General features: G+C 36.5%; 6 protein-coding genes and 5 long non-coding RNA genes across 30 annotated transcripts; 7 read left to right on the top strand and 4 right to left on the bottom strand.

Annotated features, from left to right (window-relative positions):
* Nucleotides 1-873: 873 nt before the first annotated feature.
* Nucleotides 874-5822, bottom strand: LOC145935164 (fatty acyl-CoA reductase 1-like). Its single transcript, XM_083036276.1, has 9 exons — nt 5610-5822; nt 5022-5270; nt 4416-4561; nt 4161-4270; nt 3272-3476; nt 2591-2836; nt 2270-2446; nt 1044-1124; nt 874-943 (listed from the first exon to the last, which is right to left on the bottom strand). Exons 1-9 carry the CDS (start codon nt 5820-5822, stop codon nt 874-876), a joined length of 1497 nt encoding a protein of 498 aa, XP_082892402.1.
* Nucleotides 5823-10898: 5076 nt separating this feature from the next.
* LOC145935400 (E3 ubiquitin ligase Rnf121) lies at nt 10899-17172 on the top strand. 2 transcript variants are annotated; one of them, XM_083036722.1, is made up of 8 exons: nt 10899-11339; nt 11558-11592; nt 11708-11849; nt 11999-12153; nt 12230-12458; nt 12530-12765; nt 12850-12966; nt 14822-17172. In XM_083036722.1, the coding sequence occupies exons 1-8, from the start codon at nt 11304-11306 to the stop codon at nt 14868-14870; spliced, it is 999 nt and encodes a 332-aa protein (XP_082892848.1). In that variant the 5' UTR covers nt 10899-11303; the 3' UTR covers nt 14871-17172. The 2 variants fall into 2 exon arrangements, with proteins under 2 accessions (XP_082892848.1, XP_082892849.1); XM_083036723.1 differs by lacking the exon at nt 14822-17172 and having other exon boundaries at nt 12850-14197.
* On the bottom strand, nt 15095-872055 carry Ten-m (teneurin transmembrane protein Ten-m). 14 transcript variants are annotated; one of them, XM_083036706.1, is made up of 28 exons: nt 871824-872055; nt 871371-871468; nt 871154-871215; nt 870676-870762; nt 870371-870453; nt 870082-870168; nt 869839-869898; nt 868808-869074; nt 868441-868489; nt 633433-633629; nt 633263-633306; nt 419615-419696; nt 327264-327575; nt 48904-49086; nt 40618-40702; nt 38628-38791; nt 35702-38311; nt 34628-34917; nt 34219-34465; nt 33075-33449; nt 32084-32419; nt 31601-31808; nt 29981-30007; nt 28068-28284; nt 27054-27889; nt 24627-26935; nt 23712-24465; nt 15095-23487 (listed from the first exon to the last, which is right to left on the bottom strand). In XM_083036706.1, exons 12-28 carry the CDS (start codon nt 419628-419630, stop codon nt 21999-22001), a joined length of 10458 nt encoding a protein of 3485 aa, XP_082892832.1. In that variant the 5' UTR covers nt 419631-419696; nt 633263-633306; nt 633433-633629; nt 868441-868489; nt 868808-869074; nt 869839-869898; nt 870082-870168; nt 870371-870453; nt 870676-870762; nt 871154-871215; nt 871371-871468; nt 871824-872055; the 3' UTR covers nt 15095-21998. The 14 variants fall into 14 exon arrangements, with proteins under 14 accessions (XP_082892832.1, XP_082892836.1, XP_082892837.1 ...); XM_083036710.1 differs by lacking the exon at nt 29981-30007 and having other exon boundaries at nt 35702-38299; XM_083036711.1 differs by lacking the exons at nt 868441-868489; nt 868808-869074; nt 869839-869898; ... (4 more) ...; nt 871371-871468; nt 871824-872055 and having other exon boundaries at nt 35702-36022; nt 38141-38311; nt 633433-633607.
* LOC145935401 (uncharacterized) lies at nt 248687-270485 on the top strand. The gene is made up of 3 exons (XR_014425218.1): nt 248687-248810; nt 267670-267748; nt 270361-270485. It is a non-coding gene; the product is annotated as an uncharacterized LOC145935401 (long non-coding RNA).
* LOC145935403 (uncharacterized) lies at nt 270497-296943 on the top strand. Its single transcript, XR_014425220.1, has 3 exons — nt 270497-270692; nt 296617-296812; nt 296904-296943. It is a non-coding gene; the product is annotated as an uncharacterized LOC145935403 (long non-coding RNA).
* LOC145934964 (sialin-like) lies at nt 463489-470973 on the top strand. Of its 4 annotated transcripts, none has more exons than XM_083035902.1 (7): nt 463489-463986; nt 465322-465638; nt 467406-467685; nt 467899-468484; nt 468741-468873; nt 469548-469789; nt 470346-470973. In XM_083035902.1, the coding sequence occupies exons 2-7, from the start codon at nt 465635-465637 to the stop codon at nt 470538-470540; spliced, it is 1440 nt and encodes a 479-aa protein (XP_082892028.1). In that variant the 5' UTR covers nt 463489-463986; nt 465322-465634; the 3' UTR covers nt 470541-470973. The 4 variants fall into 4 exon arrangements, with proteins under 4 accessions (XP_082892028.1, XP_082892030.1, XP_082892026.1 ...); XM_083035904.1 differs by having other exon boundaries at nt 465305-465638; XM_083035900.1 differs by having other exon boundaries at nt 465263-465638.
* LOC145935163 (uncharacterized) lies at nt 603847-604679 on the top strand. The gene is made up of 3 exons (XR_014425174.1): nt 603847-603918; nt 604190-604333; nt 604583-604679. It is a non-coding gene; the product is annotated as an uncharacterized LOC145935163 (long non-coding RNA).
* Nucleotides 665552-709942, top strand: LOC145935402 (uncharacterized). The gene is made up of 4 exons (XR_014425219.1): nt 665552-665703; nt 666307-666348; nt 692805-692858; nt 709895-709942. It is a non-coding gene; the product is annotated as an uncharacterized LOC145935402 (long non-coding RNA).
* On the bottom strand, nt 721550-722139 carry LOC145935205 (uncharacterized). The gene is made up of 2 exons (XR_014425176.1): nt 722008-722139; nt 721550-721943 (listed from the first exon to the last, which is right to left on the bottom strand). It is a non-coding gene; the product is annotated as an uncharacterized LOC145935205 (long non-coding RNA).
* LOC145934778 (UDP-glycosyltransferase UGT5-like) lies at nt 837479-847409 on the top strand. Of its 3 annotated transcripts, none has more exons than XM_083035522.1 (6): nt 837479-837597; nt 843789-844188; nt 844261-844580; nt 845946-846165; nt 846354-846573; nt 846983-847409. In XM_083035522.1, the coding sequence occupies exons 1-6, from the start codon at nt 837502-837504 to the stop codon at nt 847305-847307; spliced, it is 1581 nt and encodes a 526-aa protein (XP_082891648.1). In that variant the 5' UTR covers nt 837479-837501; the 3' UTR covers nt 847308-847409. The 3 variants fall into 3 exon arrangements, with proteins under 3 accessions (XP_082891648.1, XP_082891649.1, XP_082891647.1); XM_083035523.1 differs by lacking the exon at nt 837479-837597 and adding an exon at nt 841707-841906 and having other exon boundaries at nt 845946-846015; XM_083035521.1 differs by lacking the exon at nt 837479-837597 and adding an exon at nt 841711-841906.
* A 5115-nt stretch (nt 872056-877170) lies between the features above and the next one.
* LOC145934866 (uncharacterized) lies at nt 877171-885249 on the bottom strand. The gene is made up of 13 exons (XM_083035684.1): nt 883495-885249; nt 882866-883054; nt 882377-882612; nt 881846-882057; nt 881691-881767; nt 881406-881602; nt 881169-881329; nt 880915-881083; nt 880655-880848; nt 880451-880580; nt 880196-880385; nt 879963-880105; nt 877171-879721 (listed from the first exon to the last, which is right to left on the bottom strand). Exons 1-13 carry the CDS (start codon nt 884828-884830, stop codon nt 877688-877690), a joined length of 5268 nt encoding a protein of 1755 aa, XP_082891810.1. The 5' UTR covers nt 884831-885249; the 3' UTR covers nt 877171-877687.
* Nucleotides 885250-908626: the final 23377 nt, after the last annotated feature.

Raw genomic sequence — 908626 nt, 5'->3', positions numbered from 1 at the left:
GATTATTTCGATGCAATATGTTTAATATTATTTAATGTAAAAGAATCCCATGCAAATTAAATACTATATGATAATAATTTAAGACAGTGAAAAACTAAAAATACACAATATTATAAAGTTTCGGCAAAATTGGAGAGGACGAAGCTCTCCTTCAGTATTACCATCTTTTTTTACTCTGACCTATAGGTATACATATTTTTATTACATGTCGTTATAAAAAGCCCGAACTAAAAAATCGAATTTTGATGAAAAACAGTTTTTTGAAAATTCATACTATTGCAGATTTAGATTGTATATTAACACAATTAATTTGTTTTAATCTCTTTCTTTAAAATCACTTCTTAAGAAGTGAGATTTTAAAGAAAGAGAGAAATAAATAAATATATGAATATTTTTTTGTTAGATTTTATTGAATTATATTTTTTCATATATTATATATTTATACACATTTACACATATTGCAATCTTTATGTTTCTTTATACAGAGATAAATACAGTAATATTGTACTTAACAAATTCTCTCTCTCTCCCTCTCTTAAACAATATATCCAATTTTATTATTACGTGTACAAATTTTATTTTATTTGTTTATTTCTAACTATATATGTAAATAGAATGTAATATCTAATATTACAAAATTTAAAACCAACAATTAAAACAGAAATTAAAATCGAATACAACAAAATTTTTTAAATAATGTTTAAAAATTTATTATTTTGTTCCGCAATTTACTTGAATTTAAATAATGTTTAAATTTAAATAATGTTTTAATTATAAAACATAATTATAAAACAAATTATAAAATAGAGTTATATTTATTTAATTGTAAGGTAATAATCTCTGAAATTAATTTAATTTTAATAAAGTACACATTTATAAATATATCATCCATAATATACCAATAGTGACGAAAATTTTAACTGTTCTGATGAGAAGAATGATCCTAAAAAATAAACAGAATAAACAATTAATACATATTGTATAATTATGTTACAAATAATTATCTAGATATACATTCCGTTTACAACATGTTTTACACTTGCCTTTTACGATGTGCCTTAGCTGCATCTAATCGATTTATATCTTCATTGAGAATATATTTTTTAGTACCTATTACTCCATCCCTTCAAATGATAAAATAAATATTTAATTGTTTAAATTATTATTATTTAATTGTAAAATTATTATTTATAATTGTAAAAATTATCTTTAATGTAAATATTAGAGGAAAGATAGCTAGTCTGTGCTAAATCGATATATCACTATCTTATTAACTATTATTCAGTTATAAAGGCTGAACTTTCATTATCACAGCTGATATGAATAAAATACACTTAATTAATTTACATATCAAAAACTTATTTGTTGCTTGTTTATATCCTAAAATTTGTATAAATTTATTAAAAATTCGAAAGTTTCTCTTTTGTAATATTTTTACTTAATTATATAACTGTATTAGCAATAAGTACTTTTCTCGATAATATATTATATATGTTTGTCGATCATAAAAATTTGTTTTATTCCTACTTTCTGCGTTGCTTTTTCGCAGTGAGATTAAGAGAATTAGAGATTAGGATGTTTTATAAACTAATATATCTTGTAATTTATATTTATTAGTATTATTTTTAGTATCAATAAAAAAAATATAATTAAATTGACTGATTTGTGTGAAGTTTTGTCTTACAGTTCTTGTATAAAAACTTTGCTCGTTAAAAGTTTGAAATTTAAAAGATAAAAAAAAGAATTGAAAAAAATATGCACGTGTTATAAGAAATGTTTAATTTTTTAAATATAATTAAGGGAAAATGTAATATATCTTATGTTAAACTAGATAAAGTAATTAGACATTTGTCTAATTGTAAGATATTTCCGAAGTTTGATGCAATTTTTTATTAAATCTTATATAAATAATGCATTGACTAATTTGTAATATTATTTACTAGTTTATTTACTATTTAGTTTTAATCCATGTTTTATTTTCATCATAAACTCTACTTTCCTTAATGGAAAAAAAAAACATAATTTCGAGAATTTTACAATAGAGCATCTAAGGAGTTATTCTTTGAAGAAGCAAAAGTTATTTGCTCTACAATTTCAAGACAATATTATTTAAATAATGATACAATTTGATAGAGAACTATATCTAGTAAATATTTAAGTTTTCGTATGGAATTTTTAATTAAAAATAAAAGCCCAAAAACCATGCTATCGTATTCTAGCATATCTTTCCTTTATTTAAAATCATGCAGTACTATATTTTTATGTTTACCTGAAAAATGTTTTTATATCGATATTAGAAAGATCGAGTGAGAACATTTCTCGATTTTCGAATGGTATTAGTGACATTAGAGCTTGACTATTTGTTTTTTCAAATTTCCATTCATTAAATAAAAAATGTTGCAAAATATGGTTAGCCACATATATTTTCTTCTGTATTTTTAATAGCCTATTATTGCATATTACATGTTTAGACAAGACATTCGTATTATATATATATATAAAGCGCAGCTTATAAATAATATTTAATAATTATTAAATATAGAAATGAATAACCTATGTATTTTAGTATATTAATTTGTTTAGTACTTACATAGGTTGACGTCCTGAAAGTTTTAAAACTAAATCTATTAATACAGCTGGTAAGATATGCAGCAATATTGTCAATACATATTTTATAGTGAAACTTTCGGTAACTATTGGGCCTGGAGTCCAGAAAATTCCTTCAAAGGGTATCTCATCCGATATTTTGCATAATTTAGTGAAAAATTCTCGATTTGATATGGTTTTTTCATCAGGAAAAGTAGCGTTTACGACAAAAGTGGAACCTGGACTGAAACTAATAGTAAATAAAATTACAAATTAATCGATGCATTATTTATATATAAGATTTAATAAAAACTGCATTAAACTTTAGATATATTTTAGATAAAAGTAAGATTGCAAGATAATCACGAGATATCATTACAGAATGTTAAACATTTAATTTCAACAAGTTATAACGAATATAATGAAATATAAATATGCATAAAAAAATGTTGTTAAATTATTTTGAAATCCTCAGGCTAATATCATCTGAGAGAAAATAATATTTGAATTCAATTGGGAATAAATATGTTATTTCTTAACTTTGCCAGTTTTGAATTTTGATATCAGAAATGATTGAATGAGACACGTGCAGATGATAGCACTAATGTAAATTTAATTTCAAATCAAAATAACTTTCTTTTGTAGTTTAATGCAGATATGCGTTGGTATTATATAAACTATATACGTTTGATTATACATTGTTAATCCAAGCTTCCAAGTTACGAGAATTATAGTATTGATAACAGTGTCTACTGGTACATCATTTCGTGATATATGTTTATTAGCATATAATACTTGTAGTAATCCTTTTCCACCAACAATTAATAGCCCCATTGGACCATTTAAACTATTTATATATCCTGGAATTGGATCGTTCAGCGAAGATATTACTAAAAAAAGAAGATGTATTTTTTAGAGACTATTACTGTTACAATAGATTATTAAATTGTATTCCGCATTAATAAAGATATTAATAAAGATATAAAGATAAAGATATCAATGAAGATATTTATTTATCTTCTCCTTATAATTCCAAATTCCATCATTTTGTGAACGAAAATAGAAACAAATACAAAAATTGTAAAAAAATTTTAAATCCTAACTTCAAATTGTTCTTAATTGAACAGAATTAAACAGACAACTTAATTAACAGTTCTTAACTTAATTAAATTCTAATTAAACAGTAAATTTAACTCAACATTTAGTCGTATTCTAAAATAATTGAATAAGTTTTAGTTAACAACACATTTAAATGACATTTATATAATTAGCTATATATATATTATATAAACATGACTAATATAAATCTGTTAACTACTTGTAAAATTTACAATTTGGATTATATATTTTTTAGCTATTTCTCTGTTTATATTTATGTATATGTATATGTACATATATACATTTTGTATTTCTTTATAATATACCAAATGCAAATAAACATTTCACTTTAAGACCCTCTGTACGAAACAAACAGAGAATGCAAATATTCAACTTGTCCAAAACGCAAAAGAAAGAAAGAAATTGAGATTTTTATTTTTAACTTTTAGAAAAAGAGTTACCCACGAAAGACATACCCACGGAAGGTCTCACAATTGCACAAGGTAAGGATGAAGAATATTCCTGTATTACATTTTCCGCTAAGTTCTTCGAGATTAAATACGTGTTGGGAATAATACCCAAACATCTGTACATAATTTCAAACAAATATAGACATTTAAAAGCGCGAGAATGATAGTAATTAATAAAGAAAAGAATGATTTCTTTTTGTAATTATCACATATTTATAATTTATATATATGTGTATGATATATTCGTTTGTTTACACTTACTTAGCTGTAAATATATTCAAGATATGCTCATCCAATGATTCGGCCACCATGATCATTTTCCGCCAATCAATTATTGGCGGATACATTTTTTCTTCTATGAATGGATTATTCAATTGTGTATATGCTGTACTAACATACACTAGAGCCTTTAATAAATAAAAATAATTAATATGAAATTATATAAAGTGTGCCTTTTTTCAAAATGCCATAATTAAAAAAGTTTGAAGCAGGAGATTAGTGCATATTCACAATTAATGAACATTAATTCTATATATATAAATTTTTCACACTCGGCACGCATCATGGATGCTCATCTATTCTGTTTTTGTTATGAATTTTTTAAATTATAATTAACATATGTACGTATGCATGTATGTATGTATATGTTTGTCATATGATGTGTGTGTGTATGTATGTTTGTTTGTATTTACATGTTTTAATTGTTCAGTTAAAGTACTACAAAGAAAGTGTAGAAATAAATATGTGATAAAAATGTTAATGTATCAGATAATGTCATATAAGATAATTCACACACAATGGGATATAATAAATTTTAATTGTAAGTATGGAAAGTAATGATGAAGTATCATTCTCGCGTTTACTTACTATTAGATTCTTCATACTTTTGGCTAAGTTGCAAATATCTCTCGTTGATCTGGTATTAATAAGAATAGCGTTTTTCAAACTGTCGTTAAATTTCACGTTTGCCGCCGAATGAATTATTATAGTCACTCTTTCAGTCAACATTTGTCTATCGACAGCTGACAAATCTAAATTTTCTTTAACGATATCACCGGAAATTGGAATTAATTTCTTGAAACTTAAAGGTTGCTCTTCTCGCAGTCTATCGTATAACTGAATAAACAAATATCACATATATAGAATATTTTCCTTAAAATATTTGTCAAAATTTTTAAAACATTTCTATAAAAAAAGTTGTAGAATGTTTTTTCATGACACTTTTTGTACAATTTATTATTTTTGACATTTCTCGATGTTTCATCCACTTTTATCAAATTTTAAAATAAATAAAATTTTAAAATAATAAGAATAATAAAAATTAAATTTGTTATTGAAATAATATTACAATAAAAATTATTTAGAAATCTTTCTTATCGAGATGTTAATAACAATTCTTATTTGTACAGTATATGTATGTGTTGTAAAAGATATCCATTTCTATAACTAACTTACCGGTGAGTTTAACATTTTTTCGAGTCTTTCATTAAGGCTCAATCCTTTTTTTGAACGCATCAATAGAAATATTTCTCGAACATCCGGACAAGATCGCAGTATCTTCTCAATGTATACACTACCTAGAAATCCTGTCGCGCCTGTCAAAAATATACTTTGTCCAGCGTAAAATAAGGGAACCGATTTAGCTGGCTCAATTATATTCCCGTCCATTATTATTAGTAAAATAAAGCGAACGTGAATAATATTAACAATAAAACAACAACAAAAAATATGTATAAGCGCAACAGTCTCTTTTACGGCAAAATTGTTACTAAACCGTAGATAGACTTCGATTAAATATAAATAGTAACATGTATAAGTACATGGGCGAGTGGGGCTGATAAAAACATGAAGTGATTTCATTTGCATAATGAGGCAATGAATGGTCAACATTTGGTCACAATTAATTAAATATTTTATATTAATTAAATAACTGCATAGGCATTACCGTGATAACAGATATATTTTCTAGAAATAATCGCGTTTTATTACTTGCTCATATATTAAATATTAATATATATAATATTTATAAATATTATATATATTAATAAAGAGTTATATAAATACTATAATAAAGAGTTCTTTAAATACTATTAGTTATTTAAATACATATAAAAGAATTCTAGCAAATATTTCTAGCAAAAGCGTTATTTGAATATAATAGATGGATGATAGATAAAAATTTCTTGCGCATTAAAAATTAATTCCAAGAAAAAAAGAAAGAAAAGAAGAAAGAGAGAGAGAGAGAGAGAGAGAGAGAGAGAGAGAGAGAGAGAGAGAGGAGGGAGAGAAGAAAGGAAAAAAGGGGAAGAGAATAAGGGGTTGAGTGTGAAAAAAGGCTTGAGTCGGAAAAGTTTAAATAATTTACGAAGAGTTTTAAATACGAAAGAACTTTTGTTTGTTTGAAAATGCAATAAATAATTTTACTGTAAAAAAAATTTTAGCTACATTAAATTTCAGGAAAATGTTCTATTTCCTTACTAATTTTACCACCATTAATAAAAAAAAGGATAAGTATTTTATATTTAACGATTTTACAGTTCTACATATTAACTTGATCAAGAAATGTGCTTTTCATAGATTCTATGTTTTCTTCCAAAATAATAGAAAACCTCATAGTATTGAAATAGTCGTGTCCCAATGTGTCTATTTCATTGTATTTATATATTTAAAATTGAGTTATTATAAATTAAATATTAAATAATACGAGTTTAGAATAATTGACCAAAACTAGCTTGAAAATGATTTATTAACAATTCACGACGTTTCGACCATGTGGTTGTGGTCCTTTTCGAGTGAATATAAAATAGACGACCACAACCACATGGTCGAAACGTCGTGAATTGTTAATAAATCATTTTCAACCTAGTTTTGGTCAATTATTCTAAACTCGTATTATTTATCTACTAGCGACTTGAATAACTAATCATTTAAATATTAAATATTTAAAAGTTTAAATGACCGTGAACTTTGAGTCCACGTGTAAACATTTCATGTGTAGTCAATTAAATGACTAAATTAACAATAAGAATGTATTGTTTTAATGAGATGATTTAAATTGAATAGAATTCATTTTATGTAGACTGCAAATTTTTTTTTGAAAAATTAAAATTCAAGCTCATTATGGATGCACACACATGGCACACATACGCGAGTACATCAAACAGGAAATATTTTTGAAATAAGGGGAAAATTTTATCATTAAATTTTTATGCATCATAGTGATAAAAAAATGGATGAATTTCTATATTAACGTCATCATAATTCCTTCGAATTGCTTCGAAATTTACATGAAGCTTCTTTTTGGTCTACAATTAAGATACATGATGTTAAGCCGGGCAAACGATATGTCGTCTTTGAGAAAAATTGTCAAGTGACATTTTTTCTTAAGGATGACATACCTATATTGTTTGAAAACATCATATATCTTAATTGTAGATCAAAAGGAAGCTTCATGTAAATTTTGAAGCAAATCGGAGGTGATGACGTTAATATAGAAAGGACTCCGCACTAATTCAATGGAAAATGCATTTCAAATTGGTTAAATTTTTGATATGTTGTAGTTTAAGGCATTCTGATCGAAAGATGTAATAGTCTCAAAGCTAAATAATGGACAGTTACTGAGTTACAACCAGTCAAACAACTAGAGTTTCTCCTATTTGACTGGCTGTAAATCAGTAACTACGTATTATTTAGCTTTGAATGTATTACATTTTTTGTTCGGCAGATCATAAGCTACAACATATGAGAAAACTATAGCTGATTTTACCAAGATTTAATTTCATCTATTATTTTATATAGGTTCGAAAACTCCGTACTAATACAGCATTGAGAGAATTTTCTCTTAGAATTTACCCTGAAAATCATGGTAATCGTGGGACAATATGGTATGGAAAGAATTTTATGAGAATTTCTCTAATTAATATTTATCACAATAAAAATAATATCACAATAAAATATGTTTGATTAATTTTACTAAACTGCATAGTAAAATTAATCAAACATATTTTATATTTTATTGTGACAGATATTATAATTTTTATTGTGATAAATATTAATTAGAGAAATTCTCATAAAATTCTATCCATATTGTCCCACGATTACCATGATTTTCAGGGTAAATTCTAAGAGAAAATTCTCTCTGTGTATATATAAAATTGAATCTTGATAAGATAAGCATTTACGATTCAAAAATTATGCTTTTCCCAGGGATCGCTGTCGTCCAAATCTATCAAACATACGTCGCAATAAAAACAACATATCTGATCAAAATTTCCTGTGGAATAAAATTCCGCCTCCGCTAATTGCTTCTTAGGATAATATTTCGTTCAAAACCATGATACAAAATTTTAAAAATGTACTTGATAAAAGCGATACTTGTAGAATGCTTACACGCAATGAATGAGTAACGTAAGAATATTAAGAACAATACTGAAGCCTTAAATGCTTTCATATTTCGTTTGTTTTTCATAATTTACAACATAAAAAAATTGCTAAATAATTTATTCATTTGTTCCACAGTATATCAATATCTGCAGAATAAGAATTATTGTTTTATTATCGCTATGTAAGAATGTTTAAAATTTTATGTTAAAAAGAAGTAAAATTTCCCACAAAACATCAATGTATACGCTGTAAGTCTACTGCATTATAGTAAATTTCTTCGTTTCTATTTGTGTGTGTGTTTTTCTTTTCAAAATATATAATTTCGAAATATATATGTATATCAAGAAGAATATCTGCAGGAGTTTTGTCACAGAGACAAAATGTTTGTGTTTTGTAATAGATAAATGGATAATCTCACAAATAACAAATGAAAGTTAAATAAATTATAAATTATATTTACCCTATCGTTGCTACGCCGTTGCCCGAAGCCTCCCCGGGCCTCCGACCTCTCTCTCGCTCTCTCTCTTTCTCGCGTCGTTCCTTTATGGTTATGGCATCCACTCCAAACACTTGAACTCGCGTAATTTTTTTCGTTCGCGACGAGCGGCGACGCCCGGATTTGAGATATCACATTTTCGACGAGTTTCGGTAAAACGCGAGAATCGCGAGAGCTTATTCGCGCGCGAATAAAACCGATGCTCTGTTTTCGCGTCGCCGCTATTTTCAAGGTTCACTTATCGGAAGGCCTCATCGAACGACGATGATGCGGCGACTACTTCACGACGCACTCATGAGTCGCCGATATTCCAAGAAATGGGCACTACATTTCACTATGTTTTATATATCACAATTCAACGACGTGGAAATCGGATCGACAACGCCGAAAAACTCCGGAAATTCGCGTCGAAAGTGCAACGGTAATTCGATCCGCCCGTGTACATAAGTAGACTCGCTCATGAAATGGCGTCGCGTCGCGTAACGGACTCGCCCATGCGATCGCGATCACGATGTCGGTGCACGATTTCGCGACGCGATCGAATTTGTACGATAATTAAGTACGTAAAAACACTAAACTCACACTCGTACTGTCGCGGACCGGCGATGAGTGCGCAAACCGCAAACGTTGGTCGCGAACCGAAAATGCAGCTAGCAACAGACAGATTTTTGTGCCAGTTACGAGACGCGCAGCACGCCAAGGCCAAGGTCGTAGTGGTAGAAGCAGTGTTGCCAATTTCAGGGGCGAGCCATGAGCCCCCCACCACCACCTCTGTGCAGCCGCCAAACCACGTGACGCGGTCACGTGACGAAACGGCGCGCGCACTCCCGAGCCCCCACCACGCCGCTCCCCCCACCACCCGCCGCGGCTCGCGGCTCACCCCTGAAATTGGCAACACTGCTCAGTAGTCCGGGCAACTCCGATTTGACGACCTTGACGTGTTGCGCGTTCCGTAACTGGCAGTGGCAGACAGGCACCAGGTACCAGTACTATTGTTGTGTACTTTTTCGGTATAACATATTATTATTTTAATTTTTATAACATATATTATTATTTAAAAAATTAATTAGCAAATTAACTGCTTAGTCAACTGATTTCTGATAATGTGATACACAACACGGTTCGCGAAAATACGATCACGTGCACGTATTAATCAGCAAAATAAAATAATCGCACGACAATTTGAATGGCACACCCGAAATAAATACGTTAATCGTATATGCGACTCTATACGGCACTTGCGATTTTAATTGCGCCGATGATACTTTGTGCAGAAGTCCCGACATTAATCGTACGTAACTTTACATTACTTCGGCACTTCCGCTTTTAATCGTACGCATATTTTATGCGCCTTTGTTAATTAATTAGATATATGACGCATATTTGAGAGAACAGCACACGACAATTATAATTATACGAAGCTACGATCCGCGACGCACGAAATTTAGGCGGTATGTCGTGTAGTGATGCCAACTGTCTAATTAGAAATGATCAGTCTTTCGCGATTAATCGATCATTGAAAAGATCTAACATAGATATGTAATCTGCTACAAAACAAAATAATGTGACATACCGGATGAGCATATATAAATGTGATGCAAATATATATAGAGAAACGTACGAGTTTTTTGAATTTAAATGCTAATTGAGAGAAGAGCTTTAATGCATCCAAAATATATTAAATTATTTATTTTTGTTAAGTAAAAATAGTCTATAAATTAAAATTATAAAAGAGAATATTTTTGCGAATACTTATTGATGACAGCGATCCTTGCGACTCAGTTACAAACTATTCCACTGGACAATTTAGTTACAAATATACATATTCCTCTCTTTATGTTCTATCTTCCTTGCTTCAAGAAATCAAACACATAACCTCTGAAAATCTATCGCATACACGCGTTGAAGCAATAATCTAGAATCTAGAATCTAGCGTCGACGTCAGCGATGTCGTAGTAATATTTTCGGCGCGAAATATCAAAACCATTTGTTTATACGGCAAAACTAGATTTTAAAAAATGCATGAAAAGGCGAATAAAAGCTCGGAATTATAATGGATTTCATATAACATGCTTCGAGCTTTTTTAATTATTTCTTGAAATATTTATTCAGTCACAATAGTGCTGAAAAAGATGCCGGTTATTCATTTTAAATATGTAATATCGCTAACGGTGTTTTAAGAAGTGTCATGTGTCTACAATGAATCGGTTGTCTCGTGTCAGTTAATTAACTTACATTTCTCTGTATGTTAATGGGATATAGTCTTCGTGATGGATATACACGAAATACATCAGATGCCAAATAAGGTAGGTGCCTAATTTTAAAGAGCAATAGCTAAATGATAATTAAATGACACATCCTCGGCAACATAACCTCTCATTAAAGTCCAATGATAATTTGACAAGCATTATTTTCGTTTTATAAATATTTGTCGTTAATAATATTACACATTGTCTAGAGATTTTTTGAATCACATGTGTTATTGTTTAGAGTTTTATAAGTGTGATTTTTTTCTTGTTTTTAGAGCAAGGCAGAATTAACTCCAGAGGAAAAATGGAGGTAAGTTACAAATTTGTAGTATTATAGCATAAATCTCTCTTTTTTATAGTTTTAAACTTGAAACATACCTGTGAAAAAATACATTAATGGAACATTTTTTTATTAAACTTTTTAGGGTGGAGCATATAAAGATGCACGAACAGCACATGGGTCACGAATCTATGCACGCAGAGATGCTGCTTATATTGTTGGTGACATTAACAATAGCACAGATTGCATTAGTTGAGTGGAAGAAGAGGCATTTTAAATCATATCAGGTAAAGAAAGAGAAAAAGATAAATTGTACTTATTTAATATAAATATTTGATATATATATATATATATATATATATATATATATTTGTATTTTTTATTATTTAATACAAATATTCCAGTTATATATACAAATAAAATATTCCTTTTGTAGCTTGTAACACTAGTAGCCATGTGGATTATTCCATTTGGAATAAGCTTAAAGAACCACTGGTGGAGATTTATATTTTTATGGCTTTTATCTTCATGTATAACAGGTCTAGTGGTAAGAAAAGCTATTCAAAGACCAATACTAGGTACAACACCTAGGTAATGTTGATTAGCTATTAATGCTACATAGATAGAATAATTATAAAATAATAATGAAGATATTGATATTTTTCAGACTAGTGTACAAATGGTTTTATTTCATTTATAAGCTCAGTTATGCACTGGGCATAATTGGCTACATTTTAGTGTTATTCACATTTGTTGGTCTAAATATTATATTAGATGTTAAGCCTCATGTTTGGATGGATTGCGGTATATTATTTCTATTTTATGGTCTTTATTTTGGAGTACTAGGAAGGGATATCGCTGAAATGTGTGCTGACACAATGGCATCACATATTGGAGTATGTATTATCTTGTGCTCAAACATTGTATTACGCATATAACTTTGTAATATTTAATATGCTTTACGCAGTATTACGCTCCAGGCAGTATGCCAACTAGAACTTTGGAACCAAATGTTTGCGCAGTATGTGCAAACAAGCTCCTAGTTTCCGAGCATGAGGAAGGTGTGATTGAAAATACATACAAACTTACTTGCGAACATGTTTTCCATGAATTTTGCATTAGGGGCTGGTGCATTGTAGGAAAGAAACAAACCTGTCCTTATTGCAAAGAAAAAGTCGATCTAAAGAAAATGTTTCGCAATCCGTATCCTTTTCCATAAAAAAATTTATTAATCACAGTAGTTTAATGTCAATCTTTATCTTGTATCTACCTTAATGAACGATGCAGATGGCAACGACCACATGTCTTATTCGGTCAGTTATTGGATTGGTTAAGATGGCTAGTTGCTTGGCAACCTTTAATTTTGTTCCTAGTGCAAGGTATAAATTGGGCTCTGGGCCTTGAGTAAGTAACATTGTTGGTGAAAACCAACTCACATGCACTATTATTGTGTTATTGCAATGTTAAAGAGAATGACTTATTCATTCAATCGATACTGTGTTTGTATTTTTGTACATGTTACAATTACTTTTGCATTACTTATAAAAAATATTAAATAGGAAAAATGCAATACCAGTAAGAAATTAATAATCCTATTCTTGTTTAAACATTAGGAATGATACTGCGTTTTTTCTATCATTAAATTAATTTTTATTCTTAATTTGTGATCTGTATTTGCAAATAACTTCTGCTAGTAACTTCCTACTAATGATAAATACATTCCATCATTCTTAAGCCCATGACGGGTGCTGCTTCCAGTATTTGCTTTATCCGATAATATACAATCGCAAAGAAATTAATGCGCATGTATATTATATGACTATTGCTCACAAGGTGTTCATGTTATAATCTATGATTTGTAAAGAGAATATTAGATCAAATCAAATTGTTGTGTGTGGCATAAAATGTATATATTTTTTTTTTAAGTTGCTTTTTAATAATTTCTCAATAATATTTTGTAATTATGAGATGCAAATTGGAAAAATATTAACAAAATGTAAATTACGATACTTACTTACTACTAATAGTATTTATCTATCACTTAAAGCACTTTTTGATTAGAAAATAGATATCGATAGTTTCAGCAAAAAGAAAAAAGTTGATTATATAAAAATACTTATCAGTAACATATTTTTTCATTAACTTATTTTTTTATAATAAAGTTTTTTTTTGTATGTAAAATAAACATTTTTATAGTAGAAACGCGTTATGCATGCAAATCTTGCTGCATTCAAATAAATAAAAATCAAATTATTTATATATCGCGCATATATAAATCAAGAAATATAATATATGTAGTTGAATTTAGCTTTGTTGTCAATCGTTCTAATTATGTGAGATATGAAATTTTTCAAATGCAATATTAGTTACTATTTATAACATTTCATTCATTCTTACGATTATTTCAAGGAACAAAAGTATCTGATATATGTTACATTTTCAGCAATCCAGTTGTAACATTTGATTTTATTTCTAGTCGGGCATATATATGCAAAATCCGCTGGCAGATTATATAGTTCGATAATAACAGATCTGATGGAAATGTAACATGTATTTCTTTTCTCTTGTCTTTAGACCGTAATCATCGTGTATTTGTAAAAAAACAAAATCACTGTCAAAACACTTGTTTTGTAATAAAAATGTATAAAATTATATTCTTAGCTGTGGTATTTAATTCCTCTGTATTGTGTTTTTGTTGATCCATATTAGTTTACGTCATAGGAACAAATAGTTTATTAAAATTTTCAACAAGATAAATCAATAATGATAATAATTTTAATTTAAGTAATATAAAGCATATTTCTTCCATTCTCTCTCTAATCACTATTTATTATTATATATTTCATATATTGTCATTATATATATTTATATATTGTCATTATTTATATATTTATATATATCATAATCACTATTTATATATTTATATATATTGAGTCTCTCTAGTTAAAATCAATTAATATGAAAGAGAAATCCAGTTATCTATTAATAGGAATACATTCAAACATACAATAAAAGATAAAAATAAATTTTCGGATAAGAAAAGAAGATATTTACAAATTGGGATATTAATTTTGATCAACATAAATATTTAAAAAACGAAAGTTTTAAAAGCCACGCTGATTAGTCACAATAGGATTGTGTTTTTGTTTTTTGTAGCATAGTAATATTTTTCTGAGCATAATCAATAAACTCTTATATTTAAGACCATTGATATATACAGCTGATTATCTTTTTTTTATATTCTCTATAATTTTTACAGAGTTACGAAGGAGGATCAGCGTGAAATGATCAATGAAACCCCCGTATAGTTTCTCTGCTAGAGCACCGACGACAGATAAGTTCCTATTTATGCATTCGCAGTCAGAGGTGAGCAGATAGTAAATCTAAAGGAAGAATGTGATGTTGTTGGATGTGCATTGAATCCAACATTGCTATATATATTTATGTATATATAGGTGTGTATTTGTGAAAAAGAGATAGAGAGAGAAAAAGAAAGAAAGAGTGAGAGAGTGAGCAATGATAACAACTTGCCAGTGATGTTACTAAAAGATTTTAATTATCTTTCTCGTTATTATCGATAGAAAAACAACTTTCATCACATCACGTATCCATAGGTACTTGTCAGATCATGTCGGACCCGTCGCGAGAATATCGTATATCTATATATATGTATTTATACTTATATACATATATTTATCTGTATACCTACAGTCTAAAGTCTTTCGCGAACATATTGTGAGGTGTGAAATTACGGCAAGATGCGCAAAGGTGAGGGATGAGGGTAGGAATAGTGCGCGAAATGAGGTAACAGAGGGTGAGAGGGAACACATTTAATGGTAGTCCCTTCAACGGGTCCGATAAACAGAGGTGTCGACGGTGTTATTCGAGATATAGTATTTTGTTTCTCTTTTTTTTTGGCTTTGATGGGATGGTTCACAGACGCCACGATACGACGGGATCATCAGGATGGGTTCAGGGGCAGACATTCACACAAACACGGGGAGATTTTATAGATATATTTATTGAGTACTTAGCGTGTAAGAGTATAGAATATATGTTACCTTACTGTTAAATATATCATTACATGGTAAATATATTTATATAATGTGTGTACATATATATATACACACATATATATATATATATATATATATATATATATACATACATATATACACATATATATAATGATGTATAATCTTTTTAAAATAAACCTTGCGCGCATGCGAGCACGTACGCGTACGTGTGTGTGTTCATTCAGAGTATTTACATAATGATCGCAATTAATATGTACAAGTTTACGAAAAACGAAAAGAAAAATATAGACGAACGGGCGAGCGTGTATATTTTCGGCCGTGTCGGTGATCGCCGGGTTCACCGAGGTGTCCTCTTACGTCTTGCGAGGATTTCGGCGATCAGGACACGAGCGTTCACCGATACGCCAAATGCCGAGAGTAAATGCCAGGAAGGAGTCTCAGTTTTTTTCTTTTTTTTTTTGTTTACTTTGCCACTTTCTCTCCGTCTGTTACAAATTTACCGCCGTCTCTTTATATGAAAGTATAAAGATCGCTACGGTGATACGATTCTCCTTTCCTCTTTTACGGGCACAGGTGTACGAAACTACCATCGCTACGGATAATTAGTAGGTACCCTAATTAACAACATCAATGTCGCGTATGATTTTGTGACTCTTTTTTTTTATTTCTTTTCTTCTCCATACGTGGCAGCTTTCTCTCTCTTTCTCTCTCTCTGTTCCATCCGCGAACGTAAACGAAATCCTCACACGTGTTTATCGGGTTTTTATAAAATTATTAAAGGAAATAATGTAATATCAGAGTCCAAAATCAAATTTCTCGTACGATCGCATCTGAGATAAGTATAGAGCTTTTTTCTGAACCTTTTATATAGCATGTCACATTGTGTATGATAAGAATTGTGCATGGCAATTCATAGTTACTTTCCACGGATCGTGGACGTCTGACGTTTATTCGGAATAAGTTGCAAGGATTCCGTGATATCGATCGCGGAGAGATCTCGAGAGGCGCTTCCTGGGTCGTCGCGTGACGATCAATATTATTTTCGGTCGTCTATTATATATGTACAAAAAGAAATGTCACGCGCGACCGCTGCTATTTCTCTGACTTACAAGAAAGAAGCGCGAGAGACGAACGGTGTCTCGGGGTTCGCCAGTATATATATATTTATATATATAAAAAAAAGCGCACGACTTCCTTTCTTTCCCCTCGCAGTAACTATTTGTTAACGCAACTCTCCGCATATATTTATATATATATTAATCTATATATATATAATGTCTCTTTCGCGCGCTTTTTAATTTCTCACACATCCTTCCTTTCACGCTCTCTTCACTTTTTGACATATTTATCATCGTCTCTCTCGTGTTCTATCCGAGAGGTCGGCCTTTTTTAACAGCATTCAGAGACATACACGATAGTTACGAAGTATTGCTTTTTCTTAATCGCGTATCGATCGCGCCTGCCGATCGCGATCCGGCATAACAATAATAAATTTTGCACCTTCCTGCGCCGAGAGCCGCGCCGAGAATTCCGTGTTCCTATTTTTTTTAGATTCTCTGACTCCAAAGTATCTTCAATTATAAAATTTTATTTAATAGATTTAAAATGTGAACAAGTATAGAGATGATTTATCGAAAACCCTTATAGATTTTTTACATTTATTTAGACATTGTAAACCGAAGAATACTTTTTCTGTATTTTTGATATAAAATTTAATTTGAAAATAATATTTTAATTTTGTATCTACAATTTTATTCTAAGACACTTAATGAGATACAATTAAAAATATCGAAGGAAAAAAATTAACAAGCGGAATTCATCCTCGCGGCTCTCTTGCGCTCGAAGGAAACATGCGCTAAGCGTAAAGTTAACTCGAATACAGGACTTCTTAACGTCGTATCATTTTTTCTTTTTCTCTCTCCCGTTTTTTTACGTATCATTTTGCGAGTAGACGAGTACACATAGAGAAAATCGCTTGCAACGGAAAATCGCTCGTCCGGCTACTCTTTGTTCGAGGCGTCGACGAAACGCTGCCGCACATGTCCAGCGTTTCTGCTACAATACAAACTATACAATAATGCGCGCGTGTCGGATATAACGACGTATTAATAGACAACTTAATAACAAGCGCTACGAAGGGGATTTTATCCCCTCGTGCTCCGAGGAGCCGAGGAGATCATTAAGAACGTAATATCGAGGGGATGCGGGTTACCCGAGGCGACATTCGGAAATATCACGAAGAGGCATTTTGCCTCGTTATTAAGTTTGATTGGTTTAAAGTTAATCACACACGTCCGTTTCATAAATTGACAAGAACGACGGATGAAGATTTTTCAATTTTCCAATTTTTTACAGTAAAATATATATTCTCGCACGCACGTGTGGAATCTTAGAAATAATATTAACATGTCATAGTCCAGTTCTCTGATTGTTTGCATATCGAATGGAATAACATTTAATCCTTCAGTTACTGAGTGAAATAATCTCGAGATTTTCCTATCACATTTTAATCTTGTATAGATAATTTTTATAGTTCTCTCAAATATTATTCCAATACGTTTCAATATGTAAAACTATAATGAAAATTATTCACTTGAGATTACAAAATGTGAAGAAACAATTTTACTAGGATGTCGAAGAAATAATGTAGACGAGCCCGTGTATTTAAAGCCGAGCCCGAGGCTTTGATGACTGAGCAATTTTCCGCGTTAAGTTAATTAAGTTTTCGATCTATTGCTTGTTCTATTTATACGAAGGAAAATAAAATTTAGCCGCTGCATCGCGGAATGAATCACAAGTCGAGATGCCTCGTCCAACCTCGGGCTTCCCTCCGAAAAAGGTGATTTAAAAAAAAATTTTTTTAGACGGAATACTTGACGAAGAGTATAAGAATTTTAGCGGCACGTTATTTTACAATTATTGAAAATTCGTTTTACGCGATATAAAATATATATACGAATTTACATATATAAATTTCTTTCTTTTTCAATTAGTTTTTGTTCTTTACAAAGGTAACTTTGATTCAAACAACGATGCGGAAGATTTTACAGATATGACAGTTGTGGAACTTGATTTGAATATTGCAAAATCAATGTCATCTCGCCGCTAAAATTCTCTGATTTCGCAGTGGAACATTTTTCTATACGAGGATGTGAAGACTACTTTCGCGAGACAGTAGGCTATACACAACAGATATGTACAGCGATGTTTACCTGTAAGAATCACTAGCACATTTCCTTAACCGTTCGCTAAACCCCACGTTAACTCGTCAACTAGTACGTACGTTTGCAATTATGATTATGTATCTTTTTTTTAATTATATATCGCCTACGTGGAACACAACGTGGTGGAGCTGCGTGGGCTCGCACGTTGGCTCACCGTATACCCCTATATATATTATGCGTTATATTCGTTTTTTTTTGCGTCTTTACTTTCTATTTAGTCGGTTACTTCATTCGACCCAAACCACAGACTTCGATCTACCTTTTTTTCTTATTTACCCAATATTGATAAACACCGACGAATTCAGCTATATCAGTTATAGAGAGGAGGGGTCAAGGTTGTACCTTGTAAAAAATAGACGAGTTAAAAGAATCCGGAGAGAGAAATTCATTTCGAATTGGAATTAAATATCTATATCTAATTTTCGAAATCGAAATTAAGTTTTTGTGGCTACAATTAAAATACTAATAATTAAATGCTGATGTCGAATTTAATTCTGTATAATTTATTTTTTAATTATTAAAAATTTCTTGATTATTATATTCCTCGATAAAAATAAAAATAAATTGATACAAATGAAAAAAGTTATAAAAGAGATAATCCACTGAATCGCTATATCAATGCTCTATTTTGAGAATTAGAAATTTAAAACTTGACGAAGTAGATCTCTGTATCGATTCTTGCTAAACTCTATTTTTTATAGGGTACTCTCTTCGGTGGAGCGCGGGGGTGAGGTTCTCTTCACAGGGCGATCCCACATACACACGGTTACATAGGACTCTTCTTCTCTCGACGACACAATTCAAAAAATAATTTTTTATTTTTAGTAGAAAGATAGGCGGGGCATTTCTCGTACACAATGGTAATATTATCGTATTCCATTATTATTATTATTATTATTATTATTATTATTATTATATTATTATTATTATTACTATATTCATTATTATTTTTATTACTTATCGCGTTATTATATTATCATTATTTTTATTATTATTATTTTTCTTCTGGACATTATTACTTCGACGCATCCCGTTAAGACTGTCGTTCGTCTCGTCTCGTTATGTTTTCGTTACGTGAGAATATCACGTAACAGTAGTAGTTTTTTTACTCGTTTACGTGATGCCTATTTATTTACAAGTGTCTACTTTGTCTACGACGAATCAGTGGATTCGTTTATACCTCAGGCACCCTCTTCTTTCATAATCGAAATTCGTCAAGTTTAAAATCTATAAAGTTTATGCTCAAGTGAGCTCAATTGAGCGGATAAATGGGACAAGTGCAACTTTGCAGCGATAAAATTAATAATTAGCTCATTCTTAATCATTTTCTCTAATAGTTATTACATATAGTTTAACACTCTATCGTTTATAATTCACATTGATTATTAATTTTATTCTTGAAAAATTAATGTATCGTTCCATTTATCTAACGTCTCGAAGATACCATTTGAACTTGCGTTTATTTTAAGTATGAAATTATATTTAAAGTCAAACTCTATGGCTCTTAGACTTGACTCGATTTCGATTTCGAGGTGCCGCATATTTATACTTGGCTCCAATTATGCGTTTGCCGCTCGTACGACTATGCCGATTTGAAGCGATATAATAATATGTCTACGAATGTGTATATGTATGTACGTATGTCAATTGTGTGCGTAGGCCTGGGTCGAGATTAACGTGAACCATCCGTTTGCCGCAAATATCGCGTTTTTCTCCTAACAAAATTTCCCTCCGTTTTCCATATCTTTACGAAAACGAACAAAAGAACAGAAAATCGCGACGCGTCCGATATAACTCTCTTCACGACTTTTCCCCATATTATTTCTCCCGCTCGCGCATATTTCGGGGACGTAAATTCCTATATATATATCTTTATGCATGTGTCGTCTCGTGTGTATTCTTCTTTGTATACATATAAAAAAGCGGTATCGACAGTTCCACTTGTGTTTTTATGACCGTTCTCGCGCGCATTTCTTTTACATATTACGATACTTTATCTACATTTACCATTAAGTTCGAGTGTAGCTATATTTACAATTGCTCGTTTCGCACCTAGTACACCAATTTGCGCCACATTGTTAAAAATATCTGCTGTATATATCTATTCTCCACGTTTGTCTCTTTCTCTTTCTCTCTATCTTTCTCCCTCTCAATCTCTCGCTCTCACTTGTTCTCTGGCATCTCGCGACGCGATACACTTCAAGGTGTCAAAACCTTGTCGAAACCTATTCATCCTCGGATGAATATGACTCGACTAGACGATGCGAGGTGAAAATATTTCAAACAGAAAGAAACAGATGTTTTCTCCTATCGCGAAAATCTCCGAATATCTTTCATATTGAAATTATTTATCTTTTTTTTTTTCACCTCGCATCTCTTCGACGCACTTTCCTCGAGATGTCTCGCTCCTGTCTCATGCGTGTGCGTGCGTATACGCGTGTCTTGTAGACCCTGTTGCGTGAATTAACACCAGCTCGAATTTAATGATGATCTGTGACGAAAGTCCAAGACACGTATATTTTTCTCCCACTCTCTTTTTCGCAAAAAAAAAAAAAACGCTATCGATTTCGTCACGGACGGCACCTTGAAAGTTTACGCACGCACTATCCTGTCTCGCATTTCTATATTGCGTTTATACTCGCCACCTCCTTTTCTCTTTCTCTCTCCCTCGTCTCTCCCTTTTTCGCTCTTTTTTTAAATCTATAAACTAATCACCATGTAACAAGCTTTATATTCTTCATTTTGTTAATAATGCGACTAGGTTTAATTTTGACACTTCGCGATCCGTTCTCACACCCGTTTGTCTTCGCACGCATCAATCGATTCAGAATTTAAAGAACGACCGCGATCACATATATGGCACATCGACGGATTGCAAATACCGGACATGAGACGGACCGTTCGTCGTCGCGCCTCGTGATAGATTTTCGCGTCCCTCTCAACGACGAGTGCGGGAGGGAAGAGAAGAGGCCGAGAGGAGGATCGAGGAGAGAAGGGAGCGACGACGCTGGCCGCAAATTGCGATTTACGCAAATCACACATTTGCGGCGACAAAACCACCCTACCGTTTCCTCCGAGAGACGCTCCTGGCTCTCTTTTTCTCTACCGTTCCTTCGCTTCACGCGCGAATCAAGTCCCAAGCGATATTTTGAACTCGCGTCGTGGCGTCCTCGAATCACGAGTCGTGTCTGTGAGTCCTGTTGCGCCTGTTGCCGCTCTTCCGCCTCTTCCTCTTGGTGTCGCGGGTGAACGCGACGTTACCAGGGTCGTCGGCGAGCTGGGGATACCTGTGCACGCTGTGGATATCGACGCCCTCGTAGCCGTCGACGGTGCCGCGACTGATGAGCTCGTCCTTCTCCTCCTTGGACCAGTCGCCCCGACCCTGGAAACCGGCCATCACCAATTGCTTCTCGATCTCCCAGGCCCGTTCGACGGCACGCTTGTGCGCGTGTTTCAAAATCCGGTGTCGCTCCTGCTCGGGATCGGCCCCGTACTTGATCACCACCGCCGCGTCCGGGTTGTGCAGTCTCAACTCTTTCCACGTGCCGGCACCATGCTCCGTTGTCTCGTGCGTGGACACATTGAACATGCCGCCGAGCCGATGAAGCTCCTCCATATCGTCACGGATCTTCAGCGCGTTATCCTTGACGAAATAGAAAACGTCCTGATCGTGTACACTGAAGTGCAGCGGCAGGAAGTATGAGTTGTTGAATACGGACGTGACCACGTCCTGCACCACACTGTTCACACCGTCCACTACGCTCACCAGAGCCCGACCGCCGACGCGCGACACCAGAATACCTTCGCCGAAGACCGCCCGACGATGGGCCACTCGCGGCAAAAGATTTCGCGTCTTCGGCTCCAGTTTCAGCAATGGCTTGGGCACGAAACCAAGGTCGGAGAACTTCTCCTGCACGCGATTTACGATGCATTGCAGACCGGACATCACGCCAAAGTCCGGAGTCAGTTGCGGGGACGTGACGGTGGCGCTCGGTTGATACACCATTTGCTTCGTATATTCGGAACCGAGCATTGTTGAGATGTCGTAACCGTAGAGTTTCAGCCAACTCGCCAGATCCGTCATATACTCGACGTTCTGCTTAAAGTTGATCGGATCGTTGTTGCGGAAGCGATAGATGAATATGTCGGTCGGCGTGGTGAGCTCATTGGCCATTTGCTCCCAAGCAGGTGTCATCCATTGACCGACGGTCGGATCGTAGAGCCTCTTGTTCAGATAGATCAACTTGGTATTGGGATCGAAGAGACCACCGTGGAAATCGATGGGCAAATAAAAGTCCGGATTGGTATCCTTGATGATCTTGCCAAACGGCGTACGTCGCATCTCTTTGATGAGATTGCCGTTGGTGTCGAAAAGAGCGAGAGGCGAACCGTTCTGATCCGTTGCGACGTAGAACCGTTGCTCGGATGTCTCTACGGTCATCAGGAAGTCGCGCGAATCGTAGAGGAATCGGAATGTTTTGGACAATTTCGGGAAGTGCACGTGCGTTATCAGATCTGGAGTTTTTGGATTCGCGTAGAAGAACTGAGTAATGTTTTCTCGATCGTCGTTCATCGATACCAATCGGCCGCGATCGTCGTAGAAGTACCAAATTTGGAATTTCTTGTGCTCCGACGCATGAATCAGCTGACCGCGTGAGTTATACCTAAAGAAAAGAAAATTAATATAACATATATTTTGGTATATATATTTATTACACACTATTTTTAGAACAGTGTTCTTCAACAAAAAAAAAAAAAAACTATAAAATTCGCTGCAAAAAAATAGATTTTTTCATATATAGAATTTTAATTATTTTAATAAAATTTAATTATACTTTACAGGTATATCTCTCCTTGTATAGTTTTGAAAAGAATAGAAAACACTTACCTGTATTTGTGCTCGCCTCGAATTACGACGAAGCCGCGTCCATCGTACGAGTTGAACTCGACGTCACCGTATTGGACCACTCGATCACCACTGTCGTAGCCCAAGACGATCTTCTCGTTGTGCTCGGTCACGCCGATTACGTTACCGTTCTCGTCATACGCGTATTGCCAATTGTTTTCAGTGTCCGCTACCTCAAGCACATGACCGTCCGCGTTGTACGTGATCTTTTCCATTCTGGACCATTCCTTTTTCTCCATCGACTCCTTTCCGATCGTGAGCTTCCTCATCTTGATACGATTGCGATTGTCGTACTCGAGCTCCATGCGGAATACATCGAACGATCGGATGTTCATCAGCACCGTCTTCACGCGACCGTGCTCGTCATAATCCGTGACCGTGAAGAACTGCTTGCTACTGTCCTGCATAACTGATCGGTTGAAGAGATTTCTGTATATCCTGAGATCACCGACGCCTTCCAGCACACCGAGATTCTGGTTGTATTTGAGACGAAGTTGAGGCAGCTGTTTACCGTTGATGTCGACTTCGATGCCGGATATGCGCGCGTTACCGTCGTACTGATAACGATAATGAGCGTTATCCATGCCGCTCTTGCTGCCGAATTTAATTTTCTCGTCCTTCACGATGCCGGCGTGATATTTGTACTCGATGCGCATCTCAAAGTTTGGTTCATTGATGTCGATGCTGCGTACTAGACTGGTCGTTTCTTGATAGGTGTAATGTATAGAGGACAATCCTGTACAAAATATTATAGTTTTTAATTAACAAATTGTGTCTCTAATAATTTCGTGACGTTTATAAATCAAAAATATTTTTTTTCCGAATCAGTTAATAAAATTAAATTTAAAAAAAAACATGAACACATATTATTGTAGCGAAATTATATGCACTACTTACCGGCAAGCGTGGTTTCGAGTTTTCCAGCGTGATCATAGACGTAAGCGACCTTTCCGCTTTGATGGGGATACACCTTAGCAAGAATCTGACCGTCGTCATTGTAAAGAATCTCATATGGATGTCTGTTCATCGGCGAGTAGTATTGATATTTGTAGAACCCGAAGGACGTTTGAAGAGAGAATGTATGGATGTGTCCCCTCGGTGTAGTCAGCGACTGCAATGCTCCCGCCTCGTCGTATTGAAGAAGATAATCGCTTCCACGCGGCGTAGTAACCTTCAGTGGCAAACTGCTGAACATGTCCTTGAAAGCGTATACCATCGATGTACCGTCGCTGTACTTGATCTCGTACAATCGACCCGCTCTGTCGAAGCCATACGTTTCACTGATGTCGCCCCATGTCCAACTAGTCAGTCTGCTGAATCGATCGTATTCCAGCTCGACGCCGGCGAAGATACCATTCCTCGGTCCCCATTTAACGGGCCTAGCAGTTCTGTCGTAAGTGACATTTAGCAGTTCCGCTCGATCGTCCATAAACACTGCCACGGTGTTTGTTTCCCTATCGTACTCGAGAGACAGCAGGATCTCGCCATTGACTCGGAGCTTTCTGCCGACCTGGGCGATCGCCTTGGAGTTTCCGCGATTCTTATTTCCTTGGATCTTTCGAAGGAAGTATCGCCATTCGAAGCGATTAGCCAAATCGCCAGCGATCTCTGTCCTCTGTTTAGCCGGCACGGGATAACTTTCGCCTAAGAGAGGCTCGAGCTCGGCCAGGATCGAGTACGGCATACTGTCGGTGCTGACGGTGTGAGCCCATGGTGTCACTCTTCCGACTGAGCCATCGGCGAGAACTGTTGTCCTTTGCTCGGCCTCTCCGACCTTCGTAACGACGGATGATCCTTTGATTAACATCGAGATGGGCTTCCTGTTGTTCTGTCCAACTTTGACTATGGCACCCTTTAAACTGAGATCGAACGTCAAGCTGATCACCTTGCCCGTGGGAGTCACTGCGCTGGTCAGCCTGCCAAACTCATCATAATTGTAAACATAACTGCGACCGGTACTATCGAGTTTCGTTTTCAGCAAGCCAGTAGGTCCGTGATAGTCGAAAGTAACGTTGTAATTGTCAGGCGTGCTCAACTCGTGCAGCATCTTCATCCTAGACATTCTCAGTCTGCATTTCTGTCCCTTCGTGTTCTCGATCGAGTTCACTTGGCTGCTGTAGTCTCTCAGCAAAAAGACCTTGTTGCCAGCCGCGTCCGTCACCGTGCTGAGCTTGCCGTTGCTGGTGTTGACGTTGTACGTGAAGAGATACACAGTCTCGCCGGTCAGAATGTTCTTCGTGGCGATGTGCTGGCCGAACCGATTAAACACGTAGATTTCTTGCGTATCGGGTGCGTAGATCTCGTATTCTCGTGCACCGCTCGCGTCAGGAATGCTCGCTGTCACCGAGCGAATGCGGTAGTTGGCCTGGTCACCGATGTGCACTACTCCGTCGGGTGAAACCGCCACGGCGGATATAGTATTAAACTTGGAGGTAGATGCCAGATAGTGATCGGCCTCGAAGCAGTCGCAACCGCGCTCCAGGCAATTGCACTTGGACTCAGCACCGGCGTATGGCGAGATCTTGCCATCGGTACCGATGACGCGAACGCGATTGATCCTCTGGGAATCGCTCTCGGCGATGTAGAGGTCACCCGATGGACCGAACGCGACGCTCTGCGGCATCACGAGAGTGGCGTGAGTCGCGAGCTCCGTATCAAACGAGGCTGACGGAGAGGCACAGTGAAGCGGACGACCGGCGACGACCTTGACACGACCGTCTGGCGCCAGTTGGAGAACCATATGGTCGTCGATCATGTGCAGCGAGTTGTCCAGAGGATTGATCGCCAATTCAGTCGGCCAGCGAAGGTGAACCTCCTCGACGTTCAACGTTCCTTCACAGGGTATGGGTTTCCAGTGCGACTTATGCATATGATTGCCGATCACGGTGGTGATGATACCATCTCTGTCGACCATCCGTATATTCGTGCCATCAGCGAAGTACAAGACGTTATCAGCGGAGACGGCAACGCCCTTGGGATAAGCGAGTTTAGCGTCTCGCGCGAGCGCACCATCGCCACAGTGAGCTTCATCGCCGGGAAGACAACGTTCCCCGGAACCGACTACTGTCTCCCAGTTGTGGTCGGGATCCGTGTAGTCGTTGGTGTCGCGTACGCGAATGATCTGATGAGATTCTGGATCCGATATGTAGAGAACGCCGTCCAGCGGACTTAGAGCGATGTGATAACGATATGATACCCTGGTTGCGCTGGAAGAATAAAAATATAAAGTTAAATAAAATTTTAGAGACAGAAAAAAAAATCTTAGAGGAGTCCAAAGACTTGTAAGAAACTGTCGTGTAAAATTAAACGATATCAATTACTTACTTTAGTCTGACTACAGTTCTGACTGTTCCATCGACGAGAATCTTCCTGACTAGATTAAAATCACCGACAAAAATGGAGCCGTCTGCTGCAGTGGCAAGAGCAACAGGCGCTAACAAACGCTGCTTGGAAGCTTGTCCATCGCAATCGTAGCAATCTAACGGTCTCTGATGACCGTCTCCCATCGTGGTGAGGATAACTCTCGGCTTATGCTTCAGATAAATGTTTGAGCCGTCTCCTTTCTGCAAAATACCCTCGTGGAAGTTGTACCTGTGATGAATGTCCAAGTTCCAGCCGCCGACTTCCGAGATGGACATGTCGTGACCGCTCAACTTGGTCGTTTGCACGTCCCAGATGATGTCCTTGCAATCGCTATACTCGTAGCCAACCTTCACCATAGCAGTCGTAACTCCGTAGACGCGTTGACGATAGACATTCAAGCGGTTCCACGCATAGGTGAACTTAATTACTGGATCGGCCTCGAAGGTCTTCTCGAAGAGTATCCCCTCGATCGTGATTCTCAAATGTATCAAGTTCAAGGTTGCCGGTATGACTTCCGGCGTCAGCTGCAGTTGTATGGTAGAGAGATAACCGGCCGCTCGCGAACTGTGATATACCAAATTCAAGCCCGTTCCGGGGATTTGCAAGCTCTCCTGTATAACTTGAGACTCCGCCAAAATAGCGCTCTTATCCGGGCAGGCTCCTTGGAACCCGTGCTTCCAGGTCGCCAGGACCACCGGCTTCATGAGATCGTAATCGTGAGCGGCGCATGCGTGTGGAACGTGCACAGGTGGCTTCTCCTCGGCAGTGCTCATAATGATCTTGTCGATTATGACGACCTGGAGCGAAACAAATATGCATTTTAGAAGTTGCTGGGACCATAACTTATAATCAAGCATATTCTAGGAAAGATGTTAAGTCATTCGCGAATTTGATTACGTAAGTTTTGCTAGTTTTGACTGATTCAACCTGTTTAGAATTTGAGTAGAACAGAGATTAATTGAAATTCACGCTTACCTCGTTCCAAGGCACAAAGACGATATGACTCTGCGGCTTGAAGGGCGATCTGCCGAACTGCAGAGTCACGGCGCCGCCACCGTTCACCAAGAGATCGAACCAGCCGTCATCTCTTGTGAGAGTGAAGCCTTCCAGAGGTGTGCTGGTGCTGACCCGGACTCCCATCAGTCCCGTGCCAAGATGAGTGACGACGCGGCCGCGTATGACGGCCGAACGGCTGTTAGACAACGATCTTGTTAATCGAAAGGTAAGTTCGCAAACAAATCATAATAAGATCTATAAGATCACTTCTTTGTATGCTTCGTCGTACACTACCAACAAAGCAACCGCTATTCTCTAGACTAATCTCAATCTACTACGTTTTACTGTTGACACTCTTTAAAAATCTTTTTTAGAGTGAACACCGACGAAAAGAGATACTGTCACTTGATAAAATTTAATAAAATGTTGAGACATTTTTATAATTCTTCATTAATGTTAAAGATAAAGACATTATGCCTGTAGTATTAATTTTTTAAAAGTTTTGTAAATAAAAAAACAGACAAAATTAATATTATAAGTGTAATATAATGTTAATAATATTTTTAATATATTGTGGATTATGCGGTGTAAAAATTATTATAAACTAACATGATAATAAAATAAAGAATACGGGAGACTTTGTATATTTTACTTTGGATCCAAGTGCTTCAAAAATAAATCTTGGAATTATCGACAAATCAATGTCCGTGATGAGGAGAATCGCTATAATTACACGCAAAGTGCCGTCTTCCCGGACGTTTAAAAAGACTGAAGCAATCGAGATAAATTTGCATCTAGGAGAAGGATAATGCGCGTCCATTTACATGTGATAGCATTCTTTCGCCGGTTAATAAGTATCTCGATACCGAGCATCGATCGCCAATCGCAATCGTATGCAAATACGCGATGAATATTCAACGCGACGTTTTTACTTTCGTAAATTCTGCTTCTCAGTGCTAAAGAGAGACCACTCGATTCTTTGATTGTTTGTCGCTGCACGAATAACAACGGCGAACGTAATCGTCGCATTATTTTTCATCGCGATGATTCAGATGATCTCTCTGATCACTATAGATCACTGTAGTTTGTCGTTTTTTTCTCGAACGAGCAACGGAATACAATAATCGAACCTTCATCGTGCCTCTTTGGCACTGGAGCGTTTTATGGTCGAGGACAAATCACTACTTATATACATACAGTTTATATATATATATATATATATATATATTTATATATATATATATATTTATATATATTTATGTGAATATACACGAATAACACAAAGTCGGAAGCTCAACGTAAAAGGCACGAAACACAACGTAGGAATCAAAAGGTAACTGAACCATGCAACACGAGAATGTGTTCAACAATAATGGAGAACAAGTGCGCCGATCGTGGAATGTGTTTCAACTGTCCACATAGAGACTCTTAGATCATGTATCGTATGAACCACGCATCTCATTTTTCCTTTTTACGGTTCGTTGCTCTCAAATGTCGATAAAAGGACATTTAGATCATCAGGTTTAGTGAGAGTGAGAAATGTTTCTTTCTCATGCTCATTAATCCACGATTTTATCTCTTCCATCATCTTTGGGAACACTGATGATTGATACAAATGCGAGGTGCAGAAATACATGATCAGAGGAGAGAGACCTGCCGAGATTCAATCAAATCGAATGAGGTCAAACTTCTCAAGCACAGTCGAACGCACACACGCACGTGGCTCGTGGTGATCAGGATGCAGGATGTATTTATGTACACATACGTGAGAGAGATACCAAATGCACGAAAATATTATCAAACAGCAGCAGGTTTCTTATTACCGCTACGACGGATCTTATTACGGATCCTCGTTCATTTAATCGAGCTTTATCGATGTCTGGTTTTCTTACCTTGTGTTGAAGTGATTCCAGAACATACTGACCGGGCAGCACGGATAAAACAGAGCCGAGTTAAAATGATGCGATTAAAGGCGAAAATAGAAGGAGGACGCAGGATCGAGGGCGAGAGGTCAAAGGGACGAAGGAGATTTAAAGAAAAAGAGAGAGAGAAACAGAAAAAAAGTAGCAAAGGATTTCCACAGGTGGGACTAAAAATATGGAGGAGTTTGAGGAAAACTTTTCCGCTTTTACGAAGAATTTCGATACGTCGCGTCTCGGGATTATTAGAATTTGCCGGTCCCTTCCGATAGACCTGACGCGTCGGGGAGAAAAAACTGTCCCCGGCTATTGTATGTAACCCCCTTCCCTCCCCCTCCCTCCCTTTAGTCGGCATGAAGAGCGAAAAGCTCGAGGCTTAAACATGGACTCACACATTCACGCAAGCTCCACTCGGACGGACGATGAGAAAGAGAAGAAAAAGAGAGAAGAATCGAAAGGGGTTGGATTGATATGTCGATAGAGATAGATTGTAAGGGACTGCGATAAAGATTCTGGGATAGATAGAGAAAGAATAAAGAAGAAAAAGAAAAAGAGAGATGGATACATGGATAATAAATGTAAAGGACGGAGGGTAGAAGGAAGGGGGAAGGGGAGGGGGGTTAGTGCAGGGCACACGCTCGCGCACACGTACGTACAAAACATATGTAGAAAACTGTTGGGATGTGATTTCACACGGGTCACAACAACGCAGATATAATATATTGAAATCTATGTATATGTGCATCCTCGTGTCTGTATTCTGTCTGTATTCTGTCTGTACGGTAAATACACGTGTACTGCGAGAGAAAGAAAGAAAGAGAGAGATATACAGGGGTATGCGTGTATCTTGTAATATATGCGCGTAAAGGCAGCTAAAGATTACCGAGATTCTTGCGAGAGAAGAGCTAGGACCCTTCTATGTGTGCGCGTTTCTTCCCGCTTTAGTTAAAAATAGAGATTGATCGGCTTTGTCCAACTACTAATCTTTCAATCGATTCGGTTCCCGGCTCAAAGGGACTGGCTATACTCATATTATTAATAACCTTTAGTTCCATCGAGCAACTTTCTCGACCTTTGCGATTCACGCTCTATACAGACTTTCACAAGTTCTCCATGCACTTCTTTTATCACATAGGGATTCTTTGCCTAATTTAGAATATAAATGTAATCTTAAATGTCGAGGCATCATATTAATTTCTGAATTGTAGTAGAGTATTAAATATCTCAGAAATTGGATTTTATCAACCAAATTTTTATATAAAATTCAATAAGAAATTACAGAAAAAAATAGAGTTTTAATAAAACTTTTGCCGAGAGAAAACTAATTCTATACTCTTCAAGAAATTCGTATGTAAAGGGATGGCTAATATATTCCTATTTTATGCTGCCATTTTCTCCTGATCGCGCATGTGTGTTGAATCTTCTATTTTACTTCTTTACTCAGAGACACGCAGACGGTAGACGCAACATCGACATCGGGACGGACAATTTTCGCTAACGATTCAACGCGGAGACGACGAGGATCATGACGACGTTGACATTGGTCGCAAGGACAAGAGGGGAAAGTCTCGCGACGCTTGACGACGAACTTACCTCTCGTTGAAAGTCTCCTGACGAGCGTAGTTCTGCAGACTGCCCTCGTCGATTAGGAACTTCATTCTCTCGAAAAAGGAAGCGGTAATGGCGGGCGGCTGTTTCCGTAGCAATATATCGATTGGCTTGGGCGCTGAGACGCACAGCTGGCTGCTGCGGCATATATGATTGGAGCAACATTCCGGATCGGCGCAATCAATGAGACCATCTGAAAGTTCCATTATTCTCCATTAAGGTCGCAAAAAAAGGAACACTTTCATTAATGAATGTTTTGATTAGCTGCTTAATTTTGAACAAATATTTCAAATATAAGTAGTGATGCAATTGTCTAAAATTCTAATTTATGTCCATTCTCTGGTATTTCAATGACTCGATCTTAAAATAAAATGAAGAGATTATATAGTAACAAGTATTATACATAGTAGACGAACATAATAATCAAATTTTTATATGAATTATTATATAAAAATTAATTTGATGTACCTTTATCGTTGTCTCGTCCATCGTTGCAGTTCTGCTCTAAAAGCACGCTACAGTCCTTGCCGTCCCAGCCGTCATAGCACTGACACTCCCATTGCGCGTCGTTCGACACCCTGCACTGTCCATGGCCGGAACAGGAATTCGGACAGCCCTCCATCGTGCAGTGTTTTCCGTTCCATCCGGTGACGCATAGACACGTGCCATTCTTGCATTGTCCATGCTCATTGCAGCGAGGGTCGCACTGCTTCAAATTGCAAAGCTCGCCGGACCAGCCTGGCAAGCAATCGCAGGCGTTGTCCACGCAGTGTCCATGAGGACCGCAATCGAGATCGCACAGTTCTGAAACAGCAGAACAGGAAGCTGTGAAAGCACCTGGTTCATTTCAGAGTACGCGAAATGTTAGTCTCGAAGCGACACTCAGAAGCCGGGAATAAAAGCGACGATCGTCCCACAAGTGAATAAAGCTACGAGAAAAAAGGATAGTTAATCGAGAGAATGTGAAAATTATATATTACTTCGTAAGTTCTGTCGCCATCTTTCTGAAACCTGGAAACACAGGAATCATCAATTTTACGAAGGTACAAAACGAGCATATCGATCTCGATATGTTTAACCCAATTTTACATCGCGGTTACCTAATTGACGATATCTCTGATTTCTAAATTAACATTATAGATCGATACGATTATATTTGTCTCGGTGGTTAGTTCCGAAACATATATATATTTCCTACAATTATTTTAAAAATATAGAAATATATAAGTTGAGAATAAATGTAGAATAATCGTTTTCAAAAATATTTGAAAAAAGAAAAATATAAAAAAAGATGAAATTTTGATCTAATCAAGTAAAATTGACAATAATTTTTTTGCCTTTTTATAAGATAAAAATTTTGAATATTTATTGATACGAGCATGTATTAATTTTTGTGCGAAAAACGCTCGATGTATTAATTTTCATCATAAAATATAATTACATTAATTTGTCCTCTCACCTTTCGAACAATCATCACCGGACCACATCGGCTCGCAGAGGCAGGTTTGGGTCTCGAGATCGAAGTTTCCGTGACCGCTGCAGTCCGGCAGGCACTGCAATGCCTCCTTGTCCATTTGACTGCAGTCGGCTCCCTTCCAACCCTTTTTACAGATGCACGTGCCCTCGGCGCAGAAACCGTGACCCGAGCAAGTCGGATGCGGACAGTCAACCTCCTCGCAATACTTCCCCTTGTAGCCGCGTACACAGTTGCATTTGCCGTTGGTGCAGTGGCCGTGGCCGTTGCAGTCGGGCACCTCGCACTCGTCGTGTCGCAGAGAGCACTCCTTGCCCTTCCAGCCGGGATTGCATTGACACTCGCCGTTTATGTACTCGCCTAAATCGGTACGACAAAATTATTTGACATGGAATTATTTACTCGCAAAGTTGTTCGAAAGAACGGAAACTTTTATTTAAATTCGATGGCGATGTAGCGAATTCATCGCCGAAGAAATTTTCTATATAGAATACTTGTGATTTGATTTATCAGATACCATTAGAAATCGTGAAATTGCATTGAGTTATTGTTACATTTTACTTTTGAATTCGATTCTACTTTATTTTATTTCGTAAATATAAACATATATTTTGATTATCAAGAGTACTCTGGGGGAAGAAAAAATTAGTACGTTAAGCTACAAGAAATTAGCATGCATCGCGATTATTTGCAAAAATGCAATATCGAGGCAAGTGAAACGTATAATCGGCTTTGATTTCTATTTAAAAGAAATCAATATACAGAGCTGTAACCAGGCTTGATTTTTTTAATCGGTTGAAAAACTTCCCAATCGTTATTTCTTTCTGTTTCAATAGGATTTTAATCAAACCCGTAACTAATAACCGATTTTTGAAGTTTATTAAAATTCCAATACAGATTTTTCAATTCAATATTATTTCAACCAAACGGCTGAATCCTATTATCGCGGATTTCTCAATATTTGTACAATAATATAATAGCACATATAATATGATACATAAATAAATATAAGAAATATAGAAAAAAAATATATAAAATGTTATTTTTACTATTCACGGATCAATTAAAGTAAATAAGAATCGATTATTTATTAATTTAGAGATATCTTTCGATAGTAAAATAAACTCACCTCTTTGGCTGCAGAGAACCGGACAGACACTCTCGCTGCAGTCTTCGCCACCGAAACCAGGATTACACTGACAATGACCTAAGAGACACTCGCCCTTTCCGCTACAACCATTCGGACAGTTATGCGTCATATCCTCGGCGATCACAGCGATAAACGAGACTTCGTGAGGATCCCCGTCGTCGTTGTAGAGCGAGAGGAACCAGTGTCCCGGCTCCATGTACTGAGTTACCTCTTTTTTAATCGAGGGCTGTGAAGAAAGCGATCGCGTGAATTTATCATCTGGTCAGATCATATGCGTATGAAAGTTGTGCTAAGGGGTAAGTAAAAAAAATGGAAAAAAATAGTCTACCACCGGAGACTATTGACATTATATGAGAGAGCGAAATAAAAATAGGGCAGTTGCACATACTATGACACTAACATGGGACGCCCTGGTGGTCCGAGCCTTGAAACCACTGAGAACCTCCAGGAGATCGTACTGCGTGTGCGTGGGCAGCGCGTTCCTTCTCGCGTACACGCCGATGCTGGCACCGCGCGGGATGTTGTAGTCGAAACGCACGTAGGCGGCCTCCGATTGATAGAACTGCATGTTCCAGTAGCCGTACGGCGGTATCTCCTTGCTGAGCTTCTGTCCTAAACCGACCTGAGCAAAGGTCGTCCCATCGGGTGGGAAAGACCGCGCCGGGAAGGTTCGCGCACCTGCGAAGTCCAGGCATCGCGATCAAAAAAACGGTGCACGATCGAAGTTGATTAAACTTTCTGTCGGGTAATGTAACTCCGGATTGTCGTTAGATTTTAATATAATTAATTGAGCTGTCTATCTACGGTCAATGAGTAATTTGTGTTGCCCAAATTGCGACATATTGTATCAAACAGCTGATTTCTTTTAAAAAAAGTTGGCATTAATTTATGTTAACGAGGCATCAAGATTACGTTACCCGATGGTAGTTAAAATGTTCTCGGATTTAATGGATGAATGCTTATGCGTGTTGACATTTTATGAGCATATTATGTTTTTTTCTCTCATTTTTAAATGTATTATTTGATTTATACTTTTAGTTAATTCTCTCGCAATACATTACGTTATTTCTCACAATATATTAGACCAACAACTATTAATTTTCTTCTAAAAATTATATTGATTACTGAGTACTCTTGTGGAACATTACGGTATAATAATCGCTATTTAATTGTGACATTTCGTGCAGAGGAATTGACTTAAAATTATGTCACTACTACAGCAAACCATGCTATTTAAATAATAACGCCATCCACTATCACAAAGCACATTACAATTACTACAACACTAAAATACAACTACTCACTACAATATAAGCGAGTCAATGTAAACTCGTATTTGACAAATCCACGAGTAAACACAAGCAAAGAAATGAGAAAGTATAGACGTGTTCGAAGGAAAGTAAGATACGGAAAGAGGAAAAAAGAAAGAAAGAAAGAGAGACAATCATAAACGTGGCCTCACCTTCGAGAATCAGTATAGTAGGCTCGGGGGGGAGGGCAGTGCTCCCCGAACAAGCCCACAGATCGGTGCTTACTTCCGGTTCGTGAGTCGAGGTAGAAATCCCGTCGATAGATTCGCTATTCTTCGCGATGTCGTCCATCGACGAGGGATAATAGTTTTCGGTGGTGGAAATCGTCGCATTGGTCTTGGCCGAATCTTTCGCTGCTGATTCCACATTTTGCTGCCTCCCGTCCGCCGATTCCTCCCTCGACTCTGGGAATTCGTCGACTGACAGAGTGGCATTAACGCTCTCGAGCTCTTGCTCCAAATTGTCGTCGATTGCTGAAAAATTGTCCCATTCGTCAGAGGACGAGCCCATGCACGGGCAGGAGCACTCGCACTCGCCACCGGCCCAGATGGGCGCCGGAGGCGAGGCAGGTGGCTGCGGCGGTGGCGGTAATCGCGAATCGATCGCGTTTATCGACTCGGCGTCCTTAGCAGGGATTTTTTTCATGCTCGCTGCAGGCGGCACCTGCGCTTGATCAATGTTAATCCCGGACAAGTGGCCCTCCTCCGTCGGCACCGACACCGAAAGAACGTACAGCGGCCTCGGTGAAGAAGCGGCAGATGGATCCTCGGTGGCGATCGTTACGTTTATGAGCACTCGATGCGGTGACGATGACGATGAAGACGCGGATGATGGGTCGGGATGAGCGTCGCGATACACTGGCACCTCTACAATCTGTATCCGTTGGGTGATCGGTGAGCTTGACAGATGGTCCGTATTAGAGGGGAACCTGGGTGACGCGTTACCCGATGAATCATGCACCGTTTCATGCAGAGTATTCGTGGGAGGTAAATTGTAATTAGTTCTAATCGACGAGGAATTTTCAACGGGCTCGTTAGCTTCGACAGTCGCTTCATGGAACTTCTTTTCAAACTTCCGAAGAAACTCGTCGACGTTTTCCTCTCTCGTGATAACTCGTAGATCATCTTTAGCTTTACTTCGTTCTTTTTGAGAAGCGACGCTTGTCTTTGCGTCGTTATCAAGAAATGATTTAGGAGAATCTTTTGTTTTTACAGTTGCAATTGATTGCTCCTTATGATGAAGATCGACAATCTCTACCTCGTCCTGTCCATAGCTGTAGATCGGTACGGGATAATCTTTCTGAAGTTCCTCGGACTGTTCGGGAGCGTTAACGATATTGAATGAGGCTTCGGACTCGGACGACGAAGATTCCTGAGAAAGCTCTCGAGTTTCTTTCACAATGTTCGACGTCTGAGATTCTATCGATTTCGTAGCCATATTTATTGTTTTCGAGATGCTTTCCGTAAAGGTGGCTGATCTATCATATTCGTCCGAGTTATTTTTTTCTTCAGATTTATCGTAATGATTTACTTCAACCTTGATTATATCTTCTTCAGACTCTTCAATTTTCTCGTCATTATTTAACAATGCATGAAAAGCTGTTTCATCATCTACGTTTATACTAGGCGAAATCGTGCTAGCGTCTACTTCGTTTTGCTCCACTTCTACAGAAACTAACTGTTCGCTCGTATCGGAATTACTTACGTTCAATCGTTGATCCTCCGTTAGTTCAATCGAGCGTATCTCTGTTACGACTTCTACAATGCTATCGGCAGCATCTATATTACCGTTATAATCGGCGGGGGAAACGTTGCTGTCATTTTCTATAGTTTCGCCAACTACTCGGTCGTAATCGCTGTTATCTGCGCCAAGTTTCGTGGACTCCGCGTCGGATGCAGACGTCGTAGTCTCGATACCGGCTCCGCTTTCGCCAATGTCCGAACTTTCGGACGTGCCGGCGTTATCGAAATCCGCGTAGTCATCGCGAACGAGTTTCGCGATCGGGGCTTTCGTGGCAACGTGTCCTTCTCGCGTCGTCGATTTCTCGGGCGCATCAACAGTGTCTTCGTCGACGACCGGAAAAAATTCGACGACAGACCACGAGGACGTCATGTCGGACACTTCATCGTAGGATGATTCGCGACTGGATTCGGAAGTTGACGCGAAAGAATGACCAGAGTCGATAGAGACAGAGGACGAAGAGGTGAGATGATCGACAGCGACAGTATGAGTCGTATGATCGTGCGAGTAGTTAGTAGAAGTGGCTGAGACATTCACGACAAGCGACTCTTCGGTAACCTCGACAGCTTCGATCGAACGGTAGACAGCTTCCTTCACCGGACCTGGACCTTCCGCATGCTCCTGATCATGCACAACCTTACCCGGGGACTTGTCATGCAACGGGACCGATCGCTGCTCGAACCCCGAGGTCTCGGTCCCAAGGACAGTTGGAGTCAAGGACGGCTCCTCGGGGTCACGAGGGGACGGTGGTGCGACACTTTGGTGCAATGCATGCTCGTTAAATGCGTTCCTACGCTTGCGACTGTATACGACATCATCTAACAACATGCTATCCGACGTGCTAATACTACCTCCTGACGATGACGGCTGTCGCGTTCTGCCACCCGATTGCGACGACGTTAAGGTGGACGACGTGGACGTCTTGTTCGCTTCGCTCGACGATGGCTTCGCGTCCGTGTTCTCGCCCACCAGGACCGTGCACGCCTTTGTGCCTTGGTACGACCAATTCACTACATTGGACGCTTAATGAGGAATCAATTAGGATTGCACCCGGTGTTAGTTTAGCGGAAATTGTCTTGTTAATATGTTCTATTTCGTAATGTTTCAAAATTATTTCACAGACAACAGAAGAATAAAAAAATAGACTAGATATAGATTTGAGATATTTTTATGACATCTATATTCTTGCTTAAATGTGACGTATGTTTTCGATAGAAGTTTCAAATCTGTTTTACAATTTTGTTTGAGTTTACAATTATATCTGATATAGCGTATAGAAGAGAGATGGTTGACGGAGCAAAGAAACCATCGCATGGAATGCAATATGCGAATAATTACCTGCGACGTAGGTTAATGCCGCGGTCAAGCAGAGCGAGAGCATAATTACTACTATGGCAATTAGTTTCCAGCTGCACCAATCGATTCCCTTGCGGAAATGACAGCGGATGCTTTGTCTCCTCATCGGGATCATCGACGGGGCGTGCCCGTAAGGTAAAGGTACCCTGAAAATCGATGAAGGTCGATTTATAGTGGCGGCCGCCCATTTAAATTTTCGACCCCCCTAGCTCCCCTACTATCTTCTGCTCCTCGGTAGCAGATTCGTTTAACACACGTCGTCATTAACGATTATCCGGCCGCTCGTTAGCGGTCGAAGATTAATCTTTATCCCGTTGCTTTATCCGAAAAGTTAGATAACAATCCGAGTCAAATCGTTACACGGTGTTACATAATTTCTCTAATGCGCCGCCGTTGTAATTAGAGAAACACCGTCGCGGAATTCGGCACTTCAGTATAGTTTTCAAGCACATTCGGTCGAACTCTCAGAGTTTCGCTATAGCAGAGAGTTGCAGATCTCTTTTTCTCTCTCTCTCATTCTCTTCCCCCTTCTCTCTCGTTGCGTTCGAGAAACTCGCAATGTATTCTCGCTCGTTACATACCCCCATAGAAAAGCAGCAGCCCTCGAGTGTGTTTGTAGTGAACGGTTGCCGCCATCGCCGCCGCTTCCAAGTAACTCACAAATGTCTAACCAAAATATTTAAACGCAACCGTCGGATTCTGAAGCGCGAGCGGGAAAACGCGTTTGCTTTCGTTGCACCGCGTGATAATGAAAAAAACGAGAACCTAGAACGAGCGTCTACCGTCCTCTCCAGGCTGCGTCCTCTCTTCCACTGTTGATTCTACGCGGATTGGACGCACATTTTTTTTTCTATCGCGCAAACAAAATAAAAGCGGACGATTTGGAGTTCTCCGAGTGAAACTTCCAGGTCTTTGAATTTTCTATTTTACAGCCCGATGTCAAAATGTTTAACCGAGTGTTTAACTTATTCGTTACAAAGTTTCAATATTGAAATATCCGACGTTTTTGAATGTTAACTCTTTGGTTTTGTCACATTTACATTTTCACTATACTTCGTTGGTTTAGTTTTTAATAAAGCTAAGTGAAACGTATTGATTTTTTTACACAAATTCAAAAAAATATTCGATCATATGTTATTTCTCTCTTTTCAGACTTATAAATATCAAGTAAAAAAAAAAGGTGATGAATTGTTTTATATAATATTTTTCTTTTATATTGAACTAACAATAAGTAGAAAAATATAAAAATATTGCGCAAAATTATTAAATGTCAGCTCGACTACTAATCAGCATTGTTCATTATCACATTATCTTTTCTATTATCTTTCTTTTCTATCTCGTATTAAATCAATATCGTTTTTCAATTCAATTTCCGGAAAACAATTCGTCCGACTTTCGGAGCGCGCGTTAATGTCATTTATGTAAATTTGCATAACGTCGCAAAAGTCTGGAGAGACTCGAATCCGTTCATTCCCGGGGATGCTACGTCGGATATCAAATTCCGTTGTGTCCACTTTCCGAAAGAAGTTCGTTTACGAGTTCCGTAAATACGCGGCGACCGTTTTGCGAGTCTCACAACGAGAGAGCATTCCTCTGGATTCTGGAGGATCTGTGGCGAATGTGTCGTAAGGGCTTGAAGGACCGGCGATTTTCCACGGCGAAACCAGTCACGCGCGGACCAGGGACAGACTCTCCCTCGAGGGATGACAACCCGCGCTCAAACATTAACTCATTGTGCGCGTCGGCTGAATAGATGATTCATGAGGATCTATCGAGTGGCGCGAAGAAAAAGACGGAGGAGTCGATCGCCATCATCCGTCTGTCCGAGGTTTTCGAAACACGCGTTTCTTCAGCTCGCACCTCGATTCCTTCAATTCATTCACGGACACAATTCGCCGTTCGATAGAGAGAGAGAAGAGAAAGAGAGAAGAAATATATTACGCGGTAAACGTACGGCACGTACGGCTCTTACCTGTCCATGTTGTTCTGCAGCTCCACCTTTATTGGACTGTTCCCCGTAGACTGATTCTTGTTGTTGTATTCATTCTTCGGTATCTCTGCAAGAAGGGAGAAGAAACGAAAGATGAGACGATGAAGATAGTTTGTTACATTCGCGTCTGACAGATCGGTGAAATTTCTCGTGGGAAACGGCGCTTCCCTCCTCTTCCTTCCCCCTGTCAAGTTTTTTTCATCGCCGAAATGTAAATGCAATTCAACGCGATGTAGTTTACATTTTTACGTAATGCATACGAAATCGCATTATAAGCGTTGTAACACGCGAAAGTTAGTATATATACTATTTTTCGCGCGAGAGTAGGTACGCGATTATTTCTCTTTAAAAGAGCTCTCCGCGTTCAGGATTAACTGTTCCATCGAGCTAACTGATTCACGGAGGTAAATGATGTCGTTAGAACCTACTAATAGACGGCACGCACTGACGCAGGTAGTGACGTGGATTCTCTATCTAGCAGTTGAATGCAGTTAAAAATGTTCGCCGTTGCGATTCGACGGGATAATGACACCCCTTCGCTTACATTTATCCTCGCACGCATTTCCGATTATTGCGGAACGTATAATTAGGCGCGGAGGTCGATGAGCGCGGGGCGTGGTCAGCCGTTAAATAAATTACGATACGTGTCGATTCTTTCATTTTCAGCGCGAGACTTTTCCCGGTGAACGACCAGACATTCTTTGTGATGCCAGACGCGAACGTCTTTCCGTCCGTTCCACGCCGCATGTGCGTGAAAGCAAAAGAAAAAGGCGAGACGCGGTGGTCTCGCGGCTCTCCTGTTGAATCGATAAGTGTATGATTCATCGCGGTTTCGGCTTGAATTTCAAGCAAGCGGAACAGTGAGTCGCGTGAAGGGAGAAACTTTTTTTTTTAGGTTTTAGAAAACTACCAGGGAGGGTCTTAAAGGGCGGGGAAAGAACATGTGTAAAAAGAAAGTTTTTATTTTTTCTCGAACGAAGCTAATTTGATCGACCAGAGTATTTTACGGAGCAAAATTCTTTTTCCTCTCCCTATTTTCTTAAATATTTCTTGAGCGATTTCATAAGTTGTGAGACGCAATATTCTGGTACAAGAGATATTGGGTACATTTCGGCAGATTGTCGCGACGACAGTACTGATGATTAGCGGTGGATGATGATGGTTTGAGAGATCACATTCGCATCAACATGCACGAGTGGTATTAACGCGTTGATCCTCAACCAAGAGAACCTCTCTAATACAAGTTTCCAACGTGGAATGGCGAAATTGCACAAATTCTATTACGTTGCTATATTCTCTCTCGCGTATGATATCCTACTGACAATGAAATATACATATACATATATATATTTTATGTCAGAGAACGATAATAGACATAAAGCTTTTCTTTTTTCCGGGCGCGGGTATATAAAATGCGCGTTTAAATTTATTTTTGGCCGCGCAAATTGACGTAACGTACAACATTTATGATTAGCTGAAATATCGCGAGAGGGAAAGAAAAAAAGTAAATCTGAATTGAATATTCAATGCCGGGCGTATAATGACTGATAAAATAGAAATAAACGCGACTGAAATGTATTTACATTTGTAACGAAGCCCCGAATTAATTTTAGAAGTTTAACCCGGCTATCCGTGCGGCGAGATATCGCGCGCGGTGGTACGATGCGCAATTTAAAACGCAGCGCTCCGCGGCAGCGTTTTGAATATTAATGAGCCACTTTGCACGTTTACGCGCACAGGCGGCATTCGAGTTCGAGCTTTGTTGTTCTTGACACTTAGCCCCTTTCGAGGCTGCTTCACGAAACCCATTTTCGAGATGCTCGATAAAGAGGAAGAGGCAGGGAGGCAGGAGAGAGAAAGCTTGTTACTTCAGCTTTTGTCTCTTCTTATATTGCGGAGAGAAACCCGCTCTTTCTCCGTACAAAGGTACAGACACATACCACGGCGATACCGGTAAAACGCGGGCGTGGGAAGAAAAGGGCCCGGCCGGAGCCGCTGACCCCCCGAAGCCATCGCTAATTGCAGGTGTTGCTGCTCCGGCCCCGCCGAAATCCGGTGATTATGCCATTTAGGCAGATATCCGTGATTACGGTGATTTCGAGGGTTACTCTCTCCGCTCTCTAGCCGGAGGGTGCTTTTCGCTTTCATTTTTTTTTCCTCCGGAGAGCTTAGGCGCACGAGACGAGACCCCCGTCGCCCGGAATCGAATTAGAGGGGAATATCTGCTAATCGGCGGTTCGCCGGCGAGAAATCTCTAATTGGCGACCTGCCACGTGATTTACCGTAGATGATGCGCTCGCGCGAGAGGCGTCTGCGCGAACAATACCTTAGCAAAGGGTTGAATGTCAATATCCATAGGATTAAGACTTTCGTTGGTCGCGTTAAATTATCTGAGCGACTAAATTTTCCGTAGCGCGATCATTTTCAACTAAATATGTATATACCTCAATTGAAAGCCGCGAAATAAATTTTCACAAATAACGTAAAATATATGCGACATATATACAATGTTACAGAGAGTGAAATATATTTTTTTGTGTGAGATTTAGCAAAATATATAAAAAACTAAAATGCTTTTCCCGCTATTATAAATTTAATTCTTTTAATGATTAAATTTTATTCTTTATAATTTAAAGAAAATATAAATGTAATAAAGAAACAGAAAAATAATAAATGATAATAAAACTATAATATATATATAGATAATAATAATTATGTATATTAAATAAAAGAATTTGTAGGCTCGTATCTGTAAGGTATAAAAATAAATTTTTTACTTTCATTTAATATATTATACATAATATAAGAATGCGCAGCACAGTGTCCGCAGAGACCCAGTTTACTTATATTATGTATATTAAATGAAAGAAATTGTACGCTGGTGTCTGCTTGGTACCAAAATATTCTGCTAACAATATACTATCGAAATATATAAGCGATGAATTTTTGGCTCGCCTTAAAACATTTTGTTGCCACGGACCCTATACTGCGCATTCATAAATTATGTATATCAAATAAAAAATTTGTAGACTCGTATCTGTATGGTATAAAAATAATCCTTTCACAATATACTATCGAAATATAAAAACGATAAATTTTTGGCTTCTTTAAATATAGTAATATACGTAATATGAAAATGCGCTTCATGGAGTCCGCAGGGACCTAATGTCGATATTTAATATTTTAAGACGAGCCAAAAATTTATCTCTTGTATATTTCGATAGTATATTGTTTGCAGAATATTTTCGTACCAAGCAGACACCAGCGTACAAATTCTTTTATTTAATATACATAATATAAGTATGCGCCACATAAGGGACTGCTGCGACATAGTGTCGACTTTTAATATTTAAAGACGACCCAAAAATTCATCTTTTGTCTATTTCGATAGTACATTGTTTACAGAACATTTTGGTAGTAAGCAGACACCAGCGTACAAATTCTTTTATTTGATATACACTAGAACAACCCAAGCGCGCTCTACGCGCGCGCCATTCTTCGGTTTTGTATTTAAAAATATGATATTTAACAAAAAAATAATATAAAGCTTATTTAAACTCGATTAATATTTTTTTACAGAAATTAGTTGATTAACGCGTTAATTTACTAATTAAATTTTAAAATAATAATGTTATAAAAATTAAAATAGCAATATGTTGTAAATAATATATTATAATACCTTATTTTCGATTAATATTTTTTGATAGAAATCAATTGATAACTGTCAAAAATATTAAGCGAGTTTAAAGTATTATAACATTATTTAAAACATATTATATTATTTTAATTTTTATTACATATTATTATTTTAAAAATTAATTAGCAAATTAACGCTTTAATCAGCTGCTTTTTATCAAAAAATATTAATAAAGCGAAAATTTGCTAATTAAATATTCTAGCTTACATATTTATATTTATATTGTGTATGTTATAATTTGCTAATTAAATTTTAAAATAATAATATGGTAAAAGTTATAAAATAGTAATGTGTTGTAAATAATATGTTATAATATACCTTATTCTCGATTAATATTTTTTCTTTCTAAAGCTATATCTTTTCGAACGAATCTCCTTCGAGTTTTAATTAATTATTAATATTATATAAGTCATGTATATAGTATCGCGCGCGCGCTATTAGCATGAAGTTGTCGATGTTTGTAGCTTTGGCGGCCATTACCGAAACGCCGCGACTATCAGGCAGTTGGAGCTGCGTCCCGCTGTGATTAATTAGTAAGCATAATCGTTAGAAACGATTTCTAACCTTTGTCTTGTAATATTTATCAATATTTCAATCATAATTTCAACGTTAATATGTAGTCGTAATTGTTGGAAACGCATATTTCGCGAAAAATTCGATGCAAAATTTCTTGCCAACATAACCCAATTTAATCTGTTTTCGCGCGCGCGAATGGGTTGCGATCCGTGGATATATCTAACGTTAATTCTAACTTACATATTTATATTGTGTATGTTATAATGCGAAATAATAAAATTATTCTAATATATATATGTATTTTATTTGTTACAGGTAGCAGTGCGATACACAGTGCGATTTGATTGCGTCGTGTCGGGAGTGCCGTGTAAAGTGTCGCGCGTCGGGAGTGCCGTGTAAAGTTTCACGTGTCGGGAATGCCATGTAAGTAAAGTATCGGACAATCGTAATTATTCGTGTTTTCGCGAGTGTCGTGAGTGCTACGAAGGAGCAATGACGGTCAACCAAGAGAGGAGGAGGAGGCCCGGGGAGGCATCGGGCGACATCGGGGCAACTGTGAGGTATGCAAATAAAAACTTTTTTTCTAAACTGCAGTGTTTATAAGATATTTGACACACATATATGTTTATACATAATTTGAATATTTTGTTTTCAGATCAATGTATGCTGCGCACTACAACTATTGCGTATCGGTGAGTGAGAAATTGTTTATATAAATATTTCTAGCGGTAATGGGGATGTATATAGTATGTTGAAAATATTAAAATAGTAATATATTTTAAATATGTTATAATATCTTATCCGTGATTAATATTTTTTGGCAAAAACTGCGGACCCTATACTGCGCATTCATAAATTATGTATATTAAATAAAAAAATTTGTAGGCTCGTATCTGTATGGTATAAAAATAATCCTTTTACAATATACTATCGAAATATAAAAACGATGAATTTTTGGCTTCTTTAAATATAGTAATATACGTAATATAAAAATCCGCTTCATGGAGTCCGCAGGGACTAATGTCGATATTTAATATTTTAAGACGAGCCAAAAATTTATCTCTTGTATATTTCGATAGTATATTGTTTGCAGAATTTTCGTACCAAGCAGACACCAGCGTACAAATTCTTTTATTTAATATACATAATATAAGTATGTGCCGCATAAGGGACTGCTGCGACATAGTGTTGACTTTTAATATTTAAAGACGAGCCAAAAATTCATCTTTTGTATATTTCGATAGTACATTGTTTACAGAACATTTTGGTACTAAGCGGACACCAGCGTACACATTCTTTTATTTGATATACATAATATAATTGTACTGGGTCGCCGCGGACCTTATGCGGCGCATTCTTATATTATGTATATTAAATGAAAGAATTTGTACGCTGGTGTCTACATAGTACCAAAATATTCTGCAAACAATGTACTGTCAAAATATACAAAAGATGAATTTTTGGCTCGCCTTAAAATATTATAAATCGATACTTTGTTGCCGCGGACCCTACACTGCACATATATAAATTTAATTAAATATTATACAAAATATATTAAAAAAATAAATATACAATTGTACACTTGTACACTACTCTCTTTCCTCTTCAATATTATAAATACTTGAGTGTAAAAGAATAAATGATTATCAATGCCACGTAAAAATATACAACATGCAGAGGGTTACAAAAATTTGTTACTTTATGTGAATACATAATTCATCGCAAAAGAACAAAAGTATAGACTAATGTACTTTAAGTAAGCTGTCCTTTTACGTTTGTAAAAATCCTTTTTCAATTATATACATTATGCAATTCACAACCGTAACAAGGATGGGTCCACGTTTCGTACAGAAACCGGACATGACCTCTGGAAAAGAGAAATCTCGACTGTAAAAGGAGTTAAACATTATGCAGACCGTCATAAACGTCAGGCGATGCCCTAACCGGGCAGTCAATATGTCGAAGGATCGTAAATCACCGGTCGAGCTATCTCATAGCTTTCAAGAGAACCTTTGAGAACGGTTTAGCGTTTGCTTTAGAAAAATGACGCAAGGGATATAACACACAGAGAGACGCGTCGGTGGAAAAGTCAACCCCCGGCGCCCGACCGTGGAATTTGAAAAATCTTTACGACGAACTAAACAAGAGGAAGGAGCGCGTCACCGAGGGTGCACGGACACTCTTGTGTGCCGGACACTCTTTCCGAGTGGATCCGGGGACACTTTATATATGGAAACGGTTAGGTTTCACTTCGTTGTTTCCTCTCCGTAGTCGATACCATGCGCCCTGGAGTACCTCGGAAAATGTCGCCACAAGGCGCCCCTTTTCTTTCCTCGAGTATGCTTCGTGGTACGACGACGAAGGACAAGTTGAAACCGTCAAGCGACTGTTTTTCGTTGTAATGTCGAGATAAATTCGAGTATCGCCGTTGAACATAAATATGAAAATCGCCTATTTATCTCTTTACTTTGCATTAACTTTGAATTTTCTAAAGAGAACGCATTTTCTATAAAAAAAAAAAAGAAAAAACCGAGTTAGTTTTGAAATGCAAAATTGCATGAATAATCGTATTCAATTCACAACTCGCGATGCTAACGTTTACGATTTTTATTGCCTTTTTTTCATTTCACGTCTTCTAGACATCGGATGAATAAAACATTTTTTTAATTCCATTGAAAAGTTGCCACTGGCATGCAATGTTATTCCTCCAATGTTACGATACTTTAAATTAAATTTGTAATTAATTTGCCTATGCTGGTGTAAGTTTGAAGAACACTCGTGAAAAGCTAAGTTAAGCGAGCCGAACCAGACTGATCCGCGGATGCAATCCGGCGACTAAATTTGAGAATCGTTCGAGGCTTGTTAGAGTCAAGTTAACTACTCCAACAAACCCTCTCTCCTCCCTCCTGCCCCCCTCTCTCCGAGCTTTTATTCCCAACTTTTATTTCACATGAAGAGAACCGCGTTTTCTCACGCGAAACACGCGAGCATTTCGCCGGGTGCGGCGCTACCACGTGCCTTGCTTTCTCAAGATAAAGCGAAAGAATACTGTCGGGATACCTTCGGCAAACATAGACGTACGAAAAGTTCGTAAAAAAAAAAGAAAAAGAACATTTCAGTATCTCAGCATGGCTTCTGCAGAGAGGCCTTTGAAAAACCTGGAAACGATAAGATACGACGAGCTTCCGCGCAAGAGAAGCTGGAAATGATTGAACCCCCCTTCCCTTTTTGGGCTGACCTCATTGGTTACCGCTGATTATGACATATACCCTCGTCAAGAGATGTCACCCGCCGCCGTCCCTTCCCTAAGCCTTCTTTCGACAAGCAAACATCGACATTATCGGAAGACACACCCTGCCAGGACACTCGCGCTCCTATTCTTCTCTTCGTCCGCAAAATATTGATGCGTGTTGATATTTCTCTATTGGGATACTTTGGCAATCACGCGGCGCATTATTAAAAACATCGGAGAGATATTTATGTTTATAAGAAGATAACAAATCGATCGGGAATACAAGATAATCAGGACAGCTACGAAAATAGTCTCTTTCATTTCGTGACAGAACTACCTGACCAGATAAGAAAGAAAAAAAAAACGGTTTTCTCAGGTCGATATTCTTCTTAATTAAGGTAATAGAGAACAGAGCTTTTGACAGAGATGAAAGGGAAAAATGTACGGGTGCAGTACCTGAAATATCGCCTACGTATTCTTTGACAACAGATTGTTTGCATTTGATTAATTTTCATAATGAAGAAATGTAGAGATCTCGACAGTTGTCGAGCTACGAGCATAATTATAAAAATAACGAAAATTTGGACAAAGTTTTACGTTTTAATATTCTTTCGATGTTTATAATTTTACTGTGATAATTTATAAATAAAATTGTGTAACTCGATTTTCCGTTTCATAAAAAAAAAAACGAATCAATTTCGGATTTGCGGAGGTATTCATAGACGAAGGGGAAAAGGGGAAAAGCGTTATTTCCCACGTATATATTCTGCTCACTCTTCGTTTCCACTAAATCAGACTTAACGATCCCTACTTGCGGACTTACTTGGTATATTGTAGAAGTTACCGGATGGGGTGCGTACGAGGCAGGATGGCTCGAGATCGGGATCGCGTTCGTGATCACTCGCTGCGTGACTTCCTGGCAGTCTTCCGTTGAGCCGGCTCATTGCGGGATTACGGGGTGGCACATCAGGCGGGCCCCGCGGTGCCGAACTGTCCAACAAACACCCTGCAACAACAATAGAAAAGCGAAATTTTAACTTGGGATTAACATGGTATCCTTTAATTGTTCGCTACGCTGGCAATAGAGTTATATATTTCGGCGTTTATATAAAGTGTGAACATGTTGATTTTTTTTTCAAAAGTTTCAAGAGAAGAGAATCGGTTAGCCTTGAAATTTTTTTTCCTTGAAAAGGCAAGTTTTTTTACTACGTTCTATAGTTTGTCTTTAGTTACCGATGTAATAAAATTTAAAACCCGACCACCCGTTAAACTATTATAAAAAGAACTCTTCAGGTATTCGTTTTTACGAAATTATTTTCGCTACTTAAGTGACAACTGTGAAAATACGGGGACTCTTTTATAAATGGATCATCTTAGAATAGAGAGTCGGTATACAGGCCGTTTGATAAGAAAAGCACCAAATCGCCGATGTCGATCGGCGCGAGGGTTCGCCCCAGAATCTAGGACGGTTGGCGGCCTCGAGGTTTATAATACTCGTAAGTAATCCAGGACAGGTGGCCTAGCTTTCCATTTGGCAAAGGGTTAAGCCGATCTCACGATTAGGCACGCGGTTCATAACGCATCGACCGTTATCGTCGGGGGTGGATAGATGTTGGATGGAAAAACCGCTACGCAACACCTTATCCGCGAGCGATCTGGGATTTTTTTTTTAACCAAATCCGACGAAAGTTTACTTTCGAGTGATAGCGCGAATATGCGAGGAAACGACGTGGATTTGCAGATGTGTCACGCGAATTGGAAAGATCGTCGGGAGATATTAAAAATAAAGAGTCGCCTAGAGAGACACGATTCGTGGAAGTTTGTAACGTATAAAAGGCTGTTACGCTATTTATTTCAGCGAGTATTCTCGGCGAGAGCGTTAGCAGATTATATTGTTAGACGTGAAATGCAATATTCGGCGAGAGCTTTAGGTATACTGGAGTAAACATGAGTGGTTGCGAAGTTAAATTTCGGTCAGAGAAAGATAGTTCAAGCAACACACACAGTTTGTATTTACGTGTCTGTGTTAGATAATACTTTACTTGCAATTTACTACTTATCTCAATATATCTCTTTGATATTTTAGTAAAATATTATTTTATTATCACTGTGCTCATGAAAATATTTCGATAACAATTTAATTTAGATAGATGTGAATAATATCAAAGAGATCGGCACATAAATATAAACTATTAAAAATAATCACATTTAAATAGTTCTGTTTAAATAAAATATTACTTGAACATTTATTATCTTTGAAGATAATAAATAAAAATATAAAAGAAGTATTTATATATTTCAATGCAATAATTAAAACTATCAATTAAATTAATTTTACAAGAAATATTAAAGAGATATTTTTATTTGACATAATACTTGAAATTTTTGAACTTGCATTGTTAAAATCTCACTAACGAAAATAATGCATATCTAAAATATTTATTTCTAGTTCATAAAATTAACTAAATATTTTTAGATATACATTATTTTCGTTAGTGAGATTCTAACAATGCTATTGTAACTAATCAATTAAAATGTTATTTATAATTACTTATAGTATATATATAATTTAATAAGAGAGGAAAAGCTTACGTAAATATGTTTATATATATATATATATTATATATATTCTATTTAAAATATTATTTTGCCCATCTCTGATAATAATTGATTAATTATACCAGTCAATTGCCGATATGCTTCGAATATTCGGACTTGAATATTGTATCGACGAGTTCGAAAAAAGTTCGAAGGGAGTCGACGAGAAATTTGAGCCATTTCTTCTGCATCGAATGCCAGCCAATGAGGCGGACTTGTTCATACTTTTTTTTCTGACGGTCGTAACGAACATCGCCTGATATCTCATTGGACGATAAAGGGCGCAACAGGAGGCGGTGTGAGCGAAAAAAGATAGAGAGAGAGAGAGAGAGAGAGACGGAGACAGAGCGATGAAGGAGTCGGGCAAGTGGAAGATGAAGAAGAAGAGGGAGACGGTAGAAAAAAAAAGTTTTATCCCATGCGACGACAAAGGACTTTCTCAATCTCGTCTAATCGCGTGCTCGTCTCCCCTTCGCCCTTCTTTCTACCCGTTTGCCGTAGCTACCAACTTCGATTCGTGCTTTGCTTACGCGACCTCCCCACCTCTAGTTCACCACCCTTTCCTTCCGTCGTCCCTTGATTTGGTTCACCCAAGAGCACTCGACCCTTTTACGACCGAACTTTCCCAGTTTCGACATTTCGTTCTCACCCGTTCTTCCTCTCCCCCCCCCTCCTCCCCACACCTTCCTCCTTTTCTGGAAAAAGTATCATTTGACATTATTACCAATATGCATCGGTTCATCGACAAAGATAGAAACGCGTAAACTGACATAACGCTTCAAGGGCATGGCTTTCAAAAGTTGAAAGATATTTTGAAAAGACATTTCTTTCTTTCTTTCTTTTCTTTTCTTTTCTTTCTTTCATTTGTCTAGAATACAGGCAAATAGAATGGACCATGAGCGTAAAAGCTGATTATTGTATTGTACAATTGACGAGCAAATTAATAGATTGTTGCAATTAGTAATAATCATATTCGTAATACCAAATGTAAAATTCTTTTATTATTCCTCCGATGTATTCGGCGATTAAATATGAAACCTTATATTAATATTTCCCGACAGTTGCTATTTAAATTTTAATTAATACAACAATGCTGCACAAAATCAGCGCGTAATATTAAATATACGATATGTACGTGGCTCTTTACATTTTCAGTCAAATCATGTAGTTGCGACATTTCCTTCATTTTGTCGCGAATCGCAAAATGTCAAGAGAGAGAGGGAACGGCGATAATTTTCGCCGATAGAGATTTCAATGAAGAGAAGACTGAAATCGATAGTATGTCTTGTCGACCATTTCTACCTGAACGCCGAAACTTGTTAACCCCAGAATCCGCTCGTTACGTATGAAGCGTTGGCGTAGACTTCTCTCTTTCTCTCTCTCTCCCTCTCGAGTCTCTCTTTGGTCTATTCATCCTTGCAGAGCCATCGAGGCAGAAGAGTCTGTGGCACGTCGTTATTCTTGCTAATAGATCGGCGGGAGTGGGTATTGTCCCGAACAGTTACTTGAAGGATCTCACCCCGTCGTCGTCGCTCCTTCTTCTCGCCCGTTTCAGAAGTTCGCGTGAGCGAAACGCAGCGAGCGATCTCGTCGTCGTTCACTCTCGAGGAGAATAAATAAAAACAGACCGAAAGTCCGGGAGAGAGAGAGAGAAAGAGAAAGTTCGAGCACTGACAAAAGGCAGGATCTTGCATGCCGCTATCCGGTATCCAGGATGAGCATCGTGCGACAAAGGACGCGAGCGCGCGGGTAGAAGAAGAAGTGAGGCATTCGTGAATCGAATTATGCTCGCCTGGTTTGCGCGGACTGGGTCCTCGTCGGTGAAGGGATCTCGAGATCAGTGGTAGGGCACCAAAGGACCGTCCCGGTTGCTTGAATGAGTTCTGACCTCGGAGGACCGGTGTCGCACACCGGGCCCGCGCGTAATGGATGCGCGCCCATTGAGAGCGCACGTCAAAACGCGTAACATAATATCGGGGCCCTTACGCGCAAGAGCCCATGCCTAATGGAATTTATTAGAGGAGGTACTTTTCTCCCCATCCCTATTTTTTTTCGGGATCCCAGGTACGAAACTCGAAAACGGAGCATTCGTCGTGGAATCAAGAGGCTCTCCATCCAGATCGTCAGATTGTCTTCGGATCATTTGACATGTTCTTTCGATACGGAAAGGCTAACTGGGACGATCGTATGAGGAAGGAAAGCTAAATCTCTCGATAGCAACTTGTCGCGCATTATACCGTGACGCAATCCGATCTCGTCAAGTGCCTCTTCATGATTTTAATCGTATCCCGAAAAGGAATCTTTAAGTAGATTTATCTAAATTAATTACCAATAATATTAATAAATTTGATTCTTGTCAAGTAATTTTTTTATTAATTTGATATCATGAATATAATGAAGATAGCACAGCAGATATTATTTTAATTAAATAATAGTCTGCGACCATTTTATACAATAATAATCGATACTAATTTCGATAATATTTTAATGTAAATATAAACTATTAAAAAAAAAAGAAAAAGAGCAAAAAGAAGTGATGTATTAAATGAAATCATTCGCTGTGCATTGTGGATTGCTTAAGTTTTGAATATCCGTTTCCGATAAAAGATATAAATTGTGCTCACGCCACTTTTTTTCGCTGAAAAAATATGACTCGTGTGAAAACGTTCCAGGATAAAATGCCGTATAAAAGCAACATCGTACTAATATCCACAGAGATTTAGGAGGGGAAAAGTGAACAAACGATTCGGGAGCCTGGTCACGTATCAAAGAGCAGAGTGGACGAATTTTGGGGTGCAGGCGAAGAAAATGAACAAGGGTTAGTCTCGTGTCTGGATTAACTTTCAGAGCGGAACGAATTAATACTATATCGCACGCCGGATAAAGCTCCGGATAAAGCTCCGCATATTTCCACGTGCCAGTAGTAGTCGTGTGAGAACCACAAGCTTATAGAGATGTAGAGCCGTGTAGTTTCATATAGAGATTAGAGATTGCAGTTTCATAAATCTAGTAATTAAAAAGAACTTGCTTATCTACAGTTCGCGCTTCTATACATCCATTTTTCATAATTATATTAAATGTATGTGACTATAGAGAATTTTCTGCAAAGATATAATGTATAAATTACAAGTATATGTAAATGAGTTTTTTTTAATTTTTCGTATAATAAAAAATTTATATATATATATGCATGTGTATCAAATGAGATTTTCTTATATATAGTATATGAGAAACATAAGAGAAATTTTCTTATATATAATTTTAAATATTTAAAAAGACGACTATTCTCGTCCCAAATATCGATATACGATTTCGCCGAAGACGCGAATAACTTATATGTATAAGTGTGTTACTTATAAATTTAACAAATCAAAGTGAGAGATTGTTTAAGTTTATAACGGGGTTACTGAATCTTTATAGAGTTAACAATAAAATTGTTACGTCTTGAATTATATTCACTTTTAAAGGATTCCTGAGAAGTGATTCCTGCTTGAATTACATCGAACTCAATCGAATAAAATAAGAGAGAGAGAGAGAGAGAGAGAGAGAGAGAGAGAGAGAGAGAGAGAGAGAGAGAGAGAGAGAGAGAAGAGACAATGTTATAAAAATATTATTAAACGGATATATATACATATCGATAACGTATATATTGAAAATATTTGTACATTTGATTGTTACACAGTTTGATTAGAAAAATATTCATAAAGATATATATTTGAGATATATTGCATAAATATATGTATAAGCTATTTTGGTTTTTCCTATTTAACAGCATCGCACACACACGTCTGATATGTTGGAGATCCTCCAGCTTTCCCGACGAATCCTAAAGCGGTTGAGTTTACGTATATATATATATATATATACATCGTCTACCCGTCTCCTTGTGCTCTCTTAAAACTTATGGAAGCCATGCTAGAATTTGTGGAACAACCACTTTACTTAAGAGAATCACTACGTAGCTCTAATATCGGATAGCGTTCGCAATTTATCGTAATATCCGGAAGTTTTCGCGAAAATTTTCCGCCATGCATTCACGATGCATCCATCTCTCAGGTATGCGCGCACCTGTATTAATTTACTATAATTTAATTAGGAAAATGCTTAACTACGCGCGCGATTAGTCTCATTAAAGATGTTGCGCAAAAGAAGGTATCGTATTTCCAACGTAACCGAAGATCTTTAATGGATTCGCTACTGCTTTTCTTGGGATCGCGGTCTATTACGCTTGTTCGTCTAGTTTTACGATGCATTCTATTTTATCGTTTTCACGTTTATTAATTTGATATATATGTATTCCCTCTATTTTCTGTATACATATATTCCTCTCTATATTCTCTTTCTATTCTTGCTATGTTTTTCATATTTTTCATATTTTATTGAAATCGTATTTTATTTAAATAAATAAATTTATTTATTTATCTTTCATATTTTATTTAAATTTTACTTTATTTTTATTTAAATAAATTATTTTCCTTTATAAAAACTGAATTTATTTCCAAAACAGAGTATATCTTTCTGTATCCAATTATGAAGATCGTACACTTTGTTATCTCAGTGATCGCGACTGGCTTCTGACACTGGCCTGTCAATAATCATCACTAATCTTCGCGTTTTCGTTCTTCAGGAGCGAATCAAGTCAAGCCTCTCGTTTTATCGACGGGTTCGGTGCACGCGACATCGTCGCATTACGTCTCGTTAGGAGATTTTCGTCGAGTGACCCGAGAGCGAAGGAAAAGCCCTCTCGAGACCCTCTTTCTCGCTTCCTTCTAGCATCAGAGGAAAATCTTGAAAAATGAAGGTACGGACCGGTCGCACCGGGGGAAAAGAGGGAAAAGGCATAGGGTAGGGCGAAACAGTTTTAATTGGAAGTCGGAGGAGACGCGGCGCAGAGGGAGAGAGATGTGGGGTGGACGGGCGGACGGTGGAGGGTTGGAAAAGGCGAAGGGGGATGGATGGAGGGCCGATAGCGGCGGTTCTTTACCCTCGTTCGTTCTACGCCCTATGTGTGAGAGCACCACGTCCCTTATTCTCGTGTTACATATATTTTCGCACGTACGTAGATATATACACGTCCGGATAGAGCCGGCTGGAGATTTTACGGGGACCTCGAATCTCGAATATTAGATCTTTTTAAATGTTTTTCAAGTTACATACAATGTGACAATTAAATGTACATATATTTTCGTATATACGTTATTATTGACACATTTATATTTCGCTATATTTGCAATCTGTTTATTCTTGTCTCTCATAATTACTTTTATATTCTTCTGATGTATTATTTCTTTTGATATAATAATATGATTTATATATGGCATTTATATACATATGCACACTATTACAACACATATACAGAAACTTTGAGGTTTCTTATTTTGCACATAATTCAGCAGCGGAATTATTTTTTTTACACCGACCCTGCACGTCCGTGTTATAAGTTTGAATGCATCAACATCTGTACCATGAAGTCGAGCATCGCATCTCTCTCGGCAGCCTTAAACCGCGCGGAATGGCACGGCAGCGGTGCCGCTCGTTTTTCCTACGAACAAAGTGGAAACTCTACTGAAAGGAGAGAGGACTGCCGAGGAAAGAGAGAAAGGGAGAAAGGGGGGAAAAAAAGGAGAGGAAAAAAAGACTTAATTCGTTTCCTATTAGAATTTACGTGGCTCGAAAATAAAGGCAGCAGAATAGACCGAAAACGAAGTCGGAGAGCAGCGAGAATTCGTGGAACGTTTTCCCGCCGCCAGCTCGACCATTGGATTTTTCACGGCACGCCGGTGTCCTGGAAAATCGAAATTAGCTTTTCCACGACGGCCAAGTCCGCGGAAGTTAACAGGGACGGAAGTCGAAATAAATGGTAGTTGATAAAAAAGAGAGAGAGAAAGAGATGATTGTGTCTCGCGTTCTCTTTTTGAAACGTAAAAACTCTGCACGCGCCCTAGCTGTTCCGAAAAAAAAAAAAAAAAAAAAAAAATTGCGATGAAAGCTCGCCTATAAACGAAATACGGCTCGCTACCGAGCGTACATACATACATGCGTGAACTAATAACGCGTTTGCCGCGCGTGCATATTTGCAGCTGCGAATTAGGAAAACTGAAATTAGGAAAGCTCGTTAGCAGCGCGGCAAAACTGTGGCGTTCCCTCTAATAGAATTATATATACATGTATCTATTTTAATCTCGTGTAAATTTAAATCGAGTTATAATACGTTCTCGCATCGGACCGTAATAACTGCGCCGACATATCCAGTGCTCGCGGCTGCTGCTGGTCTCTGAAACGTATAATTCACTACGACCAAAACGCACTATACGTATTTAAGCCGGAGTCTTGAATGATACATGGTCCGGAAAATTTCTACGTGTCTCGGCGAGCAACTATTACGCACGTACGTATATAATGTGTGCAGTTACATTAAGTACGATATATCTGGGAGCGGATCTCTTTTTCGCTCGGTGTGTGCCCGGAGTTACGCTGAAAACTTTTCACGTTCGGCGAGAATAAGAGGGGCTCGGGCGAGAAAATGGGGCGGCTTAATTCGTTTCCCATTAGAATTTATGTGCCGTGCACGCGCCGGTGGCGCAAAAGCGGTGCTGGAAAAGCCGCCGCGCGCGAGAATGGTTAGTCGTTCGTTCTTTCCTTCTCTTTACGACCCGGCGTGTCTGGTATGTTCGAGTGGACCTCCGCGAAGAGGAGCGCGCACCTCGATACGACACCCTCGGCGATTCTTTCCTTCGGAAAACCAATGGAAAGGTTGAGCCCAGAAGGGAAACGGAGATCGAAATCAAAGCGTCTGATCGTGTGAACTCGAGCGAGCGAGCGCACGATCCTTAACTCTCTTCCTCTCTTTCTCTCTTTCTCTTTATACCTTTCGCTTTCATGTAAAAGCTCGCAGGATATATCCCTGACATCCCGCATAAAAATTGTTATTAGTCAAATAGCGCGGTCTTCACTTTCATCTTTCTCTCGTTCAAGTCAAATAATATTCCATATTATATATTTGATATAATTTTTCTTTCGTTTGCGATAGAAAAGACAAAGAAAAATTCAGAACATAAATTTCGTGTGCAATAGTCTAAAGTTTGACAAGATTTTTGATCGAATCATTTTTTAATTTCTTTAATTATTCGCATTGCAAAGTAGAATCACGACAAATTGGTGTTACTTAACTTTTTTTCGGAATATGCTTTCATCAATAATGATTATATATATTATGAATAATACATATTAATTTTGTACTTATATAATTAAAAGAAAAATACACGTAGTAATTTATGTAATTTTTAATGATAATTTTTTTTATTTGCTCGTGCAAAAGGTCTCTTATTCTCGTGGGAGATTCTCGATCGAGAACATCGATCGAGTATGAAGTGTTCGCGAGCAAAGTACGGAATGTCAGAAATTGGGGCCGGTATAATTGGTACCCTGTTTTCGGCAGACTACATATTGGCGAACCAAAACACGCGGAAAACGTTGTATGCGTTCACGCGAGCAGATCCTGAATCGTACGACCGGTTTTACGTCCCTTCACTCAATTAAGGAGACACACGTACTGAAACTTTGAATTTTTCGAATGCCTGTTTCTCCAATGCACATTTCTCCTCGTTAACAAATACTTACAAAATAATTACAAACGCCTTTAAATTAGAGACGAAAATTCCTCCGCGATGTTCTTCCCATTGAAAATTGACATTATAATTATTTAGAGCAGTTTGAGACATTTTTTCCTACCGATTTTTCGTCGCGCTTCGACGATTTTAATCATTCTTAACAATGATAAATATTTCCGGCCGAGAATGGCAACACAACACAGTCTGCGCAATTTCAAAGTTCCAAACATCGAACGGGCAAGAGAGTCGCTTGTAAAATTGCTGTAATTTGGCGGTGAGCGAAAAGAAACGCATCGGAGCGAAACAACCGCTAACACCCCGAGTCGTGTAAGCCGTTCCCATCGGCAAACTTTTGCGGTCGAGAGTCGAGGCGGCGAGCTTGTACCTCGCCCACGTGTACCGCATCGCCCGGCCATTATCGCCGATCGATGATCGTAATATCGACGATCCCTCGTGGGCGATTCTCCCGTCGAGCGTAGAAGACGTCATAATACGTCGAGCGATTCGATAGCGAGCGACGATTCTCGCTTTACGCGCCAGGCCAGGTACATACATATATGTATATACGCGCCAGGTTACAGGGATACCGCGGATAAATTGCCCCGTCGGGGTCCAAAGGGCTTCGCCCTTTATCTAGCAAGCGTGGGTGGCTGGCTGGCTTACGGACCCGCAATCGTCGCGGATCGGTGCCCTTCGTCGTCGTGCGAGTCGCATTATTGTTTCACGAGATGAGTGGTCGGCTCGGAACGAACGGGGCTAAGTATCACCGATATACCGGCTCGATTTCCCCGGTCTCGAGAGAATTGCAGCATCAGCCGGTAATGCGAGGACTATATTACAGGTTCACCGGTTTGATCCGAGATACTCGCTTGCTTTTATTCGCAGACACGAGTAATAAGAATAAGTGAAATATAGGTTTATGCTTTTACTATGTCACAAATTTATATGTCGAATAATGTATCGTACTTGTGTGTGTGTGTGTGTGCTTGTACTCGTAAAATAAAGTTCGCCAACGTAAACGTATATGAATTGTGACAAGTGCAAGCTGATATAAAATGTAATGAAATAGCCATCAAAGATAATTGTCTCTCATTGCTGTTTTAACAAATGCCCATAGATCTTGTCTGAAGCAAATTTGTATATCTATATTGTTTCATACAAGATCTATGGTGATATTAAATATTGTTAGTGATAAATGATATAATCTCTCATTGATAATATTTGCATTTTATTGCTTTCTCAACATTATGGAAATAATAATTTCTCCTTTCGTTCATAATACGACTTAGCATCGTTGATCAGCTGATTTAATACATGCTTCTAGATAATCTTTGCGAAATTAATTAGTACAAACAACCGCGGGCGCAAATCCGGCGTATCTCGGCAGCAGCTTCCAGACATTTCACGCTATCGTTGAATCTGCAGGCCAGGAATAGTAGAGACACGCGATTCTTAATAGTTACGTCGAGAGAGTTTTGCGTAATCAGAAGTAACGTGTCCGGATCGGCTTTCGAAAGGAAATCGTTCGCGCGCACACCGGCTGCAACAGCTATTTATCAAACGGCCGTTTAATAGAGCTCCACTGTTTTATCGTTTATCGTAATAGCGTCGACCGTAAAGCGCTGCTAACGATTATCCATGTATCTCGCGTAGATCGACGCGAGTGTTTGTATCCACCGCGTTACGTTATCCCGGCTGTTTACGATCGACACACAGACGACACGGGCCATTGGAAATCTATACGATCTGTACACGGATTAGCTGGACCTTACCTATGTCTTACCGCGCGCGCGCGAGAGAGAGAGAAAAGGAGCGTGGAATTAATTAGTAGTAACGAAGAGGATGCGCGCGGGCGTTAACCGGCTTTTTGACATCGGTATCCGTTAATCCGTGCAATTAACAGTCGATAGAAATCGCCTTCTCGGCGATCGCGTTTCTCGTTCGATCGCTCTTGTCTTCGATGGCATGCGAGGCTATCTATATCGGCCCCTTACGATCTACGTCCTACGAACCTAATACGATCTATCTACAGCTATCTCGCGCGCGAGAGCGCGTTCTCTTCACGGTGATATAGGATCCGAGGAACGCGGTCCGACTATTAATTACAGGCTGCGGAGGAGGCAAAGTCGTTAGTACACCTACGTAAAGAAAGGAGTGATTTAGGACGCGCCGATTCCTCCCACCTCGACATCCCCTTCGCCTCCTCTCCCTTTTCCCTCGTTGAAAACTTTCGAACCCTCGGATTTCTCGCAGTACCTAATGAATAGGATCGCGCTCATATAGCTAGGCGCCGATAGGTCGATAGATCTCGCCGGAACTCGCCTGGTATATCTGCCAACGACGTCCGCAAATGCGATTATCCGTTATGTTCGCGGTACGACGTCGATTTACCTCTACGCCAAATTGCGTTCACGGAATCAGACGAGGTTTCTTCTCTGTTACACGGAATTAAGTAGGAGACGAAGGAAAAGAAATGTTTCCAACATTTCTGATTATTACTATATAAACCTAGAAACGTGAATTTAAATTTTCACGAAATTACGTCGCGAATCCTTTCGGCAACTGGAGGTTAACTCCGTTTTCTTACGAAGCAGCTGAAAGGGATCGTAAAATGTTTATCGATTCCCATCCCGGAATTTTACGCAGGAGAGGCTCGCGAGATCGGATCGTCGCGATAAGTATGTTGTGCGGACGCGGGAAATTTATCGCCAATGTACGTGCAACGTTTGTATGTACTATAGCCTTCTCCCTTATGATATTTTCGCAATCTCCCACGGCGCCGTTTCTTCCTACGTTCCTCTTCCGTAATCGCGCGAAAGGAAATGATTTCTTTAAAGAAATACGCTTGAAAATACCGTACACGGTTCCCTCTCTGTCTCTCGGATCGGTTAAGGCACGGGGTGCCGAAATAAATCCGCAAAGCCGTGGTTAAAATCGATGCCGCGCGGCCGTTTGGCGAGGATAGAGCGAGGAGAGGGTTGGAGAGAGGAAGAGGGAAGAAGGAAGGAAACGGGTCGGAGAGAGGATGTAAGAGGGGAGGTAAAACGGCGAGGGTAGATAGGGTAGAAAGGGTAAGGAGATCCGGGAGGACGGCGGCCGATGAGGGCGAGGGGAGGAAGGAGGAGAGGGAGAGGGACGGGGAGGATTCTGCGTTTGGCAGCTCGTGGATATTGGAAGGAGGCCCGCCGCGACGAGAGGAGGTCGTAGAAGACGATCCTGGGGATCGTACGTCCCCAGGACCAGTCGTCCTTATGCCACTGAGATTCCCCGCCCGAACTTTTGCTCGAGCAATCACATTTCCCGAAGCGACTCTCGCGAGCGAGCGAACGGATAACCGATACCCGTAGCCCTGCTATTAATAAGAGTCGAGATTTTGTTAAATCGGCAGGAACGCTTCTCTCTCTGTCCCTCTTTCGATGTACCGTGCAACCTGTCAAAGGAAGCTTTAGGGCGCTTCGCTAGACAGATATATATTTTTTATCTTTCAAATAATCGATTTTTTAACAACATTCTAGATTGAAATTTTATGTGCAACTTTTTGGTATATTTTTAATTTTTCTTTATTTTATGTAGAATCAAGATAAAAATATTACCTACTAAAATAAAAAATATATATAAATATATATGATCACTAATTTCCTTTAATGTTAAATAATAAATTCCTTTTTAAATATTAAAAGTAAATTTTCGTGTTTAGAATACGCGATTTGTGTGAAACACGAACACACAAGATAATTATGATAAACAACTATTTTAATAAGACTGTAAACAAGATTCTATCCAACGTGGACCAATGAGATACCAATTTCACGACCAAAAGTGTCGAGTTCGTCTCGTACTAAGGAAACCACTAAATTAGTTGCCCAGTGGTCGAGGCACTCTAGGAATACCAAAGTTCCAAGTTTGCGATGCAGGATAGCTTCATGGGGTGCAAGATTGCTCAATTTCGAGTGCGGCATCCGCCGAGGCGTATGTATTAAAGTTTGGCCGGGTACGGTACGATGCGTTTTACGGTTCGGTCGAAATGACTTCCTCCGCTATCCGAGGAAAATGGCAGTTTCGTCGATCTCGAGAAACAAGATGCGGAGTAAGCAAACAAACTCAGTAGGTTGCGCTAAGAAACATATATATATCGCGTACGTTATGTACATTACATTGTGTACGCGCGTTGCCTATATGTATATATGGCTTGTTACACAGGTATAATTTTACATATATATATATATATATTAAAGCAAAATTAATTTTGCAGATAATGGTTATCTCTATTATCGATGTATACTTTGTAAAATAATGCACGACCTGCGGAATGGAATGCTAAATTGTATTTTTTATTTTATTTTATTTTATTTTTTTTTCGAAATAGATAGGATGGCTCGTATGAATTCCGCGAAGTTTTTCATTTTCATAAATTGAGAAAATAGATATCAGCTCAGCTCGTATAAATTCCACGAAGTTTTCCATTTTCATAAATTGGGATTTTCCAGTGGTTCCCAGAATATTTCTAAGCGCGGAACAGAATAAGTTAACTTTTACTGATGATATGTAACGATGCGCTTCATAATCATCATTTCAGTCTGTTAGAGAGAAAAATTATCAGAAGTCTCTTTACACAAGAAATATTATTTTACGATACAATAGTATAATATTATACACTTTGTAATATATAGAATAAACAAAATAATTTTTTATTATTTAGCTTGTAGATTTTTCTCAGAAAAGACGAGCCAATATCTATTTTTTATTTTTAAATAATCTCGTGTTTATATACTATCACTTAATTAAAACGTTAAATCTCTGATTAAAATGTTTAACACATGCGATGCTAATGTTATGCTTCAACTATTCTTCTTAATCGTTTGATTGCATTTGGAAAAAGATGCATGAGCGCGGATTTCATCGATTCGCGACACGCTCACTCGAACACGTCGAATCCTTAGAAATCTAGTAAACGACATCAGAGCTCCGATTACGCTGAAGAGTTCAAGTTCGCGGTGTCGCGCGATAGGATGAGACCGCGAGATTACTCAATTTCGCATCCGCATCGCAGCATCAAAGTTTTGCGGTGGTCTTACTCGATGAAGTACCCGAGGAGAGAGCGAGAAAGAGAGGATCACGCATTTCCTCTTCGTCCATCTAACGATAATGACACCGGCGGCAGATCGACCCTATCGATCCGAGGACGGTAATTGCTTGTCGGCTCTCGTCCTTCTCTACCAAGGTCTTTGGATCTCGCCCCGCGCGAAGGAGGGGCGCTCCTTTATCCCGACGTGAACTTTACCAGCAATTAGACTGCGTAGCGGCGAACCGGACCGTCTTGTAGGGAGCGTGGTAGACGAGTAACCGATAACCACGCACGTGCCTCTAACGAGGAATCGAAGCTGCCGTGCCGTTGTCGAGAGAGAACTGCTGCTCGACCATGGATCGTCGCCTCGGATCGTTTCTTCCCTTCGGCCGTGGAAGAAGGGAGAAAGGGCAAGGAGGGAAAACCCCGTGTGCACCACCTTACACACCATCGCCAAGCCGCTCTCGCGCGCTTGTTATTACGAGACGTTAATCTCGACGAAGCAGCCTGCCGCGTAATTCAAGAAGGCCGGCCCCGTCATATAGGTATTTTAGCGCTCGAGGCGGTAATAGGCGCGCGCTCGCTCTCCGGGAAGGTTATTACAAAGGCTCCCTCTCTATCCATCTCTCTCTTTCTCTCCCTTGTACGTCGGTAATTCTGGACATCGTGTTCAACGACTTAATACACGTTGCAAGATCTCAGCGCGATTATAATATAATATTACGCTAGACGCGTGAAGAGAGTTCTGTCGTTAATGGGGAGTTTATTATATGTGCTTGCACAGAACGCAATGCGTGTGTGTGTGTGTGTTCGTTGTTAATTTATTTATATTCGAGTATATATCTATTTGTATAAATGCGTTAAAAATAAGAACGCTGCTGGATTTAAATTGCATGCTTTCAGAGAGACTCTGATGCTCTTCTTACCTTCCTATTTTAATAAAAATCCTTGAACATATTTTAAAACTGGATCGAGTCTATATGCAGACATTGATATTAGTAAAATTGCTCTGAGAAATCAGATTCTTTAAAAAAGGATGTGCACCGTTTTCTCTCGTTGAGAATTAAATTAAAATTTAATTTTCCCAGAATCACATATTGTATGTGTGCAATGCATTATTTGGTGTAATTTTTATTATTCAGAGAATTCTATTTATTTTACAAAAAACTCGTTTTTTTTATAAAATTTGATCTATAATCGATGATCGATAAAAATTAAAACAAATTTTAACATTTATAATTTTATGTGTCACGTATTCTATTATGTGTGCATTTATTTATTCAAATATTTTCTACCATATATAAAATTATATAAACGTATAAAATGCAGTTATATGAAGGCCAAGATTCTTGGGTTAATTTTAATTTAATTCCTAAAAAGTTCATGTGATGTTTTTGCTATTATCAATATCTGCATATAGATTCGATCCAGCTTTAGAATACCATTCAAGAATTTATTATAAAATCGTAAGAAGAGCATCAGTCTCTGAAAGAGCATATACATATATATGCAATTTAAATTCAATTACGTTTCTTCACTGCAAAATAACTATGTTATTTTCATAATACATACGATAATAATACGTCATTATCAAAACCGGAAAAATAATATAAAAGCAATAAATCATATAATTAAAAGTCTAGCTGTCTAGTTATGCTAAAGGACTTTACAGAGATTTGAAAAAGCATTCTCAACAAATAAAAAAAATATATTATATATTTCGCATCTTCTAGTATCGCCCGATTTGATTAAAATTCCGTTTAAATCGACGATCGTGAATTTAGGCTCGTCTTTGTCGGCGTAACAAAAGTTTGCGACAGCGGAAAACATCGCGAAATCCGCGCCAGTGCGCCGGAAACCGGAAGCGGGATAGGGGTTGGGAGAACGCGCCCCTGGTCGACGTTCCGAAGGATCGTTACGGTGCATTCAGGAATGCAGCGCGGACTGGTACACTTGGGGGCGGAGGGGAAACTCGGCAGTCGCGTCCCGAAACTTGAAAATAGTTAAAGTGAATAACTTTAATGTGCGTCGCGCGAACAGGGGTGCTGAGAGGGCGAATCGGTCACGTTGTAACGCGGATATGGCAACCGTCGTGGATTTAACAGAGATTCGAGGACCGCTTTCTCGAAATCAATTAATTCATTTGCTTCTCGTTGCGACATTCGCTCTCGAAAATCATCTCGCAAATTTTTGCTCGGCCCTGAGGTAAAATCGCTTCAACCGGTACCGCGGCACAGTTTTGCGCAGAAATTAGCATTTGGAATTAAAGCGGTGAAAAAAGCGTGCGGTCAATTACTTTAATGTCTTTAGCCACGAAGATACATCTTGATATGAATTCAGAGGTTCTCAAGAACTCGAGAAAGATTACTTTCTTCGTTATCGCGAATGTCTTATCTATCCAAACGCTCGTAAAGAAGATTAATTTTCCTCCGAACAAAAGATGTACGATAATCATGTCCTACTTTTACTTCTCACAAACTATCTACAAAATCTACTACTCTTCTACGGCTTCACTAATCTGACAGAAATCATAGAAAATTTCTTTTTAGAATTACACTATTTTTATCAAAGTTGCATATGATAACAGAGAGAATCCATTCCTCCACATTTCATCGAGAAGAGAATACATTATCAGAGATGAATTTGACCAAGTGTTCGATAAGTGAAGGTTAAAAATAGCGCGGAGGAAAAATCTCGACGACCTCGCATTTCAACGTCACATTTGCACCTGGCGGACTCGATCAGCCTCGAGAGATCAAACGAATTTACAACAAATGCGGAACGAAAGACGTTCGGGGTTCGACATTTTTGCTGATACCTATCTCGTTCTATCTATCCAGCTACCTAGCGAGGCGCTAACTAAACCCGTTTTATTCAATTATCAGCGAATCGTAGCAGCTGCGCCGCGAGTACCAGCGGCTTCGACAACGATTGTCGACGACGTCGACGACGACGACGACGATGACGACGACGCGCTGTTCGACCACCATGCAACGTCTTATTATGTAAATTTAATGATGTCGCCGATGCGATGCATGCGCTCTCGTGCCCTCTCACGGTCGCGCCGGCGGGTTCGTGCGAAGGTACCTTAAGATTTCCACCAAGGGAACACCTGATAAACCGCGCGACATTTGGAAATGTCAGAGTGATAAATACGGCTCCTGCGCGTGGTGGTAATGCAACCGCTCCCTCGCTCTCTCGCCCGACCCCTTTGCCTCGTATGTCTTTCGCGCGTTGTCGTTCTTCCGCGGCTTTCTTCCCTGAGTAACCCAACCCTCCACTTCCCTTCGCGCCTCGCCTTTGCCCCCTTTGCTCTCACGGTGAAAGTGTTGCGCCCGCGGGCGATCGATTCGCGCCGGGGATGAAGGTTTTATCGCGGCTCGAACGTTATCGCCAAGTCGAAACGAGTCTGTAGCGGATCCTCGCGAAATGGCAGCTTTCCATCGTGAAGAATAGAGATACTGAGAGTCTGGCCGATTCGCCCCCGTCAATCAATCACACTTTTACTTGCGCAGATGTGCGTTAAAAGTTAAATGATATCTATCTCTTTGGCACAATTATTCCTGCTCCGAAAAGCATTACTTTAAATTCTTATACTGCTTAAATTAATAAAAAAGAATGCTTCTTTTAATTTTGTTTTGCTTACATCTACTAATTATTATCTTTGAAGTTTCTCTGAAAAATCATCAATTATTTTTGCACGAAGCATTATATCGGTGAGATCGTAAGAGCAGAAAATTATGTATTGACAGGTAATTGTATAATAATTAATTAGTTCACGTTAATAATTTAAAAATGAATAAATTATGACTTGACACATATTGGCATTTATAGCAGCTACGGAAACATTATCAACAGTACTTTGAGAGAGACACTCTGATTAGAGAATTCAGAGGATTAATTATTTCGCGTGTGGAGAAATTCGACGTATCGAGTGACAGAAGGATAGCAAGAAGCAATGTCACGGTGCAACGCCATGTTTTTCAGCAACGATGCAGCAATTATGCTCGTTTTTTCGTTCACTTTGTCGGAAAACCTTAATGGAAATGTCGTGCTTGCGTAATAGAGTTTAAAACGGAATTTCGCTTGACGACTGCAGCGTGCCTCGGCAAAATGAAACAAGTTTCTGTTTTCGACAACGAATGTTATCTAGAATTTTCCCGCGTCGTAAGATATGTTAGAAAGATGTGAGAAGAAAGAAAGAGATATGTAACTACGAAGATTTGAATGAAGTAAAAGAATCACTTGCTTTCATATCAATAAAAATCATTTCTTATATAGACAGTTACTTAATTAGTTAATTGAGAGCACAAATATTTTAATAGACGAAAATAATATTTTTTCATATTAAACTACATTTTTTTCTCCGTTATAATTAACAAAAAATAATGATTACTTTAAATTCGTAATAAATGCGTTAACATTCAAAATGGTTAAAATTGAGAATTATTATTAATCTTTCGTCATCATCCATCGATCAAATTTTTTTACATCTTATCATAAATATGTAACGATGACAAACAATTCGTAGGTAGCTAACGATACTATGCTAACGATACTGGTGGTAACTAACGGTACTCTGTCTACTCGTTTTCTCATTTTTTTCTTCACTCAACTCGCGATTTTCATCGTCGAATAGTTAAAAAGTGCATATAATGGAAAATTTCATTTACATACACTATCAAGTAGTTTTACATGCGAAAAAGTTTCTCCGAGTCACGCCTTGGATACGTCGACTTGACAAATAGGGCCCGCGTGATAATGCAATCGCGTGACACCCCCTGCTCTACGGGGATGTTTTCGTCTTGCTGCTTTTTTCCATTCACCGCGGGGAAGCGTTGCCTCGGGACAATCGATTCGCGCCGAAAATAGAAGCTTCATCGCGAGTAGTTGATCGCGTGGATTCTTAATTATTATTCACCGGTAATTGAGGTATTATTCGGCATTAAAATACGATTTAACTTTCACAGAAAATCACTGCGAGTAACATTTTTTTTAAGAGAAATATTTATATCTTTATAGACACACACACGTACACGCACAACGTGTGATTACCTATCTCCTTCAAATCAGTATTCAACGAAACAAAGCTCGGTAATTTGAAATAGTGTGGAACGACGTCGCACAAATGAAAATAAATAAACGTCAATTTTAATAAAAACATTAGTCACTGTGTTTTTCTGTAGAGAAGCCGAGTTATCCGGAACAGCACTCTATCAACGCCACTCCATTTTGCATTGTTAAATATTTAACTACACTCCGATTCCCTTTGATTGATTGGCTATATTCTCTCTTATATTCATGGGAGAGCTGCCTTTCATTTTTAAATTTCGCACAGAACAGAAGCGATATCGTCGTTGCACGTTGTCAGGATCATTCGCGATTTCGCAAAGCTCAACACGAGAGGTAAACTACAGATTCGAAATTTATAAGCACTTGTAATGGCTGCAATATCCGAATATTAGATAATATTTCTCATCAAATATAGCACAATGCATTATTAAATTATTATCATCAAATCATAAATTCATCATAATTTCAAATAATTTCCTATATAATTTGCTAAATAATAGCCTGTCAAACATATAGCTAGATGGTATGAATTGAATGTATAGATGTCTGTAGAGTGTATACGAAATATAATGACAAATGTAATATCATCTAGATGTCAAAAATTGATTTAATGAAGATAATCGTGATATAATAATACAATTTAGACAATTAATCAAATTAATAAATTGTTAATTATTACTAATAGTATAAGTTGATCGATCAAGATTTTTTCCAACAATTTGCTCCGGATCTACGGATCTATTTATCAGTCGACGGGCCGATTCGAGAAGCTATATAAAGAATCCATCGGATCATACGGATCGAGACGCGAACGATAGAAAATCTCATTTGTTCCGCGGTCGAGCGCGAGCTTGAGTAGTTCCCGGTGGTCGGGGCACCCGGAGGGGGAAGGGAGGAACACCGGGGGTAAGAAATGCCACCCACCTCGACCACCGCCGTAGCAGTACGTGTACTCGTTATAATCCATGGACGGCCTCTTGAGTAATCCCTCGCCAGGCACTAGATCCAGCAACGCGGTAGGGTCGCACATCGAGGAGAGAACGTTCGCCTCCCTTTGTCATCGACAGCGACGAAGGAGACGACGAAGGAGAGACGTGGGAGACTCGGCGATTTCGTCGATCCACGCGCAGCGTGGACGAGGGTGTTCGGGATAAACGATCACACGTGTACGTCGTCGACGTTGTCGTCGTCGTCGTCGTCGTCGTCGTCTGGTCTCGAATCACCCGAGACGACGAGCGAGGCAAACACACGAGCGTATTCGTCGCTTCGTATAAACGATCCTTCCGGTTTGGACTTCAAAGGGGAAACCCGCGACGTCGATGGATGGCGCGCGACCGACCGCGTTACGACAAAGCGTGCGAAACCCCACGGTAACGTATCCCGAATTAAACTTCACCGCGGGCGCGTTGAAATATACGACGACGAGAAAAGAAGAAGCGTGGTGGCGGCGGGAAGAAACCCTCTGTCTCTCGTCGGCACCTGTCCCTCTGCTACTTTGCCAAGAGGGAACGGAGGAGAGGGTGGAAAAAAATACGCTTGTTGTTCTTGGAGTCGCGCGACTATCCCAGCCTATAAGGATACTTTGGGCATTCCTTGCTTTGCGATTCTCTCGCAGCCGGTATCCGTGTCTCCTTCATTCGTCACTGCACTTTGTGCGGCGCACGCAAAAATCTCACAGACACTATCGCACCTTTGACTTTCGAAGTCGACGTCGTTCAATCGTCGTATCACATGTATGTAAATCGAAGGCGTGAGAAAGGGGTGAGACGGATAGAGAGAAAGAGAAAGATAATAAATCGGAGTACACTCTATCAAAATTGCGCATCTAATGTGCAATACTTAAACTCATTAACTCGTTATTCCGTCATGCGAATCAACTGCGAGTAGCCGTGCGGGGCGGCACTTTCTCTTTCGTCACGACGATGATTAATAATAACCCGCTCGATCTCGTGACGGTCCGTGACCAATTGAATGCGGGGCACAGCGTGGGACTAGTCGGGTTGCTCCGAAAATTTCGGAGCGTGTATCTTCCGCGGATGACGAGGGTCGGCGATTCGCTTCGCCGTAGGAGTCACACGTTTCGATCGATCGATATAAGCGACCATCAACGGAAATTCCCTTTCCCATCCGACGATGTCCGGGGAAATAAGCTCGCTCGCGGAAATCGGAAGTACCGCGAGTCACGTCACTTCGCCGAAGGAGAGACCTGCAGCCGATCGACGTCCTGTCGTGCAGACGGTGTCACAGAGACGGAGAGGACGCGGATTACGAAAATGTATTCCGGGAAAATTTCAGCTGACCCCGCGGCGCTTGATACACGCGATCGGGGGTTCACGCGATCCTCGACAATTTCCTTGATGCTGATCTGTCACACTTGGCAACACACCCGACAACGAGTAATTCGGGCAATTTGCTCCAACATTTAAAAGAATCACACTTGTTTCACTTGATCTTACCGAGCGGGATTGTAATCGGCACCGATCTGCGTAGATCCATTCGCGACACGATCACCATGGGTCATCAATGAAAGCATGGGATCGTTCCCGTAGTTCACTTCGAGGTAGAACCGCACGCTTGCGCGGTCGGTCACAAACTGAGGACAGAATGCCAGCCGATGACTCCCGACAGCCCGACACCACGGAGGATGGTGGATGCGAACTGGTAGGGGAAGGTGAGCCAGTGGAGGGAGAAGGCAGGAAGATCCTCGGCGGGGAGGTTTGCGTAAGAGGCATTTTGGAGCAAGGGTGGAAGAGAGGTCTGGTTGAGACAAGGCCGATGTTGGGGCGAAGGGAAGCGGGATGGAGGGGACGGGAACAGCCGGTCCTCGACGATCATAGCACCCACTATTCCACTGATGCTGCAGCGGATCTCGTCGAGAAAGAAGACCCGCTCTCCCTTTCTCGCATCGCCGCCGCCGCCGCCGCTGGTCCAACTCTACTTCGGGTTCTCACACCTCTTCTTCCTGCCATCTCCGCCAGCCAGGGGCGGATCTGTGTCGGAAACTGAAGTTTCGTTACTTTCGAGAAAGCCAGCGCAATAACAATCGCTTAAGATTCTTCTTGATTGAACATTAGATAAAATAAACTCAAGTTTAAACGATTTCCGATTATATCTCTATAGTTTCCTTCCCAATAGTAGTTTCTTCTTTTCTATATAGTCTAGGAAGAAAGGAGTAATTAAACTCTCAGTTAACTTTAATTAATATATGTTTTCAGAAATAGAATTGTTGATTTTTTAAAAATAGTCTATTAGATATGTCGAAGAGAGAGAAGATATGGAATTCTTTTAAAGACATCATCCGTCCCTGACATCGTCCGATTTATCGGAGCGATCAGTTTCTGGCGGCTGATGAATGATTAAAGTGTATCGCGAATATTAAACGCAGGAAGAAAAGAGGGACTGGATGGGATAACGAGGTGTTGCGCCCATTTGTACTTTCGATCTTCGCCCACGATCTTCGATTATTATTGGACCGGTGTGGAAGCGGACGCGCCAGAGAGAAGTCGATTAGCGTGGGCATAGCTTTGCAAATTGGAATCGAAGGATTTCTCTGATGTATCACGTGTGCGAGCGATTGAAATGCAACGGAGGAGAAAAGATGATTACAAGAATCGTAATCACGACTATTGAGGCAATATGTCACTGCACATATATGTATATAATCGTATTCCCTTTGTAAGAATGTAAGTAGAGCGTAGTTCTGAAACATAATAACGGTATAGGTACGCAAAGTACAAAGATACTTTTTTTTTCTTTCGCTATCGTAACAAATCAGGAATTGCGATTACATCGGGAATAAATTAGAATATGTTGAATGCGTTAATCTAACTGTTATAGTAAATTGGCAATTAGGAGGTTACATTATACCATCGCGCTGTTGTTTATTATATAAGCACGCAACAAAAATTATTCGCGATACCCGCGCGTTTATTAACGATACAAAAATATCTGAAATTCGTGTTGCTGGGGACAGCGATAATAATTAATGTTGTTACCACCGTAACTTTAGAATAATATTTCTCTTGTGGGATAACTTTGCGATGTATGATATACAGGAGTTTTAATAACTCTCTTCCAACTAAAATTGTGGAAAAGCGAGGTAAAACACTGCGTTTTACAAAACATTATGATCGTAACTTTACTTTCTCCGTAGTGTAAAACGTAGAATATATAGCGTGTAATGTATAAGTATTGGCTTCGCGCGGTTTTTGACGTAACTTCAAGAAAAGCGTAAAAAAATATTTTTTTACATATTTTTGTTTCAAAGTATATTCATTCTTGCGCTGTAAAAGCTTTATCTCCATAAACTATTCCTATATATGTATAAACATATATAAACTTTGGCTATGCGCAATAGCGTTATCTGTTTATGCAATTATCTGAATTGCTTTCCAATCACCCTCGATTTGTGTCCATTCCGCATCCTAAACAATGTACGCAGATTACAATTACTGTTCTGGCATCGCGAGAGGACTGCAAAGGGATGCGTTGTACGCTGCATTTCTCGCTGTATGCTTACCAAAGAATAGAGAGTTAAATAAGTAAATGCTCAAAGATAATATAATATTACGAAACAATCTGTTATTATGCTACAAAGATTTAAATTCTCTAATTAATCGTAGATGGAAAGGAAGCTTGGCATCTGATATTTTCGCGAATTAAAACTTCAAACTCGAGGATGTACCTATATAATGTGTAGTGTATCGTGTGCGTGTCCCGAGAGATTCTCTTGTACGACAAACTTGCCGAGTGATAATGTTTATCGGGATAACAGGTTTCTCGCGCGTATCAGGGCGGATTAATTGCGATTGCGTTTCCGCAAAATAAGGGAAAAAATTGTTTAGCGTCAATATAGAGATCTCGCTGATAAAAAAGTGCATTTGCATGCAGCAGGAAAAATATTGTCGATAAAAATGCTGTATCGTTTTTGCCGAAAATTCGAATATCCGCGATCCTTCTTAGCTTACATCAATAATATACTCGGCTCGCGATTTTTTCTCGAGAGTGCGAGTTAACATGATCACGCGGTTAGCTTAACGAGACTTAAATCATCCGGAAGACATCGCGGATGCTGTCGTGACATCGCGGCAAACTATTGGCGCGACGCGAAACGTCAACGCGATATTGCGTCGGAAACAGGATGAGAAGGAGGGTAGGACATAGGGGTGGATGCGAGGACATCGTGCCATCTCGCGTTCAAATGTTTGCCGAGGGGTTTGAGAGATCGTCGACGACGTCGCGACGGCGACCGGTCGAAGGAGACCAGGCTTCGATTGTCACCGGCCGGATATCATCGGATTCGGGGCGCGATCCCCCTTTTCTATTATGCGAAGTTTACCTTTTCCGCAGCGCGTATACGTCCAGTTATTTTTATTTAAAAATTAGGTCCGGTGTTTTTTCCGGTTGGTTTTATTAAAAGTCTTCATTGGATAATGTTCGCGTTTCTTGTCAATTTTCCCGAGCATGTATATAACTTTATAAATTCGAAAAAGAGTAGGAAAAAAAATAGGTGGATAGAACGACGATAAAAGTAGAGAGAGAGAGAGAGTAAAGTTCGGATTAAGGGATCACAAGGATACAACTCGCAATTTACAATTCTTTATTCGCGTTCGTAACTTGTTCAGTGAGCGAGCTATTTCTTTGCATAAGGAAATGTATTATGTAATTTATAGAAGACTTGTGCATAATATGGCGGAAATATGAAGAAAGGGAGAAAAAGTATATATATATACATATATCCTCAATATACACAATGGAAATTTTGTTTGATATATTTATAAAATTATCCGCGCGCGAACCATGTTGAAAACTTAGACAATAGCCGTAGATTTTAACAGCAACTTTATACCGAGAGAGAAAGGGAGAGAGAGAGGGAGAGAGAAAGAGAGAATAAATTAAACTGCATTATCTAAATTCCCCCAGAGCATCCATTTAAATTCTCACAGTGCGGAATTGTTTTTCGCGGGAGATTTCATACAGCTGGGTTGTTATAAAAAATTCATTTAGCGGTCCGACGCAGAGAAGCCGCTCCTCTCTCGCTGCTTTCTCTCCCTCGCGTGACTGTTCTGAATAATGCGCGTGCCTCGGAGAGTTTCTGGGCTTTCGGATATCGTTTTACCGGGTTACCCGGATTCTCTCAGAGTTCGTTCGAAACAGCATGAGCGTGTCCTAATAGATAGACGCTTCCCTTGTTTTTCCGTGGGTCGAGCTCTCTCTCATCGCTGCTCCTGCTGCTGCCACTTCCGCTCTGCCGTCATCTCCGCTCGCGCTTTATCCGGTCAGATAGTTTTCGCGCTGCGGTCCGACGTGCGATTAAGTTGTATGTACCTATCGCGGAATGAGAACGGCTGTGAGACGAGCGCGGACAGAGATAAAAAGTCTTTCCGGCTCTCGCGTCCGTGCTTAAACGGACTCGAGATAATAAGAAGTCGAGTCGTGCGGTAAATTATGACGTTTCGAAGAAGACTACCTGGACTTGGGATCGTTAAAAGCAAAACGCTCGACGGAGACTATCCTAATTTGCGTACGACTCCCCTAATTAGCGATATAAAAGTTTGTAATTGTGTTATAATTGCGAGGACGAAACGGTACAAGAAAGTTTGTTTTTATATATAACAACGATATATATAACCATTATCTTTCTCTGTTAAGATTCTATCTTGCACAAGATATATACATTTTATCATAAGATACTTTTCTTCCGCATGTAAAATATATAATTTCTTGAGCATTAAAAAATGAATTGGTAGTTGCTGTTTATTAAAAGTATTAGCCACACAAGAGGGTTTTAAATTCAAAAATGGATGATAGTCAAAGTGTGTAAGATCGATTTCCGAGGCAAAGGGATCTATAGCTTGATATTCATTCGGGCAACTCAATTCCATCTTTTCTTCGTTACTTTTCTCCACTACGATATTGAAATCCCAGAAAAGCTTTCGACCGTAAATGATACTCGACATTCGCCGAAGATGGGGCTTTTCGTGATCCGAGTGTTGGGAGTGTTGCAGCGACCTTGTTTGCGGTTGAGAGAAACGAGAATAGTCCGTGATATTTTCTATAGGCGCGATCCGATTTCATATGTATTGAAGCATTATTGAGATATCTATCTTTAAAGAAGGTTTAAACTTGCTAAATGTATAAAACAATGCGAGTAATCACGTATTAGCACAAGCGCAATATTTTCTTTAAAAATAATAATAAATAATGAAGAACAACATAAATTATGTCAATGACAATTTAATTAAAAAATTCTGAAATTTATTTTTTTTTTTTAAATTGCTCTTATTCATGAAATATTTAATCATTTTTTTCCAGAATTTTTATTTTTCAATATCAAACAAGTTGTGAAAAAAAATCAGGTTCTAATTTTTATGATGCTTCCCAACTGCATTATTGCATCGCGGGAAAAATGACGCGAATAAATTGCTATTGATGTTTTAAAAGGCCGCGCATACCTTTAAATTCCGTCTCTTTGTCTCGGAAGAATCCGCTCGCTCGCAAAACTCAATGATGCGCGTTCGTGTAACCCGACACTCTTCGGCAACCCACGTCGTCGGTAAATTCTCAAGGTGGATGAGACCAAAGGCGAGATCGGTTCGCAAATGCATTTGGCGTAAATCGATTTTTTTTTTATACTAGAGTTTCACTCGTGGGACACTCGAAGCCGCCGTCGAGTCGAACGAACGTCGCCGCTCGTTAGAAGAAGGGTAATCCTCATATCTTACGGACTTTATGTCTCTATAGCAGGGGGCTATATCACCCGGTTTCCCATACGGACGACTGCGTTTAATCCCTTTAATCCACTATCAGTTGTAAAATAGTGAGGTAAGCCAATAAAAGCGCGAGCGCGCGGGAGGTCCGTATATGCGCGACGACGAAGTCTTTCCCCATCTTCCTTTTCTTGCCCCGAGTGAGCGGGGGATTAGAAGAAAGGATAGAGAGGAGATAGAGAAGGATAGGGCATCCCTCACGACCGCGGCATCTGCATACAAGGATGATGGCTTCGTAAATTACGGCGCTCATGGCGATGACTCTCTGCACTCCGACGCACGTCGCTCTCGGTCACGACTCGGGCGCGCTGGCTTGGTTGTGCCACGAAACTTCCTTCTCCTCCTTCTCGCGTGTATACCGCATCGCCGGCACCGCGGATAAACACGCATATACATACGCCGAGTTCCGTGTAAGGACAGGCACTTTACGGTCGGTCGCGCGGTGGGATAACGAGTATGTAACGCCATAACTCTGTACGGCGGTCTTTACACGTCAGGTGCTCGATGCGCGCCGCATTTTTCGTCTCGGTAATGCGGTCTTCGCAATCATTTGCATCGGAACGTGGACGTGACTCTCGTACGAGACGCCGAAAGCTGACAGCAAGTCAGAAATAACGTTGATAATGTTAGATGTACGTAAATTTTCTCTCAGCCTTGGTGACAGCTTCGCGCTTGAAAAAAATCTGCGATCAAAATATGTCGCGAGTATCGCGTTTGTGTTCTTCTGAATATATCTTCCTGAATGTAATATCTTTGAGAAATCGTGTGATAAATAGACTTCGCTGATTAAATGATGGAAAGTATTTTTCAAGTTAAAATTTCCGTATTAATGGCATTTTTCCAATCATACATTCGAGTATGGAAATATAGGTAGGTTCCATAATCCTTCGAAGTTACGCGCGCCCTTTATTTCTTTCAACTCTACGCATCGCCCACCACCATGATGCACTCACATATGGGCAACTAAGTCACGGCGAGAAGTTTCCCAAACGACTGTCGAAACTTTGCTCGCACGTCGCCGCCGTGCTTCATCGTTGTTAGTTTCGTTAAATATGCGTTTGTCGCGCGTTTTCTCGTACCGAAGAACGGAATAAGTTGCAGTTCCCGAGCGCGAAACTTGTACGGAGCGGCAGATTTTATGGACGGTAGCGCGAGAAGTCTCGTTTGGCATAAAACTAGTGTCAGAAACTCCAAATCGCGGAACCTTTACATTTACAACACAACGACTAAATTCGATTTATTTATTGATCATTTTTATTTATTTAATCAAAAAAGTTATTTTCAATTTTTATTAAATTTAATTAAATTTTAAAAAAAGCGTCAGATTTTAATATCAATAATACAAAAATTCTCCTCTTTAAATCATATTGTTGTATATATAAAGTATCGTGCAAAAAAAAATTATTTTAATTCCAAGTTGCTAATGTTCTTTTGGAAACTGTGCGACGTGGGTAATTTGGGTGGTGTTACAGTGTAAATGTATATTACATGAAACCGTCGGTTCGGTTCGGACATCTGGTTTGGGAGGATGAATCTAAAGATTACCTTGTCCATCAGACTGCTGGACCCTTCATGGTGTTACTTGCAAAGTCACGTTGGACCTGTTCAGTGAGAAATCTGTTTCCCCACGGGATATACATATAATAGAGCGAGAACGCGTTCGATGACACGTATAAAAATTATAAATTGATACGCGGGAGCTTTCACTGATCGAAAAGAGAAAATATGTGAAGCGTAAGGCAAAGTTGAACGATGTTTTTGAATATCATTAAGATTTCTGCATGATTAAGTCGAGTGAAAATGGCAAATCTTAAAGGTTCGGAATATGCTTGAAAGCGATTCTGTTTATAAACGGATTTAACACCCGGCATTTATCCCTGTTTAAGTATTGACGGAATATTAAATCCCACTTTTCTCTCTGGGCTGAGCCTTTTAAAGATGCATTAGCTTATTTCCATTACAATCCACTTTTAGAACTATATTATTAATTGGGAACGTTTCTCGAACTTTACCACACGAAACGACTCAATTCGCATAACGCGAAAGAGAAATGTTGCACGCGATCTGATCTTCTCTGTGGGAGAATACGCGTCTCACACGAAATTTTCGGCGAATTCCTTCTTGCCATTCCGCATAAAATAGGAGGCGCGTATATACCAAAGTGAAAGAGAAGACGGGGAAAAAGGCGAGCAGGAAGAAAGAAGACCGAAAAGAACTATTGACCGGACGGGATGAAAGGGTGTCGTTCCGTCCTTTTTTGAAATCCGAGCGATGCTGTTCGTGCTCCTATCGCATCCCATATCTCTCTCTCCAACGAGCAACAGTTCCTACACAACACTATCACCATCGTCCGTGGACCAATCACCAGACACGCACGCACGTAACATACGTTCACACGAAAAAGGAAGAGGAGGCGGAGGGCGAGGAGAAGGTGCAGCATGTCGTAAGGCGCACAAACGTAGTTGGCTTTGCCAGAGAGAGCCGCCTGCCATCTGTCCGCGATACGCAATCCGCCTTAAGTTTTTTTTTTTCGTAATCCCAGACATTTTCCAATCTCGGACGAGCGACTCGAAGCCTCATCCCGGGGACCCGGCGGGTCGGAGTTTCATTCAGCGAGCATCGCCGTGCCGAAAATCGAATTCGGGATTCCGGGATTTCGACCTTCACCCCCTTCGCGCGAATCTGCCCGGGGATGTGTCAACCCATACGGAGTGTTTCGATCCCGCGCGGAGTTTTGTATGATGGATTTGTCCGATTTCGGGCTTTCAATTCGAAAAATCTCTTTTTCCTATGTGAATTCGTAACGTTATATAGAGACCCGGATTCGATATTCGCGCGCGGATTCGGCTGAAATACTTTGCGAAATCTCTCTCTGTTTGATATTGAAGTAATTATTAAAATAGATGTACCGTGTACACAGAAAAGAATGTCATTTAGTAGTTAAAATATAATTTAATAGTAATAGTATAAATTAATTTATCAAATTATAATTTTTCTTTCTCTCTCTCGATCAATACTATTAGATATTTCTGAAATTTTAGCGATATATTTTTATAATAGAATGAGTTTATAATAGAAGAGTATTTAAATATTTATAACATCTCCTCTAATTATTAATCAAATTATACTATTTGCCTAATTAAATAATTAAGTATAAAATAATTAATACAAATTGGCTCCGATTTTGTTGACGACAAATATAAATCATTAACTTAAATTTCTCTTCTTTTAAATTTATTATGTCAATTATCTTTAAAATCTCTAAAACGCACTTTACGTCTTAACACACACAATGCGCTCAATTTCAAGATGTTAAAATACATTCAACTTCCTGTGGGAAATTTTCCGCAGATCGCAATCCACTTACAATATCTGCAATGCCAAGTACTGCTTGAACCGATCGTAATACTGTGTCGAGTTAGCAGTCACAGTGGGAATACTCGCTTCCTTAATGCACTTCCTGTTCTTACGACAGACTAAAGATCTTATCGAATAGGTTCGACCGTATCTCACGGCTGCTTCCCCTCGTACTTCGTAGCCCTTACTCGCGAGTACCTTCGGGCTAGTTCCGGCCATCCCTCCGTGTCCACGGGAGACCCGCGGGGGGTATCCTTGGGAGGTAGAGAAAGCTTGGGGGAGAAGTTCTTGTTAAGGTTTCCTGCGGGCACCTTCGACTAGCCGCGAGCGGGGTGCATATCCGATTGTTGAAATCGCGGCGATCGATGATAACGCGCTAACTTTCGTTCTCTCGCCCGAGTAAAATAGATCCACGTAAATTGGCCGATGGTTAAACACGGTTGTCCCGATGACGTTACACGACATTACACTTTGCTTAAATAAAACGAGCAAACTAAATTATAATTAGAGATAATATTTAAACAAATTTTTTTTCATTTTTTATTATCGTTTATTTTCTCTTGAAAATAGATTTATTCAATATATGATGTAATATTTTAAAATAGTAGATTCCATCGATTTATTAATCCGTGGCGGATGGAATGGAAATGTATGTATATGACATTGGGCTAACGATAATCGATAACACTTTTCTTTACCCTTTATAAATAAACATGTAAGTGCCGAATTGGAAGTTCCATTGTCGAATCCTACGTCACGCATTTATTTTAGAACACGGTAATATGTAAATGGTACTCTTTTTTGACTGGTTTTACGTCAAACTGTAACTAACATTATGCAGTGTTTTAGAATGACGTAAGAATATCTAGATCACATTACTAAATTAAGTTTCGATTAATCTATTCTGGGTATACAGCTACATATGTACTTCAGTTATAGTCATTTAATATCACGAACGTCATTATCAAATTCATCTAAATCTATCCGGAATAAAAGTTTACTGTGTCCACTTTTGGATCAAAGTGCAAAGGAAGAAGAAAGAAACATCTCCTTTGTTTCGGGCAATTGACGTAAATTTGATATCGAAATAACGTCGTTATAATGTCAGATGTAACGTACAATAAATATCTTTTGACGTAGATAATATTTTATTTATCTCTCGCGAACGACGTAAGATTTTATCCATATATAAAATCGTAGGGTAATTTTAAATAAAAATTAATAAAATTAAAATTGCTTTACTTGTTACGTTTAAATGACAAGAGAGTACTGAAAATAGCTAACATCCCTAGAAACGTTTCGCATCGAAAATCGTTACTTTATGTTGAAGAGCGAGCGCGCGGAGAACCCTCCCAAAGCAGCGGTCCTTGATATCCTCGATCTGACAAGTGCTTTGAGCACGCCGTACTAATGATAAGCAACGAGCGTCTCCGAACAAAGGATTGGAATAAATTTTCAATGGTCGACAGTGCGCGGGAGGAGCCGCTTATTTTCTGGCGTTTACGGTCGCCGATGCTAATCTCGGAGGCCCTACGGGAGACCTCCGAGTGCCGGTTTCTTCATAGGCTCGCCATCTGACACCGGGGCCTCTTCAGGAAGGAATTTGGTCTGCGCGTTTCGGCCCGAATTATGCTAATACTCCTTCATCCGAGATTCACGTCGCCCTCTTTGCTGCCATACGAATTGAAAGGGAGGCTAAAGTGGTCCCGTAGCGTCTCGCTAAAATCTACTTAGCGTCGACAATTCTTATTTTAAAAGCAAGTCACAATAAATGCGAATTAAGCATTAATTATTGTATATGTGTCAGAAAAATTATCGTAGTGCAACCAACTTTTAGCGTATTTGTTTAACAATAATGTCATAATAATTTTATAATAATTTTGTGTATTTTAAGTGATTCTCCGTGTTTTTTAATTCCGTTGGCTATAATTAAATTTTTTTTAAATTATACAAGTAATTAAAAATAAAGAACTGTTCGCTTAGGTACTGCTTTTAAAGACTGCTATTAAATAACTTTTTTCTTTCAATTTCAAAGTACAAGTGCGACAACTTATATAATTTCTAAAAATAATACGCGATTCTATACTCGATATAATTAGCAATATTATTTTTTATTTAATTGTGATAGCCATAGTTGTAAAATTAATCTGGTAATAATAATTTTGCCGTTTTCGCGTTATAATATATAAAACTGCTTCATTGAGCATAAGGAAATGTATTTCACGCATCATACAGTTCATTTTTCAATTTAGTTTCGTGAAACGTATAATATGTACAACCTTTAAAACGTTTGTGTGAGATACATTGTGTTATTGAAGAAAAGAGTATAGCGGGCAGCCGTTGAGTCTAACTGCAAACGGCGCGTTTCATTTTTGTGTATGACGTATCGGATGCGTAGGCACGCACGAAAAAGCACGAAACGTGCGACTCCGTCGAGACGGACAGTTTATTGATATCGGGGGACTCTCTCCTTCCTTTTCTCCCAATTCCGCACGTGAGCCATGTGTCTTTTTTTTAAATATTATGTCATCTGCAGGCGAGAAAAGCGAATGTGTGCAACGTGCACTCGCGTTCTTACAATACCCAGTGGCTCTCATAATCTGCCGTGGCAAAAAGAAGAAAGAAAAAATGCGACTGCCTATGATAGAATTTATATATATATTCAACTTTTTATAAGTAGTATTAAAAATTTTTATTTTTTTGCGTGATCTCAAAATGCGCGTCGCACGAATAATAAGTTGAAGGTTTGGAGGAGATATAAAAGAAACGCGAGATTAAAAAATTAAGTTACAGTTCACGAAAGTGCATTTTCGTTAGAGGCATGTTACGTTCCGAGAGTGTTCAACGTATCGCCGCTTCAACGAAGACGTTTTCCATTATTAAAAGTTCGTCCTTAGAGCGTTTTAATGCATGACTAAATTACTTATTATTCAAAGACGCAATTAAATTGCGGATTTACATATCTATTACGGCACGGGTCGTCGAGATTGCCCTACTTGCGTCTATACATAAATGCAGGAACATGATGGATGATACGAAATAAAGTGCGGAGTCGCCCCCTCAAGACAGGAGTAATTCAATTTTACTCGCGCACAGAGAGCAATATAATTTCTATATTAACTCGATTAAAATAGCGCGTTTGTCCTGAGATGTGAGAGAGAAAGAGAGACGTTCTTTTTTTCGCCAAGATCGTTAGATTAGAAAATTCTGCTTCAACCTTTCACATCGCAGTTACTCGTCGGACTTCATCTTCTTCTTCGAGGAAATCACGTTGTAACGCGCGCATAAAGCAGTAAGCAGCTTTTTCTATCGATCCCGCTTTCAATCTGCGGAGAATGCATCAATAAGGATGAAGTATGCCGCGAACAAAGATAACTTTGCGGAAGTTCGCATGCTGGCCCGTTCAATCTTCCCTCCGTACCGCGATATCGGCACTGATATTGCGCACGCACACGCAAACGCGCACACGTATACGTATACGTACGTACACTTGGCCGTGTAGCTGAGCTCTTTAAATATACAGAGAGGCAGAATTCAGCGTACAGAATCCTCACGTAATAAGAAGTTACCGGTCACAAAAGCCAAAGTACTTTTTTTCCGTGAGACGATAAAGCTCCGATATCGACGACTGCCGTTTATTGAAAGCAAAATTGTCAACCATCGAAGATTTTCATCAGTCACAAAAGATCAGCGGCCTGCGAGCAGTCTCCCCCGGGGGTCGGGGGAAAAAAAGGACCGCCTTATCCGCAATCCAATCTCCATTAGGCCGACTGTTACTACAATTCTCGCGAAGTTATAGCGGTCGATCGAGCGGCATGAAAGAACTGCATCTCGAGTGGGGATGTACAACACATTAATGTGCTGGTTGACATTGTGTTTACCCCGGCGTGTACTCGACCAAGCAAGGGAGAGAAGAGAGGGAGAAAGAACGAATGGTGGTACCGGCTTTGCAGAGATAATCGAAACTGGCAGTCGTTCAGGGCATCAAAAGTGGACAACATAAAATTTATTTTAAATTGCACTTTGATTTAAATATCACATTTGAAGAAACCGTGGTTCTCAATGTGAGATTTCTATCTTATAGCGATTATTTGTAATTATTAGTTTATGCATTTTAATCACAAATTAAATAAAGTAATGATTTATAATATTAGTATCTCTCTCTCTTCCAAAATGTGACTTCCATTTTATATATACGGTAATTTATAATTCATTATGTATAATTAATAACATTATTTTATACATATATTACGAAATTAAATAGCTTGTGATATTTTCTAAAGTGTGAAAAACATTACTCTTCTGATTACAACACATACAGCATAATAATATATGGAGTCTTTATGTGTGAATGACTGTGGAATGTATCGCGTCGACTATATATATCCCCACCAGCGTGTAAAATATTTTGGCTATGAATTATCAATAACAAAGTATTCGGCCTTGATATCTCCTAGCACGTTATTGTTGTGACATGCTGTGGCTCTATTTATCATTCGCGTGTCGACATTCGAAACAGGCTCCATCGACTTTTCGATGATTTAAATATGCATATGTAATTCGGATCGCGAGAACAATAAAATCAAATCAAAGGATCGAATGAATAAAGGTAAGGATACACATAAGCTGCATGACACATTAAATGTCTCTAAATAATTAATTTCTATACTCTATATATGTATAATTACATGTATAGAGAGAATTTTCTCTTAGAATTTACCCTGAAAATCATGGTAATCGTGGGACAATATGGTATGGAAAGAATTTTATGAGAATTTCTCTGATTAATATTTATCACAATAAAAATAATATCTATCACAATAAAATATAAAATATGTTTGATTAATTTTACTGTGGAATTTAGTATAAATATGATGAATATTAATCCGAGAAATTCTCATAAAATTCTTTCCATACCATATTGTCCCACGATTAGCATGATTTTCAGGGTAAATTCTAAGAGAAAATTCTCTCAGTGTATATATTATATAATTATATATACATATGTATATGTTGCTTGAAATGATGAGTCAAGATTCGCATTAAAACGATGTCGCAGAACGTAGCTGTAGGCGCAAACATAACTAAAGCTAATGTCGATGTGAAATAATCGAAGAGGGGAGAATGCAGGTCCCGGTCCGGTTCGGTCCGGTAAACGCGAGAAGGGGGCAATGTCCCTCTCCCACGGATGATGGATGTCGGGGGTCTTTCAAGTTCGCGGTGCACGGTCCCTTCCCGTCCCTGTCCTGTGATTACCTAATACGACGTCGAAAGGGGATCCGCCACGTTCGTCGTGTACGAGAGAGAGATGGAAGGTACAAACCATAAATGCAACTGTATCGAGTCGACTACCGGGTTTTCTCGGGGCTTCCCCGAGCTACATTCCGAAAACTCGTTCGTGGCCCCTCTTCGCGTAGTAGGCTCCTGTCGAACGACATACGGCTGTTACAGGGACTACATCGATCGCCCTGAATGGTGGGCCCGTAGCTAAAAAAAAAACAAAAAAAAACGCACACATGCACGTACGCACGCACACCGACGTACACCCTTTAATCTGTCACTGCGCGCTGCGACTCGCGCCGTCTCGTGCAAGGAGAGAAAGGATACGCCCGGGATCGCCTTTTCCGGTGGGGCTTCTACGGGCAACGAAATTACCGGGCTGCCACTCAAATTGGCCCGACGGCGAACAATCGGGCCTATTACGTGGCATTTGTCAGCATGGCGCTGCTGTCACCAATGCAGAGAAGGCCCTTCTCGCATTACGTTTTCCTTTCGCGAAAGGGGTTGGCGAGCGAGCGAGAGACGAGGGGACCCGCGGGGATTCCGCGGTGTGTTTAGGCAGGCAACAATGTGGCGTTCTTGCCATGCTTCGACGAAAAACAGGCACGATCGCCACCTGTCGCGACGCATGCATGACACCGCAGCGGTAGTCAGCCTTGTAGCACCTTGTTGAAGGTAGATCGAGAATGTTGCGTAAATTAAAGCAGGCGCACGTGTTGTAGATTGATTAATGATTGACGTGGGAATTGAGGGGTCGCGAGGGTAGAGAAGTAATAAATGAGTGCAGGCACAGATAGATGCACGCAAACATACTTCGCGCATTAAAATTCGACAAATTTTTAACGATTTAAGAGAAGTATAATATCGCATAATTTAAACACTTTATAAAATTTTCAATTTAACACAGAATAATTTTTTTGGAAAAGTTTTGATCACGCATAATAAATCATCTGTTTGTTTTAAGCACACATGTGTGTTACTTTTAAAATTTCGCTGATAAATTATAAATTATACCCTACACTTCGTTGTAAACGAATACTGTTGAGATTCTCCCGACTGATGATTCGTATAGAACATTCTCGAAATGTGTTTGGGTCCGTAGATCATTTGTCTTTGTCGTCTACCAAGTTACAGAGAAAATAGCGAAGGACAAACTTGCCTGTCTTGACCGATCCGCGCGATCGGATCGTTTCTAACAATAAGCGAGAAGGAGAGACGCAGACGTCGGTGCTGATCGTTTGACTTTGCAGGCGGCCAGCTGCGAACCCCTCTCCGCTTCAGTCCGCCTCGATATTGACGATAAATATGGCCGGTTTTGCTTGGCAGCGACAGGTTTAAGAGGCTTTTAAGAACGCTTCGCTGATCGTCCAAACGCTTCGCGATCTTCCTCCACCTATTTTTCGCCGCTCGCTCTTTCCGCGTCCCCGTGTTCTTTTTCTCGCTCGAGATCGCCATGAAGATTTGAATGAGGAGCACCGGTAACCTGCTCCTCCCGCTTGTGTATCCCGAGGAATAATATGTCCGCGGGAAGATACTCGGGACATGAAAAGTCGAGTCAAAGTGGATATCGAACGGCCGCTTCTAAAGAAGGTTCTCCGTTGTATGCGAAAGTCGTTTAAGCCAGATGAGATATATGGATCGATTTAATTGTTCGATGACAAGCAGTTCTCTTTCAGATGATATGTTCTTGAGGGAAAAAATGTGGATACGCATTTAAAAAGAGAGGGAGAGAAAGAGAGAAACAGACGATCGAGATACTAAACCGAAGAACTAAAAGTCAGTCATTGAAGTTACAAGAGTCCTTCTTTTAACGATTGTTGGATTTTCTTAACTTATATTGGATTACCGTTTCCAAGGTAGAGGAGACATTCTTTGTACAAATGTATTTGATTTGTAACTCTGTAAGACGCGATTGTGTGATTCGAAAGTTTTGCCTTTAATAAACGGAACTTGGAACGCGCCTGTGAAGTACGGAATTATATTTCCGCCTCTCTTATGTACGCTTTGTTATAAACTCGGTCCATATTTTTTATCAGTTCTGATAAGTACTTATCGTTAAACGACGCGGAACTTTGGAGGCGTGCCCGATAACTCCGAGGTATTACTCCGAAGTTTAAGCTCGCAAAAGCACGGAAGTCAGAATCACTTCGCGCCGTTCCAGGCGCGTTTGGGCAACTGCGAATCGTTTTCTCTAGCTCCGGGATATTTCATCGGGCGCAAAGAAAAGCCGTCGAAATAACGTTCGCCCGAAGCTAATCGAAGCGGACAGCCGCCGCGGAAACTTCGCGAGTCGAAGTTAGTTATTAAAAGCTATGTAGATCTGAACTAATTGACAATTGAGAATGAATCGAAGAGATACCCGTGCGACATACAGTTTGGATAAAAATTTAAATTTTTTTAAATAAAAAAAATATATATTTTTTATTAAAAAAAATATAAAAAATAAATATAATATTAAATATACACATACAAATATGTATATTCTTCAAATACTCGAGTTGTATAAAAAGCCGACTTATTTATTATTCATCTTTTTTCATGAAACTAAAATGCATTTAATGTATTCCGTCTCACAGGCGGTGCATTTCTTTAAAGACTTCAACAAAATATTATATATGTATATAGATAGTCAAATGTATACACAGTTGATATTAAAAATCCGTACGATGTCGTATCGAGGATGTCGTATATCTACATCGTTGAGCGTCAATAAACCTAGTGTTTAAAAAGTCAAGCATTATCCGCACTATAATATCCTTCTGTTTGCTCAATCTCGCGCTCGGATATTTTTCTCTCTTGTTAAAATTTTTCATCCTTGCCTTTTCCGATGGTTAACTGGGCGACGAAGGAATGGACTACGGCCGATTATTGGGATCCTTTTTGACTGCAGACTTTACCCTCTCGACGAAATATGCTCGTATCAGCACGCACGGGCTTCCCTTATTGACTATATCCGTCTTCGCGATGGTCCTGAGTGGACAGCTCGTAATACCTTTATATGGCAGCGTCTGACGACAGCACAATGAGAAAAGTCGAGTATTGATGTCGTCTAATCTTTTATCGGCCATTGCAGACGGCGCGTAGCCATTTTACTTATACGACGTGTATTCTTGGCAAATTCTATGTAAAGAATATTTATTTTTAAAAAATCTTCTTTTTTAATGATATAATTGTGAATTAAGCAAATATTATTTTCTAGATTAAAAAATATACTTAATATTATTCATAATATAAGATAAAGCTCAAATATTCTAAATATCGATCCATTTTTATGACAGAAAATACAATATCTTTGATACATGGAAGAAAAACGATCGCGCGAAATAAATTCGATTTATTCGGCAAGAAATAAGATCTACGATGAAGATGCAGTTATTTTGTAGAAAAAAAAAAATACGCTTGATGGATTACGCTGACATTCGCGTCTTGAAAGGATTCGATTAAGGATCTGATTGCTATCCGAAAAACCTCAAAGAGTTTCTTCGGCTCGATCGGCGTAATATCGTTCGGCGCGTTTGGAGCAGAGTGTTGCTGTCTCGGAAAGGGTTCGTCCATTTCTTTTATCGGGCTTGAGAGCAGTTAGATTACCACGACGGGCGATTCCGAGGAGCAATTCCAATCGAAAGATGGGGAAGAGAGAGGGGGAGTCGATGACTCCACGGTTAGGAATTTCGAAGGGTGTCTAATTGCTTCAAAACTTGTCACGCGCGGCTTCGATCCCGATGCTCAGCTGGAGTTCTGCGTGATTAATGGAACTCTAAAAAAAGGAGACGCACGGATACACATACACATTTATCTCGATCCCTTCTATGAACTAAAGAAGCTCCTGTGACCGTAATGCGTTTTCTCGGTGATCTGGATCGACCGTCTGTCATATGGTGACACGAGTGAGATGGCTGGAGTCATGTATACGACCTTTCAAACCAATCCTAAACCTGTCATTAGCTTCTGTCTGTCACACGGACCAAGCTCGTGTCTCTATGGTTATGGATAATTATAAAACGAATTCCTCCTCTCTATGTTGGCTCTAAGCGATAAGTATTGTCACGTTGATTAGACCATTAGCGATCAATCATTTTCGAGACATCTCAAGTTAAGCATAATCAATAGTTTTTAGTGCATATATTGTGTGTAATATAAATTCATTAATAAATTTAAAGCGTACATTTTTTTCTAAATTTAGTAAATTGTTATAGCATCTTTTAAATTTTCAAATAATTTTTTTTGACCAAGTCTTATGTGTAAATTAGATATTTATGTTTAAAGAATATTTTTATACATATCAGTTTTTATATGCAATATGTAGGAATCTTTGCAAGAGAGCTCGTTGGGTTTCTTTTATCTAATTAAATAAAGCAGCGTGTTATCTGCAATTCAATCGGTGGAGAAAGAAAAGTTTGATGTATTTCATAGCCCACCGCTGCCTCAGATTGTAATGTCAAGCAATAAATAACGCGAGAGAAAAAGATATAGAATTGACGTGTTTTAATAATTCATTTTGGAATATCGGGTATATAAAACTTTTGCATCGAGTTTAAGTCATGCTCGGTGATACGATCGATGGATTTCTGCCGAAAAACATGGTCATCTGACTATTCGCTTCGAGTGACCGCGGATCTCTTTTTTCTCACTTGCTAACAACCGAGGTAAAAGATCGTATCTTTTTGCTTCTCTTAATAAAACAGCAAGAAACTTCGATAAAAGCAACGTTACTTGATTAATTCTGTCAATCCGATACACACTAAATAACATCGACGTTTCATTCAATGATTTTCACAAATGTCTCACTTGAGGAAATTTATTTTTCTATTTTGAAAACATTCCATCCAGCAAGAAGTTCGATTTATGTATCAATCAACTTTTTTTTCTTTTATTATCTCGTATTTATTTATAACTGTTCTCATTTTCTGTTCATGTATCAATAAAATAAATTTTGTTCATTATCTCATATTTATTTATAATTATTGATTTTAGTCTAAATTGATGTTTTTTGCAAAAACACATGATGTAAAAAGAAAATTAGCAAGTTATCTATACTTAATCCAATTGTCTAATCAAGACAGGCACTAAAGAACTTGCACTGCTTCGAGGCATGATACGGACGGACATCTGCCACGCTCGAACTCCGCGTGAGCGACGCAAATGTGTTTGTCATATTTCTAGGCACTCGAGCATCGTCGCGGTGCTCGAAGGAATTAGGGGAGCGCTTATTCAAACACGCGCGGTTAAAAGTGTCCGCGGTCTCCCCTCTCGTACGTATTATCTCGGCATGTCTATTGGCAGCTTTGTACACGCCGCTGATGAGTTACACCATGCCATGCTGCTCTACTCTCGGAAGAGAGCGCCCGATCCCTTCTGAAGCCGAAGAAAGAAACACCATGGTGCTTATGGGAACGCAGTTGCGCGTGAAAAATCCATGTATCCCATGTCGATGTATCGGAGTCATCTCGTCGAACTATACAAGGGAGCTCCCATAGTATGACTGTTGCGCAAACACGCTCGTGACTTTGTAAGTAAAAAAAAATTTCAATCTTTCGAAGGAATTAATTTTTAATATAATTTTCTTATTAAATGTTGGTTTTTTATATTCTTCTAATTTTCAAATAAAAAATTATTAACTCAAGTTGTCGTCAAGATCGAAGAAAAATTAGATTATACATATAAATGTATTATATATAAAAAGATTAAAATAAATTTCACGATAAATAATAATATGAAGATTAAATACACCAAATATTCCGCGTCATGTATTATTCCGAATTTTGTTTATCGTCTTCCCGAGACGAGGTAGGTGTTGCATGCACGCGTAATTTCCGCTATTTAAATAGCCATGGAAGAGGATGCGCGTCTGTTCACGCGTGCGTGACGTGCGTGCACCAGTCGCGTTATCGGTGCACAAAAGGCGATGCATTAACCCATACACGCGCATCCGAGTGATATTGAGATGTGTTAAGGGAAGATGAAGGATCAGACGGAACGCGGTGTTCAACGTGGAACGAGAGGTTGTCAAACATCGAGATGCGCATCGACATTGAAATCGGAATGCCGGCGGCTTCCCCGAGCGAAAGCGCAATTTTCAAGATGCGTAAGATTGATATGCGAAATGCGCGGAGCATGCAAGAAGCGCATCCGTTTCTGCGCAATCAATTATTCCATGATATTTAATCGTATTAATTATTCATCATCATTATCGATGATTATCAATATGTTTGCTTCGATTATTATTTATACATAAGATATTAATATGTACATATATATATGTATAACGCTTGTGTTGGAGGAATTTCAAGAAAAATACAGTTAAGTACAGCCCGTTGGAGAGGGAAATATTTGGCTCTCTCGACGAACAGATCTTGCAACGAATAAACTTACCCCGAACTAACGCGCGAGAATGGCCGTTTAGGGCTGTAAGAGAAATTTCTGACACGTAGCCGAGAGTATACCGGATGGCATAGGAGTAACGGAGTAACGGGGGTCGTGATGTAGGGGATTAGCAATTTCTCCAAGTGCGTCTGTGTAATGTCTCTGGGGTATCGTATCGGTTCGCGATACCAATCGTCCGTACCATCGATCACCTTTCTCCCTGTACCTATCTATACGGAGCGGAAATCTCTCTTTCGATTTCTCGGCGATTCCGGGACAGCTCATATCTTCCGATATATACGGTAGTAACTGCAATTTATGACTCGCGTCTTATCCTGTGCGATTATAGCTTTTCCATCGCGTTAGTTAACTTTACAGATAGAAAACTGATTAGTTAGCTTTTTCTAATTCTAATATTTTAGAAAGAGAAAATTGAAATTTATTAAGGTAAAACTATAATTAATAAAATAATTGTATCTAGAACTAAAGACAGTAAAAGTAAATTAATATATGCGAGTAGAAATAAAAGATAAGAAGAAACACAAAAATAGTGAAAAGGGACCTATTAGACTTGAAATTATTTTTACCACCACATTATTTGGTCAAATAACTTTCCGGCAATAACGTCACTTAACGCGCGAGGTCATACGCATACATTTTCCGCTTCACGTGTGTTCAAAGTACATCTGGAACTGTTTGTGTTGGAAGTGTCGTATTTCGGGTGCTCCATCTGAGCGCTGCTGCTGGGTCGAGAATAAGTCCGTGAGACATGTAACTCATATGCAACTTGTGTACACATTATGACACGCGGTCATCCCGCGTTTTCCGTGTAATATCGCTTTTGTCGCCTTTCAACATATCAGTTTCGTTTTTACGAAAGCGATACGTAATTTCATAATGGAAGAAGAAACAACTCTGTCAGATATTCTGCAGATTTTGTTTGAAACAAACCCGGCAAAGTCTTAATTAATATCATGATTTTTTTCTGAGAGAAAACACAAAATGGAATTTTAACTTAATTAATTTTTAAATGGAGTAACACGCTTTCAATGTAAACGATACTTTTTATCGAACTTGTATTTTATACTTAGAAACTGCATAAGAAGATATTGAATAGGAAAGCTCACGGTTTTAGATACGACGACTTATTGATAGAATCCTTGTAAAAGTAGGACGATTTATTTTGCTAGAAACTTTTCAGCATCCTCAAGAGTTCGCGACGCGACCCTGTTCGTTTTCTTCCAGTCGAAACGTGCCGAGTGTCGCTAGATTTCATTTGAATTCGGATAGCATGCACTATCGATGCATCTGTTCCAAGATGTATGCGGCCGATTGTTCCCCGTCACGCAGCCGCTTTGAAAATTCGGCACTTCCGCGTCTGTTTTTCTTTTTTTATTTTTATATATTCAAAAATATCCAGCGTGTTACGCGCGCCACGAGTCGACCACGAGCGGACAATTGGAATTGTTTAGAATAGACAGATGAAAAATCGCAAAGCGATTTCTTTCGAGGCGGGACGTCTGTAACGCGTTGTATTTGCGAGCTACCTGTAAAGCGAGCGGATCGTTTCACTCTCGGTGCGCGCATTGTCCTCTTCGCGAGAGATTTGCATTTTGCAGAGCCAAACAATCCTGACAGAGGAAAGTTCGCGACGAGCACAAAGCCCGTCTCTGCGCGGGCCCCGGTGCCCAGCTTCCCGCTGGGTGACCGGTCTTTTTTTATCTTTCGTGGCAGGGATCTCTGGTCGGGACGACTGGTCGGTGAAAAGGGACACATCGGCGTCTCCTCGTCGGCGAGGATGTTTGGATTACGCCTCGACGAACCTAATTTCTTCTCCGTCGGGGACAATTAGTCCCTTTTAGCCTTTTAACATGACACTGTTAGTTCGGGAAATGGGTCTGGGGGATAGGGGATCACGGGGGAATATAGGTAGGTATTTACCTGCGTTATGGAAAATTGGAAAAACAAACAGTTGAGCGAAGATATATAGACCGGACTTATAAACGGAGAATTGAATCGTCAGGGACGAATGAATGAGCCGAGCATCGGCCACAGTGATTTCAGGTGCTTCAAGTGCCTACGAGGAAGCGCGAACGGTGAGTCGAGAAAGTATTCTTATACATATTGTCACTACACTCGTGCCTGTCTGCTTTAGAAACTCGTAAACTGTTTAAACCGGTCGAGAACCGGTTTAAACAGTTAATTGTTATTTAAATAGGATTTTAATTTGATATTTTTCGATTATGTCGCATGATAATCTCCGAATAAAAATACATTCATCTTTTCACTTATAAATAGATTTGATTAATGAATATCTCAGTTTGAATAAATATTTTTAAAAATACTTTACGGATTTTTGTATTTTTTCTTTTTATCTTGCGTTAAAGAAGTCGAGTCGTAAAATCCTTTCTATCTCCGTGAAAGATTTTTCTTTAGACCTTTATAGAATTTGTTCACGAAAAAGAGATCGATCATTAAAAAAAGCCATTGTTAATATCATTGAGGTTTGAGTTTTTAAAAAGTTTTCTGCTCTAGAAAGAACGACCATGCGACACCCGGCGAGGCCGGCGAGGCTCGGGGTCGACGGTTGGATAAATCTTACGAACGTCATTTGTCTCGGATGCCGGAAAATTGGTTCTATAAACACAGGGTGCCGTCTCCCGGTGTCTGCATCGCTCGTCTTTCACGATGATCTTTCAGTGGCTGCCGATGCGGAGCGGCTGCATAAACACTAGACTTTTTCCGCTCGACGTATCGACAAAGTGCGAATAGCCGAAAACGTTTAGAAAACCAGCGGGATATTTAAGCCAGTCTATGTAGTTATAAATTTAAAACAAATTTCACTTAAATCGGCATGAGAGTTAATAACGAAGACATTTATCTTCTTCCTATTCTCAATTTTTTTTTCAATGTTCCAAAAGGAAATCCGCCGTCCTAAATCCCTCCTCAATCGCGCAAAATAATAAAATTACAGAATTGATTGAGCAATTTTACATTCTCGCGTATTGAGAAATTACTACCCTACTCGCAATTCAATCGGTGAATCCTAGTCGCCCCGAGTTAAAGTTAAAGAGATGAATTGTATATTATTAATTATATTATTAATAGATAAAGAAAGAAAGAGAGGGAGAGAGAGAGAAGAAAAGAAAAAAAGATAAAGGAAATTGAAGAGGAAAAAAGGAGGAAGTTTTATTTGAAATTAAATAAGAAAAAGAGAATAAATAAAAGAGAGGGTGAAAGAGAGAAAAAGACTGAAATAGGAAAGAAGGAATATAATATTAAATAGTATTTTTTCAGAATTATAAAATATATTATTAAATATAATTAATAAGTTTTAAATATTATTTATATTATTTAATTTTTTAAGGTTCCTTGGCATTTGCTGCGGCCATGTTGGATTTTGACGTCGAAGGTGAGAAAATACACGCTAAAAATTATTGCGTGCTATTTTTAGATAAAAAAATATTTTGATGAAACATAACTTCAGATGGCTTTAGCATACTTTTAAAATAGTCCGAAAACTATTCTTTCCCTTCGAAAATCAATCAACAACCGTAAAATGATCGTGATGCAGATTTTGTCATACGAAATGCGCAGTAGAAATGAGTTTCGACATATATTACCGCGATATATGCATGCAGTCACGCATAACTCGTGATAATGTGCAGACAATGTACTGTTAAAATTTATATAAGATTAATTTTTTGCACGTTTTGAAATATCGAAAATTAAAATTTTTAAGCCGCAAATCCCATACGGCGCAGATTTATATAATGTATATTGGACCAAAAAGATAGTACGCTGGTATGCTTATGGTACAAAGATAATCTGCAAATAATACATTATTGAAATATATATACGATGAATTTTTGGCTCGCCTTAAAATATTAGAAATCGATAATTTTTTACAGTTGACCCTATGCGACGCAATCTTATTCTATGTATATCAAGTTAAAACAATTGTACGCTGGTGTCTGTTTGGTACCAAATGATTCTGTAATCAATGTACTATTAAAATGTATAATCGATGAAATTTTGGCTCGTCTTAAAATATTAGAAATTGATACATTTTTGCAGCTGACCCTATGCGACGCATACTTATTTTATGAATATCAAATTAAAAAATTTGTACGCTGGTGTCTGCATGGTACCAAAAGATTCTGCAATCAATGTACTATTAAAATGTATAATCGATGAATTTTTGGCTCGTCTTTAAATATTAGTAATCCATACTTTTTTGCGGCTGACCCTGTGCGACGCATCCTTATTTTATGTTTATCAAATTAAAAAATTTGTACGCTGGTGTGTGGTTGGTACCAAATAATTCTGTAATCAATGTACTATTAAAATGTATAATCGATGAATTTTTGGCTCGTCTTAAAATATTAGATATCGATACTTTTTTGACGCGGACCCTGTGCGACGCATACTTATTTTATGTTTATCGTATTAAAAAATTTGTACGCTGGTGTCTGTTTGGTACAAAATGATTCTGTAATCAATGTACTATTAAAATGTATAATCGATGAATTTTTGGCTCGTCTTTAAATATTAGAAATCGATACTTTTTTACCGCTGATCACATGCGACGCAATCTTATTTTATGTATATCAAGTTAAAAAATTTGTACGCTGTTGTCTGGTTGGTACCAAAAGATTCTGTAATCAATGTACTATTAAAATGTATAATCGATGAATTTTTGGCTCGTCTTAAAATATTGGAAATCGATACTTATTACCGCTGACCCTGTGCGACGCATTCTTATTTTATGTTTATCAAGTTAAAAAATTTGTACGCTGGTGTCTGTTTGGTACCAAATGATTCTGTAATCAATGTACTATTATAATGTATAATCGATGAATTTTTGGCTCGTCTTAAAATATTAGAAATTGATACTTTTTTGACGCGGACCCTGTGCGACGCATCCATATTTTATGTTTATTGTATTAAAAAATTTGTACGCTGGTGTCTGCATGGTACCAAAAGATTCTGCAATCAATGTACTATTAAAATGTATAATCGATGAATTTTTGGCTCGTCTTAAAATATTAGAAACTGATACTTTTTTGACGCGGACCCTGTGCGAAGCATCCTTATTTTATGTATAGCAAATGAAAAAGTTTGTACGCTGGTGTCTGTTTGGTACCAAATGATTCTGTAATCAATGTACTATTAAAATGTATAATCGATGAATTTTTGGCTCGTCTTAAAATATTAGAAATTGATACTTTTTTGACGCGGACCCTGTGCGACGCATCCTTAATTTATGTTTATCGTATTAAAAAATTTGTACGCTGGTGTCTGTTTGGTACCAAATGATTCTGTAATCAATGTACTATTAAAATGTATAATCGATGAATTTTTGGCTCGTCTTTAAATATTAGAAAACGATACTTTTTTACCGCTGACCCCATGCGACGCAACCTTAATTTATGTATATCAAGTTAAAAAATTTGTACGCTGGTGTCTGTTTGGTACCAAATGATTCTGTAATCAATGTACTATTAAAATGTATAATCGATGAATTTTTGGCTCGTCTTTAAATAGTAGAAATCGATAGTTTTTTACCGCTGATCCCATGCGACGCATCCTTAATTTATGTATAGCAAATGAAAAAGTTTGTACGCTGTTGTCTGCTTGGTACCAAATGATTCTGTAATAAATGTACTATTAAAATGTATAATCGATGAATTTTTGGCTCGTCTTAAAATATTAGAAATTGATACTTTTTTGACGCGGACCCTGTGCGACGCATCCTTAATTTATGTTTATCGTATTAAAAAATTTGTACGCTGGTGTCTGCATGGTACCAAAAGATTCTGTAATCAATGTACTATTAAAATGTATAATCGATGAATTTTTGGCTCGTCTTAAAATATTAGAAATTGATACTTTTTTGACGCGGACCCTGTGCGACGCATCCTTAATTTATGTTTATCGTATTAAAAAATTTGTACGCTGGTGTCTGTTTGGTACCAAATGATTCTGTAATCAATGTACTATTAAAATGTATAATCGATGAATTTTTGGCTCGTCATTAAATATTAGAAAACGATACTTTTTTACCGCTGACCCCATGCGAAGCAACCTTAATTTATGTATTTCAAGTTAAAAAATTTGTACGCTGTTGTCTGCCTGGTACCAAAAGATTCTGTAATGAATGTACTATTAAAATGTATAATCGATGAATTTTTGGCTCGTCTTAAAATATTAGAAATTCATACTTTTTTGACGCGGACCCTGTGCGACGCATCCTTATTTTATGTATAGCAAATGAAAAAGTTTGTACGCTGGTGTCTGTTTGGTACCAAATGATTCTGTAATCAATGTACTATTAAAATGTATAATCGATGAATTTTTGGCTCGTCTTAAAATATTAGAAATTGATACTTTTTTGACGCGGACCCTGTGCGACGCATCCTTAATTTATGTTTATCGTATTAAAAAATTTGTACGCTGGTGTCTGTTTGGTACCAAATGATTCTGTAATCAATGTATTATTAAAATGTATAATCGATGAATTTTTGGCTCGTCTTTAAATATTGGAAATCGATACTTTTTACCGCTGACCCTTTGCGACGCATACTTATTTTATGTTTATCGTATTAAAAAATTTGTACGCTGGTGTCTGCATGGTACCAAAAGATTCTGTAATCAATGTACTATTAAAATGTATAATCGATGAATTTTTGGCTCGTCTTAAAATATTAGAAATCGATACTTTTTTGACGCGGACCATGTGCGACGCATCCTTATTTTATGTTTATCGTATTAAAAAATTTGTACGCTGTTGTCTGCCTGGTACCAAAAGATTCTGTAATGAATGTACTATTAAAATGTATAATCGATGAATTTTTGGCTCGTCTTAAAATATTAGAAATTGATACTTTTTTGACGCGGACCCTGTGCGACGCATCCTTATTTTATGTATAGCAAATGAAAAAGTTTGTACGCTGGTGTCTGTTTGGTACCAAATGATTCTGTAATCAATGTACTATTAAAATGTATAATCGATGAATTTTTGGCTCGTCTTAAAATATTAGAAATTGATACTTTTTTGACGCGGACCCTGTGCGACGCATCCTTAATTTATGTTTATCGTATTAAAAAATTTGTACGCTGGTGTCTGTTTGGTACCAAATGATTCTGTAATCAATGTACTATTAAAATGTATAATCGATGAATTTTTGGCTCGTCTTTAAATATTAGAAAACGATACTTTTTTACCGCTGACCCCATGCGACGCAACCTTAATTTATGTATATCAAGTTAAAAAATTTGTACGCTGGTGTCTGTTTGGTACCAAATGATTCTGTAATCAATGTACTATTAAAATGTATAATCGATGAATTTTTGGCTCGTCTTTAAATAGTAGAAATCGATAGTTTTTTACCGCTGATCCCATGCGACGCATCCTTAATTTATGTATAGCAAATGAAAAAGTTTGTACGCTGTTGTCTGCTTGGTACCAAATGATTCTGTAATAAATGTACTATTAAAATGTATAATCGATGAATTTTTGGCTCGTCTTAAAATATTAGAAATTGATACTTTTTTGACGCGGACCCTGTGCGACGCATCCTTAATTTATGTTTATCGTATTAAAAAATTTGTACGCTGGTATCTGTTTGGTACCAAATGATTCTGTAATCAATGTACTATTAAAATGTATAATCGATGAATTTTTGGCTCGTCATTAAATATTAGAAAACGATACTTTTTTACCGCTGACCCCATGCGAAGCAACCTTAATTTATGTATATCAAGTTAAAAAATTTGTACGCTGGTGTCTGTTTGGTACCAAATGATTCTGTAATCAATGTACTATTAAAATATATAATCGATGAATTTTTGGCTCGTCTTAAAATATTGGAAATCGATACTTTTGACCGCTGACCCTGTGCGACGCATACTTATTTTATGTTTATCGTATTAAAAAATTTGTACGCTGGTGTCTGCATGGTACCAAAAGATTCTGTAATCAATGTACTATTAAAATGTATAATCGATGAATTTTTGGCTCGTCTTAAAATATTAGAAATTGATACTTTTTTGACGCGGACCCTGTGCGACGCATCCTTAATTTATGTTTATCGTATTAAAAAATTTGTACGCTGGTGTCTGTTTGGTACCAAATGATTCTGTAATCAATGTACTATTAAAATGTATAATCGATGAATTTTTGGCTCGTCATTAAATATTAGAAAACGATACTTTTTTACCGCTGACCCCATGCGAAGCAACCTTAATTTATGTATATCAAGTTAAAAAATTTGTACGCTGTTGTCTGCCTGGTACCAAAAGATTCTGTAATGAATGTACTATTAAAATGTATAATCGATGAATTTTTGGCTCGTCTTAAAATATTAGAAATTCATACTTTTTTGACGCGGACCCTGTGCGACGCATCCTTATTTTATGTATAGCAAATGAAAAAGTTTGTACGCTGGTGTCTGTTTGGTACCAAATGATTCTGTAATCAATGTACTATTAAAATGTATAATCGATGAATTTTTGGCTCGTCTTAAAATATTAGATATCGATACTTTTTTGACGCGGACCCTGTGCGACGCATACTTATTTTATGTTTATCGTATTAAAAAATTTGTACGCTGGTGTCTGTTTGGTACCAAATGATTCTGTAATCAATGTACTATTAAAATGTATAATCGATGAATTTTTGGCTCGTCATTAAATATTAGAAAACGATACTTTTTTACCGCTGACCCCATGCGAAGCAACCTTAATTTATGTATATCAAGTTAAAAAATTTGTACGCTGTTGTCTGCCTGGTACCAAAAGATTCTGTAATGAATGTACTATTAAAATGTATAATCGATGAATTTTTGGCTCGTCTTAAAATATTAGAAATTCATACTTTTTTGAAGCGGACCCTGTGCGACGCATCCTTATTTTATGTATAGCAAATGAAAAAGTTTGTACGCTGGTGTCTGTTTGGTACCAAATGATTCTGTAATCAATGTATTATTAAAATGTATAATCGATGAATTTTTGGCTCGTCTTAAAATATTAGAAATTCATACTTTTTTGACGCGGACCCTGTGCGACGCATCCTTAATTTATGTTTATCGTATTAAAAAATTTGTACGCTGGTGTCTGTTTGGTACCAAATGATTCTGTAATCAATGTACTATTAAAATATATAATCGATGAATTTTTGGCTCGTCTTTAAATATTAGAAAACGATACTTTTTTACCGCTGACCCCATGCGACGCAACCTTAATTTATGTATATCAAGTTAAAAAATTTGTACGCTGGTGTCTGTTTGGTACCAAGTGATTCTGTAATCAATGTACTATTAAAATGTATAATCGATGAATTTTTGGCTCGTCTTAAAATATTGGAAATCGATAATTTTTACCGCTGACCCTTTGCGACGCATACTTATTTTGTTTATCGTATTAAAAAATTTGTACGCTGGTGTCTGCATGGTACCAAAAGATTCTGTAATCAATGTACTATTAAAATGTATAATCGATGAATTTTTGGCTCGTCTTAAAATATTAGAAATCGATACTTTTTTGACGCGGACCCTCTGCGACGCATCCTTATTTTATGTTTATCGTATTAAAAAATTTGTACGCTGTTGTCTGCCTGGTACCAAAAGATTCTGTAATCAATGTACTATTAAAATGTATAATCGATGAATTTTTGGCTCGTCTTAAAATATTAAAAATTCATACTTTTTTGACGCGGACCCTGTGCGACGCATCCTTATTTTATGTATAGCAAATGAAAAAGTTTGTACGCTGGTGTCTGTTTGGTACCAAATGATTCTGTAATAAATGTACTATTAAAATGTATAATCGATGAATTTTTGGCTCGTCTTAAAATATTAGAAATCGATACTTTTTTGACGCGGACCCTGTGCGACGCATCCTTATTTTATGTTTATCGTATTAAAAAATTTGTACGCTGTTGTCTGCCTGGTACCAAAAGATTCTGTAATGAATGTACTATTAAAATGTATAATCGATGAATTTTTGGCTCGTCTTAAAATATTGGAAATCGATACTTTTTATCGCTGACTCTATGCGACGCAACCATATTTTATGTTTATCGTATTAAAAAATTTGTACGCTGGTGTCTGTTTGGTACCAAATGATTCTGTAATCAATGTACTATTAAAATGTATAATCGATGAATTTTTGGCTCGTCTTAAAATATTAGAAATTGATACTTTTTTGACGCGGACCCTGTGCGACGCATCCTTAATTTATGTTTATCGTATTAAAAAATTTGTACGCTGGTGTCTGTTTGGTACCAAATGATTCTGTAATCAATGTACTATTAAAATGTATAATCGATGAATTTTTGGCTCGTCATTAAATATTAGAAAACGATACTTTTTTACCGCTGACCCCATGCGAAGCAACCTTAATTTATGTATATCAAGTTAAAAAATTTGTACGCTGTTGTCTGCCTGGTACCAAAAGATTCTGTAATGAATGTACTATTAAAATGTATAATCGATGGGATCAGCGGTATTTTTGGCTCGTCTTAAAATATTAGAAATTCATACTTTTTTGACGCGGACCCTGTGCGACGCATCCTTATTTTATGTATAGCAAATGAAAAAGTTTGTACGCTGGTGTCTGTTTGGTACCAAATGATTCTGTAATCAATGTACTATTAAAATGTATAATCGATGAATTTTTGGCTCGTCTTAAAATATTAGAAATTGATACTTTTTTGACACGGACCCTGTGCGACGCATCCTTAATTTATGTTTATCGTATTAAAAAATTTGTACGCTGGTGTCTGTTTGGTACCAAATGATTCTGTAATCAATGTATTATTAAAATGTATAATCGATGAATTTTTGACTCGTCTTTAAATATTGGAAATCGATACTTTTTACCGCTGACCCTTTGCGACGCATACTTATTTTATGTTTATCGTATTAAAAAATTTGTACGCTGGTGTCTGCATGGTACCAAAAGATTCTGTAATCAATGTACTATTAAAATGTATAATCGATGAATTTTTGGCTCGTCTTAAAATATTAGAAATCGATACTTTTTTGACGCGGACCCTGTGCGACGCATCCTTATTTTATGTTTATCGTATTAAAAAATTTGTACGCTGTTGTCTGCCTGGTACCAAAAGATTCTGTAATGAATGTACTGTTAAAATGTATAATCGATGAATTTTTGGCTCGTCTTTAAATATTAGAAAACGATACTTTTTTACCGCTGACCCCATGCGACGCAACCTTAATTTATGTATATCAAGTTAAAAAATTTGTACGCTGGTGTCTGTTTGGTACCAAATGATTCTGTAATCAATGTACTATTAAAATGTATAATCGATGAATTTTTGGCTCGTCTTTAAATAGTAGAAATCGATAGTTTTTTACCGCTGATCCCATGCGACGCATCCTTAATTTATGTATAGCAAATGAAAAAGTTTGTACGCTGTTGTCTGCTTGGTACCAAATGATTCTGTAATAAATGTACTATTAAAATGTATAATCGATGAATTTTTGGCTCGTCTTAAAATATTAGAAATGGATACTTTTTTGACGCGGACCCTGTGCGACGCATCCTTAATTTATGTTTATCGTATTAAAAAATTTGTACGCTGGTGTCTGTTTGGTACCAAATGATTCTGTAATCAATGTACTATTAAAATGTATAATCGATGAATTTTTGGCTCGTCATTAAATATTAGAAAACGATACTTTTTTACCGCTGACCCCATGCGAAGCAACCTTAATTTATGTATATCAAGTTAAAAAATTTGTACGCTGGTGTCTGTTTGGTACCAAATGATTCTGTAATCAATGTACTATTAAAATATATAATCGATGAATTTTTGGCTCGTCTTAAAATATTGGAAATCGATACTTTTTACCGCTGACCCTTTGCGACGCATACTTATTTTATGTTTATCGTATTAAAAAATTTGTACGCTGGTGTCTGCATGGTACCAAAAGATTCTGTAATCAATGTACTATTAAAATGTATAATCGATGAATTTTTGGCTCGTCTTAAAATATTAGAAATCGATACTTTTTTGACGCGGACCCTGTGCGACGCATCCTTATTTTATGTTTATCGTATTAAAAAATTTGTACGCTGTTGTCTGCCTGGTACCAAAAGATTCTGTAATGAATGTACTATTAAAATGTATAATCGATGAATTTTTGGCTCGTCTTAAAATATTAGAAATTCATACTTTTTTGACGCGGACCCTGCGCGACGCATCCTTATTTTATGTATAGCAAATGAAAAAGTTTGTACGCTGGTGTCTGTTTGGTACCAAATGATTCTGTAATGAATGTACTATTAAAATGTATAATCGATGAATTTTTGGCTCGTCTTAAAATATTGGAAATCGATACTTTTTATCGCTGACTCTATGCGACGCAACCATATTTTATGTTTATCGTATTAAAAAATTTGTACGCTGGTGTCTGCATGGTACCAAAAGATTCTGTAATCAATGTACTATTAAAATGTATAATCGATGAATTTTTGGCTCGTCTTAAAATATTAGAAATTGATACTTTTTTGACGCGGACCCTGTGCGACGCATCCTTAATTTATGTTTATCGTATTAAAAAATTTGTACGCTGGTGTCTGTTTGGTACCAAATGATTCTGTAATCAATGTACTATTAAAATGTATAATCGATGAATTTTTGGCTCGTCTTTAAATATTAGAAAACGATACTTTTTTACCGCTGACCCCATGCGACGCAACCTTAATTTATGTATATCAAGTTAAAAAATTTGTACGCTGGTGTCTGTTTGGTACCAAGTGATTCTGTAATCAATGTACTATTAAAATGTATAATCGATGAATTTTTGGCTCGTCTTAAAATATTGGAAATCGATACTTTTTACCGCTGACCCTTTGCGACGCATACTTATTTTATGTTTATCGTATTAAAAAATTTGTACGCTGTTGTCTGCCTGGTACCAAAAGATTCTGTAATGAATGTACTATTAAAATGTATAATCGATGAATTTTTGGCTCGTCTTAAAATATTAAAAATTCATACTTTTTTGACGCGGACCCTGTGCGACGCATCCTTATTTTATGTATAGCAAATGAAAAAGTATGTACGCTGGTGTCTGTTTGGTACCAAATGATTCTGTAATAAATGTACTATTAAAATGTATAATCGATGAATTTTTGGCTCGTCTTAAAATATTAGAAATTGATACTTTTTTGACGCGGACCCTGTGCGACGCATCCTTAATTTATGTTTATCGTATTAAAAAATTTGTACGCTGGTGTCTGTTTGGTACCAAATGATTCTGTAATCAATGTACTATTAAAATGTATAATCGATGAATTTTTGGCTCGTCATTAAATATTAGAAAACGATACTTTTTTACCGCTGACCCCATGCGAAGCAACCTTAATTTATGTATATCAAGTTAAAAAATTTGTACGCTGGTGTCTGTTTGGTACCAAATGATTCTGTAATCAATGTACTATTAAAATATATAATCGATGAATTTTTGGCTCGTCTTAAAATATTGGAAATCGATACTTTTGACCGCTGACCCTGTGCGACGCATACTTATTTTATGTTTATCGTATTAAAAAATTTGTACGCTGGTGTCTGCATGGTACCAAAAGATTCTGTAATCAATGTACTATTAAAATGTATAATCGATGAATTTTTGGCTCGTCTTAAAATATTAGAAATTGATACTTTTTTGACGCGGACCCTGTGCGACGCATCCTTAATTTATGTTTATCGTATTAAAAAATTTGTACGCTGGTGTCTGTTTGGTACCAAATGATTCTGTAATCAATGTACTATTAAAATGTATAATCGATGAATTTTTGGCTCGTCATTAAATATTAGAAAACGATACTTTTTTACCGCTGACCCCATGCGAAGCAACCTTAATTTATGTATATCAAGTTAAAAAATTTGTACGCTGTTGTCTGCCTGGTACCAAAAGATTCTGTAATGAATGTACTATTAAAATGTATAATCGATGAATTTTTGGCTCGTCTTAAAATATTAGAAATTCATACTTTTTTGACGCGGACCCTGCGCGACGCATCCTTATTTTATGTATAGCAAATGAAAAAGTTTGTACGCTGGTGTCTGTTTGGTACCAAATGATTCTGTAATGAATGTACTATTAAAATGTATAATCGATGAATTTTTGGCTCGTCTTAAAATATTGGAAATCGATACTTTTTATCGCTGACTCTATGCGACGCAACCATATTTTATGTTTATCGTATTAAAAAATTTGTACGCTGGTGTCTGCATGGTACCAAAAGATTCTGTAATCAATGTACTATTAAAATGTATAATCGATGAATTTTTGGCTCGTCTTAAAATATTAGAAATTGATACTTTTTTGACGCGGACCCTGTGCGACGCATCCTTAATTTATGTTTATCGTATTAAAAAATTTGTACGCTGGTGTCTGTTTGGTACCAAATGATTCTGTAATCAATGAACTATTAAAATGTATAATCGATGAATTTTTGGCTCGTCTTTAAATATTAGAAAACGATACTTTTTTACCGCTGACCCCATGCGACGCAACCTTAATTTATGTATATCAAGTTAAAAAATTTGTACGCTGGTGTCTGTTTGGTACCAAGTGATTCTGTAATCAATGTACTATTAAAATGTATAATCGATGAATTTTTGGCTCGTCTTAAAATATTGGAAATCGATACTTTTTACCGCTGACCCTTTGCGACGCATACTTATTTTATGTTTATCGTATTAAAAAATTTGTACGCTGGTGTCTGCATGGTACCAAAAGATTCTGTAATCAATGTACTATTAAAATGTATAATCGATGAATTTTTGGCTCGTCTTAAAATATTAGAAATCGATACTTTTTTGACGCGGACCCTGTGCGACGCATCCTTATTTTATGTTTATCGTATTAAAAAATTTGTACGCTGGTGTCTGTTTGGTACCAAATGATTCTGTAATCAATGTACTATTAAAATGTATAATCGATGAATTTTTGGCTCGTCTTTAAATATTAGAAAACGATACTTTTTTACCGCTGACCCCATGCGACGCAACCTTAATTTATGTATATCAAGTTAAAAAATTTGTACGCTGGTGTCTGTTTGGTACCAAGTGATTCTGTAATCAATGTACTATTAAAATGTATAATCGATGAATTTTTGGCTCGTCTTAAAATATTGGAAATCGATACTTTTTACCGCTGACCCTTTGCGACGCATACTTATTTTATGTTTATCGTATTAAAAAATTTGTACGCTGGTGTCTGCATGGTACCAAAAGATTCTGTAATCAATGTACTATTAAAATGTATAATCGATGAATTTTTGGCTCGTCTTAAAATATTAGAAATCGATACTTTTTTGACGCGGACCCTGTGCGACGCATCCTTATTTTATGTTTATCGTATTAAAAAATTTGTACGCTGTTGTCTGCCTGGTACCAAAAGATTCTGTAATGAATGTACTATTAAAATGTATAATCGATGAATTTTTGGCTCGTCTTAAAATATTAGAAATTCATACTTTTTTGACGCGGACCCTGTGCGACGCATCCTTATTTTATGTATAGCAAATGAAAAAGTTTGTACGCTGGTGTCTGTTTGGTGCCAAATGATTCTGTAATAAATGTACTATTAAAATGTATAATCGATGAATTTTTGGCTCGTCTTTAAATAATAGAAAACGATACTTTTTTACCGCTGACCCCATGCGACGCAACCTTAATTTATGTATATCAAGTTAAAAAATTTGTACGCTGGTGTCTGTTTGGTACCAAGTGATTCTGTAATCAATGTACTATTAAAATGTATAATCGATGAATTTTTGGCTCGTCTTAAAATATTGGAAATCGATACTTTTTACCGCTGACCCTTTGCGACGCATACTTATTTTATGTTTATCGTATTAAAAAATTTGTACGCTGGTGTCTGCATGGTACCAAAAGATTCTGTAATCAATGTACTATTAAAATGTATAATCGATGAATTTTTGGCTCGTCTTAAAATATTAGAAATCGATACTTTTTTGACGCGGACCCTGTGCGACGCATCCTTATTTTATGTTTATCGTATTAAAAAATTTGTACGCTGTTGTCTGCCTGGTACCAAAAGATTCTGTAATGAATGTACTATTAAAATGTATAATCGATGAATTTTTGGCTCGTCTTAAAATATTAGAAATTCATACTTTTTTGACGCGGACCCTGTGCGACGCATCCTTATTTTATGTATAGCAAATGAAAAAGTTTGTACGCTGGTGTCTGTTTGGTGCCAAATGATTCTGTAATAAATGTACTATTAAAATGTATAATCGATGAATTTTTGGCTCGTCTTAAAATATTAGAAAACGATACTTTTTTACCGCTGACCCCATGCGAAGCAACCTTAATTTATGTATATCAAGTTAAAAAATTTGTACGCTGGTGTCTGTTTGGTACCAAATGATTCTGTAATCAATGTACTATTAAAATGTATAATCGATGAATTTTTGGCTCGTCTTAAAATATTAGAAATTCATACTTTTTTGACGCGGACCCTGTGCGACGCATCCTTATTTTATGTATAGCAAATGAAAAAGTTTGTACGCTGGTGTCTGTTTGGTACCAAATAATTCTGTAATCAATGTACTATTAAAATGTATAATCGATGAATTTTTGGCTCGTCTTAAAATATTAGAAATTGATACTTTTTTGACGCGGACCCTGTGCGACGCATCCTTAATTTATGTTTATCGTATTAAAAAATTTGTACGCTGGTGTCTGTTTGGTACCAAATGATTCTGTAATCAATGTACTATTAAAATGTATAATCGATGAATTTTTGGCTCGTCTTTAAATATTAGAAAACGATACTTTTTTACCGCTGACCCCATGCGACGCAACCTTAATTTATGTATATCAAGTTAAAAAATTTGTACGCTGGTGTCTGTTTGGTACCAAGTGATTCTGTAATCAATGTACTATTAAAATGTATAATCGATGAATTTTTGGCTCGTCTTAAAATATTGGAAATCGATACTTTTTACCGCTGACCCTTTGCGACGCATACTTATTTTATGTTTATCGTATTAAAAAATTTGTACGCTGGTGTCTGCATGGTACCAAAAGATTCTGTAATCAATGTACTATTAAAATGTATAATCGATGAATTTTTGGCTCGTCTTAAAATATTAGAAATCGATACTTTTTTGACGCGGACCCTGTGCGACGCATCCTTATTTTATGTTTATCGTATTAAAAAATTTGTACGCTGTTGTCTGCCTGGTACCAAAAGATTCTGTAATGAATGTACTATTAAAATGTATAATCGATGAATTTTTGGCTCGTCTTAAAATATTAGAAATCATACTTTTTTGACGCGGACCCTGTGCGACGCATCCTTATTTTATGTATAGCAAATGAAAAAGTTTGTACGCTGGTGTCTGTTTGGTACCAAATGATTCTGTAATCAATGTACTATTAAAATGTATAATCGATGAATTTTTGGCTCGTCTTTAAATATTAGAAATCGAAACTTTTTTACCGCTGATCCCATGCGACGCAATCTTATTTTATGTATATCAAGTTAAAAAATTTGTACGCTGTTGTCTGTTTGGTACCAAATGATTCTGTAATCAATGTACTATTAAAATGTATAATCGATGAATTTTTGGCTCGTCTTAAAATATTAGAAATCATACTTTTTTGACGCGGACCCTGTGCGACGCATCCTTATTTTATGTATAGCAAATGAAAAAGTTTGTACGCTGGTGTCTGTTTGGTACCAAATGATTCTGTAATCAATGTACTATTAAAATGTATAATCGATGAATTTTTGGCTCGTCTTTAAATATTAGAAATCGAAACTTTTTTACCGCTGATCCCATGCGACGCAATCTTATTTTATGTATATCAAGTTAAAAAATTTGTACGCTGTTGTCTGTTTGGTACCAAATGATTCTGTAATCAATGTACTATTAAAATGTATAATCGATGAATTTTTGGCTCGTCTTAAAATATTGGAAATCGATACTTTTTACCGCTGACCCTATGCGACGCAACCATATTTTATGTTTATCGTATTAAAAAATTTGTACGCTGGTGTCTGCATGGTACCAAAAGATTCTGTAATCAATGTACTATTAAAATGTATAATCGATGAATTTTTGGCTCGTCTTAAAATATTAGAAATTGATACTTTTTTGACGCGGACCCTGTGCGACGCATCCTTAATTTATGTTTATCGTATTAAAAAATTTGTACGCTGGTGTCTGTTTGGTACAAAATGATTCTGTAATCAATGTACTATTAAAATGTATAATCGATGAATTTTTGGCTCGTCTTTAAATATTAGAAATCGATACTTTTTTACCGCTGATCACATGCGACGCAATCTTATTTTATGTATATCAAGTTAAAAAATTTGTACGCTGTTGTCTGGTTGGTACCAAAAGATTCTATAATCAATGTACTATTAAAATGTATAATCGATGAATTTTTGGCTCGTCTTAAAATATTGGAAATCGATACTTATTACCGCTGACCCTGTGCGACGCATACTTATTTTATGTTTATCAAGTTAAAAAATTTGTACGCTGGTGTCTGTTTGGTACCAAATGATTCTGTAATCAATGTACTATTATAATGTATAATCGATGAATTTTTGGCTCGTCTTAAAATATTAGAAATCGATACTTTTTTGACGCGGACCCTGTGCGACGCATCCTTATTTTATGTTTATCGTATTAAAAAATTTGTACGCTGTTGTCTGCCTGGTACCAAAAGATTCTGTAATGAATGTACTATTAAAATGTATAATCGATGAATTTTTGGCTCGTCTTAAAATATTAGAAATTCATACTTTTTTGACGCGGACCCTGCGCGACGCATCCTTATTTTATGTATAGCAAATGAAAAAGTTTGTACGCTGGTGTCTGTTTGGTACCAAATGATTCTGTAATGAATGTACTATTAAAATGTATAATCGATGAATTTTTGGCTCGTCTTAAAATATTGGAAATCGATACTTTTTATCGCTGACTCTATGCGACGCAACCATATTTTATGTTTATCGTATTAAAAAATTTGTACGCTGGTGTCTGCATGGTACCAAAAGATTCTGTAATCAATGTACTATTAAAATGTATAATCGATGAATTTTTGGCTCGTCTTAAAATATTAGAAATTGATACTTTTTTGACGCGGACCCTGTGCGACGCATCCTTAATTTATGTTTATCGTATTAAAAAATTTGTACGCTGGTGTCTGTTTGGTACCAAATGATTCTGTAATCAATGTACTATTAAAATGTATAATCGATGAATTTTTGGCTCGTCTTTAAATATTAGAAAACGATACTTTTTTACCGCTGACCCCATGCGACGCAACCTTAATTTATGTATATCAAGTTAAAAAATTTGTACGCTGGTGTCTGTTTGGTACCAAGTGATTCTGTAATCAATGTACTATTAAAATGTATAATCGATGAATTTTTGGCTCGTCTTAAAATATTGGAAATCGATACTTTTTACCGCTGACCCTTTGCGACGCATACTTATTTTATGTTTATCGTATTAAAAAATTTGTACGCTGTTGTCTGCCTGGTACCAAAAGATTCTGTAATGAATGTACTATTAAAATGTATAATCGATGAATTTTTGGCTCGTCTTAAAATATTAAAAATTCATACTTTTTTGACGCGGACCCTGTGCGACGCATCCTTATTTTATGTATAGCAAATGAAAAAGTATGTACGCTGGTGTCTGTTTGGTACCAAATGATTCTGTAATAAATGTACTATTAAAATGTATAATCGATGAATTTTTGGCTCGTCTTAAAATATTAGAAATTGATACTTTTTTGACGCGGACCCTGTGCGACGCATCCTTAATTTATGTTTATCGTATTAAAAAATTTGTACGCTGGTGTCTGTTTGGTACAAAATGATTCTGTAATCAATGTACTATTAAAATGTATAATCGATGAATTTTTGGCTCGTCTTTAAATATTAGAAATCGATACTTTTTTACCGCTGATCACATGCGACGCAATCTTATTTTATGTATATCAAGTTAAAAAATTTGTACGCTGTTGTCTGGTTGGTACCAAAAGATTCTATAATCAATGTACTATTAAAATGTATAATCGATGAATTTTTGGCTCGTCTTAAAATATTGGAAATCGATACTTATTACCGCTGACCCTGTGCGACGCATCCTTATTTTATGTTTATCAAGTTAAAAAATTTGTACGCTGGTGTCTGTTTGGTACCAAATGATTCTGTAATCAATGTACTATTATAATGTATAATCGATGAATTTTTGGCTCGTCTTAAAATATTAGAAATCGATACTTTTTTGACGCGGACCCTGTGCGACGCATCCTTATTTTATGTTTATCGTATTAAAAAATTTGTACGCTGTTGTCTGCCTGGTACCAAAAGATTCTGTAATGAATGTACTATTAAAATGTATAATCGATGAATTTTTGGCTCGTCTTAAAATATTAGAAATCGATACTTTTTTGACGCGGACCCTGTGCGACACATCCTTATTTTATGTTTATCGTATTAAAAAATTTGTACGCTGTTGTCTGCTTGGTACCAAAAGATTCTGTAATCAATGTACTATTAAAATGTATAATCGATGAATTTTTGGCTCGTCTTAAAATATTGGAAATCGATACTTCTATGAAAAAATATTAATAAATACTTTCGTCTATAAAATCATATCTCGACGTTATGATTATCTCTATTCACAAAAGATTCTTATAGATAATTCTATTTTGTTCGCACTTCTGTTTTAATTTAAATACTGAATTTTTATGTATTGCATAATTAATTAATATATATTTTTCTATGCCTTGATTGCAATACATGCCTGAGAATATGTCAATTAATTATGCAATGCATAAATATTTATTATTTATATCTTTAACAGAGAATTAAAAAAAATAGAATTTTCTACAAGAATCTTTCGATCAAAATATCTGCATTTCTATTAGATTCGTTCGTCTGTACATACACACACATCCATCGCGCTGCACGTTTCGCGCGAAACTGACCGCAAGACTCTGTGCAGCGGTATCGCCAAACACAGCCCATACGTCTACCACGCTGCGCGCCTCGCGCGAGACTGACGATCAGTCTCGCAATCACAATGTCTCGAGAATCAGTCTCGCGCGAGATGCGCAGCGTGGAGGATGTGTAGGGTGTCGGGTGCGCTTGGCGATACCGCTGCTCAGAGTCTTGCGGTCAGTCTCGCGCGAGACTGCAGTGTGTTGGATGTGTGTGTACAGACGCATGAATCTGATAGAAGCATAGATATTTTGTTCGAAAGATTCTTGTATATAATTCTATTTTTTTGGTTTTCTGTTAAAGATTTAAGTAATGAATATTTATGCATTGCATAATTAATTCACATATTTTTATGCATGCATTGCAATCAATACATAAAGAAGTATATATTAATTAATTATGCAATGCATAAAAATTCAGTATTTAAATCTAAAACAAGTGCGAACAAAAAAAATAGAATTTTCTGTAAGACTGTTTTGATAATCGAGATAATCACAACGTCGAGACTAATTACGATTTTATGGACGAGAAGATTTATTAATATTTTTTTATAGAAATTAGCTACTTTAAACTCGGTTATTATTTTTGACAGTTATCAGCTGATTTCTGTCAAAAAGTATTAATCGAGGATAAAGTATTATCAACATTACTACTTTAATTTTTATAACGTATTATTACTCTGAAATTTAATTAGCAAATGAATGCTTTAGTAATATTTTTTGACAGAAATCAGCTGATTTAAGCGCCAATTTGTTAATTAAGTTTTTAAATAATATATTTTAAAAATTAAAATAATAATTTGTTTAAAATAATATGTTATGGTATTTTAAACTCGATTAATATTTTTTGACAGTTATCAGTTGATTCTGTCAAAAAAATATTATTATTTTAATAATTATTTTTTAAAATATGAAATCAAAGAATGGCGCGCGCGTAGCGCGCGCTTGTGTTGTTCTAGTATATTAAATTTTACAAAATATCGGAAACGATTGATCATTAATTACTTCATTATCGCATAATCGATTCGTCGGAACTAATAAATAAATAAAAGTTAATTAACATCCGCGACGCAGTGTTAAAAATTACATATCGCGATCCTCAACTATGAAGAGATGAACACGCGAGACGGCGAGACGAAGAGACGCATTCGGCTTTCATTAACATGCGATATCAATATATAAATGCTCTTTGCTCAAGTGAGAAGAAAGCTTCTAGCGCACAATGTGCGTGGGATGAATCGTGAGAAAGGATACCAGCCGCGTATATATATACATATATATATATATATATATATATATATATATATATATATGTAGAACCGGTTTCGCAATTATCCCTAGAGCTTTCTAACCGCTAAGTGATTTTTAATTCGGCAGATAGTTGCATTTGCGAGAGCGAGTGCACGCGCGCAAATGCAATAATTTTTCATAAAGCCGCGACGTTTCGCCAGATTGTTCTCGACATGTACTTTATCCGCGCGCCGGTAATGATACGTTTTCTCAACGATATAGCCGATTATCCGCATTATCCGCAGGATTTGCTGATTGCGCGTATACCTTCCGTCTCCTCCCGCCGATGAAGCCGTTCGTTCTTGCAAATGCATCTCGACGACTGCAAATCGAGATAAATAATACGTCGGTGCCATGGTTCGCGAAACTCCGTTATTTACGCGCGATTCTTTCGATAAAATCCGAGATACACAGTCCCAGATTGCAAATCGATAGCAATCATTCGAGGCATGCGTGTCGGCGCGAAATTATGAGAGGTATCTATATGTGCATTAATGCGTTAAAATCAGCGATAGCCATATTTCAAATGCCATACCATTGAAAGTAATCATTTAGTTTATCAAATCGTGGTTTCGCGTTTAAATGAAATATTATTGGTAAATCTATTTGTGCCGTGAGAATGGCAGGTAGAAATATATGGGGAATAATATTATAAAATATGATTAATTTGCTAAGATAATAATTTTAAAAGATTTGTCAGAAATCCCCATTTAAAATAATATTTGAAATTATTTCAAATATTATATAGTAAAAAGAATCATTAGAGAAGGGTGACAAACATATTTTTTATTATTTGACATTAGCCATTTATAAGCCTGGTATAAAAAAGTTTTTACGTAAATTTTTCTTTTTTTTACTTCAAATATCATTTTCGTCCAAATATCTGCTACATTTCATCTTTTCAACAAATACCATATGATTGTAGAAATTCTGACAGTTTCACGATTATCGGTTCGTTAATTAGAAATTACTGATTATTTTATGGCATAAATTAAGTCCGTGTATAAATATCTAAAGCAATAATCGAATGAAAAATGCCGTAAACTTTCTTATTTAATTTCATGATTTCATCACTCCTTTCGTTTTAATTGAAAAGTTGTTAATGAGACAGGAAGTTACGCTCGTTTTCTCTCAAAGAATATAATGCGGCGAAAAGATACGCCAAAGAAGAGGTTGGACCGTAACGATTATAATGATGAAATCCTTGGCTTTCGGAAGATCTGACCCGCGGTTAACCGTATGTCGTAAATATCAACAGCCGATTCTATTTGAGGTAGAGAGAAATCACCGTCTCTTATAAAGTCAATTTGTAAACAAGCAGAACGGGCGCTAGGATGCTGACGAAGTGGGCCGATGGAATCGTGGACAGATGTCCTAGGACAGGTTGTAAACCCGATAGGATTTTCATCCTTCGTGATGTTGCGCGCGAGCATCGCGGACGCTTTAACTCGTCGCTTTCCGTATGTCGCGACAGAGGACAGGTATAGAGTTAGGAGAGAGAAAAAAACCGGGATCCCCATCTGAGTGTTTACTATATTCGTATATATATATCGAGAACCCTTCTCCCTTCATCAGAGATTTTTTACGGTTGCCTTTTAATTTAAAACATCGTCGATTCCCTCGTTAAACATGAGATTAGTCACGTCGTCACTGGGCTCTCTCTACGGGTTTCCCGTTTCCTGTTTCTAAGCTGACGCGCATCGCATCGTAATGCTCGGTTAAGGTAATAACGACCATAGAAATAATTTTCTCACAATAAATATTTTTTTAATTATCCATAAGACAGAAGTAATAATAATTTAAAAAATAAATCATATTGATATTTGCTGTATCTTCTTTGCTAATAAATTTTACTTTTTAATCTGTTATATGTAGATATTATGCGTGTTCTTTTCTAGAGTTTAAATCTAAAATTATCGAATAATAAAAAATAAGCAATATAAAAAAAGCAGTATAAGATGTTAAGCATATTTGAATTGTATAGTATCAATATTTATATTTTAGCATAGAGAATAATATTTTCATGACTTTTCCCGACTTTAGTTTCTCTAAATATTTCTCGATAAAATAGTTCTTATGTTGTAGGTGGTAAATTATTCTTAGTGTTATTTTTAGTAAAGCGCGTTCCATAATAGAAAGCAGACATGAGGACAGTGCCGAAAAAAGACAACCTTGCGGGGGACTATTGTATAATCGAAAACAATTTCAAATGTGCTATATGTGGATCAATTTATATTCGTCCATCGTACGATTTGACTGCACATTTACACATTCATCAAATAAATGTAAACAACGAAGACAAAGAAAACTTATTGCAAGAATATTTCGAGAAATTGGAACAATATGGATTCGAATGCAAGATTTGTAATCAAAAATATTGCTCAGTCTCCATAAAGCAACACTTGAAAGATATTCATGGTATCAATGCAAATTAGGAAATCAACATAGAAAAGGCTAATAACGGTAAATCTGAATATTACATAGAATATTACTATTTTATCTTCTTTGAATTGCACATATATATTTTTGTATATAAAGCATATATTTAAAAAAATCATATATGTTTTATAAATATTATAAATATTCGAGTCACTTTCATTTATAGTTAACATCATGTCAATATTAAATTAATATAAATATTAAATAAAATTCAAATTATTCATTCAAGGAAGAATTTTCGAAATAATATTATTCTAAATAATATTCCGTTCTGAAATACTGTAACTTACGAATAACAAGAAACCTGACAACAGTTTCGATATACAAATAATTCTAATACCTAAAAAACTTTTTAAAGAAAAATTTTCTCATATTGATTAAATTTTTTACTTTTACAATCGTTCTGTATGTAAATACAGGTTGTCGAGCATTCAAGTTTAACGGACAAGGATTCTGCAAGCATCACAGATTTAAAAATAAATTCCGATAACGATAGTGTCAGTTAATTTTATTACTAGCAACTTAAGTCACCTTGAATAAGTAAGAAAACATTAACGCCTTTGATGAGTTATTATTGATTTTCTTTTTAACCACAAAATTTATTAATTATTTTACTAATCGCATTTAAAGCATCGAAAATATATTTTTTTATATCTGCATCTGTTTTATGTATTGTTTTATGTGTTTCTTTTGTATAATAACAATGTATTATGACAGAAAAATAATTTTTCAAATGTATTATACTAAAGATACGTAAATTCAAATATAAAATTTTTACTTATTTATATTTGTTAACACATGATGTATTTGACTGTAATAGAAATAAGTAAAATTCTCTCATTAATAATAAATAACATTTAAAAAAGTTAATGTAATTAATTTCAGATTTCCGCATTTTTTCATTACATTATTACTAATCAATTTAGCAGCATTAATCTTTTCTAATCAAAACAATAATTTTCATGGCTAAATATTTTTTTAATTCTCCACAAGTCATATTTTATTACGATGTATTTTATAAACTTATAATTAATATTATTACGATATATAATATAAATTATAAAAACGGTCAAAATATTTTATAGATTAGTCGTCTTTTTTTTCTTGTATGCATATGAGAAACTGATCTCTTAAATAATCCTCAACTCTCGGTCATTTTAGTACTAATTAATAAAGGGAATTAATTTCGTATATCTAATTAAATGCACTTACGGATTGTGTTATCGTTAATCGCTTGCTTTGTTTGTAGAGAAGTGTACATACCTGAAACAAAAAAGAAATATAAGTTAGCATAAATCAATAGCATATAAGTTAGCATAAATCATACATAGCTTAGTGAATAAATAAATTTCTATTAAAGAATTAAAAACATTGTTTAACAAGTATATAAAGGACAGTACGTTTTATACGTTTTATAAGATTATCTTTACGGTAAATATTTTGAGATGTTGAGATATTTGCAAACGGATTTATTATGTCGCGATGTCATGATAATTTAGTATTGGAAGATAATTAGAAGAGAATTTGTCCTCTCTAAATTTAATATAATGCGGTGTTCTACGTTCAATAATTTTGCTATTTCGCCATAATAAGCCGAACGCAATAAAGCCCAAACAACGATTAATTAAATACGAGATAATTCCATACCAGCCAATGCATACATGCATACAATAATATCAGGCTCGCGTTACAGTAGAACAGGCAGAGGAATAGAAACTGTTTAAAATAAATTATTGTTAAACGCATACAGCAATATATCGAGTTACATACTGATAATTAACTATATAAATATATTACACGTATAATTATAACTATATACATATATTATATTTTTATACGCGAGGAATTAAGGGACACATCGCGCGGTTTAGTTTGTTAACGATCCGGAACGTGACGGTGATTTTAATATTTTAATCGAGTGCTGTCCATCAAACTGCACGGACTTCAATTTCGCTTCTTTTAATTCACTTGGTAATTAAGCGCGCTCGCGCGCCATGTTTCCGCAGCACATTTAAAACTTTACGGCGACTGAAATGGCAAAGTTTGGAATAGCGCGCGCTTACACGCTACCCTTCTATCTTAGATATCATTAAATTTAAGGATATTTAAGGGCCGATGCATGTTCAGGCGGGAAACTTTAAACTTTCTTTTTCCTTACGCGGATGACTTACGCCAAGCCCTGGTGTGGTGTCACCATCAATCTTTAGGGCGGGCGGGAATGGGGTAGGGAGCGCGCGGGGTGCACAGAGTGCTATAGCTCGTCTCTCGCTTCACCCTCCGAATAGTTAGCTGAAGTACCCTTGGCTCGCAAGGTGACGTGTGTGTACGCACACTCTTACTACCGCGTCCACCCCGATATGCTTTAGATTAAAACACACCCCCGCTGTAATATCAACTCGACTCTCGGCCGTTATTGGTTATTACGTTCTGCGAGAGACATTCCGTCGACTAAATAAAAACGGTCCAAGCTGATGTGTGCTCTTAAGTATCAAGACGAAGGGAGAAACATCATCGATTGATTACTCACGCTGTAACGCGTGTGATAAAAATGATGATTCAGAATTACGGATTTACACTCATCGAATTATATTGCTTTCTATTCTCTTTGATTAAATATAGAATATTATTATAATCAAAATGTAAACGTCTTTACACAAACATTAATTTTGTCGGCAAATATTAATTTAATTTTAATCGCGACAAGAAGCGAATGTCTCTTTAATCGATCGCTTCGATCGAGCATAAATTTCGCACGGTCTACGACGCTTTCGGTCAGAGATAATCATGTCGATATTAATGATCGGTCCGGTATCGCAAATACTCGGTCCTTCCGCTGTCTCTCTGGCACGGAGAAGTTACAACTCCATGTAATTATCTGGCAGACAGGGTGAATGCTAATGGGAGGAAGAAGAGAGAGAGAGAGACGGGTTGGAAGACGCAAAGGCGCGCGGGTGAAGGCCGGAGCCGGATCATCCGTCGGCGAAATATCCACCATCTCCTTCTAGCCTGACCTGACCTCAGCCAGTCAAGAACCTCCTTTGCCTTCATCTCGCGCGCCGCGTCTCCTTCTCGAGAGAGCGGTTCTCTTAGCCTCCCACGCAAGCAAGCAAGCAAGCAAGCGATTCTAACTTCGGCGATTGCCGTGGTTACAATGCACCTGCACGTGCATAAAATGCACCAAAAGAGAGAGAGAGAGAGAGAGAGAGAGAGAGAGAGAGAGAGAGAGAGAGAGAGAGAGAGAGAAAGCATCTCTCGCGGGCGGCCGTGTAGCAGGTGACTGCCCCGGCACGTACATAAGTTATTCGCATTGAAATACCTCTTGGAAACGGTCTTGAAAGAATAATGAGCGCCATTGAGGCGGGGGGATTAAAGTGACCCAGCCAGGCTCTCGGTTATGTATCTGCATATACGGGAAAATTGAATTCGCCCGAGATACTAGCCGACCCCGGAGCGAGCAAATTACAAATTTTTCCGCGTACGTGTTAGAGAATTCCATTAGAATCTTCCAGGCGCGTCATGTTATGCATTTGAATTGCAATTTTTTTCGTTACTATAGACACCATATTTCATATGTCGTGGATGTTCTGTGTGACCTGTCTTTGTATTATTTTCTTTTTTTTTTCCTTTTTAAAAATAATTCGGTTCAATGAGATAACAATGCACTCTTTCACGTTGGACACGTTATAATTTATGTGAGACACTTTTCAAGGTCAGTTAGAGACATCTCCTTCGCATCAAGATTAATGGATCTGTACTGTGATGGATAGTTCGGAAGAGAAACGAAAATGGCGATAAACTATTCGTGGAAACTTAAATGATGTTTCGTCGTTCAGAAAGATCAAAGATGTCCATCATGATCCATGATCCATGATCGGAACTTGCTCAGGTACGTCACCGTCTTCCCTTCTCCTCGTGTACCTTCGTGGACCATTTAACGAAATTAAGCCTCCCACGAATTCCACGAGGCCTCCGGCGACTGTCATTACCGGCAGGTAGGACGAACCAGACCACGGCAAATTATCGTGATCGTTTGGCGGCCAGCACGATCGATTTGCGAGGCACATTCGACGTATATAAACGACGTATATTCCCAGACACAACGACGGTGCATCGAAGGAGGATGCCGCGAGAAGAAAATTGCCAAGAATGCTCACACGATCTTCTAGACTTCCGAGCATGACTCATTGCCGCCTAGCGATTACGAGACGCCATAGATGGTTTTCCGAGAAGATCGTCGTTGCGAATTGAGCAGAACGATCTTCCCGAACGTCGAGAGATCCTTCTTCCGAATTGTCGATGACGCGCTTGGGGTAATTGCACATCCCGTAAATACCGTTTCTCGCCCCCGCGGAAAATTCTGCAGAAGACGGCGATCATTTCTACGCCGACCGTTTAAAGTCTGGTTATAACAGGCGGTTGAATTAATGGAAATGCACATCCGGCGATAGACGTATGAGAAAGACCCTGAGGGCTCGGCCCTGGATTGATAAAGGCTGCTTTTAACCCTTAACTGGTATTCCTGGTACGTCTTAACGATGATATATGACGTGACAGGATCACGCCTGACCTTGATGGCCGAGCAACGAGGATAAATGGAGTCGTATACTGTTTGGCTGTGTGTCGATGTTCTTCTCGGTTTGAATAATAATCGAAAGGCGGAGTATCTTTTAAAGCCGATTGTTGAATTACAGGCGAAATACGAGCGAGATGGGTGATAATGCAAAGGAGAAACAGAATCTTCTTAATCAAATGATATAAAAGCTTAAAAATATATTTGCAAGATAGAAACCTCTTCAGACGCTTTCATGATGTTTCTGAAGACATTCATCTTCCGCGTAGCATACGATAAACAGGATGAGATAATTGTCGATCGAGGCAGAATAGAAAAATGTCTGTGTTCTATTCAACAGGTGTTGTAATAAGTATAAGTCACTTTTTTTTTATTCGCTCTTGCTCATCTCGTCACCCACTGGTATCATTTGCCTTCTGTAGCGAAGTGCATAACGGATGAGGAGGAAAGATTCCTAATTTGGCAAATATTTGCGCGATAAATCATGTCATCCCCGAGGGGCAACGCGGAATATTAATTGCGCTACACGCGACATTCATTTTCCATCGACGTGCCTGAAATTGGACACATGGACATGGGATGCGAGGAGTCGTCTTCGCAGTCCACAGAACCAGGACCACACACGAGGAGCCATTGTTTCAGCTCGAGCTTCGGAGTCGCTCGGTATATACGCGAGGCTTGTCAATAAGACCCGTTGAGACGCTTACGTACGACCTAAGGTCTGTCGTCGAATTAACGTCGATTAACATGCTCATTAGGCAAATGTTGAATTGCGACGACGAGACGCGACTGCGACTGACTGAAATTTGCATTCGGCGTCGCGAATTTTTTTAGACCTTGTGTCAATGAAAGAAACGAAAATTTTTCCTCTGTAATAAAATAATAAGTAATAAAAGTAAAAAAATAAAATAATAAAGTAAGTAATAAAATCAGAATAATAAAGTAATAAAATAAGTAATAAATCAGGTACTAAAAATATGTAAACTAAAAGTAAAAAATAAGAAATAAATAATATTTATCAAAATTCAATTCAAAAATAATATTTGTGAATCTATATATTGATATCTCTTAGATTCACAATCGCTGTTTGTTGAGCGAAGTAAATTGCGTCTTATCGAATCTGAGAAAAGAAATAATAATCCGTTGTATATGTTCTCTGATGCATCATTACGAGAATCCATACATAGTAGAGAGGCTGGATATGCGAACAATGAGGATAATTTCAAGGGGAAGAGAAAATCTATTTAGTTACGGTAGATGAGTGTGTCCCTCGCCTAGCGAGGAGGGACATCGCGTTTTATCCACGGATAGGCATTTGGAAGGATTTAACAGCCCCATTTCCATTCTTTCGGAGGTCTTTTTACCGCGCGATGTATACCGATCTACTCTCTCGTAATCGGTTTTGCGAGGCATTGCGTGGCATCTGTCTGTGAGATTAGTGCACGCGATCGAAGATTTCAGTCTTCTGAAAAATTTATGAGCTGTGCGGGACGCAAAACGCGAGAGAGATAGAGAGTGAGAGAGAACTGTATGATCAATAAGTATCGAAAATGCGTCAATTTATAATACTCCATCATGTGATCGGAATAATATTGCTTAAGCGTTTAACTTTAGAATGCAGTTAAATCGCAGATTTTATAAATCTTGCCATTTTTAAAAAAATCTTCAACAATATTTTCAATAAAATCTCGTATCGTCTGATTTTTCGTATTGCTGCTATATATTGATAGAATATAAAGTTTATAATATTGTAATAAATATAACATTGTAATAAATAAAAATATTAATCTCTTTTACTAAATTCAAAATTATTAATATTTTTTATAACAAAGCAGATTATATGCAGATAATAGATTATAATATTAGATTTTAATTTTGTTATATGGTTTATTTTCTTTTAAAAAAGTTTGTAGCTTTCTCCATTAGAGATGGTCTTTTAACATGTCAAAACATCGAGATCTATTCTTAAAAAAAAAAAAAAAAAAAACGCACATTTCTGGCGACGAAAGATCGCCTACGTCATATATTCGTCGACCGTTCGAGGGACCTGATGGAACGGATGTAAAAAGAACGACGAAGGAAGAGTAAAAATCGTTTCGGCCTCCCTCGCCATCAACGTTGCGTATGATTTTCCACGTAGCGAAGCACGCACGAACAGGCAGCGTCGTTCAGCCTGAAATAAAAGAGAGCACCATGTTGTTCTATCCTTCGGCAACCCTTTCGTTGCTGCCACCCCGTCGTCGTCGTTTCTTCGAGAGCAGAAAAAAAATAGCCATATCGACTTCTTTCTTTTCTTTGGCTAAACGAAAATCGTGAAGCAACTTTGGCTCCACGGCCCATTTGCCAAGCCATTTCCGTAAATAGCTAATGGCTGGAGCGCCGCTGCCTCTGACGTGGTATCGTGTTTCCCAAAAGGCGAGCTTGGACTAACGGACCTCTCCCTTTCTCAACATCTCTCTCCTTATACACGTATTTTTCCTTCCTGTTACTCGGTCTCGCGTCGACGTCGTGTAGCTCAACGACGACGATTAAATTCGGGAACATCGCGCACCGTTCCATAACTCAGCGTTTCTTCGAGAATCCTCTACTTTTCACTTTAAAGCGCGGATTTGGAACGAAGAAACGTGTAAGACATTAACTGCGTTCAAGTGCATTGCAGTGATTTAGGGAAAACGGTTACAAATTCTTATTTTCTAAGTGAAAAATATATTTTAGGGAAAAAATCTATCTCTGAAAAGTCTTCTCATACACAAAATTGTACATAATCGAAAATTAGTAGAACTTATGAAACTTTTAAAATGTGTAAAATATATTAATTAATTTTTTCAAGTGCTTTTTTCTAAAAAAAAAAAGGTACATAACAAGAAAATATAATGAAAAAAATGAAAGGCAATCGAAACGATAAAAGGGATAGAGGAACAATCGTTTCTTCATCATTGTTTCCTCGACGATTGTTCAATGATGTCCGTCTTTTGCGAATTCGAGCGTCTTGCAGAACCCGTCGTAAAGGGTATCGTCTTAAGGGTGCAGGGGTGAAGGGCTCGACGAAGTCATCCGAAACTGGCAGCTGTTCGGAGACAGCCAAGAACGGAGAAAGGAGGATGGGAGAGAGCAACAAGGCAACGTCAGAGAGCTCGCAGAGAATCATAAAGGAAGAGGAAGGAAGACAATGCACAAATCTCGCAATAAGATGCAACCGGAGATAAGTCTCGGCACCCCCGGTTAAGATGAACGAGTTATTATTACCGATGGCGCGGTGGAACCTTTTCAGTACCAGGTGGCTAGTACGTGGTGATCAAAGAGGATGGGCGTCGCTACGATTTCCGCAGGCTGAAACGTGTTGTATTCTTTTAACGCGTCCACGCTAATGGCATTTCGCGGAACGAACATTTATCCGGGACAGGCCGATCAACAAGCATTCTGACAGATCTAACGCGCCAATACGTGTGTCCTCCTTTGTTGCTCCAAAATTGGAACATCGTGTTCTCGTCGGAGACAGGCATCTATATCCACTCACGCTGACCCGTTCTCACCTCCAATGCATTTTATCGGCGCGCGTTAAAACAATCCCCGCGATATCGAGGGATGATGGACGGAAAGGGAACGATCGTGTTTGCATTCAAGCCATCGCGGAACTTAATCGATTATATTTTCCATGCGAGTTGAAAAGAAAGCGTTTTTTTACAACTGATCCTGATTAAATGATTCTTTTCAACGCGATTGTAAAATCTTTTTCATACTTATTTAATCATTATACATAATTAAAATTCGTGTTGCAAAAAGATTTGCGTAATTAATGCGTAGTTAATATCTCAACAATTTTTTCAGAATTTGCAGTTTGTTACATCACGTGTTATACGTCGTGATGCGAAAGTATTCCGATTATCAGTTAAAATCAAAAATTTTAATACAAATCTCTCTCTCTCAATAATTTAAATTATAAGCAATTGAAATTAACCATCTGAATTGCATGGATTTCGCACGTTTAAACTCGCAATTATACGGTTACATCCATAACGATCGTACATTTGTTATTAATTTTGAATTTTGCATTTTAAACTAATTTAAGTTTAAATCAGATTAACAATTTCAGTCTCATTTTTATTTATAACGGTTGCTTTAGCTCACGCAATATATAGAGATAATAAAGCTAAAAAACAAAATCGTCATATTGATATTTATTGCTTTGCTGACTTTATTTTTCAATCTGTTATATGCAGACACTATGCATGTTTTTCTAGTCTAAAATTACCATCAAATAATAAAAAATAAGTATAAAAAAGCAATATAAGATATTAAGCGTATTTAGATATATAATATTGATATTTATATATATGTATTTTATAGTAAAGAATATTTAATAATATTTTCTCATGACCTTTCCCGATTAATAATAATAAAATGAGGCAGATAATCAGCCATCATATCAGATAAAGCTTCGCTTGTGACACGCAGACAAAGTCCATTGTGCCTCTTCTCAATTGGCAATCCCTTTTAGTTTAAATCCGCCCTATTTTAAAAGAGAAGGAGATCTTTAACTGAGAGCCTGCTTATTTTCTCAAACCTCAGAAAAGCTGAGCCCAGCAGTTCAGATCTCGTCCTGGTATGTGACGGACACATATTTTCCGATTAATTTTTGCGACTATTTCTCGTTAAAACAGTTCTTATATTGTATGCAGTAAATTATACCTACTTATTGTTAATGCTGTTTTTAGTAAAGCACGTTCCGTAATAAAAAGCAAACATGACATCGATATACAAAAGGGAAAACATAACTAATGCATATTCGAAAACGGTTTAGAAAACTCTGTTTTATGTGATTTAATATTTGCCTCTATATTGCTATGTTTTAAAGTGACTCTTATTGTTATATATTAGAATTTTTATGTGTTCTCTGTGTATATGATATATGATATATTAGTCTGTCTAATAGGACCGTGACTGGGCAAACTTTTCTTTTTGAAAACCATTAGATCTAAAACTTTTGAATGAAGCAGGTAGAAGGGTTATTTTTTGACTCACCCTCGTACAATAAAAGTCTAATATAAGTTATTGTCAGAATTGTATCCTTCATAACAATCCAAAATATCGTTTTTGTTTAAAATGAAAGAAAGAAAATAACGTCAAAATATTTAGAAGGGGGCCATCACAGTCACCAAACGTAAATTCAACTGAAAATGTCTAAAAATTAATGAAGATAAAAAAGATACACAGCTGTGTGAAAAAAGTGAAACAATTATCTCAGATTCATTCGATATGATCTTTACCTCGAGAGCTGTAAAATTGATGGAAAGTATGCCTCAAAAATGTCAGACAATAATAATTGACAACGGCAATGATTGAATAATTTATTAATAAAAAAGCGTTATACTGATTTAGTAGTACATATGTAATTTTTTCGTTTTTTTAAAATAAATAGTTTAAAAGTTGTCACGTTTTTATTAGATAGATTATATGTATGTAAGAGCAATTCGAAGAAAATAAAATAAGAGTTTTCATATAACTATAAATAATTAATGAGAAACATAAACTTTATTCGAGGAAAATAAATTAGTGTAAAAAATCATAAAAGAAAACAAGCGTGTTTAAACTCGTATAAATTGACCATTTCAAAAAATCAATCTAATATACTACAAGTATTAATTTTTGTATAAAGTTTTGCAGTAATATAAGAGAAAAAATAAGAAACACGAAATTAGATTCGTTAATATGCGAGTTAAATAGAATATATAGTATGCAATATAGACGAATATATGGAGAAGAGAGACGTATAAAAATTAAGTTTAAAACTATTTTTTCGGGAAAATGGATAACAATTAAAAAAAATATATAAATAATTTAATATTGACATAAAAAAATATGTTTCTATTATTATATTAATTTCGTACACAATGGCACATCGCGAAATGGGGGCGGCTATTCATAGAATTATCTATAAATCTTGAATGACCGACTTTCTGATAATAGAAATTAATTAAAGTCGAATACATAACGGATATGTGATAATTAATCTCATTGTTTATGATCCGGATTGATTTCGCGGTCCTATTACGCGCTACTGACGGCTCTTGCGCCCTAATTGCGCGATATTCGTGGATCGAATGCGAATTGAATGGAGTCACTCTGCGCGAGTCTATTACACCGCGTAGAGAGATCAAACGTTCGCCCACACGATCATGGGTAGGGTTGCAGCTGCTGTGCCGCTGCGCCGAGGCTACAATTTCATCGAAAACTTCGCGACCTACATACATAAAACCACTTTGCGCGCCAATGGCACAAAGGACATGGCGCTCATTCATTTTGCAAGTCCGAGCGGCGGTATATCCTACTGTGTCGGTTCTCTGGCGCTGCTTTGCTCGGTGATACATTTAAAAGCTCGCGGGATTTTCGCGCCGGCTAAATTTTCGTGAAACGCAAGGGTGAAAAAAAAAATAGAAAAAACTCGAGACGGAAGTATGTATATGCGCGCGCGAAGTCTGAAATGATAATGGATAACTCGAAGGTATATGAACCCACGAGGAGAGCATCGTAAAAATAGTTGATTCGCGATATTTCACGGCAACAGCTCGTTTGGTAGAAAACGAAAAGAGAGACGAGAAACATATTATTAAAGAAAAGAGAATACAACGGAGAGAACAATATCGTCCGTATTGAGAGGGACAGAGAAAGAAAGGGAAAAAGACAGAACGAAGCTCTCCACTGGAGTTTAATATTGTATATCACGTTAAAAGATGAGACGCGCGCGAGAGAGATACACGCATATTTGCAACTGAATTGCATGTATATGCACGCACAGATACAGCTTGTCATATATACGTTGTTGTATATATACATACATATATACGTTCATACAGAGCGTGCGTGGATTAACGTGATGTTATTAATGACTTTTTAATGAAATAAAGCGCGCGACAGGAAATTAAGCGCTCCTCTTCTGACGCTTCTCTCTTCGCTTCTCGCTTCTACTTCTCTTACCGGTTTATCGCTCCTCTCTGCTTTGCAGTCTTCTCTTCTTTTCTTTAATTTATATTTCTATTTTTAGTATCTCTTTCTCTCTCTCTCTCTTTCTCTCTCAGCGACTACGTCGTCTTTCCTCTGTGTCATGCATTTATTTTTCATATAAAGTATGTCACATCCTGTCAATTTTACGTGCATCTCGCAACGATGTAAATATAAATAAATAAATAAATACATATATATATATATACATATATATGTCTCACGTTATGCATTTTAAATTATATTTTCTGGAAAAAAAAGTTTGAAAAATTACATTTTACTATCCCAATTTAAGTTTCCATCTTATGTTGTATTTTTGCGTGTTCTTTTGTCTTGAAGAACATATGAGATGTATCTTTACAAACCTCCCATTTAATGCATTTTAATGCCGCCATACTGATCTAAATCTATAATAGAAAAAAAGAAATAAGAAAAAATATTTATATATACGTGATTATTAATAATACAAAATCGTATTATTTTTGATTGACCACGCGAACATCATTTTCTCTTTTAATGAGAAAAGGATCAAAGTTTTACACTCCGGTAAGTACATCGCGGTCTTTGCTGGCCTAAATTAAATTTTAATTATATGGAAGTTAATTAAAATTCTGCGTGTTTAATAGACTCGCGTGCGCGGAATGCGAATTAAAAATTTATTTCAGACGAGTTGCCTATATATACATATACATATATATATATATATATATATATATATATATATATACATATATATATGCATGTGTTTATTATCACGAATATCACGAAACTAGCAGATTATCTTTTAAATAATGATACAAATAATGATATATAATAAGGAAACAACAATTAATTCATTATTGCAATAAAACTATGTTAATAGTAAGAAATATATATATATTAATTTTTTTATTTGTGCATGCATTCTTTATATACTTAAAAGGAGATAGAAACTATTTTTTAAGTAAATCCATCAATGCCCTATATGTGCATATTAATCCTTGTATTCACTCATATGGATATACAGATTCACTCTTGTTGTTTATTCCGCGAAACGTGATAAATTGTATGGCATCCTTTAATTATCGTAATGAACGTGCAAATTAAAAAGACAAGTCTGACGCGCGCGGAAAGTAAAGGGCAGCAAAGCATATTTGGAACAGCACATTGCACATGAAGACGGAAAAAAAAATAAAAAGAAAAAGAGAGGTCTTCATCAAGAGAGAAGAGTTGGGACGAAAGGAGCGCTTGCGATTGCGTGCTATTTAAAGATCTTAAAGCAACGATTCGACGCGCTCGTAAATACGTTCGGCGTAAATCTTCCGGCGCGGCGGCCCCTTACGAAAATCCGGAATCACCCGCATGCGGGAATGTGTGCGGCCATCATCTCTGTCAACAATGCCGGAAGTCACTGATTTTTCACGTCTTTTATCCATGGCGTTCGCCGTCGGCTATTTACGATCAACATCTTTTTTTATCGCCAAGATACTTTAGGTAATTTAAATTTTAAATAATTTAAAATTAATATCATTTATTGATATTATTATTATTATTATTATTATACCATTAATTTGAAGTAAAAAATTGAGTAATTATAAAAATAAATTATAAGTGAATATATATTGTACAATACATGATATATTTATTATAACGTGAAAATACGATATTATTTTTCAAGAGCGTTTCTCCGATTTTGCGCGGTTATATTTATCGGCTATTTTTTTATTTAATAAGATTTTGAAATGAAATTTCGAAATTGGATTCTTCGACGCAACGTGCACGATAGTTTTGCAGCAGCAATGAATTAATCATGTAGTCGCTGTCGAGCTCCGTCAAGTGCGCGGAGACGTTTCGACCCCCTCGAAGAGTTTTTCGCAGCTCCAGCACAGGATCGTTTCTCCGACAGTCTCCTCCTTTTGGAGGGTGACTAGAAAACCATGGTTCGGTGAAGTACGATGGATAAGAAAAATATTCGTCATCGTGCTCGCGAAGCCAGAGGGATAAGGGCGTTTCTTGCCGCGTTCCGGTGGCAGTTCCGGTCCGACGTGTTTCCGCAAGCGTGGCAAAAACGTTCGCGGGGAATCATGCGGGGTTCGTAAAACTTCACCGTCTCTCCGAGGTGACAGACGGATGACATTGTTAATTTCGTCAGATGTCAACGAAAGATAGACGAAGAAAGACGCGACGGAAATCATAAAGCTGGATAAAAGGATATACACATTCTGACACAGAACATCCCGGATATGTGTTGACATATTAATGTCTATCAGCCAAATTCAGCCTTGAGAGAGAGAAAGAGGGGAAAAGAGAAATATTTTCGGCGATTAAAAATTCAGTGATTAAAAAAAACATTTGTTTTCGAAATGTCTTTTGCAGCGTACATTATTGCACTATAATTCCAAGTTTCAAGAGTTTGATCTTATTTATTTACTCAGTTATTAAATCGAAATGTATATACAGATTTAATTAAATGTGCGAAGTAGAGTCCAGTTAATTAGTTAAAAGTCCCTTTGATGTCTCTCTCTTGAGTGCTACTGAAATATCAAAATAAGATCCACATCTTTTAATTAATCGCGGTAAAATTGCTTGGCATAAATTATAAGTGAGCGTGTAATAAGTTTATATATATAATATTTATCATATGTGTGCTTTCGTAAATGTCAGTAACAAATGGCCAGAATAATAAATGCGTGAAAGAAATAATCGAACAAGATTATATATTGTACATAATAAATTTTATGTTATGGATATGAGACACGATAGCCTCTCTTTGGATGCAAAATAATATCCGTCAATGATAAACTAGATAAATATATAAATGGAAATTCAATATTTAACCGCAAAATGCAACCTATCTTCCGTGCAAATAAATTTTAAATTGTATTACACATATATATAAGCGTGAAAATGATATGAACATGCAATATCTCTACAATCGTAGAGTTCGCCAAGCGGGAAAGTGCAAGAAAGTGCGGAAAGTCTTCGTTTTGCGCGTTCATAAAAGATTTTTTTCAGGGGGTTTACAATGCATAAGCGAGCACATCGGTTTCCAGATACGAATTCACAGATTTCGCTAGAAGATGAAAGAGGTGACTATTGCAGTCTTTCGCCCCCACCTCGTTCCCCATCTCGTTCTCCATCAATTTACTCTATCGGATACGCGCGTTGGCCGATGACGATGGTACTAGAAAGATCGGGGTTTGGGGGTGGATTTCCATTGGAGGCAGTCGTTGACAATACCCGGGGACAATGCGAGCTCCCGGTGGCGCCGTATGCCGACACACAAAGGCTGACAATAGATTGCTAAAAAGGAAACCAAGTAAATACGAGAGCCCCTCTCATCTCGTACACGGGAATTACATTAATGAAACTAACTAATGCTGGAACAATGGACCGGGAAACTTTGCCTTGGCTATCCGTCGCGTTGAATCGCCGGCTTCAATCCCTCCCCCACCCGCTACCTTTCCCCCCGCCTGCCCCCTTCGCATCCGTCAACCTGTGCCGGTTGTCCAGATTCGCGAGCGACGAGACGAGACGAGACGAGACGCGACGCGAAAACGGAAACGTGAAGCATGTCGCAGCACGGATGAAAAAAGCTGCGATATACTCGCATACTTCCTTGATAGGTGATTGACCTGTTGCCTGATGCCAACAGACTTTCGGATATCGACGCGCATGAAAACGAAAACGACGGAAGTTGCCATTTCGATTCTTGCATTTTTGATCGGTGATCAGCTATATAATTGATATGACAATATTTGTCAAATTATTTATATATTACAATGATTATTATAATTTATTATAATTTCCACACTTTAATTTATTCACGATTGATGATTAAAATTAATTTAATATTCTACATATATAAATATCTCATACATGTGTCATGATAATCAATTTTATCGGAATATCGAGTTGGAAAAGCGGCGAGATATCGTCAACGAGAAGACAACATCAGGAATAAAGAATTAAGTAGATCACCGGCAAAAGTTAAATATTCATTTGTTATGAATTTTTTTATCTATTAGATACAGATGTTTCTAGACAAATTTATTAATTTTAAATAATTTAAATTAATTTAAAATTAGTTCCTATATATATATTACTTTAAATAAAGTTAATTATATATATATATATATGTATATATATATATATATAAGTATTACATATTAAAATAATAATTCCTCATCACTTCAAATAAGAAATTAATAATAGGATTTATAATCTAAAGTTATATCACGAAGAAATGTAATGATATAAATATCAATGAAAGGAAAATGCAAATATTCCTAGAATTCATTTATTAAGATATATTTCATTACAATTCAGTAAGAAATTGTCTTTGAAAAATCCATGCGACATTAGTCGAGCGATAAATGCTTTGTTAATTATACTTGCTGGCCCATTTTATTAAAATTGGTCCAAGAGACATAATATAATCGGGTAGTCTCTCGTGATTTCCAGCCTTAATAGCGAGTCTGTAAGCGAGGATTTATTGCTGGCCGTATTCTTGAACTAGGAATTCATTGAATTTCATGAGTTGCGTTTTATGAGACCCGCACTCAATCTCTTTTTCAAAAGCAGATAAGCGTTCATCGAATTTAACGTCCCATAATCATATGAATAAAAGTGTTACAAATTATAACTAAATGTAAAAAAGAAATAAATTAGTTTATTTAGAGTTAATTACTTTTTATTATTTTTATTTTCATTTTTTACTTTTTTATTATTATATCTCCTTTTATGAATGCTGAATCCATTTATTAAAAATGGTGTGAGCAAAAATAAATTTATTTATACAATAATAATAGAGGGAAATAAAAATAAAATATAAATTGGATTTTAAAAAAAAATGACATTTGGAGAATGATTTTCCCATATTACAATTTTTTAGTAATTCAAAAACAATTTTATACTCATTTCTATCTCTCCCAAAGCTGTAATCTTTAACTTTAATTCAAATCGTTTTCCCGAGTCTCATTTATTCTTATTACATATGGTTTATTTAAAGATATATTTTTAAAACAAAGATATTATCTACATTATTTTGGCATCAGAAAATGTAAAAAGTAAATCAAAACTAGAATTATGTTTACAATTTTTAGTTAGATGAAATTTTATTTTATCGATTTTTATTCTACAAATACACTATTTCGTAGTATGAAAAATTTTAACTACAGATTGCTATCATAAATTGAAAAAACAATGTATCGGAACAACATTGCAATATTCGTAAACCGAGAATTCTGTAATAATTGATTATTCCGGCGAGTTATATAAAGTCAATCGAAAATTGAATCTCACGAGAGTTACTGTTTTAATTTAAAATACATATATTCAGAAATATATGTTTAAAGTTGGAATCATGTCGGTCGTATTGGACATTAATAAGAAGATTTGAAAGTATGATAAAAAAAACTCAGGCTCACGTTGTAATCTCCGAGAACTTTATATAAGAAAATCCAATATCTAATACACAGCGCTTGTGTGTTGTTTCATCGATAAACTGTTGCTATATATGTCTCAGACATAATAGAAAGCTTGCACAAAGTGATTGCTTTTAGAACAATAAGACAGGGAATCTTTATTTTTTTGAATGGAATTTATAACAAAGAGAAAATACAGGAGATAGAGAAAATCGTATAATCTAAATTTTTTATGTAACATGAGATCAATGTCCATTTAAGTTTGTAGATTTCAGTGAAAAAGAATAAAATAATTTGAATTTTCATAATTACTTTGCATTTGAATTTTCTTGTTACGCTATGTCTCTGAAAGGTAGATAATTTTTTGAAAAAACTAAAGATTGATCTCTTTCTTTATTATTTATTTCCTATATATTTTTATTTTTTTATTTCTTATAATTTTTAATTATTCATCAGTTTTTTAGATTCAATATTCTTGTATTGCTTCCTATATATTTATTTAGAAATAGAATTCTAACATAATTCGTATTATATTCGGTAGTTTTTTCAAGTGTCTCGCACAAAACTGCCGTTTGTTTTCATCAAGATTTCTTTTCCTCTCATCAAAAAAATTAGTTCTTGCGACACACTTCTCGTCCAGCTGATTATATAATCACGACGGGAAATTGTGCCGTATATCCGTTCTTAGTGGCGAGTGGTTAGAAATGGAAGCGCGTTATCCTCTTTTACGACGACATCAATTCCGCAGCCGGGGCAGGCATTCAGTCATAAACTCCTCGCGAATAATGTCCCGATCTCGCACTCGAAACGTCGCGATCTCCAACACACGATCCTTCCATTCAGACGGTCGACCCAATTCGATGTGCCGACAGACAACCGGCACGGCGGTTTTCGTCGTCGTCGAGTCGTCGCGCAATCGTGGAATGTATGTTGGTGAATCGCGAGGAGATGGAAAGATAGGTAAGAGGTGGTGGAAAATACAGCAACCACCGTCGCCCCGAGCATCCCTGGCCTACGCCACATTCTGAGAATACCACGGAAGCTCACCCTGGCGCACCCTTCATTGCCGGTCTGGCGGAAGGAAGAAGGCGGGCACGCCGGGAAAGGTGGGGAAGGAAGGGAGGACGATGTCTGTGTGGTGGCTGGGGAGGGCAGGAAATCTGATTGCCAATACATTCCATAGCCCCCGCGAATTTCAAACCAATTTCCTCGGTCTATTGCCAATCACAAAGAGCCCGAAATTCTTCGCTGTCGGTTCGGAACGAAATACTTCCCGTGGTTCCTTTCAGACGATCGCCGTGCCCCTTTGACCTCCATTGGCGGCGCCTCGGTAGTCTCACGAATACCTCGCGCACTCGCGTTGCTATACTTAAACGCCAACATTTCGTTTCAACGCCGGCCGAGAGATTTACGATGGCCCGGAAACCGACCGACGTTTCGATATCTTAGCGTCTCGACGAGATTTAAGTATTTCCGCTGCCAACGATATCAGAGCCGATTTGATCGAATCGGGTCAATTCGCAGACGCGTTTTATGTTTTTATATAGCGTTAATTTGGCGCAAGGTAGAACGATTGAGAGCTCATCATTCATTGTTACATTTCTTGATTCGTTACACCGGCCCGTAGAATTTCGGCTTTGTCCACTTATAGCGATCGCGTGAGTTGGTAACCGTATTAATAATCCATCGTTACGTTTATTGATTGGGGCTTTAGCGTTGGAAATAGATATCGTCGGTGTTCTATGATTTAATGCAATTTGATGGTTGGTTTTGATTGATGCTCGGATTAAATACGTTTGGATCCATTGTGCGCGAAACGAAATATCGTTTATAATCAAACCCTCGCGGCGGAAAATGCACCAATTTTCTCACGTTGCGAATCTTTCTCGCGATGCACACAATGCTGCTGGCGTACCAATAAACGTCCGACGTGCGTTCCGGATTTTGAGAAACACCCTCCATTATTCATAGGAACTTGGTATACGCCCGAATTACCCTTCCCTTTGAAAAAGCGTCAGTTTCGCCCTCAAGAACGAAAACCTGTCAGCGAGAGACCGGTATCGAGAAAATTGATTTTGAAATCGCTCATTTCGGGACAACTTCGGTGTAACTTCCATTTCTCATTCACCCCCGGCGAAAATCCATGAATCCTTGAACCGATCCTCCGCTTCTAGGCATTGAAATATTTTTGCACGGATCGCCGCGATCTCATTTGCGTTAAAATTTTTCGCTTGAGAAAAGTCTATCGCAATCATCTCGAAAATTTCAGATGCGGAAAGAGTTAGAAAAGGAAGCTATAAAATAAACTTCAAGCTTAAAAGAGAAGCTTTAAAATAAATTCGTATAGCGTCTAATAGAATTTGTGACACGCATATTTCGAGAATTACTAGAACGTTGGGATGACATATGTTGCCTCGAGAGAAAGAGAGGAGAGATATAGTTAATTAATAATAATGACAGAGTAACATTCGCAAGCAATTAGATGAAAATTGTTTTCTTGTTAAACAACTGTCCGCGGAACACGTGCACGAAACAGCACGCAAGTCTCTTTTATACTTACGCGGAACCCGAAATCGACCGATTCGCTCAAAGCGCAAAATGATATCCAATTATTTCCGTGAAACGAACAGGTTGCAAGCGCGCGCAAACCTCTTCTCGTTTCAATAATACCTCGATATCACCTCGCGTGTAACGTGTGCTCTCCTTGAAAAAAAGAAAGAAAAAAAAAGATTGCGAGACGGGGAGGCTTGAACGCGAGAAACTTTGGCAAAAACTACCCCCCCGGAGAGCCGCCTTGCGAGCGAAATGTATAAACCGAGTCGAGAGGAAGCCAATTTTCCCGGACGCGCGCACTGTTATGTCGTTTTCGATAATAATTGGCGGCATGAATGGGCGGCGCGGCTCGCATAGAAATGTGCGACAAAGTCGGCACACAGGGGTATATACGCATGCATACGCAGTTGCGTCGCCGCGGCGGGTCCTCCATCCCCCTTTCCTCTCGCGTCGTGTGGCTGCGCCAGAGCGCGGGGTCCGTCATCTGAATTTGATTCCTGGATGCGTCTGGTCATTAGCGAGTCCAGCTGCGTAACATACACATCGCGTCACATGCGTGTGCGCGGCCGCCGAAGTCCATTCACGCACGTGCTTCCACAGACGAATAGGGAGGGCGAGTGACGGCTCTCGTCATTTTCGACGCAGGGCGGGGAACGCAGGGGAGGTTCGGACTTGTCCACTGGCGACATTCTATAACGGGAGGTATGTGTATGTGTGTGTATGCGTGTGTACAACCCTGCACGTGGCATGCGGAAGTCGATTTTGCGACGCGAGGTAGGATACCGTGTAACGCCACCAAGGGTTCGCGTGTCTCTCCACTAGTTACTCTTTAAAAATGACGTTGGCTTTCTAGGTCGCGGGGGATCAAATGTCGGGGACACGTCGCATGCTTGTCCACGCATGAAATTTGTTTATCTTCTTTTGTCTCGCTTTCAAAGGGAGGGCGTGTAGCGGTATTTTATGGATAAAGGAACAGGAAAATAAGACGAGTGCTAATGTGAGAACAGCTGACACTGAGAAAATAACGCACGTGTATAGAACGATTTAGCGATACTCATGGAAATATGAAAGTACATTCTTTCTCAAGAGAAAATTTCAATTAGTAATAATCAAATAATATAGTGAAATATATCATGTTCGAATGACATCGCAAGCTTTTTCGTTTATTTACATGCAAAGTATTTTAATTTAAATATCTCAATTAAATAATATTTCAGTTGAGGGTTATTTCAAGTAACAATTTTTTCCTATCTTTAGAGATAATTATATAACAATTTGTCGTAGTATATTTCTAGTTAAGAAAACTTTTGTATATTCCGAATACACAATCAATCTCTTTTCTTTCTTTCCATTTATATCCGCGTTAGCTCTATACGAATGGTTGAGCTCCGATGGATCTTTTCGGATCGGTACATTTAAGCGCTCTCGAAAAAAAAAAGGTGATCTGTCTCTTTAGTATCTCTCTCTCTTTCTCTTTTAGATGGGTAGCATTCTGATCCCGAAATGCCGATTCTCCGAGCGGATTATCGGCGAGTATCGATCCTTCCACGGCGACCATCTCGTTACGGCCGTCTTTTCCTCGAGCAAGGGGACACTCGAGCGCCGTTTGTCCCCAATTTCCAACGTAGAGACATTTAATGCGCTTTGTGAGCGATTTTGCTAGGTATTCGTAGATCCTTAGCCGTTTTGTACCTTTCGGCGTAAATCCGAGTCGCCATTATTGAGTATAGAATGTTTTAAAAATGCTCGCAACAGAAGCTCGCGGGGTAGGATGGGAGGATAGGTAGATCTTCGGGGATGCGCATTACTTTTAACGGCTCCATTGTCGGCTGCTGAATGTTATTAGGGCATTACCGGGGCACAGACGGCGGATTAGCAGCGTGACGGCGCACTGTTACGTGTTTCAATGGACGAGCGGGAGGAACTCGCTCGTCAATGGGATCTTTGGATCCTTAAGCTTCCCCTTCCGCCCCTTTCTTCCGGTTTAGCGTCTCTCCTTAGGCCTCGCGTCGCGCTTCACTCGCATCGTTCGCGTTATCGTCCGCCTCGTACGACGAGCTAACTAACGACGGATCGTAAATGTATCTGAGTTAATCCTAGAGTTACATATCGTCCAACCAGAATCATAAACTCTATACTTGGTTTGTAATAAACTCCAGTGTGCCATCATCATGTGTATCTTATCATTTTTTAAATTAAAAGGTTGCAAACATTCTCGTAGCTATGTTATTTTGAAGAATTAGATCGATTATTTTTTATTCTTACGTTTCTATGTATTTTATAGATAATATCGTGCAATTGTATCTTTCTTATTTTAATATATGTATATTAACAAAGCAGTAGTATTATACATATGTTTTATTTAAATTGTATATTATTATTTAAATTGTTTAATATGGCTGAAAGGAGCAATGTACGTATCATAAAAACGATTCGATTGATTTATATGCGATATTTATATACGCAGTGCATCGTCCGAGAGAGCGATCAACCGTTCAATAATCCTTCAACAAGCAACTATTGAAATTAATCGCGATTCTAAGAAGTCGTTGACATCTAATTGAGCATGACGACAGCGATGATTGTTAGATCGCGAGGTCGATTCATTATACGACTCATCGAGGAAATTGAATCCGCACACATGCAGAACCGATATAATCTATTATATATGCACCGTCAACATTACGTGCATTGACTCGAATACAAAAATAAAACGTGAGACTTTTTTTCCCAGGTTGCGTCGCCAGTGGCCGTTTATTGCACGACTATCTTTTGCATTTAGTATTAAGTATTATTATTTGTCGATTTGAAACCCTTGTTGAGTCGGAACTCTCATGCAAATGTAATTCGATGACGAGATATTACTCATTTATGCGTTCAATAATAATTAATTTTGAGTGTAATGCTTATACAGCACAAATATCAGCTATTTGGGGGCATCAATAGATAATCGTGAAACAAAACGTAGCCATACATGGTAATTACTGTATCTCAATGTACAATTATACGATCGGCTCCCATTATTTTGTCATAAATAGAGTGCGATTTGTGGAGATATTGCTGCACGAGAATATGCCGCATGACGGTAATTTTATGGAAAATAAAGTAAATAATGAAAAATCTTGATGCAAAAAATTAATATAAAAATAAATATAAAAAATTAATTAAAATAATACTATATTGTGTTCCTAAAATTATCTTAGGTTTCACTTAGCTTTTAATTTTATATAAAAGTTAAATTATTTCTCTTTCGGAAAGTAATTCTTTGTTAAATAATGCCAAGATCGAGTTGAAAAGATAATTAAGATTGAATAACATAAAATTAGCAATTGACAATTTTATTTTTAATAAATCATGCTGTAAATACTGTTTCTGCTCTAATCGCGTATATATCTTATTGTGTTCTTACAGACAGCTAAATCTATGTATAAAATCGCAACTACAAATAACAATCTGATTAGAGAAGCGACAGCTCATTAGGTTGTTATTATGCGACGCACCTTTGAAAGCAAATCAAGAGTCACCGAGAGTTCTTTCTATAAAAAGCGGCGAATCATCGACTCGCTAACTTTTATGACGGGGTAAAGATAATTGCAAATCGGATAATTAGATGCCAACAGCGTCAAAATTTTCGAGCGCACCGACATATGCGTATATACCGGTGCATTCTCTCTGATAGACTGATGTATTGTCGGAGGTAACTATAATCTTGGTTAGCCAGAGCATAATAATTACGCAGATGCATTTACGATCGTGGGTTATAACTATGCCTCATCCTGCCCGTTTTCCTTTCGCGACGTTTATTACTTGCACTTTTTCAACCCTTCTCCATTAGTCTTTCATTGCCTTCGATCAGCGACCACCATATTTTGCTGCTACCGCCATATTTTCGGTTTCACAATCTTTTTTTTTGTTCAACAGTAATTCTCCAAATTTTCTCCATATACATAATATGTAGTACTATTTTTTGCGAATAATATTAAACTGAGTTAACTGAATAATAATTTCACACATACAAATAGAATTAAAAATTCAGAGTTTTCTGACATTTTCTTTTCAATTTTACAAGTTAATTTCTGTCACAATTATTTTTGACCGATAATTTGCGAATTTATATTAAGTAAAATAAAATTAATTAATTAATTAAATTTAATTCTTTATAAACTCTTTTTTCTATTTGCGGTAATATACGACAACCAAAGTTCTGCTCAGAAAAAAACACCTTTTAAAAATAAATGCTTCATCATCGTTTCTCTCTCTTAGTATCTAGTTTTCCAAAGTCTTTCTTCCTACGAAGGCTCGGCTGCACGAACATACGGCCAACTAAGAAACCTCTAACAATAAATACGCTTGCATACAACTTGCAATCACTTTTACATCCGATTTGCATCTCTGTCGATGTAAATCCGATCAGTTATTAGGTCGAACGTTTATTGCTACCGTTTGCGCGCGAGCTCGGCTATCCGAGGCCAGGATGGGTCGGTCAGTGTTAACAGGGCCGTGAACGCGCTTCTGCTCAACCCTTGCTCTCTCGTGGCTTCATTAATCATTAGCATCTCTCTCGACGATCGATGGCTTCCGTGCAATTAGCGACGGATGCAGCGTCGCGCGAGGACTCGAACTTGTTGGATAGGAATCGTATGCGTGATTTCCGTGCGTATATATTCCCCGTCTTAATATTATTTTTACATTTTGATATGCTGAATATTTTTATTCAATCCCTAGTAATTAAAGTTTTTGACAATAAAAATCTGAAAGAAATATTTAAAACATTCCTCGCGTTATTTATAATATATTGTTACAATTAGTGTTATTTTTAATTCATATTGTTTCTTTCAATTTCATTATATAAAATTGACTCTTTATAGATTATAAATTAGAAATGAAATCTCATATATTTTATTCCATTTTGCCGGAATTCCTATTTTAACTTAAGAACTTGGAGGAAAAGGAAAACATTATGATTTAATGAATTCTATATCACATTATACCGAGACAGAAATCGCTGTCGCGAAATTATATTTAAATTTACAAGCACGTTCATTTCAAACAGAACGTGACCAGACTGACATCCGATCGTCTCAATTGTACAATTCTCCACGGGTGACGTGTTCGGAAATCGTCAAGTTCGCACTCACTTAGCCGCGATATTTGGGGAAGAGACCGGCGTGTTTAGCAGCTCATTAACATTCGTTATCACGTTGGCTACCTAAACGAAAGCGGCACCGTAGACGCGGTTTATGATTATTCGCGATTCCTCCTGACTGCAAATGTTTTCGTCTAGCGCTTGTGTCGCCGGTGGCAAACTGCTCTTCCTCCTCGGCCTTTCCTCAGCTGCGTGGTCCGTTTTACTTTTACGACCCGGTCTTTATCGTTCATTCCTCGCCCCGTATACTACATCCGCGCGAGAAAAACTTTCCGTCTCGCGATTCGCGTACGTTTTTGCTGCCCCTGAGCTTCCACAGGACTGCCGTCGGGACTTCGCCTCGCTAATCGGCGATTACCTTTTACGACGAGTTCCTCATATTTTTACGAGCGCTATTCCGCGGCAGAAATATCCTCGCTCACTCCTCAGCCGAGCTTGGAGCCGGGAAAGAGGCGCGCTTTAGAGATTTTTCCAGGTCCGCGCGCGCATCCTCGATGATGAAATGATATATTGTATAAACCGGCACAGAGAAAATATCACGGGAAATAATATAAAACGGGATACCTCTATGGGATGCGATTATTTTACAACGATCGGCGGTTAATTCAACGACGCCGAATGAAAATTAATTTCCATTTAATCGTAGCGATATTTCTTAATCCGCCGCGCGTAAATTGCGTTGAATTCTGGTAAACAGCGTGCAGTTTACATCGTCGAAAAATTGCATCGAAATAATACACTCCGAATAATCGAAAGTATTTATTGCGTGAAAAGAGATTTTTGTTTTTTTTTGCATTTTTTTGAAAGAGAGAGAGAGAGATTTCTTTACATTATATATTCTTCATTTTCAATTCTGTAATTGGGCAAAAAACACGTCATGCCGTCACACACGTTGCACAATACCGAGGTCGACACATCGAAAGCAGATTATCGAAGGGTTTCGACGACAAAAGCAGACGAAAGCCTTTGCGGTTCTCCCGGTCTCCAGAGAGAAAGAAAATCTGAAGGCCGCAGCGCTCGCATCGTCGCTCCATTTCATTGCTGTCAATTTCGCATACGAGATATTTCATTAGGACGTGGTCAAATCGGACGGGGAGGAAAGAGGTCCTCGCGCTGTCCCTAGACGCTGATCATCGCGTGCAGGGAGGGTGAATCGAGAAAGGGAAGGGATTATACCTCGAGAGCTTTCACTTGTGGGAACAGACGATGACTCAAGGGGGGTCGTCGGCAGCCCTTTTCTCTTTTTTTTCCCCTCCTAGGATGTGCATTTTCATGTATTGGCATTCATCGAGCTTTGTGAGCCGGATCAATATTATATGAATATCATTACCGAATATATATTTTATGGTATTGCAGGCTGACGCCATGACGGATCGATCGACCACGCGCAGCGAGAGGCACGCGTAGCTTCATATAAAGTTCGCCGACGACGAGCAGGAGAAGCAGAGAGACAGAGAGAGATCTGCAATAGGTTTCCCCGCGCTTTCTCGATTAGTCCCGCAAATTTCTCGCGCACGTTGATCTCAGATATGTGCGAACGCGTCCGTCCGCCCGCCCATATACATATGCGCTCGAGTTCGACGCGTGAAATTAGATTGTATTGTTGGCCTAGGAATTTCACAGGGGCGAGGCTACGCTCAGGCATAATACCGCAAAGTTCCCATGATCTTATCGTTATATCTTATACGATTGTACAATTGTACAATTGTTCACAATTGGAATCCCGCAATTGGTATGCTTTGCTCGAAGAACCGAGTTGCTTGAGCTTAATCGTGTCCTAATTTACCACAAACTTTACTTAAAATTATTGTTTCTAAATAATAATCGAAAATAAAAATGCCGATTATGATTTAATTATGGAAGAATAAAAATAAACAATTAATAACAATCTAATTCCATCTTTCTTCTTTCAAGAAATAAAACTTTGAATTGTTTTCTATTACTATATTATTATATTTTTTTGAGACACAATAAGAAAACATTTTTAATGTGCTTTTTAAACTTGCTTCAGCGAATGTGTATATTTGCTTTCTCTAGATATTTGTTTTCGAATTTACCAGTTCTTCAACTTTCAATATTGGAAACGATATTGTAAATGGCGTTAAAATAGGCAAATGTGATATCTAGCTCAAGACAAGTTTCTTTTACACAAATTCTATATTTTTATGGAATTTTATTCTATCGACGATGCGCGAATTATTCGAATCTAAAGTATTCCCCGCCGCTGTTTTACGTCGACGAGGGGATGAAGCGAGAAGATGGTGTTTCCCGGGAGGTGCAACCATCGATAATCGAGAACAAACTCGATTACGGAGGAAATCCGTGCACGCGGAGGTGTGGATGCCGGGTATTCTTTTCGCCGGCGCGTCGTTGATCGATGAGCTACAAATGGCATAGGAGGGTTGCTCGATGGAACGAGCCATCGACCATCGACCCCTCCGTACTCGGAATGGATGCGTTTCGGGGGTGTGTAGTTCGCGCAATAAGAAGAAGTTAATGACGCTGCAGCGGAGAATTATCTCTCGGCTTCACCCGGGCTGGAGGGATGGCTTTCGAGGGAAGATACACCGCCTCATCCTTGAACGCGTAACGCGATATCGAGGAAACTGACGGCGGTAGAGGGAAAAACCGAGAATCCACGAAACTCTTTCGCAGCGCCAGACTTTAGCCATAACTGGTGCCTTGAGAGCGAAATCTCTCTTTTATCTAACCCGTGAAAAGTTTAGCGGAGAAGAAATAAAATACAAATAGGAGATGCCAATGTGAATGATTTAAAATAATAGATTTATGAATATATATAGTAATATATGTATAAATTTTTGTACATTTACATTACTCGGGATGTGATTCATAAAATCAGATATTTTTTTATAGATGAAATATATTACAGGCATCTCATACTCGTTTGTTTTCTCAATATTTATCACGCAAAGTTCGTTAAAATAGAAATTTGGAAGCAGTGATTGTTTGTTTAAAAATATTTAAATTAAAGTAGAATTGCAGAGTATTTTTACGCTTTTTTTCGACATTTTCAGTGACTGTTCGTCTCGATCCGCTTTAAAGACATTGTTACTTGGCATTAACAACGTTTCAAACGAGTGGCTCGTAGGTTTTCCTTCCGACGCGTAATCAGGAAACGATACCAGAACCCGACGAAGAAGTTCTGTAAGCTTGATTGGCTTCACGAGAGGCCGACGGCTGATCCTTACTCTCCCATAGGGTTCGAAGGTCCGGTCCGAAGGGTAAAGTCCTCGGGGTATTCACTGAAGCATACGCAAAGAGGCTCCCTTCCTCGAAATTCTCGAAAAGAAAACTTGGAATCTCGCTCGTTACGGTTAGGAAAAAACAAGCGTTTCGCAGCGGAAGCGGAAAAGCGTGTCCGAATCAATGAATCGAACCCTCCGTAATTGAGGAGTGTATAATAGATCGAATTGTTAGCCGAGTGCCACGTTATCGCGTTTGTTTTTTTCTCGAGAAATATATATCAAATTATATTATAAATTTCTCCACAAAAGTGTGCTATAATTTATAAAATACTTTTAATTCGAAATATATCTCTTTGTAATTTAGAATAATAATATTAATATCATGAGATTTTACCGTCTTTAATTCGTGCTACCGGGCTACGTCTCTGTCACCTGACCGCCCGAGGTCACAAGAATACGATACTATCGATACCGGTATCGACGTCCCGCGAGTATTCGCGCCGGGCGAGAAGTTCGCTCTCGCTCTTACACACGCCTGCGAATGTGCGAATGGCCGCACTTCCGGATTGCAGGAATATACACGCGCGTGTATATACACACACACACACACACACACACACACACACACATAAGGCGGATGCGGGGTTGGCAGCTGGCGGCAACGATAACAATACCCGTGGTGCTCGTATAGCAGTCGGAGCGCCCTGCGTTCTCAAATCTCGAGCTGCCCCCGGCCCTTCGTGCGCTCTCGCGTTGCTCGCATTAATCGCTCCCCCGCATCCCCCTTCACTCCGGCAACGCACCTCATCCGCGTTTTTGTAACGTTTTAAAAAGAAAGAGAAAAATATACGAAGGTATATGTATAGCTAAAATTTTATATATATATCTATATAAGTATATGTATGTATATATTTTATATGTATATATTTTATATAATTATATATATAATTATAAATTATATATATTGCATACACACTCATACACATCACGGTATATTCGTGTACGACTTTTTTTAACGAACGATTGCGTTATTTCGCGTATTTTTTTCGCGGTGTTATTATTCAGTTGTATCATTTTATTGACACTCTCCTTCTACCTTCCCATTCCCAACGATGGAGAGAGAGTGAGAAGAAACATATCTGTGATAACTATAGATCTGTGTATTGAGGTTGAAGTTGAATCAAACTACGATTAGTATTGTAAAATAGAAGCATGTATGATTCGTTTTCATGACATTATTTCAATCCTGTGAGCGATTTTACATACAACGATCTCCGTGCTATATAAAGCTTCTAATTCATCAAAGATACGTTATCTCTGTGATTCGATTTTTCGTTTCGCGATGAACAAATCACATTTCTCCGACGCGAATCATAAATCGTGTCAAATGTATTAGCATACAAAAACGGAACATTTATTTCTTATCAAGAAATGACTGTTTAATGTATAATCATCGAAAAACTTGTACATCAGTTACATCATGTAACAGAATTTTAAGATTAAAAAAGCTTTATAAATTTATTTAGGTCACAAGTAAGGTTGATATTTAATTTAATTTTTTATTTATTATTTTTATTAATTTTTATTTTAATTTATATTTTCAGATAAGTTCCTTGTGTTTCGTATATTCTTGTCGTATCTGAAGCAGTATTAATATCATGAAATGGTAATAATAGTATAGAATGTCTATCAAGATGTCAATTTATCAGTACGAATTATTTTTAACGACAAAATTCTTTGTGTGTAGATACATATGTGTACGATCATTGAGTCTTTGTCTAATCGAAATAGCCAGTGTATAAATAGTAAAACTATTGTTTAAAAAGAGAAATGCTACTAAAAAAATAAACTGCACTGTTCATTAGATCTTTGTGTAAAGTATTGAAAAAAAGAGAGAAATGTCTGATAACTTCATTCTACAATCGTAATATTTTTTTTCTAATGTAAATTAATATTACCTAATTAGCGCATTTATTAACAGTTTCATGATTATAATTACCACACAGACAGAATTCTCTCTTAGAATTTACCCTGAAAATCATGGTAATCGTGGGACAGTATGGTATGGAAAGAATTTTATGCGAATTTCTCTGATTAATATTTATCACAATAAAAAATAATAATATCGCAATAAAATATAAAATATGTTTGATTAAAATTTTACTAAAAGTATAGTAAAATTTACTAAAAGTATGGTAAAATTAATCAAACATATTTTTAAAATTCTTTCCATACTATATTATCCCACGATTACCATGATTTTCCGAGTAAATTCTAAGAGAAAATTCTCTCTATGCATGATTAATTAATTAAGCGCGTATGCAATGATTATATAAGCTGTGACGTAAAGTTGCGAAATCAATCTGAATATGCCAGGCACGAGTGATTCTCTTCGTTTCCTGTGTCATACGCTTATTTAGATCGCAAAGTTATTGCGCGTTACGAATGGAAACAATGAGGTCAGTTATTGGCACTTTGATGACGGTGCATTCGTGCGATGCAAACAGAGAACGAAGCAAATACTTTTTTTTTTATTTTTCCGAGGATATTACGTTGCAACGTTGCATTCCCGGTAGTCCGCGCTGTTACAGCATATACGTTTTCAATTCGGATCAGCACGGTTGTGCGGCCGTGCCAGATTTCTATAATCGGTTGCCCATTTAGGCCAACCGGTGGATGTATCGCCGAAACGATGTCGTCACACATAAAAGCGCACCGATGTTACTACTAGGGAAAATTGCTGGACAATCCGTTTATTTGTTAGATGATATCCATATCGAAATATAGTTGTTTTATGTCGATTTTAATAGGCGGACACACAAATATTCGTAATAAGTATTGTTTTTACCGATATCGACCGTCGTTGCAAAATGATATTTGCATTTTTTTTCTCTCTTTTTTTTAAACGATATTTGGCAATCGTTCAAATTTACAGAGCGGATTTGGACGTGACATTCGCTCTTTCATCTATGTACCGTGATATATGTATATGTATATGTATATACATATACAATATATTTGTGCTTTAAATTATAATTGTATATCTATGTAATGTATATTTTCGATAATTTATATTCATACAATTTTGATATTACGGATGGTTTTATGTTAGAATGAATTTTTGTGGAACTCAATATACATATCGATAAATATATATAAAATATATGTACGCATCGCGAAAGGAATCAGTGGTTAACGTTGTCGGGAAGTGCAATAATGCCTCCGGCGAACGTATCTTACATTATCGATATCGATGCAACGTCACTTTCGAAGCGATGATGAAACGGCCACGATCGACAAGATGTACGGCGGGAACTTTCCATCGCGCGAATCCGTACGTAAAATTCATTCGCGCGGTTTTCACAATCGCCTGGCATCTATCAATCATCGATACTCTCTTTCTCTCTCTCTTTTTTTTTCCTCGTTTCTTCCCGTTATCGGCGCCTTTTATTCCGACCTCCGTCAACCCTTCCCATTTTCCTCTTTTCCCCGAGTACACCACCGTCATCCCCATACAACCCTCGAAAATGCATCATACAAATAAAACGGCGCAGACTGCGCAGCGCATATCAATGTGTTGTTTTTATCGTATCGGCGCGCGACAAACGAGCGCACGGGCTCACCCTTCTTCCGCCCCTTTTTTCGAACCATTGTGTTTTATCCGAACAGGCACCACCCGTATCCATGTCGCCGGCAACGTAATTAGTGATTGTCGCGCGTCAGGTCGATAACGGGAGACGGATAAGATGAATCTTTACGCAGGCGACGATTGAAACTGATATGATGATGAAGTTGTCGGGATGTATTGTGAGCGGAAAAGAGAGACTATCTGACAAAATAGATAGGATATTCTAATAATATCTATTAACGCCGTAGTAACAAGAGTTTAAAAATTTTTAGTCAAAAAGTTTGAGAGAAACGATATCTCGGTTTGTGCTTTCGCACACATGTAGTCAAGAAATTTACGATCTTTTGGAGACGAATGTTCATATTTTATTTTGCTGACACCCGGAAAAGCCCTCTAGAGTTTATGGTACCTGTTACGCATAAATCTGATGGCCCCTGAAAAAAAGGTATGTACAGCACCCAGCGTTTCCACGTGACTTTCTATCTAATAAACTGTAGGTATGCATATTGCAGATAGCAGATGAGAGATCGATATATAAATTTTGTAGCAATCTGCTCGCGTTTAATTTAATTCTACTATCTCAAACTATCTCTTCAAACTCTATCAAACAATGCTGTATATACAAACTGTATATTTTTCTGTTTAATTAAAACATGATAGCATTCACGAAATCATGAAACACAGTAAATTAAGACCAAGACCTATAATGACCAAGATTGTAGATAAAATATATTTAATATAGAATCGTTTCTTTATCTCTCATTTCAATCGTTTGCCGATAGTAATATATTTAAGGTAAAATTTCAATGTCAACAATCCCCGATTTTTTAACGAGCCGTCTCATGTGAGTTCGTTACAAGATCGACGAGGAATAATCAAAAGTACCGATAATACGTGTTCCTACGCAGGGACGTTCGTCATAGATCAGATCGGGCTATATAACGCTTAGCCACGCTCGCAATACGGCGCCACGTATCTCTCCCAGATTTTCTAGCCGCTTCTTTTGTCCCGGGGTTTCAAAAAGTTTAAATTTTTTCTCCCTTCCCTCCCCTCATCCCCCTCGCAGGCGCGGATTTCGCATTGTAAGCAAATCCCATAGGAGGGAAGCGTGGAGGACAGTCGCGTCGGAGGTATCGTTGCTGGGATTCGGGAGGGAAAGGATATATAGAAGGGACGGAGGGCGGAAGGCGCCGGGGGGATGCGGCACGAGATCGGCTTCGAGGGTGGCGAGACGAGACGGAGGAGGGTGGCCGCGGTAAAACGGACGGTACACCACCGGGCACAAGAACGAAAACATTGCACTCTCTCGGCCAACAAGCCGGGGTTCGTTGTAATTAGTTCCTGCGGAGCGAGAGTTGAGCCAGCTCAGCACACCGACGTATACATGCACACATACACCCACGTGTGCGCCGTCGGCCATCGCGAGCGCGCTGAAACACATAGACACGAAAAAGAGAGAGATATAGAGGGAGAGAGGAAGCTCCGCGCGCTATTGCGGCAACGCTGATGGCGGAGGAGCAAATAGGACGCAATAAACACGGCACTACATCATCCGTGGGCAACCCTTTATGCGACGAGACCGGGCGCGGCGCAAAATCCCTACGGACGGAGTCCAGGCGGGCTGCATCATGATGGCGAGCGAGCGCGGGCTGACAAAAAGCTGCAAACGAGTCGAAAATCGGGAGCGAGGAGGTCGCGACATACCGCGAACGCGGAGACCGATGCGGGTAATGCGTATGTTCAGCGTGCAACTGTATTATTGAGATGACTTCCGGTACTTGGAAATGAGGATGCCCTCAGGAGGATGCGATTCTGAGACAGGTAACTGTGTATCCTTCCGTATAATAGAGAAAGGGAGAGAAGGGGTGCATTTCTATCTTCTCTATTTAGATTAGATATATAACTGTATAATAAAATGAGATACTTTGAAACTCCCGATGTAAATTGTGATTTTTTATATTCTGTATCTAAGAGATGCCATTAAAAATTGATATAAAAAACATTCCATTCTTTAAATATGCGTGTGAAAACATTTTCATCTTCCTATCTATCCTTCCTATCTATCTTCTATCGACATTCCCACATATAAAATCTCTTTCGCTTATAGAATCCGCGCAATGTACCAGACGATGGTCGATCTTCGACCTCATTTCTTCCGCGAATCTCGTGCTATATCTCGAGATGACGATGATGACAAGGCTGGCGACGACGCCGAGACAATGACGGCAGTTGATGTCGGGGCCACGATGGCGCTTATACCATGGCGAGTCGATGTTGAAGCGCGACGATGAGCCTTCATGAATGCGGCGATCTTGAGATAAACAATCGGCGCCATTGTGCGTAAAAGGGGAGATACGCGCTCGCACGGGCCAACGACGGCGTTTCTCGCGTGTACTCGTCCGCATCTTGGCTTTTTCCTTCTTTCTGCTTTCCGTTCGCACTCTCTCACGAGAATCATGTCGAGACCAAGCACAGTGCCGGGCTTGTGCCGGTCCAGCTGGTTGCGATTGAACGGTCTGCTGATTCTTCGCGTAGAAAGAAAAAGAAACGGAGAGAGAAAGAGAGGCCAACTACTACAGCTGACGCGAACAAATCGACGGCGACGATAAATTTACGAGAATGAGTAATTGTCAGAAACGCGCCTATATATTTAGATTTCGAGCTAAAAAATTTTGCCAGTCGGAAATATTTTATATGTTATTGAATTATATTCATTTTATTTCACAAAGAGCTAAATTAATATAGATAAGTTTATATTATACAATTTTCAATTAATTATACGCAATTAAATACGCGATTATATGCGTTTGCGAAAATTTTTAACATGAAAATTTCAATTTAATTCTTTAGCGCGATAAATCTGCTGGATATATTTTGGGAATGTATTTCTTTTGCACACACAATTATATTCGCCTATTGAGAAAATATCTTTCCTCGTGATTTATTGACACTCGTATATAACCTCTCTCGATAATCAACTCGCGCGAAAGTGCTTAAATACACCGAGTCATCATATTTAGCGGAATGGACATCTTTTAATAATCCCTTCAGATTAGACAAACGATACTGAGAAAGAAATGTGAAGGAGCGGATTGAATCCAGTTATGAGATCCCGTGGCTTATCTCCGCGCGGCAATTCGGCTTAATTAATCCTGCTGCTGGCAGACGTTGCAAACGGCCTCGCGCGTTGAAGTCATCTGTTAATTAGCCAACGACAATGCTCGCTTGATAGCCTTACGTGTCACAATTAACACGCCTGCGAGATGATTACCGCGAGGAGATTCCGCAAGTTCCCGCTCGAATGCAGGCACGCGAGGCGCCTGTTAATAAAATTCACAGATATTTCGCAAGATTCTAAAAGGCTTTTATAATGATAGCCTTTAATAAAGACACCTGCCGCCGGTTAATTACTCGGCAAAATCAGCGTAAAATATCCTTAGTTTAATCTGAATAGAGATAATTAACGCGACTCACGTAGATAACAGAAAAAATGATTTTATAAGTATTGTATATATATGTATATTTTTAACAGGTGATATACATATATATTTTTTAACGAGGCAACATTTGAAAAATTTATTATGTTGATATGATTATGCACAAGTGCAGATTATGATATGATTATGCACAGGTGCAAACTATTATTGCATCAATTTATCCTCTATACTCGTAATGAAAAATTAATGTCAAAATCGAGAGAGTAATTTTATGTCAAAACGAATTAAAGAAATGTCACTATTATTTTAGCCTCCTTTTTCAGCTATCACTAATAATTTATGCAACATATGATTTCAATTATTATTGTCGATATTAAATAATAACGTTAACATATGAAAAATAATGTTGATTTTAATTTATACAAAAAAAGATTGGACAAAAATGATACTATTGATAAATATCATCAAAAATATTCATATTTGTTGACTATTATATGTTATAATCAGTATTGTGTAATAATTACGTGTTAGTAATTGAATGATTACATTAACGTTTGACGTTAAATACTTTATATATACATATATACACATAGTTATAAATAATCATCCTCTCATCGCATCGTCCCTCTCGCGAAAGCCTTCCATTCTCTGCTCGCTTGTCTCATCGGATTACTATGATTTGAGCTTAGGAATGATTTATCTTCTAATTGCATGACAGGCCACCCTCCGGGCTGCCATAATCAAAACTCTGGCCGCTCATTAATCACCTAGGTCGCCACCATCCTTCGTGCCGAAGGTGCAAATGCCTCGATGAATTGTCGTTCGGAACAAGAAAGAAAGAAGCACAGGAATGAGGAGACAATGGCGCGGAATGTTATACAACACCGTTTTCCTCCCTGAGATTAATTTTTTAGTCGTCGAACGATTTATCATCCCGGAAGCTCCTTCGCGTGATCAATACTTAAGTCAAAGTTGAAAGCCGCATTGTCTCGGGGATAAGGGGTGTCACAGAAATCGATTTATCAAGAGCGGCGCGCACCCGCGAAAATCTGATCTAGCGAGATTATCGTTAATTATATATCGCAGGGTGTATCAAATCGATATATTTCAATAAGTATCAAGTATGTCGAAGAATTTAGAGACGCGCATAATATGCAAATTTACGCGACTGTGTATTTAGCGTGAATGAATGAATAGCGCGCAGTCTATTTAAATGATGGGTGTCGTTCTCTCTTGGTTTATTATATCCTTAGCGAAATATAGCCATTAGTCACGCCATAGTAAATGCTATCAATCAATCCAATCTGCCTATCCCGTCCATGTATTATTTCACTATCTTTTTATCTATCTGCCTATCGCATTGACTCCCTCGCGTGCACGCGATATAATGTTGATTCCACGTTCCTTGATCAAAATATAATGACTATAACGAACTTTCGAGTTAGTTATTTCATTGTCGGTACAGAATCATATCGACCTGCAAATAAGCACGTGTGTAACATGCTTAAGAATACTTGACATTTTTGCTCCTTTTGGGACACGCGATATAAAAGTACTTGTAATACTTGTAGAATTACTATTTGAATTTCCACTCTTGTTTTGAGTGAATATATATATATATATATATATATATATATATATATATATATATAAGATAATGTAGTAAAATTTTATGCTATTGTAATTACATGATAATTATGTTGTAACTGAAAAAAGATACTCTATAGAGAGAATATCTTTTTATGATATTTACTTATCACACACAATAATAAAATTTTTACAAACATATACTACCATAATTGTGCATCGTCAGAGATTAATATTGCGCATTGCGATTATATATTGTCTATTAAAATTAATAATAATAATGGTTGTAATAAATATATCGCGCATCGATTTTATTTGTCCAACTCGATTTTTTTCTACGAGAGCGAATCTATTAATCATGTGTACTCGTCTAGAGTTTCTCGTACTTTTTCGCAATAGCGACTAGCAATATAGTGGAAAACATGCGTCGACATATTTCGTGAAACATACACGAACAAATGCAACAACAATGGAAATCGGTGAACGCAGCTGCACTTAATGAGTGATGAATCGCGGTCTGCGTCAGCCGCGCAATTGCTCGCGCTTTCGCCAGATTTCACACCTGTTCGATGCTTTTAGTCAAACGCTTCTTAACTCTTTGTCTCGTTTAAACTAACCGCGAGCGTGAATTTTACGGATATTTTGGTTCGAATACATAGTGATATACAGTGTACACATATGCATTCACATTTATGAACATTAATTTCATATTAACATCTAATATTAAGATATCAACATTTGATTAAGATTTGACGTATGTATGTATTAGAAAATTTTTTAAATTTTTTAAATGCCTTGAGAACAATGTACTGTATAATGTGACATTAATTTAATTATCTTCGGCAAAATTTCAGTAAATAGTTTAATCATATATGTATGTATATATATATATTACATGGTGTAATTTTATATATATTTTTGTGTAAATAAAACGTATGATATAACGTCATTTGAAACATCATCAAACACGTTAAAACATGTTAATTTCAATGCCTAGAATTGAATCGAGCGTATGAAATGAAAAAGTGGATCAATCAATAAATTTATTAAAGGCTATTTATTTTTATCATTCGCCCCGGAATGTTCGCTGCGCGAATGCCATTATCCGCAAAGTGTTTATTACATTCGCGATTTCATTACTAAATTGCGATTTTATTGTCGCCGCGTTTACGTCACCCGGGCCCCCGGATATGGAAATAACATTTCTACCAGCCAGTGCGTGTATGCTCGCCTCGGGGCGTAGCAGAATTCGTACGGTCGAAAAGTTTCGTTAAAAGTCTCGTAAGCCCTGATGGGATCATCCCTCGGTAATCATAGCTATTACCTTGAACGCGCGCTTGTGCCGGTGCGCGTTGCACATGTACGAAACGATGCCCGGGGCAATCGATAATCCGAGGTGAATAAAGGTGAAAAGGGGTAGGTGCGAAACGAGTGGCGAGAGAGTGAGAGAGAGAGTGAAAGGTTTTCACGGAAATAATGGGGGGTGGTAGATTTTATTCGCTTGTGCGTCAAAGATGAGAGCCGGATCGAAGGAGAGCGTCGAGGACGTGTCGTTTGAGTTGATCTCTTACGATAACATTTTGTGTAATACGATAACTATTCCGCGCCTCCGGTCGTTCTTTTACGATAATGAGAGTTTAACATTTTATTAATGCAAGGATATCGAGGATTATACTTGTATTTGTAACATTAAGATTTGTAATATTAAGATTTCCAAACATTGTGCCATTTTCTTTTATTCTATAATTATTAATGTAAATGTTATAAATATTAAAAAATTGACATATGAGATTAATATTGATTAATATTTCTTCAAAATTATTTAACGCGACTAATAAATTAATGTAGCAGTGTAAAGTTAATTTTTGAAGTTGTTGAGCGCACTTTTGTATTCATTAATAAAAGATAAAAAGATAAATTTTTTGTAAAAAGATTGATTAATTCATATGCATATTTAAACATTCGTATTATTATTAAGCGCATAGAATTTTGGGGATGCAGTTTACGCTTATCAGCATATTAGGTTACTTGGTTATTTGGGTGTCGGATTATGCAAATTTGCAGGTATTAGTATCTGCGATCGATTAATTTACACGTATATTGTCACATTACGGCAGGTATATTCGGCTGGTAAATGAGTTCGCGACATAACAAAATATGCCACGTGATTGTGTAAACTTGATTCTTCATTAATATTGCAAAAATATTCAACAATGCTACATAAAATAATAGATGTGTGTATATGTACTTGTATTGAAAAGCTCGCTAAATGATATAAGGAAGAAAGTTTCTTTTCGAGCCGTTTCTTCTTCAACAACGAAATCAAATCGCCCGAGGAGTCCAGAGAAAAGGGCGCTATGTGGATAATGATATTCAGAGATAGTGCAAACTTTTCGCATAAATGAAGACTAAGAAATGAATAACCTCGGCGGAATTAATGAGGAATTATCGGGAAAATAAAGAGATAGAGTAGCGGAACACTTTAAATAAAAAACTTTGCAAAATCGATCGAATGGTATTAAATATGTGAACAAGAAAGTGTACCGAAGGTCGGATAGATTTGTTACTTCTTTTACAAATTAATAATTTTTTCAGTATAAAATTAAGCTAACAATAGACATAAGTTACAATGATTTTCAAGCGTCGTAGAACGTAATTTATTTCACATACCAATTTTATTAGTTTTCCTCAAAAAACTTTTTTTAATAAAACCTTTTCTCCCGAAGAGATTTTTATGATGTAATAGCGATTTAATAATAATTTATAAATGGATAAGCAAAGCGAAAGAAAGTAATCGGTTGTGATGAAATAAAATCTATCGCGCGATAGTAATATTGTGATGCAAACGATAATTATATAAATTTATAAAAAAATAAATTTATATATAACAATCAATTGTACATTGTACTTACACTAGCCAGAAGAATTATAGATAGTATACGATGAATTATAAATCCTTGACTATTTGCATTTCATGATTGCAGAAATAACTCACCTGTAACAAAGAAAAACACATTCTCGTTAGATATTTTGATATCTATATCTAATATCTTAATATATAAATTTTATATTTTATTACAATAATAATAATTTTCTGGAAATTTATGATGTAATGCCAGTAGACTTTTATAATTGTTATAAAATAGCCTTGCAAAATAATATTTTAATAAACACAAAAATTCCAACCATACATATATATGCATATAGTTCTAATACAAAAGCTCTAATCAAAATTACACAATACATTTGCACAAGATTTGTAGCTTCGATCATAACTTGAGGCTACAAGCTGCAAGTATTTTATTTTTGGTTATTAGAAGGTTGTGTTAATTTTCCTCGCTAAATCGACGATGGCGTTTAATGAAACTCTCACCGATGAGTATCTACGGGCGGCATAACGCGATTTTAATATCCTCCTTTAATTGGGAACGAAACTATATTAATTGCCACGAGGAGCAGGCAACTTCATCTTTGCGTTCGAGCGAAATAGAAGGGAGGGGAGAGTGAAGGGGACGACGGAATATCGTGGTCGAGAGGGGTTACATATTCTGGAGGTTGCGTCCCCGCAACCAACCCTTAGCTTCGAACCCCCGAGTCCTCTCTTCATTCTCTCTCTCTCGCTACTTCCCCTCATCCCTCTTCACCGATCACCACTTTCCTCGCCCGCTCCTCTCGGCCAATCTCCTATCTCGGTGCTCCACTTCGCGGGCGCATATTGAAATATAATTAGGGGTGGTTTAATAAGCGACGGTCTGCGGCTTTCGCTAAGTCTCAACAGCGTAAGCAGCGGCCTGTTAACCGATACGTCGTCGTCGGCCGTGTTCTCGTCTAACGAGCTACGAGCTATACGGGCTCCCCGTGCTTTGCTGCGGTTGCATCGCGCAGACTGACATGAAATGTGCAGCGCGAAACGCAGTGATTGCATATGCACGCGCCGCTGCATTCGACAGGCTTCCTGACGGATGTGTGCCGCCGATGATGCGTCATACTCGTCTGAAGGCGAAATTTTACATATTCCTTCGCGATGCCCCCTCCGCGAAAAGGTTATCTTTCGGAATTGCATCAGCGTATCGAATTGATTCGTGGAATTACGGACGCGACCGGAAATACTTCGTTTTATTAGCGAGATATAGTGTTGTAAATGAAATGTCTGTTAGATAAAGGCGAGTTGAATCGTTTATTCTGCGAAATAGATGTATATATATTATGGTTCCGAGAATAATTGTAATCTTAATTTTATCTATAACGCGAGATACATATATATATATATATTTCTGATTAATTAGTATTATTTATTTCAATCTTGCGTCAATTGTGTATTATCATCGTTAAAGAAATCCTAAGGTTGACCCGATTGTCTGGCAATTTCCGTGTTTTCAGGTGATCTCACGGAGAGAATTGCAGTGCCTTCGCGAAGTTTTACATCCCGTGACATGACGCGATAAATCGACACTCAAAATGATCGCAACGGAAAATCGTTGCGCTCGTCGACAAAGTCAGAGGCACTTGATTCTCGCGACACAAGTTCCCCTGGCTCCAAGCGTGCTCGCGCTCGAGCGAGGAAACTTCGCCGGCACGCTCGTCGATCGTAAGAGCCATGAGTGACGCGTAATTACTCGCATCCGAATAGCAGACAACTGGGATTGAAGGGTACCAAGGTTCGGAGTGACAGAGCGTGTCAAAGTTAAGCGCGTGGGTAGAAAAAGATCGTGACACTAATTGCTCGAAAATATAGGCTACGCCTGGCACCGTCGACTCGCGGAAAACTCTCGCGTTTTTAGCCGCGCGTGCTCATATGCATGACGAGATAGAAAAAAAATTCTCTTCTTTTTTTTTTTTTTTTTTGAAATAAAAATGGAATGACGCCCGGGCGTAGAGAACCGGTTAAACGAATGAAATTACGCCACTGCATAACGTCGCCGCCGGGCGACACATACATTAAATTCGTGTAAAATGATATTTATTCGCGACAATCGAGTCAGGGACTTTATTTCGCGTGTTGTTTAAAAACTGTATTTTTGTTGCAGCCATCGCACTGAGTGCGCGCGGCCGATATTTCAATTATTATATAAACAGATTGTGTTTCGATATCGCGGTGAGGATCTCGCGGATGACATATGTTGCGCTCGCCAGCATTTCGCGGCTGCGCGAAATTCTTCTCAGAAAACCGGCGGACGGGATTAATCGGGCCAGAACGGAAATCGTTTGGCGCTAGCGCCAGCAACGTGCAGCTGCAGCCGTCTGGTACGGTCTGCTTACCTCGACACGCCGGAAGGTTACGACCTACGGCAAAGGGTTGGGCATAAACGCCGCGTTGTAGGATGGAGAGAGCGAGAGAGTGAGAGATAAAGGGAGAGAGAAATGGAAACATAGAGAAGCTCTCCTTCCTCTCTCTCCTCCGTCATCAGGAGGCCTGGTTAAACAGCTACCGCCATCGTAGCTTCAGCTACGTTATCTCGCCAGCGTGCTGTGTTGTTTCCGCCCCCTCCAAAAATTCATAACTCCGTATAATAAGGGCATGGCGAGCGTAACAACTGACGCAATCTGCAACCATCGAACTATACCCGACTTGGTTATACGCGCTTAATTTACTGAATAAGCTTAATTGCTTTGCAAATGAATTTTCTTTTAGTTAAAGAGAAACATTGTGCTTTCTTTTACCTTCCTCCGCTGTATATTCTGCATATCGTAAATTATATTGAGAAATTTTCTGTTATAGATTTTAGAAATATTCTATTCTTCGTATACATCTCTCCCGTTCTATCTTTTCTCGTACATTATTCGTGTATTCTTAAATATCGAAAATTCGAGAACGAGAATGAACATCCAGAGGATCGATCGAACATTGCTGCAAGCAATTATTCCACGAATAGTTGCGTGTATAGTAATTCACGGCAGCACCGTGGAACATCATGCATATATCCATTTCGACTTGCTTTACGTGTTTAGTACCTATCGTCCTAAATCAATTTATTACGCATGTAGTCTGCGCAGGGTCATCAATCGTCGATTAATCAACCGGAAATGGTCGATTTAATGCGTTAACATTACGGCCGTGGATACGCGTTTCGCACGTATCAGTGTGGCGTTAATTAATGTAATATAGGCGTCTGTATTACCCCCGCGCTACGAGGATGCCATTTGGTGCCAGTTTTTCGACTAACTAAATCAATTTCGCGGGTAAAACGCTTTATCAGCGACAGTGAAATGCTCCCTTCGTGGGAAATGCCGCCGGTCGGACATTGTCGTGTCTGTTTTACACGAAAAATACTCTCTTTTTAGAAGACCGGGGGTAATCGCTTCGGATGTAATAAATCTACTCTGCAGCAGGTTCGTTTTTCCCATTACACGCTTCGTCCCGCCCTCGCTGTCAAATTTGTCCGATATAAAATGCAATTTGTTCGCTACTTTTGTACGTTAACGAAACAAGATAATCTTACATAATATAAAAAATTCCCCGAATATGATTAATTATTAAACACTAATATTTAAATTTCCATGTATAAAAATCATTTGTTCAATTAGACAAATTTGACAAATGTCGATTGTTTCTGAAACGAATTGCACGAAATCGCATATCGAGTATAGATGCAGCATCTTTATGTATACATTCGCGATACCGAATTCCGAGCGTGAAACATTTTTGACGATAATCGATTAAATTTTAAAGCGATTTCGTCAATCATGAGCAGCGATCGTCGCCAATTCCTCGATTCCTATATCTTTGCTGGTGGCTTCCGGATACCGAACACTTCGAGCGAGAGGAGCGATTCGGTTCTATCATTCCTCGGTGCGATGACGACGTCACTTCCCGGACAATCGATTTGCGCGCTTGCTCACGGGATGCAAATAATCTCGGCGGCCACGCGCGCTATCAACGGCCGCGAGTGGCGCGTCCGATAAGCAAGAAGCACTGGCCGGCCGCGCGGTGCATTTCATTTGCACGTTAATTAAAAATAAATTTGACCTAGACGGCCGCGCGAAGAGAGCGTGGAAGAGAAGTATATTGCACCCGATATCTCCCGGCCGGTTGTACGTACTCGTTGGGGAAGTTCCAAGCGCGCGTAAGTACAAAATAATAGATGCGACATGTTAAGCACTTCGGGTTTTTTTTATTGCGCGAAACATCCGAGCTTTTTTTCTCTTCATCCCATTTGACATTCTTTATTTCGATACGGTTACCAATTTACGACTCGATATTAAACGACGTTGTATTGTGTACCATATAACCATGGGGTGTGTGAAGTTGGCACCCCTATGTTATGCTCATAGTTCTGTTAAGAGTTCTGAGTTATTTAGAACCATAGTTCCGGTCATTACAATAACGAAAATCAGTTTCAAAAAATAGGGGTGCCAACTTCACATTTTTTTACACATCGAGTTTCAATAGCTTTGGGCAGAGTTTTAAGGTTCTTTTAAATAGTTATATAGTTTTTGATTATTTTTTGAAAAAGTTCTGCAATTTTTAGATAAAAAAAACGTACCTTCACGTATGTCATACACGTTGCCTTGACATACGTCGAAAAATTTCTACGTTCCGATGAATTAAACAAATCGATACCTCGGAAACTATAACAGGTAGAGCTATGCGGTTTTCACATTTTTTTCTTGTTTTATCGTGTACAAATCAAAACTCCAGCATTTTCGACCCGAACTCGTGACTTTCGAAATGTTTCGTAAAAGTGAATTAATTTTAAAAATTCGATATCTCGGAAACTACAATAGCTAGAGCCATGCGGTTTTCACGTTTTTTCTTGTCTTAACGAGTACGATTCAGAACTCTAACATCTTTCACCAGAACTTGATATTTTAAAAATATCTTCAATATTAAAAGTATGTTTTTTTATCTCTATAAAAATTGCAAAACTCTTTCAAAAAATAATCAGGAACTATGTAACTATTAAACAATTTAAATTTACTCACCTCACAGTTGCTCCCCTTTGTTGCCCGATGCCTTCCCGGGTCTCCTTCTCGTACAACTTTCGAAACACTTGCACTCGCGTTATTTTTTTTCGTTCGCGACGCGCGGCGACGCCCGGGTTTTAGCTATCACAATCTTCGACGCGTTTTGGTAAAACGCGAGACTCGCGAGAGCTTATTCGCGCGCGAATAAAACCGAAGCTCCATTTTCGCGTCGCCGCTTTTTCCAAAACCCACTTTTCGCAGGGGCTTATTGAACGAAGATGATGAAGAGAGCGACTTGGCCGCGACGCACTCAAGTCGCCGTGAAGGACGCAAGCGAGACGAATATTGAGCGAGATTCACGGCCGACGAGATCAATCTCGCGCGTGTAATCGCGATTACGATATTGATACGTGCGACGCGATCGGATTTATACGACAATTAACCGCCAAAGACGCTAATTAATACACTCGTCTTTTCGCGGACCGGCAAGAAGCGCGCGACCGATGATCACGAACAACCGAAGAACACTGGAGGTGGAGCTAGACTGGCACTGCCAGTTTCGGAACGCGCAGCGACACGCGCGCCACGTCGTAGTGGTGGGGGTATGTAGAGGTTGCGACGTGGGAGCTCGGCGAATCACGTCGCGACTACATACCCCCACCACTACGACTCGGCGCGACGTATCGTTGCGCGTTCCGAACCTGGCAGTGCCAGTCTAGCTCCACCTCCAGTTCTCTTATTCGATTGTTCGTGGTCAATGGTCGCGCGCTTCTTGCCGGTTCGCGAAAGGACGAGTGTATTAATTAGTCTTTGGCGGTTAATTATCGTATAAATCCGGTCGCGTCGCGCGTACCGTCATCGTAATCGCGATCGCACGCGTGAAATTGATCTCGTCGATCGTGAATCTCGCTCAATGTTCGTCTCGCTGCATCCTTGGGCGACTTGAGTGCGTCGCGGCCAAGTCGCTCTCTTCATCATCTTCGTTCGATAAGCCCCTGCGAAAAGTGGGTCTTGGAAAAACGGCCACGCGAAAATGGAGCTTCGGTTTTATTCGCGCGCGAATAAGCTCTCGCGAGTCTCGCGTTTTACCGAAACGCGTCGAAGATTGTGATAGCTAAAACCCGGGCGTCGTCGCGAACGAAAAAAAATAACGCGAGTGCAAGTGTTTCGAAAGTTGTACGAGAAGGAGACCCGGGAAGGCATCGGGCAACAAAGGGGAGCAACCGTGAGGTGAGTAAATTTAAATTGTTTAATAGTTACATAGTTCCTGATTATTTTTTGAAAGAGTTTTGCAATTTTTATAGAGATAAAAAAACATACTTTCAATAGTGAAGATATTTTTAAAATATTAAGTTCTGGGAAAAGACGTTAGAGTTCTGAATCGTACTCGATAAGACAAGAAAAAACGTGAAAACCGCATGGCTCTAATTATTATATAGTTTCCGAGATATGAGTTTCCTTGTGTATTAATTTAAAAAAATCAATCTCTTCGAAACTATAATAGACAGAGCCATGCGGTTTTCACGTTTTTTCTTGTCTTATCGAGTACCTACGATTCAGAACTCTAACGTTTTTCACGAGAACTTGATATTTTAGAAATATCTTCAATATTGAAGGTAGGTTTTTTTATCTAAAAATTGCAGAACTCTTTAAAAAAATAATCAGGAACTATATAACTATTTAAAAGAACCTTAAAACTCTGCTCAAAACTATTAGAACTCGATGTGTAAAATATGTGAAAAATTGACACCCCTATTTTTTGAAACTGATTTTCGTTATCGTAATGTGTGTGTGTGACCGGAACTATATTTCTAAAAATTATCAAGAACTCTTCCTATGGTCTAAATAACTCAGAACTCTTAATAAAATTATATGATAACATAGGGGTGCCAACTTCACACACCCATAATCATGAGGGCGGTTTATCATATTCTAAAAATATAATTTTTATATTTTATTGGCTGCAAAAATTATTAGAATGTGAGAAATCGTAACTTTCTTTAAATTTATAAATGACGGTAATATGTTTAAAGATAAGCAAATATTTCTCATCTCAGTTTCTTGAACTAACATAAGTCGTGACTAATATCTATGATCATATCCTATGTGTGTCATAATGCTAAAAATGCAAACTTACTCGCAGCATCTTATCAATGATGTGTTCTGACAATAACATCCTGCTCCATCGACTTTAAGAAACTTTCGATATATATATAAATATATATACATGCGAAACTTTTTCACTTTATAATAAATTGATTTATTCCTATATATCACATATACGCACACATGAAATAAAAAAGGATTGTTGCCGTAAGAAGATTAATTTAAAAGTTTATTTTTATCACAAGTTTATATAACGCAAAAGCGATTTAACCTTGTGATATTTTAATCTGCGATGTATGAGTGGTCTTCAACGCGAGAGAACTTTATCGAGTATCGCGAAATATTTAGAGACGATATGATATTTTTACACGGAATGATACTTGTTACATCGGATAAAAGTTGGCCGACGGAGGAAGAAGTAATCATAAAAGATAACGCGGTGATCGAGTAACTGACTAATTAACCAACCAACTCCCCGACAAACTATCCGATTAATACGTTGAAACTCGGATAAACTTTGTTACTGCGTGCAAGTTCCATAACAGCTGCGTTTATCAGCGAACTTGCAGACAGGCAGCGGTTTACATTCGTCTATTCCCTCAGCTAAGTATAAAACCGTAATTTATTCCGCTCAACGACGCGAGTTAAGTTTAGTTCGCACTAGCAGGACGTACATATATATCAGCAACAATAGCGGGCAATTCGAACATGTACTCGCAATGTTTCAGTCATTAATTATGTGTGCTGAATATAAATTACTCGATGCGTCTCCTGCGATCGAAAATATAGTCTTCGTTTTCGGAATTTAGAAGCAATTATTCAATCGATTCAATTAAAATTGGTTGGAGCTACTCAAGTTAGAATCTGAATCACAATTATATCTTTAACATAAAAAGTGACATACAAAAAAAATAAAGTAAAAAATAAAAATTAACAAAACTGATTTTCAAGTCGCGAAAAGGCACGAAGAAAAAAATTATTTCTATGAATATAAAAATAATTTCACCGATAAATGCAACTTAATCATCAAGATTGGAAACAAATCGTATTTGTTTCGCGCAAAAACGTAGATCTAAAAATATCTGACCATCTTTAGGAATCGTCTCATTGCAGTTTTATTGCATCCATGAATAGAAACGAAAGACGCGTGCCTCCGTCTTCGTGTTTCCGAACAATTTACGACGTTTTCGAGGTCGCGAGGAAACCGAATGGTGGACGGTGCAAGGGTTTTATCGTTTCTCGGCGAGTCTGAGATGAAAGGAAGCGCGTGTTGCCGAAGGAGAGGTAGCCGGGAAAATAAGATCATGACGTACGATGAAGCGCAGCAGCCGCGAGCCATTAATAGAGGCGCCAGTTTGCGATCCTGCTATCTCCTTCTCTCTTATTAGAGTCTTTTTCTTTAAAGTTGTGCGTTCCCCTTTATTTATTCCATACCGATATAAGTGTATTGATATATCCACATCACAATATAAAAAAAAATATATATATATCAATTTTACAGCTTTTACTTACAATTAATGGAACAAAAGTACCGACAGTTTTATATATATATATATAAACGATTCTTTAGATTTTATAATTATGAAGAAATTATTATTGCATTTAATTAAAAATTAATTTTTCTATAAAGAACGGGATATAAAAAGTGCATTATATGTAAAAAGAAAAGATGCTATCATCTCGATTCATTATCATATAATATACATATGTAATCGATACGCACGTTGATTATGTATAATAATGACAAGAGACTGTCGATACTTTCGAAGTATCAGGCGGAAAGTGTCGATGCTGAAGTATCGGACTATCGGGGCGAGACTATTGAGATTGCTTCAATAGTATTGAATATCGTTAGCGTCTCTATCCAACACTGGCCTCTTGATATCGTCATTTTTATACAAATGACGCGCTTCTCTCCCCTCCCCCCCCCCCCTCTCTGTCCTGGATTCGTCCAGTTGCTCTTATCAGTTAATTATCTTTCATCCGGATAGCGACTAATTATGGACCGGAAACTAGAACGCGCTCCGAGCCTGACCGGAAGTGTCGCGCTTATTGTCTGAAATTCGCCGCGACGTGGGCTTTTCAGGTACCTTTCGGGCGGAAAACGCAGATATGTAGAGAGAGAGAGAGAGAGAGAGAGGAAGAGAGGGACGTCCGATACAGCCTCCGGCTGTGAGCAGACGTGTAAACTGTAAACGCACCGGAGTATTCTCCCGCTTTGCTGGCTATCGGGTTTGATGCGGTCACGTACACATAGAGAAGTGGCGCAGATGTTGCGGAATTGTTCATCGATTGTTTTTACCCAGTTCCGCGTTTTACAGAGCGCCGATATTATTTATCGACCTGACGCGTCGTCCAAATTCTCTACGCGCTATATTTCTTTTCCCCTTTTTTTATTATCAATATTTCATAATGATCCGTGAACTCGCGCGCGGCAGATACATTCTATTTCATGGCCGTCCGATATATAACAATACGGAATAACAATCGCTACAAAGCCGAAAAAAAGTCTCTAAAAAAATGGAATATTGTTTATTCAGGTTTTTCTCGGCAAAATATTAGTGTGATATTGTATTGTTAGCTTCAATTAATTTCTTTGATTTTTAAAAGAAACAAAGTTTAACAATAAAATCAAAACGTAAGTCAGAGATAAAAAGACTTTAAATAAATTCGAGAAAAAAAAAAACAGCATTAAAGAATTTGTAATCTGTAAAACCTAATTAAAATGCAGCAAAAAATTTTAACGGTGCACGATTAATCAATTAATATAATATAAATAACATAATATAAAAACGTAATATAACGTAATATAAAAAAAAAATATAGTTTATCGATGATAATAATATACCAATTGATTTTCAATTACGCTTTCCAATTCACACGTATTTCTTTTTCTTCCGAAGTTAAATATTTTGATTTTTAGTTTTTATATCGATTGTATATAATATGAAACTTTTTAAAAAAGAATAAAATTTTATTAACACTTTCTCTTTCTCTCTCTCGTATAAAACCGATAGAAATATCATCGTATATCGATATATAGAATCTATCTAAGCGTTTTATAAAATGATTTTATTTCTAAAGAAAATAACTATTATTCAATCGAAATACTAATTGATATTTCTAAAGAAAATATAATAAAGTAAAAATAATTTTTCAATGTCCGTAGATATTTTATCACGCTATTAAGGACAAAGTTCTTAAAAAGACAAAAATGATATCTAAATGATATTAGATCGAAAACAATCACTTTTATGAAAAACTATGCACATTATTTAAAAACCCAATTTGCCGGTCAATGAGTAAAAGCGAGTATAGATAAACGCAAACAGTAAAGTAATTATTGTAATAGTTGATGTAAAATGACTGGTCGACATTGTCATTGCTTTTATTAATAACATAGAAGTTCTAGATGTTAGATAGATGTTTCGTCCGGCGATATACGAAATGATTAATGACAGATGTTGTGACGGAATTCGCATACGCGATGTAAACTCTCGGTGTAGTTGTTCTATTGCGTCCTGATTAAAAGACTATCGTTTCCTCCCGGTCTTCAACACGTAGATAAGACTTCCGATGACGGACTGCATGAATAATCAAGGGAATTTTTTTCGAGATACGTCTTTCATATACGCCTATTAAATGACGTCAGATCATCGTGCAGAAATTCCAATGTTTCATATTTCAGAAGTCGGTTTCTGTCAACATGTATATTAAATTTAATTATTAAATTTATACAAATAAAACATATGAATTATTTTCACGAATTTGTGATTAAATAGTCATATTTTGCGTATTTTATTTAAATTTTGCAACGTGATTCTGTATTTTCATGTGAAAAGCAAAGCGCTATTGATTTAATTTCATTCGTGAATTATACGTCGCGAATACTTTCTCGACGCGACTTCGCTCGTTCTTTTATTATCACTCGGATAAAAGTTTCGCTCGTGACTCTCGCAAGACGTTTCAAGCGTGCGCGAGGAAAATGCGGAGACGGAAAGGAAGAAGAATAGCGTGCGGGACAAGCGCGGTCCGCTTTTATTGACGCGAGTCTCCATAATTGAACCGACATAAGTATTCTTTTTATATCATCGTCGGGAAATGATGAAAGAGGATTATGTCGATCCCGAGGGAGAGGGAAGCCTAACGTCGCGTCGAGGCGGAGAAGAGACGAAGGACAAGAGCAACGTCACGATATACGAAAGAGACACTGATATCCGGATGACGAGGGAGAAAAGATGAAGAGAGAGAGAGAGAGAGAGAGAGAGAGAGAGAGAGAGAGAGAGAGAGAGAGAGAGAGAGAGAGACGGGAAGGTGGGCGAGACGAACTTCCAGGTTTCTCTCGTCGACTCGTCTCGGGACGAGCCGAGTCAGCAGGACGCTCTCTTCGCGCGCGTCGTCCTTCTCCGTAACTTTGGCACCAATATCTTTTCGTCTTCCTCCTCTCCCCCTGGCTCTCTGCCTGCCCGGCATCGTAACGCTTCCTGCCACAGGCACACGGCCGCTTATACAGCGGACAACGACGACGACGACGAATCGTGGAACGGCGGAAAAGTGGTTCTCATGTCGCCGCCCTCGCCGACGACTCGCCGTTGCTCCGAGACTTAAGTGGTCTTCCGGAATCCGGGCTACGAGAGGAGGCAAAGGCAAAAGTTTATTCGGCCGGCGGATCGTATATAAAAGCCGGGCAAAAAGTATTCGGGGATAACCGCCCTGGAATAGACGAATCGAGAGGCCGTGGCCGTTGTAAAAAATGGGGCCCGGTGTACGAAAAATTCGCCATTTGGTATATACACCACTCTCGAGCTATACCGTCCGTGTTCGTTTTTCAGAATGAAACTGAAGCACGTTCCTCTCGAGTGTATATCGAGAAAAACCGCATCTCCTCGCGGTATCTTAATTTATTCAATACAAGATGTTTCGTATTCAAGTGTGTATACCGACGTTTTCAACTCTATATCGATTTGTTTTTTCGAGTGAATTGCGCTAGCTAAAAATTGAATCGTGACAGTCACGAGAGTTAAAAAATATATCGTACAATGTGTAAGTGAAAATATTACACAGATGAAATTCACAAGATAAGTAAAGAAACTTCAATTAAATAGCTTTTTGAAGATATTGTCTCTCTACCTCTTCAACTAAAATTATTTTAAAATATCTTTCTCGTAGTTAAGCTCCTTTCTAATATTATCTAATATTTCTAAAATTAGTTCAATTAGAGATCGGGGAAAAAAGCTTTAAAAATCCTTTTCCATCGCCATAGTTTTAATTACGATCGTTGTTTCGCTGCGCGAGTAATTTCGGTAGGCAAAAAACTTTGTAAATAACCGTTGGCGAGAAGAATATGAGAACCTTCTGCTAAATCGAAACACGAGGGCAATGGAAGGCAGAAGGTAAAGTCGCGGTCTGCGCCGTGAAGCGCGTCGAGCTGTAGTAATATTTTGTTTGAGGCTGGCCGAGTGCGGAACCGAACCGGCGGCTCTCTCGGTTGTCTTTCTCACCGGAAATTAAAACCCTTTTTGTCGCAGGTCCCCGACGAATACACCGCGGAGATCCACCGCTTTTTTCGCGTATTTTTAGGAGACCTCCAGCACACTCGGTCTCGCCAATATAGTTGGCAGTCCGAAAGCTCCGGCGCATTCATTTCGAATCGAACGAGAGTAGGACTAATTAGTGGAACTGACGTTCCTTGTCATCTTTTGTTTTCTCTGATTTTTAAAATATTTATGATTCGCGACGCGATTCGTTACGGCAATCGACGCGACGAAAAAAGGCGAGGACCAAAATGTTACTTTTATATAACAAAAAATGTTTGTTTAATTAATAATAATTATATCGATCAGTTAAATATATTTTCTTGAACAATTATTCTTCCGCACACTTCGTACATGACAAGCATCTGGAAACTTGTTAGAGATATATGATCCTTCTCTCGATTGATCGGTCGACAGCCATTTTGACGAGTGTTAATATAATTTCGAACGTACGTCTTCGTTGAGAGACACACGATAAAACGAGAAAGCAAAAAATGACGGAAACGTTTGCCAACATCGATATACACTACTGTAACGTGTGTGTTTGGAAGGAAAAGATAGACCGCTGTATTTCATGACAGCAAGATACACATTTGAAATTCAATTAGCCGGACTAACGTGAAACTTCCATGTTTCAAACTTCACGTTTATTCTGATTTAATTCCCAATAATAGAAATGATACACGACGGATTTATGAACTCGTGTCGAAAATATTTTTATTTTTAATTCTTATTTATTTTTTATTTTATTGAAAATAGGATGATTTAAGATGTTTCGCGCGATTCTTGTCACTATGCGCATTTGCTGTTACAGTCGATTTCCAATTTCAAACAACGTATTTATATTTGAGAGATACGCTATATTCATGTAAATTATGAGACGTCCCAAAAGATAAAGAAATGTTTCAAGACATTTTCGTTTCGGTGTATTTTGGGACATGTGCTTTCTCGAAGGGTCTGTCCGATTGATCGTTTCGTTTGTATGTGACTGTCAGTCCGGATAATTAATAATTGGCATCATATGCACGTGTTGGTAATTACGTTGGATTTGGTTGCCTGACATCACAGGAATAGCATGCATTTGAACTTGGCAGGTTGATGTAAGACGTGGCACACGGAAAATCGGTCAATTTGAATATTTGATACATTGAAAACGCAATTAAACAGAAAATCATCTGTAAATTCATCTATAAATAATAAATCAGTTTTAATAAAATTATAAATAATAAATCAGTTTTAATAAAATTATAAATAATAAATCAGTTTTATAAGTAGAAAAATCCTGAAAGTGTTTTTATGTATAAATGTAAACTCACAAAGATTTCTAATTAATTTGTTCCAATAAGTTGAATAAATTAATGCAATTATAATGAAATTTATGTGTGTAATTCGCTCTCCTTTTGATTATATTTTTTGAATCTGTATATATATAAGCTTTAATTAATATTTCTACAAAAGCAACTCTTGGAGATTTTGATATGCAAAATATGTAGTCGATATAAGCCTATACAAAGCAATCAAATAATAAATTCGGACAGATGTATAGTCGGGGGTATAGAATACAATTCCCGAGTGGCCGTCTTGGATATCGGGCACCAGGTTATTAAGCTAACTAGGAACTATTGTCGCACAAAGTAACCGCGATCCAATTATTTATGTGCGAGAGATCGATCTCTATCATCGGTTGCCACAGTTACGCTCTCTCTTTCTCTCTCCCTCTCTAGCATTCTGTCTTCTTGTGCCTCTCATTTCATCGCACACACAACGTACGCGACCCTCAAGCATTAACCCGCGCCCCGACCTAATCCTGACCTGCTATCGGTTGCTTAGGAAACTAACGGCAATGGTTTCCATCGACGCAATGGCGCTTGATGGATTTCAGTCCCGTCAGCACCGCGGTGATAAACCGCCGGTTGACCTGCACGCAGCCAATGCGAGAAGATTAAAGGGTGATTATATTATAACTTAGTTATCTTAACTATAATCGATCGCCCCAGCAGTGGATTGCAATCGCGTTGTTGAAGAAATTTGCCCATTTGTCTATAGGAAATGGCCTAAGTACCATCAATGCTGTAACTTATAACATTTATTCTTAATCTCGAGTGAAAAATATAGAGTTTGCATTACATTAGAAAGAATATTTAGTTTTCTATTTTGCTGTGTATTTTCTACTTTTAAAAAGTAGTTGAGTTTCGATTTATTAATCAAATTCTTGAAAAGATAAATATTTTATGTACAGGTAAATGATAAAGAAATAAATATTTCATATTATATATTTTTTTAGGGACAGTTCTTCTAAATTAAACGAAGCTTTTAATGTTCTTCTCGAAAAAAATGTTTAGTCTTTTCAGACTGTTGCTGAACTTTTACTACATGCATGCGCCGTGTAAATAAAATTAATCTTATATATTTTAATATTACCGTTAAACATTTATGACTTTGTCGCAAAAGGCGTAATCTTTTTCGTATTTAACCCTCGCTACCACGCCTCTTTTTATCCATCCCTCATGATGCCAACAGTAATCAGCATTAGCTGGTCTTTTCCTGACTCTACGGTGCTATTGATTCCCCGTCGTTCTTTCTGCCTCGTATCGGAGTAACGAACGCATCACAGTGTCAGTGGTTAATCGTACAAATACGTAATGTAGAGTCCGATGAAGAGTCTCTTTGCGCAGAAAAGACTCATGTAATCAGACAACCTAACGGAAGATGGATGCACGATGCGTCCATATATCGACTGCGCCCTCTTAGCGTTATACAAAGCAAATGCAGATCAAAGAGGCCATTCATCGTCCGTCCGCAGTTACATCCGCGCACCACGTTGTATCACATGGCCACGTAGCAACCCCGGCATCAGCGTTATTACTTCATCCCCTAGCGTAAAGTAATTCGTTTTCGCGGGCTGAAACTTCCGTGCTACCGTCACATACGTGCGATACCGTAAAATCGGGTTAGATCGCATCGGCAGAGGCAACTTTGCGTCAGAGTAAAGGCAGGTTTTAAAACCACCCAGTGTGTCAAAGAAGCACGATCCTTTTTAATTAAAATTTCAGCCGAATCTTTTAAGTAAAATTAAGATTCACACACACATGTGACTTTAAAAAAAAAGAGAAAGAGAGATTAATATATATATATTATAATATAAACTGTAGCTATCAACAAATTATTTTATCTCGCGTATTAAACGACATTATTACAATATCTCTCCCCCTCTCGCTCTCTTCCTCTTTCTTCATCTATCTATCTCTCTCTCTCTCTCTCTCGTCGCGCAAAGTTACCCCTGAGGGTGCAATCTAATCCCATCTTACGATAATACATTCGCTTCATCGTGTATTGTAACCTCTGGCGATCGGTTACATTCTCGCAGGTTACGTGGATGCATGCGTAGCCGCGGGCTCCATAATGCGATTACGCGGGATTAATATCTGGCACACATAACGCGAATGATCGAACGGCGAGAGCGAATATAATGCCGTTATGGTATCGCCGTTGCACCCAAGGACGCAAGCGGATGGACGCGCGTTCTGTGGATGGGGAAATTGGATATTCTGCGGATACGCGCGGAAACTTTGCTTTTCACAAAACTGATATCCTAATGCTTCGTTAGCGAGCGGCAGTGCCGACGATTCGCAGCGGTGCACTCTCTCTCTGTTCTTCTCATGCGCGCGCGCGCGGCCAGCAGAAAATTATTACCTCGATAGATTAACTCGATATCTCTATAAAACGGTGCGAATATTACCGTGCGCGTTGCCAACGGGCGCGGGGACGCGGATATATCGTTCAGAGCTTAATACACAGAGTTTTGAGATTAACGTTATTACACTGGATTCTCTGCTTCATCCGCGTAGCGCGAGCGCTAGTTCGTTGCCGAGAGCGATTTTTGGAAATATCTGCGCGGCCGTGCTCGGCGTAAATGGATTTGAATCGTATTTGTGAAACGTGTGCAGAATTTGACTTATGTTTATTAAAATATTGCTACGAGTATAAATGGTGCAAAGTATTTTTTTAACGTAATCAGTTTCCAAGTAGACAAGTCTCGTGCAAGTCTTTCACGATAATCAGATATATACTTTTGAAAATTGTGTCATACCAGCTAATATTTTATCGTGTTTTATCTTTTTATATAAAAAAATATTGTTAAAGAGAAATAATTTTTTAATTAGATATAATTATTATCAGTCTAATTAGAGACTATCAAAATTACAAAGATATTTAACACTTTTTAAGTAAATATAGATATTGATTATCTTTCTTAAATTAAAGCTCCTATTTATTTATACTGTGTATTTTCTAAGTACGGGATTCGTATAAATAACATGTTATCAAATCAGCTAATCAGTATAATATGCAAATATAATTTTATCTATCTGCCGAAGAATATGTATAGCAGAGAGGGTGGCTAAATATATCTATTATTCCGTCACACTTATTGAGTTATGTAGAAAGATTTAAAACAGAATATGAATGCAGAAATATCTGCAATTTGATTACAGTTTCTTGAGAGAAAAATTTCATTTCAAAGATATCGGTGTCAGCTCGATATCTGAAATCGAAAATATATCGGTTTTTTTTGCAAACGCAGCGTCGCTTCGCTCCTTCTACCCCTAATTAATCCCGGAAATCGATTCGAGTCATTTAAAATCTAGCGTGATTACACCCCCGGAACGTAATAACGTGGAAGTACCGTGGTAGTACAAATCGCTTCTCGACAAGCTGATATCGCATGACTCGCCGCCGCCGGCGCCAAAGTAGGTCGTCGCGTTTCTGGCAGATAGGATCTTTTTGAGTGATAGACAGGCGCAAGGTGGAATATCGACCGACCACACATACCAACGTCGAAGAAAAGGAATTGGCGTTCGGAAGGGCAGAATTCTAGAGGGCGATTCGGAAGCAGCGGCCGGACAGATCGATCTTTCCTATATGAAATAAAACCCCTCGTCTCGAACGCGATCTTCGACCGTGTCTTTGAAAAGAGAGTTCTGCGTCACGTACATTTTATGAAAAGTATCATAAACATTTTCGTGAAATGCATCATCCATAATTATACATCTGGAAGGATGGTAAATTAAAATAGAGCCCGATATTTTGACTATGCAACTCAATAATAATAAATAAAACAACATATCTCAATAATAATAAATAAAATATATCTCAATAATAATAAATAAAATAACATATCTCAATAAGAGATTAATGAGAATGGATTTAAAACCTCTCTCCCGCATTTTTCAACGTTTATTTTTTTAACTAGTAACGGCAAACAGTTTCGCTAAAGCATCGTGATTTAGCGCAAACACTTCTGCTACGCAATGTACGAATTTCACATACGTGTGTCGGGATTTTCGCACACACTCGTGTTTTCATTGCGCAACCGAGGCCGCACGAGAGGTTTCAAAGTTAGCGACTTGGTGTGGTGGCTTTGCACCCGCTCTCGTGTCCCTCTGCCGATATTCGCTACCCTCGCGCACCTGCCGCGCTATCCGTTTTAATTTGAAGTCATTTAATCAATGCGTCCAGGCAGCATTGAATCAAAACGTCCGACCGAGCCCGGTATCCCGTGTGCGCCAAACATTTCCACCACCATCACCATCACCACCACCACCATCACTTTCTCCTCCCCCTTCTCTCTCCTCTATGCATCGGTACGCTGCTACTCTGCTATGTGTCGCCCATCTCTTGTACCCCTCACCTCTTTAGCACCCTACAATTGCACATCCCCGCACTTCGCGCAATGAATTAATCAGGCAGAGTGATGAGGGACGCGCTGCGCCGCGTTTGTGTATATGTGTACAGGATACATACAATGTCTGTGACGAAACGCGGCGTAATTCCGTCGCGTCGATTTACTGTAACAAAAGAGACGTAAAACAGGGAGGCCAAATGCGCGGAGATATATATCGCTGTATCGCTGAATTACGCGAATCTCGCGCGCATGGGGATCGAGTACGGTGTATCAAGTATCAATTATTAAAAGCGCCGGATGACTCGTCACGATTCGACTTGCTCGATTAAGATTAATGGGATAACGTGTTAAAGGTTAATGGGAAAAGATAAAACTTTTCTGAGAAAGAAATAGTAGTAGTTATTTTGTTGTAAAATATATTCACTTAAGAATACATAGAAAATATAACAAAATAATATAAGCTCTCTAAAATAAAAGATAAAAATTAATAAGACATGTCTAAAAAAAAATATATATATATATATATATAAGTATTTACTAAATGTAGAAAATGTAAAAAATAGCTGGAAATAAAAGAAAAAAGAAAAAAAAGCAAAAATAAAAGCAGAAAAATAATCTAAAAATAATATAATAAAAACATACACAAGGAAGAAAAGAGATACATGATATTGATAAATGTAATGAAAAATATAAGAGAACAGAATAACGCAAATGAAAGAGGAAACGTAGAGCAATATTAACTGATTACACAATTTAAATAATGCTTATATTACTACTGAGGAGAATTTAAAAAAAATATATGTTAAAAATTAAAAATACAAATGGATTAGATATAAATTTTCTTGTTATATAAAGTTACGTAGTGAAATACAATCCGGAAAAAGTTTCGTTTAAGATGTATGTACACACTTTGTATAACAAGACGAGACTGCACTACATCACCGAGAGTCAATTGTGCTTCATCGAGCATGGAATCCGAATTGATTGTGAGATCGGAGTGTCGAGAAGGAGCGAATCGAGATTATACTATGTAGTTCAACGTGCTCTATCGTAAACGATAAGATGATTTCCGCAGCTTTCTGATATGTTTATCTAAGTTTTATCCTGTCTGCGAGTGAGCTAGAAACAGAATCTAGTCCGCGATAGTTACATTTCTCGACAATTAATAATCTTAAAAAAAAAAGTAATATTATAAAAAATTATACTTTGATTCGCAAAGATATTGTAAAGCTATAAAGATTTGTTTGACATATCACAAAAATTCGTCAAATTATTTGCTCTTCTGCGAGACATACTTGCACTCAGCAAAATGGTACTTTGTGCAAAACTCAATAATTTTCAACGTTATTATTAAACAGTGACATTAAGTGGATTATTGCATCGGGTCATTATATAATGAAGTATCAAGTGGCGCGCTGTTTACGCGTCGAAATTTCATATTATAATTGACAATCACAATGGAGGGAGAAAGAGAGAGAAAGAGGGTGCGCATTATACGCAGATAAAGTGGGAGAGATAGCGCGGTGCGCGCAGGACTGACTATAGCATATCGTGTAAGTGGAATAACGTGTCGATAATTTAATCGAAAGCTCGAGACCGCTGCGCGTTCCCGGCCAACCGCATCTCGCAAACGTACTTTCGTACGCGCGTCTCGGGTCTGCGAGAAACCTATCTACTTCGCAAACTATGCCTATTAATATCTTCGGCATGGATCTCATTGACCGCACGGGTCAGAGGGAAGAGGTAAGGCGGGTAGACAGAGGAAGGGTTGGCGATCAAGCGTGAAGCGTCGATAGTCGGTGCGGAGTTGGCAAAGAGTAAGCCGTAAACGAGAGATAGGCAGGCAGGCAGGCAGGCAGGGCTCGGATGCGAGCAGGGAGATGGTAAGAGTAAATAATCCGAGTCAGGAAGAGAGAGAAACAGAAAGAGAAATGGAAAACGGAACCGAAAGATGCGTCGAAGGCGGAAAGAAACGTGTAATACAGCGACGGCACAAGACGAGAGTCCCGTCGAATCACCCCAGCCTTCGGTTCAGTCCCGTAATGAAGCCGGTGCGCACCGGGTTCGGCCCCAGCCATCCCCGGTGCCGCAGTAGCCCCCATAGTCACCGACCGCCTCCTCCTCCTGGGTCACGCCGTAATGCATCCCCGTTCGATCAATATTGCTTACGCGGCATCGATGCACGCGCTCCGCTCTATGTTATATCGTTCGACCTGCGAGACGGACGGGCGAGTTGGTCGGTCAGTTTCGTCCTCTCGACCTTCTGGAAACCACCATTTTCCTCCCTTCTATAGTTGCTCGTCGGAGAAATTTCGATACTTCGATACATAATGGGGGATCGGTTGATCGTTCGGTACATAAACGTTATCGTATATATAATCCCGCGCTCCTTCTCGTGACTTCAAATAGACATATTATTAATAAGTCATAACGAGTCATTTTTGAAACGACTCGCCTCCTCTCGATGTGCCATTTCTGAATAATCGGAGTCGAGATGGCACGATCTCTCAGAATAAGCTCGAGTCAACGGCGCATTAAAAATGATTACCATTTAATTGATTAACATATGTTAGAAAGCTATCATGTCGATTATCAACTCATTGGTAGTACAACAGTTATATTTATCCACGTTCATCGATTTATAAAGAGGAAGATGTATTAATAATTTATCATACTTATTATGCGAGTAACGTGCTCGAAAAGCGGACGCAATTCCAAGAGCGCGGCGAAAATCAGGAGATAAATCGATGGAGAGGGCGCCGGAGGAGACTCTCGCGTAGGACGGCTCTCTCGAGATGACTTTTTCTCGTTCCGACCTGGAAGGTTACTTAACCCCGTGTCCGGAGTAACTTACCTAACCCGGGGCAACGTAAACTCGCGCGAGGGATCGTGAGCGGCGTGTGCGAACCGGTTATGGTCAAGGAATTTGTTTCTGCTCCCACGCGTCCGTGGTCCCTCTCTCTGCTCTCTTCTCTCTTTCTCGCCCCCGTATCTCGTATCTTGAGATGCACGATGTGCATCCTCTCTCCTCATCCTCTCGCGTTCGCCATTCCTCTTCCCCCTTCGCCGCCCACACGCTCCGACGTGTCCCGGGATCAGAAATTACTGCTCCGTTCCACGGACGTGCATTGACCGGCGTGCGAGTGCAAGTAGGGATGTAGGGATGCGATCGAGCGTGACCCTTAACGCGAACTAGTCGTCCGTGACCCCCTCCGCCGTTAACGCGACGCTCGCGATAGAGATGAACGCATGATTTTGTGTGCGTGCACGCACGCACGGAACTATGTGAATCGGGGCGTTTCGTTTCGGTCATCCGTGTTCTGATTTCGGGAACGTCATTACGGATCGCGGCGTATTTGCACGAGAGCGATTTCGATCCTGGGAATTTGGGGAGAAACGAGCCGGCCCGGCGCCCCGATGACATTCGAATGTGCATTGCTAATTTTCCTGTCGCTTTTCCGCCGAAAAACTTTTCGCCACCGGGCGAGATCGCGTTAATGGACGAGTTTCGTCGCTGGGAGTCGAGTTATCGCTGGATTATCGCGTAATTTACGAATTTCCTTCATGCCAACATCGTTTCCCGGATTTATTCTGCGCCAAATAACGGTGCTTTCTATGTATTTGGGATACATTCGATTTGCGAGTCATTTAAACTAACTTACAGAGTTAATTTGCAATATATTCTTTATAATTCTGAGTGGATTTACATGCATGATAATTGCGCTATAAAACGCATATTTAAAAATTTAAGAAATTTTTAAGAAATATATCTATAATAAATACATATAAAATCTGATATTTATTTGATGTAATTAAAGCTGAAACTTGTCGAATAAAATTTAAAATATGAATATTTTAGTTTAAAATTACGTAATAGTAACAAAAAATCTCTTAAAAAATTCCTGAAAAACAGAGAACTCTATCTTTTTAATTTTCATTTTTTCCCTGTATACATTATTGTCTATATATACATACGTTGCAGTTGCACATATATACATTTAAGCGCATATATCAACAATGAAACGCTCTAGGTATAAAAAAAACATACGTCGATTTATCCGTTGCTTTCGTATTCTGAATGTCGTGCGAATCCATTGTTTGCAGCAGAGAGTGAGAAAGAGAGGGAAAGAGAGAGACAGAGAGGCCGAACATTTTTCCAGACCAGCGTGTATAGATACGTTTGCGCTTTTATCTATTGGGACTTAATTGCCGCGAGGATTGCGGTACGAAAAGAAATTGATTAGCCGTCCAACGTACATATAGTTCGTCGTTCGAGGTGTAATACGTGACTTGGCGAACGGTTCAAGTGGAGCAGCTGATGCCACTGGTGCGGCTTCTAGTTCGACGGCTCAGGAGATTGCGCCATTACGCTTCCCGGACAATCAGTGCGAGACAAATGAGAGGAATACTGATGCGAGAGGAAGAGAAGAAGAGAGAGAAGGGATGGGAACGAACGAACGTCCCAAAGGGACCGTGCCAGGAACGCGGACAGAGACCGGGTGCTGGAAAAAGTTGGAAATGGCGCGGCGAGGAGCCGCCATTTGCATTCGGACAAGGAGGAGAAAGAAATAAATTAGGCGAGCGCCCAAGTGACTTTCAATTGGGGTTGTACCAGGTTTTTCCTCACTCCCTCCTCCCCTCTCCTCTCTCTCTCTCTCTCTCTCTCTCTCTCTCTCTTCGCGACGGAACTCCGCTGACGCGGCACGGAAAAGAAGAGACATGTACCCGGCCTCAAAAGAGGACTTCTGCTAATTGCATCCTGTCTAACGTCGCTCGTTAGCCGGTATCCGCGGCGGCGGGACCAGAAAGTTCGTGGCTTCACTTCGCGGAAGAGGGAGACGGACAGATAGTCGGCCGGATAGTTAGCGACAGGGAAAGGAAAGGGAGGAAGGGAGGGAAGGAAAGCGTACGGCCAAGTATATAGGCAAGGCCCGACGACGGAGGCTGGGGAAAAGTTACTTGAAAGTGGTACTTATCGACGTTGGTGGTACTCGCGTAAAGAGACATACCTAATCAAAAACTCGACGGAGAAACCGTGGCTCCCCGGCGCTGCCTCTCTCAAACTTCTTCTTCCTCTCCAAATAACCACGTACGTAGGATGAACGTTATTTACGTTTCCCGCGATCGCGTCGACGGCGGCTGCAGCGAGTTATGAAACATTTACTATCTCTAATCCTGGAGAACCCGCGGAGAACGCGTACGCTTTATGATGGCGCGTCTTTATTAATGTATACATACGTATATCGCGCTCTATTTGAAGCACCGAGAGGCTTCGAATATTTGATTGAAATTACATTTCCGCTGCAATATTGCGTCCGCCTTTCTTGCGGTATATATCTATAAGCCGCTTGGCCGGCTTATATATGTTAATGGTGAAATGATATATGGATTCCAAGACTAATCTTTTTCTCCTCGCGCCGCGTTTTTCCATTAACAGTCTCATAATATATTGGAACACGTCGGTGCATTATCGATATGATGTTACCAGGGCACAAATTTCGCATCGTGTGATCGATCGTTTCTCGCTGCTCGAGCTCCCCCTCGCGTGCGATATATAAGATCGTGAAAGGTTTTCGAAAGGCCGAGGGGTTGATTCATTAATGGAGTTCTGATTCTCCTTTCACAGGTCGCCGCCGCCGCCACATCAGACGAAATCTCCACGTGCAACTTTTCCCGTCCACAATTAACGCTCTTTTGTGCCTCGGCGAACGAATGATCTCGTCCTTGATTTTGATCCTCTCGCACCGAAACGTCAGTCAGCTTCTCGGCTCGTTCGACTTTGATCGAATTTTAAATCGTGCGCGGCATTTCGAGGCTATTGACGTCTCCGTCGTGCTCTATCTTTCTCTCTCTCTCTCTCTCTCTTTCTTTGGTAAAGTTGGGTTCATATCCGGCGTGGTCTCTACGAGGCTCGGAATCACGCCAACCGGCTTCGTCGTGTGTCGGCTCGTTGCGCGCACGGCATCGCCGTCGTCATCGACCGATCCGAAAAAGGAACGTCGACGGAGCCGGCGCACGCCACGACGCGACGGACACGCGAGCCCGACCGACGAAAATTCGACCCTTCTCTTTTTTTCGACGATCTACGACGACGTCGCGGCTGATTTCTTGTCGTATGTGTGTACGTCGCGGAAACCACTGCCTATCGGCTGCGTGGCTCGGATTACTTTAGCCGCTTGACAAAATGCCTCGTCCTATCAAGAGAAATCTCGGACCCTACCCTATACCGCGACAGCATAGCGAGGGTCGCTGACCACGCCGCTGCTACTATATATGCCGTCCCTTCGTTACGTGCCCGGGTGCACCGCTTCCTGACCCCCTTCACCCTTTCCGACACATCGGCGCTTTCGGTTAAATTGTCAGGCATTGGAGACCCGACCCGATCGAAGGGTGACGCGTACTCATCGACGGATGATTTTGCTAATATGCGACGACTCGAGAGAGAGAGAAACTAGTGCTTGTATTTTTACAATTATTATTTCAATTTTTATTTATCTCAAAAATGGTCACCGTATAGGTAAATAAATTGTGAGAGAAGATAAAATATGTGTAAAAATGATTTTACCATCTTATCTATTTTTACACTTTTTAAAAAAGATGAGATAAAAGTTACTTTTACTATTTTAACAAAATGAAAGATGAGATCCGCGTTATTAGATATCTGAAGGACTCGATTCTAATTTTCTAAAAGATACACGAAGGGAGACCTATATATACTTAATTATCTTGCGACGATATAAATATAGCTGTTTTATTAAAAAACGTGGTATTAATAAAAATTATAAATTATTTTCAAACTTTTAGGACCCTTCATATAATACTTTGAAATAACACAGTACGTTTTATTACGTCGCAACTTATAAGCAACATTAACGAGCCCGAGGAAATTATAAAATAGCTAGAAACGCTGTTTTCACGAGGTTCCGGCGACTACTTGAAGAAGTAATTTCTTTTGCCGGGGACTTTGCTGATACCCTCGAGAGCAGTCCGGAGACTCGAGAGAGGTCTAAGAGGAGGTCTAAGAGGAGGTCTAAGAGGAGGTCTAATTCCAAATCAATTTCTGCGCGATGAATATTACAGCGGGGCCGAGGAAATAAATAAAGGATCAGTCGGACTACTGGAGGGCGCGGCGCTCCATCCTCGTTTCCCTCCCCGTCCGCCCTTACTCGCGCTCCGTGTTCCATGGAATGCCGGAACGTGCACTCGATAAATCGAAGCCCTTAATCACGGCTGAAGGGTCAACCGGCCCCACCGACGAGTCGTAACGTCGAGGTTTCACGTGGACTGGAAACAGCCCGCACGCGCCTCCTCTCTTTTACATTTAGTAGCAACGTCCAACGTGCTGTTAATTTATCCGACTATTGCAACCTGACTGTTCTATGCTACGACCTGCGATATAAATCCCCGGACGCATCGATATTTCATCGGAATCGCGCTATCCATTCTGCTTGTGGTTCATTTTCACTGCAATTCGCGATAAATGATGAGACTATAAACGGTTTCATACGCATCAAATATATATACTAAAAAAATAAGAGTTTTGAAAACTTTTAAAATACACATGGAATTGTGTGATCTAGCCGTGTTTTTTTATCGTAATATAAATATTTCATGTAAAATGATCTACTTTATGCATATGCTTACATTTTATATATTAAGAATATTTACGAAAAAATCATATATTTTTTCTATACATTCTTATATACATTCTATATATGTATATTAAAAATATTTGCGAAAAAATTATGTAATGCTTTCTTCCAGTATTACATAAAACATAAAATAAAATAAAATTTTACTCACGTGACTGTTCAAACATCCTATAATATTATATAAATCATATACATATTATAAAAAATAGATACTTTTTTTCACAAGTATCAAGCGAATTTTATTGAAGTATAGAGATATAATATATAATAATAAAATAAAAATTAAAGTTTTATATTTTGTAAAATATATAAAATACTAATTACAGTTTATTGAAAATTATTATTGTTCACGTATGTCAAGATGTGTTTTTAAATTATTTTAAATATAATTGCATTCTATACTATTATGCGTTCTCTATCTCTGTCAATGATGCTATCGTATAATGCAGCACAAAACAATTCCGAGAGTTCGCGATAATTAATCGTCGTCGACGGAGGAGGTGGAGGAAGAAGAGATATATAGAAAACGGGTACATAGAGGACGTAGAAGAATCGTCGCCATTCGGAGCGTATATGCAAATGAGTGGTAGATGCTTCGCGATGCTTTGGTATGTATAAAAACATAGCGTGCGCGTCTGTTGCTCTAAGATAGACGTTCGAACCGGCGAATTTGCATTTTTAGCGAATTTACAATTTGATTAGGCCTAAGTCCCGAAGGGGCCTTTAGAGAGCCCTTGAAAGTAACCGGGACTATTTATGCTTATCTTGGCGCGTGCTTTTGTTGCTCGTGTCGTCTGGATTAAAGGAAGACCGAGATTTCCGATAAGTTAGAAGATTTTTCTAGCGTGAAGCATCGAGCTGTCGGGTCGAGAGAATACAACGATAAACGCAGGTAGTCGGAAGCAGCTTTATTTTCGCTTCTTAGACAGCGTGATAAATGTCTCGGAGTTTTAATCCTTTTGTGGCCGAGGAGAGATTTTCATTCACCGATTATACTTCGTAATTTTAATCTCAGAGTTCTTCGTCAAATATAATCATATTGATACATCTCGTTCTTTCGCGACGGGGGGCAATTCTTTTACGTCTATCTTTATTACATCGGGAAACGTGTGACATGAGAAACATTTCGGTAAACTGTTAAACGTAAAAGAAGTATATCCGGAATATACACAGGTTAAAGAAAGTAATTGGAAACTCAATGATCCAGAAATGCATACAATCTCTTTTCAAGCTCAACTTGATATAAAGTTTCTTGTTTTTCCTACTTACTTGCGAGCGCGCGTCGGATAGTAGTTTGATCGTATTTCCAAGAACTACGGACGATTAAACCTGTTTCGGGATCGGTGAAACGTCAGTCTCGGCCGGTCTTAAAATCGCAACGGCACTTACAGAAGTCGCGCTTGGGTTCGCCGTGAATCTCTAGATAAATGTCTCAAGCACTGCTTCGGAACAAACGTCTGATTTCTCTCGACCTGTACCAATCCTAGATCCGGACAGGCGTTCGAGGTAGAAGTTCAGCGCTCTAGTTTCGTCTTATCTTCCTTCGTCTAGTTTCTTATCTCCTTCCCTCTGTTCGTTCGCGTAAAAAAGAGACGGCACGGCAAAGGATGATGCGAGAGAGAGAGGGAGGGAAATTTCTTGGGCGTCGAAACGAGAAAAGGCGAGAGAGAGAGAGAGAGAGAGAGAGTCGGCTTTTTTTCTTCCCAGTCCTACCCGACTCGGGAGTCAGGGAAAAGCGCCCTGGCGAAGGGAAAACGATGCAACAGACCCCGACAAGCGGGTCAAAGAGGATCGCTGAAAAGAGCCCGGCTTAATCTAGTAATGTGATCCCCCAAGAAAAGTTGGAAAAATCGCTACGCGAGAGACTAACTTTCCATTCTCCCTTCTTCGCGCGAGAAACGAAGAACTCACCGCCGCGATCCTCTCCACCCCCTTCTTTACCCGGGAAAAACAAAGTCTCGAGAAAGTGAGGCTCGTATTGTCGCGACCAGCGAGAGAAGAAAATTACGAAATTCCACTTTTCAAGAGAGGATAGATTTTCTTTAACGGCCGATATCGACGAGGCGTGTGTTGCATTTTTCTCGTTGCTTGTTCTTCTTTTCTTCGCGCATACACGCGAATCCTGATAAATAGCGGCTGTTACGTACGAAATTTGTACCGTGCGAGATAACGATCCTTCGTGACCGCGCACTACGCGAAGGGCACTAATTACTTTTTCATTATCCGATAAGCGGCCGAGCAACCCGCTCGCTCGTTTAGATCGCTCTTTAGAGCCGCGCGCGTTATGACACGACAATTGAATATATATTGAATGAACGCGATACGATAGCGACCTACATTAAAATTAGATCCAATTACAATCTTTAGCGCGGTAAAAGTCGCGAAAGCTCCGTTCATTAAATTACGTATAAAATATAAATGGGCGATTATAATACGTTCATACATTTATGCATCTTTTAATCAATCATATGACGATGCTCCTGATGATAATAGCTGCTACTTAATTACTTATAGATGTTCCATTCTGTACTGTAGAAATATTAATTTTCAATAATAGGACATTAAAATAGTTTTCTATTCTCGCATGTAGACACATCAATTCGATATATAGCGTCACGAATAGTATTATCTCTGTTAAACGGCGTTACAATTAGAACGTCATTTGTTTAACATATCAGAATATCGTATCAGAGAGAAAATACATTTTTGTCCGAATTTCCGGATAATATGACATCGTCGATTCAGCTTCGTTCTTGTGGAGATATTAAACGAGCGTTCCATTAAGGTGCATTTACTTCAAATTACACACACAAACACACACGCAAGCATACATACACAGAGAAGCGCTTTCTGACAGCAAGTGTGACCGGCAAGCTATTCCCGAGAGTTTTTCTTTTAGCTGTCTAGACAATGGCTTTATCTTGAAAGACGCTGTAGCCAAACGCTGTATGCGCTATTTCGCAATTCTCGAAGGGATAAGCAAGACTTCCTTAGAGACTGATAGGCTAATGCTTTCCGTAAAATGTTATTCTACCTCTGCTATCGGAAGCTACCTGAAAGCACTTAAGCATTGTTAACCTACTTTTGTAAGAAGCTTCCCCCCGAGGTCGATGATCATCTTCGTTGTAAACTTAGCAATAACATCACGCAAACATTTGCAAGAATTTTTAAGCAATACATTCTCCATGTACTGCTCAAGACGCAAGAATTTTTCTTTAATCTTCTTTTTATGTAAACTTCAAGCGACTGCACACCGTTCAAGTTAAATATCTCTAAACTTTCTTTATCTGTTTTAATTTGTGGTTGACCTTATTATAATAATTGGTCTCATATCAACGAGATCTACTTTAGTAAATCTTTCATCTCTTTTTAGAGCGGCGTCACAAATAATTATTTTTTAATTAATGCAAAAAATATATACAAATATAAAGAAAAAAATTGTGTAATGCTGAGAAATTATAATTGACAATTGACAATCGAGTTTACGCGGGGATTCAAAAAATAAAATCCGTCATAGTCACATACACATGGAGGAATCGGCGCGGGGATCTTTCTCGACAATGGGCGCGATTAAAATCGACCGCGGAGAGAAAGCAGAAAGCTTTGGCGGATCCTCGGAGCCTCGAAAGCTTTCTCGTATAGCGAATGGTGTGTGTGGTGAGTTACTTTTTCCCCCCGGTATCCGTCCGCGATGGATAAAGTCTCTTCTCATTTCGCGAGAAGCCCATTCGCCCATCCCCGAGCCGTCTTCTTTTCGTCTTCTCGGCTCTTCCCTTTACTCTTTATCTATCCGTCTTCCGACGAGCTTCGCTCCCGCCTCAAGTCACTCTTTCGCCTTCCTCCCCTACCCCAATCGCGGCCTGCCTCTCTGTCTCCTACCCCGTCTCACTCGTTCGTTTTTCTCCTTTTTCTCTGAATTTTCTTCGATGTTTTCCGCGCCGCACGAGAAACTAGCTCTGCCTGCCGAAACGAATTCCACGTTTCTACTGATTCCCTTATTGCGGACAGCCTAGACGGCCGGGTAAACAGACGGCAAAAGGTGTCCTCTCTTTCATCCTTTTTCTCTTTGCATCGAAAATCCTGATATAAAAAAGTCAGTTCTTCTAGTAGAGCGTATCTATCCTTCGGAAGATTCCAATAGATTATACTTTAAAAATATTTTTTTAAACACGCTCGTGACAATTAATTAAATACTCTGAGAATTAAGTTTATAAAAACAAATACAAACAAATAAACACAGAAAAAACAAATATAAATAAATAAAATAAACAAATACAAAAATTAATAGAAAATACAAAATATTGTTGATTTTACTTTAAGAGGAGTTTTTATAAAATTTTAAATTGAATAGTTAGAATTTAAAATACTATAAAAAAATATAGCGCAAATATTAATCCGTTTTATTAAAATGATATGTAATATCTATCTCTTGATATGTAAAACAAGACATATAAGTAAATTATTATATTGAATATAAGAAAGTACTATATATAATTTTGTTTTTTCTCGTAAACGAGTTCATCAATATGTAATATCTTATTGTTTATGTAATATTGATAAGTCTATCAATATATTGTAATAAATAATTATATAGAATTAATATCGTAATTTATATACGTGATAAGTATAGAAGTTTAGCGTGCATTATATATGGCAATCTTTCTAAACAATTTTATTTATTCTGGATGTTTACAGAATAATTCTCAGATAAGAGAGAGTTGTATATTTAGCATCTTTATTTATTAATGCCGAACCCCGGCGATTTGATATCTGATACAGTCATATTTGTAAGATAACAAATCAGTACGCGAAGACTATTTTTGAACAATCAGTTTTCAGTTTAACTAATTGACGAAATGGTACTGTGATGCTAAAATTTTCAAAATTATTTGATTGATTTGATTGATTTCGAGCATAACAATAACTAATGTAATTTGTAATACCAGGTTTATATTAATAAAATTCGCGCGATATCGCAATGCGGAAAATTTAATATTTTACGCTCGCTTCTCTCTCTCTCTCTCTCTCTCTCTCTCTCTCTCTCTCTCTCTCTCTTTCTCTCTCTCTCTAATTTTCCTTTTTTTATCTAATCCATAAAGAACCTTAGAAAGAATAGCGAATCCCCACTTTATCAATGAATTCAAAGAATGTCGATCTCAGGCGCAATTTTGTGTAATGAAAAGACTATTCTTGCCGACTATCATAACGCGGGTGATATCGCGGTATTACATTAGTTAGTGTGTCGCCGCTACCTAGAGACGCGAGTTTGGAGATCCTTATCACCCCTTGGCGTAAAAGGGTGTGCGTCCAAGCGAGTCCGGGGGCCTTATCGGTGGCGTTTGATCATCCCCCGTGAAAAAAATTGCAGGTTGTTAACGCGTGTCCGATACGTTTACATTACGAGATAGCGAGAAGGAGAAGAGGAAAGATGGAGGGGAAGAAATCGGTGGTTGATAGGCCGGCTTAAAAATCGAGCGAGGCGTTGGGGTTTTCGACACCCCCTCCCTCTTCGCATTAACTGTTCGCGGCGTGCAACCCGTTATTTTGCGGTTAGCCCTTTCCAACGATAAGTGCGTGTAGATGTTTGCTCGTTATCTTCCTCTCGTTCTTCTCCTCCCTTCTTTCCTTCCCCTGGTCTCACCTCCCAGCCCTTCACGGCGCCCTTTCTGCACTTGGTGCGAGAAATTTACGATCGTATGTCGTGGGACAGCGATAGCGCCTCTGAATCGCCCTGCGATAAAAAGCTTCCTGGGAATTGCGACAGAAATCGGGGTTGAGGTGCAGGAAGTGGCGGTCGCAGCACTACTTCTCGGTTACTTCGCTTAACGGAAGACGAGCAATCAGAATTATAAAACATTCTGTCAAGTCATTAGAATATGATTCGTCTGATGGATGCAACGGATAAGGTTTCTATATTGATATATAAAAAGATATACGGATATATCGCGATTCTAAATTTTGATAATAATGTTATTATATTACTATTTGTTACTGTCACTGTAAATAATACACTGATATTCGAGTAAATAGGAGGAAATAAATTATATAATTTTTTTATTATTATTTCGGAATTAATGTAAAAGATTTCAAAGTTATCTCTCTCTATCTTAATTCGTAATATTATACATTTGAGGCAATAATATGCTTGCGGCAAGCATATTTTAACATCTAACAGAAATAAGGATCTCGTATTAATTACGCTTGGCAATTAAATTGTCATAGGAACGTCGAATTAGAGATCTTTCTAATTAAAATGCTAATACGTATGAGGGTGAATTCACATAGGCATTATGGAAAATGCTGAAAGCGTCGAGGAGAGGCGGGGGCAACCTACCCCAACGTCGACGCGAATTAAACAATCCCCCAATTCCACTTAAAATTCCATGGTGGTCCGCCAAAAAGGCCAGCCAGGCAACACGTTTACGAGAGCGGAAGAGAGCCGAGCACTTAATTACCATCCCCCGAAGTTATAATCTGTCGTAAAATCCGAATATAACAGCGTCCAGTTTTTTAACTTTATCTAAATCCCTACGAAGCAAATTCTCATCTGCATGCGACTACGCAGGAGAAAGAGAAACGGAGAAAGAGGTATTGCCATTTTTTCTTGTTCAATTATAGATCGCACATCGTAAAAAAAAGAACCGCACGTCGAAAATGATAGTTACGTTCGAGCGCTTGTTTGCATTTCACATTTTATCGCACCGTGTTTTCCTATTAATATTAAATGTACGGACGCGCGCGTTTCGACGTAAATGCTCGTAAAATCCGAAAATAGAAATATTTCACGTTAATCGAATACTCGGTCTCTCTAAACGTAACATATTCGATTACACGTTACAGCGTGTATCTCATCGTAGGATCGCACGTGGCGTAATAACGTCGGGTCAATTCATCGACTCTCATACGCGGCACGCAATGTCGTATGTCGCGTATGCACGACAGCCGGACGGACACGAGTCGGACACGAGTATATATAACCGGGGCGATATTCACCGGCCGATGTCTGAACTGAATTCAGCGGACGCGTATATCGTCGTCGCGAGACGGGGAGGTCAAGGTGGTCGCCGGCTTATATCACGAGGAATGAATATTCGTAGCCGGATGTGCGCCCAGAGTCGGCGCGCGTGTCTACGTCACATTCGTCAGGAGCAAAAGGGAGAAGAGGGAGGGGATGCAGACGAATTCTAACGGGGCCCGCCGTCTAATATACTCATCCAACCCCCTCCGATCCACCGTCGGTCAGAAGTTCAGATAGGATCTCAGGTACACTAGTTATGCCACGCTTCGGAAGACAACGTGATAGCCGCGTGTGATAAATTTGCGACTCCACAGTCTCGTACGAGACTATTCCTTGGCACACGTTTCCTCCCTCAAACCTCCCATCCCCCCTTGCTAGGCTGTTCGCTTCTCGGTTTCCAGCTACGGATTCCGCGCGAGCAAACGTGATTTATGATACTTTTTTTACGTTATCGCGTGAAAAGATCCAGTCTGTGTGGATCGTGATCGTTAGATCGAGGGGTCAGTGTCATTCGATGAACGTATCATCAAATGAAATATAGAAAGGAGGGAGAGCGAGGGGGAGGAAAGGGGGACGCGGCTGGTCGCGTGTTCTCGGCGCATCCCCGATGTTGACATTTACATTGTTCTATGTCGTTAATAGCGGATTTACACGGCTTACGCGAATCCGGTACTAGCTTAATTGCGGCGGCTGTTTTGCGAGAGCTTTGGGGAATATTTAGCAGGAGCTGCCGTAATAACGTAACCGTGTTACGTTTAATTGATTTATTTAGCTTAGTCAACTCGAGCAGTTTAGCAGCAGGCAATTAGCGTAGTCTGCATCGTTTCACACAATATTCGCTTTAATTTCTGGCAGAATTATTTCAAAGAAATGTTTAAAAATATTATTGTATGTGACAATTTTTTTTTGGCGTGATCAAATAAATAAGGTTTTTATGACATAACTAATCCGCGAGAAAATGTCGCGACTCGATTGAAAAGAGATTTTATCCGCAACTTTTCTCACATTCCTTATATTACAAAGATATATAAATATCTTGTAAGAACAATTCAAAAAATTCCGATAAGTACAATTTCGCGAAAATATAATCCGATCTTTCACGTGTCATGTTAAATATTCCCGCACATAGGGACGAAATCATCGGCTTCGCGAAACCGTCTGCGAAGGTACAAATCCGGCGTGATCCATAAGCACGTACCTATATTCAACTCGCGCATCTAGGCACCTCCGGGTCCCAGAGTCCTTTCAATCCCGCAGCTTTCTCCCCGTTGGAACAGAGTATAAAGTAGGAGGCGAATCGCGGAGGCGAAGCGATCAATTGTGTTGCGGAACTGCGGAGAACTGCCATTGTCGGCGGAAAGTTCGGAATTATACATTGGAAACTTGGAATGGAAGGAACGAAGGAAGGAACGAAGGAAGGAAGGAAGGAAGGAAGGAAGCAAGGAAGGAAGGAAGCAAGGAAGGAAGGAAGGAAGGAAGGAAGCAACGGGCTCGCGAACGAAGGAGCACGAGGGGGGCAGGAAGAGAGGGAGGAAGGGAGGGAGCAGGGTCCAGATTCGGTTAGGTGCCTTAGGTACCCAGTCGGATGCAGCCGATGTAGGTGCTTGCGGATCTCCTCTCTCTCCCCGTTCTTTCATATACCTCTTCATCCCCTCCTCTCGCTCTCCTCCCATCTCACACGACCGCGTCTTAGCAATTCCCTCAACTACTGCCGAGTCTTCCTATCTTTCCTTTCTCGTTTGAAGTTTTCCCTGGCGCTGGAAACGGCGCTACGTGGAATAAGAGACGATTCCCGGCATGGCGAGGCATGGCATGGCTTCGATTTAATTCGATGTTGATTCTGATTTAATTAACTACCGGCGCCCGCTGATCGGTGGTAACGTCAGCCAGCGCCCGTAGGTCGGCGGCTCTCGAGGCTTGCGCCAATTCTTAATGGACGTCGGAGAACGTTTCGTCGATCCTGCCCTCCTTCGCGTGTAACCTTTCGTTATTCGTTTCTACCGGCAGTAATGTCTAAAGAGGGTTGTTTCGAGATAACGACATTTGTCTGATTGTATAATAATATATACTTGCGCGAAACGGAGACGATAAACGTAAACGTGTATGAGAGTATATGTTTGAGTTGTAATTCTCTCTCAAAGTCTCAGTCTGTGATTTCAGTATAGTTAGAACGGTTACATATTTGTTTACTTCACATCTTAAGAGCAACAAAATTGTTGTAAAATATATACGAAATAATAATATCAGATAGAGAGAGAAAGAAAATTAAATATATTCTTGATTTATTCTCTTGGTATCGATTAACTGGACGCTTTTATAACGCGGTAATTTTTCCTTAATTTAAAAAATTGAATTACCATATTTTATAAAGTTTAAAAAATTTGACAGTATTCTTTTATATACCTAAGAATACTGTCAGATTTTTAAAATTTCATAAAATATAAGGCACTGCAAAAATAAAAATTAAAAAAATATGCATCGTCGTCGTAGATTTGAAAAACAATGGAAACGACAAGCCCAGTTTTATTTCAAGAAAGCATAAAGTGAACAGATAATGCTCATATTCGTTAATTAAGGTTGTACTCTGAGAGTGCATATGCTAAGTGTTAGGAAGGCTTCGTTCCGACGAGTATTATACACTTCGCGTATATATGCACGTACAAATAGGCGCATTCGAAACGCTATAGATAACGAGGAAACGTAATAACCACTTTGTCCATTGGCGTTTCATGCTGTATCAACAGCGCTTATCCCTCGGCTTTTACCTCCCCCGCATCAATTTATACATCACAAACATCGCCGTGTATCATCGGCGTACGCATTATACACATGTACTACCTTACCACTACATATTCACTCGCAGATATCGGGTCATCTTAGTGTTCCATTTCGGTTACTCAATCCGCATTGGTTATAGATTTTATCAAGATAATTGCAATATGGAATGTATTTGGATATTTCTCGAAATAAAAAAGTTCCCTTATTTTGAAGCATTGATCGTTTTTTTTTTCTTTATCCAAATATATTTTAATCGTTTAATGATATAATGTTTAAGTCAAATACCAAGCATATTTTTTCGCTAAATATTTACATGATTTCATAATTATAATTGTAATATATATAGCTTAAAATAACAATCCGGGGGGAATGATAAGAAGAATCTTATTACTCAGCATCGATAGCTTTCAAGCTATTATAATTAATGGTTGATAGAGAGAGTTAAAGGTAACGAAACTATAACTATAACAAAACTTTATCACAGAAAACAAATAGTAATACCCAATTTTTACAGAAAATCATTTTTAAATAAAAAATTCAGACGTGTATTGTGTGATGGATATAGCTCTTTTTATTTTAAAAATTCTTTTAAACATTGTTGCATTTATGTACGTCATGATATTATAAAATCTCGAATCTTTTTCAGGGAAATGTCTAGATATTAGAGAAAGAAAGATAGAAATATATAGTATATACACTGGTAGATACTTCAAGCAATCATTTAGAAACTCTTTTATTCGTGAAATGTCACGTATTCGAGACAGAAGATAAGAACGTTGTAGTTTAATTGTACTCGAGATAGGAGACGACCCTCTATCTAAACAATCACCCGCAGTGCACTTTGCGCTCCAATTCGAATGTCGACTAAAGTACGAATCTGCTTGCGCCAGCGAGTTGAGACAATTAACGAAGGTTCCACGGGAAGATGGAGTTTACGGAATTAGGATCGTTACATTTGGCGAGAGGGAAGAAAAAGACCGTCGTGATTGTGCCTTTCACATTTCGAAGTTTTATGAGCTATTATACGTACATAATCGGATAAATTATTATTATTCGTGTAAGAAGATCACATGAATTAAAATATCGGTTGAATCAGTAATGAGTTCGTAATTGATTCCGATTCACAATCGGACAGTGTTTTTCACTTTCAATTATCAAAGCAATTTTAACTTTTAACGTTGTCTTGTATCGATCTCTTCTTTCTCTCCTTTTTTTTAGCAAATTTAAAGCAAATTAAGATTATTTCAACGATAAATTTGTTTTTTGCGAGGCAACAATCATTTTAGCAACACGTGGCGCATTATTAGTTCTACTAAAGTTCACCGTTTTTTGCACGTAACGTAAAAAGTATAATTATCCAATTAGCCCGGAGCGGTTCGAAGAATAAACTAATGCAACAATGCTCGCGTAAAACGGATGAGCAAGCGAGGCACAGGCCGAAGCCAACATTAGCGAGGGCATAAGCGGCACGTACCGGCCGCTTTTTTTTTATTAAAGTCACTTGACGATCCAGGTTAAGCAACACTAGATACAACGCGGGATAGTCAGGAGATAAAGGTCAGCCGAGCGGCGTCGTCGCTCGACCGGGAGAACGAATAAAACTAACGGCCATTAATCAGGCCTTAGTTGTCCCGGACGCAGAAATAAGAGCGTCGTGCGAAATAAAGATCTCTTTTTCAGACGCTTTAAATCATGAGTTTATTTTCCGGGGTTCCGGGGCGAAGAACTTTCTCTCTTTCTCTCTCTCCGCGCAAGGCGCGAGACCGGATTGTTCGGTACCGGATGGCCGGAGACGACAGCACGGCGACGACAGTGCAGAATGGAACGACGTCTAGCTAGCCAGCTAACGCAACACGATTCACAAAGTCTTGAAAGTAAATAGAGAACGACTGTGCAGAAAGAACAAACGAGCGGACGAACGAAGAGCGCAGAAGGCTGACGGGGTTGGGTCATCGCCTGCTACCATCGTTCGCAACAAAAGGCAGAGGCGAAAATCTATTAAAGGTGAACTCGAGAGAGGGGGGAGAAGGGGAAAAGGGGGTTGTGAGAGATTTCCCCAAATCCGTTCCTACGTCTTGTCTTGGCTAAAGTGGTTTTGCGTGGCGGCGGATCTCGAGTTTTTTCAACAATGAACAACGAAAACTGGGCTAAAGCGGACGAACGAAGTCGGTGCGCGATTATTAACATAATACTAACAAGGTTGAGATTTAATTTGGAGCGTCCCGAGCGACGCGCGTTGCCTTTCAAACGCCTGTAACTTTGAAGCGCCGATAGAATGCACGTGCAACCGCGCAGGCAGCGCGAAGCGTGCTTCCTTCACGGATCGATGCCATTTGTTCGTTAAGCGACGCTTTGCGCCGCGCACGCGGAAAGTCGTTTCGTCTCTTTATATATTTGCGAATTTTCGTTTTCTACTCTTTTTTTTTTTAATACGACGCTGAAATTTTAATTGCTGTAATTGCATCTCGACGACAGAGAAAGAGGGAGAGAGTAGCGTGAGAGCGGGTTTCATATTTAATCTTGCAGATTTTATAACTCTCTATAAATTAGCTTTTTTCGCTTTCATTTGAAAAAAAAAATTTAATTATTTATACATAAAAATATATCATATTTTTCCATAAACTTCTTCTCCACACGTTTATCACGTTATTTCGAAAAATAATAATTTTGCGTCAAGTCGGCGTTTTGTATCTGGACTTTGTGAGAAATTCATCTTTAGATTTTCATATTTCTCAAACTGCGCGAATAACAATTCTGCATACAAATGATCTCAATCATCTCTTGCTCTCGCGCACTTAGTCTAAAACTTTGTCAATTAGCATGAACGAGGATATATACTTCCGCAGTCGTAAAACACGTAATGACTTTTCGTGTACCGTGCTATGAAACCGAGCCTTCTCTCTCTCTCTCTCTCTCTCTCTCTCTCTCTCGTTGCTCTCGAGGAAAACGGAAGTTGACCCAATTCAAATTCGAGAGATTGACACCATCGCGCAAACGGATCCCAGGTGGCGATGTCATTTTGCTCGGGCAACTCACGATTGGCCCAAATTTTAGTTTAACCGACTTATTAGCGACCTCCATGCGTCTTGGCGGCCGGAAACGTTCACCGAAACGTGCGGTGACCCTCACTTGGGACACAATTAGTCACAATCTACCTTAGTTATGACTTATTCGCCGGGCGCGCAAATTACTTAACTTGGTCAGCTTATGCGGGAGAATTGCCGTCCCGCCTCTTCCTCTTCTACCCTTTTCGCGGTTCCCTCGTCACGGAACTTCGGGCTTGACTTTATCATCCGTCGTAGATTCTCATTAGCCGGTACGTCGTCTCCGTCGTTGTCAATGTCCGTTGTTGTCTTCTTAGCCGAGGTCTTTGTAAGGTCTTTGTAAGGTCTTTGTAAGTGGCAGGATCTATTGCGGTGCGTTAATTTACACGGATAATCATTGTAGACGGGGCAATATACATGAACTTTGTCTAAGAGAGCGGAGCTAATACATTCGAAGCGTGTTATTAATTAACGCGTCTCTTCAACGTTTTACATTCGGCGAAAGAGAGATCGCAGGCTCACCGAAACGAGACAGAGAATTCGTTAAGGTCCGAATGGACTACTATCCCCAGCGCGTCACGGAAAAGTGGATTATCGACTCGTCGTAGAACCCCTCCAGCCTCCCACCTGGTGGTGCAATGAACCACCGAGCGCTTGGACACTCCGCGACGTTTACTTCCTCCCGCAGTAACCCACATTCTCGCCGACGTAGAAACCAGTCTCTGACTTTTATCGATCGATCGTCGTGAGAAGGAACGTCGTGCACGTCGTCGATGTAAGCCACGGTGAAGCAGCGTTCGTGCGAGATAACGGAATCGCCGCTAGCGAGATCGGACTCGTAACGCGACGTTAAGTCGGACATGTTAGTGACGAGTTTAAAACAGGGCGATTCCTGGAAGCGACTGGCATTTAGATATAATTGCTGTCGGCTTCTCGTCACTCTTCTTCTCTCTCGTTTTTATAGATATGTATGTTTAGAAAGATGCCGAGGAGACTTTCTAGCTCGCGAGAGAGGCGGAGGACGCTTAAAATCGAGTTATTATCTTTTCGACACGCTTTCGTAATATCCACGCATGGATTTATGCGTAAGTTGAATTTATGTATTGCATGTACATACACTGGGAGGTGGGTACGCGTGCGCGCGCGCGTCAGGTAATTTCTCCTGCCTCGTGTTTGCCGAGTTCGTGATGCCTCCGGGGTAAGGTGTAGATTTATACTCGCTCTCCCAGCGCTAGCTTTTGTTCTCAAACTGATGCGTTTTCCTTGAACGGGCACGTTAACCTTTATGCTTTTTGCGTTAGATGTGTAAAGTGCAAGAAGAGAATGCACGCGCGAGATTCACTTATTTTCTCAAACTTGTATTTCATTCTCTCGAACAGATTTCACTCCTCTTTGATTCGTAATTTTATGAAATTTAATTTTAAATAAAAAGTTACACGTTGAAAAGGACAATATATCAATGTCATATATCATTCTGTATGATTAAAAGTTAATTTAAATATAATTCTTGAAAATTATAATATTATTTATACATAAAATTTTTTATTTAAATTAACTTTTAATCATACAGAACATTATAGATATGTTATACGTGTAAATATATATATATACATGCATATACATATTTATTTTATAAATATAATATTGAGTTACTTAACTCTTTTTACACATTCAAATTTTTATTTTGAAAATTTCGAGACAATATTTAAAATTGAAAAATCAACACCCACATTATAAGATTACGCTCAGTTATTTCCATATCGATCAAATACATTAACGGGCATTAGCTGCAAACTGGGATAATCCACCGTCATAAATGTTTCGCACAGCCCAGAGTTAAAAGTTTCATTTATGCTCTCATCATACTGAAGTTCGTTTAGAGTGCCGTTCAGTAGGTTCTATGTGCGCGCGATATGCATTTATAATAATACAGAAGATAACTACGGTACTTCAGAAGTTCTTGACCCCAAATAGAACCAAGACTTGGCGCGCGCGACGGTTAAGCCCTAAGTAAAGTTTAATGCGTATCCTTAACTTGCGGATACGGACCATGGGACAGACGCATCTTTCACGGTACGGCACTTCTCGAGGGAAGGAGAAAAGACGTCGGGAAAATCCCTCGCACGTGCGTAAACGCGTCGCTGCGAGCAAACCTTTTACAGCGCTATTCCCCGATTTTTACGATATCATCGAAGAAGGCATTCGTTCGTCCCGCTCGCGTTACTTACGTAGATGAGAGAGACGGGGGTATTTCGCAACGAAAAACCGCCGATAGCTAGACAAGTCAACGATCCGAAACGCGCGCGAGCGCGCATAAAGTGCATTTCTCACCCTTCGATATCTATTTTATGAGGTTGAATGTGTGGGCGACGTTTACTTCTCTCTTTCTCGCGCCGTTTCGCAGATCCTAAGACGGTAAATAACGCGAAATATTTCGCCAAGCTGAACATAATCAAGAACGAGTGTCATAAAGCAATCGCGAAGAAATATTTAGCGCAAGGAGAGGCGACTCGAACGAATTATGTTTATTGCGGAGTATAACAGCAAAGTTACATAGTTTCGGGCGGCGAAAAGACAGAGTTCGATCACTGAAAAGTGCGCTGCGAATTGCTTCTTCGCTACTGAGAGTCTTATACGTCTCGTTGCGGATCGAATAACGTCCGGCAACTTTTCCTCACCCGGCCCTTTTCGCTGTATCTGTTTGAGTAATGAATCATTCATAAGTCTCAAACCCCCTCAGCGTCGGAAACTTTATTTCGCGATATCCATGTTGCCGCGCACCGTCGCTTGTTGGTTTTATCGCGATAATAGCTCGGAGTAACTACACCGCCGTTAATTCGCGTTAATCCGAATTTCAAATCTCAGAGAAAATCACGGATTAATCTCTAACTTTTCCTTTCGGTACTTCGAAGCTCTTTCGGAAAAGTTTTGCATACATTTATCTCCGCTACTCTCCCTCTGCTCTCTCCCTTTCTCTCTCTATATATTTCTGACTTACAATTGTATGCTAATAAATTCTCACTGAAATATTACACACAAAAAAAAAACAGTCGATATTTCACAAAATGTATTCCATTAATTCAATTGTGCAATAGATATATATCCTGCAAAATTATTACGGAAGCGAATTTATGAATAATGCTTTCAAACGCGAAAAGAAAGATTGTATACTTTATGTTTTTATACGTGTCTCTCTTTTTTGGTCATGATTACGAAGTGAAAAGTGAAACTGTAATGATGCGTCTAAATAGCAAAATTTATATAGCTCTTTCAAACGTGTTTTCGTTGACGATCGTTTCTGTAGCACTGTGAAAAATCGAGTCAGGTCTGCTAACTTCGGGATCACCCCTATAAAGGCATTATTAATGCAAACCAATCCCAGTGCGGCGCAGAACGAATTGCCTCTATAAAATGTAATTTCGAAAGAGTTCCGATACTAAATTTTGGATAACAGCGCTTCGCGGATATTCTCATTCCCAAAATATAGCGGTTCTTCTGATGATACTCTCAGAAAAGCGGATTGTGAAATCATTTTCATGAAATTCGAACTGACATCGCCTGACATCAAATTTTCATTAATATGTTGCCTTTTGTTTTATTTAATTGAATTTTGTATTACTATAATATCTCTCAATGTTTTACGAAACTGAGGTTTATAAAAAAAAATATTTTCGTCTTAATTGATTTAATACGATTTAATATTGATTACATTTCTAAATTTATTAAAAGATTTTGATAATTGAAAAGAACTCGATACATAATATATGTAATGTGTAATATATGTGACATTTAATGTAATTGAAATTCTGAAATGTAAAATTTTAATTCGAGTTTAATTCAGTTTGATAATCTGATTTGACTGAATATTAAAGCAACTCTACATCTCATAGATCAATAGATAATAAATATAATATCTTACAACCGCGTTTTGTACCCCGGAAACGTCACGTAGCGTGGATGTCTCATGTATTTATTCGCGCAATGCGTTGTTCGTAAAAGCAGGACGTTATTTGAGCTACAGACGCGATAAAGTGAGATTTTCAGCTTCGATAGCGCAAGCAGCGGGATTATCAGCGATCCACCTTATCGCGGCTCCTGCACGAATGTTTGCCTTCCATATCTCCCACTCTCTGACTTCTCGAATTTTTCTTCCATTTCCGAGGTTGGCTCGCGCGCCCCCGCGAGCGATTTAACGAAAGAGAAAAAGGAAAAACTCGGTTAAATAAAAATATCTGGAAACGATTCTTATTCCGGTCGCGGCCGAGCGCGAGTTACCGAAATGCGCTCGCGCTCGAGAGATGGTAAGAAAATAAGAAACGATTGCGCAACGTACGCTCCCTACGATCGACTGTAGCATTTTCCGAGAGAAACACGACGCGGCGATAACTTTGCTCCACATAGCCAACTTGGAGATAGCGGTAGAGAGTTATATTTATACACGCTGTTGTAAAATTCTTATAAGCGCGCGGATAGAAGCCGATTGGATCTCACGATTCATCTGACGTCACGACGTATATATCCCATCTGTACTCACCTACCACTACGTGCTCCCCAGCGTGTATTCATATTTAACTTCCGACATTGTTAATTTCCTTTGCGGAACGATCCACATGCGTCGGTTCGCATGGATCATATAAGTATCTGAAGAGCTAGATGTAGAAATAACGCGCGCGAGTGTCACAATCTCATCTAAATAAATAAACTATTGATCTGAAAAGGTGTGAAATCTTGTCTCGCTGTGGCGAGCAAACAAATTTGACGATAATTCTACCCCGACGCGATCTCGAAAATTTTTCCTACCGATGCGACCGAGCGAAGCACTCTCATTTCTTCTCATCAAACACGCTCAAGTGAACCTTACCCCCTTCCTCCCTGTCATCGTTCTCCAAGCCATCTTTACACCGCTGCAGGGGCGACATTACGTCACGGGCTTTTTGAAACTAGGCGGAAAGGGCGCGATCGATGAATTTCGTAACGGCAAATTTCCGCGGCTAAAGCCCGGCGTCGCGAGTGTGGGGGTTTGCTCGGAGGGGGCATCGGGGAAAGGGGAAAGAGCCCGATGGGTGGCGGGCCAGGGGCGAAGGGAGTGGACCCGTGGGGGAGTAGGTGGCTCGTGAGTGAGGACGAAATCAATAGCGCCGTCGGGTTCATAGCGCCGCGCAGGAAGCGCGCCGTAGAGAAAAGGGACAAATGTAAATAAATTTAAATCAGAGCGGCGGCACACACATACAAACACACGCACACACGCATACATATATGTATATACATACACAGAGAAGCGTGGGGATAGGGAAACGGAGGTGGCCGGTACCCCGTCGACGTTGCCGCCGCTAAACCCACCAAGCGGATTACCCGGTAGCGAGAGCCATAGGAAATTCGCTTTAATCAGCAAAGAGTTGAAAATCTCGCCGTCCCCTGTCGTCGTTCCTTCCCCCTAGCTCCCGTTCTCTTCGCTCTCTCGCCGCTCTTTCCATCCTCCCGCGACGCTCCGTGAAATATCGCGACGACAACCAACGCGACGACGAGAGACAATCGCGAACCTCGGCGAAAATCGGCGCGTTCTGCCTCCGCCTCTCGTTAATGCGCGACGATCCGGATCCGTCGGATCCGATTTCTTTTGATCAATCTTCCTACTAGACTGGCGTATCCCGCGCACCCGGTACCACGTCGTACAGATTCAAAGTCCCGGCTTGTGTCTCCCCGATTATCGGGAGAGTCTGCGCGAGAGTCAGAAACTGTTCGTTCGTTGATGTCTATTTCGATCGTTAATGGGGTGCTTCGTGCTTTCATTAATTCTCGGTAATCTTTTAGGGTTTACCGTATTTTCCCAGAATCCTGTGTATATATTCGATAAAATTGCTTACTCTTATACATAAATTATTTCGAAAAAAAGAGAGAAATTAGAACTTTCGCAATAAAGTATCTTGTAATATTAATAGAGTAAAGTTAATCCAGAGCTATTGAAAGTTACAGTTTTAGAAAAATATACTCTATCGCGAAGGCATGGCGATTCTGAATAGAGCGCAATCTGCATTCAAGTAAATAAATATCCTCTCTCTCTCCTGCGTGAATGTTCCACAGTTAATTATATTTAACTTTAACGCTGCTGTATCGTATGCTGTAACGTTTAAATTTACACGTGAATCTCATGTCTCTTATTTCAATCGAAGTCGACGCTGTTGATCCTTGAACGAGTAAATATTACACGAATATAAATTCGAATAACACAGGAGGAGGGTAAAAATGCAGTCCGTGTCAAAGAACTGAGGATCGTACGTGCTAGATGAATTTTGTGTTTTAAACCCCAGTTTCACTCGATATTCCACATCCCCTATATACGGGTCCCGCTGTAACTTTATCGCGATATGTACTATTATTGTATTCTGTTGTCACCTTTTGCAGTTTCACCGAATAAATTAGTGAATCGCTTTTCATGGCTGTTTTCGGTTTTTGATCCTTGATCCGCGAGATAATCAAACAATGTCTGATAAATTGATAATTGATCTTTACGCGCGTATTTATAGTGTGCGCGCGAAATAAATATTTGATACAGATTCAGAATATAATGAAATAAGATTAGATTGCATCGGAGAAAGAGAGGCGGGAAATAAAGAATAGGGAGAGTAATTTTGCTCCAATATAAACATAAGTTTCGCAAACATTCAAACAATGAAGAAATATTAATCAGTACAAGTTAAACAGTACAAGAAAATTTTCTGTAAATAGAATCTACAGTTAATAAATTTCTTAGATACCGAATAATACACAGGAAAAGATAGAAATATTAAATCTTACATTTTACAAGTACAACGTAAATTTTACGATCTGAAATATTTAATAATTAAGTATAAGAGCATTTATTTATTTTTCATTTCTAATATAATTTTTTGTATCACCCATTTGTTCTACTTATCGCACGAATATTCAAAAGTGATAAATTTCTAATGAATTAAGTTATAGAGGACATGCTATTTCGCGATGGATAAATTCGCATATGCACACTTGCGTAAGCAGCGTTCCATTTAAATTTCCGGCCACGAATTAAGAGTTAAACAGATAAAACCGGATTGCGATGGAGATTTAGGAATGTTTTAATCCGCCGGAACTGCCTACGTAGGATATATGTGGAATTGAATATTTAAACGACATAGCAGCGCGTATACATACATATATATATACGTACGAAGGGTTAATCCGATTTCAAAAATATTTCACAGCAAGATATTTCGAACACCGAGAATCCTTACATTAAGCAACGCGTTTCGTATTTTTTAAGCGCATTCCTATTTCGAGAGCATTTCTTTCATAGTGCGTCTTCTTACTCTGCAAGCAAGATCAATCGTCTCGTATTTTTTTTTATGGAAGCGTCGGGATGGAAATCTCATATTCTTACTATCGAGTCTTGATCCGATAATAGTTATAATCACAATCAGTGTCGTTACGGAATGAAAGAGAGAATCGAAAGATGCCTTCGCGATGTAAATTTGCGAGAGATCGCACGGAAGATCGTAGGGGGGTCGAATGAAAATTTCGGTATGAATGCGCGAAAAATATCTGGATCGCGTTGCCGGTCGTCTTCTTCCGAAATTGACGGCTGAGAGACGTATAAAAATGGTGGTTGGCCCGTTATTCACGAGTCTGTATAAGAACGCTCTCGCTCTCTCATCTTTTTTTTTCCTTCACTCTTTTCAGCTCTCTCTCTATCTCTATCTCTCCCCCTCTTTCTCTTTCCTCGGTCTATGGCCTATGCCCGGCTTTCAATCCCCCTCGTGCCATTTTCCCGGCAACATAACGACTACTTGCTGACGTGATAATAAATTCCGCTCGTTCCTCTCGCGGCCTACCCTCTGACACTCTCTCCATATCCCCCTAACATTTTCCACTCCACACCCCCGAAGATCGTTTACCGCCGCTCTCGCAGGTGTCCTTTCCTTTATTTTCTATTTGCGCTCCGCTATTTTCCAATTAAATAATTTTCTAGTCGCTATAAATATACATATAACTCGCCCCGCGTGACAATTATTGTGTTCCCCATTTCCTCGAGACTGTAACTTACTGCTGCAAGCAGATTGTACTGTAATTCCCAACAATCCGCATCGCGATAGTCGAGATTGCCGTTACTTCATGACTCTATTCTAATTAAGGAGCTCGGTAAATCTCGCATTGATTAATCTAGATTAGTTCAAATTCCGATTTCTCTGTGTGCAGTCGCGTGGAAACGTAGCAATTAACGTACGATACAGTTTTTCGTATTTATAGCCTCGAAAATCGTACCAACCGAACCGGAATTCGGAATCCTTGTATGTACGTAACCATCGCGAATGAAATACGCGACTCTCCACTTTGCATTTATATACATGGCGTTTATAAATAACCTTCGGTGGAGGAACTTCGGTCTGTGTGCAAAAGTCTCGATGTACCGGGCGGGCACGAGCGATCGAGTTTTTCAACAGGGGGAAGGGGGGGTTTCCATTGCTCCGTCGAGGGACGATTTTTCATCTGGCAAATTGCCGCGCGGAGCGTGGAACCGTAGAATTTACGCGCGCGCGTTTCGTATCGGTAGGCGCGTGGGTGCGCGCACTCCTTTTAAAGGGCGAAGTACCAATATCGGATTTCCATTTTCCCGCGAGAGCCAGACCGCCTGGCGTGCCCTTCGGTTTTTATTCACGAATACACACGGCGCGGCGGTGGTAGATATGAAAAAAAAAGAAAAAAAGAAGCACACGAACGAGAGAGAGAGAGTACAGACGGGTTCGAGGAGCCAGCAACCAGCGGCGAGGTTACGCTACGAAAGGCGATAGGTAGATAGAGAGGATGAGGTTAAGGACGAAAGGGACGAGAGAAAGAGGGGAGTACGGGGGAGTGAAAGGCGAAAGCTCCGAGGCATTAGAATACCTTATCCTCCACCTAGGGTGGTCGAATGCAGAAGAGTGAAAGGAGTCGCTGCTAGGTAGAAGAGAGATTGTAAGAGAGGGAGGGAGAAAGGGGAGATGGCGCAGCCCCAGGGATTGCACTACCGTAGGCCCTCTCCACGGTTTCACAACCCTCTTTTCACTCCGCGCAGCGCCGCGACGTAGAGAGTCGTGAAAGAAAAAAAAAACACCAGGAAGAAAGGAGAAGATGAATAATCAAATACCCGTTTTGAGAGCGCACGACGGCGGGGCGAGTTTCATTCACCCACGGGGTTAATCAGACGTCTGGAGGAAACACATTATAAATAATTGTTTCCGACTTGACTCGAACCACGCAAAGTGTAAAGGCGCACGAGTATAAAAGGAGTTCGCCGGAAACATTTCGCGAAATCTCTCCCTGCCGGGCTAAAAGACGAAGAGGAAGAAATACACAATTAAACGTAATATCGAAGGGGATGATGCCGAATTTCATTCGATGTGTGTACACACGCCAAAATTTCCGCCCATTTTTATCGTTCTAATAGAGATCGATACGTATTTTTTAAAATGCATATATTTAAAAGTTCTTTATAAGCTATTTGGTTTTTTTTATCGAAATTTCTATTTAATATTTTCGATATTTTAATTTCTAAATCCAATTACAACGGCCTGGGGAAAATTTGATTCTACGCCTTTTGTTCATGTCTGTTAATTTGATCAATTTGGTTAACTTTTGACAAGAAAAATTTGATTAATAATTATGATCGATAATGCAATTATATAGTTCGTGACATGATTAGTATCCGCGCGCTCGTGTTAAACGTGCGGGAATCAATGCTAGAGCGTACATTTATCTTTCTCGATATATTCAGAGTAATCGAGTTAATCAAATCTTTGAGAAATGTCGTAACTATTAATATAATCGCCACGTATAATGAGAATAACGTGTAATTAAAATGTAATTAATTGTCATTCGTTCTCTGCTTGATAGTGCAAAAAAAATGTCGAGCTTAACCGTTAAATGCGAGCTGAATATTCATCTCGAGACACTAATACGGATAATCGAGTGAAGTGTAAGAGATGGATAGAGATGGTTCGTTTGAGACTCAGGTTCGAGAGTTCCTCCTCGTACAACCATATTTTCTCCGGTGAATCGTAAAAAAATCCTCAATACGATTTCGAGCGCGAAAATAAAATTCACCTGCTATCAATAAGATACGACGGAATTAAAAATCGGGCAAAGAAGACCATGAAGATCGCGAGCAAATGGTGATTTTTCAATGTCTATAAATTCGATAAATTTCGGAATACTATAGATGTAGATAAAGTAAAGTTGAGAGATCTAACTTTCTACTTCTACTTTAGCGTAATCTTAAAAGATTGACGAATATATCTTCGAAAATTATCATTCTCTTGTCATAAAGTCCATAATTTAATAAAAATTTAATATAACTTTTAATAGGACTTAACAAAAGTTTTATAAAACTAAAAAGCATAAATAAATTTACGCGTCATATATGTATATATTCTTGTACATTTATACACACATAAATATTTTATTAAAAAGAAATTGAATTTTTCTTTCTAGTATCTACGAATAACGGAGATGTATAGGCTTCATAAATTTAAAATAACCAGATTCTCTTGGCCAAGCTCTTTCAGGGGTTAAAGCTCGTTAGTTTCTATACATATAGATCCGTTCCTGATCGCGGTCCTGAATCTTTCGCGAGCAAACAAAAAAGGCAATGGGAACGAAAGAGCCTTAGTAAAGATTCAACAGCGGGGGTTTGTCGGACGTCTTCGTTGGATGTGAAAAAATGCATGATGCCGCGGAAGAAATAAATAACCACCGACTCCTCTTCTTCGAAACGTAATTTAGATAGTAGAAGACCGGGCAGACAACTACGTGGCGTTCATTTCGCTCTGGTATTCGCGAGAACTCATTTCTCGAAGGAAACGGTGGGAAAATAAGGGGCCATTATTTCCGAGATGGTTATTCAATGGCATTCAATTACCGCGTGGATCTTATGTTTTACGTGGATATCATGCTTTGATACCGATGCACTTAATGCCTCGACATTTCATGCTGGCGAACTTTGCACGCGTGTATGATTTATAAGACGATACAATTTAGGAGGAAAATTTTCTTTTCTCATTTTACAGATATAGCCATTATTACACAAATCGTATTTCTAACTGTACGTATACAATAGAATAAAGCAGTATTGTATTTTTTACTATTTGAATTTTGCACAGGTTTAGTGTATCCTTCCTTTTTTTTACATATTTTTATTTTGCCGAAAACAATTAATTTTTTATAACGAAACGCATGTGTAAAATATAAATATCATGTATCAAAAAGATCACAAGTTAATATTTGAAATTCAAATATATATTATTATTATACCATACAAGTTCCATTATTTCCGAGTTTTATTATTCCAAGAGCTATTATCCTTCTTTAAGTATCATAATTCTGTGTACCATTTCTATGAAATTACGATTATTAATGTCACTGAAACCCTTGCAAATTATCATTTTCGCAGATATAAAATAGCGCGGTATTGAATCGTTCGTAGGGTTTCTCGAAATGTTTTTTTTTGTTTCTTTTTTTTTTAGTCTGACCATTACGCAGATAACCGGCTCTGCTGTCGTGCAATTGAGAAATATTGCCCCTGAAGTTATCTGGCACGAGCCAGTCTATGATATAGGTTTTGTCGGCGCACGTAGATAATCGGACGCTATCGAAGCCTTTGCGTCTCGGTGGCGGTGGATGCCGGCTTTTTCTCATTTTTCGCGTTCGCGTCCCCATTCTTTCCCTTCTTCTTTATTATAACGATAACGGCCCGACGAAGAGATGCAGTTAATATGAAGTATCGGCAATAGAAAGTTGGGAAGGGGAGAAGGTAAAGAGCGAAATAAAAAGAGAAAAAAGAGAAAGAGAGAGAATTTACCAGCATAGGACGGAGTTTGGAAAATGAAGAGAAGCAGAACTGAATGAAGAGAATAGAGAGAGAGGAGGAAGAAAGAGAGAAAGAGGGAGAGTCTCGATCCCAGGGGAGAGACTGCTGCGAGGGTTTCGAAGGCCGAAGTCTCGAGTACCAAAGTCTACCCATCCCCTCCACCTTTAGATATGGCCTGCCGTCCAATCTTTACAATCCCTCGACTACCCACGATCCCCTTTAGATTTTCACTAATTAATTCCTCGAATTCGCGCGCGAGTTGTCTTGAATTTGTTGGGGGTGTCTGAGAGCGAATCCACCAATCAGTTTGCAAATCGAACCATCGTAAATGAATAAGATATTTGCTAATGACTCACTCAATCCTCTGTAATCCCTCAATCTTCAATCATTCATTTTTGAAAGCAGTCGATCGACCATTTGTGGACTTACCTGAAAAAAAAGAGAATTATAAATTAGAAATATAAAATATATATAATATCTTCAGTTTTCATAATACATAATTTACTAATATTATTTTTCAGAATTTTTATAATTGATAGAAACGAAAATTCTTTTCATTTATAATCTTAATAAATAATGAATAAATTATAAAGTTTCATTTATCTTTCGAATAAAATAATTCATTTAGATTTACAATACGACTTGTCATCCCTCGGGATACGGGAGTATTAATATGTCGATCTCATTGGTATGTGACTTGCGCGAGCGACATTCGTTCATAAATGCTGTTAATTCGGTAGATTATGGACGATACAACCTGTCCTATTATCTCCGATAAAACAACAACGTTTGGTATGTTTATGGCTTGCGCCAAATTCCGTTACATCATCGTAGTACGTAAACCGCCGGCGAACGCCGGAAATTACACGATGGCGCCGAACAAAGTACGCAATTAAAGTCATGGTCATTCGAGCCGATCGAAAGCCCATTTGCTCCTGGTAACGCGGAGCCATCGTCGAAAATCCCATTTTTCCCTCGCATTTTCACCATCGTTTTATGGCAATTCTCGCGATGTGCGCCATCCCCGCAGTACACTTCGCAGTTTTCATGTGTTAAAAAAAAAAGGCGAAAAATAAAACAACAAAAAAGGATGCGTCAGACTCGTCGGCCCGGCCGACCGCCGAGAGAGGGAGGGGAAAAGAGCGACCGCTGTGCAGAGTTCAAATTACGGAGCGGCGTGAACGGAATAATTGAAAGGCATCCTGTCACGAGGAGAGCAAAGGGCCGAGCCAAGTGCAAATTGAACCAGGAGGATGCTAGAGCCAGAGCGCGCCTATCTGTTTCCGGTGGCCGCGTGCCCGAAACGAAGATGAAAGCGGAATCATTAGATCGTCAAAGTGACATAGCTGACTTCGTGTGTTTGCGAAACGGAAAAAAAAGAAATTCATGCGGTTTTGGTAAATATCACGTATAAAAATATGAGATTTATTGCTCCCAGAAACTTCAATCTAAAGTAATTTGTTTTTCTTTCGGTTTTAGAAAAAAGGAGATCAGTAAAAGTAAAATCTCACGTGTATGTATATTGTTTTAAATATATTCATTTTCTGAGGCTTGTCGAGAGATCGCTATTACGTTCTCGCGGAAGATACTAACAAACGTGGTATCTACGTTAAGTATAATACGCGCTACTGATTATTACGCGAAGCAACAGCGGCGCCGACGGGGTTTCGTCGCCATCATAACGAAATGCAGGAAATTTTTTTCGCCCACGGCTCGCCCCTTCCCGTTAAGCGGATATTATTATCTCCACTCTCGTTTCTTCTTCTCGCGCTTTTCTCTCGTTATCGCTCGTTTTTCCCATTGCGACGGCCACCTCGGCATGCACGCTCTCGCGTTGATGCCGTTTTGTAGCGACTGAGATTCTAATTAAAAAATTAGCGTTAATTACGATGAACACGCGGCCGCGGTGCGCGTGCAGCGTGACACGTCGCGCGCGATGGCTGCCGGTGTACAGGAAAAGAGAGTGTCCAGACGAAAAACTCTCAAATGCATTTTAATCAACGCTTCGTCGGTCTTGCCTCGCTTGCCTGTAGAGATGGACGATGAAGGACGCTCGAAAGATAAGAGGATTCCTCTCATTGCTCTTTTGCCGCGAATTTTCGCGAACTCGACGAATTTCATTTTCTCTTCGTTTCCATCTCTTCACGGTAGATTATACTGATAAATTATACGCCTCTATATATCAAATAATAATAACATATACGTTAAATTAATATCCCATATAAAAGAATTTATTTTAGATAATTTTTTGGCAATTATTATAAATTGATATTAAAAACAATGCTCTGTTTGTATCTAAATCAATTTCTTATGATCATAATAGAATCACTTCTCTACTTCAGTTTTTTACCTTAAAGACACTTACACATATAAAAACACATTCTAATAATAAATTTCATGTCTTGCTATCGCAGTTCGTACATTATGGCGATATATTATAGAACTAATATTTTCATTGAGTATCTACGTTTATCCTTCCGAGTCGTTAATTACCGCAACGAGCTTACGCTAGGTAGGTATCGATCGACGAAGGAAAGCTCCGATAAGCTCGGTATGACCGACTTAGGGTGACGACGTTCCGGCAATCGCTCTAGATGTCTGAGAACGAGGGTAGAAGCGTTAAGGCTGGGCATGAAACAAAAAGATCCTTCTCCGCGTGATTCTAATTTAACGCGCGCCACAAACGCGTCGAACGTGAATTCTCATATCTCCTTCGTCATCGTATTCGATGAACGAGAAAAAAAAAATCGGTTTGATCACTCCGATAATTGGAAAGGACAGTTTAATGAAAACTGCGCGGAAACTAGCCGGCGAATTTTTCTCTATGTCCGCAACGCAGGTTATTACACCTGAATTAAAAAGGTTCGATCCGCGACGTCATGGCCGAACAATAACTCACCCTTCCAGTCGCGCCGTCGACGCAAATGCACTGGCGTTGTTCTATTGCTCGTCTCGGTCAGGAAAACGAACGTATACACGCCGTAGTATATATATATATATGCAGTTGCATTCGGTGTTCATTTCGAAAGCCATCGCATACGACTCGCGCGTCAATCACGACGAGTTGGTGTTTATTGTCGTTTCATGACGCAATTTAATTTTCTTCAATCACACGCGAGCGGCGATCTTTATGGCACGGCTTGTATTTTAGGATTAATTAAAAGTCAAAAAATAAAGATAATTTTTCAATATATATGTTGTAATGTAGTATTAAAAATGACATATAGCGTTTTGCAAAATGACGTTATATAATTACTCTACATTTTCTTGGCATAAATATCGTACAATTAATTTTTTCCACCATTAACTTTTCGATTAATTTTTAAATTATTGCAAAGATATATATGTTAATTATATTTTTCATTCTGTACAAAATCAATCAAAGAATCATCGAAAAAAATAATATTCTTGATCTCTTTAAAAAAATCGCGTAACAAGTGTATTTTTTCTAAAATTACTCTCTATTAAAATTAAGACATCAATATTATATTCCGCGTATATAATATTTATTTAACGATTAGACATATTAATAGTTTAATAATTGAGACACATCACGGCAAGAAACAAATCAGGAATGCTTGCTTGTCAAAGAAGATAGTTGTTGGCTACGTAAAATAGGAAACAGAGGGGATTTCTCGGCACTAGAGTGCCATCGGCATTTCAAGAGTACGCTCGACATCTTAACCCCCGTCTCTTGAACCTCGGCAACCTGATCTCGTGGTGTATCCACGAGAAATCGATCCGTCAGGTTAACAGTCTTAACTACCCTCGATCGCCACAGATACTCGTACGTTGCTGTATGTCTTTCTCTACAAGCTTGCTCGACGGAGAAAGAAAAGCTGTTGTCTCGAATTTTGCGTCCTCAACAGTTTCGCAGTTTCCCTTTCAAACACCGTGATTTAAATACATAACCGGTGCAGCCGGTTATGCAGAATAAATCTCGGAGATCTCAAGAGAGACGAACAGTCTCAGAGTTTAATTGAGTATTTCCCATCCTTTTCCTACTTTCGCTTTTCAATCTGTAGTTACCCTTTACTTTCGGCTTGATTAACTTAATTTATCTTTCAACCGCGTGAATAATTGCTATTATATGCGACAATCACTACTTCCTATATGAATTGAATCGGATTCTCTTATCTTGAATCTTATATACATATACAGATAAAAATTATTTATATGTATAGATGTATAAAAATTGTATAAAGATGGATCTTGTAGCAAAAATTGTGTTATCATTTTTTATTTAAAATTTTGAAAGATTAAATTAGTAAAAATTAAATACTTTTCCTAAAGATACGTAAGCACAACCGTTAGAATTATCTAGAGTACAACATTTGGGCTGTTTAAGAGTCGTCTGTAACCACCGAACCGGTATTCGAAATTGATATCAAAGGACCAGTTTATGAACGATAAATGAAACGAGGTTTCTACCATCATGCGTCTAGTATCAGCCGCGATGCACATCATACTGGCAATCAATGGGTGCACACCATCGAGGATCATAACCGCACCCAAAATCATTAGGGGATCGGAAACTGATTAAGGGGAGAGGAGTTAAGCCCGGATCAAGCGTATGAAAGAGTCACGGTGGTCCCTCATTGTCGAGCCGAGCTATTCATTTGGCGCATTATCTGCTTGGTTCATGTGCGGTTGATACTCATCTATAATTTCGCGCCTGCTAGCGTCTCCATTCTTGCGAAATCTCACTCGTTTGCATTAGTATCTCAAGCCTCTTGATTTTGTTTTCTCCAGTTAAAATTGAGAGATTTAAAAAAAATATAATTACGATAATAGCATGTCTTATAAAAAAAATTTATAGTTTGCTGATAAAATGGTGAAATTATTCCCTGACATCGCAATAATGTACAAAATAATTTATTTGCAAAATTATTATATATATAAATTAATACACATTAGATTAAAAAAATATTAAAAAAAAAAAATATTTAATATTTAAAAAAATAATATATATATATAGGGAATGTTATATCTTTAAGAATTTTTAGATAAAGGAAAAGACATAGTAATTAACGTTTGAATATTTTAAGATTATTTTTATACGCGATATTATTATAACGCAATATAGTTTAATTTAACAAGGGTCCGAATGATGCTGATTTATAATTAGACAGAACGTCATAATCTATGGGTGTATCAAGCGTACCCGCGCCCCGACAAAAACCGTTCCCAGCTATGGAATAACGCAGGGGTGAGATGAGTTTTGAAGCAGCCCCGATTTCCTGGGACATATGCGCTCTGGAGCGGTGTTGAGTAATTGTTGCGATTTATCAAAACGATATGTCGAGACCGTATTAAGGGCGGTCAGCTGGCGCATAATCTTCGTAGAAACGTCGAGGGATGATGGGGCGTTGACAAAAAAAACGGCAAGCTAACCCTCTCGAGGTTATATTTTTTAAAGTAGCTTAATTTTAATAGCGTAATTTTTCTTCAAGTATTAAATTGTGTCCTTTTTTAAACTCTCTTCTTGAAAGATAAATGTACCTATATATCTCAGTTTAATATGTATATAGAGTCAAATGAATCAATCGCGGCCTTGGAAGAGCGGGGGGAAGAAGAGGAGGTGGATAAATGAGATAATACAATTTTCAACAATAAAATTAATCATAATTATAATTTAATGTACAACTAATTATGACCAATGTAATTAATATATTATATTAATAATATTAATATAATATGATACCTAATAAATTGATATTCGTTAATTTTTAACGATCTTGTACATAATTATAACTATTGATCTTTCATTATTAGATTACGTTGTTTCACTCTAACATTTCCTTTTATCATTCTTTCTACGATTCTTCTTACACAAAAAAGTCACAAATAATTCATAATAATTTAACTGTTCGCAGATGTATTTTTTACTCCAGATTATTTAGTGCATTTTCAAGTTGACAATCTATTTGGTCATAATTTGGTCATATTGAATGGATAAAATGATAGAATAGAATGGATAAAATCTTATTTTGCCAAATAACTATGAAAATAAATAAATTTAAGAAATTAGTAGGTACACATGCAAAATATTTGCATTATTACGAATAGAGTAGGCAAACTAATCTCGCAAGAGAGTAACCAAATGGTAAATACACAACTTTATTCACGCATTTGCGAATGCACGCGATCGTCCCAGGAGTAAAAGCAAAACCTCAACATAGATATATTTACGAGCCTATTAAGTTCTAAGATTCAATAACCTTAAAATTACTGTCTCACTTTGAAAGAACATCGTAATACCTCGCATATCTATCTTTTCTTTATTATCAGGTATTAATCAGAATGTACTACTGCGCATCAGAAGCAGCGATTAATCCACCATTTAATTCCAAATGCTCGCCTCGCAGCTCCATACACAGGATCCGATTCGTTGGGAAAATTATCCAAGTTCAGTCTCTGAAAGGACGAATCGTCTCCGGTGTATAGAGACCAAAGGAAAGGCGGAATGGATAGGGCGCCTAGCCGAGGGGTGGGTTTGTCAAAGTGACCGATCGTGACTCGGCCGTGCTATCAGCTGGCTATCATCCCGGCTTGCATTCAGAAAGGAAAGCAGAATGTATTCGAGTGGCTCTATAGTCGCCTTGGGAATAGTCGTTTTCGAGGTTGCATGTACAGGGATGTTGTACAGCCTTCCTTTGGCTGTACGTGAAATCCTATGTGGGTTGCGTACGAACACACAGTCTCGCTCTAAGGGCTGCGACTCGGTCTCGCTCCCTCCTGATTGCACATACGTGATACGCGTGCGTTATGCGAACGACTCGGCTTTCGAGAGAGCCGCGTTAAAGGTGGGTTTCAAGGGTGCGATATCGCAAAATCGCCGTGGTATCGATACTATTTTTTGATTCTCCGATTTGTTTCAAGCATCGTATGTCGGGAATAAGTCGAATAAATTGCATGTATGTGAAACTGGATGGATTACTCAAATGTGTGTTATAACATCCGCGCATTTTTCGTGATAATAATATTTATACAACAAAATCAAAATTTATAAAAAAAATTCTCTTTCTTTATATATATTTTTATGCAAGAGTATTTTTATTACGATTATAATTAATGTCGGAAAATATCTTAGAAAAATTGATTTCGAGACTTTAGAAATATCGGCGCAAATCACTTTTGTTAATTCTTTTCCTTTAACGAGAATTTGCACAAAGGACGACATATTGGACTATCGCAATGAGAGATTACTTGCGCGTATGTGATGACGCGTAAATGGACGCATTTAATCGAGCGTGTAGCGTGAATACGCCTACGCGATATGCATACATTGCGCAGGAACCCACGATTCATGAAACGTATGTCAAAGGAAGATTTTCAGGGATACGCTGGATATATATATATATGTAATGTTATGATTACAAGTCCGCATGCAATAGTAACGATTTGAATAACGATGCTGTCACAAACGATAGCTCGTTGCTCTGCGCATGCGACAACTATCGTTGGCAACGCACATAACAATGCATCGATCAAATATTACACAGCGTACAAACTGAGTCTCGCGCGATCATTAACGTTTCAATTTATTTATTTAACGAAAAGTACTCATTATACAAATGGTTGATGCGCGCCCTATTGAAAGTGTCATGCTACGAAATGAATACGGATAAATCAAACCACGAATTCGAAATTGAATTATTTTTAAAATAATTCGAAATCCATGTATTTCTAAAGCGTGCAACTATTTACATGTGTAAGCGATATACCGTGTATATATCGATATACACATTTATATCCGCTGGATTTGTCGTATATTCGGCGGCGATACCGTAATCTCGATGGAAAAAAAAAAATCTGTCGCGTATGTATGTACGTTTTTCGCAGAAAGACCCCTCTTCATGATTAAAACCGACCCGCGCGCGCGTCTCGCGATTGAGCGGGCGAAATGAACGCGCCAGATATATATCGAGGCGCGCGTTGCAAGAACCAAACAGGATTTGTGCTATTTCATGCGATTTATTTTTCGTGAGCGTTTCAATGGACACCACTAATATCGTGAATTGAAATCATTTTGATTGCGTCGTTACGCATACTGTGCGTTTATACGCGCCCATGGAAAGCGCGCAGTGATGATAACTGGCGGTCACCGGCCTGAATATGCATGGCTAAAAAATCTGCACGTGCGAATCGATAATTGGATTTGCCATTCTTCGCGGCACCACAGCCGGAGAAGTGCAAAAAAGTGCAGCCGATTCATCGATTTTGCGCGCGATTTTTTTTTATTTTTGCGTATAATTTCACCACTTTTACTGATTCGTATTGTATTCCGTTTCCCTTTGAAGAACGCGTCCTTCATCATTGCTAGAAATATCGCTCGTGCGAAACTAATTCTATGATAATTTCGAAGTCGATTTTCCTTTACGAAAGCTTTGTGAGACGTCAGCTGCTTTTGTCGCAAGCTTTAAGTATCAATATAACGATGATTAAACCTCAAGCTAAATTTTTATAAAAGTAAGTTCAAACAGAGATATATTAAAGCCGCGAGATATTTCGCGCTTATATTATTCAAGCACAATTAGTTAAACTTTTTCAATAAATATCAAATATTATTTTTTTTTGTTTTCTATTTATGGATAAAAATTATACTACAATAGACATTTACCAATTTTAATTATTATCGCGAGTTAAAATTTTGGTTCTTCAAATGTACGAGTAAAAATAACCTCTCTACCCCCGGGCACTTTGTAGTTTATACGCAGTGAAGAGTTTAGGGTCGTTCGGAGGTAAGTTTTTCCTGGCGGGGCCATTTCCACGAGTTATATGAGCGCGTAGTCTTGAAAATCTCGCTTAAGGGATTCGTTCGGGTTAGAATCGTAAACGGAGGATCGTCCCTCGGCCGTATATAGAAACGAACCCTTAGAAATGTCCATAGGTAGATGGGAAGATAAGGGACAGAGGGGTGGCGCCGAGTCTCCATCTCATCCCGTCCCTGCCTGTCCTTCCTTGATTTATTTAATTTTGTTCGTCGATTTGTAGGAGATTGCGCGCATCGATACCATTTCGTCGATAAAAGTGCACCGATAAGTCGACTACCGCACGCGGAAACCCGATATATGTTACAGAATCAATCATACTTCTAAAATTACCGTTCGCCATGAAGTTTCACGTTGCGATGTGGAAAACAAATATCGCTATTCAATTTTGCACAGCCGATGTTATTGAACTATATGTATATGGAAAGCGTACGACTTCCATGAAAAATAGCTAGACAGTGGTTGACTGAGGATTGATTCCGTCTCTCTCTTTCTGTTTAATGTCGTCTGTCATAGTTTAAAAATTTACCGTCTGTCTCGTTGCCGCTGCAAGTGACGTCTCATTTAAACGTTAAAAATTCCGCCAAGTAAAACGAATAAATATAACGTTTCATTAAAACTATAATAATTTATATTTGCCTCGGAACTGTGATATTTACCTCTCATCGTATTTTTACTTTACCGTTCATTGATATCTGACTTTAACATAAATTAGAAGAAAGGTAGTTTTTAGTGCGACAGTAATTTGTAAACTTTCTGTCATCGGACAATGACATGCGGAAGCTTGTGTTTTCGACCAATCGGATTTTACCAAACGAGGACTGACAGAACGAGGTTCTCGATCCTCGTCCATAGTCGAGCGAAAAACAATGACGTGCTCCGATATGACATATAATTCAATGACCGAATGCAGGGCATAGTAAACGCGATTTTTGAACCTCGCATAATGATATACAGCGCGAGACTTGTCCGAATCAAGAGCGCGAGATTTAGCTCGTGCAATTAAATTCCGCCATCACCGTGCGCGACGAGAAACTCTCTCTTCCCCCGCTTCCACCCGCCTAAATATTTATACACGAAATAGTTCAATTACCTTTAATTACATTGGTGCTAACCGGAAAGAGGAACGGCCAGGGCTTCAACCGTGCTTATATTTCGTGCCATAAACGATTCATACGCGTCAATTCGCGATATCTCGCAAGCAAGATCTCGCGATAACGAGATTACCGCGATCGAACTGACAACCCGAAACGTGCCAAATTGATACGGCCCTACGAAGAGGATGTCCATCTCGTGCAATTTTAACATGCGATAATATCCGAAGCGAGCCAACCGTTCAATTACGCATCGTGTTGGCGCGGATCGATGGAAACTCACTCACCCTCTCTCTTCTCTCTCCTCTCTCTGTCTGTCTCGAGAAGTTTCTCGCGTTTTTCTGCGAACAATGGATCGTTGCGATCCGTTCTCATTCTAATCGGTCAGTTTTTAGCCGCGGACGATCTCCCCAAGCGGGAACAGCGAGGGAAAAAAAGCTCCGACGACGTAGACACCGACTAACTCGGATCATGCCGGCCAGAGTTTCACTTTTAATTAATTGAATTCCATAATCTAATCTGGCTTCCGCACGACCGTTCATAGCGTAGCGACTTTCCTTCCCTCCTCTTCTCCCCCCCTTTTCGGTCGAAACCCGCACGTCGCAAATGAACTACTCGAACTACGTGTACACATACGCTACGTGGGGAAGAGAGGGTGCAATGCATTCAAATGGCGTCCGTCAATAAGCCGAGCGAGTCGATTTTCCGTTCCGATAAGGTCGTGATAAAAGGCACCCTCGCGTCGTGCATACACACACACACACACACACACACACACACACACACACACACACACACACACACGATCGGCTGGGGATCTCTTTCGTCGATCATCCGTGTTTTATCAGGCCGGAATTATGCCACCCCTTTATATCCCCGATAGGTATTCTCGGACGACTTGGTCCAATCGAGAGAGCGCGGCCGAGGATCGCCATGCGCGAATGTAGATAGAAGGAGGAAAATCTATTCCGTAGGAATATATATCGAGGGCCGATCGGACCGTCGTCCCTCACACACCCATGTGTCCGACAACGACGACGACGACGACTATGACGATTCGTCCCTTGAAAGATCCGAAGAGCGATTCCGAAGGGCGCGAGCGACCGTCATACGATTCCGAGCACGTAAGCTTTTCCTATTTATTGCACCTTTTTCGGCCGACCGGCTTCGCTTAAATCATTGCGCATCCCTTTATTGAATGGGATGAGCGAGAGATGCATGGTTTACAGTCGTCCGCCATTTCCGGACGAAGAGTACCGGGGATATATGCGCTCTTCGTCCTTCTTCGCTGACAACCGTGAATAAAGTTTCCAATATCCCATTCGATCGGACGCCCATCGCACTCGCGGAAGGAGGCCGAGAGAGGAAAGTCCGGAAAGACTTTTTCTCCTTCCGGCGATGTTCTCCCGCGCGGCTCTAAAAGCTCTAACCTGCCGGAACGTCTCGCTCTTTTTGAAAGAAAAACGAGGAAGGAAGAAGCTCGAGCGGAAATCGCAATCAAGTAAAATAAAAGACATTTTTTACATTCGGAATAAAATTGATGATAAGTAAATGCTAATCAATCAATTAGTAATAAGAGAGAAAGAGAGACAATACACTATTGTATACATACAATATATATTGTTCATTCAGTTATTGTATAGCGCACTATCGCTCGATCGAGTTTCTCAATTAGAAATAAGGATAATTACGTCGGCAATTTCCGCGATATATGTATGCCTTCGTACATAGTTAGATGATAACGTACAGAGGGAAGACAATGGACCGCTTCGCGTCACTCGATATCAGGTCGATGCGATTGTATGGGTAATGCAACGTCGAAATAGTGCACTGGAGGCTATTTCAAGAGAGATAGATTCTTCGCAAGTAGAATCTAGCGCGTTTTAATATTAGATCTCTGCCCAGTTGGACACTATCCATACCTTCGACCGCACACAAACGAGGATATTTACCCGAGTAATCATCAAATTCATTCTCTTGGCACGTGAGATAGCATGAAGTTATCGAAGCGATTCTATTTCACGATTTCCCGTCATCCGATATTTATAAACGATTTTGGCAGTGTAATTTTAATTTGGTGTGCAACGGACGTATGCAATACGTTATATATAACAATGCAATATTCTTCTAATTTTCTTTTATTTCGGTTACTAAAGTCGGGATTATTCACATTTTTTCAACTTGAAATTCTAAATAAATTTGAATCATTTTTCTTTTCAAAATTGAATCATTTTTCTTTTCAAAATAAAGGGATCATGCTTGTAGCAACTTTTTATTTATTTTTTATTTATTTATTGTGAGAATTTTATTCTTAGATTAAAGAGTATTCACATATTCTTGTTAAATAATTAAAAATTAAGACAATTTAACAAAAATATTTAAAAATTTTTATAAAACTTTATAGATAGATAAAAAGTCTTATCGCGTGAAAATTCACTCAGAGATTTTTATATAAGATAATTTGAAATTTTTAAAGTTGCAAAAATTTTACATGGTAATAATCAAATTTTGATTAAAGAGAGAGATTGACTGGTAAATTATAAAAAAAACTGATAATTAATAAAAAAAAATGGAATTATCAAAAAAGTTAAATTAAAAAAAACAGTAATTTACATTTCTCATGTATAGTTAAATAAAAGTTAAAGGCTCTTTGATAATAATAGCAATAAATATTTTAATAATCGATCGAGGCATAGAAATAATAGTACAGAAACGTTTAAAACGCGCAATGCAATTGCGTTTTCTTATATATTTCATTTTTAAATAAGTCACAAAGTTGACTCAAAATACTTTTTTTCGGACTGATTGTGGCGCAACGGAAAGGTTAATTCGGCCACTTGACCGGTGACCTTACGCAGTCAAATATGCGTCTCGCATCGGGACGTCGGGAATCGTGAGGGCCGCCGACCCGTCGCGAGAGGTCGAACCTCGGGATTCGCCGGTCAACCGTGCGAAAGAGAGTAAAAGGGATCCTCCGTGCCCGGTCGGGCAGTCCTTTTTGCCCGACGAGGTACGAAAACCTAAAAGGGTTGCTATTTTTTCTCCCCTCCTTGGCCAAGGAAGCCGGTGGAAAATTCTTTGAAAGCGGCCGGTGCCGCGGATTACTTTGCGCTGCAGCCGCGGAGACCGAAAGGGGGGCTATGATCAAAGGATACGATCGAGGTAATATCCGGCGATCCAGGTGTTAATGAAGGGAGTTCAAAGGAGACATTCTCTCTCTTCCTCTCTCTCGTCAGTGGGCCGCGTGACAGGTTAAAAAAGGGCTATCGATGCACCTCTCGAAGGGACCGACGGTGATGGCGGGTTGAAGGAGCCGCAGGATTTTTCTCGACTATATAGTATATATATATATATATATATATATATATATATATATATATATCTTTCTGCTGGATAAAATGTAAATACGATACAACGGGTGTCTCGGGGACGGTCGAGAACATTTTCGACCTCCGTTCTCTCTCGGCGCGCCGCGGTCTCTTCTACCGTAACATAAATATCTTCACGAGTAATTTCTACAGTCTCCACGACGTGACGTAAACCGCGAGTTTATTTCCGCCCCTTTTGTTAGTTCGAGTGTTTTCAACTTGTAAACGTCTCTTCCCTTTCCCGTCTGCTCTCCCTATTACGGATCCTCTTTATTTCTCCTCTATCTCCATCGCTCTTTCTCTCTTTCTGACGGAAACACATGGTAATTCTGGAGAGAGCTTTGCACAATTAAACTTCACGTCATGATTCCGCCCTCGCGTGCTTATCGTAACCGGACAATGCGAAAGGTGGTAAACGGGACGTGCTTGGAAGAAGACGGTGGAACAATTAAGACTAATTGCAATGTAGTACAACGATCAGACATTTTTAGTAGCATGCTAGTTAAGGTATATTAATTCCACGTAAAAGTTCAAAGTTGTGTCAATTCCCATTTCACTCTTTACGATTCGAAAAAACTATGAAAAAGTCCTGTATTTTTGCTATGTTTTTAGTATTGAATAAAATCAAGTATTGAAAATTAGACAAACACATTTATCCATAAATGTGTCTGTGGAAATATGAGTTAGAATTTAAAAAATTGTTAATTTATTCAAAGTACATTCTTAGTTCATTAAGAACCGACTCAAGATATGTCATGCGTTCACTTTACGACGAGAATTGTGCTGAGTTTATTTTAAACGCGCTGTTTGTTTTAGGATCGTTCGCTCTTTATTCGAAGACATCGTATTATATGAGATTAAATTGTCTCGTAAGATTTTTGCTTCGTTATAAAGTGCCATACATGCCATCCATCCATGCGAGTTTATTTTTAATGAAACAATTGCCCCAATTAGAGAAGCTCTCTGCACGTTTGGGAGTGCTATGTGACCGTTTGGTCTCTGATACCAAATGTATAAAACACGCCTTGGATAGAACGTAACAAAATTGAAACAAATATTAATATAAAAAATATATAAATAAATAAATGTGTTAATGCAACGGTGTTTAAAATTTGTATTTAAAATTGTATAGATAAATCATCTCTAGTGAATAAGTCTTTCCTGATTATGTAAATTGTTTAATTGTTTATCTAACGAGAGAAATTGAATATTAAAAATGCATTAATGTATTGATTATAAAATTGTGCTATAATAACGTAAAATGTTCATATAATGTCCTATTAAATGTTACACGTAATATTGTATATTACACGTAGTATACAAGATTATTAATCGCAATACAAAGCTTAATTACTTACTGGCCAGAACTCACGGAACGAATTTTGTTTGTTCCGCGCTATAGCAAGTTCGTATCCCAGTTTCACGACGGTTCGTTTGTTAACCATAGCCTTAGGATGATTCACATGTGAAACAGGCTCTGTGGTATAAGGAACACGTGCAACGCATAACGCATGTCGTTACACCGGCACTCCTCGTCCGGTCGTCGAGAATGTAAAAGCACAAGCGACTTTTTAGTATCTAAATCCAGGCATGATTGGCTACGAGTTTACGACCGCGGCTGTTTCATCGTTAAAGCAGTTATAGTCATTAGCTGCTGTGTCATTGGCAACGTGGAATCAGAACTGCATGCACATCTTTGCGCCGTCGCGCGTATATGAATAATAACAAAACGGACTAACAATAACGTTGCGCGCATCCGCCTGATTGGAATTATAATTAACCGCAAATCACTTCTCTCACTCTCCGTAGAACATTCATATAACTTTCTTGGTGCGTAAAATTTAATCGGTTTACGTGTCTCTATAATTACGTTAAAAGTAATAATAATTTATTAAGCCCTGTCGGAGTTACGCAACGCGTCTGGATCGTTTCTGCTCTTCTCTCTACATCGAAATTTTGCAACGTTCCATTATACCGTAATTAAACACTTTGATGCATTAACGACGAAGTTTACGAACGAGGGAAAAATTATAATTCTAAGACGGTGATTTTTAGATGTTAGTTTTAAAAAGTATAACTCTTATTTTTATTAAAATTTATACTTATGTCAGAAGTTATGTTATTCGTCGCAAGATCGCTGCTGATTAATTAAGAAAATAGCAAGTTATGATTATAACGTGGACAGAAATTTAATCTATTAATATAATATCGAAGCAAAAGTGTAATGTGCAATAAAAAAATATTATCTGTTACTAGCAGAAGCGGGAGTCCCACTTCGTGGGAGTTCTTCAAAGAGAACATTTCTATGCAGATGGAGTCTGGCAGAGAGAGAGGCACGACGGTTGTCGAGACAATTAGGGCATTTTTCGGTAATTAACCAGGCACGTCTGCCACCGGCCGCCGTCCGTGCGTCAAATGAGGCGCTCTGTTTTTCTCTCATTCGAAACTCGTGCGCGACAAAGTCAGACAGATTTCGAGACCCGTTCATCATACGAAAATGATGAAGGTGGGTCCTATCTTAAATTTTCTAAGAGCGGCGTTTTCCAGATGGTGTGTCTCTCGGAAGACAAATAATTTCTTGCAGACTTTTTAATAACTTCTTAAGAATTTTTTAAAGATTTCATTCATATAAAGATAAAGATGTAAAAAAATAAAATTCTTTAAAATAAAATAATATATTTTATTATTATAATTTTTTATCATTGTAATTATTTTTATAATTAATTAATTTTGATGTATAAAGTCAAAAAGATGACATTCCGTCAAGTTTTAAAGGATTTCGTGATAAAATTAAAGTGAGAGATATATTCTACAACATATCAACGGGGCAAGAACAGGCACATTTGACGTTGTTTCATTGCTCTGTCGCGTTAGACAGCGACGTAGACAGCGACAAACGTTGACAATACGCGCGAGCAACACCTCGGTGGCACGTGCCGGAGTGAGAACCACTACGACTTCGTTAGTTCTGTCACATTGCTATTCGTCACAATTTTGTTTCTCGTGCTCTGTTATTCTCGTTCTTACTCTTTTCCCGAGACACAGAAAACAATTCAAGAGTCGTCACGGCTGATTTAGAGGCGCGCGTACAATATCACACTTAATCCGATGTAAGCGTGACGTTAATTTACGATTTTAGTCGAACTGACTACTTTCAAAACGATTTAGGCGTGTCTATAATTTATAAGATAAGGGAACCTTAATATTATACACATTGTTAATGTGCTGGCTTCACGAACGTTTAAAAAATGATGAGAAATAACTCAAAAATATAAAGAGAAATAATTCCTTGCTAAGGAAGAGCGGTTGGAACATCATCTCATTTTTCAAATAGAGATTTTGCAGATATATTTACTTCATCATAAATCAAATTGTAATCGGAAAAAGTTATAAAAATCATATGAGAAATATTATCATAAAGTGTCATAATTATTTGTGCTATTTTGTGCATTAAAAGTATTTTAACACACTTCCTTAATACTTCACTGACGTATAAAATTATATAAAATCAACGATTAAATTGTGTAAAAATGAAAATTACAAGATTAGTTTGACACGCATCCGAGCGTTATTTAAGAACGTTAGCGATTGTGCCTGCACTTTTTGAAATGCAGACGCATCTTTTGTGCAAACGCATCTGCGCGGCACGCGTCACCGCATGGTATGGTAACGGTTCAAGAATATCAGACATTGCTGAAACTGATGAGCGATAAGAGATTATAGGCACACGTGGCCCGCGAAGGTCTGCCGCTTCTGACAGAAGCACGTGGCTTATGTCATCGGATATAGAGGGAAATAGAAAAGATTATATAGGGCGAGAGATGAGAAGAGAGAGAGATCGTTGCGCTCTTATCGCTAACCGATGCTGTAGCAGGGATTGCATTGAATTTAATGAGGGTCTGGAAATGATTCGATTAAGATTTTCTTTTTTTTTGTGATGCTAGAAAAAGAGAGAACGCATGTGATGGAGAATGTCGTTGAGTAACTGTACTGTAACATTTTTCTATACAATTATGTAATAATCCTTATAAAAGTTCTAGGACAACGTGATAGTTCGATGAAGAAATTTTCTGATAAGATTATAAAGTAAAAATTTTAGAGATAAAAATATAAATTCAAAATCAATTCTAATCAATCGTTAATAACTTCAATCAAAAGTTATGAAAAGTATATAGCTTTTTTATCTTTTTGTTTTAATAAATCGACAATTAAATAGCACGCAAATGATAGATGCCGCAAAAACGATAAAGATAATGTAAAATGGGACGCAGAGATATAATTCCATAACAATAAATTCTAAACTTAAAACAACTCGCTACTTTCTCTGATTTCATGGCAGAACACGGCAGTTAACGAAAGATGTTATCCTTATAATTAGCGCGCACGACTCTATCACCACGGTGGGAAAGAGACGGTCTTGCGGTTAACGAGTGATCATTTGCGAGGTCACGTGCGATGTGCGCGACGGTGAAGAGCGGAGCGAAGCGAAACGGTAAAAAGACGGCTAGAGCGCCGGACAGATACGAGTGGCTGGCTTTCCTCTTTTCTCATCTTCTCCTGTTTCACCTGCTCTTCCTTCCCCACTCTCTCCCCCTTCTTCCGGATCCACGTAACACGGCGCTCCGTTGAAAAACGAGAGTGTTTATCAGGGCGCGTTTAGCGTAATGTCACCTCCCGAGGCACTCTCGCGTAATTAAGGTCGTCCCTCCGTGCTTTCTCCCTCTCTCTTTCTCTCTTTCTTTTCGTTCTTTCTTAAAACGCAATGTTCACCAACACACGTTCAGATACGGAAGTATAATACACCGTGTGTGATCGCCTGCGCACATTTTACTTCTAGTCTTGGTAATTTCTGTCTTTCGTTATACCTCCCTTTCGCATTCTCCCGCGCTTTCCCTGTCTTTACTTCGCTCCCTATTCGATTCAAACTCCAATTTAGATTGAGAAAGGAGATAGAACAAGGTCCAACGAGAAACTCTCTTCTTCTTCGAGCGCGAAGGATTCTATCTCCCGCAGAGATTGTCCTTTTCTCTTTTATGTTTCGACTATCTTTTAACTAGTGAGATAAATAAAGGAAGTCACATGCTGCATGTTTTTTTAAATGAAATGTACACATTTTTTTGGCTATATTTCTTTAATACATACATTTTTCGTATATATTTTGAATCGTTAAGCTTATATTTCCGTGAAAAAAAAAACAAGGGAAAAAATAGAAATATTTAACGAAAAATAAATTTTAATAAAAAAATACTATCAGTTTGTTTTCCTAGTTGTAAACTAGGTTTTTAGAAAATCTTTGTGACTTTAACGGAGGGTGTTTTTTCGTATTGTAAAGAAGAGAGGACCATCGTTAAGCTAACGAGTACGTTTGTTTCAACGCACTATTCTATTCCCCGGGGAATACCGGCGAGTTTGAAAATTATCAAACTGATAATGAGCACAGCACGGGTTATCGCGTGATTTACGGTAAAATACCAATTTCCTCTGTATAGAATTACCGCGGGTGGGTATAGAATTTCTAGGGCTCGGCTCAACTCCGGTGCGGCGGGCGGTGATGTTTGTTACGTTTCCATTGGGAAACGGGCATTGATCGATGCGCGCGACCTATATATTTTTTGTATCAGTTGCTTTTTAATTGTTCCGACTTCCTCCAATTGCAGTTTGATTAATACCGCTATACTTTTACGTACATGGTCGTTTATTTAGTCGTCCCATTTTTTTATCGCGCTGCTGCACTTCCGTCCGTTATTTTTTTATTTTTTTTTTTCGTATTCTTCCCCCGATCCGTACCGTGTAATCCAATCAACGAAGAGGTCGCAATTATGCAAAATTCTCATATACACGCTTGTGCAATTAATCCGAGTCGTTTGGGCGAATCGTGAGTTTTTGTTTTTCTGTTTGATACCGGCAACAAACGTCGCGATAGCAGCGTAACACAATGACAAGTATCGTTGCGATATTTCTCTGAGATAATTGATACGACTAATTAATATTATTTGAATAAGAAAGGTGTAAAATGATAATATTGTTGCTCAATTAATAATATAACATAAAAAAAAATATGTGACAATGTATAATATGTTGTACACATATTTGATATACGAGCTTTATAATTATAAATTTATTTACTGTTGAAAATTAAGAGAGCTTTGCTAAATTTAGTTTAAATGAGTAAATAATAAAATTGTTGTTTTTCGAACAACTTTAAATACATTTTTATGAAAGCTTTGTTTCCAAGTTATCAAAGAGTGATATATTAATCAGAGAAAATTAAACATTGGGTGTCTGCAATTTTTGCTTTTATTTTAGGGTTAGCGGATGCGCATGCTTTCAGTGACAACTTCTCTCCCAACTGCTGTGTATAGAAATGGGCATTTAATCCGAGGCGCGAACGAGGCTCCACGCGGTGCGCGTCTGCATTAAACATCGGAGGGATGTCCGAGTAGCGGCTCCTGTGCTGACGATACATCGAAAATGCGTTTTCCATTATCCGCTCGCGAGAGCAAATCGCGTCGGTCAGGCTCGCGAAAAACGACGCTCGTCCGAATACGATCGTCCTCGCACCGACACGCCGGGACGGAGGTCAATTTCCAATATCGTCATTTTTTTCCTTTTTTTTTTTAATGGATAATCCCGAACAAACCAATTCCACCGTACCCTACTATCGCGACGTATGTAGACGCACGTATCACACGCGATTTTCGAGCTTACGGTCGACTACATACCGTACCAGATGGATTTTCACGGATCGCCGCACCATTTTTGGACGCTCATTCGTTTATTGCCTAGGTAACTACTGCATGATGGACGGGCACGAATGCAGATGACAGAATTGAAAGTGATCGCCCGCTTGGGTGGGGTTTCCTCCCCCTTTCCTGATGCCCCTCCAAACGCGCTCAATAAGAATGATGTACAAGTTTAGATATATGTATAACTATCGCCGAGCATATCCGTCAATATGATTTCCCATGCTTCTAATTGCGAAAGCTGTGTTCTCCACGATTATAAATATTGCCGTTTATTAAACCGAATATTTTTGATATTTCGATAAGAGATGTAGAATTTTTTATGGATTCTAAAACCAAGAGTTAAACAACTAAAGCTTGCACAGTTTCCACTGCTGGTGATATCATTTAAAAATATTTATGCGCGGCATAAATAGCCAGTCTCAGACGAAAATGATTCGAGGGCACAGAATGAGATCGCGATTTTCGTTGATCGTTTCGTTTAACGATAAACTCGCATAGCCGGCGAGCCAATCAATAGATATTCAAACTCGGTCCGTATCGGGCAACTAACTCGCGAGCTAATCGGCGCTGAATGGATTGAATAGCAGAGTGCAGTTCTTTATCGACCTCTCGATAAAACTCGCGCGCGCATTCGAGGGATCGTAAAGCCAGATGATTACATGCGTAAAAGTGTCCATTCGCGCCTCGTGACTCGTCGCTCATCGAAGTGCGATGCACTTTTATTTATGCGCCGGTGATTTCGACGCGTCCGTTCATTTCGTTCGATTCATTCCCCATTCGCCTACGTACATACATGCTTCTAAATGTGGCGCCTATTTTCAAAACACCCCTCTGGATTAGCCGTTTCGCTTTGCCCCCCCGCACAAAGCAGAGATTTCCCCTAGCCTCTTTCCTTCCTCGGTAAATGCGGGGACGTGACAAGCCAGGTGATATGTCATCGCGATCACGGCGGTTCTGGTTTTTTGTCACGCTAATACGCATACCTGACGAGCCACAATGCCTCGCTTATTTCGTTACCAAACACATTTCCCGTTGCACGCAGCGACAACCCTCGAACGGTAACTGTATATCTGTACGATTGAGTGTTAGAGCGTCGAATTCGAGACTACCCTTATTCCCGCTTGGCTTATTCGAGGAGTAGAATGAGAGAGAGAAAAAAGGTTGAGGGAACGCGGCTAGTTTTAAGAGGATCGATTGACAAGCAATATAATAGTGCGTCGCGTAATAGTAGTATTCTTTCATAAATCATATCTGAGTTCGGGAAGAATAGAATAAGGTTGCTCCGCCTAGTGCAAAATAATAATTCGAAAGTAAAGCCGTTGCGTGTTATTGTATGGAATGCTCGACGTGTTTTTTTTTTCCCCCCCCATCAATCCGTAATATTTTTCGCATTGTATCGAGGGCGTGGTATGAAATATTGAAATTAAAGATTTTCTTTCACGCGGAGGTGACGTTATTGCATATCGAACGACGTGCAAGAGATTTTTCGCTGAAAAGTTATAAACTCGACGTAAGAGTCAATCAAAGCGACATTGAAAGATAGGTCGACAAAAACAAATCCAACAAATATTTGACCTGCTTCCAAGAAAAATGCGTTATTTGATCAACAAACCCTTATATAGGGTGTGGCACAACTGTCTCAATCTCGTTTTTCCCGTCTCACAATTTTCGTAAAACATCCACACGAGCCACGAGGGCCACCGTCGTAGAACGTTCAAGCCGGGTCATAATGCATTTCCCGAGAAAGAAATTTCGTGGGTGGGCCGCACGGGGTTGAATGCAGATAAGGGCGGGCGTGCCACTTAAAAATCCCATTAAAACGATCGACGCGCTCGAGTATAACCCAGCGTTCCCGACGAGAAAGAAGTCCGCTTGATGCCGACCAGGCGATCCGAGCTATATATACGTGTGTGTATATGCGTGTGTGCGTTCCATATCCCACAAGAATACTTTTCGTACATAAAACAGACCCTCCTGCCAAGCCTTTTCTTGTCTAACGATATTACCCATGGCGCGGCACTTCATCCGCCAAATTTATGAACACCTTCTCTTTGTCCGGTTTATTTAAAAAAAAAAAAAAAAAAAAAATTCATCCACATAGGAGCGGTCATCGTTCCGTCTCATTTTTCATACGCGTAACTCGAGGCTTTATGTTCAGAGTGGCAAGATGGAAAATATTTTTTAAGACGAGGGGAAGTACGCCCTAGAAACGGTCGTTTACACAAATAGTAAGGCTTCGCGAGAAGACACGAGTTCATTCGAGCTTGTAGCTAGCATAAGATGAAGATGAAATATGGCGTCCTATATGTACGTATATATACATATATATAGATATGCGCGTCGCACATATGCGCACAACGATGAGCAGTTGTATGTGCATGGGGATAATATAGAGGGGTTGCGAAATTTCCCCCTGTATTGTCACAAGCCCTATACCTCGGGGCCTAAACATATTTCAAGATTTGTTATCTTTTGCGTCGCGCGCGCGCGATCTAGAGGATCCCCTAGATTTTCTTCTACATGGACAATATAACGATGATAAGTATAGCCGCGGGCTCTTTTCTAAAATCTCAATCCGTTGTCATTGCGGCCCAAATTTCGTACGCGTACCTCTACTTGCTTGTTAGAAATATAAGGGCGACATTTTTCAACATCTTAAAAATAGCAGATGTTTAAAAAGATACTGTTGTTTTCTATATAAGGCGCTTAAAATACATCTGCGAAAATATGAGATTTTCTGCTGTTTAAGATTTTACTCGGTGAAATGATCGACGTTTTAATATGAAAATATCTTACAAAAGTAGAAGTTATATTCGATTTGACGAATAGAGTTTGGTTTATGAAAGCTACAGGTGAATAATAATATCGGAAAGCTAACTAAATATTCAAGTAGAAAATCAGAAATAGACTAGCGACCAACTGGCGAAAATTTTAAAATATTTATTTACTTAATATTCTTCTCTATATCTTCCAGATAATTTTCTTATATTTGAAATGAAGAAGTTTCCGCGACGTGCATAATTAATAGAGTGTCACGATTTAGAAATACGATATTTTTTCTTACTGTCTTAAAGAATATAACCGGAGTATAGCTCTTAAAAATAATGATACAGGGCACAATTAGGCGTCGCGACCATGCTTTGCAAAGTTCCATCGTCACGGATTTACCGTAATTCCACTAAATACCTAGCTTTCGGTAAGGAGAATCTTCCTTTCTCGCGACATTAATGTTCAAGTTTCATGATTCTGTATCATTTCAAAACTGATATAAGCTTCTTTTATGTGCCACATTCCTGACTTTAGCTTATCACAAAATAATAAATAGTCTACGTCTCAATAATAATATTTAATGTTCAATGTGGATTAATAAATAAATAATGCAAGTCGTTAAAGAGATGAATTAAAACAGCCTTCAAGGGGAAATGTGTAGCTCGCAATTACTCTCAGACGAGCACATGTAACACATTTCTGTATAAATATATCTATGTACGAGAAATCCGTCTGACTTCGCGCGAGATGATGTGCATATCTTCCGTAGCTGGTACGAAAGCGAGCGAGCGAGCGAGCGAGCTATCGATGCGCCTTCTCGAGATTCACGATCTTGATCGAACTGTCAGCCCGAGAATGCGTATGCAAGTTGTACACGGCAGATTTCCCGAGATGACGATACAGCACGTAGGTACACGTCGCGACGTCGTGTCGCGAATTTTCCTCGTCGGGGATTTAGCATAATTCCGTTGGCTGGGCGCCCCAAGCCGGGACGAGGGGACGGAGGCAGAAGTGTAGGTGGCGGCGGCGGTTGTTAGAACGGTGACGATGGTGGTGAATGTGTCCCCTTCTCGTTCTCTCTTTCGCTTTTCTCCTTCTCTCCCTCGTCCGCTCAAGGCAGGCATGCCGTGACAGCGTGTGGGTCCATTTGGTTCTCAGTGGTCGCTATGGTAACCTCGACCACCCTCTTCTTCCCTCTCGGCATTCGCCGCCCGGTTCTCCGCTACCCGGTCCTCTCAAACTCTCGTCCTGCTTCACTCTCTCTCTCTCTCTCTTTCGACACCCCTCTCCCCTTTCGCTCTTTTCGTCTCCTTCGAGCTCGCGCGCACTCTCTTTTTTCCTATACCCATCTCTTCCTAACCGACTCGTGTTTCGTACGATTTCTCTTCCTCTCTCTCTATATGACTGTGTAGGTGCTCCCCGTTCCCGGTGATGGCTGTCGTCGATCGGCTGCGCCAGTAGGCTAAAGGGTTAATGGCCCCTTGGACACTCCCGTGACTAAAAATTGCAGCTACCGTTGGTCAACGCTTCTATACACACAGCGATGGCTAGTATATATTATAAAAAGAGAGTCGAGCTCTTCTGTCATCTCGCCGCGAATGCGAGATTCCGATACGAGATTTCCCTGTTTTATATCACATGTGCCGATGTATAGAAACAAAGTGTATTTATTTATGGTCTTTGCGGTATAGTATACGTTGCGAAGAACTCTGGTTACGGCAATGAAAAAAGAACGAAACACTCGGAAAACCGTGTATCGCCTCGCCCGCCGCTGGCATCAACGATTCCTCGGTGAGAGAATCCGAACATTAAATAAATCGTTTTAAACCGGGGAAATATAAATCGTGAGAAGAACGATGGCGCCAGCAAATCTATATATGTTCTCGCGTAATGTTCAAAGGGTAGAAAAATGCGTGAGCTCTCGCAAAGTGGCAATCTTATTTTTTTCACGTATAAAAACAAGACGAAATAATAATTTGCTTAAATTGTTAATAAGATTGATTTATATTAGCATACACATATTTTTTAAAAGATATATTCTCAAATTTATATAATATATATTATTTGAGAATATAAATCAAAAAATATATTAATAATATAAAAATATATATATTTTTATTTATATTAAAATATATTATTAAATAAAATAGATTTTTTGAAAGAAGATATTTTATTTGAGAAATTTATATTTATATCATATAACGTAGTAATTTGCTTTTAAGCTTTAATTTGACCTTTATGATGCTTAATTTAATCGAAAAATAGATCAGTCTGAAGACTGTGCACAACAATAAAAGATTTGTTTTCATCCTTTCGCTATCATTTTATTATATAACTGTATGTTACACATACACACACATATATCAAAGTTGTGAGGTAATTTCCCTCAAACATGTGTGGTCTGTCGCAGGTTGTCTCTATTCGTCTCTAGCGATGCATGCGTGTGGTTGTCTAAGTGCAGACGTTCCCGCATTCGCAGACTAATCAAGTTTCGGTCTCATCTCCCCGTTGTGCACATTTCTGCTGGTCCATTTAGCGTCTGTTCGTATCTAATTCACGAGGGGTTACATCGGGATAGCGTTCGAAGTTTTCAAGAAAATCGAAAAGATGGAAACGCGAATAATGTAAAATTATCGTTTGGATTTTGAGCGAAACGTGAGCGGAAAATCAAATCACGTATTTTTCTAATATTTTAACGATGAATTTATTTTACGTAAACTCTAATAATAAGTATGTTTTATATTTTAATTAATTGGAGATTAATGTTTTTTTCAATTTTAAAATCAAAATGTTTGAATCAAGAACGTGATTTTACGTCATCGCGTGGCTAACAATATTTGAGCAAAACACAATTGACATAGATATGTAAATGTTTCGTCATAAAATTTTGTAACAAAACTAAATTGTAATGAAAATTATTACGCATTTCTCGCATTGCGTCGCGAAAAGCAATTTAATTTCTTTCTTCTAAGAAGATCGCACAATTCGCAGATTAATTCACAGCATTTAATCTGAAAACGCGAAAGCGATCGATATGATATCCCCGATATTGCGACACAGAGTTTGAGTTGGTTCGAGTCACGATCGACAGGGGCACGTCGGCGGACTCGTCGTCGTGCCAAGCACGACCGGTGCCACGATCCCGCCCCTTTTCACTTCCGGTACAAGGTGCGCTCTGGAGCACACACGCCGTAAGCTAGACGGTAGGCGGATCGATAAGGAGACGAGTACGAACGAAGGCTGCTCTACCCCGAGCGAGCGGAGAAGAAAGAGAGACGGGGAGTCGAAGGGGGTTAGATCGTGAGAGGGATGACGGAGACGCGGCGGGGAATGGAAACGCGGCCGACGACGAAGGATGGGAAGAAGAGGGTTGAAAGCGAGAAAGGGAGAAAAAGAGGGAGGGAGGGAGGGAGAGAGAGAGAGAGAGAGAGAGAGAGAGAGAGAGAGAGAGAGAGAGAGAGAGAGAGAGAGAGAGAGAGAGAGAGAGAGAGAGAGAGAGAGAGAGAGAGGAGTCCAGGTCTCGGCGGGAGACGTGCCGCGGAAGAAATGAATTCGAAAAGGGGTTATCCGCGCGCTATTCCGCTTGTATCTATAGCCGCGGCCTATCGATCTGACGGCATTATTGCTGCAGGAAGCAGCGACCTCAAATTCAGCCATCTGTGCCGCGAGAGCACCGCCGTTCATATTTCATCGCCGGGGTGCTTGCTCCGCGCCGTTACCGTCACCGACGCAAACAGTATATGCACTCTGTTCGTTCTATCTCGCGACGAGTGAGCGAGCACTTTCCTTCGTATTGTACGTTTCATAGTCATTATCTCGCTTCGAATAGCGCGCTCGCGTCGCTACGATATGTCGCAAGGGCGCCTATTTATAAAATAAATCCTAAATTAAAATGAGCGGAAATGTGACTAATCGTGACGCGCCTTCTTCTCGTCATCTATATTATTACGAATATTTCACGATACTGCATTTCGAATTCGCGGTAAATATTTAGATTTATTTTAGTGTGTGAACTGTGTCACGGCAATTTTCATCTTCTCTTTAGCGACTTGCATTTTATTTATTATTTATAAACGCAAACTTCAAAACGCATATTATTATGGCGTTTCTGTTTTTGTAATTTGTCGGTGACCCGTGAAAATGATCAGATACCTTTCGTGCGGTCGGCGAGTGATAACGAATTAATAGAGGCAGGGATATATAACGGAGGTTATAAGCAGGGAGGCTTCGTACTGCTCGATACGCGGCTGGCTCGGTCGCTTCCGCGAGTTGGTCTAGCATTTTCTCCCCCGACCGGAACCATTCACCCTATAATCTTGTCGTTACCTCGTCTCTTCTTTTGCAGCCCGCGAACGATGACATATCCCCCGGGAATATCGCGTTCTTCAGTAAGCGCGTCTCGTTCTTTAGATTCCTCGCATGAATTCCTTTCGAGACGCTTCGCGTAATATTTGCGACTCTTGAACGAGTGCGATTTTCACTTCTATTCCTTTAGCGTGTTTCTATGCGTAGTAAACGAGGTGAATGCAACGACTCTATTAAGATATTTTTCCATTTTGACGGAAGAAAGAGGTCGTAAAGAGAACGTATTTGAACAATGTAAGTATTACATCACCACATTTATATTTCTTTCTACAATATTGTAGCCGGAGAAGAGTGTGAATGCATTTTCTCTTCCGTTAAAGAATCGATATTACCCTGTCGAGCGAGATTATATCATCTGATATGTGTTTGAAAAATCCAATATATTAATTCAGAATCTCGCTGTGCGAAATGTATTATAATTCAACGAATAAAACATTGAGTTTAATAACGCGAAGGATAGCGATGGCAAAACAATATAAATTTTCAATACAGTATAGTTGCGAATCTTGGTGGAGTTATTTCCAGGATTGATTTATCGTTCATTAATTACGCTCAAATCACGTCAAATAGAATTTGTGAATTGTTCTAAAACTGACGCCGGATAAGAACGAATGAATAATAAACTATGATTGATTGATTCATGAGCGATGCTTTCATCGCAATATGTATATAGATCGATTTTTGCGGCGGCTTTAATAGTCTTTAATTCAGGATTCATTGATCGACGACCTATTTAGAAACGATTCTGCCTAGATAAAAATTTCAAAGCGAGAGGGCTAATTTAATGGATTATAAAGATTTCGCGCGACAGAGTGTCGAAGTTATCCAGCGCTAGGCGTCCATCGGAGAACGCAGATGGAGTTGTTGCTAGCGGGGGTTAACGCCTATATAGGGTCTGCATTATTTATGAACTTGCTGCGCTGTTGATGAGAGCAGCTCCATCTTACCCCTCCCTCGTTCCGACGATACGAGAGAACGCGCGTCGGATTGGTATAGGCGCTGGACGTTTTCGTCGTGGAGCGGAACAAATCGCGCGTGAGTAAATCGCCGCTCGCATCTGTCGATTCTCGTAAATAATTAAAATGTGCGTCATCCGCGCGACACACGGGAAACTTGTCGGGCATATTAAGCAGGAAATTTCATGTTCTCTCAATTTCAGGGAATAGCAAACTATTGGTTTTCTTGTAAATATTCCATATATAGAAAACTACTAGTTATTATGTAATAACGCAAAGCCGATAAAGTGAAATTTTTATGTTTCAATTAATTGTTAATGATGGTAGTTGTAAATACAAAAATATAACTGTAATAATATGTAAAATCTCGCTATAAATTTATACGAGATAATTCTTAAACAGGTATATTAAGCTATCTAAGCCAAATCATCAAAACACAATAAAATTATATATGGAATTAATTTGCTAATTTTTTGCTATTTTTTGCTGTAAAAAATAATTTTTTTGCTCAAACCATTAAAAAGTTACGAAGGGCTTAATATTAAGCTATCTAGCCATTATAAAAAATAGCATATGCATAAGTCAGAGAAAAAAATTAATAATACTAAAATTTTTTGCTATTTATTTGCTACTATTTACTGCCCAAAATATTTCTTTTGCTCCACAGCTTTTAAGAAAATACCAATAACAAAACGCGGCGCTCAAGAGTAAAGTGCATTAAAAAAATTAGTTGCTCGCATTATTATAGCATCAAAATATTCCCTGAATTATTTGCTCTCAAGATATGCAAGTCCTGAATTTTTTGCTCGCAAAATAAATTTGAAAATTTATGTTTTATTCATTATACAAGTAAAACATTAATTTTTTAAACTTATTTTGCCAGCAAAAAATTCGGAACCTAAATATCTTGAGAGCAAATAATTCAGGGAATATTTTGATCCTATAATAATGCGAGCAACTAATTTTTTTAATGCACTTTACTCTTGAGCGCCGCGTTTTGTTATTGGTATTTTCTTAAAAGCTGGAGCAAAAAAAATATTTTGGGCAGTAAATAGTAGCAAATAAATAGCAAAAAATTTTAGTATTATTAATTTTTTTTTCTGACTTATGCATATGCTATTTTTTATAATGGCTAAATAGCTTAATATTAAGCTATCTAGCCCTTCGTAACTTTTTAATGGTTTGAGCAAAAAGATTATTTTTTACAGCAAAAAATAGCAAAAAATTAGCAAATTAATTCTATATATAATTTATTGTGTTTTGATGATTTGGCTTAGATAGCTTAATATACCTTTCTTTAACATTCTTTGACACATTGATATAAAAATAATAATTCTGGATCAAATGATTTTAATATCTTAATGTTTCATAAAATAGAAAAAATATAGATAAAGCAGATATATAGATTTTTAATTTTTTATATATATTAGAAATTATAAAATATGTAAACACTTAAAAATAGAATTTGTTTGATACTATAAAAATAAATTGCTCGCTACATTAAGAAAGATTATATATGGACACTCAGAGAAGAAATTCGAATATTTTATGTAACGATAAAATAATATTTCTTTTTTAAAAATTACTCTTGCAATAAAATGAAAAATACTATCACATGAATAAATAAAGCTGCCTAAACACAATTTTCGCACAGAAAATCTAGTTCTCTGTATGTACAAAATTTGTCACACAATTTTTTCTCTCGTAAAACCACTTCTGACATATTCTACAATGTTGCATCAAATTTTGTTTATTCATATTGTCATAATAAAAACGCGTCACAATAGTTATCAGCGTTTTTGAAAGAGATTCCAACTTTCATATTAAATTATAAAAATGTCGAGATTTCTCACGTGTTGAAATTGTCCTTAAACTATTTTCTTATTGATTTAAAAAAAAAAGTTAAATAAAAACTTTCTCTCCCTCTCTCTCTTCTAATGATACGGATTATCGAATGATACTGTTGCGACGATCGATCTATTCCGGGCGTCCAAAAGGCCACACAAAGATCGCGAAGCTACGAGTTGGAAACCCTCTGCAGAGCGTACCTAATTCCACGCGGGATTTGCTAATCCGGGGTTGCAGAGTCGGTCATTATTTGGTGTCGCGTGATCTCGGGGGTAAAGCAGCGCACGGGGCGTATTTCGGTACCACGGAACGCGCTGTATTTATCCTCCGATATATCACTCGAACCCCTAAATGTTCCGGAAAAGCTCGTCCGACCGAAACTAGGCGCGTATAGAGCGTTGCGCAGTGTCACGCGCGATCGCATTTTAGCCATACCACGGCAGTATCGATTTTTAATTCGCTTAAAAATCGCTTTAAGCCGCGATAACGATTGAAATATCTTTTGCATTAGCAGCCGTTTGTCTAATTACGAGGAAGATTGAATCGAATTGCAGCGCGCTCCGCGCGCTCATCCGCCAATACATTCAATCTCTTTGATCGCGTCACATTATTAATAGCTCTTTTATCGGTACGTTATTTAGCACTCCGTCCTTAGTTCTCTATTCTATCTGATCACGTTTCTCTGTCAGTGGTAATTGTCTTTTGTTCACGCAGCTAAAAGTTCGCTATTGGATCTATCGCAAACGGCGAAACAGATATAATCGAATCAAACAATAAAATCTTATAACTTTATGATAGCTTGTGTGCCATTAACATATATATAAAATATTGCAAAATTATGGAAAATTGCAATTTATCTTTTGATGGAAATGTTATGGAAGATAATCATTTATTAAGATTTTCTATATTATATCTTTAGCAAGTATACATATATACATGTATATGTATATATATATTCTTGTCAGTTAGCAATACTTTAGCAAGTGTAAGACAAGATAAGATTTTGTCAAGATGGATTCCATTTGGAATTAAATAAAGGATAAGCTTTAGAGATATCTTCCCGGAAAGGAGAATCAAAGTTTATGTCGACGCATTTATCGCAAGTGAGATTACTAAGCTGCGACTACGAGTGCAAACGCGAGAGAATCGAGAGAGAGAAAGAGCGAGGAAGCGTGTGTCTACGTACAGGCCGATAGGTATCGATCCCCGTTGACTCTATTCAGTGTGCACGACTCTCGACGGGGTGAGTTATATACCGCGGGCCGGTGCCACGGTAGAGTAACCTCCCTTGTACACGCTTGGTAGCGTGTGTGCTTGTGAAAACACCGATATCGTTATTTATGCATCGCGCCGATGGTAGGCTGTATATCTCGTCCCCCGAATGTATCGCCTTCTCGCTCCCATCTTCCTTCATCTCCCTCTTTCTCTCTTTCTCTCTCTCTCTTTCGCTCGGCTGCACTTGCCGCGGTCCTTCGAAAACTGCGTCGCTGAAGTTATAGTTAGATTGTGGGTTCCTCGGGAATTCTCCGGATTTTTACGCGCATTCCCCCCATCTGTCGCGTCGCAGGATTCGTTTTCTCGTATCGATGTGTATTACGTCCGTCGTGTTTCGATCCCTCGGCGATACCGTCAAACGCCGTCGTGGTGCTCATCTCTTTCACTCTCTCTTTATATATATATGTGTGTGTATATGTGTAAAATTATATATAAAATGGGGATGGTAGAAAAAGAGCAGGGAGAAAGATATATATTATATATCCGTCCCTATTATACATATAATCGTCTTCATTTTCTCTTGCAAAATGCGTCGGGGTTTAACGCTTTGTGGTTCAGATGTTTTCCATGTTTCTCGCCATGCCACGCGAATTAATCTCGCGCCGATTTGTCGGTATGCACGGTCAATACGCGCACCGTTGCAGCGCGGAGGTAACATTGATATTTCGCAAATAGGCTAAACGCATTGTTGAACGATGCGGACACGCGGCAAACTCCATACCCGACAAATGCAATCATTGCGACGCAATATTATTATATCTCGGGAGCAAATGTTTTGCGATGTTAGGCAGTGACCGCTTCCGCGCGTGTTACATTGTAATCGAGCTTATCACGGGGCCTGTAATCGTGCGCCCGCGTACCGCGGTAACGCGAGAATGTAAACTATTCGCGAAAGCGATATGTAACAAATTTCATTTACTTCCGTATTATATATGTCCACGTTCTGGAAATAATAGCAAAAAGTAACGTATTAAATACGAAGGAAATATGTTTGTCAAAGATTATATTTTTCAAATAAATATTAAGCTATATTTTACTATCCGATTTTTACGTCCGGTTATATAAACTTGGTCGTGAATAGATTTATATAAGTATTCTTTTTCGCGCATTCGAGAAAAGTAAGAGCTTTATTCAGAGTTGATGAAACGGTGATCATTCGAGGGAAAATGAACTATTAACTATACTTCCTAGCTCGTTTCGTTCACTATCTCTCTCTTGCCCTAGGTTATTTTGCCCCATTTCCAATCTATTCATCGAGCACCGCCGATTCAATATCGCGTTCAGTGTCTCTCCGTTAACGATCGTCAAAGTGCGCCGGATGCCGTCAATAGTAGACGCGAAAGTGTTAACGGGCGAATTGCGAAAAAAAAGGTGAGAGAAAAAAAACAGGGCGAGAGGAGAGTACATTGCGATCATCGGTGTAAAATGAAAAAACGCGCGACGGTAGCGGGAGGAAGGGAACACACGGCCGAATCGTTTTTATCTCGACGGTACGTGGCTTTAATTTCGCAGTCATTACCGTTATTATTTCTCCGCGTTCGACCAAACAATTTACGCGATGAATACAGCCGAGTATACAATAACGCGCGGAATTAAAAAAGGGATCGACACGTACGCGCAAATATTTCCATACCAGCATTGCCGGGGTAATGTTGGCCGCGTGCGTCCGAGAGGCTAAACGAGAACATTGGCTAATTAAAACTATTTATCCCAAATGTGTATAAAGGTCCGTTTTAAAATCATGGAATAAACGTCGATTATTCGCCCCTATTACGTCATTCGCTTTGAATTTTCACATATTCCGTAATCGCGAATAAAGTTATACGCCGTTGCTGATGAAATGCCCTTGCTCGTTTCGATCGATCCACGAAGACGCGATTGCGAGGTCGCGGTACAAAATTTTATTTAAAAAAAAAAAAGAAAAAATGAAAAAATCCGTTAGCATCTCGCGATGAGTTTTCTTTATGTTCTATCGGCTCAATTTTCCTGCTTCCACGTTCCTCGGACCATCGCGAGTCGCGCGAGATCTTTTTCCCCGACGATCGTCGAACGGATGCTCTCCTCTTGTGGCTTTGTTCGCGGCAACGAAGGCCAGTGATTAGAGGTGATTCCATTTTTCCAGTTCACCTTTCGCGCACTACCGCCCGAGTTCTCATTATTATAAAGTCACTAACGAACCGAGGAAGCGCCCCCCGCAGACCCCATACAATTTCTCTCTTTCTCTTTCTTTCTCTCTTTTTTCTTGCATCTTTTCTTTTCTCTTTCTCTCTCTCTTTTCCCTCAACCCCTTTCTGTTTTACGTCGGTTCTTTCGATTTCTCTACCGGTCTATGGACCAAATCGATTCCCTTCACAACTCGCAATCGCAAACTAGAGATTGAGGCACTTAAGTTGCAAAAGTAGTAACGGCTTTGAAATACTCGCTTAAGTAATCGTAACACGTAATATTCTGAACTCTTGGCTTCCGTTTGTTTATACACCTGCCGCGAACTTTGCTTGAATACTTATAGCACATGAACGGTTAGTGTTTTGTTGGCACGGAAGCAAGTACTATAAATAGCTTCTGAAGTTATAGAATGTTTAGTAAGAAGTTTGTATATTTGTGGAGCAAATACTTTCCACAATACTTTAATACGCATTATGCAACAATGTTTTTCTTTTTTCCTAGGTACAGATTATTCGAATGCATTATAATTTATTATTTTCTCTTCTAATAATTAAATTGTTTATTCTGATAATGTCAATGTAATGCAGAATAATGTAACAAATATAATTAAAAAGGTGAAAGGATTATAATAAAAATATCTTTTCAAGTAAATTAAATTAAAATTTTTGAAAAGAAGAATCTGTGTTCCGGTACTGGAAGGAGTTTTCGATTGAATAAATTCGATAAAGTTATCATCGGTTCACATCCTTCACTCACTTTCAGACGACTTTAAATCATCGCTTGAAACGCTGTAGTTCGAGCCATTCATTAATGGAGGAAACTTTTAATACCCACTTTTATCAATAACATCGATTCGTCAGTTTATTATGAAAATGTATTTTAAGACACGAATTTTTTTAGTATATTTTCATACATTATGGTTTTAATTGTGAAAATAATTGGCAGATAATATGTTATGTTAAAGATTTTCTCGCATAGTAATATAACGAATATTGTTGAAAAAAATGTTTACATAGTTTCAGAGAAAGAGAGAAAAAAATCAAAAAATGCGAAACATGTTATAATGCATTATACATATACATATATAGGTTATTGCAGTATAGAAAGAAAAGATAACTTTCTGAGAGCTTTAGCTCTATTTGAACGATAATAAGGGCCGCGGGCGTGACAAACTTATTCACGTGGAAACAACAAAGTCTTGAATTCGAAGCCTTCGTAACAGCCAGGAATAATAAAGACCATCCAAGGTAAATGTTTTCACGACGGGTAAGTACGTGTACGCGCACCATGAATATGCAAATCCGCAACAAATTTCCCCTCCTCTCGTCCGTGCGCCCACGAAACACCTTTTTCTGGCCGCCTGATTAACACCTCGTGAAAGTAAAATCAGCGAGTTAGCGATCCCGACTTCCGCCATTACGCGCCCCCTTATATCAATTCAATACGTTCTCCGCTATAATTGATTATAGTTGCGCCACTTAAATCCTCGTCCGCGAAGCGGCGCACTCTTCCTTAATTTGCGACAAACGCCCGACGGCTGTGTTTTCTATAATAACTTCCGCAACGTTATGAAGAGATCTTTAGCCCGGTATCGAAGTAATTTTATCTCTCTCTTTCTCTCGTATCTTTTTAGGACCGACGTGTTTACTTTGAAACTTTTGAACCCCCGCGCTTTTACTTTGCCGCGAAGACACTTGTTTTTCGCGTAATCATTCGACGATTTTACGTCCGTTCCACTTGTCCCTCGTATTTTCTTGAGAAATAATAAACTATCCCCGAGCGCTCACTTCCTCGTTCCATCGTCTCTCTCTTTCTCTCGCAAGAGTATAAGCTCGACGCGAAGTTTTCAACAACGTCCAGAATAACCGGGTTAAAGTACCTCCGATGCGCGAGCGTCTCGCGTTTAACCTCGTTATATCAGATTTCAAATGAGCACGGAGATATTCTCAGACGTCTCTCCGCGGCAAAAATGTGCAGAGCGACTGATATCATCGGCGACTGATATTCCGGCATCCGGTTCGAAACGCGACGTAAAACCAGCTTTTCGCCGAGAAAGACCCCCCTCGGATAAGGCTTTGTGAAAACTTTCACCTCCCTCTTTCTCTCGCGTCGACGTTTCAGAGCGTGTTTTATCGTCGCTCGATGTTAAAATAAAGTGACCGCGACGCCGAGCTCTCGCCTGTGGCTCCTCTCTTTTAACCATCCTCCTTTTTCAACCTCGTCCTCGTCGTCGGTCCATCCTGCCGCGAACTCGCTCTAGCTCCGGGATATTGTTTTAGGGATGGCGTTCGAGCATCAACTGAAAATAGACCTGCCGTCGTGACACGCGCGCGTTTCATCCCTCTATCTCTTTCTCTGTATCCCGTCGCCTTCGCGCTCTGACCGGGTGGAGAGAGGGTTCTCTCCACGTCTCTTTCCCCTATCCCTTTTGGCTCATCGACGCGCAAGTGCACCCCCTCCCGATTCCTCTCCCTTTCGCGGCGAATTTTATGGCAATACTAAATTTCGCAATGAGTGCGTGAGGTGAAATGGTATCAGGGCGGTTGGCCTGAACGTATAATACCGACTGGCTATTGTGGGTATGGAGCTATATCAGTGAACCGCGCGTTTCGCGGAGTAAATCGAGGGAGATTATCCGTCTTGTTTTCTCGCCCGTCGACGTTTTTTTCATTTTATTGCCGACCGAAATTGCGCGACCGAGACTGAGCACTAACGTACGAGACACTAAAGCCGTTCTAATTGCTGCGTATGGGACATGAATTTGATTGTTCCGCGTTTACGACCTGTACGTATCGATAACACAACTACTATAATCGAGAATAATGTTGTACCGGAGATTTAAATTAGACTAGAATAGATTAATGTATGTTTTTTCACGGTTATTAATAACTGTTAATATTAATTTATAATGTTTCGATATATTTAAATGTCTCTTGCTTGCAGCTTAATATCGATTGCTTTAATAAAAATATGTGAGTGTATGTGTGTGTAAAAAAATTCCATTTTAATCACTAACTTCTTTGCTTATTTTAAAATAATTTTTATCGATACTGTGCAATATTACAATATCTTTTCAATAAATATATTGATTAGGCGAATTAAGTAATATTGTTGTAATAAATTATATATTATAAAATTTTCAATTAAATATAAAAAAATTGTTTTTAATAAATCGTGCAAGTTAAATTTATAATCGTTTTTCACCCTTTTAAACGTTATTATTAACGACATATTAAATAAAAAATTAAGAGAGAGATTTTAACAAATTTTTTATTATACACACACACACCCATCATTGGAGAGAGAGAGAGAAAGAGAAATTATTGCTCCGATTCCGCCGAAGGCTTCCCCTCGGAAAATTTGACCGCACAGGGACTCCAAGGGTGAGCCACGCCGGAAGTGACGCCTAACAACGAGGAAGGAACCTCCTCGTTTTCCCGCTCGTTGCAAAACACGACAGAGATTTATTAAACTCCCCCGAGAGACAGGAAAGGGCCGAATGAGGAGCGGCAAGCAAACAATAAATTTAGGTTTAAGAAAACAGGATACGATAGGTTGAAGAGCAATGACCGCAGCCTGTGTGTTATTCGAAAATGCTTGCTTTTTCCTCCTCATTCCGTATATTTAGATTGATTTGTGATCTAAAAACAATGATTTAAATTATTTGTTATTTTGTCGCAGCGTTTCTGGCGCACGGATCAAGGTGAAAATCTCATCGGATCTTATCGCCTTCAGGGTAATCCCAAAGTGAAACGAAAGTATCTTATGAAAAATTGAGAATTTCTATAAAAGATGCAAGAACGTCGACTTTATTGCTAACAGGGGATCAAGTCTTCAAATATTAACATGCCTAATATAAAAAGTTTAGAATCTTTCTTCTAGGTTTTTCTTTATATTTTTAAAATTTTAATTTAATTTAATGCTAATAATTAATCCTGCAGAGATAACTGTCATCATAAAATGTTCACAAATGATCTTTTTCAAGGTAAAATGCATACGTTTTTAAGTTTGAGCTTGAAATATGAAGAAATACCAAGATATTTTATCAAAGCTTACGACTGTCTCTTCTATTGATCTCGCATCGATAATTCAAATTTCAGGAGTAACTAGAAAAGATTTATATAATAGCGGGAAATGACACGATTTGTAATACATGTAAAAATCGGACATTTTTTGAACGAGAATGTGCGTTTGCGCGTTGCTACTTCCGTAGAAAATATCATATTTTGCAGCGTGCAGGAAGTGTGACAGAAAACGTATAACATCGATTGCAAACGGCGCAACTCGATGTAACGCGCTATCGCCTTTCGTTGTTGCTGCTGTACATTTCCATTATTGCGCACTTAAACGCGCCGAAACAGAAAATTCGAAAAATTCAATATTATCGTATTGGTGCATTTCGTGTGCCTATCGGAAATATGAAAAGCATATATCTACGCCGACGCGAATTTTATATTGTACTACCTGTCCTCTGTACGAGTAAAAATAGTTTGTCGCAAATCACTGCAGTGAAATGTACAGTGTATCGAATTCCAATTACTCAACATGCTGCACGCGAGTTTTTATCTCCCTCAATGCAAAACTTTACCTTTCACCATTGAAATTCGTATCGTGCTTTTTAAATTTAATTGCATCTTTATATCGAAACGAATATGTTATATTAAACCAAAGCGCGGAACACGCACGTTGAATAAAAAAATTGCAATTTGCCGATTTATATACATTTACAAAATAAATTTTCGAGTCTAATATGGGCTTAATATTTTTAAACTAATTCCCATTGGCTATTCTATTTTTTTTAAATTTAAATCCGCGATGCTATAAATCTTACGATATCTACGATATCACAAATATTTAAAAGTTTAATTTCAATTTTTCAATTTTTTACTATATACTTTAGATTTTAGATAATTAAAATTCTTAACAGGATGACATTTAATAAGATCACAATTTGATCTGATTTATCAACAATGCATAAGCGATATTATTAACAATGACAAACTGATTAATCTTTCGCAGCATCTTTACCACTCAATTTAGTTTCTTATTAGCGACCTAGATTTTTTTCTAGATACGACAACACTTATATAATCTGCTGAATAAACTCTATTCGGAGGATGTGGTATTACAACGTCCAAACGTTTTTCGCAAATGCTGACACATCGCCACATTCTCCTTTCCGTGAGCGTGATGCGGTTGCCCACTGACAATACCTGCACGTATGAGGCGCGTGCACGGAAATTCAAGCATGCCTCTCTCTATCTCTCTCTCTCTTTCTTCCTATCGCACACCTTTAAAGTACCGTCTGCAATCGAGGAAATGTCTCCGAGATGCATCGACTCCGATAAGGATCGTCGGAGGTTACTGGCGATGGTCCGCTCTAATTAATCAGCGATTCGTTAAAACCGTCTCTGCAGGTCGATAACGCTCTACCGGGTTTGCGCTCGCCATCAGAATCCAAAAGACCGGGAAAGGGACAGGAGAAATGGCGGGCAGGGGGAAGGAAAGGGGCGACAGAGGGTGGGTGGCAAATCAGAGAGGGTGGCTTGGGAGACAGCGGAGGGTGCTGGAAGAGAAGAGAGGGTTTGGCCGGAGGGCGTAGCACGGGTTGCGCCGGGCTATACATTACGAGCTTTAGTAGGGTTTAGCCGTCGCTATATACCGTGTCGCGGTCACCATTTCGTACCACCTACACGCACAAGTGCGGACATACGTACACACACATACACACGTGTAAATACACGCGCGCACGCCTATAATCCCGCGTGAATTCGGCGCAGATAGATAGATAGATAGATAGATAGATAGGTATAGGTAGGTACGTTCGCGTAGGTCAGCGCACGCGTGTATACGCTTCGACCTCTAAGTGCGTGTCAAAGTGTGCGTGAATCCACGGCACCGCTACCGTGTGCGTGCCGCATAGCGAGACATACACGACGTTCGTGTGTTCGGCTTCGGGATATACGAACGTGCACGTCACAAGGCCCGGTTTCGTCCGAGATCAATGTAGTGGTCTTCGTGACACTCGACCTCAATGCTCGCGATAATGTCTATCAGCTCTATCACGCACTTTGACGGCCGTCCGCGCTAAGATCCTACATATACTCTTGCCTCTCTTGTGTCGCGCAGCAAAAATTATTTGCTCTCTCGTCTTTTTTCAAAATTCGTAAAATTCTCAAAATATACGACAAATATTTCTGGAACACCGCATAATAATAATAATTCGTTTCGATATTTACGGCTCGATGAAATGCTCGCGTTTAGTGATTTTACGAGCCGCGGAATTTATAGATTGGTTTTCTCTCTTTCTCTCTCTGTGTGCACGATGTCTAATTACAATTATTGCGGCGCAGTTTTTTGCGGCACGAGTAAAAATAGTCGCATTGCGAATCGTGAACGAGGCGAACGAATGAAAACGTGAACGATACGCTGCAACGCGTGTTTAGAGACGGCACAAATACCGATTCAAGTCGCGCGATGGAAAGTTCCGGCCGTGTGGAAAGCAAAGTTAATGTTTCATGAGTTTCGCGGATAAAGAACTTTGCTCGCCGGCCGAGTTTAACTTCGCGACAATTCGTCGAGGAACGCGTCTGTACTCGTAATGGGGGGATAACTCGATAATTTCCGCGCACTGTATTTGCATCGCATATCCATGTTTTTTTTTCGTCTTCGCGGTCTTTCGCCATTGAACCGAGACGCGATAATAAAGTTACACGATACTACGCAATATTTTATGTATTTACGTGTAAGATATGTTTTTTATTTTTAGGCAATAAGATATCTTATTATAAATAATAGTCGAGTGTCGAGTTAATTTGATTTTGATATTTTCAAATATGAACTTTGCAAATTCGGAATATTTGTGCACGAGTGGAATATGTACTATATACGTATATATGGATCTAATAATGAATGATAATCAATATTTAATAAAGGAACTTGAAATATTGCGAAAAGCTTACATCACCGATCACTTCAATTTTTATATATATATGTATTATAATTAATACAATTCTCTCCGAATCACGTACACTTTGAATCACGTTACGGACTCTTCTGGTTTTTCTGAGACTTCGATTTATATCACTTTAAAATTTATTACTTTTTAAACTTAAAATAACATCTTATGTAATATGTAATATCTTATGTCAATAATATTATCGATTATCAGCTTTAATAATTTTGACTTCGACCCATATCATGTTCAAAAATATTAATATTTTCAGTGTTTTATGAGTTTGCAATACTTTATCCGAAATTAAAATTACACGTAAAGAAAAGTAAATTTTTAACTTATGTGTGTGTGTGTAAAACACGATGTATTTTATTGTCTTACTTTATTGGCAAAGTACATGCGTGGACTTTCCCTCTGCACTCACACCCCGAAAACATTCTAATCTAATTCAAACTAATTTCTGTTTCTTAAATTAAATTTGGATTATAAATTAAAATTTTTTCGAGATAGGGATGCAGCCTCTTCCTCGCTCGTGCATGATATTTTGCAGTAAAGCAAAACAATAAAATACAAGTTTCTTTTTCCATTTGAAAAGTATAGTCGCTTGTTTAAGAACTGGCAAAAATAGATGAACTCTATTGACAATAATGTAATAGTCATACTGAACATAAAAGAGGTAGCGTACATAAATAAATAAATGGCAACCAAAAGGCATGAGTAATGCACAATACGAAAAACTAAAATATAATCAAGAATAAAAATGCAATATTTTAAAGTGTCGTATCTCGAGAAACTCGAGAAGAATGCAACGTAATTCAAAGTGCACATATATAATTTCAGGATTCTATCCACTATAATACATATATATAAAAATCAAAATAATCGGTAAAATGTAATCTTATCGTAATATTTATTGAAATTCGATTTCAGTGATGTAATAATAAGTGATCCAAAAAATGCGAATATTACATGGCGAATACAGAACTTTATATTCGCACCATAAATAATTACAAATACTAATATACTTAGTCAATAACATTCCATAAATAGAAAAATTCTTATTATTGATCGCATTCTATTTATAGAAATTAATTCAATTTAAAGTACTTTTTTCTAATTAAGAATAATACATTCATTGATATTAGAAAGAACAGAGTATGTGAGACGCGAAATGCGTTCATTGCGTGACAATTACTATATTTGACAGTCGAATTTTATATCGTAGCAGAATAAAGAAAGAAAAAAAATATTTTCATACTTTTAAAATAGTGTTTTATATACTATATATACTATATTAGTGAATGAATATTATCCGCGGAAAAGTGATTTGTTATTGTCTCCCCACGCAAAATTTGGAATATATGCATTCAAGGAAGTCACGTTTGAAACTTACATATTTCAGAACAAGTGTTGCTTTTCGCGCTTTTAACAAATTAAAGTAGACGAACAAAGAGAGACATTTTCCGCGACTAAAAGAGCCATGAGGACGAAAGGTAAAGATATATATGGCCAAAGAGAAAGAAAGAGAGAAGAGAGAGAAACGTACAGAGAAACAGAGGTGGAGGCGAAGCGGATTGGCGAAAGACTAGACGAAAAGAAGAGAACGACAACGCATAAAGAGAAGCGTCGAGACGTCAGACGTTTCTCGCTTGCACGGCTTCGTAGAACCACCTTGCTATTATACTGATTACATTTTCAAATGCGCCTACCCGGGATGCGTTCTCTCCCGACCCTTCCGGCCCTTTCTTCGCCTCTCTTTCTCTCTTTCTTTCGTCTCACAGTGCTCCAGCAACATCTACGATCCGACATGTTCTATCTATTTTCTCGCGTCTCCACGGATTTTATGACACCTTCGTCGCTGTTTCTCTCACGGCGGCATATTTTACGAGATATATCCTCCGTTTCTTTATTTTCCTTCCGTGTAAGAACGATTTTCACGTAAGGAATCTCGCGCATGACGAAATCCCGGCGGCGAGGTTCCGTCCACTTCCATTTGAGCCTCGTGTGCATCGGCATGAGAGTATCTGAATTTCTAAAAGGCACGACGCGATGGTCTCGCGCGCCCGAGACTCGCTCACACAATGCGCCGGTAAATCACCTCGCAGCGCAAGACAAAAGGCGGAATTCAGCGAGAAAAAGTCGGTCACACTCTGCGACGACGTAGTATAGACACAAAGGCCTCGGGGGTTCGCACGATTGATCGATCTCGAATGAATATTTACAACGGCCCCGCGCGTCCGCCGTCTCTTTTTGACGGCGCCGATTAGTTCTAAGGAAAAGAGGCGCGAATAACAATAAGTTCGCGCGATAGACTCGCACATTTTGCATGCACGGACTTTATCCTTCCGCGCGTACTCGGATTTATGGAAATTATGCAAATCATTCGATCGACAATATCATCGCGAGTTATTTATAAATACACGTGAGTATAGACAAAGAAAGTAATGCGAAACTTAATACAATAGAGAGAGCGCACAGTTATCTTGTGTTACGCTTCGAGATATATTTGCGCATCCGGTCCGCGTGATAACGCGACATTAATCACGTCGCGATAACGAACGGCAGAAGGAATCTATTTAACGAAATATTATATATCCCGGAACAAAGCGTCGCAAACAAAGAATGCGTCAGCACATACATATGATATTTGCATGCAGATGGCATGTATCGACGACATTGGGTCACTGACCTGCGACGAGTTAAGTATTTTTAATAGTCGGCTCCCGACCAAAGAAGCGCTCTCGCATTCACTGAACCGTTCGTCAAGTGCAATTGATTGCCGCTATACTGAGCAGTTAATCATAGTCATTCGTCGTCTACGCGATAAAGAAATGGGTTTCAATCATTTTAAGATCATTGGACGCTCTCTCGCTGATTCGCATAACATTGAATATATCTAAAAATTTTGTACGAGGTTTATTTGAAGAAGCTGACAGAATTACGCTCGATGATTTTTCTTATAAAACTCGTCTCTACGTAACATCGATTAAATAATCAAGAAATTATATTATTTTTTGGTACACATTACATAATATCGCACTCTGTTATAATTCTTATAATAATGTTAAGAAATGGAAAGCTACAAACTATATATTTTGCGGAATCTTTTCGCTCGAGGAGAGAATCTTTCCAACAGTCCTTCCTAACGAGATGCGGGATCAGCGATGCAATTCTAAACGCGCAATGACTGCAACACCATCCGCAATTTCCTCGGTGCACTGTGCACTGTCCATTACGACTTTCGAGGGACAATGAGACTTTATGGACGATTCCCCCCACCCCTGTCTTATCCCCTTGCAGTTTCCTACGTGACACCGGTCCTAATGGTGTGCCTGGAGGCCGACATATCCTACCATACCATTAACCGTAGCCGTGGCGCGACTTTGCCTTTCTACTTTATGCAACGCGCACGTCGAGACATGTGTCATTATTTTCGCGCAACTATCTTTCTAGTTACACCAACGGCACGTGCAACGTGCCGCTACTCGAACGTGCCGCCGCCGCGGATAATACATGTTGCATTTGTTTTCGTTAAAACGCTGACAAAACGCTGCCTTCCAACATGGCGACCCTTTAATCTTCATTCGCGCCGTCTCGTTTGGGATAACCTCGTTTTCTCGCGACGGCGACCCCTCTCCCTTTTATTGCCACGTGTTGCTCTATCGCAAATGCCAAAGCTCTCTCTCGGTATTATTATCGTTATAACGTTATTCTTGTCCCCGAGTTCAAAGATGCGCTTGTGAGAGCGATACGCGGTGCTTGATAAAAAATGTATCTAAAATAAAACGCGAGAACTCTCTCTCTCTTTAGCTCCTGTCTCGCCCGACGCGTTAATATTTATAATTAATTAATTCATTAATATGTTAGAGCGGACCATCGTGCGATTGGTGTGTTTATACAAATACAAGTCTAGAAAACAAATGCGATAATATTCATTATCGTATGAATGGTAGAATTTTTCTCTATTATTTCGACGCGTAATAAATATTCATTCGTCTTTATTGTGTCCACGTATATTCGATGCCGTGTGCCCACGATATTATCATCGTTAATTATAATTTGATTTAATTTCCTCATTTATAATATCCTCGTTAATACGCATCATATTTTCACTTTTAATCCCGTATCGAGCACTGTCAACGTTCCCGCGCTGTTGATTCCATACCATCGATCGTCGTATAATAATCATATATAATTGATAAATTACTTGTTAAGCGACCAGAAAATTATGCCGATCCGATATGAAAATCGAGATCATAAATACTATAGCTCGTTACATATTATATACGCTTCAGGATTTTCCGGCTTTGACCACAGGTAAGGGATTAAGTGGCGTTGAAAATTACCATCCATCCACGATCAGATTTTGCAACTTAAACGAGTTAAATGACAAACTGAAATGTTAATATATATCATCGAGGACAAACATCAATAACAATTAAATTTCATGCAACATCAAGCCGCGCTTTGACACATAAATATATATAATAACGTTCTTTTAGAAAGAAATAATTTTATTGCCGTCCTATTATTATTCAATTTAAAAAGTAAAAGTTGACAGTGTCAAATTATTTGATCATACTTTCACGTTCTATCTCCAGAATACAACTTTACTTTTGAAAATTATCTTGAACTGTTTAAACACGTTGTGTGTGTGTGTGTGTGTGTGTGTGTGTGTGTGTGTGTGTGTGTGTGTGTGTGTGAGAGAGAGAGAGAGAGAGAGAGAGAGAGAGAGAGAGAGAGAGAGAGAGAGAGAGAGAGATCAAGCCATTATAATAATTTGAAGAAAATAACTAAATAAAAAAATACATCACATTTGTCCCATTTTCTCGTATCAACGTGTCTTTGCGGACTGAAAATATGTAATATGTTTGTATTATTAGCATCGCTGTGGCGTGTAATGAAAAATATGTTCAGCCGCAGGGGGACAATGTTTTCGAGGCAGATTGCACCCGTTTTGATTTCGCGTGTAATATTGCTATCCTGTTCTTCATACATGAATTTCAATATTTGCGCAAGATAGTTCATCCAAAAAAGCTCGCTCCAGTTATTTTAATTAATCAACTACTGCAATTTAAAAAAATATATTTTACGTTCCATCACACAGACGAAAAATTTAATTATTCGTTACATAAAAAGTGTTATCTCGCGATTTCGGGAGATATAAATGGCATTTTCTATATATATCTCAGAAAATTTTCTTTATCAACCGGCGACTTTAAGAGTCATAGTTCGCGCTTAATCCATAAAAAGATTCGCGTTTATTCCTAATAATGCGTGTAGCAAACGTGTGTAAGAAGTGCCCGTAGCGGATTTTTCGCTGAAAACCTTGGAATGGAAGAAAAACGGCGCCTTCGTTATCCTTAAGAGACGCCGTGATCAATCTCTATTCCAAAGCGAGGTTTAGAGCATTATCGTGTATGTCGCGTGTAGAGCTCACGCGAACGACGGAATTATGTCGACCGAGTAAGGAATTCATTCGTAGGAACTTACTTCACATTTACGAGCAAAACGGAAGTTTTTTGGGGGCAAACGATATATACGCTTCACGTCAGTTTAACTTTGAAATTAACAGCGTTATTCGCGAGATCGATATTTCTCTCGATGCATATATTTTAAGAAGCTAAATTATTTATAAATATATTTTGAGATTATTGTGATTTTAATGTTTCCTTGATATTCTCGCAATTATATCATATTTTTAGTAAAATATAACAATAAAAAGTAAATAAGTACCTTTTTCTGAAAAATACATTATTTTACCAATAATATATATGTTATTTGTTGAAAGAGCAAAAGAGGATTAAAAAATAGTAATATTATATTGCAACATTATACTTTGTTTGAAACATTTATAGGAATCTATTAGGATATTTTGTTCTTCATCATAATCCAAACTCGATATTTGATTTTAATTGCATCCTGAAATATCATATGTCGCCATGTCGCAAAAAATCTGAAGTGAACTTAAAAACTAAAAATTGCAATCTATCAGCTTTGATACTGTACCGAGACGCAATTCCGACATATCAATAGCGACAAGGGACGATGCGCTCCATTCCCCATTCGTTACACGTTATTCCGCGCGAAAGCGGAAATAAAACGATGATTTTTCGGCGCAGAGTGTAAACGCGTGTCCGACTCGGGCGCGTCGTCGCAGTTTCGAAACAAAATATCGTCCGCGTGAAAATGCGAAGCTGAGATATTTCTCGCTATAGATTTTTTTCTACTTAGCCGAATCGAATAGCCGCCCGGACAAATTCATCTTCTCGCGCGAGTATTGCATTTCGATGTGCAAATAAATTCAACCCCTTCCTCGTTCCCCCACCTAAGTATCCGTGTCGACGACCGAAACGATAGTGGCATACGATATCCACTCTCGGAGCGCCTTCTCGTTCGGTGCAGCGGGCGTTTACAAATGTTGGGCGTGGTGGGGAGACGAGCGGCGCGTCCTGAAAGGCACGCGACCGATGATTGCGGGGGCAGGTAAATACAGTGACAGAGAAAAGGAATATAGGAGACTTGCCAAAAGCACGATTATTAAGGGGAGCTTAGTTAGCATATCCCCCAGACACCCACCTGGCTGGTACATCTACGGTCCTCTATGCCTATCGCTCGTACGGTTGCCTCTATCATTGCACACGAGCACTGCACGACACTCTTAAATCACCATCATCTTCGCCACTGGGATACCCCCGCTGGGAACCGATCTCCTCTCCCGAGCCAGTCAGTAGGACGGACCAACCGGTGAACGGCGCGATATTCCGATCGGTCGGTCGGACGATCACACGGGAATATCGCAGTATCGGTGCCGCATTCGCGGATACAGGCGAGCTCGCCAGTAAACAGAGGACACTTGACGCTGTCCGTTAAAACAGCCGGATCCGCCGTCGATACCGGGCGCTTTACGTTCTTTTCCGGAAGCTCTCGTAACGGCGCAGGAGGACCCAGGGTGGAACGATCTAGCACGCGGTTCGGATAGCAGAACTCGGGCGGCAAGGGAGGACGGTGTAGAGTCAGTCGTGACCCGAGTCCACCCACCTCGGTGGACGCGCGCGAGGGCGCAGAGAGACACGGTGCGCGCTGCACGAAGATGAATCTACGCTGGTGACAACCAAGGACGCGGCGCGTGAGATCGACGTTCGCGGTTCCGGGGCTAGCAGTGCACTGACTCCGGCCTCCTCGTTCGACCCGACGGTCCGCGGCTCCGACTCCCACGCGGCGCATGCGTGGCTCAACATGGCGACGTTGCGCCGTCGTCGTCGTCGTGCCGCCGTCACCGACGTCGACGTTGTCGTCGTCGTCCTTGTCGTCGTCGTCGTCGTCGTCGTCGTCGTCATCGTCGTCATCGTCATCGGCATCGTCATCCTCGTCGTCCTCGTCGTCCTCGTCGTCCTCGTCGTCCTCGTCGTCCTCGTCCTTGTCACCCCTCCGGCTCGCTTTGTCGTTCTTCTCATTGTGATTTCCCCCCTGCGCGATCGTGCGTGTAGTATCGCGCACATATATTCGATGTACGCGCTCGTATATACATGCAAACGCGTTGTCGTGCTTTATGCTCCAAATCGGCACCCCCCCGAGAGAGAGAAAGAGAAAGGTAGACTTCTATATCTTGGCGCTAAGCGCTAACGACACCTCCGCTCGACAAAAGGGATGAATGGCACCCCGACAATTCTCGCGCTCTTTTTTTCTCTTGTAAGAATGAGACCAGAAACATATTTTGCAGATAATTCGCACGATGAGCGATCGCCCTTCGATATGCGATCCTCCTTCGACGCGCACGATTATCGAGCGTCGAATGAGTTCACATGATCGAGCACTTAATCATGGATTGTTCCTCGTAACGTACGAACGTAACGAACACGTGACTTCCACAGGTCATGAGTGAGATTAGGGTTAACTGCGCCGATTATGCAACGCACCGATGTAAATTTCTCATCGGCGCTGCTTCGACCGTTCTAAACGCTGTTTATATACTTGTGCACGAATTGAATTAATTGGAACAACGGCTGATGTTTAATCAGATTGTCTTCACTAGCAGCTCATCTTTAATTAAACGTTGCTTTCCAATGACAAAGATATATTTGATTCGGTCTAAATTAGAGAAAATTCATTCGCGAAATTAAGAAAAGCTTTTATTTATATTACTTTGCAATATTTATTAATACACAGAGAGAATTTTCTCTTAGAATTTACCCTGAAAATCATGGTAATCGTGGGACAATATGGTATGGAAAGAATTTTATGAGAATTTCTCTGATTAATATTTATCACAATAAAAATAATAATATCTATCACAATAAAATATAAAATATGTTTGATTAATTTTACCATGCAGTTTAGTAAAATTAATCAAACATGTTTTATATTTTAGTGTGTAGATATTATTTTTATTGTGATATATATAAATATTAATCAGAGAAATTCTCATTAAATTCTTTTCATACCATATTGTCCTACGATTACCATGATTTTCAGGGTAAATTCTAAGAGAAAATTATTTAAATTATTTAATTATTTAATTCTTTTCTTTAGCATTTATAATATGTATTAATACATATTATAAATGTTAAAAGAAGGAAATTAATTAAATAAAAATTACACGAGAAAAATGTAAATTGTTTTAAAAATTACGTTCTAATTTTCTATTTCTGTAAATTTCCCGACAAAGAAGATACTTGATATACTTAGTCCTTACTGTTAAAATTTAATAGTTGGCTACACATTGACAATGTCACGACATATCGAGCTAATTCTATTACATATATTATTAGAACTATTTCGTAACGTCATAGATAACGCAGAAAATAGTTTTGCAATATTTCCTATAGAAACGTGTGCTCTACTGAAATGGACATTCATAAATTGGATTCAAGCGGATCTTTATAGCTCGGCCGTATAATATATGCGTTTGCGAACGAAAAGTAATGGTTCGCGAATGATAACTGAGAATTTTCGCCATGATTGTCGCGGATACAGCACGTATATCGACACGAATAAGTTATACGCTTCTAAATGCAATGTATAGGATGCATCGTTTCTTGTTCTTCTTATCTTAGTAGTCGCTATTACTGCCGCTGCGCATGTCGCACAGCTGAATCGCGAGTCGTCTCGAAACGAATTTGGCATCAGCTCAGAAACATCCGGGTGGTCGTTCAGACCTCACGAAGAAAGGAAGGATTTTGTTGGGAGCATTCCAAGTACTTCGGACAAGCGTAACGGGACTTTTTCGATATTGCAAAATTGGAATTACGTAATGTCTCTGTCAAATGATTAAGACGCTCTATAGGAAAAAAAAAATTTTAATGAAATCTATCGATGTTAGAAGCGTGACGTGCAGTCTATGATCTCGTTAACGATAGAGGAAAGAGGTGGTAACGTATAACTCGGTGCGCGCTGTTGGAGATAAATTAGTAGATGGCTCAGATACGCGCGCGCGCAAGGTAGATTGGTTCTGGAACTACGAAGTGAGCGCATATATATAGCACTGCTAAATTAAAGCGCATTGTTAATCCCGCGCTATTCCGTTTTCGTCTTATCTAAAACTTCCGTGTAATAAAATTTAGAATGGCAAATGAAACTTTACGTTGCTCGCGCGGAGTAATCCGAAATAGATATACAAACGGAAATTTCGGTAAGGAAATATCTCCAAAGTTGTATATTGATGAGAAAATCGAACGTAATTTACAGAGTTACTTTTTAACCGCTTTTAAATATATTACAAGTTTCATCCGTGCAAATAAGAAATACAATAATTAATTACCATCAATTTTATTCCATTTCATTTGACAATGTTCCATTATCTGTCGTATGCCGAATGGCCGTTACGATAAGGAACGCTCGTGACCACTTTGAAAACAGGCGAGATAGAACATTTGACGGGAGATAGGACTTTTCGCTGGAGAAGAAATATTCCTGAAAGTTCGCAGTTTGCCGATCGATGCGCGTTATTCCCCAAAGTAAATTGACAAACGTGCTTCCCTTTTATCTACAGTCGCACTAATTTGATTGACCCGATAATGCATTATAGAGTAATAGCATTACATTCCTTCGTAAGTAAAATTCCATTTTAACATTCTGTGAACCAACTTAAGTAATACTTGCTTTAAACATTTCAGAGTCATTTTATCGCAAATAATATATATTTTAAAAATAATATAGCTATTATTAAAAACCTTCTTTTTCTTATCTGTTTTCCTCATTTCATATGAAGTTCTAAATAAAAAAAGGATATATTTTCAATTTTAAAAAAATCATTAATGGTTTTTAATAATTTTACACCTCGGTGCTCTTACTCCAAATTGTCTCTAATCCGAAAGAGCTCCTAGTTCAAAGTCCCGGAAAGAGACAGAATGTACTGCACGGAAAGTATATTTAGAAGTTCCAATTAAGTGCAAGAGCCAGCGAAGGTTAAGCAGGCGTGAAGGAACCTGATTTGCCACCCCTTCTCCCTTCCCTTCAACATCTTAGAAGTACCATTCTTTCGTCGCAAGTCCGGTACCGACGCTAAAGCAAGACCGGTACTGGCGAAGCGTCGCCTACTGTAATCCTTAATTGGTCCGTGTGATTCATTCGGTCCATTCATCGTAACTAAACTGCTCTTCGAAGGAGGGCCATCCTCGCCTTCGGCGACAGAACCAAGCGCATCGGATCTATCTCTCTTCCTTTGCCCTATGTCTCTTTCTTTCCTACTGACTATCACTGTTCCCCCCTCCCCCATTCACTCTCTCTGTGTTTCTCCCGTTCAATCTTAGTTACACGAGATATCGCCACGACGTTCTACGGTAGCCTGTCTCGCTATCTGTCGTTATAACATTAAATCAGATAAACAAACGCGGTCTTAACTAACGCGTTTGACATAATCAGCTGTTCAGATGAGAGAGAAGCCGCGAGAGAAAGAGAGAAAGTCAGTACGGGATAATGACAAGAGTAGCAAATAATCACGCAAAATATTTGCATAAATAATCAAGTTCTTTTTTTCTATATTCGATTTCAACAAATTCTATTTTCAATAGAAATTAATCACAATATATGAGGATTTTTTTCCAACACTTTTCTTTGCTTGATTTCTTTGCTCTTGAATTGTTATCTGAATCACCATTCCGCAGAGATGCGGAAACGTGATTGGTCTAGTTGCGTGAATCCACAAGAAAAGCCCGGTAAGGTCATTTCAAGATGATGTCCCAAAGAGAGAGAACGAGAGAGAGGGAGAGACTGAGAGGGACAATGATTGTCTGGCTCAGAAGAAGTATACGAGGAAAAGGGTGCGCCCTGCGGGTCCTGCCCGATCGGATATTATTACGAGACTCTGCGCGTTCCCCGTTCCGCCACGTACGTGCTACGACATTCACACGATGACGACAACGACGACGACGAAGATTACCCACTTTTCCACAGCCGCACGTCCCCTCGACCTCGTTATTTCAAGAATGCGAGTTACTTTGGAAGAGATCGTATAAAGAGATCGCTGTCTCGTTACCGATTACTCGAAAGGTCGCGCGGAATCTTACGCTTCTTATTCTGGAAAAGCCGCTACTTATTCGGGAAGAGCCAAATATTAAAAAGAAAGAAAAAAAAAAGAAAAAAACGGAGTGTGCAAAAAGTAATGAAAAATTCTAATTGAAAATTATGACGTATCGTGACACAACTTTGAATTATTCGCCGGCAAAAATACATTAATTCATGATTTGCAGCCGGAGTAAGCTTCAAATTTGAATTTATTGTGCATTAATGTTTATGAAATTTTCGATAGCAATTATTATAATTACTTTGACTGTACTTTGACTCTGTTTGCGGGGATGGTATTATTATAGAAAATAATTTACTTGATTAATATTTAGTTTACAGAGTTCATTTAGACTTCATTCTGGCAGGTGTAAAATATCATTTAAATATATTTATGATATTTAATATAAAATTCAATATTAAAAATTTTTTTGCTCTTTAGCAATTTAAACATTTAATATGATTAGTTTTATCAAGCAAAGTTAAACAAGAAATAAATATACCGTCATTTTATCGTAATTTTAATATATACGATTTAAAATTCGTACCCAAAATAATCAAATTTCAGTTATGGTTTGAATTTTCGATAGAACCATATCGTCAGCTACTGAATTCGAACCGTCAAAAAACTGTATCCAAATTTAATTTGACCATTTACAAGATTACGATCATACTATTCGATTCAATGCAGGGAGCTTATTGTTCCTCAATAGAATCATGGGGGAATAAAATTTAGCTTTCACCATTGCATCAAAATACAGAAAGTTTCGATCCCATTTGAAAGTACAGAGCAAAATTTCTTCCTCGCTCTTTCGTCTATCTCACATTCTCCATTTTCCCTCGACCATCGCGAGTGCCCCATCGTCGTTTCAACCACCCGAGTTCTCTTGTGAGAAGCAGAATCAACGTAGTTCCACATAACACCGCGAAAGTCGAAAGGCAGAAGAAAAAGAAGAATGATTTCCGGGCGCGCATCTAACCGGAAATACTCGACGACGAAAGATCTAAGATTCGCGATGGGATTCGCGGAAGGATGAATAATAACGTTTGAAATTCGAGACGCGGAATAAAACGATGTCGCGGACGAAAGGCGCGTCGTGAAAAAAGAGAGGCAGGCGTTTCTGGCAAATGCCGAGGGAAAGGGGGGCAGAAAATTGAGGAAGACTAGGATAGATAGGGAGGGACATATCGCGTGTATAGTCGACGGCAACGCAAAAGAATGCAAGTGGGAAGGAAGGAAGGAAAGCTCCTAGGCTCTGTTCAATAAAATGGAATATCTAATAAGGGACAAATGCAGTGAAGGAAAGAATGGAGGGCGCGGGCAAAGAAGGCGGATAGTTCGTTCGGTTGAGCGCGAGAAGAGAGACATGAGTTCGAGGCCTCCCCGTTTCGTTCCTTCCTCTTATCCCTCTCCTTGAGAAAGAAAGGCTGATCTTCACGAAGGAGTCAGATATGGTCCGACGTATAAAACGACGACCTTTGAATGAGAAAGGGAGAAGGCGGAATATGCAAATTCACAAAGTCGGAAATAAAGGCGCGAGATATCGGGGAGCGTGAAGAGCAGAGGAAGAGCGATTTTTCTCGGGAATCTATTTGTGGCATTTATATAACTTTTTTACACGAATTTTTTATCCCGCATTCCGATCAATCGTCTCTTATGTTACGAGCGCTACTCTCTTAATCGAGCTGATGAAACGATTGAAAATATTTTTCATCGACAGCCATAACACGTACCCTTTACGACCTCTATTCAATCGCAACCTTATTTTGATCAATGCATTGTATTTTCTATTGATAAATCATTATATATGTTATATAGCAACACAAGAGCGTAATCTTGTTTCGATCAACATAGTAAGGCGAGACCGGAGTCTCTCGATGTCAGCTTTATTTTAATTTACATATGCATCAGCGAGTATCATTATCCTATCATTCTTAAGAATCGGATTCAGATTTAAACGAGTGATTTACAAATATGTAAATACGAAACTTATCATAGAAGCGCGTCTCATAATCAACATTTCCATCTTCTGCATTCGTCATTCTTCCTGATTTAAAATTACAATAGACAGTTTCTTCACAAATAAATATTTATTTTAAAGAATTATATTAAAATTAATTAAAATAAATATTTATTTGTGAAGAAACTGTCTATTGTAATTTTAAATCAGGAAGAATGACGAATGTAGAAGATGAACCTACTTATATATATATTTTTGGATTCTTATGTTATTTTTTAAATCATTTAAAAGTAACAGATTTCGATATTTAATACTGGCATAAAAAACATGTATTTTGATACATGTTTCAATTTTCAACATTACGGTGACGAATCACTTGGCGAAAAGCTCGCAAAAAATATACATATATATTCTATAGGTATTCATGGAATATATTAAATTTTTATCAACAATTTAGGCCGATTGTTTTTCATTTTATTCGCGAAGTAAATCCATCCATTTGCGCGTTAAATTTCGCGTGAATCTAAAGCGCGCATAAAAGATAATTGCCTGGGATCGAAATGTAAATGAATTGCAAGATAATAATCGCGCACGAGCAAGTACGAACGCTTTGCCGGAAACGATCGATGAGCATCGAGGTGAACTCGCTTAAGGAAGGTGTCGAAGATTTAAGTTGTCTCGGATGATCTCGGGCGAAACGTAGAAGAAAATTTCGAATAGGGTGCGACATCCCTCGCTCACAATCAGTTGTAAGGCTGGCGTTATCGCGGGAGAAAGAGACGGGCCGGAGGGGTCGGGAACGGTACGGAATAAAACCTCTTCAGAGGCGCGTGTATAAGATGGATAGCTCGAGCTTCGGAAAAGGGTGCATCGGTGTGGACGCCCGACGTCTCTCGTTTCTCGTCGTGTTTCGTATGTGTTCGCCTTGCCGGATTCGAAGGATGTTAGAACGTTATCGATGATGTGAAGCGAGGCTCGTAGGGCGCCCTCGGAAACAGCGCGAGTTCTTGGAAATTACAGAGAAAGAAAGGAGAGAAAAGAAGATCTATACACGCATATTCTTTTCCGATTTTTTAAATTTATACTCTTCGTAATAAAATTATATTTTTATAAATTTTGGAAAAGTTTAAATTTAGAGATCTTTTTTTTTTTTTTTTTGATAAAAATTACTAGCGATAAAGTATTTTCATTTTTTACTCGTTAATTTATTTATTACGATTATCACGATCGATTCACACGATTCAGCGTGTAATGTAACGAAAGAGATACGACGAAAAAACTTCACGGGATATACATAACGTTGTCATGAAATATTGTACATCGCACGTGGCTCGCTTTTGTATCTTAACGAGCCGCCTGATGTATCTCTCCTTTCTTCCTCGATGTTATCCTTACGAAGAAGGATAGCGCTCGTGTTTATCGCGTGATTAGATCGTCAGGTTCGGATTCTCAATCGAGAAGAATTTATTTCTCGTGGATCTCATCCGCCGATAGCATCCTTTAAAATTTAAAACGAGTAAACGAGGAAGAGAGAGGCGCGATTACTTGGGCATAAGTTTTATGTGAAAGGATATTCTGCAGAGATTAATTATACACTCTACTTTTTTCTGCCTCTATTATATAATATTATATATATTTATGTAATAAAAATTCTTTCAATTTTTATTTAAATAAATATGCCATTTTTAATGTAAAAAAATTTTTTAAATCAGTGATATATATTTTTTAATAATTACACACGTAAAAAAGCTGACATAAATAATGTCAAAATAACACGAGCTAAATTAATAAACCATCTTTTATATGCAGGAAACCAAATATATTTCATTTCCATCGTATTTCCAATTGTCATTTTCAGTATTTATAAAAATAACATTTAATTTAAACTCTTCAATTCTAAATATATTTACCGGATGTTACTTCTACTGTTCCGGCTAGACCGAGTCACAACTACGAATAGAATGTTTGCGGGGTCAGGGTTGACAGGTCGAAATAAGAAAAAAAAGAGATAGCTCTCGGTTATTTTATTTGCCGGTCACGACCTTTTTCATGTACTATCGCAGTCAGTACCTCCGCTGTCGCGTGATGACACCCCGGATCCGCGAAATTGAAGTTCTTCAGAAAACCGGCCGCAGTTAACCGAGTTTCGAGAAAGGAAAAGTGAATGTCATTAATCGGATGCGACGAAATTTCTAGTCGAAGAGCGATGTGCATAATATAAAACTTATTAATTTAACGTAACGTAATTTTGCTAAATGTCAATGAATAATTGAGGCGTATTACAACAGTCTGTTCCTACAAGGCAAATTATATCGACGCGGAAAATCTTTCTTCTCGAACGATTGTTCTTCCCTCCCCAATTTCCACGATCTTCGAATAACTTTTTCATTGTCATTCCACGAATTAATAAACGCGTGTTCGCTTTGAATTCTGGATCAATTCGATGCGTTTTACATCTCTTTATGTAGAGAATATTACTAATAATATATGCATCTATATATGCATCTCTGAATAATATTTATATACTTATATGTATATTTCTGAAAGCACCTATTTAATGATACCCGAAATATTTGGTTAGATATATAAATAATATTTTGATAAGATAACAAGCAAAACACGGTGGTTATATTAAGAATTTATTTGCAATGAATATGGATAACTTGAATGGAAATATTGTTTGCAGCAAAATGCTGTGGCAACGCGCGCGCGAGGTTTGTTGGTGATCAATTGCCATTTATACACACCAAGCAATCGCGCAAACAAGAATGATATTTGATCCGGTCTTTCGAATAAAAAACTAACTAAATTTATTATATAAATTAATACATAATTTGTTATACAAAAAACAGTGGTCCACGCACAAAATGTGTTACAAGTTCTTTTCTTGAAAATTATTATATGTATATTTAATAGCGAAATAAAATTATTTTCGATATTTTAAGCCTCATCGCCTTTAATAAGACAAATAAAATATTTACTTTATGAAGGAAGGAAGGGGCAAATCATAATATGAATGTTATCTAACGTGTGTGGACCACTGTACAATATATAAATTCATACACTCACCGATAGATGAACCGCTCTTACTTGTCGAAGCCCGCTTTCTCGTCATTGACGTCACGTATCCGGTATTCCACATATGTACTCCAATGTGCACATGAAAAACACACACTTGCGCGAACATCAACCGGAATAAAAAAACGCGGCTAATTATGGATCCCGCACGATATCAATCGACACGATGCAACGTCCGCGTTGCGTAGAAAATACGGCACTCTCGACTTTCAGTACAGAGTCACGAAATAATACACTTAGAACGAGTAAATAACGCCTGCCGTTTGCCGATGATTATACGCGCGACGCGCATCAAAAAGTTTCTTAACATAGCGGCCACATCACGGATCACATCACGTTGATCACGCGTCGACGACATGATGTTGCAGTTGAGGCGACGTGAGCAGGCTAGTTCATGCGCGACGTAATATACGAAACTATTCGAGCAATCGGTTACACGCGATATCGGTCGTCAAACGTCCGAAAGACCGACTCGGCACTCGATGTTTAGCGCGGACACGAAACAACATGTCAGCAACGAGACTCGAGACGCACACACACACATAGACGCGACACAGCTCGTCTCCTGCGGCACCCCGGCGATCCGCGCGCCACCGTTTGTTGACGATAGCTACGGTCGACTAGACGCTACAAATGCTTCAAAACGTTTGATTGATCAATCATGGCTGCGGTCGAGAATACACTACGAATGCTTTGAAACATCATTCTATCTTTATTCTTCTGGAATGTAGAACAAAGATAGAATGATGTAGTGTATTCTCGACCGCAGCCCAAGATAAAGGAGTCTCGGCTCCTTTTATCTCGATTGGTCAATCGAACGCTTTCGAGCGTGTGTAGCTACTCTTGTCGATCGCTGTATGTAGGCGGTACATACTAACGAGTCTGTACACGATGCCTACTTCGTACCGTACGCGAGCGACCAGATTAATCCGCGAGATCTCCGCCGGAGATTGCGTATCTCCGAGCACTGAGGAGTATTCCCCGATTGTCCGATTACTCGTCCTCCGTCCGTGAAATCATCTCGGCACTCCCGATACTTGATACGCGAACGCGAAATACGATATTTAGGACGGATAAATGCTACGTAAGAAACACCGCGATCTGTCCATCCGCCATTTATCGACTGACTGACTGTTACGCGCGTAATGTGTGCCAACCTATGAATTATACATGCATCATCAGCGCTAGAAGAGTTCGATTGACCAATCAGCATTAAGATATCTTTACCGTGATTGGTCAATGCTTTTATTGATATTATTAAGCGATGCGTATACGAACTCACTGAGAAAACAAAGTTGTTAACTTAATTAAATCGTTCAACTAATTACTATTTTGTTAATTGAACATATACATATAAGTATTTAAGTCAAATACACATTATGTTAAATTTAATATGTTGTATTTAATTTAAATACTTCTACATGTTCAATTAACAAAATAATATTTAGTTGAACGAGATTTAATCAAGTTAATAATTTTCTCTCTCTCTCTCTCTCTCTCTCTCTCTCTCTCTCTCTCTCCCTCTCTCTCTCTCTCTCTCTCTCTTTCTCTCTTTATCTCAGTGCTGATATAAACTTTTTTTATTTTGCATTATTTTGCACGCGGCTATTATTTTAAAACTATTTAATACTCTAAAAATGCGAGTGGCGTTTGATTGACCAATCAGAGCGAAGATTCCTTTGTTGCGATATACATTTATGATGTGTAGTGACCGTCGTGTCATATGTACGAAATTTGTCGTGGATTAATATACATGTTTATGTGGATAATTATTATAAGTAACAACCCACGGCTTGTTATGTTTAACACGCTTTTTATTATTTTTATTATTTGCATTATTTCGCATCTGCTGAATATCGAGAGTGCAAAAGTAGTCTCTTTCGGATGTAGAACGATTAATAAACTATAATTAATTATTGCTCGTCAATGCTCGGGAATGCATATATGTTTCTTATTTTTGTCGCGAAACTAGTCTGGGCTGCGTTCGGAAACGTTACCCGAGTGCATTCCCTCTCTTTCTATATCACTGAGAGAGAAATGATATAGAAAGAGAGGGAATGCACTCGGGTGATGTTTCCGAATGCAGCCCTGTGTGCGCGTATAACGTGAAATAGAATTTTTGTTCAATTAATTTACATTGCGCTTGTAATTAATAAACACGTGAATAATTATGCATTTTACGAGTTATTTATTCGTTCTAAGTCGTTTGTAATAAATTTCGGAAGTGCTGTACGAAATGATAGACAATCGATATATCGTATTATTGTGCGAGATCATTTATACTCGATTGACCAATCAGAGCAAAGATTCCTTTGTTGCGATATACATTTATGATCGTAGCGCCGTGTCATGTGTATGAAATTTTTCATAGGTTGGTACACATATTTGCGTAGGTGTAATTATTGCAAATGGCAACCCGTGGCTTGTTGTGTTACGTACGCTTTCTACTATTTATATTATTTGTATTATTTCACGTCTGTGCTGAATATCGGGAGTTCAAAGATGTTCTCTTTCGGACGTAGAACGATTAACGAAGTAAGTAATTATTGCTCGTCGACGCTCGAGAACGTATATATTTCGTATTTTTGTCGCGAAACTAATCTCTCTCTCCCCCTCTCTCTCTCTCTCTCTCTCTCTCTCTCTCTCTCTCTCTCTCTCTCTCTCTCTCTCTCTCTTTCTCTCTGCGCGTCGTCCGCGTATAACGTCGAAATAGTCGCCTAGTGTTAAAATTTTTATTCGCTTGATTTACATCGCGCGTGTGATTAAATTAATAAACGACGCGGATCATTGTGCGTTTTATGCGTTATTTACTTGTTCTAAGTCGTCTGTAATAAATTTCGGAAGTGCCGTACGAAATGATAGACAATCAATATATATCGAATTATTGTGCGAGATCATTTATTCTCGATTAACCAATCAGAGCAAAGCTTTCTTTGTCGCGATATGCATTTATGATGCGTAGTGACCGTAGCGCCGTGTCATATGTACGAAATATTCATAGGTTGGTACACACATATTTGCGCAGGTGTAATTATTGCAAATGGCAACCCGCGGCTTGTTGTGTCTCGTGCGCTTTCTACTATTTATATTATTTGTATTATTTCACGTCTGTGCTGAATGCCGGGAGTGCAAAGATGATCTCTTTCGGACGTAGAACGACTAACGAAGTAAGTAATTATTGCTCGTCGACGCTCGAGAACGTATATATTTCGTATTTTTGTCGCGAAACTAATCTCTCTCTCCCCCCCCCTCTCTCTCTCTCTCTCTCTCTCTCTCTCTCTCTCTCTCTCTCTCTCTCTCTCTCTCTCTCTCTCTCTCTCTCTCTCTCTCTCTCTCTCTCTCTCTCTCTCTCTCTCTGCGCGTCGTCCGCGTATAACGTCGAAATAGTCGCCTAGTGTTAAAATTTTTGTTCGCTTGATTTACATCGCGCGTGTGATTAAATTAATAAACGACGGGGATCATTGTGCGTTTTATGCGTTATTTACTCGTTCTAAGTCGTCTGTAATAAATTTCGGAAGTGCCGTACGAAATGATAGACAATCAATATATATCGAATTATTGTGCGAGATCATTTATTCTCGATTAACCAATCAGAGCAAAGATTTCTTTGTCGCGATATGCATTTATGATGCGTAGTGACCGTAGCGCCGTGTCATATGTACGAAATATTCATAGGTTGGTACACACATATTTGCGCAGGTGTAATTATTGCAAATGGCAACCCGCGGCTTGTTGTGTCTCGTGCGCTTTCTACTATTTATATTATTTGTATTATTTCGCGTCTGTGCTGAATGCCGGGAGTGCAAAGATGATCTCTTTCAGACGTAGAACGATTAACGAAGTAAGTAATTATTGCTCGTCGACGCTCGAGAACGTATATATTTCGTATTTTTGTCGCGAAACTAATCTCTCTCTCCCCCTCTCTCTCTCTCTCTCTCTCTCTCTCTCTCTCTCTCTCTCTCTCTCTCTCTCTGCGCGTCGTCCGCGTATAACGTCGAAATAGTCGCCTAGTGTTAAAATTTTTGTTCGCTTGATTTACATCGCGCGTGTGATTAAATTAATAAACGACGCGGATCATTGTGCGTTTTATGCGTTATTTACTCGTTCTAAGTCGTCTGTAATAAATTTCGGAAGTGCCGTACGAAATGATAGACAATCAATATATATCGAATTATTGTGCGAGATCATTTATTCTCGATTAACCAATCAGAGCAAAGATTTCTTTGTCGCGATATGCATTTATGATGCATAGTGCCTGCCGTCATGTATGTATAAGTCCGTGCCTGTCGTGTAGTGTATAATCAAGTTTCATAGGTTGGTACACATATATATTTGCGTGAATATAATATTGCAAACGGTAACCCGCGGCTTGTTACTTGTTGTGTTTTGCGCGCTTTTTATTATTTCGCGTGCTGAATATTGGGAGTGCGGAGATAACCTCTTTCGGACATGGCACGATTAATGAAGTAAGTAATTATTGCTCGTCGATGCTCAGGAATGTATATATTTCGTATTTTTGTCGCGAAACTAGCCTGCGCGTCGTTCGCATATATAACGTGAAGTAGTCGTGCATTCGATTAATTTACACCGCGCGTGTAATTAACGGTGAATATGCGGATCGTTATGTGCTTTACGCGTTATTTATTCGCTCTAAGTCATATTTAATAAGTATCGGGAGTGTCGTACAAAACGATAGATGATCGATATAATGTATTCATGCGAGATCATTTTATATTCTAGTGACTTGCATCCAACGAGCTTGTGTGAGAGCAATAGAGTGTTCGGAGCCATCAAAGGAAAAGCGACAGATCAGCGATCGGTGAGTAAATTCTTCTATTATTGTATTTGTACGATTTGAATATTTTATCTATTTTGCTGGCATTGTCTGCAGATTAATTGTAAAGGAATATCATATGTTTATTTTAGCCGTTGCTCGGCTAGCAAATTAAAATTTCATATTCTATATGTATTCTTATGTGTATTTTTGATTGTAATACGCAAATATATATATATATATACATATATATATATATATATATATATATCTTGGCATTGCTTTTTATGAAAATTATATATCTTGTGTGTGTGCTTTGAGCAATAATACAGTGCACTGAAAAAAAAATGTGTTAACTGGACTAAATCGTTCAACTAAATATTATTTTATTAATTGAACATATAAAAATATTTAAATTAAATATAACATATTAAATCTAACAAAGCGTGTATTTGACTTAAATACTAATATATTTTCAATTAACAAAATAATAATTCAGTTGAACGGTTTAATCAAGTTAACAATTTTTTTTCAGTATATACAAATTCAATAGTGGAAGTGTCACTTCCTACATACGACTCACTCGAGTCTTTCTCTTTTATTTCCAAGTACGCGATCATCCATCACGTCAAAATGTCTTTCAGCATTTAATCCTGCAAATACATTCGTGCATTATGATTTCGCTTTTCGCGACTTTTTCACTTTGTGCAATCTCTTTTCGCGTTACATCGCGAGATGATTCTGTGTCAGCATCTAGTAATAACACGAGAAAAATCGGTAAAAGAATGAGGGATGGGTGAGGCGGAACAAGATGGAATGCGCGACGCGACTTCGGGAGGAAAACATTGCGCTCGCGACGCGACGTGGTGCGGTGACGGACGGATAGCAGAGGAGACGGTCGTGGATTTTGTCGGGACTCTCGACAAGTTTTCTGCAATTGGTTCGTTTGATGCGGATTCGTCGTCCGCGCCTCCATCCACCTGCGTCCAAATCGAAGGCTTTCGCGAAAGTTGTGACATTCCGCGGCGAAAGAAGACGCGGAAAAGACAGAGAAAATGTAAAACACGAAAGAATATGCAGACGGAAAGAGAGAGACTTCGGAGGAGATGGTTAGGTGAAAAAGGTAGAGGGAGGGAGGGATGAGGTAATACGCGAACGTCTTTCTGCAGTAAGTCGGAGAGAACGGGAAGATTGCTGTGTGGAGAAACTTGAGCGAATTCGAATGTTTACCACTACTCGTATTGAATCAAGAACCGTGCGTTTCTTTTCCCAGCATTAACGAACCAATTTGTTTGTTAACTTGTACAGGAATTAGCTTTCAACTTGCGTAAAAAAATACTAATTAAAAATTTGGCCCTTTTGTCTGTAGACAATTGTCTTATGTTATTATAGGTGCTTACATTCGTATATTACGAGAAAAATTAAAAATTCAAATGTTCTTGCTTCCGGATAGAACCAATAGATATATAATTTTTTTGTTTAACGTAAGAAATATATTTGAAAAATCGAAAAAATATATTTATATTTTAATATATTTAAAAAAAAAACTAAAACAACACAAGCGCGCGCTATGCGCGCGCCATTCTTCGATTTTATGTTAAAAAAATAATATTTAAAAAAAAATAATATAAAGTTTCTTTAAATTCGATTAATACTTGTTCACAGATATCAGCTGATTACAGCGTTAATTTGCTAATTAAATTTTAAAATAATATGGTAAAAAATTAAAATAGTAATATGCTGTAAACAATATGTTAGAATATCTTATTCTTGATTAATATTTTTTGACAAAAATCAGCTGATTAAAGAGTTAATTTGCTAATTAATTTTTAAAATAATAATATATTATAAAGATTAAAATAATAACATGTTTCAAATAATATGTCATAATTCTTTAAACTCGATTAATATTTTTGACAGTTATCAGCTGATTTCTGTCAAAAAATATTAATCGCAGAAAAGGTATTATAACATATAATTTACAACATAATACTACTTTATTTTTTACAACATATTATTATTTTTAAATTTAATTATTAAATTTTTTGACAGAAATCAGTTGATAACTGTCAAAAATATTAATCGAGTTTGAAGTTACTTATATCATATTATTTGAACATATAACTATTATAAAACACATTACTATTTTAATATTTTTAACATATATTATTTTAAAATTTAATTAGCAAATGACGCTTTATTAATAATTTTTGGCAAATATCAGCTGATTAAAAAAGCGTTAATTTGCTAATTAAATTTTAAAATAATAATATGTTTTAAAAATTAAAAGAGTAATATGTTTTAAATAATATGTATATTATAGTTCTTTTAACTCGATTTTTTTTTTTGACAGTTATCAGCTGATTTTTTAAAAGTATTATAATATATTATTTGCAACATTATTTTAATTTCTATAACATTTTTATTTTAAAATTTAATTAGTAAATTAACGCTTTAATCATCTGATTTCTGTTAAAAAATATTAATCAAGTTTAAATAAATTTACCATACGATACCATATTGTCCCACAATTACCATGATTTTCAGCGTAAATTTTAAAAGAAAATTCTCTCTGTGTGTACATGCAAAACACTTGCATGCACACACATTGTATGTTTCGCATAGTCTAATGTCTCGAATATTTTTTAACATTGCAGATGTCGAGTCGTGAGTGCAATCTGAAATAAGTGTCGCAGGTACCTTCGAACGTCGCGTGTGACGATTCGGGAGTGTCGAATCTAGCGACGAACGAACGTCTCGATCTACCTATTAGATTACGCGGTCGGGCATCTCGCGATTATTTAAAATCGGCGTTCGTCGCTTCGCGAGAGTTCAAATGTTTGTCGTGAGACGTTTCTCCAAACACGTATTTCGCGCAGTTTGTGATAAGTATCGCGGGTACCTGTCGCGTGTGATGAGCCGTTTGTGATAAGTTGCGGATATCTTTCAACATCGCGGAATGGATGGCGAGACGGCGATGCATCGACCGGTGAGTCTATTAATTATTTATTTTATTTATTTAATATTTATATATCTGAATATTGCGAAAAATTAAATAATTATATAGGTATATTTATATTTTCGTATATTTATATTTTCGACATATGCCGATGTTTAATTACGAAAAGGTGCAATCTTTTTATATTATATTCTATTCACATTTGCATTTTTTGCAATGCTCCACATTTCTTTCATATTAGCAATATTATATATATACGATATCCTTTCTAAAAAGAGCTCGTCGTGAATTCGTCGCGGTTTAGTCAGTCCCGGCGTTTCGTTTCAAGAGCGATCGCTAATATTTGCTTGTCTCCGAGACGAAAGCCGTGAAGAGCGGCTCTAGCGACCGGAAGATAGTTGGCATGCGTGCGCGATGAGCGGAAGAGAGTGGAAAGAGCTCGGGGTTACTTCGTCGGAATACCAAATACCCATTTTACCTCGCCTGACTATCCCCGAATCGGACCACTACTTGCGCGCGGAACTTCCTAAACTTTTGAGAAAAGCGAGATTTTCTCGAAAAAGCGTCATTCTTGATTTTATCCCTTCTACGTAACTGACCATACGGGAATTAACAGATCATTTTCCATCAAATATTTATCGAATACTTGCCGTGAAATGCGAGTAGGAGAATATTAAATTTTCACGATCCTTATTATTAAATATTCATATTGCATTGGTCAACAGTCGAAAAATAATAAACGATCTACAAAGTTGACGATAAATAGTTACTGACATGGCTGTCGAAGTACAAATCTTTCGGTTCATAGACGTTAAACCGATGTGCGTGCTTAGCACACGGATATACATAGAGACGTATGGGTGACCACTGCAGTATATTCTGGAGGTGGATGAAGGAAGGCGAGGATGCATCTTGCGTGAGTTAGGGTTGACCGAGCTGAATAATGCATTGAGTTGCCTCCGCCCTAGCTTCTATATTCCCGACGCCGTTGCACACGCGTTACTTGGTATATTGCCGCTATATATGCAGTCTTGTCTTTGCTGTTTAGTAATTTGGTATATGCGCTTGTTACTACACGCAAACTCATATGTGTCGCCGAATTTACGGGACAAGTTTGGCATCATTATTATATCTACGATATTATTACTACACAGCTTTTTTATAAATGATATATCTGATATTGCAAATTTTTATGTACGCCAGTACATAAAAATATAAACTTTTATTTTTGATTAATTTCATTAATTCAAGATGAATAGTTCAAAATAAATCCATTTTCAGGATGATTATATTGTAATGTCATATTTAACGTGATGTCGACTCACCGTGATATTTGTAGGAATAGTAAATGCACTCACCTGTAACAAAAGAAAAATAATTTTTATTAATACTTGTCATAAAATCGTACATAAATTTATAATATAATAAATTTGAGTACAATATAAAATTATTTATATGCTTGCTATTTATGAAAGTGTATTTGCATATATGGACGTATATAAAAAAAATATTATTAATTTAATATATTATTTAATTAAATTTTATATATTTTTTAAAGATATTTATAATTAACAAACTCTTGCAGTTTTGAAAATTTAACTATTATACAGAAAATTGCGTTTTTTTGCATTTTCTCAAACAAAATAGCTTAAAGCTTTTACAAACAATAAGGATCATTTCAGTAGGGTCGAAAGAAAAAATTTGCATGTAAACATTTCATATAGAATTCACTCTTGTTTAAAGCATCTCTCTTTTTATTCTCAGAAGCTTTTTCACGATATATGTGCGATGTTAGGCACTTTCGCTTTCGTTCTTCGCTAGCAACATTCTAAAAGGTAATTTTTTTATTCGTAGCGGTACGTTGTATGTACATGGCATCTTTATATTTCCTTAATTTCAAAAAAAAGCGCCATTGAAGAGTATTGCAAAAAAGTTACAGAGAAAGCTGTAAGAGAAACTAATATATTCCAAACTTTTCGGTGGAAACGCACGCGTAAGATTATTTCATCAGGCGTTATTGTATATTACTACTATAAAGCACTTTTTACTGCCGTGTACCGTGAAAAAAACTGCATTTTCACCAGTAAACGCGGCGGTCGTTTGAAAAAAGTTATGCTGAAGTCCGAGAGTGGGTATATAGGATAATCATATTTTTTATATCTCCGCATCAAGGGGGGAAATGGTGCACTTCTAAACAATACAGCTCCTGTTTCGCTTGCAAAATTTTATCTGATCGCGTAGTTGATCTACAAATAAATTGCAAAACACACACATACATATACTTACATACAGATATATATAAATTTTTAGAAAAAAATTTATACGTTTCGTATATATTTTAGAAATACATATAATAAAAGTAGGTCAGATGCACATGATTTATAAAATTTTTATATTAAATATATATACATATATTGGACTTTTTATAGAAATTATGAACTTCAATAGTTCGTTATTGACTCTTAAATTTTTCTTATTAATAAATTAAATTTTTTTTTCACGCACATAAAAAAATTTGTATTATAATATCAATTTATATGCACAGTTTTGTGTTTCGTGCGCAATATAAAATCAAAACTTGACGCAAAGACAACGGAGATGTAACTGTACCGTTTTATCGCGAGCCAACACAAATTTCCTCGGATAGCCAAATGGCTCACGTTGTGCCTGCGGATATCTAACTGGGTTCACAGTGGTTTCGCGGAGTATCCTCCTAACTACATTCGTTACTTTGCGCTTAAGATTCCCGTTAGAAACGCGTCCAGTCGAGATTAGAACCATTGCGGTTCAATTACGCCCAGCGCGAGCTTATCTCGGCAGGTGGATTTCGTCTCGCAGGCAGCTTGCGTAAAGTTCCGCGGATACGGCGACTATGTTCTTTCAGTACGCGTAGAAATCTCGCGAATTCTAAAATTTCTCTCGCCCGAACGTAATCTTTCAGCGCCGCATTAAACTGAATTATATTTCTCCTCCCCCTTCTCTCTCTTCCCCGCTTTGTTAAAGCAGAAACTCGATACGTATTCGACGGACGAGAGGCGACGGCCAGACGTTGAGAGTTGAAATTTCGTTATTATGATTGGTTCATCCGATCTCTTTTCAGGAGAAATATAATTCTGCGATACTGGAGAAGGCGACGGGGCCGCCTCGGAAAGGCGAGAATATATTCAGTTTAAGCTTCTCAGATTCGACTATTAGCCAACAAGAGGGATAATAAGTTGCATTTTCGCATAATGTCACGAGCAGAGATAAATGCCAATGCATATCACGAAAGTGTGTTTGCAACATATTTGATTAAATATTAATATATATATACATATATTTAAATAATTATATGTATATAATATAAATAATTTACAAAAATAATTATATACATATATAAATATACATATACTTATTGACTACTATAAATTTATTAGTGGATTTTGAAGAACGTGATACAAACGTTTGATGCGACATCAATTTTGATTTTTTAATGTTATTGCATAACTAATATTTCAGTAAATTGTGATTGTTCGATGCGTTAACACTTCAAGAGAAATAGATTTCATTAAAACTGCAAATTTGATATTTATAAGGTGGGAGGAGAAATATGGCAGGATGGAAAATACAGAATGGGGTGAAAATTTCAGCTTTTATGGAGACGATGTCAATGTCCTTGCGCCCTATGCGAGACCATCCCCTCTTTGCGAGTCAAACCAGGCGAGTAATTATTATTAGCGTGGGTGCTAACGAGGCGCCTGTGTTTTGGCGACCGCCAGACCGACCACCCTCGCCTCATCCACGATACAAACCGAGTATGGGAGGGAGAACGCGATGTAACGACGGGAAAATAAATTTCGCCGACTGTAAATAATCGTCGTAAATTGGGCTACCGCGGACAATAGACGGCCGGGGTAGAAAGCTCCTTTTCCGGGCTGGCTTTAGCGAAAGGAACTATCGCCTCGCTACAACGGGCGTATAGTCGGTGGGGGAAGAAAGAGGCTCACGGTTATCAAGGAAATCCCATTATTAATTGTCGTAAGCAGCGATAATTACCGACAACGGTATCTCGTTTATGTTATACGAGGTTACGCAACGCGGCCGGGCAGGCGTATTTCGTGTTAATTATTGGTAACGACTGTAATTACTCACGGAAAACTCCTTATAAGGTTCCCTCTCGCTGGTCGTTTCCGCGTGTCGTTTTACCCAACTCGCTCCGATTTCCCGCGATATAAACCGAGCGATATAAACTTCCTTATTTTGCGCCAATTTGACGCGATACTGCGTTCTGTGTAAACCACCGACAAAACTTTTATACGATCTGCGAAGCGTCTATTTACGGTGTGACAAATCTTCGCTCTGAACTAGGGCAAAGCCACACATTGGACGACGCTGAATCCTTAAATAAACATATTCTGTTGTTTTATTTCGTCTATATTGGTTCTTCTTGTGTTCATTAAATAATTCATAAGCATTGCGTAAAAGGACGATGATCTTTAATATTCGAGACCGAGTTCTATTTTATAATAAAAACATTTGAAAACTTGGAATACACAGACACTTATACATATGATATCAAAGTATAACAAATAGAATTTTATTTTGAATTTTGTCATGAATCATACATTATTTAAAATGGATCTAATAACGCATTGACATTACAAATTGCAAGGCACAATATTTTTAATATAGAATAAATGCAATTAAGTTTATTGTTCACCATAAATATATTTTATATTACAGTCACATAATTTTTTCGTTTGACGTTTTTTTTCGTTATTTTAAGACGGAATACTATACATTTGCAAAAATGTGTGTGTATACGGAATATGATTGTATATCTCTGAATATTTAGCTATTTCGCGCACGATTCAAAAATGTATTCTGCATGCATACAATTAAATCTATACGAGTGTTTTGAAACGAAACGTTTTTTGGTCCCGTAGATATATTGAAATCATCATTGTGTGTTTGTCATTTGGTCGACTGCGTCTACTTTAATTGCGCGAACGATACACAGGAATGCATACATTCGTCCGTATACGTGATTTTGCGCGACTATATATGAATTCTGCGCTTTGGCCCTGTGCACGTGTACATAAACTCCGGGCAGGTCGGGGCTCAGCCGTGTATATTTTAGCGTCTGTGAATAATCAGCAATCAGCAGTAGCTGCGGCAATGGCGGCGGTAACAAATTGCACGTGTACACACACAAACTAGACATGCAAATTCGAGAAGTGAGTCTCGACCTTACCCGAATCCTAGCCTACCCGGCCGTCCCTTTTGATCTAACGAGTCGTGAAATCGCTACGGGGAATCGAGCTATCGCTTTTCGGACGGATTGGATTATCTGTCACGAGTCTGAAATTTCTGTGGCACTATTTCCTCTGAATTAGAGAGACTTGTGTGAAATTCTGATTCAGTTAAAAAAGTATCATTAATATATCGTATATTTTATCCTCTTCAAAGTATCATGATTGCGAAAATGAGAAATCATAATTATATAATAAACAAATATAATATTATTTCATAGAATTTTAATGTGTTTAATATATTTACACGAAAGTATTATCTATTATATAAAAAACTCACTCTTGTGATTCAACTAGGGATTTCAATTTCATGTTTCGATTTTCTGTGACATCTATTATATATTTCTCTGGTAAAAACATGAGCTGATGCAAACGTCGTGAGCAAATACGCAGTGAGATGCTAATTCGCTTCGATAAATCGTCGCAGCGTATTTTCGGTAGAATCTGGTAGAGAGATACACACAGTGCGCGATACGGAGAGCAAAAGCCGACGACATAGTATACGGGGATATAACGAGGAACGCAAACGTTTGGTTCAGTAAGCCATTCTCGAACGACAGCTCAAATGACGATATCTAGATTGGCGTTGGAATACTTTGCCAAATGTCGCGTGAAGTTTATCAGCTCCACCGAGCTGCAAAGACATCCTGACTCTGATCGAGAGTTACTGATAATATCTTTAAAATTAGATTATTAATTTTGACCAAACTATTTAAAGTTACTTATTAATCAGAATTCTATTGCACATACAATTTTAAAAATAAAATAAATTCTAAAATCATATACATTTATTAATTATTATAATATATCTAAGACATAAATCATTGCAGGATAGGTTCATTAAAACGCGTAACACGTCTCACGATATATATTGATGACATTCCGAATTTTCTGACCTAAATAATCCGCGCGAAGTTATTGAAAAATGACCAAAATCGCTCGATTCTCTATTCAATGAAAATCGAAAGATTTATTGACTCGTGAAACATCTCGCGTCCTCCTCTATTCCTCTTTGCGTTCTTCTCGTGTTATCTCCAATTCCTTCCTTGAGTGAGCACGGCTCGAAAACTCGAAACGCAGATAAAAACTGAAGCAAAAAATTTTTCCTTCGACGACTTCAATTGTTTCAGTGCCGCACATCGCTAAATAAGATATAACATGATCGTCGAGTACATATACCAGCTGTCATCGTGAGTTTCTTATCGCGTATACCTACGTAATTTATGTCTCTATTTAGTTATATATATATATATATACTCACACAAACTTTTCTTTCATACATTTTAGTCACCTATATTCGCGATTGCATCGTCGGTGCAGTTTCGAGCATTCTCTACAAAAGTCAGTTCATTCAAGGCTTTAACAATAATTTCTGAAGTATCGCGATTTTTCTTGTACATACCATATACCATTCTTAAGTTTCAAAACGATGAAGGTTCGATATTATATTTACTGAAAGAATTAATTAATTACAATGATTGTTTTGAATAGTAATATTTTAAAATGCGTCTTATAGTATAATTTTCTATTAATCTTTAATAATTTTATATGTGCTTGTTTGATCATTAATTGAAATATATTACAGAATGTAAAATTAATGGTAAACATTAAACAGGCTATTGTAATTTAGTGGAAAAAATCAAGTATAATGCTTGTGTCATTGTTTCAACTTTATCTAATCTTACATACAAAATTATTAAGTTTTTTGAGATTAGATGTTGGGAATCACCAGTTAATAAAAATAATAATTAATAACTCCTTTTCTCTCGACCAAACTGGCAAATGTATTTATTAATTAATTACTATCACAACGTTTCGACCATTATTTTTTGGTCCTTATCAAGTGATAATTATAATTAAAGTTACAGGAGAAACTCCTTATGTCAAATTGATATGCGTCAGGCTCATTGGAACAGTATAACGTGACTATAACGTCAATGAGCCTGACGCATATCAATTTGACATAAGGAGTTTCTCCTGTAACTTTAATTATAATTATCACTTGATAAGGACCAAAAAATAATGGTTGAAACGTTGTGATAGTAATTAATTAATAAATACATTTGCCAGTTTGGTCGAGAGAAAAGGAGTTATTAATTATTAAAATTATTAAGATTTATTGATTGTTTATATATATACATATTCTATATAAAAAGAAATTAAGACACGTCATCGTAAACAAATACCGAACACAATAAGATCGAATCTTTAGATATTTTCTCGATTGCCGCTATTAGATTGACTGCGTAAATGTGTCTATCAGTGTTGCGTGTAACAACCTCTCGGCAGATTGACCGAGGATCTCGTTTCTCTTGATCAGAGGTTCACAACCCAGGTAGATAATTGACAGGCCCGTGCTCTCCGGGCCCATCGTCGAGAATAATTGGTGATCCTATCGGGAGACGTCTTGTATACGACTCGTGAACGGAGACGAAACGCAGTTTTTTTTCTCCTTGAAGAATGGACCGTAGGTCTCTTCTCGTAGGCGCTGATCGATCCGGTATCGATCTGATTGCGGTCAACCAACGAGCTTTGGGAACAGGGAACAGGTTAACGCACGCTACGCTGTTTTATATTCATGCTCTTCATATAGATAAGACGATCCGCTTTTCGAATCATTTGCATTTGTGATCATACAGGTGTGTCGACGATTCATGCCAATTTCGGTTGGCAAAAAGGTTCCTTTGTCTGGCTGTTTCATTATAAGTCGTGTATAAACTGATTAAATTTTGCGTTTCAATTAGACTTCAATTAAAATATTAGAATTTATTATTTAAATTTTAAAATAAAATTTTATGATTGCATTTTATAGTAGGTACAGAGTGCATTTTATTTTAGTTAATTTGAAGTTCGTATAATTCATGTAGGCACTTCGTTCGCAAACACGGAACATGAAATATAGCAGGAATATATAGTTTATGCACGTTTCCGAGATATAAAATACGGATTTATAGTCAGTAATTTTCGTATCGGGAGTATGGCGTGTGTATAATTGAATAAAAGTAGAATATAGAGCGCCGATTCGAAGAAAACACGACAACGCGCGGTTTCATGAACCCGCGAGTTGGAATTTGGGCCGTTGAACGCGCAAAATATATATATATATATATATATATATATATATATATATAATATTGCCTCGGACACAATGCTATAACTTTTGAGAAGGGGAGAATCGCGGAAAAGATATGACTTGTCGTCTTGCGTCGAGTACATTTGATATCGGCATCGATATCCACTCTTATCGCGCAATAAAAATCGCCTTCGATTTTTCCCGCTCCCGGGTTCCCGTTTCCGTTGAAAGAGGCTACGAGATTTCGAGAAAGGATTATTCCGGCAATCGAGGATATATCTTCGCGGGAGATACCTCCTCGGAATTGCTTCTAGATACACTTTGGACGATTTCCGCTGTCATCTACCGTTATGTAGTCAAGTACAGCTCTCGCTATCCGCAAGCGGAGAATTTCTACGGACGGTTTTTACGGTCTCGCAGAAATAAAGATGCGAATTCCGGCCGTAATGCGAACTTTCGATGTACTTCCTGTGCACGGCACCTGCAGCTGCACGAGGCTGCACAAGCTGCAACGGCGTCTGTAACGTTGTTCGGTCGAGTTATCGCTGCCGCGTCTTAAACACGCGGTTCGTTGGCCGCGGCAATTTTCCGCGGATAAATTGTATTTTGCTCTGATAGTTCATCTAAATAATTCATCTAAATACTGGAAAAGGAAACAGAGATAAAGAAGATGAGATGAGATGAGACACTTTTTCGCGCTTTTTTGTATTTCATGATTGTCGCGAATATTGTGATAAAAATATTTTGATGTGAGACTGATGGATAGTACAAAAATATTTTCTTAGAAAAGAATTATAGTTTTCTCAAAGTTATAAGTTATAATATTATTAAATTATTATCCAGCACATTGAGAGAATTTTCTCTTAGAATTTACCCTGAAAATTATGGTAATCGTGGGACAATATAGTATGGAAAGAATTTTATGAGAATTTTTCTGATTTTCATTACAATAAAAATAATAATATCTCACAATAAAATATAAAACATGTTCGATTAATTTTACTAAACTGCATAGTAAAGGTTTTCAGAGTAAATTCTAAGAGAAAATTCTTTCTGTGCATAAATATTTAATAAATATTTTTAAATTATTTAAAGTATCTGTTTATAAAAATCCAAATTCTGCAAGATTTTGATATTTATTTCGTGAAATGTTTTAATCAAATAACAGCCAACATAGCGTATATGTGTAGGAGAGAGAAATGTAGGATGTAATATAATTTATACATTAGATATTATTTATATATTCATTCTAGTGCTTCATTTACTTTAAAATATAAAATGAGTTCATTTTATACCATGCGGCTGAAATAATTCGTGTCCCAACAACGGTTTTCCCGTTTCGTGCTGCGCGCGAATGCAATTGCATGTCCGTAGCCAAGCGCGTGCGCTCGATTGTGTATGCTCCATTATTTCATCGCGGTTGCACGTTCGCGTTAAAACATATGTGTACAGAGTTTTACGATGCAAATCATGCGAGGCATGGCACGAAGTCCTGTTCATGCTGTTGTTGTGTGTGGCGGTGGTCGCGGTTTGGACGAATAACAAATTTCAAAATCGTGTTTTTAATCCTTTCCGTTCGTCCCAACACTCGTTGCCAGTTTAATCGAGAAACGTTATGATTTAAGTGGATAAAGTTGTACATTTCAAACATGCCTTATCCGCTTGTCGGTTTTCTACTTGCTCCACGTCACGCACATTCAAATCGCGACGCGATTCGAACTTTTGCGCGATGACACGAATTCGTTTCTCTCTCGCGAAAGAAATTTCGATCTTCTTGACAAATGTCATCGATCGCGTTCTCGTTTCTTCGACTCCGCCGCCGAGTCGAAATGAAAAAAGATTATTTCGCTTATTGTCAAGTCTTTTTCTTCCCTCTCGTCGGCTTCCTTACGAGATCGCTGGCAGGGCTGAAAAGTGGCGACGAAAAGGTCGGTTCTTTCACGCGCGCCTATCGGACCCTCGCGGCTGCACGCGCAGCTGTAGACGTTCTCAGGACGCGGAAGACGCGGAAGAGCGGAGCGGATGGGAGGAGGGACAATGAAATTGAAATGGCGAAAGCGGATCACAGAATAGGTTGGCTTAACAGGGGGTGGCGAAGCAGGTCGCGCAGGACGAGGACGAGGGGGCTAATCCGGGCGGCTACAGCACTGTCTGCGCGCGCGTCTCTTGCTCCACGAAATTAATTTTAAATCGTAATATCTCCGTCGAGTAATCAATATTAGTTCGTGGAAATTCTCTGTCCGTTACACGAACCCGGACGGTAATTACGCGTGTATCTGTCGGATGGGGGGAGGAAATTTCTCGATGGTATTAATAGCATCTGTTATTAATAATTAGGTTTTTTGCGTGATAAAACGAGCCACGCGTATCAGTAATATATATCGGTATATTTTCTATATCGAGACGACAATTTAGAGACTATGCGTGATCTCCCATCGCGAGCACGCGCGGAACAAATATCTTGGTTTCCGTATGTTGTTGGCCGCACGCCACGATTCGATTGAATTTATTAACAAGATTAATAATTGTAAATTTATTTTAACCCGTATTATACTCGCGGACTGAATTAAAGGCGCCCGCTCGTTAGGGCTCTTTAGAGATAGCGTGCAATCATACGTTACAAGCACACATCTTCGTTCGGGAAAGTAGAGAAACACAGACTTTCAACCTAAGCGAGGAAAAAAAAATACACAGACGAGGGAAAAGTGCGCGAAGGGACAGGAAGGAGAGGAATAGTCCGTCTTCAAACTTTTTTCCTCCCTTCGACATCGTTTTTCTTTATCTCGTTCGCCTTCCGTACTTCTATTTCAGCCCGTGCGCGCGGAGAACAGCCGGTTCTCGACATTTTCCTACGAAGAGTTCTCGCGAGGACTTCTTACTTATCGATGTGGAAACAGCCGAGAGATGAGAGAGGGCACGGAAGAACATAAAGGAAGGAAGGATAGAGAATGGTATGACACGGGCAGGGAAGGGGCGAAAAGGGAAAGAGATACGAAAGCAGGGAAGAAGAATGAGGAGTATAGGGAGAAACCGGAGGGCACCAGCTTGCTCGAACGACCAAAACACTTGAGAGTGGGACGAGTGGGTAGGGTTGAAGAGTAGAGAGAAAGGGGGGGAGGGAGGGAGAGAAACGTCGCGACTCTCTGGCAGGAGGAGCATGAAAACTGGAAAAAAGCATCTGACTTTGGTGAAACGCGACGCGGCAGGTTTCCCATGTTCCCCATCCCGCATCTCCGCTCACTATTTTGCTCTCTTCTGTCTCTATGTCTCGCTCCTTCTCTCTCGCGCTGTCTCTCATTAGGAGAAACTTTCATCGGAAGTTCTCTCGTACAGGCTGCGCCTGCAACACCGGCGGCGAGGCGGAAGCGCGAGTGCAGTGCAGTATTTATTTCAGCCCCTAATGAGTTTGCAGAGCGCTTCGCGCACGCACACGCTGGATCGCGGCGCGTTTCAGGGTTCGGCTTCCCTTCCGCGCGAAGTGGAGAGAACGAGAGCTTAAGTTCTCGCCTCTCGCGTTGCGGAAGGAAATCGGTATGTATGTACGCGCGAACTGGCTTTTCGGCATTTTCACCGCGCGCGCCGTATTTCTTTTTTCCGCGAGCCGTTTACGCCGCCGCGAGTTAAAGGGGTAAGCGGCTTTCCCTTTCGGCACATAGCCCCCTTTTTACCGAGCATTCCTCTATACATTTCCCGCGCGCCGTTCCCTTCGTACTCTTCTCTCTTTCTCGTTGGATTTCTCCGCGTTCTTTTTGCGTGGTACTTAAACGCAGAAAAGAAACGAGGCCGTTAAAATGTTCCGCCATGCACAATTTATCATGAAGCTGCGAATGGCAAACGCGCGCGCTCGGGCTCGTCTCAAAGTCCAGAGAAAAGAGACGCGGCTTAATAATGTTCCGCGTTGTAGAGAGAACGAGGAGCCCAGGCCCGGCTTGTGTTCGCCAAGAAAGAACCGCCGCCACTTTTCTCGCGCGCGTTCGTTAGAGACGGACGAGAACGCGATGAACTCCTTTTCTTTTATATCCGCCGGCATACGTTGCAGTCGCGGAGATAGGGGGGATGCGGGTGGAAATTTTCCAAAACGTTTGAATATACGCCTCTAAACTCTTGCGAAGATTCGCGCGGATAACTCGCAAAATAGATGCGCCGGCATTTCTCGAAGCGCATAAAGGAAAACAATAACGGGTGAAATACGCGAGCTTTGTACGTATATATGCGCATATCACCCCTAGACTGCGAGCGATACGTATCGATGATTTCCTCCCACCATTTGTGTGTGATATTTGGAATTGAAACTTAGAATGGAAAATATCGGATACGGGAAGATGATATCATATAGTGACGCATTAATTTTTGTATCTGCAAAAAGAGATCGCGCGTATCAAACGCGAGCATTACGCATCATATATTCGATCGTAAAATCATCGAGATAAATACGACGGTATGTGTCACATACCGACTATTGCTTCTCACTTATTCATGTTCAATCGACTTTGAAGGTCCGAAGGTCGCGTCAATGTTTAATCAGCTTACACTTAAATCCCTTTAAGGACTTAAGTCCTGCTTTCGTCGTATGGAGTTATCACGCAAGCTCAACTACTTGACCGAGGCTAGTAAACGTACTAAAGTGGCAGTGAAGTTCTCGCGGATTAATTGATGCCCTGTGTAGACGGTGGCGTCGCTTTTCGTACTAAGTTGAGGTCCACTCAACACTTTGTTGGTACTATGGGGCGAGTGACGGACTCAAGTCTCTTCAATCGACGACGTTTAGATAGCTATTCGCGAATAAAATGCACGCGCTATCAGTATCTATTTAACGTAGTAATATGTGATGTAGTAATATAAACTTGAAACGTTCAAATATTGAATATATATAAATGAAATATTGACGTATAAATAAAATATGTCTTTTGTTATTAAGTAGATAGAAAATATAAGCTCTCGTTTTTACATTCGAAAAATTACACTGATTATATTTACTCATTCACGGTAAGAAATTAACGGATAACAAGGACGCTGTTTACAAAAATAGCTTCGTTTTTAAATTATTTATGGTCGAAATGCAGTTTGGTGCGATTGTGCACATATTCGGTTACTTTCGATTGCGCGGAGCGCATATAGTATTTGTTTTAATTAATAAATAATTGAAACAAAACAAGGTATACCACGATTTAACACACTCGGCTGTTTTCATTGTTATCGATGCGAGCAACAAATAGTATATATCTTTGGTATGTTCGAAAATAACTATGACGGCTTGCATGTGTTCATTAAACTTGCAATTAATTTAGAAATGGAAATGTTTTCGAACGAGAGTTATATACTTACAAGTTCAATGTTGCGTCTAATTATATATTAAACATTCTATATAAATTAACAAAGGGATAAATGATATTTCAATCTTTGATTTAGTTTATCATTACATTATTAATTGAGTTCTTCCGTTCTCGCGTTTATAGTTTATAAATTTATTTCTCTCCAAATCCCCTTGTGCTGAAAGAAGCGAAGTGACAATAAGGCAAATATTTTTTAGCGAGTGAGTTTCGCACACAAATCTACGTGATTTTTCGTGACGTTCACCTTCCTTGTCATTGCATGGGGAAAGCTGAGGCGAGTTTGGCCGATCTCTTCGTGTCGTGTTTACTTTGGAGTGTTCGTTATCGCCCGCTAATTGAGCCCTTGACGCGGCAACATTTACACGATGTACACATCTGTACAGCCGCAGTGTTCATGCGTGTTGCAGATTGCTCTCTTTCTGATCTTCCTCCCTCCCTCTCTTTCTCTCTCTCTCTCTCTCTCTCTTTCTCTCATCATCGTTCGTTTCCTGCATTTCCATTTGACTGCATTCGCTGCCAATGCCGCTAGAAAATCGGCGGTAGCAACAACGACGCCGGTAAAGACAGCCAGTGCGGCAACGACATCGCTCATTTACTTTGGCTCGCTTCGCGGAGTCGGATTTAATTACTGAATTTGTCACGGCCCGCGTGGAAGAGTGTGACAGACACGGCACGGTCGGGACAGATGGTTTGCATTATATTATATAGTTACGTCGCAAGACGTAAACGACGAAATTTATCTTATTCGCGGTGCGCCCAGCTGTCTCTTGATGCGCGTAGATCGAAACGGTGCTTTGAATGCATAACGAAAGATTTATTCGGCCATTTGTTTCAAATTTATTTTACTTACAATGAGAAACAGCGGTCCCCTCAATGATATAGTCGTCATAATTACGATTTGGTATAAAAACAGATCTGATATAATTTTATTCGCAGCATCTCATCGCGTGTAGAATGAAAGAACAATAGGTATAACAGCGCATTTTGGTTTTATTAAAATTATTTAATTATTTTAACGGTTTGTTTTGCATCATGTTTTGTAGAGAAGTATATTATATCTCATCCCCAGATGCGCAACGGTTTGTGAAAGAGAATACGCATATTGCAGCGTATCATGCATGTTTTGTTTTAGAATGCAAAATGTAGTCGAAACACACGCTCTTATACCGGCATATGTGTATTTAGATTTTGTAAAGAACTTTTTCGCATTCCTAGTATCTCTCGGGACATTGACAATACGAGACGAAGCGAATAATAAACCTGAGATCCAGGAATGTCAAATGCGAAGTAATTTTTTCCATAATTTTTCTTAATAAATTGATTTATCACATTTATTTATGCATACAGTTATCAATCAGCATAGCTGTTGTCAATTTTCCAGATGTACGTTTGCTTTTAGTCTTTGTTTTCGCTATACGAACCGAGAACGTTCCACAGTAAGCAAGTAGATGTAGACGAGAGACAAAGGCGCGCGAGACAAAATACAGGAGAAAGAGTTAGGTAGCGAGACGACTTTTCTTCTTGTGTGGCGATTCCACGTATCCTCGAGAAAAGAGTCCGGCGTAGTGACCGGAAGTTGGTCGCAACGGGTTCCTCGAGGGGCCATTCCGATGATAGATCGCGACTTTTGCAAAAGTTCGGCCTCGGTCCGCGCGGATGAGAGACTCCAAGGAAGAAGTACTCTTTAAGGTATTACACGGCGCCGATTCGCTGCGGTTTCGAGAACTCCGAGTCACCAGCAGAGAAACAGTCTTTGTCATGCACTCTCTAAGGTCTCTATACACTATATAGCACGTCTCGAAACAGCGAACGAAAAGGAGAAAAAACTTTTTTACTATACGTCGCGTTTAGTGAAACTAGAATGTAACATATAAAAATCTCAATAGAAGAGTAAAATAAATTTAAAATAACATAAATACAGGAGAAAGTTATTCTCCTATATTTTATATAAAATACTAAAATAAAATTATAAAAAATCAATAGTTCATAAGATATTTTATAATTTATTTTGACACACGTTGCGACATATACAAAATATGAAATATCTCATAAAATATTTACTTTTCAATACGACTTTATTTTAATATTTTTATACACAAAATAATGGGATGATGTAAAAATTATTATTGAATTTAAAAAAATATACATATACATATAATTGCACATTGCAAGTGCGATGTTGCACTTGTATAAAAATAGTCAATCAATTGTATTTTATTCTGTGAAAAATTTTGCAAATATGTTAATGGAATGGTATGCATCTACTTGTATAAGATATTTTATATTTCACTTCATAATATAAATTAAAATAAATTATGAAATATCTTTCTACATATATATTTTATATGCAAAATGATATATTTAAGATATATAAATTCTATAAAAAAATAAGGGCGATTTAAAAATTACAATTTGGCGCTTTTCCGCTTAAAAAATCAAACTGTTTTTCTTCCTCAAAATTCTATAAAATATCATGAACGAAGAATCTAATTTAATTTAATTTCCGAAATATTTAAATTTATTGCTTTTATGTTGGATCTTGCACGACACATAAATTTCTTAAATTTTAGTTTGTAGGAGTTTTCGATTTTCGTTTATTCGTTCGAATCAAGCAATCGATGAGGAATTAATTGAACGGAGATGCAAACACGATCTCTTGATATATCGGAGCTCGAGTATGCTTTCTCGTTATCGTCGGGATAGACGTCAGGGGAGAACGGTTGCGTTTCCGCGAACGAGTCGCCGGAGGAGCTGCCGGTCGGTCGCGATAGGTCTGTATATACGCTTCGTATCAGAAAATGATGATGCAGCCACGCCGTGTGATGAAAAATGGCGGGTTCGAGTGAAGTCACCGGAATGAAATGCATGGATTGGTTTAGCCCGGGGCGCCTGCCACGGAACTGGCATAGACAGCAAGTGATGGATTACCGAGCGCGGCCGTACCGCGAGTTCCTCGACGTTTTCGCGCTCTGAAGACTCACCCCGTCTCCCTTTCCCTTATGCTTCGAACGTCACTCCGACGCGTTCTATCAATGTGTTGTTTCCGTCTCTCTTTCTCTCCCTTCACATATTCGTCAAAGTTTCTCCCGTTTGCGTCGTTAGTTAGATACGGGCGAGCAAATATTCGGAAAGAGAGGTTTCCTCGCGAGTTAGTTATCGCTACAGAAAAATTTACAACTTGTGGAGAACAAATGTGTCGAATATTTTAGTCGTGTTTGCAATATTATTTATTTTTCGTTGTAATATCCTCGATATAAATCGTCATTATCGTCGCTTCCTGGATTATAGACAATTAATTTATGAGATCGCTTCATCATCACACTTTATGGCCAATCATACGAAGACTTTATACAATGACAGAATCTATTTATAGCCTCATCTCTCCTTCTTTCCTCTTGGCATGATTATATCACGCGCGTTTCTTTATGGACCCTCTACCAAAAATTCCACCGACCTTTTAAGGCATTCTCGTGTGTCTTATGCACGTACACGCGCGCGGAGTAGATCGATTACGTCGCCCCATCCTTATTTAGTGCCCTCGTGAAATGATCCACGAGTCGCTCGTAAATTTGACAAACTCTGCTTGCAGATGTTCATTTTGACGCGCTCCACTAAACGTGATGTCGCGTCGACATCCTATTCCTTCCCCTCTTCTCTTCCGTCAGACACAATGAAATTCACGTGCTGCCAAAGTATGAAGTCGACCCTTCCTACTTCTTGAAGAAATTTCGGGGATCTCTTCTGCCTCGACGTTTCTTTACTCTCCAACTTGACATTCGCCTTTTCATCATGGATGTTCTCGATGCGCCGATTCGTTTTGATCATTCTTCCATTAAAACAGTTTTCCAGCCGTACTTGGATAGGCACGCCCTTCCTTCTTTGAAGCATGTCTGCGCTCTTAAACCCTCAAAGTAGCGTCGGACGATTACCATGCAGAAATAAATTTCGACAGTCACTGCGAACTTTTGTATCAATATCATCCTTCAGCTAACATATTAAAAATTTACATATCTATCGACGTCTCCATTTTATAAATAATGTATTTTCTTTCAAAATTTTAAATATGTATAAATACATATTTAAAATTTATATATAGTATGTATGTATATGTATGTGTGTGTATGTCATAGTTTTGTTATTTTTAATACCAAAAATATATCTAATATGCATCTAATATGCATACTAGCTTTTGTTTTTTAAAGATTAATATATTTGACGTATTCTCTCTCGTTTTATCATTTTCCAAAAATAAGTAAATATTAAATGCACATGCATAATTAATGTACGTATTTAAATATTAAAGAATCGATTAAGAAAACACATTTATCACACATTTTATAAGCGTGGTTTGATCATAATTTTCGTTGGAGAAAACTTTGTTCATTTCATAGTGGTCGCGTCTAGCTGTTCGCGAATACGTTTTATGAGACGGCGCGAAAGACGTATGGGTCATTTGCTCGCAAGTCGAATTTCGTCCCCTTTCGTATCACGAAAGTTAGAGCAAATTTCTCGCGCGAATCACAAAGACACGGTCGATGTTTCGTCTCGTGTCGGTCAAGCCTCCCAAGATTGCCGTTTATTTTCTCATTGACGTCGCTTCCGATCGTTTCGTGATCGCTCATCCTCAAAAAACAGTCGCTCTCTTTCTCTCTCGTGTGTATATATACACACACACATATATATACGGTGGCTATTTCAATCGTTTCTCTCTTGCGCATCCCTCGACCACTTTGACGTTATCTCGCTCGGGCGAGCTAGGGTTATCTCGTGAAAGCGGCTTTGAAGGCTCGCGCGTAAATAGGCACCTCGAATAAATGATGACGCTGGAACGGGAGGAACGAGAGAGGATGAGACGAGAAGGGGCGACCGCATTACAAAGATATCGCTTCTTCCTCCTTTGTACCGCGAAGTTGCGTCTAGGGGAAGACTCTCGTACGATCGACGAAAAAGATCGCTTATCGAGCATCCACCGCTACGAAAAACCAACGCAAATTTCATGCAGAAAAGAATAACGGAATGACGAGATTGATTCAAAAATAGATCAAATAATATTTTGTTGTAAAATATTCACAATCTCCATGCTTTCACGCAAATTATTATATTTTCTTTTGTTTTAAATTATTATTATCATTATCATCAGCAGAGTATCATATAATTAGACGAAAAATTGATGAGATTAATGGTTCTATGTCTGCATGTAATAGTCTGGATAAAATTAAATAAACGGTGAATCAAATAGAAGACTCAAACAGAAAACTCTTATCGCGTCGTCAATTGTGACGCCGGGGGGAATTCCGTTAATTATTAACTGACAAGTTTTCTTTCCATTAACGGACAAAGAGGGCGAAAGTGGATGAAAACTTTCATATCGGCCGTAATTACGATTTAAAAGTTTTGTTGATGATGATAAGTTTTCTCTCCTCTTCGATCTTTGCGATCCTTCTCTTTTTTTCATTCTTTGCAAACGATTCACTCCGTCCGTTCAACTCGTTCCGTTACTCCTGACTGCTTCCTTGATCGGAAAGTCAATCGTGTCATCCGATCACAAGGAAGCGCGTAGAATTTCCTTAAAAAATGCCAAGGGCATGCGCAATACTTGTCAGAGAAGAGCAATATGATCTGGTTTTAACCTTGATCGTAGGTAGAATGATTCTCGCGGAAAGATCGCATAACCACGAGTATAAGTGCAGATAGACATTTATCATGTGTGTTCGCGATAGCGATTGAGTTCAAAAGTGTTTACTTGTCATTGTGAGAATTATATACATATAACAACAGCGGCTACCGTTCGATACAATGTAACGTAACAATGTTGCATAGCATTAACTGTAGCAAGAAATTGTATGAGACCGTTTTGAAAGAACTCGACATTTATCCTGAAACGTGATACATATGAGCTATAGTATATACTTTACATTTTAACGTGCTGCGCAAAATCAAAGTGAAAATTAATTTTCGCGTTAACAATGAAATTTTAACACGTTGATTGTTGCATGTCGATATAAAGTGCGACATACAGTTTATCGTTTCCACAACACTCCGTGACACGGCGCGGCGGTTAAAAGCATTATGATCCGATAAAGATCGCTCCGAGCATAATTTTACAGTTATGCTCGACGATAAACTTCCGCCGACTTATCGTTCTCGTAAATATTGCCCCAATGAATTTTCGGGCGAATTCACTTGGCAGCCGACGTGTTAAGCATGCAGGTTCTACTCGTCAGAGAGTCGCTTTAATTCCTACCGCGGAAATTCGCGGAAATTCGTCCGAAATTATCTCCACTTGCGGCACTCGATGAACCGCAAAGTGCTGCGGACGCATAACTTTCGAAAGTGAAGTTTCGCGAATTTCCTGCCGCCATTGGCGCGGCGCGGCTCTTGTAACCGCCGGAAAACGAGGTGGTTGCGAAGGACGGGAAGGGATCGGAGGGAACGAGGGGGAAGGATGGGAAAGGGGAAGCTCGCGCGCGGAGTTTCCGGAGTGATACATCAAAGTAGATAAGTAGTCTAGCACGCGCGCGCAATGCACCAGGTGGGTTAATGCAAGCGCAAGATAACGCAGGGTACACACAACACTGTAGCGCTGTAAACGCGTGTGTAAAGTACACGCGGATAATGCAGATTGTTATGAGCTCTCGAACTAGCGCGCGAATCGAACGCATTACACGTTACGTTGCCGCGATGCGCTTTCGAACGTTTTATTAAAACTTAATAAGCGTGTTACAAAGCTTGCGGAAGCAGAATTTCGTTGAGGAAAGTTGATAAGAAAGATTCGCGGCTTTCAATTATTTTAATTCTTTAATTTCGAAATCTTACAGAGATATTCTGAAATTGCAATTTTCATATTTAAAAGAAGAGCAGTTTAATTTATAGATTCTTTAGCTGTATAATATTTTTCAACAAATATGCTCGTTTAAATTATGTATTTTAATTATATAATACTTTTAAATTATATATTTTATCCTTAGTCTATTAATATAAAGTTTCGATTAGAATATCGTGCGATTGCGCGGAAGGTATATTTGTCGGCCAAAATGAACCAATCTAATTTGACGACTATAACGATCATTAGGCTGCATTCTGCGAGTGTCATCATGCAGTAGCATCTAGGGACTCTCTGGCACTAACGCGACAAATTAGGTCGATCTTCGAGGCGGAAGTGCACGTCCTATCCGAGTCAATAATGCCGGTCGTGTACTGTCGAGATTGCCAAAGGCACATTCACCGGTGTCAGACGGTTAGCGTAAATGCCGATACGTATCGATAGGTATCGATATTCTCGGCAAATATATCGGGAGATAGTCGAAGGAGGAGGATACGCTAGGATCGCGACCCGGTATGACTGTTATATCGGCGAGAAAGGCCATTCTATTGATTATAAATGCATACGCACATATGCACACATATGTATATATGTATATGTATACATGTAAAGGAAAATTCCTTTTGAAATCACAAACACACGAACGAAAGTATAAAAAAAATAATCAATTTTGCAAATAAAAAGATTAGAGAAATATAATATTTACTAATATTAATCGAGCATATTTAATTAATCTTATTATTTTATTGATTTTGTCTCGCATTAAGAGTTGCTGGTTTTGTAGAAAAAAAGAGTCATATATATGAATTAAATATATTAAAAATATATTTAAAACAAAGAATATCCTTGATCGCGCAGCGTGAGAATATTTGCAGATGTAAATGTTATAATACGGCGAATGTGATTCCATTCAAGGTGGTCTTTGAAAGATTAACATACTTATTTAGACGTTTGCGGCCAGGTGCAGTTAACGTGCGGCAGGTGATGCGATCGCTTCGGGACTTTTCACGGTCTTCAGTCAGTGTATATACGGAGAAGCAAGGTACCTGAGCGCATACAGGTCGTCCTTGCTTAAAGGTCAAGTCGTAATAATAAGCCAGTACGATATTAATTTCGGAGATTATAATTTTGGTTGAATGCCTTTTTCTTAAAAGGAATTTTTCCAGATCTACAATCTGTTCAGTTAAATCTTGCATTATAGTTGCAAAATTAAAAAAAAATTTATGGAATATATAACTTTCCATTAATGTATAAATTAAATAAATGATATTATACGGGGCAAGCAAATGTACATTTATATATAAGAGAGAAAGAGAGAGATCTTTTTTTGATAAAAAAAAGTTATTAGCCAAATATTTCGGTATTATCAAATTAACACAATTTAATTTCGACGAATGAAGATAGTTTGCGCGGAATATGACTTTCTGGACGCACAGTTCAGAACTGACGTCCGAGAACATTCCGCCGACGTCATCACGAAGCAGTCTCTCTAACGCCGACCTTAAATCGTCAGATATATCCACCTCAACGGCACGATCGCGCGCGCGATAATCCCTCATCAGGAGACAACGTCGGGAATGTCACAGGCCGGAGAACCGGAGTCTGCAATAACTCCACTGACGTACGACCGAGGCGTTCATAAACGTAGATAATCGTATCTCTTGTACGACGCGAAATACACGTATTACGCGACGATGTGCTTCCCTTCCCGTTCGCGTCCATCAACTCCGGACGTTATATCGGTATTTGCCACTGCTGGGCATGCTTCAACGAGCTTGTCAAGCGCGCACCTTATTCCAAGGAACCTCGCAGTTTAACGAGTCAGATTTAAGCCACGCGAGCTGACATCACGATTTCTGATTCTCGCGGAATTCATCTCGAGATGCATTAGACGCGATATGATTATGGATAAGGGAACTATATGAGATTTCGCACACAAATTTATTTTACGCGATAATATCAATGAAGAACTATGTACGTGTATAAAGACGAATGTAAATAAAATAATGTTAAAGTGTAATATCAAATACCTAGGGCATTAAGTATAAATAATCAGCTCATTTTAGCGACGGGCTAAGGTGGGCAGTCGGTAATCCGGACTTGTTATACGACCACAAGCGATCGTAAAACCAGTAGCGAAGTAAACGGCATTGGATTACGTGACGTCTTATAAACTCAGCAACTCTGGCGCGTCCCGAGGACCGACGTAAATGTATTATTAAAACATTCCCGTTTTAGAGAAAGAGAGAAAGAGAGAGAAAGTGGCTGAAGGCAGAGGGAATCGGTGGTATAGCTTGACCGATGGAGATCGTACCATGTTCAACGCTTTTTCGTATAACGTACTGGCGGGAAATCTATAAATTATGGGATATCCAGTCGACTGCAGGCAAACGAGCTCGAAACCGTAAAACCTAGGAGAAAAAACTGAGACGTCCGTCGGCACTTATCGTCGTCATTTATGAGAACTTATCGAGGGGAAAAGGGTGACTGATACACGAACGTTTAAACTTACATCATTGAAATTTATGACGGATATTCGTCAACCGTAATTCGAAGCACGACTATCGAGAAGATGGGCGAGATTAGATGACATTTTCGCGTTCGAAGCAATTTGACGCACCGCACGTTATTTAGTCGAAGAGAGTTTCCTATTACAGCGTGTTAAGGAGCTCTCTTGATGCGAGATGTCTCGAGACGACGGAGAAACCTAAAAATATTTCGTCGACTTTGACGAAGTCATAGTCACGTGTAATAAGGGGCTCGCGAATACTCCCGTATAACTCCCAAAACGCGCTAACGATGAAACGTTGATTAATTCCTTTTTTTCATATTGACTTTTCTTTTTTTCTTGGCTTGCAGCTTCCGAGTGAATCATTACTCATGCACAGCTAATAAAAACTTTTTTTACTCGGCGCATCGTTATTATTTTCAGGCCATAATCGTGATATATCGTATGTAATTTTTTTTTATGTATATGCTTGATACTATCTCGGTAATAAGTAATAAGTCACAGAAAATAATTTGTTTCATTCATAGGGTAAGAACGAGAGAATAAAAAAAATTACACGAACAAAAACAATGCATTATCTATTATTTGAAAAAGTATGGACTTTTTTTAAATTAAATAAATTTAAAAAAAAATTCTTTTGTTGTATTTACAAATTCTAGATATTGCAATGTACATGTATATTTCGCATAAATTGTGTACAACCTTCTTGTTATCGTTGGTTATCAGGTTATCTTCGTGTTTCGGTGTCTGTATGATCAATTAGGAATGAACTGGGGCGATCGCAATCGTTTCCGTTTCGTCCTCGTAAGATCTTTGTTCCGGGAAAAATATTCACTACGTGACAAGTAAATCTTACTCAATCTGTTGTTCGTGAAAAGTTCTGGATTCTGCGAAAGATAAATCCGACTTTGAATGCATATATATGCGATGTGCTGGATTTAAATCGCTATCACAACTATACACATGTCATGATCAGGATACAATCTCGAAGTACTTTCGAGATTTTTTTGCTCCATTTCTCAAATGAGTCAATTATGTGTTTGGAATAAATGAAATAAACTTCATAAAAAAATTATCATAAAAATTCCACTATTTTTATAAATTTGATTATAAGTTTTTATAATAACTAGACAATACAAGCGCGCGCTGTGTGTGTGCCATTTCTCCTTTTCTAAAAAAGGTTATATCGATAGTCGAAAGGGTGTCTTTAGTCGTATTAAGAAATTGTTAATTCGTACTACTTAATCTATCTATATTCTTACTTTATGAATAATAAAATTATGATATATAAATTGCGTGTTATTTTTTATTATTTTTGACTCGTATTTATTATTTTATGCTCATGGCAGAGTAATAATAAAGATTAAAGATTAAAGATTTAAAGATTTAATTTAATTTAATTTAATTTTATTTTAAACAACTGTCAAAACTGTTAACCTTCGCGATGACAGCCGCTCGATGGTACGAATATAACGCACAATAGCATTCGAAAAAGCCAATCATGGAAAAGCGGCAACAATAATCACTTCGAGACTTTCGACTATCGATATAACACGCCTTTTTTGGAAAAGGACTAGAACAACACAAACGCGCGCTACGCGCGCGCCATTCTTCGGTTTTATGTTAAAAAAAATGATATTTAAAAAAAAATAATATAAAGTTTGTTTAAACTTGATTAATTTTTTTCACAGAAATTAGCTGATTAGAGCGTTAATGTGCTAATTAAATTTTAAAATAATAATATGTTAAAAAATTAAAATAGTAATATGTTGTAAATAATATGTTATAATATCTTATTCTCGATTAATATTTTTTGACAGAAATCAGCTGATAACTGTCAAAAATATTAATAGAGTTTAAAGTATTATATAACCTATTATTTAATACATATTATATTATTTTAATTTTTATAACATTATTTTAAAAATTAATTAGTAAATTAACGCTTTAATCAGCTGACGCTTTAATCATATATGTCATGTATAGCTTCAATTAATTTTTTTTTAGTAGTAATATAAGACATTAATCAGACGTTGTGATTGCTCGGTAGATACACTGGCAAATTATCCAAATTAATTATTATACAACAAATTAATTATATAACAAATTAATTATATAACAAATTAATTATTTTTTACAATAATCAAGCTTCAAATACACAAGACATCTCGTATACATTTTTATGAATACGAGAGAGAAAATATTATTGCGGAGAAAGAGACATTCTCTCTCTCAATGTCTCTTAATCAGCTGATTTTTCTGTCAAAAAATATTAATAAAATTTGCTAATTAGATATTCTAGCTTACATATTTATATTTATATTGTGTATGTTATAATTTGCTAATTAAATTTTAAAATAATAATATGGTAAAAGTTATAAAATAGTAATACGTTGTAATTAATATGTTATAATACCTTATTCTCGATTAATATTTTTTCTTTCTAAAGCTATATCTTTTCGAACGAATCTCCTTCGAGTTTTAATTAATTATTAATATTAAGTCATGTATATAGTATCGCGCGCGCGCTATTAGAGTGAAGTTGCCGATGTTTGTAGAATAGCGACCATTACCGAAACGCCGCGAGTATCAGGCAGTTGGAGCTGCGTCCCGCTGTGATTAATTAGTAAGCATAATCGTTAGAAACGATTTCTAACCTTTGAATTGTAATATTTATCAATCGCATATCATAATTTCAACGTTAATATATGTAGTCGTAATTGTTCGAAACGCATACTTCGCGAAAAATTCGATGCAAAATCTCTTGCCAACATAACCCAACTTAATCTGTTTTTGCGCTTGCGAATGTGTTGCGATCCGTGGATATATCTAATGTTAATTCTAGCTTACATATTTATATCGTGTATGTTATAATACGAAATAATAAGATTATTCTAATATATGTATGTATTTTATTTGTTACAGATAGCATTGCGATACACAGTGCGATTCACGCGTCGTGTCGGGAGTGCCGTGTAAAGTTTCGCGCGTCGGGAGTGCCGTGTAAAGTGTCGGGCAATCGTAATTATTCGTATTTTCGCGAGTGTCGTGAGTGCTACCATGGACCAGAGAGGAGGAGGAGGCCCAGGGAGGCATCGGGCGACATCGGGGCAACTGTGAGGTATGCAAAATAAATCATTTTTTCTAAACTGCATTGTTTATGAGATATTCGACACACACACATATACATGATTTGAATATTTTGTTTTCAGATCAATGTGCTGTGTACTACAACTCTGCTATTGCACGTATTGGTGAGTGAGAAATTGTTTATTTTATAATATTTCTATAGCGATAATGGGGGTATATATAATACGTTGAAAATATTAAAAAAGTAACATATGTTTTAAATAATATGTTATAATATCTTATCTGCGATTAATATTTTTTGACAAAAATCAGCTCTGATAATTGTGAAAAATATTAATCGAATTAAAAATATTATAACATCCTTTTCTAAAAAAGGCACGTTAAGTCGATTCTTGCAAGTATTGTTGCATCTTTTCCGATGCTGATTAACTGTTTCGATTCGCATTATGCGTTATATTCGTAGCATCGAGAGACTGTCATCGCGAGGGTTAGTAGTTTAACAGTTTGTTCAAAATAAAATAAAATAAAATAATATGTTTTAAATAATATGTTACAATATACTTTAAACTCAATTAATATTTTTGATAGTTATCAGCTGATAACTCAAAAATATTAATCGAGTTTAAAGTTTTATAAAATATTATTTAAAACATTATATTATTGTATTTAATTTTATTTTGAACAAACTGTCAAACTGCTAACCTTCGCGATGACAGTCTCTCGATGCTACGAATATAACGCACAACGCGAATCGAGGCAGCCAATCAACATCGCGGAGAAGAGGCAACAATACTTGTGAGAATTGACTTAACATGCCTTTTTTAGAAAGAGAAAGGACCAGTACTTATCGGAGAAAATTTTATTTTCGTACAATCTCTTATTAATAATGAAAATATAAATAAATCATAACAAAAATAAATGATTGAAGATGTAAAAATATTGAGCTTAATTAATGTTAAATTAAAACTAAATTGATGTTAACGATAGGTTTAGAATGATACGATTGCATGTTGCACTGCAGCATTAGATATTGACGTAATTTTTATCGCGATGTAATATGTCAAATTGTTGAGACTTGTTCGGATATACATTTGGATATAACCGAGGCAAATGCTAGGGAATATAAAGTTATAGGTGAAAAAACGTTTAATCGAGATTGCTTGACTTTTCATTTACGCCGGAAAATCTTTACCTGACCTCCCCGAGGACCGATTGACCTCTCGTGGCGGCACGAAAACTGCCGGATCTCGCGAGAGATAAACCTCCACATAGTCGGAGTGTATACTATATACACACAAAGTGCTGGGTTTATATCGACTTCGTGTATACGTATCGTCTTACGTAGAACGTTAAAGCCGCGCCAAGTAAACGCGGAATCTCGCTCTCCTTCGTCGAGTATCGCTTACACGCGACCGTATAAACGGGAAATGACGGGGTTCTACGAGGTGAACTTGGTACGCTAAAGCTTTTTCCTTTTCAAATTCCTGTTTCCACGTTCGTAGGGATATCTTTGTCTTTCTCTTTCTGTATCAAAACGTGACGAAATTTTTCAAGTTCGTATTTCTTTCGTTCACGTTCGTTCGTCAATCCTGCTTGTACAATTCTATTTTATGTATGTGTCACATTATTTTCTTCAGTTACGAAAAGTCGTATAAATAATAGCTTTATACATTATGCAATTTGTTACAAAAGTTTATTCGAATTATATTAAATAATGCATCATATACAGTTTTAGATTTAAATATTTCTGTGTAAGCTAAAATTATCCGCTTCTGCATTTTATCTTGCTCAATATTTAATGAGTATATTTTATTTAAATTAATTATATTTTTACTATTAAATATTTTAATTTCTTTTCTCTCATATTTCTTTTCTTTCAAGAACTTTTTCTATTTTGTCGACTAATTTGATATTTTGTGAAGCAATTTTTAAAAAGATCTGTTTTACGAGAGATATTTTCAAGAGAGACAAAACTTGTTCGGCAATTCAAGACAACTGAAATGTCTAGGAAAGGACATACGTCATGACATACGCAAGAAGACAAATTGCAGAGCAGATACGACACAGCACGTATATCACTGTCCGCCAATGTATTTCAGTGGCCACGTGTCAATTTAAAATTTAATACTTACTCGGCCGTATAGCGAAATGCGAGACGCACAGTAAAAATTATTTAAGCAGCAATAAAAATTGTAATTCGACTGCCGGCTAGCAGTTTTTCGAGCACGCACATAAAATTTGACATAAAGCTCTTTCGCCCCTATTTATCTGCAACCTCTGGTTGCTGAACTTTACGGCGGTTATAAAAAATGATTCCGATCCATTTACAGACAGGCAATAAATTTCTGGTCCCCGCCGAAGTACCCTCATCGTGAGATTGCTTCTAGGAATATCGCGGAGTCACGGGCTTTTTTTCTTTTTTGCGCGTTATATATTATAATATTTTCATCTTCTCCTGTGCAAAAGATGTCGGAATTGTAAGTTTCTTATCGAGCCTCTCGCGCTAATCGTACAGTCAAAATGATTCAGCTGGTTGACCCGGTGTTGCTTATTCGTGACGTTACGGCGTGACGTTTCACGAAGAAAATTACAAAGAGGGTCCCCTGCATAAAGGGTGACTTGCACCAGGTGTCGCGACAGTTACTTTTAAAGAGGTTACTTCGAGGGTTACTGCCATGAAGTACACCCTTTCTCTACGTGCACTTTGCCACCCTCTCGACTACTTCGCGCGAAATTATTATACGGAGCAATTTTACAAACGCCTCGTCTCCGAGTTTGCTCGAACGCCGCCTGATAATCGTGATATAGCGAAAAATGTAAGGGAGTAAGCAACGAGAAACGCGGGCGCGATATCAGTGTAATTTGCATTCGTGATGAACACATAGTATGCAGAGAGAAATAAGTTTTTTTTTTTTGTAAATTTACATTTTTTATATGCAATATACATCGAGAAATTAGATATAGATATTACTATATAATTTGTTTTTACTTTACTTCATAGAAATGCGCAACTGTAGACGGTATTTTTTTCGTATAGGAAAGAATTCATATTTAATGTTATAAGGATTTACATACGAGAATTCATGTTTTAACGTTGAAAGAACTGGGCCATCTATTCTAGCATCTTTGCTGGTCGGCCAACTTAAAGATAATGAAGAAAAAAAGGAAAAAAATGGAAATATGAAAACGGGTCAAAGATGTAAAAGGATACCCCGTCCTTTCAGACAACTGGAACCAACACTTCCGTCCGAAAGCGAAGCGTGTAGGAACGTGTGCATGCACTATGCATGCAAGATGTTTTTCTTTCAACAACTAACAGTACTGGCAACGCCTCTAGTTGCCACCGACTATCTGACTTTCGTGGCAGCTATAGAGATAGATATCCTCTATTCACCGCAACTACGTTGAAAAATTTAGTCGGACGTAACGAGTACTAGAGAGCCGAGTAGATGAAAGGTCGGGTAGTTACTTTTTTTCACGATAAGGCAACGCACATTATTCTCCACTCTTTCATTGAGGTTGCTCATCTCGGAAGTTTTTAAACGATTATTCTAAGAAATTATAATAAACTATTTAATTAGCGCGCAAGAGATGTTTATAATATATCCGCATTTTATATATTCCAAAAAGTTATAAAAAATGTGGAAAAATAAATAAGAGAGATTAGTGTACATATGTGTTACATTAATTCATTGAGTTTTTTATAACTCAATAAATTTATTTCGACGCTTATATTACTAAACGATATGTGATAAAAAAACGCATATTGGATGTAATATTATAAGAATGCACGAAGTAAAATTCCCAATTAAACATGAGCGAGATTTGAATACTCAGTGCATGCTACTGAATATGCACGAGGGCAAAACAATATGACGACACGATGTATGAATGCATCAGCGTAGCGCATCGACCTACTAGCAAGTCATCCGTATCATCGACGGTGCATCAGGATTTCTTTTTCGGACGAAACGCGCGAAATCGTATGTTCGTATGGGAACCAAGCTGTGCGCTAGAAATAGAACCGCTTTGAAGTTGAAGGAAACATCGTTGTAGGAAAAATCAAGCGTATCGAAGTAATACCCCTACGGCATCAAAATTCCGATGTACGACGCATAATCTCCACTTTCGCCATTTTCACGCTATTCGCATTTCGTTCGTAAAAATCTATGAATATTCTCGCATAGGTAAAAATTCGTTCGTTCATTTTATTTAAAGATAAATTTAGATTTAACGCGAATATATCTATAATTTACATGTTACTCTCTTCCGCAGAATGTTTTCGCGATTTTTTTCTCTCAGACAGCATAATTTTTTATTTAGTGCAATATCGTTAAAATTATTACAAAATTATAATCTCGTGATTTTTATTTACAGATTCTGTAACTTATTTAGACTCAACTTTTATATGCATATCTAAATATTAAATTTCCAAATTATGAATTGTACAATACACTGGTAACCACTGACGGCTTAGTTGAACGTATTTATAATTCAGCAGATTATTGCACGATTATATTGGACATTATGACGCGCACGTGGTCTTTCCATTCAAACTTACCAATGGCTTAAAGCCTTAAAGCTTAAGAGTGGCGAACTGTCACGCGTACATATTCCCCGACAGCTACGAAAGCGAAACTGATTGGCTGTTAATCCTCCCGGCTTTTCCATAGGATTCGCTTTTTTTCCACGACACGAGGCTGAATTCGTCGGTAATTGGGTATAAATCACAACTCGCCTTTCCAATGCAGGATTCCGTGATGCTTTTGTACGCGTTGCATCATTAGTGAACATTATATCTGGCGTGTTGGATGACAGTACTGACCTGAGTAGGTTTTGTCTGGCTTACACGGACATATTTATGCGTATGCGCGTGTCCGTGTGCACGTGTGTGGGTCAGCGAGCGAATATTAAATCAGCTTTGAATCTTTCTGTCAGGAAAATCATTTCTTTATGTAGACACGTTTGCATTATTTAAGATATGCAATGTAAATATGATTGTTCGATACGTTTCGTTAAATTTAAAGAAACCATAAAGCTTTATTATCGCATTTAGTTAATAAAATATTTTCAAAATTTATAGGCATTAAAGTAATATACATTATATTAAGAGAATGATTTATACATTTCGAAAAGTTAATCCTTCATAATTCATAATTATAAAAAAGATGAAATGTGTTGTAAGACTTAAAACACTCATCGAGAGAAAGAGAGAATATAAAAGACGATAATCGACTGTATTTTGATAGGCACAATATATCTGTCGCGTAAAAAGCGTGATTCATTGTTCGAGAGATGAGTCGTACACCGAGCAGGTGTACTTCCCATACGGGTATGTAAATCTCGCAGGCCTGAAGGCACGCGTCTGGTACTCTCGAACAAGGCACGACTTACCGCTTGTATTAATTTTTGTTACAAGACCCGACACCGGGAAACCACCATCGGCAGTGGAGGCGGGTTCGATCTTCAGCTATTAAGCGGGACGGCACATATTTTCGGCTCTCCTCGTGATACCCGAGGGGGATGACGGGTACGCGTGTTTTTCGGTTTGTTGTCATTCGTGTTGCACGTGGTGCCCCGGAGTGCACCACGGGGGGTCTCCGGACCCCACATCACGGTCAAAGGTACCGACTTCGGGCTCATGCTACAGCTGCTACGTAACAGGTATCTTTTTTTTATCCGTCTATTTCTCTCTCCTTGATTCCCTCTCGCACACGTCCATCGGATATTAAAGAGTTCTACTTTTTTACGCGGAGATTAGGCACCGGGAGTAGTTAAGAATTTTCTCTGTCGGTCTTCGGGCTTTAATCTTGATTGATCGATACTTGAATTCCCCTTCTCCCCATCGGAAACTGATGATCCGCATATTAAGTTCGTCGCGGGGGATAAAGATCCGTGGCTAAGAGATTCGTGGTAAATGATGGTGCGTACCGTTATTTCTTTATCTGCCTTATGATTCATATAATGAAACATGCGTGCGCGATTACGCACCGAACGATCGTACGAAGGACCATATCCGAGCGTTTGTCAGACTTATAATACTTAATATGTGAAGAGGAATTTCTTTATAAGTCGAAAGTAAAAAACGTAAAAATCGTAGAAGGAAAGGAGAAAAAATTTATTTTTTGCATAAATTAAAAATTAATTATGTCATTTATCATCGGCGATCGTTGATGGCTTCGGTAAACGGGTTGTTTCGAAGAAAGACGAAGGAGAATCAAGTCCATTGAAGACAGGATAGTCACTACCAGCTTGACGATTGTAAAACGTTCGCCCCGGAGAGAGTAAACAAAGGCTGTGAAAGCAGGGCGAGTCGGTGACCCTTCCTCTTCGCTGCTTTCTCCTTGCAATGTCGTGTGCGTTTCATCTTCCATCTTGCCTTCTCGTCTCGGGGGTTTCCCAGAGAGGCGCGCGAAGAGAATGAAATTCCACAGCGTGTATTTACTCTTCCCCGTATTTTCCTTCGATATTAACACGTCAGCAAACAGTCGTTATTAATTTTATTTCCGATTGTTTGCCGAAAGCCTTGGCGAACGTAACAGGGAACTTGACCGTCGAAATAATTGTTGACAACCCACGCTCTACCTTGTACTTTTTGTTACTGCACTTTCGCAATAGAAAAATAATTTGGTCGTAAATGGCCGAGATATTTTCCTGATATCTTAAATTATTATAACAATGTAAGTTATGCTGCATTCGTCGTCTTATTGTAATTTTTTAAAAATACAGTGGATATTTTACTAAACTTATGAAAAATATTTGTAAAAGTAAAATTGATTAAAACAAAACAGAAAATCATAATTAATTAATTTTACTATAGAATTTTATTGTTCTCGATTAGATGATGCGCTCAATGCTTATCGTATATTGTATCTTATATTATTTCGCGTTTAATTAATTTATAACACGATGTCATCGATAGAGAGTGGAAAATGTGTGCCACATCATATTTGATTGATTTGAGCGACAATTTCATTGGTGAATTATTAAACTATTCCAACACTCGCGACACTTAAACGAAAACGACATTTCCTGCTCGCAATGCTTTTTTTCCCCTTTGGATTCTAGTGAATCCATATATCTAACGCAAATGTCGCTCAGTTCCGTGATAATAAATATCGGGAGGATCGGATCAGCTATTGGAAGGAAAAAAGTTATTGAAAATGGAGCTCGCGATGGTCGGGCTGCAAAAATTTACCAAACGTGACTCTTTCCAGGGGAGCGCACGCCAATCAGGATTTTCGAATTTCACGTTCCACGGTAATTACGAGGTAGTGCGCGTTTCTCTTTTTCTATCCCGGTAATATCCGTCCGCTCTCTCTCTCTCTCTCCCTATCACCCCTCTGCCTCTCTCTTTTTCTTTTTCTCTCTTTCTCTCTCTTCCGACCGGGAACGTGTTCGGGCATTGCTCGTGACACAATTCGTTCGTTAACCGCGTGAAATAATAATTATTATCCCGCGGGTAGCCCTGGGCGATCGCACGAGCTATCGGACGGGGAGGAGCAAACGAGTGGATGATATTTTATACAGCGGAACAGTTCGGCCTGAAAATTGATAAATCGCTCGTCTCTCATACGTTGTTCCCGCGGACAGTCCGCAATCGATGATAAAGTCGGCAAAAGGTCATTGATCGACGAGATATTTCACGTCGAAAACCAAAAAGTGCGAATAGAAAAGACAAATAGTAGATCATACGAACAAACGATGGCGGCTATGAGGTTGAACTTCAGTTGTTGGCTTCAACTATAAACACGATTTTATTGCACTTGGAGTGAAAAATTCGATAGAAAATTTGTTCTTTTGTTTTATTTGATCAAAATAAGATTTACTAAAGATTAATTTCGAAATTATTTTTGAGAATTTCTATAGATAAATAGTAACAATATTTCGGTTGAGCGCGCAGTTGTTGGATCTTTCCGTCTAGATAGTGAAATCCTTTCGAATGTCAATTTTGTCTAGCCATTCTATTACCAGTGAAATAAATGCAACCTGTCTATAGATTTTACCGATGGCGAAACGATCGCGCTCGGCCGCAAGCACTCGTAACTTCGTTTCAGAATTTCATCGACGTCGATTAACCCAGATACGCCTCAGGGCCAAGTCGAACCGCAACTGGGGTTTAAACTTTAGTAGTTTATTTAGCAGTTACGTGCACTGAAACGTTCTAAATAGTAGAGTGCTTTTCCGCGTGCGGCACGTTATAACAAGCTCGTTTTGCCGGTTATGTACCGGAAGTGCATCTGCGTCGATGGTTCGAATAAATTATTTAAATTTTGCGAAAGATGATTGCGAAAAAACTGACTGATTTCACATTACGCAATCCCTTAGATCTTTTCCGCCATTTCTATATTTTTGCAATTTTTGTTATAAATTTTGTGTAGTATATCAAAGATATGTGAAGATATAATTATATTCTGCTCACGCATATTTAATAATAGATTTTATTTTTTACATCAAAGAAAGCCGTATGTTATAGTACGTAAAATATTTTGGCAATACTTAGAGTCAATTATATGTATTTTTCATCCGATTATTTAACATTAGACTTTTCGATGATCTAAATAATATTATAATTCGGATTGTAAGAATCGAGTAAATAAAATAATAATAAGCTTCGTGATACAAATTAATCGTCTAATAAATAATTAATCTCTATACTTAAAAATAATTGTATAATTGTATAATTTAATATTCTGCGTATATACATTCAATAATATTCGATTATAAGTGTAAATAAAATGAATAATCTGATTTCACTGCATTAATTTTAAACTTGAAAAACCAATATAATGTTACACACATATGTATATACATATATATATTATATATATGTGTGTGTATTACATTTATAAAGATAATACATTACGTTTTTAAAATATCTATTGCTATTTAATCAAGTGTAATGTGTTTAATGACGTTATGGTGAATAAATCTACTTGCGAAATATTGTTAATGAAATGTTGAATTATAACGATAATATCATATATAATATGCACAGTAAAGTGATACGTGCTTCTTCTCGACGGCGAATGCTTTTAATTCGGCCATTATGTCGGCTACTAGATTTAATGAAGTTTACGCAAATCGCTACGCGAGATCATTTCTCCTGCAAATATGTTCTACCACGGAGAACCCTCAAACGCGAAAGTTTCTCTCTTCCGTCTCAGTGATGCATTTTCATTTCTCTTTCCCTGCGTAATTTCTACGCGTTTACTCATATAATCGGGCCTCATAATTTTCCCAACTTGTTCGACAAGATTCTAATCGGTCGACCTCGTTTCCGTCCCGAATTTCCGGGACCCTCGCGAAATATGCATAGATGAAAACGTAACGTTGACTTCAGCCAACGACGAAAGGATGGAAGTTGGGCCGAAACGCCAAGAATTAACGGAATGTCTACTCTCGCGTACGCCTGTGCCTCTTCTATAAAACTTAGCACGCCGGAGCGGCGTTTTCGTAGTCATAAACGATTTCCAGACATACGCCGTTCTCGTTAATGCATTGACATAGCTCTGACGAATGGCGACGGTTAGCCGACTTTGCGAGATCCGTCGAGATGTACGAGATGCATAGCATTTCACTTGCGTCACGCCAGATATTCGTACGGAATTGAAATTGTTATATTTTCGTGAATTTAATTTTTGTAAAAAGAAAAGAACATGCATTCTTCCTTATTATAATTTTTAATAATTTTTTAAACCGTAAATAAAAATTAACGAGATAAGTAGAATAACGTTCTCTCTTACTTATTTTTTATTCTATTTTTATGCTTCTTGTTTTATTTGTTTATATAGTTGTCGCGTTTTTATTATTACGGACAAATCTAAAAATAATCATTTATGACATCTGAATCTTTTAAATTATACTATCGATTTCACCTTTATGCATTATTTTTTTCGTTGTCACAGTTTTGCGCGTAATAAAAATGTGGTTTTTATTATGATAAAGAAAACCATTATAAAATATCGGAGGCGCATCTCTCCCCGGTCGTTTGTTATGTTGTACATACAATATTATTGCCTTTAGGTACCTATGGTTCGTTTGATCATTTCGCTCGTTACTATGGATGCAATTGAAGCATTATGCACCGGACCGAATTGTCCGGGAGGAAAAGCTTGGCAATCGCCTTTCAGATGAAAGCCATACGATCTACTCTACATTGTGTGTACCAAATATAATGCGAATGTGCTCTTAACTACAATCTTTAACGAATCTAAATTTTTTCTTAGCAGGAAATTGATCAAATATTGTTACTACTTATCATTTTTTACTTCATATTTTGATTATTAAAAAATTCTCGAAGATTTAAAAAAACTCATTTCGTTCATTTTACTGAAACAAAATCTAATTTATAATAAATTTACAATTTATAGTGTGTATGATTTAATTTAATTTAATTTTATGTACAATTTACAAAGTTTATTTATTAATAATGTGGAAGCATATTTTTCCCCAATCCTTTTTAATATTAATAATAATAACTTGAATAATACACAAGTTCAAAAGAAATTTAAAATCTCTCTAGTATAATATATAAAAAATTATTATATATTTTAGACACTTTTAGAATATCTATCGATATTTTAATAAGAACTATAAATTTTTTAATTGTCAGTATTTGAAATTAAAGGAATTCATTAAATAAATAATTCATAATAGTTTTGATAGTTGAAACAGCCTGTAGTAATATGTTTATGGTTATAAATGACGATCTCTCTCTTCCAAAGTGCATTATTACCGATGTTGCGAAATATGTTGATGTTTCTTGGCAAGATTGCAACCACCGATTATCTAGACAGAATATGTTTCGCGAATGCGTAATTGCTTGTTCATAAATAGAGCGATTTATACGCCTCTAAATTGCATGTGTACACGATCAAGATTGATTTAGGGGCCGAATATTACCGTGAACAAAGTGCTTCGAGCATGCAAACTATGTTTCCGCTATGTGCAATTATTTGTATTTTGTAAACCTTCCTCCTGTTTGTACACGCGCGCGAGTACATGCATATAACACTTTTATTTATAACTTAATTTCCCAGAAATAAGTGCGTACGCATATACCATCTTGGGATTCGAGCATAGAGCATAGTAGTAAATAACATCTGATGGTTAAGAATTATGAACTTCGCTTTAATATGTTAATTTAAACACGAGATTCTTTTCTCCATTGTGTTTTTATTTCTTCGTAAAAAATTTAGCATAAATTTCTTTTTCCTCTCATTTAGATTTTATCTTTAAAAATTCGCATTATTTAATTTGAAATGTTTTACAGCAACGAATTACAGATTTAAATTAATATTACGGAAATATGTATCGAGACTAAGGCATTGTACGTACATTATAAAAATGCGCGATTAAAAGAACATATAAGTCTTATGATAAAAACAATATAGTTCCAGGCGTAGTTTTATGAGGCTTATTTGAATAAGTCGCGCTCACACTTCGAAAGCTCGTAATTTTCTAAACCTACACTCTTACACTATAGTGCGCTCGTTGTCGTTGTTGCATTACAAAGCTTTTCGCGTCACATGAACTCGTAAAGCTTGTGCTCGCGTAAGTCGTCCAGTTCCTAACGCGGTAGCATGTAATGGTATATCGTGACTGCAAAGCCGGCCAATCGATTGCGAAAATCTGAATTTAAAGTAGAAAGACTCGGCTTACGATGGAATATTACCAAGAAGAGCATAGTGGTAATACGTTTACTTTATCCTTATCAATCATGATTGATAATTTCAATGGCTATATTTACGAGTTTACTTTACATATCTGGCAGTAAAAAAAAATGTCGTTTAAAGATATGCTCAGAATTCGAGCTGAATATTAAATAACTTTGACATAACTTGAACATAATTACATACGTAATTTTATGAGAGAGAAATAAAAAATCTCTTGTTTATTGATTTAAATTATTAAACTATATATATGTATATATATATTTTTTTAATTAATCAAAAGCTTCTTGATTGTCAATTATGATTCATACTGTACAAAAGCATGTTCAATGGCAATAGAAGCTCTCTGGAGAAGCGTGCAGCGAGATCGTGTTGGTATTACATTCGACGCGGCCATTTCTGCAGATCATTCGGCTGCAGAGCGTGCAATAATGAGCGATTATTGTGCGCAACATGCTCAGGAAATTAACGGTTCGCGATGCTGGAAACCTGTCTATAACGTTTATTGGAGCATCGATGACTAGCAAATTGACGTTGATCGTTGAATTCTCGCCGTTAGCAATCAGCATTTTTTCGTGAGACGATTCTTCTCTAATGGCAATTCTTTCGCGTTGACTCGATTATGGATGATGACAGAAAATTCGCTCTCGCGCACGTGTTCTCATGTATACAGTGCGGTAGGACGGATGCGCCACGCGCCGACAGAAGGGTGTCGCATGTTGGTGACGACTGTCACTGCCAAGTGTCACCATTTGTTCTCTGTTCTGGAGGGTGGCACTTTCAAATTTGTTTGCGCTCATTTCCTTGTGAAAAATTATCAAATTACAAGTCACATTATAAATATTATAAATAGTTTTTATAAACAAGCTAAAAAAGATAAGAGCATTAAAAATCGCATTAGAATACTAATGCACAATTAATTTAGAAATGTTTAGCATGAACACACCGACTTTTATCATTGTGAAATCGAGAATACATTCGCTTTGTAACTTTCGCGGCAACGTCTTGGCAGGTATACGTTCGTGTTAATGAAAGAGGATTTTGGTGTTTCGAAGTGCAGTGCCTCGAACCCTAACACGCGATATTATCCGTCCTCCCTTTGGTGCGACTTGAATGGCGGGGCGCTCGGCTGAGTCACGGTCAAAGTCAGATACGTGCATGATACCCGCATGGGAGCAGAAAAACACGAGCGACGACAGAAACGTCCGGTTCCGGTGTCGTGGGGAAACGCGGCTTTCCCCCGAACCAGAGAAACTCTTCGTTAATTACCGCGCGTGAAAAAACACGCACCGAAATATATCGATGACATCGCTATTTCTCTTGTACGCATGTATAGGACTCGATGATTTATCGTACATTGTACATTGCAGATTTCTGTCTATAAAATTATTTTGTCATTGAGGGGTTGACGCTAATATACGCTAATATATATCGACATAACAACATCGAGTAGCTATCATTATCATTATTATTATGAAGTTTGAATTTTTTATCACATTATCACATAATAATTTTTTTATTAATAATTCTAAATTTATAGATACTGATGTTGATAGTCATGTGTAATCAATTAATATTATTTTATACTTTATGCTTTCTCAAAATATTATTTTATTCAATAATAATTCTCAAATTTTTTCGCAATATAAATATATACATAAATTAAGAAATATTTTTATCGGCTCTCAATATTAATAAATAAATATGATGTTTTTTAAAGTCGGCCAATAGAGACAAGCGCGAAAATTAATTTAAATTTTTCGGAACTGTATCTCTTGGTTTGAGATTACTGAGTTCCATTGATTAATTAGCCTCGAACTTACAACGGAAAAATGTATACATTAATTAAACACAAAATTACGCTTGTTAAAGTCATTTAATTCATCAGCAAACATTTTTACACGCTTTTATTCGATACTAACTGACGCTAATTCGATTCATCAAAATAACGCAATTGAATAGGAGATAAAGCGAATTCGCGATTCAGACTCACGATTCACTCGATCCTAACGATGATGCGAAGCGACGCTTAGTATAGAGTATTACGTTCGGCGTTATCGGCCAAATGTAGGACGTTCAACTTATTGCGAGACGCGAGATCCTAAACTCGATGGAAGAGCGCGGAACCATTTACGGTCAGTAACGTAGTTATATGACCGTTTCTCGTCTCTGCGATATTACGTTGCCATTCAAAGAGTCCCGCTGCCAAATGCACCTCGGGGAACTGGATAAACGAGCTCCTTGTACGAGCTCCATAATCAACGTAAAACGGACAAATGGAAGATTCGCCGCGTGATCGCACTTTTACGCAACTTCATCTCGCAAACGCGGCGTTCGTTATTCGTTATAAAACGCGCTCGAAAATAAATTGCGACGACCGAGGCTCTGACGGCGAAAGTAGAGGATCGTTATGATGATAACGTTGGCGATCGCGCGGAATCGCCGGTAAAACATTAAGAGCACACACACATAGTCTCACACACACACTTTTCGATGCTTCAAACAGCCCTTTGAAGGTCGACGGTTCAATATATGCCGTTCTCCCGACATCGGGAAGTCAGGAAGTTTCACTTTGATCGAGGGCCACGGGAATGATGCAAACGAGGGTTCATCGTGCTCGACCTAACGAGGATTCATTTATCTCTCGGCTGGTGTATAAACGTAAATTCCGCCGCGTTCTGTCTCTCTCTCTCTCTCTCTCTCTGTTTCTCTAACTTATATCCCCCGTATTCTCCACGAATGTCTTTTACCGAATCCGCGCGCTTTTAATTGTACAACGCGAGTATGGTAATTAGCCCTCCTTATTTATAAATGAAAAATCGATGTTCGCGAGACGGGGTGTGTAGCGCTTTATGTAAATGTCGTCTCGCGAAGGATTGCATCCCGCTGTACAATTTCTCACCGCGGCGTTCCTTAATGTCCACGGATTTGTCACGACTCATCCGTAATCACGTTATTTATTCTCGCTACGAAGCAGATCTTACAGTGGATTGTTTCTGTCACTGTATTACTATACTATCTTCAACTCTCATTGTCAGTTTTTACATCAAGTATTAAAGAATTTTTCTTCGATAATTTTTTTTTATAAACGATATATACTTGGTAAAATAAATTCGAATTACGAGAATTTGCTCGCATAACTTTGTATTTTTAGAAAAAGTTTTCTGTTTTATTTCTTCGTCTTTTATTTATCAGATATATTTATTTATTTGTTACAGAGGAGCAGCGCGGATTCTTCAGCATGGATAAGTCGACGATTCGCCATTCTTTGTGAACCACGACGGTCAATAAAAACGGTAATGTAACGCAGAATCTGTCCAATTAAGCACGTATTGAAAATACAAAATACTACACGGGGAATAATCGATGCGTTTAAATAGGAATTAAAATATTGCTCGTATTTGGGCCCCCCCGGCAGTCTCATGTCATCAAACGTGTTAATGACCGTACTAATGAATCACGCGCAGTAACCTCGGCACCGACGCTCGATTATATTACATGTGATTGACATTAATCAAGTGCGCTGAAATTTGATATAACGATTTAAATTACGTTTTTCATGCGTCGCGTATCGCCAATAGGGTGATATTTGGGTGATATTTTGCTGCTGTTGCATTCCGAATATTTCGCGCAACGGATAATATCGGTCGAGCAAATATTTAAAATGTTATTTATTCTGGTGACGTCATTAGTGCGTTATTGCGTCCGCATTGTAGGCTATTGGTTGCTATACGAGATTGCTGGCCATCGTATCGCCCGTCAGAATTATAGCGATGGCTCCGTCACATTTCGCGGTTTATTGAACGATCTTCATATTAAGCTTCATGACATGATAACGTGTTAATTCAGGCAATAGTCTATTATTGCAATTTTAATTATTAATGTATAAATTATAACTTTCTAAGATATAAATTATATATCTTTAAAAGATTAATTACATTACAAATTTTTGAAAAGTTTGCTTTAAATACAGTTTTAAATTAGATGATGTCACGAAAAAGGTTTATTCAATATTAAATGGATAAATGTAGAAAATAGCCAAAGATTAAAATAAACATTCTTTGCTCTATCAAATTTTTAACATTTGGTAAATTTACAAGCACATTTTAAAATATATAAATTAATTTAATATAAGTCAATTTAACGCATTTAAATTTTTAAGTCCACAATCTAACATTAAATTTCGCGTTTTTAAAATAGCTGTAAAATGAACATCTCAACGTTCTCAACTCTTTCGCAAGATACGATCATGCGAGAGCATGAAATAAGATCTATTTCACATTCGTTTCCACTTTGAACACCAGTACTAGGTATATTGGAAATTCTCAATAGTCCTTTAAATTCCTTCGAGTTTACGATTTCGTAGCTACGGGTAAGTACGAGAAAGTGCCAAATAAGAGAAAGAGAATCTTGGTGACGATTCCCAGTTGGTTATCCACGCTTTAGGGGAATGCGTGACGACGCGTGCGATTAGAGGTAGCCCATATACGAGAGAGATCGGAATACATGTGACATTATTCCCACGGGTAACGCGACAGGCGTTTTCGATCGTGGTGCAATATCTTGTGCGGAATCGAGACCGGTAATATTTCCATGAAAAGCGTTAACGACGCTGCCGAGATTCCGCACCGCCTTTGCACGACTCCACCTACCTCCCTGCGCGGCTGTAAATACATTTCTTTCGTCGAGAAACGCCATGCCTGTCTCGCGCGTCCCCGAGGAAATCGACTCCGAGCGGCGGACAGCCAAGTTTGGAATTTTCAACTTTTGCAACGGGAAAAAGTAGGATTATGGGGTGCAAAGAGAAAGTTATATCCGTTTCGACATCCTTTAAATCCAATGTTTTCATTATTCAACGCAACTTTCGCGTCTCGCTCTGCTACATTAACTGATGCAATTCTCGATTTTCAATAAGAAAAAATTCATATATTCTCGCATTATAAACGCATGAATTTGCGTATATTTAAAAAATTTACAAAGATGTTGAAAAATTATTATTTTAACATTTATTATAATATAATAAAAAAATTTTAATATTAATTTGTTATAATATAAAAAAAATTAATATTAGAATCTCTTTTTCAGGAAGCTATTATAAATCGATCCGATAATAATAAATTTTTTAATTTAATTTAATTTTTTAAAATGTTTTCCATAAATATGCGAGAATTCAAAATTGCTTTTTTTTATTAAAATTGTTTTCAAATTGTTATAAAAAATAATTACATGTTTGCAAAAAATTATTATACATTAGTTTGATAATTTTTTCTCACATATATCATCACATATAAAATCTCACATATATCATCACATATAAAATCTCTAAGAATGAATAACAAATAATAAACTTACATTTGTAAGAGTTGATCAAGGGGGAAGCAGAAGTACTGAAGCATATTCGCAGTTATTATGCAGAAAATTCGTTTTGGATCGTGAATATTGAGAATCCCTCGAATGCATATATCTGAATGGATGTAAGTGTAGACACTTTTACGTTTTCAAATCCTTCTTTATTCAATGCAATTACCTCCTTGTGCGCGGATATCCGATGTTCTACCCACTTTGTATTCAAATCCACGTATGCTATGTCGGAAGCACTCACGTGCGAACAAACCGCTTATTCCTTATTCCACGAACGAATATAAACTATTCACAAACGATACGGGCGGAATACAGAAAGTACCTATTTATTCGATCGACGGGCGTTCAGTCCTTACGCTGCTCATCAAACTGAGAGCACAGAGCGATTCGTACTTTCTCGTTCCGAGATATTTCTGTGGAATAAAATACTTCTTGAATAACTTTGCCGTTTCTTTAATCATAAATTTCGTTAATTCTTCGGTTTTTCTCTTTTTGAGCCTCTCTCCTTTGCTTTTTCTTCACTTATTGTTTCTTCCTCCTCGTGTCTCGCCTTTCTGCCTTTTCTTGTCACGCTTGTTGCGGATATAAGCGAGGCGTTGACTATAAAATAATGAAAATTTATGGCTCCCCATCCAAGGTTTCACGGTGAATGGAACGCAAGGGGTACGCAATTTGTAGAGCTTTCAGGGAGCTTTGCCCCTGGCCTGTGATGAAAATGGCGGAGCAACGGTGACAATTACCAGGAACCTTGTCACCCTTCTCGACTGCTTTCTCTTGTCTTCTCTTCCTTTCTCTCTCTTTCCTTCTTTGTTGCTAGCGCCTCCGTTACAGGTGTTCTCGCTTTACCGTTGTAACTAGATAGACACCTCGATCTCCTTGATCGTTTCTTCGTTATTTACAACGACGAGTCTCAGAAACGAAGTCCTCTACGTCGTTTACGCAAAATAGAATGATCTTCGACCTGCTAGTATTTACAACGCAAAATGCGCGAAAAACGTCAGTATATAAACTAAACTTTCTTGTAACCATCTACGCTGCACTTCCTAGATAACACTCTATTCTTGTTAAATAATTTTATTTTCTGAAAAACGTTCTCTAAAATTCCTATTTTATATTTATTTGATGAGTCGTTTATTAATAATTAAAAATATATATGACGCTTTTTATACGAGAAAAAGTTGTCAGTGATGAGTAAATCGCAGCCTAGCTAATAATCATTGAGATGCTGAAACGTAAATGCTAATAAGTGTACCGAGAGCATGTTGTAAAAGTGATATATATTTCTAAACTTTCTTTCTTTTTATTTTACTTCTTGGTATAGCTATTTTCGCGTGAATGTCGAGCGTAAGAGACGATAATCACTAATACTTTCACCGGCGCTTTTTGCCCTCACTCTGCTAGAATTCTCCCGACTTTAATTCCACGGCACAGCTTCCACCTTAATAAACCTTTGCCTTCGTATCGAGGGTGAGAGCGAGTTCGGCCTTCGTCAAGATTCCTTTGTCGCCGAGATCGCGTCGTGAAAGCGTCACGGTCTTGGCCACTACGCGGGAATAAGCGTGGAAAAGAGGGCCCTTGTTGATGATTTAGATCCTCGCCCGCAGTGCGAGTTGTTGAAGTTTCCAACAGGACGCCACGGTAGGTGGGTAGAGGAGTTACGCTTATTAATTGACGATTTATAATTGCCGGGAGCTAGTCCGGTTCGCTGTATGGGGGCGAGACCGAAGTTGCGTGCGCCCCCCCAAGGTGCTGCCACTGATAGGTCGGTATCCCGACGTTTAATTAGCCTGCCGCGAGATCTATGGATCCCTTCGCACGCGCTACGCTTCTTGCTGCCTTTCTCTAACTGCTTTCTATATTCCTTCCCACAAATATCTAAAGTTGCGTGCCGTAATTATCCGAATATTGTTTCGCCCCCTTGGCGAGGGCGCCTATTTTCTTGCGACCGAGCGTGTCTCTCTCTACACCTAGTATACACCTAGTATACGGAAGCACGTACACACGTATTCCTATTCCGACGTGGCTCTCGTGAAATTAAACCGAGAGTCCATCGTTTCCCTCTTTCGGTCGGGTCGTTGCTATAAACTTCGCCAGTTTATTGTTTCCCGCGCGCAGAGTAATTTAAAGGATCCATCTAGCGGGGCGAAACCAGGGTCGCAGCCAGACAGGGTCGACAATCATCCCTCGAACCTCCCTCATAATTGATTCTCCTACAAATATGACTTTTAGCGAAATTTGATATTATAAGATAAATGTTGTATCAAGTGCGCAAATTCTCATTTGCGATCGTTTGCTATCTGAATCTATTATAAACTAACAATAAGCTAGAAATTATTATTACAGCTATATATGTTGGTATAAAAATTTCGTTTAATAATAAAAATACAATTCGCTCTTTCTTGAGGAAGTTATATAATGTAATTTTATTGCAAAAATAATGGTATATGTCTTATTTAAAAAATCACAATCTTGTGAATTGTCTCTTTGAATATATTAATAAGTTCATATAAAATCCACTTCAAAGTTCACTTGAAACTAATTGCAGAATAAGATTTTATTATCTGCCCTGCCCATTTATCTTGCCTTATGTACTATATCCCGCTGGGTATACGTCCGATTACTTTAATTCAGGGCCTACGACGGCGATAATTCATTGCATACGGTATAGAGCAGCGATTTCGGCCTTAGGCCCGGTTATTTGTAACCGACGATCATCTTTCTTCGGCTCGTCGCCGACACCCCTTTTCCCTGTTTTATTCTCCTTGTCCACGAGGCCCACACGCATTCGGGCACCACCCTTCGAGATCGCTATCGCGTTTTTAAGGGCGATTCGGAAACACGCTCCTTATGTTTTGACTCATAAAGAAAGAAACGCTTTAATGACACCGAAAGGACGTAATAGATTAATATACGATGACGACCGACCTTCCACTTTCCATTGCCCGAGGAGAGGATTCGCATAGTTGGACAAAAAATGTATTATGAAATACGCGTAACTGGTTAGAAACAATGAGCTTTGTGCCTCGTTGTTGCCGCGGAACTTTGATCACCCTTGGGGATATCCTGCTAAGGAACTATAATAAATTAAAGCACATGGGTGGTCTTGTGATATCAGGCACAACGTTCGATTCTTTTTTGTACGATATTTTATATTAATCGATCCTTGCACCTTATTGTAAATTTTGGAGGTTGATGATATAAGGATAACTTTATTGCAAGTAAAAAGAGTATTTGAAAATCCAATTAATAAAAAGTCCAAATATAAATTTTCGACATTGTCTTAGCTTTTTTTAGCCTTTTCGTCGTCGTGTGCAAATTAATGCGAAATGATTAATTATTATTCAAACAGCAAATTGTCCGGTTTCTTTATCTTATTTGTCTTAAAATTTAATACGACTATGCTATAAGAAAGAGCAATCATTGATGGATGAAATAGTACTCGGATAATTAAAACTCGAAACTCAAGTTTCGTACATTAATGTTTCGTACATTAAATTAATAATTTGTTAAATATATCGACTAAATTATTCGGTTCATTTTGTTCCATGTTTTACATGTAAGAACATAATATTGTATAATATGATATGAGAGGGATTAAATTTTAGAATTAATTTAGCAAAAGCAGATACCATAGCGTTATTTAATATATACTTGAGTAGTTTGATTCGTTATAACAAACTATTGCACCGTCTCTCTTTCTCTCTCAGCAAGAGAATATTGAACTTCATTATTTATATACTTATTATCGTACACTCTTTTATCACACTCAATTTCTTATTTTAACAGCGCTTTAGACGCTGCGTGCCTCGGGGCTGTCGCAGGCAATAACGAAATTTGCCTTCCCGACTTTTACTCCTCTTTGCTACCGCTCTCCCCTTCCTCCCTCCAGCTTCCTCTATTACCAGTGCTTTTTCCCTCCCCATCCCAGTCGGCGTCTTGCAAATCGCATCCGCATCTTTTTTTCTTCGCGTCGCGTTTTCGCGCGGTATGCAAATGGAACTTTCAGCGCTGAACGGCGTAATAAACGCGCACTGCCATCGCGGCGTTTTACTTGACGACGATTTTTGTCGCGTCTCGAGGGAGAAAGAGAGAGAAAGAGGGAGAGGGGACGACGGGGGTGAGCATTGTAATCGGCCGCATTGATATCCTTTCCTCCTGGAATCGAACGCGCCCCCGAACTTTCGCTCCTCCATCGTGTTTCTCTTTGGCCTCTGTTAGTTTTCTGATCCGCTTTCTTTTTTTTTTTCCTTCACATTCGTCCCGTTCGTTTCGCGTTGCTTCTTCGACGTCGGGCTTTTCAGGTTCGACTGGATGTACCCGCTGCATATACCGCGCACGTGTCCGGAATTTTACAGCAGAGCGATTAGATTTCGGATTTACCCCGCATCTCTGCGTCGCACGATATCAGGTGTATTTTCCGAGCGCGCGCGAGCAAGTACTTTCATTCTCCAAGTATACACCTCGATTCTTCGGATACCCCGAGCTTTCAAAGGGATAGCGAAAGAGTCAAAGTATCTGCTCGAAAACGTGGTCCGAATTTTCTAGCTAATACAATCCATGGACAATTCTTAAACGTTGTTCTTGCGTGTGTTCGGAAAGGATATTATATATTATTACAGAATTATTTTTTATGATTTCAATTGTTGTGAATTAAAATAATCATCGTTAGGGGATTGTTTAACTTATAAAATTTTAATATATAAATTAAAAATAATTTTTTACAAATACCAGATGCAGAATTAGTAGCGAGAATTTACTTAGCGAGAATTAGTAAATAAATATTTGCTCACATGGTCATTGGAAATAGGTAGAGAGATAGAGAGATAAATAGATAGGGAGATAGATAGATAGATAGATAGATAGATAGATAGACAGATAAATAGAAAGAGATAAAGAGAGATAAAGAGACATTGAACCTCCATTATTTGCTTCAGCTTTGAAACACAATCAAATCGAACTGACGCCAGTGTCTCGATTCCTTCCGCTCACGGAGCTTCTGTATTTCCGTGACTTTCAAACAACAGAGACGAAAGAGAAAACGGTTGCACGTGCACATATATACACACAAGTACACGGCTCCCGCCACTTAAGACGCCGGGAAAAATTGAGGCAATGGCACAAGACGCGAACGCGATCGCGAGAGCGAGTGACGGAAAAAGAGAGTTCGGTTTCCCAAACGAATTGCGACTCCACGGACCAGAGGAATGCGTAGGTATCCTCATAAAACATCAAAGCGGTACGACGAGAATGATTGAAATTGTTTCCTCGACCACGGGCGCCGCGGAGAAAGCCTTCGTACTTCCGTCGAGGATCCCGTGTTTCCAGCCAGGATTCATTCTAGATCCGGTCGGACGGATACGCCTCCTCTTCCGTCTTGCGGGACCGGCCGATCCCTCACGATTGTCTTTCGCGGACAACAAATTACATTCCGTTGCGCTATGTCATCCGCCCGCTGATTCTCTCCGCGTGTACTTGGTCGTCTCATTCTTTCACGGTTTCTTCATAGTTCGGTCCGCAATGTCCTTACTTCTCTTCAATCCTTGTGATATTGCGTTTAGTTTCTACGTGTCTACAAAGTATATGAGTTTTTTATTGCAATGTCTATTGTCGTTTAAAAATATTGTACTTTTAGTTTCATCCTTTAGAGAGAAGCTTTCGTGGAGATATGTTATATATATTATTCATTTCGTAATATACCGTATTTAATTATTTTGTACATAATGATGTAACGTGGAAAATATATGTATATCGTTGAAACCTTAGCTCTTGCGGGCGCTAAAATTTTGTCATCTTTATCGCGTTTTTATATTTCCTGCTATTAAAAATCTTGGTCAAACGAGAGGAATCCTTATCGGAAAAATCGCAGAGGGAACGTTGGATATTATGCGTTGTCGAAGCGGAAAGAGACGTACTCGAAAAAAAGCTTCCATCGTCCGTTCGCGGCAAATTATACGAATGACGTTATCGCAGAAAAGTAATTTGGTTCCATGCTAATAGGTCGCTCTTTCTTCCCCTTTTTTTCCGCCCCCACTCCCAATTTTCACGTCCACTCTTTCTCTGAATAATGCATAGGTTGAACTTGGGTTTGATAACGGCGCCCAAGGAGCTTCTCTCGGACCATTTGGAGACGAGAGGAGAGGGACATCATTTCCCACTTACAATAAGAGAGAGTAGCTATTTTCCGCTTTTCGTTTATCCAAGAATTAGTCGTCGTAAAATTGAGAGACAACGTTAAATTATCGCGGCGCAGCGCGATAATATCATTCGATCGCGATTAACGGAATAAATCTCTCGGAGATAATTCACGGGGAAAGACGAAACGGTAAAAGGACATGCGCGACAGAGTCGGTCATTCGCAATAACGCGAAATCGTTCCCCTACATTACTCAAACATGATGGATGGCCCTTGCGGCGATGAGGTGTGAGGCCACACACGGGGTTTGTCGTAGACGGGGGTTATCGGCACGCCGGCTTGTCAGGGATGACGTATCGCTCCGAAGGTATACACACACCATATCTCGAGGCCCGTCTAGCTCATCCCGCGCGTACCACCTGGAAACCCGGCTGACTCCGTACTCAACGTGGTGGACACTTGTGCGTGAAAGGTATTTATCGCCTCAGTCGCGGCGTAAGACGAGTAAATCAATTCATCGCCACCGACTATATACATATATATATATATAGCTCGATCGAGAGAAAAGTGTCTCTCGTGCGTGAAAATCCATCCGCGAGAATAACGATAAACACGATCTCCCGAGCCGCGATGCTTAGATATTCGCAAACAGTAAATCGCAAGAATATATATACATATAGAAGTTCTCGCGCAAATGGATGATGGTCGCTATATAATGGAGATGTATATTCAGCATCGTCACACCGAAAGCGGTAAAGAGAGCGAGCGCACGTGACGTAGCATCGAATCTCCGGTGCGGACTCGTTTCCGGAAGGATGAGGTGCGCGGCCGGAGGGATGGTCTGAGCACCCTCTTTTTATTGGGGGCGCGAGCTCGATAATATACATCCCACATCGCAATTCTCGATACTCCATTAAGATTTCAGCTGAATCACAATGACTGCGATGACTCCGACGGTTCTGGCAAAATGAAAAGGAAAGCGATGGAGAGAAACTCGCGGATTTCAATCTCTGGCATGACGACGACTCCTCTAACCCAATCCCTCTTAACGTGACAACACGCCGGCGCCATCCATCATGCGTACGCTTCTATTCTTCCATGAGCAAATAATTTCTGGCTCTCTCTCTCCCCTTCCTCCTCGTCACCCGTGACATCCTGGACGCATAATGCTCGAGGTCAATCCGGCTCTCGGGCGCGCATAAACGCGCAATTATGGGCTACGCGGATTAGCATGACAGTGGAAATCATCGCGTCATCCGGAGGGAGAGATGGGAGGAGGGGTGGGAACGATGTATTAGACGATTACATTACCGTTGCATAGCGTGCCGCGAAGCGTCCCGGATTAATAGCGACGCCTTCGATCATACCAAGATGACATTTGGCGCTGAACCATCGGGGGTTGTCCCTTATTCCGGCAACACAAAGATTACTCCAGCATCTCTTTATGTATTACATCAATCGATCATGTTTATGGAAAATTGTTGTCGATGCAAGAGAGAGTTTATTATAAAACGCAAAATAATTATATTTCAAACATTTTAATTATATGATATACCGAAACAGAATAATTTGATAAAAAATATAGAAATACTTTGTGTGTAAAATTATTTTAAATTTTCACAAGGGAAGATAATTGCTTGTCAAAATGCTCGTCAAAATTTCGAAGAATTTTTTTATCAGAAGATATATAAATTTTGCGATATATCTACTCTATTAATATGTTACTATCACTTCATTAATATATCGCTAACATAACTAACATACATCACTAATACTTGTACACGCGTGGAATTAGATTAGATCGTTAATTGCATCGTAACTCTCTCGTGCGTATGAATGTGTGATTACCAGAGATTAGCATGTACTCTGGGATCGATCGCGTTACATTGCTCTGTGCGTAACACAACGTAGCGAATACTGTATCATCTTCCATCATCCTAATAGATCCTGCCTCCCCTACTTGCGGAAGAAAATTTAGCGCCGGCGTGGCGTAAAAGAGACGAGAGAAATAATAAATAAATCGTCACTTCTGCCGCGAAAGGGACGAAATAAATCGCGTTACATCATTCCCTGATTAACGGTCGGCAGAATCGTCGTTTTCATCGTCAGGCGCTGAATGAATTAGGATTCTCGCTGGTCGGCGGGCGTGACGAATTTCTCGATTCCGTCGCGCGCGCGGAATCGCGAACCATGTTAATGAGACGGAAGTAATTCCCCCTCTGGGGTTTTCATTCGTTCTAGTTGAAAGCCCTCCTCCTGTGGGTCGGTCATAGTTCCGGCGCAGGAATGGATTTCGCCACGAAATTCCGGTCGTGCACTCTAATCCACCGTCTCGTCATCTCCTTCCTACCTTCGATATTCACACGAAGGAAGAACTCTCGTTGCTTTATCACAAACGCGCACTCTCTCATTCATTCTCTCTATCTTTCTTTCTTTTTCTCTGTCTCTCTTTGTCTGGAGAATTCCTTTCCCCTTCGCGTATTATAAATTTCCCGGATAATTAATGCGTCTTGTCTTCCCGTTATAACTTCTTCTCGACAATGCGCGTGCTTAAGCAGATGATTGCGTATAATTATTTTTATTATAACGTATCTTTTGTTATTATTTTTTTATTATTATTATAGAGATACACTCTGGACATCATCGTTTCTGTTGCGATAATCTTAACAATATATTTGTCACGCGTATATGTTTTATATCATCGATGGTGTTGCGCGCGCGACGATTTATCAAATACCCTTTAGTAACGCGGGCTTTTGTCGCCGCTCGGATAATCACGGCTCGTTATATCGAAGAACGCGATGACCGGGCACTTCGACAGGTAAAAAAAAGAAAGGGAGAGAGAGGGAGAGAGAGAGAGAGAGAGAGAGAGAGAGAGAGAGAGAGAGAGAAGGATGTCCTTTGTCGCTCACGTAGAATATCGGATTTCGTCTGCGTCGCCTCGCATTAACGAGCGTCTATCATCGCGAATATCTCTTGTAACGATCGGTTCCGCTCTAGCGAGTTAGTCGCTCGTTAACGCTTTGTTTTATCCTACGACTGACGATACAGCTTCGCGCGATAAGCAAGCGACGCTCTGTACGCATCGCGACGCTGTCTTTCGATTTGATGGTAGTAGGCCCGCTGACTACATCTCCGCCAGCTAGACAGACGCATAAATAAAAAATCAATATATCCTTTCCCGTTCATGCATCCCTCCTTGTTTCTTCGCGCCCTTTTATCGCTCCCCGTCTTTCTCTCTCGCTCTCTCTCGTCACTTGAAAGTCTTTCGTCTCCGCATTCTCGAGACTCTCCTCTCTTCCTTCACGTTCTGTTTCGCGCCCAATTTGCGGCCCATCATCGCTACGGAAGAAGCAATTTCTAACTTAAATGAAACTCCCTCTTGCTCGCGTTCGCCTACCCCCTCGGTCGATCGACAAGAGACGCCGGTCTTGCGTTTCAGCGAGCAAGGGTAGCGCGAACAGAGCGCGGAGGGAGGGCGTGCTGAAAACTCTTCGTAGCGAACCCATCGTAGCGAACGGCTACCCCGTAGTTACCTCGGTCGCTCCGAGACCACTTATACACGCAACTACCAATATTCCCGACAAGATTATGACGCGAAGCACCCTGCAACTATACACGCAACTTGATACATCCTTATACTTCGAAATTATCCATGCGATCGAATATTATAAATGCCATCCCTTTCAAACTTGCTATAAAAATATGCTACAAATATCGATGATAATAAAATAATAAATACTTTGTAGAGTAGCAAAAGAATTGGAGCATTTTAATTAAGACGTAATACTATTGAAATAATGCTAAAGTATATCTTCTTTTTTATAAAAGTACACAGAGAGAATTTTCTCTTAGAATTTACCCTGAAAATCATGGTAATCGTGGGACAATATGGTATGGAAAGAATTTTATGAGAATTTTTCTGATTAATATTTATATAATAATATCTATCACAAGAAAATATAAAACATGTTTGATTAATTTTACTAAACTGCATAGTAAAATTAATCAAACATGTTTTATATTTTATTGTGATAGATATTATCATTTTTATTGTGATAAATATTAATCAGAGAAATTCTCATAAAATTCTTTCCATACCATATTGTCCCACGATTACCATGATTTTCAGGGTGAATTCTAAGAGAAAATTCTCTCAGCGTATATATATAATATAGTAGAGCATTTTAATTAATTAAGATCATTCAATAGGTTGATGCGATTGAAATAACGATAAAGTATATCTTTTTTTTTATAGAAGTATATATATACAATATAATTGTTGATTTTCGTAATGTCGCGATCCCTTATGTCGCATGTTATTATCAACACAGAGGGACACGTACACAGCTGATAGTATTAACACAATACATGGATTATCTAGTGTTCACTGAGGTACATTATCCCAAAGTATCACTAAACCGCTTACAGGCTAGAATATTACAATCCTGCCAAGATCATCGCGCAAACTTGCGGGAAACTGCAGCTGCAAGTACTCTATCCTCAGCGTCAAATCATTGCAGCGGGTGATCGTGCGGGACAAGCGTCGCATTCCGAACTTTTCTTTTCCCTAGCCGTGCCGCAGAGCTACTTGCTACGAGGAGCTAGTTAACAGTTTGTTACGTTCCTGTCACTATCACTATGCAAAACCGGAACTCCCGCTAACTAGCTTCTTGCGGCATTGCTATCGCGATTATCGTTTGTCGTCCATTCAGCGTATTATCTATTACATCGTCCGTAAGCAATTCGATGGAATTCATTTTACATGTTCCACACAACTTTTACGAGGCTAGAGATACGCAATTTTTTGTTATCTGTTTCTTATGTGCGATAATATAATATATACGAGAATTAATCCTACTATCTTCTTTTCGATCTTTCTGTATAGTTGAAGTGTCATCTCAACTACATGAAACTTTACGAAACAATCGAGAGATTACCTATTGAGAGCGATTTTAGCGCTTGTTCTTTGTGCTTGCATCCTCAAGTTTTTTACTCCGATACTGATGCTGATTACTATACCGGTTCGCACAGGAGACAGTATTAAAGCAGGCCTGACAAAGAAGGTTAGCGGTGTTATCGCGTGGCTGGAAGTTGGCGAGATTGCCTGGCTGCCTCTCGATATGGCCTATGAGAGTGGAAGCGCGGCGAACTTCGATAATCTTCTCTGCAGCGAGCGGCCCAGGGCCCAAGTTTGGCAATCAATGCGAAGTAACAGTTTAATTAAATACGGGGTAACCCTTCACCGACTCTCCGGGCATGCCGTTGCACGCCGAAGACAGACTAATCTCGGCCGCGTCGTCTCAACGGCTCCAGCTGGTTTCAACGAACGTGAGTGTTCGACGGACTCGCAAATCCGATCGTCGTCGTCGTCGTCGTCGTCGTCTTCGTCGTCGTTCGCGTCTCTTCACTGGCTCTTCCTTCATCCTTTGCTCTTTAGATCACGACACGTTCAACTTTGTGGTCGGTAAACATAGCAATCGAACGAATACGATTTCGGCCGAGATTAAGCTGAAATCAATTCGAAAGACCGCTTCTTTCTCCGAGTATCAAAAGTTGCGCTGAATTCGCAGATTTCTGTAGATCTAGGTTATCGATAAGATATAAACGCGATTTCCCTCCCCTTATCAACTTTAATATGTTTGATCGAATCGGAAGATAGTCGATTTATCGATTATGCGCGCTTTTTGTAAGGTACTTTGTATGAAATTTGCATAAGTGCAAAGAATTATTTTGATATATCGATTTTTATTCATGTCTTAAATAAAAGTATTATTAATCAGGTCCTTTTTCAATATATATATGATATTTTTCTCGTATAAAGTTTAATACTAAGTTTAATAAAATCGTAAATATATACGTTTGTCTGGTTACTAAGAATAATATAGTTTAATATAAAATGCATTTTTTTACGAATATCTATGAAATACATATATTAATTAAGCAAAGATTCGCGCGTAATAAGGAAAGCACATATTACACGCTCGTGTCGCAATATTTTATTGTGAATTATGATGATCGGTTTTTAACACGTGCGGGCATTCCGGGCTTTTGGGACCTTTTAATATGTTGAGCGGAGAAATTCTACATCGGTGACAAAGTATCCTTACGTGAGTCCATTATCGAAAGCGCCTCTCGGGCTGGAATGTTATTGATACGTAGACGTAAGAGTTGGCGCGTAGGGACGATCGAGGTTCCCTTCGAGAGTATTATGTCCGTGGTGAACGCGCGCTCCTCATCCATTTTCCATTCTCCTTTCCGTTTTTCTTCCCGTGACCTCCATGTTTATGTATGTCCGGCTGATTACCAAAAGCGGAGGGAGATACGCAACTGTTTGTCTCCTACACCCGGCGGCGGCAGTAGTCGAGTGTAGTCGAGGGTCACGCTCGAGAATACTCGTTTCTCTCTCGTATTTGAGAGGAAGGAGAATGTCCTTCCTCTTCTCTTCTTCGTCATTTTCTTATCCTCCCTTCTGCTTGCAACAATGCACCCTCCTACTCCCCCCCGATGCCGCGAGCAAGTTTTATACCCGGGAGACGTCTCCTTTCCACGCCTGATTTCGATTCTCGAAACTTTGCCTCTTCGCGGTCTTTCGTTCGATCGCGCCCTCATGAGTCCCCGGATCCCGCTATCCTACCCTACGCTGCTTCCGGAACTCCTTGAGTCCCTTCTTCGCTTGTTTACGAATTACCGACCTCATTTCCATCCCTCTGTCGTCTTTCGCTCTCACCCGGAATCTCGTTCGAGCATATCGGGAGAAAATCAACTTCTCCCGTATGTTCTGTGGTAAATGGATCGCCATGAGGCAGAAGATCCGCAAGGCATTCGGGCAATAAAGAGACTCTGTCGTCGGGTCTTTATAGTACTCTTTGCCTTAGTTCGCAAGGGAACCATTACCGCTATTACTTTAGTGAGTTCCTGACATTTTGCAGCCAATGCGTGTAGGTGCATTTATCGCGCACATCCACATTAGAAAATAAATAGCGTACAATATATATATATATATGTGTGTATATATTGTACGCTATTTGATGATGTAAGAATATAAAATATTATGAGAAACATAAAGAATTATTCTCTATTATCATTCGAAATATACATATAATTATACGAGGCGCTATATATTCCCCATAACTATAAATATTTTATTGTGTTAAAATAAATTCTGACGTTATTTTTATTAGTGAATCGGAGGATAATTTCTGTATTTTTTCCGTTATTAATAAACAACCGATAGTTGCGAATTAAATTTAGATTTCAATATTCAAGTAACATCGAGAAAAGATAAATTACGAAGAAGTGTATTTACTCACCGGTATGAACGAGCAACGCAGAATCACGAGCGGCAGTGATAAGGTCACTATCAGTAAGAGTTTCGTCAGATGCGTTACCGGAAGTCGGTGTGTCACTGAGGCCGGCACCACTGCCGGGCATATGATACAAGGGATGTTGCTGTTGTTGCTGTTGATAGACGCGTTGCTTGTGCTGACTGGTGTTGTAATGATTATGGTGCGATTGGTTAGTTTGATGATTATTTTGCGGATAGGCGCGGCTACGCAAACTGGAAGTATTATCTTCACCCTCGCTGCCACTTAGACTGTAGGCCGGATAAAGCCGTCCCTTCCCTGAAACAATCAAATTGAAATAGCTATGATCACTATACTCTTTTCGATTTAATTTCTAGTACAATCTGACAGTTTTTCAATATCAATAATAATAAGTTATAGTCTCGTCAATCTTTAGAAACTTGTGTCAAAACTTTAATCGGAAATGATATTGCCAACATGAATATTGTATACGTGAATATTGATTATTTTAATTAATAGGATTTCGATATAATATAGGATCATAATCCCTTGATTATTTTTCTGAACGAGTTTTGTATAATATTTTTATAACAAATATATTATATAAACATGTTGTAGAGAGAATTCTTCTGAAAATTGCTGTAAAAATATCATTAATTATTTTCTGAATAATCGGAGTTTTTTAAAAGGATTTTTTAAAGGGAAAATAACAGAGTTGAGTAATAAATAAGGCAGTGTCACTGTTAAATGAAAACTGCATTCTATTTAAGAAAGAGAGCGAAATAAAAACGAAAAAAGTATATAGAAGCGAAAAGTTCGATATTACATCTATATAATCGCAATCCTGCGTTGATCGCATCGTTAAATACGCCGAGATTTATGTAAATTTGAAAATCAACATGAGACCCAATAAAGCCCGATAATCTGGTTGATAAGTCCCACATGTCAGAGGGTGCCGATACAGATAAGCCACATAAACATAGGCCTTGCTCCATTAGGTTCGAAAGCCCTTTCCCATGAAGCCCTTTCCTGACCCTTCTTATCAGCGGATTAGCTTATCCGAATTTTTTTTAATGACCCCTCACTTTCTTTTGGGTTAATAGAAATTTTCAGGGTCCCGGTCGTATCGCTCGTCTCTCTCTAAATTGGTTCGTTACGGATTTCGTTAAATTACGATACTTATTCTGTCACGAGAGAAATCTTATCTTTCGACCCTTGATTTCGAAATGTATACGTTTGAACTTTTATCTCGTTATAGAAATTTATTAATTTTTACTATTGAAACATAAGCAAACAGCTGCATAATTGATGACATTATTCATTACGGAATGTGGCGTAATCCTTGCTTACAAGTAACGAATGATCTAGTTAATCTCTATTGTAAAAGAGAATAACTACACTGTGTAATACCGTAATAATAATTTTCTTAAAAGAGCAATAAGCGTAATTGTTCTTTCGCGGCATTCTATATAATGTTATCAGTTTGCGGGTATAAAGATGAATTTCGCGCGTTTTTTTTCGATATAGATGTAAGTATCCATCATAATTCGCGCATCACTATTGATTTTAGCATCGCGATCTAACTCGTACGTTTGTCACGCAAATCGGACGAGCTCGATCGAGATCTTACGACATTATAATTTCCATCGACGGCAACGTTAGTTCAGTGATTCGTAGATAATAGCGCCGCCCACAGATCGCTGTGCGAATGATTCATAACACTAATAACACGACGCGCGTTAATATTAATTGAGAATCGCGGCGCTCGGCCGATCGCATCAATTATGAGAACGACGCGAAAGTAATGCGCTGAACAATTCGATTCGCGGCCGTATAAATTCGTTTTGACCCTTGCATTATATACATGAGCGTGATAAATAACGCAGCGTGTAATTAACGTAGGACGGAATGAATGTTTATCTGTCTGCGCAGATGCCTTTATCACGCTTCTGGCATATGTATACACATCGTGCGTATGTATATGCGCGTGCATGTATAACGTCACATAAAAGCAACATTATGCGTTTCGCAAATTGCGTTACCAATAGTGCAGGAGCGTCCCGCTGTATAGCTTTTCCTACTCAAACTGCGCGTTCTCGGCGGGTTAATAAATTAATAATGCGACGCATCTCTGATGCATCGGAATCACATAAAAGAGTGAAAGCGTCCCGAAAAAGCTCGACATTAATTTCGTGATTAGAGATGAAAAGAGTGAGTAATTACAGATTATAACTAAGAAATGTAATTGTACTTTGTAGAAATTTTGATTGAAATTTCGAAAATCATAATTTCAGTCGGAATTCTCTGAGAGGAAGCAGAAAAGAATCACAAAAATTTATTAAATTATATCCGATTGTAGAATGTGTACAGAGCCGCAGCGTTTACTTATATCTGGATTTTTCGGTATTGTTCACGTGATGCAAACGGTTTACGCGGTTTTAGCTATCGAACTTGTTTTTTTAATCCAGCACTTGACGAACAACCGCAGGGGAATGAACGAGAGAGAGAAAGAGAGAAAGAGAGAAAAAGAGAAACAGAGAGAGAAGCTTGTGCTAAAAAAAACTGCGTAGTTTAAAACAAACGCGCCTGGTCTCGCACGCATTCACGAGCGACCCATCGATCACCTGGTACACGTACATAGGGAATAACGGCGATCGGCCAAAATTTTACGGTGTAACGCGAAAATCGTTTCGCAGTTTGTCAAGCGGTCGAGTCTTCCGGCAGTTCATTGTCTCACGTGTTCGCCCGGCATAAAATATGCATCGCTCGTAAGTAAAGAGTCATCGGGGCTATCTGGCCACCTGCACAGACTCTGCGCACAATTTACTTTTACATCTGCATCTATAAAATACTTAAATTTAATAATAAAGTAACGGGATATAATTTTGTCCAGTCAATATATCCAGTCAGTAAATCAAGCAGAAAAGATTGTTTAATAATATATAAATGAAGATCAATAAAATGCTATAAAATTATACCTAAGGTAATGAAATATAAATAGACAAGGTCTTTTTGCGGAATTGTAAATAAGATATTGCTGACGCATTTTATTCATACACGTGTATCAATTCTTACGAATCTAACAGAAAACATTAAAAATATGTACGATAAAAATATAATATCACTTTCGATATTGCCATTTTGTAAAGATAAATAGTATATCTTAGCATTTCCGGGGAAAAACGGTCAATGAACTTTTATTTGTCGCCTTAAAGTGTCAGGTCAGTTAATAAGTTACGATAACAAACCGTGCAACTGTGCGGCAATATCTATACGCTGCGATAACGTGGCGATAGTGACGACAATAATGATAGTAATAATCGTAACAACAACCTTTATGCTCGTAACACGCGTTGAAACCTTGTGTCAATACGCCGGACGTTAACTGGCGATGACAGGAAGAGCCACGATTACAATTAGAAGTATAGTAGCTATAAAAAGAACTTTAAACGACATTTCTGATATAAAAGAATTATCAATTTTCACGTTTTATTTTGTTTTACAATTAATACCAGCTAAGCGAATAAAGTTAATTGAAAAAATGTTTGCTGTTTTAATATATTTTTCTAAGATTATCTTGCAGAAAGGTCGGATGTGCTGAAATTATAATATTATTTATGTCTTACTCTGTAATCTTTCTCTCTCTTATAAAATTCTTATAACTATTTAATTTTTTCAATTAAAAAAACTTGTTTTTAAGTTATATATTTTTTTGAAAAAATAAATTGATAAATAATTTTAGATTCATAAATTTATCATGGCAAATATTGTAATAAATTGGTATTATCAATATTGTGTTCGATCGATACTAAATTAAAACATGCATTGTCACTTTTATAAAATAATAATAAAATAAAATTTCATTGCAGTTTATTGCTTGGTCGCATTATCAAATCTTTATACAAATGTTATTATGCCAATTATACCGTTCTTTATGAAAATCGTTCTCAGTATAAATACAAGTCGCGTACACGAACGCGCAGTTGGAAATGATCGATAAGTTTCCACTTATCTGTAAGGGCACGTTAATAGCACCTACCCACAATTACGTTGTTATAAATATAACTATGGCAGGTATGGATAACTCAGTTCATGCAAGTTGTTCATTCTATTTCACTTTCTTGCCATCGATAACAAGCGTTAACAAAAATTGTGCGACAACTATATCTTTATAAAGTACGAGTCGCTGTATTCTTGATGGCTAATATCTCAACAGCTAATAATAACTATTAAATGAATATTTTATAAATTATTAATTTAAGCAACTTGTGCGACAATTTTTGTAAATTTGAAATTGTAAACGCGATTCATAACGAAAATTTTTAAGAATTGGATACATTTATAGTAATATTTGGACGCACAATTCTTGATAAATTGCTCCTTTAATTTTATACATTTTTGCGCGAATAACGAATCTATTTAATAATCTCTGAGTTGTCAAAGTTTCTCCATGTTCGAGGGTGCAGCGGCCGCGATATCGCGATAATAACTTCAAGTGCGCCAAATTTTTACGGGTCTTCTCTCTCTCCTTAACTCTCTCCGGCCCGTTCAATTTATTATTCATGAAAAGCATGAAAACTCTTAGCGAGGACGTGAAGTTTAACCTGTCTCTCTGTCGTCGGGTGCTCTCGCAAGTACGTACCTACGTACTTCTCGGTCCGTTGACTTTAGATCGATACTCGAAGCACGCCTCGCGCGCAGAAATGAGACACGAACAGGCAAATAGCGAACGATCGATGCGCGCAAGAGCTCAATAATTTTCTCTAAACGTCTGAGATGACGGCCGGACATCAGACATCGCGCCGTCTCTGACGGATCCTTTCGAGCGGTGTTTTTTTTTTGTTCACAGGTTTCGAACGTTCCGAGACGACAGCTACTTTGTAATAACCGGCTCTTCAACATTATTTTTAACCGTTCACGCGGGTCTATGCTTCGCGAAACCAGTTTTAGTTAGTTTAGCTTCGCATTCGACTCGACGTGTCCGACTCTCTGCCCACTTTTCTCCTCCGGTAATCGATCAAATCTTGGGCGAAATTGCATTTCCCTGCGCCCGTCAATGGTGAAAGGTAACCGATGCGAGCTTCTCATTTGCATTCCCGCCTAATGGCGTTCCGAAAAAGGGCCTCGCAACGCTCTCGCTTTGCATAAGCTAATACGCGAACGAGTACACACGGGCGGCGATGCTTTACGAGAATAATTCCGAATTTGAATAAAAAGTGCCGACGAAATAAATGCGAATTTCTACCCTTACCTCTCTTTATCGGGGTCGCAAAAGTTTCGCGCGCGCGCCTATTCGGATTCCCGCGAGATACATAGAGTATAATGAAATACCACCGCCGCGCATTTTTCCATCGCGAACCGCCTTTAATGCTCGTGTCTCGCTGACATTCGACATTTCTTTTACAGCCCATTTTTTTACGGGAATGCGCCTAGCTAGCGTCGTCGTCTTTCGAGGACAAGGTTCCTATTTGTACGCGTCTCGCCTCTACGTCAGTCCAGTAACGATGCCTATATATCTCGCCCCTTCATTGCCACTTTCTTGCGAGATCTCTTACAGCAGTCTCATGCAAATTTCGCGCGGGGGTCTCTGCCCCGTTAAACCCGAACGGCGTAATCTCGAACTTTACGATCCACCAACTTTACCCTCTTTTTTTTTTCGCGCAAACATCTCGAAACGAGTCGCGTACCGTAATCCCGAGTTTTACGTCTTCTAGCAGGTACGGGAATTTCCTTCTCTTCCTCTCTCTCTCTCTCTCTCTCTCTCTCTCTCTCTCTCTCATATTTGTACGCTCTCGTCTTCTTCTCTACCTGAAAACTAGTTCCAGAGTGACGCGCATATTGGAACTGTTGACATCGGAATAATCAACTGCTGCAATAATACGAACATCTGATACCGATAATCTTGCCAATATTGGCAATGTCATACTAATATCGTGGCTAAGTAATCAACGGTTTCCTATAATCATGTGGACTAGAGTCCTTTAGTTGCCTGCACGCGCACGTACGCATATCACCCTTGAGTAGAGTTACAACACTTGAGCTGGACAATTAAATAAAACTTAATATAAGAAATGAAGTTTATCAAGTAGGTATGTATAATGATTCTTGGCTAATTAATTCTGCTTTGGTAAAAAATATTTTAAAAGAGCACAAAAACAGTTCTAAATATATGTTCTGTAAATTGTGAAATATTTCATGAATTTATTTCATATCATAATTCTCTTAATTATCTTGTCAGATATTATATTAATTATATTACAAATTCCACATATCTGTCTGCTGGGCGTAATTGATACGGAGAGTGAGACGCAAAGATTGAAGGCAAAACAACCTATTGTACAATCGTTTGGCATCCAATAATAACGTATCGTAATTCTGCCGGCTTGAAAAGCTCGCAAAAACGATAGATAACCGTTGTACGACCGCAAACGATGATATATTTCTCGATTTTTATCGGCAGCCATTCGCTTTTCATTAGAAGCGGTTAGCATCAAGATCGTTTCGCGTCCGTATTTCGTCTCCGTTGTCTCGCTCTATTCCTCGCACGGCTCCGTGCAAGTACGACATTAAGCGTAAATAATTGGTCCCGTGTCAGTATATCAGCAGACGATGCACCGAGGAAAGGTTGCGCGCGAACACGCGAGGTCTGCACAGCTCGTGTGTGTATCACTATTGCACGTCGTCCGATTTTCATATGGATTCAGTGATACCTTGTGCGATGAAGTTTTTAAACGACGGCGGAATCGTTTGGGATAAATCTATTATTTGTATTTTTTTCTTGCGCGCATCTTTTCTCTCTTATTTTTTCTCTCTTATTCGTTTATTTGGACAATTTAATAAAAATTAGAGAAAATATTTTTTTTATAAAAGCTTATACTTAAAAAATAAAATATTTTTTGGAGGAATTATATAATTATTTCATTTAATCTTTATCTGTTTATTATTATCATCGGATTTAATATTTAATATGTACAATAATAATTTTTTTAAATATTAATAACTTTGGACGTTGCTATAATTTGGATTTTATATTTGTATGTTACAGATCAGTGCAAAGGTGACTCCGCATCGATTGGTAAGTGATAGACATTTATTTTATGGTCAATATTATTATGTGCGTTTTTTAAGAATAATAGCTGTATATATTGTGAAGAGATGATAAAAGTAAGCATTATATTTTACGAAATATCCCCTTGCGCCGAAATATAATAGGTACTAGTTTTTATTGAAAGTCCTCGATCCGCGCACGAAGAAAACCGTAAGCCTCGATTCGAGCGATATCGACATAAGCTCTTTCCATTTAGCGGGCGAATAGAAATCGAGGAAGTGAAACGTACTTTCCGTCTCGTCTCGGGAATGCTATCACTGGCGCAAATCGATTAATCCAAAGACGATTCTGGCGTCCTGGACAGTGTGCCCGCTCGGCCGCCATTACCAGAAAGATCGTGAAACATCCGATCCAATCTCGCAATGGACGCCACTATCCTATCAATGGTGGTGCAATCTTTTTATCTGTGATGTAATCCAAGATAACGGGCTTTTACCGGAGAGCGGGTCAAATGACGAAGTAGAAGTCTTTCTATACGGTAATCCGATGAACGGCGGCCATTCATACAAGAACAATATCCCCATTGTGTTTATGATCCGTTTCGCGTAAAAAAAATGATAGATTAGATGATCCTAACGGTACCAATAGTATATTAGCATCAAACCGTCCATTATAATCGTGTTGTTACGTATCGTGATGGGAAATGATGATGAAAAATGTGTAGTATGCGCAGCATAAATTCTCATAATAGATTTAATAAATGAATTCACACACATACACAAAGCATATGTAGCACGAAGTCCAGATTTGCTAATAATATAGCGACGATATCTTTCAGTAATAAATTTTATACACGGATATCGTCTGTGCGTTTACGAAATAACCAGTTAACTGTGAGCTAATTAAATTATGTCATAAAATTACACGCGACTAATCTAGTAAGATAAATTGTCGTCCCAGTTTCCAGCAAGTACGTTACGATATCTGCATAGTTGTCTATTTATACTTTCGACTATAATTATTGTCCCACATAAATATTAATGTGCATTTGTACAGTACGGTAAGCGGTGGAAAAGGGCTAGTTACCTGACTCGTAACTAGCACGACAATGAAAGTTTACCCCACGCTTGTTACTGAAAAATATTTTATAAGTACGTTATCTGTGCGTGTCGGAACGCCGTATAACGTCATGTCACGATATTCCGTGTTGCATAATATCATCCACTTGCATGCGCAAATATATAAAACAAGCGATACGTGAAATTGAGCCTGTTACGAAGTCATGAGCCGCGCAGAGACACGCCAGTTTTATTATGCTCAAAATTTCATAATGCCGAAAAAAAAGATAGCATAAAAATCAACCATTTGAGAAATTTTGACCTATTATTCGCAAAATTATGCACAACACTACCGTTTCTTGTCGACGCGTACAATAATTTTCGTGCATCGCGAGAAATACATGCATTATATTTATGGAAGTATAGATTACCACATGGATGCACACATGACACACGTGCAGCGTCCGGTTGCGGTAACACGGGAATTATGATGATATTATAGGGGTTAACCTAATCCGCGTTGAAGGCTAGGAAGAAATTTACAAGCCTTCATATATACGGTATACGCGCGAATACTCGATATATACGAACGGAGTCTCCATGGTGGCCACAATGCTCCCCCATGGTAACCCGATAATGTATTATGGATACGTGAAATTCGAAGAGAATCTCGTTCGCCGCAACGCCGGAAAACAGAAAACGTTTGAGCGAGTATCCACGTATACGAGATGGTTTCGATTCACGTTTAGCTTTTTCTTCTCACGTTTTTTTATCGCGATATAATCGCGATATACAAGTCTTGATTCGTTTCTCTTCAATAGAGAAATATGAAATCAAATTCGTTCCAAAATAAAAATTGAAATAAAAGTAATTTCTTATGAGAATATATAAATTGGAAATGTAGAATAAAATTTTTTCGTACGAGATTTTGCTTTTAAAAAAATTAATTTGAAAATTGATAACATACTCTTACGCTTCTTTGTGCAAAAACATAAATGTGTTAATTTTACAAATAATTTTACAAATAATTTTTCTAAAAAAGAATTCTCGTATAAAATAATTTTATTCTACATTCTCGATTTATTTTTATATGAGAAATCACTTTATTTCCGATACATCTATATTCATATTAAAATTAATATAAAATTAATTATTTGCATGTAACTCACAGCAATATTTTAGGATAGCTTTTATCTTTTAAAATTAATGATTCTTTTCCACGTTCCGCGCGATGTTTAGTCTCTCTCTCCCTTTCTTTCTCATGTATGTCACACCATAAAATTGAAAACTTATTCGCCAAGTATTTTTCATGATGTAAAACTCAAAGTGTCGAAAGATACATTTCGATACTTGCAGCGTATGGGACACTAATCCGTGCAAGATTTATATAAGGGTTATTCGGACGCGCGGTTTAATGTTGCGCGTAATACGTAGACATCGTTTGCTGCCGAGAGCACGTGTTTACGTATAGTTTATTCGATAGGTAGTAAAAACTTATCGTGTAGATCTTATCATGGTGAGCAAAAGGAAGGATCGTCCGTTGGTAGCGTTGCAGGACGTTGTGTTACGTTGGGGTAAGAATTTTTACGATTTCCATTCGTGGCGGACTGCGGTAACCCAATTACAAAATCACTAAGCTTGTTAAGCGTTAAAACCCCGTAAGTTTGTTTAGTCTGGGGCCGTTCGGAGGATGGACGGACAAAAGTAAACAATGGGACGCGGAGAGGGTGGGAAAAGGAGGCAACGACGGAAACGGAGGTAGAAGAGGAAGCAGGAAAGAGACGGAGCGAGCGGGAGGATGTAATTCGGTTAGCGATCAGTCGCGTTGTTACGCGGCACAGGATATATATTGTGTCCATTAACGGTATGCACGCACAAACCTAATTATAATGGACCCCTGTAACCGCCGCGCCGCGTCGCGTGATTGGTAACGGCGCTTTTTTGCTTTTAACAATGCCGCCGAATAGAGAATCTCCTTTATGCGCGTCCATCCTGCGCGTCAGAAGATTATTTGTACACACACGAGGGTGGCGTAGATTGTGATGAGCTTCGCGATGCATTATGCCCGATATAGCGTAGACCATAATTGAATGTCGAATTACGTGCTACCGATAGATACCACTAATAACATTTGCATTTCGCTGTTACTTCATCCATCATGTAGAGAAGGTTCTTCAAAGCTATTTACATTGTCCTCAAAATCAAAGCTCATCGAGGAGGAATCGATGTAATTATAACATCAAGAATAAGCCGAGACAATATTTATAATTTAACGAAATATTCAACAAAATTAGAAAATAGAGACTTGTAACTGCACTTTATTAATGCATCTTTTGCTAATATTAGTAATTTTCATCATATATATATTTGTACTAAAGGGCTCTCTTTTTCTCATTTATATATAAATTAAATTAATAAATTACAAATTATTAAAGAAATACAATCCCGCGTTCATATCGGACGCGCACTTAAATAGAAGTTAATCGAATTGCAATTTCTGTCGGATCCACGAATTTCTCGATAATCGATTCTGTCGTCGGCGACACTGATACACGTCCACCCATAAACCATTTTGTCTCGGCGCGGAGGAAGAAGCCGCCAGGGTTATCGAGAAACACGATTTCTCATCCCTCGCTTCTCAACGAGATGCTAACGAACCTCCCGCATCTTTTTTCTACGGCGCGCGGAGGTAACTCTTGGCGACAGGTCGATCGATCGACCGGTGGCGCATCAAGGATGCCGATTCGGGGAAGAAAACCGACTTGGCGATATCGATGTCCGGATAAGTACGGCCTCGTCGATGCAAGACCTCGCGCGAGCCCAGCACAAGGGAAGTCAGAGGTCAAAGGCGGGAGGCATCAATCAAAGTTTTCGCGCGATTTATTCCGAAGGCCTCGGCCATAACGAGGCGGATCGTCGGGCCCCATCAGCTTTTTTCATAACGTATCCAGGATCTCCCGTCTCTCGTTTTGTCCGAAAACCGGTTCCCTTCTCGCTCGTCGTCACGCGACATCTGGCATCTCTCTGTGAGACATCCGCGACGACCTCGCGACATCGAGTCTCGGAAACGACGACAACTCCGGGCATACTCTTGGGACCGATTAGTCTCCTCCGTCGAAAGCCGACGCTTACGCGCTATTATTGACGCGGAAAAAAAAGATACGAAGACATCACACGCGAGCTTTGCGTCTCGCGGGATCACTTTTTTTTTCGTAAGGCAGCAGCGACGAGAAATCATAGAGGCCGGTCGCAGGGATTCAAAAGAAAGACGTCCACGTGCGTCGGATATCTCCCCTCGAACGGTCTGTGCCCGAGGATGCGGAAGTCTCTTCCGTTTCTTCACTATTTGTGCAAGTGCGCGTGACGCTAGGATTGTTTTCCCAGTTCCTCCTCTCTTTTCTTCCTTCCTCTCGTGAGAGATCCTCGGGATCTCCTAATGCGTTGCACGTTCTCGGCGTCGCGCCGATCTCTTTCCGATGTTGCGACAGCTTGCAGTGAGGTACTAACGGCGTTTTGTTTCCTTTTTTTGTGACAAACACAACTCTGTCGGATTTCGTGTCACGATAGAGTATAGACATCGAAATTCAACCTTGGCATATCTCGTGATTTTTATTTTGTTTTTTACGTGCAGTGATATACTTTAATTTCAATAATAACTGATTCTTCTGGGCAACTATGAAATCGGCCTTTGTATATTTATAGCATAAGTATATAGCGGATAAAAGGGAAAGAGATGGAATAAGGCAGCTTTATCTTTCTGAAATGACAGGCAGCAGATAGCGCGACTTGCTGCTTCTCTCGCAGAAGATACTTTCTAATCCTAAGACTCTCGTAACCCAGTTTCACTGCTGGTATTCGTTCATAATATAAACCATCGTCCCGTTGCGTTTAAACTCCGCTTACTGCAAGACACACTTTCTCATTCGTGTTTTTTTATTTTACCCCGGTTATATCACGATACCAAGTGCCTGCTTCGTCACGTGGGTAAATAAGGGATGGCCGGCTACCGTTCGCCCTCCGACGTTTTAATGCGCCGGGGCTACGATCCTTGTTTGAATAGCGTTACAAGCGCGTCCGTAACAGTTTTTTCTCTTTACCATCACGTGAACGAGACAGCGTAAGCGCTAGAATGACGGTCATCGGTGAAAACCGCGGCTCCTCTCGGATTTCGCGAGATCCTTTTAAATTCCCGTTCAAACTGGTAAATCGAGAAGTCGTTTCTACGTCTGTCGAACGGTATGTAGGTACATATTGTGAAAGGGTGTGCGCGCGATTGCGAATGGTTTACAATCAGGATTAGCTAAATATTTTTTGTATGTACGTTGCATTTTGTATGTTGCATATTTTTCGTTTTATCGGTACAATGCAGCTCGTATCTAATAATGAATGTCTGTTGCGCAGAGATGGGCAAAAATAATATTTAAAATAAATACAAAATATCTATCTAAACTATTTTTCTCTTGCCAGATTATCAATGGTTAACGAGAAATAATAATTTATATATATGTTAATTAAAATTCTATATTTGAAATATTTAATTTTATGAGAGAGAGAGAGAATAAAAAAAATGCTATAAATATTTCCTGCTTAAGGTTTCAAGTAATATCAATTTTAAAAAAATTGTAATTGATTTTCTCAATGTATTTGAAATTATTTGAAAATATTTTTACAAAAATTTGGTTTATTCTATTAATTTATCTCTTATGGCTTACATGTCTTAAATCCGCTTATACGTTCTTTTTATTTTATTAGCTTTTATTAGTTATTTCTGTAAACTTTATAGCATTAAATGATATGTATTAAATGAACAATATACGATTACTTTTGAAATAAATTTCTATTAGTTTTAGCGAATTATTTTTCTTATTATATAACATTTATAGAATAACACATTTAAAATAATGCAAAAAATAATATTTAGAATAATTAGTGAATAAAATTTTACTTTTAAATTATTTTATAAATAAGAATTTCTAATTTCTTTTCAAATTATATTATTAAAATTAATAATTTTAATTATATTATTTTAAACATCTCTTTGTGTATTGTTTCTTAAATACTTTCTAGAAACACAAGATTATCACTTTTTCTTCTTTTTGATTATACAAACACTTAAGTTCAATTAGCTTATAGTGCAATTCAACAAACTGGGCTCAATTTCGATTTACGAAACTGATGACGCGATCGATATAGGTCGATTAGGAATAACATTCCCCTTGAATCGCGTGTGCAATTTGCGAAAAGGGGGTGGAAATGACTTTCTTTTTCGTATTTACAAGAATTAGCTTAGGGATGAAGAAAAAGAAGAGATACCTGGCCGCCCCCGTCAGCTCTCGACGCGTATATAAGCGAAACACATACATATTCTCTACCAACACCCACGTCGGAATATAAGATTACGTACGTATGTAGGTAAGTACGCGGGTTCCGGTTCACAAAGCACGTCCCTCCTGTATCCTATTCGTCGGTTATCTGCACAGTCTAAGGCGCATGCTGTGGCGAGCCTTTGGATTTAGTAGATATCTCTTTCCCTCCCTCTAAATCCCTCTCTTTCGAAGCTGATCGTCTGTTAGTTACGTGGGCCCTGGGTATCCTCACATAAATTTCTGTATCAGACAATGGGTAATTGTACGCGATCCACCCCCGACGTGTGCGCGCGCGCGCCGGTGTACCCGACCTACCTGCCTGCCTGCACGAGCGAGCGAAGGAACGACTGTAACACGCGTACGCTTTCGCATTCACACGTGATATATGTATGTATGTATGTGTACATACGAGACAAGCACATACACACATAATCATACACAGAAACCGCGGCGCGCCCGCAGCGAAGTGTGAGTGGGCGTTGCTCTTCGAGATGCCAGATCCACCGTGCAGATAGTCCAAGTACAGTCTGAGTTACGTCCTCTTCTTCGCCCTCTCTGTATATCGGTCTCCCCTGTCCCTTCCTCTCCGACATTTCTCTCTACTAACTCCTCTCTTCTCTTTCTCACGCCTTGCTCCTCTTCCTCGTCCTCGATGCCAAAAGCCACTCCGGCGGCATCACATCGAATTATCTTGGCCTTCGCGTACTCTCGGCGGATTCTTGGGAGATAGGAAGGAAGAGATGGAAGAGAGCCGGAAATGTGAGAAATCGATTTAAATGACACTACATCCCGAGCCGCGTTATATTTAGATCGGATAAGACTCCGCAGATTCCGGAGATCTGTCCGATTGCCATCTCCATTTCGACGCATTATATTATAATATCATCCCTGCATTTTCTAGAATCCAGCTCGCGCTGTGTGAATTGTTTCATCAGAAATTCATTCGAGATACATACTTGCACGAAGATATTAAATTTATATTCTTCATTTTAATAAATATTATATAGAAGAATCTTGCACGGTGTTTAGATCTTGTAACGCTACGCAACGTTACACAGTTGCGGTGGAGAAAGTAATACGTGTCGTGAATGCGATCAAGGTACTAGCGCCGTGTAAAATGAGCGCGATACGATTTTAATACTTTGATGGAGTTTTCAGCGCTGTCCCATTTCCACGGTTCTCCAATATACTCCTGTTGGGCTTTAGTTGAAGAAGCAGAAGAGAGAGAGAGAGAGAGAAACGAATCTCGAAGTCCTGGAAAATCTGAAACTCCTGAGCTAGTCTGGGCGAAACCGGGCTTTACGTTACTGCGAGAAATTCGAAAATCTCGAGAATGGAAGTGCCATTAGCGTCGCCGTTTGCGCGAACCGACTCGCGCGCGGTGAAATTGAACGGAATAAACGTGCGTGGCTCTCGACGTTTCCTTTGTTCGGACGGATTTCACCCTGCTGCCCGATGTCCAGCTACGTCGCGTCGGACTTTCGTTATTTCCCTCCGTTATTTCACCTCCCTCCCCCTTTACCCCTTCCTTCTGCCGCCGAATATTACCATATTCCGCGCATTGCCGCTTTAATATCGCGCTTTACGCCGCTGCTTCGCCTATCTCGCGAAATTACTTTCGCCAGGCTATGCAGTAATCCTGGCTGTCGCCAGGGTTCTGTGGTTTTCCGATGTACCTCGGGTGGTCTTCCTCTGTTTCTTTGTTCCATTTCGTTGACAGATCATTGAATTAATTGTCGATAACGCCACGAGGCACGAGACCATGTCGTTAGAACGATAGTTTGCTTGCTTAAGGTAGTTTAATGATAATTCTATCGATGGTCGTCGCTCGGGAAAAGCCGAAACAATCTTAACCGATGTGATCATTTTCGTGTGCAGTTTTACATTTTACATTGATATTGTAATTGAAAAAAATGCAACGCATAAAGATTAATCTTTCTGATTATATTTTCAAATTGATATATTGAAATTTTATTGATATATCTGCATTCAATTTTCGATAATACTTTGTTTACACACGAGCCACGTAAAGCGTTCTCTTATCGTTGTATATAAAATTAAATGTTATCAATATTAATATTTAACCAAGGGTCTCACAAATATAATAGCATTCTCCCACTAATTATTTCATTTCAAGCGCGAAAGGATTATACTAATGTATAAACATCACATTTGTCAAAGGAATGTTTTTATCGTTTGCAATTTATCGTGCATTACGTATTTTTACGAAAAAAGGAGGCATTCGTAAGTAATAAAAACAGAATGCTAACTACGTTATTATGTGATGTTGAATTATATCTATCCAGCAAAAACATTGCATCAAGCTGTATGCATTTTACGAATATATAAAAGTTTTAATAACGATTTACTGAGTTCTGCCTGTCTCAGTCATATATATACAAAATTATTATGCAAATAAAACTTTTTATGAAATTTATTTGCTAAAGTGAAGTCCCATTTACACATTTTTTTCACATTTTATTCCCATTAAGCGTATTATGAGCATATGAATCAGTCATTAATTTGTCAGTATCCGTTATTTTTATTTGTATATTGTTTATCACTTTTTAATTAAATCTCTAATGTGCAAATGCACAGCAAAACCTTTTTTTAAAATTAATTTTGTCTAAAACTTTAAATATTGTTATATCGAGTGTATACAAGAAATCGTAATTGACGATCTCACGAAATCATTGATATATAAGAGGAAATTGATTCTAAATATTTTTTAAAAATTCTGTAGAGTTTGAAAAGATTCGGTGCGTATGTGATATTATAATACGAAAGATATACATATATTTCTTTTATATGCAACACAAATTTAGGGTTCTGCGCGCACACAATGGCGCAAGAGACCGGCCAACGAGAACTTCCTTAGCAAGTCAAGTCCATCCTTTACAATGTTAAGACCATTGTCTCGGACTCGGGGAGAGCAAGAAAATCGTGTTCATTGTGTCGGGCGTAGATGACATGCGGCATCGACCACATATAGTATTCGTACATGTATTATACGTACCGAAGAACTGAAACATTGTTGCTCATCGTGTTAGACAAATTAGTATCGTGTTCTTGTTGCACCGTTCTTGTCACTTGTCATTTCTGTCCCCTCTCGCTGCTATTATGCGTTTGCGTGCATGCGTTACATCCTATGAATAATGAATTTTATCGCAAACTTTTCTCATTAAACAGTAAGAAATACCAATTAAAACAATTTTGTCACATATTGATAATTATATTAATTGCACAACGTTATATCAATTATTATCCATTTCACGTTTTATCCAAAAGAACGATATATATTTATATTATTTGTAGTTTCATTTTTAGCTACTTTTATTAAATAGAGCGTGATAAAATTTTTAGATTAACAAAGATAAAAAATATTTTGGAAAATTAATATATTATTCTATTTCTTTTTCATCATAGATGAATTATTTTTTTACTATAAAGAATCAAGTCATTTCGCACACGCATTCGTATATTCTTATCAGTCTAATTTAGTGGAAACTCTCAAGCGATGTAAATTCTCGTCTGATGCTTCCACGGCCGAAAACTTTTTCCTCGGGGAGACGGCGAATATGTTCGAAGAAGAATGTGCGAAACTGAAGCGAGCTGTTAAAGGTCGAAGAAACCCTGCACGAGGATAGACGAACCGACCCGAATCGAGTGGAATAAGAGAGGGAATGCGGTCGTTACTTGCCACGATGAGTCTGAGAGTTGGTTTCCCGTGGGAGCCATCTTCAAGCTAACGGCTCCCCAGGAGTAGATATGTATCCCGGCTAACCGGGGTTGGTAGTAGTCCTCCTCTTCGTCCTGTGGGCCTTGGCACTTTCTCCCGCCTCGAGGGTTTATATCCTGATGAAAGTATTATTGGTACAGCGGCACACATATTTCGGAGAAATAATGCTAATCTTGCGTCTCTTTTATGCCATCTTTCTTTGTGCAAGATTGTGATGATCATCGAGATAGTTAACTATTTTATTCACATTCTTCTTTTTCTCTCTTCCTCTCTTTCTCTCTTGCAGTTTTATACAAGGCGATTACGAAACTTTTTCCTTGTTAGAGAATTTTTTTACCATCGAAATGTATTTGCGCTGATCTACGTCGCCGATTATAAGCGGAAAAATCCCCTATGCGGGCGTTTAATCAAACGTACAAACAGGAATTAGTGTTGAGCCGCGTACAAACAACGGCGGGAGCGGTTGATTGACTTTTCGCTTCTTGCAATAGCTTCCTCGTATCGTGTCGTACCTATAGTACGCCGCCTTCGCCGGAACCCCTCTTATTTACCCCCCGTGTTGCAGCAAGACCTACGGATCCCCATCGGTTAGTGCGGTAGGGCGTGATAATCCTGCCCTAGAATGAGATCGCGCGTCGGCCCGTCAGATGAGATTTTCCGAAAAGCACTAACTTCCATCGGCTTTCCTTATCGGATTACGCGACCGAATCCGGACGATTGAAACTTGGCGCGCTGCGACCGATCTGGGAGATCGATCCTCTCGTCGATAACAGCTGCGCCCGATGCGCAATGAGTACCGTACAATTTAGATCAGAAGGTTACGATAAAGCTAGGAGGATATACGATAATGATTCGACAGCTGGCGCGCTTTGTAGACGGTACAGGGAGTTCAGGGAAAATTAGATTATTTCGGAGGTCAAAGTACTAGAACGTTGCATAGTCATCAGTTAGGTTCAATATATATTCGCCAATATAACTTCTGACTCTAATATATATGTATATATATACATATATATAAAACAGAATTATGAAATATTATTTGCAGAAGGTAAGAGATAATGTGGGTAATATAATAATCTAGAGTACTATTTAATAATAAAGAACAGAATGGATAACATAATTTCCATACTTATGTATGAAAGTTTTACTCATATCAAGCCAGGATTATTTGATAAAGGGCGGAGTTATATTTAACGATCATTCATGTCTCGCGTTTCACATTGAATTACGTAACGATGAAATCATTTCTAGAAAGCTACCGTATTTCTTGAACATTGAAATATCATTATACTATATGCACATACATGTATGACCGGAAGTTCTACTAATTTCCTCGATATATGCCTTTACGGTCTGATAATTCACGCTGCGCGGAATTATGCTCGACATCATCAAGCGGCGCACGATGGCGACGATGTACCACCGCGAGGGGTTCACCCTATATGGGACATATTTATTCGCGGTTTAATGCACGAAAACGCGAACAGAAATGCGCTCGCGCGCGGTTACGCGTCGGCGTTTTGTCCATGGAAAAGCAATGATATAACCAAGTCATTTTGTCCGTGTTAGAGAGCGCGTGGCGTGTTACCACGAGAGAGCGACGGAATTCGTTCACGCACGTCGACACAATCGGACAATGGAGCGATTAACTTGCGTTGGCGGGCCCGTTGTTTATCGTACGGGTATTATTTGCCCGCCCGGCAATCACACGCTTAAATTATTCGTCGCGGTACAAGTACGCGCAGACTTTACACTGCTTTAATCGCTTGCCAATAATTTGACGACTGCCGATGCTGCAAACTACCGTTTCCACATTTTCGTTCGACGCGATTTGCCTCTTATACATCTGTGTCCATAATAAATATATCATTTTATTATGTACATCAGAATTACACGCTACCATTTTACAAATTTATACAATACGAGATTCGTTACTATATTAATAGGCTATTATATTCATACTTACAGAGGATCCGAAATCGTGTAAAAATTATTTTTAATTTTTCCAGTAAATTGTAATATTTTGACAGTCGGTATCGAAATGAATTTAAGCTTAAGAAAACCTAAATATTCAATCTCTTGAAAAAAACCTTGCCTGAAAAAATTTTAATTTATATTTTCGACTCTTTTTTGATAAGAAATTATTTCTTTGCCAGATGTATATTACGATTTCGCAGGGTTCTGTATATTTTTCGTCTTTTCTAAAAAATAATTTAATCCTATTCCAAACTTTACGATTTGTGCAATTGTATCCCCGTTATTTCTACAGCATGCAGTTGCAACGTGCGGAGCAACGTACAAGGTCGTCGCGTCGCTGAGAATTTAATTATCGTCCGAAATCGAATTACTTTATCAAAACAATCCGTCGTGACGTGCGCGTATCGACGCAGTCGATAAATAGAAAAATTTTTGCAACACACGGCTATACAGGTGATCGCGAATCTAAGTCACGTTTACTCTGACAGTGCATTTAACGCAGGGCACTGTGGCGATTCTACCCGAAACAAGAGAGAGAGCGCTTTAATAATTTTTTTTACAGTCAAGCCTACGCTTAAGGATTACGCCCCAGTAGCCAGGGCGAGCGTTTAATTATTCATGGCCGAGGCACACTAGACAGCGTGACGATCGGTAGCTTCTCATTAACTCGTGATGACGTGCTCGCGTGCGCGTCCGCCCTTTTCCTTTTTTTTTTTTCACGTGCCAATTTTTTACGGCGAGTTATGGCAGTCGGGCGAGCAGAAAATTGACGCGCGCTCCAGCATCAACGGCCGGCCAGCCCGGCGGCGGTGAGTGATTCTCCCGATTGCCTCTTTTCTCCACGTCGGGTTTTCGTCATACAAAAACGAAAGCGCGCGCGGCTTTCGTCAAAATATTCGTTTCCATCAAGTTTGCGCAATTATGTCGGTTATACAACGTGTGCGCCGCTTGCTCCTTCCACGTCAGGAAATCAGGAGATAATCGAATTAGTCCAATCGCGATTCGTACGTTTTACTTATCAATTTTGTTAAAATAATCGTGAATAATCGAAGAGTCAGTAGAGCAAAAGTGCGATTAATTGGAATTTTAATACGCGTCTTTCATCCCTTTCAAAGTACTCAATGATATGTCAAAAATTAACAGTCAGGTAAAATAGAAATTTTTATATAATTCTTCCGTCAGAGAGATTTCATTCCTAACTCAAATTTTTTGCCACTTGCGATTTAAAGCATTGGCGAAGCGAGAGTGTTAACGGAGATGCATCGTTTAAAAAGCAGAGGAAGAAATAAAGTAACGCGAGTTGCAGAAGAGAGAGGTCGCGAGAGAAGACGAGAAATAGCGAGGGTGCGAGAGAGGGAATTCAGTAATTCGTTGTAACGCCAATAATAAATTTGTAAAATAAACAGCTCCGGCTGGAAGAGCGTGGTTCGTTGCAGCACCGGCTGCATAATTGGAGTCGTTCGTTTAACTTTCGAACAGTCGGCACCACGCAGTTCGCGAAACTTTCTCGATGTTGTCTATGCGCTGTTCGCGTTAAAATGAAGGGGGAGAGAAACAGCGAAAAGGGGCTTGTGCTGCACTACATTAGCAATGTTATCAAAAAGAGAGAGAGAAAGGGTAGAAGGGAGAGAATATAAGTAACGTAATATACATTTGAAGTTAAAAGCTTGTTGGTGTTTGTTTCTTAAGTGAAAACGCGATTTGCAAATCGATAAAGTTAACAAATTATTTCTAGCAATTGTAATGATAAAAATAAATATCTTTTATTATGTAATGTTATTTGAAAAATTATTATCGAGAAATTTCTAGAAACAATTTTGATTATGACTTAATACTGTTATATTAATAATTTAATTGATTTCATTGAATTTAAATGATAAATATATGTCATTTAATTTTTCTCTCTCTTTCTCTTTAGGATATAATTTACAATTTTCTTTAAATTTTTTTAGTTTTCTCAGAGATATTCTTGTTCTAACCGGCAGCAATCATTCTTCAGTAATGCAAGATAAAGTGATTACGTACATAGCTTTCCACTCAACGGAAAGTGCAGTGGACAAATTTGCCCTCGAAGAGAGACGGCTACGTGAGGCTACATAGAATAAATGGTTTTTGACATAAAATCGATGGACTACATTTGCCGTAAAGTCATATTTTCGTGTTCTTAGAGCGATGTTCTTAGAACATTTCAGATCTGACATATCAAATCTTTTAGTGACACGTTGATATGTTTAATGCTCTTTGAACTAGTTTTATTTCCTTTTCAAAATGAAAACTGTCGCAGAGAGAGGAAGGAGTCAATAACATTTCTATCTAATGTGAATACTCTCTAGTCCGTTTCTATCTTAAGTATCCGTCCTTCGATTCCGACGACAATTCGCTCCGATTGTGTATGCGCATCTAGATCTCCCGGTCAAGCACACATCTCTGTGACATTCAGACTCCATCGCCATTTTCAGTTCGAATTGTAAGCGATCCCTTCGAACTCTCAAGCGGATCAGTCTTCCGTTCCCATCCAGGGGCTTCCCCTTTCCTCTCCACTCGATTCGATTCTCGAGTACCGGGCGTGATCCCCAGCACGAAGAGGACCCCCGGCGTCGTCCGACTTCGACGTATGTTAACGCGCGCAGGTGAATGCGAGCAGGTGAGGAACCCATTTATGTAGGTGTGCGCAAGCTTTACGGTGAAGTCCCGGACTCGTCCCGCGCGTGGGACGTCCGTAGGTTGATTTTACTTCAATGTGAGCGTGTGGTATGCGATATCTTGGCGGGGCATTACAATAACAAAGACTCCGCGGAGGGTATACGACCGGACTCTTCCCTTTCCCCTTGGCCGGTGTGCGTGCACGCGTACACGTCGGCGGAATATATATACCGGGTGACCCCTGCATTTGCATACCACCTCCGGTCACCCCGCGAAGCCCATGTACGCGTTTTCTTATCTCGCCCCTAACAAACCCTTTCTGCGCGTGGATAACGGCCGTGATGGATACGGTCTGGGCACACTCCGCGAACAAACCGTACTCTACGGGTCTTTCCCTCATTTCTCCCTCTCGTTCTTGTAAATTACTGCCTTTAATTGCGTCCGTCTCGGAGCGACTGTCTGGCACAATGACGGTAAATTCCGGTCATCCTACGTCGACAAAATGTACCCTATTCGAAATGTACTTTAAACAAATGCAGATGTATCTGATAACGTCCGTAATGCTTGCGGAAAAAGTGCCGCAATATGACGTGTTACTACAGGCGCTACTTTTAATGTAATGACAGACCGCAACGGTGGATACATATACGTTTGATATAACAATATTAAGGGAGAGTACGCGTTAACATAAATACGTGCATAATTGCTGTGCGACTAATTAGGTAATATTTTCGTTTAAATGAACGCTTTGAGATCGGCGCGTAGAATTTTCACCGACGCGAGTCGCAACAGGACGGAGAAAATTATGAAATGCGATTAAGCGACGTGGTTTCGCTGTTAGAATGAGTTCCGTCGGGCCTGCCATCACGCTGACGAGATTGGAGGCAGCTGCGGTGTTGATAGACGGATTACATTTGTGTATTTTCGTGTCTCTCTCTCTCTCTCTCTCTCTCGCTCTCTCTCTCTCTCTTCTCGTGACGAGAAACGTCGACGACTACCTCATGAAAAAGGATGATACCTTACGCTTTTCGAAAATATGTTTTTCTATTATTTATAGAAAAAAATTTCTCGATAATATTTTTCCCGAATAGCATTGTATGATCAAATTTATAAAAAGTATTTATATTTATATCGGACAAAAAAAAGTAGTCAGAAATAATTCATCAACTCTATCGATTCACAAATCTTTATACTTAAGAAACGACAATCAGCAATCATGCAATGTAAATCTCAAATACATATTACATTGCTTATTTATCTTTGTACTATGTATTGATGTACCATCGATCTTGCTATTAAACGGGACCGATGAACGCGCCGCAGCAGATTAATTAACGCCATTCCGTTCTTCTCGTTTTATTTTTCGCTTCTTCTGCGCCTCGATCGCCTCGCGAACGCGAACGCTCGGGGTTGTAAGAGGAGGGGTAGTTTTATCAGCGCGGTCAATCGTCGACTGGATAAGACCGGAAATCCGGCGCGTGTCTCGCGTTATCAGCGGCAGCTTCGCCCACGCTTTTCGCGCGCAGATGCCTCCTCTTTTCTCTCATCGTCGCGTCGGCTTTCCGATGTCACTGGGTATACGATATCTTTCGGTCTCGTGATCCAAAGTTCTCTTTGTCGCGAACGCGAAAAGAGAGAAGCGCTCGTTCTTTTCCTCTCCCGAGAGAGAGAAAATTTCTTCTCGCGGATTTGCAGTAAGATGCGGACGAGCGAGAAGCCATTTCTTTTATCTGCTTATCCTTATCTCCGCGGTTGCTTAAAACCGTATCCGTGCTTACCCTTCGGCTTCCTTCTCGCGGCTGGCTGATTCGCCGGCTCTTCCTTACGTCTTGTTCGTCCTCGTACCATTCCGCCTTCCTCACCGACTTACCGGTTCTCATTACGATGGATATACATGAGCGAACAACGAACGAACAGCGAATGCAAATATTTGGATGAATCGCATTTATGTTCCTCGTTTGCTCGGTTCTTTTCGCGTTTACCAAACATTAGCGTTGAGCCACATATGTATATTTTAGAGTTGAGCTTTATGTAATAAACAAATGCGAATAAAATTCCTTCGATGGGGAAAAAAATATAAAGTTTACTTTATGATATTAAAAGAATAATTTTTATACATTTGTTGTAAGTTATATAATCTTTAATCTTAACCGATCAAGGCAATTGAAAGTGTGTCGGAGATAAACGAGAAAGACGATAGGATGGCGACAATCTATACATTTATTTTGTCATAAAGGGACATATATACACGTGCTGAGAAGTGATAAAAAAAATATTTAGTACACGACGTTAACTAGATCGTTGAGAAAATGCCGGTACGGCAATGTAGTACGATAACGATAAGAGAGAAACGGGAGATCAATAGGTCCGTGGCTTAGGAAGAAGTAAAATAGACTAGACGCCAATTCGGTAAATTGGTTCCATTCATCAGAGTGCTTCCTGTCGCTACGCCGCTGCCCTTCTTCATTAACTACGGCTAATACCGAGAACGCTGGAACTCTAACTCTCGATCTTTTCTTGTTAATGCCGAAAGTTGCTCGATAACGATTCGTTGTCCGTGCCATTAAATGTTTATCGATTTTATCGATTATATAACGCAATTATGAAAATCGTTATTAATTGTTACAGCAAAATTATCTTAGATCGTATATCCACGTAGCATTAATTATTATTGAAATATTACAAAGACGATTCTAATTGACAAACGCGACAACGTGACAGAATACATTGGAGCCACATTCTTTGGTGGCAACAAATTTAATTAAATTAATTAAGATACAGAAATTTAATTAAATTAGCATATATACTCGATGTAATAAACAACGCACATATTGTGTAAAAATAAATCGCAGATGCGGCAAAAGTATGCGTAGAGCAAGTGCATGTGCGAATAGAAAGGAAAAAGAGCGCGGTTACCATGCGCTGCACTGAGATGAGATACAAAAGGCATCAAATTTTTAATCTAAAAATCTATCTATTCTATTCACATCCATGCCACGTCGCGAGCGTACATCGTACATCCATTAATCTCTTCAATGCCCAATCACAAGTACAGAAATTGTTTTCTTTTACAATCAATACAATCAATAATTTCGCGAGAGATAAGATAGGATTAATAGGATAGTAATGATTATAGTGTTAATATATATATTATTATTTCGAACAACTTGATTTCGTAATCTATAATGATCGATTTCAAGGACTATGATCGGTATTTCTGGAAGATCTAGTGAATTCAATGAGATATAATTAATCAAGATTAGTATAACGCGCAATCAACCTATTTAGGAATTAAATGAGCCGCACTCCCACGGGTGATGAGCTTCCCGAGGATCCGCGGGGGCAAAGGGAACACCCGCCCAGTGGAACCAGTCGCACGGAGATCTATCTCGCCCGCGGGATAATCCTCGAAACCCAATTATATTTTACTGCGACTCGACTCCGACTTCCATCCCGGCTCTCTCAACCGCAGAGGAACGAAGACGAACGAGCGCCGTTTAGGCGATGAAATACGGATTAGCCGTTATAACTGGAAATTGCCACCCTCTACTTTCTCTCTTTCTCCCCCTCTCTCTCTCTCTTTCGCATCTTCTCTATCCAGCGTTATCCTGAAAATCCCTTTCGCGAGAATCAGGAAAGCATCGTCGGCAGCAAATCCTTGAAGCATTACTACTGGCGTAAAATAATTGTCCGTATTCAAAATTTATGTCATAATTACGCTGATAGTTAAACGGAATAAAGTTCGCGGCATAGATAATGTATAAAGCATTATAGTTGTGTAAGTATTTGTGTATACGTATCGCGCTGTCAATTCTCATCTTAATTCGGATGAAATTTTCTTGGCTTGGAAATATAAGGGATTTTGCCATCTTTTTATTTCTTTTGTTAATTCAAATTATTTTTCTAGCATAAACGATGATTTTATCGCAAATTTATATTATGGATATTGCTCTCACGATTCACGACGCAGATTAGGATTTAAAAATATAATACAACAACGAAATAAAAGACATAATTATAATAAAGTCAAGAGAAAAAAACATAGGATTTCTGATAATCATCTCAATTGCTCAAGACAATACGGTAATATGAATTAGATGACTACTGAGTGAGAGTCATAACTGAGAGGAAAAAAGAATGAAAAAATTTTTCTCTTATTTCCTTAACGTTGTTTTTATTCTGTGATCTCAGAGGATATCTAAACTAATAATTAAGAAGGAGAGAATAATGAAAAAGGGGGAGAGAATTTTGTAAGAATTCTAGTAAAAGAATGAGAAGGATAATTGAAGAAAAACAACATTGAATCTAATAATTTACATATTACATCCAGTTTGCCTTCTTGATCCACTTTCTTGCTGATAATTTTATTTCAATTATTGAAATAATCTCTCGCATAAAAAGAAGTTAGTTATGAGACAGGTTCAATCAATTATATAAGACATTGTTTTTGTTACGGAATTTTGTTGCTTACGTCGAGAGACATTATAAAATAATTTATACATATTTTGCAGAGCGCATTGTGTGAAATAGTGCTGGCATTCGCAGTGAAAAGGATTGTAAAAAAGTATCATCATTAATTTCTCGCGTGCTCACACACCTACAGATGGATGGAGAGCTGGCTTTCGTGAAATTCGCAACTTTTCCCCTGGCTTTCCGCGATTTACCAACCTCCCCCTTTTCCTCTTCCTCATTTTGCACTTTACTCGTGAGAAACTTGTGCGCGAATAGCGCGTCGGTGCGAGCCATTTCGCGCCAATGGCGAAAACATAAATTCTCTCCAAAACTGAATTCGTCGAGCGTTAGCCATATCCGCGCCTCGAGGCAAATACTCGGCGAGCCACGAGCCAGCTCGAACTCGTTTGTCCTAATAGCTGACGTACGCAGTACGTATATCGGATAATTCATAACGCAGTCATGATGCATGTATTTGTCTATAAGCTATTTCACCGTTCGATGAAACTTTCTTTCTCCCTATGTTTCACAAAAAAAATTGTCCTTTGCTATTTCTTTTTTATAATAGATATGATCTTTCGTAGCTTAAAGGAATAAATGAAATTGTCCTCGAATTTACAGTCTATCTCTCAGAATAAGGTGCTAATATATTTACGCTTCCAAGTATATACTTACGTCTATTCGATCATTTGATATCATTCGATATTTTAATATTTTTGACGATTTTTTTTCAATTATTTTAGTTTTTATGCAACTTCATATTTCGAGTTTCGTGTATTAAAATTATCAGAACAGCTGATTTTATTTCGCCAGAATTTGATATATTGAAGGGTATGAATAACTCGCGCGATAGATAGCTATACACATACCTACTATTCATACTAATACGTATATACGCGCAGAAAGAGGCGTACCTTTTCTCTTTTCCTTACTCAAAGAGTTCTTCTGGGAAATTGCCAAAGGCGATAGAAGTAAGAGCTGCATGCACGGCGAAGAGCCGAGAAAGAAAGACACAGGGGTGGTCTAACGAAGCCTGAGCCGCATGCCTGATGCATTTCATCCCGTCGTCGCTATCCTTCCGACCTCTCCGCCGACCCTTTTCTTCGTCTCGCATCTAAATTTACCGATTTCGACGTAGAGGAGATTCCTCTTTTCGCACGTTCTCTTTCTCGTGATTCGACCGGTCCAGTCCGGATACAACCCCTTCCCCTTTTCTCTCTTCACTTTCTCTTCTCTCTCTCTCTTTCTCGTTTTATCGATTTTACATTCTCTTTTTTTCTTTGCGTATGTTTCATTTGCGCGTGTTTCTCTCGATATTTTCCATGTGCGTCAACATCCTGTCGAAGTAACCCGCGCGTTTCACTTCGTGAAAATCGCGTTCTCTTCCGGATCTTCATTGACCTTTTTACACTAGAATTTCCTCTCTCTCTCTCTCTCTCTATCTCTTCTCGCTGTCCTCTCCTTCATCCATCAGTAAGAAATTCCGACAGTATTCAAGGAATGTTTATCCGCATCGGTAAATGCGACTGAAATACCTTGGCGAGTATTACTCCGTGTTGCGCAAGAGCAATTTTTACATTCATTGGGTTTATCACATTATTGCTCCTCATTTAAAGATATAAATTATAAATGTATAGATATAAAGATTGTTCAGAAGACACGATCTTGTGCTCACTAGTTTAAATATTTTCCGCATAAACTTTCGAATATCTTGTATTTATTATTGTATTTGTATTTATTATATAATTATATATTGCTTTTATATATTTGCTTAATATTAAACAATTTTAAGTTAAAAATCCATAATTCTATCTTCGATTTTTTTCAAAAATAAAGTACCTATTGGCACTGGTTCTACAAATTTTTAAAAAGTGCAGCTTGAATTATTTCAAAGATCACCGATTGTTGTACATTTTTGTGTATAAAGTAAATATTTTATATAAAATCAAATATTTTTCACGAAATTTATTGAATGTATAAATTGCTTCTTTTGGTTTTACCAGGAAATGGTAATATTTTTTATCGGAAGTTCCAATTACTCCGCCGAACGAACAAAGCTTTATAAAACTTTTATTTGAATACTAGTTCCGAATTCAGTTTCTGCTTAGTCTGAATGATACTTGCTTTGATTTTGAGAATGTCTTTTGTAGTCCTCTTGATTCGAAATTGCAGATTATTATTTATAGATTGTTCCAATAGTGACTGGTATATGTAAAATGCGATAGTTATATATAGTGATTTAACGTATACTTTATTGTCATGAAATTATTTTTCTTATATTCTCGTTCACAGTAAAACACTTCGCTTTTTCCGCGCTCTGGTTATATTTGTTAAATTGCACAGTTTCGACGCGCGATTTTAAAAGATATATATAATGAGCGCTTTGCCGTGGAATGATCAAAGAACAGGCGTACTGTGCGACGTTAGTCCTGAAATTATAACGAAGGACGTCGAGCGTTTTTTAACGAAGGCCATCACGCACACATTATTTTTGTTTGACGGAACTAGAGCCAAAGCTACCGTTAATTAACATAAATTGTTTTCTCCTCCTTTTATGTCATAGTTCTTCCCGTTCTTTTACAGAGACCTTTATTTTTTCCTAGTTTTCATCAAACAACTGTATAATAATCATAATGTTGCCTCTACCAAGACATACGTAATGCAACATGATGCATACAAAAAGCAAAGCTTTATAGAATTCAAACTTTCATCATCAACGGATAAAATGATATTTTAAATGTGATTATATAGAAGTATATTATTAGAAGTTAAAGAGAAGATACACATTTTTTTAATTTGCATGTAGATAATTGACATCACGTTAAACAAATTCAATTCGATATGATTGCATTATTCTCTTCGAAACTTTATGAAAAGTTAAAGTTAGACTTTTACGAATTATTTTACATTATGTCTGTCGAGTAAACGTCTCAACGAAACATTTTATGTTCGCGCAAACGGGGATTAACCGGAAATTTCGGTGCAACACTTAGGTATAAGCTTGCCGACACTATGGGGCGTTAATTGCATCGTGTCTGATGCCGAGCTACCGATGCGATGGGGGTCGGCGCGCGCGATAAAGGAAGAAGACCTTGACTGGCTTCGCGCGCTTCAGCAAAGACCTTCGAATACGGAACTAATAACGCCTCGTATCCGGAACCGGGTTCTCAGCCCTCGCCGTCGAACCTCCTCGCCGCCACAGTCGGCGGCGGAACAGCCGGATGACGGGAAAGGGAGGATCGGGGGCAGGGGTGAGCCACCGTTTCTCGCTCGCCCAACAAACGTTATTACTTTCCTTTAAGCGATCTTCCTTCCAGAGCCATCTCGACTCACACCTACAAACGCCACCGCTGCTTTCAATAAACCACCCGCGACTTAATGGGCGGTTTATGCAAATTCTTATCCTCAGCACAGAGCGTCGACCCCTCCTCTCTCTTCCTCAGATCACCCGGTTTCCTCCCCGTGAATATCTCTTCCCTTCTCTTTATTTCTTTTCCCCGCTTTTTTACGTCACTTGCCTTTTCGACAAGTTCTTCCGGTTCCTTTCACCGCGGCCTTGGTTCTTTTCTCTTTGTTATTATATTATGCTTATGTCTTCTTAATAAAATTATGATGAAGTTAATAATATATATATATATATATATATATATATATATATATATATATTTAGCGAAGGCAATAAAAGATTTAATAATTTAATAATTTTAAAATTTAATATTCTAGTTTTGAGAAGCCTTTAATTATTTTTTTTTTTTAAATACGCATCTCACTTTTTTCTGAATATCAGAAAAATTCATCACAGATTCATAAGTCTGCAGCAATTCGTCGGATGCGCAGATTCAAAAATCTGGTCGAGTGAGAGGGAGCTATACAACGAGATTGCTATACAGCGAGGCTTTTGGTGAAAGGAGATGGTAGCGAAACGGTGATGGCGTGGTGAATAAAAGAGAGTGGGTTAGACGCGAGTTCTCATCCGCGAGGAAAGTGGACCCATTCCCTATTTTTCCACTTCCATTCCGCTTTTTTCCTCCCGTTTCCCCCCCCCTCTCTCTTGCGGATGGAAGGGGAAAAAAATTGCGAGCGAACGACGGCAGAAGGGCCCTCTCGACCCGAATTTTCCGTATTTCCCGCACGGAAGCACGGTACTTCCGTTGCCGGGCGCAATATTTTCGTAGATTATCCGCGAATCCGTTAATGGAGCCATCTGCAGGGCTACATCGGTCGGTATATCCTCGCTCTTTTGTCTTTTCCCTACCACTTGTCACTTGTTTCACCCTTTTTCCTGCCATGCGGAGTGAATAAACGGGCGACTTCGAAAAATTATGCCGGAATCGGTCTCTTTTGACATTTACATACATTTATAGTACCAACATTCTCTACAACCGATTTGTAAAGAGTATTTTGTAGGAATTATTTTCAATTAATTTAAATTTTAATCCTCAATCTCTCTCGGTTTTTATTAAAATATCCCATATATTATTTCTAAAATATTAAATATATAAAGTTATTAAAAATTAAAAAATTAAACTAAAAATATGGATTATTCCAGTATCGAGATATCAATAATTTAAGTAATCTCAAACGATTAAATATATTGATATATTATTTTAATAGAGGAAAAGAGTATTGAAGGAAAGGTTTCTTATAATTATAAGTTACTGTTTAACAGGTATGTCTGTGTGTTTTAAACAAAATGTCTAATTAGTATTACAAAAATATAAAATTATTATAAAAATATACAAAAGAATACAAGAATTTTTCTTTATAATTTTTTAATTAAAATTTATTTTTTTTGTGGTGGTAGAAAGTGGTTTTGTGGTGGTAGAAAGTTATACTTTTTTTCACTTTTTTACTTTTTTAAAACATACAATATTTTTTTGAGAAAAAACAAATCAACAGAAACTATAAGACATTATTTAAAATAGATTTAATACGTATCATATATTGTACGTATATTCAAAGATTTGAATATATTATACTAATTCGAATTATATATAATTTTTTTTATTAAGAAAGAGCTAAATCATTTAAATGAGCATACGCATATTATTCGCCTTCCTGACTCGCGTATTTCATACCTTATAGTGGGAATATTCATGGCTTTTACAGAAATCTTTTGTGCATTCTAAGGAATTTTCAAGAGAATAGAAAAATATTGGCGCAGAATCGCGAAGTGGGTCAGAGATTCCTTAGGCAGTGTCTTCGCGGCATACCAGTCTCCATTCTGCGATCGCCTCATCCCCGAGTTCTGTTATTAAAAAATTCCCTTCCACCTTCCTATGGCTCAATAACATGGAAATTATTTGTTCTTTTATTGAAACCCTGCATCTCAATATCAAAGACACGATTCCTTCGCAAACCATGCGAAAGACGATCACGCACGATATGTGCGTGTTTATCTTTCAGCCTATGGAATTCGTCTTTCTATTCTTCGCGAAAAAATATGCTAATAAAAATATTGAATTTCATCACACGTTATAGATGTTAGGCGCAAAATTTTCATTGCATTTCCAAACGTGAGGCTGAGATAGGGAAGGACATAGAGAGATTATCGTATTAGAGGGAAAGAAGGAAAATAATCGGCCGAATGCGGCTCTTGAGCTGCGCAATTACCTCGCTATCCTTTTGTTATCAGAACGACGCAAGTTGGCCAAGCAGACATGGAATGGCCACTATGTCTTTCCTATATCTGCGCTAACGAGTAAGTGCCTGCCGCGACGACGTTATCGATCTCCGACGTAATTACAATTCTTTTCAATCCGTTGGGAGAGCACCGCGATGCGATAGGCTCCTTTAAGTCTAGAATGACTTGATGGAACATTGAAAAATTCTCAAACTCACGTCCGTTCTGTACCGTAGGTATGCAAAAATGCCGGTGCTGATTTAAATTTCTGATTCGCGGCTGACTCGAGAATTGATCAGTCGTGTTACGACAATATCGTTCGCGATATTGGCTTTTTTTATGTCGTATTTAAATTGACGAGAGAGAGAGAGAGATGTATACGTATATATCTTGTACGTTTTTCTATGAAATTAAAATCATTTATAATTCAATTGTATATATCTGAAAAAAAATCTTTTTGTAGAAAAACTCAAATTAAAAAAAAATTTCTGTTAAATAAAATTCTTTCGTTGTGCCTTTCGCGCAATTAAATATATTGGAGATGATTTATGATTTATGTTGATTTATTCCAAGTTATAGTTGAGCTTCGATAACGGAAATTTTTTGCCGGTTATTAGAAGCGTTATAAGTGAGGGTTTATTGATTCTCTTGATACGCAAGAGATGAAATCCTTGAGAATATTCCGAGGTGGACGAGAAATTCCTAAAGGAAAGTCCGTTAAAAAGTTATACTACCGTTGCTCGCGGCGGGCAACGCGGTATTACAACCGGGGTTGCCGTATTGATCCTGAAGGGGCGCCGCGCGCAACGTTCAGTTCTCGGGCATCTCCGACGATCTTCGTGGAATAACCTCACCCACACCCTTAATGTCTGTATCCTCTGCCACCTTGTCGTGGTGGTTTCCTAACCCAGGGCAATTCGAATTGCATATCCGCCTTATGATATCTGTATTGAAGTGCAATAGCGATCAATAGGAGTTGTAGGATTGGAAAAATAATCATCACTTGCATCCTGGATAGCTAGCATGAACATCTGCCATTTATTTTTGATCTGACTGAGATTCAAGTTCCGTATAACAAAGTTTAACAAATTTTAAACAAGGCTTTTAACTGATTTAGTTATAGATGTTTATATTGGAAAGGATTGGAGAAATTGCGTTCTCAATCGAATCTTCGCTCGGAAAAAGTTGGATTTAAATTGGTCAAAGAATCCGCGGATAAAGGATGTGATGATGGTTTAGAAACATTGTACATTCTCTTTAGTCCTTTGTTTTAACTTCAATGTGGCGATAAGTCAATTCGCAATGAGTCGATTCTATACGAGGAGAGTTCTTTGAAAGAAATTTGATACCGATTTGAAGCGATTCGATAGGTGGATGTTCGATAAAATCAATTCAGGATAATAGTGTCCGACGAGCTCACGTCGTTTGCGATTAGTGGACCAATTTTTTTTAGCCTTATTGCTCGTTAAATACGAAGTTGCAAGAAGACGCGTCCTCGATTTCGACAGGTAATGACTTTTTCTATTTGTTGCGCCGCTAAGCTCGAGAGATTATTTAACTAGGGAAGAGGAGAGAAGGTAGATGTACGATATAATCCTTACGATTTCATGGACAGATACTTCACGAGTTCGATGAGAACTTAACGAGCTTCGACATCTTCTGAAGGATAACGAGTATCTTCGCTCTACAGAGGAATAAGAGATAGCGCACAAATTGGATTTTAATTTGAATTAATTTTCCTTTATTGACGACAGCGAGGAAAAGGAGCTTAAAGGCGAAGTTTATAGCAGTTACATCACGGAGAGATCGATCTTCGTGTTCATCCGTTTTCTTGAACTCGTGCTCGATATTCTTTGATCTCTGAAGAAATTTCTCAGTCTTATTAGTATCGCCATTTTGCTGTTAATAAATGGCAATCGCAATATCTATTATCAATCATTGATACGTAATCATAAATCTCAAAGAGGAATAATAATAATAAATCTTTATTCAAACCGTTTAGAAATATAAGTTTATTAATTGTATTATTTTAGTGTATACTTGAAAAGGACCACAACCATATGGTCGAAACGTCGTAACTTTTAATAAAGTGTAAAAATTTGTGCTAGTTTGGTCGATTATTTTTAATACTGATCCTTTGATTAATCTACTAGCGATATTAAAATAATTTATCGTTAATAATAATAAATTTAGTGATCAATGCTAAATTTAAAATATATAATCAGTTAAATTTATAACACACCCAAATAAAATCATATTTTCATATATTAAAATTGATGACATATAAAAAGCATAGGAAAATATTTTCCCATTTTGTAGAAATTTCACATTAATATTCATGTAAATTTTTGGAAATCGCATGAATCATGGAAATATTCATTATCGGTCAAATTTGCTGACCTAAATAACATTAAACGCTGTCCCTCACGAATAATTATGCAGCACTGTGAAAATCTAGTTCCCAAAGTTTTGCAATTCAGCGTTGCATTACTAATTGTAAACGAGAATCGGAAAGCTCGACATTTATATAAAAGCTCGGAATCTGTCGAATAGTCGGTCAGGGATCTATACATTACTCAAATTACAGAAAAGAGAGATTGTACGTACGTCGTTGAGTAAGTCGAAGTCAGCACACGATTGAAAAGGAATTCTGATCAAACGAGAAATTAGACTTTCCGCGCGAGCGATCAGACGATCCTCGGAAAACAAAAAGAGCCGGGGGGAGTCTCTTTGGAATACTTTTAACGATGTTCCGTCAGAGAGAGAGAGGGAGAGAGAGTCTATCCGGGTCCAGAGAGGGGACATTTTAAACGGAAATAATAATCTTGCTCCCGCGAGAAATTACGCGATGCCAATCGAGAAATGGTTTCTCGTCGGGAATCCTTTGAACAGCGATTACAATGCCGTTCGCCCCCTGTTTAGTATTCATTCGATCTGAATAATGTATCATTAAATTATTAGTCCCGATCCGCGCACAGGCGTTAAACGGTCGCCGGCCGTCAGTTCTCTGCTTCAAGGTATGCTCGTCTGTTAGTCCCGACGGGAATCCCGACACTGTCGATCCATCGATCGATCAATTTTTTTATGGCTAATAAGAGTCCTAGCCCTTAGTCTCGTTAATGCGTTCGTAGATCAGATCGATCCACTCCCAGTGTTGAGCTTGGCCGAAAGTAGAAAAATTAGAGGCCGGCCGGAATGGACGCGATAACAGGTAGCAATCCGTTCTCTCACACTTTGTTAATTTTCTTAAGACCCTCCTCTCGCGTTCGTAAATTGCACGCTATAAATTGATTTACTACAAATGGATAGAGAGATGACTTGCATGCTTCTTCCCTTTTTAATATGATGCATTTTCAGCGCAGCAAACTTTATTGATCCTAAAATTTGTCAGATTGTAAGTGTAAACTTCATGTGTGTATTTCTTAAAATTAAACCTGTACTGCATTTTTTTTCTATACACTCTCTTAGACGGAATCAGGGTATTGTCACTGATAAGCAATGATTTCAGTTATAAGTATAACACTGCAAATAATGAAATCTCACTGAGATTGTGAGAAGAATCAATTAATTGTAACAGCTGATTTTTTTTATCAACGATGTGCTGTTTCATGGAATATTTTCGACTGATCAAAAGTAAAATTATGCTAACGGGGAATAAATATAAATTCTATTCGTGATTCTCCACATAGAACGGTTGGTCTTCTTGAAATTTCGAAATCGTACTCTCGCGCGAGCTCTTTTTTATAGAGGGAAAGCCGATGGCTATCGGATTTTACGGCAAAACAAATGCGCCACTCCGGTAATCGTGAAATTGTCCTTCTGCCGACTCAATTTATTTTACAGTTTTATTTTTTTTTTTGCATTCGATTTTCTCCCTTTCTCTCCCCGTCGCTCCTTCGGGACCGGCAATCCTTCGTCTCCATTGGCTCGGACAAAAGTACGCGTATTTCCTTGATATGTCGTTGATGCGCATCCATTTATTCCTTTATTCAACATAGCGATTCTCTCTGGATTGTGTGTATATATTGTATATGTATGCGTATATGTTGTGTGTGTGTGTGTGTGTTGTATATGTGGCATCAGTTTTCCCGCTTATTTCCAATAACTGTATTACATATCTGCGATGTTGGAGAAATAGATCCGCAGCAATTTCTATGTTAGATTTCTTTCTTAAGAAAAGAAAAAGAGAGAAAAAGAGACTATCACGAGCTACCGAAAAGTTCTATCGCAAGATACGTGTAAGAATATTGCGATACGATAAAAAAAATATCGAAATTTATTTTTTCTACACTCTAGCTATATTCAATTATGCTTATAACTTAAGAGAGAATTTTGTTAATAAGTGTATAACTTTATCGGATGTGTGAATGAGCATTGCTGCCAATGATAATGGAGCTATGAGTCAATGTAAATTAATGCGAAACTGGAAGTTTAGGGAGTACTGCGAATATTTTGTGATGGTAGACATCAGATTCAACGTGATTTTTAAACGTTATTGATCGATCGTAATAATAGAAAATGGACTGACTTATATAATATCCTGTAGTGGAAGTCCCCCTTTGAGAGATTCTGCGTCTCCTGATTCGGCGACCTTGCGGGATATAGATCGCTCTCTTTCGTCAGGTATGTCTGTGAACGCCGTTGTTACGACAGTCGGATGAAAAATTCATCGACTGTTCAGGACAGAAATGCTCCTCGAAGAGGGCAATCGTACGCGTTGCTGAGCCAGGAAATGCAAATACGCATATGTATGCGTGAGGGGTCATGTGTACATGTATGTTTATATGTATGCACTAGTATCAGGGATATTAAAGATGGCATAAAGGCTCTCGATACTTGAATGAAGAAACCGGATATGAAATATAAATCACTCTTTTTATCTCTCTTTCTCTTATCGATTTACTGCATTTTGGGAAATATGCATGTAAGAATAATTTGGTTAAGATCACGCTTACAAACAGAGTTTTAATAAATATAATAAACTTTAATGGATGTGAAATATATATATATATATATATATATATATATATATATATGAACGTGGATTTTTGTTTAGGGAAATCTGTACCAATGCCAAAGGTCTTTTATTATGTCGTATCCTATATATAGCGGAAGGATAAACGAAAATATTAAAACTATTTCTCTGTTATTTATTTAAGCTTTACCGATGGCTATTTTAGGAGGAATCCTAAAAATGATTCACGATTATGATCACAATCCTAAAATAATGCGGAAAAAATGTAAGGTATATAATATGTGTATATATATCGTTAAAGATTTATTAATCAAACTCGTGGAATTTTCTCTCTCGTTATGCAGCAAAAGCAAAGATTTTAAAATAATACTCACTTAATTTTATCTGAAAAAACAATTATGTTTATGTGCGTTAATAAGATTTCCATACAAATTACATGGACAACATACAGATAATTAAAACTGTCATTACTTTGCTCATTTGCTCATCTCATTACTGAATTTATGTCGTCGATACGATCAATATTGTGACGGATTGTATAATGGTCGGTACATTTTTGATTCTCTCCCTTTTTGATTCGCCATTCGACGTTTTATCGTTGCCGTGATTGAAGAGCGATTCCTCTACGGTAAACATCGAGAAAATGGAAGTATTCAATTTTCGCGAAGTACCCTCGCGCGCTAACGTTCCCGAGCCTCTCAGGGCAGCAATGGTAGATCATTCCATGCCTCCGCGAGGGAGGAGAAAGGAGAAGAGGGCAGACAATGATGTTGCAGAGACGAATGATCGCGGATCGGTCGGGGTCTTTTGCGAAAAGCATGAAAACGTTTATCATTTGATGGGCGCGCCGGTCGATGAAATAAAATTTCGAGGATGCGCAAGGAGACAAGAGAGCGGAACGCGTCCGCCGAAAGTGGACGGCTTTGTTCGAGCAGCGTAACAAAAATATCCGCCGATCGTTTGGTTCCCCATCGTCGGTGAGCCGACGCGGTTTTCATTGATGAAAAATTCCATTCCGCGATACAGCTTCAGGTAACGCAGTCCGGAATTGGTTAGTCAGATTTTAGCAATTAATTCGGCAGATGTCTACGAGACTCCGCTCGCGTTTGGACAACCGGGAAACTCGCCACGTTATTCGTAAAACTTGTCAACCAATCACCAATTATTTCGAAAACCGCGAAACTCTCTTTCATTTGTGAGCACGTATCTTGAATCATTTTTGCAAGGCGAGCACTCGCTGTGCCGTTGAATAGCTGAATCTTGTTTTTGATCAGTTAGTCATAATAACATGAGTACATCCCAAAATGGTGATTACCTCTATACTCCATACATACACATACACACACATAACACATATATATATAACGATACAGCGGATATACGTTACGCTCATAAAAGCGGCTATATACATCATTCCGCTCCTGTGATACGCGCATCGAGCTCCGGCCGCTCCATTCGATGATCAAACCGAGAAGGGAGTACCTTTTCCATAGCGCTTTTCATACATATTACAGCCGGCAGAGAGAAAAACGTCGTGCGTGTTCCGCTCTTCGCGTTAATTAACGCACCGTCATTTGCATTAATCAAAAATCCCATGGGCGGGAAAGCGTAAAGGGGGGTGCGCGAGGAACATCGCATTTGCGCGCGTGTACAGAATGCCGCGATATGGCGAAATGTAATCCGTTAATGATCGGAGTGGATGAATCGACGGATCGATACCGAAACCGCAGTTTTCCACTACGGTCGCGCTACGGTCATTTGAATAAGGAAGGTTTGCTTTGCACTTGATGCTACCTGACCCGTCGACGCAACCACCGCCACTCGATCATTCGATCGTACGTCGCTGTATAGCTGAACCTCTCTCTCTCTCTCTCTCTCTCATTCTCTCTAACACACCATCTCTCTGTGTGTCTATATGTGGTACGAGCGCGCAGTCGACTCCCTCGTCAATAAACGAGCTCGCCTCTATTTACTCGTTACTTCATCATCCGAATCCCGACTTCCACGTCTGTACCGGCAATTCACCGAGTCACTGATTTACACGATTTCAACAAAAAAAAAAGGGAGAAAAAAAGAATGAACCGGGAGATGAATCCGGACTTCGTCCGGAATGGAGCGCGACTGACTGGTCGCCGCTGACGAACTTTCGCGACGTTATCGTTACAGGAGATGCGACGCGGCTTGATAATCTCCCGGCTCGCTCTGATCAAAGCCCCCGTTTCTCTATCGTAATTTTCATTTTCACGGTGACACGGTATACACGCGCATCGCTCCTATCCGTCTTTTACCTACCGCGTCAGTGCGGTGAAATCAGGCCGAGAGGTTTTTAATGAAATTGAACAGGATGACGGCCAAGATCGACGTGAAATTGATTATGACTGACTTTTACCTCACGTCTTCAATCATACGAGTCGTTTATTTCGAAAACGCGGTGGAGAAGCTTAAAAATCCCGCTAAAATAGGCGCGTCTCATAGAAACTCTTACAATGTTTCAAAAGAAGAAAAAAATTAGATTGATGTTATCGCAAGATAATAAATGTCTATAATAGACATGCATTTTGTTCCATTACTATAACTATACGAATATTGATAGCGTGAAAAAAATTCAATCACCAATTGATTAACTTTGACAATAGATTCGACGGATCACACATACATACATATACAAATATTCTCCATATCTTATGCATCTCGATAAAAAGAAGAGACAAAGTATATCAAATAATATCACATGTCTGTCGTTTTCTCGCGTATATATGTATATATTATATATGTCAGAAATTAATTTTTAATTTTCGAGGACACGCTCGTAAATGTTATTGCGAATTCTATGACGAGATATTATAAGTGCACGAGATCCGCTGACGCGCGCTCGGCTGACTACTCAAACGATACTCGACTTACCTCTGCACACAAGCAAATATCTGCGCCTTTCAATTCCGCGAGTCCGGCTGATTGCACTGAACCAAATTTCGTCGGCGAACACACTTCGGGTCGTGTGCACATAGATATATGCATACAACGACGCGTATTCGCGTGCTCGCTTTTCGGTCGTAAAGGATTTTATCGTTATGAATTTAATTTTCGTACAAACAGTCCCGGCCTCTCTCTCCCTCTCTCTCTCTCTCTCTCTCTCTCTTTCTCTCCACCTGTTTCAGCAACACTCGACGAACCGAGCGTTATGTGCCAATGCAGACGTGGTTTGCAGGGTACTTAGAGAGGAACAAGGGTGGCGAGCTCTTCAGCACACAACGCCATATCCCGGCTGGTTATCCGTAATCCAATAAAACCAGGAGACACAAGCGAAATTTAATATCCAACACCATCAAAAGTCGCTAGGATTGTTCCACAGCTAGTTATAACTCCGACCCATACATCCCACGATCGCTATTCACAGGTTGTATTGCCTCGCATTCGTGGCTTCGAGCGCCGCCATTGTGCCTTAGGGTTACGTGATCGTTATCTTGAAATTGCCATATTAATTTAACTGTAGGGGAAAGGAATAATCCGCTTTGTTGCAATTTTTCTCTTTTCATTTCAAAAGTAATTAGAGCTTACTGGTTGAGATTGCTGTTATATCTTTGAATATTTGTGCATTTCAAATATTTGAAAATATATTTAATATATTTAAAGTTGATATAATATTATATTCTTAAAGTTTTCTTTAGTTTTCGTATTTCATGAATCACTTTAAATTATTCTGTTTCACTTACATCGTTTCAATTTCCATTTCAAACATTTCCATTTCAATATCACAAATATTTTATAAAAAGAGATTCAAATATAAGATAAAAATAATACAATATTTGATAAAATTATCTGAAATTATAAAATATATTATTTAAGAAATTACTCGAAAAAATTACATTTTGATCGTTTACATCTCCATTTTGGACGTTAACGATATATAGACGAATAGACAGACTTTTTTGAAAGAACCATACGCAAACACTAACTCTGATATTTTAAAAGCAAAATTAATAACGATTTGCCATGCTTCGCAGAATAACTAGGCCAATAACTTTTTTAGATATTTTTTTACATATAGATCGTTAAATTATTTGATAGCTATATCGGTTTAATTATTTGATAGCTATAAAAAATACATAACATTCTTTTAATCTCGCTCGTTATACGTTTGATCACAAATCTAAATAAATCCATAAGTATTCCCTTTGCAGACATGTTCAAAAATGAATCCCGTTATTCATTTTCTTATTAAGAATATAATCAAATGTGATCCTTCACAAATGTTTTGCATAACATTGTTCTAATTAAAAAAAAATTTGCGATAAAAAATTTACATTTCTAATTTTTTAGTTTATTGAAATAATGATTTATTAATTTTTAGATACAGCGATAAAAATTAATTATATTTTATAATTTTAAATAATTTTATCTATATATATTGCACATTATTTTTCATTTAAATATTTTTATAAAGTATTTTTGATAGTTTTTATAAAATATACATTATTGGAGAATGGTGAAAGTATTTGCGAGGATAAATTGGATTAATATAATGGATCAAAAGTAAATCACTGTTTTGTAATAACGAGCTTTACAATTAATACTTTCATAAAAACTTAGGTTTCGTTTTCCTTTTTCTATATGCCGCGAATAAATCTACGTTGATAATATCGAGCCCAAGTTTCTGTGGCTTCTGTATGTCGATACCACGAAGTTGTCACTTCCACGATTCCACCTGTATTTATTTCTAGTAACAAAGCTGACGAAAAACTTTACGAGCGAATTTTTACGATTGCATGGTAGCGAATTTATGAGATTTTGCATTGTTGCTTTCGTCAGCAAGTTACACTGTATATCGAAAAGTCGAACAACTGAAATGGATTTTGCGAAAAAAAAGCAGAGAAAGGGAGAGAGAAAGAGAAAGAGGGAGAAAGATAAATTTACGCATACATATACATATACACATATATCTCCGCGTTATCGGCTCAACTCTAGGCCGGCGTGTTTGTCTCGTGGGAATCTGGTGAACCGCCGTTTTATCCTTTGCGGTGTAGACGCATTCGTACTTATCGTTATTAATTAGTGGAACGTGTCCACAGAGGTAGGACAGAGGTCGAATTACTACTCCGACAAATCCGCTTTTCGAAGTTCGACCCTTGTTATGAACACCCACGACAACCTCGTTTATCTGTTTATCTAGTTTGTACTTCATCGCTGAGTTTTGCAGTTACAGCTACAACGTGCGTAATTACTATCGAAATTTATTACGACGGTCGTTCGAAAATTACAACTTTGTAATGTCATATTTTCTGCTCTATCTGTTCTACTTCGGGGCTAGAGATTTGAGATCAATAGATTTTGCCAGTCTGGTTAGAATCTAATTGCACAGTAAAACTTTTTGAATTGCAGTAAAGAAACTTCATTAATATTTGGTTTCCTTGAATAGCGAATTATAAAGTACATAAATATATATATAGGATATTTCTAGGCAGTAGTTATATATGTAGGATATATACATATAATCAAATTTTTAGTGATTTAAAATTTGTATACATATTTTTTATTTAATTTTTGCTTAAATTACATTTTTGGTTATTGTCGATGATTTTGATGAATCAAAGACATGTATAAAGATTATAAAGCTTTACTTAAAATATCTCAGTAAAACGCTACACGAGAATATTTGGCTTTGCAAAATTAGAAAAACAGAGAAAACTAATCACCTGACGCGTCTACTCGACGTGATGTTATGTCTTATGTCGCGTTTCCGCTCTTCCGATTGCATTGTATATCCAAGTGTTCTGTGTCATTCTCTTGATACTCTTGTCTCACGGAAAAATATACAGTTGCCTACTTAGCAGAATAGCTTCCGAGCTTGTGTCAGAAACATCAAATCCTCCGAACTTAGAACAATCTTTTAATAAAACTTGGAATTTCTGGCTACGTTCAACTGTTCTGAGTCATACTGACTCACGTTTTCGATGGAATAGCTACAAATATCTCTGAATAAAATTAGTCATAATATAATAAAATTATTTAAGCTCGAAAAAGATGTCCAAGATGAATATTGCACATAATTATTAAGCGCGTATTTTTAATATTATTTTTTACAAATTATTAGAATTAATCCAAGCATATAAATATCTGAAAAACATGTAAAGATAGACATTTGTTTTTACTCTACTGGAACAAACAAATTAGCGAAAATTTGCTAATTAAATTTTAAAATAATAATACATATGTTATAAAAATTAAAATAGTAATATGTTGTAAATAATATGTTATAATTTATAATACCTTATCCTCGATTAATATTTTTTGACAGAAATCAGCTGATAACTGTCAAAAATATTAATCGTGTTTAAAGTATTATAACATATTATTTAAAACATTATTTTAATTTTTATAACATATTATTATTTTAAAAATTAATTAGCAAATTAACGCTTTAATCAGCTGATTTCTATCAAAAAATATTAATAAAGCGAAAATTTGCTAATTAGATATTCTAGCTTACATATTTATATTTATATTGTGTATGTTATAATTTGCTAATTAAATTTTAAAATAATAATATGGTAAAAGTTATAAAATAGTAATATGTTGTAAATAATATGTTATAATACCTTATTCTCGATTAATATTTTTTCTTTCTAAAGCTATATCTTTTCGAACGAATCTCCATCAAGTTTTAATTATTTATTAATATTAAGTCATGTATATTATCATGTATATTAAGTCATGTATATTATCATGTATATTAAGTCATGTATCGCGCGCGCGCTATTAGAGTGAAGTTGCCGATGTTCGTAGCGAATAGCGCGGCGGCCATTACCGAAACGCCGCGAGTACTAGGCAGTTGGAGCTGCGTCCTGCTGTGATTAATTAGTAAGCATAATCGTTAGAAACGATTTCTAACCTTTGTATTGTAATATTTATCAATCGTATATCATAATTTCAACGTTAATATGTAGGCGTAATTGTTCGAAACGCATATTTCGCGAAAAATTCGATGCAAAATTTCTTGCCAACATAACCCAACTGTTTTCGCGCGCGCGAATGTGTTGCGATCCGCGGATATATCTATCGTTAATTCTAGCTTACATATTTATATCATATATGTTATAATACGAAATAATAAGATTATTCTAATATATATATGTATTTTATTTGTTACAGGTAACATTGCGATACACAGTGCGATTCACGCGTCGTGTCGGGAGTGCCGTGAAGTTTCGCGTGTCGGGAGTGCCGTGTAAAGTTTCGCATGTCGGGAGTACCGTGTAAAGTATCGGATAATCGTAATTATTCGTATTTTCGCGAGTGTCGTGAGTGCTACCGCATGGACTAAGAGAGGAGGAGGAGGCCCGGGGAGGCATCGGGCGACGTCGAGGCAACTGTGAGGTATGCAAAATAAAACATTTTTTCGAAACTACATTGTTTATGAGATAATCGACACACACATATGAATATATATAATTTGAATATTTTGTTTTCAGATCAATGTGCTGTGTACTACAACTTCGCTACGTCTCGGTGAGTGAGAAATGATTTATTTTATAACATTTCTATCGATGCAAAAAGGAGTTGGGGATTGCCGCAACAAATTTAATTGGCTGGTTTTATCTTAATCTTTTTGTCTCATTATCGAATCGCAATCACGGCGCAGAACGTTTCGCATAAGGTGCGAAATATAACGCTTATATCTAAATTACAACCCTTCCTCGCGTACGTAGAGCGGCGTTTAGAATGTTGGTGCGCCGGTTTATTTCGCTTTGTCGGCAATAACAGTAGATCTGCCTAACGAGCCCCTAAATAAGGGAAAGTAATTTCATGTATTTATGCGTGAATTACGGTACGACCGAGGATATCTCCGGAGGCAATTAACGCCGACTTCGTAAAACCAGCATCCCTGCATGCCGCAGGAAACAGAAACAACCTAGTAGAAACGCATTCGCCCCTGTACACACATATGTATACATAAATATATATGTATATGTTAAGCGAATAGCAACCTTTTGCCATCTCCATGAAACAAGCTAATTGCTCGCGAGCAGAAATGAATACGACCGCGTGCAGCGGCCAGAATCGCAGCCTCTCGAAAATTATTAACGAAATTCAAAAGTTGCAAATTGCAAGATATATCTTGGGGAAAAATCGCTCGCACACACACCCACACAATTTTCCTGATAAATATCTGTTCGAAGAAAATTTTATTCAGCTGCTTTTGATTCCAATAACTCATATTTCACGCTTGGAAAATTTAGGCATCTGGTAAATCTCACACGAGACTGGAGAAGAGGATTAATCGTCATAATCGGCGGCCGCATTAACCCTTGAACCCTTGAACGCGTTACCAGAGACGCTCTCACGACCCTGATGAAGGAACAGCCTTCATAAGGGATATTCCCAGCTAAAGTCGTAAGCGGCCAATAACTGCCATCATAAAAGACGCGTCGTCGAGATTTAAGATCGCGCTGTCCGATGCTAATGATTATTAACTAAACGATTCCAGATGTTTGGTTTTATTTATGGTTTTATTCATGAGTTTTCGCAGGAGAGATGAATCGCCCACGAATGCGTGGTGCGAAAAAAAAAGAGAAAGACCAATACGCACAATGCGTTCACCTACTACGCACGATTTATAGGCTACCATAGTGATGATCGTAACCATCCCGCGCTACGCGAGGGCTTTTAATTACTACCAGTTGATACATTACACGGCTCCCTGCCGCGATTAGTTATTAGCCACTCGTCGGCTTCGCACGTTATTGCGCTCGGTAGCGCTTGATGATCGAGTAATGCCAAGTCCACGTGTACGTTGCTGCATTTAAAAGTGAAACATCTTCGATTGTCGCGGCCGATAAAAATCGAAGCTTTGATGAAATGGAAATTGCTTTCCGGCAAACAAAATTTGCACCCGGATCGATAAAATGTTAAAAGCTTTGCTACACAATCGTGAAAATCGATAAAAAATGATATTTTATATTTTATAAAATTCGGTCAACGATATTTATAACCCAGATTACCTCTATTAAAATCTGGCACGAAAAATTGTCATGAAAAATCAAATGGATACATGTCTTAATTTCGACTTTAGAATTATTAAAACATTAACTGCTTCTCTTAAGATATACTACTCCCGAATTTAACATTCGTGAAATAAATTTTTGAAGTTAATCTTGTGAACGAATTGGAATCAAGTTATTTCGATTCGTGAGACAGATTAAATGATTGATATCAAGCTGATATTGACTTGTTATATTTCTTGAAATATAATCGTTTGTACTCTGTAATTTTTTCCATATCGTTCTTGATTCTACTCATATTAAAAAGCGAATATTAGATCGACTGAAAGGATATCTATATGTATAATTCAGCCGATTTTTTTTAAAATATAAAATGCATCGTTTCTTATAACATTTTTTCAAGCAGATAAATCACAGATACGAGAATCGATGTTGGGGGGAACGTTACATTCGCAGGGTCGATAATTGATAAAAGCGAGAGACGCGGGCGAATAGTTGGCTGGCTTTCGCAAGGGACGCGCGATCGCATTCAACATCGAATTACGTAATAACCAGCGAGCTAACTAGGGGGTGGGCTAAGGGTAATTTGCTGGGCCAATCTACGCGCAACCGGGTGGAAGCCTCTTCGGGGGTTGACAGGGGTATGGCCAGCACGCCCCCATTTTAGGCAGACCGGCGGAAGATTTAAAACTGGCGCGACTCGCTAATGACTATTAACTAGTTGTCCTGGACTCCATCCACCCTATTCCTGGCGGCACACGTTTGTCGTGCCGTTTCTGGGTGCGTGCCGCGCTGTCATGCTCGTCCCCTTCCTCCCTCGGCATCGTCTCTCGGTTCCCTCTCCTCCTCTACCCTTCCCCAGCTCCACGTGCAACTCGAGGCACCGCCGGCAGCTAACCCCCGCGAGATTTATGCGCCGGATGTGACTCGGCTACCATGGTTTATGGGTTTCGAGTGTGTTGTGTCAACGTGCGCACGCACACGTGCACAGGGAAAGAGAGAACAAGAGGAGATATGCACACGAACGCGCGCTATTCGGTTTGTTTTCTTAATGCGAGCACGGGACAAAGTCGATGTTATTTTCGTTTCGGGCGATTCGCGTTCGTTTCAGAGTTAACGCATTAGCATACAAAGCCGTCGTTTCGAAAGAAAATTTTCTATAACATGTACGTGCAGCTAGAAAGAATATACATATATAAATGCGTAACGAATGTTTTATTTAAATCTGTGATTCGATGAATAATTTTAAAAATAGTTAAAATATATATGTGCTAAAAAAACTCTTAAATAAGAAAGGAAAGAGAGAGAGTTCAGAATTTTTAATCTAAATATCTATCGAAAATCTAAATAATTTTTAAAAATATGTTGATATTTATTCATCAGATTTATGTTTATAATTTATAAAAAAAAATATTTTAAAATATCATTAACAAGAAATCTTCAAAACTTGTAAAGACCCAGACTTAAGAGTTTCATTTTGGAAATGCATGCTCCTAATTATTTTTTAACGAAGTATTGCCGTTCCAAGTGACGCGTAAGTTTAGTGCATCGTGACAGCGAATATTGCATAATAAAATGCGACGCGGCTCTCTTCCAGTAATTACGCGATATATAGCGAGAATCTCGACGGGCGTTATGAGCATTAAACCAGGTTACCTTATTGAGAGAAAATCTCGATCAGCCGATATACATAACGCACGTGTTGGTACAGCTACACAGGCAGAAGAGAGAGAGAGAGGAGAGAGAGATGTGATCGTAGCAGCTTCGCGAGACGTTTCGAAAAATAAATGACGGGGAAAAATATTCCGGGCGATATAGGAACCGATCAAATTCCTCCAGGAAATTGCCTGTGATATTACGATGGTCGCACGCGGGCGCACGCTATCTCTCTTCCTTTTCCGCTCTTCCTCCTCTTCTATCCTCGTTGGTACTACGCTGGAGGTAGCCTTCTCGTTGAACGACGACCTCACCGTTCCCGGGAGAGATCTCGAGCGGCCTTAAGCTGGGAGGAGCTGGCTCGCCGACTCTGCCTGCGTTATTGTCATCGTCCTCGTCCTCGTGTCCTCGTAGTCCTTTGCAATCCACGACGTTGTCGTCGACGAGGAGTTTCATCTCAGGGCACTACAGGCACGCCCAGAGCTTCGGCTCGTCAACGCTTTGGGTTTGCACCGGAATCACGCGCGCGCATGCATACACATACATATATACACACAGACACACACAGAGTGCCTCTCTCCAATGCGCCGTGGCTCTGATTCTGCGGCAGGCGAAATATCGCCTCCGATATATACAGCACGGCTGCTGCGTTTGTGCGTGGCTCGCGACATTGAGCAAATATCCGTTCAGTTTACTCTCTCGCGACGCCAAGTCGAGGAAGTGGCGTCGACACCGCGTCTGTATGCGTTTGGATTTAACTAGGCTTTCTAGGCCTGCCTTTCATTGGCGCTTGTGCGACTCGTTCGATTTACCGAGCACGTATTTCGGGAATAATGTCATAAGGACATTCCTGTAATTCCTCCGATAAAAGGCCATCAGCCGAAATATCAAGCTGTGTGAATAATAATTCACGTTATGGCATTATAAATCAATTTTTCAGGTCAATTCATTTTGCTAATTTTAGAGGAATTCGCGAAAATATTCCGCGAAACGTATGCCTTTGACGTGTCGCATCGAAATTAAGAAAACCATAGAACACACACCGCACGAGTGACATCTTCGAATACGGTAGAAATATCCTCCGATATGTATGTGCGAGTGGATATATGGAGGATAAAAATAAAATCGCGCACGCGTGTGATGCAGTTATTTTTTGGGAAACGCGAGAGTACACGAGAATTTTACATCACGCAGTTTCGGCTCGTCTCTTTTTGTTTCTTTACGTATTTGTGTTTAGTCTGCCGCAGTCACGTACACGCACCGTAGGATTGCATATGCGTGTCACAGGAGGGATGTGTCGCTTTCTCCTTTTCTCTAAAATCTTTATTTTTCACACTGCAAGCTACTTCCATACATTGACAAGTCGAAATTTCCTTTTTTCGCTGTCCATATTCTTCCCTTTTATATAATTCTTTGATGGATTATTGACAAGATAATTACATCGATAATTCGCGGTAGGTTGCTACTGTAATATATAAGTAGACTCTATCTCTATGAATAAGTTATTACCTATTATAAATGCGTTTAATAATTTGGGAAAATCCGTGTTCTAAAGTTGGATAAATGTTAAAAGTAATTTATTCTTTTTATACACACACATACGTATATTATACTAGAAAATTAATATTTATATTAATTAGTCATTTAAGCGTTTAAGATTTTTTAAATTTCAAATATTATATAAATACCGGTAGAAATATCTACATTTTGCTCAAATAAATATCTTATAATACAGAGAAATTCATCGAGAATGCTGACCTACATTTAGCAATAATTTCCTACCGAAGTTCTGTTTGAAATTCTGTTTGAAATTGTGACAACTGTTACTCCTAGCAATATTTAAATAGTTTATTATAACGTTGAATAACGTAATTATATCTTTTGATTTATCCAGGTGGTAATTAGAGACAAATTCGATTCTACTTTTTAATTAGAAACAAATTCGATTCTGCTTTTGTTATCGTAAAACAACAATAATATGTAAGATCATTCTTATTTTTATACGAATCACGTACGAATATATAATAATAAATTTAAATAATATTAAATATATAATAATAAATTTAAATAATATTTGAATTTAAAAAAATATTAGATTGTGAAAAATACGTAACACATACACAGTTAAAAGAATTTTTTTGAGGAAAAAAATTATTTTATGAAAAAAAAGAGTTAACGTCGAAATCTAACAATGATGCTTGCAAATTCATTAGTTGATTTATTTAGCTGCAGAAGGCCAATGTGCAATTTGTAATGTTATATCGGTACAATGAAAAGTCAAACAAGTAAATGACATATGACTGCTGTTCTCATTACCAATTATAAGATTGCATTATTTCGAACTATTGGTTATTTCGAAATGAGAGAGTAGGATGGATTTCCCCTGATTTCAATATACAACATGACAATTCACAGGAAAGTAAAATCTTATGGAAATAGAAGATAAAAATATCTTTCCGAATAAAATTTTGAAAATTTTCCAAAATATTATTTAAATAAATTGAGATTTGTATCGCGTTATTACCAAAAATAACAGGTTCAAGGGTGATATAGCGATAATATAGTTAAATATTCCAAAATCTTTCCCCGTATGGTTGTCTAACGAAGAGCTTTCGATAAAACTGACCCAGTTGTCAAGAGAGGTATCATTTCCCTGCCGCGGAGATGCAGCAGCACTTGCAAGCCCGTCCGTCTCTAAGCTGTCGGTGTAGCGCGAGGAAGTTCCACTGGCTCGCCGTTCCACGAGTCGACCTCACGTATAAACGCGGATATATCAATGTTTGCGGCGGCGCTAACTAGGAGAGCATATTTACCGTGCGGATCTGCGTTATATTCAGTCCAGCTTGGGTGCACGAGAGGAGGCACTCGCTCCCTTCATCTCCAGGAGAAGTGTGTCCACGTTTACCAAACTGTTTGAATAGAGAACCGAGGATATGTATCGCGTGACGTCTAAGATATTTTCTCTCCCCCGCCTCTCGTGATATAATTGTGGGTGTATAATTCGGTACGGACTACTTCCGTATAATTCCGCCTACGTCATCGCGTTGCATACCGATATATCGCACGGGTGGTGAGAGCAGCATCTATGAGGATTTCGCGCTGCGGAAGTATCCGGTTACTCGCCGTGTTCACGGTTCACGAGACTCGTCAACGCGGGTCGGATATCGAGCGAGGAATTCTTCGAGTTCTTCGCGTGATTCGCGAATACCGTCGGCATATATTCAAACACCTCAATTCACAGCGGTAATATTTTGACGAGGCGGAATTTCGACTCGCGCGTAATCGCGCGCGCCGGCGACTACGACAGGTATGCCGAAATCGTTGAAATCGGGATAGCAATTACCGAGACTGCTCGTTAATTTTAACGCCGACGAGAAGTCAATCGGAAAATATGATTTAACGTCTCATTCGCGTCTTTCGCGAGATTTAATGATTCAATTATTTTATTGTGTGTTTTTTCTTTCTTCCGTCAATTTGCACTGTGTGCTTAATTATTATTTCGGATAAGATCACTATTAATCTCAGAAATTGAGAACACGAGGGAGATCATACTTGTTTCAAGTATATTTTATTACCCTAAATTAAGACGCGCGTTTATTACTAGAGTTATCCTCAGTCTTGGGCTAATTACTAGCTTCGTCTTCGCTAAACGCGACCACCATCTTTCGAGGCCATTAGACCGTACGTCGTTGCCGCAAGAACGTATACACGCTGTTAATAGCGCAAACGCTAAATGGAGGTCCTTAACTCTCGCAATAATGCTCCGGTAGGTAGATAGGTAGATACGGAATAGAGAGTAAAAGCCGCGCGACTCTCTAGACCTCGGAGAGAAGCTGGGAGGCGGATCGAAACGCGGACAGATACTTGAACGGGATAACTGATACCGGAGCGCCCATAAGCCTTTTGGAAACATACACACACACACGAATCTGCACGATCTTCCTCCCCTCTAACTCTCTCTCTCCCTCTTTTCGTATCTCTCTGCGTAAATAGCGGCACGTGCAAACCGCCGGTACAACCCCTTCCGAGTCGCTGCTGTCGAACCCTAAGGCCCTTTCGGGATCCAGCACTGTTTACCGGCACAATATTTACCCGCGACTTATAACCATCGACTGTTAAGCCGCGTGTAAAGCGTCTATACGATGCGTCGAATGAAGGTACACGGCACACGCGCGCGCGCGCACTCGCGTGTCTAGATTCGCCCCCGAGTTCTTTGTATTAGGGACGACGTGGCTTTGCGTCGCCTCCACGCGAAAATAAGTTGTCACCACCGGATTCCCTCGGCGCTAAGCGGATTTCTCATCTCGAGCCAAGCTACTTATTTCTTCATCATACAGAATGTCTCGCGGAAAATTAATCGTAATGAAAATTCTATTCCCTTCTTCGCGCATTTATCGTTACGATGTGTCTCGCTGAGAAAATGATTAAAGATCGATCCAGCTTTTTATTATAAATATCTCATTGATTATTCGGGTATTCGCGTTTTACATGAAATGATGAATTTTATTTTTATTCGATTGTGCTATCGATACATTTATGAAAGCTTGTTTAAAGTTTGCACAATATGTCAGATTGCAATCATGAATTCTGATTGACATCTTTCTTAATCACACGTGTATTCGACGTGAATTAGATAGAAGCGCGAGGATTTCGATATAAGCATTCATAACAGAATTTGCGCAAAATACCGATAACTGTTTGTGCACGCGCTAGGTACAAGTGCTAGAGGATATCAATGAAAACAACAAAATCATCGCTCTACGTTCCCTACCTGATGTTTGCGAATGAACGATTTGTGAGTATCCTCTTTCATTAAAACAATACGCACGCTTAATCAAATATCTCTTCAACGTCATTTTATTTCGACGCAATACGGTGTTGATTCGATTGCCATCGATATGCGCGGCGTGTTATGTGTACGTTTCGCTCTATTTGAATCAGTTAAATACAATTCTACGTATGCCGCGAGGAATCTCGGCGCTTTCCCCCGAAATCCATCATGATGATAACGTGTACTGAGAGAGAAAATCGCGATCGCGTTAAACACGTTCGATCATCTCAAACTGGTAATTAAATTCGCATTCGGGAACACAAACAAATATCTCTTCAAGCGAACCCCCTTTCTCGTTCGCCCCGTCGAAAGCGATCACGTTGTATTGCCTTTAATTGTACGCCGTATTTACCGATATGATTGCGGGGGTAAATAGTAAATGAAGAAAGAGAGAGAAAAAAAAATAAGAGGGACGGATATAGAAAAGGAGCCTTTTCGCAGCTGCCATGGGCTGCGAATCGCGGTCACGTGCCATCCTCAAATACGACTGTCCCCTAAACACGTTCGGCTCGGCTTACTGCTTTTCATTTACCCTGGCTCTCCCCTCGATCCCTTTACTCGCTTCGCGGTCACCTCCCCTTTCGTTCCTTGTACTTTGCTCTCCGTCGATCCTCCTCGCCCTCCTTTCTTCTCATGCTGCGTACGTTCCGCTCCGGAATCGACAGATGTCACAGAAGGACAAACACGCCCGGGTGGACCTGTCAGCGTGTTCTGATGTCGTCTGTAATCGTAATTAATACCTTAATCCGGACGGTCGCGAAGACGTCAAATGCATTTGTGGCAGCGTGCGCAATATTAAATATAATGCGCGTTACTCGATATTAGCTAGGGAACCATCGATCAATTATTAAAGTTTCGATAAAAATTTCAATTTTGATCACGTGTCGTAAAATCTTAGTATTATGAATTTTAATGCAATTTTGTTGCAATTCGTTTGTCATTATTCTAGCCATCTCTATAAGTGCAAAGCAATTAAGTATATTAAAATTATTGCTTTTTATAAATTATTTCAAACGATTGTTTAACGATTTTTTATTTATAAATGACTTCAAACGAAGAAGCAACATTATTTACAAAATTATTACTTTCACAGAAGAAAAGAGAGAACGAGAAGAATTTTAAAATATATTTGCTTACGAAACTATACATTATATACATATACTTGTTTGAATTAAAAATCTTTCTCTTAAGCTTCACAGTTATGGTAATTTCAATTTAATTTAATAATTCTGTAATTTCAATGATTGTAATTTCCGCCGTCGCCTCTATATTTCCATGCTTGAAAAATCAAGTCGCTCTCCAACGCTGGGAAAGAAACTCGCTCTCGGAGCCTATATCCGCAAAATAATTTCACCCTCAACTCGGTCGGGAGTAGATTCTCATTTCCGGCGCTATTTCACTTCGTGCTTCCTCGGCGGGTAAGTATATAAAATGAGATTTAAAAAAGTAGAAGAGACGAGGACGCGCGCGCTAGGCAAATCCGAGCACGAGGAGCAGCAATAGTGTCGATATTTCGCTACGTCTATATCCCTTGCGGGGACTTTTCGCTCGATCTCCTAGATCGTTCCCGACCAGCTGAACCGATCACCTTCTGGGAATTGGGGAATGACAAGTGACGAGAAGGAAGCCGAACCGCAAATTTTCGCGGATATTGGTTGTGCCTGGTTTCTTTTTTGCTGTTTTGTTGTTTTTTTTATAAAAATACATATTTTTAGATCTGTATTATATTTTTCTTTATATTTAAATTATTTTCTAAAGAGCTGTAGCTTCATACAAACAACGGAATAACAAGAATATTTTTTTTATTATTTATATTATATTTCAATTCTGACATTTTTATTACATTAAGTAATAAATGAGGGGTTATTATTATAATCAATATTATAATAATTTCAAATAAAATAAAATTAAAGATTTTATGATGTAGTCTTTGTAGTCATATATTCGCTTCAATGTTGGATTTGACATAAAATACATATTTAAGCTCTGCCTTTTGGAACTCACTGGCATTTTGTGATAACTAAAAATTATTTATAAATGTCATGAATGTGAGCGTTATCAATATATATATCGCAAAGCCGTTTCGTGAAAACTGTATTTCATAAGTAAAATGTTGTGCGAGTCAACGAATTTGTTTTTCACTTGATGGGAATATCGAGGATTTCATGAGTGTTTTACTGTGATAAATTGACGTCACCGATTAAAAGCATTACATTTTTATCAACCAAATCGAATGAACGCTATTTAATTAAAGCGATATTAATTCATGCGCCGGCTGCTAAATCGATAAAGCGGACATCATCTACAATTTCATTGAGCATTCGGTATATATGGAGCACGGGGAAAAAATCTAATATTAATATTTTTCATAAATAAAAATAGCGAGATAACATATACACGTGACAAACTTTTGGCTAGGATTCTTACCTATATCCAGCAGCATGAATAAATAGCAAAGAGTAAATAACAAAAATATACAATTATTCTTTTATTAGATTATCGTCTTATCGAGCGACTTGTGGCACATGTGATATCAAGCGGGGTTTTTTTTCGAAACTTCTTCGCTCATACGTTCTCTCTGTAAGGGTTTAGAATATTCTCTCCCCTGCATAGAGAAAGAAAATATTTTTCATTTTTATATCTTAGAGACTAAGAGAGTTTCCGCTGTGTTCTGTCATAACAATGTCGAATTTATCGCGAACGAATGGGCCCTTGCGAACAGCGGACCCCTCGGTACGAGCCGGGTGAGCAAAACGCGCGAGGGTCGAGCGGGATTGGCCTGTATTTCGCTGTTATTCCGGAAAGTTTCAGTACTTGCCCAAGTCGGGCCAAGTATGTAGTAGTGGCAGGGAATTTCGCGCGCGTAGACGAAGCGCGCCGCTCTCAACGAGAGCACTGGGCTATCGGGTTTGCGGTGTAACCGGACCCGGTAGCTATGCGAACTACTCTCTCCCTGACCCTGGCTCCTCTTATTTCGGAAGATTTCCCCCGATGCTCATTGCCTTCTCCCTCAACGTCGACTCGTTTCTAAGTTCCGAGAGCCCGGCTTATCTCCTTTCCTTCTTTCCGCCTTGCTCGTTTTCTTTTTTCCCCCATTCTATCGTGGTCACACACTTAAGACAGCATCGCCCTCGTGGAACATTGAGTTTCTTCCTGCTTCGTCTTCGAGCTCCCGCTCTTCTTTCCGTTCTTTTGCCCCACGCGGTTTGAATTCGCGCAAATTATAATGATCGCGGATAACTAGTGTTTAAATATGAATTTTTTGCTGCAAAGATGGAGAAAATAAATCTATCATTTTTTTTTAAATCTCAGTCATCTTCTATATTTTCAATTAAAGGATAATTCGGAAGTAAGTCATCATTTACGATTAATTTCTTTTTACAGTCAATTACAAACACATATACAAAAAAAAATCTAAAAATATTAAAATTTACATGAAATGTTCTCCATCTCTATTTTTTTATGGTAGAACTTTAAGCTATGGTGTAAATCCGGATAAGAACCGTATCGTGTTACGAAATAAACGAAAGGTCGCACGTGCGTTTACGGGCATTTAGACGTCGCAGCTTTGCGCTCATTATCCCGGCGTTAATATAAGTAAGTACTGGTCGTAATACTTAATGATCCGTAAGTAATTGTATAGCGTCATTAGTGTGTCGTTCTCGCTATGGACATGACGCCTGCCAATTTTGTCCGACCGGTAATTCGAAGCGATGGTCGAACTCATTTGAATTACACAAATTACAGCGGACTGGATTAACGGAAACGCGGCGCGACCCCTTCCAGTTGCACACCCTCCAGTTTTATATTTCACTGAATGCATTGGATGCTCTATGTACGAGTTTTTTACTTAGGGGTAATCAGAGTGTAATTAACGGAATTTTTATCCTTTTTCTGTTATTTAGGCGTTATATTGCGCATTATATATATATATATATATATATATATATTGAACTGAAATTACATATATTTTTGCAAACGATAAATGATGATTTATCATCTATGAATATTGTTGAAATAATTGAATTTTATAATTAAATATGCATATATTGAAAATAAGTGATAAAACCACAATAATGTCGTTAGACTCGATATGAAAATATTTGAATCACTTGAATACTGTTGAGAATAGTATTTTGTCAAATATTTTATATTTTATACGTATATGGCAGAGAGAGATAGAAGCAGGAATATGATATGATTTATAATTGTTTATTATAAAAAAGATATGTGAATATTCTAGTGTCTTGCGTGATTCATACAATTTGCAAATCAATTTTATCTTACAATTACTGAATTTTTGAATAAATTATTGAGGAAGATATGTGTTGTGTCTTGAAATGGAACAGAAGGAACTCGGCGCTTCTCTTACCGAAAGTGTCGTTAATCTCGAATAATTCGCGCAGTACAATGTTTCCTGAACATCTTCAACGACCCCTTCGCTCGACTCCGATAGCGTCTTGTATGCTGGAATTTTCACACGCTCGAGAAGCCAGAAACAAAGAGGGGCCTCCAAGATTTCGGTGGCTTCGGAAGACGCGTCTGCGAAGGGTATGCTAGGATAGAAGGGGAGGGAAAGAGGGATGAGTGGGGAGGGCGACAATGTCTTGCGATCCTCGCTCGCATTGTGCTGTCTCTCCTTTCTCTTCTGCCGACTTCCCTGCGCGCTTCTGCAGACAGTGCGAGAAGAGATCTTGGCGAGATCCTGGAGGGATTCCGTGAGTAGAGAGTATAGAGGTCTCGCCGAGGACTCTCTATCCCCTCGCATTCTCCTGTTTGCTGCGTCTCTCCCTTCGTCTCTCTCTTTCCTCTTCCTCGCCAGTCGTTCCTTTATCCCTCTCTTCCGTTTTCTCTCATTTAACTTAAGATTGGATTGCAGATTACATATCGTATTATTCTATGGCTTTTGTCGTTCTACTCTTAATTTCAGCTCAGTGCCTCGGTGCCTCTCTGTGTTTTCTTTTCTTCTTTTTTCTTCTTTTCAACTTCCATTCTTTTAGATTGAAATTCAGTGGGACTTGATCAATGACGTCACGCACTTTTCCGCGAATTGTTTGGTCAGCATGATTCGGCCAGAATCAGCATATAGGTTCTCTCTTTACAGTCGCATTTTGCGTTTTATTTGTTCCCTCGTTCTCCCGATGAATGCGTGGCGAGTAGCGCGTATCCCTTTCCTTCTTTTCCATAGCATTTTTTCCACCTCCAACCCCGGGTTGCTCCTTTCTCCCTTTCTACGGTTTTATGGTGGTTTGTTCTGGGATAATAAATATTAAGGGAGAGACTAATTTGCGTTTGTGCCTTTGCGTGGTATGCGTCGGTTCGTTTGATCGGTCACGCTTCGTAACGAGATCGAGATTTACTTTTCCACGTGGATTGCAAGCCAACCGATCCGTGCGACTTGGACGCGATATTCGATTTGGAGTTACAGCGACGGAACAATTCGCGGACGAGACGCGTCGCACGTATAGCGGAACGAGCCGTCGATGGACGAGATGTTGGATTGAACGGTAAATGAAACGCGAGCTATGTTAACGTGACCCACAAGGCGTGACTCGCGTCGCGTCAACGACGATCTATCGTGACAGAGTGATAGGAAACGAGGCGAGGCCTGACACGTGTCAGTTTTTTGAAAACTCTCCCGGTCACCTCATCTATTACGAGAAAAATGATTATCACGTTCATGTGCTCGAAATATTTCTTAATTGATAGCAAAAAATAATAGGGGGAGATAAGCTTCTAAAATAAAAATACGGTCTCTATAATCTTATTTTATACTACTTGTTCTTTCTTTCCTTTAATTAATCTGTGAGATATTAACGTGAAGTAGCAATGTATTCCATAAAATATCGAACGCAAACATTTATTTGTTCTTGTAACAATAAATTAGTAACATTGATTTGTCAGAGAGAGGGGGAGAGAAAGGGATGTATAATAAAATCAATCCCGCGCTTATGCGATAAAAATGTACAGCGGTCAAAAATGTACAGCATTACGAGCTATTGGTAGATATTCCTAACTTTCATCGTTATCCACTCCTCGGGGGAAACAGACTCTCTCCTCAACGTCGGGTTAACGCTAATTAATTAAACCCGCATATTGCGCCAGCTTGATCACGTCCAATCAACGTGCTAACGAGGAAACTGGAGCGCACGGCGATGGTAGACGGGTGTGTCAAGGACTTCGCGAAACTTTTCCGACCCTTGACACAATTGACCGGAATGGATGAGCCCTTTTCTCCACCGATTCCGTATAAATATTCGCGCCAAAGATATACGCACCATAAATTCCAGATGCACGCGCGATACGTTGAATAAAAATTCTAGACTTTTATCGATGCGTGCATCGTCTCGCATTAATAACAGGAGCCTCTTTGAATTTTATTCAAACGTACCGGAGATTTTTCTTTTTTTGAATTGTCATTCCACTTTCTTTCTCTAAGGAAATTGCGGTCGGTTATCAACAGAAAAATCTGAATGGTATAAGATGAATAAATAAATGAATGCTATAGAAGGCAAAACAGCATTTCATAAATATATTTTATTCTTTTGGGATGGGGGGGTATTCATTCAGAATCAAGAATATTGATCTTGCTTCAATCTTTTAACATACGATTGAGTAGACGTTAAGGTTATTAATTAAAAATTAATTTTCTAAAAAATATTATAAAAAGTTAAAAATCAAAAAGGACCTTTAACTTAATTTTAATCTTTAAAGCATAATAATTAATGTTATTATTAATATCTAACTTTTATTTATTAAAATTCTTTCTGATAATAATATTTAACATATCTGAGACAATAATATAAAAATAAAATAAAAATAATAATCAATATACAAAATAATTAAATTTAAAAAAAATAAAATTAAATTTCAGTGTATTTTAAGACTCAAGATCCGCGTTTCTGGACCATTCCACTGCGGGCGGAGATTCTACCGAATTCTTTCGCATTACTGCGAAACGCGTCGCGGGGGCAACGGTTATCAAACTGCATCAGACAGCAATAATTTATGCAATTAGCTCGGCGCGCCGTAAGGAATCGTTCACGGTGCATAAATTAAATTATCAGAGGCCTTTATTCTGGGTCCACACTTTGCTGTTGTCGTGTCGGGCACGAATCGTCGGGTATATAAATATATACCTGCCTGCACGCGCGTGCGATACATACGCAGATGCATGTACCGAACGTATGGGTGCGCGCGTTAAGCAAAACGACGTTAGATTCGCGCGGTATCGTCGTGCGCAAATCACGGTGCATACGCGGTATTTATGGTGTTTCGCTTTCGGTATGTGTGTATGTGAGACCATATCGTTTATACATATATCCGCGCACACGAGAAAGGTGGTCGCCGATCGCTAATTCCGAGCTCACGCGAACCTAGGCAACAGTAGCAGTTGAATCGATGCTCGGTTCATTGTCTTGATTTATACTTAACGCGTGTACGGAAAAGGAAGGGAGGTGGAGTTAATTATTGCCTCGTGCACCCCACGAGCAAATCTCGTCGGTTTATTCCGGTCGTCATGTCGGTCTGATCTATTTAACGCAATCACTCCTTATTCCCACATTTCAAATGCAGACTATTGTTCAAGATAATTATTTTAATAATTTTATTTAAATTAACTATTAGCTCTGGTTTTCCAGGTAATAAGAGATGATAGAAATAATTAGAAATAATTAATATAAGAAATATTTGAAATTTAATAATCGAAGAATTATTTAAAGTAACAATTCTAAAAGAATTATCAATTATATTATATATATATATATATATATATATATATATATATACACATATATATATATTTTTGTATATAATAAGAGACAATAACCAGAATAGTGACATGTTCATTAAAAAAAAAAAAATATATTGGTTAATAAAAAATGGTTTAGTTTTGTAATTTATACCTAGCATAATTTAAAATAAAATATGAATAGAAATAAATTTAAGAGACTGTAAAATATAAGAGGGAAATATAAATAGAATGCGTGAATATATATAAATTCATGTATGTGCGAAAATAGTTTCAAATATTTTACTATCTATACATAATGAGATGGATAATTACATCAATTATTTGAAACCTCTAACGAGAAATATACGTGTTCGGAATATATTAATTTTCGATTTATAAAATATCAGTTATATATTACGAATAGAATTTTAATTAACGTACAAATAAAGTATTATATTTTTATGATTTTACATTAGCCATTTATAATACTATTTTACGTTCCCAAAATAATATTTGAAAAATATTATCCGATTCTCCTGACGTCACCGTTCGTAACCAGTGTCATCGATTCTCCGGTCGTTGCACGGATACAAAGAGGATCCATCGTTTTCGCGATGGATCGAGAGGAATCTCGATCTCGCATACTCTGCACAATTTGCCCGTCACTCTCGGGAGTATTTTAGGATTTTCGGTTAAAGTTTCCAACGGGCAAGAATTATATCGCGTCATTAGCCCGGGAGGTCACTCCGCTGGATATATATTGGTATTACCGCGTCCGAATAAAGCACTTCAATCGCTAATAAAGACACATATCCGCGGGGAGAAACGAACCCCACTGTTACTTCCTCGCCGTATAGATCAGTAATGGTCCATATAATTCGGTGACCCCTGCCAGAGAGCGGCTGGGTCGTCTTCGAAGAAATCTTAATTGGAAGACGAGAAATTAAGATAGTTCGTGGGGAGAGCGATAACTCGATGAAATGAAGGCCATTTGTTTCTTCGTCGGGAGTGAGTCAGCGATGCTAGAATCGATACTTCGTGTCATGTGTTCTAAACGTGTGTCTCTCGGTGTATCTATTTGAGCCGAAATGGGATCGATCGCTCTTGTACGATCGCGCGATGTTCTGATGATGTTGCGTGCATTTATCCTCACGGCGATATAATGCATACACGTTCGCGAACACGTTTCAGGCCTCGTGGGACTCCGACAAACGGCAAGAGAGAGGACATTGGTCACGAACGTTCCGAGCGGCTCGTTAATCGAATCCGCTAAACCCCTTGTCACCCTTCGTCGAACTGTCAGGATTAAATGATCACAGACTGATATCTTTACGGCAACTTTTAGCGCTGTCATTAGCCATCGCATATAAACACAAAAGTGGATAAGTACGTGTTTAAGATCACGTACGTAAATATACATATAATATATTGCTCACATCTCCTATACTGAATTATTCGCAAATGATTGATTATTCGTGGATTATGGATTGTGTAAAATTGATTATAACTGCGACAATTTTTCCAAAAATCTGATCTACATATCAATGTTTCCTATATAATATATTTTTATCGAGAATTGAATTTCATAGAATTATATACTTATTTAATGGAAAATTATTGAAGATATTGAGTATCGTGTTATATTTGTTGGCAACCATCGACTGTTGAGGTTTTAATTCAACTACGTCACTTACATCGATGTTAATTAAAATATGTACATATATTACCATAAATTTCATTTTAATTAACATGAAAGCTAAATATATTTTTTGATATATGAAATGTCGCTATTGCAAGGTAGCATAAAACGTAACAGCGGGAATTAGATATATTTTCACAGAGCTTTGTGTAGAGCTTCGGAATCCCAAATATATCGTTTTTGTCTAGTCGAATTCGAACAAAGCTATACCACCGGGCTATCGCACACCGCAAATGACTTTACGTTCGAAAATATAAATCTGTATTATAGAACGAGGAGAGAAACTAATACGAGACAAATCTTTCCGGACGGCAAGTAATTTGGAACGAACCGCTAGATCGCCGGACCTAAGAACCAAGTTTGTACGATTTGCGATAACGGTCAGTGTTAACGATGATTACTATCCCGACTACCGCTTCGTGGTTGCTCGTTAATTCTAATACCCTCGATAATGCGCGCGCCGCTACAAAACAGGATCGAAAGAGAACGAGAGTATCGATATCTCTTGCGTTACCTGGACTGAAAATCGATTCCACCGAAATACTATTACTCAGATATTGTTGTGCATTTACAGTTATTTTATCTCTCACATATATTACTAATATACAGTGCGATTCTTGGATCTTTTTATAGGCTTCTTGATTATAGAAAGAAAATATCCCGTCAAAAATATTTTTGATCTTTTTAATAATGCTTTAAAAATTACTACTATATATAAAGAAGTATTATTTTTTTATTATGTAACGTGTTATATATTATTATAATATTGCACAATATATTAACGAGATATTATAATACGTTATATAATAAAAAATAATACTTTATAATGGCGTTTTTGATTAAAAAAAATATGCCCGAGAGAGACCATGCACATATCAATTTAAAATTTAATGATAATTAAACGTATACTATTACGCGAAATATGTAATGCCGTGCATTCGAGAAATAAAGAAACACATCTATTTGGCCGAAGCCCTGACAAGGGAGATTACCGTGGGATAAAAGGATCTCATAAAGTCAACGCAAACTCCAACTCTGTACCAAGTTCTAGCGTGGGTGGTTACGCGCGTGTGCTCGCGCAGATGGCACATATTTGTACACGTACGTTCAGGTGTATGTGCCATAACTGAGCTCTCTTTCTCTCTCTCTCTCTCTCTGAAACTCACCCGATGCTTAAACCTCTCGAGTCGCGTTTTCTTCCCCCGGCTCATTCTTTCCGTTTTATTGCTTGCTCGTTTTATCTCTCTTGCCTGTACGCGGTAAAGATTTACTCAGCAATCCTTCGGCGACATCACATCTCAATTCTTTCACCCCGCCTTGTCTTATTTTCGATATCAAGTGATACCATCACGATGGTGATATCAAAATAACAAAGAGATTATCTTCCTATAGTCGTTTCTCGATTTCCGGAAAAGGCATAGAATGTAAAATAATATTCTGAATATAATATATCTTTGTTTTATCCGTAAGATAATTTTTCGAGATACTTAACCAATAAGATTTCCTTAATCTCTTTCCTTTTTTTATATATAATCAGTAATGCGCTTATAATATTCCTAAGTCCATAAAATAATGTATATAGGTTTACGTGTGTGTGTTATAAAATTACTCTTTATTACATTATTTAAAAATGCACAAGTATTAAATGGAAAAAAATGCAAGCTGCTTCGCGACTATTTACATTCAATTATGGAACTATTGATGCGTCTCTCTAGCTTTATCGGTCGAATTCGAGGAACTACGATCCACGAGTCACACGTACGAGCTTAAGTTCCCCCTTTGTCGGCTTTCTCTGCAAAAACCTGAGACTACAATGAGAGAGAAAAGAAGCCGCGTCACTTGGGAGTCGGCGGTGGTACAGGTATATATCCCCCTATCCCTCCACATTCGCGAGTTTGGCTGTACCGTGAAGCTGAGCGAGAGTGAGAGGGAGAGAAAGAGCAGATAGGGAGAATGAGGGGTGCACATTTGCATGCTGAGCCGCAGTCTGACTGCGGTGCACACCGACAACTCGCACGTTTTGTTCCTTCGTTTCTCAACCGGCGGCATTGGGATTCAGCGTGGAAAGTGAAAACGGATTTCTCCCCCTGTTCTCTACCCCCTCGTGTCGCGCCAATGACGACGCGACGAATTTCTCGTCCACTTTTACCCCGTTTTCCTATCCCGCGCCTTAAGTTTCAGCCTTCTCTCCGACCATTGTTTCCTCTTCTCTTTCTTGTTGTGTGTCTCTCCTTCCTCTATATGTTATTTCTGTGCTCACCGAGATTTCCGCTCTTCATTACGCTCTTTTAAACTTCTCGATCGAACGGATTTGTTCGTGTCGTAAAGCGAACTTTTCTCGCAAAACGCGAGTAATCGCATGTCGCGCGCAGTAACCCCATTTTCGAGAGAGAACTAGAAAAGTTTATTAAAGTACTTTTATTTATAAAATTTACTTGAGATTTTATTTCAGCGATCTCATATATTTTATCGTGACTTTATTCTATTAACCCCGATGACCGTTCGTCATCATCTTCCTGTCTCGTCCAGTCGCGGGAGATAGAGTCGCGGGCGAAATTAAAATTTATTTTCGAGATCCGGAACGCGCGGGAATCCATGAATGGTTAAAAAGCATGTGCGGGAGAGGGTAATAGACAACTTTTCATTCGGGGGAAAACGCGCCGGCTTCTGAATCCGCGTGTATTGTCCGGCAGGACAATGTGTCTCCGTACTCGCCGTACTTGCGTGGCTGCGCTCGGATAACGAGGGGTTGCCAAAGCAAAAACGAGTGAATTGTAATAGAGTTGATAGCGCGAATGTCCGTCCTGTTGCCACAACGACTAGACGACTGCAACCCAAGGCTATATTTCCGGTTATTCTTGCTACGACGACGATTCTATCGCTAGGTTCGACAATCCTCATCTCGGGCGATTTATTGAATTGAAATATGTAGTACGTATTTTTCGTTCTGTCGAAGATAAAACGTAGGATGGCTTGAGTTTTGTATCTCTGCAAGAGCTGGGGATGAATATATTTTCGTAAATACATCGTTCGATAATTATTGCGGTGCAATATAAAAGAATATAAAAGTGTACGGAAATTGTTTGCGAAGCAAACAAAGCACCTTTTTATAAAACAATATGGCAGTGTCAAGTCAATTTTCGTCGTCAAACAGAGAAATCACGATCGTAGCGCTGAAATAGCCCCATATATTCGATTCAGATCAAAAACTTTGTAAAAATATTTTATTTTTAATTGCTCGCACACGCGTTTCTATGCAAAACGCGAATGGAACCAACAAGCGCTTTGTTTATTATTAGTCGCTTCAATATTGAACCCGATTTAAACGAGTGCGACGTTTAAAAGAAAAAAGAAAAAAATAGATGCGCATTTTTAGGAAATTTCCGCGAAAAACGTCGCGATGAGGGGGACGAAATCGGTTTCGGTTCGTTCGAAAAGAATCACGATCTCCCTCAGCGATTGTGTCGGGAATAATGAGAAAACTGGGATATGAGCGGCAGAAGCCAGGAAATTCAACACGTCGCAGCCGACGCGAGCAAATTTCAGCGGTCGAACCATTCGTCTCTCGATTCACTGACCCAGAAGGTGCGAAACGAATTAAACGCGTGCGGTGACGTTTTCTCTGTCCCTTTTTCTCTCTCTTTCTCTTCCTCTCTTCCTCCGCGCGTCACGTTCTCTCCTCTCTCTACGTGCAACTCCCTCCCCCTTATACCACCCTCGCTATCAACTCTCTTTTTCTCTTTCTGTCGCACTTACACCCGCTACGAACACACAATGAACATTGGACACTCGAGACAGAAAATATGGGCGACCGGAAGGGGTAAGAGGGGGTCGCCGCTCGTGGATCAGCAGATGATTACGGGGTCGTAAATCTTCCAGGTTCTAGCGCACCGTCGGCGGTCCTCTGCACTGCATCACGTTGACGTCGGTTGAAAAAACTACGTCCGCTGTTGCATACGCGTCTCGTTTCACACAGACTCCCTCTGTTCATGTTTATTAATTGAGAGATACGGTACAAATGCCTTGCGCTTAAGAGACACTCGAAAAGTTTGTTTTTCTCTCTCGCTTGTGTTCGCTCTCTGTCGAAAATATATTATTAAACTCGTGAATAAAAAATCGACAAGTTGCAAAACTGTAAAAAACCTTCTAAGAAAAAATCAGCATAATTTAATTATATTCTTTGAAGAGAGATATATAAAATATTTTTCACTATAATAATAAATACAAGTACGTGTGTTTCGTTAAAGTCTAGAATTTAACGCATCGCGGTGTTACAACGGCGCAAATTATCTGCGACATCGCCATATCCGGATCTCGAAATGGAGGCAGCGCGGAAACGTGTGGATCTCGAGATCCATAACGAGGAAGATAATCGGTATTGCGGGGCGAAATTACGCTCGTTGACGCTTCGATAGATGGATGCGTGATACCACGCGCCGGTCGCTTCGACGGGATATTCGATTTGACCATTGCCCGTGAATAAGGACATTAAAGGATGAGGATGAAAATCCCCGAAATTATTAGGCGATATCCAAGTGGAAAATGGAGCGTCGCGCCGATGGGAAACGCTGACTGGTCAGCGACCGGTGGCGAATCGTCCATCTGTCCCTCGGGATAGTCGGTTCCTGTGTCTATGCTAAAGGGTCGGACCGAGTGTGGGAGTGACTGGTATTGGCGGGTGGACGAAAGGGGGATGAAAAGCCGCATTGTGCGTATAATCACGTTAACCACCCGTAAAATGGATAACTTCGCATGCCATGTGATCGTCATCGTTCTTTCGCGATTAACGCGCATATATATACGTGTTATTATTGCCTTTATAGTGAAATATTAATTTAATTTTGAATATTGAAAATAAAATTGAGCTTCATAAATTTGGTAGATATTTGAGAGAGAGAGAGAGAGAGAGAGAGAGAGAAGGTACATCTAAAAATTGAGTATTAAAAATATAAAAGCGCGCACAGATTAGCTCGCGTCACTGTGCAATCCCCCGGGTCCTGACCTCGCGATTCGCGATATCCCTCTTGCCTCGTTCAATCAATCCCTTCTCTCTATCGTTCTTTGTTCCGCTCGCCAGCCATCATAATTGCCGGTAGGTCATTTTTCATTAGTTGTTTCGCGTAACACGGCGACGGCGCAACACGGTAGCGGGCGGAAGAAGGACGGCGGTGATTGATGACGTTGTTTTTTCGTTGTTTCATAAATCCGGATTCTCGTTATCGATGGATCCGTAACGATACATAAGCGCGCTTATAAAAATTGCCACGCAGCGCGGACGTTCCCCAGTGGACGTTATCAAGGAGATCACGATTAAAAAGGAGCTCCTCTCTCTTCTCCTCTTCTAATTACGAACAATAAGACACATCTCCCTCTCTCTTTTCTTCTCTCCCGTTCTATCGATCCGCCAAAAGAAGAACGAGCGAGGATCGCTCGGCTCGCGGAGGAATGGTTCCTGAAGTGTAATTTACGAGCGGAGAGTTCTTTATCCCTTTCGTCCCCCTCGTGTAACGAGTTCCCAAGGATATCGAAGTACTACATGGTCGTTTGGTCCCTAACTCGGCCCGTCGAATTTATCTACGGAACGCAATTCTTTCCTCTCTCCGTTTCTCGTCTGTTACCGGAAAACAGTGGACCGCCTCTTCGTAAACGGTTTAGCGACGTGACCGTGGATTAAAGAGACGCTCGATCATAGTGTTTATTTATCACTCACCGAAATGCGTCCGATTAACGTGTCGACTAACGTACCTGAAACAGACAGTAGAATGTATTGTTAGAGCGGCTGATCTACGTGAGTGAGTGAAAGTAGTTTTGACGATGTATTTATATATAATTCAATACGTGAAAGCAAACATGCGTGAAGGTGTCATGTTTCCCGATCTGTCTAGTGTTTAGCTTCAGCCCCGAATTGTTCGCTCGTTCTTCTTCAGGTTCGGCACATCTCGAGCTAAATGCGCTTCTTCTTCGGGGGTTACGACTTTCAGCACGTTACTTCCTCAACCAAGACTATCAAGACCCGAGCGACTTCGTGTTAGTCGGACTAGCGTCTTCCTTTTCGCGGTGCCACGATTGCAATTATGACGTTGTCGACGACACGGCGACCTTCTGCGACCCCCTCGGAAAGCTAGCGTGTCCGACCGAGGGTCAGCGTTACCTCGTGGTTTTACACCGTGTAATATACACGCGTTTAATATCACACGATTTAATATCAGGCGCCTTCGTAACGTTCGGGGTTATTGTCAAGTCGGCCCGGTCAGGTTAAACGCGATCGTTTTACTACCCGTCATTCTCGTCTCGCTAAGTATTAACCCTCCCCGTGCGCTATCTGGGGTCGACCAATTTGCATACTGGCCCGTCTATTACATCCTGACCTAACGCTGACGGACTTCTCGACGAAGCGGTAGACGGGAAGGGGGAGAGTCGGTTCACACGGCTGCCGAGGTTCACTTGCATAATGGACCTAACTATTCGATACTCTTGACTATCCTCCCTACGTGACTAATTGATCGGTAATCAGATTGACCCACTTGCGCGCCGTGCATACATTAAATTCCACCCTTACATTGTAAAAATATATTGTGTAAATGAATTGTATAACGCGAACAAAATTATAAATATTCTGTATCTTAAAAAATTTTTATTTTAATGTATTCCGTATCTCTTTACAACGCCAATGTGTATATCTCGATTAAAACTGCTGCGCGGTTCAGTCTTTATCTATATGTATCTCGCTAGTGTTTTATAAAAACTTTCGATAAGCAGGGCGTGTCAAATTCGTTTTAGTTTCCAAACGGGTCGTAAGCGATTTCACACTACGTCTAAACCGACACGTTTTTAACACGCTGAAAAAAGGCGAGAGAGCTGATATGCTTTTTAATGGTGTATTTTTAAATCTATATATGAAAGAAATGTAAAACACAACAACGGGTGTGGTCCGCAACCACTTTGTTGGCGGGTCGCGTGTTCGATTGTTCTCGGTTGATAAGCTCTTCTCGCATATAAAACGATAATGGAAGAGTGTCAGCTGTGTTAATACAGAATGGGAACTATAAGCGCTATTCTAGAAGATTGATTAATTATTACAACTCAGCATATAACTTGCATTTAATCTTGCATTTTTTGCGCCTAATCTTCTTTGCGAGGGATGTGATTTTCCTTATCTCGCGATCCATTCGCGCGATTCCCGATCAATTTCTAGATATTTGCGAAAAAATTTTTAAACGACACAAACACTTGCGCAAGTTAAAAATATTATCTTCGTAGCCTCCGGCACAACTTTATATTTCCATAGAGTAGGACAAGGCCGATCTTTTTCTTTATACAAATTATGCAATTTGTATTCCGCTTAAGAGTTGACCCGCATCCGCTACATGATTATGCTACGTATGCGGTTATCTAGCTTGCACAGTTTTTATTTAGGGCAGAGAAAATGTGTCAAAACAGAGACATAAATTTATATCTACAAAAATTTGCTGGATACTGCAGTCTCTTTCAGCTTATATCATATCAGATTTAATAATATTGTTTTAAACTTTGTGTCAAATAACCTTTTTTAAAAACGAACAAAAATTGAGATATGAAATATTGTTTTCTAAAACATCACTGAAAACATAGTAAAAATAAAGAAACATAATAAAAATCACACAAAGATAAAAAGATGAAAAGATAAAAAGATGAAAAGATAAAAAGATAAAAACAAATAAAACAAATTCAAAAAATATAAAAATTAACAAAAAATATAAAAAAATTTTTAAATATACAAACATATAGCACAAAGTAATATGAAAAATTGTTTATTATTACTGTGTTGTTTAAATTGTGTAATTCGTAAAAGAAAGTCATGGGCAAAAAATTTTAAATTTTGAAAACTCTTAATACAAGTTGATTTAGCATATAAACGAGCAATGAATGCACAAACTATCATTTCTTCGACGAGAAGCTCTAATAGATAGTTTACTTTGATAAGTAAACTAATTAACAAGACTGACAATGAGTTCATATCAATACTCTGATAGAATACAACATTTAATTATTAAGAAATAGGAGTATGTTGATTTTGTTAAATCTAAAATTTTAACAGTTTCTTCCATTTTTGCCATGAATGAGAATTATAAAATATAAATATTAAAATGATATAATTATTGAATGAGAGAGATTTTTCACTATTGTTTTTACACAAATTATAATTGCGTTTTAGTTTCGAATTAGTTTCGAATTAGTTATAGATTTTATATTGACACGAGAGAGAGGGGGCAATTTTCTAGTACTTATATTTTTAAAGCACGATGTATCTTCTTTTTAGCAGTATATCCGCATATTTCTTTTATACTATTTTTTGGCGCGCAGAAAAAAATGGGAACACGCCTTCTTCAAAGTCCCGAAAGCTTTACTACGGGCTCGCTTCCCTCGTGGTTCTGCGTCTCCTCTCGCTTCTCGACGAGTGGAAAATCGAGCGGGAAAGGAGAAGCAGCAGTGGCGCGCGCGCCAGCGAAGCAGATCAGCGACGCGAATAAAAGTTTCGCAAAAAGGGAAGGGGGCGTACAATGGCATCGAGGGGGTTGCGAGGATGAAAGTTACGGCTGAATCATTGGTGCGGCAGAGGACTGCTCCGCGAGAGATGTTACACCGCTCTGCCTCGCTCATAAAATAAATCTGATATTACCGGAACGGAGCGCGCAACTCTCTTTCTCTTTCTCTTTCTATTCCAGGATGCATACATTTCAACCCTTCCAACCCTTCCCTAACGCGTACACCGCGTTACCACGAAACACAACGGGGGCGGTCGTGAGAGAAGCGCTCGATTCAAGCGACGGCGGCGGCGCCGCGTTTTCGGTATCGGATCGCGCGGTGAATCGAGAGGCGGCCTGCGGGGCAGTATCGTAAAAACGGATAGTTTTTGCAGTGCAGCTTGCACGCGGGTCATGAACGTCGCCCCGGGCTATGCGCTTCCCGCGTTGTCGACACGCCAGGTCGGAAAATGATCGCCGTGTATACCTTCGTGTGTACCTCATCTCTCTCTCTACTTTCACCGCGCTTCACCACTGAGATCAATTGTCCGCTGTTTATCGACACGCGTTTTGTGGCGTCCAGAGATAGCTTGGTGTTTGTCGTACGGGATATTATGAATTGAGCGTAAACAAACAGGACTCTTTTAATCTATGTTTATTCTAGAATGTGTAGAAAGAGTTTACAAGGGTTTATCTATATATTTTTATTACACTTAATATAATATTTACTTTTTCTCTCTCATTTCTTTGGCATTTCTTTTTTGCAATGTTGATCTTTTTTCCTCTCTTTCTAGATATATATAAAAAAATTTTCTTAACAATTTATATATACAATAAATAAGTGTTTCAATGCCTTGTATATATTTGAGGATTTATTCTTATTTACAATTTCCATTATATTTTTGCAGTGAAAATTTTACATCATGGCTATCTGCAAAATTTGCCATCATCGCGAATAAAATTGTCATATCTCAATTTCCTCAAAAATCAAAATTGTATATTTTACGGGCATTATTCAAGTATTTAACAAGTTTGACGCGGAATCCATATTAGTTGCATATTACATATAACTCTCATTCTCATCTATTTTTTCGTAAGAAGTATTTCCAACACACTCATAAGAAAGTATTGATAATCTCTCATGATGAATCGCTTCGATGCGATCGCGTCAAGAAGGGTCGTTCGGTCGTCTTTATCTGGTTCGTAAAGTCGATTTTTGCATTGCATGATTGCTTTACAGACGTGACTCATACGAAGAAGCCCCGTTTTTACGAGTTCTCCACACTATTGCGGGTATAGTGACGAGCAACGCCGATCTATGCGGGGAGATCGGAACTAAAAGTGATCGTAAAAAGTGTCGCGTTTTAAGATAATCGCGCGGAATAGTTCTAGGAGATGATAAAAAATTCACAGAGACATATCCAAGGTAGTACATCGTTTCGGTCGTCATATCACTATACTTTTATGATGTGTCGGACCGAGATTACCTGACAATTTCAATCTTGATCCGTGTAACTGTCAACAGAATTAAAAGACATACTTAAATCTCAATTATTTATTGCAAAAACATATTTTTATAAATTTTGAAATCTAACATATTTATTGAACAAGGTGCACTTGATGTGCCATTTACGTTGCTCTTGATAATTTTGCGTAACCCTCTCTTTTCTTGTGTGAAAGAATTTGTTTATGTGTTTACTCTATAAAATATTTAATAATTTTCCAAAATTATTCTCGCATAATTGAAATTACTTTGACAATAAACATCATATTACTATTTGGCACACGAATATGATCTTTTTTCATTGGCTCTAGGGTTCTGCTTACGCATCATAAAAAGTTAATGAAGTGGCAGCATGCGAAAATACACTTTGCACAGTCATGAGAAACTAGAATCGGGAGATTGCCTGCGTCGGGTTTACAGTTATGGAAATTTCATATGCCATCCGGGAAGAAATAGGAAAGAGGCAAAGGGGGAGAAAATGACACGGTGATTTCTATCCCGAAATATTGAGAGTATATTAACTTTTACGGTTGCCAGCATTATATTACCGGCCAGGACAACTTTATACGTCGATCGTAAAGAAAGTGTCAAATATAAAGAACACTAATAAACTCTTCCAATGAGAAAGTTGTTACGTTTGTGCTGTCGGGCTTTATAACGCAAAAATATTTTACACTTTCATTCACTTTTATACTTTCCATTCCTGCAAACGAGATTTTCCGCGCAACGATATATTTTACATTATTATTATTTACAATTTAAATTATTATTATTAAATATATTATTAAATATTTTTTAATACACAATACAAAATTCTGTGAAAAAGAGGATAATCCAATACAAATTCTACTATTACTACTCATTTATTTGACGAAACTTACACCGAATTCTTTCAACTGCGGAACCGTTCATTTAAAACCTTTGCAGTTTTTATCGAAGAACATGTGAGAGGCAGTTTCCGTCGAGGTGCGTTATATAAAAAAATAAAACTACACTTGCCCGCGGCAGGTTTACGTAAAACGGGCACGCCTGAATGCGCTTATTATAAGCGTCATTTGTTATCTCTTTAAAAATAGCGATGCCAGCCCGGCCGGATGGCGATGCGGCAATGTCGAGCCGAGGGAGAGCCGGATGCTGCGAGCCGCGCGACGATTTATCAGCGAGTTCGGCGACAGGATCGTCCACGCAGATTTGCTCTCGCGATATTATGAGCGGCCAAGTTAAATCCTGTCTCATCTGGATGAAACCTTTGCGATCATACGCGATCATACATTCGCAGCGCGTTCCTTCTTGTACTTTTTAATTTTTCAAGTGGTTTTATACGATATATATGAAATTATAGATAGAATTCTATTCTGAAAGTTTAATAAATAATCTAATGTGGGATTAATTCGGCAATATATTTTTATCCAATTTTATTTCAATAATCTTGCGAAACCGATACGTATTTGAAACGATACGTGTCCAATCCTTATATAGACATTATCGAATTAAGAGAAGGGCATCTATTAATCAAAATTTCCAGATATGCAAAACTCATGATAGCCAATTAGTCTGATATCTTCTCCGACGTCGAATCGAATCAATTTGATCTCCATCGCGCTTCCGTGGAGAGGGTACATCGGTTGCGCCACGATAGGTGGATATGGCAAAATTTTAGGGGTAGCGAAAACCCATTACCACACTGAGAGCTAGTATAGGGTAGGTAAGGAGCATTACGAGATGAATTAGAACGCTGGTCCATTTCCTACCACTATCGTCCCTCCGCCTTCTCCTCCTCTTCTTCCTTCTACGATCGATCCTATCCGCTTAATAGATTCAGCAATATTATTGAATTAGCGTGGTTGAACGAAGCCAGGCTACTTAGACGCGTTAACGGGAAGATCGACGGGAAAGCTGGCCGCGGACGAGAGGGTTTACTATCCACGAATCGAAACGGCACTCCGCGATATTATCCTTCAGACCTGTCCCCGGAGGGCAAAACTCCTTGAATTTCCATCGCGAAACGCGAATGAGAAATGCAAGGAAAGAAGAAGTTTTTTATACAGCTATGGAAATAAAAAATCAAACTTGATTCTAATTTTCTATTCGCAATAAATAAATCTTCTGTTTTAACTCTTACTAGCTGTTATCGAAAAGTTAGCAAGGATTAATTAATGCGCGCATACGCTGTCGCCAAAACCACTGAAACTGCATGTTTTTAAATCAATTTTTTCATCTCTGAAATATTTTCGATTTTTTTCTAGAAACGATACTTTATTCAGCAAACGGGAATTTCATGTAAAATATCATAGATACAGAGTTCAACTAACATGAGACTAACGCACGCGGTAACCCGAGAAACTATTTTCCGCGCAAAAAGTAAGAAGCAGCCCTTGGGCGAGCAGATGAATCTACCTGTATGCGAGGCGCAGAGTGCCACTTCGTCATTGCCTTACGGTAACGGTTATGCTTTAGGAAAGTTTACCAGTTTGCTACTATCTATCTACCTCGTTTCTCGCTCGGCGGATCCTTTTACTCGTCTCAGCGTCATCTTCCGCCCGCCTCTCTCACTTTTTCCCTCGCGATCTACTTTCAACCCTCTCTGTAGCGCGTCGTCTCTCGCTAAGAGTCAAGTTGTGCGGGAAAGTACTAGTTTTCGCCTTCCGTCTCACGCATTGCTTCATTCCTATCCGCATCAAACATCGTTCCGCGGCAAAATGTAAGTCTAATTTTCAGATCGAATAGAAATTGACTCATAAAAAGAAGATAAATAATGGTAAAAAGCGTTTGACATATATAATGCATAAATTTTGTAATTTATATTTGTTAAGAAAATAGGTATAGGAAAATAGCTAATATTGAAAATAGCTAGAGTAAAATAATTTTGTGAATTGCCTTATCATTTCGCCCTGTGATAATTTGCCATGCGAGAAACTTACTTACAACATTAACTAGCACTTTTCAAAGATTGTGGATTTTCCTCTGTTACGAAAAAACTTATTTCAAAATATATAATTCTGTCAGAAAGTTTTTAAATGCACGAGATTTAAAGTCCAATTCATGAATTGCGGTAAGCGCGAAGTAAAGTGTGCTTTTATATTTACTAGATTTTTTATTTTCAAATATATTTCAGCATATTTTATATTACGACGCTTTGCACTTAATTGCGAATATACCGCAAATATCAAATTTTCACAAAAGGATATTCTGGCTATCGTCGCGACATTTACAGATCAGTACCGTCTAAGAGAATCTCACTCGCGTCAACCGGGATTTTCCGGCTGTCCCTTCGTTTCGAGAGGTCCCTTCGGCCCGTCACTTAATAATCTTTATTCCCTAATTCCACAAGATACGTAAAGTCAGATAGTTAAGTCCCCCGGATTAGATCATGATCGAGGAACACGAGAAAGACGAGGGTCCGCGTTTCCCAACATTCACATACGGTACATAGAGCAAAAGAAAGGAGTTCGTTCGTTGAACTTATGTAGAGCTCTAAGCTCTTCTCTTGTGGAGATTTCTTGAGATTAAAGTCAGCTCAAGAACAGTTTAATTACATATCTCTCGCATGCTTATGTAATAAATAACTTTAATTTTTACACAATCCATATTTTATAATAGACATCCAATATAATGCGATTTTAATAAATTATTCTCTTATTAAAAAATTTAATATTTTTATATATTTTTATATATTTATTATTTATTACAATATTTTCATACATTAAACAATTTTTCAAACGTATAATTATCTCATATTCTATAATTATTACGTTTATGTGGACTTTGTTATATCTCAGACATGACTGCTTACAAAAGCTGCGAAGATACTATCGGTTTTTATTCTCTTGAGATTAAGTGTAGAAAAAAATATCTACAATAAACCTGAAGATAAAGTTTCTCAATCGAGGCATAAGAGGGACATTAGATCATCTCCTCGAATTGAATCGATCGACCAATGTCGGATTGTCAATCTTCCAACTTGAAGCCCTCGCCGGAGTTGCTCTGGCGAAATAGTTAGCTCGATTTTGCCCACGGAGGGACCCTTTACGAGAGAATCCCTTTAGGCCTCGCGGGCGACATCTGGGCGTGTGAACTCATGCTACGACGACGGAGAATCGGCACCGCTAATAATTACCACCCTCGAAATTCTCTTGCTTCAAGACACCCCATGGACCATTTCTCGCGTGGCTAAGCACGCGATTTCGAAAGCCGGGCCGCCACACTGAAATATCTCGCCTCGAGGCAAAGAATGGCGCGTTGCCGGCGCCCTGGCGGCGGGTGTGACGTAGAATGAAATCGAGGGGATGAAATCGTTTGTCACGTCATTTCATTTGTTACTTTTGCTTTCGAGTCGTCTCGAGTCATCTAGATAGCATTCTTGCGTCGTAATTTATGGTGCGGGTAAAAAAAGACCTATTTTGCTTTGACTGCACGCATCGCGATTATCGCTTCCTCGTTCGCGAAAAGGTTTATCTTGATCAAACTCTTCGATAAAATGCTCTGTTGATTAGTTACTTTATACAGAATTTAATCCGCTTTTCTTCTCAATATCCCTGTAATTGCTAAATTTTTTTGCAAATTTCCGTTCTTTGTACGATAAAACGAGAGAAGATTATGATTTAATAACGCAGTTTGCGATAAATACAATTATTATACAAGTTTAAAAATTCGCAAGATAAGCATTAATTTGCAATATCTTTACATTTTAGAAATCGGATTAGAAACAAATATTCTTGAAGGCTTCGAGACGAAATAACTAACTTATGACGATGCGGAGAGAAATATGTAAGCTTCCCCTGTATTCTTGAATTAAACTGTATATCGTGCGTTCGTACCCTCGAATGTGTCGCGCTATAAGAGATCGCTTCAACGTCCCACAGATTGGCTATTAAAACCTTCCATACCAAGTGCCTCGAGAGCATACCCGCCTTCACGAAACCCCCTGCCGACGATATGAAGGGTTGTTTCCAATTTTCCTAAATTACGCGCGTCGCGATATAGTCGCAATGCGTATCGACGAGGAAATTCGTTTTCGACCCTTCCTTTTTGCTCGAATGTATTTTCAATTGGACTGTATCTTGAAACACGTCAGTGCATATATTTTACTCACGTTTGATACATCTCTGTTCGTATCAGAATAAAATTAATTATCTTTGTTTTGGATCTAATAATTAGTTTCATATATGTATAGTTGTAATAAATAGATTTAAATCTGAATTCTTAAATTTAAATTAATTCTTTTTGTTATAAGGTAAAGATACGTGACTTATATCTCTATGTTCTTCCTTCTTATTAACTTTGCACGCTGCAGATTTTCCTCTCTCGTGTATTTGTTTAAGCTTATTTTAAAACAATCGGACCAATTTCATGCTCGATTAATTGCGGAACCCTTGCATGTTTAATCAGCGTTAAAGTCTTCATGGCATAACTAATTACATTTTTGCTACGACGGAAGGAATAGGGATCTGATATTCTGTTGTTAGTTGCAACGCGCGAACAGAGTTTGCAGAGGGTCCTCATGAATACAATAATAGTACTAGAGTTTACTAGACTAATCCCTCGGGCAATGAACCACCATGAAGTAGATTTTATAAAGAGTATTGATTGCAAAGGAAAGGAGAATCTTTCGCGAAAAATTTAGGTTACACCTTTTTATAGATTTAACAAATATTGAATTGTTGTGTGTGTGAATAATTATATTTAACGTAAAAATACAAATTTTTCGTAAGCATTATGATTTTTTAATAGGTTTGTAAAATCTTATTTCTCATAAAAATTCATATATAGTCATATTGTATTTATAATAAATCAATAACAAACATATTCTTGAAATATTTCGGAAAAAATATAAGATTATAGAATAGAGAAAAAATTTTTATATACATATATCAGATATAGAAGAAAGAACTGTATCTTAATATAGAAATGATTCGATGATAACTCTATTTTGATGGTGATGATTTATATTTGATGCCGATGAACTGTCGAAGAAAGAATTCTTTTTAGCTGACAGAAAAGAAAATTGACTGAAAAATCCAATTAGCCTCATCCATCCTTTCTCCGCACATCTTTGATCCTGAATTGCACCTTCCCTCTTTTTCTAAAAGCAGTATAATTAAATTTATTGCGCCCGAGAAAGTTGTATCTAATTCTATCAGTATTTCACTTTCACCGGCTTTAGGACGAATTTTCGTAAACTTATTAGGAGTAAATCGTATTAGTTGAAAAAATAAGTAGCATTAATGTAGCATTAGCTTGAACTCTTCTTCAATATAGTTTATATATAATATAAAATCGTGTCTTTTTATTCATCTGTCATTCATATATATAGCATTTAAAGCTACGAAAATGTCATATACTGTATGTATATTTTATATTAACACATGATTCTGTTATATATTTACATTTTTCTTTCTAAAAACATTTTGCACCATAATTCTGGATTTTCCGATATATTGCGATAAAAACATGAAAGCTCAAAACGGAAACCAAAATGGGGGAGGAGGAGACTTCCTCGTAAAACCCGATGAATCCCGCGAATAGCCTATCAGAATCTGCCGTGCAGCTTAGCATTAAGTATTCGCTGTTTGCATATTAATTGTTCATTATGTCAGCCGGTCTCTGACATCGTTACACGTAAGCGAGCGAGCTTATTTGGTCGGAGCGAGAACCGTGCAACGATCCCCAACGATCGAGCAGTTCGTGATTGTTCATCTCTTGTTCTCCCCCTCCCTTTTTTTGGGAGATGCTCGCACGCACAGTTATCCCGGGAGCGATGTATGCAGATTTCTTAATCGTTCCTATTACTCGGCGAGCTTCCTAGCGTCGAGGGATCGATGTCGCGGAATACAGGGATAAAAATCGGTAGGCTCGATTGTAGGACGACTTGTGTCGCCCGGTTTCTCTCTACAGAAAATCTAAAAGGGGCTGTTGCGACACGACGAGAGTGTGAAGAGAAGAACACGAGCGGCGAGAAAGAGCAAGGGAGCTCGAGCCCATATAACATTCATTCGTGATCCATTGGGAGCGCTTGAGAGCCCGGCGTCATACTTTCCCTGCCATAATTCGTCGGGGGAGAATTTCCACCGTTCTGACTTCAGCGCGCCGATCGTTGTAATACTAATTTTCAAAGTCCTGTCCGCGTTAACATCAATCTCGACAAACTCACGGTCTCACATACGCGAGCATATCTGTCTATATAGCATAAAAGGCATTTTGTTATTAAAAACGTGATAGAAAATTTCTCTAAGTTAGTCTATTAGTCTGATAAATACGCGCATCACGAATAATACGAAAAAATGAAAATTAAAAAGTAGAGAGAACGAAAGTATATATCTGTATATTGAGAGAGTTTGTTTGGTAGAAACGCTCTCGTGCAAACGTAACATAGTTACAATGATGTAAAACAATTTTTTCTCGATAGTTTACTACCGTCAGTCGCTTTTATTTCTGTCCTCCATTGACGTCATCAAACGATATATAGGCCAGATAAAACTGTGAGTTAATTTCAGGATATTTTGGCGTGCTGAAATTTTATTTTCTTTACACGTCGAGTTTGAAATACACTGTATTAAATATTAAAATACGTTTGTAATCAAATATATATAATCAAATACATAATTATGATCAGGCAAAGCTTTTTAATCTTCATATATTATTTGATCGTTATTATTAGTATTATTATATAAGATATTTTTATAGACATTTTATCGCGATACACGAATATATTATACTAATGTATAAGTTGAATATGTGTTCGGTACTGGGAATATCACCGCTGACAAGATAGATCGCGTGACATATCTCAGCCGACATCTTTTTCAGACGACGCAAAGAAATCAGAGATGACTTAGCGGAATCTCATCCCCCTTCGTTATACCGTATAGCTCACCCTATACGCTCCCTCCTTCCTTCCTGCTTCCTTTTCCCGTGTCAGTTTCTTCTCGTTTTTAACTTCTTCTGTCGAGAGAAGATGGCGTGTTGCAGTCGACTCTCGATTCAAATGGGCTCGGTGTATCGCGATCGCACGGATCACCCTCTGTTTCCGTGACGTATACGACTCCGTTTCCCATGAATAACGTATATTTCCGGCAAAAATCGATATGCGGAATATCCTGGAATATACCGATATATAGTCTCTCTTTCTTTTTCCTGTTTCTTTTCCTAGTTACGCGACAACGACTCAGAATATACGGATTTGGGTCAGTGAAAACCTCACATCACTTTCGCTTTCCTCCTCTCGTGTTTTTATCGCGATCGCGATTCGTCGTTGACGCGCGCGGATTCGTCGCCTAAAAAGTGGAAACAAACGTCGAATTTAAGGAAGCGATGTAATCCGCAAGCGTGAAATTGAATTGTCTTGTATCGCCGGTAAACAGCGAACGATCTGACGCTCGCGATCGCTGAACGCATCGGATTTCTATCCAACGTCTATCGATTTTTCGTTTGCGATGATGCTGCGCGGCTATAAGGTACCCCGTAAGTCACTGCGGCAGTCTTCCTTTTTTTTTAGGGATTGAAAGGGAAATGTAGAGAAACATCATTGTGCGTATATCGACCATTTGCCGAATACGTATAGGGTAAGATAATGAATTTAGTCCGTTTTAAAGAGATTATTGACGGAATCCATTCCCGGTCCTAAACGCATGGCCGATCGAGCGTGAGAGCCAGAACCTCGTTCTCTCGATCTCTTCTCTTCCCTCCCTCTTAACGTAATTACGCATCTCTCCGTCCGGGTCAAGGAAAAAGATAGGACTAAATATTTCCACTCTCTCCGCGCTGCATTTTCTCTCGCTCACGCCTAGGAGCAATATTCATTCGGTCGTTTTGTGTTCGAATCGTTCGAACGTAATATCCGCCGTAAACCAATGTTAGTGTCAAAAGTTATCGCGTAACACGCGGCTCGGACGAGTAGCGTGTTCGCGCGGCTACCATTTCATCCAATTTGCAGTGGTACGGTAGAGTGCATTGAATGGGTTGCGTCGTAACGTTATCGATGTAAATTTACGGAGGAATTGCTGCGAGCGCGAGCCGAAGCAAAATTATTTATTCATTCATTGCGATAAACAGTCTCGGAGAAGAAAAAAAAGCTGTCCACTTCATTCGCGGGATGTAAAACGGAAGGAAATAGATGATGGAAATATTTTTGATAGAATTTTTTAAAATTATCTCGTCGTAAGTCAAATTATATACCAGAGAAAGTCTTTCCGCGATAAGTACCTCTCTTTTCCTAGCTACCTGAAGAATTGACGATAATCCACCTCCATCTTACGAATTAACTCTCTCGATGTGGCGTCTCGTGGGAGGAGACACAAGTCAGACTGCGAAGGAAAGAAATGCCGCCATAAAGGAGCCCTCTTTTCTCATCCGCCAACCATCCGGCTTATATATTGTAAATACCACGTAATCTGATGACCTCCCGGCGACGGTCCCTTCATTACTGGCGCGGGTGCCATTGTTCCGTAGGTATAATTGAATTCCCAAGGCAGCCCGCTCTGCCGCCAGCTAACCCTCATCCTCTCGACATCAGCGATCCGAGAGAGAACCGCCGATTCCACGTCGGAACTCTACGAGACCCTGATTTACCCCATTCAGTCGGGAATAATGCGATATCTCGTCCCCCGAAAGCCACGTCGAATTTCACTCGAAAGAGAGAGGGAGAGAGGGAGAGAGAGAAAGAGAGACAGAGAGAGGGAAGGGAAAAGGAGAGAGAGGAGGGGTCATTTCGACGTAGGAGCGGGTTAGTCTAAGCTCGACTCCGAATGTCCATCCGTTCATCGCCCACGAGTCTTCCGCACGTCTCCGCGAACGCGAATGTCGCTTCCACTTTGAGTGCATGAGCCAACAATGGATTCTATCGGTGCACTCGGGGAATCGTCGATAATTCGAAACTGAACACGGAACTCTACCACGTAATATTCAGCAGTAATTTTGACTTCGAAATGTGGATTGTCAGAATTGCTCTCTGAACCATGTGAATTTAATGTAAGCCCGCAAGGTTTATGCATTACGCTTGTTTAGATAAGTTGATAAACAATGTATTGTAATTTCATATTTTCGCATGCACGGAGAGTCTTTCGAATTCACGAAATATTTTTCTCTCTTATTTTTCTTATATAAATCTCTTAAATAATTTATAATACTTTTATTTTGCAAAAATTTGGAGTAGTATTGACGAAAGCCATTGAAAATAGCTTTCTTCGAATTGAGATGCAAATGTAAAAATAAACCCTGATGTTTTATTTAATTTCAAACCTCTTTCAGAGATTTTTTGCTCATAAAAATGTAATAATATTCTCAGTAATGTTCGTCATACTATATAATAAATTTTCATGAATGGCAGCTAGTGATCATTAAGTTCTTAATGGTCTTTTAAGTGTCGGAACGATCGTTTCACCAGTGAATTGCCCGATTCACTTTCAACACGCTAGAGCATTCTTTACTACTATTCTCTTTCTAAACCTGGCGACATTAATTCCACTCAAATTATCTTCCGTGTCTGAACTCTTACTATAATCCACTGTATATAATACATTAAATATGCACGCGTTGCAATACGTAATAAATATTTTACTTTAATATCAACATATTAAAATTATCATCAAGCTCAAAGTGTAACTTTTCAATCCAGAATTATGCATAATTCAGCTCAAAGTACAACTTTCCAATTCAGAATTCTGTATAAATCTCTCATGCGTAAAAGTAACATAAATTGGAAAGAGAGAGAGAGAAAGAGAGATATTCTTTTTAATATTTAAATTCTCTTCAAAAGAATATATTAAACTGAAAATTATTTTCCGTATTTTACGCCGATCACGTTCACAATTTTCAGGTAGCTTGAATGATTGATAAGCAGAAAAAAAATCGAGTCAATCTGATAGAAATTGAAGTGCCGTGATTGTTACGATGAATTCGAGTCCCTGCGGACTATATATATATATATACTCTATATACGGTCGATTATACTCACAAATTAAACGATCGACTCCGGTCGTCATTCGTCAGAGAAACGTCGACTGTCAGTGTCGGAGATGATAACAAAGCGTGCAACGTGTGTCTAAATAGCGAAACACGCGCCGCACAAATACTATTCACTAATCGTAAGTGTCGGAGCAACCAACGTCGCGGCATTCACAGAGACACAGAGGATCACCTACGGCGTTCTATCCCGGATGTTATGGTCTGCCGCGTTTGTCCTTCCAGGACGACCCCGTCGGTGATCATGAATAACAATGTCGATAATGCGTCGGCGTCGCCGCGTATATGCGTCGCCCGTAATTAATGCTCGTCAGACGTCCGGGGGTGGAAACGCGCTTTTTCTCCACGGCTTATCCCCGCGTGATTCAGAGACGCCGAGATGCCTTTACACTCATTTTACGACACTGACGAGAGCCGGCGTGTCCCTCGTACAGACCATTTCCGGTGCGGTTGACTAACCCCGCGCTGATAATGCGCTGGTCCTGCTCTCTCCGTCTCGTAGAGAAGCTCAATCTACATTAAAAGTAGTTGTGCGTCGAGAAAAGTAGGAATTATACATTATGCATTATATATTTAATGGATCAGTTATCGTGATCAATATATATGCTTTGTGAAAGCTACAAATTAAGACTCTTGTGTTTGAAACTCGAGCTTTAGACCATCGGTTCGCGACAAAATTCAAAAGAGAATTCCATTTATTATTTTATATGTATCGCATATTTTAATGAATCTATTTATCCTGATATATATTTTATACATACACGTGTGTGTCTTATATATCTTTAAATACGTTTTTAATCTGACACGATATATATAAAATTATATAAATGGAATTCTATCTCGAATTTTGTTGCAAATTATGGGTTATTTAAAGCGGGCTTTATATAGAACAGGAATACTTTGATGTGTATCTTCTTATAATCCTCGAAAAAATGAACATAAGGTAAAAAACAAAAATTTACAACTCTCGGAGAGAAACGCAAATTATATCATTTTTTCATCATTTTATTATATCAATAATTTCGCGGTACCGAGTTTTCATTGATACAGCATCTCTCTCTCTCTCTAAAATCGCACAATCTGTTTTTGTATACATGAAACACGCACGCACACACGCGCACGCATAAACACGCCGCCGTTCACGACGACGACGACGTCGTTCGGCCGCTGCAGGTGCCCTGTCACGGTCATGACTGATGACCGACATTACGATTTGTCAATAACAATTGTCCCGGGCATAACCGCCCCCGCGCAAACTGCAACTGATAGCTAACATCGATTGTCCACGTCGACGTAACTGTCCGCCACCCGGGGTGACCCATAACGCATCCGCACCAAAAATCTGCCGCGGACAGCCGGGCGCGAAAACGGATTCGCTGCGCCCGGCAACGGTTGTCTCGGTACGATCCACGCAACCATCGTCCATTGCGAGCACACGCGGCCGATCATTTCGCAGCATTGCCAATTTTTGTGTATTTTTTCTCGGTTCCTTTTTTCCCCATTTTTTTTCCCTTTTTTCCCTCTCTCTTTCTCCCTTTTTTTTTTTTTTTTTTTCAACATTCGAGGGTCAATCCGCGCGTCAATTCGCCCGCCGCCGTTCAACTGCATGGAAACGAAAGCTATTGTTCCGTTGGGAAATAACGGGGACTTTTTGTTTATCGCTAAAGTGTCTCTCCGATAGACTGACGTTTAACATAATTAAAATTTGTCCCGACGAGACGCGTTATTCATTATCGGCGCGTGAAAAGTTTTAGAGATATCGTAATATTTTTTAATATCAACGTTTCGGAATGCGCTACAATCTCGAGCGGTATATGCGAAAAGAAACTATTATCGATAATGTATAAATATTATGCAGAATTTCCTCCGTAATGTCGGCGTTAGTTTACGATCGTTTTCGTGCACGCATCTCGAACGCGAAATCCCGTGAGATTTTTTCCTCGGCCACTCGACCGCCCTGCTCTCAACGAGTAGAAGGAAGTGGATGTAGGAAATTCAATTTGATCGCCGACACGATATTCGATTGGCAGACAGCTCGAGAACAGCGTGTGTGTGTCTGCGAGTACGACCAAGGACAGAGAGAGAAAATGAACGGGACCGAGTCTGTAACGAGTCGCATTGTACGACTGAAGAGATCTTTCTCATCTCCCTCGATACTTCTCTCTCTCTCTCTCTCTCTCTCTCTCTCTCTCTCTCTCTCTCTCTCTCTCTCTCTCTCTCTCGCTTTCGTTTTATTTTCTATGGTGGATTTATCGTCTGTTCGTTCGCGGATATACGCAGTTTCGCAAGGCAAGCTGTGGAAGAAACGGCCAGTGTCCCTCCGAGTGCCATTTTTCTTTCTCCGCTTGATTCGTATGCGTCTCCAAGACTTATGCTTGAATCTTTTAGTTTCTATTATTACAGCATCATGGTGATTTATGAGACAATAAAAATACTAAGAGATAGCAAAAAAAAAAAGAAGAAAAAAATCTTTATGTACAAAATGTGATATTAAAGTAAATATTATCCTATTTTTAGAGATCGTGGACAAAAATCTATAAATATTAATATTTACAGAACTCGGGCGAAAAATTGCGCGAAATATTTACGCTCGAGCACACAACGCGATTGTATCTTGAATTCGTTTCAGAATCCCTTCGTTACTTGAATGCAAACGTTGTATAGAGGGCTGGGGCTGGTGAGGGAAGAAAAAAAAAATACATTCCAAGTAGAGACCGTTGTGGTTAAACGGGCACTTCTTCTTCCTCGGAGTCTGTCCCGATTCATGCCGCGTGAGACTTAAATGAACCTGCAAGGGCCGCGATTCGTACGTTCATCGGCCAAAGCGAAACGGACAGACGACGTAGGAGTGCTGTATCTGGTGGAGGTTAACGTTCACCAGACGCTGAAGAGGCCCCCCGAGTACCGGAGGCGTGCTCGAGAGCCTCTATTGAATTAACTCCATTCACCAAATTGCTCTCGTATTATGCTGGATCACGCCTGAGCTAACCTCCTGCGCCTCTGTATCGCACAATCTCCCTCACTATCTGTGTCTCTCACTCCCCCTCTCTCTGTCATAAACGGCATCACCGAAGACGAAGTCGTTGATGATTGAGATTCGCGTTCCGTTCCGCAGAAATATGCGTGCGCTTTCCTTTGTGGACTCGTCAAAGCTAGTTTCCTTCGTCGAGACTTCGTTTCGCCCGGCCACGTCGCGTCGTGCCATTCCTTTAAACGTCGCTCTCAAGATTCGGTTCAACCATCGTCCTGCTCGTTATCGATAAGAATATCGAAATATTGGAAAATTTAATTGTATCGAAGTATTGGATTTCTCCAGCAGAGGAAGGAAAAAAAAGACGCCGGCACTGATTGGTTAAGAGAAGTAAAATCAGGCGAGGCGCGCTTCGTTCTTTTTGTTGACTGCTAGTGGGCCCACTTAGAAAGTCTCCCAGACAAATAATAACGTAGACAACATCAAATTTTAATTAATTGCTTAAAATTACAGCGACGAGACTTAGCATTCGAACCGCGAGCAAGAATGTCCGAGGAAATCTTATTCTTTCGCAAATGACGTCGTTGCTCTTTCTTTCGCATCGTGGATGGCATCCAGGACGGTGTCGTTTTCGCGAAATACTGCCATGTTGGACAGAAGGATCCTTCGAGGGTTTTCTCGACGAAGGTTGACGAGAAGTTAGTGTTATTACCGTCATTGAGGGTGTCCCAACGAAGCGTCTTCTCTCTCTTACGTGCGATCTTTAACCCGAAAGGTCGTCCAGCAATTCTTCGCGAAATTTAGAACTTGTTGTCCTTAAAACTTACCGTCACACGTTTGGAGCATCTCGCAAATCTTTCCTTTTCCTTCGTTTTTTTTCTTCTCGTCGAGACGGTGTCATAACCGTAACGATCGTTCTTAAATAGTAGTATACGGAATACGGTGTCTCGCTATACGAGGTCGTTGTGTAATTTTGATACCGTCGACGGTCGTATAAATCTAAATGTAGTAGCTGGGAAAACGGATGCATTGAATCGCGCGTACTTTATTAGACAGCGAAACGTATATGGCGACGGGTCTTACATTTATCCGCCGGTTCGTAAATAGCGCGCAGTTAAGGTACGTAATGAAATCTAAATGGCGATTGTGTGCACCGCCCGGAGGCAACGGCGATTGCAATGGTGGCGGCGGCCGCACGGCAGGTAACGTTACGAGGGCTCTTATCGAGCGCATGCCCTGAGTGCAGGTGACTAATCCATCCTTTCTGCCCGCTCACTGGTGCAGCAACGCGCCCTGCGGACTTAAAGATTAATCTTCCATACCGAATGAAGTCAAGAACGGGCGTAATTAATGGAGGTAATTAGACGCATAATATGATATAATACAACTTCCTTGTGATGAGAAAGAAAAAAAGTGTACCCTATAAAACTGCAATTAAAAATGCTTGAGAAGATCGAGCAAATCGATTATGAAATATATCATCCGGTGTAATTTATATTTATGATGGATTAATAAAATTAATATTGCAATGTATATGTTTATATTATTATAATATATCATAAAATTATATAATAATAATATTATATAATAAAATAATGTGTTGTAATGTAATAATATATAAGTATTTGTATATTTTTACAGTACAGAGTTTTTAAAGATAAAAAATTTTTCTCGCTCTTCGCGCTCTTGATTTTTTTCTGTTTTCTTTTTCTTATTCGTGATTTTGTTACTTTTAAAATTTTGCGGATTTCACGCATTTTCTGTGGTTCTTACGCCAGTGCGGCTTTAGCACTCATTACACTCTGGCAACCGCTGCCTTAATTTCTCTTTGCCACGTACCCTTTCTCGCGGAAGCCGACCTTTCTGGCCGCTTGACCATTATTTACACCTACTACCGTTCTAATTTGACAGTACTTCTTTTGAAAATTCAACGATACACTCACTGAAAATGTTTACATTTTCCTTTCACCTTCCACAATTTTTTCTGGCCATTTTAATGCAAATGCAAGGATGATTATTTTCTTTAAATTCCACCAGTACGTCGTGAGACTTTTTAATTACGATTTTTAATTGCATTCCATGTACACGCCAGGTCAGATAGCTAGCTAATCGGCATATCCCGAGGGTGCAAGGAGACATATGCTGTCGTCCCGCGTCAACATGTTTTCTCCCTCTTTCGCGGCCTAATTGTCCTCATATTCGACATTATCTCGTTTATTTGCCCAATAGAGAGGCCACCCGGGGCGGAGGGAGGAAACACGCTCATAATCTAGAAACCTTCCTCGGTCGTTCACATGCAAATGTATGCCGAGACAGTCATTAGGTTCTCCATGGATTCAGGGCGATGTACAAGCGGACACTGATCCCTGATGCATCCTTTGTCCTTGCGACGCCTTCCCGGTACTTTCGTCTCGTTTGCTATTTTACGGAGGGATACCTCTCCGAATGAAGAAGAGAGCGGTACAAATTAGTCGGATCGTTAGTGAAATCCATATTAACGAGACACGCCGCGCCGGTTCTCCCTCAGTGGAGAAACGCACTCCGGTGAGATCCCATGTTAATTCCAATCCCCGAGTCTTCTCGGGCGATGCACAAAGAGGAGGAGGAGGAGAGAGTAGCGGCGACTGCGCGTCGTCCCGTGTTCTTTTGTCGCGGTAATACCCTTTGCCAAACACGAGTCTTGAATATTTTAAACATATTTCATAGAAACGCATAAATACCGTCCGAAAGAATATTTCTCTTTCGTCGCGCACGGACAGGAGAAAAATACGGTACCGCATGTTTGAAGCATCCGCATACATCTATAATACTCGACTCGATGTCGAATGTCGAGTCACAGTCAAAGGGATTGATTAGTCATCGTAATTGAAAGAATGCAGAAGAATAATCAAGTAAGATAAAACAATTGAGAGAGAATAGAGAGAGTACGGGGCACATATACACACAAACACAGGGCAAAAAAAAATCCGATATATCGCGACTTTACAATCTTTTCACGCATCAAAGGGCAACACCGACGCCTGATCGATAGCGCGCCTTGCATCGGGTATCTCATCGCCGCAACCCCCTCGTTCGGGAATTACACGCGCTGCACAAGTCCACGTCCGTGCTGCGTGTGCGCATCCGATGCACCGATATATATATATATATATATATATATATATATGTCTGTGTGTATATCTCGCAGCATCCTGCTTTTGTGCTCCTCCGCGATTAAAAGCTGCATAAACTGGCGCCGGCTCGTTTATTTCTGGCCGTTTGAAAAGCGATTGCGCCCGATATACGAGATAGTCATAACCAGTTCGTATATACTGATTCATCCACCAAATATCGCGAGAAATATTCGCGAAAAGATCGAGTATCATCAATGAAACTGTTAATAACGCGCCAATTTTCCAGATACGTCCCTGTTGATCCGCTCATTACGAATTGCACGAAATAAATTACACAATTTTCGACAATGCGAGTAATGCAACGGGGAAATGCGTGTAATAATGTATTTCTACACAAAATCGCGTTACACGAGCCTCAGAAATTCAGCGTTTTTACAGTGGAAGTTGTTTGATTTTTCCTGTGTATCGAATGTTTTCGATGTAGTGCCGAATAATTTCAGCGCACCTACGCATCTGCGAATATGATGTGAAATCCACCGTCGTCTCCATAATCCGTTCGTTCATGAATGGAAAGCGTGCACTTTTGCGTGAAATTTCCTATCGCTGATCAAGCTCGGATACAAATAGAACCCGCGAGTCTAATTGAACTTTTGGCGCGCGCAATGAGCTCTTTCCCTCTCTCTCTCTCTCTCTCTCTATCTCACCGTCCGTCCGTATAATTAAATCGCGCAGTTCGGGAGAGCGCCAGACATGTGAGTCAATTTACAACAAATCCGCGTGCATCTGCGGCGATAATAGATGGCTCGGCTAGCACGAATCAATTAATCGTAGTTGACGCAGCGAAACCAAAGTGTCATTATCGATGCAGACTAAAACGAAATGCTTTTGTAGATCGATTTGGAGCGGTTCATTTGCTGAAATCGTCCGAGTAAATAACGGACGAGAGATCAGTCTGATTTGTCTTTCGTAATTTGAGCTCTTGGCAAACAGTTGTTTGCAATCTGCGTCGATTCACTGTCTTTATTGTATTCAGTTCCGTTGGAAATTTAAATTGCCAAAACGAGAAACGGGAATTCTGTGTTGCTGCGCTGTGCGCAGCCAATCGGTTATCGAAACGTTAATCGGCTTTATGGATTCTGTGTCAGAGTATCGATCTAAATAAAATTTATAAAAAATTTTATTTTTTTTTTCTCGTATTGTGTAGAATGTACTCTCTTTCGAAACTGTACAAATAGATGCTTTTAATCGATAGACCAAAATAATCGTTGTTTTCACGCGAGAATTTTTCGCTTTCTTTCAAATATTAATATCGTTTATATTACATATAAGATCTCGCTCAAGAAAGAAAGACAGAACGCGCACTTTTTTATACATAATAAATGGAATGGAAAACGAAGGGAATTATCAGAAATTTAATTTTCATCTTTCCTAATTATTCAGATACTTAATATCGAAAATTAATAATATCGAGAATCCATGATAAAAATAATAATTTTTCGTGAAGCCTTCATATAGAATAGATTAATCGCGAATTTCATAAGCAAATCGTTTTTTTTTAAATCTTTATAACGCACAGTCACGGAAAAACTGTCTATAATGAAGAGCGAGAATAAATTTGCAATCGATTTCCTCTCGCATATATTTTATTTTATCTCAATTTGTAATAAGATTTATTATTTTATACTACTCCTTCCGAGGTCTTCCAAGTTTTAATTACATAGCCACGGTAATATTCCTCCTTTTTTATTATCGCGTTAACACCATGATAGAGCTCCCGCCTTGAATACGGCTACTAAATTCACGAAAGCCTGATAACGCTTTAAACGAGGTCTTTAGATACGCGGAAGGAGAACGAATGCCGGCAAATTCCTTTGGGTAATTAGCGTGTTCGTAAGTAGTAGAGAGCACGACGGAGGATAGAGCGAGGTATATAAGACTTCGTTTGCGTTTCCGCGATACGTACGCATGGATGGACTTTCTCCGTTTTACCATCATCATCGTGCAGGTGTTTAGCAGGCGCTCGTACAAACAGAGACACACACGCGTGTGCACAAAGCACGCTCCATCCGACCATCCGATGGCGAAACTGGGTCGGACTTCTTGCTCGGTGTAGCGTGATTTTGTGAGATGAACATTTAACACTCCTCATTGACCTCGCCGCCTAGTTGCTTCGATCGAATTATTCATGCGAACCCCTTTCGCCTTGGGGGCGAGATGCTAGATGCGCCCCGAAACGTATCCAGACGCGCGTCGCCCCGTCACGTTCGATTTTATTACGATGATTCAGACGGCGCGGCGTGGTGAGCATCTCGTCGTCAAATGCGCTTTGAATAGTTCCATCGACAGATTGTAAAAAATGCGAGTTACGAGTCCGTTTTACGTGCCGCTCCTACGTGGGACGTGTCTGTATGGAGATTTAATGGCCTAGACACACGCGTATCAAACGGAGAAGAGTGCTTCTTTATGCACATACACGCTTGATGTCTTTATTTAATATCTCCTTTTCGCGTTCTCCCTTTTTATTTTGCGCGAATCAATCTATCGTGAGGAAGATAAGCGTATGTTTCTACGCGATCATTCATTTGTCCTCAATTATGTATGAAAAAATTTTTATAATGCCGTTTTAATACTCGACTTCATAATTAGCTATAGCTTTTAATTAGCTCTGATTAATTCCGTATAAAAATAAATCAGTTTTATTAATTTTTTTGCCGCATTCTTATTTGTGTGTTCAATTGCTCATTTATTATTTCTGTAGACTTTTAATTTTGCGGTTAGATTCAATTAAAAATTATGAGGATATTTATTTGCTTAAGGAGTATAATCGAGTTTTGATGAAGTACAATAGTACACTAATTTGTCTTAATATATTTTTTTGTAGTTTTTGCTTTCAGTGTTCTAGGATACATTTCTTTAGAATTTATTCCGCGTGTTTAAAAATATTATAATTTTTTTTCTCCAATCTCTCACACATTTTAAAACATCCAAATTAAAAGACTTAACGCATCTATTACTTTTGTATCGATCAGACGACGACATAATGGACAAAGTCAAAACCTGCAATAGCGTAACTTTGACCGTCGATTAGGTGATCCGTACACGTCTGCATCGAGTCGTTTCCCCTCGTTAAGGAATGTAGGTGGATTGAGAGAGGGCGAAGATGGCGTGCGGATTGCGGAGGCAGTCGCGAGCGTTTTCGCGCTTCGCAGCCGCAACAGTTCGAAGTTACCATTCGGAGCACGTAGATTGCTAACCTAACTTGTTTAGCGGTTTTAGCGGTATTTGATTAGTTGAGTGAATTTCCGAACTGTTTCAGACCGCCTCCCGCTCACTTGGCCGGGCTGGAAATCGGACGGGGACAAACCTTGGGCGAATTCGATAGATATATCGGTGACGCGCCTCTTTCTCTTCCTCTATCGTAAAGCAAACTCCGTCTACACTCTCTTGGTTTCGGAAATATATCTCTACATTATATTTTAGAATGCAGAATATTTCAAGATTGGCTTACCTTGCGAGTAGTTCATGTCCTTCGTTCATGTACCTCGATGGTTACTCCTTGCCGGAGTCGCAGTTACGTAGGGATAAATCACCTGAAATAAGTCATAATTAAAATTAGAATGTATAGCTGACAAGAATAATTTATTAAAGTAAATTAAAGGTAAAAGGAAAAAATTTCTTCCCAAATTATATATACAATATTTTATGAAGGATTATTTAAAGAAAAATAATAAAGAATTTTTTATTTATAACGAAAAAGTTTTTATAGATTTTATTTATACAAAATAAATATTTAATTCGGCGATCATAACTATAGGATCAACCCAACACTAGTACGTTGATTCGATCGCAAGTAATTCGAGCGAGGAATTCTTGGTATTCAAACTATATTCAAACGTTGACGACGTTAGATCAAAGATAATATTGATTCGTAGTCAAGGAATGGATCGGGTGTTACATCCGATGTTCGAAGTTCACTTCTCGCAACCGCAGCGATTTCGAGGACGATAGCCGGAACGTTAAATAAAGAGGATATTTGACGACGCTGACCCCCACGAGTAAATTAGTTCCGGAAACTATTTTCAAGCCGGTTTAACAGCCGACGTATCACCAGCAATCCCTCGTACGTAAGCTCAGGAAGTCCTCCGACCATCGTGCTGCCCGAGCACGTTTTGAAAACACCACTAATAAGACTGCCCTTTTTTTGACGAAACGAAAAAAGAATGGGTAATTTTAGTAAAATATTGATCGCTACGTACGTATATATGACGATAATATTTCTTCGATGTTCGAAGACCGTCAAATCTGATTAGCAAAGATTATCTTGGAAGAAAAAATTGCATAGTTTTTACAATATATAAAAAGATTGATAAAAATATGGATTTTACACAGTGGTCCTATCGATTGAATGTTTCTTTCACATCCCCTTTCGTTTTCAACGATTGGAAATCGATATAAACGGGAATTGATTAAAATCCGCGTTAGCCACTTGTAATATACGAGGACTTATTAGCTAAGCCAATATTACTGCAAACGGTTTCTCCATTTGGTGCACTAATTAGCAACTTGTGCGATATGAAACTGTGCCGATCTTCTAATAATGATATTCGCCGATATTTTAGCCGATATATACGTTCGTACATGAAGCGTAGACGGAAGATAAAAGATAAACTTGATTTCAACATCTTCGTATAGCTGTAACCGAACTACAATGATTTTTTTATATTGGTTTTATTCAAAAAATTTGTTTTAAAAATATTTTCGTATTATATTGATCTTGAACTCTCAATTTGAAATTTCCTTATAATCAGTATGAAAGAAAATTCACCTTCAAGCTATCTTGATAAAAGTTTTATAAAGCATCGCAATTGCATTGTCGGTGAGTATTACTGAAATATAGATAGCTGATGATAAAAGAAATCTCTTTCTTTAGATGAGCGCTTTTTCTAAATGTATTCCTGCAAAGAAAGTTTAAGTTCAACACTGATAATAGTATCCAAGAAAAAAAATCCGTTTCCATAATAATTCTGTAGGCGGACTTTGTGCTATATAAACGAATATACTACATGTATGAGTGCAGGTGTTGAAATTCAGTTAAGCTCGATATGGTTATTGTTTGCTCCGGCTTTTCACGATATTGGTTGCCCAAAAAATATAACGCAAAAATAGTTTTATTTGTACCATGTTTGTATCAAAAATAGATTACGGTTATTCCCAAATGTGTTTCGGCTATATTTAAAAGACAATACAACATCAATCAATACTATCGCAATTCTGTATAATTCCTGATATTTTTTAGTAATTGGACAATTTATTTTTATATATTATAAGATATCTCGCAAATATATAAATATATAAAAAATATTTTAAAGGGTCAAAAATTACACACATTGTTTTCTACTAAATGAAATTTTATCAATTTTAAAATGCAAACCGAAAAGTCTGGCATAACACAAATCGGACAAACTGGACGAAATATATGTACCTATGTATTCGAGCAGCTGCTATGACTCCGATCCTATGCAAATCTAGAAAATTCCAGGCGCAATACTTGTCGAAACGTCGATTCTTGTGAATGGTTCTATTTAAAATCGATTTGACAAGCCTCTCTCGACTTCATCTTCACATCTTCAGGCAATCGAAAATTACAAAATAAATACTTAGAAACGACGTGCATCATAGAATCGTAATGCACGCTATTCAATGGAAATTAAAATATTTAATAATTAATAAAAAAAAATTGTTGAACAGTGAATGATAGCTGCGCAAATAATGGATAAAAAATTTATATATGTTTACACAAAAAGATAACGTGTTACAAAAAATATTTTTTATGGTATTTTTCTGCTATAAAATTAAATCGGTTTACAGTAAAAAAAATAAAGAGTTTTTTTTCAAAGTTATCTAGACACTTTTATGATTATATGACATTTGATCATAAAATTGTAAACGATTAATATTGGTTTGTTTTTTATATGAGTGCAAAGTTGATTGTGCACTGTCCGACGAAAATACATGAACAACGGACAGCGCGTCAAAGACATCCCGTCACGTCGGATATGAATTTTGAAACCGTACGCCGCAGACCGTTGGCAACGCTGAATTCGTCAACGAAGCTCGACAGAAATTCGCATTTGGTGTAGATGGGCGTGCGCGAAACGGTCAAATTTGCATTCTTGACCGCACAGAGAGAGAGAGAGAGAGAAAGAGAGAACGGCTCGGTAGAGCAAGGAGGTGAAGCTAAACTGGCACAAACGAGCTAATTTGCTCTCATTAGTGCGACTGCGTACATTGTCCTCGTTATGAGCGGCGGCGTGTTAATTACACTTACACGTTGTCCAAACAGGCAGATAATGCATCCGGTCACCCAAGGTACCCGTCGTATCTAGCGTATGTGTCTGCGGAGGAGAAACGGAAAGGGCGATCTTTCATGTCGAGCGGACCGTTTCCGTCACTTCCGCGAGTCCGAAGCGATTTCAACCCCCTAAACGGACATTCTGGTGAACCAATGAGCAGTAAATTTGATAATTTATCCCAAAGTGATAAATAAAGTTTGTCTCATATTCGTTGAAAAGGAGTTGTAATTATAATTGAGGCATTTTCAGTCTAATTACAATACTCGAATATAGAATCTCGATATTAGCAATTTTAAATGTCAGTTTATTACAATGAAGCGCATATATGCACATCTGTAAATGTCGGTTCTAATAATTCGTATGAAACTACGAAATTTAAGGAATCGCGCGAATAGGTGTAACTACCGTTTCCCTTTTCGTGTATTCCCGCGAGAAAGTTTTCCTCGCTGTTTCATCTGAAACGGGGGTGCACAGCCGTCGCGTCGCGGTAAGGCGCGATGGTCGCGGCGGCATTGCGCCGCATTCCGCATCAGCCTCTATCCGGGAATCCCACGGTCTGCGTGTAGCCAAGCCGCGACGGGGGATTTAGTTGTATTTTATTCAGCCACTTTATTCCAAGACTTGTCGCAGTTTTACATTTCCATCGGCTGCTGCTGCGGGCGCGGCATGTGGCGCACCGTCCGCTATTTCTACACACACAGACACACAGACACACAGACACACACACACACACAAAATGGCTACGCAACACGCTCTCACACGATGACGACAATATCAGCAGTATAGCAGTAGCAGCAGCAGCAGCAGAAGTATAGAGTATATAGCGGCAACAACTCTTCTTCCATTTCCCTTTCCACCCGGTTTCGCGGGCCACCAACACACCATCCACCCCTTGGTACACAACCGTCTCCTCGACGCTCCATCTTCCGTCTGCTCTTTCTTTCACTTTCCGACACTCTTCTCCTTTTTCTCTTGTCTTTCTCTCTTTCTTTCGTCGCCCATGACTCCAAGAATTTTACCAGCATCCCTCCTCTCTTCTCGACGTCCACCCTGCAGACTTCATTTCGCCTTATACCCTTCAACTACTCCTTATTCCTTTCCTGCCGTGCGCCTCGCAGTCACCCTCCCGGTTCTCGCGACACGCCTTCCTCGGTATCTTCATTACGCAGCTTTGTCACTACTCAGCGAGCTCACTTAATTCGCATAATTCGCGCAATTTCTGTCTTTTCGACACGCCCCCTCCGGCCCCTAGTCGTTTTTTTCATCCTCGTGCCTTCGCGAACGAGGGTTCTTTCGAAACAGCAGGAATCCGCAACGCCACTAAAATGAGATTTCGGAAGATAATATTTTTCTGAGGACGAAACGAGGGATGAGAAATGTGACGACGTTTCTTCCGTTATCAACGCGCGTATATATCATGCAAAAATCTTTATAAGCTTAAATTAAAAACAGTCTTTTGCATTTCATTGTTAAATTATTTTTTCGTTAAACAATAAATCTCCGTATAAATTGATATAAAAAAAAGATTGACTCAAAAATATATCTGTCGTTATTATTTCGGTGATATATTTTTAAACGTAGATCAAATACATTTCTTGCTGTTGAATGTAGACAAGAAAATATTTCCTCTAAAAGACGCGGCGTCTTTAGTGCTTTGCCTGCTGCAGTATTCTTAGTCATTAATGACAGGAGACGTGCATCTCGGGGTACCAGGAGAATTTCTTCTTAGGAACGGGAGATTTTCCTGCTTTTCTCTTCCTCTCCCTCATCTACCCCTCTCTCCGTCTCGCTTGCACCCCCGTGCCTATTTCTCTAGATCTCTTCTTCGAATCTCTTCTACTTGCTCTCTTGAATGGAGACGTTGCGGTCGCTAAATGGATTCGTGCGCATTACCGCGTCAGTCTGAATGTGGTTCAACCCTTGGAATAGTATACCCTTTTTACCCTCCCATTAGACTCGCGCCGCATCTTTCTCGATATACACGAGCGCGTGCTGCATATTATGCGTTATATAGCGAGAGAAAGAGAGAGAAGGAGAGACTTGTATTAACAAATTAAATTAAACTGGAATCCATAACGAACGCTCGAAAGTTCATTCCGTAAACTGAAGAGTTCTGCGTTATACGGTTTGTCCCAGTTTAATTCGTGTGCTTTCGCTATAATTCGTAATACACATCCACCAACCCGTTAACGCTCGCGCGTTTTTCCTCCGACAGCCATAAAATTACAGACAATTTTCAACGTTGAACCGGTCTCGACCACCTGCGCCGCAAAGTTCCGCGATCACATCACAGTAACTCTCGGTTATATTTATCGTCTCGGACGTTACACGCTTTTGTACGCGAATATATCCCGAAAATATTCGTTGTGAGAATACCGCCGGCGTGTGCATCACCATGATTGGTTCAATTCGCGGTATTGCTCGTGCATCGTCGCCGTTTCATAAACTCGCATAGAAAGTAAACATGTGTGTAGACGATAAAAACTTTTTTTTTACGATCCATTGTTGCCGTAAAAAGTGATAAGATAAACTTAAGAAATTTTATATCGGTTTTAAAGCTATGAATATGACACTTAAAACATATGGCTGAATATTCGTGTAAAAATATATATATATATATATATTTGCTATTGAATTTTTAAATTTGATCGTTTTGCGCTCCGTTTACAACAAAACGTGAATTTCTGTCGAGCTTCGTTGACGAATTCAGCGTTGCCGACATTCTGCGGCATACGATTTCAAAATTCATAGCCGATATCGACAGGATGTCTTTAACACGCTGTCCGCGTTTATGTACCTTCTAATAAAACGGCGGATGATACACGGTTAACTTTGTACCGACACGAGACAAATCAATATTAATTGTGTTAACAGTATAATCAACGATCGTATAATTACAAAAATGTCTAAATAATTTTCAAAAAATTTCTTCATCTTCTTTATTAAAGTATTTAAGTAAAGTAAAGTGTAAAGTAAAAATTTTATAGTGGAATCCTATCTGATTGTTTATAAAATATTATCTTATACTAGCTATATCCTATCTTATAGATATCAATGTTTGATATATAATATTCTTACTATATTCGCGCGACAATCATTCTATTAATTAAATTTTTTACTAATCATTAAATATTTTAATGTCAAATAAATATTATGCACGATTCTACAATGCGGTGATTATCCTATAAGTACCTTATTTTGCAGTCTCCGATTTTCTTGAAGTATGTGAAGATGAAGTCGAAAGGGATCGAATCGATTTTAAATAGAATCGTTCGTAAGAATGGACGTTTCGACGAGTATTGCGCTTGGTATTTTCTGGATTTGCATAAGATCGAAGCCATAGCAGCTTTTCAAATACATAGGTACATATATTTCCTCGAGTTCGTCCGATTTGTTATCCCACACTCTTCGCGACCTGAACAAGATGCATTGACTGGATGGACTATTGGAAGAAATAGTCTATGTTGACTGTAAATTACATTAGAGAAAATATTTTACTTCGTTTCTAATTTATTCTTCCATTTTCTATCGATAAATCCTTTAGACATGTATTAATAAGTATCACCTATTATGAAATTATTTGTAATACACATTTTATTCGTTACTCATAGACGAGACTTTGTTATTCATATTACATGCTTATCTTCTCCCTCTCGCTTAATTAATTTATTCGAGTTTTATATTTAAAATGAGACACGTGGTATAGAAAATTTTCTGGAATAAATCACTAGAAGACTCAAAAGACGGTGCAATATCTCAGATGTCGATTCCTTTGCTGGTTGATTTTAGCTCTCTATCGACATTCTTGAAAAGTCAAATCCACATCGTGCAGAGACTTGCCAAAGGAACTTCATAGCGGAAATGGAAACAAAAGCGTAGAACAAAAGAGAATAAATATTCAGAATATCCGCAAACAAGGCAGGTTTACGATTTTATTTATAAAAATTGTAGAGTTACCTCGATCGCCATGTTACGAATGCTCTCACGTTTCTTTGCTGCAAAATGCCCCAAGGGATAGAGGCGCGGAAACGTGTTATAGAACTCAAAAGAGAAGGTCTAAGGAAAAATGTACAGAGACGGTAGTGCAAGTATTCGACAGATCACAAAATATGAAAAATGGAGTGGAGTTTAGCAACGTTGTGATATTTATAAGTCTTCTTTTTTTATTTGTTCTTAAACATTAAAAATTTATTTTTTTTCCGCTTTTCAACGGCAAATAAATTTTTTTCTTATTTCTCGAAAGCAAGAATTTGCCATAATAAATTCGTGCCGTGGATAAACTTTTGCTTCCGTTCTCTTTAATATTCCATAAACTGATTTATTACTTCAAGTCTTTAATTTTCTTTGTTGTCACGATGCATGTATACTTTCATGTGCAAAGTATGCGAGATATACATATATGCATCTCGCCTTACTTGTCCTGTACACTCTTCTTCCTTTATCTTTATTTTCCGTACCGTTTTGTCGCTTTTTTCTCTTTTGTTCTGTCTGTAGTGCTGTAAAAAGGGTCCCAACGTCGCAAAGTTAAAGTGCATTTCACCTGAGAGAAACTTAACTGTAATGGCTTGCATCGTTTCGTCAAAAAAAAGGATTGATCCGGCAAGTAATTATCAAAAATGTAGAACTTATAATCATTCAAATAACTAGTACAATTTTCATGCAAATTGCAAAATGAGGGACCGAAAACTCGATTGACGATTTTCCTATTTTGTCGATATTTGTAAATTAATTTGAAAAGGCTATGGAAAAAGACATTAATTCATATTATATATAATGTATCGTTTAAAATTAGAAAATAATATTTATTCTCACAAAGAGATTAAATGTTCTTTGATCGTATACTTATATTACAGTTATATACTTTTCATGTTTCAATTCACTCTCCTTTTTTCGACGTCTCAGACAACATCGTCGTTGTCTGACGGTCGAGGTATTTTCCTCGAAAATTCCCTCGAAGGGATACTTGATGCTTGCATAATGACGTGGTCCGTGGAAGAGGATACCTTCGCGGGAGGCCTGTAGATTCCCCGGTCAGGTTTGCAGGCGGTCAAACCGCAGCGTCGGATTACCGTACTCTTGTAGAAGCAGTCGATGGTAAAGGAGCAATAAAGAGAGATGACGGAAAGACGACTAACAATAAGTAAGGGTCGAATACATTGTTTCCCCCTTCAAATTCGCACGCCGCTAACGAATGAACACCGCGTTGCGTCGTCTTTCTCTCACTCTTCGAGAGTGTTACCTTTCACGTCAATGAAGACGTTAATCCCTTCTACCTTTCTCTTCTTCGACGATCATGAATGGCTCGGTTGCCTCGACTCGCGAAGCGTAAAACAGGTAGAACAAGCGAACTCGATAATCGAGTCGGTTGTTCGCGCGGTTGCTTCATCGTGCTAATTGCACTCATTATCGACATTTACCCTGCGGAATACGGAAGAACACTCTTTCGCGCGCAACAATTTCCAGCATCTTTTCTTTTTTTCAAATAGCAGAAATGAATAGTGAAAGTCCTGCTTTTCTCCCCCTCCCTCTTTATTCTTTTCTTTCTCTCTTTTATGGAATGCTAATCGTACGGCTTCGGAATAATAAAAGCTAGGAAAGCGCGATCAAACGTCGAAACGTTCAACGTTGATATTACAACCGCAATTCGCCCTGTAATTTCGCGATCTGTGATTCTTGCCACTGCAAGGTTTTAATAGAGTCAGTGGCCATAATATATGCATTGTTTATTGCATCATTTTTTTTCAATAATTGCAAAATGGAAATATTCACTTTTATGTATAATTAAAAAGTTGATCAAAGCTTTAAATACAGAGCGAAGATTAATATTAACCTGTGATTCGCATGAAGATTAAATTCATTCGAGAATTCGTATAAATGAGATATATTAATGCTTGCTATAATATTTATTTTATCGTTATATAGTATTTACATTATATGGAGCAATCCAATCAATAAAAAAAGAAACATTATGTGTGTGTATACTCATTATATATATTTCGATTTTAATAATATGTATATTTATCTGTAATTTTTCTGCTAAATGTGCGAGATCAAATATTTGTACGTATTAAAAATCTCGTGCTTATTCTGACATAAAATTAAAGATAAGAAAGAACAACTTAATGCATTAAATATATATTTCTTTCTGATACCATATTTATAATATATTGTACATTTTAATATGAGCTATATATTTTCAATAAAATTATGTTCGTGAAAATTATTCTACTTCTAAATTGTTCATAGTTCGTTTCCTAAGATTTTCCAAGATTTTTGTTAATAGGTCTTTTCCAAACTTTTAAAAGAGAGAAAAGATCAGACATAAAAGCAAGAGTGGCAATCCTCAGAAATATAATTCCGACATCTTTTCCATTCTTATAAATTTCGGGCTTGGATCCGCCTTGTACTCCCTTCCGTAATATGTCCGTGATAGTCAATGTCGACGTATTATCCGATTACAGGCGGAAAAAGAGCGCGATGCTTCATTAATACCGCAATCTAATAACGGCAAAAGTATTTCGTTTCCTTGCAGTTACGGTACAATAGAGGAAGCACTTTAATTTCTAATCGCGAGTCACATTAAATTAAATTAATCTTATTATACGAATACTGCAAATACACACGAATATATATATTACGCGTATATCAATACACAATCTCTTTACGAAAGATTATATGTATAATTAAATTCTATATAATTCTATTTATTATTGTTATTATATATATCTTTATTTTTAAATAAAATTAATTCAGTCATCTGTCTAACTAAAGAATACTACAAGATGTTTGACAAATGACGTCGTTGTATTTGTTATCAATATGAAAGTCGAATGCTTTTATTTCTCTAACATCAGAGTTTATATTTGAATACACTTGTCAGATGTTTCCGAATATGGCAACTTTTGTATCAGCAATATACATACAATGGAAAAAATGCGGAACACTTTGGTGCATCTCATTTTGAAATCATTAATTGCTCTCTTTAAGCGGCGAGTTACGCAAGTGGCGAAATAGGTGCGTGCAATTATTCAGTGTCAATAACGCTTAACAAATACAGATCGTCATTCGACAGTGCGGTATAAATGTCGCGTTGTTGCACTGCGGTGCAAGTATTCGATACGCAAGATTACAACATGAGACCAATAGTGGTGTGTCTAATCGTGGCTATCCTGGTCTGCGCCATGACCCAGGAATCCAAGGTAATTTGAACTTGGTAATTCCTTGTGTCAGAATAATGATGCGTTACTTTGTCTGCACGGAGATGTACTGCAGGACAATGATTATACAATCATTCCCCGTCCCCCGAACAACTGGGATTCTTTTAATCAAGAAGATTTTGAAGACTGAAGTAAGCAAAATAAACGCAGATTTAAGCGTGGACCTCTCTTGGTCATGAGGTTCCCAGGGAGATTTGGATGGCCTGGATAAACGTGAAACATAATTATGACTCCCGCTTTTATCAACATTGGCAAAATACGCATGAAGAAAGGGTCAAGTCTGCAAACTGGTGAAGGGAAATAATGTCAAAATATATGCAGAAACTTTATTACAATATACTATATGATTATAATTTTGCTAAATTAATAAGGCAAACTAACATATTCTGCAATTGTAGCCTGTGAAAGAAATAGTCTTTGTAATAAAAATATACTATAATATATTGATATATAAATTTTCAAATTTTTAAAGAAAATTCCGCTCGAGCGACCTTTTCCCTTGCAGACAAATCTTACATCTTTTCGTCACATCTCGAAAACGTCGCAGATCCAGCATATTGAATAAAATAAATAATAAATCTAGATCATCAATTAATGATGAATTAATCCTAAGCAGCAACGAACAAACTTCAATCGGTACTCTCTCTTCTTGGAGACAAATCCGATTCGTCTTAAGCCCAATCGTGTCGCAGACATCTATCACACATGGGGGACGAGAATGCATTCTCATACATCACCGTCAAAGTATCATATCACTTTCGAATGTTATCGATAGTCGAAGCGAATAAATGCATTAATATTTGCAAGGTGGGGATATCTATTCTTTCTCCGTTTCAAACTTTGTCTATTTTTCTTTTTTCGAGTGCGAACGCGAAATTCGTGCCGGCGTCGCCGGAAGAAGAAACGATTCGGCGCCGCTCTCGCTCAATTATTTCGGGGCACTCGCGGGTACATGCGTACGTTACGGGAGTGATGGATGACGCGCTCGGAAACCCACCCCGTCTCACGCCCTCGCGGTTCGCCCCCCCTCTCACCTCCCGTACCCTTGCGTGACTCGCCCGCCACGAGGGATGCCGCTTGAATAATTACCCCCACGGCGCACTAAACCCGCGTCTGACTACGTGAAATCCGAGCAGTGAATTCGCCAGACCGTAGCTGCCGTACTTTAAGGCCTCGCCGGTACTTTAAGGGAGGTCTCTAATTAATACACGCCGACCTCGCCTCGCCACGCCGGCCGGCTGACCAGTTTCGCAAATTTCGCTGCGTTTCGCCGAGATGTAAATCGTTTCTTTGGTCGGCGAGGCTTCCGTTAATCAAAGGGGAAAGCCTGACTTGTAATCCCCGTGGCGAGTGCTTTTTGCAGCGCTGTTTAACAATGTCGAAATTTCCGACGTGAAGTATATTTCTAATTCGAAATATATGTAAACCTACTTTACTAGAACTTTTAGACTCTCTCTTGTTATAACCGTCAATCAATCGAATGGTATTAATATTATTCCGCTATTAAGATTACTTGTTAAAGCATCGTAATTATATAATTGCGTGATTAAAATGTCAGGATTACTCCGAATAAAATTCATTCGATAACGGTAATTTCCAACAGGTTTTAGGGCGGTCGCGAGAGATTTCATAACGGAGGGTCATATATGTGTAGCGATCAAAGCAATCGGTATCGCGGTGTCCCCGCTATATCGGGGGTGCTCGTAGCTAGAAATTTGATTTTGTGTGGGAGCCTTTTTTCAATCAGTGTTATCGGCCAGTTGGCAATTCCATCATCAAAGGATGAACAGCGAACAGGGGAATATGGGAAGGGGGCGAGCAAGAGAGAGAAAGAGAGAGAAAAAAAGAGAGAGGGAAAGAGAGAAAAAGATAAAGAGAAAGAGAGAGAGAGAGAGAGAGAGAGAGAGAGAGAGAGAGAGAGAGAGAGAGAGAGAGGTGTGTAGGAGGACAGGACCGTCGTGCGGGATAAAATACACGCAAGCTAACATGGAGCGATCTGCTCTTGCTTCTTCGTTCTCGGGAATTGAAAAAGGATGGAGCGACGGTTTAAGCGAAGAAGGACTGCAACCTTTCAGACTCGAAGTCTCGGCACGTCGCCGATGAATGGTCTGACGAGACTTTGTGAGACTTTGCGAGACAATCACTGGGGAAATCTGGGGCCCCGCTGATCTATCCTTCGTCTGCCCTTTCCTCTTTCTCTCGTTCTCTCTTTCTCTATTTGTCTAGCCTTCTCTAGCGCGCACGCATGACGCGTTCCATTGCTTCGTCTTGCACCCTTTCATTTCCCGAGACACCGTTGTCTCTGTCTCTCCATGTGCCGGTCTTGCGTGTATGGTACCGGTGACATTTAATCGTACGAACGAATCGCGATTAAATTTCTCGCTCTCGCGCTAGATGATCTCCAGAGTTACTGGCCCCAAAGGTGCAGGGGTGACCTTTCCGAAAAGAAAAAGAACTGCTACAACTGTACACTTTGACGAACGCCTTTATATATATAGGAGAGGAGTATTAAACTAAAAATATCGAAATGGGATCTACGCGACGGATTATTACGGACTTAAACGTGTTTCTGTTTGGAGATATGAATATAAAATTTTTATCCGCAAAGTCGGTCGGTTATCTATTTTACTTCTATCTATACTTCACATCCTCTATGAATAAAATATATACTCATATAAATACGGTATATATGTATTTCTATGTAAGCAGACATTTGGCAAAGGCGGTGTCATTCTCTCTGCTTCTCGTTTCCACTCTCCTGCGATCCTCTAACAACGTATTCCTTTTCGTCCGAGGGTAAAAGCCGGGGTGCTACCCTACTCTCTAATTCTCATTGATTCTCCTGCCGGCGAACCGCTGGGGCGGAAAATTAAAACTCTGGTTTCCTTGATCACGCCAACGCCGAGAATGAACTGAATTCGCGACGCGACTTGTAAATAGATACTTTTTCTTCTTTGTCAATAGAATATCTCTCCGCTTCCTTCCACTCGTGAATGTACTTTGATCGAGACTCGAGACGTTACTGAACATTCGCAATCGTCGAATTCACTTCTAAATAAGATCCTGAAAGCTCGAGAGTGATACAAGTGCCAACTAAAAAAATTATTCTTAGATTAAATGCGCCCTCAATAGTTGCAATATACCTGTAACGTAATATATTAGTGTTTATTTAGTGATGCAAACTAACAGTAATGCTGGGAAATAATATTAATTAAGAAAAATCTTCCCGTTGTAATAAGTCGAGGATTATTAATTTGATGGAACGTTGTAATCTCAATTCGAGATACCGTGCCGAAAAATTAGAAATTAATTTTCGGGCTTGGCTCTGTGGCCGATTTTAAGAATCACATTTTAGTTAATAATATTAATGTCGGTAGCCCGATATTCCAAACGGTAAATCTATGATAGAGAGATACTATCTACATATTGCGTAAAATACGAGCATGTACAAAATCAATTCGCATTTTTATATTTTTTTTCACAATATATCTTATTCTAAATTTTTCGAATTAATATATAATTGTTATTCTGCAAACATTAAAAAGTACGAAAGATTCCTTGAACTTTTCTTTAATTCAATAATGAAAATTAAGAGGGTCTCCTAATTAAGAATTGAAGCTGCATCTTGATATGTGAAGCACGCTTATTTAATTTGCTGAATTTAATTAGCTCTCGTTGACGTCGTTAACATTGAAATCTCGCTCGCCGCTGCTCTAGTCGTGATAAAGCGAAAAATATAACAATAAAAATGCTACATTCCGCGTATCCCGAAATAATTGAATATGCGTTGGAGTGAATTAGTGGCGGCGTTGAATTAAATATAAGACGCGGGTAAGCCGCGGGGATCTGAATCGTCGGCGGTGCTCGCTATTAATGTCACCAGCCCTAACCACGGGTCATGGACACCGTTGGAAGGGTGCATTCTTAATCAGGTGTGTCTTTCGGCACACCCGCACGCCTCTATTCCCTCATCTCTCCTCGTTGCAAACCGAATGAGATAATAAAGCTGCATCCGCGGGAAACCCTAATAACTTTACGAAATCTGTGGATCAACTAGTTAACGTGATAGATTCGATATATTAATCATGAAAGAGCAATATGCGTTCAATAAAATATCATAGTTTAATGATACAAATTCCTTTCGATATAATAATTATTATTGTACAATTCTAGTTCAGATATTTGCACATAATTATTATGTAATTGGCGATCGATTAGAATTCTCGCGTATATTATTTTAAGAGAATAGAATTTGATATCGTTGTTAAATATACTTTATACAAATCCTTTATTGCGGTTTAATATTTATTTTATTCTTTTATTCGCAGTCGAGATGTTATTTTAGCGACAACTTAATAAAGAATCATTATTTCTATCAGTTCTTCAAATCGATTTTCTGTTCAAACATTGTTCAAGATATCGTTATATATTTGCTTATATTTTCAATTCTTAAACGCTTATCACTTATAAATCTTTTTAAATAACCAGTATATTTCTTCGTGGACAAACATTCCTGATTATGAATTTGTAACTTAGCTTCAGTTAATTTTGGTGTTTAATTAATTAATTGTATTTGCTCGCTTGGACAAAATTATGTTATCGTTATTGCAATGTAAAATAAAATATATTTGTATGTCTTACAATTAGATCGAAATTCTTGAAGAAATCAGGCGTCATCGCTCAAGTAGGCGTATATATAAATTTTATTATATATATATATATATATATATATATATATATACCTACTATATGTATACATATATACTGTGACAAATTTACTTTCTCCCATTCGCGCAATCCGATGGGACAACCACGTCGCCGGCGCGAGCGACACAAAGGGTGAGCGATGATGAATTGGATGCAACTCGCATCCCCTTGGTGCTCCCTCGGAGGGTTCGTGACGTGTCCGATGTGCGGCACCTATATACACACACATACACATACGTATACAATATATATACAATATATATACGCGTATACGTACGTGACATTTGCTCGTACATGATTTTCGTGGGTGCGCGACTACTTAACGATTCGCTCGGTTTTTGCGGCCTGACAGTGTGACTCACGTCAGTGCACATGTGCCGCACACACGCGCTAAGTTCGCCAAGTCGGCGGATTTCAAAATGAAATTACGAATTATGAGCACATGGGTATTACATACGAGACGGCGAAAGGAGCGGTTTGCGAGACTTTACGATTTGCGGTTACTTCTTCAACGGAGAGAAACGAGGTTTCAAAATGACTCGCTTATGAGACGACCTTTAAAATCGTTATGGTTCTTTTTCTCACAGCGAATATTTAATTTTTCCATTACTGCGTCGCAATATTTTCACCATAATTCAAAAAGAACATATAAGTCAGATTTGATTATGAACGTCTGAAAATATTGTTAATTTTTCGATTGTTGAAAGGAAAGAGAAGAATTTTAATAAAACTTGAAATGTAATAAAAAATGTTGATATTTAAAAAATCGAAAATTTTTTTTCCACGCGCAAAGAAATTTAAATAATTATTTAGATAAATATCGATATTTCGTTTCGACATCTTCAATATACAAATACTCGACACGCGTTCTCGTATATTTATTTGCATAGTAACTTTGTGAGAATCGACAATGCGTTTCGTCAATACAGCCCTCAGTATGGCGGTCAATTTTAATGCCCGATACCGTCAGTCGTTAGATTGATGTAACAACATCAGTCGAGTATTAACCTGAAATGAGCGTATAATAGCGGTGTCGGGTATTTGATGCCTGTGCTCAGGATGCAACGTATGGCGTCCGCTTGCACATGCAAGTTCTACGATATTAGGCTTACATTATATACACCGTTCATGTGGTTAAAATTAAGCGATATATCGATATGCCATATACTACACATGTACTTGCACAAAATAAAGAAAGATAATATCAGAATATAATTCATACGAGAGAGAGAGAGAGAGAGAGAGAGAGAGAGAGAGAGAGAGAGAGAGAGAGAGAGAGAGAGAGAGAGAGAGAGAGAGAGAGAGAGAGAGAGAGAGAGTAAAAGAGAGAAAGAGAATTATATTTACATCAATCAAAGATACAGCACTATAATTCTTTATTCTTTCATTAAAAATGTATCAAATCTTTATATGAATCTTTATGGTTTAATTATTCTAATGAATATATGTTTTATATTACATGCAAACTAATTTTATTATCCAAGTTTAATAATCATAAGTGATTTAAATCAGAAATTGTCTAAAGTTTCAATTGAGTGAAAGAATAATGTATTCGTCATCTCAATCCGTCGAATTTTTCCAAATCGTGTTTGACACGTGTAAATTCAAAGTGAAAATCAGAATGAATCCAAAATATATCTACGACTAAATCCACTCAATTCTTCATGTACTTTGTACATCTTTATTCCGAGGGATGATTGTCTTACTCCGGCAGACAATTGACAATTGTGATAAAGTGATTCGAAGTGCAAACCGATTTCTCTCTCTCTCTCTTTTTCTTGTTCAAGTCTTCTCGTCGGTTCCCTAGCGGAGTGTAAATACGTATGGGATTTCGAGCATGTGTGTTTGTATATACGTCCACGTATCGGGAGAGGCCGGAGAAAAGTCTAGATTCTTAAAATTCCCGATGCAGGTTTCCCGCTCGCGGCGATATTGGAAAAGCTATCGGCGCTCTCATCTACTCGCTGGCATTCGATACGAACTGGACGAAATATTCGGACGCAATTTCTTTATGATAATTCAATTTATCCCTTGATCGCACGTCAGCGCGCCTGCTGCGAAGTGCATCGACATCGTATACCGATACGATCGAATACCTGACGTATCTACCTACTTACGTCCCCGATGGCCTCCCGGACCTTTTCTTCTGCAAATGGCCGGATCTTATATGCGTCCATATTGCTGGGAATAGCCGGTCCGATAAAGAATCCCACCCGTCTTTCGTGAATTCATTTCGCGAGAGAGCAACCGTCGTCTCACGAAGATTCATGAAAATCGATCGATCTGCGTGCCTCCGGCACCAAGTTTTGCGCATGAGATATTCCCTTATCGTTTTATTCACAATATACTTGCAATAAAGTTTTACTAATATCCAGGTTAATATCTCAGCTAAAAATTCATTACTTTCATGTATTCTCGCTTTCGCAAATAAATGAGCAGTTTTTAGCATTTGCTCTACAGCAGGAGATTAGTATTTATATTTGTATTTATATCTATTATTCAGTATACTTGTATTTATTTATATTATTTCTATTGTATTTTTTAGAAGATAAATTTAAAATAATATCATTTAATGTTATCAAGAAGCTGGTCAATTTATCAGATTGAGATTGTATGTCATTTGTGTGTCTAATTTTAATTCTTCTCATTATACGAAATTTTTATATCGATTATACTTTTGATTAAAATATCTTTCAAAGTAATGTCATGATAAAAAAGTCTAAAAACTTTTTTGTTATACAATACGAGCTTTCACAACTGCGCGTATTTCTTTTATTGACAATCTTTTTTTATTTTACAAGATTTTATTATACATGTTTTTGACAGTTTTCTTATTTCAGTTAGTTATTATATTTTTAAATGTGCATACATCTAGATATTATTGGAATACTGATATGTGAGAAATAGCATTTCTCAACTAAGTGTTCTTAAAGCTCTTTTATAATTATTAATTCAACCAGATAGAACCAGGGATCCGGACCGAAACAAAATTAGGGTTCGGTTTCGGTTACGGTTTAATAAAATATTTAATAATTGTTCCGGTTCCAGTTTCGGTTTTTTGATAAATAAAAAAACCGAAACTGTTTAAATTATGATTTTTTCGGTTACGGTTCCGGTTTTTAAAAATTTTTACTTTTCGTTTTTCTAATTAATTTTTAAATTATATTACTTTAAAAAATTATTATTAATTTTTATGACATATAAATAAACAACACTTTATATTATACATGAAAATATATTTAGATATAGGTATATATAATATAGATAGGTACATATATAAATATATTTACATATGTCATAAAAATTAATAATTTTTTAAAGTAATATAATTTATATATACTTTATATATGTATATATATATATATATATATATATATATATATATATAAAACGGAAAATATAATATCCTCACTGCTATCACTATTGCGATAATACATACACGTTTCAGAATATTTAGAAAATAATTATAATTGCACTTCGAGGAGACAGTTATCATGACATTTCCGTCATTTGCGCAAAAACAGAAAAAAATACCGAAAAGAACCGTAAACCGAAAATAATTTAACGGTCCGGTTATGGTTCCGGTGTTATAAATTTAATAGAATTTCAATACGGTTTACAGTTTCGGTTCTACTAAAAAAACGGTTATAGAACGGTTATCGGTTTTGGTTCCGGTTCGGTCCGGGTCTCTGGTCTATATATAAATAAAAAATATGCATTGATTTTATATACATTTTTTTCAATTTTCTTACCTGGGATACCTTAGAAATATCTTCAAGATACTTTTGATACAATATACATATATTTTCGAATATCGTATATTTAAAAAAATTTTAGAAATATTTTCAGGAGATTGTTCGCCAAAAAATGCATGTGTATGTGCTTCGTAGAATATAATTTTCCAAAAATTCTTTAAATTATCTGTAATAGTTCAGAGTTCTATCCAGGGACCGAAACCGTAAACCGTATTGAAATTTTATTAAATTTATAACACCGGAACCATAACGGATATTTAAATTATTTTCGGTTTACGGTTCTTTTCGATATTTTTTTCTAATCTTTTGCGCAAATGACGGAAATGTCATGATAACTGCCTCCTCGAATACAATTAAAAATAAATTATTTTTTAAATGTTCTTAAACGCATGTATTATCGCAATAACGATAGTTATGAGGATCGTATGTTTTCCGTTATTTCCATATACATGTATATAAAAATTGATATATAAAAATAACGGAAAACATACGATCCTCATAACTATCGTTATTGCGATAATACATGCGTTTAAGAACGTAATCGAACAAATTGTAAATTAAACGATTTTGGTTTCCTTTATTTATCAAAAAACCGAAACTGGAACCGGAACAGTTATTAAATATTTTATTAAACTGTAACCGAAACCGAACCCTAATTTTGTTTTGTCGGTCCGGATCCCTGATAGACACATACGCAAAGTGTCAGTTTGAATTTTTAACATCTTTATATTCAAACTTAAACATTCATGTAGCGTCATATTTGATTTCATCGCCTTCACAGATGAGAATTGCAGGCTGAGAAAACAGTCTCTACTGTCAGATATACGACGCATGATAAATATTACATTTGTCCGAGTTTGTAACGACGATTGTATTGACTCATTTACATTTCGGTCTCTCGCATTCAGACAACCACAACGACGAACGACGATGACGACGACGACGACGACGTCGAGTTCCCTCGATGCCGTAATACCGTAGCGAACCTCGTTAGCTCCGGTTTCCTGTGTGTGACGGTGGCGTGCCACCGCCGCTGCATTACACGTACCCGACATTACAGGCAATCGTCCGACGATCGAATCGACTGACTCCCGACTCCCAAATGTGTATTCCGCGCGCGTTGCACGTCAGCCCAATTTTGCCCGGAAATACGTGTCGCCGTGCGGTGCTACGCTATGCTGTAGCACGCGTCGCCCTGCGCCCCGAACGGGTTTCGTGCCGCGGGTTAATTAATAAATGGGGATTCGATTTGGCGGGAATAATTCAGGAATTAACATTGGCCTATCGGTATCCGCTTCGGATGCTGCATCGACGCGCATCGCTTGGCCAGCAAGGCGACACACGTACGCGCGTGAACGTGTCAATATTGGCAAAGAGCTGCGAACGTCAATAATTGATAAACGGTATTTCTTCGCTGTAGTCTGTAAATTACTCCATGCACTCGTTTACTATAGAGGTATTTGTACTAGATGATTTGCACGTTTGTACGTCAAAAGTAGATTAACCTTTCATTCTCCTAAATATATTTCGAATGCATTCAAGAGATGACGTCAGTCGACACACAATGGCATTTCTCATTTCATCCCTGATATCTCTTGGCAATTGGAAAAATTGTTTCCATTTGTTGTATTCTCTCGCAAATATATATTCTGAGATATTGAAAATATTCAAGAAGATTAATTGTTTTCTCTGTGCAATATATATATATATATATATAATATTTCTCTTATTAGAATGACATGTTTAATTTCAGTGATAATTTCAAATTTACTTATTTTTTTTATTGTGGAAAAACAAATATATTAGGAAGAAATTTATTCGAATTAGAAATCCGTGAAAACTGGTTCAACAACACGCGCAAGGTAATTTGTTTATAATCAGTTATAATGAACACGTTAAACAGCATTTAACAGCGACCACGGCGCTCTTTAGCGGACAATTTTCGTTCGCATGAGAATTGCCAGCTGTCCATTACGTCTTCTTGGTGTACACTTGTCCGCATGTACCGTCCGTGGTCGCGTATGCTTTGCGGTAACACCAGCACGTGGCCGGTTCGAGAGCCAGAAACCCACTCTCGTGCCTGCGGTTCCCTTTGTTTTCTCTGTTTTGTTTCGTATCACTCCATTATACCGCACGGAGAGAATCCTAAAAGAGAGCGGTATCTTGTGTAATCTAACACCTAGCATAATTGCATTACCCCGATTTATATTGACCGATAATAAGTCTCCTGTGTTACTCTTTACTGTATCGATTCGTAGGGGTGGAAAATATACAATGGCGAATCGATACGATGATTGATACGATTGTTGCTTCCATAATTGCGCATCAAACTGTGAATGCGTCCTATTAGCAAACATCTTGGCAATGTTCGCTGGCGAAGTGTCTAGAATACCTCTTGAATATCGCAGAATTAATTACGACATCTCATTAAAATTTATAGATATTGTAATAAATCATATTACTGTCGGGGATAATGGTTCGACTTCGAAACTGATTTGGAAAAATTTTTATAACCATGACATATGCGCGTATAGAGATATATAAAATGAAATTCGCGATAGCTCGAGTTCGACGTTTGATGATGGATTCAAAAGTTTTATGAACGGTTTACGCGCATGGGAGTACGATGCTCTTAGATTTTATTGAATTTTTTGAAAACTCGGGATTCGCTTTTCGATAGAAGATGAAAGTTTAAAAATGTATGTTAACGTGGAACAAAATATCGCGGATTCTTTGGAAACGGAGCGAATTCGTCCAGAGTATAGGTACGTCTATTTGGAGATATTTATTCACCGTGACGGATTTCGCTCTCTGCGCGAGAGCGGATGCGGCGGGAGACAGAAACAATTAGAGTGAAGTGGCCAAAGTTTTCTCAGCAAATATCACTTACGAAAATACAATCGAGACCCGTCGCAATCGAAGGATGCATTGTGGGACCGTGGAAAATGGCGGTCGGAAATAATCGGATAACGTTCGCGCTAGGGGGCCGGCAGGGGGGAGATCGAGACGAGATGAGGAAGTTGGGGAAACGGGAAAATAAGAGAAGGGAAAGACACACTCTCATAGATACGATTCGATACGCTTAAGATAAATTGATACGGGATGGATTATGAAGGAGATATATATACGTGTATGTGTGCGTATATAAAGACACACATGTTTGTCAATTTATCTCAAGTATATATATATATTTCATATTAATAACGTTATGTTAACCATTTTTGGCTTACTGTGATTATGAGGACTTATATTCATTTATTCAGGCTATTTTTCTAGAATTTTTAAACACGTTAATTGAAGTTACTTTTATGTCGGATCTTATATTTAATTCAATTTCATCTTTCGCGATACACATTTACTTGAGTGCACTAAGCCCTCATAACTTTTTAACGGCAAAGTGTCCAACGCTATCAGATAACTGACATCGCGTGTTTCGGCGGTTGCATTATCAGGGGAGTCTACGATGCCAGGCCAGAGCAAGAATTAACGCGTAAACGAATTATATTGTCCCGCCGCATCAGCTAATTATAATATTTATCAGACACATACTGTACGGTAGACCCTCCCCCGGAGCGTCGAGCACACACGCTGGAACCACCGAAACAGGTTAATATGCACGTGCATAGCGGTGCAACAAAATAGCAGGTACGTACATAGGCTGTACGTGTGTAATGCATGTACACGGGACAACACGTGCGTGCACGGATGCGTATACGACGCCCTGCACTCTCTCGTTTAATATTTCAGTACAACCGCCACATGCACTGCGCGAGTTTTGGGGACGTTTCGTCCTGTCCTCCGTGAATCGTCAATTCCCACGAGTTTATTGAAACAGCGCGTTGTTCGGAGTAATAGGTCGCCCTCCCTCTAAATTATACATCCTCCCGAAAATGACCTCGTATCTTCGAAAAACTGAGATTAAAATAACCATTTACTCTTATATTTTCCTTGGATTTATTCTAATGTAAGGAAGCGTGAGATCATGGCGCGATGATGATGTATCAGTATCATTGCTCAATCAATACTCATATATAGATCAAAGTTTTTATATTATAATGAGAAAGAAAGAAAAAGCACAATATATGAATATGAAAATAAATTTTTTTACAGTTTATATATTATCAGAAAAACGAGTATATTTCTAAATCAGATTATTTTATCGCAATTTCGAGAATCACTACTTCGTGATGCAATTTACAAAATTACAGATGATATCTTTTGCATCAGTCTATTTTTCGCCACAAATACGTGCAGAGATACAAAATAAACTAATTCTTCCTACTACATACCGTGTTCACATGCCGGACACAAGATGTTCACAAGCACGTCATTATCGAACGTCGTTCGCCGTGAAGAGCATCGCGATATCCTGACGTTAATCGAGCGTTTGAGAGGTCGCGGAACCACCCAAGTAGATAGAGAGAAGCAGGAATGGGCAACACGTGTTCTCTTGGAGACGCAGACTGTTTCGCACGTCACGATTAATCTTTATACATGTGTTTCTGCGAAACGCATCTTGCACGCAGCAAACGCGAATCGCGCGTGTTGATACTCCTGGGGAGTCGTCGATGACGAGTCATCGGTTTAAGAAGGTGATACGGACGAGATGAAGACCCGTTGTCGTGATGAAAGGTGGAGTGCGCGTTGGATGCTGCGGGAGATCAAGTCACAATGTTCCTTTATCGGTTGTATCTCTTCAGCGCGTAGATAGAATCTTTCCTTCGATCTCCCACCTTCTTGTTAACTTTCTGATTGCTCCTTCGACACGAGTCTCTGGATAAAAAAAAATCTTACGAAGAAGAGGATCTCTATAGAAGATATTTTTGTAAAGTCGCGCGTCATATAAAACAACGAATATCATACGTCATATCAATCTCACTGTAGGCCGAAGTATTTTACACTTTAGATATTGTTCCAAAATGATATCTGTATAAAAGGGGTTTGGGTATAAATACTATTGTGATGTGAGATTGTATGTATTTTTTTTCTTATATTCAGATTAAACCAATCTTCAAGTGACGATTAATCAAGGCTGCTTGGACGTCCAGCTCGCGATTCATGGTGACGTGTTTATCCCGCTCGTAATTAATTACGAATCACGCGGACTGTCTTCCAGGAACGTCTTTTGTTGTTTAATATGCCCGCGAGCCGCGTTGTGTACGCCCGAAAAGGTGGCCATTCAACAAAATGCGCGTCAGAAACGGGACAAAGGCAAAGCGTCATTGCCGCGGATACAGAGAGAGAGAATGGAGATTGCCGTGTCGTCCAATGGCGCGCGAGGCAGAGGCGAACAATTTGTCAAACGTTGACGCTAAGCCGCTAACTTTACCGTGTAGCGTCATAGCTCATCTTACGAAACCCCCGTTGTGAGGTTTCCACCTTCACGTCGTCGCCGTCGTCTGAAGGTTACCATCGTGGTTCGGATCCACCAGTTGTCTCACCAATGTTTGCAAGCTCTTTTGCTCTCTTTCTCTCCCTCTCAATGTAGCTAATTATACCAGATTGGATAAGATTAAAGAATTTTTTACATATCTTTCGAAATGGCATTAAATACGAGGGAGGATTAAGATTTTTAAATCCTTGTGAATTAAATTTAATTTTTGTTGTTCATTATTACTAGAAGAAAGATACAAAAACCGCGGTATACTCTTCATATTGGCTTTATCAAAGCTTATATGAAGTTTGTTTAATTAATTTATCGATCATTTAATGACTGCTTATTTAATCCTTTTAAGTGAAAAATATTTTTGATAATATTATACATATTTATATACTTTTAAATTTCATTTTTATGTTTATCTTTCTCTTTACTATAATTTTATGTTTAAATTAATAAAAGAAAATTTCTTCTAATTAAAAAAAATTTTTAATAAAATTAAAACTGGTGGTACAATTTATAATAAAGGAAAAGGTTTATAAAAAATTTTCACAAATATAAATTTAATTTTGACTTCCATTATAGAGTCTAAAAATAAAATGGCCGGTTTTCTGGTATTTTTTTTCTTTATTAATTACTCATAACCATAACTTGAATAAAATGATATTGTCATTCATGATATATGTGAGATGGAGAAAATTATTCGGATCACGCTACTGCCTCTTTACCATGTTTGGCAAAGCCGAATTGGCGATTCTGCGACATGCATTAGGGAATCTGAAAAATTGAGCTGTTCTATATATCCCGTTCCGAGCCAGCAAAGTAAATTCACGGACGGAGCGCCCTGGAAAACGACATGTGCGACAGTTGCCAACTGTCCTGCGGTTATTGGAAGCGTATACGGAGTCTAGTCGTTCGCTGGCACTCGTGACGTTTCGACTATCGGGAAGTTATTAGAGGATAGAAAGCGGTACGTGGTAGAGTGAATGGCTGGTTAAATGGCAGCTGTATACGTGCTAAGAGTTCGATGCGGCGCGCCGTAATGAATTTCGGAACTTGAGGTCGCTCTCATTCGTGTCTCGTGCCCGAATCAGCGAAATTCTGTAAAGCACATTAGATACGTTAATAGCGAGGGAGAGAAAGAGAGTTGCTAACTTTCGATACATTTAAGCGTGCATTTTCCAAACATTCCGACGAATTTCGAATCTGTTACAATAAAGAGCCGTAATAAAAAAGAAAAATAAAACGAAGAAAAAGATCGATCTTTTTATGTGCGGTTTTTTACATCTATTACCTATAATAATATACCTGATAAAAATCGCGCGTCCCGATTTTATTATTTATCTTGGAGAATAAATAAAATACACGATAATATATCAGCAATTCTCGGCGCGACGAGTATCTAGTGGCGAATCAATAAACCCGTATTTGCGCGCCTACATCTCAAACAGTCGCGCCTTGCTAATCGCTTTTGCCGACGATATATACTCAGAGGAATACAGCTACAAGTCGGATCCTATCGCGGAGTTGTGTGTATGTAGCTCTAACTACCCGATGAGTTACATGTGAACCGAAAACCATGAAACTGGGATGTGCGTAACGCCATACGTGTATAGAAATGGGGTTCACGTACGCGTGACGTGCCGCGGTGTGACATAATTGCCGAGAATTTCGCCTGAATAATTATTTGTCTTTATTCGATTTCATGCCACGGAATGCAACAATTAGATGCCTGCAGATATAGAGCTCGCGATATTTTGAAACGATACGGGCGCGTGACGCATAACGTTAATAAACAAGGAAGTATTTGACGTTATCGAGACATCATGACGCGGTCGAATATGCATACATATGCACGCAGTATACATGAATACAAATGAAGGAATAAGTACACGGTACAGGAAGATTGTTCGCGTAACGATGGTCAGGAAACTCGAGCATGAGCCCTTCGAAAAGCATTTATCATTCCATTTATCTCACAATTATCCGACATTAGATTACTACAAAGTGGAAACACCTCGTTTCCTTTTCGACGCGCTTAATTGCCCACGAGAACATCTTGAAGAAGAACATCGTCGTAACCGACGGGCGTTGCATGCGTTATAACGGATAATAACACGTTCGCCTCGTGCCCAGTGACTTAGGGAACGGGGTTAAGTGGCCGACAAATGTAGCAGCTGGCACTGGTTATAGGGTATTCTCTCGCTCGATCGCGAAATCGATTCGCGGCGAGAGCGCGGCTACGGAACGCCTTTGGCGACACGGACAATCTTGGGATTGGGAGTTGAGGAAAATCGTTGCGCGCACGGTGATTACAGTTAAACCGTCAACCGGTACCGGCTGGTTGGTTGGCTGGTTGGTTCCAAAGTCAGTGCCAAATTACCAACATCAGCGAGAACTGGAGGGACCGCTTTCCTGTCCAATCTAAACAAGCGGAGCATAAAGTTACCAACTTCGCCGACACCGCCTCGCCTTGTCACCGCTAGCAGCTTGGACGGTGTAGGGAGGTGTCCGGCCGATGCGACTAAATATATTAATCTGGCAATTTTCACGAAAATTTCCCTGATTCGGCGCGTTTTCTATTTCGATTCATTTTTACTTCGATCCATTTTCATTTTGCCGTGAATGTCCATAACGATGGCAAAAGGGAGACGCTGTTTTTAACGCGTGAAAAATATAATAAGAGAGAAATGCACTTTCCTCGATAATATTGAAATGTATGAAATTGAAAATTGTTGAATATTATTTTTAAACGAGAATGCTTTCTCTTAAATTGCAATAATTGCGCTATTATAATATTTTTTAAAGATATCTATCGAAACTATTGACATATAAAAATGTATCGCATTTTTTGTCCATTTCTTCGAAATTGATGTTTCTTCGGAAGATATTGTCGCTCGGATATTCAACGTTAGAATAAGTACAAAACAGCCAACACTCTTTTCGTCTCGGTGTACAGAATATCGATGTACCACTGGCCTACTAACGGACACTCTCTTCATTGGCGAATGGAAATATTACCTTGCAAGGCAGAGAAACGCTGTCCACTTCAATTTCTGGGATTATTTCCTTCCTTCGTCTATTTTCTCTCTCTTTTTTTTTTCTTTTTTGTCTTTGCCAGCCTCCCGCGTCTTTACGACCCTCGGGAGAGATCGATGTTTCCGCTTCGAGATACTCGCGTTACCCCATTTTCTCTAGGACGGCACTCGACCATAAAGGGAGATAAGAAGGGCGAAGTTTTCGCGTGGCTACAAACTTGTAATGCCGCCCGCCCGTTCGCGGGCATTTAAAATCCGTAAATTTTCATAACGCCCGTCCAAAGTTTCGCGCGATTCGCCATTAGTAAGCGGAGACCCGCCGTTTTCCGCTAAAGACGCCGATACGTTCAAACAAGTTCCGCGTCTTTTACAATGTTAACAGTGGTTCGCGTTCTACGTATGACTTTACCTTTAAAGTCGAGTTTGCCGCATGCATAAACACAGTCGCCCCGGTGCGCCGTGACGTAAATAGAAGTTACACGAGAGCCTGATATAGAGCCAATTTTCAAACTTTGCTCTTTGTTAAATTACAATTGTGTTACGCAAATATATACATTTAAATACTGGTAAGTTTCTATAAAAGTTAAACTCTATGTGAACGTTCTTGCATTTTGAAAAATTATACGTGGCAATCTTACTTATTGTGATATAGTTTTTACTTCGACGTGAATTCGTACGCGTAAAAAAAAACGTATAAATAATTATTTCAAGTTTTATTCTTTCAATTCTTGCCTAAAATCTGAGTATTGTGTTTTGTTAATTATGACCAACTTGGAATGTCTCATGCCGCAAGGCTTGTTGACTGTCGACGAGAGAGAGATATTATTAAAGGTTAGATTAGGATTCTCGGATGATGGTGCACGAGCTATTCTCCGTGGATATAATGGTAATTAGTCTTATCTGCAACCAGCAAGATTGCACGAGAGGGCTCGAGAAAGCGGGAGGAATGGCAAGAGAAGGAAGGGAGAGTTTCCAGACTGAATTCCTGCGCGTTTCTCTTTGCGTCTACCAGCGGTTGCCTAATATCCTATGTCCTGACAAAATCTAACGTCGGATCTCTCGACGTTCTCGGCCTCGGGGAGAATGCCAATTTCACTCGCCCGGAAACTAGTTTTGAATGAGTTCGATTATCTTCTCGGATATAGAATCCGACGGAAAAACTTCCACGACTACGTCTAATGAATGCAAAATGATGTCACGAATGCGATCTTGGCCGAGGAATCAATAAATTAATAAAACTTTAATTACTGACATTTTAGAACATTATTAAGAACTTCTTACTCTTCTTACGGAAATAAGTTTCCTTATCTTCTAAAAAAAAAAAAAAAAAATTAATCGAAATGCTTCAAATTTAAATCTTAAATTTGCTTTAATAATAATCTCTCTCTCTCTCTCTCTCTCTCTCTCTCTCTCTTTGTCTCTTCGGAATGATGTAATTGTTTTCGTAGTAGTAATATGGATCCACTTCACCGAAATATTTCGGCACATCCATGCGGTTGGCCGAAATTTATAATTAAAAGGCTCTAATTATTCTGTCTGATGGTTTTCACCGAGTTCGTTCATCGACATATGTGTGAGAGACACAAACTTGGTCTCGCGCGACGTCATTACTATACTATGTCATGCACTATCGTTCTTGTCGGTGTAGCTACGTCTGTCGCCGTCTGTTTATTCGTTGCGTATTCGTTGACGAGTGTCTCTGGAGAAGCGAGGGCGCGTACCTATCCAAACAGCTCGGGAAATTTGCGAAGTACTGGATTCGTCGGGGCTAAAGGGGTACAGCGGGGATGAAGGGAACCGCTCGGCACCCTCGTGAAACTTGGGAAAAGAATACCTGCATTTCACCGAGGACGGTTTTAGAGACAATCGAGCCGGAACGCTTGTTGCGTATAAAAAGTACGGTCGTACGCCACCGTACCGAACGTCTGAAACGACGCTACTATTCCGCGTGAAACATGTACATATATACACAGGTACATACACCTCTATATTCCCGAGCTGCATCCCGCGCTTTTGCTCAGGTACGCAGACGGGCGAACTTGAAGAGATTGTTGAGAGACAGAGTGAGAGAGAGAGTGAGAGAGAGAGAGAGAGAGAGAGAAAAAGAGAGGCAAATAGAAAAAGAGAAAAGGAAAAGGGACAAATTCGAGGAAGAAGGACCTCTCAACGATTCGACTGCGCAGTCGAGGCGCTCCACTCAAATTATTTACAAACGAGCATGGGGTTTCCTTTCTATAGCTTTATTTCGTTTTTAAAGCACAATTAATGAAACTGGCATACTAATTTTTGCAGACGAAATTGGGATTAAACATTTTTTTTCCATTATTTTTCCTAGTATTTCACAAACGAAGGAGAAAGAGAAGAGGTGGAACAAACTAATTCTTTCCTCTAGATTTATCGAAATGCAGAAAAGTCAAACTGCCCGTAAACTGAGATTTCGTCCTTTTTACGACTTCGCTCGGTTAAGAAATGTCGGAAGGTAGGATGTCGACATTCTTCCCGTGAAGTCTACGAGTCTTGGAAGAGTAGTTCACCTTAAATAATTTCGCGTCGCACGATTTTATCGAAAGCATAACCGCAATTTCTCTCTCTTCTCTTTCTCCGCCTCTTCCTCTTCCATCTTTGCTCATAAAATGATCGTAATTCAACGACATGAAAGGATGGCGTCAGAAGTTTCTTCTTGTTCGTCGCCACCCTCGCGCAGTTATCCATAAACATATTAAAGTTACTATGTACTGCAACAATGATACATAATTGTCGAGTAAAGCATACGTTTCGGCAAGTTTTAAAACACTGTTACCAAAAAATCGCAGCTAGGAAGAATGACACAAATAATTTTTTTATGTGTTTAGAGAGTTCGCAGGTGGAAATTACATTTACGAATCGATGTACATGAACGTGTGTGTGTCAATCGCTTAATGTTACGAAAAAATATTTTTTACACAACGAGCAGGCATATGTATATATGCAGATGGGCTTTACCGCTTTTGAAGACACGCTTTTGAAAGATGTGTTTAATATAGCACAGACATATGTACTTGTTTTCTTTCTTTCCCAAATACAAATCCCTCTGCAAATATTCTTCTTCGATTAAGGTTATGCCTGAAATACATGATATGTTATTCTTATTTCTTACTGACACGGTTGGTATTTTTTACTGAAACACTGCTATAATTTGACACTAACATCGTTAAAAAAATTATTATTATTATCTGCCATAACTTGTGTTTTTTTTCTGCTCTTAGAGAATTAATTATGTAAATCACCAACGTCGTGTTAAAAATTGTTTTTAAACGGACGAGAGATATAAGATACACATACACGATATCGTAAAATATAAAGATATCGTCAGAAAAAGTATCATATTCGTTGGTTCACATCTTCAAGCGAAGGCAGGCCGTTCTTTAACCGACTTCACGACTTGGATGATAGCGGTCTCTCGAGAGGCCGAAGGAAAAAGGGTTACGTCCGCTTTTACTCGGGCAGAGTTCAACGGGATAATATACCCGGAGGGCGTGAACACCTTTATCGCATTAAAAAAAAAAAAAAAAAAAGCGACAAGCTGCCGTCTCGATGCATAAGACTATATAACTCCCCTTTATTCTGCGCGTCTGGTCTCTCACGGATACACGTCGCAAGCTCGTCACGTTTCGGATCGAACCGTAAGAAACGTCTTACAGTATCTCGAACGCGAACGATATGATCCTCTTAATATGTCTCCGAGGCTTACGAGTATTATGATACCCCCCTCATCTCCATCCTCTCTCCCAATCGTCCGCCTACAGTCCACAGTCCAGGAGATCACCCTCCGTTTAAGCCGGACAACGAAGCCCCGGCGTACATCGGCTTACATGCATACTGATGCGCCTGTACACGTGGATACGTATTAATATGTTAATACATATACCACCAGTTATAAGACTGTTTGGTATTACAGCTGCTATTCGTTTGTGATCGCGCCTTTGTCAAATATTTTCGCTTTGTCATATGAGACCGATACATATATTTTTATAAAAATATTCAGTTGATCATGTAGAGTGTGAGAGATTGCGTTGCACTTGTTCACGCGATGCAATGCGTGATAAAAAAGCTGAATAAACGCTGGTTTAAGTTACACTATCATCTTACCTTTGTTCGTTTCGATGTTATTTTCTCTAATTAATTAAAAATGTTGAATTTGTACATATTTGAACGAGATATGAATGAAGTCTCTTATGTGTCAAGAATAACTTTAAAATAAGAAGCAGTTGAAAACTTTTTACAAATATATTTTTTTATTATTTCTTTCTATCTTTTATTTTTATCCGAATTTTCTCAATCTCTCGCGATCCGACGAGTCAGCTTCGCGAGTTCCGATCACGAAATTGCGTATATAGCTTCAAGAAATAATCAATGCCGTCTGTCCGCGTCGCCTTTCCGCTACGTTTTCTTAAGATTGTGTGTAAACCGTCGACTGCGAGAAAAGAAACTCGGCTGTCGCAAAACGACGCGCATGATTCCTGACGCCTCGTCTCGACAAGAATGCGGCGCCAGCTAAGCACATTCGTAAGCCCGCCACGTTATGACATTCCTGCGTCGCGAGAGGGTGGAGAGAACAGCGAGATGTGACAGCGTCTTGTTAACGGCACACGATGTCCTCATTATCGCGACTGACGATGATGACGATGCAGGTACCGCGCGATGCGAAGTGGATTCTTCGCTCTTCGAATGATGAAAGCGCAATGCTGGAGTGGCGCAGACGAGTAGGAGGAGAAGCCGTGGCCTTCTCATTAAGATGTTCTGGTATTCGTTAAGGATAAGAGACGTTTAAGACCCTAAAAGGGGAAAGGTGTCTGATGATCTTCGCTTCATCATTTTTTTCCCCCAAATGAGAAAATGTATATTCAGCATAAAAACATATCTTTTGATAAACAATATTAAAACAGCGAGATTACTTGTTGAAGTGAGAGTGCTTGTTGAAAAAAATAATTTACAAGTTGTATCATTTCGCGATATTTACTCAACGAGTTAAAAGCTGATTAAAGTTGATAAATGTCTGGTAGAAGTATACGATATTTCTTACGGGGGGATGAGGATCATATACTGAAGCCCGTAAAAATGTGTCGGGTATAAATATCGATCTACGCCGACTTTAGCTTAATGTCAACGTCATTTCACTCCCTTTCCAACATTTTTAAATCGCTAATAATTGCATAAGAAGAACGAATCACTATAAATGCTATTATATATGTATAACTGCTATTATTAATTCTACTATATATAACGTTTATTTGAACTTTTATCCTATGATAAATCGGCAATAACTCATGTAACTTTGGCTGACGGTACAATCTCGAATTTTCATCTTATAAGCCGCGCACGAGCGATGTCGTTATATATCGAAGCGAATGCACACACAAGACGAACAAAACGTCGGTTTTAATATTCCGTATCTCCTCTATCTGAAATCTTCGGCATCCCGCAGGGAGACACGGCTCTGTCTATCGTAAGCGAGGAATAAATTAAAATTTCTGCAGAGAGAAAGACTTTGTTTCCCGCGATAACATTCAGGAGTCAAAGGGCTCGTGATTTCTCCGATCGATAATAATGGTCGTTCTCCATAAGCATTGTATTCTTATTCGTCGGGTTTCGAAGGAATAAACAATTGAACAATCGCCCATTCGCCGATAACAATTTTGCAAATATTTTTTTTCGCGAACGAGAACGTTTGGACGAAAAGAATTTTGTTCGATGTACAAAAGATATCGAGAATGATTCGTCGAGAAAAATAACTGTTTGTCAGCCGAAGAAATACGAGGTTGTAACGAAGCTCTGGGCGCTATCGATCTTCGCCGCGGCTCGTTCCCGCGTCATTAATCCTAAATAAGGTTTATAAGATAAAGCGAAATGGGCTCGTGAAGGTCAATAAATCTGGGAGAAACGGTAAATTTGTTTCGTATATACTCCAGATTCATGGGTAGACGATACTTACTTACGTAACATGATTTTTTCAGTGATGTATGTCTCGCTCTGTGCGGTATTTTCCTTAAAATTTTACATTTTTCGTGTAAGAAACTGTTATTCATTGCAATGTGTTTATGTCTTGTATTTGTTTGAGATTTTATATTATTCTATATTTTTTTTCGAAAATATATTTTGACTGAAAATACATAAAGTCACTATTTATTAATGTAATTTTTTTGTGTTTGTATCTTTCGCAGTCATCAAAATGTATGATATTTATATGTAAAAAAATTTATATAAAATTATGATAATTTGACACCGCGTGCTTTTTAACAAAACAATTGGTTAACAACCCGGATTCTCATTACTCCAAGAGAAACGTAATATGCTTCGGCGCGACTTATTATGCTGCGCGCCCTGAAATTACAAGGCGAGCCTCGACGGGACCATTCAAGCAATTTCATAGGGAACTATCTCATCGGCAATATGAAATTTCACGGTATCTCGTACTATGTTCGTACCCTCCTCAAGTCATGATGTTAGCATAAATATTCAGACGCTGTTTCTGACCCGGACAGGAAACCGTACCGCTTTATGAGACCCTTGCAAAACTGACAATGAGATACAAGCGTAAACGATATCTTGACTTCTTTCGATTTCGCGTATCGGCGCGAACGATTTTTACCGATACTTTAATAATTTTTTCTTTCTGCATCGTTTTCGCAATTCAATTAACAACCATGGTTAAAATGATTAATTCATAACAGACTAAAGCATATAAATATTTCTCCCTTCCTAAAAGATCAACGATTGAATTTACGATTTGCGTTAATCGCGATCCGAGTAGTATTTTGCCGCATGTATTTAAATTTCTCATTCGGTGCAAGTCGTCTTTGGGAAAGGAACGGAAGAGCCACGCCCGGCTCGCGTTGCTCGTTATTCACGGTGCGGAGGAGCCCCATCTCTCTCCATCTTGGAGCGTGCGCGAGCGCGCTCAGAGATCTCGTCCATGAATCTTATCCGGGCCGCGCGCGGGTCTCCTCGTTAAATCTCGCCAATCAGATATATATCGGGGATGCGAGGCGGTTTCGTGGTCGGGCGGTCGCTGCCCGTTTACACCGGATAAAATACTGCGTCGGCAGATGCTCGCGAAGTTTAATCCTCTCTCAATTCTTCAGCGGTTGCGGCTGCTGCGGCGCATACGTTGTGTTTATGGTGTACGTTGTCCGCGCCTTGTACACTCCTGTTCTGTAGGTTCTACGATTTTGTATGGGGGTACCCAGCCCAGCCAGCGTCGGTGTGTTGTTGGAACAGCGACCGCGCTGCAACTTCCCGCCGCCGCGCTCTCGCTCTCGTGGTGGCTCCCTCGGGCCACCTTCTCATTATCCGTTGGTGATGGTGACTGTAGGATAGCGGTGGTGATAGTAATGACAACGACGGCGGCGGCGGTTTGCGTCGGTGATAGTGACGATGTTGGCGTTGCTGCCTGGTAGTAGTAATGGTTGCGTCCGTAGGTAATGGCAGTTCCGTCGCAACAAAGGAATCGTTATTAAGCGTCGACCCGCCCGGGGACGCGGTCCTTCCTGGACAGTCCCCGAGAGAGGAGACGGATACGCTCCATCCAACCCGTCGTCATCGTCGCGCGAACAAAAATTATCCTCCGCGGAGAATAATTTTTAAACAGGCCGCGATTTTTTCGCACCCTCCTATTCTCTCTTCTCTGTAATAATTATGAATATTTTTTCTCACTTGTGAAAAATGTCCTCCTCTGCGTGAACGCGTCTTCCTCTCGATCGTACGAGGGTGGCGGGCATCGAGGTGGATCAGATACGAGGCTAAGAAAAATGCGCCGGACTGATCTAGTAGACTCCTTTCTCTCGGTCGAGTATTCGGACGAAAACGATTTCGTCGAGGATTAAAGCGAGATGCCAGACGGGCGCAATTGCATCCTTGTATCTTCAAATCGCGTTGCCCCCGCGTGATATATTCTCGTCATTAAGCTTCTAGAAACGTAATCGTATAGCAAGGCGTATCGTTAACATCGTTATGTATATCCTACGTCTTCAATTTTTATCTAATTACTGATCGGAGGCTAAAGTTGGTTCATTTAAATGCTTAATAAATCACATATATGAGACAGTAGTTTGACAGTCCCTTTAAAATCGAGATTATGGAAGATACGAAGAGTCTGGCCCAGAATTCCTTCTCATGTAAATTTGTGAGCCACAAGACAGAGAAAGAAGGCGTAAGAAATAGTAGGCCCGACTTAGCTCCCCTATTATACTCTAATATCCGTGTAAAGGGGCCTTAACAAGGCCTGTTCTTCCCCAAAGTAGACAGCTGTTACAGTAGTTTCTTGTCCAAGGCGCACTTTGTCAGGTGAAACGATAGTAGGCTCTTAAAAATTACAGTCTGTTTCGTAAATTATATATTCTTCACGTGTTCGAAAGATGCTTTGGTTCTCACACATACTTGATCACGCTTCTTTATTTATAACTTATTACTTATGTATAACTTTATCTAGGTTTATGTACAGATAAAAGTAAATAATATGCGCAAAATATGTGTATATTAAAATCAAAATATTAGTTAAACGAACAGCACTTATTCAGATTAACCGACTTAGAGTTATTACTTGCCTCGCGTCGACCATATTTTGCCTTAATTTTTCTACTCCCGCTAGCCGCGCCAAACTTCGTTCTCTATGCCTTTCTGGAGGCACTCGGTTTAACCGGATTCCAGATAATTCACTTCCTTGCTCCTCGTCGCAACAGGACATTAACGAAATTAACGTGTGCGCTCGAGGTAAGATAAAATTTATATCATACGAGAGATAATATGTGTGAGCGATAATCTTCGGGTATTATGCGTTGAATGTAAAAAGAAAAACCTGACAGGATGCACGTTTGAAAATGACAAATTTTCTGTGCAGTTGTTTAGTGCAGAATATCCTCCTTTTTCAAAGAGATATCTATTTTCTCATTTTTTACGGGAATCTACGATTTTGTTTATCATAAATTAAGAAATACTGCAATGAATCCTTTTTGTTTGGGCACCACCTTTACAAGTCTCATTTCCCTCCCCTTTCATAAGCGGTTTTGTTTTAAATTGCATTATTAATGTTCTCGCTAGCAATTACTCACTGTCAAACGTGACGTAAGTTTAGACAAAAATTTTGAAAAGAAGATAGATAGCTCCCATTATACGCATATAATATACGAAAATGATAAATGATTTTGTAATAGATAAACATATATGAAAGAAATATATATTTATTATAAATTTTTCACACATGTGGATAAATATTAGTTCAATTAAACTCGTATAAATAATAACGAACATACACATACATCTATGCGATATTTCTGAAATATTAAAACGAGATATAAATACACCGGCATTTTGCCTTTCGTGAGTAAGGCTGTAAGGTAACATCTAATATTGCACAAACGTAACTTTGTGTGTGTGCGTAACCAGTCATTCGAGAGATTAGCAGTGCTGTTTACGAGCTGTCGACACCTGTCGAAAGCACCTTTTGAAAGTCAAGAAATTTTTTTTCCAAATGCCCCGCCCGAAAGATCAGAAGTCTTATTAGCCGAAGATTTGTGGCCGTTCCACCTCATTAGGGCACAGTGTTGGCAATTGTCTCCGGGCAAACCCTGTGTTTGGGCCCCGCCTAATCGGTGTAAAATTCCACAGTATTGGGAATGCCGAGTGGCACTTTAAGCAATACGTTCGCCCGTAATCAGCCCTCGAACCGTCGATCGCTCTCCTCTCGTTATGTACTTGTGAGGCACTTTTAAGCGCCTAAGGTTGCTCCGAAAATGCGGCCTTTTGGATACTACGATTACAGTGCGGAAAGATATCGGTGCTCGAAGCCCAAATTAAAACGGGTCAGCGATGTGTAATCGATATCTGGAAACGAGAATCGTTACTGCAAATTACCGCTTGAATGGTGAGAATATATCGCGTTTCACTGTCGATAAAATATCTCTTATCTCGTTGGTGAAGCTTGAACAGCGCTTCTCGTATTAATGCGCGCTCACGTGTCTATTTACAAAAACTCGTGTGTCAGTCTAGCGATTATGGAGTTAGCCATTTGAAAAAAAAGTTCTTTCATGGGATGACGAGTTATTATTAGTACCGGTAAATATGGCACAATCACGTTCAAATTCAGACAGATAAAATTCAGTAAACTGCAAAATCATATGTATTACTTAACAGTTTGTACAAAACGCGATAAGAATTGATAAGAAAATAAAAATAAAGACCGTTTAGCCTGATTACACGTAAAAATTTAAGTAGGTTGTTACGAGTGTCTCAAGAAAATAATAAATGTATTAGGGATGGTACATGATTACATGATAAATCTTGCACATCGAATAATATCTTGATACACGTAATTTCTGCATGAAACAATATCTCTGTGTAATTATTAATTTCGTTATTTGATTCCGGTTGGTCGAATCAAAGTGAACGAAACTTTTTCCCTTTTTACGTTGTATATATTATACGCATCGCGAACAAAAATTGATTGCTTCAACCAGTTTTGAGGTCCGCACGGTTTAAAAAGCACTTGGCACACGGGTGAAATCGTCGAAATACGATACGGCGATTAAACACGAAACAACGACCGGAAATTTGTTGTTCGCTTCGATAATACCCCGCTAGAGAAAGAGAGGGAGAGTGAGGGAGAGACAGAGTGTAGGGAAAAAGGGAAAGGAAATGGCAGAGGGGATGTTATGCTGGCGGAGAGCGGAACCGGATTAAAGCCGCATGAAAAGCGGGATGGATATATAATTACATTAGCCCGTACTATCGGGTGGAAATAATAGGTTTTAGACGCGGCCGAGAGAGACGCGGTAATTAGGTTGTATCGGGTTCGTAAGTCGCGTTGTCAGCGAACGAACGACGCGCGCAAGCGTGCCTAGCAAACACATTAGGATCTAATGACACGCTATTATATTTCGACGATCTCGCAAGAGGCGTTGCATTACAGATTTCCTCGCGTCGGTCTTCGAAAACAAAAAGAATGGACACTTCAATCGGTCAGATGCTTCCTCTTCAAGGAAAGAGACTTAACACGCTTACTTTCTATTTCCACCCTCCCCCACCCCTCTATTCTACATCTCGTTAAATGTCATCGTAGACGAATTTACGAGTCGATTGTTCGCTATTTTTGTCCTCGCTCTCATTAATATGTAACGTGCGTGAATTGATAAGTTACGTTGATAATTAATTTATCGCGTACAATCCAGATATACAAATATTAAATGCGACGGTTGCTTCTTTATTAACGCGCGTATATAAAACTCTATCAAAGTGAAATCGATATCGCTGCGACTCTTTGACATTTGCATCGCTCGTGAATATTCAATGAGGTATTATCCGATCATTAATTATCTAAATTGATGAATCACTTCTTTCATTTTACGCGAAATTCTTGGGGAATATATTCGCGCTTAAGAAATAGTAAGAAAGAGGACAGAAAAATTAATAATATATAAATATAATGTGTAATAAATAATAACTACTAAAATTTCTTCTCTTTTATATTTATATTGTAGTTTCAATTAATAATTTATTTTATGATTAATGCAGATATATTTAAATGTATATATATGTGTTAGATTGGACATTTTAGATTTAACAATAATATTTAATCATATATTAGGCAGTTTTTGATAGCGTCATTACATATGTACATACGTTGTATATTATTCATCTTGTGATATATATTATATATTCAGATATAAGCTCATGTATGTTTGTTCTCTCGCGTCGTATTGTACTTTATATCTGAAGACAAGTTGATATAATATACTGGAGTAACAAAGCGCTTTCTTCTGCCCATCATAGTCACGTTGGTTGTCATTGGAGCGGGTGTCGTAGTGGTAGTGGTTGTTGTGGTTGTTGTGGTTGTTGTGGTTGTTGGGCAGCAGCTTGTATTAGTGCTGCAGCAGCACTCGTTTTTTGGGAAAAGGTGACTTAGTAAGGGACAATGTTGAAAAAGATCCGCGAAAAATCCTGGTGTCGAATTCTGACGGAAGAGAATAAGATACATGACACTGTAATACGCGATGCGAATTGAAATATATCAAACTTTCTGGAATACGACTCTTTATTTCATAGAAGAAGTCTAACGGCAGAAAATAAAAAAATTATTTCCTATACTAATACTCACAGCCTCTTTGATCACGGCGCAAGCCATAGCGACGAGTAGATACACAAATACCGCACGCATTATTGAGATATTGTCTTATTTCCGATGTGTCTTACGTTCGATTAGACTTGTGTGACACTCTGGCGCGACGAGAGGATTTTTATACCAAGCCTATGAATATTGACCTATTTCCCGTCATTGATATCTTATAATACCTTTTTGTACCGCCACTTGTGTCGCAATTACGCTTTATGGCAATTAGGTACTGATAATTCCAACGAAACAACGAATAATTCTGCACTCTGTCAAATGTATGGTATGCATATTTGTAAGGATGTCAAGTGCGCATATACATTATAAAAAACGAGTCGCAATGAATAAAAAATACGTGCTCTTCACCTACAAAAATACAGACGTTCTTCTTTGTTTCAAATTTAAACAATTATCACAATTGACGCACGTGATGGCTCTTAACAATAATGTTTTAGCATTTTATATGTACATCTTGAATGTGAAAGAAAAGAATTTATATGAAAAATTCTCTTACAAAAAATTAATATTATTTAATACATTATACATTTCATAGATTATAAATTATACGAATTTTATATTATTAAAGATATTTAAAAAATTCTATCCAATATGGAAGAAATAAATGTCAACGCGATTTCCGCGACTTATGTATATGTATGTAGAATGAACGTATATATGAATAATAATCTCTTTCTGACACATAACGGATTTACGTCAAAGCTGTAATGTAAATCGCGTCTAATTGCAAGGTATTTTTTTTAAAACGCGCAACTTTTCGATAAGTCGGCTATAGCGTACAAATTACTGACGTTCCCCCTCTTTCTTCCTACAGATCAAACGGAAGAAAGAGATCCTCGCGCGGTCGTCCATCATCGTTAGCATTTCATTCAGTGACAGTCGGTCGACCGACGGCTGCCGTTCAACTATGAAAGCTGTGTAAACTCTCCGAACAAACAAACGTTTTATGGCCGTTCAATAGCGCCATCGTCTGCGTAATGTTGTGACGCATACATTTCCTAGCGCGTAAGATAAAGTGCACATATTTTACGAAGCAACGGCTGCATTTTTCATTCTTTAACGAAAAATCGATATCGACGGTCTTCATCAGACTAGCACTGCTTGCCCTCCCTCTCTGCCTCCGATATAATCCAATACTCTTCTACAAGAAAGGTTTTCCAGCAGCTCTGGTTATAGTATCTACATACATTCATATACTGATGCGTCAACACAACATCGTTACGAGAGAGATTCCAAGAATGTAATAACAAAATATTGCATAATCACAACCGATTAAATAAAAAAAAATAGGTATCCTAGCTATATATATAATTTAAAAAAAATACACGAGAAAATTTAAAACTAGAAAATAAACTGACAATTCAGTAAGAGGGGTAAATTTTTAATTTTCGCGTAATTGTTTAAAATATTTATATCTTATATCATTCATTAATTTTTCATCCGAATTTTTTCTTTATTTTTTTTTTCAGTAGCAAAAACTAGGCGAGTGACCGTAAATTTCTGTTTTACTGCTTCACGTATCGGCTCACTTATCAAAGTAGGTAAATGCTCGGCCAATATTTGCTATGACGCTTTGACTGTCGTTCGCTTGTGCCGGCGGCATTTTCGCGAATCGATTCGTCTCTCGATCGGAAAAAGGAGGAGGGAGGGGGTGAAGCTTCCGTATTCTACGGAGAATTTTACCGGAAGCGATGTACAATCGTCGCGACGACGTCGTGAGTCAGGGGAGAACGAAAACGCGGTAGACGTTCGCGGTGGCGACGACATGGAAGGTGAATTTGGGGATCACGAGAAAGAGAGAGAGTGAAAGAGAGCCGCGGTTGAGTGAAAAATGAAGGTACGAAAGCACGCGGGGGTGAATCGCACGGCGGCATGGCTTGACGCATTGCGGCGGGGAAATATGGGTCGTTCCGATTATGTCGGGAGAGAAGAGAGCACCGCGGCCGGAATCTGACAGTGGCAGAGTGACGCCACGCGAAACCTCGTACATCTCGTGTATAACTAATGTCCGCATATATCATCTCTTCGTCTCTCCCGCGTATGTGTATTTTCTATCTTTTTTTTTCACCCTTTCCCCTCTTCCCCTTTTTTTCATCTCGCGAAACAAAATGTATGCCGCGCGTGTATGCGTTCGAGCGGGATGGATACTACTCTGCCTCCTGTTTCATTTGAATACGATGCGGAAAACGCGCGCGGAGATTTTTCACGAAAGATAGGGCGCGTGCGAGATGATGCATTACCTTCGATCTGCCATGCTATTTCTTTCGAGCGCACGCGTTGCATCGTTTCCTCTGATTTGCAAATTAGTTCTCTCTATAGGCGATATTTATAGGCGACTCTGTTCGAAGAGATTTCTTTGGAAATTTATGTTGATTGCGAAGTATATTAAAAGTTAGCATATTAAAAATTCCTATCTATTTTTCTGAATTATTTTATACTATCTTCTTTTTTTTTATTATTTATCATGTAACGATGAGAAATAAAAATAGCCAGTTAAATATTAGCATCCCTGCTCAAGAAGAAATTTTATTGAAAATTTATTGTTTTACCTTAAAATATTTGATTGTTTAATGTGATAAATGTCTGTCCGAATTTATTGTCGTATAATTTCATAATTTATCTTGCAAATTGACAAATAAATTTCAGTGTCACACTTTAACTAAAACTGATGTAACAAATAATGAATGATGAGTGAATGGATCAACTAAAACGAATATAATACAGCGCTCAATTTGACGTCCGTTTGACATCTTTTCCTAGTAGGTGGTCCGAGTAACGGGGGAGAAAAATTAAAGAACGTTAGGAGTGTCTCGTTCGTTAGTCAACCTGCTTCAACCTGCTTCAACCTGCAGCAGCAATAGCTAATTGGTATTCGGTTGGAATACCAGGTCTCCGACGGGTCTGGAAGTAGCTGTACGGTTTGAGAGCTGTGCGTTTACACTGCGGACAGAGTCAGCAGGCCCCTCAAACGTCCTGAACAATACAAACCAGTTGAAGTGTCCCCGAATCCTTCTCGCGCCGAGTCCACAATCCCGCTCCGAGATTTTCACAAATAACTAACCAACCGCCTGCGCGATATCGACGCTATTATTCCGTCGCATCCCGAGAGTCCTTCGTGTCTCTTTAATCGACGCAAAATGTCGTTCTTTCCGGCCGACGTTTCTCTCTCTGGGTTTTGAGTGCACTTTCCTGTTTTTTTGTCTGATGCATTTCTCCTCTCTTTTTCTCTCTAGACTCTTCCTCTCTTTTTTTCTCTCCACTTGTCTGGGATGCCGCGACGTATCCATTTTTATCGGTATGCGCGAGAAGCTTTGCGTTTTCTCGAGTGGATTCGCCGGCACCCTTCTCTCTCGACCTGCCATATTCCTCTGACACAGGTACGCAGCGCGAACATTCACCCCGGGCACGAATGCAGATGTGCGCTGGGCCGAATAAGCCCAGAAGAGACGCAAGGATGATGGCAACTCGTGCGTCTCCAACCTTCACCGTCGTCGTCGTCCTCATCGTCCTGGTCCTCGTCGTCGTCGTGAGACTGCTGCGGCAACCACTTCCGTTCTGCACGCTTCTCGTTTCTACGAACGTTTCGTCACGCTTGTCACATGCTTACCGCACGAAAGAGAGACCGCGGTCTGGTAAAAATATTGTGATGATCCGTGCGGCGTTATATTGTCCACCGAACGTTTTGTGTGTTCGCCGATTGCCCATCGAACAGAATATGCAGAAACGTGTGCGGTTTTGCACCGCAAGAAAAAAATACAACATATCACGTGCGGTGATGTTATGTTAAAAATCTCTGTTGCTGATGCTGTGTGAATGAAACTATTATTATATAAAAATCGAATGCGCAAGATAAAGAGTCGAGGGGTCAAAGTGTGTTTTTTCTTGCTATGCTCATTGAATATATTATAGATTATTTTATAAATAAGCGTGTTACATAAAACTCAAGTTATCGCGACGTCATAGGTTGACCCACATAAACTCATTATCTCGAAATACCCGATTCAGATTTGAATGCGGACTGGTTCTATTTGTATCTTGAAATTTAAAAAGAGAAAGATGATTCTTTAAATATAAAAAATACTAATTTATCCAATTAAAAAAGATATATGTATATTGCAACATCGAATATTTATATAATGAATAATATGTATTTATATTTATATTATCTATATTAAATAAATCGATACATTTTCATTATATGTATATGTGCGATAATTATGCGCTGATGTGCGAATTTGACATATATAGAACACATAGCATAGCACTTCTATAATACTCTTAGGCTAAATATATCATTATTATTTCATAATTTGTCTCTACCTTTTTTTCTCTCTATTATATTTTATTATTGTATAAGACTATTTATTTTTCACGTGAATACATTATTATCGCCTACAATTATATAATAATAAGAGTGCAGCGAGTTATTATTTTTTTACATATTTGCAGTAAAAAGCATAAACATGTTTACAATATTCTTCAAATATTCAATAATAATTTTTATATGAGTTCTACATTTAAATTCGCTGTTGTAAAAAATAATTCAAACATAGCTCTCAAAATAAGGTAGATTTACGTCAGAAACTCATTTATTTCTCTTTAACGACGTGTGACGCACAATGCACAATGCACAATAAACGGAAAGATAATTGTGCTGCAATTATTATCGCAATCTACCTAGTTTATTTTGATTCGGTCGAAAAGGATGACGCGTGCGTGTTGAGTATAATTCGGTGGGCGTTTACGGATGTGTCTAGATATCCGTTAGTAGATTGTTGTCGTGATCGGCGGGAGGTCGTCCCAGGATGCGCTCCGGAACGTTTCTCATCCCGTCTGGACATGGGCTCACTGGGGAGACCCCATTATCCTCAGCCCGTAAACATTAAGCGCGGCGTCTCGCCGACGGATATCTCTTAAGAATGTACCGTATATCGTGTCGCAACGAGAGGAAGGGACTTGAGCCTCGAGGCCCGGCTACTCATCGTGATAGCGAGCGAAACATTCACGCTGGATATCACGCGAGTAAGACCTTGCCTTGCCGTCGAAACTGGTAGCGGAGAGACGAAACACCGTCGACGATTGTGTAATCAAAATAGAGGCACACTCGGCTTTAATTATCGCGCGAGTATAACCGCGTGTGAATATACAGACAGACCGTCTTTCAAACCGGTTTTATAGTGGTGACCGTGTTGTCTCGTCGGAATTCCATTTTCAAGGAACAAAAAAAATCGTGAGCGATCTCGCAGGATCACCTTGAAAATATACTAGTTAGGAATGTAAGTATATTAAACTGCTTATATTTTAATCAATTATTTATTATTTTATTTAAATTAGTTAGATGTTATTCTGTTTTTTTTTTCTGTTATTTTTATTTATAATTTTATTATTCAATCATATTTAGTATAATACCCACAGGTTCTTACTGAAATCTTTTTATAATTATGAAATCGCACTAAATAGTTTTGTAAAATGTGTTGCAACATAGGACATTTGAAATATGCAGCAACAGATATAAATAAAAGACGTCGCTCAAATTATTTCCATCATAATGACGTGGCAAATACAAAAGCAGTCTTGTTAGCATTATGGAACCACCACTCATGGTTCGAATTACTGAAAGTTAAAACGCGTTCGTCTCCATAATCTAGTTTAGTGGCTGCGTGACCGTCGGTCAATTCGTGTCGAACTGCCTTTTGTAGCACAGCTCACGCGTTCCGTTATATCTGTCTGGTATGTCTGGTGTACCATGCCTGCACGCGTCATCCAAATATTCTCGTTGTTTGCCTTTTATCATTTCTCTATCGCTGTGACGGCTTTATCTACTGTACATATTCTGTTTACGTCTCGCGAGATTATTTATATGGAGTGACTCGAAAAATTATGATTTATCCACTGAATTTTTCTAATTTAAAGAAGATTTTTATAGCCAAAAATATATTTAATCCATAGATTTCGATTGTTCGAAATTTTCATTACGCGAAAAAAAATTAGTTTTGTAATTTTAACGAGATGGCGATAATTTTGAGACACCGTGTAGATATAGAGCATAATGTTTCAAATATATACTTTGACATCACTAATAGACTTTGACATCAGTTTTATAAACTGCAATTTGAATATTGATAAGATTCAAGGTGTAAAAGAAATTTGTATTTTGCAGTATCATTGCATTTTAAAATTCTTAACAAATGCATCTTTCGTAGACAAGGTTATTGGATTATATTACAGAAAATTTAGATAAGAACGTTATCTCGTAAACAAATATATTTAAAGATATGTATATTTAAGAATAAAAATATCGTGTATTGCTTAAGCATGACAAACAAAATAAATTAAACTAATATATATATATATATATATATATATATATATATATATAGTTACGTAAAAAATATGAAAGGAATATTCACAGAAACATCTGTCTTTTATGCGAAAACGTCACTTGATGGTTGAAAAAAAATTTTTTTGTTCCGGCGTAGCAACATTGTAGCCTTAATATATGCACGTAACTGTTATCGTAGGCATGTATTTATCAGGGGAATTGTATGTAAGGTCGTAAAACATCGAACTATTGACTTTGCGAATGAGTGGCAGTCTTCTCATCGCTGCAGCTTGTAATCTCGCATCGATAGAAGTATAACTCGTCGGCTCGGCTTATACAAGTCTAAAAAAGATATTCGTGGAGGAGGAATCTGAGTTTCGTTATACATGGGTGCGCTCTCTTCGTCAGTGATATACTTCGATAGTCGTGATCGAGCTGTTGAATGTGCGAGCGAGCGAAGTCGCGTGAAATTCTGAACTGGTGAACGTGTCGATTCGAAAACAAACGACACGAAAACAGCGACACTGGCACAACGATTTGAAACGTGATGGTCATCAATGTCATCGACTCATTAACCGAGGTCACACTAAATATTCAGAACGATGGGTAAGAAAATATTTTCCATTTTATTAATATCTACTCTATGTTACTACGAAATATTGCAAGCAATAATTTTATTATCTCTTGAGTGTGCTCTCTCTATCTCGAATATGCGATATAAAAGAAATTTATTTATTTAACCTTTTTTTAATATTTACATTTTAACGATAAATCATTGCTTTTTATTATCATTTATCTTGAATGTGTTCGATGCTGCGTGTATTTTTGCGAAATACTAATAATATAAACGTATATAATAATTTCAAAATTTATACATATAAAAACTTAGTATATTTTATTATATTTTATTATATTTTATTTGATAATTTTTTGTATATTTTATAAGTATATATTATAAGAAATTATTCATTATGTGTGCGAGTCTATTCATATTTTGTGTTATATTATTTTCTCTTACATTTTTTTTGTAGTAGTTATTACAATAGAACATTGTAATTTGTTAGGTTAATACAGATTAAACAGATAAACTCGGTTCCATTTTTACACACGTTATTTTACATATTTGTAACTATAAGAGCTTCTAATAATTTAATTAAATATCTACTGGCGTATTGTGTAATTGTATTGCAATGAGTGGAATAATTTATATTATTATTCATAATATTATATTATAATATAATATTATAATTCCAAATGAATATACAGGGTGTTCCATTTTAACTTTGCCATCGAAATATCTCGTAAAGTCTGAAAGATACGAAAAAATGTTTCAAACAAAAGTTGTGTGGCTTCAAGGGGGACATAAGATAGTGGAAAAGATTTGACCTTGCATAGTTATTTGAAGGTCACGTGAAGGTCACCGTCAATTGCTTAAATGGAACCTACTACTTTTCTTTGCATATTCTTGTAGCTTATCTCGAGAGCTTTCCAAAACCCTATATATGAGTTGAATTTCGTTCAGAATTTCCTGAGTTATAAGGCTTGAAAATTACAATACCCATTACTCATGTACCACGCGGAGGTTGCCTAGTCGGGGATTTACACCATTCTTGACTGTTTACTGTAAGGATATTTAGTGATTAAGAAAAACTATTATTCTTAGTAAGGATTTTATAATATTTTATTATGAATAAACTGTCAAATCTGACAGCCTTTACTGGCTGGATCAACTACCGATTTTGTCTTCACTGGCTGGATCATTCTCCAATCTTTCTCTGAACACAAGAGAGGTGTAAATCCCCGACTAGGCAACCTCCGCGTGGTACATCTTGAGTAATGGGTATTGTAACTTTCAAGCCTTATAACTCAGGAAATTCTGAACGAAATTCAACTCATATATAGGATTTTGGAAAGCTCTCGAGATAAGCTACAAGAATATGCAAAGAAAAGTAGTAGGTTCCATTTAAGCAATTGACGGTGACCTTCACGTGACCTTCAAATGACTATGCAAGGTCAAATCTTTTCCACTATCTTATGTCCCCCTTGAAGCCACACAACTGTTGTTTGAAACATTTTTTCGTATCTTTTAGACTTTACGAGATATTTCGATGGCAAAGTTAAAATGGAACACCCTGTATATATTATTTTAAAGTAAGTAGCAAAATACTTTTTCAGGAAATTCCTGTCACTAATATTCTAAAAATAATTTTTGTCAAGGACGAGTGTATATTTAAAATCTTGAATAATCATAAGATTTTTATTAGACGTAACATACTATTGATTAAACATAAAATCATTAGATTATGTTAAAATATCTGCATGCCCAATATTAACTATTCACTATTCTTTTACAATTTATAATGATAATTTTAGAGATTCGCGTACGGTATTTGTTCGCTATAATGCTATGCATTGCGAACATGATTATTTACGGTCTAAAAGTGAATATCGCGACGGCTATTATCGGCATGGTGAAGAAAAAACCTGGCGTACCAGATTGGTCGGATGAGTGTCCCGAATTTGAAGTTCCCGGAGAAGTCACCGATATTGATGGTCCGTTCGACTGGACGCCAAGTGAGCAAGGTCTGGTTGTTAGCATATATTTTGCTGGATATCTTGTCGGTATGTTTCCGTCGGGATATTTGGCTGATAGGTAAGTGACTATGAAAAGATTCCAAAATTTTTTTTTTTTTTTTTTTTTATGTAAAAACAGATTTTGTTTCTTGTATAAACATAATAATTGCACAATATATATATATATATATATATATATATATATATGTCTACGATATATAATTTAATATATTATTTACATAAAAAGTATATATTTTTAGCTCTAATAACTGTATTATTTTTCGGTGCATAGATTCAACACCAAGATCGTCTTGCTATTCTGTGTATTCGCGAACGGGGTCTTAACGATATTGGTACCGGTTACCGCGAGCACACTGTACGTACTGTACACCGTGAGATTTTTAACCGGTCTCGTGAGCGCGGCGAATCTCCCTATAGTGAATGTTCTTCTGGGAACATGGGTTGTGTACGAGGAGAAGAGCACGTGGGTCGGCATCATATATGCCGGCACGTCGCTCGGCACCGTGATATCTATTCTTACCTCAGGATTGATATTAAATTACGTGGGCTGGGAAGCTATTTTTTACATCCACGGAACGTTGCCCTTGATTTGGTGCGTCGTCTTTTATATATTTTTCGCCGGTTGTCCAGAAGAGCAAAAGTATATAACAGAGCAAGAGAGATCATTAATTGTGGGCTCGTACGGTCATCGTACGCCCGGTTCCGCGAAGATGAAAATCCCTTGGAAGAGTATATTCACGTCGGTACCATTTTTAGCATTAATCGCCACTAATACTCTGGGCAACTTCTGCTGGTATTTCTTGCTCACCCAGTTGCCGCTTTACATGAACAAGATTTTGCGATATAATATCGCATCGGTAAATATATAATGAAAATAATAGTTAATTTTTTTATTTTATATTTTTATTACATATCAATTATTTAATAAAAATGTTAAATTCTCTTTCGTTATTATATAAATATAAAATTGTTATATATAGGTGGAAAATCATATTTTATAATATATATTTTGCATACAGTATTAATTTTATTCGGTAGAATTTTATACACGCATAATTTATAATTATAAAGTATAGATCAAATTGTGTAAATTATTTTCAATCTGTTTTATAGAATGCCGCTATTGTCTGTACACCATATCTCGTGAATGCTTTCACTAATCCACTAATCGGAAAAGTTTTAGATTGGGGACGAAAAAAGGGATATTGGTCACAGACAGTTGCTCGTAAAATTGCGGTATTTATAAGTACGTATTTCAAATGGACTTTATTATACACTTTTATTCAAAATTAAAAGCAAACGGATTATATTTTATAGGATGGAATTATAATAGAATTATAATAAAATTCCATCAAATATATATTCTCTCATCTCAAAATTATTATAACTTATACATATATTACAATGTCTATAAAAATAAAACGGTTAATCTTTTAATAAATATATATAAAATATTTTTTTATTGCTTTCTTTTAATTGATTATTTATGATAATTAAAGACACAATATTAAATAGACAATCTGTCTTTTTTATTTTTTGGCACCAGCAGTTATATTAGCGGATATGATAATGACACGATTTAAACTTGAACATATACATGTAATTTACATATTAATGAAATAAAGATGAGATATTGTTTGCAAATTTGCTGCATAATTCGCGCAATTGGCCGATGTAGCGCACGTGGTATTGTAATTTCTTTCATCGCTATTTCTAATAACAATGTTTAAAATCCAACTGTGTAATATTTACGTCAAATAACAGCACATCGTGTTGATTTCTACATTTGTATATTATATATTTTGAAAAAATATATTTTATGCTCAACGTAATTTATTATAGTTTTACATAAAGACGCTCGTTATATTTAATATCTACATCATACATTTAATACATCTGAAACATTTCTTTTTCTTCTAGGCACCATACCACCTAGCATTTTTCTAGTTATAATCGCATACATTGGCTGCGATCGCATAACATCGACCGTGTTGCTAACTTTGAGCATAGTAGTCTGTGGTGCTATATTCGTCGGTCACCTTTGTAATCAAAACGACCTGGCCCCGAATTATGCGGGAATTCTCATGGGCATTACAAATACCCCGGGCACCATCTCTGCCTTTATCCTACCACCGATAGTCGGTGCTCTCGTATCGGAAGGAGTGAGTGAATTATTATTAACGTCATTTGTAGAATAGTATTAACGCGATCAAGAAATGTCAGGCTAAGAACAACGTGACATAATCGCCGATTTCTCGAATCTTTAATAAAATATCCCCGCGTTATTCCACTTTTCTGAAGTTTTACAGAAAGTGGAACGACCGATAAGAAAGTTAAGTTGACACTTTCTTCGAGAGACCCTGAATCCTAATTGTACAATCAATTGCAAACTCAGCTTTATTGTAACATCAAAAAATAGAGAATGAGATTTATAACGTTATATTATTTGCTTCTTATCGTGAAAAGTAATTTCCAATGTAATTTCAGAATATTGCCAAGTAATTGTTAAAAAAAAAGTAATTTCTAGAAAAAAACCTGATAATTAAATTTTACAACACATACGCGTATTTAAAGTATATAAAAATAATGTTTAATATTTTATTTATTTAATTATTGTTTTTATTATTATTTTATTTATTTATTATATTATCGTTTATGATTATTTTATACAATACATTGTATATAATTATTTACGTTTTTTCTTATGTCCTCTTGTAGCATACTATGGCGGGTTGGAGAGTCGCGTTTTGGATTACCATTGTTGCCCAGGTTATGGCTTTCGTGATATTTGCGATTTTTGGATCAGCCAAAATCCAACAATGGAATTACCCGGTGCCAGATGTTGAAAATTGGGACACCGACGAAGGACAACAGCAACAACAACAGCAGCAACAACAAGAAACAAAGACTTAAATTGAGACTATTTTTACATATATAATCTCCTTATTAAATAATCCAAAAACATTTTTTTACAAGAGAGTTCATCTTGTTTATTGCATAAACAAAAAAAATTTTGCAATTTAGACACATGCAAATATGTTGTGAGGTAATTTGTTATAAAAAAATTACTTATGTTAAGAACTTCGCGATTTCGATACCTATATGATGACTTATATATATGTAAATCTTTTGATATCTCAATGTAACATTGCTAATCATTTTTGATAATTTTATTGAGATTAATTAACAGATTTATATGTAACTATTAATGTTTAAATGTTATAAATGTCTGTAATTATTTACATATTGATAATATCTTGTACACTATTTTTTTCATCAAATCATCTAGCTTTATTGAGAATGTAAGCTTTTTACAAGATATTATTAATGTCAAAGTTTTAGTTGTCTTATACGGGCAATATTTTTTATTATATCTTGTAATGTTCTTCTTGTAAAAAAAAATCATATACATATAACCACATTCCTTATTTGTACGATTATTTTCACTAATCAAAATGTTTAATTTATAAGGAAGTAAAATAAAATTTTTATATTCAAACAAAAAATAAAATGGCAAATGATGTTTGATATAAATAAATCGTCTTATTGCATGACAAATTCGACGATATTCCAAAGTTCACGAGAGACTTAAAAACGTCTCGACGTGTCAAGGTTTACGCAATGATAATTAGAGTCACGACACTAGTCTTAATGACGGGCGACCAATTAAGGGACCACTTGGCACAAAAATTCTTATTCCAATTAGATGTCGCAACTGCCAGTCGCGGCGCGAAACGAAACGGCAGGGAAAAAGGATGAAAGAGCACCAAAGGTTTACATCGCACCGGCAACGGGGGATATATTTACGACGCTTGAAATATTACGTTTGTAATCTATTTCCAGCCTATAGCCGTTCGCACTTCGACGATGGCCGTGACGAGAAGCGAGCGGTAACCATTTCGCTCTCGCCGCGCGCTAAAAGTCATTTCCTCCTTCCTTTTAAATATTACCGAGGAGCGTGATAGAAGGCTGGACGAGGGAATTGAGACTCTTTTATATCTTTAATAATTTTTAGAACGGAAAGATCGAAAGGGACGGGGTATGTACGAACGTATTGCACAATACTTGCGCGCGTTCGACGTTTTGTTTTTAATCTGGGAAACTATATTGATCATTATCCTTTGGAAAATTTAAGAATTTAACTTCTCACAATGATTATTTTTTCCTGAAATATTTTAGTATAATTTTTTTTGTAAATTTTTAACGAAAAAATGTATCACACTCAAGTATTTCTTGAGATCTTTAAAGAATATTCTTACGACGATATTATATGTAACAATTTTTAATTAATTAATTTTAAAATTAATTGGTGCATTTTCTGATGACGAGGCAGGCGTGAAAGACAAGGGAATCTCGTTTAGACTTAATATTCTAGTAAGCTTCCTTGTAGGGATGCGCCGATGCACGCGAGCCAGAGCTTCTCCTCATCGTGTTTACTAATTCATGAGATGAATAACTTAAGGATAAGCATTCACGCGGTATGAATAATGCTTATTCGTCTTCTTAACCCTTTGAGCAGGTGACCCGTTCCTTCCGTTTATGTATATGCGCGATCCAAACCCGGCCGGGCGATCCATCGTTCGATCACTATACTCTCGACGTGGGAAAACATCTGCCGCTGTCTATCATACCTTAATGCCGCATGTTGACCGATCAAGATTTGTTTGTCAGACTAACATTCCGTTTGAAACTTACGATTAATACCTGTCGATAAATATCCGATGGTATATAATCCGAGGCACGAGTATCTCTGCGATCGATTGTTTCCGATCAATTTTACAGTCGAATCTCTTCGTACTTGTTCCTACTTTATCTCAAGCTTGCGTGCTGCGGATGCTGGGTTTCGCATTATGAAGATCAACGAGGGAAGCAGCTAACCGAATTGATCGAATATCCTTGCATTTATTCGCGGAAACTCACGGAGAGATCCGCGCATGCATCGTTCTTGTATGCATGTGCATTCTTTCGTTGTGATGAATATTTTCTATTTTCCAGATTTTAACGTTAACTACCGGGTCCGTCCGATAGCTGTTCGAAAAGTCGGCAGACAGTCGACTAATTTACATAGTCCGATATTTTAAGAAGATTAATCGACGCATATACACAGTAGACCGTTCGTTGCACAACGACGACGAGGACGACGAGGACGTCGGTGAAAAATTCTCCGTTTCCGAGTTATCTGTCAAAATGGCAATTAATCAAGCGGTAATTATAAGTTCCGAGCATCTTTCGTCGAGCCGTCGTCTCGTTTGCTTAGAGAAGCACGTAGTAGTCCGTAGTTGCGGGTCGCTCGACAGGGGCGGTTAATCAATCCTGGAGCTCGTTACAGTCGAGCACTATGGTACTTGAAGTGGCGTTAACGCATCCGGAGCGCCACTAAAATGTCAGGAATTGTTAATCTACCCTGGCAAACGCGCGCTTAGCGCACGCTTGATAACACACTGCCGCGCCAACTACCCCTCGTCCTCCCCCAACCCTTCCCCAGAAATGAGGGGGTTACTACGAATAAACCCTTACTTTCCAGTTTCTGACCTCTTCCTCTTCGCGCGACGATCTTGCGAGCTTGCTCCACCGAGGGAAGCTTGGCGGGAGATATTCGCCGCCAAGCAGCACCAGACCGCACCATTATTACTAGCGATAAATCGCCACCTTTAATAAGAGCTCGCGTGCGACGTACGCCAGACGGAAGCCAGAAACGACAACGACGACGACGACGACGACGACGAAAGGATGGTGAATTTAAGGGGCGAATAGGACCGAGTACACTCTATTCAAACGATATCCTCTCGATTTTACCGAGTTCCCGGTGGCCGACACCGCGCTGTCTCTTTATTATGTGCACCTGATGGCGCCAACGATTTAATTTTGGATATCTCGCCACGCGCGCGCGCGCGATAAATATTTCGCATATAAAATACCTGCCGGCGTTACGAAAATTTATTACATTTACTGGAAGATAATATTGTAACGCGCCTATCTAACGCGCTATCAACGTATATACGGTATGGAGTTTTCGGTACATGATCCGTGGGATATGATACGCTGATGATTTATTGCCGTGCGTTTTGATTGACGTTGTAACAAGATAGTAAACGTATTTCACGTGGCGCCGCGTTTTAATCCTTTCTATCCCGATATCAACGTTATATGTATACGCCATTGTGCCGCGTCAAGCTTTTATCCTATATAATATCAACAAGCAATTAGTGACATGTGTGCAAATATTTCTTGAATACTTAAATATACAGATAATCTGTTTAACTGTCTACTGACACTGATGCAAACGTTTCTGCTTGTGTAGATCTAACTTAATTATAATATGTGTTAATTATTTATTTTTATTATGTTTTTATCATTTTTTATTATTATTTTATTATGTTAATTATTGTACAATTATTCTTATATCATACAATAAGATAACACAATGGATATAAATATATATATATATATATATATATATATATATATATATAATGACACAAACATTCTAATAAAGCGTGCAATAAATTGTCCTCACTCGAAGTTTGAAATTACATTTAGCTAATTATTAAAAATACATAGATTCATATTTGAAATAGAAGTGTATCTCATGGCAGTGACAAACATGCCTAAACCATCGTAGGTGCAGGCGTTGTGAAATGCCTCCCAGAAGACATACTCAACCAACAATTTTGCTTTAACCTTAAGAGCGGATTTATTGAAATCGGAAGAAATATTTTATCTTTATTTCAATTATATTTATTCAAAACTTATTCATAATATAATTAAACAATGCAACAAATTGAAAAAATTGTATGAAATCTCTGAGAAAAACAATATATAGATATATAGCTATTGTGCGTTAAGATTAACTACTCGTAAAAAAATTATATACATTAAAACTAAATATATATGTATCAAGTCTTTGAAGAGGTTAAACAGATGAATACGAGATAGAAGATAGGGGGGTTCAATTTTGGGACTGTTATGAATACGAGATAGAAGACAGAAGCTCATTCAGGGAGTCACGCATCATTCTTTGTAACCATAAGTGTAAGACTGTCGCACTGTGATTTGCATCATGATGCGAGTATATTTGGATTGATTAAAATAAAAAATATTTATATAAAAATAACAATTGTTGTTATAGTATCAGAATTATAAATTATTAATAATCGATTAAAGTTTATCACTGACATCATAGATTTTACATAAATTATAGTAAATGTTTTCACTTTCAAAATACACTTTTTTATCTAAATTATATATATATATATATATATATATATATAATTTATTTTAGAATATAAATATTTTAAAAATAAATCTAAAACAACGATTGTCGAATAATGAAAGTAATAAAGCAAGAGTTCAAAAGTAAATTTAAAATGTGTCAATATTTACATTTATATAAAAAATAATATATAATTCCGCGACTTTTTCTCTTTCTTCTACATATTCTTCGTATACTTTTCCTTAAAATAAATCTTCTTTTGTATTTAGTGGTACAATATATGTGATACGTAGCGAATATCATGTCACGATCACGGTCCACACCGTCTACCTGGCAGAAAGAATATTTTACACTACGAGACGATAAGTGTACGATGAGTAAATGCAATATTTGTACTGCAGAAATTGCTCTTCAATGTAATGCAAAGAACCATCTAATAACTCAACACAAGGGTGTTTATCACAATATTTCTTCATCAGAAAATTCAAGAGGAGATTGGCAGTCACAATTTGATATAATTGAAAACACTCATATGAAATGCAAAATTTGTAAAAAAAATTTCAAAATATTCGCGAATAATATCATGAGTCACCTAGGCAATATACACAATATAACAGAAAAAGAACACAACTTGATGACTAAATATTTTAAGAAAATAAATTAACAAATACGAGAGTGCACAATATGTAACAGAATTATTGAAAACAGTGATTTTTTTTTCTTTTTAGAACATTTAAACCAGCATTACTGCGATGAACCTTTAAACTTCAAAGAAACAAAATAAAAGAAAAAGCGGGACAATTTTTTGTTTGTTTTTTATCAATTAGTTATACATATGTCTTTACGTATAATTAGTAAAATTGAGTATAATGTATTAAACTATTCAAATATTTAGCGCATGTGTTTATCATAAATGTAATAAATATTTAAGTCAGATATGTAGAATTTGAACTTTATAAGTATTATAAGTATTAGAGTCAATTTTAGCTAATACTATATTAAAACATTTTCAATTCTTGATCATCTATTTATTAGTCTTATAGTCGGTAATTTGTCTCATTTATCATAATTCATATTTCTATAAATTATAAATAAATATGAGAACTAAATAATGCAACAAAAGTATTTTTATATTTACATAAAATTCAGATGTTGAATTTTTGAGAATATATTGAATTTTCAAATTTTCGGAGAGACTTGAGACTTGAATAATAAAAATATTTTATTAATAATAACATTATATGCACATTACACAAACATAAGTTTTGATCCTCAAATCTCAATAGTTATTTCCGAAGGATTTTGGCGTGCTGAAATCGAATCCGCGGTCCGAATTGCTCTATCACGTCAGGTTTCGGAGATATCTATATCTAAAAGTGTCAAAAGGCTATTTTTCGATTTTTTTAGGTTGAAATAACTATAAAACGATACATATTAGTTCCAGTTTATCGACGGCTTTAAATTCTGTAGAAAAAAATCCATAGAAACCGAATCCATAGAATACGTTATACCTTGAAGATTGGTAACAGAAATACTACCTTCAGAACGTAGTTAAGCGTAGCAGGGCAGCAACTCGCGCGGGGGTTGAAGCGTCCTGAAGATAGACGTAATATTTTTTTTATCAATTTTCAAGGTACAAATCTTAATGCAGAATGCAGCTTATTGCTACAGCAATCAGCTGCAGCAAAAAGCTGCAATAAACAAGATTTTGATCTTGATAACTTAAATAATTTCAAAAAAGAGAGAGACTCAAGCGTGCATCCCTGACGAATCATTAGTTTTTGCGATTTTGATGTGTAACCTCAAGCAGTTTTACTCAAAATTTTCTTTATTATTATAATCTGTAATATATAAATATTATTATATATTAAATTATTATTATTTGTATAATTATTAATTGTTATTAATAATTATTATGTACTGATTGTAATTAAAATGATAATAAAAATTTTATAAATAAAATATTTTATCAGAGTTATCAAAGTTAATAATAATATATATATATTTATTGTTACATTCCAACCTATAAATTTATTAGAACTTTTAATTAATTTATTTCGCATTTTTCTTCTTTCTCATTAACGTGATGATTTAAATTAATTTGTTTAACAGAATTAATTTTTGCTAATTCAAAAATTCTCTGCAAAGAATGCAATTACTAATATTATGCAATTGCTAATACGTTTATTGTAATATTTGCAATTGCGTAACTTTTTCTATAATCTTGCTCTAATATATAGATATAAATAACCAAACAGTTAACGTTAAAAGATATGTATTAAGGAGATTTAGATTCTATATCAATATTTACATTTAAACATTTAACATTAAACAAAGAATAATATGTATTTCCGCGCGACCTTCCTCTCTTTCTTCTATAATCTTCGTATCTTTTTACTTGAAATAATTCTTCTTTTGTATTTAGTCGTACACTATCTGTAATACGTAGCGAATATCATGTCAAAGTCACGGAATAACTGGCAGTGGGCATGGGAATACTTCACATATACAGACGATAATGAGCGTGTAAAATGCCATATTTGTGCTTCACATATTATTGCTTTTACTCCTAAAAAAAGTAATGCAAAGAGCCATCTAAAGACTAAACATGAAAAAGTTTATCGCAATATTACTTCTTCAGAAAATTCAACAGGAGATTGGGAGTCACAATTTGATACAACTGAAAACATTCATATGAAATGCAAAATTTGTAAAGAAACTACCCGTATATACAAGAGTCAAAATTTGACAGGACACTTATGCAAACTACACCAAATAACCGAGAAAGAACACAACTTGATAACTAAATATTTTATAAAAATAAATTGGCAAACACGAAAGTGCACAATATGTAAAATGATTGTAGAAAACAGTGATTTGTCTTTCTTCTTAAATCATTTAAAGAACGGGCATTACGAGACTGATGAACCTTTAGACCTCAGAGTAACAAAATGAAAGAAAAAGCGGTAAATTTTTTTGTTTATTTTTTATCAATTACTTATACATATGTCTTTACGTATAATGAGTAAAATTGAGTACAATGTATCAAACTATTCAAATATTTAGCATGTGTTTATCATAAATATAATAAATATTCAAGTCAGATATGTATAATTTGAACTTTATAAGTGTTATAAAAATATTTGAGTTAACTTTACTTAGCTAATACTATATTAAAATATGATTACTTAGCTAATACTAAATTAAAATTTGTCATTTATTAACCTTAGAGTATTTATTAATCTTAGAGTCGGTAATTTACGGTAATTTATGAAAATTTGTAATAATTCGTAATTTTTATAAATTATTAATAAGCATGAGGACTAAATAATGCTACAAGTATTTTTGTTTTTAAATAGTATTCGGGTGTCAAATTTTTGATAATATCGAATATATAAGTTTTTGAGGAGATTTGAATAATACAAGTGCTTTTATCATTAATATGAGATTTGAAATATGATTTTAAAATATTGATTAATCCAGTAATTGTTACTTTTTATTCTGTGCAGATCATTCAGTAATTAAAGCAGTTTAAGTTTTAAAAGAGACGTTGCAACACCAAGTAGCAATACCTACAGTAAAATAAATTTTGATTTTATGAGATGACGTAAATAATTTAATATAATAGAGAAAGTCAACACGCGCCTCTGATAAGTAATCATTTACTTTTGCCTTTTTGATGTGTAAAATGAAGCAGTTTTACAAAATTTATATTTATTCTAATAATTATTAAATTATAAATATTATTAATTGATTGTAATAAAGATAATTAAAAATGATGAAATCTCATAAATAAAAGAAAAAATAAAATGGTATGATTAAGTATATAAGTATAATAATACGTCTTTTTAATTTATATTCTAACACGCATACACATGAATAACATTTATTATAATGTTCGATTAATAAATTTCGTATCTTTTTTATCAAGTTATTTATATTAATTAGTTTGGGAACTAATTTTTGTTAATTCGAAGTTATTTTGAAGAGTTTGGCAATTTTTAATATTGACATTTATTATAATATTTAGGATTATGTAACTATTTCTGTATAAATTATATTTACGTAAAATAACAATGAAATAAAAAAAATTGTATGGCGTTTACAATCAGTCAAACTTTAGTTTTTTTAAACTTTTATCCTTTCTGTTGCAAAATAGCTAGCTGTTAAAATCTCGAAGTATCATATGCTTGCTTTACATAAATGTTTTATTCGCGCTCTGCTCACATATTTTAGATCGTTGAATTAATCTGTAGTTGCAATCTGTTTTAGTTAATATCTCTAATTGTAAGTACAAACATTTCTATACCAAATATATGTATAGTATTATATATACACATAGAGAAAATATTTACATTCTTATTCATCGCCGTTTGCAAACTGTAAACATTTCTAAGACGCAGGTTAAGACATAATTAAGCAGCAATCTCAATAAAGGAGCGACAAAAACATCGTTCTCAGGATATTATAAAAATAAAATCTCATTACCAACATGTGACTATCGGAAGACTTCATTGCGACTCTTCTTCTATTTAGAAATGTCGGTACATCTGACGGCTATTCTCAGTCACACGTCAGAATTATTTTACGTGAACTAGAGATGTAGTATTAGCGAAGAAACGATTGCAGTTCCATGACCCAGTAGTTAAGTATCGTGGTGATGATTTGTTGTGGAGCATCAAGTTCATCAGATCACGGTTTTCTCACAGATATTTAGCCGTGATTATTTCCTTACAGTTCATCGCACGTTGAGATACGAGATTGCATTCTGCCAAGGGGCGGAAGGTGGCAGGAGAAAAGGATTATGGTGGTTTCGCTAAAGAACTCGATACACCAAGTTTTTAAGGCAATGAAATAACATGGAGAACTGGCGGCTGGATGAAAGGCGGGACGGGGGAGAGGAAAGGGGAAAGAGAGCTCGAAACTCGGTCACCCCGTTTTCAATTGACCAGCTTCCTCTCTCGCGGCATAGCCCGCAGTCTGACTGCATTGTACAAACTTCCTGCAGATTTTAGCCCTCTCGTGCGTTTCATATTTTAAACGGATCCGCGGGGGAGAGGGAAAACCGACCGACCGTGTGTCGCTCCGGGACGATCGACGTGGACGCGGAAGCGGGACGCGAGCGAGCACTGTATAAATATGTATATGCCAAGTATACACACGAGGGAGATAGAAGAGAGAGAGATAGAGAGAGAGAGAGAGAAAGGTCGGCACAATCGCGGACCTATGTCAAAAACCGTTCGATCGGTCAACTGCGTCGCATCCGTCGCGGATTCGTGACGGAGAGCCGTTTCAGAAGGGGACCACCCCTTAATCGGCGGTCGTTGCTGCATCGGATTTTGATTAGCGCGACCATGTCACGTTTGTCCATTCGTTTGTCAACGGATAAAAAAATGCATCGCGTACGTCGCGGCGCCTTAATTTATAAACCAAATACACACATACATACATATATATATATATATATATATATATATATATATATGTATAGACATATTCTTCTTTGATTCATTCGTACGTGTAGATACGTTCCGCTCTTCTTGATGATTTTTTAATATCTGTTAATATTAAACGAATAATCGCGTGTCCACGTTTTCGATTAAGTATCGTCTTATTATGTCATACAATCGTTAATCGGATATTGTGTTATCTTGTTGTCACTTTTTGCTATTGTATTGTTCTATACCTACTGGATGATCTTTTTGTCAACAAATTCTGCGCATTCAGTTAAAATATTCGAGTACTCGATGCATAATATAGTTATATGATTTTTAAAGCAGGATTATATGTATATATATAGTGCCACATATAATATATATATATATATATATATATATATATATGTGCACATGTAAACTCAGAAAAAGCTCTCACGTTTTGACGTATAATTATATTCTCACATGAAACATTACTGCGTTCTCTCAATCTACGTACAAATTTCTGCCAAGTGTTTTAGACCGATACTCGTGTATTTAACAAACGCTTTTTAATAAAAAAGAAATTTAAAATTAAATAATTATTATATCATCGGCTGAGATAAAATTAAAAGTAAAATTTCTATACATATACCTTTTACACTTTATTAAATAGTTTGATAAAATAAAATTCAAGCATTCAAGAGTACATATGCTAATTAAAATGAACTGATCGGTCTAATCGTAAGATGGTTGATCGCACGGCAGAACATAAACTTGGCGGACGTGGCGAACAGCTTGTACCCCCGCCGTATAATTTAATCATATCTTCACGCCCCTCGAGCGACAGAGCTCGACGCAAGGGCCCCCTTCGTTTTCAGACCGAGGTATAGAGCTGGCAAAGAGCTCGGGGTTATTAGGCGCGTTCATTGTTGTGCGTTCGTACTTTATTGTTGTTTCAATTACGTTTGAGAGAAATGCTTCACCCTTTCGACTTTCGCACACACTCCTTTCTCTGTGTGTGTGATGCTGTTCTCTCTCTCTCTCTCTCTCTCTGTTCCTCTCACCCCCTCTCATCCGTTCTTTCGGCTACCCCCGCGAATCGCGTCCTTCTCCGCATCCAAACTCGCGTTTTCCTCTTCCGTCGCCATCCCCCACCCCTCCTCCTACCCCCTAAAACCCCGTCGAAAGCCGTCAGCATATTGCGCATGCATAATTTAACGTGTTCAAACAAATAACAAAGTTTTCGCATGCTGATGAGAACGCCACCGCGTCCGGATTTCGACTGCCACCGACTGGCAGTGACATATTTTCATTTGACACGCGGAGACGGGGCGGGCCCGACTAGCGGCCGAGGAATTCCGCAAATCTGCGCGGCATGATCGATCTCTCTCTTTCTCTTTCCCTCCCTCCCCTCTCTTTCTCTCACATTCAAACGCGCCGGGCCATGAATACTCGGAAATAACCCGTGAAAAAATAACAGGCCGAACAGCGTGAAACTTCGCGTCTCGAAAGCTCGAATCAGTGATAATTTGAATAAAACGCGCTTGCCTAATTTTCTACGGAGGAACTAGGAGGACGAGCTAGGAGGTTCGAGATTCGCGCTGGAAGATCCTTGAATATTACAAAGGGTAATAATTACGCAGACGGTCTGGGTTATTTTTTCCGGCCGTCAGAAACGTACCTTCCGGTCGAGTGATGCGATATAACCGTTTACAGGCCTTGCGTGATTGTCGACGTCTCTTTCCCTTTTTTCTCTCTTTCTCTCCCTGTTCCAACCATCAGTCGCAAGAACAGAAAGACATATTACGGAGCGTGTTGTAAAAAGGTGGCGCGACTTGGGCGAGTACTCTTTGGCTTGCGTGTTATGCGCGAAGGACAAAATATATAGTCAATAAAGTACACACCACCCTCTCGACATATCTCGGATATATTACCGGGGGAAGAGACATCAATATGGAAAAGAAACGCCGAGAGAGAGAGAAAGTCGCGGACTTTATGTTTCTTGCTTGTACGTACAATCATTCGAAAGGAAGGATAATTATGCCTCTGAACAGGAACAAATGACGGCCACGGCTAATCTTTCCTTTATTGTCTTTATAATCGTCGGGGTAGCGCGGCGGTTAAAGCGGTTCAATTCCCGCACGTAACCGGCAATTCGCTTTTATCGCGAGAGATGCTTTAAAGATAAACAAGTAAAATGCCGCTTTAAGTACCATTGTAAAAAGCCCGACGTTATAATTGGCGCGAGCTATCTCGCTCTCGCGCGAATACGTAATTCACTTTGCGGAATGTTGACACATTGCGGTGGAAAATCTTGCCGATCGCTCAACATCTCGTCCCGGGACATCGGAGAACTTTCTCACCCCCCCCCCGTTCATTTTCATCCCCCCCTTTCTTCTCTCCCGTTAAAGGTGAAGTTTACGGTAAACAGCGTCGTGATGGTAATTATTTACGTTATATTCCCGCGATATACGCTCTCGGCGACAGCGCGCGGCTTATAAACTCATCGCTCTCGTGACTCGAGAGCTCCCCTTTAATGGGAAAGCGTGTCTCACGTTCCACGTTCGGTTAACTATAGCGTTATTAACTTCCAAAGTAAACTCACTCTTTTCCCCGTGGCACACTTTGTCGCGATACACGCGGGCGGGATCGCGAAGCGTTACATAATGCTCTATGAGAAGCTAAGCCACCCTCCCTCCTCCCTCTACGTACGTATGCAAGTATATCGTCGGTATTCGTTCGGTCCGGCTGGCAATTTGCCTTTGCATACCGCAGTCTTACTCCAAGTATGAATAATAATGATCCTAGATATGTGAATTACGAGGCGATTATCTATGACAGAAGGGGAAAGGAAGGAAGGAAGGCGGACTTCGCCGTTGGTTATTGCACCCCGGTGCATAACCCTGAGAATCGATTCTGCGACTCGGCGTAAAATAACGGTGCCAGATATATTTTTTTAATTGCACGACGATTGCTGCGCCTTTCATATATCCGTACAGGTATAATAAATATTAATAAGTAAGTGGCAACAGCTGTTATTCAAAAATGCTTTTCTAATTATGCATTCTTGATGTATGTTTTCTCGCGATTAAAACTACGTCAATAAAATTTCTATGCGGGTAGTTTGGGTGCTAGTGTGTTAGTGCGCAATTAAAAAAAAAAATATAATTATTATATTATAATTAATTTATACTATACATATAGTATGATATATGTATAATAATTTATATTATATCTTATATTTATTTATATAATATTATTATAATTCTTAGTGAAATATATATCAAATTTTTCGTATTGATTTCAATTGTCGAAAAGATAATATTAAATTACGTGAAGTATATTCTTTTTTCTATCTTTAGGTCGAATACTCTATTAGAGTATTCAGCTTCAAAAGGGATGAAGTTTGATACGAAGCTTTTCCGCAAACGGCGCCACTTGACGGACTCCTTTGAAAGGGTGGAAAAAATTTATAAGTATATATCAGTAAAGATTTCTTGAAATTAGAGTAAATAAATTAGTTATATATTAATAATTTTGCTAAAATTAATAAGGGTAATTTCGAAAAATTTTGATTTATACGAAAGATATCTCGCCCATCGTTAGATCTGTATTTCATTTTGATTTATTTTTAAAATTTTTATATAATATCTTATTATTTCATAAAACACAATCTCGCAATAATAATCTGAATCTCTTGTTTCTGCAAACTTTGCATGCAAATTGACATAAAGCGCATATGTGGGAAATAATTTGCGTGCAGTGTGCGCGGATAAATAAGGATTAACTTTAATCCGAAAATAAGAATATTTTACACCAATAATCTGATTAAGCTATTTTGAGATTTTTATCGCGTACACACGCGCGATCGATTTATAATTCGACTTTATTCTGTTTCACGACAATATTACATTTAGAAGTTTAAAAATGTAATAACCGTTGTGTACCATCGCGCATTCCATTTTTTTCTGAAGCATATGTTTGAAATACACAAGAGCAGTCGGAGACACATTGTATCTTGTTTCGCTACGTATTTGTCGTCCACCGTCCGGCTTCCAATTGTTTAAGTTTCGCAAGAAGGATCCGGACAAAGGATCGGAGAGGTAGATATCCTCTTTCACTGTGTGTGATTTGTCAAAAACATTCCCTCGCCGAATTCGTGCCGCTTTACCGTGATGAGTACATGTATGTTGCGTGGTGTGTCTTCCCGCATTCGTTTAAACGAATGCCAGACGACGGGTAGTGCTCGGATTGAAAAGAATGGCTTGAAAGGCAAGAGCGTGGTTTGTGCAATATTAATTTGCCTCTATTAAGGTTTTATGAAACTTCAAACATTACGCCACACACTTTTTCTACGCGCGCGCGTTTATGAATATTATTTCATATTGAATCCTATGTCAAAGCGTAACCTACTTGTAGAGAATATATGTTATATATGTATAGTAATGTAATGTAATATATATTTTTTTATAGTTTATAATATTATATATACGTCGTATTTTTTACGAGTGTTTATATTGGGAAATTATCTCTCTTCCATTTTCAATCTCAACACTTTCCCCCATCGCCAGAGTATATTTTGTCGATTAAAAAAATTGAAAGTTGCACGCATGTAGATTCGAAATTTTGTTTCTTCTTCAATTAACGTTTTATCACAAGACTAATAAATATTCGCTTATAGGATGAGTAATATTACAATATTACATTTATACATATAGAATCGCGACCTTTTCCTCTTTCTTCTACTAACTTTTATATTCTTCGTAAACTTTTCCTTCAAATAATTCTTTCGCGTTTAATAGTATACGATCTGCGAGTATCATGTTACGGAATAGAAAATATAATAACTGGCAGCGGAAATATTTTTCACACCACAAGGCGACAGGCAAGCAGTATGCAATATGTGTGATGTACATTTCTTTCTTATCCCAAACAAATCAAATACAAAGTACACATAATAACTCAACATAAAGATGGTTATCGCAATATTTCTCCATCAAAAAACTCAAACGAAACTTGTCAATCACAATTTAATACAATTGGAGACATTCATATGAAATGCAAAATTTGTAAAAAAATCTAATATTATATCAAGGAGAAATTAATTGAATTAATTTATTTCGGCTCATTCTTTTTCTTATCAACATGATGACTTAAACTAATTAGTATATAGAAGTTATTTTTGCTAATTCAAAAATACTCTGCAAAGATTGCTGTTATTAATATTCATTATTATTGTTCTTATTTGCGGTTGTGTAACTTTTTCTATAATTTTTTTCTAATCGGCAATAGATAAGTAAGCTAACCATGAAAGTTAAGAAATGTTAGACAGGTTTAAACTGTGTATCAATATTTAAATTTATATAAACAATCATACGTCTTTCTGCGACCTCTCCCTTTTTCTTCTACTAACAATTCTATATTCTTTGTATACTTTTTTGAAATAATTTATTTCTATTTAGTACTACACGATCTGGGATACGTAGCGAATATCATGTCACGGTATTCCTGGCAGTATGAATATGTCACACAACATGGCGATAAGGCATTATGCAATATTTGTCAAGCAGAGTATAGTCTTAGAAAAGATTACTTTCATATGAAGCACCACCTAATAACTAAACATAAGGATGCTTATCAAAATTTTCTTTCATCAAAAGACTCAAAAGAAGATTGGAAGTCGCAATTTGACAAAATTGGAAATCAAAAGAAATGCAAATTTTGTAAAAAAATTTATAATATAACATTCACTATTTCGAATGAAATGACAGTGCACTTATGTAATAAACACAATATAAACAGAATTGAAGAAAAGGCAAAATACAAATTGATGATTAAATATTCTGAGAAATTATTTTCGCTTTATGACATGACGTTTCAGACACGAAAATGTACAATATGTAAAATGGTTATTCAAAACTGTAATTATTCTATCTTCATGCAACATTTGAGCCAGCTTCACGAGACTGTACTTCCAAATATCTAATTAACGAAATAAAAGAAAAAGTGGTAAGTAAATATTATCGTTTATGTTTTAAGAATTATTTATATATATCTTTACGTACAATAAAATAAAATTGTGTACAATGTATTAAATTATAAAATTCAAATACTGAGCATAAGTTTATCATAAATTTTAGAAACGTGCAAGTCAGATATGTAGCATTTGTATATTTTATAAGTAATTGTAAGTATTGGCATTAACTTTATTTAACAAATACTATATTAAAATAAGACAATTCAAATTTGTTCTCTATTTGTTTGTCTTATAGTCGATAATTTGTGATAATTTGTGACAATTCGTATTTCTATAAATTATAAATAAATAAAAACTAAGTAATGCAACAAGCACCTTTGTTGATAATATTCGAATGCCGAATTTTTGAGAATATCGTGAAAGTTGAAAGATGTTAAACAGATTTAGATTGTGTATCAATATTTACATATGTATTATTACGTATTTATATAAAATCATACGGCTTTCCGCGACCTTCCCTTTTATTGTCTCCAAACAAAACTATATTCTTCGTATACTTTTTCTTAAAATAATTCTTTTCTTGTATTTAATGGTTAGGTACACAATCTGTGATACGTAGCGGATATAATGTCATCGTCACGGCATAGCTGGCAGTGGGAATACTTCACACAACATGGCAATAAGGAATAAGGCATTATGCAATATTTGTCAAGCAGAGTATAGTCTTAGAAGAGAATACTCATATAAAGAACCACCTAATAATTGAACATAAGGATATTTATCGAAATATTCTTTCATCAGAAAAAGATTGGAAGACGCAATTTGACAAAATTGGAAGTAAAATGAAATGCAGACTTTATCAAAGAATATATTATAATATAGCAATGAGAGACTTTTTCGTATGATGTATCGAGACACTTAGTTAATAGACACAATCTTAATCAGTTAGAAGAAAAGAGAAAATACAAATTGATGATTATATATTCTAATAAATTATCTCGAATTGTTATACAAAATTTTTTATTATTATACTATTAAAAAATATTATTATTATAATTATTAATTGCTATTAATTATTATTATTTATTAATTGTGATAAATGTAATAAAGATTTATAACATTTTCTACATAAAATAATATTATTAAATAAATATAATAATATTATCTTTATTTATATTCCAACATACATACACGCAAATTTATTATAATGTTCAATAATTTATTCCGCATCTTTCTTTCTTATCAATTTGATGATTTAATTGATTTAACAGATTTTATCGGATTTTATATTGCACAAATATTTATTAATTAACACGAGTATAAATAATAGGAAAAAATATAAGACTCACTGTTCTTTAAAATTTTTTATGAACTGCTTTGTTTATATGTATATTAAACATATACTGTAATGTTTTGATAAAAATATATTTAAGCCAAACTCTCGCGTAAAATTATCTTCTTTTAAACTCACTCTATGTCTTATGTAGTCATATTCTATCATAATTATAGAGTTGTAGGAAATATAAAGTTCTCATTTATTCTACAACAGTCTATGTAGGTCGAGCTTGAGAGAATCGTCTTTTAATTAACTACTTTCGGAATTAACGCGACACAAAGTTGGAAAAACAATAGGGAAGACTCAAGAGAAAACCGTAAAGAAGAACAAAATGAGAAATGAGAATACGTAGAAAACTATTTGTTATTCTCAGTACATTGACTAATGAAAAGATACTACATTACATTTTTCGCTTATGTCTGCGCTTATGAGAAAAGAAAGTTTCCTCCCCAGTTAAAAAAACTAATATTACTAATATTAAGAGATTTAGTTTAAAATAATGAAGAGGTTAAGTTTAAAATAATTTGTAAAAAATAGATTAAAATTTTAATTACAGATAATTATTTTTTGATGTATATGATTGATTGATCTCTCTGTTGAAAAATATATTTTATTACAATTCTTTAATAAAGTATTTATTAGAGGATCTTTTGGAATTTCTAAGTATATAATAAATCATCTCCAAGCCTTATTTATTCCAATTTCTCTTTATTCCAATAGTTTAAACAACTGTTTTAATAACTGCTAAGTTATTGTCCTAAAACTCTTTGGATTGAATATGTGGATTGAATTGATATTTTTTGTCATCTTTTTATTTTTGTATTAAAATCATTTATAATCTACCATAATTTATTTATTTAAAAATGAATGACTTTAGAAATTTGAAAAATAATACTTAAAATAATACTAAAAAAAGATTTATTTTTTTGAAGATTCGTTTTTCTTTTCTTTCTGTCTTCAAATTAATCTAATTCTTCTATTTTTGAGGGATAGATAAATCACTTTAAAACTTTTTCCTAAACGTTGTTTTCGAGATGCATATATTAAATACGATTCAATTATTTTTTTACAGATTTTCTCGATTCTTCAGTGCACAATATCTAAGAAGTAATTGTGGAGCGCATTGTAGCTTATTGCGTGGGATGCAGCAAAGACTATCGCTTACGCTAGATTTAAAAATCAAGTTAATGGCCAGCCCGTTATTTCCGCGAGATGAGCTACACCGCCTTTCTCTCGTCGAGGGATGGGAACAGAGGGAGGAGGGAAAAGGGAGGAGGTTTCTCTCTACCCGTCTTGCTATGATTGTAGCAGAATCCTCGGCAAGAAGTAATCTCTTTCTTCCGATGCGCGGTATCTCGCGCCGAGGCGGGATATTTATTTATGGTGATTAATCACGCAAAGCCCGAAGACGCCGGATCCGAGAAGTGCCCGGAACTGAAGGAGGCACGAAAACGAGCAAACATTAGAAGCGGGACGATAAGACGGGCTCGCATAATGCCGCGGCAAAACGCTCTCCCCTTCTCTCTATCTTAAGAAGCGTCACTCTCTTTTCCACCCTTAACCTCATCCCTCTCCCTCCGCGCCATGGTATTTTCTCAGTCGAACAAATCGTGTTCGCTACACTTTCTCACGATTCATTCCCGAGAACACTATTGCATTCGTTGATCTTTCGAGTCCTTCGTCTCGTTCTTCCGGCAACCGTGAAAAGCATCACTTCCACGTTCACATTCTTCACTATGTTGTTCTTCAAAGTGGAGTTATTCGTTACTAAGATATTACAGCTGATCGCTAACATCAATTCCCGAACGCACGCATTAATCAAGAGAAAAATATGTTCAAAGAAAAGTATATCTCTTTAAATGTTAAATTTTCTTAATTTCTAACAATCTAATAATTATTAATTAAGACTCCAATTCCAATAATTATCTTGAAAAGACAAGAATAATACGTCTTCGATCTTTGTAAACTGTTACTTGATAGCAGTATCAATTAAATGTGTAACGCGGCTATTGATCTGTAATATAAGTATGTTTGTCTTGGTTAAACGAGTTAGTTTTTAAAAGAAATCGGCAAGTAGAGTGTGCTTTTCACATGGAGCGAAGAAAGTTTAGCGGAAAGTTTGTTTCAAATCCCGATCGAACAGTTTGTTAATTAATTGGGCCATGAATCGACGAATAAATCGTTGTCCGCGAGCGCGACCGGGTGGAAATAAACGTCGACTAGCAGCGCAGGATCGGAATGTCTGTGATCCGGACTAATGAGCAATTAGTAACAGAGCTGCTTGCTCTGTATGTACGTAGTACAGTCAGCGAATGTGGCCGCCACATGTCTCACGCTAAACACTGCCACCCAACTGCCTACTGTCAAAGATTTATCGTCCGGTTACATATGCATCCCCGTTTCGCCAAAGCAAGAATATGTCCTCGAGTATTTTTGTAAACTGTTGAGATCGTTTCTCTTTCTTTCATAACACATTCTTTAACTACGATTTGAATCGAATGTATGATATACAGTAACTTTTTGTTACACAGTTATTATTTAATTTAATGTGTAATGATAATTTAGAATTAATTATTTATAATTTAATTAAAAATTGATGTAGGTATTATTTACTAGATAAATAATATAATGTAAAATATATATATTTCCTCTCACTTTTCTTCCACAATATTTTTTTTCTTATTAAAAGTGTGTGATTTTATTTAATTTGTTATACTTGCAAACTTATGTAAAATGCTCGAGATGTTGATTTGATTTAATCAGCGCATCCTATTCGTGCGTTATCTTATACAGGCGTTTTCGTGTCTATAACGTAAATGTAGCTTGAATGAAATATTTATACAGTAATTGCGACTCGGACAATTAACATATAAATTTATTATCCCGGAGCTGTATGTACTTGTAAAGGTGAATATTTTTGCTGAACGCGAAAAAATTACACGAGCTTGCTGCCGATATTTTTCATCCTAAAAATCCGCGAATACCGTGTTTTATCTCGCGACTCGCTTCTGGTCTTTTTGGTCCTCTCAGAAAGATATTCGATGTTAAATATGTTTCGACAAATTTGTGCATGTACATTGAGCTGCGAGACAGTGACGCGTTACGCGAAATATCCGATTATTCGACGTCGAATTACAACGGCCAAGAATATTTTCACGAGAAATTCGAGCTTTGGATGTTACGAGCGCGGGGATCAAGGAATATGATCACCCGCGCGAAATAATCGTAGATCTCTCGCGCTCGATTTATCGTGAAATTCACAATTTATTTAACCCCCGGTTGGCAACGAAGCGATTCCGGAGAAATCAGAGAGAGAGAGAGAGAGAGAGATTGTGTAGCAAGGGTTAAGAAAATCGATCGTTCGGCAAACACGCGGACGTAGCTGCCGTAGCTGTTGGGTTATCGTGCGGAAGGAATGACGGTAATTGCCGGTTTTGTCTTCCGACGAGGCGACGATAGACGCCCTTTAGACGTTATGAAGCGGCCGCCGTCGCGCCGCCTTTCACATCGGGATTCGACTTCGTCTTCGTCTTCGTCGTTCGACGGCACTCGGTTCCGTAATATTAAGGCACAGCCTGGGAACGATGACAAGGACGTGCCACCTCGTGTTCACTGGCGCATGGCGCACAATTTTAACTCAGAGAACGTCAAGTAATTCTCCATTAAGTGCGAATTACGAATAATTCACGCCGCGGGACGAGCCGAGAGATAGATACATGTTAAAGGTTAAAATGAAAATTGCATTCCACCGAATATATTTAACCGACACTAAATGCATCCTGATGTAAATAATTATGCGAGCTTGATTTCATCGTTAATATAATACATGGTCGATTCTTACGGATTTTACGATTAACGATCGCTCTATTTCTTTCCTACATAAATAGAAGGAAAAAATAAATAAATAAATCGAGCGGGTTTTATAGTTAACGCTAACGCTAACGCTCGAGGACTGATGATTACCAGACTAGCATGGGCCACAGATGCTGATGAAAATGGCGGTATGATACGAACTCGGGCGGAACTGACGTTTGGACTTGGTTGATTAAACGTACAAAGGGGACGGGGGTCTTCTTGTCCTGCGGATCATTTACAGGACGCGGCGGACGAGGTACCCTGCACCTGACGTCGTGAGGGACGTCGGAGGGGGGTGGACCTAAAGGTGGTATACAGAGAAGCGTGAGGAAAGAGCCGAACAAGGAGAGAAAGGTCGGGCTAATTGGATGTCGGAGGCGCAATCTTGTGGTCTCCATTTGTCATTCGCTAGCGCGAGAAACGCGAAACCCCTCTCGCTTTCCCCTATATTTTCCGGCTCTATCTCCATTTTTCCTCGCGTTTCCATAAAGCCCCTTTCGTTTCAACACGCTCATACACTCACGTGGAATCTATCTTTGAATTCGGCGGTCGCACCGGGTCCGCACGGACGTTAGCCGGATATTACGAGAATTCTGGAGCCCCTTCGAACCTTCATGGAATTCGATCCACGTATCCCGGAGGTCGCGCCAAAAATCCCACGACTGCCGCCGTGCTGTGATCCCCTTCTTGTCGGCGCGCGTTCCCCGTTGTACCCGAGCTACCCTGATTGGGATTCGAGGGATCTCATCGATTAGCAATCGAGAGTCTGATAAGAAGTTGAACGCAGAGGGATAATTAAACTGTCATGTTAAGAAAATGTCGAATAATTTTATCTCTTGTTAAATATTATACTCTTTTGATTGAGAATTGTTATATCTATAATATGCTAGCTATAATTTAATTTCATTGATTGGGAATATAATCGCAATCGTGCGCATTGTAAATTACTCTAAACTTATAGTATAAATATAGATATGCTTTATTGAAGAGTGCATATATGTGCGACATTCCTTTTCGTACTTCACGTAACGACGGCTCGCTCGAGTGATCGCCGGATATTGCAAGAATCTAGACATTGCCTTTGCCATTCCCCGGTATTTAATGCACACATAACTCATCTCGCAACGAGGGTCTATGACTCTCACCGTTGTATGCCCCGCGAACTAATTATCGTTGAAATTTACATGAACGAGGAACGAAGCATTTAAGGTCGACACAAAGACCGCGTTATTGTGCGTCAACCTTCTCGATTATAGATAAACGAACGATAATGCGCTATGTATAATAAGAATGTCCCGCGAGATTTGACATTTGTGCGAGAAGTATGAAAAAAAATCGATAGACGTACGTAAACACATTAATTCATTAATTAGATTACATCGTGCGTAAAGACGACGTAATAATAGAGCCTGTCATCGCAATCGTAATGTTTCTTTAAAGAAGACGGAAAAGCCGACTAATGATAATAAGAGTTCGATAAGAACTCGGCTGGAAATATTTCGTTCCTACAAAGTCCCTTTAATTAACCTTTCCCATCGGTATTAATTGCGGCCAGTGTCGTAAGGAATACGAAACGCGCGCGATCGCTTTGAGCAACAATCAACGGTAGTATAGTTTCTCTTTCGCACAAAGTTAATCTTCAATATCGTTCAAATTACTTTACAGTAGGAAAAACGAGATGGAAACATAAACATTTACTCACACCATAGCTGAGCTAGTAGTTGATTCGTGCATCAATCAGTCGCTGAAACTTACCTAAAACAAAAAAAATGCATTTTGTTAAATATCTTATATCATACAAAATGCAAAACAAGATTTGATTATGAAATCGATAACACGTAATCATTTTGTTACAAATTTTTTCAAAAAGCTACAATTTTCTTGTAAATTCCTAATATTTTTATATATTTGCTTATTGATACTTATATTTTGATAACTATTTTAAAAATAAAAATAATAAATTTGTATATAATAATATATAAATATATTATTTATAATTTTTTAATAGCTTAATTTATAGTAACTAGAGTATAATAAAAGAAGTACGTAACAATTTAATAGAAAAAAGTTTAATTTATATTAAATGATCAAAGCTGTGTAATTTCCATGGTTTGATAATTATTATTTTATTTGGAAATGATGAAGGAAATTTGAACACATACAAATGAAATAGCGTGTTTAGGGGGTAGATAGAGAAAATGTCGGAAGTAGGATTCTTTGGTGAGCAATAGCAAGTGCTGATAGCACGAACAGCGTAATCAGTCTTCCATTATGCTCACGTGAACTAGCCTTTATTATCTAAGACTTTGCTATGAAAGGCGCAAATAGGGTCATTCTTCGATTGCTACTACTTCCAATATTTCCATGGCGATCCCGAAAGAAAAGTGATCTCGAAGACCATCCTTACAAATCAACCGCTTTGTTCGAAGGACGACTTATCAGTGACAATAGACACGGTAGCGAAAAACTATTTTTTTCCCTTCGATCTCTCTCGAAGGCCCGAAACGAAAAGCGCTCTGTAACAAATTACATCATTTGTCCCTATACGCGATTTATCAAAGAGGAAAAGCGAAAAATTATCCAATCTTCTTTTCTGGTCTTTTTTGTGTCGAATTTTACTTTTGTTTCTTTCATAATTATCACAAAATATATCCCTTTTTAAAAAGTGCATGCAAAGTCGATTCTCGCATGTATTGTTGCCGCTTTTCCGCGATGTTGATTGGTTGTCTCGATTCGCGTTGTGCGTTATATTCGTAGCATCGAGAGGCTGTCATCGCGAGGGTTAGTAGTTTAACAGTTTGTTCAAAATAAAATAAAATAAAATAATAATGTTTTAAATAATATGTGATAATACTTTAAGCTTAATTAATATTTTTGACATTCGCGTTGTGTGTTATATTCGTAGCATCGAAAGGCTGTCATCGCGAGGGTTAGCAGTTAGCAGTTTGACAGTTAGTCTAAAATAAAATTAAATAAAATAATAATATGTTTTAAATAATATGTGATAATACTTTAAGCTTGATTAATATTTTTGACATTCGCGTTGTGTGTTATATTCGTAGCATCGAAAGGCTGTCATCGCGAGGGTTAGCAATTAGCAGTTTGACAGTCCAAAAAGTAAAATAAAATAATGTTTTAAATAATATGTTATTATACTTTAAACTTGATTAATATTTTGGCGGAAAAAAGGCAAAAATACTTGCGAGAATCGACTTAATGTCTTTTTTAGAAAAAGATTAGAATAATAAAAGCGCGCGTTACGCCATTCCTCGATTTTAAATAAAAAATTAATATTTTTATATAAAGTTTGTTTAAACTTGGTTAATATTTTTTGATAGAAATCTAATTAAATTTTAACATAAAAATATGTTATAAAATTTAATATAATAATGTTATAAATAATATGTTATAATGCCTTATCTGTGCGATTAATATTTTTTGACAGAAATCAACTGATAGCTGTTATAAATATTAATCGAATTTAAGGAATTATAATACATTATTTAAAACATACTATTATTTTAAATGTTATAACATATTCTTATTTTAAGAATTAATTAGCAATTTTACGTTTTAATCAGCTGATTTCTGTAACAAAAATATTAATCGAGGATAAAATATTACAACATATTATTTACAATATATTGCTATTTTAATTTTTATAACATATTACTATTTTAAAATTTAATTACCTTACTATATTAATATTTTCTAATATATTTATTTAATTAAGAAGTAGTATATTTATTAAGTTAAGAATAAAAGTGAGACATGAATACAAATTTACAATTAAGGTTTCGTAGATATAATTTTTAAAACAAAAATTATTTTCTTAATTAGAGTCACAAATATATTTCGTCCGACACTTTTCGATAATCTTGATATAATTCGAATTCCGAATGCGCAGTAGAAATGAGTTTCGACATATATTACCGCGATATATGCATGCAGTCACGCATAATTCGTAATAATGTGCAGACAATGTACTGTTAAAAAGTATATAAGATTAATTTTTTGCACGTTTTGAAATATCGAAAATTAAAATTTTTAAGCCGCAAATCTCTAACGGCGCAGATTTATATAACGTATATTAGACCAAAAAGGTAGTACGCTGGTATGCTTATGGTACAAAGATAATCTGCAAACAATACACTATTGAAATATATATACGATGAATTTTTGGCTCGCCTTAAAATATTAGAAATCGATACTTTTTTACAGTTGACCCTATGCGACGCAACCTTATTCTATGTATATAAAGTTAAAACATTTGTACGCTGGTGTCTGTTTGGTACCAAATGATTCTGTAATAAATGTACTATTAAAATGTATAATCGATGAATTTTTGGCTCGTCTTAAAATATTAGAAATTGATACTTTTTTGACGCGGACCTTGTGGGACGTATCCTTATTTTATGTTTATCAAGTTAAAAAATTTGTACGCTGGTGTCTGTTTGATGCCAAATGTTTCTGTAATAAATGTACTATTAAAATGTATAATCGATGAATTTTTGGCTCGTCTTAAAATATTAGAAATTGATACTTTTTTGACGCGGACCCTGTGCGACGCAACCTTATTTTATGTTTATCGTATTAAAAAATTTGTACGCTGGTGTCTGCATAGTACCAAAAGATTCTGTAATCAATGTACTATTAAAATGTATAATCGATGAATTTTTGGCTCGTCTTAAAATATTAGAAATCGATACTTTTTTACCGCTGACCCTATGCGACGCATCCTTATTTTATGTATAACATATTAAAAAATTTGTACGCTGGTGTCTGCTTGGTACCAATAAATTCTATAATCAATGTACTATTAAAATGTATAATCGATGAATTTTTGGCTCTTCTTAAAATATTAGAAATTGATACTTTTTTGACGCGGACCCTGTGCGACGCATCCTTATTTTATGTTTATCGTATTAAAAAATTTGTACGCTGGTGTCTGCATGGTACCAAAAGATTCTGTAATCAATGTACTATTAAAATGTATAATCGATGAATTTTTGGCTCGTCTTAAAATATTAGAAATCGATACTTTTTTACCGCTGACCCTATGCGACGCATCCTTATTTTATGTATATCATATTAAAAAATTTGTACGCTGGTGTCTGCTTGGTACCAAATAATTCTGTAATCAATGTACTATTAAAATGTATAATCGATAAATTTTTGGCTCGTCTTAAAATATTAGAAATTGATACTTTTTTGACGCGGACCCTGTGCGACGCATCCTTATTTTATGTTTATCAAGTTAAAAAATTTGTACGCTGGTGTCTGTTTGGTACCAAATGTTTCTGTAATAAATGTACTATTAAAATGTATAATCGATGAATTTTTGGCTCGTCTTAAAATATTAGAAATAGATACTTTTTTGACGCGGACCCTGTGCGACGCATTCTTATTTTATGTTTATCAAGTTAAAAAATTTGTACGCTGGTGTCTGTTTGGTACCAAATGATTCTGTAATAAATGTACTATTAAAATGTATAATCGATGAATTTTTGGCTCGTCTTAAAATATTAGAAAAAGATACTTTTTTGACGCGGACCCTGTACGACGCATCTTTATTTTATGTTTATCGTATTAAAAAATTTGTACGCTGGTGTCTGCAAGGTACCAAAAGATTCTGTAATCAATGTACTATTAAAATGTATAATCGATGAATTTTTGGCTCGTCTTAAAATATTAGAAATTGATACTTTTTTGACGCGGACCTTGTGCGACGTATCCTTATTTTATGTTTATCAAGTTAAAAAATTTGTACGCTGGTGTCTGTTTGATGCCAAATGTTTCTGTAATAAATGTACTATTAAAATGTATAACCGATGAATTTTTGGCTCGTCTTAAAATATTAGAAATTGATACTTTTTTGACGCGGACCGTGTGCGACGCATTCTTATTTTATGTTTATCGTATTAAAAAATTTGTACGCTGGTGTCTGCATGGTACGAAAAGATTCTGTAATAAATGTACTATTAAATGTATAATCGATGAATTTTTGGCTCGTCTTAAAATATTAGAAATCGATACTTTTTTACCGCTGACCCTATGCGACGCATTTCATTTTATGTATATCATATTAAAAAATTTGTACGCTGGTGTCTGCTTGGTACCAAATAATTCTGTAATCAATGTACTATTAAAATGTATAATCGATAAATTTTTGGCTCGTCTTAAAATATTAGAAATTGATACTTTTTTGACGCGGACCCTGTGCGACGCATCCTTATTTTATGTTTATCAAGTTAAAAAATTTGTACGCTGGTGTCTGTTTGGTACCAAATGTTTCTGTAATAAATGTACTATTAAAATGTATAATCGATGAATTTTTGGCTCGTCTTAAAATATTAGAAATTGATACTTTTTTGACGCGGACCCTGTGCGACGCATCCTTATTTTATGTTTATCGTATTATAAAATTTGTACGCTGGTGTCTGCATGGTACGAAAAGATTCTGTAATCAATGTACTATTAAAATGTATAATCGATGAATTTTTGGCTCGTCTTAAAATATTAGAATTCGATACTTTTTTACCGCTGACCCTATGCGACGCATTTCATTTTATGTATATCATATTAAAAAATTTGTACGCTGGTGTCTGCTTGGTACCAAATAATTCTGTAATCAATGTACTATTAAAATGTATAATCGATGAATTTTTGGCTCGTCTTAAAATATTAGAAATTCATACTTTTTTGACGCGGACTCTGTGCGAATCATCCTTATTTTATGTTTATCGTATTAAAAAATTTGTACGCTGGTGTCTGCATGGTACGAAGAAATTCTGTAATCAATGTACTATTAAAATATATAATCGATGAATTTTTGGCTCGTCTTAAAATATTAGAAATTGATACATTTATGCCGCTGACTCTATGCGACGCATCCTTAATTTATGTATAGCAAATGAAAAAGTTTGTACGCTGGTGTCTGTTTGGTACCAAATGATTCTGTAATAAATGTACTATTAAAATGTATAATCGATGAATTTTTGGCTCGTCTTAAAATATTAGAAATTGATACGAATAATTTTTGGCGCGTTAATAATACTGAAAATTAACATTTTTTAAGTCGCGGATCCCATACGGCGCGAATTAATTTTACGTTTATTAGACCAAAAAGGTAGTACACTGGTATGCTTATGGTACCAAAATAATCTGCAAACAATACACTATTGAAACTTATATACGATTAATTTTTGGCTCGTTGTAAAATATAGAAAATTAAAATTTTTAAGCCGCGGATCGCATACGGCGCACAATTATATTACGTATATTACACCAAAAAATTTGTACGCTGGTGTCTGTTTGGTACCAAATGATTCTGTAATAAATGTACTATTAAAATGTATAATCGATGAATTTTTGGCTCGGCTTAAAATATTAGAAATCGATACTTTTTTACCGCTGACCCTATGCGAAGCATCTGTATTTTATGTATATCATATTAAAAAATTTGTACGCTGGTGTCTGCTTGGTACCAAATAATTCTGTAATCAATGTACTATTAAAATGTATAATCGATGAATTTTTGGCTCTTCTTAAAATATTAGAAATTGATACTTTTTTGACGCGGACCCTGTGCGACGCATAATTATTTTATGTATATCATATTAAAAAATTTGCACGCTGGTGTCTGCTTGGTACCAAATAATTCTGTAATCAATGTACTATTAAAATGTATAATCGATGAATTTTTGGCTCTTCTTAAAATATTAGAAATTGATACTTTTTTGACGCAGACCTTGTGCGACGTATCCTTATTTTATGTTTATCAAGTTAAAAAATTTGTACGCTGGTGTCTGTTTGATGCCAAATGTTTCTGTAATAAATGTACTATTAAAATGTATAATCGATGAATTTTTGGCTCGTCTTAAAATATTAGAAATTGATACTTTTTTGACGCGGACCGTGTGCGACGCATCCTTATTTTATGTTTATCGTATTAAAAAATTTGTACGCTGGTGTCTGCATGGTACGAAAAGATTCTGTAATAAATGTACTATTAAATGCATAATCGATGAATTTTTGGCTCGTCTTAAAATATTAGAAATCGATACTTTTTTACCGCTGACCCTATGCGACGCATTTCATTTTATGTATATCATATTAAAAAATTTGTACGCTGGTGTCAGCTTGGTACCAAATAATTCTGTAATCAATGTACTATTAAAATGTATAATCGATAAATTTTTGGCTCGTCTTAAAATATTAGAAATTGATACTTTTTTGACGCGGACCCTGTGCGACGCATCCTTATTTTATGTTTATCAAGTTAAAAAATTTGTACGCTGGTGTCTGTTTGGTACCAAATGTTTCTGTAATAAATGTACTATTAAAATGTATAATCGATGAATTTTTGGCTCGTCTTAAAATATTAGAAATCGATACTTTTTTACCGCTGACCCTATGCGAAGCATCTTTATTTTATGTATATCATATTAAAAAATTTGTACGCTGGTGTCTGCTTGGTACCAAATAATTCTGTAATCAATGTACTATTAAAATGTATAATCGATAAATTTTTGGCTCGTCTTAAAATATTAGAAATTGATACTTTTTTGACGCGGACCCTGTGCGACGCATCCTTATTTTATGTTTATCAAGTTAAAAAATTTGTACGCTGGTGTCTGCATGGTACCAAAAGATTCTGTAATCAATGTACTATTAAAATGTATAATCGATGAATTTTTGGCTCGTCTCAAAATATTAGAAATTGATACTTTTTTGACGCGGACCCTGTGCGACGCATCCTTATTTTATGTTTATCGTATTAAAAAATTTGTACGCTGGTGTCTGCATGGTACCAAAAGATTCTGTAATCAATGTACTATTAAAATGTATAATCGATGAATTTTTGGCTCGTCTTAAAATATTAGAAATCGATACTTTTTTACCGCTGACCCTATGCGACGCAACCTTCTTTTATGTATATCAAGTTAAAAAATTTGTACGCTGGTGTCTGTTTGGTACCAAAAGATTCTGTAATCAATGTACTATTAAAATGTATAATCGATGAATTTTTGGCTCGTCTTAAAATATTAGAAATTGATACGAATAATTTTTGGCGCGTTTTAAAATACTGAAAATTAACATTTTTTAAGTCGCGGATCCCATACGGCGCGAATTAATTTTACGTTTATTAGACCAAAAAGGTAGTACACTGGTATGCTTATGGTACCAAAATAATCTGCAAACAATACAATATTGAAACTTATATACGATTAATTTTTGGCTCGTTGTAAAATATAGAAAATTAAAATTTTTAAGCCGCGGATCGCATACGGCGCACAATTATATTACGTATATTACACCAAAAAATTTGTACGCTGGTGTCTGTTTGGTACCAAATGATTCTGTAATAAATGTACTATTAAAATGTATAATCGATGAATTTTTGGCTCGTCTTAAAATATTAGAAAAAGATACTTTTTTGACGCGGACCCTGTACGACGCATCTTTATTTTATGTTTATCGTATTAAAAAATTTGTACGCTGGTGTCTGCATGGTACCAAAAGATTCTGTAATCAATGTACTATTAAAATGTATAATCGATGAATTTTTGGCTCGTCTTAAAATATTAGAAATTGATACTTTTTTGACGCGGACCTTGTGCGACGTATCCTTATTTTATGTTTATCAAGTTAAAAAATTTGTACGCTGGTGTCTGTTTGATGCCAAATGTTTCTGTAATAAATGTACTATTAAAATGTATAATCGATGAATTTTTGGCTCGTCTTAAAATATTAGAAATTGATACTTTTTTGACGCGGACCGTGTGCGACGCATTCTTATTTTATGTTTATCGTATTAAAAAATTTGTACGCTGGTGTCTGCATGGTACGAAAAGATTCTGTAATAAATGTACTATTAAATGTATAATCGATGAATTTTTGGCTCGTCTTAAGATATTAGAAATCGATACTTTTTTACCGCTGACCCTATGCGACGCATTTCATTTTATGTATATCATATTAAAAAATTTGTACGCTGGTGTCTGCTTGGTACCAAATAATTCTGTAATCAATGTACTATTAAAATGTATAATCGATAAATTTTTGGCTCGTCTTAAAATATTAGAAATTGATACTTTTTTGACGCGGACCCTGTGCGACGCATCCTTATTTTATGTTTATCAAGTTAAAAAATTTGTACGCTGGTGTCTGTTTGGTACCAAATGTTTCTGTAATAAATGTACTATTAAAATGTATAATCGATGAATTTTTGGCTCGTCTTAAAATATTAGAAATTGATACTTTTTTGACGCGGACCCTGTGCGACGCATCCTTATTTTATGTTTATCAAGTTAAAAAATTTGTACGCTGGTGTCTGTTTGGTACCAAATGATTCTGTAATAAATGTACTATTAAAATGTATAATCGATGAATTTTTGGCTCGTCTTAAAATATTAGAAAAAGATACTTTTTTGACGCGGACCCTGTACGACGCATCTTTATTTTATGTTTATCGTATTAAAAAATTTGTACGCTGGTGTCTGCATGGTACCAAAAGATTCTGTAATCAATGTACTATTAAAATGTATAATCGATGAATTTTTGGCTCGTCTTAAAATATTAGAAATTGATACATTTATGCCGCTGACCCTATGCGACGCATCCTTAATTTATGTATAGCAAATGAAAAAGTTTGTACGCTGTTGTCTGCTTGGTACCAAAAGATTCTGTAATCAATGTACTATTAAAATGTATAATCGATGAATTTTTGGCTCGTCTTAAAATATTAGAAATTGATACTTTTTTGACGCGGACCCTGTGCGACGCATCCTTATTTTATGTTTATCAAGTTAAAAAATTTGTACGCTGGTGTCTATTTGGTACCAAATGTTTCTGTAATAAATGTACTATTAAAATGTATAATCGATGAATTTTTGGCTCGTCTTAAAATATTAGAAATTGATTTTTTTTGACGCGGACCCTGTGCGACGCATCCTTATTTTATGTTTATCAAATTAAAAAATTTGTACGCTGGTGTCTGGTTGGTACCAAATAATTCTTTAATCAATGTACTATTAAAATGTATAATCGATGAATTTTTGGCTCGTCTTAAAATATTAGAAATTGATACTTTTTTGACGCGGACCCTGTGCGACGCATCCTTATTTTATGTTTATCGTATTAAAAAATTTGTACGCTGGTGTCTGCATGGTACGAAAAGATTCTGTAATCAATGTACTATTAAAATGTATAATCGATGAATTTTTGGCTCGTCTTAAAATATTAGAAATCGATACTTTTTTACCGCTGACCCTATGCGACGCAACCTTCTTTTATGTATATCAAGTTAAAAAATTTGTACGCTGGTGTCTGTTTGGTACCAAAAGATTCTGTAATCAATGTACTATTAAAATGTATAATCGATGAATTTTTGGCTCGTCTTAAAATATTAGAAATTGATACTTTTTTGACGCGGACCTTGTGCGACGTATCATTATTTTATGTTTATCAAGTTAAAAAATTTGTACGCTGGTGTCTGGTTGGTACCAAATAATTCTTTAATCAATGTACTATTAAAATGTATAATCGATGAATTTTTGGCTCGTCTTAAAATATTAGAAATTGATACTTTTTTGACGCGGACCCTGTGCGACGCATCCTTATTTTATGTTTATCGTATTAAAAAATTTGTACGCTGGTGTCTGCATGGTACCAAAAGATTCTGTAATCAATGTACTATTAAATGTATAATCGATGAATTTTTGGCTCGTCTTAAAATATTAGAAATCGATACTTTTTTACCGCTGACCCTATGCGACGCATTTCATTTTATGTATATCATATTAAAAAATTTGTACGCTGGTGTCTGCTTGGTACCAAATAATTCTGTAATCAATGTACTATTAAAATGTATAATCGATAAATTTTTGGCTCGTCTTAAAATATTAGAAATTGATACTTTTTTGACGCGGACCCTGTGCGACGCATCCTTATTTTATGTTTATCAAGTTAAAAAATTTGTACGCTGGTGTCTGTTTGGTACCAAATGTTTCTGTAATAAATGTACTATTAAAATGTATAATCGATGAATTTTTGGCTCGTCTTAAAATATTAGAAATTGATACTTTTTTGACGCGGACCCTGTGCGACGCATCCTTATTTTATGTTTATCGTATTAAAAAATTTGTACGCTGGTGTCTGCATGGTACCAAAAGATTCTGTAATCAATGTACTATTAAAATGTATAATCGATGAATTTTTGGCTCGTCTTAAAATATTAGAAATTGATACATTTATGCCGCTGACCCTATGCGACGCATCCTTAATTTATGTATAGCAAATGAAAAAGTTTGTACGCTGTTGTCTGCTTGGTACCAAAAGATTCTGTAATCAATGTACTATTAAAATGTATAATCGATGAATTTTTGGCTCGTCTTAAAATATTAGAAATTGATACTTTTTTGACGCGGACCCTGTGCGACGCATCCTTATTTTATGTTTATCAAGTTAAAAAATTTGTACGCTGGTGTCTATTTGGTACCAAATGTTTCTGTAATAAATGTACTATTAAAATGTATAATCGATGAATTTTTGGCTCGTCTTAAAATATTAGAAATCGATACTTTTTTACCGCTGACCCTATGCGACGCATTTCATTTTATGTATATCATATTAAAAAATTTGTACGCTGGTGTCAGCTTGGTACCAAATAATTCTGTAATCAATGTACTATTAAAATGTATAATCGATGAATTTTTGGCTCGTCTTAAAATATTAGAAATTGATACTTTTTTGACGCGGACCCTGTGCGACGCATCCTTATTTTATGTTTATCGTATTAAAAAATTTGTACGCTGGTGTCTGCATGGTACCAAAAGATTCTGTAATCAATGTACTATTAAAATGTATAATCGATGAATTTTCGGCTCGTCTCAAAATATTAGAAATTGATACTTTTTTGACGCGGACCCTGTGCGACGCATCCTTATTTTATGTTTATCGTATTAAAAAATTTGAACGCTGGTGTCTGCATGGTACCAAAAGATTCTGTAATCAATGTACTATTAAAATGTATAATCGATGAATTTTTGGCTCGTCTTAAAATATTAGAAATCGATACTTTTTTGACGCGGACCCTGTGCGACGCATCCTTATTTTATGTTTATCAAGTTAAAAAATTTGTACGCTGGTGTCTGTTTGGTACCAAATGTTTCTGTAATAAATGTACTATTAAAATGTATAATCGATGAATTTTTGGCTCGTCTTAAAATATTAGAAATACATACTTTTTTGACGCGGACCCTGTGCGACGCATTCTTATTTTATGTTTATCAAGTTAAAAAATTTGTACGCTGGTGTCTGCATGGTACGAAAAGATTCTGTAATAAATGTACTATTAAATGTATAATCGATGAATTTTTGGCTCGTCTTAAAATATTAGAAATCGATACTTTTTTACCGCTGACCCTATGCGACGCATTTCATTTTATGTATATCATATTAAAAAATTTGTACGCTGGTGTCTGCTTGGTACCAAATAATTCTGTAATCAATGTACTATTAAAATGTATAATCGATAAATTTTTGGCTCGTCTTAAAATATTAGAAATTGATACTTTTTTGACGCGGACCCTGTGCGACGCATCCTTATTTTATGTTTATCAAGTTAAAAAATTTGTACGCTGGTGTCTGTTTGGTACCAAATGTTTCTGTAATAAATGTACTATTAAAATGTATAATCGATGAATTTTTGGCTCGTCTTAAAATATTAGAAATCGATACTTTTTTACCGCTGACCCTATGCGAAGCATCTTTATTTTATGTATATCATATTAAAAAATTTGTACGCTGGTGTCTGCTTGGTACCAAATAATTCAGTAATCAATGTACTATTAAAATGTATAATCGATGAATTTTTGGCTCTTCTTAAAATATTAGAAATTGATACTTTTTTGACGCGGACCCTGTGCGACGCATCCTTATTTTATGTTTATCGTATTATAAAATTTGTACGCTGGTGTCTGCATGGTACGAAAAGATTCTGTAATCAATGTACTATTAAAATGTATAATCGATGAATTTTTGGCTCGTCTTAAAATATTAGAATTCGATACTTTTTTACCGCTGACCCTATGCGACGCATTTCATTTTATGTATATCATATTAAAAAATTTGTACGCTGGTGTCTGCTTGGTACCAAATAATTCTGTAATCAATGTACTATTAAAATGTATAATCGATGAATTTTTGGCTCGTCTTAAAATATTAGAAATTGATACTTTTTGACGCGGACCCTGTGCGAATCATCCTTATTTTATGTTTATCGTATTAAAAAATTTGTACGCTGGTGTCTGCATGGTACGAAAAGATTCTGTAATCAATGTACTATTAAAATGTATAATCGATGAATTTTTGGCTCGTCTTAAAATATTAGAAATTGATACATTTATGCCGCTGACCCTATGCGACGCATCCTTAATTTATGTATAGCAAATGAAAAAGTTTGTACGCTGGTGTCTGTTTGGTACCAAATGATTCTGTAATAAATGTACTATTAAAATGTATAATCGATGAATTTTTGGCTCGTCTTAAAATATTAGAAACTGATACTTTTTTGACGCGGACCTTGTGCGACGCATCCTTATTTTATGTTTATCAAGTTAAAAAATTTGTACGCTGGTGTCTGTTTGATGCCAAATGTTTCTGTAATAAATGTACTATTAAAATGTATAATCGATGAATTTTTGGCTCGTCTTAAAATATTAGAAATCGATACTTTTTTGACGCGGACCGTGTGCGACGCATCCTTATTTTATGTTTATCGTATTAAAAAATTTGTACGCTGGTGTCTGCATGGTACCAAATAATTCTGTAATCAATGTACTATTAAAATGTATAATCGATGAATTTTTGGCTCTTCTTAAAATATTAGAAATTGATACTTTTTTGACGCGGACCCTGTGCGACGCATCCTTATTTTATGTTTATCGTATTATAAAATTTGTACGCTGGTGTCTGCATGGTACGAAAAGATTCTGTAATCAATGTACTATTAAAATGTATAATCGATGAATTTTTGGCTCGTCTTAAAATATTAGAATTCGATACTTTTTTACCGCTGACCCTATGCGACGCATTTCATTTTATGTATATCATATTAAAAAATTTGTACGCTGGTGTCTGCTTGGTACCAAATAATTCTGTAATCAATGTACTATTAAAATGTATAATCGATGAATTTTTGGCTCGTCTTAAAATATTAGAAATTCATACTTTTTTGACGCGGACTCTGTGCGAATCATCCTTATTTTATGTTTATCGTATTAAAAAATTTGTACGCTGGTGTCTGCATGGTACGAAGAAATTCTGTAATCAATGTACTATTAAAATATATAATCGATGAATTTTTGGCTCGTCTTAAAATATTAGAAATTGATACATTTATGCCGCTGACTCTATGCGACGCATCCTTAATTTATGTATAGCAAATGAAAAAGTTTGTACGCTGGTGTCTGTTTGGTACCAAATGATTCTGTAATAAATGTACTATTAAAATGTATAATCGATGAATTTTTGGCTCGTCTTAAAATATTAGAAATTGATACGAATAATTTTTGGCGCGTTAATAATACTGAAAATTAACATTTTTTAAGTCGCGGATCCCATACGGCGCGAATTAATTTTACGTTTATTAGACCAAAAAGGTAGTACACTGGTATGCTTATGGTACCAAAATAATCTGCAAACAATACACTATTGAAACTTATATACGATTAATTTTTGGCTCGTTGTAAAATATAGAAAATTAAAATTTTTAAGCCGCGGATCGCATACGGCGCACAATTATATTACGTATATTACACCAAAAAATTTGTACGCTGGTGTCTGTTTGGTACCAAATGATTCTGTAATAAATGTACTATTAAAATGTATAATCGATGAATTTTTGGCTCGTCTTAAAATATTAGAAATCGATACTTTTTTACCGCTGACCCTATGCGAAGCATCTGTATTTTATGTATATCATATTAAAAAATTTGTACGCTGGTGTCTGCTTGGTACCAAATAATTCTGTAATCAATGTACTATTAAAATGTATAATCGATGAATTTTTGGCTCTTCTTAAAATATTAGAAATTGATACTTTTTTGACGCGGACCCTGTGCGACGCATAATTATTTTATGTATATCATATTAAAAAATTTGCACGCTGGTGTCTGCTTGGTACCAAATAATTCTGTAATCAATGTACTATTAAAATGTATAATCGATGAATTTTTGGCTCTTCTTAAAATATTAGAAATTGATACTTTTTTGACGCAGACCTTGTGCGACGTATCCTTATTTTATGTTTATCAAGTTAAAAAATTTGTACGCTGGTGTCTGTTTGATGCCAAATGTTTCTGTAATAAATGTACTATTAAAATGTATAATCGATGAATTTTTGGCTCGTCTTAAAATATTAGAAATTGATACTTTTTTGACGCGGACCGTGTGCGACGCATCCTTATTTTATGTTTATCGTATTAAAAAATTTGTACGCTGGTGTCTGCATGGTACGAAAAGATTCTGTAATAAATGTACTATTAAATGCATAATCGATGAATTTTTGGCTCGTCTTAAAATATTAGAAATCGATACTTTTTTACCGCTGACCCTATGCGACGCATTTCATTTTATGTATATCATATTAAAAAATTTGTACGCTGGTGTCAGCTTGGTACCAAATAATTCTGTAATCAATGTACTATTAAAATGTATAATCGATAAATTTTTGGCTCGTCTTAAAATATTAGAAATTGATACTTTTTTGACGCGGACCCTGTGCGACGCATCCTTATTTTATGTTTATCAAGTTAAAAAATTTGTACGCTGGTGTCTGTTTGGTACCAAATGTTTCTGTAATAAATGTACTATTAAAATGTATAATCGATGAATTTTTGGCTCGTCTTAAAATATTAGAAATCGATACTTTTTTACCGCTGACCCTATGCGAAGCATCTTTATTTTATGTATATCATATTAAAAAATTTGTACGCTGGTGTCTGCTTGGTACCAAATAATTCTGTAATCAATGTACTATTAAAATGTATAATCGATAAATTTTTGGCTCGTCTTAAAATATTAGAAATTGATACTTTTTTGACGCGGACCCTGTGCGACGCATCCTTATTTTATGTTTATCAAGTTAAAAAATTTGTACGCTGGTGTCTGCATGGTACCAAAAGATTCTGTAATCAATGTACTATTAAAATGTATAATCGATGAATTTTTGGCTCGTCTCAAAATATTAGAAATTGATACTTTTTTGACGCGGACCCTGTGCGACGCATCCTTATTTTATGTTTATCGTATTAAAAAATTTGTACGCTGGTGTCTGCATGGTACCAAAAGATTCTGTAATCAATGTACTATTAAAATGTATAATCGATGAATTTTTGGCTCGTCTTAAAATATTAGAAATCGATACTTTTTTACCGCTGACCCTATGCGACGCAACCTTCTTTTATGTATATCAAGTTAAAAAATTTGTACGCTGGTGTCTGTTTGGTACCAAAAGATTCTGTAATCAATGTACTATTAAAATGTATAATCGATGAATTTTTGGCTCGTCTTAAAATATTAGAAATTGATACGAATAATTTTTGGCGCGTTTTAAAATACTGAAAATTAACATTTTTTAAGTCGCGGATCCCATACGGCGCGAATTAATTTTACGTTTATTAGACCAAAAAGGTAGTACACTGGTATGCTTATGGTACCAAAATAATCTGCAAACAATACAATATTGAAACTTATATACGATTAATTTTTGGCTCGTTGTAAAATATAGAAAATTAAAATTTTTAAGCCGCGGATCGCATACGGCGCACAATTATATTACGTATATTACACCAAAAAATTTGTACGCTGGTGTCTGTTTGGTACCAAATGATTCTGTAATAAATGTACTATTAAAATGTATAATCGATGAATTTTTGGCTCGTCTTAAAATATTAGAAAAAGATACTTTTTTGACGCGGACCCTGTACGACGCATCTTTATTTTATGTTTATCGTATTAAAAAATTTGTACGCTGGTGTCTGCATGGTACCAAAAGATTCTGTAATCAATGTACTATTAAAATGTATAATCGATGAATTTTTGGCTCGTCTTAAAATATTAGAAATTGATACTTTTTTGACGCGGACCTTGTGCGACGTATCCTTATTTTATGTTTATCAAGTTAAAAAATTTGTACGCTGGTGTCTGTTTGATGCCAAATGTTTCTGTAATAAATGTACTATTAAAATGTATAATCGATGAATTTTTGGCTCGTCTTAAAATATTAGAAATTGATACTTTTTTGACGCGGACCGTGTGCGACGCATTCTTATTTTATGTTTATCGTATTAAAAAATTTGTACGCTGGTGTCTGCATGGTACGAAAAGATTCTGTAATAAATGTACTATTAAATGTATAATCGATGAATTTTTGGCTCGTCTTAAGATATTAGAAATCGATACTTTTTTACCGCTGACCCTATGCGACGCATTTCATTTTATGTATATCATATTAAAAAATTTGTACGCTGGTGTCTGCTTGGTACCAAATAATTCTGTAATCAATGTACTATTAAAATGTATAATCGATAAATTTTTGGCTCGTCTTAAAATATTAGAAATTGATACTTTTTTGACGCGGACCCTGTGCGACGCATCCTTATTTTATGTTTATCAAGTTAAAAAATTTGTACGCTGGTGTCTGTTTGGTACCAAATGTTTCTGTAATAAATGTACTATTAAAATGTATAATCGATGAATTTTTGGCTCGTCTTAAAATATTAGAAATTGATACTTTTTTGACGCGGACCCTGTGCGACGCATCCTTATTTTATGTTTATCAAGTTAAAAAATTTGTACGCTGGTGTCTGTTTGGTACCAAATGATTCTGTAATAAATGTACTATTAAAATGTATAATCGATGAATTTTTGGCTCGTCTTAAAATATTAGAAAAACATACTTTTTTGACGCGGACCCTGTACGACGCATCTTTATTTTATGTTTATCGTATTAAAAAATTTGTACGCTGGTGTCTGCATGGTACCAAAAGATTCTGTAATCAATGTACTATTAAAATGTATAATCGATGAATTTTTGGCTCGTCTTAAAATATTAGAAATTGATACATTTATGCCGCTGACCCTATGCGACGCATCCTTAATTTATGTATAGCAAATGAAAAAGTTTGTACGCTGTTGTCTGCTTGGTACCAAAAGATTCTGTAATCAATGTACTATTAAAATGTATAATCGATGAATTTTTGGCTCGTCTTAAAATATTAGAAATTGATACTTTTTTGACGCGGACCCTGTGCGACGCATCCTTATTTTATGTTTATCAAGTTAAAAAATTTGTACGCTGGTGTCTATTTGGTACCAAATGTTTCTGTAATAAATGTACTATTAAAATGTATAATCGATGAATTTTTGGCTCGTCTTAAAATATTAGAAATTGATTTTTTTTGACGCGGACCCTGTGCGACGCATCCTTATTTTATGTTTATCAAATTAAAAAATTTGTACGCTGGTGTCTGGTTGGTACCAAATAATTCTTTAATCAATGTACTATTAAAATGTATAATCGATGAATTTTTGGCTCGTCTTAAAATATTAGAAATTGATACTTTTTTGACGCGGACCCTGTGCGACGCATCCTTATTTTATGTTTATCGTATTAAAAAATTTGTACGCTGGTGTCTGCATGGTACGAAAAGATTCTGTAATCAATGTACTATTAAAATGTATAATCGATGAATTTTTGGCTCGTCTTAAAATATTAGAAATCGATACTTTTTTACCGCTGACCCTATGCGACGCAACCTTCTTTTATGTATATCAAGTTAAAAAATTTGTACGCTGGTGTCTGTTTGGTACCAAAAGATTCTGTAATCAATGTACTATTAAAATGTATAATCGATGAATTTTTGGCTCGTCTTAAAATATTAGAAATTGATACTTTTTTGACGCGGACCTTGTGCGACGTATCATTATTTTATGTTTATCAAGTTAAAAAATTTGTACGCTGGTGTCTGGTTGGTACCAAATAATTCTTTAATCAATGTACTATTAAAATGTATAATCGATGAATTTTTGGCTCGTCTTAAAATATTAGAAATTGATACTTTTTTGACGCGGACCCTGTGCGACGCATCCTTATTTTATGTTTATCGTATTAAAAAATTTGTACGCTGGTGTCTGCATGGTACCAAAAGATTCTGTAATCAATGTACTATTAAATGTATAATCGATGAATTTTTGGCTCGTCTTAAAATATTAGAAATCGATACTTTTTTACCGCTGACCCTATGCGACGCATTTCATTTTATGTATATCATATTAAAAAATTTGTACGCTGGTGTCTGCTTGGTACCAAATAATTCTGTAATCAATGTACTATTAAAATGTATAATCGATAAATTTTTGGCTCGTCTTAAAATATTAGAAATTGATACTTTTTTGACGCGGACCCTGTGCGACGCATCCTTATTTTATGTTTATCAAGTTAAAAAATTTGTACGCTGGTGTCTGTTTGGTACCAAATGTTTCTGTAATAAATGTACTATTAAAATGTATAATCGATGAATTTTTGGCTCGTCTTAAAATATTAGAAATTGATACTTTTTTGACGCGGACCCTGTGCGACGCATCCTTATTTTATGTTTATCGTATTAAAAAATTTGTACGCTGGTGTCTGCATGGTACCAAAAGATTCTGTAATCAATGTACTATTAAAATGTATAATCGATGAATTTTTGGCTCGTCTTAAAATATTAGAAATTGATACATTTATGCCGCTGACCCTATGCGACGCATCCTTAATTTATGTATAGCAAATGAAAAAGTTTGTACGCTGTTGTCTGCTTGGTACCAAAAGATTCTGTAATCAATGTACTATTAAAATGTATAATCGATGAATTTTTGGCTCGTCTTAAAATATTAGAAATTGATACTTTTTTGACGCGGACCCTGTGCGACGCATCCTTATTTTATGTTTATCAAGTTAAAAAATTTGTACGCTGGTGTCTATTTGGTACCAAATGTTTCTGTAATAAATGTACTATTAAAATGTATAATCGATGAATTTTTGGCTCGTCTTAAAATATTAGAAATTGATTTTTTTTTTACGCGGACCCTGTGCGACGCATCCTTATTTTATGTTTATCAAATTAAAAAATTTGTACGCTGGTGTCTGGTTGGTACCAAATAATTCTTTAATCAATGTACTATTAAAATGTATAATCGATGAATTTTTGGCTCGTCTTAAAATATTAGAAATTGATACTTTTTTGACGCGGACCCTGTGCGACGCATCCTTATTTTATGTTTATCGTATTAAAAAATTTGTACGCTGGTGTCTGCATGGTACCAAAAGATTCTGTAATCAATGTACTATTAAAATGTATAATCGATGAATTTTTGGCTCGTCTTAAAATATTAGAAATCGATACTTTTTTACCGCTGACCCTATGCGACGCAACCTTCTTTTATGTATATCAAGTTAAAAAATTTGTACGCTGGTGTCTGTTTGGTACCAAAAGATTCTGTAATCAATGTACTATTAAAATGTATAATCGATGAATTTTTGGCTCGTCTTAAAATATTAGAAATTGATACGAATAATTTTTGGCGCGTTTTAAAATACTGAAAATTAACATTTTTTAAGTCGCGGATCCCATACGGCGCGAATTAATTTTACGTTTATTAGACCAAAAAGGTAGTACACTGGTATGCTTATGGTACCAAAATAATCTGCAAACAATGCACTATTGAAACTTATATACGATTAATTTTTGGCTCGTTGTAAAAGATAGAAAATTAAAATTTTTAAGCCGCGGATCGCATACGGCGCACAATTATATTACGTATATTACACCAAAAAGTTTGTAGGCTGGTATGGTGATGGTACCATCATAATGTGCAGGCAATGTATTGTTGAAATATGTAAACGAATAATTTTTGGCGCGTTTTAAAATACTGAAAATTAACATTTTTAAGCCGCGGATCCCATACGGCGCGGATTAATTTTACGTTTATTAGACCAAAAAGGTAGTACGCTGGTATGCTTATGATACCAAAATAATCTGCAAACAATACACTATTGAAACTTATATACGATTAATTTTTGGCTCGTTGTAAAATATAGAAAATTAAAATTTTTAAGCCGCGGATCGCATACGGCGCACAATTATATTACGTATATTACACCAAAAAGTTTGTAGGCTGGTATGGTGATGGTACCATCATAATGTGCAGGCAATGTACTGTTGAAATATGTAAACAAATAATTTTTGGCGCGTTTTAAAATACTGAAAATTGAAATTTTTAAGCCGCGGATCGCATACGGCGCGGATTTATTTTACGTTTATTAGATTAAAATAGTAGTACGCTAATATGCTTATGGTACCAAAATAATCTGCAAACAATACACTATTGAAATATATAAACGATTAATTTTTGACTCGCTTTAAACAATTGGAAATTAAAATTTTAAATCGCGGACCCCTTACGGCGCGGATTCATTTTACGTATATTAGATCAAAAAGTTTGTAGGCTGGTATGCTGATGGTACCATCAAAATGTGCAGACAATATACTGATAAAATATATGAATGATTAATTTTTGGCTCGTATTAAAATATTGAAAATTAATATTTTTAAACCGCGGACCCCATACGGCGCACAATTATCAGCTTATTTCTGTCAAAAAATATTAATCGAGTTTAATGTACTATAACATTTTATTTAAAACATATTATTTTATAATTTCTATTACATACTATTATTTTAAAATTTAATTAACAAATTAACGCTTTAATCAGCTGATTTCTATCAAAAAATATTAATCAAGTCGAAACAAACTTTATATAAAAATATAATTTTTTTTTTATATAAAATCGAAGAATAGTGCGCGCATTGCGCGCACTTGTGTGTTGTTCTAGTAATATAAAATTGAGAAAAAACACGTGACAGTAAAAAAACACGTAACGTTAATTATGGAGGAAGAAATTAATTAAATATAGGTTTCTTCAGTCATTTTCCGAAACAATTCGTGTATATTCGATCGCAATTTTATATAAGAAATATATTTTTGAACTTATCTTCAGAAATCTTACTTCTAAATTTTCAATTATCATCGCCTCTGTATCACATTTAGTCTTTATAAGAAATAGCCACGCGAGCGCGAAGAGCAGATGATAGATTTTGTAGAAAAAAAGTAGCGAAAAGTATTCAGATAGTAATTAAACGATGGAGATAGATGGAAGGAGATAATACGCGTCTAGTAACTATAAAAATAATATATTTGAAGAAAAAAATGTGATTAAGAGAATTCATTTCTAAATAAAATTCTCTAATTCTTAATATTACATAATCAACGTCATGAAAGAAAACTTTGCATATCTATTTATTGCTAAAATTATTTTACAAGAAATTTTCGTACAGTTTATAATAATGGAAAATATCTGAAATTTCATGAGAGTCATATAATTCGATTACAAGTCGTAAGGTTATGCATTAATTTCAGAATTGTAAGCGTTTTAATATAGTTTTAATATAGTTTATCATTGCCATCGGCTAGATTTTACACGCTCTTAGATTTGTAATTATGTATCTATATGCTCATACATTTTTATATAAATATTATAAATATTCAAATCGGATTTATGTACACACATAGCATTTGCGTTTTTCATAAGAATATTATAAATCTTTGAATTAACTTAATTTAGCTAAAATAATTCAAACTTGTCATCCATTTATTATAACTATTTTCTTATTTAGCTGTGAATACTTTTATTTATTACTAGCATAAATTTAAAATTGTAATTGTTGAAGAATAAAAAATAATAAAATGATCTGAGACTAAGCAGATTTAGACTGTGTAACAATATTTACGGTCATATAAGAGAATCACACGTCTTTCCGCGATCTTCCCTTTTTCCTTTTTAACAATTCTATATTGATGTTGAATTTTTTGATGATATCAAATATTAAAATCTTTGAAGAGATTTAAATAATAAAATTATTTTAGTAATAATAACAGTTGGAACTTAGTATTGTATATATACGCACATAATTTAAGCAAAATTTTATAATGTTGATTAATCTAATAATTTTTATCTTTTATTCTGTGTAGATTTTAGAATTTCAAGCAGTTTAAATTTTAAAAGAGATGCTGAAAACGTCGCTGCAGCAATCAGTTGCAGCAAAATGTTGTAATAAAAAGGACTTTGATTTTGATAACTTAAATTTCAAAGAAGAAAGAAAATCAACGCGCTTGCGTCCCTGATGACAAATCATTTACTTTTGCCATTTTGATGTAATTTTAAGTAGTTTTACTCGAAAGTTTTTATTATTATAATCATATTAAATTATTATTATTTATATAATTATTAATTGTCATTAATGATTATTATTTATTGTAATAAAGTTAATAAAATATCATAAAATCTTATAAATAAAACAATATTATTAATAAGTATAACAATGTACATCTTTATGTGTATTACAACACTAATTTATTATAATAAGTTCAAATAATATATTCAACCTCATTCTTTTTTCTTATAAACTTGATAATTGAAATTAATTAGTTTGTAGAACTTATTTTTGCTAATTCAATAAAGATGCTCTGTGAAGATTGAAGTTTCTAATATGTATTTACGCTTATTGTAATAATTGTGATTGTAAGATTCTTTTTGTATAATATCGTTCTCAAATCAATAGAATTATCGCGAACGAATCAGCAACCAATCATAAGAATTAAGAACCCCCCGTTAAATCGAACTCATTTTGAAATTTATGAGACGATAAGATTAGACGAGATGATTTACATAAAGGAGAGAATCGTTTGCATCTTCGTAGATGTGCAAAGTGTGGCCGCGCGCATGCTAGTCCGGTCGTCTACCTTAACAGAAGTCGTGCGAGAGATTAAGCTATCTTTGATAAGGAAGATCAGGTGGTAGAACCAAAAGGACTAGTGGCGGCCACAGAAAACGCAGTAGAAGAACTAGAAGAGAGAAGGGAAGAGGGAGTGAGAACCTTGCCTACGGGTTTGAAATCCGGAATAAGAAGTTCCGGACTGTTCGAGGCTGCGGGCTGTAAGTAGATGATAGCGAAGGGGAAGACGAAAGAAACGAAAGGAGTAGGAGGGAGAGAGAAAAAAAGGTCGAGAGAGAATGAGAGAAGAGACTAAGAGATAAATCGAGAACCCGGGGCGACCAGATAAAAGTCACTAACAAGTAACAAAGATTTCGTCGGTGGGTTGAGAAGCGAGGAAAAAGGGAGAGGAAGAGAGAGAGAGAGAGAGAGAGAGAGAGAGAGAGAGAGAGAGAGAGAGAGAGAGAAGGAAAAAAGGTGTGCTACATATTGGTTCCATCGCTTTCCCTCGTCCACTGGCCCTCCGAGACTTTTGTTCTCTTCCCTCGGACTCGGGGAAAGTCCCTCACAGTAGTCTTTCACAGAAACCGGCATCCGCCAATTTTGAAGTGCGGGTCTTCGGACCACAATTGTTTCCCGTCAGTAGCATCCTATCATTCTCCACTTACTCGAAAACTTTCAATCAAATTTGATTGATCATCGGTTACTCGCAATCTCTTTAACATTGATAGAAAAATATTGGTTTATACTTTTACTCATTTACATAAGTTGACGAAATATAAGTGTAAAAAACAAAACTCTGGTCATAAAATGTCGATAATCTTTTACGTAATAAAACATAACTGATTTGTGCCATTCAATTTTTCCATATCTTCATCGAGAAAGAAAAATATTCGATATAAATAAATATAATCATTGTGGTATATCTTGCGAAAAAGATAAAACAACTACTTTTAAATAAATAAATTTAAGAATATCACTTCATCCATAAACTTCTACAGTCATGAGTTTACAGTTAATAATTAAACAAAAATAAAAGAAGAAAGTGTGTGTGTGTGTGTGTGTGTGGAAGAGAGAGAAATGCAAGGAAAAGAATGAGAGAAAATCGTTTGTTATGCGTGACTGGCGGCCAACTGAACTAAAATTGTGATGGAAACAAGGGCCACCCAGCTGGCAGCATAAGAAAGGTGGAGAAAGTAAGTATAAACTTGGAAAGAAATTTCTCGCGCGGTCTTGCAAGGAATAAAAAGAACGGAGTTTTACTTATCGCGCCTCCGACGAAATCGCGAAACTTGTACCTGCAAACTCAGTGACAAAATGCCGCGCGGTTCTCCCTCCCGTATAATATCTTCCGCTTCCTTTTCTTGTTAGAGATACGTGTAGCCTCAAATATATAATTTACTTTAGTTTGAAACATTTCGCACGCGGAAGGCCGCACGTGCTATAACGGAGTTTACGAATTTGCAACATCCTTCCTCTCTCACTCTCTCTCCTTTTCTTCTCTTCGTTTGTCACTCGAATTTCACATATATACAAAAAACACTCCGTTATAACAACAGTTTCAATTAGTTTTCTATAAATATTATCAAATTTGAATAATATGTTATATTGTTGATAATAAATATTGATAAATGCAAATAACGAACTTCAAAATTTATAGATTTACCAAATATTTATCGTTTTTACAAAAAGAGCTATTTTTTTAAAGAATGAAAGAGAGAGAGAGGAAGAAATGTCAGAATAATATGGAATATTTAATCATGATATGTATATACCATATATATTCTCCCAAAATTAAAGATTTTTATATAAAAATAATGTAAAAAGCTAGATGCTTTTTATCATCATCTAAAGTCGTGAAGATATATATCTACAAGAAGAAGGGAAATTTTCTTGTCACGGTCAACATCGTAACTCTTCCTCTTTTGGTACCAAGGTTAAAAACGAGCTCTGAAAATGCGAGGTCGATGGAGCGACTGTGCGCTATATAAGGGTGATATCAACTTATCTATAACCTGAAGGTAAGGCGGCTGCCGACCTCCCATCGTCTTCGCAGCCGAGCTCACCTTCTTCTCATCTCGCCCGCGCCGATACCCGACCTTGATTGAAAAGCAGATGACGCGGAATAAGGAGTTTTCCGGAGGTCCAAGGAAAATGTCTTCTACCCCCGAGGCTCTCCAATTTCTCAGAAACGTGGAATTTATTTCATTCCCCAAGGTCTGATGTAGGACGAGGTGAAAAGGAAAAGGGAGATGGAACGGAAGAAACCAGAAAGGGTGAGAAAGAGAGAGAGAGAAAAGGAGAACTTAGATGATAACCCTCAGCAAAATGTTCCTCCCCCCCTTCCGGCGTATATTCATATATATATATTTTTGGATGTGACATAAAATAGGTCTGACGCGGATTCCGCCTCATTTTTTAGAAATACGTAGTCGAGACTGCGGTAAAATTGCGCAAAAATTCCGTTCTTTTAATATTTTATATATCGTTCTATCAAATATCAAAGAAATCTCTTAATAAAAAAATTAATAAAAATCTTTCTCATGTACGTTAATGTATATGTATATATATTTAATAATATTACCGAATTACGTTCTGTGATACGCACCGTTAATGTAACAGCTCTATTCAGAACGCTGTAAATAATACTTAAGATGTGTAAAGGGAGCAATCAATTCCGATAAATTTAACGATTCTCGCAGAAAGTACATGGCTCGCACGCTCGCGGAAGAATGAGAAGGCAAAAGTAGAACGTAACGTAAGATCTCTAGGGATTAAATCGATGCTTTACGGTTGCACTGGAGGCGCCAGAGAACGATGGAGCTGGTTAGTTGCAAATCAAGATTAACGTGTGGTTCGTGTTATGCGTATGTGAGGAAATTCTACGGTCCATGTTTCTCGGGGAAAAAAAGACTGCCCTAGTCACGTAGACTCTTTACGCGAGGAGCCACTCACTGCTGCTCTTTCGAATTACCACGGGGAGCGGAATCTCTCAACTTGCGCGCAGAAAAAAAAGAACGAGCATGGAATAATAGTGCTTTTCCTTCGACCGAAACGTGCTCGAAGATCAAACATCGAAGATCGTGTTGCGAATATAATACGAATCGTATCTTTTAGATTTCAATAAAATTAAATTGCGTGTGTTGAGTAGCATAGATTATTTTATATTTAAGAAAAGATAGATCTTTTTTATAATTGATCGTTTCAACATCATCATTTCGATAAATTGATATGCTACGTATATTCTCGATTTCTCTAAAATTAAAATAAAGAACAGATATTTTTATATCTGTGTAAGAATAGGCGCTGTTGCAGGGGTAGTATCCGTCCAAAGTAGCGTTAAATTCGAAATATAAGCTCAACTTTGCATGCTAAAAGCCGCAACATGTTCCATTTCGATGCTAAAATGAAAGAGAGAAAAAGAGAAAATGGAGTTGCTGTGCGTTTTCGGGTCCCTGTAGGAACGCGCGGCACGAAATAAGTCGCCGATGGTTGAAGACAATCCAGGTGTACGTCGACGGAATTATAGTGGCGGTTCGCGTTCACCTAAAGAACCGGCCTTCCGCAGGAATAAACTGGGTGTTGTAAAACCTCGGGGAGCGTCGTGAGCAGGTTAAGAATCCGCAACGAAAGGCGAGAGAGCACGGGGGTTACGACTGGCTCAACGTTGACGTAGACGATGAACGATGCGGTGGTGGAGGAACGTAATGCGGTTTGCGCGTTGGAAGTCGAGACACGCTGGTGAACAATCCAGTGTTGATAACCGCACATCGGTGACGGCATGTTAATGTTTCGCCGCGCAATCTCGCATTTGGTCGCTCACGCCTTTCGCCTTTCAGATCACTAGCAGCCAACTCTCTATCGGTCGACATCTCTAGAATATCAACCCATCTATCGGAACGTTGTGCGGCTGATCGTGGGCTAGCATGAAACGCATACATTGTATACGACCCATCATTCTTCAAAAATATTCTTAATAACCGTTTTACAAATATAATACGTACATGGTACCTTGTAAATATATATACATATATTTATTCCGAAATTTATAATAATATATCTATTTATTTTTATATTTCAACACACATATATAAATTTATTATAACTTTCAATTAATTTATTTCGCATTTTTCTTCTTTTTCATCAACTTGATGATTTTAATTAATTTGTTTAATAGAATTTATTTTTGCTCATTCAAAATGCTCTGCCAAGATTGCAATTACTAATATTTACGCTTATTTTAATATTTGCAATTGCGTACTTTTTTCTATAATCTTACTCTAATATGTAGATATAAATAACCAAACAGTTAAAGTTAAGAGATATTAAGAAAATTTAGACTCTACATTAATATTTACTTTTAAGGGGGGTTAGAGGGGATGTATGGAATAAAAATCTCAAGTATGAGATTATTCCATACAAGACTTGGCAGTATACCAAGTAGTAAAATTCGTGCCCTGTGCACAATTAATTTAATTCCAGCGAAAAATTAAATTTCGTTGGAATACGCATCAACATCCGCGTTCGGCTCTTAAGGCCTATCACTTATATTTGTATTTAATACGGAAGAGCCTTAATAGTAATTCTTATTGTTTATTTTTAAACATTTAACATTAAACAAAGAATAATATATTTCCGCGCGACCTTCCTCTCTTTCTTCTATAATCTTCGTATATTTTTACTTAAAATAATTCTTCTTTTGTATTCAGTCGTACACTATCTGTAATACGTAGCGAATATCATGTCACGGTCACAAAATAACTGGCAGTGGGCAAGAGAATACTTCACACAAACAGACGATACGAGTGCAGAATGCCATATTTGTGCTTCAATTATTACTGCTTTTTGTCCTAACAAAAGTAATGCAAAAAACCATCTAAAGATTAAACATGAAGAAGTTTATCGCAATATTACTTCATCAGAAAATTCAACAGGAGATTGGCAGTCACAATTTGATACAATTGAAAACACTCATATGAATTGCAAAATTTGTAAAACAACTATCAGTATACAGATGACTCAAAGATTAACACAACACTTAGCCACCTTACACAAAATAACAGAGGAAGAACACAACTTGATAACTAAATATTTGATAAAAATAAATTGGCAAACACGAAAGTGCACAATATGTAAAATGATTGTAGAAAACAGTAATTTGTCTTTCTTCTTAAATCATTTAAAGAACGGGCATTACGAGACTGATGAACCTTTAGACTTCAGAGTAACAAAATGAAAGAAAAAACGGTAAATTTTTTTGTTCATTTCTTATTAATTACTTTACATATGTCTTTACGTATAATGAATAAAATTGAGTATAATGTATTAAACTATTCAAATATTTAGCATGTGTTTATAATAAATATAATAAATGTTCAAATCAAATATGTATAATTTAAATTTTATAAGTATCATAAGTATCCAAAATTTACTAAACTAACACTATATTAAAATAAATATTTAAAATTGCTATCTATTTATTAGTTGTATAGTCGGTAATTTATGACAATTTGTGACAATTCGTAATTCTTGTAAATATTATAAATATATATGAAGACTAAATAATGCAACAAGTACCTTTGTATTTAGATAAAATTCGGATATTAAATTTTTGAGAATATATTGAATTTTCAAATTTTCGTAAAGCCTTGAATAATAAAAGTATTATTGATAATAAAATTGTATGTACATTATTAAATTAAAACTTTATTATTTATATTATTAATTCTGTAATTGTTATTTTTTATTCTGTGCAGATCATTCAAAAATGCTGATAACGTTGCTACAGCAATCAGTTGCAGTAAAAAACTGCAATACAAAAGATTTTAATCTTGATAATTTAAATAATTTCAAAGAAGAAAAAGACTCAAGCGCGGATTTCTGATGACAAATCATTTGTTTTTGCCATGTTTATGTGTACCCTTAAGCAGTTTTACTCGCAATTTTCTTTATTATTATAATCTATAATATATAAATATTATTATATATTAAATTATTATTATTTGTATAATTATTAATTGTTATTAATAATATTATGTACTGATTGTAATTAAAATGATAATAAAAATGTTTTAAATTTTATAAATAAAATAATATTATCAAAGTTAACTGTAATAATATATATATTTACTTTTACATTCCAACACACATATTTTATTATAACTTTCAATTAATTTATTTCGCATTTTCCTTCTTATCAACTTGATTATTTAAATTAATTTGTTTAACAGAATTAATTTTTCTAATTCAAAAATGCTCCGCAAAGATTGCAATTACTAATATTATGCAATTACTAATATGCAATTACTAATATTGTAATATTTGCAATTGCGTAACTTTTTTCTATAATCTTGCTCTAATATATAGATATAAATAACCAAACAGTTCACGTTAAAAAATATGTGTAAGGGGATTTAGACTCTATATCAATATTTACATTTAAACATTTAACATTAAACAAAGAATAATATGTATTTCCGCGCGACCTTCCTCTCTTTCTTCTATAATCTTCGTATATTTTTACTTAAAATAATTCTTCTTTTGTATTCAGTCGTACACTATCTGTAATACGTAGCGAATATCATGTCAGAGTCACGGAATAACTGGCAGTGGGCATGGGAATACTTCACAGATACAGACGATAATAAGCGTGTAAAATGCCATATTTGTGCTTCACATATTATTGCTTTTTGTCCTAACAAAAGTAATGCAAGGAACCATCTAAAGACTAAACATGAAGAAGTTTATCGCAATATTACTTCATCAGAAAATTCAACAGGAGATTGGCAGTCACAATTTGATACAATTGAAAACACTCATATGAATTGCAAACTTTGTAAAAAAACTTACAGTATAATCACGAATCAAAATTTGACAGTACACTTATTCAACGCACACAATATAACCGAGAAAGAACACAACTTGATAACTAAATATTTTATAAAAATAAATTGGCAAACACGAAAGTGCACAATATGTAAAATGATTGTAGAAAACAGTAATTTGTCTTTCTTCTTAAATCATTTAAAGAACGGGCATTACGAGACTGATGAACCTTTAGACCTCAGAGTAACAAAATGAAAGAAAAAACGGTAAATTTTTTTGTTCATTTCTTATTAATTACTTTACATATGTCTTTACGTATAATGAATAAAATTGAGTATAATGTATTAAACTATTCAAATATTTAGCATGTGTTTATAATAAATATAATAAATGTTCAAATCAAATATGTATAATTTAAATTTTATAAGTATCATAAGTATCCGAGTCAAATTTACTAAACTAACACTATATTAAAATAAATATTTAAAATTGCTATCTATTTATTAGTTGTATAGTCGGTAATTTATGACAATTTGTGACAATTCGTAATTCTTGTAAATATTATAAATATATATGAAGACTAAATAATGCAACAAGTACCTTTGTATTTAGATAAAATTCGGATATTAAATTTTTGAGAATATATTGAATTTTCAAATTTTCGTAAAGCCTTGAATAATAAAAGTATTATTGATAATAAAATTGTATGTACATTATTAAATTAAAACTTTATTATTGATTAATTCTGTAATTGTTATTTTTTATTCTGTGCAGATCATTCAGAAATGCTGATAACGTTGCTACAGCAATCAGTTGCAGTAAAAAACTGCAATACAAAAGATTTTAATCTTGATAATTTAAATAATTTCAAAGAAGAAAAAGACTCAAGCGCGGATTTCTGATGACAAATCATTTGTTTTTGCCATGTTTATGTGTACCCTTAAGCAGTTTTACTCGCAATTTTCTTTATTATTATAATCTATAATATATAAATATTATTATATATTAAATTATTATTATTTGTATAATTATTAATTGTTATTAATAATATTATGTACTGATTGTAATTAAAATGATAATAAAAATGTTTTAAATTTTATAAATAAAATAATATTATCAAAGTTAACTGTAATAATATATATATATTTACTTTTACATTCCAACACACATATTTTATTATAACTTTCAATTAATTTATTTCGCATTTTCCTTCTTATCAACTTGATTATTTAAATTAATTCGTTTAACAGGATTTTGTTAATTCAAAGGTGCTCTGCCAAGATTGCAGTTACTATTCACGCTTATTGTAATATTTGCGATTGTGTAATTCTTTCTATAATCTTTTTTTTAATCTGTTATAGATAAATAATCAAACCGTTAAAGTTAAGAGATGTTAAGCAGATGTATATCAATATTTACATTTAAATAAAGAATTATATGTATTTCCGCGACCTTTCCCTCTTTCTTTTATATTTTTCGTATATTTTATCTTGAAATAATTCTTCTATTGTATTTAGTTGTACACGATCTGTGATACGTAGCGAATATCATGTCACGATCACAGTCTACATGGTAATGGGAATACTTCAAATCACAAGGCAATGAGCGTGTAATATGCAAAATTTGTAATGTATATATTGCACTTTCTAGTAGGAACAAAAATAATGCAAAGGGACACCTGAGACTTTAACATGAAGATGTTTATCGAAATATTACTTCATCAGAAAACTCAATAGGAGATTGGCAGTCACAATTTGAGACAATTGAAGAAACTCATATAATATGCAAAATTTGTCAAAAAACTATCAATATATTCATGTCAATTCCGATCAATATCATTCGACGCTTAAATGTACACAATATAGCAAAGAAAGAACACAACTTTGGTGACTAATTATTTTAAGAAAATTAATTGGCAAACACGAAAGTGCATAATATGTAACAAGAGTGTACAAAACAGTGATTTTTCCTTTTTTTTTTTAAACATTTAAAGTTTAAAGTATCACGAGACTGATAAACCTTTAGACTTCAGAATAACAAAATAGAAAAAGCTATAAATATTATTTTTATCTTTTTGAATTAATTATAAATGCTTTTACATACAATGAGTAAAATTGTGTAAAATATATTAAACTATTCAAATATTTAGCATGTGTTTATCACAAATATTATAAATATTCAAATCAAATGTGTATATTTTGAATTTTATAAATATTATATATATACTACGCAAAATAATTAGGGGGAGCACTTTAAAACTAACAAAATTTGATGATTTTTAAGAAGCCATATCTCGGCTTAGAGAAGTCGTAGAACAATGTTTCTGGGCGCATTTTAACGGGTGAAGCCTCAACTTTAAAGTGGGTAATATAGCATTATTCGTCTCACATCGAACTGTTTTTCGTGTAAGGCTTGAAATTAGATGGCGAAAAAACTCTGAAAATTTCTTGACTTTGTAGTTGTCCATGGAAAAAGCAGGGATGGAACCATAAATGCCACCACATTGGCTTTGAAGTAGGAACCCTCCCCTTTAAAATGCCGCAAGAAACATTGCTCTATCATGTCTAGGAGCCGAGTTATCGCATTTCAAAGTTACCCCTGCATTTTGCAAGATTTTTAGCAATACCGCCGACATTCGCGTTATCCAATGTGCACCACGGGGAGGTTGCTCGGTTGGATTTTGCACATCATGTGTATGGTGTAAGTGTACGTCAAGTGTTAAGTGTGTGCGTGATGCGTGTGTGTGTGTGTGTGTGTGTCAGCAGAGATAAGGACCCCACGGTTTGTTACTCCCGCGGTAGTTAACGGCTCCAAACCCTCTGCTGTGTGTGTGTGTGTGGGTATGGGTGTGTGTGTGGGTGGAGGGTATGGGTGTGTGTGTGTGTGGGTGCATGGGGATGTGTATGTGGGGATGTGTGTGGAGTCGTTAACTACTGCGAGAGTGACGAACCGTGGGATCTTTATCTCTGCTGACACACCCACACCCACACATACCCCCCCCCCCATACACACGCATCACGCACACACTTAACATTGACGTACACATACACCATACACATGATGTGCAAAATCCAACCGAGCAACCTCCCCATGGTGCACATTGGATAACGCGAATGTCGGCGGTATTGCTAAAAATCTTGCAAAATGCGGGGGTAACTTTGAAATGCGATAACTCGGCTCCTAGACATGATAGAGCAATGTTTCTTGCGGCATTTTAAAGGGGAGGGAGGTTCCTACTTCAAAGCCAATGTGGTGGCATTTATGGTTCCATCCCTGCTTTTTCCATGGACAACTACAAAATCAAGAAATTTTCAGAGTTTTTTCGCCATCTGATTTTAAGCCTCACACGAAAAACAGTTCGATGAGACGAATAATGCTATATTACCCACTTTAAAGTTGAGGCTTCACCCGTTAAAATGCGCCCAGAAACATTGTTCTACGACTTCTCTAAGCCGAGATATGGCTTCTTAAAAATCATCAAATTTTGCTAGTTTTAAAGCGCTCCCCTAATTGTTTTGCGTAGTGTATATAAAAGTCAGAGTCAAATTTACTTACTTAGCTAATACTATATTAAAATATGAAAATTCAAATTTGCCATCACTTTATTAGTCTTAAAACGCTTAACGTGAGTCGATGAAAGAGCATTGCGATACTCGAATAATTAATTATTCCAAAAAGAAGTGTCGATAGTAATGACGAAAAACTATTTTAATGTACTTTACCATGTTACAGCTGTGACATGTGACGTATTGGAGAAGTTTAATTCCATTCATTCAGAAAATTAAACATATCGTTAGAATTTTCAGTCTTCTAAAAGAAGTTGCAGATTAAGATTGACAAGAATTTTATAAATGAAATATTGAATTAGACAACCTAAATAAATAGCCATTGAGAATCAGTAATATTTTTTAATTATTTTTTCAATCTTACTTATTTTTAATAATCCTAATTTCTATTTAATTTTAATTATTTTTAAAGCTTTTTTTAGATTGATAAAAATACAAATTAACGCCAAAACTGTATAAAAATTATATAAAAATTTTTAAGATTACTAAATTCGAAATTTATTTCAAAATTGGCACAACAACATGACGAATAAAATAAAGAGATCATAGAAAGTAGATAATTTAATACAATTTTTCTGTAGTATATAAGTATAATAAATCTAATAATTAATTATAAAAATTTTATTAATCTTGAGCTTGTAACAAATTCTATTTAGAGGCAAAAGGTTTAAGAATATATTTAATTTAAAGCGGAAAATAACACTTTTTTCTAATACCACTGTTTTTTAGCACAGTTATGACATTAAAATAACTTTTTTTATAACTTTAATCTATTTTTTTTAAATTATGACCTAATAATGAAAAATTTTTCTAAAATAAAAGAATTACAAAGAATAATTACTTTTTTCTTCTTCGTCGCGAACAGAGTATTATTATATTCTTTCGTCTTACATAAAAATGACAAATACATAGATACTTATAAGCAGATTGCATCGCGCCACGTTCCACTCTTTAAATCGCGCGTAACAGAATTTAGTTCTCACGGTTGCCTTTTTGAGTCCGCTGACCGGAAAAACTCACCGTCGCAGGGCATATAACATCGGCGGGGCTTTACGAGCCGCACCGCCCCTCGAGATTCTTCACGGAAAGACATCGTTCGGGGACGAGGTTCATCGTTTGGGCGCTCGTGCGAAGGACGTGCGTCGTTACTCTTCATCTGCGAAATGACCTTTAATAGCGATGATGGTGAAATATCACCGTGGAATTTCTTTGGCGCGATGGTGGTACACGAAGGGGTGGCCGCGCCAACCCTGTCGGCGCTATTATTTCGTCGGGCTTGACAAACGATTACGCGGGCACCACTTTCGCGAGAACTAAGAAAACACTCTCGCTAAATCATAAGGAGGCCATTACCGGAGGCGCGGACGCCGCATATAATACACGGGCATTTGGACGAGGGGTTTGCTGATCCTTTCGTTTTTCGCGGCGTCCTCTCTTTCCCCCTACCTCCCCGTTCCCGTCGCGATTTATCAAGTTCCAAAGAAGATTCCTTCGTGTTTATCTTCCGTCTAATGTCTCCTCTTCTTCCGCGCGGCGGAACACTTTCGGTTGATGAATTTTGAAGGGAAAGAAAAAAAAAAACAGTTTCGAGGCGATGCACTCGTAGTCTTCGTTCTCACCCAGTCAGACATAATCTGACATAAAAATTGTATAATAAAAACTGAACGCCGGACTAACGATTCTCGACGCAAGCAGGATTGCTCGATACTCTCGACGAAGATTTAAAATATCCCAAGAACACGATCTTGCAAGAAATATATCCTCGCATTAAAATATTTAATTGTCCAATATACATGAAATTCACATACGCGTCGAAAAGCTAAGATTTCCGAGCGGGAGGGGAAGGATCACGCCTCGAGTTACCGGGGTTTTCGGTGTGTGCCCAGGTTATACGGGGGTTTAACACGATCTACCGATAATGACGGGGTCGTGGCCTCGTATCCACTCGCTTAGCTCGATGCTCGCGCCGAGTCACGCAATGGCGTGTCACGCAAAAGTACGAGGATAGCGTGCCGGTCGCACGACACACAACACGGCCAACGCGCCAATTGTCACGGCACGTTGGCGGGGGATCCTTAATTATTGTCTTCTCGCAGGAGAAGAAGGAAGACCCGGCCCTTCTCGTTACGACGCTATTTCCCTCTCGCGTGTCGTGTGCGTCGTCCGAGAAATAAAACGAGAAAAACAGAAGAGAAAGAGCGAAAGAAAAAGAAAAAATCCACAGACCACGTCGTGCATTTCGATGCTGATCATTCGCGCAGATAATCGACCGGCCGCCCACATTTTCACCCATTCGGCCATGACCATTCTTTATATGCCACTCGGGATGTTATTATTACGGCACGCTCCAAGCTCTTTCGCGGCAGTTTCCTCAATCTCCCCTTGATAACGTTTTACGCGCGTACAGTTTACGTTATATACGTTATATATATATATACGTAATTCCCTATTCGTGAGTGTATTAGGAGTTGTTCAACCGTCAATGGTAATGCACGCAATTGCAGGATGATTGTCGGTAATCGTATGGACGTAGCGTGAGCGGATTAAATCCCGCGTTCCCTCATAAACTTCAGTTAACTTTAGCTTAATGAGTGCACGGTGCTTGTGGAAAAAAGTATCGCGCGTACAGAGATTAGTTATACATTTATTAATATTAAACATATCGGATTTGTCAATCGGGGACGATTTGTGGGAAATTTATTTGACGAAGTCGAATCTTTTGAAATCGGTCACTTATTCTTCGAACGATTGTAACACGTCGTGCATAACGTGCACTTTGCCGGTGCCTGTTCACCTGTTCACCGGATGACTGCATCGGATCTGACACTGACACTGACTGTTCCCATCGAAGGGGAGGCGAGCCCAATGCGAGGCCTTCTATAATCGGCCAGAATTGCTTTCCACTTAGCTCGGTGTATTGGCAAGGCAAATACAAACGAGACGTTTAACGCTCGAGTTAGTCTGCCGACGTGTGATTTAGCCTTCCGGTGAACCGAAGTATGCACGAGATAGCGACGTGTACAATGTGGGAAACCATGTGTAATTCTCGGGAATCTCCGATAGAAAATTACACCGATTATAGATTTAAAAAGATGAACCTGCAATACTCTCGCTGCAATAATTGATAAATCTGCAAATTTTGATTAAAATTCGATTATTGAAAATAATCGTTCGTTTCGCAAACGCGCGGTGGATAAAAAAAAATTTTAAAAAAGCTGTCTGTTCTCGAACGCTTCCTTCCTCTTCGGAAGAAAGCGAAAGTGAGGAAAGACACATCGCGACAGACAACAAACGTCGTGACAGTAGTAAGTTTCGGCGGTCGTCCGAATATAAAACAAAGATCACTTTGCGATCACTTTGGACATATATGCCTTAAACGAAATGAGCTATAAAAACGTCGTAAAAGCGACCGTGAAGTTAAACCGCAAGCTCGCCCTTTTGCCGATGCCGACTGCATATTTTTTTCTGATATTCCACATTTTTCTTTTGCCGCTTGCAACTAATGTGCAACGCGTGTAAATGCGCACCGGAAGTACTGGTTAAACGGAACACCAAAATTAGATTACTTGGAGAGACCGCAGAAAAATTTTATCTTTTTACATTATTTTCAGAAATAATGTATTTGACATTAAATAAAAAATATCAAAAAAAAAACTTTTATTATCTATTTACTTTTGAAATTTAATTTATTAAAGATGTTTCTAATTCTCAATATATAAGTATCAATAATTCTGAACTCCGTAATCAAATTTGACAGAAAATCTCTGACTGCTCGAAAACTTATAATTTTATCAATTTTAATATTTAATCGATAATCTCGTTTGTATCGCGATATACTCTTTCATTTTATAAGTGCGAGGGTGTCACGAACTTAAATCGTAATAACGAGAGATAAAAGAGATAGAAGAGATAAAAGTTTGAGAGGAGAGCGGGGAGTATTGCGAAATTTATGAGCCATCGCTCCGCAGGTCACTGCAGACGATATTTCGTATTCCCGGCATGCTTTTAACGAACTTCCTTCTCCTTATAAGCGCGTCGTTAATAGACCCAGCAGCTACTAAAAGCGGTCCATGAATACGAATCTTTGGATAGAGACGAAAGACCAGGATAGGACAACGTGTTTTACGAGCTAAAATATATTATGCGCGGGTATGATAGACGTAAAAGAGACACACTCTCTGGGGAGAAAAGTAAAAATATATGGTAAAATATATTTCATCCTGACTAAATCCAGAAGAATGGCGTATGTCGTTGTACGCGAAGATGTAAGAAGAAGAAGAAGAGGAAAAAAAGAAATCTTCGTCCAGCTAAAATGCCGCGCTCGTAAACCGCGGAGGAAAGCGCCATTACATATGACAACCGCAAACGTACATTTCCGTTTACATTGTAACAGAATAACTTTCGCATTTAAGGGGCCATACAGTCTGACGTAACTAAATTTAACGTCGAAATGATGCATATATAATGGTCTCTTTCAAATTCAAAATGTTATTAAAAAATTGAGCTCATTCTTTATTTTTATTCATCGACATCTTGTCTGAATAGTTTTAAAATTAGAAAAATTAAAGAGAATAAAAAATAATCATTGATCGAAATATATATCGCAGAAGGAAACAATTGCATATAAAATATCTTGAAACAAGATGTGTAGAATTATTAATTATATACGTATAGAATAAGATAATTAAATTGCGGCTTTGCTTTTTAAAATAAAAATTTACTTCCGAGTGGATTTTTTCTCATCAGCACAAAAATGATCGCTTCTACCGGATATTGCTCAAGAACGTATTTATGGTCGGGAACATGCTCGACTAACAGTCGGTCCGTAAAACCCTATTATCCTTTTACGATTATTTCATCGAACAATAAGAGTATTCTATTGTCGAGGCACATCGTTGTTCGCCAAATTGCGAGCGGATACGGGAACGATACAGTTTTGTCACCATTGAAGACATCGGGGACCACCCCTTGTGACATGTTCGAACATCCGTCGATATCCGCCATCCATTTCCAGTATTCTTTCATCGCGACACGCACACAATGCCGATGCCTTCCGGAAGAATATTCGCGAAAGAGACGTGCGAGGATATAATCTTCCTCTGTACAGGTGTTTTGATATATTTATTTCACACGTGAAAACATGTTGGAATTATATTTAGATTGAGGCAAATTATTTTTGCTTTAACTTAATAAACGATGCACAATTTTTTATTGACTCGCAAAAATTTTGTTAAGCACTGATATATGATATATGAAAAAAATCGATCAAAATATTCACGAGAACATTGCGAATCACGTGATAATGCGACTAAAATTGTCGAAGCATGAGCTCATCTGCGATTCTGCTTAGCTTACGGAATCGTCGGGTAAGACAGGATGTCACGAGCCAATTTAATGGCTCGTCACGTATCTTGACGGTTGCAAAGGGACGATTTAGCGACCAGAGCGCGTTTCGTATTTATAAACAGATACAATGTGTGTGTATATGTGTGTACTTTGTTACAAGCAAAATCGATCGTCGATTTATCTTGACCTAGAACGGCATAGTGATTGAAGATCACGAATCAATCTTCGTTTCACCATTCAAATTGACGGATCGATGAGTCACGTTTCACTCCTCGCTCTTCTCGAAAATTATATTTCACCGCAATTACCGGAAATTATATTACACACGTTGCTTACACATTCTCAATCTCTCCAAGTTGATTGCACGCGGAAAAATCAACCTTGCGCGAATATTCGTCAAATGAATAAAGCACTTATTTGTGAAAAATAATCGTCAAATCGTGAAACTTTTGAATCGACAGAAACGTCTGTTACGATAAATCTCACAGGGTTTGCGGCACTGGGAAGTCACTTGAAAAAGTCGGTCACGTATGATCAAACACTTCACACTCGTTCCTCGCTGTTTGTGTCAAAGATATCAAAAGAAAAGTACTGAGAATTCTAGAGACAAACAAGTACCAAGAGAGAGAGATCGAATCGGTGTACGTATGACCGCGCTTGCATAGCAGAATCGTTTGATTTAGTTCTTGCGTTGCTGAGAGAGAAAAAAAAGTTTGGCTTAATGGCGTCATCTTAACTCTCGAGCGACGATCGTGAAAAGTACTTGACACGGGAATATGAAACAAAGATATAGGGATAGTCGGGTCCATATACGTGCCAAAGGCGTAAGATAGAGGGTGGGACCACATATAGAGAGACAGAGAGAGAGAGAGAGAGAGATGGAAAAGGTCAAGAGCTACTTTAGACGCGCATGTTCAGTATAATGGGGTTCTTTTGACAAAAAACAGTCGATGGAACAGAGGCTGCATGTGTAAGGCTCTCGAGGGGTGTCGGATCTATACGTATGCTTTCTCGTGAGATGCCCTGCAGCGACGATAAAGCTTTATTATTAGTCGTTATCTCACGGTTGAACGGAGCTATGCAAGAATAGCCAAAGAGAGTGAGACATGATATACTGTTAGTGCGCGGCTTGCGATCTACATATTTTTCATTTACATCTTTAGGGTGCTCAATGAGTTCATTATGAGGATACTTGATTCATTTTAATTGATATCAGATATCGGATTTTTTCAATTTCCTGTATCTTAAACTGTTAAATCAATTTATCAATTTATTCATCTCGAAAATAAATCTACTTTCTCTGCTTTTTTATAAATAATTATTAATTTTAGGAAACTATTTTTCTTTTATATACTTATACAAACCGATTTGACATATAAACAAATAACAAAAGGACAAATTATAGATTTCTGATGAGAAAAATTAAATAGGCTACACTAACGTGGATATTAATTTCATATCAGGTCTGATAAAAAAGTGTGAAATAGGGATATATATAAGATTTATATAGGTATATAGAATTTATCAGAAGACCTTACATCGATTTTGATATTTCCTTCGTAATCTTGCATAATATTTTTAAGTAATCAATTGGCAAAACCTTACCACGATGCTTCTCTCCTCTTTTTTTCTGTCCTTTTTTTAACACGCAACATGCCTTTTCGGCGCGTAGTTGGTCGAATCTGCGTATAAATATACATACATTCATCCGCGGATTAATGAATATTGATGTGCTGGGTATGCGCGTTTCGCGGAAACTAAAAATAACCGCGTATACCGGAATGTGCTCTCTATCCGCCAAAGAATCGCCACGTGGCCGACACAGTGCGAGGCAGAAACGCGATCAGCGAGGGGGTACAACATCGCCGTGTATACATACACTTTTATCTCTCAGGGGTGGCGCTTCACGCTTTTTACGTCGTCGTTGCAACCTTTAAAATTGCACGTTGCGCGACACGGAAAGCGCAGATTTATTTTCCGCCACCGCACCGCCATCCTGCTTGGTGAACTCCTTCGTCGGTTATGCTATGTACTCGGCGACCACATGCAAACGCCGCATTTTCCCCGCGACTCGGCTATCAACTATTCTCTCTCTCTCCTTTCCTTTTCCCTTTTTTTCTCGATAAAAACTCGGCGATACTGGAAACAGATATTATTTCCCGGGCGAGGATCGCTTAAAACGCGGGCGAATATTATTTCTCGATTCAAGATTTACCGCTGTTAGCGCATCGATGTCGTGGAACATGTTTTTGTAATCACTCAACGACGATCTTAATATATGTAGAATTGTATGACAGAAGTATTTTAAATTCGCAGCGCAAACAAAGGATTATTTCTACTTTTAATTCTTCGAGTCTTTTATATTCGTATGATAAAATATATACAAGTTCCGGTCGAAGTTATTCAATGATCCTCTGCCGATTTTATTCAAATATTTCTTTTACCTTATCGAGTCGAGTCGCCGGAAAAGGTTACGAAATCGTCGCATCTGCGTCTATATATCTGCGTCTATTATTGAGTCTCATCGAAGGAAATTTCGATGCGTGCGGTCACTTTGAACGAAACACGTCGCCTGACACCGCGTGACATCCGGCGACAGAAAGGACGGACCTCACCCACCTCCTATTATCATGTACGTAACGTTTGAAAAGGAAAAAGGAAGGGGAGAAGGACGAGGAAAAGGAAACAGCTTTCTGCGTACAATCACTATCCCGACGCGTCTTATTCCACGGATCTTACCTACCTACCTACCCGTTGAATAAAGAGCCATTACGTCGCGCGGAGTCGTGGAAGAGTCCCCCTTTGCCATTTCTTTCACTTTATGGCCTTCGTCGGTCGCTGTCTCCTTTCCTTTCTCTTTTTCTCTTTCTCTCTTTCGACGTACTTTTCTCGCGGAGGTGGTTTTCGAGAGAACGATTGCGTTTTTTTTACGAAAGCGCATACACACGTTGCCTGCCCACACGCGGTCTGTCATCACTTCCCGTTGTCGTCTATTACGGGTGGCCACCACGATCGCTGAATATGAATTTCACTTGCTTTCGGAGTGCCCGGACTTGCAGGATGATTCATGAGAGACGCGTCGAAAAAATACCCCTTGAGTCACGAAATAGGTACGCGTGAATTACAGGTATTCGCAGAAGAATAAATGGTTCTTAAGATACGCGTCACGCATGACAATTTGCGTTGAATACTAAGGGGAAAGAATTGCGAGGAGAAGAATCGTTTCATGATTTCATGATGATTTTAAAGAGAACTGAGGTTAAAATATCATTACACGTTTTATCCATGTGATTTTTAATCGAAGGTTAATATTATAATCAGCGAGTTGACACAGAAAATCATAATAGCATGTAATTAAATTCTCTCTCTCTCTCTCTCTCTCTCTCTCTCTCTCTCTCTCTCTCTCTCTCTCTCTCGATTTCAATATCCATTAAAATCACGTGTATCACGCAGACGCTTCTCGTTGTATCAACATTTCGTTTACTTTCTGCGTGTCAACCCTATCCGGAGCGCGTGTATTTTCATAAAAGCGCTGTCCATCATCGTTAACAACGTGGCAGCCAATATCACGACGGCTATTGTAGTCTCGTTTAAGCAATTGTTTATTAACTTATTCTAACCATCACGCGCTATGATCCGGGTCACCCCTCTTTTCTACACATTCAATTCCGCGGGACGCTTCTCTTCCTTGGAAGGCGAGATTTTAATGAAACAGGGACGTTGAACCGGATCAACGTCAATTATCGGTACTTAGGACATTAAGTTTTCTACGAATTTATTACGAGAAAAATTTAAAGTGACTTGGTTGACGGAAACGGATCTAATTTAGAAAAGCCAATTTCCATCACGTTTATTAAAATTGAAGGTAGATCTCAATTATAAATACGGGATTACGGGGGTTATCACTGGACGTAAACTGATGTCTATATTTACGTTTAAATTAGATTTACGATTTACATAACTATCTGTGCAATTTTGCATCGATAAATATTTATAATACAACCTATGTCACGCATTCTTCAATCAAATTAATCAAATAATTTGTATTAATAATTATAAATTTTTCTCATTAATAACATAAAACGAATCGGCAAATAAAGTTGATAATTAGTTGATACTATTTCAATTATCAACTGTTGTTTTTAAATATCGTTAACGAAAGACGATGAAAAAAACACAGATGTGAAGTATTGCGGCACAATATGCAAAAAAACACAAAGTAAAAGATTGACGGTATAACTCTCTCTCCATACTTTCGAATTACACTCTCCATTGTCGTTTCATTTCATTCACGAGTGACGACTAGGTCGTTTTCCGCGTAATTGAAAAGTGATTAACGGCCAATTGTTTTTCTGACAAGTCGACGGGCATGTCACCCGCCGTTGTCGCTCTGTCAATCTGATTACAATGTAACTGTCGATCAACCGATTTCCCTCATTAATCGTATCCCAACGGTCTGTGCACGTGCGATGCGGGAGGTATGATAATCGAAGGACTGACCTGCCTCCATAATGGCATCGAACCGTAAACGTTTAACGGGAAAGGTTCCCAACCCATTGCCATAGGTATTGTCCGAGCGTGTTCCCAAAGCCGTTCAAATTATTGGATAGTGAATAATTATTTAAAAAAACCAGATCACACTGGACATTTCTGCATAAAACATTCACTCACACGCTTTCTTCATTTGTTAATCGTATGTTTAACATGCAATAAAATAATACTAAAAAAAATATTTACATATAACATATATGTATATAAATATATGTATATATGTATATGTGTATAAAATTGTTTCAAATTTTAATTTGTGCTTTTCCGATAGATCGAATAACTACTGTCTTCAGCAGAGAGTAAACTGAAAATGTATTGAAAGTTATATATATGTATATATATGTATACAGCTATACAGTATTGAATAATCAATGCAAACATATATCCGAAAAAAATAATAGAATACCCGCGCTCTGCATATTGAACTTATTTCAACAGTTTATTGATTCGTTGACGAGTAATCGAGCACGCTGTCTGCTCTCAATATGTGACAATGGGATGCATATAAATAATAGTAATATTGTAGAGAGAATATTTTGTCCCGCATACAAATGCCGAATACGCAAAATAAAAAAAAAAATATTTTCTTTGTTTCAATCACATATTTATATTACACACTATTATGATATTAAAATATTACCCTTAATATTTGGTGTGTCTCTCTTTTCTCTCTCTCTTTCTCAAAATATTTTTCACATTTTTAATTCTTTTGGATAACGTATTAATATATTAATATATAATATAAAATAAATAAATGAATATATATATTATATACATATATATTAATTTATATATGTCTATCCATTTAGATCTTTATTACTCACATATCTGTGCATCTCTATTGCTCGCAGAAGCTATTCAGTCACCGTCATGGCCGTTTCGAGTTCTAATCCCAGTTACTATAACGGGGGATGGGAGGAAGAGGAGGAAGTCAATCAACTGCTAATTAGTAGCTGGTGGACGGGCATAACCTTATCGGCCGCCGAAATGCTCGCGATGCGCTCTCGGCCCTTCATCCGGGATGCAGATAGAAGCCACGTGGCGCACGTGCCAGCAATTAATAATTGATTCAAACAGGAAGTTCCGCCGATTGGGCACGTCCGACCGTGACAGCTTCCTTCGCTCTTTATCGGATAATCTACGCTACCTACTTTGCGGAATTCCTCGCTTATGACGATCTTTATGTAAATTGAATCTGACAAGAGACTATCATCTGCTATATCGAATCATCCTTTTTCATTTTAATAATATAAGAGAACTATATTACGCAAAAGCGAATTAATTATACATTAGGAAAACATTTTTTTTATAATATAACATTTTAATAATCAATCATTAAAATTTTATATCTATATGCTGCAAGAATTTCAACAAGCTTGAACATTTTTTTGCCTTAGAATCATATTTAGCAAAACTGAATTTTATATATTAGCTATGTAAATATCGACGCGGAACAAATACATAGAGAATATATAGAATACATGCCACATATCATAAATGCACCATTTATGTAAATTTGTGATTCTCGTTGAATAATACATTATATATGTTATAACATCGAGAAATCTCCTCGACGAGAGGTGGACTTTGCGTCCGTCAATCGGTCGGTGATTTCTTGTTATTTTCAGTGAGCAATAATGGGTACGGAAAGACGCATTTCGACGCGGCGCAACTTTTGGAATGCATCCCCATAAAGTAACAATGATTTACGTCTCTCCGAGAAGACGAATTTCCCGCCCCCGTAGAAAATGAGCGGCCCGACAGAAATGTCCCGTAATAAACGTCCCGCGTTAAACGCGACCACGGTTCGCTTATATAACGTTCGCATGAATTATCCGTGTATCACCTTACCAAGGCGCAAGTCAGCTACCAGCGTGCACACGTCGACCATTACTGCGCCACCAGTAAAGCGTTGTTTACGAGCGGCGATCAAGTTCTGTTAACATCCGCCGTAATTGATCGTACGTAAAAACTAAAAACGACGAGGGTACACGCGGATCCTTCTTGTGCTCGCCGTCTAAATAGTTTATAGGCCCCGGTCGAGATATCAAAGAACCTTCTCCTTGCTTCAAGAAAGGGCTGGATTCATCCTCGTGCTGGACCAGAGGACAAAATTTTCGATCGATTCACCCGAGATAATTTTTAGCGACCTTAACAATCTTGCCACGTGTCTCGGGGATAAAAATCGCCCGATCTCGCCCGTCATGTCGCGGGGGTTTATTAGCGAGATTGGAGAGTCCTCGGGAAATTGCGGCATCATTAGAGCGCAGCCTCCAATCTGCTGGTAAACGGCAACGTCTCGTAGTGCAGCATACTGATCGAGGTTAAAGATCTCGGGAGAGCGATTATAACGGGAACGAAATAATAATGGCAATAATAATAGAGAGGCGAATCCGACGACTAGGAACGCGGCCGGAAGAAAGACGACGCTGACAAAGCATAATCGGGAGTTATATAGAATTTAATGAATCCCTTCGCGAAGACGTGCGCGACGTCTCCGCAAAATCCGCGGAACAAGTCTGCGACAATACTCGCATTGTTGAAGATCGATGCAATAAACCGATATTGGAGCTCTGCGATTGTCACTGAAGATATTCTTCACTTATGGAAACGCGTATATATATCGACGATTTGTCATATTTCTTTTCCCAATAGCGACAAGGATGCCGTTGTTGCCATTGTTCAGCCTTGAACCGGAGTATTTAATACTTCTCAAAAGAGTATAAATCTGAAATAAATTGTTATATAGAAGAAATATCATATATATATGTGTATATGATCTTCTTTCCTCGCAAAGCTGATGTAGCTTCGCACTCGAGCATAACGCGACGCCTCTGATTTATCGCTTTGGCACCTCGGGCAAACTACGTCTACGAACGATTATGGTAATTACGGTTGTTACCAGGTAATTCGATGATAGAGGGACCCGGAGCCAAACGTTCCTGCTATATCTGATGTTCAGCGAAAGTCTCTCTCTCGTTCGCGCATCGAGCGCTCGCTTCGCGCGATAACTCGTTCGTGGAGCACGAAAAACCGGATGTAGCGAATCGGCGCGCCGAAGAGAGAGAGGAGAGATTTATCGCCCGGTTCTTAAGATATGGAAGGCGGAGAAATTTATTTATGGAGTGTGTATGAGAACGAAATCAATATCGGGGAAATATAACCGGCGCGCCTGAGATAGCTCGTGTGTATGTAACGCTTCAAATTTTTCATCACCGACTCCGGAAAATGTCGAACAGTTGATAAAGGCGCTCGTGATTGGGATAATGTATACGTAACGCCGATTATTCATAAGAGCTCATTAGATGTGTCTGGTGACGCGATTTCTTGGAAAAATTATGTCGAATTTGATAATATATACTATATACGATGAAATTTATAACACTTATTCGTACAAAAGTTTAGATCGAATCCGATACAAATACGAATTGATATAAAAAATTTTGTAACAGCTTCTTCAATAAATTAGTTTAGAAATCTGTTAAACGCGTATTATTATATCCATTTCAAGTCATTTGTGTATGAATTAAAAAATAGAATAAATATATCAATTCCCAATAACGATTTCATGCTTCAAAAGATTAGCACTGTTATTGTACAAAAAGGATTATGGAGAGTGATTCACACATACATATTCGTACATGTTTGGAATAAAAATTGCATGCCTCAAAAAATTAGTTTGTTATGTAAAAAGGTTATTGAAAGTAACTCACGTGTATATGTATTACGAGATCCTATATTTGAATAGAGTTCATTGGAAAGCCGCCTTTAAAATGCTACGTATTTTGATATTATTGTTTATATAAAAAATAACGTTTAAATTATTATTGCGAATTTTTTATTAAAACTTATTTTTGATCAAAACTATATTTTTTTTACATGCGTGTGTAACGTGTGTGTATGTAAAAATTTTATACAGACCTCAGTTACCTATATCAGATCATATATATGTATATACACATCTTTAAAATTATATATACGATAATAAGAAAGAAGTGGCAATTCAACATTAATATGCTATTTGTCATCACTTCTTCTTTTCTTTCTCTCGTAATCTTATTCCATTATCAATTCGACGGTTTGTTGTGACAACGTAATGGTATCATCCCTCTCGCAGTAGTACGATAATTTTTTGCCCCGAATGTCCGTTCACCCTCTTTCAAATTCACGTCCCAGCAAGTTTGCAGCTTTGACCTCTCAAAGATTCTTACGACTTCTTTTGAGCTGTTCAATGCGCGAAAGGGTGAACTTCGGGGACGGAACTTGCGAAAGTCGAACTGATCGAGTACAGTGCCGTCTTTCCAACAAATTCTCGACGACCTTATCGAAAATTCTGTATGTTGGAAAAGGACGAGACGTATCGTAACAGAAGATTCGACTGCCACCCCCTCCCTCACAAACGACCCAGCAGTTTTGCAAGTCTTACATTGTGCCATTCTTGAAACATGGCATGCTCTAAAACTCTTCAGGCGTTTTTTTTTTTTTTTTCGCTGTTAAATTATATCGCGTCGAGAAAGTTTACGTAAATGAGTAATTATTAAAACTTTTGAATAATTAATTAAATCAATTGCACATTGCATGATTAAGTATCGAATTAAACATATATACTGTATTTTTCGACGAAATGTTATTGTTTATCGTCTTTAATATTAATAATCTTATATTATTATTTAATTTTAAATCACACACATGATTCTTTGGATAAAAAAATATTCTCATATAAATGTTTTTTTTATACAAAATTGTTTAATATTCCACGTAATTTAATTGATATTATATATAGCTGAGAATGAAATTAATTGATTGCTTAACGATCATTAGGCAAATATTACGATTACAATGGAGTATGACCAGTAACAGTATAATTTTCATCGATTTTATCGTGAAAAATATTCATTGTGTACGAGAGAGAGAGAGAGAGCAAATACTAGGCAACTGTCCCTCGACTGAAAGATTGGACAGCCACAATGAAATAGTCGATTATCGAGATGGGTCACCATAAACTAGGACGCGTGTTACCGAGTGCGAGCCAAAAGCCAGCGATAAAATAGCCGCATGAAGGCTCGTCGCTCTCTTTTCAGCTTCTCTCTCCGGCTCGATTTATCCGTCTACTTCTCTCCGTTCGGTTACCCTTCTGGATGCTGCGCGATCGACCAGTGACCAATATCGGTCGGTTAGGATGTAATAAACCCTCGGGCGTCGCAGATCATCCCTCTCCCGCAATCCCGTTATTGAGGCAATATTATGTGACACGACGTACACGCGTGCGTCCCGTAAAATAGCACGCAATGCGCGCGATGTGCAAGTCTGTACGCGAAAACGGCCGACGTAATTCACTGCATGACCAAAGAGTAGAAGCAACGTCATGGCCAGACTGCATAACGCTTCACGTACCGTGACCGATTTAATCGCGTAAAGCGAATTCCCGTTACGACTGCAACGACAACCAATGTAAAGCCCCTTTGGTTTATCCATAACATTGACGTCTTCATAAAAATAATTATTTATTTGCTGAGAAGACGATTGCATATGTTGTACCTATCATTTTGTTATGATATGATCTGCTTAATTTTTCACGAAGATGTATCATTTTATTCTAATTGATACGAAAGTTTTCAAGATTCTTAAATTTGTCATCAGTTTTTTTCTCATCTCATTTTGTATTTACATACTAGAATATTTTGCATTAAATATAGATGTTAAATAAATATGTTCATGACTTGAATAAATATTAGCACATATACATTGGAAATGCAATGGAAACTTTAATAAAGAACGGAGTAGTATAATGAAAACTGTCTGAGTTATATTGAAATATATATATATCAATTAAGTATGAATAATAATTCTTGTGATGCAAATTTAATGAAATGATATCTGGCATATTAGCATATTGCGTATAAAATTGATTTTTGATTTCAATTTAAATTCGGAGAAATATGAAAATAATTCAGCTACTTGATATATATCTTACCTTGAAATTCTCGTGTCGTTTTCAATTTCTGTTCAAAATTAGGGTTTGAGATGTCAAGAACTTATCATATGTAATTTATTTAAAATCAGAATATATAATTTGAATAAAAGTTTTTCAATAAACAAATGTTCGAGCGAGTTAATCAGGATGAAGAAACTCTCAGCACTATCACTTCTTCAGAATTTCAAAGGAATCTTCACTTCATTGTCATTTATTACAAGATTAAATCAAGTCGTGCAAGTCACTTTCTTTTAGACAACTCATTCGAGGCATATATATCCGTACAATTCAACTCCTGTGCAGTTTCGCAGAACTTTCGCACTTTAGCAGAACTTCAAATTGAGCGTCGCGCAATTCTTCAAGGCCATAGCTCGTGTCATGCGTTGACAGTTGTCGAAACACCGTTTTATTTTAACAGCAGGAATTATACTGTATTTTTTAATTATTTTTTAAACAGAAACTAGACAAAAAATTAATGAAAATTTCAATGATTCAAAATTATCATACATTAAACACATTTGAAGCTACAAAGTTTAATAGTTCAAGTGACACGAAATTGATAAAAAAATTGTTATAAACAGAATTGGTATCTCTAAACATTTCAAAACGGATTCTCCGTGCCAGACAACTTGGTTTCACCAGTACCTCCAAGTGGATCTTGCCGCGACTAAGGGATGCAGTAAAGGGTACAGTTCGGATCTGACGCTACGATGGGTTATTCTGGTTTGCTTATGCGAAACTCCCGAACCTGGAAGCCAGAGTGCTTCGATGGCATCTTCCGAAGTGCCGTGCGATGGAGTCGAGGAAGAGATCTCACGTGTTCGCCTGTCAATATAGCGTTGGAATGGTGCACTTTACGCGTACGCTGTTTACTCAATATCAGATTACCTTAAAAGATGCACATAGCTCTACGCGAGATGCCTCTTTCCATCTCTGCGTAAATCGTTTAAGTATCACAAATGTTCGATGCATCAAAATCGTCGGTGCACTGATGTTCGTGATGCTAAACTTTCCGTATTAATCGGATACACTGTTGACAAAATTGCTTGTTCCTGTGAAATTTATTTATTTTTTAAAAATAATTTCTGAACACGACTGTAATGTACTTTTATAAAAGAGTGTCGCGTACAACGATAGCAAAGTCGATCATCGTTTACACGTGGCAACTCCTCGAGAGGAATGATTCGAGGGGAACGATTTTGATCGCGCGAATCGTTGTGGAAAGGAGCGTACGTATAATAGATGAAAGATCGCGATCTCTCGAAAAGAACTCGACGAGGAAAACTCGCCAAGGCCGAAGTGCGAATCGCGGAGTCCAGGGACTCGACTGACGGCACGAGCGGGCCACGGCAGGGTCGTCGGGACGGAGGGTGCAAAAGGGGTGTCGTTGAGGAGGGAGGAGATAGGGGGGTGCAATGCCACCCCAAGATAGAGGGAGAGAAAGAGGGAAGCTGTGTGGAAACGAGGGCGAGGGTGGATGTCGGACGCGCCGCCGCCTTGACGCTGTTTCCGTAGATATCCACCTTCTCTACAAAATGCGAGAAAGTCGCGGGAAAACGAAAAGTATATATATCGGGTAGATGGAAGAAGAGGAAGAGTCACACCGCGGCGAACGGCGAGCGGTGAGGATGATAGGATGGCAACTATATCCTCTATCCGAAGTTTCCGAGGAAGTAAGTGGAAATCGTTGTAGGTTCTCGTTCGTCAAACACGGATCCGCGTTGCGCCCGCGCGACGCTATCTCGACATTCGAAATTTCTCCTCTTTGTCGGGAGAAAATCTTGCTTTTCGCCTTACATAAAATCGCAAATTCCGCAACACGAAAGTTCGATCCGTCAGCGGAACGTCGTCGCTCCAAATATCGCGAGAAACATGACGTCTACCGATATGTAATGTTAGAAATCAATATATGTTAGTCGCAAAGCGAGTAGAGATGCGATGATGCGATGATAACGAAAAGTAATTGAGCTAAAAAAGAGAAAACTTGAGCCACCATATGGTACTGCAAAAATCAAACGACCATATGATCAATCATCTCGATCGTCTTCGGAGTCTCCAACTGAGAATAAGAATTTATGATACGCGTCGTCCGCTCGAAGAAAAATGGCGGAACGAAGAAACGGAGGCGGACAAGATAATTAATTTTATCGGCATTGGAAGGAAGAATTGTGCAGTTTCGTCGAGGATTTAGTTCGGGGGTTCCCAGAGAAAAGGAATAGATACGGCCAACGACTCCCAGCACATCCACTCGTCGCGTGTCCCTCTTTTCTGTTCTTCCCCGCGCTGGTATCCCTCCCATTAGCGTGCGCTGCGACGAAAAGGGAGAAATTAAAGCGAAAATAAAGCGGGAAAGGCAGATAAAAATAAAAAGTCCTTTCCGCATTGTTGGGTTAGGTTGGACTGGTAGCGACGCGGCAGCTGCATATACGTATACGTACGTATGTGTACGTATCTGTGTGTGTGTGTGTGTGTGTGTGTGTGTGTGCACGGGACTCTGGAATAGTTTCATTTACCTACCCGTAATTTCATAGCCTCTCCAACCCCCTGTCCTCCCGTGTGCTGCCCATGCCGCGTGTGGTACAGACGAGGAGGCTGCGATCCCACCGCGCTCGCCTTCTCTCTCTCATTTCACCCCCATCCCTTCCTTCTATCTCTCTCGCTCCGGCCCGTCAAATGTCTTCGTTTTATTGTACCTCTCCGCGCCCGGAAGTGAAATTCGCATCCGTGGAGAGCGTCGACCGTCGCAGTCCCTCATAATTCGATTCCACCAGGCACCCGGTCGCCGGCATGGACGCGAATTCTCGCGATTTCGTTCGGAATTTAGTTAAAGAGCCTGCGCACATTACGCCGGATATACGGAAACAGCAATATTCAGCGGCGCAATATTTAGAGAGCGACGTGATTTTTATATATATAGGTATATGTAGAAAAAAAAAGTTAAACCCCCCTCGCCCACATTTTTTTTTCCTATTTAAGCATATATTTTTTTAAGGCACTTGTGTACTCTACTACTATAGAGAGCAAAATGTGTATTTTACCATATCCTGTGCTTTCTCGGCTTGTCACACAAAATGTAACATGTTATATTAATAAAGCGTTAAACACATCATCGGATGTTGATGGAATTAATATCCCGTCGCGCGCGATTTACATATACATATATTCTGGTGCATTTGTATATGCATAACCGAGTAGCTGCCATCAAAATCTTTTCTATATAATCACGCATACATAAACGGATATGAGACAGATTGAAAATGAACGAAAAACGAGCGGTCTATCTATCGATTAATAACGGACTACAGCGTTGTGCCTTCTGCGAGAGAAGGCAGAGAGAGAAGAGAGGTACAACTTGAGAAAACATTTTGATTTGCTTTTGTGAACGCGAGAGCGCAACTGTGCACGGGGAAAGATAAATAAAGGCAATGTGGTAGCGGCACGAGAAAAGGAGAGAGAACGTGCGCACACCGGGCTCGAATGCATCCAAGAGTCGTATTTCTCGGAAGTACTCATAGGTGGGTAGGCTATCCGCCTTACCTTACCCTGGAGTCGCGGAGGAAACCGGGCGAAGTAGGTGTGCTCCTGACAGCTGGGAAATAAATATTTGCACGTATTTCAACGATTAATCTGTTATAACCGACGCGGGACAACTGCCAATATGCGGCTCGGACGATTACTCAACACTGTCCTCTCCTTCGATTTTTCTCCATCTACCGTTTTATATTTATTAACAATCTCTTCAATGATATTTTTGATCGTAGAATTATCTAGTCTTTTTTAAATAATGGAAGTTTTTTTAAATATTTTTACACAACTCTCTTTATAGAAAAACTGCAAACATATTTAACATCTTACATATATATAAATATAATTTAATTTAGTTGAAAGAAGAGAAAGCAAAGGGAATATTCAATTTGAAGAGTTTATACGTAATCAATATACGCGCACGCGATATAATATCATTAATTATAAAATATATTATTAAAAAAGATTTGTATTCGTGTTATACGAGTGCAATCACGTCTTTGATAAATGACAGCGGGACACAATGCGAACATTCGTTCCGCTAGGTAATGCCCTTCGTCCGGCACAAATCGTCACGAACGAGCCCGCGCTTTGGAACCAGGACCGAATTGAATCTCCACGAAATCCCGGTAGGCGTTCCGCGTCATCGTTCCAGCACAACGTTGCTCCAGTTGACGTTTCAGATTTCCGGCATTAGCATGCGCCGCGCATCGCGCTTCGTCGATGCGTGTCACGTCGTCAGCCCGGCGTCGCATTCCTGTGGAAGCGCCCTTAAAGGGCGGCACGTTATGCCGTTTAACCAGCCTCTCTGTGGATCCCTTCCCGAAACGATCTCCGACCCGCCCTGTTTCGGAAAGGTCACTGATCGACACATTGCGAACCAACCGTTTCCACATCACAGAGGGCTGCTTCTGAAGGCACCAAGCAGCGGTCAAACGATGTGTTTCGCTCGGTGAAAAATTATGTCAAAGTCCGTCACGGAGATTTCATCTCTCTCTTAAAGCAATATTTTTTCTACGCTCCCTTGAGTGAAATTTTTTCCCCCTTCCTCATGATATCCCGTAAAAAAATCACACGTATATATACGAAAATAGAATCGAGAGTGACATAGGTGGTACCGAGTCACGTACAACAAATCCTTAACTGACGAACTTTCCGACCGAAGAGAGTATTTTAAAAGTCGCCCTTTTAGTTCTGCTTCGAGACGGCAGCTCGTACGTCTTGCTTATTCTTCCTTCCTATAAAGTAATTCTCGTCTTACGCGCGGCAAACTTATTCCACGTAGATCGCCGAGGACGAGAAGAAATGACGTTATCTACGAGAGGCGTAAGATCGGCTGAACAGGCGCTCAGGGAAGATAGCCGGGGAAGGTGGAATGTGGTTGCGAAAGATTTAAATCTATTGGAATTGATATCCCACTTCTGGGGAGATTATAGATCGCGGTACTCTATCTACGGAGTTACGTTGTAAAATGTAAGGTATGGGCGCGACGTCGAATAGAGGGTATAAAGCGAAGAGAGGCAACGCGACCAGAGAGGGGTTGAGGAATCTCATCGTCTGGCATTTTTTTCAAGATGGCGTGGCTTTTCGTTGGTTATAGGGGCGCGGCACGGAGGGTGCTAATGTGCACCCTCGTGAAAGACTAACAGCCCCGCCATTTTGCATCGAAGAAATACGATGAGGGACGGCGCATTATGAGATAAACATTATAAACCGCCCTGACTCGCTTTCCATGACGTCGTGGCATGCTCTCGAAAACTTTGCCACCGGAATGGCTGAGCGTATCCCGAGAAAAAAATGCACATATATTTGAATTTCTTCTACATTCAATAATTTGTGTAGTATATATATTTATGATGAGATGTAGGATATTTTATAATATGCAAACATCCACATTCGTATAGTCTCGCGGAAACGTTCTACGCGATAAAGAATCGCGAATCTTACAGTAGTCGCGCGGCTAAACACCGAGTACGAGATATTGCGAAAGACCTATATACCTACGGAAACGTCTTGTGCAGTTTCACGGCAGTCGAGAAGCGGTCTATAAGCGGCGGACGCTGTTGTACACATTGCCACGAAATAACCTCCAGCATTATTTATTTACGCATCTCTCTTTCTTCCCGAGTTGACCGTTGTGGGTAGACTATTGTCCAGGCGCAATGACATACGTATACTATATCAGCGAACCGTAACCGTTTGCCGATTTTTCTTACAATCCAAGCCGTATCCATACATCGACATTTCATTTTGTATCTGTGTAGAAAGTAGAGAATGTGTAGGAAAATGGAAGAATGGAGAAAAAAATGTCTCTCAATTCGGATGCACAATAAAATTTTCGAGATCAAATCGGCAAATAACACACGTTATATTCGCTGTGTGAATAATTATATGTAAGTATTAATATGCGAGAGGATATGATCTGTTTGTGCGTTAATGCGCGTCTGCGAAACGATAAGAGAGAGAGAGCGATTGTTGTAACTGTGTTACGTGTCGTGGTTTTATCTTTTTTTTTCTGTGTTTGCGTCCACTCGCTGCGAATTATCTATGACAGATCGCGATAATTCCGCTCGAATGTTTAATTATACCGCTAATGTAAACGCCCAACAAGTTAATAATGCTCGCGGCAAGGGAAGTGGCAATCTCATTGGTAATATGTCATGTACAAAGCGCGTCATTAATATCACTGACGTGATTATCCCGTGTACAGCTTGTGCCTTACTTAGGAACAAATTTATATATAAAATACAATAAACATAGGAAAACTATTATATAAATTTAAATAAAAATAGAAATTGGATATATTCAGTTCAGATAATTCAAGATATCTGTCCGAGAATGTAGAGTTCATGTTCAATTCGCAATAAAGGACTATATAACTAGATTAGAAATTTCTATATCTGGCCGCGCAACGTTGCGATAAATTGCATTAAGGGAATATTTACAGACCTATAAAGTAATGGACAAAGATCTAAATCAGAACAGCCAACGGTTGTTAGAATTTTTATTGATATTATTGATTCTACTACTTTCAGTTATTATAGGAAGAGAAGCTAAGTTTATATTTCTCTCTTTATATATCTGACTTTTATATACATATTGTTATATATGTGCATCTGGAGTTTAAAATACAGCAACCAATATACATTTAAAGCAAATAATAATATCCTTTTTATAAATTGAAATAATTTCGCTCTCTTCGATCTTGTCGCTTTAAGTCCTGAAATATATGTGCACACAACGTCGGCAATCATAGCGGAAGATATCTAAAGGCAATTAAATAAAATACGATAAAGAGAGGCATCGTCGCGCGCGTCAGGAGAAATTTGTAAACGAAGTAGCACCCGATAATCTCTCCCGGCTATGGTTTTCGCGTGCACGAAGACACTTCTTCCGTTTTCTCGACGAGAGAGACTAACGACGGTTCTCGCCCTCTTATCTGCTCGGTCACGTAGAGGGAAAGGAGGAACGTCGCGCCGTCGCGGGTGGTTCTTCAGAACGATGCGAAATGCGAGGAGAACGTCAGGGGTATAAGAGCGAAGGAGAGGGGAACGGATAAGGATCGCCGGCATTCCCGGTTAATTTAGCTTGCTAGGAAGTGCCGTAAATAGGAAATGTCACGGCGACGACGCCGCTCTCCTCCCTCGAGTTCCGGGGTCCGTAGATATGGCACGTCGTGAAAGTCGTCCTTTGGAAGAGGAGACCTTTGGCCGAGACCTGGCCAAAAACAGACAGTGACGTACGAAGATGGACCCATTTGAGCAATAAAACGTCTGCATTATAAATGTTTACGTGAACTTATGGAATATTCATTATAGTCTCTATTTTCTTCATGTCTCTTAACCTTTCAAAGATGATCTGCTCGTATAGTGTGCGACAATCGTGGCTCCTTTTGATGCTATTCAACTTATTGGCAAATGTTCGAAATGTGAAAGTTTACAGAGATGCATGTACGGAGTATCACCTATGAACAAACTTGGCCATTGCACGCTCGAACTTTATTATTTTTCATCATCGATTTATCGGCAAAAGCGAGCTAACTCGTTCATCACATGGATATATGTCACGTATATAAAGTATCATATTATTTAATTAATGTAAAGAAGTTTATAAAATCAATGGCATATACAAGAAAAGTGTATGGCCAACTAGATGTAGCAAGTTTATGTTTTGTTATTCATTAAAGCAATTCTTCCTCTCCTCTGCATTATATCGTATAAAATATAATAATAATATAATATATTAATAATATATTTTAATATAAAAATGTTTAGTGTTAACATGACATATGCTCTTTGCACTCTGCTCTTCCTCTCTCTCTCTCTCTCTCTCTCTCTCTCTATAACTTCGCTAGCAAACCAACTCGCAGCAGAACACATAATGCGTGGTAATCGGTTCCCATTTATTAGCTGCGCTTCCATCACGCTCGTAACTTGTGCCTTCCACCATACTGGGCCCAAAGCATTATTGAAGTATCCCGGCCGCGTGCACCGAGAGGAGATACTGTACACAAATCACAACAAAGCCGGTGCATTAGCGCGACATCATCCTGAACCTTGTATAACATGTCCAGTATTTGGAGCGACGTAAACTACCATGGTAAAGCCGCCCCGGTCTGTACGACCACGAGAGCGCATCGATCGTGTGGAGAGCGAAATTTACAAACGCCCTTTCAATTCCCTTATATAATGGCGGCGCAAAATAATCGGGCGCGATTCGTGATCGCGGGAGATCGAGAAGACGGAAATCGCGCGACCGGTGATTTTTTAATCGTCACATTTCCGCGCGTGTTAAAAACGAATCTCAACAGTTGCGCCGTCATCAATGCGGAAATAACGAAGCGTATCGTCATTCCCCGGTTATATCAACAGCGAAATTCTACCATCCAGTCCATTGGGAGGTAATACAAACACTGCAGTGTAGGAAACTTGGATTTTCATTTGCATACTCGGCTAGGAGACGGTGGAGTGCATACTAGGGAGTGTATTATACATGCTTTCGAATTAGCATACGCTTGGCATTTGCAGTGATACAATTAACCCAGGCCGACGTAAGCCGTAAAAAGTGTGATTTCTTTTAAGGTTCTTCGAGCGCTTGCGAATATTCGCGAAATTCGCCCTTTCGATACGCCCTTTCCTAACTTAAAAGCCAAATATATATATGCATATAAATATATGTACACGTGTATCGACTCTTTACGTCATTTTATGTGTCACGCGAATATCGAGAGAATCTGTTAATAACGTCGACAAGCGATATTAATGAAAGGTCTGCCTGCGAACGACATCATTTTATACTCGGTTCCTCTCTTTCCTTTTTTTCCTCCCCCGGTCTGATCACAGGACGCTAACCAAAGCTTTCAGATCGAGCTGAAAACTTTAGACATCCGATCGAACTCTGCGCATGAAGATGAATGGGCCGCGAATTGCGGACTAAGTAGGATGTCACGAGGCAGCTCTCCTGCCATTTTCCACTCCCAACCCTGCACAACACAGCAAATCTCTCTGTCTCTCTCTCTCTCTCTCTCTCCCCGTTTCTACCCCTCTGTTTATATCTCGTGTACCACAGCTCTCGCTCTCTCTTTCATCCCTTCACCCTTGTTGCTGTATATAACTCTCGTTCTCTCTCGGTATCTCGGTTATATCGGCGCTCTCGCTTCTGCCGATGGTGTAACAAACGCAAGCGCGCGCGGCCGCATCCATCATGCGAGCCACTTTGTCACAGCGGGATCAACAGCGCTTAAATTGTATTCGCGATTCGAGAACAGCCCATAAATTCTCATCGTCGCGACGGGTGGTGCTTCCTCCTTAACACGCGCCCGAACACCGTGATTCGACGGGGTTCTCTTCTTTCTCGCCGTGTATCCCTGTTTATATCTCCCGCTTTTATGGATTATTTTCCGTCGAATTTGTGCTACGTTACATATTTTGTACGCTGTCAAACGTATTTTATTATTCATTCAAGCAAAGTCCTTCGTTGATGAAATCGAAGAGACATCGCACGCGATATAAGCTTCAGAGTTGTCGAAAAATAAAGATTGCTGAGAAACGCTAATGCGTTTTTAATGAAAAATAGAAAAAAAATATTATATCCGACTTTTTAAAGTACCGTTTTAATTCTGCACGCCAGTACGGAATTACGACGACGTGCTAATAATACAACGCAGTACGGGCAATTTCTCTTGAAACATTTCTAATGGCATCGAGTCAGTTGGATAGTTAGCGCTCAAATACCTGTCGTTAACTAGAGCAATCTAGCCCGAAGCGTACGGCGAACGTATTCATAAGGGAACCGAATATATCATGCTCGCGCATCTCCCTCTTGGTGTGAATGTTCACCGAACAATGGTTAACGATGACATTTTCGAATCGTGTGCGGAGTACAGCGACCAGTTACACGAGTGCTTGTACAAGGGGAATGTACATAGTAATCTATTTGATTTGATCAACGGCTTGTGTGCTTAATGCTCGACAAAAAGTTATTTTAACCCTAGGATATATGACTTGCACCGCGAATACGATGGTGCAACACGCGCGCGAGCAATTTTATCTATTTGCAAATTTAATTATTATCCGTACTGATATGTGATACATCATTTTTGCTTCGTAATCGATCGCTGATGCATTAAAATGAAAATAATAAAAGCAAAAATATGGACTGCACACGTGTAAATATTTAAAAAAATTAATTTTTGTAATTTATTATGATAGCTAATTGAGAGTAAAATGTATTAATAAAGAAAATATTATTTTTAACATGTTATTAGAAATAATTTGTTTAAGAATATATTTAGTATGATAATATATTGTATTATTATCATACTTAGTGATACTGTCCGCTTTATGCTATGGTTTCTCTACTTAGCAGGAGCCTACAATGACTGTTTATCTCATTTTCTTACATATCATTAGATAAAAATTTAAAATTGCAGGGTCTTATTAAGTAGAGAAACCATAGCATAAAGTCGACAGTACCACAAAGTATGAGGTCTGGTATATGTTTAAATATTTATATATTCGTAATATTTATTATATATTTTTATGTAATGATAAGTAATAAAATGAGATAAATCATCATTGTAGCCTCCTGCTAAGTAGAGAAACCATAGCATAAAGCGGACAGTATCATTAAATATGAAATCAGGGGTATCAAATATGTTTATATATTTATATTCTCGTAATATTATATATTTTTAATAATAATATATAGTAATATATGTATTATTAATAATAATATATTGTATGTGTAAGAACATTTCTTGCAACAAATGTATCAAAATTTATATTTTTGCGCAAAATATCAAAGATAAGATTTACTTGGAACGATATGCTTTTGAAAAGATATTATCGCATCACTGATTTAATTTAGTACGATTACAGAAATTTGCGACAACGCAAACTTCTGCGTAAGGAAGGTTAATCGGAAAGCAATGAACATCCCAAACTAATGCAATCAAGATCGTAATTAGCGCGGTAAACTGTATTAATTCTATTCCTGATAGCGGGACGTTTCTGGCTGCAAGTCGACGAAAGAACTTTCTTCAATTCGTGCTCGTGAAACAGGGTCACACGGCGGCCGCACACATGCAGAGAAATACGGATCTCGAAGATACGACCGAGCCTGCGACCACGTGCGACTGCGGTTCGGTACTTATGCAATTACTGGAATAGCCTTTGCAAATTGAATCTCAACCGCGGGTCGAGGATATCGAGGGAAAAAAAAAATTAACATCCATGCTACTATTACTGCTCCGAGAGAGGATGGCTCGAAAGGGATAGAGGCAGGGGACACGGCGTGACCAGCCGTATTTCCAGGGCTCCTAACTGTTTCCGGATATTGGATATTACAGCTATCCGCAGAGACATGAGGATACGCGAGAGTTAGATACGTATATCGTCGAACATGATAGGCTAACGGATAGTGTATGGATTTTTATTTCATTTCTCGCTCGCATTTCATCTACAAAATTCTAGGAAACGTATAATTGATATTTTACTTTAGGCAGATAAATCGATTTTCTCGTAAGCTCCGAGGAATAGTAGAAAAAAAATTTACTCCGCAGAAAAATACGACTCTCTCTCTCTCTGCAGAGGAGTTTATCCTCCTGAATTTTCAATCGGAAAAAGAGATAATCTTTCTCTCTCTCTCTTTTTTAATATATATATTTTAATAAATATAATATATATATTTTAATAAAAGTAAAATATAATTTTATAAAATTTACATATTATTTTATTTCTATTTAATATTAGTTCTTTTTAGCAGAACATTACTGCTTTCTTTGCCCCTGACTTACTTTAATTTCGGCATTCCAATGCAGCAATATTTAATGTTGCATTTCGCATCTCAATTATGAAGCAGGAAGCTTGTAATTAACCATTTAGCAAGCTATCATCGTGCAGCGTAACCTGTGTTGCGTTATCTTTTCGCTTTCACTCGCCAGTCGCAATTCATAATTCTGCAGAACTGTTGCAGCTTCAACGCTCTGTATCCTCGCCTCCGAAAACTCAAACGCGAATCACACACGCGTTGCGTACGCGTTGGCGCGTATTATTCTAAACACGAAGCGTATCCTATTTGTACTATTAATGAGAACAATACGCGCGAGAAATACGTGCGTGTGTGATACACAATATCACGATATATACATCGCGCATTCTCGTCGTTCGCGTGGAAATATACCCTGTATTACTCGTTTCTCATCTTGCGAGAATCGCGATTTCCAAGGACGCGGGAGGCAATACGGAAACGCGGAGAGAAGCCATTAATTACGAAAAGAGCACTAGAGTTCGACGCGCGAAATGCGAACTTTCCCAGAGAATCCGCAGGCGCGGATGTCCCGCAACTGCGAGGTAAGTAGGGCGCGAACTCGTAACGACATTAATATCGAATCGCTCGTTCGCGCGTTCTCTCCTGCGTCTTCAGACTCCTCGACTGAAAGCTCCACGGAATAAATCCAAGCCGGTAATTCCGGAAAGAAGTTTCTGTCGAGGATTTGTTTCGATGCCGAGCATCCTTCGCGCTGCCTTCCTTTTATCCAGGGGATAATGACATGATGGCGATAATTCCACTTTTCATATCAATATTGAAACTCTCTCTTCGCAGACTATACTACCGAGATAGTGTGAAAACAATTGTTTTAAGTTACAACTTCGTCATTATTTGTATTTATATTTTATATTCATATATTCGTGGCAATCAGCTGATTGTCAAAAAATTCACGCGACGATTAAGAGTAAATCGATTCGAGTTCTTTTAGTGAGAGAGATTTAAAAAGGAATGTATCTCGGTGTAAAAAAGATCTGGATATAAAACGATACAATTTTGAGAACTAAAAATTTTCCAGCGTTATTATACGAGAGAAGAGTGAAGAAACGAAAGAAGGAGCGAAAGAAGGAGCGAAAGAAAAAGAAACGTGAATGAAGCTATTAAAAAAAAGGATTCGAAAAAACCTGTGTATCGTGGAACTTTTATGGATTTTACGTTTTACCAGTGCGAGGGCAACGATTCTGGAAAAAACTCGTTCGCGAAAATCTTTTCTCCGATTTCTTCCTCGCATACGAATGTCGAATGTTAACGCGCTTAACTAGCTTATCTCTCGCGTTTCTTCATCCGTAGAAGATTCTATGTATGTGGGTGTGTGTGTGCGTGTATATATATATATATATATATATATATGTATGCAAGCGTAAGCGCGAAAGTCGACAGAAACGTGTCTCTGTCCCATCGCGAAGAGCAACTCTCTTTTTCTGTTCTCGTAATTACTTAATACATTATTAATAGACGGCTGACTTTACATAAGCTCTCCAAGGGAAAGACGGAAAATTTCGAGACGAGAAGTTAAGCAGATTGCCAAGACTGGACATTTGCATACTAGCGCCGCTGTATCCCTTCATCCTTTTACCCGTACCGACAAAATCCTACCATCATTTCACCGCACGTAGTCATAGTAACACCTTTCCAAGCGAAATGCTATATTATTGGATGAATCTCCCGACTTTCAAAAAGTTTTCGATAATGAACTGCGCTTTAAGTAGAGATAAACGGATATAACGTAACAAAAAGTAAAAACGTAAGTGGAGAAAAAACTTAAATTAATTTGAATTGTCGCATTAATTTTTTTTACGAGAGTAACTCATTATACATCTACTCTTTTTCTTTTAAATAAACGATGTATATCTTCTGTAATTTCGCAAACGATGCATCGTCTGCTTGTAGAGTCCGAGTATAATAAAAGTGTTTTATTCTCCTTCTCGACGGTATGCTAAATAAACTTGGAAATATCCTTTCTCGAGGTAGCGATAAGACGGCTTTAAAGCGCAGATTTGCACGCTTTAACTATTAGTCGAGGAGCCGTTCGCAAGATACTACGCCATCAACAGTGGGTAGATATCCAAGCCCTCGGAAGGAGGACAGTGAAGCTCCAGTGTAACTTTAGTGGTAAATTGGAGGTAATTTGCGAGAGAGGCGGTCACCCGGGCAGTTAGCGAGCCAACAACCGCCGCCAGAACAACAGACCTGCTCGCCCAGTGTACTGCTGTTACCTGAACGTTGGCTTTACAAAGGGTTAGAAGGAGTCGTGAGCAAATGGTCCGCTCTTTTGTCTCTGCATCAATATTGCTTCTTTTGTCATTAATCGTATTTAATAAAAATACAGTAACGATCGAACAGCGACTTGGTCTACTTCTCTAAAAACTTGAAGAAATTAATCTTAAAGAAAAAAAATTAATCAAGTGTCAACTCTTTCGAAATTTTAGAATTGAATAATATTGTACTGAATTGTATTAAATTTTTCTCAATTGTATCTGTTTTTGTAAAGAACGATTCGAATGTATGGAACGTGAATATTTGCAAAAATAAAATGCTGCATTCACGCCATAAATATCGATATCTCGGCTACGTGTGTAACTTTTGTAAAAATTTACAAAGCATCCTAATGTAAAATGTATTCGTCATTATATCGCGAAGAAAGGATACAAAAGGCTCAATAACGAAAGGAAGAAAAAAAGCGCGATGCGATTTAAATTTTACATTATTTTTATTCACCCCGTTGGAATCGACCGGTTAATCATCTCTTTGTCCAGGAATCACAATCAATACTACTGCCGTTTGTACGATTAGAGAATAAGTAAAGCAAAACGCAGTAGTCTCTTTCTTTCTTTCTCTTTCATATTGATGCGCGAATCACGTACATTGGGCATGGTCCGATATACACTGCCAGTACTGAAAAGCTATAGTTTTACGTTACGTATATTATATAATTTCAGTACTAGCAGTAATATCGGAACATGGGGATTGAAACGATAAAGCGCTCAATATGGAGTACAATGAAAAGCAGCGCTCTCGCGCAAGAGGATGAAAAGAGCTTATGTTTCACCATCGGCGCACCGTTTGCAAATCATCGTCACCGATTTCAGACCGCGGGAATTTCACTTCGTTCTATCCCGCATACATACACACTTATACCCTATTTTTACACACTGGACGGTGACCAGGCGGCGGCGGCGACCGCGCAAAAAGGCAGTTTCCGCGAATGCGGCGTTTCGCTTTCTCACTTCCGCGGAATATGTGCGGTCGCGTAGACTTTTTTCTTCCTCTTTTTTTTTTTAATTTCACGGATATATTTTCTATGCCGACGCATTTGCATTTTAACGAAGGGACCACGAAAGAAAGTTATAAATAAGAAACACTTGGGCACGAACACTAGATTAAAAGCAGGGTCAAATGGAGGTCGGGTAAGTTGCAAGCGGCGAAATTATTCACGACGAGGAGACGGTAGTCATTTTTTTTCACAGTGTCTTTTGAGGGCCGCAGGTGCGTGCATAATAAATAGCGAAGCAATAAAGAAAACTTTGATTCTTAATGTTGATCTTACATCGTTGCTAATCGCGAAATGTTATCTGCCAAACGTATTGCAAAATCATTTAACCTCTGATGTTGAATTTAATTTTTTTAAAAAGATATTTTTTGACCAGATTATTTAATCTTGACAACAACATTGTTATGATTTTGCGATACAATCTTCCAAAAGTTCCTTACTCTTGGTTCGCGCGAGGGATTTGAGGTAAGTATGCGGCTTATTACATTTGCCGTGCAGCTTAAAACTATCTTAGAGACGAGGGTCCGAAGAAATGATCGCGCGATAGACGGAACGATGTACAAGAGTTCCCAATTATCCCGTGGTACGTGGTGAAAAATCACGTCAGCGTCGAAGACGGCAGGCTCGGAGCCGTAATACGAGCTTAGTTGAAAAGCTGAATCGCACTCCTGGGGCAACGCCTCGCTCGTTGGCTTGGAACCCTCCTGACTTACGAGCAGATTAAGAAACTCCCCGGGTCTCGATAACCAGCCTCCAAAGTGCCTCGGGTCACTGCTCGGCCGTGAAACAAATATCCCCGGCGGAACCCCTCGAAATTCGGCAAGATATTATTTTCCGACTTTCTTCGTTCGCGTGTTAATTACAGACCGGCTTTACGTTATTAACCATGGGTACCTTTCTCGAAATTCAACGTCCCCTTTTGGGTTTTACGATCCTGGCGAATCGACGCGATTGTTAGAGCGCTAATGTTGCGAAACGCTCGTAAATATGTATCTCTGTGAAATCCGAGATTCGCCGTAATGAGCGAATCGAGAAAGTCCGACGAGATGGAAGGATTGTATAACCAATAATCAAATTAATTAATATATTAATATTAGAATGAATTCTTTCCCTTTCTCAATGCAGATTTATTCTTAAAAAATAAACAGAGATTTATAAATTATAATTCTAATCACTATATTGTTTTAATGCATTTTTTAACTACATAGTTTTATATAAAATTTTATATACTTTTATATAAGAAAGAAAGATAGAGAAAGAGAGATAATTTAGTTAATACACGTACTTTGGCTGCAGTGTCTTGCATAAATCTCATCAAACACTTACGCCGCAGCTGCATTCATGAGATTTTTTCGCGACGGATGAAATCTCATGCGAAGATGAGCCGTGTATAAGCACTTAAGTCCGGAGAAGGGGCTCGGCGGCACCGGTTGAGAAATTTTCCATGACACGATGACGTTATGGAGTTTGTCCCATTTTTGTGCGCGGGGGAGATTAAGATTTTAATTGTGCAGCACGTGGTAATTACAGAGCAAACTTCCTCTCCGCAAGCTTTCTCGCACGTCTTCCCTCTTTCCCCTTCTACCCCAACTTCTTTTCGCCGTTCTAAAGTCTATGATGCAATTCTCTCTTTCATTCTCTTTCTCGGTCATACGTCTTTTCCTTTCTTTTTTTTTTTCTTCGGTGCTCCTTTCACGCGAATCCTACGCCGAGGTAGTAGAAGTTTGCACGGCCTCGGAGCTCTATGATTGGACGAGTTTTCAAGGTAGTGAAGGCAGTTTTGCCTGCTGGAACAGGAGAGAAAGATCTTTTTCCAGGATGGAGCTGGAATAATATTTGTAGATTACGAACCGCGGAACTTATTCGCCGCTTGAAAGAATAAGAGAGGGAGAAAACGTCGAATCAAGTTGAATGGAGTAAGTGAAGAACGGCAGAACAAGAAGAATATCTAGACGTACCGTGCACTCGATAGATCAACATTGGTATATTTCTCACCTTATTTTAGTCATGCATAAAGGATACACAGAATGATTAAACATTAAACGATCGTGCTTGAAAAAAAAAATATATATATAACAATTATCCATAGAAAGAAATAACCCCATTAGACTATCGATTTTACAATGTTCATTAAAGAATAAAATATTTCGCAAGCGTATAAAATCTTGCGAAAAAATCTAAAATCGATAGCTTCTACTTATTTTAATATAAAATATATTTCAATTTTCTTGTATTTTATAAATATTAGAGATTTATATTTCATTTATAAAACTTTAAAATATTATATATATATATATATATATATATATATATATATAAAGAGATATAAATTCTCTAATATTCACCAACGAAGAAATTGGAATATATTTTACATTAGAATAACCGAAAGTTCTCGATTTCATACTATTTTGCAAGATTTTTATTTTATTTAAGCTTATGGAATATTTCATTATTTAATAGTAGAAATATTATAAAATCAATTGTATAATAATGACTTCTTTTTATGGATATTTCTTTCAACAGATAGTAAGTACATATTCTATAAGAGCAATCCCTCAGTTATATTATAAATTAATAAACAATTTAGAAAATATAATATATTATTTAGAGACATCTGAAATAATTGATATAAAGATAATAATTCTGAATTAACTGTGGTCATAATACTTTAATGTTTCACAGACTAAAATAGATGCTTTAATATTCATTGTCTCCGTGTAAAAGAGTAAAAATAAAAACATTTAAAAATAAATTTGCTTGATACTTATGAAAGTAAATTGTTCTCCTTTTATTACATTAAAAAAGACCTGGACATTAGTGATGGAAATTTCGACATTTTGTGTAATGCCAAAACAATATCTTTAAAAAAAATGTAACTTTTGAAATAAAATAAAAAAATATTATCATATAAAAAATAAAATACAATTTTCATCAATCCAATTTTCCCGTATTGTTAATCTGTTATTGAATTATTATTTGCATACACAAATATTTTCATACAATTCTCACAGAATCAATTTTGATATTTTCCACAATATTACAGTACCGGCCAGAATTATATCACCTTTTGATTTTTTCAGCATAACTTGTTTTAAAGTGCACGGATCTCTACACGAATCATAACATATTTTGAAGGACGGTATAACATATATTGAATTATAATTCAATGTTATACCAACCTTCAAAACATGTTATGATTTGATAGAGATCCGTGCACTTTAAAACAAGTTATGCTGAAAAAATCAAAAGGTGATATAATTTTGGCCGGTACTGTATATCCAATTTTATTCATTCACATTGCGAGAATAGAAGAAAAAAATTTACTCCACAATAATAATCAGCGTTTTTGAGATCATCAGCTCTTACAATGTTGCTAAACTATAAAAGTGTCGATATTTTTCTCGCACGTTTTTACAAACTTATATTATTTTATATCCTAGTTATATAATGACTTAGTTAGTGGCGGGGAGTAATATAAACATATTGTTAATCCGATGGATTAATTAACGTGTCGCGCGACGCATCCTCCATTGCGTTAAGGACCAGGGAACGAGTCGGCTCCGCGGGTTTCTAGTACTTTCAGTGCGGCAAACTTGGTAAGCTCGGGAGTTATGCGTTCTCCGGGCAAACTTGCTCAGGCCAGCACGCACCGGCAGCTACCGTGTTAGATGGTTATACCACGTACACGGACTAACTTGAATAATAGACATTGTTGTACGAATTAGGCGGGTAGGGGTAGCCACGAAGAGAGCCGGTGGTGGTGCGACCGGACCTCCCTGCGAACGCGGACCTCCGACTTTAATTAACGATGTCTGAACATCCAGTTCGCCGGACGTGTTATTAACTCGTCCCTCGTCGAGCTGGCGTCCCGGAATCCGAGAATTCGTGCGGACGTTTCCTCGGACGGGAATCATTTAGAAACGTTTGTCGGTGTCGGAATAAGGCGGAAAGAATGTCCCGGATAGTTTACCGCGAGGATTTGTCGTCGTTCTTCAAGTTCGAACTCGCGATATATAGAAGACCTCATCCCAAACCCTCTCCCCGGTTTGACTTTCCAAATCTTCTTCGGTAGAATAGGACGATAAGAAAGTAACAGACGGATCGCGATGTCAATTTCCAGAAAGAGAGAGAGATCTAGAAACGCGATCCAGATGCGCGGACGAACACGGACCGAGAAAAACTTTTCCCCCGCGCTCACGGTATTACGATTCGGTCTGACCATAAATAAGAAACCGGCGGCGCGGCGTGGTATTCTCGATATAACTCACTGGATTTCCATACGATGATAAAACGGACGCTCGGACCCTCGGCACGATGATTTATAAGATTCCCGAACGCTGTTGCCAGTCGCGAAGTCTTCCCCGTTGCCTGATCCGTTCGAGGATGTTTGCGCGCGATAACGGGATCTGTCGTGTGTTTTATCTCGCTCGTCTCTTTGCCTCCTAATCGTACAAGGCGGACAAGAGTAAGATTTTTTTCCCTTTATTAAGGATACGCTCCCCCTAAACGCTCCCTCTCTCTTTGATGTGTGTATATCGATGGGTTACGAGAGCTACATCCATTCTCACATACAAGGGGTTCCTATCAATATGTTTGATGAAATATGGATTATTCCCGATGGACCCAGCGGGTCGGTTCAGGAATAACAAGAAATCATCCACGACGTCCGTATTCACATCTTGATGTACGATCTGTGTGGATGGTGCCGTTTTTCATATCAGTGCTTTCATTGAAGCAAATTTTGGCATAAGTGAATTAAACCGTATCTTTGCTATGTGATTAATTTAATTTTTATCTTCCTTCAAAATAAAATTCTCAATTCCTATTTTGTGATCAAATGCACACTAAAACTTGCTTACATAATAGACGATGAATCTTCTGTCTTATATTTATAAGCAATACGAGCATAAGGTTTAGCACTGATGAAAAGTCACCCTTGATGAACACGAATATTTTCAGTCGGCAATCGATGTTCGCAAAGTTGGCGCTTAATAAGGTCTGCGGTATCCGGTCGAGTCGGCGCAATAATAGCGTGTCGAGAGATTTAATATCGTCGAGTTGTGTGCCGCCCCGACGATCAATTAATGAGCGTCAGATTGTGTTTCGCGGAGTTTCTTCCTCCCGAATTCCGAAAAATGGAACGGCCATCGAACGAGAAAGAGAGAGGAGGTTGAGATCCGAAATTAAATTATCTTCTCGTTTCTATCTCACGCGCTTCATTCTTTATCACGTTGTTCGGACCGTGATATATTGCGTGATGCGACGGCGCCGGTCATTTGTCAAGCAGCTCGAAAATATCTATGAGAGACTAGGAACTCTCGCGTATTCACTCGCACGGATTGTGGATTTGTTGACAAAAAGTTTCGCCATAAGTCAGACAACGGAGAGAGAGAAAAAGAACGCTGCGCCTTTTTTTCGCGTCGCAGGCTCGAAAATTTCTCTCTCGTGGTTATTTTATAAATAAAATTGTTTGCTAAATCGAACAAAATTCAAATTTATGGCTACTCTGACCATATAAAACGAAGTAATAATGACATATGATATTTTACAAATAAACCCGTTTGTTAAATCGCATTAAAAAAAATTCATGGCTACTCTAACAATGTAAATGAAGTAATAAAGACGTATGATTACACTGGGTAATATTTACAAATTGAATGTTCATGATATATTTATGCGAGCTTTAAAAACTACGTACAAGAATAATATATAAAAACATATGTATAATTTTATTCGCGACAAAAAAAAATATTTTCGTATAAATCGATTAAATAATGAATATGTTTTAATGTATGGAACTACTTTTCGACATTTTTTAAAAATAGTACAATCAAAATAACATTACAATATAAGATGTATTCTATTTACGTAAGTGATTATTCGACATTTTCTCAATTCTATCTCTCCGATTTTAATCAACCACGCTGCCATGATGGAAGTAAAGTCAACGATTTGATGAAAACCGTTCGATTATCGGTGAATTCGATGTCAATGCTGTTAGAGACTCAAAAGTACGAGGATGTCGAGACAATCGAAGCTATATAATCGAAGCAATTAGCTGTCTGTAAATAAATTTCAAGAGCGAAAAGAGAAGTCGAATTAGCTGGAACTTTTCCTGCACTGAGAAAAAAATACTGTTGAATCAACAACATTTTTGTAGTTAAATTTTATTTTATTAATTCAATGATATTATTAATCTAATCAAATACGTCAGTATTTCAAATACTGACGTATTTCAAATACTGACGTATTTGATTAGATTAATAATATCATTGAATTAATAAAATAAAATTTAACTACAAAAATGTTGTTGATTCAACAGTATTTTTTTCTCAGTGTGTGTCCTCTCAAAAAGCGTTCAAAAGATCGAATGTATATATCGGATATTAAAAACTCGAGTAATGAAACATGGTTGCATAATTGATATATCTGAATGGAATTCATAAAATATTTTAATAATTTTGAAAAATTTTATTTTATCGTATATATGCAATATATGTTTAACCAAAGCATATTATTATATAATATTAGCCGACATTGTACATAATTCGTAAACAAATTAAATATCCTAATACATTGTAGTACTATACATCTATACAATATACATTATATTTTTAACATAATATTGAAAGGAAGTAAAGTTGCTTGTTCAAAAGAGAGAGTAAAGTTAAGAAAAAATATTTATTCCCAAGTAACTTTTATCCTGCGAAGCAAAGTAATACGCCGATCAACAATCTCATTTTCTGTACAAATTTTTAAGTTGTTCCCGATGAGTTTATAAGTTGTAGGTGCCGGGCTAACAATGCGTCCGCGAAAATTGAAGGAGTCATGGATGACAATTATCAGCAGAATGCTTTAATTATTCTCCTGGCTTCCCTGAGCCGGAAGCCCATCGAAGTTTTGGTAATCGAACGAGGGGAGGACAACGAAGAATTTGTAAGGGAAGGAATATTCTCCACGGCAACAGCGAACATTCTCGTCAATTTTTAATATGACAGGACAATAGTGCAAACGACAAGAAAGAGAGAGAGAGAAGGCGGCGAGGGAAAAAGAGGAGGGAGAGAGAGAGATTTCCGCTAATTAATATCGGAAGAAGTTTAGGTAAAGTCTCGTCGCACAACTTTTATATCTTCTTCGTTTTTTAATCTCTCGATTTACTGATTAGTATTGCAATCGAAAAGTATTCTCCTCTCATTATATCTATATCATAAAATAGAAATGTAAATATGCAGAAAAAAAATAATACAAGAAGAATAATTATACTACTGATAAATAGCTAAGTATGATAAAAATGTTTTTTTTTTCTTCATTATGTTTTGTGAATTTTATTTATCGTTACCATTTCATTTTTTACTCTCAAAATTATTATATATACATATTATTAAACCAAATTTTTTCAAAGATCGATTATATATTCCAATTTCTATCTGCATATTATTTTATGTATATACATTGCGTGTAGATTCGTGTACATAAATAATTGTTTATAAATGTGTACATAAATGTTTAAACTTTATTTTAATTTGCTCAGCAGTCAACGATTTTTATAAATGCGCTTTTTATGAGTTTGTATTGAAATTTCTATATTTTTCATTCACTTTTGCGCATTCTAAAATAGTGAAATAAATCTATATATGTATCCATTGAAGTATAACACAAATAAACAAACGCGAGCAGCAAAAAATAAAAAAACGCCTGATTTTAATTAATATCGGGAACAGGAAAAAAGCGGAGAACCATCAAAAACTTTTCATATTTTCCTCTTCTCGAACCACTGGCGAGTTCGCTAATCTTTTCGGTTCACGAATTAACATGGTTTCGTGATTACTTCGAAGTTCGTCGCATGATTATTAACTCGAGAGAAATAGACAAACTGAGGAGAGAGAACTACGAAGATCTCGATTAACATTTTGATGAACATAACAGCCAGATAGAGAGATGCCGGATTATTACAGAAATCGTCAGATTTAAGAGGAAACTCTACGGTCGCTAAGGATTTCAATTATTGCAATTTTAATGTTAAGCTGTCACCAATATTAATGTTCTCTTAGTTTTCAGATAGATGATATATTTAATATGTAACTCTTAGTAGTTTTGAAATAAAAAGATTGGAATGTATGAATTGTAATTTAGTTTGCAATATATATAAGATTTAGAGATTTATTATTTTTGGTATATCTATGTATAATAATATGCATATATGGATGATATAAAATAAGGGATGAGTTCTCCATTTAATAAGAGTATAACATTTATAAAAATAAAATTAAGAATTAACTTTTTTTTACTATTTGCAGCAGTCTCTCCTTTTCATTTCGTCCTTGCCTAATACAACGTCAAAAACTGAAACTCTTTGCTAAGTCATTTTTCTCACGCAAATGGATGATAAAGGATTTATATACGAAATGGTACGTATACGCGACTCATGTGCCGTACAAACAATAATGCACCACGAAGAAATCGCGTTTTGTGTCCATTACTTTGTTTTAATAAGATATTCTCACGATGGGTGGTCAGTACGGGGATACACGCCAACCCGTGTCCAAGGATTTTACGTGCCCGACCACAGTTTCCAGTTAATCCGCGAAGATAAGACCGGTGCAACTGTATATTTCTATGTTTATTATACTCCGCTAACAAGGCAGAAGAGAGAGAGAGAGAGAGAGCGAATCCAGATACGCGGTCCCCGAGACGTGGCCCGGTAACGAAGCATCGAGAGAATTTCACTTCGAAATACACGTATGTATGTACAATGACGATGTGGATGTGTATGTGTGTTTGTGTATGTGTGTTTGTGTATGTATACTGTCGCCACTCGTTTACCAACATGCTTGTCGAGACATGGAAACACAACGCGACATATTATGCACGAAACCATACGATTCTCTGTTTTTCTCCCTCCTTCTCTTTGTGTTTCTCTTAATCATTTTTTATACAAAAATTCTATAATATCCTTATAGGCAATAAGAATATCGAAATGTTCCGTAAATGCGTACATGCAACACGCTTCTCGTTGCACGTCTCGTGGCAGTTACTCGAAACGCGCTGACGTACAGCTGTATTATTCAATCCTCGTGATAGTTAACGAGTCAATCGGCCGCGGGGATCGCGACCGCACGCGATTGCGCTCATTTACATTTCTACGAGCCTTCTTACAATAGAGACGCGCGTTTTTATCACGGCAAACTCCCTTCTTGGCTCGATATAGACCACCCAGCGCAAATACTATGTTGGCGCGATATTGGATTACACATTCCTATAGATTGTCACGTAGGTGTATGTGTGCGTGGACATTTCGTTCACATAGTGCGCAGACACAGACACATGCAGACCGTACACATAATATACAAAGCTGGATAATGTACAAGGTGGATGGAACAGGTACGACATAACGTACGCGGACCCTCGACGCGAAACGAGGCTTTATATCAAATGCATAACAACGCTATTACTACACTCAATTGCTATAAGCCGTAGATTGCGGATTATCTGGTCGCGCTTTGCCTTGCAATACACAGCCTCTCTCTGGGCACGCGCTAACGTTAATATAATATTAATCGCCTAATGATTATGAATGCCAATTGATATTAGCAGTCGGTGATAGTGAGGCGCGCGATGCTCGCAGCTGGAATCGCGCTTAATGCAACTGCGAATGGCGACTCGTTATGTTACACGGGGCGGTCTGGTAACACGCTATTTTCACTAGCTGACGATATGTCAAACTTAATACAGGAGATTTGTATTTTTTCAAATAATAATCAACTGTACGCTACAATTGAAAACTATGTTAAAAATCTTTCCAATGTGTGGATTAAATAGAGATCTGTATATAAAATAATATATAATTCAACAAGAAGAGAGAGAAATTTAAGAAAAAGGATAATGACTTTTCGTAATTTTTTTTATAAAAATATATACTTTTGTTAAAATACAATAAGGCATAATAATGCTCATTATAATTTTAACCTTATAAATGTTCTGCCACATCACAGTTTTGAAAAAACTTAATGAAAAAAAGATTGTTTTTAAATAATTTACTATGTAACGTTATAGAGCATTTCGAAATTTAATATTTCAGAAGTTATTGTGTAACAAAAAAAGCTGTGCAAAAAATTATTCTTTTTATTGAGTTTAAAAAAAATTTGTTTCTCAATTATATTATCTACTGAAAATTATTAAATATGATGAAGTAGAGATATGAAGAGTTTTTTTTATAGATTGAAAAATAATATATTGTTTTTTCATATCCTATATCAAATTCTAGCACGTGTATTTAGGGGTCTACGAAAGTGACTCTGTGAGTTGACAGAGCATATTTAGCTCTCAGAAAAATAAGAAGCAGGAAAACCTTTTTTATGGCATTTATAAGCGTGAGAAGGTTGAAGCGTGTTCATGTTGATGTTTCAGGAAGCGTTTAATGGATATACGTGTCTTGACTCTTGGGAACCACGGAAGTGCGTGGCACGCACCTGTCGAAACGAACGAATGTCTTTCACAAAATCATGACATAGGACATCAGCTGTTATTTATACCGGAGCAATTTTCCTCCTCTCTTTGCCGCGGTAAGAGCTGGAAGTGAAATTTAACTGTCAATATTCTTCGCGATTCTATGAAACGCGATATCTCGAAAATATTTCTCGGAAACTTTACAACATAAATAGTTAATATGCATATAAACGTCATGTATCTTTCGCGAAACTGAATCACGTCACAAAACAATTAGAAGATTAATGAAGAGCATCCCCCAGCGTGTCATTTAAGACATTAATATTTTAATTTTATTGTTAACAGAAAATATCTCAACACCTTGCTTATAATTGATGTTTTATCCTGTGAAAACTTCCAATAATAATTTCCCAAAAGAAAACGCGCGAGATTAATCGGATATTAATGCTATTAGACTTTGTGCACCAGTATCAGACAAGCTATTTGTCAAACATTATTCGGAGAGCAAAAATGTTTAGATGAAACATCGCTTTATTCATAAACGTGCCAGTCGTAAAACCGCTCTGGTGCACATCTGGAAGCTCGCAACGAGTGACGAAGAGCCGGAAGAGGATGCACGGAGGGAAAAGGTTTTGGAAAGATAATCATCGACCGGTTGATTTATCACTTCTACGAATTGGAACCCATAGTCAAATATCTATGTTAATGCAAGTGAAACAATTTGTAGTTATAGATCGCAATATTTACTTTTCAAGCATTACTTTAATCACTTTGTCCATCTCTCTGCATCAATATATGCATATATACTTATATATATATTTTTTTTATTCAGAGCAACGTGCATATTTTTAATGCTTGATAATATGATCTTGTATGTACAAAATTATTTTTTTTTTAAATAAAGCAATAAATAATACAAGATGCTCAAAATATGTGTCATGTCCGTAAATTGTATGCGTAGAATAAATTATGTTTATATTTTGTTTATATGCTAAAAAGACACAAATTTTTGACAGTTTAAAGCAGCAGCAGCGAAACGTTCGTTGACATTTAATTCAGGAAACATATATTTTGTCTGAAGATCGTTGACACGTTCCTTATACCCCTCTGTTCGCGCGATCCTCCCGTAGCGAAATGTGACACTCTGGCCGGAATTGTCTCCGTGGTTCCGCGAAACAATGGCTTGAAAAATATTCAGCACCTCGTGTTTTCTCTATTTAACGCCAGAGTAGAAGAGAGGCCTTTTTTCCGTCCGTTGACGTGACAGAACTCCGCCGGAGAAATGGAGCGTGCGCGTGGCAAGAGAGCCTCGCGAAAAAAGTGAAAAAAAAGAAAAAAAAAGGGAAGAAGCGTATTCCCGCGGGGACGCGCCTCGGAGCAACTCGTGCGAAAAAAAAGAAGAATTTGTCGAGCGCTTCGCGTGCGTTTTCCATCGTCGCCTCCATTCCTCCTCCGTTGCCGGCGGAAAATAATGAAAATATTGACCCACGCGAGAACGACGACGCATTATCCCGACGTTTCCCAGGGCCCGGGGACCTGTACCGGTTACGTGGTCGTCGTCGTCGACAAGCATTGCGAGTGTTTCGGAGAGAGAGAGAGAGAAAGAGAGTCGCCTGCGCGGCTTTTAACGCCCGGTTTTTCGGGCGCCTCCTAAGTAAACAGACCTTCCACAGAATAGACGATATGCGGGGGGAAGTCCCGCGCTTTCTTTCGCCATCGCGTGCACAAGCACGCGTGTCCGTTTTGTTCGCCCCCGCGTGACCATATTACCGGAGTCCGGAGGAGAATGATATCCACATTTTTCAGCCTCGCGGCCATCGACAAATATCCCACTGGTACTAGGTACGTGCGTAAACAAGTCGCGGTTCGAATCGCATTCTTTGACATACACGCGCTTCGAAAACATTCACGATCAAACATAGCGACTTGTGCAGGGGGAGGAGAGAAAAAGAAACGGAGAGAGAGGTATTGAAAGGCTTCGATAGGCGAGATGAGTTACATGTGAAACAGATTTGACAGACGAGCGACTGAAAACGCATAAATTATATGGATTTTACATTTTCCTCCCCAACGTGATAATTTGTACATCATCAAAGGGAGGATGAAAATGTTGTTAAAAATTATACCGATGATAAATTTAATTATTCTATATTGGATTGTAAACAGAATTCTGGGGTCGACAGAAACGCGCGTATACGGAAATATTGGAGAGCTTGAAAGTTCGAAAATGAGATATAAATGCACGCTCGCGAAACTATCAGCCTGTCCGCATAAATGCGGATGCCGGGGGAGTGCATTCGAATAAAGTGCATGCAACGCGATGAATTGGCCACGATAGAAACTCACGATGGCGCAAAATCGCGAACGCTATTGAATAGCAAGCCACAATGTCACATTTACAATCTGTAAAATGTTGAACGCTTATATAAACGAATTAATATAACGTCATATATACACACGCACATACATACGAATACATATATATATTATAAAGGGCGTGAAACGTACAATATTGAAATTCACATTTAATCTGCCTTCTACAAGCTGCCATTCTTGTAGGATCGTTTCCATATATTGTTTGTTTAATTTGTATGGCTTTTACATCTATATTAAAAATATAAATCATATAAATGTTTTTTTCAAACTGTTTTAAAATTACATTACCTACATAGTGTCTGATGGATGTTGTTGAAATTAATCAATTGTTATTTTTAAACGCTTATAGAAAACAGAAAATAAAATATCTTCTAATAGAGGACATTTAGCACAGTCATAAGGATTAAAAATAAATCCAAGATTATATATCTTTTTCTAATATCTCTGATTGCTTTTAGTTCATATGAAAATAAAACTATACCACGTTATTTTTTTCGTTAAAGATTAGAAAAAAATGTTTTGGAATTTAAATCTTTTTAAATATCTTTTAATTGTGCAATGCAAATTATTTATATATAATTTTCTCTACAATCTAAATAAATTCTATTACACACATTTTCTCTCCCTCCCCCCGTCTCTCTTTCTCTTTCAATGAATCTGGATGCAGATAGTTCCTGGCTAGAGAGACACATTTATTATTACAGCAGTCGTAAAGTCATAATTAATAAAGATAACACGTGAACTCTCGCTAATATTTATTATTAATAACGTAGAAGAGAGAGCGGCTTTGCCCGCGTTACATCAGCGAAAATAGTAATGAATATCTCGCCACACAGCAGGATATCATTAGTATTAAGCTTTAAAATTCATCGTATAAAATCACCGAGAGATCCGGCGCTCTCCTTTTTCCATTTCTATGCCTGGGGAACGCGCTTCTGAGGACTTGTAAAAATGGTACGGCGCGTGACACTGTGTGTCGACACCATTCTACTGTATTTCTCATCCTAATTATATCCCCCCAATGCAAAACTCGTTACGCTCATCTCTTCACTATCGCGTCGCCTTGCATTAACCTGCAGAATGTTTTGCGCGCTTAATTACTATGGCAATTTCGCTAATTAGGTCAGGCACGTATGTCGCGGCTATTCTATGTGTATTTTAAAGTATTCGATTTATAGTTGTTCGTAACTCTCTTTTTCTTGATTAACGATGAATTTTTTTAGGAAAAAAAGAGTTGAAATCACTGATTTTAATAAATAATCGATTTTAATAGAGAACATTATTTTGAGTAAATACATGTATTCTTTGAAATGTCAATCAAGATTAACTGAACTTAAAATCAAAATTAATTGAAGATCAATCGATTTTATTTCAAGTGGAGAGATATTTCAAGGATCGCACTTTCTTATTCTTTGCTGCTTCTGACATACAGTTTGCTTTTCTGCTGAAAAGCAATAAAAGTGCGCTCGTTTTTTTTCTTTTGACGGAAACAGCAAAGATTGCGGGTTTAAAGCTATTCGGAAAATGACGGAAATAGAAAGCGACGTAATCAGGTCGACAGCGTTATACGCCGTTAATTCTGTTCTTATTCGAGAATAAATGGTACCGCTTCTAAACGAGGACGTTGAAGTGCTATTTCAATTATCAACTTTATTTGCGTAAATAAATGATCAGTAAGCGTAATACATTAATTTTTGATTCAATATATAACATTATCATATATATTACTACTCTAAATATCAATTAATAATATGCAAAAAAATATCTCACATTCTAAAATATTATATAAATTAAAATTCTATCGCTATTTTTAACGCAATAATATTTGATTTCATTAAAATCCGCGTTATTCATTTGTCAAATTAAAATTGCAAATAATACTCATTAAAATCTTTATAATAGCCTCCACAATTATGCAATCAATGATCAATAAACATGCATAATCTTCAATTTTATAATCAACCGCATGAGTGAAACTCTTAATGTGAAAATTCTCTTGGACAATTCGAATCTTTTGAACTCGTTATTGTTTGTGCTCAATTATTGTGCTTATTAATACTTGCAAATACTTAGATATGTACCGATGCGACACCACGTTGGGGAAAACGCAGCGTCACGCAGCCTACATTACAAATTAGATGTTATGCGATTACTTAGCGATTAAATTAGGTGTCGCAATGGCCGCGTTTGTAACGGTAACGCGTTACAGGTACCGCGTCTGTAAGCAACCGCACTCACAAAGCGCCCTTAACAATCCGAGCGTTTACTAAGCTCGCAAAATACTTTGTTCCACAACGAGCTGTGACTAATTACGAAATGTCGTTAAGAACATTCTCCGCGATTCTAAGCGCCCGCTGCATCTCGCTGCAGAAAGATAAATTGCATTTTACACTATCCATTTTACGTTGCATGAGCGCATATATGACCCAAAAGTGTGCTTTAATCTATTAATATACCGCTCTAATGTGTCAAAGAGTAAACTTTAAAATCCAGTTTCCGTAAAACAATTCAAATTCTCAGTGATATGCGCGCAATTGCATTACGCGTTATAAAGTTTTAGACAACGGAATTTTTTTTTTTTATAATACACACATATACATATAAGTTTTATATTAAAATTTTTTCTTATGTCTCTCTATATTTAAATACCTTATATATCTTATATATCTCTATATTTATATTATATCTCTCATATCTTATATCTCTATATTTTATATCTTATATTTCTATATTTTAATTCAATGCGAGATGCGAGACGTTAAAGTTCATCCGTTCGCGTTCTCGATTTTTTTTCAAACTCGGCGTTTTACGGCACGAAATGTAAAGCTAAAAGATCGGCAAAGAGTGTTCAAAGGACTGTCGTTCTCGCCTTCTTATTCTCCCGTTCACTCGTTGAGGCCATTAAGGCCAACCAGTTGGGTGGCCGATTTTCAGCGTTGATGTCGTGGTTGGTATGTCTTTGGTTCCGAAAATAGTCGCGCTAGTAATGCACATAACCCGATATTTCTGAAGTCTACAGTTCCCGCACTTGAAAATTCTCGGAGGTAACGATATTTCGGTCGTACATCCGCGCGGGTGGTCCCGTCTGTGGATATTTCGCTATCGACATCATAAAAAACGAAAGAATCGGCGCGAGAAAATTTTTATAATTATTGTCGACATAGTTTATTTTAACATGGCGCGAATAACATGCTACACGCGCATCAATAAATCGCTATTCCATTAGATTTCTGTCCGACAGAATTGCTATATTAAATCTGATGATCTCTATTACCGTGCTTACAATTAGAGAAATGACAGCGAAGTGCGTCGTAAATGTGGGAGAATAAAAATGCAATGTTCAGAATAAAAACAAGAGAAACTGCAAGAAAGAGAGAAAGAAAGGGAAGGGGGGAGAGAGATGTAAGCGCGAAATCGATTTAAGATACTACACATACCGCCGTGATGCGAACACATAGAGGAAAAACTCGACGCATCCGTCTTGGCGGTCGCTGACGGATCGTTTGATTGCTTCTCATACATATCGCGGGGAAAAGCATTTGCGAAAAAGATTACCCCTTGCTGAGATGCTCGCGAGGGATGACGTTCGAAGGGGAATACGCGATAACGTCCTGAAACGAGCCCTCGGAGGGGGAGGGAAGGGGTGCCTCGCCTGTTCCGTTATTTATGGTTGCATTACCGAAAGCGGCGTAAGGACAGTAAGTGCGTGGGAGATGCCGCGTGCGAGACTAAAGTATGTATAAAGTGGAGAAGCACATTTTTACGATGCCACGCTGAGCTTAATCCGCTTCCTCCGCGATCGGTTTCACCCCCGCGCAGTTTCCGCCTGCTTTTTCACGCGCGGGGGGTCTCGCGCGCCCCTATGTATGTTACGGTGAATCGCGCTGTTGTAACGGCGAACGGATATTTTCATAAACATTATATATATGTATATACATATACATATACATATACATATATATATATATATATATATATATATATATATAAAATGCTAGAGAAGTATTCTCGTAAACCAGAGAATTTCATTACTTACATTGTAGTAAAGTTGTAGTAAAAATGCGCGGATCAGTAAAATAGCAAAGAACGATCTTCTCTCACCCGAAAAATGGAGATTTATTACCGTTATAAATGTAATATTTTTTTTATGATATTTCCTTTCTTAACAGAATATATTGTAGGTACTTTATTTACTGACAACACCCACTGAAGAATCGTCAATTTGTGCTGTAAACTGTGTGTAAAAAGATAATATGTGATAATATATATATCCCCAGAATTTTTGATATTTTAATGAAATAGTTTTTCTCAAATAATATTCTTTAATAGAAATATTGATAATATTGACATAATTTTTACTAGATTTCAATAATTCTTATCGACTTTTACTAACTATTGTCACATCATATTCAAATTACATTTTTCATATAGAAACATATACAAAAACATTGCAAAAAAATGTTTTCTATTAGCTTCCAATGTGAATTATCAATATTTTTCGTATCATAAACAAATTTATTTGAGATTTATCAAAATATGTAAGCATCGGAGTATTTCAGAGTACCCTATATTTTGAGAGGATCGAAGATCGAATATCTTAATATCTCTTATTTTTTCACACCCGATTCAACACAATTTTCACATAAACGCATATTTATTCAATTATCCTGTAGTTTTGTAGTTTGTTGCTATGCACTCTATAATTTCTTCTATGATAAATCAGTATCTTATCATCCACGAATATATTGGAACCTATAGCTGAAAGCACCAGTGAAAAATAAGCAGGCAGCGGTTGACGCGACCAAAGAGAGCAGAGATACGCGATGGGACCTTAATTAAAAGAATCTTCGTTTACCCAGTCTGGAGTGCCAATCACCGCGTTTAATTACTTGCCACTTTTTTATCATTTAAACTTTTCATTGGGAGTTAAGGAAATTTACGTGCGGCCCTCATTAACGTTTATCAACGTCAACCTGAGAGTCGAAAGTACTAGGCTACTCAACGATTAGAAGCGAGCGAGCTTGTTTCGTTCACGATATGCTAATGAGACTTTTCGACGCTACGTACGTTCATGTTTGTAATGAACGATAGAAAGGCGCCGTCATCGCGAAGGCAATCTCGCTTTCGTCGTGTTATTATTGCAATGCATCGTAGTAATTTGTCACGTTCGTCAAGATCCCTCGACACGATTGTGATGTAACGCAATTCAAAGCGCCCTTTTTATTAACAAAATCGCAAGAATGTTTTAGGATCTTTCAAGTTAATGGAAAAGAGAAGCAATATTAAATATTAATATATATATGTATATAATGGTTGAATAATGGAAGTTTGGCAACCTAATATTTGCCTGTTAAACTTAAGCATTCAATTTTCATAACCAACAAAAAACAATAGTCAATATAAATAAATATTGTTTGTGTACTAAAAAAAAATATCGTAAAAATAACAAAACAGAGATATAAAGCTAGAAAAAATATAAAAAAATGTGTAATTATAAATTATATGTATACACGTGTGTGTGTGTAAAAAAAAGTTATTTTTTGAAAGATACTTTAATAAAGTACAGTGAAATTTGTAAGGATAGGTATCTGTAAATACAGAAGAACATCAAAAAGGAGGCGCTAAAATGTGAATTTCTTTAAAATAAAAAGATATTACCAGCACATGGCGTTGAGTGTTTTCGCACTTTTCTCGGCTCTTGAGAAGCGCGGAGCGCAAGCTATTGTCAGGGTTGCTGAAATAACAAACTCGATCGTCTCGACCCTTTCTGGGAATAGCCCAGGCATCGGGACTGTCGGGGAGCATTTCGAAATAGCAAGCTCCTTTCGATCATAACCCAGTCACGTTTGCGAAAGAAAGCTTCCTACAAACATTGCTCGATTTCGGCGATGGATATACTTCAAATGTCAACGACGTGACGAACGTATCCGCGGTGGTCTCTGCTGCTAGCGCGAGCTTGCCCGAGGTATATATTTGCGAAGGATCAAGATTGAAACATACAGAGTAATCTCTCGCATTGTATCATTTCGAGAAAGTATATCACGCAAATCCCGTATCTGCATTTTATGCATTTATCAAAAATAAACTGAACAGACTGTTTTTTAAAAATTATTTTCTTATCGAAAGAATCTTTCCGAGAGTTTCTGTGATAATCTTATGAAACGCGCTTTACGTCCGTCGAACAGAATGCACAAATCATCGAGGTCAAGTAGCAAGATCTGAATAATTTAATTGGAAAGAAGAGCAAAGAGATAAAACGAACGGAGTCTTAAAGATACTGTTCACTAATTTACGAAAGACCGTCGATGGCTGATTCTTCTACAGTTAAAGCGCGCATTATCGACGACATTTTAACATTGCTGGTCGGTGGAACGAACGACAATGTTATCGCACTTTTCTCGTCGTAGAACGATAGGCCTGCATATATAAATATCGATATGGCAATACGGTACTAATTTATTGCCGAGCCCCACAAAGATACGATTTCGCTCCCTTACCGTTCAACTTCTCCGTTTCCTGTTTATTTCCTCTCGAGTGCATGAATGCCACTATTATACATTACGATGTGTAATTTCGTCCGTAATGACGACCACAGATCGCTTGATAGTTTCACAAGTACTGTGAATTCAAGAATGCTCAAGAATGCTATTTTATCGCGCTATAAGTATAAAGTAAAATCATCAAGATTTTAATAAATTGATATTTGTGTGACGCGTAAAATTAAAGTTAATAATAATCTGTTGCATCAATCTTTACATAATTTAAATATTGATCCTATATATGCAAAATATAGCGTTGTATATTAACGCGAATTGTATATTAACGCGAATGTTTACAGCATATTAATTTTATGTGTTGAGGTAACAATAAATATTATGCCAAGCGAGCTAGCAGGATTCTACGCAGAAGGCGATTAATAATCCCGTTTTTATCGTACTACGTATTGTCAAATCGACAATTTTATTTATCGGAAAACCGACGAAGAGAAAGCGATTTATGAAATTCCAAACAGTCGCGATAGACTATCGGCAAAGCAAAGTCGCGGTAATACTCGCGATATAACGCACTTAATAATTCGTGTGAGTCTACGAGACACGATAACATCAAAGTGTGTATCGCGAGAAAATTGTGCTCCGCTGGAGGAGAATCCGTGGCTGAATCCGTTTCCGTGAGAAAGTATCGATGCGCGAATAACGAAGCACTTTGGGAATCGTAGATGCCGCGCGTCCGTGGAGACACGCGCATCTAAAGGTGACTCGATAAAAGGAGTATCGGCGGTTGTAAACACCGAAGCTACCGGTTTACACCTGTGCATGCTCGCGCATACAAAAGCGCGCGACTGCAATGGCAACTGCATTTACCATAAGCCCGGTGTTTTCCAGTGTTCGGAGTGCAACACGCTGCTGATGCTATATCGGCAAGTAAAGAGAGAATCAATCTTATTATCATAATACTCTACTTCTTTTTTCCTTCGAAATGGTTATATTAAAAATGTTTTAATGTCGCTTAACGTTCCTTTGAAAACAGGATGATGAAGCTTCCACGAGGCAGATATACATTTAGATAATCCAATATTTAGAGTATATATAAATGATTTATATATATATCGTACGCGTTTATCATTGTTTTTGTATATATACTGATCCCCGCTCCCTATCATGACGGTTCGCATCTTTTAGCATCTTTAGTCAGCCGAATCTTTAATGATTCCCAGAGGTTCTCGCCGCTAATGGAGTTGAATATCTCAATACCTATCTTAATATCATTCTCCCCCTTCTGATATCCCATCGTTTCTTCGACCGGCTTTACTTCCTTTTTGGCCGCCTCCCATCCACGTCTTTAGACTGGAACAACCGAGTGAGTCATTCCGCGAAATCGTTTCGCATAAACATGTCTCGCAGATACCTGGTACAGTCAGCATGAATTTCCAATATCAAAGATAACGCAGAAAAGTTTTTAAGAAATTTATTTTCGGATGGACATTAAGATAAAATGCGAGCGAAATCGCGGATAAAAAGGATCCTTTTCTTGCGATCAAGGGCAAAAACCTATTCGATAAATAACGCAAAAATAATGTTCCTCTTAAAATCAACTGAAAAATATAATGCGTTATTTTTCTTTTACAAGATAAATCGGCGAAAAGCATTTTCAAACCGGAGCATTTTATGGTCATTTTATCGATCCAAGTTGGACGAACGATAATAAATCGCGTCGACATTTTCAAACTTTTAGAGAGGCAGAGGCAAACATGAAAATTCAGTTTACGGGATGATTGCCGCCACGCGATCATTGGGATTGTCACGGCGTATGATCGGCGCCAGTGTATGTATGTTATCTCTTTTCAATGATTGAGGAGGGTTTTGTGGCAACGCAGGTGGAGTTGCAGGAGAGCAGGGGAGTGTATTTACATGTCGTACACAGAGACAGCAAACAGGCACAGCGCTGATTTAAATAATGTATCGCCAAACAGAGTCCGGGGCACACAGAGGTGTGATGTAGAATCACCCTTTTATTAGCGGTCCGAAATCTCGTCTATTCGAGATATCGATTTTTGGGCTAAAATACTGGCGCGCAAAATTCGACGTATTTTAAAAATAATAATGATGTTCGAATCTGTCTTTGCATCGTTCACTGGATATTTCGATATGCATTATCTCGAATTGCTATTTATTTTATTATTCGTATTCGATATTCTGAGCTTGGAGCTTAAAGCAGGTGCGACGTGATTACAATCGCGTGTAATAATTTCGCTTCGTGTCCCACATTGGCGAACCTGTCGGATTCGCGGTTGCGCGCACCCACGATATATCTGTCAAAGTATCCCACATACGATAGCGCATTAGAGAGAGCGTTTCTCCGGGATGTGTCCCTTTCGCGTCGAAAATAGAGTAGTCTGTACGAGTAGATGTATGGTACAAGATTGGGCGAGGAAACCGGAAGATGAAAACAAGCTCTCCAACAATGGGATCTCGGCAGGACGACGGCGATATGAGGGGAGAAGAGTCGCCGGAGTTGATGTTTCGCCGGACAGGAGAAAGGGGACAAGAGGGGTAAGAATCCATCGCACCGAGAAGGGAAATTAATACGAAGTAGTATCATTGTCTCTCATTTCGCATCGTCTCGATGCCGGGAACTCCGAGGAATTGTGGTCGGACTCGACAGCAGGAAAGTTCCCGGAGTCGGAGGCAAACCTGGATAATGACTTTTTGATTACAAGACTCGTCGTCAACGGGCGTCGTCGTAGACGACGACGACGACGACGACGACGACGACGACGACGACAACGACGACGACGACAACGACGACGACAACAAATGCAATGAGAAAAGAATGGAGAGAAAGATAGAGAGTCGGGAATGGTGAATCGGGCAGTCGGATCATCTTGGTTCCGACCGATAAAAGTTCCATGTGTACGTTCGCTGACTTTTGTGCCTTTTTTTTTGGCGCACTTTTTTATCCGACCGTCCATTAAAAGTCATGTCATCTGTGCACGTCGCTTTAGATGTAGGGTGACTTACATTTTTCTCCGTCATCGATCGAGGAATATTAAAAAAGAATTACGTCTTCCACTCACGAGCCGCTTCGTGTTATATGTTGACCCCTTCGCGAACTATTTATCTAACATGTGCAACCATGAATTTTCGAGTTTGTTTTTTGGCACTGATTCGTGAAAAATCAAGAAAAATCCGCAATTTTCCAATTATGCCAAAAATATCGAATTTATTCTTTAATGTCATTTCAACGAACATTTTATATTAATAGTTTGTTATCACGATTTTATTTTATTTTTTCTTTTTTTCATTATTTTATTCGCATAATCCTATCTTTAATTTTTAATTTCGGACGCTTTTGCAAAACTATATAATAATGTACTTACATATGCCGCTAATTTAGAATTTGGTACTGAATTCTGTCTTGTGTGACCTTTTATACGTACCTGTAAAAAAAGAAAAATAACATTATAAGCACAACATTTCATTATTTCGTGTTTGAATATAAATTTATTTTAATCTTTTTCTATATACAAATTTTCCACTCTTTAAAAACGAATGTTTAGTAAATGTCAATGTGAAAATAAAATGACAAAGAAAATTATCATTCGAACACTCTACTTAAATTAAAACGCAATATCAATATGGTATGATTGGCTATGAGAGCAATAGCGCGGTATGTTAGGCGCGGTATGTTTTAAAAAAAAAATTTTTTTTTAATTTTTATTCAGATTTCGATACATATGAGACGTACGTTTCGGCTCTTTTTTTGAGCCTTCTTCCGCGCAATACAAAATTAACAGCGCATGAAATAGCATTAAACAATAATATATGGATTGAATTCGGTAAATTTAAGAGACCGCATGTTGGGGTGCAGTGAATGTCAAAGTGGTGCTCCGTTTCTTGACAAATACCCATAAATTATATTCTATGTGGCTGTATCTGAGGTTAAGGAATATTATTACCAATAGGTAATTTATAATAATTGGGGTACAATGTGTAAGTACTAAAAATAACTCACAGAAATAAAAACTTGGTAGCCATATCCGCAAAGCACCATCAAAATTCGAATTAGACTTCGATTCGACCGCAAAGCGAGGTGGTAATGTACTAATCTATTATCTCGACCATACAGCGAATGATCTCGAGAGTGACAAATTTAATATGTAGATGTTTAGAGTTAACCCAAACGGTAGCAAACAGTACACTAAACATAATAAATATCTAAAAAAGGTCGACAATAAAAATAATATAAAAAGCGTGTGTTGACATAAATTGGCAAGCCATATAATCCTACTGTAAAATTAACAAGTAAATTAAAATAAAATTTCCTATGAAGTAAGATTTATACAACAATGAGAATAGCTTCAAAATGAACACAATTATCGCATTATAGTTACTTATAATTATGCAACTATGTCGACACTGTATTGTTTTGATTATATTTTAGTAAGTTTATTAATTGAAGTTAAATAGATATCTGGCAAAAGTTCTGTATCCGTTTGTAAATTTATGCTATTTTCTTGTCTCTTGATGAACAACATTTCAGAAATTAATCGCTTTGTTAATATGGGTTCTTTGTCTAATAATTGCACATCATCCCATTTAAAATCGTGGTCAAATTCTAGTCTGTGCTCGGTAATAACAGAGCGATTTCCAGAGTTCCACCTTATGTGATTGTGATGTTCTTTAATTCTCGTCTGTAATTGTCTACTCGTTTGGCCCACATAATTAAAAGAAACATACGTCTCATATGTATCGAAACATCTGAATAAAAATTTAAAAAAAAATTTTTTTAAAAAACACCGCGCTATTGCTCTCATAGCCAATCATACCATATTGATATTGCGTTTTAGTAAATGTCTTTATTAAAAGTGAACAATAATGTAAAGTGAATCACTATTGCACTTCCGGTTTTCATTTTTCGCAATTCCTCTCAACTGTATGCTCCTTCAATTGGAAATATCGGCGATTTACGTGCAAAGACGTGCGAGTCACGCGACCGACGACGAACAGCTGATAAGTTGAGTCACGTGAGTCTATTATATAGACTCACGTGACCGAGCAAATTAACTGTTCATCGTTGCATCGTGCGACTTGCGTGCACGCGCCTTCGTTCATAGATTCATATGGGTAAGCAAATTAGCTGTTCAAACGGGAAATTATTATTATTATTATTTTGTTCTAATATAAATTTATTTTAATCTCGTTTGATACGACATGTAAATTATTATAATATTAATTAACATTATTATAATATTAATTAAAGCATGTTTAGAGACATCCGAGCGCAGCATAGCATAATTATTTGAAATATATACTATACGCGGATAAATTCACGGAATATATATATATATATATATGTATATATATATGTATATATATATATATATACACACACACACACACATATATCGAAGCTATAACTTCCTTGGTGTCCATATACCAGCGAATCGAGGATCATACGGGATTTCATATCGATGTAGTGCGCTATCTGACCAGAGCTCCGAGCGGAAAGGACACAAGGGGGATCTGAATCATTGGGAGATTCCGCATATCTCGCACTCGTGCCCGTAGTATCGCAGACCCTTGGAATTGTATCGTATTCGCGACGATAAATAAGCGAGGACAATACGCACGGTATCATTCCCAACGCTGCGGTGGACACATACGTGGAACCCATAAAGCGAGATGATCTGCCTCCGTTCCTCGTCTCTTTAGTGAGAGCACGCTCCGTCTGACGTATGGGATCGGTAAAACCGTAGATAATCGGATGCGATTCTGTCACACCGGAGGTACACACGAATAATTGGTACTTGTCACGTATATACGACGAGCAGATTTTTCGGCAAACAATCTAGAGGAAAACTATGTATACACATAGTTTTCCTCTAGATTGTTTGCCGAAAAATCTGCTCGTCGTATATACGTGACAAGTACCATGTTCGGGAAAGTATTGTTTTTTTTTCAAAATATAATATATAAAGAAACGATAATTAAGAAAATTTCTAGAAGTTTACCCAAATCAAAATTTGCATTTCATACAATATAAAAAATTTAATTGTTTTTAGTCACATGAGTTTAAATAAATCACTATTAATTGCTAACATTATTTTACTGAAAAGATCAAAATTTGTTAAACGTGCAAATGTTAAAACCGCTCTAGTAAAATTAATTTTCGGACTGGTCAGTCTGCGTGTGTCATGCGGGCACCAAATTAAAAGTGATAAAAAATTTGATATCAGCAAACGAGAGAGTGGATGAGTGAATAAATGAATAAAATAACTGATGTCTAATATACGAAAAATTTACACATTTGAATTATGTCATAAAAAGAATATAATGTAATTAAAAATATATTTTTGTACTTGATTAAACGAAACAACGCATGTTGAATTTTTTCGGATGAATTGTGTTATATACGATTTACATGACGCAATTTACAGTCGTGATTTATGATTGTTACTATTATATGTGTGCGCAAATTAATTATATAGGCATATGTGTAATTTAATGTTATACTATATATTTTTCGTATATTTAAATAATTATTTTAAATTAAGTCATAAACAATCTGTTATACTATGTAATATATGTATAATTTGCAATATACATATCCTACAATAATTTTTATTCCTACAATAAGCAAATCGAATATATTAAAACACATAACATATCGACATTGATCATAATATTGTCCTATCAAGAATCTTACAGGATCTGCAACTAATTATAAAAATTAATAAAGAAGACATCTGGTAACGAAAATTTTGTACAAGTTAAAATAATATTTTGACTGCAAGCTTTGTAATTACATTCTTGCTTTAATAATAGAAGTTACGACTTATATTAGAAATTACTTAACAAATGTATATAAAGTTAACGAAAGTACAACAATACTGATTATTATAATTGTTACTGTATTTTAATCACTGTTTTGTCACTCCATTTGAATGTATAGGTTATCGAATAATTAAATTCAAGATTTTCAATTCAATAGTGCAAATTTCAAAATGATTATTTCAGTGCTACATCAAGCGGCCTGCTAGTAATAAATAGTAACGATATATATAACTTAACAAAACTCTAGCGCCTTTAACATGAAATTAGATGCCTTGCGATTTTAATCAATGTTATGAATCGGACATTTTGAGATTTTTATATAAATATATAATTATTGTTTAACTATTTTTAATCATTTACTATCAAACATTAAATTCACGTATATATGTATATGTATGTATATGTATTCAGCATTTTGATCCTTACGTATTTAATATAAATTATGTAATACTGTGACTTTGTTATTATAAATTTTGTAGTTTTTTGAATACTGTATATGGACAAAGTCTATTGGCTTTTACAATGTATAAAGTTTTATATTAATTATATGCTTTAATTATATATGTTTATACATGAATTGTATATACATTAATATACAATACATTATTATATATAATATAATATAATATATTGTATATCATATTAATTTATTGTTAATACATATAATTAATATATTTAATATTTAATATATTATTTTATTATATTATATTATTATTATTAATATTGCCATTTCTATCTTTCTTGTGAGATATTATTACGATAAACATAACATAAGAGCAGCTTTCATGTGCCTCGTCAAATGTGTATTCTTTTGAAGGAAATAAAATGCATCATAAATACTGTACATTTCCTTATCATCTCTTTTGATATAATTAAATATTAATACTTATACAACTAATAAATCTTTTCTACGTTGACATGATATTTACTTTGTATCATAGATTATATGTATATCACTAAATACAAAAAAATAATTATATCAACGAATAATATAGAATCTGGTAAAATAAAAGAGAAAATTCGCATAAAGATGTATAATTTTATATATAAATGTAATATATTAAACGACAAAAAAATTGTGTCATTATACATATTATATTATTATCAATAAATAAATATTTACATCACACATGCAATAATTGTGAAGAGCTCAATTAATTGTCAAGATCTAAAAAGCCCCGCACTTTTGTAAACGTCTTTTTACTAACCCCTTCAATTTACGTGTTTTCCATGGCGTGCATACTGGAGATTTGTAAATGATCACTTATTTATTCGATATATTTAAAACTGTACTTACGACCTTCAGTACTGTTTTGTATGTCGCTGAAATCAAAATATACAAGATATCCGAAATTTTCAAACTGCTGAAGATGATTCAATAAAATAACTGAAATGATGAATATAAATATAGAAGTATTTTAAAAATAAAATAGTTGCGCATATCTGTGCTTGGCTTTTATTATATCTTGACCTTTATTCATACCTGAATTTTGTAAATATATTAATATACAGTGTAAATCTCCGAGTGTAAATCTATTTAATATAGCGTAGTTTTATTTACAATTATAGTTGCAAATCCAGTGCCGAAAACTCTACCGATTAAAGAAACATCACGCAAAGAGTTATACAATCATAAATATTCCAATAGGCGAATATCAAAACCTGATAATTCCTGCAAGTATTTTTGAATTAGCTTAGAATAGTTCTATAAAATCGAAAATCATCAAAATGTGAAGAAAAGAAAAATAAGGCGAAATATATTAAAAGATTATAAAAAATTTTGAATATATTAAAATATTAAATTAAAGTAAACTAATATAATAATCTATCAAATTTATTTAAAAATGCTATTTTCCTTATGAAATTGAATATTTTATATCATTCTTATTATAACGAATATTAACATATTTAAAAACAAATACACAAATACTATATCTACTTAAATAAAGCATATTATATCTACTTAAAAAAAAATAAACTTTGTTAATACAATACTTTTGTAAAATTATTCTTGCAGAATCAATAATAAATTTATGTTATATAATATATAATGTCTTATCACATACGTAAAAAAATTATAAATATAAATAATTTAAAAAAGCAACTTGATAATTAACAAACTAAATGATTTAAAAAACCTGCCTAATATATGTAAATAATAATTAACAAACTATATGTTCGCAAAACACTCAATATAATTATAATTTTGTATTATTTCGCTTTATGTTACATTAAAAAAGCGTAAATAATTATTCATTAGATAGGAGGATTGAATAACTTTCTTCTCCATTACACTCCAAAAACTTCTACGCTTCTCAATTGGCGAAGAAATCGAAATCAAAATCCTCAGAATTAGCAAGGTCATTACTACAGGTTGACTGATAAAAGCTGCTTGATGTTGCAACAGATAATCTGTACAGAATTAAAAGTAAAAATTTCTGAATTAATCAATATCATAAAGTTTGGCTTGTGAAAATTATGTGTATAATGTATAATTATTAAGTTACTTGCACATTAAATATAAATAATTTTATAAAACACACACACACACATGTATATAAAAGCTGCCTGATAAGTAAATAATTAAGAAATTATAAATTCATAGTTAATATAATTATAATTTCATGTTATTTCTTTTTATATTACGTAAAAAGCAGTGTTACTCATTAGATGTAGGCATCTCTTCTCCTAAACTCTCCACTATGTTCTCAAGAATACAGGCTGACTGCTGATTGTTGTCTGATGTTGCAATATCTTTAGCATCTTTACCAGAAATTAAAGGGTTAAAGGACCTATTTGATAATCTGCACAGAATTAACAATAAAATTGAATTAATATCATAAAGTTTGGCTTGTAATTTATGTATAATTATGTATACAATGTATAATTATTAAATAGAAATAATAAATATAAATAATTTTATAACAATTATTAAAAAAAAGTTATATGTTTATGTCGTTGTATGATATGTATTAAATAATTAACTAACGATATGTTCGCAAAAAAGTCAATAAAATTATAATTTCGTGTTATTTCGCTTCACATTACATTCGAAAAAGCAGTATAAATAATTACTTATTAGGTGGGTACATTGAACAACTCCCTTCTTCAATATCAACATTAAAATTTTCAAAGTCAGTACTATAGATTGGCTGCTGATTGCTACTTGATGTTGGAATATTTTCAGCATTTTTATCAGGATAAAAAAGATTGCGTAAACGATCAGATAATCTGCACAAAATTAACAATACTTTCTCAATTAATTATTGTTATAAAGTCTTGCTTGAATTATGTGTACGATGTACAATTATTAAGTATAAACTATTATTATTAATAATACACTTTTATTATTCAAATATTTTTCATTAAAAATTTGAATTTCAATCTCTTTTCAATATTCTCCTATAAGTATTCGACATATAGAAATATTATTTAAACGCAAAAATTCCTGCTAGATTATTTAATTTTTATACTAATATATTCACAATTTATATTTAATTAATTTGTTATAAATTACCGATTAAAGGAAATACAACAGAGAGCAATTTTGTACTATCGTATTTTAATATATGTATATAATATTAGCTGAATTACGTTGACTCTAATATTCATATTCGTAATAAACACATTCTAAAAATCCGAATTTGATAATCTATTCATTATACACATTTCTGTTCATTTTTTGTACATAAAAGAACATATAAATGATAGGATGGGGGGGGACTAATAGTAATCAGTATATTGATCTTTCTTACCCAGCTGGTATAAATTCTGTAGGTATAGTGACACGATGATCTTTTAATAAGTGTATCATAAATATAAAAGATTGATATTCTTCAAATTGTTTGCAAGTCTCACATTCCTGAATTAATTTGTTTTTTACCCAGGTATGAAGTTTATTTGCTATATCTTTATTAAGATTATGTTTCGTGTTCATATGCTTTAGTGTATGATTATTTATAACAAAACAGCTTTTATATGTCTGAATGCAATAATTACATTTTATTATGTTTTTTCTTATAGAACATGTCCAATTTTTTGAAGCATGAAGTGCTAAATGTTCTCTTTTCATGTGTACTTTTATAGATTCCTTATGAAGACTGAGTTTGTAATTTGTATCACAAATATTGCATGTTACATAATTCTCGCCATATTTTGTATAATAATGCCATATCCATGTACGAGATCTACATAGAATAATGAATACAATATATTACATTGCTGAAATAATCAATATTTTAAGTCTTACTTATAATTCATGCGCACAATGTATAATTATTAAAAACAAATAATAGATATAAATAATTTGATAAAAAATATAAAAAGAAAGTTATATGTTTATGTCATTGTATGATATGTAACTAACGATATGTTCGCAAAAAAGTCAATAAAATTATAATTTCGTGTTATTTCGCTTTAATGTTACATTAGAAAGTGTAAATAATTACTCCTTAGATGGAAATATAGAACAACTCTCTTCTTCAATAGTCCCCATTGTATTATCAAAATTAAAATTTTTAAAGTCAGTACCTATGATTGGCTGCTGATTGCTACTTGATGTTGGAATATCAGGATAAAAAAGATTGCATAAACGATCAGATAATCTGCACAAAATTAACAATACTTTCTCAATTAATTATTGTTATAAAGTCTTGCTTGAATTATGTGTACGATGTACAATTATTAAGTATAAACTATTATTATTAATAAAACACTTTTATTATTCAAATATTTTTCATTAAAAATTTGAATTTCAATCTCTTTTCAATATTCTCCTATAAGTATTCGACATATAGAAATACTATTTAAACGCAAAAATTCCTGCTAGATTATTTAATTTTTATACTAATATATTCACAATTTATATTTAATTAATTTGTTATAAATTACCGATTAAAGGAAATACAATAGAGGGCAATTTTGTACTATCGTATTTTAATATATGTATATAATATTAGCTGAATTACGTTGACTCTAATATTCATATTCGTAATAAACACATTCTAAAAATCCGAATTTGATAATCTATTCATTATACACATTTCTGTTCATTTTTTGTACATAAAAGAACATATAAATGATAGGATGGGGGGGGGGGACTAATAGTAATCAGTGTATTGATCTTTCTTACCCAGCTGGTATAAATTCTGTAGGTATAGTGACACGATGATCTTTTAATAAGTGTATCATAAATATAAAAGATTGATATTCTTCAAATTGTGTGCAAATCTCACATTTCTGAATTAATTTGTTTTTTACCCAGGTTTGAAGTTTATTTGCTATATCTTCATTAATATTATGTTGTGTGTTCATATGCTTCAGCATATTATCATTTATAACAAAAAATACTTTATATGTCATAATACAATAATCACATTTTATTTCGTTTTTTGTTGTAGAATATGTCCAGTTTTTAGAGGCATAAATTGCAGAATGATTTCTTCTCATGTGTGATGATATAGATGACTTATTAACTCTGAGGTTTAATATCTTATCACAAATATTGCATTCTGATTTCTCGTCATATTTTGTAAAGTAATGCCATATCCATTCACGAGAATTTGACGATCTGCATAGAATAATGAATATAAATTATTATATTGTTGAAGTAATCAATATTTTAAGTCTTACTTATAATTCATGTGCACATGTATGTATAATTATTAAATACAAATAATAGATATAAATAATTTGATAAAAAATATAAAAAGAAAGTTATATGTTTATGTGATTGTATGATATATAACTAACGATATGTTCGCAAAAAAGTCAATAAAATTATAATTTTGTGTTATTTCGCTTTATATTATATTGAGAGAAAAAGCAGTTTAAATAATTACTTATTAGGTGGGTACATCGAACAACTCCATAGTTAATTAACATACTTGTGTTTATACTTCTAAAAATTGCTAAAATTTTATAAAAGTTCTATATAATAGATGACAAATTTATATAATATCATATTTTGCATGTACACAGAGTGATAAAAAAGATTCACATCTTGAGAGTAGATAATATTTATCAAATCAAGAAAAAAAGTATAATTAACATGGATCCGAAAATTAATATATTCAAAGATACAAGCTATCTTTTAATTTCAGCTCTTTGTCTTTGTTAACTAGTAAACAAAATATTATTTACTTTTGCTACAGTAGCATTGGGTTATAATAACATTAGATTTGTATATATCAGTAGGAGATTATATTAAGAAGAGAGCAATAGAGTTTTGTTCAAGTACTGTCTAATCAGTGAATATGTCACGTAATGGAAACCTGTTATTCCACATGAAAAATCGTAGATATGATCTGTTGTTACTTTTTTTATATTTTTTTGTTAATTGCATTAGTAAAGATGACACTTCCAATAAGAAAAAGACAAAAAGCTCAGATAAAAAGTCAGTATTTTCAAAGATGTTAATTGTAGGACTCAAGTTTATTAGACTTTCTAGTTTTGATCAATACTACCTGCTTTCAAAACATGTGATCTTTTTTTAACACTTTGTATATTTATACTTTGATATATTATCTAAGTTATGTGTAACTCAAATATTTATAATATTTGTAATAAACACATCTAAAATATTTGAATTTATAATTCTGTTCGTTATACACAATTTTACTCATTGCGCAAAAATCATTTCTAAATAATTGAAAAGGGGATAAATAATATAATAATATTCGTCGCGCGTTTTTCTTACCTTTTTGTTTGCATTTCCGATATTACAATGGGATCATGAGCTTCATTAAGTGTAAATATTTATTTGTAATATTTTTATTACATTTATTGCAACGATATTGTTTCGCATTTGTCTTTTCAAAATGGTATTATTTATGTAGGCATTCGTAGAATTTTCCCGGTTTATCTGTTTTATAGTTTTACATTTTTTTTTAAGTTCTCTCTTATAATTCACAATGTGTTTACAAAAAAGTTGTATTACAAAACTTGCATTTGATATCTTTTTTGCGATACAACTTATTTTGCACCAAAATGTTTTAATAAAATTGAGGCTTTAAATTGTTTTGAGCATTCTCATGAGACAATACTCTGAGAATCATGACTGTACATTTTTTGTGTATTTAATTATATATTTTTATATATATTAGATAGATTTGATAGAAATCATCACAAATAACATATGTATGTTGCCTTACTGTTTTATGATGTGATATTATCCCATAACCAGTCACTATCTTCGCTCGACGTTGCTATGATATCTGCTCTGTATCGTGCACTACTAAGTACAAAGGAAGAATTATTTCAACGAAAAATATACGAAGAATATATATAAAAGTTGATAACAGAAAAAGGAAAGGTCGCGGGAAGACATTCGTTGTTGGGATATAAATATACACAGCGTAAACTGTCTAATATATTTTAACTTTTACGATCAGTTCTTAATTTAATACCGATGAATCCACCGATTAGAAAATTATTAAAACAAAAATGTATAATCTCAATTATTACAATGAATGCAAATATTAAAAGCTTTCGAAATTCTGGAGGATATTTTTGATTTAGCAAAGATTACTTCTGTTAAAATAATTAGTGTTTATTACTAGGTTAATAAAAAAGTAAATAAAATAAAATAATAAAACAAATAAAAATAAATGTTAAATATATTAATAAAATATTATTTAATAGACTTATATGTGCATTGAATAAATTATAAATTTTTACTGTTACTCTCATTTAATAATGCTATTTATTTTATTAATAGAGATTGCATTAATGTTATATTATTTTTATCACAGTCAAAGCATCGGATGTGTCAACAAATTATAAAGGAAATTAAGTTATTATTATATGTATATATACATTAATTGTATGTGCATATGCGTGCGTTCGTGCGTGCGTGTGTGTCTTTACTATTTAAGATAATATAATTAGTCGATATAGTCTTATTAATAAAACCTCATTAATAAAGTTTTATTAATAAAGTCTTTATATTAATAAAATAGCATTGTAAATGTAATATTTAATCTATAATCTATAATATTGCCTTCTTGAATAATGCTTTTATTACTGTTTGTAAATTTTTCGAGATTGATGTATGTGAAAGGATTTGAAAATGTAGCAGTAAACGTATGTAACATAAAGAAATTTTTTATAAGAAAATATATATTATTCTTAAGAAATTTTTCTTTTTTTGTATAAAAGAATGTGGCAGTTAAAATTTGTGGCTAAGAAAGTAATAAGATAGAAGCAATAAAAGGTAATAAATCATTTTAAAAAATTAGAAACAAAATCACAAGAACCGTTCTTTGCATGAATAAAAAACAAAAAAAAATCGACTAGAAGAATGAACAACATATAATAAAAAAAAATGATAAATATGTATGTAAAAAAAACATCTATCAATTTTTATTATTATATAATAACATATTGGCATAAGAAAAACGAGACATCCAATCTATATATTTACTTACTAAGACAAATCGCACTTCTTATGCGATAGTCCTAATGTAAAGGTAATAATCGTTAATAACAAACTATACGCTCGTGTGTCTTACATATCTCTTCCGTCAGAAATTTTAACGCGCAGCGCGGGCGAATTTACGAGCGGAGCGACTCGAGGCACGTATAATCGTCCTGTAAAAGCCCTAATCGCGAGGCCTACATAAAATCCCCCTAACGTTACCGAGAGCTTGAAACACCTTGCCGCTAATCCCGTTCCCGTGCCAGGGGATTCCGCTGTTATTTTCTACGTGCTGTATTGCTGGCATCTAATCTCAGGGAAACTGTATCGTCATCGAAAACGCTTCCCATCGGATCGCTTAACTTTAGAAGCACTGTATTTCCTTGTACAATCGTTAAAGACGCGATGGAGACCGGATGGTTCTTCTACTTATTTTTTTCTTTTTTTTATTCTTTCTTCTTTTTCCTTTTTTTTTAGTAAGATAATGTAATATTTTAGAATTTTATGTGATACATATGTATATTAAAATATATATACATAATTTTAAAGTTTTAATATCGATATACTGAAATCAGAGAGAATTTTTAATCAATACTATGTAGAGAAAATTAATTATCTAAAGCAGAGACAAGATATATAGTCACGTGCATCTGCAATTGCAATGTAATGTAATTTGTCACCGATAAATATATAATATATATATAATCTGTATTATTAAATTGCCGATTATTTAATTAATATATGTAAACAAGCGATTAAAATCTGCGATACCCGTTCCTTCGAATGCCGCGGCCGTTTAATTTCTCCGCAAACTCCAACAAATTATTGCTTTCGCATATTGCGCCGTGCTGTGTTTCTTCTCCCGTATTCACCCTCGGCACGTAAACGCAAAACATAAATGCAACGCCGACGTGCGCTGTACCGCGATCGCATATAATAAGCTCAGACGTTATATCCGAACTTGGGTGTGCAGCTGCAGATGCGTTGGCGCATTTACAGAAGTACAATAGCCCGACATATCCGGCCCCGTGCGATCGTCGGCTATAAATATCGAGATTTATCTCGATTAAAGTGCGACCACGTATCCGCACGTGTGTACATACGTATACACGTACGCACGGAGAAATGACCCCACGTGTGTCTATGCTCTTTCCTCTTTTCGCGTACGCGCCTCGCATATCCGACAGTGGCAATAAGTATCCATTTAACTTATCGTAGCGATATAAATAGTTATCAACTCTTTCGGTATACTACACGTTTTTTTTATAACAAAGATTGATAAAATTAAACATAAAAAATGTTTTGCATTATAATTAATTTATTATCTCTATTTGTGCCATTTAAATAAACGATAATTTACTCAATTATTTAAAGGTAAAATTATTTTAAAGATTATTTTTATGTTAAAATGTATGAATTCTACGATTTATTTGAAAGTAATCCGCTGCGCAAAATAGACATATCAGAATCGAAGGAAATATTTCTGAACGATACAACTTCATCATCCTTGCTGTAAAGCACGTGTACATTTTCGAGTTTCGATGATGGTATCCTGATGGAATAATTTATACAGATTGCGAGCATTTATTTTGTTCATCGCGCGTATCGGCGAGTACAGCCCAGATAATCCAATAAAGTCAATTATTCTACAGGGAATATTCTATTGTGTGCGTAGGAATATCGACGAATCATCGACGCGCGGCAACGAGTGCCTCGCTTTGCGGGAGGAATTGTGAAAGAACGAAAAAAATCGAATTCAGTTGAAATTTCGGTGCAGATCGACGGTGGTGCGACGTGCTCGAATTGCCAACAAAGTTATTATAAAATCAACACGTATGCGTACTTTCCAATGCGAGTGCGTTTGATAATGTTCCGGAAGTAAAAACTATCGAGCTAAATATATTTTTATTTTAAATACACACGGATCGTATCAAAGAAAATGTCGAATTCAATCGTATTAAAAACATGAGACTAAGCAAAATAAAAGCAAACTTAAAAAAAAAATATCATGTAGATTAAATGATATAATTTAAAATTATTTTTATGATTATTGTGTCACACATTTTTGGTTTTTTTTAGCCTATTATTTTATAAAAATAGAATATATATGTATATATATACGAAGCTTTTTACTGTTTATTGCAATTTGAAATTTGAATGACTTAACTTCTGTCACTAATTAAAGGCTGATCGAGCACAAAGCGTATTCTAACGCACGTAACATGAGTTAATTGACATTTGATGCAAATGGCCTTTAATGAGATTCCGCAAATCGTTTTCGAATAATTATTCACATGGTACTCGACATCGAATCCCGAAAGTCGATTCCAATAATGATCGTAATTGTAAAATTTGTGTACGCAGTACGCAGTTTAGCATTAAGATATACATATCTGTTAAGAGTGTATACATTTCTCTCTCTCTCACTCTCTCTCTCTTTCTCTTTCAGAATCCCTACAAATCTTTTAATTCGATAATTATCCATACAACAGTCATGAGGTATAGTCCTATATTAGCAATTCTATAAGATTATCCAATGACATATGATAAAATGTCTATAGACTATTTCTGAGTTTTTTCATTGTCAAAAATTTGATTATTGAGATGCAATAAATCTCGAAAAATTTATTTATTCTGGCAAATATCGCCATCCACCATTAGAAGATTATATTTTGTTAATAAAATAAAAATTCATGAAAATTCATGAACGAATATTCAAGCTTCAAAAACTAGTATATCTTGTTTGATAAAATGGAAATAAATCATTATTTTCAATTTTATGTTCTTTTCTAAGGAATACAATTTTGTTATAATTAGTTTAATGTTTATGAAATTATATTTAATGGATATTATTTTTTATACCAAGCTTCTAATAAAATCAATTATAATTTTGTTCAACTATTAATAATTATATATATATTTTACTAATTTTTTTACTGCTCATATAAAATATATTCACATCTCTTTTTATCTTTTTATTTGTTACATGAAAGTAATTATATAATTTGCGAGTTAATCGTATTTGATCACAAATTTATTATGATTAAAAATAATACAAGCCACGCATATTTGTATAGCAGAGTCATATCTATATACAGACTCATGGTAATTACTGATTTTGTTCGACGTCATTAATAATGTACATACATCTTGCATTTATAATTGCAACTATTCAAATGTTCAACATATGTGAAAATTATAGCAATGTTATTTATATAACTTGTACAATTTGATTTTCTATATAACATTTCATACGCGAGAAAGGTTACTGGATATATTATATTCAACCCTCAATCGCGCAACACACGAAAGCAAACAAGTCATTTTTACCGTTCATGAAAATCAGTTTATGAAATAATGTATATTGTGATATCGAAAGACTAATCGAACTTAATTCCAGTAATAACGAATTCAGAGATTCTTGAAATTATTTGCCATTTCAGCACGATATTGTGATAAAATACTTCCAAAGAACTCATATAGTTTTACTTGCACGTTCTTTCTTAAGTCCATAACAATCGCTATTCTCCGTCCAACCGCCGAGCAGAGAGAAAAAGAGAGAGAGAAAGGGGCATGTGCGCGCATAAAGATTCGAGTGGTTTCTCTTCATCAAGATCGGGTCAACGGACGAATATGCTAACGACCCCGTGAGGTTAATTAGTCTTTTGAGCGAGGCTACTCTCTTGTCGCGCGGCTTTTCAAAGACTGGCCAATCGCGGAACTACGGCGGAAACTCGTGACTTGAAGAATCTGCGGAAGACCTACTTCGACAGACGTGAAAAGGAGATGTTGTTGCTCTCTGCATATTCGCTGCTGATAACGGCAGACTTAATTTTAATATAATACAAGATGACTATCTTTAGTATGCAATCAGAACGATAGAATATCAGAATACAAAATTGCAATTTTTACAATAAAGAAAAGAATAAATTCTAATATCTTTTTTATTATTGAAATAGTATTATGAGATGTTTTAAAAACCTGAAGAAAATAGATGTATTTTTAGAAATTAAAACGTCCAATCATCATAATTCTATAAATGTAAAATAAAACAATGAAACAATCAATAAAATATATGAATATTTATATATTTAGAAAATAAGAAACGGTTTTAACTCTTTTTTATTAAAATATTAATTATCTAAAATAGATATAAAAAATAGATATAAAAATAGATATAAAAAATCTATTACTTCTTCTCTACATTTCATTTTAACGACAAACTGCTTATAGCACATAATACTTATATTTAAGAGAATAAAAAGTTCCTATGGAAAGAATTATTTAACTACAAATTACAATAGATGCGAATATTAAAAATTGCTAATAAACATATATGTATAGGCTACATACATATTGAGAGATACATGATATCATCTATTAGATGAATCGTGTATAATTTGTAGATTTTATTTGTAGAGTTATTTTGAATGCAAATTTATTTAAAGTGAGCTCTTCACAAATTCGAGCTGCTTTAACTTTAAACATTTCAAATTTAAATAATTTTTTTCTATGATGAATATAATATAATTGCGCATGTAAGAATTCTCTGGATATATATACATGTACATTTAACGGAGCAGACTGGAAAGCGCAACTTGGAGAAGTAACCCATTAGCCAATTTTTGTCAGGATATAGCGTCAAGAGTAGCATCGCATTACGTATATAATTTACAAAATTTAAGCTCCTTTCGTAACCAATAAAAAAAGTCAACGGTGTAAAAAGCAGGTTTGCATCTCTCTTTCTCCCCCACCCCTCTCTGACTGCTCTTGATTTTACCACTTGATTTTATTCAACAAAAAAAATGCAATCTATATCTCGTCGGACAAATGTTCGATTTGTTATCGCGTGCTCATCCGACTCCGTTCATTGCCTCGACGCGGACGAGGAATCACGGCCACGGCCAGGAAGCCACGCGAATGCAAATTAATGTTCAAACGTTATACGCGCGATGGGAGAGCGTTATGGTGGTACGCAGCGCGTTTATGTCGGTTCGTCGTTCCTTTATCTTTATCGCCACGGGAACGGCCGAGGAGCCAGACTGTCAAGAACTCTGGGAGATTCCGAAAAGAGAGTCGGTTTTCGCGGTGGCTGCACCACCGGCGCTCCGCACTGAAACCGCCGCCCCTTTTCCGCATAATGAGCTCGTTTGTATCGCCTTTATTGGCGAATGGGGCAGGAATATATGTATCTCATGCAAAGAGAGAAAAAGAGAGAGAATTTTTTTTTTTTTTTTTTACTTCCTATGCACCGATACCGACTCTCGCATTTTCAAGCACTATATGCCATTAAAATCTTTAAAGGCCTTGTAAAAGATGTTTAAATGTAACACAGCCGCGGAGATGAGCGCTAGTTAGATAGTTGGAAATTGTATAACATATTTGTTAAATTATATCTGCGTACATAAATAGGTCACCGAGTAAAATTTTGCACAAAGTATGTCATATGAGGTTGGGCGGTTTTCGCAATTACGAAAGCGATACCATTGTTACATTTAGTAGCTCGACTTTTTCAGATGGGAACTCTACGTCTACGTATATATGTATATATGTATATATGTATATGCATATGTTATATTAATTAGAAATATTACTACAGCTATGAAAAACGTTTGCAATCATTGATTTCTTTCCTCGATCTTTCTCCTCTCATCTCTTGGAGGAAAAAAAAAAAGAAATAATACGGTCTAAATTTTCATTTTGTGGCGTACACAGTACACAGGCGACGGATCGATGAACTCGTGGGATATAACGTGGAAGATGGGTCACCGAATGCGAGGCATCTGATCTCATATTAATGCAACGGAGCATCTCGGAGGTGCAACCCAATTTCTACTAGGTCAGATATTTTCCCGTAGCGCCAGGCGCTAATGCTGCAAACTACGCGAAGTCAAGTCGCTGAATATCGCACGTGCTCGCGACGATATCTCGTAGAGCGCACGATAATTCACGCGAGAGCGGGCTATTAATAATCTTTCTTGACTTTCTCGAGCAGAAGCGCTCGCGAGGCAAGAATGGATGAAGAAGCCCCATGTGAGTGAGAAGACTGAAGGGGACAAAGAGAAGGAGAAAGAGGGAATGAGAGAGACGAGGGGGCACGGACGCTCATTACGTCGCCGTACCTCGTGGCACGAGATGAATAATTAATAACGCGAAGGGCATGCGAGAGAACCGCGCTTTTATACTACAAAATAGTCTTGTGTAAGTCAGCCAGGTAGCAGGACGCGCCTGATGAGAATCGATAAGCGAACTTATTAAGCTGTATGCATACGTGAGCGTTTTCCATGAGCGGGCTAGATCGTCGAAAATTGTCAATGTCTGTGAAATTTATGATCTTTTTTTCGCAAATGCGAAATATTGATAAAAAGCGATTGCCTAATTTGTAACATTATGCGGCCTGACAATTGGTCGCAAATTAGATCTCAAAATAAAGTTAGCGCTACACAATTGCGATTAATCGAAGAATAATATTTAATCAGCTATTTAGAAAAAAAACCTTGTTACATTTTCGACGTTAAATACTTTCATTATTGGAAAAATCAATTCAAAATGCATCAAAGAGATTACGGGGAAAAAAATGCGACAAATTTCTATATACTTTGTACTCTGTAAAAGTAATCAGCTAGCTGTCACATTCGATTTTTATATCGCAACTTTACTTGCTAGAAAAGTGGCGCATATGTTTTAAGCGGATAGATCATTGAAGTGATGATAATATAAAAGTATATGTATATATATTGTAACTCTCGTGTTTGCAGGATGGGCTATTGCAGCGAGCTACTGACGTCATAAACAACTCAGAAAACTTCGATTGTGAAACTTTTCTATGGATAAGATGGCAAGAGAGCAGAGAAAGAGAGAAAGAGAGAGAGAGAGAGAGAAAGTGTACAGAGATTCCCAATATGCGTTATACAGGCGCGTTCGTCCCAGTCCGGAAACAAATGTCACTGAGCTATTAAAACTTCTAAACTCGAAACCGTATCGAACGTAAATAATGCTCTTTCCTCTAACACTAACTTGATTTATCGACATTCCCAACTTGGTTCCGCTATCAATGGGATTGCTGCAAAGGAAGCTGTGGCGGTTGATATTTGTTTCAGGAATTACGGGACGATTACGTATTATAATATTTATCATTTATTTTGTTTTGTTTTATTATTTTATTTTATTTACTTTTTTATTAACCTAATAGTAATAAACGCTAATTATTTTAACAGAAGTAATCTTTGCTAAATCAAAAATATCCTCCAGAATTTCGAAAGCTTTTAATATTTGCATTCATTGTAATAATTGAGATTATACATTTTTGTTTTAATAATTTTCTAATCGGTGGATTCATCGGTATTAAATTAAGAACTGATCGTAAAAGTTAAAATATATTAGACAGTTTACGCTGTGTATATTTATATCCCAACAACGAATGTCTTCCCGCGACCTTTCCTTTTTCTGTTATCAACTTTTATATATATTCTTCGTATATTTTTCGTTGAAATAATTCTTCCTTTGTACTTAGTAGTGCACGATACAGAGCAGATATCACAGCAACGTCGAGCGAAGATAGTGATTGGTTATGGGATAATATCACATCATAAAACAGTAAGGCAACATACATATGTTATTTGTGATGATTTCTATCAAATCTATCTAATATATATAAAAATATATAATTAAATACACAGAAAATGTACAGTCATGATTCTCAGAGTATTGTCTCATGAGAATGCTCAAAACAATTTAAAGCCTCAATTTTATTAAAACATTTTGGTGCAAAATAAGTTGTATCGCAAAAAAGATATCAAATGCAAGTTTTGTAATACAACTTTTTTGTAACAAACACATTGTGAATTATAAGAGAGAACTTAAAAAAAAATGTAAAACTATAAAACAGATAAACCGGGAGAATTCTACGAATGCCTACATAAATAATACCATTTTGAAGAGACAAATGCGAAACAATATCGTTGCAATAAATGTAATAAAAATATTACAAATAAATATTTACACTTAATGAAGCTCATGATCCCGTTGTAATATCGGAAATGCAAACAAAAAAGTAAGAAAAACGACGAATATTATTTATCTCCTTTTCAATTATTTAGAAATGATTATTGCGCAATGAGTAAAATTGTGTATAACGAACAGAATTATAAATTCAAATATTTTAGATGTGTTTATTACAAATATTATAAATATTTGAGTTACACATAACTTAGATAATATATCAAAGTATAAATATACAAAGTGTTAAAAAAAGATCACATGTTTTGAAAGCAGGTAGTATTGATCAAAACTAGAAAGTCTAATAAACTTGAGTCCTACAATTAACATCTTTGAAAATACTGACTTTTTATCTGAGCTTTTTGTCTTTTTCTTATTGAAAGTGTCATCTTTACTAATGCAATTAACAAAAAAATATAAAAAAAGTAACAACAGATCATATCTACGATTTTTCGTGTGGAATAACAGGTTTCCATTACGTGACATATTCACTGATTAGACAGTACTTGAACAAAACTCTATTGCTCTCTTCTTAATATAATCTCCTACTGATATATACAAATCTAATGTTATTATAACCCAATGCTACTGTAGCAAAAATAAATAATATTTTGTTTACTAGTTAACAAAGAGAAAGAGCTGAAATTAAAAGATAGCTTGTATCTTTGAATATATTAATTTTCGGATCCATGTTAATTATACTTTTTTTCTTGATTTGATAAATATTATCTACTCTCAAGATGTGAATCTTTTTTATCACTCTGTGTACATGCAAAATATGATATTATATAAATTTGTCATCTATTATATAGAACTTTTATAAAATTTTAGCAATTTTTAGAAGTATAAACACAAGTATGTTAATTAACTATGGAGTTGTTCGATGTACCCACCTAATAAGTAATTATTTAAACTGCTTTTTCTCTCAATATAATATAAAGCGAAATAACACAAAATTATAATTTTATTGACTTTTTTGCGAACATATCGTTAGTTATATATCATACAATCACATAAACATATAACTTTCTTTTTATATTTTTTATCAAATTATTGATATCTATTATTTGTATTTAATAATTATACATACATGTGCACATGAATTATAAGTAAGACTTAAAATATTGATTACTTCAACAATATAATAATTTATATTCATTATTCTATGCAGATCGTCAAATTCTCGTGAATGGATATGGCATTACTTTACAAAATATGACGAGAAATCAGAATGCAATATTTGTGATAAGATATTAAACCTCAAAGTTAATAAGTCATCTATATCATCACACATGAGAAGAAATCATTCTGCAATTTATGCCTCTAAAAACTGGACATATTCTACAACAAAAAACGAAATAAAATGTGATTATTGTATTATGACATATAAAGTATTTTTTGTTATAAATGATAATATGCTGAAGCATATGAACACACAACATAATATTAATGAAGATATAGCAAATAAACTTCAAACCTGGGTAAAAAACAAATTAATTCAGAAATGTGAGATTTGCACACAATTTGAAGAATATCAATCTTTTATATTTATGATACACTTATTAAAAGATCATCGTGTCACTATACCTACAGAATTTATACCAGCTGGGTAAGAAAGATCAATATACTGATTACTATTAGTCCCCCCCCATCCTATCATTTATATGTCCTTTTATGTACAAAAAATGAACAGAAATGTGTATAATGAATAGATTATCAAATTGGGATTTTTAGAATGTGTTTATTACGAATATGAATATTAGAGTCAACGTAATTCAGCTAATATTATATACATATATTAAAATACGATAGTACAAAATTGCCCTCTATTGTATTTCCTTTAATCGGTAATTTGTAACAAATTAATTAAATATAAATTGTGAATATATTAGTATAAAAATTAAATAATCTAGCAGGAATTTTTGCGTTTAAATAGTATTTCTATATGTCGAATACTTATAGGAGAATATTGAAAAGAGATTGAAATTCAAATTTTTAATGAAAAATATTTGAATAATAAAAGTGTTTTATTAATAATAATAGTTTATACTTAATAATTGTACATCGTACACATAATTCAAGCAAGACTTTATAACAATAATTAATTGAGAAAGTATTGTTAATTTTGTGCAGATTATCTGATCGTTTATGCAATCTTTTTTATCCTGATATTCCAACATCAAGTAGCAATCAGCAGCCAATCATAGGTACTGACTTTAAAAATTTTAATTTTGATAATACAATGGGGACTATTGAAGAAGAGAGTTGTTCTATATTTCCACCTAAGAAGTAATTATTTACACTTTCTAATGTAACATTAAAGCGAAATAACACGAAATTATAATTTTATTGACTTTTTTGCGAACATATCGTTAGTTACATATCATACAATGACATAAACATATAACTTTCTTTTTATATTTTTTATCGAATTATTTATATCTATTATTTGTTTTTAATAATTATACATTGTGCGCATGAATTATAAGTAAGACTTAAAATATTGATTATTTCAGCAATGTAATATATTGTATTCATTATTCTATGTAGATCTCGTAAATGGATATGGCATTATTATACAAAATATGGCGAGAATCATGTAATATGCAATATTTGTGATATAAATTACAAACTCAGTCTTCATAAGGAAGCTATAAAAGTACACATGAAAAGAGAACATTTAGCACTTCATGCTTCAAAAAATTGGACATGTTCTACAAGAAAAAACATAATAAAATGTGATTATTGTAGTCACACACACAAAAGCTGTTTTATTATAAATAATCATATACTAAAGCATATGGACACGAAACATAATCTTAATAAAGATATAGCAAATAAACTTCATACCTGGGTAAAAAAGAAATTAATTCAGGAATGTGAGACTTGCAAACAATTTGAAAAATATCATTCTTTTACATTTATGATACACTTATTAAAAGATCATCGTGTCACTATACCTACAGAATTTATACCAGCTGGGTAAGAAGAACCGATATACTGATTACTATTTGCCCCCCCTCCCCATCCTATCATTAATGTCCTTTTATGTACAAAATGAACAGAAATGTGTATAATGAATAAATTATCAAATTCGGATTTTTAGAATGTGTTTATTACGAATATGAATATTAGAGTCAACGTAATTCAGCTAATATTATATATATTAAAATACGATAGTACAAAATTGCCCTCTATTGTATTTCCTTTAATCGGTAATTTGTAACAAATTAATTAAATATAAATTGTGAATATATTAGTATAAAAATTAAATAATCTAACAAGAATTTGTGCGTTTAAATAGTATTTTTATATGTCAAATACTATAAGAGAATATTGAAAAGAGATTGAAATTCAAATTTTTAATGAAACATATTTGAATAATAAAAGTATTTTATTAATAATAATAGTTTATACTTAATAATTGTACATCGTACACATAATTCAAGCAAGACTTTATAACAATAATTAATTCAGAAAGTATTGTTAATTTTGTGCAGATTATCTGATCGTTTATGCAATCTTTTTTATCCTGATAAAAATGCCGAAAATATTCCAACATCAAGTAGCAATCAGCAGCCAATCTATAGTACTGACTTTGAAAATTTTAATGTTGATATTGAAGAAGGGAGTTGTTCAATGTACCCACCTAATAAGTAATTATTTATACTGCTTTTTCGAATGTAATGTGAAGCGAAATAACACGAAATTATAATTTTATTGATTTTTTTGCGAACATATCGTTAGTTAATTATTTAATACATATCATACAACGACATAAACATATAACTTTTTTTTAATAATTGTTATAAAATTATTTATATTTATTATTTCTATTTAATAATTATACATTGTATACATAATTATACATAAATTACAAGCCAAACTTTATGATATTAATTCAATTTTATTGTTAATTCTGTGCAGATTATCAAATAGGTCCTTTAATCCTTTAATTTCTGGTAAAGATGCTAAAGATATTGCAACATCAGACAACAATCAGCAGTCAGCCTGTAGTATTCTTGAGAACATAGTGGAGAGTTTAGGAGAAGAGATGCCTACATCTAATGAGTAACACTGCTTTTTACGTAATATAAAAAGAAATAACATGAAATTATAATTATATTAACTATGAATTTATAATTTCTTAATTATTTACTTATCAGGCAGCTTTTATATACATGTGTGTGTGTGTTTTATAAAATTATTTATATTTAATGTGCAAGTAACTTAATAATTATACATTATACACATAATTTTCATAAGCCAAACTTTATGATATTGATTAATTCAGAAATTTTTACTTTTAATTCTGTACAGATTATCTGTTGCAACATCAAGCAGCTTTTATCAGTCAACCTGTAGTAATGACCTTGCTAATTCTGAGGATTTTGATTTCGATTTCTTCGCCAATTGAGAAGCGTAGAAGTTTTTGGAGTGTAATGGAGAAGAAAGTTATTCAATCCTCCTATCTAATGAATAATTATTTACGCTTTTTTAATGTAACATAAAGCGAAATAATACAAAATTATAATTATATTGAGTGTTTTGCGAACATATAGTTTGTTAATTATTATTTACATATATTAGGCAGGTTTTTTAAATCATTTAGTTTGTTAATTATCAAGTTGCTTTTTTAAATTATTTATATTTATAATTTTTTTACGTATGTGATAAGACATTATATATTATATAACATAAATTTATTATTGATTCTGCAAGAATAATTTTACAAAAGTATTGTATTAATAAAGTTAATTTTTTTTTAAGTAGATATAATATGCTTTATTTAAGTAGATATAGTATTTGTGTATTTGTTTTTAAATATGTTAATATTCGTTATAATAAGAATGATATAAAATATTCAATTTCATTAGGAAAATAGCATTTTTAAATAAATTTGATAGATTATTATATTAGTTTACTTTAATTTAATATTTTAATATATTCAAAATTTTTTATAATCTTTTAATATATTTCGCCTTATTTTTCTTTTCTTCACATTTTGATGATTTCGATTTTATAGAACTATTCTAAGCTAATTCAAAAATACTTGCAGGAATTATCAGGTTTTGATATTCGCCTATTGGAATATTTATGATTGTATAACTCTTTGCGTGATGTTTCTTTAATCGGTAGAGTTTTCGGCACTGGATTTGCAACTATAATTGTAAATAAAACTACGCTATATTAAATAGATTTACACTCGGAGATTTACACTGTATATTAATATATTTACAAAATTCAGGTATGAATAAAGGCCAAGATATAATAAAAGCCAAGCACAGATATGCGCAACTATTTTATTTTTAAAATACTTCTATATTTATATTCATCATTTCAGTTATTTTATTGAATCATCTTCAGCAGTTTGAAAATTTCGGGTATCTTGTATATTTTGATTTCAGCGACATACAAAACAGTACTGAAGGTCGTAAGTACAGTTTTAAATGTATAATAAATAAGTGATCATTTACAAATTCCCAGTATGCACGCCATGGAAAACACGTAAATTGGAGGGGTTAGTAAAAAGATGTCTACGAAAGTGCGGGGTCTTTTAGATCTTGACAATTAATTGAGCTCTTTCAACACGAACGAAAACATTTGATTAGCTCTCATATTGATGTTCCTTTTAAAATTAGGCTAACGGAATAAGATAAACTTTTAATAAATTATGTATATAAATATCATACTAATTTATTTCATTAATTCGCTTTTTGATATGTATGTACATTGTACATACACACGTCGAAGAAAGACAAGCGAAAACGCGGACATAGCGAGAATATCACTGTCACCTGTTCTCCAAGTCATAAAATCTAAGGTAACACAATATATGTCCTCACATCTTTTTTTTCGATACATTGCGGGAATAAATTGATAAGCTTATCTGATACCTAAGTCCATTTAAATCCTTTTAAAACTTTTCGGCGATCAAATGTATCAATTTTTGCTGACATAATTGTCGTTTAATTCAGCACCGGCAATGACAATCGATGATTTATAAAAGATGTAAAAGAAGAATTTGTAATATTTCGAAAGACAATGACGCCGGCTGTACTAACATTATCTAGCCATTATTAGCCAGAACAATTGTTGATCATAATTTCCGATGGCTGTTAAATATTCAACTTTTTAGAATATTTTATACGTTCGCGAGAATAAAGAATGGAAGAATATAGATAAATGTTGAAAGTATCGAGCGCGTGATAATAATTAATCATCTCCGCTCAATTATTAAAGGCACACATAATCCCGCTCGATCGTGTCGCCTTTGTAACGCACCCGTTCACTCATTTATGTATGACACTAATTACGCACAGATAATGCGATTCGCCGCCGCCTAGTCTGTCGATTGGAGCGAAAATTTACGCGCATTTTTTTATGACATTTATATTTAGAAAAAGCGAGGCAAAATGTTGTAATTCATCAGTTTCCTTGATTATCAAATCCATGACATCGTAATCGAATTTAACAATATAAGTATACTGAAATGAAGAAACGCTAGACGATGAATTTTTTCTTTCTTTCAAATATAAAATATTCCAATGAGCTCTGAAAGAGAAAAGGTAAGAAACTGTCAACTGTTCGAGCAACGTCCCGTACGTAACAACGTCAGTTCGGAGAAATGGCCGAGATAGACGGAAAAATGAAAGAACGCGAAATTTTCAACAGGCTCGTACGGCCAGTGTGGCAAGAATCTGCATAGACAAACGTCATCGTCCACAACCTTTCGAATCTTTGCGGCAACTGAAAAGAGAAAGGAAAAGGAGAATTGACATTATTTATCCTCTCTCTCTTTTCCTTCCTCCAACTTCCCTTTAAACGCCGCAACCGAGAATTTCAACCGGACAAGAGACGTCAGTGTCGCTTAACTGACGCATCCTCGTCGTTTTCTTTGCTTCCTCGTGCACACATTTTCTCCCTTTTTACGCGAATATATTCGAAAGAATTTGCTTGATCGTTCATCTTTTCCCGAGCAAAGGATATTTGGACAGTAAAAGAAAGTCGACAGATTTCTCTAGCGTGTTACATTGATTGTTACATCATCTATTTCAAACAATCCTAAGTCAAAAGAGACCAGTTTTTTTTTTCTATTCATCTTATTTGTAAAATATTTAGTAATACAAAAATATTGCGTGTGTTAAGAATACACTAAAACTAATATTTTACAAGAAAGAAAGAAACAAAATTATACTTAACATTATTCGCAATAAAAGGATGTTGAACGACGAGTTCGCTTTTAATAAGCAACGATATAATTTAACAGCATCAATTCCAATTAGCTACATTCGTAAAAAAAAAAAAAAGAAGGAACTCGGAGAAAAGAAACTCGAATGAAAGAAACGGCGGGTAGAAGTCCTGAATGGACCTCACCGGTCTTATCGTTGTAATAGAAAGAATAACGTCGAACTCTCGCGCGATAGAAGCAGCTGGGCTGCAATAAACGAATTTCAATCTACTGGCCTTTGTTTCACGAATCAAGGAAGTGCCGAGGCTTTTCGTACTTCTCAAAGATAAGAACCATGATTCAATGGTAGATGAGAAAAAGTGATAGGAGAGGGACGACCGGAATGTGAAAGGGAAACGGAAAGCAGCAAAAGTCAGAAGAAACAGTTCTCTCTCAATCCGCTTTTCATTGAGCACGCCGATTCTACCACGCTTCTAATTACATTACAAATACAAAGCCGGTCGACTTTATATCGAGTGAAAAAGTAAAATAAGTCGATAGCCTCTGTATTTCCTTCAAACTTGGGAGTAAGTTGAAAAAAAAAACTTGAAAATATATGTACGTATATTACACGATTAATTGAAAGGAAAATGAATCAATAATACAAAAAAAAAATTAGTATAAGAATAAATAAACATTTTCCAGATATACATATTTTATTATATTATATTTGAGAAATTTACCACTAATATATATCATATTTAAAATAGATTATCAGTGATGGCGAAAGAAACGTCAGGTGTAAGTGGTAAATGTGAGTTTGAAAAAAAAGCAAACAGTCCTGGACAAATATACGGAATCTGTGGTCAAGCTACTCGCCGAATTTTAAGTACCCTTGTGCCGGACTTGTCGCGCCGGGCTTTAAATGCGGTTGAACATTCCATAAAACATGGCACTCGTCATGGTTAGAGCACGCTCTAAAATCTCTATGCAGTCGGGCACTGCGTAGAGCCCGGTCTACTGTCAGAGTCACCAGATTATTTATGCGAAGCCTCTTCGCCTCGATGGTCATTCCCTCGCTATTTATTGGTCCTCCAAATGCGAGAATAACCGCAGACTAAGTTCAGAATCGGTCCCGACTGTGTCGAATAGCTCCTTAACACGACGTTAAGTTAAGCGAGTAGCTAGCAATAGATAATAATCTTCAGATGACATATATTTTTCTCTCCAAGGTGAATACCCGTTATCGAAACTTGCATTGACAAAAGATACTTAAAGATTCTTACTTAAGCATACCTATATCATATTTTACGTAATCATCAGTTTAAAAAAAGAAGAAGGTATAAAAAAATTGTTCTTGTCAAATTATTTATATTTTTCATTAGAAAGCCTAACTGATTTGCGTAACGAGGATGATGATTAAATCGGTGCCAGTTGCGGTACTTTAAAATGATTACGCGAGCCTTACGGAATGCAGGATCGCTTTCGATAGGTATGTCGCGCAGAGACCCATCTCCGGTATCAGCCGGTCGCTGCGCAGCCTCATACGATAAAAGTCTCGTTTCGAAATTCCCTGTGTGCGTATTTTTCGGCAAGTGCCGGCACGCATCGCGCTCGCGCATCAATATTTCAGAGACAGCAGCGCTACGCCCGTTATGTGCCCGCTCTCGGCGATTCTCACATCCGACACGTCGGTGAAACGAAAACCGGCGACGCTAATTAATTCAACCGCCAAATGAATTCAAATCGAAATGATGGGCACTCCCTGTTTGCGCTGACGATCCGTCCGGTGACAAGAATGTTTTAATTACGCGGCTCGCGTTGCGCCAACCAACGGCGGAGCATACACACATATACATACACAAGCACACACCGAGATCCATCGAGTCCAAGTTAATGCGGTAATTCACATGCACTTTGACTGTATTCGGCAAACATCGTGCCAAACCCGACAAGCCGGCTTCGATGTCACAGACCGCCCTTCCGTATACACCGTCCCCGTGTCCTTCCATGCACCGAGGGTAGTTTGTATATCGCGCGTTTCCCCGAGCTGAAATATTCGATATTCGGTACAGCGCGTTTAGCCAGCACAATTTCGACGGAAAAACGCAGCATCTCCGCGCTTTTCTCACAAGACGCAATATTGATGAAAATCGTGAAAGAAAAACTGTCGCGATGATTTTAGATTAGAGAACCGAATCTATTCATTTTTTTATATATGTATATCGTTTACTTATATACAAATATTAAAGATTCTTCATTGGGTAAACTGAATAGAAATGATTATATAAGATTCACTCTTCTCTGATATGACGACTAATAGTTGTAATTACAATCATTTATACGATATATTCCGGCTATTTGGATGTCAATGATAAATCATTTTACTCAATTATGTAAAACCGTTCGTAAAACTTCCTTCGCGCACGTGCGTTTTCCGCGTCGAGACCGGAAGGCTCTTTTCAGTTTTAGTCGTGTTTCATTACTCCTCATTAGTCTTTCCCGCGCGGTACTTGGTTCTCTTTCGCGCGGTTGCACCCCGGGAAAAGCTCGCCTTATGGCTTTGCCACGAGGGGCAAAACACGGGGAGGACGAGCACTTTAGCGGCACTTTAGCGGTGCGACTGAAGGCCCCGGCCTTTCACACTTTCGAAAATCAGTCCGGTAGACCGGGACGGTCGGCAAATAAACGCCTGCGAGTGGCGGGGACAAATTATGTTTGTCCAGCATTTAACGTTTTGCTAACACACGCGCGCGACGAGTCGACGAGCCCGGCTGTGCAGGTTCGATTTTGTCGACGTCTGACATTGTATAACGACCCTTTGTCCGCCAAATACATTGGAATGATTGTCGCTTGACAGTTCATTATTTCGATATTGTACAGTTTTTCTTTTTCCCCTCTCTCGCTTGTTAGCGATTAACTCGTTTAGATAATAGCACGCGTCGAAGATGTAAAACTGTGTTAATTGAATTTTTTTTGTAAATTGCATATATAGAGATAGCGTGATGTAATGGTAAAAAATTGTTTTTATTTTTTATTTTTTATTTTATTATTTTTTTTTACAAATGCGCTTGTCTTCGAACTTAACATTTTATTTTCGCTGTTATGCCATTTAGTATTATATAGCATATTAAATACGTCAAGCGAAGCTTTCGAATGTTACACCGATAATTGATTCTGGCTTCGGGGAGCATTATAATATATACTAAACGCGTATACACAAGTATTTATACCGCACTTTGTGGCATAAATGTAACTATATGTAGAGATTCGGGGATGTCGGGGAAAAACAAATAAAAAGTCGCGCGTAACAAGCCACCCTTGGGAAAAATATATGTTTGTTCCCATTGCAAACTGTTGCTGCCCGCTTTTGCTTGTACAAATGCAAATGTCACGTTCAGGCCACGGCTCATCTCAAACAGTATAACTGAGAGGACACTCCATTACGTTGGCAGAATTTTGCAAAGAGGCAGGATGTAGAAGGCTTTTATTGCCTTCAAGGAAGGCACTTGAAAGAGGGTGGTGGATAATCATTTCAATGCTTTTAAACGTACATATTCTGATAAAGAAACTGTTATTCGCAGAAGTTACTTGCGCGCGTTACATTATAGTACCCAAATGAATGTCTAATATTCATTACTTATTGTGTCATTATTGATTATATTGGAAGAGATCAGTATCGTAATTAAAAATTAAGAATCTAATTAGAATTCATATGTATATGTATAATTATTTTTGTTCACTTTTTGAGAAACATAATAACTTTTATGTTTTAACGGGGGATGCATCTCTGAGAAAATGCACCGGCATAGAATGCAATAGGATGCGACGTAAAAAGTATACAACGCGACATCGTCAGACGCAAGCAGCTTCTAGTTGTCTTGTTTACCAAGGAATTTAATGTGTTTGAACATACATCCTTGTCAGATACCGACGGAAGAGGAACCAAAAAAAAAGAAGTATAAATCTATAGAGATAGTTTTTGCATCGCACATTATGACACAAAATGCGCGTTTCGATTATTATTCGAGGAGAAAGAGTTGTTTGATTAGAAATATTTGCCAGTTTTCAATATTGCGAACGCCGAGCTTTCACGAAGAAACCGATTGTCGCAGGCAAAGCATTAACGATGCAATCGTCAAGCTCGCGATTGTGCGCCAGAATTGTCCGGGGCTTTGTAAGTGCACATTTTCGGTGTGCAAAATACATATACACAGAAAGGGCGAATATATAACGCGAAGGAAGGCTGATAAATACGTTGCTTGGATTCGCGCGACGCCGTCGTGAAGTCGAGTGTGTGCTGAAAGGTATTGTCGTATAAACAGGCCGCGCGTAAAAACCGCTTCTACTCGTTGAACAGACCCAGCGCATTTGCCTCCCTTCCTTCTCTCTCTTTCTTTGGCTTTCCGTCTATCGTTCGTTTAGCGAACCTCTCTTCTGTTCCGTTATATAGAGATCCGCGGTCTTTATAGACAGCTGCACTCACCTCGAGGCGCAGGACAGAGGTTAAGTAAACACTCTTTACAATCTCATCCCCCACGGCACACTCCAATCCCTTTTTCTACCCCCCACCGCTCGTCTCTTTTTACCCCTCTATTTCTCTCTCTCTCTCTCTCTCTCTCTCTCTCTCTCTCTCTTACGGAACGTTGACAGTTGACGCGACCCTCTCATTACCTACCATATTGGCTTTCGTTGTCAACGTTTTCTTGCGCTCGCGTCGACCTTCCCGCTCTTCGCGGCTTCGAACTTTAACTTGGCGTACGCCCGATAAATGGAAGAACGGGCCCGGTAGCCTGTTCTTCGTCAGCGCACCGGCGAAATGCTTCTCAATGAGTTTCCTCCTGAGTTTCCTCTATCGACGAGATTGATCGCGCCAGTCTCTCCTTCACCCTTCCGGGGTCTCTTCCGCCGCGCTGTATCCTCAAGATGCATGCACGCGGATCCGCCGGCATGCGAGCACTTGAACTTGGTATCTTGTTGGTGGCCTTTACCGCCATCGCGTCGTCAAAGCGCGGCTAAAACCTAAACCTACTCTAACGGTGGAGAACGCGAGCGTCAAGATATACAAGCTTCGAGGAAATTGCAAAAGTTACCTCTTCGCTTGTTGCGATCAAATTAAATATATTTGTGCTCAAACAAGAGTTTAGCATAAATCTTTCATACATGCGCTTCGTATCTTATAGGGTCTCTTGTAGGAAATAATAATATAATAGATTTATATATCTGTATTTTTCTTTTAGATTATTTAAAGTTTCATATTACTGAAATGCACAGGCAAAGTTAAGTTTTCTATCAAAATTATGTTAATTTTATTATATTGAAACGTTATAATATTGTTTTTTTCTTAAATCTCATTATAGTATTATTTTGTTGATAAATAAAAAAAATAGATAAAAAAATATTAGCTAATCAATACTTGCATATTCATATTAGTTCAATAAATCTATACGTTTTATAATTTTTATCAATGATGATGCATGTGACAATAATTGTGTGTATAGAAAAATTAAATTAAATTTTAAACGCACGTACTTGAAATACTTCACGCAAAGTAAATGCTAAGGCATCACTTTATGTAAAGCAAAGCTATATGAATATGCTAACAAGTAATGAAAGAAAAATAAAATAATATGAATTATTAAATGTGTAATTAACAATATATGTGATGTGCAAAATATAGAAATGACAGAAAGTATGCGATGACTTTTCGTGGAAAAAAAGTCCAATGGTTTTAGCAATCTTGCGTTATTATTCAACGCGATATGTCGAGAAACAAAGTTCTAAATTATTATGCCGAGCGATGTATGCAATCTTCCTTTTTAACGAAATTAAAAACGAGTATTTTATTCCAAAAATGCATAAAATTTTTTTCATCTTTCTTATGCGGAATAAATATAGTATAATACACTCACGCACATTGTAATACAATTTTTTTCCCACTGTCAATTCAATCTGTTAAATTATTAAAAATTATGAAGCGCGATAAGACTTAAAGCAAGATTGAAACGTAATACTCTTCTCGCGAGCATGAAACTTTTTAGACGATCGATCGATGGAATGAAAGAAAATCTCGGAAGGATGCAATTTCCCTATATCAAATGGCTCGTAAAGTTTTAACACCCTTGAGTCATGCAAGTTCTCACGGATGAAATAACATGACTGCATTTTTCATCTTCGACGACCTTGTCGACAAATTTGTTCGATTTTAATGAACAAGAAGTATGAAACTTCTTTACCTTTACAAGGAGAGAGAACTACTTACAATAACAATGTTTCATTTTAGCATTAAAAATATTTTTGTATCTCTATATCGTATATCGATATACAATAAATATCTCTCCAGCAAAGCCTCCCCGTAGTCGAGAAATTTATTATTATAAATACTAGTTGCAACTAGATATCTTGATGGAAACTGCGGTCGTACGATAAAACGGCCACCACGATTCAGTCGGTATATACACGAGTTAAAAATAGACACCGCGGCTTTCGTAGAACGAATGTCGGAATGCAAATCAAGCGGGTGAGCGGGCGTAGCTCGCTAGGAGATTGACAAAGCGACGCAATCACGATCCACGGCGGGTAATTAGTTAGCAACGCGCAGTGAGGCTTGATCGCTTTCGATTTTTCTCGCGCGCGCCGCTCGTTAATTACTAACCACGATCGATACCGCCACCGCGAGCGCGCGGCGAGATCACGGCAACGCGATACGACTAATTTCGCCGTTGCGTATTACTTGCGCACGCGCGCGGCTTATATTTCCATGGTTCTATAAAATATATATAAAAGGCCCCGTATAATTTTAAGGAACATCCCCTAGCCTCGGGTCTTAAACATAAAACGTGCGAATCGCGCTTGTCGCGATTACGTTCATCAGTTTTGCAGATAATCGCACCGCGAAACTGCATCGCAGAGCTAATCTGCAGAATTTTCATCCTTCCCTCTATTATTACATAGTGATATATTATATTATAAAATAGATTCCAGGAAAAATATAGTGAATTTTATTCCTAAAAATAATTATGTGTGTTAAAAATTTTATAAAATATATACTTAAAATATTAATCTATTTTTTATTTACTGATATAAATTTTTTAATAAGAGATAAAATATGAAAAACAAGAGATCCATTTAATTTCTTTTTTAGAATGAAATGTTTAATTAAATTACACAAATGATGTGTGAAATAAATACATCTATGAAACTAGAGACTAATTGTAATTAAAATATAGAATTAAACCAAATTTTAAAGAAAAAATAAAATTAAAATGAAAAATTAATTATTAAAAATCTTATTCTCACCTTTTATTTCTGTTAATTAATATAAAAGTTGTAATTTATATTTAAATTGTAATTATATTAATTAATCTAACTGTGTAAAGTAATAAAAAATGCTAAATATGTGAATAATAGCAAAAGTTTCATGTTAAAAATTCGAGCTCTAAATCAATTAATGGTTCATTTCTCCTGAAATTATCCGAAATGATGTATTGCATTACTTAATCTAATATATATGAATTACATGCTTTTGCCTTATGTATTACGCGTGATAATTTCATTAAAACAATATAATTTTATCAAAAAAAGAACGTATATAATTATAATTTATCACAATAATCGCAAATCGCACTGACAAGTAAGTTGGATTTAAAATTAAAATCTCATGTATAAAAACTTCTTTTCAATATAACTTCAATTTACTCTGATTAATTCATTTAATCGCTAGAAGAGAAATAGTTGCACCTTTTATGTTCAGTTATCGTGTACTATGCCTTTAATCTTAATACAACACAGTTGGAAAATTTGTGTTTTCTTGTTAAAAACGGTTTCCGTTAAAATTTTTGTGTTAAATATTTAACACATTCATGTGTTAAATTAACATATTGCTGTTGTGTTAATTGAACTCAAATGTTAAATTATTAAAATAACTGAAAAAAGTGTAAAAATAACACAATGTGTATTTACTTTTAATTTTACACAATAAATATGTTCGATATTATTAGTGACAAGATTTATCTGTTAAAATTTACAGAAAAAAATGTTAATTTTACTTTATAATACAAATGGGGATGATAAAATGTAAAATTAACAATTTTTTGTTAATTTTTACATTATTATAAAACTATATTAATTTAACACAAAATTTATTTTAAGTTTACTTGAAGTTTGCATTTATTTTATGTTAAAATATTAACACAATATTTATGTCATCATTTAACATATCCGTATTATGTTAAATTAACACAAAAATTTCTGTGGACCGTTTGGGACATGTGATATTAGTTAAATTTAACACAAATTTTTCAACTGTAAATAATCCGATCCATATCTTTAGTCTCATTGAACCGCTGCTATATTTTCTCATCGCAGATTGGGCTTCACTCAATCGCGAGAATATAGGCGATTGGAAAGCGCCGATAAAGTTTCACGGCATCAATTTTACGCTGCCGTATAATATGAACTTTATTTTTAGGTAGTGAAACCGGCGTACATCGCGCGTTGAAATAGTTTACTACCAATATTTTCTATATACGCAGATACAAACTTGCGTTCGCGCAACCTCTTCTCCAAGATTCTATTGAAATTTTCGGAAGTAGTTACAAACGTGCGAATACGTAATATAAACATATATTTCGCGATTTTTCGCGAGATAGAAATTTTACTCACTTCTGGGAAAATCCTCTGATATAATATATTTATACTAATAAGTAGTAAAAATAAATGTTTAACTAATTCCATTCGCGCGGGTTAAAATAGCATCTATATATTAATTCGATCTTGTCTCATTTAGATCAAAATACATAAAAAATGTAAACGTCGATTTAAGCAATAACGAAAAATGTGTTTATGATATTGCATTTAAAAAGACTGTATTGTTTATTAAATATTTTAAATAAAGATTTTTTAATGAAATTTTCTCTGTATAAATTAATAAATTTATTAGATAATATATTTACAAGCCTTTCCAGTCATAAAAATCTTTGCTATTAAATGAAATTCATTAAAATCACAAATGTTCATTCTTCTCTTTCCTTCATATCACTTTTACTATCATAAAACAGATAAGATTTTAATGAACAAATGCTAAATAGTTTTCCACGCATCATTGTGCGAGGATCGAACGAGGATCGTCATTCAATTAAATTTTTATCTATCGTATTATTAATCTGCCAGCTCACCCGCGATCGAGCACGACGTCTTGTTCAAACAAGCCAATCAAATATCTTTGCCACGAGCTATCCCACGGGATTCCACAACTCTTCGCTTCGATAAAACGTCATAAATCACGCTCTGACGTGCGCAAGATCGGGAGTATTTATTAATTTGACCGGCATGGCTCTCCGAAATCCATTATGGGTGGTTACGAGGCAGAATACGATTAGCCACAATACGCGTCCTTCACCGGGTAGTGATGTCGGCCGTCCATAAACTATCATCTACAAGATTCTCAGACGAGAGTTTCGCTGTCGAAGACGCGGGCAAGTCATGGACCCCCGCGTGTGCTCGATATATGAATTACCAACTGTGTTTGATGCACGATTAATAATCACCTGTCTTCTCGCTTCTTCATCTCACAAGGCGATCGTATTATTCAATTCTATTGGTAAGTCGCTCTTATTTGTGAACCCGTATCTCGAAATCAACAATTATAAAAGATGCAATCCTTTAGAAAAAAAGAAACAGCAAATATGTGTATAGCTATAATTAATGTCTCTCAAATATTATTATATACAAGATACCTTTAAATCGATAATGTATTCAAAAAGGATAATTCTTTATAAAAAATAAATAATCGAAAATAAAATAAGATAAATTTTTTTACATTTTTATTTTTTAGAGAGTCAATTTTGACAATTAAAAAATTGATAATAAATTAAAAGTCTTTTAAAAGTTGAGTGATTTCAATAAATAATCATATGTAGTCAAATGCAACATTAGTTATGCAACAACAGTTATTAATAAGAGAAAATACACTTTATGCAATAAAATAATATAAAATAATTTAAATAGCTGAAAAGGATTATATTTAATATATGTATAAATAGAATATCAATATCACTTTAATTTTTTTCAATAAAATGTTGCAGTTTTTTTTTTATTTTGATAGCGCAGTTGTAAAAATAAATTTAATGATACATAAATACTTCTTTGTTAAAGATCATTCAAATAAAAGAAAAACATGTTATTTTAATATTTTTATTTTGTAAATTATTTTCTGAGAAACATTAAGGCTTGTATTAAAAAACTTTTGATTTTACATATAATCTAACTTATTGTTTCATCAGTATTTATTCATTTATCGGTTGCATCACCAGTTTGTAGACTTTAAGAAACACTTTTCAGGATCAAGAAAAATTGATGCGCAGATAAAATTAATTAAGATCCGACCATGGAAGAGAAGTAAATCAACCGCGATACGAGGATTATGTTAAATGAGAGCTGGGAGAAACGAAAAGTGAGAAGGGCGAAAGAGAATGCGACAAAAAGGGTAAACGGGGAGGGAATACATTTTTTACCATTTCTACGCTAGCACCGATGCGGATTAACGGCGAAAGTGGATAAACCGGGCGTCAAGGGCTGGGTACCAGCAGCGCAAAGAGAGAGAGGGTGGGTGCGTACTGCCAATAAAACTAGGGAGGGCGAGGAGGGAAACGGGGGGGAAGGGTGTCAGTATATCACGTGGCTCTGGCCGGTCGTGTCCAACGATACAGTCCAATATATTATCCAGATAGCCATGCTAATTCAGCTATAGTCCCCGCCGGTTTGCGCCTGACCGAGCGGCCTTCGTGTTGTCACGGGGTTGCTGCCTGCGCGTGTCGTCGTTCTCACGCACACGCGAACGCATAGATACGTTTCGTCATCCCGACGGATCCAACGGGATCTCTCTCGGCGTAGTCGTCCCGGCATGGCAGGGATTTCAGGGGGGATGCATTGCATCCTCGTTACACGGTATTATACGATCGGACGCCGAGACAGGAGAAGATTACGTCGCGTCGCGTCGCGTCGCGCCGAGCCGCGTTTGACCGGAACGAAGATTCTCTCGCGCGCACCATTCTAGAATGGTCTATTAATAGGTTTATTCTCGAATGAATACCAATGGCGTGTCGTGGCTCTGATATTGGGGAATGCAGCGCACTGATAACGTAATAAGCCGATTTCGCGACCGGTAGAAGCACACGTGATTATATGACGCTTAATGCGCAGCCGAAAACGCGATTGAAAAGACAACGAATATGCATATAATATAAAATGATCAAGTGCCATAGCTGTCTCTCTAAAATTGCAAAAATTTTTCTTGTCTTTTCGCTTGGATTAAAAATTATTTTCCCTATTAAGAATTTACATCATAATTTTTATATAAAATAGATATTTTCTCTGTATTTTTACATATGTAAATACTTTTTAAATATTGACTCTTGCATGTGACTCTATTTTCTATAGAAAAATATTTATAATTAATTTTCAATTTTTTAAATCCAAATTATAATACGATAATTCTGCATCAGCGTATGAATTATCGTCGCACTTGCGCTGAAACTGCGCCATTACATCGGAAAACCTGTCGTTTCGTTCGCTTTGAACTCCTAATTGAAGGTGCTCGCACGTAACAAAGTCCGGAATACAATTGCCGATTTTGGTGTGTTGCGCACGAGAATGGACGTTATCCAATTTCGTCCCTCCAATGTTCGCCCCGTATCGCCTCGTATCGAGGGAACTCTTCTAGAAAATAATATTACACTACGTTTCGTAACCGCGAGAAATGTTTCGCAAATTCTCATTGTCCATATTTATGAAACGGGGTACAGAGTGTAACATTAAGTTATTACTCCAAATTCGCCAAATTTCGCTTTTTAACTCGCACAACATTTTGTATTCAATTTTTAAGTCGAGGACCAGAGAAAATAGCAATTTTTAGAGAAAATTAAAAAAAAAATCGTATATTTATATTTGAATATGGAATATATTAAATATTACATACAATTTTAATTACATAACATGATTTCAGTTTAAATATTTGCTAAAAAAGAAAAATATCGTTTCTAGCGTAAATAATCGTGTAAGTATTTAATTTAATTATCAACTTGACATTATATTAAGAGAGATAACTCTGGAAACACTAATAGATAAATTGTCTTTCTTTCCCCTCTCTCTTTTTCTCACTCTCTCTCCCTCTCTCTTTCCTTTGCTCTCTTTCTCCTCTGGGCTTTCTCTCTCATAACATTTCCTCAACCTCCGGCTTAAAGGAATTAGCGCTCGTAAAGCGACGAAACATCCTCGTGTTACACCTGTCGTCGTGCAGTAAACTGGTTCCGACGGAGATACAGGCGCGTTTGCAACGGTCTCAATTAGCCCGGCTTCGCAGTTCGTTAGACCCTTTAAAACCGGTTTGCAGCGCTAAATGTTTTCAGTGACGGGAGCGCACACATGTCCCCCGGAAGACGCACGCACGTAGGAAGGATGAAAAGCGAGCGGAATGAAGGAAGTGAACCAAGGTCGTTTCCAAGTGAACGAAATTGCGTAACGCGAAACATCGAGGGGCGGTAACTAGTTTAACCTGTGAAATTTAGTACGGTTTATCCCGACGGCGTGAAAACTTATATTCTCTTAGCCGCTATATTAACATCGCATTCGTGACCTCCGACAGTGGCAACAAGACGCACAACAGATACGACATGACGATATTTATACGTGTTCAATAATATTCATTTAATCCTGCCACATATGCGATATTTATATTGTTTTGAACAATTATATTCGAACACGTACACAAAAAATGGCTGCAAAACATGGAAAAAGATCTTTCTTTATGTGTTTGCATTATAGAATAGAAATGGCTCCTTGCTGTATAAATTTCTGCGTGTTCATTAATTTCATTTCGATATACATATAATTAAAAAGAAAATAAAAAGAAATGTGCCTCTGTGAAAAACGGTGACTAAATGGTCGCGCTATTATATCGGTATAAATAATGGAAAATTTTTGGCACGGGGGAGAGAAAGAGAAGAGAGAGAGGAGAGAATCGGAGAATTGACACGCAAAATGACCCATTAAACGAGGTGGAAATAACGTCTGCGGAAAGTTCGTCCGTTAGCAGCGGTCGAAGTAATTAAACTGAAAACGTGTCAAACGGACGTTCACCAACGTCAGCATTAACGAACGGCGTCTCTCTCTCTCTCGCCGCGGGCAATAAAACTTCATAAACTATTTCATAAACACAGATAGCGGCGAATCGTGCGCGCGGATCGTATCGATATAATTTATTTTTCCCGCTTATTTCCCCGGGGACTCCCTCGCCATCCCTCGTCCAGATATTGAGACTTATCCGAACGATAGTCACGCTTTCCTCGCTTTTCCGCACACGTTTTACTCCCTTTTTTCGAACTGAAATAAATTTATTTTTAAAGAAGATTGCATACAACACACGGTGAAAGCTCGAGTATCTGCGACTGGACTGCAGTTTATGGGTAAGTGATTTGTAGAAATCGTACGTATTTGTAGAAAAATACTTGTGAGTATATAAAAGTTTGTCGTTTTTCTCTTCTTTTTTTTATATCAAGATACCATAATTGCATTTTTTATAAATGCAAATAATAGACACGTGCAGTTATCCGATATAGATTTCTTTGTCATATGTACGATATAATAACAATTATCATACATAATATTGGATATAAATTATTTAACAAATATTTGTAAATATTTATTTTCTTGATAAACTACAAAACTGACAACCAAATAACAAATATTTAAATAAAAATCTTTATATTCTCATCAGCAAATATTTTAATTTAAATTGGCTAAGTTTAAATTTTGAATATTATTTATTATATTTATTATTGAACCGCTATTTAAATAAAATCTCTTCTAAGATATAATTGTTACTAATTGTGATAAATTACTTAAATGACAATACATTATTTATGTAGGACTTTGAAACATAATTTACTAACAAATTTCAATATAATGAAATAGGGAGGGAGAGGAAAATCCTGGTGGTGAGAGAAAAATTCGACAATTTTCAGACATTTGATTTAATGCGTTAAATCGAGGCGAGGCTAAAATTTTTATGCGACACACGCAGATTTAGTGTTCGCAATTAGCAAATGCAGACGCAGGTAGACGCGCAATTAAACCCGACGCTGATAAAAGCACGTAACGCGTAATTCGTCGGAACCATCGAAACACGAAAAATTCCACGCGAAAACGGCGCGCCTCCCTTATCCAAGGTCGACGATATTGCGCTCCCCCAGAGCACGCAGAATTCTTAATTAAGCACGCTACGATTTGCGAGGGCCTTTGATTTTCAACGATCGGCCCTCCCTCGGCAATAAAGCCGCGACTTAGCTCCAAGTTGAGAGGAACACGCGGGGAACCCGTCTTTCTTTCTCCCTCGCTCTCTTCCTCTTTCCAAACGCGCGAGCATTTTCGCGCAAAAGTTAAATTCGCGCGCGCCGCGTGCTCGAGGGCCACCTCGAGCGTACATTATTTCATTAACCGTGCTTTCCTCATCGTTCCCCTACGCCGTTCTCCGCCGACGTCGTCGCCGAGACCTCATCGTTACCACCACCTTCGCAAGACGCCTTGTTCCCGGCAACGGAGCCATGGACATGGCCGACGTCGCGTCGGTGTGGTAATAGCATCGTAAGAATGAGACTAAGGGGAGAGAGGAGAGAAAGAGAGAGCGACGCGAAGAATCGGGCCAGGGTGGTCGTTCTTCGCGCGCGCTGCCCCATTCTAACCGGCTTTCATATTAATTAATTTGCTCGAGAGTTTTAACGACTTATTGCACTTCAATTAACTCATTTTAAATTGCATAATCCGCGGAGAGTGCCCAGTACCCCGCTGTAACCGCGGTCACTCGCTTCTACACCCCTCATAAATCACGAGGATACTGAGATCGATTAACATGTGAACGTGTAAATAAAACGCGGACACGTAATCATGATTTTAACGAAAAATAATATTATGACCAATTTCGTCAACGTTAATTAAATTTCAAGTTTAATTCATTCTTCATCAGACATCGAGTTATTCCAATTATATCTATTAAAGTTAATCAGCTGGTAAAAATAAAAACAGCCATAAGATTTGTAATGATTAATCTCTCGAATCGTGATTGACTTGTGTTTCTCAAATGCGATAGAATTTCATAGAACAAATCTCGAAAACTTTCTCGAGATTGTATTGGGAGAAGAAGGTGTCAATTATTTACCTATAAATACGTTTCGAGCAAAATGCTTCTCTCTTGATCATCGTTACCTCAAGAAATGCGAAGCGCAAAATACAAATCAATAAGTTAAACTCGCGGGGAGAGAACGAATGGACGGACGGACAGACGGTTATTCAACAGATCATGCAATCGCACAATCCCCGGAAACGTTTCAAAAAGTTGGGGAATCGAGACGGCTCGCGCATAGAAAGTCAGAGCCGCTCGAGGGGGTGGATGGCGGACCGATCTGAAAGGAACGTGCTCAAGTTTGCCGGTGGGAATGGCACGGGAAACCCTCTCTCCCTTCGTACAGGGCGCTCGTTCCGCGAGCGAAGACCGATCCGGCCCGTAATTACAATCCGAACAAAGTTATGCCGGATCGGAGCGACCGCGGGGATGTGTCAAGTATTTAATCAGCGCCGGGTCGTCGAGTCTCCGTATGAGACAATGGACGGCGGCCAACTCCCTTTACGAGGCTTGTCCTCCTCCCTCAATCCCGTCGCGACCGCTTCTAGTACGGATTGGGAGGAAAAGGAGGGGGGTGGGATGGGGAGGGTGCAATTATGTCGACCTCATTTCGGGACAGCTTTACTTATCTTCTCTTCATTGTACTCCGTCCGTCTATATCTCTCTTCCTTCTCCTCCAACCAAATGCCCTTGCATGCCCTTCGTGTCTATCTCTCCCTCCTTTCGCGCAGTCTTATCTTTTTCATGCTCCACGCTTTCTGGTCTTTCGCAGAGAGAGATTATATACATATCTTTCTCTTTATATTCTCTATATTCGAAACTAGTTTCGTTTCTCCGCTCTTATAGTGTGTACTAGGGGGGAAAAGGGGTTTGCGTAAACTTTAAACTCTCTGCGCACATTACATAGATTGCAATCTATTTGTTATCTAGAGAAATTACGGAAGATACGCGTATACACACACGCGACCAATTCGAGTCCTACTTGCGGACGGCGTTTTTACGACGGAATTCCGAAAACAAAAGTAGCTCGGTGGTATTTCGTTTGTAATCTTCGGTATCTGATCGCACGGAAGGCATGCTCTACCTACCCCCTGCAATCCGGTACATCTACCCCTTGGTATTCGCCATCTCGATATACGGCAGTGACGTCTGTTCCTCGAATCACGCGCGATCCGTACAAATTCCCAAGCTACACGCAAGCTGTACGTCAGTGGCTTCCGGAAAGAAATCCGTAAATAACAACCGTAAATAATTATATAGTCCTTTTGGAGGGATAAGCGTTAATTTATCTTTGCGAAGTCTTGACGATAGCATTAGTCAATGTTTTATTAATGATAGAGTAATTCCAGAAAAGAGCAATTAATACATCTATCGTAAGAAAATCACGGAAGCTTAGGCACAAATCTATTTTCTCGAATTGTGAATCACTTCAATATCTTACATAAAACGCTTTATCATTTTTTAGATATCTCTATTAAAATTTATGTAATTTTGGATTTATTATTATTATTATCAGAACATCTCATAAATAAAATAATATTCTAAGGAAGCTCTGGATTTATTAAACAGCTTCTAGAAAATAAAGAATTCTCGATTGTAAGCAAGTTGTAAATTCCGAGCAATCTGTCTACAACACAATCATGAATCACACTTTATCATAAATTTTATACAGGCATAAAGATGACTCTTTAGAACTTTAGAATTTTTTATCAATAATTAATTGGATTATTTTAAATAAAGAGAATGTTTAATAAATTTAATTTTTCGATATACTATAATACTTATAAATATCCTGTTAGCTTTTCTCTTCCCTCTTTGCTATTTTTAACATTTTCTCTGAACTTCAACCACAATTATAGTATATGTACGAGCATAGCAATATTGAAAAAAGGCAATAATATGAATAATATCGATTGCTTCATATTTGATTCTTTATTTGTCTCAATTATTAATCTGTCCTAAAGATTCGCTCCATCTTCCTAAATTTTAATTACTTTTTCACATTAGTATATACATATAATTTAATTAATCGGTTATATACAATATAAAACCAATTAATTAGTATTATAAACATCAGAGCTAGCATCATAAATAAAATAATATTCTGAGGAAGCCTGGATTTATTAAACAGCTTTTAGAAAATAAAGAACTCTCGGTTGTAAGCAAGTTTGTCAATTCCGAGCAATCTGCTTACAATCATGGATCACACTTTATCATAAATTTTATAAAGCTATAATGTTTGATACAATCTCGATGCACAATGAGGCACTTTATATAAATCCGCTGGAAATGAGCACATTAATAATATTATAAAATATATTAATCCTCTTGCTCTACCCTCTCTCTCTCGTGCACGCGAAGCATTTTACAATTAAACGTATTTCTGATGAGAATATAACGTTCGTGGAATATATGGAGCGTAACGGCGCGTTGGTCTCCCCCGTGTATTGCTCGCGCGCGGTTATACAAATGTGGACCAACGCACTCTAAATTAAGGTTTAGAGTTGGTACAAATCAGTATCGAAGTTATGGGCATACATAGACGCACACCAACACACATAGATACATACATACGTGTGCCAAGCCGGTAAATCTAAATCCCTCGCGATTGTCTGTCAATTATTTATGATTGGCGGCAATTTGTCCAATCGAGAATAAGCCCTTTCCTACTCGATGGGGTTTACCGGCTGCCATTCAATGTTTCGGACTGTATTATCCGTTTCTCTCTTCCCTGTATTCCTCTCGTTTGCGGTACGCACAGACGCATGTTTGTCAAAAAGTTCGAAGAAAAATGATTAAACTCGTATTTCTCAGAATATATACATAAAAATATATATATTTGTAGATTGCGTCGGATAGAAACGTTATCAGAAACACGAACTATATGTTAGACGCATATAGTTTCGATAACAAATGTTACGTTATATTGAAAATTCAATCGGGGTCACGGGGAATTTCCATTTAAATTGCATTTTTGCGCGAGATATAAATGTGCGCTGCAAACCCAATTAATTAATTCCGACAATCAGTTCGCGATTCTCTCTACGAAGAAACGGATGTGGTACACAGGTATATTACGGCGACACAATTTCAATAGACGTTATACTGTACAAAGAAAAAAAGAAAAGATCCGGGTTGACAACAACGTTGCAAAGATGATATTGCTGCCATTTCCAGCCAGCCGCCAATTCAAAAAGTTAAAGCAAAACTCTTCTAGCCCGAAAAAGAAAAAGTATACTTTTTCCAACTTCATTCCAACGTGCGATAAGCAACCACACAGAAAAAAGTCTACTCGCGTGACATGTATAGTGAGCTTTTATCCAAGCTCTCCTTACTTTATAACGTAACGCGGCTCTTCGACTTATCTTTACTTTCTATTTACTTTTCAGTAGTAAGCTCGCGTAATTAATCGGACAGAGCGTAACTGAATTAATAAACATTTCCGATATCTCGGCGAAATAAAATCGTAAGATTATATATTTATATAACCGTGGAACTGATTGAAATAATCTCGTATATATCGAGTTTTCGACGAAAGCGCTGCAACTCGATATTAATTAAGCGAAACGAGGAAATTAATGATGACTAACTTTCGACGCATTGAATTACGCGAGGTCTTTCTCTCTCTCTCTCTCTTTCCCCGGGTTACACCCAGGCAACGCGTAATCATCGTGACGATCCTCAACCCTTTTTTTTGTATCCGTCAAAATTTATTTGCGTGATGTTTGCCTAACAAGCCGTCGCGTGACGCACAGCCTTTATAGGCCTGAATCGGAGGACGAGTTTTTATTCCCGTGTAACGCATTCATTTATGTGCGCGACCCTCTCTCTATCTCTCTATCTGTCTTTCTCTCTGGCTACTTAGTTAACTAAGTTTGCCCAAAAAACTAACGTCGCGTGCGGCTGCGGCGAATTTTCTGTCTACGTGACGCGGGAAAAAGTTTGCGCGCCGCAAAAGTAAATTAATTGTCTACCCCGCAAAAGATCTAATTAATTTTGTTGCAAATTATTTTTTGCTTCTTCTCATTCATCTCAAAGTACTGTAATGCGATTAACTAAACGTTAATTTAAAAGACGGAATTTTGCAAAATATAAATTCCGTTGGTGGCGACATGAATTTTACACGCGAAATAATGACTATTAGATTCGTACATTTTATTAAATTAATTTATTAAATTAATTAACTTAAAACTTATATCTAAAAATAAAGAAAAAACAGTTACAATTAAATATTAAATATTAATTTTTCTTTCGAGATACTCTGAAAATATATGCACATATTTCGTTATATTTTTCGTAAGCGAGAATTGCGAGGGAAATGCAAACTTTGGCGATTGATCGGCGCGTACATAAATCAACCGAGTTCGCGATTGAATAGTCAACATCTGAATTCATGATTCGGCGAAGTTAACGCATATTCGCGCAAACGCACCGTTTGAATTTGTAACCATCGAATTATATCGTCGCGCATATTAATCGAACCGGCGTCTGCTCCGAAGGGTCTCGCCGAAGAGAGAAAGAGGAAGAGAGAGGGAGGAAAGACTGCAACGAGATCTTTCTACTTTTTTCTACTATCCGGTCTCGCCACTTTGCTACGTCCTTCTGTCTGCCATACTTCTGCTTTGTCAACTATATATCTTTTCTATCCTTTTTCCGCTCTCTTATGGGCCACCCACGACTTCGGCCGGCCCTTCCACTCACGTCAGCTTAACGTCACTCATGTTCGTACGGCAGATCCTCTTTTTGTCGTACTCTACTCTCTTTCCGCTTCTCCTCTCCGTCTCTCCTCATTTTTCTCTCCGTTCTCATCACCATCCTTTACTCTGTGTACTATTTTAAAATGCGCGTTCGAACTAACGGTGTCCACGAGAGCTGGATATTCGCTAAACGTCTGCTGTATATTTAACCGTAATTATCATCGTCCAAGGCTTTTAAGCGCGACTAATTAGAACTATATAACTAAATTAGACGAGATAAATCACACTACCTTTTTTACAGCGGAATATAACAATTTTATATTATATTTACATATATGTGTATGTGCAAAGTTATTATTCGTATTATATTACTATTATTTTATAGATAAATGAAAAAATGAGAGATATATCTTGTAGTATAAATTGTTATATAAAATCTAAACTGTAAAATCTGACAAGAATCATTCCCGCAAATTACTTTGTAGTACGACAGTTACATGAATTAATACAAACGTTGAAAAGTTTCTCTTTCTTTTTATAGGGAAAAAAAATACGAGATGCCCGTCTGGCGATTAACTATTTGTAGTCCGATATTAAGAATAGATTGACATAATGCCAGCAACACTTGTTGCTCATTCGGAGATGATCGTAAACAATAAACGTAACCATTGCTACTTTATCGAAATGTGTCTCCCGTCCCCGATCAAACATTAAACATTTGCTTTATAACGTGAGTTTCTTATAGGTACGCTTCTAACAAAATGATGTTGAAACTAAAGACTCACCAGTCTCACGTGTCTGACGCGACAATTCCCACTTCGGAGGCTTAACCAGGGTCTTTCTCCCACAGTTTTCTTTCGCGTTCGTGTTCTTTCGGCCTCTATAACTCTCTCGTCACGTCACGTCCCAACTGCCTTCCCACCGTCCCCGGAGTCTACTTTACACAGATTGCACTGCACGTCACAGTCGTCCTTCCACTGCCGTCTTCCCCCTTTCCACGTACGAACTCTTTAACAGTCGGAAAATGTATCAAAGGGTCCGCACGACACAAAGCGCGGAATGACTTGGCATCTCTATTTTCGCACAATTAGTGTCCATTAATTAGAAATCGAGGAACAGGGTTGTCGGAGAACCTCTGGATGAGCTCTTATGGAAAGACTATAAGTTCTTCGTTCTAATTTCGTGACCGAACACGCCGAAGTCACGTGTTAAGAGAAGGAAACTGTCTGTCATGAGAGGCTTGGATTTCAAAACGCGAACATAGAAAAATCTCAGAATCTCGCCGGAAGAGAAGAAGTTCGTCGTGAGATTTCGCTCGTCCCGAAAAACGATGTCCAGGACTGTTATTGACGATTACTGGTCACGACAGTTCGAAATCTTTCACGGGAACAATTCACGACGTGTTGAAACGAGCGTCCTGAAATGGGATTCTACGAGGAGCATTCCTCAACCGGGATGCGTGTATCTTCGCTGTCCCGTCCGGTCACGTGGCGGCGAGCGCCACGTTCATTGATCGCGAGCCGACCTTGATGGTGCGAGCCGGCGACGTGTGAGCTGTCGACGAGATCAATGCATGCACTCAGGTTGTCGCGCGTCAACCCCCGAGGATATTCTTGCCGCGTCTCTTTGCGCCCCAGGATCGACGAGAAGAAAATGCCTACGAGAGAACAGGTGGTTCGTCCCGCGTGCAAATTCGTGGGGGTCCTCGCATTCGCGTTGGGGAACCCGAGACCACCCGCGTTTTGTCTTTCTTTTCTCTTTCTCTCTCTCTATCGCTCTGCTGTCGCTCGTGTTTACGCTCAGGATGAGTGCGTTCTCCAGAGCCCACGAGGAGGAGGAATAATACGTCCGTTCGCGAACTGTTCGCCAAACGTACTGAGGGAACCCGGCAGACGGTTCGCCGGTGACGTTGTGCCTCCGTGGGTTCGATTCCCGGATGGGCATGCGCCACGTTCTGCGCTTTCGGAGGGAGGTTGCCGCCGTCGTCGCCGCCGCTTCTACTGCTCGCGGAGATGCATCCACCACCGAGAGGTGATTGCCACCGGTGGGGTTGCTGAGGGTTACCTTCTTTCTCGGTCTTTGCGCTGTCGCGCTCCTCTCCTCGCCCTGTTAAACTTTGCTTCTCATCAATGTCTTCGTCGATTCGACTATCATCGTGTTAAATATGTATGAATGCATCAATACGCGCTGACTTTAATCACAAAGTGAAAAGATTTTTTTTTTTCAGAATTGTGTCACAGTAGGATATGTCACAATAATTATATTCCCTACGCCGTTCAATTTGTTCAGATTGATTGAGATTTTATCAATCGTCATATAGCGACAGAAATCGGTTGTTTATCAAATTGTCATGTTTATCTTGCTCTTTCACAATTGTGCACGTAAATCTCTGTGTATTTGTATTAATAATTTATTGCTATCGTTTCGTATAAAAATTTTCACACTTTTCTACGCTTTTACTAATTTGAAATTATATTTTGTAAAATAAACTTTATATGCGCGCGCGACGCATTAATATGTTTATGACAGCCAAGGTACGTTTAATGTTAATGTAACACGCATCTCTAAATAATGACATAAACAATTTAAAGATTTCATGCAACGCATCTCTTTTTAGAGCTATATTATTATAAATTTGACAATCTATTTGGTCGTTTTCATGAAATGTCTATTTGTTGCGAGGTAACAGTTCGTGAAGCGAAATGGAAGGTAATTACGACTGGCGCACTTGTTGCTCTTGCTGTTGTTGCCTTCCTGCTGCTATTGCTGAACATATCGTACGTTTGAATATCATATCACCTTCATCACCTTGAGAAGATATATTTGATAACTTTATTTATATACTTCTCTATTTACGTGTATTTAATATATTTAATTAATGTATAAAAGAAAGAGAGAGGGAGAGAGAGAGAGAGAGAGAGACAATATATATAAATAATTTACATATTAATTGTATTTTTAAGATAGCTAATCTATGCCTGAATAAAACTCGATAGCAATAAAACTCTTATCTTACTCGATGAAGTTTCCAATAATTAAATTTTCTGTAAATTTCTCGATAACCGCATCATTGTAACGCGGATAAACCGTATATATTCCCGATGTGTGTCCGACGGTTTGCGGAAATGTAGCGTGTTATTTATTTATATATCGCGTTTGTGTCTAAATATATCGTCTCGAGAGTAGAATACACAACACGTGTAGAGCACGGAATTGCATTGCATTCCTGCGCTTGTTCGCCCCGCGTAATTAACGTTACACGTACTGTAATGCATGTTTCATTATGCGGGCGTTGTATCGCTGTGCCATAATTAGTAAGCTTAAAGGTAGATATTATTCACGACACGTGATAGTCGTATACGCGCGATAGAATAGGCTTCAAAGAGTAAAGCGGCGCGCATAATTGATAATCTGTGTGAGAAAATTCTCTTTATTCCTTATATATCGGGCTCTTTCCAATTTCGTTATATCGTTTCAATCCTTCTGTCTTATACAATCCGTCCTTACTTATATGCTTTATTCTGCAAAGTCGCCTAATCAAAATATACTACAAATAAAATGAAACCCTTATGGACATGTGACTACCTATCCAAGCAAAGCAAATATTAAAATGCATCTATATTACATTAAAAAGAAATAGGTCAATTATTTTGCTTGATTATTTTGCCATACATTGTGCCAGAAAAAGTGCTTTTCTCTGGCACAATGTGCCATGATATATATAACTGAATAGACCATTACCATCTTTTCTAACAGACACATGTGGGTATATTTCTTTATCTCTGTTATTTTTTAAAATATCGTTATACATTGCACTCATGTGACTATGCTAGCATTAATATATGTCATGGCTATGTTTCTTCCAAGTCCATTTCGAACAAATGATTCCGCTGTTTCATTGCGTTATTTTTTTAAAACATAATTATACTGCAAAAGAGCTTTGATTATACTGATTCTGATTATATACCGACTAATGACATTCTATAAAATTCAACAGCTTTTGTAAACACACCGCTGAATTTTCATGTCGTGTAATTAACGAACGCTCATCAAATTTCCGTAATAACCTTATACCAAACAATGCGAGGCCTCAGCTGGCTTATAACTTTCTAACGTCTCTTAGTGAAATCTCGATTACTGAACGTAACTCGTAAAGTAACGTCAGCTTCCACGAAGGCATTCGTGCGGTCCAAACTTACGCCCATACATGAAGGCATATGTCGACGTTTTCATTGGTCGATCGAGCATGAATTTAGACGCGGTGCCCCGGAATAACCCCGTAGATTGAGACAATACGCGGCAGAGCCGTGTCGCGTTGCGGTCGTCGTTGCGGAAGGATATGCAGGTTCGCGCCACGGCCAAGAGAACGAGAAACCTAGTTAACTCGGCAGGTTGATTACGCGGCGGCAGGTGTCACGCGCGCGCCAAACTTTACCAAGTTTCGTCTAATAGTGCGAAATATTTTACAGATTACGAGTAACAACAGAGTTTCCGTTTTTAATACCCCCCGATATCACATCTAATTGCGCTTGCAAAAGAAATTTTCAATTATTTTTAAAATTATATTTTATATTTAATCAAATTATATTGTATATTTCGCGAAATATACAATACAAATTCGAGAATAAAATATATTTTAAAAACAATTTAAGAAATATTTTGATATCAAAAGCAATAGGGCAATTGATTGTCGTAATATATTAGACCCTAGTACAACAAATTAGAGAGAGAGCATCCCTATACTTTCCAACTCCATAAATCCTATCAAAAACTTGAAATAAAAAACTCCAAATATTTTTTTTTTAATTATTCGATAACTTTCTTATTAATATATAATATTATAATATTTTATTTCGCGCGATTATTGGGACATGGGTCTGTATATTTTTCAGAAAATTTAACTACTGCATTACAAATTTTAAAATTTGTGTATGCTGATATAATATTATCTCGAGAGAGATTAAGATATAAAAGGTGATTTAACACTTACCTACTATGATGCAAAATAGCGGAATTGTAGTTGTAAACAATCTTGTGATTTGTAAAATATCCACATTATGTATAAAAAAGCACATGGTCCAAAATAATTAATATTTAAAAAATAATTATTTAATTATTTAAATTATTGCACACAAATTAAATTTTTATTTGTTTTTTTAAACAAATAATTAATAGGATAAATTTTACAAATTTTCAAAAAAAATTCTTTTATATATAAACTTGTATTTATAATATATAAAAGAAATTTTATATATACATATATATGTACCTAAAGATTTATGAATCTTGAATAAAAAATGTTATTTACAATATTATACTTGAAAGATCTAATTTAATTTCAATTGTAATTTAATTTAATTTAATTTAAAATTAAAAATGTATTAAATATAAGAATTTTTCATTATATTTATGTTATATTTGTAGGGAAGAATTTATTTTGCTATCAAATATATTTAACGTGGTACAAACTAACGGGCATTTGAAGAATATAATTTTATGCCTTAAATTTTATATAAATATGTAATATAAATTAATATAAATATTCTTGAAAGTTTTCAAATTAACTATTAATATAACGTAGCAAATTTTCTTGTTATAATAAAATAACAAGTCATCAATCGTAAAAATTGATTAATCGCGCGGGATAGTAATTTCTGTAATTATTGGATAAATCTGTATCATAATACAAAATTAAATATATAATATTGTATTAAATATTGTTACGCCGCAAAGCTTGATAGTGCTATTGTTTTCATACGATGGTCTTCATGCTTTAAAATTCTTAATTTCTCTTAATATTTATTAATCGTGTGTGATAAATTCAGAATTTGTCCTTTTCTAAAAAAGGCATATTAAGTCGATTCTCGCAAGTATTGAGAATGGACTTAACATGTCTTTTTTAGAAAGGGATGTTATAACACTTTCAATTCAATCGAAATAAACAATTTCTCACTCACCGATCACGTGCAGCGAAGTTGTAGTACACAGCACACACCTTGATCTGAAAACAAAATATTCAAATAATGTATATACATGTGTGTATGTGTGTGTACGGGGTATTTTGAAAATCTGGAAACGGTGGAATATCTCTAGTTTAGAAAAAAATGTTTTTAGGTATTTTGCATACCTCACAGTTGCCCCGCTGTCGTCCGATGCCTCCCCGGGCCTCCTCCTCCTCTCTTGGTCCATGGTAGCACTCACGACACTCGCGAAAATACGAATAATTACGATCGCCCGACACTTTACACGGCACTCCCGACACGCGAAATTTTACACGGCACTCCCGACACGACGCGTGAATCGCAGTGTGTATCGCAATGCTACCTGTAACAAATAAAATACATACATATATTAGAATAATCTTATTATTTCGCATTATAACATACATAATATAAATATATAAACTAGAATTAACGATAGATATATCCACGGATCGTAATACATTCGCGCGCACGACAACAGATTAAGTTGGGTTATGTTGGCAAGAGATTTTGCATCAAATTTTTCGCGAAATATGCGTTTCGAACAATCACGCCTACATATTAACGTTGAAATTATGATATGCGATTGATAAATATTACAATACAAAAGTTAGAAATCGTTTCTATAACGATTGTGCTTACTAATTAATCACAGCGGGACGCAGCTCGAACTGCCTGATACTCGCGACGTTTCGGTAATGGCCGAAGCTATTCTACAAACATCGACAACTTCATTCTAATAGCGCGCGCGCTACTATATGTATACACGACTTAATATTAATAATTAATTATAACTCGAAGGAGATTCGTTCGAAAAGATATAGCTTTAGAAAGGAAAAATATTAATCGAGAATAAGGTATTATAAGCTATGTGAACTTAGCACCCGACTTTTTAAAAATTAATTTTTTTAAACGGAAAATGATAGCATTTCGTTTGTAGTTGTTTGTAGTAACAATAATTTCGTTTGTAATTTTATCAATTAATAAATAAGAAAAATTTTTTAAATGACTCGCACTTAACATTGAGATATCGCAAATCCGCTTGCGCAGTCTTCTTTAGAATCGTTTGTAGTTGTTTGTAGTGATTTTCCTTTCGTTTGTAGTTGAGCGATTCAAAAGTTATAAACAATTGTTTATTCGTCCAAGAAGTAAATTTGTTAATTTTTAAGATATCTCAAATCCGCTTGCGCAGTCTTCTTTAGAATCGTTTGTAGTTGTTTGTAGTGATTTTCCTTTCGTTTGTAGTTTAGCGGTTCAAAAGTTATAAACAATTGTTTACAAACGATTCTAAAGAAGACCGCGCAAGCGGATTTGAAAAATCTTTAAAATTGACAAATTTACCTGTAATTGTTTATAACTTTTGAACCGCTCAACTACAAACGAAAAGAAAATCACTACAAACAACTACAAACGATTCTAAAGAAGACTGCGCAAGCTGATTTGAAAAATCTTAAAAATTGACAAAGTTAGCTCTTGGACGAATAAACAATTGTTTATAACTTTTGAACCGCTCAAATACAAACTAAAAAAAAGTCACTACAAGCAACTACAAACGATTCTAAAGAAGACTGCGCAAGCGGATTCGCGATATCTCAATGTCGGGTGCGAGTCATTAAAAAAATTTTTTTTATTTATTAAATAATAAAACTACAAACGAAATTATTGTTACTTCAAACCACTACAAACAAAATGCTATCAATTTCCGTTTAAAAAAATTAATTTTTAAAAAGTCGGGTGCTAGGTTCACTTAGCTTAAAATGATTCTTTATTAATCTTGACAACCCTGCATCGCAAGCCTATAAGTAGTAAGCCCCGAGATTGATCAGCCTAATCATACCTACGTGGTCGAAAGTCGCGAATACATTGGAAGCGAGGCGGAGACGCGCCTGAAAATATTATTTAAAAAAACAAAACATATAAAATAATTTTTATTAATCCTGATAGCTCTGCATCGCGAGCCTAAGTAGTAAGCCCAGAGATTTGTCAGCCTAATCGTATCTATGTGGTCGAAAGTCGCGAATACATTGAAAGCGAGGTGGAAACGCGTGTGAAAATATTATTTAAAAAAACAAAACATATAAAATTATTTTTTATTAATCTTGACAGCTCTGCATCGCGAGCCTAAGTAGTAAGCCCAGAGATTTGTCAGCCTAATCGCATCTACGTGGTCGAAAGTCGTGAATACATTGAAAGCGAGGTGGAAACGCGTGTGAAAATATTATTTAAAAAAGCGAAATATATAAAATGATTCTTTATTAATCTTTACGGTCCAGTATCGTGAGCTTAAGTAGCAAGTCCAGAGACTGGTCAGCCTAATCGCATCTACGTGGTCGAAAGTCACGAATACGTTGAAAGCTAGGTGGAGACGCGCCTAAAAATATTATTTAAAAAAACAAAATATATAAAATGATAGCTATGTGAACCTAGCACCCGACAAAAATTAACTTTTTAAAACGGAAAATGATAGCATTTCGTTTGTAGTTGTTTGTAGTAACAATAATTTCGTTTGTAGTTTTATCAATTAATAAATAAAAACAATTTTTTTAATGACTCGGACCCGACATTGAGATATCGCAAATCCGCTTGCGCAGTCTTCTTTAGAATCGTTTGTAGTTGTTTGTAGTGATTTTCCTTTTGTTTGTAGTTGAGCGGTTCAAAAGTTATAAACAATTGTTTATTCGTCCAAGAGGTAAACTTGTTAATTTTTAAGATATCGCAAATCCGCTTGCGCAGTCTTCTTTAGAATCGTTTGTAGTTGTTTGTAGTAATTTTCCTTTTGTTTGTAGTTGAGCGGTTCAAAAGTTATAAATAATTGTTTATTCGTCTAAGAGCTAACTTTGTCAATTTTTAAGATTTTTCAAATCCGCTTGCGCAGTCTTCTTTAGAATCAACAAACAATTGTTTATAACTTTTGAACCACTCAACTACAAACGAAAGGAAAATCACTACAAACAACTACAAACGATTCTATAAAGAAGACTGCGCAAGCGGATTTGTGATATCTTTAAAATTAACAAATTTACCTCTTGGACGAATAAACAATTGTTTATAATTTTTGAACCGCTCAACTACAAACGAAAGGAAAATCACTACAAACAACTACAAACGATTCTAAAGAAGACTGCGCAAGCGGATTTGCGATATCTCAATGTCGGGTGCGAGTCATTAAAAAAATTTTTTTATTTATTAATTGGTAAAACTACAAACGAAATTATTATTACTACAAACAACTACAAACGAAATGTCTACAAACATTTTCCGTTTAAAAAAATTAATTTTTAAAAAATCGGGTGCTAGGTTCACATAGCTGGTATTATAACATATTATTTACAACATATATTACTATTTTATAACTTTTACCATATTATTTTAAAATTTAATTAGCAAATTATAACATACATAATATAAATATAAATATGTAAGCTAGAGTATTTAAATAGCAAATTTTCGCTTTATTAATATTTTTTGACAGAAATCAGCTGATTAAAGCGTTAATTTGCTAATTAATTTTTAAAATAATAATATATTTTAAATAAAATATGTTATAATACTTTAAACTCGATTAATATTTTTGACAGTTATCAGCTGATTTCTGTCAACAGATATTAATCGAGAATAAGATATGATAACATATTATTTACAACATATTACTATTTTAATTTTTTACCATATTAATATTTTAAAAATTAATTAGCAAATTAACGCTTTAATCAGCTGATTTCTTGAAAAAGTATTAATCGAATTTAAACAAACTTCATATTATTTTCTTAAAAATAATCTTTTTAACATAAATCTGAAGAATGGCGCGCGCTTATGTTGTTCTAGTATAAAATAAAGTGAGCATCGTAAGAACATGATTAACATCGTTTTAATCTCTTTTAAAAAGAATATAAAATAAATATAAAAGGAATATACAATAAATTAGTTTTGTAATTTATTTTCGCAAATCGTATATTATTAAAATAGATTTTAATTTATTTCATGACTAACAAATCGTCAGGTTTATTTGAAAACAAAGCATTAAGAAGACATTTTGGATGATTAAATCCAGACCGCTGATTTCGATTAAGTTTTTTTTTAATCGGGGTTGTTGCGCGATAAAAATTGATTAAAACTGCAAGAGGCGGGGATTAATAGCTCAGTCATTGAACACAGAAATAATCTCGCTTGCGGTTTTCCGGGTTATTAGGCCAACTCATTATCTCTCTCTTATTTCTTCCCTCCTTCCCCTTCGCCCCTCTCTCTCTCTCAGATCAAGGACTGAGCTGTAATAAAATGCCTCAGTTCCGCAAAATCGACCCCCGAGGGGAATTAATCTATTCCGACGCGATCATTCAATTTTCTCGGATTGCAGTTTTTTACATTCTCGGGCTCTCTCTCTCTCTCTCTCTCTCTCTCTCTCTCTCTCTCTCTCTCTCGCTCTCGCTCTTTGTATATGGCACGAATATACTCGGGTAAAACAAATCTGGTGAGCTCGACATTTGATTTCATCGAATGACCTACACCGCGAATGGCTTTTCATGAAATCTACATTCCCACATAGCGATCAATTGATTCAAAAATAGGGTAGGTCGTCAATTCGTCGCGGCTTCCAAATCGAAGCGCGCAACGATCAGCGGTCGATTGTAATCGCGATGAATTGGCGGGCAGTTACAGATGCTACATACGCAGTTACATTGGTGACGAGTGAAACTAATATCTCGAAGCAAATTTTTCGGAAATGGGCATTCTATATAGAGCGATTCATTACTGAAGGAATCAAAGGTAACATGTTCGGTTACTTCAATATGATATAAAAGAGATCTTGAAATGTAATCGATAATAAATATAAAAAGAAAAAAAAGAATAGCATACATTACATCAATGGAATAATAATATCAATAATAATTGTAATTTTATAATATTGAACCAATTGTCATTTATGAGATTTTTAACTTTGTATTGCAAAATATTTCTGAAAATGTATATGGATGAGAATTGTAATTCTGTAAATATTTTTGTTTTAAAGGTATAACAGAATTTAATACGGAATATCTTTCCATAAAATAGCTGTTGTTAAAAAGCTAATTTTTCAAATTGGTTTTGTATAATAATACGTAGGTACAATTACCATGTTCAATTACGAAACTCATACGTTGTGCAGAAGAGACGCGAAAAAAATACAAGATTATATAACGCAATATGAAGAAATGACGCAAAGCAAAAAAAAAGATATTCAAACGCGTGATGAGAAACGTAGAAGAAAGAAATTCCAAAATTCCGCGTCCGCATTTCCCCAGCCATCTTTGTTCTCACGTCTCGGTATTAATTTCGCGATTATTAATTGCGATGACATTATTAACTCGCGCCTCGACAGGTCGTCGAGGAGAGGAGACAACACGACAACGTCGGCGGGGGGTCGCTTTAAAATGCGCGAGGAATGCGCGCGCGAGGACGTAGAGGAAGGGAGCGACTACGTCGAGACTACGACGAAGGTCACGGAAGCGGCGATAATGAAAGGAGTTAATCACTCCAACCAGACAGTACTAGTGACAATGTGCCGCGCGTACAGGAGTAAGGGACTTTGTATTTAGGGACATGAACTATTCGCGGATGCGCAGTTGCCTGTGTGCAAATGTACTCTCTCGAAATTCCGCGAGTCCGCGAGAGAGGAACGTCTCCAACTGCAAAAATGCAACGGACATAAATGCGCATCTTCGAGATGTTTTATTGGAGGATATATTCCGTACTGCGTGTTTTCAACCCCGGTGTATTATTTTTCGGCAAATATTTCACGTTTAAAAATATTTACAAACTAGAAGGGTATTGTATGTAGAAGGCAGAATGAATTGTCATTGAAAATGTAGAGAAGACATAATGGTATTAAACGCGGCAATGCATCAAGCAACGCGCGTCTCGTAAATAATAAGAAAAGAAAAGAAGAAAGGAAAAAACGGAGGAGAGATTTTTTTCCTTTCCTCTCCATATAATTCGTCGTAAACGTTAGGACAGATCACGAGAGAGGAAGGAAGTATCGCCAGCTGTAGCGTCCCTCGCGGACCTTCGTAACGTTGAACCAAAGGAATAACTTATGCCTCCGCCTCTCCGCGGTGTCGAAAGAAAAATGCGTTTGCACCAAGCCAGCGATCGGAGGGAACAAAATGGATGATGGAGATACAATTCTAGGGTTGTCGACGGAATCTTAAATCACGATTCTTATGGTGAATTGTACGGAGCGTCGCGTTTCCCCGCGAAACTCACGCAGTTGCTTAAAAACATCGTAAAATTTCATTTTCCTTCTCGCACAAAAGCGACTACTCCAATTACCCAAGAAGCCTCATATTCTAACTGACAGATAATTGCATCGCTTAAGTAAACTTTAAAAAGCTATAATCTCCAAAATCGCAAGTCTAACTTTACTATTTCATAAACGATCGTACTATTAATTTTATAAAATTAAACATTTATAAATAATACACGAATTGTATATAATATACATATCTTTATATATTTAAGACTGTTATATTTGTTTTAAAAGAATTAAATTTATACTTTTATATCTCAAAATTGTGCACGACATTTTTTCTAATATTTTCAACTTTTTCTTTAAATTATGCGCGAAGAGAATCAGACATATTTCAATGTCAATGAAATCAACTCTGTCGGAAATAATCCGATACGCATTTGCGGGATCTAACTTTTTCCGTGTCAGTTCGGGGCGGGTTCCGGGTTTCTCGCTCTAACGCCGTCTCACCCTCGCGGAATCACAAACCCCTCGGCGGCGTCGCCGGAGAATCTAATGAATTTGAGCCGTCAATAATAACGTGCGGCACACGCTGGTGGGGAAATTTACCCCAGATGCATCATACACGCATACACAACACAATCGAAGGGAGACCAGTCTGCCGCTGGTTCTCGTCCACGTGCACGGACAAAAGAGTCCGATCGACGTGCATGAGAGGCGACGGATGCAGTCACTGTGAAATTAACAAATTTTTCACGATTGGACACATTAACCATTGCCGGCCGGGTCAGCAAAAGTGCTCCCGATGCTTTATGACAACAATGCGAGCGATACTCCGCGAAAGGATGAGCATGACGATAAACTGAATTTACTGTCGCGCAGTAGCGGGGATGAATTTATGGCGAACACAAGACTCGCAGGAAGACTTTTCCGCCAAAAACCAAATTTTTCTACGAATCTTATAACAAAGCAAAAAATAATCTTAAATTGGTATTGTAAATTGTCAAAATTGTGTCAGAGAAAAATATAATTTCGTGCTATACTAATTTCCGCATCGTCATTTATAAGAAACATTGTTGGCCCATTATCATTTTTGCATTACCAGTACGAAATACGAGTACGAGTAGTGTAACAGTTTACACGGTCCTCCTTTACTTATATTTCTGCACCACGGTTTCTTTGATTAAAAATGTCTCGACAATTTATACTATTGTTTCCAGGCGTTCTCCAAGCACGAATTTGTGGCGCGATATGCGTTGCATTGCGGTGATAATTACGAATTCCGTACCGTAAAGTTGTTCTTCGATTATTATTATTCGACGACACACATACAGTTGGGCGCGCGATTCTTTCGCAGAGCGATCCAATTAACTTTCGAAGGTGCATGCATATATATATCCCGTCTCCCTCTTCCTCCCGGTCGAAATTAACATCCGGTTGCGTTCCGAAGTCGAGACTCTCGAAAAAAATCCGCGCGCGAAGCGCCTCCATCGTTAAATTCCCATCTCTTGCTGCGCACCTACGACCGTTGCACGGGGGCTAATAGGATTCGCAAAATTAATTACCCGCATTTACATAAGCCCCCGTAAACGTTTTTCTTTTCTTCCCTGGGCCCGAGCCTCCGGCCTCGCTTACCTTCCGCCGTCGTCGCCGCCGACCGGTATGCAGAAGCGGACGAATAATTCTCGTAGAGAAATTCGTGATTACGTTAACGATATCTCTCCCCCGCTCTATGTCCTCCCCCGTATTTTCTCACCCTCGCGCGCTCCGATCCTCGCGTCCTCCCATTTCATTCCGACTGCAGCGAGCCGAGTCGCTGCGTTACGCCTTTCCGTTTTAGGTCGTCACGACATTGTCCCCCGTCGTCGTGCCGCGTCGTCGGCAACAGCAACCGCGACACGGGTAACGAGATTTGTCGTCCAAGATAATTAGATTATCCGCACTCTGGACGACGGCGTAGTAGTCAGTATGGGACGAAGAGGTAAAACGCGGGTCCTATCCACGCCGTAGAGGCGACAACATCGTCCAGGTAAACGTCTGTTTGCTAATTTTTTTGAAAAAAAGAACGCGAAAGGAAAGAAAAAATATGCTTACGCGATGACATATCGTATCTGACTATGTCATAAGAGATGATCGCGACGCTCCTCCTGATCAGCTCGAAACCGGCATTTTAAACTCGAATAAGATTATGAATAAGATCGAGATAAATTAAATTAAAGTCAAATTTTATCATTTAGATTGTTACTTAGATTGCAGTGACATTTTTCTTATCAATTAGGCAAAGGAGACTTTTGTTTTAAGATCTTTTAATTTTTAATATTAAATCGAGTATTAAATATTCTATAATTATTTTTGTTTCAAACCAATAATTTAAATTTCAAAAAAAATTAAAGGAAAAATTATATTAAAATAATAAGATTAGAAATAAGATCAAGATACATTAAAATTGAATCTCATTATGTGGATTGTTAGATTGCAGTGATATTTTTTTTTAAATTAGGCAAAGGAGACGACTTCTGTTTTAGATCTTTTAATTTTTAATATTACTATATAGAACAACACAAGCGTGCACTACACACACGCCATTCTTTGGTTTTATGTTAAAAAAATAATATTTAAAAAAATAATATAAAGTTTGTTTTAACTCAATTAATATTTTTTTACAGAAATCAGTTGATTAAAAAGCATTAATTTACTAATTAAATTTTTAAATAAAAATGTTATAAAAATTAAAATAGTAATATGTTATAGATAATATGTTATAATATTTTATTCTCGATTAATATTTTTTGACAGAAATCAGCTGATAACTGTTAAAAATATTAATCGAGTTTAAAGAATTATAACATATTATTCAAAACATTATTATTTTAATTTTTAACACATATTATTATTTTAAAAATTAATTAGCAAATTAACGCTTCAATCAGTTGATTTCTGTTAAAAAATATTAATAAAGTAAAAATAATATGTTATATGTTGTAAATAATATGTTATAATATCTTATTTTTGATTATTATTTTTTGACAGAAATCAGCTGATATCTGTCAGAAAGTATTATTCGAGTTTAAAGTATTATAACATATTATTTATAACATTATTATTTTAATTCTTATAACATATTTTTGTTCAAAAATTTAATTAGTAAATTAACGCTTTAGTCAGCTGACTTTCGTTAAAAATTATTAAAATAGCATTAAATTCCTAATTACATTTTAAAATAATGTCAAAAAAATTAAAAAATTAATTACTGAAAATGAATTCATATGATTTAGTTGTAGTAGATATAGTATTTTAATTAATATCTAACTCGTTTATGTATAGATCTGTAATGCACATTATTGCGTCAAAATAATGTGAATCTAAGTCTAAAATTTATTTAATTAACCTGATGTAAAGTACATACATATCTAAACACACACTTAAGCTAATAGAAAAAACTAGAATAAGTAAGATGTGCCAACACACAGCCATGACAATGATTGATAAATCTGATTATTGTAAGAAAAGGAAACTATTTGTAAAACTATTAAGATAAGTTTTATTTTCCTCTACAGATTTCCACTGCATATCAATATGATACACATAAATGAAAGAAATTGGTGCAATCAGATGAATATAAAAGAATTGGATAAAATATTTCCCTTATCTCCTTCCTGTAATTTCATGCACATTTGATAGTTTTGTTCATACTATGCATTATTGTGATGCGCAATGTAGCTTGCGGAGATCTGTATTTTCAATTTACATAGCAAATTAACTCTATATTTATGCACTAATTCTCTGAGAAATTTTTAATGTACATATTTTCGTGGGAAATAAGCAATTTGCTATTTTATGTCACAATTTTATTTATGTATGTTTTATAGTACTAACATGATTTTTTAATTATTCTCGATCCGTATATTCCTCATCGTAACTGCCACATATTAATAGTTTGAATGACTTCGAGTTAATAATATTTGTTGTATTATATGTATATGTATATATATATATATATATATATATATATATATATACAATATATATACACGTAACACACCGTAAACATGCAGACATTTTTTGTATCACCGTATGTGTTGTAACATTGTACATACATAAACATTATTAATGTACTTGTTATAAAATCTAATTTAATCATATATCTTCTTTTTTATGATATATAATTTTTTTTTTAGTAAAACAGTTAAGACCGAAGAATAGAAAATTATAATAAAAAAATATTTTTAATAAAAATTGTTTACTAAAAATGTCCGTATAAGAGTAGGTAAGTTTTCCTGTTTCGTAGAAAGACTAGAACTTTTTTGTTATTATTTTAGCTAATTGTTTTTTATTCTAATCACAATGTTATCGAAAGAGAGGAGAGGCGGAAATACTATACGGTAAATTCTCGTAAAACTAATTGCATTGCTTCAACTCCCGAAGTATCAGTATCCATCGATGTAGAACGAATTATTCGAATTAATTATTTATTTAAGATATAAATAAAATTCAAAACACTTTAATATATGTTATAATTAAAAAATAAATAAAATTCAAAACACTTTAATATATGTTATAATTAAAAAATAAATAAAATTCAAAACACTTTAATATATGTTAACTAAAAATAGCCTAATAAAGAGAATGAATTAATTGCAGTAATTTATTTAATATGGAAATTTATGATATTGAAATAATATTAAAATATCAAGATAACAGATTTCTCTCTCTCTCTCTCTCTCTCTCTCTCTCTCTCTCTCTCTCTCTCTCTCTCTCTCTCCCCCTCTCCCTCCCTCTCTCTTTCCATCTTTCATTAAATGTAATAATATATATGTATAATAAGAGAAGTAAAGTTCGAGATTACATTATTTCAATGGATATTCAAAATGGTTAAAATTGCAAATTACAGGAAATATACTTGTCTGGTCAGGACAAATATATACGGTCAGGAAATATATTACTCCAGTCAATACTATACATATTTTTCTATCGCTTTATCAATAAATAAATAAATAAATAATTCGACTCACATTTCGACTATTCTTCTTCTCCGATCTCGGCGTACTTTGGATTCCTCGCCGGTATCATTTTTCCTGTAGAAAACCTCTGCGTCGAGAACTGTCTTCGTAGAAAAATCTTGCTCGAAACACTTGCACTCGCGTTACTTCTTTTCGTTCGCGACGAGCGGCGATGCCTGGGTTTTAGCTATATTACATTTTCGACGCGTTTCAGTAAAACGCGATAATCGCGAGAGCTTATATACGCGCGCGAATAAAACCGACGCTCCGTTTTCGCGTCGCCGCTTTTTCCAAGGCCACTTACCGAAGGGCCTCATCGAACGACGAAGGCGACTTTTCTCGCGACGCACTCTGAAGTCGCCGATATTCGATCCCGAAATCACCAGACACTGTGCAGCAGCGCAGTTGTAACCTGCAAAATATAAATACATGGAAATTATATTAATTAAACTGAAATAAAGAAAAATAAATCAATAGTATAATAAAACAAATAATAAATAAATTATTTACCATCTTGTTCTTCCGCCGTTGCCCGATGCCACCCCGGGCCTCCTCCTCCTCCCAGAAGAAGCTTCGAAGCACTTGCACTCGCGTTACTTTTTTTCGTTCGCGACGAGCGGCGACGCCCGGATTTGAGATATCACATTTTCGATGCGTTTCGGTAAAACGCGAGAATCGCAAGAGCTTATTCGCGCGCGAATAGAACCGATGCTCTGTTTTCGCGTCGCCGCTTTTTTCGAGGTCCACTTGTCGGAGGTGAGCCTAACCTCATCGAACGACGATGATGCGGCGACTCCCCCGCGACGCACTCAGGTTAGGTCAGGAGTTCGCCGATATTCCAAGAAATGGATTTACATTTCACTGTTTTATATTTCACGATTCAACGACGTAGAAATCGCGGATCGACAACACCGAAAAACTCCGGAAATTCACGTCGAAAGCGCAACGATAATTCGATCCGTCCGTGTAGTAGACTCGTGTGTGGCCAACTTCGCGATGCGATCACGATGTCGGTTGTCGGTACACGATTTCGCGACGCGATCGGATTTATATGATAATTAAGCACGTAAAAACATTAAACTCACGCTCGTACTGTCGTGGACCGGCGATGAGCGCACAAACGATCATGAACAACCGAAAATGCAGCTATCAATAACAGTACTGCTGCCGGCTGCCAGAGTTGCACTGCCAGCTGCCAGTTCCGAGACGCGCAACACGTCACACGTCACGTGACGTTGACGTCACACGTAGCGACAAGATGGCCAGATGGCCCAGTCGTAGTGGTGGGGGTCGCAGCGTATGTACTAGAGAGAGAGAGAGCCTCATAGGAAGAGAGAGGCAAACGCGATCACGTGACCTTTCTTCTGATTGGATAGAGGCGTTAGAACACACCTGCCGGTGGTGGGAATGCCCGGGCTGCCGAGCCGAGCCGAGTCGAGCCGAACCAGTACGACTATGCGACCTTGGTGTGCTGCATGTCTCGTAACTGACATAAGCCTGTCCGTTGTTAGATGCATTTTCGTTGTCGTGATCAACGTTTGCGCGTTCATCGCCGGTCCGCGACAGTACGAGTGTGAGTTTAGTGTTTTTAATTAGCGTGCTTAATTATCGTACAAATCCGATCGCGTCGCGAAATCGTGTACCGACATCGTGATCGCGATCGCACGAGCGAGTCTATTATGCGGGCGACTTCATTACAGTCTACTGCGCTTTCGACGCGAATTTCCGGAAATTTTCGGCATTGTCGATTTCTACGTCGTTGAATTGTGATATACATATGTATAAAACATAGTGAAATGTAGTGCCCATTTCTTGAAATATCGGCGCACTCCTGACTTAACCTGATAGTGCGTCGCGGGGGAGTCGCCGCATCATCGTCGTTCGATGAGGTTAGGCCCACCTTCGATAAGTGAGTCTCGAAAAAAGCGGCGATGCGAAAACAGAGCATCAGTTCTATTCGCGCGCGAATAAGCTCTCGTGATTCTTGCGTTTTACGGAAACGCATCGAAAATGTGATATTTAAAATTAGGACGTCGCCGCGAGCGTCGCGAACGAAAAAAGGTAACGCGAGTGCAAGGGTTTCGAAGCTCTTCTACGAGGAGGAGGCCCGGGGTGGCATCGGGCAACGGCTGAACAACTATATGGTAAATAATTTATTTATTATTTATTTTATTATGCTATTTATTTATTATTCTTTATTTTAGTTTAATTAATATAATTTCCATGTATTTATATTTTACAGTTCACAACTCCGTTGCTGCGTAGTGTCTAGTGACCATATATAGCCATTCGGGATCGAATATCGGCGACTTCAGAGTGCATCGCCTTCGTCGTTCGATGAGGCCCTCCGATAAGTGGCTTTGAAAAAAGCGGCGACGCAAAAACAGAGCATCAATTTTATTCGCGCGCGAATAAGCTCTCGCGATTAAGTATCGCGTTTTACTGAAACGCGTCGAAAATGTAATATAGCTAAAACCCAGGCATCGCCGCTCGTCGCGAACGAAAAGAAGTAACGCGAGTGCAAGTGTTTCGAGCAAGATTTTTCTACGAGGACGCAGTTCTCGACGCAGAGGTTTTCTACAGGGAAAATGATACCGGCGAGGAATCCAAAGTACGCCGAGATCGGAGAAGAAGAATAGTCGAAATGTGAGTCGAATTATTTATTTATTTATTTATTGATAAAGCGATAGAAAAATATAGTATTGACTGGAGTAATATATTTTCTGACCGTATATATTTGTCCTGACCAGACAAGTATATTTCCTGTAATTTGCTATTTTAACTATTTTGAATATCCATTGAAATAATGTAATCTCGAACTTTACTTCTCTTATTATACATATATATTATTACATTTAATGAAATATGGAAAGAGAGAGGGGGAGAGAGAGAGAGAGAGAGAGAGAGAGAGAGAGAGAGAGAGAGAGAGAGAGAGAGAGAGAGAGAGAGAGAGAGAGAGAGAGAGAGAGAGAGAGAGAGAGAGAGAGAAATCTGTTATCTTGATATTTTAATATTATTTCAATATCATAAATTTCCATATTAAATAAATTACTGCAATTAATTCATTCTCTTTATATATATATATATATATATATATATATATATATATGTATATATTATGCTATTTTTAATTAACATATATTAAAGTGTTTTGAATTTTATTTATGTCTTAAATAAATAATTAATTCGATTAATTCGTCCTAAAGCGATGGATACTGATACTTATGGAATTGAAGCAATGCAATTAGTTTTATGAGAATTTACCGTACAGTATTTCCGCCTCTCCCCTCTTTCTCTCTCTTTCGATAACATTAAGATTGGAATAAAAAAACAATAAGCTAAAATAATAACAAAAAAGCTCTAGTTTTTCTACGAAACAGGAAAACCTACTCCTATACGGACTTTTTTAGTAAACAATTTTTATGAAAAATATTTTTCTATTATATTTTTCTATTCTTCGGTCTTAACTGTTTTACTCAAAAGAAATCATATATCATAGAAAAGAAGATATATGATTAAATTAGATTTTATAACAACTACATTAATAATGTTTATGTATGTACAATGTTTACAACACATACGGTGATACAAAAAATGTCCGCATGTTTACAGTGTGTATGTGTGTTACGTGTATATATGTATATATACATATATAATACAACAAATATTATTAACTCGAATATATATTATCGAAGCTCGAAGTCATTCTCAAACTATTAATATGTGGCAGTTACGATGAGGAATATACGAATCGAGAATAATTAAAAAATCATGTTAGTACTATAAAACATACATAAATAAAATTGTGACATAAAATAGCAAATTGCTTATTTCCCACGAAAATATGTACATTAAAAATTTCTCAGAGAATTAGTGCATAAATATAGAGTTAATTTGCTATGTAAATTGAAAATACAGATCTCCGCAAGCTACATTGCGCATCACAATAATGCATAGTATGAACAAAACTATCAAATGTGCAAGAAATTACAGGAAGGAGATAAGAGAAATATTTTATCCAATTCTTTTATATTCATCTGATTGCACCAATTTCTTTCATTTATGTGCATCATATTGATATGCAGTGGAAATCTGTAGAGAAAAATAAAACTTATCTTAATAGTTTTACAAATAGTTTCCTTTTCTTACAATAATCAGATTTATCAATCATTGTCATGGCTGTGTGTTGGCACATCTTACTCATTCTACTTTTTCCTGTTAGCTTAAGTGTGTGTTTAGATATATATGTACTTTACACCAGGTTAATTAAATAAATTTTAAACTATGATTCACATTATTTTGGCGCAATAACGTGTATTACAGATCTATATACATAAACGAGTTAGAGATACTAATTAAAATATTATATCTATTACAATTATATCATATGAATTGCCGAGTACATACAAATTTATAATATATAGAAAAGTAAAAATACAAAATAGAAACTGGCCGCCGGTAAAATAAAAATTAGATTTAGTAAGCTAAAGTATTAAATAAAGTATTAAATAAAACACGCATCGAAACATATACTACGCATGTTGTAAATTAAAATGAATATTATAATGAAATTAGAACAAAACAAACGTGCGCTATACGCGCGACATTCTCGGTTTTATATAAAAAAGAATGATATTTTTATATAAAGTTTGTTTAAAGTTGATGAATATTTTTTGACAGAAATTAGCATTAAAGTGTTAATTTGCTAATTTAATTTTAAAATAAAAATGTTATAAAAATTAAAATAATAATGTTATAAATAATATGTTATAATACTTTAAACTCGAATAATATTTTTTGACAGAAATCAGCTGATACCTAGTGGTCAAAAATATTAATCAAGTTTAAAGAATTATAACATATATTATTTAAAACATATTATTATTTTAAAATTTAATTAGCAAATTAACGCTTTAATCAGTTGATTTCTGTCAAGAAATATTAATAAGGTATTAATTTGTTAATTATATTTTTAAATAAAAATATGTTATAAAAATTAAAATAATAATATGTTTTAAATAATATGTTATAATACATTATCCACGATTAATATTTTTTGATAGAAATTAGCTGATAATTGTCAAAAATATTACTCGATTTAAAATAATTATAACATATTATTTAAAACATATTACTATTTTCATTTTTAAAACATATTATTTAGTTATAGGTATAAACCTAGCACCCGACTTTTTAAAAATTAATTTTTTAAAACGGAAATGGATAGCATTTCGTTTGTAGTTGTTTGTAGTAACAATAATTTCGTTTATAGTTTCATCAATTAATAAATAAAAGAAATTTTTTAAATGACTTGCACCCGACATTGAGATATCACAAATCCGCTTGCGCATTCTTCTTTAGAATCGTTTGTAGTTGCTTGTAGTAATTTTCCTTTCGTTTGCAGTTGAGCGATTCAAAAGTTATAAACAATTGTTTATTCGTCCAAGAGCTAACTTTGTCAATTTTTAAGATTTTTCAAATCCGCTTGCGCAGTCTTCTTTAGAATCGTTTGTAGTTGTTTGTAGTGATTTTCCTTTCGTTTGTAGTTGAGCGGTTCAAAAGTTGTAAACAATTGTTTATTCGTCCAAGAGCTAACTTTGTCAATTTTTAAGATTTTTCAAATCCGCTTGCGCAGTCTTCTTTAGAATCGTTTGTAGTTGTTTGTAGTGATTTTCTTTTTGTTTGTAGTTGAGCGGTTCAAAAGTTATAAACAATTGTTTATAACTTTTGAACCGCTCAACTACAAACGAAAGGAAAATCACTACAAACAACTACAAACGATTTTAAAGAAAACTGCGCAAGCGGATTTGCGATATCTTTAAAATTCACAAATTAATTTTTTGGACGAATAAACAATTGTTTATAACTTTTGAACCGCTCAACTACAAACGAAAGGAAAATCACTACAAACAACTACAAACGATTCTAAAGAAGACTGCGCAAGCGGATTTGCGATATCTCAATGTCGGATGCGAGTCATTTAAAAAATTTTGTTTACTTATTAATTGATAAAACTAGAAACGAAATTATCGTTACTACAAACAACTACAAACAAAATGCTATCATTTTTCGTTTTAAAAAATTAATTATTAAAAAGTCGGGGCTAGGTTTACATAGCTACGACGTCGTTTATAATTATCGACTGTTGAATCTCGATTCATACTACTTCAAAAAGTCTGACTAATTTTAAACTGTACTACTAAACATAAAAATAGATTTTAATTACTTAAAATCTGTTATTTTGCTCTTTAATAAATGTTTAGTCTAATATATTACACATAATTAATAGTTTCATAAAAAAAATAGCACTGTTTAATCTTGATTTATACTACTTGGAATAGGCCAACTAATTTTGAATTATACTACTAAAAACAAAAAATTTAAATATTTCTTAAAATCTTTTCTTTTTTTCTGTGTAATAAATTCATAAATTTGTATGTCACATAGTATCGTTTATAATTATACTGTTGAATCTCGATTCATACTACTGCAAAAGCTCTGACTAATATTAAACTGTACTACTGAACATAAAGTTAGATTTTTATTTCTTAAAATTTGCTATTTTGCTCTCTAGTAAATTCTTTGACTAATATATTACACATAATTAATAATTTTATTTAAAAATTAGCATTGTTTAATCTTGATTTACATTACTTGAAATAGGCCGACTAATTATGAATTATATCACTAAGATCAAAAAATTTTATTATTTTCTAAAATCTTTAATTTTTTTCCGTGTAATAAATTCATAAATTAGTATGTTACATAAAATATCGTTTAAAGTTATATACTGTTGAATCTCGATTCATACTACTTCAAAAAGTCTGACTATTTTTAAACTGTACTACTGAACATAAAGTTAGATTTTAATTTCTTAAAATCTGTTATTTTGCTTTTTAATACATTCTTAGACTAATATATTACACATAATTAATAGTTTCATTTAAAAATTAGCACTGTTTAATCTTGATAAATTTAAATGTTTTGAGTTATTAATTTCTTTAAATATTTTTATTAATAAAAATATATATTTATATTTATTTATTAATATTATATATATATATATATACATATATATATACATATATACGTACATATATACATATATACAGGGTGTCCCGAAACTACCGCGAGATATTTTAAAGGCAGATTCTCTGGCCAATTTAAAAACGATTTTTCCTCAGCGAAAATGTCGAGGGAGACCATCATTTTTTGCATGTTCCCAATTTTTGTCTTCATGTATCTTTGTAACTAAGCCTTAAATTAAAATTCTATTAAAAGAAACTTTACTTAAAATTAATTGAAGAATGTGGTTTTGTTAATATTATATTTCTAGAGGGCTTAGTTTACGAGAAACCCTTTATTTTTAATTGCTTATAACTCGAAAATTATTGGTGCCTCGACATTTTTGCTGAGGAAAAATCGTTTTTTAAATTGGCCAGAGAATCTGCCTTTAAAATATCTCGCGGTAGTTTCGGGACACCCTGTATATAATATTAATAAATATATATATATATATTTTAATTAATAAAAATATTTAAAGAAATTAATAGCTGAAAACATTTAAGTTTATCAAGATTAAACAGTGCTAAGTTTTAAATGGAACTATTAATTATGTGTAATATATTAGACTAAGAATGTATTAGAAAGCAAAATAACAGATTTTAATTTCTTAAAATCTAACTTTATGATCAGTAGTACAGTTTAAAATTAGTCAGACTTTTTGAAGTAGTATGAATCGAGATTCAACAGTATATAATTATAAACGATACTATGTAACATACTAATTTACGAATTTATTACACAGAAAAAGAGGTTATAAGAAATAATGAAATTATTCGTTCCTAGTGGTATAATTCCAAATTAGTCGGCCTATTTCAAGTAGTGTAAATCAAGATTAAACAGTGTTAATTTTTAAATGGAACTATTAATTATGTGTAATATATTAGTCTAAGAATCTATTAGAGAGCAAAATAACACATTTTAAGAAATAAAAATCAAACTTTATGTTTAGTAGTACAGTTTAAAATTAATTAGACTTTTTAAAGTAGTATGAATCGAGATTCAACAGTATATAATTATAAACGAAACTTTATGTAACATACTAATTTATGAATATATCACACAGAAAAAAAGAAAAGGTTTTAAAAAATATTTAAATTTTTCGTGTTTAGTAGTATAATTCAAAATTAGTTTGTCTATTCCAAGTAGTATAAATCAAGATTAAACAGTGCTAATTTTTTTATGAAACTATTAATTATGTGTAATATATTAGTCTAAGAATTTATTAAAGAGCAAAATAACAGATTTTAACAAATTAAAATCTATTTTAATGTTTAGTAGTACAGTTTAAAATTAGTCAGGCTTTTTGAAGTAGTATGAATCGAGATTCAACAGTCTATAATTATAAACGACACTTTAGCTATGTGAACCTATCACCCGACTTTAAAAAAACTAATTTTTTTAAATGGAAAATGATAGCATTTCGTTTGTAGTTGTTTGTAGTAACAATAATTTCATTTGTAGTTTTATCAATTAATAAATAAAAAAAATTTTTTAAATGACTCGCACATTGAGATATCGCAAATCCGCTTGCGCAGTCTTCTTTAGAATCGTTTGTAGTTGTTTGTAGTGATTTTCCTTTCGTTTGTAGTTGAGCGGTTCAAATATTATAAACAATTGTTTATTCGTCCAAGAGGTAAATTCGTTAATTTTAAAGATATCGCAAATCCGCTTGCGCAGTCTTCTTTAGAATTGTTTGTAGTTGTTTGTAGTGATTTTCCTTTTGTTTCTAGTTGAGCGGTTCAAAAGTTATAAACAATTGTTTATTCGTCCAAGAGCTAACTTTGTCAATTCTTAAGATTTTTTAAATCAGCTTGCGCGGTCTTCTTTAGAATCGTTTGTAGTTGTTTGTAGTGATTTTCCTTTTGTTTGTAGTTGAGCGGTTCAAATGTTATAAACAATTGTATATAACTTTTGAACCGCTCAACTACAAACGAAAGGAAAATCACTACAAACAACTACAAACGATTCTAAAGAAGACTGCGCAAGCGGATTTGAAAAATCTTAAAAATTGACAATGTTAGCTCTCTTGGACGAATAAACAATTGTTTATAACTTTTGAACCGCTCAACTACAAACGAAAGGAAAATTACTACAAACAACTACAAATGATTCTAAAGGATATTTTTAAAATTAACAAATTTACCTCTTGGACGAATAAACAATTGTTTATAACTGTTGAACCGCTCAACTACAAACGAAAGGAAAATAACTCCAAACAACTACAAACGATTCTAAAGAAAACTGCTCAAGCGGATTTGCGATATCTCAATGTCGGATGCGAGTCATTAAAAAATTTTTTTTTATTTATTAATTTATAAAACTACAAACGAAATTATTGTTACTACAAACAACTACAAACGAAATAATATCATTTTCCGTTTTAAAAAATTAATTTTTAAAAAGTTGGGTGCTAGGTTTACATAGCTATATTATTTTAAAATTTAATTAACAAATAAACGCTTTAATTAGCTGATTTCTGTCAAAAATGTTAATCGCCGATAAGGTAAATTATAACACATCATTTTCAATATTAATTTTTTAATTTTTTTGACATGTTATTTTAAAATGTAATTAGCAAATTAATGCTATTTTAATAATTATTGACAGAAGTCAGCTGACTAAGGGCCGGTTTCACCATCTCCAATTAACTCAGTCGGCCGATTAAACTATATATATCTTTGTCTCTTTTTAAGAAAATTGAGATAATCGGCCAATTGAGTTAATCGGAGATGGTGAAACCGGCCCTAAAGCGTTTATTTGCTAATTAAATTTTAAAATAAAAATATGTTAGAAGAATTAAAATAATATTTTATTATATTTTAAACTCGAATAATATTTTTTGACAGAAGTCAGCTGAAAACTCAAAAATATTAATCGTTTAAGGAATTATAACATATTACAACATTATTATATTTTAATTCTTTTAATATTTTAAGACGAGCCAAAAATTCATCTCTTGTATATTTCGACAGTACAATGTTTGCAGAATATTGTCGTACCAAGCAGACACCAGCGTACAAACGTAGGGTCCGCGGCGACAGTGATAATATTCTGCAAACAATGTACTGTCGAAATATACAAAAGATGAATTTTTGGCTCGTCTTAAAATATTAAAAGACGACTATGTCGCCGTGGACCCTATGTGGCGCATTTTTATACATACGCATAAACATACATTTACATACGCGGAATAAAGTCAACTATTCACGCGATACATATCGATTTCTAATGCACATTTCTCGGGTCTATATGACTTTTTTCATAAATGATAATTTATAATTTTTTTTTAAATCAATAGTTTAAATTTAAAAAATCTAAAGGAAATGTATTAAAAATTGACAAGAAATCATACTTTATATATTTACTTCATATGTTTTCTCAAATCTAGAAAAGATTTTATATTTGTTTACGAAATAATAATAATGTTTGAGATACTTCTATAAATGCAACGATATTAATTGTAATAGAGTTACATCTTAGAACACAATAACATGTCTGTGAATATGTTGTGTGTAAACGGGAGTTTAATTTAATTAAGATCTTTTAATTGTCTTACACAATGTCGTATAAAAAATCTGTAATCAGAAATTAAATTTTAAATAAAAAATTAAATTTTAAAATAAAGAAAAATTAAATTAAAAGTTGAAAAAAATTATTATAATTTTTTAAAAATATAATTATAAATTGAAGTTTAAAATAAAGGAAAGTCACATTAAAAGTTGAAAAAATGACGTCCTTACAAATAAATTTATATAAGGACATGATATATTTCTCTCGTCTAAGAGATATTAAGCTTGAGATACCTGTATAAATGCAACAACATTGTAATAAAATTGCATCGTAAGAGCAATGACGTATAAACGAGTATTGCAGAGTCACACTTACAGTTTTCGGTAATACAATTACGTATGCACGTCGTCTCGGTATCGTGAAAGCGAATAGGATAGAGGAGGCGCGAAGTAATTACTTGCAATCTATTCTCCGTATTCGCGTCGTTTGTGTGTGAGCTAAGTATATGTATTGCACCCGGTATAACGAGAAAGGCCACCTTATCAACCGACGTGGTACATGTCCAATCAATTTTCAACGCGACGGTGCACACACACCGCTTTTGTATTAATATCTATTATTCGGTATCCCGGAGCCGGAGGCTACATTCTACCCTCACGCATCGCACACGCGTGATCTCCCTGTGACAATGGCAGCAATGGGATACCACGGAATTCCCAACGCATTTCCGACCCCAGTTTTTACAGATCAAAAAGCGCTGAGCTTTCGCAACTTCTGATGTCTGATGACGAGTCGGATCTCCGTGAGACGCTTTGACGGTGTAATGCGCGCACCACGGTTTTTTTGAGATTTAATCTACCCGAACGAGACGGGTTACGAAAAACGGATAAAAGGTTCAAAGTTGCAAAATGCAGACAATCTTTAGTTGCGACATAATCAGATATCACTGGATGATATTTTATCTCATGATTGTATCACATAATTTTACTGAAATATGTATGCGCGCATGCTATTGCAATTATACATATATCATAAATTTAAATCTACATAAATAAATACAAAATACAAAATATATAATATATATAATATATATATATATATATATATATATATATTAATATTTTGAAGCGAACGTAAGCTCTTCAGAGATGCAAAATCGCAAAATCGTTTATTTTTTAACAGAGCGGCACAGATTGAATAATTAATTGCTCTCGTATGTCGTATAGTAGATCTGTGTAAACGTATATACACGTATACTCAAGCTGCATCAACAAAATCTCGATACATATAGAGAAAGGGGATACGTGCAATGTAGATGTTAAACAGTTTAGTATTTCTTTCTTTAATACTTAAAGTACATTTTATACAATTTTATACAATGATATTATATATAGTGCAATGTATTTAAAATCAAAGTAAAGTTTAAAAATTAAGCATTCTCGAATCTAATTGCTTTTGTTATAATTATCAATAAATTTTGATTGTACATATTATGTCAATAAAAATTATTATTACTTTTATTTTATTATAACAGATCGATAATATACACAGAGAGAATTTTCTTTTAGAATTTACCTTGAAGTCATGGTAATCGTGAAACAATATGGTATGGACAGAATTTTATGAGAATTTCTTTGATTAATATTTATCACAATAAAAATATCACAATAAACAATATAAAACATGTTTGATTAATGTTACTAAAGCATAGTAAATTTCCACTTATTGCACATGCAATTTTAAATATTGCAAATATGTTTATGCATATGTTTTCTTATCTTTTTTTAAATTTTAGAATTTAATTGAGCTAAAGGAAAGAGGCCAGGGAGAAATGTAAAGTATAATAAAATTGCATATGTAATAAGTGCATATCGAGATCGGATAAACAATCGATTGCGGTCGTAATAATCTGATTAAAATGTGATTACATACTTCTATAAATGATAGCTTAACAAATTATATTTATTAGCAAAGCTATCCCATATTTTTTGTACTCAAATAACAGAGCCATTAGAATGCTAATGTTCTACATAATGATTTGCAATCATAAAATCAAGCAAATTTTTACGATTACTCATTTTTAATAGTATTCTATGCAAATACAAAGAAATTTATAATCTATTGTATTTCGTTTAATTAAAAAAAAATTATTGCATTGTATTTGCGATAATGTATTTTATTGTAGCTTAAATATCTCTTTCTTTCTTTCTTCTTATTAAAAGACAAATAAACATACATGTATATTATACATAGATACTATCAAACAATAGATTAAGATAATAATAGGGCATTTTTACGCGCGTAGAAAAATGAATGACGAAGAACGAATTATTTACAAAATTCTGTACTTGCGATAAATATGTGAATACATCAAATGCTTATGTGCATTCTGCTTTTCCGGAATATATATTTTACATACGTTTAAAGATTATAAATAAATTAAATATATTTTGTGCAAGAAAGTTTAATAAAATATTGAAAATTAAAAGAATATATAATTAATTTACACATATACATATAAAATTGAATATTTTAATATTATTATTATTAGCAAAAAACATTTTTCATTGTACATAGCATAGAATGTTAACATAATTTAAATATAATTAATAAATAAATGTAGGAAATTAAAATAGACGATTTTAGAGTAGTAAAAGAAATCAAAGATAAATTAATTAATATTAAATGGAAATAACGGCGGCCGCAAACGACGAGCGTATTAAAAAAAACGAAAAAAAATTATGACAAAGAAAATGCAGGGCAAAAATTGCAGCCGCGAAGAATCCGGGTCGAATCGACAGATACGATATATTTAATATATATCTGGAAACACACACACACACACACACACACACACACACACACACATACACACAGGGGATGTAGCTACTAACCGACCTGTCTACCAGACAATTCTCGTACCCGAATACAACACCATCCAGAAATTGAAAGTCGATTGAATAGTTGCTGCCGCTCCGCGCAGCAATGGATACATCTCGATTGTGTCTGTGAACTTGGATCCCCGGAATACAATAGACTCAATGAAACGCATCATTATTGTCCGATTCCTCTCACCGCTGTTTCGGCCACCTCATTTCTGTGTTCTGTGTATACGTGTGTTTCCTTCTTCGATGCCCGTCTCTTTCCTTCTCTACATTCACACGTATCCCTGTGTATCCCCTTTCTCTCTGTATCGAGATTTTGTTGATGCAGCTTGAGTATACATGTATATACGTTTACACTGATCTACTACGTCTTACTACGACATACGAGAGCAATTAATTATTCAATCTGTGCCGCTCTGTTAAAAGATAAACGATTTTGCATCTCTGAGCTTACATTCGCTTAAAAATATAATGTCGAATAGTTGCAACAATGCGTGTGAAGTTGGCATATCATTTCGTGAATACTTATAAATAATCAAGAGCTCTGGCTTTAGTTTAAATAAATGGTTAAATAAAAAAAATGCCTCAGGATAAACTGACAAGAGATTCTTAGTTTACGTCTCACTTTATGTTACGATATTTTTTTTAACAGTAAAAGAATTCTGTTAGAATTTAAAAAATTTACAGTTTATGAGCTATTAAGCTCTTATTTGTTAAAGTTTATAAAAATATAATGTTTTAAACATACGATATATATACGAATAAAAAGAGAAAAATCGTATAAAGATAAATAATTTTATGTACAAAATGTAAATATATTAACAAAAAATAGTCTCAATACGGATATCTACACCACACACGCAACGATTGTGAAGTGCTAAATTAATTATGAAGATCTAAGAAATTCCGCGCACACATCGTGGACGTCTTTCCACTACTTCCTTCTCATTTGCGTGTTTTTTCAAGGCGTGCATATACTAAGGGTTGTAAATGGTCAATTATTTATTACCATTTATAATCGTACTTACGACTTTCAGTTCTGTTTTGTGTGTCACTGAGGTCAGGATATACATATAAGATACCTGAAGTTTTTATTTAGTCAATTTGCTGAAAATGATTCAATAAAAAGACCGAAAAAACGATGAATAAAATAAAAATATTTTAAATAAGTTGCCCCTAATATTTGTTCTTGGCTTTTATTATATCTTGGCTTTTATTTATACCTGAATTTTATAAATATATTAATTTACAATGTAAATCGGTTTAATGTGTATTTTAATTTTAATTATAATTAATTGCGAATTCTGTGCCGATAACCCTATCGATTAAAGACAGATCACGCGTTAAGAGCTATATACAATCATACATATTTCAATAAGAGCGAATATTAAAATTTGCTAACTCCCCCAAAATATTTTTGAATTAATTTAGAATGGTTTTCTCAAATAAGATACCTATCATGAAGAAAATAAATATAAGCGAAATTAATTAAGATCAAAGGTTATAAGAAATTATGAATATTTTTGTGTTAAAATTATTGTAAACTAAAATAATAATGTATCAAATTTATTTAATAATGCTATTTCTTTCGAAATCATTGAATAAATTTTATATTATTTTTATTACAATCAATAAGTATCAATATACTTGATAAAGTACAAAAATATTATAAAGGTTTAAACATCTTTGCTAATATAATATTTTTTAAAAATTATTCTTGCAAAATTAATAACAAATTTATGTTATATAATATATAATGTTTCAAAAACAAATGTAAAAAAATTATAAATATAAATAATTTAAAAAAGCTGCCTAATAAGTATAATAGAAAATTAACAAAATATATGTTCGCAAAACTGTCTATATAAATATAATTTCGTGTTATTTCGCTTTATATTACATCGAAAAAGTAAATAATTACTCATTAGATGGGAGCATTGAATAACTCTCTTCTCTATTACACTCCAAAAACTTGTCCGCTTCTCTATTAACAAAGGAATCGAGATCAAAATCCTCGGAATCAGCAAGATCAGTACTACAAGTTGACTGATGAAAGCTGCTTGATATTGCAGCATCTTTACAAGAATTTAAAAGATTGTCTGAATTATTTGATAATCTGTACAGAATTAAAAATAAAAATTTCTAAATTAATTATTATTAAAAATCTTGCTTGTAAATCATGTGTAAAATGTGTAATTATTAAGTACAAACAAATATAAATAATTTTATAAAAAATATAAAAAACTTTATATCTCTGTTGATGCTTAATATGTAAGTAATTAACAAACTATATATTCGCAAAACAGTCTATATAAATATAATTTCGTGTTATTTCGCTTTATATTGCATCGAAGAAGTAAATATACTCATTAGATGGGAGCATTGAATAACTCTCTTCTCCATTACACTCCAAAAACTTCTCCGCTTCTTTATTAACAAACGAATCGAGATCAAAATCCTCAGAATCAGTAAGGTCAGTACTACATGTTGACTGATGAAAGCTACTTGATGTTGCAGTATCTTTACACGAATTTAAAAGGTTGTTTAAACTATTTGATAATCTGTAAAGAATTAACAATACAAATTTCTGAATTAATCGATGTTATGAAGTCTTGCTTGAATCATATGCACAATATAATTATTAAATATAAACTATTATTATTAATAAAACAGTTTTATTATCCAAACATTTCTCGCTGGAAATTTGAATTTCAATTTTTTTAATATTCTCATAAAAATTCGACACATATACAAACATTATTCAAACACAACAATTCTTGCCTGATTATTTAATATTTATATTTATTCACAATTTATACTTAATTTAATTGTTAAAAATTACGGATTACAACAAGTACAACAGATGGCAAATTTGTAATCGTATTTTAATATAATATTAACTAAATTAATTTGACTTGAATATTTCTTTTTATGATAAATGTATTCTAAAAATCTGAATTTTATTATGTTATTCATTATACACAATTCTCTTCATTATACACAAAAGTACATATAAATAATATAAAAGAAAATTAAAAGAATAATAATCAATTTATTCTCTTACCCCGCTGGTATGAATTCTGGAGGTACTATGACATTATGAACTTCGAATAAATGTATCATTAATTTAAAAGAATTACTTTCTTTATTTTGTTTGCAATACTCGCATTTCTGAATGAATAAACTATGTTTGATCCATACCCATTCGTGAAATTTATTTGCTTTATATTCATTAAGATTATGTTTTTTAACTATGTGATTTATCATATTAAAACTTGGATAAAAATATATTTCATAAGTTTTGCTACAATTATCACATTTCATTTCTCCGTTTTCTGTCATAGAATAGGGCCACGTTTCTCCTGAATCATCATTATTATCATCATGTTCACTTGATATATGATATTTTATACTTGAGTTGTTAGTTTGGATGGAAAAATTTTTATCACAAATGCATTTTGCAGATTTTTCGTCATTTCTTGTATAATAATTCCATATCCAATTATAAAGATTCGATCTTCTGCATAAAATAAAGAGTACTAATTGCTGAATGAAACAATATTATAAAGTCTTGCTTATAAATCATGAGTACAATATATAATTATATATTAAGTAAGTATACAAATAATAATAAAAAAAATATAAAATAAATTTTATGTCAATGCTTAATAAGATGATAATTAACAAACTATATGTTTGCAAAACAATTGATATAATTATAATTTGGTGTTATTTTATTTTATGTTACATCATAAAAAGCAGTATAAATAATTACGCAGTAGGTGGAAGCACTGAATAACTCTTTCCTTTAAGAACCTTCGATGTTGTTGGAATATCTCCATTATATTTATCAAAAAGATAGCGTAAACTTTTCGATAATCTGCACAGAATTAACAATAAAAATTTTTTAATTAATCAATGTTATAAATTTTTGCTTGAATCATGTGAACAATATAAAATTATTAAGTACACACTGTTATTATTAAAATTAAAATACTTTTAATATCCTACCGTACCTCTCTCTTTCTCACTGAAAATTTAAATTCGATATTTTTATAAACTCAAAATACAAATATTATTCGAAAAATTCTTGCCCGATTATTTCAGTTTTATACTTATTCACAATTTATATTTAATTAAAATGTTATAAAATTACTGATTACAACCGATGCAAATACAACAGATGATAAATTTGTATTTTATATGATTGTTTATATGATAGTTTATATGATTTTAATATTTTATTATAGCTAAATTAAGTTGACTCAAATATTTATATTTGTAGTAAATATATTTTAAAAATCTGAATTTTATTTTGTTATTCACTATACACAATTCTTGTTCATCGTACACAAAAGTACATATAAATCATTAAAAGAAAATATAAAATAACAATAATCTAATATTATCAATATTTCTCTTACCTTGCTGGTATGAGTTTACAAGGTACCGTGACATTATGAACTTCAAATAAATGTATCATTAATTTAAAAGAATCAAATCCTTTAAATTGTTTGCAAGTCTCGCATTTCTCAATTAATCGAAGTTGGTATATTACCCAGATTTTAAGTACATCTGTTATATATTTATTAAGCTTATGTTCATTGATTAAGTGTTTTGTACAAGAGCTAAAATCTTTATTACAAATATTGCATTTTGAAGAGTACTGGGCACAGTTTTTTGTAAAATAATTCCATTTCCAATGAAAATACGATGATCTGCATAAAATAAAAAAAAAAATTGCTGGAATAATTTATATTTTAAAGTATTGCTTGAAACATGCGCACAATGTGTAATTATGTATAATTACTAATAACAAATCAATAACAAATCTTAATACTAATATTATTAATAAGCTTTTAATATCTCTTTAAACTTTTCCTTTACCTAAAACTTGAATTTTCAATATATATTCTTAAAAATTCAATATTAGAAAATTATCCAAATACAAAAATCTTTGCCCTATTATTTAATTCACATATTTATTTATACTTATAAAAATTGCTACAACTTATTGATTATAAAAATCGTATATAATAGATAACAAATTTATATTATATCATATTTTATATGTACACACAGTGTTAAAAAAAAGGTTCACATATCTTGAGTATATAATCAGTGAATATATGTAATGGAAACCTGTTATTCCATACGGGAAATGATAGATATGATCTGCTGTTACTCTTTTTTTATACTTTTTTGTTAATTACATTAACAAAGATGCCAATAAGAAAAAGACAAAAAACTTAAATAAAAATGTTAGTATTTTTAAAGATTAATTGTGGGACTTAAGTTAATAAAACTTTCTAGTTTTGATCAAAACTATCTGCTCTCAAAATATATGTAACCTTTCTTTAATACTTTGCATATTTATACTTTGATATGATATTATCTAGGTTAAGATTAACTTAAATATTTATAATATTTGTCATATAAACACATCCTAAATACATATTTGAATTTTCCTGAATATTTTAATTTTATTCATTATACATAATTTTGCACAGGTACAAAAATCATTTATAAATGATTGAAAAGATGAAAAATAATAATATTAAATTCGTTATTGTTTCTCTTACCTTTTTGCTGCCATTGCCGAAAATACGAGATCATGAGCTTTATTAAATGTAAATATTTATATACAATATTTTTATTGCATTTGTTGCAATATTGTTTTGCATCAATTTCTTCAAAATAGTATTATTTATGTAGTCATTCGTAGAATTCTCCTGTTTTATATGTTTTAGTTCTATATCTTTCTAAGTTTTCTCTTATAATTCACGAATTTGTATTCGAAAGATTTGATAGAAATTATCACAAATAACACATGTTGTCTTACTGTCTTTTGATGTGATATAATTCCATAACCAGTTACTACTTGCGCTCGACTGTTATGGTATCTGCTCCGTATCGTAGATCGCGCACTACTAGGTACAAAGGAAGAATTATTTAACGAGAAATATACGAAGAATATAACAATTGATAATAGAAAAAGGGAAGGTCGCGGGAAGACGCGTTGTAGGAATGTAAATATTGATACACAGTCTAAATCTGCCTATAACGTGTCTTAACTTTTACGCGTGGAAAGAGCTTAGTTTATATAAAAATTTTCTTTTTTACTGTATGATACTTATAGCATTTGGTAATGCATGGCGTATGACACATGTTTAATACTATGTTATTTTTTTCATCTGGCACGTAAGATTAATAAAACATTTTTTTTATACAAACATTTTTCGTCGAAAATTTGAATTCGATATTCTTATAAATTCGATATGCACTAGTCAAATACAAAAATTTTTGCCCGATTTTATGCTTTAATCACAATCTATATTTATTCAAATTATCACAAATTATCGTAGATCACAAGTATTAAATGCAGTAAATTGCAAATTTGTAGTATCGTATTTTGATAAGATATTAGCTAATTTAATCTCGACCAAAAATATTTATAATATTTATGTTACACGTATACTTCATATCTTAATTCTATTATGCTTTTTATTATACTAAAACAACACAAGCGCGCGCTACACGCGCGCCATTCTTCGATTTTATGATAAAAAGAATGATATTAAAAAAAAATAATATAAAGTTTGTTTAAACTTGATTAATATTTTTTTACAGAAATCAGCTGATTAAAGCGTTAATTTGCTAATTAACTTTTAAAATAATAATATGGTAAAAAATTAAAATAGTAATATGTTGTAAATAATATGTTATCATATCTTATTCTCGATTAATATTTTTTGACAGAAATCAGCTGATAACTGTCAAAAATATTAATCGAGTTTAAAGTATTATAACATATTTTATTTAAAACATATTATTTTAAAAATTAATTAGCAAATTAACGCTTTAATCAGCTGATTTCTATCAAAAAATATTAATAAAGCGAAAATTTGCTATTTAAATACTCTAGCTTACATATTTATATTTATATTGTGTATGTTATAATTTGCTAATTAAATTTTAAAATAATAATATGGTAAAAGTTATAAAATAGTAATATGTTGTAAATAATATGTTATAATACCTTATTCTCGATTAATATTTTTTCTTTCTAAAGCTATATCTTTTCGAACGAATCTCCATCGAGTTTTAATTAATTATTAATATTAAGTCATGTATATAGTATCGCGCGCGCGCTATTAGAGTGAAGTTGCCGATGTTTGTAGAATAGCGGCCATTACCGAAACGCCGCGACTATCAGGCAGTTCGAGCTGCGTCCCGCTGTGATTAATTAGTAAGCATAGTCGTCAGAAACGATTTCTAACCTTTGTATTGTAATATTTATCAATCGCATATCATAATTTCAACGTTAATATGTAGTCGTAATTGTTCGAAACGCATATTTCGCGAAAAATTCGATGCAAAATTTCTTGCCAACATAACCCAACTGTTTTCGTGCGCGTGAATATGTTGCGATCCGTGGATATATCTATCGTTAATTCTAGCTTACATATTTATATTGTGTATGTTATAATGCGAAATAATAAGATTATTCTAATATGTATGTATTTTATTTGTTACAGGTAGCATTGCGATACACACTGCGATTCACGCGTCGTGTCGGGAGTGCCGTGTAAAGTGTCGTGCGTCGGGAGTGCCGTGTAAGTTTCGGGCAATCGTAATTATTCGTGTTTTCGCGAGTGTCGTGAGTGCTACCATGGACCAAGAGAGGAGGAGGAGGCCCGGGGAGGCATCGGGCGACAGCGGGACAACTGTGAGGTATGCAAAATACCTAAAAACATTTTTTTCTAAACTGCATTTAGATATTTAACCGTTTCCAGACTTTCAAAACACGCTGTACACACACACACACACACACACATTTTACATGGAAATTACTTGTTCAAAACCGGAAAAATTACCTGATTATCACTGTAATTTTTTTCCATACTTTTTAAAGTAAAAATACATATTAATGTAAAATATCGGTAAAATTACTATTTTTATGCAAAAATCATTTGTAATTTTAAATTTAGTATTTTCACTTTAGAACTTTCTTTTATAAGCATTTATCCATTTTATTTATAACATTCTTTTATAGCATTTATACTTTTATAGCATTTATACTTTTATAGCATTTATACTTTTATAGCATTACTAGCATTTCGTATGTGTAATTCTATGTTCAGTGGAATATTTTCAATTCTGAAAATATATATTTTATATATAAAATTACATATAATCTGTAATTTTCCATATAAAAGCAATACTTATTGCATGATTATGCTGGATCGAAAAAAACCCAGCATAATCATGTAATTTCACACAAATATTTTTTTCAGTATACTTGTAATATACATAATTTGAATATTTTGTTTTCAGATCAATGTGCTGTGTACTACAACTCCGCTATTGCACGTATCGGTGAGTGAAAAATTGTTTATAATATTTCTATAGCGGTAATGGGAATGTCATTTTAAATGTACTTTTATGTATTTTTTTTACACTACAAGAACCAAATAGTTCAAACACAGTTTGATCTTTCCTCCTCTAAAAATTCCGACAACAATCCCATGTAATCTCGTAAGTTATTTTATCGAGAAACACCATAATATGAATTTTCATAAATTAGCTATACTTGTTTAATCGTGTGAAAATGGTTCACTTTATACCTCTTAAAAATGAAAGAATTGAGTAAATTTTAATAGGAATCTGCATAGTTATGAACTAGTTCTAAAAGAGATCTCTTCTTTCAAATCATTTATATTTAAATAGAGCAGATTGTTAACTAAACTTTACTTAAACTTACTTTTGCATTTGTGCACAGTTAAAAACGACGTCAACAAATATCAACGGAAGAATATTTAGATATATATATATATATATATATATATATATATATATATGGTTTCTTTAGAGAAAAACAACTAAAAAGTTCGCGTTATTAACGATAAAATGTTCGTATAAATTTTAATGAACATAACGAATAACACATAATTAAAAATGACGTTTATATGTATATACGTATATGCGAAAGATAAATTTAATGTTATTCACAGATATATTTGCAAAAAGCAATGTACGCGTTTATAAGAAATAGTAGCTGCCAACTTTTCGATGCGTAAGCCTTTCGATAGGATTGCGTTCTCTTTTTATACACACGAAGATACATCCGATTCGATACCGCGTTTCTCTATCGGGCATAATCCACCGTGCGCGCACGGTCAAAAGCATTAATTTTCTACCTTACTCCGGTATCATCGCAATGAAAGCCATTATACCATCCCGTTAATATCGATACGTGCCGCGTTACGCAACGTAAAAGGGGAAAATCGGACAGGGGATACATACGTGCCGGGTTGATTCTTTTCACCGCATCGCGGGACTTGATCAGAATGATTAATAGCGCGAGCGGGGTTAAATCATTAAGTGACTTATGTATGGGTATGAGGACCGCAGGAAATGGCTGACGAGAGAGAGAGAGAGAGATGAGAAAGGAGAGGAAAGATAAAAAGAAACGACCGCACAGAGACAGAGGGGAGCGAAGCGGAATGAGGGATAAGGACCTAGACACGCGGAGGTACTTTCGATGAGGAATCCTACTGTGGCGGACAAAGAGAAAGAGTGAAAGAGGGTGGTTAGAGGAGGGGGAGGAAGGGGAGAGCATGGCTATTGAATGCCGCTGCTGTACCGGAGCCTCTCCATAGCTGGGCACCGCGCAGAGAGAGCAATTCCCTTTAGTTTATTTTTCCATGGATAATGAATCCCCACGCATCTCCCTCTCTCTCACCCTCTCTCTGCGTACGATATGTTGCGTCGACAAGACCGGCCGATAGGCTAGTCGCTATTTCGCGTTTCCGTAGTGCTTCACGTTCGACCGCATCTCCCTGCTTTCACCCTCGCCCCTTGCTCATTTTATAAGCCAACGCGCTTCAATGCTTCGCGAACGCATCGTGATATCTGAACGCGCACGAGTGACTATATGCTCCAAGAAGCTGAACGAAAAATTACATACATCGTCGGTCTTCCACTCCTTAATCTCCCTTTTGTCTTTCACTCGAGAATGAAATAATAATCTTCGGATAAAAAATATAATTTTTGTCGAGTATCTTAAAATTTTTATTAGCGAAATTATTATTGATAGAACGTATACGAAATGTGAATTGGGTTTTAGAGATATATAATGTTGCGAATCCCCTATTCGAGATAAAAAAAATAATTTCTGAAGGTAGTCCAGCGACAAAAATTGTTTTTCCTTCATAAGGCAATGTCTCGCGCATTTACACGACGTCACAGCCGAATGTCCGGTACTTTTTCCCCCGACTAAGCGTATCCTGCGAAAGGAGTCTGACGGCGAATTCCTAGGGGTATTCTCCGGGAACCGCGCCGAGAAACTCAGCTTTATCGCGCGCAACCAACGTCACCGGATTAAGCCACGTTGCGGCGGGTAAGCGATGGTGCCTCGGGCCATCGCGTAATCTACAATTTTATACGCCGTATCCCATGTGGCGGAGGGAAAGAGAAAGAGAAAAGTAGAAAAGAAAGTAGAGATTCGGGCAGCAGAGCTCTCGCGTAATTGCTTCGCGAATATGGACCAATAACAATGCGCTCGCGTTAAAAACTGACGTGCACGGGGACTTAAACAGTTTCATTTCCAGTCCGAATTCTCGGCTTACGACCCGCAAAAATGTTTGTATGTATATATTTAATACGCGCCGCGATGCAAAATTATAATATGCTCAATTCGGTTTTTATTCTTTCCGAAACTCTTATATCTGCGAGATAAGAATATGCGAGACTCTCTATTATTTTATTTATTTCGCGGACGATATTCTCGCGGTTAACTGACAGAGAAGTGACTATTGGATTTTTATTCTAAATTCTGGAAAAACGCGAGAAAATTATACGTAAAATAATGCAACAAAGTAAAACTTTTTTTTCTTAAATGAAAAGTTTTTCATGAAAATTAGACGGATATTTCGAACATCGAGTATCACCTAAACGTTACAATTATTTTAAATTATAATGACAAAGAAAAAAAATAAAAAAAATTTTGTAAATACAGAAAACTGTTTAGAAATAGTGGGAAACGCATCGTGGGATATTGTTGCGCTCCGTATGCGATAAGTGTGCTCGACAAGTCGAAACAGAGTCTTTCGAAATAGGTATACATTCGCGTATCGAACTCCGCATTATCGATAAACACAGTCGACACAGAGAATGCGCTAAATTGTCGGGGATAGTCGGTGTTATTCGGACTCTCGGCTGTGCAACGGTGTGTCTACATAAATGCAGCGTGCATGCCCGACAGGCAAACGAAGGGAGGAAGAGGGAACGCAGCACAGGGGGAGGATAAAGGTTGAAACGCGCGGGCGGCAGAGAAACCGGGGTAAAAGGGGGCACAAAAGGAACAAGAATACCTTAGTCGTCCATATAATCTGCGGATCTGACCGCGAGTACTCCAGGCCCACGAATCCCGTGGGTGGTAACATCGCCTCGGGCACCAGATTTACAGGTGTAACCTGCAATAACGGTTTCGTGGCGCGATCTATCGAATCCGAGAACTCTTAGGGTCGCGCTCGAACCTCAGTCTTCGAGTACCGAGATTCTCTCTTCTCCGCGAGAGCGGGCATATTTTTGCACATCGCGAAAGAGAGACTCGCATCTCTTCTCTCTCACGGTTTTGATAGAAAGATCAACTCCGTTATATCGAATACAAGTAACGGCGAAAAGAAAATTGCGACGACGACTCGCGCCTCTAGGAACAATTCTGCGTTCTATTATGGATGGATTCGTGCGGCGGAATGCGCGGAATTTTTTTTTTCTTCTTCCTTTGCATAAATTTGCCTGGCAGCTTGCGTGCATTATCTCAAAGTCACGAGCGACAAGGTGCACGATTTCGTCCAAATTTTACAAAATTGTGAGGTACATCTATTTCATAGATAATTCAGAAACACTATAATAGTTTTAATGTTAAAAATAAATTGATAAATATAATTGACGGATGAAGCTTTGACTTACGCTGAAATCATAAAGTACTAAAAACTCTTCGAGAAAGATTGATAATTTTGAATTTACGCGTTTTATATTTTTTTATAAAATTTATTTATATTTTTGCGTTGCATAACTTGCTGGTAAGCTGCATCTGTTTTACTTTTTCATCAACGCTCGTAATTTGCATGTTGATTCGGTACAATACAAAATGTTTCAAATACGTTTCTAAACTTGCGAAACGTTTATCATGCATTTATTCTTGCTGAAACCGCACAACGCGCTGTAAAACTGGACACGTAATTAACAGGAATAATTGGCAATCGCGAACGAGCATGCGTTAACGCAGCCGAAAGAGCTCGATTCGCACAACTTTTGACATTAATTCTAACGAAGCAGAAACCCTCAGAATTTCTGATGTTTAAACGGAACATCGTAATTACTCGTGTGACGCGAAACCAGAGAAATCCGATTGACATGTAAAAATCTTTCTCTCGAGACATTCTCGATGGATTATATTGTGATTTCACGTAATACGATCATGCTGTTATGCAAGATCGAAGATGTGATAGATCGATATATATCATTCAGTCATTCCGAAAAGCTGCAGGATGCGCGATGGATAGAAAAATTTATAATTAATTTACCTCACTTGTGATTATTGCACGACGCATATAACAACTATTATCTGCCACGCGCAATTTTGGGGAAATTTCTTTGCACACGAAATGTTATTTATCTCTTCGTAATATTTAAAAAATATAATTAATTAACGTCAGTATTTAGCGAAGAATTTCAATGATATTATTCTCTTTAAAAAAAGAGAGATGGTTTACCGTCTCTGACGTTTTTTATCGTAGTGTTCGTCCGCTTTTCATTGCATTCTGCACACTTTGCAGAAAATTATTCCTGGAGAAGAATTTCTCCGCATAAAATTGATACTGATATATGTATACGCGCGAATATCATTTGCGACATCATTAAATACCATTGAAATTACACGCGATGAGAAGAAGGTGTCTGATTACAAAGGAAGGAGAGACGACTCCGCTTCATCACTGCGCGAGATATTGGAAGAGATACTTTGCGTCAATAGGGTCATCGTGGATGCACCTCGATTGCACACACAGCGACGTTGTAACCCAGTTTCAACAGGCCGTCAATTACAAAAGCAGAGACAAGAGCTGTTCGGTTCGGAGGCAAAGCCTCAAAAGAACGCGACGTTGACCCATTTCGCATTGATTTCGTTGAAAAGTTTGCAGTTTTTTGAAAGAAAGGAGAATACGCCTTCTCGCCTTAGCTATGCAATTACAACCAGGAGAATCAAGCGGGCGACGAGCTTGAAAGAAACATTTTGTTAACGACATCGACCTGTTTGTTGCATCGAGAAAAACGTCGCTTATATTTTTTTTTTTTTTTTTCTTTCCAACCAGTAGTATTATCATTACGCTGTTACGCGCGAGCGCGTGGAGGAATTTGAATAACTACCGCCAACAACTCGGCACGCTTTTCATAATTCCATGGCTAATGAGCTCCTTTTGTCGGGCGTACAAGTGTACGGTGCGCTCGACAAAAGTTTTTAATTTGACCAGCAGATTCTTGCCAATGTAAAATTAACAAGTACAATAAAAGTATATTGAACTATTTCACAAGCCATTTGAAAATAGCCGCATAAAACGACTGGGAATATTAATTAGTTTTGTATATTTATGAGAATGAACATCATTAAAAAGGAAATAATAAAAGAGTGGATAAAACAAGGAAAAAAAAAAAAAAAAGAAATCCTTCGACAAAAAGATACGACGATTCAATATTCTCTCTTTATATAAGAATAAAGTATTACAAACTATCTTATATATATTCTATATTTAAATTAGACATATACATATAATATTTTTTATATAATTTTTTTAAATATATGTATATAATATAATAATTTAATACACACTTTTGAAACATTTATAATTATTTATTTTTGTACATACGTCTATAAATAACTCATAAAAAATATAAAAAATATCGAGTACCTTTTCTTCCACAACGCGTGATAAACACATTTCCGTGGGGGGCTCGCGCAACATATGCCTGGCGAGCGCGACGGTCCCGTCTTAACCCACCTCTCTCGTAATCGTCGCTGAACGTCGGAATAGCTCCTTCTGTCGGGATTGCCGACACCTGCGAACCACCTGGTCATCGATAGCTCTTGCACGCGAAACAAGAGCGGACGAAGGGAAAGGGAGAGGGGCCACACCGCTCGCGTATCGGACGGTGCATTCGCGGCGGTGCATTCAGGTGCCTTGAGAGGACCCCTCGGGTACAGATATACGAAACACGGGTAGCGTGCCCCGCGGTGATGGGATCTTTCGGGACGATCTGTGCCCCGCGCGATCGGAGAAACGCGGAGCAGGTGCGCGCACTTGAGAAATCACTGCATCTCCTCCTGCACCTCTCCTCCCGACTCTTATCCACTCTCTCCTCTCTTGTACATCGCGTACGCGAAAAAAAAAAAATTCGAAAGGCGTAAATTTCACCTCGAGCTGATCAGAGGTTCGCGAGAACCGACTTGGATTCTTCCACCACTGATGTAAGATCCAGATTTTCGCTACTCGCGTAATTTCGCCTAATTATATGTCTGAAGGATTTAATCATGACCGAAGGTATGTAAAATGCGGCGCGTGATTTCGCAAGTGAAATCCTGGTTTCTCTCTCTGGAATAATTTTGGGGAAATATTTTCTGAGAATTGTGAAAGTGTATTTAAAATTTCAATTTTTTATCTTTAACGTAATGCTTCTGTTTACATGTAATGTGTAATTTGTCACAAATATGTAATTTATTACAAATTGTCTCTTTACATGTTGTCTCTTTATTTTTATTTCTTTATTTTAATTTATTTTTAATTTCGCGGGATTGTCGTTAATTTCATTGATATCTCAATCGCGCTTAATCGAACGCCATTTGCAATACGATTAACATTATTATCAATTACAGTTGTTAAATTCAACACGACGCTCCATTTAGATGAAATTCAGCGAAACGCACAAGCGTTGCGGCACGCGCTCAAAATTAAAATTTGCGATTTAAAAAGTGCGATATTGTTTAGCGGCAGAGAGAGAAAAAGAGTGAATGTATATATATATTTTTTTTTCATAAATAGGACGCGCAATTTTTTTTATTGCCCAAATGTGCCCAAATGGTTGTCGTGCGTGCAAGTACACCACCAGATGCTGCGCGCGCGCGAGGCTACGATATTATTTTCATACTGCACGTATATGTGCACACAAACACAAACACACACACACACGTATGTTCATAAATACCTCTCTTCCTACGGCAGCGCGAAACATTTTCCTCCCTTGCTCCATTGTCTCTCATGTTACATCATCTGCATAGATCCTCATTTTTTTCTAATCCCGTTTTACATAACAACTCTTAAACTCAGTCAGATGGCAAATTTTTATCGGGCGATTCATGTTTTAATCATTCTAAACAAATGAAGAATAATGCGCGTCTATATACATATGCATACACACACACACACACACACACACATCTGTATGTATAAATATATACATATATGTAGCTATAACAAAGTTTGTTTGCAGTTAAAATGACAGCTGCGAAAGAAATTCTTCGTAGCGAGAAAGGAGATACCAAATGTTTTTTTAAATATAAATATATATATCTCTTCCAAAGGAAAAAAACCAATTTTAAAAAATGCATAAAAATACAGAGAAAAAAACATAAAAAGCAAGAAATATACACACTTATAACTAATAAAAGTTTAAATAAAAGTCAAAAAATAAAAAACAACATTAAATACACACTGTTAGAATATTAATTGCGAAAAGATTAAAAGATTAGTGCAACCAATTAAGAATAGTTACTTATACATTAATCATTTATAATCGATACTAACTGACTTTGAATTTTCGAAGAATTCTTTTATATAAATTTGAACTTGTTTTCAGCTCTGTTTAATTGTTGATGTTCAATAAAATTCAATTTTGTTGCATTTGCTGTAATAAAAATAAAATCTCAATATAATTTCAATAATAAAATTATATTCTTATATTAATGTGGTGATATATTTATTTAATTAAAATTAATTTAAAAAGAATTAAAAAAAGAAAAGGTATATGTTATAATGTTTAAATTTTTATTTCACATCTCTCCTTTTCATTATCGACCTGATTATCTATCAATTACTTTGGCAAAAACAATCTTTTCCGATTCAAAAATATTTTATAGGTTAGCAATTTTTAATAGAAATTCTTGCTATTAGAATCTATTTTGTAATTAAATAATTGTTTCTATTAAGATTACATTAAGATAATTTTTAAAGAAAATAAATCATATCTTTTTTTATAAATTATAGGAAATAGAAATAAACATATGTCGAATTGTCAACTATTTTAATATGATTTAATATAACATATTCTTTATTTATGTCTTGATATATATATGAAGCTGGCTAGTTATATCTGTTTTAGAGCAGTTAATATTTTCACAGTATCTAAAAGATTTTTTATTTTTTAGACTTTAATTTTTTAACAAGCTTTATTTTTTATGTAAGATTAAATATTTTGTTACGTATTTGTGGCATATTTCGCGCGCGCGCAATTCCCTTTTTAGAGAATATCTTTTTTACAATAATTTCTACTTTTTTATAGTTTGTTTTTATGTATAAATGTTTCTGTAAATTTAAAATTAAGATAATCGAATAACGAAATGTTAGTTTAAACTATATATATTAATATTTACATACAACAGAGAATCATACGTGTCTTCCATAAACACATACAAACATATACACATATATCGACCTTTTCTTCTTTTACCTGAATATATTTCTACGAAAATATCTTCATGAAATAATTCTTCTCTTTAGTAACACACAATCTGCGATACGAAGCAATCATGTCCGTGCAAAGACCTAACTGGATATGGGATTATTATGTATCAGAAAACGCTAAAGTAACATGCACTATTTGTAATATAAGTTTTCAAGCTTTGAAATTTACGAGATCTATAAAATATCACATAATTGGAGCGCATAAAGAAGAGTATAAAAATACTATCAAAAAATGTAACTGGGTATGGCAGTTTTATAAAATTAAAGACAATAATTTTAACTGCAAACTTTGTAATAAATATTATAGAATAACAACAACTAATACTGTCAAAATGATAAAACACTTAACCGATCAACATAAAGTTAATGAAAATAAAGCGAAATATCGTGAAGATCTTTGCAATTGGATTACAAGAAATTTATATCGTTTTCAAGAATTCATCGGAAACAAAAGACAATGCAAAATATGTGGTTACACTTATAAAGAAAGCAATTCTCTCATATTAATCGAACATTTGAACAAATATCATAATGACGTATTGTACCAACGTAATAACAGAAATGTCGGAAATAACAGAAAAGTAAGTTTTATGGATGTTATTATTTTATCTTTTTTGAATCACTTGCGTGTATTTTTGTGTACAAAAAACACACAAAATTTAGATGATTAACATTTATTTATTATATAAATATCACAAAGATATTCGAATCAAATACATGACAAATTCTTGTTTTGTGTTATAAATATTTGAGTCAGTTTTAGTCAGTGAAAATTTATATATATTTAAATTGAACAAGAATCTTTGAATCTATATACATATTTGTACCCTCATACTTTATTTCTCAAAGGAAAAGGATTCTAATGATAATTTTTACCTGACAATAATAAAATAACGCATATGATTGAAAAACTTTATAAAATTGATTACTTTCCTATTATTTTTATTTACTTTACTCGTGTCATTCTATATACATATATGCAGGTTATCGAATAGTTTAATTTCAAGACTCGAATTCAAAGGTATTGATATGAATTCCAAAAGAGATATTGAGGACAGTGCTAACATTAGGCCGCCCTGTCACCAGCAATTTTAACTCTAACGATTTAAATAATCATAAATAAGAATTGATATTTTTGACAAGCAATTTGCTTTGCGGTTATATGTAATATACAACAATCTTACGAATCAAACATCGACTTTCTTGTAAATATAACTAGCAAACTTTGTACTGACCCAGCGTCTTCAAACATTCAAAGTATTTATTTATTTTCTGTGTTTATTATTTTATGTATCTTATATGTACGTACATATATCTATTTAGTACGTACATACATACATCGTATATTTTAAAATAATATTTTAAATATACTATATTATTAAAAATATGTAAACTTAAAAATATGTAATAAACTTTGATTTATTTATTCAAGTTTATAAACATGCGATGCATTGACAGTAATAAAAGTAATATGGTAATGACATGCATCAATAAAATGACGATTTTAGATAAACATAGTGATACATTTATTCAGTTTATAATCAATTCCTGAAGTTTATTTAATTTATTTCACATATATTTCCTTCTTCTCTCGATCATTTGACTCGATCATTTGACTCGATCATTTGACTCGATCATTTATTTGTCATCGCGATCACTAATTAATTTGACAAAATTGTTTCTAACTGAAAGATATTCTGTAAAGTAGTAATTTTTAATATTAAAATATTTATTGCAACAGTTAAGTAATTGTCTGTTATTTAATATTTAGGGAAACATGACATAAACGACTTCTTTTAAGAAAATAATTGAAATTGATAACAAACGTATTGCGCAAATCAAAGACTACTTCAATATCTATCTTTTTAAAAGAAAACAATAAAACATATATATATATATATATATATATGTATACACCAAGTACATAAATAAATATTAAAGTCTAAATTGTTAGCTATTAAAAAGACATACAATCATATACACAAGGTTGCGCGATGAACCGGTTCCAGGCGCACGATCCGGACCACTCGTTACGAAATTGTTGGTCAACTACGCTCGGCTCAGCAACGATATGCACAATACACTGGACCTTGTCGATTGGGACGAAAAAAAATGACAAACTGACATTCTGCATTTCGCACTTTGTCCGCTGGAACGACATATGGGACGCGCGTCAAAGCGCACAATTATTCGCTTCTGCCGAATAAAGATCGGTCGGTCCAACTCTTGCCGCCAAATTTCTTTTTCAAATCGGCCAATAAACTTTAGAGAAAATTGTCTTCCTTTGAAAATGACACGCGACGGTCACGAGTCAAAAGTTTCGTCAAAAAGATACCGGGTGTATTTAATGGTCGAACCAGAAAAATATTTTTAAAGTAAAGATTGCTCTATTCTTTTCAAACTCGCGAACACGAATATCGCATTTGAACCGGCAAGTAAGTGAAATAAAACAAAATCTTTTAAATAATTATCCGACTGATGAACGCACGGCAAATATCAGCTTTCGAGGAGAATCGATCGAAAATTCGGTATTAAGACTAAATTGCAATACCGGCATTAATTTATTAAAATATCGCAATATTAAAAGGAGAAGATCATGAAATTAATAAATTAAAATTATAATTAATTTAAAGGATTTTGATCAGGATTTTGATTAAGAGATTAATTAAGGGATTAATTAAATGCACTTGGAAATCATATATTTCACTAAGATATTATATTAATAACATATTATCTCCATATTATTTTAATAACCAATCTTTTTTGCAATTATTTAAATAATTATTGCTTTACTATTGTTAATGTAAGAGATATTCAATGTGTGATGACTGTTTGATACGAAACTCGCGAAAAACTATACAATTCATGTCTTCTGCTCTTCGATGTGCGGACTTTGTGCGTAATGCAATCGTACATTCTCGATATACATATGTTATGTCGAGTGGCAATAATTGAGTTGGTTGGAATATGAGCGAAAGCGTTAACGAAGATATTATGCAACCGATCGTCGCTAATCGGCAAATGGTCCGAGACACCAGATGTTACTACACGTGCGTGACTGCCTTTGATTTCGATATTCGTGCGGTAACAGATTTGCAGTTCTTTCCGACGTCATGTGAACCGACAGGGTGGCTTATTGTTACTGACCCCACAAATTCGGCCATTTGTTCTCTCGCGAATACATCGCATTTAAGTTGCTATTAACATTGACAATACATTTCTTTGAATTTATATATACGTACAAGAATAAGTAATTTCGATAAGAGACATCAAACTTTTGAACAAAATCTCACATTACAGATATATACATTTTTCTATTTCAATGTATATCCATCTATATTTATTATTCAAAGTAACAGCTCGCTAAATACTTGAAAACATCAGCATATAAAATTGAAATCAAATACTGAAATTAAATACAGAAAGAGATTTTATATTTCCTAAATGTTTTATGAATGCCTTTGCAATATCAGCATGCGAAATGACGGATCATAAAATATAAGTCGGTCAAAGGTTATATAAAATATATTTTATTACAAATTACGGTGGATTAGCGCTCGTAATATATGAAAAGCGTGAATGTAAAACAGGTAAATCATATACATCAAATGCCATTATCAAGTGAAAAAAAAAATGTAAATAAATGTGATGCGAGATACACGTCGAAGAGCGGATTACTACCGCGGAAAACTGCGAAATGTGCCGTGACGCAATGCAGTATCGAAAATTGCACGTCTCCTCCTCTTCTTCCCTCCTCCCTCCCCGCCCCCTCTCTTTTCCATTTTTGATGCTATAGGTAATTATATGAGGTTAATGATATACATACGCAGTAACGATATTGGTAGATTGCAGTTGGTACAACGAATTATTAGAGCGATAATCAGTATCGCGAACCGAGAGAAGCCGATATCCCATATCCACAATTTGTAATTAAGAATTTTATTAGCGAAGATATTATGCGGCTAATCGTCGGTAATTGGTAAATGGCCCGAAAGCCATGTGCAGTAACCATCTCCCCGGATCGATTTTACTACCCAGGGGTCGTGTGTGTGTTCCCGCCGCGAAATTTATTTGCATTTTTACATTGTTAATCCGACGGTGATATATATTTTTGCGAGATATACTAGATTCACACACACCGCGCTCGCGATTGCAAAATCTTTTTAGCGACGATAAATAAGCGAATTATTTCAAATTTTAGGAATTGTCTCACTATTCTATATATGTATATATACTCGTCGCGTTAACCCACATAAGTTCAAACAGTTGCTAATTTACAAATTAACTTTTTTTTGCGCGATAAATTCTGCGATAATCAGAGATATCGATTACCGTATAAATATATAATCGAGCTTACATGAGTCATCAATTTCGAATAAACGCGTCACGGAAATACGGAGCGCGAATTATCATATATCTCATGGAGTTTGGCGTCCCGCCGCTCGATGACTATTAAAATTTCATAATAACGAGAAGGGACGTATTGCACGAGCAATTTATTCAAATCCCGGACAAAGACGAAGCCTGATAGGCAACATTGTGCCTCGGTGTCGCGATACGATGGGTGTATAGGGTGAGCTAAACAAAAGTCATTAGGGGTAGGAAATCACTGTGCGTAACCAGTCTCCCAATACCCGAGATTGCAGCCACCCCCTTTTTCCCCTTTCCCCTCGTTCCATTCCGGAAACATCGCGCGTGTATTTGCCATAAAGATATACATAAACTAAAACACGCGTGTGTCACTTGCCGAACAAATTGAGACGTACAAAAGCGGGGGACCGACCGCGTCTCTTGATTGTTACAGCTCTCCTCGATATCCCCTAAGGGGAGATGCGAAAGGAAGATGGGGGAAAGAGGGACGCGTCATGGTAAACTCTATCTAATTATGGTGTCGCGAGACGACAACAACGCTCTCGTAATTTTGTCGTTGATAAGCTTTTAAAACGATCATTAATATCGCAGTTGATTCCCCTTCTCTCCTTCTCTCTCGCAGTTTCCTTACATTCCAACCGTGAAATTGGCCGACGGGAAAAAAAGAGGCCACCCACACACTTCGCCGGTTTTTCGAGCCCTCTCGGGGCTATCCCTTCCCGTCCTTCCTCCCTTTGCGAGAAGGACCGCACCTCGAATGCGCGCACGATTCCACCGTCGTTGCACCATGCATATGGATCGCCGGTGCATTCACCGTGTACACACGTCGTGGATAAATATGTATGAGAACGAGAGAGCGCATCGAGATTATCCTACTACTACCTCGTTTTCTTCTACGGATACGAGAGAGGACGCCGACGCTCGCGCGATTTTCCCTTCGTTTGCCGCTTCTCATGCTAAACTCTACGCATTTCAATGGTCCGCATATATTGTTGAAATAATACCAATAATACGTATTACGCACTGTCTCTGACGTGCATTAATGCTTCCCTATATTAACGAATTTCTATATTTAGAAAAGAGAAAAGCTAGGAAGAGAGAGAGAGAGAGAGAGAGAGAGAGAGAGAGAGAGAGAGAGAGAGAGAGAGAGAGAGAGAAAATATCAACATAATATGTGTAACAAATGCAAAAATAATATACAATAATTATATTGAATAACGCTATTGCATTAGCGGTAAATTGTAAAGATAAAACATTTTTTTTTAATTTTTATTAATATACATATATATATAAATAATAAAATATTATAGACAATTGCCACATAGATCACAACAATTAACTATTATTTCCTGCAATTAATTAACTCTAACTGAGGATTCGTGTTTGTGTACCGAGGCAACAGCTATGTATATTTATCGAAACAATTATTTCGTGTAATTTCTTTTTTTTTAATCAAAATCAAAAGAAATGATATAATTATAGAATACCATTTTATTATGGTATATATTTTACGGACAAAAATTATTTTTTTAACAATTTATATATACATTTCTTATACATTTTATACAATATACCTATATCTCACATTGAGTAAAATATTTGTTACGAGTAATATTTCGATTATGAATTTTATAAAACAGGTTTAAGATACGGATCATGAGTGAATCTGAGTGTACAGTAGAGAGTAAAAATAAATGGGGTAGAATATTATAGTCTGGATATATGTGATCGTTTATCTTTCGCGATATGAATGACATGCACGTCTAGTAAACGATCGTAATGTTTTACGATCGTAAACAAGTGTAAAATCTTTACACTCTGTCAGCGATGATAATCAGCTGGCAATAGAGCTGGCAATAGTTTTCTCCTTTTTCGAATTGTGACTCGAAAAAATTTAGCCAGAATGAATGTGGCCAGGAACCATGAAAGATAAATTTAATACTGACCAGAAGAATGGACATGAATGACATAAATGTACATAAATTTACAATTTTGTATATTTGAATGCATTGTCAGATACACGCATAATTCTTTAATTTTTATATCATGATATTATTTGCAGATGTTATTTATTATTGCGTATCCATCATTTGTTTTTAATATTCGCGTTCATTCTGAAAAACGATATATCACTTATATTTCTATTTGAGCTTTGTTTTTCATTCGGGGATATTTTTAAAAAAAATTTTCTCTTTCTCTCTCAGTCTATTTATATTAATCTATTCATTTTGGCCACAGATTATTTATTTGTTTATTTAATTACATCTATATATGATACTATGTTATATGTTATATGAATGCATTTGCCGTATATATAGAAATCAGATACGGGCTTAATTTCTTTACAACGCGATATCTTTATTAATACTTCACGAATTTATCTGTTGCAAGCAATCACTAATTTTTTTAAAATGCTAGCAATTTTTTTTGTCTCATTCCGTTTATTTACGTCAGAGGTGGCTATTATGTAAAGTTCGGTAAAACAAGTTGAGGGAGACAAAACGTTGGTCGTGGAAGGATTAATGAGGCCGTGCCGGTAATTAACATGTCGAACACAAATGGCACTGCGTAAAGCAGTGGCGGTGCCAGTGCGCTTGTTTTATTTTTATTGATCCTTGTCGTGGGATTTCCGCTATTTCCTTCCCTTCGCGTACGCTCTTCAGTTACCGTTGATGGAATCGTTAATTAACAATTTATTACCAAGCTGAATCACCAAGGACCGATACCGATGAGTATCTGCAACACAACACGGCAAACATCAATTGTTACTCTGACTTCCAATGAAGCTTGCATGACATATGCATTTTCAATTTGGCTGACGTAGTATATCTACAACTATCGCTCGGGAGGTACATGCAGCTATTAATACAATTCTAGATCAAGATATTGATAAATCGAATTTTTTAAATGCTTATTAAGGATCCTGTCGTAATGTATATTATCGTATCTTAATAAACTCAAGCAATTAACGTTTCATTATGGGCAAATATCTCGATTTTTTGCAGACACGATTATATTCTCATAATTAATATATTTGCAAAATATCGCCTAGTGACGTAAGAAGATAGAAAGCGTTTATTAAATGTCCTCTTGGCTCATCCCGCCGCAGAAAAGTGCAAGAAAAAGAGTTTAGCAAGAGAATTCTTGACGCCGGGCGTATAAGAAGATATCAAAAGAGATACTCTTTCAATCTAATCGACTCTTATTTCACACAGCACAGACTCATATTTCAGTCTCGGGATATAAAGCCAATTCAATCTCTGTAAAATTACCTACGTGGCGTTCCATAGGCGAGAGGAGACTTTGTAAACGAATTTCCAAGGCGATAATCCCGCGTGATTCATTTCCGAACAATATTTACGATATATTACGGCTTTCATTTCGTGTGGCTTACATTATCATACGATAAAGCCGAATTCATCAATGTCGTAATGGAATATATCTCGGATAAGAATACCAGGAATTGTTCGTTTTAAATCCGTAATTTTAATAATTTATAATGTACATTTACCAGTGTAACCCATTAAACCAAAAATTCCACATCGTGACGTAATTGATTTAATTTTATCTTATATCTTTAATCCCTTTCATATATCCGTATATATATTCTCAGAATAATTTTCTATCTTCCTTAATCAAAATCTTTATATAGAAATGCGTATTTTTAAAGGCGGAAATACGTATATACATCTTCTTTAAAATCCTATATATCGAATAGCGTATAATATAATAAAATTTCTGAAAATAAGAAATAGATTAAACAATGTGATTAAATCGAGGATGTTCAATTTAGTCACAGGAAACGCAAAATTGTACCTCGTTTCTCGCGGACAGGCAAGTTTAAAGGTCATCTACTAAAAGACACAAAACGCAACTGCGACAAAAGCGCGATCTCCGCACGCGGCGTTTCTTTTTCTCTTTCCCTCTCTCCTTTTTTCCATGCACTTTGCTACCGGGGATTATAGAGCGAAAACGAACAAATTCCCCATCATAATTTATGATCCTATCCGGCCACGGTTCGCTGGATAATCCACCGTGCCGGTCGCTTGTCAGCGTAACCCCTCGATCCCCCTTTTCTAAAAGCTTATACGCGAGCTGAGCATGCGTCGAGAACCATGAAAACTCGCGCTTCGCACATGTATAGTTAATAAAAAAATTCCATTCTTACGCGTGTTTATGGAGATTATTTCACATAATTTTCCAGAATGTCTATTTCAATTTCTCTCTCGTTGAATATCAGCATTTCTCTCTGTCCGCTCCGTGTATATTGATTAAATCATGGAAATAAAACTTTTTTTTAGAAGAAGAGAAAACCTGTTTTCTATATCGTATGTATATTATTGTAAATGTAAACATATTTCGATGATGAAAATTAGATATTTAGTTAAATGTTTGAATTTTCATACACACGCGCGTGCCTTATATTATTAATAAATATTCAAAATTTCGACTTCTCTTTTTGGCGTGCAAATTTTTCACGAGAAATTTTGAGGCCATTATTCGAAATGCCCGGGGCAAATTATGCTATTATGCGAAACTACAGCCGAGCCGAGAGTGTGCGCGAAATGTATTCGCATTTTTCGAGTTTAAAAACATTCGAGGCGGGTATATATATATATATATATATATATATATATTATATACATATATTCCAAATCAACGAATAGGAGAGAAAGATCTTTTTTTTCTCAAAATTTCGCTACGACGGTAAAGAGCGCGATTATAAATTTCGTCAGGAAGCTTTCGAGAAATGCTCGATGCAAGAGAACCGCCCAAGTCTTGATAAAATATTCGAGAGAGAGAAAGCGCGGCGCGCATACCCCGACTTTTCTTTTGACGATTACACTCTTCGCACAACGTCGGCACTCGGCACGGCCGCGTGCTTACGTATTTATCTTAATGCGATATCCCGCGGGGTTCTGAACCTTCCGCCCCTTGTGACGCCTGCGGGGCGAGAAATCGCGAATTCCTTGATGGTACGTCGCATGAATCGCTTCAGCCGCAGCCTCGGCGCCCAACTTTTCGCTGTGCCGTAACTCGCGTTAGCTTTTGCCTTCGGAATGGAACGAGCTTCCCAGCAATTTCTCTCCTCTATCCCTTCTCTCTCTCTCTCTCCCTCACTTTTGCTCCCTTTCATCCCTCTCTCGCGGCCTCTTCCGCCTCCGTGGCTACCTGATTCCCACCACCTCTTTCGCTCTTGCCGAGCCCGAGCTTCGAAGCGAATGAATTTATTCGCGCGAACGATAGCGGCCGGTGAATCATTTACGCGAATATCGGCCGCTCTGCCTCTGTTGGATATTATACACGTTTCGCCGCTTTCCGTTTTTCCCCTCTATACTCCGCTGCCTGTTGATGTTTGACTTGCCTCGGCCCCAAAGATAGATCCTGAATCGAGCCCAATTCCGTTCAGCGTATGGAATATGTGGGCATATATGTATATATGACGTTTTTAATATAATTTAATAAGATCTGTCATCCGAAAATGATGTCGAGAAATATATTCTCTCTTTATAGATATAATTTGGTTGTCGCCTTTCATGCGATCCAATGTCTCCTTTTAGATATGCTCTTATTCGAGATTGAAATAGTCTGAATTAATGATTACAGGTAAAATAAATTACTGACATCGCGAATAAATTTCTCGATCGATATTAAGTTAAATTATATAACTTTATTGAATTTTAATAAATGTTCGTGTCACGTACGCGCGATAATTCGTCAAAAGAAACAAAGGAACAAAGCGGATAATTTTAGTCCCGTCGATGCACGATATAAGAATTAGAAGTAAGTATAGATAAAAAAAAAGTCAGAGCGCGAATATAACGCATATTGAACATAAAAAAAAAATGTGTACAAGATATGAGGGATTCGGGATTCATATTTTCGTATCGATGCGATCCCGCGGCAACACTTCGGTAAATCTGATAAACCCTAATTTGAATAGTCGGCCGCATTATTATCAAAACGCGATATCGGCCGCGCGTGAACGCATATCGTATCGGAACACGCTTTTAATGCATATAGATTAGATCAATTTATAAGCCGATTTTACAACATCCTCTCTCTTAGCGTCCAGTGAAGTGGAGCCGCCCGCGAACGCGAACGAGTCGCTAAATTTCTATTTATATTTCGCGTTTATTGCTATAATGCCGCGGTATTATCGATATTTATTGGTCGCGCGGGTTGAACACACGTGCTTACAATATTCACGCGAGGATATCAATAATTTCGCGGAGAGAGAACGCGCGCGCCTATTCGATCGCTGATAAAATGTTTATAAAAGCATCCTTTCCGCGGTGTAATAAAATATGGAAACGTTATGTAGAATGTGGCGCGGGGACTTATCGAAAAAAATATTTAAAGAATAAATGGATTCTTTGTGACGGTATCAAAGTCGATATTTCCAGAGTAAAATTCTATCTAGTAAAATTCTGAGGGAAACTTTGATTCTCTCGATTGATTTTTGATATTTGTCTCGATAAAAGTTTTATTCGCGAGTACTTACATATTTGTTAAGAAATTAAATAATAATTTAATTTTAGGAAATTATAAAAATTTGCCACAAACATGATATCTTCTCAGATTTTATCAAAAATTACAGCAATAGATATGTGCGTTCTCTATATCTAAATTCCAACGTTTCAATTCAATGATGTCATAAAAGATGTCGAAAAGACAAATTCTCTTACCAGACTCAGACGAGAGAGTACAAAAGTTTTTAATTACATCTTGTAAAATTCTTTCTCCCATTCGCTTCTCTGTTGCTTATATCTTCTGTACCGTATCACGTGACAGTCTCATCTCCTTGGCCCCGCTGCGTTTTATCTCTTTATCCCTCTCGCAATATAGAATCAGCGCGATGCTCCTGGAGAGAGTTCGCGGTATTCCAATTTCCAGGGATAATGCATCTTCCCAGTTGGCTCCGGCCTCTCACGGACAAGAACCGGGGCTTGCCAACTGGAAGTTCATTAACGAAGTGAATTACCGTATCCGTTACTTTTATCGTGCCACTGCGAACGTATAATATAACCCTCCGACCCACACACGAAATCGTTCCTGGCGATATTTGGCTCCGTACACTTGGTTTCCGCGACTAACGGTGACAAACAGAATTCGGGAACGTATACCTCTCTCTGTAGACCGAGCGAAATGTCGGAGAGAAGCAAGCACGAATGTGACTTTTCCAAATGAAGATACTTTGGAGTATCTTGGGCGGATATTATTTTACATCTATTAATCTCTAGCACAGAGATATTTTTTGTCACTTTTTAATGTCGCAATTTTGCATTGAAATATGATTATTGGAAAGAAAATAAAAGAGATTAAGATAAATTTTGTGTGATGTGAGAATTATCAGTGATCGGAATAATTTGTGTAAAATATGTAGAGAAATATCAACCTTATAAGAATTGCCGTAATTTAACTATTATTGTTTCGCGATAAAAGATTGATGGCTACGCTAACGTTACAATTACAAGAGTCATCGATGTGTTTTTTTTTTTAGAGGCTGATTTGCCGCCCGTTGCAAGAATTTACGCTATTAATGCCCTTCGCGGGCTTTAAATCCGCACGTATAATTGTGATAATAGAGCCGCCGACCATACGTTACGTACACGCACGTCACATATGGTAGGTGGATACGCAACTTAAACTGTTATTTTTTAATTTATGCCCTCAATTTACTAGCTCAACGAAGCTCGGCGCGGACGCCGGAATAATTAATGCTAACCCGGTATGCCGGTTCCATGAAATTATCTACCCGATAATTTTTGTTAAAACCCACCATTAAACTATGCGTACACGTCGGTGTATAATCGCCGTTGCTCACGCACGTGCGCTCTCTCATTTTCCACCCCTCTATCGCGCGGCGTAATGATGCCCATTTTCACACATCTTGTCTATTATCCCGCGCTACTACTACTAATTTCCCTCTTTCATCGATATAAATTTCCTCGCACCGTCATTACACACAATTATTTCATTCGCGGCTAATTAACCTATGCGTTTAACGTATTTTTTCTACAACATTGCATGCGCAGTCGATCTTATTCAGGCATATAGGTACCTTATATCAGTCTCGCACGGCTTTTCTTTTTTCGAGAGTTACAAAATACTCACCAAGATTTTTTTAAGCCAATGGTAACGCGGTAATTGATAGTATTATTTATAACGAGCCGTCAGACCGCGTTCGGGGTTGAAAAAGAGAGAGATCTCGAGGCTCTTTAAAATATATTCTACGTGTACCCGCGCGAGGATTTCGGCTGACCGGCTGGGCGGACGTCTATATAGCGGGCGATAAATTACGGTGAACCTCATTGTTCTCGTAAACCGCATCTCTCAGCGTGCTCCACGATCGCGGCCGGCACGAGAGAGCAGGTGTTTCTCTTCCTCAAGATCGACATACGGGGGTAAAAAGAAGAAGAAAAAAGAAGAAAAAGGGAGAAAGAGCATCATCCGCGGGACTCCGAGTAACTATCCCGGGGTACAGATATGTAAGTGTCTGTACCCTTTCTCGTTCTCCTCGGGGGCATTCGTCGCCACCCGAAACAATGGGCCTATATATCGTGCGGCACATGCGTGCGAAATCGTATTAATTTATCGCGAGGCAATTACAAGAAGCCATATATTAAGCGGCCGGAATACGAACCCATGGGTCTGGCAGAGTCGCGAACTATAGAGAAGAGAGAGAGAGAGAGAGAGAGAGAGAGAGAGAGAGAGAAAAGGCAGAGGCAACGGAAAGAAGAGGAGATCAGAGTGGGATAAGAGAGACAGAAATGGAGCGAGTGGAAAGGATCGTGGAGGATGAGAAAACGCGAGGCGAGGGAGGCGAGCGATCCCTAAATTTATTTCGATTCGCGGGGATGCCTGCAGCGACAACCCCGCATCTGTCGCTGCTCTCCCTTTTCTCGTTTTCGAGATCTTCGACTCGGCTCGCGACCGTCCCTTGCGACAATTACACAATCGCACCAGAATAAAATTCTTTTCAATTAATTCGGTTGTTTAAGAAAAAACCAATTACACTTTTATTCCGTCTCGAGTGTACAAACTTTCTCACTCAGTGACAATATACATATGCGAGCGTGTTTTCCCGATAGGCCATAGTGATTTTTGTTTTCTCGTTCGCGTTTTACGTGCCATCGATGTCCGCCGTGAATCCCTTTCGCTCTCTCTCCCTTTTAGTCGGGCTTTAGTTGGATTAAAAAAAACCAACGGCGGGACTATTCGTTAAAGTCTATTTGAATGATAGAGATGCGCGCACGTCCCCCGACTTCAGTTTTTAATAAAAGCAAACTCGTAGGCGCATATGTGCATACCCGTGACGAGGCCCCCCCCTGGAATATGACTGCGAAAAACTCGGCGCGCGTTCCTCTTGCCGCGCGTTCTATATAAAAACGAAATTCACGCCCTACAAGCAAAATATTTGCTCTCCATCCCACTAGCCATTTTTGGCTACATACTGCAAGCACTGGAAATTGCCAAATATGTATTCATTTTTTTCCGGGTATCGTAGCATATGGGCGATACACCGCGATGATGAAGCGTGAGAGAATTTACACTGCTTGTCCACGTTACCTGTTACAGGGTATATACACCTATCGGCAACAATATGCCGGGACTGCCGCAACCTGTGTGCGCTTTGCTATTAAAAAAGATTGCGTGGAAACCCAGCACTGCTACAACGGGGTGAATATTACCCAATTCCTCATAAAATAAACTCCCGCAAAATCGCGTGACACGTATTCGCGAAATCGCGAAATGTTTTTCATACACACAGATTTTCTTTTCGTACACAACAGCGAGTGCTATTCAAGAGATGCTTTAAAAAAGCAGCACTAATATATAAACTCTTAAAAAAAATCCGCACAAGAACATTGTACTCTGAAAGAGACGAGAGAAATAAAAATTCTCCCTATATTTATAGAGAAGTAAGCAAATTTACAACCAAAGGGGGGAGCAGCTTTTTGACTTGAGATTGATTGATTTCCCATATTAATAAAAAAAAAGAAGAACATAGTTTGCGTCGTTCGAGAAATTCCAAAGTGACGTCAGACGATCGGTCAATCACGAAGACTCGTATCGAGGTCGGCACGTAAGACCCCGGGCATCTGAATACAAGACGTAGATACAGTTTTGTAGCTCTCAGGGGAATCTCTCGTAACAGGATAGAATTGGACTTGGGACGCGATCTTGTTTTGTACGAAAAAGGGGATAACGGGGAACGTAGGGCGGTTACGATCGCGGAAGAAATGCAAAGCCGTTCGCGACGCTGTAAATTGGTGCGCATTGTCGTTACAATTGAAAGTTTACATTGTGTCTCCGCATTTTGTAGCCGATGCGGAACAGAAACTTTCTCGAACATCTTCGTAAAAGGCCGGGACTTTCTCTCGAGAATATTTCGCTTACGAACAATTTGCATTAATCCAACTTATCGACGAATTCGTAATGGATGTTTGCGTGACGGAGAACATTTTATATCTCCGAAATGAGATGATACTGGATGCTGCAGCATTTTCTTCTCGTGTAATACTCGTGACGCCATCTCTTGAAATGCATCTGCACCATTTTATCGGCGTTGCTTTATCTCTTATATATATTTCGTTTTCGTTGTTCTTGCTTTTTATTATTATTATTATTATTGCGCGAAATACAACATGTTTGTTCATTACGGCAGCAACTAAAAATCGTATTGTCTTCGACATTGATCTATCGCGTTGATTTATCCGGGGGTTTGTCGATGCGCGCGCGGGACGGCAAAGAATAAAAATCAGAAAGGGAAATCATTAAATTTGTTTCGTGATTTGATTGATGCGAATGTTCAATCAGAGCTGCCGCGCGTTTCGCTAATTGCTTTGATCACTCAATGTAATTCAATGCAACGAAATATGTGTAATCTATAGACTTTGGCAACGAAGCCGAGAATACAGGGTGGAACTATAACGTATATACAATAGTGTATTATCGGGAAAATCGCATAAAGCATTATATACTTTGTTCGATACGCTAATGCATTACTTTCGCGATGAGCTATGAATCGAAAGAATGACATAAAGATTTTATCGCAAACAAAACAAACATATTTAATATACGTAAATGAATAAAAATATATATAAAACAATATACAGATATAAATAAAATATAAATAAAATGCAAATTTTTATAGAAATTTATTAAATTTTATTATTTTGTGAGCAAATAGCGAAAAAGTAAATAAGAAGAGACTCGAAATTTTGCGGAAAATTGATTCGCGATGGGATTTATATATTGTATGCACTCGAATACAAAAGATCCTCCAAGTACCTTACATTGTAACGTATGGCGACGCGTTTATTTATTTATCGAGTAAAGTATCGGGTATCGCAAACGTACCGGAAGATGAACTAAGCGGCTTTACGCGCCGTAGTCCGCAGCAGACTCGGGGAAAAAGAACTGAGAACGATTGAAAGTACCAAGTTCATTTATATCTATCGCTAGACTAGACGGGGCAACTTTGGCTAAAGTACGTGTTCAGAGGAAAGTACGTGGAGAAGGGAGGATTTAAGGGGGACAACGAGAGGGAGAGAATGGTCGCGGATGTGTGGACCAAGTCCACATACAGTTACAACTTTGATTCTTTCCTCGTTCTCTCCCCGTTGCCGAGTACAGGTTGCCGAGGACGGACGCTTATACGTAGAACGGGCCGGAGACAAAAGTGATCGTATTAGAGAAAGAATGGAACGGAAGGAGAAAAAAAAGAGAGAAAAGGAGAAGAGAGTAGAACAAGAAGAGAAGAAAGAGACATCTAGCTGGGAGGACGGATGTGAGCGTATACGGGCGTGCTTCGTTCCTACATCCATTTGTCTCGTTATAGTTTACCGATACAACGGATGAAATGAGCCGAGTGGACGACGCCAGTCGTCCACTCTCAAGAGAGTGCGCGATGACACTTTAAAACCACTTTAAAACTTGGAGACCGGATTCGCACGTGCACGTGAAACAGAGGGAACGAGGGGTAGCCGCTTGCACGCCGGAAAGGCGAATGCGAGACACCGTCCTCTTTCAGTGTTGGAAATTTATTGGGAAATAATGGAGCGCGTTTGCTCCCTCCGTAGGTCGCAGGCATCGCTTATTCTCTCTCTTTTTCTCTCTCTCTAAGACGGAATTTGCTTCGGGATGACCATACCTCCCCTTTTATATATCCTTTACACCGGACAACCCTTTGAAGTCTAAATTGACCGTTCCTCGGTCGGCAACCATTACCAAGATTTTCTTCTGCCCTCTTATTTTTCTTCTTGCCGGAACTTTCTCCTGTCTCCAAAGCGTTGCTTGGTCTCGCTCCTCTTAACGACTGTCAAAGGATCGTCGTTGAAAATTGTCGATGCTGCTTTGTAGTTTATGTAGGAATAAATTGTACAAGAAGTTCATGTTTCTCTCTTAAAATTTACTGATTGTGAGCTTCTAATAATCAGAAAGTGTATTATAAATATATTTTTGTTAAAACATTAGTACCGAAGGGATATTCTGTTAACGTTAAAACATAAACGTTGTTGTAAAATGATATATAATTGTACGTATTTTAAAATAACAAACATCTTTTTTATCTTGTATAAAGATAAATCTTCTTTTTTTTAATAAAACTACTTAATCTTGGTTGTGTTTTTGGTCGTATCAAAAACCAATTATTGTATATTTCTGATACATATATATGATAGTGCAACAAAGTTTAGAACGGTTGCAAGAAAGTCGCAGCGCCGTAATTGCATCCAAAATGGCAATTGACAATATACGGCTGCGGTTAATTAGAGAAATACAAACAAGCTTTATTGCTTGATCTTCAACGGTAGAGAGACACAACAATTTCAAAGTAATTACGAGTTGCATTAATTCATCTCAATGGACACTTTACAATGGTTATAACCGCTATTTTCGTCTACTTTGTGTTTAGAGTTAGAAAATGCAATTGCGATAGAAAAGAATTTGATTGTGATAGAATAATAGAAAATATATACATATATAAAGAAAATACATATGTGTATTTTTTTAGAAATGCAAAAAATAAAAAATTCTTATATAGATATATTCAGTTATTAGCACAGTTCGATAAAAAATCTAACAAAAGAAATCATAAGATTTTAAGTACACTCCTTTTTTCTACTGGTTTCAGAAATGTTCTATTACGTCAAAATTTTATAAAACTAGAACACAAGCGTGCACTACGCGCGCGCCATTCTTCGGTTTTATGTTAAAATAAATGATATTTTTTAAAAATAATATAAAGTTTGTTTAAACTCGATTAATATTTTTTCATAGAAATTAGCTGATTAAAGCATTGATTTGTGCTAATTAAATTTTAAAATAATAATATGTTAAAAAATTAAATTAGTCATATGTTGTAAATAATATGTTATAAAATCTTATTCTCGATTAATATTTTTTGACAGAAATCAGCTGATAACTGTCAAAAATATTAATCGAGTTTAAAGTATTATAACATATTATTATTTTAAAAATTAATTAGCACACACACAAATTAACGTTTTAATCAGCTGATTTCTGTCAAAAAATATTAATAAAGCGAAAATTTGCTAATTAAATATTCTAGTTTATATATTTATATTTATATTGTATATGTTATTATGCGAAATAATAAGATTATTCTAATATATGTATGTATTTTATTTGTTACAGGTAGCATTGCGATACACAGTGCGATTCACGCGTCGTCGTCTATTGCACGTATCGGTGAGTGAGAAATTGTTTATTTTATAACATTTCTATAGCGATAATGGAAGTGTATATAATATGTTGAAAATATTAAAATAATAATATGTTTTAAATAATATGTTATTTTTTGACAAAAATCAACTGATAATTGTCAAAAATATTAATCGAATTTAAAATATAACATCCCTTTCTAAAAAAGGTATGTTAATTGTAAGTCGATTCTCGCAAGTATTATTGCATCTTTTCCGCGATGCTGATTGACTGTTTCGATTCGCATTGTGCGTTATATTCGTAGCATCGAGAGGCTGTCATCGCGAGGATTAGTAGTTTAACAGTTTGTTCAAAATAAAATAAAATAAAATTATATGTTTTGAATAATATGTTATAATACTAATATTATTTTATTTAATTTTATTTTGAACAATCTGTCAAATTGTTAACTCTCGCGATGACAGTCTTTCGATGCTACGAATATAACGCACAACGCGAATCTTGACAGCCAATGAGTATCGAGGAAAAGCGACAACAATAAACTTCAATGTATGCGAATATCGACTTATTTACATATCTTTTTTAGAAAAGGATTATTAATAATCTAAATCTGCCTAATATCTTAAATTTTTCTCATTTATAATTTGCTATTCGCAATATTTAATGCACAACTATGATTTATAAAAAAATGTGACATTTTTTTTAATTAGTCTAGCTCTAATATTAGAATTTTCTAATCTTTAAAATATCTTTAGAAATCTTAGGAAAAGATTCTGAAAAAGTAATTGATGTAGATAAAATTAATATTTCTATCAATAAGTAATTGAGATATAGATAATCATATCAATAACAAAAAGAACAGAATCATAAATTAATTGAACATATAATAATAGAGCTCTCATCTTTTTTAAATTGATTATTGTTAATTCCTGAGATATTGTGATCGAAAGTATACGATACATAAGAAATGAAGAGAAACGGCAACGCATTACGATAGTCATTATTTTTATATACCTACGTTGAGACACGCATTTTATTTCCTTGACGAGACACTGATTCATTTCGACGTTCTCTTCGTGCTTCATCGCGGATCCCAATTTACCTTAGATGCTCGGAACACGTACGCTCACTGAGGGGGCTGTTATTTCTAATAGGAGATTTTCAAAAGTTGCCCCGCGACCTCTTCTAGTTAGGGGTGGAAAGAGGGAGGGGGTCAGTAATTGCACGGTAACAACGTGCTAAGATGCTGTCCGCTAGATTCTGACCGGACGAGATGATGTTGAAGGAAAGGGGGAGAAGGAAGGGGATGAAGAGGAGTGCGCCAAGTTAACGGATGAATGGTGACGCGGAGAGAAGGAAAAGAGGAAGTGAAGATGGGGCGGAACGTTATCACTGGAGATCACGCTAATCTAACGCCTTCATCCCTTGCACGATCGTGCAACCCTCGGCCTGATCCGACTTAACTTTTTGTAACGACTTCTTCTTCCACCTCCTATACCTAGATCTCCCTCTTCACCTCTCTACCATCCACCGCTCCGTGCGTCTTCATCCTCCGTCCGAAGCCCGTTCCGACGGTAACCCGGCAGCTTTCATTCCAATCCACACAGCTAGAAGAACCCAACCCCGTAATTATCCGATAAGCGAAAGGGAACGCCCGGTTATCCGGCGGGCTGTGTTGATACATAGGACAATCCCCGAGTCTGTTTCCAATTACGTCGCGGGACAAGAGAAAATGACTGAATTCGTTCGCCTTGGCTTTACTTCCGCGTGGTTTACACGTATTTCTGTGCACATTATTCCTTTCCTTCCTCTTTTTTTTCTCTCAGTTCTCCGAGTTGTTAGCGCGCCAATAAATGAGTTCCTCTGACGATCTATCTCGCGAAACTCTTTCTATTGAGTATACTTTTATATTGTATTATTCCACTTTGTTTTTTATTCCAAATAAATTTTTTTTATTACATTTTTTTTATTTAATTTAATTATGATAATTTTTAATCTTGCAAAATATATATGCTCCACATTATTGTCCGCATATATCTTTCTTGTTTCACTGCATTATATATAAAAACATTATATATAATATATTAATATTAACATTTAGAATTTGTATTAAAATTTCCAAGGCATAAATGTAAAATACTTTATAAATTAGAGTTAAATATATTAAATTATGAGCCTCGCAATAAAATGTCAATTTTACAAGCGTGCCATTAGAATCGATCGCGACAGTAATAAATTGTTTGCTCGAAGAATCGCCGGTCAATAAATAATCGTTTTTGTAAAAAATACTCGTATTACTCGGCCACGCGGGACCTTTTGCCCCAAATGAACACAATCCGCATTCGAAACCCGATAGATACCGTCGCGATGTTATCGCGATAATCGACATTTGATAATATCCGCCAATAAATTTGCCCTGATAATAAAGAGGATTTATATTATTGTAGTATCGCTAATTCTCTATAAACGCCAGCGTTTACGAGACGAGTTCTACGAGGCCAATTCGTTCCGCTTTGACTGTGATTGATCTAACAAGCGCGACGATAACGTCGCGAATTCCCTTTGTCTCTCCCATGTGCTTCTCGATTCCCATCTCCCATTGTTAGAAATCAAATTTCATCGTGTAACAATAACTGATTATCTCGTGGACTGATTATAACGTGCTGGAATGCTTGTTTAAAATAATCTTAGAAAATTAATCGCAATAATAAATAATTATCGTCAAGTTGAGTACAAGATGTATTGTTTCTTTCGGAAATAGAAATAATATATGCGACGGATAATACATACAAAAAACGTAAAACGTTAAACCTTGCACGATTCTCATCTCAACGGGATAAAATGCGACAGAATAATAGTTTTTCCAGTTGTAAAAGGCGTCGATGTGGTCTCCTTGCGGACATTCTGGTCACACGATGTCACGAAAGGTCTACGTGCGATAGTTTAGCGACTACACATCCGCGCGTATAAACTTTATGAACTGTCTTTATGATCGCATAAAGGTTTCATGAACACCTTTCGGAGTTTTTACGGCCTGCTCGTTTCGTGCCTGACTCGTCGCCGATTTTCTGCGGGTTTGAAAATTCCTTAGGATTAAGAAACATTTATTATGGCAGAACACCGATCATACACGATAATTATATTGTTAAAAACTGAAAGCTGAAAGATCAATTTAGAGCAATAAATATTTTCGCGTGAGAATAAACGTAATAATTATTGACACATTTTAATCAGATATCTTTTCTTACATAAAATTCATTCATCAATGACAACCCGCCGCTAATCGATTAATGTGCCAACTGCGGAAATTCCGTTTGACAAACTCTCTGTCATCTCTTAAAATATTGTCATCATTGAGTTTAATCGCGTAATAAAATGTTTTTGTACTCTTTGTTTGTCCAGGCGCTTTCCACAGCTTTCCTTGGCTGAAAGTTTGCACGGGGAAAAATAAATAAATCGCTATGGCGCATCGCCAGATCTTACTTCCTGCCTTTCCTAGCATTTTTCTTTTCGCCTCCTTCCTCTTTCCGACTACAATTTACCGACGAAAGGCCAAGGATGATGTTCAGTAACTTTCGTTTTCCCTTTCAGATACAGCGACTCGCTCAACTAATATCGGTCTCATCGAACAGTAAATTTAACAGCGTAAAAAAGAAAGAAATTGTTTTATTTACACACGGGATCTCCAAATTTATAAATAAAGAAATGACAATAATATAATTGACGAACGCTATTCTTGGTACGAAACAGATTTTACTCACGCAAAATTTATTTCGATCTTGCGAAGAAAGTTGGCCAAAGCTTTTCCTGAATTTCCGCGGCAAAGACTAAAAATTAAGATTGACATTAAGAACGCAAAACTAGATGAAAGATTGCCACACGTAGCAAACTTGTGATAAACTTAATCATGAGAGGAGCGAGCTTAATCATGAGGGAAGCGAGAGAATGGGTATAAAATATGATGATGCGTATCCCATTCAAAACCACCAGGTGGAAAAGCGCTTTTAAGAGGCGCACTTACTGTTTTAACTTTTACGCGTTCATTAAACCAATGGCCAAACTCAAACCAGGCCGACAGCATCGTTCTGGGATGTGTTGTATCTCTATCTTTTGCCTTACGCGTTTAGTTACCGCTTGTTACGACGAGAAATATTCTCATTTACATGGCACGGTGTTGCGAGAGATACAAAATGGCACCGGTCTTACAGAGGCGTCTACGAGCGCAAGCTGGAGGAAATAAAATCGTAGCCTTTGCACACCGAAAGTACCAGCGCGCCAAGTGATTTTTGCCGGGATTTCGAGACGGTATGGAGACGAGGAGAACAAGAGAGAAAGAGTGAGAGAAAGAGAGAGAGAGAGAGAGAGAGAGAGAGAGAGAGAGAGAGAGAGAGCCTCTCATTTGCGTTTCAAATTCTAATGATGCTATCGACCTAACTTGAGAACACTTCGCACAGAACGTTATCGTTACTTTCCTCTCCCTTCCCGACAGGATTAATAAAGAGAGGCTTCCCATTTTGTACCGCGATTTAACGAAAAATCTCCTTGTGCACGGAGTTCGTTATTAGCTTCTGCGACGTAATTAGCATTTGATGCAGTTAAAATATCAAGGAAAGAATAATAAAGTTCTATCTTTTTTTAGAATAATAAAATTCTCCTTTTTTATATTATGTGATTTTATCGAAAAAATTTAAATTTGTATTCACTAGAATTGCCACTTCTTCGATTTTGGTCCTGAATCTCTGGATTTAAAGAAGGAAAAAAGAAAGTCTTGTTCAGAAAGAGAATTTTGGAATTGCGTTTGGCACGAATTTTGTTTTATTTTTCTCTCTTACGTCCTTAAAAAAGTAATATAATACACACAAAGAATACATTAAATAGTAAGATATAAATATAAGAAAGAACACAATTTTTGTGTAATCTTTATGTGCTGTAATTATTATGTTATTAGTTATTATATAGTTATATTTTTTATTTTGTATAATAACTTAATCGTTAATACAATATTTCCTATAAAAGATATTATGTTTATATAATTAAAAAAAATAAATATAAATATCTGCTTTCCTTTTCCTTTTTATTAATTTTTTTTTTAAGACAGTCTTCGAGTAAATAAAGGTGGCAATTTTATTTACGACACAAAATGTGAAATATTATCTATCTCTGTATGTGTGTTACTTAAAATTGTCTATTAATATTTTTAATACTATTAACTTGACAATAATTTGCATGTTATTGTATATGGCACATTATTAAAAATTAATCATTCTGAAATTCGATCATAAAATAAAAAAAGGGAATATTTTTTAATATGTATATATGCATACATATATATAGGTCAAATTAATTCGGCGGCAGCGAATCAAAGCGCTTTCAGCTTAGAGATAAGCTAAAAAAAATCAATTGTAATCAGTCTCTTTCGACGATATCCGAAGCTATCGCAGTGCGGCAACCGAGCGCGAATCGATGCGTAAACGTGGGGCTTCAAAGTCGAATCAGTTTAGCCGCCGGTCCCCATCGAACGAATCCGAATCGATATTGCGCGGCCAGATCCCGTCGAGTATTGCCGATCGGTTGGTTGAAAAGAGTCACGGACGCGGAAAAACAGTTGCAATTTATTCAATGCCAGAATCGCGGCGAGAGACCGGGTCCGATCCGATCCCATCGTTCCTCCCCTCCTCTCTTCCCTCCTCACCCCTCCCTCTCGACGCCGTTAGAATTGGACTCTATCGGGCCATAACAATTATTAGCGTTGCGACGCGGCGTGGAAGTGGCACAATAATATGCATAGAACATAGAGGGGCTTACAGCATTTCCATTACATTAACCCTCGCACGAGTGCGCGAGCGCGCCAAACGATCTGGAAATAAAGCGGAATTGCATATCGGAAACTTGGTTGCCTGGCCCATCGCCAGCCAAGTGCCTCCTAATTCTGTCCTTTCGGAAAAATCGACACTTTATTTCCGTCGCGCCTCCGTAAGTTTGTCAGCGGCCGATCGACGACGCGAGCCACCTGAGGAAGAATAAGGGGAAAAAGACGCGAGCGTCTCAAGATTGCGTTCGATCAGAGAGCGCTTGTTCTTAATAAAAAAAATCTTCTGAGATACAAATATTTAATTTTATATTTACAGACAAATATATATTATGCATATGTAGAGAATATTAATATAATTTTCACGATTTATAATCGCGCGAGCACTAGATCGCAACAAGAAGTTGTTAGCGCCCTTAATCAATCGCAGTTACGCCTGCGGGATTACAAGCTGACAACGAACGTTGATGCATGCAATTAGAAGGGAACCCGCGACAAATCGCCTGTACCGTACCATTGGTTCGTCGTAAACTGGTAATTAGCCGCGTGCATTCGGTGAAAGCACTAACAACACGCTCCGTCACCGATTTAATTAGTCTATAACTCTTGGGCCAGAATCAGGATTCGGGTGGCCCCGCGATAACAATAAATTATCGTCCAACCGACGCGCGTTATTCTGGCTCATCTGGCGTCCAGGAGGCGATACGTTTTACATTTTACCAGCGAATGATCTGGCGTGTCGATTCGAGAAACCCATCGGATTTTAATTGAGCTCCCGCCTCCCCTCAATCGCGTCGCGCGTTAACGAACGGTTATTATTAAAATTGATTCGTGATTGCTCCATCGAGAAGTGGATCCGATTTTCTCTCGCGATTTCTCTGCGAAATTTCTGCGAATTCCTGCAAAATCGCGGCCAATCCACTCGATGTGAAAGAAAATCGCGCGATTTCAGCGAAGTTTCAGCAGACATGGATATTTCTTTCGAATCGGCGATGAAACGAAGTAAATGAAATTGTACGAAGCTATAACGATTAATAGAATGTTTCGCGAGAAAGTCGAGATACGAACCGTCAATATTAATTAATTACAATTAATTAATGAAAAATTTTATAATATTAATTACAATTAATTAATTAATGTAAAATTTTATAATATTATAGCTCGAAATGATTTTATTTAATCATCGGATGCTAATCGATCGCGCAATCTTAAATTACTATCGGAATATTTTGTTGGACCATCTTTGCATTTTCTCGACAGCTAATTGGATCGGTTTAATATCGTTGACCTCAAGATCGGAAATTGGCGAAAGTTATGAAAATGCTCTTAAAATATCGACGGTTTCCCGGCTTCGGTCTCCGCTATACCTTTCAATGAAAATCCATTTGCCGCAGGATCAGCTTCTGGGTTGCGTCCAGATTATTCTAATAGCATTCGTGGCTATCTGCGCAATTGCCGCGGCTGCTATTGGCAGAATCCGATTATATCATCGACATACATACCTATATATATATATCGCAACAAGAAAGACACTCGCCAATGGGCGATACACCTTTAGGACACTCGTATATTCACGAGTTATCTGATGTGCACGTAGCTTATACATTGGTAAAAGCCGGTAAACAGTATGAGCCGACAGTATGCTAATAATCAGATTAGCAACAAACTAATATTACGTTTACTTCCCAAACGGCTTAAAGCGCATTTACAAACGCCCCCCGATTAATCTTTACAAATTTACTATATAGTACATATATACAGATACGAACGTGTTCGGAAATTTTCAATGCGCGTAAAGTAATATGTGATGTACACGTTGCAAAGATTTAAAAAAAAAATAGATGTGTAAATAAAAAAAAAAAATTATCACCGCGAACGCGAATATATTGATCCGGGGTATTTACATTTAACGACGAATGTTTGAATATTTTCGAACCTTCAGACGTGCAAACGAGAAGGAAGTACTTACGCTTTATTTGGCGCACAGTTTTCAAACGCGACGTATCCCAAAGCGGACACGGCGCAATCCCGATGATTCTCTCGCATCGGGGAAGAGAGTTCGTCAGACGAAAACTCGTGCAAAGTACCTGTACTCGTCGACGCTGGTACAATCGGATCGAGAAGCGTAATCAAACGCAGCACACTGACTTTACCCGGCGTTTCTCCTCTCTCATCGCGAGTCTCACTATCAGGAATTAGAGGTAACGGAGAGAGATAGAGATAGAGAATCCTGCAAAGCGCGACGATGTTTCCTGAAGGAAGGCAACGTGAAGGGGCCCAATGGGACACAGCATGCGCGCTCTCGAGCCACAATTCCGTGCGAATAGTTCGACTAATCCCTTTCTCGTTCTGCATAGTCAACGCACTTACGTTTTACTCTCTCTTTCTCTCTCTCTCTCTCTCTCTCTCTCTTCTCCTTCTATCTATCTATCTATCTATCTATCTATCTATCTGACTATCTGGCTATCTATCTATCTATCTCTCTCGACACACCTAAGTCCCTAATAGAATATTCGCGTATTCTGAAGCGAAGGCGGTTTCATGCGCGCGAGTCCAAACGCACGGACGTGGACCTGGGATGCATGCACACGTGCACGAGCGACTCGACTCGAGCTTCAACAAACTTTGCCCGTAGAATCCGTACGAATGCGCAACGCCCGGCCGTTGTCCTTTGTCATCTCGCGTGTGAGAGGAACAGTGGAAACTTCCTGCCTTCGACACACGGTAAATTTCGCCACGACCAGAGCCGCACGAGAGAGGCTATATAACGACGCCCGCCCGCCTCCCTCGTCGCTAATTCAGCCGCGCGAATTAGACTTTTGTCCGGACGAGCGAGTTCTCTACTACGTCGGAGAGTAGCAGTTATCACGTTTTCGCGTTATTCCGAACGTTTGGCCGCGAAGAGACGCGACACGTTGTGTTAGTTCCTCCCTATTTCACCCCCCTTCAACGAGCCTCCTTTCAAGCTGCTTATATTTATGTCTCCTGTATATGGTATATTATAGTAATAAATCAATATAAATGGAAACAAGCACATCTATCTTGTTTCTATTTATATTGATTTATTATAACTTTTATTTATCTTCCGAAACATCAAATGTATCGAAAGGCTGCAAAAGATAAAGCTGCACACACTTTGCCAAAAATAAAATTAATGCATCAGCAATATTAGATATTCGAAACGTTAAATGTATTCACAAAGCGTGCTGTTTAATTAGGAATAGATTAGTGTGATTATTTGTGATTTATAATTTTATCTTCTTAATTACGTAAAATTCTTTACTTTACGAGATCAATGAAGAACGTCTTTTAAACGAGAGAAAAGAGAGATGCTGCAGAAATAAGAAGAGGAAAAGGTAGAGAATAAAGTAGAGGGTTAGTAATCCAAACATGCGGGCGACTGATTGCTCAGACAACTCAGAATCCTTCTGGCCTCATTGTGATAAGTCCTTTATCAAACAGAAAAAGTTCTTCCCTCGTGCAATCTATCATTTAATTGTAATAATGTCATAATCTTTAGAGTAATTCACCGCTTATTAAACGCAATTTGCGGTTTAAGTTTAAACAAAGTGTTAAAATTTTTCTCGAAGCGAAAAAAGGAAATTAAAAGAACATATATGCCCCTTTTGCGACTACAACATATTATAATAAATAAAATAATGAGATCTAAATTTTTACCTTTTAATTAAAAATCTATCTATGTAAAATATTGAAGTCTCTTTAAAGATAGCACTCCTTTTATATCCTGCAATTATTTTGTATATCAAATTGCAACTGTTTTAATGAGTTTAATACAATTGTGTCGGCTACGTAGATTGAAAACAAATGCATGTTATTATTTGCACGTTATTATTACATCAATGCTGATACGATGTACTCTGGATATCAAACAATTTTTTGCACCCTCTTATAAAATAGAAAAAAGCGTGAGGTTAGGAGGAGGGGTGACCGGTTGCAGGGTGGAAAGAGGACGGAGATTTCCACATCGGTGCCCAGGGTGCATCGTCCGATCAGCCGGAAAACGTCCAAACTCACAATCGATCCCATGAAATATTTCATTCACAGTAAAAATTTTTCTCGCATTTTTTTCTACTACTTTCTCCATTTTTGCTGAACCTTCTCTTTCTCTCTTCCACTGTATCGCGGTCCGAAATTGCAAATCAACTTCCGTATGTAGGTTGATATAAATGGAGGGAAAGTAGAGAAAGAGAGAAATGCACGCCATATATAAGAGAAGATCACAGGGGGAAAGACCAAGAGAGAATCATTAACCTACGCGCCCTTTTGGATCAACGCACTCGCCCGGAAAATTCGAAAACATGTACGACCATCAGTCCTTTGCCCTCACGCTCGTTATCGCGCACCCATATGACCGTTTCCGTATGTACATTTTGCACCGATAAACACGGGAATCAAACGGCACTGTCGGTTTTGCCGAAATTTACTTCGCTCGATAGAAGAGCAGAGGTAAAGTCAGCCAAATTAGTTGGAGAAGAACGTGATCGGTAATCGTTAAAATTCTCCGTTACCTTTCGTTTTATTTTTAATTAACGCGTATATACAACATGATCTCTTTTTGTGTCTACTATTTAATCAAACGTTGAATTTTTATATATTTAATTTATAAAATGGCGTAAATGATTTATAAAACATTTTTTTTATATTTAAATAGTACTTTTTTTATAATACTTATTTATATTTTATTTACTTTTTACTTAAATAATACTTTTTTATATTACGTTTTTGTATATATTATATATAAAATATTATATATACATGTCAGAATTTAATAATTAGAATAAGTTGATAGTAAATTGATTCGCGTGTGAATGTGTATGAAACTGTGATTATTTGACAAATAACAATCGCCTGCAAATATATGTCGCCTTTATTCCATATTCACGCAGGCCGATCCGAGCGTATTTATTACGGAGTGGAAACCAATCGGGGTGGAAATTCTGTCGCGGGCAACGTCGAAATTTCCTCCTGAAGCGTAAAATCCGAAAAAATCACAGCCCGGGAATGAGATCCATTTTTTCTCTCCGTGGGGACTTTCCTTATTTTATCGCCATATTAGGCGAAAAAAAGAGGGATAAGGTCAGACGGTCCGACGCGACGCGTTCGGACGCGGCTTATCTTCGCAAAGCCTTGCTTTATCCCGTGTATGTAAACTACGTAAACTGCGCTCGAGGGGCTGTCCTGAAAGACCGGCCAATCGCCGTCGAACGGTCGTTTGGCGCTGGACCTTCTCCGATGAATCTCGTTATTCGAATACACTCACTATGTCCGAACTACAAATATCACTTTCGCCTCAGTGATTACGATTGATGTTTGTATTGTTTATTTAAATAACGTTTGTCCGACATATGGGTTCCTTTCCTACGACGACCGTGTGATGTTCGTCCAACTGGACTCTCGCATTCGACGACAATAAGTACACTACGTAATTTCATCCCTCGAAATTATCTAAGTAAGGAACGAATTGGCATTACCAATCTTGCCCTAGGGACGTGTCCAATATTTTGTTACATTACTTATACATGTATGAAATAAGTTTTGTCTACACGTAAAACAGAATGCGATATTTGCGTGTTCTTGACTAAACTATATAATATAATCAACATACAATATAATAAAAATTTTTCGCTCGCGAGAGAATCACTAAGGCACACTGTCACTGAGAAAACCAGTGACAGGATAACGACACGTAGAGACGTTAAAAGAAATGTATCTTGATCTAAGAATTGCAAATAACGTGCTTTTCTCGTAATTCCTCAGACGAGACAGTACGAGGAGTAAGCGTGCGCGTAGTGTCGCGAAGGAGGTCACGTCGAGTTACCCTCGCAATCGTCATCTCAGATCAATCACGGAATACGGGTAACGTAATCGGAAAGTCCTTTATATCCGACGAAACTAAGTTCCAAGGCAATTTGTGTCTCTCTTTGTAAGGAGTAGGTGAAGACGACGAGGGAAAATCGAGGGACGTGGGGTAAAGGGGGAAAGAGTAGAGGGAGATGGGGCAGCTACGACAGAAGTAGCGACTTAGCATTGCTCGAAGCTCAGTTCAGACTGCTTTGCCCTAACGTGAGGAGGGGACATTTTCCTTTTTCTCTTCGTCGTCCTCATCTTGATCCTCTCTCCTAACACGTGGCCGAACCATCCTTTCTTTCCTTCTTCCTCCCTCATCGTTTCTTTCTTCCCTTACCTGCCTACACGATGAGGGCTGCCCTCGCGTCCGCAATTCCCTCCAATTCTTTTCTCGAAACAAGTTTGTAAAACGCAATTTTCTCGTAGGTTGACAAGTCATCTAATCGCGCGTTGGAGTACTATATATCTCTCTCCTCCTTTCTTTTTCTCTCCGTCATTCTATCCACAATCGTGGTCTTCATCTTATTTTTCTCTCTCTGAAACGTGCGTATCAATTTTTGCTCTCTCACATAATTAACAATTTCGCTTTTTTTTATTTTATTATTTATTATATTTATACAAATTTATATTTATATTAGTATCCTTACAAACTATAGCAATTATTAAAAATAAATATAGAAAATGTATAAAGTGTAATTCAAGTTATATTAATATTTAAAGTTATAATCAATATCTTACTTTATATACTCGCTTATAAATCTGAAATTGTTTTATACTTCTATCAACATTGGAGATTCTAATTTAGTCAAAATATACTCGCAGCCACACATACGATGTTTCAAGCTCTGAGAAAATATTGAAATGGTAATTGTGTTTGTATCTGAGAGAATAATGTGCAATTCTCTCTCACGTTTCCCGTACGAAGAAATACATCGCATTTATATTTTTTAAGAAATTTACTGCGAATCGTGAAACATATGCAATTCATATATAATTCTTGCTGTAGAGATTATCAGAAATTTAATTTTATATACATTGGAACTTTGATTATCATAACTTTAATCGAGAGAAATAATTCTCCGATTGCCTTACTTTAGTTTTACTAAAAGTTACTTTAGTTTTACTAAAGAAGTTTCTTTTATATCTTAAGGCAAAATCATCAAGTTTAGCTTAGTGAAAAGCCATAAATATAGTAAGAAATAAATTGAGCGCAAATTTTGGAGTGTTAAAAAAATATGTAGAAAGTGAGAACATGTAAGAACTAGTAAGAATTACCAAAAATTATTCTATAGTAAAAAAACTATTACAAGCACATTATAGCAGTATCTTTACATATACTTATAATAGTTAACACGTAATCTATATAAATGGATCAAGTCGTCTACTTGCGCGATAATCCGAATCGATTTCACATATTGCCGATACGAATGATTAATTGATGTTCCTTGAGGTATTCGCGATCTAAATTCCATGTCCCTTACTATCCGTTCCTTTCGGAGGCTTCGGGACGATCATATCGATGGGAATCGATTCCCTCGGATCCGGCTGTAATACCATTTTGGCCCGCATTCGCACTATCGACGGCGTCTGCACGTCACTCGACGTTGAATTATACGATTAATCTCTTACCGAAAATTAGGTTAGCGGAGTGAGATCACGGCGGATGCTCGGATAGTTCCATCAGTGCAAAGAGGAGAGGAAGCGCAGTTTAACGCAAGCGAATTGGAGATTGGAGAGTCGAAGTTTCTGACTGTTCCGAGACCATAATTTTCCTCCAATTAATAGTCTCACATTGCTATATATTTCTCCATTGATCTCATAATTAATATACGCTATCAATCTAGTCAGCGTATAAGGATTAAAAAATTTATTTGCAAACTGATGTGCTGACAAATACATAAATAATATATTTTTAATATTTATAATAATGCATTTTTTTGCTGCTCTCCTAATTTCAAATTTTATCGTCCTAAGATACGTGGAATAATCTCTCATAATTTACAATTTCTTACTGCGAAATCGCGATATCAAACTTGCCCTTCTTGTGAATATTCTTGCAAATTATATCGATTCACGTCTGTTCGTTACAAGCCCCTTCGAAGATCTTATCAAGCCCTATGGCCGATCCCTTTGGAATTCAAGACGAGCCAATTGCAAGCACAGGTGTACGAAACAATGAGAGTCCCATATCGGTTAAAGAAGAAGAGTAAGTGTAGCATGAAGGTGGTGGGACAGTGAAGAGAGAGCGAGAAAAGGGAGGAAAGTGGAGGTACATTTCACCGATTACAGAGCGAATCTACGAGATCCCTTTCATGCTCTCGTTCCGCGAACGAAGTCAAGTAACAATTCCGGGATTACGGCGCTCCCGAAATGAAATTTCATTCGCGAGTCCCCGAGGAGCGCGTTTCAAGACGAGCGCGAAGCAGATCTCTTCTCGCTCGGCGCCTCCTGGCTCTTCTAGCCACCCCGCTGCGCCGGTTGGAGAACCGCCTTCCTCCAGGAGTCCGCCACCTCCAGTCTCTTCCAATTTTCTCTTCGTTTCGAGAAAAGCGGCGGGAGGTGCGCCACCAGGGAGTTTACCGAAAGGATCTTGTCGTGGGACGATATTATTCCTCGCCGCCCATTCCGCGCTGTTTCTCATCCCTCTCGCGGAGAGGGTAAACCCTTTGTGCAGGACTTTCGCGTGACATCGTCTTTAAGGCTCGCGACTTTATTTCTTTCCCCCGTTTTCGCTCTTAAATGATTGACGCGTAATCAGCGCGAACGCGCTAGGAGATAACTCGCGAAACGAGATTGCGAGAAGCGTCGACGACGAACAGTAGCAGAACGAGTGTCTCTAGCTCTTCGCGAATCCATCGAAGTAAGTTACGAAGAGGAGAGAAAATTTGGCGATCGCTCGAACGTACGAAGATTGATTTTTGCGGGGTCCGAGATGAGTTACAGCGCGAGCAAAGAAGTGCATTAATTGCCGGATGAAATTATTTCCCGCTGATGGATGAAGTATTCCCGGTGTGTGTGATCCATTTGAAAGAGTGAATTTATACACGTCGGCTTCTCTCGCTATCGATGTTGGCGCTTTAGGGGCCAACTATGGAGGAAGCAGAAACGAATGGGCGCCGCCGACAGGCGTGTACATACACTGCATGAAATAGAAACGAGGCGGAAGTTAATCGCCGCCCGCAACGATTTGTTCCGGGATTATTTGGACAAATCGAGATAACTGCCGGAACCCCAGCGCGCTTGTCCTATATACAGGCGTAGGCGTAGTATAGCTCGTTGATTAGCATCCCACAGCAGCGAGATAAGCGGCCTAGCCGCGACGATATAGTCATCTAACCGATCCATGGATTCTCCTATAGAACGCTTCACACGTGATAATCCGTTCATTGGCGCAGCCCCGATCTTGCATAATATGTGCCCGACATTGCGCTCAAACTATAACATTCTCAGTGTCACGCTGTGCGATTGAAAAAAACAAAATAATTAATATGCGATCTGCAAGAAACTTATTTCTAAGTTGATGAATAAAAGAATGATTAATCTACTAATGTGCACCATCTAAAAAGCATGTCATATCATACTTATTTAAAAAAAAGAATAGAAAGCTCCTTATAAAATTATTCATGTAAATTTATACTTTATATGAAAGGCAAGTATTTTTGATAAATAATAAAATATATAGAAACTTTTTATCTTACTTTATATATTTCAAACTAATAATAATTCCATTTTTTTTGCTCTAGTTATGAAAAAATTATATTGTAAATAATTCTTTGAATAAATATAGAAGCGACTTATTTTTTTGAAATATGGTTAATTTAAAAAAAATTAGAAACAATTAGATTTTCTTCCCAGGAAGTTTTTTATCGGTAGATAGCGTGATATCTTTATCCTTTGAACCTAAAGATGACTTACTTGCTGATAACAGTGGAAAGTACACGCGTAAACGCAGTTTAGAATGCGCTTGTTGTAGGTCGGCTGATGCTCTAGCCCAGCGTGATGTAGATAGGAGGCGAACAATAATTGATCGAAGCCCTTAAGCTCCAGCTATAAGCTCATGATCCTGTTATTGCAGATACGCATGGGCGCTGTTATCAATAAACTCATCTACGTTCCGCGAAATACGTATATTTTAATTAAGATTCGCGCTGAGCCTTCTGAAGAAAAATCAACAATTTTATTAGACGCATGTCAAATAAATATATTTCGCGACATCATTAACTTTAATACAACAATAGTAAGATTTTTAGTTTTCGTTATTATTATAATATTATGTAACAATCCATTGTTACATAACATTAGCACACAATGCGTATATATATGTATATATGCTATTTATGTCTTATTATTACTTCATTAATATAAAGAGTTATATATGTTATTATATTATTTACATTTTATATATACAATATAAAAGATTTATATTTTTATATAAATAAAAAAATGTTTTAATAATTTTTATTTAAACAAATGTATAAAAATTTTTTAAGATTATTTCTCATTAATATTTTTCTTACTTTTCAAATCTTTACCAAGTTTTTGTGTAGAAATCTCTTGTAAATTTTATTTTATTTTTAATTGTTTTCAATTGTAATACCAATTTATTCAATGGCATTTTAATCGTTTAAACAAGCTATTTTTAATATTTTTGTTTAAGTATTTATGTTTAATATCTCATTTATGACAAAAGCAACACGTCGCATGCGAATTTGGCCGTCGCGTTGCGAGCTCGAGATTTATAAAAGTTATTAAAATACACAATCTCTGCGTATCTCTGTATAATGAGCTTTTTAATATACTAGAACAACATAAGCGCGCGCTACGCGCGCGTCGTTTTTCGATTTTATGTTAAAAAAAAATAATATTAAAAAAAAATAATATAAAGTTTGTTTAAACTCGATTGATATTTTTTTTACAGAAATTAGCTGATTAAAGCGTTAATTTGCTAATTAAATTTTAAAATAATATGTTAAAAAATATGTTAAAAAATTAAAATAGTATGTTGTAAATAATATGTTATAATATATTGTAAATAATATGTTATAATATGTTGTAAATAATATGTTATAACATCTTATTCTCGATTGATATTTTTTGACAGAAATCAGCTGATAACTGACAAAAATATTAATCGAGTTTAAAGTATTATAACATATTATTTAAAACATTATTATTTTAATTTTTATAACATATTATTATTTCAAAATTTAATTAGCAAATTAACGCTTTAATCAGCTGATTTTCTAAACTGCATTGTTTATGAGATATTCGACACACACATATGTAAATACATAATTTTTTATCAGCTGATTTTTTAAACTGCATTGTTTATGAGATATTCGACACACACATATGTAAATACATAATTTAAATATTTTGTTTTCAGATCAATGTGCTGTGTGCTACAACTCTGCTGCTATTGTACGTATCGGTGAGTGTAAAATTGTTTATTTTATAACATTTTTATAGCGGTAATGGAGGTGTATATAATATGTTGAAAATATTATAATATTTTAAATAATATGTTATAATATCTTATTCGCGATTAATATTTTTTTGACTAAAATCAGCTGATACTTGTCAAAAATATTAATCGAATTTAAAATATTATAACATCCCTTTCTAAAAAAAAGGCATGTTAAATCGATTCTCGCAAGTATAGTTGCATATTTTTCACGATGATAATTGACTGTTTCGATTCGCACTTGCGTTATATTCGTAGCATCGAGAGGCTGTCATCGCGAGGGTTAGTAGTTTAACAGTTTGTTCAAAATAAAATTAAATAAAATAATATGTTGTAAATAATATGATACAATATTTTATCCACGATTAATATTTTTTGACAGAAATCAGCTGATAACTGTCAAAAATATTAATCGAGTTTATAATATTATAACATATTATTTAAAACATATTATTATTTTATTTAATTTTATTTTGAACAAACTGTCAAATTGCTAACCCTCGAGATGACCGCCTCTCGATGCTACGAATATAACGTACAACGCGAATCGAGACAGCCAATCAGCATCGCAAAAAAGAGGCAAAAATAGTTGCGAGAATCGACTTAACATGCCTTTTTTTAGAAAGGGATTATTACAAACAAGAAGGATATACTACAATCTTTTTTGTTTTTCAAAAACAATGGTATTAAGTTTGCATTCATTAAATGAATGAAATTACTTTCACACATTAATTCTTTTATTATTTGAGCTGTCAAATCACACAAGTTTTTTCTTAATTTAATGACAGATTCAAATGGACTCTAGCATGTGATTTTATATGTATGAACATATTATGTACATTGAATACCCATATATGCGAAATGTTAAATTACACAAGTATTTTAAAGCATATATTAATTATTTATTAATGTATCACTTGACTTATCCTTATTTTATTTACTCCGATCCAATTGTTTTACTGTTGACGCGCTATTGTTAACATGCCTTAGTTTTGTTATTATTCGTACGTCGACACTCGAACAGGTAAGATAGTGATGCGAAACGCTCCGTCGACTTTTCTATGGTTTAAATATACATAATAATTCAAATAAAAAACGCATAGTGAAATAATCTGATCGCATCGAATAAATAAAGTTAAGCTCCGTGATACATAAATACTTAACAGAGGTAAGTTTTGAAGCATCAAAAATATTCACGATTTATTTTTTATACGTCGTAAGCTATTTTTAGCATACACGTGACAAATCGTATAGTAATCGTATTGAATGAACACTTGATTCAATGGGTACAGGAGAGTGATTTAAAGCGCTAACGGGAAACTTTCCCGCATGTGCAATCCTACGAGCGTGGATATATAAAATATAAATCCGCGCAATCTTTTATTTCTGTTCCCAATTATGATCAATAATTTAAAATTTTTTGAATACTTGTTATGTAGACACAATATACAAAAAGTTAAAATTTATTCAATTAAATTAGGAAGGAAGCATATTTGCTAGTAGATTTGAGAATGTAAGAGTTAATTAACAAATAGTGCGAATTTTTTAAATGCGATTATTAAATAAATACTATAATCAATCAGCTCGTGAATATTTTTAAAGCTTCAAAACTTACCTCTGGTAAGTTAGCATCTCCACTATAAAAGATCGAAATAACATATGTATAATGTATAATATATATATTGCGAAATATATTTCTTTAAGTAACATAACACATAATAAATATTTATCGATTTATCCATTTGGATTAATCGTGACTCTATACGTGAATTCCATACGAATTATTAAGCTGTCAAAATTCGTCGCTGCATTTATATATGCATGAAAATGCGCATATACACGTGAATGCAATCTTTTTTAGGCTTTCAGAATATCGCGTAGCGTTGTTACTTCTGTCACAACTTTTATGATATTTTATCCACAATTATTGTTCATAACGTATCGAAAACTACCGATCATTGCACGGCAATGCGCTTTTACGCGGCGATAACTCGTCGCTATTTTTTTCTCCTTTTCAAAACAAGCACGGGTGGAAAAAAAATGGTTACGCGAGGCGCGGAGAAATGTGGAAAACTGGGTCTTGCGATAAATCAACGATAACGCGTCGAGCGAAATATAAATTCTATCCGACCGCGATGGCATCGCACGTGTATCCGTTCATGTGCGTGCGCGGGTTAGAGGGAAAAAAAATTATAAACGCCATCCTCTACTTTGGACCATCGGCCATGGTCACCACATGGTACCGGCATTTTAGGTAGTCGGCGCGGTAGGTTTGCGCGCGCGGAAAAATAGATGAAAAAGGGGCGAATCGATGCGATGAGCGACGCGGTACAAAAGCGTCGAAATCGTTGACGATTCGCTCGACCGTGACTCGAAATAGCCATTGTTATTCATTTGATCGTGGTCGTTCGTTTCATCTTCGCCCTCATGCGATTACGCCGCGCGATAGTAATAATAATAACGTTACATCTCGTTATAGCAGCGCGAGAAATTCGATTTGAATAATTTATGAAATAAAAGATCGCGGTTTTCTTTCCTGCGCCAGATAATTAATCTCGAGACGTGTTTGTTACGATAGAAATATAACAATAGCACATATACGATAGAGACGCGCGACATCAATGAAACACTTGTTCATGAAGACTGTGCGCTAAGTTTCTAGGATTTACAAATCATCGATTTACAGTTGGCAAACAAGATGATGAGCAAATGTCTACGGGCGTAATAGGCCCATAGCCATAAGCGACGCTGACAAGATTTGCATGACAGTACCCCGTCATTACGCACGGCTCGCCCAATCAAATGTCGAGCGCATACCGTTTGCTCATCGAGTGTTTATTGCCCACATGTCCTATGTATATACACACGCGTAGATTTGCTTCTACGGGGACGCACGTACACATTGCTTGGTTGCACTAATAATCCGTCACTCCGTCTAGACCAGAGACACGAATTAGCATTACTTAAGGCGTGTCAAACGTGCATTTCTCGATGCATATAAAACAGATACCGCAATAAAAAAAAATAATAATTAAAAATCTAATGATAAACGTGTAATGTATTAATAACTACACAAAATTATACACATTATACAATTCGTAATAATTTTATTATAATATACCACGAGTTAGGCCCCAAGGAAAAATACTTTAAAATGAATATATCTTTCTTTAACAGTATTTTGTTTATACATGATATTAATGTGAAGAATCTTATCGAATCTCTTATCTAGTTCTATGTATCTTTTACTTTTGATGACACATGCGTATGTAATGATCATTCAAAGGGACTACTTATAAAGCAGATCGAAACTATAAGACATTAGCTCGAGAAATTCGATACAAAGCGCCTCTTTACAGATGAAAAGAATATTAAGCGAAGGAATTAAGATTATCTTTCAAATTGATTTCACGAGCATTGGAACATGAAATTCAATCTGCGATTCACAACGGCGATAGATAAATGTATAAATTCCTTTGGCCCTTGAACTGGATACTTTTCTGTTCTGCAATTTGTTTAGATAAAGATCATCTGTTATAAAAAAAATGCATCATACAGTTAACCAAGGTTCTAATTGTTCAAGCAAATATTTTATTCTAATAAAAAAATCTAAATATAATCAAATAATATTCTTCAGAAAATTTATTCAAAACTGAAATCCATGCGATATTTAATTCGTTAAAATCGAGACGCAAAAAATACGTTTGATACATCAATAAAACATAATTCTGAAAATTTATAAATTAATGCATAATATGTAATTGCAACTTATCTGTAACTGCGTCTTTAATAGAAACATTTCGCCATATATATGCCATCAAAAAAATTGCCAGACCAAGAGAAATGATATTTGTCGGCGTAAAAATAAGTAATACTACTTGCCGGAGTAGAATTGTCGAACTCTTTATTCCTTCTCGTCCAGAGCGAGACCGCGTCGGCGCCATTGAGGAACAATAAATGATTATTGTCGGGACTATTACCGCCGGAGTGGTGACCAGGCCCCATTGGAACTGTTTGGCGGTCAGTTTCCCTCGGCGAATGTGGCCTCGTGTGTACAAGCGGCCGGCGTGCGTATACGTGCTGCCATTATTTCTCGTATCTCGCGAGCCCATGCACAGTGCAACCCCTACCGGGTTCACCATCCGGCGCCATCGGCTGGCCTTTCCTCCCCGACCCCTCTCCCCTCCCTCCCTCGTTTATTCCACCCCTGAAATAGTCGACGACACGAGCAAACAAACTGCATTCACTTAATTCGACGCGAGAGCCCGCGCCGAGGAAGATAAAGCGATTTTTGTGACAAGTCGCGAGATTTATAGCCAAAGAGAGTATGAAAAGAGTTTCTTACATTTCGATGTATAACGCATAACCAATGACGATAAAATATAATAAATTGCTGCGTGTTTATGAATATACAGGGTGTCCGGTAATAGTCACGCCAACCGTCGTGTGCAGATTCCTGGGATCATTTGGAGACGATTTTTCCTCAGCGAAAATGTCGAGGGAGGTCATTATTTTTTGCATGTTTTCAATTTTTGCCATCATGTATCTTTGTAACTAAGCCTTAAATTAAAATTCTATTAAAGTAAACTCTACCTAAAATTAACTGAAGAATGTGAATTTATTATTATTTTATTTCCACAAGGCTTAGTTTGCGAAAAACCCTTTATTTTCAATCGCTTATAACTCGAAAATTATTGGTGTCTCGACATTTTTGCTGAGGAAAAATCGTCTCCAAATGATCCCAGGAATCTGCACACGACGGTTGGCGTGACTATTACCGGACACCCTGTATATATCTGCATTCTTCGAAAATACTTTAAAATGATGATGTATTTTTCTTTTCTCTTTTAAAACTAGTTTACTTATTTAAAATTGGTTCAACGCTCCGATTTCCAGTACAAATAAATCTGTGGAAAATTTTTTATCAAGTGCAGTTAATCAAATAATTTGTAATTTAAAATATTTAATAGACAAATAATCAGTTTAATGATTTAATATAATTTTACGTTAAAACAATAATACATAATACTTACGAATGCTCTTTTAATTCTTTTTTTTTTCCAAAATTAGCAAATAAACACTTATTTTCGACCACTAATGTCTGAAAAGATCGCAAGATCTTTATAATGATAAAGTTGGTTTATATATGGAGAGATAAATATATAAAACGAGAATTTAAGCACATTGCAGAGATTTAAGCGTTTCTTCTGTCACGAGACATACAAAGCATCGAATAATCATGCCATGTTCAAGATTGTTATCGGTCAAATAAAATATTCTGTTTCACGCACAGTAAGAGCTGTCAAGCCTGAAAGGCAGATCATTCTCTTTTTCTTCTTATAGACAATAAAACAAGAAGCTGTGATATGTATTTCTTTCTCTTCATTATTGTCTTCTTATTCGAGAAGTAATGTCTTTGGGGACTTTATTTAATGCAAAACCGACACGATATAGTGATGCGATATTACAAAGGTATGGAATATTACAAGGATACACGCGACCCCTTATATACCATTTGCATTTCTATGGAACGCGATCGTAACAACAGAGATATCCCAAGTATGAGAAAGAGGCGCGTAAATTAATTGAAATGCTAAATCTTCAATCTCTAAGAATACTTTCTCGCGCGCATGACTGAATTAGCGAAGTAAATGACAATATATTAGCACGTTCACATTTTTTCATTTATTCCTGTACTAAAGTTACTTATCTACATCTTCGTGCATATAATATTCTCTTATCGCAAACCTATTAATCTTTACTATATATGTTAATGAATCCATATACGCAAAAAAGTTATAAAATAAACATTTCATCTTATGTATTATGTAAATATCAAAAAATAAAAAAAAATTGTTAGAGTCGTAAGAAGTTAACAAATTTTGAAATAAAATGACAAGACAACTTTTTATTACAATTTGTTACTGAGCGAGATTATATAGAAGTATGAGAAAATAATTAATTTGTATGTATTAACAACGAAACAGTTTATACACTGTACTCTAAATAAGAACGTCAAAGACGCGTTAGCATGAGGCGGCATGAGTAAATTAGCATGACACGAGTGGACCCGTTTAAATTCAATTCGGCCAAGGGGGCACCGTATCTGCATGAGAAAAGAGGATCCAATTTACTTAAACGGTGCTTCAAAAAGGACGTCCAAGCTAAATCGTCCTGGAAATATTACGCATGAATTCATCTCTTCCGTGCCATTGAACGTGGCACAGATGTGTTATACGTTGCGTATGTAACAGCTTTGCAAAATGTTGTAACTATAGAGAGAATCCACATTTTATACAATATTCTGCTGCGCAAATTTGCGTGAGCATTCGTAAATGAACCCCTTTAAACGAAGATACTTCAGCTCCCTAGATCCATTATAGATAATATAACTTTTAGATTATACTCTGCAACACTTTCGAAATGAAAGTCGTTTAAATCAGCAGACTGCTTTGTGTCTAGCCGCGCTTTAAATATGTGTAATGAAATTTTCTTTAATACTGTTACAAAATTACTTTCACGCAAATTCGTGCCAACGCCAAGGATTTTATATGCTCTAAAATCATTAAACAGAGAAGAAATACATATCTCGCTGGATTATTATTCGCTATAATAAGAACTCGCAAGTTTCTTCCACGTCGAACGGAAATGGATGTTTGAAAGAAGCGGAAGAGGGTGAGGATGTAAACGCTACAAGCGCAATAATTACGTAAGACTCTCTCTCTTTCTCTATTACGATTTATAAGTTCTCGTCGTAGCTCCTCGAGAAGCTAATCGCCGGTCGGATCTTTCCGGTCGATAGCAGTTTCCTCAGACTCCCCGTCGTGTTTCTCGACGATACAGGTAGCTGTATCAAACCTCGGCAGGTGATTACTTTTCACAGTTACATCGCGCCGTTTCTCTCGCAATGGACGATGCATTTTCTTCCTTCCGCAATTACTTATCCTGCCATTAACACCGTTAGGTACTGTCATTGATGCGCGTTAGAGTCACTCGAAGATGAAAGAGGGAGAGAAAGAGGCGTAGAATTGACGAAAAAAAGAGAGATGGCCAGATCGTAAATGCGGAAACGGGATACAAGAGCGGTGGAAGAGCTAGTACGATGTCGAGAGCTACTGGTATCTGAAGGATGAAAAGACGCGGCTCCGTCGAAAGAAACGGAGAAAGAAAGACAGCTGGGCGGAAAGGACGAGGAGAGACGGGCCGAAAGGGATGATATTAGGGTGGGAGGAAGAGAGGGGAAAGAGAGGGTAAACGAGGTACGGAGCGGCGGCTTCAAGGCTCGATTATGTGATATAAAGTTGCCAGAGTGAGGGGTTGACGAAGGAGGTCGGAGAGGGATGCACCCTCGTTGATTGAGCCGCCACCTCCAATGTGCCGTGAACACATGTGCTGGTGGCAACGCTCTGATTGGAAGCCAGATGGGCTCTTCAGCCTCTTACCTCCGAACACAAACTCTCACCTCCACTTCCATCTTCTCCTTCTCTCTCATCTTCAGCGTCTCCTTCTTCGATATCCGAAACTCACAGCCGCCCCGCGTAGAAATACCGCAGGGGATGACTATCCTGCGTCGGTTGTTGCCAGTGTTTCATCTGGATAGATGTCTGCGATTGCCACACGATTGGGCTTAAGACGAATCGGATTTATCTCGAAGAAGAGAGAGTACCGATTGAAGTTTGTTCGTTGCTGCTTAGAATTAATTCATCACACCGCTAAATGACCGACGTTTGCGTTTTTAAAAATAAATCTAGATTTATTATTTATTTTATTCAATATTTTATTTATTATATTTGAATTATATATTTGAAATTTTTAAATTCAAATATTAATATAAATCATAAGATAAAGTGCGCTGTGCTAATAAATTATGAATGCTTTTTCTATATAAAAAGCAATAATTTTTTTTTCGAAAAAGCAAGCAATTTTCAAAAGTATTTAAAAAACTTTAAAATATAATTCTTATTTGATGCTTGATTATAAAGATATACACATAATGCAAAAAATTGAATAATTATAAAAAAATTTTAATAAATAATAATCCCCCTTATATTTCGTCTAAGGTCTAAGGAACAATCGAGTCCAAATTTGTTTAAAGAATCTTTCTATTATTTGAAAAATCTGGTGTGATTTTGAAACATCCTATATAATTGACCTTATATAATGGAATATCCCCGAGTTTGGATATTCGGATCGTACAATCGTAGAAAGTTTTCTAATGTGGTCGTCGTGAGAAGTTTGCAGTAGGGGTTTCCGTGAAATGGTGCTATGCTTTATTCAAGCGCTCACTTCCTTTCCTATTGCGCGCCAAAGACGCGCGGCTACGACAATCGTTCTAACGTGCCAAGAACTATTCAAAAAATCATTGGTGGAAGCCTACCGTTTTGCATTAATGGTGCAGTTTAAAGTTTGCGATCCCGCCTGATACGTCGCGATAGAATACATTTTAACGAAACGAGAAAAACTTGACGTGTGCCATGCAAAAGTGAGAAGTTGGAAAAAAACTAAAAGAAATATTTTCGAATTTATAAATAAATATTTCTATGGAGAGAAATTTTTTTTTATTTAAATGTACTTTTATACATTTAATATATTTCCCTAAACTATATTTTTAAATATACTTCCTAGCGCACATACTAATGAGACAAAAAATCGAGACAGAAATTCATGGCGTTGGTGTGACAGTGATAAATGAGAATAAGAGACTTTCTCCAACAAAGACTTGTGTTCGCAGCAATTAACTGTTTCGTGAAATAATTGCTCGAGTCTATTTAGCTTCTACTATCTGACAATACCATTCGTGCTCGATGCGCGAAGCCTATTATGCGAATTCCCTTTTATTTCACCTCCGTGAAAAGTCTTGGTTAGAGCGCGGGTCGTATTCTTCGGGATCAGCGGGTGGCATCGCTTTCTGTCTAACGCAGTGACAACGCTGTGACAACGTCATTATGGCATGCGGCTCGTTACATCTTTGTCGTAACAAAAAGTCACGGTGATTTCACCCCCTGCGTGACAATCGTTGCCGACAACAATTGTAACAAAAATCGCAGTCTATTAAGAGAGAACGTCGTACATTTGTAATTAAAATCTGAGACGTCAGACTTCTTCAGCCCCAATAGATTTTCACATCCGTCGTTGTATCCTTTATCGAGTCGCGTCGCCGAAGAAAACGCGACGTTTCTTCCGCTCACCGTGGCGGTTTACGAATGGACATAAGCAGGCTTGTTAGGACGAGCGAGTGGGTGGATGGCATACAAAGATTTTCACCGTAAGGGTTGGTGCAGTCGAGATACACACACACACACACACACACACACACACACACACACACACACATACAGGGGACAGTTCACACAGCGTGTAGCCACCGGCGGTCCCCAGAGGTGGCGATCCTGTTGCAAGCCGAACCTGGCCTGCGGTCGCCGGCTTGTTAGATCCAGTTTGGGGTCGCGGCATCCGAACGAGGGCAGGGGGAACGGCGGCACGGTGGAGGGCACCACTCTTCAGTAGACCGCAATCGGGTATGCAATTTACGTGGTGTCCGACCTCTCTGCGATCCTTCCCTCGTCGAATCGGTGCTTCCCCCGTTCCCGCATCCTCCCTCGTCCTTTCCATCCCACGCATTTCGAGGATTCGCACTCGTGGACCAAAACGAAGGGGTTGGCTGCCGGTTCTCTGCATTCGATACGCAACAGTGAAAACGTCGCACACGAATGGTAAATCCTGACTACGACACTAGTTGACGAGAAAGAAAGAGAAAGATAGAAAGGGGAGATGAGAGAGAGCGAGAGGGGTGGTAGAGGGGGAGACTCGGGAACACGGTCTGAATGAAGCGGAAGAACGAAAAGCTGTAGCTGTCGCGAGCAGAAGTTCCTACAACCGTGGGGGTCGGTTTCTTTTCTCATGGAGGTAGCCATGATTTCACCTGGCCGGGATCTCTATAGCCCGAGGAAAAACGCGCAGGAAATTGGTAACAGGACGGCTGCTTGAACACGTGAACTAACAATCTGTCGACGTCGAAGAATGTTTCCGTCGCCATTTCCATCACTCTCTCAAAAGATTTTGCACGTAACATATCGAAGCGGATAAAGAGAAACCGCAGCGTGAAACATTTCGCAATAAATAAATATTTTATTTTATTTGTTTTTTATAAAACGGTTCATTCAAATAACGTTCTTTATCTCTCTGCAAAAGTACGCATATGAACAATTTTGACTCGAAAATGAAGAGATCATTCTATTGTATTTACTTCGCACTAGGGGTGAATGTAATTATTGCGAGCAGTTTACGCGCTTTACACGACTATCCGTTTAAGGCCCACGTGCTAAAATCTCAGGCCGTTCGATGCGTACCAATGCAAATGTCAGGTCGAACGGCATTATCCGGCGTAACGTGCATGTTAATCAGACGAGGCTACGTCGGGTGCCAGCACCGGTGGCATAATTCGCTCAATTTACAAGCATTATCGCGCTCGTTGCATTTAATCGCTGAAAATTAGGTTACGCCACCGAGCTGACGTGACCACGCTGCTACTGCTGCTGCTGGCTTTTGCCGTATTAAAATCTTTTTTTTTTTTGCGCTTTTACACCGCGCCACGCTTTTACGAAAGAAAATAGAATCGATGATTAAAAAAGCGATATAAAGGTGTTTTTAATTTAAAAGGGGCGACTGCGTGATAAACTTTGATAACTGTGCGACGTTTCTGTTTCAAAAGTACAACAACATAAAAATAGATTTTCATGTGTCTGACGTCTCTATTTTTATCCGAAGTTGTAATGTAAGTAGAGTAATCGAAGTAGAGTCTTCCCCAAAAAACGCGTCGTCATACGATCGTCGGCAACACGCAAACCAAAGGCATCTACTTTCACCTCTATGAAATTTATGTATGGAAATATGTGAATACGGCATGCGGAATATCGTAGGTACCCGGCTGCGACGATACGCACATACACACATGCACGCACATCTCATAGGGAAAATAAATTCTAGCCTAGCGAAGCCGCGCAGGATAGAAATGTGCGCTTGAACGACTTTTTTCTTTACCGGCATATCTTACCGCTTTTCGCCACATCTCTCGAAGACATCATCATCGCAAATCCAGCATGTTCGTCGAGGGGCCCGCAGGCACGATAAAGAGAAGCGATAAAGCTCTATATACACTCTCACGTATGCTTGACATACACGTTGTATCAATAGCAATGATGGGTCTTTTTCTAACTAGCAATGTGTCAAGTAATCGCGTAGAATTTTTAGTTTTTTTTTTCTTTTTTTACATAAAAGATGTAGATTAATTCGCACTAAGAATATACTTCACATCAAATATATACTTAAAAAAATTTAGACACATGACGATAGAAAATTATTATATATTTTTTAGAAAACTGCTCGAATTTGTTTGATTACCGAATTTTACATTGGATATTCACCCTTCGTTTTCGAGATGTGACGAAAAGATTTAAGATTTGTCTATAAGGAAAAAAGTCGCCCGAGCGGATATTTCTAGTATGGCAGTTTCACTAAACTCGAATTTCCTATAAAAATTTGAAAATTTAAATATCAATATATTATAGTATATTTTTATTGCAGAGACTATTTCTTTCACAGGCTACAATTCCAAAATATGTTAGTTTGCCTTGTTAATTTAGCAAAATTATAATCATATAGTATATTGGAATAAAGTTTCTTATACATTTTAACATTATTTTCCTTCACCAGTTTGCAGACTTGACTCTTTCTTCATGCGTATTTTGCCAATGCTGATAAAAGCGGGAGTATATATCATAATTATGTCTCACGTTTATCCAAGCAAATAGATCAATCGGTTCAAAGCGGTGTTATTCATTGCGACGTAAACTGTACGCTTAAATCGTTTATTTTGCTCACTCAAATCTTTAAAATCTTCTTGACTAAAAGAACTAGTCCAGCTTTTCGGGTTCTGGGGGTGAGTGTAATCATTGTCCTGCGGTACATCTCCCTGCAAACAAAGTAATGCATTATTATTCTCTGACACAAGGAATTATCAAGTTCAAATTACTTACCTTGGATTCCTGGATCATGACGCAGACCAGGATAGCTACGATTAGACACACCACTATCGGTCTCATGTTGTAATCTTGCGTATCGAATGCTTGCACCGCAGTGCACAACAGCGCGATATTTATACCGCACTGTCGAATGGCGATCTCTATTTGTTAATCGTTATTGACAATGAATAATTGCACGCACCTGTTTCGCCACTTGCGTAACTCGCCGCTTAAAGAGAGCAATTAATGATTTCAAAATGAGATGCAGCAAAGTGTTCCGCATTTTTTCCATTGTATGTATATTGCTGATACAAAAGTTGCCACATTCGGAAACATTTGACAAGTGTGTATTCAAATATAAACTCCGATGTTACAGAAATGAAAGCATTCGACCTTCATATTTAAAACTACAACGACATCATTTGTCAAATATCTTGTACTATTCTTTAGACAGATGACTGAATTAATTTTATCTAAAAATAAAGATATATATAATAACAATAATAAATAGAATTATATAGAATCTAATTATACATATAATCTTTCGTAAAGAGATTGTGTATTGATATACGTAATATATATATATTCGTATGTATTTGCAGTAATTCGTATAATAAGATTAATTTAATTTAATGTGACTCGCGATTAGAAATTAAAGTGCTTCCTCTATTGTAACGTAACTGCAAGGAAACGAAATACTTTTGCCGTTATTAGATTGCGGTATTAACGAAGCATCGCGCTCTTTTTCCGCCCGTAATCGGATAATACGTCGACAATGACTATCACGGGACGTATTACGGAAGGGAGTACAAGGCGGATCCAAGCCCTACATGCTTCGAGATTATACGGTAATACAACCTCCTCTTCTGGCACCCTCGTCAACTCATACCGCTCTCACTATACCCCAATATTCGAAGCCCATCTCTCTTTCTCTTTTTCCTCTTTCCCCCTCTCTCTCGCGTTTGGTATTTAATCTCCTTTTCCTCCCTATTGTTGACCGATTTGATAACGCCCAACGGCACCTTATATAAGAGAAAAAAAAAGAAAGACAGAGAAAGAGAGAGAGAGAGAGGAGGAGAAAGTGATGGAAAAGGAAAAAAGAAGAAGAGCGAAAAGAAAAGGGTTCGTACTTGTATAAGGGCATCTTTTGATTTATGTCGTCGCGTCTATCGAATGACGCCCAACATCAATCATGTGAATGGAGGTATCGACATGACGTATGAGCCATCGAGCGGGAGCCGCGTATGCGAATCTCGGGACCCGATTCGACAAGCCGGATGAACGCGCGGAAGGCAAAATCTTAGCACCCTTTGGCTGCCGCTGGCCCCTCCGATTTAATTCCTCATCTCCCGCGTTGTCGCACTTCTCGGGGATGAAACGTTCCTTCCCTCTCACAGTAACTGACGAAATTTATAAGAATGGAAAAGGTGTTGGAATTATATTTCTGAGGATTGCCACTCTTGCTTTTATGTGTCTGATCTTTTCTCTCTTTTAAAAGTTTGGAAAAGGCCTATTAACAAAAATCTTGGAAAATCTTGGGAAACGAACTATGAACAATTTAGAAGTAGAATGATTTTCACGAACATAATTTTATTAAAAATATATAGCTTATATTAAAATGCATAATATATTATAAATATGATATCAGAAAGAAACATATATTTAATGCATTAAGTTGTTCTTTCTTGTCTTTAATTTTATGTCAGAATAAGCACGAGATTTTTAATACGTACAAATATTTGATCTTGCACATTTAGCAGAAAAATTACAGATAAGTATACATATTATTAAAATCGAAATATATACAATGAGTATACACACACATAATGTTTTTTTTTTATCGATTAGATTGCTCCATATAATCTGAATACTATATAACGATAAAATAAATATTATAGCAAGCATTAATATATCTCATTTATACGAATTCTCGAATTAATTTAATCTTTATGCGAATCACAGGTTAGTATTAATCTTTGCTTTGTATTTAAAGCTTTGATCAATTTTTTAATTATAAAAGTGAATATTTCCATTTCGCAATTATTGAAAAAAATAATGCAATAAATAATGCATATATTATGGCCACTAACTCTATTAAAAGCACACGCTGAAAAATTGCGTTAAATTACATGAATCTGCGTTGCACTTGTAGCAACAAGAATAACGTAATAATTGATATAAATGATTCAATTTAATATAATAATTTTACACAGAAAATGCGACAGCAAAAATTAAAAGAAAATGCTTCTATCGATAAATAATGCAATTTTCAACATCACAACGCTTTCTCTATTTTATATATTTTTTCTTTTTTCTTTTTTATAGGCTTTGTTATATAAATGGGCGTGTATTTTTTCGAAAATATGCTTTACACAGCACGGAACCACACGGCCTTCCCCGATCGTGCGCGGCTGGCACACGTGCGTGATTGGCAGAAATTCATTTCGTGCAATTTACATGTCGCGCGGAAATTGCGTGTCTGGTGCGCATTTGCGGCATGAGGCCCTTTGTTTAGATGGCAAGGTTTGTCATCGGTTCTCTCTACGCGTTGAGTTGAGTTGTCGTACGAAGTAGATAGAATACGAGGGTGTCGTGAGAGAGTGACTCCAAGACAGTCGCCGGAATATTGGGCACAGATGCACGCAGACGCCAAGATTACTCACGATCTTGATAATACCTAAGGTGCTTAAATCCATATAGCGAAAATCCGTGATGCCCCCTATCCCATTAAAGACTTCGATGACGCTTTTCATTTCTCTTAAATATAATTCGTATTTTGTTTTTGTTTCAATTTAAATCAACGCACGGACTATTTTTATTTACTGAAATTATATAAAAGAGTGTCCTCTTTAAATATTTTGTAATATGATTTTGTATTATTTTTTTAATAGAAACATCTAGAATTTATGTATGGTGGCAACCAATTATTTAATGGGGAATATAGCTCGCAAGAAATGATAAATACGCTTGATAATAAATTTCGAAATATTTAGATTCGCGGCAAACAACTCAAATGTAATTAAAAAATTACTCCCGTAGAAAGCCAAATAAAAAAATTTTTAATTTAATTAAATTAAGCATTTTATTTAGCTGAAAGTACATCGCGAACATTTTTAAGAGAATATACTTCTCACTCATGAGATGCACTATCCCAGAACGCGATGTTTGCCGATCGAACAGACTTTATAACGAGACGAGCGCGTGCAGCCTGTTGATGGAAAATATTGAACGAAGCTCTATTGTCCTCCGTCGTCGAAAGGGTGGCCAGTTTGTCCGGTGGAGGAACGCGACCCCTCCGCTGCTGGCGGGAATACGAACCCTTCGCGATTCAACGCGAAACAAGCCTATTCAGGCGAGATATCGAGTGCTCCTGACACCGATTCACGGAATATCAATTTAATGATCGAGAGCCCGACATTCGTTCACGCGATTACCCGAATCGAATTTTTCCTGTGAAAGAAACTCCACGAGAATAAGTCTCGTATAATTGTCGACATCTTGGTGCCTGTTAAATTGAACTTCATGATTTCACAATATTTTAATCTGGAAATTGTATCTATTGTCTGTGTTTTCCGCGATACTTATAATATTGCATTTTGAATGGTAACAAGTGTATAGTGTATGACTACTTTTAATTAAAAAAGAAGAAAAAACTTGTTATATATACAATATATACACATTTAAATATGGAATGAATAATATTTAATTATTATTGTGTATAAGTGTGTTTCACACCTTCGCTAAAAATGGAAACAATAAGGGTCATATTAAAGAGAGAGAGAGAGAGAGAGAGAGAGAGAGAGAGAGAGAGAGAGAGAGAGAGAGAGAGATTTGACATGTATTTTAAAGAATAAATTTCACATCAAATTTCGGGAACTAAACTATCTTTAAATACATAACAAAATTAATATAGTGCTAGTATCTGCATGTTATGATACAAGTGTTTTATATAATGTAAGAATTAAGATTGTTTAACAGACATTAAATCATGACAAACATCTCTAACGTAATGACGACTGTTAGAAGCGCGTGATGAACACTTGAGATAGAACTGCAAATTAATCGACGCGGGAATCGCGAGTGATCCATTCACCTATGTCCATCCTTCTCCCGCCGATATCAAACAGTGGCCTCGTAATGGGATAGCCCCAACCACAATACGCTCTTCAGCCAGGCGGAAGAGAAACAAGGAAACAGCATTACCCGGGAAACGCGCCGGTAATCCCGACCGATTCAAGAACCATCAGTATCGATGGATGTATCAACGTCATTGTTGCCATCGAAGTCGAGTCCCGCTATCACTTTCCGAGCAGCTGCATAGACATTCGAAGAATAATCAAAAAAATAACATGAAAAAAAGCAAATATATACATTATAAATTGCGAATTTTTACGTCCAGGTTCCCCGCGATTACGATTAAAGTTCAAGTGATTCAATTTCACTTTCGACATCTCGTGATCTACCGATCCATGCTATAATTAGGATTACGATCGTAACCGGCGAAACACGAGTAGCGCAACGCGTTTATTACGCCAATGGAGTAAATTACATCATCCATTGGAATACACGCACGCAGGGTGCCATTATCATCGACTAACGAGGTGATCCGAACGAATATTGGCCTACGGAAGCGGCGCGCTATTTCGGCCGATAATTGGCCCGCCGCATTATCCCGCGATCAACTGCGGAAGTACCACACGAAAGATCGATTATCGCCTCGCAAATCGTCCGCATCGTCCGTCGTCGATCGAGACGTTAAGCTCGCGAGATCGCGTGAGATCAATTTCCACGTGAATTTCCACGTGACTCTCCGTGTGGTCGATTGGAGAGAACGACACTCACACTCGAGATCCAAGGATTTAGGCGTGTGATGCTTGATGAAGTGGCCATTGCACTAAGTCTGATCAGAACGCCGAGGATCGGCCGTTAGGATCGCCGTTGGTGCTCCGTTAGGCGGCTTACGAGGCAGTTACCAGGCCGTTACCATGTCGATGGTGCCACTTGTCTCGAGAGGTTGCTACCTGCTTCAGCTTCGCCCGGATGAATGACACGATTTCGGCTTCAGGTATTCCATAGCATTCGATCCCATCAATTGTCCGGTCAGCCTCGGACTAGGCCGATAACGGGCTGATAATGTTTCGTGTAATTCATCGCGTTTCGTTCAGAAATTTTTGAAATTGATCCAGTTAATCGAGTTAAGCCAGAAAAAATGCAACGTTAGCGAACAAATAATAGATAACTCTTTTCGTAATTTACATAAAGTTACGGTTAAAAGAAAGAATTCTCTTTAATGATATAATGAATCAGCGTTATTCGCGATAAGGGTCCTTATCGCGCTGCTGTCCCTTACTCTATCGCGTTATTGCACTATAACTTGTTCCTGTTAACGAGCCTGCGACAGAGAGCTTTAAGAGATTGTCTGCAATGGATAGGATAACGGCAGTGAAAGAGAAAGGCACATTACGTCACTCTTGAACAAAGCTGAAGATATATGTATGTACATATACACGAAGATATTAATGTAGCTTTCATGTGAAAAAACACAATTGAAACTGTCCGGTCATATACATTTATTAAATACATTTATATCTCTAGAATCTTTTTATAAAGAGATAAAAAATGTTAAAACGATATTTACTGCCACAATTTTAATAACTATTGCACACTAATTATAGTTCCTATACGTCAAATATAAAATTTATGGATCTTATTTTTGTGTTGAATATTGTGTATCGAAACATATAAGGCTGCAAAAAGAGAAAAAAGAAAGAACGAATAGCATTTTAAGCGCATTTTCGATTGCTGTTCCTTGTAGATAAAATAGACCAGACCGTCTGAGTAAGATAAATAGGTCGGGCAATGCGAAGCGGATCAGTGCCAAAAAACTCTTTATATAAATCATAGATGATCATTTTTGACCAATCGGCTGTACAGGCTTCGAAGATTGAAATATGGCAATTTATCCATGAGAGAGTTTCTTTGCTTCCTTCTCAAACTGATATATATCAGAAATAATACATAACAGAATAAAATTATACGTCAAGAACAAAATAAACTTACATAATTTCTTATTTATTATATTCTGCATCAATAAAAATTTTTTTATGTTACAGTAGTTGTAATAAATATATGGATTACAATGCAAAACTGTTTAAAATTATTTTTTATTTTATTTTTTTTAAAAGAAGAATTATTATTTAATTATATAATTATTTCTCACAAAATTATATCTTATTGACAATATTTGCAATAAAATATATTAACTGTTTAGCAAATAAACTAAATACATTATATTTAGACATTGCGTTCATTATACTATCGATGCTATTTGCTTAGGGAATTACGATCCTCTGTTACCCAAAGTAATCTACTTCGTTACACGCGACAACGTAACTTTGTCACCGGTACCGCAGTGCGTCCTATATGCCCAGATCACGCTGCTACGTTATCCTCATTTAATCCATTTCGATCGTATCCTTTTTTCGAGAGATCACAGAACAATCTCTGTCGCGGTAAAACGATGGATCTCTCTGAACCGCAGCAGATATCGGTTCCATCTCCTTGCCCTTTCACCCTCGTCTACTTTTATCCGTGTCTCCGACTCAAAGTTCTTCTCTTTACCGCGAATAGTATTTCAACCAGAGACGATTTTTCGCCGGAAGGAACGAATCTAGTACCGCCTGCGCGTTGCCGCCTCGAATTTCCACAGTGCACAGTCGATCCGGCTCCCGTCGCGAAAATGGAAAAACGAAATTTTATTTGTGCCTATCGAGAGAGAGAGAGAGAGAGAGAGAGAGAGAGAGAGAGAGAGAGAGAGAGAGAGAGAGAGAGAGAGAGAAAGAGTGAGAGAGTGCAATATGTCATCATGATTCAAAATCTTGAATTTCACATATAATTGATCATACAATATGTCCAATTAACTCTCAATATCTTGCAAACATAACAATTGCATCAATATTACGAGTTGTTGCAACCCAATATTTAAACTTAAATATATATATATATAATATTTATAAAATTCAAAATATACACATTTGATTTGAATATTTATAATATTTGTGATAAACACATGCTAAACATTTGAATAGTTTAATATATTTTACTCAATTTTACTCATTGTACGTAAAAGCATTTATAATTAATTCAAAAATAATATTTATCGTTTTTTCTATTTTGTTATTCTGAAGTCTAAAGGTTTATCAGTCTCGTGATACTTTAAACTTTAAATGTTTAAAAAAAAAAAAAGGAAAAATCACTGTTTTGTACACTCTTGTTACATATTATGCACTTTCGTGTTTGCCAATTAATTTTCTTAAAATAATTAGTCACCAAAGTTGTGTTCTTTCTCTGCTATATTGTGTACATTTAAGCGTCGAATGATATTGATCGGAATTGACATGAATATATTGATAGTTTTTTGACAAATTTTGCATATTATATGAGTTTCTTCAATTGTCTCAAATTGTGACTGCCAATTTCCTATTGAGTTTTCTGATGAAGTAATATTTCGATAAACATCTTCATGTTGAGGTCTCAGGTGTCTCTTTGCATTATTTTTGTTCGTACTAGAAAGTGCAATATATACATTACAAATTTTGCATATTACACGCTCATTGCCTTGTGATTTGTGATTTGAAGTATTCCCATTACTATGTAGACTGTGATCGTGACATGATATTCGCTACATATCATAGATCGTGTACAACTAAATACAATAGAAGAATTATTTCAAGATAAAATATACGAAGAATATAATAGAAAGAAGGAAAGGTCGCGGAAATACATATAATTCTTTATTTAAATATAAATATTGATATACAGTCTAAATCTGCTTAACATCTCTTAACTTTAACGGTTTGATTATTTATCTATAACCGATTAAAAAAAGATTATAGAAAGAGAGTTACACAATCGCAAATATTACAATAAGCGTGAATAGTAACTGCAATTTTTGCAGAGCATCTTTGAATTAACAAACATAAATCCTGTTAAACGAATTAATTTAAATAATCAAGTTGATAAGAAGGAAAATGCGGAATAAATTAGTTGAAAGTTATAAATTGTGTGCGTATATATGTTGGAATGTAAAAATAAAGATATATATTATTACAGTTATCTGATAATATCATTTTATTTATAAAATTTAAAAAATTTTTATTATCATTTTAATTACAATCAGTACATAATAATTATTAATAACAATTAATAATTATACAAATAATAATAAAGAAAATTTCGAGTAAAACTGCTTAAGGGTACACATCAAAATCGCTAAAACAAATGATTCGTCAGAAATCCACGCTTGATTCACTTTCTTCTTTGAAATTATTTAAATTATCAAGATTAAAATCTTCTTTATTGCAGTTTTTTACTGCAACTGATTGCTGTAGCAACGTTTTCAGCATTTCTGAATGATCTGCACAGAATAAAGCATAACAATTACAGGATTAATCAATAATAAAGTTTTATTTAATAATGTACATACAATTTTATTATTAATAAAATACTTTTATTATTCAAGTCTCTACGAAAATTTGAAAATTCAATATATTCTCAAAAAGTTAACATCCGAATTTTATCTAAATACAAAGGTACTTGTTGCATTATTTAGTCTTCATATATATTTATAATATTTATAAAAATTACGAATTGTCACAAATTGTCATAAATTACCGACTATAAAACTAATAAATAGATGGCAAATTTAAATATTTATTTTAATATAGTATATCTAAGTAAATTTGACTCTTTGATACTTATAATACTTATAAAATTCAAATTATACATTTATTTGATTTGAACAATAATTATATTTGTAATAAACACATGCTAAATATTTGAATAGTTTAATACATTATGCACAATTTTACTTATTAAATGCAACGACATAGTAATTTATAAAAAAATAAACCAAAAAGTTTACCGCTTTTTCTTTTATTTTGTTATTTTGAGTCTAAATCTCGTGACGCTCGTTCTTTAAATGATTTAAGAAGAAAGATAGATCACTGTTTTCTACAATCATTTTGCATATTGCGCACATTCGTGTTTGCCAATTTATTTTTATAGAATATTTAGCTAGCAAGTTGTTGTGTTCTTTCTCGGTTATATTGTGTACGTTGAATAAGTGTCCTGTCAAATTTTGACTCTCGTATATACGGATAGTTTCTTTACAAATTTTGCATTTCATATGAATGTTTTCAGTTGTATCAAATTGTGACTGCCAATCTCCTGTTGAATTTTCTGATGAAGTAAAATTGCGATAAACTTCTTCATGTTTAGTCTTTAGATGGTACTTTGCATTACTTTTGTTAGGACTAAAAGCAATAATATGTGAAGCACAAATATGGCATTTTACACGCTCATTATCGTTTGTATCTGTGAAGTATTCCCATACCCACTCCCAGCTATTCCGTAACCGTGACATGATATTCGCTACGTATTACAGATAGTGTACGACTAAATACAAAAGAAGAATTATTTCGAGTAAAAAGATACGAAGATTCTAGAAGAAAGAGAGGAAGGTCGCGCGGAAATACATATTATTCTTTGTTTAATGTTAAATGTTTAAATGTAAATATTGATATAGAGTCTAAATCCCCTTATACATATTTTTTAACGTGAACTGTTTGGTTATTTATATCTATATATTAGAGCAAGATTATAGAAAAAAGTTACGCAATTGCAAATATTACAATATTAGTAATTGCGTATTAGTAATTGCATAATATTAGTAATTGCAATCTTTGCGGAGCATTTTTGAATTAGCAAAAATAAATTCTGTTAAACAAATTAATTTAAACCATCTTGTTGATGAAAAAGAAGAAAAATGCGAAATAAATTAATTGAAAGTTATAATAAAATATGTGTGTTGGAATGTAAAAGTAAATATATATATTATTACAGTGAACTTTGATAATATTATTTTATTTATAAAATTTAAAACATTTTTATTATCATTTTAATTACAATCAGTACATAATATTATTAATAACAATTAATAATTATACAAATAATAATAATTTAATATATAATATTATTTATATATTATAGATTGTAATAATAAAGAAAATTGCGAGTAAAACTGCTTAAGGGTACACATAAACATGGCAAAAACAAATGATTTGTCATCAGAAATCCGCGCTTGAGTCTTTTTCTTCTTTGAAATTATTTAAATTATCAAGATTAAAATCTTCTGTATTGCAGTTTTTTACTGCAACTGATTGCTGTAGCAACGTTATCAGCATTTCTGAATGATCTGCACAGAATAAAAAATAACAATTACAGAATTAATCAATAATAAAGTTTTAATTTAATAATGTACATACAATTTTATTATCAATAATACTTTTATTATTCAAGGCTTTACGAAAATTTGAAAATTCAATATATTCTCAAAAATTTAATATCCGAATTTTATCTAAATACAAAGGTACTTGTTGCATTATTTAGTGTTCATATATATTTATAATATTTATAAGAATTACGAATTGTCACAAATTGTCATAAATTACCGACTATAAAACTAATAAATAGATGGCAATTTTAAATATTTATTTTAATATAGTGTTAGTTTAGTAAATTTGACTCGGATACTTATGATACTTATAAAATTTAAATTATACATATTTGATTTGAACATTTATTATATTTATAATAAACACATGCTAAATATTTGAATAGTTTAATACATTATGCACAATTTTACTTATTAAACGCAATGACATAGTAATTTATAAAAGAATAAATCAAAATGTTTACCGCTTTTTCTTTTATTTTGTTATTTTGAGTCTAAAGGTTCATCTCGTGATGCTTGTTCTTTAAATGATTTAAGAAGAAAGACAAATCACTGTTTTCTCCAATCTTGTTACATATTGTGCACATTCGTGTTTGCCAATTTATTTTTATAAAATATTTAGTTAGCAAGTTGTGTTCTTCCTTGGTTATATTGTGTACGTTGAGTAAGTGTCTTGTCAAATTTTGATTCATGGTTATACTGTAAGTTTTTTTACAAAGTTTGCAATTCATATGAGTGTTTTCAATTGTATCAAATTGTGACTCCCAATCTGTTAAATTTTCTGATGAAGTAATATTGCGATAAACTTCTTTATGTTTAGTCTTTAGATGGTGCTTTGCACTACCTTTTATAGGAGTAAAAGCAATAATACGTGAAGTACAAATATGGCAATCTGCACTCTTATCGTCTGTTTGTGTAAAGTATTCCCATGCCCACTGCCAGTTATTCCGTGACCGTGACATGATATTCGCTACGTGTATTATTAGATAGTGTACGACTAAATACAAAAGAAGAATTATTTCGAGTAAAAAGATATGAAGATTATAGAAGAAAGAGAGAAAGGTCGCGCGGAAATACATATTATTCTTTGTTTAATGTTAAATGTTTAAATGTAAATATTGAGTCTAAATCTCCTTAATATCTCTTAACTTTAACTGTTTGGTTATATATATATATCTACATATAGCGAGATTATAGAAAAAATTAAGCAATCGCAAATATTATAATAAGCGTATTAGTAATTGCATAATACTATTAGTAATTGCAGTCTTTGCAGAGCATTTTTGAATTAGAAAAATTAATTCTGTTAAACAAATTAATTTAAATCATCAAGTTGATGAGAAAGAAGAAAAATGCGAAATAAATTAATTGAAAGTTATAATAAATTTGTGCATATATGTGTTGGAATGTAACAATAAATATATATATTATTATTAATTTTGATAACTCTGATAAAATATTTTATTTATATAAAATTTTAAACTTTTTATTATTTTAATTACAATCAGTACATAATAATTATTAATAACAATTAATAATTATACAAATAATAATAATTTAATATATAATAATGTTTATATATTATAGATTATAATAATAAAAAAAATTTCGAGTAAAACTGCTTAAGGGTACATATTAAAATGGGAAAAACAAATGATTCGTCATCAGAAATCCGCGCTTAAGTCTTTCTCTTCTTTGAAATTATTGAAATTATCAAGATTAAAATCTTCTTTATTGCAGTTTTTTACTGCAAATGATTGCTGTAGCAACGTTTTCAGCATTTCTGAATGATCTGCACAGAATAAAGCATAACAATTACAGGATTAATCAATAATAAAGTTTTATTTAATAATGTACATACAATTTTATTATTAATAAAATACTTTTATTATTCAAGTCTCTACGAAAATTTGAAAATTCAATATATTCTCAAAAAGTTAACATCCGAATTTTATCTAAATACAAAGGTACTTGTTGCATTATTTAGTCTTCATATATATTTATAATATTTATAAAAATTACGAATTGTCACAAATTGTCATAAATTACCGACTATAAAACTAATAAATAGATGGCAAATTTAAATATTTATTTTAATATAGTATATCTAAGTAAATTTGACTCTTTGATACTTATAATACTTATAAAATTCAAATTATACATTTATTTGATTTGAACAATAATTATATTTGTAATAAACACATGCTAAATATTTGAATAGTTTAATACATTATGCACAATTTTACTTATTAAATGCAACGACATAGTAATTTATAAAAAAATAAACCAAAAAGTTTACCGCTTTTTCTTTTATTTTGTTATTTTGAGTCTAAATCTCGTGACGCTCGTTCTTTAAATGATTTAAGAAGAAAGATAAATCACTGTTTTCTACAATCATTTTACATATTGTGCACATTCGTGTTTGCCAATTTATTTTTATAAAATATTTAGTTAGCAAGTTGTGTTCTTCCTTGGTTATATTGTGTACGTTGAGTAAGTGTCCTGTCAAATTTTGATTCATGGTTATACTGTAAGTTTTTTTTTACAAATTTTGCATTTCATATGAGTGTTTTCAATTGTATCAAATTGCGATTCCCAATCTTCTGTTGAATTTTCTGATGGAGTAATATTGCAATAAACTTCTTCATGTTTAGTCTTTAGATGGTACTTTGCACTACTTTTTTTAGGACTAAAAGCAGTAATAATTGAAGCACAAATATGGCATTCTGCACTCTTATCGTCTGTTTGTGTAAAGTATTCCCATGCCCACTGCCAGTTATTCCGTGACCGTGACATGATATTCGCTACGTGTATTACAGATAGTGTACGACTAAATACAAAAGAAGAATTATTTCAAGTAATAATATACGAAGATTATAGAAGAAAGAGAGGAAGGTCGCCCGGAAATATATTACTTTTTGTTTAATGTTAAATGTTTAAATGTAAATATTAATATAGAATCTAAATCTCCTTAATATCTCTTTAATTTAATGTGACTCGCGATTAGAAATTAAAGAGCTTCCTCTATTGTAACGTAACTGCAAGGAAACGAAATATTTTTGCCGTTATTAGATTGCGGTATTAACGAAGCATCGCGCTCTTTTTCCGCCTGTAATCGATTAATACATCGACAAAGATTATCACGGAACGGGCTTTTCGGTTACATCAACGTAATGGACTCGGCGGTAGTATCGTAAGCGATATTATGACGGCGGCTTAAAATAAGCAGAAAGTTGAACTGACTAAAACGCAAGTATTGTAATTATGCTAATAGCCACGGTGTGTTCAAACAACCTGTGATGTGGTCTAGTGCCGGATTCGTTCGGGTCGCGGTCGATCAAACCAACTTTTTCGTACTACTTATTAATATTACCTAACTCAAAGTCTCGTCTCTCTCCTTCATTCGCTTTGCTCGCTCTCACTAAATCTCTCTCTTTCTTTTTCTTCCTCTTTTCATCTTTATTTCTTCTTCGATTCTTTTTATACTCTCTCTTCAGTATACCGCCGCGCAATTCCCCAAGTAAAAATCTTCAACATTTCTTCATTACTTATGGCCCGGCCGCCAAGTTGCTATCGAGGAAGAGTATAAGTAGCGAAGGACTTTCGTCAAAAAAAAAGCTGACGGAAGGAGATACAGAGGCGGCGAACAGCGGACATTCAATCTCGCTAAGATAAAAAAATTTCATGTTTGGTATAAAAAAAATTTAAATTGCTTAACGCAGGTTTCTTTGTCAAACATTTAGTTAACGCAGTTAACGACATATATTTATTATCCGCGTATGAGTAAGAGATATGACGGATTGTTCGAATTTCTGCTAGAGAAAAATCTTTAAAAATCAACTTATAAAAATTTGGTGAGATCTAATTGTAAGTATAGTGCAGCGATATATGACACGAATTAAGTCTTTGAGAATGATCACGGTATATCATTTAGAGACGAGTTGCGACATTAACGAACGTCCGTCGAAATAAATGTTTCCGGAGGTAAAGCCGCGGTTAGAATGCTAAGCAACTCGACATGTAACGCTATGATATTTATTTACCGTGTTACTTACATTGCATTACGTACCTATTCCCGTTCTCTCGTTATTCCTACTACTCCATATGTTGCGTTTCGCTCGTTAATCATACCATAGTTACTTTCGCACGCAGATCTCAGCGTGCAAACTCTATCGAATCTACACGAATACGTACGAATTTTCTGAATAACACGTGAATATTACCTTGTAATATCACATTTTTATATTTAATACAAGATATGCAGAAGGGGAAAATTAAATTATAATTACTATATTTTACAAACTTTTTATTTACTTCTTACACGTAATTTTATATATTACAATTTGATCAACGCGAGATAAAATTTTAAGATCTGTATATATGTACGAAGAAAAGAAAGTTTGAAATAAAACATTAAAAATAGAAATGTGATTTCTGCAGCTTAGTATCAAAAATGTACGGGTAGCTTTTCGTACTTTTTTCGCAATCATCTTTGGTAAGCGAAATTCTCGAAAAATATGTACGAAAAGGAATATAAAAAGAGAAACATCGCACGCAAAAGCGTAATTATGACTCCCGACTTGATTAACAGCTTCGTCGATGGAATCTCGCACTCATTCATCGTCACGTCAACAAAGATATAAGTAAACAATGAGTCGCTTCGAACATACGCATTATATGAACAAGCAGTTTCATCTTTGTCGCTACTGGGAGGGAAAAAAAGAGAGAGAGTCTCTATATAAATATATTCAAGAACTTTTGAAGAGCGAAATATCATTGCAGTCTTATGTCTCCGCTGAAGCTCCGCGAGGGAGGATATTATCTAAAGCCAGTCTGCAACCGTCTATCAAGCCGTACGTCTCTCGTTCGGTGTTCCATCGAATCTCACGGATCTCCAGACAGAGCAGGAGGAGGTAAGACGCAGGGGACGGGGTAAGGTCGATCGGATGGTAGAAGGACGTAGGGAGGAAATAGCGGAAGGGGCGAGGAGGTGATCGGTGCAGAATAAGTAGAGGAAAGAAGTCCGGATCCAAAGGAATATTTATCGAGTGGATATTGAAATTGATGGTCGCTACCTCAGACATGCTAATCCGACGAGCGAGCGGATTTCTGATAACGCCCGGCGACGGGCAAGAAATAACAGAAGGGTAATTCAAATCGCGAAGACGCGCCGCCGGCGAGATTACTTATGAGGTTTACTTATGAGGCGCCGTGGAAAAACGCCGGCACCCTCTCTTCCTCTTCCCTCGTCTCTCGCTTCCCGGTCTCCTTCCGACGTGCGTATCCTCTGCGAGGAAAAGACGTCTTGCCGAAATCAAGAATTTGCCGCGAGCAACGAGTTGTGCCGAGAAAATACGCGCGGGGATAGTTGTCGGAGAGACACGGATATGAACGAACGTATATAAATTTTAACGCCTGCACAAGGTACATATAAAAATGTAGTGTACATTGTAAAATCAGAACGCAATGATTGTGAAACTGAAATAATGATAATGCGATTTTTAACGATAGAAGAGCAGATGGTTATCTTGTTAAAAATACGTAACTATTTATTTGCGAACAGATTGTGCATCGTCCTATAAATATCTAGAGCAGTTTTATCAGAAGGTGGCGAAGCGCAGCGTACACGATTCTCTTCCTTTCTCTCTTTCTCTCTCTTCCTTCACAAAGAAATATTATTTCCGCGTGGCTATTACACTTACCAGAATGGAGAAAAGCGCGTCGCGAGGTAACCGGTAACTACCCCTTTAACGCAACCAGGCGGCGGCGAAGGTGGACAACGAGAGGCACGGTAACATCCCTACAAAAGGTTATAAAAATTCAATTAACCTAGCAGTTTTAATTAATTTCGTATTTATATGACGCGATAAACAGAAACTGCCCCCTGCGCGGTTGTTTCGTTTAATCCACCGCCATTGTATTATATAGCACCACCGCGACAAGCAAACCCGATTTTCGCACGGCCTGTTCCGTCGCACGCTTCATTCCACCCTTCCGATCCCGACGCTGATTCTCAGTTACCGTTCAAAGGGAACGAGAGGCAAATATATCAAAAGACCGACTCGCACTTGTCACTTGCATTTTAGTTTCTCCGTCATTTTGAAAAGATTATGTATGTATATGTATACTTTTTTGTCGTCGACAAAATCGGAAATAATCATTAATATTAAGTATATTGAACGTATAAAAATTGCACAAATCGATAAACTCGTAATGAGATGGTATCTACAAAAGTTACACATGTCAGAATATAATTGTTTTTCCTGTAAAAGTAATAAAATCAGAAATTGCGTAAAATTTAATATCACGTTTTGATATTAAGATCATTGTATCTAATAAAGTTTGATATAATTGTGCATTTTATTTGAGTATATGTAAATTTTTAAAATTATATGTATATAGAAGTTACAAGATATATTTTCAAACAGAGAAAATTTTTAAGATATACGACGAGAATTTGTATTTTACGAAAGTTACGTGTCAGTATAAAATCAACAGTGGAGGACGAGTCCGGACCAGAAGATCGCGCTGATTCAAAGACAAAGAGAGACAGGAGGGAATCTTGTTAGCCCGTTAGCTTTTGCGGGACATTGGAATTTTCGGCGTCGCTTGAAAGTTACGTCGACCGTGAGCATCGCGATACGGATTTAAATTCAGGCGCCTGAAAATTCTAGGACGGTCTCGATAGAAGTTGGTAACCGGGCTCGGATCGCGCGTCCTGCCGAGGTTTTGCGGCTATGGTTGCAGGATTGGCTGGTTAATTTCACACTTCCATGATTATATAGGCGAGATGGGGAACATTTATATTCGCGCGCGCGGGAGAGAGCCGAGGGTGTCTGATTGGGTCCGATATTCAGGGAATAAAAAAGTTCGGTGCGACGCGCCACACCGATTCGCGTCGTTTGCACTCTCACGGGCCGTCGTTTCACCGTTTCTCTCTTCATCGTTTTCGTTTTCCCATCAGCTGTTTGTCCCCGTTCCGCGTCCTGTCCCTTCATGCCACCTCGCCTGATCTCGCAAAAGCGTATATATAGATAACCACCAGGACCAAGAATGTATAGACGTAATGCCTCCGTTCGCCGAATCGAAATGTTCGATCATACGCGAGATTGGCTCATTCTTTATCTTCTTGCAGCATTCCATTTTCGTAAGGCCGACGAGACCCTGGAATCTGGGATGTGTGCGAAGGATACTTTGATCGTCTTAGAAAAAAAATGGACTCGAAATGAATCGGGCGAAATCTTGCGAAAGTCAATTTGCAAAGTTTCCGAACAGATATAGTCCTAGTGACTCACTCGTCATTGAACGCGAATAAAAAGAATGAGAAAGAAAGACAGATATCAATCATATATGAAAATGATTAATAATTGTAATCACTTTTCATCGATTTTGTTTTCTATTAAATAGGCAGTTAACAGTTTTAACAATTTTATAAACATTATTATTAGAAATTATAAAATTATTGTTATTAGATTTATTTTAAAGAAATTTTTTATTACGCTTCGATAATAGAACAGTTTATATAGTCTGACATATGTTAATAATTTAACGGATACTGTAAAATGTATCATATACTTATCTGTGGCTTCTGCATTCCGTTAACGATTGGATCATTACACAGAAAGGTCCATATCATAAAGTATACCTCAATCATAAGATCTAAGTAACGACTACGATAACAGTTTTACAGGTCATAATCTGCGGCAATATAATTACGTGGTCCCCGGTGGCATTTTAAGCACTGCTGCTGCGTAATAAAAGTAGCGTTAAAAGCTTCATAGCGATTAACAGTAACAATATGTCAAATAATTTTGACGATGATGTTGTATATATACAAGTTTATTTTAGTATATATTTGATAAATAATTAAAATAAATTAAAATATATTTATGTGAGAAAGCTCTCTTGCATAAAATTATGGAATAATACAATAATATTAAAGCTACTACATTTTTTATTATTCAAGAAAGTTATCACTCCAACGACAATCTTTAACTTTACAGTAATATATCGATGTTTCATCTCTTTCAGACATTCTATAAAATTCTTTCTTCAGCTTCGAACACTCGCATTGATATATCCGCACTGCGATCAAGCGCGGTGGCCTGTAATCGCTGAAATTTGGAAAAGGGCTGCAGCGGACTATTGTGTGAAACGAACGATGGACGAGGGTATGGGGGAGGGGGGACGAAGGCGAATGGGTGGCAATCTATAGCAAAAATGTGATTCGCGCGAGACTCGTTTCGAACGGTCAGGCTACGCCAACACTGGCTGCTTTTAGTGCGAAATGAATGCTTGTAATTACGAAGGGATCGCAAAAGGGGGCGGAAGAGCGAGGGAGAAAAAGAGAGAGAGAGAGAGAGAGAACCAGGGGGGTAGGTGGTTGGCGAGACCAGTCGGGACGGAGAGAATGGAAGTACAACGGTTCGCTAAAGTCGGTCCACAATGACAGACCGGTGTTGCTGCAACGCGCTATCCATCCTGTCATAATGTCCACTAATTGTAATAGCCACCCTCTCTGTCGAGACCCTATCGAAGGTAAAGAGACGAACGAGACGAGACGTAGGCTTGCGAAAACGCGCGGATCTCGAACGAAAGAAACGCTATAAATGACAAGGGAAGCGAAAGAAGAAATTAGATCGATTATATGACCGCTCCCGGAAAACTTTTCTGGTCGATATACGAGAATTTCTCCGTCGAAATATATACGCACACATAGTTGCTATACATTCCCTTTTGGGGTCTATTTAGATTACAGGTGAGCCGCGCTGTTACCCTCGTCCCATCGGAATTCTCTCTTTATTCAAGAACCTAAATTATTCGCCGCACCTTGATCAGCTGCACAATTTTTTGTCCGTTAAATTCTTCTACGCCACAGTATCGTGTTATCCTGCTGACTGGTTTCGTCCGGCAAAGGATCTCTTTTGCTGGGCACTGCGCAGTTTTTTACGTTGACTCGAAAACGAAAATAAATAGCTAGATTCTCTAGTTACGTTCCATTCGAATATTCATCGATGATGTATATGCAAATCTTTATTCGTGAATAATGATTCTATGCAGTTTTGTTAAATGAGTTATTTTGGGTTTTTTTTTTTCTTTAAATATAAATATCATTACACATATTCTAAATTTATCAAATTTTCTATATAGAGATTTCACTTTCGTAAAAGATTGATAGTTAGCACAAAGCTGCACGTATGTCTATCTTTTCTCGCATTTCGTGAATTGCCATTGAAATGGGAACGAGAAGAAAAGGAGAAGAGGGAAATCCTATTGCAGCAACATCCGTCACATAAGGCTTCTCGTCCTTTTTAAAATCTGCACAGATTTGAAGGGGCATGCACAGATTTTATTAAAGATGCAATCATATTCGCGCGACACAATGAACTCCGAGTATCAATGAATTTTCATAGTTATAGAAAAAACGCTTAAATATATTTACACTATAATTGTATAAAATAATTTTTTTTTATAAATACATTTTTTAGAATAATCATAAAATTCTCACTTTAAAGTATTTAGCTCTGTATTGATATACAGAGATGCAACGAATTATTTTTATCGCATTTGTAACAATAATGTAATTTTTATTTATTATTTTTTATAGCAAAGATGTAGGAAAAGTTATAATAAAATAATTAAATTTTTTTTGCTTTCTTATCAAAATTCATATTTTATTTTATTCCCTGACACGCTACAACATCATTTTCGGGCGAAACTCATCCCACCACGCAATTGACTTGTGGCTACATTAATTTAGCGATTCGGGGTAATATATTTCGGAGTTTGCCAGCTGAAACAGCTTTATACGCCAGATTTAATTAATAATCTAGATTAGATATATGAGAGTCGTGTGTTGCGTGGGGAAGTGTTCTTAGTTGGCAGATTTGGCCCCGACTGTAATTTCGCCGGTAATTGGACCGATACGGAAAACTTGCCTTTCCATCTAATCGCCTATCCCGAAACTTATGCCAAGTTGATTCTATGTAAACTAGATGCATGTTGCGGAACATTTTTTATTTTATTTTACGGAAAATTATATTAAAAAACATGTGAAATATGAGCAGTATAAATTAGTTTATAAATATAAAATTCACGTCAGAGTAAATTAGTCGATAAAAAAACGTAGAATAAATTAATCAGATATTATAGTAAACCTTGTGTGTGTATTAAATTTATTTAGAAAAGATTTAAAATATATATATAAAAAATTAACTAATAGAGTCGAAAATATATAACAGATAGCATTGTTTATATTTAATGTTTTTATCACATTTAGTTAAATTGGTTAATGAATATTCTTCCGCTATTATGATTGTCGAGTTTGTACAAAATGTATAAATGCATAATTTTGCATAATTTAAAATTGCACAAGAGCACAATTCTTTTATAATGAAGAAGAGAGAAATTGAAATACTTTTAGCTTCAAACTTTCGATTCAACAATTGATAAATTATGTGGATTTATTCTTTAAAAATGAGAGAGTAAGATCAATTTTAATGGGGATAGAGAAACCAATTTTAAAAAGAAATATCTCTCTCTTTTTAAAATAAAATTTAGAAAGAATATATCTCTCTTTGTTAAAACATTGGAAGACTAATTTAATATATGTATATATATTTATAAACATTTTCTGTGTGATATTTTTGCTCATAAGCAATGCTTAAATTTTGACTTTTAATAAAACATAAACAAAAATAAAATCTCTCTTCTAACATAAAAAATAAAGGTATAACATTATGAGAGATAAATGTTTTGACAGGTTTTTATTTTATTCCATATTTTTAAATACATCAACAAACGACGTTATCCACGCGACAATTCATTAACTATGTCGGGAACAATTACAATTGTCAAATCGAGACGTAACGAGATCTGAGACGCGAGCATAATTATGGCTATCAGATTCGGAGCTAATAGCTCTGCATCACCCCAAGCGCGGAGTATTGTTGCCATCTCCCTCATTGCCTCGGGGCTCTCTACGTAATTACCATTACCCACAAACCGATAGCTACTGTGCTTATCATATTCTGCGGCAATAACAGCGTTGGTACAGCTATCACGCTGTGATTGCATTCGATTCGAGATGTTGCCCCATGTGATCGGAGACAGCTCCAAAAAGTCGAATGGAAAATGTGTGTACTTGTGTAAGTGTTGTGTGTTGTTTTGATAATTTAAAAAATGTTACAAATTCTCAATTATTAAATATTTTCTTAAATATTCTTAATTTATTGTTTTAATTCTTAAGAAATATTTTTATTATTTACACACATTATCACAAGGCAATAATTGGAGAAATTTAAGAATAAATTAAAAGATGATGCATAATAAAAGAATTAATTTTAAAGTCAAAAGCTATATATATAAATATATAAAACACAATCGATACGAGAAGATAAATAATGAAATACACACACAGACAAATGTATTGTTAAATGAAAATTGAAAAAATCGACTTGATGCTGAACTCGTCAAATTTTGCTTGAGACAAGAGTAATATTAATAAATTTTCTGCTTACTTTCGTAGCATCATCACTTTATTACCCGTATCTAACCGCATCGCGTATTTACTTCTCGCTTAATATTCTATGCTTTCATGAGACGAGAGACCGCTTTACGACCGCCGCGAAGTACCGTATAATGCAGTTTTAAGCCACGACTTGTAAGCTCCGGAGACCAATAATAAACCGCCAACAATAATAATGCTTACACGATGCGGTTGAATGCACGCTGGAAAATGCATTACGAGATCCCATGCGTGCTACCTAGATCCGAAATAAAAAAGATACGTTTGCCTGTGTGTAATTGCATCATTAACTTAAATCTCGTTAATTACGCGATCTCTGGAATTTCTGAAAATAATTCTCTATCTAATTATATTCTACATAGTAATGCCATTTGTCATATTTTTTCGCTTAAAAGATCATGTGCGTTTCCTTCCTTTTTAATCTTAATCGAAACGTTGATATTATCACAATATTATCAGAGACATAGCATATTCTAAATTCGGTTGAGATAAATCGTTTTCTCTCCAGAGCGTTAAAACTCGTAAATTACAATTTTCCGAGAAACATTAAATACGAAGGAGATTGGTTTTTTAAGGAAATTCACAATCCGCCGGATGGCGCGTTAAAGGCTCGCTCGTGCCTCAACAGATACCAGGAGAAAAGATTCTCGCAGAAAAGAGACGCGATAAACAAAGGACCTCTGAGAAAGGAGGGAGAATGAGAAAATGCTTCTCGCGACGAAGGACTGAGAGAGAGTATAGGGAGAAAAAAATTAATTTCGAATAGTCCTCGTCGCTGCATCAGACAAGACACTGATTTGATCTATCCTCCGAGCGAAGAAACGCGCAAAGAAGCGCATGAATATACTCGAAGATCTTACGGTGATATATGCGGAGGATAAAATGAAGGCCTCCGTAAGCCTCCTAACACGAAAGCAATGTACTTCAGTTACGAATCAATATGTCATCAACGTGCAACTTGCACATGATTCTGTTATACGCTTTATCCCTTCTTTGAAATTGTCTTGTTCGCGTGTCTTCTTATATTTGATATATTAGGTATTTGCAAAAGTTCGTATGATTTGACAATTTTTATTTATTAATAACAAATAAAATAACATATAATATTTTAATCAAAACATTGGCCGTTTCTATTAACAACTTTTTGTCACTTTTCGGGCAATAATTTAATCCCACGTCAATAAAATAACTCATCTTTTGAAGCAATCCATTGCTCGATTCATTTTTGCACTTTTTTAGCATTTTGAAATCGTGTATTGGATAGACCATGTTGCATCGATTTAAATAGATAAAAATTAGTTGGGGCGATCTCTAGAACTTCTGAATCCAATTCGAACAACGTCTCTTTAGTTGCAACAACAACATGCGGTCTGGTTTTATCATGGAGTAGGATGGTTCCATTTTCAATCGCGTTAAATATGAAGTTATATTCGGAATTATGATTTATTAGCCATCAATTCTGATTAAATATGGTCAACATTTAAAAACAAGAAAGCAACTTAAAAGAAAATAATTTTTAAGTGACTGCAATTTAATCTAACGCGCCATTTATTTGTAACCTTACGAACTTTTGCAAACACCTAATACTAATTCAATTGAAAAAAATAGTGAAATATAATAACACAATACATATAGCTTTCGTTTTTGCAGTGCAAGAGCGCAAAGTACAAATATTCTAGAAAAGAGGAGATAAATAGAAGAGAAGAAAAGAGAGTAATTTAATTAAAAGCAGATTCATAATGTGGAAGAATAAATCTTATCACGCAATTAACATGTGTGTTTCTCCGCGTCTTCCCTCGACATCTCATATTCTGGTTTTCATTCCTCTTGGATTCCATCTTTTTCGCCCGCTTATCCTTCTTCATCCTCTCTCTGAAATACAGAACGAGTCCATGTCCTCGCTCTCCTTTTGACATTTGTCTCTTTCTCTCTTTTTCATTCTCGGTAACATTCTCTCTCGCGTGGGAACCAAACGTGAACTCTTGTCACGAGCACGTGCGCACGCCGCAACACGGCTTGCAGGAAATGACGTAATAATTAATGGACTCGTATCAATTAGCGGGCGCCTACATCCCCCGCCGGTCGTCAGTTTTAAATCGGTTCACGCGGCACTGCAAATTTCTCTGTTTCTCTCACCTCTCTTCCTCCCTCCTTCTCTTTCCCCCCTTTTACATCTCGCGTACGAGCCGCACCTATTAATTACGAAAAGGTCCATCAATTTGACACATTAATGTATCGCCGGTGCAGATGTCGCGCTAACGCTAAACCGCGCCGCCATATGCGGCGAAAAATGTACGCCTTGTATGCGTTTTTAAAATTTCTCCAACGATCGTTCCGCGTTAATGGCGCGTGAAGTCACCGAGATGCGACCTAGATGACTTTATAATTTCGAACGCGAGCTTTAAACGATCAGCTTAATATTAAAATTTCAGCGATATTGCATTTAGTATGTTCTTTAAATTTTCTAAAAATTGTTTGATACATACATGATCGTATATCACGATCATAATTCACGCGGCAGGAGATCGAGACAAAACAACGTGCCAAAAACGAAGGTGGAAAAGCGAGATGCGACCTAGATGACTTTATAATTTCGAACGCGAGCTTTAAACGATCAGCTTAATATTAAAATTTTAGCGATATTACATTTAGTATGTTCTTTAAATTTTTCTAAAAATTGTTTGATACATGATCGTATATCACGATCATAATTCACGCGGAAGGAGATCGAGACAAAACAACGTGCCAAAAACGAAGGTGGAAAAGCGAAACCAAAGCCTAACGCCGCAGCTGGCACGTGAGCGAAACCATTATTTATAGGGTTTATACGGGATCTGGTCCACCGCAAAAGGCAACGGGCACTGCGTCTTTGTAGGAGCTACGACTCGCACAAATCGAGGGTGTTGCCAAGTGGAAACTGAGACGTTACTGTTTACTACATCGTATCCCCAAACCCCCGGAGCATACGTTTGCTTACATCGTGGACCCGCGGTCGCACTCTCTGGTCGCATCATCCTTTGAACAATGAATATACCGAGCACACCTCCTGGGAAGTTAACGATGCCCTGCTTAGGATAATGCGAGCATCAGGAAGTACTGCGGCTCATAATAAAGGTACACGGACTTCGGTCGCGTGCCTTCATTAATGTCATGGAAATGGGAATGGGAAAGTACTCCCGTAATTCGATGCATCTTTATGTCAATTAAACTGACACTGGTAAAATCGCATAATTATCATTTCTTTTTAAAATAACAAATTATTTAATAATCGACGACATAGAACATATTTAACTCTTTATATTTCTTCTTTATCAAATAAAATTTTTAATACATTATTTTAATAAAGTATTATAGGCGATCTGTTTTATAACGATTTAATATTTTTTTTATTTATTTAATAATAATTGTTTTATATAAAGATAAAAATAGATGAAAGATTTAATGAAGTATTTTTGATTTTCAACGATGAAAGGGAAATAAGTAAACGCTTATGTCAGCCGCGATTTGACATAAATTCTCGGACGACGACTTATTTGCGGAAATAAAGTTTGAGCGGCCATTTTTTGCCGAATCTTGCGCACGAAAACGCCATCCTGAGGTCTTCATGCTTTTTCCGTTCCATACTCCTTACAAGGGTGCATCTATTTGTACCGCTACCTCTCTGTTGGACCCTTCGAGATAGAAACCCTTCTCCGTTTGACGTATCTCGTTTAAGCTCGAAATCCGCTTGTTTATACAAACTAAGGTGCACCGACGGCGAGAGGAATGGAAATAGCGACAGGGTGGAAACGTAGAGGAAGACAAACGCTAGGGAAAAATTTTTCTATAGACGCCTGCTCCATACAATTTCATCCCTAACCGACAAACTTTTCTTTTTAGACCGACAAGCTTCTTATTGTGAGAGACAATTCCAACAACTGACGTTCTTTCCCAACCTGCATGCTCGCCACTTTTATTTTTTTTTCTTTCTTTCTTTCTTTCTTTCTTTCTTTTCTCCCGTAGCTTGCACTTTATCCAGCTTTCGTCCCGGCTTCTTAGTTTCTTTTTTCACACTTTTTTCGTGTGTGATCTACGAGCGCAGCCGTCCTAGACTTTGGCGTCTCACTCTCGCTTTTCGTAAAAATCAACCCTCGTAAATCAGAAAAATTTGGCGAATAATTTTTTCTATCGTTTTATTTATTCTAACTAAATACATTTTATTATAGTTTCGTAATAAAAATAATGTTTTATTATAAACTATGTTTTATTATAAACTTATAAACCAATAACTATGCAATTTTTTTCTAGTAGAAAAAAGCTGTAAAGCAAAATTTTAGATGTATATATACTTCGCAATCTCTATATTTGCAAATTACATACAAAGAAAAAGTACCTTCGCGAGGTAGCTGTGAGTTAGAGGCTTGAAGCTACGCTTTGCTTTGCCGCTCTCGTGCTAGATTGCTACAAAGCCGATGAGTCCGCGATTGTTTTACGTTCAGCATGCACTGACCTGTACGCCAGGTTTGTTTTACGAGATATTCACAAGTGCGTAACAGTCGATTTACATTTATATTAGTGCTCGTCGAAGCGTGAGTCTTAGACCATTGTTCATTTCAACCCTGTCAATTTGAGCCGACACCCGTGACCCCGATCGAGAGCGCTAGTTTATCCCCCTTTTCCTCCCGAAAACTTTAACTCTCTAGAGACTGTGTTTAATCGCACGGAATGAGCGCTGGAAGGTATGAAGATGCAATGTCGCACGGAAGTATGGCGTCCAATCCACGGGGATTAAGAGTCGATCGTCTAACATGCGATAGGGCGCCGCGTATTAATACGCCAGCTGATGCACGACGATCCACGTGACGCTTTCTGCGTCTCATAGATAATTCGATCTGCTGGAATAATAAATGAGACGGACAAACGATCCATGAAATAGGCTCAGTCGTGCGACTGGTGGCTCTTGACGCGAAACGAGTTTAATTCTCCATAGGAAAATTGGCATCAGATTTTCTGTCATCTTTTTTCCCACGAGTACACTAGCATATTTCATATAAAACTAAACGGCTAAGTATTTTAAATATATAATAGTATAATATATGTATATATATATATATATATATATTATATTATTATACATATTATTATAAGTCGTCATACAGGAATGACTTACGTCAAATCGCGGCTGACATAAGCGTTTACCTATTTCCCTTTCATCGCGCTCGTTAAAAATCAAAAATATGTATTTTATTAAATCTTTTAAATCTTTTATTTGATTTTATCTTTATAAGAGACTAATTATAATATATAATATATTACATTATAATTACACTATATTACGCTTATATTATTATACATGATATACATATACATATATGTATTATACATTATTATACATTATATGTATATGTATGTAAAATATGTAATTAAAAATCAAAAGAAGATGACGTTCTATTTTTTATAATAATTATAATTAAGTAATAATTGATAACGTTAATAGCATGTATTTTAATAACTTTGAGAAAGATTTTGGAAGAAATAAATTGTGATAAATAATGGTATTTAATTGTGTAAGTATGCATACTCTTTGAGGGATACTTGAGAGTGATTGATCGATCTAATTATTGAAACTATTAGACATGCGCGCGCATTTGTTGTTTCTTGTCAGCGAAATAAAACTCGGCAAATGCCAAACGTGATTGCAACTATTTTCTTCAGAAACTTTCCACGAAGTTTCCAACGAGCGCAAAAGAAATTTCCTTCATTTTTCGCAAGCTGACAAAGTACTTTAACAATTAAGCAGCTTTCGAGTTGAGTAAATTATCTTACTTAGAGTGATGCGAAGTAAAAATATATACGCCAAAATAAAAGCGAAATGTAGTTTTATTCAAGTTTTTATTTTATTTTTTGAGAAAGAAAGAGAAAAGAAAAAGAAGGAGAGAAGGAAAGAGACGGAAAAAATTTCCTACATATATTATGCTATATTAGTAAATTATTGTGCATATTTTGTGAACTCTTACTACGCTTGCAAATTAAAGACGCACGAAAATGATCTTTCTTGCGCGTTTATCGAATCACGACGCACGAGACGGCTCATTAATTACTGTCGCGAGGATACAATCGCGTCGAGCTCACGGTGGAAATGGGATAGCATTTTTCTACCGGCTTATCCGACATCGGGAACTCGTCACGAATGAAGCTAGACGATTTAATTCAGCCACGGAGCTAGGGTTTCTACGATTAGCTAATGCGGTCGCGCAATATACGTATATAATACGTATACCGAGCAAACATACTGCCGTATGGTCGCACGCTACAAAGTTTTTCTCGCCGCGCAGATGCGAAGGAAAAATCCTATCCGCCCGTATGAATATTCAGTCGCGATAAATAAAATTATGCGGGCGCTCTCGATTCGTGCTACCGAGGGCTCTTTGTATGCAAGGTGTATGTAGGGTCGACGTGGAACTAGGCACGATAAAATTAGCGTGTCCTCGATTACAGGTAAACTAGGAAATTGCGGAAAAAACTTCGGATAACATCATATACGCTACCCGAATCTACGGCGCATTCGTTAAATACCATATCGTTGAATCCGGAATGCAAGATGCGGAAAAAGCGAGGTCGTGACGAGATTAGTTGCCTTCACAATTGTAGAGATTGCCGAAGTGTTTATAGAATTAAATTACCACAAACGCCAGTGTAATTATTGCCATGAATAAATGACAAATTAAATAATTAACGTTAGGTAAATGAGTAATTGCGTATCCGTAGATAAGCGTGCACTGAAAAACTACTTTCATTTACATAGATAAGAGGCAGAGTAATCATTTATATGCCGGGAATCTACCGCGTCTCTTTTGCTACAATATATTTACCTGCACAAATGTGTAGATACTCGATAGTTTTATAACTCTATTTACATATCTTTTAATTTTTTCTACGCATTTTTTATATCACAATCAAATACATATCTCCCTTCTCGAATCATTATTATACGCTACGATCGTCCGTCCAAAACGCGCGAGATTTAATGCCGAGCGTGTTAAAAGCATATCCAAGAAGTCGACGAAGTCATCTGACGACGCGAGCAGATATTAATTTAGGTAGCATAAGTGAGGTACATACCGCGAGCTAGGTGCTACGTAATATTTAAGCTGAGTGCTCCAGGCCGCGTTTCGCTTTTATGTACGAAGGGGATATACAGCCTGCTAAGCTTGTCCACGGCCGACTCTCCCCGTCCCTGCCGCAACCGCCTGAATTAATCGCGGCGCTCTGCGAAAATAATTATTGCTCGTCCCTTGCCTCACGTGTACGGCGCAATAATTAACGTTTACACGTCGCATCGCTCTTTTAAGCGCGTTCAAGGCGCGTTGCTTTCGGAGAAAGTTAACGAATGAGGCTGCGCTGTTACTGATTTCGGTAAAATATAATTTTAAAAAATAACTATATATTTATTATATTAATGAATTTTAATTAAAATGAGGCGCGCGTGTGAAAGTATTATGTTTCGTAGTATCTTTAAAGCAGGGAATGTTGGGAAAGTTATATTATAAAAATACTTCTTTACCGTTACTAAAAAAAAAAAACATAACAAGTTGTTATACTCTCCATTTTTTTAACTATTATAAGTTATATATGTAAAATACGAACAAATAAAATTTACATTTCTTACATATTTTGTTATATTAAAATAACACGCGATATAATTTCGATATGATATCGTTATTGATATAAAGATATAATAATTTTAAATCTTAATATCTTAATCAGAAAAATTATTGCAAAAAAAATTTTTTTCTTAAAATCTCGAAATTCTGTAAGTGTAAATAAAAAAATTTTTTTTGTGAGTTTATAATTATGGCCAAAATCGCCTTTTCGTAACTTTATGTAATTTTAACATTCTGATATAATACACTAATCTATAAATTTAATTTGTTTTCAATATATAAAAAGTTTATAAGAATTGCATGAGATATGGTTTAAAATTATCTTTTATCAAAATTGTTTCTTAATTTTTTAAATAATTTAATGCTCTTTATGTATTTGTTTGCATGAAAATTATGCGTAAAAGTAATGATAAATGTAACTTTTAGATTCTTTTCAGTTACTTGTTACTAAGAATATGTATCAAAATTACTTTTTTTGTTGTAGATAAAATTTGTAACGCTGTTACAGTTACCAAAAAAAAAAAAAAAAGTTAACTGTAACGGTACAAGTAACGCGTTACTTCCCAACCCTGCTTTAAAATAAAACCTTATAGACTGTTTTTAGAATTGAAATCGATTTTGTTTAACGCGTATATTTGAGCCAGGGTAGCAGTTCACTCGGATCACCGAGTAGCGAGGATCGTAACGAAGCAGCAAGTAAGTGCAATTCACTTCAGGTGACGGAGCGTGCTTAGAATCCGACCACACACTCGACCGACCGAGCTCCAATCCGGTTTGCTAAACTCCTAGATTTTTGACCTCTCGGGTCAATGACACCTGCCAAGTCGAACGATTCGATCTCGTGATTTAGCTCGAATCCTGCCACATATCCCACCCCCTCCTTCCCTTTTGACCTCTCCTATCGCGACTAATCTAGGTTTCCGTAACGCTCGGCAAAAGACGGCTGGAGACTGTCGCAACTTCTTTGGGGTGCGGATCACGTCTTGACCGCACCTCGTCCCGTCGAATCGAATCCCGAAACCAACCAGTCCAGGATCCGCCGACCAACGTAGCGTAAAGGAGCCTGATTGTCCGTATTGTCCGGCTGCGTTAAGTTATGGAGATCCATAATGCTAACCGGGCTGTCCTTAGTCTTAGGAACACGCCGAACACGAAATCCATCGCCTCCCGGCGATACATCTCGTCCAACGACAATGGCGGAATCGTGAGGCACGTCACGTAATAAAAGTAGAAAGTGGACATGTGTTTCCAGCGAAAAAGGATGATAAAACTTCGTCGATAATGCTCAGTCGTTATGCTACAGTCCCCCAATCGTTATGTCAAAATGTGCTCGCGGCTCTAGTCTAGAAAAATAATTTGTATTTTGTATTTAATGCTTACAAAAAGAATTAATCTCGATGTATATTCTTCTAAAAAAGAAATGTTCAGATATTTTAAAAAGTTTTACATATTTTTTAATATATTTTACGAATCACAAATTATGATAATATACCTGTTGCGAATGAAAACGTCCTCGCTTGCATCTTACTCTTATAGAAATACGCTCGCACATCACAATACATTGCTGTGAATATATTATTCCGCGACAATACATAGAGAAGCGAGTGTTATAGATTTGACAGAAGAGTTTGTCGCGTTAAATGATGTTAAGTCTAGAACAGCAAATAACGCTGAGCTGGCGACTGTAGAGCGGCCGGATAGGAACAGGACGTTTCTGGTCCTCGTTAGCGCCCTTCTATCGCCTGGTTTGCGCTCTCTTCCGCTTCTAGGCACATCCACTTTACCCAACGAAAGCACCGTGCCGAACAATCGTCTCGTAATTCTTCCCAATCAACCGATTGTCGAAGCTAAAACTATTGTGTCTTTCCACTGGTGCTCCGGAGAGACTGAGGATTCGAAAGGATCCCCTTAACCGGCATATAACCCCCGCTGTCGTCCCCCACGTTTCCCTATCTCCGCCTGTCCGTTGACGACGCCGTCATCCTCGTCGTCGTTGTCGTCGTCGCTTCGATGGCGACAGTCGGTAAAACGTTCCGGTCTTCGCTAAGTGCGGTCAATCGACCGGCAACGACGACCATTGTGTCTCGTCGAGAGGCGTTAAAAGACGCGTTTACGTTTCGTCATTGTGGCCCTGACATTGCTGTTCACGATTTAGCGCGTTTAAGGAAATTCGACGAATGTCCTGAAATCTCTCCAGGTCTCTCAAGCTCGTGGACGAATAAAAAAAAATAACGCGAAGAATTTTCATTGCGATTTAAAGTCTTTTTCCTTCTTACGTATAATCAACTCACTATTTTAAGTAAACTTAATAATTGAGTTCTTTTGACGATTTGAAAATTTATAGAAGAGTAGAAAAAACCACGCCGCACTGATGCTGTCATTATGAAAATAATTTTAATCACTATCCTATCACTAGATCCTTGCTATGCGTTAACTCCGCGTTGCTCGCAAATTGAAAGTAACTCCTTTTCCCCGGAAGCGGCGTACATTCTCGTAGGGGTTGCCCCTGGAACGGCCCATAGACGTGTCCGCAATATCGCCGCGTATATAAAGTCAACTCGAGGAGCGAGATAACGCAGATCCATTGCAGAAAGGAAGAAAGATAGGAAAGACGGCGTCGGTGAACTAATGATATCCATCGATATTAAAGTCAAGTGTCGCGGCATCACTTACGCAGGGTCATCTGCATTTAAATGAAATCTCTCCGGGGGTGGAAGAGGGAGATTGACTGGCCGTTTTCCACGTTTACAGAAACTTTCGGCGGCCGCGTTATCGATCGTATTCGCACTCACAAAACGCTTTCAAACATATGATAGATATCTCTAGTCTACAAAGAAGCTATTACGATATGAAATTATAAATGACAATATATAGAAATAGCATCTGAATGCGTTTTCGTATTAATTTATCTTCCGAGACAGTCAAAAGCTATAATTTCGAAAGAGATCAAATCCTTTAAAAAGTTTTATAGAAAATCATAGGAAATATTAATAGGAATATTTTTAAGTAATAAATTTATTTCTCTTGTCTTGCTTCCTTTTTTCGATCTTTGGTCATTTACGTTAATCAACATAAATTTAATTTTTTCAAATAAAAAATAGTACTTCCTAATAATTATTTATTGTAATAGACACAGCCAAATATTTCTTTTTAATACTGCAAATAAAAAGAAAATTAAAATTAAGAATATTAATCAGCTGTGCTAGAGTCATAACTCTGTTTAAGCAATATCTGAAATGTAATATACGAAATGTATAATTATAAGATCCGCTTTAAAAAATATCTAAGGAATCGAGATGAGATAAAAGTAAAGATGTGGATATAGATGGCGATCGCTAAACTGATAATAAATATTAATTTAATAAACTTAGTCCACAAGTCTGGATTACACAAGGATTGCCGACACATCCCTGAATTTAAACAAATGCATAAAAAATAATCGGCAACGAGAAACTGCCATTACTACGAAGAGACGGGGCAATGGCGAACAAGTCACATAATGGAATACTTTTATCCGCGCGGACGCGATCGTTAATTATTCAGGAACAATCTCTCACGTTAACCGAATCCGATGCCTGTGTGGTATCGGCCGTACATTCCCTCACGCTAAAATTGAATGTGGTTAGGACATTCTGCTTGTCTGAAATGGAAAAGCTCGCGCGCGATCCTCTCGTGGAACGCCATTATTTATTATTAAGATGTAAAAAAAAGTGCTTACAATTCATCTGTCACTATATATAAAAATTATCTATCACCATTATTTAATAATTTATTGCTTAATCGTTATAAAACAAAAAAAAGAATAACAAATTTATCAATTTTTATTATAGCATGTTTTTTATATCATTATAAAATTATTTTTTATACAGAAAAGAGATAAGAGACATTGTGGAGTTATGCTAGATTTCATAGCTGTATTAATATAACGTCGTTTGCACTAAAGTTTGCGAATCACTGACTTCTCTACCAAGAAATCCACTAAGTAAGAGGGTGGTTAATGATCTGTGACTATCCTCGAAAGTGACATCTGAACTCATACTCGTTTTCACGTCGTAATCGATCAAATTTCTTCTGTCCGTCTAGTATAGTATCTATAATAACATACAAGTGACTGTACAGCAAGGCTATGCACTCAATCATTTACACCTATTTAAACGTCTATCGTGACTATATATGTGTGTATAAATAATACATATATGTATGTAATATATATACATATAAGCATCATAAAAATAAATATCTTGTTATTTATTTTTGCTTTAATAATAATATATTAAAAAATGTATAAAAGATTAATGTGGATTGGATACAGCAAGTTTAAAGAATGAATTCTAAATCTTGTCTTAAAAACGCGAACTAACTGCGAACGATGGTAACAAATTAACTTCTTGCGGAAACGAGGGTCCGAGCTCGTGTATTGTCAAAACGGAAGTACAACCGGCCGTGATGCATCGTCGCAAGGAAGATGCAATGCATGATACATATATACGGAACAGAGAGACCCTTGAATCTGACTGTTGAGCCGAGTTTAGGGTCGAGTTTTAGGCTTAATCCAATTGCAACGGTCCAACGACGACGATGTAGTACCTTCCGCTCCGAAGGACAGTTCGTAAATAACCACCCTTGCACGCGACCTTCAAAGCGTTCTCGCTGAGGTGCATCCTTACGCTCGAGAAATTTATCGTTTTCTAGTTGAACAAGAAATATTCCAGCCATCCCTCGTGCGAGCACGGGCTGATTCGCATAACATATTACACGTAGACGCCGAATTTGTAATGAGAGCGTCGCGTCTAGCGGAGAATGAATATATTTCCGAGAGACTTGGGGAAGAATATCGTAATCTTTCCCCCGCCGCGCAAATCGGAACAGCGACTTGTCATCGTTCGCGCGTTATAAATTGATTTACATATCTATCTCTTAGAGGAGAAATTTCCATCTCGCGCAGAATTTTCTCCATTCTAATTTCACATAGATGTATATACATCAAACACATTTGCGACGATTACAATTTCTTTGAATAAAAAAACTGAAACGCAAAAACCAAGAAATAAGTATATCTATTAGTGCGAAATAAAAAGGACTTGAATATTTAACTCGAAAACAATTTTAATGCCAACGATGATGATGAATCATAGAGACGCATGTTAAGTTCTACGATAACGAAATTTATCTTCTTCCGCCGTGAGAATCTGACGCAGATCGTTACTTTGTTCCAAGAGGCTCCGACAATCGTGAACGCGGCCTCAACTTTCCAGCAAGTGGTACTCGATAATTCATGGTAAGGAGGCTTAAGTCGCGCATCCACGCGAGACTATCGGGGACGGAGAGGAAGATAGGGGGACGCAGAGGGGACGGCATCGTGGCACGCTCAGACGCTGTCGTCTAACAGGTGCCGATGGATATATCATCGGAACGCTGCGGCAGGGTAGTTTGCATCAGGACCCCCTCGGTCGACCCCGTCTTCTATGCGAGGGTGACGTCACTCGCGGTGATAGATCGCCTGAATTATAGGCATCGCTAGTCTTGCGCGATGCCTTCACAATACGCTCCGTGATGCGGAAACAGTTTTCATCGGGGTTCCCACTCTCTCTATGCGAAGCGTTATACGCTTACCTAACTTTCCAAAAATGTTCCGCAGTTAACATTGATTGACATTTATGATCAAAATTAAACCGACTCAACGAAACGTGATAAGTTATGCACTAATTTGTCAGGCTGAGATTCAAGATCTTTGGACATTGATATGTTTCGATTTTGACATTACTTTAAAATTTAAAAAGCTTGAGAATATATTATTAAGTTTCTAATCTTCAAAGTTAATTTTTCTTGAAAACAAAGTCTCGTATAAAAAAAATTTTATTCCACATTTTCAATGTACTATTTTAGAGGAATCGTCATTTTATCAATTAGACCACAATTTCGGATATTTTATATATTTTTAAGATAACTAAAATTATACATTATGCATCACTGCATGCCTATCTTGTTGGAATGAAATAAGACATTCAGCGAATCGACCATGAATCGAGATGTCGACATATCCACAGATATAAAACCGAGATAAGTATGACAAAGGGTGCTGAAAGGAAAGAGGATCCGACGTGAAGATTCTAAACGAAGATGCGTACGGGCTCGTATGAATTTCCAGCTGGTGCCTTTTCAATAATCTATGCACACGTGCGCTGGGGGAGGAGGAAAAGGGAGACTAGATTTCTCTTTCTCTCCGGTTGGGGCCCGCGCGAGAGGAAGCAGGAGAAAAAGACAGGCAGGGTACGGCGCAAACGGTAGGATGAGTTTTCGTATGGCGTATGTGAAGACTAGCGCTGGGATAGGAATCGCTCACCGGGATTCTCAGACAGACCGAATCAATGCAAACAACTGGATATTGCCGGCAATATCAGTTTCCTTAGAGCGGCGCGCCGCTCAACTGCGAAACGCGCCCAGACGACGACGACGACGACGAGGGGCTACGACGTCGAAGGTGGCTCGGGGATGCTACGCGGAGCTTCCGTAGGAGGAAAACCGTCATAGAGAGGAAAGAGATAGGTGGGAGGGAAGGGGGAGAAAGGCGGGGAGGAAGTAAAGGAGAAGCGGAAGCGTCGTATGCGAAAGTTTGTCTTGCCTTCGCGCATCTTTCGCTTTCTTTCTCTCTCTCTTTCTCTCTTTCTCTCTCTTAGCCGTTCACATCCACGAACTTGCCGACTACGTGATTTATTCAGCCTATTTTATGCGAGAACCCACCATATGAGATTTCCACGAACACCTTATTTCCTATCCCGGGCTAGCGTAAGCGCGCGACTTCTTACGAGATCGAAGTAGTCCCGAAGAACGGAAAAATTTCCTTTTGGAGGGGCGCTCGACTTTCTAGCGAGTAGCTTAAAAAAAAAGAAAGAGTCTCTTGCTACACTCGATGTATTTCACGTCGAATAATATTTCGGATTAATTTTAGGATCGATAAGCGTTGACGAATTATACATGAGTTATTAGCGATGTTAAACGTTTTGGAGCGCTGAAGATACGAGGACGCAATAAGACATATTCAAAAAGTGCTGGAAAAGTGAATCTAAGGCTGAGAGAGAGAGAATATTTTATGATCTCTTGGAGATCATATAGAGGGGGCCGACGCGACAGGGATGTCTCTGTCGGACAGGCACAATAACTTACTCGCAATCTTGATAAACAGGCCGACGCACGTACTTTGCATCTCGCACTTTAGCGGCCGCATTTTCGCATTAATGCATCATCTATTGTATCCGGATTAGCATAATGTACCTAAAAAAATCCCTGGATTCGCACTTTGATTACCCATCAAAGTTTTATAAAAAAAAAAATGAAGAATTCAATTCTCCCCAATTGCCAATCGCGCCTCTTCCAACAACAGTCTTTTTCCCTTTAAAAAAAACTTCGATCGTTCAACCAACAGAAACCAATAAAGAAGAAAACAAGTGAATTATTCTAAATACACATTTAATCTTTATTATTCGTAATATTCCTCACGAGTCACTGTAAGAAAATGTTAATATATTTAATTATTAAAATGTTTTATAATTAAATTGTTTTGCGCCTTATATAAACAAACAGGAAAATATTTTTACATTTTACAGAACTCAATATCTGGAAATAAAGATCTTAAAATTTTTACTACATTCCTTTATCGTAATAATCACAAACGAAAATTTAATTGATTCAGAATATATAGCTGTATATACGCGCGCGCGTAGAAGACTTCTGAAGAACGTCCTCCGTCACAAGCACATAATTCGCAATTAACTTACGCAGAGTCTGTTCAACGCTAATTAATGAATACGTCAGAAACTTCAGGTAACGTACTTCGATTAGTCTACCAAAGAGTTTTATAGTCGCCATATTAAGCGCCATGAAATTTAATTTCCGATACATCATCGGAATTAGCAATTAATTAAGAAATCTCGTAGCTGATATTTCTTTTTACATTCTGCATATTATGTAACGCAAGGAATTATCTATACTTCACTAATTGTGTGTCTCTAACATTATAGACATCTCAATTTTATTCTTTTCTTAATAACTATGAAATTGCAGTAAAAGTTTTAACATTTAAGAGAGAGAGTTAAAGTAATACACAATTACATATAGCACCGAAAAATCAATAAATTATTTATGTTATGCATTTATAACATAGAGAAAAAGAGAAAGAGAGAGTAATGCCATTAAAATCAGCTTTATATATTTTTCATTTCGAGAAATTCTTCAACAGATTTATATCCCTGCATTACTCGTGCATCAAAAGCTCTCGCGAAAGCAGGCGCGAAACGTTTGGACGTCAACGTTGAAAATTGCCGACGTCATCTAAGGGCGAAACGCAATTACCAGCAGAATCGTACACCCTCGTATATACGCGGGTACTGAGAGATCTGCGATTCTCATTTTTATCCGGCGCTAATGGGACGATGTCAAAGTAAAACCCCTATTTGCCATCTTCGCGATTTTCTGGTTCATCGATCTCAAGGCTAACCCAATAAGTTAGGCGCCATTCGTCTTGAACGCACCCGTAGACCCGCGTATAATCGCGAGGATTAGAGATATTACACCGATCCTTTCTAGATATTATGTATATGTGTATGTGTATGTATTGGAGGGTGTATTATATGAGTTATATGTATATATTATATATGTATTATTTTTTATCTTGATTATATATTATTCAACCTAATTAGGATTACGGCTCGCTGTAACTTTTGTTTGTAATTTATTTTAATAAAGCTGCAGTCATAAATTTACGAAGCGCAAAACGATTAAAATCTCTAAAACGTATATGTTTAGCCTAAAAGAATAGGAAAAAATCAAGATTATATTGCATTAATAATGAAATAAAAGATGCACTTTCAAAATTGTACAGTTTTATGTCGTCTTACAATTATGCTTTAAATAAACATTCAAAAGCTATCTTTTTAGCGTTATTTTCAGTGTTATACTTTTTCAGAAAAATTAAATATCGCAATGCACTAAAAATTGCGAAAATAGCAATCGACTTAATTGCTTATCAACGTGCCAGTTATTGTGAACGGCAAAATCTAACGATGTTGCAACGGCATCGTTAGATTTGTTGCATAGATGACCGTACGTCATTCAAGCGAGCCGCACGCGAAGACCCGAAACAATAATTGGCTCGTCCGCTCAGCATCTCTCGCTATGGAGCAGCCGATGGCTGTATTCGTTGAGATTACGCGAAATGGTTGTAAATGCCTGGAGAGTACCGGCCAGTCCAGAGAGTAGAACTCCACGCCATCCACCGTCGAAGAGTGAGCCACTATCTCGCAACTGCAGTTACAACTGCACAAAGGTTAATGCATGCTATTGTTGCTGCCAGCCGGCCAGAACTGCCGTGCTTTCGTCGGATTGCAGACAAACGCATTCATACGGATGTCAGCGAATGCACTCTTAGGTTTCGATGATAATCACTATACACGTATTTAGCAAATAACGCTATTGTCTATATATATATATATATATATATATTTATTTTGTTAATAAAATCTTCTAATAGTATCTTATATTCCAGAACAAGATTTTATTATCTAATTATCTACCTTTAAAACTTATTTCGCTATTTCTCAATTTCCCATTCGCTAATAACTCGAAAACACTCTCTCTTTCTTTCTCCATTCTTAAGTTTTTCTTTAGTATTTCTATTTCGAGGTAGCGATAATTTTAAAAAACTTTCCGTGTTTTAAGCAAGCGAGAGAAAACGAGAACTCCATTTGTACTAATGCGTTCTTCACTGAGAAGCCCGTTCTTTCCGGACTAACAGCTTTACTGATAGTTGATGTGTTTCGCCGCAAAGTCACATCAAACAAGCTAAACAGCCTACGTAAAAGCGTACGTTGATAATACCGGGGATTGCCGCGAGGTTCTTACTCGAAGTGGATGGAGGGTGATAAAACGAGATGAGACTCATCACGTGAATGGAAGAGACACGGCTCGGCTCGACTCGGTCTGACTTTGCTCGATGCGTCGCGTCGTCACGTGATAGGGAAATCAGAATCAGGGCAGATCAAAGCGAAAAGCGGAGCGGTACACGTCGAAGTTGATGGAGAACGTTAGCGAATTGCGAATCTCGAAGCGCGACGCATCTCGACAAGGGGAGAAATGAGGAAGAGAACGGCGGGGACGGACAGAGAAAAGACTAAGTCGATTTTAATTTAACCGGAGGATAAATTAAAGGGCATCAATTCGTAGGGCAAAGTGCTACGGAGGATTAACAGTCGGCTCTTAAGGATCTAAAAGGGCGGCGGGGTAACGACAGGCCTTTCGAGTGAAACGACGGTCGGATACCTAATTCGCTCGGCCCTTGGTCTACCTCTAACGGAGGTAATCTTCCAACTCTGTCGTACTTAAGGATGTACGTGCCGCTCCTGCAAATTGTACATGGAACTCAAATTTTTTTTAAAGAAATCCTTTATTCTAATATATATCAAGATGCAAAAAAAATTACATCCTATTAATAAATAAATTACAACACAATCAAATCTTCGAATTAATATCTCCCAAATTTATATTATATTTAGCTATATCTTTATTTAGTCGAATTTACTAAATCTTTATATTCAAAAATATATTAATAAAATATTATATTAATAGTTACATATATTATATACATTAATTATATATATAATATTTTATTAATGTATTTTTGAGCATAAATATATAATAAATTTGATATGTAATATAAAACATATTATTTAAAAAATATAAAATAATTAATAAAACAACCTAAGCTTGAATTTGTAATAACTGTGCAATACATCGTATTGTTCTATTATAAAAACGCGATGTCTTTAACCGAGATAAGGCAGCCCGATGAAGCAATTCCATTGTGGCGATATTAGAGTCTTGCATCGACTTTAACAGAGGGTGAAACGATCGAAGCCGGCTTCTCGATAATGGCAACACATATAAGCTGCAGGTTACAAAGAGCCATAAAATCAAGAATACGCCGCGCCTATGACCATTCGCTGTTGTCGTTCCAATCCGCAGAAAAGGCGTATTCCATCTAATAACCTTTTTCGATAACGATATTATCGATACCGGCTTATCCTCTACAACACGCCATATCACGCCGTTGCCATTATTAATCGAATGTAATGGACAATTACAGATAATTGGCGATATATCTTAAACATAATAGTACATGCTTATCATATTTATTTTCTTATATAATGCACTAGTTTTTTTCTTCTAGTCCTGCGTAAAAATAATTATGCAACAATGTATTATATTTTGGAATACAGTAAAAAAAGGTGTAACGTAAAACGTGAAACATTTAGAAAGGAGACTCACCGAATCATAATTTCATAAATGAGGCTGCAAACGGATATAAAATCTCGAAAGCTTCAGGTCGACATTTCACGTCATCTCGCGCAATTAGGGAACACGGAGACGGAACATTGTTAGCGATTTATAATGTATAAATAAATTATAACGTATAAAAGTTATCTACACGCATTTCTGCTGAATTTCGTTCTACAAAGGAAAAGTAAGCGTTTCGTTGCGTGCTGCGTGGAGAATTTAAGGAGAGGATAATAATAGTTACATGCTTTCAGCCTATTCCGAAATTATATTATTAGTCAAAATACGATGCCGCTCGCTTTTCGGACGTGAAACACAAATGCCCTCTTTTCTATTTCAATTTTGCACTCTTTTTCGTCGCTAATGATTAGGCCAATTCCGAATTATAAACGAATAGAGAAAGTAAAAGATTTTTGATAAATTAATAGAGAAAAAGTGGTAATATGAATTACTTTTATTTTAGACAGATCATTTAATTTAACATGTGAATACTGCATCAATAATCGTCAGTATTAGCAAATGTATCTCTTATCATATATTATTATTAATTATGAAGAAAAATAAGACTGTTGAAGGAGTATAAAAATTTTTTGTTAACACATTGCAAAATATGAATTTTAGCGAGATGATAACATAAAACAGGCATAAAATTAAAAGCAAAGATCTTAATTTTTTGTTATTACGAATCTATTATTATTAAAACAAACCTTTCATTGAATTTTTTTGAAATGTAAAAGAAAAAATTATAGTTTAAAAATAAAAAAATAATTGCCTTTAGAAATTTAAAAAAGTAGGCTCAATTCAAATTGCATTGAAGTCTTTCATGAACAAAAGTCGGAAATAAAAACGTCAGATTTTACATCCATTGTGCAACCCATTTCTGGCACATCAAACATTGAACCCAAAGTTCTTTTTTGAATGTCTCACCACAAATATTCCACATTAATTCCACTCAATCGCTATTTTCTAAGCAATCCAATGAATCTCAGAATAGAAAATATATTTTCAGATACTTTGTCATTTAAAGTTTAATCTTATTATTATCTGACATATACTTTAGATGATTAGCTTTATCAATAAATATAGGAAAACATATTTTTAATCTTATTTTACGAAAAGTTTTGATGTTTAAAAAAACACAACACTTATTCTTACAATTATAAATAACGTTAACGCCAGTACCTTTAGTAATCGAATCAAAACTTAATGATTGTGGTTATTATAATGTATGATATAATGCTGCACTAATTTTAGAAATAATATCCAATTTGTATTACCCCGTGTTTTATATTCTTACTTTTTCCTCTAAACTCTACAGATGCAGGCATACAGATAAAATAAAGTTTTATTTTTAATTAATAAGAGAATTGGGGTAAACTTTAATAAAATGTTTATTTGTTTATTTTCTTTATATATAATTTTAATCGAAAATTCTATAAATTTGTGAAACAAAATAAGAAACATTCAATTAAACAAGTTTATGCTTGAAAAGGAAATTTTATGCGATTAATATATCTCTTCCTCCTCTACTTATAGAACACAATGGCGTGAAAATACGCGAGATAACGAATAGTATAAGATAAGAAGATTAGATGAGATGGGATAATATATGCGGTAGGTCTTGCGGCTATGCTGTTTTAACTGTTAATTCGTTGTGGATTAATTAAAACAGTTTGCAAGGGAGTGGAACCCTTATACTCGTTGTTAGTATTGCTCCGAGATAGACAATAACGAAAGTAATATATTTCGTCAACGACAACCACTAAACTGCCCATCCGTACATATACATGCGATCTAAACGAGTGTTAAGCCGCTTGCCAGACGTTACAAGGGCTACTTTACCCTCTGTCTGATGAAATTCTCTGCTGAAATTATTTTCAGGCTTGGCGACGGGTTAACGAAGCAGCTCGTCGTCGAAAACAAAAGCGAGAAAATGAAGAAGAAGGGATCAGTCGGAAATTTTCACGTTGATAATACGAATCATTTAACTGATCAATCTAATTAATGTAATGGAATTTAGTTAGTTAAACATGATGTACGAGATATTTATTTCTTACGTTATTAAGTTTAAATTTTTCATACATTGTAAACTAGTGTCAAATAATAATAACATTAAATTCTATTTTTTTTTTATTACTCTGTCTAACTTGAACGCAATTAAAATAACATCATATAAACGAGTATATGGAATGCGGAACGCGACTTACATCTTGTCGCAAGAAAAATTCGCGCAGATTTATATTGTCAAACATCTCTTTCAAGCAATTTCAAACCCGCCTGGTTTCCGCACGTATAAACGATAGAGTACGATGATTACGCGCCGGAAGCTGAAAAGCAATTTCTCGTCGCAGACGTCGGGGAGAAGAGTTCGCTTCTCTCACTTGGAGCAACCCGGAGAGGTATAACGCTCGAACCGTTCCGCGCCTTGCGGAAGCGCGACTCTTGCCGATTGCATTCTCTGCCGACGCACAAACGTAAATTAAAAATGCTCCGACGCGGTTAACGAGCGGCGAACGACAAAGGGGCAACGTCGGGCAACGCACAGAGAACAAGAGACACGGCGGTGTGGCGCGCGCGCACGGTGGCGAAAATTAATATCACCCTTCTGCTCTGCCTTCGACCCTCTCTCGGTGTTATACACGCGGGGGATTCCCCGCCGTATGCAAGCGCGCGTGTAACACGCGTCAAAAGTGCAAACGCGCCGTTGTTCGTCGCAAAAGTTTCGTCCGTCCGTCCCGTGTGTGTTTCCAATTTTCGCCCTTGTACCTTGTGGAGAAAGGGACAAATTAAATAATGGAATTCAAATTTTAATTTAAGTTTCGCCAAATCTAACAATTATATAACCACCAGCCAGAAATTTCCGGCCGAATAACTTTCGAGAACATTTTTGCCAAATTTTTGACAAGCCCTTAAAGATACATATATATTGTATTTTATTGGGATTCAGAAATTCAGAAAATGATTACCGCATCGTTCCTGATCGACTAAAGGATGCGCAAAGCAATTCCCTGGAGCTGCAAATCATACATTTTACGTAAAACGGAAAGGTACATTAAACAATTGTAAATGTCAAAAATAAGGCTAAGATCTATTGTTGTAAAATGAATTATACAAGTATAAATATTATAACGCTGTTTAATAATTTTTTATTTTTAAAAACTTATATTTATTTCTCTTTTTCTTGAGTACACAGATTTGAATATTTTTCGAGACAGAAAATTTCTCGACGAAAACCGCGTCAAAAGAGAAATAAATTATTACGACCTATCATATCACGCAGCACGAATGCTAAATTTGTTTCACTCGAGGCACCCGAGCGTTTCGCACCGCGTTAATGCCGACCTTGAGAGGCATTAACACCAAGGCTGTTGATCGCAGCCTTAATTACGACGTTAAAGCGAGAACGGTCAAACGATCTGGCGATGCGAAAGAATTTAATTACATATGCGCCCCGAAAAAGACCGCGAAGCCGAAAGCAAAAAATCGCGAATTTACACGTCGGCCTAACTGAAAAGAAGATTGAAAATGAGAGAACGATCCGCCTCTTAAACGAAGTATACTAGAAAATTAACCCGAACGCGAGATTATCCAACCAGAATACGATACAACAACGTCGCGTCGTCTCGTTAGAGAAACGGTTATACCTGCTAAGGAAAACGAACGCCAAAAGAGAAACTGCAGAGAGAAGCAGTAAAAGATGTAAAAAAATATGTTACTTAGGAAATATCATTAATTTATTAAATTTTATTCCTTTTTTCCAGAAAAAAAATGTTCAACTAAAATTAATATATCTTCAACTATTTAATAACTAAAATATTTAAATTAAGAAATATTTTTAATCTTATATATTATATAAAATATTTAATCTTATTTTCTTACATATCAGTTTGCTTAAAATATTCCTTCATTCTGATAGAAGGATTTATCGCTTACTATTGTTTGATCGTCCGAAAGCGACGGATCGCGACCCAAGTGCTTCGCGACGATACCACCCAAAATGATAGCGGTGAAAAGTGGATTAGAGTGAAAAAAGCTGATAAAATCGAAAAGCCAGCGCGATCAGGCGAAAATAGTCGAGTATCGCGGAAAGGGGGAGGGAAAGGGATAGGTGTCGAAGGGTAGTATAGAGTCCGAGCCAGGCGTTCGACCCGTACAATGTCGATGAAGTAAAACGCAGTACGGGGGGTAATTGGCACACCTTTCAGATGTAAATGCGGTTCGTTAGGGAGGTTTCCAGCCGGCGATGCATCGCTGACGATGCACCGGGAGAATCAGACTCGGCCAGTTGCCGCTCTATAACTGGATGGCGAATTGACACGACTCACCCTCTCTCGGTCTATCTGTTTCTCTTTCCCCGCCGTCCCGTTGCCCGCGTTTCCGTGACGGAGCGAGCAAACCCCAGAAGCCGAGCCGCGAACGCTAAGTGTCACGTGTTTTATCATGGTAATACGTCATCGGAAACTCTTTCGCGACACCACCACCAATCATAGATACGGCGACGAACTGGCGAAAATTTGCGAACGAGTCGCGTGGCGTACTAATTTCGCGCCTTGTCGAGCGATTCGTTACATGTGCGACGTGTTATCATAGAGAAGTAGTAATGGATCGCGATATATGGTTAGCTGTATTTCGATCACACAATGTACACTTCGGAATACTATATTATATATATATAACGCATGAAAGAAATGATCTATTATAATTAAATTATTCTTTTTATCGAATACTTTTATTCTTATTTAATCGTAATATTATTTTATTATTTGATCGTAATATTTTATTTTATTATTTGATTTCTAATTTAATAATTCCCTCTTTGGCACGAAAGGAAAATCGATACTTATTACACAAATTTTTGATTTTCGAAATGAAATAAGGTGGACGCTGACTACGCACAACGTGATAACGAGTTTGTCTACATCTTAATTCAATTTCGTTCCTTTTGCGCACAGTTTGTAATGAACGTTTTCTTTTATCCCGCCAGATTACCGCAGTAACGCGGAAAATTTCCGAAACTCCGCGTTCCGTTAGAGGCGATCGTATCTCCTTCGACGAAACTCTCGAAGGTCGAATATACCGGGAATCTGCAGCCGGCCTCGTTACGAAGTTTCTCGTTACCCGTAGAGGCACCCTCGATGGTTTCCTAGCCTAGTACGAGGTAAGCTGTTGGATAGCGGGCGAGCTCGCGCGCGCGGATGAGCTCGAGATTGAATTCAGCGAAAATTAACGGATATTGTTTATAAGCGGAAACCTCCACGCGCTCCCCGTGTAGATTGACATTACTTGCACGGGTGATTATCGGTATGTCGAGAGACCGATCGATCCCGTCTCGCGCGGCCTCGGCTCTGCATTCCTATCCGAAATTCGCATTCAGTCTGCCGTAATCCTAAGAGCGTATAGAAGCCAAGTGATGACGGTGCTTTGAGCGCTCGCACATAATTACGTGTGATGAGACGGAAGCCGGCGAATTTCGAGACTGGAGGACCCTGAACGCATCTTTCGAGAATTGAATTCACGCTTAAATTCGCAAGATGTCAAACTCGAGGCATATGACAATTATTTAAGTCTTTAAAAAATATAAATCACTTCAAATTCTTATGTCGCATGACTTATTTTCCATTCATCCATTTATCTAATATAAAATTTCATGTCACATTTTTAAAAAATATATATAATTTGTATAAATTTTTCATTATTCTGATATCTAAAACGCGATTTAAAGTGTAAAGCTATTTAATGCACCCCCTCGAGAAGCGATTAATGTTTGCACGAGACGAGACCACCATCGCCGAGCTAATAGCGCATAGACACAACCATAATAATCTTTCAATAATTGCTAATCGATTGCCTGTAATCTACGATCATTCACGGAACAGTATCAATAGAGGGAGGGAATGCAATGTCATTGCCATAAGGCTGGGCGCGCGCTATTGATAAATCTTCGACGACAGCTCGATTGAACGAAAATCACGTCAGCGTCACACACAGCCCCATGATAGGAGGGTATTAACGCGTTCCATAACGTTATTCATTTATCAACTATTCATATCCAGAGCTTGAGAAACGCGCTCACACGTGTCTACACGTCATATTTCACATATGCGTGAAATTGTTAATCGCCCTAGTTATTAGTCATCTTTCAGTTGCAATTCTAAATATGTCATTCAAGCGAATGGGAACGCTTTAATAATTTTCGGCGAAAGATATAAAAAAAACATGGGTCTTACGTTATTATTTTCAGTTCCGATTGTTTCAACAAGCGATATTAGTTATTTTGACAATTTGGCGATCGATATACGCTTATTGGAATTTCCAGCCATTCCATATCATACAGAACAGAATGTATGAAACAGCGGTTCTCTCGCAGCGAGAGGCGCGGCGAGCCGCTGATTAGCAGAAGTCAAGCTGCGGATTAATAGCGTTTACCGATCCGCATTAGTTACGGTTAGTACATTTCAACGCGGTGCCTTGAAATTAGGCACGTACGATAATTAGACGCCGAGCTGCCGCTATTCCATCGCAGAGACCATACGCGCTGTGTGGAGGATAATTCGTATGGTCAATAGTTACCCTTGCGCTGCAGTATCGGTTAAGATATTTAATCGATCATTACCCGCATAAATGGAAAACTCTGCCTCGCAAACGCGATCTAATATTGTTGATTATTTTCCATCGATAAATTATGCAAACGCTCGTTAATATTATTTTGGTTGAAATTTCACAAGACATAGGATATTAATTTAATATCTATTTGATCTCTTATTTGACGCGAAATAAATTATACATTTAGTATTATGAGACGATAGCTCATGAGCTTGACAAAATTATTTTAAAAAAATAAGAAATATAAAACATTTAATGTATAATGTTTATCTACATTTGACAAAAGCTATTCTTAGGATATTTAGAAAGTAAAGAATTTTTAAGAAAGTAAAATACACAAAATGTATTTCGAGACAAGCATATATTGGGATAGACAGGACATAAAATTACAAATTACTTAAAAATTAAAAAAAATTTTCAATTATAAATTATAGATTGTGTGAAATAGACTCAGGACGCGCGTACCACGCTGTATGTAAATTATTTTGTCTAGACAGAAAAGATCCGCACAATCGATCGTGAGCAATTTGTTTCGGGGACCGTGCCAACATCCGGGTGTTCGCGAAAAACGAAGAGAGATCTTGGTTCCGTTGCCGTGGCGCGGAAGTGGATAACGACCCCGCGGTGGAAAAAACTTTTAAAGTAAATATCGTAAAAATTCATTTCCTGCCAGCAATACGTTTCTATTCGTTTCCCTCGCTCCCGCATCCTCCTCCTCCTCCTTCTCCCTCTCGTCGCTCGTTTTTTGCTTCTTTCTGCTCGCACGTTTCCCGCCTTTGCACGCTCGAATACAATAATCCTGGTATGGAAGTTCTCGTATTTGCGAGCATTAGGGTGGTTCGAAGGGAAAGGGGACGAAAAGTGTCGGAGGAGGGACGGGGTTAGCTCGGGAAAGAGGCAGGTATACAGGTGTTAGCATATATCGTTTAAGCATGCCGTGTTCTTTACGGTGAAATTAAAACAAGCGAGACCCCGGCACGTGAATAGAGAACGGTTAACGCGGGATATTCGTCGAACACAAATCAGTCCCGTAGAGCTTAACCCGTAAACCCGATCGAGTCATATTTTATATCTCCAACGGGCAATCAAAGTATTATCCGCAAATATTTTTCCTCGAGATATATAAATGGACGCGCAAGCACCGATTGCGTAAAGAATTTTTCGCGAAATTTCCCGACAACCCCTCTCCCCCGCGGTACAATGGCTCTCGTCAACACATTTTTCAAGAAACGACGACAAACGCCCCGGCCTGAAAAATGTCTCCTGTCTGATATTGGCGGAACTTTTCCGATTCGCCATTGGCAATGTAAACTCGCCTCTACGTGCATTATGCATGCCAGGAAATAGAACGAGTAGGGAACGCGACCTAACACACGTACGCGCGTGTATATCGACCTGCAAATGTGTCGGGGGTGGCTCAGCCGGGGCCCGGAATTCGGATAATCATGTTACAGTGAACGAGTTGTAAAATTCATGCCTCGTAAATACGAAATTTCCATTGACAATGGAGAAATGGCCCGATCCCGATAGCCGCTGGCCCTCTTTTTTCCTCTCGCCATAGTGTGTGACGAGTTTTGAAAATGATACATTCGTATTTTGCACTTTCTAATCGTATTTGATGAGAGAAAAAAAAGAAAATATATATATATTTTTTTTTATTTTGTATTTTGAATTTATTAAAACGCGATGAAAAGAAGCTATCTTATTCTGGATACAATGTTATTTCATGAGATGATTTATAATATATTACACAGCTTTATATCGTTTACAGACATTTGTTAATTTATAATAAATATTTTTGTTGCTGTACTCTTGTCCTCCTTCCCTGCTACTACAAACTGTTATCAACGAGCGAGATTATCTGCGATAATAATTGCACGTTCGTGATTTCACAATTAATTCGTCTCCGATGACTATAATTCAAGATTTGCCACGCTCGTCACGCATGTCTTGTCATTATGACATCGATGACAACATATAGTAATCGCCAATACCACGTTTGTACGATCTGGTTAATGTTGATTGACGCCCTATGTACGCATACGGAGGATGCTCCTCATCGTATGCACACAGAGGAAGTATCGGAACCGGGGGATGCACCGAGCCATAATTAAACCAACACGTACCATGACTGTTTGCCTTCGCATGGGAGGACAGCCTATGCGTAGTGTTATAAATGCAACTAATCAAATCTACGGAGACTAAAGGGAAATTTGATTTTCAAACGTGCGTGGAATACGTTCTTGGAAATATTTTCTAGGAATTCGGCTCTCGTGCAAATAAAAGCGATTATTTTGCAAGATCTTAATGATAAGAGATAATGATCTTGCGTACTTTATAATAAAGTGACACAATGCTTTTCTACAGCCAACACTGTGTGCACTCGATGATAATCTTCTTCATAGATAAATTCTTACGAAGCAAAACTTTTTCGATGGTATCTTATTTTCAAAGAAACAAAAGAGAGATTGGAAGGCCGTCGTAGACTCGTCGAGAAGACGAAATACACCACTTGCCCGACAGACAAAGAACCCGTTTCTTCATAGCTCCGACATTACTACTTGGAGAGGAGGGACTACGTAACGCCGTGCGCAGACCCAGGATCCAAACGAGGAATCTGAAATTCTCCGTCTTATCCCTCCCCTTCCTCATCCGGTCTGTCTCGCGATGCGGGAGACGGGCGGGTCGAAAGTCAATAATCTTCAAGTAATCCGTCTTTCCGGCGAAAGCTATTTTCATTGTACTCCAGATTCGTGGCGCGAGTCACGGTTAGAGGACACGGGGAATAAGGGGGAAGGGCTAAAGGGAGAAGGATAAGAGAGGGGAGAAGTACGGTGCGTTAATCAACTAAAAGCCGGTAGTCTGGGTTTACACACCGCGTCTCAATAGCCACTATCGTCTACCTCGCATACCGATAACTCCGTCCGGAGAGACGACGAGATGCATACATAAGCGCGCGCGTGCAGGCCACATTCTGTAATCAGCCCCCGCGTCCGTTGAGCGATAGCCCATATTTACTTATTGCGTGCCATCGATCATTCAAGATTCCAGACGATAGGGCAGTTGCGTGTCGCGACGAGATTCAAAGTTACATCAGTTACGCAGAGATACAGAGGGACATTTGACAGTTGTAATTGTAACTTAGCGTCGTCTCTTATGATATAATCTTGCTAAAAATTGTAATAATTTATATAAAATTATAATAATTTAGAATTATATAAGATAACACACGAGCACGTTTTGAAGATAACGTCGTACGCAACAATTTCCATCATATAGAACACGCGAATAATCGTAAAATACAGATATAATGTCGACGTTCATGTGCATCTATGAAGCCGAGAACGCAGGATGCAAGTATCAGCTATAGTTCAATATCACGAGTAGAGATTGGCATGTTTGCAGTATTTTATAAAAATCGCTGTCCTCACGAATATTCTAAATGTGAATTATCGTTCTCATATCATTCGCACAAGCATTTCCCTAAAGCGAAATAACACAAAATTATAATTATATCGATTGTTTTGCGAATATATAGTCTTTTGCGAATATATACTTATTTTAATTATTTAACTCAAGCAGCGTTTTTAAATTATTTATATATATATATACACAACGAAATTATCTCATCGTCCTATGTCTGACTTAATCTATACTTAATTCCTTGAATGCGTAATGAATATAATTTACAGTGTATCTTATACATACATATTGTATATATTATATAGATATAAAGAATTTCGCCTAATTATTTTCGTGCAACGAAATTATCTCATTATTTCGTCCTATGTCTGACTTAATCTAAACTTACTTAACTCCTTGAATGCGTAATGAGTATAATTTACAGTTTATCTTATACTTTTATATATATATTTTATATATATATATATAAAAGTATAAGATAAATTATACTCATTACGCATTCAAGGAGTTAAGTATAGATAAAGTCAGACATACGACGAAATGATGAGATAATTTCGTTGTACGAAAATAATTAGGCGAAATTCTTTATATCTATATTATATATATACATATATATATATATATATATATATAAAAGTATAAGATACACTGGAAATTTTACTCATTACGCATTCAAGGAGTTAAGTGTAGATTAAGTCAGACATAGGATGAAATGATGAGATAATTTCATGCACGAAAATAATTAGGCGAAATTCTTTATATATATATAATATATACAATATGTATGTATAAGATACACTGTAAATTATACTCATTACGCATTCAAGGAGTGAAGTCTAGATTAAGTCAGCCATACGACGAAATGATGAGATAATTTCGTTGCACGAAAATAATTAGGTGAATTTCTTTATATCTATATAATATATATTATATCTATATAATATATATTGTATCTATATATATATTTAATTATCTATAATTATTTTCGTGCAATGAAATTATCTCATAATTTCATCCTATGTCTGACTTAATCTAGACTTAACTCCTTGAATGCGTAATGAGTATAATTTACAGTGTATCTTATACTTATATATATACACTAGCGGATCCTGATGTCGATAGCTCTTTAATGTTTATTTTTCTTTATTTATATTTTTTAAACAAATTCAGCAAAACTGTTTCTTTTAATTTGCAAGGGGGGGGGGTTAACCCCAAAACCCCCAGGATCCGCCAGTGTATATATATATATTTATGATTTTTATAATATTTATAATATTATATCTATAATTTTTTATATCTATATTTGTTATAAGACATTATGTTATATTTTATTATTGCTGCAAGAATAATTAAAATATTGTATAAATAAAAATATTTAAACAAATATAAGTTTTTTGTGCTTGTTTTCAATATGTTGATATTCATTGATTGTAATAAAATTGTACCAATTTCAGAAATAAAGTAGCATTATTAAATAAATATAATAGATTATTATTTTCATTTATAATTATTTTAACATATTCAAAAATTTCTTATAATCTTTATTAATTAGTTTCGCTTATTTTTCTTTTTTTCACGTTTTGATGGTTTGACGGAACTAATCTTAGATAATTCAAAAATATACTGTACGAGAATTATCAGGTTTTAAAATTCGCGTCTATTATAATATTTGGGATTGTGCTCTATATGTGATCTTTCTTTGATCGATGGGGTTATCAGCTCAGAATCAGCAACTAATTATAACTAAAAATTAAGATATAATAAGCCGTCTAAAATCAGACTAGTGGAATAAAAATCTTATAGGGATCTGATATTTCCTTAAAAATATTTTACAATATAATAAAAAACTAATTGAGTAACTCAAAAATTTTTATATTATTTTTAAATGATAAACTTTTCATATACAATTCTCCAAAAAAATTTTATAAGATAAATCGTAAATGTTATAATTGGCTTTAGTGCACGTATAAATGTGCATTATTAATTTCGCTGCGGTATCAGTCGTTCGCAGTTGATGGAAAAAAATGAATAAAAAAATTACTGAACAAGCGTTAAGCGATAATCGACTTTCGGTGAAACAGTTACGACCTGTCGCATTCACAAAGGAGCGTGTAAATGCGCCGGACGAGGAATAGTTACGATTGCAAAGCGCAACGATACAGAAGATACGATCCCGGCCGGATGTCTATGTAGAAAAAGAGAAGCGACGTATCAAGGTGGAAACACGACGGCAGGCGAGGAGCGAAGGGAAAACATTGTGCTCACTGCCGTAACTTCGCGTCACGGTCGGTGAGCTTCATCGATCACCGGCCAACTCAATTTGTCTCCATTGATACCAATCTGCTGAGCAAGCTCGGCCACTCTGTATACCTCCCCCCTCCTCTCTCTCTTTCTATCCATCTTTCCTTTTCTCTCCTTCATCGGCTAATATCTTGCTCTATCACGGAAGAATGTGCTAAAAAAACGGATGGATGTTGCGACCCCATGACATAATGCACGCGAGGAAGCATATCAATGAATCGTTTTACTTGAGGGGTTCACTGTATACAGGTGTTTGCTAGCGGCTTTTCTAAATTATATGTATAATTGTATTGCATCACCATAATTTGGATCACCAACCACTTCAAAAATGCATTTGGCTACAATTCTTTTGGAGAAATAAATTGCTACTTTGTAACATTATTGTATACATAGTATAAATGATTGTAGAAGAAACAAATTTTGATTGAAATAGCAAAACAAAGTTTGCATAGAAATGAACAATTTCCGTTTTCCGCGTGACTGCGCGCAATCTTAAACGCGCGAGCTCGCGAATAGTTTCTCACGAAAGTTACGCGTGTAATAATTTTGCTCGCACAGCTGATAGTGAATGATTAAATTGCGCGAATGTCGTGGAGTTAATCGACCGCAGCTACTATATACGGGGGGTTAACTCTAACACGGAGACGAGAGGTGGAAACATCGCGATATAATCAATAGAATTAAACTATCCCCCGCCAGGCAAATCCGCCGATTCCTGGCGACGGTTCGGCCTGAAAAGTCCCGTCGTCTCTCCTCCAAGAGTTCTTAGTAGACACCTTAGACCGATAAAACAGCCGAGTTCGCACCACGGGAATATAGGGTGGATGTGTGTTAGATGTGGGTATACCTATCTACGTGCGTTATACATATAGAAGCGTAAGAGAAGTCGACGAGAGCGCAACGAGAGACCTCGAGAGCGGACGAGCCGTGAGACGCGAGGGGGATGAAAGCGGAAAGTGAAGCGGAGACGTGGGCGCCAGAGAACCGGTGTACAGACACGGTACGAAACGGGTTTCTATCAAATTATAAGTTGTCACACGGATGACGACGCAGCGCAGCCGAGCCGAGCTGACTCCGGGCTTAGCTTTCCCAGTTAACGCCGCCGCCAATCAGACCTGCCCCCCAATCTCCTCCCTTTTCATCCTTTCGTCCTGCAACTCTAACTCGCGCGGTGCAACTCTCTCTCTCTGTTGGTTCTCGCTCTTTCTCTTTCTCTCTGCTCCACTCTTTATCTTTATCCATCTATCATCCGTCTCTATGTCCGTCCTTTTTTATTTCTCTCGCGTTATCCTCCTTCACTTTCGACTCATCGTTCTTCTCTCTCCCTTTTCCTACCCCTTTTTCCACCGTTCGTTCCCTTTATTGCGCTTCGACGTACCCCTCACCATGGTACCGTGGTCTTTCCGCTTCTTGAGCGCTCGCATGGAAGGAAGCAAGAAACTCCGGCTCTCGTAGGCACTTCGCAGCTGGCAGGCTCGGCATTTGCATGCGAGGAATTTATAATTGGGCAATGTTTATCTTATACCGGTAGAACTACACCGCCACGTCGCGCATTGCCGCGCTGTAACTACGGCAAACTGGAGAGAAGATAGCCTCAACCCAAGGCTGGCTCGTTAGTCTGCCAATTAAATCGACACGCAAACGAAGCAGTGACTTTCCCACAAATGAAAGAAGTCCATAAACTGTATAGTTTCCTGTATTACTATACCGTATGGGATAAATTGCACAGCTTGATCGTCCTGATTATTATTTTCACCTAAGAGATAGGTTTTTGAAATCTTCGAAAAAATAATTATGAAAGGGCTATTTAAAAAATTTTAATTTGTATAATTTTATCAATTATATTGTGTACGTTATTCTAATTTTTATAATAATTCTATAGAATATTTTTCAATATTACGAGAAGACTCGAAATTAATTATTTTCAATGCAAAAATTGAGTGTTATATTTTAAAAGTCATACATAGATTGTACGGTCTGGATTAAAAGTCTCTCAAAAATAGGTCGCTCAATATTAAACAGAGCCAAAGAGACCAAAGCAAGGGAGAAAAGGCTTTAAAGATTATTATTCCCTGGATCTATCGACTGCCAAAAGTATTTCAGTCTGTATTCCAGGCTGAAAATTCGAGCGCGAGTGCCATTGCGATTTGGCAGTTCCTCCGTTTCTGCGTCGGGGGTGAAAAGATATCGCGATATTATACGATGATAATGGGGACCGCTCAATAACATCGCGAAGAGTAATAGCAGCGGCATTGTGCTTAATGGCTAGGGTATTCCACGGAGGGAATCGAAGCTACGGTTTATCGTAGCCAGGGTAGGCGTTAGGGTTCCACAGTGACGGATAGTCGTGTCGAGTCGGCCCTACAGGTTACTCTTCCGCTCCGCGAAGTAACGCCGAGAATGAGAATAAGATATAATGAGTCAAATTAATAGCGGAGAAGACTCTCTTGTGCCTATAGATTTTTATAAAGAATCACGCGGGAGGCAAACAAAAATATTGAGAGTATGAAACGCAATCTTTAATATAATAATTGTTCGCAAAGTAATTATCATGTAAAATTCCAATTCTGAATAATACAAAGCTATAGGCTTATATAATATTTCGTAATATGTTTCGTATAAATCTTTTTATATTTTTATTTTATTTAATAACAAGGTGCATATTTGATTTTTTTATTTTATCTATATTACTTATATGACTTTTTATTAATTACTTTTTTTCATAACACACATTGTTATAATTTCCGATATGCATTATATTAAACTCATATCTGGGAATTGTTTTATTTAATATGTAAAAAAAAGAAAAAGAAAGAGAGAGGAAGAGAGAGAGAGAACGATAAAGGATATCGAAAAAAAATTAACAGGTATAGGGAAGGCGTTCGAGTGCCATTACAGCATGTTTGAGTGTAAAAAAGGCACAAAAGATCAAGAACGAAGAGAGGGTGACAAGCGTATCTAAGAGGTGTGACTCAGTGCCTTTAATGCTTCGGCATTTCAAAACAAATATCCTCGCTGCTTCTCCTTCGCGAGGACGTTCATTGGTACACATTTCTCCGTCTTGCGCATCATCACGAATTCTGCGCTCGAATAATTTCCAACGGATTTCCATAAGAGCTTACTCGCGATTTATTATAAACGCATTATGCTCCCTGGTGATGGCCCTTTTTATACCCTAACCCTAAAGCATTGGCACCCTCCCCATGGCGAAAGAGGAGCCACGCAAGATTCACGTTCCCATCCTTTCAAAGAGGATTTCTTTTCGAACTTACGTCCCCTGGATGAGTTCGAGCCCCTACAAACGGGAGTTGAGTTCCTTCACGACAGATCTGTGAACGTATTTATGCCGGATAATCACTCAAGAGAGGGTCTTTCTAAGCGTCGTAGATTAATGACTGTATATGAAAACACCGTAAGAGCAGTCCTTGCAAATACATAATACATTATTATGGCCTACATGCTTTAGAATCTGTACAACAGCGTGTCAATAGAATATAAAATATAATTATTTTATATTAGCATCAAAAAATATTGATGAAATGTTAAAATGTATTTTGGAGAGGGAAATCATTTTCATTATATTAAAATGTTTTCATAATTTGGCATGCGAGAATTAGAAAAATATCATGTAGATTATATTCAGATTTTTCATATTTAAAATTTTTGACAATTATTACCAATATTAATTGGAACGTCGAGTAAGTGTTTATTTAATTTTTTCGCAGACTAACATTTTTGAAAAATTTTATCGAAATAATTTATACCTGTAAAAAATTATTAGAATTGTTAAGTTTAAATATAAAGTCAAAGTCAAAATTTAGAATGTATTTAAAGCAGATTACATTCGAAATCAACATCGAAATAAAAAATTTGAATACCTTATAATTTTTTATATCGATGTCATTGAATTTAAATATAAAAAAGTTAAATCTTTATAAAATTTAAAACAGCAGATTTAATATAACAAACTAAAAAAATTAATTTTTTTGTGAAAGAGAAAATTAATTTTATTATATTAAAATACTTTCACAGTTTGATATACAAGAATTAGATAAAATTATTATGTGAAATAAAGTAAATTATATATATACATAAATTCAAATTCTTTATAAATTACAAGTAAATTTTCTCCATAAAATCGAACAATTTATTAAAGGTTTTATAATTTTTAGATAAATATTTAACATTTTTCTATCTAATTTGCACACTTTTGTTCGAGCTGTCAAATAATAATTTTTATAAGATTTATAATTTTTTCAACTTTTTGTGATGTGCACGTGTGTACTCTTTGATAAAAAAAAAATTAAAATTCGCCAGCAATTTCGTTCGAGCAATAATGCAAGCCGATAATTTATCCCATTCTCGTACGGTCGGTCCATCGATCGATCAATCGCTGACGGTGCGGATCACGTATCCTCGTTGACGTCAAATACTGCGGCATTCCGCGTCCGTCGATCGCGGAGACGCGGCGCGTCGCGACGCGCTTAAGAGTTACAAGTTGCAAGCTAATGTTTGCAATTTACCCAGGCGTGTGGTGGATCTCGCCGGCGAGCAAACTGGGTGGCCGATGCGGAAGGGTTCCTAAAGCCATCCCCAGGAAACACGGTGAGCGCTCTCTCCAGCCACCGCCGCCGCCACTCTAGCAGTAGCAGCAACGGCAGCGATAACGGATAGCGCAGAGCGTACTGTAGCAGCACCAACCAGCGCGCCGCATCAAGTATCACTCTATTTACCCGTCAAATATTTGTGCTTTTACCGGGGAGCGCCGTATCCGAAGCCCCTCTTCTCTCTCCCCTCCTCCCTCTTTCTCTCTCTCCCGCTATCGTCCTTCCTCTTAGCTATCCACTCTATCCTCTAGTGCCACTTTGTATACAGCGAACACTGCCGGCTGAATTTCCCTAACGAAAACTTGCCGAAAATTTGCAATTCGTAAAGAGTGCGGGGCAACGGACCCTTATACTTGCCGCTCGGTCGTGGATGGTGAGGCAACCAAGACAAAGTCGAAATAACGACTTCGTTTTAATGTCGAATCGCTATGAAACCGAGTGAGCGTTCGTTGGATATTAGGAAGATATTTTTAGAGAGAGGAAAAATTTTCGAAACTTTTCTCGAACTTCTTTAGTCTTATTTTAATTTTTTGCGATTTTAGATACATGTGTGTTCTCAGGTACAACGTTGAATATTCGAAGATGGAGTTAAATATATTTAGTTTAGGCGATTAGTTAGGCGATAAATAATACCATATGAGAGCTATCATATATCTATAGTTCCCTCATGCATTTTTCAAGCAATAAAAAAAATGTAATATTTATCTTATTATACCCTATTTTTTTATAATTTTTATTTGTAGCTCTGTCTTCTCCGGTAATATTTTATTTAAATCTAGAAGAGACATTCACAACAAATTAGTTTAAGTCGATCGATCAAAATGTATAGGAATGTGAGAGCGACCGCGTTTCTGTATCTGGAATAAACGGCGCAAATAGAACAAAGGACTCGTAACATGTGCCAAAAATAAGGATTCTCTTTAGAAGAAAGGGAGGACGACGATGGCAAGCATCAGAGTAGTGCCCGTAGGCTAGTCACGAATGTGAACGCACGAGCAGGTACGTCCTTCTTTCTTCTTCTTCTTCCTTCGCCTCTCCACCGTTCTCTTCGGTTTTGGCCTCCCCGAGCCAGCCACTCCCGGGAATCCTAATATCTACGTTTGACGTCATGCCAAATACTTATCCTTACTCGTCTGGAATAAGGCAGCGGGCAAGACGCCGCAATAGGCGACGGCTAGCAAACGGACGATCGGAAGAGGAAGGAAAAAGAGGACGTCCAGAATCTCCCTCTGACGACGTATTGTACCTTTCTGATGCGTGACCCGCTCGACCGAGAACGAGAAATAGTCGTCATTAAACATCCGACGTATAATAACCATAATTCCGACTTTCGACTCGAATTCATCGAAGGTAAGTCGTGCGAGTATTCCGCCGATTCTATTGCCGAATTTAAAATCAAGAAGGCACAGAGATTGCGCACGTAATGTCCATTGTAGTTGTAACGATAACGAAAAATCACTACGTAGCCTCGATACGTCGACGCGATATAAAATTCTCGATGTAACAATTTTAGTTAGAATTCCCGTTCATTATTGCAACGTCGTTCGCAGTTGCGTCAGGAGAAAATTGATCGAGTCGAAAATTTCAATGGAATTTCGATGGTGCTGCGCGACGCGTTCGAGTTCTCGAGCGCGTTACTTTTCGATGAGAAACACACCCCTTGGTAAAATCGACGAAGTTTGCACCTCCCGAATTCAGAGTCCGGTCGAATGATTGCGATGGAAATCGTCGGAATTATCGACAGCCGGGTTATAGTACATATACGGACACGCAGGATGCGGACTGTCCGATTTGAATACATAACTGGCCAGATATAAACGAGCCTATGAATAAAATTTAAATTCCAATCACGGTGACCGAACAATGCAACAATATCCGCGATCGCGCGGTAGCAATTGTGTCATATAACGCAACGAGAGAATCTAAATTCTAAAAGTCGTCTAGAAAACTACTTGCAAGCATCTACCTAAGGTGAATCTCAAATGTGACAATCTTGATTAATGATGACCATTGTCGCATGGTTAATAATGCAGCAACTATATTTTTTTCAAGGCACAATACAGATGATATAAAACACTTCTTATAGATATTCATATTTTTCCATATATGTATATGTATGTATTTTTTAAGAAAAAGATTTCTTACATAGATAAAAAAGAATATATACCAAATGTGTAAAAATATTTACATATATGCGAAAATTTTTTTAAATATCTATTGATCAAAATACACTTATAATACATGTATGTATATTACAAAAAAGATAGGAGACTGTTGCAAAATAGTTCGCTTGTATATAAGCTCTTAGTGGAATATAGATTTTTAATATTTTATATACATGACACACAAATTTTTTTTCCGTCCGTACTTAATTATCGAGAAGAAAAGTTAATTGACAAATTTGACAAATTTTATCAGTCGACAAACGCGCAGTCGGAAATCTCGTAACGAAAGGCAAACGCGTCATAATTGCCACGTAATTATGCGCATTTTAATTTGCAAGCGGGCGTTTATACCATCGGTTTCCCGTCCCCTCCACCCCCTTTTTGCTCTCGATCTCTTATACACACGCGCACAAGTGAAATCCCAGCAAATTACAATCATGCCTGTTTGACGTGCGCGACGGTTTGATTTATTAATCACCGACTCGCTGCGGAACAGTCCCGAATATTTTCGCACCGTCGGAGAGTGCCGTAATTTTCTCCACCGACACATACGCGTTGTAATATTTATGTTCGAGTGCAGGCGTGCATTTTGTATTATCCCGACCCTCTCACTGTTCTCTCCCTTTTCCCTCGATCCCTTCGCGGATTTCGACGAAAGGGCGCGAACCGCGTTTAACGCGGAGGACGAACAGAAATGCGAGAGACGATCGATTAGGCAGCCTTTATCTTTATCAGCAAGTTTATGCAAATTAACAGGATGCCCGAAAACGCGCCGTTTGTCCATTTCAACGAAGTGACGCATAGACGGAGAGAACGGAAAAGGAAAATCGGGATGGATCGGTCCGGTAATTTTCACACCGGCTATTTTAATCGTGATTTCGCGTGTGCGTTTTTATTCCGCACCTTGGTATTGCCATCGCGTTGATTGGTACGAACGCGAAAACGATTGCGATTGGCAAAGTCGTCCTCGCATTGATGGTGCAACCCTCGTTAACGTCGACGCATTTCTATATATATATAATACATATATATATATATATATATATATATATATATATACACACATATATACAGAGAAAGAGAGAGACGTGCAACCTGCATGTAAATCGTGATAATGTCGAATGTATGTAACGTACCGTTGAATGACGCTAATGAGTAAATAATATGCGCACAATATTAACGTTCACAAACAACTTGGTTCGTTATGCTTTGTTTCCATCGGCACGAGCGCGGCGGAACGTTTAATTATTGATATTCGCTGTGATTCTGGTAAAATGAACGCCGCCGTTATACTCGTGCGTTTAACGAACGACTTATGCGCATTGCACCACACAGTCTATTTGCTCGAAACATTATCGAGTAATAGGATAATTGCTGAAACTCTATAAATTTATCACTCTGCGCTCGAGGCAGCGTATTTTTATTACCGCTTTACGATCAGTTCATTCGGATCTTTATCCTGTTAAATTTTTCTTCTAACGATATATAAAATGTGTCACAAATATCTCCCAAGTTTTATCTTATTTAGTCTCAAATCAATTTTTTAATTTTCAATCGAATAATTTAATAATTAAATATATATACGAGTTTACTTGTCGTCAATAAAATATTCGATTCGCTCTTTATAATTTTTTAGAATATGTTATCTCTTTTATATTATATAATATATATTATATGTAATATAATATATTATATATTATATATAATTTTATATTATGTAATATAATATATAATATAAATAATATATATATATATATTATATTATATATATTATAATATTTTATATAAAGAATATAATTTTTCTCGCATTATATCTCGCGCGCGCGTGCATGTCAAGTGCATTATTCAATTTACTTGAATAAGGCACCACGCTAACGAAATTACACACGCTAGTAGTCTGATTGTATTACGCCGCCCTGATTAACGGTCTTTGCTCCGATCCAAGGGGTTACAATGTAGCGCGATATATCAGCGTCCTGCAGAGTTTCATGGATCAACAACCGTGCTGGCGCTAGTACATTTTCGTAAATCGGAATGGATGCACATGACAAAGGATGTGTCTCGACGAGCTCATCGTCTTGGAAATTTCGATACATTGTTAGTTCTTTTAATCTTCGAAAGTGCCGTTCGATACGTTGTTACAATTATTTCTAAATAATGAGATAATAAACGCGAGAACAGTCAAAACATTGTAATTAGTCCTATTATTTGTGTAATAAATCTATTAATATTGATACTATTATTACACACTTTATTGCAATAAGTTCTAATATATATTTCATGATTGCATATAAAAATTTATAACACGTGCAATTTTTCGGAAGATATTATTTATACTGGACAGGGTATTTATAATTTAGATATCTCAAAAAGAGATTTATAATATTAAAAAAATTATTCTTTAGATTTCTTTTGAATGATTTCAGCTGAGCTATATTTAAAACATCAGAGGATGTAATATAGAATACTGTGGAACAAGCTGCGACACGTGGAAGATCCCAGATTTCGGCAAAATCGAGGGGGAGATCGTCGGAGGAAGGAAATCCGGATGGCGCGCGTGGGAGAGAAGTGACGATATAAACAACCGGCGCGGCGGAGTAAAAGTCGCATACGAAACTCGGAGTAACTTATCACTTTCCCTTAATCGGGATCAGCCGCGCGACGGAGTCGGCGATGTTCAAGTCTCGTCGCGTTAAATATTCAGAAGAAGTCTGCTTGCCGGTGTAAATCAGAGGGTCCAACCGCCCTCTGCCAACCCCTTTTTCGCGACGCATTGCTCCCATGCCACCGACTACGAAGTCAACAATCGTCCTTCCTCGTTCCCCGCCGTTGGACGGCCAATGAGATCCCCGAGAGAAGTATAAGTACAGAACAAAATGTGAATTCAAACGAACCAGAAAAACTGTGGAGTGCAATCAATAATTGATTGCACGGAGTCAATCCCGTATTAAAGAGTCCGTAGTTCTTTGAAACTCATAAATCATGGATGTAACACGGATATAACTTATATATTCTGACTTCTGATATCATAAATTATCTTTTATATTATATTTTTTATTGTTCTTTAGATTATATTATGTGTGTATTATATTAATAAAAAATAATATTTTATGTGTCATACGTTTACTGTTTTATTTTATTTATACCATATGCACATTGTTTTTTTTTTAAATAGGCTTTTCTCAATTCTAATTTCAGCTCAATTTTAATTTATTTCACTATGTCTTTAAACATACCATTTGTTATAATTATTTACTAATTATTTACTATAATCAAGTATGCATTTACAATCAACTATTTATTACAATCAATCGTCAAAAATGTAAATTTTTTTCATATTTATATACCTATATGTTATTTTATGTAACGTGAATTATACAGATTTTATAGAGAAATAATTTATCAAATATACATTCTATTAATAAAGATATACAATATAAATTTAAATATTAAGATTTCAACATTTGTCAACATATAATCAGTCATTAAAAGTAATATAAAATTGAATCTTATTTATAAATATATATAAATCTTTTTTATTAACAAAATAGCATTTTTATATAAACATGAAGATATATATTTAATTTTTATAATCAAGATATTTCTATATAAAAAGTATCGAAAAAAAATATTATATATTAATGCTATTTATAAAGCAGTTTTGATCATTGTTCGGCCTTTGTCTCATGACACTACGAGAACACAAATAAATTTCATAATTAGGAAATACTTCCGCTTGCTTTTGATTCCAGCGGATAATAACGCAAACGGCAGTAAATCAAGATGATCAATGTCACGCGGTGCATGCGAGGATTCCGAGGGAAGTAGGGTCGAGGGTGATGAACCCTCCAAGGAACGTAGGGGAGCGGATGGTGAACCGTTGGGGCTGAGACAGAGGAGACTTGCTATTACTATCAATTTGCATGCCTTCGGTCACTCGATCTGCCTTTATCGTCCTTTCATCTTGGCGATATACCGGAGGCTTATTTCCGCTCATATATTTCTCAGCCCCCAATAAGAGATCCGCAGTCATCCTTTCTCTTTCCATTTCCTTCTATTTCCTCTTAAGGACACTCTCGAGGAGAGTGCCAGATTGCACGAAATTCCTGTTCGACGGTACCATTTGTTGACGTCAATGATTTCAATAGAATCGACTCCAGAAATGAAAGAAATAAACTTATAAAATATTAATCCGTGTAAATATGTAAGAAAATATCAAAAAGAAAATGCATGTAAAATAAAAGAAAGATTTAATATCAATAAAATGTTTATTCTCTAAGAGAATATTAAATATTTTTAAATTTTAATAGTTGTTTATTTTGATGAATATTATTTTGAATTAACTAATAAAGCATTAATCTAATAATTTTGAAAAACTGATTTTGAACAAAAATACTATTGCAAATTTTTATTGATCGCTAATTTAAGTTTAGTAATTGAAAGTAACATATTTATTATAGTAATACATTTAACGAACTGATTGGTTGATTACTACAAAAATATCCGACATGACTTGGCTTCTTTCCCTATTTGCGTCTAAGAGCACTTCATTCTTCTTTCTCAATCTTTCTCTTTCTCCCCCTCCCTCTCTCTCTCTCCTCTCGAGAATTGCAAAATCATCATTTGATACCGAGGAATTCTCGCCTGAAACGAAACGAGGCGGAGAGTCGAATCGTTAGGAAACTTATGCAGGGCGAATCTCTTCTCTTTTTGAGTGCTGCGCTACGCGAGGAGGAACATGAAAAGGATCCTCCAACGAGTGTGGCCGCCTACCTCGCAATCAAAGGCACCGGGCAGTAAGAAGAAACTTGGCCGGTTGAAAAACAGCCAGGTAGGAGGAATCCACTCGACCCAAAAAGCATTTGACGAGGCCGTCGACAAAATATGAGCGCGAGTCCGGCACGAATATATGATGGAGAAATATCGGATCGTGTGCGTTTTTCTCTCGCTACAGACCGGACCAAACTTCACGAACCCGGTTCTTTTTTCATCCGTGCAGAGACGTAGACTTGAATCTCGCGATTGAAATCCGTACCGCAAACAAGTATTTCGCGAGCATAAATCGCAATTACTTTTCAACGTAATTTCGATCTCAAAATGAAATTCGATCGTTCAACTCGAAGAGTCGATCGATATTGTCTGTACCCTCGCGAGATCGTAGTTTCGAACTAACTGAGGAAGTTACGATGAGACGAGCTCTACCTCGAAGCACTCTATATAACAAAGTTATACGATTTATATCGCATCGTCGATAGCATAATAATTCCACTCGATGATTAAAGCGAAACTTTAATTACGCTCGACTTTAGGAGTTCCATTTTGCCACGTAGATGCGTGTGCATCAGTTTTAACGCATTATCGAGAGAACGCCGGTCAGCCATCCCATCGTTATCCGTCAACATACTTTTAGCGAGTGATGCGAAAATCGCCGCGGTCGGAACTTTTTTTATTAAATTTCCATCGCATTACTTAGTGTCCGACCATCATTATACTCGTCTACCCGTCCGCGACAGAAATGTCCGGGACCGGGTAGCGGGAATCATTCAAATTGTATTTATGAATTCTAAAGTTTTTCCGCCAAACCACACAGCACGCGCACGCGCGAACAGAGTCGGATGTAGGGAAACTTTAAATAAAATTCATTTGCGAGATTCGTGATCCGGCATTACCATAAATTTGCAAGCTACCAGGTGCGCGGACTTGAAATTTATTTCAACTTCAACTACCGGGACATTCCCTCTGAAGGATAAAGAGAGGAGAGAATCTCGGAATTTTATGCTGAATACACTTCTCAGATTCTTTACCGTTATAATCCTAATGATACCCGCAAATTGCGATGATTATAATGAGAACGTTGCTAGAAACCTTAAATTAAATTGTAGTATTTTTTATCAACTTTTATAATTACCATTCGTACTTCTCACAGTCGACACAAAACGGATAAAAATTCTGCATAAAGATGTCGTGTCTCCTTTGCATCTTAATTTTTTTTATCATTTAAAAGATAAAGCATATAAAATGTTAATGGCATTATCATGTGTCTTGCGTACTATAATAAATAAATATATATATATTTATACATTTTACATATTATATGATACGTTTCAATTCACAAGAATAAACACGCTAATTTATAATAATTTTTACTTGATAGTTTTAATTATTCAAATATATACTCTTGTTCATATATCTATATATTTTTTGCTTCTAATTCAAAATAATGAAAAATGTTATTTTACATTGCATCGATAGGCGGCAAAAGAGAGAGTGAAATCTCCTATAGCCGCGACAATACAACGGCGTATTCACTGTTATCCTTACGAGTAGTCTGATATACAGGCAGCCCCGGCGGTGTCCTACGGTGCTTTAACCATCCCCCAGGCGGCGGACCAATTGTCTCCCTCATAAATTACCGAGGCTCGTCGCCAAATTCTCCCTCTCCCCCTCTCTCTCTCTCTCTCTCTCTCTCTTTCTCTTTCTCTCTCTCTGGAATTCCTAGTCGTCGTACTTGAGCGCACGTGTGCGTGTACTTGAGGGCGAAAATACGAGGCGACGGCGTGCACGTGTGCATGAATTTACAAGGGCCCGGGGCAACGTAGACGACGGGGGCGCGACAAACACGCAATACACGCGTCGCGAGACAACGCGCCACCGTCCAGGATGTGACGTTTCTCGCCCGGAGAGGAGAGAATGTTTCGCTCCTCTCGGCCAACATCGCTATCGTTCTCCACGCACAAAGTGGCGAACCCACACGAGACTCATTTCTCGTACGAGGGACATGAAACGAAGACAGAGAAGACAGAGAGAGAAAAGGTCGAGAGGTCAGAAGAACCGTAGGGTTTAGGGTACAATGTCCTCGCGCGCCGGCAAAACGCTCGTCGTCCTGCGATATTACAACCGCAATGCGTAGGTATCTCTCCACCCACGGAGCATGCGCGCGACAGTGTATCGCATTGCTGCATCCGGCCTATACGATCCGAGAGGAAGACGAAGACGCAGGAAGAGACAGGGTGAGAGATGAAATCGAGGTGAGACAAAGCGGAACGGAAGGATTAGAGGAACGAAGAGGTTGGCGAACGGCCAAAGCGGCGAGAGAATGTTGCACAATCGTTGGCATATCATCCAATACGCGGACCGGATGTTAAACGCGAATGTTAAATCCGGTTCGGATCAGAAGAGGAGCCAGGATTCGATCGGAGTCGAAGATTGAGAAAAAAATTCTAACCGTGGAATTTTTTTCTCACGAATCCACTCTTTGCTATTTATTATATATTATATATATTTTTTTATATATTTTATTTATAAAAATGTTGATCCCCATTTTATGCTTAATATGTAAAATGGCAAAATTGGCGAATATATAATTATGCAACGGTAGTACTCGACATTATACCCCATGCAACGACGTCTTTTGGCGACAGGCATTTATTAAATGGACAAGTATTTCTCTGTCCCTCCTTCCACGCAACTATTAAACGCTTCGCTGCAGTTAGTTTATCTAGCTAAGGCTACCCTTACGCCTACTTGGCTCCTCAACGACGTCTCTCCTTGTTCTTCCCGTTCTTTTCCACCTCCTAGCGGAAGGTCGTTCCCCTAGCATTACGGGAGCGCAGATATTCGAATATGCCGGTATTAAGGTTCCGTGTACATAGTTAGCTCGCTAGTGTACACGCTATTGCACGCCCAACCAACGGGACAAGAAAACGAAGTCGCTGCGCGACGATGAAGCAGCGACAGCAACGACGGCAAGCAACGGGCGGCTTCGGCGCGCAGTGGTCCGAACGGATCGCAAGGGTTGCCGGGTAACTGTACGCAAGAGCTTCCAATTAACCCCCGCATTTAGACAGTTTGAGCACAATAACATAGCCCGAGGGTTCCTTGCACCGGCATACGAGCGACTTACAGCGAGAGCAAGTTGGGTAACATTGGGAAGATAGAGAGAAGGCGGGCCCACTTCGGCTCTCGCGCGCCGCCTCTCTTTCCTTCTTAATGCAGCTGCATTAATTAACCGTCCAAGTAAGGTAGTCCGGAATATTTCTCCACTATTCAGAGAGTAGTGGTAGAGCACTCTTGGCAATCCTGGAATATTTGGTAGCGAATTTTTACTGCATCTTCGAGAGAACTCGTACGGATTCGCAGTTATAAATTATATTTCTCTCTTTCTCTCTCTGTTAAATTTTATTAAATAATAGAAAGAAATAAAATTTAATAAAATCTTTTATATTCTTTTTTAAATTTAATAATGTTAAAGTATATTATATCGAGTAAATTATATCAAAAGAAATGAATAAATTTCCAACTGTGTATTTTAACAAATTTTCTAACATATATAATTAATCTAAAATAAATATTATAATAAATATTAATGTCAGAAAGAAAAAGAGAAAACATTAATACATCGTCATCTATCATTATCTAATTATTAATTTGTGAAAATCTTTAAATATTCATTTTTAAATTTGACACACGTGTATATCGTTCGTACGTGAAAAAAAAAACTTTCGGAATCGATTGGAGTCAGTACACCAACTTTAATCCTCGTCTACATCGATCGTATCTACCGATAGCACGAGTCGTTGCGACGTTTTAAGGGGTTTCGTATCTCTCATTTTCACTATCCGGCCCCGTCGCTCCTTCTGACTCTTTCTCCATTTCTTCCGGAGCACATCTCCGCTCTCGAAAACCACCCGCCGGCGGTTCGTCCTAACGTTCCCTCGGGTAAAGACAGCCGCGACCCTTGCCTCCTGACGGGGTCTTCGAGCCGCCATAAATGGTTTCATTCTCGATTCTCTACATCCCGATATAAAAATCTCTCCCTCGGATTCTCTCGTCAGCGCATCGCGCGGCGAAAAGGATGAACGAGAGAAAGTAGAGCAACAGCGCGCGATGAGAGAGAAGCGAGAGGAATCAGAAAAATGCAGGCATCTCCGGGGAAATTAACGTAATGAGGCAGTTCGATTCTTCGCGCAGCGATGAAGAGAGAGAGAGAGAGAGAGAGAAGCGGAAGAAAAGAATGGGGGTGAGAGAGAAAAAGAAGAGAAAGAGGTCTAGGCCGGAGAATGCTATCGTCTTCCGCAGTCGTTCGCCATCGCAAAGTTATTGGTTTCTTCGAGACGCTTACTTCCGTAATTCGTCGGATGAGATCGTCCGATGAGAGACCGAGTGTCTCGTTAAAATTAGAGTGGATCTTCGACAGAGAGAAGACTTCGCATTGATTACGGCGCGAGAGCTCGATATCGTTTTCCTTCATCGTCGCGACGATCGGCTTCTTTTCAACGCAACAACCGCGGTCCGGAAAAAAAACGATCGATTTTCGTTAATAAGTATCTTTCGAAAGGATCCAGCCTTGCGGCGATTTTCTGGTTACTTCCTGTAACAAGTACGATCAGAAAAATGAATTATTTTCGCGAAATTATAAATCGCGAAGTTTGTCCGTGGTTTTATACGATTGTATAAATTGAATTATTTGACGTGCATCAGCTCTTTTTCATTCCTTCGACATTGAATTGGAATTAATTTACCCCGGGATTAACGAAGAATCGTCATTACTATCCACTGTAACATTAACGGTACCGCTTCGACATCTATTTGGGAAGAAAAGAGTTGATATCTGCGATCGCCAGCAAAATCAATAGAAAAGTACAGCCGCGTTTGCAATCGCAGTATTATCGAGATAACTCGTAGGGAACGAATTAAATAAGCTGAATGAATGTTTAATTATAATTACCAAAATAAACTTAGGCCATTGTACAAGTTACAGTGCCGAAGTAGCTTTAACTTTCGGAATGGAAACTTTTATTCCCGTCGATCGAGAAGCGTTCGCGAGAAAGTTGAGAGCGGAGAGGAGATCGACGCATTCAATGAGAAAACTTATTTGCGAAGGAGCTAAGCGAAAGCTATATAGCGCGGGGCCTTTTCCTCTCGTCGAAATCGAACAATTACGTTAAAAAGACCGTTACCGAAAAATCACGATGCCTCATCGACATCGTTATTCGATTTCGTTCTCCGACTTTTCCGTCCGCGGACAATGGCACCACCACCGGTTCAAGGCACCACAATGCGAGGGTTGTCCACAATCCATTCAATTACATGACTCGAGATCGAGGCGCGCGGAATCTCATCCTTCATCGATGGATGCCCATTACGGGCAGAATCCTTTCTAAACGCCCGTTCTTCGCCCAACAAACAATGGGCCCCATTTTTGCGCATAATAACAATCCGGACTTTGCCTCGATCGATCAACAGACGCAGGAAAGAAAGTGCACAAATACGAGTTAACATGTATATGTATGTCTCATACTATCGTATACATAAGATCGTATATATGTATATTTCCCGGCCTCTCTCATCTTCCTGCTCGCGCGGATCTATCCCTTTTCTTTCATCCCATCCCCCTGTCCCTTCTCCCTTTTCTCCATTTTTTGTCCTTCCTTCCTCCGTCCCGGGCCGCCATTGCAGTTCAATTGTCCGCGAGAGGCGGGAGAAAGATTCTATTAAAAGTTGATGACGGGGACCGACGACGACGATGGATCCGGACTTGCGAGTTTTAATGCACTCGTTATAATCGGCCCTCTTACCGCGAAATGCCTAGCGAGCGCGCCTTCGTTCGTTATCCTTCACAGCGTTCGTTCCTACCCTTCCTCCCCTGTGCCAGCCTTCCATCCACCTTAGTAACTTTCCCCGTTCGTCCCCCGTATTTGTCCCGTGCCTTTTCGCGTGAGCGTCCTCGTAAATTGGGAAAATAATTTGCTGTTTTAAAAAGCGACTCCGGCTACCCTTCTCGAGAGCGGCTCTTTCTCTCTCTCCCTCTGCCCTCGGCTAGATGCGAATCCTCCTTTTTAAGTACATCAGTCTCGCGACGCCGGACATTCGCCTCGTTTTCGTCGTCAAACGTCGCTCCGCTTTTAGCGTAAGGCGTCATTTTCATCGCTCGTCTCGTCGGATAACTAATTTTCATAATCTTCGGCCGCGCGAGAAAGTCGCTCGAAAAAGAGAGAGAGAGAGAGAGGGAGAGAGAGAGAAAGAGACTTGTGCGGATGGCTCGTCTTTTTATCCGAGTTCTTAAAGTTTAATTAAATTTTAATTTATCAATATCCGTCCACGCAGCCTCCGACGAGAATGATGAGTTTATTCTTAATACTAATGGGATTCTCTTTCCATCATTTACATCGACGTGTTAATATTTCATCTTTTGATACATTTCTTACGAATTACACGATAAAAGAATTAAGTAATTCCGATTGATCAACAAGGGTTTATAACTACTTGCATCGACCATGTTTTTTCTTTTCCACTAATTGCGCGGACAAGAGCAACCTGAAGTAAAGAATCGTTAATCTGAAATTTATATTTAATTTATTCGGCCAATATAGGTACAATCCTATCACAAACACTTGATTTTACATAATACTTGGTTTTACATTCAGCACAAAGTGACGGAACTCGCTAATTGAAAAGCTTATCCGTATCTGATCTCGCGTATCTACTGAGTTATTACCGCTGTAAAAAAGTAGCGAATGAATTTTCAACTTGCACGGGACCAACAAGATCTCGAATCAAACAGGGGCAAGGCGCTCCTAGTTGCGAGGGGGAAAGAAGGGACGGGGGTTGCGCGAGCAGAACGGCTTAATAATACAATCTTGGCATCATTAGCCACGCGGTAATGGTGTGAACTTTTAATTAGTTGCGCAGTTCCATTCGGAAACACTTGCCCGAGCGGCGAATCCATTGTGTTTTTATTCATGACCCACGAGATAGGCAACACGGTCCTATCTTCTCTCCCTAAACCGTACTCGAGCCGTTTCTACTTCGCGTTAACCAGAAGCTCTTGGGCCCGGGAAGAGCAGAAAACTTTCTTCCGCTCCCTTGTATCAAAGAATTCTGTGAGAAAGAGATGTTACGTATTTGTCCATTAACACCCGTTGATCCCCTCCGACAATCGCTTCGATATCCTGACGACTTAATCAAGAAGTGAAAGATTTTTATTCAGGATCCATGATTGTTAAAAAGATTTATTGATGCACTAGAAAAATACGATACCAAGTAATATCACTATATATGTAATATTTTTTTTTAATGTAATATTAAAAAAAAATATATATATAAAATTTTTGTCATATTTTTTATGTAATATTTTTTTAAAAATAAATTTTTTTTAAAAAATTACATAAAAATATGTAATATTTTTTAAAAAAATATTACATTGAATAAATTTTTGATGTCATTTAATCGTAAAAAAATAATCTAGGACGCGATTTAATATTAGATGAGATGATAAATAATTTATTATTCAAGATAATGCTAAAACATCTTTTGCATCGAAATAAAATGAATATAAGACGAGAAATATATATTTTTTTTAATTTTTATTTTATTCCGAATTGATTTCATCTGAAAAAGGATATCCTAGCTAGAAGCTATAATTCCTTTCGGACATTAAGGCGCTTTATCCATAATCATTCGGCGAAGAAAATGCACATAAATATTCTCGTATTTGCGATGAAAAGAGTCGACACTTTAACGTGCCGGTCGTAAGCGATCGGTCAGAAGAGACAAGCGATACCCTGCGCAGATAATGGTGAAGATCCTTAAAAGGATTCGGTTTACTAATCCCTTCACGAGAGATCCCCGCCTATAAACTCAAACACTCTTTGCCTCAAACCCCACCGCGGGGTCATTCAATAGAACCGCCGGTATAAAACGGATTTGGATGGCTTTAATTACTCAGCTCTCGACCAGCGATGTAAATGACGGCCATTAAATCGCTTAGTTCGATGTTTACCTCGGAACCGCTAAAATGCGGGCGATATACGCCGTAAAAACGGTCCGCGACCGCTCGTTTGAACGAGCGTTTTTATGCCGTTGCTATTTCATCGATTTCGCATCAACGATCCCGTGCATTTTGGATATTCTTCGTCTAATGCAACGTGCACAATGAAAATCAGTCTATCTTTTCGAAGCTTCGACAAATCAGACAATTATGTCATTTAAAAAAAATCATGCAAATCAAGAGAAATTATATTAATTAAAATGACGACAGAATCATCTATATTAAAATAATCGAATATTTTAATTGGTAAGAAAAGCATAACAAAAACCACCGATTTGCAATGTAATACATTGTAATTTGTTAAAATCTCTCTCTGTGTAACAGCCAAACATCAAATAGCTTTAAAATAAATATTCGGCAAGTTAGAAGAACAATCTTCGCTAATATAAGAGCTCGTTTGCATATGCATCATTTATTTGATCGAGAACTGTAGATTTTATGGGAGAATAAGTAGAAAGTGTGTTTGAAAGTTCAATCCGAGAAATAAAAAAAAAACAAACGACTTCTCTCCGAGTGCCTATTCCGATTGATTAAAGCGTTGCGGGATATTCCGGCGTGCAAAATTGGTTATTCGCGAGACGTAGTGCGCGGGAGCGTATTTTGCAAAAAATACGCGGCAAAAAAAATGGCTCGCCGTTTGCTTATAAACATGCAAATCGTGGGCGGCAGAGCGAAATTTTCATTACGCGTCCCTCTCGCTATTGCGTTCTCTCGGTTCCGCTTCGCGGCTCGTCGCCGCGTTTTTGTCCCTCGCGCGCTAAATTCATCGATGGTTATCACCGTTCATCCGTTTTCCTTTTCATTCCAGTCATGTGTATAGGACTCCCTTGCATCGAGTCTCGCATTCGCTATCAAATTCTCGTTTTCCTGCACTCCCTAATCCTCTCCCACACTTTCAGTTTTTTTCGGAAGAAAAGTATAAATAATTTTTATCGCCGTTTTAATTTTGCCCAGAAAGTTGCAAGAATTCTAGAGTCGTTTCTATACTTGAATAATTGTACCCATGATTTTTTTTCTGATTGATAAAATGCGAGACGGCGCAGATTAGATAAGAGAAAACTCGAAAGCCGCGAAAGCTTTTTTCAAATTCACGTCAATTTGGCGTGATCGAATCCCCAAGTCGCGGAAAACGATGGCGCCCCTTTATCCAAGGGTCTCGCTGGATGAACCTCCCCCGAATGCTGGCAGATTATAGTGTCACGCGGTCCACAGGGTCCCTCTCGGTGCGGGCGAAGGGCGCCAAATATATTATCTGTCGCACGCATCGCGTACGCGCATATACGGTTCTGGGGCCGACGAGCGTAACGCCGACGCGACAGATTGGCCCGGGATAAATTAATTTCATTTACCGGTGATTTAGACGATCCGCGATGTTGAAGGGGCGCCATTTGACATCCTCCACGCTCGCAACGTCGCGCCGAGACCCGCTACAAATAGATCCCTTAGTGTGTGTCTCGGGCACCGTTATGCAGTAAGTTAGATGAACGTTAAATGCAACCGCAATCCCGTAACAACCATTAATCCCGGAATATTGAGGATGAATAAAACACATTAATAATATGTCGCTGATAAACGCGACGAATTAGAAACGTGTTGCTAATTTGGTGTTTCACAAATTTTAATACATTGTTAAAAAATTAGTTTATCATATAAAAAGAATTTTTTTTTCTATCTTTTTATTTTTTTCAGAAATCACCTTTCTTCTCACCTTAAAATAAAATATAATTTACAGATCTCTGAAACGAGTCTATCAATTTTAGTCGCGATCGAAAGCTCATATCGATATTTTACAATAAAAGTGCTATTAGATTTGAAAAAATATAAACATGAACACTAACGGATCCTGACGTCGATAATGGGGGGGGGGGGAGAGTTTGCAAAGTTATTTTATTTAATATTTTTGGTTTCATGATTAGCTTTTATTCCAGGATCAACGACATCGATAGCTCTTTAATGTTTATTTTGCTTTATTTATATTTTTTAAACAAATTCAGCAAAACTGTTTCTTTTAATTTGCAAGGGGGGGTTTAACCCCCCCCCCCTTCCCAGGATCCGCCAGTGTATATATATATATATTATATAGATATAAAGAATTTCTCGCCTAATTATTTTCATGCAACGAAATTATCTCATCATTTCGTCCTATGTCTGACTTAATCTAGACTTAACTCCTTGAATGCGTAATGAGTATAATTTACAATGTATCTTATACATACATATTGTATATATTATATAGATAAAAAGAATTTCGCCTAATTATTTTCGTGCAACGAAATTATCTCATTATTTCGTCTTATGTCTCACTTAATCTACACTTAACTTCTTGAATGCGTAATGTGTATAATTTACAGTGTATCTTATACTTTTATATATATATACATATATATATATATATATATATATATATAAAAGTATAGGATAAACTGTATATATATATATTTTATATATATATAAAAGTATAAGATACACTGTAAATTATACTCATTACGCATTCAAGGAGTTAAGTCTAGATTAAGTCAGACATAGGATGAAATGATGAGATAATTTCATGCACAAAAATAATTAGGCGAAATTCTTTATATATATATAATATATACAATATGTATGTATAAGATACACTGTAAATTATACTCATTACGCATTCAAGGAGTTAAGTCTAGATTAAGTCAGACATATGACGAAATGATGAGATAATTTCGTTGCACGAAAATAATTAGGCGAAATTCTTTATATCTATATAATATACATATATATATAAAAGTATAAGATACTCTGTAAATTATACTCATTACGCATTCAAGGAGTTAAGTATAGATTAAGTCAGACATAGAACGAAATTATGAGATAATTTCATTGCACGAAAATAATTAGGCGTAATTCTTTATATCTATATAATATACATATACATATATATATATATATATATAAAAGTATAAGATACACTGTAAATTTTACTCATTACGCATTCAAGGAGTTAAGTGTAGATTAAGTCAGACATAGGATGAAATGATGAGATAATTTCATGCACGAAAATAATTAGGCGAAATTCTTTATATATATATAATATATACAATATGTATGTATAAGATACACTGTAAATTATACTCATTACGCATTCAAGGAGTTAAGTCTAGATTAAGTCAGACATATGACGAAATGATGAGATAATTTCGTTGCACGAAAATAATTAGGCGAAATTCTTTATATCTATATAATATACATATATATATAAAAGTATAAGATACTCTGTAAATTATACTCATTACGCATTCAAGGAGTTAAGTATAGATTAAGTCAGACATAGAACGAAATTATGAGATAATTTCATTGCACGAAAATAATTAGGTGAATTTCTTTATATCTATATAATATATATTATATCTATATAATATATATTGTATCTATATATATATTTAATTATCTATAATTATTTTCGTGCAATGAAATTATCTCATAATTTCGTCCTATGTCTGACTTAATCTAGACTTAACTCCTTGAATGCGTAATGAGTATAATTTACAGTGTATCTTATACTTATATATATACACTAGCGGATCCTGATGTCGATAGCTCTTTAATGTTTGTTTTTCTTTATTTATATTTTTTAAACAAATTCAGCAAAACTGTTTCTTTTAATTTGCAAGAGAGGGAGGGGGTTTAACCCCAAAACCCCTCCCCAGGATCCGCCAGTGAACATGAATATAATTACCATCTGTCACTTTTACATATGTGTATTTGACTTTTATCTCTCTCGATATATTTAAAACTACTGCATTATTTTAAAAAATTAATGTATTTAATATGTATTTTAATATGTATAATTTAATGTGTATTCAAAATGGAAATATATATTTAAATATATATATAGATTCAGCTTATATAAATATAATATGTATTCCTTCTATATAGATAAACAAACGTTTACAAGTAATCAAGTAAGTTTCAACGAAAGCAAGAAACACTTTAGGAGCAACGATCTCGAGCATAAGTAACACGCACGGCCAAACATTTACATTCATCATCCGATCATGGCGGCGGAAATGTTTTGGCCAGCGGTATCCCGCAACTTTCCTCTGGCTCCTCTGTTCTGGTTTTAATACAATTACGGCAGAATCTAATATCCCGCGAGAGAACACGGCGTTTAATACAAAGGACGCGAGAGCGTCGTCCTAAGAGAAACGAGGATTCACGCGTTAGGAATAGTAAGCGGCAAATGTTGCACAATGGATGGGTGAAGAACAAAGGTGGACAATAAATTACCGTTTAAATTACATGTAATTGTGATAACGTGTGATTTTATATCAGCGAATGCTCAATTAATTGATAATGGTATCCGATAATCCATAGAGATTTATACTTGACATTTCAATCTTTCCTCTCATTCTTATTCTAATGATTTAGATGCAACTATAGTTTTATTAATTTAAAGTTTATTTTCTCGAGAATATATATTAAAACTATACAAAACATATTATATTTCTTTTGTATAATAAATGATGTATGTCGCAAAAGTCATTTTATTATACAGAACATTCGATCACATCGAGCCCATAATTGCATTCCGATTCATAACGTGAAATTCAATCAACTGAAAATAATTTCAGGCGATTTAAACGGAGGGGATCAGTAATCATTATTATAACAATACACGTCCCGTATTTTTCTCTCGTACCAACGTGTCTAGACTGCGAGAAAAAAAAAGAAGAATCTGTCGCGACTGCTCCCTCGAGATCCTGGGATGAGTAGGAGACGAGAATTTTTCTTGAAAAAAATCTTACGACGCATAAAGCCGGGAGATTGCGCGCCGCTTTGCCAGGACTCTCCGGAAAACACCGTGTAGTCGCGATATTTCTAGGCTGGACCGAAATTATGCGGCGGAGGCGTCGCGAGATGCAGGCGCAATTATGCTTGAAAAACTTTTTTTTTGGATGGAGAACGCGCAGGGCGAGAACGAGGGAGAAAGAGAGAGAGAGAGAGTTTAAGAAGTGACATTCGTCTCTCGAAATTAACCTCGACCCGCACGTGCCCGTGATACGAAATGCCCCCGTAGTTTTTCCTGTTCCTCCCTTTGTACTCATCCCCTTCTTCCGCGAAGACAACGAACGAATGCGACGCGCGGAGAATGAGATACAGAGAGCTAGGGCAAGAAGTCGGCGGAACACGTAACGACGCGAACGCGCGAGAGATTCGCAAAAGTTTCCGAAAAATTATATCGCGCGTTGGCGAAGATACATCTTCCGGCAACTGGGCTTTATGCAATATTAGTTAAAAGGCTTCCGCGAGAAAGTCGTCTTCTACGTGATGAGTTTTTTTTTGTTTTCTTACAAGTTCGCTGCAGTTGCTCTAAATATGGCGAGCAAAGTTTAAGCTTCTCCTTAAGAGCAGCCTTGCATATAAAATGTAATTGCAATTAATCATTACATTAAATAATATATGGACAAATAAAAAAAATAATATTTATTTCAATGAACTCATATTATTTATTATAAAAATGTAAAAGATATACGTTTATTTTATGTTTTTACTTATGTTTTTCTCTTAAATACTTTGTAGTAAAGAAAAGCAAAAAATTATTTATATAAAACATATAGATTATATATTGTTTTTTTTAACGAATACTTTTATTTCTGTCTTCGACTACTTCAGTTTTATACGTTTCATTTTCTGCAAAAAATCTCTTCATTTTCATCCACGAATGTGATTGATCATCCGCTCCTTTCTCGCGTTTCGTCACATCATCCGAGATACGCTAAATCGATCCGATATAAACGGCAAATTAGCCTCGAATTATAATTAAACTGTTTCGCGCGAGAGTTCTATAGCTTCGGTAGCTCATTTCGTTCCAATTTAGGATTTTCCGCGAGACGATCGAGTACTTGAACAGCCAGGCGCAACACGCTCGGTAGGCCAGCACAGTGTAACGTGAAATTGGTACTTTGAAATTTCATTAGTGAAGTCAGGTGGCGTCACAGATTCAATTAGCTTTTTATTGGATTTCGAACTGTGCGAACTGTCAAAGCGGTAACCGCGCGCTGCTAGCCGGCTGGCTTCGGCTCTGCGAGAATACCGGGGCTCTCGGCTACTATAGGGAATAACGCAACGCGTTTGTTGCGTGTGCGCGTGCACACGTTAACCGAATAAACGATCGCTTCGCCGCCGAATCGATATTTTTACACCAACTCGGATAATCGCCTGCACAACTTTGGCCGTACCTTCGAATACCGTGGAAATAACCGATGGCTTTTCGGTGATGACCGCCTCTCCTGCAGTTGGTTTTTACGCTTTTGCCGAAAGCGCAAACCCCTCGGTTTCCTGTTTTATCTTTTTCATTAACTCTTTAATTGATATTTCGCAGTTTTCAGATTTAAATAATCTCTGTGTTAATTGGACGCGTGTAATTTTTGCATGAAAATATTTTATTTATAAGTTTGTAATTTCTCTCTTTTCTCTTGTAATATGCTATTAATTGAAAAATATATTTATAGATAAATTGCAGAAAATAAAAAAGCAGCAGTGATCACCGAAAGCAAATCATCAGCGCGTTTGATTTATTTACCGTATAAATTCTGAATAAATAACTTTTTCTAATAAATGAGATTTTTCTTTATATCAGCAAAAAATGCAGATTAAATTCTGAACCTTTCTTGTTTCGATCGTTAACGTTCATGAGATACAAGAGAGAGAGAGAAAAGCGAAGAGCGGGAACAGACTTTGAAAGTCGGCAGAATTCGACCCCATGGTGGTCGGTCGCGCTCGTGCATCATAGGTTTATGGTTCCGCGATGGCATTTATAAGGTTTGCTCGACTTGGCAAGTTAGACTTCCATCGCCGAACTCGCCGAACAGACATTTGGGGTGGCGATACCCGTGGAACGCGTCATTACCGCTATGATATATATACGGAGAATGCTGTTAATGCGTTTTTGGGGTTCCTTATTGAAAAATATTGCGTCGATTCTGCATTAAAGTGGCAGTCCATTGTCTTCCTCCCCCCCTTTCCTTGTACATAGCTGCGCCATAACTATATCTTCGGGAGTTTAATCGACGTAGCGGCGCGACGTCTCGCTACGATAAATAACTTACGCACTTGATGCAATATTATCGATTTAATCGATAATAATTATATGTATCGAGCAAGTTGAATATACATACATGTATCTCACCTGTCACGCTTTCGCGTGAAACATCGAAAAGCGCTCAGACCGCATTGTTTTTACAATTGATCGACTACGCGCGACCCTTCGTCCTCTCCTTCTTTCAATCCCATAAATTAGGGAAGACACCCCTTGCCGGGAAACGGGACGATTTCGGACGCGCGGCATCCTGACGTCGGAGGGGTTCATCGGTTTCGATGGGCCCCGGACGACTCGTCCCGCAATAAATCAGACCGGACGGGTTACACGCGGATGCAATGCGTTTTCTCTACGTCCAGGTGAAACCAGCAGCAGCCCTCCCTGCAGTTTTATCGAACGCGTGCGGTTACGTACAACACACGCAGACGTCCCAACGCGACGCTAAATTTACCAAACAAGGGGATACTTTTTTCACAAAATTCTGTTAATTGTAAGTCTAATTATTCGCCCGCAAAGAGAAAGTCTTCTTCTACGTAATCAGCGTATTGCCTACGCTACTTTTTATACGTAATTTATATTTATTCTTCTGATTAGTATTAAACTTAGCTTTTTAAATTTTAAGGCTAGTAAAAGCCAGATGTGATTCAACTTGCTGTAACTCTTTTAACTGGAAATACATATCAGCGATCCATGGACGATCGTGGACGATCGCGCGTCGCAGACACGTGAGTCTATGACGTATGATTCGATTGAGAGACTTATGGGAACGAATCAGCTGTGCGTAGTAGTGCGTAGTAGCCACAACCTATCCCCCTCTCTTCGACCTTCGCGCGCGAGTGACCATTCATTCATAAATCGAGCGCAAATGCGCCGATTAATTTTACGACAGGCAATAACTCTGCGAAAAATCGAGAGTACGGCACAAAAACGAACTTAAGGCTTGCGTATTCTTTCGTGCGTTTCATGGATGCAACTGTTAAAATTTCTATGATCGTGATTCGTACAATTATCATCGCTTTTACGATAGCGTTTTTTCTATATATATTTTTTCTGTGTCACTAGAATATTACAAAATGCGTCTTACACGCGCGTGCCATTTATTTCTTTATGCTATATATTTAAATCCTAAAAGAAAGAAATGTCTGTTGATTCGTAACCATCGATACATATAAACATAATACGTCATTTATAATTTATATAACTAGACAACACAAGCGCGCGCCATTGTCTGATTTCATTTAATAATTTTATTCAATTTTATTTTATTTTATTTTGAACAACTCTGTTAAACTGTTAACCCTCGCGATGATAGACGCTCAATGCTACGAATATAACGCACAATGGTAATCGAGACAGCCAAACATCGCCGAATTTTAAACTTGAGAAATCGTAAATATATGATTAATTTTCTATTTTTTTTTTTTAAGCAGTCTTATACAAAAAAATTTTCGATTTATTTTTGTATCATAAATCATCTCTTTTTCGATTGTAGTACATTTCCTGATTTATCCAACGTATATCTCATTCGTGAAAGAAAATAAATATCCTTGAAATTTCTAGGAACATACTGACAAGCGAAATATACCGAATCTCGTCGTGCTCCCTCATGATGAAAAACGTTTTATCGAGGGGAATATATCCTAAAAACCCATCGCGTGAAAATTCGATATACATATTCGCAAATTTCCGCCACACCGTTTATTCCTCACTTTCCGCCGTCAAAACTACTCTTACGATAACATCACCAGGCAGCGCGTAGCCTGTAATCGACTTTTCCTAAATGCGTTCCACTTTTTTGAAAAATTCAATTACGCCGCGTCACTCCGAGAGCGCGTGTACACACATATAACGCGACCTCCAGATATACATATACTTATATCGAAAATTTCACGCGCGCACATATAGAAAGCAACGCACGCTTGACGTGATAAAAAAAATAGAGAAAGAGACAATCTTCCCTCCGTATAGCAGTTAATTGCGGGATAATCGCAGGAGAGTTGCTCCATAATCCCTGGGTCGAGCGACGCCCGATATAGTAGTCCGCAAGTCTTAATGAGATGGTTGATTCGCGCCGATGCGACTTCCTGACGCAGCTGGAAACTGCAAACGTGCGGGGAAAGCGTGTGTTTGGAGAGGAATTTACTTGCAGGCAATTAGACGGAGTTATAATTAACCTCGGCAGCGGTGATTATGCCGTATGCGGACACCTACCACATCTGCCATATACGTAAGAGCGTGTGGAAACGAGGAAATCAGTGAGGAATCAAACGGTACGTAGATAGGAATCACGTAGCCGTCGCGTATACCCTCAGTGTTTACCGGACGTTCGTTGGACATCGCGAAGGATTTGTTTGTATTACGGATTACAACGGTGCGCAAGCTTCCCCGACGTTTCTCAGTAAACTGGCGGTTGACACGACGTCCTCTTACGAGGGCCCTAATCTCGTAGCGTACCGACAAATTGGCGCTGATTGGCTTGGATGATCCTACGATTACCGTCTTTCTTCCTTTGGAAAGATATTCGAATGATAATCGAACTTTCTTGTCTTTTATTTTAAAAATCGTACATTTTCTCTTCTTACGTATATTTTATTTTTTTGTGCTCCCTTTAGAAATAAAATTATATAATGTGTGCTCCCTTTGGAAATAGTGCATAAATTATTATTTCAATAAAACGCGTATTTGATACACGAAATACACAACTTTTGTGACTTATACATTTCTAATTAAAGACATTTTTACAAAAAAAAGAGAGATCCGTTTTATGTTATCTCCGATTTTTTATATATCCCTTATGTTCCATTTTTACTTTTAATAATCTTATCTCGCTTTCGGATATTGATTACGTGAATCGAGTTCTTATTATCAATATTAGTGAGAATTATAAAACAGAAGGTCCTATCCCTTATTTTTTTCTGCATAAAATAATATCTGATCAAGAAACACGCGTTTAGCTACGTAAAAGACGAAGCAATAATCTGTTTCCAAGGAAAGTTATCGATAGATACTGCCTGAAATATTTATCTAGATACGAAGTTCTTTCTATATGTAAATACTTAAGACTATTAACTGTATGCTTGCGTAAAAGATAAAGCGCAAGGAAATCCGTTACATTTTATCTTACATTTTATCGATACTTTGTACTAGCTTTCCTTTCGATAAAAGATTTGATTGCATTACATATACTTCGTAAAGATGCTAATTTTGAATATGCATATAAAAAGATAAAAACACTTAAAAATAAACATATTTTTATTATCTTCAAATTTTTCAGTATGCGTGATGTTTCTTCGGTTTCTATAAAAGTGTAATTAACTCATAGATTCAATCAAGGCAATTTAATATAATTTTAAAATAAATGTAAAATGTTTCAATTATTTACGTAATGACATTTTTTAATTAAATAGTTTATCATTTTTTTACACAATTTTATATTATAATTCCAATATGTGTCTCTCTTTACAGAGAGTAAATCGCACAGAATCGTGCAGTTGTTCTTATTAATATCACTAGCCGATCTTGATGTCGATAATGGGGGGGGGGGTTTGCAAAATTATTTTATTTAATATTTTTTAAACAAATTCAGCAAAGCTGTTTCTTTTAATTTGCAAAGGGGGGGTTTAACCCCCCCCCCCCCCCAGGATCCGCCAGTGTATGTATATATATATATATATATATATATATTATATATAATAGATATAAAGAATTTCGCCTAATTATTTTCGTGCAACAAAATTATCTCATCATTTCGTCCTATGTCTGACTTAATCTATACTTAACTCCTTGAATGCGTAATGAGTATAATTTATAGTGTATCTTATACTTTTATATATATATATATATATATATATATATAATATGTACAATATGTATGTATAAGATACACTGTAAATTATACTCATTACGCATTCAAGGAGTTAAGTATAGATTAAGTCAGACATAGAACGAAATTATGAGATAATTTCATTGCACGAAAATAATTAGGTGACATTCTTTATATCTATATAATATATATTATATATATATATATATATTATATATATATATATATAATATATATTATATCTATATATATATTTAATTATCTATAATTATTTTCGTGCAATGAAATTATCTCATAATTTCGTCCTATGTCTGACTTAATCTAGACTTAACCCCTTGAATGCGTAATGAGTATAATTTACAGTGTATCTTATACTTATATATATACACTAGCGGATCTCTCCTGACGTCGATAGCTCTTTAATGTTTGTTTTTCTTTATTTATATTTTTTAAATTCAGCAAAACTGTTTCTTTTAATTTGCAAGGGGGGGGGAGTTTAACCCCCCCCCCCCCCAGGATCCGCCAGTAATTAATATTAATCATTTTATCATTACATATAATAAAAGAAATCGATCATTCGCAATTTTTCGATTCCGCTATTCGATTAGGTTCTTCTTACTATGAAACACACACATGTATGCAAATTGCGAATAGGAAAAGAGAATGGAGCGCGTGTGCCCTTTTCAGGCGAGAGACCGACGTGACGTCACCTTCCCATCCCTATGTAACTGACGTTTCATGAATTGGAAATGTAATTTTACCACCCGGCCGTGGCACGCGGCGTCGTAACTGCTTGCATGATACCCAGGGCGCGAAGTAAACGAGCGCATAATTTTAGCCGCGAACATGTCCGCGGGGTTCGGCCCGGCGCGGCGTGTGGCCCCGGGAGGCGCTAAAGAGTATATTTTGGCCGCGTGTTAGGTGACAGCGCGCGTAATTGCGATCACCACCGCTTTCTGCTCGTTTCTCTCTCTTTCGAAAGATTATTCGACGCTCTCGTCTCTCCTTCCGCGATTTAAACCTTCACGAGACAACACTGCAGCAAGAAAATAAAAACAGAAACATTTGGATTTCAAATGTAGAAGTGTTATGTATATAATTTAGATTCTAAATTACGAAATGGTGAACATATATAACTCTCCCCAATGTTTAAGAATCATCAGACTATTTTATAATATCGAATTATTTCATAATTTTATATTATTAATATGTTGCAAACTTTTTGTAAAATCAGTTTTTACGCGAAAAGGCTTAATTTTATTGCAAAACGCTGAATTATTTAAAAGGCCAATATTTTATAAAAAACCTAGACATTTTGTGAAAAAGCTGAATTTATACAAAAGTCTGCAACTTATACAGGATAGATCCGGAAGCCAGAGAACAACGAAAAAAGAAATTTGTGCGCAAATATAAATCATGCAAATATAATCAACATATAGATATAAAAATACAACATTCCATTTAGTAAAAAAAAAAGAAAAACAATTTAAAATAATTTAAGTTACACTGTAAAAGAGTTACGTATAAAAATAAACTATATTTTTTTAATAAAGAGAGTATTATATCGTTTTACTTATTTAATAGTTACTATTGAGATAAATGTATAATATATCAATAATGTAACACAAGATCATCAGAAATGTTCAGTTAATCAATTTTCGAACTGTCAAAAGTAATTTTCTTGTAGAGAAAATTTTTACTTATATTCGCACAATCATGAATAATGAACTTGCTTTCTCTATTTTACGGTTTTCGTGTTACACTTCTGCAAACATCTGCGATCCGCGCGATCATTTTCATCACTCTATGATACTTAACAGCTGAGAGAAACGCTCTCGCAATTACGAGAGTATCATCCGCGAATTAAGACGATGGTAGCGAGAGCAAGCACCGAGGACGAGGAGGAACGGTTAAGGATGAAAACCGAGAAAAGACGAAAGTCTCCCTCGGGTAACGCGCACAATACAGCGACGATGTTTCCGGACCAATAAGAGTCGTGTCTTAATTCTTTCCGCGCCTCTTCCTTGCACCGACATTATCATAACCGACTGGCGGAATAATCTTTTATTTGTTTCTCAGCGAGAGGGAGAGAGAAAAAGAGCCGGTTACGTTCCTCGCTATCTCCGTCCCGTTCAAGGAACTACCCTCCAACTCAATTCCACTTCCGCACCGTTCTTTTCTCACCCTTTTCATTCTCCGCCGATTCTCTCTCCCCAGCCTTTCTTACGCCACTTAAATAAATCATATAAATACGACCGCGCGTTCGCCATTTACCGGGCGACCAACAAGGGGGTAGCAAGGGGGCGCGAGAAATAGCACGGCATGCGGGGGTTTATGCATTTGCCGTTTTAATCTAATCTGCGGGCGCATGTAAGAATATATTAAAGAAAAACTTTCAGACGTACTCACGAGAATTATACCGTCGCGAGGTGCGGTGTAACGTTGTCAGAAACCCGTTCGAAGATGATGTGGAAAAGGGGAGGAAGAAGAGACAAAATGAGAGAAAGAGAGGAAAATGTAGGAAGACAGAAGGGTGAAGCAGAAAAAGCCGATCTAGTTTCTGCAGGTCGGTGGTTCTACGCCTATACATATATATACTGCAACCGTTCGGTTCTGTACAAACTCTCTTTTACCGGCAACTATCTAGACCCATACATTTATTTACATGTAATTACGTTACACCCTCGTCTCGCCGAGTTCTGGAGATCTAATAAACATGTACGATGGTACCAACTCGGAGGAGGAAATACCCTATAACGTTGTCGTAATTTATTTATGACAACGTATAGCTTCCTGAAACGATGTCCAGAGTATAAAAATATAGAAAAATTCCGGAAGAGAGGGATTGTGAGATGGACCAGAAATCGAATTTTCAAAATATATGAGGCGCATAATGCTATCCATATATTTCATATTTTCGTTACGCTCATTACATCATGTTAAAGATATTCTTCAATATTATCCTATTTATAAACTCCTATTTATAAATTATAATTGTGGTTTTAATTTTGACAAAATGTTAAGATTATTTTATAATTGCGAAGAGAACAACTCTCTCTCTCTCTTTTTTAAATCTGATCAGCTGTAATAAATTAATAAAGAGTTTAATCAAAGTTCTGAATAATTTATTTATCCTTTAAAAATAAAAGAATTAATTTCAAATAATTATTCAAGATATCGATATAATAATTATATATATATATATATATATATATATATATATAATTTGTTCTGATTTTAATTATTCGGCAGCTATAATTGTAAATTTATATTAAAACACACATGTAACAAATTAGAAATCAAGACTAAGCAATAAAAATTAGTTCTTAATTGATTCTGCTTGTTAGTCTGTTATGAATAAAATTTAGATTTAAAATTTTAATTTTTAATCTAAATTTAAGTTAATATAAAATTTGTAATTCATAACAAATAAAAATAATGTAGGTGTAATATATAATTGCAAGTGTACGACACATAATTACAAGCTTGAGCGCACAAATTTTATACGATGCCAGTAATTAACTTTCGCTTATAACTCTGAAAGTATTTTCTTCTCAATATTTTTATTTTAAAACTCTCTCTCTCTCTCTCTCTCTCTCTCTCTCTCTCTAGCTATTCTCTTCTATTTTAAAATTCTGTATAAATAAAAGGGTATTATTTAATTTACACTGCAACGAAAGACATACTATAATAATTTTTTGTGTACAAATATAAAATACATAATAATAAAATAATTATAAAAGAGAGTATTGAATATAAAGAAAATTTAAACAAAAATGCAATTAAGAGACTGATAGAATAGCATTCAATTATTTGTCAGTAATATGATGGATATAAATAAAAAACTTGCAAATGTTTCAACATTCTAAAAAATATTTTGATCATTAATTATTTTTTTCCAAATTTGCTATTTGTATATTCAATCACAATTATCTAAAATTATCTTAAACATTTTAGTCCACTTGTTTCCTCCCCAAAATTGTTTTTAATTTATTCTTCAAAATACACATAGTTCTCTTTCCTACAAATCTATCCCGTCCATTATGTGAGCCAATTAAAATTGAATTTAATTCTTTGTTTTTTATATTCTTACATATGATTCAATATATATTTCTATGTTGTATAATTTTTTAAACCGATTTATCTCATCGAAATGATTATAACTTTTGACATAAATCTACTTAGAAGAATTTCAGTTTTCGACTTGGTTTATTCGATAATAATTTATAGAGCTCGTTTTTTCTTCATTGCAAAAATAAGAATATAACAAATCCGAATTTTTCAATTGCAAATATTTTGTGCCATTGCAATAATGTATATGTATTCGTAATCACTCGCAAATTACTGTGCGCATACGATGAGGGATTATGAAGTGCTCTCGCCTAATTCGGAATGCACCTGTTACTCAAGTCTGCACACGACTTAAGTGGAATCGGAAACCAGATGTGCGCACGTGGATCGATCGAGGTTTGGGTACGGTGGACGGAAGGGGGAATAATCTGGAAAAAGGAATGAGAAAATACTCACAACTCGTCGGATTTCCACGCGGACTGCATACGCCGAGGCGAGACGTATTGACACGCGTTTGTATGAGAGGTCTTCCAGGCTGACTATGCGGCGAAGAAGAGAAGGGAAAGGGTTGCCATAAGACGCGGCGAGGTCGCCGCTCGCAACGTCAGACTCACTGCAGGAGAGAGCTACGTGCTGAGGGTGGGTGACGTGGAAAGAGGGAGAGGATGGAAACTGGCTGCTGCCTTATCTCCGCGCACCGAGATTGACTTCCTTTCTATCCATTCAGCCGCTCAAATGAGTTCCTTTGATAACTGTTGTGTGATCGAGTGTACTGAATACTGAAGGGTCCGCAGCCCAGCGGCGAATATTTCGCCGTCTGATGTCGTCGCGGAAAAATTTTTAGCTCAGACTGTGTTGCAAGACACGCACACATACGTCATATTGTTGCAATTCTTTCTTTTATCTCGTCATAAACAATTACCCAAGAAAGTAAAAATAACCAATTAAACGTTTATAAAAATTTCGAAAAATCTACATCAAACTCTTTAAATCAAAATCCTTATATATATATTGATTTATTTATTCATTTACTTATTTATTTATTTATATTATAAATATTTATATCTACTATTTATATTTTAACAGCGTGTTTAAATTAATATAGCTAATAATTCTACCACAGATGCATAATTATCAGTATCAAAGAAACACTTGCATTTACAATTGGAGCGTTTTCCTACGTTAATGTCGGATTAAATTTTTCCACCGACAGTACCTAAACGCGTTGCGGCGTCTTCGTACGGAAGATTGCACCCTTTCCAGTCCTTAGAAGCTCTTAATTAATGACACCGGCACGCCAACGCAGGGTCTTCGCCAACGCGGGGGAGTAAAGGAGAGTTTATGCTGCAGTCCTGTAATCTCATGATGCCGTAAGTTATTCTAAATGCACTAGTGGGACCTACGAGATATCCTCTCCGTGTTCTCTGGGAGGTAAGTTTCGACCTTCTCCACGCTGTTTCACGCGCCACTATGCCACCCCTTTAGTGGTTGGTAGTTAAGCGCACCTGACATTCCCGTAGTACAAACAGATAATATCGGGTAGAAACGACGCGCGACTCGTTTAAAAAAAAAAACAGAATAACAAAAAGCAGGAATAACTCATAAATAAATCAATCATTGGTATTTTGTTTTAAATCATGATGTAATATGCGCTTGAATAACGTAGGATTTTTTCTGTACATTTTTCGATTTTACGCAGAAAGAATTTTGCGGAATATATTTAATACTATATATAGCGTATTTAAACAATAAAGCTATGATACAAAAACAAAGGAAAATAATCGTACCTACATATGCAAATATTTTGTAACATAATACTATAAGATAAATCATTAATGTGCAATTATTATTATAATGAAAATTTGTATAATGCAATTATTTTTTGTAATTAAATTTTATATTACGAAAAACATCTATAGTATATAATGTATATACAGGATGCGTCGAAAATTGTAATACAATCAAAAAACAGATTTGGCTAGTTGAAAATGTAAAATAAAATTTATTTGTACAAGTTAATATGTATATTTAAATTTATACTATATTTCTGATCTACCCTATCAATAAGTTTACAAAACATTCTCTCTCTTATTCTATAATTCAAATACTCGAACACAAATAATACCTATCATTGCCAAACATTAGTATTGTTAGTTAGATAATGTGTCACAAGGGTAGCATCGTAAAGATTCTTGAAAGGCTGCTCGCAGCCTAAGGGCCAACGTAAGTAACGAAGGAAGGTCGAGGGGTGATAATTGTCGGGATACCCCGGATTTGCCCCTGGCCCTACGAGGCCGTAGATTACAAACTCTGCCCTCTTTCGTCCCTTCGCCTCCCTACGGAGCCTTCTTTCGCCCTCGTTGAAAGGTAACGCATCTAAAGTGCGCGTTTGCGCGAATGTTGCTGGCCTCCCTTCTTCAGCTCTTTCTGTCTTTCCGCTTGATTTATCAACGACATTATTAACTTTGTGGCTAGATAAGACATTAGCACTGCTCGTCTCGTCTTGAATATTAGCTTGAATATTAGCGACTTTTCAGAGTTAGACCCTAAGAAACTGAGAATAATTAATGTGCCGCCGTATGATTCACGCGTAATATTATATGTCAATTTCAAGAAAGGATTAAGCACAATGCTCTTTTTCAAGCAATAATTTTTGCCATATGTCGCATATTCTTTTCAAAACGAGAGAATGAAAGAGAGAGAAAGCTGTTATTATTAAAACATTCTGCAAAGACCGAAAGAGATAATAAGAGAGAATTATTTAATACGAAAAAATATATTGATGATAAATAATTAATTTTATTTATGTAGAATAATTGAAAAAAACATACAGGCATTTTAAATAAAAATATAAACCAAATATATTGTATATTTAATTATATATAACTGTAATAATAAATTATTTTATTCTAAAGTTATAGAGTTGTTCTTTTTGTAGATCGATGTTTTATAAGAAGTCTAGATTTTTTTTAAAGCTGAATTTACAAAGAGCCTGCGACACATATAGATAATAATATCACTCGCGTAATAATTCAAATAGAACGTATGAAGGCTACAAAAGCCGTTCTCGCGTTCTCCAACTGAAAATGGAAATGGAGAATGCAAGGTACTGAAAGAGAGAAAGTTTTGCTTTTATACCTCTCATATATGCGTTTTCAATTCGATTTATTTCTCAGCAGCCAAAGCAAAGCACTCTGCCGAAATTACGCTCTCTTTACTTGCTTACTCCTAATCATTTCAATTCTTTCTTCGCTTTGCACAACGCGTCGGCGAGATCTTGCGCGAATAAAAAACTTTCCTACATCTTTCGCGTCTCGTTCAAGCAAGTACGTCGAGAGGGCTCTTTCTCGAGCGCCCTGAAACACTCCAGGCCCAATAATATCTCGAGTTCCGATCGCTACCCCCGGTCGTGTCGGGAATGAAGGAGTCTGAGTTCTTTCTTTTTCTTCGACATAAAAAAATAAGCGGAAGGAGAAATCTCTCTCTTTGCATCGACGACTCGGTCCTGATCGAATGCGTCGGCCTGTTGCTTGTCCTGCATCCTGTGTCCCTCTACTCTCGCTCGCGATATGCGTCGCGACGTCGACGTAAACGGCATCGGAAATTCCGAGAGGCGTATTTACACTTCAATAAACGTTATTACTAGACGTCGCGCCGCGGCACGACGAACCCGATCGTGTGTAAGTCTGATATACATCCGTTTTATACATAGTAAGGAGAGAAAGAACGCGGATATAGTAGTATATGCGAATGCATTGACACGGATTTAGGTGTGCATTTCTTCAGTTCGCTCTTTCCTCTCCCTCTCCCTCCTCTTTCTCTTTCTCTCTCAATAGGGGTAGCACCGACGGCGAAGGGTGCTACCATTGGATTCTCTCCCCATCTACGTCTTTCTCTCTCTTTCTCTCTCTCATTGAATACAAAATACATTACTCCAGGAGTCTCGAATTCCCGCCGGCCACGTGCCACGACCACGCTCGCTAGATATTCTAAATCGTTGTGGAAACGTGTTGCTCGGGACGAAGTCATTTCTGCGCGGCACGAATGTTAACGTGCGCACCTTCGCGGAAATCAAACCTGTCGATCAGACGGACCCTAAGATCGGCGACGGCGAATATATTTCTGGTTGACTGAATGAGCGCCGGCTTCCTTGATTCTTACATCTAGCCCGAACGCTTTTTTTGTCCGACTCGAAGGTTGCGAGATGGAAAAGCGATTGTCAACCTTTTGCCTAGTGTGGCCAAATGTATGCAAAAATTATATGCGACTCACGTAAACGTCGGCTGCAAATTTGCGAACATATATATGCTTTAGTACTTTTTTCAAGCGATTAAAATTTTTGTATTTATCTCATTCGCAAAATTTTGTAATGGAAATCGAGCAATTTATATGTATGAACTCGCTCTTTGTAAAGAAAAGAAAAGTCCCGGATGGATATTAAGTCGAAGAATATTAAAATCTGACCCAGATGTAAATTCTCAAAGTGTGGTAGAATTGGCAAGGAGAAGCGTTTATAAGAGCTAAGGGGATGTCATATTGGTCGATCGTTGATTATCCTCCGGGACGATCGAAATGAGGCGCGCGGTCTTGAGACAAACCTCATCAGTGAATTAGCAATTACGGACAACCGGGGAGCCGGAGAAAAGCCACCGTCAACATCGTCCTACTCGTCCTCGACACTTTGTCGGCCGTCTTTCCTGCGGGAGAACGGTGGAACCGGATGATATAGCGCGTGAAATTTGTCGCCATTGTGCAACGGCACAACTACACGAGGGGGTAATACGGCGCCGCCGCTAACTAGCCCTTGTTATAACGCCATTCGTTCGTCGTTGTTCGTATTCCCCTTTCGCGACAACCCTCCGCGCAACCCTCTTCCCCCCATACCCGTCTCACCCCTTCTCGGTCGACGTTTCATTTTGACGGACCAACGGACCCAGCCAGTTCGCACTGCCGAGTCGTCGAAACTATAACAGCTCCAAATGTCCCACGCTCCATAGACTTTGCCAAAATCCGGCAATTACCTCCATTCTAAACGCGAAGAGAAAGGTGGATGCGACAGAGAAAGAGAGAGAGAGAGAGAGAGAGAGAGAGAAGTGAGCGAGTGAATTACCAGATCGACGACAATTTCGGCAACGCTTTGCCAAATCTACCGACAAGTTATTTTTTTCTCTCGACTTGTCGTGCATCCACATCTACGCACTCGTATATGCAAGACACGTGCTCTCATATACGCAGGACTTATTTGCGTATCAGTTTATTTGATTCGAGCAAATTGTAAAATATATTATAAAACTCCGAATAAAAGCTCGTTTTTTCGAAGCGAATACTGCTTAAATTATAAGTATCGGTTACCGCGAATGTTACTTAAATTTCCCCTAAGTAGAAAGGCTTGTAAGAGAGTTTGAGGGAATTCGTCGAATTTTAAAACGAGGTAAAGTGCAATGGTTGATTTCACATCGATACACACGCGCTTAGAGTCTGTCGCATATAAAACTGTATAAAACATTTGGCAAATACGCGTCGTTGAGCGATGCACGATATAAGAGGGACGCGAAATAAGAAGAACTTTGCGAGAATAGTGGGTATTAAATTTCATTTTAAATGGCGGAGACCTGTCAGTCCCTGTGTTTCCGCAGATGTTGCCGAGGATTGCTTCCTATATTCGATATTTCGCGTCGCGCATCCCCCGCACTTGGCACTATATTCCGGCCTTCAACCCTAGAAATGATGATCTTAAAAAATTGCCATGTAAAAACTAGTAGTCGGGAAATAATATTTCAATGTCCGTAACAACATAATTTAAAGAAGGTCGAAATAAACAAATAAAAAATTATCGTGAAAAAGAAGCAAGAAAAATGTAATTATAAAAATCGTAAAGAATAACATCGTAAATCAAATTTTTCATTAAATTTTACTATATAATGATAAAAATAGCGTAGGATATAGTGATTCCGGAAGAGATGGACCATCAATTGAGACAGAGCATGAATTATAAAATATGAATCAGATGACGTTGTTTGTATGTTTAATATTAATATTAAACTTTTAATTATACGCTCGATTAAATTAGCCAATGACTTCAACATTGCCGAGAATGTATGCGGTGTATAATTGTGATTTTTTAGATGAAAGATCAAGATTTTTATAATAATGTAGAACAAGTGGTTGAAAGAATATTTTAAATATTTAATTTATATTTCTAAGTAAAATTATTCAATTGCGTCTATCAGAGAGTTTTATATTCTTTGATATAAAATTTTAAATTATTCATCTAAAAATAAAAGGATTTAATTAATCGTAATGAGGATAAATTAAACAATATTAACAGATAAAGATAAATAGAGAGAGAGAGAGAGAGAGAGATTCTTTCTTAAAGTATTTATATTTAAATAAATAAATAATACACTGTTTATTTTTTCATGTAAAAATATATTAAAAAATACTAACAAAAAGTATCACTAAAAGAATACTCAATCTAAAGGATTCTATGTAAACTAACATTTCAGGAATTGTTGTAATAGCAGCATTCAAGCTATAATATTTACCATAATGGTGTATATTGACATGAATAAAAATTTATTTCTTTAATAAAAATATCTTATTGTTAACTTTAACATTTAATATATCTAATGAAAAATCATAAATTATCCGTTTGTTTCTGTGTGATTCCACGACCTTTGCCGCAAAGAAACGTTCGAAAATAACATGTTTTCTTTGAGTAATAAGGATTTATCGTCTTTCTTTTCAGCACGAGAAAAATCCGAAGAACAAGGGAACAAGAGGTTTTCAAGGAGGAACTCTACCTGCGTGTCCTTTGTAAAACTTTAACTCACTTGAGACAAAGTCTTTGAATGAATCAAAAGGAGGTGCTTCGGGAGAAAACCGAATAACGCCGTTCTTAGCAGCGACCACAGAGCCGACAAGAAACTTGTCAAAAGAAAAGAAAGAGAGATTCAGGTAGACGCCATTAACGATTCATGACTACCATCTGCATTCTACGACTGGTCGCAGATTGCGTTGACGCACAGAACAAGAATATTTATTGCGGCGCAATCTTTTCCGTTCGCAAATTTCGTTACATGGACTTGCACATTTCGAGATCTCGAGAGGGGCGCGATTTAATACACCGAATATCGGGGAAGGAAAAAAGCACACACGATAAGATGTCAAGGAAAAAAAAGCAACAGACACCCTGGACCTCCCCATGAGGGAGCTTCCGAAGCGGTGACAGCACAATTTGGTGCGCATAAATCATCGAGCCGTTTCTTTATATCGTTTAATATGAATCGTTCCGTCTGTTTCATTTTTATACGAGATACGAGGCGTCGAGAACAACGGTTGTACCGAGAGATTGATTGTATGCTATGATTTCGTTACGAAGTAAAATGAGAGTCATACAAGTTGCAAAAAAAAAAGAATCAGATTTGAAATTGCACGTAATTTTCGAATATTCACGCGAGATATTCATCGAGCATGTATTTACGCAAAGAATTAATTGCTCGTAATTAATAACGATATTGCTTTCTGTTCTCGAAAAATTTTTAACAGAACGAAAACGCGTTTATTATAACGTCATAGCGCGCGGATCCAATATTTTCGCGTTGCTTTTTGGGATAATAAAGAGAGGGAGAGAGAGGGGGGGGGCTGACGCTGAATTCGGCTCACGTACCCATTTATCCTTTTTGCGGAATGAGTGATAATTCGACGAAATCGAATTACCAAGCCGGTCCGGCGTGAAAAGCGCCCAAGTTAGCCGCGGTGGACGGTAACACGGCGGTGGTGCGCTGCGCAGCGCGTTTTCAAAATTTAATTATTACGTGCTGCACGTGCGCGAGGATCCCCGCTCCGTGCCATACATATATGATACGAGCAAAAGGAGCACGTATTGAAATGTAACTAGCTCATTGGCCGCTGCCAAAGGCAGATCGCGGCCGGGAGCTTTGCTCTTTCCCCAGCAATTTTTAGAAATAAAAATTTTTAGAAGTAAAAATCGCTAATCTAATAACACTTTAGAAAAAGAAATATATATATTAATATATAATATATTTGATATATTTGATATATTTTTTTAATAACTATATATACATATATATATAGGTATATATTTTTTCAACTATATTATTTTTTTATAAAAAAATTGTATTATGTTTTATTATCTTTTATGCTATTTCTCTCTCTTTTATACTATTTTATTTTAAATATCTGTTTTGAATGTAATTTTAACTCGACATTTTATGTTTTATAATATTTTGCAACATGTTTAAATAAACTAATAATGATGATAAATAATGTTTAAATAAAATAGATTTTTTATTCAATAATAAAAGTAAAATTTACACAAGGATTTAAGCACTTTTTCCATACATTAATTGTATTAACCGAAATGTTTTGCTTTGACTTACAATTAGATAGAAGTGGATTGCGTGAGCGAGCTTGCATTTTCGTCTAAAACAGATTCTAAGGTTAAATGTGCCAAACCAAAGCGTTGATTATTCACGGCTATGAAATGTAATGTTCCGGAAATTCATCTGTCGTACGGCTTCCTGCCTGCGACAGAGAGAGAGAGAGACACGGTCTCGTTGTAAAATAAACAAAACTTAAACACCGATATATCCTAATGATGTCTTTCAAAGTTCAGACATCCGTGAAACCGCGTATATGTACATTTGAGTGAATATTCTCTATTGTGACAGAGAGTTGTATAACAAAGAAATCTTACAATAACATGTTTCACTCGTAACGTGCTTTTGTTGAATATTTTGGCCTTTGTCGCATTTCGTTACTTTTGATTGTGCCAGATCTCTTTCCTTTGAGCAAAAAAAGCTCTATAATTTTCTTTAAGAAATGTTGAAAGATGTCAGGGACATATCGTAAACATTTCCAAAACTTGCGCAATTCATAAATATGCGAAAGCTCTTCCAAGTATTCACTTTATAGGATTGATCATTCGAATAAACGTCTATAAAAAACATATGTCCCAGTGTGAAGCGCGGATATAAATGTACGCCCCGTATCGAGAGATGTGTATCCTGTGAATTGCCCGGTTACGATCCTCGAAAATTTATATCTACTTATGTCGACGATATACCGAGCGATAGACAGGGTCCCCGAGTATCCCGGAACGTCGGTTTGATCCCCCTAACTGCGTTCTCGAGCTCGATTTATTATGAAACCCGGACCGTTTCCAGAGACGCATTATCGATAAGGCGAAGAACCAGGCTTAAGACCCTCGAAAGACCATGCGTATAATTCCGCAGATTATACCTCTCGATCACTCTATTCTTCCATTTCTCTCTCGCTCCCTGTATCGTCCCGTCGTAACTCCCTGACTTCTACTTTCAGTAGAAATATTCCATATTGGTCAGACATGTGCCGGCTGGACGTCAAACGTATTACGACGAAATATAATTGCACAAATCAATAAAGATAAGCTTTCCAGCAATCGAAATGTTTGATATTCGATAATAAGATTCGAAAAATAAATAATTTTTGTTATAAAATAAATCTAATCAGAAAAAATTAGAAATTATCTGGATGAGTGCAAAGAAATCAATGTACTTTTCTATTGCTTGCGCCAAAATTTCCGCATATCTTGTGCAATCAAATTCCAAAATCGACGACAAAAGATTCAAATGATAATAAAGAAGAGAAATAAATAAAAGGGGAAGAATATATTATATCTCTGCCAGTTCAATTAAACTCTGACCGAGCCGCGGAGTCTGTTCGTAGATTATTTCGACGTAAGATTATTTGAACAGCTGAGGTTGAAGAGAGAGAGAGAGAGAGAGAGAGAACCGGTGAATAAGCGTCAGACTTCGCGAAGGTAGATAGGAAAGATTTGATTCCCGGAAACGACGAGACGAATTAATCGGCCGGAGAATGTAAGGAAAGGGGAGGAGGGAGGGAGGGAGAAAAGATATCCGCGATGCCGCCGCGGTGGCCGATAAATTCGCTGGAAGTTTAATTTCATTTTATAGGCGCGATACTTTAGCGAAAGCACCTGCACTTTACACTAACGGCACCGCGCTGTCGAGAGAGGACGGCAAAGGGGAGGAAGGGATGTGCAGACTTGCGCTACACCGCGGAGCGCTAGGAATTATACATTATATCGCTTTAAATCATGGCTCAAGCGCAACCTCATGTAATTATATCGTCGTTTTTAGTACCCACCCTTAATAAGCCGTTACGGCTCATGAGTCTCACTAACGTTTCGCGCTATCTGCCCTTTTTCCTCGCCGTCACGACGGTCCGTTGCTTCCTTAAGGACGAACAGCTTTACTGCGCACTAAGAATGACACCAAATATAAACGATACTCTCCTTAGATTTTATAAACTTTTCAAATACGATCCCAAATGGGACTGTAACTTTAGTTGATCTAGAAAATATATAAAAATTTCATGCTTTCCTACATAATATTTTAAATATACAGGATGCGTTTGAGATCTAGATACAATCAGAAAAGGAGTACAAAAGTATGTAAATTTAAAAAAATAATTTTTTAATGAGATTTTTTTCGTTTACGCGAACGAAATAATATTAAAAATAGAAAAATTTTAATATTAATATAATTAATTTCTCAATCCTCTCAGAATTATTTTTTTCGCAAACGAAGCCTTATATAAAAAAAAAATTATTCTTTATTTTCTACATGTTTTTTTAATGATTTCTTTACTAAAGAAAAATCATAATTTCGAGCGCATTCTACATATACATAAGATTATAATGAATGATCTGCCATAATGATCAATTTATCGTTAGCTGAATCTGAATGACATTAATACTGGATGGACGTAAACATCCGGCAATTCCTCAAATCGACGATCTTGGTTGTTTACACCGCGACAGGTCGAGCGAAAAATACGGCAAAACAACTCTCACTCTCACAAATGAATGAATGCCGACATAATGTGATATTAATCGGTATATTCATGCGCATTCATGCAAGTCGAGGGAGAGATGGCCCCGCTACGGCCAGATTGTCAACCAAACGAAGACAATGAGGGCGAAGAAAGAGGGGGGAAGGGCCGCTGATCAAACACTTGATTAAAGAAAGTTTCCGATAGCTACTCCGCGAGAAAACCGACGTCCTGGCCGTGGTGATTGGATAAGGTAAGGTACCAGGAATTTCCTTCCCCCTTCCCTCACTTATCTCAGCTTTGGCTTGCCGCCTTCGCTCTGACTCAACTCTCCTTTTTTTCCCCTCTTCATCCCCAAACTCAAAAGTTTTTCTAAGCGAACCGGAAGTCTAAGCGGCTGTCTTCCCTTCTTCGTTCGAACATTCGTTTTCACTACAGATATTCAGCCGTGATTCATTACAGACATTCTACGCGATAGTTTAATGACATTACTATACAGCCTCGATATTTATTTTATCCGTTTGTTAACCTTTCTGAGTTAAACAGAAGGATTTGTGTAAAAAACTCTATCAAAGTTTCTGCTATTTTAATTTAAATGTATATAAGATGTTTTGTATGATATCTAATAAATTATTTTTACAGTTATATGTAATAATCATATACAATTTATAAGTCTTCATAAATTATATTAATAATAGATAAATTATATATTAATTATATTAATTATATTAATAATATTGTATTAATTAGATTAATAATAAAGAATTTTATTAATAAAATAATTATATTAAAATAAAATAAATTTACAATACATCTTTTTTTTGTCCTTAATAGTTAATACTCCGTTTATTATACCGAAGAAGCAAGATCAATCAGAATTATATTACGTCTACCGTAACGCTGGAACGATTTATGCGATCTGCATAAATTTCGCGCTGAGGACAGTTATTAGAATGTTAAACGTTTCAACGGAAAGCGTACGCTTAACGTCGAATAATCTGGTTACACATACATTTAATATCGGCGCATTTCACGATTTCGGTCGGCCGAGAGACCGGAAACAGTTTAGGGGAGAGGTTAACGACATGCAGAATACGAAAGGCCACGGTTTTTAAATGACTTAAAAAAGACAAGAAAAAAGAAGGAGGGGGTAAAAGCCAAGGAATCTAGGAGCGGAGAGAGGAGAGGGAGAGAAGGGCGAGACGATTCCGAGCGAATGAAATGTAAATCGAGGAATGAAGGTAACGTTGCGGAAAATTAAATACCATTTGAATAACGCAAATGCTAATAGAATTATCGGACTGATCGATTAAAGCAATAATACTGCCTGTCTTTCTGCCACTCGTGGCGGTTCTCGCCTTCATCCCTTAACTCTCACCGCGACCCCCTATATCCCTTCTTCCTTCCTTCCTTCCTTCTAACTCGCTTCCGTACCCGTTGTCTTAGAAAAGAAAAGATCCGCCCTCTACTCATAAAATTCTACCGTTTCCGGGAAGACCTCCGTTCTTTTTTTCTTTTTTTTTTTTAATTCAAAGTCGTTTTTTCGTCCTGCAACTATTTCTCTTTCGTTCGGAAACAATGACTACTTTTTTTGCTTCTACAAACACGACGTTGAAGAAGCGACGTCGATGGAAGCCACGGCGAAAGCTCGGCTAAATCTTCGGCATCGAGCGGCAGAGAGAGATCCCTTTCTACCACGAGCTTTTCGTTAACGAATGCTACGCAGGTACGATTGTTTAACGCAGCAGGCGTGAGGAGTGAAGCTTTTAGCCAAGACGAATGAGATGACTGACTCAGTCCCGGCACCAACAGCAGGAAATTGCGTTTCATTGTAGCGAGACGGTGTTTGCTCCCAAGGTACGATACCTACGGCGGCTCCCTTACTCATTCCACCAATCCCTTCTCTTCTCTACGTTCTCTCTACGATTCTCGGCTGTTTGCAATGAGATACGAATGACAATTACACCAGGTATGTAACAGTCGTCCGCCCTTCGCCGCGAGCGTCGGGGATTTAAAACGTCTAGGTCTAGGTTTAGGTTTATTATGCAAAGAGATGGAATTGTCAAAGAGCATCTATCATCATGAAGAGATAAACGCAGGAGGAAGGCAGTTTAATTTCGACGTAGTTAGTTTTCAAAGTAATTCGCAGGATTTTACATATCGAAGAGTTGCGAAAAGCGATTTTCAAAAGTGCAATTTTCTCGCAACTGTCTCTTACATTAAGAACTTAAATAGGGACTTATTATTTATTCTTATTGCATACTGTAATCATCTTGTAAGAACCGCGAAGAGCGGCTGAATATGGAGAAGATATAACTCGTATATATATAAGGATGGCAAAGAGGACTGCCAAGCAGATTGAGTGCGGCAGGTCTGTCCCCACGTGGCCGAGAGAGTCTCGGTTATTTATATTCATATCGATGCATAGGAAAAGTTGGCAACCTTCTTGCCGTCGCGACCGTCCTTCCTCCACCCGGTTGCACCTCACAGCAACGGCCATAAATACAAAAAACCCGTACAGTCAGCCGCTCGCGGGCGATTTATTGCATATGAGTTCTCGGATTTGTCAATCGCGTATACCGACCTCTCTAACCGCCTTCTCGCCCCGACGCCAACATTTATTTCAAAGAACAAAACTCTATGAATCTTTTCGCAGATATCGGAAATTGCGACAACGAATACAAGTGGATAATTATAAACATTACTCGTAAAGAAAAAAGACTAAAAATTCTTTTCTATGAAAATTATTATTCTTTTTTATAAACAAAAAAAAATGTTGTCTGACACAACCAATTAAAAATATTAAAGTAAGAGTTTCTAAATAGAATATTTTCGGCCAGGGAGATAGGGGGAAAGAGAGATTTTACTTTGGTATTTTAATACATTCATAAAAGATCGTGCTACATTCATGATAATCAGGGCAAATTTTATTTGCAAAGCGATTTATTCAACTAATTTCAACGGTGTGCGCCTGACGTCTTTTATACGGGGCGGGCCCTTGGTTCACCCTCGAGATTTCGACGATAGAGCGCTGCTGGTATTACGTACACGTACGGGATGCCCCGTTAGCCCGATCGATTTATCAAGCGAGACAATTTACGAAGGCGAATCGCTGCGGAGCTCATCTCGAAGCAGCGGAGAGATGGTAGATCGAACTTGCGGCCACCCAGAAAATGGAGTGTCCTGAAGCAGACCGAGCGTGTCGACCAATTTATGACACGTAATTAAAAAGTCTATAGCGACAAAGTAGTCGGCTTCTCTTTAAGACGCAGAGATTTCGTCAACCGGAAATTAGACGCGAACGTGACGACGATTCCCTAGAGTCCCAATCAACGCGTTAAAGAACTTATCTGTACGCGACGATCAAAATGCTTTTTTAACGAGATTATTTTTACATAAAGATTCGTGAAAAATGCTTTCTAAATTTACGAATCCAATTTTTATCTCTCAATGTACGTTCGTATACTATACTATATATATATATATATATATATATATATATACATACATATCTCGTATATAATAAATTTAATTTAACGAAAAAGAGATTTAACTCCCATTAAAAGAGATTTGATTACATGTTGTATAAAACCATTTTGTATATGGACATGAACGTATGTTTGGTAAAATAATTGGCACACTTTCGGGATAGCAGACAATTCGAAACTGTAACATTTGCTCAGTGGAAAATCGATACTTGATTTTTAAAACAATTGTCACGTCTGTGAATCTCAATATTATTTGAACGATTTATCCGTATTATTTTTCTTCCCCTCTTCTTCCGCTTGCTCGTAATAATTATTTGTAAATAATATCAATTAATTCATGACGTCAACATTAAATACCTTAAATGCTATGCGCGGAAACCGCGCTCAATCTCGACACGGGCGCATTTAAATTAATCGAAATTCAATTAAATTTCATGTAAATTAATATCCTCCACCTCTCGAATTACATTTTATTCCGTTACGCGTATACCATATTTTCATTGAAAGCATATATCGAACGCATGCTACATTTCTACAGTCTCTTGCAACTAATTCCTTTATTTTTTGCGCCTCGCAGACGAGATGTTCATTCATGCGCTTTTCCTTCCTGCGCCATGTAAAATTATAAACGTTAGAAAACGAAACAAAGATGCTCGAAATAAAGTGTACACTGTTGTCTTACAATTTTTCAAGAATATCGAGAAACATGATAAGAAATTGTGCGGAAAAATGTTCTGCTCCAATTATAATGAAAAATTCTTATACAAAGATTTTGAAACAGAATTTTTGCGATTGATTGAAATTAATTGACATATCTGTCAAAAATAGACACGCTTCTTTCAATAATGTTTTCCAAAAACTTTGCGTTCGATTTAATTACGTTTTATTCATACAGTTGTGTTAATGTTGCCTTATCAACGGGTAGAAAAGTAAGGTAGAAAGGGGAGAAGAATACTACTACTACGGTTCGTGAGAGAGGAAACGGTGGAGGAGGAGAGAACGACACGATTGTCGCTCTTCTCTCATTATACGTAGAACTCGGACGAATGCAGGAGCTTGCTTCCAACGGCAAACTTGCTTGAAAATTCAGACTGCAGGCAGAAAACTTCTTTTAATTTCATTTACTCTAATTTGTAAGGTAACTTTCCAATAGTGATTCTCTCTTGCAGTCACGGCAACGGGAATATGGGTGGAATTGGCAAGAGTGTATCGACAAACTTGGGTAATTTCGCTGTCCTATTGGCTCCCGCTATTTTGATTCATTGTAACTTTTACATTCGAATTGTGTCCATCCGCGCAAATACGCATGCATTTGTTCGTATATATTCCGTCAAACGTCAGCGGATAAAAAGACCATGACAAACACAAATTATTATTATTATAATCATGAATTAATATTATTAACATAAATTGTAATTAATGTGCGCGTGTGAAAAAGGTAAACGAATAATAATATAAATTTTCAATTAAACGGCCTTAACAATGGTCCGGCGTCGAGATATTACACAACTGTGCATCGTGTCGTTGGAATTAATTAATCCATCTTTGAATAGAAATCTTTCTACAAGATCGAGAATAGCTTTGGGGAGTGGCTGCCGTCGGTTGGTATTCAATTAATTGAGAATAATCCGAATTTACTCCAGCCAGATCCATGCTGTCTCGGGGAGAGCAGCTTTTCATACTATAATCTTTTCCAATTCATCTCTCAGTCTCATCTTCGTGTACCGTCTCGATTATTGTTCTCCTTGGATCTTTGAAGAGCGTAAAAAGCTATGAATATATGTCATAAATACTCGAGATTTTGTTCCAAGAGATAGTCCGTTCTATGAATAATTGTAAGACTATCGAAATAAAAACGAAGCGGTTTTCTAATCGCAATCAAATATTTTTTATGTTATTATAATATGACAAAAATTAATTTTACATGTAAGTTTGATTTATCAATTATCGTCTTTCTGTCAACTATTTCTAATTTTACGCTTTCTAATTGATAATTAGAAAATAAATCTCTTTATCAATACTATAATTGACAACTAATTTATTATTTGGACAATATTATTAATTGTTTTAGTTTTATTTTTTATTCTTGTAATTGCAGAATGGAATATTTTTCTTAAGCAGAATGGAATATTTTTCTTAAGCAAAATCTTGAGTATTTATGACATACTTTTTAACTTTTTAAAGGTTGCAAGTAGAACAATAGTCGAGACGGTACACGAAGATGAAGTTGGAGATAAATGGAAAATTTATTGATCAAGATTAATTAAAATTAAGTATAACTGAAATGACTGAGACAATTTTTGCTTCGTAGACGCTATGGGTGATAAAAAAACAAGGAAGATAACGCGTCGAAGTATATTTCTAGAAGATTCCGGTTTAAGATTCTCGAACCAAACCGACGCTGCTGTTATTTCAAGTAATGGGGTGTGTTTATGCACGCGAAGTAACTAAACTTAGCTACTGCACAAACGAACAAACCTTCTTCAGCAACGGGCTCTCCTTCGCCTCTCGGCACATCTCCACTTCCGCCCGTTCGCTCCATTCTGAATGATAATAAGATTTGACTCGTTAGAAGTTTCATTAGAGCTTTGTTTACTACGTCTATGGGCGAGAGCGGGCGAGAAACGGAACGAGATGCAGACAGACTCGGAGCCACTCCGCGAAGATGCTGTTCGTGTCCTGTCGAAGGGTTGCCTGGTATTTATATTATTTCGAGTGTTAGATATACGATATCTAGAAAGCTACATTGAGAAAATATTAAAATGTCATACGATTCTAAATGTCAATGATTCCTTAAGAAATTATTTCACTTAGGTGCATAGGTCTGCCTTAAATCAATAATATGCATAATTAACTATATAATATTGCTCACATATAAATTAATATAACGCTACGGTGTTTTTGGTCGAAGAATTCTTCTCGTTACAAGTTTAAATGATTTTTAGAGGCCATTCCTATCCGATACTCTTCCTCTCCTTTCCTTCCTCAAAGAGATATGATGGCTGACAGTGCAAATACGTACATTTCCATCCTTCGACGTTGGCGCTCGACGAAGCAACCATAAGTGCTCACTCACGCCGACATTTCAATTTCAGGCGGAAACCCAGTCCATTTTTATATGGAAAGAACTACACACAGACGGAAAGCAAAAAAAAACGTTCTCGCTTTTGCCTCGCGGACTAATTGCATCCTGCGTTAATCACAGTGATTTCTCTTTTTTTTCTTTTCTTTTTTATTCCGCGCCACGCTCTGCACTATCTTTCGTTATGCTTTTATTCTCCGCCGTGGACACAAAACAGGCCATTTATAATCGAGATAGAGACGGCGCTATAGCTAAGATAATCAAGAGAGACGGCGTGCCGTCTGTATGTACAATCACAAAAGTACAATGAGGTGCAACGATATCGCGCTCTGCCAAACTGCTCAAGTTCGCGTTCATCGGTGCATCTGCATCGCGCGTTATTTACACATTGCCTGGATATATATCCCGTTGTATATTTATAATATTTATAAATAAATAAATCGTGATATAAACGATTTCTCTTTCTTGACTTTTTAGTTTTAAAAAATTACTGATTTTACTAGATTAAGATTTTGACAATCAAGATTGTCAAATATTACTATCGTGAGCAAAGTCGCGAGAAGAGAGGAAGTGCAGGAGTCATCAGGCCAACTAATCAATTACATGGATGCAAATCTGCGATGAATCTGGTGTGATCGCGGAGGATAGGCAAGGGGGGAAGGGTGAAGAAGGGGGAGGGAAACGCAGGGCTGACTTATTATCGCGAGGAGCGCGGGTAGATTGACCCGCAGTATGAATGATAAATCTCAACTAGGCAAATACAGTGATTTAACATTCGCTAACGAGTCATCTATATGGTAAACAGAGGGGCTCTCGCGCTGCATGTACCAGTAGCTCACGGCTCTCGGCTTATAACGCGGCTGCCCCCCTTTCTCCCTCCCGCCCTCCGTGCCGTGGCACAATATCAAACACCCCGCCTCGTCCTTGTTGCATGGATTTAACCGATGAGCTAACATTTGGACGAGTTCCCAAATTCGCTTTTACCACGACACCGGCGCCAGAGGTGCCATTTCGCACGATATTCCGCGCGCATTTCGTCCGCTGCGAGACCGAACGATAACGTCGATCTAGGGACGCGATATAATCGCTATCGCGGGACGTTTTAATTGTTCACCCTCGACTGGCGCGGAATTTTGGACGGCGGAACAAAAGGCGCAATATTTTTTATTTATATGCCGCGTCATCTCCATTTAAAAATAATTATAGAAATTTCCGTAATACAATAATATATAGGTATATACAGGAATATTTATGCATGTTATTTAGATCGTAAGCATATAAGAAAATGTTGTAAATTTAAGCGTCTAATTTTATAGGTCAGAAGAGTATATTGCGCCGCTTCCTATAAAAGTAAAGCAAATACTTTCAGCTGAAGATGGAAATAAAAGCGTTTCCTTGAGAGTAAGCATGAAACAAGCACATATATCCTATATATTTCATATACGTATACATAATTCCTTTTACTACGAAGCGCATTCGCTTTGTTTTTTCAAGTATTTGCTTGCCAACGTCATCACTTTCAAGGAAGATTTTAATATCCTTATTCATATACTCCTCAACATATATATCCGTTTTTCGATGAACAAAAATAAACGCGTCTATACTCCATTTTACTCTCCGTACGAACTGTTACCGAGCTTGCACAAACCGCAAAAAGAGATTTTTATCCGGAATATACCCGGAGAGCGAATTTTCTTGCGCGATCGCAAAAATATCCAGCGGAAAGAAACTCTGTCATCTGAAAATTTAGAAGACAGTATCAATTTCAGGAAGCGGGCTTCCCAGAGTCTCTTCCCCGCCGTCCGAGAAAGTCCCTTATTGAACGGGAGAAAGTCAGCCCGGTACGCCAGAGCCATTTTTCCATAGCTTGATCTATGGTATCAATTTGGCCGCGGCGAATTCTTGGTTGACGTTTGAAATCGTTATTTATTACTTGTAAGTCTCCGCGGGGAAGGTGAAGCATCCGCGAACCAAATTGGATCGAGATCGAACGAGAAGTGACTCTCTGGTATATAGCGTCCCTTTATACTCAACAATTCTCGTGTATACATATATATATATATATATATATATATATATATATATATATATATATACATTCACTTTCACGATGAATCTCATATTGATTTTTTTCCCAAATAACGCATTATAGACATTAAAAGACCTTATACATTACAGATACGCGTCGCGTTCTTCTCCGCGATAATAATTGCAATTAAAACGAGTGTGTCTGACATGTTATTCCGACTTTTGTCGAGACCGCAACTTTGCCCGAGAGATTGTACGCCGTCTCTCAAAAGCAAAGATGCAGCCCAAACGCGTATCACAAACACCGCATAATTGGCAGAGAATTCAACAGGCAGCAAGCAAAGCGAAATCGCCGGCCCGTAAAGCGACACCGCGCTTCCGGTTCACATATTTGGTTCTGAAGCCTGAAATGATATACATATCTCTCGGCTTCACGAGAGAAAGCCCGTTTCGAAATATTTTCAAGAGACATCTAGACACACAGATATCATATTGCTTTTCCCACTATGGACCACTGCCACATTTTTATCAAAAGCAAAAGGATTCCTAAAATAGGATCCTGATGGGATTCCTCTCCTTTCTCAAAAATTGTTATATGTATATATATATGTTGCACACACATAATCTTATATATGACATAATATATTAATATTTTTATCTATTAAATATTGCACTTTCAAGATGTATTTATAAAATGACTTTATAAAATATACTGTATAAAAATTATAATTCAAGAAAAGAGAAAGAGCATTTATCATGGAACTAATTCCGCATAATAAAAATTCGAGCGAACGACGAAAAATTATCTGAAAATAATTACGAGCTTTAACGTTAAGCGTTGCGTTTATGCAAGAAAATGTACATATACGACGAAAAATATTTAAACGCACGTGCCGATTGAAATGATTGAATCGGGATGTCGGGGACAAAATTATGAGGCGCGATTGCAAAGTGTACGCGCGGTTCGAGAGAAGAACGTCTGAGTATTAGCGGGAGAGACGAATCCGCACCGCCGCGGACTTTCATCGGATAGAAAACCCTGAAGGATTTCGGAGGTTGGGGTAAGAGCGAACTGCTGTACCGTGCAATGGATCGGATTAAATATTATTATGAGGAAGAACGAGACGTGTCGTGCCGCGCGGTACAGTCTCCTCCGTTCCGCGTTCATCCTCCGCTCGGTCACCCCCTTTCCCTCCCTTCTCTTTCCTCCATTTTCCCGGTCCTCTACCCTCTTTTTCTATGCCGCCAACCCCTGCTGTCTCGTTTCACGGGAGCAGCGCTCATGCTCTGAAACCGAAGTCTCGAAAGTTTGGCCCCTTCCCAGCGGTGCCGCCATCGACTACACCGCAAGGAATGCATTTTTCATATCCTCACGATATTACCGCTTTCCGTCGTATTAATCGGTCTGGAAGGAAGAAATGGGAGAAAAAAAAAGTATCGCGCGACAAGAAGCAACGTAAATTCGCGAAGAATCGCGCCGTGAATCGCGAGCGGTACTTTAAGTAGAGAAAGTGCGTTGAGGTCAGACAAACGTTTCTGATCTCGATTGTGATCTTTTCACTGCGCATCAGCAAATATATCCGTACAAAATTCGAAGCTACAATAAAAATCGAATTAGCGTTTGGCTAATTTGTTGTTAATTACGTCGTGCTTGATAAAAGAAACTCGTCGGGTAAAAATCGAGCAATTAAAGCCGCTCGAAGAACGAGACATCGTCTTCTTCTAACAGCGACTCGCTCGTTTCCTCTCGCCGACATCGGTCAATAACCGGGATATCTCCGGAAACACCTCGTATCGAACATTAAGAGAATCGCAGACGATCCTCGAGATGGCTTTTGTTCCGGAAACGACAGATCGCCGACCTGTATAATTCCCCAGAGAGTTCCAATAATTTTGATATGTAAATACAAGGTGGAATTTCCTTGTCTCGCGATATTGGCCTGATTAAAATATCTCGGGTGCTCGGATTATCGCCGAAACTCGTCGTCGTCGTCATCGTCGTTGTCGTCGAAACTGTCCCAGCCAGACATCTTATCCCATACTTGGGAACCTCTTTCGATCGGAATAGTCGATCGACTCATTTCGCGCCGATTTTCATTTGACGAAAATGCTGGCACCCAATATCTTCAGATCTTTTTCTTTTACTAGAACAACACAAGCGCGCGCTACGCGCGCGCCATTCTTTGGTTTTATGTTAAAAAAAATATTTTTTAAAAAATAATATAAAATTTGTTTAAACTCGATTAATATTTTTTCATAGAAATCAGCTGATTAAAGCATTAATTTGCTAATTAAATTTTAAAATAATATGTTAAAAAATTAAAATAGTAATATGTTGTAAATAATATGTTATAATATCTTATTCTCGATTAATATTTTTTGATAGAAATCAGCTGATATCTTTCAAAAATATTAATCGAGTTTAAAGTATTATAACATATTATTTAAAATATATTATTATTTTGAAAATTAATTAGCAAATTAACGCTTTAATCAGCTGATTTTTGTCAAAAAAATATTAATAAAGCAAAAATTTGCTAATTAAATATTCTATCTTACATATTTATATTTATATTGTGTGTGTTGTGAGAAATAGTATCGATTTTACATATCTTTTTTAGAAAAGGAAAGGATTCAGCCTTTTTGTCGCGCAATTACTCTGCCATGAGCATAAAATAATAAATACGAGTCAAAAGCAATAAAAAATAACACGCACTTTATATATCATAATTTTATTATGCGCAAAGTACAAATTTAGATAGATTAAGTAGTACGAGTCAACAATTTCTCACTATAGTTAGTTTTTTCGTCGCGCAATCACTCAGCTATTAATATAAAATAATTAATACGAATCAAAAACAATAAAAAATTATATGCACTTTATATATCATAATTTTATTATGCGCAAAATAAGAATGTAGATAGATTAAGTAGTACAATCAACAATTTCTTACTATATTCATCTTTTTCGTCGCGCACTCACTCAGCAATTAGTATAAAAATCATTAATACAAATCAAAAAGAATAAAAAATTATACGCACTATATATATTGTAATTTTATTATGCGCAAAGTCAAAATTTAGATAGATTAAGTAGTACGAAATAAAAAATTATATTTGTGACTGGATAAAGTGCATATAATTTTTTATTATTTTTGATTTGCATTAATGATTTTATACTAATAGCTGAGTGATTGCGCGACGAGAAGGCTAAACGTATCAAGAAATTGTTTACTCGTACTACTTAATCTATCTAAATTTGTACTTTGCGCATAATAAAATTACAATGTATATAATGCATATAATTTTTTATTCTTTTTGATTTGTATTAATGATTTTATACTAATTGCTCAGTGATTGCGCGACGCAAAAGATGAATATAGTAAGAAATTGTTGACTTGTACTACTTAATCTATCTAAATTCTTACTTTGCCCATAATAAAATTACGATATTTAAAGTGCACATAATTTTTTATTGTTTTTGACTCGCATTTATGATTTTATGTTAATGATTAAATAATTGCGCGACGAAAAGGCTGAATATAGTAAGAATGTGTTGACTCGTACTACTTAATCTATCTACATTCTTATTTTGCGCATAATAAAATTATGATATACAAAGTGCGTATCATTTTTTATTGTTTTTGATTGACATTAACGATTTTATGTTAATAATTAAGTAATTGCGCGACGAAAAGACTAACCGTAGTGAGAAATTGTTGATCGTACTACTTAATCCATCTACATTCTTACTTTGCGCATAATAAAATTATGATATATAAAGTGCGTGTTATTTTTTATTGCTTTTGACTCGCATTTATGATGTTATGTTAATGATTAAGTGATTGCGCGACGAAAAGACTAACCGTAGTGAGAAATTGTTGACTCGTACTACTTAATCTATCTACATTCTTACTTTGCGCATAATAAAATTATGATACATAAATATCCGTGAAGACCAAAGACACCCCTCTTCTACTACAATTGAAAGTTCGTTGTTTTCGCTGAATAATAATTAGCGGTGAGTACTGACGATTCGTCGGGCATCGGGGCGATTTAAGATTTTCATCTCGCGATGTCTTCTGATATCGAATTTATCCCCAGCTTCGCACGAACGCGACGACAGAATTAAAGAGAAAAAAAGACGCGCTGACTTTGATGAGGGGGTGAATGAACAATTAATATCGGGAGGGTGACTCAATGTCGGCTAGGGAGGCGAAAACGCGAGGAGGCAACCGGGGTTATAATGACGAGGCACTAAATAACAGCGGCGACCGTTAAGGAATGACGAGATAAAAACCTTCTTGGATCGTTAGCAAGCATCCCGGCCATTTCTTATTTTCTCTCCGCTCGATCTCTCTCAGCCTCTCTCTCTTCCTCTTCCCTTCTCCCTCCCCTCTATGCCATCCTTTACGCGAAATGGACTCCTTCGCTCCTCGTCGAATATTTCTCTCTTCTCTCGTCCTCTGCCCATTTTCCCTCTTTGCCCTCGTCTTCCTCTACTCAATTCTCTCGCACCCTTACAGAAACTTTTAATGTAATTGCCGCGGGACGTGAAAACCGCTGATACCGTTGCCCCTTCCTCCCGCCCCCCTTCTCGGAGAAATCCGATCCGTGAAAATAAGTCGAGATAGCGGCATCCCCTGAAATCCCACCCACTCGCTTTCTCGCTTTTCCTAGCCGCGGCTTCTCTTTCCCCTCTTTTCTCTCTCTTTTTCTCTTTCTTTCTCTATCTTCCTTCTCGTCGAAAAATTGTTTCATCTGCTCCTGCCGAGTCCCGTTTAATTTCCACTCTCCCAGACTATTCCTGATAACGTCGCAAACGTCCTCTCACCGAGAATCTATCTCCCTTTGCACTCCTTTATCGTGAGCTCTCTTTATACTCACTCTATGGCTCTTCCCCTCCTTCTTATATTATGTATTTTACACTCGCATTTATCATTCGTTAACCACATGGTCCCCAGTATTGTAGAGGAAAGTAAGAAACATAGACATGAAAATTATTCTGATTTTCCTAAAGAAGAGATTATCGCAAAATCGAGAATTCTCGTTAACGCTGAAATATTTTATTTACGTATAAATGGAAAAAGAGATCCCTTTAGACAAATAACAACTTACAAATAATATGATTACAATTACTAACATTAACAAAAGGCGCAGAATAAGATGATAAAAGATATGAGAATAATAATTTTTTACAATAAAGAAAAATTAAACATTAGAATGCAAAAAATCTAACGAAAATAATGCGATAATGAACGTTTGAAAGAGCTAAGAAACATATGAAAAAAATACACAAGATTGGAGAATTTGTTCACCAATAAATACCTATACCTAATTTAGGGGTTTGAATTTACCATAGAAAGTACGATGCAATTTCTTATAAAAAATTAAATTATATCTAAGAGGCCGGGCTGGAATATGCAATTTTATGCAATTCAATAAGGCAGAGCAAATAATACCACTAATCAAATTAAAGAGGAACAATAAATCTAAAAAAGTTCTTCTACTCTTTATGTTCTTATCTTAATGTTACTAACTTAAGCTTAGTATGAAATTATATGTATAATTGGAGTAATAATTGGATTCTCCGTAAGAAAATTTATTCTATAGAGAGAAAGCAGTGTTGGATCCTCTCAATTATTATACAATTTTTTTGGTTTGGTGCCCAAACAATGGCAACATATTTCAGCTTTGTCTATAATTAACGAGAAAAATAATAATTTTTAAATATTAATATTTTTAAAATATATACACAAGATTTTTAAACACACAACTTGCGACTGTCTAAATATGTTTTTCAAGTGATAAATCTGTGCAAAATATTACATCTAAGTCACGAATAGAGTTCGTTACCAAGAGAGAAGTCCCATCTAAAAAATAATTACGTATATATATATATATATATAAATTATTTCCAACTGTGTCATCAGAGTTATCAACTCGACGAAATTTTTAGATCATCCGCATATAACAAAAATTTAGAGCACTTAAAGACATCTTCTCTAATATATCATTAATAAAAATTAATTCTCCGTGGATGTTTATGAGATAGTTTAAACGTTATACACCGACGACCACACTTTACTCCGGTTTGAATATTGCGAGCGCTTCCCTAATCGTGCAAGCAATTACAAACGGGTAGCGTCACTCGGGCTGCCCGGTTGCTGAAGGCCAAGAAGACGTCTCGACGGACGCGGCGATACCGAAACGCCTCTAACGATATTATTACGCGGTTCATTTAAGTTAGATAACAATGACTGTCTATGGCCGGCGCGCAAGGAGGGAAACAGCTACCGCGCTACAGTATCCGCCACATCTCTCGCTTCCACCCTAATTACTTTCCGGCCTCCGGCGGCGGCGGCGTCAGCAGCAGAGCGTCGGAGAGCAAGGGTAGCTCGATAAGGCCATCTTCATCGACCTACTCCTTCCTTCTCTCCCCCTTCATCTTCCCACCCCTTCCCTTCAAACGAACCTTCGACCTAACACGGCGTAAGATAGGTAAGGTAAGTAGATAGGTACGACGTATCCAGGTCGAGCACCTGGCCGGCTCGTCTATCCGCAAGAAGAAGGCGAGAATTCCTCCTCTCCCTCTTCGTTTTATTTCTTATACTCCAGTTTAATTAGTTCCCCGATAATGCCCGGTATCTCTCCTCCGCAGAGCGCGAGGCGAGGAACCCTCCCGAAGCCGGAGAGTTTGAACATACCGACCCGTCGTTGGTCTGACTCGATTCGTTCAGCATCCCGCAGCGGCGTTCCAGCGATCGGCTCGACTACTTATTCCGTCCGTCGAATTTAATTTCTCAACGATCGTCGGTGCAGACGCACTCGTTTTATGTAAATCGATGTACATCTAAACATACATATGTATATATACATCTGAATATATCCTACTGTTCAGCTATACCATTATCCGAGATTCTGATAATTTTGACGATAAATTAAATGATTTGTAAAAGCATTTCGAAGAACGACAAGTCTCTCTGCCGACCATACAGATAGATTTTCGAAAGTTATTATCGAAAATAATGGGAAACAAATTTTATATAATTTCTCATCACGTTTTTATGACTCTTCAATTCGTATTTATTAAGTTAGAATATTATTTTAGTACTTTGTGTGTGTGTGTGTGTGTATGCAACAGAAGTTTGGCGAGGAAAAAAATATCAAACGCAGAATTCGTCGTGTGAAATATTTTGAGCAGTGAAATATCGAGAAAATATTGATACAGGCAAAAATCGAAATGACAATAATTTTATATTTAGATTTATTAAAGTTTTTTAGAAATTTTTATTTTATATAACTTCTTCTATAATTCTTTATGACACGTAATTTAATTCTCATTTCATTTATATTATAGTATAATTTAATTCAAGTATTGACATGTTTTTATGTGGAAATATCTTATTTTTAATCATACAACTCTAAAAATGCTCACAATTCAAAGATAAAAATCAATTGTGCCATTTGTTTTTTGTTGCAAAAACTACTTAAGAATAATTATTATTCACACGTTACCACGTTATCGATATCATGGCCAAGGTGTGCATTAATTTAAATAGATGCATTTAAAATAGAAATGTAAAATGTAAAATGCCTATTTTGTATTTTGCATTTAAAATACGTGTTTTTAAAAACTATTTTATATTTACATTTAAATGATTTTTCTTACCCATATTTTATTTCAAATGTATTTTTCTTGCAAACTAAAATTAATTGGGATATCAATACTATGTAAGTATATGTATATGTATAACAATCAAAATGTTATTAATAAAATCATCAAGGAAATGTTTTGTAAACAATAATAAACATTTTTTGTAATTTCACATGTAAATATATTTACGTAATTTTGTTTTTTGTATTAAAAAAAATTTTTTTTATATGAAAAATATATAAAGTTTATATAAAGTTTATAAATGTTTAAAGAGTTTATAAAAGAAAGTTTATAAAGAAAGCTTATAAAGAAAATTTATAAAGTTTATAAACATTTAATAAGAAAATAAGAATTTAAATATAAGTAATAATTGTAAGAAGTAAATAATAAAAATAAGAATTTATATATTATATGTATATACATATATGTATATTTGAAGAAATCATTTTAAAAATGCCTATTTTCCATTTCCTATTTTAAATAGATGTCTAAAAAGCATTTTGCATTTTGCATTTTTAAATAAAAAGCTTCTAATTATTTTACATTTTTCATTTTAAATGGGTTTGGACATGCATTTTGCACCCTGATCATGACTTTATTCAAGTTATCTTATCTGTAGAATTTTTTAAAGCTTAAAAGTGAATTGCACATAGAAGTCGACAGTAATTTAGAGAAATCCATAGTGCGGACAAAAGTTTATATCTAGTAATAATGTTATTGAAATCAACTATAGTGTCGATTTTATGGATTGTCGCTGATGCTGCTCGCATTCTTGTAATCCTTCCACATCCATTTTACAGTCATCAGGCTTAGTCATTAGGTTAACATCTATACAATTATTTTCTTTTATATAAAGAAGATTTTCGTTATATTATAAAATAATTTATTATATAATTTATTATATTATAAAATTTTTTCTTTCGATTATTTCTTTATTTTGTTTCTTTTTAGATTATTTTAGAATATTATTAAATAGAATATATGATTGAATGCAAGCGTTAATAAAATATCTTTCTAAATAACTTTTAAAATATTTAGGGCCAGTTGTTCCAACTTTTTGATAAATTTTATCCGATAGATAGCATATGTCCTTTTTTTTAACTTATCTGAAAAGAGAACGAAACCAAGAAGTTGGAACAATCGGCCCATATTATCTTTGTCTAATCTTTAAACCTACTTTGTAATTTTTTTATTATACACTATTCTAATATAAACAAATTAACTTTACTAACTTTCGCATATAGACAAATTATAATTGTTGCACTTTATTTAAATCGATGATTTTTCTCAATCAATTTTTCTCTTGTTTCTAATCTTTGCTCACATAACTTGGTTAACATGAGCTTCGACAATTAACGAGATACCAATAACTAGATCGACAACACTATGCCGAAAGTACAAAATCCGAAAATCTACGAATATTCCTGAGCGCGACGAATAATCTGCAAAATCCTAACATATAACTTTGCAACAAAATAGCATGAGGTTACCGATCGATTGGCACCAGTCGGCCGAAACGCCGACAATAACTCGCGCCTTTCGCGTACGAATCGCGTAGCCGATTTCCAGGCAAGCTTCCAACCAGGAAACGATTCGACCTGTCCAAGTCGTATGTTTGTTTTGGAATAGCCGCACTGTGCCCACTTCCCTCCCCTTTCCCTTTTTCGCTTTCTCTCTCTCTCTCTCTCTCTCTCTCTCTCTCATCATATAGGTCGCCTTTCTGGTGGTGGCGTCGCCGCCGCTATCTCCCACCGCCACCCATCGTCCATCCGAAATACGAACCCAACCCCCTTCGGTGGCGGCGGCGGCAGCAACTCCAGTGAAAGAGCACCCTTTCGAGGTTTGTGATGCGTGCAGATGGTCGTGCACAGGGAAATCACGCGTGGCTGCGCACAACTGCGCGGCTACAGTAAATGCAAAACGTTCGGCCGACCGACGCCAATTAGGCCAATGACGCTCCTCGTGCTACCTATGATAATGGTAACGCTCGTTCCCCAGGTTCCCCCCATTTGCATCAACCTCCTCGTCCACAGTTTTCCTCCCTTTCCTCCCAATGCAACCTGTGTGCGCCCTGCGCAATGAAATGTCGAAGAGACAATTGGGAGCACGATGTCGCATCCGCGCGAAACGTTACATTTTAGAAGAATCCTTTCTACGAGAAATCAGTTATGTGTCAGAAATGAAAATTATTGCATTTCTTTTTAGGATTAGAAAAAATCTTTCGTTTTCTTCTAATATTCTTTTTTCTACGCATGTATCTTATATTTATTTGATAATCGCAAATCATTTACCTCGAATTAAAATAAAAAATAATTTAGCACCAAGACGCACAGCAGCAGAATTGTAATATATAACATTGATCTATATAATGCAAGAATATATTCAGATTACAAAGCAATGTTCAAAATAATTAATATATAAAAAAAGGATTATTACGAGCAATTGAATTTTATTTTATCTATTTCTCCCTTTCATAAATAAAATACGTAATTACATAAATTCAAAGAAAAAATTTTTTGAGGATTTATTTAATATAATGATAACTTTCTTAATGATAACTTTCGTAATTTAATGACTTTCTTAATTTAACTTTTAATATAATGATAACTTTCTCACATTAAATAAAAATTTAATATATGTATTTTGTTAATAAAAATTTAATATACGTATAAATAATACAGATAACCAATCTAAAGTTATTTTAAATCTTAAATATTATGTTAACATATTTAAAATTTATCTATATATAAAAATATTAATTATATTATAGATATTTTATTCTAAATTATTTTAAATACTCAAACTAAAATTTAAAATATATATTATATGCAATATATTATACATATATGCATTATATTATGTAAAATTCTTTATCGCGGAGATAGCTATATAGTAATCAATTTTAAATAATAAATAATAAATAAAATAAATTATAATGCTTATATTTTATTCACTTTTTCTCCTCGTTTGCTCTACCGTTGTCAGTTACTGTCCTCCTCTCCTCTTTTATTCTTCCATTTCTGTTTTCTCATAGCATTTATTCGCGAACACACGAAATTACGTGCACACTAATCAGTAACAAAAATGTCAATAAATCTACAAATGTCATCACATTATCTCTCAAGATACGATCATGACAAGTACGTACATATTACATAATGCGATTACACATTCTCTACAAACAAGTAAGAATTATTAGCCTGCGCAATTAAATTAACTGTCGCCACTAGCGGATCCTGACGTCAATAATGGGGGAGGGGGGGTTTGCAAAATTATTTTATTTAATATTTTTGGTTTCATGATTAACTTTAATTCCAGGATCAACGATGTCCATAACTCTTTAATGTTTGTTTTTCTTTATTTATATTTTTTAAACAAATTCAGCAAAACTGTTTTTCTTTATTTGCAAGGGGGGAGGGATTAATCCCAAACACCCCCCCCCCCCGGATCCACCAGTGTATATATATATATATATATATATATATATATTATATAAATATAAAGAATTTCGCCTAATTATTTTCATGCAACGAAATTATCTCATTATTTCGTCCTATGTCTGACTTAATCTATACTTAACTCCTTGAATGCGTAATGAGTATAATTTACAGTGTATCTTATACATACATATTGTATATATTATATAGATATAAAGAATTTCGCCTAATTATTTTTGTGCAACGAAATTATCTCATCATTTCTTCCTATGTCTGACTTAATCTATACTTAACTCCTTGAATGCTCTATGATTTCTACTTCGAGAGAATTAATATACATATTGTGCGAAATATATGCGAAAGATAAATAGATGTCTGTCATTCACCTTCACGCGCTGCTTATCACGAGAATTAGTTAATTATACGAGCTGATAATTACTAATTGTAGTAATTATAACAGATAATCGCCTTTGATATCTCTTGGTATTTTTCGCGATTGCATCTCGAAAGATCATACACATCATCTGCCGCGTGAATCAAGGCCGCAGGTAAACAATAGCGCGCTATGCTTTACACTGAGTAACAATTTTTATTGTTATTATAAAATCTTTAATATATTACAAAATAAATGCATGGAGAATATTATGTCTCTTGAATTTCAAATTAATTATTAATATACACTTGACGTATCACGGCGTGTTGTTACTTTAAACTTTAAACACTCGATCCTGCGATTCATATCATATTGCACATTTTCTATCCAAAAATAATTAGCAAATTACATTTGAATCAGTGAAAAATTTAAACTGTGAAGCAAAACGTTACGTTCAAGCATATTTAAAGAATATCAACTATCGCTTGTAAATATCCCAGTAAAATAAACAATAATTTATAATTATAAACAAATAAGCAATAATTTATAATTTCCATCTTTTGTGCTTACTATTTTAAATGAATGTATTGCGAGAAATATCTGCTTCTATAAATTATCATCTCAATACTCTTATAATCGCGAAAGTTAATTAATTGCGCAAACTTATAATCTCTAATTCTTTCGTGTAAACATATATATATATATATATATATATATAATAATGATCTCCTTTATTTTGAAAATAGTCATGCATTTTAAAAAGCAAATAATGTTGGAAAAATTTGTTAAAATTTAAATTTAGTCTCAAAATGAAAACGGAATTTAAATATATGTAAAACTTCTACATTTGTTTTAAAAATGTATCTTTATATACTTAAAATAGTTTAAATATACTAGAGAATCAAATAATATTTATTATAAATTATCTTGGTACGTCAATTATTCATATCTGTTCTCAAAAGACATCAATCTGTAAACTTAAAAATCTTTTTCTTCTTATCTTATATACATATAGATGCAATGCACTAGGAAACACATAGCTCTTAGAACTCTGATTAACATCACTTATCCAAGTTATCTTATCCGTGTAATTATACTTATACTTTTAAACTTCTAAATGGAAACTAGAAAAAAAACATCTCACAACTAGAAGCTACAGTTTAAAGAAGTCAACAGCCGTGAAAGGATAGTGTGTATATCCTGTGAAATGTCGTTAAAATTAATTTTAATAGTGTCAATCCTATGGATCATCGCTGATGCTGCTCGCATCCTTGTGATTTTACAGGAGCCATCTTACAGCCATCAGGTTTTTTCTCTGATGTTATATAAAGAATTTTATCATTTTATTGTAAAGTAGTATTTCATATATAAGCTTCCTTAAAACTTTCTTAAACAACGTCAGTGTTTAAAAGATGCATCTATTTTTAGATATCTTTAAAATTTCGTGAATTTTTGCCAAATAAAATAAAATACAAATTGAGAAATTATTTTTTTTATTTTATTATTTAAATGAGTAACTTTGAATAGAATAATAGTTTTAAAAGTTGTCTTTAACTTAACTTTCCTTAACGCGTAATTAGTTTTGAAAAAGACATTTATATTACATTACATTTAAATTTTTATGTATTTATATACAAGGAAGCTTTATTTTATACAATAAATATGTATATAGAAAATTTGTAGAAATATAAAAATTCTCGCGAAATATATTCAGATAATATGTTTTCCGTCAAAGAGTTAAATGTTATATGAAAATATTTTAGAGCGGTGCTCTTTATTAGGACACGCATCTTGTGTGTGAGCTATGTTTAAAATTCAGTTATCTACATAGCCTTTATCCGCTTTACATCGTAGAGATTTGCACGAAAAGGCGTGCTCTTGTATACGATGCGGGATATTAAATTCTTTACTTACGTTGGTTTATGGATAAAGAAAACTAGATGAGATGTAAATAAAAATTTTATCTCATAATTTATATAAATATAATAAATTGTAAAGATATTTTTTACTCAAGATCTAAAATTTTTTTCTATATAATAGTACCTATTTTATTACTGTCAAATTTAATAAAAGATATATTTATTTTCAAATTTTTCGAGAAGAGAGATATTTTTACACTATATTAATCTTCTTTCTTTGATTGTGAAAAATTAAAAAAACATCACAATCTTTACATTTGTCAACGTGATTTGAAGCTATATATATGTACATCAATTTTTGACGCAATAACTATCTTTGCATACATATGCCATGTATATCTGTTTATTTTTATTTCTCTTTGTTCATTTTTTTTTATTTGTAAACTTATAATTAATAAGCTTAAAGTAATTTATCCCAAAAAGCGTCGAAATATATATATATCTATATATATATTATAAAATATTACATATAGTTATGTGTGCATTTAATCGATATATACAATATTAACCTGTTGCGCACATGAGTTTTCACACTACGTTCGCATCTGCTTCATATTATCATTCAATATAACGAAATTAACTATAGAAAAATTTGCCTGCTTTTGCTCTATCTTATTGTTTATCATTAAGGAAATGTATTTTTACTACTATTTTTACTAATCTATATTAGCAAGTTAAATAAATTTAATTTTTAAAAAATTTGATATAATAATATATAATATATATATTATTATTTTAAAAAATTTGATATAATAATACGATATGTACATATATATTTATTATTATTATTATTTATACACACATGGTTATGTGTGGACAGGCTTTGACAAGCGTGTACTTTAAGAAAATGTAATTACTACAACACATATATTGTTTATGCGTAATAATTATAACAAAATAAAATCCGTTTTTCCTGACTGATTATATCAACAATTATCAAATTTATTTTATCGCAAAATAAAGTATTCTAAATTATTTGAGAAATATTTGAAAAGAATCTATGTAATAAAATCTTACGATTTTATGCTACACATCTATGATGTATCGTAACATTTTGTGGCAATAATTATAAATATTAGATATTTTCTGAATATATACGTATAATTACAAAAGCTCCATGACTCTTTCTAAAAGATATCAAGATTATATTATAAGTGCATATTGTGTATAATTATAGGCCTCAAATATATCGCTTATTACTTTCCATAGTTGCAGAAATTTATAAATATTTAATGATATAATTCTACTAATCTTCACAACTTTTTATAGGTGGCCTTCAGACCGATAATGGTGGAACTGGCTCATAGAGGTCATAAGTTAACCGTTTTTACGCCGGCTCCCATGAATAATTCATCTCTTCAGAATTACACCGAAATAAAGTTGAGTTATTCCTCTTACAAAGTGGACAAGAACGTGGACATATTTGCGTATTCTAAATTAGAATGGATCCTGAATGTTTTCTATCAACGTAATAAAGAAATAACCGACACTGCGCTATCGAATCCAGTCATGCAACAGCTAATATCATCCAACTACACCGGGAAGTTTGACTTGATCATAGTCGAATCCCTGTTGCACGACGCATTTTATGCGCTATCATACCGCTTCAATGCATCGCTGATTGGAGTCCTGTCGCTACCGCCTACGGTTATTCATCATTACACATTCGGTAAGCGGAATATTTAGTATTCGTGCATATGTGTGTACAATTATGTCACCAATGTAATTGTGTTTCTCGCAGGAAATCCCATATCGTGGGCTTATTTGCCGGATTTATTAGCGAATTTGGATGAAGATATGAATTTGATAGACCGTTTCTTCAACGCGTACTACAGCATTTATCAATTATGCTGGTATCGATATAAGATTATCCCCGTGCAAGAGAAGATGGTCAGGAAATATTTTGGGGACAGCGTACCGCCCGCTCATCAGCTTATATCAAATATGGCATTACTTTTAGCGAATTATCATCCATTCCTTTATCCAAACGCATATGTTCCCGGAATCATTCCCATAAGAGGATCTCGTCAAATCACTCAGAAGAACGATAGTCTACCACAGGTGCGTATAAGAGCAATGTAAACCATAAACAGAGAATGTCGCAACATCTGATAATATTAAGAAATTTTTGCAACATCTTAAAACATTTGGCACGAAAACATGCTACGCATACATATATACATACACCACTAGCGAATCCTGACGTCGATAATGAGAGGGGGTTTTGCAAAATTATTTTATTTAATATTTTTGGTTTCATGATTAGCTTTTATTCCAGGATCAACGACGTCGATAGCTCTTTAATGTTTGTTTTTCTTAATTTATATTTTTTAAACAAATTCAGCAAAACTGTTTCTTTTAATTTGCAAGGGGGGGTTTAATCCCCCCCCCCCCGGATCCGCCAGTATATATATATTTATATATATATATTATATAGATATAAAGAATTTCTCGCCTAATTATTTTCATGCAACGAAATTATCTTATTATTTCGTCCTGTCTGACTTAATCTATACTTAACTCCTTGAATGCGTAATGAGTATAATTTACAATGTATCTTATATATACGTATTGTATATATTATATAGATATAAAGAATTTCGCTTAATTATTTTCGTGCAACGAAATTATCTCATCATTTCGTCCTATGTCTGACTTAATCTATACTTAACTCCTTGAATGCGTAATGAGTATAATTTCCAGTGTATTTTATACTTATATATATATATATATATATATATATATATTATATAGATATAAAGAATTTCGCCTAATTATTTTCGTGCAACAAAATTATCTCATCATTTCGTCCTATGTCTGACTTAGTCTATACTTAATTCCTTGAATGCGTAATGAGTATAATTTACAATGTATCTTATACTTATATATATATATATATATATATAATATATACAATATAAAATATATATATAAAATATATATATATAAAAGTATAAGATACACTGTAAATTATACTTATTACGCATTCAAGGAGTTAAGTATAGATTAAGTCAGACATAGAATGAAATGATGAGATAATTTCATGCACAAAAATAATTAGGTAAAATTCTTTGTATCTATATAATATATATTCTATAGATATAATATATATATATATATCTTATATTTATATATATACACTAGCGGATCCAGACGTCGATAGCTCTTTAATGTTTGTTTTTCTTTATTTATATTTTTTAAACAAATTCAGCAAAACTGTTTCTTTTTATTTGCAAGGGGAGGGTTTTAACCCCCCCTTCCCCTCCCCCAGAATCCGCCAGTGACATACACATACACAAGGAAAATATTGCAAAAGTTTCTAATATATAATATAATATGATACAGATACCTCTCTCTCTTTTATCTCAATGTTACAACAAAATAAAAAGTAAAATTAATTGAAGCAGAACGCGCGCATTCTTGTAGGACCTACAGAAAGAATTGGATGACGCGAAGGAAGGATTTATATATTTCAGTTTAGGCTCCAATATAAGAGGTGAGTTTCTATCTATTGAAAGACGTAACATGTTTCGAAAAATTTTCGAAAAATTACCCTACAAAGTAGTGTGGAAGTTTGAGTCCGATTTCCCGAATAAACCAAACAATGTTATTATGAGGAAGTGGTTGTCGCAGCATGAAATTCTAGGTTCGTAGTTTTCATCGCATGAAATCTCTATATGAAATGTTGATAAATAGATTAAAATGACTAATTTTTCTCTAAAATATATAAGAAATAAATTTACAAAAATAAGTGACACATGAAAAAAGATAAAAATGTATGTAATACCGTCGAAAATGATCAATTATATAAAAGTTCTCTGTTTATCTTATTAGCACATCCAAACATACGGCTTTTCATGTATCAAGGAGGCTTACAGAGTACCGAGGAAACATTAGAAAATGGAGTACCTGTGATTGCATTCCCCGTTCTTGTCGATCAATATTATAACGTAAAGCAACTGATAAATCATGGATCGGGAAAAAGTTTTAGCATCACCGACGTAACTGAAGACGAGCTCAGAGAAGCTATATATGAGATCATTACAAATTCTAGGTAATTTCTTTGTTTTTTTTTATTATTATTATTAGCCGTGAATCCGTCTTTTAAAAAATATGCATATCCGTAGTTATCAGTATCTCAAAAATTTTTTTACTTTTAATCTCAATTTTCAATCTAACTTTTATTTGTTATTTTAAGCAGTCAGATTATCTTTTTTGAAACTATTTAACCTACAATTTTCAAAAGCTCTTCTTTTAAATCTCTAAGTGGGAAACTGTTTGTTTACTGTCAGGGCACAAAGTAGGAACTCAATTCCTCTATATAAGTTAAACCTATTGAAATTTTCTAGAATCTATAAACCTAAAAAAATTGAGATCGAAAATAAGAGCAAATTTTGAGATGTTTGAGCAATTAATTAATTAATTAATTAATTCATTCATTTGTGTTATCTCTCTACTTTTAGTTATAAGGAAAATATGCTGAAGTTGCGCGACTTACTGCATGATGTGCCGTACGATCCATTGAACAATGCCGTTTGGTGGATCGAGCACGTCATACGTCATAAAGGAGCACAGCACCTTCGAAACAAAACGCGAAATATGCCCTGGTACAAGAGTCAACTATGGGACATAATAGGTCTTATACTCATATTATTTGTCTTCGTTGTGTATATATTATATTACGTAGCATGTATTATTTATTATTACTTTATATTAATTATATGTTTTATCGGCAAACGCGTGCTTGCATGGATCAAACCATTGTCCAGCGCGAAGAAGCAACAATGATAACTTTAAATAAAGATGATCTAAAACAACATCTTTACTATAAATTATTTATTAAAAAAATAATGTTCCTACGAGTTTTTATGTATATGTATTGTCGTTTTTACGTCCCAGATTACCTTGCATCTTGCATCATACTTGCGTGATGAAAAATAAGTGAATAATAACAGAATATAGAACATTTAATAACGCAATCAAAATGTTTCGAACAATGAATTAATAAATCAATATATTCGAATTGCAACAATTGCAGAATCGTTTATACGGCTTACAAACTACCTACGCTTTTTTTATGTTGCCGATTATATCACGATAAAATTTCTCTTTTTTCTTTTGCATATAGAACCGCCGATTTTTCATTCTCGATTTGATGCGGATATAAAATGACATCTAAAAAAATGTTATTTTTTCTCGCAATAAAGCATAATGTTTTAGGAGATTACGCATGTAACGAGACTATTTTTTTCAAAGTCCCGAATTAAAGCGTATACTAATTTTATAAAGTTATTAATAATAATAGCACATATGCAAAAAGACATCAATAAAGTCATTGTTATATAATAATTAAGTTTGCTTGAAAAGAGCATTTAATAGTACATGTAATCACACATATTTAATTTATAAATTATAACATTAAAAATTAAAACTCATGTAACAAATAGCAAGTGATAAGCATATCCTGCGAGGAATATCGAAAAATAAATCGCTGATTCCAGTGCAAATTTAAATTTAATTTTACAATAATACGCTGCGAATGATAACTCTTTTTCACGAATTTCCTGTTCGTAATTTCTGCGGTTGCGATATTCAAAATATACTCGTCGGAAAAATTGTTTATTTCTACGGACACGTCCGCTTCAATGGCGGACGGAAGAGAAACGGTTGGGGGGAGAAGAAAAAAGAGAAGGGATGGTAGAGGAGAGATTGGTGTACGTTTCAATAGCAATGAGCCGCGAAATTGCTTTACGCAATCGGCCATTATTTGCTTGAAAATTTCGCCGCGTATCTGCGAACGAGTCGCCGTTTGATATGATACGAAATATTATTCAATGTGCATCGCCGAGCGCGTTTGATTGCGCGCCGATCGCGCAATTATTGATGGTAACGATGCGCTAGGATACCTCTTCCTCGGCCAGTGTATATAATAAAACGCGACCACACGCGTGCACGCGTGTATGTATGTATACGCACGGTTATCGCATCGGCACCTCTGCGAGTACAAATCGAAGGAGTGGATCAACGAACACAGACTATGATACAACATGACGGTCAAAATTTCGTAACATTTATCAGTAAATAAAATTATATAAAATAAATGATATATATACAGTTATTAAAAAAAGAAGGAAGAAGAAAGATGAAAATATGCACAATAGAATTAAATAAGATATATGATAAAAGCATTGTAAGTCTAGATGCTATGTGTAGATAAAAAAAAGTAATTTACGTAATATTGCAATTGTTATCGATCATCCGTCAGTCGTTTTGTAAATAATGCATTGTTTGAAAAAAATCGTGGTGAAATGCAACAGGCTATCTTTATTTCGAAATATTTCGAAAATAATTGAATATTGAGTTGACAAGCTTTCAATCGAAATATTTGAGAGTCATCGCCTACTGATTTATTTCACGTGCGTCATTAAAACAATAGTCCATACTATTATCAAAAATAATTTATCATTGTATATTTTTCCTTTCCCCCGCATTAAATTGTTATTTTGATATTTTAAGGAAGAGATTTTTTATGTGAGAGAGGTCAATCACTCACGAAATAAATATTTGATAGTATTAAGTGGTATTTTTTTATCAAGCTCTAAAAGTTATCAGATACACAATCTGCAATATTTGATTAAAAATATTGTTATCTTTCTTCAAGAGATACATGTCATAAAATTTAAAAATTATTCTAACTAACAGAAGCAGAAACAGCAAAGATCATTGTAGCATTCGAAAAATTAAAGACGGATAATGTACTAAAGAATGCGGCATAATTTAATTTACAGAGCTGGATCTTTAGAATAACGAGTGGCATTCTGAACAAATTCTCTAATAAAATATAATCTTAAAAGATAACATTATCTTTAATTTTACTTTATTTTTTATCTTTATTAATAAAATAAATTTTGAAAGATATAGTATATATATAATTTTATCTGTACTTTACTTTATTTATTGAAGCTAATTCTAATCAAAATATTGAAATATAGATTAAGACATACAATTTGATTATAGCCGTATTCGACGGATATTCAAAGTTGTTTTTTTTTAGAAACAAAAGATGTTTAGATGTTGACATCAACTTACACCTCACGAATCATTTTCCTATTGACATACATTATAGAGTATTCCCTTTTTACTTAACTAATAGAACTACTAATAAAATTATAAGAGATTTGCATATAAAAATTTTTGCAACAATAAAAAATTTTTTTAATTTTGCCATCCGCTATATTCACTGTTTTTAATTTGTTTTGATAAATCAACGTTTAATAACACAGATCTCATTAAATTTTTTCAAGAAATTCTTTTTGGAGAATTAAAAGTTCCAAAGATATATTCAATTTTACAAAAAATAAGATTCTTTTCCAAAACACATTACATATTGTAGCATAATAAAGTTAAAATAACAAACAGTAATACGTTTTAAAAAAAATTACGAAGATTGATCACTTTCTTTTTTCGAATTTGAAGAAAATTATTTCTTCTCAATAATACTATCCAGTCATATGTACTCTATATAATGATTCGAAGGCTTCCATTTTTTTAGCGTCTTATCGCGCGTAAAACCACCCTCAATAACGCCAAGTTCGAAGTCTATGTTAAGGGAAGGAGGAAGTACAGACAGACAGAGAGAAAGTGTGTGTGTGTGTGTGTGTGTATAAGGAAGCAGCAGCGCGGCGGTGGTCGGGCTGAAAGGGGCGAATACCTTTTAGGAGCTTAGAGATTACACTTGGGGGACGAGCTGGCAGTAATGCAAAGGTGAGTCTCGCGGGCGCAAGCCGCTCATTCCCACGAAGGATTCGACTGAACTTATAATACCTACGATGTGGGATCGGTTGCGGCACGCTTCATGCAAGCCCTCTCTTTCCTCCCCTTTCTCCTCTCTCTCTCTCTCTCTCTTTCCTATACTATCATTCCATTCACACCCTCGGTTGATCACGTCACGCGCGCTTGACGCATTCATAATTCAATATCAAATGCGAATCTCGTCGATTTCGCCGATATAGGGCTTACGAAATTACACCCGGATCCGGTTTATTGTCGTTGAACAAGGAGCCCTTATCTTTATGGAAGTAGTAAGGGACCACTACGGTTGCAGAGAATAAGCGTAAATAAATTAAACGAGTGCTTTTTGATAATAACAACGTTACAATTAAATGTCCCTAAGTATCTTATATTTATATGAAATGTATCTTTAGTCTCTACATCATGCTTTTTATATATCATATTTAACATGTTGCATATAATTTTTTTTTAAATTTTTTAGAGAAGGTTGAATCTATTCGCTTTCATCGAACCATTCGATTAGCCATTCAATTCTAAAGCAATTTTTCTTGCACTTATAACGACGAACCACGTCATTCTCCGGGATTTTTACCGCTAGCAAAGCAACGATGAGACTTGTCATTCAATGCGAGAAATACCTTGAATAGCAATATCCATTATCGCGGGATTACACTTGAACGGACACCTCGTTTCATCGTGATCGGATTAGGCTTTATAGGAGCGAGGAGGAGAAAAAGATGGATCGAGTGAAAAAGGAAGCAGGAAGATTTCTCAAAGAAGCGGGGAAGAGTGAGTATCGCGTCATAGGAGACGGTATCGCTTTAATCCGCCACGGAGAAATCTTGTAAATAATCGAAGCAATTATCCGGCTCGGTGGCACGGAGACGACAACGATCCTGCAAAGAGATCGGCGCGAGAAGAGAAAAGGAGAATATCTCATTTCATTTCATTCGCACGAATCGATTACTCGACGCGATTGAAAAACGAAGTGACTCTTGCGACGAATTTCGGAAAAAAATCGAGACCAAATTAAGACGTAAATGTACTATATAGTACATTTAATAGAGTAACAATAATTCTTGATCTACAGATAGAAATTGATAGGAGTTATTCTCCTATCAGGTAATATTCACGATGTGACGCGCGGAAATGAACGCGTGCAGCTCCGTGTGTGTAAAGATTAAACAAGATTCTCCAATTATGTGTCGTAAGACATAATTTCTCATAATTTATTTGCATCGAATCCCCGCGATCGTAAATACACACCCATCTATTCGCATTAACGCACAATGTCTCTCCTCCGTGCCGTCTCTTTGCCGTTCTCGCAGTCGCTTCCCAGACAGTGTCGCGTATTCACGCGCAACAATCCCGGATCCTGTAATGTGCCGACGAAAGCTTCCCCTGCATGAATACCCAAGTATGCAAATGTCTCCGTGGCGACGTTAGAGACGTCTCTCCTCGCCTTCAAGTATCGCCTGAGAGTTTTCGTCGTTCGGCAACTGCGTCGTGTCGTTTGAACTTGTTTACAATATACTGGACGTATTGACAAACTCGTATAAACTTAGAAAAAAACAGCGAACATTTATCAAAATCACAAAAAGTGCCTTATGCTTGATTTATTTTGATAAACACCAGATGATCATTTGAAATAATTGCGATAATTGTTTTCTAACTATCACGAAGAGATTTGCTATTCTATCCATTTTTACAATTATATTTTCTTTTTCAATTCACACAACTATATTTTCTTATAAATAAAACTTTGATGCACCGTAGGGGGTGCGAATATTTACTGCGTATTAATTGAAGTCGATAATTGTAATAATACATACATATTGGATGATTGCAAAAGTTCGTGCCCGATTTGCATAGATGGTGGTAATAACTTCAAATCGGGCACGAACTTTTGCAATCATCCAATACATACATATGTATCAATTGCTTGATTGTTCTTAATTTTAAGTTGCAAATAATTTAAATTTATATAAATTAAATTAAAAATTTCTGTTCTTTTATTACTACAATGCATAACAAATTAAAATCAGCCTAGCTAATGCTAACTTTTATTTGATCAGCCGATTTTATTTTTCAGCTTGTTTTATCTTATTGTTAGATATTATGTATATTTTTTTTTAATCTCTCATGAATCTTAAACTGCGAATAATGAGAAGAAAAGTGATTTGAAACATTAGACAAATAAATTGTATTTATATCAGTATTTACATCCCAATGTATAGAGAAAATTACATGTCCTTCCGCAACCCTTTTTCTTAATTAATTTCCACAAACATTTCTCGATGAGAAATAACTTTATTCTTACATTTAGTAATATACTGTGTTGAAATTGAAAAAAAACTACTGATAAGATGCTTAAAATAGAAAATATAAAATGATAAAAATGAATTGCATGAAATATTATTATATTTATTAATATAATAATACACATAACATAAAATAAAAGTAAGCAATATATAAAATTTTTATTATACATATGTTATAGTTATAAGTATGTAATAATGTATGTATAGTTATTAGTATGTCTTGATTTGTCTTTGTAAATGTATTTATATAAACATAGATTATATATATATATTACTGTCAATTCCAAATTGTTGATAATAAGAAGTAATAAGAAAATTCAAAACATTAAACAGAATTAAACTGTGTATATTTATATCGCTTTCAACAGAAACATACTTTTTTCGCGATCTTTTTCTTTTATCTAGTTAGAAACACTTTTCGTGCAGTTGGAAACAAATATATACTCTTAGTAAAATACGATCCGTGATATAAAGTGGACATAATGTCAATACTGTGAATCATGGAAGAAAACTTATCATTTAACTGGATGATGAATTATTTTAGATTAGAAGGCGTACGTGCAAGATGTATTGTTTGTAATGCAGCATTTCGACTGTTTGGAACATTAGAACATATCGAACATCACGTAACCAAAGAACATCCAAATGACACCTACCAAGGATGTACATGGTTATTTCACATAGCAAGAAATAATAATGCAAAATGTTTCCTTTGTGATACCGAATATCATGTGCCGGAAGCTGCTTTGAGACAAATAAAAAGTCATTTTATAGATACGCACATTAAGCGCAATAGATGTATCGACGACTGGCTAAATCAACATTATGAACCTTTCTTATCTGACTATTTGGATAGTAGACATATAATAAAATGCATACATTGCAATATAACATACCGTGATACCTTTCCTTTTACTATATTTGTTTCACATTTGAGCATTGATTGTAACATAGCTCTACCTTGGGGAATAGAATTAAATACGACACAAAATATGAGATCATAAATTTTAGCGGTAAGTTTTATGATAGATGGTATATTATTGTTTTTTTTTATCTCTTCTCAATCACTTGCATGCACTTTTATGTACGTACAATAGGCACATTAAATTCAAATGTTAACATTTCTTTATCACAAACATTATAAATATTTGAATCAACTCTATATAGCATACATTTATATTTTAAATGTATTATGTATAAGTGTCTAAATATCAATCTTGTTTGCTAATCTTATATTTAAATATAACAATTGTCATCTGTTTATAATTCATAATTACTAATTTGTAAAATGTACATTATTTAAATGTATAAGGATCTTTGTATTTTGAAAATATTTGGACATGTATTAACGAGTTCTTGAATATATGAATCATAAGAATTTTAACAATAACAGTTTAGATCTGTTAATTAAACAACGCTTATATATAAGAAAGAATTTTTTAATATTGTTTATTCCAAATTTTTCTATTGATTTAATTATTTTGTATGTAGAGCAACCCAACCGAGCAAACTATCAAGTTAAAAGTTCAACAACATGGACGCAGGCTTCAAAAGAAATATTGAAGATAATGCTATATCAGACAATTATTAACTATAACATTATTTTTTATTCTATAATTGTCTTAATCATCCCGAACAAACTATTGAAAAACATATGATAAAAACTGACATTCTTGATATATTTTTTTCTTTATATTTATATAACGTAAACTGATCTTATAACTAAAGCAAATTATCTGCAAACTTATACTTTGTTAACTATTTCCTAATTAAGCATCGTCACATATTGAAAAATGTTTTTTATCTATACATCCATTATTTTTTATATTAATATATTATAACATATACAATTATAACATTATATATATATATATATATATATATATATATATATTATATATAACATATTGTGCGAAGCGCGGTCCAAAACGCTAGTATTATAATATATCTTGTATAATCTATAATTATATACTCTAAAGAAATAATTTTAAAAAATGTACTAATAACAATACTTATATAAGTTTAGACATTTTTGTATTTTCAAGTAGAAATGTATGTTTTTATGCGCTGCTATGAATGTAAAAAAAAATACCTATAAAGTTAATATATTTCTCATTAATAAAATCATATTTTACGCAAGTATAATAATATATTTTGTGCAAACTTATAATTGTTTCAAAACAAAAAGCTATTATAATGTTTGATTAACTTATTATACCTCTAAAAAGATTCGAATTATTCGTTCTTTTTCTATTATCTCATTCACATTGATCCAACTGTCTTAAAAGATTTTTTTCTAATTTAAAGATACACTATAAATTAACAGCTTCTAATATTTGCTTTCATATATTATGATATTTATAATTATATTTTAAAATTTACGTTTGATTGATAAAATTTACGATTGAATAACTCTCTCTTTCAAAGCTATAAATTATTTCTTTTTAAAGCCACTTCAAAATAATCATACCAGATAAATAAAAAAAAACCAAATTATGAATTCTAACTACTTTAATATTTCGCTGCAAAGCATTATAAACATACGCTATATTTACAAAAATCAATTTTCATTAAATAAATAATAATTTTTGGATTATTGGACAATTTCTAATATTTTCATCTCTTGTAACATTTTAAATTCGATAATTCATTCTGTTAAGATTACATAAATAGCATAATAAATAACATTAATACTTTGGGAAATAAATTATTATTTTTTAAAAATTATAGAGATAAAAACACACATGTGTGTTTCTATTGTAGACTTTAACATTTACTTAAAATATTTAATACGTTCTTTATTTTATATTATAATACATACTGGTTATATATTTAGTTAATTTTATTGATCTGGTTTGAAGCAGTTAACATTTTAACAATTTTATTTAATCGTTTCTTATTTCTTAGACTTTAAATTTATGCATACAGATTTTAATATTTTATTATACATTTCGTAAATTATTATTATTTTTCTTATATAGATTATAGAATAAATTTTTTACAAAAAAATTATTATCACTTTTTATAGAGCCTCAAAAAATATAATTTTTGAGAAGAGTGAATTTTTTATAACAATTGCTGATATGTAGCAGAGAAAAATAAATGAAAAGAGAGAGAGAGAGAGAGAGAGAGAGAGAGAGAGAGAGAGAGAGAGAGAGAGAGAGAGAGAGAGAGAGAGAGAGAGAGAGAGATAGCGTTCTAAATGCAATAAACACAATGTATTTTTAATAAAAAATGCGTATCACTGCTCAAAGAACTACTTAAATTTTTTATTATTATTTTTCAGAATGAATGTCGCTTGTCTGAAGCAAATTGCCGTTTATATCAAAAAAATAAATATAAAACAATTAAAACGACATTAAAATTAAAAGACACCTACTGGTAAAATGCTTATAATATAAATAGTATAAAATAATAAAATAAATAGCATAAAATATTATTTTTATTGATATATATATATATATTTATATATATAAATAATATAAATTAAAAACAATCAATATATAAAACTATTTAGTATATATAAATATATGTGATTGTCTTTAGTTTATTTGTAGATATAGATTATACATATATTATATATATTGTCAATTCTAAACTGTTATTGTCAATATATAAGAAATAATAAAAAAATTGAAAGGCATTGAACAGATTTAAACTGTATATATTTACATCGTTTTCAACAGAAACATACATCTTTTTGCGATCTTTTTCTTTTATCAGTTAGAGACGCTTTTCGCGCGATTATAGTAATATTCTTCGTAAAATACGATCTGTGATATAAAATGGATATCATACCAATGTTGGAAGTAAACCTACAACCTCACTGGATAATGGAATATTTTAGAATTATACACGAATATGCAGTGTGCAGTATGTGTAGAATGACACGTCAACTATTTGGAACATTAGTACATTTCAGAGAACACATATTGGGTGAACATAATGAAGTTTATGAGAGTAACATCTGTCAAGAAGAACCTAATTGGGTGTGGAAAATTTTTTACATAACAGAAATTAATAATGCAAAGTGTAATCTTTGTAATACTGTGTATAGCGTTCCAATATCTATTTTGGAACAAATAATATTTCATTTAATAAATGAACACCACGTTAATCAAATTCACGCAACATTTTACCGCAATTGCACAAACGCATACTTCGAGAACATAAATGTATTCGAAAAAAAGTGTCGATTTTGCGGTTACATTTATATCAATTCTGAAATCAATTCTACAAATTTATTCAACCACTTGATATTCCATAACTTAATAGAGATAGTTTTACGATGAAGAAATAAATTTTAATGGTAAGTTTTACAGATATTATTGTTTCTTTATCTTTTCGAATCGCTTGTGTGTGTGTGCGTGTGTGTGTGTGTGTGTGTATTTGCATGTATACTGATCAGTTGTCAGTGCGTGTGTGTGTGTGTGTGTGTATTTGCATGTATACTGGTCAGACGCGACGCAAAGTACAAAAAATTAACTAGCCGCGACGATTATGTTTACGGCATACCATCGAGACGCTAGTAACGAGTAGCTTATCAGGAATAAAGATGATTCCGTTTTTTGTCAAATGCACTTTAAAATATCTTCAGCATTGAAACCGTAATCTAGAATCTAACAACACTTTTCTGATATAATATCGATATAAGCTTTCGATTGCGATCAGTCCGAACAAAATTGGTGCAGTCAATTTCGAGATCTCGACATATTTCGTAAGATGTGACACTTTCATGCTCCTGTATGTATGTATGTATGTATGTATGTACATACAGTAAGCACATTAAATTCAAATGTTAACATTTAGTTATCATAAATATTAAAAATATTCGAATCAGCAATAGCATATATTTGTATTTTAAAAGTATTATATATAAATGTCTAAATATCAGCCTTGTTTAACTAATCTTATATTTACATATAATAATTGTCGTCTATTTAAAATTCAAATATAATCACTAATTTGTAAAATATAACATTTAAATAAGCATCTTTGTATTTGGATCTGTAATCACTAATTTGTAAAATGTAACATTTAAATAAGCATCTTTGTATTTAAACCTGTATTAACGAGTTCACAAATATATGAATCATAAGAATTTTAATAATAACAATTTGGACTTGTTAATTAAACAACGCTCATAATTAAAGAAGAACTTTGTAATATTGTTTACTTCAAATTTTTTTATTGATTTTATTATTTTATATGTAAATATAGGTTAACATCAAACCATCGTTAAACAACAAAGGTTAAACAACATGGACGTAGGTATCGAAAGAAATACTGAAGATAATGCTACATCACACAATTGCCAACTATATAACAGCATTTTTTTCTAACGACTTAAATCGCCCGGAACAAACTAAACATTATAGAAAAATAAGATAAAAACTGGCATTCTTGATTCATTTCTCGCTCTATTTTTATGTATAATATATAATATATAATATACATATATATATATATATATATATATATATATATAAATATGTCATAATACATAATGTATAATATATATGTTAAAAGATATTTTTTAATTTATAATGCTTATTTAGAAATAATGAACAAAATATAATAAGTTTACAGATAATTTGATATAGTTATAAGATTATTTTCCGTTATATATTATATATATATATATATATTATATTATAATATATTATATTATAATATATATTATAATATATCTTATATAATCTATAATTATATGTTCTAAAAAATAATTTAGAAAAAATGTAATAATAACAAAATGCTTATATATATGAGTTTAGATATTTTTATTTTTTTAAATAAAAATGTATGTTCCTATGCGATGCTATAAAATAAGATATATAAAATTGACATTGTTATTAATATAATACTATTTTGCATAAGTATAGTAATGTATATATTCTGCAAACTTATAATTGTATTTTATTAATTATATTTCAAAACAAAAAGCTAATATAATGTTTCATTAATTTATTATACTTTTAATATATTTGAATAATTCCTTTATATATTATATCCTTTTTATCTCATTATTCACACTGATCTCATCGACTCAAAAGATTTTTCCTAATTTAAAGATACATATAAAGCAGCTTCTAATACTTCATTTCATATTGTAAGATTTATATTTTAATTATATTTTAATTAGAATTCAATTATATTTTAACATGTACGATTGAGTAACTCTATCTTTCAAAGCAATAAGTTATTTCTTTGTAAAGCCACTTCAAAAAGTCATACCAAATAAACAAAATAACAAAAACAAATAATTTTTTAATTGCAACTATTTTAATATTTATCTAAAAAGTATCAATCTATCATACGGTTTTTTCACAAAAATCAATTTCCATTAAACAAATGATAATTTGTGGATTAACTGTATTTCTGACATTTTTCTATTCTTTAATTTTATATTAAAAAGAATCATATTTTTAAAAAAATAATATAAAGTTTGTTTGAACTCGATTAATATTTTTTGACAGAAATCAGCTGATTAAAGCGTTAATTTACTAATTAAATTTTAAAATAATATTATGTTATAAAAATTAAAATAATAGTATATTTTAAATAAAATGTTATAATACTTTAAACTCGATTAATATTTTTTGACAGTGATCAACTGATTTCTGTATCATTCTCTTTAATATAAAATTGAGGAATCGCGCTTGTGTCGTTCTAGTCCCTTTTCAAAAAGGCATGTTAAGTCGATTCTCGCAAGTATTGTTGCCTCTTTTTCGCAATGTTGATTAGCTGCCTTGATTTGCATTATACGTTATATTCATAGTATCGAGAGGTTATCGTCGCGAGGGTTAGCAGTTTGACAGTTAGTCCAAAATAAAATAAAATAAAATAATAATATATTTTAAATAATACGTAATAATATTTAAAACTCGGTTCATATTTTTGACAGTTATCAGCTGATAATCTCGATGCTACGAATATAACGCACAACGCGAATTGAGACAGCTAATTAGCATTGCGGAAAAGAAGCATCAATACTTCGAGACTTTCGAGAATCGACTTAACATGCGTTTTTTTAGAAAGGGATGCGTACCGATATATGTTAGTTATTCTTTTTATCTAGTTTGAGCAATTAATATTGTAACAATATATAACAGTTTTTATTATTTAGGCTTTAAATTTATGCATACAGATTTTAATATTATTTTATTTTACATTTTGTAAATTGTTATTGTTTTTATTATTAATTTTCTTAAATATCTTTTTTATAAAAAAATCACTTTTTAACCTAGAGGCTTAGAGCCTAAAAAACTAATATGTGAAAAGAGTGAATTTTTTATAACGATTGCTGATATGTAGCAGAGAGAAAAATGAAGGAAAAGAGAGTGAGAAAGAGTGAGAGAGAGGGGGGAGGGGGGAAACGGAGCGTTCTAAATGCAATATAAACACATAATGTATTTTTTAGTAAGAAGTGCGCATCACTGCTCAAAAAACTACTTAAATATATTTCAGAATAAGTGTCGCTGTTTTAAACAAATTGCCATTAAGATGAAAATATTCTTTTCTTTTACATAACAGAAAATGATTATGCAAAATGTTATCTTAGTGATATCACACGTCATGTGTCAATACCTGTTTTGAGACAAATGAAAGCTCATTTAATAGATGTGCACATTAAGCGCAACAGATGTATCGACAAGTGGCTAGGTATATCAACACTATCAATTCAACGCTTCGTTTCTGTCTGCTTAGATAATAGACAACAAATAAAATATATATTGTATATTGCGATAGACTATAGAAACTATCGATTATTTAATTTTCTTTGCACATGTAAACCTTGATCATAACATAGCTATACCTCCGAAAATAGAATTAAATATACCTATAAGATGATAAATTTTAACGGTAAGTTTTATGATTGATGATATATTAATTTTTTTATCTCTGTTGAATCTTGTATGAATTTTCATGTACAATGGTCACATAAAGTTGGAATGTTTACTATTTATTTATTATAAATATTCGAACAAAAAATTGTGTATCCAGATTCGAATCTGCACGCTCCAATTTTCGAATATTTAGATATTAATAATAAATAATAACCGAATTGTTTTACTTAATAATCGAATTGTTTTGAATCGATTGAAAAAGTATTTTATAATTTAAAACTTTCTACATTAGTTAAGCTTCAATTATTCCTGATTGTTTTAATCATTCCATATGTTAATGTAGGTTCAATGGAGCAGTTTCAAGTTCAGGCTTCAAGTTTAACAATAGTAAAATGCTAATTCAAAAGTATACTTTGGAATGTTACAGATATTCACATGAGGAAAAGTTTTGACATTTTGTGATTTTGAAAATTTAAATAACATCAAATAATTGCAGGAAAAGTGACGCTCTGATCAATAATATGATTTTATATATGATGTATATATGATATGATATATATGCAATTGTATCGATTTACGAACAGATAAATCGACTTTTCTGCAAACTTATACTTTGTTAATTTTATTAGTCAAATATATGTAAAATATTTTTTTTAATTCATCGCTTTTGATATATTTTATATTACTGAAATCAATCTACTATAATATTATAGCTCTTTTGTAATAACCTGCCAAATACATTACTCTTTCTTTCTAAAAAGAAAACATTATTATTTGTTTAAAATATTATTTGTCTAAAATATTATTTGTTTAAAATTGTTTTCGATTTATATCTTTTGGCATAAAATGCGACATTATCCAAGAAAAAAGGTGTGTCATAGCGAAAAAATCAGGGGGGAGGAAGAGGGTTATGCTTTGATTCTGGTATTTATATTGGCGAACTCAGTTGTCTTTCAGTCTCGTTCAGTCCCGCGGGAGGAACGTCACGCGACGCGGTAGCATCTTCGAGGAGGATGAAGAGGAAACGCATCCGGGAGAGAGAGAGAGGCTTTTCAACAGTAGTCGGGGCACGTCTCGCAGAATAGAGAGAAGCGATGGCGCGGACTCGTAGTCGTCCTCGCGCGTGCACACGTGGACCGAAATCAACAACAATGGGGAGAAACGCGCGGCATTCACGTTGCGCACTCGGGGACAAGAAAAGCAGATAAGCAGCCATACTAACGAGACGATGCACGGAGAGATCACGTCCGGCGGCCCGTTCCCAAAGAGACGAACGGGGTGGAGGAAGCAGATCGTCAGGAAGAGAAGAAAAAGGGTTGGCGTACAGGGGGGAAAATCAGGGAAACCGGGCACAGAAGAACGTGGAAATCGTGCTATCGTAGGCGCCGCCGTCGCCACCGCCTTCGCGATTCGCCTTCTCGATAAAGTAAATAAGAACGTACCGACACGTACGTCGCGCGTACGTGCGAGGCAATAACAGACGACGAATATTTTCTATTGTATTCGACTTCTGCGTTACCTTTTCTCTCAACTTAACTACCTCGCACTGGCATCTTCGTCGCACGTCATCACCGCTTCATCGTCGGCTTGCGGGGGGCAACAACAACGCAAAAGCACACCAGGGTAAAGTGCGTTAAAAAAATTTCAGTCTTGCTTTCGCTATATCTCAAAAGAATATGTTTAAGAATTTCCTTTTGGATATGCAATTTTTATGTCATTTAAATTAGGAGTAAATTGAATTGAAAAGAAGAACGACCTCTCAGATTGCAACAGTTTCTTCAGCATCGCTTTGTAAGAGAACGAGATGAAGTGTATTCTAAGAATTGTAGAATCGCGAATGCGATTGATATAATGACATCAATTTAAGTTAAGTCTTAATCAATAATTAATTTTTTTATTTCGAGTTACTTTGCTGATTTAATTAAAAAACAAGGGGATAATAAGGAGAAGATAAGATCGAGGGACTAGTTTGCTAAAAATTCGCTCGTAACTTTTAGGGAAGGAAATCTTCGCGTTCGACGGAGACGTCAGAGATGCGGAACAGCCGCGATTCTGAACCGCTATCGAATTCTTGGCTTCTGAAGACCCGTCGTAGTCCCGGGATCTTGAAGCCTAGAATTTCAAGGGTCCCGTTCCGGGCTTTCGCTCGCGGCCACGATCCCGCGCAGCATCGTAGTCCAAATTGGTACGAAGTGATCCGTGGTAGGTCGTACCGCTCGCGCTCCAACCGTTTCGGATTCCTCGGACGTTCGGGATCACGTTGACTATGCGATTTTGTGGCTTCATACCCGGGAAAGCGCGGGAACCGGAAGCACTCGTCGGAGAGAGAGTCTCCCCGGATATTCGTATATATATTTCACGATCATGAGGATTCCACGTCGCGTAATATCGACTCTCGCGCACTTGCTGCCTGATAATATCGGATCTAGTTCTAGGCTGCAAAATGTATTTTTTATAATGGAAATCGATAAATTTCTCATTCTCTTTTCCGCGCGTAGAAAATTATAACAATCTTATACTTTATTCATATAGACGGCAAATTAAATAGGAGAGCCGAACAGTGAGATAGACAAGAGCTCGAACATTGTCGAGCTCTTACTTACGACAGTGTACGATTGACACCTAGACGAAAATGCAAAATTCTTTATAGTAATGAAAGGGAAAGTTGAAAAAGCATTCGAAAATTATATATTTCTTATATACAAATATATATTATTTCTCCGTAAATAATTAACGAATATTAATAAATAAAAAGATGTTTGCAGAGCAAACTTAACGTTAATTTACATTTCCATAAATTTACATTAAAGAAACGTAGAGAATTATCTAGTTGGATATTATCTTCAACTGGCAATGATCTACATATATATATGTAAACACTCGCAAAGGTATGTCACTGTAGGAAAGCGCGCAGTATGACACTTTAATAATACGGGATATAAACAAAGGGGGTAAGCAATTATGTCTGCGCGCAAAATATGTCGGGGCCAAACGTGTCGTGCGAGCATTCCGGGTCGGAAAGAAGCAGGGTGAAGTTGAGAGAGAGGAGAGGAAGGGGAGGAACTCCCCAGTAATTAGTTTCAATGTAGAAACGTAGCATAAATAAAGCACGCGCATGCACATAGGAGGATCATAAGCATGAAATATGATCGATGTTATACAACTTTTTCATCAGTTTATGTGCGTACGTATTATCGGTAATGTGCGTAAAGCGCGAAGGGGAGGGAAGTAAACTTCGTTTACCTTCGCATTCTGTGTGACAGGCAAACGCGATCCAAAGTGAAAATCATAAACGGCGACCACAGACATTGTAGGTAAACGGAAGTAAAATTCACGTGACGCTATAAAGCGTAAATCATCTCGCGACCGCGATAACATCCGGTCGAGGATCGCCTATCAATTTAAGCAAGGGAGCAGCGAACTCTTTATGAGATTTTGTCTCGTAAAGTGCGCAACAGCTAAGGCAGAGAGAAAGTTTCTTCTGTATAGCCCCCCCTAAAAGAATGTATCCTCTTTCGCGTTTTCACGCTAATAAAACATAAGTCTTATATTTAAGGCAAATTAATTGCAAATATGCGTTTAGAACGTACATTTTTAAGTCTAAATTGCAATAGATAAGAGAGATAAGAATATCAATATCATTAATAATAATGATATTTATTTCAATTGCTATTTTATTTTAATTGGCATTATGTAATACCATTATATACGTATACCATAATAATGTATATTGTTATGTAGCATTTTTGGGATTTTTACGTAATGTCTAAACTGTGCGATGAGTGAAAGTATACGAAAAATGATATAGGTACACAGAATTTAAATCTCTATATAATACATCTATATGTATACAATAACCTATATATACAATAATAGAAATAAACTGTTATTTAATAACTTATTTCCTTTTTCTCCCTCCCTCTTTTTTCTCTTAATATAAAATAATTTTTCTGCCTATTAATTTTTTCTAAATTTAATAAAACTTAATTTAAATTTTTAGAGAAAAGAATATTGTAATATTCTGTTAAAGAAATCGTAAATATGCAAAAACCATGAAATTTAAAACTGATCTAATTTCTATATTGCATAATTATATATATATCTCGTTTTAAATTTTATTTAGGAAATACAACACACATATAAAAGCTGCGTTTTATATATGAGAGCTTATAAACATTCTACCGATTTTTACGTCTATCAGATATGAAATTTAAATAGGACTTCTCGTAAATCCATAAAACCCATTCATCATATCAATTTTTGTTGTAGCTAAGAAAGATATAAAAAGATATAACAAGGCATAATTTATCGATGGCATAATTTTTTTTCTGATACTCATTAATAAATTTTGGTTTAATGGCGATAAGCGATTCCGTTTGCAATATCCGACAAAAAATTTATTTTTTACAAAATTATTTGTTTCTCAGGAGCTTCAAATTTGCAAAGACGCGACAAGTCGTATATTTTATTTCAAGCAAACTGTAAGAGCATACATTGGAAAATTGCGAAATGGTGTCAGATCGAATTTTCCGTACTAGATTTTTCTGAGTATAAAATGCAGGACACATATCACATGCAAAGGACGAAGACTCGACGATAATTTCGCGTGCGTTATGGATGCAGTTTCTTCTAATATGTAAGCGCGACTCGATCGGGACACCGGAAAAATTGCGGACACCGGAAATACACTCGAAAACGTCCAACGGGAGTTGAAGTATGATAGTATCGAAAACATCCCTTTATTCTCGCGAGTTTACGTTACTCCGCAATAAGCGATCGACACGATAGACGACGACACTTGCAGAGATCAGTGCCACTCCGGTCTAAACGGCGTGCGAAATCTGACCGGATGGGCGATCAAGTTTTACGACGCTTCCGGGAAATTTCCGACGGATCTACTGGCGGTTTGCATCTATCAATTGGGCAGAAGATGTGTCGAAGATGTGTTATAGAAGACAAGTCCGAGGCCGTCAATACGCTGAATATTATTAACATACAGTACCGGCCAAAATTATATCACCTTTTAATTTTTTCAGCATAACTTGTTTTAAAGTGCACGGATCTCTACACGAATCATAACATATTTTGAAGGACGGTATAACATATATTGAATTATAATTCAATGTTATACCAACCTTCAAAACATGTTATGATTTGATAGAGATCCGTGCACTAAACAAGTTATGCTGAAAAAATCAAAATATAATTTTGGCCGGTACTGTATGTGAGTTACACGAGTTTCAATTTTTTGACATTACATTGTAATTGAAAATTACATGTTCCGTTTTATAAAACTCTTAAATAAATAAGAAAGTTTGATACACAAAGCCAACAAACTTTTTTTCAATGTTTAAAACTTGACATTAGCTCACCAAACATCGGCTTACCAAGCTACATGCAGGGATAATATCTTCTTTTTAGATACATAATCTAAGTGTTTTATGCTATCTTTTATCTATGCTTTTATGCAAGAAAGAAAGATAAAATACTCACGCAGTGGAATATTGCTATTATTGCGATATCCTATTTTTTTCTTTTTATTAAGAGAAAAGAGCCTAATATATTTGCTATATATATTGAATCTAAAAAAATTCTTTGGCGCGGCACATATCGACAATTTACATTAATATTATTTAATTAATACCAGCATATTTTGGGATAATCCGGATGCGATACGAGAAGTGTTTGGCCTATGATGGCTCAATCTTCTATACATTAACACTTACGTAAACACAGTTAAATATTGGTAAGTCCATCGCGAATTAAAAATAAACAATTTTGCACATTTCTATTAAAGATTATTTTTAAACATAAATTTAAAGAAGATCACATTCATACAGAATATATTTAACGATTAAGAAAATTATTCTTAAAAGTTTATGTAACATTATTTTTAATTTATTATTTATTACAATTATTATAACGTGCAATTATTATTTTAATATGCATAATATTAAAAAAAGATTTTTTTCTATATAAAAATCTTTCTCATTCATTTAAATGCGTACAATTATACAAATTTATAAAATTCAAAAGCTTTTAATATATAATTTATGTATTAATTGTGTCATTTACAATTGTTCTTTTTTCTCATACGATTATCTTTTATAAAGTGCATGTTTCAATCGTGATATCTCGCCGCGGATATATAACTTTTCATCCTAGCTAACTTTCATCCTACTAATTATATATCCCCTATGGAGATGGCATAAAATTGGGAAATGATTGCTTATCAGTGCGATAGCGATCTTGGCTTTCGCAATAACACTTCTCAATAATTTTAATCCAACATTTATGGTCATTCGCGGTATATTCAAAAACTTTTACAAAATATTAATTTCGAATAATGTCAAAATAAATTTGTTTCAACAATTATAATTAATTATCATTATAGTAAGTATTTTGAGAAACGAGTTAATGTTACTTGAGTAATTTAATATTCATACACAAAGAGAATTTTCTCTTAGAATTTACCCTGAAAATTATGATAATCGTGGAACAATATGTATGGAAAGAGTTTAATGAAAATTTCTCTGATTAATATTTATCACAATAAAAATAATAATATCTATTACAATAAAATATAAAATATGTTTGATTAATTTTACTATGCAGTTTAGAAAAATTAATCAAACAAATTTTATATTTTATTGTGATAGATATTATTATTTTTATTGTGATAAATATTAATCAAAGAAATTCTTATAAAATTCTTTCCATACCATATTGTTCCACGATTACCATGATTTTCAAGGTAAATTCTAAGAGAAAATTCTCTCAGTGTATGAAAGCGAAATTGTATTGCATCGGCTTGTGCGTGTGTTTTGTGTATTGGTCATTTGAATTATTTTTGCTTATTGAATACAGATATTGCTTATTGAATACAAACAGCTAAACAACAATTGCCAAAGGCAATCTTCTCAAAGGTATCTTCTTTTATTAATAATCATTATTTTTCTAAATTTTTTTAAATTAATTCTTTTGTTCAACGCACAAAATTATGTATCAAACATTTAGTATAAAATACAATATAATACTAAATGTTTGATACATAATTTTGTGCATTAAACAAAAGAATTAATTAAAAATTAATTTTAAAAAATTTAGAAAAATAATGATTATTCAAAAATCATACGTTTATAAAAACAAGCTTTTTAAGAAAAATTTTTTTCTTTTTTCATTAATATATTTGAATCTCTCTCTCTCTCTCTCTCTCTATATATATATATATATATATATATATATATAGATTTAAATATATTAATGTCATCAAATATATATATATATATATATATATATATATATATATATATAGATTTAAATATATTAATGAAAAAAGAAAAAAATTTTTCTTAAAAAGCTTGTTTTTATAAAAGCATGATTTTTGTATTAAAAATGGGTCGATAGATTAATTCTAAGATATATTGATTTTAAAGTCTGTAAAAAATTTCTTAAAATATAGAGTGTTCATTGTTCTCGACTGACGTATTTCGCATATTTAGTGAATGGTCTTGTCGAATTGCACAGCATAACGACTGTATGATCACCTCAATACCTAGATAACTTTAAATTAGGTTGGAATTATAACTATTTTATATGTCAGATACGCGATAGAATCTAGCTGATAATAATATATAAAAAAATATATCTTTTTTTAGTAAGGGACAATATTGTTGCATATAATGCTTATTTTCGGTGGGGCTATCTTATTGTCAATAATGTTCGAATCGTTGATACTCATTGTCAACTTCGAACGGATATTGCGAAGAGATATAATCATATGTATGATCATTATACAACATTAAAGAGAGAAATAGAAAATAGACAATTTTGTAAATATATTAAAACAAAAACTATCTACAATCTACGATCTAGATCTACATCTACATCTACATAATCTAATTTACACAATTTAATACAAAATATCATTACCTCCTAATAAAATAATAATTCATCACTCACCGGCCGATGCGAAACTGCGGAGTTACGACTGCATCGAAGCTACGTTGACCTGTAACATATAAATAAAATCTAAATTATAGCAGCGCTTTAAATAATTAATATTTTCAAAAATTATTATTGCTCATTAAATTTTATATTCGATGCGTACAATCATCAGTAGATGTATAATTGAGTAACTTCATAAATTTTGTATATATAAAGATTATATCTTTCATAACATAAATCATAAACTTTTATAAGACTTATATATCAAAAATATTTCTCTCTAATTCTCTTTTGTTTAAATCTTTCATTCTAATATATAGAAATAGAAGATAATATATATATGCGATTTATAACAAGTATTATACAGTGTTACAATACTCACACCAAAGTTGCTCCACCGGCGCCCGATGCCGCCTAGGCCTGCTCCTCCTCTCAGGTCAGAATTGTCCGTTCATTGTTAAAGTCCGTCGATTTCCGAAACACGCGCGAAATATTTTGAAAGACACTCCCGCACTAAACGCACGATACTTTGAACGAAACTCCCGCACTAAACGCGCGATACTTTGGACGAAATTCCCGCACTAAACGCGCGATACTTTGAACGACATTCCCGCACTAAACGCGCGATACTTTAGACGACATTCCCGCACTAAAACGAGCAATATTTTTTATATATTAAAAAAAAATTATTATAGTATTAAAATTATTATTTTAATATTTGTATATTTTTTATTAAGCGTCGACCATCGCGAAAAATCGATAAAACTCAATAATCAATCAATGCAACCGACAATCTCAAAGTAAGAAATAATAAAATATGGTAAACGCATAGTAAAATTTGCATTAAAATTCTGAAATATTGTCCTAAATTAGTATGCAAATTTTTAATCACTATTCTTTTCATTTTTCGTTTAATCGTGAAAAAATACCCGCAAAATATCTTTTAGATCTCACATTATTTTTTACTACAATTTTGTTTTAATTAATTTTGTTTTAATTAATTTTGTTTTAACTATCTAAAATCAAGTTAGCAATCAAATTAGCAATCATCATAAATGAATGGATTACAAAACAGTAGTATAATATTGATATAGTATAATAAAGAAGTAATTATAATTATATAATCAATTATACAAAAATGTTATACATAAAATTAATTAAACACGCAATTCATAATCATTAATTATTGTGCTTTGTAAAATAAATTAGATTAAATATACTAAGTATATGTATTATAAAATGTTTCCCGTATTTCTTTTAAACGGAAATATTCTTAATCTATTGTAATCCATCCATTTTGAGGTAACGGAAACTATCTAACAGTCTATTATCTAGATCTACATCTACATCTACACAATCTAATCTCTATAATACACCGTTACCTCCGTAATAAAATAATAGTTTATTATTCACCAGCCGATGTACAACAGTGGATCGATCATCGAGTTACAACCGCATCGAAGTTACACTGATCTGTAACATACAAATAAAATCCAAATTGTAGCAATGCCAATCGTAATTAATATTTTAGAAAACTATTATTGTGTATGCGTTTTATATTTTTTACGCGTACAATATATACTCAGCAGAAATATAATTAAAACATTTTATACATTTTGATTCAATACAATTAATAGACAAATAATAAATCCTCACCTCAGAGTTGCTCCGCCGGTGCTCAATGTTTCTCCCAGACTTTCTCCTCCTTCTCAGGTTGTCAACGTCTTCTGTATTTAAATTAATCTGTAAAATAGAAATTAAATTCAAATTATAACAGCGCCTAAAACAACTAATAAGTAAAACAATTATTCATTGAATTCAATACATATTATTATATGCATTGAATTTTACAATATATTTAAGACCTACAATAATAAGCACTATAATAAATCATTTTATGAATTTTGATGTAAATTAATTAAATAAATGAATAATAAATCCTCACCCTAGGGTTGATCCGCCGGCGCCCGATGTCTCTCCTAGACCTCCTCCTCCTCTCAGGTTGTCGACGTCTTCAGCTAAGTTGATCTGTAAAATAGAAATTAAATCCAAACTGTAACAGCGCCTAAAATAATTAATATGTAAAAATATTATTATGTGCATATTGAATTTTATATTCGATGCATACAATAACAAACACAAATATATTTAATATACAATATTTAATATACAATATATTAAATATTATTATTAAATACATTAAACTGCCAAATTTTAATTTAATGTAACTAATAAATTGTTAATAAAAACCTAGAAGTTTCTCGTCCGACATCCAATCCATTCTTTTCGATGCTTTCAAATTTTTTGAGTCCTACTTTTTTGAGTTGCTACGTTGATCTGTAACATATAAAGAAAAATTAATTATTCTAACTTAAACTTTTATTATTTTGAATATAATTTTTATTCATTTTGAATATAATTATAACATAAATTAACAAGTTATTTAAGGAAACAAATTATAAAAAAATTATACTTTTGCATTTATTATTTTTGCAAATTTAACTTTAGATATTTATATTAATAATATTTAAAAAATTTTAATTTTTTGGTTCGTTTCTTATGTTATTCTTATGTTATTTTTATGTTACTCTTATATTATTATGTTTCATTGATTTATTTTATACGTATATTTTCCAAAATTCATTACTAATTAAAGTACTCTACTAATTAAAGTACTCTACTAATTAAAGTACTCTACTAATTAAAGTAGAAAATATTTTAAACTTACGGATGCAATGCGCAGCGGTCGAGTTTCATAACCTAATACATATCGTAGTGCATACCGTTAATCTGTAAAATACAGAAATAATCTTTATTTTATTATATATTAAAGCAAATATTCAAATTATATTTAATATTTCTAAAAGTAATTATTACGCGCATTTAAATTTTTCTTTATTTAATCTTTTACAAATAATAATAAATAACTAATAAATTATTTTTACCTCATATGTTTTCTTCATCTTCGCTTGATATGCCGACCAAGTCTTTTCTCTCGTCTCTTACTTCATCTCACTTCATTATCGCTTCTTCGTTGCACTCACTAGTGAACACAATTTATTATATACATATAAGCATTCGCTCGTAAAAACAATTAATTATGATTACACGTGCCCTAACTGAATACAATTAATGATCGCGCGAAACTTTGCACTCAAGGTTAGGCGACGTGCTCTCGATTATAGCGGGAAGAAGAAACGAGAGAAAGTCGCGCCAATATCGATACCAATATCGATACTGACGCTTCCTTACGACGTCTCTTGACACTAACCTCGCGTGCACGCGAACGGCAGAGATTACAACAAATCATCAATAGTCATATAAACATATCATATTTATATGCTACAGAGAGTCGAATATTATAATATCATTTTAATATTTGACAATAATTTATTCACCTCATGTTTCTTTCATCGCCTGATGCCACTCAAGACTTTCTCCTCTTCTCTTATTTTGTCTCGTTATCGCCTCTTCGTTGCACTAACCAGTTACCCCCCAATTTATTATATATAAGCGTTCCCTCGCGAAAACAATTACCTATGATTACGCGCGCACTAATCACTGAATACTGAATACAATTAATAATCGCACGATACTTTGCACTTTGCACGTCAGGCTATGAGCTCTTGATTACGGCGGAAGCGGTGGGAGCGGAAGTATAACGCGGGAAGTATACCGCGCGAAGATCGATGCTCACGCTACCTTGCGATATCCCTAGACACTTGCATGCGCGCGAACTTCAAAAATTAGAACATAACATGGTCATATAAATATTATATTTATATGCGATCGAAAATTATAAAAATTTATGAATTAAAATATATTTTATTATGTTAACAATATATTTTATTATGTAAATTAATTAAGGTTTTAACAAATTATTGATTGTTGGGCAAACGTTGTATTTATATGCTATGCAATTAAAAATTTATTAAAATATTTTTTTAATATGAGACAAATATTTTAAATATATAATATATACACGCTGATTGTAATCAACTTAATGGTCACTAAAAAGTAATTAACAGTTTTATTTTTTTAACAATAATTTTTTACGAAAAACTCGTATTCTCGAATAAAAAGATGAGATCAGGCTAAATTTGATAAGTTCTGTTATCTCTAATACAGTTCTCGCACAGTGGTAATCATGTATAATGCTCTTCCATAAAGTTTATTTGAAAAAAATAAATAGACAATTTTTTTAACAATTAATATTTACGAAAAACTCGTATTTTCAAAGATAAAGATGAGATCGGGCTAAATTTCAAAAGTTCTGTCATCTCTAAAACAGTTCTCGTACAGTGGCAATCATGTACAATGCTCTTCCATAAAGTTTATGTGATAAAAATATATAGAACATTTTTTTAACAATTAATATTTACGAAAAATTCGTATTTTCGAATAGAAAGATGAGATAGGGCTAAATCTGAAAAGTTCTGTTATCTCTAAAACAGTTCTAGTATAGTTGTACACATCCACAATGCACTTCCATAAACTTCATGAGATAAAAATATATAGAACATTTTTTTAACAATTAATATTTACGAAAAACTAGTATTTTCGAATAAAAAAATGAGATCAGGCTAAATTGCGGACTCCATACGACGCGAATTTATTTTACGTATATTAGATCAAAAAGTTTGTAAGCAGGTATCCTGATGGGGTACCATTCTGCAAACAATACACTATTGAAATATATACACGATTAATTTCTGGCTCGTTTTAAATTATTGAAAATTAAAATTTTAAAGCCGCGGAACCCATACGGCGCGGATTTATTTTACGTATATTAGATCGAAAGATTTGTAGGCTGGTATGCTGATGGTACTATCATAATGTGAAGAGAATGTACTGTTGAAATATATATAAGATTAATTTTTGGCTCGTTTAAAAATATTGAAAATTAAAATTTTTAAGCAGCTGACCTCATACGGCGCGGATTTATTTTACATATATTAGACCAAAAAAGAAGTACGCTGGTATGCTGATGGTACCATCATAATGTGCAGGCAATGTACTGTTGAAATACATAAGCCAATAATTTTTGGCTCGTTTTAAAATAATGAAAATTAAAATTATTAAGCCGCGGACCCCATACGGCGCGGATATATTTTACGTATATTAGATCGAATAGTTTGTAGGCTGGTATGCTGATGGTACCATCATAATGTGAAGAGAATGTACTGTTGAAATATATATAAGATTAATTTTTGGCTCTTTTAAAAATATTGAAAATTTAAATTTTTAAATTCCGAACCCCATATGGCGCGGATTCATTTTACGTATATTAGACCAAAAAAGAAGTACGCTGGTATGCTGATGGTACCATCATAATGTGCATGCAATGTACTGTTAAAATATATATAAGATTAATTTTTGGCTCGTTTTAAAAAATTGAAAATTAAAATTTTTAAACCGCCGATTCCATACGGCGCGAAATCATTTTACGTATATTAGATCCAAAACTTTGTAGGCTGGTATACTGATGGTACCATCATAATGTGATGACAATGTACTGTTGAAATATATATAAGATTAATTTTTGGCTCGTTTTAAAATAATGAAAATCAAAATTATTAAGCCGCGGACCCCATACGGCGCGGATTTATTTTACGTATATTAGATCGAAAGATTTGTAGGCTGGTATGCTGATGGTACTATCATAATGTGAAGAGAATGTACTGTTGAAATATATATAAGATTAATTTTTGGCTCGTTTAAAAATATTGAAAATTAAAATTTTTAAGCAGCTGACCCCATACGGCGCGGATTTATTTTACATATATTAGACCAAAAAAGAAGTACGCTGGTATGCTGATGGTACCATCATAATGTGCAGGCAATGTACTGTTGAAATACATAAGCCAATAATTTTTGGCTCGTTTTAAAATAATGAAAATTAAAATTATTAAGCCGCGGACCCCATACGGCGCGAATATATTTTACGTATATTAGATCGAATAGTTTGTAGGCTGGTATGCTGATGGTACCATCATAATGTGAAGAGAATGTACTGTTGAAATATATATAAGATTAATTTTTGGCTCTTTTAAAAATATTGAAAATTTAAATTTTTAAATTCCGAACCCCATATGGCGCGGATTCATTTTACGTATATTAGATCGAAAGATTTGTAGGCTGGTATGCTGATGGTACTATCATAATGTGAAGAGAATGTACTGTTGAAATATATATAAGATTAATTTTTGGCTCGTTTAAAAATATTGAAAATTAAAATTTTTAAGCAGCTGACCCCATACGGCGCGGATTTATTTTACATATATTAGACCAAAAAAGAAGTACGCTGGTATGCTGATGGTACCATCATAATGTGCAGGCAATGTACTGTTGAAATACATAAGCCAATAATTTTTGGCTCGTTTTAAAATAATGAAAATTAAAATTATTAAGCCGCGGACCCCATACGGCGCGGATATATTTTACGTATATTAGATCGAATAGTTTGTAGGCTGGTATGCTGATGGTACCATCATAATGTGAAGAGAATGTACTGTTGAAATATATATAAGATTAATTTTTGGCTCTTTTAAAAATATTGAAAATTTAAATTTTTAAATTCCGAACCCCATATGGCGCGGATTCATTTTACGTATATTAAACCATAAGAGATGTACGCTGGTATGCTGATGGTACCATTATAATGTGCAAACAATACACTATTGAAATATATACACGATTAACTTTTGGCTCGTTTTAAATGATTGAAAATTAAAATTTTTGAGCCGCGGAACCCACGGCGCGGATATATTTTACGTATATTACATCGAAAAGTTTGTAGGCTGATATGCTGATGGTACCATCATAATGTGAAGAGAATGTACTGTTGAAACATATATAAGTTTAATTTTTGGCTCGTTTTAAAATATTGAAAATTGAAATTTTAAACCGAGAACCCCATACGGCGCGGATTCATTTTACTTATATTAAACCAAAAAAGAAGTACGCTGGTATGCTGATGGTACCATCATAATGTGCAGGCAATGTACTGTTGAAATATACAAACAAATAATTTTTGGCTTGTTTTAAAATATTGAAAATTAAAATTATTAAGTCATTGACCCCATACAACGAACTATTGTATTTCGTATTTTATAGTAAACAGTTTGTAGACTGGTATGCTAATGGTACCATCATAATGTGGAGACAATGTACTGTTGAAATATATAAAAAATTAATTTTGGCTTGTTTTAAAACATTGAAAATTAAAATTTTTAAGCCGCTGACCCCATACGGCGCGGATTTATTTTACGTATATTATACCAAAAAGTTTGTAGGCTGGTATGGTGATGGTACCATTATAATGTGCAGGCAATGTACTGTTGAAATATGTAAACGAATAATTTTTGTCGCGTTTTAAAATACTGAAAATTAAAATTTTTAAGCCGCGATTCCCATACGGCGCAGATTCATTTTACGTATATTAGACCAAAAAGGTAGTACGCTGGTATGCTGATGGTACCAAAATAATCTGCAAACAATACACTATAAAAATATATATACGATTAATTTTTGGCGCGTTTTAAAATATTGAAAATTAAAATTTATGCGCCGCCTATCCCATACGACGCACAATTATATTACGTATATTATGCCAAAAAGTTTGTAGGCTGGTATTCTGATGGTACCATCATAATGTGCAGACAATGTACTGTTAAAATATATGAAAGATTAATTTTTGGCGCCTTTTAAAATATTAAAAATCAATATTTTTAAGCCGCGGATCCCATACGGCGCACAGTTATATTACGTATATTATATCAAAAAGTTTGTAGACTGGTTTACTTATGGTACCAAAATAATCTGCAAACAATACACTATTGAAATATATATACGAATAATTTTTGGCACGTTTTAAAATATTGAAAATTATAATTTATAAGTTGCGGATCCCATACGACGCACTATTATACTGCATATATTAGATCAAAAAGCGTATATGATTAATCGATACCAGCAAAACGAATTTATGGACATGATAATTACAATTCGTATCGTGTCGACTTCATTTGTTTCCTTATAATTTTAAGCAAAGCGGCGATAATTTATTACTTCATAATTTTAAAGTCGAGTAAATCGTTATGTCGTGTCATGTATTTTTTAAATATTTTTTATTATCGAACGGAGGAACATTTTATCAACATTTACCACCTATATTTTTAAACACGTTAGTTCATTTTATAAAGAGATTAAATCATTAGTGACAATAATTAATCTTTTTATAAGTTTAGGGTCGCCATATAGACATCATAACGTTACGTTAAGTCACGTGTCTTAATTTTTTTTATAATCGAACGAAAGATCATTTTCTTTTGTTTTTAAATGCGTTTATTCATTTAATGTTTTAATCATTAATGGCAATAGGTTTTCCCAATCTTAGAATCGAGTCCTATATCTTAAGTTATGTCACGTGTTTTCTTTATATATATATTTTTTTTTTATTTTTTTTATTATAATCTTCTATGTATATCTTATCTATGTATATCTTCTAAGTATAATTCTATTTATAATCTATGGAATAATATGCTAGCTTCATACACACTATTAAGAATTATATATGTTATATATATATTAGATATGTTATATATTATTTATTTTATAAGATATATATTTTATTTATTATATATTATATATAATATATTTTATATTATATACTATATATTTTATATTATATATTATATGTTTTATATTTTATATTAAGGATATTATTATGATCTTATATATAGGTAAAGATTCGTTTTCATTTTTTTCAGAGAAAGACGAAGGTCACGTCACATGATTTCAAAATCAATGCAGTTCATTCCTCTGACTATAAAAATTTCTTAAGTACGATCATCAAGTAAAAGCAACATATTACAAAGTCATCTTCTGTTTATTTTAATTTTCGGCGTAAGATTTGAGGTCTACTCGATTCAGAATTGGAAGGAAAAGGGATATCTCGTGATTTTATATTTAGAAAACGCTCTGTATGACGAATACACAATGTACATAAGAAGCAAAATACTTATCAAAATGTAAAGAAGATATATGTGTGCAGCACAATATTTTCTTTGTAATTTATTAACTTATAAGGATTAAAATATATAAATTTCGATTTTGTCGTCCTCTTATTTTTTTTTCTGCTAATTTCATTGCTCCGAGTCCATTACGATCCATCCATTTTGCTTTATTTCCAAGACTTTGCCTTCGACCAAACTTGAAGGTAAAATACACTTTCATACGCAATTGCCTAAAATCATTTTCATCAAGTTTCCTCCTGCTCCCAGTCCCAATCCGCTTCTTCCGACTTCCTCCTGTTGTCGGCTCTGTAAATTTCGTCTTCCTCTTCCTCTTCTTCCTCGCCAGGCCAATTAAATTTCTCCGAATCTTCGTCGGTCTCAGATTTCGAACTCTGTCTATGATCTCCATCGCGGGTATCTTTGCTGTATTCCAACGAGATCGAATCCGTCTCGTCCGTACCGGATTTCGAACTGGTTCTATTATCCTCCGTGTCGGTACTCCTGCCTCGCAGTATCACGGGAGCTTCCTCGTCAGCGAACGATTCGGTATCTTCAGACTGCTCGCCGCTGTGCTCGCGTTTGATCGACGTTTCGTTCGTCGTCTGTTTCGTCTCGGACGGTTCCTTGGGATTTTTTATAACATACGCCGAGGAGCCCTCTTCCTCCGATCGGGACTTTTGCATCTGCCAGGCCTTCTTGAAAGGATGTTCCCGCTCCTGCTGAACGAGCTTTGGCCTTTCCGGCAGGAGATACTCGGGATCCTCCTCGCTAGCTTGACTCTTTACGATGGACTCCCGCTTGAATAATCCAGTCGACATCGGCTTTATTAAAAGTTCGTCTTCTTTCTTCACGACGTTCCATCCGGCGCTCGTCAATTCCTCCTGCGACAAATTCGACAGATCTTGCACGGATTCCCTTTTGCTTCCCTTAGTCAGCACGAAATTGTAGTTGTTAACGTCATTCTCTTCTTCCAAGGATGTCTTCTGGCTATCACTAGTATACGACTGCCTTCTCGAAGTATCCTGGCTACTCTCCTCTTCGCTTAAGCTCTCTTCTCGCGAGGGTGGACCTTGCTCGCGATATTCTCTCCGTCGCATGTAAATACCGTCGTCCTCAGGCTCGCTTGGTTCCTGAGAGGATCCGAGCGTCATCCGCGCTCCAACGCTGACAGTCCACGAGTCCATGTTATCCTCGCCGGAGAGATCATCCCTCAGCAGTGCTATCTTGCCCTCCGCGGAAGATCTACGTTTCAAGGGTTCCGTGCCGGTTTCGCTCCTCTCCTCGGACAGTGATTCGCGTTGCTGGGTGATCAACTGTTCCATAAACTCTTTCCTTCGTATTCTCAGCTCGTGTTCCCAGTCCTCTTCGTTGCTAGTTTTTGTCTCGGAACTTGGAACGCGTTCCGGCTGCGTTCCTTCTCGAATCGATAATTCCCCCTCGCTTTCGGAAGACAACATTCTTCTCGCGAGAGGTGCTTTCGTTTGTCGCGATATTGATTCGTATTGTTCTCTTACAGAGGAACCCTCCTTCCCGACAAATTCCCAAGAACGATCGTCCGGTTCCTTAGTCCTCGATATTCTTCCTTTAGACTCGGATCTTTCGAACTGCCGCAAATCGTCATCGCTCTCTCTTCGGCGGTGTCGCTCGTCCTCACTTTCGCTCTCTCTCGATGTCAATTTCTTGTTATCTTTGGTTTTCGATAACGAACGCCTGTTGCGTTGAGCAATCTCGTGCTCTCGCTGACCGCTCAAAAATTCGATAGCTTCTTCTTCGGAGTCATCAGTCTGTGCGTATCTCTGACTATTTACGCCTCTCTTGCTACGTTCCGCGTAATCTTCTGTTTCTCTAGATGATTTTTTAGCAGGTACTTTATCTCTATCCGACATCTTCTCGGAATCGTGCGTTTCATGATCGATAAATGACATTCGCCTTCCGTTCACTTTCCTCAATATCGGTACATCTACCGTTTCCTCCTCTGTCTCGTGTCCTTCGAGCACAACCGGACCGCGAGTTATATCCTTCTGCCAGTCCCATCCGGTAGACGCGATCTCGTCATCCTCAAAAACATTGGCTTGTTCGATCGTCGATTTCGCGGCTTCCGCCAGCTCGATGAAATTTTTATCTTCGCTTACACTCGTCTTTTCTTCTTGGGAAGCTTCGAACATCGAAATGTCCGTGCTTTCCATTATGACGTTCTTCACTTCCTGCATCGGAAGATCAAAGAGTAACGTCAAAACGACTGACGCAGCTATTACTACCACTACTTCCAGAAGATCAATCTGTAAATGTAAGAATAATGTATATTTGTCTATCGCACATCAAGCAACTCTGAACGTGACTGTCCGATTCTGAAATTAACATCTGAAATATTTCTATCACTTATATTCGTAAGCGGAGTACAAAAGCTCTAATAGCGAATTAATGAAAGATAATCAGAGAGACACATTTAGAGCTAAATAAACAGTGAAAAGCTACAAAATTAATAAAGCGAAGGCCAGTGACTTTGCCAGTGCGACTTACTGCTCTGTGAGGTTGAAATTCCGAGGAATATCTCGTGGTCCCGACATTGTAAAAAAACACCGCGAATTGCGTTAGGTACATGGCGTACGATATCCTGCTGAAGATCACCAGCCAATAGTTGGAGAGGAATCTGTTAATGACGCCTACGAAGCGAGTGATCATTCCGTCAATGTTCCATCACATTTACATCACCGTCCACGGGTTTGTAATCGCAACCACTTATTACAACAGACCTCCGTGTTCCGTGAAGCAGGCAAATATTGCCCAGCATAAAGATATGGCCCACAACACTGGCCCGATTACTGCATAATGAGCAGCCTCTTCGACGTTGTACACGTAGTCTCGTCTGGCCTGACGCCAGGGTGAAAATAACGACCATGAACCCAGGAACATTGCAATCGACCAACCCAAGATCACCAACATCTGCAAATTAGAACGTTGTCACGCGATCACGTACGAAGAAGTACTTCATGAAAGAGTACTATTACTTTGTGAATTTTGACGTTCTTCCCGGTATAATGTAATAATACGCCGAGGCCGACACCGAAAACGTATGGCGTCGCTCTATGCAGCGGCAACGCATAAGTGAAATTAGCGGTCTTGTATAGGCGCTTCAACCTGCGATCAAAAATAATACATTATACCGAAATATATAGCGCGCGATGTAAGAATATTCAAAAATATATACTCACGAGATTCCATGAAAGATGACGAGAGAGAGATAATTGTTCGTTGTTGCTATGTAACGTAGAGTAGCGGACAACAGGACGAGGAAAGTTATCAGAAGAATACCGATGAGAGGCTTATACTGTAAGAAGAACACCAGAATGGGCGCCAAGAGCGACAGCTGCATATCCAGAGCCAACTGATGCGTATGCGTAGCACACTGCGAAAAATACATTCCATCAATGGATTTGATCCCACGTCTATCTTCGTCTATCGTACGACTCACCATCTCTTCGAACGGGAAGAAATTTTGCACGTATAATAAATTCGTCCAGGCGTTTTGCTTGCAAAGCTCCGCGTTCGCCGTGATGACGCTGTTCCATTGTGGACCCGAACCCACGTGTTCCATGACAAACGCATACCAAAACACCATCGCGAGCAACGCCGGTGAAAGTCTGCGAATATCGATGGTATGAAATAATAGCAACGTCTTTCATGTGAGCAAAAAATAATGTCTCTTCGTGATAAATTACAACGTACCTAATAAATCTGGCGAAGAAACGACAAAACCAGCGAATCTCGCCGCGAATCTTCAGCTCTCTCATCATATTATAAGCGGTCAGGAGGCCGCTTAGCAGTAAAAATGCATCCGTGTAAACTAATGATACTCGCAAAATAGAGCTGGCCGGATTGTTGGCGAGCTGACGTTTACAAACATTAATTAATATTAATGTTATGTCGAGATGTGATAATGCAAAAGAGGAGCGACTATTTTACCTCGGTAAGAGAAGTACGGTTGCTAAACGGTATTCGGGAGATTACTATAAGTTGATGTGCAACGTAAAGAGCGATCGTGGCCAGCGTTCTTATCCCGTGAATACAGGTAATATCCGCACCGCCTGTCGCTTCCTTCAATAAGGCTTTAATCGTCCTCCGCAAGGAAAATGACATGATTATTCTCTCAGAATAATTTCCTGCGAAAGAGACACGTGGTATTATAATATCGCGCTGCTGGGTCGAAATATTTTCGCAAACACGATTTTCGTAATTTATCGAAACTACCTTTTCCTTGCGTTTCCACGAAATAATCCCTCACAGTTGCTACGATAACGAGACAAACGATCATTGCGTAAAAATACCTAAACAAAATAAAAAACATAGCTACATAAATTTTATTAATATACTACTTCTTTAAAATGCAGTGAAAAGAAACGTACAGGACGCCGATCGTTTCCTTCGAGTAAGTTTGAGACTTTTGTTTCACGTAACACATATTAGGATCGACGTCCACCGTAAATCTAATTCCAATAGTTTCATTGTAATCCTCTAAGGCACTTTCTAACGCACGTTCGGCGTCCTTAGCGGAACACGCTGCAGGTAGACAGAGCGCCCAATTGACTGTAGTGAATTTCGGAACGAAATGACCTGGCTGCAACATTCAATGGATTGCTGAAAACTAACTAATTTAATGGAACAAATATTTTATATTACATAATATTGTTTAAATTAAATTTCATATGTATCTGATTGTTTTAACAAGAGATGAAAAGAAATCGATTTTAAAGCAAACTATTAATTTCAAAAATTCATGAAATAAATTCGTACTATTTTATTTATAATATTATTATTGTATATACTAATATTATTTTATTTTTTAATCTACTTGAGCGTTTTGCGAAAAATACAGACAATATATAATCTTTCATAATTTATTCCAGTTACTTCGACTTAAGAGCAAAATCTTTTACGTCGTGCATGCTTGCTCGTACGAGAGCGCGCCCTTGCATTAGATTGACCGGCAGCCTCATGTCTGGATGGGAAGCTTGCATGTCCACAGTAGCCAAGCAATATTTCCCTTGAATTTTTATCGGTCTCTCATCTACTTTAACATGTGCCAGCACACCCAAGCATTGGTCGTAATCCCCGAACTGATTCACGTTTCCTCGTAATAAGCCCGACGAAATCTTTGCGCTCGAATCTAGCACTGAAAGCAAGATAGCTCTTCTTGATACAATAAAAAATAACAATTTGTTTTCGATCAAGAACGTTCAAGCCATACAAATAGAAAATAAACATAATTAGAACCTTTGACTAAAGAGTTTCGGTAATACACATATTTTTCTCAAAAAAAGATTATTGCATTAAATACTGAATACCTTCTAGTTGAAGTGATCATAATGACTTTGGCTCGTCAATGCGAAAATAGAATGAACAGTTATTTCTGTCAATCGACTCACTTTGCAGCGCCCACAACTTGTAACCTCTCAATTGTCGTAGGAATATCTTGCCGTGTTGCTGACACTCGAGATTTTCAACGTTCGTAAAATTTGGCACGAAGGTCGGCACACGCAGAATTGCATCATTCAGTTCGGATAATATAACAGATGCGTCTGTACGTTCCCTCGTTGTTGGCTTTGTTTCTTGCTCTAAAAGTATTAATTAATTACGAAAATATTTCCTGCAACGTATCACATTTTGAAAATTTGAACCCCGCCTGTATGTGTGTGTTTTCAGCAAAGAAATACGTTTATATATATTAATATTTGTTTATATAATGCATATTTGTGCTATCAATATGTATTATTTTTATAAAGAAAAAAAGCTATTCACGCGCATGTATGGAAGAAGTTGAAATTTTTTTTTTAACTATAGTTTTAACTAGTTATTCAAAAAGAAACAATCAAAAATTTCTATAAGCAGAAGAAAATTCAGCGAAGAATAAAAGGATTACGGCTCTGTTGAATATTACTTTAGTTAGATTATTACTTAAGATACTACCACATTGGCGCTTATTCACCTGAAAACGTTAAACATCTTTAGACAAACTCACGCTTTTCATATTGAACCATTTTCACATAATACTCACTCTCCACTTGCGAAACTTCCCTCGACGGCTTCGAAGTTACTTTTGCTGTTACTTTTTTGACATCCGCCTTCTCCGGTTGTTTCGCCTGCTCCTTGATCCTTGGTGCAGGTGTTGAAGTTTCCGGTTTCACGCGCGTCTTCGATCTTTCATCTACTACTTTTGTTGCAGTTTTAGATACCTCGGCCTTAAGCTCAGGAGTAGCCTTAACTGATTCAACTTTTTTTGTATTTTCAGTTAATTTTCTCGCATCTTCAACTGATTTCTGCGTAACCACGATCGATTTCTTCGCGCTCTCGATAGGTTTCTTCGTGCTTTCGGTTGTCTTTTTTACGCTTTCAACTGCCGGCTTTGTGACATTAATCGGTCTTTTATCTTCATGTTTTAGCTTTTCCACATCGCGTTTGCTAAGTAAAATGTTAGTTTTGTCTTTATCGGCGAGCCTTACTTTCTCCAACTTTCTAGATGATGGAACGATTTCTTTTATATCATCTTTATTTCCATCTTCATCTTTGTCATCTTTATCTTCACCACTTTGCAGAATCTGAATTTTGTTTTGTTTTTTATATTCTACATCAACTTGTTTTTTAAATGGTTCCCTGACTTCACCATCATCATCTTCATCATCTTCTTTCTCCTCATCATTATCAGCATTACTTTTGCTATATATCATCGAAGTCTTAACTTGTATTTTAGTTTCTTTCATTTGTATTTTTGAACTTTTTTTGAGGATTTTTTTGTCGTCTTTAACATCATCTACATCATCATCGTCATCATCATCGGCACTTTTGTTATCATCGTCTTCACGAATAACTGTTTTTTCCAATTTCTTTTTCTTAGTCTCAGCATCTTGATCCGATAGCTCGGATGCTCTTTCTTCCTCTTCATCATCCTCATCTGTCTTATCAATCTGATCTTTCTCGAAATCTTCCATCGATCCTTCATCCTCTTCGATCTCCTTTTTCACTTCCACATCTTCATCGTCATCAGTCTCGACACTTTTTGTCCTGAAGTTTTTCGGTATAAGTCTGATTGCATCCTTGTCTCTCGGACGTTCCGTGATCCGGATCTTCTCCGTTCCAACGCCTGACGTCGACTCGACAGGTGGTTTCCGGTCACCAGCAGCAGTTTGCGACGTCGTGCTCTCGTGCCATTTCCGAGCCAAGTGCATCGGTTTTTCGGTTGTTGCCGTTTTGTCCGGGCAGACTTTGTCGTGCGCGGGGACGCAGGCGACCGAGTGCGGCGTGACATCGCGTATTCGGAAGCCGTAGCAAGTGGCGTAAAGCAGCACGACGAGACCCAGAAGCGCGACGCACTTGCCCAGAAGGGCGATAGCCATGACAAGGCGACCTTCGCATGGAAATGGTGAAGATTGGACGCCGCGCACGAGGCTCGACCTAAGACGATGACGACGACGATGTCAGTCGTCTGTTGACGTGCAGCAGCAAAAGCAAAAACTTGCCTTTAAAGAGCTCGTTTAATGTCCCGTGTGTCTCTTCTCCGTCTTCCGTTTCACCGCTTTCCCTTTTGCAATCACAAGAGAAGAATCGGCACGAATTGTCGATGATTTGGTCGCGCTGATCGCCCTCCGACGTGGCGAGATCCCGGGCCACCACGTCCACAGCCGGCTGTGCCTTCAGAGAAATTAGAGCGCATGGCATTGGCCCAAGCAGCTAGGAGTTTTATTTAGCATCAAGTTTTCGAGGCAGTCGACCGTCGTCGTGGTGGCGACGGTAGCAGCAGAAGCAGCCTCTTCCACGTCGCAGCTGCGACTGCGTCGATTCTCGGAGCCGGTTGATATCTCTTATTACGCAAAACATAGAGAAACTTATAACGTGGATCTTCACACGTAATTTTACGTATGTCTGCAGCTCGATTTAGCGTTTCGTAGTAAGCTTTATGCCTCATAATTTTTAGAATTTAAGATTTAAGAGGCAACACGTAATCGAAAAAGAATCTTATGCCATTTAACTCTACCGCTCCAAATTTCAAAAAACGCTGCGGCAAGGCAAGTAATAAATATCATCGAGAAACATTTTAAATATGCAATATAATTTCTAAACTCTAAATATATTTGCGAATATTATCTGCGAAAAAGATACATACAGTTTCCAAACCTTGAGAACTTGTTTATTATGATAACAATGATAGTAAATTATTTATATTCTTCTGATATGAGGCTCTTCAGAATGCGTGACATACAATAATGAAATTTATAGCGAAACAGAATTTAATTATTATGTACGAACATGGAAAGGCAAAAAGAATTCAAATATCAAGAAAAAATTAAATCATATCAAGAAAAATTTATCAAAATTTTTATTGAAATGTTACGTTTAAAGAAATTTTATTTTTGATAAACTAACTTAAATATATGTATATATATATATATATATATATATACATATATATACAGGGTGTCCGGTAATAGTCGCGTCAACAGTCGTGTGCATATTCCTGGGATCATTTGGAGACGATTTTTCCTCAGCAAAAATGTCGAGACACCAATAATTTTCGAGTTATAAGCGATTGAAAATAAAGGGTTTTTCGCAAACTAAGCCTTGTGGAAATAAAATAATAATAAATTCACATTCTTCAGTTAATTTTAGGTAGAGTTTACTTTAATAGAATTTTAATTTAAGGCTTAGTTACAAAGATACATGATGGCAAAAATTGAAAACATGCAAAAAATAATGACCTCCCTCGACATTTTCGCTGAGGAAAAATCGTCTCCAAATGATCCCAGGAATCTGCACACGACGGTTGGCGTGACTATTACCGGACACCCTGTATATATATTATATATTAAGTAAATATATACTTGTAAAATTAATATAGTTTGTACATTTAAAAAATTTTAATGATAAATATTTTATAGTATTAATTTGTTATTGAGAAAATGGTTTTATTATATTGCTGCTGTGTGGGGGGTCTCATCGTGCGTTTTACTACTGTGTGAATGAGACTTTATATTTATTGATTAAGAAGAAACATGCCTTGTTCTAAATTTTTATTTTTCGGGAATAGCGAATGCATCAATGCTGAAGATTACAGTCGCTGAAAATCTTTAGATAATATATCGAGAGTATGAAAGTATACACAAACTCACAACACTGGTCCTCCTGTTGAGATATTCACAACTAATTAAATGTGTTCTCGTGAAAGACTTTGCCTGCTTTCAAAGTTAGTCACTGCAAAACTCTGTTCTTTCTTAACTTTTTTGACTTTTAAACTCTTTTTCTAATATAAAAATATTTTTATCCAATCTGTTCTGTTATTTATATGTATACGTATACCTAAACTTTTATCGGTGCATTAATTAGTTTCCTGAAATTAATTCTCTATGTCTATTTTGATCCATTTACTAATTTAAATATATATATATATATATATTTATTTATTTAAATATTATATTATTTAAATATATATATACATATATATATTTATATATATACAAAATGTATGTAATATATGCAAAATGCACCACGTATCGTTCAAACCGCGAAACACTTCCGATTTCATAATTCAGTCTCTTCACTAACAGCCAGTAAGATCATAGTTATTCAGTTATCAGCAGTTGACCATTAACCTATCTATAATAATTTTCATTTCCAATAACCGTAAATTGGTATGTCAAGTAAATTATTAAGTTTTAAGTTGAGAATCATATTTATTAAGAAAAAATAGAAGATCTTTTAAGGGGTCCGTGACTTAAAAATTTTAATTTCCAATTGTTTAAAGCGAGCCAAAAATTATTATTTCATATATTATAACTTTACATCGACTGCACATTATGATGGTATCATCAGCATACCAGCGTACAAACTTTTTGATCTACTATACGTAAAATGAACCCGCGCCGTATGGGATCCGCGGCTTAAAAATTTTAATTTTCAGTATTTTAAAACGCGACAAAAATTATTCGTTTACATATTTCAATAGTACATTGCCTGCACATTATGATGGTACCATCACCATACCAGCCTACAAACTTTTTGGTATAATATACGTAATATAATTGTGCGCCGTATGGGATCCGTGGCTAAATAAATTTAGTTTTCTATATTTTAAAACGAGCCAAAAATTAATCGTCTATAAGTTTCAATAGTGTATTGTTTGCAGATTATTTTGGTACCATCAGCATACCAGCATACTACCTTTTTGGTCTAATATACGTAAAATGAATCTGCGCCGTATGGGAATCGCGGCTTAAAAATTTTAATTTTCAGTATTTTAAAACGCGACAAAAATTATTCGTTTACATATTTCAACAGTACATTGCCTGCACATTATAATGGTACCATCACCATACCAGCCTACAAACTTTTTGGTATAATATACGTAATATAATTGTGCGCCGTATGGGATCCGTGGCTAAATAAATTTAGTTTTCTATATTTTAAAACGAGCCAAAAATTAATCGTCTATAAGTTTCAATAGTGTATTGTTTGCAGATTATTTTGGTACCATCAGCATACCAGCGTAGTACCTTTTTGGTCCAATATACGTAAAATAAATCCGCGCCGTATGGGGTTCGCGGGTAATAAATTTTAATTTTCAATATTTTAAAACGAGCCAAAAATTAATCTTTCATATATTTCAACAGTACATTGCCTGCACATTATGATGGCACCATCACCATACCAGCCTACAAACTTTTTGGTATTATATACGTAATATAATTGTGCGCCGTATGGGATAAGCGGCTTAAAATTTTAATTTTCAGTATTTTAAAACGCGCCAAAAATTATTTGTTTACATATTTCAACAGTACATTGCCTGCACATTAGGATGGTACCATCACCATACTTGCCTACAATCTTCTTGGTATTATATATGAACTATAATTGTGTGCCGTATGGGATCAGCGGTTTAAAAATTTTATTTTTCTATATTTAAAACGAGCCAAAAATTAATCGTATATAAGTTTCAATAGTGTATTGTTTGGAGATTATTTTGGTACCATAAACATACCAGCGTACTACCTTTTTGGTCTAATATACGTAAATTGAATCCGCGTTGTATGGGGTCCGCGGTAAAAAAAATTTAATTTTAAATATTTTTAAACAAGCCAAAAATTATTCTTTCATATATTTTAACATTACATTGACTGCACATTATGGTGGTACCATCAGCATACCAGCGTACAAACTTTTTGATCTAATATACGTAAAATGAATCCGCGCCGTATGGGATCCGCGGTTTAAAAATTTTAATTTTCAATTGTTTAAAGCGAGCCAAAAATTAATCATATATATATTTCAACTGTACATTATATGCACATTATGATGGTACCATCAGCATACCAGCGTACAATCTTTTTGATCTAATATACGTAAACTGAATCCGCGCCGTATGGGATCCGCGGTTTAAAAATTTTAATTTTCAATTGTTTAAAGCGAGCCAAAAATTATTCTTTCATATATTTTAACATTACATTGACTGCACATTATGGTGGTACCATCAGCATACCAGCGTACAAACTATTTGATCTAATATACGTAAAATGAATCCGCGCCGTATGGGATCCGCGGTTTAAAAATTTTAATTTTCAATTGTTTAAAGCGATCCAAAAATTAATCATATATATATTTCAACTGTACATTATATGCACATTATGATGGTACCATCAGCATACCAGCGTACAAACTTTTTGATCTAATATATGTAAAATAATTCCACGCCGTATGGGGTCAGCGGTTTAAAAATTTTAATTTTCAATATTTTAAAATGAGCCAAAAATTAATCTTTTATATATTTCAACATTACATTGTCTGCATATTATGATGTTAAATGTTCTACGACTTACACAGGCCTTAATTTTTGAATTGAAAGCCTAAACGTTTTTTGCGAATATTAAGGCCTGAGTAAGTCGTCCAACATTTTCTGAGGTCTTATTTTGTAGATCTTGAAGAGACCTTTAAAACGCGCCCAAAGAAAATGTTCTACTACTTACACTGGCCTTAATTTTCGCAAAAAACGTTTAAACTTTGAATTCTAAAATTAATGTCTGTGTAAGTCGTAGAACATTAGCTGAGGACTCATTTTGTTCGTCTTAAAGAGATCTTTAAAAGATCCTTACAAGTTCGTCTTGAAGAGATCTTTAAAAGAACGTTTAAACTTAGAAAGATTAAGGCCTCTATAAAGCCTAAAACATTTTCTGTCGGCTCGTTTTGTAGCTCTTGAAGAAATCTTTTAAAGATCTCTTCTATAAAGCCTAGAACAGAAAATGTTTTAGGCTTTATAGAGATTTTAATCTTTTCAAGTTTAATCGTTTATATCGGGAAAATTCAGCAAACTATAATATTAAAATAGCAATATATTGTGAATAATATGTTGTAATACCTTATCCTTGATTAATATTTTTGTTACAGAAATCAGCTGATTAAAACGTTAATTTGCTAATTAATTTTTAAAATAAGAATATATGTTATAACATTAAAAATAATAATATGTTTTAAATAATGTATACTATAATTCCTTAAACTCGATTAATATTTATGACAGCTATCAGCTGATTTCTGTCAAAAAATATTAATCGCAGATAAAGCATTATAACATATTATTTATAAAATTATTATTTTAATTTTCTTAAAATATTTTTATTTTAAAATTTAATTAATAATGTAATGCTTTAATCATTTGACTTCTGTCAAAAAATATTAATCAAGTTTAAACAAACTTTATATAAAAACATCATTCTTTTTTATATAAAATCGATGAATGGCGTAAAGCGCGCTTGTTGTTTTAGTTCTTTTTTGAAAAATACATATTTAGTCGATTCTCGCAAGTATTGTTGCCTTTTTTCCGCGAAAATATTAATCGAGTTTAAAGTATTATAACATATTATTATTTTATTTAATTTTATTTTGGTCAAACTGCTAACTGTTAACCCTCGCGATGACAGTCTTTCGATGCTACGAATATAACACACAACGCGAATCGACAGAGAACCAATCAGCATTGCGGAAAAGAAGCAACAATACTTCGAGACTTTCGAGAATCGACTTAACATGCACTTTTTAGAAATGGACTAGAACAACACAAGCGCACGCTACGCGCGCGCCATTCTTCGGTTTTATGTTTATTAAAAAATAATATAAAATTTGTTTAAACTCGATTAATATTTTTTCATAGAAATCAACTGATTAAAGCGTTAATTTGGTAATTAAATTTTAAAATAATATGTTAAAATATTAAAATAGTAAAATGTTGTAAAATTGTAAATAATATGTTATAATATCTTATTCTCGATTAATATTTTTTGATGGAAATCAGCTGATAAATTTCAAAAATATTAATCCAGTTTAAAGTATTATAACATATTATTTAAAACTAATATTATTTTTTTAAATTTTATTTTGAACAAATTGTCAAACTGCTAATTCTCGCGATAACAGCCTCTCGATGCTACGAATATAACAAACAACGCGAATCTTGACAGCCAATAAGCATCGCGGAAAAGCGACAACAATAAGCTTTGATATATGCGAGTATAGATTTTACATATCTTCTTTAGAAAAGAAAATAATTCAACCTTTTTGTCACGCAATTACTCTGCCATGAGCATAAAATATTAAATTCGAGTCAAAAATAATAAAATAATAACTCGCACTTTATATATCGTAATTTTATTATGCGCAAAGTAAGAATGTAGAGAAATTAAGTAGTACGAGTCTACAATTTCTCAGTACACCTTTTCGTCGCGCAATCATTTAATCATTAACATAAAATTATAAATGCATGAATAGTGTATTGTTTGCAGATTATTTTGGTACCATAAGCATACCAACGTACTACCTTTTTGGTCTAAAAAACGTAAAATGAATCCGCGGCGTATGGGATCCGCGGCTTAAAAATTTTAATTTTCAGTATTTTAAAACGCGCCAAAAATTATTCGTTTACATATCTCAACAGCACATTGCCTGCACATTATGATGGAACCATCACCATACCAGCCTACAAACTTTTTGGTATTATATACGTAATATAATTGTGCGCCGTATGGGATCCGCGACTTAAAAATATTAGTTTTCTATATTTTAAAACGAGCCAAAAATTAATCGTATATAAGTTTCAATAGTGTATTGTTTGCAGATTATTTTGGTACCAGCATACTACCTTTTTGGTCTAATATACGTAAAATGAATCCGCGCCGTATGGGGTTCACGGGTAAAAAATTTTAATTTTCAATATTTTAAAGCGAGCCAAAAATTAATCTTTCATATATTTCAACAGTACATTGCCTGCACCTCAAAAATTCATCGATTATACATTTTAATAGTACATTGATTACAGAATCTTTTGGTACCATGCAGACACCAGCGTACAAATTTTATAATATGATATACATAAAATCGCTATGCGTCGCATAGGGTCAGCGGTAAAAAAGTATCGATTTCTATTATTTTAAGACGAGCCAAAAATCCATCGATTATACATTTTAATAGTACAATGATTATAGAAGCATTTGGTACCAAACAGACACCAGCGTACAAATTTTTTAATTTGATATACATAAAATAAGGTAGCATCGCATAGGAACAGCTGTAAAAAGTATCGATTTCCAATATTTTAAGACGAGCCAAAAATTCATCGATTTTACATTTTAATAGTACATTGATTATAGAATCATTTGGTACCAAACAGATACCAGCGTACAAATTTTTTAACTTTATATACATAAAATAATGTTGAGTCGCATAGGGTCAGCGGTAAAAAAGTATCGATTTCTAATATTTTGAGGCGAGCCAAAAATTCATCGATTATACATTTTAATAGTACATTGATTACAGAATCTTTTGGTACCATGCAGACACCAGCGTACAAATTTTTTAATACGTTAAACTTAAATTAAGGATGCGTCGCATAGGGTCAGCGGTAAAAAAGTATCGATTTCTAATATTTTAAGGAGAGCCAAAAATTCATCGATTATATATTTTAATAGTACATTGATTACAGAATCTTTTGGTACCATGCAGACACCAGCGTACAAATTTTTTAATACGTTAAACTTAAATTAAGGAAGCGTCGCAAAGGGTCAGCGGTAAAAAAGTATCGATTTCTAATATTTTGAGACGAGCCAAAAATTCATCGATTATACATTTTAATAGTACAATGATTATAGAAGCATTTGGTACCAAACAGACACCAGCGTACAAATTTTTTAATTTGATATACATAAAATAAGGTTGCATCGCATAGGAATAGCGGTAAAAAGTATCGATTTCCAATATTTTAAGACGAGCCAAAAATTCATCGATAATACATTTTAATAGTACATTGATTACAGAATCATTTGGTACCAAATAGACACCAGCGTACAAATTTTTTAACTTGATATACATTAAATAAGGATGCGTCACACAGGGTTCGCGTCAAAAAAGTAATAATTTCGAATATTTTAAGACGAGCCAAAAATTCATCGATTATACATTTTAATAGTACATTGATTACAGAATCTTTTGGTACCATGCAGACACCAGCGTACAAATTTTTTAATTTGATATACATAAAATAGCTATGCGTCGCATAGGGTCAGCGGTAAAAAGGTATCGATTTCTATTATTTTAAGACGAGCCAAAAATTCATCGATTATACATTTTAATAGTACAATGATTACAGAATCATTTGGTACCAAACAGACACCAGCGTACAAATTTTTTAACTTGATATACATAAAATAAGGTTGCGTCTCATAGGGTCAGCCGTAAAAAATATCGATTTCTAATATTTTAAGACGAGCCAAAAATTCATCGATTATACATTTAATAGAACATTGATTACAGAATCTTTTGGTACCATGCAGACACCAGCGTACAATTTTTTTAATACAATAAACATAAGATAAGGATGCGTCGCACAGGGTCCGCGTCAAAAAAGTAATAATTTCGAATATTTTAAGAAGAGCCAAAAATTCATCGATTATACATTTTAATAGTACATTGATTACAGAATCTTTTGGTACCATGCAGACACCAGCGTACAAATTTTTTAATATGATATACATAAAATAGCTATGCGTCGCATAGGGTCAGCGGTAAAAAAGTATCGATTTCTATTATTTTAAGACGAGCCAAAAATTCATCGATTATACATTTTAATAGTACAATGATTACAGAATCATTTGGTACCAAACAGACACCAGCGTACAAATTTTTTAACTTGATATACATAAAATAAGGTTGCGTCTCATAGGGTCAGCCGTAAAAAATATCGATTTCTAATATTTTAAGACGAGCCAAAAATTCATCGATTATACATTTAATAGAACATTGATTACAGAATCTTTTGGTACCATGCAGACACCAGCGTACAATTTTTTTAATACAATAAACATAAGATAAGGATGCGTCGCACAGGGTCCGCGTCAAAAAAGTAATAATTTCGAATATTTTAAGAAGAGCCAAAAATTCATCGATTATACATTTTAATAGTACATTGATTACAGAATCTTTTGGTACCATGCAGACACCAGCGTACAAATTTTTTAATATGATATACATAAAATAGCTATGCGTCGCATAGGGTCAGCGGTAAAAAAGTATCGATTTCTATTATTTTAAGACGAGCCAAAAATTCATCGATTATACATTTTAATAGTACAATGATTATAGAAGCATTTGGTACCAAACAGAAACCAGCGTACAAATTTTTTAATTTGATATACATAAAATAAGGTAGCATCGCATAGGAACAGCTGTAAAAAGTATCGATTTCCAATATTTTAAGACGAGCCAAAAATTCATCGATTTTACATTTTAATAGTACATTGATTATAGAATCATTTGGTACCAAACAGATACCAGCGTACAAATTTTTTAACTTTATATACATAAAATAATGTTGAGTCGCATAGGGTCAGCGGTAAAAAAGTATCGATTTCTAATATTTTGAGGCGAGCCAAAAATTCATCGATTATACATTTTAATAGTACATTGATTACAGAATCTTTTGGTACCATGCAGACACCAGCGTACAAATTTTTTAATATGATATACATAAAATAGCTATGCGTCGCATAGGGTCAGCGGTAAAAAAGTATCGATTTCTATTATTTTAAGACGAGCCAAAAATTCATCAATTATACATTTTAATAGTACAATGATTACAGAATCATTTGGTACCAAACAGACACCAGCGTACAAATTTTTTAATATGATAAACATAAAATAAGGATGCGTCGCACAGGGTCCGCGTCAAAAAAGTATCAATTTCTAATATTTTAAGACGAGCCAAAAATTCATCGAATATACATTTTAATAGTACAATGATTATAGAAGCATTTGGTACCAAACAGACACCAGCGTACAAATTTTTTAATTTGATATACATAAAATAAGATTGCATCGCATAGGATCAGCGGTAAAAAGTATCGATTTCCAATATTTTAGGACGAGTCAAAAATTCATCGATTATACATTTTAACAGTACACTGATTACAGAATCTTTTGGTACCATGCAGACACCAGCGTACAAATTTTTTAATATGATAATCAAAATAAGGATGCGTCGCACATGGTCCGCGTCAAAAAAGTATCAATTTCTAATATTTTAAGACGAGCCAAAAATTCATCGATTATACATTTTAATAGTACATTGATTATAGAATAATTTGGTACCAAACAGACACCAGCGTACAAATTTTTTAACTTCAAATACATAAAATAATGTTGCGTCGCACAGGGTCCGCGTCAAAAAAGTATCAATTTCTAATATTTTTAGACGAGCCAATAATTCATCGATTATACATTTTAATAGTACATTGATTACAGAATCTTTTGGTACCATGCAGACACCAGCGTACAAATTTTATAATATGATATACATAAAATCGCTATGCGTCGCATAGGGTCAGCGGTAAAAAAGTATCGATTTCTATTATTTTAAGACGAGCCAAAAATTCATCGATTATACATTTTAATAGTACAATGATTATAGAAGCATTTGGTACCAAACAGACACCAGCGTACAAATTTTTTAATTTGATATACATAAAATAAGGTAGCATCGCATAGGAACAGCTGTAAAAAGTATCGATTTCCAATATTTTAAGACGAGCCAAAAATTCATCGATTTTACATTTTAATAGTACATTGATTATAGAATCATTTGGTACCAAACAGATACCAGCGTACAAATTTTTTAACTTTATATACATAAAATAATGTTGAGTCGCATAGGGTCAGCGGTAAAAAAGTATCGATTTCTAATATTTTGAGGCGAGCCAAAAATTCATCGATTATACATTTTAATAGTACATTGATTACAGAATCTTTTGGTACCATGCAGACACCAGCGTACAAATTTTTTAATACGTTAAACTTAAATTAAGGATGCGTCGCATAGGGTCAGCGGTAAAAAAGTATCGATTTCTAATATTTTAAGGAGAGCCACAAATTCATCGATTATATATTTTAATAGTACATTGATTACAGAATCTTTTGGTACCATGCAGACACCAGCGTACAAATTTTTTAATACGTTAAACTTAAATTAAGGATGCGTCGCAAAGGGTCAGCGGTAAAAAAATATCGATTTCTAATATTTTGAGACGAGCCAAAAATTCATCGATTATACATTTTAATAGTACAATGATTATAGAAGCATTTGGTACCAAACAGACACCAGCGTACAAATTTTTTAATTTGATATACATAAAATAAGGTTGCATCGCATAGGAATAGCGGTAAAAAGTATCGATTTCCAATATTTTAAGACGAGCCAAAAATTCATCGATAATACATTTTAATAGTACATTGATTACAGAATCATTTGGTACCAAATAGACACCAGCGTACAAATTTTTTAACTTGATATACATTAAATAAGGATGCGTCACACAGGGTTCGCGTCAAAAAAGTAATAATTGCGAATATTTTAAGACGAGCAAAAAATTCATCGATTATACATTTTAATAGTACATTGATTACAGAATCTTTTGGTACCATGCAGACACCAGCGTACAAATTTTTTAATTTGATATACATAAAATAGCTATGCGTCGCATAGGGTCAGCGGTAAAAAGGTATCGATTTCTATTATTTTAAGACGAGCCAAAAATTCATCGATTATACATTTTAATAGTACAATGATTACAGAATCATTTGGTACCAAACAGACACCAGCGTACAAATTTTTTAACTTGATATACATAAAATAAGGTTGCGTCTCATAGGGTCAGCCGTAAAAAATATCGATTTCTAATATTTTAAGACGAGCCAAAAATTCATCGATTATACATTTAATAGAACATTGATTACAGAATCTTTTGGTACCATGCAGACACCAGCGTACAATTTTTTTAATACAATAAACATAAGATAAGGATGCGTCGCACAGGGTCCGCGTCAAAAAAGTAATAATTTCGAATATTATAAGAAGAGCCAAAAATTCATCGATTATACATTTTAATAGTACATTGATTACAGAATCTTTTGGTACCATGCAGACACCAGCGTACAAATTTTTTAATATGATATACATAAAATAGCTATGCGTCGCATAGGGTCAGCGGTAAAAAAGTATCGATTTCTATTATTTTAAGACGAGCCAAAAATTCATCGATTATACATTTTAATAGTACAATGATTACAGAATCATTTGGTACCAAACAGACACCAGCGTACAAATTTTTTAACTTGATATACATAAAATAAGGTTGCGTCTCATAGGGTCAGCCTTAAAAAATATCGATTTCTAATATTTTAAGACGAGCCAAAAATTCATCGATTATACATTTAATAGAACATTGATTACAGAATCTTTTGGTACCATGCAGACACCAGCGTGCAATTTTTTTAATACAATAAACATAAGATAAGGATGCGTCGCACAGGGTCCGCGTCAAAAAAGTAATAATTTCGAATATTTTAAGAAGAGCCAAAAATTCATCGATTATACATTTTAATAGTACATTGATTACAGAATCTTTTGGTACCATGCAGACACCAGCGTACAAATTTTTTAATATGATATACATAAAATAGCTATGCGTCGCATAGGGTCAGCGGTAAAAAAGTATCGATTTCTATTATTTTAAGATGAGCCAAAAATTCATCGATTATACATTTTAATAGTACAATGATTATAGAAGCATTTGGTACCAAACAGACACCAGCGTACAAATTTTTTAATTTGATATACATAAAATAAGGTAGCATCGCATAGGAACAGCTGTAAAAAGTATCGATTTCCAATATTTTAAGACGAGCCAAAAATTCATCGATTTTACATTTTAATAGTACATTGATTATAGAATCATTTGGTACCAAACAGATACCAGCGTACAAATTTTTTAACTTTATATACATAAAATAATGTTGAGTCGCATAGGGTCAGCGGTAAAAAAGTATCGATTTCTAATATTTTGAGGCGAGCCAAAAATTCATCGATTATACATTTTAATAGTACATTGATTACAGAATCTTTTGGTACCATGCAGACACCAGCGTACAAATTTTTTAATACGTTAAACTTAAATTAAGGATGCGTCGCATAAGGTCAGCGGTAAAAAAGTATCGATTTCTAATATTTTAAGGCGAGCCAAAAATTCATCGATTATACATTTTAATAGTACATTGATTACAGAATCTTTTGGTACCATGCAGACACCAGCGTACAAATTTTTTAATACGTTAAACTTAAATTAAGGATGCGTCGCATAGGGTCAGCGGTAAAAAAGTATCGATTTCTAATATTTTGAGACGAGCCAAAAATTCATCGATTATACATTTTAATAGTACAATGATTATAGAAGCATTTGGTACCAAACAGACACCAGCGTACAAATTCTTTAATTTGATATACATAAAAAAAGGTTGCATCGCATAGGAACAGCGGTAAAAAGTATCGATTTCCAATATTTTAAGACGAGCCAAAAATTCATCGATTATACATTTTAATAGTACATTGATTACAGAATCTTTTGGTACCATGCAGACACCAGCGTACAAATTTTTTAATATGATAAACATAAAATAAGGATGCTTCGCACAGGGTTCGCGTCAAAAAAGTATCTATTTCTAATATTTTGAGACGAGCCAAAAATTCATCGATTATACATTTTAATAGTACAATGATTATAGAAGCATTTGGTACCAAACAGACACCAGCGTACAAATTCTTTAATTTGATATACATAAAATAAGGATGCGTCGCATAGGGTCAGCGGTAAAAAAGTATCGATTTCTAATATTTTAAGGCGAGCCAAAAATTCATCGATTATACATTTTAAAAGTACATTGATTACAGAATCTTTTGGTACCATGCAGACACCAGCGTACAAATTTTATAACTTGATATACATAAAATAAGGTTGCGTCTCATAGGGTCAGCCGTAAAAAATATCGATTTCTAATATTTTGAGACGAGCCAAAAATTCATCGATTATACATTTTAATAGTACAATGATTATAGAAGCATTTGGTACCAAACAGACACCAGCGTACAAATTTTTTAATTTGATATACATAAAATAAGGTTGCATCGCATAGGAATAGCGGTAAAAAGTATCGATTTCCAATATTTTAAGACGAGCCAAAAATTCATCGATTATACATTTTAATAGTACATTGATTACAGAATCATTTGGTACCAAATAGACACCAGCGTACAAATTTTTAACTTGATATACATTAAATAAGGATGCGTCACACAGGGTTCGCGTCAAAAAAGTAATAATTTCGAATATTTTAAGACGAGCCAAAAATTCATCGATTATACATTTTAATAGTACATTGATTACAGAATCTTTTGGTACCATGCAGACACCAGCGTACAAATTTTTTAATTTGATATACATAAAATAGCTATGCGTCGCATAGGGTCAGCGGTAAAAAGGTATCGATTTCTATTATTTTAAGACGAGCCAAAAATTCATCGATTATACATTTTAATAGTACAATAATTACAGAATCATTTGGTACCAAACAGACACCAGCGTACAAATTTTTTAACTTGATATACTTAGAATAAGGTTGCGTCTCATAGGGTCAGCGGTAAAAAATATCGATTTCTAATATTTTAAGACGAGCCAAAAATTCATCGATTATACAATTTAATAGAACATTGATTACAGAATCATTTGGTACCAAACAGACACCAGCGTACAAATTTTTTAATACGTTAAACTTAAATTAAGGATGCGTCGCATAGGGTCAGCGGTAAAAAAGTATCGATTTCTAATATTTTGAGACGAGCCAAAAATTCATCGATTATACATTTTAATAGTACAATGATTATAGAAGCATTTGGTACCATACAGACACCAGCGTACAAATTCTTTAATTTGATAAACATAAAATAAGGTTGCATCGCATAGGAACAGCGGTAAAAAGTATCGATTTCCAATATTTTAAGACGAGCCAAAAATTCATCGATTATACAATTTAGTAGAACATTGATTACAGAATCTTTTGGTACCATGCAGACACCAGCGTACAAATTTTTTAATACAATAATCATAAAATAAGGATGCGTCGCACAGGGTCCGCGTCAAAAAAGTAATAATTTCGAATATTTTAAGACGAGCCAAAAATTCATCGATTATACATTTTAATAATACATTGATTACAGAATCTTTTGGTACCAAACAGACACCAGCGTACAAATTTTTTAATTTGATATACATAAAATAAGGTTGCATCGCATAGGAATAGCGTTAAAAAGTATCGATTTCCAATATTTTAAGACGAGCCAAAAATTCATCGATAATACATTTTAATAGTACATTGATTACAGAATCATTTGGTACCAAATAGACACCAGCGTACAAATTTTTTAACTTGATATACATTAAATAAGGATGCGTCACACAGGGTCCGCGTCAAAAAAGTAATAATTTCGAATATTTTAAGACGAGCCAAAAATTCATCGATTATACATTTTAATAGTACATTGATTACAGAATCTTTTGGTATCATGCAGACACCAGCGTACAAATTTTTTAATATGATATACATAAAATAGCTATGCGTCGCATAGGGTCAGCGGTAAAAATGTATCGATTTCTATTATTTTAAGACGAGCCAAAAATTCATCGATTATACATTTTAATAGTACAATGATTACAGAATCATTTGGTACCAAACAGACACCAGCGTACAAATTCTTTAATTTGATATACATAAAATAAGGTTGCATCGCATAGGAACAGCGGTAAAAAGTATCGATTACCAATATTTTAAGACTAGCCAAAAATTCATCGATTATACAATTTAATAGAACATTGATTACAGAATCTTTTGGTACCATGCAGACACCAGCGTACAAATTTTTTAATATAATTATCATAAAATAAGGATGCGTCGCACAGGGTCCGCGTCAAAAAAGTAATAATTTCGAATATTTTAAAACGAGCCAAAAATTCATCGATTATACATTTTAATAGTACATTGATTACAGAATCTTTTGGTACCATGCAGACACCAGCGTACAAATTTTTTAATATGATATACATAAAATAGCTATGCGTCGCATAGGGTCAGCGGTAAAAAAGTATCGATTTCTATTATTTTAAGACGAGCCAAAAATTCATCGATTATACATTTTAATAGTACAATGATTACAGAATCATTTGGTACCAAACAGACACCAGCGTACAAATTTTTTAATATGATAAACATAAAATAAGGATGCGTCGCACAGGGTCCGCGTCAAAAAAGTATTAATTTCTAATATTTTAAGACGAGCCAAAAATTCATCGAATATACATTTTAATAGTACAATGATTATAGAAGCATTTGGTACCAAACAGACAACAGCGTACAAATTTTTTAATTTGATATACATAAAATAAGGTAGCATCGCATAGGAACAGCTGTAAAAAGTATCGATTTCCAATATTTTAAGACGAGCCAAAAATTCATCGATTATACATTTTAATAGTACATTGATTATAGAATAATTTGGTACCAAACAGACACCAGCGTACAAATTTTATAATATGATATACATAAAATCGCTATGCGTCGCATAGGGTCAGCGGTAAAAAAGTATCGATTTCTATTATTTTAAGACGAGCCAAAAATTCATCGATTATACATTTTAATAGTACAATGATTATAGAAGCATTTGGTACCAAACAGACACCAGCGTACAAATTTTTTAATTTGATATACATAAAATAAGGTAGCATCGCATAGGAACAGCTGTAAAAAGTATCGATTTCCAATATTTTAAGACGAGCCAAAAATTCATCGATTTTACATTTTAATAGTACATTGATTATAGAATCATTTGGTACCAAACAGATACCAGCGTACAAATTTTTTAACTTTATATACATAAAATAATGTTGAGTCGCATAGGGTCAGCGGTAAAAAAGTATCGATTTCTAATATTTTGAGGCGAGCCAAAAATTCATCGATTATACATTTTAATAGTACATTGATTACAGAATCTTTTGGTACCATGCAGACACCAGCGTACAAATTTTTTAATATGATATACATAAAATAGCTATGCGTCGCATAGGGTCAGCGGTAAAAAGGTATCGATTTCTATTATTTTAAGACGAGCCAAAAATTCATCGATTATACATTTTAATAGTACAATGATTACAGAATCATTTGGTACCAAACAGACACCAGCGTACAAATTTTTTAACTTGATATACATAAAATAAGGTTGCGTCTCATAGGGTCAGCGATAAAAAATATCGATTTCTAATATTTTAAGACGAGCCAAAAATTCATCGATTATACATTTAATAGAACATTGATTACAGAATCTTTTGGTACCATGCAGACACCAGCGTACAATTTTTTTAATACAATAAACATAAAATAAGGATGCGTCGCACAGGGTCCGCGTCAAAAAAGTAATAATTTCGAATATTTTAAGACTAGCCAAAAATTCATCGATTATACATTTTAATAGTACATTGATTACAGAATCTTTTGGTACCATGCAGACACCAGCGTACAAATTTTTTAATATGATATACATAAAATAGCTATGCGTCGCATAGGGTCAGCGGTAAAAAAGTATCGATTTCTATTATTTTAAGACGAGCCAAAAATTCATCGATTATACATTTTAATAGTACAATGATTACAGAATTATTTGGTACCAAACAGACACCAGCGTACAATTTTTTTAATTTGATATACATAAAATAAGGTTGCATCGCATAGGATCAGCGGTAAATAGTATCGATTTCCAATATTTTAAGACGAGCCAAAAATTCATCGATTATACATTTTAACAGTACACTGATTACAGAATCTTTTGGTACCATGCAGACACCAGCGTACAAATTTTTTAATACGATAATCAAAATAAGGATGCGTCGCACATGGTCCGCGTCAAAATAGTATTAATTTCTAATATTTTAAGACGAGCCAAAAATTCATCGATTATACATTTTAATAGTACATTGATTATAGAATCATTTGGTACCAAACAGACACCAGCGTACATATTTTTTAACTTCATATACATAAAATAATGTTGAGTCGCATAGGGTCAGCGGTAAAAAAGTATCGATTTCTAATATTTTAAGGCGAGCCAAAAATTCATCGATTATACATTTTAATAGTACATTGATTACAGAATCTTTTGGTACCTAGCAGACACCAGCGCATAAATTTTTTAATACGTTAAACTTAAATTAAATATGCGTCGCATAGGGTCAGCGGTAAAAAAGTATCGATTTCCAATATTTTAAGACGAGCCAAAAATTCATCGATTATACATTTTAATAGTACATTGATTACAGAATCTTTTGGTACCATGCAGACACCAGCGTACAAATTTTTTAATATGATAAACATAAAATAAGGATGCTTCGCACAGGGTTCGCGTCAAAAAAGTATCTATTTCTAATATTTTGAGACGAGCCAAAAATTCATCGATTATACATTTTAATAGTACAATGATTATAGAAGCATTTGGTACCAAACAGACACCAGCGTACAAATTCTTTAATTTGATAAACATAAAATAAGGATGCGTCGCATAGGGTCAGCGGTAAAAAAGTATCGATTTCTAATATTTTAAGGCGAGCCAAAAATTCATCGATTATACATTTTAAAAGTACATTGATTACAGAATCTTTTGGTACCATGCAGACACCAGCGTACAAATTTTATAACTTGATATACATAAAATAAGGTTGCGTCTCATAGGGTCAGCCGTAAAAAATATCGATTTCTAATATTTTGAGACGAGCCAAAAATTCATCGATTATACATTTTAATAGTACAATGATTATAGAAGCATTTGGTACCATGCAGACACCAGCGTACAAATTTTTTAATATGATAAACATAAAATAAGGATGCTTCGCACAGGGTTCGCGTCAAAAAAGTATCTATTTCTAATATTTTGAGACGAGCCAAAAATTCATCGATTATACATTTTAATAGTACAATGATTATAGAAGCATTTGGTACCAAACAGACACCAGCGTACAAATTCTTTAATTTGATATACATAAAATAAGGATGCGTCGCATAGGGTCAGCGGTAAAAAAGTATCGATTTCTAATATTTTAAGGCGAGCCAAAAATTCATCGATTATACATTTTAAAAGTACATTGATTACAGAATCTTTTGGTACCATGCAGACACCAGCGTACAAATTTTATAACTTGATATACATAAAATAAGGTTGCGTCTCATAGGGTCAGCCGTAAAAAATATCGATTTCTAATATTTTGAGACGAGCCAAAAATTCATCGATTATACATTTTAATAGTACAATGATTATAGAAGCATTTGGTACCAAACAGACACCAGCGTACAAATTTTTTAATACGTTAAACTTAAATTAAGGATGCGTCGCATAAGGTCAGCGGTAAAAAAGTATCGATTTCTAATATTTTAAGGCGAGCCAAAAATTCATCGATTATACATTTTAATAGTACATTGATTACAGAATCTTTTGGTACCATGCAGACACCAGCGTACAAATTTTTTAATACGTTAAACTTAAATTAAGGATGCGTCGCATAGGGTCAGCGGTAAAAAAGTATCGATTTCTAATATTTTGAGACGAGCCAAAAATTCATCGATTATACATTTTAATAGTACAATGATTATAGAAGCATTTGGTACCAAACAGAAACCAGCGTACAAATTCTTTAATTTGATATACATAAAAAAAGGTTGCATCGCATAGGAACAGCGGTAAAAAGTATCGATTTCCAATATTTTAAGACGAGCAAAAAATTCATCGATTATACATTTTAATAGTACATTGATTACAGAATCTTTTGGTACCATGCAGACACCAGCGTACAAATTTTTTAATATGATAAACATAAAATAAGGATGCTTCGCACAGGGTTCGCGTCAAAAAAGTATCTATTTCTAATATTTTGAGACGAGCCAAAAATTCATCGATTATACATTTTAATAGTACAATGATTATAGAAGCATTTGGTACCAAACAGACACCAGCGTACAAATTCTTTAATTTGATATACATAAAATAAGGATGCGTCGCATAGGGTCAGCGGTAAAAAAGTATCGATTTCTAATATTTTAAGGCGAGCCAAAAATTCATCGATTATACATTTTAAAAGTACATTGATTACAGAATCTTTTGGTACCATGCAGACACCAGCGTACAAATTTTTTAATATAATTATCATAAAATAAGGATGCGTCGCACAGGGTCCGCGTCAAAAAAGTAATAATTTCGAATATTTTAAAACGAGCCAAAAATTCATCGATTATACATTTTAATAGTACATTGATTACAGAATCTTTTGGTACCATGCAGACACCAGCGTACAAATTTTTTAATATGATATACATAAAATAGCTATGCGTCGCATAGGGTCAGCGGTAAAAAAGTATCGATTTCTAGTATTTTAAGACGAGCCAAAAATTCATCGATTATACATTTTAATAGTACAATGATTACAGAATCATTTGGTACCAAACAGACACCAGCGTACAAATTTTTTAATATGATAAACATAAAATAAGGATGCGTCGCACAGGGTCCGCGTCAAAAAAGTATTAATTTCTAATATTTTAAGACGAGCCAAAAATTCATCGAATATACATTTTAATAGTACAATGATTATAGAAGCATTTGGTACCAAACAGACAACAGCGTACAAATTTTTTAATTTGATATACATAAAATAAGGTAGCATCGCATAGGAACAGCTGTAAAAAGTATCGATTTCCAATATTTTAAGACGAGCCAAAAATTCATCGATTATACATTTTAATAGTACATTGATTATAGAATAATTTGGTACCAAACAGACACAAGCGTACAAATTTTATAATATGATATACATAAAATCGCTATGCGTCGCATAGGGTCAGCGGTAAAAAAGTATCGATTTCTATTATTTTAAGACGAGCCAAAAATTCATCGATTATACATTTTAATAGTACAATGATTATAGAAGCATTTGGTACCAAACAGACACCAGCGTACAAATTTTTTAATTTGATATACATAAAATAAGGTAGCATCGCATAGGAACAGCTGTAAAAAGTATCGATTTCCAATATTTTAAGACGAGCCAAAAATTCATCGATTTTACATTTTAATAGTACATTGATTATAGAATCATTTGGTACCAAACAGATACCAGCGTACAAATTTTTTAACTTTATATACATAAAATAATGTTGAGTCGCATAGGGTCAGCGGTAAAAAAGTATCGATTTCTAATATTTTGAGGCGAGCCAAAAATTCATCGATTATACATTTTAATAGTACATTGATTACAGAATCTTTTGGTACCATGCAGAAACCAGCGTACAAATTTTTTAATACGTTAAACTTAAATTAAGGATGCGTCGCATAAGGTCAGCGGTAAAAAAGTATCGATTTCTAATATTTTAAGGCGAGCCAAAAATTCATCGATTATACATTTTAATAGTACATTGATTACAGAATCTTTTGGTACCATGCAGACACCAGCGTACAAATTTTTTAATACGTTAAACTTAAATTAAGGATGCGTCGCATAGGGTCAGCGGTAAAAAAGTATCGATTTCTAATATTTTGAGACGAGCCAAAAATTCATCGATTATACATTTTAATAGTACAATGATTATAGAAGCATTTGGTACCAAACAGACACCAGCGTACAAATTCTTTAATTTGATATACATAAAAAAAGGTTGCATCGCATAGGAACAGCGGTAAAAAGTATCGATTTCCAATATTTTAAGACGAGCCAAAAATTCATCGATTATACATTTTAATAGTACATTGATTACAGAATCTTTTGGTACCATGCAGACACCAGCGTACAAATTTTTTAATATGATAAACATAAAATAAGGATGCTTCGCACAGGGTTCGCGTCAAAAAAGTATCTATTTCTAATATTTTGAGACGAGCCAAAAATTCATCGATTATACATTTTAATAGTACAATGATTATAGAAGCATTTGGTACCAAACAGACACCAGCGTACAAATTCTTTAATTTGATATACATAAAATAAGGATGCGTCGCATAGGGTCAGCGGTAAAAAAGTATCGATTTCTAATATTTTAAGGCGAGCCAAAAATTCATCGATTATACATTTTAAAAGTACATTGATTACAGAATCTTTTGGTACCATGCAGACACCAGCGTACAAATTTTATAACTTGATATACATAAAATAAGGTTGCGTCTCATAGGGTCAGCCGTAAAAAATATCGATTTCTAATATTTTGAGACGAGCCAAAAATTCATCGATTATACATTTTAATAGTACAATGATTATAGAAGCATTTGGTACCAAACAGACACCAGCGTACAAATTTTTTAATTTGATATACATAAAATAAGGTTGCATCGCATAGGAATAGCGGTAAAAAGTATCGATTTCCAATATTTTAAGACGAGCCAAAAATTCATCGATTATACATTTTAATAGTACATTGATTACAGAATCATTTGGTACCAAATAGACACCAGCGTACAAATTTTTAACTTGATATACATTAAATAAGGATGCGTCACACAGGGTTCGCGTCAAAAAAGTAATAATTTCGAATATTTTAAGACGAGCCAAAAATTCATCGATTATACATTTTAATAGTACATTGATTATAGAATCTTTTGGTACCATGCAGACACCAGCGTACAAATTTTTTAATTTGATATATATAAAATAGCTATGCGTCGCATAGGGTCAGCGGTAAAAAGGTATCGATTTCTATTAATTTAAGACGAGCCAAAAATTCATCGATTATACATTTTAATAGTACAATAATTACAGAATCATTTGGTACCAAACAGACACCAGCGTACAAATTTTTTAACTTGATATACTTAGAATAAGGTTGCGTCTCATAGGGTCAGCGGTAAAAAATATCGATTTCTAATATTTTAAGACGAGCCAAAAATTCATCGATTATACAATTTAATAGAACATTGATTACAGAATCATTTGGTACCAAACAGACACCAGCGTACAAATTTTTTAATACGTTAAACTTAAATTAAGGATGCGTCGCATAGGGTCAGCGGTAAAAAAGTATCGATTTCTAATATTTTGAGACGAGCCAAAAATTCATCGATTATACATTTTAATAGTACAATGATTATAGAAGCATTTGGTACCATACAGACACCAGCGTACAAATTCTTTAATTTGATAAACATAAAATAAGGTTGCATCGCATAGGAACAGCGGTAAAAAGTATCGATTTCCAATATTTTAAGACGAGCCAAAAATTCATCGATTATACAATTTAGTAGAACATTGATTACAGAATCTTTTGGTACCATGCAGACACCAGCGTACAAATTTTTTAATACAATAATCATAAAATAAGGATGCGTCGCACAGGGTCCGCGTCAAAAAAGTAATAATTTCGAATATTTTAAGACGAGCCAAAAATTCATCGATTATACATTTTAATAGTACATTGATTACAGAATCTTTTGGTACCATGCAGACACCAGCGTACAAATTTTTTAATATGATATACATAAAATAGCTATGCGTCGCATAGGGTCAGCGGTAAAAAAGTATCGATTTCTATTATTTTAAGACGAGCCAAAAATTCATCGATTATACATTTTAATAGTACAATGATTACAGAATCATTTGGTACCAAACAGACACCAGCGTACAAATTCTTTAATTTGATATAAATAAAATAAGGTTGCATCGCATAGGAACAGCGGTAAAAAGTATCGATTTCCAATATTTTAA

Source organism: Prenolepis imparis, unplaced genomic scaffold, assembly GCF_030444845.1.
Source record: "Prenolepis imparis isolate NDT839.2.m4 unplaced genomic scaffold, iyPreImpa1.0 SCAF_4, whole genome shotgun sequence".
NCBI lineage: Eukaryota > Metazoa > Arthropoda > Insecta > Hymenoptera > Formicidae > Prenolepis > Prenolepis imparis.
Note: the sequence above shows the minus strand (reverse complement) of the source record. Positions and strands in the feature narration are given on the sequence as shown.

Coding starts and splice junctions, on each gene's coding strand:
- LOC145935164 (XM_083036276.1), bottom strand. CDS start 5,822: ATGGACGGGAATATAATTGAGCCAGCTAAATCGGTTCCCTTATTTTAC. Junction 5,271..5,609: donor AAAAAATGTTAAACTCACCG/GTAAGTTAGTTA, acceptor TTGTTTATTCAG/TTATACGATAGACTGCGAGA. Junction 4,271..4,415: donor TTGAATATATTTACAGCTAA/GTAAGTGTAAAC, acceptor AATTATGTACAG/ATGTTTGGGTATTATTCCCA.
- LOC145935400 (XM_083036722.1), top strand. CDS start 11,304: ATGGATATACACGAAATACATCAGATGCCAAATAAG. Junction 11,850..11,998: donor GGCATTTTAAATCATATCAG/GTAAAGAAAGAG, acceptor TTCCTTTTGTAG/CTTGTAACACTAGTAGCCAT. Junction 12,154..12,229: donor ATACTAGGTACAACACCTAG/GTAATGTTGATT, acceptor GATATTTTTCAG/ACTAGTGTACAAATGGTTTT.
- Ten-m (XM_083036706.1), bottom strand. Junction 26,936..27,053: donor AGAACTGTAGTCAGACTAAA/GTAAGTAATTGA, acceptor TTATTCTTCCAG/CGCAACCAGGGTATCATATC. Junction 23,488..23,711: donor CGAGGCGAGCACAAATACAG/GTAAGTGTTTTC, acceptor TCTTTTCTTTAG/GTATAACTCACGCGGTCAGC.
- LOC145934964 (XM_083035902.1), top strand. Junction 468,874..469,547: donor TAAAATTGCGGTATTTATAA/GTACGTATTTCA, acceptor TTTTTCTTCTAG/GCACCATACCACCTAGCATT. Junction 469,790..470,345: donor GTGCTCTCGTATCGGAAGGA/GTGAGTGAATTA, acceptor GTCCTCTTGTAG/CATACTATGGCGGGTTGGAG.
- LOC145934778 (XM_083035521.1), top strand. CDS start 841,808: ATGTCGTTAAAATTAATTTTAATAGTGTCAATCCTATGGATCATCGCT. Junction 841,907..843,788: donor AGCCATCTTACAGCCATCAG/GTTTTTTCTCTG, acceptor AACTTTTTATAG/GTGGCCTTCAGACCGATAAT. Junction 846,166..846,353: donor GTCGCAGCATGAAATTCTAG/GTTCGTAGTTTT, acceptor TTATCTTATTAG/CACATCCAAACATACGGCTT.
- LOC145934866 (XM_083035684.1), bottom strand. CDS start 884,830: ATGGCTATCGCCCTTCTGGGCAAGTGCGTCGCGCTTCTGGGTCTCGTC. Junction 881,330..881,405: donor ACCGTACTTCTCTTACCGAG/GTAAAATAGTCG, acceptor TGTAAACGTCAG/CTCGCCAACAATCCGGCCAG. Junction 881,084..881,168: donor TTCTTCGCCAGATTTATTAG/GTACGTTGTAAT, acceptor CGATATTCGCAG/ACTTTCACCGGCGTTGCTCG.